We start from the raw sequence: 1153433 nt of genomic DNA on the forward strand, positions 1-1153433 counted from the left end.
TACCCCGGACTAAGGTCAGTCTGGCACACATCCCATAAAATAAGTCTCATTTTATTGTCTGTATCTCAATTGTGCATGTGACCTGTTTGATAACCAACTTTATTTGCCATCCTGGGATCAAGGTAACTTTTGTTCAAAAAATTATGTCTGTCCACAAATGATGACATTTTATCATTGAAAGATCTCCAAAGAATATGCCAGAGACTCAAAAGAGGAATCCAAAACAATTTGAACAGTGGCAGCATCCCTGGAATATCAGTGTAGATTCTCAAGGTAAACTGTTGCCAAATAAAAATACTGATTTGTTTGTTACATGTCTTGTCATTTTTAAATCCTACCTTGAAAACTCAGGGGTGCCTGGCTACTACCCTGCAGAAACTAGGTGAGGCTCAGAAAGCTACTGTGTTCTCCATCTGGTTTCATGTGGGGATTCGGAAAGATTCACACACTTCGCCACTGCTGCCATCTTCCCCCTCTTACATTCTTTCCATTATTTTTCTGTCAACGTTATTTCACATAATTATGGTCATCAATATATACATAAAAATTGTATATTCTAACCATCAACAAACAACGTGAGAAGATAATCTACAGAATGGGAAAAAATATTTGCAAATCATGTATCTAATAAGGGGTTAATATCCGAAACATATAAATAACTCATACAACTCAATAGCAGAAAAATCAAAAAACCCAATTAAAAAATAGGCAAAGGGGCTTCCCTGGTGGCGCAGTGGTTGAGAGTCCGCCTGCCGATGCAGGGGACACGGGTTTGTGCCCCGGTCTGGGAAGATCCCACATGCCGCGGAGCGGCTGGGCCCGTGAGCCATGGCCGCTGAGCCTGCGCGTCCGGAGCCTGTGCTATGCAACGGGAGAGGCCACAACGGTGAGAGGCCCGCGTACCGCAAAAAAAAACCAAAACAACAAAACAAAAAACAAATTGAAGTATAGTTGATTTACAATATTGTGTTACTTTCACGTGTACAGCAAAGTGATTCAGTTATATATATTTTTTCAGATTATATTCCATTATAGGTTATTATAAGATGTTGAATATTGTTTCCTATGTTATACATAAATTCCTGTTGCTTATTGATTTTATGTATGATAGTTTGTATCTGTTAATCCCATACTCCTAATTTATCCCTTCCCCCAAACTTCCCCCTTTGATAACCATAAGTTTGTTTTCTGTCTGTGAGTCTGTTTCTGCTTTGTATATAGATTCATTTGCATTATTTTTTAGATTCCACATATAAGTAATATTATATAATATTTGTCTTTTCTCTGTCTGACTCAGTATGATAATCTCTAGATCCATCCATGTTGATGCAAATGGCAATATTTCATTCTTTTTATGGCTCAGTAATATTCCATTGTATATAAACAAATCATCTGTTGATGTGCATTTGGGTTGTTTCCATGTCTTGGCTATTGTAAACAGCGCTGCTATGAACATAGGGGTGCATGTATCTTTTCAAATTAGAGTTTTCATCTTTTCCAGATATATGCCCAGGAGTGGGATTGCTGGATCATATGATAGCTCTATTTTTAGTTTTTTAAGAAACATCCGTATTCTTTTCCATAGCGTTGAGCCTATGATTAAAATAGGGAAACTCCTTCTCTTAAAGAATGGTGTGAGGATCAAATAAGGTAATGCACACAAAGAAACACTTAGCACGGTCACCATCTCATTGGAAGCCCTCAATCTTCCACATCAGGCGGTAAGAACACCCCTCACGCATTTCACAAATTTGCCTGAAACTGTATCTGATAGCTATGAGGAGCCCCAAGGCTAGCATGTACTAAATTGTACTTGGCAGAGCTGTCAAATCAAAGAATACTAGTGAGAAATCTGGACATTTTCTGAAGTGCTTTCCCTTACCTACCATCCTTTTCCGTAAGGCCTTCTGCAGCTAAATCTCCTGCCCTCTCATCCAAAGCATACTATGAGACAGGAGGAAAAGCTAGTAGTAAAAGATGGTCAGGCATCCTAGTTGGGTATCATATACTTGGCCTTTCTTCCCTGTATCTTTGAAAATCTAAACTCGATGTGATATTTCACAAAATATTTGAGAGGTTCTCCCCAGTTTTGTGGGTAGGACACCTTTCCCAGACTCTTGGAAAAGACATTCTTTAGTCCTCCAATAGCCAAACCACCTCAGAAGGGGCCTAGCCAAACCTGCTGGTAAGGGAAACTGCTCTGAGGGAAGCTGACTCAGATCCCTCCCCGCCCGGCACCCGTCACGCACAATGACATCAACAGCGCATCAAGAAGCTTTGGCGATGCTAAAGAATAGACAAGTTCTTGCCCCTCCAAATTCCCCACTCCTCTTCCAGTCACTTTCCCTACCTCCACTAATTGGTTGGAAGTTCTCATCGCTCTATACTGTCATTTTTGTGGTATAATTTCCCCAGCGGTAAGTCCAAATGCTGATAGAAGAGTGGGTGTGCAGAATGATTTGATGCCTTATAAAAATGATCAAGGCTTCATGAAGCCTGTGTACAGGTGTTTTATTACGAGGTATTTCAAACAGACAATAAACAAGGAGAACAAGATAATAGACCCTTAGTCACCACCATCCAGATTGTTCTCATTTTCCCCATGTTTACTTCAGATGTTTTTGAGGGGATAAAATATCACAGATGTACTTGAAGCCCTCTTTATACCTCTTTTGGAAGTTGCAGTTATTATTATTCTTTAAACTTTATAAATACTAGGTTGGGAGCATGGTGGTAATAAATCTGAAAACTGCATTCAAAGGTAAAGTGAAATTTTTCTTCTGTTGCTATGGGATTTAACTAGTCTTAGGGCATGTTTTCCGTCTCATTTATAGGGCCTTTTTTTTCTTCTTCATTTTTTCAAAGAATCTCAAACCCAGAATTAGGATTCACTGTGCTATTAGGTTGTAAACAAAAAACAGACCTAAATGTGCTTTGAAATTTTTATCTGCCTTCAATCTAAGTTATTAAAGTTTAAGATGCCCAAAGACATGCTGAAAATCTTGTGTAATTTCACAAGTTAAGATATTTGATTTTTTATTTTATTTCCCCATAGTGTAGCCATTAGAATTGTGAATTTCCTGCAAAAATAACTGATTGCTGCTCTTGCCCAATTGAATCTCTTCCTTTTCAACTTTTTGTTCATTTCTATCAAAATATGAATGTTTACTTATCCACAAATTTCATAACTCAGGGTGAGAGCCCTGCAAATGTAATAACTATGTATTTTTAGTTACTAACTAAATTTTAGTTAGCATCTAAATTTTCACATACTAGAAGACTAGACTATCTAGAAGTTTAGAAGCTTTCTTGTTACTTTTCCAAGGACCCATCTGGAAAATCCAAACTTCCTCATCTTCCCCTTAAGTTCATTAATCAAATTATTTTTCGATAAAGTTTTATGCTCATTCTTTCAGGAGGAAATCTCCATAGACATGCACTCCCTCTCTTTCGCCACCTAGAGGTCAAAGAGTAAACCAACTCATAATCTTTCCAAGATATTTCCTTCCCAACTGTACAAAATTATCTATTTTTCCTCCAACACAGGAATTTCTGTAATACTTTCTACCACTTTTAATTTGTTCATACATTCTACCTTATACAATAGTTATTTGTGAACAAGTCTTATGTCCCCTTACAGACATTGGATATCTTAAGGGGCAGGTCTATATGTTACCCATTTCTTTTCATCTTCCATAGCACCTAACTCAATGCTTTACAAGGAGAATAATGAATGAAAGAATGAATGAACAAATAAACACACATATCGGTTTGGGGACAGAATCTCATTCATCTCCATTCAGTCTTGGGTATATAAGAAAAGGCGACAACCATAAGAAGACACCCCCCGGGCAGCATGATGTAGGGTAGAGTGGTGCTGAAATATGAAAAGAATATGACCTTGGGAATTAGATTCTTGCCTTCTCGAGTCCTAGCTCTGTCACCAGCCAATCAGGAAATTGTTGGTTAAATAACATTTTCTCTTAGACTTGCTCTCCCTTTCTCTAAAGTAAAGAGAGTAATACCTATTTTGCAATGATGTATGAATATTAAGTAATACAGTATAAGAGAAAGTGCCTTGCTCTCATAATAAATAAACAATAAAGTATACATGATTGTTCCTGGAGAGGGCGCTTGCTCACAGAAAGATGCAAGATCTTTCTGGGCCCAGCTCTGCCACAGGCTGACCAGCTGTGCCACCTTGAGGAAGTCATTCGCCCTCTCTGGGACTCCCTCTTCTCATTAGTGAAATTGAAAAGTTGTGTGCATAATCCTTGAGGTCTCTCCCAGCTCTGTGATTAGAAAATAAATGTTTAATGTATCAACTCATTATCACAGTATGTCTGGGTTGAGGAACTCCATAATTCCTCTCTTTTTTTAAAGAACAACACAGTTGACAAATTTATAGTAACCACTACTTCTAAATTTTGTTTCCCTCATGAGAAGAATAAGAATCCAACTTTAAAAACCTATGCATCTGGACATATATACACTACCAAAATAAGGTAGATAGCTAGTGGGAAGCAGCTGCATAGCTCAGGGAGATCAGCTCGGTGCTTTGTGACCGCCTGGGATAGGGAGGGTGGGAGGGAGGGAGATGCAAGAGGGAAGAGATATGGGAACATATGTATATGCATAACTGATTTACTTTGTTATAAAGCAGAAACTAACACACCATTGTAAAGCAATTATACTCCAATAAAGATGTAAAAAAAAAAACCTATGCATCTTTCAGAAAAGAATATTTAATTGCTTTTATATATGACACCATCCATTGAGCATATTTTTGCTTCAACATATTTTTGCTGAATGAAGGAATGAATAATACTTTAGTGGGTGTTTGCCAGAAGTTCCAAGAATGATAATTCATATTCTCTACTAGGCTTGATTCTTTATAAACAGCCAGCTTAGCTTTTTTTTCTCCCCAAATTGGCTTTGAGTCACTGATATGATTCACAACTTTAAAAATATAGGTTGAACCTGAAATTGCCCTGGCAGGAAATGAGCTAAGGAACACAGTACAGGTGAAAGGGAGATGCCCTCCCACCAGAAAAAAAGATCGTTCTTCATGTCATTTTCTAGTTCCCAATATGAAATGAGGAAATGTCAACACGTAGCTTTATTCCCATCTCTCTGATCACATTGGTTGAAATGGTAAAATCAAAGGTGAAGTACAAAGCAATTAAATCTCTAGGATCCAACAGGCACATTTTTTTTCAGGTGTGGCTGGCCTTCCCACTGCACCCCAGATGAGTCACTTAACAGGAGCTAAGCAAAGGAAGATGAATTGACATTCTGTCAGAGAAAAGGTACATACCAGGTCAGGTCTTGACCCACAAAGAAATCGTTGATGTCACACAGAAAGATACAGATGGCAAGAGCTAAGAGATGACTACCAGAGAGAGGTGAGGATGCTCTAGCACAGCTAGCCCTGCTGGCATCCTTTAAAAGGGAAGAGATGGCAGAGAGCAAGTAGCACAGGTGCCACTGGGAAGGAGGTCTGACTGACAGAAAGAATCAATGCACTTGTTTGTTTTAGAAAGTTTGCCTTGTTTGAAGAAGGATCCTGAAAGGTAAGAGGATGGTTTCAGTTCCCTGTTTTCAATACCCTCTCTGCAACTCAAACTTCCAGTATTATCCAGAAGCCACTTTGCCTTCTCCTGTCCTGTCTTCCCATGGATAATGGCATATTGTCATGTTTGTCCAGGAGCTTATAAAAGCAATTATCTTAGGGAAATAAACAAGACACACTGGAAGAATAGAACACTGCTAAATAGGAGTAGGGTGGTTTCAGCCCTTAGGCAAGTGCCAGGAAGTTATCTAGTGCCCACCCTATGACGTGGGCAAGAAAGGCTCCTTCCCTGGACTGCATGCTGACTCCCGCTCTTCTCGGCCCATGCCCTCCCTTCATGGCCAAAAGGACACACCAATCTGGAGCTCGTAACCTCTCCCTAGATGACACTACAGGCACCCAAAACCTTGGAATTCCCTTCCCAAATGACCCTGAGCCCTTTTTCATGTCCTGCACTGGTCTCTTCTCTGGGTCTGGCCCAAAGGCAGACAGAACAGTTAGAATACCCACTCCTAGCCCTGCGGGACAGCTGTTCGGGGAGATGGTAGAAGGTAGACAGAGCTTGTATGCAAGACTAGGGTGTCCACATGTGCCTCATGCCACAAGGCCCTACAGTACAGGATGGAGCTAGTGATGAGAAGAGAAGAGGGATGGCCGGGGGACGGCAGACATTCAACACTAAGTGGTCTAGGAGTTCTAAATTTGACCTTGACTTCCAATCACGAAAGCACATTAGTCAATATACGTGGATAGAACATATTTTGTTTAGCAAGTTGTTAGCTTGGTTTAAACCTATGACTTGTGGGCTTCCGTTTGTGCTCTTGCCTGGGCCCTGTGAATATTGGGGGTTTCAATCAAAGGTTGGTTATTTATTGTTTTTATTATGACGAGTGATTTGCAGTTTGGTCAGTAGTGAAGGATTGTTTCTTTGATACATGTCAATTTTTCATTCTGTTAAAGGGATTGTTATGCTCTACATCCTAGAATAATTTGTAACCTAATGTCAATAATTCATAACAATACCAGAAGAGGGGCTATAGTTTTTAATGTAAAAGCAAATGAAGTTGTAAGTTTGGATTATGGTTTCAAGAAGTAATTCTAGTGACAGCTGCCCTTTTTCTTTACATTTCTAGACACTTTTTTCCTAAGTGTCTTTATGAAAGGACTTTGTGAGTTCTGAGTATTTAGTAAATTAATAAATTTTCTGTATTTTAGTTTATTTTAAAGAGAGAGCACTACCAAAATACTTAAACATCTTTAATACTAAAAAATGTTTAGTAGATCTCAAAATTTGCACTTATTATTACTATAGTAACTATCTTGGTGCCATGCTCACTTGCCTTGCTGTTCTACAAGTCATAAAAATACCAAATAGACACCAAAGTCTTGTTAAGTGCATCCTGACAGAGTACAGAATTCTCTTTTACAGTCTGTCTCTAACACTGTTTAAGGGACTTAGTTGCCAGGGAACCTCATTATCATAGGATCTTGCCTGTACTCTAGTCCTAACAGCAGTCTTGGGGAACAGCATCATTGTAAACTGCCAATGACCATGAATCCAGATGTTCTGAAAGTCTTTGTGAAAAGGGGATAGGATATTTTTTTACTTTTCTTAAGCTTCCTCACCATATTATTTAGGCTTTGTGTATTTAATTAATTATTTGAAATAGATATTATATCCCATCATCTTATTGGTTTGGTCACACAATGTATAGTGGTAAAAGAATGTCCTGAAGGGGATAGAAGTTCACTCACCACCCAGATGAAACCCAACGCTATAAGGCTAATTCCCTTTCCAGTAACAAACGCCCATAGCCCAATCCAAAGCCTTCAGGAAAAGGGGACAGATTCTCCCTCATTTCTCCCCTTCCAAAGGAGCACAGGTACATCAGGTAAATCCTTTTACAAACCCCAGGTATCGTTCAGGCTGCTCTTCCTTGCCCTCGGGTGCCGTGTTGCTTTCAGTCTCTCGGCAGCATCTCTTGGCCGCTAATTGCCTTGCCTTGTCGGTATAACGCCATACTGGCATTTACTCCCTGACTGCTGGAACACAGTCATGGCTGTCACAGCTAGCATCACAGACATTCCCCTGCCAATGACATTCCTCACTCTGACCCCTGCCAGCCATCACTGACTCTACCACCACTGGCTCTATTGACCCATACTAGTTCCTTGGAGAAGCTGAGAAGAGAAGGGACATCTGGGCTATAGACTTTCTGTTGCCCAACGCAGATCCTTGACATTGCTCTTTCACTGGAGAGGTATGAGTCAAGCCAGCTACCTACCCTTTTATACAGAAAGGTCAGACAGTTTCATTCATTTTCTTTGATTAGCAGGCTGTGTAATATCCTCTCCTCCAGGATGGTCTTTTACCATCTTATAAGTCCCTTATCATAACACTTGTCTGTATCTCCTTGTATTTACTTATCCACAAGTGCTATGAGGGCAGGGATTGTATCTACCTTGCAAACTGTTACATCTCTAGCACCTGGTCCTACCACACCCTACAAATCTTCCTTAAACTGAACCGAACCTCAAAAACTTAGGGCAAAAACTGTACAGGCATCTATCAACACTATAGTGTGTGCCTCCAGAACTTCTTCCCCAGCCGTCACCTACCTTCCCAGTCCAACCACCACAAATTATGATCAAAGAGAAACCCCCTCGGTCTTCAGGCCCAGCCTCCCAGGGTCTATGCAGGTTATTTTAGATGGCTGGGTTGAATTTTTGTCTTGAGGTTTCAAAACAACTACTCAAAATTAGGGGTGTGACTAGGAGATGAAGGGAAAGCATGTTTCTGTTTGGATCTGCAGGAGACAAAGCATAATCTCCCTGCTGTGGAAACCATTCTCGTCATTGAAAGGGCTTCAGCCTTCAAACCATGGCCCCACCATGGCTATCCACCTGTCTTGGTTGGGTGGTGAAAATGGGATCAGGAGAAATGAATATACAGAAATGGAATAGAAGAATGAGATGTAGAAAAGGTATGCCTACATGTTCATTCTTAACTCTTAGTCCAATAAAGTCATAATTAACTAAATTATAATTTCATTGCCCTCTAACAGGAGATAATTCTGACCTCTCTTCTGGCATTTGGCATTTGTAAGTGATACTACTCAGAACAATTCTTATCTGAGTGTGGGATGTGACCATACCCATCACGACAAGCCCAACCATATTACCACTCTGAGGAGATGTAAAGATTGTTCCTTGGTTTGGGACCACAGCTGTCATTTACAGAATCATAGTGACTGCATATAAATCAGCCTCTTTGACAAAGAACCTTTGTGGGTCAAGCTGTCCCCTCCTAACCACCTCGGGCATGACTTTGGTGACAGTTCTTAGTAATCAAAAAGTAGCACTATTTAAAATTCTTCTTCAGAGGGTACTTAACAGTTTTTCTTTTTTGTCTTTCAACTTAGTGTGCTATAGTTCACAAGATGGAAAATAATGATATTTTCTTACTGATAATTCATTTCAGAATAATTCAGTATCGTGATGATAGCAGGAGAGAATGGAGGAGAGTCTATTGATATAAGACTCACAGATATTGACCCCCAATGTATCATTCAACAAGCACGAATGTCTAACCGGGGTGGTGCTAGGTGGTAAGACTGTAGGAAGACACAGTCCTTGGTCTCAGGTAGCTAATAGTTTAATGTGGAGGAAAGGCTCAGGTAAACCAGCAATTGCAGCAAGTTTATTCGGTGAATGTTATGGTAGAGTTATATTTGGGTCGGGAAGAATATTTGGAGTACAAAAAAAAAGGGCATCCAATCAGACTGGGGGAGATGTTATCAGGAAATGCTTCCAAGATTCATGTTTAAACTGAATCTTTTTTTTTTTTTAGTCTGTGCCACGCGGCATGCAGGATCTTAAGTTTCCCGATCAGGGATCAAACCCGTGCCCCATGCACTGGGAGCTCGGAGTTTTAACCACTGGACCACCAGGGAAGTCCCTAAACTGAATATTAAAGGCCAAGTATGACATGGAGAAGATGAGGAGGGAGGAAGAGAGTAAGGGCATTCTGGGGAGAGGCCTTACTACATGCAAAAGCATGGAGGTACAAAATCTTGGTGTGTCCTGGGAACTACAAACATGGCTAGAGAAAAAGGCAGGTTGCAGAATGTTGCATGATCTGGAGCCAGACCATGTAGAAACTACTATGCTAAGCTCAGTTTAGAGGACCACAGATTGGCTTAGGCTGTTCACTGTACTGTAAATGCTGCAAAGGACAGAGAACATACCTTCCTTGTACATTTCTGTATCCTCTGTGTCTAGTCCATGGTAGCCTCTCAACAGATGTGTGTTGGATAATTATATTAATTTATTAGTTAAACCCTATCACTGGAAGGAGAATACTTTTTAAATCAATTACAGGAAAGACAACTTTTATTTATAGTAGCATACAGTTACTACAAAATGAAAAAAATGTAAAATACAAAAGATACTTTAAGTTAAAGATAATAAATTTTTTTGTTTTTTGTTTTGAAAAGATAAACAAAATTGCCAAGAAGCTAGACTCACCAAGAAAAAGAGAGAATTCAAATAAATAAAATCAGAAATGAAAGAGGGGACATTACAACTGATACCACAAAAGTACAAAGGACGATAAGAGACTACCATGAACAGCTACATGCCAACAAATTGGACAACCTAGAAGAAAAGGATAAACTCCTAGAAATATACAACCTACCAAGACTGAATCATGAGGAAACAGAAAATCTGAACAGACAATTACAAGTATGGAGATTGAATCAGTAATCAAAAATCTACCCCCCCCAAAAAAAGTCCAGAAGCAGATAGCTTCACTGGAGAATTCTACCTAATATTTAAAGAAAAATTAATACCAATCTTTCTCAAGAAATTGAACTCATTTTACAAGGCCAGTATTACTCTGTTATCAAAACCAGACAAGCACACCACAAGAAAAGAAAATTACAGGCCAATATTCCTAATGACCATAGATGCAAAAATTCTCAACAAAATCTTGGCAAGCCAAAATTAATAATACATTAAAAAGGATTATACACCATGATCAAGTGGGATTTATCCCAGGGATGCAAGTATGCTTTGACATCTACAAATCAATCAACGTGATATAACACATTAACAAAATGAAGGATAAAAATCATATGATCATCTCAACAGATGCAGAAAAAACATTTGACAAAATTCAACATGTGTTTATGATAAAAACTTTCAACAAAATGGGTTGTTCTTAAGTGAATAGACATTTTTCCAAAGCAGACATGTAGATGAGCAACAGGTGCATGAAAAGATGCTCAAAATCACCAGTCATCAGAGAAATGCAAATCAAAACCACACTGAGATATCACCTTACACCTGTTAGAAGGCTATAATCAAAAAGAAATAACAAGTGTTGCTAAGGATGTGGAGAAAAGGGAAATTTTGTGCATGGTTGGTGGGAATTAAGTTGGTGCAGCCACCTGGGAAAGCAGTATGGAGGTTCCTCACAAAATTAAAAATAGAACTACCATATGATCCAGCAATCCCATTTATGGGTATTTAGCCAAAGAAAACAAAAACATTAACTTGAAAAGATTATGTATCCCCATGTTCATTGCAGCATTACAGTTGTCCCTTGAGCTACCTGAGGGTTAGGGGCACTGGCCCCTACTCAGTCAAAAATTTACATTACAACTTTATAGCCAACCCTCCACATCCAAAGTTCTGCAATGGCAGATTCAACCATCTGCTGATCATGCAGTACTATAGTACATATCTGTTGAAAAAAGTCCAGTACAAGTGGATCTGTGCAGTTCAAACCCATGTTGTTCAAGTGTCAACTGTATTTACAACAGCCAAGACATGGAAGCAATTTAAGTGTCCACTGATGGATGAATGGATGAAGAAAACATGGCATATATATACAATGGAGCATTATTCAGCCACAAAAAGAAGGAAATCTTGCCATCTGCAACAACATGGATGGACCTTGAGGGCATTATGCTAAGTGAAATAAGTCAGACAGAGAAAAGTAAATACCATATGATCCTGCTTATATGTGGAAACAAAAAACCAAACTCATAGATACAGAGAACAAATTGGGGAGGGGAGCAGAAGTGGGTGAAGGTGGTCGAAAGGTACAGACTTTCAGTTATAAAATAAATGTCATGAGGATGTAATGTGTAACATGGTGCATATTGACTGTAGTTAATAATACTGTATTGTATATTTGAAAGTTACTGAAAGAGGAGACTTTAAAGTTCTTATTACACACAAAAAAAGATAACAAGAGTCAGCACCTACCACAATTATTATAAAGAGTTTTAAATTCCATCAAACAGATCTCTTAAGGATGCATGGAGTTCTGGTGAGTGGCATCCTTTTCTTGTCTCATTAGCACCACAGAAAATATCTTTGCTGTGTTGTCTCATTAGCAATATCTTTGAAGTTTAAAGAGCTGCCCAAGTGTTCCTCAGAATTCTATTATTAATTTCACATAGTATGTTCCATGCACTATCTTTTAATTCGTGGTTTATCTAAAAATTCAACTTTAAACTGGATGTCCAGAATTTCATCTGTCAAATCTATATTATGGCCACATAAAAATACCGACTTAAGTTAAACAAATATCTTTTATGCTGGTCTTCACAGAGCCACTAATAAATTCTGGTAAATAATGTTTCTCTGAGAGGGAACTGAATGTGCAGTTTTTCTCAACCTTATCTGAACAAAAATTCCTTTTTTAAGTGAACATTCCCAAAGAGCTACTCTGAAGGGCAATTACTCAATTATCTCTGTAGTTTCAGTGTCCTATTCACTAAGTATTTCTACAGTTTCTTATTGGATTCTGAGCAAATCATTTCTCCATTTAATATCAGTAAATCATTCTTTCCAAGGGAGAGTGTGAAATCCTTAGCATGAAACACAGGGTCTTCTGCAATCTGTTATTTACCTTTCCAGCTTCACTCCCAGGTTTTCCTCATACACAATCCTACCCACGTGTCTCACTGAGCTCCCCTCCACTCTCTGAACATTCCACACTCTTTCAGACCTCAGTAGTCTTTGCATGTGTTTCGTCTTCCGGAAGTGCCCTTCTCTAGGTCCCTACCTTCTCAATGAACCATTAATCCCTTAACTGAATAAAGATGTTGCTGACCCCCCACCGAGCAATTAGTCATTCACTCCTTCCTCTTCTCACAACACTGGATGCATTTGTCTGTTAGTACTTACCTTACTGTGCTATAATTATTCATTTACAGGTCTGCCCCCTTCCCCCAGTAGACAGGCAACTTTTCAAGGGCATTGCTTTATGTTATTCATCTTGGAGTCCTCAGCTCAAAGCATGGGATTTGACACATATATGCTCGATAAATGACTGGTGAATTAATGAATGAATGTAAATGTGATTTTTAAATAGAAGATTGAGGTTGTGGACCCTTCCCCTTTTTCCTCAATCCTCTCTGTTCTGCTTCTGCAGAAGACCTAGAATGTCTTCCAAGAAGATAACTATTTAACAGATAGGTACCATTTTATAGAAATTGACTCAGACTTCTAATACTTTCTCTGAAAAGAATGAGAGACAATGAAATTAGGTAAATGTCTTAAAACATAGTATTTATCTATGGATCCTTGCCTTCCCATGGGTTATGATTATATGATAAAGTATTTAAAACATGTTTTTCTCTAGTTACATAGTAACATATTCAAAGAGGCTTATTGGCATTCAATTAACCCTTTATCTTCCATACATGAGGTATTATTATTTTCACTTTAAGAGGCATGAAAGTATAAGAAGCCACGCCCACATGAGAATAAACCCTCTCTGGGCATCAGTCTAAAGTTCTTGACTGATTTAACCACCCTCAGCAACCAATTAGAGACCATAAATGTTGATAGAGCTATCTGATTCAGGTACCTCTCTTAAAAGTATAGTGGAAAAAGAAGATGTGGTACATATATACAATGGAATATCACTCATCCATTAAAAAGAATGAAATAATGCCATTTGCAGCAACATGGATGGACCTAGAGACTCTCATATTGAGTGAAGTAAGTCACACAGAGAAAGACAAATATTGCATGATATCACTTATATGTGGAATCTGAAAAATGGTACAAATGAACTTATTTACAAAACAGAAATAGAGTTACAGATGTAGAAAACAGTCTTATGGTTCCCAGGGAGGAAGTGGGGGAGGGATAAATGGGAGACTGGGATCAACACTACTATATATAAAATAGATAATATATTATATAGATAATAAGGACCAACTATATAGCACAGGGAACTCTTCTCGATACTCTGTAATGACCTATCTGGGAAAAGAATCTGAAAAACGGGATTTATGTGTATGTATAACTGATTCACTTTGCCGTATGGCAGAAAGTAACACAACATTGTAAATCAACTATACACCAGTGGAGATTTTTTAAAAATAAAAAATAAAATTTAAAAAAGTATATGAAGAACTACTTCAAAACTCAGGACTTTATAAATGCAACAAAAAGATGAACTGAGACTAATGAACCCATTATATGGAATAAACTATATACAATTTACCAACGACAGACATATAGATAGAAGAAACAGGTGTGTGTAACCTCTTCCTGACTGGAATTTGTTCTCACACAAAGTTCTAATATATGAAGATTTATTTTCCAATATATCTTCAACAACTAGGAGAATTTTACTTCAAGTATTAAAAAGTTGTGTATTCAAAGTTGGGATTCCCTCCATAAAGGAAACTGAAAGAGAGAGAATTAAAGGCAGAGAAAAGAAAAAGGAAGTAAATGGAGCAACACAAGCACAGTTATTGGTAAATAATATTTGCTGACTTGAGTTGGATCAAGATAAGGATATAGAGGCTTGAGTAATAAAGTGAAGAGAAAGATGTATTTTAAAAAAAAAACAAAGAAGCTGAGGGAAAGTAAACCCAGGCCTTAGAAACACACTATTAGCAATGAGAAGACTAATATGGGTAATGATGGGTAAAAGAGTGTCTGATAGTGAATTGATTGACATGAAGCCACCAAAGACAGTAGGAAGCAGAGTGAGCAGAGTCGGGAGGCTGCTCAGAAACCTGGGCCTGACCGGGGGAAGCAAGCTAAGCAAGGGTGACATAGCTCTGCTCACTGGCAGTTTGCAGTGATGCTTTATCTCTGAGGCCTCACAGGGACCCTATAATAAAAGTGTATTTAGTTGAGAAATAAACTGTCTGGGATCATAAAATGAGAAAGACACCCTGGGATGGAGGCCCAGAAAGACACTGGACGGCCTCAGAGCCCCACTGATCATCTGGCAGGCACAGCCTTCACAGCTGCTGGTGAGCAAACAATGATAAATGGAAAGTAACTCCACGGACCTCACAGTCTGTAACGGGCATGGACAGGATCATGAAAAGTGTCCTTATTTAGTGTGTTGTCTTTATGGTTTTATTCTTAGTCATAGTGACAGCTAAGCTTTCGTATTCCAGATTGTTCAAGGAGCTTTACGTATAAGTCATTTAATCCTATTAACGACCCCACAGAGTTGGTACGATTATTATTTTCATTTTATAAACAAGGAAACTGATACATAGAAAGATCACTTGGCAAGTAAATGGTGGAGGGAGGAGCCATTGGAATCTAGTCAGTCTGACTACACACATGCACACACGTACCCCCAGGGTGAAGTTCTCATAGTAACTGTCCAGCCATCCTCCTTGGAAGGGTGCTAGGAATGACCAGGGTGGTCACTGTCAGGGCCGCCTTGTAGGGGCTGTCCCACACAAACAAGTGTCTCATGGCCATGTCTGTGCTAAGCCATCACCCGGTATAGAAGCTACGCACTCTGGCCCAAAGAAGGAACATGACCCAGGCTAGGTCAACAGATGGCCCACGCCCTGGCCACAGTATAGTCCAATAATCCAAGTGGTGGGCATAAGAATCCCATCTGAACAGTCTGAGTCCTTCCCTAGGATCTTTCCAACTGAAATTCACAGATAAATAGACATCTCTGGCTGCAAATCTTTCAGGATGTGACTTTGACAGTTGCTGAAGGCCACTTTTCCTACTGGGCAGAGAATGTCCATCTCTATTAACAGAGAAGGAAGCTTAAGTGGAACAGATGAGAGAGAGACAGACAGACAGAGAGAGAGAGCTAACAATGTTTGGGTTCCTGGTTCCAGTCCGTGGGACCCCAGAATGACTCTAGGTCCTGTGATGGTCCTTTGAGCTACTTCCATGCTCTTCAGATAAACCACTCGTTTTGTTTAACCTAGTTCGGATTGGTTTTCTGTCACTTGCTGTTCAAAGTGCCCTGGCTGAAGACTCTTCTCTCATTTTGCATCTCCATCATCCCATCCTGGTTTCTTATCAGCTGCTGAGGTGCTTCTGAAGCCCACGTGGACCACATGCCGTGGCAGTCCACCTCCTGTGCAGATTCACACCTGTCCACACCACACGTTCTGCGATCTGATCCGTGGATTGCAGAGGAGATTTTGGTCATCTATACGTACAATTTTCAAAGTTTAGCTTTCGGGAACATATGTATAATACTCATATTTCCATTTCTCTAGATATCCCCATTTTAATTGTTACTGCACAAATCTATAAAAAATGCGGAAATGCCCCCAAATTTGGGTACTTTTTCTTTCCGATGATGAAAAGCTTTAATCCTTGTCTTTAAGCAGAAAATGAGTAACTTACAGGTAAAGTGTAGGCTGGAAAATTTTTTTCTAGAAGTCTGTCCCACTCTGATAATAGTCTCTGGTTGTGACAGCTGGGGTTAAAAACTGGCCGCTTCCTTCCTCTTAGGAGTTCTGTTATTTAACTGTTTCATCCCTACCATATGAGCCACAGTATGACTAAATATTTTGCCTACAGTACAGCTGATTAACAGATAAGCAGCTCTTCTCTCCCTCAGTTTATATTTGAGTAGACCACACTGTCTCTACATATACACACAAAAATTGACGTACTTGAAAGTATAAATAAGTGAGTCGAAGATGACAACGAAGAAAAGTTGAGATTTAATTCACCTGTATTATTTCTTCCCATAGTTTTGAATTAAGAGATGAATCTTGGATTCCAGCCATCTCAGTTGGTTCTGAGTTTCTTAGATGGCTTTTTACATGATAAACCAATAGAAGTCTTTTTAAAAATTTTATTTTATTATAGTTGATTTACAATGTTGTATTAATTTCAGGTGTACAACAAAGTGATTCAGTTATATATATATATTCTTTTCCGTTATGGTTTTTCACAGGATATTGACTACAATTCCCTGTGCTATATAGTAGGACCTTGTTGTTTATCCATTCTATATATAACAGTGTGCATCTGCTAATCCCAAACTCCCAGTCTGTCCCTCCCCCTACACCCCCTCCCTCTTGGCAACCACAAGTCTGTTCTCTATGTCTGTGAGTCTGTTTCTGTTTTGTAGGTAAGTTCATTTTGTCGTATTCTAGATTCCACATATAAGTGATATTATATGATATTTGTCTTTGTCTGGCTTACTTCACTTAGTGATCATCTCTACATCCATCCATGATGCTGCAAATGGCATTATTTCACTCATGTTTATGGCTGAGTAGTATTCCATTGTGTATACGTACCACATCTTCTTTATCCATTCATCTGTCAATGAACATTTAGGTTGTTTCTATGTCGTGGCTATTGTGAATAGTGCTGCAACGAACATTGGGGTACATGTATCTTTTTGAATTAGAATTTTCTCTGAATATATGCCAAGGAGTAGGATTGCATAGCGGTTGCACCAATTTACATTCCCACCAACAGTGTAGGGGGATTCCCTGTTCTCCACACCTTCTCCAGCATTTGTTATTTGTAGACTTTTAAATGATGGCCATTCTGATTTACATTCCCACCAACAGTGTAGGGGGATTCCCTGTTCTCCACACCTTCTCCAGCATTTGTTATTTGTAGACTTTTAAATGATGGCCATTCTGATGTAGACTTTTAAATGATGAAGGGGTACCTCACTGTAGATTTGATTTGCATTTCTCTAATAATTAGCAATGCTGAACATCTTTTCATGTGCCTATTGCCCATCTGTATGTCTTCTTTGGAGAAATGTCTAAGTCTCCTGCCCATTTTTCCATTGGGTTATTCGTTAGGAGAAGTCTTCTCCTAACAAAGGCCATGTGTCCTTGAAGTCAACTTTCAGCATTCTCAACACGAGCACAGGAAGCTCCTGGTCCATCCCCCTCCTAGTAGATCTGAGGGCAAGCCTGCCCACCAAAGCAATCTGAAAGCTGATTCCATTTTCTGGGTGATGCAGGGGAAAAACTCTTATAATAACTTAATTAAGCTGTCAATCAATAAGTCTTTATCGAGAGCCACCTTCAGGACATTCAGGAAGGAAACTAATGTCCAAGGCAATAGCAGAGGCCAGTGATAAGGGGGTCAGCTATCCCAAAGGCTCTAAGTAAAATCGCAAAGTGGGAGAAATTTATCAGCCCTCTTCCTTTCTTTATGATCTCTTCGCCCCTCTGTACCTATTCTTTTTCTAATATAACCAGTATTTTATGCTGACCCACACACACTTAGACCTGCCATTCATTCATTCCTAGGTGCATGCATTTATTTATTCAATAAATATATATTGGGCAGTATGTACTTGGCACTGTTCTGGGCAGTAGTGAAATAGCAGTGAATAAACACCATTCCTGAGCCTCAGGGACCTTATATCCTAGTGGTGGTAAACAGTGAGAAAGAAACATACAGCAGATCAGATGTTAAGTGCAGTGGAGAAAAATTAATTAGGTTAGGAGAGACAGAGAGTAGGACTGTGTGTGCTGTTTCTTATTTTATTTTTCTTATTTTAATTTTAACGTTTAACTTCATTTTTGGTCAAAGCAGGACCTACTGCAACTGTGCTATTTGGGCAGAGATACAACAGAAGTGAGGGGGTCAGACTGTGGGGATATGGGACCCTGGGCTGAGCCCAGTGATTGCTTAGAATGTTGTAGAAACTGTTGGGAATTGGTGTGGCTGGGGTCCCAGGAGTGCGGGAGTGAAAGGAGAGCAGCCATAGCCCAAGGGCACGGATGGGGGTGGGGTGTTCAGCTTCTCCCCCGTGTGAGATGGGAGCCGCTGAGGGGTTCTGAGCAGAAGAGTGTTCAGAAGCTGGTTTACACTTTAGCAGAATCACTTTGGCGGTTGTGTTGAGAAGAGATTGGTGGGTGTGACAGAGGCAGGGGCAGGCAGATTAACTGGAGGCTATTACATAATCCAGCAGAAGATTACGCCTTTAAGGCTGTTTTAAAAATCTTGAGGAGTCATCAGACTTTGGTTATATTTTGAAGGCAGAGTCAATGGGATTGGCCGATGGAGGAGAAAACCATGCATAACTTATTCTATTAAGATAATAGTCACTGTGGTGGAGGTTTATAGCATATAGTGGAACCATAGGGGAATCTGTGCCTTGATCTGGCTAAAATCTATGTTCTCTAATGAAATATAAATGCTACTCAACACTGTGTCCTAAGCTTCTAGGAAAGGGCCAGGTATATAAAAGGTGCTCAATAAATGTATGTTGAATTGAATTCCACTGGGATGGTTAGCAAAGGCCTCACGGAGGAGAGAGTTTTAGGCTGAGATTCTAAGGGTAAAAGGATTTTTACAGGTGACAAATGGCCCATAGGCTAAATTTATCAGCCATCCTGACACCCCTTCCTCCTCCAAATAAAATGATCTTTCCTTACTTAGTACAAACTTGGGGAAGGGGAGGAGAATTTAAATCAAAGATTTCCAAGATCTAAGATCTTTACAGCAGGAAGTATTCGAGATAGGTGTTAAGAGAAATGGGAGAATATGTTTTTGATTTCAGAGTTAGAAAGAAGTCCATAAACAAAACCCAAAAGCACAAACCAAAAAGGAAAAGACTGGTTAATCTCTTGGGTATATTGAACAAAGTGGCATGACACAGAAGGGGAAAAGATACTTAGAATATAACTGAAAAGAGATATATAAAGATATCTAATAAATCAATGAGAAAAAGACAACTATATCTAAAATGAGCAAGGGATATAAATTGTCAGTACCCAAAAAGGAATTCTAAAGGACGAATAAATGTGGAAAAGGCTTGATTATTGCTAATCAGGTAGGTACAAATTTAAACAATAGGCAGATGAGAAGCCTATCAGTTTCATTTACTTTCTCTTAGAACACGTCCTTGTGGAGCCCTTACATCACTGGTTCCAGTCTGCAAAGGTTGCTTTCAGGCAGCACATATACTGTCTCAGATTTCCCTTCCCCACGGTTCTGGGAAACCCCTTTACTTCTGTTTAGATCTTATTTCCAGGGTCTTCTGCCTACCGACTTGCTGACTGACTTTGCCTTGACAAACACAGGTTCCGTCATTAGGTTTTGAGACTCAGTGGAAGAAAAAACTCTCTGTGTTTCTCTACTCAACACACTACTCTTCATTCTCCCCAGCACACTTCTGACACCAGATGTGTGGGTTCTTTCCCCACACCAAGCAGTTCTCTAATTCTGTCGACAGCTGAGTGTCCTACAAATTAATTCAACTCTGGCACTGTCTACCTGGGGTTAGCGAAGACCCCATAGGTCAAGGGCTCGGTTTTACAAGACTCCCCCCTCCCACTTCAGATGCCAATCTCAAGTCCGGGTGCTTTCCCGTTCTTCTAACTGACCAGCTACAGATGGGAGGTTCCCATGACCCCCCTCCTTGGGTTCAACAATTTGCTGGAGCAGCTCACTTAGGAACACAGTTTACCTACCATATTACTGGTTTATTATAAAGGATACAACTCAGGAACACTAACAAAAAACTGTAAAAACAACACACAAATGGTAGAAAATATTTGCAAATCATATATCTAACAAGGAACATGTTATCTAGAATATATAAAGAACACTTACAACTCAACAATAAAAAGGCAAGTAAGCCAATTAAAATATTGGACAATGGATCTGAATAGACAGTTCTCCAAGAAAGATATATAAATGGCCAACAAGCACATGAAAAGTTATTTGACATCATTTGTCAAAAGGGAAATGCAAATCAAAACCACAATGAGGGACTTCCCTGGTGGTGCAGTGGTTAAGAATCCTCCTGCCAGTGCAGGGGTGACGGGTTTGAGCCCTGGTCCGGGAAGACCCCACATGCTGTGGAGCAACTAAGCCTGTGCACCACAACTACTGAAGTCCGCGTACCTAGAGCCCATGGTCTGCAACAAGAGAAGCCACTGCAATGAGAAGCCCACGCACTGCAATGAAGAGTAGCCCACGCTCACCACAACTAGAGAAAGCCTGTGCGCAGCAACAGAGACCCAACACAGCCAAAAATTAATTAATTTTAAAAAACACACACACACAATGAGATACCACTTTACAACCATTAATATGGCTAGAATCAAAAATTCAGATAGTAACACATATCGATGAGAATGTGTAGAAATTGGAACCTTATACACTGCTGGTGGGAATGTAAAATGCTGCAGCCACTTTGGAAAACAGTCTGGCAGTTCACCAAATGATTGAACACGGAGTTACCATATGACCCAGCAATTCCACTCCTACCTATATACCCAAGAGTAATGAAAGCACGTGTCCACACAAAAACTTGTACACAAATGTTTATAGCAGCATTATTCATAATAGCCGAAAGGTGAAAACAACCCAAAGGTTAATCGACTGCTGAATGGGTAAACAAAATTGGTATAACCTTACAATGGAATATTATTTGGCCACTAAACACAATGAAGTATTGATACATGTTACAACATAGATGGCCCTTGAAAACACTAAGTTAAAGAAGGCAGATACAAAGTACCACATTTTTATGATTCCATTTCTATGAAATGTTCAGAATAGGCAAATCCATACAGACAGAAACTAGATTAGTAGTGGCCAAGGGCTGGAGAAAGGGGGAATGGGAACTGTATTAGTTTCCTAGGGCTGCCATAACAAATTACCACAAACTGCATAGCTTAAAACCACAGAAATTTATTCTCTCACAGTACTAGAGGCTAGAAGTCAGAAATCTTAAGCGTTAGCTGGGCCATACTCCCTCTGAAGGCTCTAGGGAAGAACGCTTCCTTGCCTCTTTCTGGATGCTAATGGCTCCCAGCAACCCTTGGCATTCCTTGGCTTGTAGCTGCATCACTCTATCTCCGTCTCCCCCTTCACACAGCTTTCTTCTCTGTAGTTCTGTGTGCCCTTGCGTCTTCTGTAAGAACACTGGTTATTGAATTTAGGGCCCATGCTAATTCAGTATGATGTCATCTTAACTAATTACATATGCAAAACCTTATTTCCAAATATAGTCACATTCCAAGGTTCCAGGTAGACATGAAGTTTAAGGAGACACTATTCAACCCACTATAGGAAGTGACTGCTAACAGGTATACTGTTTCTTTTTGAGGTTATGAAAATGTCCTAAAATTGACTATGGTGATGACTGCACATATCTACAAATATACTAAAAACAATTTAACTATATACTTTAAATGAGAGAATTGTATGGTTGTGAATTATATCTCAAAAATAAAAACTATCTTTGGGGGCTTCCCTGGTGGCGCAGTGGTTGAGAGTCCACCTGCCGATGCAGGGGACATGGGTTCGTGCCCTGGTCCGGGAAGATCCCACATGTCGCGGAGCGGCTGGGCCTGTGAGCCATGGCCGCTGAGCCTGCGCGTCCAGAGCCTGTGCTCCGCAATGGGAGAGGCCACAACAGTGAGAGGCCCGCGTGCTGCAAAAAAAATAAAATAAAAACTATCTTAAAAAGCAAAAAGCATTAAGATTCAACAAGCTCCCAGTAATGGAACTTCCAGAAGATGTACAGGAAGAAGTAAAATGATCTCAGAAAAAAGATATGAGGTGTAGGATGGAACAGTTACTGTGAGCTGGAAATTAAGTCCCTGAAGGTCAGAGACGTTGTTTTGTTTACTGGCTGAGTCCCTAGTTTGGAATAGATGTTCAAAAATTACACATTGGATAAATGGCTGAATTGGTAAATAGGGGCATAAATCTAAATAAATGTTTTCATTAAACAATAAATTCTAATTTTTATGATTAAAAACAAAAAAAGAAGATAAACCAAAAATAGTTGACAATAGCATGTAAGCTGGGAGAGTGTGATCAGAATTAGAGCAATGAAATGCCTTGGAATTTTTGAGGCATGGGCTAAAGATATTGATTGATTACAGACTTCATAAATTAAATATGCATGAAAATATTTCAAAAGGAACCATTAAGAGAATAAAGAGGTTATAACTTCCTAGCTAATTGAGCAAATACTTAAGAAAAAGAGAAAGGAAGCTCACTTAATCCAATAGAATGTTGGAAAGAAGGAAAGTACAGATAACGTGGGACAATTAAAAAGCAAAAAAGCGAGAGGACAGAAAAAAATCCAAATACATCAGAAATAGATGTACGTAGACTAAACCTTCCATTTAAAAGACAGATTGTTAGATTAAAAATAAATCCAGCTAAATGCTGCTTAAAGATACATATCTAAAACATGGGGAAAAATATACATATATAATATATTTTTATGTATTATATATGTAATTATTAGAATATATAGTATATATATTTTATAATTTATAAATATATTATACATATTTTATATATTTTAGTATGTTACATATGTAACACATATAATGTGTATTGTATATTTTATATTATGTATGCTATATAGTTTTTATATATTTTATATATCATAAATATTTTGCCATATAAAAAATGTATATATATATATATATATATATACACACACACACATACACACAAGTCCTTAACCCAAACCCTAGAACAAAATGTGTTTCAAATTCACATTAATTTTAATTTATTTTAAGAAATATATACAGGTATATGTTACATCTGCATAACATCCCCAGTGGGGTTTGATGCAGCACTTCATAACCAAGCAGAGTAACATTTCTGAAAGAAACATTAATATTCACACTAAGTAGAATAAATAAAGACTAAACAGATTCACATCAGCACAGATCAGGTTTTGCTGCCAAATGAATTATGAAAAAAAAAAACAAACCTCTTTTTTCAGAGCTTTTTGGTCTTTGAAACTGCAGATATGGAATTACAGACTTGAAGCAGCAAATATAGCCAAAAGAACTGGGATACCTGCAGTAATATCAAACTAAATAGGTTCTGAGGCAAACAACATTATTAGGGGTTACCAAATAATATTTCTAAAGTCTTCAGTTCGCCAGTAAGGTACAACAAATCTAAATTTATCTATTCTTATTGAGATAGCCTCCAAACACAAAGAAAAATGGATAGTACAATAGGGAAACTTTCGTGTACATGCAAAATAATTTCAATGTGTTATATACTCTGTTCAGTACTTCAATGTGTCTTGTCATCCCAACTAGATTACAATAAATCAGTGATGAGTGGGTGTTTTCCTTCCAAGTGAAAGGCCCTTTACACTCATGACCTCCTTTGAGCTTCATGTGCCTATGAAGTAGGAACGGGTGTGCCCTTACTGCAACAAGGGAGATTAAGTAATTTGCCCAAAGTCTCCCTGATAAGTATCAGAGTTTGGATTTAAATTTAGTTCTGCTTGACTCCAAAGATCCAAGACCTTTTCAGTGGACCCTGAAATAAGCATAAGACATCATCCCCTGAGTTAGTGAAATTAAAATGGCAGCCATTATATAGCAGAATTTAAATCGCGATGGGTGATCTATACATAATATCTATCATTTTCCAGGAGGCATGTTATCAAGCGTCCATGCACAGGAGACACGTTCTAAAGGCTAATACAGTCATCATCCCCCTTCATCTCCCGGAATACTGCCATTTTCTCCCTGACCTTCAGACAGCTTTGAAACGAGATGAACTCACAATCCCAAGACATTCTGAGATTTCTCAGCCTCTAACTCACATAATTCCTGTAACATAAAAATGCAGAGTTGTTTGGGTAACGAATGAATTTATAGTTTAAAATGTAAACCCTTTTAAAACCTGTTTATAATGGGTTTTCTACTTTCATTCACCAATTATCCTCCATGAAATAGAAAGAGAAAATAGTAACTAAAACCGGTGACGGGAACAGCAGTAGGCAGAAAAAGATACAGAGAAAAATAAAGTTTAGAAATAAAAACAACATATTTGTCCTTATGTTTCAAGAACACCAGAGACTACTCAAGACCGGGCGTGCTTCTCTTCACCAGGGGTATCGGAGGAAGCTCAAGACAAACCACGGCTCGTCCTGTGTCACAAAGAACGTAGGAGCAAGATGGAGACGTGCATACTCACAATCCACCACAAGAGGGCGCCCATCAAAAGGGAGTGAAAGGTCATCCTGCCCTAAATATGCACCGGAAGAGTAAATCCCTGTCTGAAAAGCTTGAGAATATTTTTATCATCAGGCGCGCTGCTGCTAGAATTGGTAAAACAACGAACCAAATTAAGATTTTTTCCTCCAATACTATTTTTGTGTTGTCAATCCCATTTCTGTAAAGAATTCTTAGAGACACTCTATAAAGAACGAAAACACATTTTCCTGTCTGTATGGTAAAACAGAAACCAAATGAATTGCTCAGATAAAACAATTCCAGTAAGCGTCAGTGAAAAAAATAAGTGAATTTTATTTTAGGTAGACTTTACTAAAAACTGGAGACTAAAAGGGATTCAGCCTGCCTTTCCCTTTTAGAAAGGAAGGAAGGGAAGATGTGAATTTCAATTTCAATTTCTTATGAACTATTGAAGAGTGAAAAACTCGAGTTCAAATTCCAGTTTTATCTTTCAAAAGTGTTGTTAGCAGCTGTCTCAGCCTCACTGTCTCCATATCATTGGTACAGGGTTTGTCTTGGATAACTCTTTTCTTCTAATGGCTTCCACTAACAAATCCATCCTATAGATCTAATCTGTCAACCAAGAATCTGTTAGGTGGCCAGGTGCCCAGGAGCCAAGAGGTGGTGTGTGTCCTAGAGGCCAGAAGAGTCTCTGGGATCAGGCATTTCTGTATTTGAACGCTGGCTCCACTTCTTGCTAGGTATATGTAACTTTGGATCGGTCTTTCAATATGCCTCAGCCTCTGTTTCCTTATCTGTAAAATGCGAATAATAATAGAGCATAGATAGGGATAGGGGATTAAGAGGTACAAACTACTGTGTGTAAAATAAATAAGCTACAAGGGTATATTGTACAACACCGAAATACAGCCAATAGTTTATAATAACTATAAATGAAGTATACCTTTAAAAATTGTGAATCACTGGGTTGTATACCTGAAACATATAATATTACACATCAACTATACCTCAATAAAAAAAAGAGGAACAATTGTAAGGACTCAATGAGATTAAATAATATAAAGCATATAGTAAAGTGCTTAGTCTAAGAATGTGCTCAATAAATGTCAGTTAAAATAATTCATTAATATTTATTGATCACCTATGCTGTGCCAGGTACCATTTTGGGTGCTCGAGATGCATCCATGAACAAAATTCCAAATGATCCCTGACATTGGGAGTTTGCATTCTAGAGAGGAAAGGCAGATGGTAAACAACAGGCATAATGAATAAATAAAGTATGCTAGAAGGCAAGAAGGTAATCAGTGCTGTGAAAAAGAGAAGTAGAGCAAAGTATAGAGACTGGAGAGGGCAGTACAGTTTTAAACAGGGAGCTGGGTAGGCCTCATTTAGAAGGTGGGGCTTGAGAAAAGAATTGGAGGTGTGGGAGATACCATGTAGCAATGGTGGGAGGAGGGGCATTTCAGGTGACGGTAACGAGACAAAACATGGCATCTTCCCCCTTCAAACCTTCTGTCATATTTTCCCTCTTTATCAATGTTAAATTCTTCCAAGATCATAACTTTGAAATCATTTTTTAAATTCCTTTTTTGGTTCATTCTTTGTGTTCTAGCTTTTTTTCTTTTTGGAGTCTTTGGATTTACTTTTTTTCTCTCTGCTGTCATGACACAAACACAGATTAAGACCTGGCCCTAAGACCAAAAAAATGCCTGGTGCCCTTTTTTTATAAGTTGCAAAGGTCTGTAAAGCTTCATGAAAACTGAAGATTTCTCATTTTTAGGGGCCCCTCTTTTGTCCCTGGGTATGTGCTTAATCTGCCTCTCAGATATCCAAAACGACCATCCCCCTGTGTGCATTCTTATCACCCACCTCACTTGTAGGTTAGTTCCATTGTTTTTATTTATTTCTTAGATTTTACTGAAGTATAGTTGATTTACAGTGTTGTGTTAGTTTCTTCTGTACAGCAAAGTGACTCAATTATACATATATATATTCTTTTTCGTATTGTTTTCCATTATGGTTTGTCACAGGATGGATAACCAACAAGGTCCTACTGTAGAGCACAGGGAACTGCATTCAATATCGTGTGACAAACCATTGTTTCTTACCTGGCCTCCCCCTGCAGCTCCTCCCAGTATAATCTAGACCACACAAAGCTTTCTGATTGACCTTTCTAAGATGTTGCATTCATTTGTCATCTCTGTACTTAAGAACTTATAAAGCCTAAATTGCAACACCTGGGACTTCCCTGGTGGTCCAATGGTTAAGACTCCGTGCTTCCAGTGCAGGGGGCCCAGGTTCGATCCTTGGTCAGGGAACTAGATCCCGCATGCCGCAACTAAAAATAAAAGATCCCGCATGCCACAACTAAAGACCCAACGTGTGGCAACAAAGATCCCGCATGCTGCAACTAAGACCCAGCACAACAAAATAAGTATATATATATTTATTTATTTATTTATTTATTTATTTAAATAAATAAATAAACTGCAACGCCTGTCCTTGTAATTATGAATAACTTGAGGTTGGAATCCTAGTTTGAAACTTCTGTTGTAGTCCCAGAAATGCTTAGCCTGGTGGATGCTACATGGAAACACTCAACACTTGTTCAATCGATTTGAAAAGAAAATTGAAAGAAAAGAAAGAGTGAAACTCACATAGCTCCAAGTCTTCCAGCTCTGAGGACCATCTTGATTTTTTTTAAGTCTGGTTTACTGAAGCATAATTTACATACAGTAAGATTTACTCTGCATAGTGTACAATTCTCTGTGTTTTGACAAATGCATATGGTTACATAGCCACTGTCATCCTCAAGATACAGAACAGTTAGGACACTCTACTAAAACACTCCCTGTGTCCCTTTGTAGTCAACCCCTCTCTCTGCCCCCGGCAATCACTGATCTGTTTCCTGTTCCTATAGTTTTTTTTCTTTTCTGCATGTCATATAAATGAAATCATCCAGTATATGACCTTCTGAGCCTGGCTTCTTTCACTTAGCGTAATGTATTTGAATTCATCCATTTTGCTTCATATACCAGTAGTTTGTTCCTTTTTCTATTGTATGGGTGGACTACAGTTTGAAGAACATTTAAACTGTTTCCAGTTTGGGGCAATTATGGATAAAGTCACTGAAATCAGTCATGTATAGGTTTTTGTGCAAACATATGTTTTCATTTTTCCTTGGATAAACATTTAGAAGTGGAATTGCTGGAGCGTGTAGTATGCTTTTAAAGGAAATGCCAAACTGTTTTCCAAAGTGGCTGTTACCATTTTCCATCCCCACCAACAATACAGGACAGTTCCAGTTGCTCCAGATTCTTAACAGCACTTGGTATTAGCCGCTTTTTCTTTATTATTTTACCAATTCTAATAGGTATATTTCATTGTGGGGTTTCTTTTTGTTTTTTGGGGTTTTTTTTTTTTGCGGTACACGGGCCTCTCACCGTTGTGGCCTCTCCCGTTGCGGAGCACAGGCTCCGGACGCGCAGGCTCAGCGGCCATGGCTCATGGGCCCAGCTGCTCCACGGCATGTGGGATCTTCCCAAACAGGGGCACGAACCCATGTCCCCTGCATCGGCAGGCGGACTCTCAACCACTGCGCCACCAGGGAAGCCCTCTCATTGCGTTTTAATATGCATTAATGAAACTGTTGAGCATCTTTTCCCATGCTTATTTACCATCCATATATATTCCTTGGTGAAATATCTATTCAAATCTTTTGCTATTTTTAATTGCTTTGTTTGTTTTATTATTAAGTTTTGAGACTTCTTTATAATACTGAATACAAGGCCATTAACAAATATGCTTTGCAAATATTTTCTCCTAGTCTCTGGTTTGTCTTTTTGAAAAATGTTCATACAGTAGAGTTCACATGGGTGTACAATTCTATGTGTTTAACACATGCATGGATTCTTCTAACAATCACAAATAGGATATGGAACATGCCAGCACCCTAAAGAATTCACTCATGTCCCAATTTTGGTCAGACTCTCTCCCCACCCCAACCTCTGGCAACTTGTTCTCTGTTCCTATAGTTTTTGGGGGGTTTTTTTGCTTTTTTTTTTTTTTTTTTTTTTTTGCAGTACGCAAGCCTCTCACTGTTGCGGCCTCTCCCGTTGTGGAGCACAGGCTCCGGATGCGCAGGCTCAGCGGCCATGGCTCACGGGCCCAGCTGCTCCGCAGCATGTGGGATCTTCCCAGACCGGGGCACGAACCCGTGTCCCCCGCCATTGGCAGGCGGATTCTCAACCACTGCGCCACCAGGGAAGCCCTGTTCCTATAGTTTTATCTTTTCCAGTCTCCCAAGGAAATGAAATCATATAGCATGTAATCTTTTGGGACTGGCTTCTTTCACATAGCATAATGCTGAGCGATGGTCTATGGTATGGATACACCACAGCTTATTTGCCCACTAAAGGACATTTAAGTTGTTTCCAGTTCTGGGCAATGAGGATTTTTGGAAAATCAGTGCATTATTCTCATGATGAATAAACACAAAATATTAGACATTGTTGAAGAAAACAGATTAAAGCAACACTGTCGGAAAAGTCGGTGAAGAAGGGATATCAGGAAAGTGGAAAGAAAGGCCACCATGGGACCAGCTCAACTAGGATAATATACCCACGGGGAATAAGAGAAACTAAAATCAGTGTGAGAAGCAGTGTGGCTCAGAAAGGCAGCCCAGGGCAACACAGCTCTGCCTTGCACTTGAATGCAGGAAATGCAGCTGAATGCAGAACAACTGCTGATAACATTATGAAGCTAAAACCATAGTCAATATTTTACCTATATTTTTATAATTTTTCCTCCCTACTTCTTAGAAAATATTATAATAATTTAAAAGCCATTTGCACCAGAACAGCTAAAACCTAAATCAGAGAGAATGTTTAGAAACCATATTGAGGAAGACGTAAGGAAAGAAATTCAGCTGAGAGCCTGCAATGAGATGCTTATTTGTTCTCTGAGCTTCCTATATATCTTTCAGGCAGGAAAATCAGTTTTTCAGGAGAGGAAAACATTTTCCTGTTACTAAATTCTCAGATAAATTTGTCACATAATTCCTTATATAGAAGACCCATGAGCAATATTGAACAGCATCATGAAAACAACAGTTTTGCCAGAGATGCAAAAATTTCTTCATAGGAAATTGCATTGTATTCCGTCTTCCACATAATCTCTCAGACCATAGTATGTAGGAAAATTTGATGTATTCACATCTAGTTTCTCAAACATAGTCAGTGGTACCCCCGGGTCAAAATCACTTAGTGCAGCTTGATACACATTCAAATCCCTAAGCTTTATCCCAGTCCAACTAAATCAAAATATGGATAGACAAGGCCCGGGAATCTGGTACATTAAAGTTTGAAAACCACCGCTATAGAAAAACATGGCTGCTTTTGGGTCATGTGGAATGCAGAAACAGAAATGGGAGAATTTGGGGAAATGAATAATTAACATGTCCTTTAAACCATCTCTCTTGATATTAATTGCTTCCACTGTGCAGCCAATTAAGCGCTGCGTTCTTTGGTAAGTGCCTGGGGTGCAAACCTTCAATATTATTGACTGAACCTTGGTAATTTAAATACTTTGAAGTGTGTAAGTCTACAAAGGAAGCCGTACCATTGCTCATCTCTTGAAAAAAAAAGTCTTGATAAGCACTTTAATAAAAAAAAAAAAGAGGTTGATCATATTTTAATTTCTATTTGCCCGACCTATCTGCTGTAAGCATGTTAGCACACTGTGTGTTAGTGACTTCACTGTCACGAATGAGACAGACACACAAACCAGGAGGCCCTTAACCTGAAAACACCTTGCCTGAGGCGTTAGTTCATGTGTGTGCCAGAAAGTCATAAACTACAGTTCTTTGAAAATATTCTCGAGTTTAGATTGTGCTCCCACATTTAGTTGAGGTTACTGAAGTGTTACAGTCTATGTTTCATGAATCTCCTTATTCTTACTTCAGTAAACCACTAGAGGATTTGTCAATTTTCTCTTTAAAAGCAGGATAAACAGAAGAGGTGATCCAGTGAGAAATAAGTGGAAATTGCAAGTCAAGAAAACATACTGCGTTTATTTTATAACCCCATTTATGCTTAGATTTAGCGCATGCCCAGAAGACCTTGATATACATTTATTTCCTCGGGAGAAGATGCCAGCCTGTATAACGATATCCACAGTCATTATCTGTGTCTGGCAGCAAATCACATTTGTTAAGCCCTTGTGGGCATGTGTGAATGCTTGGTGAGTTACAACACCTCTATAAGTGTTTACATTTTAGGGGTAAAAAACCCACCATCTTCAGATTGAAAGACATATTGGAGTGCCTTGGATTTCTAAAACCCAAGTAAAAAAATAGGAAGACGCCTCCCACTGAAAATAACACAATATTGAACTTTAAATCCATACAATTAAAAACACCATTTTGCCTATCAGAGTATACAAAGAAAACCAATGACCACAACGATTGTTTGCTTTGGAACGATCAGAAAAACAAAATATGTGAACATTATACTTGACTTATGATTAGATTTAACTTTCATTTCTATTTAACCCAATCCTTTTTGTCTCATGGGCTGAAAAGTTCTGTTTCTCATTCAGTACAGACCATCCTTTCTTCTCCCCACCCCCAAACTTCAACTCTCAAGGAATGCATTTCCTAGAGGAATGTTATGTATTGTCCATGTTCTCATTTCTGCCCTGTACACTGTATTATGTATACACATAAATATATACCTTGTGCTGTTTACCCATAAAGACCTTTGATTTGGCCAGTTACCCTAACACTTGATTCCTTTTCAATCATGTAGTTGATAATAGCTGGAAGTTCCCTTAGAGTACCCAATTTTTAAACATTAAATCTTTTAGAGTCATTCCAGGCCATTTCCTTTTCTAGTCCTTGACTCTTTCTTGAAATGACCCCTTTTAGTTCAGCCAAATGTAAACAGAACTAAATTTTAGCTCTGCTCTTACAAGACCTGTGTTTAGACTATGATTTGCTCCAGGCCAATGCTTTTCAAAGGGGGAGATTTTGATCTCTAGGAATCCTTGAAGGTGAATGATGACAAAGATCGGGAAGGCAAGATTAAAATTATATATGTACATGTATTTGTTCATCATACTTATGTTAAAGGGAAAAAAAGATTTAGATGCAAGTAAAAGGCATCTAAGCATGAAGGGCCACTTATGTAATTCAAAAATGCAAAATTATCCTATAACTCATTAAATAACTTTTGAAATATTATTTCAAAATGGATTTTATTATATGGTTCTATTTATATGAAATGCCCCAAATAAGCAAATTCATAGAGACAGAAAGGAGATTGGCGGTTGCCTGGGGCTGGAGGGTAGAGACCGGGAGAAGTGGGGAGAGGCTGCTCAGGGTACAGTGCTTCTTTGGGGGATGATAAAAATGTTCTAAAACGAGGTAGTGGTGATGGTTGCACAAGTCTGTGCATATACTAAAAACCACTGAACTGTACACTCTAAAAGGGTGAATTTTATGGCTATGTGCACTGTATCCCAATAAAGCTGTTATTTTAAAACTGGATTTACATGGTTCCCATCTGACAATAAGAAGATAATAAATAATCCAATAGAAAATGGGCAAAGGATATGTATTGGAAACTCTCAGAAGAGGAACCACGATTTGGCAAATAAGAGGTTTCCCCGCAAGGGGTTGGGGAAAATGCAGAACAAAATGACAATGAGATATTTAAACCCATTATAATGGCAAAAATTATAACAATTCCAAATGATAGCAGGATGTGAAAGTGAGATTCTCATACATAGCTGGTGGGAATGTAAATTGGTACAAGAGCTTTGGAGGGCAATTTGGCAACATCTCAAAGTTAAAAATAAGCATACCCTCCCACCAGGCAGTTTGGTTTCTCAGCACACTCTCACACAACAGGGTGAAGATATATGTACAGGGACATCCATTAGCATTGTTTGTAATTGGGAAAAATGGAAACAACTCAAAGACCTACCAATAAAGGGATGGGGAATTTAACTATAGTACATATATACAATGGAATAGCATATAGCACTAAAATAAATAAATTAGATTCACTAGGGGAAATAATGCATTTACAAAACATGCCACAGAATTGTTTTAAAGAGAGATAAAATAGGAAAAATAAGATTAAGCTAAGGGTTTAATGCACAAAATGAGGTTTGGTTTACCTGTTAGTGCTGGATCACATTTGGCTCTAAAATTTTGGCAGCCAGTGTGAAAGGAAAATCTGATCAATTACAGAATCAGACCGTGATGGAAAAACACACAACCCTTCCTGACACTAAGATCAGAGGGAAATTTCCCCCAGGGTTTTCAGAAAGAGGCCACCAAGTAAGGTGGGTAATTAACATCCTCAATGTCATTCACCCATCCATTGTATGACCCGTATTTCCACAAAGACACATCTCCGTGCTCCAGTGTCCAAGTGTCTGGCTTTATCAGAAGATTCATTGTTGAGATCAAGGGTTAGAAACCGAGGTGCCAAAGTACTTTGCTTGGCCAGCACCATATTTAAGATTTTCTAATTTGAACGCCTTCAGGTGGCACATACATTCCTTAGAATAGCACTGTCAAATAGACCTTTCTGCAATAATGAACATGTTCTGTATCTGCACTGTCCAGTGTGGTAGCTGACAACCCTATGCAGCTACTTACTGAGTATGTGAAATGTGGCTGGTTTGACTGAGGGACAGAATTTAAATTTTATTTAATTTTAAGTAACTTTAATGTAAATAGTCACGTGTGGCTAGTGGGGACCCTATTGGGCAGTACAGCTCTAGAACACCACGGGTCCCACCATTCTCTACTTTATTAAACCCCACCTCAAAATCACACATTTAGGTTATCTGGCCCCTAGAGGTGTTTCTGTTTGTAACTCATGTTTTAAAGTACCATGTCTCTACTGCTATATTTAAAATAGATAACCAACAAGGATCTACCGTATAGCACAGTGAACTCTGCTCAATATTCTGTAATAACCTAAATGGGAAAAGAATTTGAAAGAAAAGAAGAAAAAGGAAGGAAGGAAGAAAAGAAAGAAGGAAGGAAGGAAGGGAGGGAGGACCGTGTCTCGAGGAAGGACAGATTGTCATTTTATGGTATATCCCCTTTTGTTCATTTATTCAATAAATGCTCTTTCTACATGTGCCAGGCCTGTTACAGACACAGCACTTACCATCTCAAGGGCAGCAGAGATCAATCAATCTATGACAGCCCTGCAAGGATGGGTGATGCAGATGGTGGGGAAAAGCAAGGTCCAGGGAGCACACGGGATAGTGGCATTTGACGCCTAACCTGAATTTGGTGGGACAGAGAGGTGCCCTGTAAGGGAGAACTAAGAATAAGTACAAATCAGCTGGAGTGAGGGGCAGTTCTCAGAAGAGGAAACAGCATGACCTACTCTATGGCTTCAAAAAAGTTCACTAGAATTTAGAATGTGGGGACGGATGATAGTGGAAGATTGGCAAAGGGTGAGATCATGCAGGATGTTAGAAGTGACTTTGGACTTTGTCCTGAACGCAGTAGAAAAACCACTGAAAAATTTTAAGCAGAGGAGTAGATCCCTGCCTTCTCTACATTCAGAATAAACCCGCAAGAATTACCACATGATCCAAAAATTCTACTTCTGTAGATACCCAAAAGAAATGAAAGCAGGGACTTGAACAGATACTTGTACACCTATGTTCATAGGACCGTATTTAAAATAGCCCAAAGGTGGAAACAACCCAAGCGTCCATCAACAGATGAATGGATAAACAAAGTGTGGTCTATACATAAATGGAATATTATTCATCCTTAAAAAGGAAGGAAATTCTGACTCATGCTACTACATGGATGAATCTTGAAGACGTTATGCTAAGTGAACAAGTCAGAGATAAAAAGACAAATATTATATGATTCCACTTATATGAGGTAACTAGAATAGTCAAATTCATAGAGACAGAAAGTAACATGGTGGTTGCCAGGGACTTGGGGGAGGAGGGAATGGGGAGTTATTGTTTAATGGGTACAGAGATTCAGTTTGGGAAGATGCAAACGTTCTAGAGATAGATGGTGGTGATGGTCGCACAGCAATGTGAATGTATTTAATGCCACTGAACTGTATACTTAAAAGGGGTTAAAATAGTAAATTGTATGTTATGTATATTTTGTCACAATAAAGAATAAATGAATAGAATAAAATAAACCCTTCATTAGTTCTTGCCAAAACTATGTAAAAGCCTCCTAACTGTTCTCCCTGTGACTCTTCTTGATCCCTTATATATAGTCTATTTTCTGTTCAACAGAGAGAGTGATGGATGAAACATGAGTCAGGTCCCCTGACACCCCTGCTGAACAGCTTTCAGTGGCTGGACTGGCCTCTCGTGATCTGGTCCCTCGTCACCTCCCTGGCCTCTTCTCCTCCAATCTCTGATGGCTGACTCTACTCTAGCCTCACTGGCCTCTTTGAACTCACTAAGAAATCTCCCACTTTCAGGCTTTCTCATTCTGGAACATTCTTTCCTCTGATATTCACCTAGTTTGCTTCCTCACTTCCTTATGAAGGTAATATCACCCCTCAGACCTTTCTTGACCACCCTATCTAAAAACATCCCTACCCTGCTTTCCTTGATAGAACTTACCCCCGCCCATCATTTTAGTATATATCCATCTGTTAACTTGTTTATTGTCAGTCTCTCTTGCAATGTAAGTTCCGTGAAGGCCAGGACTTAGTTTTGTGTGCTACTGAATCCCAGTCATTGGAACAGTGCTGGTCATGGAGGAAACATTCAATAAATATCTGGTGAATAAAAGAATAATTATATTTGTGTTTTAGAAAGATTGTGAGGATAGACTGCAGTGTGGACTAGAATGGGAGATACCAGCTTGGGTGGCTGTTTCTTAATCACACAAGCAGTTAAGATGGCCCAGATAGTGACAGGGGGTCACCGGGAGATTTGGGGAGACAGAGATATTTAGAAGAGTGAATCAAGAGGCAGGCTGGAAGGTTCATTCAAAGAAGTAGAAGACACAGAAAGAGGAGCAGGTGTGAGGGAGAAGTGAGCTCCATTTTAAACTCAGTGAGTGGACTTTCTTCATAGACATGCTCAGTGGGCAGTTGTATTTCTTCAACAGAGGGATCTGGGCTAGAAACGCCGATTTGGCAGTTCATAAATATAATCTCAGTGGAAATTTTGATAACCGTTGAGCAGCAGTTAGTTGGAGGTTATACTTTTTGAATAAGTACTTAAATGTACATATTCAATGGTGCCAATTAGCTTCAGACTCATGTGCTCTCGTAGTCAGCCGAGTTGGTCATATTTTTTAAACTGTAAGGAAGGAATGCAGAAAATGAAATTTCTATTTTTAAAAAAAAGTGGAGTAATGCTACTCATTTTTTTTTTTTTTACTGTAACAGGGTCAATTTTAATGGATTATATCCAAACCTCAAGCCATATATTCTGTAATCCACCTAATTAAATATGCAGATTAATGTTTGGCCTTTACGGGAACATCATTATCCTTTATATTTAAAAGCGATCTCCTAATCCAACTCCATCATTTCAAGTATGTGGAAATAATAGCCCTTGGACGTTAATGACCCACCCACCTAAGGTCACACAGTTGGACGTAACAGAATCAGAACTAGAATCCAGAGCTCTTAGTCTGTGTCTAAGTAGTTCATAACTGTGGGCACATTGTTTAGGTTTCTGTTTTGGTTTATCTTTGGAAGGATTCCTTCAAAATTGTTCATCATGACCGCATGCAGTTTACCAAGACCAAAGCTACCTGGATATCCTTCAGTGACCCACTTGTCCCACTCAGGGAACCTGTTGTCAGACACTGAGTCTTCACTCTTTATTACTTTTCTGCAAAGTTGAATACGTAGCAGAACTGCTTGAGAATAAAGATACGGGCTGCAAGGCACACTCAGATTTCACATAACTAAAAAGTACAAGCCATTTCTGCCTTCTAGATTTAAAGTCTGGACTTTGCTACCACTCCAAGTCTTTTCTCGAATGAGTTTCTCGCTTCATGGAAAAGCATTATTAGATCATGTCCCTAGGAACCAAAATTTAGTGACCGCTTGCAGCAATGAAATCTTACACTAACTGGCACAAAAACAGAAATATAGATCAATGGAACAGGATAGAAAGCCCAGAGATAAACCCACGCACATATGGTCACCTTATCTTTGATAAAGGAGGCAAGAATATATAGTGGAGAAAAGACAGCCTCTTCAATAAGTGGTGCTGGGTAAACTGGACAGCTACATGTAAAAGAATGAAATTAGAACATTCTCTAACACCATACACAAAAATAAACTCAAAATGGATTAAAAACCTAAATGTAAGGCCAGACACTATAAAACTCTTAGAGGAAAACATAGGCAGAACACTCTATGACATAAATGACAGCAAGATCCTTTTTGACCCACCTCCTAGAGAAATGGAAATAAAAACAAAAATAAACAAATGGGACCTAATGAAACTTCAAAGCTTTTGCACAGCAAAAGAAACCATAAACAAGACCAAAAGACAACCCTCAGAAAGGGAGAAAATATTCGCAAATGAAGCAACTGACAAAGGATTAATCTCCAAAATTTACAAGCAGCTCATGCAGCTCAATATCAAAAAAACAAACAACCCAGTCCAAAAATGGGCAGAAGACCTAAATAGACATTTCTCCAAAGAAGATATACAGACTGCCAACAAACACATGAAAGGATGCTCAACATCACTAATCATTAGAGAAATGCAAATCAAAACTACGATGAGATATCATCTCACACTGGTCAGAATGGCCATCATCAAAAAATCTACAAACAATAAATGCTGGAGAGGGTGTGGAGAAAAGGGAACCCTCTTGCACTGTTGGTGGGAATGTAAATTGATACAGCCACTATGGAGAACGGAGGTTCCTTAAAAAACTACAAATAGAACTAACATATGACCCAGCAATCCCACTACTGGTCATATACCCTGAGAAAACCATAATTGAAAAAGTGTCATGTACCAAAATGTTCATTGCAGCTCTATTTACAATAGCCAGGACATGGAAGCAACCTAAGTGTCCATCAACAGATGAATGGATAAAGAAGATGTGGCACATATATACAATGGAATATTACTCAGCCTTAAAAAGAAACAAAATTGAGTTATTTGTAGTGAGGTGGATGGCCCTAGAGTCTGTCATACAGAGCGAAGTAAGTCAGAAAGAGAAAAGCAAATGTGTGCTAACACATATATATGTAATCTAAGGGGAAAAAAAAAGGTCAGAAGAACCTAGGGGTAAGACATGAATAAAGACACAGACCTACTAGAGAATGGACTTGAGGATATGGGGAGGGGGAAGGGTAAGCTGGGACAAAGTGAGAGAGTGGCATGGACATATATACACTACCAAACATAAAATAGATAGCTAGTGGGAAGCAGCCGCATAGCACAGGGAGATCAGCTCGGTGCTTTGTGACCACCTAGAGGGGTGGGATAAGGAGGGTGGGAGGGAGGGAGACGCAAGAGGGAGGAGATATGGGAACATATGTATATGTATAACTGATTCACTTTGTTATAAAGCAGAAACTAACACACCACTGTAAAGCAATTATACTCCAATAAAGATGTTTAAAAAAAAAAAAGAAATCTTACATTAGAGGCAGAATTAAGAACCGTCTCAATTGTGATGGCCACTCAGTCAGAGCTGGAAATTTTTCTGACCATAGTGGAAACTACTTGTGGCAGATTCTTTAAATGGCTACCCCAAAGCCTCTCCAACCTCTTCTCCTTACCCCATCCTACTATAAATTCCTCATTGAAGTGCAGATGGCCAAGTGAGCCAATTCAGAACCATGAGACATAAGCATAAGTCTTCCCAGGCTGCTGCTGCAAAGTCAGCATGACTCTCTTCCCATTTCCCTTCCCTCCTTATGGACAGGATGGCTTGAGCTACAGCAGCTTTCTTGCATTTATGAAGGAAAAGGCCAAGGGAATCACACAATAGAGGTCCTGCCATTGTCTAAGTGCTGAACCAAAACCCACCAACGCCAGATTTCTCATGTGAGAAAAAGTATTCTCTTTTGTTTAAGCCACTGTAGATGTATGTTCTGTTTCCCACATCTAAATACAGTTGTATTAGATTATTCAGTCTAATTACGGAGGGGGTAAGGGGGTAAGAGAAATGGGAGAATTGGGTTGTTTTAGTTTAACTAAATTGTTTTATTATTTTAATTTTAAAAAATAAATACCAAAAATAATAATAAATAAATACAGTTGTAGCCAAAACACTAATGAAATAACTCAAATTGAAAGGGTTGGGGATGGGACGGGGACTACCAGAATATTTGTGGGCGGAACCTAGTGTGTATATATGGACACACACGATATATATATATGGTCCCCAACACCTCCTCTCCCAATTGGGAATTATCTGTATATCATGTTTTCTTTACTAGGTGCAGTCTTATCTCTTTATACCATGATAATCAAGCATGAAAAAGAAATGACCTAGAAAGTTGGTATCCAAAGACAACTTTCGTGCACACAGGAACTTTTCTAATTTGCTAAACTCTGAACATTGCCAGCAAATTTCAGAAAATATCCTAGGAGCATGAAATTATATAAACCATTACAGACACTCTTAGACCATTTGTGAAGCTCTATAGGGCTGCACCCTCATGACCACGTGCTGAGGAGATTAGGGTAAATCTGCTTTGCCCAGTCCGGGAGTCAGGCTCCACTCTTGTCCTGACACGACCCTGTGACAGCCCACTCCCTCGTCTGTGAGGTATGCAGAGCCTCAGCTGACTAAGCAATTGCAAGCTCTGGATTCTGTTGCTATTAGTGCCTTGGCCGCATCGCTGCAAACCATCTGCCGGCTGTCCCCGAATCCATCACTCTGCAAAGATCATGGTTCAATCTATTCTACCACGGCGGGGCCAAAGCTCCCTGATTGACAATGTTAGTCAATTCAAAACTCAAGATCTTGCCAACAGGGGGTTGTTTCTTAGATCCTTTGTGGGTTTCCCCCCAGTCCTACGAATAACAGTGATAGTAGGCCTGTGAAATCCAGAGGCATTTTCTGACTTTGCAGAAAATAGCTGGGCAGATGTCTCAACAATATTTTGTCATCCTTGATTTGACCACCAGCCTGGGAAACACTGAAACGGCTGAAGTCGGCCTGCCCTGGCTCTTTTAGAACACCCCTTAGTACCCTCAGAGCTTCTTCTTCTCCCAGCTTCCTCCTGGTGACTCTCTGCCCCCCGCAGAACCATCCCCTGGGAAGTCTATACACATGTGTCCCCAGCCAATCACCTGCCACACTGGGGAGAGAGGCCCTTCATGAATAACTTAGCCTAGACTTAAGGTGTTATGCCATCTGGGCACTGGCTCTTTAATAAGCACCTCAAATCCAAAGGAACGAATCTGGTGGTACTGTTTTGGGCACCAGTGACAGGCTGCGGGGAAACATTCTGCAGCAACACCAACCCCAAGCATGTCTACATCCCGCCTGCCTGCGTTAGGAAGCCTCTGCATTCTCACTCTTGTGAGACACTTTGAGTACTCTAGCACTTAAGAATAACAAAATAAAAATAAATACAGTCTGTACATGTTTTATTTGTCCTCTTTCTCTATCAGCTATTTCTTAAATCAAGTCATCTTTTTTCTGATGATAGGAGTTGGAAAACAGTGTCAATATTTCTGTAGTGGAAATCCTAGAAGCTCACCAACCAGCCGACCTGTACGTACCACGCCGCTGTAACCACACACAGGAAGAATTTGTCAAAACAAGCCAGAAAAGCAGCCCATTGGGTCACTTTCCTTCATATCAGTGGCACTTTCCAGTGGCCACTAAGGGCATCTGGTTGGTCTCTCTGAGCATGAATGTTCCCTACTGTGACATAGTCTATATTTTTGCTTCATGAATTAATTTCTTTGTTTATTCTATTTAATACAAATGAAACGTCACCTGATTGTTCTCTCATTAAATGCAGCATTAGACTTCCCCACGAACTCTGCAAATTATTTTTTTCAGTGGTATGTGGAAGCTGGCAGAGTAAGCGATCTGTTATTTTTCCTGTTGTAGTGGCTTATGAAGAAAAAAGCATGACAATTATAAGAGCAATGTTTTGGGCACTTAAGGTTGATGTCGTAACTGATTTCAAAAGTCCTTCTGATCACAATCTCCTCTCCTACCTTCTGCCAGACCTTTTGGGTCCTGTTAAAAGAGCCTCTAAAATCATGGGAAGAGTGTTCAAAGTAATTTAAGAAAACAAACTTTACACCTTGCAAAAATAGTTCACTGGGAATTATTGGTGTCAATTCGCAACCCCAGCAGACTGCCTGGTGTGAATTTCACCTGCCACTTGTCAGTATCCCAAGGCTTGATTCAGGACAGCCCTAGGAGTCAACAGGAGACTTGTGGTAACATAATTAGAAAGGGACCCTTTGTCCCACTAGTATTTTTCTATTTCTTCCTTGCCCTCTGTAGAATGGGCTCCAAGCCTAAAAATGTTACTTCTTAGAAGAAGCCTAACAAGCAACAGGCAAATGCATTCTTGTCTGTGATGCAAAGCAAGCCCGAGCTGCTCATTCTTACTGGGATAAAAACAAACCAACATGTAAACAAAATACATTACGAGGCGTTATGAGGTCATGGGTGGAAGATTGCATCTTAGAGGCTGCTTCTGTCACATGATTGGCAGGTGCTTGAACACCATCAGTTCTGTTAACCAGTCCTGCTGTGTACCCTGCTCTCCCCCTTTTTCCCTGGGTGAGACGTCAAAGGAGGCCTCTGCTCCTCCAGGTGTGAAACAAGCACGATGATAATCTCACACGTTCGGTACATCAGTGAGTGCTGGCCTCACAGTCATGCTACTGTCTACGTCTGTGTCACTTTCCCTGCCTGCGCCCGCAAAACCCACATGGAAATCCGCAAGGGGAATTTACGTTTCTTTCTCTGTCTTGATCACAGCCTCTTTTCCTAATTCCCACTGCTGACACTGTCTCTCTAGTTCTACTCACTTCCATCTGGCTGCCAATTCCTTCCCACAAAGCCAGATGGAATTACAACCCAACACTGCACAGTTCGAATGTGGATTCCCTATTTGTCCTATACATCCTATCTGTACTTTGATAAAATGGGAATCTTTGAACATCATAAAATGATGATTATTTGGAGTGTTACAGGTTCAAAGGTCAAAAAGAAATACAGGAGAGAGAATCTTATCCTGTTTCTCTTTTAAACTGTATGCTTCCAGTCAATCTGATAGGATTACATAGTAAAATTTTACAGGAAGTAATTTTGCATCTATTGCCTGCTAATCTGGAAAAAAATAGGGGGAATGATAGTGTTATGATGCAATGAATTAGCTCAGTCTTAACAATTTCCTGCTACAATGGCTTTGTTAGGTAAATGATATCCTCAAATGCTTTAAGGATTAGAAAACCCCAGTGCTGGAGGGACAAAACAGATCCGTCAAACAAAGTCAACCCTGTCAACCATTTTCCTTACATTTGCATCTGAAGGGAATTGAATTAATTATTAATTTCGTGACGACTTTTCTTAAAGCTAGGATCAAATCATTGCTCTTCAAAAAACTTTGAGAAGTAATACAATTAACAACATAATATTTAGAGGCAGGTTTACCTGGTAGTATTTACAGGCTGATCAATGAAGCTTTAGACTGATGTAGGTTCAAATCCCAGCTCTTCTACTCACCAGCTGTATGAACTTGGACAGATTAGAAAGCCTTGGTTTCCTCGTCTGAAAAAAAGGAATGAGCATTTTTGTGAGATTTGTGGCACTGTGTATATAAAAGAGACTTAGCATAAACAGTAGAGTTTCTGACTTGGGATCAGATCCTGGCATTGTTCCTTACGAGTTATGTAACCTTGACCTTGCTATGTAAATATTATAGCATCATTATAGCTTAAGTGGTGCTATGATACGCGTCTTACAAGGCTACTGTAGAATTAAATGAGACTGTATTAAAGGGGTCAGCAAACTTTTTATAGAAGTGTAAGATAGTAAATATTTTAGGCTTTGCAGGCCATGTGGTCTTTGTCACAACTACTCAGCTCCGTCCTGGTCACACAAAAGCAGCCACAGGTAATGCTGAAATGAATGAGTATGGCTGTGTTCCCATAAAATTTTACTCACAAAAACAGGTCATGAGCCAGATTTTGTCCATAGGCCATAATTTGCCAACTCCTGCTCTAGGAGATAATCAATACATGATAAAACTCTAGTAAGAAACACAATCTTTTTAATTCATGTAATTGATCATAGATGAGACAGAAAGAGAAAGAATTGAAGATGCAATCTTTCCCTAGACATCTATATGTTTTTACATAATTACTCCATGTTAGATATCCATATGAATTATATGAACAATAACAGTACAATAAACAATAGAGATACATGCATTCCAATGTTCATGGCAGCACTATTTTTTAAATAAATTTATTTATTTATGGCTGCACTGGGTCTTCGTTGCTGCGCACAGGCTTTCTCTAGTTGTGGTGAGCGGGGGCTACTCTTCATTGAGGTGCGTGGGCTTCTCATTGCAGTGGCTTGTCTTTGTTGCAGAGCACGGGCTCTAGGCATGCTGGCTTCAGTAACTGTGGCACACAGGCTCAGTAGTTGTGACACATGGGCTTAGTTGCTCCGAGGCAAGTGGGATCTTCCTGGACCAGGGCTCGAATCCATGTCCCCTGCATTGGCAGGCAGATTCTTAACCACTACGCCACCAGGGAAGTTCCTGCAGCACTATTTACAATAGCCAAGGCATGGAAGCAAACTAAATGTCCACTGACAGATGAATGGATAAAGAAGATGTGATATATAATATTCCATTGTTTTATATATATATGTGTGTGTGTATATATATATATATATATAAAACAATGGAATATTACTTAGCCATAAAAATGAAATATTGCCTTTTGCAGAAACATGGATGGACATAGAGATTATCATGCTAAGTGAAGTAAGTCAGACAGAGAAAGACAAATATCATATGGTATCACTTATATGTGGAATCTTAAAAAATGATACAAATGAACTTATTTACAAAAAAAAACAGAATCACAGATATAGAAAATAAACTTATGGTTACCAAAGGGGAAAGGTGGGGAGAGGGATAAATTAAGAGTTTGGGATTAATAGATACATCCCACTATATATAAAGTAAACAATAAGGCTTCACTGTATATAGCATGGGGAACTATATTCAATATCTTGTAATAACCTATAATGGAAATAATCTGAAAAAGAATATATCTATAATCAGCTCAGTGCTTTGTGACCACCTGGAGGGGTGGGATAGGGAGGGTGGGAGGGAGGGAGACGCAAGAGGGAAGAGATAGGGGGACATATGTATATGTATAACTGATTTACTTTGCTATAAAGCAGAAACTAACACACCATTGTAAAGCAATTATACCCCAATAAAGATGTTAAAAAAAAAAGAATATATCTATACCTATATCTATATACCACTGAATAACTTTTCTGTACACCAGAAACTAGCACAATATTATAAATCAACTAAACTTCAATTAAAAACTGATTTAAAAATATGTTAATAGGCTGAGGCCAAATAAAGGGAGGTCATGTGGGTCGTGAAGGTCATGTCAGCCTTCATCCTGAGAGAAATGGGGACCTGCCATAGGGCTTTAAGCAGGACAGTGGCAGGATGAGATTTGTGTTCCAGAAGACACAGTGGCTACAGTGTGGAGAATGGACCTGTTAGGACTCTATTGCATGGTCCAGGCATGACGTAATGGTGGTGGAGACAGGATTGGTCATAGGAAGGGTGGGGAAGAGTGAATGGACTGGAGAAATATTTAGAAGGTGCAATTGACATTAATGTTAGATTGGTTTCTGAGAACTGGAAGGCATGGGAAAGACTGGAGTGAAAAGAGGATAACAGTCTGGGAGAAGATAAGGAGTGGATAGAGGGTCACATCATCTACTGAACTAGGGAAGAAGAACAGGTATGGTTTAGGGACAAGAAGTTTCCGTTTTGCACATGTGTTGGGTGGACCCATGACATATCCAGCTGGAGAGAGCTCTTTTCATGCCTCCTCAGCTGCCCACCTCCTGCCAACCTCCTCTGACCTGCTTCCCTCCTCTTTCCTTGTCCTCTTTCCCTCCTGAGTTTAAGGCCTCCCAACCTCAGGTCTTTAACTCCCTTCAGAGGAAAAAAATAAAAACATACTTATGAGGAGGATTCATAACGGAATTCTCCCTAGAGAAGATATTTAACAATTTCATATCAGAGTCTGAAGCATCTGCTCCTATTGGATGGAATCCACTGGTCTCAAATGTTTCCACAATGATGAGTAGTTATTATGGGTCATCTTACATTTGCTGATTAAAAGTGGTCTCCAGTGGGCTCTTTCTCAGAAGACAGCAAGAAAATCACTGAAAGATGAATTCTAACTTCTTTCCTTAGAACCACCCGGGATTCTACTGACCCTGGTAGATGTATCACACCATATTTCCATTAGATTGATGATTTTTACACAGTGTTTAGTTATGGAACCCTTTTGTCTAAGGACAGGTTCCCTAGAAACAGAAGCTGAGATGGAGATTCTTGCACAAGTGAATTGTGGAGGATGTGCTCCTGGAGAAGAGGAGAGGGGCAAGCAGGATAGGGCAGGATGGAAATGCTGAACAAGGATGTGGTCTCAGCTGGAGCCCAGCTTCAGCCTGATCCCCAGGGAGCCAGGGAGCCAATCTACACTACAGACTCAATTACCTGCTAGGCAAGGGGTCAGCCTTTTGTATCCCATCAGGTGGTCTTTGGCTGAGGGCGGCTGAGTGGGGTTGTAACCTCCAGGCAGCCCCATGCTGAGGGCAATTCTTTGGACAAGAGGGCAGTGGTGGGTCACAAGCAGCCAATGTTCACAGCAGCTGGGGGATGGGTGCAGCAGACCTGGGAAAGGTAATCTAGATGGGGAACTAATGGCTTTCTTCAAACAAAATCTTACCTGGATGTCTAATAGATGTAAAGGAAAACACACACACACACACACACACACACACACACACACATACACACACACACACACACACACACACATGTGGTGCATGGCACCTTCACAGAAAAACTTTTGACTCCTCATAACCCCCAGAAGGAGAGAAAGCTCACCAGTTTCTATGAGAAATTTACAGGAGTAAATAGTAAATATTGTGTTTAAATATTTAATGTTTAAAAATGTTAGAAAAGTAACCAAATTAGATGATCATCATCATCTCAAAAAGGTATAAAGAGTTTAAAGTACACTTTTTTTTTTTTTTGCGGTACGCGGGCCTCTCACTGCTGTGGCCTCTCCCGTTGCAGAGCACAGGCTCCGGACGCGCAGGCTCAGCGGCCATGGCTCACGGGCCCAGCCGCTCCGCGGCATGTGGGATCCTCCCGGACCAGGGCACGAACCCGCGTCCCCTGCATTGGCAGGTGGCCTCTCAACCACTGCGCCACCAGGGAAACCCTAAAGCACACTTTAAAAGCCCTATGAATGAAAGAAGAAAGAACAGCAAAAATAAATATACATTTTACAAGGAGATACAAAAAAAGAAAATGAAAAAAGAAAGAGTATGACTACCTCAATTACTAGACCCAATCCACATTGGGTACAGATTTGCTGAATTGAATGGAATTGAATTGATTATCCCTCCAAAACATCATATACTGAATGTTTTAACTTTTCCAATTCATATGTTGAAGTCTTAACCTCCAGTACCTCAGAATGTGACCTTATTTGGAGACAGGCCTCTACAGAGATAATCAAGTTAAAATGAGGTCATTAGCGGGAACACTAATCCAGTATTACTGGTATCCTTATAAAGGGGAAATTTGAACATAGACACATAAAAGGAAAACAATATGAAGACACTGGGAGAAGATAGTTATCTACAAGCCAAGGAGAGAGGCCTGGAATAGCTCCTTCCCTCACAGCCCTCAGAAGGAACGGAGCCTGCCAACACCTTGATCTTGGACTCAGCCTCAAGAACTGTGAGATAATAAATTTCTGTTGTTTAAGCCACCCAGTCTGTGGTACTTTGTTAAGGCAGTCCCAGGAGACCAATATATATGCCAAGGAATATGTTTGGGACAAACACTGAGGAAGCGGTTCACAAGGCTTGCCTGTTTGATTATAAGGAAAATAAGAGTTGCTATCTTACTGTTTGATTTCAAAGTGAAATAAAGTCATCATAGAATAGTAAAAGTTATAGTAAACAACAAAAGCCTAAGAACACTGGAACACCATGCAAGGAAAAAATAGGCGGAAACGGAATTGTACTTTGAAATGTCAGTGTTCCACATGACAAATCGGGAGAATCAAGATCTAACGAAGAAAGTGTGGGGTTGATTAGTATAATAAATTAGGTACAATTAACAGATATGTAGAATCACAGAACTTAATACATTTTTTTCTAGTGTAATGAGTCATAAAAAATATCAATCAAATAAGGCACAAAAAAATTTCTTCATTCAAACAACAGCAACAAAAAAGAGATTCTACATACCACATTCCCAAAGTAAAAAAGAGTGCAACTTGAAATAATGAACAAAAGCAGAATTGATTAAAATTTTAAATTAATTTCTTAACTAATAACCTACATCAGAGAAGAAATCTGCTATACAATTCCAATATAATTTAAACTACATATTTATATTGTGTAATACCCACATATGATCACGATATATAAAGTTTATATATGGCTGTCACAAAATTATGTAAATGCGAGTAAATGCATCAAAATAAACATAGTTGTCTTTGGGTTGTGGGACTCAGCCCTAAATTTCCTTATTTAATGAATTTTCTAAATTACCTGTTTTTTAAAAAGAAAGAAAATCATCAAGAAAAACTAGAAAAAGGAAACCTAATAAACTAAGCACAAATAAAGAAGGCGAAAGCTATAGAATCAATAACAGGAGGTTCTTGGACAATTTTTTAAAAGTGTTAATCATTGAAATAAAAGGAAAACCTGGATTAGTAACATTCTGTGCAAGAAAAAAGCTATCACAATTCAAACCCAAACTTTTTATTTCACTAAAATGGAGGACTATTATTTTCAACTGTACGTTAAACTTGATAACCAAAACAAAATGGACGACTTTTCAAAAATATAAAATATAAAAGCTAACAGAACTAGCAGAAATACAATTTCTCATTTTGATCGGTGTAGCGTCCTGAAGAACATCTCATCAGGCTTTCTGGGAACATCTTTAAAGTACCTGTTATTCTACCCTTGAGTGAAAAATTAACAACAGGTGATTTATTATAACAGACTTATTGTAGTAGAGAAAAAAAAACCCAACAGAATTAAGCAGAAAAAAACAGGAAAAGCTGTTACAATATAATGAAAAGAAAGGAGGAGAAAAGGCACCTGGCCCTGGCCCTGCTAAATTTGCAGAGTTTTCAAATAACAAATAATTTTGTCACATATTGTTTCAAAAACTGAGAAAAACAGTATGTTTCAGAACTGACTTTATAAGTTAAACATGGATTTGTGTCCCAAACCTGAAGCCAATATCAAAGAAGAAAATTGTAATTATCAGCATAGATGCAAAGGAAGAAAGGGGAAAGGGGAGAGAAAGAGGAGGGGAAAAGGTGGGAGGAAATGCAGAAGCAGGAAGGGAAAAAAATGAGATCGTTCCAAACATCTAAATACAAATCATTGCTGATGACCAAGTTAGGTTTATTCTAGGAATGCAAGGGTAATATAACACATAAAACATGATCAAGACAATCATTATATTAACAGAAAAGAATAAAGATCATATAATTATATGAATAGGTACAAAGAAAGTATTTGATTAAGTACAAACCATTTTCTTGATTAAAACTCTAAGAATTTTTCTTTCTTAATTTGATAAAGAGTGCATACTTGGGACTTCCCCAGCGGTCCAGTGGTTAAGACCCCGACTTCCAATGCAGGGGCCACGGGTTCAATCCCTGGTCAGGGAACTAAGATCCCCCACACCTGCGAGGTACGACCAAAAAAAAAGAGTGCATACTTAAAACTGATAGTAGCTATCACACTTAGCACAGAACTTAGCATTAGAAATGTTCAGCTTCAAAATAGGAGTATATCAAATTTCCCTTTGTCATTAGTCCTACTAAATATTGTACTAGAAAAGTCATCCATTGTTATTCTAAATAAAAGAGATGCAAATATAGACAAAGGAAAAATAATATATGACTTTTTACAAAATATTATAAATGAGTTTCACGAAGAAGCAGGTTATAAGATCCATGTGTCTTAATTGAATTGCCGTAAATTAGTGACATACCTTAAAAAACAGCCAGTGAAGTAGATGTATTAGATGTTTGTTCTAGAAACCAGAAAACCATGATAATCAAAAAGAATAGAAATCAGGAAAAGAGTCACTATTCATGAATATTATTGGGACCAAGAATTATACCAGGGCTTCCCTGGTGGCGCAGTGGTTGAGAGTCCGTCTGCTGATGCAGGGGACGCGTCTTCGTGCCCCGGTCCGGGAGGATCCCACATGCCGCGGAGCGGCTGGGCCCGTGAGCTGTGGCCGCTGAGCCTGCGCATCCGGAGCCTGTGCTCCGCAACGGGAGAGGCCACAGCAGTGAGAAGCCCGCGTACCGCAAAAAAAAAAAAAAAAAAAGCATTATACCAATTACTACCTTATGTCATACAATGAAATAAAGCTTACTTTAAAAACTAGAAGTTATTAAGAGTACTACAGCTTATGGATGGTTTGTCATCACTGTTGTCAATCAAAGATGTCAAAAGAGATCAACAAGTATATGAGAAAATACAGCCAAACAATGTGGACAAAAGTCACGGGCTTACCATTCATTATGGCAATCAAAATTTAATAACTCTAGGATCCACCTTTTAAATTAGCTAAAATTGATTTATACTGTAAAAATCCAATACATTGGGACTGCATACAGACAGCTGTACTAACAGCTATCGAGGGGCATGTCTTTCCAGAAAGCAATTTGACAACATTTAAAAGCATTATTAAACTGTTTTGCATGTTGACAAAATAGTCAGAACTGGGAGATCTACTCTCACTCCCCTCAAAACTCCAAATTTTAGGAATAATAATTTATATGAGAATGCTCATGGCAGTAGTTTAATAGCAAGATACTACAAACAGCCCAAATGCTCAACTACGGGTAGATGCCTAAGGAGATGCCAGTAAATACTGTGTGGAGTGCTTGCTTTCTCTCTCATACCCTCTCAGCGAATGACAGCAACACCCACACACAAACCCCACAGAGAAGCCCAAGACTTCTTTCTTTACCGTATTCTAGCCCTTCCCCCAGCTATTAGCTTCCTAACTGGCCTCAGCCTCCAATATCATACTCCTTCAGCTCATTTTCCGCAATGGTGCCAGAGTGCTAATTCTGAAACTCAAATCTACTTAAAAATCCTTTAGTGCCCATCCCTGTCTCCCCAACTGCCCATCAAAATAAAATCCAAACAGCATGGCTTCCAAAGTTCTCCAAGACCTGACTCTGCCTTCCAGTTTATTTCTTCACCCTGCCCCCCCAGCCCCTACACACACACACACCCTGTTCTCTAACCATTTGGACCATTTTCAGTTCAACAAGTGCATCACACTGTTGACAACCTACAATGCCTTTGCCTTTGCCTGGAATGCTCTCCCCTCCCCTCCCCTCTTGTCCTCCTGACACACACACCTTATCTTTCGACCTTAACTCAAGCTTCACTTCCTTATAAGTCCTTCCTCATACAGCAGGGATGAAATGCATGCACTTCATCTCAGATATGCAAAAATGTACTCCTACATTTATTTTCTTTCACTTATATTATTCCTGCCCATGATAGGGGCAGTGCCAAAGTGTAATTCAGTCTCTTTGGGTTGAAAACTGCTGCTTTCAGGAAGACAGGGAAGGTTCCAGCACCTCACGAGACAATTTCTTCTCTTTCAAAGGAACTCATGCACCACCACTCCCAACAGTTCCCAAGATGACACCTGGTTGCAGGGATATTACATATCTTCACTACTGTCTCAGTCTCTTCCCTGGCCTTGCTGAGATATCAGCTGCTTTGTCAGATCTCTGAACGTACTGAACTGGTAGCTACTGAGATACGGTTTGTTGACCTGGTTTTTGGACATTGTGATAATAACAGGTGCAGAAATCCACGACCTCTAGCATCATCCCCATCTTCTGAAGCCTCCTCAGTCTGAGCCCAGGAGCCTTTCCAGTCTCCTGGCTGAACAGCCCTGCTCTGACATGTGTGGAGCTTCTGGAATCCTCATGCCATGTGCAGGCTTTGGGCACCTGGTACCCTGCATCAGACTCATGAATTTAGATCCACCCTCTGCCAATGCCATCCTATTGTTTTTGTGTCATACAGGATGTGATGATGTGATAAGCTGCCCCCAAATAATACCCAAAGAAACAAGGGGTCTGCCCCAATATTCTTGGTTGCCACAAAACTACCTGGCTGCTTCTACACCCTATCCCAACCCTGAAGAGTGAGCCCAACAGTTATAACTCAAGCCTTGTCCTTCACCTCCTCTCTCCTGAGCACCTTCTCTTAGTGCTGGAGTGAGTTTCTGATGTCTCTTCCTGACCTACAGGAGTTACTTACATCAGTGCTTTTCAAACGTTGATGTGAACATAAATCACCTGGGGACTGCTATTAGAAAGCAGATTCTAATTCAATAGTTCTAGAATGGGGCCTGAGAGTCTGTATTTCTTACAAACTCCCAGGTGATGCCAGCCAAGCTGGTCAACCACCACTCTTTCAGGAGCCAGGCTGATCAATCCTCTTTCACTGGACTGTATTCGCTTCCCCCACTCCACTTCCCTGGGACAATAATAGAAGAGGTGGTGCATGGAAAGGAAATAGATGAGCAATGGGAAAATGTATCAGGGCGTGTTCCACAAATATCATCTCAATCACACCGACCACCATCACCTTCCCCTCTCCCACTGGAACCCTCCTGCTTCTCTGAGCGTCCTTATATGCTGTACACATTTCAGACACTGCTCCTGTATCTGATTCTATGTGTTTCTTCCTAACTATACTATACGTTTCTTGAAAGTATAGAACAGAATTCCCAAGCTGGTGGCAAAAGGCTGCATATGGCCACACAGACATTTTGTTTTACCGCCGCAGTGCTTTTAAAATATGTGAATTGCTTGCCAAAGGCAAAGCACTGATTCTCAACCCCAACTGTACATTAAAATCACCCAGAAAACTTTCAAAATACGTCAGTGCCTGAGTCCTACCCTCTGAGCGATTCTGCCTTAGTTTAGTACAAATACATCAGTGTTTGTTTTTCAATAAACATTTTTTTTTGGCTGCACCGTGGGGCATGTGGTATCTTAGTTCCCCGACCAGGGATCAAACCCGTGCCCCCTGCAGTGGAAGTGTGGAGTCTTAACCACTGGACCACCAGGGAAGTTCTTTTAATAAACTTTTTATTCTAGAACAGTGTGAGACTTAGAGAATTCTTGGAGTAGTTTCCTACGCCCCACACCCAGTTTTACCTCTTATTAAAAACATCTTATATTACCATGGTGCATTTGTTACAATTGATGAACCATATTGATACATTATTATCAACTAACGTCATACTTTATTCAGACTTCCTTGGCTTTTTTCCCTAATGATTCTCTTCTGTTCCAGGATCCCATCCAGGACACCACATTACATTTAGTGGTTATGTCTCTTTAGGCTCCTCTTGGTCGTCAGTTTCTCAGACTTACCTTGGTTTTGGAAACTTGACAGACCTGAAGAGCAGGGTCAGGGATTTGTAGAATGATCTTCCCCTGGGATTTGTTTGATGTTTTCCTCGTGGTTAGACTACAGTAGGCATTGATATTTTTTTAGTTAATTAATTATTTATTTTTATCGAAATATAGTTGATTTACAGTGTTGTGTTAGTTTTAGGTGTGCAGAAAAGTGATTCAGTTATACATATACATATATATGTGTGTGTGTGTGTGTATATATATATATATATTCTTTTTCAGACTCTTTTCAATGATAAGTTATTACAAGATATTGAATAGAGTTCCCTGCGCTATACAGTAGGTCCTTGTTGTTTATCTATTTTATAAATAGTAGTGTCTATCTGTTAATCCCAAACTTCTAATTTATCCCCCTTGGTAACCGTAAGTTTGTTTTCTATGCCTGTGAGTCTATTTCCATTTTGTAAATAAGTTCATTTGTATCACTTTTTTAGATGCCACATGTAAGTGATATCATATGACATTTGTCTTTCTTTGTCCGACTCACTTCACTTAGTATGATAACCTCTAGGTCCATCCATGTTGCCACAAATGGCCTTATTTCATTTTTTATGGCTGAGTAATATTCCATTGTATATATACACCACATCTTCTTTATCTATTCATCTGTCGATGACACGATAGCCAAGGCACGGTTGCTTCCGTGTCTTGGCTATTGTAAACAGTGTTGCTATGAACACTGAGGTGCATGTATTGTTTTGAGTTAGAGTTTTCATCTTTTCCAGATATATAGACATCGGTATTTTTTAAAGATCCCTCAGTTATTCTAAGTCCAGCTAGTGCTAAAAAAAAGAAAATCATTGATTTTAAGAATGTGAAGAGTTCACATGAAAGTTCAGATCTGGCTTCTCTTGACACGTGGGGAGATCTGACAACACTGAGCCTGCTATCCTTCAAGGAAACCTGTTTGGCAATGAGAGGTGGCTACTGCACCCTCCAGGTCTCTGCAAATCACTTCACTATGGGCCTCCTCTCCTCACCCCCCGGGGTAGACCTTCACTTCTTATTCTTTTATGCACCGCACCTAGCACAGTCCCTGACACAAAGCACATACTCGATAAACGTTTATTAAGTAAATGAGTGACAATGAATTTATAAGCGAAAGAACATATAGTTACTGAAAATGGCAAAGCTGTGTTATATGATCAGATTAAAATATTGGGGCAAGATGGCCAATTGACTTACTCAACATTCATTCTCACCTACTTTCTATATTATAGAGCCTATAGTTTTTATTACGGTCACAACTACATTTCCTAGACTCCCTCACAGCTGGGTTTCCTCAGGGGAGGGTGGTCCTGAGAAACTTACTTCGGTCAACTTGGAAGGAGGAATGAAGCCACACAAGGAGGAAGCCATGCATAGGGAGAGGGGTTTTTCTGGCAAGCACAGCAGTGGAGACACTTGGTTATTCCAAGGCCAGCAGACCTGATTGGGGCCTGGAAGCAGCAGCCAATGGAGCAGGCCAGTCCTCAGCGTGGTTCCAGAAGTTGTCCCCCAAGCAGAGCGTCCTCAATCTGCTCTTGCATTTTCCCAACAATTTCTCCATAAATGTACAGTCTGGATTCTGTCATCTTCATTTATTCATCTTGAGTGATAGAATAATTGGTCAGAAACTGCAAATTGCCTACCCTGTATCCATTCTCTTCTTCACTAACTTCTATATTTGGGAGGTGTAAATATGTCATGCTTTACAAACATGTGCTCCATTTCCATATCCCTTTGAAGAATGGATGGCCAAGGAAATGAAATGGAAGAGTTTGGACAGAGCTTCTGGGAAAGACCTAAAGGCAGACCTCCGAGATATTGCAGGTTTGGTGCTAGACCACTGCAGTAAAGCAAATAGCACAATAAAGCAAGTCACACGAATTTTTTGGTTTCCCAGGGCATCTAAAAGTTATGTTTACACTAGACTGTAGCCTATTAAGTGTGCAATAGCATTATGTCTTTAAAAATGTATGTACCTTGCGCTTCCCTGGTGGCGCAGTGGTTGAGAGTCTGCCTGCCGATGCAGGGGACACGGGTTCATGCCCCGGTCCGGGGGGATCCCACGTGCCGTGGAGTGGCTGGGCCCGTGAGCCATGGCCGCTGAGCCTGCGTGTCCAGAGCCTGTGCTCTGCAACGGGAGAGGCCACAGCAGTGAGAGGCCCGCGTACCGCAAAAAAAAAACCAAAATCAAAACCAAAACCAAAAAAAATGTATGTACTTTAATTTTAATACACTTGATTGCTAAAAAATGCTAACCATCGTCTGAACCTTCAGCAAGTCGTAATCTTTTTGCAATAGTCTCAGTAAGTCACTGATCACAAATTACCAGAACCAATATAATCATAATGAAGAAGTTTGAAATCTTGCAAGAATTACCAAAATGTGACACAGAGACACGAAGTGAGCAAACGCTGTTGGAAAAACGGTGATGATAGAATTGCCACAAACCTTCAATTTGCAGGGGGGGCGGTGGTGGTGGCAAAGAAGCCAATATCTGTGAAGGGCAATGAAGAGAATTGCAATAAAACGAGGTGTGCCTGTACTCGCTGGCAAGCACTCATTTGTCCTCAGACCATCCTCCAACTTGGATGAGATGTTTTTAGCACCACCTCTTGTGAAGATGGAAGCCATGTGCTAAGGATGGCAGAGAAGAAAGCCAGGAGGAGGCTGGATATTGATGCCACTGTAGTGCCGTCACACCAGCCTTTGACAGCCTGCCTCTAGCCTCTTTGTTATGTGAGAGAGAAACAATAGTAGTAGCTAATAATAATAATAGTAGCTTATCGTGTTTAAGCTACTATTATTGGGGGCAGAGTGTGTGGGGGGGTCTCAGTTCCTAAGCATTTAAAGCAGTTCCTTCATAATAAAAATATAATGTAACAAAATATCCCACTGCAAATGAAACATTATGAGTGTTTTTAGCTCTACAGAAAGGGGAACTAGAAAATCAACTTGGCCTTTTCACCAGCCCAGTCTAATCCCCTTCGAGCCATCGAAAGGCTCTCCCTCCATCTTGAGAGCCAATTTAAGGTCTGGTTGTTTATCTGGGGGGTCAAGGCTGAGAAGGTGAGGGTCAAGGCTATTACCTGGTAAGGGGACTCTAATCAGCCCTTTATCCAGAGGAAGCCCTGGGGAGAAATTGACGAAGGGAAGGCGGTCGGGGCTCTGGATTCATTTGTTTATACAGAGCTTCCTAACTATTCATTGTGTGTCAACTGTATGCCAGACACGTCTGGGAATTTAGTCCCAGCAATGAAAGGAAGATCAGGCTCTGCTCTCAGGGAGCGTGCACTCTGGTGGAGCGTCTGCCAGCAAGCCAAGCCGTGTTACAGAATCAGCTAAGTGGAGGTGTCTGTGCAGGTGAAAATGGAGAAGAGATCTGCCACCTGACCTCCGCCCAAGACAGCTCTGCAGCCTGGAACAGAGCCCCTCTCCCTTTTAGGGAGGGCTTCTCTCTCAGACCAGCTGTCACTCTCTAATCTGCTCTCTACACTGTGATCCCAGCTGGACACACAGCTCACCAGTTTCCCTGTTACTTTGTAAATTATGGATAGGAACTCTAGCCTTCATGCTCTGGGAATGGAAGAGAGTAAAAGCTGGGGTATAGTGAGCTTGGAGAAGGGGAAGTAGAGGTCTGGTTAGATAGGTATTAAATCTTGGTTTTTAGAAGCAGAATTCGAATAGAATATACACACTGATTATAACCATTTATTTTATAATGAATACAGAACGCGACCTGCAATGTGCAAGGCACTGGATCTCACTCAGTCTTCACAGAAACACAGAGAGTGAGGCACTATTATCTTCATTTTACAAATGAGATCAATGCTCAGAGAAGTTTATTATCTTGATTGGGTGCAGTAAGAAATCAAAATCGATCCATCAGACTCTAAGGTCACTTTCTTCCCACTTCACTATTCTGGTTCCTCCATACCAGCCTACAACTAAAGACCTTGGGTCCTAGAGAATTATGCCAGTCTAAGTTTTGCCGAGCAAATCTTACAAATTCTAAACATAGCCACAGCAATCACCCCACAGGAACTGATGCTGAAGCCTGAAGTAGGCTGTCCAACTTGGACGAGAGCACAGGAGCCATAAGAACCCAGGAATTTGTGTTTCTCAGTCATCATCTTTCTCAAGAGTACATCCAGCCAGAAGAAACATTTGACAGTACAATAAGTTGCTTTTTTTTTTTTTTTGGTAATTTACATGACCTATTCTTGCTGTGGATGGGGGTTTAAGGCCAATTACTGCTTCCCTAAAGAGAGAAAAATATTTTCTCCTGCCATTTTCACCTTCTTAGTCTTTGATTAAGACTGTAGGGTCTTCAGCAATATACACCGGTTAACAGAAATGCACAGACAAGGGGAAATTGGAGAAGAAAAGAAGTTGCCAGAAAATTTTTTCCAGACCACTGGATCCTCCTCAAACTAATTAGCTTGAGGTACGTAGGAAGAGAGATTGTATGTCTTATGGTCAGTAGGAGTGTAGGTTAGTCACCAACTGTTACGCTCTCCAGGCTGGGGAAACTTACCCCGCCCCCGACAGAATCTGTGGCTCTACCCCCCTCACACTAGGAAGGTATCTCTAAATTTGTACTAACCACACGTCTGCCACCTCAGTATGAGGAATGACGTCTTTTCATCTATGTCTCTGTATCAAGACTCTGAAGTGTTGGTGGCAAAGGACAAAAAATTAATTCAAACTGGCATAAGCTAAGGGGAAGGGTGTTTGAAAAAACGAAAAAGGAAAGCTATAGGAACTTTTCTATAAAATTGAAAAGTTCAAGGCTAGTACCAGACTGATAAAGCCTAGATCCAGGGGCTCAAATGCTATCTTCAGAATTCCATTTTTATCCGTCTTAAATCTGCCTCCCACGGAGTGGGTTAGGTGCTGTGTGCTGGCTCCTGGCAACTCCAGGCTCGCTTCATTCTTACTGTTATGAATCCCAGGAGAAAGATATCTTCCCGGTGCTTCCCTCTTAAATTCTGGGTTCATTCTGATTGGAGGAATCGGAGTGACTCAGCCACTTCTGAACCAATCACTAGGTAGGGGAATGCAGTGCTCTGATTGGCCAGCCCTGAGGCACACGCTTCTTCTCTGAAGCTGGGGCTGGAGACCCGAGTCTAAACCACGTGGACTGAGCAAGGATGGGTGGGAATAGTTCCCTAAAAGAAATCCATGGAGTTGTTACTTGACGAAAAGGTGGAATGGATAGTAACCAAAAGAACGCATATTCCTGCAGTATTCCCACTCCCTAACACAGTGCTTGGCACGTAGTAGGAGCTCAGAAGTCATTATTCAATTTATTGTTGACGGAGAAGGTTCTGCCTAGTGTAGACCTGTGCTCGGAGCAGTGCCTTGACTCTGGTACCCTGTGGTGTTGGTAAGTGATGCCCACCTTGGCTTTCTTTACCCGCGGCTCCTCTCCTCTGAGTTCTGACTTGACCCACACTTGATCCTGGATAATTCCCTCTGCTTCACAACATGCCTTCTATTTCCAATCATGACCAGTCTACCCTCTTTCCACCGAGGTTGAGCTCTTCAGAAGGCAAGGTCTAAGTTGCCTCCCTCTCTGGTCTTCAGAACTCAACTGGACCTGAGCTGTTCTGGGTGAGGCACTAACTGGGATGAGCGCACTGCTGCACAAGGCTGAAGGACAGGAAGTAAAGGAATGCCAGAACGGAAGTTCTGTTCTCGAGCTCCCCCATTGCATCCTCTTTCCAAGCAACCCAGGGCTTCTTTTCCACAGTTTATGGGGCTGATATCCTGAGAATAAGTCCAGGGGCCTTTCAAGATGCCAGCAGTTAGTGTCTAAATAGTTATAACTGCACCGGTAAAGGTCCATCTCAGAGTATTTTACTAATTGGCCGGGAAATAATTGTGCCCTTGAAACAGTCAATAGTTAGACCCTATATAGCATCTGTAAGAAGATACACTCATTTCCCGGCTGCTGTGATATTAGAGGCTACCTTCTACTCCCAAAAGAACTTGGAGTTACTGAATCTTCCTGTATTATGAAACTCACATGCTAAGTTACCATAACAGGATGCTAGCAATCCTCTTTGTTTTCCTACAATAATTAATTTTTCTTAAATTTCTTCCTAATTGATGCACTCATTTAAAAAATTTACAATGTATATAACAATGACCTTTATCTTAAAAATTGTGCACCAGAAGGTAAACTATCCAATTTCCTATTTTCACCACCCATATTCTTTTAAATAAACCTGACATTTAAGACAGTAATTGTAGATATGTATTCCCGTTCGGGCATCATAGATGAACCTGGAGTAACTAATAAACTTTTGATTTCTCATGCATTCCAAATAAGAACTTGAAAAAAGGGAATCATCCAGGACAGGGGATTTTAACAGGTGCCTGAGGATTTGTCTTCAAGTATGTCTTTACAGTAAGAGGAAACTGAAAGTGAAATACAGCGTAGCTTACGATAAGGGACATATTCTATATCTGTACAGTGCACTTCTCCATAGAATGTTATCTCAGTGTTCTTTGTGACCACGCGGGGAGTTGAGTAGGCGGTCAATGCCTCCATTTTACAGATAAAGAAATTGAGGCACAGAATAATTGAGTTTCTCAAAGTTGCATACATTAGGGATAATGCTGGGAATAAAATCCACTCTAAATTATCAGTCTAGAACCTACTCATATTTTTAAAAGCTAAGACCCACCCAGCTTGGTTATTAACCTTTATTCCACATGCTGCTGTTCTGTCTCCCTTGAAATTCTTGTTTTCTTCTCAGATGTCAATTCTCTTCCTGGCACCAGAATCTTTTTTTTTTTTTTTTTTTCTTTCCTAATCCTTGGTTGTCTCTCAGTATGAATAGATTTCCTGTTTGTGTTCCTGAGGCTCATGAGTGCATTTATTTTACCAGCTGAGAGACATGAGCCAAAATCCTTGTGACATATGTTGAAATGCAGTTAAGCTGTTAAGTGGAGCACAAAACGTTGTAAAGTCAAAATACAAAGGTTTATGGGTGCAGAGTGTACAGGTTTTATGCTATTCAGCCCTGATTTCCAGGAGGCATGTGGCTGCCCTTCCCTGATGTAGGGCTAAATTTGACAAATTGATTTTTTTCAACCAGGGTTAAATAATGATTAATTTCCCAGGAGCATAACTTTCCTTAAGGGTTGTAGTAAAATGTCCTTGTCGTGCCCTTTCATGGTTAGGTGACAGAAACGTTGAATCTTTGGTTTTTAAATATGCTTTTGACAGCAAATGTTCAGAAAGCTTCCTAGGGCTTGCACTAAAAACCAAACTCTACCTTAATCACATCACTTGCTCTTAAACATATCGCAGATTCTAAGAGGGGAAGCGTTTATTTAGCATTAATCACCTTCTAGGTGTCAGGGTCTTCTAGACACTGTTTCCCTAATCAAAAATGTATCGTTGAAAATTAAGTACAGAGAATAAAGAATCAATATTTGACTGGGCTTTTGATAGGAGGATAGAAAATTTTGATTAACAGCAATGGGTTTCAGAGAGATATGGATCCAGAGCTTAGCTCTCTGCTGCCTTGGGAAAGTCAGTTGATTTCCTCTGCCTGTCTCCTCACCTATGTAACGTTGCTAATGGTACCCAATCCCTAGCATCCAAGTGGAGCTGAACCGAGCATGTAAAGCATGCTTGTTGTACGCCATGAATAGCAACTATTTGAGGGTATGCTTAAAAATTGAAAAAGGCTGTTAATTGCACTTGTGTGTACGAGAATATTCAAGGCGATTTGTCACTGATGATTGGTGATAACTTGAACTCAGCATCCTGTTCTGTTCATTTTGTATATATTGTATAGATGAGGCACAAGCTAGCAAGTCACCACGTGTCCACTTATAATTTGAATGAGTGCAGACCGTCCGGTTCTCTGATCCGTGAGTGGTAGAGCTTTATGTTTCTATAAGAAATGAGAGAATTGATTTCCTATCTTTACAAAGAGGGGGGAGACAAGAGTTCCTTCCATTCTCTCCAGCTCAGAGAAAGGTAGTGGTATATTCTCGAAGATTAGACAACTGAGCTGGTTACCTTTCTATAAGTAGAAAATCTCTGTAGATGTGATGGAATTGAATTTTATTTTTGCAAATGATCTAATTTGAAGCTCCGGAGTTAAGGCAAAAAAAAAAAGTCTCTCACTTACTAAAAACTGAACTAGAACTGGAACTTTCAATGCGTCTTGACACTGCTGTGGCCATAAGGTGGCTGAGCCATGAGGGCATGGATGAAACCCAAACTCAGTTTCTCTTCCATCTCTTGTTCTGTCTGGCGTATTCTGCAGATGTGCATAAAAACCCTTTGGCCCACCTGCACCTTTCTGCAACCAGTGAGGCAGATGGAATCACCAGCAGCTACCACTAGCAGAGCTTTATTCAGGAGTTTCCAAGTCTTTGCTTCAGGCTCACTCTGCTACAGGTGTATAAAGCCCTGCAGATTCCCTGCTGATCAGATCGCTGGTGCTCATGGCATGGATGGAGCTCATCAGCACTTTTCTGTGTGAATGGGGCCACGACCCTGGTGTTCTATTGGTGCAAGTCGGTTACCGCAGTCAGACCAATAACCACCTATGAGCCACACACACACACACACCTGCCACCAGCTGGCCTGCCTGTGAACAAGCAGCAGCATCACACCCCCATCACAAGGTCAACACCACCAGTAGGAAGCAAAACAACAGGACTCCTTCACGTTGGGGCAAGTGGGTGGTCCTACCAGAGGACGATCCTCAAACCATCATTATTGGGAACAGCAATGCTAAGTGTGTTTTAGGACGAAGGTAGGAAGAGTGAGGATGTTGAATGGTTCAGGAAGCAGGAATCAGAGAGATAAGCATGAGGTCATGTTGGTTAGCTATTATTATGGTACCTTTAAAAAAACCCACAGAATGTACTTGTGTGTACATGACAGCCAAAATCGTCAACTAGTATCCATTAAGCAACAGCAACAAAGTTGATCACAGCATTGAGTTGGATGAGGTTGGAAGTACCTTAGAAGTATATAAATTCCGCCCATCTTTTAAGGCTTAACTTAAGTACCATGGCTTCTAAAAACCTACCAAGAGGAACCTCTCTCTCCTCTGACCTTCCATTCTATCTCTTGTCTACCAAAAGGTTTCATACTTTTTAAAGCTGTAAATATCTTTATTGAGAAGAAAAATTCTTCACAAGCCAATATGAAAACCAGATATAAGCAGAGGCTCTGACAGTAGTGGGGATGTGCTAGCCTGAGCATCTCTCCACCGATAGCCTGAGGAACCCTGGGGTACCCTGGAACACTGTTTGAGAAATACTCGCCTCTATCATTTACTTGGCAGTTAACTGGCATACACTGTCTTATGTTTCTGCCTGATTCTTGTAGATCTGCCAACTAGATTACAGATTTCTAAAGGGCAACGATTCAAATGAAAACAACAAAACCAGCAAGAGCTAGGAGCCAGGAGGTGGAGGTTCTGGGCCTGGTGCTGTCACTTGGCAGGCCTTGCATATAGGCCCACTCAGCGTGCTGGGCCTGTAAAGGCCAAACTACATAGTATATAAGAAATGTGACCCTGATTCCCAGTTTCCAATGATAGCCCTGGTTTCCATGTGCTGTAGACCAATTAACTTAATTATTTTTAGGGCCGCTTTCACCCTCAGAAGTCTCCCAATTTGGGATGATAACCCTATGACTTCCCTCTATATAAGGCCTCTTTTGGATTCATGATGCGAAGCTTGTGCTTCACCTACACACTCACACCCCCTCCCCACGCCCACCAGCATAGGGCTTAGGACATAATAAGGACTCAATGTATATTAAATTAATCCAGAATAAGACATAGTTATTAACCTAAAGGGGCTTGAGACCTAACTGCGGTGATGACTTACACGTATGAAGTCTCTAGAAATCAACACAGACCAGTGTGCAGTGAAGGCTGGTAAATTGAGAGACACATGAGAAGGCCCACAGCCAGATCCCATGTTCTCAGTCCTGCAGGTGGTCATTCCCATCCTAGCACGTAAGGTTTTGAGCAGCAGAGCCAGGGAGAGAAGCCAGACGAGCAATGGCCAGGACCCAGACACGGGCAGACCGCCAAGTGGGAAACATGATTGGGACGACAGGGGTTACAAGGTAGTGACTTTCAGGGAAGCAGAGTGTGGGCCTGCTTAGCTGTCTGGCTGGCTGGCAGAGCTCCACAGACTGAGGCAATCGGCAGCAATCCAGCGAGGTCCACGAGTGGATGGGCCAACAGCAGTGGGGTTACCGTGGTAGGGGAAAGCCAGGCATTGGGTCTGGACAACCCCATGCAACCACCAGCCCTGGAGAAGGGGAGTCCTGAGGCAGGAGCAGGGCATGGTGGTTTAGGCAGGAACTTTCTGAAAGTTGGGGGAAAGTGGATGCTATAATTTGGGCTGATTTGGCTAGGGGGCATGCTGGGATCTCAATGGTCGGTGAGAACTGAAAGAATGAGTTGAAAGCTGGCAGAGACCAAGCAAGAGGGATTAATTTGGTTTGGAGCATGACCCTGAGGAGAGGAGCCAGCTGTCCAAACCACAAACTAGGGTCTAACTTGCGTTGGTACCAGTGCTCATATCTGGCAGCAGGAGCCCAATCCCTGCCTCTCCTGATAGGCAGAACCAGGCAAAACGACTGGGGCAAATCCCATGAGTTACGGTAGGTCGCTGGGCAGAGCACAACTTCCCCAGGGTGATGGTTACAGTGGGTGAGGCTGAAGGTAGAGGCTTTGAATCATGTCAAATCTTAGTAATGTTCACAGCAGCATTACTTACAATAGGCAAGATATGGAAGTAACCTAAGTGTCCATCAACAGGTGAATGGATAGAGAAGATGTGGTGTATATGTATATATGCACAATGGAATACAACTCAGCCATTAAAAAGAATGAAATTTTTCCATTTGCAACAACATGGATGGACCTGGAGGGTATTACACTAAGTGAAATAAGTCAGACAGAGAAAGAAAAATACTCTATATGATATCACTTATACGTGGAATCTAAAAAATAAAATGAATGAATGTAACAAAACAGAAACAGACTCGCAGATATAGAGATCAAGCTAGTGGTTACCAGTGGGGAGAGGGAAGGGGAGAGGGGCACAACAGGGGTAGCAGGTTAAGAGATACAAAACTACTATGTATAAAATAAAAAAGCTGCAAGGATATATTGTATAGCACAGGGAATAGAGCCAATATGTTATAATAACTTTAAATGGATTATAATCTATAAAAATTTTGAATCATTATGTTGTACACCTGAAAGTAATATAATATTGTAAATTAACTATACCTCAATTAAAAAGTAAAAAAAAATAACAAATTTCCACACACAAAAAATTTTAGACAGCAAATACAAAACTAGGTCATAAAACAAGAGTTTGATTGAGAACAAGTTTTGAGTTAAAGATCCCAATGGGAGATCAGGAAACTAGAGGAAAAGGTTGGAGAGTGGAGGGTCAGGGCACACAGGACAGCTTCCAGGGCAATTTCATGACAAAATGTGAGCCCTGATGGTGGCCTTGTATGTAGCAGTCCCAACATGGGCTGATGTAGATGCACTTGAGCCACTGAAAGAGGAGCTGATGATACATGGCAACACCACCTCCAGGTAGAGGTCATGCATGCAGTCACGCAGGAGAGGGGTTCATGGTTCTGGGAGAGCCTGGCCAGGAGAGCACAAGACTCCACCTAGCGGCTGGCGGGAACAGGTGCAGCCCCCCAGGAGAGGAGGTAGGCGAGGCCCCAGGCAGGATGTGAGGGCCTCAGCAAAGCAGACTGGGAGTCAGGTTGGGGCTTCAGTCCCGGAGTAGAAGTCAGGACCCAGCACAGAAGCACAGGCACACACATTCAAGGTTAGATGTGTAGCTGGAGTGTGTTGGACCCACCCACGTCCACCAGATATTAGCCAGGGGCAGCAAGACGGCAGGGTGGCGGAGTCTGGCCTCTGTCTCGACTCAGACTAATTGGGGTTTTAATCTTGATTCTACCATGAGCTGGCTGTGAGACTGTCAGCTAATTAACATCTCTGAATTGTGGTTGCCTCATCTTTAGGATGGGGATAACAACATGTACTTGGCACACGGTTGTTGTGAAGATTATGTGATGTAATGTGCATGAAGCCCCAAGCTTGGTGCCTCGCACCATTATAGATGCTCCGTAAACAGAACTATTACTATCATTAAGACTAAATCCAAACCACACCTATTGGGAGGGAGGCAGATGGAGCTTTTAATACACTGCCAGGTTGGTCCAGATCACCAGAGGAAATGGATGATGCCCCGCCTGGAGGTTTAAAGATGGATGGTGCTGAGATAGAGGGACCAGGAGTGGGCTTGGTCCTATGGAGAAAGCAAGGGCTAAGTTTCTTAAAACAGGAGTTCAGGTTCAGAGAAGAATCAGCTATTGGGTACTGACTTACTGGCCTCTGTTTCCAACTCAAGGAGCACTGAGCCTACAGGCAGGGTCCAAACAACCCTTGCAGAAAGAGGGAAGGGATATGGGATTAGGCAACCAAACAGTTCATCACTCTGGGAGCCAGTGGGCCCTGTCATCCAAAAAATATCCCCTCTCCTTAATTCAGGACCAATGGTACCTAAAATTCCACAATTCTGTATTCATTTCTTTGCATTAAATATTCTTCTCCCTAGGCATAATTGTTCAAAACGTAGGCATTGCAAGATGTGGAACACACCGAGTCACTCATAGTTCATGCATCCAGACCTCAACCTGCTGGGATGCCTGCAACTCCCCCAGAGGATTCATGTGGGCACTGACCTTCTCCAGACCTGGGGCAGCCAGCTCCAGAGGAGGAGAGGAAGCATCTTTAGGACTGTGAAGACTTGGGAAGAAACTGGGAAAAGATGGAAGTTCACACAGCATTTGTTCTCTTCTTCCTGGTCACGTTGGGGTTTTATGAGACCTAGTTTCTAGATTCAGTTCTCAACAGGAGGACTACAGGCATCTGGTCATGGGCAAGATGGTCTGGAAAGGTAAGGGGAGGAACATTGTCTCCACCATTTCCTTTTTCTGGGGCCCAAACCTCTGATGGGACCTTCTTCCTTTGGTCTCCAGACTTCCCCTTAATACCTTTAAGCTTTGGGCATAATCTGGCTGAGGAGGCTTTCAATTTAGGCCCCAAAGCTACATGAGAAATGTATGAGTGTGGGAAAGGTGGGGGAGGGAGAGGGATAAATTAGGAGTTTGGGATTAACATATACACACTACTGTATATAAAGTAGATGATCAACAAGGACCTACTGTATAGCACAGGGAACTCTACTGAATATTCTGTAATAACCTAAATGGGAAAAGAATCTGAAAAAGAATAGATACATGTATAACTGAAACACTTTGCTGTACACCTGCAACTAACACAACATTGTGAATCAACTATACTCCAGTACAAAATAAAATAAACTAAAATAAAAGTATGTGTATTGTTGGCTTGCAAAGGTAAGTTTTTGACCTGTGCTGAGCAACATACAATAACCCAAGCCACGCATGGCTCCTGAGCCCTTGAAATGTGGCTGGTCCGAACTGAGATGTGCTACAGGTATAAGATACGCACCAGACTTCAAAGACTCATTACAGAAAGAAAAAAGAACATAAAATGCCTCTTTAATAATTTTGTACATTGATTCCATGTTGAAATGATATCAATAATACTCAGGATATGTTGGGTTAAATAAAATGTATTACTGAAATGGATTTTTTTTAGCTTTTTTAATGTGACTACTAATTTTTTTTAATTTCATATGTGGCTTGTGTTATGTCCTATTGGACAGCACTGTCTTAGACAAATTGATAACTTAGTTTTGTCCAAAGAGTCCCAGCCCGTGAAGGTCCAGCCACCCCCACTGTGATTCATCAGTCTGGTGAGTACCTGACCTCTGGCTGATCACAGAGGGGCAGCTCATCTGGTGAGAGGGAGGGTGGTGGCTCCAGGCAGGCAAAGATAACTGAACGTTCCCTACAGCAAAGGAAACCATCAACAAAACAAAAAGACAACCTGAACGCGAGAATATATTTGCAAGTGATATAACCAATAAGGAGTTAATATCCAAATATATAAACAGCTCATACAGCTCAATATCAAAAAAACAAACAACCCCACTTTAAAATGGGCAGAAGACCTGAATAGACAGTTTTCCAAAGAAGACATACAGATGACCAAGACACATGGAAAGATGCTCAACATCATCAACCATCAGAGAAACACAAATCAGAACCGCAATGAGATATCCCCTCACACCAGTCAGAATGGCCATCATCAAAAAGACCACAAATAACAAATGTTGGGGGGGAAGTGGAGAAAAGGGAACCTTTGTATGCTGTTGGTGGGAGTGTAAATTGGTACAGCTACTAAAACAGTATAAAGTTTCCTCAAAAATCTAAAAATAGAACTACCATATAATCCAGCAATTCCACTCCAGGGTATATATCTGAAGAAAATGAAAACATTAATTCGAAAAAATATATTCACCCCAATGTTCATAGCAGCATTATTTACAATAGCCAAGATATGGAAGCAACCTAAGTATCCATCAACAGAGGAATGGATAAAGAAGATGTGGTGCATAGATAATGGAATATTACTCAGCCATAAAAAAGAATGAAATCTTGCCATTTGAGACAACATAGATGGACCTAGGGAGTATTATGCTAAGTGAAATAAATCTGACAGAGAAAGGCAAACACCAAATGATTTCACTTATGTGTGGAATGTAAAAAGCAAAGCAGAGGAAGGAACGTACCAAACAGAAACAGACTCATAGATCCAGAGAACAAACAGGTGGTTACCTGCGAGGAGAAGGAAGGGGGAGGGGCAAGTTAAGGGTAGGGGATTAAGAGGTACAAACTACTAGGTATAAAATAAGTAAGCTACAAGGATATATTGTACAGCACAGGGAACATAGCCAATATTTTATAGCAACTATAAATGGAGTATAATCTTTAAAAATTGTGAATCACTATGTTGTACACCTGAACTTGTATAATATTGTAAGTCAACTATACCGCAAGGAAAAAGATTTTTTAAAATAACTGAACATTCCCTTTATCCCTACTGTTGGGATCCGTTAAGGAAGTGCTGTCTTGCTTCTTGTCAGACACAAAGACACTTAGGCAGAGGGAGAATCTCTTTTTCCACCATCACCACCTTACGGTTCCTGCCTATGTGTTGAGAAACAGAAACTCTTAACTCTCTATTTTTTCACCAGCTGGTGCCTTGGAGGACAGGATCTCCAGTAAAACGTCTTGTGCTTTTCTCTCTCAGGGAGCTCACGACTCTGTGTTAACACCCATCTACATCAAAAAACCTGCTTCTAGCTCCTCCTCTGAAGCTAGAAAATTAGACTTTTATTAAGACTACTAAGGACACAGACCTCATTTCTTTATTCATTCAACAAATATTTGTGTAATGTCTACTCCATGCCCAGCATTGAAGAGCTAACAAAGCAGACCTCTGGCTCTGTCTACCAGCAACATTTGATGTGTCCATCTTGAAGTTTCCTTCTTGAAAAACTTGCTTCTTTTTGCCCCTAGACATCCCTTTTTCTTAGTTCTTCCTATTTCACTGTCCAGTCCATCTCCTTAACTAGTTCCTAACTGCCCAGATCTTTGAATCTTGGAGTTCCCTCAGTCTTCAGACCTCATCTTTTTTATCATCAAAAACTCCCCAATTTATCGCTCTCTTCCAATGGCTGTGAATCCAATCTGTGCTCCAACAACACCTCGTCTTCTCCATGACCAAAAGCCTGGTCCCAACCTCTCTCTTGGACCCCAGACTCATATATCCAGCTCCCCCTTCAACATTTCCACTTGGATGTGTAGTAGGATCTCAAATGTAACACATCTAAAGCTAAATTCTGGTTTCTCCCCTAAAATCTGCTCCAACTTGGTATATTGAAAACCCATTCTTCCAGTTGTTTAGGTTAAAAAAAAAAATCTTGACACCGTCCTGACTCCTATTTCTCTCACATCCCATTTCTAATGTGTCAGCAAATCCTATCAGTTGTATTTCAAAATACATCCACTTTCTGACCATTCTCTCCAACCCAACCTCTACTCCCTTGGGTCAAGCCACAGTCGTCTCATATGGGGGATTATTACAATAGTTTCCTAATAGGTCTCTGTGCTATTATCCTTGCCTTCCTATATAGTCTATTCTTAAGTCAAAAGCCAGAGTGGTCCTTGAAAAATGTAAGCAATAGCATGTCATTCTCAGAACCCTCCAACACCTTCCATCTCTCTCTAAGTGAAATCCACAGTGTCTACTGCATCAACCAGGCCTACCATACTCTCCCCTGCGCTCTCCAACCCGGCCACCCTGGTCCCTGGCCCCCTTGCTTTCCTAAAACATACCAGCCAAGCTGCTCACACTTCAGAGGCTTTATCTGTTTATTTATTTATTTCTTATTTATCTTTGGCTGTGTTGGGTCTTCTTTGCTGCATGCGGGCTTTCTCTAGTTGCAGCAAGCGGGGGCTACTCTTCGTTGCGGTGCGTGGGCTTCTCATTGTGGTGGCTTCTCTTGTTGAGGAGCACGGGCTCTAGACACATGAGTTTTATTAGTTGTGGCATGAGGGTTCAGTAGTTGTGGCTCACAGGCTGTGGAGCACAGGTTCAGTAGTTGTGGCACGTGGGCTTATCTGCTCCGCAGCATGTGGGATCTTCCCGGACCAGGGCTCGAACCCGTGTCCCCTGCATTGGCAGGTGGATTCTTAACCACTGCGCCACCAGGGAAGTCCCTAGAGAGGCTTTAAATTTGCTGTTGCCTCTACCTAGAAAACTCTTCTCGCAGACATGTGCATGGTTTGCTTTCTTCCTTCAAGTCTCTGCTCAGATGTCACCTTCTCCAGGAGGCCTTCCCTGACCACCTCTTATAAAATAGCACTCTGTACCTTGCTATCCCCTTCTTCTGCTTGATTTTTCTTCCTGATGCTCATCACCATCTGCTGTATGTTCACTTAAGTGTTAATCGCCTGCCTCCTATTAGAATGTCAGCTCTCTGACAACAGGGTGTGCATCATTTTGTTCACTGCTGTCTCACACCATCTGTTACAGCACCCAGCACGCTGTAAATGTTCATTCAATATTTGTTGAATACATGAAGGCAAAGAAACGGTTTCCTTCATGAAGATAATCATTATAAGAGGCAGATAATAAACAAGTAAAAGAATAAACACATATAATTACAAGTGGTGATGAGTGCGGTGAGGAAGCTAACAGGTACGGTGATGGAGAAACCACTTTAAATGGGGGGGGTCAAGAGGGATCTTCAAAAAGAATTGGGATTAGAAGAATGAGATAGGGCCAGCCCTGGAAATGGTGGTGGAGGACCATTCTGCACGGAAAAAATAACACATTCAAATACCTTGAAGCAGGAATGAGTTTGACATCTTCAAAGTTTTGAAAGTGGTCGGGGTAAAAGGAAAAATGACAAGAGATGATGCTAAAGAGGGATCCAGAGGCCAAATCATAAAGGACCTAATAGACTACGGTAAGGTTTAGATTTTTTTTTTTTTTTTTTTTTTGCTGTACGCAGGCCTCTCACTGATGTGGCCTCTCCCATTGCGGAGCACAGGCTCCGGACGCGCAGGCTCAGTGGCCATGGCTCACGGGCCCAGCCGCTCCACGGCACGTGGGATCTTCCCAGACTGGGGCACGAACCCATGTCCCCTGCATCGGCAGGCGGACTCTCAACCACTGCGCCACCAGGGAAGCCCTAGACTTTTTTTTTTAATTTTACTTTTTATTGAAGTAGAGTTGATTGATTATATTAGTTTTGGTATGGGGCATACAGATTCAGTGTTTTTGCAGATCACACTCCATTATAAGTTATTACAAGATAATGACCATAATGCCCTATGATATACAAAATATCCTTGTTGCTTATCTATTCTAGACATAATAGTTTGTATCTCTTAATCCCATACCCCTAATTTGTCCCTCCTCCTTTCCCTCTTCCCTTTGGTAACCACTAGTTTGTTTTGTATAACCGTGAGTCTGTTTCTCCCTTGTACGTACATTCACCAGCGTTACCTTTTAGACTCCACATACAAGTAACATCACCCACTATTTCTCTTTGGCTGACCCATTTCACCAAGCATAGTATTCTTGAGTCCATCTACATTGCTGCAAATGGCAGAGCTGCATTCTTATTTATGGCTGAATAATATTCCATTACACATACATGTACCACATCTTCTTTATCCATTTGTCTGTTGATGGGCACTTGGGTTGCCTCCAAGTACTGTTTATTGTAAATAGTGTTGCCGTGAACATTGGGTACGTGTATCCCTTTAAATAAGATCATTTTCTGAAGATATATATCCAGGTGTGGAATTGCTGGATCATATGGTAGTTCTACTTTTGATTCTGGAGGAACCTCCATACTGCTCTCCATAGGGGCTGCACCAATCTACATCCCCACCGACAGTGTCTGAGGGCTCCATGTTTTCCAAACCCTTGCCAACATTTTTTCTCTCTGTTCTGTTTTTTGGTTTTTTTAAGTAATTTTATTTTATTTATCTTTTTTTTTGGCTGCGTTGGGTCTTTGTTGCTGTGTGTGGGCTCTCTCTTTAGCTGCGGCGAACGGGGGCCACTCCTTGCTGTGGTGCACGGGCCTCTCACCGCGGTGGCCCCTCTTGATGCAGAGCATGGGCTCCAGGCGCGCGGGCCTCAGCAGTTGCCACATGCAGGCTCAGTAGTTGTGGTTCTTGGGCTCTAGAGCACAGGCTCAGCCGTTGTGGCACAGGGGCTTAGTTGCTCTGTGGCATGTGGGATCCTCCCAGACCAGGGCTCAAACCCGTGTCCCCTGCACTGGGGGACCACTTAACTACTGCGCCACCAGGGAAGCCCCAATCTGTGTTCTTATGGTTATAGCCATTTTGACAGTTGTGAGGTGATATCTCATTGTGGTTTTGATTTGCGTTTCTCTAACAATTAGTGACGTTGGGCATATTTTCATATGCCTGTTAGCCATCTATATGTCTTCATTGGAAAAATGACTATTCAGTCCTTTTGATCAGTTTTTAATTGAGTTCTTTGATTTGTTGACTTGTATGTGTTCTTTGTATACATTGGATATTAATCTCTTATCAGATATATCATTTGAAAATATCTTCTCTCATTTAGTATGTAGCCTTTTCATTTTGTTGATAGGTTTCTTTGCTGTGCAAAACTTTAAAGTTTGATGTAGTCCCTTTTGTTTATTTTTTCCCCTCTCCTGAGGAGATATATGTGAGAAAATATTGCTAAGTTCCTGTGGTGCAGAGTGAGCTGGACCAGGGCTTCAGCTCAAACAGGGCAGGGAAGCACAGCGAGGCAATCAAAGGTAACCTTCAGAGTGGAAGTGAAACAGCAGCTCTCCTGAGAACTCAGCCCACTGGTTTCCTAAAGTTTAGATTTTATTCACCGTTTTGTCTAAGGCAACACCTGTCAGCAGCAAGTTGAGAGGAATATCTGAGATGGTGTCCAGAGATGGAATTTAGATTTCTGGCCCATTACCTTAAGCTTCTTAGTTAGGAATGGAGTGGCCTTCACAAGGAGAGTGCAGACCAATCCTCCTACAACAAAACTTCCAAGATGCCATTTCCTGTGCAGGAAGCAACAGCATCCTCTCTGTATAAGAACCAGTCCCCCCCTGCGCCAGCTCTTCTGTTATTTGGTCCCTCTTTAATGAAGTAGCCGGTTTCATCTCCCACTACAACAAAATATCACGTATGACATTTCCAGTCCATCTGGCCTAGTCCCTATTAACTTCTCTACATCCTCACAGCTGCCGCTAGGCCTTTACTTATGCTGTTTCCCTGGAAAGAAATACCCTGTGCCTCACCCACATCTCCAAATCCCAGCTCTAGTTCTGAGACAACCAGGAGATCAGATTTATAGGCCTGGATCATGATTTCAAATGTACTTTATTAGTGTAGAAACCTGAATAATGCTCCCTTCTGCCCCGCCCCCCCCCCCCCCCGCAAAAAAAGAGATCCACATCTTAATCTCTGGAACCTGTGAATGTTATTTCCTGTGGCTAAAACAGGACTTTGCAGATGTGTCTAAATTAAAGATCTTGACATGGGGAAATTATCCTCCACTGTCTGGGCAGGTCCTAAATGCAATCACAGGTATTTTTACGAGAGAGAAGCAGAGAGAGGAAACCTAGACAAAAAAAGGGGAAGGCAATGTAACCATGGAGGCAGAGATTGGAGTAATGCGGCTACAAGCCGCGGGACGCCAGCAGCCACCAGAAGATGCAAGAGGCAAGAAACGGAGTCTCCCCTAGAGCCTCTGGAGAGTACGTCCCTTTGACACCTGATTTCAGCCAAGTGATGCTGAGTTCAGATTTCTGGGCCTCCAGAACTGTGAGAGAATAAATTTCTGTTGCTCTAGGCTACCAAGTTTGTGGTAATATCTTACAGCAGCCACAGGAAACGAATACAATTATGCTACTCTCTACCTTGGCCTGTTGTCACTTTGGAAGGTCACATCACTTCCCTGTCGGCTTTCCTGGTGAACTGCTAGGTAATTCCTGCTCTTCTGCCTTCCTTGATGCTATGCCCACTCATATTTATTGCATCCTAGTTTCACAGGTTTATGTAGGTATGTTCTCCCTCCTGCTTTCTTCGTCATAAAGCCACATGTCCAGACTCCAGGCAAATACCTTTATGGTCTGGTGGCAGATCCAGGATGGATCGTGTTCAGCAGGCCTGGAGGCTAGTTCAGTAGTCCCTGGGTGAGGTGATGGAGTATGGACCAGTAGGTGGTTTGAGCTAGTTAGGCTGTCTTGTTTTTTTACTTTTGATAATACTGGCTTCCTGGAATTGTGATGACTAGAGACAGAAAACAAAGGTTCCAGGCATTATTGTATCCAGGGACTTGTGACCTGAAGGGAAAGGGAAGAACTACAAAAGGTAAGGGCTGAATGGCTCCAGGGCATGAAGAAAATAGAAACACAAGGTTTTAAACTTCAATCACTGGGAAGATAAATAGTAGTACTATTGACAGAAATGGAAATATTAGGACACAGTGAGAGTTGGGGAGAGAAAATTATGAATTTTTTATTTGAAGTGTTGAGTCTTAGGTAAGTGCAACTGGCCACTTGAAAGGTCATCTCCTACTGGGAAGTCTCCTCCTCAACTCTGGTGCTTCCAGAATCCTCTGGTTATGCCTTTATTGTACCCTGATGACCTATATCATGATTACTGGTTTTTCTGTCTTCCTAACAGTCTAACAGTCTGTGAACTCCTTAGGGGAAGAATGGGGTCTTCTTCTGTCTCCAGCACCAAATAGATGCTCAATAAATAAATTTTAAATGAATTAACGAATGAGATGGAACTCAGACAAGAGGTTCTTGATGGAGCTGAAATCCTTGAAGTTTATAGCCCACTTTCATGGGTGAGAGTGGAAGCCATGAAAAATAGTACAGCTAGATCTGTCATCAGTTGGGTTCTACAATAACAGGAAGTAGTTCTAGCTAAGTAGTTTTTAAACTTTAACCCAATATTCAGGTGTCAGGGATCATAATAATCAAATAAGGAAGAAGACAGGAGTCTGAGACATTATCATCTGTCTAGGGCTTTCTCGAAACTAGAAGTAATTTTTCACTAGCCAGGCAGTTCAAAGTTCACTCACCCTTATCCCAGTTGTCATGCGACCTTCTAATAAGCAGCCATCAGAGGCATAAAGATATTTTTTATGTGACGTGTCTGACTTCTGGGGACTGGTAATTATATTTTATGCCATATCAAAGATCTAGTCAGGCAGGAAGTTCTACAGGCAATATATCTTTTTGCTGGACATTTCTGCTCCTAAAAAGCTGCCAAAGGTATGGAGAATTCTTTAAAATGCATTTCAAGCACTATTGTAAAATGCTTTCCCTTATATGCCCAGCCAGATCCTTTTTGTACCTCTGTAGGCATCAATACATGGGGTCAACTTCTTCTGAATGCCAGAAGAGATAGATAATAATCCCAGCTGTTTTAGATACTGCTCTCAACCTTCATAGCCTGGGCCCATCATTGAATTTCCCTGGGCATTTTATGATATATTGACTGAACCTAATTAAGTCAAGAACTCGCTCTCTGTATCTGCCTTAGCAGCCTCTACACAGAGCTATTCAATTCAAACAACATTTACTAAGCTACTAATAAGTACAAAGCTCTGGGCTAGACACAAAGATAAATTAGACTTGGTATTATGTACCTCAGTCACTTTCTTCATGAATAACCGAGACACATTCTTCTGGTAACCACGTTTGATGCTCCTCCATTTCTGGAGGACACGTTTAGACAGACACAAAAATATGTGGGATTGTCTCCTAGGAAAATGCGGGAACATTTTTAGGATGACCTTGGGGAGCTTTTGTTTCTTTAGCTGGAGAATCCCTTTTTCATGCTCTCATTACTTGATTTCCAGTTCCAATAGTTCCATGCCATATTACCTGGAAACTTTTGAGAACTAAGTTTCAACAACTGTGTGTGGACGCTCCTCTCTGTAGGACTCTCCCTGGTACCTTAGCAAAGACTATGTGATGCTGAGTTAACATCCTTCACAATTCTTTCCCACTCCTTTCTCCTGAGAGAGGCTAATGTTCTGACATGTCTCCACCACTGCCAAGACTCCAAGACGGGCACTCAAGAATTGGATGAGTCCAAATCTTCAGGCAGACATTGCTGCACCCTAAATTTTGATAGAAAATTATGTTCATGGAAAATCATAGCTATTTCTCTAGAATATTATTTTACATAATATTCAAGGTAAGTGGTACTTGATTATGTGTGTGTGTCCAGATAGATTAAATAGATAGATAGATGGTGTGTGTGTATAAACTTGTAATTTCAAACTTCATGGTTATTTTCAGAAACTTGTACCTGCAATTAGAGCAGACTACAACTAGGCAGTAAGTGCTTTGACTGCATCCCAGACTTCCAGACTTCAAACATACATGTGGTTAATTTAGAAAGAAATGACCGTGCTTTTCCTACACATATTAGCTTGAGAAAGTCACTTAACCTAAACCTTAGTCACTTTTTTACAAAATGGGAATGATGATATCTGCCCTTCTGAACTTTCAAAGTGGGTTTGAGGAACAAATAGGATATTGGTAAAGCTACTTTATATAAAACAAAGGGCTCGTGATTATTATTATTCAAAAGTGTCTTCTAGACTCTTGGGTTCTTTGCTATCTGTAGACCACTAGGCAATCTAGCTATTGTGAGCATTGAAGTTGGACTTCTTTGTCTTTCCATTAAAATTACTTATAATCTTGGACCCCAAATATCTAAGACTAGAAGTTATTCTACTCAGAAAATTCTAGAACCTTACCTGTCATTTATTCAATACATGCATTATTAATGTTCCTCTGTATCAGGAACAGAAATAGACCTTGGAGATGCTAAGACAAATAATTCAGAGTCCCTGCCTATAAAGGACTTAGAATATAACTGAAAGAAACAAATAAATGCAATAAAACTTTATAGGTACTATATAGAAGCATGTATCCTTCTCCCACACAGGAGGGAGAGGTTGAGTTTTGCCGTGGGCAGGGGTGTGTGACAAACCTTGCTTACTGCCTAGCTAACAGTCAAGCTTCCCCCTTCCCCCAAACCACCACCCACTAGACAGACTTGAAGGTCAAATACTCCCTTTCTCATCCTCCCTAGCAACTAAGCATGTATGTGACACAGATGTGTCAGTGAGATACAAGAGTAAATTTGCCGGTGGTTTCTGGGGAAATGTTGCTTTCTTAATAAAAGGGCTCACGGAAGATTGTTTTTTTCACAGACGGCCACAACAATGGCTTCCACCCATGTGCTCTTCTTACAATGTGATCGTAAATCTTCTCCCATTAAGAGATGGGGGTCGATGTCCTCTCCCCTTGATCCTGGAGCGAGCTTTGTGATTGTCTTAGCCAACAGAGCGCAGAAGTGGCACTGTGATGTCTGAGGCTAGATCATAAAATTGCCATGCGTTTCCACCTTGCTCTGTTGAGAGACTTGCTTCTGGAAGCAAGGAAGCCCAGACTATGCCAAGAGACCACAGGGAGAGACCATGTCTAGATGCTCTGGACAATACAGTGGAGGTCCCAGCCCACAGTCAGCACCAACTATGAGACCTGTGAGGACGTCTCTCAATGACTGTAGCCCCCACCAGGGAATCATGCCCAGCCTTGAGGTCTTCCTAGCTGAGACCCCAGACATGGTGGAGCAGAGGCGACCTCTCCCCACTGTGCTCTGTACAAATTCCTATACCACAGAATCTAAAAGCAAAATGAAATGGTTTTTTTTATGCTGCTTAGCTTTGGGGTGGTTTGCTTTACATCTGGAATGTGGATATAGCCAGCATGACCCTTTCTTTCTTCTTTCAGCCTTGATTCTAGGAGCTGAGCAGAGTGGAAGTGGCAGAAATCTTACAACCACTAGTGAAAGCATAACCTTGGCCTTGACATTGTTGAGCGGCTGAACCAACACCCACAACTATCTATCACCAGACCTCTTGGAACGGGAGAAAAATCAATACACTCTTATTTGTTTGTGCTGCTATAAGCCAGATTATCTGTTACTTATATTTAGAAGCACCCCTGACTCACACAAGTGACCCCTACTGGTAAGATTTGGTGGATTTATGGGGGATAAAATTTGATTGTAAAATATCAACGACTGTCTAATCAGAATAAGAGTGGAGATAGCAATTGCTATCTAGTCTTCTGAGAAATTTGGCTGTGAAGAAAATGAGAGAAATGAAATGGTAGCTACAGGGATCCTATGGGCAAATTTTATAATCCATGAGGCAATATCTAGTAGAGCCAGAGAGATTAAAAACTAGGAAGTGAATAACTTCAGCAATTATTGGTACAGTTCAACCCTACTTTGGCCCTTGCTGCCTTTAACCAGTCTCAAAGACTCTCTTGGAAACGTTAAAAACAGGGCCAGCTTCCTGGGCGTGCATCCCATACAGTGGCAGAGGGCTTCATGCTTAGAAGGACCGCACATGTGATTTAATGCTCTACTGTCTCTGTCTTGAACTTCTTAATAATTTTTGAACACGGGGCGCCACATTTTCATTTTGCAGAGTCCTGCAAATAATGTAGACAGTCCTGCCTAAAAGTTTCCTGCTCCTACTACCCACTCATGTGCAGTGCTGAGAAACAACTTGGGCTTTTATTACCAGTGGATTTTTGTCTTAAGGGCACTGTGTTCCTCAGGTTTTAAATAACATGGCACAGGGTGTCATATAGACATGTCTTCAGATGGCCATCAAGAAAGTGGCCTTTTCCAGCTGGGAAATTTTCCAGCCCTGTGGAGTCCTGGGCCAAGTGATCACAAGCCCAGTGAGACTCTTGTAGCTCCTAATTAAGACCCTGCCATTCAAGCCCATGGATCTCCTGCCCAGCACTTGCATCACGATGTCAAATGCACCAGCAGATCTGTGAATTAATTCCTCAAGAACTATATCCCATAATATCCAGAGAATTGGGCAGCTGAGTGGCCCACTGCTGACTAATACCTTCCATATGACCAGCTGAAATATTCCTCCCACAGTAATTATGAATTCTCTCGTCTATCCTTCCCATCCACCCCAGAACCACAATTGTGCCTATAGGATGAGCTCCAGGTCAATCTCTGGGACGCGCTTCATGTCCCAGAGGCTTGGTACATGAAGCTCTTGTACGAAGAGCTTGGTATGAAGTCTCTGAAAACATGCAGCTACTTAAAGGGGATCTTATGTAGAAGGAATGACCTTGGTTGCCATACTCTTTATATTTTATCTCTCTAGCTGTTCAGAAGACTTCAGGATGTCTCTCAGAGGACATGGATAGCTAAAAATAGTTAAGCAAGTGATTTGATCCACTGTCACTGACGTGGATGAACAAAACACCATTCTCTCCTGCTTTTCTATGTGGAGATTCCCAGAACCTGGGACTTCACCCATTGCTTCCCAGAGACACCCCCTAAGGTGGGGCAAAGGGGACAGCAGAATATTCTGTGAAGCTGTCATTTTCAAGCCATCAGGCATGTGCCATAACTATGGATCAGGAATTCCAGCTGCAGGGTTCATTCCCTATCTAGATAAAGGCACGGTGATCAGGTCTTCAGCCAACTGGGCTGAGCTTTAGTCCTACCAAGAATGAAAACCAGGCATGGGGGTAGGAGGTCTGTTGGGTGGATGGGCCACATATGGTAAGGGTTTGATTAGAAAGAGGGCCTGCACATCCACAAGGGTGTCCATGGCCCCATGTTCCAGAAATAAAGCAGCAGATTCTTACCAAGCTCCTCATCCTCTCCATCAGTGGGCAAAGAGCCACTGACATACACCACCTGACCTGACTCTAATGGCTCAGGGCCTGGGGGGAATCAGATGGTCATTTCTTGCAGATGGGGGTGAGTGTGGCTGTGGGTTGAGGACAGTGAAAGCAGGAGCTTACCTCCTTTCCCCTCCCCTCTCCCTGTGCTAAGGGAAAAGGCTGTGATGAATTTATCCCTCCATTTTATTTTATTTTATTTATTTATTTTTTTTTGCGGTACGCGGGCCTCTCACTGTTGCGGCCTCTCCCGTTGTGGAGCACACGCTCCGGACGCGCAGGCTCAGCGGCCATGGCTCACACGCGCAGGCTCAGCGGCCATGGCTCACGGGCCCAGCCGCTCCGCGGCATGTGGTATCTTCCCGGACTGGGTCACGAACCCGTGTCCCCTGCATTGGCAGGCGGACTCTCAACCACTGTACCACCAGGGAAGCCCCTATCCCTCCATTTTTATTAGCAGGGCTCAGCAACCTTTTTTTTTAAAATTTACTTTTGGCTGTGTTGGGTTTTCGTTGCTGCACGTGGGCCTTCTCTAGTTGCAGCGAGTGGGGACTACTCTTCACTGCGGTGTGCGGGCTTCTCATTGTGGTGGCTTCTCTTGTTGCGGATCACAGACTCTAGGCGCGTGGGCTTCAGTAGTTGTGGCACACGGGTTCAATAGTTGTGGCTTGCAGGCTCTAGAGCGCAGGCTCAGTAGTTGTGGTGCATGGGCTTAGTCGCTCCACGGCATGTGGGATCTTCCCGGACCAGGGATTGAACCCGTGTCCCCTGCATTGGCATGCAGATTCTTAACCACTGTGCCACCAGGGAAGCCCTCAGCAATCATTTTTTAAAAATAAAATGTAATGCTTGTTTTTTAATAAATGGCTAAGTACTAGCAGAAAACCGAAAAGCAGAAAACAGAATTCTACTCACTTAGAGGAAAAGCTGGTAAAAACCCTGGGTGTTTGATAAATATCTTCAAGACCCATTTCTATGCCCACAATAGAGAACCCCATGGTCCAATGCCCACATATCATAGCAGCCTGAAATCATTTCAGCCCAAATATCTTAGAGAGGTATATGGTCCACAGGCATACTTTTAAAAAGATCCTCTTTTTCTTCTCCCACCCAAGGTCCCACACACAACAGCTCACCTCTTGATTCTCAAAACCCTTCAGAAAATATCCTCCTAGGCCTAGCTAATGTGCCTTTCCTGTCAGTTCTCATCACAAAAGCCCAAAGGACTTCATCTGGCAAGACAGACCCTTCCATAGAGAATGAGAGAGAGAAAGAAACATATCAGGCAGACATAGAATTCTCCTTTGCAGGTGGAGAAAGGGGAAAGCCGAGCTCATATACACTGGTAATCATTTTCTTGTCGCATATGTGCATTTTTAAAAATGAATGTTTTTCTACATCAATCAACATTCTTCTGTGTCATGATTTTGACTAGCTTCATTGTATTCCATTGTACAGATAAACTATAATTTCTTTAACCAAAGCACTATTTAATTGATTTCCAACTTTCACATAAGGTCTGTGATAAATTTCACCGTTATTTAAATCTTTGCACGTAACCTCAATTATTGACTTAGGATAGATATCCACAGTAGGGATTCAGATGCATTTTGGGGGCCACGTGTGTCACATGCATTGACTTAAATAACATAAGAGTGTATTTAGGGCTTCCCTGGTGGCGCAGTGGTTGAGAATCTGCCTTCCAATGCAGGGGACACAGGTTCGAACCCTGATCTGGGAAGATCCCACATGCCGCAGAGCAACTAGGCCCGTGAGCCCCAACTGCTGAGCCTGCACGTCTGGAGCCTGTGCTCCACAACGAGAGGCCGCGACAGTGAGAGGCCCATGCACCGCGAGGAAGAGTGGCCCCTGCTCGCCGCAACTAGAGAAGGCCCACGTGCAGCAACGAAAACCCAACACAGCCAAAAGTAAATTTAAAAAAAAAGGTTGCTGAGCCCTGCTAATAAAAATGGAGGGATAGGGGCTTCCCTGGTGGTACAGTGGTTGAGAGTCCGCCTGCCCATGCAGGGGACACGGGTTCGTGACCCGGTCCGGGAAGATCTCGCACAGAAAAGAAGACCCAACGCAGCCAAAAATAAATAAATAAATAAATTTAAAAAAATAAATAAATAAATGTACGAAAGAAAATTTAAATCACCTATATTCCCACCACAGCTTAGATTCTGGTATATAGCCTTTCAGACATTTCTCTAATCATATATATTTTTTTCCTTGCAGAAATTGAGTCATACTGTATATCCTGCAGTATAATTTGCCTTTTTTTTCACTTAAAATACCTTGAGAAAACTCTATGTAAATAGCAACAAGATCGAAATATAGTTTTTAATTCAGAGTAAGGAGACTCAAATAAATTACATTTAAAGACAGTGACCAGTAGAGTAATTAATCAATGTTAGAGCAAAAATTGAGTCATTGTTTCCAGACCTATAGTCCTACCCATGAATAACTTCTACCAGTATATCTGAATTTCCATCTCTTTGTCTATATACCTGTCTACCTATATACATACCTATCCAGAGCTAGCTACCTACTTTACCAGTCATGACGGACTAAGTAATGCTCCAGTAACAAACAACCCTGAAATCTCAGTGGCTTAATAAATGTATTTCTTCATCCTACCACATGTCCAATGCAGGTTGGGGAGACTCTGTTTATCTAGGCTTCTGGGAACCAGGGTAATAAAATCTCCATTCAACCCAGCAGGGGCACAGAATACGGCAAAGCACACCCTGGTTCTCAAAGCCTCACCCAGAAGTGATACATCTTACTTCCAAGCATAATTCATTCACCAAAGCAAATCTCATGGCAATCTAACTCCAAAAATGTAATCCTGCCATGCAACCCTACCATGTCCCCAGAAGAACTAAAATATTTGTGAGTGGCAAGTGGCAAAGATGACACTTTGTTTTCTGGAGTTTATAAACAATTTAGTAGTAGAAATTGGGTTGGAATGGAGAATAAAATCTTTCCCGATTTGCAAATCCTTTAAGAGGATCAAATGATTTAACCATATTAGTCAGAGTTTGCATCATAATCATTTCCATTTCTATCTCAAACTATATTTTGTCCCTCCCCTAATCCTCTGTTCATCTAATACCAAACGAACCAGGAAGTAAGGGCATGGACAGCTGGCACTGGTAACTTGCACAGAAGACAATTTGGGGATATGCTAAAAAGCCCAGTGTTATTCATTCCAGGTGATCTAAAACAAATAGATATGATTATTTAAACTGCTTTAAAAATTATCCTGAGGAAATGAATATCAATATTAGAGCCCTATCATCAGTGATTCAGACCAGGAAACTATTACGAAAATGCTACCAGTAATAATATGCAGCTCTGCAACCAGTTTATTTCAAGGGTCGCCTACTGAATATATTAACTGATTAAATTTAATTAAAATTAAAATCACTTTTTAAAAAAGTGATATATAGATTATGGGAGAACTACATCTTTAGCCATTGTATGATGCAACTAAGGTATATCAACCTGTTACATTTATTGAGGCATCCCAAGGGACCATGGCCTTGGGGAAGAGAAAGATGGACAGGGTCATCATCAGAGGGCACCTGAGCCTAGGACAAGTTGGGTACCACTGGAACCAAAGGATACAGCCCTCTGACTTAGGTGGAAGCTGAGATGGAAGCAAAGGTAGCCAGTTGAGTCATAGTGGAAGCTACGGATTTGAGGCAGACAGGTTCCAGGGATGAGACTAGACACAAATGCTCATTTATAACCAATCTTGTCAGCTCACTGGTAAATATGCATCAGGCATGGGAAAGAGCAGAAAAAGGAGAGACGATGGGACTCCAGGGACAACAGTTTGCAGACCTTGGAAAGTGGGGCTGAGCCAGCGGTGGGCACAGCAGAGGACTCCCCGAGGCCCAGGGCAAGTCCTATTGGGATGTGGGCAGTAAGGGACTTCCGCACCTGGAGTAGCACAGGATGATGTTTCCTAGAAAAAAAGCCATAAAGACACTGAAGACCAAAACTTATTGCAGAGGAAAACTCTTAGCTGCAGGCTAAGGGCTGGGCGTTCACTTCCTGGTCCTGCCTTCTGTTCACTGAGCAGCTAGGGAGGGTGAAACTGGCCTCTGTCGAATGCACACTCTCTTGCCAGACCTCGGCTACTCTGAGCAGAGAAGAGAGGGTCTCCCAGTCCTAAAAATGCAGGGGACAGGCTGAGGGAAGAGGTATAGATGGGGCGAAATTGGATTCAGAAAAATGCTGCCCATCCTGCTATTGTCCAATTAGTCCATCCCCCTTTTAGAGTCCAGAGGCTGTATGTTTGGTGATATATATGCAAGTTTTAATCAAGTCGATATATACGCAAGTTTTAATCAAGTCAGCAAGTATTCTTTTCCGTTCAATATAAGAAGCAAAATGGTTGAACTCACTATTTTTTAATGTATCAAATATATTGGAATTAAAAAAATTTTTTTGTAATTTCAAAAGTAATACATGCAAATGTAGAAATTTTTGGAAAAGCAGAAAACTATAAAGAAAAAAATGTAAAGTAACCATAAGCTCACTGCCTGGAGATGGCTAGAGTTTAATGTTTAATATGTTAATATAATGTTTAATATATTTCCTTCTCATCTTTCTCTCTGCAATTTTTAATAATTTAGATTTGTAAAAACATTTTAAATTATATGTTATATATAATATGAACCCTATGCTTATCAATTTTAAATAAAATATGAATGTTTTTCTATGTATTAGAAAACTCCAGCACTAGCGGGCCTCTCACTGTTGCAGCCTCTCCGGTTGCGGAGCACAGGCTCCGGACGCGCAGGCTCAGCGGCCATGGCTCACGGGCCCAGCCACTCCGCGGCACGTGGGATCTTCCCGGACCAGGGCACGAACCCGTGTCCCCACCCGTGTCCCCTGCATCGGCAGGCGGACTGTCAACCACTGCGCCACCAGGGAAGCCCTCCAACACTATTTTAATGGCTTTACATAATCTTAGTGGTTCACCAGCACTTATTCATTTTCCTATTGTTAGTCATTAAGTTCATTTCCAATATTTCATTATTATAAATTATACTGAAATGCATTCATAAATATATTTCAGTATAATTTATATATATACTTATTAAACATAAATATATATTAAATATAAATATATATAAATATGTATATATGAGCATACAACATTGTCCACATTTTGAATCATTTCATTAAGATAAATTCTGAAAAATGAAATCACTGAGTTAGAAGACAAACACTGAGGTAGTTTCGAAACACGACCCTGAAATTCTTTGACACTCTTCCTAGGGAGAGCTGGGGTCTATTATCCCCTCTCCTTGAGTCTCAGCAGGTTTGGGACAACTTCAACCAATAGAGTAAACAGAACTGGTGCTGTGTGGTCTCTGAAATTTGATGGCTGGGACATCCACACTTGGATCTCTGAGACGCCATATAAACAACCTTGACTACCCCACGGTTGCCATGCTGTGAAGAAGCCAACCCACGTGGAGACCAAGTAAGGCACTCCAGGGGACATTCCTAGCCTGTGCATTACTCCAGTCCAGGCACCAAACTTGTGAGAGATCAAACCTTCTGAAGGGCAAACGCCAGTCACTAAGTCACCCCCAGCCTTCAAATCTTACCAGCTGAAGCCCCACCTGTCTTAGAACAGACAAACCATCCCCACTGCTCAAATTCCTGATTCCCAGAATCTGTGAACTTAATAAAATGATGTTTTAAGCCAAGTTTCTGGTTAATTTTTCATGCAGCAATAGTAACTGGAACAAACATTTTCAGGGTTCTTGATATATCCTGTCAATTTGTTTTCCAGGCAGCTTATAGCAATTTGGACTCCCACCTAGAGTACATGAGAACTCCCATAGCACCGCACTTGATCCACACTGACACATTTCAGAATTCATCTCTTGTTTTATCTTTAAATTTTTACTATGGAAAATGAACATTCACAAAAATGAGGAACTAATATATTAATGAGCATGTACCCATCACCTAGCTCCAATAATTCCCACTCTTATTTCATCCATCTCTGCCCCTTTCTACTCACATCTCTTATTTCTACCAGCAGAGCAGTTATATTTCTACATCACTCTTCTTATATAAAAATATATTTGCTCCTGTTGGTCACTGAAGACCAGGACTTGTCAGAAATAGCTAGATTAAACAATAAACAACGGAGTAAGAAAAGAAGATTGCTAAATACATATTAAATAGTTACAACGAGTTAGGCGCTATTTTAAATGGATCACATATAATCACTCATTTAAGCCTCTTAGGAACTCTAAGAGGTAGGTAAAATTAATTACCATCATCCCATTTTACAGATGAGGAAATAGAGGCACAGGAAACTAAGTAACGTGTTCAAGTTTGCATAGCTAGCTAGTAAGTGGTAGAGACAGAAATGGAATCCAAGCAGTCTAGCTCCAAAGCCCATGCTGATAACTACCTCACTGCTCTTGAGGGAGCCTAATTTCTGTGGCTGGTTATAGCAAATTAGTTTGTATGGCACACTGAACTGATTCTCTAATCCACCATTATCCCAGTTACTGGGGAGATATTTGAAGGTTGAAGATATATATGGTGCCATTTGACCAGATGGCTCAAGTAGAAGTATTGCTGGTTTACGAGTGGAGCCTTGTAAAGAAAAAGCCAGTTTGTGACCACCTAGAGGGGTGGGTTAGGGAAGGTGGGAGGGAGACGCAAGAGGGAGGAGATATGGGGATATATGTATATGTATAGCTGATTCACTTTGTTATAAAGCAGAAACTAACACACCATTGTAAAGCAATTATATTCCAATAAAGATGTTTAAAAAAAGAAAAAGAAAAAGCTAGGCTAGGAAAAAAGGCAACTGTGTTATAGTCTAGTAAAGTCAGGGTTTCTACTGCCTATGGAATAGGTCTTTTTATACTGAAAAGGAAAAAAATACAACTTCTGGATTAATACAGTGGAATAAAGCTGCATCTTACCTAATTCCTAAGGAAATAATGGAAAAAAGTAGAAGCAAGTCCTCCAGAAATTCACCAGCAGCAATCAAATGAGGGAAGGCGCACATTCCAATGGTATAAACCTTGACAAGGTGGTCCGGGAAGGACATAGATTTGGGAGTAAAGCAGGGCAGCATCTTGGTAGAGCTGCCAACCCCAATTCCTTGTGTCACAAGTTATAAAATCCTAAGCATTCTCATCAATACCCCAAATCTGCAAATCGGTGTGGTTATCCTTATTTTTTCTGTTTTCTGATTGCAGGGAATGGAAATGGCTGCTGAGGTGAATTGGGTGAAAGAGTCCATTGGAATAACACGGAGGGGAAAGCTCTAGGGCTACCCTCTTAACTGGAGAAGGGATCCAAAGCCTGTGGAGATGCAGGACACCAGGTGGGATGAACTGAGAAACACAAAGCTTGGGTTTTCCAAGAGGGCGCCAGCCTCAGCGGAGCCCCCCTACCATGCCCAGAAGGTGCAGAAAAACAACTGAGCCCGCCAATTTTCCAGCACCACGATGGAAACAAACTGGTCTCAGATAAGGTGGGAGGGCAGTCACAGAGCCACCCACACTCCATCAGGGCAAACAGGGGGTTTGACAGAGCTGCCCGAACTTCAGCAAGATGAAAAGACTCAGGCCTAGAAAGGAGGCACCGGTGCCTGCGGGGCTGGGAGTGGAGTAGGGGTGGAAGGAACCAACTGGAACAAAAGACAAACATGCACCGCAGCCTGCATGAAAATGTGACTCAAGGACAAGAAAGACTTGACCTTACCAGAGCGTCCGGGCAAGGCAGAGCCACGGCGGGATCAGGGCCTTCCAGAGACTGCCATAGAGAGGAGGGGTCGAGGAGAAGAGAACCAACCAGAGCATGTCCACGTGAGACAGCCTCTGAAGGCCCAGCTGGAGAGGCTTGAGACCTTATTCCTTTGTGAGATTCAAGGCAGTGAGCCAGCTCCAGCCTCAGGACCAATACTGAACCCTTCAGAAAGAAGACAGCTATTTGAGTACCACAGTGTTTTAGGTACTAAGCTCCTTTCATGTATTAAATCATTGAATTCTTAAAGCAACCCTATGAGATATACTGTTATCATCCCATTTTACAGATAAAGAAATTTTACCCAAGGGCGCACAGCTGGTGAGGTGGTCTGGATCCAGAATCTATTCTCTTATCCACTAAACTCCCCTGGCTCTCCCTTACTCAAAAAAAGAAAAAAAAAAAAAGTTGAATCTTCCTCCAGAGCTGGAGAAGCCCATGTGGTTTAATGGGTAGACCCAAGAGCTAACTGCAGCCTGCCTAATCTAGAAGTTGAGCGTTTTTTTGATTTTTCCTCCCCACTCCTATCCCTGGAAAGTAGCTCAAGGAGGAAGACATCAGCCATCCAGTTGGTTGCACTTTCTTTTGCTAACAAACCTTATTTTCCAGGTAAATAACCAGGTGAAATTAATCTGATCTCTACTAAGTGTTAAGATCTTTCTCTTAGGTAAATGAAAATCCCTTCACCAACAGGTTTAGCCTCCCAGGCTGTGGACTACACCCATACATAAAACACCCACACAGGCACACACAGCTTGCAGCAGTGTTTTCACACAGACATAATTATGACTCACAAATAACCATGGCTGGAGCATAAAGCACTCAACCAGAAGTTACATAAGCATGGATGACATCCATTTTCTACTAGAGCAGTACTAACATGAGGCATAGTGGGTTGGAGAGTCAATTAACAGAAGGCAGAAAGAGGCCATTTACTGTAATGAATTCTTGAAGGGGGGTATCTGTCTTGTAATCACTAGTCCACTGCGGGGAGTGTAGTATTTCACCAATTAACAATAAACTCAGCGATAAGCCCAAATGTTGCTTCCAGAGAGGCATTTGGTCTGCAAACCAGTGACTCTAGGAACTTTCTCTGACTCAGTATCTCGTGTTCTAGAGTTGATTACCCTTAAATAATTCCCACATGTGAATGATGATGGATTTTTTTTTTTTTGGTATCTCCGAGAAAGTACATAAATTGTATTAAACTCCTCAAATCAAAAATAGGAGAGGGGGACAAAGCCAGGGTTCTCAGCTCAGAAGCGTAAGGGACACATGAAATGCCTACAGCATGTGGGGCAGCAAAAGCGTTTGGCCCAAATGTTGTAACTCCCTCCCTATTTAACCCTCTCTGTCTTATTTGCTCCTTGATCTTTCCCTAAAGCTGTTGATGTATGAGCATATGGAAAACTTGTGAGAATAGGGGGGGTAGAAGAAGTTGATTATTGGAGCGTTGATTATAAGAAGTATAAAGAATAGATTGTTGGATCTATTTTCTCTATTGCCCTACTTCCAGTGATCTAATCTCTATTATTATTAGTATTAGTACTGCTTTCTCTATGGTACACCCATCTGTTGGCACATGTAAAGGTGTTAGTTGAGAAGATAAGGAGGAAGAGAGAACAAGTGACATCACATGGAGGATAGTGGCTGAAAACTGTATTGGCACCAGTAAAATTTCTTCCTCCAGTGACAAGCTTTGGTGTAGGAAATGATCTCACATCTCTGCAGGCTCTGGGGCCATCCCTGAGGCAACCATGAGTGTTTAGATTCAATTTAGAACAAGTGGGTAAGGGACTTCCCTGGTGACGCAGTGGTTAAGAATCCACCTGCCAATGCAGGGGACACGGGTTCGGTCCCTGGTCGGGGAAGATCCCACATGCCGCAGAGAAACTAAGCCCGTGCTACTGAACCCCACGCACCCTAGAGCCCATGCACGGCAACTACTGAGCCCGCGTGCTACAACTACTGAAGCCCGCATGCCTAGAGCCCGTGCTCTGCAACAAGAGAAGCCACCGGAATGAGAAGCCCACGCACCGCAAGGAAGAGTAGCCCCTGCTTGCCGCAACTAGAGAAAGCCCGCGTGCAGCAGCAAAGACCCAACACAGCCATAAATAAATAAATAATTAAAAAAAAAAAGTCGGTGAGAACTACTACTATTTAGAATCATCAAGGGTATTTAAGTACTTGTGGTGCTACATGTACGGGGACAGAAGAATGAAGTACATCAGTGGAAGAATTAGGAAGACTGAGAAAAAAAAGGACCAGCGAAAAGCAACTACACAGAAGCCAAGAAATTAGGGAGTTGGAAGAAGAGAGAGCAGAGCTAAAAGTGTCCAAATATTAGGTTTCTTGAAATGTTTTCTCCTTTAAAAAAAAAAGTCCTTTCTGGATCCTACGTATCTCCCTTGTACTCTCCCCCAACTACTGTCTAACCACATTCTTCCTCAAGAGAAGTCCACTGTCCTTTTCCCACTCTCCGCCCCACCACTGACTAATTTCATCTACTTCTGTAACCAAGCAAGACCCTGTGGGTCCTCCCTGGACCAACTCCTCCCCCATATCCTCTGCTGAAGCTCCTCTCTCAAGTGCCCAGATAATAGTATCTGATGCACGTTTCCTGAGTTGTTTTACAGAGGAGAAAACCCCCACCAAATGGAAGAAATTAACTGCTTGATGACCACGAGCACGTAGCCCTCACGCCTACTGGGGCCTAAGGATTGATCACTTTAACCCCTGTGACGCCTGTTACCTCACCATCAACCAATCAGAGAATTGTGCACGAGCTGATCGCGTACCCTGGGATGCCCCTGCCTCACCTGGCCTTTAAAAATGCTTCGTTGAAATCCATCAGGGAGGTCGGGCTTTTTGAGCACTAGTTGTCCCAGACCCTTTGCTTGGCGCCCTGGAATAAACACTGCACTTTCTTTCACCACAACGCGATGTCAGTAGATTGACTTTACTGCACGGGGGTAAGTGGACCCAAGTTTAGTTTGGTAACATTTCTCTTGTTTTAGCCACCTCTTGTCTACATGCTCAGGACTCCCAAATCTATTCCTCCTGTTTCAACCTCTCCCTGAAGTTTAAGCTCATTTTTTTTCGACTACTTGCTAAACAATTTCACCTGGACATCCCACAGACCCAGCTGAACTCTTTGCCATCCCTGGTCTATAGCTTTCAGCTGGACCCACCACTATCTAACAACTACCCACTCTGGAAGCCTGTGAGGCATCTTGGATAGTGCCTCTCCTCCAACCCTCATTTTCAATCCCTGAGACTTGCCTCTTTGGGCTCCTAAGCATTTCTCAGATTCATCATCCTTTCTCTACACTGAGTTCCTGTCACGTCATCTCTCTCCTCGACCACCACTGTGATCATCTGTTACTGGTTTCCCCTTCTCTGGTCCTGCCTCCCTCAAATCCATCCTTCCCACATTCTCAGAGTCAGCTGATTGCAAAGCTCACTCTCCTGTTTAAAACTTTTCATTTTCTGCCATTATCCTTGGACACTATGGAAACAACTTAAGTGTCCATCCACGGATGAATGGATAAAGAAGATGTGTTATCAACATACAATGGAATATTATGCAGTCATGAAAAAGAAGGAAATTTTGCCATTTGCAATAAAATGGATGAACCTTGAGGGCATTAGGCTAAGTGAAATAAATCAGAGAAAGACAGATGTATGATCTCTCTTATTTGTGGAATCTTAAAAAAAAAAAAAAAAGCTCATAAGTACAGAGAACAGATTGGTGGTTTCCAGAGGCAGGAGGTGGGTATGGGTGAAATGGCTGAAGGTGGTTAAAAGGTACAAACTTCCAGTTATAAAATAAACAAGTCCTGGGGATGTAATATACAGCATGGCAACCATAGCTAATAATACTGTGTTACATATTTGAAAGCTGCTAAGAGAGATCTTAAAAGTTATCATCACAAGAAAATGTAACTGTGTGATAAGAGATATTAACTAGACTTATTGTGGTGATCATTTTGCCATATATGCAAATATCAAATCATTAAACTGTATACCTGAAACTAACATAATGTTATATGTCTATTGTATCTCAATTTTTAAAAACTGTTCACTTGCTGCCCATCATCCATTGGATAAAATTGCCATGGGCCCTCCATCATCCAGCCCCTGCCTCCCTCTTCCATCTCCTCCCAATGTCCCCCTCCCCAAACTCCAGCAATAATGAACTTTATGAGGTTCTAATTACACATGATGCTATTTATTCCTTCATTTCTCTGCTTATGCCCCTTCCCTGAACCCAGCTCAGCCTGACTATCTCACATGCACACTCTAAGATTCATCTCCACTTTGCTTTCTCCAAAAACCTTATCTGGTCCTTCCAGGCTAGTTTCCCTCCCAATACCTTGTACATTTTTTTAGTTCATGCAGTGAAACACTCAGAATTATGCCTAATAGTAGCTTAGAGTAATAACTCCAGTGTATGCTACACAGCTACTCCATCACATCCCACATCATATTATAATCGCCTGTTCTTATTTCTGTTAGATACTGAGCTCCTTGAGGACTTGCAGGATACCTTTCATTTGGCTGTCCAGATCCACTCTACCCTTCTCCCTCCTACTCTGCTCAAGGAAACTAATGTATAGACACATCAATTGGCTTCCTCGTCCACTGGCTTCTAATTGGTTTGGAAGGGACACAGCAGGGTGAGGAGGAGGTCAGGGTATTTATTCCTCAGCTCAGTCCTCGCTAGGTTGTCATTGGCTGACTGCTCCCTTGACTGGAAGCCACACTGGACAGGAAGAATCTCTACATAGTTTCCTGGTACTTCTTCTCCTTCACCTCCCATGTTCCAGTAGCTTTGCTCGCCATCTCCCCCAGTTTCAGGCCTAAGGATGGTAAATTGTTCCCACTATTATTAGCTTTAGAAGACTACCCTATCCCGTGTGGTTTCCCTACACTCTGTCTACATTCTCTTCAAGTTCACCAATTTTAAATACCATCTGTTTTTTCTACTGGGATGCTAACTGATACAAGGATAAAGATGGATTCTTTTTTGTCTCTGAAGCCTCATATTAGGCATAGTGGCATACAGTAGGTGCTCAGCAATGACTGGGTAAATAAATGTGTCATCCTGCTGCAGTTCATCAAGTCACACCCAACTAAGTCTGAGATAACAGAAAACAGTGGTAATTAATGAACTAACTAAACTTTGGTTCAAGAGAAAATAGAAATGCTTTCAAAAGCCGAGGTAGGGGAGTAGTCTCAACAGAGGGACTTGTAATCAGTTAGGATTAGAGAAAGCAGGGATGGTCTTGATCTTCCTGGTAAATTTAGGAGAAAGGAAGTTCACCTCTGGAATTTGTAAAAGGTTGGAACAATTGATGAGAGGAATGAGATATGGAAGATAAAGAAAAAAGAACTGACAATTAGCAGAGAAAGCACAGTTGACACTAGTGTTTGTATTTGTGCGTATCTATAGTATGCCTGGATACAAGAAAAGAATTCAGATAAACACTATGTTGAGCAGTCCCATGGGCCAGGCATTGGAGTAGGATCTGGAAACGTGGTAATGAATGAGACATAATTTCTATCTTTGAGAAGTCTGCAGTAGAGAGAGGAAGACAAACACAAAAATAGATCATTTAAGGGCCACCTGGTAAGGACTATGGTCTGTGGAAAGCTCCCACAGACACAGGAAGGTTTATCAACCTAGCGTGGAGGAGAGAATGGGAAAGAAGTCCAGAAAGACTTCCTGAGGAGGTGAGCTCTGAGAGGTGTCCTCAGAGAGGCAGCCAGGTGAAGAAGGGCAGCCCAGGCTTGGAGTCAGTACGGTGAGCAGAGGAGAAGGTCAAAGGGGTAGAAGCACAGGACTCATACACCCAACCCCAGACCCAAGATCCAAACACTATGACCTGCTTGGAAAACTATTGGTTTTTTGCAATTAGTTTTAATTACAAAAGATATCATTAAAACACGTCTGCAAATAATGTAAAGAAACTTAAAGAGGTTTTCAGAGTAAAAATAGAAAGTCTGCTTTCTCTTCACTATCAATTCCCCTCTGTTCCTCAGCCATAAACCTCGCTAACAACTAGGCAGGTTTCCCAAATATTCTTCTGGGTGTGGTAGAATAATATGTTGGTACATTAATCAATGTGATTTTGTCTTTGATATTTGTTTTTGTTTCTGACTTCTTTTCATAATTCTTTTTTATCTGATGACCCTTTTAGTTATACTCCCTACACACCCTACACACACACACACACACACACACACACACCATGAAAGCAGGACCATGAGGCAGGGGCATTGTAAGAATCAAGGCAACTCACGGCCAAAGCTTTAGATTCCAACGACCTGACATAAAAGTATTCTCAGTTCCCGAATCTTGATGTTATGTATCAAAATCAAAGCCCTAAGATATTTGGGGCTAAAAACTCATGGCATAAACAGTCATTTGCAAATAGAAAGGTTGCAGAGGCCAACTTTCCTGCCACCAGAGACTAGACAGGAAGTGGAGTGATGGAAGGGACGGGACATGACTGAGGGTGGGGACCTCAGGCTGAGGGGCAGGACCTGAAGCAGCCACATCTGTAGAAGAGGAGACTCCGCCTTCCTTCCCTGTGAGCAGTGGAGAGCCACCAGGGGGCCAAGGCAGTGTCTGCAGAGGGTCCAGCAGCCTCTTGAATGAGCAGAACCGAGGAACCCTTCAGCTGTTCTGGTTGCCCTCTGGCGAGGGCTTCCTATGAACAGCAGCCAGCTGGGCAGCCATCAGTTGTTCAGCAGATATGATGCCTGTTTACGCCCCAGAACTTTGCCCTTTTCAAAGGCCCAGGCCATTTATAGGCCTCCAAGATGGAGGGTGGAGCCAGGATACATAAGAAGTGATGTGTGGTCAAGCAAGCTCCAGCATCCACTTTGGGTGGCCTAACGAGAAACAGCTGGCCTCCCTGCTGCCTGGACAGAGGGGACCACAGCCCAACATACGTCTGTACATAGATGCAGATCATTGTTTAACACTCACCTTACATTCCATAATTTCATACTTTTAAATTTCAACTTTCAACTTTCAGTAAGGTCAAAGTAAATCCTCAATAAATATTTGTTGAATAAATGAACGATATATGGGTGATCTTTCCATGTAGAATGTATGGATTTCCATTATTCTTTCTATTGGCCGCTCAGTATTCTATCATATGATATAATCTATTTAACTATTTCCCTACTAACAGACATTTCAGCAAGCATATTCCTGTAGGCTAGATACAGAGTGCAACTGTTGAACCAAAGTATATAGACATTTTGATAGATACTGCCAAATTGTCCTCCAAAAAGATATGCCAATTTATGCTTGTAGCAAAGGCATATGACATGATAGCCAATGTTGACTGAGAGTTTATTGTACCCAAGGCAGAAATATTCTGCATGGATTGATTTTCTGATACCTTCAAATAGCCCTTTAAGATAGGTCTTATCTTCATTTTACATATTTAGAAACTGAAGCATAGATAAGTCAAATAATTTGACCAAAGTCATGGATTAGTAAATTGGACTCCAGAGCATATGTCCTTATCCATGTGCCTCTCTAAGGGAGGGTATCTATTTCCCCACACCTTTATTTATTTATTTATTTATTTTTTGCGGTACGCGGGCCTCTCACTGTAGTGGCCTCTCCCGTTGCAGAGCACAGGCTCCGGGCGCGCAGGCCCAGCGGCCGTGGCTCGCGGGCCCAGCCGCTCCGCAGCATGTGGGATCTTCCCGGGCCGGGGCACGAACCCGTGTCCCCTGCATCGGCAGGCGGACTCTCAACCACTGCGCCACCAGGGAAGCCGCTCCCCACACCTTTATTAATAACAGGGATTTATGCAATTTTGTCAATTTCATGAGCTAATGTAGGTGAGCATACTATATGAGCTCTGAAGTAGATGTAAAGGGTAAAACCTTAGAAAGTTGACTCCACGTGGCTACCGCTCCGGTAGACCCAGTTTTTAATATTTTTGTGACTGAAAGAAAAGTCCTGCTGCTCTTGCTGACCGTGTAAGAGTATTGGCGAGGGGTCCACATGGCCAGAAACTATGCCGCCGGGAGAAACGCCCAACCACACCAGGAGCCTGTCTACCGCCAGGAAGCCTCTCAGCTGCTGCTGGCACCACTGGAAACAGGACAGCTGTGCCGCCACCCAGCTGCCCCGGAAGAATCAGAGTCTCCACCACAGGATCCTGTCTCCCCGTGGGCTGCCAGCTCATATCATTTGCTCCACCTTCTGAGTTTCTGGTGGAAGCTACTGGAGCCTGCAAAGTGGATTTTTAGCTTTCTAGCCTCTGAAGTACCATCCGGAAGGGACTGAAGTGAGTTCTACACAACCGACAGATTCCACTACAAGGAAACATATGCTTTTTCTCCCTAAGGGTTCAATAAAGTTTTGTCCTCTGTGAATGAGAGGGGAAAATATTTATTTATTTATAAATAAATATGATTTATAAATATGATTTATAAATAAATATGATTTATAAATATCTTTATTTTTCCTGATTTAGTACTCTTGCAATTTGTCCTAAACTTGAGGGCAGCGTTGTAAGTGAGAATTAGTGGCTCCAGCTATGAGAACAAAGTGAGAACTGGAAACCGGTGAAGGTTTAACATTCCCAAACCAAGACAATCGATCACCTGTTTATATGGATATAATGGGGGGAATTCCCTGGCGGTCCCGTGGTTAAGACTCTGCGCTTCCACTGCAGGGGGCCTGGGTTTGATCCCTGGTTGGGGAACTAGGATCCCGCATGCCACACGGTGAGGCCGATAGATAGATAGATAGATAGATAAAGGTAGATAGACAGATAAATGATATAGATATAACAGTAATGGATATCTGTGGCACTGTCCCCCTGCACTGACTTCTCTGCTTCTGAGAAGGGCTCTCCCCAGCACCACTCCTATCTACATGGCTACTATAAGACCTTCTTTGTTCATCTATGCTCTTGATAATTCTTGCATGACTACATCTCCCAGCCAAATGTGACAAAGCTAAGGGTGAGCAACTGACCCAAACCAAAATAATGAGTGCCTGTACTGCTGGTTTTGAATTTGTGACTCGGTGGTGGAACCCATAAGATATGACCCTAAAGAGCTGTTGGTAGCCCTGTCTCTTACTAGTCCGCAGTGAAAGAAATAAAGCCAATCCAATTGAGCGAAGCCACGGCCATAGACAGAGTTCCAGTAGCGTTGGAACTTCTGGTTCAAGTCGTCCCCAAGACGTACCTGCATTACAGCCCTCTTTGACTTACCATACCTGATCAAGTTTAAGACACCATCAGATAAAAGATGCACCACTACGTTATGTATGTATTTGATGTAAATACACTTGTAATGAAATAGTAATGTGCTATCAATTGTTAGACTCATTTCGGAGCTGTTTTTTAAAAGTGTAATGCAAATTTTAGAATCAATGAGCTAGAGTAGTTATTCAACTCTTCCTTGGCATCTAAGCAAATTCAAGTTGGCTTGCCATGACTTACAATCACAAGACTAATATATTATGGACTTACATATGTGAATATGATGCAGAGAGAAGTTCTGACCTGGGAATAAGATAATGTGAAAAACACACAGCAGTAAGTATTTCTTAAGGGAAAAATTATGTCATGTAAGAATTATAAAGAGCATAAATTACCCTGAAAGTAAGCATGATTGCCAGTGTCCTCATTTGCTCCAGTATTACTTGGAAGCATCCAGTGACCCATCTTGAGGTGAAGAACTAAAGACAGTAACAATCGTTTCAAGCAAGTCAATTAAGCCATTTTCCTATAATTATCAAACATAAACACAATTTCGGATATTGGTTAATATACATGAGCGTCTTCTCAAGAGTGAGAGTCCCCAAATTCCATCCTCTTAATGTAACTAAATCATATTCTAACAACTAGTGAAGAAAGAATGATTCAAACTAAAGAAAGCTTTAAAACTCCACAAATCAGCAAACTTTTCTTTGGGAACAAAACAGTTTAGAAACTCAGATTTACCTTTGCCAGTACAGGTAACGGGCCCTATCCAAAAGGCTACAGAGATTTGCCAACTGTTCAAGGTGGTAGTTTGAATTTATGGAACAAAGCAAGAATTCATTCTTACAGGTTCAAGTGTCCTGTATCTCACTTTTATTTTAAATTTGGCTTGTGGTCTCCCGTCTGCCGTAGCATGAGTGGCGAACTCACACAGTCTGCCAGATGGCAGAGGGAAGCCCATTAGTTATGCATCACACATCCTGATCAAAACTGAAAGAAATTATGCTCAGATTGAGGAGGGATGCTCGAGAGTAAGGCAATGATTAGAATATTCTGTATTTCTACAGAAGATTTCACATCATCGTTGTCCATAAATAAACTCATTCTTATGATCTGCAGACCCAAATCTGGGATTGCTTCCAAAGGAACTTCTCTCATGGTTTGGGTCAAAACGCACACGTTCCTGTGATATTCATTAGAGAATGCCACAGAGCCGATGCCCTTTCAAGGTTATCTCGAGAAGTCTGAGAATTAGACTGAGATAATACATTAAATGTTGTGCCTTTCAGAGGAGGTCTGTTCTTTAATAGATACTGGGGAGAAAGAAGAGGAATTCAGTTACAAAGGAAGCTTATTAGAAACTTCGAGAGAACAGGCTTGATGAAAATTAATGGGAAATGCAATGTATAAATACTGCTGATGAGAAAGATACTAAGAAGTACTCTAAAGGAGCTGAGGGACCCAAAAGTGTATAGAATAATATTAACTGATTGCTTTAAGGAAAACCAATCACTGTACATACGTCCATGGAAGCCAATCCCAGCTCCACTTGGAATTGTTCTTTTGACAAGGAGCGAAAGAATAACTATTTCTAGTCCTCGGTTGCCCCATCTATAAAATAAGAATAAAAATACCTGTCTTCCCCCACCCACTAGGATTCTGTGAAAAAAAATGATAGAGAGAGACATTTCAAAGGGGGGAAATCTCTGTCTCAGTTGAAGAAAGGGAAAAAATCTTTCTTGCTATCCTGAACTTTCTGAAAAAGCTAGAGAAATCAACAGACATCCACTAAGCATCTATGATAAGTCCAGGTCAGCTCTGAGGGTAGCTTAGAAGACCACAAACATGCAACTGCAGCACTAGAAGTAGAGAAAATAGAATAGAAGTGGTCCAGGGTAAAGATAGCCCTCCAGTTGTGAGGGATGCAACATGTACAGTTCCTGTTCTCATGCAGTTTCTGGTCTAGTGCCCAGGGGAGCCCTGGGGCTGCAGTGTCCAAGCCTGGATCTCCATTAGAATTGCGTGGGAAGCTTCCTAAGATCAAAATCCCTGGGTGCCTCGCCCAAGATCCAGTGAATTGGAGCATCTGAAATGAAGAGGGATGTGACAGGTAGAGAGGTGATTGGATGACGACCCTGGACGTCTCACGCAAACTCGCATCAGTGTTGTTCTGCCCTTATTTACATTCAGCAAGATTTTGGTTGAATAGAGAATTCAGCATCAAAAATAAAATAAGCCTTTGGTTTTGCAAAATCATAGGTCTAATGGGTTACCTCATAGACAGGAAATTATTTCAAGAAATTCTTTCATTCATTCATTCATCATTCGTTCACTCAACAGACACTTCTTGTATGCCTCTTGTGGCCCTAGGGTCTCAGCAGTGGAAAGGACAGACAAAGTCCCAGCTCTTATGAAGCTATCACCAACATAAACTGAGCATCCAGACCCCCAGCTTTTGTTTTTTCAGGTTTGATTCTTTAACTGAACCAGATGTTCTTCCCATAATTCCACACATTCCTTCTCACCCTACCCCCTTTCTGCCACCCTTTCTTCCCTCCAGAAATTCATTTCTATTTATTTGCAAACACAGATTTTAACATTTGCTCATCTGAAGTCTATTAGTCTCTGCATATTTCTGCCCTTGATTCTGAACCAGGCAGTGCAGTAAAACAAGTACGTCTGTGTAACACGTGCTTGTTCCTTGCTTCATTTTCTTCTGTTTTATATTCAGGATGACAGGAGCTATATCTTGGAGCAGGATGTTTACATGTACATACCTTGGGTAGATAGGATCTGATGGGTGATGTAGACATGATCAATCGACAAATATTTATGAGACATTCCTGAACTTATAAAACAATCTCCTTATTCTCAAGAAGCGTATCAAGCTTCCTGTGATGGACAACTCAGTAAAGGTAACAGAGGCCTACTCTCTCCCTTAGGTAATGTGAGGAGAGGGGAGGAAGGATTTTCAAGGTGGCAGGCAAATTATCTCCTCTTGTAGTGCAAGGCCAAAATAATGCCTGCCTTGTATTGAACAGTTCCACATTAGGTACTGTGGGGGTGTGTGTGAGGCAAAAACAGGACTAGTGGTACCTAGAGGGATAAACTTTTCACTCTTCCTGGTGCATATCTCACCAGCTTTGCGCAGGATGAAAATAAGGGCAATTCTTGATAAAACCAACAAAAGGGAAGATGGGAAGTTGACCCTCTGAGCATCCTTTCCTCCTTTGTTCCTTCTGCTCCCCTCAAGTGGGCTTTCTCATCACCATCGCCTCCTCAGGGCCGCTCCCATCTTTCTGTTCCCAGAACATTGCTACCCAAGGCCCCACAGTTTGTCCCACCTCCTCGCTAGGGTATGAGGGCACAGCATTCTACCGAGCCCCTCCTTCATTTGTCACCAGACTGAGTCCAACTGCTCCTTGGCAGGTCCTCCCTGCTCGAGAACGTCCCCCCTAAAGCTGGCTGGCCAAAGGGAGAGGACGACCTTCCCAGATAGAGAAGGACTGTTGTCCATGTGAAGAGTCTACTGATCTCTCCAACAGCCCTCCAAGCTCACATTATTGCACTTTCTCCGGTACCAAATTTAGCCTCTCTGATCCAGATTCTTTGACATTGCTGGTAAATTTTAACGGATCAAGTAAATTATTCCAGGCTAATCAGCCCATGGGAAAACAGCCATGGAGAATCTAAACACTCATCTGTTACCTGTCTCAGTGTCATCTGTGAATTATTACAACCTCTCACGACAACGTCCTGACCTTTGTGCTCTTAACCCAAGGAAATGCCTCTAAGAGAAGGAATTTCAGGCTACGGTAAAAAGGGCAGGAGATATATTAGCACTGGAGGGTCCTTCACCTCATACTATTACCTGTAGGTCATCCTCCAACACAAAACTAGTTCAACAAAGAAAATTCAGTGACCTTCTTGCAAGGAGAGGAAAAAATTAATATATACTTCAAGTATTAGCCATGTTTTATACATTTTCTGCCATAGTTTAAGTTGAAAATGTTTTCATAGAACCATAATGTGTAAGTAGTTCTCTGTGCATTTCCCCCAAAATAACTCAGAGTTTAAAAAAATATCCATTTTTGTAATAAAATGTTGGGAAAATAACCTTAGAGATTAAATATCAACTACTTGCTCTTAAACCAGGGACATGCCATTCACCTTTAAACCCTTAAACCATCACTGAGTAACTGAAAGATACAAATCATATTGTTTCTGGTTTTTATAAGAGCTTTGTTTTGTTTTGAGCAACTTAACATATAAACAGAAAATATTACCCTGAAGAAAAGAATGTGATCACTTTTTCTGGCAAGGAAGATGTTAGCAAAGACATTTACCTTTGTAGAATTTATTAGAAAGAAATTTACCTGCTGTATTAGTGTCCTAGGGCTGCTGTAATGTGGGATCTTAAAACAAATGAAATTTATGTCTCACAGTTCTGGAGGCTAGAGGTCTGAAATCATAGTGTTGGCCGGACCATGCTCCCTCTCAAAACTGTAGGGGAATCCTTCCTTGTCTTTTCCAGTTCCTGGGAGTTTTCTGGCAATCTCTGGCATTCCTCAGCTTGTATCCACACACTCCAAACTCTGCCTTCATTATCACATGACATTTTCCTTGTGTCTGTGTCTTCACATAGCCATCTTCTTATGCGGACACCAGTCTTGTTGGATTAAGGGGCCACCCTATTCCAGTATGACCTTGTTTAACTCAACTAATTATATTGCCAGTGACTCTATTTCCAAATAAGAACACATTCTGCAGTACTGGGGGTTAGGACTTCAACATATCTTTTGAGGGGGACACAATTCAAGCAATCATATCTGGAATCTGTAATTTCATTGGAGAATGACTTGGAAAGCAGGTCTTGCCCTCTGGAGAAGTTGGGTACTCGGTCTAAACCAGTGTTCCATTTTCAGAGCTATGCTATTGATATATATAGGCCACTGGGCTCCCATTTAGGGTGGTATGAGTTGTAGAAGGATCATTGAATCAAGAGTAGGAATATCTGAGTTAGAAATTCAGCTCTGCCATCTAGCAGGTGTGTGACTTTGGGCTAGGTGTTTGATATCTGTAACCCTTTGTGTTAGAGAGGGTAAGAATACCTAGGTTTTTCAGAAGGTTAGAAACACCTATATACCAATACTGCATAAGGCAAAGGCACCTAGCCTTGTGGATTATTGTGAATATTTTTAATTATTCAAAACAAGACTGTATTCATGTATTACTTGTAAAATTAAAATACCTTCATTAAAATGCATAAGGCTTTATAATCTGTAAAGCACTCACAAATTAAGATATTATTACATTTAATAAATCATACCCAATGTCTTAAAAAATATTAATATTCCTCCCAAAATATCTACCATTCATCTTAGATTTCACTCGAGCAAGTAAATGGCATTTGAGGCAATTGTCCAAAGCACTCCCACAATTCCATATTCCATCCCTTTCTTTTCCTTCCTCTCACCTTTCGCCTTTCCCATTTGTTCTTCTTCTGCTTTTCCTCTGTTGTTTGTTTTAGGTCTTCTTCTCCGCTCAAGGGCATTCCTAAGAGCACACAGGATTAACAGAGGTTGCTGACCATTAACACAGAATAGGTCACATGTGTGACCTGTCCACTCAGTGCCCTGTGTTATGCTCACTTTCCACTCGTCTGTGATTTCAGAGTAGTTGTGGGGAGTTCCACGCACCCCAATGCTGTTGCACCTCAGGTGTAAGCCCAGCATCTCCCTACATTTCTGCTTGAAGTTCTCTCCAAAGGTAAGGCAGCCTACTCAACTGGGTGCACCAGCAGCTCCAAATTACAGATAAATGAGGGATGAGAGATGCTGGGTGGATGCCTCAGTTTCCCTTCCTTTGGAGGGACAATTCTGAGACACTCTACCCAGAGGGTCCCCAGGTCATTAACAAACCCCCTTTATTGGCTTTTGCTCTTTCACTCTCACTGCTCCTTCACCCCTGCTTTCTGATATCATCTCCCAGCACCCCAATACTTATCTCAGGCTCTGGAACCCAGACTAACACAGCACCTGATAGGCTTCAGCTCTATAAGCCTTTAGACAGGAATTATTCCATTTGAAGTAACAGAAACTCAACTCAGACTAGCTTAAGCAATGAGGGTCCTTATTAACACACATAACTGAAAAGCACAGGAGTCCATTTTAAAGTGCACCTAGACCGAGGGGCTCTAATTAAATTATTAACACTTGGATTCTCTTCTTTTTTTACTTCCATTGTCCTCTGCATTGACGTCATTCTCAGGCAGCCCCTTTCTAAATCATGATCTCTAGGTGACCTAGACTTATATCTTCCCAGTTTAGAATATAGTAGAAAGAAAGAGTTCCTTTTTTCCAATAGATAGAGAAAAACAAAATCCTGAGTTGAGTTTCTCTGGCTTGGTTTAATCCATATGCCCACCCACGACATTTGATTCTACCTCATCTTATCTTATTATTTTTGGTGCCACGCGAGAACAGGACAAGTGAGTACCTAGAGGGATAAATCTTTCAATTTTACTCATGGATCTCTCACCAGCTTTGGGTAGAATGAAAGTAAGGTCAACTCTAGGCAAAATCAACTAAAGGGAAAGTGACCCTCTGAGCTCCCAAGTAGGAAAACCTAAGGCTTAGAAAAGACTTACTGGCCAGGCCCAGGCCACGTTCCCAGTCTTGAAGTGGGGGTAAAAGTTTCCAGCTTCAAATAAATCACATGGTTCCTGGCAATGAGAAGTAGGGACCAGCAAGCAAAAGTAGCTGATGCTTTGTGTATAACTATATATGTCTCACACCCTTACAAATCCACATACATCTATTTATCCAACAAACACTTAACAAGCATGTACTATGTGCTAAGCATCAAAAAGACAAAACTGACTAAAGAAAAATATCTACTCTCAAGATGTTCACAGTCCACTGGAAGAGAGAAAAATAGAAAAACAATAAGAAATCAAGAGAGTATCATTTTAATCCACATGCTATGGAAAAGGAGAGAAGGAGACATCAAAGTCTGCCTGGGTTGTCTGGTCTAATTCACTATGATGTCTTACCTAAACAGGTCAGAGGTTGGAAACTTTTTCTGGAAAGGGCCACACAGTAAATATTTTCAGCTGTGTGGTGTAAACTCTCTGTGGCAACTACTCAACTCTGCTCTTGTAGCCATGGACAATACGGAAACAAATGTGTTTGGCTGTGCTCTACTAAAACTTTATTCATGGAAACCGTACTCTGGATTTCTTTTAAGTTTTCACATGTCATAGGATATATTCTTCTTTTAATTTTTTTCGATCATTCAAAAATGTAAAAAGTATGAAAATCACTCTTAGATTTCAGGCTGTACAAAGACAGAGTGGGCCAAGTTTGGTCCGGAAGTCAGATTGCCCATCCCTGACCTAGATCATTGCCACAGTCCTGGCCACTCCAATACATTCCCCACCCTGCGGCCAGAAGAATCCTTCTAAGACCAAATGTTATCTTGTCACACATCTGTCTCAATGACTTTTCATTGCCTTCAGGATAAATTCCAAATATCTTGATCATTGTAAGTTTCTTCACAACTCCTTGCGGAACCGCTTTTATTTCCTCCAACAAACCATGCATCCCATATTCCCTGCTCCCATTCCATAGTACCTAAATAATCCCTACTCTTTCTTCTACCTATTTTTTTTTTCCTCCAAGAAACCTTCCTTAAACACTTCCCCAAGCCTGGGTTAGGTGTCCTTAGTGTTTTGATAGCACTGTATATTGCCTTACTTCACAGCACTTATTGTATATTATAATTATTATCATAGTATATAATTACAATGATACCATTATTATAATTCCCTGTTTGCTAGCCTGCATCTTCAAGCTGGATGAGGACACCCTTAAGTCTATCTCTTTCTCACTTATATCTGCCATTTCTAATTTAGGGTCTGGCACAAAGTAGATGCTCAACAAACATTTATTGGATAAATGAATAATATGAAGAGGGGTATCTTAGGAGGCTTTGCAGAGGAGATGTTCCACGAGCAGAGTCTTAAAAGATGAGTAACAGTTTATAATTTTGACAGGGAGTGGTAGGTATTTTTAAGCAGAGTGACAGCTAGATCAGACGTGAAAGTGGGAAAGACCATTTGCGATACTCCAGACAGTGTGGTATGGCTGGAGTTCATGTTAATTGGAAAATGATGTGAAATGAGGCTAGAGAGAGAACCTGAGAACCTGTAGGCTAAGATAGGGAATTTAGTCTTAACTCTTCAGGTAATGAGGAGCCTTAGAAGGACAGCTGGTTGAATTTACGTTTTAGAACGCTCTTTTACATCTCATTGCCCATGTAGATAGTCTGGATACAATTAAAGTGCCTGGGATAAAGGAGACAAGATCATTCTGGCAGTAGAGTTGACTGGAATTTGATGCCAACCTCCCATTAGGAAATAATATTGGAGTCTGCAGCAACAATGCATGTAAGAAATAAGGACCACGTGAGTCAAGGAAATGATAGTGGAAACTTAGTGGAAGTGTGTATTTAAAAGAGGAAAAATTGCGAGATTGAAAATACAGAATTAGAGGAAGTCACAGCCTATAGATATATGCTGTCCGATTCACTAGCCCACACGTGGCTATTTACATTTGAATTTAAATTAATTAAAATTATATAAAACTTTAATATTCAGTTCATTCGTCACACTAGCTACATTTCATGTGATCATCAGCCATGCGTGGCTAATGGCTACTGTACTGGATAGTGCAGAATTACAGAACATTTCCATCATTATAGAAAGTTCTGTTGGACAACATTACATAGACTTAGTTGAAGTTATAGCTAAAGTCAAGATCATCCCAGGAGTTCCTCAAAAAGCTAAATATAGAACTACCATATGACCCAGAAATTCCACTGCTAGGTGGAATACAGGCACAGCTCATTTTATATTGTGCTTTGCTTTATTGTGTTTCACAGACATCGCATTTTTACAAATTGAAGTTTTGTGGCAACACTGCATCGAACAAGTCTATCGGCACAATTCTTCAAGCAGCATTTGCTCATTTTGTGACTCTGTGTCACATTTTGGTAATTCTTGCAATATTTCAAGTCTTCCACCAACAAAAATATTATGCCTCACTAAAGGCTCAGATGATGGTTAGCATGTTTTACCAAAGAAGCATTTTCAAAGGAAGATATGTACGTTGTTGCTTTAGGTATAATGCTATTGCACATTTAATAAGCTACAGGATAGTGTAAAGATAACTTTTATATGTGCTGGGAAAACAAAAAATGTGTGTGGCTTGCTTTATTGTGATATTCATGTTATTATGGTGGTCTGGAACCAAACCCACAATATCTCCAAGGTATACCTGTATATTCAAAATAATTGAAAGCAGGAACTTGAACAGATATTTGTATACTAATAGTCATAGGAACATTATTCACAATAGCCAAAAGGTGGAAGCAACCTAAGAGTCCACCAACAGGTGAATGGATAAACACAATAAGTGTATACATACAATAGAATATTATTCAGCCTTAAAAAAGAAGGACATTCTGACATGCTACAACATGGATGAACCTCAAAGATACTAGGCTAAGTGAAATAATCCAGACACAAAAGGACAAATGTTATGTGATTCCACCTACATGAGCTACCTAGAGTACTCACATTCATAAAGACGAAAAGTAGAGGGCTTCCCTGGTGGCGCAGTGGTTGAGGGTCCACCTGCCGATGCAGGGGACGTGGATTCGTGCCCCGGTCCGGGAAGATCCCACATGCCGCGGAGCGGCTGGGCCCGTGAGCCGTGGGCGCTGAGCCTGCGCGTCCGGAGCCTGTGCTCCGCAACGGGAGAGGCCACAGCGGTGAGAGGCCCGCGTACCGAAAAAAAAAAAAAAGTATAATAGTGATTACCAAGGACTGTGGGAAGAGGGAGATGGGGAGTTATTGTTAATGGGTGCAGAGTATTTGTTGGGAATAATAAAAAAGTTTTGGCTATAGATAATGGCAATGGTTATACAACATGTATTTAATACCACTGAATTTTACACTCACAAATGGTTAAAATGATAAATATTATGTTATGTAGATTTTACCATAATAATAATATAAAAGATTATCCAGAGAGAATGACTAGAACAGGAAAAGGGGAAAGAGATTTTTAAGGAAATAAAGAAGGAAATGAAGCCATCAAGGAGATCCAGGAAGTCAGAGGGGTAGAATGGGAAACCAGAGGGAGTGCTGCCAAGGAAACTAAGGTGAGAAAGAAAACAGTGATTTTCTACCCACAGGCCCATTTGTGATATGCTGCCAACCATGTTCCCTATTTAAAACCCACAAGCAAGAGGTACACCCACACCACCAAGTCTGAAAAAGTAGCTTGCGACCCTCTGCTTACTCCTGTCCCAGATCTCACTCTAACCATTGTCTAAGTGAATGAAGATCTTGATTCCACTTTTCTCCTTCGGTTTTTCAAGTTCTCTCTGAGAAACTGTGAAGAAAACAGCTCATAACTTTCTTTTCCCTTAATGCTTGTTGGAGACGTTTGCCTACGTGGCATCATTTCAATGACACTTCAGTGTGGTAGGTTCAAAACAAACGTTTAAAAAGGAAGGAAAGGTAAATCTGAATGGGCGATGAAGCAGCATCGTTCCTCAGTCTCTCCTTACTCCCACGTGAAAACAGAAAGGACGTTTAGATAGGAAAACCAAACACCACGGGCTACATTTACAACAAGACTTAGTGGCAGAGGTGCCTCTACGAATCCCAGGATATAAATGAACGTGAACCAACCACCAGCTGCCATGAGTTGTGTGGTATCAGCCCCTGTACATGAGGAAGAAGGAAAGACTTGGGTGGTGTTGGGTGCCTGTTGGACCTAAGAACAGGAGGAGCCCCCAGAGAGCCAGTAGATCTTCACTGGGATGTGAGTGGGCTGATGGGGCCATGGCAGCTGAAACTGAGAGGGGTTTTGCTCCCCAGAGGTAGATGACAGTAAGGGAGGGCAATAGGAAGGTCTAAAGGGACCACAGCAGTCTTATCCAACTCCCCTCAAAACTGACCCTCAGGGCTCCCTTTTCAGACAGGGAGGAAGACCAAGGAGGAACTGCTGGGGGTGGGAATCAAAATTGATCAGGACAACCTGGAATCAACCTAAATGTCCATCAATGGATGAATGGATAAAGAAGATTTGGTTTATATATACAATGGAATACTACTCAGCCATGAAAAAGAATGAAATAATGCCATTTGCAGCAACATGGATGGACCTAGAGATTATCCTACTAAGTGAAGTAAGTCAGACAGAGGAAGACAAATATATCATATCACTTATATATGGAATCTAAAATCTAAAAATGATACAAATGGACTTATTTACAAAACAGACAGACTCACAGACATACAAACAAACTTATGGTTACCAAAGGGGAAGGGGGAGGGGGTAAATTATGAGTTTGGGATTAACAGATACACACTACTATATATAAAATAGACAACCAACAAGGACTTACTATATAGCACTGGGAACTATATTTAATATCTTGTAATAGCCTATAATGGAAGAGAATGTAAAAAAAGAATATATATATGTTATATATATATATGTATATATATATATCTGAATCACTTTGCTGTACACCAGAAACTAACAGAACATTGTGAATCAACTATATTTCAATATAAAAATTTTAAAAAAGAGACTTAAAAGACATATCAACATTTTTTAATGGGCAAGACTAAACTATATTTCCTGGAGATGCATATTTGGGTGACAAACTTTTTTAAAAACAAGGAAGTAAAGACTAAAAGATATTAGGCTAATGGCACTTTGAGTGGGAGGGAAGATGTTGTGATCAGGATTAGGGTGAATGAAAGGGACTTCTTCAGGGGTGCAGGTCAAGTTCTACTTCTTGACCCGGGTCGGGGTTACAAGAGTGTTTACCTTATAATAATTCATTAATCCGTGATCTGTTTTGTTTAGGTTTCTGTATCTGTATTTTTTGTTTCGATAAAAATCTGTTTCAAAACGGCAAGGAAACACACACATTTGAGATAATCCCTTTTTTTTCCTTCCAGTATATTTTGTCTGAATCACATTACTTGTTAACCGAGCAGAAAGAGCTTTAGTAGAAGAGGCAATTTGCAACCACAGTACAGTCTAAATAGATAGTTACTAACAGTGGTAACATTAGTTGCCCTAAGATTCTATTAACAAGGGAGTTTTCCATGTCATCATTGCCTAGAAGCCAATTTGTAGAGCAGAGACTGCTAGGTCATGGGTGCCCGTGTGGCACTGTTTCCCAAGTGTACCACCTGCATCACAATTATCCTGTTTATAATGCATATTCCTGGACTCCAACCAGAAATTCAGATTCAGTAGATGAGATGGGCAGCAATGCTCTATGCTGTAAGTTCATCCTAGATTTATTTAAAAACACAAAAGCTCTATCTAGACAGTACCTTCCTGGTCTGGTCAAAGAACTGAAGACAAGAAACTCTACGCTGGTGCCCAAACCACTATCTATAACAATATTGGTCAATTTTCTAGGATGAGCACCTAGAAATTTTGTTATTAGTGTTTGATGTGGTAATGGCTTAAGGACATACTCCTCTTTCTTCCTAACCAGGAAAATAAAACAGAGAATGTTATTTCTACGTGGCCAACTAACTGAATTGCAATAGAAAAGACTTAGACTCAGATTAGTTTTTTCCAGACCCTAAAACTTAAAACTTTACACTCTCAATCCAATGTGACAACCAGATTTGGCTAAACTAGAGGCACAATTTAAACTTTAGATGTTCCAAAGATTTTCTGGGCTTGTGAACAGTTTCCTTAATCTCAGAAACCTATAATATTTCCATCTGAAGATTTAATATTGAATTCCCCAAAAAACTGTTTAACAGTATTGTTTCTTGGGAGTTATTTATATAGATCTTATGGATGTTGGCAACACTGTATCCAAAATGGAAAATGAAAGCTTTTAGAGAAAACTGTAATGTCAAATTTTATATCTATAGTATGTATAATGTACATATATAAGTGTATATGTGTGTATATGTATATGTGTGTGTGTGAATAAAAATTCAGAGCTTGTTATGGTAACCAGCAGGGTGAGAAGGTGTAGTAGGGGATTGGAAACACCCATCAAGTTATTAGACAGAGGGGTGGCAACGCTAGCTGTAGCAATGGGATATAATGGGCGGAAGTCCAAAGTCATACAGCTGACTGTGGCCCTCGATCTCTAGAGCATAAAGGAATTACCTGGAGGGACTTGTTAAATGAGCTTCTTGGGTCCTGCCACAGGGATTCTGATTGGTTGCGAATCTGCACTTTTATAAGCTCCTTGGGTGAGTCTGCACCAGGTGGTCAAGAAGTGATGCTTTGAAGAATCTTCAACAAGCTGGCAATAAGCTTCATCGATGTCCAGTAAGGAATCATATCTTGGCAGCAATCCAGAACAAGTAAGTAGCAGCTAAGAGGTCTGAGGTGCAGGTAGGCAGGCTAACAGACTGCATTCGTTTCTCAGGGCTGCCATAATAAATGACCACACACTGGGGAGCTGAAAACAACAGAAATTTATTCTATCACAGGTCTAGTGGCCAGAAGTCTGAAAGGAGAGTGTTGGCAGGGTTCCGCTCCCTCCAGAGGCTCTAGGGGAGATTCTGTTCCTTGCTTCCTCCAGCTTCCGGTGGCTGTTGGCATTCCTTGTCTTCTGCTACTCATCCTAACCTCCGCCTCTGTCTTCATGTCTCCACATGGCCATCTCCTCCTCTCTGTATGTCTCTCTTCTGGGTGTCTCTCTCTCTCTCTTTTTAATTCAGAGAGGAGAACGAGGCTTTGTGTTTCTTTCTTTCTTTTTTATAAATTTATTTATTTTACTTACTTATTTTTGGATGCGTTGGGTCTTCGTTGCTGCGTGCGGGCTTTCTCTAGTTGCGGCGAGCTGGGGCCGCTCTTCATTGTGGTGCGCGGGCTTCTCATTGCGGTGGCTTCTCTTGTTGCAGAGCGTGGGCTCTAGGCGCGCGGGGCTTCAGTAGTTGTGGCTTGCAGGCTCTACAGCGCAGGCTCAGTAGTTGTGGCACACAGGCTTAGTTGCTCCACAGCATGTGGGATCTTCCTGGACCAGGGCTCGAACCCATATCCCCTGCACTGGCAGGCGGATCCTTAAGCACTGTGCCACCAGCGAAGCCCCTAGGTGTCTCTTATGAGAACATTTGTCATTAGATTTAGGGTCCATCCAGATAATCCAGAATGATCTCATTTCAAGATTCTTAACTTAATTACACCTGCAAAGACCCTTTTTTCCAAATAAGGTCACAACAACAGGTTCTAGAGATTAGGACAAAGACATGTTTTGGGGGGACGGGCACCATTCAAACAACAACACAGGCCAATTCTGGGACAATTAGCTGCCTTGGGTCACTGTCAGAGCAAGGGAAAGGGTGGCAGTGATTGGCAAGAATAGTCTGGCTCCAGTGCTAGAGCAGTCTGACCTTCGCGGGAAGGTCTTGGGGACTCAGACTAAGTAATCAACCAGAAGCTGCCTATGAACAGACGAGCAGGTTAGAATAGGATGAGCAGCAGAGCTGACTTCATTACCTTGAACTTCTGAGTCAGGATTCTATAATCGCTACTAGCCAAGGCACGATTGTGCTCCTACCCTGTGACAAAGAGAAGCTGCCACAGTAAGTGGACATCTGGGGCAGTATGAAGATTAGAGGCTGGGAGTCAGCTTGGACTACAAAGAGCTGCAAACACAATCACACAAACAAGTAGAATCATAAATACCTACCACTTATTGAGCACTTGCTGTATACCTGGTAAAGTGCCATTATTATTGCCTCTTTTCATCATAATCTTGCAATACTGGTACTACAATATGGGTTCCCATTGAACATACAAGAACACAGGATTTTAAAGATTAAAGCTATATAGCCAATCAGTGGCAGAGCTAGAATTTAAACCAGATCACTCTGGCTCCAAAGCCCATTTTCTTTCTTCTAAAACATGCTACCTCTCCACAAATTAATAGCCTGCCCCAAATGTTAGCATCTTAAATTCTAACACCTCGTCTTCTCTCTTTGAACCCTTCCCACCCCATCCTATGGTTCACTAGGCATAAAATGTCAAAACATCTGTTTCTCTATCGAATACCCTACATGAAAAATTATAACTTGGCTAAGGTAGAATGGTAAATATTTCAAAGCTTTCTAAACCAGAACCACAGGTGTGAATCTAGATGGTGAACACTTGCTCCCTTGTGACTGTGTTATATCCATCTTACTGTGACCAGTGAAGAGAAGTGTGAGTTCAAGCAGAGATTCTGTGCACAGTCCCAGGTCCTAGGCTTGTCTCTAATCTTAAAATGCAGGTCTTATAATGACTGTGCATGTTGCACCATTCCCTCCTCCCACAATCCCAACAAGAGCCACCAAATGCATGCTGCCAGTGACGTTCTACAGCAGGTGATATCCAAGTAGTTACAGTACAAGTTTCCTCCATAGTGACCCACGGTGGAAAGTAACTTTGATGGAACAAGGTCAAGGAAGTTGCTAATACCTTATGCCTCTAGCCCAACCAGCAATTGATGCCCCTTGAATACCACCTAATCTGCCCTAAAGACAGTGTCAGTTTGATGACACATATCATTTATGTCAGTAAATGTTTGGCTACTGGGCCTTGGATCCTCAATTAGCTTGAGTGCAAGACCAAAATATTCCTGAGCCTGGTGCAAGGTGTAACAGTACTTTGAGTTCACCCTATTTCAGGTAACAGGACTGAAGTAGTAAGGACTCCTAGCCTGAACTGACATATCTTGTCAGGCCTTTCAGAAGACTGAGCATATGAGTTTTGAAAATTAATAATAATAATAATAAAAGTCTTGCAAAAGGGCTTGAGGTATTGCAATGCTCATCACCCAGTGAGCACCAGATCAGCGGCTATTTTGTGCAGTTCTCAGTGACCGGAACTGTAAATGATGACCTGACCTAGGTACACCTTTTCCCACAACCTGCCAGGGTCCCTTTTCCTGCTCAGTCTCACAGGCGCAATCTTCAATTTTAAGACCCATGAACACTTGCACCAACACAGAAGTCAATTTGACAATAATTTAATATTTTTCTGGTGGCAATTTCTAGTTTACTTAAAAAAATTCTTTTAAAATATTTTGGAATAGGTTTGGGTCATCGTGTCAGAGAACTTGGTAGGGTACCGAAATTGTAAAGTGCTCGTGGCCAGCGTGCAGTGTTTGTTAGGAGCAAGACGTCATCGTGGGAAGCACGTACTTCTTCGGATTACTGTTTGGCGGATTAGAAACACGCAAATAAATCCTAGGTTAGCCCAGATTAACTGCCCTGGGTGCTTCTGGGCCAGTGGGTAGGGTTTTGGGGGTGTCTGCTGGACTCAAACCAGTACTTGTGGTAAGATTTCACTCGGCAAAACATTCGGAGTTAATTTTTACTTAAACCCCATCCAGGCTAATAATGAAGCTACCGGTAATGATCTGGAATGGTAACTAAATGGTGCCCGCAATCACGTCAGTCGAACCTTCTGCCCCCACGATTCTGTCGGCCCACATGCTTCTGTCCATCAGCCTCGGCCTCGGGATCAGCTCTCGCCGCGGCATTGGTCGGATTTCAGGAAGAGAGAAACCCGCGATTTAAAGGGCTCGGTTTCCACCTGCCAGGCGTCGTTCGCAAGGTCCAACTTGCCTTTGGCACATACTTGGGAGAATCTCTCGCTGTTGTTCATCTATTACACTGACTGGTCAAACAGAAGAGAGTTCCCGAAAGTGTCCCCTTTAGTCACCTTGACAATTTACAAAAGCGAAACTTGCGCTCTAGGTTAGATCCACACTGAGTCTGCGGGGCGCGGAGTCCCTGCCCAGGTCAGCAGTGCCCGCCCGGCTGGCGGGCGGGGACGGGGGCGGAGCCTGCACCAGGCGTGGTCTTCCGTGGGAGAGAAGGCGGACTTTACCCCCACCTCCTAAAACCTCTACTCCCTCCCAGCCAATCAAGGAAGCATATGCAAATAGGGCTCCTGTCGCCCCGGCAACCATGATGCACGGTAGCCAATGGAAACCGGCAGGTTGCGACCCTGCTCCGTGATTGGGACGGAAGGAAGGAGACAGAGGCCCAATGGGCTGTGGGAACGGTCCTCGGCGGGTTGAGGGGCGGGGATATGCAAATATGGTTTGAAAAGCCGGCGGGAAATCTGAGTTTCGCGGGAGGACCTTGGCGCGTAAACCGTATCCCTTCATTCATTGTCAGCAGCAGCTTCCTGGAGCCATTTTTCAGCTGCCGGCCGCAGCACCCGTGCTGCCGCCGCCGCCTCGCAATCCATTGCATCGGCCGCCCCCGACGCCTCCATCCCCCCTCGGGGCCCGATATCCGTGCGCCCGGGACCCTCCTCTCTCCAGAGCCCCGATTATTTTTGGCCCCCGGGGCCCGGGCGGTGCGGAAAAATAAAAAGAAAAGGGAGAGAAGGGGCTCGGAAGCGCCGGGCGGGGAGGAGAGAAGGAGAGACTTGGAAACTCCGACTGCAAATAATAAAGAAATTGAAAACAATACGTTAATATACCATAGCAATAAAAAGAGCAGGAGCGAGAGATGAGAAAGGGGATCCAGCCCGCCCTGGAGCAGTACCTGGTGACCGCCGGGGGTGGGGAGGGGGCGGCTGTCGTCGCCGCCGCCGCTGCAGCCTCCATGGACAAAAGGGCACTGCTAGCCAGCCCCAGCTTCCCCGCCGCCGCCACCGCCGCTGCTGCCGCCGCCCCGAGCGCGTACATCCAGATCCTCACCACGAACACTTCCACCACCTCCTGTTCCTCCTCCCTCCAAAGCGGCGCCGTCGCCGCCGGCCCCCTCCTCCCCAGTGCCCCCGGCGTGGAGCAGACCGCCGGCAGCCTCCTCTACACCACGCCGCACGGACCCTCCAGCAGAGCCGGGCTGCTGCAGCAGCCACCAGCGCTGGGACGCGGCGGCAGCGGCGGCGGCGGCGGCCCTCCGGTAATGCCCTCCCGTTCCCACCGTCCCCAGCCCGGGCGGGAGGTGGGCTCGCACCGCGCGGGGTGGTGGGCGCGCTGCGGGCCGCCCTGGGAGAGCGCGGGGCCGAGCGTCGTGGGCCTCGGCGGCTGCCCCTCCAACAAGAGTTTATTGTTAGACTTGTGTGTTCCCCCCGAACCCCCGAAGGGTCTGGGGGGCTCCGCCAGGCAAGCAGGGCAGCGGGGATCTCCATGGCGCGAACCACATCAAACACTCCGAAACTTTTCGCGGCCCCCCCCTTCCTTTCCTGCACTTTTCCCTACCCCCACTCTCCCCTCCCCTCCAACTCGAAGCTTCCTCTTTCTCGGGCGTAGGAAGGGGTCACGCCCCGGATGGAGAAGGGGGTGGGGGAGGGAGTAGTGAACTGGGGAGTGGGAGACTCCAGGGGGGTGGAAACCGGGGGGCCCTGGGGGTGGTGGCCGCCCGCCGGCCTCGGAGGCCCGTTGGCAGCCGGGGGTCCCTAAGGCGTGCTCGGAGTGCAGGGGCTCTGCCAGGCTGCGCTTGACACATTTTGGGATCTGTAACTGCCGGCAACAAAGGGGCTGGGGGAAGCCGAGGGGAGAGGTGGAGCTGGAAGCCGGCTGCAGGCCGGGGCGTGGGCTGTCTGGGGGTGAGGGGCTAGCGGGCGGGCACCCCGGCCTGGGCGCATCCCGGTGGTAGCAGCGGCGGCGCCCGCGTGGCCCGAGCGCCCGGGTCTGCCTCGCCGGGCCCCGGGCCTGCCCTTGACCCGCCTCTCCCCTTGCCCCTTCCTTCCCCGCCCTGTCCCCCCTCTCCGCCCTCCGGCGACGGAGGGCGGGGGCAGCCGTGTTCCCGTCCCGCCGCCTGGGTCTGTCTCTCTCCCCGGGACCCGCCGGTGACGTTTCGCACACGTGCGCGGAGGACGCGCCTGTGACTGGGGAGGAGGCGGCGGCGGGAGGGGGCGCTGGAGGGGGAGAGGGGGCACCCACTTCCTCCTGCTCGCCGGCTCCCTGGCCTGGGACGGTCCCGGCGCCCTCGCACCCGCCCCCGGAGCGGCCACCCTCCCTCTCCTCTCCCCAACCCCCTCCACGGGCGCCCGCCCTCGCCCGGCGCCGCCGGTCCGTTCGGCCCTCCGGGCCCCCTCTCCAGCCGGCCCCCCCCCACCTCCCCCCGGAGCCAGGCTGGTTTCGGAAATGCCCTTACAGCAGCAGGTTAGTGACCGGGACGGCTCGGGGGCCGCCGCCGCCGCGGGGGCACCGGATTCTGTTGGGGGTTGGAGCCGTGAGGGTAGGCGGTTGAGCGGGGTTTTGGAGTGGGAACGGGGGGTTGGGTGCTCGAGGGAAATGAGTAAGCAAGAAAAATCTAACTAAGTAAATGCCCGGCCTCCGGTTCTAGGAACCTCGGGGCAGGAGTGTCCGCCCCAGGGGGTGGGTATGGTGTTTACGTGTGTGTTTTTCTAGGGGGCCGAGGGATGGGCGATCGAAAACCGGAGGGGGGGGCTTCTCGCCAATGGCCGAGTTGAGCTCTGCTTTCTATCTTCCTTCCCTTGTGCTGGAGGGGGAGGGGGGCGGGTCAGAGGGTAGGGTGTCTGTAGGATTCCCAGGCCACTCGCCACCCCCTCCCTTTGTCCCTGTAATTTATAAAGCGCCTTTGAGAGATGATTTAGGTCAGTATGCGGCTTCTCTTTTTGTTGATACTAGAAAGAAGTGTGGCCCGGAGGTCTTCCTCCTTTCTCCTTTTCTCTCCTTCATTCCCTTCCTCCATGCCTTCTGTCTTCACCCTCGTGGTGAGGCTCGGCCCCCACGAGGCTAGAAACGAACCAAACCCAGTTAGATTAATGGTTGGCTGATAATATCAGTCGTTGACCTCACCTTGTCTCGGCTCCGAATGGGCTGAATTTTTGAAGAATCAAGATTTTGCAGAGGTCTTTAAGAGAGTCGGCAACCAGGCAACACTTTGGGGGATGAGATGGGTTTTGGAATAATGAAAAATTTTAATTCATGACTCTTCCCAATTTCTCCTCGAGTTGGATCTTAACTGCTTTGCAGCCCCAGAGATACTTGCTAGGGATGTGTGATACCGTCTCAGTCAAAGAAGCTCATGGTGTTTTAGTGACTAGGGTCTGCCAGCAGGGGGGAAAGAGTACAGTACCTGCTTACACATAACAGTATCCAGTGTGCCGGATTCTCAGACAAGAGAATATGGCACGCTTTTATTAGCATTAAATACTGTTACTGACTTGACCTAAACGTGCTTGGATATATTTTAAGCATATTTGCTCCCTCAGGGTTCTGTCACTATATCATAAACCTAATCTGAAACAACCAGCTATTGACATACTTCTGGGACTTGATTCAGATTTATGGGAGGGTAGTTTTGACAATGGGAAATTGTGAGACGACCAGTTTGCTTTTTTTTTTTTCCTTTTGAATTTTAGCCCACCTGGGCCAGGTCTCTGAAACTGCCTAGCCAAACTTCTATGTAATTCATTGTATTTAAGTATTTAAAGTATAAAAAATTACCCTCACCACCTTCCAACCTACTTCAAAACTTTATCCTCCTTGCCACGAGATTATTATTCCAAAATCATGAGCACTGTATATAAAGTTTGGTTTCTTTTTTTTTCTTATCAAAATTATATTAGACTTCTATTGAAGTCTTGAACTTTTGTTGATATTCTTTCCCTAAGCAGGAGGGACAGCATGGGGATAGCTAAGTGATTGGCTGAGCAAAGAGATCATTTAAACACTTTCCATCAAAGAAGAGGTTGAGAACTCCTGTTCAAGTGGCCACAGTTACAGACTCACCTGGCTCTGATTCCATGTTCTGTCTCTAGAACAACCAGGAGCATATTCTTCACCTTTTTTTTAACGTGAAAAAAATATATATATATGTATCTCAGTACTACCTTACTAGCTGTAATTGCCTCTGTCATTTACAAGTCGTTGGATCTTAGGCAAATAAACTCTCACAACACAGTTTCCTCTCTTGTAAAATAGGGACAATAACAGTACGAACTTGAAAGTTCTATTTAAGGGTTAAATATGATAATGCATGTAAAACACTTAGCACAGTGCCAGGTAAATAGTAGATGCCCAATAAAATGAATATTCAGAAATTTATATTTTTTTGGAACTTAGCGAAATAATGTAAGACCATGTGCACACTGCCCCTTTGTTGACATATATGAGTAAAATGGTTAAAAGTTTTTAAAAATGATATGTAATCAACTATTTATACCTAGTTAACTTGAGTTTTTAAACCCATAAATCATGGCTCTCCTAAGAATGGATAAAATAGGGACACGTCAGTACCACAGGCCTGTGTTAGAGATGGTGGTGATGAACTGCCCCAGTATGAGCTTGTGCCTTGAGTTGTGACAAATTTAGATCAACTCATCCTCACTTTTTTGCCTCGCTCCTCCCTTGACTGCATGGACCGGCCATCTTTTGCGTGCAGCCCGTGCTTAGTGGCTTTTGTGGAACTGAACTCTTAATCATCACCATGTCAGAGACATGCACGAGATAAATTCAGCTCTAGATGGTGAACTGTTGGACATGGAAGGAGTCTAGAGAAACCGGAGTCACAAGTGCTGTATATTTTCTGGAACTGAAAGGGATTTATCGTTTTCTGCCTCTGCTAAAAAGAAGCTGAAATGATTTCATTACGCTTCTAGAAAGTTTGGGATCTGTTAATTCAAGAGACAATGGCCTGTCACATCTGATTTAATTTAATCCAGTCATAGCATCCCACTTATTAGACTTTGGGAAGGCACCCACAATGTTTGAAATTTCCCTGTAAGAATGGAGAAACCATAGGTGCTACAGCTGAGTCTCTTTCTTTCCTGTATAAATATAAAAGAAGAAAAATGCTGGGTTCCTGTGGTTCTGTAGTCAATAATCTTGCTTCTGCTGAGATAGATGGTTGGTGCCAAGTTTAAGCTAGGAGAGAATTTTTAGTCACTACATACCCCAGAATGGAAGTTTTAATATAATGCAGTGCCCAGGCTCAGGCAGTGCAAATAGCTCCACTATAATCAGTACCCAGGGCACCACTCTAACCGTCTTCTGAAACAAAGCACCCTTAAACGTGGCTCTGTGAGCTAAGGAACCCGAGCTTGTGAACAGGAAAGGATTGTTTTTGTTGTCGTTTTTCTATAAATCGTCACCTTATGTAATACTTGGAAGAGTAGATTCTGAGATTAATGTTGTGCTGTGTAAAGCTAACATGAAAACAGAAAATAATACTCTAAGCTTAGTCATGAATAGATGATAGCACCTGGAGATTGAAAGGTTGTAGGGAAAAGTGGCTTTTATTCTCATTTCTCATAGGTATAATCCATAGTGGTCTTTCACTGCCATCCCCAAAGACACACCATCCATACCTTTAGCCTTTTTCCAAAGGACCTGGACCCACTTGGCAACGCTTCAGATATTCATAGTTGATTTTTCTGGCTAGTTTTCTAATTTAACATGACTTAACATATATTCCATTTGTATGTCTAGTTTACATCCACTTTCCCAGGCCGACTGACTCCAATTCCTTTTTAATCACCTACTTTCTACTAGCATTTTAAACTAGGAAGAGTGAAAAATCAGCCACTGCCTGTGCTGATTAAATCACATCCCTCCTAGATGCCCATGAAACCGCCCCAAATAGTGCAAGGCAAAGAAGGTAGATTGCAAGTCTTATCAGATGCTCTGTTTCATTTTGGTTTTTAAAGAGAGGAACTTCCCTGAATTCTTTGAGGTACTAAGCATGTGGTTTAATGCATATTTTTTGTGCTTGTTAGCAGCTTAAAAGTGTTTCGGGGACTATTTACAATTGCTAAGAAGCATTTTTTCTACTAATCATTTTTCATGGGACTAAGAAGGGAAGCTAACTGGGAAAGCAGTAAGTATAGGAAACCACTAATGGTATCTCCTTCCTCCTACCCTGACCTTCTCTTTGGCTTCCAAGAGTGGCTTGGAAAATGTATCTTACACAAGGAAAAGTTATACAACAGAAGGGACAAAAAGACAACAACTGGGATGGGGGTAAGGAATCCTGGAGGGCAGGAGTAGGGTTAATATAGAGGGATAATACATATAGCTTTGGGGCCAGTAAGAAGGAAATCGGTTTATTTTCTGTTGTCGCTTTTGCTTCAAATGCTCTCCTCCCAAAGCAATGCGTTTTTAGAACTCAAAGAATGTGTAAGTTACAAGGATGCATTCTCAGTCCACCTCCAACCTTAACTGGGGGTCAATCTTGTTGCTGTGGCGGCCACGATCATGTACAATATAACTTTGAAGGGGAAGAGGTAAAGCCCACTGGTTGCCAGGTTGCAATCACAAAGCCTGGACCCCTTGCTTTGCTGGAGAACCTGGGTGAAACAGACCACTGCTTAGCTTTGTAAACTAAGGCCAGGGTTTATGTCAGCGGAGGTTGATAGCAGTGAGAATGGACAGCTGATGGAATAGAGAGGCGATAGGAGGAAGTAAGAATAAAAGTAATTGACTTTAGTCTGCTTTCTATTACTGTAGCCCAACCGTCTGGGGCTATTTCTAGTGTCCAGACAACATTCTTATAACTAATTCTTCTAAATAGCATAGGCAATAATTGATATTCCCAATGGTCTTTGATTAGTTTTTTTTTTTTTTTTCCCCGGTACGCGGGCCTCTCACTGCTGTGGCCTCTCCCGTTGCGGAGCACAGGCTCCGGACACGCAGGCTCAGCGGCCATGGCTCACGGGCCCAGCCGCTCGCGGCATGTGGGACCTTCCCGGACCGGGACACGAACCCGTGTCCCCTGCATCGGCAGGTGGACTCTCAACCATTGCGCCACCAGGGAAGCCCCCCAATGGTCTTTGAATCGTAACATGTGAGAGCTGTAAAGCAAGAGTCATCATCTGACCCGATCCCCTTCATTTTGCAGGGGAGGAAATTAAGACCCAATGCAGTTTTTACTTACCCAAGGTCACAGGCTAACTAGTGGCAAAGCCAGAACTGAAACTGGAGACTGGAATTCTTAGAAGCAGCCCCATTTGCCAAGAGAAAGTTAACTAAGTCTCATGTGCCCTATATGGGAAAATTGGGATGTGTAGAATACATTTAAGATTGCCTTCAGGAATGGTTACATTTTTAAAATAGACACATAAAGAAGTGTCCTTTGAACAGTTGGCTTTAGAGTAACACCTCATTCTCAAAGGTACAAAATAAGCCACGCTCCTTTAGATGTTCAATGAAAGGGAATTTTAAAAAATTGAAGGAATGACAGACTCTTATAGAAACATGATAGTAGCCTTTTTAAAGCTTTATTTGTTATTTGCAAACTTTTGTGGATATGACACTTCCGGTGCTGAAACGGTGAAACATACTTCACTGAGAATAGAACCTGAAAGGATTTTTGCCACTCTCTTCAGGAGAAGGGCACAGTATAGCTCTGGTGTTGGAGGTTTGTCCTGGGCTGTCCACATCCTGGGTGACTGTTGTGGTTTTCAGAGGTTCTGGGGCCCTTGCCCAGTGACATTAGACCAGGTGCCCTTCCTTCAGGAAGATTGCTGGTTTAACAAAGTTTAACTCTTTCAGGGGAAGAAGTCCTCATCCCCTAAAAACCAGAACTAATTTCCTTAAAACGTCTTTTTACTTGTGGAATTGAGAAAGCTTAAAAATCGAATCACTTCAAGCCCTGAAGCCTAAAAGTGAAACATAATCCAATGTCGCTGTAGTTCACCAACGCGTTAGGGGCGGGGATATATGGCTTGTCTATAAACCACAAACCAGAAAGGTGCCATGTGTAGGTGCCGTCTTAGATCAGGGAGCAACTGCTGGTGAGACCTGTAGTTATCAGTGAAGCTGATCCCCCTGGAGGACTTTATGGCGGATGGAGTCCATCTCCGGGAGCAGAGGAACTGAACGCCCTTGGTCCTCCCAGTCAGCTCGTGCCTGGCTCCCCAGGAGACCCTGCTGGCTTCTGCAGCACGCACCTGACTGCTGAGAAGGGCTCCCCAAGCTCTGGTCTTCAGGATCCTGAAAGTTGCAGCTCGGGACGCTGGGGGTCACAGGAGGTCAGCTCAGAGCCTATAGATTTCACCCCTCCCTTGCCCTTTTTCCACATCTGATGCTTTGAGGCTCCAGAAATATATAACCAGAGCAGCAGCCCTGTGACCCCATACCTTCTGAGCCTTTCTGGGCCTGGCAGCCCTTAAGAGAGGTGAAGGCTTATATGGACCTAACCCATACCTTCCACCTAAAAGGCAAACTGAAGGGCAGCCAAGTATAAGAGTCAGACAATGGGGCCTGAAGCCAGAGTGTCTGGGTTCTTATTCTGTGTGACTTTGGGCAACTCTGCTTAACCTGTGCGTCTTAATTTCCTCACCTGTAAAATGGGCAAATCCTAGTAGCTACCTCATGGGGACCGGGACGATTAAAGGAGTTCATATTTGTAAGGTGCCTAGGCCGGTCCCTGACCCATGAGAAGGATTCGGTAGATACGTGGTGGAATTGCCCTTTTCTTCCGTGGCTGTCTCTGGGGCCCACCCTTTGGTGGTTTAGTTTCTGAACCAGCCCTTGTGTTCATCCAGACCCAGGTTACACCTCTAAAAATGGCGGTGATGAAGCAGAGGGGTGAACCACAGGGCGGTTTTCTCCCAACATACTCTTTAGGACCTTTGTACCTCTTCATAAGCTGTGCATGGACTCGGGAGAATGAGCAGAAAGATAAGTGTCGCCTTATAGTAGTCCTTTTGGCAGTAGTAGTGTCATGACGAAAATCTTTATTTCTGTGATGATCTGCGTTAATGGAGTGGCACTCTTAACATGATTTCACTTCTGTACAGTCACCTAGGGCTTAAGACTGAATGGTGGAGATCAGGGTGTCTGAGGCGTGTGGGGCCCTGCGGGACTGGAGGCACCACTCCGTGTGCGGAGGGGAGCTACCTCCGGGCCTCCCTGGCCCCTTCTCTCCTCCCTCTCGCAGTGTCTAGTTGTTCAGTGTGTTATACCTAAGTTCCTCCCACTTAGCCCTCACCTCTCCCTCTGCCTGGCTTTTAGAAGGAGGCCAGAATCACAGCCTTCACGGGCTGCTTCCGTGAATTATCCAATTAATTACAACCCTTTCCCTAGCGTTTGAGGTCCAGTGAAATCTCGCCCTTCCCGTTCTGCTCCCATTCCTCCCCACTGGGATCCTGGCACTTACGGAGGCTGCTGCTTTACCTCCAGGGCATTTATTCGCTTGTTCCCCTCGCTGCTGCCGTCCTTCCCACCAGCCTATCAAGGACACCCCCTGCACAGAGCCTTCCCTGATTCCCCAGGCCTTGGGCCCCTCCCTTCCCATAGGACACCTTCGTCCACCTTATATCCTCATCAGTGGTGCCCTTGACTTACTCTTCCTCCAAACCCACAAGCTTCAGGAAACCAGGCTGTGGTTTTCGCATCACGTCGTCCTTGCAATGCCTTCTCCGTTGTGGACGCTCAAATATTTGACAAGAGGCGTTGTCATCAGGCACCCACAGTGTGCTTGGCACCCCAGTCTTCCTGTTGAGGATGCAAAAGAAGTATGAAGTGTGATCCACCCACTCTTGAGTTTTATGGTCTGTTTGGGGAGACAGGCTTTAAACACAAGTTGAGTCGCAAGCAGGACTAAACAGGAGTCAAACAAGACTCATCTTGTCCTTGGTTGTACAGTGTCGACAGGATGTGCCAGCTGGACCGTGGGAATGGGCAGGCCATGGCTCCCATGGTCACCGACCTTAGAGCACATTTGGGTGCATATCTGAATCATCTTGGCACTTTCGAGAAATACCCCCATCCAGACCTGAGTATGTTTTGAAAGTGTCCCATGTCATTTTGACGTGCACTCAATTGGAACTGCTGGACTAGGTGGACGGGGAAGGTTTGGGAGGCTGTTCATGGCTGGGGGAACGTCATGAGGCCAAGGTAGGAAGGCAGGAAGTGGTCTAGCATAAGGAGACCAGTTGGACTGGTGTCAATATGGGGGAATAATAGAACCTAACACTGGATACATTGGTAAAGTTGGTCTGGAATAGAGATTGCCTTCCTACAAGGGCCGGGCAGGGAATTAACTGGGGGATATGGAAAGGTGGGGATAAGTAGTATGGGAGTTGGGCTTGAACAAAGAAGAAATGCCCTGTCAGAAGGCAGCTGAGGAGGGACCCCGCCCCAGGTGATGGCTTCCAGAGAGGAAAGCGGGTCCCATTTGTTTCCAGATCTTCAATTTTCTTAAAATGCCAGAAATCTACCAGCTTTAAAATGCAGGCTCAATTAAAAAGGGAAAATGTGCAAGCCAAACAAAATAGGTCTCTGGGCCAGATTTGGCTTCGGGGCTGCCACTCAGCAGTCTCTGGTCTATGGGATAATAATAGCTAATGTTTATCAAGTGCCCATGCTCATGGAGGGCACTAAAGTAAGTGCTTTATGCGCATTAACACATTATCCACATAACCTATGAAGTGGGTATTATTACCATGCTTGTCCTGCACAGGAAGACGCAGACAATGAGGGCTTAAGAGGCTGGCTCAGGGCTCCACTGATGAGAGAGGCAAGTGGAATTGAACCCAAGGAGCCTGGCTCCAAAGTCTGCAGACCCCAGAAACCTGGGCCAGGTGCACTGGTACCCCATGCCGACCCTTGTACCAGCTTCTGGACTTCCAGGTCATTGCCAAGGCAAACCATCCAAAGACAAGTGACCCAAAAGCCAAAGGAGGTGAAACCAAAAGCACTCCCAAGGAGCTGAGAACTTAGGGGGTCCAAGCAAGCACTGTTGCCTGGCACCAACACCACTGGGAACCAGGGTGATACGCTGGACACCCGGCCCTCAAGGGATTTACTTTACCCTATAGCAGGAAGACTTTCCATTCTGTCGGGTCTGGGCCTGCCTGGAACAGGTTACCAACTGGACAGAAAGGCAGAAGTTCCCCTGGGAAGAAAAGTAGGGCATACCATTTAGAGCATGGGTGCTACAGAGCTGGTGAGTCTGGAAGGAGGACAGCAACAGTGATGGTGTGAAAGGCAAGATGGAAGTGAAAGACAGGCTAAGGGAGAAAAGACATACAAGACCTTGACTCCCAAGATGGTTAGCTCCTGGGGCTGAAAGAACGGACAAGGCTGAGCTTTTCCTCCGTTTGCACCCTGTGGAGGGAATGGTGAGTTTGGAATGAGCTGGCTGTGAGGGAAGCCGTGGGCCACCCAGCTTTCTAAGACGCTAGGACCCAGCCCTGGGAATGTGGTTTTGGCAACAGAGGTTGGAGTGGAGGGCTTGATGAACAGCAGCCAGCCAAGACTGGCCTCCTTAGCTTAAAAAAACAAAGAATTAACGTGGTGCTACAAAAACCTTTCATCATTTTCACTTCTCCTATAATATGAAAACGAGACAGATTCATCAGGTTGACTTGGGGGATCAATACTGTCAGGGCTCCCAGAGACGAGCCATCAGATGTTATTTATGGCGTACTTTCCCAGGTCTGGGCCTGGCTCCTAGCTGCTCTGAGAAAGCAGAGAGCCAGCTGGAGAGTGCTGTGCATAAGGAAAGGTCACATAATTATGTCTTGAACTAAGATGGCTTTTTTGACCATTGTTTCCTATGCTCTCTGATTTTGCAGATTAAAAAAATATATATCTTGGATATATTTTCTTAAGCCCTAGCATATTAAAGTTTAAAAATGAAAGAGCCATGTAAATTCTAAGTATCTTTATCGTTGATTTTTAAATATGTAACTTGTATTTAAGCCTATTTGCAGTAACCCTTGAATTGACCAACTTTGTTGCTATGTTTGGTAGCAAGACTTGTGATCACACTAATAATGTGGTCAAGTTTTCAACCTTTTCTGTTACTGTTTTCCTTGCTAGCATCTCAGACACTCTAATCCTGGGACTGGTCTTTAGGAGGGAGGTTTTCAGCTCTGGGGACCCATAGCACGGTCGTGGGGTACGGAAGGAGCCTAGGGCTTGACATCTGGCTCCAGAAACATGCTCTGTCGCTTAGCAGTGTGTGACCTTTCACAAATTCTATGAGCTGTAGTTACCTAAAATAGTGTTCCTGTCTCCTTCAGTGGTTGGAAGGATTAAATGAGATAAGTTTATAGGAAGTGTACTGTGTGTTCCTAACTTAGTGTGTTCACCCCGCTGCCCCTCCTCCATGGTTAGGAGTGAGTTCTCAGCATTTTTACCCATTTGAGGGAAAACAAAGTACAGGACACTTACTGAACACCCACTCTGAGCTGAATCGGTTCCCAGTATTCTGGGTGTTTCAATGACTAAGATGTTCTTCTGGCCCTCAAGGGAGGTAGGGGAGATGAAGCAAGTTCTCCAATAACTAACACAAGATAAAAGACAGTGAAGGCTGTTAGAGAATATCGATGAAGTTTCTTAGGCATCCAACCTGGGGCGGGGGTGGGAGGGGCGGGACAGAGAAGGGTTTGAAATTGGAGCAGAGCTTCAGCACCATTGATATTTTGGCCAGATACCTCTTTGTGGGGGGGGCTGTCCCGTGCCCTGTTGGCTACTCACTACTCTAGTGAGTAGCGAGGACTCCTCACCAGATGCCAGTAGCTCCCTCCAGTTATGACAGTCAAAATCGCCTACGGACACAGAGACATTGGACACATCTGTCCAATGTCCCCCAAGTGCAAAGTCGGCCCACATGTCTCCCCCGCCCCCTTCCCTGCCCTGTTGATGAACCACTGAACTAGCCCTTTATGGGGCATGCCTAACCCCCACATGGAACCCCAGCGCTGTGATTCGGTGTCCCACTCTTGAGAGATGATACAGAGAAAACATACTCTGTGTAGCCAGCCGAAGCCGTGCCTGTTTTACGATCAGGCATACTAGGAATGGGCCACGTGAAGCCTCTCCGTAACTTGGAGAAGAAAGGATCAAAGTCTGCAGTTCAGAGAAGGACAGAGAAGTTTTGCATTTATCATTTACTCAACTGGGTAATTAAGAGAGACCTTCTGCTTGGGACCAGCTTGTCCATAGATAGTTAGCTGGTTTGGGAGCATCACTTCCTTTCTAACCTGCTTCCTCACCTGTTAAATGAGGAGAATCAAGGTTCTCATCTCATAGGTTGTGAAAACTGAACGCCCCGAAGCATGTAAAGTGCTGGCTCTAGCTCCGGCCATATACTAAACACTCCGACGTGTTTGTTAGCATCATGTATATTATTACTGCTGTTGTTGTTGTTGCCATCATTGTTAGCAAGTTGAGCTTCCCTTTCAGGGCAAGTTAGCTGTTAAAAGCCATTCCCTTTGTTGCTGGTGTTTCCACAACCACTTCCCTTGCGCCTCCATCCCCACGCTAGCCCCAGTTTCCAGCATGGGGCATACTGATTCATTTGACTTACTTAGCAGTTATGTGTATAGGGCACCTAGTGTATGCCAACCCCTGTCCTAAGTGCTGGGGATGCGGCAGGGTCGACACAGACAAAATCGCCTGCCTTGTGTGGCTTGGATCGTGAGTGATGCAGATATGGCCGTGTAACAAATAACCCCACCACCACCCCCCTTCCTGTCTTTGATGGATCCTGTTCTGTTTTTTTCACAACAGTGGCTCTTAAATGTGTAGTCCGGGACCAGCAACAGCACCTGGGAGCTTTTTAGAAATGCAAATTTGGGGTTCACACCCGAAACCTACTGAGTCAGAAATTCTGGGTGTGACCAGCAGCTTGGGGTTTGACAGGCCCCCCCCCCCCGAGGTCTTTCTGATGCCCAGGTTTGAGAGGCACAGTTTGGGAAAAGATACCTCTCAACAAGAAAGGACTAGGGGAAGCCAAGGCCTGGATTGGGCTGTCATGTTATGCGACAAAGAGGGTGTTGCCCGTACAGTGCATTTCCAAAAACAGCAGCGCTTACAAAAGATCTTAGGTGTATCAAGACAGTTCAAAACTGGCAGTGCCCTTTGATCTCTTCTGGGCCTGGCATCCCTTTTTGAAATGGGAGGACTCTGGGAGGATCCTGTGAGCCACAGCACAGAACTCAGTAACAGACATTCTTAGCCTTCTTTGGGCTTTTCAGCATCATCCCGTGAACAGGAAAAACTGCTTCCCTCCCTTTTCTCCAGAGGCTTTTGATGTGTTTGTTTGACAATTATGTTCCTCCTTTTAATTCCTTCTCGTTTAATCGTCCTTTTATCTAGCACCAGTAAAAATCCTTATATATATAACCGAATTGCCAGCCAGATGTACCAGGCTTCTCTGGAAATGAAATGGTTGCTCTCCTTACATGTCTGGTAATTTGGGTATTTAAATATATCGTGAAGAGTAAATGAAATGAGAGACCCTGGGCCAGCGTCCAGCCTGGAGCTGGGCACAGAGTGTCCGGCCACTTGATAAATTCCCACCCCTAGTTCCCAACCCATTATGAAAACCAGTAAAGGCAATAAGTAGATACCACAGTTCTTTATGTGAAAAGCTTTCGACTACCCATAGTTTGAATGGGTATGAATAATCGTCATATAAATTATAACCAAAATCATGGAATCAGAAGTTCTGATCAGTTAAAACTTAAATATATATGTAATTAAATAAACTTAGAAACTTAAAAGAAATAGATGTTACCTGATTTTTTTTTCATGAAGATGGATTTTTTTTAAAGCCCTAATCAGATTGACAGAAATTCTTTACTTCTGCACTAGCCCAAGATTCTGGTTATACATCTAAATTGATAGATTTTTTTTTTAACTCTACAAAATATTTTATTGCTTGGATGTGCGAGATAAATTTAGGAGGCAGAAGAATAAATACTGGCTTTCAAATTTCTTTGCTAGTGATACACAGAATACAAAAGGAATAGTTTCACAAGTTACAATCAGTTCAGTTTGGGATACACTGTTTGAATATGAGTCTGAAACACCAAGAAGAGTCCTACATATAGAATTAAGTTGATTCTTTTCATGCAAAAATATCCAGCACAATATATTGATTAATCAATATAATGCCAATTTATAATAACACCAAGTTCTCATTATATGTGTGTCATTTCCTGAACACTCTGAACTGTTACATTGACATACAGTACTTGCCCACTCCCATGCCAACATTACACTAGTTTTATTTTAAAAGTCTTGTTATTGCATAGATAAGTCTCCACACCTTATCACTACCACATCTTCTTCCTCTTCATAATTGTCTTGGCTGTTTTGGTTCTTTTTTTTTTTTTATACAGCAGGTTCTTATTAGTCATCAATTTTATACACATCAGTGTATGCATGTCAATCCCAATCGCACAATTCATCACACCACCCCCCCGCGGCTTTCCCCGCTTTGGTGTCCATACGTTTGTTCTCTACATCTGTGTCTCTATTTCTGCCCTGCAAACTGGTTCATCTATACCATTTTTCTAGGTTCCACATATATGCGTTAATATACGATATTTGTTTTTCTCTTTCTGACTTACTTCATTCTGTATGACAGTCTCTAGATCCATCCACATCTCAACAAATGACCCAATTTCATTCCTTTTTATGGCCGAGTAATGTTCCATTGTATATATGTACCATATCTTCTTTATCCATTCATCTGTCGATGGGCATTTACGTTGCTTCCATCACCTGGCTATTGTAAATAGTGCCGCAATGAGTATTGGGGTGCATGTTTCTTTTTTTTCGTTATGCGGGCCTCTCACTGTTGTGGCCTCTCCCATTGCAGAGCACAGGCTCCGGATGCGCAGGCTCAGCGGCCATGGCCCACGGGCCTAGCTGCTCTGCGGCATGTGGGATCTTCCCGGACTGGGACATGAACCCATGTCCCCCGCATCGGCAGGCGGACTCTCAACCACTGCGCCACCAGGGAAGCCCGCACGTGTCTTTTTGAATTATGGTTTTCTCTGGGTATATGCCCAGTAGTGGGATTGCTGGATCATATGGTAATTCTATTTTTAGTTTTTTAAGACACCTCCATACTATTCTCCATAGTGGCTGTATCAATTTACATTCCCACCAACAGTACAAGAGGGTTTCCTTTTCTCCACACCCTTTCCAGCATTTGTTGTTTGTAGATTTTCTGATGATGCCCATTCTAACTGGTGTGAGGTGATACCTCACTGTAGTTTTGATTTGCATTTCTCTAATAATTAGTGATGTTGAGCAGCTTTTCATGTGCCTCTTGGCCATCTGTATGTCTTCTTTGGAGAAATGTCTATTTAGGTCTTCTGCCCATTTTTGGATTGGGTTGTTTGTTTTTTCAATATTGAGCTGCCTGAGCTGTTCATATATTTTGGAGATTAATTCTTTGTCCATTGATTCGTTTCCAAATATTTTCTTCCATTCTGAGGGTTGTCTTTTCATCTTGTTTATGGTTTCCTTTGCTGTGCTAAAGCTTTTAAGTTTCATTAGGCCCCATTTGTTTATTTTTGTTTTTATTCCCATTACTCTAGGAGGTGGATCAAAAAAGATCTTGCTGTGATTTATGTCAAAGAGTGTTCTTCCTATGTTTTCCTCTAAGAGTTTTATAGTTTCCGGTCTTATATTTAGGTCTCTAATCCATTTTGAGTTTATTTTTGTGTATGGTGTAAGAGAGTGTTCTAATTTCATTCTTTTACATGTAGCTGTCCAGTTTTCCCAGCACCACTTATTGAAGAGACTGTCTTTTCTCCATTGTATATCCTTGCCTCCTTTGTCATAGATTAGTTGACCATAGGTGTGTGGGTTTACCTCTGGGCTTTCTATCTTGTGCCACTGATCTATGTTTCTGTTTCTGTGCCAGTACCATATTGTCTTGATTCCTGTAGCTTTGTAGTATAGTCTGAAGTCAGGGAGTCTGATTCCTCCAGCTCCGTTTTTTTCCCTCAAGACTGCTTTGGCTATTCGGGGTCTTTTGTCTCTCCATACAAATTTTAAGATTTTTTGTTCTAGTTCCGTAAAAAATGCCATTGGTAATTTGATAGGGATTGCATTGAATCTGTAGATTACTTTGGGTAGTATAGTCATTTTCACAATATTGATTCTTCCAGCCCAAGAACATGGTATATCTCTCCATCTGTTGGTATCATCTTTAATTTCTTTCATCAGTGTCTTTTAGTTTAATGCATACAGGTCTTTTGTCTCCCTAGGTAGGTTTATTCCTAGGTATTTTATTCTTTTTGTTGCAGTGGTAAATGGGAGTGTTTCCTTAATTTCTCTTTCAGATTTGTCATCATTAGTGTGTAGGAATACAAGAGATTTCTGTGCATTAATTTTGTATCCTGCAACTTTACCAAATTCATTGATGAGCTCTAGTAGTTTTCTGGTGGCATCTTTAGGATTCTCTATGTGTAGTATCATGTCATCTGCAAACAGTGACAGTTTTACTTCTTCTTTTCCAATGTGTATTCCTTTTATTTCTTTTTCTTCTCTGATTGCCGTGGCTAGGACTTCCAAAACTATGTTGAGTAATAGTGGTGAGAGTGGACATCCTTGTCTTGTTCCTGATCTTAGAGGAAATGCTTTCAGTTTTTCTCCATTCAGAATGATGTTTGCTTTGGGTTTGTCATATATGGCCTTTATTATGTTGACGTAGGTTCCCCCATACCCACTTTCCGGAGAGTTTTTATCATAAATGGGTGTTGAATTTTGTCAAAAGCTTTCTCTGCATCTATTGAGATGATCATATGGTTTTTATTCTTCAGTTTGTTAATATGGTGTATCACATTGATTGATTTGCGTATGTTGAAGAATCCTTGCATCTCTGGGATAAATCCCACTTGATCATGGTGTATGATCCTTTTAATGTGTTGTTGGATTCTGTTTGCTAGTATTTTGTTGAGGATTTTTGCGTCTATATTCATCAGTGATATTGGTCTGTAATTTTCTTTTTTTGTAGTATCTTTGTCTGGTTTTGGTATCAGGAAGATGGTGGCCTCATAGAATGAGTTTGGGAGTGTTCCTTCCTCTGCAATTTTTTGGAAGAGTTTGAGCAGGATGGGTGTTAGCTATTCTCTAAATGTTTGATGGAATTGACCTGTGAGGCCATCTGGTCCTGGACTTTTGTTTGTTGGAAGATTTTTAATCACAGTTTCAATTTCATTACTTGTGATTGGTCTGTTCATGTTTTCTATTTCTTCCTGGTTCAGTCCTGGAAGGTTATATCTTTCTAAGAATTTGTCCATTCCTTCCAGGTTGTCCATTTTATTGGCATAGAGTTGCTTGTAGTAGTCTCTTAGGATGCTTTGTATTTCTGTGGTGTCTGTTGTAACTTATCCTTTATCATTTGTAATTGTATTGATTTGAGTCCTTTCCCTCTTTTTCTTGATGAGTCTGGCTAATGGTTTATCAATTTTGTTTATCTTCTCAAAGAACCAGCTTTTAGTTTTATTGATCTTTGCTATTGTTTTCTTTGTTTCTGTTTCATTTATTTCTGCTCTGATCTTTATGATTTCTTTCCTTCTACTAACTTTGGGTTTTGTTTGTTCTTTCTCTAGTTCCTTTAGGTGTGAGGTTAGATTGTTTATTTGAGATTTTTCTTGTTTCTTGAGGTAGGCTTGTATAGCTATAAACTTCCCTCTTAGAATTGCTTTTGCTGCATCCCATAGGTTTTGGAACGTCGTGTTTTTGTTGTCATTTGTCTGTAGGTATTTTTTTATTTCCTCTTTGATTTCTTCAGTGATCTCTTGGTTATTTAGGAACGTATTGTTTAGCTTCCATGTGTTTGCATTTTTTCCCCTGTAATTGATTTCTGATCTCATAGCGTTGTGGTCAGAAAAGATGCTTGATATGATTTCAATTTTCTTAAATTTACTGAGGCTTGATTTGTGACCCAAGATGTCATCTCTCCTGGAGAATGTTCCATGTGCACTTGAGAAGAAAGTGTAATCTGCTGTTTTGGGATGGAATGTCCTATAAGTATCAATTAAATCTATCTGGTTATTGTGTCATTCAAAGCTTGTGTTTCTTTATTAATTTTCTGTTTGGATGATCTGTCCATTGTTGTAGGTGAGGTGTTAAAGTTCCACACTATTATTGTGTTACTGTCGATTTCCTCTTTTATAGCTGTTAGCAGTTACTTTATGTATTGAGGTGCTCCTATGTTGGGTGTATATATATTTTTAATTGTTATATCTTCTTCTTGGATTGATCCCTTGATCATTATGTAGTGTCCTTCCTTGTCTCTTGTAACTTTCTTTATTTTAAAGTCTATTTTATCTGATATGAGTATTGCTACTCCAGCTTTGTTTTGATTTCCATTTGCATGGAATATCTTTTTCCATTCCCTCACTTTCAGTCTGAATGTGTCCCTAGGTCTGAAGTGGGTCTCTTGTAGACAGCATATAGATGGGTCTTGTTTTTGTATCCATTCAGCAAGCCTGTGTCTTTTGGTTGGAGCATTTAATCCATTCACGTTTAAGGTAATTATTGATTTGTATGTTCCTATGACCATTTTCTTAATTGTTTTGGGTTTGTTTTTGTAGGTCCTTTTCTTCTCTTGTGTTTCCCACTTAGAGAAGTTCCTTTAGCATTTGTTGTAGAGCTGGTTTGGTGGTGCTGAATTCTCTTAGCTTTTGTTTGTCTGTCAAGCTTTTGATTTCTCCATCGAATCTGAATGAGATCCTTGCTGGGTAGAGTAATCTTGGTTGTAGGTTCTTCCCTTTCATCACCTTAAGTATGTCATGCCACTCTCTTCTGGCCTGTAGAGTTTCTGCTGAGAAATCAGCTGTTAACCTTATGGGAGTTCCCTTGTCTGTTATTTGTCGTTTTTCCCTTGCTGCTTTCAATAATTTTTCTTTGTCTTTAATTTTTGCCAATTTGATTACTATGTGTCTTGGCATGTTTCTCCTTGGGGTTATCCTGTATGGGACTCTCTGCGCTTCCTGGACTTGGGTGGCTTTCCTTTCCCCTGTGAGGGAAGTTTTCGACTATAATCTCTTCACATATTTTCTCTGGTCCTTTCTCTCTCTCTTCTCCTTCTGGGACCCCTATAATGCAAATGTTGTTGCGTTTAATGTTGTCCTAGAGGTCTCTTAGGCTGTCTTCATTTCTTTTCATTCTTTTTTCTTTATTCTGTTCTGCAGCAGTGAATTCCACCATTCTGTCTTCCAGGTCACTTATCCGTTCTTCTGCCTCAGTTATTCTGCTATCGATTCCTTCTATTGTAGTTTTCATTTCAGTTATTGTATTGTCCATCTCTGTTTGTTTGTTCTTTAATTCTTCTAGGTCTTTGTTAAACATTTCTTGCGTCTTCTCGATCTTTGCCTCCTTTCTTTTTCTGAGGTCCTGGATCATCTTCACTATCATTATTCTGAATTTTTTTCTGAAAGGTTGCCTATCTCCACTTCATTTAGTTGTTTTTCTGGGGTTTTATCTTGTTCCTTCATCTGTTACATAGCCCTCTGCCTTTTCATCTTGTCTACTAAATTGATAGATTCTTAATTGAATCTATCAATTGAAGAGTCATCTTCAGTTTACAAATGGTAATGAATTACTATAACGTTGATTATGTTAAAAGGAGTGTTTGGGGTGGATTGATAGTTCCTTTTGATAAAAAGCTGTGTCTTGAAAATGCATGTGGAAGATTATAAGGCTTTACTATGGCCCAGCTTTGTCCTGGTGTTCTCTTCTAAAAATGTCTCTCTGGCCATCAGTGGGCATTGCCACCCCCTTTCCCTCCACCTTCAGCCAAAACAACTTCTGGTTACAGTGACGGTTTTAAGTTTGCCATTTGTGGTTGATTATATTATAGAAGTTGGGAAAGTAAGGCGAGCAGTACTCATTTCTTGCTTCCTGCCTTGCTCGAGAGTGAGGATCAGCTTTTCTAAGTCCTTGACTTTCAAAGTTCGCTGCTCTATATGGTACGGGTGGCCGAGGTGTGGCCCTTACATGCCACCACCTCTGAAGGTCTAACATGACTCAGCGCCTGCCATCCTTTCCAAAACCAGGTCTGGGAACCAGGGTGTGGGCCTCCCCTCCGCCTTGCAGAGAGAGTAAAGGAAATTAGACTAGACTAGAGCCATGCCATCTACACAGTTGAGTTCTATAAATATTTTTTAGATAGATTGTTACATTTGACAGTAACAGGTTGATGAGTGTTGGGCTCTTTTGAGTCTTGCTTTCCCTTTGCTGTAAGGTAAGAATAATGGTACAGTAGTCAGCTTATTGGCTGCCCGTTTCAGGTAAGGTAGGTCTCCGGCTCTTTTATTAGCACCTTGGAGAAGTGCTCTCAAAAGGACTAGATATAGACCCCAACTTTGCATGATTAGGGACTCAGATTTATTGCTCTGGGGACAATTTTGTGTAAATCGGAGTTCTGAAAGCTGATAAACTAGAATGCAAACTTATTAATTTACCATGAGAAATGTAACTGCCAAGTGGACAGTTGCAGAAATTGGTATTGCCTTGGGTTTCCGATCAGAAGGCTATTAGCTGACTCAGAATAAAGGGGTTGAATTATCCTTTTAGTACCCTCCCACTGTGCTCGCTCCTCTCTGGAGCTCACCTGCAGGGGTGGGAGTCCTGCTGGCTGTTTAAGGAACATAATGGACACTGTCATTTACTCAGGTGTCCAGTGATGACTGTTATGAAACACTGACTTTGTTGCCCCTTCCTTTTTTTTTTTTTTTAAGAAAAATACTTGCTTTTAGTACAGCTTTGTTATTTAAAGAAATCAAAGATGGTATAAGTCAACGGACTAAAATCTGAAATACACTCTTCACTCCCTCCTGCTTCACTTTCCAGAGGTAATCACAACAACTTGGTTTGTCCCTTTTATATCCATTTGAAAATATATATTTTATATAAAGCTGCGAATTGTGGCTTGTAGTTTGTACTTAACAAGGTGTTAGACACATTTCCATTTTGGTATTAATTACACCTTGCATTGCCACCCGTTATATGGATATGCCAGAATGTAGTTAACTCTTCCCATTTGATTGTTATTCCTAATTTTATAAACAGAGCTACATTGTATATCCTTGTACATTTGTTTTTGTGCATGTGTGTATTTCTGAAGGCTAGATTGTTTTTAAATTGAAGTATAGTTGATTTACAATATTATGTTAGTTTAAAGTGTACAATACAGTGATTCAAAATTTTTATAGATTATACTACATTTAAAGTTATTATGGCATCATGAGAAAATCTACAAACAACGAATGCTGGAGAGGGTGTGGAGAAAAAGGAACCCTCTTGCACTGTTGGTGGGAATGTAAATTGGTACAGCCACTATGGAGAACAGTATGGAGGTTCCTTAGAAAACTAAAAATAGAATTTTCCTTAGAAAACTAAAAATAGAATTACCATATGACCCAGCAGTCCCCCTACTGGACATATACCCAGAGAAAACCATAATTCAAAAAGACAAATGCACCCCAATGTTCATTGCAGCACTATTTACAATAGCCAGGTCATGGAAGCAACCTAAATGCCCATCGACAGATGAATGGATAAAGAAGATGTGGTACATGTATACAATGGAATATTACTCAGCCATAAAAAGGAACAAAATTGAGTCATTTGTAGAGACATGGATGGGCCCAGAGACTGTCACACAGAGTGAATTAAGTCAGAAAGAAAAAAACAAATATCATATATTACCGCATATATGTGGAATCTAGAAAAATGATACAGATGAACTGGTTTGCAAGGCAGAAATAGAGACACAGATGTAGAGAACAAACGTATGAACACCAAGGGGGGAAAGCGGGGTGGGGATGAATTGGGAGATTGGGATTGACATATGTACACCAATATGTGAAAAATTGGTAACTAATAACCTGCTGTATAAAAAAATAAAATAAAATTCAAATATAAAAAAAGTTATTAGGTAGGCTAAATTTCTATATGTATATTGAATTTCAATCACAGGGCACATATAGTAAAATGCTGGACAGATAAAGCCAAATTATCCCCCCAAAAAGGCCAAACCGATTGATCTTCCTCTATTTTCTCATACTCTTTCCAAGGCTGGATTACATTAGTCTTTTGCAGTTTTGTTCATGATGGTTTTGCTAGCTAGTGAAGCTAGATACTATCTCCTGTTTTTATTTTGTGTTTCCTTAATTATACTACTGTTATCACCAGCACTGCTGCTATTATGACTGCTGCTGGTTAATATTTATTGAATGTTTTATGTGACAGGATTGTTTTAAGCACTTGACATGAAATTTACTAATTTAAAGTTTAACATCCCTGTGAATTGGTATGATTATTGTTGTCATTTTACAGACGATAAAAGAGAGATGAATTAGTAAATTTGAGCATCTCTGCTCAGTTGGTATTTCTGTGAATTGCCTCTTTGAATCCTTTATCATTTTTGTTTTTAAGGCTGTTTATAGTTTTCTTACTGATTTATTGGGACTTTTCATGACTTATTGGAACTTTCCAGATATTGGACTTTCTCTGGTGTGTGTGTGTGCGCACACGTGTGGTAAATATTTCCTACCAGTTTGTTACTTTTCTTTAAATTTTATCTATGAGATGTATTTCTCTGTACAGAAGTTTTGCTCATTTTTTAACATAGAAAACTACAGTCTTTAGTTGATGACTTTGGTGGCTTGTTTTGGGAAAGCCTTTCCTAATCCCCAAATTATAACTGTATTCTTTATTTCCTTCTTCTGACCTTATAATTTTATTATTTTGATATTTAACCTCTTTGGAAGGGGTTATGTGTATGTGTTAAAGATCTGACTTTATATTTTTCCCATATGGATAGCCAGTTATACTAGTGCCATCATTGAATGGTTCAGCATTTACCCATGAATTTGAAATGCCAATTTTGTTGTGTGTGTGTGCGTGTGTGTGTGTGTGTGTACATGTGCAGGCTCATGCATGGGTCTGTGTTGATCTGTACCTGGACCTTCTGATGTGCTCTGTTGATATCTTTGTCTCTTTCTAAGGAAATAGCATCCTTCTTTAAATACAGTAGCTTTATGGTATGTTTTGCTACAAATAGGGAAAATCCCGCCCCCTTTCATCTTATACTTGGTTTTTTTCATTAAAATTATAGTTTTCATTATTACATTTTTTTTACACATTCTTGCAATTGTACAGATTGGGGTTCTGTCTCCCCCATTCACTGTCAATTTGAGGTCATAAGAAAGATAATACTTGCCTACCTTGTTGAATAGTTTTGTACACTGGGAATGGCAATGAGCATTTTACACTTGTTTCATCTGATAAAGCAACCCTCCCTCATCTGTAGAGGAAGAAAGTGAGGCTCAGTGGTTAAGCAATTTGTCCACGGCTACACTTCCAGACGGTGGTAGAGCAGTGGGTCAGGGCGTGGTTTGTACAAAGGTGAAGAGGACACAGCCCTTGACATTAAAGTAAGGGGCATTCTAGTGGGAGAGGCCGCAGACACAAGAAAAGGCAACACGTGTTGACTCCCTAGTGGAGAAACAAAGGTCTGCGGTGATCCTGAGAGGGGCTTTTAAATGGGGGCAATTTTCCTCTGTGTCTAATCCATCTACCTACCAGTCTAAGCTTCCTCTTCCCTCTGGTGGTTGCCTCTTGATTCAATTTCTCTCAGGTGCCTTCTGTGGATTCTTACGGGTGAACATCAGGAAAGTAATTTTCTTTGGAGAACTTTGCCTCCCAAACAGAAGTCCAGCTGAGCTCCCATCGGGAGCCTTGGGAAAGTAATCCTATTTAGTAGTAGTAGTATATTGATTTTGTGTGTAAAATGGACCCAGAGGCCTGTGACAATGAGTCCGTTTGAAATTATAACTTAAAATATCTAACAGAATAGCTGGGCCGAAGTACCAGCCCAGAATGTAAATGATGAGATGCTTAGTGAATTTCTCGTGTGCAATAATTAAATTGGCAATTGGTAGGTCAAGTTTTGTTTTCGTGTCCTAAATCCTTTAATTGACCTTTTCTTCAACAATCACTGGTGTAAGGATAGAGGCATAGCTATTAAATCTTAGAGACCTTTATAAAAATACATAGTTTTGCTTCCTTGTTTAATTAGCCCACTTTACCCAATCTTGTACAATAAAATAGAAGGCATTTCATCAAAGAATTCTTCTTTTTATTGTATGAGTACACTCTTAATTTTGTGAAAGCTTGCAAGGTTTCCTTCCAGATTGAAAGGTAAACGTATAATTCTTTTTTTATGTATTTAGCACTCGCTGCCCGACCTTGTTTCTTAGGTCTGCAGTTATGGCTGGTACGTCCATTCCCCGCCTCCCCGTTGCTAGTGTCTCTGCGGTCACCACCTAGTGTCGCTCCAGGATTATGACCACAGGTGGGGCTCCTGGGGCAGCACCGGTGGTGACTACGCCGGTGCCGGTAACGCTGCCATCCTGGCTTCGCTTCTGCTGACCCCGGCTTTCTCTCACTCTGAGGACTGAAGCTTTAACTCTGCCCACTCTGTTAGCTGTCGTTCTCCACCTTTCCTTTAAAATATACTTTCACGTCTTCCTTCCCTTCCCCCCCCCCAAATACGACTCACTACCCTGGCCTCCTGGCTTTTTCCATTCTTGACAAATGATCTGTCCACTGTAACTGTAGCTCCGCTGTGCTGATATCTGTTGAAATTAGACCTAGAATCTAAATGTGGCTTCATGAAACGATAGGTGAGACATTTTTCTCTTTGAGTAGTCTGTGATCTACTGGCACCCCAAACCACGTACCTGCACCTTCTCCTGCACTGTGATATTGGGGGGAAAATAGGGAAAGTGATTTAGAATTGAAAATTCTGTATAAGGCACTGTGTTAGCTGTTTCTGCATCTACAGTGAAGCCGAGGGCTGTTGGCCGCCATTGCTGCCTGCTTGCCCACCCCCGCAAGCATACTGAATGGACTTCAACCTAACTGCGTTTCCTATCTTGTAATAGGAATCAAGAACCTTCCCTTTGTTTGTTCCTACAGCTGCTTCTTGCCCTAATGAGACTTTGTAACTCAAAGCTTAAACGTTTCAGTGTGCTTTAGGGAATGAGTTACCCAAACACTTTGTATTTGGGCCTTTTTCTTTTAGAAGTTCAAAACAATAATTGGGTCCTGAAACTACTCCTGCAAAATAGGTGCGTGACAAATATGACTGTTTATGTTGGAGGTGGGCCAGACTACGCGGTGATTTCTTACATGGAACGGGAGGCCGCTTAGGAAAGAAGGATTAGCTGGGGCCTGGACAGCACAGGGGCTTACCATGTGGTCAGACTTCTCAGGGGGACCTGGGGTCTGGCAGAGCTCACAGCCTGAATGGGCTGGATCAGTTGTCTCGCATCTAGGCTCATTTGTTCTCTGTCAAATGTGAGTGATCTTTATGGACCCTTCTGCTCAGATCTCCTGTGATTTTGTCCATGAAGCTACAGGGGTCCTCGGGGAGGTTTGGAAGCTCAGCGGAGCCACTCAGCTGCAACCATGCATTGGGAGTTCCACTGGAGGTGACTGGGACCTTAGCAAGAAGGGAAAGCCACCGAGGGCGGGATCTTCCCACCACTCGCCACACCCCTTCCCAGCCAGACTTGAAGTCTCTCACTTCTCCTCTTTTAAAGTCCTAAGGGTTAATTATGATGTTTACTATTTACATTTGCATTCCTGATAGTGCTTTTTCACAGTGAGTTGGCTCCAGTTCATTTTCTAGTCTAAGTAGATCTCAGAATCAGGGTGTGTTTCTTCTGGCCTATGAGATGGGCAGAGTTCAAGTACAGCAGGCCTAGGGGAATGTTACAGTCATTCAGAAATCGCTGAATATCGCTGCGCGCCAGTGGCCAGGACTTTGGGCCCTGCCCTCCAACAACTCACTCAACTGCCTTTAAGTTCTCGCCGCGATTCTGAGAAATACTGAGAAACGTTATTTCCGGGTTACAGGTGAGGAAACGGAATGAAGGTCAGAGACATTTAGTGACTTGTTTTTCCCCTAAGGTGAGAGGGGTGGTTAAGGGGTTAGACTTTGCAGTTACTTGGGTTTAAAACCTCACGAGCTGTGGGAACTCGGGCAAGTTATTTCGCTGTTCTAGACCTCAGTTTACTCATCTGTAATGTAGGACAATTAATGGCCTGCCTCTCTGGGTGGATGGAGAGACCGAATGAAAAGGCATGTCATACTAAGTGACCAGAACATAGAAAGTGACCAGAAGTTTAGTTCTTCCTAGATATGGTGAGCAAGTGAGAGAGATGGGACTGAAAACAGGTCTCCGGCCTAAACCTTGTGTTAGCACACAACTTCCTGTGCATAAAGAGAGTTAGAGGCATCTTTAGATAGATAGACCTATTTCATTTAATTATACTGTAAATATATTGAGAACAATTTTGATCAGCATGGATTTGGTGCAAATTTTGTTATAGTTGTTTTTTGTTTTTGTTTCTCTCTCTCTCCCCCCGACCTCTGTCTGTTATTCTAAGCTGCCCTGAAATGATATTTTTAAAAATCGCTGGGAGCTCAGGACTAGAGAGAACCAAGACACTAAATGTTCTCCTAGGCCAGTGGTTCTCAATTGGAGACAATTCTGCCCTCCTGGGAATGGACACTTGGCAATGTCTGGAGACATTTTGGGTTGTCATAACTGGGGTTGGGGGACATCTAGTGGGTAGAGGCCAGGGATGTTGTTAAGCATTGCACAACACACAGGAGGCAGCCCTCCCCACAGCAAAGGATTATCAGGCCCCAAATGTCAGTAGTGCTGCGGTTTAGAGGCTGTGCCCTCAGGTAATCCCATTCCTATTGCAGTCAAACTTCCTTCCCTTATTGCAAAGTCATATAAGTCTTTTCAAACAAGGCATACACATTTTCTAAGGTATATTGGTTTTCCATGTGAAAAATCTTCAAAGTCCTGAAAATCTAGGACCATTTCTCAAACTGTAAGGGGAGGAGGAGGTTGGAGAGGAAATTGTTCAGATCGTTCTCAAGGTGTGTAAAGCTTTCAAATTCAATCAGAAATTTTCTCAACAACTTTCTTTTTTGTGTTCCCCCCGCACCCCCAGGATCACATAACCTACGTTAATGCTTTAGTCTTTGTAAGCACTAGGTAAACAGTGGCAAGCTATACAAATAAAATGTGTTCTTACTACATTTTAATTGCTTTTTTTTTATACAAATAATTTGTGGCTTTTTGTTCCTACACGTTGATTTCAGGGCAATTTTAGTATTTATTTTTGAACTATTTTATTTCTCTCAAGTTGAACTACCCTAATTGTTAGAATGAGCCATCAGTTCTAAAATGCATCTTGTTTGTTAGAATAGCAGCTTGTTCTAACTAGTTATGCTTTTTTTTTTTTTTTTTTTTTTTGCGGTATGCGGGCCTCTCACCGTTGTGGCCTCTCCCGTTGCGGAGCAGGCTCCGGACGCGCAGGCTCAGCGGCCATGGCTCACAGGCCCAGCCGCTCCGCGGCATGTGAGATCCTCCCCGACCGGGGCACGAACCTGCGTCTCCTGCATCGGCAGGCGGACTCTCAACCACTGCGCCACCAGGGAAGCCCTATCTAGTTATGCTTTGAGCATGTGGTTTATTGAGGTTAAAACAGGAGCTTTAAATTTTAAGAAGAAATTTTACTTTTAAATTCTAATTTTGATAATTTCCCATTCTGGAATATTAAGGTAGGTAGGATTGCCATATAGAATATAAGATGCCACATTCAATTTGAATGCCAGATAAACAAGTACTTTTGGTATAAGTATGTGCCGTGCGGTATTTAGGATATACCTATAATAATAAAAAATTATTTGCTGTTTGTTTGACATTGTAATTCAACTGAGTGTTCTGCATTTTTATTTGCTAAATCTGGCAACTCTAACGATAGAACCCAGAGTATCGGAAAATACCAGGAAATACCACTCATGTCTGGCATCTCCCTGCATAACTTCATCTTGGATGTTGTACTTTACAAAACTGTTAAATAATAAGTCTCAGACAATTATTTGCCAAAAAGATGGAAATAATTTTCTGAAGGCAATTTGGAAAATTTGTTCTGCAGTCACATTCATTGGTCTTTAAGGGTAGCTTGAATAAACTAGAAGAAATCTCTCACCTGATGTTCAGAAGTGCCATATATTGGACCTTAAAACTCAATTTCAGAGGTGAAAGCTGGATGGGAGAGAATCCTTTCTAGGGTTTGGCTTCCAGGGATTACGTAGGACTTAAATGAGGTGTTAATACAAAATCTAAACTCTGCTGCTCTTCATAAGTGGTAGAATTAATTCCTTTTAGAGCTGAAAGGCCAGTTACATCAAATGAAACAGGTGTATTGTAAAAGACTTAGATTGGCTTTGGAAAACAGCAAAAAAAGCCCAACCAAAATTCTCATCTAAAAGACAGAATTTGCAAGAGTCTGCTGAAAGCGGGCATGCCCAAGTGAGTCTTCTTTAACGTTCTCTCCATTATCTGCTGACACCCATATTTACCTCTTGGGAGGAAAGCACCTGTCATGGAAGCCAGCATCTTTACATCCTTGTGGCCTCGAAATGGGTCCATCGCAGGATCTTGCTGCCTTCAGCTGTTTTAAGGATGTTTTTGCCTCTGGAGGAAGAACCAGCTGTGTCAACTGTCGTCAACTAACTTCATGTTTCCTCTGGGCCCACATCACATCCCCGTGGCCCACCCTGTTTTGGGCCACCTCTGGTGCATGCAGTACTGCTTTTTGCTTTCTCCCAAGTAGCTTCTCTACTGCCCCGGCCACACGCACTGCAGCTTACATGTCAAGGGCGCTAACATCCCTGAGGCAACCCTCCACCCCTTGGGAAAGGAAGGGGACCAGGGGGTAAATGTCCCTGCCTCTCAAAACAGTTCTGGAAGCATTCTATTGACAGATGCTTCCTGGGAGACCCCAACAGAATTAAGCCCCTGTCGCCCATGGCCATGAGCTGGTTCACACACTCTTAAATCATACACCTGCCTCATGTCCCCTGCTGTCTACTCCTGCTTCCTGGGACCACTTCCAAATAAACCACCTGCACCCAGGTCTTTGTCTCGGTTTTCGTTTTTGGAAACGTCTAACTGTAGACACCTGTTGTATTAGTTTGCTAGGGCTACCATAACAAAATACCACCGACTGGGTGGCTTTAACAACAGAAGTTTATTTTTCAGAGTTTGGAGCGTGGGAAGTCCAAGATCAAGTTTGGGTTCAATTAAGATCAGCAGGATTGGTTTCTTCTAAGGTCTCTCTCCTTGGCTTGCAGGTGGCTGCCCTCTTGCTGCCTCTTCTCATGGACCCTGTGTGTGTGGATCCTGGTGTCTCTCTGTGTGTGCAAATCTCCTCTTCTTTTTTTTTTTTTTTTTTGCGGTACGCGGGCCTCTCACTCTTGTGGCCTCTTCCGTTGCAGAGCACAGGCTCCGGACGCGCAGGCTCAGCGGCCATGGCTCACGGGCCCAGCCACTCCGCAGCATGTGGGGTCTTCCCAGACCGGGGCACGAACCCATGTCCCCTGCATCGGCAGGCGGACTCTCAACCACTGCGCCACCAGGGAAGCCCAAATCTCCTCTTCTTATAGGGACACCAGTCATTGGATTAGGGCTCACACTAATGGCCTCATTTCAACTTAGTCACCTCTGTAAAGATGCCGTCTCTAAATTCAGGCACATTCTGAGGTACTGGCCACTAGGACTTCAACATGTGAATTTTGAGGTGGACACAATTCAACCCATAACACCTGTGAAGGAGAAAAACTATCTAGAATACAGGCTACCCCACCATAATTATTTGGTCTCAAGTTTGTGGTGGTTTTCACAAACTTTTCTGTCTTGTCTACCCTAGGACCTTAGAGAGGTGGGTCTGTGAATTTGGAGTGGAAAAAACTACATTAGTTGGCTATCTTGCTTTAAATGTAACGAGCAGCCTGTACGTGTCCGCTTCTGCCCCATACATTCTGGAGAAGACGTGCCAGGCAAGGCTGCTGCCTCAGCCTGAAGGAGCTTAAAGTCTAAAGAAGAAAAAGGGACCATTAGACACACATCAGCAGAGTGCAGTTTGTTTGTTTGAGACAAGCTATATGATACAGACCATAAACTTGGAAGTTGAGGGGAGACATGCTGCTTCAGTGGGGCTGAGTTTCTTGTCCCTGGAGGAATGATCAGATTATGATAGGTAATGTTTGACTTAGGTGATCTTTGGAACTCCTGCCCTGAAATTCTCTGATTGAGAGATCAGTGTGGCCTGGAGCGTGTGAACATGTGATAGATGTAAGGAAGAAGGGAGGTTACAGTAGAAATGAACAGAGCCTCTTCTGCTTCCTCCGGGGTCTTGAAAGAGACCAGAGGGTCTGTGTGAGAGAGTGGGAGGAAACGTTGACAGGTTACGGTGAGGTCAGGTGTGTTAAAGAAGAGGGAAATGTTTTTATATGTTTGAGCAAGGGCCCCACAGCACAAAGGAAGGTGTACTGGGCAGTGCTGTGTGGGAGGGAAGATGGGTCCAGGGAGGAGAGCAGCATTTTAGGGTAAGATAGGAAGTGAGAAAGGCCCGAGCCAAGCTTCTTCCTGCCTCAGAGCCTTTGCATTTGCTGTTCCCTCTGCCTGGAATGGCCTCGGCCCACATCTTCCCACGTGACCTTGGCTCCTGGTCACCACTGACACTCCAGAAAGGCCTCTGTCATCATCCAGTCTAAAATGCCCCTCCCAGCCACTCTTTATCCTCTTTTCGTGTTTTATTTTCTTCACACTAATCTCTGTCTGAAGTTAGGATCTTCACCCAGTACCTAGAATGTGGCCGGACAGTTACCAGGTGCTCCGTGAATACTTGCTAATGAAGGAAGAACTTGATTGGGCTCCGGGACCCTGGCCGTCGGGATCGACTAGCTGTCCCACAGGCTTGGCTTTCGGTTCCTGTGCCCCGAGTTGTGCGGTCTATTGCAGTGTATTAAAACCCAATATGTTAACAAGTATACGTTTATTTTCAATGGCTGGCAGTAAGGGGACTCACTGAGATTTGGGAGGTGGGACGGTCACTCAGTTTCCTTGACTCTTTCCTAATTTTTTTTTTTTTAAGGTCACATTTACTCAGTTCAGTTCAGACATTTACTGAGTGCCTGTCTCGTGCCGTGCATTATGCTTATTAGGTATCAGGAATCACGGAATGAATAAGACCTTAAGGACATCACAAGCCAGGGTATGGTTCTTAACCTGGGTCCCGGAATAGAATTCTAGAGTTTCCTTCTTTCTTTTTACTACCCTGTAACTGGAAGTTAGCATTTCCTTTCATTACAAATGTAGGCAATAAACCACAGTAGTACCGGCAGTGCCTTTGACTTCGTCACCTACAGAAATCACAGATATTTTCATATCACATTACACTCGTTGGCAGGTATCTTGAAATGCTGTGTATGCTCATCACAACTTCAAAATTTTGGAGCTGCAACTGGATATTTTTATTGAATGCATTAGTAAAACACATAGATTACTGTATCATAAGTTTCTTTTTAATATTTTGTATAGCTGTATTTCAGTACAAGTGTTTCCTTTGTGATCCTGTGTACTTTATTTTAGGTATATAAAAACATTGGTCTGAGAAGGGGTTCATAGGCTTCCCCAGAAGACCAAGGGAGCTTACGGCACAAAAGAAGTTAAGAGCTTTAGTGGAATTATGTTTAAATAAATAAATAAAAAGAGGTCCTATCGCTTTATCTTAAATTATGATAGTAATTCCTATCAAAAATGATCCCACCCCCTGCTCTGGGCTTACTGATTCTTTTTGAGTCTTCTTCTTCCCTCCCCCAGGAGCTTGTATAATTTTGAAATGGACCTTTTTGTGAAAGATTCTTTTTCTCATAGTTTGATTGGGAGATGTACTCACCTTGACAGGACTGTAAGAGGATATTTCAAGCTTTGATGATTGAGCAGAAAAATCTTAGGACAGCTGGTCAAAACAAGCTTGTCCTGCCTTGTGGGAGGGACAGAGCTTTCCAAATGATCTTTTGGTTTAAGACCTTAATTAAAAACAGCCTAAATTCACTCGTGGCAAGAATTTATTAAAGGAAAATAACCATGAGTAAATCCCTGTTGTGGTCTAAAGAAAGGAGCGATCCAGTGGGGGTCAGGAGGCTTGAATTCTGGTGAACTCGGTGCAGGGTAGCCAAGAAACCTCGGACTGGTCACTTAACAGTTTCTGATCCATATAATTAGGGGATGGGATGGTCACTAAGATCTAAGAGTCTCTGAACCTGAAGACACTATGATTTGTGGTATATTTAGGTATAGTTTAACTGTGATATCAAGATGTCAGAAGAAAAATTTACAAGTAATACATCTCAGTTTTGCTTCTCATGGGAGAAGCCACTTAGACCTTAGACCCACTAAAAGCATCTCAATGCATCAGTGGATTTTTCAGTATTACCAAAAGTGTTCTGCTTGTTCTTTCTCCAGAAAGTACATAGAGAAATGCAGGTTTCTTCCAAAATGCCTTTATTAAATTTAACTGTCATACCTGGCAGCTTCACTTCTTTGTCTCATTTAGGATCAGAAGGGGGCCAGGTAGCTGAATATCCCTTCCCTGCCCGGACACCCCATTCACTGCTGCAAACTTTATAATGCTTGTGGGCATCCTTGGAATGAGAGAGCACTGGGGACCAGCCACTGATAATACTGAGCAGAGCCAGTGACTTCTACTTTTCAAAGTTAGCAAAGGCACACGCTCATAATCAGAGCATGGCAGATGGAGAGGGGGTGGGGAATCTAGAGGGTGACCAGTTCCGGGCATAAGCAATGGACGAGGGCCCTGGAATATGGCGCCGGAGCCAGAACAGTTGGCACCAGCCCCAAGTGCTCTGTACAGCACTGATGGGCCGCTGGGTGTGGCCATGGATGAGTGAGGTCCTGCTGGATTATTTCAGAATATTTCATGATGGTTTTTATGTGTTCTTCCCAGCAACAGCTCTTTGAAGTAGGTGGATCCATTTTACAGAGGAAGGACTTGAGACCTAGGTTGGTTGTAACTTGCCCAAAGTCATGTAAAAAATTAAGTCAACCCTGAATGTGTGGCGACTTGAATATTGCTTGGCCTTTTGATTTGATAGCGAGACCAGACCACTTTAGCATAATAAAAGCTGTAGAAGTTTACAAAGTCAATTTGTTAACTTAAATAAAAAGAGAGAGGGAACAATGAACGTTACTAAAATTCACTGAACTGCTGAATACCGTAATTAAAGGAATACCAGAGGTAAGAAGAATGGGCTCCTTTTGTTATTATAGAACAGTAATAATAATAGTAATAGCAATTGTTATTACAGCTCTTTCTTTGCTTGCTTTCTTGTTCCTCTCAACCGCCCCCGGGGAAAAAGAGAACTTTACCAAAACTAAGATAGTACACTAAAGAATTGTCTTTGTAAAAGAAGAATGTTTGGGTTTTCTCTTAGAACATTTACGGTAGAATGGAGATTCTAGATTTTCTTCCTCTCTCTGTACATTAGAAGCTTTCTCTCATTAGCAGCCCTTTCCCTCCTCTCCTCCCTTAAACAAAAGTACCAGGCAGGAGTAGGAAAGCATGAAGGCAAAGGGAACACAGTGACTGTAATTCAATCCCTTGAATTCCAGTAAAGTTCTGATACAGACTTATATAAAAGTGTAACAAATAAGTCGAATTAGGGAGCAGGAAAATCTTTCATACCTTTTAAAACATCAAAAATCAACATTCCCAAGTAGGATGTGCTACCGAGAAAACGAAGTCTCTTGGCTGGACCTAGCTGCTATGGAAAGTAAAACCTCAGTCATTGTGAACTACAGGTGACTGGTAATTTTGAATAGAATTTATCAGCTTTTGAAATGGCATCAATTTAAAAGGAACAGTCTTTGTCTCTAGGGCAAGACTGTTCTTATTCTGGCTTTCTGATACCCTTGATCTATCAGAAGAGTATAAAAATTGGCTGATGCAAATCCAATTTGGAAATGGGACCAAGCGGCACTCTGATCTACAGAAAACATTGAATAATTCTCGAAACGATTGTTCTGTAGTGTTCATATATTGCTTTGCTTAGGTTGGGCAAAAGTTGGTAAAATGCATTTTAGAACTCTGTTTTTGTTTAGCTGGGGAGAGTGGAGAGCAATTGACTTGGAGAAGCATCTAGTATCCAGAAGGGAAAGAAAATCAACACTGAATTCTGAGTAGGCGTGAACAGAAAAAACTGAAGCCACTTAGCTTCACAGCCAACTTGCTGTTGAAGGGCCTTTTAGAGATTCTTTACTCAGTCCTTTCGCTTTACTGATTAGGAAACTGAGTCAGAGAAATCCCTGGCCCAGGGTCAGAGAGAGCCAGTGGGAAAGCTGCTTTCCTCATTACCACCTTCCCGTACAAACTGTGTTCTCCAGCTGTGCTGGGTTATAAGATTTATTTAATGACATGTGTTGACTCTAAGACTGTGATGGTGAATACCTCAGAATTGACTGGGTAATGTGATCTTTTTTATTTGCTTTAAGTTAACTTTAGCCTGTAGCATGGTGTGTTGGAAAGGGCACTAAACTTGGATCTAGAAGACTTGGGTTCAAGTTTCAGCTTTGACCTTAGCTTTTTGCTTCAGCAATTCTGAGAGCCCTGTTTTCTTAATCCGTAAAATGGGAATAATAATACTCACCCAATCTACCCTCCACAGTTGTGAGGATTAATTAATGTGAAGGGCTTTGTAGAGTATAAAGTACTATATATAGGCATAAGGGTATTAATCTCACGTTTTGGGTGTTAGGCTAAAAAGACATATTTTCAAATTTTGCTTACTCTAATTGCATAATCATATACATTCTTTCTCTATTTTTACTGAGTATCTTTTTCCTTTAGAATTTCTAGATGCGCAGAATGATAGCATCTCTCTTGATCTGGCCTTTGTCTTAAGGTATATACATTCAAAGCAGTGCCTCCAGGGCAATTTGTCAGTTCTTTGGCCTATTTGAAATTTTTGATTCTTTGTTCAGTATATGAACTGCATCTTACAAGGCCATAGGACACTTTAGCAAATGTTCAGGCTTATACTGTGAAAATCCTAGCATGCTCTTCACTGGGGAAATGGAGAATTGAGTATGGTTTGTGATAAGAGCATCACCTTAAACAACCCACCTAGGCAACACAGATTGGAAGGAGATTTGGTAATGACACTCTTTCGTTCTTCTACGAATATAGCCGGTCTGGGCAATTTGGGCACCAGAGTGAATTTTTAGGCACGAATTATCTGGTTAAGTTAGCCATATAATTGCCAGCTGTCTCCTTTGCTCTCTGCTCTGTAGATCCCGGCCTGAATAATTGTCTTCTGTTTACTCGGGCAAGCAAGTTGCTGGTTTCCATTTTCAAACAAAAAGGAACTACATATTAGAATGGTATTTTAATTGAGCTATTTTTCCGGCTGATTCAAATGTCCCCCACCCCTTGCCAAAGGAGTTGCCCAGATGAGAACCCACTAATTTAGTTGATTTGGGGGCTTCCCTGGTTGAGTCTGGGAAAGACTTAAATATAGTGAAAGAGATTTGGAAGTTGATGCTATGAGATTTTGTGAAATATTCAAAACTTATCTCAAATTCTGACCAAACATTTTTCTACTAATTTTCCTAACTAAATGAAAACCGCAGCTGTATAAATAATGATTTTTGTTTGAAAATATTTCTTCCCTTGTTTTTAGAACCATCAGGGGAATTAGATTATAAATAAGTAGCAGCAAAGAACTACTTTGTCAATGGGAAACAAAATGTAAAATCGCTCAAATTTTGAACTGAGTTCTAGAATGTAGACACCACCCTTCCACATGGGTTGACAAAGCAAGCTGCCCTTTCAAGAGGGAGGAAGAGGCTTACTCAGATGTTTCTTTTTGTTTGTGTGTATGTTCATTCTTATTTGCCCATTTCTCTGTTGGATCTGACTTTAATCCTGCAGTTCTTTCCTCATACTTTTAACTGATTACGAGTGCAGTGATGTGTCCCTCTGCACCCATCTTTTTTTCCTCGCCTTTTTTCTTTAAAAAAAAAAAAAGGAAAAGGAAAACTCACATTTCACTGACCTCACAAACCTCATCCTACTTAAGCATATGTAAAGAAAATACCTAAATTTATGATCAGTACTGATACTTTCCTTTCTGTATGTTTGTGTTTTGTTTATAAACTCCAGTGGAGAAAGCAGTGACCCATCATCAGCCCAGCCAGGGTGCTCTACCCAGCACTTCATCTCCTGCTGTGAAATCTCCTTATCAAAACGTTATGCGCCGTCTGGACCCTTTGTCGTACTTTCTCGAAAACCCCCATCACTGTACGTCAAGGACATACTCACATTATTGAACTATAGGCTTCACGTATTTTGAACTCATCTTTGTTTTGGAGAGTCATTTTCCTTGTGTTCTTCATTCCACGACTTACCCGATGCATATTTGGTGACAGGGCTATTACTGCCAAAGAAATGGTAACAATTATTTAATTCGGTTATCCAGGAAAATTATAATAACCTAGGTTAATATTGTCACCATTATCTTACATTGAGCATTCTTTCAGAATTACTCAATGGAAACAAATGGTTGCTGTGAATTTTTATCGTTGCCCCAGCTTACTTTATAACTTAAGACAGTTATAAAGAGAAATATATCCATCAGTCCAAAGAAGAGAGGAGAAAATTCAGCCTTCATGTCAGGGAGAGTGAATGATTCACCCATCCACACATGGAAGGCTCAGCCCCTTTTCTGTGTCTCGGGCTTTTTAGTAGGAAGTCAGTGATACCAGTACAAAAGCCCATTTTTCTTAGGATTTGGTCTGCTCTCTGGAACCCACCGGAGACACTGAAGTTTTCTTTCCATAATGATCTTAAATGTTGGTAGTTACCGTCTCAGTGAAAACTCATTAAGAATGAGTTCTGGGCTTCCCTGGTGGCTCAGTGGTTGAGAGTCCGCCTGCCGATGCAGGGGACACGGGTTCGTGCCCCGGTCCTGGAAGATCCCACATGCCGCGGAGCGGCTGGGCCTGTGAGCCATGGCCGCTGAGCCTGCGCGTCCGGAGCCTGTGCTCCGCAGCGGGAGAGGCCACAGCAGTGAGAGGCCCGCGTAAAAAGAATGAGTTCTTTTCCTTTGGAAGGGGAGGTCACATGCTGGAGCTCACAGTGGAACATCAGAACCGAGGATCACAAGCCTCCTGCTTTAACTCTGGTTCCCAGATTTATTTGAGCCTACTTCTGCCGGGAGTAATTTCAACGGACATCTCACAGTGTACAGATGGTCAAGGAAAGGGAAAGTGGTCAGAGGTAGGGGTGGGGAGATCCTGCAATCCAGTGAGGACACACCAGGGAAGGACCCGCAGGGGTGAAGGTATCCTTTGGGAATCCTTGTTTTGTTTGTTTTAGTGTGGTAAAATATATATATAAAACATAACATTTATCATTTTTAGGTGTATAATTCAGTGACATTAAGTACATTTATAATGTTGTACAACCATCACCACTATTTCCAGAATTTTTTTCACCATCCCTAATAGAAACTCTGTACCCACCAAACAGTAACTCCCCTTGCCCCTCCAGCCGCCAGTCCCTCATAACCACTGTTGTACTAGTACGGTCTCTGAACTTGACTGCTCTAAGTGCCTCATATAAGTGGAACTGTAGAATATTTGTCCTTTTGTGTCTGCCTTATTTCACTTTGCATAATGTCTTTGAGGTTCATCCATGTTTTAGCATATGTCATAATTTTACTCCTTTTTATGGCTGTATAATATTCCTGTGTGTGTGTGTGTGTGTGTGTGTGTGTGTGTGTGTGTGTACCCCAGTTTGTTTATCTGTTCATCTGTTGCTGGACTCTTGGGTTGTTTCCACCTTTGGGCTATTGTGAATAATACTGTGTAGAAGCATCTGAGTTCCTGCTTTCGATTCCTTTGTGTGTATACCCAGAAGTGGGGTTGCTGGATCATATGGTATTTCCATGTTTAACTTTTAGAGGAAGCTCCAAACTGTTTTCCACAGCGGCCACACCATTTCATATTCCCACCAGCCTTGCCCAAGGGGGGAATCCTTGTTTTGACCCCTCTTAATGTCGCGTAACTCACATATGCTCACCAGGCCTCATTCCTCACTGGGTTTCCCAGGAGGAACTGTTTTTGCTGCCTGGTGAGTTAGCTTTGGCTGGGGGAAAGAGCGTTTTTGTTTTGTCACTACCTGGTTGGGTATGGCCACAACCACATCTTTATGCAGGGTAGGAAGACTTCCTGAGCCTTGGCTCTGGGTCCTGTCTCCTGTAAAGGGAGCCGGTTGGGTGAGGGCTCACTGTGCCTCCAGAAACAGCCTGCCCTGGAGTCTTTTCATACGCCCACTAACCATCCTCTTAAGTGCTGCCGGTTCCTCTAAGTGAAAAATTTATCTTGTGCGGCTTGCCCAAAGGAAAGGCTCCTCACCTGCCAGATGTTATTTTACCAGTTACCTCGGTAACTTCTGTACTTTTAATTTCTTCAAGCAAAGGTGAGAATTATTTGAGTCCCCGTAACCTTCAACTTTTTACACCTTTTTATTATCATCAGGTAGTAACAGTAAATTAAGCAACCTTTAGAATTATTTGAAATGCTGTAACACCTTCAATTGTGTGTGGTGTGTGTGTGTGTGTGTGTGTGTGTGTGTGTGTGTGTGTACTTATATCTGGACGTGATTCTTTTCCTTGATCAATGCAGGTAAAGCCTTTAGTGAACATTTAGGTTTCTCAGATAATCACTTTTATGGAAATCTCAGATCTGTTTTTTTTAATTTAATGTAACCTTTGAAACATTTGCGTGAAGTAGGTGGCTCTCGAGCACGATTCTTTTGGCAGAAGAGGAAGGGAGCATGTCTGTCAACAAGGAAAGCTGGACCTGCCCAAAAATTCCCATGGGGGTGCAATGGGGGAGAGGCCGGTGTAGGCTGGGTACCACTGCCTGCGATAGGAGGTGGATAGGCACGAGTGGGGGTAGAGATGTCTGCTTTCATTTCTGTGACTCTTTTCTCTGTAGCTGTGTCCTTCTCGGGTCCTCGTTCTTTTTCTCTTCATGGAATTATTATGTTGGATATGGACATAATTATCCCACATCCCAACTCATCATTTCCCCATACCCTCACACTTTACAAAATACACACTTTCTTAATCTGGAATCCCCAGTGTGGTGTTATTAATAATGTTTTTTTTTTCTTTTTTTGAAAACTGTAGTGCTTCAGATGCTGTGTCGGCCTGTGTGAATTCCCATGGCTTTATTGCCTATGGAACTTATTTGACAGTTTAATTGTGTGTACTGATACTGCATGTCTTCCATAAGTTAAAAGTTGGTTATTTTATTTTATTTATTTTACTTTAATTTCCTATCAACTGTTTGATCACTGTTTAGCTTGTAAGCTTTTTCGATAAAAGTTCCATATTAGTGGCCCCATGGTGTCTGTACCACATACTTATGATTTGATATGGTGCTTTCAAAAAAGAGAGATTTTTTTTGGGGGGGGGGGCTGCATCGTGCAGCTTGCGGGATCTTGGTTCCCCGATCAGGGATTGAACCCGTGCCCCGTGCGTTGGGAGCGTGGAGTCCAAACCACTGGACCTCCAGGGAAGTCCCACAAAGAGATTTTTAATATTAGCTACTCACGATTCATCACAGGTTCAGCCTCTGTGAAATAAGCTTCGTCAGATCCTTGAGATGTCCAGTGCGTTTTGCAGTAGAGCTACGTAGTTGACACCTTGAATAGATTAAAGGTTTATCCATTTCTTAGTTCATCCTTTCACAAAACAAGAACACCTGGTATCTAGTATGTTCCGTAGTGGCCCCTCAAAAAATATTAGTTTCCACCTCCACCTTAACTCAACTTGTAGGTCTATTTCTCTCTGTCCCATTGCATGTGAGTTCCTTACTGCAGCTGATTCCAGAAGAAGAGGCAGGAAAGCAGTGTGAGTGCTGTCCTGGCAGTTCTGCCCGACTTGTTTACATCCTCACCCAGAAGCAAGATCCTTGGAAATGAAATGTTATGTCAAAAGAAAAAACAAAAATCAAAAACAGAGAAGACACATTTTCTTTCTTAATCATTCAATTCAAGACTTTATATTAAGTCTTAGGAAATGTTGCAGAGTCAATCCAAAGGCCTTGGAAAGTCGCCCTGAGTCATGAATGGGTGTAGCTAAGGGCTGGGATATGGCATCAGGACCTCTGGGCTTTCATTCTGATGCTAAGTTCCCCGAGGGCAGGCATCACAAGGGATCCAGGCCCAGCACAGTTTGCCACATAATAGGTGCATGTTTTTGGAACTGAACTGCATTGGCCCTGCCACTCCTTGGGCCCTTGGACAGATCACAGCCTTCTGAGCCTCAGGTTCCTCCTCAGTCGGGGTGGGGAGTGGGGAGCAGGTCATAGTGAGTTGTTTCTTTTGTGTGAGAATGAGTGTATTTTCTCCATTTTCTTAGACATAACATTTTTGGCAGATGTCATCTGCCATCGATCTCTCCATTTGTTTATGAAACAGTGATACATCTTGCAATCGGGGGCTTCTTAGAGCCGAGGACTTGTTTTCTCACCCACTCTTGGAGGGAAATTGGGTATTAGAAAGACGGGTTCAAGTGGCTACTTTGCCACTTTCTAGCTGACATTGCTTCCTTATCTGTGACGTAGGAGTTCAAGGAGGATAAAATGATTATTTTGAGCACCGAAATCCAACTTTCAACAGAGGCTCAGTGCATGTTAACTCTAATTATTTCACCAAAAGGCTAGGAACTTACCCTTTAAAGCACGAGGAGTGCCTACTTGACACCTACAGGGGTTGGGTAACACCATGGGCAGCGCTTAAGGTTGGAAGCTTTGCTGACCCCTGATGTAAAATATCTGTTTCTGAATTAGGAAATGAAAAGTGAGATTTGAAATCTACCCTCTGTCTTACTTTTGACAGGAGACGCAACATATACACTTAGAGGGAACCTAAAAAGTTAAAAGTAAGAACAAATAAATCTCAACGGCAACAAAGCAGCTTCATAAAATGTCACTGTTTTACTGCATCTTTATAAAGCAATGCAGCCACCTTGGACCCAGAAGATGTTAGTTTTTTTAAAGGTCTTCCTTGGATAATATCGGGATGCAACGTAATAAGTTAGATGAACGTAATATATTAGCTGTGGCTTCTTGTCAGGGAAAATAGGTAGGTCCTCAGAGCACAGCGGAGAGAGGAACCGCCACGTTATCTTGTTGAATGTCGTTTGGAAGGGGAATAGGACCAGCCACTGCCTCGTGTTCTACAGCTTTTGACAGACTTAGGGAAAGGGCCTGGCCTCTCTTGTGAGGTGTTTTTTTTTTTTTTCTTTTGCCCAAGGGACAAATGAGTTAAGCAGTACTGCATTATTGGTTGTGTGTGTGTGTGCGTGTGCGTGTGGGAGAGAGAACCGCACACTGGCAGAGCTGATAAGTCTTGGCCATTTTGCTTTACATCTGACAAGCCAAGCCACTGCCTTCTCTGCTTGGGCCTCTCAACAAGGCAGTTCCCCACTGCCCCAGACGGAGACCCACAGTGATCTTCTGGGATTCTTTTTTTTCCGAATGTCAGTGATTTGCACTGATCCAGACTCCAAGGGGAAGGGACAGAATGAAATAGAGAATTTATATTTATATTATGTCATCTCGTGCAGAGACTGCTACATAATCAGGAGTCAGAAATCGAAAGGATTAGACTGTGAAGTCATTTTGCCCACGAGTTGGGTTACAACGCATTCATTCATTGTAAGCAGTCACCAACAGAAGAAGCCACTGTCGTCCCCATAATTTATTCTTGCCAGTAAATTGGGTGTCCTAGTGACAGAGTAAGCTAGCGGAATTAAGCAACCTGGAGTTCCAGTCTCTGTTCATGAGTGCTGGGAAAGACCTCTGTGAGACCTCAGGTATCACCACCGCATTCAGATGAGTAAATGGAGGCCCAGAGAGGGACAGTGACTTGCCCAGGGTCACACAGTGAGTTAAGGCCCTATCAAGGACTAGAAAACAGGCGATTCTTGGTACTTTGTCCTTGGATCTTTCTTCTCCACTTCCTGGTGACACAGTGGCTAGGATTTTACTCAAATTTCATTCCTGGGGGTTGATGTGAAAGGATTTTCACTTGTCCAAACCCATTCTCTTTTTCCAGGTAGATTACAGGTGGTAATTTTAGAAACTGAGCAAGGGATGCTGGAAAGCTAGTTTGTGGGGTGGGCTTTTTTTTTTTTTTTTTTTTGGTTGATTTGGTTGTCATGAGTGCTCTCCGTGCATAGCCTAGAAACATCTCCAGAGAAAGGATAACCGGCTCTCCAGCAAGTGCTAGTGCGATGGCAGGTTCGTGCCTGCTGGCATATACCGCCCAGTAAGTTCCTGCTGCTGAGAGCCGGTACAGGAAAGGTCAGCTGACTTGCTTTCTTTCATTGAATCATGACAGAAAGTCATAGAACCATAACTCTGGTGTCTTGACATGTGCCCAGAATAAGTTAAATGTGTTTGTCTTTATTTTTTAAAAAATTTTATATAACATTTATATAAGGTTTACATTAACTTTATAAATTTTATGTAGCAGCAGTCTGAACATAGAGGATGATTTTAAAATATGATATTTTAGGGACTATGTAAAAACTGGCATCTCTTCAGGGAGACGTGGAGGTGCTAAACATTTGGTTACTTTGCCTCGTTTGAATACTCTATGTGGTGTACTTTGTACAGTATCTAAAGGTGCTTCCTGGTTTTGCGTTAGAGAAAGGACAGGTTTGAGGGCTGGGGGGAGGGTAGAGTGTAGTTCCTGTCTGATCTGGGGAATTTCATGTTCCTGAAGTCTATAATTAGGTGCTTCTGTTGGTTGTTTATTTATTAAAACAAAAGTGGGGAGAGTACCACTGAGTGAAAAACATTCTATGGCAAACATCTGAGCGTGGCTTAAAAGTATGGGCTGCAAAGAAACATAAATTCATTGGCTTAATTGGAGGAGAGTATTTATAGAAATTGAATGATACAGTAAAAGTAAAAGCCTGGCTTCTTTCATCTTCAGAGACTGTTGTAGTAAATGCTCTTCCGAAAAGCACTTGCCTGCAAAGTGGACTTTGCCATGTAACATCTGGCCTTCTAGAGGTCAGTAATTTTGGCCTAGCCCTATCACTTGACTTGTATTTACTAAGTACTTTTTTTGAGGGGAGTGCAGGGGCGGGGCTTTTAATGGTGCTGAAAACATGTGAAGACGAAATATTCAGACACCAAAGTTTTCTCATGTTTTAAATAATACTACCATTTGATTTCAATCACTCTTATAAAGGAACTTTTATAAGAAGGCTTACTTGAAAATCTTGCTCTAAGGCCTGTTCCCATCCACCCTAACCTCCTATTTCCATTAGTTTCTTGTGAATTCTTCCATTGTTTGTGCAAACTCAAAAGATTAAATATTTTTATTTTCCTCCTTTTCTTAGAATAGAGGGCAGCTGTTATGTTATTCTGCACCTTGTTTTCACATTTAATGATATACTTCGAGCCTTTCGTGTCAGAACATACAGAGCCACGTCATGATTTTTAGAGCTAAATAATATTCCATTGTATGGATGTGTCAGTTATTAAACCAGTCTCCTATGAATAGTCTCATAGGTTCTGTCAATCTTCTGCTGTTACGAACAAAGTTGCACGGGTATCAACTTTATGCACGTGCAACTGTAACTGCAGAGGATAAGTTCCTACTTACTGGCGATGGTGTTGATTGCCCTTCCACCGGATTGTTTCATTTTGCTCTCTTACCAAGAACTTATGAGAGCTTCACCAACAGAGTAAGTTTCCACAGTTTGGAATTTTTGCCAATCTGATACGCAAGCTATATCTCAATATGGTTTATATTTGCATGCCTTTTTTAAAGAGTGTGAGGTCAGACATCTTATCTGTTTAAAGGCCATTTGTATTTCTTGTTTTTGCAAACTGTATCTTCCTGTACTTGACTTATTCTTCTACTGGGTTTTTGGCCTTTGTCTTATTGATTTACAGAGCACTTTATGTAATAGGGAGATTAATTAGCTCTGAGACCATGATATGATCTCCAAATATTTTTCTCAGTTTATCATTTTCTTTAGTCTTTGAGGTTTTGGTTTGCCACATACAGAAGTTAATTTTTATAAAGCATATTTTTTTCCATTCTTTCCTTTGTGGCTTCCAGATTTTGAGTCACAGAAAGCATCCTCCTCTATCTACCTTCCACACACATGTACGAAATTGACCCATATTTTTTTGCAGAATTATGTAGATTTTTTTGTTTGTTTTACATCTCAATATTTGCTCCATTTGAGGTTTATCTTGCTCTTCTACAAAGTACAGAGTCAATTTTTTTTCCAGATATTACTTTATGGCCCTGACCGCTTAGTTAAAAAGCCCACCTTTACACCCACTTAAATGCCACATTATGAAATAAACATTCTGTAAATGAAAAATAGCCAATATTCCTTTCTGAAACAAGAAACCATGGGTCAACCTTTTTTTGGGAGGGAAATGTTAAGGTCTTTCTCTTTTAACTTAAGACAGCTCTTTCATCTTCTCCAAGGGTATCATTTGCTCACAAGTGAATGAATGAAGTTAACTGAACCCGTCTGTTCCTCTCTAAGGGAATGATAAGATTTTACCTCTTGGCATAAATCTCAAGATTTATCTTAAGACAATGTCTCGTTTCACTCAAAGTGAGTTTTCTCTTTATCACAAAGCCTGAAGCAAGACAGGAACATTTGTTACTCCAGGAGTACCATTTGTGAACATTTGTTACTCCGGGAGAACCATTTGTGAGCACCTGGAACAGGGGTCCTCAACATGTGGTCCTCACACCAGCAGCATCAGCATCACCTGGGAACTTGTTGGAAATGCAGATTCCCACCCTCAACCTACAGAATCACAGACCTGTGCCGTGGGGCCCAACCATCTATCTCCATTTAACAAGCCCCCTGGGTGATTCTGAGCATGGTCAAGTTTGGGACCCATGGCCTTAGAAGTTATATTTAATCTCTTAATGGAAAATTGCAACCTTATGGCACTGCCTTTTAGGTGGACAGGTTTGGTCCTTATCTTCCTGCCATAGAAAAATGTAAAGACTGGTAGGAAATGACAACATCTGGTTCTTTGACAGTGATATTCTTAGAGTAGAAAGCTTCTCTGGATTTTTTCGGGAAGTCATAGAGATATGTCAGTAGTGCTTTGGACTAGTACATCTTACATCCAAAATTCAGACAAAGTGCTTCCCTTTGTCATATAATAAAAAACCAGCAAAACTGGTTTCCATAATACGCTAGGAAGTTTTGTAGCACTGAAGACTTGTCTTACTGCTACAAAAGCATCATTGTTCCTTCTTGTCTCTTGCCCTTCTGCCTTTGAAAATAATTTGGTGTCAGAACAGAATACATATTTCCCCCTGATGAGTGTTCACCACACCATAATTGTGCTTGTATTTGGCAAGGTAAGGCAGACTTCCCATAAACGGCAGTAACTTCTGAGCCTAATTGCCAACCAGGGTTTACCGTGGAGCCATAGTTCTAAAACTTTGCTAGACGTTAGACTCACTTGCGTGGCTTTTAAAAATCTTGCCACCCGTGCAGCAACATGGGTGGACCTAGAGATGATCATATTAAGTGAAGTAAATCAGACAGAGAAAGGCAGATATAATATGATATCACTTATATGTGGGATCTAAAAAATGATGCAAATGAGCTCAGTTACAAAACAGAAATAGACTCAGACGTAGAAAACAAACTTATAGTTACCCAAGGGGATGGCGGGGGGGGGGTGAGGGGGTGGGGCTAAATTAGGAGTTTGGGATTAACATACACACACTAATATATATAAAATAGATAAACAACAAGGACCTACTGTATAGCACAGGGAACTATTCAATATCTTATAATAACTTATCATGGAAAAGAATCTGAAAAGGATTATATATACACAAATATATGTATATCTGAATCACTTTGCTGTACACCTGAGACTAACACAGCATTGTAAATTAACTATACTTCAGTTTTTTCAAACAGGTTTAAATAAACAAATATTAAAATTTAAAAAAATCTTGCCACCCAGACCACACCCATATATACCTAATCAGTATCTCAGGTGGGACCCAGGCATCAGACATTTTTGAATGTTCCAGTTGATTCCAATGTATATCCAAGTTTGGGAACAAGGATTTGTGCATTTATTTTATAGTGATTTCGGTACCACAAGGACTGTAACAGTGACCAGATATCACATGCAAGAAAATCATCCTGAAAATATCAAATACAATCTGAACAAGAAAGAGCAACTTGCTTGAAACTTAAATCACCTGCTTTTTTTGGGGGGGTTGGGGTTTTTTTTTTTTTGTTTTGACTGCGTTGGGTCTTCATTGCTTCACCCGGTCTTTCTCTAGTTGCGGCGAGCAGGGGCTACTCTTCATTGCAGTGCACGGACTTCTCATTGTGGTGGCTTCTCTTGTTGCGGAGCACAGGCTCTGTGTGTGCAGGCTTCAGTAGTTGTGGCTCGTAGGCTTCAGTAGTTGTGGCTCGCGGGCTCTAGAGCACAGGCTCAGTAGTTGTGGCTCATGTGCTTAGTTGCTCCGCGTCATGTGGGATCTTCCTGGACCAGGGCTCAAACCCATGTCCCCTGCATTGGCAGGCGGATTCTTAACCATTGTGCCACCAGGGAAGTCCAAATCACCTGCTTTTTGGATGACTTTCTCATCTTTCAAAGATTCCAGGTTGTAGCATGTGTTTCTCTCTGAATCCCCTGTATTTTGTTGTAATAGCCTTGCTGATTTTGTTGGCAGTGACAAAGTGCCAGGTGGGTCACTTTGGACTTTCCCATTGGTCCTGATGTCTGAGAGACGTCCCTCAGCCTCTCTCTCTCTCTCACAGACACACACACACACACACACACACACACACACACACACACACCCCTTGGCCACTCCTCAACGGTTGAAGGAGCTGGGGAGAGAGCAAGCCTTGTGTGTTTGGCTACGAACTAAGTCACAATCAAGAGACTTTTGGTATTCTTAAATTTCTGCTTAGGTTCTAGGATGGTTTTTGAATTATATTTTCTTTACCTTATGTTCGTAACTAATCTAGTAAAAATTTCTGGTGAATTTAGCCCTTGCCAGGTTCTGGTTAGAACACTCACACACAAGGGCTCTTGCTCAGAAATGTAAATGCAAGTGAACAAAAGAGGTGAACTTGGGCTTCCCTAGTGGCACAGTGGTTGAGAGTCCGCCTGCCGATGCAGGGGACGCAGGTTCGTGCCCCGGTCCGGGAAGATCCCACCGTGCCGCAGAGCAGCTGGGCCCGTGAGCCATGGCTGCTGAGCCTGTGCGTCTGGAGCCTGTGCTCCGCAACGGGAGAGGCCACAACAGTGAGAGGCCCGCGTACCGGAAAAAAAAAAAAAAAGAAAAGAAAAAGAGGTGAACTTTGTTAGTAGAGAGGTTTCAGAGATGCTCACAGGCCTTGAGGCTCTGGAAAGTACTCCAGGGATTTTTCCAGTCCTCTCTTTACTATGTAGAAACGGAGGCTCTGCAACTTGGCCAACGTTCTTGCTGTCCCTCCACAGTCTCACAGTTAAAAAAAATTTTTTTAAGTTATATTTTGCAAACTGACAGAAAGAATGATATAGTAACATGGTGGAAATAACACTCACTGTAATGTATCGGTTCTTGTAGTTTCTTATTTTATTCACCTTTATAAACCGCTCCGAGAATATCATCACAAAGAGTGTTCTCCTAAATTGGAATGTGATTCAAATAGCCCTGTCTCTTTTCCTCCCTACTTTTTATGAAGCAACTGCCTACACCCACACGTCTTTTAGTGAGCAAATGCAATGTGTGAGTGCGAATAGAAAAAGATTTTGTGAAAATTAATGTCATCAGTCCAGGAGTTGAGAAAAGTATCAAAGTAATTACAAGATTCATTAATCATATGTTTAATAACACTATCAGGGTTTTTTGGATTGGTTCGTTTTACTCTATAAGACTCTTTAACATCCCCAGATCGGTAAACTTTAACCGATTTGTAGAAATCAGGAAGTTTTATTTACCACATAGATAAGTTGTTTGTTATTATTTTTAATAATCAGGTACTTATTTTGCATTTGTAATGACCAATTGTAAAAAAGTTAACACAGGTAATAGGAATCTCTGGATGAATTCCCAGGGTGAGACCTCAGGCGGTTCTTTGACGTTCCGCTTGGGGTCGCCCATCAAGAAAAGCAATGCATTTCAGGTTTGTGAACTCACTTCGCCACCGCGAGATTTCCAGGCTGAGAAACAGCGGGAGGAGGGGCAGTGGGAGGATGTGATACAGGTACAGCTTCAGAGATGAAGAGCGTGTTTGTGCTTCGTGCCTACATCTGGAAGTAAGTTCAGTCGTTCCTCGATTTCCTGGGGGGATTGGGTGCAGGACCCACGCGGATACGAAAATCCGTGGACGCGGAACCCACTGAGACGGAGGGCTGGAGGGCGTACTGTACCTAGACTGGGGGAGAAATTGTTCTCCAAATTGTCAGGTTCAACGAGTAATTTTTGTAATCTCTCTTTAGTCTCCCAATTAACATAACATCTATTGAGGTAACATCCAGTGCCTAGAACTGTTGTAAGGTATATAGGCTAGAGGTAGTGAAAAGATAAATGGGTTAGAAAAAAACTCACTTGTAAAAAAAGGAGACAAGCTATATTGCCCCCTAAAGAAAGCCTGATTTGTTCCACCTGAGCTTAAGCCCTGTTCAGATAAATCGCTGCTTTTCCTGTAATTACCAAGCTGCTGAATAGAGCTAGGTCCTTGCTAAACTTTATAGTTTGTTATTGATTTTCATCATTAATAAAGGTTAGCATTTATCGTCATCTCCTATACAAGACACTAGTATTCTTTTTTTCAAAACTCGTTTAGATGAAAAACATTTTTCTTTGCATGGTCTTTGAATTCAGTATTATCAAGTTTGTACAGTTTTAGAGCTATTGTATCACCCCTATTCCATCCCACATTTTTCTTTTTTTAAAAAATTTATTTATTTATTATTTATTTGGCTGTGTCGGGTCTTAGTTGTGGCACGCAGGATCTTTGTTGCCGCACGCGGGCTACGGAGCGCTCGAGCTCAGTAGTTGCGGCCCATGGGCTTAGTTGCCCCGGGGCGTGTGGGATCTTAGCTCCCCGACCAGGGACCCATGTCCCCTGCACTGGAAGGTGGATGCTCAACCACTGGACGACCAGGGAAGTCCCCATCCCACATTTTTCATAGTATTTTTTCCTAGTATGTTTTCAAGATCTTTTTATGTGCATTTGGGGAATGAACATGATTTCATATGTATTCATTGGCACTCACTGCCGTGGGCCTTTCTTTTGATTTTTCTTCTGTACCTCAATGGTAGTGGCTCATTATGAGGTAGAAAAAAGCTAAGACCTTGTCCTGAACCTTTATTGGGTAAGTGAGAGGCTTCTGAATCATGATCTCTATCAAAATGTTTGCCCACATTAGTGTAACGGGGAGTTAAAGTCCATTTCGTGTGTTAGAACCTGGGGAGTCAAAACTGCGAAAATGAGTGGAAGAATTTGACTCCTTTCAAAGAGCTGTATTTTTTCTATTTTGATGGCTGTATTGTTTTGCCCTGTAGATCTAAAAGGAGAGGATCCATACTTTGTGTTCTCCAGATTGAGGGGTCTTTGAATCCTAGGTCAGGCGGTACCTAATAGCAGGAATCGCTCTGCTGCTAAAGTAGCACATTAGGGGAACCCCTGCTCACCCAGCGGGGCTCCTCTGGAACCCCCCCTCCCAGACCATTTCTCCATTTCCTCAGCCTTAGAAAGCTCACTAGTGGTCCTATTTGGTGAGAAATTTCTGTTCTTTATTGTTTCTTTTAAGAATGTTGAATTCTCACCTGCTATATAAAAAAATAAAATAAAATTTAAAAATTAAATTAAAAAAAGAGAAGAGCATTGGCACAAGAAGAGATAATAAAAGAATATTCTTCTTCAAAAGTAAAAAAAAAAAAAAGAAAGAAAAAGGAGGAAGCCCCCAATTTCTCCTAACATCATCATTTTTTTAATTTGCCAAAAATGTTGGATACATGTATGTCTATAACTGATTCACTTTGCTGTACACCTGAAACTAACACAACATTGTAAATCAACTATACTCCAATAAATTTAAATAAATAAATAAATAAAATAGATAGCTAGTGCAAAGCAGCCACATAGCACAGGGAGATCAGCTCAGTGCTTTGTGACCACCTAGAGGGGTGGGATAGGGAGAGTGGGAGGTGATATGGGGATATATGTATATGTATAGCTGATTCACTTTGTTATAAAGCAGAAACTAACACACCATTGTGTAAAGCAATTATACTCCAAGAAAGATGTTAAAATAAATAAAGCTTCTGTGATAGAAAAAAAAAAATGTTGACTTCTCATCTCAGAGCCAATACATGTCTTATCAGTATTACTTTATTTACTTTCCAAAGAATCCATTCTATCTTTTAAACTCTAGGAGATTTCTCAAAAATAGGTAGGCCTGTTGGTAAAATTGTCATTACAAAGGGGGTAAACTTGCCTTTTTTGTGTGTGGGTAGTGCATTTTAAATAATCCATTCCACAGGAACAAGAAGCTTCTGTGGAAGTTACTGGGGAAGAGATAATTAGAATAATGGAGGCTCTTCCATCAGCTGCCCCCCATCTGGGTGTTTTAGGGCGATTCTCCCATCTCAAAAGTTGTTTAATACCATGTCTACTTTGTTGGGGATCATATGAATTGGGATCTATGTTGTATTTCCCACAGTTGTTTGCTCTTTAGTGATCTAGCCAGGAAGAGCACCAGTGGGAGGAATGAACTTTACAGGGATTATCTGAAGAGATTTATTAATCCCAGGATAACCTATAAAAACCAAGGCTCCCGTATACCATTAGATGAGGAGACCACAGTCTGCCCTTTTCTACCTGCGGCTTCCGTGTTCGCAGATTCAGCCAACCTCAGATTGAAAATATGCAGGGAAAAAAATTCCAGAAAGTTCCCAAAAGCAAAGCTGGAATTTGCCATGTGCACCAGCAACTATTTACATAGCATTTACATTGTATTTACAACTATTTACATAGCATATTAGATATTATAAGTAATCTGAGATTATTTGAAGTATACCGGAGGATGTGCATAGATTATATGCAAATACTATGCCATTTTATATAAGGGACTTGAGCATCCTCTGATTCGGGTACCCTAGTTGGGGGTGGGGGTGGTCCTGGAACCAATTCCCTGTGGATGCCAAGAGACAATGGTATTCTGAAGTTCTCCTGTTGCAATATGTTTAATATTGTGCTTCTGAATAGGCAGTGTATCTGAGAATTGATATCACTATGTTTACATTGATTTTCTTTAAATACAAAGAAATTTTCATCTTAACGAATTAAGTGTGTTAGAGGACCCACCTTTCCTTCATTAAAATAATCTGTTTGAAAGTACATGGTAGGCACTGGATAAATGTTAGTTTCCTTTCTGGAAATTTCGGAGTTAGTTACCTAACTAGGGAAGTGGAAAGGTGATATTGTAGAAATGGTCAGTAATCCTAAAACCTGAAGTCTCCCATCCCCCCTTCCTTCCTTCTTTCCTTCCGGCCTTCCTCCCTCTCATCGGTCCGTTCTTTCATTACACTTTGTCCTTTGTCATTCTTCACGGAGGCTTCTGTGCACCCCATCTCCCAGAAGCCCAGCCATCTCTGAACTCCTCACGTTCGCTGGCCCCCACTCTTCTCACCTTTAACTTCTGGTTCCTCAGATTTGTCATTTGGCCAATCCCTGGCCCCTAGGCATTTTTGTTTACAACATGTTTCCTCTGTTAATACCCTATTTTCACCAGTTTTTGAGATGAGTCACAGAGCTAGTGTATTCTCACACACCTTCTAGCAGAAGTCTATGGAGTGTATCACCTCCTGAACCCTTCACCTTTCTCCTCATTGATGGGCTTCCTTTGAGGCCTTTTCTGTGTATTTTCGACAGTGGTTATTTTTGCCTTTACAATAGGAGATCGTAGGGCAAATACCGTTCTGAGTTGGTTTTTTTTCCAACTAGGTAAAGCCAAAGGTGGACCTCACCGTAAAATAATGCAGCTATGTGATGTTCTATAATGTGGGTGTATAATATTGAGTGGTTTACTTAACCATTCCCCAATTAATGGACAACGGACATTTAGGTTTAACTTCCCCCTGTTAAATATAATGCTGTAACAAAATGATTGTACTTGCCTCTCTGTGTACATGTTTTTAGTATTTCTAAATTGGTCCCCAGAAGTACAATTGTAGCATCAAAAGGATGCGTATGTTTCAAATGTTGATCATACTGCCAGATTACCCTCCAGATTGTTGGTCACATACCTACTCTTCCCTCACTAGCTGACTCCTATTCATTGTTTTAATTTTTCAAAATTTATTATAGAATGTTTCAGATACAAAGGGCAGAAAGAATAGCCCCATATACTGACATTAACAATGCAGTTGAATACTCTTTTGTTTCCCTCTCCAATAGTCTTTTTTTATTCTTCGCTCTCTGCACTTACCCCTACTCATTCTTTAGTTCTCCTTAAAATTATACCAGGTACCTTATGATAATATACTTCCATTTCTTCCCTCCTGGCCTTTATGCTAGTATTGTCATGTATTATACATATACATGATACAATTTACTATTTTTGTTTAGACACTCAATTGTCTTTTAAAGGGATCTAAATATAATATAATGGAGGGAAAACCTCCTATATTTACCCATGTAGTTACCATTTCTGATACTCTTAATTGCTTTGTATAGATCCATATTTCCATCTGGCATAATTTCCTTCTGCTCAAGGGACTTCTTTTAATATTTCTTTTAGTGCAAGCCTACTGGTGAAAATTTTTTTTGGCTTTTGTGTCTCTGAAAAGGTCTCTGTTTTGCCTGTGGATTTTGAAACATATTTTTGCTGGGTATGGAATTCTGGTTTGACAGTTTCTTTCAATGCTTTTAAAGATGTTGCTCCACTGTCTTCTGACTACATGGTTACAAATGAGAAACCTCCCTTCCATTTATTTCTCTGTTTGTAACATGTCTTTTTTTTTTTTTTTTTTTTTTTTTTACCCCTCTGACTGCTTTTAAGATTTTCTCTCTTTGTCACTGATTTTGAGCAATTCGATTGTGATGTGCCTTGGTATAGTTTTCTTTATATTTCTTGTGTTTGAGATTTATTGAGCTTGAATCTGTAGGTTTATGTCATTCATGTCTCTACATAACGTTTTGAACATATGGAATATAGTTGCATTAACTTTTATCTATCTACTAATTCTAATATTTGTGTTAGTTCTAGGTCAGTTTCTGTTGATGGATTTTTTTTTTTTTTTCTCCTGAATATGGGTGGGATTTTCATGCTTCCTTGGAACCTTGGTAATCTCTGGTTAGATGATAATCATTGTTGGGTGCTAGACATTTTTGTACTTCTGTAAATATTCTTGAATTTTATTCTGAGATGCAGTTAAGTTTCTTAGAAACAGTTTGATCTTTCAGGTCTTGCTTTGTTGGGTGGGACCAGAGCAGTGTTTATTCAAGGGCTAATTTTGCCTCACCAATGAGACAACACCCTTCTGAGTATTCTACCCTATGCCTCATGAATTATGAGGATTTTTTTTTTTTCAGTCTGAGAACAATCGTAAGAACAATGTGCCTGCAGTTTCAGGCCCTGTGGGAGCTCTAGGCACTGTTTTCTATTCCTTTCAGGAGTTTGTTTTTCCTAGCCTTGGGTAGTTTCTTCACATGCATGCACTGATCAGGGGTCTACTGAATCCAAGGTGCCTTCTGCGGATTTCCAAGTTTCTGTCTCTGAATATTCTTTCCTTTTTGGTCCTCTGTCCAAATTCTAGCTATTTTGATCTCCCCAGACTCTCAGCAAAATCTTCTAAACTCAGGGAGTGTATCAGCCTCTACCTGGGCTCCTCCTTACTGTACTACAGCCTGGAAACTCCCAGACCTCAAATACAGGATTAGAGTTTGCCACTAAATGAAAGTTGAGTGAGCAGGAAAGCAGCACTTTTTGGCCATCAGGTCAATTGTACAAGTATTGGATATTCCTGACGTGATATGACACTAGCAGATGTCAGCTTTCAGTTCTTTGTATTTCTTTTTTTTTTTTTTTTTTTTCCCGGTATGCGGGCCTCTCACTGTTGTGGCCTCTCCCGTTGTGGAGCACAGGCTCTGGATGCGCAGCCTCAGCGGCCATGGCTCATGGGCCTAGCCACTCCACGGCATGTGGGATCTTCCCGGACTGGGGCACGAACCCGTGTCCCCTGATGGGCAGGCGGACTCTCAACCGCTGCGCCACCAGGGAAACCCTGTTCTTTGTATTTCTAAAAGTAATATTTTACTACTTTAAGAGGGAGTTCTTCAATTGGTTCTTAGGGTCATAAGTCTTCCAAAACCATTCTTACTTCTTGAAGTCCATTTATCATGCTCCTGGACCAGGAGATAGTTTGTGAAACTGTGTCCTCCAGAGCCAAGTGCCCTGTCCTTTGGAGCCTGAGTGATAAACACATGCTCTTTTTCTGAGATTTAAGGTACCAGCTGCTGTGCTGCAAGCCATTTTAGCAGCTGCGCTCTGAAGTAAGCTTCTGTGAACTCAACCAGTTTAGATTCAGAACAGTTACCCTCATGTGTTAACAGTAACTCAGTGGGAGAGAGTTTACGGACAGATTTTATTGGTGCTAGTTATGAAGCAATTGAATTAATACTCTCTAAAATTGATCTGTCAAACCCATAGTAAGAATTTATTTATAGCCCTTTATTGCACACATAAACTATCTTTTTAGTGATGAATGGTTGAGGACATAAAAAGGAGTATCTTCGTGGGTTTAATTACCATTGTTTTCCATGGATGGTATTAGGTCCAACTATTCAGATGGATAGCTCAAATTTGCTTTTATTTTTATTACTTGTTTCAAGTACTCACATATAACACAAAGCATGACAGAGATGTAATTTCATTAACCCAAAAGATGATTGGCTTTCTCACTTCATAAAATTTTAGTGTTTGGTATGAGCAACATAGATGTCCTTTGATAAAACATAATGAAAAATTTTAAGAGGATAATGATTTATCCCATGAGTCCACAAACTGTGGCCTGCGGGCCATATCTTGTCCACTGCCTGTTTTTAAATAAAGTTTTATTGGAATACAGCCAAACCCATTCATGTGTGGGTTCTGGCTCCTTTCTTGTGACAATAGCAGAGTTGAGAGGCTACAACAGAGCTGTGTCCCACAAGGTCTAAAATATTTACTACCTGTTCTTTTACAGAAAACGTTTGCCAGCTTCCTGGTTTATTGCATTGCTGTTGAAGTGAGGTAAAATCTTAAGACCAAAACTAGGAATTGAAGAGGAATGTAGAGATTAAATAGTACTCGAGTGGGAGATTCAAGTACACTATTGCAGGGAGACATCTGAGCAGCAGAATGAGAGCCTAAGCTTCCTAACTGCCCATCCCTGAATATATTTTAAATACTTTTGCCAACCTCCAAATTGGAAATTCAGATGTCTGAAGAGAAGAATTCTTAAATTCCATTTTATGGACAATAGCTACATATTTAAGGCTAGCAATCATTTAAATTACAGAAGAACACATTATGAACATATGAATAAATGTAAAACTGTCTTTTAAGTTAGCGATTTAATTGCACCATTTTCCCTGCCGTTTATTTTTCTGTAAAAGCATAGAAAATTCAGACTTCGAAGGGAATAATGAAGGAAATAATAAAGCTTAAGCATTGCATGGGGGATAAAAACCTTTTGCCCACTCTGATTTAGAGACCTCTATGACTCACAGATAAAAAGGGTCATCATAGTGTTTCTTATTATTAAAAGTGTTACTCATTTTTTCTTATTTCATCTGAGTAACGTTAGGTCTATGTAATTTATTAATCAGGCCTTTCTCTTAAGCTTCTTACCCTTTTAGTTTGGTAAAAATAGATAGATAGATAGAGAATTAATCTGTAAAAGGTTTTCAGAGGTCTTGGCTTTTTAAGATCAACATCTAATTGTTGGGGTAGAGACTTAGGTAGGAAAGATATTAGGGCTTCAGCATTTGCAAAAGAAACAATTGCCTCTATTATTTGAGTTCATTTACTGATACAAAGTGCCAGGCACAGTGCCTTATACTTAGAGACCCATCAATACCACTTGCTGATGAATGAGAATTAAACACATAGAGGGACACTTACGGTTCAGAAAGGCAGATTGTCACACGTATTTATCTTCTTTCTCTTGAAACTCTGTGAAACCAATAGTGAACAATTTTTTTAGTCATTGAAAATAAGAGGGGGGCAACTAATGAGAACCTACTGTATAGCACAGAGAACTCTACTCAATGATCTGTGGTGACCTAAATGGGAAGGAAATCCAAAAAAGAGGGGATATATGTATATGTATAGCTGATTCACTTTGCTGTACAGTAGAAACTAACACAACATTGTAAAGCAACTATACTCCAATAAAAATTAATTTAAGAAATAAAAGAAAATGAAAGGGGGGCTTTTCGTGGCCAAGATAATCCAACAGATCTCTGGAACACAGAGAACTGGTAGAGGAGCGGCGATCATTAAGTAGAACAGAGGAAGCCATGACCAAAGAGGGTATCGGTCGGCTCTGGAGAGTCACAGAAGCTCGTGTGACAAAACCAGAGATAAAAGGGGATTCTCATCAAGGTCTTCATGCAGAATTAACGTCCAGAAACCAGAAGAGTTTTCCCCAGACAAATAATTTTTTGAGAAATCTCAAAATAAATTGATTGGCTCCATTCTGGCACTTAAAGGCATCACCCCAACTTGAATCATACAGCTCCCAGTTGTCACTGTACTGTTTTATTCTCAAATATGTGTCTTAAAGACACAAAGCTTGGTGAGACATTTGAGAAAAGACTACACTATAGAGTGAGACCAAGATTTTTTTTTTTGGAGGGGGGGTAGGTAGTTATGACTATGAAGAAAACAAATGAAACAGGAAACAAAAGAAGACTTTAAAAGAAATAATTAGTGGTGTTGGAGAGGCTATGCTATTCATAAAACAAGATGCTATAAAAATAGGTTGATCAGGGAGCAAAACAAATGTTCTTGGAAACTAAAAATCTAGTTTGCCATTTTTTTTTAAGTCAAGTAAAAGCTAAATTTGATGTAAGCAAGTAAGTAAATTTGATGTCAGTAAGTAGAACAACAACAAAAAAGACATGGAAAATAGAAAATAAAAGCTTTAGAGGATCAATCCAAGAGGAATAGGAATTCCAGAAAGCTTAGACCAAGACAATGAGAGGGAATGGTTTACAACATACATGTTTCTCACAGCTGAAGGCCAAGCACGTAGTTTCTAGAAGCCCATGATTTCCTCACGCAGTGAGTGAGAAAACGATGCACACCTGAATACGTGTTATGAAATTTTACAATAAATGTTAAGACAGGCCTGGAAGCTTTCAGGGAGGTTAAAAATCGAATAGCTTCAAAGGAATGAGAATCTGCGGCTGCAGGTTTCTCATCATCAACACTGGATATCAAAACCCCAGGAGCAGTGCCTTCAGAGTTCTGAGGGCGACAGATGTTCAGCCTTAAATTCTTAGACAGACTATCAAATGTGAGGGTGAAATACGCATTTCAGACGTATAAGGGCTCAAATTTTCTCTTCCATACTACTGTTCGGATATGTTCCAGGAAAACAATGGATTAACAGTGGGATCAGGGAACTGACTCTGTTGCAAGCAATTGAACACAACCCTGGCCAACTGAAGCAGAAAAGATGTTTATTGAAAGGATATTGGATAACTCGCTGAATTGTCAGGAAGATTAGAGAGCTAGGCTTGGCAAACAGGCAGGAACAAGGAAGTATCCCTAGCCAGAACCACAGCTAAGACATCCAACCACAGCCATCACCTCCGGTCTGCTGTTTTGCAGGAGCAACTCCAGACTCCAAATCTAGGGTGGGTGTGACTGCCTGTCCCAGCCTAGGTAGCCCTAGCCCAGGTTCCAGGGAAGCTGGGAGAGAGGATTGGGGGTCTTCAATTTCTGTGGTTGATTCAAGAGGGGGGAATTCTTCCCCCACCCCTCCTGAGTTCTTTTGGCTAGTCTGATGATTAAATTGACACAAGACAGATTAACAGAGGAGGGAAAAAAACCAATAATTCATAGGCACAGACGTCTCAGAGAAATGGGACCCCCAAAGTGACCAAAGCAGACTGTTTATATATCATTTTTAGACGAAGAAACAATTATTTGTGAAGATTTAACAAAACCAAGGGGCTTGTACTTGGGGTAGCAGACTAATGAAGAAGTAACAAAGTTTGTTTATACGGCTCCCTTAGCCTTGAATTCCCTAATTCCGGTGATAAGGATGCTTTTTATACCTTCACATGGGAGATTTATTTCCCACTTTCATGGGGGACGGGGAGTCAAAGTATTTTGTTTTTTTTTTCCAGCTGTTTCTCAAATTTAATTCAAAATAATCATTGTGTTATTGAGGCATATTTTGGGGTGGCCTGCCCTGGGACCAACGGTAAGAAGGTGGCTGTGCCTTCCATCAAGACTGACAAAGTGGGGAATTTCCTAACCCACAGGAGGGCAGGGAAGGTTCAGAGGCTGGGCAGTCAAATAAAATGACAAATGTCCACCTCAGGCTTCAACACTGTATGTGGTGAGGGAAAACTGCAGAATGACAGCGATGCAATGACCTGGAGAACCGTGCAGGGTCTAGACAGCAGGAGGTCCAAGAGCTTCAGGGAGAAAAAGTGGGGACTTGATAGAATATCTGATATGATGGCGAGTTGGAAAAAGTTGAAGATGTGGTGAAGGCAGATGGTGCCAACAAGCGGGAAAGACAATCGGGAACTCCAAAGAAAACAAACGAACTTTACAAAAAGGAAACGCATTCTCAGTATCCTGTTTGACTCTGAGGGAACAATATTTATATAGTCAAAATGCACAGCACTGGCTTTTAATTTAAACAAAAATACTGATGTCACTATTGGGAGAAAGGGTGGAAGAAAGGTGGCTGTCTTATCATTGAAGGAAGTCTTCATAATAACTAGAAATGTCTGTGTAAGCTTATTTTACTTAGAAATAGGGAGGTGACCTCCAGGAAAAATAGTAAAATGTGTTCCCTTGGCGAGGTAGATCCCTGAACTCGTGGATTTTTAAAAAAATCATGTGCATCTATTTATTTTTAAATTATTTTTTTAAGTGATATAAAAAGGAAGGCAGTCACCAGTTCATAAGTAAATGGCTTCTATTCCAAAGTTAGACATCAGTTTGAGATTCCTTTTCCTTTAGAAACATTCATATGTATGTGGTTAGATTCCCCAACCAGTCCACAAATACAAGTTAGAGTGAAGTTAAAAACACCTAGATCTGTAGTTTAAAAATCAAAAGGAGAAAAATGGTCAAGTTTGGGATCCGTTCTAGTAATCCAGTGAGAAATGATGGGGGGATCTGGCTGGGACAGTGGGGCAGGCGTGGAGAGGGACACCTCTGAGAAAGGAGAGAATATTCAGCCCACCAACTGCTGGTGGCTGGGATGTGGAATGTAAGGGGAAATCTCCACCAAGATAAAATGCATACTAGCTACTCCTGGTGCCCGGTTACCTCCGTCTGAGCTTCCGGCGTGCTCTTCAGTTCATCAGTTCTCTGAGATATATTGGTTTCTGATTAAGCTCCCCACCTAACAGCTCATAGAGACGCTGCTCTTGATAGGTTCTGAACTTACCTATTGCTGGGGGGAAAACAACAACAATAGCAACTCCAGAGGAGACCTCAGAGCTCTTCATCTTAGGTAACCTTATATCAATGAAAGGTTGATGCTGGGAGTGTGGTTATTCGCCTGGCATGTAAGGGACCATGATTTGGCCCTTTCTTTATCCTCTGCACCAGAGCCCCCCTCCCTGCCACCAGCACCTCCAAACTGGGGCCCTTCCAAGTCTCCGTGCTTCTGGTTGTGCTTGGACAGCCTGCTTAAGGCCCCTAAGTCCCACTCCCTTTTTAAATGGTTAACCAGATTGAGTTAATATATAGTCACAGCTGGAAACTAAGTATTCTTTTCTTAAAATCCTCATGCCCTAAGCCACTGACCTAATGGCCAGAATCCAAGTGGGTCTCAACTGTGGTCTAGTCTCAAGCTGGAGGTCCCCTCCTTTGGGTTATTTCAGTATTGTATTTAATCTGGTCCTCATGCTACTGATTTAATCTCCATTTTCCTCTATTTCCCTTCTTCCTCTGTTCAAAATACCCTGTCTCACCCTTGGCTTTGAGACAAAATGTATCGTATATCTAGTTCTTTCCCTTGCCCAGATCTATTAACTGGGGTAAAGGGAGTTTATTTTAGTGTTCACAATTTGTTAACCTACAGCCAGCATGCCTTTTTCTTGATTTAATTTTTTCCTGTGACTCAGTTGAATGGCAGATAAGAGCACCACTTTCTTTCCCACCGTGAAAATAGGATGCGCATTCTGGTAGCATACCCCATTTATGTTTTGAACCCATATCTGTACACATTGAATGGGTATAAACCACCAGACCTCTTTTGTTGAACTCCAAATGGAAAAGATTTTTGTTTTTCTTGTTATGCAAGAAACCCACACTCACTTTAAAGTGATTTAGTAATATTAAAAGTTAAGAAGAAGAAATAAAGTCACCATAATCCTACCACCCAAAGATTAATACTCTTAAACTGTTTGTTATATATCCTGACTGACTTTCTTTCTATGCATATAGTTTCCCCACAGAAATAAAATTTTACTATTCACACTTTTTTAAAAAAGACTTACATATATAGAAGTACATCATTATTAATTGCATAACATTCCATTATATAAATGTACAATAACTTAACTGAATTTTTCTTCTGAGATTGGGCATTTATGTTGGACATAAGTAGAAAAGTATAAATATTCAAGAAACTGGCTGTGCTGTTTTTAATAGACAAACCCTAGAAGCAACATAAATGTTCTCAGAATGTATTCCAAAAAGTGGAAGTGTTAGTTTGAAAGATATAAATTTAATATGTATATAGACATATCACTTTGTAAAACCCAACCAAATATTACACAGCTATAAACATGAAATCATTACCTCATATTTAATTTTACTTCTCAGAGATAATCTCCATTAACATTTGATGTGGATCTTTCCAGACCTTTTTCCTCATGGATACATGGAAAATTTCATATTGAGATCTATATAGTTTTATAGTTTTTTTACCCCCCCATGAGATCATATTATACATAGCCTTCTGCAGCCTTAATTTTTCCCCCTTTATATTTCTTGAAAATCTTTCCAAACATGTAGATTAATCTCCAGCGTGTGTAAATATATATATATATATTTAAGTATCCCCTTTACAGGTTGGTAATGTTGGAGCTTTGTGATTTACCTGCCAAGAGACTTCGGGAATTTATTCCTTGGTTCATTCAAAATAAATAAGTCAATTTGACTGAGTGCATGCCATATGTAAGGCTCTGGGGAAACTAAATTACTTAAGACCTGAGATTGCACTCAGGTCCAGTGCAGAAACCTGGAGTATATATGTGTTATGATGGTGAAATCATGCCCCAGCAGCCAAGAAATTGCTATGGCAGCAAAGGAGGGACATCTCAATCAGTCCAGGGAAGTCGTGGTCACTGACAAATTATTTGAACAGACCTGGGTTCAATCCTGGTATCTGTGACTTATTAACTGAGACTTCAGGTAAATCCTTAACTTCTCTGCCTCAGTGCAAGATGGGTATAGGAATGCCTACCCCACAGTGCCGTCATGAATATTTATTGGGAAAGTGGTTATAGCAGAGGAGCGTTGAGTGTCCATTAGTAGGTGTCTGGCTAAGTAAACAAATCATGGTATATTAATGAATACAGTATTATGAAGCTCTAAAGAACAAGGTCATTCTGTGTGCACGGATAGGGACCCAACTGAGACATGCTATGAATAGAGTGCGGTTTGCTACCATCTGTGTAAAAAACATTTTATAAGGTGTGGTGGTATAAAACTGTATATATATATACTTGTATTTACCTAGACCATCTAAAAGGATATCTAAGTAACTTAGTAGTGCTTGCCTTTGAGGAAAGGAACTGGGGATCATGAATGGGAGAAAGACACATTGTAAATCAACTATACTCCAATAAAAATTTTAAAAAGAGTGGGAGAAAGTTTTTTTTTTTTTAATGGTTATGAAACACACAGTCTGGTTTTTTATTTTTATGTTATTTATTTATTTTATTTATTTTTGGCTGCGCTGGGTCTTCGTTGCTGCTTACGGGCTTTCTCTAGTTGCAGAGATGGGGGGCTACTCTTCGTTGTGGTGCGCGAGCTTCTCATTGCGGTGGCTTCTCTAGTTGCAGAGCACGGACTCTAGGCCTGTGGGCTTCAGTAGCTGTGGCACGGGGACTCAGTAGTTGTGGCTCGCGGGCTCTAGAGCACAGGCTCGGTAGTTGTGGCGCACGGGCTTAGTTGCTCTGCGGCATGTGGGATCTTCCTGGACCAGGGATCGAACCCATGTCCCCTGCATTGGCAGGTGAATTCTTAACCACTGCGCCACCAGGGAAGTCCCTGGGAGAAAAGTTTGCTACCCATGTATATCCATCTGTGCTGTTTGAATTACCATGTGCATTTTATGTAAAGGAAAGGATTTTTTTAAAATTATGAATAAAATAAAACTTAAGTTGATCATAAAGTAAGATGGTATCAATTTAATATAACTTTTCAACTATTTTTATATGGCAGTCTTTCACAATCATTTTATGGAGTGGTTATAAGCACGGACTTTGGAGTAGGCTTGTTTACTGGCTGTGGGGATCTTGGAAAAGTTATTTAAGAGCTCTAAACCTCCATTTTCTCCTGTAAAATAGGAAATAATAATAACAGCTATCTTATGGGGTTGTTGTAAAAATAAGATAACACAGTCAAGTGGAAAGCAATTAACCTGGCGTATGACCTATTGTAAGCACTCAAATGTTGACTGCATTATGGTTCATACTAAAAGCCTATATCTAGGACTCTTGGTTGCAAGTGGTAGTAATCTAACAGTTTTCTCCTACCAAAAAAGGGAATTCTTCACCTCACACAAATGAAAGTCTAGTAGATCTGTCTTTGGGACTGGTAAGATCTCGTACCTCCCTTGAAGGCACTGGGACGCAGTCTCTCTCTAGCTCTTAACTCTGCTTTCTTCTCTGTGGGCTCAGTTCCCAGGTAGCTCCGGGCTTACATCCTACCAGCCTGATAACTCCCAGTGAAAAGAACCCTGTACTTTCCAACAAAAATCCCATCATTGAGTGATTCATCCTGCTTTGGTCATGGGTAAACCACCCGTAAACCAGTCACATTCGCCAGCTGACTGGACTACACTGACTGGTGGGCCCAGATTAAGGTGCTCACCTCTGTAACCTAGATAGTAAGGGCCAGCCTAAGATGTTGAACAGTGTCAGGCCTTTTGTTTTCAAGAGAAACCACCTGAACTAAGAACTGTGGAGAAGTTCCCCAAATGAAAAATTAGGGCAACAAATGCCAGGTAGACGGAAACCATGGATGTTCCCCTCGGCCCACTGCTTGGCTGCCTGACAGTTACTCCTAATGTTTTCATACGTACATTTTCTGAAATGCGTAACAGTGCAACTGTTCCTTGCAGAGGCATGTTGTCATAGTTGGGGCTGAGGTCCTATAGTTAGCACATACTTCCTTTCTAGTAAAAGCCACCCTTGATAATAGCTCAGGCAGATGCCCTGTGGGTGATCTATATAGCATCACTCATGTTCGGCCTTTACTCCTGCTTAGGACCAAATGGCTGGGCCTCCTGTTAAGCACCAGATATATTAGTTGCTTTACTGGTAGGGGCCATGTAATATGAAGGTCTGTTTATAAACAGGACAGCGCTCCGTTCAGCAAGACGTTCACACTAAAAGCAAACAAAAATTGAGATGACCGAGAGGAGATTTTTTTTTTTGATTTGATTTTTTTATTGTGTTTGACTTACAATATTATTATTAGTTTTAAGTGTACATGGAACATTCTCTAGAAAGTGCTGACAGGAAAAAAAAAGTCAACCCAGAATTCTGTATCCATTGAAAATATCCTTCACAGATGAAGATGAAATGTTTTCAGAAAAAATAAAACTAAGATTATTTGTCACCAGCAGACATACACTAAAATAAATGCTGTAGGACATTCTTCAGGCGGAGGAAAAATGACACCAGGGGATTACACATATCTTCAGGAGCCAACAAAGAACAGCAGAAAATTTGAATTCCAAGAGGAGATCTTTATCTGCGCTGGTGCTCTGTCCAGGGCAAGGGGGTGTACCTACCTGCCCTGTTTAAATCCTCCCTTCTGGCTTCTTGTTTGTTTTAACAAGCATGTGTGCGCGAACTCGCTAAGGTAAGCATCAAGGTAATGCTGCTTCATCATAGCACTTCCCCAAAAGGAAGTCCAGTTACAGTGCCCATCGTCAGATCTAGGACCTACAAGTACTATGTGTTCCAGTTTAGTCCCCACTCACTCAGCAGTGGAGGAAAGGTAACAGGATAACCCAACAGAAACATCCATTTGGAAAAGAGGAAATCACACACGGTGGTCACCTCCCGGAGCATGTCATGTCCCCCCCAACAGGAATAGCAGGCACTTGGAGACTTGTTGGAGATGTGGCTTGCTTGTGGCTCCAAGATGGTCACCCCGATTTCTACTCTCTGGGAGGATTTTCTGGGGCTGCCTTTCTTTCACAGCTCATTTCTTTTCGGCGTGAGTCTTATAGGTTTAGGGATTGATTCACTTAAAGACTGAGGTCTCATAGGCCTTTGCTTCCTCTGGTGCCTTTCAAATGTAGTAGATTTTCTATCCAGTATTGAGATTTGTCAACTCTTTGGTTTGGTGCTTGGTTACCAAAGTCACACAACCTGACTAGTTCTGGTCCTTGAAGTTAGATCGCAGTTTCTTAGCAACAGATCTTGGAATTTCCCCAGCCTACAGCACACTGCTTCCACAGGCCTTAACCTCAAAGCAATTTGAAACAGTAGCTGAGCATGGGGAGGCACAAAGGACATGCCCCCAGGCTGCTGGCCAGTGGGTGGTTCTTTACTGAGGGTGCAGGGAGAGTGCAGGCCTTAAGGGGCCAGGAGCTCAGGGGCCCAAGCCCTTTTCCCATTTTGCCTTCCTTCTGTGGACTTTAGCAGGGGCAGAGAGTACAGCTGTATATCTTCTTGGATTGCTTTCTACTGAGAAAAAGCCTCCAAAGCAAAGCTGTTTTCTCCTTCTCTACTTTTAGGTGAGCCTCTACAAAGCTTGACTCTTATCAGTAGTAATTTACTGCAGGCCACAGGAGAGAAGTGACCAACACACCTGGCCCCTTGTCATTAGCAAGGCATGCCAGCTCCCCATTTCACTGGAGCCCGTCTTGACTCAGCCATTTCCACAGGTTGTCACATATTCCCCACACTTTCAGGAGCCCAACTCAAAGTGCTTTGAGCTAAAAGGAGACTTTATTGGCTAATGTAACTGATGTAACTGAAAAGTCTCGGGGAGGCCAACTGCATGACCTGACCCAGAGTTTTGAATGATGGCCTCAGACCCCTTTCTCTCTGTTTCTCCACTCTGCTTTCCTCTGGGGAGGCCTCATTTCCAGGTGGCTTCCTGCTACCAGCATATCAACCTTACTAAGAAGGCGCACCCCTTCCTACCAGTAGTTCCAGAAAAATTCCTGGGGTTGCCTTCGTTCACCCAGCTTTGGTCCTGTGCCAGAAGGACTGCAATCACTGTGGGCGAGGGGGAGGATGGAGCATAAAGACCAGCCCGGCCTGGGTCACCTGTGTGCAGCAGGCCACTCTTAGTCTGTGAGAGGGAAGGGATGCTCCCCGAAGAACAAGCAGGGAGTTTTGCCTGATGAAGCAGGAATGTTCCCTGGGCCAACCAAAGCAACAGGCCCACACAAGGATTTGACAAGAGTGTTTGGGAGCAGACGATGAAATTAAGAAATTTAATTTGCTAATCGTCATTCCTAGGCCTTTGGAGTGGTGATGCACTGCTCAGCAGGAAGGTAATGTGTGCCACAAATGCAAGCCACGTAGTAAAAAGATACATATATTTTCCGTATATATATACGGAAAGAGGTGAAATGATAACTTTAATAGCATCTTATTTAGTAATATTTTATAAAGCCGAAACAGCATCATTTTAACATGTAATCAACATAAAAATTATTCATGAGCTCTTTCAGCCTTTTTCGTGCTAAGTTTTGAAATCCAGTGTGTGTTTTACACGGACAGCACGTGTCAGATCGGATGAGCTGCCTGTGGCTTGTGAACAGGACACGTTCAGCTGATAAGTTGTTACTTCAGTTTCTATGTCATGGGGAGTTATTTTGAAATTGTGAATCTCCTCATTAGAAGCATCTGCCCTGAAATGAGCCTAAATGCACATTGTCATGTGGGTGTCTAGTTGGTACCACCCCTGTCTGAACACCCTTCACACTCATGCAGTCAGTACTCAACAGTTACTTATTTAATAATTACCTGGCTTCTCTCCTGAACTCTACGCACTAGGAACCAAGGGACTCTTATCTGTCTTGCTTACCTCTGTTCCCTTCGCCCAGAGCCCAGTACATAAAAGACATGAAGTGCATATTTTTATATGAAAAATCAGATTAAAAACTTGGGTGAGAGCTTCTCGTTTGCCCAGTTTGATGACCAAATGGGGAAAGTAATCCTAGTTGAAACCCAGGATTGAGTGTTTGCGGTGTTTGTTATTCTGATGAATGAGCATTTGTAGTCTGTGACCAGTTGTGTTACTATTCAATCACCCTTTCTTTCATTGAATATATATATAGAGAGAGAGAGAGAGAGAGAGTGTGTGTGTGTGTGTGAGAGACTGAATACCTACAGAAACCCAGGCTCTGTACCAAGCCCTGCGTATACAAAGATAAATGGGAAGCAGTCCCTGCCTTAAAGGAAATGAGAAACAGATAAATAAAATAACTCTTACATCCAGCAAGTGTTATGATACCAATAAACACAGAGTGTTTGGGGAGCACAAGGAAGGGGGTTCAACCCAGGTCAGAGATGGAGACAGAAGCAGAGGTTTGCTGGGGAAAAGTGAATTTAAGTCCCGTGATGCCTGCAGTATTCTTAGTCTCCAGCCCCATGCCTGGCATGTCTGTTGAATCAATGAGTAAATGAACAAAGTGACTCCAGAGCCTAACCCTGAAGGATGGTTGGATTTGTCCATCTGAGCCCAGGTGGCGAGAGCTCCGCCTCCGGAGCCGGAGCCCCGGCTGGAGGGAACCGAGACCCTGAGTGAAGTGGAGGGGGCCAGCGGGGGCTGGCGCGAGCCTGTGGCGTTCGGCTTCACTTGTGATCGTCCACATGACCAGCGACCAACAACTGTACTCTCTCATTCCAGGCAAAGCGCAGGCTGGAGCTAGGAGAAAGCGGTCAGCAGTACCTCTCAGATGGTTTAAAAACCCCCAAGGGCAAAGGAAGAGCTGCGCTCCGAAGTCCAGATAGTCCAAAAAGTAAGGATTCCGTGATCTCTTCCTGTCTTGGGTGTGAGCCTCCCAACTTTCAGAGCTTGTGGCTGAAGGGATGCCAAGGTGTGGATAATTTTGGCATGTTTGGTTCTTTTTCATTTCTGCCTGTGCCTATCCAAAAAATAAATATGATGTCTGCAGACACCCAGTGAGAGGTTTACAGAGTCCCTCCGATACCTGAATACTGACTGCAGGGGAGGCCTCTTTTGATGTGTGCAGTTTCATTTTTCAACTCAGAATACAAGCTCTTTGGCACTGTTCCATAGTCAAATCTAACTTTAACTTTCCTTCATGGACCTTACTTCAGGGACCAGGGCTAGCTGGGTGTAGGTGATGTCTATGCCAGCCTAAATCTCGAGTTCAGCGTATGGCAGCGTAAGGGTTGATTGAAACCAGTAAATTGCAGCTAGTTTCCATTTCCATCAAGCACAATCGTTGTTTCTTTTGGGAGAGAAAGCAAAGTAGGTTGGAAATAGCTAAATAGTCCTTTACATCTTTGGCATTTAATGCAAAGGCTAAATTAATTTAGACTTTGTCCTCTCCTGTCCCGTAGTGTATGAATTAGGCAATCCACAAATTGTGTGTCGTACTCAGTTAAACCCTTGACCTGTGCACCTGTAAGAGAATAAATGCAATATTAAATGAGGACAGTTCATTCCAGAGGGATGGGGAGACTGGACTGAACGACCTTTCCAGGTATTCTTCATCTACATTCTTTGAAAAGTTGGTGAACAAGTTATATACACACAGAGACACTGGAGTATGAAAGGGCAGTTAGGATGGGTCTGTCTGGGCCCCATCGTCAAACGCTGGAGAGATTCATAGCCGGACCCCATCAAATTAGGCTCCACATGTGCTGATCCCATGAGGCTACAGCACTTTTTCATTCATTCAACAGACATTTTTGAGCACCTACTATGTGTGAGATACTTCACTAGACCCCAGGGAGTAGGGTAAGCCAAAGTAGAAACTACTGAGAAATTCACAGTAAAACGCTTTAATCAAACAGGAGTTTTTACTGTCCCTTCCTTTTCTAATAAAGCAATTTCATAGCTTTCCATAACTCACCACAAACATCAGCGACAACAGCTTTGCTTCCAACACTAATACCTGGGCAGCTGGGGGAATGGGGGCTTGCTTGACTGCAAAGAAACCCTTCATTTCTTTACCTTTCCCCCTATCCCCCCACCCGCTCGGCTTTTGTTTTTCTTTAAGCTCCAAAATCTCCCTCAGAAAAAACACGGTATGATACATCACTTGGTCTGCTCACCAAGAAGTTCATTCAGCTACTGAGCCAATCACCTGATGGGGTCTTGGATTTGAACAAGGCAGCAGAGGTGCTGAAGGTGCAAAAGAGAAGGATTTATGACATCACCAATGTACTGGAAGGCATCCACCTCATTAAGAAGAAGTCTAAAAACAACGTGCAGTGGATGTGAGTATGAGTCACGGGGCCCGCAATTCACTGGCTCTGGGGTCCTTGCAAACTGCAGAGGGGTTTCTCCCAGGCCCAACTTTCACGCGCATGCCCACACTTCATTCCTTTTCTCTCCTACTTCTCTCCTTCTCTCTTCCCTCCTCAACTCCTTAGCCAGAAGTTCAAAGTCTCTTTACAAAGAGACCTTCTGTTTAGATGCTGTCAGAGATAAAAGGGTTTATATTCAATTAACCTCAAGCAAGGGGATCCTGGGATTAAATGGAGCCCTGCATCTGTAAAGTAAAACGCTGTTCATCTGTCACCGTGATATCTACGTGTGTGCTCACATGTGTAATCTAATAGATGCTTACACAGGCCTGTGGCTTGTCTCTAATAGGAGTTTAGAAACTATCTGTGGCTGTGTATCAACACATCTGTGTGTACGCACAGTTGTCAGGTATCTTTATTGATGGTTCTCATTACCGATTAACTCACTTTCTGTGTAAATTAAGTCAAGGTTCCTTCTGGAAAACCGGGATGATAATACTTGTCATCTACACACCCACATGTATGATTAAATGTATGATAATGTCATTTGTGAATTATGGACAGAGCATCTGAACACCCAGTGTATCAGAAGGAACTATGAAAGCATTATTGGAAGGAATAAATCTGTTATGGGTTGGCTTTGAAAAAAATATTACTTCAAACATGATAAAATGAACATGTACTTTTTTGGAATTTTATGACAATTCAGTGACCCATTTTAGCCTGTGGTTGAGACAAACCTGTGGGAACTGGGTTTTGTTCTTGCATCCAGCACATATACCTGTTTTCTTCACCTCCTTTTCCTTTTTAGTTGTTGGTATAAGACCCTCAGAAATTACCTAGGTCTTTCATGCTTTTTTTTGGATGACGTTTGGTTGAAATTTGAACGATTCCATCTTTTTCTTCAAATTTTTCTATCTTGCTATGTCTTTCTATCCTTTTTCCCCTGTTTCTTTTCCCCCCGCTGGGAGGCATGTGGCAGGAAGGAGCCACCTCCTTTTGCCCTTTGAATTTGAGTCTTCTGAAGAAACAGCCTCCTCTGGAGGAAAGAAACCTGAAAATAGCAGTGTTTTTTCACTTAATTTCTATGGTGTGAAAAGTGAAGGACTTTATGTACGGAAAAATATGTATAAAAATTCTAATTTTAACACCTAGCTAACGAACAGTGTGACCTCCTGCATCAAGAGGGGACATTTACCCAAAGGACCGTTTCTCCCAGCCCTCCCTTTCGCCCTCTCCCCTTTGGCCTGTCGAGCAGACATGCAGAGTCTGTGTTTGGGTTTCCAGGGGCTGCAGTCTGTCTGAGGACGGGGGCATGCTGGCCCAGTGTCAAGGCCTGTCTAAAGAAGTGACCGAGCTCAGTCAGGAAGAGAAGAAATTAGATGAACTGATCCAAAGCTGCACCCTGGACCTCAAACTGTTAACCGAGGATTCAGAGAATCAAAGATATCCTTTGTGCCACCTGTTTGGCGGGGGTTACTGCCTTCTAGACTATTTCCAGAGTTGATGATCTGACTTTTATGCACAAGGTAGAATTTTACTCGTTTCATACAAGTAAGCGTGTGTGTGTGTGTGTAGGTGTGTGTTCAGTATTTATGGAATGATAGTCATTAGACTGCATCCCATCGTACCTCTTTTTTTTTTTTTTTTTTTTTTTTTTTGCGGTACGCGGTCCTCTCACTGTTGCGGCCTTTCCCGTTGCGGAGCACAGGCTCCGGACGCGCAGGCTCAGCGGCCATGGCTCACGGGCCCAGCCGCTCCACGGCATGTGGGATCTTCCCGGACCGGGGCACGAACCCGTGTCCCCTGCATCGGCAGGCGGACTCTCAACCACTGCGCCACCAGGGAAGCCCAGGCAACACTATTAATGAGATATGTAAGGTGTCAGTATTCATATTAATGATAACAGCAGATTCATCTTGGGCTTCCCAGGTTTTAGGTGGGTGTTAGCTGTCACTGTTGGGGTTCTCATATTCTGTTTTCTTTTCATCAGATATTGGGGGCAATTGGAATTTGTTGAATCTGTAATTGAACTCTAGTTGAAGGAATTGAAAGAGTATAGAAGAATCGTTCTATAATTTTTAAAGCACGTTATGCTGAATCACAGCACCAAAAACTGATTTCAGAAACACCTCAAGGCCTAAGAAATCTCAGCTTATCCATTCATCCACAAACATTAGTCCTTGGAAGTAAAAATATAAAAAGCCAACTCTTGTTCTTAACTGGCTGACAATCTGTTGACCACCTGAGGAGAACTTACTGTTCATCACCTCACTTCAGACCATAGAGGAGAGAGATTACTTCATCATGCTGACGAGAAGATTTTGCAATTTTCTCACTTATTAGTAGGAAACAAAACCAGTATTTTAAATAATCCCATCTCTGATTTTAGTTCCCCATTTATCTTCGTTAGACAGAAAATAAAATGTGACCTGCCCGGTTTCTTCTAGTGTCTCATCTCTAGTAGGCTTTCCCTTGGAGTTATGGGGACATTTATTTTCCAATTTAAGCAGTCTTTTTTGAAACTCTGATTGTTCATTTCCTGTTGGCCAAAGGATTAACCTTGTCAGCTGACGCTTAGTGAGCTGGGGAAGAGGCGTGCTGATTGGACACCGCCCCCTCCCCCCTCCCTGTGGTGGCCAGAGTGGGCTTACACTGGAAGAAATGAGAGTAGCTCTAGTTGGGCTGCTTCCTACATTGTTTATTCGGGAGCCCCTTCAGGGAGGAGACGTGGCTGTTCCATGTGATGGGCAGCTTACAGCCTTGTCACCTACATTAGCTTTCTCTGGTGCCTTTGTTGCAGAAAACGAAAGCTTCCTTGCAGGGGGCTGCTAACCCAAGAAGGAGGGAGCCCCAATGGAAGCACTTTTAAGTTTGTGAGATTAGAGAATACGTTTGCACAATTTATTTCCATTTGCCATCCAGTTCCGAATTTGGTACAGCTTGCCCACAAATGTGTTGAAATTTTCCTTCCTGCGGCATGTTGGGTAATTGTAGATGAGGTTTTATTTTAATAAATGGTTGTCGAATAGCTTTTTGACAGTGGGCTGTGGAGTAAGTACCTAGTTATCAGTTTCCCCACTGTTCTCAGTAAAAATCTGTAACTGTCAGGTCTTCTGTAAAGACAGCAATTGGCTTCCTTGATGAAACAGATGATGACCTAAAACCCAGAATCCTGCGTGAGCTGTCCTGTCAAGCTCAACACTGAAATAGCTGTTGTCTGAACTACTGAGACTTCAAGATGATAGTCTGTGATAGACGGCCCTAAACGTACATGCAGATTTTGGGTGAATGTGCTTTTTTCTGGACAGCAGGTTCATAGCTTCCTTCAGTTTCTAATAAAAAGCTACTAATCTAAGGGACATCATTTCCTCTAGGCTTTCTAAGTCCTATTTCTGTATTTAACATGTTAGATCACAGACTCTATTCACTACATTATATTACCTCCGGAAATGCCTTTGTTGGGTTGCGATTTGCTGTTTTACCCTAGGCATTTTTTGTAAGTTAATATGAAAAGCAACTGGCTAAAGACATTGTATGTTAATTATGGTACTCCATGCCCCTTATAAAAGAAAGCTATGCAACCTATTCTCTTGTAGTACCAAGTCAAAGCCTGTCTCTCTAAGCTAGCTAGCATGAATACTTTATCATAAAATAAGTACCATGTTCTTTGGTAATATTCTCTTAGGTTTAACTGTCAGGGCACTTTAAAGAATTGTTCAGTGCTCGGAAGTAACTACCAAGAGTACTGAAATATTATTTTACTCTCTTTTCCTAAATCATTTAGGTTGCAGATCATCTGGAAGCTGCTTTCCTCCTTGTGAACACTGAAATATTGTAGTTAATAATATCATACAAAGGGTAATCTTTCTAACAGAGAAGTAATGACACTCTTATGAGTAGGCAATATATAATCACAACCAGCCCAGGTACACTTAAGAAAACAAGCTCTCTGCCTGAGCAGTACTCGGAGTTCTTCCACTGATACATAGATTTCATTCATTCATTTGGGTGGCTGCTGACACTTTTTAACAATCAAGCAGCAGATAGAAGTTACCGGTGTTTCAACAAAATTAGGGTTAATAGGGCTTAAATTTTTTCTGTGAATTGGGATCTGCCATCATTCAATTTGAGTGACAGAGTACTTCATTGGAGTTCATGCAATACCTGTGCTCCAGAGGAACCTGGTTTGAAAATCCCTGACGAAATTGGGTTTCAGTTTTCTTTTAAGAGTTTATTTTAACTATTCTGTTTCTGTGTTTATGTTAATATCTTAAGTAGCCATGAACTTAGAAATGGAAAGAAAAAAGCTAGACACTTCTTTTGTTGTTTAGAATAACAACCAGAAAAGAAGATTCATGGAAGATCCCATATATTTAAAGATCTAGAAGGAGAGACAGATATATTCTTCTAAGAAATAAAATACTTAAAAAATTTTTCCATGCATCTATTTTGTTATCTTCATAATGGTTACATCCGAGACGATTAGTTGGAAGATTTCCTTAACACTCATTACGTTAGCTTATGTTACATATCAAGATATTCGAAAAATTAGTGGCCTTAAAGACCAAACTGTTATAGTTGTGAAAGCCCCTCCAGAAACAAGACTTGAAGTGCCTGACCCAATAGAGGTAAGGAGATAACGTCTTTGTTCATCTGTAGAGATCTTTTTGGAATGCCTGGTGTTAAAGAATCATTGACTCCTGGTTAAAGTCTGTATTCTCCTAAAAGCTTGATAGTTCTTCCCCATCTGTTTTACTTAATCCTAACTTTAAAAACATTTCAACAGTTTGATATGTATTGAGTGTCCAAAAATTCTAATTTTAACATAGCAGGGCATTCAACTCAAAGTGGTATATGGGGCCCTGTCCCTCTTGTATTTTCTCTTTTTCATAATTTGTTATATGGTAGTTCTGATCCATTTGAACCGGTGGGGAATTTTACGTTGATTACCCTGGATGTGGTCCCCGCCATGGACAGAGATATAAATGTTTTAAAGTAGTTCCCTAACTTATCTTAGGACATTTTAAGAATTTATCATTTATAAAACATTGACTTTTAAGAAATCAAATGGGACTTCGGGTTAATTGATAGACTAGAATATTGTAAGAAAATAAGGAGCATAGCTTTGTGATTGCTTTCAGATATACTTTGATAACATAGGCCTAGACTATAAAAGATACAGAAATGTAGTAAAAGAATGTGTAGAAAATAAAAAGAGAATGAAATTTGCAAGCTCCCATCTAGGGTAGAGTTCTCACCTTAAATGATAATAATAGCTCTATGACCTAGATAAAGAAGAATTTTAAATATTAGTGTACTGCATTCTCTCATTAAACTCAGTTCCTAGCACTTAAGAGTACTATTCCTCCAGTGGCTATTAAAGTTCAACATAAAAAAAACCCTACTGTTAAGGAATAATAACATGGGAATACTGTATTTGGAACACTTAAAAGACCTTCTAACAGTTTGCATAAAAGGAATATATATATATTTTTTAAATTCACCTCCTCTTGGCAAGGGTCAGCAAACTTTTTCTTTAAAGAGCCAGACAGTAAATGTTTTTGGCTGTGTGAGCCCTACAGTCTGTTGGGACTATTCAACTGCCCAGCTCTGCCATCATAGCATGAAAAAAAAGAAAAGAAAAAAAAAAAAAAACCAAATATCAGCCAGAGGCTACACACAAACAATGGGAATGGGCGTGACTCTGCCAATAAAACTTTATTTGCAAAGCCAGTTAGTGGACAGGATTGACCCTTGGGCTGCAGTTTGCGGACCCCTGCTCTAGAGGATGACAGTCATTGATTGAGGTGGACTACCAGTAGAGAAACAAAAGGAACAATGAAAATTACCCTTACTTTCCATTTTTTGATGAAGATTACTATAGCTCTCATTTCCAAAAGAACCTTCTGTTTGAACTTATCTCACTTCTTCTGTTCATAGAGCCTACAAATACATTTGGCAAGTACCCAAGGACCCATTGAGGTTTATTTGTGTCCAGAAGAGACTGAAACACACAGTCCAATGAAAACAAACAACCAAGACCACAATGGGAATATCTCTAAACCCACTTCCAAAGGTAAAAATTCCACTTTTGTCATCTGGAAACTATGTTAAAAATGAATGTGGCTAGAAGGATCCTGTATCAGAATCACAAGTCTAGGCAAGAAACAAAAATTTCTGTTATTAATGTTATTAACATTTTTTTTTTAAAAAAGTCATTCTGAATAGTTTGCAGAAGAAAATAATGATCTTCTTCAGGGCAAATGGCTCCTCCACCCACTTAATGGAGCCCCTACAGGCTTTTGCCATCAGCAGAAACCATTTCTTTACAGTGTTTTGGAAAACCAGCGGAAGTGAGGAGTGAAGCTGTAAGCTGTCTGGGTGAATCACCAGCTATACTTGGCCGCACACCTCTGAGTGATACCGCAGAGATCATTGGAGAGGGAACTGAAAAAAGTTAGGAGAGAAGAGCCTTTTGCCAAAGAAGTTTTATCCTAATTTCCCCTGCAATGTGATGGGGAGAGAATAAGGGAGGGAAACCCCAGGAAAATAAATCTAATGCATCCCTCCACTGTCCACACAGCAAGGGAAGCTTTTTGCAGTCTTTTTGTTTTTTTTCAGATTGGAGATATGCATTTAATTTTCTTCTACTACCTCCCAATATAGGAGCAAGAATAGGAATGATTTAAGTGATCAGGTCTGACTTAATATTGAGGGGGAGAAAAAAATGCTACCTCAAATGGTAAAACAAAAGACCACTTTTTTTTTTTCCACCCTAGAACTTCAAAGTGGATGTGTCTTTTTATTTGTATTTTTAGAAGTATCTTTAATAAGCTAGTTGTTCAAAAAAAGACTAAGTTAAAATCGGTGATCTCTACTAAGGAGCCAACTTTTCAGCCTGTAGGTTTTGTTTTCTTTTGTTTTTCTTTACAGAATGACTAACTGATAGCAGGACATTTTTTAGCTTGTTAGCCTCTAATCTTTGAAGCTACGTGTATTCTTGTTTGCTAACTGTCGGTATTTTAAAAGATGAGTGAGTAGACAAGAACACAGAAAGGCTTACCAGAGTCACTGCTCACAGAGCCTGTTAGCATGAGGTGATCTATACTGTAATGTCATCTGATTGTCCTTAGCAAAGAGTGTACAGGCTTTTATAACAGCAACACGTACATGCTTCCCCAAAATTAATTTGATTGTTGCCTAACTTATTTTCTTGTTTCCTCCAACTTTTTCCTTTCAGACTTGGCTTCAACCAACTCAGGACATAGTGATTGCTCGATTTCTATGGCAAACCTTTCTCCTTTGGCCTCCCCAGCCAACCTTTTACAGCAGACTGAGGACCAAATTCCTTCCAACCTAGAAGGACCATTTGTGAACTTACTGCCCCCCCTGCTCCAAGAAGACTATCTCCTAAGCCTTGGGGAGGAGGAAGGCATCAGCGATCTCTTTGATGCTTACGATCTGGAAAAGCTCCCGCTGGTGGAAGACTTCATGTGTAGCTGATTATGCTTTGTGTGAACTTCCCTTATAAACCCATATTTTTTTATTATGAAACCGAACATCTGTCATGCAGTGTTGTCCCTTCCTACCTTCTTCCTCCAAGATAGTATCATGAAGTAAACTACAAACTTCAGAACAAAGCTGACGTTTTAATGAATTAAAAAAAAAGAAAAAAAATGTCTAAACGCACAGTTGCAGGCGCCCTTGGGAAAGCCCTGCCTCGCCCCAGGCTCCAAAATCTCCTGGATGAGTCAGCAAGTGAGAAAATGTGCAATCAGGTGTCTCTCACCCGTCCTTTTCCTCCCTCCCTCCTGGACTGGCTTGCTGTGCCTGACGGATGGGCTGTAGACTGGGGTCTGGCCACCTGGCCCACTCGCAAACAGCAATCTTCCTTAATAGCATTTCAAGCCGTGCCTTCTTCGCAGAATGCATGTCTTTGGGGTCTGCTAATTTGGAATGGAACTGCAGGAACTGTAAACTTGAAGTCATGCGAAAGTATGAAATGGATTTCTTCAGCTCTTCTTAGGAATATTTAAATTACTGTCATAATTCAGTTTAAGCTATGGACCGCATGTCCCACTAGGAGGTCAAGAGATCCTCCACAGCCTTTCAGATGAAGAAACTTTTCAAGTATTTGTCGCAGATACAGAAGAATAGTTGAGTTCTGCCCCTCTGAGCTGTTGTGGATTTTTCCTGTCTCCATAAACCACTTCCACTCCCCTGCCCCCAATGTATTCGTAAGTTTGAAGTTGATTTGTAGCAAATGCCTACTTTGGAGTTCTTTGTGGATTATTTTAGATTTTTTTTTTTTAAGCTGCCATTTAAGCATTCCTGTGGCACCCATCACCATTTCAATTTAATTGTTTACTTTGAAGCAGTTTTTGCTAATTCAAATTATTTAAGCAGAGGTAGAGAACCTCTATTGATCAGAGCATCTAAACGTGTGTGATCTAAGGTTTAACAGCCTCTGCAAGAAGCTTTGCCCCATCTTGCTTCCTTTCCCAGGAGGGGGCGCTTGGAGCCAGTGGAGCTCGCTGACAGGGGCGGCCCATCTGGAAGGAGAACCAGGTCAGATGACACAGCAGCCCCAAGGAGCAGCAGGTGTGGATCCCTCCGTCCTTGGGCTTCCCGGGCCCCCGTGACCGGGGAAAGGGCTCTCTTATACTGCACTCAGGGAGACCACTTCTCAGGATGGGGTCAGATGGAGAGGCCTCTGGGGAGAAAGACATCCCCCGTTGTGAGTAGGGTTCTATCAGTGGCATTTACTTCCGCTGGTGAGAACCGCTCCCATTTCCCTCCCGCTACGAAGGAGTGAGCTGGACCAAGGGAAGTCAGGGATGTAGAAAAAGCAGGACGGGATGCCAGGGCATCTTCCCCTTAACTCTTCAGGAATGGTGTCCCAAGTTGGAGGCTTCGTGACAGCTGCAAATCCTACCAGTTCTGTCCAAGAATGGCTTTCCCATTGGCCAGGGGGAGATGGCCCTCTCCCGCTGGGAATGTGGCAGAGTACCTCACATCCATTCCTTGGATGCTAAAGACTGTGGGAATGAGGGAGTCATCTAAAAAACAAACCTCAACACAAACAACAGTTAAATTGAAATGCTATGTGCCCAACACAGCGGTAGGCACATAGTAAGGCACTCGATTCACGTGTTCAATTGAATGGCAAATATATCCCTTAGGAAAAACACAAAACAAAACCGCGAAAGCCCTAGCCGGGTTAGTCTAGGTAGATTTCCACAATATGCAAAGTGGTGGTCGGGTCAAAACAATGACACCAGCACTTTAAACTATTTGTGTAGGTATGCATGGGTGTATGTTTGAGAAGAAAAACAAAGGTGCAGATCATCCTCCCTTTTCTTCTGCCTCCATCCCCACCCCCGTCGTCCCCTCATACACACACTGGACTTGGTCCGAGATGAAGCATTGGGGGGGTGGGGGGGGGAAGGGGGAGCTTTGTGTCAAGTGCCTACTGGAAATGCACTGTGGGGTGTTTTCCTGTATGGGAAACCATTTATGCCAAGCTTTTCCCCATTTCCCATATTTATCTCATCTGGTTAGCTGCCTCCGCTTCCAGCTTTGTGTAATTCTCTTTGCCAGCTGCACAAAAGCTGATTTTTTCCCAAAGTCTAAAGACTGAGCTCACCTGACTAGGTGTTTGTGTGTTTGGTTGAATTTCTCGTTAAACCTTTTCGTAACGTGATGCCGTATTTATTGTTTTAAAAATGAAAGGAGTCCTAATAAGTCTTGCAAGTTCCTTCATGCATAAGGTTTTCCCAGTTAATGGGCTTAACTGGTGTACGTTAATTAGACGTCCATACTGTATTCTGTTTGCATTATTAGTCATTTTATTTTTTACATAGTATCTGGCACACAAAGTGGGTTAGTACTACAGTATTTGTGTTACTTTAAGTACTGAGTATGCAGGTTTCCTGGTACCATTGAGTTGCTGCTATTAAAGCTCACACATGAAATGGCTAAAAGTTACACGTGTGCGTATTATGACTGCGTGAGCCTTAGAAAGTAAACTGTATAAAGAGCAACACATGAGCTGTCAAACAGTGTTAGGTGTGTGTTTATATGTACAGATCTGTGCGTAGCAATCGTTTTATTTAAGTTGATACGCAGCCTACTCATATTTTCATTATCTAGCAATTTTGTACAAAAATAGCAATTAATTTGTAAACACTGCCAGAATATTTTCTAGCTGGTTTGTAATTTTTTAAGAGTGTTGTTTTGTTTTTGTTGTTGTTGTTGTTGCGTTCTTGTGTTCATTTCTGTTGTAAGTGTAGATCTGTAAATACAATTGCAGTATTTAAAGCTTCAGCTTTCAGGACAAAGAAAAGTAAGAACTCAGCGTGTGCATGACAACTCGTGTGTACAAGAGGAGGGATTTGAAGGAAGATGCCTTGCAGAGTGAGTCGGGTGGCAACTGTCAGATTGTGGGAATTTCTTTTCCTATGGGGTACGTGATTTTGTCAAAAGTAAGTATTTCTCCCAAAATTGGGAGCAGGCAAACTACTAATCAGTTTAGCTTTGTGTTGTAGCTATAGTTAAAAGGAGAAAATATGTAATATAATGTAAAAAAAAAAAAGCTTTTATGATGGATTTTGTAAATAGATTTGTTACAGGGTAACCTGTTCTCTAGCTGTGATCTTACCACTTCAAATGGGTGTAATTTGAATAAATTTTGTATGGTAAAGGATCAATAAAATGATTTTTTTTTAAAGAGCTTAGACTTGTGGATGGATTTTCTTACTATTGTCTTATGCTCCTACATTAATTTTATTTTTAAAGACACGCTTAGCAAGTTAAGGGGAACGTTTGAACAAAAACTCAAAACATCGTATGTCTTACCATTTAGTTGGGATTTGAGGAACATTAAGCAAAAAATTTTTTGAGCACCTGTGTTATGCTTGCCACTCTGGGAAGCAGAAGAACTTGCCACGTCTCTGATCACTTGGCAGAAACCACTACCAGGTATGGAGGATTTTTACACTGAGAAAGTGACAAGTCAAGTCTTATTTCTCATAAGGAGTATGAAGCCAGTAGATTCTATTTCTCAAGATTGGTAATTACCTTCCTCGTTCTAGATTCTGTATTTCTTATAATGCCACCTGTGAACAACTTCGGATTTTTTTTGACTGCTATGTCACTCCTAACTCAGAGCTCATCATGTAAAAGCTTCAAAATGTATATCGTATACACACACAGACACACAATCAATACACAAGAGTTAATGTACAAAAAAGAAACATCCCCTGCCGCCCTCCCCCGCCCCCATCTATTCACCCCAGAGGTAACCACTATTTTCATTTTTCCTGTGTGTATCCTTCTGGTCTAGGTGTTTTCTAGGCATATATAAACACGTGTTTATATACAGTTTTTAACATAAATTGTACTTAATACATATATGTTGATGTTTAGCTTTTTTTTTTTCCCCACTAAATAGCATCTTGGACATCTTTCCATGTTTGTACTTAGAGATTATGTTCATTCCCTTCAAAGGCTGCATAGCGTTCCAGTGATTAAAATTTTATTTAATAATTTATTTACCTAATTTCCTGTTTGAAGATATTTTTGAAATAGAAAATATGTTTTATTGAATGCTTATACTATGCCAGGTACTATTTTTTTTAATATGGTAAAATACACATAGCATAAAATTTACCATTAGTGACATTTAATACATGCACCATGTTGTGCAATGATCACCGCTCTGGTTCCAGAACATTTTCATCATCCAAAAAGGAAACCGCACGCCCATTAAGCAGCCACCCCCCCATCCTCTTCTAGTCCCAGCCCCTGACAACCACTAATCCGTTTTCTGTCCCTATGGATTTGCCTGTTTTGGTTATTTCCTATAAATGGAATCATACAATATGTGACCTTTCTGCTTTTTTTCCACTTAGCATTATGTCCTCAAGGTTCATTCATGTGGAAGCACGTATCAGTACCTCCTTCCTTTTTATGCCTGAATAATAACCCGTTGCATGGATATACCACATTTCCATTATCTGTCCATCAGCTGATAGACATTTGGGTTGTTTCCACTTTTTGGCTACTGGAATGCCAGGTACTATTTTAAGTGCTTCATGTGAGTGCTCTGTGGTTTTTCACGGCACCCATCACTAGCTAATCCTATATACGTTATCGCTCCTCTTCTAGAATGTGAGCTCAATGAGGAGAGGTACTTTGTATTACTCACTGTTGTGCCCCCAGTCCCTAAAATAGTGCCTGGCACATAATAAGCACCTAATACATATCTAAATGAATTATTTGTATTTAGCAGATGAGTCTGAGGTTTAAGAATGTTAATTAAAAGGCAACACAGTGATATAATGAGCTCAAAGGCTTTCTCACCTCATTTTGTACCTTATACGGGACTTTTTTTTTTCACATTTTTGCGTTTTATTTTTAGTTCTGCTTGGAGTCCTGTTTTCCCAGAGTTGGAGCACCTGACTTCTGTCATCCAGCATAGCCGCTGTCATATCCAGGGGTGTGCATCTTTGGTCAGCAGGTATTCTATAGTCAAGCCAGTGATGGAAGTTGAACAAAGTGATACAAAAATGGATCCCTTCTTCCGGGTAGACTACTGAAGGTGGGGGGGTGGGGGTAGGAGCTAGCAAATAAAACAAGAATTGTCCATACACAGTTGAAAAATGTAGAGAAGATGAATTTGAATCAATTGTGTAGAGCTGCATCTTTTCAAAAGGTGAATATATGACTAGGATGTGTAAACAGTTTATAATTCAGAAACTTACCTGAGTATTGTTTTAAAATGGGCTCACTCTACTCTGGGGAGAATTTAGAAATCAGTCTGTAATATTGAAATAGAAAATAAAACCATTATTAAAAAGTTAATTGTATTCACTCATTTAATGTCCATTAAGAGAAATATCAATAGTTATTCATTTATTCGGTCACTCTTTGAATGAGCATAAAGTGATTACTATATGCCAGACACTGTTGTAGGTGCTGGAGCGCAAATGGAAAAAGACATAGATCCTGTTAGCAAGAGGAAGCTTATAGTCTAGTGGGGAGAGGAACGAGTTTTAGCTAGGAGAAGTAAGTTCTGAGGGCCAGGTCTTAAGTGATTTTTCCTTCCAAAGCCACATTTGGAAGACTTGGAAGGATAGATGGTTAGAGGCAGAAATGGAAATGAAGGTGTAGACTTTCTGCTGGAGAGCTTTACAAAGCAGGAAAGCTTCTGATCCAGGATGCAGGAGGGCTTTTGCAGAAGACTGCCCAGGTAGGCACAACTCAAACGTGAATAAGCCAATGGATTCATTTTCTAGGATCTAGGGAGCTGGGGAGCCTCAATCCAATCTCGACTACAACCCGGATACCGTGAAGGAAAATGACGAGATTAAATGGTAGGTCATGCCTTGGGATAAGAATGAGAATCCCTGCCCTGGCTACTTAGAATTAATCAGCTAGGAGTCAATCAGAAGTTAAAAGAAATACCATTGCGGTGCGTGGGCTTCTCATTGCAATGGTATTTCTACTCATCCCCATGTTTCATGGGTGGATGCTATCATTATTCTCTGTGTCTCTGTGCACAGTAACAAATTGGGAGAGATGGAAACCATTGGAAGGCCAAGTTGGAGGACTTCTCAGTGGTTCTTTTGTCCTCAGTCTTTGATAAAAATGGATTTGCTCTGTTTAAACAGAGGAAGAATCAAATTGGCAACAGCTCCTAAATAGGATGTTCCGTCTCTGCCTTGAAAGACTCAGACCTCTCTTCCTGTACAGGCTACTTTTCAGCTTTAGAAGCCTTTAAGACAGTTTTTCTGCATCATCAAATTCAGGGGCAGTTGCCTCAGCTGAAGCCTAAACTATACTGTCTCTCTCTCATCCTTGAACAGCCCTTAGCATTGTACAAGGCTTTACAGTTTACAAAGTATTTTTGTTTGCCTTGCCTCTGCATCTAAAGCCATCTGTAACTGATGGCAACAGCTGCAGAAGTAGCTAATCAATTGAAAAATGACAAACAGTATGTGGGCAGTGATATAAACAAAGGATGAAAAGCATTTAGCTTTAAGCCATACTCTGGAGACCAAGGAGCAAGAAAGAACACTGAAATTCTACAGGAGAGACCTGAAATAATGACATCAGTAAATAAAAATTAAACCATGTCAATAAAGAGAGCATGTTTAAATGGGTTAGAGATGGGAATAGAGGTTGTATGTGCTTAGAAATGGGAGGAGACAGAACAAGACCCAAGATGCTTGAAAAGAGCCACAGCTAAATCCTATCCTTGGCAAGAAACCAAAGAACGGCTGTTCCTTTCATCAAAGAGAAGGTACCATCACCATTGATTCAAAGTTTGGTTATCTATCAAGGGAATAAAGTGGGTGCTAAAGACAGGGGCAGGCATAGGGGTGTAATGAAGGAAAGGAGACAATAGAAAGTGTGGAAATAATTCCCTTACCTGGTCCTGGGAAGGAGATAAACCAGCAACTGGGGGGAAAAATTAGTTATAAGTGAAGAAGAAAGAATTAGATAAGACTCCAGCTCTGGCAATACGGCTGATTAGATGGCCAGGAAACCCTCTTGTTACAAAAAACCTAGATTGCACAGAGAAAAAAAAAACTTTTTAATCTTTATTGTATTCCTGAGATTACAGGGAATTCCTGAGGGCCAGAAGAATAAAAAAGAAAACTGAGCTGAAAAGAAAGGTTGAAGAGCCTGTAAATGGGAAAGACAGGTAAACCTTAGGTTGAAACCAATTTCATTTCTAATACTGTTACCGGAATTGAGAAAAAAAAGTCTTAGGCCAAAAAAGAAAGAATGAAATACTGAACCTAAGACTCAGATTAAACCAGAGAAACTGGAAGAAGGTGCTAGTGCTCCAGGTCAGAGTCATCTGGCGTTCAGCAGAGCAAACATATATCCTTTCTGGACAAGACCTCCTTAACGTAGGACCACAGACTGTAACTACCAAATACAAGATCACAGTCACAGATCAACAAATATATAAAGAAACAAACCAGCATTAATAGCAGAAGCAGGAAACATCAGATTTAGACCTCAAAGAATTCAAATAATGGAACTATCAGATACAGTATATAAAATAAATACATATGAAATGCTTAAAGAAATAAAAGATGGTAACACAAAACGAGTGGTCAAGAAGAGATGATCAAAACCTGCTGCACAGATTAGAAACAGAATAAAATAAAATGTTAGAAATTAAAAATAAAATTGTTGAAGAAAAGAAAAAAATGATGGCTAAACCAGCAGATTAGATACAGCTAAAAAGATCATAATAAACTGGTGTGGTAAATCTGACAAAATTACACAGAATGTAGCACAGAAAGAAAAGGAGATGGAAAATACAAATAAATTTTAAGAAAGAGGGAGCAGGGACTGAAAAAATAATTTTTTTCTGTAAAAAATCCAGATAATAAATATTTTAGTCATTGTGGCCATAAGGTCTCTGTCAAAACTATATACTTAACTCTGCCCCTGTAGTGTGAAAGCAGCCATAACCACTCAGCAAATAAATGAGCGTGTCTGTGTTCCAATAAAAATTATGGATGCTAAAATTTGTTTTTCATGTAATTTTCACTTGTCATGAAATAATATTCTTCTTTTGACTTTCCCCAACCATTTTAAGAGTAAAAATTGTTCTTTAGCTCACAGGTGGTACAAAAAGAGGTGGTGAGCAGTTTCTGGTCCAACATGTGGAGGGTGGAAGCTGTCACGCCTGTCCTCACAACAAAGAAAAAAGCTGAACAATCTGAAAATCAACAACTCTCCTTAGATCTATGAGAGAATTGAGGTCCAGGACAAACTACCACCCTGAAAACTGGAGAAACGGCAAATCCAGAGAACCAGAGCTACCCAGAGCAGAAACGGCCACTGGAACCAGCAACTGGTATGAAAACCTCAAGGGTAACTGACTAGTTATTGGGGTCTGGGTGTAGACTAGCTTGAGAAATGGAATCTCCGGAGGACCCATTCTTAGGATTCCTCACACCTTCACTAGTTTTCCCTCCAGGTGGGAAATAGGGAAACAGAGATGGGGAGCAAGGATTGGATTTTTTTTTTTTTTTCTGTAAAGAGCCAGATAATAAATGTTTTAGGCATTGTGGGCCATCAGGAGAAGGACCTCAGGGTGAAGATCTGAGAAAATCTCCCTCATGTTTCTGGTAGGGGGAGGGGCAAGTAACTATTTTGAAATATGCTCAGACCATTCTGTTCTACTTAATAAAGGCCTGTCTTCAAGGAAAACCATTTTGCCAGAGCCTACCCCATGTGGATTTTGCCAGAGTCTTCCTGATGTGGGGAAAAGGAAATACCCAATTCCAGCCCTTTCTAGCCTTCCTGTCCCATCTAAGGGGGGAAAAAAAAGCTGAGAAGCTTGTAAAGGTCACAGCCAGAGGCAATAAAAGACTGAGATCTAATCATGGGATTACAGAACGCTTACCATTGTCCACACCTTACCACCACATTAATAGGGCTGTGTATAATCATAGGGGACTACAGTGGAAAGAAATGCAAGCCTCAGACTCTTTTTAAAAAGAAGTTTCTAGAGCTTCCCTGGTGGCACAGTGGTTGAGAGTCCGCCTGCCGGTGCAGGGGATACGGGTTCGTGCCCCAGTCTGGGAAGATCCCATGTGCCGCGGAGTGGCTGGGCCCGTGAGCCGTGGCCGCTGAGCCTGCGTGTCTGGAGCCTGTGCTCTGCAACGGGAGAGGCCGCAACAGTGAGGGGCCCGCGTACCGCAAAAAAAAATAATAATAATAAATAAAATAAAAAGGAGTTTCTAGTAAAACCCAAAGACAACAGGAAAGGCAAAACAATGACACTAGAGAAAATTTTAGCCACTGACACAACAGCTACAGCAAATAGTACACACAGCCTACCTCCTAGCCAGATAAACTTAAACCTCACACTAAAGGGCTATCTACCATAGTTCCTTTTACCCAATATATAATGTCTGAATTCTAGCCAGAAATTACAAAGCTGGGAATTCCCTGGCGGTCCAGTGGTTAGGACTTGGCACTTTTGCTGTGGGGGCCTGGGTTTGATCCCTGGTTGGGGAACTAAGGTCCTGAGTGCTGCGAGGTGCAGCCAAAGAAAAGAAAGAAAGAAAGAAAGAAATTACAAGGCACACTAAAAGGCAAAAACAAAGTGAGGAGACAAAGCAAGCAACAGAACCGGACTCAGGTATGGTAGAGGTTTGAGAACTATGAGACTCAGAATTTAAAATAACTGTGATGAAGATACTAAGGGCTCTAATGGAAAAAGTTGACTTCCTGCAAGAATAGATGGGCAACGTAGGCAGACAGGTGGAACACTCTAAGAGAGAATCAAAAGGAAAATACTAGAACTTAAAAACACAGAAACAGAAATGAAGACCATCTTTGATGGACTCATTAGTAGATTGGACATGGCCAAGGAAAGAATCAATAAGCTTGAAGATATGTCACTAGAAACTTCCTAAACTGAAAAACAAAGAGAAAAGAGAATGAAAAAAATAACAGACTATCCTAGAACAGTGGGGAAATTACAAAAGGTGTAATATGCACTTAATGGGAATACCAGAAGGAGAAGAAAGAAAGAATGAAACAGAAAAAAAACGTTTACATAATAATGGCTGAGAATTTTCCAAAAGTAATGACAAACACCAAAACACAGATCCAGGAAGCTCACCAGAAACCAAGGAGGATAAAAGGTCTAGAACTAGGCATATCATATTCAAACTGCAGAAAGTCAAAGACAAAGAAGAAACCTTGAAAGAAGCTAGGGGTGGGGAGGACACCTTATCTATAAAGGAGCAAGGATAAGGATTACATTGGACTTCTCAGAAAAACCACGTAAGCAAGATGAGAGTGGAGTGAAATATTTAAAGTGCTAAAAGAAAAAAAAAAGACCAATCTATAATTCTATATCCAGAGAAATTATCCTTCAAAAATCAAAGAGAAATAAAAACTTTCTCAGAAAAAATAAACATTAAGGGGATTTGTTTCCAGCAGACCTGCCTTGCAAGATATGTTAAAACAAGTTATTCAGAGAGATGGAACATGACAGAGGTCAGAAACTCAGATCTACCTAAAGAAAGGGGATTTGTTAGAGAAGTAACAAATGAAGGTAAAATAAAATATTTTATTTTTCTTACTCATAACTGAGCTAACAGAAAATATATTGTTTATTCAAAATAACAATGGCAACAATATGTTAGATGATCATAGCTTATGGATAAGTGAAATGAATGACAGAAATGTTATAAGGCATGGAAGAGAGGAATTGAGATACTGTTAGGAGATACCTGTACTACATGTGAAGCAGAATAGTGCTACTTGAAAATGGACTCAGATTACTGAAAATTCTATGGCAACAACTAAGAATTTTTTTAAAGTATAATTGATATGTAAGAGAGGAGAAAAATAGAATCTTACAGAATACTCACTTAAAACCAGAGAAGAGAGAAAAAAAGTGGAAGACAAAAAAAGGGGGGGCAACAAATAGACAACAGTAACAAATACGGTAGATATTGATCCAACTGTTTTCAATAATCACTTTAAATATCAATGGTGTAAATATACCAGTTGAAAGCAGAAACTGTCAGAGTGAAATAAAAAATAGGAGCCAACTGTGTTATTTATAAGAAATCCACTTTAAATATAAAGACAGCTAGAGTAAAAGTAAAGGAATGGAGATATACCATGCAAATACTAACCAAAACAAAGTGGAGTCGCTATATTAATTTCAGACAGAGCAATACCATTTGCATTAGTGCCAAAAAAAGCAAACACTTAGGCATAAACCTAATAAAATATGTGTGAGATCTACATGAGGAAAACTATGAAGCTCTGATGAAAGAAATCAAAGATCTGTATAAATGGAAAGCTATTTCATGTCCATAGATAGGAAGACTAAAAATTGTTAAGATATCAGTTCTCTCCAATTTGACCTACAGATTCAACCCAGTCCTAATTAAAATCCCAGCAAGTTATTTTGTGGATATCAACAAAGAGATTGTAAATTTTATATGGAAAGGAAAAATCCCCAGCACAGCCAACATAAAACTGAAGAACAAAGTTGGAAGACACTACCCAACTTGAAGACTTACTACAAAGCTATAGTGACCAAGTCAGTATGACACTGGTAAAAGAACAGACAAATTGACCTGTGGAACAGAAAAGAGTCCAGAAATAGACCCACAAAAATATAGTCAACTGATCGTTGAGAAAGTAACAAAGACAATTCGATGGAGAAAGGATAGTCTTTTCAACAAATGGTGCTAGAACAATTGGACGTCCACATGCAAAAAAAAAAAGAATCTAGACACAGCCTTTACCTCTCTCACAAAAATTAACTCCAAATTAATTATAGGTCTAAATGTAAAACACAAATCCATAAAACTTCTACAAGATAGAAGAGAAGAAAATCTAGGTCCCCTTTGGTTTGGTGATGACTTTGAGATACAACACCAAAAGCGTGATCTGTGAAAACAATATTGATAAGTTGGACACAGTTTGATATAATGGTACTGGTGCCTTATTCTTAAAATTATGTAGTGAATTCACAGGTACTCATTTTATTATTAAGCATCAAAACTTACATTCATGCTGCACATAATTTTTTTTTAAATGACTTTATTTATTTAGTTATTTATTTATTTCTGCATTGGGTCTTTGTTGCTGCACACAGGCTTTCTCTAGTTGCAGTGAGTGGGGGCTACTCTTTATTGTGGTGTGCGGGCTTCTCAGAGCAGTGGCTTCTCTTGTTGCAGAGCACAGGCTCTAGGCGCGTGAGCTTCAGTAGTTGTGGCACACGGGCTCAATAGTTGTGTCTCGCAGGCTCCAGAGCAAAGGCTCAGTAGTTGTGGCGCACAAGCTTAGTTGCTCCATGGCATGGTGGGATCTTCCCAGACCAGGGCTCGAACCCGTGTCCCCTGCATTGGCTGGCAGATTCTTAACTACTGCGCCACGAGGGAAGTCCATGCACATAATATTTTTGTATGTAAAATTATTACACAATTTTTTTTTTAATTTTGAGGTTGGGCCTCAAAATGTCAGAAGGATAAAGGTAAGGGATTGGCAACTGTGACAACCAACTGGTCTTTAGAGTACCAAATGTGATAGATCATTACCTGACATATAGCTGACACACCATAGATTGAGCTCATCTTTTATTTCTGTGCTGTGCACTGCAATAAAGCCTTCTGACAGTTACATACAAATAGGGAATTGGGCAGAATTAAGAGAAAGGCAACGCTTTACAATTCATTATTTTTTTTAAAAAAGCCAAGAGTTAAATCAGAAACAGAATATTTAGAAGAGAAGCAAGGAGACAGAAAAAACTAGAATTTTACCTCAGCAGGACTATGGCGTGCTTTGCTTAGCCCTTCTTTAAAGTGCTGATGTGTACAGAGTGCCAGGAACTGCCCTTTATAGAAACTGCTTTTCCTCCAGGCCCCTTGTCCAGCTGAGTTCAGTTACCTTCTCAAAGGCCCCAGCCACAACTTGCTTGTGGATAGGTGCCAACAGGGTAGAGGCCGGTGAGCACAGGTAGAGGCCGGTGAGAGCAGGCAGAGCTGAGGGGCAGGAAGCACCACTGATACTGTGTTGTGTGCCCGCCCCTTTCATAGTAATTTCATGAAAACAGTAGGCAAAAAAACAGAGTAAGAAAGGCTCTCTGAGCCACTCTTGCTGATTTACTCTTTCTTGCCTTTCTCACCTCCAAATTCCACAGCTTCTATCGTATCATCTTTGCTTTCCCTTACTTCTTTCCTCCCTCGGGCCCGCTGTTTGTCAGGCCATCACAATCAGTGTGAACTTGACTTCGATGCACCTGCCCAGCATTGACCTCCTACCCCTAAGCCCAAATCCCCTCCTGCCACCTAGGGCTTGTATTTGGCATCTTAGACCTTACTATTCCAATTCTGGCTATCACAGCATGCATTAGTGGAAGAGCAGAGACAATCAAACAATATTGTATTCATTATTTTCTGGAAATAACCATTCAACTCAGTTTACAATCTTCTTTGGGCCTCTCCTCTTTTCTTTTTTCCCCATTTATTGTACTTTGGGGGAAATGCTACATAATCTATACATACTCTTTTCATCCTTTGTTTAGCTTTTTTTGTTTTTTTGCTTTCAAAAGAGATTTTTATTTATTATCAACATTTGGCTTGATACATGAAGGTCTAGAAGAAACCAAAAGTTATTTTTGACTTTTCATTTCAGTGATTACCTTTCAAAAATCAGAAACCCTACTATAATTGAGTAAAGCCTTAAAGCAGGTTAAGATACAGGTGTGTGGATTTCTTCACTAAGGTCTCACGTTTCCTCCCAAGCAGTCAACCAATATTCATCATTAAGCCCCAATTCCCTAGCCATCTCTCACATGTTCAATGTGGCCCCTTATACACACAAGTCCAGTGCAACCAATCCACACATAACACACACACCAAGTCTCCAAGTCAGCCACAATGCACAACACCCTCTCAACATTCATCTCGTTGCTAATCAAGGGCCATTCTTCTTAACACTGCCTACTATCTCTTTTTCCATTTCTCCCACAATACTCACTGCTCAAAACAACAAAAGAAACAAGTTACTTTTCCCTAACCTCAGACGAAACAGCTTCTTTAACTCTATTCCATCCTAGCCCTCGCCCCCGCTTATCCTGTACCCTGCCTTTATTATTCAGAAAGCACAGGGCCTCGTAAAATCTCACTCACCTCATGCTATACGTACCAGCACCAGCTACTGATGAACCCAGGGCAGAAGAGCATCAAAGTCCTGCACCGGCCGTATTCAGTCACCTCATTCACCAGAGTCAGCTGCAGAGCCCAGGCCATCCTGGCTCCTTCCATACCCCCGAGACAGCGTTTCTTGTACAAAGGCAAGTACTGTGATTCTACCCAATGGGACCAAGACTAGAAAACTGTAAACCAAGATCTCCCACGCAGTACCCACCAGCCAGCCACCCCGAGGCCGACCCTCACTGCCTGCACCCTTGGGTCCTTGCTCTTGGCTGCCCTGACTTCCAAAATCCGTCTCCCCAGTTCTCCGCAGCCGCGCGACGCCCCTTTGGCTTAAGTCTTCCCGACCGCCCGGAAGCCCTCCGGGCTCCCCGCATATCCCACTCGCTGGGCTCCCCGCTTGACATCGTGGTGGTCACTCGCTGCTTTCCAAACAGACCAGGGAAGCGACCCGCCGCCTACGCGGCGCTCCCAGGCCGCTTTCGCACCTTTCCCTGCCCCCTTCTGCTGGAAGCACCCTCCCTCCCGGGTCCGTTCTCCTGCTCCCCTCCAGGCCTTGCTTCCGGTCATCCCAAGATCACTTCCGGTCGCCCTTTCTCAACCCCGCGGCTCTTAAGTGAAATCCAGGTTTCCGCTGAGCTGACTCCCCGCCCTTTGCAGCGCCCCACGGCCTGGGAACAAGGATGGGGAAAGTTCAGCTCTGGCTTGAAACCCAGACTCGCCAGGCTCCTTCAATGCCCCAGCTGTTTAGCTTCAAAAAATTACAAAGGTATTCTCTTCCTGGTGAAATCACCAGTTTTGTCTTCTTATATTTCTTTTGGCGATTATTTGACATAACTGAAATAGATAGTACTAACGCTATGTCATTTATGAAAGCTTCTGTTTTAGGATGACTGTTTGTCTTACCAGGGCAAGAAGGTAACATGACAATAGAAAAGGAAATGGAGACCACTCTGGCCTCTTCCCTCTTCTAAGTGGTCTGTACCACTTAGAGCTGCCATGCTCAGGACTGCTTGAGGGATACTGAATGAACATCACATAGAAAGCCTCAACTCTTGGGACTTCCCTGGCGGTCCAGTGGTTAAGACTTCACCTTCCAGTGTGGGGTGGGGAGTGGGGTGAAGGTTCGATCCCCGCACCTTCCAGTGCAGGGGGGTGAAGGTTCGATCCCTGGTTGGGGAGCTAAGGCCCCACATGCTTTGCAGCCAAAAAAACCAAAACATAAAACAGAAGCAATATTGTAACAAATTCAGTAAAGACTTTAAAAAAATGGTTCACATCAAAAAATTTTAAAAAGAAAGAAAGCCTCAACTCTTAGCATTAAGGACATAATAAAGTTCCTATTGCTTCAGTTATCAAAAATATAGTGGTTTCAATGTAACCTCCCAAACTTAATTATATAGCGGTGTAATTAAGGAGACTTTCCAGATGGTTCAGGAAAATTCTAACATCAGCCATGGTTATTGAACAGATTCAGCTATAATTCCCTTCTCTTGGTTCTCGATCTCAGCAACTCTCTTACTTTTACCTCACTTTTTAGCTCTAGCACCACTAAACAAAGGGCTTCTTCTAGAAATCAACATATTTGTAGATCTGAGACAGTCTACATTTTAAAATGATTGGAGAAGAGTAGTTTAAGCTGGTTTAAAAAAAAAAATGCCTGGAGGTGTTTTGACAACACTTTGCAGTGTTGAGCACTTGGCTTTCATTATGCTGTGAGTGGTAAGAGATTGATGATAAGTGCTGAGTTTCTTTTGAAACTGTAAACAGGAAGGCCGGAATGGACGAGATGTGGGAATCAGATCATACGATGACTTTTATAAAAGAGTGGTCTGTGTATATATATACATATACACATCCTATGGGTTCTGTTTTCTGGAGAACTCGACTAACGTAGCATCTGTGTAGTAGAAATCATGTCTGTGCTTCCTCCAATATCAAACCATAGGGTCACAGGTGGTTCCTGTGATTATTAGTACGTGACCCCTCATTTGCTAGACTCAGCTGGCTGAATGCAGTCTCTTCTCCAGGAATTGGAATTGGGGTTAAGAGGAATTCATGTTTATTTCTTGAATGGAAGAGATGTAACCACTCAGAAGTGTTGTGTAGCCATCTTCTACATGAATTGAGTAGCAGAGGAAGCCATGGCAATTAAAGAAAAAGGAACTCCAAGTGTTAAGAGAAACGAAGATAAGAGACAGAGAGCAGTGAGCTCCACATGCTTCCTGGAGCCAGCAGCACTCTGGCCCTGAAATTCTCCTTGTAATAAATTCTTCATTGCTTAATTGGGCTTCAGTTTGTTTGTATTACTTGCAACCAGAAGATCTTAACTAATATAGTAACCTAGCATGTCAGACAGTTTGTCAGCCACTAGGGATATAGAGATTTAAAAAAAAAAAAATGGTATGGTTCTCATCCCACCACTGCACAACTCCCCACCAAAAAACAAGTCCCTTCCTGCATGGAACCTCCAGTACCCAGGGGAGAGGTACACACGTAAGCAGATAAAGTCTACACGGTATAGTAAGTGAGGAGATACTTTGTGTTACCAGATTTAGAAAACAAAAACAAAAGCAGGAATGCCTGGTGAAATTTGAACTTCAGATAAACAATGAACACATTTTAGTGTAAGTGTTTCCCAGATATTTTATCCGGCAACCTCAGAGGTAGACCGTTAGAGAAGGGGGGTGCTTAACCCAAACTAGGGTGTCTCAGAAATCTTGTTTTATTTATTTATTTACCTACCTGGTTACTTCTTTTCTGGAGAAAGAATGCTTGGGTTGAGTTTGGAAGGATATGTAGGAGTTCACCAGGGGAAGAAAGGCAGGAAGAGTATTTGAGTGAGAAAGAAAAACAAGAGGACTAAAGGCACAGAAGCATGACACAGCAGTGTACGAGAAGGGAACTCAAGCATTTTGGCATCACCAGAGCTCACCAGTACAGGCAGTGAGATTTAAAATGTCAGGAAATGTTTAGGGATTCAGATGGTACGCTAACACGATGATTTTCCATCCCATGCATACGCCTATTGGAATGTCAGGAAAGATATTTTAAAAACAGTAATTCATAATGACACTAGAAATGTAGAAGGGCTGTAGGCAGCAGATAAAAGAGTTGAGGAATTCCTGGAAAACAGAACATTTATAGCATCACATTAGCAAAGCAACAAAATGGAGAAGCCGTAGCCAAAACACAAAGAGGAGAAAGTCACTTCAGTGACATTTCAAGGGTGAGAATGGATTTTCCTAGGGAAACCCCAAGTTTGTTGTCCATAAATAGAAAAATAGAGCCTGGACACATCATAATGACAATTACTGAAAGATCTGACTTGGGACAGCAGTATCTGTTGGATCTCCCTCCCCTCCCTATATTCTAGCAAAGTTTGTTCCCAGAATAAAGGCCTGAGAATGTTTTTCTCAAAGCATGGCAAGGAAGGGTTAGGGTTAGAGTTAGAATTATCATGCTATTTGGGTCAGAGAGCAAAGCAAGAAGGCGCCAGAGGTAACTCTAGACTTTGGCCAAGACTATAGAGGGTGAAAGATTCCAAATTAAGGTCATGAGCACGGCTCTCTAAAGAGAGAATTGTATTTCAAAAGATAGGTAGAAGGCACCAGGTAAGAGGAAGGTATCTCCAAAACCACAAGTCACCCTCAATCTCTCTCTCTCTCTCTTTGCATATAAACAAATACATACATACATGCATATATATTATGTATGTATTATCTTTCTAAACGACAAATACTCCTTCATAACAAAACTTTTTAAAGTATGCAAAGCCATGGTTTTGCAAAATATCAAAGGTGTCTGACTTTAATAGTATTGCATCTGTCTGGATACTCAGTTGATGGACCAATCATGCTTAAATGTGTAAAAAAAATCTGTAATTCATAAATGATTATGTATTTATCCCATAACATTTCTTTTTCTTGACCATTTCAGATTATAATCAATATTTTCACATAATTTTTGTTCTATTGACAGTTATTATCTGAGGGGTTAAAAATAAAATATAATTATATTTGAAATGTACAAAATTTCAATTATTTTAATGAAAATGTGTAAATTAAAGTAAATATGAAAATTAATTTTTATATAAGGTTTCAAATGTTATTTTTTCTTCTTTTTTTATTAGTTTTAAAATTTCTGTTTGGCTGTGTTGGGTCTTCATTGCTGCACGTGGGCTTTCTTCTAGTCGCGGTGAGCGGGGGCTGCTCTTCGTTGCTCTACGTGGGCTTCTCATTGTGGTGGCTTCTCTTGCTGTGGAACACAGGCTCTAGGCGCACGGGCTGCAGTAGTTGTGACGCGCGGGCTCAGTAGTTGTGCCTAATGGGTTCTAGAGCACAGGATCACTAGCTGTGGCGCACGGGCTTAGTTGCCCCGCGGCATGTGGGATCTTCCCAGACCAGGGCTCGAACCCGTGTCCCCTGCATTGGCAGGCAGATTCTTAACCACTGTGCCACCAGGGAAGCCCAAATGTTATTTTTTTCTAAAATGTTTTAAATTATTAAAATTAAATGACAAACTACAAATTAAAGTTAATGAATATTGAATTTTAAAATCAAATTATTTTTAAAGCTGAAATTTAAATATAATTTTTAAAATTTATTTAATGTTATTAGTTTTAAAATAAAATACACTGAAAGCTAGTCACATATTTAGTTTTCACGGTCCATCTGGTTGCCAATAGAAAGAATCAGCATCATGCAACATGCCTAAACATGCGTGTATATGCAAATTTAAGAGTAATATGAATTATTTAATATTGGGAAATTTTATTCACCTGTCACGTACAATTGTTTCAAATGTTGAGCTAATTTAAGAGAACATTCAGATTCACAAAGGCAAGCAAGAAAATGGATGCTGAGCCCTCGTAGAGAATAATCCTTCATTATGCAAGAATCTACTGCATTCATCTTGAGAGGAAGGATTTGTCACAATTACTAATTTGTATCTTCTCTTTCTTCAGTGTTTCTGCCTCTCAAATTCTCCCTGCTGAAACAATACCCATTTCCAAAATCGGTAGGGCACAACTCACAAACATTCAGGACATTTGGACAGGATTGCCCTTTTTTTCAAGGTCACGGACACGAGGAAAGGTGTTTCTCTGGGGCTTGAACAGTGTTAGCATGACAGCAGATGTTTAGAGGTGCAGACGTTGCTGGGCCAGGACTGAGTGCCAGCCCGAGTGGGAAAGGCACCTGTATTTTCTTTAATAATTTACGTTTGTGCAGAGTCTTTTATGCCCAAGTGTCAGAGTGTGAATGCTCCTTTTGCCACATGACCCAGCTCTCACCTGCCATCATCAAAAATAGTTTTCTGTGATCAAAACTTGAACCCACTGATAGGTAACCAGAGACTGTTATTTGGGCGTGGACATAAGATGTTTAACCTAGGTCCACACAGCAAATATTAACAGGAAAGAAAAAAGTAAAACAAAGCAAGAACCACCAAACATCTGAGGAAAATCAACACTTTGAAAGACAGGCACCAAAGGCAACAAATAAGGGAATTAACACTAGGTTACACTGTGTTCATTAGAGGAGAGACAGGCGACAGCCAGATCCTGACAGGCCGTGCTGGTCATGCTAAGGACACTGGACTCTATGTAGCTGTCAGGGGGCCAGTGGAAGTTTCACCAGGGAAGGGCTTCTCATGTTCTTGTTGTAGACAGGTCACGGGCTGCCATGTGAAAAACAGGTTAGAGAGGAATAAGATTAGAGGCAGGAAACTTGTTAATAGTCCAGATGGGAGTTGATAGAAGCCTGAACTAAGGCAGTGGGAGTAAAAATAAAAGAAAATTGTCTGAAAGTACTTAATATATATAATCATTCGAACATAATGACTGACTGGATAAAGAGTAAGAATAAAATCAGTCAAGGGTAATATCCAGTTTTCTGGTATTTTGACTGTCTGGATCATTATGTTACTAACTGATTCAGAAAAAACAGGAGAAACAGATTTGGTTAAAAGTAAAATTTAAAAAATAATAGTCATAACAATAACAGCAAATAATAATAAAGATGGATGACATTTAATGAGTTTCTACTATGTCTCTATGATTCCATTTTATTCTTTAAAATATCTACATCTATTATTAGAGTTAATGCTACAGACAGTCTGAAAGATGGACACTATTAATTAGTCCCCTTTGACAGATGAGGAAACTGAGGGGTAGGAAGGTTAAGTAACTTGCCAAAACTCACAGAGAATACCCTTAATAAACAGTGTTACTGTTATTGTAGCAACTAGTTTATTAGGGTTGTTTCTTTTAATGTCTGCTTTAATCTATTGCCACATAACCAAATACCAAAACCTATTGGCTGAAAACAACAATAAACATTTATTATCTCATACAGTTTCTGTGGATCAGGAAGTGGGGAGCAACTTTGTTAGGTGGATCTGGCTTCAGGGGTCTCATGAGGCTGCAGTAAAGATGTCAGCCAGGGCGGCAGTCGTCTGAAGGCTGGACTGAGACCAGAAGATTCACCTCAAGTTAGGTCACTCATGGTCAGTATGTTGGTGCTGGCTTTTGGCAGGAGGCCTCAGTCCTTCCCATGTGAACCTCTTCATAGGTTTGCTTGAGTGTCCTTATCACATGGCCACTGACCTCCCCAGGGTGAATGATGCAAGAAAGAAAAAGATGGAAGCTACACTGTTTTTATATGTCCAAGCCTTAGAAATCACACACAGTCATTTCCTTAATATCCTAGTGGTTATACAGATCAGCTGGCTTCAATGTGAGGAGGAAATATATAAAGCTGAGCCTCATGGGGGTCATCTTGGACACTGGCTGCCATATGTTCTTAACCTGGCCTTGTGGCATTATGTCATCGTACCTTTCAGCAGTGCAATTCCGCTCTCAGCTCATCTGACTTAACCCACAGACAGATTTTTAGAGACAAGCATGCACTCCATACCCTTAAGGCAATCCTTTATTAATATTGAATCTGTCAACCAAGCTTTAGTCAATGTTGAGCATCAGGAAATTTGACACTGTAATCGCTGACAGGTTCCTTGAGGCCAATGAACCTCTCTTGGTGGCTAACGGTATAGAAGGGCTAGCATAGCTGATCTCTGCCCACCTCCTCTCAGGCCACTCTCTTCCCATTCATACATTCCAGTTTCACTGGCCCTTTTCCCCACCTTGGAGCCTTTGAATTTGCAGCTCTCTCTGCCTAGAATTCTTTCCCGTGCTTCCTCACACTCTCCCTCTCCTCTGACTTCTTATTCTAGGCTTCAGTTTACACGTCACTACCACAGAGAGAACTTTCCTGCTCATGTGGGATTCAGACGGAGAAATGGCCTCTCATAACTGGCGGCCCTGAACCACATCCTGCCATGAAGCAGTTGAAAAGAAATCTACTCTGCATGAGGAAGGTAGCTCCATTAGCACCCACATGGGGAAGAAAAGGAGCTATTTTTCTTGTTATTATGAAGGATGATAAAGACAATTATTGCTACCATTTGTCAGTACTTAGAGAGCAGTTGTACCCTTGTCCTCATCTCCTTCAAGAATTCATTAAAAAAAGAGTGAATAAAAGTGACTTTATTGAAGATGTCAAGGGAAGAATGAGAAGAAAACAATCTGCAAATAAATCTCTCTTAGATATCTCTGTTCCAAAGCAACTGATATATTTTATCCAATGTTGTGTTTTTACCAGCCAGATCTTTCGGGGGTGGGAAGGACTTATCTGTAGAGTTACCAACTGCTGTGATGTAAATATTCCCACCATGGTTGCTTTTACACTATGAACATGATGTCACTGAACACGCAGTTAGGAATAAACGCCAACAATCAGCCCTTGGGAGCCAATAGGAGCCAGCTCCAGCACGCTAATACCCCATCAGTACCAACCACATTGATTTTTTTCTTCTTCCTCACAGATTTACCCCATCTCTCAGCTCCTAACCATCAAACATTGTGTATCCAAACCCTCTTCAACATTCAGAAAGACAAAGGGCCTCCCGTCCGTAGGATTCACCCTCCCTAGAAGGCAGTATGTTTTGTTGGCAGAGCATGACTCATGGGATCTTAGTCATCAAAATATTTCTTCCAAACTCATGTACTAGATCATAAGAGAAATTCAAGGGAATGTCATCTCCTCTCTCTCCTTATACGTAGGTCATCTCATTTACAATCCCCATGGCTGTCATTTGGGATATTATTATCTCAATTTTCCAATTAGGAAATTGAAGTTCAGGGACTTTAGGCGACTTTCCCAAATTCACTGAGTTAGGAAGTGGAATAACCAGGATTTGAAGTTAGGGCTGTCTGGTTCCTTGTCTGGGCTCTTGATCTCTGCCTTACATTTTGTGCACCTGTGAACCATGCTGTGTTGTCAGGCCCTAGCTGGGAAGCACTGAGAGAGTTGTGTCTCAATCAGTCCCACTGCCTTCCCAGGATGTTGCTGGAGAATTACAGAATTAACACTACAACTCAAACAAATAAAGTGTTTTAAATAAGGAAATTCAGAAAACTTTTCTCTTGTGTCAGTTTTGTGCAAAACACAGAGCCAGATGGGGCTGTGAATATAAACCAGGACTAAGACCTTTTCAACATTTGTAGAAAAGCAATGATTGAGTTGTTTTAGGGCAAGTCTCACAGAGTGTTTCATCTTGGGGGCAACCCAGAGGATAATTGTTAACTGGACAGAGTGTCAATATATCAGGTGAGAGCCTTAGAAAATCAGTTCGTACCCCCTAAACTCAGCTTTTGATGGACAGCATCCATTTACCCTTCTTTTTAGAGTGCTCGTTTTATTCCTGTCTCCCCAGCCTTCAGTCCAGATGCTGCAGGAGGCATTCATTCCATGTCCTACTTCCAGAGAGTTCATGTGGGATGGACTTTATGGCATGTGAATTTTTTCTCAATAAAGCTGTAATTTAAAAGATAGAATTCATGCGACTTAGTCTGGCTAATTAGAATATTACATTCTCCTGGCTACCGTGAATTTGTTCAGGGACAGTTACATAACCTAATCAAGCTAATAAAAAGAAATGAGACTTTTGCTGGGATCGTTGAAAGGCACACCTTTAAATCTTTTTTTTAATTTTATTTGAATTGAATATGGGAAGATGTTTCTACAGGCAGCCATCTTGTTACCCCCATGGAGCCAGAGAATAAGCCCAACCTTTTTGAGACAAGAAATTGAAATGGCTTTTCCTGATGACATTTTGTTTAACCTTCCTCCCAGTCCAGCCTTGACTGAAGCGATATCTTAATCAAGACTTCACTAACATAAGCCAATAACTTATCTTTCTTTATGTAAGCCAATCTGGATTATGCTTTCTATTATTTGCAATTAAAAAGAAGTTCTAAATGATGAAGAATTTTATACCAGAATTGGGGTGTAAAGGACACTAAACTGTAGAAACGTCTAGGTTAAGGGTAGTTTCAAGAAGAGTGAAGGATCCTCTCTCCTGGGCTGGAAAGTTGGTAGCTCTTAACCTTTCATGTGAAGTAGGAAACAGCTGGTTGAATGACTGTCGTGTATTTTATCTTGGGACTCAGACTGTTTATTGACAAAGGATGGAACATTAGAGAACACAGTAGAACAATGTCAGAATTTTAGAGTGTGTTGGCTATTTCTTGTGGCCTATGTTCTTATGCTCCAAAAAGGAGGGCTTAGGTTGAAAATGGTTCATCTGAAATCGAAGAGCCAGCATCAATGTTTTTAAAACACTCCTGACCCCACAGATTCTATCCAACCACCTCCCTTAATGTACTTCTTCTGCCTGAGAAAGTGGGCAATTAGCCATTTACAAAAAAAGTGGCTGGAATGTAGGCCTGGAGCAGAATAGCCTCACCTACCTACCCCAGAACATCGTTTTGAACTCTTCAAGACAGATTTGGAGAGGAAGACCCCTAAGCTAAGGCCTGTAGAAGAACAACAGAGCACTGGAATCTGCTGCTAAGGAACAGAAGTCCATAGATCCAGTTCTAGACTCAACTAGCTGCCTGGCTTTTTATTAGCCCAGAGAATTGCATGGAAGCAAAAGCTAACTAAACTCCAAGTCTGGCAAACAAAAACTAGTGACTATTTCACGTCTAAATCTCTTGCCACACTCTTAGTTGCTAAAGAGATGTGACCTCAGGAAGGGAAATCCTCCCCAATGTCCACCTCAAATGTGGCCATGGAGGAAAAGGGACCATTTTGGCCTGTTAAGAATCTCACTCCATTGCCAGGATTGGAGACCGAGACCTAGCTGTTCCTGTCCAGTAGTGTGTGATGTAAATGGACTGGAGACCACTGGGCGGTTTTTTCCTGCTATTCCCTTTTCCAAAGAAAGGTTGGTGGAAGCTTGGTCACCAAGACAGAAGATGACTGACAGATCATGACTTCACTTTTATTTCTGATCCTCTTCTCCAGGTACTTTGGTCCTGGGTATAGAGTGTTGTGTTGGTTCTAGTTTATCAGACTAATGTCTGTAAAAGATGAAGGGAGAGCAAGCTGGGTAGTGAAAGCCTTCAGTTGACAACACCCATCATGCAAAATCTGGGTCGGTGCCATGGACAGCTCTGTAGCAAAAACTGCAGTTAGAGTCGTCTGCGCTGGACTGAAATGGCTACATATGAATAAGCCTGTCATGCTTAATTATTGCCTGGGGGAGTTGCTAAGAAAGAGCCTCCCCTCAGCTGAGAAGCTGGGGTGGGTTCTGAAGGTGCTGCTGAGGAAGCTGGTAGCTAATTGCACTCGTCCCAGCTGAGCAGCAGGTACTTTCTTGAGAGCAGACCTGCTGGTTGCTCTTCCATGGCTGCCACAGGGTGATGACCGGTTGATTTGACTATCCTGGCAGTTTGGTTCTCTCATTACCGTGAATACTATTATATATTGGGTATGTTGGGGTGTGTGTGTGTGTATGTGTGTGTGTGTGTGTGCTTGTGTTATTTTTATCATTTTAGTTGGGCTTTGCTAGATTATATGGAGTCACCCAGAGAACTTAGACATGTATTTCAATGGAGCAACTAGACAGGACTTTGAGTTGTCTTATTTTAAGGATGGAGCGGCTGTATTTTGACTGCATATGATATTCCTGTATAGAAGTGTGGGCACGTTTTAAGCTATATGTATGGAAAGAAGGGTGTGTGGGAATGTTGAGCTGCTGAAAGGAGTGAACTGAGTAGTGAAAATCTGTTTTTCTACCCAGCACCCATTCATCATTCCAGTTTTCCTCTATGGGACCACCCTGTCCCACACCAGTCCAGGTGCTTTAGAGAGAACTTATTCCACCCTTGCCTCCAGGGGTGGGTGTGGCTCGACCAGTGCACTGCATTCCCTCTGCCAGAGGGATTCTAAGGAGAGGCACAGGACCCAGTCAGAGCCAATGATATGCAATGAGACTTTTTTTTTTTTTTGAGATTGTTGAGTGAAAAGTAATTTTTCTTTTCTTCTGGATTTGAATCTGGAAATTGGCCTGGAAACTAATGATAGAGTCTGAGAATGAAAATGAGGTCAAGATGAATGACAGAGTCAAGATGTGGAGGGAGAAATTGGTCCTGGGTGAAATTATTTGAGGCTCTAAATCCATTTTTGCCTGAAGCATGAACCATCCTAAGATTTAAACATCCTGTTTTACTTAAGAAAATCTAGATAGTGTGTATACACACACACATCACGCCCACACATGTATTATGTATATACACATGTATATACACATGCTGTTCCATTTCTATTTTCTTCTATATCTACTGCTATATATTAAAAATGAGTTCACACTGACATCTCTAATTCAAATCCAGTACCACAGCGTTCTTCCTTATTTTCTCTGTTTTCCTATTTCTAATTCTCTTGTTAGCGAGAAACTTGGCTCCCACTGTCCTCAATATATTATTTGCTTGATGCTCTTATATGTCACCAATCTCCCACTGTGGCCACCATGCCTCTTCCCCTGTCATAGACACCCTCCTCACTCCACTTGGAATCCGACACCCCACCCCCAGCCTTGGCAGACACTACTCTTACGCTGCCAGGGCTCTGATACTTTGTGCCAGGCTGGTACCGGTGCTGTCCTATACGGATATCCTCTTCACCCAACTCCAACTCTGACATCCTAAGTTGGGTCCCCCCTGCTGGATAGTATCCACAGTATGGATGTACCATTGTTTGTTTAGCCATTTACCTATTGAAGGACATGGTAGTTATTTCCACTGTGGGGTATTACAAATAAAGCTGCTATGAACAGTTGTGGACATGTTTTTGTGTTAACATAGGTCTTCGTTTCTCTGGAATAAATGCCTAGGAATGCAATCGTTGGGTAAGAGCATGTTTAGTTTTTTAAGAAACCACCAAACTCTTTTCCAGAGTGGCTCTACCACTTTCCATTCTCATAGTCTAATGGCTTTTTCACCACATTGTTCAAGAAGGGCAGGGCAAGGGAGGAAGACAAGGGAAGGGAAGGAAAAGAGGAAAAGGAAGAGATAGTTGTAAACTACCACCTATATTTAAGTCTATGTCTGGTTTCTTTAATTTTTTTCTTTTGATCTAGATTTCTGTTTTCATACTATTAACATATCATTTTAATTTTAGTCTATGGAATATTCTTTTATAAGGACACTTTTCACCAGTTCTTTTTAGCATTATTCTTTAATATTTTGTCCATTAAAAATTTTTAAATCCAGGTTTATTGAGGTATAATATGCGTACAATAAAATTCACCATTTTTAGTGTGTACAATTCTAAGAATTTTGACAAATGCACAAAACCGTATAACAACAACCACTGTTAAGATATTGAACATTTTTAACACCTTAAAATGTTCCCTCATGCCCGTTTATAGTCAGCCCTTCCTTTACCCCCAGTTCCTGTCGGTTGATGATCTGTTTTCTGTTTCTATAGTTTAACCTTTTCCAGAATGTCATACAAATAGAATCATGTAGTATGTAGCCATTTATGTCTTTTTTCATGCAGCATATTTGTGTGTATGTTGAGGAGTTCATTCATTTTTCTTGCTGAATAATATTCCATTAAATGTATGTACCAAAGTTCAACTGTTTACTACTTGAAAGACATTGGGTTTTCTGGTATTTAAAAAAATGAATTTTATACACATTTCCTGATTTCTACAAAAATTCTTTTATGATACTAATTTCTTTCCTTTATAATCTTATGTTCCTTTTTATTTGCTTGCCATGTCTGTGTTCTTGTTTCTAGTTATTGTTTTTTTTCTTTATTGTGTTATATCTGTCATTTGTTATAGTAGTCTTTTTAAAAAATCAGCTGTTGATTTTACTTGTGTGTTTTTTTAAATATGATTTTAAAAATTTTATTTATTTATTTAATTTATTTACTTTTGGCTGCGTTGGGTCTTCCTTGCTGCATGCGTGCTTTCTCTAGTTGCGGCGATCGGGGTCTACTCTTCGTTGCGGTGCATGGGCTTCTCATTGCAGTGGCTTTTCTTGTTGTGGAGCATGGGCTCTAGGCACGCGGGCTTCCGTAGTTATGGTTTGAGGGCTCTAGAGTGCAGGCTCAGTAGTTGTGGCGCGTGGGCTTCGTTGCTCCGCCCGCGGCATGTGGGAACTTCCCGGACCAGGGCTTGAACCCTTGTCCCCTGCACTAGCAGGTGGATTCTCAACCACTGCACCACCAGGGAAGCCCCTGTCGTGTGTTTTTAATTTCTAATTTTCTTTACTATGCTTTTAATATTTTTTCACCCAGTGCTTAAAAAATTTCTAAGACCTTAAATTTAATGTTTATTTAATTAACTATTAGTAATAAAAAATTTTTTTAGTAATAAAATAATTTTAAAGCATATATTTTCTTTTTCTTTTAACTTTTTTTTTTGGGCCACACTGCACAGCTTGCAGGATCTTAGTTCCCCAATCAGAGATTAAACCTGGACACCCCCCAACCCCCTCTCCCTGTAGTGGGAGTGTGGAGTCCTAACCACTGGACTGCCAGAGAATTCCCAGCATATATTTTCTTCTAAGAAGAGTTTACCTGCATTTCACAGTTTTTGAGAAGTACTTTATTATTTTTTAAAATAGATTTTTATTGCATTCTTACTTTTCTCCTTGATAAGTCTATTGTTTAGGAGAATTAAATTTTTTCATGTAATTAGGGTTTTTTGGTTTTATATTTTTGTTATTAATTTCTGTTCTTATCACAACTGATGGCCTGGAGAACATTATGTATGCACTATAAATAGAATTCCTGCATCTCATTTAATTTATTACAAACATCAATTAATTCTGTATTTGAAGATGTCAGGACCTTTTATACAATACTTCATCCACTCAGTCTCTCGTATTGACAATGGAGAATTAAAATCTCCAGTATAATTTTGATTCTGTCAATTGCCTGTATTTCTAACAAATGCATATACACCAGGGCTTTGACACTTGGTTCACATTCTCTACCTAATTTCTGCCACTTTTCCAGGTAAATTATACATTCTATTTCTTAGTGTCAGCGTTCCTTAATCTCTACTCCAACTCTTACTTCCTTTCAACAGACCACCCTCCTGGCCACATCCTGGATCTTGTTACAGTTTGGGGCTCCTCTACCTTTGACATCTCACTCTCAGACCACATCCTTCCCCTTGATTCCAGGCTCCCACAAAGCAACAAACTCATCTAACCATGCTTTGTAGTCTCTCAGCTCTTTTCCTTCTTCCAGTTGGATTTTTCCCATTTTGGATTCTCATTCTTCTCAATCCAATTTGACCCTCATTTTCAGCCACTTCAACTTTGTTCTCACTGGTACCTTCAATTTCTTTCCCTTCCTGTCCTTCTATTATATCTGTCCTACAGATTCCCAACCCTGGGTCAATACATTCATCTGCCTTCTCTGTCAAGACATTCATTCAGCTACTTTCAGGGGCTGCAGAATCAGTAAAGATTCTTGATTGACAATGAGAAACCAACTGGAGCTAGCTTCAAGGAAGGAAATTAACATGAATTAACAAATTAACATTTGTACCCACTCCAGGACTTCTCTCTTCATTTTCATCTCTGTTTCTCTCTGCCCAACAGTTCTTTCTTCTCTTATTCTCTCTCTTTGGAACAGCTTTCTCTTCTCCACAGTTACATGGAAGCTCCCTTATAAACAACTCTTCTGTTAGATGTCAAAACTGATATTGGACTCTCTTAGTCTCAATTTTGAATTCATAGGGAAAGACCTCTGATTGGACCAATTTTTGTCAGAGGTCAACTCTAGAGTGATCAATTAGGGACAGAGGGCATGGTAATGTTTTATAAAAATGGCAGCTGGGGACTGTTGTTACCATGGGAGAGTTGTTACCATGTGCTCATCCATGAATTTACAGCCAGAATTAGGATATGGTGACGGAGCTCGCCCAAGTTATATGTACTCGTAGAATCCAGTACGTATTGTGGTCAGAGGAATACTAGGTTCTGATTGAACTGGTCTTGGTCACTTTCCCATTAGTAGATGCTGAAGTAGTCCATGGCCACCTGAACCACATAGAATTAGAGTAGGTTCTTCTGGATAGAGAAAAACAATGACTATCTGATATAGTTGCTAAATGATAGATAAGGAAGCTGAGAAACTTCCTGGTGCATCTATTTACTGAAAGTTTAACATATGCAGGGCTAGGCTATGATCTGAGTAAGTTTTTACTCAGTATGTTTTCGTTGCTTTATTTGAAGTTAAAAAAAAATCTTACTGGGCTTCCCTGGTGGCACAGTGGTTAAGAATCCTCCGGCCAATGCAGGGGACACCTTTTCGAGCCCTGGTCCGGGAAGATCCCACATGCCGTGGAGCAACTAAGCCCGTGTGCCACAACTACTGAGCCTGCGTTCTAGAGCCCGCGTGCTGCAACTACTGAAGCCCGCGCGCCTAGAGCCTGTGCTCTGCAGCAAGAGAAGCCACTGCAATGAGAAGACGGCGCACCGCAACCAATGAGAAGACAGCGCACCGTACGAAGAGTAGCCCCCACTCACCACAACTAGAGAAAGCCCGCGCGCAGCAACAAAGACCCAAAGCAGCCATAAATAAATCTATAAAAAAAAAAATCTTAGAATGTTAAAAACATCCACATTCATTGCCAAATATCAATTTTTTTTCAAAGTCAAATATAAATGACTTTAGATTATTTTGGATTAGCCACACCATTGTTTCCCTCCATTAGCCGAGATAATCAGCAATCAACTAAATAAACTAGTTTATGTATCATTTGTCTAATAAAACATCACAATTTTGTCAAAACAAGCCAACTTCAGGGAATACAGTTTTGCTCTGAGCAAATTCATTTAGGATATGAATTCTGCCCATGTTTACGTATAACATAATTAAATATATGCTTTGAAAATAAATGCTGTAATTATTCAGTGAGTGCCTTTTTTCTAAACATTTTTTTCTGCCTCCTTACAAATCATTTATTGAGAAATTAAAGAAGGTTAAGTATAAGAACACAACAAAGAAGACAAAAAGTCTTGTTTCCCTTATTTTTTTCCTGGCTTGCTTTTCCTTTTGATCTCTGCTATTACTCTCCAACTGAATGGACAACAACCCCAAGGGGGTCTTTGAGAAATTTAGAATAACCAAATAATCCAAAACTGGACACTCCGTCTTCTTCCTCCCCTCCTAGCTGTTGCAGTTTAAACCTGGTTTCTCTGTAGCTTCAGGGAGTATATTCTCATGAAATCAGCTACCGCAAGAGTTGTTCTGTTCTCTGGCAGAGTTTCTGACTAGTAAAGCCCTCCGTGGCCTTTATTATTCCCATCGCTCACTCTCAAAGAGATTTTCTCTCCGTGGAATTACAAGTCTCTGAATTTCCTCTACAGATTTATCACTTGTAAGAAAGTATTTGGAAAGAAGCCAGTGAGAGATATGACTAATAGAGAGCATTTAATGAATGCATTTTAAAAAACAAAAGCCATGAGTATCTATGGTTAAAAAGAAAAAAAAAGAAAAAAAGGATTTTCTGTTTCCACATTTTCCTGGCAGTGACAACATTCTGATGCTTGCCAGTGAAATATATCTCCAGTATAATATTTTAGTTGACTCTTGGTCACTACTAATGTCTTATTAGAAAGCTCTAGTTTTTAAAAAGTCACATTTCTTTTTTTTTTGTGGTACGCGGGCCTCTCACTGCTGTGGCCTCTCCCATCGCGGAGCACAGGCTCCGGACGCGTAGGCTCAGCGGCCGTGGCTCACGGGGCCCAGCCTCTCCGAGGCATGTGGGATCTTCCCGGACCGGGGCACGAACCCGTGTCCCCTGCATCGGCAGGCGGACTCTCAACCACTGCACCAGCAGGGAAGCCCAAAAGTCACATTTCTTTAAATGTGTTTTTTAAAATAACATCAGCCAAATGTATTTGATTTTTTTAAACTAGGTGAGCAGCCTTTATTTATTTTCCAAATATTTATATCTCAGTTACTATGATATAATGCTTAGAAAATAGTCACTGTCCTTTCTCAGGAATATGACTTCAGCAGTTTCCCCCTCTCTGTACAATACCGTGGATTTCCCCATCTCCAAGGGATTGTTCACATTTAGCATATCATCGTGCTCTTGTTTTTCCTATCCTAAAAGCATTTTTTCCTTCCTTTTGAACCCATTTTCTCCACTGCTACAGTCCTATATTTTCACTCCGCTCTGCAGTAAATCTTTAAAATTGTCTGTAAGTCCTATCTCCAGTTCTCTTCCCTTCCTCCTCCTTGAATCCACTTATTCAACTTTTACTCATTCCGCTCCACCAAAACTACCCTTCCAGGTTGCTCCATTCAGTGATTTATTCTCAGTCTTCATCTTACTTGACCTATCATCATAATTTGACAGTTGATCATTCCTTCCTCCGTGACATACTTTTATCATTTGGCTTCTGGGATACAACACTCTTAGTTTTCTTCCTACCTCACTAGTTGTTCCTTCTCAGTTTTCTTTGCTGATTCTCCTTCTCCCTTATCTTAGTATTGGAGTGCCCCCAGGTCTCAGTCTTTGATCCTCTTCACTTTTTATATCAATTCTAATCTCATTTAGTGTTTTGGCTTTATATATCATCTCTATGCCAGTAACTCCCAAATTTATATCTTCAGCCTAACTTTCTCACCTAAACTTCAGAATCATAATTATAACTGCCAAGTCAACTGTCCAGTTCGATGCCTCATAGTTATCTCAAGTTTAATAGGTTTAAAACTGAGCTCCTGAAGTAATGCCACCCAACAGCAATGAGCTCATGTCCAGTTCCTAAATACCATTTCCCACTAAAAGGAACCAACTACTCCTTGGAGAGCTGGCTGATTCCAGGGGTAGGGCAGAGAAAGTGCAAGATGAGCCTAGGGCATCTTGTGGAGCCAGAAAATAAAGAATTGCAAAAAAAAAAAAAAAGCAGGAATTCCCTGGCAGTCCAGTGGTTAGGACTCTGCACTCTCACTGCCAAGGGCCCAGGTTCAATCCCTGGTCGGGGAACTAACATCCCACAAGCCGCATGGTGCAGCCAAAAAAAAAAAAGCAGACATGTCAAAAGAACACAGATGCTAACCTGAAGGCCAATGGTTTGGCCAAGCTCACTTAATAATAAAAGTAGAAGGAGTAATGGAAATGGAAAATTACCATTTGTCAAATAGCACAGTAATAATTCTTGTCTACCAGAATCATTAAGGGATGCTAAAATGGTGGGCAAATACACTCTGGGAAACAGGATACTTATATACTCTCAAAGTATCTTCCCACGAGACACTTACTAATAATAATGGGAAAAATAGTAACGTTACATTGCAGAGGCCATGTTCAAAGTACATCACTGGTAAATGAGACCTATAAACATCATGTACCTCCCTGATATGATGGGCTGAGAGGGGCACAGCATCACTTCTGTAGTAGTATTGCCAAAAATTCGTAACCTGAATTTAGTCATCAGCAAACATCAGACCAACTCAACTTGAGGGACATTTTACAAAATAACTGATCTGTATTCTTCAAAAGTGTCAAAGTCAGGAAAGACAAAGGAAGAATGAAGAACTGTCCTAGATTGGGTATCATATCAATGTTAATAGTATCATATCAATGTTAATTTCCTGGTGTTGATAATTATTCTTTGGTTATGTAAAATGTTATCATCTGGGGAAGCTGGGCGAAGGTTATACATGAATTAATTGTAATAATTTTGCAACTTAAAAAAATCTAAAGTTATTTCAAAAGAAAAAAATAATAAAAGGCAAACAAATTAAGAATATACTGAAACCTGATTTTCCCCTTCTGCAATCTATTCCATCTCCATTGATAGCAATTTCATTCTTCTTATAGTCCAGGCCCAAAACTTGGAAGTCAGCATCCTTTATTTCTCTTTTTTTCTCTTATACCCTAAATCCAGTCTACAGGAAATTCTATGGGTTGCGTCCTCAAATATGTCCAGAATCTAACCACTTCTTATCACTTCCTCCTCTTGCCTCCCTAGTCCAGGATGCCGTCGGTACCTGCCTGGATTATTGCAACAGCTTTCTAACTGACATCCTCGATCCACCCCTCCTCTCAAAACCTTCTGAAGCCTCCCATTTCCTCCAGAGTAAAAGCCAGAGTTCTGACTGTGGCCCATGAGGCCACACATGATCTGGTTTTGTTCACTCTGTGACATCTTTTCCTATTTCTTACTCCATTCCAACCACTCTGACCTTCCTGCTCTCTCTCTCTCTTTTTAAAAAAATTATTTATGTATTTATTTTTCTTGTGGTATAGTTGATTTACAATACTATGTAAGTTTCAGGTGTACAACATACAAGAATTTTGATCCACAATTTTTAAAGGTTATACTCCACTTATAGTTATAAAATATGGGCTGTATTCCCTGTGTTGTACGATATATCCTCATAGCTTATTTATTTTATACAGAGTAGTTTGTTCCTCTTAATCCCCTGCCCTTGTCTTGCCCCTCCCCCACTTCCCTCTCCCCACTGGTAACCACTAGTTTGTTCTCTGATACCTGAGTCTGTTTCTTTTTTGTTATATTAACTAGTTTTATTTTTTAGAGTCCACGTATAAGTGGTATCATATAGAGTATTTGTCTTTCTCTGTCTGACTTATTTCACTAAGCATAATAATACTCTCCAGGTCCATCCATGTTGTTGCAAATGGCAAAATTTCATTCTTTTTTATGGCTGAGTTGTATTCCATCATATATATATATATCACATCTTTATCCATTCATCTGTTGATGGACCCTGCTATCTCTTGAACATGGCAGGTGTGCTCTTCCCTTAGAGGCTTTCCACTGGCTGGTGCCTTTTACTTGAATGCTCTTTCCCCACACATTCCTTTGCTAACCTTCTCATCTTTTTCAAGCTTTTGCCTAAAGGTCTTTTTCTCAATGAGCCTACCAATGTAGGCTTAAAAATTTCAAGTCCATCTTAAAAATTGCAATCCTCACTCTTGGTTCTCCTTAATCTGCAGCAAATTTTTGGCCATTTTATCACCTCTGAACACAATATATAATTTTTATTTATATCATATTTATTATGTATTATCTATCTCTACCTGCTGTCACATGAACTGTTAAGAGGGCTGAGATCTTGGTCTGTTTTTTTTTTTTTCCCCGAGTGTTAAAACCGTCCTTGGTGCACTGTATATACTCAATAAATATATTATTATATAACTCAGTAAGTTTGTTATTTGAGTCATATGTTACTGAAGGACAGAGAAAACATCATATGTCTCTTTCCCAATCAGGGAGTTAGACAACTGTTATAAATTGTTTAAAAGTTAAGAGAATATGTAAAAATAAGATGAGCCAGGACTCTTGGTTGTAAGTGAAAGAAACCCACTCAAATTAGCTTCAGGGATAAAAAGGGGGGATTTACTTGTTCACAGAACTGAAGAGCTCAGAAGTAAATCTAGCTCCAGGCATGTGGATGTAGGAGGCTTACAGCTGTCCTCAGAACTTATTGATTTCTCCCTACATCGCTCAGCTCTACTTTCCTCCGAAATAGCCTGGGTCTCAGGCAGGTGTTCTCCACGTGGTGGTCCTGGAAGCTCCAACCACAGATTCTCCCACTTGACTGAGAGCCCAGAATTCACTCTGGCCTGGCATGGGTTACCTGTCCTGAGGCAAGGGAATGTGGTGATCTCGTGGCTTTGGCCTGGGCCACAGAAACAGCCCCCAAACCACCCATAGTGAGAGTGGGAGAAGGAAAAGATACAATTAATTACAGAAATGAGCCAAACCAATTTGTGTAAATTGATAGAATAGTTGACATTAGAAGTATAGCACTCTGACCTCTAGTGGTTAGATTACATGGAGAAAATTCAGCATTAGCCCAAAGACAACAGCAGGTTAATTTATTTCACATCATGTTTTATATAATCTTTTCTCAGTTTATTTAAGAACATCAGTGTCCTTCCCTTTTATCCTCTACATTGAAGCATTCACCTCTTTGGGGCAAATTTTCTTTTGACCGTTCTTGTATCCTTTTTTTTTTCTCTATTTCTACAATCACCATCTTTCTTCTTGGTTTCATATTTAGACCACTGTGATAATCTCCAAACTTATTTCCTTATTTTTAATCCTTTATGAAAACAAACACCTGAAAAGCCTTGCTTAAAAACTGCTTTAGTTGTATGGTGTCCAGCTGGGGAATTTATTCTGACAATTTATCAGATCCAATAAAAATCCCTGGGTCTAGCATTAATTTTCATGTGTCCCCTCATCCTTTTGTAATTAAGAAATTCCAGTTAGCTTTCCACCACATGCTGTGGGAAGCTAACATAAATAATACATTTGCATAATACATGTTGACCTGCTGAACTTTAAAAATTGAGAACACATACTTTTCTTATCTCATATATAATAGATTAATCCATTTTAAAGTTCATTCTACTAAACTTATCTAATATTCTACACAGAAAATTTCATATACACTTAACTATCATTTTTCAAGAGTGAATTAAATGCATGATTTATTTATCATAAAAAGGTACTGATTGGAACAAATTTATAAGTACATTAGCTAATTACTCAAATCATAAGCTAAATCTAAAATATGTGCTCCTAAAAACAAAAAAAAAACAAAAATAAGATATGTACTCTTAAATTTTTTTAAAATTAATTAATTTATTTTTTGGTTTTTATTTTTGCGTTGGTTCTTCATTGCTGCGTGCAGGCTTTCTCTAGTTGCGGCGAGCAGGGGCTGTTCTTTGTTGCGGTGCGCAGGCTTCTCATTGTGGTGGCTTCTCTTGTTGCAGAGCACAGGCTCTAGGGCACACGGGCTTCAGTAGTTGTGGCACAAAGGCTCAGTAGTTGTGGAGCACAGGTTTAGTTGCTCTGTGGCATGTGGGATCTTCCCGGACCGGGGCTCGAACCTGTGTCCCCTGCACTGGCAGGCGGATTCTTAACCACTGCGCCACCAGGGAAGTCCCTGTGCTCCTAAATTTTTATAACTTTATTTTATTCTTTCTTGATTAGTGGCTGAGATGGTAAGAATTCTCTAACTTCATTATTGCCCACATTTTCTCTTCGATTTTCACTGTAAAGAATATTAAAAGATTGAGTTAATTACTCTGAAGGTTTATAGATTTTATTGCACATTTCCCTTATCATTCTTTTCTTTTTTCTCTCCAATGTTTTTCTTTATTTGAAATTTCACATTTTTAATGAAAGTATACCGTTTCTTTCTTCTGAAGTATAGAGTAAAAAAAAAAAAAATTCCCTGAAGTCAGACTGTTTGAGCTTCAGTTTTCTCCTCTGTAAAAAGGGGATAATGAGGGTAATAATAATACTCCTAATTTATAGGGTTACTTACAGAGTCATTGTGATGAAAACATTTGATAATTCACATGGAGGGCTTAGGATGGTCACTGGCACACACATATAAGTTCTCAAAAAATGTTAGGTTTTACTATTATTTTATAGACTCACTTGCATTTTTAGCATGTCTTTGTATACACGAATTGGTTTGTCTACCACCAACATTTATAAAGCATTTAATATTATATTGTTGGCTGAAAAAACAATAACAATATGGAGCGTCTATTCTTATGAAGTTTACAATCTAATTTGAGAAACAAGGCATAAATATTTAAAATTTGTAAACAAAATTTGGTATATACATACCATGGAATATCATTTAGCCTTAAAAAGAAAGGATATTTGACATGCTACAACACGGATGAACCTCAAAGACATTATACTAAGTGAATTAAGCCAGTAACAAAAGGACAAATACTGTATGATTCCCCTTATATGAGGAACCTATAGTAGTCAGATTCATACAGACAGAAAGTAGAATGGTGGTCATCAGGGGCTGGGGAAAAGGGGGATTAGGGACTTACTGTTTAACAGGTTGAGGGTTTAAGTTTGGGGAGATGAAAATGTTCTGGAGATGGATGGCTGCACAAAAATGTGAATGTACTCAGTGCTACTGAACTGTACACTTAAAAACGGTTAAAATGGTAAATTTTATGTTATGTATATCTTATAATAAAAAGATTTAAAATTTAAATATTCATATGAAATAAAATATTACAGTGTAACAGATAAACCACTAAATTATAAATTATCAAATGTCATTTTATTTATAAAATGCATCCACTTATTTTCTGAATAAATAATACATCTTCATGGTCCAAAAATAAAAGGTACAAAATGATATACAGGGAAAAGCAAATCTTCCTTTAGCCACTCAGTTCCTTTTCCCAGAGACATGACTCCATTACCAATTATTTATATATTCTGCCACAGATTTTATACATGTCTAAAACTGTAGTTATAACTATAGTCATACACTCTATGCACTATGTTGCAAATTTCTTTTTCCACTTAAGAATAGATAGTGCATTAAATGCAACCTTTTTCTTTTTCAGGAGCTGTAGACACCATAAAGATATTTAACCAGTCCCCTACTGAGAAGCCAGAGAGAGTTTTCAGTCTTTTGCTATTGCAAGCAATCTTTCAAAGAATAATCTGGCACATATGTCATTTTGTATAACTGTGAGCATTTCCATAAGTTAAATTCCTAGAGGTAGTGTCACTGGCTTTTCAAATAATTCAGATTAAAACTGCCTAAAGAGACAGATTTCACCAAAGAAGTACTGGTGTCAGTTGCTTTATCCCCAAACTTGGAAACTTCCTTGTATCCTCATCTACACCTATCAATCTCTAAGTCCTGCTGATTTTACCTCCTCAGTCTCTTCTGTCCTCGCTTTTCATTTTCCCATTGCTCACAGCCAACAACTTGATTTAGGCTTTTCACTGTTTTTTTCATGTGTGAAATGTTGTCCTCAAACCCATCCTCCTGAGAGAATATTCTGCTCAGACATTTTCATGCTACCCAATACATCCAGGATTAGGTCTAATGTCTTTATTTTAGCAAACAAGGCTCACCTTAATCTGATCCCTGCACTTTCCTTTCCAGCCTTCTCTGCTATCATCCAACTTTACTCTTTTTTGCTTTTATAATGTACAATAGTTTATAGTTTCAGGCCCCCATGCATTGGCCCTCACTGTCTCCCCAGCGTGGAATACCTTTGTCCATTTCCCTCACTTCACCCCTGGGGGAAGTCCTGATCTCTCTGTTGTGCTCCACAGGCCTCTTGCGTTCATCTTCCATAGGGATTGCTATTCTCTACTGAAGCTATATCCTTGCAGTAGCCTGAAAGGGTGGTAGGGAGTGTCTTTCTTCTTTTCTAGCTCCAGCATCCAGCAAGTGCATATCATATGGTATGCACTCAATGAAATTTGTTTGAACTTAACCAGATCTTGGGGAGAAGGGGTACAATCATTCATTGATTCAAAATGTTTATTGAGAGGCTATTAAGTGCAAGATTATGAGCTAGGCAGTGGGATGACCACCAAGAAGAAGGTGACCCAGGGCCTACTTTTGGTCTAGTGAAAGAGATGGGGCAACATAAACACACAATTCTAATTCAGCTGCGTGAAGACTGCTGTGGACCTTAGGTCACAGTTCAGATTTTTTTTTTTGGATGAGCAAAGCGTGCCATTTTAGCTAGAGGGAAATGCACCAGGAAAGTCATTTACAAAATAAGTCAATTGCCCCAAATCACTGTGAAACCCAGAGTCACGCATAATTTCGACTTCCTTTCATGGCTATTGTCTTCACTTTCTAAAGTGGAAATGCTTTTCTGGTAAACAAGGTCAGTGTCTGGGGTAAAGAATAATAAGGTGAGATAACTCATGTAAGGTAACCAGGTCAGAATCTGTATATACTCCATGAAAGTTGTCTTTCTCTGCTAAACTGCTGCTCCTAGACTGTCTTCTAAGCATTAAAACCAACCAACCAACAAAGAAAAAACAACAAAAAACCTTGCTTGGTGTTAAATGATCTATATTAAGTTTAAGCCAGCTGTTATCTTTTTACCCTTCTCCATTTTCTTTAATATGACCTCTTTTCACAAAAGGTCGAGGAAGCTGGTAAAATGTAATGAAAAGAGCAGATTCTCTGGGATTCCGGCAGAGTTGGGTTTAGCACAGAGGACAGTCACTACTACCAGAATCACTTTGGGCACGTAATCAAACTCCCAGTTTCCTCTTTTGTAAAATAAGTATAATAATAAATGAGGAGATAATGTTTATGGAAAGCTCTGAACACAGTACTCGACACGTAGTAAGAGCTCAGGAGAAGTTAGCTATTAAACGATTCTAAGAACTCGAGGTCTTGAAGGTATTATTTTCGTTCTGGCAACCAAAAGAATCGTTAAATGAAATCATTACTAAACCAAGTTGAACCTGAACGCGCACTTCCAGTAATTTGATCTCTCTGGGCCACCGTCTGCGAGCATGCGTAAAAAAGCGTGGCGGGACGTATGTGTCATGGCGAGCTCCATCTAAAGTCGCTGCAGTTTCCGGAGAGTGGCGTGTAGGTTCTCTTACTTTTGGCTGGCTTGTTATTTCGTGACTGCTGGGTAAGGGTGGCGGGTGGATCAGTGTGGGGCAGAGTTTGGCCAGAGTTCCTTTTACGGCGGAGCCTTGTTTCCCCAGTTTTAGTCTTTCTCGGGAGGTTTGCTGGTTTGTTTCGCAGTTGAAAGGGAACTTAACCAGCTGAGCTGGGGGAATTGGGAGGCAGGTAGCGCTGCCAGAAGTGAGGACGGGTCTTTGGCCTTATGTGCTGCAGGGCTGTAAGGAGTATTTAAGGGATCTCGTTGCGTATTGTCAAATCTAACTTCATTCGTTTTACCACTTTCTGCGTTAGTGAGTTTATGGGACGGGACAAGGCTCTCACAGTTACCTAGCTTTCACAGAGCTGTATCTCAGAAATTTAAACTGAAGTTGGTCTGAAGATTAGGTGTCTTAATTTTTCACTTTTCTTTCTTGTTTACTGATAAAACCTCTTTCTGAATCTCGGGACGATACGTGTCTTTCGTGTGTCAGGTGATGTGGATACTTACTTAATTGCCATATTTCTGTTTTGTAGTTCTCGGTATTACTTGAATCACGCAGACGTGTTGTAGTGCTGGATAGTATTTATTAACTACGGCCAGACGCTGGATCTCAGTCATAGCAAATGTGGCAGATGTTAACACACCTGGCCTAATCAGAAAGAAATTGGGAGTAATATGGAACATCATTAACCCTGATGTATAAAGTAGCCTTTTATGGAGTTTAATCCCTTTTAGGTAGTTTTAAAGAGCCCTTACCGTGGTTTTGTGAAGTTGTTGCGAGCTTGCTTTTTCTAATCAGTTTTCATTTTCCAGACTCATCTTTCAAGAAGATTTGAGACTAATTGCGAATAATCAAGGTACTCATTTATTTTAAGCCTTTTATGTTGGAGTGACGTGTTACATATTATAACGTGCAGAAAGGTAACCTAATTTTAATTTCTTAGTGATTTTGCCACCATCATTATCTGGAAACGCCAAGATCTCCCTATCACTAAATCCAAGAAACGTTTTCATTCATTTTACTTAACTTTGCATTACCTGCATTGAGCAGCGCTCACCGTGTCCACCTCTTTCACATGCTCGCTTCCTTTTCCTTTTGTGACCCACTGATTTTCTTCTTCTCTAGTGGCTTCTTCTTGATCTCCATTATAGGCTGGTTCTCTTCTGTATGGCAGGTAAACATGGAGTTCCTTAAGGCTTGGTCCTGTGCTCTTTCCAATTAGAAGAAATTCTGTTCTCTTTCTCTGCGTGAGCTAATGCACAACCTCATCAACATTGTTGTTCTCTGTCTTTTTTATTCTAGCCATCCTAGTGTGTGTGAAGTGGTGTCTCATTGTGATTTTGATTTGTATTTTCTTGATAGCTAATGATGTTGACATCTCATCATGTTATTGGTCATTTGTATATCTTCTTTGGAGAAATGTCTGTTCAAATCCTTTTTTCATTGGGTTATTTTTCTGTTGTTGAGTTGTAAGTGTTCTATATGTATTCTGATACCAGATCTTTATCAGACATTTGATTTGCAAATATTTTCTCCAATTGTATGAGGTCTCTTTTCACTTTCTTGATGGTGTCCTTTGAAGCATGAAAGTCTTAAATATGAAAGTCTTACATGTAAGTCCAGTCTGTTTTTTCTTTTGTTGCTTATTCTTTTGGTGTCATAACTAAGAAACCAGTGCTTAATCTAATGTTATGAACATTTACACCTATCTTATCTTCTAAGAGTTTTATAGCATTAGTTCTTAAATTTAGGTCTGCAATCAATTTGAGTTAATTTTTGTATGTGATGTGAAGTAGGAATCCAACTTCATTCTTTGCATGTGGCTATCCAGTTGTCCCAGCACCATTTGTTGAAAACACTACTCTTCTCCCCATTGAATTTTCTTGGCACCCTTGTTGAAAATCAGCTGACCAGGTAATACATTTTTGACAAGCATTCTGGATGATTTTTATGAAAGAATAACTCTAGGACAGTGATTCTCAAACTGTAGTGCACATCACAGTCACCTGGAGGGCGTGTTAAAGATGGCTGAGCTTTACTCAGAGTATCTGGTGCAGTAGATTTTGGGTGGGACCCCAGACTTCTCATTTCTAACAAGTTCCCCAGTGACCCTAATTGTGCTGGTGTGGGAACTGCACTGTGAAAACTACTGGTGTAGGACTTTGGTTCACAACTGTGGCAACACATATGAGAATTACTGGAAAGTTTTAAAAAATATTGATGTCCAGGCTCCGTTCTAGCGATTGATTCAACTAGCGCAGGGCTCAGGTGTCGGTAATTTTCCATAGCTCCTCAGGTGACCATAATGAACGCTCAAGACTGAGAACCTTTGCTGTAGGAGAACAGTGGTTTTCAATCAGAGGTGTATAGTGGAATCACCTGGGCAGGTTTTACCTTCCCATCCTTAAATTCCACTCTGGAGAACGGGGCCTGGGTATTTGCTGTTCTAAAGGTCTCCTAATAAATCACCTCTGTAAGTAACCAGTACTCTATATTATTCTCTCTTCATCATTTTCAATATCTCCTTTTTTCACTTACTGTTTTTATTTCCTTTATTAAACTTGATTTCCTCTACCTTTGAGAAAAAACTTTATACGATCCTGTTGTTCCATTTAACTACTATCTTGTTTTCCTTTTATTCTCAAACTTTCATTATTATTCACTTATTTAATAATTTCTGAAGGCTAACAATTCCAGTTACCAGTTTGTTGGCAGTAAGAGCTTAAGCTGATTAATAGTGATGGGTGAGTTTGTTCAGGTGCTTATTATATGCAGCCAGGTTTAGGAACCTCTGCATTATATATTTGTCTCTCTTGTCTCCCTAGAGTGAATTTGTGGAAATGGAATTGCTGGGCAAAAGGATACATGTTTTAAAGTTTGATATGTATTGCCAGATTGCCCTTCAGAAAGGACATGTCAGTTTTACCATGCTTTCTGCTAACAGTTGGGTGTTTGTCAGTCTTTGTTATCAGTGGGGTAGATGGAAAATAACTCCTTGTTTAAACACATGCCCTTAGTGTGTTTGAGCATTCTTTCCTATGCTTAACGGCTATTTACATTTCTTAAGTGTGTTGCCGGTTTTGCCTTTGCCCATTTTTTTCTGGAATGTTTTTCTTTCTTAGGGTTGCCTTAGACTCTTGTATTATTTGTGCTTTGCCGATGAGGCAGAGCCATGTGGGGAGAGCTTGGTGTTGAGAGAGGGCCTAGGTTCTAATTTTAGCTCTATCAGTGGACAAATCTTTTAGCTCCTCTGGACTTCAGTTCTGTAAAATAAGAGGCTTAGCAGTGTTCCTTGCTTCCCTAACTCTGATATTGTATGTCTACTGCAGTGGACGCACCCCTCTCATCTCTCTTCTTCCATACTGTTTCCCTTCAGTGGATCCATAAGCAATTGTGTATGGGATGTAAATATTGTGTAATTAAAAAAAATTAAAATATGTCATTCAATTTATAATCCTTCAGTAGTTCTTTAGTAACATTGAAAGGCACTACCTGGTCTTAGCCTTTCTCACTTAACTTTGCTATTTCATAGAGTCATAGTTTATAGAAGAAGCCGTAGGGGTTAGGTATTTATTTCACCTTCCCACCTACTGTAAGAATTTCCTCCTATGTTATAGAAAGGCTAGCTAAATTCAACTTAAGCAAGTGTTTATTTATCCATCCATTCAACAGATATTCTGCGCCTGCTGTGTGCTAGGCATTGTTACAGGTGTTGTAGATACAGTGGTGAAAAAGAGATGACACCCTTGTTCTTATGGCGCTTACACTGTAGTGAGAAAGACAGATGCACTTATATACCTACCTGGAGTCAGGTAGGTAAGTGTTATGAAGAAAAATGAAGCGTAAAGTGGGTTAGAGGCCGGTGAGAATGTGTGGGATGCCTAGTCAGTGTGTGCTTATTTGAGATAGGGTGATTAGGAAAAGGCCTCTCCAAGGTGTCATTTGAGTAGAGAAGTAGGCAGCAAGGCATACGAATATCTGGGGATGATATTCAAGGCAGAGGAATAGCAAGTGTGAAGGCCCTGAGTCAGAAGCTAGTTTGGCCTGCTCAGAGAATGTCTGAAAGATTATTACAGTTGGGGCAGAGTGGGAGGTAGCAGAGGGGGCATATTTTGTTAGACTGGGTAGTGTACAGTAAAAAGTATTTATTGAGAAGCTGCAGTGTGCTAGACAGTTCTAGGCACCACCTGGGATAAAGCAGTGAACAAAGCACCCAAAAGCCTTTACCTCCCCCTTCCCCCCCCATCCCCCTGAGAGTATATATCCTAGTAGAAAGAGATAGTAACAAAATAATGAAGATATTTTCATGGAGGAAGAAATTTTCCTCTACCCTTCTAGGTTCTTCTGGCTGGTCTAAGAATTAAACTGACGGATTAACAGGAGGCTAATCAAACGAAAGTTTAATAACGTATACATGGGAGACCCAGGCAAACAGTAGCTCTCCCAAGTGGTTGAAACCGTTGCCTTAAACCCTTCTGTCTTCAGCTAAAGACAAAAGAGGATCTTGTGGGTAGTGGTTTGGGACCTCAGAGGGGAGGAAGGCAGTTGCCATGCCATGGAAAAGCAAATGTTTGGTAACAGAGGAATTTTAACAAACAGACTTTGCTAGGTTCCTCCCTGCCTGCACACGTAGTTCATACTCTAGTTATCTGTGGTGATTACTCCCTTCCTGGAACAGGTGCTCTGTTTACATTCTTTTAGGCATTTACGGGGAAGGTCAGAGTTTCTTCCTGAATCTTTTGGTCCTTGATTGTTTTCAGCTCAAAATAATCTGCATGGCAAGCAGACATTTTGGGGTGGCAAGTTTGCTCCCCTGTAATATCTAAGCAGGTGGTGAACTGCTGTGGTAAGGAAACAAGGCAGGGAAGGCGGATAGGAGGCATGTGTACGTGGTGAGGTGGGAGTTGCTCAGGAAGGCCTCACTGGTGACATTTGAACAAAGTCCCAAAGGGCTTGAAGGCATTCCAGGCAAGACGAAGACCTTGAGATGAGTGTGTGCCTGGTGGGTGTGAACTAGCCAGGATGCCCGTGTGGCCGAGTGGAGTGAGAGGGGAGAGCGGTAGGAAGTGGGGTCCCAGAGGTAACAGGAAGCTGATTATGTCCTAGTAGAACTCTGTAGCAGTTTTTACTCTGGGGCTTTTTACTCTGAGATGGAATACCAAGGGAAGGTTTTGATCAGAAGCCTGAGAAGAATTTAGGTTATAAAGGGATCCCTGGCTTACGTGCTGCAAGTGTCTTTTGGGAATTAAGGGTAGAAGCAGGGGGACTATTACAGTAAACCAGGCAAGAGTTACTGTTGGTTTGGACCAAGAATGTAACAGTGGGTACGGTCAGAAGTAGATTCTGAATATATTTGGAAGGTCAAGCCAGCAGGCTTTTGTTGGTGGGTTGGATTTAGGGTGAAGGAAAGAGACGAGTCAGGGATGGATCCAGGATTTTTGGCCTGAGTGGGTGGAAGGTTGGGATTGCCTTTAAGCGAGATGGGGAAAGTTCTGGGAGGATCTGGTGTGATGTTGTTGGTTGCAGGTGGGGTAAGGTGGGGAGAGGATCAAGAGTTTTGTTTTTGACCTTTTAATTCTGAAATAACTATTAGACATTCAAGCAGGGGTGTTGAATAGGCAGTTGGACATCTGAGCCTGAAGTTCAGGGGAGCACTGGGGCTGGTTACATAAGCATACAGTTGGTATTGCAAGGCCTTGGGACTGGATGAGATCACCTAGGGTGTGTCTGTAACTAGAGAAGAGAAGTCCTGTAACGGAGCCCTGGGGGCATTCCGACATTGAGAAGTTGGAGAGTTGAGGAGGAACCAGCAAAGGAGACTTGGGGAGTGGTTGACGTGGTAGGAGGAGAACTCAGAGTGTGGGATTCCAGGAGCCAGTGAAGAAGATCGCTTTAGGAGGGAAAGCATGGACCGTAGTGTCAGATGCTGCAGACCGGGTCAGGCGAGATGGCTGAGAATTGACCACCGTGTACACTGTTGTGAGTCACTGAAATCAGGACAGCAGTTTTGGTGGAGTGGTCGGGGTGAAAGCCCGGTTTAGTAGAGAATGGGAGGGGGAAATTGGAGACAGTTCTTTCAAGGACTTTTCTTTCTTTCTTTTTTTTTTTTTTTTGGGGTACGTGGGCCTCTCACTGTTGTGGCCTCTCCCATTGAAGAACACAGGCTCTGGACGCGCAGGCTCAGCGGCCATGGCTCACGGGCGCAGCCGCTCCGCGCGGCATGTGGGATCCTCCCAGACCGGGGCACGAGCCCGTGTCCCCTGCACCAGCAGGCGGACTCTCAACCACTGCACCACCAGGGAAGCCCAGGAGTTTTCTTTTAAAGGAGAGAAATGTGGTGGAGTTAGTAGGTAGAGGAAGTGGGGTCCGGATAAGGTTTTTGTTTTTCAAATGCGAGAAATAACAGTATGTTTATACCCAGATAGTATTGATTCAGTAAAGAGACAATTAGCGATGATGCAAGAAGAGGAAGCATGGCTGGAATTCTGTGCTGGAGCAGGTCAGAGTAGAGGGATTGCTCTAAGGGGGGTGGGCAGTTCGTTCACTGTAACAGATTGATATGTGGGCAAAGACCCATTTCCCAGTAAAAGAATGAAGTCATCCATGTGTACAGAATGTGGGAGGGGATCTGAGGGTTGGCTTCATTCAGGCCTTCTGTTTTCAGTACCGTCTGCAGCCTCATGAAGAGGATATCTGTGAGAAATTAATTTTCAGAAAACTCCTAAGATCAGCGAGTTTAAGTTTCTTCACCGCAGCGCTTCCCAGTCTTTGCTCTACTAATGCATACTGGGAGCCTGTAAGACACAGACTGTCCCAAATTTATTTGACCACAGAACTGTGTCTTCACTGATAGTCAATAAATAGAATGAATTTGGGAAAGACTAACCTAGTTCATTTCACCTTACCTATAGTTTGCTGAGTCGGCCAGGGCTCTCGTTCGCAAGAACAGAAGCCCGAACTCAAGTGAATTTGAGCCACAGAGGGAATTTATTAGCTCACGTGACTGGGCAGGGCAGGGCTGCATCTGGCTGCAGGCATTGGTTGGACCCAGTTGCTCAAATAATGTCAGTATTGCTCGTTGTCTCTCCAGCTCTTAGAAGGCTTTCCTGCCTTGGGTAGGTTTCTGCTTTGTGGCAGGCAAGATGGCCCCCAGTATCCTCAAGTTGACAGCCTCCTAACTTAGTCACTTCAGTGAAAGAGAAGCCAGCTCTTCTGTTAGCCCTGGCATAGAAGTTCTCGTGCTGATTCTCATTGGCTCGGCTTGTCACATCCAAACCTGCACCAATCGTTGTGGCCCAGAGGATGAATTACTCTGGCACGTGGGTCTCATGTGCCATGGCTGCATCTGGGGAAGGAGGAGGCCTGTGACTGACAGTCCTACCCTGACCACGTGGTACAGGTGTTCACTATCATTTAAACAGTTCTTGACTGATTGCCATCTGGGCTATTTCTGATCTTTTGTTCTTCTGAGCAATGTAAAGCTAGCTGAGATTTGAACACAGATTTGTCTGATTTACAGGGCCTAGTTTGTCATACTTGTAAAGAGTGCATTACAGCCAAGGGCACAAAATGAGCCTGGCTGGAAATGCTCTGTTAATGGAAAGATGGGTATCTGACAAATGAAGAGGGAAAATTCATCAGAAAGAGACCAGAGGAGAGTGTAGGACCCTTAACACTGGTTTAGGCGACCCGGATGAAAAGCGGTCGTTCCGGGTAATTAAGTAGGCCGTAGAGTCTCGCACAGCACGTGGGCTCAGGCTCATCTGCCGTGGAGTCTTTGAGCTGCTTTGGGTAAGTTAGCTTCTCTGTGTTTTAGATCACTCTTCATTTTTTTTTTATTTGGCTGTGCCACGCGGCTTATGGGATGTTAGTTCCCCGACCAGGGATGGAACCCAGGCCCTCGGCAGTGGGAGTGCGGAGTCCTAACCGCTGGGCCGCCAGGGAAGTCCCTGGGCTACTCTTTAAAGTGAGCATACCACCGCCACCTACCTCCTGGAGTTGTTGTGAATGGTTAATGAGATGATGCTGTGAAGCCCTTGCTTCCTGTCTGGACACAGTATTGGTGGAGGTCTGCCGGTAAGTGTCCTCAAGTGTCGGCAGACCTCATCTTCCTGTGCTTCGCAGATGTTGCCTTTTTTTGTTTTTACACATTGAAGCTTTGTGGCAACCTGGCATCCAGCGTGTCTGTTGGTGCCATTTTTCCAACAGCATTTACTCTGTGTCTCTGTGCCACGTTTTGGTAATTCTCGCAGTATTTCAAACTCTTTCATTATTGTTATATTTGTTATGGTGATCTGTAATCATTTATCTTTGTTACTCTTGTAATTGTTTTGGGGCGCCTTGAACTACGCCTGTATGAGATAGCGAACTTTATTGGTAAATGTGTGCTCCTACTTAAACCAACTGGCCCTTCCCCCATCTCTCCCCCTTTCCTCGTGCCTCCTTATTCCCTGAGACTCACCAATACTGAAATTAGGCCAGTTAATAACCTGGCAGTGGCCTCTAAGTGTCCAAGTGAAAGGAAGAATTGCGTGTCTCTCAGTTTAAATAAACTAGAAGTGATTAAGCTTAATGAGGAAGCCGAGATAGCGTGAAAGCTAGGCTTCTTGTGCCAGTTAGCCAAATTGTGAATGTAAAGGAAGAGTTCTTGAGGGATATTAAAACAGATCCTCCAGTGAACACATGGATGATAAAAAACAAAACAGCCTTATTGCTGATATGGAGAAAGTTTGAGTGGTGTGGATAGAAGATCAAACCAGCTGCAACGTTCCCTTAAGCCAAAGCCTAATCCTGAGCAAGGCCCTGACTCTGTTCCATTCGGTGCAGGCTGATAGAGGTGAGGAAGCTACAGAAGAAACGTTTGAAGCTAGCAGAGGTTGATTCATGAGATTTAAGGAAAGAAGCCGTCTCCATACGTAAAAGTGCAAGGTGAAGAAGCAAGTGCTGATGTAGAAGCTGCAGCAAGTTACCCAGAAGGTCCAGAAGATCTAGCTAAGATAATTACAGTGGCTCAGTGCCTGGTTTCAAAACTTCAAAGCACCGACTGACTCTCTTGTCAGGGGCTAATACAGCTGATAATGATAAGTTGAAGCCAGTGCTCATTTACCGTTCCGGAAATCCTAGGGCCCTTAAGAATTATACTAAATCTTCCCTGCCTGTGCTCTATAAATGGAACAACAGAGCCTGGATGACAGCACATCTGTTTATGACATGGTTCACTGAATACTTTAAGCCCACTATTGAGACCTACTGCCTAGAAAAAACATTCCTTTGAAAATATTAACTGCTCATTGACAGTACACCTGGTCACCCAAGAGCTCTGATGGAGATATACAAGGAGATTAATTCCGCAGCCCATGGGTCAAGTAGTAATTTTGACTTTCAAGTGTTACTGTTGAAGAAATGTATTTCATAAGGCTAAGCTGCTAGGTAGTGATTCCTCTGATGGATCTGGGCAAAGTAAATTGAAAACCTTTTGGAAAGGATTCACCATTCAAGGTGCTCTTGAGGACATTTGTGATTCATAGGAGGAGGTCAAAATTTCAACATTAACAGGAGTTTGGAACAAGTCGATTCCAACTTTCATGGATGACTTTGAGGGGTTCAAGGTTTCGTGGAGGAGATAACTGCGGATGTGGTGGAATTAGCAAGAGAACTAGAATTAGAAGTGGAGTCTGAAAATGTGACTGAATTGCTGCGATCTCATGGTAAAACGTGGATGGATGAGGAGTTGCTTCTTATGGATGAGCAAGGAAAGTGACCTCTTGAGATGGAATCTACTCCTGGTGAAGATGCTGTGAAGATTGTTGAAATGACAACAAAGGATTTAGAATATTATGTAAACTTAGTTAATAAAGCAGAGGCAAGGTTTGAGAGAATCGACTTTAATTTCAAAAGAAGCTCTACTGTGGGTAAAATGCTGTCAAACAGCATTGCATGCTTATAGAGAAACAGTTCATGAAAGGAAGAGTCAATTGATGAGGCAGACGTCACTGTTCTCTTATTTTAAGAAATTCCCACAGCCACCCCCCTTCAGCAGCCACCACCCTGACCAGTCAGTAGCCATCAACATGGAGGCAAGACCCTCCACCAGCAAAAAGATTATAATTCTCTGAAGGCTCAGATGGTGGTTAACTTTTTTTTAGCAACAAAGTATTTTAAAATTAAGGCATATACATAGTTTTTTTAGATATAATGCTATTTCACACTTAATAGACTACAGTATAGTGTAAACATAACTTTTATGTGCACTGGAAAATCAAAAAATTCATGTGACTCCCTTTATTATGACATTCGCCTTATTGTGGTGGTCTGGAGCTGAACCTGCAGTTATCTTTGAGTTATGCCTGCACGTTTCATTTTTCAGGTAGCTTTTTTTCTTAAGTATTTTATTTTAACATAATTGTAGATTTACTTAGTTATAAAAGTTATGTGGAGATGCTGTACACTTTACCCAGGTCTCCCCCAAAGGTAGCATCTTGCAAAACTGTAATATGTACCGTATCACAACCTGGATATCGACATGATGTGGTCAGGATGCAGAACATTTCCGTCACCACAAGGATCGCGCACACTGACCTCTCAAGTATGTTATATAAATGTAATCATACAGTAGGTAACCTTTTGCACTTGGCTCTATTCACTGAACAGAATTCTCTGGCGATTCATCGAGGTTGTTACATGTGTCAATAGTTCATTCCTTTCTGTTGCTGAGTAGTATTCCATGGTATTGGATGTGCCTCAGTTTACTTAACCATTCAACCGTTGAAGGGCATCTGGGTTGTTTTCAGGTTTCAGCTCTTAGAAAGCTGCTGTAAATATTTATTTTAGGTTTTTATGTGACTGTCTTAATATTTCTCCTGGATAAACACTTAGAGGTACAGTTGCTGGGTTGCATTGTAGTTTCATGATTAGTTTAAGAAAATGCCAAACTGTTTTCCGGAGCAGCTGTACCATTTTATATTCCCACCAGGGCTGTACGAGTGATCCAGTTTCTCCACATCCTTGCCAGCATTTAGTGTGATAGCTATGCAGTGCTATCTCATTGTGGTTTTAGTTTATGTTTCTCTGATGGCTGGTCATGTTGAGTCTCTTCTCAGGTGCTTATTTTTCCCTCTGGATATCCTCTTAGGTGAAATATCTCTTTGTCTTTTGTCTATTTGCTAACTGAATTTTTTTCTTTTCTTTCTTTTTCCTTTTTTTTACTATTCTGTTTTGAGTTCTAGATACTAGTCCTTTGTCAGATATGTAGTTTGCAAATATGTTTTTCTCAGTCTACAGCTTGACGTCTCATCTCTCAAAAGGGTCTTTTGCAGAGTAAAAGTCTTTAATTTTGGTGATGTCTGGGCTTGTTAATTTTTCTTTTTATGGATGGTGCTTTTGGTGTCAAGTCTAAAAACAACTCACTTAGCTCTAGATCCAGAAGACTTTCTCTTACGATTTTTTTCTATAAGTTTATAGTTTTGTTTTACATTTTAGTCCAGGATCTATTTGAATTAAGTTTTGTATAAGGTGTGAGACTTAGGTGGTTGTTCATTTATTTGTCTATAAATGTCCAGTTGCTTGAGCAGAAATTATTGAAAAGGCTATCTTTCCTCCACTGAATTGTGTTTTGCAGTTTTGTGTTTTTGTGGTGTTTGTGTGGAGTGGAATGGTTATTGTCTAAAAGTTTTCTGTCTTGTTAGGCTGCCACTTTTCTGGTTCTTTGGCAACAGAACAGGCTTTTGTTTTGTTTAGGGCTTTTATTGTCTGCACCTGTTGGCATTTCTGGGTTGCTGGCTTCTTCAGCTCCAAGTCTGGGATATAGGAGGCAAAGCAAAACCCAAGGAGCTCACCATGGTGGTGTAACTTGGATTGCAAGGTCCCTAGCCGGTCTGCCTTCTCTCCATCTTTCAAAGTGTTCTTATGTTTACTTTACATATATGTCTGGAGTTCTAGTTGTACTTAGTGGGAGGGATAGGGAAAATATGTTTATTTCATCTTCCTGGAAGCAGTGTCCACATTTTCTTTTCTTAATTATAAAAAATTTGAACATTCAGGAAAGTAGAATTGGATAATAAACACCAACATGTCTATTTCCTAGATTTAAGAGTTGTAAATGTTTCCCCATGTCTTAATATATTTTTTATTGTTTTAAAATAAATTATAGACGTAATATTTACCTCCACATATTCAGTATGCATCTCTAAAAAATAAGATTTTAAACATAAAGACAATACATTATATCTAATGATTTTTAGCAATATCCAAATACTATCTAATACCCAGTTCATATTCTGATTTCCCTAATTGTTCCCAAAATGTCTTACAGTTGTTTGGACAAAGTAAGACCTGATCAAGAGCATGAAGTGTGTTCATATTATCTTCTAAGTATCCTTTAATCTTGAACAGTTTCTTTCCTGCTTTTTTCTCCATGACACTGATTTGTTGAAGAAATAGTTCCAGTTGAACCCTGGAATGTCCCACTATCAGTAAGATTTATCTGGTGTTTCTTTTACTGTATCTCCTGTATTTTCTGTAAACTTGAAGTTAAAATCTAAAGGCTTTATTAGATTCAAGTTTGGCGAGAATATTTCATGGGTGATGTTATGTTGAACAGATTTTCTGAGGGACTCATGCTTGAATCGTTTATAACTTTTTTATGTGATAGAGAAGATGCCTTCTGCATCCTGTGATACACTCCTGGATGACATAGAAGATATTGTGTCACAAGAAGATTCAAAGCCCCAAGATAGGCATTTTGCGAGAAAGCACGTTGTTCCAAAGGTGCGAAGGCGAAATACCCAAAAATATTTGCAAGATGAAAACAGTCCACCAAGTGATAGGTAAGCTTTTCTTTTCTTTTGAAATTATATTCAGTATCATACCAGGGGAGAGGCTGGCACTACTGTATATGATGTACGTAATGTCTCTTTTAAAAAAACCTTTGAGGGACTTCCCTGGTGGCCCAGTGGTTGAGAGTCCGCCTGCCGATGCAGGGGACGCGGGTTCATGCCCCGGTCTGGGAGGATCCCACATGCCGCAGAGCACCTGGCCCGTGAGCCATGGCCGCTGAGCCTGCGTGTCCGGAGCCTGTGCTCCGCAACGGGAGAGGCCACAGCAGTGAGAGGCCCGCGTACCACAAAAAAACAAAACAAAACAAAACAAAACAAAACAAAAACAACTTTGAAATTTTGAAAGGAAATGTGTAGTGTTTTTCTGTTTTGTTTTGTTTTTTGAATGGTTTTAAATTTATCAAAGTCATTGACTAAAGAAGAAAAAGATGTCAAATTGCAAGTTTCTTAAAGGCAGGGCCTAGGGCAGTATTTGGCACAAAGATAGCTCCCCCCCTGCACCCTCCCCTGGCTGGATGTCTTTGCTGTTACAGTAGTTGGTGTGTAATTGTTACTCCCACATTAAAAATTTTATTGGAATTTGTGATTCTTATGAGATAGTGGTGGTTTGGGCATTTGGTTTTTCTTAGCAAATTTACAAATACTTGTGGATCATCTAAAGGCATTGGGCACAAATTATTGTGCTGTTTACACTGTTATATTAGGTCTCTAGTGAAATTCTAATACAACATAGCCAGAAAGGAATATGCAGTTATATAGTTTTAATATGCTTATATTTGTTTACCTAGTAAATTGTTGAGAGTTTTAATACACTTGATTATTTTGTTTGGAACAGATTCATAAGATGTATGAATTTAAAATTTGCTTATATTTTAATGAATGAAGTTTATTAAGTTTGTCCTAAACATGTCGTTAAGGTAATGTCTATTTAATTATTAATTATTAGGGCAATCCAAGTTGAAAGTCCTTTTATTTCCTTTGTAAAAATATTACATTTTTCAGAACTGTATTTTTATATATGGAATGCTTTGAATAGTGCTGTAGGGTGACAGATTTTCATTTTGATTCAGTTATTTATATCTGTAAGTTATAAAATAAAGATTGTAACTAGTATATAGTAGTCTTTAGATGTATTTAACTTCATTTGCCATTGCTGCTAGAACCATTTTCTGTGCTATTGTTATTTGTTTGTACCTTTCCAGGAGTCGAACTTAGTGGTAATATTTAGTAGTACTGAATTTAAAATACAACTCAGAGAAAAGATATTTTTTGTAGGGTCTTAACTTAGAATGCTGTGCTGTCGTTTTATCTTGTATTTAGACTTTTGGTGTAACAGCAGATTATGTATTAAGTTGGTGCATTTAATCAATAGGCTGTGAATGGATTGCAGTGACTGAGTAGTTTTGCATAATGGGCCCAGAAATTACCTAGTGCTTTTTATTTTAAAAATCCCTTAATGAGACTTTCTTTTTTAATTCATTAACAGCACTATTCCAGGCATACAGAAAATTTGGATACGGACTTGGGGTTGTTCTCATAATAATTCAGATGGAGAATATATGGCTGGACAACTAGCTGCTTATGGATATAAAATTACAGGTAATGAGATCTGTAATGTATTGATTAAATTTTTCAGAGATAAGTTTTTTAGAGATATCTTTTCTAACTTCAGCAACTAAAGGACATTTTAGCATAATTTGATGATTTTAAGGGAAAACAAAATGATACCTAATATATGTTGTCTAGATAACTACAGCTGACCCTTGAACAACACAGCTTTGAGCTGTGTGGGTCCACTTATCCGGGGACCTTTTTCAATCCACACACTGTCATGTTTACAGTCCGTGGTTGGTTGAATCCTAGGATGTGGAACCCTCGGATATGGAGGGCTGGCTATGGCACTTGAGGATATGTGGATTTTGGTCTCTGCCGCAGGTCCTGGAACCAATCCCCTGAACATACTTAGGGATGACTCTGTGTGTGTATGTATAATATTAAAAAAAAAAATTTATTTTGAAATAAGTTTGGACTTACAGGAAAGTAGTAAAATTGAGAGTTTGTATATGTCCTTTATCCAGGTTCCCCTAATCTTAATATCTAACATAATTGTAGAATAATTAATAAATTGGGAAATTAGTGTTAGCACAATACTATTATCTAAACTACAAATCTTGTTTGAATTTTGTCAGGTTTCCTATTTACATCATTTTTATGTTCCAGGATCCAATGTAGGATCTCACCTAATGTTTATTTGTAATGTCTCCTTAGTCTCCTCCAATCTGTGACATTGCTCAGTTTTTTCTCATCTTTTATGACTTTGACACTTCTGAAAGAAAATCGATTATTTTGTAGAATGTCCCTCACCTTGGGTTTGTCTGATAGAGTAAGGTAATTATGATTACCTTAGATTAGAGTAAGGGAATTATGCATTTTTGGCAAGACGAGCACAGAAGTGACATTATATCCTTCTCAGTGCATCACATCGGGCAGGGGGCTTCATGATGTTAGTACACTACCCCTTGTCTGTCAGATTTCTCCACAGTAAAGTTACTATTTTTCTCATTGTAACTGATGAATATCCTGTGTCTCCTCAGCCTCTTGCCTGGTAATTTTAGTATTCGGCAATTTTAGTATCTGTTGGTGGATCTTGTCTGCAAGTTATTACTGTGATATTTGCCTAGTGATGATTTTCTATTTTCTTCTTTTCTTCCACATTTATTAATCAGAGTCTTCTGTAAGGAAGGGCTGTCCTTTCCTCCCCATTTTATTTGTTGATATCAGTATGAACTCATGGACACTTATTTTATTCTATAGGTTATAGTTCAGAGCTATCATTATTTATTTATTTTATTTTATTATTTACTTATTTATTTATTTTTTGCGGTACGCGGGCCTCTCACTGTTGTGGCCTCTCCTGTTGCGGAGCACAGGCTCCGGACGCGCAGGCTCAGCGGCCATGGCTCACGGGCCCAGCTGCTCCGCAGCATGTGGGATCTTCCCGGACCGGGGCATGAACCCATGTCCCCTGCATCGGCAGGCGGACTCTCACCCACTACGCCAGTAGGGAAGCCCTATTTATTTTGTTTCTTGTATTGTTCCAACTTTGTCCATAGGACCTTGTTTAGACTGGCTCCTGTGTCCTTCAAACATGCCCCCATTCCTTCTTGAGCACTTCCTTATTTTCTGGCACCACAAGATATTCTAGTGTTGTATTTTCCCTTCCCCAGCCTTGGAAGCAACCACTTTTCCAAGGAATCCTGACCCCTTTCATTAGGAGAATAGTGTTTAGAACCAGACCAGAGATCTGGGCACTAGTTGTGCTTATTGCTACTGTGAAGTATCAGTGCTTCGAGGTTCTCTCAGTGGACAGAGTTAGGAAATATATATGTATATGAACTGGCACATACATCTGTATCTGTTTCTGTTGTATGTACATTAAATGGGAACATAATTTGAATGCTTTGTGAGAGGCAGTGAATGGCCCAGTGCTTTATATGTGTTATCATGCTTAGTCCTTGTGATAAAAGGACATATTAGCATCCATTCATGTAGGTGAGAATGGAGAGGTTGTTTCTTACTTTAAATCACATGGGCGGTAAAGTCTGTTGCTCCAAAACATTGCTCTTGACCACTAGCCTATGTCACATAGCACATTGCCTTTGCATGTGTAGTTGGCCCATCCTAGCTTCAAGATGGATGTGAGGAGAAGGGCAGATTGGAAAGTTATTCCTTTCATAGCATTGTTTCCTTCAGTAAGTAAATAATTGTATGTCATTAACTCTGTTTTTGATAACTCATTCTTTTTTTAAAAAATTTATTTTTATTTATTTATTTATTTTGGGTTACGTTGGGGTGTCGTTGCTGCGCTTGGGCTTTCTCTAGTTGAGGTGAGCGGGGGCTGCTCTTCCTTGCGGTGCGCAGGCTTCTTATTTCGGTGGCTTCTTTTGTTGTGGAGCATGGGCTCTAGGCGCGTGGGCTTCAGTAGTTGTGGCACGCGGGCTCGGTAGTTGTGGTTCGTGGGCTCTAGAGCACCGGCTCAGTAGTTGTGGCGCACGGGCTTAGTTGCTCCATGGCATGTGGGATCTTCCTGGACCAGGGCTCAAACCCGTGTCCCATGCATTGGCAGGCGGATTCTTAACCACTGTGCCACCAGGGAAGTCCTGATAACTCATTCTTTAGACAGCAAAATCAGTCTTAAAACAGGTAAAAACACTCAATCTGCTTTTAGAATTACTTCTCTGTGTTCATTAGTAATTTTTGTATAATTTAGCCTGTACTTAATACATTCTGATGGTACAGTTTGAAAATTAAGAAAATAGCCTTTAAGATAACTTCCTAAATATTAAAAAAATTCAGAGCTTGACTTATCCTAGGTGATATTTAATATCTAACACATGTTAATTCATTTTAGCCTATTAGCAGGTTTTTAGTATTATAACAGTACTCTTCTATGTAAAATAAGTCTTGATGTGTTTATACAAGAATATTAAACTTTGTTATGCAGACCTAATTTTCATTTCTTATTTGGGAATAGTAAAAAGGGAAATTGGTTCCTTAATCACTTGAATGTGAAATTTATTTTTCTTGTTAATGTAGTTTATTTCTTTTATATGCCTGCATTACTTATATGTATTTGTATTAATTTTACATACTGTGATTTTACCCACTTCAGAAATTTAGCAGTTTTAATTCTAGTCTGGCTTGCATGCAGTAGACTATAGGACCACTTTCTTACTTGTCTAGATGCCATAGGCCCAGAAAATATAAACATTAGCTTCGTTAAAATATTTAATAAGGAAATCTCTACAGGTCTTTCATTTAGGTTAGATACATGAATGATTTCTGCATACCTGTGCCAGTGGTCTCTTTTGTTATTGTGGAATAATGGGAATTTATAAAAATTATTATTGCTTAATAGTTTATAATATTTCATTAATCACATGTCGACCAAAAATATTTTCGTTTAACTCTGTAATTGATAAGAATGAGATATATAATAGATTATGTATAATGTACACAGAGGTTACTGAAAACAGTATACAGAGAAATTCAGAAATCTCAGTTACCAATGGTAGATATTTTTACTATTTGGGGAATAGAGATTAGATATATACTTGAAATTGCTATTTTTCCAACTGTGTGAATCTAGGAATATAATTACTCCATAGTAAGACCTCACAGAGACTTAGAGAAGTAAATGCTTGTTCGTTGCCTCTTTCAAAGCCTTTTTATTTTGAGGAAAAGGGTGGTTTATAACTTATAAGATAATGCCTGCTTGCTTCTCATTTCAAAGAATGAAACCTGCTGAGGAAAAATGATGTCATTCTCTAAAACTCAGATACCTGTTTGCATGAGAGAATTAAATTAGTATTATGGAAAGCAGTTAAACTGTCCTGGTAGGTACAGTGGCTTTTTACAGAAGTATGATTTGAGCACAAACATTTCATGAGTGTGTTCTTCAAGTGAGCAATTTTTATAGACTAACCCCCTCCCCCACAAATAATGCTGCCTTGGTTATTGTTTTTGGATTATTTCTTTTTGAATGTTGGTCAGTTATTTTCATTGTCCTCATTGGTGGCAGATCTTTATATCTTGAGAATATATTTAGTGTTTGAATGGTCACAGGTCGTTTGAGGCCAAATCTGATGAACAAGTATTGTGGTATGATACTCATATGTTGGGACTCTTCATTACTGTGACATAAAATAGGATACATGCTGATTTTTCTGATCTCTACATTCTAGTTTTCTTTTTCTTCTTTAAATAGAGCATGGAAGCATTTAGTTGTTTTTTTCTTTTTTATCTCGTCTTTTCATCTCAACAGGAATCTCCTCTTGTGATAGGAAGCATAAAACTGTGTTTCAACCATCTGCCTACTAAGTGGCACTAGTTTTGATTCTGTACTAAATTGTGTGTTATCCATACAAATTAAGCAGTGTTAATTTTGTTCTTGTTTAAATCCTGAGCAATGTTTTCCTTATGTTTGAGAGTGAACTTGCATGGTTCGTTAGATTCTTCACCTTTTACAGAGATAAAGAGAAAATCTAGTTCACTCTTGTGAATTCTAAAATACTTTGGCTCCAGGTCCTGACTTTTTAAACTTGGTATTATGTCAAAGTGAATGCCCAGTCATAGTTAATAACTTGCATGATAATCACATTATTTTGATAAAAGTTTTAAGCTCAATTTTCTCACCGGTAGATGCGGGAAAACTTCATCTTTTTTAATCGTTTTTCTCTGGGAACTTTCGATCATTTTTCATCCTGTTCCACTTTTGGCCTGACCTTTTCAGGTCACTTAAACTTCTTGTTTGCGTTTCTTGTAGCATGTAAGTGGTAGTACTTCAACTCACATTAGTTGCAGTAATTTTTGTGAATAAATGCTCTGGAGTGCTCAGTTGTATTAAGATGACCAGTCTTTTCAAAATTGCTGGCATTCTGATACTGAACAACTTAAAAATATTTTAGAATTTTTTTTTTCTAGGACTTACTAATATTTTATATGGTCAGTGTTTAATTCAACGCATCCACATATTTGTCCCTGTCTTTACTCTTCATTCCATCTTGCACCTCAGACCTTTATCTGGAATCTTTCTGCCTAAAGTACACCCTTCAAAATATTTTAGAATTTTTATGAGTGACAAATTTACAGAGACTAACGGATTTTCATAAACTTCACTTTTGCTTAATTGCTTAATGATTCATATTGCCCTTTGAGATTTTGTAAAAGTTATTTTTGATAATTCATTTAGAAATAGCCTGTGTTTAAACTTTATTTTATTTTTTAAGAAAATGGGCAGATGAGTAATTACCATGAAAGCTTCACTTAAAAATCTATTTTTCTGCATTGTTGTCCCTGATTTTGAGGAAAAAACCTTTTTTTCAGATGTTGACACTGGAACATGTAAAATAATGTTGGCTCTTTTTTTGGCTGTTAAAATTCTAGTTGGTTTGGATTAAAGACATGATGTATTTTTAGCTCTTGGACAGTAGATGGCAGTATTACATTACATGATAACTGCATCTGTGCCTTTAATATGAAAAGTGAATTTTGTGTTACAAATAGTCTTCTAATAAAATTATTAGAAGTCATTAAATTAGTTAACACTTTATTTTATTCTGATTCATTGCTCTTTAAACTTTTTAGTAGTACTTATACAAGAGTCAGACAAATTGACCTTTTCAGAGGCAGCATGACCCGGCTCAGATACCCGCCCACCACACGTATGCTGGAGACCGCGTGTGAAATGATTCGCTCATTGCTTGCTGCTTGACATCGTCGTTGCTCTGTTGCCCTGACTGTGCTTGTTGTAGAATGCGGTCATTGTCCTTTTGCCCAGAAGAGCATATGCTAAAGTGGGAGTTTTTGAATCTGAGGACAAACATTTGATACCTTTACCATTACATTGCTTTCACACTTAACTAAAAACTAACCTTCACATAAGGTGCATCTTGAGTAATCCCCAAATCTATGAACATATATTAAGGTTAAAGAGGTTTCATATTAAAGGAGAATGGAGTAAATTACAGCACTTTAAAATTTCCCACTCATTCCCACTTTACCAGCATCAAACACATGTTTGATGGTTAATTCAGGATGATTTGAATGTCCAGGCATCTGCAGAGACTTTCCTTTTGGTTATTCCTTCATTGTAGCTTGGTGCTTCTCAAATTTAACAGTTTCTAAGAATTCTTGTACTGTGTTATATACACAAATTCGTGTATGTCATATATATGGGTGATTTAAGGGCTTTTTGCGTATGCGTGTGTGTTGTGACTATACCTCTGATCACCTAATCTGATCATTAGCTGTAACTGCTTGTACAGCTGTATCTCCAGTTGCACTGCCGCCATTCAGCTTACTTCCTCTGCTTAGAGACGGAGAGGGTGGTACCTCAGCTACTTCCTGTCTTAGGGTAATTTATCTTCTTTTTACATGTTCTCTCCCATGGTGTGTGAGTTCCTTCTGTCTTAATCATCTTTACCTTTGGCGTCTCAGAGACACTGTTGCTTAGTGATTAAGAGCAGACTGTAGCCAGCTGTTAATATTGAGCCAGACTGTAAAGCCAGCTACTGCCACGTATTAGCTTTATGACTTTGGGCAAATGACAATACCTCTGTGCTTCAGTATCCTTATTTATTTAATGAAGATGACTACAGCAGTCCTTTCTAAAGATTAAATATTACTATGTACAAACGTGTTCCATGTGTATCTGGTATTACCATCTTCATCATCAAACTCAGTACCTGTCGCACGATAGGAATTCAGGTGTTTTTTGCATGTGCATTAGTGAACCAGTAAAAACAATATTTTGACTATAATGTATTGAAGTCGTTTTATTCTTTCTTTATAGAAGAATACAAGTTAAAGTATACTCTAAAGTTTAAATAAATGTGGTATGTGGTATGTGTGTGAGTCCCTTGAGTTTTTCAGTAGAATCCTATTTAGTGGCTGTCAAGTCCAGTCTTCACGGTCCTGACATGTCTCAGATAAGATCCTCGTACTATCACTTTACCTGACATGGACACTACAAATTATATTGAATCAGAAATCTAATTTAATCCATTCTTATTAAATTGGAAGCAGTAATTGCTTTCAATTTAATGGGATTGAATTCAGTATTAGAAATTTTGATGTTCCTTCAAACATAATAAAATTCTGTTATATATATTTCCATGTATTTGTGTGTATGCCTGTGCATTTGCAGAGAGAGAAGTGATCTTGGAGCATTGCTTGTATTCAGATGAGTTATTTGCAGTGATTGGTAAGGGGGCATAGTACAGGGTGGGGCATAGTACAGGGTGGCAACGAGGGTGGCACTTCCTCCTTCTTTTTTCCCTTTCTGCTCAGGGAGAAAAGCAGAGAGAATTAAAACTAAGGGCTTTCAAAGTGGGATTTTCATCCATTCGGAAATAGGGGAGGGAAATCAGGAGTCTCTAGAGAAGATCCAGAATGTTGTTTACTCTTGAGGGGGGTGCATCCAGCGCTCCCAGTGATGAAAAAAGAGCTGTGGGGTGAGAGGGAATCCTTTAAAAATGTATGCTTAGCATGTTTATATTCAGTCTTTCCCACTGAATCATTTTTAGAAATGGCTAGGTTTACCAATTTTATGTCTTGTACTGTGCTTTTTCTTGAATATGTTATGAACAAGAGGTGAGGCTAATTAATGAACATTTCTGAGTTAATGTCTAATTATTGTGTTTGATCGTGGAGTTCTGTTTCACAGAAGATGTAGTACTTCTGGCCCATCCCTCTGGCTTGCTCTTTGCTTTTACTCTTTCAGTGTTTTCAGTAACCATTTTAGCTACCATCTTATCAGCTGTTGTCTTCTTTCTTTCTTTTTAATTGAGTGGCAGTGTGCAGTAATTTAGGATGGGTTCATTACATATTAACTGATTTTGAAGTCTGCTCCATGAAAAACTACTTGATGACTGCACTTTGAGTAAAATCCATAGTAACAAATAAATCAAAAATCATTGAGAATATTTTCTTTTTTCCATGTGAGAGCTGAGTTATTAGCTAGCTTACAAAAATAAGGGAGCTGTGAGGGTGTTCTAGAATAACTATGTTATGGTCTCATAAAAACTATTCAGGAAATCAGTGAAAGAGGTAAAAGTAGAAGACATTGAAAATGCTATACAGACACCTAAATAGGAGATCAAATTAAGGCAAGGAAGCTTTAGGGAGAATATTTGAAGCTTATCATTTCCATCTCATTTGTAGCAGCTTTTTATCTGGGTCTTAGGTAAGTTGCAAATTGCCTGCAAGCCATAAACAAGGGCTGTTTTTTTCCTGAGGAAAAAAATGAGAGAAGGCTTTGCAGTTTTCAGTGAAGGCTTTTTCTTTTAGCATAGAGGTAGGAAGAATACTGTATTAGATGAAGAGTTTTTGTGTTCGTGAAATGTAAACAACTGTGAGAGTGTAGTCAGTGTTTGTATGTTCTTCATGTAGTAATTTAAACATAAATATCTTTTCCTTGCAAGTATATACAAAAAACATTATACAAATAAAATTTTGTAAAATCTTATTGAAGAATTAATGTTGAAATTTAAAAACTAACAATTTCAAGATACTGATGATTCAGCCATTCTTAACTGAGGGATATTTGAGTCAGGCATTAACATTTTCTGAGCCTCAGTTTTCTTTGAAATGAAATGGTGCTCTGCCAACCTCATGAAAATGAAATGAAAACATATAAACATGAGGTAACGTTTTAGTTTTTGAAAATATTTATGTTTTAAAATGAGTAACTCATTTATTACACCTTAATGTTATTAAATTGTAAACTGATGTTTTTTTAATTTCTTGCTTTGCTCTCTCATCACATTTAAAGATATTTTTGTACAATTTAGAAGCTCATTTCCTAAATGTACCAAAAGGTGGCACTGTTTACGTATATATAATATTTTGCTTTTTGATGAAAAATGTGTTGCATGTTTTATCTGCAAATGTATTATTAAATTGAGGTTATATTTTTTAATGTTTAATTTTCTGTTTTGTAAATGGATTTTTAATTCATGTAAGGTTTACTAGGACCAGGTTACATTTTTTTTGGAAATGGTTTGGAAATTCAGATATTTAACAATCATCGTGTAGACATAGACTCCTGTATAATCCAATATAATTAATGGTAAAACCTTGTATTAATGTGACAGCTAATGTTTCATGGAAAACATAGTTGCTTTTGTATAGCAAAACCCATTAATTTTTTTAAGCCTCTAAAAACTATCCAGTGATTAAAACATAACAGCCATAAATAAATGATTTGTGTGGCTTTTAGGTCATACCACGTAGGTTTATCCATTCTGGAATGTTACTTTATGGTAAAAGTACCTTTGAAAATTTAGAAAAAATCTTTCATTGCTTGAATTTCCTACCGGCAGTAGTGAGATGAAAGGAGAATCTAGGTTCTATGAATAGCTTCTCTAGGTGAAGAATGCAAAAATTAGATAATATGAATTTGACTTGAAGTGAGGATTATTTATATAAAGGATGTGGTGCATACATTTCCCATACAGTTAGGTGAAAACCTCCCTGATTGTTTATTCATGGAGCATATTACATCCAACGTAGTTTATGACCCCAGAAGATAATACAATTAGTATATTTTTATGTCCAATAAAAGCTATCTGTAGTTGTTTTTTAATATAAACAGAATTTGTCAGTGATTTTTACTGGATGTAGAACAGCACAAAATGCTTCTGTTACTAATATAAAATGCTTGACTCTTGTTTTGGGTGTAAGATTAAAAAAATCTGAGATAATTTCAGGTGTGCTTCCGCTGTTTCCTTTATTTAAAAGCAGAAAATGTTTGAAGTCAGCATAACTTGTACATTTCAGTTTTTGTTATTTTTTTCTGAAGTATCTCTTTTTAAGGTACTAATCCTTAGAAATAAAGAGTTAACGTCTTCCTCCATTAAAAACTCATCCTTATAACTCTGAGGTGACTGTCTCAGTTACTAAATGTATGTAGTTTGGGGGAAGTGAAGACACAATTGGCAGTTAGAGGGGTTCTTTTATGTTCATGAGAGTGTATGTGCTTATATTTAAATGTTCACTCTTACTGCTGCTTTTGTTGATGTTAGTAATAATACATATGTGGTTTGTCTGAATTGTTTAAAAATGCATAATTAAAGGAGGATTTGATTATTCAGCACCTGTTTCAGTAGCTAAAGACTATCACTTAGACATTTTCTTCCAATATTTGACAATTGTTCTGTGAGCTATGAATAGTATGAAAAATTGAAGCAAAGCATTGTGACACTACAGTACTTCAGAGCCCATACTCTTAGGATATTCTTATTGTAGAGATTAATAGAGTGTTTTAATTATTTAGCAAGAAACAGATCTGTTTTTTAACCTAGGCTTTTTCTAGATGTAAAATTCTAGGGATTTGGTAAATAACAAAGATTATTTTCCTAAATGACTTTGTGTTTAGGGATTTTTGTAAGGAAATTAGAAAGTGCAAAAATGCACTCAGAATAACTTTTTTAAAAAGCATGAAACTGAGAAAGACAGCTAAGTGCCCCCAAAATGCTTTCAACAGGTCCCCACCCCCTGCTCCTCCCCAGGCTCCCCATAATGGCAAATGTGCTTCTCAGGGTAGGACCTGAAGTAGTAAAATGTGATATTATACAAGCAATATTATTTTCCTAAAATACTTAGGATTAAAAAAAATCCAATCAATCAGCATTATATATTCGTATAAAAGAAGATCTATCATGCAGATTTTGTCTGGCTCGTTTAGACGCCTTATAATAATGTGCTAATTTATGCTGGTGATCTTACCTTTATGACCCTTCTGTGTGGCCTAGATATGTTAATATGTTATAGCTTTTAAATTTTAGTCATCTGTGTTGGTTGAATATGCTTGTTAGTCCACAGTACCACCCACCCGTCTATGTCAAGGACTGGAAAAGAACAAGAAAAATTTATCTCAGAATCAGTTTCTTTAAGCATGCATTAGTAATGGAGGAAATTACAAAATAGACATAATTTAATTTTATTCTTTCTATAAAAAGTATACTTGGAGGGATTTTTTTTCCTTCTGATATTTAGCCCTTTATCTGAAAGTGTAATGTCCCTTTAGCTTTGCCTTGAAATTGTTGTCCCCCATTTTTGGTTCTCATCTTGATCTAAAAGACACTGATCAACTCAAATGCTTGAAAAACGTGGGGTAATTTTTAAATTAGCATACTTGGCATAACTGAGTAAGTATTTCTCAAACCTCTCTGAGCCTGTGATTCCTTGTCTGTAAAATGCGTTACAGGGTTGTTGTGAAAATTAATAAATGGTTGATAAATGTTAGCTATTATTATATTAAGTATTAATAAAGAAAAGTCACCATTATGTATGTTTTAAATTTGAGTCTCTGAAATGAATGGTAACTTAATGAAATTTAATTTAAATATGTGTTTTATTTATTTTAATCTATTTAAATGTCTTTTAGTTTTATGTATGTCTCTCTTGCACATCTTTTTCTTGATGGTGACTGTTAATTAGGAAATGAGGATGGGATATTGAAGTAATGTATAATAGATGGCTTCCGGTGGGGGGAACCAGTGAGGCAGAATGGAGTGATTTCATAGAAGGAATAAGGAATTAGAAGTTGGAAGATTGAAGGTCTTGCTTTAAAGGTGACATGGATTGTTAGTGAACTTACTTATCTCTTTTTTGGCTTCTTTTCTCCTTTTTTAAAAAAATATATTTTATATTGGACTAGAGTTGATTTACAATATTGTGTTAGTTTCAGATGTACAGCAAAGTGATTCCGTTATACATAAATCTTTTTTTGACTTTTTAATTCTTGCCTGTGAAATACCCATTTGACTGTTGCAGAAATATGAGGGTTGGGTGGGCAGGTCATGTTTTTTCACCTTTCTCTCACTCTGAAAGAGGTACAGCATTAGGTTAAGAAATATCAGGTGTGAAATCCTTCTCCAACATTTCTCATTCCATTCCTCCTTATCCCATCTCCCCCAGCACACCTCCAAAGCAGGCTTTTCCTTAACATACTATTACGACCAAGATTATCTTTATCTCTGCTTGTAGCACTCATTAGACTCTACTGGAATTATTTGTTTACATAACTTTCTCTCCTGTAAGACTGAACTTGAGTACAGAGAGAGCCCTATTTTCTTGTATTCTTAGTACCTATTACCATATTTGGCCTGTAATAAGCACTTGGTTCGTGTTCATTGAATGAATTTATATCAATGTTCATGTCATTCATGAGAAACAGGTAAAATTTACTGAGTGATTCCATGGAGTACAGAGGCGGTTTCTCATTTGTGTTGCCTTTACTATTAGGTGTAAACCAACGATGATTTCTTACCACCTGAAAGAATTAAATTTAGCATTTTTCTAGATCAAGTAGTCTTTTATAAGTTTTTGAGACCCTTTTATGAGCCTGACCATAGTAAGTGGCCTTGTCGGTGCTTTACAAATGTTGTGATTCGTGGGCACCTTAAGTATAGATTTCCTGCTTGAAGTGACTGAACAGAATAGGCACATTGTTCTTTGTTAGTTTCCTCAATTGGTTCTTGTAATTTTCCTGTTTCTACTGGTGATACCTTAAGGCATCTGGCCTGTGTTGAGTATTTCTTCCTGACTCATCATTCCTTCTGCCACCTGCCAAAGAAATGCTTTTACTTTGGTCAAGAACGTTTGGAGTGAGTTAGATTTCATTATGGGGTAGGTCATGGACCACCTGATAAGTCTAAGCGTGTCATACTAATTAGCATTGACTGGCTGCCACTAGAATGCTTAATTCTGGTGTTCTGCCTTTTAAACCTACAGGTGTTATGGAGGATGGAAAAATCCTTTATCTGAATATGAAACTAGGCACCAAATTTGAAGACTTTTCCCCCAGTCCCAATATGATTTTATTTTGTGTGAATTTCCAGTAGACTGTATTATATTTACTTTTACATAATCTTTCAGGATTGTTAGAATTTTTTCCTTAGGTATATTTAAGTCGCCGCTTTTTAAGATAATTTAGAAAAGACGAATTGAGGGTTGGCAATTAAAAAGGAAGAAAAATGGCTCATAGATCGTAAGTAGAGGTTTTAACCTTTCATCCTGGAAGAGAGGGATACTTTGGGGCACTAGTGCTTATCATCTTGTATCTGAGAGCTGGGAGGCAGCTGAGATCTGTGCTGGAAGGCCCCTGGGACCCCCCAAAATAGGAATCCTTTGCAGTAAGAAAGGAATCTATTGGACTTACAAATGTTTGGACACATTCTTAGAATGCATTTTATCTGCTGCAAGCCAAAAGAAGTTTACTCACATTTGAATGAAACTGTAGAAGGTGCAATGTCTTTATTAGACTGTAGTAAAATTTACAGATATTGATAGGGGCTTCCATGGGTTCTTTTTCTACCTTTGGTCTCCCTGTTCTATCTTCCAATTAGATCTTAGATTCCCTCAAATATATTCTCCTCCTATGGAAATCTTTAGAACTATTAGCCCCTTGATTGGGGAGGCACTGCTTTCCACCCATATTTCTCGAAAGGGAAACGTAATAAATGTCTAGAAAGAGTTGTGTTGAGCTTAAAGAATAAGTACTAAAGGTGTGAGAAAGAACGAGAAAAACTCAACGTTAAAGCAGCATCTGTTGAGTTAGACTCTGTGCAAAGCTGACCAACTTACCTTGTGATCTTAGCCAAGCCATTTAATCCTTCAGTTTACTTATATCTCAAATGAGTGAGGTGAACTCCAGTGCTCTCTGGTTCTTTATAAATTCATTCATTCATTAGATACTCATCGTGTGCCTGTGGTGCTGTGTATTCATCAGTGAGCAAGGCAGATACGGGCTCATCCTTGTAAGAAGACTTCTGTTTCCCCTGTCTTTTTCCCGTTCTTCCCTTATCTAGTAATTGGGTGGATAATGAGTAAATGAAGCAGTTTGAAATGATTAATTACAAATTTGGGGACCCTGTCTGCTTACTTATGTACAAAATGGATCAGTATTTTTTTGGGAAAAAAGAACAACTTGTAAAGACGATAGTTTATATACGTTAAAAAGGTTATTAAAATGAAGAAGTGAGTTATCTGTTAGTGGAAATAATTGGGTGACTTAGGAGTGAGAGAAATGAAAGAGAATGATCTTGTTTAAGTTTAGGTGTGCCAGGTATAAATGGAAAAGATTTATCCCTGACGTTGGAAAGTAATTTAAAAAAACGTATTTGAGCTTTTTGGGTGTAGTTACACTGTTGTATATGTTGAAGGTCAGATGTAATTTTTTTGGGCGGCGGGGGTGGGGGGAATCTCTTTGGTTTGAGTCAGCTCTAGTGTCTTGAGCTTTATGCCTTTAGTCTGGAGAACTGAAATTTATTATCTCACAGAAGGGGAAAATAATTTGAATAGAGTTAATTGAAATGAAAGGAGTAAATTTTTTTTAAGATTTAATCTTATTTATTTCTGGCTGCATTGGATCTTCGTTGCTGCACATGGGCTTTCTCTAGTTGTGGCGAGCAGGGGCTACTCTTCATAGTGGTGCGTGGGCTTCTCATTGCAGTGGCTTCTCTTGTTGCGGAGCACGGGCTCCAGGTGCTCGGGCTTCAGTAGTTGTGGCACGTGGGCTCAGTAGTTGTGGCTCGCGGGCTCTAGAGTGCAGGCTCAGTAGTTGTGGCCACAGGCTTAGTTGCTCCACGTCATATGGGATCTTCCGGGACCAGGGCTCGAACCCGTGTCCCTTGCATTGGCAAGCAGATTCTTAACCACTGTGCCACCAGGGACGTCTCAAAAGGAGTGAATTTCTACTTAATTAAGAAATACACTGAGACATCCAAAATGAAGAAAACTCCCATATTTGGCTTCAGGATCTAAAATGATACTCTAGTCTGTATAGGTTGGTTCAAGAGCATTTAACTCTGTTGGATGCAGCCAGGTTAGCTTTGTGGAATTTTAAACTCTGACTTTTCCCTAGATACTGACGAAAGCAACTAAATTTATTGGTTATTAGGGAGCGAGGGTAAGTTCAATTTTCTCCAGACTTACGACAATTAGAGGTTGGTTCTAGCATATCTAATGCTTCAGTTTCAAGGCTACCTCTATTTGAGAGCTGTTTTGTGGAGATAACCTCGTAACACATACATTTTAATGAGTACATTACTTTTACCACCTGCTGAAGTCGACTTGGAGTGACTACTGACCTGAAGTGAATGCCTGTGTTCAATATTAATACGCCATGTCTGGATCCAGACAGCAATCTTTCATTTTGACATGCACATAGTCAAAGTAAATTAATGTTTAAAACCCGAGCACTTTAAGTTCAGTCAGTGTGTGCATTCCATAATAATCCTTCAGAAGCAGTTTACATAGAAATGCTGCGTGCTTTCTTATACTTTATTTATCATACATACAGGTCCACATTATAGTATTCGTAACAAGATTTATCCATTGCTATTTTTGTGACTCACTTGTCTTGTGGTGGCTAAAGAAATTAATTATTTTAGGATTTAGTCTTTGCATGTTTTAAATAAAATTACACTGTTTTATATATTCATGCCTGGCAAGACAGTAGCCTAATTTCAGTTATCTTATTTTTAGATTTTTTTTTTTATTAATCTAGTTCCTTCCTTTATTTCTGCTCAAATCACACATTTTTGAAAGTATAGTAATTTTTAATAAACTAGGCCTGGAAATAATGCATATTTATGACTTTATGTATCAAGGATATTGCTGGAGGATTTTTCTTTTCTTCCTTACGTGCTGTTTTCTAACCTTTTATTGGTTAAAAAAACATTCATGGCCGATGTAGTAATGGGAAAATTATATTAACATTTAAGTATTAAATTAGCCTGTAGCCAGAGTTTCCTACTAATATGATGACATTTAGTGAGTTCGGGATTTTAAGGACCACACTGCACAACTCACTGTTGCACATTTCCTGTTTGCGTTTTTTGAAAAGTATGTTAGACCTGCCTTTTCAGATTGAAAATTTCCATTGTGGAATCCAATGTTGTTATGATTTTACCTTGCTTGTCAGTGTTTGTTATTTATATATTAAGAATATGTGTATAGTGACCATAATGAGAATAGTATGTGATTGGCGCCGTCTGCAAACAAGACAGTTTTCATAACACTTTTACAGCTTAATTTCAAAGAAAAATCTCAAGTTATATTTATTAGCAAACATATTTCAGCTAGGGAGTTTTTCATCCTCCAAAAAGATGGCAGATGGAAGTGAACCTAATATGTGTTAAAAGAAAATACGCTGCATTTATTTTAAATTTTATCTCTTACATCAGCATGATGCTTTTTATTTAGTCTTAGAGTTATAATAAATGTCATACTTTCTCTGTAAAAATCAAAATTAGATTTCTTCTGTGTCCGACAGAATTAATTTTCTGTTCAGAAATAAAGAAAATATTTGGTTTAGGGCACAGACCGTCAAATAACAACTGTTAGATTACACTTCATACAGTTTTAGTGTCCTGGATCTTGGCTATTCCTACATCAGAAAACTATGTGCTTTACCCCTGGTACAGTGGGTTTAGATTGGATTTGGAAGCATTGTGTAGAGAACACCTATTGTTTCCCTTGAACGATGTATGCCCTACAGACGTGACCTTTGTGACCCACCGCTCTTGCAGTGGTCGTGGATTTGCACTGATTTGAGCACAGTCTTTCACTGGGTCCTGTTTTCCGTTCTCACGTGTGATGGCTGCTGGCAGAAGTAAACATCTGCCTTGTGGCTGCAGAAGGCAGTGTGACTGGCTGGTTCAGATTTACAGCACTGGCTCGTTGAGTATTATGCTGTCACTACCTGAATTAACTAGCTGTGGATAAAGTGTCTGTACCATGTGAACATGCTCATTTTTTGTTCTGCTGCGTGGGGAATTTTCGTCCTGTAAGTTTTCGTAAGAGGTTATATGAGTTTGGGTTAACTGGAAAGTCAGCATTTTAGAACCACCTCTCTCCCAGAGACTTTGTTAGTGATTTCTACAAAAAGAGACGGTGTAAGAGATTATATGATCAGGCCTATTATTCCTGATCTGATTTTAATTTGCTTACTTTTATAATTTTTCTACAAAAAAACAGACATATTCTGCCTCTAGAAGGTTAAGGAGTTTAGCTAGAACGTATGCATGTGTAGGTTTTTATGGAGTCTTAGACATCTGTACAAACACACTATAGAGTAAGTGCATTTTGTTGAAGCAGTAAGATCTCTCAGAAAGTAAGATGTTTGGAGGCCCCAGAGGTCTTGGACTATTTTGTTTGAAGCTACCCCTATACCTCCATAGATAGATGACGAGACAGACATTTTCTTTGGTGAAAAATAGTTCCCAGCCAACTCTGATATCCACTTCTTGCAGCTTTATGGACTTACTTCAGAGGGCTGGTTACTGAGAGCAAAATATGTGCATGATTACATATAATCAAGGTTAATTTTTATCAAGGGTCACCATGTTTTTGCTATGGTCTGACAGTCATGACCTACATTACAAGAGCCCTGTGGGTCTGTCTGGTGTATTTTTGCTTGATGTCTGGGTAGTTTATTTCAGATGCTTGTCAGTTTCATTATATATTATCATTTGGGGCTTTTGCTGGATTTTCAGGTATACCGTAAAAACAGTGCTCTTTGCAGTTAGATTGTCATGAGGGAGCTTCTGTTTTATGATGTGTAAACACTCTTTAATTTTGAAGGATGAGTAATTTGGGGGACACTTTCCATTTGGTTTTGTGTTATATTCACTTGGTACATTATTTTGAAATAGAATAGACTTTAGTTCTACAGCCAAGATTCCAGATTTGGTTCAGTTAATTCATTCTTTAGCTCTTCTTGGGGAAAATATTCTGGAGTTTTCAATTCAAATGCATTTTCTTTGCTTATGAAAAATCCAGATGAGTAGTTTATTTCATAGCCAGCAACTAAGTGAGATTTATAAGTCAGAAATTTACAAATTTCTTCCCCTTTTGCCAGTACAAAGGGAATGATAGACATTGTTTTTAAAAAATGTGATTTAGGACATTTTGGTAACTCAAAGACAAAACTTAATGGCAGTTAAAGCTGGGTATTTGGTTTTGTAGTTTGAAATCATATTTAATTTTGGCCATATCTATCTTAGTAGTTTAAAGGATAAACAGTTCAAACAGTAAGAAAAAAGCAGTTTGTGTTTTGTCAGTTTTCAACTTTAGATATCAGTAAATCATTGCTGTAGCCTTCTTTATCTTTTGTTTGCACAAAAAACCTGTTAGAATTATGTCTGGGGGGACCATCTGGTGTGGTTCCCAGTCTTGTCAGTGTGATAAGGGATAAGCTGTATAAACAGGGGCACCAAAAAAAAAAAAAAAAAAGGAAAGAAAAAGAAATGAAAAAGAAAAAAGCAGGCTGTTTCTAGGAAGGGAAAAGTATGGCGTGGGTTTAATTTTATAATGTACCCACAGAAAGTCATAGGATTTTGCTCATAGTCTATCAAGATTGAGGGTGTAATGTATTTATTTAGAAACCACTGGTCCATGTTATTTGAATGGTTTATCTTCACATTAATATTATATCTTCCTTTTTGATTACAGGGTTCCTATTTTGGAGGTCAGGCTTTTATAAGTTCTTTGAAAATATTTCAGTATAACTCTTGACATTGCAATGTTTTCCAGACTGTCTCTTCAGTTTTTGGTTTTTTTTTTCCTAGCTATTAATTTTTTTCTGAGTTGAATCCTCAGAAATCATCCTATTCCTTTTTCATTTGCAATGAGGTCATGGTGCTTCATAAGGAACAAGCCAGTCATTTCCATGGCAACACATTATATCAAAACATTGCAAACCTGTCTTGCCCCTTACCTTTAAACTCTCAAGTGTAGGAAGAAGGAGGTGTGTAAGCAGTGGCATTATTCTTATAGCATATTGGATTACAGGAGGGTTGGCAGAAGGAGAGGAAAGTCAGTTAAAAAAAATTAATCTCAAAAGTACCTTAAATTCACTTAGTTATACATATGTGGGGTGTGTGTGTGTGTGTGTGTGTGTGTGTGTGTGTGTGTGTGTGTGATGATTGACTTTATTTTGAATTAAACAGTTTTTTTAGGATGGAAAAATGAAGGTTCCAAATAACTGATTTGAAGACTGATCAAATTTAGTGTTTATGAGAACAGTAAAAGAAGAAAAAGTAACTGAGTTATATTATCCATGTAAGCATATTACACAGTCACTCCAGTCAAGAAAAGTCTGCCTTTGCTTAAAGGCTCTGGCACATTCCCATCAGTCATTTTGGCTTAAGGCAGTATTATTTCAGCATGAGAGTGGCACCTTGAACTTCAAAGTGAGTTCTAGAATTTTGTCAGTTTTTTTTCCTGTGGGGAGGAGCTACTGAGATGATGTCATTACCACTCGTTTATGGAGTGGGAGGACAATGAGTGTTGTTGCATCATTACTGAAAATTTCATACCCTTTAATATCAGGTATTCTGGAGCACAGGAACATTAATTTTTAATAATTAAAAGAATTAAAAATAGTTTTTATTTCCTTGTCGTATGTTTTTGCAAGATTCCCGGGGTTAGTTGGTGTGGCCTGTGAAGACGGTCAGTATAGTAAGGCTTAGTGCCTGCTGTTTGCCCCTGTCCCCTGTCTCAGGCCTACGCTGTATCTTCGCCAGTCCTTACTGTAGAGTCTACCTGTTGTACTCCCGGAGCTTGCACACCTGACTCACCCCTGCTGTTGGATGGCAGGTGCTTGGGAGGCAGGAGCTTGCTTTCGGATGGATGGATGTCGCGTGGAGCAAGTGTGCAGTAAACGTTTGCTGAGAGAAGAGAGATCAGAATGAATGGAGTTAGTTGTTTGTGATGAACCATTTTTTTCCTATGGCAAAGGTATATACTCCCATTTTTTTCCTATGGCTATATAAAGTGAAATTGGAATATGTCCTACACACCCCTTGTGCCTTTCCAGGCCTGACACACAGCTATCACTAGAGAACTCCTCAGCCTGTCTCTTTTCCCCATTTACTTCCACTTCAGAGTAGTTAACCCTGGCAACTGTAAGCTGTCTCTTGTGGAAGAAGGAGCTGCTGGTGGGGAAGGTTTTCAAAGTTTACAGGCACTACTTGGTGGATTGCACTAAATTTTTTCATTACAAAATACTCGACAGAGAAAAAGACTAAAAGAATAAGATACAGAACAGCCATGTACTTCCAGCCCAGATTTAGAAAGAAAACATTATGGGTACAGCTAAAGCTCCCTATGTATGGAGTGGGGTTAGGTGGGAGTATATTTTTCATTCTCTCTGCCTGTTTACTCCAGAAAAGCTCCAGCCTTTAAAGGAAGTCTTCCCCTCCTCTGTGCTCTCAGAGTGCTACCCCAGGCCTATGAGCCCGCCAGTGTATTATGACCATCTGTTCAGATGTCTGTCACCTCTGCCAGGCTGGGCTTCACCTTTGTGTTCCCAGCACCACACACAATGATGGGGATGGAATAGGTGCTCAGTAAGTGCTTGTTGCATGAATGAGTGAATGAATGAATAGGTGCAGTTCTTTTCTAACAAATGCCATTTTCATGTAGGATTCTGTTTTTGCAAAACTATTTCCTTGTCTAGCCCATAGTTATAGTGCCTTGCTGCTCTGATTTGAACAAATTGAATTAAACATAAAATCCTGTAGAACAGATGCATTTACAAGTCTCTGCTCACACAGCTGCTGGTCTATTTAATAAAAACATAGCTATTTTGATTGAGTATTCATAGTCTTTCTTTTTGTTAACTCTGTTAGCATCGTAGTGTAGGCAGAGACTGCAAACTTTCTGAGATGAGTGGAAGAATGAGCCAGCGCTCAGAGCTGGGAGAGACAATAGGAGATGGCTGAGGTGCATGTAAATAGGAGGTGCGCTCTCAACACGAAGAATAAATAAATACATGTATTTGTCCTCCCTGGGCCGTAACTCGTAAGTTTTTGACTGCAAATTTCTCAATTATTCTAATCTTTCCTCCTCGAAATCACCTATGTTTATACCATCCCTACTCTCAATTACAAGGAGGTATTTGCTTTTTAAATTAAAAATTCAGGTATAGTTTATATCCAATAAAATGTACAGGTCTTAAGCGTTCAGTTTAAAAAATGTTTCCCATTTTGTACATCCATGTTCCACCACCCAAAGAAGATGGAGAACATTTCCATCACCCCAGGAGCTTTTGCTGTGCCTCTTTCCAATCAGTCCTCCCTTTTTCTTCCCCTTTGTAGCAGGCAGTTTCTGATACTATCTGCTTGTTCTTGGGAGACATACAAACAAAATCATGTGGTATGTACCCTTTTGTGTCTGGCTTCTTTTACTCAAAATAATGTTTCTGAAATTCATATTGTTGCATATATAAATTCCATTTGCTTCTGACAACAAAATGTGTGCACTAAAAACCAAATAAAAATTTATTTTTACCTTAAGGCTGAGAGATTGAGTAATGCTTTTTAACGAGTATTGTTAATAGAATTAATGACAACTCACATCTATGGAGTGCCAGCCCTTATGCTAAGTGCTTTGCATGCGTTATCTTATTCAGTTGCATTCTGTGGTTATGTGTTTGTTTAGTTCTCTGTGGCAGACCTATTTGGTGAAGGACTGTCTTGTGTTGTAAAATTCTAATTGTTTTCCACAGGACCAAGCACTGTTAATGGCAGGTATTGACGAGCTAAAATATGAACCAAGAGGAAAAGCATAAAAGGGAGATGGAAAAGTGGCATGAGGTAGGAAAGAAAGCAGTGCAGTAGCGCAGTTTAGATTCCCCTTTCATGACTGCAACGAAATAGCCTTTGTATATATGAAAAGTGGTCATGTTAAGACTTTTCAAAGATGCTCATAATAATATGATGCCGTTCTTTCTGTTCAGAGTTTTATCAGGTCCAGCTTTGAGTTTTCATGTGTAGGTTTTGTTTTGCTCGCACTTACATAATACCTGCTATGTGCCAGACACTGTCCTAACTGCTTTACATGTATTCTCACAAATGGGCAAAGTGTGAATTTTTTCTTTTTAATTCCTGTTTTGCACATGAGGCTGCTGAGGCACTGAGAGGTTAAAAGACTGGACCAAAGTCACGTAAGTCCTAAGGGTGGAGCTAGGATTCTTACCCTGGGTTAGAGTGTTTGTAAAAATTTGAAGAAAAATTCTATACACGATATTAAATTCTTAGTTTATCACAAGTTTCATTAATCCTCATTTTTAATGCTGTTCCTCACAAAATGTGGGTATTAAAGTGACCCATGTAGTGTGACAGTCAGTAATGGCAGCTGCTGTAGCACCTTCAGATTTGAGCAGATTTACAGCCAGTACGAAGTGCCTGCAGCAGTCATTGAAGTACAATCTCCAGTTTGGGTTTTATTTTACTTACGTATGATTTATACTGAATATCGTGAAATTGCAGGTTTTGCCTTTTGCAGTAAAGTACAAGTCAGTAAACAACCTTTAACACCCCAGTTTTGGTTTAGCAATTCATGGTAATATCTAAAATGTACTTAGCTTTTGCTGTGTGCTAGGAATTATTCTGAACGCTTTACATATATATTAACTTCATGTTAATCATGGTTTTCAAAAATGTAATACTAAATCTTTTTGGGAAAATACAACAGAGCTGTCTTGCACACCCTGGGTTTGGAAAGCCCAGCACCACATCCCCAGTCCTTTTTAAAAAACATGTGCATACAGATGTATAAATGTATTTTCAAAAATAGACATACTGCAAATTTATAATTATTACGGGGGAAGGAAGTACTTCATGTAATCTAACCGATAAAATACTCTGATTGTTTCTTTCACAAGACATTTTATATAGACCTTTTCATACATGTGAAGTAAATTTTAACGTGTTACTTAACTGTTCAACATATCTATGAGATACAGTGCTGTGTGCTGAGGGAAATGATTTTAAAAATGAAAAGATTTGGTCCTTGTCTTTATTTTTTCAGTTATCGCAGGTGGCAAATACGTATGATTCCAACATAAGGTGATGCCCCAGTTTTCCGAGTGACTAGATTAAATAAAGTGTTTTGACTAACTGGAATATATAAACTGTAGGAATGAAGATGAAATTGTCATCCTTATATTAAGTTATACATACATATTTAAAATTGCATTATATGAAGTAGTTTTTAAACGTTGCTTTTCTCCCCTGGCTTTTCATGAAGCAATTTTATTTAAACACTTCGAGGGCATCTTGAACATAAGGGTGTTTTAACCCCTCCCTAAATCACTTTTTGAGTCGTCTGACACAGTTTTCAAGACTTCACTTCCATTCGACTTGTTTGAAATCCAACATATTTTGACTCTATGATGAGGACCCTGGAAATTTTCTCCCTGGTGCCTGTTTTCATAATTAAAGAACAGTTGGTTTTTTCTTTCCTCCTGGAGAAGCATATATGTTGATCTCTAAAGTGTAACCACTTATTATAATGCTTTGTAAAAAATTTGTCTTTGAAAGACTTGTTTACAGTGAAATCCAATACTTGCCAGTGTCAGGTTATATCCCCAGGAGTTAAGTAAGGCTTAAATCCATTGCAGCTCTTTTGACCGATTCAGGTGACTTCCCTAGGCTTCCAGGGATCCTGTTGCTCAGGGTAATGTCTTCTCCAAGTGATACTGTATCTCGGAATAAGGGGGTGGAGAGAATAAGAGCTCCTGGTAAAAAGAAATACTTGGTAGGGACTTTATTAGAAGTATAAAACCGTTTTCTCCTTTCTGAGGGATAATTGTTTTGGGAAAAATAAACTGTGCCTTACATTTGGGCATTTTTTAGAAGAAAGCTAACACCTGTTGGAGAGAGTGGCTAGGTTGTATTTTAGCCCACTTTTTTCTTACTGAACTTTCACCATTGCATACTTGCTTTTCCTTGCCATGAATTTGGTTCTTTTTACCTGATATTTTATTTGTACATTTTTCTGTTTCATATTACTTTGTTAGATTTTCCCCCCATTTTGTCAGATGAAGAACATTTGTCACTGTTGATGTCTTCAGGACCATAAATATCTGTAACTCTTGTTTCGGGTGTTAGAGTAATGTTCTATCGCCTAAGATTCTACCAACTTGACCTCCAGTACATATTGATGTATTTCTGGAATGAATGTTCCTGTGATCCTCGCTTGCACATTACAGCTTTGATATTTGAAATCAGAACTGTGCAGTGTGCAAAGACAAAATGCACTCTTAAAATATTTGCATGATAATCTAAAGGACAAAAACATTTAGTAGGAGTGGTGGTAGAATGTTTCCAGGATCAACACTTGAATGCTGTGGGAGAAAAAAAAATTTTTTTAATGGATGGCAGGTGGCAGAATTGAAAAACAGGTTTTTATAATGGAAATGCTAAGAGTCTTAGCTATAGTGAATGGTATTGTTGCACTAGATATAGTAGATGTATTGCATTATCTTATCTAATCAGGCACTTTTGTTAGTCACAGCTTCCCCTCCCCCCCTGCAATTAGTTTCAGCAGGCTTGTGGCAGAGATGATTCCTCTCAACAATTTGAGCTACTTACAGAATTTTTGAGAGACTGAGGATATTATTTTATCTTTGTCAAGTTTTAACAGGTTTAATAAGCCTAAATTTATTTTATTAAAAATACTACTTTAAGCTAGGAAAGCAATTATAGGAAACAAGTCAGATGTATTCCAGATTAGAGGGGATATGACTTTGCCCCTCTAATGAACATCAGTAATGTTGGCTGCTTTCCTTTTTTTAATTTATTTATTTTTAATGTTACTATTTATATTTCACATTTGAGATTTGTTTTCAATACCCTTACTCTTAGAAAGGGGCTCAGGAAATTTTATTACATTTTATATAGTTGGTTTCCAATCTCATTCTTATTTTAAAATTTTGTATAATTTCTAAAGGCTTTTTGTAAATAGGGGTCTGTAGTGTCTATAAGTCCGGGAGGCTAGGAGGGGAAAGACTACACAGGAGCTGGGTTTAGTCACCGTGAGGAAGGCACTCTATAGTATGCTTAAAGGCAAAGGAACTCAATTATATTCTAAGAAAGTAGAACCTGTTGGTCTGTTCTGAGTAAAGAGAACACTGTCTGGGCGGGGTGGGGGTCAGTCGAAATAAAAGTGGGTCGTCGCCATTGGGATTTTAATCCAACAGGCAGGAGGCACTTTCTGCACATTCGGACTGGAAATGCGTATAGTCCTCCTCCGCCATCCTGGAGCATCGGCCTCGTGTGGGGAGGGCGGAGGGGGGTAAGCTGTGGTTTGGTGATAGCTGTGACCCCTTTTCTTCTGTGTAATGTTAAGTGTTCTCGGTACAGAACGGACTGGAAAGTCCTGCGCAGGTCAAGGTTTAAGCTGAGGTCCCTGGGTAGTTAAGTAGTTCCAAGAATGTATTTGTTCAGTAGAACTCTTGAATAATTTAATGTGTGCCAGCTTGCTAGTGCTAGGAATACAACGATGACTAAAACACAGCCCATTCCTTTGAAAAGCTATCAGTCTAATGAGGCACATAACTATTTAGAACCATCAGAAGAGAATATTCACACATTCCCAATACCAAATCCACCTACCTGCATGAATTTGCTTCACCTCCCTATAGGCTCTGGTCCCTTCACTGCCCTTGATGAATGTCCATGAGCCCATCTGAGGCCATCTCTAATCACTATGCAGTCACCCCCTCTCACCTGCTTGAGGACATTGCTCCTGCAGTTTTCTCCTTCCTCCGTTGAATTATTTTCCCTTTTTTACTGGATCGTTCCTATCATCAAACATGCTATCTTAAAATAGTCTCCTTCCTTGACACCATATTTCTCTCCAACTATTCCATGTCCTTCTTCCTTTTCTGTAGGTGGCAAAAACTCCTTGTAAGCAGTTGTTTATACCTGCTGCTTCCCCTACTTTCCCCAACTTACTCCAGTCATGCCCCTTTACTAAAAGTACTCTTGTCCAGTTCATCAGTGACCGCTGTATGGCCAAATGCAACTGTCACGTCTTTGTCCTTGTAGTCTTTATCTGTTAGCATTTGACATAGCTGATCACTCTTTGCTTCTCGAAATACACTGACTGGGCTTCCCGGACAGCACTCTGTCTTGGTTACTGGTTCTCTCTTCCCATTTCACTGGCTGTTCCTTCAGTCAGTCGTCTTTGTTGATTCATCCTCATTATTATGATATCTAAATGTTGGAGTGTCTCCAAGGTACTTTGTTTTACTTTCCCACCTGTACTAATTTGGAATTTTATAGAGCGCCTCAGCTTTTAAGTACTCTCTATATGCTGACACTTCCCTAATATATATTTCTGAATCTAATCTTGCCTTTGAACCCTGAACTCTCTGCTTTATATCATTTGACCTTGGATTTTTTTTTTTTTTTTTTTGCGGTACGCGGGCGTCTCACCGCTGTGGCCTCTTCCGTTGCGGAGCACAGGCTCCAGACGCGCAGGCTCAGCGGCCACGGCTCAAGGGCCCAGCCGCTCCGCGGCACGTGGGATCCTCCCGGACCAGGGCACGAACCCGTGTCCCCCGCATAGGCAGGCGGACTCTCAACCACTGCGCCAGCAGGGAAGCCTGACCTTGGATTTTTAATAGACGTGTCTATTTAACGTGTTTAAAACTCCTAATCTCCCCCACAAATCTGCCCCTCCATAGTCTTCCTATTTCAGTACAAGGAATCTACCTATGTCCTTTCAGTTACTTGGGCCCCGAATTTTGGAATCAAGGATAACTACTTCTGTTTTCACACCCCACATTGAATCTATCAGCAAATCCTGATGGCTCTACCTTGAAGACATCCAGAGTCCTACCATTTTGATCACCCCCACCTAGACTACCATCTTGCTCTAAATCAGTGTCATTGTGTTTTACCTAGATATAGTAGTTGCCTGATTCATCTCCTTGCTTTCACCCGCACAATCTGTTTTCCACACAGCAGTCAGAGCTTCTTTGAATATCATGTTATTTTACTCTTCGGCTCAAATTTCACAATGCTGTCCAATAAAACTTTCTGCAGTAACGGAACTATTCTGTTTTACATTGTCTGATATGGTTAAAACATTGTCTAATACGGCAGCCATTGGCCATATGTGGCTATTCAGCACTTGAAATCTGGTTAGTGCAACCAAAGAACTGAACTTTAAATTTTATTTAATTTTAATGAATTTAAATATAAATAACCACATGAGTAAAAGCCAGAGTTTTTATCATGACTTTTGAGGTGTTAGGTGAACTGAACCCTTTTTATTTCTCTGATTTCATCTCCTACTACCACTGTCATCCTAATTTTTCCTTTGAACATACCAAGTATGTGCTCACACTTGTTGTTCCCTCTGTGTGGAATGTTCTTCCTCCAGGTATCTACTTGTTCTGATCTTACATTTCAGGCTTTGTTCAAATAAATATTACCTTGTCAGAGAGTCTTTCCATGGCTCCCCTATATAAAATAACATCCTTCCCTTCTCTCTACCTCTCATTTTCTCTGTTTCCTTTGAGTAATGATCACCACCTGTTAGACTTATTTGTTTGTGATCTGTGTCTTCCTCACTAGAATATAAGTTCTGTGAGAGCAGGGGGCCTCATGTCCCAATACAGTTGTAGCCCCAGAGCCTAGAACAGTTGTTGGCACTCAGCCAACTTCATTAGCTTACTTAGTTAATGAATAGGTAATTGGAGTCAAGGTGATAAACTCTTGTTGACTTATGAATGAAGCCTTCTTATAGGTACAGAGGAATTAGTAATGACTTCAGCCTCAGGACTAGGACTACCTTCATAGAACAGTGAAATTTGAATTAGGCCTTAAGGAATGAATAGAAAATTGTCTTATTTTAGAAGAGATATTAAAATTATGTGACTTAATTAATATTTTAGTTTTACCTTGTTTTCAACAATGCTGACCTTTAGGCAACTCAGATGCGTACACAAGCTCTGTTGTGTGGTGGGCACTGTGCTGAGCCCTGCTGATACAAAGAAGATTAATAAAATGTTCTTGCTTCCGTCAGGGAACTCATTGTATGTGATATAGTGGTGTCCACTGATTAGAAATAGAGTAAAATAATGAAAAGCTTAAGTTCAGCTTTTTCTATTAGCATTTTAAATGGTATATTGATTATTTAATAATTAAGAGATTGACATATAAAAATATGTTAAGAGAAATGTCTGTTTGATTCCATCAGCGCCTATAGTGACCGTTCCTCCTAGTAGCTGATTTGCTCCAAGCTGTTGTTGATAGGGTTTATTAATTTTTTTTTCCCCCACCTCTCTCCTCTTTTTCTCATTATGGGATTGGGTTCTGTAGAAAGCTCACTGGGACAGTAAAATTCATCAGTTGTCTGTGAACTTTCAAAAATTACAAATCTGAACTGTTAAGATTTTCATTGCAAAAGAGAAGTGCTAACTAGGTTTACATGATAATCTTGGATTGCTGCAGAATAGATACTACGTGAATACTTGATGAATTTAATGCTTTTTAAAATCGAGTATAAATAAACTTAGGCAGTGTCTTAGTACCCCTTTCCTAGCATGTTGTGGTTCATTTAGGTGTTCTGGGTGATGAATGAGTGTTTGAAAAATACTTTCTTTTCTCCAACCCAAAGAGTATATTCCTCAAAGTCACCTTCAGCATCCCTCCCTCACCCAAGAAAACTCATCTTTCCTCCTAGCTGCCTATGTTACTCTTATTTCTTTGAGCCCACCTTTGAATTTAGGACTTGTAAAATTATAAACATTTATAAATGTTTGATCTCTGTGTCCATGGAACAGCTTTAAAAATCTTCTTTAATCTCTGAGATGAGGCAGTCAAGAGCCAGGCATCTTCGATTATGGAATCTCTTTGAAGTTTTCTTTCTATTTCGGTTTTTCCCTCTAGCACTCCTCCCTTCGGTCGCTCAGAGGTGGATTTTTTTTCACTAAAACTTTTTTTTCCCCTTTTGCTTAGGTCTTCTTGGCAGTCTTTCAGAAGTTCAGAGGCAAAATTAGTAAAATTAGGCTTTGAACTTTGTTTATTATTTTCAAACTCCACTTCTCTACTAAGATAGTCTCTTGAGATAGGAAGAGATCTCCTTTTAAAATATTTTCGTCTATTTTACATGCTATTGCTGCTTCTGTTGTAGGTATAATAGCCCTAAAAACAAGCTGTTGTTTTCCTTGTCTAGACTAGAAAGCTCAATTAATCAAGATGTCTTGAGTCTAGCTACTATCCAGTTTTGTTTTATAGGATTATACACTTAAGTTTTGAAATGAAAAATCTGAAATCTTACGACACGGGATTTTCTTTTGTGGTTTTCTATGAATCAAAAGCATTGGTCCAGGGAACAATATGAACACTCTCACTACAAAGAAGGTATCTTGTTATTTTTTCACTCAGGTAGCCCTACGTGAAATTTTTGGTGGTCTTTTTGTCTCATGAATATCTACTCTCCTGCCCTGAGAAATTTGCTTTGCCTTTTGTTTTCGGATGCATATGTTTTGAATGTTCAGGGTAAATAGCATTAATCAGAGCTGTTAAAGTACATGTATCATAATATCTTGCATATTTATGTTGGGCTTTTACTTCATTGATGGGTTTGCTTCTGCTTACTCCTTTATACTTAGTATTACACACACACGCACACACACACACACGCACACACACACACACACATTCTAGTTTCATATTGCTTCCTATTTGATTTTGGATGTAATTGCTACCCTTACTGAAAGCCAGTGAAATTGAAAGCCAATTGAAACTCTCTTTGTAAGAGAGTTTTTGTTTCTTTAATTCTGTAATTAATAATTATTGTTTCTCAAGTTTCCTTTGGCAGGTATTGTCATGGAACATTCCAGGATCCTATAATACTCCTTGTTTGATTAGAAAATTATTCACTACTTGCCTCTCAGTTCTTTAGGAAAATGGAGAGCCTCCCAGTTCACATCAGTGAGACTGAATTTCAGAAAAAGAATATACCACAAAAAATACTTATAAAATTATTTTATTAGGTGATTTTCTCTTATTTCAGTGAAATTTTAAGAATGAAGCCCAAACTTATGTTTTAGAATTTTACAGAGTTACTCGTTGACTGTAGAATCGCGTTGTGTTATTTTAGACGTTCCGAGGGGTGGTCTAGGAAAGCAGGTAAGAATGTGTCATGGCAACAGTCTGCCTAAGTCCAAGAGCCACTTCATTACTTTTTGACCATGTCACCTTGAATAAGTTGTTTAACCTCTCTGTACCCAGTTTTCTCATCTTTAAGTAGGGTGATAGTGCCTGTTCTATATGGTTGTTATGAATAATACATGAATTTAGATTAAAATATTTAGGACACTGAGAAGTGCATAAAAGTGTGTTGAGAGCAAACAGTACTATAGTAATAGGCAGCTGCTACTGCTATTATTGTTGTTGTCCTTATTATTAGTCTTAATAGATCTGTGCCTGAATTCTTGCTTCGTCCTTGAAGAGTTATGCGACTCTCCCAGCTTACTTTACTTCACGTCTAAGTTTTCATCTTTAAAATGAAGATTATATTATGTTGTACCTAATAAAAGTCATCATGAGGCATAGAGACGCATATCTAAATGATCTACAGTGATCTACAAGCAGAGGAGGGCGCCATAACTTTATTACTGGTAGTTGTAGTATTAATATTTTTTTCTCTTGAAAACCCTGCCTGATATCTGTTTTCCTTTTTCCTGAATCTGTTGTAATGTTTCACCGCTAAATGGATATCTAGAGAGTTTCCAGAAAGAGTAATGCTTTTGGGATTCAGGGGTTTAGACAGAATTGAAATAAATGTTGCTTAATTGCCGGCTGTGAGAGAAACATGGTGGGGATCGTTACACTTTCACCAGGGAGTGTGAGGATGTGAGTGCTGGGCCAACATTTCCCCCCTCCTTTATCTCCCATCTACTGTTCCTCCTCTCTGTCCAGTAATATCTGTTGTGAGGTGGTTATGACCGCTGGAGTTATGGTGCAGACACTGTGGTGCCTGCAGTATGAATCACAGTCCTTTTATTTTAGTGTCAGCATAGGGGCCACATAAAACTGTAAAGGCATTAAAGGATTAAATGAGTTTCAGAGGTACTGTTAGAAAGATGAAGTTGCATTTCCTTAAATTCTTACATTTGTAACGGTTACAGCTACAAAAAGCATTGGAATAATCTGGAACCTAGGGAAGGCTGTGGTGTGGGCTAGTTTTGTAGCAGAATTTGCTTTTGCTAATGTCACATACTGATTTTCTTTTCCCTAGAAGGCAAAATTGTTTCTAAACTGGAACCTCAGCTTACTGAGCTTAATATTGATTTTGAGGGCTGTACAGTGATGACTGAAAAATAGGTTACAGCCATTTTTGAAGAGAGATTACGTTTGAACTTCTACATTAAGGATGGCACGTTTTGTGTGTCTGACACATCTTGCTGAAGCAAGTCATTAATGACTTGACCTCCTGTCACAAGCATAGACACATGTTTTAAATTCATAAATGGTGGCCCACTGAGAAATGTCTGCTATGTTCATTAAAACATACATATGAAACTAGAATCAAATTAAACATTTCAAACAGCTCATTTTATTAACTCTTAATAATTAATTAGTTTTTAGCACTGAGAATAAAGGTAATTAAAACATATTTACTACATGCTATAAGATTTCTGCCTCAGGAAGATGAAAGGGGACATTTATTTTTCATACACTTAAACAATGGCATTTCTGCTTTTATTCTCTGGGGCTTTTGTATATAACAAAAGAACTTACTGAGTTTTTTAGATGATAAAACTATAATTGTAAAGTATCTTTAATGCTTTTAAGTCTACCTAAATTCAATTGCAGTCTGTTGGAATGCTAAAATTCCACCTTTGACTTCTGCAGTTAATAAAAAGGTATTTTCTGCTACTGCGGGGTGTTGTCATATCATTTTATTTACATTTTTCTTAATTTAATCTCTGGTATGATTTATATCTTTACTTAGTTTAAAATACCTAAGACATAAAAAGATTCACAGGCAAAGGTATGTTCCTATCTGAATTCCTTATTTGCTCTGGTCTCATATCCTCTCCAGGTGAAAACATTGATTAGTTTCTGTGTATCCTTCCATAGTTTCAAAAATGCAAACAAATACATGTCTTTGTCACATTAAAAAAGGTAGAAATCCAGACATATAAGGTAATAGATAATAAATGTTAGGTGATAACTTGGAAAGAACAAAGTCACAGTGTTGCTATACTTGGAAATCAGTTCATTCAATCGTGTGTGTCACCCTCTGCTCCCCTGTTATTTCAGGTTGAGTGTACGTGTTTGCTTCGTCTTCAGAATAGAAAGTTCCTGGAGAGGACCTACCCTTTCTGGAACTGTTTCTGTTTGACCCATCCTATGCAAACTTACTCAGTCATGCAAACACTGTGTGCTTTATACAAATATTACCACCTGTATTTTTTATTTGTGTTTCTCAAAGGAGTTTTTGGTAAAATTTGCATAGTGATTCTGCTCATTCAGCTTTGTATATTGTTAAGAGTTCGAATGCTGTGGATATGAAAGACTATAGTGTGTACCAAATAAAAAGGTACTGTGACAGGCAGCGTTCTCAGGATAACTCTGTCTCAGGTATTCAAATCTAATTTGCATATTGAATCTAGACCTATGATTATTAACCCAACTCCATTTACAGTTGATGAAAATTTGCATAAAATTGGTCTTCTGGATAGCTTAAGGTATAGTGAGCAAAATGTTAACTCCTTATTTATGTAGCACGTGCAGCTCTGACTGTCATGATGAAAAACTAAGCACATTTGGTTTACTGACAATCTTTTCTGGAAATTAGCTGTGGTATCATGTCACAATGTCAGAAACCTGTCTGACAGTTTTTGTCTTTTCATACTGGAAATGGTGGATAGCATATTTCAAATCCTAGAAGCTGTGCTGTGTCAAATCCTCTCTGTGTGGATCTTGGTAGGCACATCATTCAGGAGAGGGGTACTATGACTTGATGTGCTTTATAATTTTGAAAGAAATTACACTAATTTTGTTCTCTTTATGTTGGCTCTTCCTTTATTTCTGGTGTTAACTGACAACTTCGCCAGCATTTGGTCTTTTTTGTTGTTGTTGTGTAGAGAAGGTGATTCTTTTTATTAAATATTGAATGAGTGTATGCACGTGTAATGATTTACTGGAGGCAGTGAGCTTATATAAATCTTTTCAGATGAAATTCCTGGCTATTTACAAAGGTTGATTACTTCTTAGAACAGTGATTGCCTGAGATTTGCAAAGGCAGAGGAAAATCACACCTCTTATTTTACCTTTCTCCATCTGTTAAACCTACTGTAAATATATTGGTAAGGGTGTCAGGCCATTGAATAGGCCTCTGTATTTGAACAGTTTGATCCTATCAATTTCATTGAAGTCATTATCTGTAGGACCTTAGGATGATATCACTTTCGAGGTAGTGCCTAAACAAACATCAGTCCTTAAGTAATACAATTTTATTAAAATTTTTCTCCTTTTATTATGAATAGTCTCTGTGCCTTTTAAAATAAGTTTTAAATAAGATGGTAATTGAATAATAGTCAAGATATTTACTTTTACTTGTAAAGTTTTGGCTGCCTTGAACAAATCTAATGATGTCCAAAGAAACCTGAATGGATGGGTATATAAATGTAAAATATTTTGTAGCATTATTTGTACATTATTTCTGGCTAGTGTGCACCCCTTAGTGTATTTAAAATATTAGATTTGTAAAATTCACTTTATGTACAATATTAGATTAGGATGTGTGTTACGTAAAGTGAGGCATGCCTCTATGAAACCTGGTATGTTTTTTTGTTCCCAGATTCTGTGGTGGGTGTGCTGAATGATAAACAGTCATGCTCTTAGTCACGTTGATCCTGGATCCCTTGAGGGAACTGGCAGTTTCCCTTGGATGGCATTTTGCTCAGTCTCCACTTTTCTTCCCAACTTGCTCCTCCTGTGGCCCACACTTAGGTCAGATTTCTGAGAAAACCTGTGTTATTGATGAATGCTTTGTACATGATTATAGAAGGCTCAGTACCTCTGAGAAAGAGCAGAAACACGTAATTAAATGCAAATGGTGGCAACTTGTTTAATTTTGAGTTAATGTGGGTTAATCCAATGCCATTGATCACTTGGGGGTAGCACTACTTGGGGTCCCTCTAATAAATATCATAATGATTGTTAGTTTTTCTTTTAGATAATAAATGCTTGCTCTCCTCAAACATTAATTTATTAAGTTTGAGCAAACATTTTTTTGGAGAGAGAATGGTAAATGGTGATTAAAGTTTTCGGTTTAATAAATGGAAGGAAAAGAAAAACCCTGAGAATTGATTTAAATTTGTCCTTGGAGAAGTGGGAGTGCTCAGAGCTTCTCTGGTAGTGAGCTGGTAGTTGATGGGGATCAAGATGATGACATAAGCAAAAATCTGGGAGCATCAAGCACAGGTATACTAATAACACGGAGCTTACAAGTTTGCTTTGTGCTTATTGCACTGTAGAATTGTAATGGAGGAAAGGACTCTTGACCGCACTCAACTGACACATGTAATAATATAGCTAAGAAAACCGAGGCACATAGAGAATGGAGGGCGTGTGCCAAGTTATGGTACTAGTTAGTGGCAGGTTGGATTCCAGGTCTTATTTGTTTAGCTCAGCACCTTTTCCTTCGCTACTCTCCTTACTTGTTTATTGGTTATACAGAATTATTATTGGGCTACCAGATGGTTAGGTATGGTCGAGAAAGGAGGTAGGAAGACCTAATGCAAAAGTTTATTTCGCAGTTCTGCTGCAGACCAGGGCTGCTGACAGTCAGTTTAGTAACAGCAGCCAGTGTAACATTGAGGGCTTGCCATATGAGAGGCACGGGGCAAAGAGCTTTACAGGTACTTGCATGTAATCCTCAAAAGAGATCTGTGAGGTAGATAGCATTGTTATACTATTTTGTAGATGCAAAAGTTAAGTCTTAAAGAGATGAAGTAATTTGCTAAAGATAAGTATCTACTGAGGGTAGGAGCGCAGATTTTTTTTTTTGGCTGCATTGGGTCTTTGTTGCTGCACATGGGCTTTCTTGAGTTGAGGCGAGCGGGGGCTACTCTTCCTTGCGGTGAGTGGGCTTCTCACTGTGGTGGCTTCTCTTGTTGTGGAGCACGGGCTCTAGGCTCATGGGCTTCAGTAGTTGCAGCACGCGGGCTCTAGAGCGCAGGCTCAGTAGTTGTGGCACACGGGCTTAGTTGCTCCATGGCATGTGGGATCTTCCCGGACCAGGGATCGAACCTGAGTCCCCTGATTTGGCGGGCAGATTCTTAACCATTGCGCCTCCAGGGAAGTCCCAGGAGCGCAAATTTGAACTCCTCTCATATCCCATTCTGCTTCCCATTGTATGTCAATCGTATAAGGGAAGACCTTTGCAAAAATCCAAAGCCCTTTCCAGCTCTACCATCGAATGACCACTGAGTTTTAATTTCTTTTCTTTTCAATTATAATGTGAAAGTTAGCTTATTGGATCTCACTTTAGCTTCTAAGAGGCGAGACTCCTTCATGTGGTATTCCAGAAGGTCTGCCAACGCTTAGAAAGGGAGCAGTGAGGTTAGCCTGACATTATTTGGTCCTCAGGATTTCAGACTTCCCCTCACTGGTTAGTGATTTCTTTCGGAAGTGGTTTTAAACCATCTTTAAAATGGCTTATTTACAGTCTTTTGAGGATTGATGGCAAAGGGACATGTTACCCAATTTACTTTAGCTTTGAACATTGGAATACTTACCTGCCTTTTGTCTTTCTATATTTCCTTATTTCTCAGAGATTAGTGATGGACTTAGCAGCCTCATCTGTTTGTTCTGTCATCACCCTGGGGTATCAGTCACCTGGGCTGGATTTGGAGCAGCGAGGCACTTGATGCTTCTTTCTCATCTTGACCGCAAATTCCTTTTAGCCATGTTTATTGTATTCTTTTCTAATCTGAAGAAAATGGTCACACCCAGTTTCTCAAGGCGAGGAAGAAAAACTCAGTGACCATCTTTTCTCTGGGCCTCCTTTATTGCTTGGGACTATAGTCCTGTCATCGTGATGAAGTCTCAGAGGGGGATAGATTCAGGGAGTGGCATCCATTTGTTCCCACTGTGTTTGGAAACAGGGAGGGTACTATGAGCAATGGTTGTATTCTATGATTTTTTTCCCCTCCTACTTTTCCCTTTTTCTCCTGCTTATTTGCCCCCGGCAGACACTGGTAAGAATCACCGTGCAGACATCAAGGATTTGAAGGCACATCTGTGCCCTCTTCTGCAGATAATGATTCTTGGAGAAATAGCTCCTGGCTCGTATTGGGCCTTGCTTGAGACTGAATACGTAATCATGAGGTATCACGTGACCATGTGGCCTGAGCTTTCTACCGTGAATTGGGTTTTGCCTAACCCATTTGGCCAGAGATTGGGAATGAACAAAAGCAATCTGTTATCAAATGGAAATGGTATATAACAGACCAAATTCGGGCAGGTTTGGAAGGTATAAGTATGTTGTATGAGTAGGTGGCTCCGATGCCTTCAGTGCCAACTTTTGGTCGTTGCTGCTGCTTTTTCAGTCTATTCCTATGGCCTCCTTATGATCAGTTGAGCAAAGGAGAAGAAAACTTCAACCTGGTTTACAGATGAGTCCGCATGATATGCTGGCTATCACTCAAAAGTAGATACTGCAGCACTAAAGCCCCACTCAAGACTAACCATGAACGACAGTGATGAAGGGGCATCAGTGGGCAAACTTTGAGCAGTATATTTTGTTGCCTGCTATGTTTGGAGTGGGAGATGACCAGAGATAAAGACCTACATGGATTAATGGGCAGTTGCTGATGTTTTGTCTAGAAGGAATGGAATCTGAAGATTGGTGACAAGGAAGTCTAGGGAAGAGGTGTGTGGATGGGCCACTCTGAATATTCACAGACTGTGAAGACTGTTTCCCTTGCGAATGCCCACTGAAGGGCATCTACTGCAAAAAAGCCTCTTACTAATGAGTTGGACAAAACGATGTATTCTGTGGATGTCAGTTAGCCTCTTTCTCCAGCCACCCTAGGTCTTGCTCAGTTGACCTATGAAAAAGTGGCTGTTTTGGCAGGACCGGAGGGTTCATGGTTCAACAGTTCGGACTTTCTCATAACAAGGCTGACCTGGCTAATGTTATTGCTGAGCGCCTAATTTGCAGGTTTACCACTGAGTCTCTGACATGGCACCATTCTCCAAGGGAACCAGCCAGCCATCTGCTGGTGGTTGATTATACCAGACCTCCTGTATCATGGAGAGGACAAAGATTTATCTTCACTGGAATAGTCACATATTCTGCATATGAATTTGCTTTTTCACCTATAATGCTTCTGCCAACACCACCATCTGGGTTCACAGAATACTTCATCCACTGTCATGGCATTCTGTGTTGCATTGCTTCTGATCAGAGCATTCATTCCACAGCAACATAGGTGTAGAATAGGCTCCTGTCCTTGGAATTAACTGGTTTTGCCACATACCCTATTACCTGAAAGTGGCTTACCTAATTGAAAGGTGGAATGGCTTACTGAATACTCCATTGCAGCACCAGTTGAGACAGTACTATGAAAGGATGGGGTTCTGCATTATAGGATGCAATATATACTTTGAATTACATGGTTCTGTCTCTCTCATAGTTAGAATTCATGTCTCTGGGAATCAAGGATTGAAGTGAGAGGGACATTTCTGTTATACCTAATAACACACTTGTAGAACTTTTGCTACCTGTTTTGGGAATACTGAGCTCTGCTATTTTGGAGATCTTAGTCTCCAAGGGGAGAATGTTTCCACTAGGGGAAACAACACTGGCTCCACTGAATTGGAAGATGCAGTTACTACTTGGCCATTTTGGGGTCCTTGTGCCACTGAACCAACAGGTGGTGAAAAAAGAGGCTAACTTACTCGCCGGAGTGATCGCTCTTGATTACCAAGGGGAAATTGGGTCGCTGTTATATTAGGGAGTCAAGGAGACAAAATCTGGAATCCAGGGGATTTTGGGGATGTTCCTCTTAGTATTTTTATTCACAGTAGTAAAGATTAATGGAAAACTATGTCAGCCAAAAGAGGACAGAATGATTAATGACTCAGATCTTTTAAGAATGAAGGTTTGGGGACTTCCCTGTCGGTCCAGTGGTTAAGACTTGGTGCTTCCACTGCAGGGGGCGTGGGTTCGGTCCCTGGTCAGTGAACTTGATCCTGCATGCCATGTGTTGCAGCCAGAAATAAAAAGAATGAATGTTTGAGTCACTCTGCCAGATAAAGAACCCAGAGCTGCTGAGATAGTTTAATCTCTAGAGCTTCAATTTTTTTGGGGGGGTTTGGTTTTGGTTTTTCAGGTCTATGCTTAATTTCTTGAACATATATAATATAGTTATAATAACTTTTTAATGTTTCTGTCTGCCAATTGTAATGTCTGTTAATTCTGGGTCAGTTTTGATTTGTGGATTTTTCTCCTCATTATGGGTTTATTTTTCTTAGTTTTTGCATGCCTGGTAATTTTTAATTAGATGCTAGACATTGTAAATTTTACCTTGTTGGATGTGGGTATTTTCGTATTCCTGTAAATATTCTTGAGCTTTGTTATGGGATCCAGTTAAGTTACTTGGAAGCAGTTTGATCCTCTTGAGCATGACCATGCTTGGTCAAAGGCTCTGCTGAGGCAAGACCCTTCTGTGTACTCTACCCAGTGTCCCATGAATCATCAAGGTTTTCCATCTGGCTGGAGAGAACAGGCATTATTCCCAACCCTGAGTGAGCTTTGGGCACTGTTAACCTCCATTCTTTTGAGATTGTTCTTTCTCTAAATTTGGCTTGTTTCCTCACATGTTTGCACTTCTCGATACTCAGCTGAGTATTTGAAGAGCACCTTCTGCAGACCTCTGGAATTCTCTTGCTTTGTAGCTTTCTTCTTTCCAGTTCTCTGTCCTGCAAATCATAGCAAACCTTGGTTTCCCCAGACCCTTAACTCTTAATTTGGATTCCTCTGGACTGTCTTGGTCAAATACAACTCAGACTGGACACTCTGGGAGGGCAATAAGCTTGGGGCAATTGAGAACCCATCTCATTTGTATCCCCTCTCTCAGGGGTCATTCATTGTCCTTCACAGTGTGATGTTCAGTATCTTAAAAACTATTGTTTTATATAGTTTGCATGTTTTTTCGGTGGTTTCAGGTGGGAGCTTTTAGTATAGTGTTTGAGACCGCATATTCATTAACATTTAATAGGCTAAGATTAAACAGAACAAAACATACTGATTATTTAGAAAGTAAAAGTAAACCTTTCTGCATAATGAGAGGCTGTTTTTTTTTGTTTTTTTTTTTTTTTTTGCGGTACGCGGGCCTCTCACTGTCGTGGCCTCTCCCGTCGCGGAGCACAGGCTCCGGACGCGCAGGCTCAGCAGCCATGGCTCACGGGCCCAGCCGCTCCGCGGCATTGTGGGATCTTCCCGGACCGGGGCACAAACCTGTGTCCCCTGCATCGGCAGGCGGACTCTCAACCACTGCGCCACCAGGGAAGCCCAGGAGCCTGTTTTTAGCCATTTATAACCACTTCTTAATCATGGCAAGATACATTGTCATTGAAGATTTGTGTGTGTCCAGAGTTTTTCTTTATAAATTGTAGAACATAGAGAATAGAGAAAGCAGATAAGACTGACCTGATTTTCTCTGTAGGTTTGTGTTCGAAGGGAGGCTGGATGTATAGAATTTCAAGGTGATAGAGAAGGAATAGAGTTTATCTGAGCACAAAGAATCATTTGTAAATAAAGGCAGGATGAAAAAAGCAAAGAATCAAAAGAGCAGCTTTTAAAGCCCAGTATTCGTAAGGTCTTGTCTTCACGATATATTTCTGTGTTTGTTACTTATTGATTTGAGATCTGTTTTATGTATGTTGAATTTATCAGGCTGAAGGAGTTGATCCACACATGCTGCAGAAAAGTTGAGTAAGAAATGGGGGAGCAAAAAGCTAACTTTCACGAAACTTTTCATAGAATCGACTTCAATTCAGGGTGAAAATGGCAAAACCCTGTGGCTCCCACTGTGGTTTTGAAGGGTATTCTGGCTGTTGGTGTGCTTCTTATGAAATGAGGTTTTTATTTCTTTGCATTCTTTTTGCCTTACTCTATGCCAGGTGCTTTACATATATTATCTCATCTTTTTCTCTTGACAAATCCTGTGAGGTACTTGGTATTAATCTCATTTTAAAGGTGGAGATTTTTGAGGCATATAAGGGCTTAGGTAGTTTGTTTAAGGTCACTGCTAGTAAGTGAGCAGGGATTGTGCCTGGAACTTTGACTCATAGGCAAGTATTCTTTATACTTCATCACATGGGTTGTGTGTTCATAGTTGCTTTTTCTGAAGTTAATACATGAAGACTTTTTTCCTTGGGTAAAGAGCAAAAACTGAAGAACTGAAAGTAGTTCGTAGGTTATCTCAGTTTCTTCTGGTCACCAAATTAACATAAAAAGGGAAGTATAGACTGAGTAGCCTGTCTAACCCAGGTTTTGTGTTTTCCCTGTTCTGACTAATGTACTTTTTGTTGAAATGCCCACACTTCTTTTGTTGAAGTGGCCATATTTCTAAATAAAATAGTTACATAATTTTAAATACATATTTTAAACAGTTAATTATGCATTCTTGTAAATGATCTGTGATAGATTTTTGTATCAGATAACACTTGGAGTCATAATGTTGGTATTACAGAAGAAAGATTCAGAGAGTCCCTTTCCCAAACAAAATCATGTGATCCCGAAGCACAATTAAATAACACTATAAAAACAGAGTTATTATGACGGGGTGGTGGCTACCGTTTTTTCTTGAGAAGGCAGTGGTTGTAAGAATAGAGTTGAATACATGCAATGCCAGCATGTATTCTTTTGTTTAAGCCTATTGCATTATGAAGAATGTTAAATAATGGTGTACTGAGATAGCTCTTAATAGATAGCTCATAGTACTTTAAGTCTGAGTGTGTTCTCTTGTTCCTGAAATAAATTAACGTATGTGTAGTAAATATCACCATGTGGACAGACAGAAGGTTACTGAAGAACGGAGAAGTTTAGTGCTCGTCATATAAATGATATTATGGCTTCTGGTAATGTCTAAACCCTGTGGCCAAAGTTGAAAAGTTCTTAAACTAATAAAAATAATTCTCATTGTTTGATTGTGAGAGTGATATTGGCAATTGTGTACTTTTGTTTTCTTTGGTATATTCTGTATACTTTAGGAAATCAAAAAATTTAAGAAATTGAAGATCTTCTTTTTTTAGTACTTTTTAGGTTTGTTCCTGGTTCCAAGTAAGTATCAGTTTATATAACTGCATTGTACTATGTTTTACTCCATCTAAAAACAAACAATTAAATAAAATCCATTGTGTTATATCCTTGACAAAAACACTATTTTGTTGCTGGCATATGGTTAGTCAGTAGTTGTATTCAGTACCGTACCTTCCTCATTTAATGGCACTATCTGTTAAAACTATGACTGACACCAGCAGAGAGAAAGCCAATTATTTTTTAGTTTGTGAACGTGGAGTAAATGAGAGTATGTCTGAAGTTGCCTGCAGTCAAGTACTTTACAAGTGGCTTAGTCAAACAATTGGAGCTAGTGCTACCTTGGGAAACCAGATCAGAAAAGAACATGATTTAGCGTCTTTACATACTCTTAGCAAGGGGTAATGCGTTCTAAAAAATAAATAACCCTTGATTAAGTTATTCAAAAAGATTTGCATGATATGCTTTGTTTTTAATGCTGTTAAACCACTGGTGTTTGTGGTTTGCGATTGCAGCTAGCGTGCTGAGGGTTGGAAAAGCTGTCCTCACAATGAGGCAGAAACCTTTATAAGAATGATTTTTCACAAACTAGGATTTAGGACAGTTAGGACAGTTATTTTTGTACAGTAAAGTAACTCTTGAAGTTGTTAGACATTTATAAGTTGTTCCTTTTCATGTCTATGACTCTGTTCTGAAATAAAGTTTTGCGCTGCATGTGTGAGGCTATAGCATACATTACAGGCCTTGCTGGGGTTGGGGGGTCACTGGTTTAGTCCTCACGGCCCTGTGTGTCGGTGGGGGCAGTAAGTGTGTGTGCTGTGACTCTTTTGCTCCCTCCATCTGGGCTCTTGGAACAATTTTATTATTATTATTTTTTTAATAGTTTTGACTTTGAAATTACTTATGGTTGTGTTTTTGTCTGGTGTCCTCTTTACCCACCCCTCCTGCCCAGGCTCATTAAAGGACCAATAAGTAATCATCAGGTTAGGGTTTTCCATCCCTCTCTCTCCCCCTCCTTTCCCCCTTTCTCCCTTCTGTGAGTAAATCTTACCCAGATGATGAAAACAAAAATTAAGAAAATATAAAAGGTAGGGAAATATGGCAACAAAATGCAACTTTGACTTAGAATCAGTCTTAAATAATTGTGTCAGAAGAGGTCTGTGGTAGCATGACTGAACATGTTTCATACTTTTTGGAATGGGCATAATTTTTTAGACTGAAAATGATTTTCCCTCAGATCTTTGAGGCATTCTTTCCTTTTAGAATTCAGTCTATTTTTTTTAACATCTTTATTGGAGTATAATTGCTTTACAATGATGTGTTAATTTCTGCTTTATAACAAAGTGAATCAGCTATACATACACATATATCCCCATATCCCCTCCCTCCCTCCCTCTTGCGCCTCCCTATCCCACCCCTCTAGGTGGTCACAAAGCACTGAGCTGATCTCCCTGTGCTATGTGGCTGCTTCCCACTAGCTGTCTATTTTACATCTGGTAGTGTATATATGTCAATGACACTTTCTCACTTCATCCCAGCTTACCCTTCCCCCTCCCTGTGTCCTCAAGTCCATTCTCTACGTCCACGTCCTTATTCCTGTCCTGCCCCTAGGTTCTTCAGAACCCTTTTTTTTTTTTTTTTTAGATTCCATATATATGTGTTAGCATATGGTATTTGGTTTTCGCTTTCTGACTAACTTCACTCTGTATGACAGACTCTAGGTCCATCCATTTCACTACACATAACTCAATTTCGTTTCTTTTTATGGCTGAGTAATATTCCATTGTGTATGTGTGCCACATCTTCTTTATCCATTCATGTGTCGCTGGACACTTAGGTTGCTTCCATGTCCTGGCTATTGTAAATAGAACTGCAGTGAACATTGTGGTACATGACTTTTTTTGAATTATGGTTTTCTCAGGGTATATGCCCAGCAGTGGGATTGCTGGGTCATAAGGTAATTCTATTTTTAGTTTTTTAAGGAACCTCCATACTGTTCTCCATAGTGGCTGTATCAATTTACATTCCCACCAACAGTGCAGTCTCCACACCCTCTCCAGCATTTATTGTTTGTAGATTGTTTGATGATGGCCCTTCTGACACATGTGAGGTGATACATCAATGTAGTTTTGATTCGCATTTCTCTAACGATAGTGATGTTGAGCATCCTTTCATGTGTTTGTTGGCAGTCTGTATATCTTGTTTGGAGAAATGTCTGTTTAGGTCTTGTGCCCATTTTTGGATTGGGTTGTTTGTTTTTTTGATATGGAGCTGCATGAGCTGCTTGTAGATTTTGGAGATTAATCCTTTGTCAGTTGCTTCATTTGCAAATATTTTCTCCCATTCTGAGGGTTGTCTTTTCATCTTGTTTATGGTTTCCTTTGCTGTGCAAAAGCTTTTAAGTTTCATTAGGTCCCATTTGTTTATTTTTGTTTTTACTTCCATTTCTCTAGGAGGTGGGTGAAAAAGGATCTTGCTGTGATTTCTGTCATAGAGTTTTCTGCTTATGTTTTCCTTTAAGAGTTTTATAGTGTCTGGCCTTACATTTAGGTCTTTAATCCATTTTGAGTTTATTTTTGTGTATGGTGTTAGGGCGTGTTCTAATTTCATTCTAGAATTCAGTCTAATAGTTAAGAAGTCTGATGACAATCTGTTTTTTTCTCTCTCTAGGTATCTTTTCTTTCTTTCTTTTATTTTATTATTTAAATAATAATATTATAAATAATATTATAATTTACTTATAATATAAATATTATAATATTTATAATACTGCGTTGGGTCTTCGTTGCTGCACACGGACTTTCTCTAGTTCGGGCGAGCTGGGGCTACTTTTGGTTGCAGTGCACGGGCTTCTCATTGCAGTGGCTTCTCTTGTTGCGGAGCATGGGCTGTAGGCACGTGGGCTCAGTAGTTGTGGCGCATGGGCTTAGTTGCTCCATGGCATGTGGGATCTTCCCAGACCAGGGCTGAAATCCGTGTCCTTTGCATTGGCAGGTGGATTCTTAACCACTGCACCACCAGGGAAGTCCCTGTAGGTATCTTTTTTTTTTTTTTAGAAAACATTTAGGGCCTTATCTTTAGCCTCAGTGTGAAATATTAGAAGGGTATTTCCAGGTGTGGATGATTTTTGAGTTACCATACTTAGCACTCTGTCAGACAGAAGGTTCCTGTCTTAGCTCTAAAATGTTTTAAATTTTATTCTTTATTTCTATACCTTTATTTTCTTTGTCTTTTTCTGGCAATCCTATTATATATGTTAGTCTTTGTGGACTGAACTTCTTTGCCTTTTAACTTTGCTCTCTTATTTCTCTTTGTCTTTCTGCTGTACTTTCTGGAATTTCCTTGACAGTGATACACTAAAAAATACATGGTAACAGTTAATTTTAGTGCATATTTAAAAATCCCCCCCCAAAATACATAAAAATAAATATCCATATATGCATTGATTACACCTAAAGAAATCTGTATTCAGCATTCCACATTTTCACACAGATTGTTAATATACTGTTGAATTTATATATACATATACAATGTTAGTTTTGTATGTGACCGATGACCACCTCTTTATTTTATCAGCAGTAACTTCTGGGCTCATCTTTCATGCCTCTCTGGAATTTTCCCTCATTTCTTTGCTGTAGATTGCTTTCTTTTAACCACTTAACTGCCTTGGTTTTTGTTGCCTCCTCTCTAACCTGAGAAAGTATGTTAATGCGCATCTACCCACCCCAGAATAATTTTCTTCCAGTTGTGACCATTTCATCATCTTACTTTCGTGTAGAGAAAGACTGCAGGCAAACCATGCATTGTTTCTTGATAATATAGACTAGTAAATATAATGAGCAGTTGATTGTGCCTGCTACCTCTTTGGATGTAGGAGGAATTCTAATAGTCTGAATGAGAGCAAATTAGAGATTATTTTAAAGTGATAGTATCATTTTTAGGAGGCCAACTTTTTATTAGTATATTTTGGATAGGTAAGGCTTTCTTTGTGGCCCAGGACCAAGACATTTGTTTTGTATTTCAGCTTTAAACTAATAGTGTATGTAACCAAGACTCCAGTGTTTACTATTACTGTCATGTTTTTGGATTAGAGCTAGAATATTAAAAAAAATGTTTTTGAATGGATAATTTATTCACATGGCACAAAATTCAAAAGGAACAAAAGGGTATAAAGTACTGTCTCCATCCGTTTCAACTAATAAGTCTTTCTGAAGAAATCCAGTGTTAATTAAAATTTCTCTTTCTCTCTGTAAAGAAGGAGATGGAACTGTAAGGATAAATGTACATACATAATCACACATACACATATATAAACATACATATGTTTTTTGCCTTCTCCTTTTACCTAAAAGCTAGCATATAATACACATGGTTTTGCACCCTTTTCATTTAACAATATGATTTGGTGATCATTTTCTACCAGTTCATTACAAATTTCATTATTTTTAAAAATTAATTAATTAATTAATTAATTTTTGGCTGTGTTGGGTCTTCGTTTCTGTGCAAGGGCTTTCTCTAGTTGTGGTGAGCGGGGGCCACTCTTCATCGCGGTGTACGGGCCTCTCACTGTCGTGGCCTCTCTTGTTGCGGAGCACAGGCTCCAGACGCACAGGCTCAGTAGTTGTGGCTCACGGGCCTAGTTGCTCTGCCGCATGTGGAATCTTCCCAGACCAGGGCTCAAACCCGTATCCCCTTCATTGGCAGGCAGATCCTCATCCACTGCGCCACCAGGGAAGCCCGAAATTTCCTTATTTTTTGAAGTAGTATTGTATTCTGTTTTAGAGATGTAGGATAATTTTTTTAACCAGACCCTTCATTCTAGACATTTGGTAGATACTGCCAAATTGCTTCCTTTGCTAATCTGATGAATGAAAAGTGATATTTCAGTGTCTTTGCATTTCTCATAAGAGCTCTTTGTATCTTCTTTTCTGTGACCTATCCATGTCCCTTTATCATTTTTCCATTGGGTGATGCTTATTAATTTGTAGGCCATTTGTGTGGGAAAGTAATCCTTTGTGATATGATTTCCAGATTGTCCCCTCTTTGTTGTATTTGTTGTTTATGGTTGCTTTTGCCATGAAGAAAGTAATTATTTTTTATACAGTTGACGTTACCAGTTTTCTTTTATTCCAAGATGATGACCGTAATTCTCTCATCATTTCTGCTGTGACTTTTTTTTAAAGGTTCATGTCTTTTTTTTAAAAAAAATAAATTTATTTATTTATTTATTTTTGTCTGCGTTGGGTCTTTGTTGCCGCACGCGAGCTTTCTTTAGTTGCAGCGAGTGGGGTCTACTCTTCGTTGTAGTGCACAGGCTTCTAATTGCAGTGGCTTCTCTTGTTGCGGAGCCTGGGCTCTAGGTGCGCGGGCTTCAGTAGTTGTGGCATGTGGGCTCAGTAGTTGTGGCTCGCGGGCTAGCACAGGCTCAGTAGTTGTGGCGCACGGGCTTAGTTGCTCCACGGCATGTGAGATCTTCCCAGACCAGAGCTCGAACCCGTGTCCTATGCATTGGCAGGTGGATTCTTAACCACTGCGCCACCAGGAAAGTCCTCTGCTGTGACTTTAATGGTTTCATTTTCCTACATTTAAATCTTTGAGCTACATGGAGTATATTTTGATTTCTGTGTAACATGTGGATCCAACCATCCCCCCTCTCCCCAGATGACTAACCAGTTCTCCTGACACTATTAACTGTATCGTTTATCTTTTCTCCTCTAATTTGAAATGCTACCTTTACCATACACTAAATTCGTAGATGCATTTGTATTTTATTTAAAAGTTATATTTGTTTATTGTGAAAGTTCAAACATACACACAAGTAGCAGGAATAGTTCATTGAACCCCCCATACCTATCAACAGATTGAATAATTAAGATTTTCCTATCAACAGATTGAATAATTAAGATTTACCTTTCTTTCATTATTTCTGTTTCTGTTGGAGAATTTTAAAGCAATCCCAGATACTGTGTTATTTGACCCATATGTAACTTCTGCATGCAGCTCCAAAAATATGCACATTTTAAAAGATAAGTTAAATATTTGACTTTTTATTCCAAATTCAAGAGAAAAAACATTTGGGGCTAATATTTGGTGTCTCTGTGCTTTTATTAGTAATCAGTTACTTCAGAGGGTGACATCATATTAGCCCTTGAGTTGTTTAGTATTGAGTCATCATGAAGCTTTCCTCCTGCACTGTTTTTTTTTTTTTTTTTTTGGGAGGGGCCTGGCACTGTGTACCATGGGTATTGAAATGTTTTATTAGTGTAAAGGTGTCCAGATGATTTCACTAGTGGGCCACATAATGAGCAGTCTGTGTGTAGGCTACATGAATAATAAAATTGTAAGCAGTGGTTAAGTATAGCCAAATGTATGGGTGGGAGCCGGGGAGTGATACACAAGCAGTTAAGATACATCTTAATCTGTTTCTGACTTGTATAGAAGGCTAGTGCTAGAAATCGTTCTTGAGAATAAGGGTGTCAGGGCATATGTCCTATTTGATTCTAGAATTGTATCACTAAAGTTAGTGCTCGGTTTCAGATGTGTCAGTTTCATGTGAGAAAATACACTTCCATGATGCCAGATGGGTACAGAATGTTTTACATAATTATATATTTCGGTTTAAGTTATATTTGTCGATTAGATTCCATGGCTAGTATGTTTCCTTTCACTTTAATCTTCTTAAAACTGAGCTAACCTAATAGGGCTTGTTCTTGATAATTCAGTTATATCCTCAGATTTATTTCTGAAGGCAGCTTCAGAAACTTAAAACATGGCTCACATTCTTGTACATCTGTAAAACTCTTTTGAAAATGATAAACCATTTTCATCAAATAGCCCTGGTATTCACCAGGGTTCACCAAATACCTTACAGTGATATAAAATAAATATAGAATTTAGTTATTATTTGCACAATTCATATATCCAGTTTGACTAGGAATTCTTCCTTTTTTTTTTTGTAGAATTCTACAGTTCCTTGATTTTGTTCAGTTTCATTGTGTTTTATATGCCTTGTTATAATCTGTTGCTGTCTAGTAGTCCCATAGATATTTGACTGGTTAGGTCTTCCAGAGCCCTACAATTCCCGAAAATGATCTGATAAGGCACTTTTTCATTTATCTCATTGGTTTTTACTATCTAGTCATTTGATTGAATTAAAGTCTCCATATTCTCCTTAAGCTTTTAAATATCCCCTTAATTTCTACGTGTGTTCAGCCAACTTGGGAAGGTTATAGCACAATCCCATAATGAATAATTTAGTGGAAAGCTACTCACACCTCGTATTTGACTTGAATAAACTGGTTGAACCTTTTCTCCCTTGTGTAAAATGTAAGCAAAGTATCTATGGCAGGTGTACTCAGTTTTTCCACGTTAGACAGAATTTCTCAGTTTCCTTTTGGTAGGTTTTTATCTCTTATTATTAATTCATATGTGCTGGCTAAATAGATAAAACAAAGTGTGGGTTGAAAATCTTATTTCCCACATATATAAAAACATAGTTTATATTTGAGGGAAAACAAAAACCAAAACCTCCTCAGTCTATTTGAGGGAAATGGTAAAATCTGGAAAAGTATTATCTAGACACCATATATTTAACAAGATTGCTAAATTTTCTGTTTTTATAAATATAACCTTCTTTTAGAACTACTAAATTTAGAACTATTGAAAATAATTATTAGTCCAGATTCTTAAAGAATTTAAATATTTGTACCATTTGTTAGGCTTCTACAGTGTGCTGGATCTGTCCTAGTAGCAACTTCGTATATCACCTTTAACTTTGACAACAAATCCACAAAGTAAATGTTATCTGCATATCATAGATGAAGAAACCGAAGCTCTAGAGGTTAAGTATTATCGATGTTGTCACACTGCAGTGTATGATGCAGTGTATGTGATTCAGTGAAGATTTAAAGCTACATTTCTGAATACAGAGCTCTTTCTTTTCAACATTTGATGGTTTCTACTGAATTCATGAAGATGAGAAAACTAGCACAGTTAGATTTACTATACCTATATTCCCTGCTTTTCTAACACCTATTTTAGATAGGTGTTAGGGGTGGGTTGGAGGACTTCAGATTTCAAAATTGATGAATATCTTTTCTTAACAGACTTAATTTTTTTGGACAGTTTTAAACTTAAAGAAAAATTGAGCATGTGGTACAGAGTCCATATATAGGCCCCTGTTTTCCCATGGTTTCCACTATTATTAACATTTATATTAGTATGGTATATTTATTACAATTGAGGAGCCAGTATTGATGCATTATTATTGACTAAGTCCATAGTGTATTCATATTTCCTTTGTTTTTACCTATTGTTTCATTTCTGTTCCAGGATGCCACCTAGGTTATCATATTACATTTACTTGTCATGTCTCCTTAGGCTCCACTTGCTGTGACAGTTTCTCAGATTCTCTTTGTTATTGAAGACTTTTACAGTTTTAAGGACTCCTGGTCATTATATATTGTAGGATGTCCCTCTACTGGAATTTGTCTGGTGTTTTTCTCATGATTAGGCCGGGAAGATGGGTTTTGCAGAGGAAGACCACAGAAGTGCCATTTTCATCACATCATATAATCATATCATATCATATCATATCAACATGATTTATGAACATTGATGTTGACCTTGATCAGCTGCCTGAAGTAGTGTTTGTCAGGTTTCTCCACTGTAAAATTACTCCCCTGTACTCCACCCTTTCCGTACTGTGCTCTTTGGAAGGAAGTCACTTACGTGCAGCCTATACTTGAGGAGTGGGAAGTTATGTTCCCCTTCCTTTATTTTTTTAGTTAATTAATTTTTTTAAAGAATTTTTTTGTGGGGGGTGCTTCCCTGGTGGCGCAGTGGTTAAGAATCTGCCTGCCAATGCAGGGGACACGGGTTCGAGCCTTGGTGCAGGAAGATCCCACATGCCGTGGAGCAACTAAGCCCGTGTGCCACTACTGAGCCTGTGCTCTAGAGCCCGTGAGCCACAACTACTGAGCCCGTGTGCCACAACTACTGAAGCCCGTGTGCCTAGAGCCCATGCTCCTTAACAAGAGAAACCACCACAATGAGAAGCCTGCGCACCGCAGTGAAGAGTAGCCTCGCTCGCCACAACTAGAGAAAGCCCCACGCGCAGCAATGAAGACCCAATGCAGCCAAAAATAAATAAATAAACAAACAAACAAATAATATACACAACATTAAAAAAAAAGATTTTTTTTTGGATGTGGACCATTTTTAAAGTCTTTATTGAATTTGTTACAGCATTGCTTCTGTTTTTCTATGTTTTTTGGCCGCGAGGCATGTGGCCAGGGGATCAAACCCTCACCCCCGGCATTAGAAGGCGAAGTCTTAACCACTGGACTGCCAGGGAAGTCCCACGTTCCCTTTCCTTTAGACTGTAATATCTACATAATTCATTTGGAATTTTTCTGCATAGGAGATTTGTCTCTTCTCATTTATTAATTTATTCAGTCATTTATTTATATCACTGTGAATGCATGGACATAATTTTATACTTTAGGTTATAATCCAATACAACTTAATTTTGTTACTTAAGTTGTTCTAACTTTGGTCATTGGGAGGTCTTTCAGTTGTTCCTTTGTCCCTTTGACATATCCCCATCAGTTTCTTTTTTAATTAAAAAATTTTTTTTCACTACTTTCTGGCACTACAGGGTGCTCCAGGCTTATTTGTATATTTTCTGCCTCATTTCTATGTTGACTTAAAGAACGATACAAACATAAGAGTTGTGAGTGTAAGTTTTATTCAGGGTCTTGCTGAGGACTTTAGCCTGGGAGACAGCCATTTAGCTCTGAGGAAACTGCTCTGAAGAGGTTGGGGAGAAGCCAGTTTATATATGATTTTTGGCTAGGAAATACATGCAGTGAAGCATCTGTCTTGGTAAGAGATTACTGCTGACCACAAAAAAAGAGTATCTCAAGTTAATAATTTTAGTGTTTCTGTGTATGGGAAGATGCAGGAATCTGGGGTCATTGAAATTCTTCCTGAGGTATACTTCTAATTATCTATGGGGCTAATTTATCCAAAACACAGAGTGCCTTACGCTGATTTTTTCATCCTGAATTCCTCCAGGGTGCACTGTCAGTCAGCAGCTGCAGTGGGTTATCAACTCACCCTTGTAGAACTGGGTGGTGAGGAACATTCTTTGTTCACCCCCAGAAGCAGCCATTTCTCCAGGGAGCCCTGGTTCCTTTTACTAGAGAGAGGTATTAGAAACCAAGATTGGGGTGCTAGGTGTATTGGTTGCCAGTGCTTATTATTTCTTGTAGACCATCTCAGATGGCAAATCAAGGAAATGCATATGTGCATACTAACCCATGTATATACACATATGTATAAATATTTCCATATGGATCTATATTAGGTTAAACATGAGTTCTTACCTATGTCTCCAGCTGTAGTTAGTATAACTCCTATTTTTAAAGTAATTAAAAAAAACATTTAACAAGTTTATGGCAGTTTTATCCTGTCCCACAACAGATACCCTTTTCTGTTGTTCAGCTATATTTAGGTGGATTCAGTGTTCACTCCCAGTTGTTTCCTGTAAGGACTTCATTTCTATATCACTTTCATTCTTCCATGGATTATATAGCTTTTTTATACTCAAGTTGCTTCCCTGCCCCCCAGTGTTTATCGATACTGTATTTCCTAAGTTGTTACTCATATGTTTGAAAATTTTTTTTAATAAAAATTGATTTCTATCATTGTGATATTCAGAAATTTTATCCATTCACCTTTCATCCTCATACTTTTATTTATTTATTTATTTTTTGGCTGCGTGGCATGTGGGATCTTAGTTCCCTGACCAGGGATCAAACCCATGCCCCCTGCACTGGAAGCATGGAGTCTTAACCACCCTTGGGGAATTCCCTTATAGTACTTCTTTTTGATTTTGGATGGATAATGTGGGCAAAGGAGTGAGGGATAACACTGAGTTGATGATTGAAATATTTTGTTTTCAGTTTTATATGTTTACTTTGCTTCCAGATGACATTTTAAAAAAATTTATAAAGTTTGGCCCCTTTTCAGGTTAGAACACTGGTGGTATTTTTCTTTGCTAATTTTATTTCTACTATTTAATTCATTGAGATTTGAAAAAGATAGGTTCAGTGAGTCTGTGTTAGTCTGCCATCTTTTCCCTTGACCAACACATTTTTTCTTGAAAGCCCTTTCCACTCTGCTTTACTGCTTCCTCAAATTTACTATTTACATTTAAGTACTATTGCAATATCTAATTGTTATCTTAGCTGTTATCTAGTACAACTCTAAATTTTTCAAGAACTTAATTAGCTGTCATTTTCATTAGAAACTGACACTTTTTTTTTTTTTCTTTTTTAATACTAATCTGAAACAGAAAGGAGACCACTTGCATTTGCCAGGCTATTTTCAATAAAATGTTTGGTGCCTAAACATCTTTGTGGAGACTATATTGTTTTTATATAGCTTTTTTGGTGAAGAAAAATGTATATTAAAGGTGTTTTGTTGATTAGTGACCAATGAAATATAAATCTGTATATTTCCAGGGCAAAGCATAACTTCTCTTCAAATAGTTGTAGACAAGTTTTGTTGTTGAAGAAAGTCCGTTCGTTTTTTAGTAACAACAGAAAAAGAGTTTAACATTGTAGTGAATTATATACCCTTATTTTAGAAGAATGATAATTTTTGAAAGATCTTAAGATAATCACTACATAAGCTAACTTTGTAAGCCAAGAAAGCAAACTAATAAGTTTGTGCAGTGATCCATTTGGACCATGGACAGGGGAGTTTGATATAATAATATAACAGCCTGCCAACTTAGACTTACTTTGTAACTCTTAGGTTATTCAGTGTATTAAAGGTTTTAAAATGGGATCCTTTACAGTATACTTTCCCAAACTCCGTGGGAAGGGGAAATTGCTATGTTGTGTTCAAATCTTGCTAAAATCTTATTGCTATAATTTACAGAAAGAGTAGTATACTGATTCAAAAATTTTTTTATGACGTGCAAGATGCTTGCTGTATGTGTTTTACAAAGTAAATCAAGGTGGAGGTTAGTAATTAATAGGGAGGTTTTATTGATTTCTAAGCCAGGGTGCTTGACAAAAAGATAGTGCTGTGTAATAGACCCTTATTTTATTCCTGATATATTTTTAAGTGCTTTTAAATACATTTGACAGCAGGAGCGTGTAAGTGGTGATTAAGGTTACAGAGTCTGGAGCCAGATTGCTCAATTCAAATCCTTGTTTTATCATTTGACAATGTGTGACCTTGGCCAAGTTACTTAAGCCCAGGTTTCTCATCTGTAAAGTGGAGACAACCATGTACCTGTCTCGTGGAATTGTTGTAGGGATTGAATGAATTTATGCATATGAAACTGAGAGCCTGGCACAAGAATGCTGAATAAGTGATAGTTATGATTTATATCTATTTATATCTCATTTTTAAAAAAGGCACATTGGTTTATTAATGTGCTTTTTTTGGGAGATTGGAGAACCGTTTCTATGCAGCTTATTATGGAATTCTTTTCTTGAAACTAGATCCTGTGCAACTGGGGAGAGTTTACCACCTAATTCAAGGAGTTTGTTTTCAAAGTTTATGAGGAGGCATTAGGTGGTTTGTGGTGAACGCTAGGATGAGGGGCTGGTCAGCTCTTGGTAGAGACCACTTTTTAGGAGTGGAGTAGTAGTATTTGGATCTGAGACCCATGGGGACAGCCTCTTTTCCCTATCAGTCAATTAAGAGGACAAACTCATAGTATTTTGTCTGTTTTTGTAAGACTTTTCATCTCTCTTGAAGTTGCTTCTTTTTATCTTCTTACTCAGGAATAGGCTAGGCAGATAATAGGGTGTCCAGCTGCTGCTCTGTCCTGTTTACAAAATATGAAAGTCCTGCCTTTGATGTACTTGGATCCCTACTTCCTTTCACCTTAATGCTCTCTTAAGAACTCACCACCACCCTAAGCCCCCCAAACCATATGAAACTGCCTATCATCTCAGATGAGAACCGAGGGCTACACTTAATTTAAAAACATCCATTTCCACATATGAAGGGAGTAGTGGGGGGGAAAAAAAGGAGAGACATGAAAATTTTTTAAAATTTAAAAATTTTTATTTTTTATACAGCAGGTTCTTATTAGTTATCTGTTTTATACATATTAGTGTATATATGTCAATCCCAATCTCCCAATTCATCCCACCACCACCCCTGTCCGCCACTTCCCCCCTTGGTGTACATACGTTTGTTTGAGACATGAAAATTTGAAAAGTATTTCAAATTATGAGATTACTTAGTACTAAAATTTTGTACATAAGCCTCTGTGTTTAAAATTTTGTATAGTACAGTATTTCTGCAGTTTATGGAATTTTTGTTTGTTTAATTGAATTTATTATATTCACATCAACAGCTGGTATTAGAGTAAGCTATAGCATAGAAATAGTTTCTTTGTAATAATGATTTTATTAAATTATTTAAAAAAATAAATTTATTTTTATTTTTTGGCTGCATTGGGTCTTTGTTGCTGCACGTGGGCTAAGCCGTGAGCGGGGGCTACTCTTCGTTGCGGTGCCCGGGCTTCTCATTGGGTGGCTTCTCTTGTTGCAGAGCACGGGCTCTAGGCGCGCGGGCTTCAGTAGTTGTGGCAGTCAGACTCAGTAGTTGTGCCTTGTGGGCTCTAGAGCGCAGGCTCAGTAGTTGTGGCGCACGGGCTTAGTTGCTCCGCGGCATGTGGGATCTTCCTGGACCAGGGCTCGAACCCGTGTCCCCTGCATTGGCAGGCGGATTCTTAACCACTGTGCCACCAGGGAAGCCCAAAACAAAATTTTGTCTTTAATGTTTCTATGCTTTTTGGCATAGATCCTATGATTATGGTTTGTAAAATATTCCCACCTTCTTCTTCATCTGTTTTCTGAGTAGTAGCATGCTTTCCTAGAATACTTAGCACACCTAATTCAAAAAGACAATATTTGTTTTTGCTGTGGTTGCAGTGAGATAAAACGCTGACACATTCTGGTTAAAGGTATTATGGACAGCTAATTCCTAGGAAAATTATTTCTATTAAAGCATTTTGTAAGAATAAAACCAGATATGACTGGTATCTGTTTTTGTAACTGTAATCTAGAAATAGTTCTATATTCTACGCCACTTCGGCAAACTTCTTTTAAATATGTTGTAAAACTTTTATTTACCTGGGTTCTCTATCAAATATAAAAATGGCTGTTAGAGAAAATTTATTGGTTAACTAAGTTAAAGTGTTCAGTCGATACGCATCCATTTTACCTTTTCTGCATTGGTTAGTTAAACAAGAATTCCAGTGATGTGTATGTCAGTCTAGAATGTTTCTCACAGTTCTCACCAGGGAAATGTGTGAATTTCACTAAATTAATTGAAAAGTTTTGAATGTCTTTGTGACTTATGATAAATTCCTAAAATTGGGGCTTTCTAATGAGTCAAGTTATATAGTGTGTAAAAAGTCAATATATTGCTCTGAGGTACAGTTTAATAAGTGTTTAGACATATTTGGCTTAGATGCACTCTGTATTTTAACTCTCTTAAGTGATTTGTAATATTTGATCTATCTTCCCCGTGAGGTTAAGTAGAAGTAAGGCATTTACAATCAATACATTGCTTCTGGGTAGAGCATAACATAAACAGATTTGGTTGTAGTGAAGATTATAAAATATCATTGTAGAAGAAAATATAGACTGTTAAGTGAAAAAATTTAAGCGCGATTTTAGAAAATTGGAATTGGGAGACTCTACATCCATTTGACAAATATCGGCCCTTTTTTTTTTTGGCTTAACAAGACCTGCCTTTATTGTGTTCCCTGTTACCCAACCATTAAAGTCTGTTTTGAGATCTGTGTTTTCTTTGCTGCGGTTACTTTGGGCAGAGTGGGGCTTGAGAATGTGGATTGAGTATATTTTTTTCCTGCTTCTTTTATTTTGTAATTATTTAACTTCTAACTTCACTGTTACTACTTTTTTTTCCCTCCTAGACTCACTGAGTTGGAGTAGTCTTATTCAGAAGCCTCCTTCCTTTATTGTTTTTCCTGATCCTTGTGTTGTACACTGGAACTAGCTTCATTGCTTTATAAATGTTGGTGTTAGGAGAGATCATTTTCCATCTGCCTCATTTTGCAAATAAGCTTCCTGCTAGAAAGTAAGCTGGGTGGAAAGAGAGGCCTTGACTAAGTCACTTTGTTTTCCCAGCACCTGGTAGAGTGCTTAACACATAGTAGCCTCTTCAAAATACATGTTGAATGGGAGAAAGGAAACTAGATCCTGAGAAGCTAAGTGAATATAGGTGGGGAATGTATAACACATACTATCAAATTAATATTCATTATAAAAGTACTCCAGAAGGCTTTAGAAAGATTAGTTATTATTAGTATTCATGCAATAGTAAATTATTATTCATATTTTTAAAGAATTTATTATTAGATAACATTAACTTGTATTTAGATATGGATGCTTTTCATTGTATGTAACAAAACACCTAGTCAACAGTGGCTTAAACTAATGAGGATTTATTTTTCTTACACGAGGAGACGTTTGGAGGTAGGGATCTTGCTTACATTGACTTAGCTGCTCAGCAGTGTCAGGGCTGTTCTGTAAGTTTCTTGGCCTTTCCTTCATGGTTGCAAGATGGTTGCTCCTGCTCTAGGCATCACCTTTCTGTCTGAGGTGCCACGAAGGGGTATGGATTGACAGCAGCATCTCTCTTTTTACCAGGAAACCAAAAGCCTTCCTGGGACATCTCTATTCATTTTATCAGGAGACCAGAAGCCTTCTTGGAAACCTTGTAGCACAGCAGACTTCCCCTTAAGTGTTATGGCCAAAATTGATTCACATGGCCACCGTTAAGTGGAAGGAAGGCTGAGAAAGTGTGATTTAGCTTTTCCAGCCTCTGGTAGAGATGGGGGAAGGGAGAAAGAGTTTGGAAGTAGGTATTGGGTTTGTTAACCAATAGTATCTGCAAAATATATCACTTTGGCTAGCCAAAATCAAAATATAGCCGCCTTCTTATGAATGCATTTTCCATGGAATACAGTTACCACGTTTCTGAGGTAGATGATACCTGTTCTCATCCATGATTGCATCTACCTCTTAGTCCAGGATGTCTGCTTGATGTATACTTTTCTCCATCAGGTCTGGTTGTAGCTCATCTTCTGGTGACCTAAAGCTAAAAGAGAAAATCTGTGTTCCTTGTACACCCAGAAAACTTCAGTGGATAAAGGAACAAGATAACTTTAATGAATCCTCCCACTTAGGAAGAAGGGGGAGAATTAAAAACTCAAAGTAGTCCCTGGTCCACAAAAACACCATACTGTAGGAGATGCTGAAGACTTCCTGTTCTGGCAGTGGATTAAATTCCTAAGTTAATCCATCTGCTGCCCCTGTTTTATGTTCCCTGGGAGGGTCTACCTCGGTCACAAAAGTCTTGTTTACTGTGGCTATACAAGAAGTCTTAAAATCGGGTAGACTGATTCCTCCTACTTTCTTCTTCCTTTGCAAAATTGTTTTGGCTATTTTAGGGACTTTCCTTTTCCATATACATTTTGGGATAAGTTTGTCTGTGTCTACCAGAAACCTTGCTGGAATTTTGATAGGACTTGCATTAAACTTACAGATCAATTTGGGGAGAATTGACATCTTTACTACGCTGAGTCTTTTAATCCATGAACGTGGTAAGTCTCTCCAGGGATTCGGTCTACTTTAATTTATTTCAACAAAATTTTATAATTTTCAGCATGCATATCTGGTACATATTTTTTTAGATTTACACCAAAGTATTTCATTTTCGTGGAGCACTTGTATAAGTGGTATTCCTTTTGTTGATTTTTTTCACTTGTTAGTTGCTAGTGTATACAAATGGAATTGATTTTTGTTTGTGGATTTTATATTCTGTGATCAGACAGAACTCAATTATTAGTTCTCGGAGTTTCTTTTGTAAATTTTTGGGATTTTCTACATAGGTAATTGTGTTATCTGCAAAAAGAGACAGGCTTCCTTACGATTTGTTTGTATTTTACTTCATTTGTTTGCTTCATTGTGCTGTCTAGACCCTCTAATACTGTGTTGCATTTGAGAGGTGAGATGGGACATCCTTGCCTGGTTTTTGATCTTTCACCTTTAAGTGATATTAGCTATAGAATTTTTGGTAGATATTCTGTATGTGATTAAGGAAAATACTTTCTGTTCCTAGTTTTCTGAGTGTTTTTATCACGAATGAGTGTTGGATGAATTGTAGATACTTAAAAATACTATGAGGGGGACAAATTACTCTTTTTTAGTTGGAAATATGTTAATGCATGAATAGCAGAATGATAAAGTCTTTTACCTAATAAATATAGTGCTTAAGGCACCAAAGACATTTTTACCTGGCTCTGAATCAATTTCACTTATTTCTCCATATTTAAGGAAAGATTTATGAATAATTACATGTGAATTTTTTTTCTTTTTGGCTTTCATTTATTTATTTTAACATATTAATTGGAGTATAATTGCTTTACAATGTTGTGTTAGTTTCTGCTGTATAACAAAGTGAATCAGCTATACATATACATATATGCCCATATTCCCTCCCTCTGGTGTCTCCCTCCTACCCTCCCTATCCCATCCCTCTAGGTGGTCACAAAGCGCAGAGCTGCTCTCCCAGTGCTGTGCGGCTGCTTCCCACTAGCTGTCTATTTTACATTTGGTAGTATATATATGTCAGGGCCACTCTCTCATTTCTTCCCAGCTTACCCTTCCCCCTCCGCCTCTCCCTGTCCTCAAGTCCATTCTCTTCGTCTGCTTCTTTATTCCTGTCCTACCCTTAGGTACTTCAGAACCTTTTTTTTTTTTTTTTTTAGATTCCATTTATGTGTGTTAGCATACGGTATTTGGTTTTCTCTTTCTGACTTACTTCATTCTGTATGACAGACTTTAGGTCCATCCATTTCACTAAAAATAACTCAATTTCGTTTCTTTTTATGGCTGAGTAATATTCCATTGTATATATGTGCCACATCTTCTTTATCCATTCATCTGTCGATGGGCACTTAGGTTGCTTCCATGTCCTGACTTTTGTAAATAGTGCTGCAGTGAACATTTTGGTACATGACTCTTTGAATTATGGTTTTCTCAGGGTATATGCCCAGTAGTGGGATTGTTGGGTCGTATGGTAGTTCTATTTTTAGTTTTTTAAGGAACCTCCATACTGTTCTTCATAGTGGCTGTATTAATTTACACTCCCACCAACAGTGCAAGAGGGTTCCCTTTTCTCCACACCCTCTCCAGCATTTGTTGTTTGTAGATTTTCTGTTGATGGCCATTCTGACCAGTGTGAGGTGATAGCTCATTATAGTTTTGATTTGCATTTCTCTAATGATTATTGATGTTGAACATCCTTTCATGTGTTTGTTGGCAATCTGTATATCTTCTTTGGAGAAATGTCTATTTAGATCTTACGCCCATTTTTGGATTGGGTCGTTTGTTTGTTTTGTTTTTGCAGTACGCAGGCCTCTCACTGTTGTGGCCTCTCCCATTGCGGAGCACAGGCTCCGGACGCGCAGGCTCAGCGGCCATGGTTCACGGGCCCAGCCGCTCCGCGACACATGGGATCTTCCTGGACCGGGGCACAAACCCATGTCCCCTGCATCAGCAGGTGGACTATCAACCACTGTGCCACCAGGGAAGCCCTGGGTTGTTTGTTTTTTTGATATGGAGCTGCATGAGCTGCTTGTAGATTTTGGAGATTAATCCTTTGTCAGTTGCTTCATTTGAAAATATTTTCTCGTATTCTGAGGGTTGTGTTTTCGTATTGTTTATGGTTTCCTTTGCTGTGCAAAAGCTTTTAAGTTTCATTAGGTCCCATTTGTTTATTTTTGTTTTTACTTCCATTTCTCTAGGAGGTGGGTGAAAAAGGATCTTGCTGTGATTTCTGTCATAGAGTTTTCTGCTTGTGTTTTCCTCTAAGAGTTTTATAGTGTCTGGCCTTACATTTAGGTCTTTAATCCATTTTGAGTTTATTTTTGTGTATGCTATTAGGGAATGTTCTAATTTCATTCTTTCACATGTAGCTGTCCAGTTTTCCCAGCACCACTTATTGAAGAGGCTGTCTTTTCTCCATTGTATATTCTTGCCTCCGTTTTCAAAGGTAAGGTGACCATATGTGCATGGGTTTATCTCTGGGCTTTCTATCCTGTTCCATTGATCTATATTTCCATTCTTATGCCAATACCATACTCTCTTGGTTACTGTAGCTTTGTAATATAGTCTGAAGTCAGGGAGCCCGATTCCTCCAGCTCTGTTTTCTCTTTCTCAAGATTACTTTGGCTGTGCCAGGACTTATGTGTTTCCATACAAATTGTGAAATTTTTTGTTCTAGTTCTGTGAAAGATGCCATTGGTAGTTTGATAGGGATTGCATTGAATCTCTAGATTGCTTTGGGTAGTAGAGTCATTTTCACAATGATGATTCTTCCAATCCAAGAACATGGTATATCTCTCCATCTGTTTGTATCATCTTTAATTTCTTTCATCAGTGCCTTACAGTTTTCTGCATACAGGTCTTTTCTCTCCTTAGGTATGTTTATTCCTAGGTAGTTTATTCTTTTTGTTGCAGTGGTAAACGAGAGTGTTTCCTTAATTTCTCTTTCAGATTTTTCATCATTAGTGTATGGGAATGCAAGAGATTTCTGTGCATTAATTTTGTATCCTGCTACTTTACCAAATTCATTGATTAGCTCTAGTAGTTTTCTGGTAGCATCTTTAGGATTCTCTATGTATAGTATCATGTCATCTGCAAACAGTGACAACTTTACTTCTTCTTTTCCAATTTGGATTCCTTTTATGTCTTTTCTTCTCTGATTTCTGTGGCTAGGACTTCCAAGACTATGTTGAATAATAGTGGTGCGAGTGGACACCCTTGTCTTGTTCCTCATCTTAGAGGAAATGCTTTCAGTTTTTCACCATTGAGAATGATGTTTGCTGTGGGTTTGTCATATATGGCCTTTATTATGTTGAGGTAGGTTCCCTCTGTGCCCATTTTCTGGAGCGTTTTTATCATAAATGGGTGTTGAATTTTGTCAAAAGCTTTTTCTGCATCTATTGAGATGATCATATGGTTTTTATTTGTCTATTTGTTAATATGGTTTATCACATTGATTGATTTGCATACACTGAAGCATGTTTCCATCCCTGGGATAAATCCCACTTGATCATGGTATATGATCCTTTTAATATGTTGTTGGATTCTATTTGCTAGTATTTTGTTGAGGATTTTTGCATCTATATTCATCAGTGATATTGGTCTGTAATGTTCTTTTTTTGTAGAATCTTTGTCTGGTTTTGGTATCAGGGTGATGGTGGCCTCATAGATAGAGTTTGGGAGTGTTCCCTCCTCTGAAATTTTTTGGAAGAGTTTGAGAAGAATGGGTGTTAGCTTTTCTCTAAATGTTTGACAGAATTTACCTGTGAAGCCATCTGGTACTGGACTTTTGTTTGTTGGAAGATTTTTAATCACAGTCTCAATTTCAGTGCTTGTGATTGGTCTGTTCATATTTTCTCTTTCTTCCTGGTTCAGTCTTAGAAGGTTATACCTTTGTAAGAATTTGTCCATTTCTTCCATGTTGTCCATTTTATTGGCATAGAGTTGCTTGTAGTAGTCTCTTAGGATGCTTTGTATTTCTGCGTTGTCTGTTGTAACTTGTCCTTTTTCATTTCTAATTTTATTGATTTGAGTCCTCTCCCTCTTGATGAGTGTGGCTAATGGTTTATCAATTTTGTTTATCTTCTCAAAGAACCAGCTTTTAGTTTTATAGGTCTTTGCTGTTGTTTTCTTTGTTTCTACTTCATTTATTTCTGCTCTGATCTTTATGATTTCTTTCCTTCTGCTAATTTGGGTTTTGTTTGTTCTTCTTTCTGTAGTTCCTTTAGGTGTAAGGTTAGATTGTTTTTTTGAGATTTTCCTTGTTTCTTGAGGTAGACTTGTATAGCTATAAACTTCCCTCTTAGAACTGCTTTTGCTGCATCCCATAGGTTTTGGATCGTCGTGTTTTCATTGTCATTTGTCTCTAGGTATTTTTTGGTTTCCTCAGTGATCTCTTGGTTATTTAGTAACTTATTGTTTAGCCTCCATGTGTTTGTATTTTTTACGTTTTTTTTCCCTGTAATTCATTTCTAATCTCATAGCATTTTGGTCAGAGAAGATGCTTGATATGATGTCAGTTTTCTTAAATTTACTGTGGCTTGATTTGTGACCCAAGATGTGATCTACCCTTGAGAATGTTCGGTGCACACTTGAGAAGAAAGTGTAATCTGCTGTTTTTGGATGGAATGTACTATAAATATCAATTAAATCTATCTGGTCTATTGTGTCATTTAAAGCTTCCTTTCCTTATTTATTTTCATTTTCGATGATCTGTCCATTGGTGTAAGAAGGGTGTTAACGTCCCCTACTATGGTTGTTTTACTGTCGATTTCCTCTTTTATAGCTGTTAGCAGTTGCCTTATGTATTGAGGTGCTCTTGGGTGCATATATATTTGTAATTCTTCTTGGATTGATCCCTTGATTATGTAGTGCCCTTCCTTGTCTCTTGTAACATTCTTTAGTTTAAAGTCTATTTTATCTGATATGAGTATAACTACTCCAACTTTATTTTGATTTCCATTTGCATGGAATATCTTTTTTCCATCCCCTCACTTTCAGTCTGTATGTGTCCCTAGGTCTGATGTGAGTCTATTGTAGACAGCATATTTATGGGTCTTGTTTTTGTATCCATTCAGCAAGCCCGTGTCTTTTGGTTGGAACATTTAATCCATTCACGTTTAAGGTAATTATCGATATGTATGTTCCTATGACCATTTTCTTAATTGTTTTGGGTTTGTTTTTGTAGGTCCTTTTCTTCTCTTGTGTTTCCCACTTAGAGAAGTTCCTTTAGCATTTGTTGTAGAGCTGGTTTGGTGGTGCTGAATTCTCTTAGCTTTTGCTTGTCTGTAAAGGTTTTGATTTCTCCATCGAATCTGAATGAGATCCTTGCCGGGTAGAGAAATCTTGGTTGTAGGTTCTTCCCGTTCATCACTTTAAGTATATCATGCCACTCCCTTCTGACCTGTAGAGTTTCTGCTGAGAAATCAGCTGTTAACCTTATGGGAGTTCCCTTGTATGTTATTTGTCATTTTTCCCTTGCTACTTTCAAAAATTTTTCTTTGTGTTTAATTTTTGCCAATTTGATTACTGTGTGTCTCGGCATGTTTCTCCTTGGGTTTATCCTGTATGGGACTCTCTGCGCTTCCTGGACTTGGGTGTCTATTTCCTTTCCCCTGTGAGGGAAGTTTTCGACTATAATCTCTTCAGATATTTTCTCAGGTTCTTTTTCTCTCTCTTCTGCTTCTGGGACCACTATAATATGAATGTTGTTGCGTTTAATGTTGTCCCAGAGGTCTCTTAGGCAGTCTTCATTTCTTTTCATTCTTTTTTCTTTATTCTGTTCCGCAGGAGTGAATTCCACCATTCTGTCTTCCAGGTCACTGATCTGTTCTTCTGCCTCAGATATTCTGCTATTGATTCCTTCTAGTGTAGTTTTCATTTCAGTTATTGTATTGGTCATCTCTGTTAGTTTGTTCTTTAATTTTTCTAGGTCTTTGTTAAACATTTCTTGCATCTTCTCAATCTTTGCCTCCATTCTTTTTCCGAGGTCCTGGATCATCTTCACTATCATTATTCTGAATTCTTTTTCTGGAAGGTTGCCTCTCTCCACTTCATTTAGTTGTTTTTCTGGGGTTTTATCTTGTTCCTTCATCTGGTACATAGCCCTCTGTGTTTTCATCTTGTCTATCTTTCTGTGAATGTTTCTTGGTCATTTAGTAGTGTATTGTGTAGCCTCCATGTGTTTGTATTTTTTACAGTTATTTTCCTGTAATGGATATCTATTCTCATAGTGTTGTAGTCGGAAAAGATAACTGATACAATTTCAGTTTTCTTAAATTGACTAAGGCTTGATTTGTGACCCAAGATATGATCTATCCTGGAAAATGTTCCATGAGCACTTGAGAAGAAAGGGTATTCTGTTGTTTTTGGATAGAATGTCCTGTAAGTATCAATTAAATCCATCTTTTTTATTGTGTCATTTAAACTTTTTGTTTCCTTATTTATTTTCATTTTGGATGATCTGTCCATTGGTGATAGTGGGGTGTTAAAGTCCCCTACTATTACTGTGTTACTGTCGATTTCCCCTTTTATGGCTGTTAGCATTTGCCTTATGTATTGAGGTGCTCCTTTGTTGGGTACATAAATATTTACAATTGTTATATCTTCTTGTTGGATTGATCCCTTGATCAGTATGTAGTGTCCTTCTTTGTCTCTTGTAATAGTCTTTATTTAAAGTATTTTGTCTGATATGAAAATTGCTACTCCAGCTTTCTTTTGATTTCCATTTGCATGGAATATCTTTTTCTATCCCCTCACTTTCAGTCTGTATGGGTCCCTACGTCTGAAATGGGTCTCTTGTAGATAGCATATGTACGGTGTTGTTTTGGTATGCTTTCAGCCAGTCTGTGTCTTTTGGTGGGAGTATTTAATCCATTTACGTTTAAGGTAATTATCGATATGTATGGTCCTATTACCATTTTCTTAATTATTTTGGGTTTGTTTTTGTAGGTCTTTTCCTTCTCTTGTATTTCCTGCCTAGAGAGGTTCCTTTAGCATTTGTTGTAAAGCTGCTTTGGTGGTGCTGGATTCTCTTAACTTTTGTTTGTCTGTAAAGGTTTTAATTTCTCCCTCGAATCTGAATGAGATCCTTGCTAGGTAGCGTAATCTTGGTTGTAGGTTTTTCTGTTTCATCACTTAGTTATGTCCTGCCACTCCCTTCTGGCTTGCAGAGTTCCTGCTGAAAGATCAGCTGTTAACCTTATGGGGATTCCCTTGTATTTTATTTGTTGCTTTTCCCTTGCTGCTTTTAAGATTTTTTCTTTGTATTTAATTTTTGATCATTTTATTAATATGTGTCTTGGCGTGTTTCTCTTTGGGTTTATCCTGTATGGGACTCTGTGCTTTGTGAACTTGATTGACTCTCTCCTTTCCCATGTTAGGGAAGTTTTCGACTATAATCTTTTCAAATATTTTCTCAAACCCTTTCTTTTTCTCTTCTTCTTCTGGGACCCCTATAATTCAAATGTTGGTGCGTTTAATGTTGTCCCAGAGGTCTCTGAGACTGTCCTCAATTCTTTTCATTCTGCTCCCTGGCAGTTATTTTCACCATTTTATCTTCCAGCTCATTTATCCGTTCTTCTGCCTGAGTTATTCTGCTATTGATTCCTTCCAGAGTATTTTTAATTTCAGTTGTTGTGTTGTTCATCACTGTCTGTTTGCTCTTTAGTTCTTCTAGATTCTTTTTAAGTGTTTCTTGTATTTTCTCTGTTCTGTTTTCGAGGTTTTGGATCATCTTTTCTATCATTACTCTGAATTCTTTTTCAGGTAGGATGCCTATTTCGTCTTCATTTATTTGGTCTTGTAGGTTTTTATCTTGTTCCTTTGTCTGTAACATATTTCTTTGTCGTTTCGTTGTTTTTTTTTTTTGTGCATGGGGCTGTATTCCTGTCTTACTGTTTGTGTGGCCTGAGGCGTCCAGCACTGCACTTTGCAGGCAATTGGTTAGAGCCAGGTCTTGGTGCTGAGATTAGGACCTCTAGGTGGCTTCACTCTTTTTAATATTCCCTGGGGTCTGAGGTTCTCTGTTAGTCCAGTGGTTTATACTCAGAACTCACACCACAGGAGCTCGGACCTGACCTCCGGCCTGGGAGTCAAGATCCCGCCAGCTGATTGCTGGGGTTCCTCCCATCCCTATAGGTGTCTGTGGTCCCCTACCGGTGCCTGATAGGTGCCCTAGTTGTTCGGAGACACAAATTACACGTCCTCCTAGTCCAGCATCTTGACTCCACCTGTCTCTCTTTGGCTTTTAAAGTAGATTTTCCTTTAATATAGACATTTACAAAAAACCCAGTTTGCCAGTATCTTTATTGGTCCTGCCACTGACATTGTTCCCATAAAACTGATGCTTCTTTTCCTATCAGAGAAAAAATACTTCCATGTGGATAGTCATATTCCGTGTTTTTTAATGCCTTTCGTTCTCTTGCAGTTTTTTGGTGGCAGCCTTGTATGCTTATGTTGCCAAGCAGCCTGTCCCTCTAATTGCCTCTTGGTTTCAAAAATAAAATAAAATAAAAAAAATGATGTTTACAGAAAAGTTGCAGGAGCACTACAGAAAATCTTTCCCTTTTCCTTTTCCCTTTCTAAGCCATTTGAGAGTAAGCTGTTCACTTTTGCCTCGTCACCCACAAATGCTTTAGTGTCTGTTTTCTTCCAAGTTATTGTCCAACAGAAACCACAACGCTGCCATCAAAAATGGGAATTGGCCCTCAGACCTCCGTACCATCTCTTCTTCACTCCTCACACAGGTTATCCCTATAATGTCATTTGTAGCAAGAGGATTTTGCATTGAGGTGTCATGTCTCCTTAAGACTTTTTAAATCTGGACCAGTTTCTCTCTCTTTCCTTGCCTTTTTATCATTGTCATTTTTGAGGAGTGTTAATAACAGGCCAGTTATTGAATGATCCTCCCATGATTTGTGTTTGTCTTATGTTTCTCCTGCGTAGGTTCAAGTTAGGCATCTTTGGTAGGAATATCTTCAAAATCGATCCTCTTAGGGCATCCTATCAAGTGACACCTGATTTGGATTTGTCCCATTATTGGTGATGTTAACTTTGATCAGTTGATTAAGGTGATGTCTGCCAAGTGTCTGTACTGTAAGGTTATTTTTTTCCTGTTGTTAATAATGTATTTTGTGAGAGGGTTCCTTGAGCTATGTAAATTTCCTCATCAAACTTTCACCTCTCTAGAACTCCTGTACTCTGTACCTTGGTGCGTCCCTACAGAGATGGCCTCCTCACCCCTCCCGGATTCCAGTGCCCTGTGAGCACAGCCTCCTAACACCTCACAGGGCCATCCTGCGTGCATACTTTCCTCACCCTGTTTATGGTCTGACAGCAGACGCTGGGCAGCTGCCACCACCCGCTCCATGTGGCGGTCCTCGTCACCTCCATTGGGCTTGGGCTTCACGGGCCAGGCTGTCCTTACGTGCATATGCCCATCTCACTGTGCTGCAGCTCTGACACCCACTCTGGGCTGCCCCCTGCAGGGATGCCATTCTTGCTTTTCCTGGGTACTGAGACCCTGGGCTGGGCTGCGTGCTTTGGGGGATGCTCCTGCTCTGCTCAGGCTCTGTCACCTGGCGTCAGGCCACTTTCCTTTGTGACCGTCCCTCCCTTCATTTCTCGTCCACTGATCCCCCATGCAGAGTCACCCTCCTGTACAGATGCCTTTCTTCTCCTGCTTGTGCTCTGACAGCCTCCTCCCCTTGGATGGGCTCTGATACCACCCACCTCCCCCAGCGTGACTGCTGACCTTGCTCAGCCCCACCCCATCGCCTTGTACGCAATCAGTATGGAAGGCGGGGAGGGTGAGGGGTGCTCCAGTCTCCTCTTAGTTGTTACATTCTTATCCAGCCCCCTGACGTTTGCTTTCTCATCTCTGCTTTCTACTTCATAGCTCTTTATATGAGTATAGATAACTTATAGCATTCTAAATGTAAACTTTATTTTCTTTCTTTTTTTAAAAAAATTAATTAATTTTTATTTTTGGCTGTGTTGGGTCTTCGTTGCTGTGCATGGGCTTTCTCCAGCAGTGGTGTGTGGCCTTCCCATTGCGGTGGCCTCTCCCGTTGTAGAGCACAGGCTCTAGGTGTGCGGGAATCAGTAGTTGTGGCACTCAAGCTTAGTAGTTGTAGCTCACGGGCTCTAGATCACAGGCTCAGTAGTTTTGGCGCACGGGCCTAGTTGCTCCGTGGCATGTGGAATCTTCACAGGCCAGGGATTGAACCCATGTACCCTGCATTGGCAGGAGGATTCTCAGCCACTGCGCCACCAGGGAAGCCCTAAACTTTGTTTTCTATAGAGGAAAGTAGATGACTATAATCTGTGACTAAATGTGCGAAGCTTAGTTGTTGTAGGCATCACGAAAGAAGTAATCCCTATACATGGGAGTTAAAGGCAACATTGCCATTTCCCTCAAAAGGGAAATTGATAGCGCAGATTTCAGAGTGCTTCAGTTCACCTGTTAGAGACACAGGTCGTCCTGGCCCTGCCTCCTGGTTTCCAGTTTAGGATGCCTCTCTGCAAGTCACAACATCTTTCTATCCCTGTTTCCTCATCCATAAGATGGGGATCATAAATACCTACTTCATGGGGCTGCTGGGGAGATTAGATGAGATAAAGTATTAGAAAATGCTTCGCAAAGGGTAAAACGCTATGCGTATGTGGTTTTTTAGTTCTAATTTATTGCATAGTCCAATGGAAATCTACAGGAAATTAAGTCAAGCATTTTAATTGCACTTGTGATCTCTAGGCGAATTCCCTCTGATTCATAAGGCAGAGAAGAGGTCAGCATAGTTTTTACTTTTCGCTACCACTTTAAGTCCATTGTTCTGTCACCATTACTCAGTCAGGCAAACACTCCTCTTTCGAAGTCCTGCCCGCCCATTCTGCCTCTGTGACACATTTCCGCCTCCTTGATGATTTTTACCCCTGGTGTACAGTAGTCCTCCTCACTGCGGTTCCTGGTGTCTGTCATCTTTGGTGACATCAACATCATTGACCTTATACGAGTTCTGTCATGCGTTTACAATTGTGGCGCAGTTCTGCTCACATAGATCGCTGGATAGTATCTTAAAGTGAACGTGTCTAATGCCGAAGTTACACTCTTTTCCTCTGACCTGCTCCTCCCTACAGCTCCCACTTACATTACTGGGGTCACTCTTTGCGTTGGCCTTGTAGGTTAGAAACCTTAAATCCTCGCTCTGTCATTTCCCGTATCTAACCAGTCACCGAGTCCTTTTGTTTTTACAGAAACCTCTTTCCCACTGGAGGCTTCCTTTTCCCATAATTAACAGCCTACTTCTGTCCCTTATTACCTAATCTCTGAACAATCAATATAGCCTTCTTCAAGGCCAGTGTTAGAACCTTGGCTTGGCAGGTTCCAGCATGGGCCTCTCTTGAATAATTGGATGAAAAGAGGGCCCTTGGGGTCAAAGTCAACTCTCTGAGGGGCCAGCCCTTCCAGATGAGCCATTTGGATGCTATAGAACATGTCTCCAGAGACCTTACGAACCTCCAGATGGTTGGGATCAGGCTTGGGGAAGAAGCTCTGCCTTGTCAGGCCCAGACTCGTGTCTGAAAGTCTCTAGAATCTAGGAAGACCTGATGTTTAGAATATAAGTGCCATTATCAAAATACAGCTACTGTTAATATTTTGGTATATTTCCTTCTAATCTTTTTTTTTTCTTTTTTTTTTGGCCACATTGTGTCTTTGTTGCTGCGTGTGGGCTTTCTCTAGTTGTGGCCAGCGGGGACTGCTCTTCAGTGCGGTGCGCGGGCTTCTCGCTGCAATGGCCTCTCTTCTTGCGGAGCATGGGCTCTAGGCACGCAGGCTTCAGTCGTTGTGGCTCGCGGGCTCTAGAGCACAGGCTCACTAGTTGTGGCGCATGGGCTTAGTTGCTCCGCGGCATGTGGGATCTTCCCAGACCAGGGCTTGAACCCATGTCCCCTGCATTGGCAGGTGGATTGTTAACCACTGCGCCACCAGGGAAGCCCTCTAATCTATTTTTAATGCATAGGGTTTTTATTTTACTTTTTCTATAATTATATATATAAATTTCATAATGTATTAAATGAAAAAATTATTTCTGTGATAATTTTGTAAGTGTAATTAAAAAAAAAATTATCAGTACACAGTGTTCCATAGAATGAAAAGTTGCTGCGTTATTTGTTCTTGTTAGAGCAAGAAGATCCCCTGGAAGAAATATCAGATTTGCTATCAGAGCTTGACCCCAGTTTCTGCTGAAAGTAGTATTTCTCTCGAGTTAACTTTTTGATTACTGACAAGAACTCGTCTGTTTGCCCCGGAAGTTAGGTCTTGATGAGTACTCATTAACGCACCTTTCTGCTGCCCTGATCTTTGCTACTTTGCTCATTTGTTTGTTCATTCATGCGTTTCCCCTCCCGCTCCCTTTCTTTCTTACTCTCTCTCCCTGCCCTGGCTTCCCCTCTTTGCTTCTCTCACTCCCTCCTTCCCTCTATCACTCCCTTCCCTTCCTCCCTTCTTTCCCTCCATCCACAATAAGAGCATATTTTCTTCTAAGTCCTCAGCTTGGCTCTGGGGATTTAAAGATGAATAGACAATTGAGGGACTCATACTAAGTGGGGGACACTATGAATCTTTACCACCACTACTAGCTCATCTGTGCACACACGGGGAGCAGTGCCTTACTCTTTCTGAAGAGGGTAGAGAAGGCTTCCTGGGGTGATGACATGTACCTGAGTTGTGACAGGTGAGTAGGAGTTTGCTAGAGCTGGTGGGTGGAAGAGACATTTAGGCAGAGGGCACAGAAGTGAGAAGAGTGGTGATGGTGTGGCTCAAGCTTATCTGTAGTATTTTGTTATTGTTGTTGTGTTTTTTAAGCAGTTTTATTGAGATGATTCTCCTACCATACACCATTTGAAGTGTACAACGAAGTAGTTTTTAGTGTATTCACAGCATTGTACATTCATCACCACAGTCAATTTAAAACATTTTCATTACCCCAAACAAACTGCTTTAGCTGTCACCCCTCAGTCCTCCTTGCTCGCTTTCCCAGACCTGGGTAATCAACATTCTGCTTTCTGTCTCTTTTGACATTTCATTTAAGTGGAATCATATGACGTGTGTTCCCTTGTGACTGACCTCTTTCACTTATCAGGTTTTCAAGGTCCATCCGTGTTAAAACATGTATCACTATTTCATTTCTTTTTATGGCCTAATGATATTCCGTCATATGGATGTACCACAGTGTATTTCTCCATTCCTCACCTGATGGATGTTTGGGTTTTTCCTACTTCTTGGCTATTAGGGATAATGCTGCTATGGACATTGATGTACAGGTTTTTTGTGTGGGCATATAGTTTTATTTCTCTAGGCTATACACCCAGAAAAGGAATTTCTAGATCATATGTTAACTCTATGCTTAACAATTTGAGGAACTGCCAGACTGTTAGCTGTACTAGTAGTCAAATTAGCCATACTATTTTACATTCTGATGAGCAGTGCATGATGGTTCTAATTTCTCTATGCTCTCGTCAACACTTGTTATTATTATTTTATTTATTTTTATTATAGTCATCCTAGTAGATGTGAAGTGGTAACTCCTGGTGGTTTTGATTTGCATTTTCCTGATGGGTATTGATGTTGAGCATCTTTTCATGCGATGATGATTTATTTATATATCTTTGGAGAAATGTCTATTCAGAGCTCTTGACCATTTTTAATCAGATTATTTGCCTTTTTTAAATCATTGAATTGTAATAATTTTTTTTTATACATATTCTTTTTTTTAAACCCCACATTTGTTTATTTATTTATTTATTTTTGGCTGTGTTGGGTCTTCGTTTCTGTGTGAGGACTTTCTCTAGTTGTGGCAAGCAGGGGCCACTCTTCATTGTGGTGCGCGGGCCTCTCACTATGGTGGCCTCTCTTGTTGTGGAGCACAGGCTCCAGATGCACAGGCTCAGTAGTTGTGGCTCACGGGCCTAGTTGCTCTGTGGCATGTGGGATCTTCCCAGACCAGGGCTCCAACCCATGTCCCCTGCATTAGCAGGCAGATTCTCAACCACTGCGCCACCAGGGAAGCCCGAAGTGTAATAATTTTTATATTGTCTCTAGTGTTTTGAAGCAAAATTAAGACTAGAGTACCTTACTTCTGACTTTAAGTAGAAAATGACTCAATCAAAATTTTGAATCACCCAAAAGAAAGAAAATTTAAATCTGAAAAGTAGATTTGGAGATAGGGGATATCAATATTAATTTTCAAAAGTGGTAACATTAATATATTCCACAAGTCAAATTCTAGTTAAATGATCTTACTCGTTTTATTAAGCTAATTCTCCCTATTTCTGTGCACTGGTGTCAGATAATCAAATACTCACTTCTCTCAGGAAGTCCCCAGCTGCTGTGACAAATGGGCAAGATTTTCTAATTGATTTCTTTCCCAAATTATCCTTGAAGGCAATGGTTTTTCTTCTCTTTGTCTCTTATTCTTTGTCTCAAATTGGTAAAACATATTTGTAATTTTAGAAAGTTTGATACTGTCATTTGGGGATATTATTTATGAATCAATTGAACAGCAATTATTGGATGCCCGCTTAGGTATACAGTTGGCGCATTTTGTTTCTCTCCAGGAGTCATAGTCAAAATATATAATATTGGTGTGGTGTGGGCATTAACAAGTCCGAATGGACACTGGCTTTAAAGTACTTCACTCACAGTCAGTTTCATTATTCCAGTCATAGATCTTTGTTATTCTTCGTTGTACTTTGAAGTCCAGTGAACCTATGCCTAGTCCATAGCTTTATTTTTGATCTGGATCTTTCCTCCCTTGGCAGTATCCTATGGATATTTCTCTTTTGATAACCAAACTGGTAATTGTTTTGACCCAGTAAGTTTGCTGGGTCAGAATCCTAGAAGTAGCTCTGGTATTAGCAATAATAATATTCAGCAGATAACCTAAACTTCCCTTCAAGGAGATACTTCTGTATTCTAGAATTGGTCGTGGAAGTGTACCATTCCAAGCAGATGAATCAAGTTATCGATTTGTGCTAAACAGTTGAGCATTATATATAATCTGAATGGAAACCAGATGTTTTGCAAATTTGCTAGTGAGTGGTTTCTCTAGGTTGTTATGATTTGCTCTTTGGCTAAATAGAACTCTTTTCAATATACTACTTTTAGAATGTTTGAATCAGGAAGGAAATTTTCCATGGAATACATGAATGTAAAGATACAATTGGACTAGTTGGCTGCTCTGAAAAGCCATCTTTTCCTTGTCCCTGAGACTGGCTCCCTGTTCACTGCAGCCACAGGTCTGTATGCCTCCTCCGCAGACATGGACTCAGGCTGCTTCATTGCCAGAGTCCCCAAACTGGGGCTTTCTTTTTTGTCTGCTGCATTGGATCTCTGGTGTGCCCCACCATGTCAGACACGGCCATGGACACCAGCTCTGAGATCATCACCACAGACTTAAAGGAGAAGAAGGCAGTTGTGGAGGAGGTAGAGAGTGGAAAAGGTATACTGCTGATGGGAAGGCTAACGAGGTGGGGAACAGGAGGCTGCCAGTGAGGTGGAAGAAGGTGGGGAGCAGTGGAGGAGGGGGAAGGGGGCTGTGGGGAGGAAGAGGGTGGAGTGAAGACAAGGAGGCTGAGGCTGCTCTGGGCGGATGGGCAGCTGAAGGTGACAGGGATGACAGTGTTGACACCAAGAAGCGGAAAACTGATGAGGATGACTAGACAGCAAAAACGAAAAAGTTAAACTAAGAAGAAAGGGTGGGGTGGGAAGGCCACCCTGAGCCATTCACTCCCCACTTCCTCTCTCAGAATCTAAACATGATTACCTTGGAGGAGAGAGGCCCCCAGGCTGCCCACTGCGGGCAGAGTCACCTGCAGGTGACGCGTGCTCCCCAGCACCCAACCAAACACACAACGTGAATTTGCAACAGAAGAAAAAAACCCAGATCTTTCAAGGTCCTGCTTCTTTTCTTAAAGGTGACATGGAAGACAAACTTATGGTTACCAAAGAGAAAAACCGGGGTGGGGGGGGATGAATTAGGTGTTTGCTTTTAATATATACACACTACTATATGTAAAATAGATAACCAACAAGGGCCTACTAACAGGGAACTATATTTAATATCTTGTAATTACCTATAGTGGAAAAGAATCTGAAAAAGAATAGATTTATATATGTATCAATATGTATATATTTGTATAACTGAATCACTTTGCTGTACGTTTGAAACTAACACAACATTGTAAATCAGCTATACTTCAATTTAAAAAAAAAGTGCTTTCAAAAGGAAGATTTGTTTGTATTTTAATTTGCATGTTTATTTTTGAACATACTCTTAGGGGTCAGCCGTTTTTAATGATCTTGGATGACCAGACCAGCCTTTGGAGTGTCCTCTGTCCTACTTCAGACTTTACTTGTTGTGTGACCATGTTCATTATAATCTCAAAGGAGAAAAAACAACTGGTTAGAAAAAAACCAAAGCAAAAGCAACAACAAAAACAGTCTTATTCCCAGGATGCCAGTAACTTTTTTGGGGTATGTACTTAGCTGTATTATAAGTAGTTTTATGAGATGGTTATAAAGGCCAAAGATAAAAGATTAATTTTTTCCCCTTTTTTTCTCTATGAAGTGACTTTATTTTTTTGGTCTGTTGATGTATGTGTGAAACACTGTTGTCCAACAATAAACTGGAATTTTATTTTACTGAGTTCTTTAAAAAAAAAGATACAATTATATTTTTTAAACAATTCTATTTTTTGTTTTATAGCAAATTCTCAATAATGAATTATGTTCTCCTTAGCAAAATATAGTTGCAGCTGGCTGCCAATAGTGTGTATCTTATTCACCCAGTTTTCATTGTCCACATGTATAGATTATCCATGATAATCTAGTTAAAACAAAACAACTCTTGCTTCCCTTTGGTTCATTGATAGTTTTCATAATTGCTGTAATGGCAGCCGTAGGGAGGGAGGAGACTTATACAAGGGTGGCAGCCGTGGAGATGAATAGCAGACATATTCACATTCTTTGGAGGTAAAATCCTTTGGGAGTTGTTGGATTTGCTGCGAGAGATGGTGAGGTGAAAGGAATGATTAATGATGACTCCCAGGTTTCTGGCTTCAGCATGAGTACACCTAGATGTACTCTTAGATCTGAGATCCCATTTATGGAGATGGGGAATTCTGGAAGATGGAAGGTTTAGTCATTTGCCTGCTGGCTCTCAGTTTCAATTCCCTGGTTTCCTCTGTCCTCTGTATTGCATGGAACTGCATTTCAGTCTCCTTGCCTTTTGGCTCTGGTGGTTAGATTTGGCCAACAGGAGGCGCTAATGGAAGCCTGGCGAATGGGAGTAGGGAGGAAGTAGGGTGGTTTCCTCCCACGCTTTTTGCTCTGGGTCCGGTTCCAGAAAGTGGCAGTTTCATTCTGGTGGCTTCCGTCCCTATCAGACAGCTCCTCCCTTCGTTGCAGTGCTGCTTTCCGATGGGCAGCCCCTGTTGTTGCTCTTGCCCCTGCCAGTGATCACAGTTTCTGGGCTCTTCCAGTCAGTCCCTCCAGCCCTTAGGCTGATAATGGCTTCCTGCTGTTACTCATCTCCTGGTTGCTTCCCGCTTCCCCATTTGGTGAAGACATTTGGTGTCTTGGCTTTTCCATCGCCCATTAAGCACACTTCTGTATTAATTTTTCTTTATTTTAACGCCTAGAGTGGTTTCTGTTTTCCTAACTAGAACCTGAAAATTGGAGAGTTCAGTTTTGGAAATGGTATGTGTCCAGTTTAATATTTTTTCAGTATGTTCCAGTGGAGATGTTACTAGATGAGTTGTATAGTGAGCTCAGATGGATGTCTGAACTGGGAGAATAAATTTGGCTATCACCTCTCAGTGCACTGGTAGTATTTAAAACCGTGAGAGGTATGGTTGGAATCATCCAGTGAATAGATGACAAGGGAACCAAAATCTAGTCCTAAGGAACTCTACTTCATGGAGGGCAGATGGGAATGGATAAAGTAGAGCAGCCAAGGAGGTAGAAGGAAAACAGGAGAGTGATGCTATCCACAACGTAAAGAAAAAAGTGTGTGACTGCATGGTGTGCTGTCTGTGGCATTTGGCATCAGTTCCCTCGATGAAAGTGGTGTCCGGGGAATGGAGAGTGGTTGAAGGTCTTCATCAAAATGAGGTGGTGGAGGAGTGGATGGGAGGTGGCAGAGTACATCTGGTACAGAGAGACACGTCTTTCCAGATGTTTGACTATGGAAGGGAGTAAAGAAATGGGAAGATAGGAGGGACAAGCTACAGTTTTTACAGTTGCTTTTTTACTTTGAAAATGCTTAATTTTTGAATAGGTTCAAAAATAAAAAGTAATAAGTTATACAAGGAAAAAAATCTTCCTCTTGTCTCCCATCAGTCCTATTCGACTCCTTCCTCCCCATCCCAGCCATTGCTATTTGTTTCTGATGTACATCCAAAATTTTTTTTAATATGAATACAAGCAAATGTGAATATGTATTCTCAGTTTCCAGTGGTAGCATAGTGTATATATATTTTTAGTGTCTTATTATTTTCTTTGAACAATGTGTCCTGGAGATCTTTTTATATTAGGACTTCGAGGTTATTTTGTTTTTTTTTTTTCTTTTGTAAGTAGCTTATAGGAGTCTCAATTCTTTTTTTTTTTGCGGTACGCGGGCCTCTCACTGTCGTGGCCTCTCCCGTTGTGGAGCACAGGCTCCGGACGCGCAGGCTCAGTGGCCATGGCTCGTGGCCAGGGGACACAGAACCTGTGTCCCTGCATCAGCAGGCAGACTCTCAACCACTGCGCTACCAGGGAAGCCCAATTCTTTTTTCTTTTAATTTTTATTTTATATTAGAGTATAGTTGATTTACAATGTTGTGCTAGTTTCAGGTGTATGGCAAAGTGATTCAGTTATACATATACATTTATCCATTCTTTTTCAGATTCCTTTCCCATATAGGTTATTACAGATTATTGAGTAGAATTCCCTGTGCTATACAGTAGGTCCTTATTGATTATCTGTTTTATATATAGTAGTGTATATATGTTAATCCCAAACTCCTGATTTATCTCTGCCCCCATAGGAGTCTCAATTCTGAATAAACTAAAATGTCTTTAGTCAGTCACCTTTTGCTGTTAGAAATAAAGCTGCAATTAATGACTTTGCACCTGTGCAAGTACGTTTGTCGTAGCTAAATTCTTGGAACTGCTTGGTCAGAGGATATGCATTTGCCATTTTGGGAGATCATGTCAAATTGCCTCCATAGGTGGTGGCCTAGTTTGTATTCCCACCAGCAATGCATGAGAGTGCCTGTTTCCTCATGGTTACATCAGTTCAGTGTGTTATCAAACTTTTGGGATTTTGACAATATAGGAAGTGAAGAAAAATGGTACAGTTTTTTTGGGGGGTGCAGTTTTAGTTTTCATTGATTAAGAAAGGGGTTCAACATCTTTTTGTATGTTCAAGAGCCATATGTGTTTCTTCCTTTGTAAACTGTTCATAGACTTTGCCCACTTTTTTCCAATTAGATTTTGGTCATCTCAACATTTGAATTTTACTTATTAGACCTGAGGGCCTAAAGGCTCAGTGTGGCAGGAACATAGTAGCATACAAGGTGGGCTTTGGATAGAGGGGTGGGGACCAGATCACGCAGTCCCCTCTAAAGTCCATTTGGTGTATTTATTGCTTCTTAGTTTACAAACCTGTTTAACACCTAGAAATAGATATCCTTTTAGGGATTCTTTAGACACAGTTACTTCTGAAGTAATTATGTATAGGGATCAGCAGAGCAATTTGATCTGGAAAGAGAATGGGGGAATATTAGCAGTGTGCTGTTCTACATAGTAAGTAAACGGTCTGTCTGTCTAGCGCTCTGATTTTGATTATGACCAGGTCTGTTTCGCTATATAATTAATCTTCAGTAGTTACTGGTAGAGTTTTGCCAGCTATTATTTCTCATTTAGGAGAAAAAAATGTTCTTTTCCCTTCATACAGTAAACAGAGTTCAAGCTGACCCTTGGTTTCCTCATCTTATTTCTGTGAAGCACTCAGCATGACTGTTTTAAAAGAACAAACTCATTATGCGTGCCATCTCCAAGCCTAAGTGCTTTCCCCAGGAGCTGCCATGTTCTACTTCACTCAGAAACATGCCGAACAGTCACCAACACTGCACAGTGGAGGAGGGTCCGTTCTTGCTATACGTATTTCAGCGTGGGAGCTAGAGATACTCTGTCAGTCTGTCTCTCTCTTTCATTTCTCCTCTTCATCTTTCCTACACCTTCTTTTTCTCCCTGTCTTCTCCCCAGCCTCCCACTCCTCCAAGCCTAGCTGGTTAAAGGGGGCATTCTTTGTCATGGATCGCTTTGCTTTTATAAAATAGATTTTGAAAACATGGTTACTCCATGCTGTGCATTTACACAGTCCCTATGAAGAACAATAAATGAAATGTGGAAGGAAGATATGAATCTTTTGACTAGAATTTTTGTTTTGCCTTTTATTGGTTTTAAGATTTTTTTCAGTATGCTCCTTAAAGGTGCTTTAAAATTTTTGTATTATAGCATGCTCTGTTCTCTGAGTTTTTAGTAGGCATCCAATGATTTGTATTACATAAATAAACTCCCAGCTGTGATTAAACATAATGGACATTTAAACTGTTTGGACTTGCCTTGCCTCCCAGAGTTCTGTGGTAAAAAATTCCCCCCAAATGCTGTTGGGTGCAAAATAATCAAGACTTTTCTCCCTCTTCGTTTTGTTCTTGATGAATTTTTATTTGTATCAGCTTGCTTAGCTGCCTTACTTAAATCTATGGATTTAAGTAGTTGTAAGGCTCCTCTTACTGTTTGAGGCTGCTCCTCTAGTTGACTTTCAGATGGAACAGTTGTGTAAGGTAAATGGTTTATTGTGGGTACTGTTGATATGAACCATGCCCATCTCTTCTGTAATGCCACCATTATGCAGAAGGCTGCAGGGGGAAGGGAAGATTGGTTGCTTTGAAAGTCAGCCTGTGCTCTGCAGTAATGCTCCTGCACTCAGTATTTTTTTTTGTTTGAATTTTATTTTATTAATTTTTTTATATAGCAGGTTCTTATTAGTCATCCTTTTTTTTTTTTTTTTTTTTTTTGAGGTACGCAGGCCTCTCACTGTTGTGGCCTCTGCTGTCGCGGAGCACAGGCTCTGGACACACAGGCTCAGCGGCCATGGCTCACGGGCCCAGCCGCTCCGCGGCATGTGGGATCTTCCCGGACCGGGGCATGAACCCGCGTCCCCTGCATTGGCAGGCGGACCCCCAACCACTGCGCCACCAGGGAAGCCCAGTTATCCATTTTATATGCACTCAGTATTAATTCTTTCTTTACTTGCCTGTTTCCCACTGATAATGGATGGCCAAGAGCTGACATGTTCAACATCTTGGAAATTTTGGAAATAGCCAAACAGCTCCATTTGAAGCCTAGTTATTTGTCTTATTAGAAGTAGTATCATGAGGCAACCTCAAGGTCATGTAATACATTTTTTACTTTGTTTTTAGGTATTGTCTATATTATTTTTGATCAAGAAGCAAAGAGCCCCTAATGAGGCATTCTAATTTCCTTAAATTTACAGTCTCTGAAGTCAGTTTGTCTGGATTTCTAATCCTGGCCCCCTCTCTTACTGTGTGATTTTAGGCAAGTTACTTATCCTTTCTAAGCCTTAGATTCCCCCTCTGTAAAACTGGAGTAAAAGTTAAACTCACCTCAAATTGGGAGGATTAAATGGGGAAAAAAAAGGAGTATGAGGTGCTTGGCTCATTGCTGGGTACATAATATGTACTCAATAATGTTAGCTATTGTCATTATTGCCAATCAGATTTTTATTACTTTGGATTTAGAAGTAATTTATCTTGTATACATAAAGAAATAGTTTGGAAAGTAAATGCGTTTCGATTAAAACAAATAATAGTTTGTTTCTCCATCCTCACACTCAAAGTGGGTGGTGTGTCAATGACCATCATTTTCTTGGTTCAGTGAGTACAAAAGCTTTTAGCAGTGGGGAGAAAAGTCCCAGAAAATGTATATCAGGTCACTGTTTTCATGATGGATCACAGCAGGAAAATAGTTTATGTTCTTACCTTAAAATGAAAGAACACTATTGATTCTGAGCCCTATGAAAAAGGAAATTAAAAAAATTTTTTTAAAGGCTTGATTAGTTTTTTTTAGTTTAGTTTAAATGCTGTTAGAAATTCAAACAATGAAGACAGAGGTAAATTAAATATTAATGTGCCCCTTCTCAGGGTTAAACTTTATAAAATTATAAAAGTAATATCCATGCAAGTTTAAACAAAAAAAAGAGACTATAAAAGTGCATATTAAGACAATATTGGAGACCAGCTGAACCTTCATCTTATTTCCAAGGGCAAACACCTCAAACAGTTTCATATTTATGCTTCGAGAATTTTTGTTTTTTTACTTAGAACAGGATTTCCTCTTTTTCCATTTTAAAACACAAGTGAAATTCAAGACCTACTCTTCACCTTGCTTTCATCTGATGATATAACAAAGATTATTATAAATTAGTACTTACAGATTTATCTTGCTTTTTTAACAGCTGAATGGCATTTTAGATGCAGTCTCATAATTTATTTAACCAGTCTCCTTGTAATGGATATGTAGGCTTTCCAAGTTTTTTGCCTTGTCAGTAATCTTCCATGTGAATTTTAAAATTTATATGTGTGTACATATATATGTATGTGTATATCTGTGTGTTTGTATATAAATATGTGTGTGTGGTGCAAGTACCCTACAAGCACGTGTAGGAGAAATTCTCATGCACATTTAAATTTTTGACAGCTATTCCCATGTTGCATTCCAAAGAGTTTTGTCAGAATAGACTTCATCAACAGAGTAGAGCTTGCCAGCTTCCCCATTCCTTTGCTAGCACTAGGTAGTACCATACTTTCTAATATTTTCCAATTTGGTATGAGCACAAAGGATCTTATTTCGCATTAAAAAAATTCAGTGAGATCAATGTACATCGGGGTAAAGTTCTAATAGAGCAAACATCTAAATGTAAAACCCTATGTGTATTAAAATAAAACATGGGTGAATTCCTTAATAATCTGGGAGTAGAGGAAACTTTCTAATTATGACTGAAAATCTGGAAGCAGTAAGAGAAAAGTTTGATAGATTAGCAGATACAAACTATTATATATAGGATGGATAAACAACAGGGTCCTACTGTATAGCACAGGGAATTGTATTTAATATCCTGTGATAAACCATAATGGAAAAGAATATGAAAAAGAATATATATATATATATATATATATAACTGAGTCACTTTGCTATACAGCGGAAATTAACAGAACGTTGTAAATCAACTATACTTCAGTAAAATTTAAAAAAGAGAAAAGTTTGACAAATTTGATATCCTGAATATAAAAAAGCATGAAGAAACTATAAAAAAGTAAAATAACAAGCCGGGAGAAAATATTGTAACTTCTATCATAGACAAAAGATTAACATCCTCTTTGTGTGTGTGTGTATATTTGTGTATATTTGTAAATTAAAACTAGAGATTAAAATGACTATCCTGATAGAAAAATGGGCTAAAGATCTGAACAGATGGAAAACAGGGGGGGAAAAAACCCCCAACTCTGCAAAGGCCCTTAAACATGTGAAAAAATGCTCAACTCATTCTTAATAAGAGAAATGCACAGTTCAAATCCCACTGGCTTCCTGTTTCTCACCGCATTGCCAGAAGTACAAAGGTTTGATAGCACACTCCATGGGTGATGCTGTGGGTAGATGGGCAGTCTCATGCATTGCTCATGGGAATGTGAAGCCATGCACCCTTTATGGAGGGGAATTTATCCTTTGACCCAACAGTCACAACTTTTTGGACTTGATTCCACAGGTAATCTGGGAAAAATACAAAATGATATATGTACAGTGCTATTCATTGCAGCGCCATTTGAAATAATGAAGGACTGTAAGTAGTCAAATCTTGAGGTCTAGATTCCATCTGGCTAGCCTCAAGCGTGTAGCTTTTTACCCCAGTACTGGTATCGCAGCTCTGGCATTGGCAATATTTGGCTTATGTACAGATGATTTTCAGCTGCATGTCACGGGTTAACAAGGACAAGTGTTGGAGGACAGGTCTCACGGTGGGTAGGATTGTTTCCTGGGTCTTCTCGAAGTCTGTGCCTCCAGTCTTGGTGCCTTCTTACTGCCTTTCCCTTCCGTGGTCCTTTCTTGCCCATTTCCCTAGTCCTGTCCCCTGTGTTCTCCTCTCTAATTCTGTTTCCCTGTCCCAGACACTGGAGAACCTGACATGGATGCTCTGATGAAGGCAAGAACATAAGCTGTTAACCTTCTCTTAGCAGGTAGTGAACCCAGTAACCTAATTACCTACCAGCAGTAGGATGTTTGAACAGTTATTTTATTTGGGGTGATGAGGTTCTAGAAACTGCACATCTTCTGGTATTTCCTGATTGTTCTAGATGCTGCTGCTCTAAGGTAGACACGCCAAATACTAGCTTATTTCTTCTGTTTCAGATGCATCTCACCCCCACTCTGCCTCCTATATTAATGTTTGAAGTTGGGATGTATCTTAAAACTTAAAAGAACAGAGAATAATGTTCCACCTCTCTTGAAGAGCTGCTACAAATTTGGTTGTGTTTCTTATAGTTGATGGCATCTTAAAACCCAGAAAATGTGTTCATAGGGGGCAGAACATGTGGGATCACATTACTTACTGGCAAATAGCCATATACGATTTTCCTCTTCACTCCCCTTTGGTAGTGAGTTTGTTTTCTGGGTTATTTAAAAACCTTAAAAAAGGGCCTTTGCTGGGTGATTGTAAGTTGGCACAGAGCAAGCAAATACTCAAAATTGAGAAAGGAAAATGAAAAAGGGTGGAGGACCATCTTATTTATTTTGGTAACAATACTAGTATTTATACAGATATCTTTCTTGAACTCTTAGCATTTAACACAATTGATTATTTCTTTTTAAAGTACTTTCTTCTCTGGATTTCTGTGACACCATGCTCCCTAGTTTTTATCCCCTTATCTTATTGGCTGTTCCTTTTCCATGTCCTTTTCTCATCTCAACTCCATCAGACCTTTAAACAACCCGATGTTCTGTCTTCTGCTTTTTCTCTCTCCTTTTTACCCCCACCCTACATTCTCTCCTTAGGTGAGCACATCCATTCCTCTAAATTCAGGTATCTTTTTAGGGTTTAGATTCTCCCATTTGTGTCTCCAGCCTGGAGGACTCCTGTGAGCTTTGGTTTCATATATACAAATGGCTGATCAGTATTTCTAGTTGGACATTTAATAGGGATTTCAAACAAAACATGGCCACAACAGAACTATTGATTCTCTGTTCCCCAAATCCGTGCCTTTCCAAACCTCCCTCATCTCAATAAATGGCACCTCAGTAACTGGTGCTCAGGCCAGAATCTTTTCCACGTGTTTAGTGATCCTACATGATGCCTTCTTGCACGACTTATACCTGATCTAACAGTGAATTCTTTTAATTCTACCTCCAAAACACGCCTCCATTCACTTCTCATTCTTGCCATTGCTATAATCCCAGTCCAGGTTTCCGGGTCTTTCTCTTACCCTTAGACCAGTGTCTCAGCTTCCAGCTGATTTTCTTGCCTTTACTTTTTTCCCCACTTCTTTTGCTTTTACCCCATCTACAGACTTTTATTCACAGTGTTTCCATAATGGGATTTCTGAGGTAGGAATTAGTTCATGTTTGAAACCCAGTGGTGACTTCTCATTACTCTTAGAATAAATGTAATTTTCTTAACTTGCCAATATTATCTGGTTCCTGCCCACCTCTCAGACCTTTCTCTCCCTGGGTCCAATCACACTGGTCTTCTCTCTGTTACTGGAACATGGCAAACTTGGGCCTGTTTCATGGCCTCTGCACTTGTGCTATTTTCTCATTGGAATGCTCTTTCTTCTGATCTTTGCGTGGCAGATTCCTTCCGATTGTTTAAGTCTCAACTCAGATTTAAGCTTCCAAGGGAGACTTTCTTTTTTTTTGACACCAATTGTACTTGAACATGTTACTTTAAAAAAAAAAAAAAAATTAATTAATTTTTGGCTGTGTTGGGTCTTCTTTTCTGTGCGAGGGCTTTCTCTAGTTGTGGCAAGCAGGGGCCTCTCACTATCGTGGCCTCTCTTGTTGCGGAGCACAGGCTCCAGACGTGCAGGCTCAGTAGTTGTGGCTCACGGGCCTAGTTGCTCCGCGGCATGTGGGATCTTCCCAGACCAGGGCTCAAACCCGTGTCCCCTGCATTAGCAGGCAGATTCTCAACTACCGCGCCACCAGGGAAGCCCCCAAGGGAGACTTATTTTGACCAACAACCCCACAATTATTCTCTGTTCAGTACTCTCTTTAATCATCTTAATATCATTGACTGGTACCTGAAATTATCTTGCGTACTTCTGTCTTTTGTTTTGGTCAGGCTTCCTCTTTAAGGCTGTAAACTCCTTGAGGGTGGAAACTGGTTTCACTCTTATATCCCTAGTACTTAGAACAGAGCCTGACACGTAGTAAATCCTCCTTGTGTTTTGATAGTTGACTGATTTATGCTCGTAAGTAGAACAATCTGTGTTAGGTCCTGGACATTCAGAGAGCGGCAGAAAAAAATGTCTTCAATATCTCTTAAATAGTAATAAAGACAGGCTGGAAAAATGAATTATTTTAACACAGAATTGTAAAGTGCAAGAGTAGTCTAGACACAGTCTACCGTGGGAGTGCAGAGAGGGGGCATCTCACAAACATCGAGCTGAAACTGAAGGATGAAAAGGAGTTAGCCAGGTGGATAGGCAGGTGAAAGGGGTATGAGCTGTCATTCTTTGAAGAAAATAAAGGTATTCTAGGCAGATGGAATAGTGCAAGCTTGAGGAATTTGGTTTGGTGTGCCTGGAAGGATAGATGAATATAGGGAGAAATGAATATTGCAGTTGAGGAGGTGGAGATCTGGATAGGTCTTGAATACCAATTGTAAATCACTGTAAGGTTGAAAAGGTACTATGGTCAGATTGCTACTAGAGGATTATCTTTTCGGTGGCATTGTGGGGACTAACTTGGAGGGAACTAGAAGAGGTCGGTGAATACTCGTCATTACCAAGTTTGAGCAGGCAAGTGGCGTAATCAGATTGCTGTCTTACGAAAGGCCACTCTGGCTGCTGGGTGGGAAAATAGACGACTGGGTGGGGATGGGGAGTGTGAATGGAAGGAGGGAGACAAGTTAGGAGGGATCCTAGTATTCAGCTGATGTGTAGTAATGAGGAGCTTTCCTTTTCAAGAATTTGTGGATCTTATCTCTTTGTAAAAAATTTACCATTTTTATAACAAAATGTTTGGGGAAAAAGTTTTGCCAAGTTACCAGAAGCTTGGATGTGCTCACCATCCCTCTCATGTAATGCTCTCGCTGGAAGCTCCATTCCCAGGTAGAGAATGTACACACAGACATCCATATGTCCTTAGTTCTTCATGTCTTTTGACCTCTGCTTCTGTTCTTGTTGAAATAACATTGAAGGTGCTGCAGTTTTCAACTTTGGTTTTCCTTTCATTGTGGTAATCCTATTTTAATGTATAAGTCCTTTTAGGCAGCAAGGCTGTTGGAATAGCATCAAGCACTTCAGGCATTTATAAATTCATTTCGAGGGACTTCCCTGGTGGTGCAGTGGTTAAGAATCCGCCTACTAATGAAGGGGACATGGGTTCGAGCCCTGGCCTGGGAAGATCCCACATGCCGCGGAGCACCTAAGCCCATGCACCACAACTACCGAACCTGCGCTCTACAGCCCACGAGCCACAACTACCGCAGCCTGCATACCACAACTACTGAAGCCTTCGCGCCTAGAACCTGTGCTCTGCAACAAGAGAAGCCACCGCAATGAGAAGCCCACACACTGCAACGAAGAGTAGCCCCCGCTCACCCCAACTGGAGAAAGCCTGCACATAGCAATGAAGACCCAGTGCAGCCATACATACATACATACATACATACATATTCATTTCAATAAACGTGACGGGTTTGGTTTGGGTAATTTGTTGTGTTGCTAGTGAGTTTGTTATAGTGTATAACAGTATCTAATCAAATTAGTGAGGAATAAAAGACTCACTTTGATGTAAATCATTAACTTTTTCAAAGAAGACAAACAATATTTTTAGTAACATCTCAAGCTGAAGAATATTCAGTGTATAATACATGTGCTTGAAAAATATTAACACACAGCCTAAAAAGGGGCAATTAATTTCATATTCAGAGGTAAGATTAGGCCAGTTTCACTTTAGTTTTTGTTAGTATTAAATACTCGCAAGTATTCAAAATGTTTGAAGAAAATGCTTATCTTCTTTATATTTTAAATGAGAAGATAATAGCACAGGTTATATATTTTAATATTTATTTCTCACCAATGTTTCCATATTGAAGCAGTTATCTACTATGTTGTAATTGCCTGTTTACTTGACTCTACCCACTAGCTCTCTCTCCTCTCCCCCTGTGGTCCCAGTGCCATCTGAGTAAGCACTTGGATACTTTTGGCTGATTAAATGTGATACTTACTTTTCTTTTTCATATTTATCTTTTTAATAGAAAATGCATCAGAAGCAGACTTATGGCTCCTGAATAGTTGTACTGTAAAAAATCCGGCTGAAGACCACTTTAGAAACTCAATTAAGTAAGTAGACGTTGATTTTTTTTTCTTATCTTTTTATAAGTGATGTAAGAATTAATTTTCAGGAAGTTAGCTTTTAAAAGATTCCTAACATTACAAATACTCAGTATGTTATCAACAAAAGTATGAGTTGGACTTTGGGCATTATACTGTTTTGAATTTATCTGGTAAGGAATGAAACTTTAAGGTAGACTTTTCTAATAGGTATTTGAGTATTTGTGAAGTTAGCTAATAGGTGATTTGAATATCTGTCAAGTATTAACAATATACTTTTCTCAGGGAATCCAGTCTCTACATTTTGAAACTATCCAAAGCAGTCCTTACCTCCTTTCTCTTCCCTGTCCATTAGCACTGTTCTAATAATGCCTGGCCATCAAGAGAAGTACAGTTTATTGGGGGAGCGGGCATGTAATCCGTGGTTCTTGAATTGTTCCTCAAGTTACAGTGAAAGAAGTATCTTTTTTTCACATCTCTGAATCATACTCCACCCACTTCTTACAACCTTCATTCTATACATTATTTCCTCATTCACCTCTATTTTCACTGGTGCCTTTTCATTAGTATTTAAACAAGCTCAGACCTACTCAGCCCCATACACCCCTTTTAGCTCCGGTCCTATTTTTCTTCTTGCCTTCCCCGAGAGACTTAAAATTTTTGGCTGTGCTGCGCAGCATGTGAGATCTTAGTTCCTGGACCAGGGATCAAACCCCCTGCAGTGGAAGCGCGGAATCTTAACCGTGGGACCGCCAGGGAAGTCCCCCGAGAGACTTGTTAAGATTTTTCATTTCCTGACTTCACTGTGAAACTCAACCCCCACCACATTGGTTTTATTGTGAAATATATCATACATAAATGAGTTTATGAAACATGTACAGTTTAAATAAGGTTAACAAACTTAACACCTAATATCTACCACCCAGCATAAGAAATAAAGCATTGCTGAGACCTTAGAAACTGCCCCGTTGTCCCTCTTTCAGTCATATCCCTGAGATGTAACTTTTATCCTGACTTTTGTGGGTCATTCCCTTCCTTTTATTAGTAAATTTATCATCTGTTAAATATATCTCTAAACAATGTGTTGTTTAGTTTTGCCCTCTTTTATATTTATTGGACTTATACTGTTTGTGTTCTGAGATTTGCTTCTTTTCCTTAACATTTTGCTTTTAGATTTATCCATGTTGATGGATGTAAAATAACTGGCCATTCATAGTATTCTACTGAATGAATTTGTCACAATTTATCCATTTTATTATTGAAAGAGTTTTGAGTTTTCCCTGTGTTTTGCTTTCATGAGCACTGCTGCTCTGAATATTTTGAACATGTTTTCTGGTGCGGATGTGCAAGAGTTATTTTAGGATATGTACCTAGGAATTATTGGGTCACAGGTGTGTGCATATTCAAAGTTTTAGGTAATGATGAACTTTTCCCCCAATGGATGTACTGGCGCTCACTCCCACCAGTCATGGATGGGTGTGGCTGTTCTCCACTCTTTGCCAGTACTTGATATGGTCAGGGTTGTAAATTTTTGCCAATCTGGTGATGGAGATGGTATCTCAATGTGGTCTTAATTTGTGTTTCTGTGATTACTAGTGATGTTGAGCATCTTTTTATATGTTTATTTGCCATTTAGATTTTCCTTTTCTGTGAAGTGGCTCTTTAAATATATTTCCCTGTTATTTTTTTATTATTTGTTTGTGGGAATACATTAAATGTATTCTATATACTAATCCTTACATATTACATATGTTGTATCAATTGTGGCTTATATTTCACTTTCTTTTATGGTATCTTAGGATGAAGAGAAATTCTGGCTTAAAATTTATCAACCTTTGCCTTTGGGGCCGCGCTCTTACTGTTTAAGAAGTCTTTCCTTACGCTGAAGTTAAGATATTCTATGTATTTTCTTCTAAAAATTCCATGGTTTTTACTTCTTACATTCAGGTTTATAATTCATCTGGAGTTGATTTTTTTTTGGTATGATACCAGGAAGAGGATCCCATTTTATTTATTTATTTTCTGTGTAGACTCCGACTTTTTCCAGTATCATTTATTTTTTGAAAACCTGTCCTTTCTCCTTTTATCTATATATTATCCACTCTGTCATAGGCTGAGTGTCCATAGATGGTTGGGTCTGTCTGTGGGCTCTCTATTTGGTTCCACTGATCTGTTTCTTTATTTTGGTGCTTATTCTACTACTGCTTACCTGACATAGTCATAATTAGTATAGATTTATAATAAGTCTAGATGTTTGATAGCGCCAGTGCCTTTTTGTTCTCCAGTTTGAAGGAAGACATGTTTTTGTTTTTGAACGTGCTGTATTTAAAGTTACAGCTAAATGTTATAATAAAGTAATGGATAATATTTGATTTTTATCAAGTGTCTTCTATGTGGCAGGCACTGTTCAAAGTGCTTTACATCAATTAGATATTATCTAGTTTAATTCTTGCAGTCTGCCAGTGAGTTGTAGGTTCCAATTTTATTTCTGTTTTACAGGTGAAGAAGCATCTGTTTTGCAGATGAAGTTCTCTAAAGCTGTTGAGTTCATAAGTGGTGGAGGTGGGATGTTAACCTAGGTAGTCTCACTAGAGCCTGTGCGATGTTAAATTTAATACCAGGTAAAGAAGTCAGATAAGCAGTTACAGAATTGAGGCAGATATCAAAGAGGCACCACTAGAGGTACAGATTTTGCATTGTTTCCATAGAAGCGATAGTTGAATATGATGGTTTCCTCAACTTAGAAATCATGGAAGGAGCAGAGAAGAGTTGTTACCTGAACGATGGTGGGAGGCTTAGGAGGGTGGTAGTGATGTGAGATGGAACAGGGGAGTTAGGGTCATGGTTAGGACCAGAAGAAGGGAGAATTAAACCAAGAGCGGAGCAGGATGTTTACCAGGTGCTGCTTATTTTCAAAGAATGCCTTTTATGGGAAGTCTATCATGTTCCCTGATTATCTACTTTTTCTCCTATAGGAGAGGCATAAGATACAAAGATACTTTAGTGCTACTGATAGCCTCTAAGTACAAACCCCAGAGAATTCAGTTTGTGTGATTATCAATTTTAAAATGTGATTAACCGATACACTTCTAGACTGTTTCTAAAAGTTTATTTTAAAACTCAAATATAACTTGTGTCAATGGGTTTTCTTATATAAACTCTTGTGAATGCAGTTCAAGGTAATGATACGGTGTTTGAAAGATTAAGTGAGGTAATCACTTAAGATGTTTGTCATTTTAACACTACAACGCTAGTGGTAGAGAGCACAGGTTCCTTTAATGCACTATTCTGCTTGCTTGAAAGAAAATTTAAAAACAGTATTATAGGTGATTAAGTATTTTTTTAAATGGCTTTGAAAGCTTTTGCTAATCACAACTAGTTCTTGTTAACATACCACCTAAGCTAACGTTGGATTTGCTTCCAGAATAAATATAATCCTGTAGAAGGCACAGTAACAATTAACATTGAGAAAATGTCAAATTCAAGTGACATTTATACATTTAAAGACTTTCAGTGAAAGATTACCTACTCTTGTCAAGCATTTTGCTAATTTAAATGTTCCCCCCCTTTCACCACTGTCTCCTAACAAAGCAAAACAAAGAAAAATAGTTCATAAACTTTATTACACCTTCAGTCATGCGACACATTTGTCTTCTCTCAACCTCCAGCTCCATCCTTTCCCTTCAGCCTCCTCATGAGCATGCATTTTTTTCCCCCATGACAGTGAGGCAACATTTAAATTCAAGGAGACCCTGATAGGGTGTTTCATCTCTCCTTGTTCAGCTGCACCTAATGCATTATGCTCATATTCACCCATTTTCAGGATGGGCTGGGGGCTCTTTTTTTCTAACCTGAACCCCCTACAAATAATGATTGCTTCACTTTGCCACTTACTCCTGAGCGTTCGCCATAATTTCTGATCATCTGCTTTTGTGTCTCTCCCAATGTATTCTTTTTTTTCGACTGTAGAAATTTTTTTTTATTGAAGTATAGTTGATTTACAATGTTGTGTTAATTAATGCTGTACAGCAAAGTGATTCAGTTATACATATATATACATTCTTTATATAATTTCCATTATGGTTTATCATAGGATATTGAACGTAGTTCTCTGTGCCATATGTATTTTCGGTATTTAATAGTCGTTTGTCTATTATCAACTCATTTTATTTCTCTTGAGCTACCAGGCAGTAGGACCCTCTTGTTTTAACAGGAGAAAAGAAAGAAAACTGAGAGATTTACTATCTTTCATGTAATCAGTGCATAAGATCCCAGAATTGTGAATTTGTGACAAGACAGCCAGGGCCTTTTTTTTTTTCCTGGTGGTGGTGGTCAAAAGTATTAGTTTTGCAACTTCACAGTATAAAAAATATTGGGAGTATTATTTAACCTTGGTCACGGAGAATATCGGCTTAAAATTATTTGGAAATTTTCATTTTATACAGTAATGCTGACAGTAAATCATTCTACTTTTAAATAATTCCTTAATCTAGTCCAAGTTACATACCCGGCATGAAAATGCATACGTGTTAATCCGTAGGCTGTACTGCTCAGTACTTTCTACTAGTTGATCTAATTACTAAGACTTTACAGCGTTTGTATTATTGATGTTCAGATTGATAAAACAGTAGGAGTTTTAAGTAGTAAAAAAGGAGTTAAGAATGACTTTTCTGGCTGCCTTTTGAACTTTGAAATGTTAAATGCTATTGCCTTTACTAATTTTGAAAAAATCTCTAATGAGGCCCATGTTTTGTGATGGCAGCCTGTTGTATGCATACTCTTTCCTCTTGAGCATTTGCCAGTTGCCCTGTCCTTGTTTTATGCATTAAACCAATTTGATTTAGACAATATGGCCTTAAACTTGAGGGGTTCTTGAGTAAACGAAAAAGATCAAAAGTTTCAAAAAAATAAAATTTGCTCTTAATGAGAGTATCAAATAAGAAAACTCCTTTGGTTAATGCTTTATAGAAATGTGGGATCTTTTCCATGCCACCTAAAGGAGGTCATTCAGAGGCTGGTGAAGATAAACACGTCTTGTGTGTTCTGTATAAATGACAGAAAGAATAGCCAGCTTGCTTTGATCATGGACTGTCAACCTCTGTTTGACCTTGTGCGTTATTAACCCAAATGGGCACTGTGGTTTAGCCACACTGATAGTAGATAGATGAGTCACTAGTTCTTTGAACCACCTTTGCCTGTAGAAATAAATGGTAATGTTGAAGGGATGGTTTAGATATCTCAGTGAAATTACTTGAAAGAACAATGGAAATATAAGGAGAAATGGACAAAGAAGAAAAGTGTATGTTGAGACAGGATAACCTGCTTTGTATTATATCTCTGTTTAAAGGAGAGCTCTTTTTAGAAATAGCGTTCTGTTGATCAAGTAAATTATTGGATGTTCACTCCTATTATGAAAAGATTTTTTGCTTTATGTGGATTTGACTTTGAGTTCTTCATTGTAAACTGAAGTTGGGGGAGGCATCAGAATATTATTTCAACTTGAATTTGTAAAATAAATTGCCTTCAAAAAAGCTGACTTACTACGAACAGAGAAGTGCTTTCCTTTTCAGTTAGTAATTATACAGTTTAAAAAAAGAAAAAAACTCGACTCGTTCTGTTTTTAACTAGATTTGTTAGTAATCAGGTTATCTTTATTTTTTTAATTAAAAAAATTGGCATTGGGAGATAAAAAAGAATACTAGGTTTTAGTGTGGCCTTTTTCAAGAAACAGGTTAGGTAACGCAAGTTCTTTTGTTAAACTGATTTTTTAATGTTGTAGATTGTGGATTTTTTCTTAAAACTTAGATATTTTAATTTTGGCTTTTCTAGTATGAAATGGCTTTAGTTCAGTAGCACTTTTATGTTATTGTTTCAAGCGTCATTCATTGTTTGCTTTTACCAGTCACAGTCTCATGGTTCCAGCTATCCTTTCCCACCTTAAAGGTTTCCCTCTATATGGAAAGTTAGTTCAAAATATTGTACTGTTTGACTTAGTATGTATTGTCAGTTAAGTTTAGTCTAAGGCTATTGTTTTTCTCCAAGCAGTGCTATTTTTAACATGAGCTTACGTTTCCTCCTACCATTTCTCATCTACTTCCACTATTTAGATACTATCTGTGTGTTGATTACTCCCAAATTTCTGTTTCTGACCCTGGTCTCTCCTTCCAAGAACCAAACTTGTATGTCCATTGTATGTCCAGCTGCTTTCTGGACTTTTCCATTTAGATGCCCCTTAAAGTTGACACTTTAAATCATCGTGCCAGAGCCTCTTCATTATCTACCTCACCTTTTCCCCAGCTAATGTTCCTGTTCGTATTGCCTGTCTTGTTTGGTTACAAGGTCACCTATCAGATAGTCTGGGAGTTTTCTTTGACTCCCTCTTTCCCTCCCCTATTTTCCATCCTTCAGAACTGATTCTACTTCTAAAATATCTTTTCCTTCCTCCCTTTGATTCCTTCCTTCTCATTACTTTTGCCCAGTGTTAGTGTTTTGTTGCTTCTTGGAACTTGCAGTGAACCACTGTGTTCTCATGTTTCATCAGATTGCCACGAACTAGACACATATCTTTTGAATTTAATCCTTTCTCTCCATCCCTATTGCTAATGCCTTAGTTATGGTCCTCAATGTCTCTTGCTCTTATATTACAGTAGAAGTTAAGCTTGTTCTCAGCTCCTTTTCTGTTCTAGTTCATGCGTTCCTCTCCTTCCCACCCTGTAATGGTTCCTTCTCAGCTACATGATAAAGATATAATTTCCTAGTGTAAAAAGGTCTTTTAAAATAATCTGTTCCTTGCCTACCTCTATGGCCTCTTTTCTCGCCACTCCTCCATAGAATTTTACTTCTTGCCTAAATTGTATGATTTTCCCGACATATATAATGTGTTTGCATATGTTTTTCCTATTCCTTGGAACATGCTCTCCCTTTCCCCCAAAGGCATGCACGTGTGCATGTACATGCTCACGCGTGCCCCCCCCACACTCATGCACCCCATGTAATTCTACTTGGCAACCTAGTCATCTTGTGGCACTCATATCAAAGGTAATGCTGTGTGCAAGGTTATCTCCCTTCTAGCTCCCACCCTTTACCTCCAGGGTCCCCAGAGTTAATCACCCTCTGTTCTGTGCTACTTCTTTATCCCGTACAAACATCTATTGTTGCACATTACATTTTATTATTTGTTTACATATTTGGCTCTCTCCTAGATTGTGGTCTTGAGGTCAGGTTATTGACTTCAGGAAAATCCTTTTTTATGAAGTCTTTGACCCTCTGACTCTACCATGTAATGATTTTCCTTTTCTTGGGAAACAGATACCATTCATGGAGTAAGACTTGCTTGTCAGCTGTTCTGAGAAGAGACTCCCAAGGCACCTGTGAATCCCTTGTAGAGACAGGCTGTATATTTGCAAAAAGGGGAAAGAACATTCTAATTTGCAAAGATTGTACTAAAGGGCTCTCTTTTTAAGAAATCGTGCTGTTTTGCTTTTTTTGTTTTGCTTATAAACTAGGAAGAAACCTGCCCCTTCTTGTCCTAAATGAGATAAGAAACTTGTGCTTGCCACTATTGGCCCACAGTTTCTTTCCAGAGTAAAGTAGTAAAAGGAGTGAGAACTGTTCTCCCTTCTTGGAGTATTGCTTGGTCTTGGCAGAAGCTCAGCTGCGAGGGGCAGGACCCTGTTCTTCTTGCCAAACTAAGTGGACTGGCTCTGCTTCAGGACCTTGGCCATTGGATTAACTGAAGCATTTCATCTTGAGTCAAAGGGCAACAAAGGTGTAGATAAAAACCAGGTAGTGTTAGACCTTGTTTTGGACACACAGTTTGTACTCAACATGTGTTTGTACACTTAGGTTTTAAATTGATTGATTCTTCCTTTTTTGGGAAGAGTGCTTGGCATCATTCTGCTGTCAGGGCATCAGCAAGTCATTGCTAATGTATTATTTTGTGTTAAGTATATTATTAATTATATAACTATATTAATTTCACAACACTTGTCTTACATTTGAGTATCAGATTGTCCAGTTTCAATGAATGAGCAAAAAACATTAAAAAACACCAAAGTGGGAGAAAGAAATCAACATGGCTGTTGTGGGGTAAGAAGTAGATGTTTTGGAGAGGTTGATTTGATATAGGATCTTTGAGAGAAGAGTGGAAGAGTAAGATCTATGCAGACAGTGATGTTGTCTCACTTGTTTACTGAGGGATCCTTGGTCTCTGGTACAGTGCCTGGTAAATATTTGGCACTGAGTTTTGCATTGAATTGAAAGCTGATTTGATGAAGACCAAATTTCTCTGGATAAGTTGCTGTTTATGTGTTAGGTCTTCTTACTGTCTACCATATGTGAATTCATATTATTCAAGTCTTAAGTCATGGGTCTGTTTAGTCTACTTTCTGTTGATGCTAGGACTTTGTATTGTTTTTTCTCTGTCAGCTAGTCTGGGGTTAATGATGGTATTAGAGGAACATGCTTTCTGGAAACATAAATGAAGAGTTCTCTGTTGATTCCTAAAGTGAGGGGTGAGAGTTACATAATTCAGAGCAGATTTTGACACATTTCCTGCTACAGACTTTAGTTGTTTGTCTCCTATCCATGGAAAACATGGAGATGAATGGGAGTGCAGGGAGATTATTACATGATAAATCTCAGTGAGAAATTTGATGGGGAGTAAAGGAGAAAGTATATTTTAGGATTGAATTCCTGGTTGACTTTAAAAAAATGAAGGAATAGTTAAATTTACAGTTGTAAGATAAGTTACTTAATTTGCAAATCAGGAACAGAAAAAGCAGTTTAGATGTAATAAATCATTATAAAATGCAAAACTGAGTTTCATAGCTATCAGAAATCTTTTTGGAGAACAGTATTTTGCATATTTCATGATTACTGTTACATCAACAGTTGCTTTGTTTTTGGCATTTTAAGCAAGAGAGTAAGTGAAAGAGGTCAGAGTATTATGTACTGGCAACAGCTGGCTGATAGCATTGAATACTTACGTAATTAAATATATGTGTTGGCTGTTGTCCTAACAGCTCTGTAGGTGGAGGCCCCAGAAAGCATGCAGAAACTTGCTTCAGCAGGATTAAAGAAGAAATCAACATGATCTAAGCCTGTGCTTTCAGCCAGGAGTGATTTCCTATTGTTTTGGTTTGAAAGACATTCTACTTATTCTTGGTGTGTGTTTTAATACAACAGCAGAGAAAAAAAGAAACGTATTTTTTTACTCCCCTTCTTGTATGCTCTAAGTGTGAAACACATAATCTTTCTTAATTTTTGGTCACTCAGTAGTGTTGTTTATTAACTGATGACCTTTAAACCCATAGCACACAATATTAAAATATTAAATGTTAACTATTTCTGTTCCTTATTTATGGTTACAATTAGGTTTAGGTGTCCTCTGGGCCATATTAAAATAGTTACGTTGATTTTAGACTGCATTAAGGAATGGTTGTCTATGATCATCAAAAATTGGATAAGGGGTGGCAGGGAAGGATAAAATCCTCAGGTAACAACTCTGCCTTTAGTTAATAGTCTTATGTGTGGGTGCAGATTCTACTCAAAGTACCTTATGTTTACCTCTATTACTGTTTTTATAGCTCAGGGGCTGAGGGCAGTCCTTGAGGCACCTTTGGGTACAGGCTTTGATGAGTGGATGTTACCTTTGTGGGATTAGGAAAAGATGTCAGTTCTTGTAGACACAATCCGGCACAGCTGTGTGTGGCTGCCCCTATAAATAACCCTGTATTTTAATCATATCTTCATCTGTCTGCAACCCATTTCAGAGTTCCTTAGGGACAGCCACTATGTCTTTTATCTGTATCCCAGCACCTAACACAGTGGTTGCCAATAATAGTTGAACAAATGAATGAACCAACTCATGTGTTTGCTTTCTCTGTATGTTTTTTCTCCTCACCCCCCCCTCCACTCCCTGCCTCTGTCAGAACAAGTGTCTTCCTCTGTAGCTTTTCACAGAACTTCTTCTGTATCTCTTTCCTATTAGATTGCATTACTTAGAAATTAAGTTCAACCCAATGTCATAGAGGACCCTAAAAGGAGAAGCTTAAATAAGATAGGGGGTTTATTTTTCTTTATATAGTGCAAAGTCCATAGTTACGAAGTTGCTGGCTTTGGTTTACCAACTCAAGGATGTGAGGGCAAAGTCTCTAAAGTTTTATTGATCTTTCCATTATGATATAAAATGGCTGCTACTCTTCAGCCATCATATGTACTTTACAAAAAGGAGGAACTACCAAAAGGGACAGTGCCAGCTGAGTTGGTTCCTCCTTTAAAGGCACTTCATTGGAAGTCCCACACAGAGCCCTGTGTTTGCATCTCATTGGCTGGAGCCATATTACATGACTACCTCTATTTGTAAGGGAGGCTAGGAAATGTGGTTTATTTTCATTTGTTTTAGACTAGTCATGTTGTTGTTCCCAACAGAATTGGGGTTCTGTCAGTACTGAAGAAAGGGAGAATGCTCACTGGGTCTTAACTTGATGCCTCTGCTACAGGTTGTAGTCTTTGAGGCAAGATATGTATTTTATTTACCTTCTTCATTTATCAGGACTAGAGTATTGGATGAGATTCTCAACATATTTGTGAACCAATGGCCCTTCTTTCTCCTGTTTACTTTATTCAGAATGTTTAAGAAACAACACAGTTGACATTTGAGAACTTTTCTTCTTTTTGGTTACCCTGAGCTGTCTCTAATGAAGTATTGATAATAACAATAACAAAATACACTGGAGAAGCTCATGGCTTAGATGTTACATACACAAATAATAATAACAAAAAAGGATAATTGGGATTTTCACATATTTTCCACTCTTAAGATCTGCAGTGACCATATTTGAAATGGGATCTATGAGGAAAGTATATATCTCATTGTTTCTGATACTCCATTTTGTGATAACAATGATTATAAACCTGATTTAGAAACTAGAAATTTTACAAGAATTTAGACAGAAAGCAAAAGCAGAGTTTAAAATTATCACAGAAGGTCTTAACTAATTGGAAGAAAGGTTGAGACTTAAGTTCATTCTATAATTAACTACTAGAAAACAGTATTTTATATAATTCTAAAAAGTTTGTTTCAGCTGAGAACAATGCTTTTTTTCACTCAGATAGAAAGTTAGTGTTTTACATTTAACTTGGAAAAAAAAAAAGTGGAGAATTCAATGTAAGCAGTGAAAAGCTAACCAAAGGGAAGAGTCCTATAAAACTTGCTGTAGGGTTTCTGTAGGTTGGCGCCATTGGATATCATTAGAGGAAAGTTAGGAGTATCCAAGCCTCATCCTAGATTGTGAACAATCTGAACATTCTGCAAGTGTCTTTTTGTGTCCTTGCAGAGATACTCTGCTGAACCACTGTTACAAACTGCCCAGATTTATTTATGTTGTAATGGCCCATTCTTTGGTGTTTTTCTTCTTGTGGTGAGTGAGTGAGAGAGACAGAGTGTGTGTGTGAGAGAAGGAGGGGGTGGGGAGAGAGAGAGAGAGACAGAGAGAGAAGGAGAGGGAGAGGGAGAGAGAGAGAGAGAGAGAGAGAAGGAGAGGGAGAGAGAGGGAGAAGGAGAGGGAGAGAGAGAGAAGGAGAGGGAGAAAGAGAGGGAGAGAGGGGGAGAGAGAGAGGGAGAGAGGGAGAAGGAGAGAGTGTGTGTGTGGGAGACAGAGGCAGAGAGGGAGGGAGGGAGGGAATGTAGATGCATTAAGAAAGAAATGACAGAATCACATGATACAAATTATTTTGGGAAAAAATACAAATTAAGGTGTATGTCAAGGCTCTCTTTTACAACCAATATGTTTTAGAAATCAACAGCTCATCCTTTGTGCCAGCCAGTGATGTGCTTTCTAGCTCATAAATTTCTTTTCTAAGAGGGATCAGATAAGCAAGTTTATGGCAAAACTAAAACGTTTAACTTGATGCTTTCCTTAAATGCCTGTCAGTAGCTTATGATAGTTACTGAAGGGAAAGACTTGTTTTGCTTTAAATGAGAAAATATTTTGGGTCAACTTTTTAAATAATTTTTTTGTCATCTGCAGTTGAAATATTGATTAATTTGTTCTTTTGATGTTTTTACTCCTTTAATAAATAACAAAGGTTTTGGTGTCATTGATCATTTACATTTAAAAATGATAATTTTTAAAGAAACACGAAAATAAAACTGATGGATATTCCATTGAGCAAATCCTGGGCACATGGTACCTTGAGTATATATGTTTCTTATCCCCTCATTGTCCCACTGGCTAAATAACTTTGGGCATCTTTTAGAGCCTTAGAACTCTGTGTTAGAGGAGAACACAGATGGAGTTGAGACCCTGGGTCCTGGGAAGAAGGTGTACCTGTGTTAGAGGAGGGGGCCTTATCTCTAGTCCTAGTGGGGGTGGAGAGGAGGGTAAAAGATCTAGAATCTGAGGAGTCTTTTCTTCTCCTATAGGCCTACGGCAGTGTTTCTGAACCTTATCAGACCCAGTGATCCTTTTGTATAACAAATGTTTAGCAAAGTACCCTTTAGTAAAATTCATGAATAACATAACTTACCCATACACGTTATTACAAATAACACAATGCTCTGAATATAATTAATGTAGGGAGAAATAAACAGAAACATTGGTAATGTAATATATATTTCAAAATATAAGTACTCAGGTACTAATACACCAGAAGACCTGATGAAATCACCTATATGTAGAATTACACTGAATGTGAGAGTAATGAATTCCATCTGATGTGTGTATAGCCTTAACAGCTTAAATACCGACAATGACATTGCCCTAGGGATGTGCCTTAGATTCTAGGACTAGATAATGTAAATATGTTTTTTACCTACTTGAATGTTTAATAGGAGATTCAGAACTCTTGCAGGACATGTGGAGTTATTTGTACAGGACAGACATGTGCCTCAGAAGACACCTAGCACCTCTGACTTATGCCCACTAAATGGCAGTTACATTCTCCAAACCAGTATCACAACCAAAAAGATTTGATAGATTTAACCCCTAGTGATTATAATTTCTGTATGGCCTGAAGCACCCAAAACAAGATTTAAAAAATCTATAGAGATTTAAAAATATATATAATATATGTGTGTATATATATATACATATATATGAACATATAAATGTATATATGAATAATAACAAAGAGCTCCATAAATGAGACAGCTTAATTAAAAGGTCTTCAAAGGGTATGAACAGGCAACTTATGGAAGAGGAAATAAGTATGAAAAGTTCATTCATCCTTACCAGTGATCAGAAAAATACAACTTAAAATGAGATACTGTTTTTTTGCTGAGTAAATTGGAGTTTTCAGTAGAACTGGTGGTCCTAAGATTCGGGGGAAATGTTTGCTCTGATATTATTGCTGGTGAGAGTCTGAATTACCACAGTCTCCTAGGAAAGTAATTTTTTGATAAGTATAAAAATTAAAAATATGTATGCAGCTTGATTTAGCAATTCTGTGTTTTATGACCCTCTCCTATAGATATAAATTATACACGTGTCTCCAAGGACAGGGATATAAAGTCATTTATTGCATCATTGTTTATAATGGCAAAAAGTGTTACAGCAAATTTGACCCTTCTATTCCTCTCTCCCTTCCTCTCTCCTTCCCTTTATCTCTCCTCCCTCTTTCTTCTTCCCTCCTTTCTTCAACTAACTGTGTACCCTGGAATAATTCCCTACAGGTGTATATAAAGCTTCCTTATTCTAGATTCATAGACTACTTTGTGCTCTTATTTATTTATGGATTCATAAATGTTCTATTTTATATACATGAAATATTATTTACTCATCTGTTGATGGACATTGAGTTTTTTCCTAATAATTGGCTATTATAAATATTGTTTATAAACATGCTTTGACTGGAATTTTATAGAGTATTAAACTTTTTTGTTTTAATTTGCATCTTGAAATAATGTCATACTGAAAAGTTTCAAGAACAGTGCAAAGACTTCCCATAGACCTTTCACCCAGCTTCCTCTAACGTTTAAGTATCTTACATTACCATAATGCAATGATCAAACCAGGAAATTAATATTGATACAGTACTGTGAACTGTTATACCGACCTTATTCAAAATTTGTCTTTTTTTTTTTTGGTTCAGGATTCAATTTAGTATCCTACATTGCATTTAGTTGTCTTGTCACAGTCTCTTCCGATCTAGGACAGTTCTTCAGTCTGTCTTTTATGACATTGGCACTTTTGAAGAGTGCTGGTGAGTTTTGTTGTGGAATATTGCCTAATTTGAGCTTTCCTGATATTTCCTCATAATTAGATTCAGATGTTATGCATTTTATCAAGAATATAGGGAGTGATAGGTATGTGTCCGTCTCAGTGTGTCATACCAAGGAGATTCAGGATATTGTTAAATCTTTTTTTGTTTTTTTGTTAACTTTGACATACAGTAACTAGGTGTTAAATTCATCTACTTAAGGTGGTAGCTTTCAGCTTTATGCTCTATAGTTACTATCTTCCCCTTTGGAGTTAATATGTATTTTGTGGTACTTTGGTTTTATGCATATATCCTGTTTCTCATCATGTTTTCACCATTACTTGTAGCATCCGTTGATTACTTTTGCATATAACATTTAATACTGTGGTATTTATCAAGTGATGATTTTTCCGTTGCCATCATGCCATCTGCATTAATTAATTGGAATCTTAGTGTAAGGAGGAGCCGACTCTTCACCCTCCCATCTGTCTGTCTATCTTTGTAATATTGTCTTCATAGAGTCAAGGTTATTTATTTTAACCTTGGGCATAATCCCTTGCTGTCATTATTTTTACTGCTCAAATTGTTCTGGATTTGGCCAATGGAAACTCCTCTAAGTTGGCTTCTTTCTGGTACCAAAGAGTCCAGGCCCATCTTGTACTTTCGTTGCTTTGGTTATCTATCTGTACATGTATTAAAAAGCATGAGGTCATACTGTGCCCTTTGATTCTATTTCAACTGCATAGGATTTATTTCTAGCCTAGCCTCCCTCCCTCCCTCCCTCCCTCCCTCCCTCCCTCCCTCCCTCCCTCCCTCCCTCCCTCCCTTCCTCCCTCCCTTCCTTCCTTCCTTCCTTCCTTCCTTCCTTCCTTCCTTCCTTCCTTCCTTCCTTCCTTCCCCCATCTTAGTTCCTCGACCAGGGATCAAACCTGAGTCTCCTGCATTGGAAGCGCAGTCTTAACCACTGGACCACCAGGCAAGTCCCCTTCCTTTTCTTATATGTAACTTCATTCTGTAACAGTGGGAAACGCAGCTCTCATTTTTTACAATGCATTTATGTTATTTGTTCAATCCTATTAAACATCTTAAGTCCTTTTTGTCTTGAATCTTACATTATGTGGTCAAACTGCTTTCCAAAGATACTGGAATTCCCTGTTTATTATCCCCATTACTCTCTTTCCATCCTAATCCCACATGTCTCCATTAGCTTCTAGTTTATTCTTCCTTTTTTGTACATATGAGCACAAGTCAAGTTGTGATTCTTCTATTTCTATTATGTCTTCTACGTTTATTAATTGGGCTTTTACTGTGAAGAAGAGTTGTTTTCTTCCCTGTCAATTTATTTAATCATTTATATCAGTATAGACTCATGGTTATTCTGTGGGTCATAATCCCGCAGAATTCTGTATGCGGAATCCATGTAAATTTTTAAAGTCTCCCTTTGTTTTTTACTTAAATGGTAGCATATTCTAGATATTCTTTTATTCTTTACTCTTTGTAATATAGCCTGGAAACTGCAACAGTTGACAGAGATCATCCTCATTCCTTCTTATGGCTGAATAGTAACTACATTGAATGGCTGTATCATGGTTCATTCAGCTTGTGTGGACATTTAGGTTATTTCCAATATTTTGTAGTTCCAAATAGTGCCGTAGTAAGTAAACTTGTGCACATATATTTTTGTATTATTAAAAGTGTATCTTCAGGATGAATTTCTAGAGTGACACGGCTAGGTTGAAAGGTAAGTGAATACATAGATATTACCAAAATACTCCCCCCCCCCCAAAAAAAACATCAGTCTCTTGGATTTTAAGTTTCCTTCTTCTGAGGGCGCATTCCTGAGATTCTCCATTTCATATTCTCTGGTTCCATTTTAGATTCAAATCCCTTCACACTCACCTTCTTTATTTTAAAAGGGTGGTTCCAGTATTATTTGGTCTATGAATATTTCTGTCTTACAATGCTGTTGTCAGTTGTGGCTTTAGAATTAAAGTGCTCTTTTCACATTTAATCCTTGTAGCTTGAATTCTACTTTGCTTTCTTTTGTACTCTCTTTTTATACCTTTGGCTATCCCTTTAATTTAGCCATTCTGAACTAAAATACTTTGTTTAAGACGTGTCTCTTGTGTATAGAACAGAGTTGGATCTTGCTTTGTGAGCTTAAAATTTTTTTCTTCTAATAAAGAAAGCCAAGCTTCTTTACATTTGTTGATATGACTGATATATTTTGTCTCTGTGGTGATAGTTTGTAATCCTCTCTCTCTGTATATATTATTTTATATTTGCTGTGTTTCTCTATGAGATGTATTTTTTTCCCTTAAATCAACTAAATGGTATTTAGGAATGTTTGTGTTTTTATTCTAGTAGTTACATTTGTCTTTATACCTTTTAAATGACTGTATTCCTCTTTTACCTATTTAATCATTTACCGTCTCTTCAGTGTTCAGAGTTTAACTTCTGACTTTTGCCAACCAGTGAACTTATTTTACTTTCTCACTTCCTCTCTTTTTTCTTCACATTTTTTTGCACTGTTTATACTTTGTTACAACTTGTAACATTTGTACATTAATCTTCAGCTTTCAAAGATTAATGTCCCCACCTTTATTTTAGTCTCATATCTGCAGTTTCATGTATAAATGGATGTATCACTCTATTTTGCTGAAATTTCCCTAGTCTTCGGTTGGTGCATTAAGCTCATTCTGTAGTAGATTCTTCAAGAAGGGATTATGAATTCCTGTATGTTTAAAACTGTTTTTATATAGCATTGATACTTGAAGGACAGTTTGATTGGATATAAAATCCATTATTCATTCTTTCTTTCATTGAATTTCTTAAAAAAAGCTGTTCTATTGTTGCCTTGCATTGTGTTTTATTTTAGACAGCTCCGACCCCAGATCAGATCCCAGATTTGCTTGCCTTTGTTCATTATTTTATCTTTTTTGCCCAGAGGCCTTGAGTATCTTTTCTTTATCTTTGAAGCCTAAGAGTTTACTAAGGTCTGTCTGGGAGGTGATTCTTCCCTGTTAATTATCCCAGGTATTGGGAGAATTTCAATATGTAGATTCAGATCTTCTTTTATTTCTGGAAAGTTTTCTTGGCTTCTAGTTTTAAATATTGGTTCTATTCCTTTTTTTAAAAAAAATCTTCTGTTGGACTCCAGTTTTATGAATGTTATTCCTATTTCCTGTTTCTCTCTGACTTTGTTTTTTTAGCTTCTTTATCTCATTCTTATTATGTTGTTTTACTGCATTTCTTCAATATTCTCTATTGCATTTTTATTAGATTTTAGAATGGTTCTTTATAGTTAGGTGGGATCATTTTGGGGTGGGCTAGTTGGGAAGGCTTTTGAAAGAATAAGTCTTAATCTAGATCTCAGATGAGTTCTAGAATATTTATTCATAGTAAGAGAACATTCCAGATATATCAGAAAAACACTAAATAAAAATCTTTGTATATTATATTCCTTGCCATTCCTATTGCTGCCATTCTAGTTCCAGTCCTCTTCAGGTGAGACCTAGATTATTACTTGGAATGGAAATTATATGTGGGTAGTATTTTGTTCTGCTTGGAACTAGCTGACAAAGGGTTTGTTAAGATCAGTGGTGGTGAATAGAATAAATTAAATGACTATTTTTAAATTAGTAATTGTGAATATGAGATAAAATGAGTGGCACTGTTATCCATGGCCTGAGCCACCTTGTAGATTAGACTGCCATGTAGAGAGACCCTTTTAGCCATTTCTTCAGCAAGTATCATCCCTTATTTCTTATATGTTGGACAGTATACTGGGCACTGGGGCATGCCCCCTGTCCTCAGCTATAAATAAACCTCTTCAGAGCAGAGCTTTGTTCTGTGTTGAATGGCTTTAGAGGGAGGTTTTGGTGTAATTAAATTGTATAGTTTCTGAAAGATGAATGAATGTTGCTTTTGAAATTTATTGGAAGAACGTCTTAGAATGCAAGGATGTTATCAATTATGTCAAGTTTTTAAAAAAACTTTATTTTATGATGATTGTACACTCCCATGTGTTAGTAGTTTTTAAAGATATGACATTATATTTGAAGTTAGTTTTCTTATAAATATGTGCCAAATTAAGGAAAATTGAGGGTGAATTTCCTGACAGTGCTGTTAGCAATGTTTGATTTTTTACGTTCATTGCTCAAAGTGCTACTATTCAAGCACTAGTCTTTTTAATTAATTAATTAATTATTTATTTATTTTAAAGCTGGTTAAAACTAGACAGGTTATCACTTACCTGGAATTTTTCTTTCACTAAGCAAGACTTGATTAAGACTTAATGTTTGTTACTGTCTACATCTGTGATTCTCTTTATTCTGATTGAAAAAAAATCTTTACTTTCTACATGTGGCTTTATATAGAAATCTGGCTGGACAGGGCACTTTTGGATCAAGTATTGAGCCTTAAAAAACCTTGAAAAAGATAATTTAACAAAACATCCTTCTGTTGAGCAAGGTGAGGCTCTTTATAATAGGGCAGTATTTAAACCCATGTTTCTTGTTTGCTAGCTTGCAAAGGGGTATTTTGTTTGATCATCTAAGTTTTCTGATATCAGGATGTGATTTTAAGGGGAGAAAGTAACAATTTTTGATACCAGTGATGCTAAAGTTTTTAATGCCTGGAACGAACAATCAGTATTTTGTGAGAAATGAGAAACAGGCTGGGAAGGATCCATGGTTTCAGTTTTGTTTGTTGCATCACATTAGTTGGGGATCTTTAGTTTAAGCCTCTTTCCTGTTGGCCCGCTTTACCTCCACTGTTCAGTGTTGTCATGAATGCCTTTACAATTCTTCTGAACGATGGCCTCTCTTTGTAGGTGAATCCCTATAAAGAACATAGGAAGTTGTTATAGCAACTCCTAAGCATGCTCTGGAGTCCAGAATGTTCCCAGGCAGCAACAGTCCTGTGCATATGCTGATCTCCGGGAAATCCGGTTCTTTCCTGCTGCTTAGTTGTGTGTCGTCCCCGGCCCATGACCGGACAGGCTTGAGCCAGTATTTGCCTGGGTCTAAATTCTGTGTTCTTTCCATTTTACTGTGCTTTACAAATTTATTAAATTCCTACTTTATGCCAGGCATTGTATTAGGGGCCAAGGACCAAGAAAATGAATAAGGCAGAGCACTGTCTTTATTTGATAGGAGAGACAGTGTGCCAGTTATCTGTTTATCATCTCTCAGCCCCCAGTTCAGCCTTCTTTGCCTTGCTTTGTGGGGCTGGAACTGGACCTGGACCCAGTAATAGTTCTCCTCTGTTAGCAGCTGCAGTCAGTAGAGGGTGCTGGTGGGAAATCGCAAGGCTGTAGTAGCAGGAAAGCACTTCTCCTCTGGGTTCCAGGCCTCCTTTCTTTCTTACTCTTATTGGAAGAAGACCACCTTCTTCCTTATTCACTGCAGAGCCAGGTGTGGGTGTGTGGAAGGCCTGGTGACGTTCTGGTGACAGTACAGATCCTGCCTCCTTTCCAGGGATATTGCAGGCCATATCCCTCAGGAAACTCTGGTTCTAGCTTTACCATACCATCTGTACCTCCCCTGATCTTACATTCCTTCTCTGACTGGATAACATTTCTCTCTTATTATCCAGATCTAGCAGTGCAAGCACTTCCCTCTTGAAGTCTTCCCTGAACTTCCAGCCCAATTTACATTTTCTACCTTGCACTGCTTTGAAGCGTCCTGTGTTTACCATAGTTATATCATCCTATTAGAGGGGATTGTAATTTTCAGTTGGTTTGTATTGCCCTCCTTGAAAACCGTGAGCTTTTATCTATTTCAGTGTACCCAGCACCTAGCATAGCCTCCCAGATGCTGACTGAATTGACTTCAATCTTTTATTTCGCTCTTTACCTCTTCCTTCTACCTAGTAAAACATTGTTTCTGAGGGAAAATGATAGCTATCTTTTATTGAGCAGTATGTGAAGCACATCTGTGGACTTTGTCTTATTTAATTTTTTTTAAACTTGAGGAAACAAGTATGATTAGAGGGGTCAAGTATCTTGCCCCCAGGTTTACGTGGCTAGGAAGTGATGGAGTTCGTTTTAAACTTGGGTCTGCATGTTCAGAAGATGTTAAAAGTTAAACAAGTTTTTGTATGTTTCTAATTTTTATTTTCATTATAGTTAGTATAGATCTTTTAGACTACCATAGTAAACTAGCATTTGGTTAATTATTCCTAGTTTTATTTATACTTAGAGATTTATTTGTTAGCAGGAAATTCTAATGGATAGTGTCTTCTGCTCTTCAAAATTGGAATTAATACATGGTTCTTTCGTCTCTCACATAGTGATTTTTAGGGGATGAAACTCATGGGGTCAAAACCATAATGTCCATTTTATGACTCTTGTTTGTATAATTCTACCTGTAAATAAATGGTGTTTTCTTTGTCATTGTTGTTTTTTAAAGGTTTATGTGTTGTGACATTGATTTTCAAAGTTATAGATGCTTTATCTCAGAATCGTTCAGAACTGAATAAGGAATTCTGTTTTTATTGTATAAGGCTTATGTTTCATAAAGCTAGTCTTAGTGTTAGAAAAACAGCTGATTTTTCAGAAATATCGTTGGTTGGTGATCCATAGACTTTTAAAACAATTTTTCTTCTCAATTATTAAAAAAAAAAGGTAGCTTGTAAAATGTTTGGAAAATGCAATTTGAAAGTCACATGTATCCCTTTAGGCAGTTAACATGATGACTATGACTTTCCAGTCTTTATCTGTATTGGTTTCTCTTTTACATAGATGAAATTGTTTTGTGCTATTTTTGTATCCCACTTAAAAAAACACTTAAGTTTATTACTTGATTAATATTAATTTTAAATGGCTGTGTAATATTTCATTTTATGGATAGTTTATGTACATTCTTTGGCTGTTGCTTAGATTTTATCCAATTTGTCATTCACTACAATAAATGTATTGTATCCATCAAATAAATGAACATCTCTGGGTGTAAATCTTTGAGTTCATTTCTGGCTGTTGTGTATTTTTATAATGTAGCTTAGATTTGCAAAGGTGGAATTTTAGGTCAAAAAATGAGCATTTCAAAAACTCTAGCTATATTTTGTCACATTACTCTCTAGAAAAAGTGTATGAGTTAGCCTCCTGTACAGCAGTGACAGAGACACGCTTCTCCCTCATGTGCTTTTGGAATTAACGAATTTTGACTTTGCTAATTTAATGGGGATTGGGATGACAGTTCATTGTTTTAATATGTATTTCATTGGTTATGAATAGAATTGAACATTTTTACATGTATTTGGGTTAGTAACCGTTTACCTTGTCTTTATTATAGACAATGTTTTTCAAGTATGCTCATATGAGCTTCTTTGTATGTTGAGAATCAGCTATAAGAGAACTTTTAAAGTCAGGACTGCTTTACTATGCTAATAAAAACAGTAATCAAGAATAAATTTAACATTGAAATCTTGGGAGAAGGTTTTGCAGATCTAATGTGAGTTCATTTACTAATATTCCTATGTATCCACCATGGTCTGCTTGAGTACTTTCAGCAGTGTACAAAAAAAAAGGAAATCGAAATGTAAAATAGATAGCTAGGGGGAAGCAGCCGCATAGCAGAGGGAGATCAGCTTGGTGCTTTGTGACCACCTAGAGGGGTGGGATAGGGAGGGTGGGAGGGAGGGAGATGCAAGAGGAAAGAGATATGGGGACAAATGTATATGTATAACTGATTCACTTTGTTATAAAGCAGAAACTAACACACCATTGTAAAGCAATTATACTCCAATAAAGATGTTAAAAAAAAAAGGAAATTGAGATTATGATATGTTATGATAATTATTTTGCCCATACATAATGATGAATATATTTTTCAAATAAGATGAAATATACATTTCATGAAACAAATGCTATATTACTAGACTTTTTTAAAAGTAGGAAATATCCAAGGGAATAGGCAACAGTGACTTTGAATTCTTTAGGGACTGTGGTGGGTAAGATGCTTTATGACCTAGCTCCCAAGAGGTTTTGTGGCTCTCATTGGTAAGCTGCCATTCATTGTCCCACCTCTTGTCTTTGGCTCTCTCCAGCTTTCTTCTTGAATCTTTGGACTTAGTTCCTGTGGAAAATATGAGTTCACAGTGGTGCCCCGTGGGCCAGGGCATCTCTGGGCCAGCAGTCCCTGAGCAGCCAGGCTGCTGAGAGCAGGTGCGTGTGCAGATGGCGTGGTGGGGCCAGCCTGCCTTCTGCTTGGTGGAACTGGAGAAGGTGATTGGTCATGCAGCTTGCTCTGCATAATGGTCTGAGGCAAGGGAGCAAGTGTACCAGGCGAAGTGAAAGTCAGAGCTGGCAGAGCAAACATCCACACTTAATTTAATCTGAGTTTTATTAAACGTCCGTATTAGTACTCCTAAGCAGTGGCCTCTGCACGTGCTGTTTTGCCTCCTTGCCTCCTCTCTTGCCCTGTATCTTCTGAGGGAGATGATGGTAGTAGATACAGAAAGGGCAGAAAGCAGCTGTCCAGAGTTGGAGAAGGTATTCACTTGTCAGTGCTCATAATTTAGACTGGACTCCAAGGCAGTGTAAAGGCAGCTCATTATGTGCCTCAGTCTGGTTTCTGTCTTTTCTTGTAGTTATCTCTAAAATGGAGTACACATACCCCTAAGGTAGATAAAACAGTGCATTGGGAGTTGGGTGGGAAGAAAATAGTAAAAACTTCATTTTTATCTCATACTTTTAAAATTTCTACTTCTATATATCTTTTATAAAATACACAATCAATCTGTACAGTAAGACAAGTATATAATTTATAACTAAATATGTATAAACTGGGGTGATATGCTCAAACGTTTTTTATTTTTAACTTTAAGTTTTCAAAGCATGAAGCTTTTAAATTTTGTAGGACTTTGTCTTATGGGATTTGTTGTATAGGTATGGTAACTTTTGCTTATTAATACTAGGACATTGGTGAAACCGCAGTCTTTCTTGGATGGGACTTGAACCCAGCTGCACCTCAGATTGGGATTTGAACCCCATAAATCCCTGATTTAGGAGGGGACTCGAACCCACTGTCTTTTAATTGTCTTTAATTTAATCATCTTTAACTCACCTGGTGTCAGGACTTAACTGAAGCTCAGATTCTTTTGTCTCACAGAAAGAATTCAGCTTGAGGCAAGGCCATAGGCAAAGAATGAGTTTAATAGCATAGGATGCTCCTGAGAGATGCAAGCAGGCACACAAGGAAGTGCAGCCCTGAGAACAAGGAGGGCTACATTTTTGTAATCAAAGGAAAAGTGGGGAGAGGAGAAGACCACCTTCTTCCTCATTTGGGGGTAGCTGTCATTAGTTCCTCCTTTAACCCTGTGTGGTCTAACTGGTACTGTCATGGTGCTATTTAAATCATATGTATATTAGCAAAAGGGTGGTAACATATACTAAAATATGGCAGTTCATCTCAGGTTTCGGTATAATGTCCCCTTTCATCTATATTCCTGTCTTGGGCACAAGCAGGAATGCAACTCTTCAAGGACCATTCACTCCCTGACTTCATATAACAAGATCCAGACCCCGTGTCTATTGTCTTGTGTAACTATCAGGACTTGGTGGCTTGCGTGTGCCTGGAACTTGAATGCGCCTGGTCTTCCTTCAAGGTAGTGTAGACTGTTGCTGGGTTACTGGCTTTTTTCCTTGAGAGGTCATTAGCTTAGGACAGTCTCCCAGCCTCCCTTAAAATTCCCTTTCTGTCTTTAATCCCCTAGTGGGACTTTTAAACTAACTAATTATCCTACTCTATCCCTATCATTGGGACATTTATATAAGATTACTGTCTACCTATTGAGAGTTTTTTGGTTTTGGTTTGTTTTTCCCTCAGAGTAAATCAGGCTTAATAAAGTACATATGAAGGGCATGAGCTCGAGGACAGTTCTCACTATTTTTTTGCCAGGATTTCACTCTGAATTTAAAAATGTCAAAAAGAGTAGCTTCAGTGCTGGCTAGTGTGGATGCATTCTCGGTTTGTCACTCAACCTCAGAGCTCACCTGGAGTTTTGTAGCTGTTTTAGACAGCTTTCTGTTTGGAGCCCCAAGCATCAGGGGCTCTTGTGAATTCTGTCTACAGCTAATAAATAGGTGTAATGATAGTAATTTGTCTCTGGTTTTCTTCATCTTTCCTTCTTTTAAATGTTTGAAACCACTCTGGCCTTTTAATTTGGTATTCCACAGAATTTCTGTATGGGTCATAGAGGGGTTAGTTATTTTTGGGAACTCTGAAATTTTATTATTCTTGAGGTTTGAAAATCATGAAACCTGAAGTGAGACCATTGTAGAAAGGTTAGTGATGGGGAGTGTCAGCTGTGAGAATTTATAGTAATTCTCATTTTTGCGTTTTTTTTCTTAGGATAAATTATTTTTTGAGGCTTCCTTTTTAGTTTGAGTTGTTGCTGTTTTTCAGCAGCCCCGAACAATAAGAAAGAATAATCAAACCGTTTGGATAAATTTGGAAAAATCAGTATTTTGAGGGGTCACAACTAAGAGAAGATGGGAGCTGCCAACAGTGGTAAGAAATTAAGAAAGAGCCAGAACTGGCAAGGGATCAGATCTCAGCTGATCTTTGTGGAGGGTGGCCCTTCCAGTTCTAAGACTCTCACTTTTCTTCCTTCATTCTCATTTCCTTGACAAATATTTTAAGTCTGCAAATATTTATTGGTTTTTCTTGTTAGTCAGAAATACTAACCATTTGTGATAATTTACTGAATTGAGATAAGGTAATTCTTGTTTATGCAGTTCCAGATTACTGAAATCCCTTTGAGACTAAACTTTTAGAACTACCACCTGTTAGAACTTTTTGTGTGTTTTTTATCAAGAGGAAGAACAGTCACTTTCTTGTTTCCCAGAAACAAATAGTGAAGAACAGGACAAATGACCAAATTATCTTTCCAGATAGATGTGTTTCTTCCAGGGACAAATGTTCTGTACTTAGTTTTTTTAGTTGATATACTTCATATTAATGTACACTTAGTACTACACACAACAGCAGTCTTACTTTTCTTGCCTTTGGCTTCCCAAAAGGTCAAGACCACAGAAGTACTTTTGCCTTCTCTTGTCATGTCTCATCCATTTAATGTGGATGATTGAAGTCTAATACTGAAAGCTTTTCTTAAGACCTAGTTATACTTGAACTTGGGGTTACTTAACTCAGAAAAATTCTAGTTTAATTAACTTGTGGTTCAGAACCTGCCAGCTACGTTCATAGGAGTCACAGTTTTTACTCTGGATGCAGGAGGAACCCCTTCAGTTCCATAGAAGGGGAAGAAAGGACATCTCTACCTGTGCATCAGGATGTCCTTCTCTGAGCTGTGCACAGTGTTCTCCGCCCCCATCTTTTGCATAGTCTCCATGTTTGTATTAATTTGTTATGAAGCATCAACTCAGCAGAGGTAACAGGAACAAGAGCTACATTGATGCCAGGGCTAAAGAAGTCCTTTCTGTCTTTTTCATACAGCCCAAGAAAGTAATGAAGTATGTCATCATCCATGTACTGAAATACATAAAAACCATATTGAAGACCTTTGTCACTGCCTTTCACCTCTAGTGAAAAAGTAGAAAATGTTTTAAGTCCCTGTATAATGCAGAGCTGCCTCTTTTCCAGCCTGTAAGCTTGAAAGAAATAGATATAATACATGTTTTTTAGGACTGTGTCTTCCTGGGAAAAAAATCAAGTTGTTTAGCGCCTTCAGAACTGGATGTTCTCAAGCTTCTAGATGAAATTTGGTATTGATAGGTATGTCCAGAATTGCTTCTAAAAAGGTATCTAGGACATTTGGCTCATCTGCCAATAACCCTTTATCTCTCAGATGAAGGGTTTGTTGTAAAACTCATCTTCTAGGACTGTTCAGGTTATAGTTCCATCCAGATGTTCATAAATACACACAGTCTTCTGTTTTAGAGCTGAGCCCAGATGTCAGGTTATACTTGGAGGAAGTGGTATTTCTATACTACCAAGGTGCTTTGGTTCTTCATATCTGCTAATTCAGTTGCCACCTGGTTTCCTGATATCTGTTCCCGCTACTTCCATCATTCTTTTTTTTTGCGGTATGTGGGCCTCTCACTGTTGTGGCCTCTCCCGTTGCAGAGCACAGGCTCCGGACGCGCAGGCTCAGTGGCCATGGCTCACGGGCCCAGCCGCTCCGCGGCATGTGGGATCCTCCCGGACCGGGGCACGAACCCGTGTCCCCCGCATCGGCAGGCGGACTCCCAACCACTGCGCCGCCAGGGAAGCCCTTCCATCATTCTTTTGCTGTTCACTTTTTCTCTGGCCGTGCAGGTATACCCTGGACTGCCACCCATTCTTCAGGATGCTGTGTGCAGCCATCCTGGTTTTCACGGATTTTATTTTTTTTATTATGGTAAAATATACATAACATAAAATGTACTGTTTTAAAGACATTTAAGTATACAGTTCAGTGGCACTAAGTACATTCAGATTGCTATGCAACCATCACCACTGTCCATATCCAGAGCTTTTCATCTTCCCAAATTGAAACTCTGTGCCCGTTAAACACTAACTCCTTTCTCCCCTCGCCTTAGTCCCTAGTAAACACTACTCTACTTCCTGTCTTCATGAATTTGACTGCTCCAGGTACCTCATATAAGTGGACTCACTGAAATTGAAAAAATATATCTTAAAAGGCCACTGCCACATTTCTTGAATGTGTGGTTTAAATCATAAGTTAAGTTTGCTTTTCATCTTCTCTTAGCTGTGGCCCCAAAGGCATTCCACAATGACTGGCCAGCTGGGAGCAAGAGAGCAAAACATGGAGGAGACCCGAGAAATCTTGGACCTTCCTCCTTTTAATAAAAACCGATCCTGAGAAGTTATCTAAAAATGAAGGCGTTCTTCCCCATATTTTTTACAGCCGTCAGTGGCAGCAGCGTTGTACTTCTGCAAAACAGGAAGGATTTCAAGTTCAGGCTTTACTTCGTCTCCAAGTCTCTAAAGATTTTTAAAGTTAGACTGTGAATTCTTTAAGAAATCAGGTCGCTAAAGGCATGTGAAATTAGTGAATAAAGTCCATTCTTAGAAAACAAAAATTAGAAGTTAGCCTCACATTTAGCAAGGACATTTTCTTTTGGTTTTCTCTCTAAAGTTAGTATATGGACATTTTAATTTGGAACTCCTTTTTAATCTCTAGCCATCATTTCATGCTTGGATTAGAGAAAAATTTGTTTTTATTTTAATAATTTTTAAAGTAAATATTTTAACAAAATTATTTATATTTTAACGAAATGTCTCTAAAGTTATTTTTATTTTTTCAATTTTATTTATTTTTTATACAGCAGGTTCGTATTAGCTATCTGTTTCATACATAGTAGTGTATATATGTCAATCCCAATCTCCCAATTCATCCCACCACCACCCCCCTGCTAAAGTTATTTTTAATATAGGATATGTTAAATTGAAAGATACTGTCATGCAAGGAGAACCACAACTGATGGTTATATAGCATTTGAGTCAATGCTGTGTAACCCTTTCATTAACTTGAAGAAAGTAGTCCATGGCCCCATCTCCTGCTCATTTTCCTTCCAGCTTTCCCCAGTTAGGACTTGATCCAAAACAGAACATGCTGAAGGATATTTTGTATGATGTGGGTACTCGGCACTTGCTTTTCATAGTGTTCATTTGTGATGAATTTTAGCATTTTCCCATGTTTGCTCATGAGGATTAAAAAAAATACTGCATATTGCTTTATCAGACACTTTACTGCTGAGATGATCGTATGACCTTTAGGAGCATTTCTGGTGACTATTTAGAAAGTTATTTTTCTGTACCAGTTCATTCAGGATGAAGAAAATCACGAGAGAGGTGCAAGAGAAAGAAAATTGTCCATTCTTCTCCCAGGTTGGATGAACTAGACACTAAAAGATATATAGTTCAAGAACTAGTGTAAAACATAGTTGAAGTAAACTGATTTTGTTTGTAAAAACCAAACCAACTCCTCTGAGATGTGCAGATCATTCACGCCCTTGGATAAAATGGTTTGAAATCCAAAAATGCATTGTTCATCATTGTTTGAAAATAACGGCTTCTTGAAGAAAGTTTTGATTTCTGCTTTGGGTAAGGTGTTTGAAAGGTCAAGTGAATTGTATAATAGTTAAATTTTTCTCTGTTTTTAGAAGGTATGTGGTATTCATTTAGGTCAAACGAGAAGGCCACTTGTTTGGGGGAAAATAGAACTTGTGTAATTTAAGGGAAGACTTATTTTAATGGAAAAAACAGTAATTGTTGGTTGACTTGATTATTCAGGGCTGGTCCTTAATGATTTCTGAGTTACAGATCATTTTAATAATCTGGTAAAAGCTAAGGACATTCTCTCCCTACCAAAAAGAAGCACATTCACAAACACATGGAAAGTTTTCATACAATTTCAGCTGGATTTCTGCAAAGCCATACATGAATGTCAAGTTAGAACATACACGGATGCCAAGTCTTTCTCTAAGGGGTGTAGTGAATTGACGTTAAGTCAGATTTGTCATTCACAACACTTAGTTTTGCCAAACAAGTTTGAGGCAGGGGAGCTACTTCTTTACAAGTCTCACACCACATTCTGCCACACAGAGATATGTATTAATCATTCATTAGTGAAGCAGGCTCAAAACAGTTAATGCAGTTTGTTACATAAGCTTGATTGAAAGTTCAGATCTCTGTGGTCTTAGGTCCCTTGACCAGCACTTTGTCTGGAAGGTTCATCCAGGCAAATGCAGTGACATTTCAGAAGTAGGATTCAGTTACCTTTATATTCAACATCAGACAACAGAGAATCCTCCTAAACCCATGACTGGACACAGGACCTTCTAGAGATTAAATTTGGGGAGCTATCTCTAAGGGTAAGAGCTATGGGCCTCACTAACTCTATGCCCTGTTGATTCAGAAGTGTGTCATGTCTCTAAATTGTTTAGTCAGTCTATATGTGTCAAATATTGTTACTTTCAATAAGTGAAAACCCGTTTGTGGCAAGAATCCTGCAAGTCAACAAGCTACTGTTTTTACCAGTAAAAACTCATTTCTGACGTGTAATGTACCAATTAGCAAACCCTGAGTTGTTACTTGAGATATTGATAATAGAAATATTTATAGTAGCTGCCTCTGGAATTGGGGTTCTGATGAGAGTACACTGGGGTTTGCGTTCTTGACTAGGGCAACTGAATGTCCCTAGACTCCAGGTTTGGACTACAGAAACTACATTCTTTATGCTCAGGTATTTTAAACTAACTGACAGACATTGTAACAGCAGGTAATAATTTGTATGCTTTCTATCAATGAGACCCTTGTTTCATACTGGCCTACTTTTAATCATTTTCCTATCGGGTTGATTTTAGTCCCAGTTTTGTGGTGTTGCAGTGTGTGTTCCCATGGTCCCTGTCTCATGGTGGGGTCTCCAATGCATTGCATTGTATGTGGCTATAATATTTTGGCTGCTGAATGAATTTTGGTTGAATGAATAATGAACATTCAAAATCCCCGCTGAGCAAAACTTTAGACAATCTTTTAATTTTAGAAGAATTTTAGATTTACACAAAAGTTGTGAAGATAATGTAGAGAATTCCTGTATACCCTTCACCCAGTTTCCCATATTGTTAACATCTTACATCACTAGTGTTTTTGTTACAACTGAGAAATTAACATTGGTTCATGTTACTATTAACTAAACACAGTGCTTTATTCAGATTTCACTAGTTTTCCCTCAGTGTCCTTTTTTCTGTTCCAGGATTTCATCCAGGATTGCATTTCATGATCATGTCTTCTTAGACTCTAGTCAGTGACAGTTTCCCAGACTACCCTTGTTTTTGACAGTTTTGAGGAATACTGTCTTGTAGAATGTCCTTCAATTTGGGTTTGTCTGATATTTTTCTCATATTTAGAGTGGGGTTATGGGTTTTGGGGAGGAAGATCACAGAGGTGACGTGCCACTCTCGTTATGTCATGTCAGGGGTAATGCTAAACAATTTTATTTTTAATATTTCAATCTCAGAATGGAGAGATGGAGAGAGCAAGAAGGTGAAATTTAAATAAGTTAGTTCTGCCATGGTAAAAATTGTGGTAAAGGTAAGGCGAGGGCACTGAATCTACAGGAAAATTTTCAACTTATCTGGGGGAATTCAGCCCTTGGTATTCCTGTCATGCATTGTGCTGTATGTTGGAGAGTTGGTAGTATTTACTTTATTTAAATGCTTGACTGATATAAATCAGAGAAATGAAAAGGCCAGTGGTATATAGATAGATATACATCAAGGCAAACTGCAATAATCTTTAAAAAGTCTCTCAAATAACCAATTTTTTTAAGTCAGAAAAATTCTTAATTGGATTTTTTTCCTTTGCGGCTATGTTTTTTTCTTTCCCTGTGTTCTTCTGCATTAGGGTTTATATTTTTCAAGCTGAGTTAATGAGATTGAGAAACATTTCAAAGCATTTGTCACCAGAGTAGTTCATCCCTTAATTAATGGCGAGGTGGTTTTGCAGACAGGTGACACACTTTAATGTATCGCAGAGACTAGTCTTGTTAGTTATTGATTAGTGGCGAATAAATTACTGCCATTTTTAATCAGAAGAAAATTTCCTTTGAGGATAATTAATCAGATTCGTGTATTTCCCAACCAGTGTAGGATTATCATCTCTTTTAGCTACAAGAATGAGCCTGCCTGCCTCTGCCCTGGATAAATTCAGGACAGAGCAGACAGGTTTCCAGGTTTGTATTTTGATCTTTACTTTTATTTAGGCAGATGAGAAGAGAAGTGTACTTGCTTAAAAATTACTTCAAACTGCCTTTCCTGTTGAGTAGGTTTTGAACTACCTGCCTGACAGATGGTGTTGGAAGTAATTACTAAAATCATGTGTTTACCTGTACATGGACATGTGTTCACCAGATGCACCCTGTTTACCCAGTGCTGCTGATTTCTTAAAGAAATATACACCTTCTGGATAGAGTTGCATAACTTAGGAGAAGGAATAAAAGCTCCGCCAGCCAGAGTTCTCCACCTCTCTCAGTTGCAAAATCAGCTGTACTGAGGACCATTTACATCTGTCTCTTCATGAGTAGGCAGATTAGTTGAAAGAACCACTTTCCGATATTATTTAGCTTTCCTTCTTTTGACTGACTTAGTATTTTTATTTTACCTGTCTACTGATTTAACAAATAGCCCCTTCAACTGTATACTCAACAGTAGTAAAAGTGATCAGTCAGGCTTTAATATGATGGCATGGTTTATTATATTATTGTATTATCTGTACTCAGCATTTAAAAAAACATGTTTTCCAGATCATATGGTAAAGATATATCTATCCTCTCTATTTCTAAATTCTGATTTTGGAGGTCTGGCCTTTGGATTAAGCTTTTATTTTTTTTTAACAACTCATGGGCAATTTCTTTATTCATGAAGATTGAGAACATCTATTTTAATGTTTTATTTATTAACCATCAAACCCTAATATGTTTTCCACCTCATTTCTGTTTTACTTCTGCTTAAAAAAAAGTTTCAAAAACTTAATTATAGTGACCCCCCTTTTAACATGTATGCCTTAAGTGTTCAGTTTTGAAACTTGGTACATTTCACTGTCTATAAACCTTGAGAAACAAGGAAAGTCATTGTTTCAAGATTTTGACAGGTGCAAAACTGTAAATAATTACAGGCCTGGGCAGAAACTAGAACAGAAGTTGTACAGCAGCTGGCAGGCCTGACCTGTGACAGGTCTGACCTGAGTTAAGTAGCCTAAATTTTATGGCAAGCTCAGATTTGTTTTATAGCACGAAATTCACCTTCTGCTACAAGATTCCAGTGATTGAGACTAGATATCAGCTGCAAAGGGAGAAATGTATACAGAATATTGAGAAAGAAAACTGTCCATTGAGCCACCGTTTGTGTGACGTTAGAACCAGATGGAATTTTTATTTATTTTTACTTTTTTATTTTATTTTTTTTGATGGAATTTTTATAGATGAATTTTGAAACCGATTTACATGTTGACTGAAATAAATCACTCAACACCCAAGGAGGGGGGTGGTCTGGCTTTATTTTTTTTTTAATACTTTTTATGTTATCTGTTTCTAAAACATCTTGATTTTTAGTCTTAGGAACATACTTGACTTTTGTAAAGAAGAAAGCAATTTTAATTATTTATATCTTGGGAATACCTGAGTTGTACTTTTCTTGGTCTTCATAGAGAATAATGCAGATTTTTAATGGGATTTTATCACCTTCAGGTTCCATTAGGCAGTTCCCCACCTTACAATTGCCAGGTTTGTTGCTGATCCATGAACTGCCTCCCACTGCACGCAGCTTCCACCTCCATGCACCATGTTGTTACTGCTGGGGAGGATTATAATAATAGCTAACAGGAAAACATGAAGTACTATAGTTAGTAAAAACATGGTATTAGTGAAAATTAGTAAAATAAAAGTCTTGTTATGTTTTGGGCTACAGCTTTTTTGGAGGGAAGAATATAACGGCATTAAGTATGAAAGCATGATGTTATTTAATTAGTTTTACACATAATATTTTCAGGAATATATTTAATGCTTAAATGTGCACATATGGTTCATTGTGGTATTAATTTAAACTTTGAAAACTGCTAAAAGTTTCAGTTAGTAGAGAAATAGTGAACTTTCATTTAATGATCAACTTATAGATGAATTAACTTACGATCTTTATTGTTTTCAATTTTGGGAACATTTGAAAATAGCAGGTCTGTATTGTGGGATTCATTCGACATGTTGATTGAGTTTCTCAGGAATTAAGCAAAAACACTTAGTGACCATACATGGGCAAGGAGAGAAATAAACATTCATTGACATTTATTGAGCGGTACCAAATGCTCTTTTTTTTTTTTTTTTTTTTTTTTCTGGTACGCGGACCTCTCACTGTTGTGGCCCCTCCCTCCGCGGAGCGCAGGCTCAGCGGCCATGGCTCACGGGCCCAGTCGCTCCGCGGCACGTGGGATCTTCCCGGACCAGGGCACGAACCCGTGTCTCCTGCATCGGCAGGCGGACTCTCAACCACTGCGCCACCAGGGAAGCCCCCAAATGCTCTTTTAATTTCTTGGGATATAGTAGTGAAAAAAGCAGATTTTTTGTCTTTTATGTGTTGACATTGTAGTTGGAGAAGAGAGGTAATGTATAATTCTATGAAGAAAATGAAAGCAAGGTCTTGGGAGAGAGATTGGGGATTCTAATTTGGATAGGATGGTCAAGAAAGATTTCTCTGATAAGATGACATTTGAGCAGAGACTTAAATGAAATAAGGTAATAGCAGTGGGGATATTTGAGGAAAGAATATTCCAAGCAGAGGGAATAGCAGTGGGATAGGAATGTGCTTGGTTGTTCAAGGAACAGCAGGGAACGGCCAGTGTGGCTGGCGGAGAAGGAGCCAGAGGAAGAAGGGTAGGAGAGGAGTTTATTTTCTACTTAATGAATGGCTCTGAATGTATATATCGGGGTAAAGTCACATGGGACCAAGCTAAATTGTATATGAAATGACAGTGGTATAAAACAAGAAAATAGGGATCTGTGGAAGATGTCCCAAGACGAGATCAGGAAATAATAGAGTAAATTTGCTCATTGTTTCTGAAATTAAATCTCACTTGTGACTCTCCTTGTGATTTACTCTTTCAAAATGGAATTCTGCATGGTGTGGTCCATGCCCTGAGGTTTGTATAAATTGTTGAATTTATGGCGTGGCAATACCCATTACAGGGTGGCGATCCGGTTAATTTGCAGCAAAGAATGTGAGGTTTGGGATAAATGGGTCAGAAGGCCTGACTAAAATGAGACTAACAATTCACATTCAATTAAAATGTGCATAGCCTGTAACAATTTTTCATTGTAGTAGGGTTAAGGGGAGAACAGAAGTAGAATGATAATTAATAGTTGTAAATTTAATAAAAGTCAGCTTTATTCCAAGTGTTAATTGGTCAAGTTCCTGAAATTGTAGAAACACAGATCATTGTGTTTATAATTGAGAGGCATGCTAGGTAGCTGACCTCAAGTGTGAACTAATTAACTTATGGCTTGTGTAATCTGCTTTAGCAAAAGTAGATATTTAAAGATAATTGTTTTCTTTTTCATTTTACGAATGACAGTATTTATGTTTCTGGGGTTTTAATTTATTGTAATATCACTGGGAACATTTTTATGGTGATTCTTTCAATGTTAACAGGTATCAATAGATGAAATTTTGTTTCAGGCATAATATTACTTCAGCTTATTCACAAAATATAGAGAACATCATCAATCAACTGTTAAAACTCTACCGTATTTAAAACAGTGCAGGTTTTTGAAATGCAGTAGTAATGATTATTGAAATGCCATACAAAGATAAGACTAATTAAATCTGTACCGTTTAGAGAAGTATTTCACCAAGAAGGCCCCTACATGTAAACAGATTGTGTTAAAAAAAAGTTCTTTTGAAAATACTTGCTGGAATTCAGGACTCATTTTTACCCAGGAGTAATAATATATATGGTAATTGATTTTCAGCCAAGCCCAAAATATATTAGGAATCTATATATATGTCATGGATTTTAGAGACAACTCTTGTGCAGTTTTGAGCAGATCTAGTTCTAGTAAGAACCTGTAGCTTTTCTTTTCCTTGGCGTACGTGTTTCAGCAGCACATTCCTCCTTGAGTCTGTTTAGGATTACTTGTCTATTTGTTGCGTGTGTCGCTCTGTCCCCTGTGGTGGGTAAGGGGGTCTGTGTTCATAGGGTTGCTTCATGAATTGGGTCTACAGGTGAGGCAGTTATTGATGTCACCAAACATTAAATCCTGTCACTAGCTCTTCCCAGGGCAGCAGTTCTTACCCGTGGGTCCCCATCCCCTTGATTCTCAGCCACAAGAAAGCTGAGGTGATGGGTAGGGCCATGCCCCTGACTACCCATTTGCTCCTCAAGTTGTAGGACAGTAGGAGGTGGAGAATGCCAGGTGCGGTGCTGGGACCAATACCCTCTCTCTACTTAACGGTCTAAGGTGCTTCCTCTGAAGATTCCTTTGCCTTAATTCTGCTGCTAATCAGGGGATACCCACCCCCCTCCCTAGCTTTGCCTGATGCGGGGAGGCAAAGTTGTTTGGGGCTGGGTGTTGGCTGGAGGGTGAATTGTGTGGTGGGGGAAAATAGGGAGGAAAGAAGAAGAATCACTCAACCTAACTAACTTCTCTTACTTTCCATGAAGCTTTCTTAGTCCTTTTTGGTAAATTTGAGGTAGTGATCAGATGCCCATAGGCTGACTCAGCCAGCTTTTGCCTACTTTCCACTCTTAAATTTCTGTTAAAAATATCCTGTAAGTCAAATTCCAGAGAAAGTGGCCACACCCTTCTCCTTACTTCTGACTTTATTTCAGATTTGTAACATCTTACCTTTATTTACTGACACCAGAATGTTCACTGAATTGAGCCCCCTAATTTTACAACCGAGCAAAACAGTACCATCAAATATATAACCATATTTAACTAAATATGTGTGTATCTGTGTTTATGTATATCATTTATGTATGTTATCCAAAGTAATAAATAATCTAGGAGTATAGCATCTGTCTCACCTGCTGCTCTCTTTATGATGTGGAGGGATGAGTCACATGAGTAATTGTATTACTTGTGTAAAGTACTTGGAAGAGAGTTTCACTTGCCTAAGTCCTTTGCTGCATGTCATAAAGATGAAAAGTTTGAGCCATCTGTTACTTAAAAAAAAATTACCCTAGTATACCACCTGGTGTTTAACTAGGCCTCGGGATTTGTTCCAGATACAGCACTGCTTCATTGAACAAATATTGGGGTGAGTGACGGGTAGGGTTTGGTGATTACTTCTGCAACTTGGGAGGGGCCCTTTTCACTGAGTCTTGAACAATGTTATTTGGATCATTGTTACTTCCTATTGTGGTTTGCCTGCCGTTAAAAACAATTTTGTCTTAATTTTGAAAATTGGATATGAGGAGTAACATTACACAAAAACAACATTATACAATGATGGAGATAATGTTCTGTGCAGCATGATTTAATTTGGAGCAGTGGATGGCCACCTGCTAGGCCTTTGTTCTTGTGGCAGTCTGGCAAGTGGCCCCAGTGTTTTGGTTCTTTCGTTGGTCACGTGGCTGTTGAGATCTGCCTGGTTTAGTTGCAAACCATTAATCTGGTAGCACAGAATGATGGAATATTTGACTACTGGGTGTTTGAAGTAAGAAAACAAATCCCTTTTAAAGTTGTTATTCAGCAATCACAGAATGCTTTTATCTTGTTGATATAACATCTGAGTCTTTACATTTTATCTAGGGGTAGCTTATTCTTATCTACAACATAGAAACAGAAATCTAGTAGTATTTGGCATTATGGTAACTAGCTACCATATAGCACCTGTCTGCTTACCCACTGTGGTAGGGTAAGCCTGTAATTCAGTGACCAACCTGGGACCCTTTGAGAGTGACAGAGAGCCACTAAAAATTATAATGGGATAAGAGGCATAGACTAGGACATATGGGTACTCTATTTATAAGACATGGCCATTTTTATCATCCTCTGTGATCAGGAATAACCAAATATTCCATATGTTTTTAAGGATGATTTCTATATTTAAATTTCCTTAATTCAGGCTGGTACCGTGTCTCATACAAAGTAGGCACTAAATCAATATTTGCAAATTGAATAAATGTTTATGTTTTTAAAAAACTTGGGCTTCCCTGGTGGCGCAGTGGTTAAGAATCTGCCTGCCAATGCAGGGGACGCAGGTTCGAGCCCTGGTCCGGGAAGATCTCACATGCCACGGAGCAGCTAAGCCTGTGTGCCACAACTACTGAGCCTGCGCTCTAGGGCCCGTGAGCCACAGCTATTGAAGCCCACGCACCTAGAGCCCGTGCTCCGCCACAAGATAAGCCACTGCAGTGAGAAGCCTGTGCACCACAGTGAAGAGTAGCCCCCGCTCGCCGCAACTAGAGAAAGCCTGTGTGCAGCAACAAAGACCTAACTCAGCCATAAACAAACAAACTTAAAGCTTCCTGCTATTTAAAGATATTTATATTTAAAAATGTACTTTTTTTTTTTGCGTTACGCGGGCCTCTCACTGCTGTGGCCTCTCGAGCCGTTGCGGAGCACAGGCTCCCGACGCGCAGGCTCAGCGGCCATGGCTCACGGGCCCAGACACTCTGCAGCATGTGGGATCTTCCCGGACTGGGGCACGAACCCGTGTCCCCTGCATCGGCAGGCGGATTCTCAATCACTGCACCACCAGGGAAGCCCAAAAATGTACATTTTAAAACAGCTTTGGGTTAAAAATCCTCTATATTTTCCCAATATTCAGGCCCAGTCTCAGGCTTCCCCATAGTGGTAGTACCCATTGGCCTATGATTTGAACTCTGAAACCATTTTAATATGTAGTTTATTTATTATAAAGGGAGGGAAAGCACTTAAAAATTGCAGTTGCTTATTGTTCTGTCTAAAATAATTTAAAATACATACTAAGAGAGTGAGCCATTTAGTCAAGTGCTTATGACTTACCCCAGTAACTTATTTACTTTACCTTGTTACTTGAAGTTGTAAAACAGTTCATTGGTTACTTAACAGTTTCTTGAATTTCTTCTGACAAAATAAGGATGCCAAATTATTCAGTTTAGTTATCTGATAGTACCTAGTCAGAGACTTCCATAGGAGGATTGACATTTTGGATAATTTTTTATGCTGAGCTTTAAGTTTGTGTTTATCACTTTAGAAATTTTCTTTGTTTTAAAAAATGTTCTGTCTCTCTATAAACCTTAACTTATTTCATACAAGAAATAGAAAAGCGTGCAGGAATTTCTCTCCTTTCCTACATGAGATAATCAAATGGTGTTTCTTGCCCATCTGGCCATCTCATGAGATGGATTTTCAACCCTGGAATGTGGGTTACTGTGTGGTGGGTTTTGGAAAGTCAGTTGTGGTTTAGAGACAATCTGTGTTGTGGGCTGGGAACTTTAGTGTTTTCTTCTGGTCTGACATAGGTTTTTTTCTTTTCTGATTTCAAAAGAGGTGTTAGAAGATCCTGGGTTCTAAACCTTGTTAGTTGGTTTGACGTGCTATTTGTCCTAGTCTCCTTGTTTCTAATATGAAGGAGTTGAGATAGATGTTAAATTCCCATTTCTTTATTCTTTGTGTGTGTATGTGTCCTGATGATTTCATAGTCTTGTTCTTTCTCCATCTTCCCCTTTTTCTTTTCTACAATTCAGACCTGATTTTCTTTTTTTTCTCTTGATCTTTCAGTTTTTTCTTCTTGTTCTCAGGTCTTGTTTCTCTGATTTTTTTTCATGTTGGTCAGAGTTCATGCAGTCTTCTTGTTTATTTCTACCCTAATTGTTCATAATATTCAGGTACTGGTCATGATAGAACTTTTTCAGGTGCTTCCTGATTTTCATACAGCAGAACTAAATCCACTAGGGAGATATTTATTTACTTGTTAATTATCTTACCCTTTTTCAGTGGAAGCTCCCAGGGCAGGCATTCTGCTTTGTTTACAGCTATATCCCCAGAGCCTGGAAGTATGCTTGGTGCCTAATAACTAAAGAAATGAATAGAAATGCTTTAGTTTCCTGATAGTTTATTAGGTCAGATATTAATTAGGGAGAGTCTTGGAGTTCCTTTGCTTTACAGAAGACCTGAGTCTTAGCTGGTATTTGAACCGTCTGCTGAGGGGGAAAGTACTTTGGAGTGATTCTTCTCGTAATAATGTGGGGCTTACAGTCTCTTTCCTTTCTAGTGCTTGTTGTCCCCAGACTTGATTTTACTATTTTAGTTAAGGTCCTTTTTGCTGCAAGTAATAGAAATCTCAACTGAAGCTCACCTAAACAATAAGGAAGTGAATCATTCTCACAACAAGGAGTCATGGAAAGCTTCAGAGTGAGTTGATTGCACTTTACTGTTGTCATAAGAGACCCAGGTTCATTTGTTCTTTTTCCTCTTCCTTTTACATTCTTAGCTTCATCCTTAAAGCTGGTTCTTTCTGTGGTTATTAGGACAGGAGCAACGGTTGAGTCCCTATTTTACCAGTGGGAAAGAGACTGTCTTTTCCTTCTTTGAAGGCCTGAGCAAGACTTTCTGCATGTATCACTGGTCCAAATGGGCTTCAGACTACTCTTTCCTGAACATTGGCAAAGAAGATGGAAGTATAGCAATTGACTTGCACTAATCATCTCTAGTGAAATAGATGTTGGAATCAGCTACAACACTCACTGAGATCTCATATGAATTAACCTTTTAAAATAAATTTCTAAAGACTGTTGATTTCCTGAGTTCCAGGTTAGTACTTCCCAGAGTAATTATGTTCATAACCAAGAGGATGCTGAGTGAAGTCAACATCATCATGATAATTGCTTCATTAGGGAAATTAGTGTTTAAATTAAAAAATGTAACAATTTTGTTCTGTCTTCCCAAAGTCTAATAAGTATGACGTGCTACAATGTTTCTATAAAGTAGAAAGTAGATATGTAAAGTCAGAACCATGATTCCCCCTTAAGTGTATTTGCACTGATAACAATTGGTATGTTTAAATTATTTAAATAAAATGAAATCTTGTTGACTAGAAAAGTGGAAAAGATAACTAGGACATAGTGAAGCTTACTTAAAAAAATAAAAAGTCAATATAAAGGCAATGTGCATCTGTCACCTTAACTTACTAAAAGGTTTTTGATTTACTTGAACATAACAGTAATGGATTATTTTTGTTTGGCCAAGAATTATCAGTAAATAGTTAATGCGCAACTTGGAAGCATTATGATATTGTGGAGAAAGCACTGAATTAGGAATTGGAACCCAAATTTCTAGTTCTGACTCTGACCCTAACTACCTATATGACTTCTAGTAAAACATTCAACCTCTATGAGCCCTCATTTCTTTATCTGTAAAAGAGTTCCCCTTTAGTTTTCTACAAATGAATTGCGCTTCAGTGGTTGAAACCATTCCTTTCCTGGGAATTTAGTGATATAGCTCTTTCCTTTAGAGGTGTGACTTTTTAGTGTAATTAAGATCATATGTGATTTAAGTTTATTTGAACAAGGAGGGACAGGTAAAAACTGAATCCAAGTTGTGAGATAGATAGGTGTTCTGTCTTCAGTGCATATAGCTTATAGAAAAGAGTCTTTCTGTTCTGAAACATACATTAGAAAGGCAAGTATTTTGTAGATATATGTGCATTACATTTTCCCAACACTTCTGGTACCTCATTAGCCAAAGATGAGCTTCTAATGATGTCTGGCATCTGGAATGATGTCACACTAATAAGTTTGTAAACAAAATGCAGATTCATGGATTCCCCAGATCAACTGTAATTCAGTAAAAAGAGGTTTGGATTTGGAGTCTTAAGAGTAGGTTGAAATCCTGGCTCAGCTAGTTGAGAAGAAAGCCTGGTAGGTAGTATAGTAGAATGAGAATATGGACACTGGAAGGTGTTTAGTTTTACCACTTACATTAATACATTGTGATGAGCCAGGACATTTCAGCTTGGATACCTTTGGCTTTAAGTAGCAAAAGACTCAACCAAAAGCAGCTTGAACCGTAAGGGTTTTATGATCTCACATAATAAGAAGTCTGGAGGTTGTCAGTTCTAGTTAGATTCATTTCATGGCAACAACGTCTTCTATGAAACACGGTCCTTTTGATGCTGCTGTTCTTTCTTTGTGGCAATATTGCTATAGTAGAAATAGTTTCAGGTATTATATGCACTTATGACGACAGCCAATGAAGAGAGGTATTACTCTCATAATTCTCTTCTTAGTAGAGAGGAGAATCATTCCCCATAGTGCCAACTGCATACCACTGGCTAGAATTGGATCCCAAAATCAGACCTAAAAGTTACTTACTAGCAAGGAAAATGAAAACATCATGACTGACTTAGACTATTTTTTAACCTGCCTTGGGACTTTGGGAGACTCTTTCCTGAGCACAGTGCCTCAAAGGATTGACAACAAACAAAATCAGATTTTTGCTAGCAAGAAAAAAAGGCGTGGGTTGGGAGAAGGGATCTGAGTTGGAAAGCAATAGTGAGCATACCTTGTTTCTTAGAATCTAATAGGAGACGCACATAAACCAAGAGATTGTGATAACAGAATATGATACAGTCTGTGACAGGGAAGTGTATAGGGCACTACAGCAGAACACAAGAGAAAAACTTAAGTCCTAAACTTGCAGTGGTTAGAAAAGACTTTTCTGGAGGAAATGGCGTCTAAGTCGTTACCTGAAGAATGAGTGGAAATCAGGCAATTATTAGTCATTGAGCCGCGCTCCCTTTTCCCACATTTATAAGAGGTCAAAACCTAGCCATCATGGTGTATCCAGGACTATTTTAAGAAGAATTTTAGGGCAAAAGTTGTGGATTCAATACCCAATCAGACTTAAGCCCCATTACCTATAGCTATAACAACTAATGTTCAAAATGATCCTTATTCTTCAAGTGAAAGTTATATAATAACTTTCAAAGTGCCATATATTTTTGGTATGAAACGCTTTTATCTTTGTAGGAGTCTAAGAATCAGAGGACTTGGAATCGTGCTGCCGTAACCTCTTCTGTAAAAAACAACCATTACTTACCTGATGCCCTGTAGTGAGAAGTGTTTAGTAGACCAAAACCTAGGATGGCTTTCATTACTCAGGAAGCACCGGTGAGAGACCTTTCCCCTTTGATTAAAATGCAAAGCATATACAGTTGGCCTTTTGTATGGAAGGATTCCACATCTTTGGGTTTGCATCTGCGGGTTTCAGTCAACTGTGGATCGAAAATCTGCTGGGGGGGTGGGGGTGGGATTCCAGAAAGCTCTAAAAAGCAAAACTTAAATTAACCTCACAGACACTAGTTGCCTAAAATTTCCATCCATTTATAGCATTTGCTTTATGAGGCATCATATTATAAAGAGTTGATTTAAAATATATGGGAGGATGTGTGAAGGTTATATGCAAATACTACGCCATTTCATATAAGGGACTTGAGCATCCTTGGATTTGGGTATCTGTGGTGTCCTGGAACTAATCCCTGCTTCGTACTGAGGAATGACTGTACCTGGGATTAACCATTCTGCTATGTTATTTTACCTTTACTTGCATTCTTTAAGCTCTTTCTTCTTGAGTTTCAAGTGAATTAATTAATTAATTTAGAGAGAAGACTATCAAGTGTTTTCCTTCTTCTGATGATTAGGAAGTGAGAGTCCATTTTCTGTCCTCTACTAGTATTTTTGCATGTTTTTCTTCTCTTTAAATAATACCAGTATCTTATATTCTTTAAAACTGATACTGCTTCCTGCGCAGAGTTCACGAAGTGACTCACTTTTGGCTTCTAGTCCTTGTTCTCCACAGGCATAGACATTGTATTAGGAGATTGATACTCTGGTTTGTATTCTTGATAGTTGAACAATATATGCAAGATTAACCAGCACGTATTTCAAGTAGGAAAAGGGTGTAGTAGAGTTTACAGATAAATTCTTTTTTTTTTTTAACATCTTTTTTGGAGTATAATTGCTTTACAGTGGTGTGTTAGTTTCTGCTGTATAACAAAGTGAATCAGTTATACATATACATATATCCCCATATCCCCTCCCTCTTGCGTCTCCCTCCCACCCTCCCTATCCCACCCCTCTAGGTGGTCACAAAGCACCGAGCTGATCTCCCTGTGCTATGTGGCTGCTTCCCACTAGCTATCTGTTTTACATTTGGTAGCGTACATATGTCCATGCCACTCTCTCACTTCGTCCCAGCTTCCCCCTCCCCCTCCCCATGTCCTCAAGTCCGTTCTCTATGTCTGTGTCTTTATTCCTGCCCTGCCCCTAGGTTCATCAGTACTGTTTTTTTTTTAGATTCCATATATATGCATTAGCCTACTGTATTTGTTTTTCTCTTCCTGACTTATACAAATAAATTCTTGATGAACTAGGACTCATACAATGTACAATGGTAATTCTTAATTAAGAATTTATAATTGATATTGCCTTATGTTTTAATTTTCTCTTTCCTCATCTTGCTGAGAACAAAACAAAATCTAAGTTCAAAAATGTAATAATTACAATTGAAATAAAAATTTCAGGCATATTCTTTATTGAGCCTTTAAAATACCTTATCACAAAATATTACAAGGTGAGTACATGAGAGAAATCAGAGTCACCTATGTGGGTTGGTTACTGTAAAACCCAAATGTGAGAAATATATTATCTATATTAGCAGGCTATTTTAAAAATCCATCTGTGATACTAATTTTGATCATATATGAACTTTTAATAAAATTTACCCTCACTTCTTTAAAAAAAGAAAGAAAACCTAAGTGTAAGGAATATGATTTATAGGATATTTATAAAGCATTTAATAGAAAAGACAAATTTTTTCCACTTGTTTTGCAGGGGGGAGATCAGGAATTCTGATTGGATCATGCTTAATTTGAGATGCTTACAAGATACCTGAGTTGATATGTTTGTATATATGAGGTTGAGGTTTGAGAGAGGTACCTGGGAATCCTTATCCTGGTATATAAAGCCATGAGACCAAAGAAGTTCACCTAGGTAATTAGGGTAGGTAGAGAAGAAGACCAAGGACTAGGATCCAGCAGAGGAGGCTCAGTCGAGGTGGAAGAAACCAGGAGAGTGTTTTGTCTCAGCAGGCAAGTGAAGGATGTGTTTCAAGAAGAGGGATTGATCAGCTGTGTAAGTACTGCTGAGAGATTGAGTCAGATGAAGACTGAGAATTGATCGGCTAGATTTGTCAAGAGGGAGTGAGCTGGTGGTGGTTCTTGATGAGCAGCTGCAGTGGAGAGGTGGGGATATAGGACTGATTTGAGTGGACTTAAAATGGAATGAGAGAGTGAGACAGAGTACAGATTGCATCTTAAAGGAGGTTTGCTATAAAGGGAAGCAGAAATGGAGCTAAAGCTGTGTGGGGAAAGGTTTAGAATCAAAGGAGTGTTTTTTTGTGTTTCTAAGATTGGATGTTACTGCGTATTTATATGCTGTTGGATATGATCCTTTATAGAGGTAAAAATTGCTTAGTAGAAGGAAAGAGGGTAATTATGGGAGCAGAGTATACAAGAGGGACCGGGATCTAGCACACAAGCAGAAGCATTGGGCTTACATGGCAGTAAGGACAGTGGATTTATTTTAACAGATGTTGGTACAGAGCAGGTAGTTTAATAGATGCAGTGGTGGAAAGAAAGAGCAATTCTCTTCTGATTGCCTCTTTTTCAGTGAAATAAGAAGCGAGGTCATTTGCTGAGAACCTTAACGGAGAGAGGCCATGTTAGAGCAATATAAAATGTTTGCTTTATTTTCTAAATAATATTTAGGAAATATATTCTTCCCTTAGCTGTTGAGTTTTTGTTGTTGTTATGGTGGTTAGCAATCTATGCCCATACATTTTATTTCAACAGGGAGAACCGAATTTCACTAGGACTTGTATGGTATAAATCAGATTCTGCCTTCTCCCCTCCTACCGCCTTTTGAGGGTGGGGATTTGAAATTTAGTAACCTTATGTTTTGGTCCTTCTCCTTGTTGTAGTTCTTTAATTTTTCAGTGGTAGAGAGGGAAGATGGTTTCGTGGAGTTTAGTTATGTTTTGCAGCATCTGCTTGCTTCCAGGACTTGGGAGTAGTTGAAAATGCATTCCTAATACAGTGAAGTGTTCCAACTTCTGAAGCTCCAGTGGCCTACCTACCCCCCTAGTGAAAGTGACCGAGTGGAGACATGCTTTTGTTCAGGTTTTAAGTGAAGTCTTGTCCTTCTCCTTCAGTAGGTGTACAGATCTCCTGCATTTCTTCTGTTTTCTTTGAGTACTTCAGAGTATCCTTTTTGCTTTAAGGAGTAGATACCAATGTTAACGCCTCTTTTATTCTTGTATTCCATTTTTTAGCTTGCTTCTCTGAACTTCATTTTCCTCATTTGTAAAGTAAGAATCCCTCACAGGTTCTTGAAGATTTCATGAGGCAGCATGTGATGTATGTGAAAATTGCTCTGGAAAAGCCTAAAGCAGTATAAAAAGCAAAATCCTGTTGTCATGATGATAATTTTTGTTATTCTCTAGAAGACATGGACCATCCTTTAGACTCTTGGGTTTCACCTTACAGGGGCATTCATTTCTTGTTTTCTTATTATTTCTTTTCTGTTAGGGACTTAACGTAGTGACTTGAGTATTATTCGAGATTTTGACGTGTGGGGTTGAAATTTGAACATTGCAAAACTGGAGGTGGGAGGAAGGAAACTGAATTTATTGCCTGCTTTCTTTTATTTTATTCTAACTTTTTAAAGCCACAAACTTTCCCTTTTACCACAGTTTTACAAACGGATACGTGAAAGCATAAACCAGAATTTAAAATATTAAAAATGAACTTTCTTCTTATATTTTCATTTGCTAATTTTCAAGTCTATTACAGATCAGCTGGGTGTAAAAAGATTGAACATACATTGCAGCTTTTTGGGGGGAATTTTCAAAGAAATTTTTCTCAATTTACTAATTGAGAAAGAAAAAAATTTCTAACGATGTTATTTGCCACTGTAGTATTTTTTCTTAATCTTGGTGGCAAATGCTACCTTTTGGGGGCAGATATTTCTTATGTCAACCAAGATTTTTAGTGCTGGAATACGTATCAGGGTTCATCTTGTTTAACCATTTTCAGGTATATGTGAGAAAATTAAGGCTCAGAGACAAAGACGATTTGTCTTGCTGTCAATTCATGGTACAGCTGGGACCTGAATTTAGGTCTCTGGACAGCGTCAGATTTTCCTTCTTGAAACGCCCTGCCACTTAAATCTCACAGTTGTGTTTGCAGAAAGAACGAGAGAAGTTGCCCATATACAGTACAGGAGAGCAGACAGAGGTGCGTTCTGTGCACTCTTCATGCTTTTTAATTTTCCTGTCCTTTCAGTGGTATAAATGGTAATTAATTGCCACAAAATATAGAAAATAAACAAGTTTTGTGATGTTCTCTTGGAATGTCTTCAGTAATGATTCTGACTTACTTGGTCTTTTCAGTGTCATTCCATTTACCTCCAACAAAGATGGTCAGGGGACAACATACAGTTTTGTTTCTACAAGCGTGCATCGGGGTTCTTCCAGCTAACTGTGACATCCTGTTTACATACCACAGGTTAAAACCGCTTTCATGTGGTTTCTGAGATATAGGGAGTTTGAAAAGGCTTTAGAGATGGATACCACAGTTTTACTTCTCTTCCCCTTTTTGTTTACTGGGAAATCTCTGGTTATTTAGTTCTAGAGTATTTTTTATTAGAGATTTATTTTAACTTTGTTGTAAAATACAATGATAAGTTTTAAAATTGCAGAACAACGTATAGGTTAGGGAACTATTTTAGAGCAGAGACCCCTGTCACTGTCCCCCCAGTTCAAGAAATAAAACAGTGCTAGCCACTCTGGAAACCCCTTTACGTCCCCCGTCACAGTCACAGCTCTCTCCCTACCTCCACAGATGAGCACTGTCTTGACTTTTATAATAATCACTTCTGTATGGCTTTATCCCTTATGGCTTTATCACCCACGTTTTGTTTTTAGACAATGCAGTTAAATCTTGCCCATTTAAGAAAAACACCTGAAGTGTATTTTAAATCTCTCTTAATCAATAGGTTCCCCTTCTAGCTCTTTCTTTTCCTTATAACTTACCTGTTGAAGAACTTAGGCCTTTTGACCTGCGAGCTCTCCATAGTCCAGATTTTGCTGATTGCATATTCAAGTGCAGTTCAGTACCTTCCTCTGTCCTCTGTTTTTGTTGCAAATTGGCAGCTTGTTATAGAGCCTTGGCAGGATTTTAGGTTGAATTGTATTCTTTCATTGGGAGGCTCGTAATGTGTGGTGGTTTCTCTGTTTTCGATGCTACCAGCCGTTGACGTATAACGCATAACGCCGTGAGTCATTATTTCTTTGGGGTTTGGAAAATGATGACATTCTATTATATCATCTTGTCAGAGATTAGCTGTAATAATTTGATAAGGAGATGTCTCCCCTCATCAGCTATTTACTCACTGGTAGAGTTTATAGAGAAAGGCAGGATAAATTCTAGATTCCCTTATTTACCCGATTTCTAAGATAATAAATTGGATCCTATCATTCTCAGAAGGTAACGGATAGCCCTCCCCCCTTTTTTTTAAAGTATGATTGGAAACTCATGATTTTAAACATATTTGGGCTTCAGTCAATTGCGATTCTTACCCAAGTTCAGATTGTCCTGTCTTTGGCCACTGTGATCCCCTTCAGGTTGATTTCTGTGTCCTTTTGACATGACCCTGGTATTCTTTTTTTTTTTCTGGTACGCGGGCCTCTCACTGGTTTCAAAGTCTGGTGGCAGTGTAATTTTTTCCCCTCCTTATAAGTAATGTGTTCTTTTTGCCTAGAAGCTCAAAGGAGTTTTTTCTTTTTCTTAAAGTCCAGTAATTTTATTAGAATGTGTCTTGGTGTTGGTTGTTCTTATTGTTCTGGGGTAATGTTCTCAGGTATATAGTATAATCTTCCAACATATGGACAAAACTTTTAAATTTTTTCATGTAAATTTTCTTGGATTATAATTTTTAGTATTCCCTTCCCTTGCCTTTGGGTTTCTTTTTCTTCATCAGGAACTCATCTTATTCATATGATAGATTGTCTTTGCCTATCTTCAGTAATTGTTACTTTCTTTTGAATCCTGTGGTCTTGCTGAACTACCTTGTTAGTTCTAGTAGCTTTTTATTCCTTTAGGATTTTATCCGTATTCGATCATTTCATTTGTGAAGAAACCCTTTTGATTCCTTTTCTCTGTGATTGTATGCCTTTTCTTTCCTTATACCTTAGCAAGGGCCTCCATTATAATATTGACTAAAAGTGGTAAGAATGGGCATCCTTGCCTTGTTTCTCATCTTAGGGAGAAAACATGATGTTAGCTGTAGGTTTATTATAGATATCCTTTATCAATTTGAGGAAGTTCTCTAATTTTAGTTTGCTGAGACTTTTTTCATGAATGGATTTTGAAATTTGTCAAATGCTTTTTCTGCTTTTGTTCAGATGATCATTTGGTTTTTCTTTTTCAGTGTGTTAATACAGTAAATGTGGTTCTATTTTTAGGATCTCTGATTCTAGTTGTTTGCTTAGGGGGTGATAGAAAGGATGATAAGATCACCATTGGCTGAGGAATGGCTTCCTCTTGAGAATATGGGAGTTCTTTCAGGTGTGGTGATTGTGGCCCTGTGGTGGCTTTAAGTCATTCGGTGGCACTGCTCTGCTTACCTGGTCACAGTGCTAATGCTCACAGGTGCACATATAAGACCTTCTACTTTTATGTTGGGAGCTGTACTTGAGGTCATAACTTGTGGGTGACTCTGGAAGCCAATTGCTGTGAGAACAGGGGACTCAAATCATTGTTTGCCCATCTTTAATTACAGAGATCAGCTTTTTCTAGGCTCCTTTCACCTTTGATTTATAGGTTTTCTTTGGAAAAGTCACTTTTTTTTTTTTTAAGTTTTACACAAATGCTCCATGACTTCAGTTACTCATGTTCCCTTTCCCATGTATAAATTATGTCTTCTCTGGAATTTTGGGAAGGTGCAGAGGTGTTTCTGTTCATTTGGTCATCTCAGCTCTCTGCTGGGATCAAAGTACATAATTTGGCTTTACCTTTTTTTTTTTTTTTTTGCGGTACGCGGGCCTCTCACTGTTGTGGCCTCCCCCGTTGCGGAGCACAGGCTCCGGACGCGCAGGCTCAGCGGCCATGGCTCACGGGCACAGCCGCTCCGCGGCATGTGGGATCTTCCCGGACCGGGGCACGAACCCGTGTCCCCTGCATCGGCAGGCGGACTCTCAACCACTGCGCCACCAGGGAAGCCCTGGCTTTACCTTTTAGAAGGTGTAAGAATATAGTAAATTTCCACACCTATGTTTTGTATTTTAAGTGAGGCACTGGTGACAGCAACTGCTGTGGTTCCAGTTGTAACATGCTCCTGCACAGCAATTTTTCTGCAGTAATTCTGAATGTAATTCTCTTATTTCTTTCAAGTCCCATTTCTTTTTTTTCTAGCTTCAGATTAAGGATTTTTTAATATTATTTATGTGACCATAACAGTCTAATTTTTTTTCATGTGTAAAAATACAGGTAATATGTAGTACCTTATTAGTTCTGAGATAAAAATGAGGGAATATCAGTCTAATAGAGTGTTGGTTTTCTCTCTTTTTCTCATATATATATATAGGTATGTATGTGTATACTCCTGTGCATTAGTAAAATATAGTTACTTAAAGGGCCAATTAATTCATTGATTTCAGTAGAATTCAGAGAAGAATCTCCAGAGGGAAATGGAACCTTTAAATTAACTACTGATGTCAGCTAGCCTTAATAATTAAAAAAGCATCCCAAGAATGACATGCTTTGTTTCTACATATAAAGGGAAATGGATAATTAATAGGGTTATACAGTTAAAGCACACCAAATCTTTCTTTTCATCCTTAACGTATATAATTTTTCACCCCACATATTTCATACTTGCTACATAGTGATTGTTCCATAAGTATTAGTTGATTAAATAAAATTTTTTAAATTGCTGCAGTCCTCTGTGTTGTTTTTCGTGTATACATACAGCCTTTTCATTGTTTTTTCTGTTCCCCGTGGCAACAACATTGAACATGGAAGAGACACTCTGAACATGTTTCGTGTGGCTCAGAGGGAGCCTGTAGTCTCTTTCTGTATGACTCTGCTGATAATAATGAAGTAATAATGAAGAAACCCTCTCTTTAGTTTATTATGGTTTAAGTCGTGTTGCTAAATGGTAAATGTCATTTGCTTGGTTATTTCTGTTGATAATTTGAATTGATGTCAGTCTGACGTTGCTATCAGGGTGATGAAGTTTGTCCTTTGCTGGCATTGCAAACAGGAAAAACTTGACAGTTTTTTTCCCCATCAAAATGGATTTTGTTTTGTACATTGATGTTGGTAAATGGGGCATTTTCACGTAGAAGACAGTGTTTGTTTCACTGAAATTGCTTTGCTTTCTGGGACTAGAGTTGAGTAGTGGCTCCAAGGTTTGTCTGTGACCAGCTATGTTGGTTGCTGCTATAAAAAAATCTTTTTTTTTCTTGTGAAGTTAAAAAAAAAAAAGTTGTATTTGTGATCAGTACCTTTCTGAACTGAGGTCAGAGTAATTATAACTAATAGCTGTATTACTTTTCTGAAGATAAAATGAAAAATTTAAAAAAAATTTTAAAGAAAGAGTGATGGAGGGGACAAAGGAGAGAGTTGAAAGGAAAACTGCGCTGTTTAAACACTAAGAAAATTGTTTTTAAGAATATGATAGTAATTCTTATGAATTGTTTATTTGATTTGTGAAAGAGTCTGAGGACTTACCATAAAATTCAAATGTACATAAATGGTGTTGACACTCATCGAAGGTAGCTCCTCTGATTGGATTATCTGTTTCTGATGATGAAAAAGGTGGATTCCTGCTTAGTGTTGGCCTTATTAAATTTTAAGAGACATAAGCATGGCTCTTGATCACAATTTTAGTTAATGATTGATTCTATGTTATTTTCTGTTAATTGGTTTTTCATTCGTTTATTAAATTGCAAGAGGTTTCTTGAAAATGTACTGTGAGGTGTGTAAAATGAATCATATCTAGGCATTGCCCTTAGGGAGCTTATAGTCTTGTAGGGGAGAGAAATCTATTGGAAGAGCTATTGATATATATCTATTGATATAGTATCAATACTGTAGGTCAGTGCTGAAGATTGTAAATCATTTGCCATAAGAACAGTACTGATAATTCCTTCTGAATTAGCTAGTTCAACTAGAATATGTTAAAAATAAGTTTTTTAATAGTGCCCTGAAATACTGATATTCTCTGCCTCTTGCGCCTCCAGTGAAACCTCTTGATCACGCAGGAGTTAGAGCTGGCTGAAACGCAGTTAAGCAGCTTGACTTAGTCTCTTCTGTTGCCTCAGTCCTGTAGGTGTAAATTAGCCAAAGACACAACTCCGCAGATTCTTATCTTTTCCAGGGCACAAGTGTCTCTTGCTTGGCCACTTTTTAATTGTATTATTTTAAATAACAAAGCACTTTTCTGTTACCTCCTCCAGGGGATCAGTTTTTCCATTAACTAATGCCTCTTTGGAAAACTGACTTTCAAAAAGATGTAAAAACTTGAAAATTTTGTTTAGGAACCTTTTATAAGTGTTTACAACAGCTTGTTACTCAGACTGTATAAGTCGGTTCTAAATTCTAATTTTTTCTGGGTCTCCCACCAGAAACCAGGTTGGGATCTAATAGTACTGTAGCTCAAATTGTATTCAGGTTGGAACTCTAAATAAGACCAAGTATGCATTTTCCTTCAGAACTTTTATCCCTGTAATTCCATTTTTTAAAAATAAATTTATTTATTTACTTATATTTATTTTTGGCTGCATTGGGTCTTCGGCCGCATTGGGTCTTCGTTGCTGCACACGAGCTTTCTCTAGTTGCGGTGAGCGGGAGCTACTCTTCATTGCTGTGCGTGGGCTTCCCATTGCGTTTGCTTCCCTTGTTGCGGAGCACAGGCTCTAGGTGTGCAGGCTTAGCAGTTGTGCCTCGTGGGCTCTAGAGCACAGGCTCAGTAGTTGTGGCACACGGGCTTAGTTGCTCCGTGGCATGTGAGATCTTCCCAGACCAGGGCTCGAACCCCTGTCCTCTGCACTGGCAGGCGGATTCTTAACCACTGCGCCACCAGGGAAGTCCTGTAATCCCATTGTTAATTGGAACCAGAACTGTAAATTTCCCTCGTTCCTTGCTCAAAATATAGATTCCTGTCATAATTTAATTTTGGTCTTTCTTGGTGAATGTGATAATTAGAGTAAGCTATAATGAAATGTGAAAATTGGATGGTGAATTGAATAAATGTAACAGCTAATCAGGGCATCTCTTTTCAGTGGCACTTTATTAAGGTCTTCCTATATACTGATGCACCTCGGAATTTTATTTTTAAAAAAACTTCTTTTTCCTTTCTCTCTTTGTTCCTTTCCTCTGTTGAAGGGTATTACCGTCTAAAGTGTTTGCTATGAGTAGAGTATCGGTGTTTTGATCTTAGGGAGGTGAAGTAATTACAGATTTGCTTTTCATTTTATGGGGAAAATCTCCATAATAGGAATATACATGTCATATACTTTAGGTTTTTTTTTTAATGTTAATCCTTTTAAGGAAGGAGTGTTTTACTTACATTAACTAGCTTATCAAGAAGAAAATAATTGATTCAAATACTAAATGCTGTGCAAGTCCTAAATGCAGTTTTTTTTTGGTTTGTTTGTTTTTACATCTTTATTGGGGTATAATTGCTTTACAGTGTTGTCTTAGTTTCTGCTGTACAACAAAGTGAATCAGCTATTTGTATACATATATCCCCATATCCCCTCCTTCTTGAGCCTCCCTCCCACCCTCCCTATCCCACCCCTCTAGGTGGTGACAAAGCACTGAGCTTATCCCTGTGCTGTGCAGCTGCTTCCCACTAGCTATCTGTTTTACATTTGGCAGTGTATATATGTCAATGCTACTCTCTCACTTCCTCCCAGCCTACCATCCCCACCGTGTCCTCAAGTCCGTTCTCTACGTCTGTATCTTTATTCCTGCCCTGCCACTAGGTTCATCGGTACCATTTTTGTAGATTCCGTATATATCTAAATGCAGTTTTAAATGTAGTGAGGTATCATATATACAGTGGTCTGATTTTCACTAGCCTCACTCATCTTACTTTGCCTTGGATCTTCAAGTTACCTAAAAAAATCCACTGAACCTTACACTTCATGATGTAGGGTAGGGAAAACAATACTTTGTTTGTATGCTCTTAGGTTCAGCAACTGGGGCATGTGAGTCAAAGTGATAAAAGACAGACTAACGGGAAAAACAAAACAAAACAGTTGTAATTATGCAAGTATGCAGGAGTTAGAATTTGGTGATTATATACCATCTTAACAGAGGGGGTAAAGAGTGGAGAAGAGTTTAGACAAAGGAAAAAGGGGCTTATTGGGGAGGTGTAAATTATGAGAAGGTGATTAGGAAATATATGATAAATAAGGCTTTTTAGTAAGGCTTGTTATGCAGGTAAGAGTCTGGTGATAAGAGCTGTCTCTGGAGTAGTTCTCTTCCTGGTACTAGAGAGGGAGACACCTTTACAAATGGAAATTTATGTCCTGCTTTTATCCAGATGGGGGAGGGGAGAGAGCTTTTTTCCTGAGTCTGCTGTTTCTTAATTGCCTTCATCTCAAAAGAATTCTTATTCCAAAGTGGCATATTTTGGGGTGGCATATTCTGGTCCCCTTAAATGAGAAAAGAAAGTTCTAGGTGAATGATAACATTACACTAGATATTATGAGGCCTACTAATCCTTTATTTGAGCCTGCAACAACTCCTCCCATTTGAACTCAGAGCACTAAAGTTATTTTGCAGCATTTCACTTAAAAAATATAATATTAAGGTATATTTTATAATGTACATAATACATTAATATAGTACTCCATGTGTATGATTTATATACAGTTGTATGTATTTATGTATTTGAGGTCCATCTCTTTTTTTTTTAACTGGTTGGTACCTTGATAAGAAGTTTGGTGGGGCTTCCCTGGTGGCACTGTGGTTAAGAATCCGCCTGCCAATGCAGGGGACATGGGTTTGAGCCCTGGTCCGGGAAGATCCCACATGTTGCAGAGCAACTAAGCCTGTGAGCCACAACTACTGAAACCCACGTGCCTAGAGCCTGTGCTCTGCAACAAGAGAAGCCACTGCTCTGAGAAGCCTGTGCACTGCGATGAAGAGTAGCCCCCGCTCGCTGCAACTAGAGAAAGCCCGTGCGCAGCAATGAAGACCCAACACAGCCAAAGATAAAAAAAATTAAATAAATTAAAAAAAAAAGTTTGGTAACCACTGCTCTGTAAATTTATTTGTTCTTTTTGATGTTCTAAACTTGTACTTAAAATATTGATTTCTATGTCTGTTCAGTTTGCATACTTCAAACTTTGTTTTTTGGTCTTTTTAACTTCCTGTGTATTCCTTGAGGCACAAATTCCTCTTGGTATCTGACAGACCTCTAAGCATATATTGTACACATAATAGACACAAAATATTTCATTAATGAATTTGTGAAAATCATATATAAAATGAAGTTTTTGATTGTTGTCATTTATTCCAGAAATTTTTGTCATGGCAATTAGAAATGGTGGTGGTAGATTGAATAGACAAGTTAGAAATATATTGAGAAGTAATAGCTGACACAACAGAAAGAGAAGAATCAATATATATGGCTTACTGAGATTATTTATTATGGGGCCATACAACCTTATGGATCTTGGTAACCCCTGGCTTAGGACATCATTATATCAAGGCAAAGGGCAGTGATGGATGACTGCCAGTACTGTCTTTACTTTGACCTTGGGCAATCTGTTTAATCTTCTAATCTTCAGTTTCCTCTTTTATAAGTGAAATGATAGGGCTAGAAAATTTTGGTTGTCTCTTACAGATGTGAAATTCTATATCTACTGTGATTATTTAAGGCAATCAACTATAGGTTCAGTTAGATTCACTGTATCTTGTGTAATAAGAAATGTAAGCATGCCATGTATTTTAGAAACATTTCCTTGAGAATGGTTACATATGTTTTGCCTGGCATGTAGGCCAATGTGTAGGGAATAAAGCTTTGGGAGGTGAAAGAAGGCAAATTAGAATGAATAAGTGGAAGCTATCTAGAGGTAGAGTTTAATAAGAAGAACATATGGACAAAAACATGTGTACAGTGATTAAACAGGAAATTTTGAAGTAATGAACTTCCTGCCATTGAGGAAGTAAAGCAGAAGCCACATGACCATTTATAAGGAATATTGTAGAAAATATTAAACATTTGGGTAAAATTTATTTAACTGGGCAACCTTCCTATCCAAGAGGATGTCTGGGAATGTTGGGGAGCACTGTGAGTTTACCTAAAGTAAGTTAGGGAGGTAGATAGGGAGGAATATGGCACATAATCCTCTGAAATTGGTCTTTATCCCAACATGATGGCTCCCGAGAAGCTGGTCCCGGTGCCTTACCACAGATGCTGGGGAATCTTTCCCTTGCCCTGTTTTGGTGTCAGGCTTTTGAAAACAGTGTTATGAGTGTCTTCTTTATTTTCTTAACTCCTTATCCAACCGAGATAACTATTATTTACAATTTGGAATATTTCCTTTCAGAATCCCTGGCAGGATTCAGAGAGAAGCATCTTCCTGTAAGCCTAAGGAATCTTTCCCATTCTCTGAACCTGATTCCCTTTGGAGCATGAGGCTACCCAGGCCCACCTGGTGCTTTCTCACTGTGTTTCTTATCCTCTCGTGAGCGTGCAAGCACAAGTCACCCATTTTCTGATTTCTGCAGGAGGTTCTTCTTCCTACTTCTTGCCATCCCTCCTGTCTTTGGTCTCTCCCCCTTCCCCCATCACTTTTCCCCTATAGCTTTTTAAAAAAACATTTTTATACTTCTCATTGAAATTCCCTTTTCTATAATGAACCAACCTTCCTTACGCTGTTAACCTCTTCACAGAAGTCTATGTCCTTGTCAATTATACCTCAATGAAGCTGGGAAGAAAAAAAGTCCATGCCCTGTTCTCACCATCTTTCTTAAAGTCACAGAATCCTTTCTTCAGGCAAAATATTTCACAGACTCTTGATAGGTAGAACAGGATGTAGGAGGAAGAGGAAGTCTCTAGTCCTGCTTGCTCAGCCCCCTCTGTGTCCCTGCCGTGGTCCCTCAGGGACTTCACTGGGAGTCAGCGTTCCACAGCCCTGCATTCAGAGAAGCTACCTCTCCTTCATAACTGGGTACCCTTGGGTCTCTTTACATGGGCACATGCTTCTTCTCCCACAGGGCTGCTCGCAGCTGTCCTCGCTACCTCGGCATCTCTGTTCTTCCCCTGCACGCAAAAACCTGGGTTGTAAGGCCTATTTCTTCCTTTTCTCACTAGATTGCGAGAACACCTTGAGGGTAGAGACTATCCTTTTATTTTTTTGTTCCCTTGTGTTTAGCATGTGGTGAGTGACTGAATGGTAGAATGGAAAAATAAAATGCCGAATTATTGACTTTTAAATAAATAATAGTTCTTATAGGTGAACCCAGGAACTTGTATTGCAGTAAGCACAATAAAGGAAACCTATTGAACCTGAAATCAAGTGGGAATTTCTTCACTGGTTTTATATGGCCAGTTCATCAGGGAATGGCAAGTTGTTATATCCAGATACACTTTAAAGAAATGACTGCTGTGTCTAAAAGGATTAACTATTGTACTGATAATCTGCCTCAGGTGCCTACTTTGCCATTAAGTGTTGAGAAACTTTTACCCTTTGGACTCCTCTTTTCTAGTGCAATGAAGACCGTTCCCCGTGTGGTAACATTCTTTCTTCTCATGGGGCATAAAATGTGCAATTACGTTTTTAGCTTTGTTGGTTAAAATAATATTCAGTATTGTGACCCTGAGATTAAACCCCAGTTACTTTGGATTTGAATGTCTCCAGACAGCCCCAGTTACCTATTTGAATATATCTGTTTGCATTATATTTTTAGACTGATAAATCCTATCAAGACTTAGAGTAACTTTATTTTCAACTTTTGGTGCCTCCTAGCCTAACTCTGCAAGTCTTGATAACAGTCATGTATGGAGACAGTTGCATTGTTGCTGCCAACTCTTTCCTCGTTGACTGGTTGTTCCAAAATTTAAAAGAAGGGCATCGTGGTTATGGAAATAGATCACAAACATAGATCCTTAGTTGTTTTATCTTAGATTATCTGCTGAGGTGTTTTTATGTGTTTCACATGGCTACATGCCTGCACATAAATACTTAAAATAGTGTCCTCTCACTTGAGTATTTGAATGCAGACAGTACTCACTTGCAGAGTAGTTAAGAGTGCTTGCTTTGCATAGAAACAGATTGGTTTTGACCCTTCTTCCAGTACTGCTGTTTTTAGAGGGGTATGAATATACATTTAGAAATTAAAAAATCAGATGTATATTTAAGAATACTTTTTCATAAAAGAAAATTTTGATTGAAGACAGATATTACTATGAGTATTTTTATATAGGTTAAATATCAATTTGCAGGAAGGATATAAGAGAAATGAACATGGAGAAGAAGCAACATTTCCTCTTTATCTGCTACTTATAGAGAACTGAGTTTTTCTTGATAGATCCATGAATTTACTACTCTTCTGTTAGACTGTGATTTTGTTCACCAGACTCAGGAAAACAAGAGCTGTGAAATATTAAATTGTGTTTCTACTTTGAAGACATTCAGTATATTATAATCTGTGTCAATTTCTGTGTTGTTTTAATCAAGAAATGTTTGCTCCAATGTTTATTACACAATCAAAACTCAAGTTTGACTTATGTTCTGAAATGTAGAATTCAAGGACTCAGGAGATCCTGGGTGCTCATCCCAGCTCCAGCACTAAATCCACAAAGTGTGGAACTTTGGACCTCGACCATTGCGTCTTCTTGAATATCAATTTTCTCATCTGTGAGATAATGATATTATATCATCTTTATGCGTTTTCTATGATGCTGTGAATTTTAAGATTCTGTACAAATTATTTCTTTCATTTGGTGCTTGGCAGAAAAGAAGAAAAGGTTTCATTATGTTTTCTTTATTACTCAAGTTAATGCTCTAGACAAGGATACATCTCTGTTTTAATTTAGAAATGCATTTCAAGAAAATATGAATGATTATATTGAATTAACTTTACATTCGATTTTCATTTTACTATATGTGCTGCCGAAGCGAGCACTCAATTTTCATTTTAATTGACATTTCAAGGCTATCTAAAATGAAAACATGGACATTTATAGTATTTTTAAATTTCTTAAGGTATTATTCTTATCAGCATTCATATGTTGAAGGATAAGGCTTTAAAAAATATGTCTGTGCTGGGTACATTTCTAAAGAAAAAATTTTCAGGCCTTATTTCAGGCTTATGAACCTGAGCAAAGTTTACTAAACAAGAAGAACAGGATGTAAGAAAGGAATGTTTAGAACAAGAACACCCTTTGAGAAATTGCATTAAAACTTTTGATACTTTATTTGGTCACAGAGTGTAGCATCAATATTCCATAGCTGGGGCATGATTTTTGGCTTATAGTTCTGGTCTACCCTAGCATTTTAAAGCCAAATTCAATAAAAGCATGAAATAATATTTTAAATAAATTATTTAAACATCTCTATTTTGAAATTTCCTCTTAATTTTCTGGTGTTCTGCTTACTCCCTAAAATCAGTCTTGGACTGTTCTTTCATGACCTGGTCTAGTGTTGATAAAGTCAGCAGAACGCTTTCCTTGGGTTGTTGTATATTGGCTATACTGTTTTCAAATATGTTATACAGCTAACTATATAATGGTGACCTTGATGAAGTACATATAAATGCTAATCATGATTATTATTGCTGTTATAGTATTGTTGGTGGTGATATTACCTTTTTTTGTTTTTGACGCTAATATTTTTTAGCCTATGGGAATGCTTCTACATTGCTAAAGAACCTTACAGTTTTGTACTCAATAAGGATTCTCTCCACACCTTTAGGGATTGTTGCATCCACTGTCATCAACCATCACTTTGGAATACATTTCAAAAATCTACCCCCAGCTCTATTGCCAGCCAGCTGAATTGCACCCAGAGACCTGATGGGCATTAGCAGAGCCTCAGATTGGGTGTGTCCTATTGGAATTTCCTTCTATCCCAGTACTCAGCTTCTGCTGACAGCTAGTGGCACCACTTTTCTTTTATCTTCTTAGACTAGGGATCGGCAGCCTCTGGCCTTCGGGCCAAATCTGACCTGCTGCTTGTTTTATTTATTTATTTATTTATTTATTTAATTTTTTTGGCTGCGTTGGGTCTTTGTTTCTGTGCGAGGGCTTTCTCCAGTTGCGGAGAGCGGGGCGCCACTCTTCATTACCGTGTGCGGGCCTCTCACTGTCGCGGCCTCTCTTTTTGCGGAGCACAGGCTCCAGACGCGCAGGCTCAGTAGCTGTGGCTCACGGGCCTAGTTGCTCCGCGGCATGTGGGATCTTCCCAGACCAGGGCTCGAACCCGTGTCCCGTGCATTAGCAGGCAGATTCTCAACTACTGCGCCACCAGGGAAGCCCTTGCTGCTTGTTTTTAAAAAAGTTTTATTGGAACAGAGATGTACCCATTTGTTTAAGTATTGTGTCTATCTTCTTTTGCTCTAAGGTGGCAGAGTTAAGCAGTTACAACAGAGGCCTGTGATCACCAAAGCCTGAAGTAATTTACTCTCTAGCTCTTTTTAGAAAATGTCTGTTAATCCCTGCCTCAGACTCAAAACCTTGACATCACCTTTGATTCATCCTTGGGGTTTCTCAAGTATATTCCAGCAGGAGAACTCATCTCCTTTTAACTTTTTTTTTTTTTTATCCTCCACATGTGTTCAGGTCCTCACATCCTTTTGCCTAGGGTATTAAATGAATTTCCCCAACCACTGACTTCTTTTCCCCGTGTATTTCATTTTGCACCTTGCCACCAGGGTCCTGTTCTCAAAGTTTGGCTTTACTCTGTGTCCACTCTGCCACCAAAATTTAAATTTTCCCCACTGCCCACTACATTGGAGCCTGTCCAGCCTTTTTTGTAAGGCTCCTTCCACAATATGAGCCCTGTGTCTCCCTTATATAGAAATTCTTTCTATAATGAAATGCTTTCCCCTAACTTCCTCCCTTTTTGCCTTTGTCCGTGGTGTAACAGCTGCCTGGAGCTTTTCCTGCCTCCATTTCACCCTCTCCAACTCCTGTCTCCCCTTAACATCCTCTCAACTTTTTTCATAAAGCCTTTTACTGTATTTTTCTGTGTGCATATTCTTTGTCCCTTCATGATATGTTGCCTGTACATCTTTCTGTCATGTTAGGGCATTTTACTTGATGCTGTGTTGTTTATGTTCTTTTACATCTCATCTCATCCATTATAAACCAGAAGCTCGTTGAGTGTAAAGTGCCTATCTTCCTCTTACTGCGGTCCCTTAAACACTCACTATCATGTCTTAGACGTGCTTAATAATTAAGTAATTGAATCACATTACTGGAAGCCAGCTTTCTTTTTTTTTTTTAAATAAATTTATTTTATTTTTATTTATTTTTTGCTGCGTTGGGTCGTTGTTGTTGCGTGCGGGCTTTCTCTAGTTGCGGCGAGCAGGGGCTACTCTTCGTTTCGGGTCGGTGCGCGGGCTTCTTACTGTGGTGGCTTCTCTTGTTGAGGAGCACGGGCTCTAGGCATGCAGGCTTCAGTTGTTTTGACTTGCGGGCTCAGTAGGTGTGGCTTGCGGACTCTAGAGTGCATGCTCAGTAGTTGTGGTACACAGGCTTAGCTGTTCCGCGGCATGTGGGATCTTCCTGGACCAGGGCTCGAACCCGTGTCCCCTGCATTGGCAGGGAGATTCTTAACCACTGCGCCACCAGGGAAACCCTGGAAGCCAGCTTTTTAATTTGGATTTAATAATTGGTGACTTCACAGACCCTTGAACATGTGGCAGTGATTCTAGGTGCATAGCTAAAGTTTGTGAAGAAACCAGATGTTATTTCCTTGTACATGTTATTAATGTAAATGGAAAGATTTTTTTGTTTGATAAGGTATTTCACATTTACTACAAGAAAACTATTTGTGTGCAATGGTGTGCTTGGTACTGATAAAAAAAAAAAAAAAAAGTAAAACCAAGTGGCAGAGCCAGGCAGTAATTCTCTTGGATATGTTAAGCAATCTACCAACGTCAGATTTTCTTGATTCTATTAACAAGCTTTTTCAGGATTCCAAATGGAAAAGTTATACCAGAGTACTTTAAGAAGTTACGGAAGTGAAATGCTTATGGATGCTGTTAAACTAGTATTTTGTCCTCTGCCCGTTCGTTCATTTAATCATTTTCTGCACACTTCCCAGGGGTTTTGATGTGGCTGTTGATCACCCGTAGCTAGTTCTGTTAACCATCCCCTGCCACCTTTTTTAGGCTTTCAGTTCTGAATTTGTAGCCTGGAAAAAGTTGACAGAAACAAAAAAGCGTGTCAGATATAGAGACTTTTCACTTCATGGTGGTGTAGTCTAAAAGTTACAAGTCTAGAAACTGGACTGCTGATTCCCTTAGCTTTCTCAGTTGGTTTCAGAAACCTAGACATTGCCCGGGGTGGGGGGCTCAGAAACACAGTTGGTGTACAAAACACAATACCCGAGCAACCAGTGGAAAAAAGTAAACAAAGCATCACAAGTCCCAAACCCACATACTTGAAAAAGAATTGAAGACTTAAAATTTTAATATAAATGGGTAAAGAATATGAATAGTTTCTAGGAAAAGTTGTTAGCTCTGCTTGGTTTACCACTGCCTTCTAGCACAGAATCAATGTTTGCTGTATGCATGTGTGCCCAGACAAATGATTAACACCCACGTAAAATATATCCCAGCTTCCTCCTAAGTAAAGAAATGCCTAATATAAAATAACCAGACATGTATACCTTTGAACCAACGTTTCTACTTATTAGAATTTGTGTTAGGGAAATTTAGCATAGATTTCGCATCTAGGTTTTTATAATCCAGAAATACTGTCTCAAATATTCAAAGATTATCTATCCATCCACATGTATTTGTATGTGTATGTGTGTGCATATGTCTATATGCATGTGTATTGTGAAAAAATTTGTAATAGTGAAAAATTTAAAATAACCTAAATGCCTATCAGAACACAAATAGTTAAGCTATAGTATACCCACATTGTAACCTTTATAAAGGATGAGGTTCCACTGCTGGGTATATATCCAGGATATATAAATACTAATTCAAAGAGATATGTGCATCCCCAATGTTCTTAGCAGCATTGTTTACAATTGCTGATATAAGGAAGCAACCTGAGTGTCCCTCAGCAGCTGAATGGATAAAGAAGATGTGGTGTATAGACACACACACACACACACACACACACACAGTGGAATACTACTCAGCCATAAAAAAGAACAAATTTGTGCCATTTGTAACAATAGGGATGGACATGGAAGGTATTATGCTAAGTGAAATAAGTCAGAGAAAGACAAATACTGTATGATATCACTTATATGTGGAATCTAAAAAATAAAACTAGTGAATTTAACAAAAAAATAACAGATACATAAAGCAAACAAGTGGTTATCAGTGGGGAGAAGAAAGGGGTTCGGGCAAGATAGGGGTAAGGGATTAAGAGGTACAAACTACTATGTATAAAGTAAAAAGCTATAAGCTATGGGGATATATTGTGTAACATGGGGAATATAGCCAATATTTTATAGTAACTATAAATGGTGTATAACCTTTAAAAATTGTGAATCACTATGTTGTACACCTGTAACTTCAATAATACTTCAACTAAACTTCAATTAAAAAATAAAATACAAAAAAAAAGGGGTGAGGCTGATCTTTAAAGAAACAAAAGGAAAAATACACAAGGTGTATTGGATGGAAGTTGTAAAACAAAATATTGTTTCATCTTTGTGTATTTATAGTGAACAGAGGTCTAGTTATACATCATACCTGCATATGAGAGGGATTGTCTGGACATAAGCATAAATAATCTATAAGTTGTAGACAGTCTCTGAGGAACAGAAGTGAGGAGATGTGTGAATTCTCAGGATAGAGGGAGTATTATACCTTCTATTTCTTACTTTTCTGTTCAATTTTTTCAATGTATATTTTACTTTTATACTAGACAAAAGACTGGGAAATCATATAGTATGTTTTAATATTAATATTTAAAATAATGAATGATTTAAAATAATTGAATGGCTAATGTCTATCTGGAAAATGTGGTTTTCAAGAACGATTTATATCCTTGAATGTTCTATATAAGTAAAATTTTTTGTTTTATAATGAGGCTGTAATGAAAGACATTATCAGATCGGACTGCCATTGTGTTGTTTATGGTGTGTTAAATAGACACACAGTTCAGAAGTCTTATTATAATGCATTTTTTTGAAGCAGTTGTAAGAAAATCCTGTTTGATGCTACATGGTCATGTTATGTTTTAGGGAACTTACGTGCACTAACATCAGTTTCCAAGGGTACGCTTGTGAGGAAAAGAATTAACACTGTTTTCTCTTCAATCTTTTAGAAAAGCTCAAGAGGAGAACAAGAAAATAGTGCTTGCTGGATGTGTTCCTCAAGCCCAGCCTCGTCAGGACTACCTTAAAGGGCTGAGCATCATAGGGGTAAGCTTGCACCTGATATGAAGAAAGACAGTCGTACATTGTTAAAGCTTGTCATGGCTCCACATTTTATTTTCTATGTCTAGGTTATTTACAAGCTAGGTTACACTTCTGGCTGTCCTTAACATACTTTTCCTGTTGCCACGGAAACTTTGTCATGTCTATGTAACATCTGAACCTACTGCGAAAACATGTTATAGCTTCTCTCATTTAAAAAGAAAAAATTACACAATAAAAAGCCATAGTATGGAATTTAAGGTCGTTAATTATAGCCTGGTCTTTGTCTGTGTGTCCAGCACTATCTCTTGCCATATCATACTATATAGGTGTCTTTTTTGGAATGTCCCACTTCCATCTTACTCATGCCCCAAGACGTGGCTTCACCATTACCGCTTCTCTCAGCCTCACCTGACTGCTCTGTGCAGGCCTCGATAATCCTGTCTCTGGGTTCTTTTCACTTACTATGCAGTTACCTTTCATTTGATCTCTCAGCATTTCACAGAGTTGTATTTTTGGGGTTAACTTATGTGGTTTTTTGAATACAGCCCATCTCTCTTTTTGAATTATTAGCTCCACGCTGACAGCTTTTCAGTCTTCTTTTAAACGCCCACCATGTTTCTCCAGCCTTTGCCAAGGTGCCTGAAATACAGTAGGCATCCTTTCAGTCAGTGTTTGGTGACTGACTGAATGAAAGAAGCTTCCTTTTGTACTTCTGTTGTTGGTGTGCTTCTTTCCCTGTTGGGCAGTAAGTTCTGTGAAGTCAGGGGATGACTGCTTCCTATAATATCTTTCTTATTCTTTGTGGACATCACTGTTCACAAATGCCCAGAGGGAGTTAGCATTCAGACAGTACTTGTTGACCAAATGGTGGTGTTTCATCCTTCCCACCATTCTGTTATAGCTGTACTCACTGTGGTTAGTAATGATCTTCTTTTAAAGAGGCTCTATTAATTTAAAAATATATATAAAAATATTGTATGCTCATAGAAAAAATTGTATGAAAAATTGGCATCTGGATTGAGACTTATTGGAGTTTTTTCCTTATTTGATGTACTATTGATAGGTTCTTTTTTTATATAATTATAATTACCTCTGAAAGGTTTGCTGTATTGTTTTTTTTGTTTTAGAAGATGTTGGGGGTAGGAGTTTATTAATTAATTAATTCATTAATTAATTAGTTTTTGCTGTGTTAGGTCTTCGTTTCTGTGCGAGGGCTTTCTCTAGTTGTGGCAAGCGGGGGCCACTCTTCAACGCGGTGCGCAGGCCTCTCACTATGGCGGCCTCTCTTGTTGCGGAGCACAGGCTCCAGACGCACAGGCTCAGTAGTTGTGGCTCACGGGCCTAGTTGCTCCACGGCATGTGGGATCCTCCCAGACCAGGGCTGGAACCCGTGTCCCCTGCATTAGCAGGCAGACTCTCAACCACTGCGCCACCAGGGAAGCCCAATTGATAGGTTCTTATACTGTATTCTCAGTGTAGTGAACTTGTTTTCTGCTGTGAAGTCCTTGCCCCACTGGCAAATTTAATAATCTTTGAACAAACATTCTCATGTTAAACAAACGGAACCTGAATGTTTGGGATTTTTAGTTTGTTTTCACCACTTGTCTGTTTACATTTTGATTTCTCTTGGTTTAAGGAATGAACTGAATATGGACTCCTGAGTTATCTTTTCATGTCAGACTAACTTTCTCCATAAACATAATCCTGCTGTGTTAGGGAAATAGAAAACTAGTTAGAATTCTGTTTTAGAGATAAAGCGTGGTAAAAGCTTAGAATTCATCTTTGAATTCATCTCAAGGAATTAAGTTCCCAGAATAGTAGAATTTCTGTAGTATGGCAAAAGTCTCTTCTCTGTGTACATTATGGTAACATTTCCCTGAACTCCACTGTGTATTGTGAAGAGCTTAGTGTATGTGAGTATATTGGGGAGATTCTCAAGATGGTGGGAGAGAGGATGCCCAGCGCTGGTGATACGGAACACTATTTTCAGGGATGATGTAAACTCGTGCGTATGGCAAATAAACATTTTTTTCCCCATTTAATCTAGCATGCTTTCTGTTTTGTCTCTTTGTCTCATTTTATTACCCTTAAAATTCTTTATATTTATTTAGCTTCTTTAAAATTGGAGAAACAATACATGTTTGAAAAAGTGAATAGAAAGAAAATTCATAATCCTCTCACCCTAACACAATAATTATCCCCTTCAGACTTTTAACCTCTGCATATTTTACTTAATTGTAATCTCAAAACTATTTTGTGTCCTTATTTTTCCATGAGATTTTATTCCATGAGCTCTTTAACCATTTTAAGTCCTGTGTTAATTTTCTGCTGAAGGGTATACCATAAGTTACTTAACTGTTCTTAGTTGTTGGATATAAGTAGCTTTCTAATTTTTAGGAAATGTACATCATACAATAATGCTCATAAAGGGATTTTTAAATTTAAGATCAGTATATTGTGAAAAGTTTCCAAAAGTAGAATTGCACTAACAATAACAACATTTCGGGGTTGTAGTTTAATTATATCTTCAGCATTTGCTATTATTACTAAAGTATAAGATTGTTCTTTGTCAACATCATTTTATAGAGCATTTTTATCTGTGGCAGCTATATGACATCTATCATAACTGACACTTTATATATAAAAATTATGTACAGGAGAACTGAAAATTTTGAAGAAAATTTGGAGAAGGAAACCAATATTATTTATAATTGGCATTTCGAGAGATCTATTTCTGAATATAATTGTTGAACTGCTACAAAATCAGAAACCTTCTGAAACATAGTGAGTTACAGTCAAGTAAAGAAATGAATTAGAGGCTTCCCTGGTGGTGCAGGTTAAGAATCTACCTGCCAATGCAGGGGACATGGGTTCGAGCCCTGGTCTGGGAAGATCCCACATGCCACAGAGCAACTAAGCCTGTGAGCCACAACTACTGAGCCTGCACTCTAGAGCCTGCGAGCGACAACTACTGAACCCGTGTGCTACAACTACTGAAGCCCGCGTGCCTAGAGCCTGTGCTCTGCAACAAGAGAAGCCACCACAATGAGAAACCCACGCACCGCAATGAAGAGTAGCCCCTGCTGCAACTAGAGAAAAAACCCTTGTGCAGCAATGAACATCCAACACAGCCAAAAATAAATAAATTTATTTTGAAAAAAAGAAATATATTGGTTTACACAAAGAAAAAACAATTCTGAAGTGTAAAAAAAAATATGAAGGTGTTTAAATTCATTGACTTGGGAACCTGTTTTTAGGAGGATGTTTAGAATTGTATTGCACAGTTGATTTACAGGCTGTGTGAAAACTGTTATTCCTTCACAGAATTTTCCTCACAGAGTTTCAGTGATGGGAGAGCGTTAATAGAAGTCGAAGGAAGACCAGCTGTAACTGTATTATGTGCTTTCACCTCCTGCTAGGATTTGTCTGTGTTGTGCCACATACAGGGAGGATGGTCTGCTCTGTTGACCAAGTGATCGAAATAAAAGGCTGCCTTTAGATGGTGAGCAAGGTACTTATTGTACACTTGAGTTAAAAAGACAAGTCTGGGGCTTCCCTGGTGGCGCAGTGGTTGGGAGTCCGCCTGCCGATGCAGGGGGCGCGGGTTCGTGCCCCGGTCCGGGAGGATCCCGCGTGCCGCGGGGCGGCTGGGCCAGTGGGCCATGGCCGCTGAGCCTGTGCGTCCGGAGCCTGTGCTCCGCGACGGGAGAGGCCGCGGCAGTGAGAGGCCCGCGTACCGCAAGGAAAAAAAAAAAAAAAGACAAGTCTGTCCCATGTTTGCAGGTGCTCCTGGAGCATTTAAGAAGATGTTTAATAAGGAAGAATGATATTTGTTACCATCATAACGTTAATTTCCACCCATATCACCCTTCAGAAATGGGACAGTTAATTCGTTTCCATAATCAGAGAGAGCAGTGTGGTGAGGGCACTTAGTAATTGGTGATTTGACTCCTGGGCTTTATAGTATCATCTGTCGTAATGTCTCCTGAATCTAGTTGTGATTAATATTATCTGTGTGGTGGGATGGAGAAAGAAAAGAACAGAATATCAACCAGAAGTAATACCTATCAACCTCTGGGTCCAGAAGAACTGGCTTTGGTGGCAGTAATCTGTAGGCTTCTCCCATCCGGGTTTTTTTTTTATAGCGGGAGAGGAGAAAGAACAGATTTGAAAACGTGTATGTGTTGGATAGAAAGACCTTTTTTTAACCAAAACTTTTTCCCTAGCATGATTAAATGAAGTTTATATCTAGAATATAAATTTATAAAAACATAAATTTATAGGTAATCAGTGCAGAATCAAGATCTTTTTCAGTTTTACGGGATCTTGAAACATTTTACCTTACAGGGAAAATTTTCATTTCTCTCTTTTTTTCAAATAAAATTTATTCATTCATTTATTTATTTTTGGCTGCGTTGGATCTTCATTACTGTGTGCAGGCTTTCTCTAGTTGCGGCTTGCGGGCTCTAGAGCGCAGGCTCAGTAGTTGTGGTGCACGGGTTTAGGTGCTCCACGGCATGTGGGATCTTCCCGGACCAGGGCTCAAATCCATGTCCCCTACATTGGAAGGTGGATTCTTAACCACTGCACCACCAGGGAAGTCCCTTCATTTCTCTTTTGACAAATACTTATGGTTAACTATTCACCTTGGAATTAGTTTTCATGCAATGTCACTTTTTTTTTTTTTAAATCACTGCTCTTATTTGTTTACATTGGTTACTCTGTGTCTAGCTGTAGGTAGTTCCAAGATGTTGTGACTATACCTATTGAATGCTACTTCTTCTCTTTAGTTTGTTTTTTGGCAGGAAAGTTTCTTTTAGCGTAGTCAACCAGAAAGGATGTCCTGTTTTAAAGTCTGGTAGCAAAAAAGAATAATAGACTTCAGAGCTCAGAAAGCCAGGCTTTAAGTCCCAGGGCTGCCACATTATTGTTTTTTCTATTCAGCTAGTACTTACTGAGTGCCTACTAAGTGCTAGCTACCGTTCCAGGTGCTAGGAATGCAGCGGTATATAAAATCATCAAAGATCCCTGTCTCCATAGAGCTTCCATTCTAGTTCTTGGGGAGAGAAATCTGATTTGAGCCTAGAACATCTTCAACCTTCTGGAGAGTGTGGTGGGATGGGTCCCTAGATGATGGGGAGATTGATTAGTTGGGAATTTCTCTGTAAGGTTCAGATGGAAATACACTTTGTGTCCATCAGCTGGGAGTTGTGTTAGGAATAGATGGCTGAAATAGTATTTATTTGCTTGAGTTCTGCTTAAGGTAGTGTTATTTCTCAGTTCTTATAGTAGTCATTATTGATAGGCATGACATTTATTAGGAAGGTTGGTTTTTATTCTGTTACAGGAAAGCATGTTTACAGAATTGTACATTTTGTGTAGGTTTTCTGAGCTAATAAAGACTGCATCTGAAATTGGTCTTGGCATTGATTCATTAGGCTTGTCTTTGTATAATATCTCTAGAAATCCTAAATAAACTGAATTAATAAACAGGTTGTAACATTTAAAAACATTTTTAAAGCATGCAATTCAAAGCAGAATACAGTTAGATGCTGAAAATTTGTATATGACAGAACTTCCTGATGTGCCAGCTGTGAGCCCTGCAGGCAGATGCATATTTTCTTTGGACAGCTGAACAAAAGTGTGGTTTAACACAGGTGTCCACTTATCTCCGAGACTCTTACCAGGTTGATTTGCAGTGGTTTAAACATCTTTTCAGGCAGGCTGCTCTAATCCTGAGAAGTCAGACGGCGTGATGGCTCTTTCATACGTGAATGTTAACTTTGAAAATTATGTGTATAAATAAAGCAACATTTGAAAGAGGATACATCTTAGAACATTTCTATCATATTACTGTATTCCAGAAGGTAAATAAATTCATGAAATGGAATGATGTCACGGTAATGGTGGCATCGATATTGAGGGCAAAATTTTAGAAACTGTCCTTCTCCTATTTGTCTCTACTTCATGTCTTCTGATATTTCTTCTTGTCATATTCCATTTTATTACCTTTAATTATCAAAATGGCAGTATTGTAACAGAATGACATGTAGATTTAAAAGCCCATTCATTTTTTTACCTTCCTAGATCTGTTGTTTTTACTTTTTCATGGCTTCCTCTAATTTTATCTATATGTGTATACATTTTTCACCTACTGAATTATAAAAAGGTAGTCTAGCATACTAGGAAGAGCATGGATTTAGGAGCTAGGTTACACAGGTTCATATCCCTGCTCCACCACTTATTAGCTGTGTGACCTTGTACAAGTTACTTAACCTCTCTGTGCCTCAGTTTCTTCATCATAGAATGGAGATAATAATAGAACCTAACTCCAAGTTTTGTAAGGGTTAAAGTATTTAATACACATAATGTGCTTAGCATGGTCCCCGGCACATAGTTAGTGCTCTGTATTAGCATTTTAAAAAAAATTTAATTATCTTACTAGTAAGAGTTAACACTGAGCACAGCTATGTGCCTGGAATGAAACTATTTGCTAGAGATACAGAGCTGAATAAAACTTGTCTGTCCTTAAAGACAGTAAAATCTGAGGAGAGCTGCAAATAATCATGATAAATATGCATAGGGATAAAGTCTGGTGGGCACACAGAGGTTGAAACCATTCTTGACCAGGGTTTCAAAGGATGAGTAGTGGTTTGATGAATGGAGAAAGGAGAGAGGGCTTTTGAGCAGAAGCAGCAACGTATCTAAGGAAAAGCATGTGTGCTTAAGGGTGCCTGGAAGGGAGAAGGAATAGCAAGAAGTGACCCTGATTTGAGTGTAATTTGGAGGCGCTCATTTTAAGAGGTGCAGCTTGGAGTAGTGCAGATGAGTAATAAATAGGGTGGAAAGAAAGAGTTTGCATTCAGTGAAATGCTTAAGTCAGAATCAGCATGACAGGGTGAAAGACTGAGGGAAGGTAGGGGTAAGATAGTGTGAAAAGGTAAGTGTCAGAAGAAGTATAATCTAGTGGTTATTTCTATATGCCCTTTATTCATTATATGTTAATTATTATGTTATTGATACTAATTTTTTTGTTATCTTAAGTATGATTTATTGAAATATAATTAACATGTAATGAAATCACCTGTGATGAATTTCATACAGAACATTTCCGTTGCACCTGAAATTTCCCTTGTCTCCTTCTGTGGTCAGCTCCCCCAACTCCCACCCCCAGCAGACAGTAAACACAGTCCTCAGAAACCACTGTTCTGATTTCTGTCCCTATAGTTTTGCCTTTTTCAGAATGTCAAATAAATGGAATTATAGGCATACCTCAGAAATATTTTGGGTTTGGTTCCAGACCACTGCAATAAAGCAAACATCACAGTAAAGCAAGTCACACGATCCTTTTGCTTTTCAAGTGTATATAAAAGTTGTGTTTACACCATACTGTAGTCTCTTAAGTGTGCAATAGCATTGTCTAAAAAATATATTCATACCTTAATTTAATTTAATTTTATTAAAAAAATATTTACTTGGCTGTGCTGGGTCTTAGTTGCAGCAGGTGGGATCTTCACTGGGGCATGCGGGATCTTTAGTTGCGGCACGCAGGATCTTTAGATGGGGGTGTGCGGGATCTAGTTCCCTGACCAGGGATCGAACCCGGGCTCCCTGCATTGGGAGCATGGAGTCTTAACCACTGGACCACCAGGGAAGTCCCCATACCTTCATTTTAAATAATGCTTTATTATTAAAAAATGCTAAGCATCATCTGAGCCTTCAGTGAGTCACAGTCTTTTTGGGGGTGGAGGCTCTTACCTTAGTGTTGATGGCTGCTGACAGATGAGGGTGGTGGTTACTGAAGGGGGGTGGCTGTGGCCGTTTCTTAAAATAAGAGAACGCTGAAGTTTGCTGCATCGACTGACTCTTCCTTTCATGAACAGTTTCTCTGCAGCCTGCAGTACTATTTGATAGCATTTTACCCACAGTAGAACTTTCAAAATTGGAGTCAGTTCTGTCAAATCCTGCTTCTTGGTCAACTAAGTTTATGTAATAGTCTAAATCCTTTTTTGTCATTTCAGTAATCAATTAAGTTTGCTGTCGTATGTGGGTGCCGTTCATGCTGCCCTAAATTAATTACAGTAGTGACATTAAAGACCACTTATCACACATCACCATAACAGATATAATAATGAAAAAGTTTGAAGTATTGTGAGGATCACCAAAATGTGACACAGAGACAGGAAGTGAGCAAATGCTGCAGGAAAAATGCTGCCAATAGACTTGCTCCATGCAGGGTTGCCACAAACCTTCAATTTATAAAAAACTCAGTATTTGGAAAGTGCTGTAAAGTGAAGTGCAATAGAATGAGGTATGCCTCTATATGTTACTTTGTTTCTTTTTTCACTTAGCATGACTCATTCAGTATTCATACATGTTGTGATTATTATTATTTTTTTAACATTTTTATTGGAGTATAATTGCTTTACAATGGTGTGTCAGTTTCTGCTTTACCACAAAGTGAATCAGTTATACATATACATATGTCCCCATATCTCTTCCCTCTTGCATCTCCCTCCCTCCCACCCTCTCTATCCCACCCTTCTAGCTGGTCACAAAGCACGGAGCTGATTTCCCTGTGCTATGCGACTGCTTCCCACTAGCTATCTATTTTACATTTGTTGTGATTATTAATAGTTTGTTACTTTTTATTGTATGGAATTATTTCACTGTATGGATGGATCACAGTTTGTCTATCCATTTAGCAAGTTGATGGAAAGTTGTGTTGTTTCCAGTTTGGGGCTATGAAGAATAAAGCTGCTGTAAACATTCGTGCACAGGTCTTTGTGTGAATTACGTTTGCATTCTCTTGGGTGAATACCTAGGAATGGTATTCCTTGGTCATATGGTCAGCATCTGCTCAGCCTTTTAAAAATTGCCAGAGTGTTTTCCCAAACAGCTATACTATTTTGCATTTCCACCAGCAGTTCATTTGCTTCACATCTTGACCAAAGCTTGGTACTCCAGTTTAATTTTAGCTGTTGTACTAGGAATGAGTAGTATCTCATTGTGGTTTTAATTTGTTTTCTCTGTTGGCTAATGATGTTGAGCATATTTTCTGTGATTGTTTAATATCCATATATCTTTGATAAAGTTTTATCACCTTCCCCTCTTTTTTGGTGACCTTGAGTTAGGAAACTGTTTCTTAGGCAGCCACATACAGCTATTTCTTAGGACACAGAAGAAAAGAAATTGATAAATTGGACTTCATCAAAATTAATTCCTTTGGCTCCCAAAGATACTGTTAAGATGAAAAGATAAGCCAGGGATTGGGAGAAAACATTTCCAAAACACATATCTCCCAAAGGGTTTATACCAGAATATTTAAAGGACTCCTACAACTCAACAGCAGGGAATCAATCTATTTTAAGTTGGGAAAATTTGTGTGTCTCTTTATCATTATTTTTCATTGCCTTTTAAAATTTTGATATATTAGAAACTTGGAATTTGAGGGAGAGGGGAATGAGTGGGTAATTTCTCCTGTGGTTTCAAAACTTAAAATTTACGTTTCCAGGATCGAGGAACAGGTCTGATAAAGTATATATATTTTCTTTTTCTTTTAGACCTTTTTTTTTTTTTTAAATTATGGAAAGGATTTGTTCAACTCTTCACTCTGTTTGCAGTTTACTGTGGTGGACACTTACAAGCTCCACAAAGCCAGGGATTCTGTTTGCTATTACTTTACAGCTTTACATTTTGTTTTTGTTTTTGTTTTTTTTTGCGGTATGCGGGCCTCTCCCTGTTGTGGCCTCTCCCGTTGCGGAGCACAGGCTCCGGACGTGCAGGCTCAGCGGCCATGGCTCACGGGCCCAGCCGCTCCACGGCATGTGGGACCTTCCCGGACCAGGGCACAAACCCGTGTCCCCTGCATCGGCAGGCAGACTCTCAATCACTGTGCCACCAGGGAAGCCCAGCTTTACATATTTTACATTAGTTTCTGTACTTACTACAGTGTCTGGCTCAGTAAATACTTATTGAGTGAATATTTGTTAAATATGAAGTATGCATTTATTTTTTTCCATATTGTTCTCAGTTCCAGCAGCATTTATTTTTAAAATTTCCCTTCCCTCTTTGTTGGTGCTCTTATCATGTTTGTTTCTTAATTAATGTATGAGTTTCACATGTCCCATAACAAATTACCAGAAACGTGGTTGGTTAAAACAACACGCATTTATTATCTTACGATTCTGGAGATAAGTTGGGCATGGGTTTTACTGGGCTAAAATCAAGGTGTTGACAGGGCTGCATCCTTTTCTGGAGGCTCTAGGGGAGTCTTCTTCCTTGCCCTTTCCAGCTTTTAGAGGCCACCACATTCCTTGACTTGTGGCCCCCTTCTTCCATCTTTAAGGCCAGCAATGCAATGCCATCTCTCTCTGACCCTTCTTCTATCTTGATCTCTCTCTCTATCCGGAGATGGGAAAGATCCTCAGCTTTTAAAGACTCATGTGAATAGATTGGACCTATCTGGATAATCCAGGTTAATCTCATCATCTCAAGGTGTTTAATCTTAATCACACCTGCAAAGTTCATTTGCCATGGAAGGTTATTTACTCTGGTTCTGGGATCATGACTTGAACATCTTTGAGAGACCATTATTCTGCCTACTACATGCAACATTGTTTATTAGTTGATGTTTTACATCCCTAATGTGTATTTCTGTTTTATTCTAGTGCTACTGTTTTCAACTTTAGTATTACTTTATGTATAATTTTTTAGTTTATAACATGTCCTATTATTTAATATGGCTATAATATTCTAATGTCTCAAAGAATGTTTCTCTATGTAATTGAATTTAGCATGTTGATTTTAGTTTCTTAAAGATCCCCCCCAACCCCTGTGAGAAAGTTTTATAGGTATTTTAATTGGATTTAAGGGGGAAAAGTTCCTGGTACTGATCCCCATTTTGCTGGCATCCATCTAGCCTGGCCTCATCTTTCACTTAGTAATTTTTATCTCTTACTCAGTGTTCGTCACTCACTGGTACCATTCAGGTAGAAAATATGCTTTTAGTGGTGTGTGGAATGTGCTGTCATATAACTTTTGATGAAAGGGCTATTTGTACTGCTGGGGAAGAATTTTTCTCAATGAAGAGGTGAAAGAAGATGAAACTGTACTGGCAGATGAGAAAGTTTTTTTGAAAAAGTTAAACCACATGTAGCATCAAATGCTCTTTTGTGTAACATTAGTAAACTTGTTCATGGGCTTGTGAATTCAAGAAATCTGTCTTCCAGCAGAGTTAGCTAGTGCCTGCTCTGGACTTCTCCAAATTTAAGAGATTTGGAAATTGAGCTCTTCCAATACCATTTATAGAGGTAGGGACTTCCCTTAACAGCTTGAAGGAAAATTTTTTAGAGAGAAAAATATTTTTTTACCATGAAGTCAGTATTGAACTTTAACCTGTCAAATGCTGATTATTGGATCAAGCTCCCATTATGGTAAAAGTGAAAAATCTGAACATGCATTTAATGGAAAAGGCTTTTTATAGTATAGTTCTTAACAGAGATAGAAAGAAAGGCATTTTTGTCTTTTAAAGGTTGATACAGTTTTTAGGTGGTTTTAAAGTGTTGGTCTGATATTTCTTAATTAGAATGAAATGACAGGTTGTCCTACTTTATTTATGTACAATCAAAATTAAGAGAGCTAATGAGAGAGTTCCTCTGTATCTACATTGATGTGTATCTATAATTTATTAACCTTCGTTACTCCTGAAAGGATTTGAAGTGTCTTGGGATAAAATCAAGAGGTAGTGAAACCCCAGCCAGATTCATACAAGTATAAAAAGACTCACACCAAGTAATAGAGAAATGTGGATAGAGAGTGCTCTTTGCACATTTTTGGTAGAATTAGCCTGAGCGATGCTACTGAGATTGTTCAGTTAACCTTCCAATCACACTTCCTTTCGCAGGTAGAATATAAAGTGTAACCGGCACAACATGAGCTACAAGGTCTCACATAGCCCTTCCTTCCCTGATTATCTGACCTCATCTCCTACCACGATGGCGCTCATTCGCCATCACTTCTGTCTCTCAACCCCTGTATGTGCTCTTCCCCCTGGACGTTCACGTTGGTGCTTCTGCCTTATGGTTCACGTCCCAGCATCAATGCTGCCTGTCCAGAGGTTGACCTGGACCACTGTAGCAAAATTGCCCTCTCCTCCTCCAGCCACTCCCAGATTTTATTTTCTTCATAGCATCTATCATGATAGGAAATGAACATTTTCAGTTGTTTACATGTTTGTCTTCTCCAAATAGAATGTAAGGCCCATGAAGTGGGGACTTGGTATTTTCACCATTAGATCCCCCGTTCCTAGACAGTCATAGTGCTTGGTTGGTGCTTAATAGATATTTGTCAAGTGAATGCATGCACGGCAGAGGTGATTGGTGGGTGAGCGTTTGGGGGAATAGTTGTTGCCTGGTTAACTTGAAAGTCCAAGTTCAGTTGGATATCGTTTTGTGATCAGTTAGTAATGATCTCGGTGTGTAAAGGAAAAGGGAAATTCACAAAACGTGCCCCTTATGTGCCATTCCTAGATTAGATATACTAAGACCACTTGGCTAGAATTTAGCAGGATACCTCCGTGCCTTAGTTCCCTCAGTCTAGGAAATAACAGTAAGTGTCTACTGCTGAGGGTGTTCTGAGGATTAAAAGTGATGGTGCATGTGGTGTGTTAGCACGGAGCCTGGGACATGGTAATTGCTCAAGAAATGTTAACTATCAACGGTGTTATTAGTAGTCTGGTTGCAACTTATCTCGCTGCTCGTTGTTCAGAAAAAAAGATACTTCAAGTGCATACTAAAGCTGAACTTCTGACTGCAGGACAGTATTAGCCTGTTCTCTGATGACTCTTTTATTTTAGCCTAGTTGGCAAAATTGTGTTTGAGGTGTGTGTTAGTTTCCTAGGGCTTTCTTAACACATCATCACAAACTGGGTAGCTGTCTTAGCCATACTCTAAACCTGCACTTTCCAGTGTGGTTGCCAAAAGCCACAGGTGAATATTTAAGTGATTTAAAATCAAAATTCAGTTCCTCAGTCACAGTTAGCTGTGTTTCCAGTACGCAGTAACTACATGTGGCTAGTGACTACCATGTTGGACAGCCCAGTGTGTAAACATTTCCGTCCTTGTAGAAAGTTCTGTTGGAGAGCACTGCTCGAAACAATTAGGAACCTTCGGAATAGCTCTTTTATTTGCTTTAGGTGGCTTTGTATAGGTTTGTTTCTTCAATATATGTTGAGTTATAAATTTGGAGTAGTTCATAATAGCTGAATAAAATATTTTTATGGGTTTCTTTTAAAAGTTCTGCAGCAGAATTACTCATTAATGTTATTTATGAATTGTTTATTCACCAACTCCTTTCTTCATTGTCAAGATCATATGGAGTCAGTAATAGAACATACCGCATGACTTTTTTTTCCTGTCTAGTTATAACTAAGTGCCTGAAGGACACAAGATACGTTCTATTTATTTTATTTGAATTATATGCCAGAGACTAAGCTCTTGTGTATTCAGGGCTACGATTTATAGTGTTAATTAAGAACAGCTTTCCTTTTCTTCCCAGAATGAATTCAGTATATTCCTCATTACTGTATGTGAATCTTGAGTTTGTTCTCACTCAGGACTGCTTTTGCTTCTCTCCCTGCCTCCCACCCTGTTCTTTTTGCCTCCCAGCCTCTCCCTCTTCCACTTAATTCCCCCTCCCCTGACTCTTCTCTCTCTTTCTTCAGTCTCCTCTTCTTTCTTATTTTCTCCCACTGCTTCCTCCAGTATCCTCCTTACTAGAAATGGAAGTGACACAACATTTTCTTTAAAGCATTTAATGAACTTCCACCCTGCTTTTTGTAATCAAATGCTTTTTTCTCTTTTTCTTAAAGTTTGGTAGAGCCTTCCTTTTGAAGTCCTGGATTCCCCCCACACCACCCAGCGATTACTGATCAGGAGTAGGCAATATCTGTTTTTCTGCCTTAAAAGTGAATGTGATAATTAAGTACTTTTTCAAAGTCAGATATTTTCAGCTTGATGCATTTCAGAATTGATGCATTCACGTCAATTCTGTGTGACCATTAGGGTAAAAGAAAATCTTCATCTCTTCAACATCCACACCCATGCACACACTTTAAGTTTTATTTATTATTTATTTATTTATTTATTTATTTATTTATTTATTTATTTATTTATTTATTTATTTGTGGTATGCGGGCCTCTCACTGCTGTGGCCTCTCCCGTTGTGGAGCACAGGCTCTGGACGTGCAGGCTCAGCGGTCATGGCTCACGGGCCCAGCTGCTCCGCGGCATGTGGGATCCTCCCGGACCGGGGCACGAACCCGTGTCCCCTGCATCGGCAGGCGGACTCTCAACCACTGTGCCACCAGGGAAGCCCTAAAGTTTTATTTTGACATAATTTCACACTCACAGAAAAGTGGTGAAAATAAAGAATTAACATACCATTTACCCAGATTCCCCGAATGGTAATATTTTACCAAATTTACTTATTCTTTTTATATATAGACATTTTTCCTGATCCTTTTGAGAGCAAGATGTAAACCTGATGCCTCTTTACTTCTAAATGTCGTTATATTTAAAAAACAAGGCTATTCTCATATCACTATAGTCTAATTATAAAAATCAGGAATTTAACATCGTTAAAATACTATCAGTTAGTGTGCAGACCTTATTCAGATCTTGTTAATTGTTCCAATGTCCCTTATAGGAAGAGAAAAATCCCAGATCTAGACCCAAAGTTACATTCAGTTGTCAGGTCTCTTAAGTCTCCTTTAACTGGAACATTTCCTCAGTTTTTTCTTGAGTTTCATGACCTTGACATTAGAACATTTGACCACCCTCAACCTTTTTTTGGGAGGGATGGTGGCAGTAATAACAGCCCTTCTGAGATATAATTCAAACACCACACTATTCTCCCATTTAAATTGTGTAATTCAGTGGTTTTTAGTATATTCACAGAGTTATGCGACCATCACCACAATCAATTTTATAATATTTTCATCACTCCAAAAAGAGACACAGTACTCCTTAGCAGTCCCTCTCATTTCTTTCACCACCCGTCCATAGGTAATCACTAATCTACTTTGCCTCTGAAAATTTCCCTATTATGGTCATTTCATATGCATGGAATCAGACAATACGTTGATTGATTTTTTCCTCTGGCCTCTGGCCTTTAGCATAATGTTTTAACATTATTAATACTTCATTTCCCTTTATGGTTCAGTGACACTTTGTTGTATGGATATATACCACCTTTTGTTTATCTGTTCATCAGTAGATGGGACTTGGGTTGTTCCTGCCTTTTGCATAGTATGAATAATGCTGTGACTATTTGTGTACAAGTTTTGTCTGGGCATACGTTTGCATTTCTCTTGGGTATCCAGCTAGGATTGGAATTGCTGGATGATATGGTTTAATGGTTTGAGGATCTGTCAGACTGATTTCCGAAGCAGCAGCCCCATTTTATTGCATTCCCACTAGCAATGTGTGATGTGGGTTCCAATTTCTCCATATCCTTGCCCATATTTGTTACTGTCTGTCCTTTTGATTATAGCCATCCTAGTGGGTATGAAGTAGTATCTTATTATGGTAAAATATACACAACATAAAGTTTACTATCTTAATCAATTTTAAGTGTATAGTTCAGTGGCGTTAAATACATTCACTCTGCTGTGGAACCATCACCAGCATCCATCTCCAGAACATTTTCATCTTTCCAAACTGCAAATCTATACATGTTAAACAGTAACTGCCCACTTCCTCCATTGTGGTTTTGATTTGTATTTATTGGTTGGTTAATGATGTTGAACATCTTTTCATGTGCTTATTGGCCATTTGCATATCTTTCTTGGAGAAGTGTCTAGTCAGATCTTTTGCCCATTTTTAAATGGCTTATTTGTCTTTTTATTGAGTTCAAGTAGCCCTTTATATATTCTAGATTCAGGTCTCTTATCAGGTATATGATTTGCAAAAATCTTCTCCCATTTTCTATGTTGTCTTGTTATTTTCCTAGTAGTGTCCTTTGATGTACCAAGAGGCTTTAATTTTGATGATGTTCAGTTTGCCTTTTTTATCACTCATTCTTTTGATGTAATAGTAAGAAACTATTGTCTAATACAAGATTCATCTAGATTTATGGCTTTGTTTTCTTCTAAGAATTTTACAGTTTTAGCTTACCCGCAACTTTTTAACCTTTTAACTCCTCCCTCCACATGTTGTTCTGACTTTTCTCCAGGGAACCCGCTTCTTATTCGGTCCATGTGCTACGAGATTGGGTGCAATACTCCCTTTAAACTGTGATGTCTCCAACTGCATAGGAAAGCATTTTTGTTTTGGTTCCATTATTGAATTATTTTATATTGTACTTCTTTTATTCTTTCTTTTCTTCAACTGATATGTTGGTCATTCACCTACATTTACTGGGAAATTTGATCAACTCTTCCTTCCTTATCCTACCTGTATTTCTGATATCGTGGGCAATCTGAGTGTCCATATGGAATGTCTCACCAACACTCTAACCTTATTTCCTTACTTCTCAACTCCAGTGGTTATCACCTTTATCAAACTCTTTCAGCAAATTGTTCTCATGACTAGATCTTGGACCTTGCTGTTCTTCAGAAATACTAAATACCTATATCTGTACTCGGTTATAACCTCCTATTCTCTTTTCTCCTTTATCTCTCTCCATCCTCGCTCCTCTTTCCCACCCTCCCTTTCCTTTCATTCCTTCCTTCCTTCAACCCCCAGCCACTTTATTTCTCCTTTCTGGTTCTGCTTCTTCTTTATCTATCTAACCTATACTTAAAGTTTCATGTTATCCAGCATAGTTTCCTTTTTTCCATATCCTTCACATCTGTCCTGTAAATCTCTGTGCTATTTGCCCAGACTTTTGAACCTTCCTGGCACTTGTTAGTTGTTTAACAAATGATGAGTGAATGAATAAATGATGGAATGAACAAACCTTGGGTCAGTCCATTTGACTGTTTCGTTCCTACATGAGATCTGCTGGGCCCTGAGGGAAATGACAGCTATACATGGAGTCATTGTTAAAAGTTCACGGTATCTAGTTTCAACTGGTATCTCAATACCGTAGCAATTTTTATGTGTTTCTAGTCTTCTCTCTCTTTTTTTTTTTTTAACCAGGTATTAAACTTTTAACAGGTATTTTAAACATCCACTCTGTTCTTATTTAACAATATGCTTTCTCACTCATAGCAGATGAACTTGCTTCTTATTTCACTGAGAAAATTGAGGCCAACAGATGGGAATCTTGTTTAATATCCTCTTTGACTTCTACAAGAGTAATAGCATCTGTTTTCAGACTCCCCTCCTAACCCCTTGTCTCAGAAGATGACTTGGCCCCTCTCCCATTCTGCCTTGTGTCTCTACTACCTGTGCTTTGGATCTTACCCTCTCTACTTCCTGAAGGACCTAGCTCCAACAATTTTTTCTTCTCTCTTCAATTCCTTTTTATCTATGGCCTTTCTCTCCTCAGCATGTAAACTTTAAAAAAGAAAGGAAAGAAGGAAAGAAAGAATTAAATGTACTAACACATGGATACTCAATTTTTTTTTTTTTTTTTTTTTTTAGCTAACAGGAGTCCTCTTTCTCTTTTTTCTACCCAGCTTTTTGTAAGAGTTGTCTGTATGAGCTGTCACCATTTTCTTATTTATGATTCATTACTACTGAACTGGGTTCATTGACCCCCTTATTGTTAAACCAGGTATACCCATTTTAGTCTTTATGTTACTTGTCATCTCTGAAGGATTTGACACTGCTGGCTACTTCTTCCTCTTTGAACTCTCTGTTATCCTGGGTTTGATCACATTCTATAAGGAAGCCGTGTGGATTCTCTTAATAAAACCAGAACTTAATGGTTCCAGTGGTTCTAGGTGGACACATCCATCTCCAGTTAGGTAGGTTTGTTTAGGACTAAAGATCTTACTTTCTCTGAGATTTACTTTGCCTTTGACAGTTTCTCAATAATTATTGTCACTACTACCATCATGCTGGGCTGAGTGGTCACAGGCAGAGCTGGATTCAAGTGTGTTCTGTCAAGTCTTCCCTTATTTCCTATAAGGCACTGAGGCCAAAAGAATATTTCAAAGAGATGTGACATTGCATTTTAAATAAAGTGTTTTTAAAAGGTTCTTCTTGTCTCAGTTGAGTTCATTGCAACATCATTGTATAATAATGAACGATTAGGAGTGACAAAAATGCTCATCAGTAGGGGAATTCATCGCTACTGAACTGTATGAATGCATTATGTTATATCCATATGTGAGAGCGTAGGCAGCTAGTAAAATGAATGAAGTAGACCTAGATGTATTGATGATGTATAGAAAAACAAATCAAGCTGAGGTCTGTTATTTTATCTGTTATCTGTCTATCTAATAATTTGTTATGGAAGAAAACGCTACAGAACAGAATTATGTGTAAATGTTTAACACTTGGTATCTACTCATCAAACTGTTATGAGTGATTTCATCTGAGGAGTGGAAAGTGTTATGAGTTACTTTATTTCCTTTTTATATTTCTATTTTGTGATAAAACAATAGTGATTTTGAGGATTTTAAATGTAGAAGAAATATCAACTTATGACCTTTTGTTACCTGTCTTGCTCTCCTTCCTCTAGCTTCTTGGGCTACAATCTTTGCTTTTTTCATTTTCCTTCCAAACTGTAGCCACTCTAACTGAATCCCCTTAGTGGGCTTCTCCTATCTGAATCTTTTTTATCCCTCAAGAGCCATCCCTGGTTCCCTGAGGAGCATTGCTGGATTACTCAGACGTGTTTTATTATCTTCCCTTTGTGTTCCCATGGTACCCTGGGAAATCTTCCTTAGTCACTTGTGTCTAGGGCAGGAGCTGTTATTTGATTTTGTATTCCACGGACCTGAGCGGGGTACCTGGCATATGGTAGAAATTCATTAAAAGGGGTTTCAGTGTTAAAATAATAAAGCATAAAATTTGGAGTAGATCTTCTTAATACCAGCATGTATCCTTTTGTGTAGGTTGTCATATTATGCTATTTTCCTTGAAGCTCTGTGTGAAGATACATATTTTAATTAAACTGCAATTTATATCTCAGGATGTGTTGAGTTTATGTTGATAGGCTATCCTAATAGAACTCCAGGCAGTTTATTTAAATGTAATATGATTTCTTCAATTATAATTGGAGGACAGGAGAGTGATAATTTCATACTTCATTGTAACACAAAACAATATGGAGTATTTCTTATAATATCTCCAAATGCATTAAAGAAAACTTGCATTTGTGTGCTTCGAAATGTGTTATGATAAACAAAAATTGCTGTTTCTTCTGCATGTAAATTGCTTGTCTAACAGTTTGTTTTCTTTTTAGGTTCAACAGATAGATCGTGTGGTAGAAGTTGTGGAGGAAACAATTAAAGGTAATTGTTGAAAGTCAGACAAGCACATGTATATATTATTTGAACTGTATTATAAAATACTACTTAGTTAATATTGTTAAGCATTTTTATGGAAGTTATTGCTGGACAAAAATCATAAAATTTTGTCCTTGACTGCTTTGTGCATTGACCAGTCCAATATAGGAGGCATATATTTAGTTGGCTTATAAATGTCAGGTATAGTCTTTTTAAAAAATCTTATTTTTATTTTAGTGTAAAATAGATTTAATTTGAACCTCAGATCAGGAAGACAGAATTTAATTTTAAAATAAGGAAACAACTTTATTTTCAGGTTTATTGAGATATAATTGACATTATTTGCTTGTTTTTATATCACATAATTAGCTGTAGTTATCCCTTCTGAAAGTACTTTACAAGTAGTATTCAATTTTGATTCCTCTTCTATGTGTAATTTTTGTAGTTACAGAAAATAGAATTATGCTTTGATTGTTTTATTAGCCAGTGTTCTTTGAAACATTCTTATTGAAGCCACTGAGGAATAAACCATTCTTAATTCTGTGGATTAATTTGTAAATATAGTCTACTTTTCTTCTGTTAGATTAGTACAAATGAAAACTGATAATATGATATTAAAATATTAAGTGAATTGAGGTTCTCACTTAAAATTTTTACCATTTTTTTAAATAAATGGGAGTTTGTGTTTTAAAAAAAACAGTCTACTTCCATCAAATTGAGATTTTTAACCACATACTTTTCCTGCTGGCTTGTATTTACTACCTTCCACATGCCTTACATACCTTGCACATTTTGAGTCTTTAATTTATTAGGTGACCACAGAATATGAGAATTTTAGACTATACCTTAGTCTTCCTTGAAATCCTGAAATAAAATGAAATGTCACAATTAAAAATTTGTAGCAGTGATAACTTTGAATATTGTTTTTCAAACTATACCTCAACCCCATCTTGTAAGGTCTAGAAGTATCACTACTAGCATTTATTGTGCACTTACAATGTGACAGGCACTATGCTAAGCATGGAGTAAGTCATTTAGTTTTACAACAGTACTGTGAAGTACAGTGGGTACCTCTGTTTTCCTCATTTTTTAGAAGAGGATGTTGTGACATAGGGGCACACAGGTAGTAAGTGCATAGTTGGAATCTGAATCTAGGCAGTCTGATTCCGATGCCTGTTCTCTTAAATTTGACACTACGTTCATACTATACCATGATGGCTGTGCTCTCTCCCAGTTGAGAGTCACTGCCTTAACGGTTGTTCAGTTGAACTTCTTAAAGCAGTGTTTCAGGATGCTTGAGGGTATTGTCGCTTGAGTACCAGGCATATACTAGCCATTAAATATTTTTAAAAAACTGAATGACAATAAAGATCATACAGGAGAAAATCTAGGTGACCATAGGTATGGCAGTTACTTTTTAGGTGTAACACCAAGGCATGATCTGTGAAAGAAATAATTGATGAGCTGGACCTCATTAAAATGAAAAACTTCTGCTATGCAAAAGACAGTATCAAGAGAATGGGAAGACAAGTCACAGGCTGGAAGAAAATATTTGCAAAAGACATACCTGATGAAGAACTGTAATCTAAAATACACAAATAACTCTCAAAACCCAACAACAGGAAAATAAGCAACCTGATTAAAAAATGGGCCAATGACCTTATCAGAAACCTCACCAAAGAAGATACACAGATGGAAAATAAGCATATGAAAAGATGCTCCACATCATATGTCATCAGGGATGACACCAACCAGCCTGTTTCCTCCAAGAGTTAGCTCATTGCTACAAATTCAGATTTGCTTGAAAGGGGCTTATTATGAATAACAAAAGATGCTCCTCTCACCCTATCACTCAGGAAATCATAAGAGTTTTAGGAGATCTGTACCAAGAACTGGGGATGGTGACCAAATATGTATTTCTTATATCAGAATATCGCAGAAGGCCTATCACTTCCAGGTTGGGTTAATTAGGGATAGCATCTCACTGAAGAGTTTTGCTTAAGTGGGTTTATTGGAGAGACTGTAGTTGGGTTTAATTGTGATAGCCTACAGCAAGAGATGAGTTGAAGATGAAGTTGCTGTGGGTGTTCACTGGCAGGTTGGTTTGAGGGTGGGAAGATTGATGAATTAAGTCTTGGTAACACAACAGGAGAACTTCAGAGATGGGAGAAATGATTTTGTTAGATTCCCTTAGTTTGCAGTTGAGGAAGCTGATCCAGGAAGGGGTTAAGGGACTCATCTGAGATCTTCTTGTTAATGGAGATCTGGGCCTGTCACTGAAACTTCCATTCTTCACTTTCTTTTTCTACTGCCAAGTCTTACAAGACAGCACAAGTTAGTGAAATAATGTGGTCCTTGTAACAGTTAACTACTTGTTGGTTGTTTTTCAGTAAGTTACTTTTCTGAGACTCAGTTTTGTCAGTTTAAAATGGAGAGAATTAAATGGATAAGACTTTTGAGATACCTGGGATACACTAGGGGAAATGCATGTTAATATTTACTTCTTACTACCCCCTTAATACTTAGGGTGCAGGAATAATCTAATTGACCTCCGATTGCAGTGATGCTCCTTTCAATCAGACTGTATATACGGCTGTCATTTTCTGGGAATATCTCACTCTCCTGTATGTGTACCTTCGGTGGCTGCCTGTTACCTACCAAACTAACTTGTGACTTCTACCTCATTCTACCATTTCCACTTTTTCTTCCATTAATTCCATACATACACCTTTTGCTCCAGTCAACTGTACTGTTTGATATGTCTTGTATATTATTTGCAGTTTGCTTCACATTCATCTTAGGATCTTGCACAGAAGTGGATAAGTTCTGTTTCCCTCCAGATCCATGCCCCACCCTTCCGCACCTTGATGTGTGTCCATGGAGGCAGACCTGTGTGGACTGCATCTGTAGGATCCTTGCTACCTGGCATCTAGTTGGATTTCTCCAGTGAGAGGTTGGGGGTGTGACTAGAGTGTGAAATGGGAGGATTTGTTCCCCTCTCTCACTCCCTTCTTACCTGCCCATCCTAACCTGAAGGTCACAACTCCTGTCAGGTGGCCCTCTCTATTCATCTTTTTTTGCGGGTTCCTGTAACTCTTCCTTTCCTTTGCTTTTTCAGGCCCAGGGGTGAAAACACACCCCATTGTTGCTAGCCTGAGAGTATTGCATTGTCTCTTGTTGGTTTTTCTACTTGCCAAGCTTTAGTAAATAGTCCCTTTATTAAAATCTCTTCAGTTATGCAGTGTGCCATCTGCTTTGCTGGGACCCTGATTGATAAATGCTCCATGGAGAAGAAGGCTCTGCCAAGGAGGGCCAGATGGAATGCAGCCTGACTAGAGGATTCTGCTATAACTGTCTTGTTTCCACATTTGATTCCTGTTGGGCTGTCTTCATATGTCTTCCTTGAAGGGGGTTTGGACACACAGCCTCCGCCACAGCCTGTTTGCATTCTTCATGTGGTATACCAAATAGTATTTTTTAAAAAGGTATTAATAAGATACATTGGTGATAAAAAACATTTAAATCTATTGTAATTACAAGAAAACCAAACAAAGCATATTACCTTTATATCTGTCTTGGTTGGAGCAAACTGGAGAATTTAAGATATGCTGAATGAGTTCTCACTGTTCAACACTAGTTGCCTGAAAATTCCATCCATTTATAGCATTTGCTTTAGGAGACACCATATTATAAAGACCGTAGGATTTTCTTTTGTATCATCTTGATAGTTGAACAAGATATGTAATTAAAGCTAAGGGAAGAAGTACAATATTTAAAGGATTTACCTTTTTTTAAAAACATCTTTATTAGAGTATAATTGCTTTACAATGGTGCGTTAGTTTCTGCTTTATAACAAAGTGAATCAGTTATACATATACATATATCCCCATATCTCTTCCCTCTTGCGTCTCCCTCCCTCCCACCCTCCCTATCCCACCCCTCTAGGTGGTCACAAAACACCGAGCTGATCTCCCTGTGCTATGCGGCTGCTTCCCACTAGCTGTCTGTTTTACATTTGGTAGTGTATATATGTCCATGCCACTCTCTCACTTTGTCCCAGATTACCCTTCCCCCTCCCCGTATCCTCAAGTCCATTCTCTAGTAGGTCTGCATCTTTATTCCCATCTTGCCCCTAGGCTCTTCATGACCATTTTGTTGGGTTGTTTTTTAGATTCCATATATATGTGTTAGCATACGGTATTTGTTTTTCTCTTTCTGAAGAAGTGACTTACTTCACTCTGTATGACAGACTCTAGATCCATCCACCTCACTACAAATAACTCAATTTCATTTCTTTTTTATGGCTGAGTAATATTCCACTGTATATATGTACCGCATCTTCTTTATCCATTCATCTGTCAGTGTACACTTAGGTTGCTTCCATGTCCTGGCAATTGTAAATAGAGCTGCAGTGAACATTGTGGTACATGACTCTTTTTGAATTATGGTTTCCTCAGATTATATGCCCAGTAGTGGGATTGCTGGGTCGTATGGTAGTTCTATTTTTAGTTTTATCAGGAACCTCCATACTGTTCTCCATAGTGGCTGTATTAATTTACATTCCCTCCAACAGTGCAAGAGGGTTCCCTTTTCTCCACACTCTCTCCAGCATTTATTGTTTGTAGATTTTTTGATGATGGCCATTCTGACAGGTGTGAGATGATATCTCTTTGTAGTTTGACTTGCATTTCTCTAATGATTAATGCTGTTGAGCATTCGTTCATGTGTTTGTTGGCAATCTGTATATCTTCCTTGGAGAAATGTCTCTTTACGTCTTCTGCCCATTTTTGGATTGGGTTGTTTGTTTTTTTGATATTGAGCTGCATGAGCTGCTTGTAAATTCTGTAGATTAATCCTTTGTCAGTTGCTTCAGGTGCAAATATTTTCTCCCATTCTGAGGGTTGTCTTTTCGTCTTATTTATGGTTTCCTTAGCTGTGCAAAAGCTTTTAAGTTTCATTAGGTCCCATTTGTTTATTTTTGTTTTTATTTCCATTTCTCTAGGAGGTGGGTCCAAAAGGATCTTGCTGTGATCTATGTCATAGAGTGTTCTGCCTGTGTTGTCCTCTAAGAGTTTGATAGTGTCTGGCCTTACTTACACTGGCCTTACTTACACGTAGGTCTTTAATCCATTTTGAGTTTATTTTTGTGTATGGTGTTAGGAAGTGTTCTAATTTCATTCTTTTACATGTAGCTGTCCAGTTTTCCCAGCACCACTTATTGAAGAGGCTGTCTTTTCTCCACTGTATATTTTTGCCTCCTTTATCAAAGATAAGGTGACCATATGTGTGTGGGTTTATCTCTGGGCTTTCTATCCTGTTCCATTGATCTATATTACTGCTTTTGTGCCAGTACCGTACTGATTACTGTAACTTTGTAGTATAATCTGAAGTCAGGAAGCCTGATTCCTCCAGCTCCGTTTTTCTTTCTCAAGATTGCTTTGGCTATTCGGGGTCTTTTGTGTTTCCATACCAATTGTGAAGTTTTTTGTTCTAGTTCTGTGAAAAATGCCAGTGGTAGTTTGATAGGGATTGCATTGAATCTGTAGATTGCTTTGGGTGGTAGAGTCATTTTCACAATGTTGATTCTTCCAATCCAAGAACATGGTATATCTCTCCATCTGTTTGTATCATCTTTAATTTCTTTCATCAGTGTCTTATAATTTTCTGCATACAGGTCTTTTGTCTCTTTAGGTAGGTTTTTTCCTAGATATTTTATTCTTTGTGTTGCAATGGTAAATGCGAGTGTTTTCTTAATTTCACTTTCAGATTTTTCATCATTAGTGTATAGGAATGCAAGAGATTTCTGTGCATTAATTTTGTATCCTGCTACTTTACCAAATTCATTGATTAGCTCTAGTAGTTTTCTGGTAGCATCTTTAGGATTCTCTATGTATAGTATCATGTCATCTGCAAACAGTGACAGCTTTACTTCTTCTTTTCTGATTTGGATTCCTTTTATTTCCTTTTCTTCTGTGATTGCTGTGGCTAAAACTTCCAAAACAATGTTGAATAATAGTGGGTAGAGTGGGCAACCTTGTCTTGTTCCTGATCTTAGTGGAAATGGTTTCAGTGTTTCACCATTGAGCACCATGTCGCCGGTGGGTTTTTCATATATGGCCTTTATTATGTTGAGGTAAGTCCCCTCCATGCCTACTTTCTGCAGGGTTTTTATCATAAATGGGTGTTGAATTTTGTCAAAAGTTTTCTCTACATCTATTGAGATGATCATATGGTTTTTCTCCTTCAGTCTCTTAATATGGTATATCACATTGATTGATTTGCGTATACTGAAGAATCCTTGCATTCCTGGGATAAACCCCACTTGATCATGGTGCATGAGCCTTTTAATGTGCTGTTGGATTCTGTTTGCTGGTGTTTTGTTAAGGATTTTTGCATCAGTGTTCATCAGTGATATTGGCCTGTAGTTTGCTTTCTTTGTGACATCTTTGTCTGGTTTTGGTATCAGGGTGATGGTGGCCTCATAGAATGAGTTTGGGAGTGTTCCTCCTTCTGCTATATTTTGGAACACTTTGAGAAGGATAGATGTTAGCTCTTCTCTTAAGTGTTTGATAGAATTCTCCTGTGAAGCCATCTGGTCCTGGGCTTTTGTTTCTTGGAAGATTTTTAATCACAGTTTCAATTTCAGTGTTTGTGATTGGTCTGTTCATATTTTCTGTTTCTTCCTGGTTCAGTCTCGGAAGGTTGTGCATTTCTAAGAATTTGTCCATTTCTTCCAGGTTGTTCATTTTATTGGTGTAGAGTTGCTTGTAGTCATCTTTCATGATCCTTTGTATTTCTGCAGTGTCAGTTGTTACTTCTCCTTTTTCATTGCTAATTCTATTGATTTGAGTCTTCTCCCGTGTTTTTCTTGATAAGTCTGGCTAATGGTTTATCAATTTTGTTTATCTTCTCAAAGAACCAGCTATTTTTTTCTTTTTTTTTAAGAACCAGCTTTTAGTTTATTGATCTTTGCTATTGTTTCCTTCATTTCTTTTTCATTTATTTCTGATCTGATCTTTATGACTTCTTTCCTTCTGCTAACTTTGGGATGTTTTTGTTTCTTCTTTTTCTTTTCTTATTTTTTGCTTTAGGTGTAAGGTTAGGTTGTTTATTTGAGCTGTATCTTATTTCGTAAGGTAGGATTGTATTGCTATAAATTCCCTCTTAGAACTGCTTTTGCTGCATCCCATAGGTTTTGGGTCATCGTGTTTTCATTGTCATTTGTTTCCAGGTAGTTTTTGATTTCCTCTTTGATTTCTTCAGTGATCTCTTGGTTATTAAGTAGTGTATTCTTTAGCCTCCATGTGTTTGTATTTTTTACAGATTTTTTTCCTGTAATTGATATCTAGTCTCATAGCGTTGTGGTCGGAAAAGATATTTGATACGATTTCAACTTTCTTAAATTTACCAAGGCTTGATTTGTGACCCAAGATATGATCTTACTGGAGAATGTTCCATGAGCACTTGAGAAGAAAGTGTATTCTGTTGTTTTTGGATGGAATGTCCTATAAATATCAATTAAGTCCATCTTGTTTAATGTATCATTTAAAGCTTCTGTTTCGTTAATTATTTTCATTTTGGATGATCTGTCCATTGGTGAAAGTGGGGTGTTAATAAAGTCCCCTACTATGATTGTGTTACTGTTGTTTTCCCTTTTATGGCTGTTAGCATTTGCCTTATGTATTGAGGTGCTCCTGTTAGGTGCATAAATATTTACAGTTGTTATATCTTCTTCTCGGATTGATCCCTTGATCATTATGTAGTGTCTTTTGTCTCCTGTAATAGTCTTTGCTTTAAGGTCTATTTTGTCTGATATGAGAATTGCTACTCCAGCTTTCTTTTGATTTCCATTTGCATGGAATATCTTTTTCCATCCCCTCACTTTCATTCTTTATGTGTCCCTAGGTCTGAAGTGGGTCTCTTGTAGACAGCATATATACGGGTCTTGTTTTTGTATCCATTCAGCCAGTCTGTGTCTTTTGGTTGGAGTATTTAATCTATTTACATTTAAGATAATTATCGATAGGTATGTTCCTATGACCATTTTCTTAATTGTTTTGGGTTTGTTATTGTAGGTCTTTTACTTCTCTTGTGTTTCCTGCCTAGAGAAGTTTCTTTAGCATTTGTTGTAGAGCTGGTTTGGTGGTCCTGAATTCTCTTAGCTTTTGCTTGTCTGTAAAGCTTTTAATTTCTCTGAATGAGAACCTTGCTGGGTAGAGTAATCTTGGTTGTAGGTTTTTCCCCTTCATCACTTAAATATGTCCTGCCACTCCCTTGTGGCTTGCATAGTTTCTACTGAAAGATCAGCTGTTAACCTTATGAGGATTCCCTTGTGTGTTATTTGTTGTTTTTCCCTTGCTGGTTTTAATATTTTTTCTTCAAATTATAATTTTTGATAGTTTGATTAATATGTGTCTTGGCATGTTTCTCCTTGGATTTATCCTGTATGGGACTCTCTGTGCTTCCTGGACTTGATTAATTATTTCCTTTCCCATATTAGGGAAGTTTTCAACTATAATCATTTCGAATATTTTCTCAGTCCCTTTCTTTTCCTCTTCTTCTTCTGGGACCCCTATAATTCAAATGTTGGTGCGTGTGTTGCAAGGCCTGAGACTGCCTCAGCAGTGCAGTAGTTTCCTATTTTACTCCAGGTCACTTATCTGTTCTTTTGCCTCAGTTATTCTGCTATTGATCCCTTCTAGAGAATTTTTAATTTCACTTATTGTGTTGTTCATCACTGTTTGTTTGTTCTTTAGTTCTTCTAGGTCCTTGTTAAACGTTTCTTGTATTTTCTCCATTCTGTTTCAAGATTTTCGATCATCTTTACTATCATTATTCTGAATTCTTTTTCAGGGAGACTGCCTATTTCCTCTTCATTTGTTAGATCTGGGGGGTTTTTACCTTGCTCCTTCATCTGCTGTGTGTTTCTCTGTCTTCTCATTTTGCTTAACTTACTGTGTTTGGGGTCTCCTTTTCGCAGACTGCAGGTTCATAGTTCCCCTTGTTTTTGGTGTCTGTCCCCAGTGGCTAAGGTTGGCTCAGTGGGTTGTGTAGGCTTTCTGGTGGTGGAGACTAGTGCCTGTGTTGTGGTGGCTGAGGCTGCATCTTGTCTTTCTGGTGGGCAGATCCACATCTGTTGGTGTGTTTTGGGGTGTCTGTGGTCTTATGATGGTTTTAGGCAGCCTCTGTGCTAATGGGTGAGGTTGTGTTCCTGTCTTGCTAGTTGTTTGGCATAGCGTGTCCAGCAGTGTAGCTTGCTGGTCATTGAGTGGAGCTGGGTCTTGGCATTGAGATGGAGATCTCTGGGACATTTTCGCCGTTTGATATTACATGGAGCTGGGAGGTCTCCTGTGGACCAGTGTCCTGAACTTGGCTCTCTCACCTTAGAGGCACAGCCATGATGCCTGCCTGGAACACCAAGAGCTTGATATCCACACGGCTCAGAATAAAAGGGAGAAAGAAAGGAAGAAGATAAAATTAAAGTTATTAAAATAGAAAATAATTATTAAAGTTTTTTTAAGTAGTAAAAAAAAAAGAGAGCAGCCAAACCAAAAAACAAATCCACCAATCATTACAAGTGCTAAAAATTATACTAAAAAAAAAGAAGAAAAAGAAAAACGGACAGACAGAACCCTAGGAAAGATGGTAAAAGCAAAGCTGCACAGAGAAAATCACACACAGAAGCATACACATACTCACTCACAAAAAGAGAAGAAGGGAAAAATATATATATATTGTTGCCCCCAAAGTCCACCTCCTCAATTTGGGATGATTCGTTGTCTATTCAGGTATTCCACAGATGCAGGGTACATCTAGTTGATTGTGGAGATTTAATCCACTGCTCCTGAGGCTGCTGGGAGAGATTTCCCTTTCTCTTCTTTGTTCGCACAGCTCCTGGGGCTCAGCTTTGGATTTGGCCCCGCCTCTGCGTGTAGGTCGCCGCAGGGCGTCTGTTCTTAGCTCAGACAGGACGGGGTTAATGGAGCCGCTGATTCAGGGGCTCTGGCTCACGGGGGGAGGGAGGGGCACGGTGTGTGGGGCGAGCCTGCGGGGGCAGAGGCCGGTGGGACGTTGCAGCAGCCTGAGGCGCCGTGTGTTCTCCCGCGGAAGTTGTCCCTGGGTCACGGGACCCTGGCAGTGGCGGGCTGCACAGGCTCCCCAGAAGGGGGGTGTGGATAGTGACCTGTGCTCGCACACAGGCTTCTTGGTGGCGGCAGCAGTGGCCTTAGCGTCTCATGCCCATCTCTGGGGTCCACGCTGATAGCCATAGCTCGTGCCCGTCTCTGGGTCTCCTTTAAGCGGCAATCTGAATCCCCTCTCCTGGCGCCCCAGGAAACAACGAGGCAAGAAAAAGTCTCTTGCCTCTTCGGCAAGTCCAGACTCTTCCCTGGACTCCCTCCCGGCTAGCCGTGGCGCACTAACCCCCTGCAGGCTGTGTTCACGCCGCCAACCCCAGTCCTCTCCCTGCGCTCCGACCGAAGCCCGACCCTCAGCTCCCAGCCCTCGGCCACCCCGGCGGGTAAGCAGACAAGCCTCTTGGGCTGGTGAGTGCTGGTCGGCACCGATCCTCTGTGCGGGAATCTCTCCGCTTTGCCCTCCGCACCCCTGTGGCTGCGCTCTCCTCTGCGGCTCCGAAGCTTCCCCCCTGCCACCCCCACCCCGTTTCTGCCAGTGAAGGGACTTCCTAGTGTGTGGAAACTTTTCCTCCTTCACAGCTCCCTCCCACTGGTGCAGGTCCCGTCCCTGTTCTTTTGTCTCTGTTTTTTCTTTTTTCTTTTGCCCTACCCGGGTACGTGGGGAGTTTCTTGCCTTTTGGGAGGTCTGAGGTCTTCTGCCAGCATTCAGTAGGTGTTCTGTAGGAGTTGTCCACATGTAGATGTATTTCTGATGTATTTGGGGGGAGGAAGGTGATCTCCACGTCTTACTCTTCTGCCATCGTGAAGCTCCTCCTACATTTCTTTCTTTAAAAAATACTCATATGCACCTTAGTCTTGCTTTACATGGTCATTAAAGCCCCCCCTCCCAGTTTTTGGTATAAAAGCTTTGAAGGACATATAAATCTGGGTATTTGTTCTGATATATGTATGTGAAATCCTTTAAACAAAAAACATCTTTAAAAAAGTTCTTGTCTTTGGGAAAGGTAGTGAAACCAGATATCTTAAGATAAATGATTGCAAATAAATGTTGTGTATTGAAAATAGAAAAATGTTTACTGTTAAGTCATATTTCTTCTCTAGTCAGTCTCTAATAAAGGAGGCCTCAATTGTTTTAATATGTTTGCTGGTATTTCGTTTAGTCTGATTTCAGTTGACTCCAGTGTTGGTAATTGAAGGCTTTCCCAGTATGGTACAATCTGCAAGTTTAATTGATTTTCCATTTCCCCTACCTTCTCAGTAATTGATGTGATCTTGGATTAGGCTGACCTAAATTCCCAGGGTGCTTCACCAAACAGCTCTTTCTTATTTAACACATTGCTATTAATCTTCACTCTGTCAGAATTGTACTTTGCATTTGATACTAATTTAGAATATAAACTTTTTGTAAATTGAGACTGTAAGGCGGAACTATCTCAAGTGTGGTTTTATCAGTGTTAATGACTTAGTAACTTCTCTTTCGATGTCCGGTGGAGATTTACTTGAAGATGTTTCTAAACTTAATGAGTAAGTGAACTGAGCTTCGATATATAGCATGGTACATCTGGGATAGTGTTGAACCACAAAAGCACATCTCCTTTTACAGTATTTGCTTTTCAATAAAATAATTTTCTTTTTCTTTCTTTTTTTTAACATCTTTATTGGAGTATAATTGTTTCACAATGGTGTATTAGTTTCTGCTTTATAACAAAGTGAATCAGCTATACATGTACATATATCCCCATATCTCCTTCCTCTTGAGTCTCCCTCCCACCCTCCCTATCTCAGGTGAATAAACTGGCAACATAGAGTAATTTGATGGCTCAGATGTAACTAGACAGGAAATTTAAATCTGATTTTCTCTTTTTCTTGAAAATTTTGATAATTAGAAGTATTTAATAGTTCGTTACTTTTTATTGTCCTAAAGCACAGAGCTGATTTCCCTGTGCTATGTGGCTGCTTCTCACTAGCTATCTATTTTACATTTGGTAGTGTATCCATGCCACTCTGTCACTTCGTCCCAGCTTACCCTTCCCCCTCCGCATGTCCTAAAGTCCATTCTCTATGTCTTTGTCTTTATTCCTGTCCTGCCCCTAGGTTCTTCTGAACCATTTTTTTGGTTTGTTTTTTAGATTCCATATATATGTGTTAGCATACGGTATTTGTTTTTCTCTTTCCGACTTACTTCACTCTGTATGACAGACTCTAGGTCCATCCACCTCACTACAAATAACTCAATTTCGTTTCTTTTTATGGCTGAGTAATATTCCATTGTATATATGTGCTACATCTTTATCCATTCATCTGTCGATGGACACTTAGGTTGCTTCCATGTCCTGGCTATTGTAAAGGGTGCTGCAGTGAACATTGTGGTACATGACTCTTTTTGAATTATGGTTTTCTCAGATTATATGCCCAGTAGTGGGATTGCTGGGTCGTATGGTAGTTCTATTTTTAGTTTTTAAAGGAACCTCCATACTGTTCTCCATAGTGGCTGTATCAATTTACATTCCCACCAACCGAGCAAGAGGGTTCCCTTTTCTCCACACCCTCTCCAGCATTTATTGTTTGTAGATTTTTTAATGATGGCCATTCTGACTGGTGTGAGGTGATACCTCACTGTAGTTTTGATTTGCATTTCTCTAATGATTAGTGATGTTGAAATATGCTTTGAATGGATACTCTTACGCATCATCACATTATGTAATCTTATGTAGTTACTATAGTCTGAATATAGTAGAAAAAGTTGTGCATTGGCTTTACATGTTGGGAACGCTTTCCAGTCTCACTAGTATAGATAGGTGATAACTTCTGCCTTCTAATAACTAAAGGCGCCAGAAATTTATTGCTGTTATTTAGTTTTGTTTTTTTTTTCTCATGAGCCTGTTTGTTTTAAGTTTATGTTCTGTGTTAATATGTGGTTACAGGTTGGTAAACATTGCATTTTGCCACCTTCTTAGATGTGTCAGTTCATGTCCCTTTCAGTCTTCTTTCCCTTCTCTCTCCTCCTTTGTTTCCCTCAAATAACCAGTCCTCTAACTTTACTTATTTATCCTCTGTGTTTCTTATATGTTCTAGAATGAACTTATTTTTATTCACTGTATCTCTTTTACGTAGCATTTTTTCAAATCATAATAATTTTAGAAGTAAGACCAGGCAAATGTCTTTATGCCCCAAGCAGCAAAGTTCTGCCATAAGACTGTAAGTTGATTTTTCACATCACTTTCTTTTATAATAGCTAGTTTGGAATAATGGCTGGCAAGGACTGTTTATTGGAGAAACCACCATGTCTTGTCTGTATTTCTCTAACTTTATAACTTTATTAGCTAAATTATCGGTCCTGTTTCTAGCCACAGAAACACTAAGCAGTCCCAGAATTATTTATCTGCTCCAAAATCGCCAATAGATGCTCTCGAAAGAGTCTTCTTTAAACATGGGAAGTAGTCATGTTTATTTTATTTTTAAAAATAAAAGTAGTTAAGTAACTTTAATTTGTCAAATATTTTTCTGCCATTAAAACTTTTAAAACTCAAATAAATGCATAAATGTGTCCCCCAGGTGAATTCTGCTGTGCTGGCTTCAGACTTTTTTTATATGTTTTGGTTTGTCTTAAAGTTAATTACACTGCTTTTGTGTGTTCATCACTTATATTTCCCTTTCCGTTCAAAGATGCATTATCTTATGGTTTGCAACCACCTTTTACTAATAATGGAATTTATTGATATGAAGACTTGGGTATTTCATTAACTTTGACTTCTTCATTCCAGAGTGCAAGTGGGGAGGGTGCATAGTGTTGAATAGTTTGTTAGGTTGATGATCGTGTTAGAGTTTGCACGTAACACTGTTATAATGGTTCACTGGATTTGATTGTTCAAAACAAGGAAAGGAAATTACCTTAAGTTTGAACTTCTCGGGCTTCCCATGACCCAACCCTTGTGTTAGTGGTCCCACTGATCTGTCTGAAAGTAGCCCCATCCTTCCTTGTTTAAATATTAACAGGGACTTGGCTGCTGTGAAAATTGCACTTACATGTTAACTCTTTGCAAAGCTTGATTCTGCCTTGGCAGATTCCATGAAGGTGAGACTGCAAGTATTGTTGAATTCTCTAAAAATGCATTACTGTAGTCTAGAGTTTTGTGAGAACTGTTCATGTTAAAACAGTTTATAAAGTTTGAACATTTATCATGTCTGTGTATTAATAATCTTCATTGCAGGTGTTTGGTATTCTCAGATATAACAATTTCTGAGTCCCACAGTTCTAATTTCTATTTATTCTAATAGGATTTATTTAGTAAACAATGACAAGTAGATCAGTTAATCCTGTTTTGAGGCTCTCATAGAAAACATTAAAATTAATATAATAAAAAAACTTTAATGTACTTAAGTTCTTCCTTTATTGTAACTACCTTTGTAGAGAATTGGAATGTGGTACACTGCTTTTATACTCTGCGTGCATATGTGTGGTTTATTGCATGTCTGGAGAAGCTTTAGTCTTCATTTAAAGAATCTACTATTTTTGTTTAGTAAAATATAATGAGAATAGTTGGGATGATAAACTTAGAGGAAATAATCCTAGCAGCTTTATTACATTTTTTAAATAGAGGGTGAAATTGTAGGTTGATTGTGGTATTTCCTGTTGCAGTTTGACTGTTCTTTAACACAATAGTAAATTGTATTGTATTGGTAATTCTTCTTTGGTGCTTTGTAGCTGGGTTCTGTAAAAATAGAAATACAAAGCAGAAACCAGGTGATGTTAGAGGTGCAGTATCTAAAACTCCAGTAGCAAAATATACATAAAAATTATGACATTTTTGAAAGTTTTATTAAAAAACAAATATTGATGTTTTATTGCCAGTAAAATCATATAACACAAACAAGTTAAAAAACTGGCAACATAGGGCTTCCCTGGTGGCGCAGTGGTTGAGAGTCCGCCTGCCAATGCAGGGGACGCAGGTTCGTGCCCCGGTCCGGGAGGATCCCGCATGCCGCCAGGCAGCTGGGCCCGTGAGCCATGGCCGCTGAGCCTGTGTGTCAGAGCCTGTGCTCTGCAACCGGAGAGGCCACAACAGTGAGAGGCCCCCGTACCGAAAAAAACCAAAAACAAAAGCAAAACCAAAAAAAACTGGCAACATAGAGTAATTTGATGGCTCAGATGTAACTAGACAGGAAATTTAAATCTGATTTTCTCATTTTCTTGAAAATTTTGTGAATTAGAAGAATTTATTTAATGAGACTAGTTGTAGGGTGTCTTTTATTAGGTGATACCATTGACCTTTCCTTAGAAAACCTAGTATTGTTAGCACTTGGTATAGAGAAAGAATGCTCAGTTGATACAGTTTTGTATATAATGTTTGGACATGCACATCTTTTCTTTTCAAAGTTCATTCCATAACACTCTACAAAGCACACAGCATATGTGTAGCAGTTACTTCTGAGACTGAGAGAATAAACACTAATTTCACTTACTTATTAGTCTGGGGGTGAGGGGACTCATTTGCAGAATCTCCAGTTAGGATATCAACTATGGATGGATTTTTAAGGAGAAGTTTATCAGTACTACCGTTATAACAAGGCATACATTTTATTGAGTAATAAAGAAATAGTAACTGAAATGTCTTTGTGAAAGATGGTTTCTAACACATTAAATCTTTAGCGTAACTCTGAACATTCAAGTGCCCCATTTCTTTAAGCTGCCCTGAAGCCTGGTGCTGTGTGGAAGGTCCCTTCAGCTCTGACTGACATTCTAGGAGTGTTGGAGTCTGTAATATAAAACTGAGTTTCAGAGCCTGTCATTAGAATGAGACATTGACATTTTGGACAGTGATCTCTAGCAAAAGTTATTGTAATGTGACTAGCTTTTTCTTGCATCCTAATCTCCACATGCCAGAGTTTGCTTTTTCTTTCCCCATACCTTCTTACTTACAAAATGAATTTGAAGGCGTTTGTGGCAGACATACCATACATTTTTCTTTTGTATGTATCTGTATTCTCCAGTGAAGAGGGTCTTGAGTAAAGCACAGTTCCCTGACTCCTTTGCCTTTACTCTATTCCGTGGTAATGCCATCCTAGGTGGTGACAAGTGGTGTACTTCCTGGTGTCGCTTAAGAGTTTTGTGCTTCTCTAAAGCAACTTTCATTTCTACCCTGGGGCATATTTATTTTTGGGACTTTGAGACAGGCAGCTTTCATCTTGGTGACTGGGATTGCTGGGGGGAAAAAAGTAATTTGAGAGGATTTAATGCAAGGTGTGAACATTACCTACAGCAGTGATTCTCAAGGGTGTTTGCTTGGAGAGGGACCCTTAGCCAGAGTGGGAAGATGGCAGGGTGGCTTACCTGAACCTGGGGAAGCTGGGGGGCTTGGAGATTCTGCCATGTGGCCCTTCACCTAGATTCATTTGCCATGTGAGCCACTGTCACAGTGGTAAGCATCCTATCACTCAGATGTCCTGGGGTGGGAAAACAGCCATGGCTCTCTGGCATCTATGCTTAGACTTACCCAGGGTCAGGTACAGTTCCTGGTACCCTACTTATGCCTTCTTTCTCTTCCCTCATATTCAAGAACTTGTATCGGAATGCAGTGAGTGGTCTGAGAGGGATGACCTTGAATCTACTTTGATTTATATATTTAAAATATTAAATCATTCGCAAATCTGATTATCATTATCAATGCAATTATTTGTGACCTATTTCCTAGTTCTCCAGAGGTTTAAAAATAAATGGGATCTGACTTTATTTTACAGTGATTGAAAGTTTTAAAAATCTCCTTGCCTTCTTGCTTTTGAGAAACGTCATTAGCATTATAGGTCTTGATAAGATTACAGTTGCATTAATTATAGTAGCAACTGTAATTACCTTCTGTCTGGCTCTTTGTAGCTTACCCTTTCGTATACATTAATTCATTTGTACTCCACAGGAACCCCGGCATTACTGATTATATAGCAAGGCCGCAGTGTACTATAATTTGAAACCTACTCCTCTAATCTCAAGTTCTTTAGGTTCTGTTAAGCTGCTTACCTTGAATGGAGGGAAGTGAGAAAGTGAGACCCATTTATTGTTACCTCCATCCCTCCTGCCTATTGACTAAGGTCACGGCTCAACCATTTCTAGTTCCCTTTCATATTCTCACTTACACGTTTTGTTCCTTCATGTTTCTTGTCTCCTCTTTGATTTCTTTTTCCCTTTCCTCCTTCTCAGTTTTACTTGCCATTTTATTTTGTGGCAACATAAAAACTTTTTTTGTAAGGAGTTAATAAAGATTTGCTATATTTTTTTTAAAAAATTCTGAAAAGAATATTTTAGTCTTACCTTGCTCTAAGGGTGCTTAATTTAGGAAATGAGTAAACGTATTCCTTAACTGTAAGCAAACAATAAAGAAGCTAATCAAACCAGTAAAAACCTAAAGAGATTCTGCAGAGAGAACTCTCTTGGGTGTGTTTTTTAAAGGTAATTTTGGAAGGTTTTAAGGTAAAACACAGTTTATACTGTTTTTACTGTCAAATGATTAAGTCAAGAAAGTCCTTCCATGTTTTTTAAGGATATGGCCTATGTTCTAAATTCTAGTTTTGTATTTAGGCCAGATAAGTATTGAAGCTGTAATCTGAAGGATTTTGATGTAGATAACTTTCAGTCTTTAACATTTCACAACCAACATTAATTGTAAATTCTTGAATTAAGGTTTGTTTGTTTTTCAGTGTTCAATACTGAGGTTTTGAATTAACCTTTAAAAATAATGTTTGGCCAATCTTTTGATTAGAACTAAGAATGCATATCTCAAACCCACATAATTCCTATCTCATAAACTATGTTTAGAGGCATTTAATTTTTGAAGGTGGGGTTTTTCACAGTGGAGCTCCTTTATGCCAAGTCTTAATAAATCTTTTCAGTGAATTCTGATTTTAGCGATAGGCTGGTTTAAGAAGCAGAAGATGAACAGACAGGATTTGTAGCAAAGATCTGTGCTGGCTGTGTTAGCAGTGTTGTGTCCAGATGTACTGGGAAATCTATGTAGTTGTGTATGTAACTTGTTTCTGGCCTGCTCAGCCTCCCACACTACAGTGTCATTTCTCCTCGAGGCCTTTCCTGATCTTTTTTTAGGAGAGTTGACCACTCTCTCATGGTGATCTATTGTCCTCAGAAACACTGATCAGACCATGTCTGACATTTCATTCCAGTTATTTGTTTACAAGTTGTTTTTCTCAAGACCGTAAGTCCCTTTAGGGCAGAAGTCATTGTGATGACTCAGGACAGAATAGGTTTTTTTTTTGGCGGGGGGGGGGGGGGGTTGGGTTTGGGGGGTCTTTATGTTGTATCTAAATATTGATAAAATAATATTTCAAACCTACTTCATTTTTTACTCATCTGTAGCATTTTGGAACTTCTGTTTCGGTTATGCATGTGCATTAGTGTATTGTGTTGTGATATAAAATGTCCATCCTCTTTGTTTTTCGTACATTTCTACACTTATTTCACTGTCCTCATTTCTCCAGAAGGGCAGTGGTAATGCCAGTCACAAGGGGTTGAGGACTAAGATTGTGAATTTAAAGCCAACAAGTAAGTGCCAGATGCCCCTTCCCTGACGTCCCCCCTTTAGGTTGCCTTTATACTGCCTCCCACTGCTCCTCGGTGACACTTTATAAGGATTTGAAGAGTTGCAGGAGGAGCTTGACATTTTCGTTCATGATCGGATGTGGGGATCTGAGCTAAGTGTGGCTTACAGGTTCCTTATTCTTGTATAGTGTTATTCTCTCTCTCTCTCTCTTTTTTTTTTTAGGAGCTTGAATGCCATCTGTTATTAGGTCTGTTATCTCTGCTTTCATCACCTGGTGCAGTAATTTGGGGAATATGGGTTTGAGCATGAGCAGTGATTAAGTTTTTGCATTGCTGCCATGGATGCTTTACTTACTGAAACGGAAGTACTGAGTAGCTTTATGCCATAAACATTAAAGCTGGGGAGGGGGAAGGGGAAGCTGGAACAAAGTGAGAGAGTGGTGTGGACACATATACACTACCAAAGGTAAAATAGATAGCTAGTGGGAAGCAGCTGCATAGCACAGGGAGATCAGCTCGGTGCTTTGTGTCCACCTAGAGGGGTGGGATAGGGAGGGCGGGAGGGAGGTGCAAGAGGGAGGGGATATGGGGATATATGTATACGTATGGCTGATTCACTTTGTTATATAGCAGAAACTAACACACCATTGTAAAGCAATTATACTCCAATAAAGATGTTAAATAAAACACCCCAGGGCTCCCCTGGTGGCGCAGTGGTTGAGAGTCCGCCTGCCGATACAGGGGACACGGGTTCGTGCCGCGGTCCGGGAAGATCCCACATGCCGCGGAGTGGCTGGGCCCGTGAGCCACGGCCACTGAGCCTGTGCGTCCGGAGCCTGTGCTCCGCAACGGGAGAGGCCACAGCAGTGAGAGGCTCTAGTACCGCAAACAAAACAAAACAAACAAAAAAACCACCCCAAAACATTAAAGCCTTGGAGCTACTGAAATTTAGAATTCAGGAGCTGTGTGGTGACCTAAACGGGAAGGAAATCCAAAAAAGGGGATATATGTATACATATAGCTGATTCACTTCGCTGTATGGTAAAAACTAACGCAGCATTGTAAAGCAACTATACTTCAACACAAATTTAAAAAATAAAAATAAATAGAGTGTGGGGAGAAAAAGAAAAGAAATATATAGAATTCAGGGGAGCCTACTGTAGCAAGACAGCCAACCACCTGAGTTCTTTTAAGGGTCAGTACTGAGGTGGAGTTAACTGATGTGCGAGTGCTTTGACTTGTGAATATTTTGATGTACACTTGATTTAGATTGTGAAAAGTAAGTTGGCACCATATAAATCTCCTCCCACTGTCATAAAAGGTATATCTGCTTGCAAAAGATGTAATTAAATCATAAAATTAAATGCTTCTGGTAGTTTGCCTCCAGAAGGTATTTCCATTACTATAAGAAGACATCTTGCTTATGTGGATTATTTATTTTATGTATTCTTTGTCCGGTATGATGACTTGAAAATAGTTGTCATTAGTTGTACCAACAGTGCTGTACGAATGGAAGAAAAAGTTGCCTTAGAATTTTCCATTCCAACATGTTTTCATCTTTACATCGTCCACAGTTCTGGATCATACATAAATTTCACGTCATTATAATTATAGTGTAGATACTTTTTTGTGCAAGAAGGGTTTTGATATTAAATAACCCTCAGACTTTGAGGGGATTTAAACTTTGTGTTCTGTCCTTATCTTAGTTTCCTCTCCAACCCAAAACTCTGGAAATGCATGCTGGTAACATCAGGACCTTAGTAGAGGCTCTCTTTGCTTATACTTTGATTCACGCTTTGAATTCTGTCTTTTTGGACAGTTGATTCTTACCATTCTTCTCTTATTTTAATGTCTTTTTCTAGGTGTCATTGTTCTAGTTAACATTTAAATTCCTCGTAATTGCTGAAATCTTAGTAGCTAAAATTGGCGCTTGAATTGTAATGATCTTGTGTTTTGAGTCAATTCTAGCATTTCGGGTAAAATTTTCCAACCCAGAGTAGCTGCTTCTTTCACTTAACCCAACATCTTTGCTTCACTTTGCTTTCTTCTTTTAAAATGAAAATATTTCAAGAGAGTTACTTAAGTGTGACTATTAGAGAATGCTTGCTTTCTTGGGAGGAGCTTAAATATGAGGAATGACATTGAACGGAGCAGAGACAAACTTTGGCTAAATTTTTGTTTTTCTGTGTAATTAAGTAGTTAAAAAGCCTTTGGAGGCCATGCTGAGTAACAGCTCCAAGCATTTTGTAGAAAAACAGTAAACTGAGCTTTCCTTTCTAATATTCTTAAACAATATTCAAATTGATGGGGCTCTCTTAAGTGAGAATTGATGTCTGTAGTGCATTTACTCATTGTTTTGTTTTTGTTTGTATATCTACCAGTCTTCTCTTACCCTCTGCCCCAGCATTGGGTTGGGTTTGCTTTTATTAGGAAGCTTTCCAGCAGGACGACCCAGAGCTTAGGGTTCAGATAGGTCTTCAGAATGTCTGTTAATAGGACTGAATTTGTGTGAAGTGAGAGCAGTTAGTAAGAGATGAAAGCAACTTGGCATGAGGCCTCTCTGGTGGTAGTGGAGGTGGGTGGTAACATATTAAGGAAACAGTGAATGGCCTTTAAAATTAGGTGAGAAGAATGAAGTATTGAAGGAAAGTCTGGCTGTTTATAGAGGCTTTAGAAGAAAAAGAAATTAAAGGAAAAAGAAATAAACAATTGGAGTCCAAGTTGCCAGATTATTGGTGCTTCTATAATGTGTAATGATATTCTAAGGCTAACTTGTACAAATGACTTTAGCTTTGAGAACCAGAGGGGGAACGATTGGTTTGTATGTAGAAACATAATTTAATTAATAAATATGTATTTTGTAGGTAGTCCTGTTTCTATCAGTGTGTGTGTGTGTGTGTGTGTGTGTGCGCGCGCGCGCGCATATGTGTTTACATATATGCTTATATTACAGGGGTGGGTACTTTTGTGCTTTTAAATGACCGTTATAATTGGCTTCTTGACATGTTGACAGACAGGGCTTTCTAGTATGTATGGGTGGGATGTTTTTCCTCAGCTCTAATAATGTTCAGTGCAGTTAGCACTGTGGGATTTGGGAAAGATTATTTGCTCATGAAGATCCATAAACCACACTGAATATTGATTCAACGAGTATAGCCATTATTGTACAAAATATGCCTTTTTTCGTATAGGCTTTTCAGTGTTACGAATTCACAGGTGTGCATATAATAGTGAATTATATAAAACAAACTAGCTTTTGGTTCAATACTTTGTAATAAATAATAATTTTAGCTAAAAAATAGTTTAGTAACATTCTTTACTGGATTAGATCAAATGTAAAAACGAGCACAGAATCAGGGTTTTGTAGCTGATTTATAAATAACTGCTGAAAGCCTCAGGCTTAAAATTAAATTTGGTTTAACAGGACTGAATTTTATGTGACACTCATAAGTAACAACTTAGAGAGATGTTTATTAAAGATGGTTAATAAGCCCACTGAGACATATTTGACCATTATTTAGAGGAGATGAAATGTGAATTTACATTGAAAATGGGAAAGATAAAATCTTGGAAATAGAACATTTGAGTATGTCCCATTCTACATATAAGGCAATCTTCGTTTTTCATCCTTGGATTAAAATCGCATATTTCTATTTTAATAACTTACATCTTTATCCCTGTCTCCTCAGTGGTCTCATGTTATTATCAGTTTATCTGGTCACACTGAGCATCATTGTTCCCATCTGTTCCTATTAATACTTCCTCCTTTAATTTCTTATTACGTGTGATTGAAATGATGTAAAAACCAATATTTTCACTCTCCTTTTCTTTCAGACTCGGTTGTCCTGATTTCTTTTCTTCCTCTCCTTCTCTTCAGTCTAGCCACAAAGGGTGATGAAATCCGCAGTAGTCACAAAATAAATTGGTACTCATTGAGCAGTGTTCTTTTTCTTTCACAGTGCTAGGCATCAGTGACTAATCAGAAGGGATTGTATAGAGAAGCAGTGTGCGAGTGTCTAATGGTGGTGCTTACGGCTTGGTCCCTTCATAAGTATAGCATGTTCATTTTCAGTATAAATTTGCTACAAAGTTTCCTTTTTACCTTTCACATTTTTATTCCTTCAGCATGTTTCCCTGTTCCTGAGTCCTTGTTTCCTTTCCTTTTCGTCCCACAGATACACCTTCTTTAAGATATCTCCTTCAGTTTTATTATTTATTCTGTCAAATTTCAGTTTGTTTTAGAGGGTAATAATATTGATAACTGCACATATAATGGGTAATGATTTGTAGTGTATGTTTTTATTCTGTGGTCTATAGATTTAAGGAGTTACTTTGAAATAGCAATTCTGTTTGCAAAAGGATTTTTTAAAAAGATGGTATGACAAGTATAAAAGTTCTGTTCTGCTAGTCTGTTTTTTTAAAAAATAATCATTATGTGGTTGAATTTCCTTTCTTTCATCTTTGACCAGATATAATGAGGGACTTTTATGTTATTTCCTACTTTGTTTTTAGTGTGGTATATTTTTCAATTAAAAAAAAAACAGACTGTTGCTAGGTCTGCCACTCTTTAATGAATCATTGGATTGGAAAATAACTCATTATATCATCAGGCAGGATATGTTCCTTTATTTGCATGTAGGTAGTTGGAGATGAATAATTTATCAAATGTTATTAGTACAGGCTCATATTGCTGAAGTCTCAGCAGGATATAATGAAATTTGTCTCAGGCTAGTATGAAAATAGCATGCCTTTGCGTAGTCATTATTGAACTTTTGGCATCTCTCAGAGAACTATTATGTTATCATGCCAATCTTGCTCACCTCTTCATTAACTGGACTTGTGATTGAAGAGTTCAACTTATCTTGAAAATCTGTGAAATCTGGTATGCCAAATGCTTGAGTCTAACTGTGTTTCTCCATCAGAGCAAGAATTTTCAGAATGAATGAAGTACTTAATGTTTCTTATTAAAGCGATTAGTACAAAAAAGGCCATGACTGATGGTTTTATTACTTCTGGTCCTGAAAAGCTGTCTGTACAGGAGATGTTTAAGCAGTATATCTTTCTGAAATGAGGGGTGATGAAACATACATATAATTGCTTAGAATCTTATATCTGTACTAATTACGTATTTGAAGTTATTTTAAATAATTGCTTTTAAAAAGTGGGCTTTGATTAGCTTGTGGCACGACTGCGTGAGAAGGTCAACAAATCTCCCCACAAGCAACAACAAAGCTGGACAAATGGTCAAAAACAAGCCATTCTTGCATTCTGGAAATTGAGTAAAAGCAGTCAGCAAACTGAGAAGTGTTTATTTGTGCAAACAACTGAGCTTTGGGTAAGAACAGTGTGAGTCTGTGGTGTTTGTGCCTGGTGCTACTGCCATTTTCCTTCCTCAGCTCTGTGGGCAAGGTTGTTCAACCAGGGCAGGTCAGGCTGTAAAAACCAGCAGCTTCACTGCTGCTCCCAAGAAGGCTCAGTTGACTTGGAGGACTGTTTGGGAAAGTGAAGATGTTTATGGCACGTGACGGGGGGCGGGGGGGGTAGGGGATGGGGTGTCTCTGGCTCTACACACCTGAAGTTGTAGGTCTGTTTGGCAGAAGTGGTAGACAGACAGACTAGCCATGGATTTAGTAGAGACTTCTGGGAGGTGAGACAGAGAGAGGATGCTTGATAAGTCTTCGCAAACTGTAAATTGATTGGACGTTGTGCACATGCACAACAGGGACCAGAGTGGGCCCAAGCTGCCTACACTTATCTGTTGGCTGGAGCTTGTATGCACATCGTGAGAAGGTGGGAGAGGACCCAAGAAAGCCCAGGAGAAAGTAAAAGGTGGGGCAGGCTTGAAAATGGCCCTAAGTTTGAATTCTCTCGTCTCGTACACAGATCAATCAGCACATCGTTAGGAATCTTACTGGTTTAAGGTGTTTGAGCATATACGTGACCAGTCCTTGACTTAGCTTTGCTATGCAGATACAGAATTGACTGCTGGGAAGTGACGCTTTGGAGGGAAGAAAGCCAAAAGAGCTAAGAAAGGAGATTAATGACCATTCATTGTGGAGACATAAACTTCATAGACTACACTTTGGGTGCTTAATATGAATTGAGAGTTGCTACAATATATCAGCTAAAATTTCTAGTATTTAACAAAATATTATGATACATACAAAGAAACCAAGTATAACCACGTTCAAGCGGGAAAAAAGCAGTCAGTATCGACTGTCGTTGAGCGGCCAGAAGTGTTGGATTTAGCAAAGACTTGAAAGAACTAAGTGAAACGATGTGAAAAGCATTTAAGATAAGGATGATGACGGTGACTTGAGTACAGAATCACAAAATGATAGGAATTATAAAAGAGAACCAATAGGAAATCTGCAGTTGAAAAGTACAGTAGCTGAAATGAAAACATTCATTAGAGGGGCTCAACTGCAGATTTGAGATGGCCGAAGAAAAAAATCTGTGGATAGACCAAGGGAAATGATCTGACTTGGATAGAAGAAAAGAGGAAAAATGAAAAGGGCCTCAGAGACCATTGGGACAACATCTGGCACACCAAAAAATGTGTCATGGGAATCACAAAAGAAAAGGATACAGTGAAAAACAGCAACAGCAACAACAGTAGTTTTAAACTGTACTGGATGAAAACTTCGCAAATTTTATGAAAACCATTACTTTCGGATCCAAAAAGCTAAATGAATTCCATGTAGAGAAGTCCCAGATATCCATACCTATACACATCGTAGTCATTGTAGAAAGAGAGGGAAAATCTTGACGGCATAAGAGAGAAATGACATACTGTGTACCGGAGAACAACAAGATTAATAGTTGACTTCTCACCAGAAGCACTAGAGGTCAAAGACAGTGGAGTGATATATTCAGTGCTCAAGGAACAAAACTGTCAACTAAGAATTCTGTTGATATATCCAGCAAAAGTATCCTTCACAAATGAAGCAAAATAAAGACATTTCCAAATAAAAAATTTTTTGCTGGCAGACTTGATTTACAAGAAATACTGAAGACAATTTTTCAGGCAGAAAGTGGTACCAAATGGAAATCCCCAGGAGGAAATGAAGAGTGCTAGAAGTGGTAATTATGTGGGTAAATATATAGTACTTTATAAATATATTTTTTTCACATTTTTCTTTAAAAAACATACAACTGTATAAAACAACAATTGTAGCACTATATTTTAGGGTTTATACAACTATATATGTTAATATGTGTGATGGCAGTGGCACAAAGGAGGAAGAAGGAAAAGAAATGATTCTGGGATGATTGAATATCCATGTGCAAAAATAAACTTAGACCTTTATTATACACAAAAAGTAACACAGTGTATCCTAGACCTAATTATAAGAGTGAAAACGATAAAAGTTGTGGAAGAAAATGTAGGAGAAATCTTTGTGCTCTTGGGCTAGGCAGAGAGTTCTTAGATATGACACCCAAAGCATGAGCTGTAAAATAAAATATAGATAAGTTGAACTTCATTATATTAAAAAAAACTTTCATTTTCAAAAGATGCCATTATGAAAGTGAAACTATAAGCCACAGACTGAGAGAAAATATTTAAAAATTATATATCTCATAAAGGTCATATTACCAGAATATGTAAAGAATTCTTATAATTCAATAATAAGACAAATTCTATAACTAAAATATTGACAAAATACTGGAATAGACATTTATATTAGTGAGGGTTCTCCAGAGAAAGAGAACCAATAGGGGTGTGTGTGTGTGTGTGTGTGTGTGTGTGTGTGTATCATGAGATGTATTATAAGGTATTGGCTCCCACCATTAAGGAGGCTGAAAATTCCCAATGTCTGTAGTCGGCAAGGTGAAGACTGTAGAGAGCTGATGTGTAGTTCCAGTCCAGGTCCAAAGGTCTGAGAATCAGGAGAGTTGATGGTGTAAGTTACAGCTGGCAACTGGGCAGGTGCGAGACCCAAGAAGAGCTGATATTTCAGTCTTGAGTCTGAAGGCTGGAAAAGACCAGTTACTCAGCTCAGTAGTCAGACAGGAGGAGTTAGTTCCCTCTTACTCAGCCTTTTTGTTCTATTCAGGTCTTTGATTAATTGGATAATGCCCACCAGTGTTAGGGAGAGCAGTGTGCTTTACTCAGTCTACTGATTCAAATGTCAGTCTCATCCAGAAACACCCTCACAGACGCACCCAGAATAATGTTTGGCTAAATGTCTGGGCACCCTGTGGCCCAGGCAAGTTGACGCGTAAAAATTAACCATGACAGCATTTTACCAAATGGGAATACAATTGGCTAATCACACGAAAAGGTGCTCAATATCGTTAGTCATTATGGAATGCATATTATTCATTCAAAGCACAATAATATACCACTGCATGCCCACTAGAATAGCTGTTGTCAGAAGTTACAATATGAGTGAGGTCTTGGTGATATGGAGAAACTCAAACCCTCATACATTGCTGGTGGGATATAAAATGGTAGCACTTCTTCGGAAAAGTTATTTCTTACAAAAGTGAATATAAATTTATGACGTAACCCACAATTCTTTTCCTAGGAATCTATCTAAGAGAGGTGAACACATATGTCTGCATGAAGATCTGTATTCAGATATTCATAGAAGCATTATTATAAAAGGTGTTAATTGGGAACAGTCCAGATGTTCATCAGCTGGTTGATAGATTAGCAAAATGTAATATATTTGGTATGGGAGCATGGATAGACAATAAATAAGCTTGAGAGAGTTTTGGGGGTGATGGAAATGTTCTAAAAATGGGTTGTGGTGATTGTACAACTGTATAAGTTTATTTAAAATCATTGAATTGTGTACTTACAATGGGTGAGTTTTACAGGATGTACTTCAGTAAAGTTATAAAAAAATTATGTATATAGAGAAAATGATAAATATGGAAAATAATATTTGGTGAATATCAAGGAGATGGGAATTCTTGTATTCTTCCAACTTTTCTGTAACTACAACTAATTCAACATTTTAATGGGCCTTAGAAGTGTTCTGATTCTTTTGTAATGTTTTAAAAAAAATAAGTTTAAAAGCTTTTGTTTGTTCTTAAAAATCCAACCCTAGAGTGTCTTTTTTTTTTGCTATACGCGGGCCTCTCACTGTTGTGGCGTCTTCTGTTGCGGCGCACAGGCTCTGGACACGCAGGCTCAGCGGCCACGGCCCACGGGGCCAGCCGCTCCGCGGCATGTGGGATCTTCCCAGACCAGGGCACAAACCCATGTCCCCTGCATCGGCAGGCGGACTCTCAACCACTGCGCCACCAGGGAAGCCCCCCTAGAGTGTCATTTTATCTCAGCTTTTTAATTCTTTACTTCTTTGATTTACAGTTTGCTTTGAGCAGATGATCTGCTTTTGCACCTGGCCTGCAGGGCCAGTGCCCAAGTGAACCCTTCCTGCTTCATATATTTACATATCTGGTCTGTGTTAGGGGCCATTCGTACCTGTGGAATGACACTCTGAGGATATTTCTATTTCTCTCATCTGTGCAGTATTAATGTGCAGATATTCTAAGCAAAGCACTTTTGACTGTAGGACTTGAACACCACTGCCTTTCCCTTTGGTAGTATTTCTTAGGTTCAGTGATCGTATCTTCTCTGGGTTGTTTTTATTTGTTTTCATAAAAGAAAAAGTTAAATGCAAATATTAACACATTTGTTGAAAGCAGTAAATTAAAGTGAAGTTGTATGACTCATGCTAATGTGTTTTCTATGCTTTATTTGAAGGTCACTCTGTGAGACTGCTGGGTCAGAAAAAGGATAATGGAAAACGGTTGGGGGGAGCACGACTGGATTTGCCAAAGATTAGGAAGAATCCACTGATAGAAATCATTTCCATCAACACTGGGTAAGCTTTTCTCTAACTCATAAAATATTCAATATACTCCATGATTTTTCCTGGCTATGTGACATAGAAAAGTAGTTGAACATTTCCTTGGGAAAGAAAAATCAAAAATGAATTTTTAAAAAAATCAGACATGAATATCGTTCCCTCTAAGATGTTTCCTGTATGCAGTTGCACTTATATATGCAGCAAGTGTTTTTTTCTTTGATTAACATTACTCTAACTTCTTTTCGGTAATAAATGTGGATTTTGTTTTCCAGCTCTGCCCTTGGTTAAAATCTTTTTAAGAAGAGTATTTCTTCTTTTTTTTTTTACGGTACGCGGGCCACTCGTGTGGCCTCTCCTGTTGCGGAGCACAGGCTCCGGACGCGCGGGCTCAGCGGCCATGGCTCACGGGCCCAGCCGCTCTGCGGCATGTGGGATCTTCCCGGACCAGGGCACGAACCCACGTCCCCCACATCAGCAGGCGGACTCCCAACCACTGCGCCACCAGGGAAGCCCAAGAAGAGTATTTCATTCTGTGAAATGGTTAATACACCCATCATCTTTGACTATTTTTTTCAATAGCATTATAGTAAATATTGCCCAAGATCCTAACCATATTTTGATTATTAACTATCTGAAATGAATATTTTTAAATGTTACTTTTATGAGCCTTAAACTGAAGATAAACATCGTGACTGAATATCAAGTACTCTTTAATTGCCATGTTGGTCTGAAGTTCTGCGTGATTATAACTCCTGGTATAATCAGTCATACTTTGTTTTATTTGCGTTTGCTGAATTTGGTTCTTTTAAATAGCGACTCCATTTGAGAAAGTTACTTATTTCCCACTTTAATCTATATTATCATAGTCTGGTAATAAATTTAAATTCAAACCTCATGAAAGTCCCTCCATTCACGCAGCTGCCTCACATTTCCCGCAGATTTAAGCCTTCTGCTCCTTTAAAATTTTAATCTTCCTTCTCTCTTTTTAAAAATTGTGCTCCTTCTGCCCTTTGCTTTCTTCATGCTCTTTCCCACTGAGAACAGGTGAACTTATCTTTCCTGCTCCAGCATCTTTCTACCTCTCTCCAAGCCAGTGCCGTCCTTTCCTCCTGCACTGTTGCACCTGTGTTGTCACTGGTTGTCTTTTCTCTTGCCTTATCATCCACCTCTGGTTCATCCTCCACACTGCTGCCAAAGACCGGGGACTGTTGAAGAAGACATTTAGCTTTTCCCTAAAAGCCCTTGGGGACTTTCAGTTGACTTCGTGAACTTGTCCAGGACCAATGTCTGGCCTCCAGTGTGGAAGATTCATAAACCTGGACTCATCAAGCTCAGAGACTACTAGCGACTAAGTCAGAATTTAACAGTCAGAAGCGTAGCTGTCACATTGATTGGAGAATCTGATATATTCTCTGGAGCATGAGCCAAGTTATAGGTGTAAGGCTGTTTGCTGTTGCCTCTGTCTCAGTCACTCTTCTCCTTCCTTCACATCCTGCATTGCTGCTGCTGTTGTTTTTGACTCCTGAATTCAAATTCCTATTAAAATTTCAGCATCCCTACATTTCCTTTCCTCCATATTTACCTTATTTTCCTTTGTAACATTTCTCAGTATTGAAATAGACATATGTCCATTTATGTTGTAATTGTCTCCCCTCACTGGCATGTAATAAGCTCCATGAAAGTAGGAAATTGACTTTCTTTTTTATCATTGTATCTTTAGTACACAGAAGTATGTACACAGTAGGGATTTAGTAAATGTTCACTTATGAATGAATAATTGAGTTCTATAATTAGAAAGTTGAATGGGATCATGTTAATTTCTTGTTGCAGTACAAATTGCCTTGCTACTTGCTCAGTAATACTTGGAGTTTGGCTAAGTGTACTTTCTCCTAAACAATGTCTTTAGAGGGGCAAAGTCTAAATGTTTCTGATAGTCTCATTTTTAAAAAAAAAAATGCAGGACTGTTCAGCTCCTTTTTGACTGGCACATTCCTTTAAGTATGTTATTATTTTAGGGCCTGTCAAACCCTTTTGTATTAGAATCTGTTATCTTAGGATCAAGGTGACTTTGTAGCTACTTGTGACCTGCTGAGTGTCGATTTTAACTGTTTGTTTTCAAAGATAGTTTACATTTTTAGTCTCCGTACTTCTCCATTTTGTCACTCCCCACCTCACATTCCAGTATTCAGTCTCACTGAACTACTTGACATTCTCAGCCTCAAGGTCCTTCTGTCTCTTGACTCCAGGCCTGTCTGTGTGCTGTAAGGATCCCCTGGTGTGTTTTACCATTTCTCCACTTACTTGTGGGTAATCCTGCTGTATGCACTTGTGTGCCCCTTTCTTTGGGTGGCTGCCTGTTCCTCCCCTCCTGACCAGGCTAAATACCTCCATCTTTCCGTTGTGCATCTACAACATTCCCTATTTACCTTGATTATGGCACTTCTCAGGATGCATAATTTCTATTTTCTACTTAGTTATGAGCTTCGTGAGTTCAGAAAGTATTTCAGTTATCACTGTTATTATCTCTGACTTCAGGGTCCAGTACAAAGTGAGTACTCAATAAATGTTGAATTAATGTTGTATTTTCAAGCCACTACTAATTTATTTTGCCGTATATTTTTCAAAATTTCCCTTAGGTAGCCATTTTAAATAGCATTAAGTTAAAATTTTTTCATATATTTATAATTTGAATTTTTCTTCTCTTGGATTTAGTGTTTCTTATAATGAGGCTATAGACTTTTTTAAAGCTCACTGGGTATTTCCTTTCACTTTCTCATCCTCTCACATCTCTCATATTACAGTATAGAATTGCCTCTTAGTAAATAAATTAGCAAACATTCTTTTGCTGTTAAGAGAATTAATCTGTACTGTCACTCGTTGAGATAAGAGTTTCTGAACTTCTCTGACTACTAATCATTTTCCTGAATCAGTTGGAGCCTTATCACTTGTTCTCAGATGAAAGTCTCTCCATGAGTGTTTGTCGACAGTATCACTCTTAACATCTTTACCTTGAATTTTATTTTTTTTACCTCCAGTAGAGCTCATTGCTTTTTTTCATTTACATTTAAATGTTTTAAAAGAGTTCTACGGATAATTATTTCTTTCAGGCGAAAATTATCATCTCCATCAAAATCTTAGACTTTTCAAAGTTTTATGGCTTTGAAATTAAATATGGATATATAAGTTTCATATAAATTTTCTATTCATCAGTTAGGGAAAGGACCCCATTTGCATGGGGTTTTATTACATGTATTGGTAATTTAGCAAAGTTACTATTAAACTCTACAGAGTTGTTATGCTTTGTTACGTTTCTAACTTAAAATGTAAAAGGAGTATATTAGTTGCTTTAGCCAAGGAAGAAGTTGAAAATTTCATATCATGCTAGATTGTGGATGAGCTGAGACAACTACTTGTTTGATCACATTGTGTATAATAAGAGTACCTTTAGTTCTTTTTTTTGTGCGGTACGTGGGCCTCTCACTGTCGTGGCCTCTCCCGCCGCGGAGCACAGGCTCCGGACGCTCAGGCCCAGCGGCCACGGCCCGCGGGCCCAGCCTCTCCGCGGCATGTGGGATCCCCCCGGACCGGGGCACGAACCCGTGTCCCCCGCATCGGCAGGCGGACCCTCAACCACTGCGCCACCAGGGAAGCCCAAGAATACCTTTAGTTCTTAAATAACATTTATTTTTTCTTTCCATACTCTCAATTTCATGTTCAGTTATTCATCCTTCTCATGTTTGCTGTATTGCATATATAAATTTGGTCTACTCGGTTCCTTGTCTCAATTTACAACATTCTTTTTTTTTGAGGTGAGCCTTCTGAGGTTAGCTGCCCCTTGTGCAATATCACTCTTATTTCTAGACTGTCCCTTACGGGGTAAGGACTCCCTGTAGACATGAATAGGCACATGTTTGTCTAGTAGGATGATGAGAGCTATATGGACATGACTGAAATGCAGGAGAGAATGAAGTTAATCATTGCTAATGTATATTGAGTGCTTAATGTGGGCCAGACAGAATTCTGTGAAATGTGTATTTTTTCCTGTATTTCGTCCTCACAACAGCCTTGTGAGATTTTTCAGTAGATGAGGAAACCAAGTTACAGAGCGGTTAGGTGACTTTACATTGTCATGCAGCTAGTAGGTGACTGAGACTGAGGCTTATCCCTTGTGCCCGTCAGACACTTTTGTGGGTTCACAGGAGCAAGGGATCATATCAGGTGTGGAAACAGAATAATCTTTGCATTATAGTGACATTTGAAATGAAATTTCAGCATCTATAGGCCACCCACATTTCTTGCTTATGGTTCCTATAGCAACCGAGCCAGGAAGGAATGAGAGCCTGGGTGGTAGTTTTGGGAAGGAAAAGCAAGGGTGGCAGTACTGTGTAATGGTTAAGAAGATGGGCTTTGGCATTCTCCAATGGATTTATTTGTAACCATGGATTTGGAAGTTCCAAAGAGTGGTTGGAGATAGAAATACAAGGCTAAAAAGAAGCCTTAGTTGGAGGAGTGAGAGTTGAGGTCAGTGAAGGTGAATGGTCTGTGCCCGTATATAGGAAATAAGAGGAGAGAGAGGAATTATCTATGAAATAAAACTAGTCAGTGGCGAAGGTTTTATGAAAAGAAGTGTCTAACTATCAATTACTTTTGATCCTTTGAGGAGAAGTAATGCCAGGTTAGGTGAATCATTTTCGAAAGAGCCGGAAATTTGCAAACCACGTTAGAAATTAATGGGCTTTGCTACAGGAGGACTGCTCTTTGGAGGAGTTCTGCTATAAAGTGAGGGATGTGGTCTTTAGAATACAAGGGTATTTCTATCTGAGCTTGTTTAGAGGCAGAGGGGTAAGGATTAGAAATATATTGACAGGAGAAACTGTTTAAACAGGAACAGTTGTGAACGTAGTTAGAAAGGTAAGTGTTGGAGAGAAAGACACCTTCATGCTTCCTCAGACATAAGAGTAAAGGAGTAAAGAGTAAAGTAAGTTTAAGTGTAGAACTTATCAGTTCATTTTTCTTAAAGGTCTTCACTGATTTAATTCAGAGAAAGGTGCTCAGTTCCTACGTGCTGTCAGGCAAAATGGAGGGTGGAGGGTTCAGTGTCCTGTCCCTTTATGTTTTGGTTAATATACTGTGGTCTCTTTTTGATTCCATTGACTTGAGATACAGCTAGTTCTCGATCAGAATCCCCCCTCCTTCCAAGGTTTGTCAGTTTTCTTCTTCCCCGATTTCCTCCCTTTGGTGGTGGTGTTCAGCTGATATTCTACACTACAGATTTTCTATAAACTGGAAGCTCTGTCTAATCTGAGATTCTAATTAAAAATTTGGCCAGAAATAATCTTGTTTCTGGGGTAAATATATGAAATTTGAAGAGTCATGCCAGAGTGTTCCCTTTTTTTTCATGAAATTCGTGGAGTGAGGTAATGGTCCTGATGCACAACAGAGTAGGAAATCTGTGGATATTTATGTAGAAAACTATCAACCAGGTGCCATGGTCAGTATAATAGGGAGTCAACATGTGCATAAAAGGAAGAAGTGAGCTGAGGTTGAAAAGCTCAGGTTTTGTCAGGGGACCCCATTTGTGTGATTGCCTTATTTTTTTTCTAGTAGTAAGAATGGAGTGTGGAGACAGAAGGAAATATAGGGGACAAAAAGTTAAAAATCAGAAAATGGGCCATAAAGAAAATCTCTGCTTCATTTTGCTGTCTCTGTCACTATCAAAGTCATCATCTTGACAATCCCTTGGCGATTTTCATTCTTCCAAAGCCAAGGGTTGGGTGCTACTCAGCAGTTCTGATATAAGGTATATCATTTTTTAGATACTGCTATCAGATTATCCCTAGTGTGAAGGGGTAATCCTCCCTAGGGCTAAACACATCTTAGAAAATACCATCTGACCCTGTAATGTTTTACTGATACTTTCACTTTTAAAATTTATCATCTTTCTTGTTGTTTGCCATCTGCCAGACATAAAATGATGGTATATGGGAACCTTTAAGGGGAATCTAATTTTCTTTGAGATTACATATTTGTATTTATTACATTTTTTTAAAGTATCTGTTACTTTTCCCCCTGTGACATCTTAGCTTTTGGAAAACAAACTAAGATATTTCAACTTTTTTTCTGTAATGTCCGGAATTTATCAGTCCCTATTCCAGGGCTAGATACATAGGTGAATGAATGAATGAAAGAGAAAGAATGCAAATTTCTCTCATAGAAGTGAAGTAGGATCATTACTAATAACATTTTGCTATCTTTCTGGTTCTAATGATTAAAACATGAAATAATTATTAACTAGATATAATCACAATGCATTTGAAAATATAATTATTATGTGCTTACCACATTACCAGGTATGGTATTAGATATTATGACATATACAAAGAAACATTTCCCAAGTCAACAGGTAACTAACATTGACTGAAATAATCCAAAAAATCCAGCTGTAAACACAGAGTTAATTGCAGCTCCTGTATGGGGAGGATTTGGGTCTTGTTCTGTTCCACGTTCTGGGGAATGAATGCTTTTAGGTGCCAGCATGACACTCTTCTAGGGGTGAGAGTACACAGCAGTGACTCCTGAGACCTCTGAATATAAGCGGTGTGAGATACTCAGGTATCCTCTTACTGCCCCTCTATGAGATGTGGCAGCAACAAAGTAAAAACGTCTTCTCCTTGACCTTTGTCATCAAACACGACTACTGCCATTGTCAGTACACGTGTGGAAAATATAAGCCTCAAATGCTATCTTTTAATGTTACTCTTTAAATTACAGCTTTCAGAAAATAACATTCTATTAAAAAAATTTGGTGGTAAAAAATTCATTGGGTTGGTCAAAAAGTTCATTCGGGTTTTTGGTAACATCTTATGGAAAAACCCGAACGAATTTTTTGGCCAACCCATAATTAGAAGTGTTCTTATAAAGCTTGAATTAAGGTTCCGAAAAGATCCTGTTAGAAGGTTGAATATATGCAGTATCACACTTGTATTAGGGTGAATCTTTTTTAACATTTTTGGAGAATAAAATTTGGGATATTTTATTTTATAATTCCTTTGAAATGACTACGTGTTTAGTATATTCAATGATATAAGAAGTTAATGATTCATTAACTTCTTATATCTTAGCATGGTGTCAACAAATAAGTGTTCTTTTTTTTTCCTAGTTATGCTGTACTGTTCTGTTTACATGTCCTGATTGTAATAACTGTGGCACTATTCTGAATCTGCTCTCTTGAGAAAAGCTCCCTCAGCCTCGGTGCCGTCCTCAGAGACATCTATTAGGTCCTGACACCTTTTTCCAAGAGGCAGTATCTCAAGATAAAACATTTTCCAAAAAGAATTCAGCAGACTTAATAGTCACTCATTTATTTAAAAATTATTGGTCAATATCACTTTTTTACATATTGGGCACTGATGACTGTAAATTAATGTAAGTCAGTTTTGTCATGTATACTCTTAGAAGTTTTTTTGATAGACAGTAGTACCTACCAATGAGGATTAGTTGCTTCTCTACAACCCAGTTGTCAGGTTATAATGAAAGCAAGTCCCAGTCCAGAATCTGCAATAAGAGTTCATTAAGCAAGCTGGCACCGTCCACCTGTTCTTATAAGCTTGGTGAAGTCCTCTTTCTTCTTTGGGGTGATTAAATCGAACCTTGCACGAAAGTTTCACTTGAACCAGATGAGACAGTATTGTCAGCCTCAAGCAACCAGAATCCTCTACCCAATATCTAGAGTGAGGGTAAAGGAGGGACCAAGACAGAATAATATCCTTAATGGTCCAAGCCAGTGCCACCCAAAGTGTGATCCGTGGACCAGTGCCAGGTTATTAACTATTGGTGACTGGTCTGTGACAAGTATAGAAATTGAGAGTAAGCATCTTAGAAACTTTTAAGATGACTTAACGTTGCTGCAATGTCTTATAATTCCTTTTCAATGTATTTTACAAAAATACTGGTTTATAAGAGGTTGGAAATAAAAATCCTGATCTGTCTCTATAGATAGTTTGAGAAACACTCGTCTCAGCTACGGTGTTGCAAAATTCTTTACCCTCTTCTGGCAAATATTTTAACCAGTCAACTCATCTTGAATGTCACTGATTCCACCAGTGAGATCCCATTTCTACTATCTTTTATGCTATTAGGTAACCACTTGTGTCTAGTAGTTAACCACTACTTTCACAAATGAAAACTTATTTCTGTCACTTATTATGCTAATTTGCAAAGCCTCTGCTGTTGACCAAGGATAAAAGACAGCTAAAACATACCAGCAAGCTCTGGAAGGTAGCCATTCTAATTAAATACTAGCAAATTGTAGCTTAAAATAACTCACACATTTTATGTTACACCCTTGACATTCAGTTCTTTCAAAAGTAAATTATAGAAGTCCTAACATGGCCCATGTGAAACTTGAATCTAGAGTTTATAACTGTTCTTTTGGCACATCCGTAAAATGTGTAAATAACTGCTGTTATTATTCTTGATCTTCTGTAAGCTTACGGAGGCCAGGAAGCTTATCTCTTAGTAATGAGCCTGGAATGTGGTGCCAGCCTATTCCTGAGAAGACATTAGAGTTTATGGTACATTGGAGAGACCTCTGTGCTCTGGGTTTGGAGTCTTAGACATTGTTATTTTCTATCTGCATGACTCAAATAAACTGGGTAACTGCTAAGAGCTGATCTCTTTCGTAACATGTACTACCTACTGTATATGTAGCCTGACACATTATGGGCATTTTAATAAGTGTTTTCCTTACAATTGTGATCTTGCTATATCCTGTTCTCTACCAGCATTCTCCAAGACCCCCTCTCCCTTTCCTTCCTCTGCATCGTTTGTACTATTTAGGCCGGAAAGGTGATGGTACTAGAATTTAAAGTTAGGAGTTTATTCGATTCATCACCAGCTCCTCAATCTCCTCTTTCATTTGTTCAGTTTTGAGTGAATGTTTGACAAATAAACGAAGAAAAGTTAATCTTAGTCTCTCCTGTAGCTTTTAGAACCCGTCTTGTTCACAGTATTCACTTAAGTATTTTAGTATTTCAGTAACAGCAGGGTTACTTAAATGCAGAAAAAATTTTCTGGCTGAGCTGGAGTATAATTCCAATTACTTCTCTCTGGCTATAGATGATTGTTTTGTAGAGAAAAATGTTAATTTGGACCATGAATGACGTGAAACTTATCTCAAACAATTAAATGTGTGAAATTGAAGTATTTATGTCAATTTTGAACTTGTTACATTTTTACTTTTATCCCAAAGCTAGTTGTCCTGAAATTTGCAGCTGTTTTGATATCTTCAGTGAAATCCCCAAATACCTGTTTTCACTTAAACATTGTGCAAATAAAATTTTAAAGTAATCCTATTTTTAGTGCATTTTAAAAACTGTATTTGGGCAAGATCATTCATAAGAACAGTGGATGGCACTATTGGCTCATACCTGTGAAGTAATTATCATTAAGTTGCAGAACTTTGAAATGCAGGTTTAATAAATGCCTTTAAGTAAGTGGCCCAGTTAGAAATTTTAGACAGCATTAGCGTGGGGATTTAGTCTTAAATTTTGTAAATTCTTCTTTATGTAACCATTATTTTACATAAACTTTGAAATGAATATATAACTTTTCTAGTAATTATATATAAAGAAAAGGCTGCTTTTTAAGAGCCATTTCAAGTTCTAGTATGTTACAGAATATACCATTGCTGTAAATAAAAAGTGCATCTTGCTTACCATTTTTCTGATAAACAAAATTATTTAGTTTGAGGAAGGTAGAATAACTGAGTTTGGATAAAAATCAAAATTTAAAGGTACTCAAATTTTGGCATATCATTAAAGAAGCCTTAAAGTTAATCGAGTAGAATGGTTCACACTTTTTTCAGGTTAGTTCATAGATTGTATGGTGAGGATGTACATTAGTTATAAATACTTACAGATGCTTTTATAGTTTAGAAAGATTATTATTTTATTTCATATGTAAAAGTCTTTTATGTTTGTTATTTAAGAAAACTAAAGAGCCCTGTTTCTGGACATTCATTTATTCAACAAACATGGCTGAATATTTGTCAAGGACAGAGGATTGACAGGTACCTTCGTTTGGTGTCTGCCCTTGAGAATCCAGCAGGAGAGAGAGTAAAACAAGCAGAAAACAATTAAATTATATCATTGTAAGTACAGTAGTATAGGAGCGAACAAAGTTATTTATGAGCATGATGGATTGTTTGGGTGAGTTAAAGGAGCTTCCCTAGAAAGTAGATACTGAGGCTGTCTCTCAAAGTGTATCTCATTGGTGGGTTCAAAGGCAATCTAAGCAGGTGCCCCTCTTTGTATCGAATTGTGAAAGGCAGTGTCTTACACAGAGAATGATGAGTGGAGCGTGGGGCGGGGGGGGGGGGTGTTTCGAATTAGAGAATGGTAGGAGAAAGGGTAGAAAGAGATAGCTTGAGATTGCCTGGGTTCAAACTTGGCCTTATCATTTTATCATTTGCTGTGTGATATTGTATAAGTTATTCAACCCCTCTGTAGATCTCAATTTTCTCATCTATAAAATGGGGATAATTATGGTGTTGTGAGAATTTAAAGAGATCATCCATTTAAAATAATTAACACAATGTCTGGCACATAATATGTGTTCAGTACAATTACTGTCTAGTTTATTACTATCACAACTATGCAGAAGGCAGACCTCGGGCCTAATTAGATTGCAGTGGGCTTAAGACCACAGAGCAGTAAGTGGCAGAGTCGTAACTTAAACCACATCATCTAACCAGTTCTTTTTCCAGTAAACCACAGGTTCATTGGCTTCTAGCCCAGTTTTCTATCCTTGTGTTGAAACTGTGGTTGTTTAGTTAGTTGAAAGGAAAGCCAGTTAGAGCTAAAGTTTGATACTAATCTAGAGGTTAGCCAACTAAACCCGAAAAAGATGCTGTGGGCCCCAGAATTTTACAAAGAGAAAGGAAAACATGGGCCGTCAAGTGTAGGTGGGTTGGGAGAATTTCTGCTCTTTTCTTATATTGTACTGTGTCAAATGCCTCTTAAGATGCATTAAGTTTATCCAGTGGGATGGAATCTGAATTTCCTATTACGATGTTTAAAGGATATAGATTTACAGTCATATAGATTTACAGATAGTTGATAAGTGTACCCTCCTGTCTGGTTGTCTTTTTTGTTTGTTTTGTTTTCTTGAGTTAGGGTGCACTTGGAGTCAGTACTTGAGTTAGGATGGACTTGGAAGGGCACAATAGGAGTGAATGAATGGATGTTTCCAAAGAGCTGCCATCTGTCAATTTTCCTGTTGCTTCAAGAAAACTTGTTTTCCAGCCATATCAGGAAGGGGGAAAAAAAAACCCAATACTTGTGTTGTCCAACTTTAAGTATAATTGGACACACATGTGATTGTGGATAAAAGCCTGTCGGTTTTTTCAATACAAAAATAATATATATCTCATATTTATTTGTGAAACTACTTCGCTTTTATTTTGCTACATCTCAGCATGGTAGCACCAGTTGTTTTATTTTTGCCAACCCTGACAAAGCAGAATGTTTTGTTTGGCTTTTTAAAAAGGCAGCAGTGCATGTAGTTAAGACCTCATTTACTTTATCTGATGAAGTAGTCCCTGAGGAATGTGTATTTTTCTGTAAATCCACTAAAGAAACTGGGTTTAAGGCAAGGTCATCTTTTAAAATCCTGGTTTTCTATTTTTAAACAATGTATATAGCTCTGTGATTTGTAATGTGTATTTCTGTGGTTCTTTTTAGGTTGTCCTTAAAATAAATATTAATGGTGAGAGATAATACGGATTTAGGAAGATCTTTCTACCTTGTAAAGTACCTTTTATTTTTCCATTACTGCTCTTGAGGAAAACATAAACTGTCTGAAATGAGATTTTTAGTCTGTTCTCCTCCTCCCTCACTTCCTTTTCCCCATCTCTGTTTCTCTGTCTCCCCCGCCCCACATCTATAAATTTATGAGAGAACAAGGTATGTACAATGGATTTATTTATTTAGGACCAGTAGCCCTCTGACTGGAAGATATCCCCAGTCAAGATTGGTGGTTGTCTACTTTATTCATTGGTTTGTTCACATATTTGTTTGTTTATTCTTTAGTCATTCACTCATTTATTCAACATTTACAGATATCTGTATGTATCAGATACTCTACTAAGTGCAATAAAAGAAACAAGGTTTACCTGTTTTATCACTGCCCCCATAAGTTTTTTATTACTAGCATAGTTTCGTTAACTGGTAAATAATGCTGTTTTGATCATCATGGAATATAATCATCAGGTTTTAAAAAACATACGTGTGAGACTTAGAGCTATGTACCTAGAAATGACCACAAATACAGAGAATGAATAAAACAGGACTCCTACGATATATGATGGCTGAAAATGGGCTTGTACAACAAGTAACAAGTCAGGTTGGGGGGCCTCTTTGGTAAATTGATTACCGTTGGGAATTCCATCATCCACCGTCACATGCTGCTCTCACTCTGGAATTCAGGCAACCCCTGATCCCTTGAATGTTGAGTCTCTGCCTACTCTGTTAAACACCTGATTTCACGTCCAGAGGATGGACTTGTTAAGACCCCAGTTTGCTTACTCCAACTTCTTTCTCATTCTTATTTCTCCTATTAGGTTTATTTTTTCATTTTCCTACCTTCTCAATTTTATGCAAAGTAAGAAACAAAGCAATAACAATAAAAGCAAACAGAATTTTGAAAAAAAATTTGTTTTTTTTAGCCACACTTGTGGGATCTTAGTTCCCCAAACAGGGATTGTACCCGGGCCCTCAGCAGTGAAAGCACCAAGTCCTAACCACTGGCTGCCAGGGAATTCCTGAAAATTTTTAGAAAGATCTCTGTCCAGTGCCCATGAGGAGAGAGTGGGGGTGAGGTTCTGCTGGTGCTGAAAGCCAGTCTTAGTGATATTTAGTGATGCTCAATGGTTTCTACATGGCAGTTGGCAAAATGCAAGTTTTCTGTGTGAGTTGACTTGCACTTACATATTTTGTTTTTCACAGTTCTTAATTTTATTGTGGCTTTGTGTCGAAAATTTCTATTTGGAATATAATTGACATAATTTAATACTCCATTAACTTTAAATTCTGTGATAGATTTTCAAAGGTGAATGATGGAATTAAGAATAGTACAGATATTTCAGTTTCTTCTTTTTTTAATTTTTAATTTATCTTATTTTTGCATATCCTAATAAAGAATCCAAATTTGATTAGGGCTTATATGTATTTTCCTGATACACTTAACAAATGCTCATTTGAAGCAGCATCAGTGTGACTTGCCTAATTTTTTTAGTTTCTTTTCTTTATCTTTTATGCTTACATCTTAATGGTTCCTAGACAGCTTTAATTAATTGATCCTGTCATGTCTATATTTTCTGATTTCTCTTGTCTTGCAGTCTTTTTATCTTCTTTAAATTATTGCTTTGTTCCCTTCCCATTCTCCCATCCTCTATGTATCCTGTCTTTTCATGAGGTGCCATTACCATCAGGATACGTTGATTACTAGAGTAGTTTGGTCTTCGGGTATCACCAATATGCTATTTTCTTCTCTACATCTGATACGGAATTACGGGTGTGTTTTTCTGTTTGTTTTTTTGTTTTTGTTTTGTTTTTTTTGGAGAGTGGACCATGGCAGAACCTTTTTCCTGAATTGAGATATAGTGACAACAGCCAGAAAGTAGCTCTTACGATCTAGACTAGATTATCCGTTCTTTTTAGAACACCATACTTCATAATTTACCTTTGTCTTTTTATTTTCTTTCTGTTCTGATGGTCTTAACTGCAATTAACTTTGACATGTCTAATTTGTACTCTTACATATTAAAAGGCATAGTTTTTCAAATATATTTCATTAGAATGAATTTACAGAAGTGGAATTATGTCAAGGTTAAGAACCTTTTTATGGGTCTTGGAATATAAACTCAAATTGCTTTCCAAAGCATTGTCATTTACAATGCTAACAAGAGGGTACGTATTTTACTTCACTATAGAGTCTTCCTTATTATTCCTGTTTTATAGAAACTGAGGTTGAAGAGATAAAATAATGTGCCCAGAGCTACCATTTTAGTATAGATATAGCTAAAATGTGCAGCCTCGTTTATTGAATGTGAGAGGCCATTTGGCCTAGTGTTAGGAGTATAATTCTGGAGCCAGATTTCTTGGGTCTAAATTCTGGCTCCAGCGCTTACTGTGTAACTCTGGGCAGGTTTCTATGTGTGTCAATTTCCTCATCTCTGAAGTGGGAATAATAATAAAAATAATGTGTTTCCTAGGCTTGTTGTGGAGATTAAATATATCTATATATAGCTTAGAAAAGCATCTGGTAAATATAATTACTATATAAGAGATGGTTACCATTATCACTATTATTAATTCTTTCTAAAACAACATAGGCGTTTTGGGTTATCAAATTACTGAACCATTCAGACATTTTTTTTGAGTGGATAAACGAAAGAAAGCAAGCCAGCCAGCTAGCCAGCCAGACTAGAACCCACATCTTTGGCTTTTATATAATTATGTTTTACTAAAAGCCTCCTTGTTTTGAAATACTAGATGAGAAAGAACTAGTCAAACTTAAATATGTCTATGGTAGACATATGGATTTGTCCTTTGTAACGTTTCCTTGCCAAACGTTTGGATGGTTTGTATAGCAACACGATAGTTTGCAAAGTGAGCAGCAGTTTGATTTAAGCTATTTAGTAATGGGTTATACTGCCGAAGATCGTTTGCCAACTAATGAGAATGGTCTGAGGCCTTTTTTTATAAGGGATGGGAAAAAAAAAAAAACGCTTTTAATTAGGGATAGGCTTTGCAAACTATTTAATAAGTTTCTTTATTATTTGTAGCCCCATGGCCAAATACCAACTGCCCACACACCTTCTTAATACGAATCTATTCTTGGATAGTTAAAAATCCTTTTGGCAGATTTATATTTTCAGAGACTGTTAGAGCTAGAAAGAATTTCAGATATTTAAAATCTTTTTTTCATACATGATGCAACTGAGGCCCACGGGACCCAATAGCCTGAAGTCAGGTGGCCTGCCGATTGCACTCACTTTTGGAGAATTTGGTTCGTGACAAACAGAAAGAGACCCCTCTGACAGGTGGTAGACCTTCACCTTTAGGGTTTTACAGCTTGGTGGGAGGGTTAGAAGCATTTGTGGTCTGCAGGATGTCATAAAAATGATATATTATTTTAACTTGCGTTGAACTAAATATAGATCAAAACACCAGAAAATGGTATTGCTTTGGCCATTAGTTTGGCAAATAAACAATGGAAAACAGTGACTCTTTCTACTAAGTGAATTGGGTTACATGGGTTAAAGAGGCTATTGAGACTTAAGATTCTCTTCTGATGTGTGAGAACCTTCACAAGAACGCCAGACTTTACATCTTCTTGTGTTCCTCTTCTGTTCACTCATTGTTTGCCTTTCCCATCAATGTTTCGGGTTCTAATCTTTACCTTACATTTATTCCTGTAGGTTTATGTGTTTGTATCCCTAACACCTAATAGTCACTAGCATACGGAAGCTCTCAAAAAATATTTTATGACTCAATAATGGTATGTTTTCATTCAAAGGGTCTCTTGCTGTTTGCTGAGTCTTGACCATGTATTCCAGCCTTTCTCAGTTTGTGCTTTCTGAGAGAATTAAACCTAAACTTACAACCCGAATGTTCTAGGCATTCACTGTGGTTAATGAATTCTCTTTTCTCCTGGGCATCTAGATTGGTAAACAGCCGTGTACCATTCTTAGGAGATTGGAGAAAATGATCGTTTAGGTTATTTTTTGTAGTACTTAATTATCTCGGCACACTGGTTTAGAAAGGCTGGTTTATTCACTTCATCAGACCTCCTAATACCCTTCTGAAAGCTTACTTCTAAGACGTGTCATCGTTGATTGACTTCATTTTGATGCCAGTTTTTTTACCCCACATTTCCTTAGGTTGCATAGACTTAAGTTTTTACTAAGGGTGGTTGCTCAGTTTGCTTTATGCTGAATAAGTTACAGAAAATTGTCTTAGTCTTTTAAAAGAACCAGCAATAAGTGTGTAATGGAGCTCTCATATTGCTGTATTTTTCTCATGTAAAGCATATACAGCTTGAATGTCAAACTGGTCACTGCTTGGGTGAGCTTGTATGTGAGACAAGCTAGGGCCGTGACAACACAGGTTCTAAGGGCAAAGGAAAGAGACTAGTGGAACTAGTAGGTTGAGTATCATTAACACCAATGTGGCCACTCCAACTGACCCTTGAGAGTCAGCCCTGTTTTTAGGCATGACATCTAAGCCTAGTAACTATCTGAGTTCTTCCCAAAGGGGGTCAGTATTAGATGTGTCAGGGCTCAGTTGTATTGTTACCGAGTTCAAGCTCATACTGCTCACCGCATGACAGGCCAGTAAATCAAGAGACGAGTTGTTGGGGAAGGAGTAGAGACTTTATTCGGAAAACAGGCAGACCGAGAAGATGGTTGGCTTGTGCCCCAAAGAACCATCTTGCCTGAGTTAGAATGCAGGCTTCTTTTATACTAAAAGGGGAGGGAGTGAAGTCAAACATTTCCTGGTTCGGGTCAGCCTCTGAGGGGATATGTTCATTTCTGCCTCCCTGCAGTCATTCACAGGTGGGCCTGGTCAGGATGTTTCTTGTGAGCTAAACAAAGGTATTTTAGCTTAATGCTCATTACCTGGGAGGCAGGGTTCCCAGAGATGGGCCGTTATGTATAATTTAAGCTTACAGGCAACATTTCTTTAGTGATTAACTTGTAATAGAATACAAAAACTTCTTCCCTATTACAGTATGAAAATAAAAGAAGAAATAAAACCATACCTATCCACAGATGACATGATTATTTACATAGAAAGTCCTATGGAATCTACCATAAAACACCTAGAACTCGTGAGTTTAGCAAGGATACAGTGTAAGCCCACCAAAAAGCAATCCTATTTCCATATATACTAGCAATGTACAATTGGAAACTGAAATTTTAAAAAACATTTTACACAGTAGCTCTAAGAAAAATTAATTAGGTATAGTTTCTTAGGCGTAAATCTAACAAATCATGTATAGGATCTGTATTTTGAAGACTATAAAACAGAAGGAATCAGAGAGGACCTAAAAAATAGATATATGAAGTTTATGAATTGGAAGCCTCAACATAGTAAAGGTATAAATTCCCCCCAGGTTCATCTGTAGATTTAAAGTAATTTTAGTGCAAATTCCACTTGGATATTTTTTGTAGGTATGGACAAGCTAATTCTGAATTTTCATTTTATAATGGAAAGACAAAGGAACTATAGTTATCTAAAACAGTTTTGAAAAAGCACAAAATTGGAAAAATCATACCACCCTATTTTAAAACTAATTATAAAGTAGCAGCAGTCAAGGCAGTGTGGTAGTGGTAAAGGGATAGACACTTAAGTCAGTGGAAACAGAATAGCAAGACATAGGCCCACACAAATTGGCCAGTTGAGTTTTGACTAAGGTGCCAAGTCTTTTCAAGGGGGAAAGAAGTATTTTCATCAGAATGTGCTGGAACAAATTGAATATCCATGTGAAAAAAGAAAAAAAGCCTTGACCTAAACCATATATATATATATATATATATATATATATATATGTGTGTGTGTGTGTGTGTGTGTATATATATATATATATATATATATATATATATATATATCTCCTAAAAGGATCAACTGTCTAAATGTTAAATTTTAAAAATTATAGAAGAAAACAAAGGGAGAATATTTTTGTGACCAGACCGGTGGTTAGGCAAAGAGTTCTTTGACATGATACCCAAAGGACAATCTGTAAAAGGACAAAAGATGGACTTCATCGAAGTGAACAACTTTTGCTTTGTGACTGGCACTATTAAGAGAATAAAAAGCAAGCTGCAAACTGGGAGGAAACATTACATACCCAAGCGGTATCAGGTGTTGATGGGGTTACGGAGCAACTGGAGCTCTTACACATCGTCGGTGGGGATGCAGAAAGGTACAGCTGCTCTGTAAAACAGCTTTTCAGCTTCCTTAAAAAGTTAACCATGGACTTACCACATGACCAGTAATCCTACTTCTGGACATGAGAAGTGCAAACTTAAATTCACAGAAGAACCTGTACACAGATGTTTGTAGCAGCTCCCTTCCTAATTGTACAAAACTGAAAACAAGTCATATGTCCTTCAGGAGTTGAATGAATATACTGTGTTACATTCATTCAATGGAACACATTACCAAGCACTAAGAAAAGAATGGATGGTTGATACCCTGACCATCTTGGATGAATCTCAAAAGCATTGTGCTGAGTGGAAGAAGCCAGTCGTAAAAGGCTGTAACTGTGTGATTTATTTATATGATATTGAAGAAAAGAGAAAACAAATGGTGATGGAGAAGAGGTCCATGAGTTCCAGTGAGTAGAGGTGGGGAAAGTGTGCCTATTAAGGGATAGCAAGAGGGAGTGTATTGAATGATGGAACTCTTCTGTACTGTTATTGCCACAGTGGTTCCATATGTCCATATATGTGCTAAAATTCATAGAACTATATACTCTACAAAAAATCAATTTTACTATGTGACAATTATTTTAAAAATTGGCCTGTAAAGAAAAAATATATTAAGAAATGTTTAGATGGGGAGTTAAGAGATTGAATTTTGTGAAAAATTGTTTATACCTCATTTAAGTAGGAAGCAGAGTCATCTGGACAGAGTGGGAGATGGATTTGTGTCTGTATATTTGAGAAGAACTGAGCTTTGGAACAGTTGCCAAGGGTCAATGAAGCATTAGTGAGTTTATCCTCAGTACTGAATGGGATATTGTCACCTCTAGGTAATATGAGGTGAATAATGACAGTTAAATGGCAGGATTATGTCATGATTTGATCTATTAAATAAAACTTTTTAATTACCTGGTGCCATTTCCCATTAAAGAAGACTTCCTTTCATTTTGACAATTCCTGTTGGTTGCCATTTGTTGGTCAGAAGACAACTTTCAGAAGTATTCTGTTGTTGCTGGAGGTGGGAATGGGCAAGGGTGGAATTTGGTTAGAACAAAAATGTCCCAGTCACAGAATAATTCTGTTATCAAATTAGATGGCAGAGCATTGCGTTTATTATCCAGTGGCACTGTGCTAAAAGAATATGACATGCCTTGACATTACCAGAGTAAGCACTTATCACAGGATTCCCAGTTCACAGGAAAGCAGCAATCAGAAAAATTAGACAACTTAAAATGGAGTATCTGTTCCCAGCAGAATTTCTTTACAAAAGGAAAAAAATGAAAATGAGGCTGCAACCAAATGGAGTTTCTGATTAGCACTTTTATTAGCCGAGCAAAAAAAGCCACTCATCAATAGTGATTTAATTAAATCATGTTTGATTGTAGCGCTGTGTCCCGTGACAATGAACTTTTAGATGTTAGGTGAGAACAGTTGCTCAAAGATTTGAGGACATTGGGAGCTATGTCAATAGTTAATTATAAAACAAGACAAATGATTTCATGTGGTTTTCTTTGGGTCTTGATTAGTCAGCAGATGTTTCCAGTGCTTCTCAGTTGTTTATTAGAGGAAACAGTGATGAGTTTGTAGTGATGGAAGAATGAGCCTCTCTGAATAGATTGTGTCCAACAATCTACAGGTGAGAATATTTAGGCAGAAAGTAAGAAAGCACTAATTCAGTACAAGCCGAAGTGGAATCTGCTAAGATGTGTTGAAAGTCTTAGACAAGTTTACAAAGGGGAAATTGTAGGGCGTGTAAAGCACGTAGTTATTCATTGTGTTATTCAACAGCAGAAAATATTTGAGGAAAGTATTTGAATCTTGTCATGTATTATTGAACCAGTGGTGTCGTTGGTGAACTTCATTTTTTTCTCACAAACTTAGCCTTTCTCAGTTCCATGAAATTTTGTCAGAAACTAAAGCTAAATACAGTGACTTGCCTTACTACACAGCAGTTAGTGACTTAGCAGTGGCAAAGTTTTACTCTGATTTTTTTTGAGGTGAGGGCTGGAATTGAAATTTTTCTGAGTGGGGGGAACCACTCTTAACTACTATTACTGAACACTAAGTGGCTTTGGAAATTAGGATTTGTTAAAGATTTGATAATATATCTTAATGAAATTAAAATGAAAAGGTAAAATGGAACTTATATATAAAGCTAATACTACAGTAAATTCATTTTGTTAGCAACTAATGTTTGCATCACAAGTAATGTCCAGCTACTCTTTATGCTTCATGTGCTGTCAGGACTTAAACCAAGAAGCACACTCTCCATTCCCACCTAGATTTGTAGCAGATACATATTTTGAGCTCCAACTACCATCCTAGCAGCATTTTTTGGACGTCAGTGCCAGAGCAAAGGAAATTTCTGTACTGCAAAATCCATTTAAGTGTGCAGTGAGGGACTCCCACCTAACCTTCATTGGAAAGGATTAATCTGCCTTGTAATGAAAAGCTAAAAGGCAAATATCAAGAATAGAATTCTGTAGATGGCTTCCAGGTGGTGAATATGCTCAATTACAATCATGCTTGTGTGTTGCTGTTAGTATTTGCCATTACTGATCTGTGTGAAAAGACATTTTCAAAGATAAAATAAGTAAAATCTCTTCACATATCTGTCTTAACAGATGAACATTTTTAACTGATTTTGATGATAGGGGACAGTAACTTTGAACTGAAATTAAGTAAAATATTGTCCTCCATAAAGAGTTTCATTCTTCTCATTAATAGACTTGCATTACAAAAAAATGTATTCTGTTACTGTATTTTGAATTTTATCAATAAAAATCTTAACGGAAATTTGTTTTCTCTTATTATATAAGTGCCTACATAATAATCTTGATATTGCCTTTTGGCCTGGAAAGCCTGGCCTGAAAAAATATTTACTGTCTCGCCCTTTATAGAAAAAATGTGCTACCCCTTTGTTAGTTGATTGAAATGTGGAAAGGGGAGTGATGGAAACAGGAGACACGATGCCTGTGGTTTCTGGCGTGACATTGCCATGATGTTCTTGCAGACAGGAGTTCAAGAGAAGAAGAGGTTTGGTGGTGAGACAAAGAAGAGTAGTTGAATTTTGGACCTGTGTTTGGGATGCCTGGGGGAGATTTTCAGGAGCCAGGTGAAAATTTGGGTCTGGGTTTCAGGAGAGAAATTAGGACTAGATGTGCTGTCATTAGTATAAGTTGGTAATAAGGGTGTGGTTTTAAATGTATTTTGTATTCCTTTAGAAAATAAGTATATTTTTCTACTATGTTTTCTGTTTTGAAACAAGGCTCAGTTTTGTTTTTTTTTTTAAACATCTTTATTGGGGTATAACTGCTTTACAATGGTGTGTTAGTTTATGCTTTATAACAGAGTGAATCAGTTATACATATACATATGTTCCCATATGTCTTCCCTCTTGCGTCTCCCTCCCTCCCACTCTCCCTATCCTACCCCTCCAGGCTGTCACAAAGCACCGAGCTAATATCCCTGTGCCTTGCGGCTGCTTCCCCCTAGCTATCTACCTTACTACGTTTGTTAGTGTGTATATGTCCATGACTCTCTCTCGCCCTGTCAAAGCTCACCCTTCCCCCTCCCCATATCCTCAAGTCCGTTCTCCAGTAGGTCTGCGTCTTTATGCCTGTCTTACCCCTAGGTTCTTCATGACATTTTTTTCCCCTTAAATTCCATATATATGTGTTAGCATACGGTATTTGTCTTTTTCTTTCTGACTTACTTCACTCTGTATGACAGACTCTAGGTCTATCCATCTCATTACAAATAGCTCAATTTCATTTCTTTTTAAGGCTGAGTAATATTCCATTGTATATATGTGCCACATCTTCTTTATCCATTCATCCGATGATGGGCGCTTAGGTTGTTTCCATCTCTGGGCTATTGTAAATAGAGCTGCAATGAACATTTTGGTACATGACTCTTTTTGAATTTTGGTTTTCTCAGGGTATATGCCAGGTAGTGGGATTGCTGGGTCATATGGTAATTCTATTTGTAGTTTTTTAAGGAACCTCCATACTGTTCTCCATAGTGGCTGAACCAATTCACATTCCCACCAGCAGTGCAAGAGTGTTCCCTTTTCTCCACACCCTCTCCAGCATTTATTGTTTGTAGATTTTTTGATGATGGCCATTCTCACTGGTGTGAGATGATATCTCATTGTAGTTTTGATTTGCATTTCTCTAATGATTAATGATGTTGAGCATTCTTTCATGTGTTTGTTGGCATTCTGTATATCTTCTTTGGAGAAATGTCTATTTAGGTCTTCTGCCCATTTTTGGATTGGGTTGTTTGTTTTTTTGATATTGAGCTGCATGAGCTGCTTGTAAATTCTGGAGATTAATCCTTTGTCAGTTGCTTCATTTGGAAATATTTTCTCCCATTCTGAGGGTTGTCTTTTGGTCTTGATTATGGTTTCCTTTGCTGTGCAAAAGCTTTGAAGTTTCATTAGGTCCCATTTGTTTATTTTTGTTTTTATTTCCATTACTCTAGGAGGTGGGTCAGAAAGGATCTTGCTGTGATTTATGTCATAGAGTGTTCTGCCTATGTTTTCCTCTAAGAGTTTGATAGTGTCTGGCCTGACATTTAGGTCTTTAATCCATTTTGAGCTTATTTTTGTGTATGGTGTTAGGGAGTGATCTAATCTCATACTTTTACATGTACCTGTCCAGTTTTCCCAGCACCATTTATTGAAGAGGCTGTCCTTTCTCCACTGTACATTCCTGCCACCTTTATCAAAGATAAGGTGTCCATATGTGCGTGGGTTTATCTCTGGGCTTTCTATCCTGTTCCATTGATCTATCTTTCTGTTTCTGTGCCAGTACCATACTGTCTTGATTAGTGTAGCTTTGTAGTATAATCTGAAGTCAGGGAGCCTGATTCCTCCAGCTCCTTTTTTCGTTCTCAGGATTGCTTTGGCTATTCGGGGTCTTTTGTGTTTCCATACAAATTGCGAAATTTTTTGTTCTAGCTCTGTGAAAAATGCCAGTGGTAGTTTGATAGGGATTGCATTGAATCTGTAGATTGCTTTGGGTAGTAGAGTCATTTTCACAATGTTGATTCTTCCCATCCAAGAACATGGTATATCTCTCCATCTATTTGTATCATCTTTAATTTCTTTCATCAGTGTCTTATAATTTTCTGCATACAGGTCTTTCGTCTCCTTAGGTAGGTTTATTCCTAGATATTTTATTCTTTGTGTTGCAGTGGTAAATGGGAGTGTTTTCTTGATTTCACTTTCAGATTTTTCATCATTAGTATATAGGAATGCCAGAGATTTCTGTGCATTAATTTTGTGTCCTGCTACTTTACCAAATTCATTGATTAGCTCTAGTAGTTTTCTGGTAGCATCTTTAGGATTCTCTATGTATAGTATCATGTCATCTGCAAACAGTGACAGCTTTACTTCTTCTTTTCCGATTTGGATTCCTTTTATTTCCTTTTCTTCTCTGATTGCTGTGGCTAAAACTTCCAAAACTATGTTGAATAAGAGTGGTGAGAGTGGGCAACCTTGTCTTGTTCCCGATCTTAGTGGAAATGCTTTCAGTTTTTCACCATTGAGGATGATGTTTGCTGTGGGCTTGTCATATATGGCCTTGATTATATTGAGGAAAGTTCCCTCTATGCCTACTTTCTGCAGGGTTTTCTCTGCATCTATTGAGATGATCATATGGTTTTTCTCCTTCAATTTGTTAATATGGTTTATCACATTGATAGATTTGCATATATTGAAAAATCCTTGCATTCCTGGAATAAACCCCACTTGATCATGGTGTATGATCCTTTTAATGCGCTGTTGCATTCTGTTTGCTAGTATTTTGTTGAGGATTTTTGCATCTATGTTCATCAGTGATATTGGCCTGTAGAGTTCTTTCTTTGTGATGTCCTTGTCTGGTTTTGGTATCAAGGTGATGGTGGCCTCGTAGAAGGAATTTGGGAGTGTTCCTCCCTCTGCTATATTTTGGAAGAGTTTGAGAAGGATAGGTGTTAGCTCTTCTCTAAACGTTTGATAGAATTCACCTGTGAAGCCATCTGGTCCTGGGCTTTTGTTTGTTGGAAGATTTTTAATCACAGTTTCAATTTCAGTGCTTGTGATTGGTCTGTTCATATTTTCCATTTCTTCCAGATTGTCCATTTTATTGGCATAGAGTTGCTTGTAGTAATCTCTCATGATTTTTTTTATTTCTGCAGTGTCAGTTGTTACTTCTCCTTTCTCATTTCTAATTCTATTGATTTGAGTCTTCTCCCTTTTTTTCTTGATGAGTCTGGCTAGTGGTTTATCTATTTTGTTTATCTCTCAAAGAACCAGCTTTTAGTTTTATTGATCTTTGCTATCGTTTCCTTCATTTCTTTTTCATTTATTTCTGATCTGATTTTTATGACTTCTTTCCTTCTGCTAGCTTTGGGGTTTTTTTGTTCTTCTTTCTCTAATTGCTTGAGGTGCAAGGTTAGGTTGTTTATTCGAGATGTTTCCTGCTTCTTAAGGTGGGCTTGTATTGCTATAAACTTCCCTCTTAGAACTGCTTTTGCTGCATCCCATAGGTTTTGGGTCGTTGTGTCTCCATTGTCATTTGTTTCTAGGTATTTTTTTATTTCCTCTTTAATTTCTTCAGTGATCACTTCATTATTAAGTAGTGTATTGTTTAGCCTCCATGTGTTTGTATTTTTTACAGATCTCTTCCTGTAATTGATATCTAGTCTCATAGCGTTGTGGTCACAAAAGATACTTGATACAATTTCAGTTTTCTTAAATTTACCAAGGCTTGATTTGTGACCCAAGATATGATCTATCCTGGAGAATGTTCCATGAGCACTTGAGAAAAATGTGTATTCTGTTGTTTTTGGATGGAGTGTCCTATAAATATCAATTAAGTCCATCTTGTTTAATGTATCATTTAAAGCTTGTGTTTCCTTATTTATTTTCATTTTGGATGATCTGTCCATGGGTGAAAGTGGGGTGTTAAAGTCCCCTACTATGAATGTGTTACTGTTGTTTTCCCTTTTATGGCTGTTAGTATTTGCCTTATGTATTGAGGTGCTCCTATGTTGGGTGCATATATATTTACAATTGTTATATATTCTTCTTGGACTGATCCCTTGATCATTATGTAGTGTCCTTCTTTGTCTCTTTTAATAGTCCTTATTTTAAAGTCTATTTTGTCTGATATGAGAATTGCTACTCCAGCTTTCTTTTGGTTTCCATTTGCATGGAATATCTTTTTCCATCCCCTTATTTTCAGTCTGTATGTGTCTCTAGGTCTGAAGTGGGTCTCTTGTAGACAGCATATATAAGGGTCTTGTTTTTGTATCCATTCAGCCAATATGTATCTTTTGGTGGGAGCATTTAGTCCATTTACATTTAAGGTAATTATCGATATGTATGTTCCTATTCCCATTTTCTATATTGTTTTGGGTTCGTTATTATAGGTCTTTTCCTTCTCTTCTGTTTCTTGTCTAGAGAAGTTCCTTTAGCATTTGTTGTAAAGCTGGTTTGGTGCTGCTGAACTCTCTCAGCTTTTGCTTGTCTGTAAAGGTTTTAATTTCTCCATCAAATCTGAATGAGATCCTTGCTGGGTAGAGTAGTCTTGGTTGCAGGTTTTTCTCCTTCATCACTTTCAGTATGTCCTGCCACTCCCTTCTGGCTTGTAGGGTTTCTGCTGAGAGATCAGCTGTTAACCTTATGGGGATTCCCTTGTGTGTTATTTGTTGTTTTTCCCTTGCTGCTTTTAATATGCTTTCTTTGTATTTAATTTTTGACAGTTTGATTAATATGTGTCTTGGCGTATTTCTCCTTGTATTTATCCTGTATGGGACTCTCTGTGCTTCCTGGACTTGATTAACTATTTCCTTTCCCATATTAGGGAAGTTTTCAACTATAATCTCTTCAAATATTTTCTCAGTCCCTTTCTTTTTCTCTTCTTCTTCTGGAACCCCTATAATTCGAATGTTGGTGCGTTTAATGTTGTCCCAGAGGTCTCTGAGACTGTCCTCAGTTCTTTTCATTCTTTTTTCTTTATTCAGCTCTGCAGTAGTTATTTCCACTATTTTATCTTCCAGGTCACTTATCCGTTCTTCTGCCTCAGTTATTCTGCTATTGATCCCATCTAGAGTACTTTTAATTTCATTTATTGCGTTGTTCATCGTTGCTTGTTTCATCTTTATTTCTTCTAGGTCCTTGTTAACTGTTTCTTGCATTTTGTCCATTCTACTTCCAAGATTTCGGATCATCCTTACTATCATTATTCTGAATTCTTTTTCAGGTAGACTGCCTATTTCCTTTTCATTTGTTAGGTCTGGTGCATTTTTATCTTGCTCCTTCATCTGCTGTGTGTTTTTCTGTCTTCTCATTTTGCTTATCTTACTGTGTTTGGGGTCTCCTTTTTGCAGGCTGCACGTTCGTAGTTCCCGTTGTTTTTGATGTCTGTCTCCAGTGGCTAAGGTTGTTTCAGTGGGTTGTGTAGGCTTCCTGGTGGAGCGGACTAGTGCCTGTGTTGTGGTGGATGAGGCTGGATCTTGTCTCTCTAGTGGGCAGGTTCACGTCTGGTGGTGTGTTTTGGGGTGTCTGTGGCCTTATTATGATTTTAGGCAGCCTCTCTGCTAGTGGGTGGGGTTGTGTTCCTGTCTTGCTAGTTGTTTGGCATAGGTTGTCCAGCACTGTGGCTTGCTGGTCGTTGAGTGAAGCTGGGTGCTGGTGTTAAGATGGAGGTCTCTGGGAGATTTCCGCCGTTTAATATTATGTGGAGCTGGGAGGTCTCTTGTTGACCCGTGTCCTGAAGTTGGCTCTCCTACCTCAGAGGCAGAGCCCTGACTCCTGGCTGGAGCACCAAGAGCCTTTCATCCACACGGCTCAGAATAAAAGGGAGAAAAAGTAGAGAGAATTAGTAGAAGTATGAGGAAAGAAAGAAGGAAAGGAGGAAAGGAGGAAAGGAAGGAAGGAAGAAAGAAGCAAAGAAGGAAAGAAAGGAGGGAGGGAGGGAGGAAGGATGGAAGGAAGGAGGGAAAGAAGGAAAAAAGACAGAAAGATACAGTAAAAATAAAATAAAGTATAATATAGTTATTGAATTAAAAAATATTTAGAAAAAAAAAGGGACGGATAGAACCTTAGGACAAATGTTGGAAGCAAAGCTATACAGAGAAAATCTTACACAGAAGCATACACATACACCTTCACAAAAAGAGGTAAAGGGGGAAAAATCATAAATCTTGCTCTCAGAGACCACCTCCTCAATTTGGGGGTGATTCGTTGTCTAAAGGAGGGAAGGAAGGAAGGAAAGAAAGAACGAAGGTAAAGTATAATAAAGTTATTACAATTAATTATTAAGAAAAAAAATTTTTTTAAAAAACCATGGACGGATAGAGCCCTAGGACAAATGGTGGAAGCAAGAGTATACAGACAAGATCTCACACGGAAGCATACACGTACACATTCACAAAAAGAGGAAAAGGGAAAAAAATCATAGATCTCGCTCTTAAATTCCACCTCTTCAATTTGGGATCATTCCTTGTCTATTCAGGTATTCCACAGATGCAGGTACATCAAGTTGATTGTGGAGCTTTAATCCGCTGCTTCTGAGGCTGCTGGGAGAGATTTCCCTTTCTCTTCTTTGTTCGCACAAATCACAGGAGCTCAGCTTTGGATTTGGCCCTGCCTCTGCGTGTAGGTCGCTGGAGGGCGTCTGTTTTTTGCTCAGACAGGACGGGGTTAAAGGAGCCACTGATTCGGGGGCTCCGGCTCACTCAGGCTGGGGGTAGGGGGGGGAAGGAGGGGCACTGCCTGCGGGGCGGGCCTGCGGCGTCAGAGGCGGCGTGACGTTGTTCCAGCCTGAGGCGCGCTGTGCGTTCTCCCGGGGAAGTTGTCCCTGGATCCCGGGAACCTGGCAGTGGCGTGCTGCACAGGCTCCGCGGAAGAGGGGTGTGGAGAGTGACCTGTGCTCGCACACAGGCCCCCTTGGTGGCGGCAGCAGCAGCCTTAGCGTCTCCCGCCCGTCTCTGGGGTCCGCGCTTTTAGCCGCGGCTCGCGCCCGTCTCTGGGGTTCGCGCTTTTAGCCGCGGTTCGCGCCCGTCTCTGGGGTTCGCACTTTTAGCCGCGGCTCGCGCCCGTCTGTGGAGTTTCTTTAAGCAGCGCTCTTAAACCCCTCTCCTCGCGCACCAGGAAACAAAGAGGGAAGAAAAAGTCTCTTGCCTCTTCGGCAGGTGCAGGCTTTTCCCCGAACTCCCTCCCGGCTAGTCGTGGTGCATTAACCCCTTCAGGCTATGTTCAAGCCGCCAACCCCAGTCCTCTCCCTGCGCTCCGTCCAAAACCGAAACCCGAGCCTCAGCTCGCAGCCCCGCCCGCCCCGGCGGGTGAGCAGACAAGCTTCTCGGGCTGGTGAGTGCCAGTTGGCACCGATCCTCTGTGCGGGAATCTCCCCGCTTTGCCCTCCGCACCCGTCGCTGTGCACTACTCCGTGGTCCCGAAGCTCCCCCCTCCGCCTCCCGCAGTCTCCGCCCGCGGAGGGGCTTCCTAGTGTGTGGAAACTTTTCCTCCTTCACAGCTCCCTCCCACTGGTGCAGGTGCCGTCCTTATTCTTTTGTCTCTGTTTTTTCTTTTTTTCTTTTGCCCTACCCAGGTACGTGGGGAGTTTCTTGCCTTTTGGGAGGTCTGAGGTCTTCTGCCAGCCTTCAGTAGGTGTTCTGTAGGAGTTGTTCCACGTGTAGATGTATTTCTGGTGTATCCGTGGGGAGGAAGGCGATCTCCGCGTCTTACTCTTCCGCCATCTTCAAGGTCCCCCCCACAAGGCTCGGTTTTCATGGAGTTCCTGAAATACAGACTCTGGTCACTAAGTAACTACTGTTGTTTGATTTTATAGTAAGGAGGATATTTCACCTTCTCTTCTTGACTACATGATATAATTCTCTTTCATTACGTATACTTTTCATTCTCATCCAGAAGATCTTTTTTGAAGGCAAAAAGCATACGTGCATTTTGGCTCCATCAGTGTTGCTTGCAGAAAAAACACAGTGTTTTTATCAGGGGGAAAGCAAAAACTTGTTTATAGTGGAACGCATAACAAAATCTGTGATCTTTTTGCCTGAGGACTCTTTCCAAAACAACTTACTGTAACAGACATCTAAGGTCAGTATTTCCTAATTAAGACTGTTTAGCTAGAGCTGGGGCTCCCAGTCCCAGCCATCACCCATAGGGCCGTTCCTTCCTTACACAGGGGCACCCCACACCCCCCCACCTCACACACACACCACACACACACACATTCCTTCCTTACACAGGGGCACCCACACACACACACACACCACACACACATTCCTTCCTTAATGCAGTGTGTATTTCAGCTTACTAGTCAGCATCTGGGGGCCGTGCCCTTTTTAGCTTAAAATAATATGCTAAGAAAAAGATGTTTTACTTCATATCACTAGTGATTTTTAAACTATTACTTTTGCCTTTTTCTGAAAACAAATTTAGAAATCCAGTGTGCCGAATAGGAATATCTCTTCAGTAGCCAACTGTGAGCAGAGAATATACTGCATTGGTATTTTTGTATACTAGGAATAATTTGTGTACCTGGAGTACGTGAGGTGAAGCTCTGCCTGAGGAGGCAGCACACTTCTTTTTGTTCTTGTCTGCTCTCTGCAGAATGCCTCATTCTAGTGAATGCTTAGGAAATATTTGTTCGGTTGAACTCAATAAAATTATGAAAATAGAGGATTAACAATTGAAGAATAAATAAATTTAGAAAGGAGACACTTTTAGATGAGTCGCTCTGGTTCCTGAAGAGTGACAGAAAATTGGGGATTGGTTTGGCTCATCCTTTTTATTTTTAGCTGACTTTTTTTCTCTTTTAAGAATGTAACTCCCTGAAGAAAGATAATATTATTTTTGTGGTCTTACGAATAGGAATTACTAAGGAATATTCACTATGTTTAGCATATGAAAATAATAAATACAAAATAGAAAGGGAAGCAGCAAGTCAGTTTAATGGTACATCTAAACTTTTAGTTAGATGTCCCTATAGACTCATAGTCATCCTTTATTTTGTATCCTATTTTTCTACCTTTTACTCTTCCACATTTCCTTTATTATTATTATTTTTTAATTTTTTTGCGGTACGTGGGCCTCTCACTGTTGTGGCCCCTCCCGTTGCGGAGCACAGGCTCCAGATGCGCAGGCTCACAGGCCCAGCCACTCCGTGGCATGTGGGATCCTCCCGGACTGGGGCACGAACCCGTGTCCCCTGCACCGGCAGGCGGACTCTCAACCACTGCGCCATCAGGGAAGCCCTCCTTTATTTTTTTAATTATGGAAGATTTCAAGGTGTAGAAAAGAGAGGGTAATATAATGAGCCCTCAAGTACTCACCAGGCTGCAGCAATTACCAACTAATGGGCAATCCTATTATTCACCTGCCTCCCACCACCCCCCCCCCCCCCCCGCCCCCCATCCCCTTGCCTGCCCTAGCACAACTTGATTATTTTGAAGCAAGTTCCAGACAGTGTATTATTTAATTGGTAAATATATCAGTTATGTATCTCTAAAGAAAAGATCTTGTTCATTCTTTTTCCTTCCTATATTGGCGGGGGCAGGGGGAAGAGAAACCAATCTAATACCATTGTTACACCTAAAATAAAATGAATAGATTTCCTTACTATCAACAAATACCTAGTCAGTCTCAAAACTTCCAGTTGATGCCCTTGTTCATTCTTCTTCTCCATCTCCCCCAACCATCTTTACAGTTGGTTCTTTTGAATCAGGACCCAAAGGCGATCCACACTCTGCTTTTGGCTGATACATCTGCACCACCACAGCACTTGGTTATGTGTCCAAGTTGGCCATCAGGCTCACAAGACTCAAGTGATTTTAATCTAATACTACTTTTATGTCAGTTCATAGAAGGACCAAGGGCAGGAGACATAACAGGTGCAACATTTTCATCTCATCAGGAAGCCTGGTCTGTCTACTCTAATATACAGCTTATTTTAGCCTTCACCTATATTGAACATTACAGCTGCCGTGGTCAAGAGTGAAGGTGTGTGGATGCCACCTTGACACAGCGTTGACTCAGACTCAGTTTTTCACTACTTTTTTAAACCGTTCGGTTAAGTAGGCCCAGCCCTGCATACCATTTCACTGAATACAGGGGCAGTTTCATGTAGTGGATGAAGCAGATATAACGTTCTGAGTTCGCCTTAACTCTGATGTTTCCAAGTAGGAGAAAAGGGACATTGAGGTCATTCCCAGGAAAGTCTGCATCAGCCCAGGCCAGTGTTAACCCTTTACTCACATGGTCTCTTATATATTTCTTCATCTGTTGTTTGGTTTTTCTCTTTCTTTTTTAACTTAGGAAATCATTTCATTTGTCCTACAATTTCTCACATTCTGGATTTTGCTGATTATATCCTCACTGTGTTATTTAATATGTTTCTTTATTTCCCAGTTTCTGCTGTGAACTGGAAATTAGATCTAGAGGCTTGATCAGAGTTTAGAATTTTGGCAAGAATACTTCATAGCAGGTGGTGTGTACTAGTTATTGCATCATATCAGGAGGCTTATTTCTAGTTATCTTACTTTTGTTAATCTGTGCTGTCTTAGCCTATTTGGGCTGCTGTAACAAAATACCACTGGGTAGTTTATAAACAACAGAAATTTATTGCTCACAGCTTATGAGGCTAGGAAGTGTAAGATCAAGGCATCAGCATGGTCACCGTCTGGCCAGGGCCTTCCTCTTAATTCATAGCTGTTGCCTTCTTGCTGTGTCCTCACATGGTGGAAGGGTCAAGGGATCTCTCTGGAGCCTCAAAATTATAAGAGCACTAATCCCATTCATGAGGACCCCACCCTCATGACCTATTCACCTCCCAAAGTTCCCACCTACTAGTAACATCACCTTTGGAAGTTAGGATTTCAACATTCGAATTTTGGTGGAACATGCATTCAGACCATAGCGTGAGGATTATGTTATTAACTGAATCCAACCTATGTGAAGTTTCATCAGCTTTTTACTTACTGGTGGAAAAAAAAGGCTAACGAAATCAGAAATATAGATCAATGGAACAGGATAGAAAGCTCAGAGATAAACCACGCACATAAAGTCACCTTATTTTTGATAAAGGAGGCAAGAATATACAATGGAGAAAAGACAGCCTCTTCAGTAAGTGGTGCTGGGAAAACTGGACAGCTACATGTAAAAGAATGAAATTAGAACACTCCCTAACACCATACACAAAAATAAACTCAAAATGGATTAAAGACCTACGTGTAAGTAAGGCCAGACACTATCAAACTCTTAGAGGAAAACATAAGCAGGACACTCTATGACATAAATGACAGCAATATCCTTTTTGACCCACCTCCTAGAGAAATGGAAATAAAAACAAAAATAAACAAATGGGACCTAATTAAACTTAAAAGCTTTTGCACAGCAAAGGAAGCCATAAACAAGACGAAAAGACAACCCTCAGAATGGGAGAAAATATTTGCAAACAAAGCAACTGACAAAGGATTAATCTACAAAATTTACAAGCAGCTCATGCAGCCTAATATCAAAAAAACAACCCAATCCAAAAATGGGCAGAAGACCTAAATAGACATTTCTCCAAAGAAGATATACAGATTGCCAACAAACACATGAAAGGATGCTCAACATCACTAATCATTAGAGAAATGCAAGTCTAGACTACAATGAGGTATCACCTCACACCGGTCAAAATGGCCATCATCAAAAAATCTACAAACAATAAATGCTGGAGAGGGTGTGGAGAAAAGGGAACCCTCTTGCACTGTTGGTGGGAATGTAAATTGATACAGCTACTATGTAGAACAGTATGGAGGTTCCTTAAAAAACTAAAAATAGAACTACCGTACGACCCAGCAATCCCACTACTGGGCATATACCCTGAGAAACCCATAATTCGAAAAGAGTCATGTACCAAAATATTCATTGTGGCTCTATTTACAATAGCCAGGACATGGAAGCAACCTAAGTGTCCATCAACAGATGAATGGATAAAGAAGATGTGGCACATATATACAATGGAATATTACTCAGCCATGAAAAGAAACAAAATTGCGTTATTTGTAGTGAGGTGGATGGACCTAGAGTCTGTCATACAGAGTGAAGTAAGGCAGAAAGAAAAAAACAAATACCGTATGCTAACACATATATATGGATTCTTAAAAAAAAAAAAAAAGGTTCTGAAGAACCTAGGGGCAGGACAGGAATAAAGACGCAGATGTAGAGAATGGATTTGAGGACACGGGGAGGGGAAGGGTAAGCTGGGATGAGGTGAGAGTGTGGCATGGAGATACATACACTACCAAATGTAAAAGCAGTAGCTAGTGGGAAGTAGCCACATAGCACAGGGAGATCAGCTCGGTACTTTGTGACCACCTAGAGGGATGGGTTATGGAGAGTGGGAGGGAGATGCAAGAGGGAGGAGATATGGGGATATATGTATATGTATGGCTGATTCACTTTGTTATAAAGCAGAAACTAACACACCATCGTAGAGCAATTATATTCCAATAAAGGTGTTAAAAAAAAAAGTGAAAAAAAGGCTAGACAGCCAGCTGCATCAGGGGTAGGCAGATATATCCTGTAGTGTGACAGATAAATATTTTAGGCATTGTGAGTCATATAAAATCCCTACCGAATAATTTTCTTTGTGTCATTTTACATCTGTTTACAAATGTAAAAGTCATTATTAGCTCCCTGGTCATATATAAACTGTGTGAGCCAGATTTGATCTACTGGCTATAGTTTGTCACCCTTCGTCCTACATCCATTCTTTTTATTAAGCATTGCAAAATCATTAAATTTTAATTCTCCTACTATTGCTTCTTCACCTTTTAGTTGGAATGCCTATGAAAATAATTTTTTCCTAATTATTTGTTTACCCTGATGTACGGTTCCTATAGAAAAGGCAGGATGAATGCCTGATTCTTTCCCTTTTAGTTACTGGCATTGGAAAAATAAGTTGGCTCCCTAGTACTCTCCAAAAGCAACTATTACATTTTGTTTTGCTTTAAATTTTTAACCAAGAATCACTACACACGTATGGATTTTTTTTTTTTTTTTGATGTCTTTCAAACCATTGCATGTTGGCTAGTGGAGGTTCCTTCACGTTGGGTCCTGGGTGTTTTTGCCTTGGTCTCAGTGATCTTTCTAGTGTACCAAGTAAAGAGTTGGACATATGCACCATCACCACAATCATAATGAACATTTCACCCGCAAAGTTTTCTCATGCTGCTTTAAAATCCAATCCTCCCTCCTTCCCTATCTACAAACAACTGATCTACTTTCTGTCACTAAAGATTAGTTCGTATTGATATTTTGTAGAGTTTTATATAAATAAAATCATATAGTATGATTTTTTCTAACTTCTTTAATACAGCTTAGATTGTTAGATTCACTTATATTGTTGTGTATATGACAATTCATTTATTTTTATTGCTGACCAGTACCCATGGTAGGGATATTGCAAAATTGGTTTGTCTGTTCATTTGTTGATGGATACCTGAGTTATTTATTTTCTGATTTCAAATAAAACTGCTTTGACCATTATTGTGTGAGTCTTTCCATAGACAATTGCTTTCATTTCCTCTTGGGAAATATCTAGGAGTGGATTGGCTGAACTGATTGTACCATTTTGTCTTTCTGCTAACAGTTGGTGACAGGTGCAGTTTTCTACATTGTTTCCAACACTTGATATAGTCAATCAGTGCTAGCCATTGTAGTGAGTATGTATTTATATCTCAGTGTGCTTTTAATTTGCATTTCTCTTATGACTAATAATGTTGAATATGCATATGTCTTTTTAGGTTAGTGCTTGCTCAAATCTTTTGTCTTGTTTTATTGGCTTGTTTGGCTTACTATTCAGTGCTGAGATTTCTGTGTATATGTTGGGGACAAGTTCTTTATCTCATATATGTATTTTCTTTTTTTTTTTTTTTTGCAAATATTTTTCTTCCATTATGTGATTTGTCTTTTGAACAGTTTTAAATTTTTATGAAGTCTAGGTTATTATATTTTAAAATACAATTTGTACTTTTTATTTTATTTAAGACATCTTTGTCCATCCAAGACCACTAACATTTTCTCTTTTTTTCCTAGAAATTCTACAGTTTTAGCTGTTACATTTAGATATATTATCCATATTTGGTTAATTTTTGCATGTTGTGTGAGGTAAGGGTTGAGGATCATTATTTTACATATGAATATACAATTGTTCCAGCACTGTTTGTTGAAAGTATCATCTTTTCCCCATGTCTTTGAACCTTCATCAATAATCAGTTGTCAATAAATGTGTGCATCTATTTCTGGGCTATTCTGTTCTACTGATCCGTATGTCTCCCTTTGCACCAGTTATACACTATGTTGATTAGTGTTGCTTGAAATCAAGTAGTTTGTCTTCCAGCTTCATTGTTCTTGTGAAAAATCAATTATACTGTTGTAAATCATTTGCAGTTTTAGAAATTTTAGAATCACCTTTTCAGATTTTACCAAAAAAAAAAAAGCCTCTTTTATGATTTTTAATCAAATTGTATTGGATTTATAGATCATTTTGGGGAGAACTGACATCTTTACAATGTTGAATTTTCTAATCCCTGAGGATGATATATTTCTCCATTTACTTATATTTTCTTTAATGTCAGTGATGTTTTATAGTTTTTGTTAACAGGTATTGCACATCTTTTGTTAAATTTATTCTTAAGTATTTTTTGGGGGGGATGTTATTATAAATGGTATTTTAAAATATTTCAATTTCCAAATGTTCATTACTATTATATAGAAGTATAATTGACTTTTGTTTGTATCTTACCATCTTGCTAAACTTACTTATTAGGTCTAGTAGTTTTTTGTAGGTTTTTTTTTAGAGTTTCTTACATAGATAATAATGTTGTCTGCAAATAAACCAGTCTTCTTTCTTTATGATCTCTAAGTCTTTAGATACTTTTTCTTGCCTTATTATGCTGGCTAGGACTACTAGCCTAATGTGAAATAGAAGGATAAGAGTAGTAGCTTTTTTTATATATATCAGGTGAAAAGTAGTGGTCTTTCACAATTTAGTATGATGTTAATTGTGGGCTTTATGTTGTTGAGGGAGTTTGCTTGCATTCCTAAATTTGCTAAGGATTTTAATCATGAATGGATGTTTAGTTTTGTCATATGCTTTTTTGGCATTTATTGAGATGGTCATATGCATATTTTTTCTTTTTTAGCCTTAATATGGTGAATTAAATTAATAGATTTTTTTTTTTTTTTTTTTTTTGCTACACGCGGGCCTCTCACTGTTGTGGCCTCTCCCGTTGCAGAGCACAGGCTCCGGACGTGCAGGCCCAGTGGCCATGGCTCATGGGCCCAGCCGCTCTGCGGCATGTGGGATATTCCCGGACCAGGGCACAAACCCATGTCCCCTTCATCAGCAGGCGGACTCTCAACTACTGCGCCACCAGGGAAGCCCGAAATTAATAGATTTTTGAATGTTAAACCAACTTTGCTTTACTGGTATAAATCCCCCTTGGTTATGATGTGTAATTATTTTATACATTTTTGGATTCAATTTGCTAAAATTTTGCAATGAATTTTAAAATCTATTTTCATGGAAAATGTTGGTCTGGAGTTTTCTTGAAGTCTAGCTTTTATCATGGAAATGCTGACCTCCATCTTTTTATTGGTATGTTTAGACCACTTACATTTAGTGTGGTTATTGGTGTGTTGGATTCAATTCTCCCATTTTGCTGTTTTCTGTTCATCCCATATGTTTTGATTTCATTTGTCCTCTTCTCCTGCCTTCTTTTGCATGAAATGTGAATTTTAATTTTATCCCTTTATTTTGGTCCCATTTTCTTAGTAGTTGCTCTACACAGTTTACCGTATTTATATTTACTACAATTTACTTCCAGGTTATACCATTTTAGATATAGGTTAAGAACCTTATAGCAGTATATGATTACATCCTCTTTTCCTTCTTTATTCAATTGTTGTCCTACATTTTGCTTTTTTATATATTGTAAATGACATAATAAATATTTCCTGTCACTTCAACTTGGCCAGAAGCAAAAGTCTTTTTGCCATCGTTTCATTTAGCATTCTTGCTTTGGTATTCTTGAGAATGGTTGCAGGTTTGGTTTTTGAATTGTCAGATTTCTGAATTATTGTCATGCTTGTTTCATAAAAAAAGTATTGGATAATTTTATTTTCCTATGTTTAGGAATAGTTTATGTAGCACTTGTATCAGTGGGGGAAGGAGTTTAGATTCTCTGTTTCTGCTCTAGTAATAGGGTCTTTTGTGTTCCTGTGTTTTCAGGGATCAGTTTTGCTAAATTGTGTGTTTCTAAAAGGCATTCATTTTATCTAGATTTTAAAAATCATTTACATAAGTTTGTGCAGAGTAGTTTTTTATTTCTAAAATTTTCTCTGTTTTGACGGTTATTTCTTTCTTGCCCTTTCTGATTTTTGCATGTTTTTTTCTTTATGCCTTGCTTCCTGATTAGCTTATTGTTTGTACACTTTTTTTATGGAGTCACCTTTATTGGCTTTTATTCTGATTTTAAAAGTAAGCATGTTTATTGAAAAAAGGTTTAGAAAATTTGGAAGAATCACAAATAATAGGATAAAAATCAGCTACTCTACCACCCAGATATAGCCTTTGTTAACAGTTTGGTAACATTTCGTATGTTAAATTAATTGCATATTAATTTAGCACAATTGAGATCAGTTTTCTGTGCACATACTTGTGTTAATTTCCTAGGGCAACCATAACAAAGTACCACAAACTAGGTGGCTTAAAATAACAGAAATTTATTCTCTCACCATTGCAGAGGCCAGAAATCCAAAATCAAGGTGTAAGCATGGCCATGAACCTTCGAAACATGACTCTAATCTCTGTTCATCTTCACATGCCCTTCTTTCCTGTGTGTTTGTGTCCATATTTCCCTGTTCTTTTAAGGAATGTAGTCATTGAGTTAGGGCTCATCCTAATCCAGTTTTAGCTCATCTTAACTTAATTATATCTGCAAAGACTCTATTTCAAATTAGGTCACTGTCACAGGTTTTGGGTGAACATAAATTTTGGGGGTACACCATTCACCCAAGTACTGTATTCTGTTATTTTCCCTTCTATTTATTTCAGGGCCTTCTTTGTACTTTTATTTTTATAAGTGAATTTTATGGTCTACTGCTGGGCACCGTCAGTGCTAGAGTATATCAGCAATGTGGTGTGCTAGCAGCCAATTATACGTCCAGTTTATCCGTAAACACAAATTGCCATCATTACCTAACGAAGTGTCATCATAGGAAAGAGAGGCAGGGCTCATTAAATTTCCTTAGAGCTTATATCCCAGTTAATTTTAGAAGATGAGACTGTTTTTTCTCGTATCGTTCTTGAAAATAGTTAAAATGTATTATATCTAAGTGAATAGAATGAACGTGGTGTTTTTTTAAACCTGAATTAAGAATCATAAAAATGCAAATAGATTTAATCAAATTGTATCATCAGAAAACTTCAAAAAAAAATTGGTGGCTTGAGTGGTTTTTTTTGTTGTTGTCGGTGGTGGTGGTGGTTGTTCCTGGACCTTTTTCATGATATCCATCCTGGTCCTCACATATCCTATAATATTCTCTAGTTATCTTCCGCATTTCTTTAACAAATGTTGATCTATCTCTGTTGCTATTTTTGTAACTCAAAAGTCAATGGCTTTTCCTTATAATGAATTAATAAGTGTTTATTGTGTGGCTGTTTAACATGTTACATTTTAATTAGTCTAGATACAGGATTCTGGAGGGCAGGGTATGGGCAAGGACCCAACATTCTTTGAGGATAGTACATGCAATGTACTGTGTGATATCACATGTTATTTTTGCTCATTTCTTAAAACTGACTGAAAGGTAAGTATTACACCATTTTCAATATTAGAAACATGAAGACAAAATCATATCACTAGTTATTGATATAATTGGAACTGTAATTTAGGTCTTAATTTTCAAAATTTTGCTTATAGCACTATGGACTTAGGATTTTTCAGCTTTAGGGTGGTGTGAAGGTGATACGCATTTAGTAGAAACCTTATTTCAAACTATGCATTTTGATCTTTGCCCAGGCTAGTGGAGGGAGTGCAATGCTCTCTCTCAGTGCCGGGCAACAGAGGTGAGCAGCCCCCAGCCAGCCGTGCCATCATGAGGGTAAACAACTGGCACACTTACAACCATTCCCTACCCAGACAACCATTCTGTTTTTCACTTTTCAGTACAGAATTCCGTAAATTACATGAGAGATTCAACACTTATAAAATAGGCTTTGTGTTAGATGATTTTGTCCAACTGTGCGCTAATGTAAGTGTTCTGAGCATGTTTAAGGTAGGGTAGGCTAAGCTATGAGGTTTGGTAGGTTAGGTGTATTAAATGCATATTCTCAACTTAGGATCAATTTATCGGGACATAACCTCATCGTAAGTTGAGGAAGGTCTGTAGTTCTTTTTATTAGTAAATGTACAAGCAGGGTCCAGCGTAGAGACAGAAGGTATATATAAATGTCCTCTATAAAGTCTTCTATAAGGCAACCCATTTTTAAGAGTTGAAGTGGAATTTGCTTAATTAGTTTTTTCTTTAAATTATTTAAATTCTCAGTCATGTACTATCTCTTCATCATCATTATAGGTTTAAAACAATTCTCTGTCAGAAGGTTGGAGAAAGTCATGGTCAAACTGCTTTTATTTTATGCTACTGATTTGTTTTATGTTATTGGATTAAGTAATATGGGGACTTCTAGGTGTTTTAAAAACCCGTCTTAAAAGAATTGACTATTTATTGTTTTTTGAAGGGTAATAATGATATAAAGTTGTCCTCCATCTCCAGCAAGCACACACATGCACCATTTGTCTAATCAGCTTTGTGTGACCCAAGAAAGCACAGACTTACTACTGTTATACTGAGAGGTTTTATGGTTTATAGCAACAAGGAATATCATAGGATTTTTGTGAAAAAAATTGCTTGATCTTACAGAATGCTTTATGAAAATAATGGTATACTGGATGAACATGAGTATAACCTGAAGTGCCTGGCTCTCAAAGAAACTTCCTATTCCTGAAGAAAAGGTCTTTTACTCTTTTCCAAGCCTAGTGCCCCCACTCCCCACCCCCTGTCCCATCCCTCCCATCCCCACCCCCAGCCCATCCCCATTCCCACCCCATCCACATTCCCATCCGCATCCCCATCCGCATGAAGACTTACCAAGTAGTCATTACATTATGGTTCATACTGTGGTGTCAGCTTTTCCCAAAGGTACTCCCCTCAAACTACTGAGTCATTTCTATGATGATGGCTTATTTCAGAGCTTTCACAATCTCTTGTTTGGTCTTGTGGGACCAGATGTTATACTGTCACAACCAAGAGTTAGATTATGGTCTTTGATAACATGTCTTAAACTTGGAGTTAGCACTATTTCTTCACCTGAGGAATGTTTCCGAATTGAATCTTATAAACTGTTCTATGATAGTAATGTCATGTGTCTCAGATTTGTACCTCAGTCATTACTCACATACTATGGAGCAATAAACTCAAATTATTATAACATTATTGAGTTGTCAGTATTTTAAATAGCAATCCAGTATCAACTAATTATCTTTTTTGTGTGAGTGTTTTGTATTTAAGAAAAGTGGTAAGGTTCTTCTCATTAAAATTAAGCTAATGTTACTTTTCTACCTCCTATACTTGAAATCAGTTACTTAAAGGAACTGTAGATCTATATTATAACCACTGAAAATAAAGAAGAGTGACTACATAATTTCCCATTCAGGGCTTCTACTTTATAAGGCTTCATTCAGAATCAGAGTAAGATTTGTTAGAACAGATGCATTAAAATTACATAAACATTTAAGAATTCATAGTAAAATTCTTATCAATATATTATGCTGTACCAGTATGGTGCCCCTGTTGCTATGAAGTCACAGTGAGATGCTGTGGTACACTAGGGAGTAGGGAGAGAGGCTCTTTGTTCATCCTCTTGTGACACATCTTGATGATTGCATATGTTTAGAATGTAGGTTTTGTAGAATGTTTAAAAAATCTTTTCGTCCTCTTATGTGTTATTAACTAATACAGGATTATGTGTTTCTCCAGTTTGTGGATGATGCAAGTGCTTGATTTATGCTGTATAGTAAAAGACTCATTTGGTTGAACTAGAGCTAATAGTGTTTACAAGTGACTCACTTGGTCTGGTTGTTGAGAACACTTTCTGACAGTGCCATTTTCAAATGGTGTTTTCTGTAATTTTGGCCTTCATGTAGCTAGCATATATTGTTGCAGAACTTTGATTTATATGTTTGCTGTTTTATTTCCCCATGTTTTGCATGCTTAAATGTTTATCTAGAGTATATATTTTTTACCTATATTGATGGATAGTTTGTTAAAGATGACAGTCTGCTGGGCTATCCAAAAAAGTTTCAGGTAGGTTATAAGCAAACATCTCTTTTAATTTGCTAGGCAAAATAATTTGAGTGTATTTTTTGAAAACCTGATAGGTTTGCCTTGTAGGTTTCTTCTGACTCCAAGTCCCTATGAGTATAAGAATTTCGAATTTTTTGAAGAAGTGGCAGACTATTCATTGTTGTTGGCAAATGTGTTTCTTTTGGATTCATTTAGGGCTCTATCTCCTGTATTCCTGATGGTCAGACTGATACCTGAACTTTGCTTCACCCCTTTGGTGACAGAAAACACCAACTAACTAGATACTGTCTTATGGCGACCAGGTGATCTAAATATTCATCTTATGCTGTGTTGAAAGCTTTGATCACTAAACAAATGAGATTTTTCTATACTTGAAAAAAATGCAGTGTGAAGATTTATTTAATGAATATGATTTTTTAAAATATATTCTGCTTTACAAATGGATTTTTATTATAGAAATAGGAAGATAGCAGTAAATCCCATGTCAAAAATTTTTACTTTTCATTTTGGTTGAATATGTAAGAGGATATCTCATGGACCTTGTCTGCCCCTGTTGGTGATGCCATGAGCTGATATGGAGGCTGCTTAGTACTTATAGTTGCCCCGGCTTCCTTTACCCAGAGAGCACTACAGGGCTGAAGTCTAGGGTGTAGCCTGCCATGGGGGCCAGTGGATTCCCTCCAAGAGTCTGTGCTTGCTTTCTTTTGGTGCTTCTCAGGATTCCCAAAAGTAAGCAGAAGTTCTTAGGGATAAAAATGTGTAGACAGCATTGTCACGCTCACAGCTCCTCACAAGTAAGGATTGTAGTAGTGCTGGCAGAAGAGGGTGTAGGCTTCTGACTCTATAATCACACCTCCTTTTGCTGCCTGTGGTTACGCCAGTACATTCGGTCTTGTTGGAGTCAAGTTGTCATGCCTGGAAGCCATTTTCTTCTTTAACGGTGGTGGTGGTGGTGGAGGATGAGGACGAGGAGGAGGAACCCTTCTGCTCTGCTTGCTGGTGAGAGTGTAGATTGGCAGCCACTTTGTCACTATATGGAAAACAGCATGGCGCTCTAGCTGTATCTACTCAGTGCTCAAAATGTGAACTTTGTAGAGGGTGTGGCACTGGTCTGACAAGGTGCATACAGAAATAGAGAGTGTTTAGAAACTTGGTCAGGTTTTTTCATTTGTTTTGTTTTTGGCACTTTAGATTTAAGTAATATTACATTGTGTCACACCCTGTGCTTTTATGATAGCTCTCGTCAACTTTTAGAGTATGACTTGATTCTTCTTGGCAGTACTTGTGACGTGAAAGCACATCCCTTAGTGACAGGCTGTATTTACTGTAAATACTTTAAAAACTGTTGCTGACAATACACGTCTAATTAATGAATTTTTAAATGATCCCAGGTTACAGATACTAATAACCCAAGTTGATTATTTGTTATGACTTAATGAAAGTGTTGCCAAATTCCAAATATGGGCAGGCTACGTAGGCCCCCAAACCTCCTGCAGTCTATTCTTATGGTATTTCTTTATGGATTTATATCTCCTCTCCATTCTATTTTTTTAGATAAATTTTGGGAGATTACTACATTACATTACATTATATTGGGGGCAAAATTAACTGCTTTCTTTTTATTCACAGAGAGGACCTGAATTTGGTCCTGGAAGAGGTGTTCTTGCAACATGTAATTATTTAATGTCCTCTTCAAACAGGATCCACATTTAAGTAGGTGTAGCAACTTTCCATCTATCTGCAGCCTTTCTCTTTTGAGTTAGAAATGGAGTTCTGGGTAAGAATTGCTCTCAGTGGATGCCAGTCCCCTGTCCTGGTGACCTCAGCCTGGTTGTCTTGAGGAGAGTATGGCTGTCCTGAGTTCATGTAAGTGCAGGGGAACCTGCTGAATGAAGAGTCAGTGTGACAAAAGGCTGTGACTTTTCTTCTGCCTAAATATAGTAGTTTCTCACTGTAAGATATTTCATCCTCTGATTTACAGTGTTTCTTTTTGTCTTTCTTTCTTGCTTCCTTTGTGAAACTTGCTATTTTCAGGTGTTTTGATTTGGGGGGAAGTTATAAATGGAATTGTGTATTTCGGAGAAGGTCAGGTTTAGCAGGCATCACTCATCACATGCCTATCTCCCTTTTTTATTTTTAAATGGCACACGATGTCTGACTCGCACGTGGTGTTTCTTGCTTGGCCGTCTGGTGCCAGACTCTGTGTCTTTTGTTTTTAAGAGATAAACGTCTGGTGGTTTTTGTTTTTCTGTGAGACACATGTGAGTCATACTTATCACAAACTATGCCCTTCTTCCAAACCTCTAATTATTTTGGACAGCTTATCTTAATGTCTAGAAGCTAATAGGTTAAAAATTTCAACGTGTGTGTCTGTTTATAAAGGTTTGCTGAGTCATCTATACTTTTCATTCCTTTAGAGGTTGATACAGTTATATCTTAGTTGAGTATCTACCAATGCTGTTGGCACTAACTTGTTTTTATACTTCTGTATTGATTGCAAAGTCAGGAAAAGACTTTTTAAAAGAAAGTATTGCTCAACCTCTGTGACTTACATCCTTCTCCGTCACGGGCAGTACCAAAAATCTAGATTTCGTTTGTGTGTTTAATCCTGTGAATTACCCTCTCTAGCTCAGTGGCTTGTAGTTTTAAAAAGCAAACAATACTAATGATCAAAAAGACATCTGAAATATTTCATATAACATTATTGAAAAACTTGTTCAGCATTATCAAACTCATCTTTATTTCCCCAGTATATTATGACAGGTAGTATGTGTAATGGCTAAGAGAGTGGATGTGGAAGCCGGCCTGTCTGGGCTTACATGCTACCTCCACCACTTAAATGGTTCTGTGATGTTTGTGATATTTGTCAAATCACTTTGTCTCTATGTGCCTCAGAAGAATAGGGAATGATAATAGTACCTATCTCATAAGGTTGTTTTCAGGATTAAGTTAATATATATAAGGTGCTTACAACAGTGCCTGGCCCTGCCAGTTTAGGTGCATGTAAGTCTTAGCTATCATTAGTCATCATTGTGATTGTCTAGTTTTACAAATGGTTTGTTAATAACAATAAGAATTTTTTATTATATATTAAAAGTATGTACTAGGATTTATGTTTTTTAAAGCTAAGAATTTCCAGTAGAAACCATTTTTATCTGTAACTCTTAAGAAATAAATTATAGCTAACCACTTTTCATTATCAAGGACTGTTGCAAAGTAGTGTTTTAAACATTTAAAAAAAAAGTCCGTGGAGTTGTATGTAAGACCAAGTAATATGATTTTGCCTCTTTTAGCATTCTGTGTTCTTTTAACATTTGCTTCAGTTCCTAGTTCAAGACATAAAAACATCTGATTTTGAACAAAGTAGGGACTAAATCTTGTATGTCTTATTATCTAAAACTTAAGTTTTCATTGAGTTACTACTTAAGTTTTCTTGACTGTTGATACACTTCCACATTATTGTTTTAAATAGTCTTTTTTTATTGGGAACATTTCCTTGAACATTCGCTAGAGTATCAAAAGAAGTTTTTGTTTGTGGTTGGAAAAAATGTCTTTAACCTGCCAACAGAACTTAAAATTGCATAAGAAAATGGGTGTTGATGCTGAGAAATGGTGTGTAGGCAGCAGATCTCTTGTTCTGTCTGAAAACAGTGATGAAACACAAACAACAAATGTGGAATTGCTGCTGCTCTATTTTTGTGTGGGAAAGACAACTTCAGAGTAGGAGAAAGCTTTCTGCTGTTTTAATACATTTTTATTATATTTAGGCGTGGGATTTTCTTGGCAATCATTATAGGGATCACGGAAAGCTAATTTCTATAAAAAGTACTATGGTGCCTGTTTCATTATATTTGTGTTGAAATTTAGCAGTTTGTAACTTGGGATTCATTGTTGATCTTTAGGTAATCTGTGAACTCTTGAAATTGTCTACAGAATTTTACTTTGTTTTTGAAGCTTTCGTGGTGCATTGTTATCATTAATCAATTTTTCACTCTTTTTTAAAATTGTAGTAAGGTACATATATAACATAAAATTAACCATTTTTAAGTGTACAGTTCAGTGGCATTAGGCACATTCATATTTTTGTGTAACCATCACCAATTGTCCATCTCTAGAACTTTTTGATCATCCCAACCTGAAACTCTGTACCCGTTAAACAATGACTCTCCATCCCCTCCCCTGCCCCAAGCCCCTGGCAACCACCATTCAACTTCCTGTGTTTATGAACTTGACTACTCTAGTTACCTCAAATAAGTGGAATCATACAACATTTGTCCTTCTGGTTCATCCATGTTGTAGTATGTGTCAGAGTTTTATTTTTTAAGGCTGAATAACATTCTGTTGTATGTTTATGTATTTACCCATTGATAGACATTTGTGTTGTTCTACCTTTTGACTGTTGTGAATAATACTGCTATAAACATTGGTGTACAAATACCTGTTTAAGTTTCTGCTTTCAGTTCTTTTGTATATATACCCAGAAGTGGAATTGCTGGATCATACAGTAATTCTGTGTTTAATTTTTTCAGGAACCAGCTTATTGTTTTCCACACTGGCTATACCATTTTATTACCACCGTCTACAGAATTTTGTATTGTGTACATTTTTCTTGAGAATTAATTATGAGATTTCATCACAGCCTCAAAGTGAGCCATTGTCCTAGTATTTAGTAGTCCTTATCAGGTTTAATTCCTACATACCTAATACAATGAATATTGTATTACAAATATTAGTTTTGTTAGGCCACCTACTTGTTTCCTCATTCCAGCAAAACTTCCTTGGGAAGATGAAATGCACGGCATTACCTTTCAACTTTAGTCACATAAGTTAACATCAAAATAGGTAACCGTAGGGCTAGGTAGACTCTTGTGTTCAAGTAGTCCTGAAGAACTGAATTATTTTTCAAGCTCACCAAAAGACTGAGATGACAAAACACAAAAAGTAACATCAAGTATTTTATCTCAGGTCCTTCTATACTGAGAGTATGGAAGTGGACAGACATTAATGATTTTGATTTCTCAGATTCATGGAAGAGACTGTGGGTCAACAGATACTACTGTGTACCTTTAAGTATATGGATAAACTGTTTTTAATGTGAATTTGATAATGAATTTATGTAAATATTTTAACAGTAGTTTTGTTATTCTTTACTTTAAAATGGATTATTATCAACCAATGACATTATCATAGGTGAACATTTTTTCACATAACTTTAGAATGAGGGCTAACAAAAATAAATTGATTGATTGTAGAGGTACGACTCCCTTTTCACTTTCTCCAAACAAATAAAAGAAACCCAATGACAAAGAAAGGTCCAACAATATCTTTTGTCTTATATCCCTGTAGCACTTGACAATGATTATATGAAGTCGAGCATGATAATTTGAGATACTATTCAATATTCTTCTGTTCATTATATTTTATTTCCTAAGGCAGAGAAATTGTGCCATAGAAGATTTTTTTTTAATCAATGAATTTTAGAATCATATATTTTGGGACCAAATTTAAAAATCCAAAACGAACTAAAGAAAATTGCATATGACATCTAATATAATAAGGCTGTGGTACAAGAAATTGTCTCCCCCAGTGTCAGTGGTGAGGCTACTTCAATCCACCTCCTCTTCTCCCATCAGGATTTCTGTTGTTGATGCGACTGGGGCCCGTCTCAGTATTGTCTTTGGGCGGCAGGAGAAAAGGTTGACAACAAGCAGTACAGTTAAACTGCATTTTAGGAAATATGCTTTTTTTTTCTTCTTCTTCTTCAAATTAATTAGCTGAATCACTGGGTCTTCGTTTCTTATTTGTAAAATGAGAGGATTGAACTAGAAGGGTGTACTTTCTGACGTTCTTTCTAACTCTGATTTTCTTCTTTGTGTGTGTGGGGTGGCGAGGGAGTATGATCCTGGAGTCCTAGAAACACCCCAAATTCTGAAACCTAGCAAATTCCCCAGATCATCTTTATAGGGTTTTGATGATGTGTCTATGCTGTAATTCTTTCCTAGTTTGAAGGCAGGGACCATCCATCCTGTAAACCTTGTATCTCCCGATATAAGGCATTTCTCAAAGTTGGCACCTAGAAAAATTGCAAATGCAAAGAAAATTGTTCAGGTTAAGGAAGGTATAAAATTATTGTGGCAGACACCATTTAATTGGTTCTTTGAAGCTCTTAATGGATTTTGGTGCATATATTGGTTATTTGCATCCATATATTTTGACTGCAGATCATAAATAACTTAATGATAATGAAATATAATGACTTGCATAATGCAAAGTTAAGAGATACACCTTAATCCAGTGGCTTTGTTTGCATTTTGCTGTGTTACTTTTGGCAACCTTCCTCTGGCTTTCAGACCCTCAAACGGTCTTGAGTGCAAACCTGTTATTTCATAATCTCTAAAAGAAAGGAGCTGTTTTTAAGAACAAAATCTTTTCCCCAATGTCTCAGTGCATTTTATTGATATGAATTTTATCCTTGTACATTTCTGAACTAATTCCAGTTTCCATAAGAATGCCATGTGCTGATTGGCTTAGTTCTGAGTTCCTGAACTCATTTATTGGAAAAGGAAAAGGGGTTTCTCTGTAATCATGCCCTACTGTAAAATTGGTGCTAGGGCTGGTTTCTCTTGGGTTTTATGGATGACATGAGGGAGGAGTCGATTCCTGAACAAAACCAGTGTTCTTTGAGGAAGGGGAGTGGGCAGAAGTCCAGGGCAGAAATCTAACAACATGCCCTATAGTTCACCCTTTTCACTCCCAGACTTCCTCTTATACACATTCTTAACTAAAATTTACCCTTCAACGGAACACCCTCACCACCTCCCAAAACAAGGACATTTCAAAGTCTCAAACAGTTCGAAGACCAGGTCCTCTTTCTCAGGTCTGATGGAACCCCTCATGGTCTTGCAACCTAAGGCTGAAGAATAACGTCCGTATGTCTGTTCATAATGCTGGAGCAAGAGCAGGATGACAATGATAAAAGTTCCCCTTTTTAAAGGAGGATAGTGGAAAACTACACACATTGGCCACTCTCTCATAGTCCAGGAATGGTGAGTACTCCCTATACCGGCAGGAAGTTAATTTCTTAGTCAGTGTATTTGACAGCAAGCGATTTTTACCGCTGAGCGTGTTTTCTTTATCCTTGTCTTCTGTAGCACATCTGGGATGGCCTCTGGGAAGGACTGTCCATTTGGGAACTGCAGCTTCTAGTAGCTGTCCTACAGTGGACATGACGTTGAAAGGAGGGTTGCTTCAGAGCAGTGGTTTTCAGTGTGGTCTCAGGACCAGCAGCCCTGGTATGAGCTGGATAGCAAGTTCTTGGCTGTCACCCCAGACCTGTTGTATCAGAATAGGGGCTCCAGCAACCTGTCCGTTAACAGAGCATGGATCTACCGAGTTTTAGAACCGTTGACATAGACATTAGGCAGGTTTTGTGGTTTCTTTGGCAGATTAGCTCCCTTAAAATCTAAGTAGACTACTGGTCTGTTTATGGTCAGGTGCATTTGCAGTAACCAGTCATCCTTTCTGAGCCTCTTAGGGCATGAAGCCTCCACCCAGGCCCTGGGACCTTAATATAAAGGCCACTGCCCCATCTTGGCCTCTGCTTGCTCCTTGCCCTTAGGCTGCATTTCAAATACGTTTTCACAATGAAGTGTATTGTCTTCTTTGTTAGGCAAGGACAGGCCTAGTGGCTGGAGGTGCTCTGATGGACAGCTCTGGGGGTGGGGTTAGGTGTCTTCTAGGCTCCAGTCTCATCCCCAGTGGAATCTAACTCCCCAGCCTCTCTTTTCACAGACCTTAGCTTGGCTTTCACAACTTGGCTTTTTGTTTGTTTGCTTGGTTTTTGTTTTAACCCTGCTGGAGTCCACACAACCAGACTTAGCTTATTCGGGTTATAGAGGCACAGAGGGCCCCTTATAGCAAAGATCCTGTTTCTCCCCTCTCTGCTTTTACCCTAAGCTTATCTTTATCTAGGCTACAAGTAAGCAACACATGTCATCGTTCTTAATTTCTGTACCGTATTAAGTTTTCTTTTACCTGAAGCAGCCAAGTAATAAATGCCTGGAGTAATCACGAAGGCCTTACTTATTAGCCATTGGTTAAGAGTGCTGATGTTCAACTGTCCCTTTTGGGGTTAGAAACATGTGCCACGTTGACAGGGACAGGAGGCAAATGAGAAAAAGGAAGTCCTTTCTCTCTTGTTCAGCCTTCCTGTCTCCCTCTTTTGCTCCCGGCTCTCATGGCCTCATTGGGACAAGTTTGGCAAAGCGTGGAATCTATGGACTAGTGCTCAGGAATAAAAAGCAGTGAGCTCTTGATACCCTCTGCGATATGGATGAAAAAAGCCAGACGAAAAGGAGCACATACTCTTTCATTTATATAAATTTCTACAAAACTAATTTATAGTGAATACCAGTTTACAGTGAAAGAAAGAACAGGTACTGGGTAGTGGGGTGGGGAGGTGACAAAGGGACTGGAGGGAAAGATGACAGAGGGACACAAGAAACCTTTGGGGTTGATGTATTTATATGTGAATACTCAGCAAATTACACATTTTAAATATGTGCAGTATATTGTATGTCAGTTTTACCTCAATAAAGCTATTAAGATTATTAATACACTTACTCATTAAAATAATACCTATTCAGCAATTAAACAGGGCCTCCTCCTACCCACTAAAAAAAAAAAACAAAAAAAACCCCAACCCCTTGAGTATTCTTAAAAGTAAAGAGGTGGGTGCAAACATTACTTCCGGCTTTTAATTAGTCTGTGTCCTGTGACCGTTTTCAACTTCAGTTTTCTTCTCTGAAAAACAGAGCTTTTACTACCGGCAAGGAGGCTGTGAGAGGGAACGCTTTGTGTGCTTCGAGTTAACACTCTTCTCTCCTGCCTTCCTTCTTCTGAGTGTTGAAAATATACCCCGTGGGATCCTGCTCTGGCCTCCTTTTCCTTCTGTATAATGGAAAGGTAAGGTGAAGTTAGATTGCCCCTGGACAGGCCACATGTGCATTATTTGGCTGTGAATTTGTTGAGTAGCTGTGTCATTAGTTTGGAGATGCCCTCAAAAAATGGCAGTGGGAAAAGAAAAGCCTTGAAGTAAATCAAAAGGCAGTAGCACCACCAAGGCAATCATATCTAGAAACTCAGCTGAAACTGCAGCTATTCTGTGGCAAGTCAAATGGCTTTACAGTGGAAAAGAAATAGTTGCTCTTGTGCCTGTAGTACGTGTTCCACTGGGGGATGCATCCGATGAGTTGTGACTTTGAAGGGTGCACAGCTGTTGTAGGTTAATATTTTTGTAGCTAACGAGCTACTTTTCTTGAAATAAGGACAAAATAATGTTTATTTTCTCAGCAGTTAAAAGATCCAAAAATGTAAATAGTTCCTTTTTTTCTTTAGTCTAATTAGCATAAAAGGAACATATTTTAATGATATTTTACTTTTTAAAATTTTTTTTAAATTTTATTATTTTTTTAACATCTTTGTTGGAGTATAATTGCTTTACAATGGTGTGTTAGTTTCTGTTTTATAACAAAGTGATTCAGTTATACATATATGTCCCCATATCTCTTCCCTCTTGCATCTCCCTCCCTCGGACCCTCCCCATCCCACCCCTCTAGGTGGTCAAAAAGCACCGAGCTAATCTCCCTGTGCTATGTAGCTGTTTCCCACTAGCTATCTATTTTACATTTGGTAGTGTATATATGTCCATGCCACTGTCTCACTTTGTCCCAGCTTACCCTTCACTCTGTATGACAGACTCTGGGTCCATCCACCTCACTACAAATAACTCAGTTTCGTTCATTTTTATGGCTGACTAATATTCCATTGTATATATGTGCCACATCTTCTTTATCCATTCATCTGTTAGGTTGCTTCCACGTCCTGGCTATTGTAAATAGAGCTGCAATGAACATTTTTGTACATGACTCCTTTTGAATTATCGTTTCCTCAGGGTATATGCCCAGTAGTGGGATTGCTGGGTCGTACAGTAGTTCTATTTTTAGTTTTTCAAGGACCCTCCATACTGTTCTCCATAGTGGCTTTATCAATTTACATTCCCACCAACAGTGCAAGAGCGTTCCCTTTTCTCCACACTCTCTCTGGCATTTATTGTTTGTAGATTTTTTGATGATGGCCATTCTGACCAGTGTGAGATGATATCTCATTGTAGTTTTCATTTGCGTTTTTCTAATGATTAATGATGTTGAGCATTCTTTCATGTGTTTGTTGGCAATCTGTATGTCTTCTTTCGAGAAATGTCTATTTAGGTCTTCTGCCCCTTTTTGGAGTGGGCTGTTTGTTTTTTTGATATTGAGCTGCATGAGTTGCTTGTATGCTTTGGAAATTAATCCTTTGTCAGTTGCTTGATTTGCAAATATTTTCTCTCATTCTGAGGGTTGACTTTTTGTCTTGTTTATGGTTTCCTTTGCTGTGCAAAAGCTTTTAAGTTTCATTAGGTCCCATTTGTTTATTTTTGTTTTTATTTCCATTTCTCTAGGAGGTGGGTCAAATAGGATCTTGCTGTGATTTATATCATAGAGTGTTCTGCCTATGTTGTCCTCTAAGAGTTTGATACTGTCTGGCCTTACTTAAAAATAGGTCTTTAATCCATTTTGAGTTTATTTTTGTGTATGGTGTTAGGGAGTGTTCTAATTTCATTCTTTTACATGTAGCTGTCCAGTTTTCCCAGCACCACTTACTGAAGAGGCTGTCTCTTCTCCACTGTATATTCTTGCCTCCTTTATCAAAGATAAGGTGACCATATGTGCTTGGGTTTATCTCTGGGCTTTCTGTCCTGTTCGATTGATCCATATTTTTGTTTTTGTGACAGTACCATACTGTCTTGATTACTGTAGCTTTGTAGTATAGTCTGAAGTCAGGGAGCCTGATTCCTCCAGCTCCTTTTTTTGTTCTCAAGATTGCTTTGGCTATTTGGGGCCTTTTGTGTTTCCATACAAATTGTGAAATTTTTTGTTCTAGTTCTGTGAAAAATGCCATTGGTAGTTTGATAGGGATTGCATTGAATCTGTAGATTGCTTTGGGTAGTAGATTCATTTTCACAATGTTGATTCTTCCAATCCAAGAACATGGTATATCTCTCCATCTATTTGTATCATCTTTAATTTCTTTCATCAGTGTCTTATAATTTTCTGCATACAGGTCTTTCGTCTCCTTAGGTAGGTTTATTCCTAGATATTTTATTCTTTTTGTTGCAGTGGTAAATGGGAGTGTTTTCTTGATTTCACTTTCAGATTTTTCATCATTAGTGTATAGGAATGCAAGAGATTTCTGTGCATTAATTTTGTATCCTGCTGCTTTACCAAATTCATTGATTAGCTCTAGTAGTTTTCTGGTAGCATCGTTAGGATTCTCTATATATAGTATCATGTCATCTGCAAACAGTGACAACTTTACTTCTTTTCCGATTTGGATTCCTTTTATTTCCTTTTCTTCTCTGATTGCTGTGGCTAAAACTTCCAAAACTTTGTTGAATAAGAGTGGTGAGAGTGGGCAACCTTGTCTTGTTCCTGATCTTAGTGGAAATGGTTTCAGTTTTTCACCATTGAGGATGATGTTGGCTGTGGGTTTGTCATATATGGCCTTTATTATGTTGAGGAAAGTTCCCTCTATGCCTACTTTCTGGAGGGTTTTGATCATAAATGGGTGTTGAATTTTGTCGAAAGCTTTCTCAGCATCTATTGAGATGATCATATGGTTTTTCTCCTTCAGTTTGTTAATATGGTGTATCACGTTGATTGATTTGCGTATATTGAAGAATCCTTGCATTCCTGGGACAAACCCCACTTGATCATAGTATATGATCCTTTTAATGTGCTGTTGCATTCTGTTTGCTAGTATTTTGTTGAGGATTTTTGCATCTGTGTTCATCAGTGAGATTGGCCTGTAGTTTTCTTTCTGGCATCTTTGTTTTGGTATCAGAGTGATGGTAGCCTCATAGACTGAGTTTGGGAGTGTTCCTCCATCTGCTGTATTTTGGAAGAGTTTGAGAATGATAGATGTTAGCTCTTCTCTAAATGTTTAATAGAATTTGCCTGTGAAGCCATGTTGTCCTTGGCTTTTGTTTGTTGGAAGATTTTTAATCACAGTCTCAATTTCAGTGCTTGTGATTGGTCTGTTCATATTTTCTATTTCTTCCTGGTTCAGTCTCGGAAGGTTGTGCATCTCTAAGAATTTTTCCATTTCTTCCAGGTTGTCCATTTTATTGGCATAGAGTTGCTTGTAGTAATCTCTCATGATCCTTTGTATTTCTGCAGTGTCAGTTGTTACTTCTCCTTTTTCATTGCTAATTCTATTGATTTGAGTCTTCTCCCGTCTTTTTCTTGGTAAGTCTGGCTAATGGTTTATCAATTTTGTTTATCTTCTCAAAGAACCAGCTTTTAGTTTTACTGATCTTTGCTATTGTTTCCTTCATTTCTTTTTCATTTATTTCTGATCTGATCTGTATGATTTCTTTCCTTCTTCTGACATGGGGGTTGTTTTTGTTCTTCTTTTTCTAACTGCTTTCAGGGTAAGGTTAGGTTGTGTATTTGAGATGTTTCTTGTTTCTTAAGGTGGGCTTGTATAGCTATAAACTTCCCTCTTAGAACTGCTTTTGCTGCATCCCATAGGTTTTGGGTCGTTGTGTTTTCATTGTCATTTGTTTCTAGGTATTTTTTGATTTCCTCTTTGATTTCTTCAGTGATCTCTTGGTTATTAAGTACTGTGTTGTTTAGCGTCCATGTGTTTGTATTTCTTACACATTTTTTCCTGTAATTGATATCTAGTCTCATAGCGTTGTGGTCGGAAAAGATACTTGATACAATTTCAATTTTCTTAAATTTACCGAGGCTTGATCTGTGACCCAAGGTATGATCTGTCCTGGAGAATGTTCCATGAGCACTTGAGAAGAATGTGTATTCTGTTGTTTTTGGATGGAATGTCCTATAAATATCAATTAATTCCATCTTGTTTAATGTATCAATTAAAGTTTGTGTTTCCTATTTATTTTCATTTTGGATGCTCTGTCCATTGGTGAAAGTGGGGTGTTAACATCCCCTACTATGAATGTGTTACTGTCGATCTCCCCTTTTATGGCTGTTAGTATTTGCCTTATGTATTGAGGTATTCCTATGTTGGGTGTATAAACATTTACGATTGTTATATCTTCTTGGATAGATCCCTTGATCATTATGTAGTGTCCTTCTTTGTCTCTTGTAATAGTCTTTGTTTTAAAGTCTGTTTTGTCTGATATGAGAATTGCTACTCCAGCTCTTTTGATTTCCATTTGCATGGAATATCTTTTTCCATCCCCTCACTTTCAGTCTGTATGGATCCCTACATCTGAAGTGTGTCTCTTGTAGACAGCATATATATGAGTCTTGTTTTTGTATCCATTCAGCCAGTCTGTGTCTTTTGGTTGGAGCATTTAATCCATTTACATTTAAGGTAATTATTGATATGTATGTTCCTATTACCATTTTCTTAATTGTTCTGGGTTTTTTATTGTAGGTCTTTTCCTTCTCTTGTGTTTCCTGCCTAGAGAAGTTCCTTAGCATTTGTTGTAGAGCTGATTTGGTGGTGGTGAATTCTCTTAGCTTTTGCTCGTCTGTAAAGCTTTGAATTTCTCCATCAAATCTGAATGAGATCCTTGTTGGGTAGAGTAATCTTGGTTGTAGGTTGTTCTCTTTCATCACTTTAAATATGTCCTGCCACTCCCTTTGGCTTGCAGAGTTTCTGCTGAAAGATCAACTGTTAACCTTATGGGGATTCCCTTATGTGTTAATTGTTGTTTGTCCCTTGTTGCTTTTAATATTTGTTCTTTGTATTTAATTTTTTTTTTTTTTTTTTTTGTGGTACAAGGGCCTCTCACTGTTGTGGCCTCTCCCGCTGCAGAGCACAGGCCCCGGATGCGCAGGTTTAGCGGCCATGGCTTACGGGCCCAGCTGCTCCGCGGCATGTGGGATCTTCCCGGACCAGGGCATGAACCCGCATCCCCTGCATCGGCAGGCAGACTCCCAACCACTGTGCCACCAGGGAAGCCCTGTTCTTTGTATTTAATTTTTGATGGTTGATTAATATGTGTCTTGGTGTGTTTCTTCTTGGATTTATCCTGTATGGTACTCTCTGTGCTTCCTGGACTTGATTAACTATTTCCTTGCCTATAGTAGGGAAGTTTTCAACTATAATCTCTTCAAATATTTTCTTAGTCCCTTTCTTTTTCTCTTCTTCTTCTGAGACCCCTATAATTCAAATGTTGGTGCGTTTAATGTTGTCCCAGAGGTCTCTGAGACTGTCCTCAATTCTTTTTTCTTTATTCTGCTCTGTAGTAGTTATTTCCACTATTTTATTTTCCAGGTCACTTGTCCATTCTTCTGCCTCAGTTATTCTGCTATTGATCTCTTCTAGAGAATTTTTAATTTCATTTATTGTGTTGTTCGTTTGCTCTTTAGTTCTTCTAGGTCCTTGTTAAAGGTTTCTTGTATATTCTTCATTCTATTTTCAGGATTTTGGATCATCTTTACTATCATTATTCTGAATTCTTTTTCAGGTAGACTGCCTATTTCCTCTTCATTTGTTAGGTCTGGTGGTTTTTTGCGTTGCTCTTTCATCTGCTTTGTGTTTCTCTGTCTTCTCATTTTGCTTATCTTACTGTGTTTGGGGTCTTCTTTTTGCAGGTGCAGGTTCATAGTTTCTATTGTTTTTGGTGTCTGCCCGCAGTGGTTGAGGTTGGTTCAGTGGGTTGTGTAGGCTTCCTGGTGGAGGGGACTAGTGCCTGTGTTCTGGTGGATGAGGCTGGATCTTGTCTCTCTAGTGGGCAGGTTCACGTCTGGTGGTGTGTTTTGGGGTGTCTGTGGCCTTATTATGATTTTAGGCAGCCTCTGTGCTAATGGATGGGGTTGTGTTCCTGTCTTGCTAGTTGTTTGGCATAGGATGTCCAGCACTGTAGCTTGCTGGTCATTGAGTGAAGCTGGGTGCTGGTGTTGAGATGGAGATCTCTGGGAGATTTTCGCCGTTTTATATTACGTGGAGCTGGGAGGTCTCTTGTGGACCAGTGTCCTGAAGTTGGCTCTCGCTCCTCAGTGGCACAGCCCTGATGCCTGGCTGGAGCACCAAGAGCCTGTCCTCCACACGGCTCAGAATGAAAGGGAGGAAAAAAAAGAAGGAAAGAAAGAAGCTAAAATAAAATAAAGTTATTAAAAAATAATTATTATTAAGAAAAAAATATTTTTAACTAAAAAGCAAAACAACATTAAAAAAACGGCCAAACGGAACCCTAGGACAAATGGTAAAAGCAAAGCTATACAGACAAAATCACAGACAGAAGCATACACATACACACTCACAGAAAGAGAAAAAGGGAAAAATACATATATATTGTTGCTCCCAAAGTCCACCTCCTCAATTTGGGATGGTTCGTTGCCTATTCAGGTATTCCACAGATGAAGGGTACATCAAGTTGATTGTGGAGATTTAATCCGCTGCTTCTGAGGCTGCTGGGAGAGATTTCCCTTTCTCTTTGTTCGCACAGCTCCTGGGGCTCAGCTTTGGATTTGGCCCCGCCTGTGCGTGTAGGTCGCCTGAGGGCGTCTGTTCTTCTCTGAGACAGGACGGAAGGGGTTAAAGGAGCAGCTGATTCGGGGGCTCTGGCTCCCTCAGGCCGGGGGGAGGGAGGGGTACGGATGTGGGTCGAGCCTGCCGCGGCAGAGGCCAGCGTGAAGTTGCATCAGCCTGAGGCGCGCCTTGTGTTCTCCCGGGGAAGTTGTCCCTGGATCCCGGGACCCTGGCAGTGGCGGGCTGCAAAGGGTCCCGGGAGGGCAGGTGTGGATAGTGACCTGTGCTCGCACACAGGCTTCTTGGTGGCGGCAGCAGCAGCCTTAGCGTCTCATGCCCGTCTCTGGGGTCCGCGCTGATAGCCGCGGCTCGCGCCCGTCTCTGGAGCTCCTTTAAGCAGCACTCTTAATCCCCTCCCCTCGCGCACCAGGAAACAAAGAGGGAAGAAAAAGTCTCTTGTCTCTTCGGCAGCTCCAGACTTTTCCCGGACTCCCTCCCGGCTAGCTGTGGCGCACTAGCCCGTTCAGTTTGTGTTCATGCCGCCAACCCCAGTCCTCTCCCTGTGTTCCGACGATATCCCGAGCCTCAGCTCGCAGCCCCGCCCGCCCCGGCGGGTGAGCAGACAAGCTGCTCCGGCTGGTGAGTGCCGGTTGGCCCTGATCCTCTGTGCTGGAATTTCTGCGCTTTGCCCTCCGCACCCCTGTTGCTGCTCTCTCCTCCGTGGCTTCGAAGGTTCCCCCCTCCGCCACCCGCAGTCTCCGCCCGTAGTTTCTTTGAGAATTTACCATGTGTTATATATGTTTTAGTTGCCTTTAATATTTTTCTTTTATCATGGTGGAATTTAGATGCTTTAGGATATGATATTTGGTAATGGATATCAGAACATAGTAAAATCGTGTATATTAGTCTAGCAAATTTTGACTTTGTATATCGAAGTTGGATGATCTAGAGCTTCTTGGTTTCAAATCCTAGCCTCACACCTAATTAGTAGCCTTTAATAAGTTACTTAGCCTCATTCTGCCTCAGTTTCTTCATGTGTAAAAGAAGGTCGATAAAAACATGAACCTCACAACGTTGCTCTAAGGATTTAAAGTGATTTAATACATCTAGAGTGCTTAGTGCCTTGCAGACAGTAAGCATTGTGCAACTGTTAGCTTACTATTATTATTATGTCAGCAATAGTGTTGTGTTTTTAAGAATCTGTACTTGATGCTAACACATATATATGGAATCTAAAAAAAAAAAACGGTTCTGATGAACCTAGGGGAGGGACAGGAGTAAAGATGCAGACATAGAGACTGGACTTGAGGACACGGAGAGGGGGAAGGGTAAGCTGGGACGAAGTGAGAGTGGCGTGGACTTACATACACTACCAAATGTAAAATAGATAGCTAGTGGGAAGCAGCCGCGTAGCACAGGGAGATCTGCTCTGTGCTTTGTGACCACCTAGAGGGGTGGGATATGGAGGGTGGGAGGGAGATTCAAGAGGAAGGAGATATGGGGATTATGTATACATATAGCTGAATCACTTTAATATACAGCAGAAACTAACACAACAATGTAAAGCAATTATACTCCAATAAAGATGTTAAAAAAAATCTGTACTTGAAAGATTATTTCTTTGCACACTGTATACAGATTAAACAATTTAAAATAAAATGTTTATTAGGTTGGAAATCGAGTTACTGGGGAACACTGTGAGGCTTTTTAACACGTATTGGCAGATTTGTCTTCAGAAAAGTTATACTAATTTGCACTCTCATCAGCAACCTCTAGAGCCCCTGGAACTGGAATTAGGACCCAAATTAGAGCGATTGTATCTCGATAAATTTTCAAGTGAACCAGTTTTCCCCACTTAATCTGGAAAAAAAAGTTAAATAGGACAGGAGATATTTGGAAATATAAGAAAGAATTTTCCAGTAGGATCTGTTGGAAGCCAACAAAATAAACATTTAAGGATAGGTAAGAAATCTACTCTGGGAAATACTAATAAACAGCATTTCCTATCATTTGTTTTGTACTCTTTGGGAGTTGTGGGCGCTCAGGTACCTGGTCTGATCTCCAACATTTGGATAAACTGTCTTACTGTATTGCATCGGTTGATTCTTTTAAACAAGGGTAACATTCCATACCTTTGTGTCTGCCTGTATGACTAGCCCTACTGGGGAGCCAGAAGCTTCTTATGATTCACTTTTGCCTCGATCAGAGGGTGGCTCCTTTAGGATCATATACCCCACGTGTATCCCCATCTCTTGGGAAGGAAGTTCTCCTTAACTGGTATATGGCTTTTCTGTAAAACATTCTCCTTTAGTGTTCCCATTCGAGTTTATTTTTTGTTTTTGTTTTTTGCGGTACGCGGGCCTCTCACTGTTGTGGCCTCTCCCGTTGCGGAGCACAGGCTCCGGACGCGCAGGCCCAGCGGCCATGGCCCACGGGCCCAGCCGGTCCGCGGCATGTGGGATCTTCCTGGACCGGGGCACAAACCCGCGTCCCCTGCATCGGCAGGTGGACCCCCAACCGCTGTGCCACCAGGGAAGCCCCATTCGAGTTTTTAAATTGAAATATTTCTTCCATTTGAGGTACATTTTTCCTTCTTATCCTAATGTGTCTGAAAACAGCATGATTCTTTAGAAAGGATTAAATTCTGTATTTAATTGGGATAGCTTTTATCACTCCTTGTCCCAAAAAAGAAAGAAAAAGAGCTTTTATTGAATCAGTAGGGGTTCTTACAATCATTCAAGGAAATAGGTGTAATATGTATGAAGGAGAATGCTGTACACTAAGCAAACCATTGTGCACCTGAGGCTTGAGTGGGAAAAGCTTTCCTCTTGGAGGTTTTGGTGGTTGGCTTGATAACTAGTGACTTTATATTAGGGACCTGTTGGTCCCCTCATATTTTTGGGTGGGGGGATGCTGCCCGGCGTGACATTTAGGATCTTGGTTCACCAACCAGGGATGGAACCTGTGACCCCTGCAGTGGAAGCACTGAGTCCTAACCACTGGACCGCCAGAGAAGTCCCTGGTCCCCTCATTTTATCTCTGATATATGGTATTTTGTCTTGACCCTGCTTTAGATATAATTGCCAAAGGGGAGAGATAGGCATTGGCTTTTACTTATTCGATCATTATAATGCTAATTGGAATTGTAGCTCTCACATTTAGAGGATTTGTTGAAGTGAAAATGGTGAGTAATTGCGAATTCCCTGGCAGTCAAGCAGTTGAGACTCCCTGCTTTCACTGCCAGGGGCCCCGGGTTAGATCCCTGGTCAGGGAAATAGAATCCCACAAGCCACATGGTGTGGCCAAAAAAAAAAAAAAAAAGTTGGGTAATTGCATAAATGCTTAGGCTTTACTTTTCCATTTCAATTTAAAACACCTCCTCTCTCTTCATTATGTAATTACACCATTATTTGACCCAAACAATTTATTTTCCTACACAGGTTAGAAAATTATCTGAGTTTAGCTTTCTAGTTTCAGCACAGTTGAAATATGACTTTTTTTTTTTCTGTTCCCAGGATGTTTTGACCCATGTTCGAACAATACCTTTTATCCTAGGCGCCAAAATATGGTACCTGTTATATGTTATAGAATTAGTTTCTGCCAGTGTTTCCTGTGAGATTTCATGCCGGCAGACGTCAGCCTCCAGAGCCACTAAGGAAGCAAAAACAATACCTCTCTGCTGATACTCCTTTACTTTTCAATATAGTTTGAGGTTCATTATTCAGTTTTTTCGGTTCATTTTTTTTTTTTTTTGGTTGGTATAATTGTGTGTGGTTAGTCAAACTTTGAGGAGATTAACTCTTAGATAAGTCTTTGCTAGAGATCACTTCCCATATGTTATCCTTAAGAGTACTCGAAAGTGAAGATTTAGTTTTCCTTAGTTTAATAGGAGATAAGTGTTAACTATTAAGCCACAGGAAGTAAATTGTTAGTTCTAATATTGAAGTAAATTGTTATTTCTAATATTATCACCAAGTAAATTTGGCTTCAACTCAGGCATATAAAAATAGTACTACGTTTTACAAATGCATATGCCTTGGTTCCATTTTTGCAGATTCTGATTCAGTAAGTTTGGAAAGGGGGCCAGGTATCTGTACGTAAAAAAAAAAAAAGTCAAACACAAACTCAGAGATGCAGTGAATATTTATGAGTGGAAGTGGCGAAACTGTGTGTGTGTGTGTGTGTCTGTGTACTTGTGTGTTTGTGCTTTACATACAAATACATATCTACTTGATTATGTTACTTTAAAGAGTATTTGTTATTGCTTCTTTGACCTTACAGTATGTTAGGAATATGTCCTACATGGCAGAATTGTATTTTAAAAGGAAGAATTATATGTATATATTTATAAACCTAAATATACACATAATATATAAACATAATATATATGTAAATATATATATGATTTACACACCCACTATATAAATAAAGTCCCCTACCATGGTAGCAGATAAATAGTTGTCATCAGAGTCCCTATTTCCTTTTCAGCTTGGACATTCATAAGTTAATTCAGGTCAGCAGCACAGAGTAACTTTGTATGCGTTCTCCAGTTCTAATGGCCAATCAGGTAGTTTTGCTTCACTAGCAAATATTATTTGGTGGCTACAGCTACCTCCACTGCTGCCTTTGAAAGGTATAGAGATAATAGCTTAGTCTTAATTGTTTGTTCTGCTGTCATTGTTTTATAAAACTAAAAATAACAATGTAGGTGGAATAAAAGAAAAATTTTGGAGAAGTACGTGCTCTGTGGTTGTCAGAATTTCCTCATCTTTCACCATGCTATTTTGGTAAACACACTCAGAAAACAGTTGTTGCTGTTATGGGGGTGGGACTTTGTCCCCCAGGGAGTAAACCACTAGCTATAAATAGAACACATTGAAAATCCAACTGTGATTATTATTGTTGCTTATTAATTATATTCTATGTTTGTATCAGTTGGCATGTTACTCGATTTAGGCTAATATTCAGTTAAAGCCATTTTTCTGCTATTTTTGCCTGTACCTCTTCAATTCTAAAGATTATCGTCGACCAAAGAAGACATAAAGATGGCCAAAAAGCACATGAAAAGATGCTCAACATCACTAATTATCAGAGAAATGGAAATCAAAGCTACAATGAGGTATCACCTCACACCAGGCAGAATGGCCACCATCAAAAAGTCTACAAGCAATAAATGCTGGAGAGGGTGTGGAGAAAAGAGAACCCTCCTGCACTGTTGGAAATCCACTTCCAGAAATATAAAACGGTCAAGCACACAGTGAATCCCATACATACAAGTATAACCTGTTCAGCTCAATTCAGAACTACTTGAAACTGTGTGTGTCAGATACCATCCATTTAAAGTTACTCTTCCCGTGAGAATATCAAGCTTTTATTTTATGTGACTTATAGGTTATAATGTTATTATGTAAACATTCAAGGAATGGAGTGATAAATTACTCCTATTAATAATAATAGTAGCTGCTAACATTGTTGAAGTGCATTCATTGTTGAATACTACATTTAGTAACACTAAAGACTTAAAGAGAAATCAGATATTTTATTTTATATCAGATTTTAATATTTTATATATTTTAAAATATAAATATATCTTATTATAATAAAAATATTAAAATTTAAAACATTTTAAAATATAAAAATATATAAACACAATAGGGTAGTTTAACTTTTTAAAAAAATGTCTTTACTTGGCAAAATAGAAAGTTTACGCCCTATTTGGTTGCCAGTTTTAAGTGTGTGCATTTTAAATTTATTGCTCTGTGACATCTTAAGGTCTGGGAACTATTGATGGAAAATGTATGGACAGTTATATTGAAAATGGATAAATGAAATCATTGGTTCTTTGATGGATACTTTGGCCCTTTGATTTCTCTTGTTAGATGGTCTATTTGGTTTGGTGTACACATTGTACTGTGTTTATATCCTGTGTAGGGTCCCTGGCCTTACAGTTTTAGTCTCCAAGCTTTAGTTTCCTGTTCCCAACTGCCTGATCTTGAAGACAGGAGTGCAGATCCTTTTGCCTGCCAAGATCCATGGTATCCCCCCATCCCCCTCCATTCCTGGCTTCCCTTTCCCTGCTTCATTGTATCTTTCTGGATTTGTTTCTAAGCAAGTAGAATTAATAATTGCTAGCCCATTTTCTGCTAAGCACTGCTCCCGACTCTGTAACAAAGTATTGGCTTGACATCTCATCTGGTTCATTGTGAAATCACCCATAACTGAGTATTTGTTGATATTCTAATAGTATACAAGTTACTGTGTTAGATACTACATCAGATAGTAAGACGAGTAAGATATATGCCTATTTTTTTAAGGAAACTATAATCTCCTGTGCATTAAGCCCACAAATAATCATGTATTCTTTTTAAAAAATTTTGGTAAAACACAAGTAACATAAAAGTTGCCATCGGGTTCTTCCCTGGTGGCGCAGTGGCTGAGAGTCCACCTGCCGATGCAGGGGACACGGGTTCGTGCCCCGGTCCGGGAAGATCCCACATGCCGCAGAGCGGCTGGGCCCGTGAGCCGTGGCCGCTGAGCCTGTGTGTCCGGAGCCTGTGCTCCGCAATGGGAGAGGCTACAACAGTGAGAGGCCCGCGTACCGCAAAAAAAAAAAAAAAAAAAAAAAAGAGTTGCCATCGTAACCATTTTGCCATCTTAACCATTTTTAAGTGTACAGTTCAGTGGTATTAAATACATTCACATTGCTGTGCAGCCATCACCAACATCCAGCCCCATAAGTCTTTTTGTCTTGTAAAATTGAAACTCTATACTCATTAAACAATAGCTCCCCATTTTCCCCCTCTCCCCAGGCCCTGGCAACCACCATTTTACTTTCTGTCTCTATGAATTTGACTACTCCAAGTACTTTCGTATAAGTGGAATCAAGTCTTTTTGTGACTTGCTTATTTCACTTAGCATAAAGTCCTCAAAGTTCATTCATTTTGTAGTGTATTGCAGAATGTTCTTCCTTTTAAAGGCTGAATAATATTCCATTGATTTTGCTTATCCATTCGTCCATCGATGGACACTTGGGTTGATTCCATATTTTATTGATTGTAAATAACACTGCTGTTGCCATGAATATGATTGTACAAATATTTCTTCAAGACCCTGCTTTCAATTCTTTTGTGTATATATCTAGAAGTGGAACTGCTGGATCATATATGGTAATTCTACTTTTAATTTTCTGAGGAAACACCATACTGTTTTCCACAGTGGGTACCATTTTACATTCCCACCAGCAGTGCACAAGGATTCTGGTTTCTCCACATTTTCTTCAACACTTGTTCTTTTGTTTTTTTGGTAATAGCAATCCTAATTGGTGTGAGGTGGTATCTCATTGGAGTTTTGACTCTTATTTCCCTACTGATTCAGTGATGTTGAATATCTTTTCATGTGCTTATTAGGCATTCATAGATCTTCTTTGGAGAAATGTCTACTCAAGTCCTTTGCCCAGTTTTGAATTGGGTTGTTTGGTTTTTTGATATTGTTGTTGAGTTTTTGGAGTTCTCTATATATTCTGGGTATTATCCTTTATCAGGTGTATAGTTGGCAAATATTATCTCCAATTCTGTGGGTTGCCTTTTTACTCTGTTGATAATGATGCAAAAAATTAAAAACTTTTCCTGAAGTCCTTTGTCTGTTTTCTTAAGTTGTCTGTGCCTTTGATGTCATGTCCAAGAAATCATTGCCAAGTCCAGTGTTGTGAAGCTTTTGTCCTTTGTTTTTTTCTAAGAGGTTTATTATTTTAGGTCTTACATGTAGGTCCTTGATCCATTTTGAGTTAATTTTTGTATACGGTATTAGGTAAAGGTCCAACTTTATTCTTTTGCATATGGCTATCTAGTTTTCCCAGCATCATTTGTTGAAAAGACTGTCCTCATCTCATTGAATGGTCTTTACACTCTTGTCAAAAATCATCTGACCATATACAAGAGGGTTTATTTGGGGGCTCTCTGTTTTATTCCACTAGTTTATATGTCTGTGTTTATGTCAGTACCACACTGTTTTAATGTAGCTTTATAGAAAGTTTTCGAAATCAGGAACTGTGAGTCCTCCAGTTTTTTTTTTTTCCAAGATTGTTTTGGCTGTTTGGGGTACCTTGAGATTTCATATGAATTCTGGGATAGATTTTTCTATTACTGCAAAAAATGTCATTGGAATTTTGAAAGGGATTGCACTGAATCTTTAGATCACTGTGGGTAGTATTGACATTTTAATGATATTAAGTCTTTTAATCTATGAATATGGGGTGTATTCCCCTTTATTTATGTCTTCTTCAATTTCTTTCAGCAGTGTTTTGTAGTTTTCATTGCATAAGTCTCACAGCGCTTTGGTTAAGTTAATTCGTAGGTATTTTATTCTTTTTGATGCTATTATAAATAGCACCATCTGCAAACAGATTCTACTTGGATGCCCCTTCTTTCTTTTACTTGCCTAATTGATCAAGCTAGAACTTCCAGTATTATGTTGAAGTGGTGAAAGTAGTCATCCTTGCCTTATTCCTCATCTTAGAGGAAAAGATTTCAGTTGTTTATCACTGCAAATGAGGTTCTTTGTGGGTTTTTCACTTATAGCTTTTATTATGTTGAGGGAGTTCCTATTTCTAGTTTGTTGATTGTTTTTATAATGAAAAGATGTTGAATTTTGTCAAATGCTTTTTTTCTACATCAATTCAGATGATCATGTTTTCTTTTTTTTCTCCTTCATTCTGTTGATGTGACATTTACATTGATCGATTCACACTGTTGAACCATCCTTGCATTCCCGGAATAAATCCCACTTGGTCATGGTGTGTAATTCTTTTAAGGTGCTGCTGAATTCTGTTTGCTAGCATCTTTTTTGTTGAGGATTTTTGCATTGATATTCATAAGGGATATTGGTCTGTGGTTTTGTTTTCTTGCAGTGTCTTTGTATGGCTTGAGTATCAAGGTAATTTTGCCCTCAGAGAATGAGTTCGAAAATGTTCCCTTCTATTCAGTTTTTGGAAAAGTTTGAGAGGAATTGGTATTAGTTCTTCTCTAAATGTTTGATAGAATTCACCAGTGAAGTAATCAGGTTCAGAGTTTTATTTGTTGGGAGATTTTTGATTACTGATTCAAGCTCTGTACTAGTTACAGATATATTCAGATTTTCTATTTCTTCATGGTTTAGTCTGGGTAGTTTTTTTGTTTCCAGGAATTTGTTCTTATCAACTAGGTAATACAATTTGTTGGTGTACAATTGTTCATGTCACTCCCTTATAATCCTTTTTATTTCTTTAGAATGAGTAGTAATATCCCACTTTCATTTCTGATTATACTATAGTCTCCTCTTTTTTTTTTTTTTTTTTGTTTGTTTTTTTGTTTTGTGCGGTACGCGGGCCTCTCACTGTTGTGGCCTCTCCCGTTGAGGAGCACAGGCTCCGGACGCACAGGCTCAGCGGCCATGGCTCACGGGCCCAGCCACTCCGTGGCATGTGTGATCTTCCTGGACCAGGGCACGAACCCATGTCCCCTGCATCGGCAGGCGGACTCTCAACCACTGTGCCACCAGAGAAGCTCTAGAGTCTCCTCTTTTTGTTCTTAGTCCATCTAGCTAAAGGTTTGTCAATTTTATTGATCTTTCTGAAGAATCAACTTTCAGTTTTGTTGATTTTCTCTTTTGTTTTTCTATTCTCTATTTTGTTTACCTTTTCTAAAATCTTTATTTCCTTCATTCTGCCAGCTTTGATTTTAGTTTATTCTTCTTTTTCTGTATACTTACATTGTAAAGTTGGGTATTGATATGAGATCTTTCTTTTTTAAGTGTTTATAGCTAGCTTTGAAATTTCCCCATAGAACTCCTTTATCTGCCTCCCATAAGTTTTGGTGTGTGGTGTTTGTTTTTGTTCATCTCTAAGTATTTTCTAATTTCTTTAGTGATTTCTTTTCTGATTCATAGGTTATTTAAAAGTGTGTTGCTTAATTTCCACAATTTTGTGAATTTTCCCTCTTCTTTTTGTTACTTATTTCTGACTTCATTCTCTTGTGGTCAGAGAATAAACTTTGTATGATATCTATCTTTTAAAATATTTGGGGGACTTCCCTGGTAGTCCAGTGGTTAAGACTTTGCCTTCCAATACAGGGGGTGTGGGTTCGATCCCTGGTCAGGGAGCTAAGATCCCACATGCCTTTCGGCCAAAAAACCAAAAAACATAACACAGAAGCAATATGGTAACATACTGAATAAAGACTTTAAAGAAATGGTCCACATAAAAAAAAAATCTTAAAAAAAATAAAGTATTTGGAGTCTTAATTTGTGGTCATATGGTCTGTTCTGGAAAATGTCCTATGTTTATTTAGTTGTTGGGCAATTTATCATTCAAATCTTCCCTTGGAAGTTGCTAGCCTTCAGCTGACTCCAGAGTTCCAAAATAGTTAACACCAGACAGATTCTGCCAGTGCAGTTGTTGTCTAGGTGGGGAGACAGATTCCTGGAGCTTCCCACTGTGCCATCTTCCCATAATCCTTCCTAACAATCACGTATTCTTACCTAGAGTAAGTTATTGTATCTTAAGAGAAGTAGAGTACCATCAGTGATAAAAGAATTTCAGATAAGATTGATTGCATCTTTCACTTGGCCATCTATGCAACTTTGGGCTAGTTTTTAAATCCCTTTCGGCCTCACTTTCCTGTATGAAAATTAAGGATAATGATACTTACATCAAGATTGTTGTGAGGATAAATGAGACAATATAAGTGTATGGCAGAGTGTCTGGCAAGCATTCAGCAACCATCTTTTACTCTTATTAGCACCTCCCATACCCCAAATGATTTTAAAGCTTGTGATGATTTTTTTTTTTTTTTTTTTTTTTTTTGCGGTTCGCGAGCCTCCCACTGTTGTGGCCTCTCCCGTCGCGGAGCACAGGCTCCGGACGCGCAGGCTCAGCGGCCATGGCTCACGGGCACAGCCGCTCCGCGGCATGTGGGATCTTCCCGGGCCGGGGCACGAACCCGTGTCCCCTGCATCGGCAGGCGGACTCTTAACCACTGCGCCACCAGGGGAGCCCTTGTGATGATTTTTATAGAGATTGATGGGTGATGATGATAAGGATATCTCTTTCAGGTAAAGGGAATGAGAAATAAGGGTACAGAGTTTAAATATGATGGCACAAGTTTTTGAAACAAAGGATATAGCACAGCAGCTAATGGGGGTAGGATAAGGAAAAAATATAGCTGCAATTGTTTTTGAATTTTGTACAGATAGAAGGGTTAGCAGCTGGGTTCCCAGACCTACCTCTGACCCCCCTCTCTCCCCCTCCCCCCCAGATGAAAAGGAACTCCACAAAGGGCACAATTACAGTTAAAGACAGAGGTGGTAATTATTAGAATGAATTTTTGGAGTAGGAGATTGAGATTGGAGATCGAGGCAGTAACTCAGGTGGAGAGATTTGTTACATTGGAGGAGTCCTGGCCACAGGAAGCTTAAAGAATTTAGGATATATTCTGCTAGTTTTTCAGGTGTTAGTTTTCCTTTGCTTGTTCAGGATTTTGATCTTGGCAAATAGGAATTATCATTTGAAGATCCAATCAGATTTTGCTAAGAGTATCTCTGGTATTTATTTAAAAGATCAAAAAGTTTGTAATTTTCCTGGAAATACTTTAAAAACCATGATGAGGGCTCACAATAGGCTATATTTAACAATCAAGTCTGGCATAGCCTACAGTGTGTGAACCTTCTATTTCTTGAGTTTTTGTTTTTTCTTTGCTTCAGGAGGCTTCCATATGGAAGGCCACAATGTGATTTTTCCAAGGTTTTGCTCTATGAAGGGCTTATTTTGTAAAGTTTGAAGCTTTGAGAAAGATAATGCTCTGTTAACTGATTAAAAATAAATAAGGCTTAAATTATGTGAGTGGCACAGAATGTTAGTTTGAAGTGTTAATGTTATTGTTAAAACAATAGTTTCTGCATATTTCAAATTATCTTTGACCCTAAGCAGAGAGAAGCAGAATCCTGAGTCACATAAGCTTTTTTTCGCCTTAAAAAAAGTGATATTAGTGTGGGTGAAACTTTAAAAGTATAACTCTGATTTTTAAATTATTCCCAAACTTCTGATATCTAAAGGTGCTCTTTAGAAGAAAAAGCCTAATGTATTAAAACTTTTAATTTTTCTTTGCTTTATGTGGTTTTGGTATCAAATTGGCATGTTGTTGTGCATTTGAACCCTTTGAAATATTTTAATTTTTAATTTTAATTGTGAAAATTTATTGTTATTTCACATATTTAGTTTCTGTAATTTAAAAATATTCTACCACAGATACTTTTTAAGACTTGAGTTATACTGCTATATTAAATGCCCAGTCTGTCTCTGCTTTTGAGGTTTTTAGTTATTTCTTGGCCTGTGGCCATATAACAACCTGTACAAAGATGAGTAGGTAGGGTGTGCTACCTTTATCCTTCTATCACAACAGGCTATGTCTGTTCAGGATTTTGCCTCTTCCTTGCAGTTCAACAGCCATCTCTTTTTGGTTTTGGCTTTCAACAGTCAACCCTCAAAGATCTTTTGTTTTGTGACGGTTAAAGAAACTGGCTCAGTGTTCTTACTGTTAGACAATTATTTAATTGTTTACAGATAACTGAAACTACTAAAGGTTTCTATGATGAATCCTTTTATTTTGTTGGAGGCTTGTCATGTCGAAATGATTGGTCATCATAATTCCTGGTGTTTGAGAAGATTGTTTTTAAACCAAATAGCATGAAAAAGCTCTTTCTTTCTTTTCTGATTTTGTATTGGGTATTTTTCCTGTGTATTATAACAAATATCTCTCCTTTTAAAATGTAAGATATAGCAGATTTAATGCTTGATTAGTGCTGTTATAACATGCTTATAGAAATGCTCTCTATAGAAATTTTCACTTTATTGAAATAATATGAAGTATTACTTTGGTAATTGCAGATAAGGATGAACCCATCTTATACAATAAAGAGTTTAGAACTTCAAAAGTATATCACATCAACAACTCTAATTAACCCCAAGGGAGCAATTTAGTGAAGAATATTTTGAATTCTTAATGTACTATTTATACTTACTGGCTTATTTTGATTATTATAAATGTTTCCAAATATCAGCTTGTTTTATTTAAATGTTTTAGTACATTTTCATGAGTGATTTTTCCATATGGGGGGTAATACATTTCCACCTTTATTAAGTGAGCCAGTAGGAAAACATGATTTGGTTTCCATAGTTGATTTAAGTCAACCTATCAGCAACACATCTGTTCCATAAAGTTAGGTACCCCTGGAACATGATAGTGCATAATTAATTCCTTACAGAATTGTTCAGAACAGTTGCATTAAAGTTACTGATCACTTACTAGGTGCCGGCAGTATTCTAAGTGTTTTATGTGTGTTAATTGATTTATGTTATAAATATTTAAAATACATGTTTCCCTTCTGTTTTCCTTCCCCTTCTCTAGGCTAGTGTCCCTTAAGAAAGTTATTTTTAAGAAATAGCCCAAGTTAGAAATAGTATTAGCTTTTATCGAGATTGTCCACTTAATTTATGGAGCTCTCCATTGGGAATAAGTAGTATCAAGGGTAGAGAGAACAGATTCCTCAGAACGGTGCTGATTCAACTTGAGTGAATGGCAGTCATGAGGGGGGATCCCATGAATGAATAAGGGGTCTTTTGCATCGAGCCCATCATGAAGCCACCGAGGAGGAGGACAGAGAGAGGAATCAGCTGGAGGACCTGAGCAGTAGAATTTAAAAACCATGGCAAGACAAACAAGGTGACATATTTTGCCACAGAGCAGCAGTTGCATGAAAAACAGAACTTATAAACAACAACGGTGAAATAACTAGTTTGGGCCAGTGGATAGACGAGAAGCCTAGCCTTAGATTTCCAAAGAATAAAGGAGAGAAACAGGTTTTAAACAAACAGCTCCATACACAGGATGATGAATACCAGCCATATCTTTGAATATATGTGTTGTATTACTTTATATCTCATGTCAGATGATTGCCTATCTTACTATTATTTCTTATCTGCATTTGTCTATAGCTAGGATATTTGATACATATTTATTCTGGGGAGGCAGCTTGGTATGGAAACAGGAGGGAATTTGAAATTTGGCAGGCTTATATTTGAAATTTAGCTGTTACATGTCTCAGACAAGCTACTTATCTGATTTTTCCCCCACGGTTTTACTGATATAATTGCCATATAACATTGTGTAAGTTTAAGATGCACAACACAATTGTTTGATATATGTATATATTGTGAAATGTTTACAACAGTTTTAGTTAACATCCCTCGTTTTACATAATTACAGATTTTTTCTTGTAATGAGAACTTTTAAGTTCTATTTTCTTAACACTGTTGAAATATACGATACAAAATTGATAACTACAGTCACCATGCTGTACATTACACCCCCAGAATTTATTTTATAACTAGAAGTTTATAACTTTAGACCACCTTCACCCTTTTCCCCCACCTCCCACAAATCTCACCCTCTGGTGATCAACAATATTTTCTTAGTTTCTATGAAGTTGGGTTTTTTTCAGATTTTGTATGTTTATTTTAGATTCCACATATAAGTGAGATCATACAGTATTTTTCTTTCTCTGACTCACTTATTTCAGTTAGCATAATGCCCTCAAGATCCATCCATGTTGTTGCTAATGGCAGGTTTTCCTTATTTTTAATAGCTGAATAACATCCCATTGTTTAAACGTATCACATTTTCTTCATCCATTCATTTGTTGAAGAACGGTTGGGTTGTTTCCATGTTTGGCTATTGTAGATAATGCTGCAATGAAAATGAGTTTGCAGAAACCTCTTTGAGGTAGTGATTTCATCTCCTTTGGAGATAAACCCAGAAATGGAATTGCTGGATCATATAGTAGTTCTATTTTTAATTTTTTGAGGAACCTCTATACTGTTTTTCATGGTGGCAGTACCAATTTACATTCCCACCAATAGTGCACAAGGGTTCCTATTTGTCTACATCCTTGCCAGCAGTTGTTAACTCTTTTATCTTTTTGATAATAGCCTTTCTATCAAGTGTGAGGTGATACTGTGGTATTGATTTGCATTTTCTTGATGATTAGTGATGTTGAGTATCTTTTCTTGTACCTGTTGGCCATTTAAATATTTTCTTTGGAGAAATGTCCATCCATATTATTTGGATGTCTTAAAATTGGATTATTATTATTGAGGTGCACGAGTTTTTAAAAATATATTTTGTATATTAACCCCTTACCAGATATTATGAATCCCTTATTGTAGAGTAATAATCATATATTATTATGAATTTATTATGAATCAGATATATGGTTTGAAAATATTTTCTCCCATTCTGTTGGTTGCCTTTTCATTTTGTTGATTGTTTCCTTTGCTGTACAGAAGCTTTTTAGTTTGATGCAGTCCAACTTGCTTGTTTTTGCTTCTGTTACTTGTGCTTTAGGTGTCATATCCAAAAAAATAATTGCCAAGAACAATGTCAAGGAGCTGTTTCCCTGTGTTTTCTTCTAGAAGTTTTATGGTTTCTGGACTTACATTTGTCTTTAATCCATTTTGAATTAATTCTTGTCAATTGTATAAGTTAGTGATAGTTTCATTCTTTTGCATATGAATATCCAATTTTCCCAGCACTAATTGTTGAATAGACTATCTTTTCTCCATTGAGTATTCTTGGCTCCTTTGTCAAATGTTAGTTGACTGTATATGCGTGAGTTTATTCCTGGGCTCTCAATTCTTTTATGTTGGTCTATTTGCCTGTTTTTATACCAGCACCTACTGTTTTGATTACTATAGCTCTGTAATATAGTTTGAAATCAGGAACTGTGATGCCTCCAGCTTTGGTGATTTTTTTTTTTTTTTCTTTCATCAATGTCTTAAACTTCACATTGTACAGCTCTTTCACCTTCTTGGTTACATTAATTCCTGGGTATTTTATTGTTTTTGCTGTTGTAAATGGGATCATGATTTAGTCTTGGTGGGTTGTACATTTCTAGCTTATTTATTTACTCTAGGTTGTTCAGTTAGTTGGTGTGTAGTTGTTCATAGTATACAGTATCTTATGCTCCTTTGTTTTTCTGTGGAATGAGCTGTATTATCTGACTTTTTGTTAGCAGATTCTTCATCTGTAAGATGGAGATAGTAACATCAACTCTAGAAGAGTTAAATGAGATAATGTATGTAAAACATCTCGCAAAATGCCTGGTGCTCAATCAGGGCTAAACAAAAGTGAGTTACTCTCCCAAGGAGAAGCCAAAAAAAAAAAAAAAAAAAAAAAAAACCAGTTTTCTTTTTGCCCTTGTTATGGAACAGATGGAAATTGAAAAGAGAAGACATATAACAATTGGGAGACTGGAACCTCTATTCATAAGAGAGAGGCCACAATTTGTGTGTGTGTGTAAATGGCTTAGGAAGAAAGGAATGTTAGCTGTTTAAGAACATGTGGTCAGTTAAAAATCAAAATGTGTGTGTTGTTTCACTTAAGAGCTCCATGCAAAAATAATTAGAAATTAAGCATTACATTGTTGCCTCCTGAGTTCAATGATTTATATGTATTTTAAAGTCATATATTGACAGAATTACACATTGGCCAGTTATAATTATTAAAAGCTGTTTTCCTCTGTTTGAAATTTTAAAGCATTTGTATAATGATGGTCTTTTAAAACCTTGCTATTTATTATAGCAGTTGAATCGTTGAAGAAATGTTGTTCTTTGTTTCGTTCAATGTTGTTGAGCCTTATCTTTCTGGCATAAGAATATCTTATTATATGTAATTGTTTTTCTTTAATTTTATAATAAGAAAATTTATTTAAACTATATTTTTAAATTATAAGAGTAGAACAAACATTTTAGGTTTTTTTTTTTAATTAATTAATTTGTTTATTTCTGGCTGCATTGGGTCTTCATTGCTGCACGTGGGCTTTCTCTAGTTGCAGCGAGCAGGAGCTACTCTTTGTTGTGGTGCACGGGCTTCTCATTGCGGTGGTTTCTCTTGTTGTGGAGCACGGGCTCTAGGCATGTGGGCTTCAGTAGTTGTGGCACACAGGCTCAGTAGTTGTGGCTCGTGGGCTCTAGAGCTCAGGCTCAGTAGTTCTGGTGCATGGGCTTAGTTGCTCTGCAGCATGTGGGATCTTCCCAGACCAGGGCTCAAACCCGTGTCCCCTGCATTGGCAGGCGGATTCTTAACCACTGCACCACCAGGGAAGTCCAACATTTTAGTTCTTAAAAAACAATTCTGTATCATGTCTGAAGTATTTTGGGAATTAATCCTATTTTTTGATTTTTTTAAATTAATGTTGTCATTATTCTTCTTTACTTTGACTAATATAATCCCAAAGAGCATTCACTGGACATGTTTTAATATTTTTTTCTGATTTCAAGGAGTTAAAAATATTATCTGAAGATTTCTTAAGGTGTACTTTCTTATGAGAATTCTGTACTGCCTATTTATTCTTTTTTAAAATTTTATTTATTTATTTGGCTGCATTGGGTCTTTGTTGCTGTGTGCGGGCTTTCTCTAGTTGCAGCGAGCAGGGGCTACTCTTCATTGCGGAGCACAGGCTCTAGGTGCATGGGCTTCAGTTGTTGCAGAACGTGGGCTCAGTAGTTGCAGTGTGCGGGCTCTAGGGTGCGCAGTCTTCAGTAGTTATGGCGTGTGTGCTCAGTAGTTGTGGCTCGCGGGCTCCAGAGCGCAGGCTCAGTAGTTCTGGCACATGGACTTAGTTGCTCCGTGGCATGTGGGGTCTTTCCGGACCAGGGATCAAACCCATGTCTCCTGCATTGGCAGGCAGATTCTTAACCAGTGTGCCACCAGGGAAGTCCCTGCCTGTTTATTCTTAAATCATTAGTTAAAAGTTAAATGAAAAGCTTTTTCATTTATGAATAATACGGTATATATAAGTGATACTAAAATTTTAGTTTTATGATAGCCAAATAAATGTCATTGGTTTTAAAAAATGTGAATCTTTAATTTGTTTTGATTAACCATTGTAAGCATTTATCATTTTTGTTTCCACATTAATGTGTGCATTTGAAGATAATATGGGATTTGTACAATCTTTCTTGAATAGTTGAAACTTAACAGAATTGCAAATTGCAGATTTCTGCGCCTGGTGGAAATAAAATAAATATGAAGCATGGTAGATATTCATTTTTTATATCTCTTACATAACCTGGCAAATGATACTAAAACAGCACTTTGGTGTATGTTTTGGATATTTTTTCCCGTGTTAAGTGTGCACTGTCTTTAAAAATTTAACTTTATTTATTGCTGTCGTTTGAACAGGTGTCTCAATGCTTGTACCTACTGCAAAACTAAACACGCCAGAGGAAATTTGGCCAGTTATCCAGTTGATGAGTTAGTAGATAGAGCCAAACAGTCTTTTCAAGGTAAGAGTTTCTAGAATTCTGTGTGATTATAGTCTTTTTAATAAATTATAATAGTCTTCTAAGTAACATGCTTACTTACGAGATACATGCTTCTTTAGCTTTCTGAAGAGTTTACAAATATTTCAGCTTATCTAATAGAAGATGTTACCAGATTCAGGTTATAATATTGACATAACTCCCCTTTCACCACTCTTCTGTTTTCTTATGACTCTAAGGTAAGTGACGTATTTTGAAATTCATCACCTATCTTTATATTCAATGGAAGAGACAAAAAAATAAAAATGAAAGCCATGACCTTCTGTTGTGTGTTAATAAGACTTTTGTGGACTGAGTGAAATACTCAAGATTTCTCCCTCTTTCTTTGGTAATTCTTGGTCCATTCAGAAAATAGAGCTAATAAGGGTTGCCAGGAGTTTTGGAAAGAGAAGGTAGGTTTTACTATGAGCCAGAAGAGATAACCCTCATCATCCACAGGACTGCTGTGGGGCAGTAAATATTGGTACTGGTAGAGAGTCCTAATGAGAACAATTTTTGTGTGGGTGGCCAGCTACTGTTGAATCATCACTTGCTGGAAAATGTGATTGCCTAGGTATCTCTCAGCATATAGTAAGACGTATCTGTAACACGAGTCTCAGTTGTGTTGATACATAACCATAAATTGCCCCTTTTGTCTTGGCTTATAATACGTGTATATAACATTGATGTGTTTTTATAACCAACATGAGATAATCTATTGTCTCATAATCTTGTGGGTTAGTAGTTATTGGTAATGTACTTTTCCTTTTAGCAAGTAACTTGGAGTGCTACTTTCAGTACTTCACATCCTGTATCTCAGAATGTATGAGTTCCAAACAAACTTATTCAGTCTAAAGCTTTTATCGACATGAATTTGAAATGCTCTTTATAGCAGAGAGAAAAACACCCTTGATTAATCTAACACGTCTCAGCAATTTTTTTTCTACCTTTATATTCTTAGCACAGTCCCCTCCTCTGTTCACATTCAGCTTGTATTGAAAGAAATAAATGGAAACTCACTGACTCTTGCAGTTGTTTGCTTTCAGAGCCAGGTAATTGTCTAATCTTAGGAAAAGTCTGGGTGGTTGTCTTTTCTGCAACATGGCTACTTTAAGGATTTTTCAGAAAGGGCATGAATTTGCACAGAAACCTACTTTATTTGAAAAATGATCCCTTTGCTGGCATTCTTACTTAGTGTTTGTTTTTCCATATATCTGTTGGATAATGGAGATGTTAAAACTATATGATCTATCCACCTAACTCTGCAAATTGGAGGGTATTCAAATTACAAATACAAGTGACTTTGCTGGTTAAGGTGAGTGATTCAAAGGATGTATCAGAGGTTAGCAGTGATTTAGTGGCTCTTTATACAGAAGGTATTAGAGGAGGTTTATTTAATACTGCTTTCATCATCATCAGTAGATACGTATGTGCTTGGTGATTCCCAACCAGGAATGTTTGCAATGTCAAGTTTTTCTTTTTTTTTGAATTTTATTTTTTATACAGCAGGTTCTTATTAGTTATCTATTTTATACATATTAGTGTGTATATGTCAATCTCAGTCTCCCAATTCATTCCAGCGCCACCACCACCCCGCCTGCCACTTTCCCCCCTTGGTGTCTGTATGTTTGTTCTCTACATCTGTCTCTATTTCTGCCCTGCAAACTGGTTCATCTGTACCATTTTTCTAGATTCCACATATCTGCGTTAATATACGATATTTGTTTTTCTCTTTCTGACTTTTTTCACTCTGTATGACAGTCTCTAGGTCCATCCAAGTCTTTACAAATGACCCAGTTTCATTCCTTTTTATGGCTGAGTAATATTCCATTGTATATATGTACTACCACATCTTCTTCATCCATTCGTTTGTCAGTGGGCATTTAGGTTGCTTCCATGACCTGGCTATTGTAAATAGCGCTGTAATGAACACTGGGGTGCATGTGTCTTTTTGAATTATGGTTTTCTCTGGATGTATGCCCAGTAGTAGGTGTAAAATTTTTCTGTTGTCTTGTTATCTGAATATTAGGGTTGAAATGGAAGGCTAGTTTTCGGACTGGCAGGCTCATTTTATTGCTATGTGGAACTGTTACTAAAATATCGAGGTCATAACTTTCTAGGTAAGCCAGTGTGTTTAGGCAGTTTTAAGTCCTAAGATGCTCTTTGCCATAGGAGAGTTTGAATTCAAAACAGTGCTCTGCTGCTTACCAGCCACATGATCTGACCAAGGTACTTGACCTATATACAAGCCATGGTTTTCTCATTACTGTGACATTAAGTGTTGCTTGTTGTTTGAATTTGAGATAACTTACATGAAGTAACTGGTTGTGTCCTTATTATGAAGAAGTCATGTTACTTAAACTGAAGGAATTTAAAATAAATCCAACAAGAGAAGTCTAATTTTGAGTGAGAATATTGGAACATCTAATATTGAAACATTTAATGATTAGAATCAAAAGACAAATTTTCTTTTGATTCTAAAATATGTCTTATGAAAAATGTCTCTATAGATAGAAACTAGTATGACAATTACCTTTTACTTTCTTAATTTGAGAATTGCAAATTCATGCTATGGTCTTATAATCTCACAATAGGAAATAGCAGTCTGTAAGCTCATATTTTAAAGACATTGAATTAGCAGCATTGTCTTTTTTTCTGCAGAAGACATTGGGATCATAAGGGTCTTACAGGATTCCTATGTTTGAGTTTTAAAGTTGCGAAGAAGGGACTTCCTTGGTGGTCTAGTGGTTAAGACTCTGCTTCCACTGCAGAAGGTGCAGGGTTGATTCCTGGTCAGGGAACTAAGGTCCCTCATGCCGTGCGGCACAGCCAAAAATTTTTAAAAATAAATAAATAAAATTGCGAAGAATAATTATGAAGTTAAATGTAATAGAAGAAATAACCTGTTTTTCGTATTCCTGTGACTTCTCTGTAATTCATTCTTTAGTAATTCAGATATTAGGAACGTTTGGGGGGGTCAGAGCCCCTTAAATTCTGCATTATACCATTATTAAATTGTCCTATAATCAGTAATAAACACTATGATTCTTTGAAAATTTACTCTAAGATGAAAAGTCTAAATATGCTGTCAGTAAATTTTAGTGCTGTGTTTAAAGCCATCCTGTCAGTGCAAGTTAAATTTCCCAACTGAAAATTGCGTTTCCTTTCTTGCTTTTTCTTGAAGTTTTAAATGACTGTGTGTCACAAATACAAAGTGATTTTTAAAAAAATCTCTACACCAATTGTAGAATAGGGATTACAATCCCGGTTGCCAGTCACGTGACAGACTATTACAATAAGATCACAATTTCTTCTGAGTAGCATATTTATGAAACATTTTATATTCATAAACATTTATTTCTTAGAAGTGTAATGAGTGAAGAGACTAGGGCTAACCCATAGGCAAGGGAGCATTCAGAAGAGATTCTGAAATAATCATGAAATCATTCTGAATATAAAATGGTTTCCTAAAGTACTAAAAATATACTGACTATACATTCAGCTGCCAGGAATGAGAAAGGGAGCTCATTAACTTTTGAATGGATATCAGTAAATAAAATTGTTTATATTTTTGAATGGAAACTTTAGTTTACCTTTTATGCAAAAAATATAGTTTATATTTCATTGGTTTCCTAGCATTTTTTTTTTTGGACTTATCCTAGCCCCTTGACATTTTCATGGACTATTTTTACCTTCTCAGTGTGTGTATCATTTTTGTGGGCAGTTTTGCATATGAGTATAATATTTACCAGGTTAATTTCTGGGTATCATCACATTGTTCTAACAGACCATTGGGAAACCTCTCCCCTCACTTCCTTACTTATGCCAAACTTTAGGTTTTAAAAATTCCTAGTCTTTGGGGGCTGGGGTTTGACATGGTTGCATTTTAGACATCTAGAAAAACATGTCAAGCAATGACCTATACTTTGTTGGGGCCAGAATGAATTTACAAGCTAGTATTTTCTAGGATATTTGTATTGATTTTTCTCTAGCAACTAATCAATCAGTTTCAGTTGTATAAGTGATGGAGCAAACCTTTTTAAGTGTGCTGGGTGAGTGGTGTGGAAACAACACCTTTCACTGCTGTCTCTGGAATCAAAATGTAGAGATGATGGATGAGCTGTTTTTATAGCTCTCATGTGCTTTTCTAGATCTCATTTCTGTGTTGCTACTTTTTTTCTCCCTCATAAATCTGAACGTCCCCCACAAGATAAGTGGCATAAAGCAGTTTTGGAAAGATAAATAAATTAAGATGAAATATTCAGGGCAAGGAGAAAATTTCTTGATGCTTAGTGATTTCAAGATTAATGTTGGAATTTTATGAAATGAATTCTGTTTTATTTCAAGACTTGCAAAGATACTGTCTATTGTGTATGAGATTAATTATGCAGTGCAGCTGGAAAACATTGCTTCCTGCCCTTTTAGATAGGAAAGGATATGAGCAATATTTGACTTTCTGGTGTATAAACTTCAGATTGTTGAGCTGTTGCATTTAACTTATCACCTTTAGCAATGAGTACTGTATATTGATTTTCATCTAAGCTTAAAAAGAGACCAATAATTGCATCCTATTAATTTATATGGCAGTTATTTAAATGTCTTGTATTCCTTTATCTTTTCATTTGTGGTGTGTTCAAATTGAGAAATCTATTTCTTCTATAGGATTAATAATGTTACTGTACATATTTGTTATACATTGTCAACTTCCAAAAAGGGATTTTAGGCAGCTTACATTAAATGATTGTATGTAAATAGACCATGAAAATAAAGGGTGTATGAAATGCTGTGTTATGTTTCAAGAGGAAAGATAATTATACCAACTGGTGAATCTTGGCTGTCCCAAAGAATAAGGAGATAGGGTGATTTATATAACTTGTATGAATGTATAAAAGGAAGGATATACTTTTTTAAATTAATTAATTAATTTATTTTTGGCTCTGTTGGTTCTTTGTTGCACATGGGCTTCTCATTGTGGTGGCTCCTCTTGTTGTGGCGGGCGGGCTTCTAGGGCACGTGGGCTTCAGTAGCTGTGGTGCGCGGACTCTCTAGTTGTCACTCGCGGGCTCTAGAGCGCAGGCTCAGTAGTTGTGGCGCACGGGCTTAGTTGTTCCACAGCAAGTGGGATCTTCCTGGACCGGGGATCAAACCCGTGTCCCCTACCTACATTGGCAGGCAGATTCTTAACCACTGCACCACCAGTGAAGTCCCAAGGATTTAGTTTATAATGAGAAATCTACATGTTTCTAGGCTGTAAACACTAAGAAGAATTATTTTCTTATATTCTTTTCTAAGAGACATTGACAAATATAATAGAAATGCCTTTAGCTGGCAGTGTGTAGAATTTTAAGATATAGTTTCTACATTGTCTTTTCTTCTGTTGATTCTTACAAATCCCCCAATATAATATTAAACTATAACTTTTAAAGACATTTTAATGGGGGGAGCTAAATAAATGTAATGTACATAATACATATAACTTGATAGGGAGATCTGATGCCTTAAAGAGCTGTTTCTCAGATATTTAGTTCAAATAAGCTGAGATTAATCACTCTTGTTTCAGAGAATGTTAGTTAAGGCTATCTGTGGCAGACCAGAGTATGATTTACTTGGTTCTTGCCTCTTCAGACCTTTGAGTTTCTAAGTCAGTGGTGTTCAAAGTTTTCTTAGCAATAAAGGAACTTTCTTCAAATGAATTTTGAAAAGTGAAAGCAGAACTGCCAGGATTGAAGTAGAGGTGGGGCCCTGTTTAATGAGCCCTTGCTTCTGAGGCCTTTCCTCAGAACCTTTAGGATTCGGCCTGAATTGGCTGGTGTAGCTTAGTATTTCTCTAGTGTATCCTTAAGTACACCAGTCCAGGGCTGGAAGATGTTTTCTTAAAGGGCCAGATCGTAAATATTCTAGGCTTTGTGTGCTACAAGGTGTCTGCTGCAACTGTTCATTTTTGTCCTTCTAGCATAAAAGCAGCTACAGACAGTACATGAATCAATGGGAGTGGCCGTGTTCGAATAAGGACTTTGGAGAAAGCTAACTTAAAGTAAATGAGACGTTATTGGGAACTTCCTATTGTCTCTAATATGCTAATACACATCATAAATTCATAAGAGATGGATGTAGTCTTTAGAAACTAGTGTTGATCTAGAATAGATTAGTATTATCAGTCTAGCTGTTCATTTTAGTCACGTGGAAATTTTATGAAACCAAAACCACACTGATGTCTGTGTCCCATTGCTGACTACTTTATCATCATTTCTGTGGATTGGGAGGCCCTGCAATTTCTAAAATATAGTTGATTCTAACATATAAGCCAGAGTTGAGAACTTGAATTGAGAACCACTAGTTTAGATAATTTTTTGGTTGAAGTTATTAAATGAACTGACCCTCTTGACCTCTAGAGGGATTGTGGGGAGGAAACCCTGGTTGATTAGTAAAGAATGAGCCATGTAGCACAGGGAACTCTACTCATTGCTCTGTGGTGACCTAAATGGGAAGGAAATCCAAAAAAGAGGGGATATATGTATACCTATAGCTGACTCACTTTGTTGTACAGTAGAAACTAACACAACAATAAAGCAACTATACTCCAATAAAATTTAATTAAAGAAAAAAAAAAGAATGAGCCAGGTTAGGGAGGTTGGCAGGTCAGAACAGTGTGCTGTTCATTTGCAGACACCACCCTGCTAGTAAATGGCTGGTTTCAACATCCAGTGGTGCTTATTTAGTGAAAAGGCTCGGTGATTTTTGTTATCTCCAGGTATCACAAAAGGGTCAGCTGGCATTTTATGAGTGTTTATTTACTGTGCTGTATGGGAATTAAAAAGGTGGAAAAGATGGGGTCCTTGTCTCCAAGGAGCTCCTCCTAGTTTAGGAGGACAGAGTAGCCAGTTGGACTAATGAACATTAAAAGTACACAGACCCAGGAAGCAAGTCTTCAGATGGCAAAAACCATTGAGCCTTTTAACTTAAATATCTCTACATTTTGAAAACATCCGTTATCTGTCAGGGTGGTGTCAGCAAATTGGCAGCCCTTGTGCTGCGCCTCTGCCTTCCCAACTCCAGGCATCCTTTACTGATCAACCAGGCTTTCCCCGAAGAATCCCTCTTAATACAGAGTTCTTATTAGCCACTGCTTAGTATTCCAGATGAAATCCACTTGCCATCCTTAATCTTAAGGTTTATGTGATGCTAGAGGTCTATGAAAGAAAGAAACCAAACAGTGACTCTTTAACTGAAGTAACCATTGGAACTATATAGTTGTTATTTTGCCATTCATTCAACAAATATTTATTGAACGTTTATTCGAAACAGTTCATATTTCTCCTGATAGGCACATGCTTTAGAAAAGCGGTGATAACAATACATTATTATAATCAGCCTTTCATTACTTCTGCCAATAAGATAGGGAGGCCAGTGGTGCGGTTTGCTTATCTCTGCTGTGGGAAACAAGGATGCAGTCCCAAGGCTGTTTTACGAAATGACATCTGTTCATAATTCTCTAAGCTTTCGTAGTTCAGAGTACATGTAATCCAAAGTACGGAAAATTTGGAGCTTCTGGGAATACGTTTTTATATCCATCCCCCACTGTTACTGGTGAGTTTTATCTTTTTTACTCTATTTTGTTCCACAAAACAACCTGCAAGAATGCAAGTAAGTATGAAAACCATATAAAATAATGAGACCTTGGGAAAGGAGATGAGGAAAGTCAAGACTTGGTGCAGCATTGGAACACGGGAAAGTAAGCCATAGTCAGATAGGCAGTTTCGACTCTGAACTTTTCTTAAAAGCTTATATAGTCTATAAGGAATAAAAACAACCCAACTTGGCATTAGATTTGCAAGAAAATTTTCACATGTGAGCTCTTATAGGGAGTACTGAGAGATGCATTAGGTCTCAACAGCATCCCTTTAACACTCAAACTCACTTACTGAGTTTCTTAAACTTGTATGTTTTGGCATTCCTTGTTAAAACTTGCAGCCGTGCCCTGTAAAGCATAACACTCTGAAAGGATTTCTTGGGAGGCTAAGACAACACATTCTAAGTATTTGGTACTCTAGTGATCTGACCCCACTTCCATAGCCCTTGGGCACCACAAAGGAATCCTGCTGTGGAGGCTCCTAGCTTAGGGTCTGCATGCCTGAGGTCGTTTAGTGAGATGATATGTCAGAGTGCAGGAAGAAGATACTAGAATTTATATTGATCTGTATTTTCTCTTCCTTAAAAAGTTTTTTGGTGTATGTTTCATATTGTATATAATATATTAGCACAGTAGTGCTTGAGTGTCATTAATAAATACATCTCCCTTGGGCTTCCCTGGTGGCGCAGTGGTTGAGAGTCCACCTGCCGATGCAGGGAACGCAGGTTTGTGCCTCAGTCTGGGAAGATCCCACATGCTGCAGAGCAGCTAGGCCCGTGAGTCATGGCCGCTGGGCCTGTGCGTCCGGAGCCTGTGCTCCTCAACGGGAGAGGCCACAACAGTGAGAGGCCCGCGTACCGCAAAAAAAAATAATAATAAAATAAACAAATAAATAAATAAATAAATACATCTCCCTGGAGATGCATTTAAAAAAATTTTTAAGCGGTTCCAGAGAGTGATTTTCTAAACTATGGAGACCACTGATTTAGAGGAACGAATAGCCCGCCCATTTTCCACTGGAAACCCAATTCTTTCTGCCAGCCATTTGGTTTCAACAGAGCAGCAGAGTTCTTTGCTCTCTGTCAAGGTCTTAAGGTGCCTGTATTCTGTTTTGACTGAGTGCACATCCATCTGCTTTTGAGATCAAATAAGCAAATAATGAAGTTTGTGCCCTTTGGAGGAAACCTGAAGTACTTAACAAACACTCTTGCCGAGCATCCACTCAGAGGCAGGCTCTTGGTCCTCGCAACAAATGTTTCGCTCTCCTTCCATCTGGGTTTCAGGTCACTGGGGGACTGAGCCAGGAGGGCATCGGGCCAGGCATGGGTGACAGTGTGTATTTGGGTTTAGTAGGTGCTCAATAAATGTTGAATGAGTGGCTAATCCTGAATTGATTATACTCGATGAAATTCCATATGCGACTTGGAACCTACAATGAAAATAAAGCCTGGAAAAGCTATATTTCTAAAGTGGGCAAGAGATATTGCTTAGTTTCAGCTGCTCTTCCTTCACAATTGAGTACTGTGTCTTATAACACAGGCTTGATTTTATACCAGATTATCTGTGGTGGTGGCAGCTTTCCAGGATTTGCAACAGAGAAATAATTTACTTTTGGAAAGTAGTTCCTGATAGTTAACGGGTATCTGTCATTTTACCAAATGAGTATATCCGTGTAGGTCCGCGTTTCTAGTTATAAATAAATATTTGCTTTGATATTTTTCTTCTGTGAAACAGAATTCTGCAAACGATTTCTGGGGACAAGGGGACAGAAGTTAACCAAGGGTTTGCTTTCAGAGTTTGAACTGAGGCTGATCTGTCTCTGGGATCATTTTGGTGAACTTTAAAGGCTGCAAGTTAGTTTTGGAAGGTTGTTTAATGGAATTTTAATAGCCCTGGAAAGATGTGAAAGTGATACTGCTACCTGGTGGTTTGTAAACCTGACCTTTGTGAGATGTTTTCTGGGCAGAAGTACTACTTTGTGATGCCAGCAGCTTTTATTGATTCTGCAGAGTATGCAGTTTTCTAACACTGGCTGTCAATTCATTCCAGCTGAAAAATTATTAAATTTCTTCTCCTGCTTGTGTGGATATTAAATTGCAGTAAACATACTTGCACAATGTCAGGTGCGGCAAGCACAATTTTCTGCGTGAAGAAAATGTTTGTTAGTGGGACCTTGACTGTTCAGCAGAGGTTATAAATTTCTGTATTTCTTTTTATTTGTTGCTCTCAGTTATGCTTTTTATTTCTCTTTGTGAGTTCCAACACATTTCTTGTTATTTGTAATATAAGAAAGAAAAGTTTGATTTAGACTGCTGACTTTAAATACTATGCCCTTTAGTTCATTTCTGGTATGGGTGAGAACCTGGGGGTAACAGGATTTAACCAGTGAAAATATAATTGGGGCAGAATGAGAAAGATCTAATGAAAGAATGTATTGAATGAAAAAGGGAAGGAATGAAGGCTTAGATGATTATACACTGCACATAGATCTTTTTGACTTGTTGAATTTTAGTTAAGGAAGGTGAATGACAGTGAGGTAGTAATCATCTATGGAAGCGGTTCTTAAACTTTACTGTCTCTGAGAATAACCACTGGACCTTTGGGGTGTGTATTTAAAATGCAAGTATCTGGCCATATTTGCTATTCAGTAGGTCTGCCATAGACCCGGGAATTTACATTTTCAAATGACTCGCTCCAAATGACCCAGGTAGAGGTGCTGTGAGGACCACTTCTAGAAAATTGTCTAGAGAACCTTCTTGATTCTCAAATACCAAGTCATTTGATCAAAATATTGAATGGAAGTGGAGAAGAAACGTACCATTTACGGTCAAGAATATCAGCATAAACAACGTAAGCTACGTAAATGATCTTCTACGTGTTCATCTTATTAGGAAATACATATTTGATTTCTCTAAATACCTTCCTCAGTGGGTGTGAAGTGACAGACTTCAGTGGTGTATGTGGGGACAGTAGCAGTGTTTCATGAGTCAGGCCTGATACAGAATGTGTGTGTGTGCATGTGCATTTGATACGGCATGATTAGAGCTCAGAAATATGGTGGAACTCAAAAAAGTAGCCCAGGAAGTCATCAAAACAAAGAGATCTGAGTCAGAAATCAAAACCAGAGTCTGAAACCAGAAAAGTAGAGAGAAAATAAACCCAAGCGCATGGGGAATAAATAGGAGAAAATCCTAGCTAATTAATTAGAATGGGCCATATTGCTTGCCACTTGCAGAGTGCTGGACTTGATTCAGGGATAAAAGGCTATGTGTGCAATGGACAAAACCCACTTTTGTCATAAACATTATTTGAAATATTTAAGCTTAGTTGATTTTACGTTTCATAATTACTTACAGATTTTATAAATACATTTTAGAATCTAAGATTTAACAAACCCAGGGAATCAACAATTCCTGTTTTCTTCTCTCTAAATACCATGTGGATAAACTATTGAAAAATCCTGGTAGACTACTACTCCGTGGGCCTCATTGACTCACTCCTCCTCGTATTCATGCTTCGTGTAGATAGACCCCTTCCACATTGACTCTCTGCTTGTCACGTGTCTTGCTTCGGCCAGTGGAACGTTAGAAAGCATTATGCAAGCAGAGTTTGATAAGCACTTGTATACTCGGGCTTGTTCTTATGGAGTGTTGGACTCCTAAGCCACCTTGAGGGAGGTCCAGCTACCCTACTGGCAGTATCATATGGACAGAGAGATGCATAGTCAGCCCACAGATGTTCTAACTGAGACTCCAGATGTGAATGAAGAAGCCATATTGAATGTTCCCACTATCACATTGATCCCAAAAAACCTGCCCAGCTGGACCTAATCCACATTGCAGAATTAGGAGCAATAATAAATTATTGTTTTAAGCCGCTAACTTTCTGTGTAGTGTGTTTTTCAGCAATAAGTATATTTTGTTAGATATTGAAAAAATATATTTTAGTATTAAAATGTCATAATGCCATTATTATATTTACAGTACCTTTTATTCCATATAATATTATTGTATATATATATTCAACAAATATATTCAAGATTGTTTTCCATTAAACTAAATATGGTGGTAATAATAGGATATGGTTTAAGCAGTTACTGGCGTATCACCAGGAACTGTTAGCGTAGAGGGAGTTTAAAATCACAGGGCCGTGTAGCTTATAGTCTGCAGTTTAGTAAGTAAGCCATAATAGCACTGAGTGATAAGAGCAGTGATTCAGATAAGCCTTAGATACTATGGCATTTTGGTTAAGAACAGAAAGGGTTAAATTCTGTTTCCGTAGCTTGTTAGCTCTGTGCCCTTAAGAAAACTGTTTATTCTCTCTCAGGCTTAGTTTTTCGTCTGAGAAATAGGAGTAAAGCATACTCATTAGATAATCAGCATGAATATTAAACAAGATAATGTAAAGCTAAACCTGATGCTTTGAGAATAATAAATGGTTGCTTATTATTATTGTTGTTGTTCTTAACAATATAGTAAGAGGGCAAGAAGGAGGAAGGGGAACAGAAAGGAGAAAATGCTGTTGCCATTTTATTTGTCTTTATTTTTCTGTTCTGTGTGTATTCACATGCTTTCACATGCCCATGCCTGGCTGTTTTTAATAAGAAACACTGGCCCGTAGATGTGCTGCTCACACTTTAAAGGGCAGACAGATTACCTGGAGATTTTGTTAGCATGCAAATTTTGTTTCTAGAGGGTCTTGAGTGGGGCCTGAGAATTTGCGTTTTAAGTTCTCTGTTGATACTGATACTGCTGGTCCTCACGACCTTTCATATTTTAGTCTTAAATCTCCTCTTCAGCTGTCATCTCTCACCATTCATAATTTCTTCTTCAATCACACAGAATTTTTTCTTCACGCATCTGTGCTAGTGCTTACCAGGTGTAGTTAAAGTGACTTGTTTCAATATTTATATTCTCTACCTCCTCTGTGATCTCTGTGATAAGGACTGCTTGGGTCTTACTTATCTTGATATCACAATTAGTGTTCAGTAAATGTTTTTTGATACAAGCCCTTATGAGTCTCATAACTGTAGACTGGAAACTTCGTCTTTCATCTTACCTACTAGAAGTAATAAATGTTCTCAGAACCTTTGAACCCATGAACCTTCTCAATATCTGGCTGTGGATCCTGGAGTTTGAAGGAGTAGTCAGCCAGTATCCTTGATTGGTAATGAGAGAAACATGGATTGTTCACAGATGGAAGGTAATTTGGAGAGGATAACGTGGGTTGGACACAGTTCAGACTTTCTTTCTGTGAATATTAATGTAGACCCATACTATATCATATAAGCAAATAATGGCCAACTAGATAATATTTGAAACAAAGTGAATGTTCTGCATAGGAAATGTTGAAGAAAACTGGATTTAAAAAGATAATAGCTGTTTTCTTTGAAAAATTGGGTTGCTATGTATTATATACAAGTGAATTCATTTCTGTTTTTGTATCTATATTTGTTCACTCTGGCTACATCTGTGCTTTATTTTTTAGATTAGAAATAATTTATATGCAATGGTCTGACCTTCATTTACAGTTGTACTGCCTTAGAGATATAATTCACTGTGTAATTAGTTTTAGTAAAAAGGGAGGGGGGTAGGAGAAGCTTGGCACTATGTTAAGTGGAGAATAATTGAATAAAGGTTTTAAAAATAATTTCTCTAACTGTATTAGCCCAGCATTTGAATGTTTCCAGCAGTATTATTTCTGCAACTAAATTTTCAAATAGTATATGCTTTGTATAAATTCATAAATCTTTCAGTGGCATGAAAATATACCTCTCCCTATGAATTTCAAAAATCTGTAAATTTTTTTGCTCTGATTGACTAACATTTTGCTTTTTGATGACTAGTTCTTGATTTAAAATGATGATGTTTAAAATAACTTACTTTTGAGTAAATACAGGAGAATGAGGTTTCCTGTAGCACTTTAGCCAAGGTTAGTGTTGGATTTAATCTGAATTGTTATTACTATTATTTGTTTATTTAACAAACGTTTGTCAAGTACCTATTAAGTGGAAGATTTGTGATAGTGAAGTGCTGTTTACAGTTTACATTTTTTGTAGTGAATCCTGGAACATTTACAAGAAGCAATTTGTGATTTGTAAGTATGACTTGATAGCAGGTTATGAAGCAAAAACATATTTTTCTTCACTAAAATATAGAATTTGATAAAATATAAGTTGCTGCTTAAAAGAGGCTGGCTTGTTCAGAATAATTTATATAAAAGGAAAAATAAATGGACCCTTGGACCAGTGTATTTTAGGTAGGGCAAGATATTTCTCAGATTGGGTGTCAGCTCACTCTTGACATCTGATCACATATTCAGCCACTGTATTGCTAATTATTCTTAAATATGGACTTCAGGAAGCCAAATTGCCATCCCTAAGCAAAGAAAATTTTATTTTATATGCTGCCTAGTATTTATTATATTCTACTACCAAAAAACATAAAATAGAACGTTTGCACATCACCGATTTTATTCTTTGTTTTATTTTCATTCTTATTTGTCATACTGATCTTTTGTGATGGATACAGGCGTGATTATAAATATAATTCAGACATTATGCTCTTTTGTGGGCCCTTATATTAATAAACTTGTCTAAGAAGTGGATGTCAAATGATGTTCTTTGTACTTTTACATGTAGCTTTTCAGTTCATCCTTACATTTGCTTGGTGAATTATAGCTGCTGGTGCTCGTTGTCCCTGTTTCACTGAAGCACAGAGAGGTTACACTGCATGTCTGAAGAAGAGTGATAAAATAGAGCTTTCCTGATGGATGGGCCATTGTACTTTGCACTATAGCATGCTACCCCTCCGGGAAGATGTTGTACTCAAATACTTGATATTGCAAATGCATTGGTTGCTATAGTGCAGTTTAGTTTATTATGGTAACCGGGGTAATTTCATCAGTTGGGATCATTTTGAGAGAGGCCCTTAGTAGAATTGCAATCATAATGTTCTTGAATGGTGGCACTGACACATTTCACAGGTTTTCAGTTTCATTGGCGTCGCTGTTTCAAACCAAAAGATTAGATACCTTATAAAAACAACAGAATGCTGAAAATCAGACCCAAGCAGTAATTTTAGGTTCTAGTTACCTTAATATACTAGGAGAAAGTATTTTAATATGTGTCAGTAAATAGACTACATTTAAGTACATTCATTAAGTAGTTCATTAAGGTAACATTTAAAACAAACTCTGCTTAATTTGTAAAAATACCTGTTCTTTTCAAGTTTGGAGATTGAAAATGTTTAAAAGAAAATAAAACTGTATTTCATAGTTTAGAAATGTACGTAAAATGAATATCGTAATGATGTTAATGATGCAGAAAGATTAGTTCTACTATATGTAACTATTACCTTGAGGCTTTGCATCCATGAAGATACTTAAAGTTTCCAGTGTACCCATCAGAGTAGCTTGATTGCCTAAAATCTATGTTCTCCTCGTGTTGTGGATTTGCATTAAATGAACTGTGAATTTTAATTTGAAATGTATTTGGAAACCACTTCCTATTAAAAAGTGGATTTATAGCTTCAAAACTGGGAACTTCAGAAATGCCAAGTAAATCCAGTTCATCTTCAGTTGCCAGTTGTGTCTGTTTTTAATTTTAGGCAATTGCATTTGTGACCCACTCTTGTTTGGCTTTACTTTTTGAGAACCAGTGCTCCAAAGAAAGAAAAAATAAACCCACTTTTGTTCCTAGTTTATTTGCAAACCAGGTCAGACGCCCTTGATTAGCTCTCAGTTGGAGGATAATTTGAACCTTGACAGATTGAACCCAAACAGCAGGGTTTCTCTAGTCTGGCCAACAGATAGAAAAAATAAAATAAAAGCTAATTCCAGTTCACAAGCCGTACAACAGGACTGAATAAACGTGCAACTGTTAATGAATAGCTATTTCAAATATTTACAAAAGGCCCAAGAAAAAAGAAAAGATTAGCATCTTAGGCAGCTGTTCTAAGGGAGCCCTATTAAAAATAAACATGATAAATGATGCTCAAGAGCTAATATATCTATCAAATATCAAATACATTCAAAGAAAAAAACACTGTTTCAGAAATAAAAAACTATTAAGACTTTGGAGCATGACTATCTTGCTTTGTGGTTTACACCAGAATTTTATTTTCATTCTGGTTTAAATGTATCTTTTCTAACCCCTCAAACATTCTTAGGGATGCTATTTTATAGATAGTCAGGTTATGGGTAAGTGAATGGAATCATCTGAGTGGTATCCATTGTGATTAAATTGGTTAGAAACTTTAAAATTCAGCTGTATATCGTTTGAATGAAGACATACTGTTAATTGTTATTTTATGGGATTGCAGATGATATAATGGTTTGAATATGACCATAATAACATTTTAGCATCATGGCAATTGTGCTAGGAAATGCTGCATAAAGATGGAAATTATTAGTGAAGCAGTAAGGTGTTGGTTCCCAGCACTGATTACAAGTACAGTTATTATTGTCTCTGTGTGCTTTTAACAGTGTTTCTACAAATCCATCCTAGTCTCCTCATGTAAAGTACCCTTTTTGCGCTTAGCTAAAATTAAACTGTACTTGCCATGCATTAATGACTTTTGGCATTCAAGACTTACCATTTGTGTTTTTAACTATTTTTTGATACTTTGAAAGTGTGGAAGGAAGCAGTTTGAATTTTCTGATGCTTGTATTTGTATTTGAGTAGCTGTGTTTCGAGGCTAAAGTGGAAGATCAAGTCATTTATCTGATGAATGAGTTTAGCCAGCAGCTCAGCGTTTATTTCAGTGTGATGCAGAGTAAGTCTCTTGTAATTTTTTAGTTGTAAATGACTAAATCTTTGTTTGTGTGTCCAAGATGTCACCTAAAAGAAAGCCAATTACTAGTGGTATAACCTTTGTGGATTTGGAGATTTGGAGATGATAATGATCTACTGTCATAATAAATGAATATTTGAAAAGTTTGAAAAACTTAATTATTTTGATTTGAGGTCATTTCTAATTTGTAGAAGTGTGATTCTTTACCAGGAGTGTGGATCATTTTGTGGAAGTTCAAAAACCATGCTCCTGAATGAAGTGCAGCCTGTGTGGGAGTGATGTCTGTGATGCAAATGTAGAGCAGCTTGGTCATGCTCTCAACTACAAGTCAGTTCAGATATGTTGATGTATTATTAGGCCCACTGTTTGTTTTCAGGTTGGTTTCTGAACCGGTGCAGAAGTATGGCCATCCTTAGTCCCTTCTAGAGAGGGTATGTATTATTTGGGGAGACCATGGTGAAGGCTGACAAAGAATCATGGGATGTCATTATCCGGCCGTAGTGTTTCTCTGACTTCATAGTGCATTCCTCTCCAGCAGGACCTTTATGGACCCATTTCTCCTATCCCCACCCAAATTGGCACAATTGAATGCTCCATAATAACCTATCACCTGGAATAGCCTTTAATCACCGTTAATTCATTTTTGCTCTCTAATGTAAGGGTTAGAAAATGGAAGGGATATGACTAAAGAACATAAAACGCATGTATGAAGGGGGCATGAATAAGTAGTAAGGGGATGAGGAAGAAAGCTAGACAAATCTGTCCTTTCTTTTGAGCCACGTGTTGCTTCTGTGTAATAAACAATGTTATTATTATATTGCTGTTTAATTCTTTGAAATATACACACTGCCTATACACACACACAGGAGGGGAATTATATTATGATTTATACATAGAAGGAGAGCAGTATCAATTTGATATTTTTATGGTAACTTTTTTATTTGTACTTTGTTGAAGGGGTAGTAAATATCACCCCCATTCTAAAAGTGGTTTTAGTGAAATCTGAAAGTGTCTGTTCCTTACTTCAGAAATACTTGCATTCAGACTCCATTGATAACACTAAATTTTCATGCTGTTCTGAAGTTATATTAGGCCCTTAAACTTAGACTCTCTTTGTACTTCATCATTGTAATTTACACACTGGGTTGGTACATTCTCTTCAAGACAGTTTGTCTTGTGCCTCCAGCTGCTCCCCAATAGCCATTGTGCTGAATAAGCACTTATTTCAGTATGTCCTTGATACAATTAATGCAGGCATCTGCAGAAGCGGCGGCGGCGGCAGCAGCTGCAGTGCCTTATGGAAGCCAACTTCTGCTTAGCATTGTGATAAAAGAAATAGTTTTGAGCTGGAAGCTAATGTTGGCTTATTTTTAGCATAAAAAGAGTTGCACCTGCCAGGGCTAGCGGAGGACTGAGGTTTGTTGATTACACGTTCTTGTTAGTACCATTGTTATTGGTAAAATGGGGATGATGTCATCCTTATCAAACTGAATTGGCACCCTGTAGAGTGACAAATAATTTACCCTCTGCGGTTTTATCAGCATGGGCCGCATGTTAGAAGCAACCAGAGTGCTGAGTTTTCACAGCTGAATGCTATGGAACTGCAGAGGTGTATGAAAATGAAAGGGATTGATACTTGTAATCAGTGCACATAGTAATGGCCAAGGTGTAATGAAACATAAGTGCACATTTAGGGTAATTATGCTGCTACCAGGTGGGGCCCTGGGGCTTTGCATGTATAGAAGCTGCTTGAGGTGGTGGATGTGCAGCGAGGAATCGTGCAGCACCATCTGTTAGATTCTCATTTTCTCATTAATTCTTCTGTCCTCTAAGTCTGGGCTACATTGACTTTGAACAGCACTTCATCTATTCAGTATCTCATCTCATTTTAGTTGGGAGCTGCTTTCAACAGTGGTATTGATATGATGTAATTCACAGTCTCAGCTATGTGAAATATATTAAAACCAATCATCGAGTTGATTTTTTTTGAGTAAAGCTGTCTTTAGTAACATCCACATGACTAATTCTAAATGATTCACCACTTTTGTCGTTATTTTTTAATAAAATAATTAAAATAGCTGTTCACATTGACTAAATGCACATTGTTCTCCAAAATGTTTTATAAATAAGATTATTTTATAAAAAAATCACAAAAGTGCATCTTTTGTAATTTTAAAAATATTACATGTCTTATTTCTACAGGCTGATGTAATTTTTGTCTCAAATATAACAAAAAATTATTTTTCAGTCAAGCTGAGAATAAGTTATTTGTACAACAGTATGAATATACTTAATACCCCTGAGCTGTACACTTAAGAATGGTTAAAATGGTTTTTAAATAAAGAATAAGAAAATGATACTTGAAGTTGTATATACAGGAAAGTAAAATGCTTTAAATGTGCTAAATGAATTTTATAAATATTTTCACTAATATTAAGAAAAATATTTTTAAGGCACCTAGCATAATGTTGTAGGTAGTTCACATATGACTGCTTTCTTTATTAATATGAATTTTAATATGAAAAATTTTAGTGGAATCTATAGTATACATTCACGTAACACGAAAAGTAACAATAAAGTAGCATCTAATGGCCAACTTTTTTATACCATATATTATTTTATATCAGGGTTCAGTGTATCAGAATAATTTGGGCAGTCTTCTGGACTCTCTGCTTGCATCTGACTGACATTAGATTAGCGATTTCACAATCTCTTTAATAAATACAAGTGTAATATTTGTATGGTCTGAGTGGTTCTCTAAGAGCTTTCTATAAATAACAGAAATACCCCTATTTAAATTTTCCACCAGGAGAATCCCCATGCATTTTGTCATTCCATTTCCATGAATTTTTCTAAAATGGAAAACGAGAGAAAGACATATTAGCTTCTTCCAAAAACTACATGAACGCCCCCAGCTATGCCCCTGCGGTCAGTGTTTGTCAGTGGGCTTGCACAGAGGCTTGGAGAGCTTTTCTCTCAGTGACAGTGCTGCCACCTTAACATCCCTTCGATGGTTCTCAGCCTGGTAACCAGCTACCTCCAGCTCCATGGAAGGAGAGAGTTAAAAGCAATTTACTACCCAACTAATTTTTTTTTTCACATTTATCTTGAATAAGGCTCCTAAAACATTAATAAAATGTATCTCATTTCCCCCTCCTTTCTATTATAAATTCATGTAAGGCAGCAAATGAGAAGAGGTTGAAAACTCCTTGTAAGTTATCTCTTGGGAAATTACTTGATTATTACTTAATATGTAGTGTGGTGGCGGACAGAAGGTACGTCAGCAATACTTTATTTCTCTCCTAAAGTTTACTCATTTGTATTCAGAGCATTTAAATATCAGGATTTTTTTTTTTTTCCTCTCATACATCCAACAGACATTAGCTAGATCACCTATTTACTAGGCTGTGAGCTTAGCAAAGGCCAGGCAAGAGGTCAAATTATTTGAATCCAGGCTTGGCCACTAGCCAGATATGTGACTTTGAATTAGTAATTTAACCTTTCCAAGCCTCAGTCTTCTCATCTATAACCTGGAAATAAGAATACTTTACTTTGCACAAATTGTGAGAATTCATGATAACGTATTTCTAACAGAGTGCCTGTGAATGGGCACTCACTGGATGGTTGCTGCTGTTACGGTTCTTTTTACTAACAAATATGATTAAGAACCTATACGCCAATGTTTAGATTATCTTCACAGAAACCATTGCACAGGAAAACACAACAATAAGTCATCATCCTTTATTTACTAGCACCGCATATTCCTCAAAGGCAAGGGTGGACATATACCTACACAGTTCCAAGAAACTTAATAGATTAGAAATGCCAACTGAAGGGTATTAATCAATTAGGAGAAATACTTACATGTATATCCCTTCTCATGGTGGTATTTTTAAATACATAAAATACATAAGATTTCAAAGGAAAACAAATTATATTGAAATATCATCAGTGTTCAGAAAGGACATTTTTGTGATATGTGTTTCTTTATCAGTACATTAAATAGCAAGATGCAGCTATGTGTCTAATAATTTTAATAATTTCCTAATAGTGGTATTTCACAATACCTGGAATAACTGTAATGTGATATGAAACTATAATTTTTATGGACAAAAATCACAGATACTGCAAATACCTGTAACTTGTTGGCGTAATTGTAAAAATGCAAAAATTTGGCAAAAGATTAATGAAAACAAAGTTGTGACTTGTTTTTTTCTCATTCAAGTTCGCGCATTCATTCCTTCACCCCTCAAGTGTGCCATACCTTCAGGGCTTTTGTACCCAAAATAAGAACCCCTGGTGGAGTATAGGTAACTTTCAACAAGCTTTCCTAGTAAAGGAAAAGATGTAAACAACAACGACAGAAGCTAATACACACACTTATCAACATCAACAAAATACAAAAATGACTCAGACCAGCTGGTTTGTGTCCATCCCCTCCTATAACATTAGCTATGTCTTACAGTCTTATACTCAATAGTTCCTTGTTACTTATGTTTCCAAATGTACTTACTGTTTTATTTGAAGTAGAATACAAATTTTCCATGAAATCAATATAATTTCCTGTCAAATCTGTCTGTGTCACAGGTCTATAACATTCACTTACTTTACAGACAAAATATCTGTCTCTTTACCTGTGAGCAAAGAATGCTTAGGAACACAGTAGGCTTGGAGTTCTCAAACAATGTGGCCTGAGCTTTAGGGGATGCCTAAATTGAAATCTTGAAATTATTTTGCCCAAACATAAAGCAACAGGAAAGCTCCAACCATATTTATTCCTCAGAGATTGTAGTTACACAGTTTTATATATCTTTAATTATAGAAGATTGTAGCCACAAAAGTATACCATATTTTAAAAGTATATTCAGCAACTTGTATTATTAAAAATATTTTAATTTAAAATGTATACTTTAGAGCAGCAGTACTTTGTTTTCTTAACTCTGAAAAGCTTACTTTTCCTAATCTGCACTTTTCTGATTATGGTTTTGATGCTGAAAACTGTACACTCAGAACTAAGTAAAAGTAATCTAGTGAGAGTCACCAGAGTGCAAAGAAAGATTAATTTTGGCTTTTAAGATGGTGCGGGATTTTCTAGGAGGTACCTTTAATCTAGGTTTCAAAGGACATGTAGGATTTGGTAGATGGTAATGTGGGAAAGGACATTTCTATTCTAGGCTGCAGAATAAATACGAGCAAATACTGAAGGAGATGGACATGCATGTTTTCATTAGGAGCACAGCGCAGTCTGGATAGCTGGGTGCATGGCAGTGATGAGTCTATAGAGGCCCAATTATTGAAGCTTTATGTCCACAGCTAAGAAGCTTAACCATTATTTTGTAATTATTGGAAGGAAATAAAATTTTTCTGTTTTAATCAGAAAGAACGTAGGAACAAATCTACATTTTAAGGAAATAAGTCAGGTTGTATAATGATATGAAGGATGATTAGAAAAGGGAAAACATTGGAGAAGAATGAGATTATTAAAGGCTGTTCTGTTCAAATGATCCAGGTGAGAGACTTGAACTTGGCACTGGGAATTTTGAAAAGGATGAGTTAGAACCAAGGGATGCTTTAGAATACAGATTTTTCAAAATTGGAGGGTGGAAAAAATAAGCACACAGTCATAAGTGACTGGAGTTTGTAGTCTGATTGATTGTAAAAGGAAATGGAAATTGAAACAGGAGCGTCTTGTTTTAGAGGAAGAGGCAGCTTTAGGCTTAGGCTCAGTGTAGTGTTGGAAGGCTTTCTTGTAGAAAAACATAGCTGTCCGATCCAAATTCTCATCTGGTGCTCTCTTAAAAAGTTCAAGTTTACATGAGGACTGGGGACACAAACTTTGAAGCAGAAAACTGAAGAGATGCCATCTGTTTTGCAGAGGTTGAGTAGGAAGGATGAGATTTAAGAAGATATCGTTGATATGACAATTAGGGACTCATTGATTACCTGAAGAGAACAACTTCATTGTAGTAGCCATCCCCAGACTTCAGTGTGCCTAAGAATGGCCTTAGGAAGCTTGTCCAAAATGTAGATGTTAACTCTTTATCACAGGTCTCTAGGACTAGGGCAGTGCCTGGAAATATGATGATGACGACGACAGTAGCTAATATATATATATATATATATATATGTATGTATGTGTGTATGTGTATATATGTGTGTATGTGTATATATGTGTGTATATATGTATATGTGTGTATATGTATGACTTTTTATATGCCAGACACTGTTTTAAGTTGATGATATTTATAATCATGGTCTTGTAAGAACCCTATGAGGTAAGTATTGTAATCTCCCTATTTTACAAACGAGAAAACTGAATCACAAAGAGTTAAATAACTTGCCCCAATGTACACAGCCAAGAAATGGTGATTCCACAGCCTGTGATCTTGACCACCATGTTACTCCCAGTGAGTGCTGAGAATCCGTAACTTAGAGCACGGCCCATCAAAGGTAAGTGAAGGAAGACCACTGCCCAGCCTTTCATCTACCAGGGCCCTTAGTCATTGTATTTATTTCTGTGGGTGTTTTAAAAGGCATTGCTTTGTTTCCTGTTACAATTCTTGTAACACTGTTTTGACCTTGCTTAATTTTTAATATTCTTTGAGCCTTAAAAAATGTGAGTGACCAGGTTTCTCTTAACTTTCAAGAGGCCCTGGGCAAGTGATTGCAGAGGAAGTTGGATTGCAGTGAAATTAGTAGCTAAGGGGAGGCAAGGAAATCAAAGTAGCTAAGGTTTGGAGGTTAAGGAGTAGCACCTGGCCCAGAAGTCTGTGTAGAAGGATCTTAAGGGTGGCAGTTCCAGGTGAGGAAGCTGTGGTTTTAAAACAAGTATACTGGGCTTCCTTGGTGGCGCAGTGGTTGAGAGTCCGCCTGTCGATGCAGGGGACGCGGGTTCGTGCCCCGGTCTGGGAAGATCCCACATGCCGCGGAGCGGGTAGGCCCGTGAGCCGTGGCCGCTGAGCCTGCGCGTCCGGAGCCTGTGCTCCGCAACGGGAGAGGCCACAACAGTGAGAGGCCCGCGTACCGCAAAAAAAAAAAAAAAAAAAAAAAAAATTCGCATATATAAACCAAGCATACTGATTCCACTTAGAGTTATGCTTATTTGTACTGCCTTGAAGGACATTGGGCTCAGGGATACAGAAGGAAGTAATTGGGGTTGGGAGAGGGGACGGGGGAGATTGCTAAAGCCCCATAAAAACTACCCTTTGGTGCCCCCGACTATGGAAAAAAGAATGGAAATGGTGTGGTAGATGATGAAATTGTATGGAGGGAACACTGTTTTTACATTAGGGGCTATTTACGCATGTTTCTGTATGACAAGGAAAAAGGAGGTAGAAATAAAGATTTTGGTCTTACTAGAGAGATGGATCTTACGTGATGGGAGAGCAATTTCGAAGGAAATGGGAAAGGATAGTAAGGTTAGATAAGCAAAATAACAGGAACACTTGTTACTGTGACACGAAAAGGGAAAAGGAGAGTTCATGTCAAAAAAAAAAAAAAGAAAGAAATTTTGAAGTGATGGAAGGTTAAAGACTTTCAAATGTTCTCCAGCTCTTTTAATAAGTAAGTAGCAAGGTCATCTGCTCCCAGGAGTCACTGGGGATTTGAGAATGGTTGTATATCACCTGATAATTATATGTCTCTGTAGACCTTTGAAATTGGTAAGAGAAAAAATAATAGAAGCTCTTAGAAGATGTTTCAGTATTTAGATTTAAAATATTTCATCTTCACTGTTGTTTCTGAGATATGTTGGGGGGGGTTGGAAGACTGATACCAGGAGGGGGCAGCAACGCTATAAGCATTTAATTTGGGTACATATTTCCTTTCTCTGTTCACTTGGCTTTAAAAAATTAAGTAGTAATGTGTTTTGTGTCCCCATTACCTTAACTAATGAAAAAAATAGGAGCCTATAAAACTATTTAATAGTCTTACAATTTATTAATTTACTAGTCTCACATTGCTAAACACAGCAATTGTGGAAAGTACTGAAAATTATCCTTATATGTAATAGTTCGGTTTGAAAAATTTTGGTGTGAAGTAGGCCTAATTTTGTCCCATCTCTGCGTGTGGCTTGTATAATAAGAAATTCGAAAAAAAGCTCACCGGCTTAAATAGCTTTTAAGATATAAACTGTGGGAATATAGGACTAATTGGGCTTGTTGAAAGAATTTTTAACATATAAACATTAATTTTTATTGAGCACAGACTGAATTGGAAAAGGCTAAACTTACATGTTAAAATAATTTGGCGATCTAACTGCAGATTCAAAATTTCTGGAAATGTAAATAAATTAAAATGTTAGGCAGTGTTTTGCCATCTGTAATGAATTAGCATTCCATTTTACCAGCTGCTGCTGGGGTTTTGAAGCTGACTCAGGATCTGAACACACTGGTGGGTTGGTTGCTGCTGATAAATCTGAGAACCTGTAGTTTAGACCGACAGGGCTGGACTGGTGATTAGAGAAGTCACTGCACTTTTAAGCAGCAGAGATCCTTAGACTTGGGGCAGGAGGTAAGGGTATACTTTGTGTACAGATGTTACAGTACGAATGAGGAAGATGGGTACCACCACTTGCTGCTAAGGGGTCAGAACATGCAGGATATCACTACTGTTGAGCATGGAGTCATCTTTGGAGGAAAAAACTTGTACCCATCTTTTATCTAGTAGACATATTTTAGGCTAAATGGCAGTATTTGTACATTGCTGGGAAATCTTATACTCTAGATTAAATTCCCTAATATTTTTTTCTTCTTGTATTTCATTTCCAAAGCTTTTATTCTGAGCCTAGAGGATATAATGATTTCTTGGAAAGAATTTGAACTTTGAAGTCAAACATACCTAGATGTGAATTCAGAGTCTGTCATTTCTTAGGTGTGTGATCTTGTCAAACAAGTTGCTTAAACCTTCTGAGCCTCAGTTTCCTCATCTGTAAAAAAGGGATGATATCTACCTGGTGGAATTGTCGGGGTGATTCTTACACCTTGGAAAGCCACTTCAGTCTGATACTGTTTCTATAGCCCTGAAAACATGGAAATAAACGAAGAAAAACAACAGTGGCTCATGTTTGGTCACTATGCCTTTCTGAGGGAATAAGCCCTAGCCAGGTATCTGTTGATTTTCCTACACCATGTTAAGATCTGTGATACTATGAGTAGTAACCAAGAAACAGATGTGAAGGTTTAGCATTTACTCTATAATAATGTGCCTAGATGGCACTATATTCATTTCACAGATAGGAGATTACTTATATGGTTAGTAGCCTTTTATTATTTTTTCCCTTGGTGTAGACTTATCAAAAGGACAAATGTTTACTAAAAGTTTGTTTGCTTCAGAATTGAAACATTTTGGTGTCCTAAATCCTTACATTGTTAGTGTCATACAAATTCAATACATTCTGGTTCTATAAGTAGTAACACAGATTTAGAATTCAGTGTATAATCATTTTGTTTTCCTTCCTCATTGAAGAGGATACTCCATTTTAAGTGTTTTGCTTTAGCACCTTTAAGTAATGAAAACAATTAGTTAAAAGATTGACCAGTTCCCAGTATAACACACACACACACACATACGCCTGTGTGTATTCCTCTTACCTCTTTACTATCAATCTTTTTACAAATCAGTCTTCTCTATACTATAAATGTATGTGCTAGCCAGAACAAGCTGAAAGTCAATACACTTATTCATTCGACACATTTATTTAGTGTATTGTATGTGCTAGGTATGGGAAGACATAGCTGTGACTGTTATAATTTCTGGCCTCATATAGCTGACATTCTAATGGGAGTGGAGGGGAGATGGTGTGGACTGCTGTAAATATAGAAGAGTAGGCAAGCATTTAAATTGTGATCTGATCATTGCTGTGATAGGGAAGCCTTCCTGCAGCCAGTGGTACAAAATATGCAACACTTCACCAAAAAATATATTTGTAACAGCAGTTAGGACTGAGGGATGTGAAAATGCCTCCCTTGTTCGATGGCCATAGTGGTTCTGACCCTGACAGATTTGTGCATGCCATATGGACACCTGTGCAGTCTAAGACCTGACCAATTTAGGTAATTTTTAGTTAAATATAGTGAAAGTATCCTGGGAGTTTTCAGATGTTTCTTTGTCTAAAATTTCTGTCCTGTTCCCACCATCACAGAATCTTCAGGTGTCCTCCCGGGCTGACCAGGGCTGAGATGTACCGATCTGGCCATTATACAGGTCTGCCTGAGCTCACTGCCCTGGAGCAAAGAACTGTGTCATAGATTTACTAGTGACTCACTGTGTATTACTCTGGCTGGCCCTGACTCTGCTTCTTTAGTGGGAGTTCAGTGTGAACTCAGAAACTGTTTGTGACCCTAAATTGGTTCTGTGTGCATTTCTCACCGTTACTCATCCACGCATGACTCATGGCTCGGCTCTCATTTTAAACATGTGCATTGGGGTCACTCTTAATTGAGCCTTCCTTCTCTTAGAAGCAGAATGTCATACTTATCTGGTGTTGACTCAGCCCTTGAATGTTTGAAGTGTCTGTATTTGGCTTTGTGTGGTTATAATCCTAGCTCCTTAGCCTGGAAATCTAGGCCACTTGTGGTCTCTATTTCCAGCCATAGGCCTGACCACCTCACTCCCTGCTGCTCCCGTCAAGCTCACCTACTTATACTTTTCCACATGTGTTTCAAGCTTTCCCACCAAGATGATGGATCTTTGCTTACCTGGTTTTCTTCCTTCCTTCAGGCCGAGTTCAAAATGGCCACGTTGATTTTGGAATTTGAGGTGATTTCTCCAAACAGAAATAATTTCTCTCTACTCAAGACTGTCATATATCTAATAATATTTTATGTTTTTGTCCATATCCCATGTACTGTCTCATACATATAGGTTCTAAGTAAAATTTTGCTGCTGGAAAGGAGTGGGGAACTAGACTTTAGTAACTGAGAACAGCAAGATTGAACGCCTTTCTTATCTGTTATCTAATAAGCTTCTCCCTGTTCCGCTGCAGACTTTGATCTCCAGCAGCCATTTCTATGCTAACCTACTCTGCCCTCATTCCTACATATATAGCAAGCAGCTTTGCACTGTTATCCTGCACTCCTTCAATGGTTGAATAAGTCAATGGATCTTTAAAGCCAACCATAACAACCCTATGTTTTTAAATACATCTCCCCCATCAGAGATTGTTTCAGTACTAAGAGGACAGAGAAGTATCTACACAGTCTTAAGATTGATGTTCAGGTGGGCTCTGCTCCCATTTTTGTAGACCCAGAAAGCCACTAGTACCACTGACAAAGCCAGGCTCCCTAAAAGGGGCAGATAACGCTTTGGAAGTGGGAGGAAGGTAAGTAAGAATCTCCATGTGGTTTTAAAGTATTGGTACTCCCTGGTTCAGATGAACAGAATATACCTCGTGGGTTTAAAATGGCTCATATATGCTTAAAAAAGCTCTCAATAAATAATATTTCCTGTCTGTTACATACAAGGTGCTTGAACAGTTTTTAAGCCATTTAATCTTCAAAACAACTTTTTTTGGTAATTATTATTCCTGCTTTTATAAATGAAGAGCCTGCGATTCAAAGATTTATGCAGGAAGCAAAAATGTATGTCCTGGGGTCAGGCTTATTGCTGTCTCTGCTTGGTGTTTTGAAATTAATTTAAGCTTCATTCTCCTTTTTATCAGTAAATTCCTTCATATCCTTGCTGGATTTCGAGACTTTTTGCCCTTGACCTCCTCTGACTTTTCTTACCTCTCTGGTTTTAGAAGTCATCCCTGATTCCCTGGACTTCCAGTTCCTATTCTGTGCAATAATCCCTGCTATTTGCTGCCTGTATCCTGGAGTGATATTTAGTGAGAGAATCCAACCTATCAAAACCAGGAAGTTGACAAAGTTTTTTAAACAGAACCTTTTCCTCACAGTCAATTAAAAGGTTTACCCTGACTGTCCATTTCTCAATTACAGCACAAAATTGAGATACTGGTTATCCTCTCTCTATTCCCACCCTTCCCTCATTTTCTCTTACCGTGTTTTACATCTGTGTGCCTCTTGTCTTCCTCAGTTTCAGGCCTCCCTGACTGTTATGAGCAGGGTTGTCTGCCGTTTTCTTGCCATTGCTTTCCAGTGTTTAGTTCACCAAGATAGTTGTTTTATTTTTCTCAGAGGTTGTGACTTCAGTAATTATTATTATTAAATATCTTATTATTAAAATGTTAAATATTTTATTATTAAAAAAAGATTTTTATTTTTATAAATAAATTCCATGTCTTCCACATCACACACAGAGAAGCACTCTGGGATATTTTATGATGTTGGAATTTTTGTAAGTAATTTCCTTGTGCAGCAGCATGAAGAAGTTTGCCGAGGTCTCCAGAATACTTAGAATGGGAATGTGAGGTTAGAGTGTAAGCAGTTCTATGTATTTTATGTTATGGGTTTGTTTTTTTTTTAACCCCACAAAGAAACTAAATTCTTTCAGCTTTTACAGTATTTTAATGTGAAACCAAGATGCTATATCATAATACTGGTCTTTCTGTTATTTATACATTTCTCTGTGACCTATATATCTTATATGGGCTATATAAAGCCCCCTGAATTCATATATAATGTAGATCTGAAAACATATTTGAAGCTCGACTATCTAAAAGTCAAATGATTGATTTATATGTTACAAAGGGGGGAGGGTTGCTAAATGAGTTCCCATAAGGCTTAAAGAAACAGATTATAAAATTACTTATTGTTGGTTCCTGCAACACCTGAGCAACTCAGCAGGTGGGAGAACATCCACAGGTGACTTTGCTGGATGGGTTTGGGGGCTTCCTTGGCAAGGGATCACCAGCTCTCTGAGGACTTGAGGAAGTTATCCAGGCACCTTCCTTAACTACTCTTTCTCCATCTGGGACTTATGTCAGGATAAAATATATATATGTGTATATATACATATATATCCTTAAGTATAAACTATATGTATATAAAAAATGAGGATTTAATATGGTGTCCTTCCAGACAGTTGCTAAGTCTTTGTCCCATCACTATTCATTAAATAGACTAGCAATTCTCCAAGTGTGATCCCAGACCAAACAACATCAGCATCTCAAACTTAAAGGAATATCACAGTCACCTGGAGGGTTTATTTAACAGATTGCTGGGCCCCGTCCCCAGAGTTTATGATTCAGTGGGTCTGGAGTAGAGCTCAAGTACTTGAATTTCTTTCAAGTTCAAAGATGCTGCTGCTGCTGCTGGTCTGGGACTATACTTCAAGGATGACTGGAAAAGGGACCGTCCTTTCTCCATTGGTGTATTAGTCCTTCTTTACCATATATGTTTATAAACATACATTCTCTGTGTATGGTACATAACTCTATAAACCTTCATTTTTTATTCTTTATTCTGTACATTTCTCATTAGGATTTTATCTTTAGCTTACCCTTCTTGTGAATGGATTCTCTTTTCTGGTTATATTTTCTATCACTTACAGATGGGCAGGCTATTGATTTTGCTATATTTATCCAGACGTTTGATTGAACTTTCTTATTAATTATTAATCCTGTAGCTTTTTAGTTCTTTTGGGCTTTCTAGGTAAATAGCTATATTATCTCTTTTTCTCTTTGAATTCTGCTTGTTCTAGAAATGGCTTTCCGTGAAATGCTTTTCCTTTCTGCTAGCATGTTGTCATTATTTGTTATGGTTTTATTTCTTAAGTCCTTATTAATTTATTTTTAATGCAATCTTAAATCTCCTATTTCTGCCTCCAAATTAAACATTTTTAAAAATTTACATACTTTAAAATTCATTCTGTTTGGAAACTGTAACTGGGATTACAGTCAAGATACTAAACAGTTATACTACTCACAACAATGCCCTGCTTAGGGGCTTCCCTGGTGGAGCAGTGGTTGAGAGTCCACCTGCGGATGCAGGGGGCATGGGTTCGTGCCCCGGTCCGGGAAGATCCCACATGCCGCGGAGCCGCTGGGCCCGTGAGCCATGGCCACTGAGCCTGCGCGTCCGGAGCCTGTGCTCCGCAATGGGAGAGGCCACAACAGTGAGAGGCCCGCGTACCGCAAAAAAAAAAAAAAAAAAAAAAAATGCCCTGCTTGTCCCTTTGCAGTCCAGCCCGCTTCTCACTTCAGGCCCTGGCAACCACAAATTTGTTTTCTGTCCCGATAGTTTTGCCTTTTCCAGAATGTGATATAAATAGAATCATATAGTATGTAGCCCTTTCAGTCTAGCTTCTTTCACTTAGCATAACATATTTAAGATTCATCCATATTGTTGCATGTTTATTCCATTTTATTGCTGAATAGTATTCCGTTGTATGAGTGTACCATAATTTGTTTATGGATTCACCAGTTGGAGTACCTTTGGGTTGTTTCCAAATTTTGGCAATTATCAATAAAGCCACTATAAAAATTCACATACAGATTTTTGTGAGATAACATCCTAAGTAGTTTCTGACTTTCCTCACCAGTTTTTCCTTTTCATGTTGTCTTTACTACTATCATGTCTTCTCATAATGGAGTCAGTGTCCTTTTGTGTGTTGTTAAGAACAAGTTTCTAAAACTGGAAAAAAAAAATGTTCTTTTATTTACATTTTATGTTGATGAGAATTTGTCTCTCTTTGGCACTTTGATTTTTTTTTTTTTTTTCTGTTTTGCTGCTGAAATTTTTGTTCTGTGTTTTCCTTGCTCATCCTTTGTAAGAGAGAAGTCTACAGTCATTTGTGAGGTATAGATGAAATTCGATACTTTAAGTATTACCATGAGTTCTGGCATAGATTGGTATAGGGCCCCACCTATAATTCTTCCAACAGGATCTTCTCAAATCCATATTGAAGGATAACAAAACCCAATTCTCAGTAGGTGGCTGAATGGGAAATGGAGCAGCAAGGAACTGGATTTGAGCTACAGGCATGAGCCTCTTCTCACCTTCTCTGCATGCATTGTTTTCCCAGTTGTTGCATTTTAGTCAAGACAAGGATGACTAATTCCAGGCAGCTGCCCCTTTCCCACATGTGGTAGGCAGACTTGAAATATGGTCCCCAAGATTCTCACCCTCTGCTGTGCATGCCTTACATAATTCCCTCCCTTTGAATGTAGGTGGAATCTGTGAGTATGGTAGGATATTCCTCCAGTGATTTTGTAGCCACTAGCCAAAGTGGCAATTCAACATTGAAATGTGGCTGATACAAATGAGCAACTGAATATTTTTATTTATTTAATTTTAATTAATTTAAGAATAAATAGCCGTATGTGCTTGCTGAAGTATTTGGAATGAAGTGCACTGATGTCTGCATCTTACTTTGAAATGCATAAAATATTAAGATGGATAGTTATGTGGGAAAGCAAGTATGGTAAAATGTTTCTATCATAGAATTTAGATGCTGGTTATATGGAGTTCATTATACAGTTATTTCAACTTTTTCTGTATATTTGAAGTTTTATAACGTGATGGGAGGAAATCTTTCGAAGTACTTTACTGAAAAATTAATTATAACCAATAAAGAAAAGTCCAGGACCAGATGGCTTCACTGGAGAATTGTACCAAACATTTCAAGAAAAATTAACACTAATCCTTCTCAGACTCTTGCAAAAATAGCAGAGGAGAGAACTTTTCCTAACTCATTCTCTGAAGCCAGCATTGTTACCCTGACACCAAAACCAGAAAAGGACATTAGGAGAAAAGAAATTACAGACCAGTATCACTAATGAATATAGATGCAGAAATCCTCAGCAAAAGTACTAGTAGATCAAATCCCACAGCATATTGGAAGGATTGGACACCACCACCAAGTGGAATTCACCCCAGGAATGCAAGGGCGTGTTTAAACGTAGAAAATCGATCAATGAAATACGCCATATTAGATAATGAAGGGGAAAAAAATATATCATAATCTTATTTGACACAGAAAAAGCATTTGACAAAAATCCAACACCTCATTTTAATTAAAAACACTAAAAGAAAAAATTCTAAAAATAGAAGGGAACTTCCTCAACACAATAAAGGGCATTTATGAAAAACCCTCAACTAACATCATACTAAAATGCTGAAAGACTGAAAGCTTTCCCCCTAAGATCAGGAACTCTGTTCCACTACTGCAGTTTAACATTGTACTGGAAGATCTAGCAAGAGCAATTAGAAAGGAAAAAGAAGTAAAACACATCAAAATTGGAATAGAAGAAATAAATCTTTCTTTACAGGTGATAGGATCCTACGCACAGCATATACCAATGAATGTAGAAGAAAGCAACTAAAGCTAATAAATGAGTTTAGCAAAGATGTAGGTTACAAGATCAACACACAAAAAAGTCAGTTGTTTTTCTGTGCACTAGCAATGAACAATCCAAAAATGAAATTAAGAAAGCAGTTCATTTACAATAGCATCTAAAAGAATAAACACTTAGGAATATATTTAACCAAGGAAGTGAAAAAATTGTACCACGCAAACTGTGAAACATAACTGAAAAAAATGAAATAAGATATAAATAAATGGGAAAACATTCATGTTCATGGATAGAAAGACTTAATATTGCAAAGATGTCAGTATTATCCAAAGCAATCTACAGATTCAACACAATACCTATCAGTATTCCTAAAGCCATTTTTGCAGATACGGAAAAGCTGATACTCAAATTCATGTGGAATTCCAAGGGGCCCTGAGTAGCAAAAGCATTTATTAAAAAAGAACAAAGTTGGAATACTCATACTTGCCAACTGCAAAACTTACTATGTGGCTACTGTGATCAAAAGAGTGTGGAACTTGCACAGGGACAGACATTCAGATCAATGGAATAGAATTGGGAGTACAGAAATAAACCCATACCTCTACGGCTAACTGATTTTTGACAAGAGTACCAAGTACATTCAATGAGGTAAAAATTAGTATCTTCACCAAATGGTACTGGGACAACTGGATTTCCACATTCAGAAGAATGAAATTAGACTCCTTGCCTTATGCAGAAGAGTTAAAACAGTAAGACTCATTGTTATATAAGACTGGGAGAAGATATTCATAATACATTTATTTGACAAATGATTGCTATCCGAGATTAAGAATTCTTAAAACTCAATAATAGGAAGACAAACAACTGAATTTTAGTTTTTTAATTTTTAAAAAAATTTTAAAAAATTATGTAATTTTTAAAGGCTGCTTGCCATTTACAGTTATTACAAAATATTGGCTATGTTCCCCACATTGTGCAATATGTCCTTGAGCCTATCTTATACCCAGTAGTTTGTACCTCCCACTCTGCATCCCTGTGTTGCCCCTCCCCCATCTCCCCACTGGTAACCACTAGTTTGTCCTGTATATCTGTGAGTCTGCTTCTTTTTTGTTATATTCACCAGTTTGTTGTATTTTTTTGGATTCCATATCTGAGTGATATCATGCAGTATTTGTCTTTCTCCATCTGACTTATTTTGCTGAGCGTACATAATGCCCTCCGTGTCCATCCATGTTGCTGCAAATGGCAAAATTTCATTCTTTTTTATGGCTGAGTAGTATAGACACACACATCTTCTTTATCCATTCATCTGTTGAAGGACACTTAGGTTGCTTCCATGTCTTGGCTTTTGTAAATAATGCTGCTTTGAACATTGGGGTAGCACATGTATCTTTTCGAATTAGTGGAGTTTTTTTTTTTTTTTTTTTGGATATATACCCAGGAATGGATTTGCTGGGTCATATGGTAACTCTGTTTTTAGTCTGTTTATTGATTGATTGATTGCTGCATTCGGTCTTCATTTTGGCGAGTGGGGGCTACTCTTCACTGCGGTGTGCAGGCTTCTCATTGCGGTGGCTTCTCTTGTTGCTGAGCATGGGCTCTAGGCACGTGGGCTTCAGTAGTTGCAGCACGCAGGCTCAATAGTTGTGGCGCATGGGCTTAGTTGCTCTGTGGCATGTGAGATCTTCCCATACCAGGGCTTGAACCCGTGTCAACTGTATTGGCAGGCGGATTCTAAACCACTGCGCCACCAGGGAAGTCCCTATTTTGAGTTTTTTTGAGGAACCTCAGTACTGTTTTCCACAGTGGCTGTACCAATTTACATTCCTACTGACAGTGTAGGAGAGTTCCCTTGTCTCCACACCCTCGCCAAACATTTGTTTTTTGTGTTCTATTTGATTATAGCCATTCTGACAGGTGTGAGGTGATAGAACATTGTGATTTTGATTAAACAACTATATTTTTAAATGGGCAAATGATTTGAACAGATACTTCACAAAAGAAGACAATCAAATGAACTATAAGCCCATATAAAAGTGTTCAGTGTCATGAGTCATCAGGGAAATGCATTTAAATTACAGTAAGGTACTGCTGTTCATTCAGTATAATCACTAAAATATAAAAGATGGACAACACTAAATGTTGGCAAGGATGTTGAGTGACTGGAACTTTCATACATTGTTGTTGGGAATTGGGGTTTCTAACCACTTAGGAAAAGGTCTTACAGTTTTTGGGTTTTTAAAAAAATTTTTATTTTATTTTGATTCTTTTCTCTTTTTAAAAAAAATTATTTACTTTTGGCTGCATTAGGTCTTCATTGTTGCGTGTGGTTTTTCTTTAGTTGCAGGGAGCGGGGGCAACTCTTCGTTGCAGTGCGTGGGCTTCTCATTGCGGTGGCTTTTCTTGTTGTGGAGCACGGGCTCTAGGCGCACGGGCTTCAGTAGTTGTGGCTCGCGGGCTCTAGAGCACAGGCTCAGTAGTTGTGGCACACGGGTTCAGTAGTTGTGGCTCACGGGCTCTAGAGCACAGGCTCAGTCGTTGTGGCACACGGGCTCAGTAGTTGTGGCTCGCGGGCTCTAGAGCACAGGCTCAGTAGTTGTGGTACGCGGGCTTAGTTGCTCCATGGCATGTGGGATCTTCCCGGACCAGGGCTCAAACCCGTGTCTCTTGCATTGGCAGGCAGATTCTTAACCACTGCACCACCAGGGAAGCCCAGGGTCTTACAGTTTCTTTAAAAAGTAAGTGTACACTTACCTCATGATCTAGGTATTATACTCATTTACTGAAGGGAAAGGAAAACAAATGGTCACAAAAGATTTGTACGGAATGTTTATAGCCATTTTGTTCACCATAGCTAAAAAATTGGAAACATCCCATGTGTCCATCAATAGAAAAATGGATAAACAAAGTGTAGTTTATTCACACAAGGGAATATCATTTTGCAATTAAAAGGAACCACTGATAGAAGCAAAAATGGATTTATCTCAAAAAGTGCTAAGTCAAAGAATCATTACACAAAAAATACTCAGGGTGTGTTTTCCATTTACATGAACCTCTAGAACAGGCAAAACTAATCTATGGTGGGAAAATGTTCAGTGTATTTGTTGCGTCTGGAATGTGGCTGGGGAGGAGGTGGTAGAGATTGATTGATTAGGTGCATGGGGATCACTTTCCAGAGGAGTGCTGATGGTGTCTTGAGAGTAGTTTGAGTTCTATAGGTGGTGTATATTTGTCAAAACTCACTTAAGATCTGTGCATTTCCTTTTATGTAAATTTTGCATTAAATAAAAAAACTCTAGTTAGTGCTAAAAAAGGAAAATAATTCTAAGAATTCAGTGGCATAAAACAAAACAACGGCATGTCTTATGGGGCTGTTACTGCTGGCCTTGGGCAGTGAGAGCCTGTTGTTTTACAGCGTATTCACCATGTATCTTAAAAGCAAGTACTTTAAGCTACATCCTGATGTTTCTGACTGCTTAATTATCAATTTGTAGACTCTAAGGAAGATGCACAAACGCCATTTATGGAAGCTTTCCTTTCTCAAGAACTTCCTTTCTAGTGATAAAATTGTCAGGACCCAGATTTGAACACTGTAAGCAGTTGTGAAGAAAAAACTGATTGGCAATTTAAGTGGAAGAAAGTGTGCAGTAGATAATTTGATAAATTTTCAGGGATGACAGAGTATTTATAAAACCGTGTTTTTCTGTTTGTGTCCCTTGTAATTTCAAACAGTCTGATGGAAGAGAACCTTCTGGTGACAGCCAAATTTTTCTCTCCTGAACTTTCCAGAGTTTCTTTAACATTGCTTAAAATAAGAATCACCTGGAGTGTGGGTTCAAAATATATTTCCTACACTCCTCTCCTGGACATTTTGCCTCAGTGTGTCTGGATGAGAATCATGATATTTGTCTTTTTTTAACAAGTACATCAGACAATTCATGTCAAATTGTTTGGGAAACACTGCTTTCAGATTGTAGGTAAAGGCATCAGACCTGAAGTACTATTGTAATTCTTAGTGGTGACCAATAATAGCGTAATTATTCAATACAACAATAATAAAAATGATAAGATAATATTATTGAATGTTACACAGTTACTGTATTCCAGTCACTCTTGTGAATGCTTTGTTTGTATTACCTTGTTTAATCCTCAGAAAAGTAGAAGGTGCTATTATTATCTCATATTACAGATGAGAAATAGGTCCAGAGAGGACAAATAATTTGTCCTTGGTCACAAAGATAGAAGGTGACAGGGTCAGGCTTTAAACGCAGAGATTCTGGCTGCAGAGTCCATGCCTTACCCAGCACTTTGGCCACAAAATGGGTTGTTGAAAAAATATTTTCTTCTTTTTGAAAGTTGGAAGGAATTTTTCTCCAGTAGTGTGTTGAGGTATAATGGTAGTCCAGTGCCTCTGTCCTCCCTCTCTTATCTCCTTGCTGAGTCACTAGTGCTCGTGACCTTGAACGGCATAGGGGTTGGAAGGCTTTGGCTTGAAGTGTGACTTGATCACTTATTAACAGCCGAACCTTGGGCCTGCCTCACCCCATCCCTTCCTCGAGTTCCTCATACTTCCTCTGTCGGTCAGATCTCGGGAGGCGATGCCACGTGGTGTATCGCTCATCCTCCGCTCACCTGCCGTTTCCCCCTTTGCCGCCCACCCTGCTCATTCCTTATCTGCACGTGGGGCTCAGCTGCGTTTTTTGATGGTCGCCTATTTTTCTTTTTTAAATTTAGTCTAATCTCCAAACTTTTTTTCTCAACTCTTTCGGTTGCTGTAGCTTCCTTTGAGTTGCTCTGGTTTTGTGTCTCTCATCTTCTTTAGCATTTTGTGATTTTTGCTTATTGTGTATCTCCATTCAAATAAATGTTTCCACACCACAACCCATGAGGAAACCTTACCCAGAAGTTAAACTCAGATTTGATTAAGGCAATGCAGAAGACGTGGGGATACAGGAAACTGCATTTCAGGGATGCAGTCAGTAAAACCCAGCCTGAGGAACTTTACAGGAAGACACAGTTTCTTCAACAAAGAAGGGGGAGTGATAGGAAGAGAGTTGGAAGGGGAACCATACATATGAAAGGATTTTAAAAGAAAATTGCAATGTGTGGAGTGCATGTGGATCCTTATTCATACAAACAGTTTTTGTTTGACAGTTATAAAATTGAATACTGATGATTTAGAAAAATATTTTAAAACAGGTGTGGTAATAATGAAATATTTATAGGTGAAGTGACACATCTGCAATTTGCCTCAAAAATCCCTGGGAGGGGTTGGAGGAGGGCGTGTGTGGATGGGTGGCCAGGGGTCTGTATGGGTTGTATTTATTGAAGCTGATTGATAAGTACATGTGGGTTTTATTATACTATACTGTCTACTTGTATATGTATTTGAAAATTTTTATAATAAAAAGTTAAAATGAAATACGTGCTTATAATCCTTCCTTGTCTGCACAAACCTCCGGAATTAATGAAGCAGTTCTTACTTTAAAATTGATTCTTTATAAGGAGTTTTCGTTTACCTCATACTAACCATACACTTCTACCTTGGACTGCTAAGATTTTGTTCCAGTATTTTCTGACAGGATCTTTCTAGATCTTTCTAGATAAACCAAGCCTTCAGGAAGCAGTTGCCCTAAGCATCTGTCAGTAGCGTCTGATCAGATTGATTAAATTAAATGACTTCAGCTGAGGCAAAGTCGAGCAGATGAGAACCTCCTGGTCTCCACTAAACACCTGCTCCTGGTGACGGGCTCACAAAGGTCAGTCTTCCTTCTTTACCTGAGCTGGATTTGAGGGAGCAGGTGCAGAGTCCTTGGCTGCTTTTGTCCTGCACCTGCCTCACCTCGGGTGAGGGGGAACAGCTGTGGAAAGCAGAATAGCGTTACTCTGTAGGTGGTGGGTCTGGAATGATCCCAAACAGGGAGTTCTCTGTGCAGCCTCATTTTTACTAGCTGATGTTTTTGACTTGGCATCACAGAAGCAGCACATTAGGACATCTGAATAAGGTACTAAATTCTTTGGGATTTTGACTGGAATCAGATAATCATGATTCATTCCACTACCTGCACCGAATGCAGTTTAGAACTTACTTCCACGAGGCATTTGCTGGCCTTTTCCTTGCTTCAGAGCAAAAGGACAGTAGGGTTCAGTGCACCTGCCTCCCTGCTGTATAACTAAACATTCTTGGCATATTCAGTTTAGGTCTCATGCCTGTAGCAACTGTTTCTTTTCTTTTCTTTTTTTTTTTTTTTTGTTTCTTTATAATTAGAGTAAAGAGTAAGGGATATTACAGGATATGTTAAGGCTGAATTGTTTGAGTGGGGAGGGCCCGACTCGGGGGAAGATACTGTAAATTTTTTAAGGTGTGTTTGTCTCATTGCATAATTTTTATTTGTGTACAGAGTTGCACTTATATATATTCTTTATAAGGTTTTCTGTCTGGTAGCATGTAGAATGTATAATGGTTAAGTAATTGACTTCCTCCGTCAGAGGAATCACTGTTCTCCTATTTGCTGAGTCTACATGACTTTAAATGACTTATTTAATGTCTTTTTCCTCAGTTGCCTGTCTGTAAAGTGAGGAGAGTGACAGAACTAACTTCATTGAGTTGTGGTGGGAATAAAATGAAGAAATATATGCAGAGGGCTTGGCAAGGGGTTGGGCTTGAAATAAGTGCTGCTGCTGCTGCTGACGGTGGTGGTGGAGGTGATGGTGATGATGGTGGTGGTGGTGATGATGGTGGTGGTGGTGATGGCGATGGTGGTGGTGGTGGTGATGGCGGTGGTGGTGGTGGTGATGGCGGTGGTGATGGTAGTGATGGTGATGGTGATGTTGATGAGTAGGAGTAGTAGTATAGTATTATATGAGCAAAAAGATTGAGTGTATAACTTTGAACATTTTTTACTCGATTAGAAATTAACATTATTTTATGCTAGCAAAACAGACCTTGCTAAAGCATTCAAGTGATGTGATTATAAATGAAATATAAGTACATAGAAAAGAAACACGTTGCAACTATTTGGTATGTAATTGTGTACTGAGCCCATTTTAATCAAGGTGAAAATGGAATTATTGCCAAGGATACTGGTGGTTCATTTGCTTATTGGCTGCATTCTTAGTATCTAAAATGTCATTTTGGAGTCAAATACACCGGTTTCCGGTTAAGCAAATTATTGACCTCAACTATTTGATTCTTTAAAAATTCAGCTTAAGTGTATTTTTAGTCAAGTATTATTTAGTAAATTAGTATACACATTCAAGAAAAATTCTTTTATTCTTACCATACCATGCAGATGGTCTTCATAAATCAACAGTGATAAATTTACCAGTGCTCGAACTTGGGAGAATTAACCTCTGATCTTGCATTCTGCGCTCTCCTTGCTGTGCTTTCGATCATGTAGGAAATAATTCTTCCAGTGGTATCAGAGGAAAGCACATTAACACCGTAAGTTTTTAAAAAGTCTTAAATTTAAGCAGCTTTTAACAGAATTTTGAATGATGATCTTCTTTGTAAAGGCTGCTCTTCTAAATCAGAGATTCTCCATTTGGGGAAGTTGGAAGAAGGTCTTTTGTTTCATGTTTGAGTGTTATAGGTGTAATAACTGACTCCACATTTATAGAGGTGAACCACTCATTTATAGAGGTAACTTATATTTCGCTAAGTTATGTACTTTCTAACTTGAGTTTTGACAAATAAAAATAACACATAAAATACATAATTAATATATCAAAAACTGGTGAATCTTTCACAGAGAAAGAACAAATGTTAGTATTGTCACATGCTCTTTAGTGTTTTTTTTAAGAAATAAAATATTACAGGTAAAGTTGAAATACCCCATCATCTCCTACCAGGTTTTATTCTCCTGCTTCTCTCCCAGAAGTAACTGCTGTCATGAATTTGTTGTTTATTGTGTGTGTGTGTGTGTGTGTGTGTGTGTGCGTGTGTGTGTTTTGTATGTTTATAATATTAAAAAATGGTTTCATACTCTCAAATATTTTTCAACTTTTCTCTTTTCACTCAACATTTTGTTTTATAGAGCTATCCATGTTGGTCCATATATGTGTTTCACTCATTTTAATAGCTCTATAGTATTTCATTTTATGAATTTATAATTTATTCATTTATCTGGTGATAGACATTTGGATTATCTTCAGTTACAGTGAAATCGCAATGAACATCCTTATGCTTATTTCCTTGCATACATGTGTGGTAGATATTACCTCTAAGTGAAATCTTGGGTTAATGGATATGTTTATTTTCAGTTTTACTGGATGTTACCTCAGTGCTCTCATACAGTCCTTCCAGAAGTGTATAAGTTATTTCCATTTCTCCACATCCTTACTATTCATTTTTAGAATTCAGAATCTGAAATTTCTATCAGAAGAATATTGTGTGTAAGCTGATAGATACATAGATAGGTAAACAGAGATGCGTTTGTTCAGTCAGTATTTATCATCATTGTGTGGATAATTTCCATTAGGAGATTTCAGAATTTGCAAGTGACATCTAACGTTGGCTGTTGTGAGAGGTCAGATAAGTCTCTGTCTCTTTAGCTTTGTTTAACTGCCGCTATTTATAATCATTCCTGGAAAGAATGGGAATGGCTTCCCATAATAATCTACCCTAGTGCAAGCACCTGTGTGTCCAAACCGCACCCAGGTGCATGATCAGCCAGTGGAAATGTGCATGTTTTGATAGTCACTCCTTAAAATTGTGTTCCTCCGCTTTCTTTACCCCTTTTGAGGAAGCGAAAAGTCTAATTTCCCTTGCGCCACTGCAGATCCTGACATGCTGCCACTCACAGCAGGGTCTCCAACACCATTGAGCTAAGTATGTCAAAGAAAATTTAGCATTCTGGGCATCGGCTGAAAGGGAACACTGCCAGATAAAAATTAAGAGATTGGGATTTGGGATTTGGAAATGGCTTTTTTTGTTTTGAAATCACTTTATGAAATTTAAAAATGGGATTCAGCAGAATCGATAGCAAAGTCTTCGTAAAAACAAATTAGTAAGTAAGACACTTACGTTATGTCCGGTTGATGTAAAATGCATATTTTCACAATTGCTTAGATGAGTGTTTTCCCCTCATCTAAGAGTGGAAATAAAGAGTAAAGAATATTTTAAATCAGTAATGAAAAGCAGGGATTGGGTTTTGTGGTTTAGAAATAAGTATATATAGTTGGGTTTGATTTATGAACTCATCCAATTAATGTGGTGCTTTGGTTTTTCAGTTAACGTTTCAACGTAGGTTAGGTTTCTATGCCCCATTTTTGGAGACTGAGACTGCTAGGTACGGCAGGGACCGCCAGGATGAAAACTCCATCCCTTTCCTGTCCCTACCTGTCTCAAAATAAGCCTGTCTTCCAAAGAGAGCCGTGGCCTTGGAACTCTGTAGTACGTAGAACTCAATAAGGGTAAAATGATCCTGAGTTCAGAGGATGGTCTCAGAAATCATTTTTTACTCAGATCTACTATCTCCAAAGGAAAATAAAAAAGGCCTTTAGACTTGGAACTTCTGTTGGTAAAAGTGAGTTTTTTAAAAAATTTCTGTTTGAAACTTATATTTAAATGATGGATGAATATGTGTTAGGATCTGCCAGGTAGAGTGTTGAGAAGTGTGGCAGTCTTGTCTAAATGTACTTAATAATTTTGAAACTATTAAGTTTGATTGTTTCAGGATTCCTACACTACTAATATAGATTCAAAATGGTCCTAGACAATTGACGTGTTCAACAAGCAACCAGTTTTCTGCTGGAGACATGATTCTCTTTATGGAAAAGACCACCTTCTTAGACCAAAACCCACTGAGATATAAAGGGTGGATGGGGATGAAGGCTGGGATTATACTTTTAATCTCCTAATGCCGTAAACCTTGAGATAAGGGTCGGGGGACAATTTAGGTTATTTTACACTGTTGGGATGAGCCTTGCTTTCCAAGAAGACCCCAATCTATACCCTTTAATTAAAGATGATTTAACTGGAGATTTTTTTTAGAAAGGAGTTAAGTTAAATGAGCACCACAAGAAAAGCAGCTCTCTTTTCTACCCTTTAGTTGAAATGAAGAGCCCATGAGTGCGGATAGGACAAGGCAGGCTCAGATGAAGAATTGATTAGCATGCCATGCCTCTTGAAGGGGAGGCTGTCCACCTTGCCCCACACCAGACTGAGATTGAAGCCATATGTCATGGCCTCTTTGACCTTAGGAATCTGGGAGCAGTCAGGTGCCTCAAGTAACGTATATCTACAAATATATGTTAGGAAAGTCTTCCTAGAAAGAACTCTAATTTTATATTTCTTTCGTACCAGACCTTCAGTTTTATAGTCAGATGATAAGTCTGCTTTTCTAGAAAGGGACCACAATCTTATCCCAGTTATTTACGGGAAAATGATGTCTCTATGTGTGTATAGAAGAAAGAATGGATTGAAATAAAATATCTAAGTAATCTCTCAGTAATGGGATTTAGTTATTTTATTTTTATATTCTATAGAATTTATTACAGTGAGTGTCCAAAACCTTTCTCCCACAATCAACGTGAATTAACTCCTCCCATTATAAAGTAATTAAAAATACATAGTTGAAGCACTTAATGGTTTTAATGCTGCATAGAAGGTAAGAAGATACGTGACGGCCGTGATGTTTTTGTAGTTTATTCATTTTTCAGTTAAATGGCTTCAAAACTAATAAATCAATCTGTTTAAGATTGGATTATATGAATGACTCAGTCAAGGTCTGATGAATTGATGAAATTAAGTTTCTGAGTCTGTAGAGAAGTCCGTGAAAAATGTAGTTACTCTTCAGGGTACAGTCTTGTTAATCAACAGACTTTTACCCATTTACTTCTGGGTGGAGAAGGATAGCCCAGCTACTCTTGGGTGTATTTCACTTTGTGACAGTTTATGACAGCTGGGTTCTGTAATGGGGGGATACCTTGGGCTCTTTTATACTGTTTTTACTTGGTCTGAGTTTTGTTTCATTTGCTTCTGCGTATCTCAGCATTTGCCGTCCTGTACTGCTTGTCTTTCTCTGTACCTCTAGATATTCTCTTAGTCCTTAGAGGTGCATTGTTTCTGCCCCGCCCCCTCCTTTTGTCTCTCTTCATGTTCCTGATGATTTTGTAGCCCTCTCTAGTTGGGGTATTCCAGACGAGATTTTTAGGCGGGCTAGACCATAATGACTGGAGCAGGCTCACTAAATGTGACTGTCTTCCTGAGAGTGGCTTCCTGCTTAGTTTTCTTCAGCTTCTTCTCAGGAGTGAACTCATTTTTATAGGAATGTTATCATTATTCTAAAGTGGCCTACTCTTGACTAATGACTTTTTCTTGGCATCTGAAATCTAACAGATAGAAACCCAATTCCTCTTTCTAAATACTATGGATTCGATAGGACTAGGACCACCTATTGAGAGTCCTGATAAACTAAACATTATTTAAATGCTCCCATCATGAAAACTATTGAATAATGTTCTGGAAAGTCAGTCATATATATATTTTTAATTCTCTAACAATAAGATTCTGTATTTAAAATAACCTTATGATGAAACTTTTAATAAAACAATTCCCTCCTAATTATGTTTGCTCAAAATAGCTGACTGCTAAGGTTAATGGCTCCCAGCGTTCCCCCTATACAAAATATTAGTGCCAAGAGTACTTTGGACATCATCTTACTAAATTCCACATTTTATTTGTATGGAAATTGAGAGCAGGAGGGGCTAAGTGACTTGTGCATGTTATATAATTATGTAACTAGTTCTAGTGAGCTCAGTACAGCAAGACACAGTCTCCTGGGATCCTTCCTCTTCCAGTTCTTTAGCTACCACATGACACTACATCCTGTTAATGGGATGTTATTTTCAGGGCAGAGCGTTTCTTGTTCCTGCTGTAGTGAATCTTGTTAGCAGAACGATTCTGCTTTTTAAAGCCATTTATTGGGCATATAATATCTCCAGGTATTGTGCTAAGCAATTTACATATCATTAATTTCATTTTTATTCTTACAATAACCCGGTGAAGTTGTCATTACTAACCACATTTTATTGATGAGGAAACTGAATCAAAGGGGTCCTGAGAGATACGACCAAGGTAATGCAAGTGTTTACTTTTAATGACCATGTGTGTAAGCTTGAAGCAGTGATGTTCGGTGACTAGAGATGTTGCCTGGACCCTCCGCTCTTAATACCCTAGGGAACAGTTTAAGATTTACACTTGACCTGCTGAATATTCTAGTCCTTAAATTTTACCCACAGTAACTTTTCTTCAGCGAAAGTTTGAGACTGAACAGTGCCTCCTCCCTTACCCGTATAGAATTTGGCACCTGGGCCGCCTTGGGATAGTGAGTGTGTGGCCCAACCCTCATGAAAAGTGGTAAGCAAGCATGTACATGGAATCACACTAAAGCCGTTTTCCGAGACAAGTAGGTAAAACGGTGTTATGAAAACAATGTTTTGGGACTTCCCTGGTGGCGAAGTGGCTAAGACTCTGCGCTCCCAACGCAGGGGGCCCAGGTTCGATCCCTGGTCAGGGAACTAGATCCCACATGCATGCCACTACTAAGAGTTCGCATGCCACGACTAAGGAGCCCGCCTACTGCAACTAAGACCCTGTGCAACCAAATAAATAAATAAATAATAAAAAAAGAAAAAGAATGCTATTTAAAGAAAAAAAAAAGGAAGAAAACAATGTTTTGGTATCTTCTGTTATTTAAAAGATAGTCTCGGGCTTCCCTGGTGGCGCAGTGGTTGAGAGTCCGCCTGCCGATGCAGGGGACACAGGTTCGTGCCCCGGTCCGGGAAGATCCCACATGCCGCGGAGCGTCTGGGCCCGTGAGCCATGGCCGCTGAGCCTGCGCGTCCGGAGCCTGTGCTCCGCAGCGGGAGAGGCCACAACGGTGAGAAGCCCGCGTACCGCAAAAAAAAAAAAAAAAAAAGGTAGTCTCCAAACTGCTGTGGTAATGTACTTTAGTGCTGATGATTTCGCATCTTTGGCAAACTGAGATGCTCAAGGCTTATATCCTAATCAGCACTGTCACGTGGCCTCTTACGTTTTCACTTTAGATAGTGCGTGCTCTGATGCAGCATGCAGATGGAAGCACCAGCACCGTAAATCGATATTGCTAGTGGCACGTAATGTATAGGCTATTTCAGGGAAAAAGGTTGCTGTTAAATTTAATGATGAGGTTGAGTGTCATTAACTGAGTGCTTATCTAAAGCGGGTCCCTCCCATCCCAGACATCTGCTCCCTTCTCAGCAGTGTCACTTTTAAAACAACACCTGTAGGTTAGAGTCATTTCCAACTTTCTCTTCATGGACTCACCTTGTTTTTGCTAATGGATTTCTTGGTAAAGGAGGAAAACACAAACTCTCTTTTGCAAAATACTACTGTAGCATCTCTGCCTAAGTAATGGGTTGTAGAATGTAAGAGAATGGGCAGCATTCCTTAAGGAAATCTTTTATGAACATGTGATAGAATATTGTATCATTTCCGTAGATCTTTTCCTCTGGAAGTTAAATATTAAAATTATATGGAAAATCATTGTCCTGTGGGTTTTGTGGAATCTCTAATAGTTTCAACTGCAATCATGTACTGAAAATCAGTGGGACATGTCATCTTCCATATTCATGATGAGGTATTGTCCATTGGAGCTCAGGTATTCAAATATGAGCATTTAGGTTGCTTTTGAAATTCAGAGATGACAGCCTCTGTGTGGAGGCAGGTGCGGGGGGGGGAGCTAGTGTGTGAGTTCTGTGGTTTAAGAGTCAGCTGCAATGTCAGGTAGGCCTTTTGGTGATGTCCAGGTATAAAGATGGAGTATTTATCTGTGACTCTTACCTTTTATTGCAGAGTCTGTTTTCTTCTCTTGAATTAGTGTTTAATATCACTATTCAGTTGTAGCATATATACAAAAAATTGTATAAATCTTAAGTGTACAGTTCGATTTTTACAAACTGAAACCAAGAAACATAACATGTAACCAGCACCCAGATTAAGAAACAACGGCATTTCCATCAACTCAGAAAGCAGTTTCTTATCCCCCAGTCATCTACCCAGAGTAACTCCTTTCCTGAATTCTAATACATCGATTAGCTTTGCCTTTATAAATGGCCAGATTAAGGGTTTTGAACTTTATTTAAGAACAAAAATGGGAAGAAGTCATATCAAAAGGTTTGAGGTAGTGGCATGACATCATCTGATTTGCATTTCTAAAAGATCAGTAGCTGCAGTGTAGAGAAGGGGCCCAGAGTTTAAGTGGAGGGACCAGATAAGAGGCTATCTGATGAAATCACCTGGTGGTTTGACCTAGGTTCATGGCAGTGGAGATGGAAAAAAATGGACAGATTCAAGATGTGCGCGTGTGTGTGCACACACACACACATGTGCTTGCCTACACAATTGGCTAGATTAAATAAACAGAAATTAGATGTAAGACGTGAGTAGGTGGCAGGGACGGCGGTGTTAATATTTCCCAGGTTTATGGATGAGTTCTAATGTACTGAATGAGAAAGACCGGTAGAGGCAGGTATTTGGCTGAGAAGCTCTGGAGGTCCAGTTTGGGCATGTTATTTTTAAATAGCTGTGAGCTGTCAAAGGGGGATGATCAAGGAGGTAGTTGAATACATAGCTATATCTGAAGTTTGAAAAAAAAGAGTTTGAGCTGGAGATCTGAATTTAAGAATTGCTGATACAGATTGCATTTAAAACCATGGCTATTGATGAAATAAATCTCTTAGAGATGGAGTATAGAGTGAAAAGAAATGATAATATTTAAAAGGTATGGGATACAAAAAAAGGGAGGCAGAGAAAAGAAGATGCAATCCAAAAGGCAATAATGGAAGAATGGCTATTGGCAGTGGGATGACAGCAGGTCATTTAGGCAGTCCACATGGATGACACATGAAGAGTGTATAGAGGTAAAGACCTCCTGGGAGTTGAGGAAAGTAATGATACACTCAGTTGTGATGTTAGGACTTTTGCCCATGAGTCATCCCTCTGTCTTATACTGTGGCTGTCACTATTCTATAGGCTGAATGGCACTTAGCTGTAATAGGAAGCTGCTCATTTTTGAGGGAAAACAGGCAAGTCTGAAGTTGTGGATAGAAAAGCCAAATTATTTTTAATATATCCTTTTGCCAGTCCTACTCACCAAAAGGCTCTGCCCAATTTCTATTTGAACAACCAAACTTAACCCCACCTGTTCTCTCTCCACTTAACACACACACACACACACACACACACACCCCTTTAATGCTGAATATCTTAATTTTGATATCAAAGCTTTTCTGAGGATGTTAGTCTTTGAAACACTAGCTCCTTTAATCTTCCCAAGCATCATTCTTTGGAGATATGTTCTTGAGTAAAGTGCTGCTGGAATTGGTAAATGCATGTTCATTACTTTACTCAGCCTGAGTTCTTTTGAGACTTTATAATTGAGCGTTCGTAATATGCATCACTTTAGAAGTCTTCAGAGACCAATCTTGATGTTCCCTCTTTTAGCTTTGCTACTTTTACAGTGCCTTTATATATTTATTGGACAAGATGAGCTGATTTTCTGCTCCTATATCCTTCAGTATGATTGCTCAGTCATGATTGTATTTTCCATGTAGTGCACATAGCAACTGAGAAGAAGAGAGAATTCTGGTAATGAAGGTGCTGCTTCTAAATAGAAAATGTTTTATTTGGAAGAGCTTATAACAACCCCTAAGGAACAAATGAAACTCTGAAGTCCCTATGCAGTCGTATCATAGGGCAGAGTTGGGCTTGCTTTGTTTTGTTGTGATAAACATAAATCCTTTTAGGATTAGAAGTTGTAGTCTCAAAAGTGACTATGGGGCTCCCCTGGTGGCGCAGTGGTTGAGAGTCTGCCTGCCGATGCAGGGGATGCGAGTTCGTGCCCCGGTCCGGGAAGATCCCACATGCCGCCGAGCGGCTGGGCCCGTGAGCCGTGGCCGCTGAGCCTGCGCGTCTGGAGCCTGTGCTCCGCAACGGGAGAGGCCACAACAGTGAGAGGCCCGCGTACCGCAAAAGAAGAAAAAATGACTATGAAGAAAAAATAGTAATTAGGGAAACAAAAAACAGCCCTAGGCAAGTCCTCTCACCACTGTGGTCTAGAAGTTATGTGTATCAGTTAAGGATCTATCAGGGGAAGCAGGACCACTGAGAGTTATGGGGTAAAGGCTTTACTGCAGGAGCTGGAGCCTCCACAGTGTGGCAGGAACTGAGGGACGCAGGTCCGGGCGGGAGACTGGCAGTGGACTGCAGGCTGCTCCTGGTCAACGGGGTCAGCTTGGACACAATTGCTGGAAACAGAATGGAGGAGAATGAGACGAAGCTGGAACCTGCTAGCGTTTCTGTGTCTTTTGTCAGCACCTCTAATCACAATGACCTTCATTCAGAGAGAAGTGGCTGCTGCCTCACTTCTGCTTCCAAATCTCATGTGAGCTCCTCCTTGGGCCAGCTTTAACTCAAGGACCGAACAGGGAAGGAGCAAACTATCACAGGATGGAATCTGAGTAATGGGGCTCCTGAAAGTGGATATATTTTCTCTACCACTTCAAATACCAGAATTATCAAATGGCGATAAAAGAAATGGTAATGTATTTTTCACTAGAAGACAAGTGACATCTTGAATATGCAAGATCAGCTTAGTAAGAATTGAGTACTGTCTGTTTATCAGATTTAGATGGGCCTAAGTATAATTACTTGAAAATATTTAGCATTGATTAAAAATATCGTATTTAATATAAGAATGATAAATACAAATTTAATTGAGTGATTACAATGAATTCCTTCCTCAATCTTCATTGGCAGGCAAATGAAAAGACACACTGGACCAGACATGACTCTCTCTAGATTTTAATCCTAGCTGTATTATAAACCAGCTATGTGACTTGGCATAAATATTTAATTTTTTTTATCTTTACATTATTTATGGGGATTAAAAGAAATAATGTATGTGGAAACTAAGAAGCATTATACAATCTTCAGATATTACCATGTCTTTAGGGGAAAATTTTCCTCCAGTCAATAAGAGGTTAACTTATATAGTAAACATTTTTATCCTAAGTAATGACCTTCTAATGAATAGACTCTCTGCATTACATATTAAGCCTGATTCCATTGAAGTCTGTCTCCAAGCAATTGTAATGTGACAGAATATTTTTATTAAAGTTTAAATACTCTTATTTCTTGGTTATTTTTCTAAGAGGAATCTTCATTTATGTTTTCAGTGAAAGTACTGGTTTAGCTTCATTAATAAGAAAATTATTCATTTTTGTGAATGTATCCTGTGTGTCTTGTTGCTACAATATATGTATCTGAAGGAGTACTAGGCATTGGATCTGTTCTAGTGAATTGTCAAATTTTCTGGTTGTTTCTTCTTTGTTGTTGCTGTCTCCGTTCCTAGTAAACAAAACTATATTAAATAAAAGGTAAAACACTGTAAATTAAAATCCAAAAGCTAAAAAAAGCTGTAATGTGATAAAAACATGTGTGCATTTATCTGTGTGATTTGTGTGTATGACGTGATATGTATCATGCGTTTGTTGAATTTAAGCCTCCCTAGGACAGAGTTCAAATTGCACAGAGCTCAGAAATCTTTCCAGACATCTAGTACAAGAAGAAAATTGGAGTTAGGTAATCAGAATTGATGAAGGAACCAAAAATGGGTCAGATTTTCCAAAGAATATATCATAGTTCAGCATCTCTTAGAATTAATCCAACAAGTCTTGACTCATTCACTATAATTTAGTCTTGTAAACCAATGATACTTTGCTTAAAATGGCCACTAGTCATATCTAGACTATTATTGCATATGCAGTCAATGAGATTTATCTAAATGCTTTAGGTGCTTCATTGAAGATCAACTTAAAACACAGATTTTATTTTATTTATTTATTTTATTTATTTAATTTTTTTTTTTTTGCAGTATGCAGGCCTCTCACTGTTGTGGGCTCTCCCGTTGCGGAGCACAGGCTCCGGACGCGCAGGCTCAGTGGCCGTGGCTCACGGGCCCAGCCTCTCCGCGGCATGTGGGATCTTCCCGGACCCGGGCACGAACCCGCGTCCCCCGCATTGGCAGGCGGACTCCCAACCACTGCGCCACCAGGGAAGCCCCAGATTTTATTTTAATATGGTACTTGCCCTGGTGGTTTTGTTCTGTTTTTTCCAGTGTTTGAAACATACATCAGTACTTTGAGCTGCACCCAGACCACCCACCACCTATGTGCAGTTCTGCCCTTAGATTCTCCATGTACAGGGAGAAAGATGATGTCCCCACGCAAGTGAGGTCCGGAGGCAGTGAGAACATGCTCCGAGGCTAGGCCTCAGGCAGAGCAAAGCTGCAGTGCCAGGAGGGGCAGAACCGCAGGTGCTCGTTTCCACCGGGAGGTGGACTTGGTGGTGGGGCAGTCTGAGTTTAGCAACTTCAGCCTGGTGGAGTCAGCCCAGTGGGGAACAGTGTGACTCACACAATCATCACACCTACTCCCACCTCCCCAGAAGGTAAGCATTAACTGTTTGTGGTTATCAAGTCCTATTTCCTCCATTCTCATGTTCTAAATTAGAAAAATGTTTGTTATTCCCAGCTGTTTATTTCTCGATGTTGTTTTCACTTTATCATTCTTCCTCGTAGTTCTTATACTAACAGCTCTTCTACTGTTCTTTGTCCTGGTCCAGCCCATTGTTTTCCAAATGTCTTTGATAAGAATCATCTTGGCTACTGGTTAAGCCTCTGGTTTTCCAGACTCTTGCCATGGAGGGTCCGATTCTGTGATCCTGGGTGGAACCTGGGAATTTGTGTGTATAACAAGTACCTCAGGTGATTCTTACGGTTTAGGTAGTGCTGCCTGACCTTGAGAGATGAGCTCAGTGTGGCAATGCATTAGAAAATGCATCCATGGGTAGGTTGCCAGCTTTAGCAAATAAAAATACAGGAGGCTCATGGGACATACTTATACTAAAAATTATTCATTGTTTATCTCAAATTCAAATTTAACTTGGTGTTTTATCTGGCAGTCCTACCTTTGGAGAAAATAGATCTGTGTTGTAGAAGCAGCTGTTTGAACTTGTAGCCTGGGGACCAGATGAATTCTAGCCAGGAGTTAGAAATCTCTTGGATATAAAATGTAGGTGCCACTTCAAATGCTCTGTGTGTCCCCTGATTTGCTGGAGCATGGTGTTATGGGTGAAATTGCATCCCCTCCCCCAGATTCATATGTCGAAGTCCTAACCCCCAGCACCTCACCTTATTTGGTGGTAGTGTTGTTACAGAGTTAATCAGGTTAAAGTCATTAAGATGGGCCTTAATCCAGTATGACTGGTGTCCTTATCAAAAGGGGAAATTTTGTTGACAGGCACTCACGTAGGGAGGATGCAATGTGAAGATAAAGGCAGCTATCAGGGTGTTGCCAAGGAACCCCAAAGTTGCCAGTAACCACGAGAGGCTAGGAGACAGGCATCAGATTCTTTTTTACAGCTGTTGTAAGGAACCAACTGTGCCAACACCGTGGTCTTAATCCTCTAGCCTCCAGAATAGGAATTTCTGTTGTTTAAGTCACTCAGTTTGTGGTACTTTGTTAGGGCAACCCTATCAAACTAATAAACATGCAGTACGGAAATTGTGCTGATGAACTTTCTCTTGCCTTGGTGTGGAAAATCTGTGGAATGTAGGCCTGACAACTAGCATGACCTCCATTTTACGAATGTGAAAGTTGAAGCTCAGAGTGGTTAAATGACTTAACCCAAGCTGACACAGCAAGCCACTGGTTAAGGTATTCATATTTACCAACACTTATTAACATATAAGTATGGAATAATGTTTATTACCAATAAAGTAAAAGGTAATAATAACCTTTGTAGAGTGATTGTCATGTGCCAGACACTTCATGTGCATTATCTAATTTAACCTTCAAGATAACCAGTGATTAGGCACTGTTCATGAGCTCCATTTTATGGATGAAAACTGAAGCTGAGTAAGATAAAGTGTTTGGGCACAGGCACATAGTAGCTACCAAGAGGAGGAACCAAGAATCAAGTCCAGGTTCTCTGGTTCCAAGCTCTATTCTATATTACCTCTAGACAAGAAAGATGCCAACCAGTTGTACAACTCTGCAGAGGACTAGATGAGAGTAAAGAGGCTCTTTATTTAGTTGGGTTTTTGGCTCTGGAATTATGTATTTTGGTTCACATTCTCATTTTGATATGTGCATGTGAATTAGTAATCTTTGATGTGGGCAAGGTCACCCAAAATGCCTTTGTTCATGAGTGTTACCAAGAATTAGAAGAATGTGATACAAGTAAGGTTTTCATCTTATTATTTACGCTCTTTTTGTTTTGTCTTTAGACCAGGATAGACACTGTCAAATTTGATTTCTCGGTATTAAATTCCTATTAATGCTTAACAGTTTCCCTACAGGATTGCTGTCAATAAAATCTTCCTGACGCAGGAAATAATAAGACTTTACTTCTCTCTTCTTCTTCCTATGTCTTCCCCGACACCTGAGATTTGTGATGCAGACTTATTTCTTTGGGTTTTCACTGTAATGTGTCTAGTCCAGCATTTTAACAGTTAATGTGTGCCTAGCACATAGGAAAGGAGGATTTCTCACCAGAGGTGATTTCTGGCATGCAGAGTGTGTGGCTTCTGAGATTTGTTATTTTTACGGGGTGGAGAAGTTTCTCCAGGCATTTCTGTGAATGAGAGATCAAAGTCAGATGGATCTGACAACTTTCCTCTGAGAAGGACCACCCAATAGTTTGGTAGTTCTTGTGTTTTTCTACCGCATGGTGACTGATGTTCTCATGACCCACTGCCATTTGGTTTTGAGTGAAAGTGTATGAAGAAGCCCCTGTTTGTGCTCTTGATTTTTACCAGGAAACTACTGGGTAATTTTATTGTTATTATTATTGTTTAATTCAAATTCATAAAAATTTCCAGGGTTCTTCTCCCTCCAACCCCCCCCCTCCACACACACACACACTTCTCTCTTTAGCTACTATTTGTTTGTTTCCCCTTCATCTAAAGTGGAGTTCAGTGAATCCTATTTGACTCCCTGCCTGGGTGGGGAAACAGCAGGCTTTCCTAGATTGGGTCCTGGCATCAAACTAGGAGAGCAGCTTCACCTTCTCTTGAGGTGAAGTTGGTCTCCTAGTTTCTGCTGATGAATCGTTTTATCAGGGAAGTGGTGTGTTGATCTGGCCTTCAGTTCCTAACCAAGGGGAAGGCATTCAGGAGTCTAGATACATGAGGAGTAAGGGTGATGGTCTAATTTAGGAAGAGCTGAATGAGGCAGGTAATCAAGAATGAAATCAGAGGCACCTTGTGAAAAACAGATAGCCCAGCAAGCAGGATGTGAGTTGGAGGCTAACATGGTCAAATAGTTGATCTAAGAATCAAGTTTACTAGAGGAAATTTCTGAGGATCTCGCTTTCTATCTTCCCTTGTGGGAGGTCACTCCTGATTCTAAAGAGTCCATGTTTCACCCAAATGTCACCTTCTCAGGGAAATCTTCCCTGACTGTCCTCTCTAAAATAGCACCTGCCACCACCCACACCCCCATCTTTTAATGTCTATATAGATTTACATTTCTTCATAAGAATTATTATACATCTGTTCATTTTCTCCCTCTATCCCACCCCAGCCCAGTGTAGATTCCAGAAGAGTTTGGACTGAATATTTTCTTATTGCTACTAACCAGAGTCTAGAACTTAGTAAATGCTCGATAGAAATTTGTTGTTGAATTTTTGAATGACTGTCTTAATGGCAGAGATATTAACACTACCTGTCTGGTCCTGCATTATTTTCTAAAACGCTACTATTTAAAACAGGTTTTAAAAGCATAATAATAGTTTTCTGTAGTTTCATGTAGCCCCCTAAAAAGGTCTTTAGTAGTCATTTGAAGTACTACCCAGTTTTCCCACCTGTTTAGTGTGAAGATTGTCTCACAGCTCTGGTACCACTTTGACAAAATTTACATACCATTTGTAAATCTAAAGCATTACTCATAATGCTCACCATCAAACTCACAGTATATGACTGAACATATTTTTTACTTAGTTTACCATGGTGGTTGTAAAATTGGAGATAGGGTAATCTGTTTTACTCCTTCTTGCAGAATTTACTTGCTAAAATAATAATGGACTTTATTTTTTTATAAATTTTTTGAATTTTTATTTATTTGCTTATTTATTTATTTATGTCTGCATTGGGTCTTCGTTGCTGTGCGTGAGCTTTCTCTAGTTTCAGTGAGCGGGGGCTACTCTTCATTGAGGTGCGCAGGCTTCTCATTGTGGTGGCTTCTTTTGTTGCAGAGCACAGGCTCTAGGCATGCGGGCTCAGTAGTTGTGGCTCACGGGCTCTAGAGCGCAGGCTCAGTAGTCGTGGCACACAGACCCTAGAGTGCGTGGGCTTCAGTAGTTGTGACACTTGGGCTCAGTAGTTGCGGTGCACAGGCTCTAGAGCGTGCAGGCTTCAATAGTTGTGGTGCGCAGGCTCACCAGTTACGGCTCTCAGGCTCTAGAGTGTGGGCTCAGTACTTGTGGTGCATGGGCTTAGTTGCTCCATGGCATGTGAGATCTTCCTGGACCAGGGCTCGAACCTGTGTCTGCTGCATTGACAGGTGTATTCTTAACCACTGGACCACCAGGGAAGTCCCTAATGGACTTTACAATAAGGTGTTCTCACATCATATTTGCTGAATCTTTATTAAATTCTTAATTTTTGCTAGGCAATATGCAAATATCTGAAAGAATATTAATTTATTAAAAATTGATTTGCATTTTGAAAATCACAGATTATTTAATAATGGGAAAAAATTTAAAAGCAGTGATGAGAACAGATATCTCTGCTTGTTTCCTAATTTTAGGGTTCTGTATACTCAGAGTTCTCCAGAGAAATAGAACCAGTTATACATACACACAGGCACACAAAGGTTGAGTGAGTGAGTGAGTGAGTGAGTGAGTGAGTGAGTGAGTGAGTGATTTAAGGAATTGGCTCACATGCTTGTGGGGACTGGTAAGCCTGAAATCTGCAGGGCAGGCTGAAAATTCCAGCAGGAGGCAATGCTGCAGTCTTGAGTCTAAAGGCTATTTAAATTCTTTTCTCTTCTGGGAACCTCAGTCCTTTGTCTTAAGTGCTTCAACTGATTCGAATAGATTTATCCACATTATGGAGGGTAATGTGCTTTACTCAAAGATTTAAATGTTAATCACATCTAAAAAATACCATCATGGCAACATCTAGACTGGTGTTTGGCCAGATAACTATATACTATAGCCTAGCCAAACTGACACAAAAATTAACCATCGCAGGTAACATATGACCCAGCAGTCCCACCTGTACATGAGTGTTCATAGTGGCTTTATTTGTGATAGCTCCCAAATGGAAACAACTCAGATGTCTTTCAACAGATGAATGGATAAACAAACTGTGTTCTTACAGTGGAATGCTGCCCTCCCAGCCTTGGGAACCACTGATCGTTTTGCTGTCTCCATGCTTCTGCCTTTTAAAGAAGGTCATATAGTTGGGGGTCATATAGTATGTAGCCTTTTCACATTGGCTTCTTTCACTTATTAATATACATTTAACTTTCCTCCATGTCTTTTCATGGCTTGATAGCTCATTTCTTTTTAGTGCTGAATAATATTCCATTGTCTGGTTGTAGCACACTTTATGTATCCATTTACTTACTGAAAGACATCTTAGTTGCTTCCAGGTTTGGGCAATTATGAATAAAACTGTTATAAACATCAGTGTGCAGTGTTTTTTTTTGGTTGCGTTGGGTGTTAGTTGCAGCACTCGGGATCTTCCTTTGTGGCGCGCAGGCTTCTTTCTAGTTGCGGTGCATGGGCTTCTCTCTAGTTGTGATGTGTGGGTTTTCTCTCTCGAGTTGTGGCCTGCGGGGCTCTGTAGTTGTGGCACACGGGCTCCAGAGCATGTGGGCTCTGTAGTTTGTGGCACGCAGCTCTCTTGTTGAGGTGTGCAAGCTCAGTAGTTGCGGTGCGCGGGCTTAGTTGCCCTGCGGCATGTGGGATCTTAGTTTCCTGACCAGGGATTGAACACACATCCTCTGCATTGGAAGGTGGATTCTTTACCACTGAACCAGCAGGGAAGTCTCAACGTGCAGATTTTTATGTGGACATGTTTTCAACTCCTTTGGGTAAATATCAAGGAATGTAATTGCTGGATTGTATGGTAAGGGTGTGGTTAGTTTTGTAATAGCCTGCCACACTATCTTCCTAAGTGGCTGTACCATTTTGCATTCCCACCAGCAGTGTATGAGAGTTCCTGTGGCTCCATGTCCTCATCAGCATTTGGTATTGTCAGTGTTCTGGAGTTTGGCCATACTGACAGGTGTGTAGTATTGTCTTATTGTTGTTTTAATTTGTATTTCCCTGATGACATATGATGCGGAACATCTTATGCTTATTTTCCATCTGTATATCTTCTTTGATGAAGCATCTGATAAGGCCTTTAGCCCTTTTTTTTTTTTTTTTTTTTTTTCGGTACACGGGCCTCTCACTGTTGTGGCCTCTCCCGTTGCGGAGCACAGGCTCAGCGGCCATGGCTCATGGGCCCAGCCACTCCGTGGCATGTGGGATCCTCCTGGACCGGGGCACACACCCATGTCCCCTGCATCAGCAGGCAGACTCTCAACCACTGCGCCACCAGGGAAGCCCAGCCCATTTTTTAATTGGCTTATTTATTTTCTTATTGGTGAGTTCTAACAGTTCTTTGTATATTTTAGATAACAGTTCTTTATCAGATATGTCTTTTGCCAATATTTTCTTCCAGTCTGTGGCTTGTCTCCTCATTCTCTTGATACTGTCTTTTGCAGAGCTGAAGTTTTTAATTTTAATTAAGTGCAGCCTATCAGTTATTTCTTCTATTTTGCATCTAAAGAGTAATTATTGTATCCAAGGTCATCTAGGTTTTCTCCTATGTTGTCTTCTAGGAGTTTTATAGTTTTGTGTTTTACATTTAGGTCTGTGATCCCTTTTGAACTAATTTTTGTGAAGAATGTGTCTGGGTTAATTTTTTTACATATGGATGTCCAGTTGTTCCAACGTCATATGTTTGAAACACTGTCTTTGCTCCATCGTATTGCCTATGCTACTTTGTCAAAGGTCATTTGACTATATTTATGTGGGTCTAGGGCTCTCTGTTCTGTTCCACTGATCTGTTCTTTGATCAATACCCTGCCTTGATTGCTATAGCTTCTTGGTAAGTCTTGAAGTTGAGTAGTGTCAGTCTTCCAACTTTGTTCTTCTTCTTCAGTGTTGTGTCGGCCATTCTGGGCCTTCTGCCTCTCCATATAAACTTTGTTTGGTGATAGCTTGCTGGGATTTTAATGGTGATTGCATTGAATCTATAGATCGATTTGGGAAGCATTGACATCTTGACCATATTGAGTCTTCCTATCCATGAACGTATAGACTATCTCTCCATTTATTTAGTTCGTCTTTGATTTTATTTATCACAGTTTGTAGTTTTCCTCATATAGATCTTATACATAGCTTCTTGTATTTATACCTGTATACTTCATTTTTTGGAGGTTGCTAATGTAAATGGTGTTATGTTTTAAATTTCAAGCTCTACTTGTTCATTGCTGGTATATAAGAATGTGATTGACTTTCGTTTATTAACCTTGTATTCTGCAACCTAGCTATGACCACTTATTATTTCCAGGAGTTTTTCTGTTAGTTCTTTCAGATTTTCTACTCAGATGACTATGTTACCTGCAAGTAAAGACAGCTTAATTTCTTCCTTCTCAGTCTGTATATCTTTTATTTCCTTGTGTTTGTCTTTTACACTAGCTAGTACTTCCAATATGATGTTGAAAAAGAGTGGTGAACGAGGTTGCCTTGTACCTGACTACACAAAGAGATTTAATATGCCATTAAATATCATAAGCTTTACCTGATTTAAAACTTCCTCTGATAAAAGTACTGTTAAAAATGTTATTTTAAAAAGGAAAATGACAATCATAATAATCTTGAATTTTGCTGGAAGATATGATTGTAGGCTAGTTAGATTTGGGGGACTATACTCCAGTAAACAAGTCTGTCTGTTTCCCTCTAATGGGAGAATTGTAACACAAGCTCCTTCTTGCGCATCAAAGAAAAGCCACAAAGAAGAGTAAGACATGCTCATTCTATAATTCTGCCCACACATAAGTACTGTGAGGTTTTATGTGTGCTTCTAATCATTCTTAAGGCTTATACAGTCATCCTGCCCATCTGCAGGGATGGGTTCCAGGACTCCTGCAGACACCAAGATCTGCAGGTGCCCAAGTCCCTTACATAAAATTGCGTAGTACCGTTGGCCTTCCGTATCCGCAGTTCCACATTCACAGATCCAACCAACCGTAGATGAGTTTTGACCAATAGCTGGTTGAATTCCCGGATGCAGAGCCCCCAGATACAGTGAAGGCCCACCGTAAATGCGTATCGTTTGTTTTAGGACTTCAGCCTGGAGGTGATAATCCTCTTTCTTCCACTCTCAGTCTCTTTTAACTCACTTACATTCCTAACCCTAAATACAGTTTTTCACATGGGAGGCTACGTAAAATGATGCTGTGTTACAGAGCATTAAGAAACAGGAATCAACCCATCTTTGTTGTGTTTATCCATGCTCGATGTTGAGTTGAGCAAGAATGTAGCCAGCACTTAGTTTTCATGGACATTCCTACCCTCTAGGATTGGCCAATAGCAATATTATGCATATCTTATCCTAGAATCCTTCACTTTGTGAGTCCGAACAAAGTGTTCATGTTACAGAGGGGGTTCCACGTGAATGCACATGTTTAATGATGAAAGTGACTTTCTGTGAGAACTCAGCAGAAACTGTTATGTCAGTAGTCATTGAGTTACTAAAGATAAAAGGAAAAGGGAAAGAGGGAAGGGAGGATTAAAGGGAACAGAATTCGCCGAGGTGTGACGTAAGTCACTAAGGGGCCTAAAGCATCAGCTGTGCCTCTACAGTTTGAAAAGGTTGAGAGTGACTAAGAGGTATTGGAAATGTTGGCACTAGGCAGTTAGGAACACTACAGATTTTCTTCTTCATTCTCTGTGATAGACTTAAATCATGATTGGAGATACTGCTGGAGCCAAACCATATTTGTTTGCTATATTTATGATTTAATTATTTGCTCTAAAACACGTCTCTTTTCCACGATGAAGGGCTGGAGACTGTTCATTTTCTTATTTATGTGGGTGTTTATTTGGTCTTAGCAATTTATAGCCTGTCCAGTTGGCATTAGTTTTGTTTGCCGGCTGCCCGGTGCCTTTTGAACGCTCTTAACTCTAATCTGGGGTGTTTCCAACCTTGTGAAAACTAACTCCCCAGGATGGAACTGAGAAGACTAACCTCCTTTGCCCTAGGACACTGGAATGACCTAGATTCCACCTACAAATCTGAATTCTGAAATGAGCTATTTGGGGATAGGGGCGCCATCTATAATCCATTTTTGCTATAGCCAGAGTGGCAGTAATGGCAGCCTGCCCTTGGGGATGGCAGTGTTTACAGGGTTGAATTCTTGGTGCAGCAGAAACACTGACATTCTCATCAGGCCTGTTTTGTACTATGTTGAACATTGTTCTTGGAAGCTGAGTATTGAGCCTCATTCTCATTATCCTTTTAATAAACCCCTTTTCTGTGTGATTACTCAGAATCAGCTGCCGTTACAACTAAGAACTTGAATGGTATCAATTCTCAGTTAACGCTGTGGAGCATCTTATTAGGCTGTCAGACTAAATTTCGCCTGGCTGTGTTTCAGTGACAGGTAAAGACAGAGGACAGGGTCTAGGCTTAGAACTTGAAAAGAATTATACCATTTTTAGGACTAGACCTAGAAAAGTAGGCCTGTAAATGAGGAGTGATGCCTGGGTTCAAGATAAAGGTTTGAAAATACCGTATGGTAACACATATATATGGAATCTAAAAAAAAAAAAAAAAAATGGTCCTAAAGAACCTAGGGGCAGGACAGGGATAAAGATGCAGATGTAGAGAATGGACTTGAGGACACGGGGAGGGGGAAGGGGAAGCTGGAACAAAGTGAGAGAGTGGCATGGACATATATACACTACCAAATAGATAGCTAGTGGGAAGCAGCTGCATAGCACAGGGAGATCAGCTTGTGACCACCTAGAGGGGTGCGATAGGGAGGGTGGGAGGGAGACTCAAGAGGGAGGGGATATGGGGGTATATGTATACATATAGCTGATTCACTTTGTTATACAGCAGAAACTAACACAACATTGTAAAGCAATTATACTCCAATAAAGATGTTAAAAAAAAAAAAAGAAAAAGGTAAAGGTTTGAGCCCACCATAGGAAAAGCTAACTCCAAGACAAGGTGACACTAGAGATCAAAGTGAGTAAAGTGAATGGAATATGTTAGATTCATGCTCGATTGACACATTGAAATATGGGTAATTTTTGTCTTGGTTTTAGAAAATTTTAGATTTCAATACCTTTTTCTGATTCTGACTTCCCTTTGTCATATTTCCAAGATTTTAAGTCTTAAAAAGTTTCGAATATTCAGATTCTTAGTCTACCATATACAGAAGTGACTAAACCAGAATTATTTTTGCTTTTAGTATTATGTACTGCCATTCACACTTTCATTTAGTTGTTTTTCAAATAATGATGATAATTTTTCAGTTATTAGTGAGTAGTATGCCCAAGAAAGCACTTACAATGAAAATACACTTCCAGAAATTGTGGACCTATGGAATTGTCATTCAGATACTCTTAGCAGATTTATTCCAATATTGAGAGTTTTACTTACCTTTTATAGAATGAACTACTAACTCTTAGTTTGGGAATATGGCAATCAGGAGGTAACGTTACTTTAATAATATGGTCCATACTGCTAAGTGCCTTTCTTTCTTGAGATTCAGATGGTTGTCTCAGGTAAAGCCCCCCTCATACATATGCAACTGAAAGTTTCCTTCTTAAAAATTTCTTATTAAAAAATAAAATGATAATAAAAATGGCTTACATTTATTTAGTGCTGATTGGGTCCAATCACTGTGTTATGTGTTTTATAATACATAAATGATGTATGAGCCATACAACACCCAGAAAGACAAGTTGTTATCCCTATCTTATCAAGAACATAAGCCCCAGAGAGCTTAAGTGACTTGCTCATGGCTCTCCAGGTCTGTTTTAAGTTGATGTTTCAGAGTAAATTTTTTTTTTTTTTTTTTTGGCTGCACGATGCGGCATGCAGGATCTTCCCCAACCACGGATCGAACCTGTGCCCCCTGCCTTGGGAGCGTGGAGTCTTAACCACTGTGCCACCAGGGAAGTCCTCAGAATAATTTTAAATTAAACAAAAGGAGACCAAGGTGCTTTTCTTAAGAATCTCTACTTGTTACCCTAAACCTGATCTCAGAGTCTTAAGTAGAATGGCCCTGTGGCCCATCCTAGCTTATATCTTCAGAGAATAGTTTAACCTGTGGACCAACTTTGTGGCTTGATTTCACAGACTACTATCTTTTAAAAGCTGGCAATGACTACTAAGAATCACTTCATTTCACTCCCTACTGGTAAAGTAATTCCTCACAGATTTGAGCTGCACTCTCAACTAGTTTCCATTCTTCACGCATGGCCAAAGCAGCAAAATGAGAAGAAAGTGCTGCGTGGAGAATTAAGCCCTCTGACTTGTTTCTCAACAATTGCAGGGACCTCCACTACTTTCTTGTTTTAGGAAGGAAAAATAAGTCAAACTTTTCAACTTTTCCTCTCATACTGGGAGATGCCAGGCCTGATTTGCACTTACTTTAGAGGCCCTAATATATTTATTTGTATGCTGTTAACTGTGAATGAAGCGCCTCAGATAGATTTTCCAGAGCTGTAGAACTTAAAAGCATAGGATATTTTGAATAAAGTGTAATAGGATATTTGAACAAAATTCAACCTGGTTTTGCGATAAGTGCATACATTCTGAACCAATGTGGAGAGAAGAATGACATCAAACTTCTTTCAATCCTCCCATGCTATTTGGGGAAAAAACTTGGTATTTGAATAGATCATCACCCCATCAACAGTCAAAGGGTTTGCTTCTCCTGCCGTAATGAATCACATATTCAAAATGCAGACATAAAAGGAAGCACTGTAAAAGTTTTTTTGTATTTTAGGCTGTAAAGAAATTGTGGTTTTGAAGTTTTTCTTTCTTTACCCTCTTCAGTATTCTTATTTTGGGAAGTTTATGTGGGGTGACAGAGGAACTTAACAAAACAATGATCTCACCTGAGAAACACAGAAGTCAGACAGAGGGGACAGTATGGAAATGAAGATTTTAAGTCATATAATAATCTAGTAACACCTGGTAGTGTGTGTGTATGTACTGTTTTGTGAAAGATGACAGGCAAGCTGCTGTAGCGGAAGAGTGGTGAGGGTAAACTGAGGTTAAACTGAGGGTTCCTTAATTTCCCTGTGCATTGCATTCAATATTAGGCTTTAATTGTTTGAGTCAGACAGCCCCAAGCTTTTTCACCCAGAAAAACAGTCTGCAGGTTGTAAGATCTGACTGAAGACTGGGATGAGAGTAGAGAATCGGGAGTTGACTTTTATGGCTTGACTTTATTCAAGCAATAACTCTCCCTTCGGGAGCTTTTGTTCATTACAAAAGTAGGTTGTTTCAGTCAGTCTAAATAATGCACAGAAGTTTCCATCATTTATCAAATGGTTTGTAATTTCAGCTGTATCTGTATACCATTTGAGCTGATATATTAAAATGAATGAATAGCATAATTTATGTTTCAGGTATATGTCTTAAGCATTAGGCACAAGAGTATTTATTAGGTGAGGGGGTATTTGACTCAAAACTGTTTTATTAAGGCGGACTAGAACTTATAAAAGAGATAAAGTAATTTTAAAAGGTATTTAGAGGGGAAAAGCATGTACATATAAACTTAGGTACTTATTTAAGGTGTTCAAAATTCTAACAGAGAAAATTGGTTATTAACACACTGACTCGTTAAATAGTTAACTCTCTAGCTTACATTATAAATACTACATAAGTGATGTTCCGCGTTGTACTTATTATAGAATATAGTATTATAAGAGCAAAAATCCACAATACCTTGTTTAGTAACTTTTAGGGTATATTGATTTCTACTTTGAAATGAGGATGCATTTACATATCATTTTAAATATAAATGAAGATGCATCTTATAATTGAGGGAATTTTGTAATTATTTGGAAATATTTTGTGGTGGTTTTTTCCCTTAGAAGCACACTTTATAAAGTGCGTTTTATTTTACTTTTTTCCAGTTTTATTGATATGTAATTGACATATAACAAAAAAGGTGTATTTTACATTGTTGGTGTCTTAGATTCCATTATATATAGTAATTGTCTTTTTCTTTGGGAGCGGTTATAGTTGCTTTACAATGTTGTGTTAGTTTCTGCTGTACAGTGAAATGAAACAGCTCTATGTGCACATATATCCCTCCCTCTTGGACCTCCCTGCCACCCCCACCCCCCAATCCCACCCATCTAGGTCACCACAGAGCACTGAGCTGAGATCCCTGTGCTGCATAGCACGTTCCCACTAGCTAGCTGTAGTGTATGTATGTCAATCCCAATCTCCCAATTCATCCCCCCCTTTCCCCCAACCCGTGTCCACACATCCATTCTCTACATCTATGTCTGTATTCCTACCCTGCAAATAGGTTCGTCTGTACCATTTTTCTAGATTCCACATATATGCATTTATATACGATATTTGTTTTTCTCTAATAGACATATCTATAAATAAGAATTGTGAAGATACTAGAACCTCAACAAATAGTCAAAATATCAAGCCAAGGATATTGGTTAGTAAGTACTATGACATTTTGAAGAATACTTCCAATCAATTTTGTTTCTTTCTTTTATGATAGAGTAATGGCCCATCTAAAAATGTGGAAAGAAATTATTGTTAACTCTGTAGACATCAATGAAAATTTCTGCCAGTTCCATTATATTTTTCCCATAATAATTTTAGGAAGATGAACTCAAACATATTGAAGGAACTTCTGTAGAGCTCTTTTAATAGCCTGAGGATGGTTTTCTACAGATGATATCATTAGCCTGGAACAATATTGCACTTTATTTAGTAAATGGAATGAAAAGCATACAGAGGGTATTGATGCATGACATCAATATGGGAGAAATTGGTGGTGTCAAGAGAATGAAAGAATCTAAATTAACCTAGGAGATTTGGTCCAAAACATCAATAGGTGTGTAGTATGATGAACTGTAAAATCGTTTCTGTAAAGAATTGAGGCTTGGCACTAACCCTGCAGGGGAGTGGGAGATAGTCTGGGCAGCTCACTTAGATTATGTCAAGGATATGTTGTTCTTGTCAGAGTTACCATTACTTTGGGGTAAACCACATAAGTATTGAGAAATAATCCTCTGTTACACTCTGGAGAAATTCAGTGAAAATAAGTTAGAAAAAGAGACCTCTGAGAAAAATTAAAAGAAATTGAAATGGTTTGCTTTAAACAGAAGAATCAAGAGATTAAGAGTTATAATAAGTGGTACCAGCTGTTCTCCATTTCTCTTAACAGAGAGTAAGAATAAATGGATATTAATGAGAGTGGGAAATAAGCAGGTTGGTTGTTGTAATAGAACCAGAAAGAAAAAGGAGAGCCTGTCCTTAGAAATTTTGAATACAGTACGTAATTGCGCCTGGTAATAACTGTGTAGTCATTTGATAAATATGTATTGAATGTCTTCCATAGAAAGGTCTAATGTTAGGTGTTGATCCCTGTTTGAAGATAAGAGACTAAACTAGGGACTAGGTATACAGTGTCCTTCCTAGTTCTGTGACTTTCTTGAAAGTAGTTAGCAGGCTAAGTGAGACTTCTTGAAAAATGGAAAAACCTGTGTGGTATCCATTCAGTGAGGTAATGTATCAATATATTATATACAGAGTCAAGAATAGAATGGTTCTATAGAGTTAGTCACCCTTTGATATCAATTAAACTGACGTTAATATCTGAGTGTCTTTTGCATATTCCTTAAGAAATGTCAGGAGAAGCAAGAGAAGGTTAGTAATGCGGCTTCTATTTTTTGTCATTATTTACAGTGTATTATGTACACAGTGTAATCCCTCAGCCAACTTTAATTTCATAAGCTATTCGTTGTGTTTAAACAGTGCCTTTCTTATATTAAATATTTATGGCAGTCTTTGAGAAGAATACATTAAAATGACAGATGGGGGTCGTTTGAAACATTTCCTTGATTGAAGGCAAGGGACCCCCTTGTGAATTTATAGTCTGCTTTCAAAGAAAAGTTCACAGTGTCTGATAATAACCCAAGGAAGCAAGAATTCCACCAATTCCCAGCACTGTGATTTCAAAAGGCAATGGCTGCAAACAATCTTCATGCTTCAGCACCTCCCATTTTGAAATTGTTTGCAAGGGCAGTGAAGAATGATGAACAAAAGCATTTACAGTTGTATTGCCTATTAATAATTCAATAAGAGTACACCTATTTTGCATTAATATTACTTTTTCATTGATTTTTATCCACAGTAACAAAGATAAGTGGAAAATCAAATCTTTGACCTATGTTGGACAAGAAGATATGTCCTAAACTCTAGAATTCTGGAACTTGAAGGATACTCTGGGAATCACATCCTAGGTTTCCTAAAGGAGGGATGAGCTTTTTTGCTTTACTATTTTCTATTTGCCTAGGTAACCAATAAGCCTGAATAATGGTTATTTTTGAAAATGTTAACCGGAAATAATGGAGGTTTTTTTTCCCCTTAAGAATGTCTTCTAGTTTAAACTTAGAAGAACTTTATATCTTTAATTACATTACTTTCTTTAGTAGTCATCATAAAATCTATTCTCTTTAATAGCTTTGCTGAATATAAAAATTAAATATGTGAAATTTTATTAAAATCTTAGATGGTCATTTATTAACTGTCTCATTTGACTGTTGATAACTAGGATGCTTCTTTCTTAACCACCCTTACTCTCTTTTTCTAAGCGAACAGCCTGTGTTTGATGTAAAAGGGAAATGACTGTCTCTGAAAAACTTATTTTAGCTTTATCCAGCTATTTCATTAATGTTTCATGAGAGCTTTGATAGTCTCTGACCAAAGAGAAATTATGACTCTTGTAGTATTGTAAGTCAGCTGCCAATCAATACTGGCTATCCTTGGTTGATAGTGATTATGTTACAGTTACACAGAAAGTAAGTATGTGTATGCGTGAGTACCGTGGGCAGGCTGGTCATTTCAGACTCCCTTTAAATTTATATTTTTCAAGTTATTATCCAACAGTTATTTCGTGAGGATGTGAAGCAGCTGATTTGCTAGTGGTAAAAATTGTATATCTTTATTTTTGTAATGGTTTGTTATGTGTATGGACCGTAGCATCACATTTTAAAATATAGTTGAAGAATTCTTCCACACATGTGCTTTCAAGAATCTATGAATCCCCTAAAATATCAAGCACAATGTTGTATGTGGCTAATTTCTGGAAAGTGATCCATAATTTCCATCAGTGTCAAAGGCAATCTCTAACCCAAAAGAGTTGAGCTAAGTAAATAGCCTGGTCTAATCTTATTTTCCAGATGAAGAAACTGAGATCCAGCAAAATCAAGTGACTTATTTAAAGGGAGACAATATTGGAAGAGCTGCAGTTACAATCCTTTCTCCTACCATAGACTGTCCCTGAGGTTTCCAATATTCTTTTAGAAGTTAGATGCTCAGAACCTGGAATTGAAAAAAATTATGGACCTTTTCCATACAAAAAATCTATTCAACCCCAAATAAATATGAGCTAGAGACCTGAACTTACAATATCTCAGGGATATTGTTTTGAGTTCCATCTTAGCTTGAAGTTAGTATCTGTAGAAGACAGCCAGTATTGATTACATTTTGTAAGAAAAAGTAATGCCTCCTCCCCTGCCCAATTTTAACCCTATATAATGGAAATGTAGCTTCTCCTTCTTCCAGCATTTGTTGAATAAATCTTGGTAGTTCCAGATAATAAGGAGGGTTCCCAGTAGACACTGAAAGGATCCTTACTTAAAGGCCCAAGCTTAGTGGGATGACCATCCTGGGAAGATGGTGATGACAAATGGTTTTAATATATGCAACTTACCCGTTGGTTGGGTTTTCTTTGGGGGTACTCCTGGTCTTCTTGGGGAGAGGGCACATAGAGATATTATCCCATTCTTTCTGGTAACAAAGGCTAGCCTTGGGGGCAAGGATAATAGTTACGAGTGCAGTGCAGTGTAGGAGAAAATGGTGGAGGGAACCCCAAAGAGCAGAGATGGTCTCCAGCAAGAACCATAGTAGGGAAAGTAAGATACAGTCAAGAAGGCAGTGGGATGAGGATGTTCTGAGAAGGGCAGTTACTCACAAAGAAAAAATGATAGTAGATTGGATGTTTCCTGTTTAATCTTAATCCTATTTAATTTTAATTTTTTTTAATTAATTAATTTATTTATTTATTCATGGCTGTGTTGGGTCTTCGTTTCTGCACGAGGGCTCTCTCCAGTTGTGGCAAGCGGGGGCCACTCTTCATCATGGTGTGGGGCCTGTCACTATCGCAGCCTCTCGTTGCGGAGCACAGGCTCCAGACGCGCAGGCTCAGTAGTTGTGGCTCACGGGCCTAGTTGCTCCGCGGCATGTGGGATCTTCCCAGACCAGGGCTTGAACCCGTGTCCCCTACATTGGCAGGCAGATTCTCAACCACTGTGCCACCAGGGAAGCCCAATCCTATTTAATTTAAAACTAATCTTTCTAATTATTTTGATGTTTGTAGCGGTGATTTTTGCTTTTTATTTGGCTTTTCATTAACATTCATAATTATTAAAATAGCTTTTTTGGGTTTCATTTGTAGCAGGCAGGGCATGGGCTAGGTTTATTATTTTTATTTTTACTTTTTGATGGCTCACACCAGCCCTGACTGAAAGTCTGTACCTGTTCACCTGCGCAGTCACTGGCAGGTGTGTTGTTCTTCATGGGCAGGTGGGCTGCCGATGGCCCCTTCCTGCGTAGCATTCAAGGACTAACTCACGTCAGTGTCTCCCATTTGGACCCCAAAGAATACAAGGACAAAAGGCTAGAGATTTGGCACCTTGTTTTTTTAAAGGGTGTCAGCTCCTGGCTTATGATTTGAGTATTTGTTTAAATACTCTAAAACTGTATTTTCTTTTTTCCTTTAATTTTTAACTCGTCTTCATAAAGTTCATATTCAAAAAAATTTATCAAGTTGGTTTGGATTTTCCAGATCAAAAGTGTAAGTAATTTCTGGACAAAAAGTGCCAAGAAAAGCTGCTTTAAAACAACAAATCTAATTTTAGAAAACACATAATGAATTAAAAAGCAGACTCAAACCAAACTAATGAAAGCTATTTAAGTCAGTTGAAGTTTCTAAGCATTTATTTCATTGCTTTTTTAACTCCTTGACTGTTAACACTATAAATGTGAATTTGAGAAAAATGAGCTTGTTTTTGAACCCTATAAAAAGTATTTTTTTCGGGCTTCCCTGGTGGCGCAGTGGCTGGGAGTCCGCCTGCCGATTCAGGGGGCGCGGGTTCGTGCCCCTGTCCGGGAGGATCCCGCGTGCCGTGGAGCGGCTGGGCCCGTGAGCTGCGCGTCCGGAGCCTGTGCTCCGCAACGGGAGAGGCCACAACAGTGAGAGGCCCGCGTACCGCAAAAAAAAAAAGTATTTTTTTCTCTTAATTAACGTTATTGTTTTTAAAGCCCTGCATCAAGCTCTATTTCTGTGCTTGGGTAGTTCCCATTTGCAGCTGGGGCAATTTCTGCATATAGGTCTGAACAGACTATGCCACAATTATCCTTTTTATTGTAACTTGACTGTCAGAGAAGTAGTTTTCTTCTCCAAATGGAAATTCAGAGTAACTCAAGTGACTTAGTAAACATACTGTCATTTCCAATTTCCAAAGGCAATGGCCCCTGGTCCAGCAAACAAAACCCATGTTGAGACCTGAAATAGATCCGTATCGCCTCATTGTTACTTTGGTATTTCACATGATAATAACAGTTGCTAGTATTTGTTGTTTACTGTGTGCCAGGCAGAGTGGGAATTGCTTTGTACGGATTGTTGCATTTATCTTTACATCACCCCCTGTGAGGTGTGGGTGTGATTATCTTCATCTCACAGCTGAGGAAACCTAAGCTCTGAGCCATGTAGTTAACTTACTCAAGGCTACCCAGCTGGCAAATGGTAGAGTCAGAATTCTAACCCAGACTCTAAGCTTGCTGTAACATGAGCATCTGTGCTATATTGATACACAGGGATGTACATTTATGTGTGTGTGTGTGTGTTTCCAATTATAATTCATCTTTGAAGCCACTTCAATTTAGAGGAGTAACTATGCATAGTAATTGGCCTCGTGGGCTTCTGCTCCTGGGCTGAGTTTTTCACCGGAAAATTTGCTGTCATTGAATTGTCACAATCCAATGTCAGTATGCCCACTTCGCAAACAAGACATAGAAGATTTTATGTGGTCATTGTCACTAACTAGGAAGAGGCCAACCCAGGGATTAGAACTTGGTCTTTCTTACAAATATTGTATGATATCGCTTGTATCGGAATCTTTAAAAAAAAAGATTCAGGGCTTCCCTGGTGGCGCAGTGGTTGAGAGTCCGCCTGCCGATGCAGGGGACACGGGTCGTGCCCCGGTCCGGGAAGATCCCACATGCTGCGGAGCGGCTGGGCCTGTGAGCCATGGCCGCTGAGCCTGTGCTCTGCAATGGGAGAGGCCACAACAGTGAGAGGCCCGCGTACCGCGCAAAAAAAAAAAAAAAAAAAAAGATTCAAATGAACTTATTTACAAAAAGAAACAGACTCATAGACTTAGAGAATGAATTTATGGTTACCAGCGGGAAAGGGTGGGGGGGAGGGATAGGTTGGGAGTTTGGGATTGACAGGTACGCACTGCTATAATTAAAATTGATAACCAAGAAGGACCTACTGTATAGCATAGGGAACTCTGCTCAATATTCTGTAATAACCTAAATGAGAAAATTTGAAAAAGAATAGATACATGTATATGTGTAACTGAATCACTTTGTTGTACACCTGAAACTAACACAACATTGTTAATCAACTATATACTCCACTATTTAAAAAAAAAAAAAAAGAACTTGGTCTTTCTCAAAGCTATTTTTCTATTTCTGGTTAGGAGTATCTGGACAAGCCACCCAAAAGGATTAAAGTACAATTCAGGGGATTTTGTTTGTTTGTTTGTTTTGTTTTGTTTTAGTGTATGATGGTATTTGTCTCTATGACATCTGATTAGAACATTTTCTAAAAAAATATTTCCTAAATATTGGGAAAATTCGTTTTGAAAAAATTTGCCCTTTACTAGAAGGTTAAATATTTGAATCATTTCCCTCCTTTCTGCCCCATCCCTTTCCTTCCTTCAGCAAATATTAGTTAAGTAGTTATTATGTGCAATGGTCATTGTATGAAGAGCTGGGAGCACCTAAAGAAAAAAACACATTCTGACCTGTAAGAACCTACAAATGCTTTTTGAGCAACTACTGTCTACTACTTGCTTTGAAGTTTACAAATGAAGGAGTAAAAGTTCATAAAATCTTCAGAGGATTGATTTTACAGTATAGGTTATCTCCACGTATTTAACATACATCTCAGACATTGAGATCTTTCTCTGTGCTTTAGTGCCCACACCTAACCATAAAATCTGGCCACTGTATCACATATTATCTCTCCCAATTCTGTGTTTCTCTCAACTGTAGTGGAAAACCTGTACATCATGGTGACACACGAACCATTTGCAAGCTCTTGTTAAGAATCCGGAGCCTATATTCCTTTTGGAAATCAGTAATTGGGAAGTATGAAATCATAGTGTGAGTGTTAACTAAATTCAAGGAGGGAATTTTAAGTCTTTAAAAGGTGTGAAAAGGTATTTTTTTAGAATTTTGATAATATATTTCATTGTTGTTGCTGTATACATGCATGAAGCCTAACCTAGTGTTTCTCTAAGTGTGGTTATCAGTTATCAGCAGAGTACATGGTCTTAGACATCAACCCACACTTACTTCATTAGAATCTCGCCCACCCCGCTCAAATTTTTAATATGCTTTGTGATTCTTGAGCACAGTAGTACTTGAAACCTATTTTCTTGTTGATTTTGTATGTATTTAAGCAGAAGCAGAAGAAACTCTGGTTTGAGTAAAAAAGAAATTACAGAGGGATACTCAGTGACTTGTGAGCCCTAAAGGAAGCCTCAGTAGATCTCTGTAAATGAAGTTGAAACAATGCCATCTGGCCCAAAGATGTGCCTTCCTTAACAGATGGTGGTTTCTTCAATGGTTCTGAGTAGGATGAGGTCAGAATCCCCTAACACCAGATTCCAGAGCTTGGAAAACTCCCACTTCTTAAAGAATCTAATTTTGTAACCAACACCAAAAATATTCCCTTAAAGAAAAATGGAGGGAGAGTATTTTTCTACTTAGTTCCAAAGAGACCTCTTTTTCTGATGAATTCACGTAATCCTCACAGACGCCTCCTAGGGGAACCCAGCAAACAGTGTTAACTTTTTTGTTATATACTTGCTATGAGCCAGACCCTCTACTAGATATTTTCGTGTTATTGAATTGAACAGTTAGGTGAGATGATTATTATTTTTCCTTAAGTCAGTTAAATAACTTGCCCAAAGATACTGAGTTAATCAGCAAAGGATTTAGGAATGAAACCTTGGTTGGCTGAGTTGCAAAACATGTCTTCCTAAGGCAAGAAAAATGGAAGACATAGCTTCCCACTCTGAATCCCACACACAAAAAGTTGCATCCCATGAAGCCACCATCTTTCCAAACTTAGCAGAGTAGGTTGCGTGAAAGGACTTTCTTCCTCTCTCCTGAAAGAAGGGTCATCTCCTTTCTGAATTTAAGTGTTTACCTTACGCATGAGAATATAGTACCCTTTGCCTCAGGACAATAAGTTAATTGTTTTGGTTTTAAAGGTCTTTCCTTCTGGCTCTTACAGAATTAGAATAAACAGAAGTGATGTTTTAGTCAACAGTGTTATACACCAGATAGGTGAGTGTCGATGTGAAAGCTAGATGAGAGTTGACTCTAAGACAGTGATGAGACGTTTATGAACTAAAACTAGGACTCAAAATTAAGAATGTCTCTGCAACTGTAACTTTAGCACATTTGCCTGAATGTTATAATGTATTCACTGTAAAGTCTAGAAGCCTTATAAATATATGACTGGCAGTTGCCTTAGGCAGAAATCTTTTACTGATGTAATGAGATAAAAGTAACTAAGCTACATGTAGACTGATGGGTAATTAAATCCATGTGAAGCATTTTGTAACTAATTGCTATGTTCTAATCACAGATTGCTTTCTATTTGTCAAGGTAAGTGTATATAATTACACAGTCCTTATTTTCTTTAATCTGAAATCATCCCAGTTGGGGGAATATTTTTATGCATTCTGGATCTTACAATATTCGGTACATTTCTTGCATAAAGATAACTTGCATATTTTATAATTTGAGGGCCTTTTATAATAAAATAGCTGTTAGGGACACTGACAGCAATTCTGTGGTCAATAGAGATTTCTACAATCTAGGTTCATTGTTCATTTTTAATTTATTTTTTAATAGTAAAGCTGGTTTGTTATTTACTGAAATGTTCAAAGCATTATATGGACTGTGGTGCCGATCGCAGTAGTTTGAAAAAACCAAGAATCAGTAACTGATGTGAAAGGATTGCAATTGAAAATGGAACGGAGGATGTGGAATGGAGAATCTCACGCACGTGCTCTCAGAACAATGGAATTTAACTGAGAGAATGATTTCCCGTAAATGTCTGATTTACGGAAGACCCAGTCTTATCTCCTGTATAATATCTCCTAAACATCCGCCAAGTATCCCTCCCCATCCTTAAACCACTGAACTTACTGCTTGGACTCAGGCTGGACTTCCCCCTCTTTCCACTCCTTGCCCATAAATACAGCAGACTCCCCTGTAGCTTGCTGCAGCATGCATTTTCCAAATTGTGATTCCTCTGCTCTTCCCAAATAAACTCAATGTCTGGTAATTTGAGGTTGCCTAAATTTACCTCTTTATTTAGGTTCACCGTGGATTAAAAAATAGAATATTTTGAGTGACACAGGTAGAATAAATAAATAGCTCTGGGGGTGGGAGAGTCTCGGTATGGGAGAGCAATACAGTTCAAGGAGTGGCTATAACTACTTGGCACATTAGAGCAGGTAGACAGCCATCTCAGGACTAGAGGGGATTTGGACACCCACTTGAAGTATGGGTTTTTCAATACAAGTTGCCTCTGCTCCTCTGTGACGCTAGACAGTGTGCTTCTAGGATGTAGGACCTGTGTCTTGTTCATCTTTGGTCTCTAAGCATGGTGCCTGGCATATGGATCTCATTTGGTTAACATTTGTGGAATTATTATGGATAACATGACCAAAAGGAATCAGAGATCATTTTCTGCAGATTATCTTCATGTGTGAATGCTGCTTTTTCATTTTCTATTTGGATAGACTTTTCTGACCTTTAAGGCATACTATAAAGCCATTGCATTAAAACAAAACAAAACACCTGTATTTAATTTACTTTACACATACTTTTTATTAAATTAAGTGTGTAACATTTTTTATTGCTAATGATTTTTAATAGCCTTGCAATTTATAATAAATATTCTTTAGCTTTGGTCTTCTCTAAGTGGTAACTATTATGAAAGGCATGGTTTTCAAAGCTGAATTGTAATATATTTGTTAAAAAGCCAGATACTTCCCCCTCTTATCCTTCCCACTGTTTTTCCTGCAACTGTTAAAGCAGCCCTGTGTGGGGTATGGAATTGGGCTCCTGTAGTTGCACACCAGACCTGCTTCCTTGCCATCTCTATGGAAGAGTGTGTTGGCAGCTTCCAGGGATTGGATTCTCTCTTATTCAGATATAAGTGTTATGTTGATGCCTTTACACCACTCTTCCTTGTCCTGTAGCTTCTCCTTTGTATTAGTGCATATGTAATAATAAATATAGATGTAATATATTTTATCTTCATTATATCTAAGTTTAATACCTCAGAAACATAGAATATTCTTTCCTGTTGCATGTTGACATTATCATTTTTACATCTCCCTGGCCTACTCATTATGGTTATTTACATGATAGGCAATATCTTGTAAATATTTAACTTAAGAATATTCCGTACATTTAATTTTTAAATTCTCTTTCACAGCTGTGCCAGTTTTATTTATAAGTGCCTTAGGAACCTGGGAAAATTCACATAGGGCTCAATGGTGACTTCCTAATAAATACTACTTTGTGATGTTAATGGCAGTACTATGACATGTTTCAAAAGGCAGTCTTTTCACTTCTAACAGCAAATAAATATATAACATTTTTCTTCTTTACGTAGTGTGTGCAGCTTTTTATTTGAAGATGAGTTCTTCAAATCCTGTTCATTTGATGGATTTTTTTAATAAGGTGATAATTTTTAGAAGCATCCTGACATTAGCTATTTTAAATCAGGAAACTGTACTCATTGCTAAGGGAAATGGGTTCTTGATTTGCATTAGACAAAGAGTAGGCTGGGTCTGCCCTATGTAAATTTCACTCTGCATTAAAGTGGTAAGCAAAGGTTTCACAGATACACACTATTCTCCTGGTAACAAATACCCTGTCTTGATCTTATTCCTTTTAAACTTTTATTTTGAAATAAGTCTGGCCTTAGAAAACGTTGCAAAAATACTATAGAGAGGTCACGGTCTTCATCCAACTTCCTCAAGTGTTAATATTTTACATGACCATAGAACATTGATCAATAGCAGAAAATTAACATTGATGTCATACTGTTATGTAATGTATAGACCCCATTCAGATTTCACCCATTGCCCCACTAAAATCCTTTTTCTGGTCCAGGATCCAATCCAGGACCTCATATTACATTTAGTTATGTCTCCTGAGTCTCTTCTCCTCTAGTCTGGGATAGTACCTTTGCCTTGCTTTATCCTTCATAACCTTGATATTTTTGAAGTTACTGGCGAGTTATTTAAAAGAACCTCTCTCGATTTCGGTTCATCTGATGTTTCCACGTTATTAAATTCAGATTATGTATTTTTGGCAAGAATACCACTGCAAATGATGTTGTGCACTTTTCAGGATATCCAGATTCGTGATGCTGAGATGCCTGATTACAGGTGGGGTTAAATTTTTTCACTTAATGAAGGTGGTATCTGCCAAGTTTCTCCACTGTGTAGTTACTATTTTTCTCAGTTAGTAAGCATCCTATGGGGATACACGACAAGACTATGCAAATAACCTGTTTCTCCTCATACTTTTGCCCACTAACTTTAACATTCGTTGTTGATTCTTACCTCCAATGATTATTACTGCACTGTTTGCCAGTTGGTGATTTTTCTATCTTTCCTTTTGCAGTTAGTAATTGGAATTATATTATAAGGAAGAGCTGTGCTTTGTCCCCTATTTTTTTTCAAATATTTATTTATGTAAGTATGGATTCATGCATATTTATTCTATACTTCAAATTCCATTACTATCATTATTTATATTACAGCTCAAATTGTCCCAGATTGGCCATTGGGAGCTTCTTCAAATTGGCTCCTGTGTTCTTTAGATATACTATGAGTTTATTGAGCATTTTCTTCGTTTCTGGTACCAGAAAATGTTTCAGGCTTGTCTTGTACTTTACTCACCTCAGTCCTAGAATCTACCATTTCTTCAAGCATCTGTTGTTGTTTTTATGGGAGAATGGTGTTTAAACCCAAGATCTGGTCACTAGTTATGCTCACTGCTTCTGGGGTATCATCATCTGGCTTGATCTTTTACATTTCAAATGTGTGGAGTTCTGTTGGAACTGAAAAAAGTGCACTTCTAGGCTTCCCTGGTGGCGCAGTGGTTAAGAATCCACCTGCCAATGCAGGGAACACGGGTTCGAGCCCTGGTCTTGGAAGATCCCACATGCCATGGAGCAGCTAAGCCCCTGTGCCACAACTGCTGAGCCTGCACACCACAACTACTGAAGCCTGCATGCCTAGAGCCCGTGCTCTACAACAAGAGAAGCCACCGCAATGAGAAGCCCGCGCACCGCAACGAAGAGTAGCCCCTGCTTGCCACAACTAGAGAAAGCCTGCACAGCAACGCAGACAAAAAAAAAATGAATTAAAAAAAAAAAAGTAAATAAATAAAATAAACTTAAAAAAGAAGTACACTTCTGTATATACTGATGATCTTCAAATGATTCTCTAGCGGAACTCTGCTTTTCCTCCTGTTAAAATAATGCTGTTTTCTTTTTCCTTATTTTCCTCAATATTTATTAAGTCAATGGATTGAATTATCTCAATTGTCAGTATTTTTCAGAAAACCTTTTCTCATTGTTTTTGATGGCTATCCTCTACTTGGCTGGATGTATAAAAGATGACAAATTAGTGCATAAATAGAAAAAAAGTATTAACAGAAGCTCAAACAATTTATTACAATTATTTTTACAGCCTGTTCTGTTTTTTCCTGTTAAATACATATTTTCAGTATATCTAAGGCATCTTCTGATTGTGCAGTGTTCTGCATTTATATTTTGTGTTCTGTTTGAAATACTATGACTTTCTGGCGTTCCTACCACTTAAACAAACCTGAGACGTGCACTTGTAGGCTCCTTGTTCAGTCCCACATGTTCTCATCCCCGAATCTTCTCCTTCTCTTCTGTTTCACGTGTTCCTTTCCTCCTATCTTTTTATTAATTGAATAATTCAATCAACAAATACTCATGGGATGCCCATGAAGTCTCAGGCACTGGTCTATTGCAGGAGATACATCAGTGAACAAAACAGGTGAAAATCTCAATCTTATTGTAGCTTTCTTTCATCCTAGTTGGAGGTCGGGTAGAGAGACAATCCACAATAAACATAAATAGAAGTAAATTATAGTATGTTAGAGATATTTTTCTCCATATTTCCTTCTGCCTGCTCCTCCCTCCTGTGCTGTTCACCAAGTCATTTCTCTCCATGGATACTGTTGGAAATCTTTAAAATAAACAATGAATGAAAGAGACCCTCTCTAGGACCTCAGCTTAATCCCCAACGAGCTGAAGTCGCATGAAATAATGATGGCAAGAAATTATCATTTTCCCTCATGAGGTAGTTATTTTAAAATGGCATTCTGTTCTCCTCTTAGGCTAGAGAAGAATTAACGTTCTCTTTTTAAATATTGAATATTAGCTATCTAGATTAACCTCACATAGCAGAATTTAATAAAGGTCATTGTGCTTAATTATGCTTATAGAACCACTTATTTTAAAACACACTGATTTCATTGGTTGATTTAGCTTCCAAATGTTTTGTAAAACAGAAAAAAAAAAAACTTTACCAGTACTCATTTAATGATGGAGATTGTTAGTTGTCATTGAAAATTTTAATTGTAAAATATTTCCAAAATATAGAAAACTAACACAGTTAAACACACACACACACACACACACACCAATTACCAGCTGTATCATATCCTAACATTTTATTATATTTAATTCAGACTTTTTTTTTATAAAGGAAGAATTTTAATGTTGAAGCCTCTTGTGTGTATCTCTCCATGATCCCATTTCACTCCTGTCTCCTCTGGAGTTAATGATTTATTGTTATTTCCATCGTTTTCTTATTCATTCTTTCTTCTTCTCCTGCCTTCTTCTGGATTGAGTATTAGGATTCCATTTTTATCTCCACTATTGCCTTGTTAGCTATAACGCTGATTGATTTACTGATTGGTTGAGTGATTGTGGCTGTTCTAGGGTTTAAATACTGTTCTTTAGAGTAGGTATGCTGGTAATGAATTCTCTCAACTTTGTCTGAAGTCTTTATTTTGCCCTTATTGGACAGATATTTTTCTATTTTCATTGAATCCAAATTCTAGTTCGGTTTTTCAGTGTTTTGAGGATGTCTCTTCGTTACATTCTGGCTTGCATAGTTTCTGACAAGAAGTTTTCTACCATTTTTATATCTCTGCCTGCGTACAATGTCATCTCCATTCTCAACTGCTTTTAAAATTCCCTCTTTATTTTTTAAAAAAGAATTTTTTTATAATGTGCTTTGGTGTGGTTCTTTATTCTACTGAGGTTGATTGAGTTTTTTAAGTTTTTAGTTTAGAGTTTTCATCAGATTTGGAGAAAAATCAACCATTATTTTAGGGAATCTAATTATGTATGTGTTATTCAGCTTGGTATTGTTCATTTCATGCTCATTCTCAGTGTTCTTTGCTTCTTTGCTTCATTTTGGATAGTTTCTGTTACTAGATCTTGAGCTTCATCTCTAGAAGTTCCAGTTGTGTCTTTTTCTAGAATTTTATGTTTATTTTCTTATCATGTTCATATTTTTTGAACATGTGAAACACATTTACAATAGCTGTTTTAATGTCCTTGTCTGCTAATTTTATCATCTCTGTCATTTGTCACTCTGTTTCATTTGGTTGATTTTTCTCCTCATCATAACCATAGTCAGTATTTTCTTTGTTGTCTGCATGTCTGGTAATTTTTGTTTGGCTGCCAGGCATTTTGAATTTCATTTTGGATTTTGTTGTGTTCGTTTATAGTGTTTTGGACTTTGTTCTGTTTTAGAGTTAAAATATTTGAAAGTGCTTTTATTTATTTTTTTTGAGGCTTTCTTTTTAATGTCTATTAGTATAGGTCCAGAGCAGCTTTTAGTTTAACACAAATTTTTCTCTACCACTAAGGTGGTTACCCTTCTTGAGGACTCTATCCAATAATTTGTGTATTCTGAAGTCTTTCTTTTGGTTTGTAGGAACACAAACTGTTCCTGGTCCTGTGTGACTTCAAGGAATTGTTTGTCCTACTGCTTTTCTATGATTATTTACCCAGCCTTGGGATTTAGTTTCCTCTCTTGCATTCTCAGCCAGAAACTTGAGGGCAGCCCTCTGCTGATCTTTGGAGCTCTCAGGGAAGCCCACAATATTTCTTTTTAATTAAAATTATATGTTGTCAGTAATATGGCCAGAGTCCACGGTTAATCCTGGATATTATACATTCCTCTACAGAAACAGACATATTGGTGGATATAATTTTGATTAGCATAGCTTGGTCAAGTTACAGAGCTAGGTTTTGGTTATATGTTATTCTATTGTAATATATATTAAAATCACCTTCTGGGACTTCCCTGGTGGCGCAGTCGTTGAGAGTCCGCCTGCCGATGCAGGGGACACGGGTTCGTGCCCCGGTCCGGGAAGATCCCACATGCCGCCGAGCGGCTGGGCCCGTGAGCCACGGCCGCTGAGCCTGCGTGTCCGGAGCCTGTGCTCTGCAACGGGGGAGGCCACAACAGTGAGAGGCCTGTGTACCGCATAAAAAAAAAAAAAAAAAAAAATCACCTTCTATTAATACCATGTGCAAGTGTTTGTTATGCTTTGTTCTTAGAAGTTTTAAGTTGAAGAGGTAGTTGATTATTAAATCCTTGATGTCTGGGGAGTGTATCAGACCTTCCTATTCTGATTCATCTTCTTCTTCTTCTCAAGGCACAACCACCAACTTCTCCATAAAACTTCCAAACTTTTAAATATGTTTTTGTCCTAAAATTGTACTGTACCCTTTCACTATGTAGGAACAGCACTCACCTCTTTCCCCCTTTTTTACTGTTTACTCACCAGAGCATAAATGTCTTCTGATCTCTGTGACATTGTACCCAGAAAGGGCACGAGTTATCCTTCCAAGACTATTTTAACCAGCCTACTTTTTGGCCAGTTGCCAATTATAGTTAAAGAGAGTAAAACTGATCTGAATTATTCTGTTTATCATGATAGTTACTTGGTGAGTGTGTAGGAGATTCTTAAGGACGAGCCTATTTTTCCTTTCCTTTTCCTGCCTCATAAGAGAGGGTTCTATTTTACTTATTTTTGTCTTTCTTTCTGAAGTTGTTGTAGTGGTTCAACGTCTTTGAAGACTCTTTGAGTTTGTGGCAAATGCTGGTTTGTTGGACGTCAGCTTCAATGATGCTAAGTGATGGGCATGGCCCAGAAGTAGTGCTTAGGCTCTGTGGGGTGAGAAGAAGTAAAAAGAAAAAGGAGAAGAGATAAAAGAATGACACCATTTCCTTTCCCTCCAGGTGCTCCCAACTGGAAAGCATAAATGTTATACTGGTCTCAGGTTCCTTTTACTTGTTTCTATTTAAATATGTGAGTCTTGTTTCATGCACTTTGGTCATTTATAATAAATTCCCCTTCCAAAAAACAGTGAAAGAAAGCAGTTTTTTTAAAGTAAGACTAGACAGTGGCATTTTCTGTTATTTCTTTTCCTGTCCCTTCTTATATACCAAATCTAGTGATTTGAGAATTTTGAAACGGCTTTGAATATTCATGAGCATCAGCTTGAGAGTTTCTTAAAACATGGAGTTATTGAGAGCTTTCACTAGCAGTTATAATAGGCATTTTGCATATTCATCACATACAATAGTTAATAGGTTGTTGACGTGGAATTTTTGCTCTCTTAGCTCTACCCTGTGAGCTTGAGCCCCTTGCAACAACTTCTGTCACCAGTGGCTCCCATTTTACAATTCTTTTTCACCACACATCCCTCACCCACTTTGCCCCAACCACACGGACCACTTTGTGGTCCCTTGGGAACTATAAACATGCTCATTCTGGGTCTTTGCACTTATAATAGTCCCTCTGCTGCAAGTGCTCTTCCTTCAGATCGCTGACCTGCGTGGCTTACTACTTGGTTCACTCAGATCTCGCGTCATCCTGAGTTGTCCTTAACTATTCCCTGTCAGCAGTAGCAATGTCCTTTCCCAACCACTTTATCACTCCTTCCTTTGATCCTACTTTCAAACATTTTATTAGCACTTACTTTTACTTGACAATATATTCTTTATCACTCAGTTTATGGTCTCTCACTTGAATACATTTCAGGAGGGCAGAAACCTTGTCTCTAGATCTGGAACAGTGTCTGGCACATAATAATACTTAACAAATACTTGCTAGAAGAAGGATGAATGAAAGAATGAGTGATGTTATATTTGTATTAGGACACCTACTCAATGCACCTTCAAACTGAACATAGGAATGTAGTAGAAAATAGAAAACTCTATTTGCTGTTTAAATACTTAAAATATTAATTGATAATTTTTATATTCAAAGTGAAAGTTCCCTAATTAGAACTACAGAATTTTGCATCCTATTTGACTGTAGATTGTGTGGAGTTCACTTTTCTTTTTTTAATTTATATATTTTTTAACATCTTTACTGGAGTATAATTACTTTACACTGTTGTGTTAGTTGCTGCTGTATAACACAGTGAATCAGCTATACGTATACTTATATCCCCATATCTCCTCCCTCTTGTGTTTCCCTCCCACCTTCCCTATCCCACCTCTCTAGGTGGTCACAATGCACTGAGCTGATCTCCCTGTGTTGTGTGGCTGCTTCCCACTAGCTATCTGTTTTACATTTGGTAGTGTATATGTGTCAGTGCCACTCTCACTCATCCCAGCTTCCCCTTCCCCCTCCCCGTGCCCTCAAGTCCATTCTCTACGTCTGCATCTTTATTCCTGTCCTGCCCCTAGGTTCTTCAGAACCGTTTTTTTTCCTTAGATTCCATATATATGGGCTAGCATACGATATTTGTTTTTCTCATTCCGACTTCACTCTGTATGACAGACTCTAGGTCCATCCACCTCACTACAAATGAGTCAATTTCATTTCCTTTTATGGCTGAGTTATATTCCATTGTATATATGTGCCACAACTTCTTTATCCATTCATCTGTAGGTGGACACTAAGGTTGCTTCCATGTCCTGGCTATTGTAAATAGAGCTGCAATGAACATTGTGGTACATGACTCTTTTTGAATTATGGTTTTCTCAGGGTATATGCCCAGTAGTGGGATTGCTGGGTTGTATGGTAGTCCTATTTTTAGTTTTTTAAGAAGCCTCCATACTGTTCTCCATAGTGGCTGTATCAATTTACATTCCCACCAACAGTACAAGAGGGTTCCCTTTTCTCCACACCCTCTCCTGCATTTATTGTTTGTAGATTTTTTGATGATGGCCATTCTGACTGGTGTGAGGTGATACCTCATTGTACTTTTGATTTGCATTTCTCTAATGATTAATGATGTTGAGCATTCTTTCACGTATTTGTTGGCAGTCTGTATATCTTCTTTGGAGAAATGTCTGTTTAGGTCTTCTGCCCGTTTTTGGATTGGGTTGTTTGTCTTTTGATATGGAGATGCAGGAGCTGCTTGTATATTCTGGAGATTAATCCTTTGTCACTTGCTTCATTTGCAAATATTTTCTCCCATTCTGAGGGTTGTCTTTTCATCTTGTGTATGGTTTCCCTTGCTGTGCAAAGCTTTTAAGTTTCATTAGGTCCCATTTGTTTATTTTTGTTTTTATTTCCATTTCTCCAGGAGGTGGGTCAAAAAGGATCTTGCTGTGATTTATGTCATAGAGTGTTCTGCCTGTGTTTTCCTCTAGGAGTTTTATAGTATCTGGCCTTACACTTAGGTCTTTAATCCATTTTGAGTTTATTTTTGTGTATGCTGTTAGGGAGTGTTCTAATTTCCTTCTTTTACATATAGCTATCCAGTTTTGCCACAACCACTTTTTGAAGAGGCTGTCTTTTCTCCATTGTATATTCTTCTCTCCTTTATCAAAGATATGGTGACCCTATGTATGTGGGTTTATCTCTGGGCTTTCTATCCTGTTCCATTGATCTATATTTCTGTTTTTGTGCCAGTACCATACTGTCTTAATTACTGTAGTTTTGTAATATAGTCTGAAGTCAGGCAGCCTGATTCCTCCAGCTCTATTTTTCTTGCTCAAGATTGCTTTGGCTCTTCAGGCTCTTTTATCCATACACATTGTGAAATTTTTTGATCTAGTTCTGTAAAAAATGCCAGTGGTAGTTTGATGGGGATTGCACTGAATCTTTAGATTGCTTTGGGTAGTATAGTCATTTTCACAATGTTGATTTTTCCAATCCAGGAACGTGGTGTATCTCTCCGCCTTTTTATAACATCTTTAATTTCTTTCATCAGTGTCTTACAGTTTTCTGCATACAGGGCTTCTGTCATCTTAGGTAGGGTTTTTCCTAGGTATTTTAATTCTTTTTGTTGCATTGGTAAATGGGAGTGTTTCCTTAATTTCTCTTTCAGATTTTTCATCATTAGTGTATAGGAATGCAAGAGATTTCTGTGCATTAATTTTGTATCCTGCTGCTTTACCAGATTCTTGACTAGCTCTAGTAGTTTTCTGGTAGCATCTTTAGGATTCTCTATGTATAGTATCATGTCATCTGCAAACAGTGACAGTTTTACTTCTTCTTTTCCGATTTGGATTCCTTTTAGTTCTTTTTCTTCTCTGATTGCTGTGGTGAAACTCCCAAAACTATGTTGAATAATAGCGGTGAGAGTGGGCAACCTTGTCTTGTTCCTGATCTTAGTGGGAATGGTTTCAGTTTTTCACCATTGAGAATGATATTGGCTGTGGGTTTGTCATATATGGCCTTTATTATGTTGAGGTAAGTTCCCACTATGCCTATTTTCTAGAGAGTTTTTATCATAAATGGGTGTTGAATTTTGTCTAAAGCTTTTTCTGCATCTCTTGAGATTACCATATGGTTTTCCTCCTTCAATTTGTTAATATGGTGTATCACATTGATTGATTAGCGTATATTGAAGAATCCTGGCATTCCTGGGATAAACCCCACTTGATCATGTTGTATGATCCTTTTAATATGTTGTTGGATTCGGTTTGCTAGTATTTTGTTGAGGAGTTTTAGATTCTATGTTCATCAGTGATATTGGCCTGTAGTTTTCTTTGTTTGTGACATCTCTTTCTGGTTCTGGTATCAGGGTGATCATGGCCTCATAGAATGAGTTTGGAAATGTTCCTCCCTCTGCTATATTTTGGAAGAGTTTGAGAAGGATAGGTGTTAGCTCTTCTCTAAATGTTTGATAGAATTTGCCTGTGAAGTTGCCTGTGAAGCCCTCTGGTCCTGGGCTTTTGTTTGTTGGAAGATTTTTAATCACAGCTTCAATTTCAGTGCTTGTGACTGGTCTGTTTATATTTCTGTTTCTTCCTGGTTCAGTCTCGGAAGGTTGTGCTTTTCTAAGAATTTGTCCATTTCTTCCATGTTGTCCATTTTATTGGCATATCGTTGCTTGTAGTAATCTCTCATGATCCTTTGTATTTCTGCAGTGTCAGTTGTTACTTCTCCTTTTTCATTGCTAATTCTATTGATTTGAGTCTTCTCCCTTTTTTTCTTGATGAGTCTAGCTAATGCTTTATCAATTTTATCTTCTCAAAGCACCAGCTTTTAGTTTTATTGATCTTTGCTATTGTTTCCTTCATTTCTTCTTCATTTATTTCAGAACTGATCTTTATGATTTCTTTCCTTCTGCTAACTTTGGGGTTTTTTGGTTCTTCTTTCTCTAATTGCCTTAGGTTAGGTTGTTTATTTGAGATGTTTCTTGTTTCTTGAGGTAGGATTGTATTGCTAATGAACTTCCCTCTTAGAACTGCTTTTGCTGCATCCCGTAGGTTTTGGGCTGTCATGTTTTCATTGTCATTTGTTTCTAGGTATTTTTGATTTCCTCTTCAATTTCTTCAGTGACCACTTGGTTATTTATTAGTGTACTGTTTAGCCTCCATGTGTTTGTATTTTTTACAGATCTTTTCCTGTAATTGATATCTAGTCTCATAGCGTTGTGGTCGGAAAAGATACTTGATACGATTTCAATTTTCTTAAATTTACCGAGGCTTGATTTGTGACCCAAGATATGATATATCCTGGAGAATGTTCTATGAGCACTTGAGAAGAAAGTTTATTCTCTTGTTTTTGGATGGAATGTCCTATAAATATCAGTTAAATACATCTTGTTTAATGTGTCATTTAAAGCCTGTGTTTCCTTATTTATTTTGATTTTGGTTGATCTGTCCATTGTTGAAAATGGGGTGTTAAAGTCCCTTACTATGATTGTGTTACTGTAGATTTCACCTTTTATGGTTGTTAGCATTTGCCTTATGTATTGAGGTTCTCCTATGTTGGGTGCATAAATATTTACAATTGTTACATCTTCTTCTTGGTTTGATACCTTGATCAATATATAGTGTCCTCCTTTGTCTCGTGTAATAGTGTTTATTTTAAAGTCTGTTTTGTCTGATATGAGAATTGCTACTCCAGCTTTATTTTGGTTTCCATTTGCATGGAATATCTTTTTCCATCCCCTCACTTTTGATCTGTATGTGTCCCTTGGTTTGAAGTGGGTCTCTTGTAGACAGCGTATATACAGGTCTTGTTTTTTTATCCATTCAGCCAGTCTCTCTCTTTTGGTTGGAGCATTTAATCCATTTACATTTAAGGTAATTATCAATATGTATGTTCCTATTACCATTTTCTTAATTGTTTGGGGTTTGTTATTGTAGGTGTTTTCCTTCTCTTGTGTTTCCTGCCTAGAGAAGTTCCTTTAGCATTTGTTGTAAAGCTGGTTTGGTGGTGCTGAATTTTCTTAGCTTTTGCTGTCTGTAAAGGTTTTAATTTCTCCCTCAAATCTGAATGAGATCCTTGCTGGGTAGAGTAATATTGGTTGTAGGTTTTTCCCTTTCATCACTTTAAATATGTCCTGCCAGTCCCTTCTGGCTTGCAGAGTTTCTGCTGAAAGATCAGCTGTTAATATTATGGGGATTCCCTTGTGTGTTATTTGTTGCTTTTTCCTTGCTGCTTTTAATATTTTTTCTTTGTATTTAATTTTTGATAGTTTGATTAATATGTGTCTTGGCGTGTTTCTCCTTGGATTTATCCTCTGTAGGACTCTCTGCGCTTCCTGGACTTGATTGACTGTTTCCTTTCCCATATTAAGGAAGTTTTCAACTATAATCTCTTCAAATATTTCCTCAGTCCCTCTCTTTTTCTCTTCTTCTGGGATCCCTATAATTAGAATGTTTATGCATTTAATGTTGTCCCAGAAGTCTCTGAGACTGTCTTCAATTCTTTTCATTCTTTTTTCTTTATTCTGCTCTGCAGTAGTTATTTCCATTATTTTATCTTCCAGGTCACTTATCCATTCTTCTGCCTCAGTTATTCTGCTACTGCTCCCTTCTATATAATTTTTAGTTTCATTTATTGTGTTGTTCATCATTGTTTGTTTGCTCTGTAGTTCTTCTAGGTCCTTGTTAAACGTTTCTTGTATTTTCTCCATTCTGTTTCCAAGATTTTGGATCATGTTTACTATCATTACTCTGAATTCTTTTTCAGGTAGACTGCCTATTTCCTCTTCATTTGTTTGGTCTGTTGGGTTTTTCCCTTGCTCCTTCATCTCTTGTGTGTTTCTCTGTCTTCTCATTTTGCTTAACTTACTGTGTTTGGGGTCTCCTTTTCACAGGCTGCAGGTTCGTAGTTCCCGTTGTTTTTGGTGTCTGCCCACAGTGGGTAAGGTTGGTTCAGTGGGTTGTGTAGGCTTCCTGGTGGAGGGGACCGGTGCCTGTGTTTTGGTGGATAAGGCTGGATCTTGCCTTTCTGGCAGACAGGTCCACATCCAGTGGTGTGTTTTGGGGTGTCTGTGGCCTTATTATGATTTTAGGCAGCCTCTCTGCTAGTGGGTGGGGTTGTGTTCCTGTCTTGCTCGTTGTTTGGCACGTGGTGTCCAACACTGTAGCTTGCTGGTTGTTGAGCTTAGCTGGATCTTAGCATTGAGTTGGAGATCTCTGGGAGAGCTCTTGCTGATTGATATTACATGTGGCCAGGGGGTCTCTCCAATGTCCTGAACTCGGCTCTATCACCTCAGAGGCTCAGGCCTGACCAAGACCATGTCCGCCACACAACTTTTGGCAAGTCTGAGGTCTTCTGCCAGCGTTCAGTAGGTCTTCTGTAGTTGTTCCAGTGTAGATGTATTTTTGATGTATTTGTGGGGAGGAAGCTGATCTCCACGTCTTACGTCTCTACCATCTTGAAGGTCCTCTCTCTTCACACTATTCAGTTTTGAAATGTTCCATACTCACAGATCAATCAAGGGAAATCTTAAGGGCAGATTTAGGGAAATCTTCCATTACTCCTGTTGCTAGAGGATCCACATTTCATCTGGCAAGGACATAAATCTGGCAATGTCACTTCACACCTAGCCTATCCACCTGTTTTTCCTTTGTGCTTAGTCCGTTTCATTTTCTCATAGCGGGCCCTGTGCAGAGGCCTTGCCCCTGGCCCTTCAGAGCAGAGATCCTTGTGAAATGGCTGAGCCGACACCTGAGCTTGGTATGTGTGCTGAAGCTCCTCACAGATCGCTCAACTCAAGATGGTGCAGGCCGTGTGCAGAGACACTGTGTATGCCTGGAATTCACTTTTGAGAAAGACCTTTAGGACCAGAAAACATTAATCATAAAAATATTCTGTTCTTGTAAATATTTAAGTTCTATTTGTTCTTCATTCTGTAGTTGAGTTCAGTGGCCAAAATAACACAAAATCTTTTGGCTTTTTAGATTTTCTTTACCCTTTAAACTATTCTGCAGCTCTTTAAGTTTGTCATGGAATCTAGATAAATTTCTGTCCATCAACATGATCAGCTCATATTAGTCTTTTCTGAGAACAGGTACTGCATTACAGGTATGTATCCTTTCCTCTTCCTACTTCCTTTTATATATGTGTACTATTTGGACTGCTGGGAGTTGAGCCTCTTGTGCTTTCTTTTAATAATAAGGTAACATCTCTCCCCACATCCTACTGAAATACCAGAGAGTCCTTTCACAGACGCAGCCGTCTGTATTCTCTCTAGGAGTGTTTAAAAAAACCGTATATGGAGTAGAACACACTGGTATTAAGAGGATAAACTTAATCTGTTGCATTGAGGCGTATTGCAGATTTTGGAGCCTGGGGAGTCAGATACCTTGTTTTCAGAAAGCGTGTCATCATTTTGTGGTGTTTAATTTGCTTTTAGCTTTCCATTGTTTCCAAATTCTTATGGAAGTATGGAAATAAACAATTTTTATGTGATTATGACCTTCAAAAAGAAATAAACAGTTGTTTTTGTTTAGCAGCAACATTATCAATTTATGCCAACAACAGTTTTTCTGAGTATGACTGTAATCACAGATGTCAGGATGCTCTGGAAATACTGTCTCTTTGTTAACTCTTATTATTCAAGCACTAAAAAAAATCATTTTAAATTTAATTGATTTATGGGTAATTGATCCATCTGAACCTACGTGTAAGCGGAAAGTCTTACTTCTAAGTAAAAGATAGTTTTTATCCACTTGCCATGCTATCCAATGATCACTATAGGGTAAGAAGGAACTTTGAGTAAGATTGCTTAGAAGTTAAGATACTATGCAACAAACATTGCAACATTCAAGCTACATTTTCATATTTTCCAAAGAAAATTCATTTTGATATTTCCTTATTGCCTAATGCAGAACGTTGTACACTGCTGTGTACACTCCGTGTGTGTGTGTGTGTGCGTGTGCATACATGTATGTTTATATATACCTTTGTGGGGCCAAGGAAGAGGTGCTTGTCAAATGTTAGCTAAATTAAACTTAATTAGTCATTTTTACTAAACGCAATCTTATTAAATTGATTCATGGAACCAAAGTTTATTGAGTGCTTCCTATGTGCTAAGCGCTATAATAGGTCCTAGGCATATGTGTATTAGGAAGATTTTTGCATCTCTGCCCAGAAGATGCTTGCATCCTATCAGGCGACACAATTAAACCAATAATTATAACACATTGTATTACAGAATTTTGTACAAGATGCTTGGAAGCACAGGAGAGGAGCATCTGAATTAGTCTGGTTGGTCAGGAAAGTTTCCTGGAAGAGGTATTCATTATGCAAGAAGAGTGAAAGGCATTTTAGACAGAGGGAACAGCAAATGACAAAGCATAGAGTTCTGACTGTGGTGTCGTCCAGTGTTAGGTTTGCCTGCAGTAGTGGTTGTGTTCTGAGAATGTAAGGGAGAATGTTTTTGATCTTAGAAGCTATATGCTAACATATTTAGAGGTAAAGTGCCCTAATGTCTGCAACTAATTCTCAGATGGTTCAGGAAAAAAAACAAACAAACTTGTATTTGTGGATGTGGAGAAGAGTGCTCACAAATGTGACAAAATATTACTCCTGGGTTTAGGTGAAAGAGGTACAGGGATTCGTTGTACTACTCTTGAAACTTTTCTTGAAATTTAGCACTGTTCAAATAAAAAGGGGGGGGCTTCCCTGGGGGCACAGTGGTTACGAATCCACCTACTAATGCAGGGGACACAGGTTCAAGCCCTGGTCCGGGAAGATCCCACATACTATGGAGCAACTAAGCCCGTGTGCACAACTACTGAGCCTGTGCTCTGGAGCCCACGAGCCACAACTGCTGAAGCCCACGTGCCACAGCTACTGAAGCCCATGCACCTAGAGCCTGTGCTCCTCAACAAGAGAAATCACCACAATGAGAAGCCTGCACAGCTCGACGAAGAGTAGCCCCTGCTCACCGCAACTAGAGAAAGCCCGCGCGCAGCAACGAAGACCCAATGCAGCCAAAAATAAATTAATTAATTAAAAAAATAAAAAATATTAAGAGGAAAAGAAAACCCTTCAGGTCACTAATAAACTTTTTTCAAAAGTTTAAAAAAGTAGTATAAACATGATATAATTAAAGATTACCTAATTAATAGCTGTCTTCTATGGTGGCCTATTAATTGGGTATTTATCAGTGATAGATCATTATTCTATAAAAGATAGCCTTGACTGGATCTGCTGTGATGCTATCTTTAATAAAATTGTTATTTAAGTCCTTTTTTATCTAAATGGGAAACATAAGACCATTGAGTATCTAATAACAGGATCAGAAGGGACCAAAGGAGTTATATTGTCTAATTCACTATTAAATGAATAAGCTAAATAGGTAGAAGGCTGCCTGTGTATATTATTACTTAGAAACATTGCCATTGAAGAACTTTCCATGACCTTTCAAATGCTTAAACAGAGGGTCATATTCATTTGTGAATTGTCTAAGATTATTTTTTGAGAAGAAAGAGCCCATAAAAATCTAGTTAATATACACTGTGACCCTTAAAAGAGAGAATGGGGAATTAAGAGCAGAGAATGTAATGCATATTAAATAAACATTACAGATAATGTATAATTCATATTCCTTATTGGCTATAGAAGAAAATGGATAATGAAGGCTGGGATGGATGGTGGTGAAAGACTAGGGGATGGAATTGTGGGAGGAGGGAAAGGCAAGGCTAGTAGTGGAGAGCACAAGATAGAGGAAGAGAGAGAACACATCTTCTGAGGAAGAAAGATATAGCAGACTTCGAGGTGATTTTTTTTTTTAATTGAAGTATAGTTGGTTTACAGTGTTACGTTAGTTTCTGGTATATAGCAAAGTAATTCGGTTATACATATATATGTGTGAGAGTGTATGTGTGTGTGTATTCTTTTTTCATATTCTTTTCCATTATGGTTTATTATGGGATATTGAATATAGTTCCCTGTGCTATACAGTAAGACCTGGTTGTTTATCTATTTTATATATAGTAGTTTGATTCTGCTAATCCCAAACTCCTATTTTATCCCTCCCCACTGCCTTTCCCCTTTGGTAACCATAAGTTTGTTCTCTCTGTCTGTGAGTCTGTTTTCTGTTTTGTAAATAAGTTCATTTGTGTCATATTTTAGATTTCACATATAAGTGATATCATATGGTATTTGTCTTTCTGTCTGACTTACTTCACTTAGTATGATAATCTCTGGGTCCATCCATGCTGCTGCAAATGGCATTATTTAGCTCTTTTTTCCTGGCTGAGTAATATTCCATCGTGTATGTGTATGTACCACATCTTATCCATTTATCTGTCAAACATTTAGATTGCTTCCACGTCTTGGCTATTGTAAATAGTGCTGCTATGAACATAGGGGTGCATGTATTTTCGAATTATAGTTTTCTCTGGATATACATCCAGGAGTGGGATTGCTGGGACATATGGCAACTCTATTTTTAGTTTTTTGAGAAACCTTCATTCTGTTTTCCATAGTGGCTGTACCAGTTTACATTCCCACCAACAGGGTAGGAGGATTCCCTTTTCTGCACATGAGGTGATTTTTTAAATAATTATGTTTAATTGATGTAGATTTTCTTACCATCTAGTGTTTTTTAACTATTGATCCAATTAATCACTGTTTACAGTTTTATATTTTTATAATCTCTATTTTTAGAGACTCATATGGAATAATTGAAACAATTTATTATGATGGAAATTTTCCCCAGTGATAAAGCAAAAGCTACCAGAGAAATCTCACTTCTCTGACCAGATAAAATCAATCTTCACCCATATTTTAATTTGTTACAATGAAGCTCATACACAGGAAGAGTTATAGTGAGTCATAATCTTTTGAACTTGAGTTTTGGCAAAGTTTGGTTTTTCAGAAAGGATTTTCTTTGTTGTGAGACTATTTTACTGAGAATATGATCTTTCTTTTATTATTAACCTTTTATGTCTTCTTTATGTTTTCCATCCTCTGTCATCTCACATTACTATGAAGCAGAGATCAGAATGCAGCTGTTGTAGCTGCTCTCTATTCAGGGAAAAGTAGTGTTAGAACTGTAGGCTGATCTGTAATTACTTGGGTAAAATGATAATGGATTCCAGTAACTTAACTTTTTGAAGCGTTTTCCTTTGTAAGATGTATTTCATTTCTTCCTAGTGTTTGCTTTTTTTTAAACCAAAATTAACACAACAAAAGGATGATAGATGATCTTATGAACCTAACGTTCATTAGAAAAATCAGATACACTGAATAATTTAAGGAACATGAACAAAAGTCAGGTAGATGAACAATTTTAGGAAAAAGTAAGATTCCTCCTTGGATGTTTAAAAAAAGCCTCATTCCTGTCTCCTGAATTTCTCCCCACCACTTTCTTTTTTTGCATGTATTTATTACAGGCATGGGAGTTTTTACTGGGCATTCACTTCTCTTATCTCAATTCTTCCTGCCTGCTTCTCTTTTTCATTTTCATGTGTTTGTTTTTCTGACATGTATTAGTCAAAATCCATGTTACAGTGTAGATGGGGGTCTGTCTCATTGGGGTTGACATCATACCCACGTCAAGCCAGTTCAGTTCGCCCTTGATCTTGGTTTCTAAGGCTGTGTTCTCCAGTACCCATCCGCCTCCACGTCACCACTGATAGGGATGTATATGAAGTTCCCAGGATGTCTGTCAAGTGTCCCCTCACCGGAGCCTGAGTAATAGCCAGTCTTAGATCTCAGAAGTTTAATGATGAATCCGTATCTGTCATGAGCTGGAAGAGCTGCAGGGCACATAGTAGGTAAGGGCTTAATAAATGTTTGATGGATGAATAAAGAAATGAATGTGCAAAGGAATGTAGCTCATAACTGGAGTCCTTAAGGAATGAAGCTGTTTAGGCAAGCACTTCTGTCCATAAGTATAGCCAATTAAGAGTGCAGCTCAAAGCATGCATGTGTGTCCCAATATCCATTAGTGATTACAGACTGCAGCCTTCGGTTTCCCTGGTGAATTCATATGCAAGCTGACCTGACAGGCACTGCTTGCACTATGAATAATCACAGGACTTCGGGATTCCACACTGAGCTTCACCTTTACTATGAAACGGCTTTCTGTGGCCTAACTGTGGGAGGGATCAGCTCTCATTAGAATGAACGCTTGAAATATAACCTTACAAACCTGAACTTTCTCACGTTAGAGCAAAATCATCTTTGACAAATTTTTGGATTGAACTGGCAAGGCACAGTTTTTCTCAAGTCCAAGGATTTCACATTTTACACATGTTTTCTTATTTCATTGTGTTTTAAACCAGGTTGCCATTATAGAGAGCATTTTAGCAGCCTTGATCTTGGAGACATCAAGACCATTATTCCTGTTGTTGCTGATGTAGTGTTACAGCTGCTTCCTCTTCATGTGATTTAATTTGAAGCTTCAGCCCACCAGGGGGCTGTTGGTCCCCACCTATGCAGCTTGAAGAGCTGGATGCTGTTTTCTGCATGGCTGTTATTCCCATTCCTATTCATAGCGATTTTTCCCCTTCTATATTCATCTAGCAACAGCAAGGCACTGTTCCAGGAACTCGCTCTCTCTACATAAGGCGTAACATGGAACCATTTGGATGGAAAAATTATAAATTAAAATTATTCTGTTCATTTAAAAATATTCATATTGTGTTGCTCAGATGCCAGTAACTGGAAAATCATGGATAATGTCCTGTTTTTATAACCTCTTTCAGAGTGTTTTAAAATCCATTTATGTTGTTACTTAGCCATCTCTTTCCTGGAGTGGATTTTGTGATAAGATTTTTTTAAAAAAGGTTGTATGAGTCCAGTGTCTGATGGCATATGTAATATTAAAATAGAGATAATACCACTAATTGCAACCAGTTTTTTTCAATAGAAAAATATTTACTCCATGTACAGAGAATATTTATAAAACTACAGAGCTACAAAGGTAGCCTGTGGACATGCCAGATTATTTACTTTGAGGATAAAACTTTTTATTAAATGATTAAAACTAAGCAAAGGTTTATTAATTTCTGAAACTACATATTTAAATTAAGAAAGCCCATATATATTCATAACATTATTGATTTTCAAATACTAAAAACATCTCTAACTTTTAAAATGGAGCTGTTTTTTGATGTCTCCTGTTCTTTAATTTTGGGAAACTAATTTTATTTCTATCCTTGTATTTTCCATGTTGTCTGGGTGTGGGTGAGGACGTGCTTGTCTCAGAAAGATAGTAAAGTGGGGAAAAGTGAACATGTTTTTATGGAGGTTGGCTAGTTTGTTGATAAAGTAAATATATCTCTTCTTCTAAAGGAAAGAATAGTGACTGGAGATGTTAGCTTCATGTATTGATATATTTTTCCACCTCTGTGGAACATGTTAAAGAGAGTGAAGATCTTTCCCTTTTGCTTCTTTGTTCTATAAGTTTTAAGTTCACATTCACACAGAAGCTGTGTGTTCTATTTGTTGTCTCTCTTGGCTAGGAATATTTAGATGTATTTTTGAAATTATTCTGTTCTGTCAACTAAAGACAATTTAAAATTTTAATTTTAAGACTCTTCCTAGAAACTTCTACTTTTGGTTCAGGCTGTCTTTGTGTGCCTTGTGTGTGTGTTGAGATTCTTCAGAAGCAACAAATCACGTTAGCATGAACAAATTTCACAGGCCCATTTCACTGTTTATTTTAGCCTTGTGAATCATTTGGCCTTTTAAAACAGGCTAATCCTTTAGTTGAATGTGCCTTCAGAAAGATTCTGTGTGCCCTGCAAACTTGGGTGGCTCTTGCTAACTCTGCTTTATTTATTTTAAGTAATACTAGGTGATCCAGAAGTATTTCCTTTCAATTTCTGGTAGAATGTTATTGCAGGCGGGTAATATTGGAAGTCAGGATTCTTTATAACAACAACAACATGGAAACATAGATACATTTTTATAAAGTCTGATTGATGGAAAATAGGATGCAACCTGTTCTATTTTTAGTAAACAGCTTTTTCAACACAGATGCTTAGTTGATACAGTAGCCAACTTCTTTGAATGCAGCAATATAATGCACTCTGTTCTTAATTGAATTAAGAGAACAAATTAGCATGGTTACTACAGGAGAAATGGGTACCTCATAATTAATAATTTGTGAGTCGAACTTTAACAACACTTGACATTTTCCTTGGGTCGGTGACAGACTGATTAGTGAGTTAACTGCTCGTAGTACCTATTTTGTGGAGTGACTGTTTCAGTTCCGGGGCTTTTGCTATTCAATAAACTAGGTATTGTCTGTGAGGGGACTAAAGCTTTAGTCTTGATCAAAGTGCTTTGGAGGAAGCATGGTTGAACTGATTGGCTGTGAATGTTAATCACTCCATAGGACGCACTGATAATTTACAGCATTGTTGTAACTCTCTGGTGTTCATAAAATGAACTTAATGACCCAGTGCCACCATGGGATAAGCTGCTTTTTCTCTGCAATTGAATACCCAGGCTGCCTGCATATCAGTGTTGAGAAATACTGCATTAAAAAGAGTGAGCAGCTGTATGATGAAGGAAACGGCTCTGCAACAGATTTGTTAATTATCTCCTTTGATTCACAGAGGGTGTTTGTGAAATATGGTTGACCAGTGAAGACACAGGGGCTTATGGCAGAGATATTGGCACCAGTCTTCCCGCACTGCTGTGGAAACTGGTTGAAGTGATTCCGGAGGGAGCAATGCTGAGGCTTGGCATGACAAATCCGCCCTATATTTTAGAGCATCTGGAGGTAAGGAAAAGCACCCCATTTCCATGCTGACACAGAGACGGACCAATCCAGACAACGTGGCAGCCTCAGCACCATCACATGAGTTTCATTTAAAATCGCTTTCACATTTTTTTTTTTTGTGGTCCCACGTTACCAAGAATGAATCGGGAATTTCAAGTCCCTTCTTTGTCAGTCTTCACATCTTGTTTCTGCTTCCTCACCATTAATTAATGTTGCCTAGATTTTCCAGTATTTGCCATCTTGTCCCAGTTCTTTGTTTCTTCCTTACAGCCCTTCAGTTTTCCAATGCATAAATTTGCCTCAGTTCCTCTGTCTATAACCCGTGTGTATTTCAGGACTGCTACCACGTTGCATTGATTTTGCAACCAACTGTGAACATTGCATTATCTGAACTGCTGTTAGCCCTACCAATGAGGATACTGTGCAGTGGAGTTTAAGGATGTTTTAAATTTGATTCTTTTGTCTGGCAATAGTTAGGGGAAAAATGAAATCCAGGAGACGTAGAGCTTTGTAGTCTTCCACTTGATTCTCTTGTGGTCGCTGTGAAAAAAGGAGTTATGATAATGCAAGATCCCTGGCTTTGTTTTTATACCTTCCATGGATGAACAGAGTGCCTACCCTCAAGTAGCTTACTATTAAACTAGGAAAATGGATGTGTGTACAAGTAACTGTGGTACTTGATGACAAATGATACAATAAATATGAGCAAAGAATATGGACAAGGGAGCAACCATGTAAATGAAAAAGTATATGCTGGGATCCATGATTATTATTTGAGAAATAAGATTATGCTGTTAGGTCCATAGTTAAGAATAAGAAATCTAATAAGTGCTGTTGGAGAGTCATGTGCAAAGTACAGAAACAACTCACTTATGTTTTTATCAGTTGTGTTCTTTGCAGTTTGTACAGAAAAATGACATTCAGAATTCTAAAAGTTAGCAAGTATAGTGGCTGAAATTCAATGTGAATGAATATTCAAAGATTATTTCTGTTGATTTGATTTGAGGCCTATACTTGTTGAGGTTGTTGTTGAAAAGCCACCGTGCTATCAGCAACCTATTTTAGAAATTCTGAAAACAGAGTGGATCGCAATCTGATCATTAATTATAAATAATGAAGAAATTTCGCGATTTCAATTTTGTTATTCACATTTTCCCAACCAGATCTTTTTAGTAAAGGTGTGTGATTTATATGTTAACTTTGGACAGTGTGTGACTATTATGATTTGCTATTTAAAAGTAAGCCACAGGCATGTCAGTTTTTACTTAACCCTTTGACGTGGCACTTGAAAAAGCCAGTGATTCTCTGTAAAAATCAAATCTGCTAAGAGCTACAGCAGTCTTGCTATGTTTGCAGTAAATGTGAGGCATCCATCATGAAGATCAGGAGATGTGCTGGATATATGGTGGGTAGGAAGAGAAGCAAGCCCTGCCAATATATAGCTGATAACACCCCAGTTTCTTTGGATTTAAAAAATCTTATCAAATTTCAAGAGAACGTTAGTAGCTAGAGTCAGAGCAGTTCAGGTGGGGCTACAGTCAGAGCAGTTCAGGTGCGGAGTAAACACAAGGGGAAAAAAATCACGTATTGGCTCTGTGATGAGAAACCTAATATCTCTTGGAATAAACTCAACCCTTTAATTAATTGCAAGATTGCAGAAACCAGTGTCGCGTTTATAGCAAACCCTAATGCTCAGCATCTAAAATAGTGCTAGAGTTGTTGATCTCCGAATAGATGCTCCAGAAGAGCTGCTAAAAATCAACAGAGGACGGTAAATGTAGCTTTACGCTTTACCTGGAAGAACACAGGTGTTTAGTTCATAGATTGTACTTAGAGTGATAGCAAGTTACAATTGTCATAAAATTACCTTTTAAAAATTCTTGCTTTTTTGGGCTTCCCTGGTGGCGCAGTGGTTGAGAGTCCGCCTGCCGATGCAGGGGACACGGGTTCGTGCACCGGTCCTGGAGGATCCCACATGCCCTGGAGCGGCTGGTCCCGTGAGCCATGGCCGCTGAGCCTGCGCGTCCGGAGCCTGTGCTCCACAGCGGGAGAGGCCATAGCAGTGAGAGGCCTGCGTACCGCAAAAAAAAAAAAAATTCTTGCTTTAAGATATCTATAATGTTGGCCTTCCCTCCTACATTCTCATTTTCACGAGGCGAGGACCTTGTCACATCTATGTGTTGATCTACCCCACCCACTAGTGGCTCAATAAATGAATGAATAAAAGATGAATAAAGGAAGAGCCTTTTTCATAAACTAAATTGTAGAGCCCCTCTGCCATCTTGGACTTTGAAGTCGTCTGGCCAGAAGAGGCAGCCCAAGATGACAAAGTAAATGAGCTTCAAGGGTGAGAGTTTGTCCCAAAGAAAGCCACCCATTCCCCTCCACTTGATATGCAGGGAGTAATTCCATCCTATGGTTCCACAGCAAAGGAGAGAGCAGTCCAAAGGAAACAGAACCAAAGGAGACAAACAAACAAAGATGTGCTAGAACGAGAAAACCCAAGTATCTGGAAGCAAGAGCTTTTCAAGTCTTCCTCTGTCGCTTTGACAAGACCTGCACACCTTGGTGGTGGTTCTCATCCTTCTCTGAGTGGCAGAGCTTCAAGCTCGCAGTGTCCTACAAACACATCCTTCTGTAACAGAAAAGGTATCTGAGCTCCACAGGCATCACTGGCTTCCAAGTGTGAAAGAGGACATTAGGGAAGAGAGCCAACCCCATAGAGCCTAACCCCGCACCCACAATGCATCGTATTTCCCCATTTTCCTCTCACTAAGCTGAGACTGCTCTGAAGAAATTACTTGACTTACCTAAAGTGCTGAAGAAAATTCATCAATAAGAAAAAAAAAAGAAGCGGGAAAAGCTGAAAACGGGGGGAAAAATAACACCAGTGAATGACAGGTGATGATTTTTTTTTAACTGCCAGGATAGAAGGAAGCCACTCTTGAAAAACTACTCTGATGGTTTAATACACTTACGGTGAGGGTTTCTGGCGAATTGTATTGGTAGGACCCAGCCTTCTTGTGTTTCTGGAAGATGCTTCACGCTACAGACTTTAATTATCGAGCACTTCACGGGGCTGTTTTCCTTCCTCTTGGTTATGTTCACTTCACATTCACCTGACTTGAGATTTTTCTCTTAAACTCTTTTACCAGCTTTTTTTTTAATTGCACAGTTTAAAGGGGAAATCATTTAAAGGAAAATACCAACGTTTCTATCATTATTTAAACGTATGGTGTGGAAAAATAGGTCTGTTGAAAATACATTTTATTAAATGTTCCAAGGGACAGAAGATATCACACTTAACGTAGGATGCACGTCTAACGTAGGATGCACGTCTAACTTTTAATTGAGAGTCTAACATTGTGTGTGGCACTTTATATGGTAGATATTGAATAAATGTGTAATGAATAAAAGGAAAGGAGGGAGAATTCTTAATCCCTAACAGGCAAAGTCAAGTATCTAATTGGAATACCTACAAACCCTATTTTTAACTTGTCACTGCCCTAAAAAACCATATGGGATTCATTTTAAATGATGACATAAGTGTCAAAGATATCTCAAACATATCTCTATATATGTATACCATATATATATGGTGGGAAAACACCCTGGAATTGAAGAAACATAATTATAAGCTTATGTAATACTTATTAAATTTGGATATGAGGTAGAAACAATAGATAAAACAGTAGATTAAAAAATGTTTTACCTCATCTTAGGTCTGTAATACCTCTTCATTACCCATAGAATAAAGATAAGCTCCTTATCATGACATACCGGGTCCTTAAGATGCTTCCTCCACTACATCCCTGTTTGCTCTTCCCTTTGCTACCCTTATGAGGCCTCCTGTGTAGCCTGTATTTTTTTTTTACCATTTTATATTCCTGCTATTTTTACTTTAACTTTTTCCCGTTTCATACTTACCACATGATGACAGTTGTTAGTATTGAGTTAATCAGATACACTAATATTTGCTACTATTGGGTTGGCCAAAATGTCCGTTTGGGCTTTTCTGTTAAAAAAACGGGTTCTAAATGGAAATACATATGTTGACTGATATATATGTTGACTAATATATTGCCCCTATAGTGGCACATAAGAGATATTTTCCCTCTATGTTTGCTTTCCTGTTGATATCGCTAAGATAATAACACTGGCGTATTCCTGTTTAATGAACTCTGACCTTCTAGGTGGAGCAGCTTGTGAATTTGATTACTCTTGAAACTACATTGTTAGTTCTTCCCTCTGCGTTGTAGGTAGCCCACAGCTAAGGTATTAATTCAGACTGAACATAACACATATGAACCCAGCCAGGTGTGATGTGGCCAGTGACAGTGATGCAATGGCTACTGGTACCTGGGCACCAGAAGACACTGGTAACATTATTCAACACTGCTTAATAATAATCATAATAACATCAGTACAATTTATTGGGCGTTTATTATTTTCTAGAAACCATACTACTTGCTATACACGTATTATCTCTTTTCCTTCTTACAATAAGCTAGCTATATAGATAACATTATCCTTATTTATTGAGAAGCCAAGTCTTAGAAAGCTTTAATAATTGGCCAAATTACATAACTAATTAGCAGCTGAATGGGTTTCTAATCTTGTCTGACTCTAAAATGCTCTCTGCTATACTGAATCTTCCATAAAGCCAGCTCAGGTATTTCCTAGATTCCTTCCATGCTCTGTCAGACTCTGTCCAGCCTATCTCTGTGGGCACTCATCATGGTGCATCATTACTTATTTACACGTAAATCCAACAAAACTGTTACCATCTGTAGGAAGAGGCTGTATTGTTTGTCTTTGCATTTCAGTGCCTGTGATGACATGCACTTAATAAATGTGTATGGAATGATGTGATGGCTCTAAGTTTAGCTGTTCTTTGACTGCATGTCTTATACATATTGAGGTACCTTCATATCTGGGCTGAGCATCTAGTTTTGGAAGAGTTTGTGGATGGTTGTCATATGTGTTTCTCACTTATGAGTCACACTTTAGTGAAGAATTACTAGATGGTGGAGGAGAATCCATCTAAGGGATATGCTTTATTATTTGCCCTGCTAAAATATTGTAGTGACAGATAGTATCTTTAGGACTACCTAGAGCAAATGAGCTCATTATATGATTATTGAATTTGTAGATTATCTAGGCTTTTAGCTTCTTTCTTCTTCTTCCCGCTTCTTAGCTTTCACTGCTTTTTATAGTCTCCATCAGAGAAGTCAGCAGTGGATGGTCAAGGAGGAGAAATTAAAATCAGGCAATTTGTCTTGTTTTTCATTTTATGGGTTGGCTGGTAGGGAAAAGATATTAAAGCTGTTGACCAGAAAGGGATATGGGAATTATCTGTGGATTTTATTTATCTAAGCTATTCTGGTTCTCCTTGTGTTATGAATAATTTAAAATAACTGTTATCTTCCTTGAAAATGCCTGTATGTCTTAAAGTCATATCAGAATTTTAGTGCATCACTTACAGCCTGGAACAGAGAGGGCAAGTTGATTAATTTGGAGTGCAAATGCTTGTTATTAAGGACTTTTCCTACATTCAAATTATAAACAAAGCAAATTGGTTATTTTAAAATTTCTATTACTCTGTAAAATATTGCTGAGAATATTGGCACTCATATTCACATTGATATGCTACATTTTATTCAGCTTGAATTAAAATGTATAAGTTCTTTAAAGATTTATATTTAGTATATTTCTGTTACTTATATGTGTTACATTGTGTAAGGTTAATCATAGTGGTATTTTAAATGTTCCATCTGTTTTTGGTTGAGAAATCTTTTAGTCACTACAAGTCAGTTTCCTGCTACCCTTGATTTTTGTATATTTACTTCTATTTAAATGACCTTATGTTCCAATCTAATAGTACATTTAGCAAAATTAATTTATCTGGTAAGACAGCAGATATATGTCAAGGACTTTTGCTGCATGGTAATTTATGAACATTAATAGTATGTTTGGCTTGCCAGACTTCTGAAAAATGCCTCATAGTTTCAAAATAATAGCAAACACAATACCTGCTGTGCTTATGTTTCATCAGAGCAATACAGAATTTCCAAATTGAAGTCAACAGTTCACATGTGTCTTTAAACTTTTTTTTTTCCTTAAGGGTTATACTTTCCAGAATAATAGAAAAATATGCAAATAGATTTTGTGCTGTTGTATACAAACTATTTCACCCTTTTGGTGAATAGAAGGACATGCTCAGTGATTCGTTTTGAGCAAGGAAATGGAAAGGAAAAATCCTTTATTTCTGCCATCCACGTACTATAGCTTTTGGAACTTGGTGTGGTTTGTGTGACTGTTGGTACCCCGTTTCTTACTGATTAGAATCATCAGCAGTTTACTTCATTCTTAACCTGGCATTTGTGAATAGATTTCAAGAGATCAGTGAAACCTCTAAAACTGGAAACCAAAGTTTGTGCCTATCTGAAAATTTAGGGGGAAGAAACCATCAAATATTAAAAGGATTCATATACTTAATAAAAAGCTTATCAGGCCTAATTATGAGAGCTGAGGGCAGCCCCCCTGGAAAGGAATGGGAGTTATGCCCCAGCCCTATGTGCCGAATGACTTGACTCCTTGTGATAAACCATGAAATTTAAATGCTACTCCACATAAGCATGATTGTGGGCTCTACCCCACATTCCACCTCTGCTCCTCCTCGGAGGGATCCGGATCTGAGCACCAGCAAAGCTTCAGTCTGGCCCTTCTACCAAAACATTTGCACCTCTGCGCCTACTTGTATCTCACCCCTTTCCATCCTGTGATCCTCACTTGTTCCCTCTTCAGGCTTCAGCTCCTAACCCCAGCCCTGCCCAAGAAGCCTCATCTTTTCTTGAACCCAACAGCTCCTCAGAAAAACTTCCGTAGCTTCTTGCTTATGACTACTGAGCTTCAGTTTGTAACGTTCTGTCTGGGTGATTAAGCCTCAGGGTAACATGCAGGCCAGAGGACCCAGAAAAGAAATGAGCTCTTAAATAGATAGACTTGATCTCAACAAATAACTCTTTGTTGCTGTCCTCACAGCCACAGACTCATCAGTTTCATCAGGAATTTTACTTTATGCTTATCATCTCAGGTATGTTTTCGGGGGAAAATGAACTATTTTGTGCATGAATGTTTCTCATGTTGAAAATATTGGGTTTCTCTGTCTTTTGGGGGAGAACAATGGAAAATGCCTTGTTTTAAGATTCTGTTTATATGGCCAGCAATAATTTATACAGAGACCCACCTTGTGGGCCTCCCTGCTGCCCTCAGTTACAATTTCTGAATTACCAGATAGCAGAGGAATATAAATAGTCAAATTGGCTTTGGTTATCATAATACGATTTAATCCACTTTGTGATAAAAACTATCTGAACTTTGCAACCATTAATATCATCATTTTATCTCTTGCTATTGGCCTAAGTTTTTTACCAGTGAAATCCAGAGACATACCGATATTCATTGCCAAAAGAGATGATCATTTCCTGAAACGAAAAGAATGTAGGGACATAGGGATAAAATATGGGTCAAGATGATAAGTAAAAAGGCCTCAGCAAATGCTTTATAAAGCAACTGGTGTCATAGTCAAACATCTGGAACCATGTCTGTGTGTGTGTGTGTGTGTGTGCACATGTGTGTGTGTGTATATATATATATATATATTGGGTTGGCCAAAAGGTTCATTTAGTTTTTTCTGTAAGAAAAAAAACTTGGCTCTAGTAGCACTTAGTTTTCTTTAACTTCATCCTAAACAATTTTGTTAGATTGTATGTGACAGCTGTCATATCAGCGTGCATTAAAAAAAGACATCAAGATGGGTGAATTTTTAAAAATTTATTTATATTTTGGCTGCATTGGGTCTTTGTTGCTGCATGCGGGCTCACTCTAGTTGCAGCGAGCGGGGTCTATTCTTCGTTGCGGTGCACAGGCTTCTCATTGTGGTGGCTTCTCTTGTTGCAGAGCACGGTCTCTAGGTGCATGGGCTTCAGTACTTGTGGCACGCAGGCTCAGTAGTTGTGGCTCGCGGGCTCTAGAGTGCAGGCTCAATAGTTGTGGCGCACGGGCTTAGTTGCTCCGCAGCATGTGGGACCTTCCCAGACCAGGGCTCAGACCCGTGTCCCCTGCATTGGCAGCCGGATTCTTAACCACTGCGCCACCAGGGAAGTCCAAAATTGGTGAATTTTTGTGTAGCCATTTTAATATTGAGGATGAAAGAAAAAAAGCAACATTTTCGGAATATTGTGCTTTATTATTTCAAGAAAGGTGAAAATGAAATCAAAACGCAAAAAAAGATTTGTGCGATGTATGGAGAAGGTGTTATGACTGATTGAATGTGTCAAAAGTGGTTTGCAAAGTTTCATGCTGGAGATTTCTTGCTGGATGTTGCTCCACAGTCGGGTAGACCAGTTGAAGTTGATAGCGATCAAATCAAGACATCAGTTGAGAACAATCAGTGTTATACCATGTGCGAGATAGCCGACATACTCAAAAATATCCAGATCAAGCGGTGGAAATCATTTGTACCAGCTTGGTTATGTGAATCGCTTTGATGTTTTGGTTCCACGTAAGTTAAGCGAAAAAAACCTTCTTGACCGTATTTCTGCATGCAATTCTCTACTTAAACGTAATGAAAACGTTCTGTTTTTAAAACAAATTGTGATGGGCGATGAAAAGTGGATACTGTACAATAATGTGGAACGGAAGAGATCATGGGACAAGCAAAATGCACCACCACCAACCACACCGAAGGCCGGTCTTCATCCAACGAGTGTAATGTTGTGTATATGGTGGGATTGGAAGGGAGTCCTCTATTATGAGCTCCTTCTGGAAAACCAAACAATTAATTCCAACAAGTACTGCTCCCAGTTAGACCAACTGAAAGCAGCATTTGACGAAAAGCGTCCAGAATTAGTCAACAGAAAACGCATAACCTTCCATCAGGATAACGCAAGACCACATGTTTCTTTGATGGCCAGGCAAAAACTGTTACAGCTTGGCTGGGAAGTTCTGATTCATCTGCCATATTCACCAGACACAGCACCTTCGGATTTCCATTTATTTAGGTCTTTACAAAATTCTCTTAATGGAAAAAATTTCAATTCCCTGGAAGACTGTAAAAGGCACCTGGAACAGTTCTTTGCTCAAAAAGATAAAAAGTTTTGGGAAGATGGAATTATGAAGTTGCCTGAAAAATGGCAGAAGGCAGTGGAACAAAAGGGTGAATACGTTGTTCAATAAAGTTCTTGGTGGAAATGAAAAATGTCTTCTACTTTTACTTAAAAACTTTTACTTGGCACTTTTTGGCCAACCCAATAAAGCAGAACACTTTAATATTTCAGAATTATAAATATAATTCTAGGATACTAGAAGGCTGGAAATTTACAAATTTTGATTGTGGCATACAAAATATTCGTGTTTCATCTTTTAGTATTCTAGTGTACATTTCAGTTTCTGAAGGAGGGCATTAGATACGTGATGGTTTAATATGCATCTTAAAAGGCGTTTCACATTGCTGTTTTCCCTGGATCCTTAATTTCACAGGCGTAGCTAAGAAGGCTTCCATGTCACCTGTTGAAATTAGTATAGTTCAAACTCCACAATACACCATCTGTGGACTTTTTCTCATTAATTTAGGAAGGCAGTTATGCTCAAACCACTGAGAAAAGCTGCCTTCGACTTTCCTTCATAAGCACAGAGCATGGCTAACACATAAGGCATTCAATGTAGTTTTTTCTTTACATTTTTCTTTTGGTACTAGGATCATTTCCGTATTGATTCTTTGCTCTGATAGCCTATGAAAGGCTACCCTAGGCCATTGCTAATTCAGCAGTTAGTAAAATGAAATCTTCATATTTTATATCAGGTGGGTAATGGAATTTTCTCGTGATTCATGGTGTAGAACAGAAAGGTTGGTAATGAAGTTAATGGTTCAGAGAATACTTGAGGGACATTCTGCATATTTTTCAGAAAGTAAAATGCAGTTCCTTACTTTGCTTCTGTTTATTTTTAATATACTAAATTGTTTGTTGTTTCTAGATCCAATATGCATCGGTTCTTTTTCCCACATCTTCCTTTGTCTACCACAAAAATAATCCACATAAAAATGTTAAGCTTTCAAATTTTAAGTCCAAAATTCTTTAATGTCATTTAACAGTAAATGATAATTGTGTCCTAAATTGGAAACATAAGCATTTTTATATGATTAAGAACACCTTTATTTGTATGTGTTGAACAGAACTATCACGTTGATTATAATGGGCATGAATGGTGTTTGTGTAATGAATCATTTTTAGCATCAGAGGATGCTGCATGTGGGCCAGAGAAGTCAAACTATTTAGAGTAATATTGAAAGTTCTCTAGTTATTCATTAGTTTAGGTGGGAAAAAATCTATTCTGTCTCTTTTTGTAGCATGCATTTTTCTGTGTTTTTAAAAACACTGCGAAAAGTTTGCTGCTTGTAAAGCAGTGTTTGACTAGAGAAAGTATTGTGGATTAGAGTGTCTCTAATATATGGCAACAAAGAAGTAACTTCCATATTTACATGTTAAAATATATCTAAAAAGCAAGCTTTACATCAATTTTTTATTATACAGTCATATGGTATGTCTGCCTAAATGCTGATCAGTTGAAATTTCAGACATTAATCTTTTCATTAATTGGCTACTATATAGCCAAGCTTTGTCTTTCCACCTCAATAGATCCTTGTTATTTTTTCTTCCTCTATTCCTCTATTACTGTCTTTGTATTAGTTTCCTAAGGTGGTTGTAACAAAGTACCACAAACTGGGTGGCTTAAAATAACAGAAATTTATCCTCACAGTTTGGGAGGCCAGAGGTCCCAAATCAAAGTGTTGGCAGGGTTGGTTCCTTCGGGAGGCTCTGAGGGAGAATCTGTCCCGTTCCTCTCTCCCTGCTTCTGGTGGTTGCTGGTAATTCGTGGCATTCCTTAGCTGGTAGACATATCACTGCAATCTCTGTTTCAGTGTTAACATGGTATTCTCCTCTCTCTGCGACTAAATTTCCTCTTCTTTATAAGAGCACCAGTCACTGGATTGGAGTCCACCCTAATTCAGTATGACCTCATTTAAACTTGATTACATCTGCAAAGACGCTATATTTCCAAAGAAGCTCATTTTCACAGGTTCTGAGGATGATGACGTCAACGTGTCTTCTTGTGACACACAGTTCAACCCACAACAGCCTTCTTTTGTGGTAAATAGATATTCTCTATGTGCCATTTTAATTCATATATATAATCTTTAAAATTATTTTTTTAGTGGTTACCTTAGTGTCTTAATCTGTAACAGTTTAGTTTAGGTTAATATCAACTTTGTAACAGGATACACAAGTTTTGCCTCTATATATAGCTCAATTCCCTCTCCCCTTCTTTATGCTGATGTTATCAAAGTATATCTTTGTAAAATGTACACCTATCAGCGCATTCATAATTAGTGCTTTATGCAGTTGTCTTTTAAGTTAGATAAGATAAAAACAAGAACTACAAACAAAAACCACATTTATACTGTTACCTTTGTAGTTACCTTTACCTGTGCTCTTTATTTCTTCATGTGGATTGGAGTTAATGTCAATTCATTTCAGCCTGAAGGACTCCATTTAGTATTTCTAACACAGGTCTCCTAGAAAAGTATTCTCTCAGTTTTTGTTTATCGGGGCATAGCTTATCTTTTTCTTCACTTTTGAAGGATGACTTCTCTGGATACAGAATTCTTGGTTAACAGTCTTTCAGCACTTTGCATATGTCATTCCACTGCCTTGTGGCCTCTGATTTCTGATGAGATACCAACTGTTAATCTTACTGAGGATCCCTTACACGTGATGAGATGCTTGTCTCTTGCTGTTATCAGGATTGTTTTTATCTTTCAGCGGTTTATGAGATAGCTAGGTATAGATCTCTTTAAGTTTATCCTACTTAGAGTTTGTAGAGCTTCTAGGTTACGTAGATTGTTTTTCTTCAGATTTCTGAGTTTTGGGCCATTATGGCTTCAAATATTTTTCTGCCTTTTTCTTTCCTTCTGGAATTCATATTATATGTATGTTGGTATGCTTAATGGTGTCCCACAGATTTCTGAGGCGCTGTTAATTTTTATTCATTGTTTTTTTTTTTTCTGTTCCTCAGACCAAGCAATCTCAATTGACCTGTCTTCAAGTTTGCTGATTGTTTCTTATACCAGCTCAAGTCTCCTGCTGAGCCCCTGTAGTGAATTTTTTACTTCAGTTCTTTTACTTTTCATACCAGAATTTCTATCTGGTTCTCCTTCATAATTTGTCTCATTATTGATATTCTTCATTCAGTGAGACATCATTCTCATGGTTTTCTTTAGTTCTTTACACATGATTGTCTTTACTTCTTTGAACATATTTAAAATGATGATTTAAAGTCATTGTCAAGTATGTTCAGAATCTGGGCTTTTGCTGGGAGAGTGTCTATCGATTGCTTTTGTGTGTGTGTTTCACATTTTATAATTTTTTGTTGAAAACTAGACATTTAAATATACTTTTTTTTTTTTTTTCTGCGGTACGCGGACCTCTCACTTTTGTGGCCTCTCCCGTTGCGGAGCACAGGCTCCGGACGCGCAGGCTCAGCGGCCATGGCTCACGGGACCAGCCGCTCCGCGGTATGTGGGATCTTCCCGGACCGGGGCACGAACCCGTGTCCCCTGCATCAGCAGGCGGACTCTCAACCACGGCGCCACCAGGGAAGCCCAACATAGTTTTTGTTTGTTTGTTTGTTTATTTTTATTTATTTTTTATTTTATTTATTTATTTATTTTAATATACTTTTAAATATAATGTGGCAGCTCTGGAAATCAGATAGTCTTCTCTTGACAGGAGTTATTGTTGTTGTTGTTTGTTTAGTGACTTTTCTTAATTAATTCAGTGAAGTCTACTTTGTTATATGTGGCCAGTGAAGTCTATCAAATTAGCTTAGTAGTCAGCTCATGATTGGACAGAGATTTCCTTAAAACCTGGAACCAATAAGTCTGTCTTTGTGGAGGAGCCCTTTGTTCATATTGGAGCATCCTTCAGTGCTCAGGTTGCCTATACCTCCATCTTTACCTGCACTTCCTGTTTGTGTAGAACCTCAGACTTAGCCAGAGGTGAGAATTAAGGGCCTTCTCATGTCTTTCCTGAACAGGTGCACAGCCTGGACATGCACACGTCCTTGTGCGTGCACATGGCCTTCTAGATCCCCCGGAACGTGTCAGTGTGCTTCAAAATCCCCCCTGGACATCACATTCCCTAGCTTTTCCTTTTATGCTTTTTGATTTGCTTCTTATTTGCTCTGTTATTTGCAGCCCCAGGCAGCCATGATGTTAAGCAATTGCGATGATTATTTTTGACAAATGCCCCTGGGAAAAAAAAGCTTTTCTACTGGGTGAGTGCCAGGTCAGGTTAAATAAGAAAGCCATGTGAGTAGAGTCTTCCACGAAACCACTGCACAGGGCAAATACTGACAGTTTTTCTGGGAATGGGGCTTTGAAGGAGCTCCAACCCTCTTCTGCCCCCTTCAGTGGCTGCCAGACTGCTGGTTTTCACCATGATTGAAGGTTGTTGGTTTTCAAGGCTACCACAGAACTGGGAAGTGAGAGGTGAGAAAAGGGCCAGTTTAAAACGCCACATAACTTTCTGTTCTTACCAAGATTGTTCCATTTTTCTGGAATAAACACTCGTCAGATTGCTGTAAGCCTTTAGTTAATTTCCAGAGTTCTGAAAAAAATTGATTCTGACCATTTTTGTCACTGTCCTCATTGCCTTTTAGGTAGGAGAGGATTTTCAGAGGTTTTTACTCTGCCATTCCTGCTGATGTCATTAAATATTACTTATGCCTTAAAATGGGCTGCTTCTGTATGTGTCAGGCCATAAGTGTATGGGGTTAGCTCAGTATTCTTCCTTAGTTTTTGTGTTCCATGTCAAAGGTACCGTCAATCACTTATGGTTCCATCTGCCCTTGTAAAGCTTTTGGGGAGGAGCTCATGTCATTAGTAGGTTACTGACAGCAAAAGATCACTATTAATTGAGTCTCTCAGTGGCCTGTAACAAACAACACCCTCACAGAAAGCACAGAGATTTGGAGACTAAAACGCATACCTCATTAGATACTTGTAGCTGTGGGCACCACACAGAGGATACTGTGGCTTACTCAGACGGAACCTTGCATATGACATTTAGTTGCTTCCTTCTCTTTCTTTATTGATTCTTTTTCTAAAAACCATACCCAATACTACTCCGTTATTTATATTCTAATAGATAGTTCAACTTCCACAGTCACTGTCTTTTATATTGTTGAAGCTACTGTAGATCTCTTCTCATGAAAATGCTTTGTTTTGGGGACTTCCCTGGCGGTCCAGTGGTTAAGACTCCATGCTTCCACTGCATGGGGCACGGGTTCGATCCGTGGTTGGGGAACTAAGATCCCACATGCTGTGTGGAGTGGCCAAAAAAAAGGAAAGAAAATGCTTTGTTTTCTTGAGAGATGGTGTCCCTGTCACTATGCCATGTTCCATCCTCTGTGTAGTCTTCCAGAAAGCTTTGCACATCAATTGATTAGGTATTTGTTAATCAGAAAGATGTTTGCTGTCGATGCTGCTTTACTAAACTAAAAAGATATCAAACTTAGAATTAATAGCTATAGACTCTAGAGTTTGTAGAAAAACAACACTGGAAAATACTGGTAATTCGAGGATATGTAACTCCAGGAATTAAAGAGTCATTTTGAAATTTGCAGTGCATTGTTTTACTCTCATGAAAGTAAATGCAGATTTTAAAGTTCCTCAGTTTCTTTACCAACATTTTTGTTGAAGTATCTTTATGATGTTTTTATTTATTATCCTTCTAACTTAATGGGACATGACCGTACTGAAGTGTTCACAGAAGTAGAAGACCTGAGTCTGAATCAGTTTGTCATTAATCTGGCAAATTCGTTGAATCTTGATCACTCTATTTATATTTCAGTCTTTTTAAAAAGAAACACCATTTTGAAGGGGCTGAGCTGAATGAGATAGGTTTAAATTTTTTCCATTTGACCTCTAAATTCTGAGCCTTCTAAAATCTTTGCAAACTCATTTTACTTGATGTGACCTAGAACTTAAAAGAAAAATAATAGCATTTCAAAGAATTGTTGTGCCATTCCATTGTCTGGTATTTGGTATGAAATAATCATCCCAGTACTTGCTTTGACAGTTGTATCATATTTATATAAGCCTGTGTCAGAGAGGCCTGGAACCCAAAAGCTTTCTGTTTCTGTAGTGAGTGTGGGGACTCACTTACTGAATTTGCATCCTCTACCTAACACCTGAGAACGAAACATTTCTTTTGGATAGCATGGCCCTCCTCATTTGCAAATGCTTTTCATGCTGCAAATGATACAGTAGAAAAATGAAATCTACGGAAAACCACATCAAGAAGATCTCTCTCTTATTCAAGGAATGATTATTGCATAGACAGAGTATTCTGGTTCCCCACCTATGACCCTGGAGAGGAATTGGGCATCATTTGGTGGCTGGCTTCGTGAGGCCTCAGACATACCTCTAGCGTTCACTCTCAGTCTCCCTGGGCTTGGGGCACTCTCTGTTCTCTTAGTGAGCCTTTTCAAGTCTCCCGGGGCACCAGCTACTCTTCTTTTGTATATGGGCATACCCCATTTTATTGTGCTTCACAGACATGGTACTTTTTACAAATGTAAAGGTTTGTGGCACCCCTGCATTGAGCAAGTCTATCGGTGCCATTTTCCCAACAGTGTGTGCTCACTTCGTGTCTCTGTGGCACATTTTGCTGACACAGAGACACATTTTAAATATTGCAAATTCTTGCAATATTTAAAACTTTTTCATTGTTATTATTTGTTATGGTGATCTGTGATCAGTGATCTCTGATAAAACTGTTTCAAAAAGATTACGACTTGCTGTAGGCTCAGACGATTGATGATTAGCATTTTTTTAGCAGTAAAGTATTTTTTGGCTAAAGTATGTGCACTTTTTTAGACATAATGCTATTGCCCACTTAATAGACTACAGTATAGTATACACATAACTTTTCCCACCCTTTTTTTGTTTTTTTTTCCAACTTTGAGATATAATTGATATATAATATTGTGTAAGGTTAAGGCGTACAATGTGATGATTTGATTCAAATATATACTGTGAAATGCTTACCACAACAAGGTTAGTTAACACATCCTTCACATCACATAATTGCCACTTTGTTGTTCTTGTTATGGTGAGAATATTAAGGCTCTATTCTCATAGCAACTTTTCCACTATACAATACAGTATTGTTAACTATAGTTACCATGCTGTACATTAGATCCCTAGAACTTAGTCCCTCAAAGCCCTTACTATTTCTGTAAAGAAGTTGTCAAAAGAAAGCAGGAATAACAGTAACCTACTTCTGTGTCTGCATTCTTCCATGCCTCCATTCTTTGATACAGTCCTGGATGTGCGGCTGATTTGTGTGGGGCACTGAGGGAATTTTTCACATTTCTGTGGCTTTTGATGTTTTCAGATATCACCTGGGGCATAATAGCAGTTACCCTGTACAAAGAATATTAAACAATGTATCAGCAGTGCCCTATGGGATGCTATATAAATGTAAGATTTTGTCTTATCTGGATTAGATTAACAATGAATAGAACAATGAATTGGTAGAACAATGAATTAATATCTTAGAACAATGAATTAATATCTTAGAATAGTACCTGACATACAGAAAGTACTTAATAGTTTTAGCTATTAATATTACTATTATTATATCAGAATTTTGGAATTTCACCTTAAAATAATGTATCAGATCTGAAAGTATATAACTTATTCTTTCTTTTTCTTTATGAAGGCATCTTTTGGATCAGGCAAGTGCAACTTTTAAGGATTTGCTTATCAGAAATCTCATGATTAATAGAGCAAGATGAAGTCTAGGGTCCTCATGGGGAAGGAGAAAGAGATCTAGTGAGGGAGTGAAGCAGGACTCATTGAGGAAGTGAGAGACTTCCCAAGGTGTCTGGGGTAGGAGTGGCTTATAGGTAACTAATCACTACGAGCAGAGATAAAGGGATGCCATGATATAAAGGGATGCCATGATATAAAGGGATGCCATGATTCACCTGGGCTCTGCTGTAGTGCTGCCATCTGTCTTTTGCCCATCAGAATGTCTGTGAGAGTCATCCATGTTGTTTTGTGTGTTGGGAATTTGTTACAGGTCCATTGCTGTGAAGCGTTCCATTGTGTGAATACATCATAGTTTGTTCAGCCATTTTCCTGGTGAACACTAGGGTGATTTCCAGGTTTCAATTATTATGAATAAAGCTTACATGAACATTATCATACACGTCCTTTGGTGAACAGGTGCACTCATTTCTCTTAGGTATATACGTAGGAGTGGAACTGCTGGATCATAGGGTTGACATATGTTTGGCTTTAATAAAACTGCCAGCCATGTATGAGAGTTGCCACTATTCTCTTAGATAGATTTTTGAACGGGAAGACCCTTCAACAGATGGCCTAGCATAATACTCCCCCTATAAGGCGAAGTGTTGGGATTGGTTGTGCGTTGGTTTTTTCCAGTAGGTACTTGATGTAATGCCTGTTCAAGAGAATGAAAAACTTCAGAATGTACAGGTTTTATGTATGTTAGATATGTTTGTATGATAGCAGATTGAATAATTGAGCCACATGTTCTGTTAGAATGCATTTTGGTGTAATTTAATCTACCTGTCATACCATACAGTTTAGAAGGTTTATATTTGAGAGGACACTGTTCTGAAAATCTGAAGACCTTGGTTCCAACCCTAATTCTAGCACTATGTAACTGTGACCTTAGGCAAGTCATGTAACCCCTTTAAATCTTTGTCTTTGTGTAGAAGTAGTAGCAGTGGAAGAGGAGTTTGATATATATATCACTTAGTTTTCTCTTTCTATGATTTTTTAATAAGTCACTTAAAGTTATGTTAAATTATTACCTTACATATCTAATTAATAAATTAACATAATACATTAATTTTCATTAACTCAGAAAAGTGATTACAGACTCAAAGACATGGAAGTGACTCACATTTTAGACTACTGAGACTATAGGATTTACTAAACCAAAAATGTTCTTTTTTTAAAAAAATTTTTTATTTACTTATTTTTGGCTGCGTTGGGTCTTCGTTGCTGCATGCGGCCTTTCTCTAGTTGTGGCGAGTGGGGGCTACTCTTCGTTGTTGTGTGCGGGTTTCTCATTGCGGTGGCTTCCTTGTTGCAGAGCATGGGCTCTAGGTGTGAGGCCTTCAGTAGTTGTGGCATGTGGGCTCAGTAGTTGTGGCACACGGGCTTAGTTGCTCCGCGGCATGTGGGATCTTCCCGGAACAGGGATCGAACCCATGTCCCCGGCTTTGGCAGGCGGATTCTTAACCACTGTGCCACTAGGGAAGTCCCCCAAAAATGTTAAGTTCTTAAAAAATAAAATGCTAACAACTTTTCTGGCAACTACTTTGGTTTTGTAATATATCACAGATGTGGCTACTCAGCTACTATGTAATCAGAATCCTAAAGGACATTCCACATATAATGTTGCAAACGTTCAACTTTGGACTGGGTTTTGTAAAGTCAGCTTGAAATAGATTCAACCCGTCTGTGGCTCCTCAGATCCTACCTACACTGATTCAGAGTTTCACATGTGGCTAGTGTTTTTCTTACAGTTATTAGTAAGTGTCATGGTGTAGGGAAAAGGGCAGTCAGCTGTTTCTGTTATGATTAAAGGTAGAAGTTTCCTTTCACAGTCTTGCCGTTTCAAAATTTGATTCCTTTATTACATCCAGATGGGACTAAAGGAAGCCTTATATTGTACTTTTTCTTACTGCAGAATATATAATTACATTGAGCAATGCAAAATACCTTGTGAAAATATAAACAGGAAACAGATGTTAGGTTAGACATACAAATAACTATGAAGTTGAGCTGTTTCTGAGACTACCAGGTTTTCTTATTCTCTTTGGGCTATAAGTTACTAGTTTTATGACTGAGGGATGAAATATAGTATATTCTTTTTGAAATGGCCTGTGGGAATTTATCATGTTGCACATTTTGATGTTGAATAAAAAATTAAAATGAATTTCATCGTCATTTTGTTACTGCTTGTTGTTTGAGAGAGGTGACTAGTAAAATGGTTAGTGAATATGGAGTTTTTGGTTTTAGGATTGTAGAGTCTATGTTTGTTTAGAAGATCTCATACTTTGGGCAGGAAAATGAAGATAAGTTTGGATACCAGCATAGAGTTTGAGCAGTATCACCTGTTCTTCAGCTGATTGGCCTTGTCATGTGACCTCCTTGTATCTTATTTATCTTAAAAATGGCTTTAATTTTAGGTTCCTATAATTTAGTAATACTTATCATTGATCTCTCATATTTGCAAATGATGACAAATTATTTTTGGTTAACTTCATTAAAAATTCTCCTGTATAAAAAGTAAGATGCCCATCGATGGATGAATGGATAAAGAAAGCAACAGCCTGGATGGACCTTGAGGACATTATGTTAAGTGAAATAAGACAAAGACAAATACTGTATGATCTCACTTATATGGGGAATAAAAAAAAAAAAAGAGCCCATAAAAACAGAGAACGGATTGGGTAGGGAAGTAAGTAGGCAGTGGGCAAAATGAGTAAAAGTGGTCAAAAGGTACAAATCTTCAGTTGTAAAATAAGTAAGTCCTAGGGATGTAATGTACAGCATGGTGACTACAGTTTATAATACCGTATTATATTGTATATTAGAAAGTTGCTGAAAGAGTCTATCTTAAAAGTCCTTACCACAAGAAGAAAAACAATGTGTTGTGAGGGATGTTAACTAGACTTATTGTGGTGATCATTTTGCAATATATACATACATCAAATCATTATGATGTATACCTGATACTAAAATGTTATATATCAATTATATCTCAATTTTTAAAAAAACGACTTTGCCAATTTTGTTTGTGGTTGTACAACCTTACAAAGTTACTCACACTGTACACTTAAAAAAGCATGAGTATAACCTTCAAGCTTAAAATGCAGAAACTTAGGTATAAACTATCTAAAGTTGAGGTTTCCCTGGAGGCACATAGGAAATCATTGAAAAAGCCAGAATGAGAATTGTGAATACTGAGTTTATAGTTTGTCTTGCTTAAACACATTGACTCTTGGTTTTACCGCTATTCAACTCAAACAAAAAGATACCAACTGTTTTTTTGTATATGATGTGGTGGGTGGTGGGGGTAATTGAAATGTAGATTGTGGTAATTGCCTAGTAGAGATACAAAGCGCTTTAAATGAAAATTGAAAAGAGATGATTAGTTCTTTGTATACATTGGGAAACAACAGGAGGAATTGATACACGAGGTGTGGATAGTTTTGGGTAGGCAGGAATAGCTTGGAAGTGCGGAGTTGCGTTCTAGGCTGAGGTTGACATTTAAACAAGGGTGAAAAGTCTAGAGCATGTCCCAGGCAAAACGCTATAGGTCTCTTTTAGGTGGAGATGTGCTCCCTGAGAGTTGGTATATGTTGGAGGAAAAGAGAAAAGCTATCAGGGAAGATGAGATTGGAAAGAGGGCAGAATGCCAGACTAAGATGTTGGGACTTGGTTTTGCAGACCTGTGAGTGGTATTGAAACTTCTGCTTGGTGTTACCCCAAAATAATTTTCTAAACTCATGTGCCACCTCATACAATTTCTGATTGACACTGAATTTTTTTCATGCTAAGTTTAAATAGCTGCAGAAGAGGTAACCTCTGGTATATTTTAAATGTAGAATTGTAAAATAAAATTGTTATATCACTCTCTCAAATGTATTCAAATAAATATTAAAAAATAGGAGAATTTACATCATCCTCTTTTTTTCCCAGAATTTGAATTTCCATTTTCTCTACAGAATTCTATCTAATATATTTTTAAGCTTGAAAGTCATCTATTGATCACTCTACCACCCTTTTCTCTATCAAAATGTATATATAAATTAGAACACTATGACCGCAAGGCTCTAAATATTTTTTTAAAAACACTTTTTATCATTAGATTAGTAGTAGTACACAATTCATCAAAAACAGTATAAATACTTCTTAAGCATAAATGTATAAATTTATTATAAATTCTGCTTCTAATGAAATGGATGTTGAGGGTGGCAGCCATGGGAGCTCGTTATGTTGTTTTGAAAAAGGCAGCTTCACAAGTCCCTACTTGGTGACCTGAAGGTGTTCAGTAAAAGTGAGAGGGAGGTGTGAAAGGACACCCCGCGTGAAGCCTTGACCACAGACAAATCGGTTTTATGAAAAAGTACAAATGGAAATTAAAGACCTGGACATGAATTCATTTTTAAATGACCCTTGTCTGCTAGTTTGTTTCCCTCCAGGAATACTCTCTTTCCATTTCAAGGCCCAATTTACACTATAGTTTGTAAGAAAGAAGTTGTGTGACCTGGACAGTGCGAAGTTATGCTCAGGAGGTAGATATGGCCAAATATCAGAGAATTCTGAGGGTTGAGTAGTAGAAGAAACACATAGCAACTAATGGGGTATAATGGATGAAGGTGAGAAATTCAGAGGTTTTAAAACTGATCAGGAAAAGATTGTAATGCTTCGGCAAGGATATACTGCTTTCATTTTTTTTTTTAATTGAGCTATAATTGACATACAACTTAGTTTCAGGTATACACCGTAATGATTTGATATTTGTATGTATTGTGAAGTGATCACAATAAGTGATAAGAATAGGCAACCACCAATCAGTTCTCTGTATCTATGAATTCTTTTTCTTTTTTTTTTTAATTTCACATGTAAGTGAGATCATACAGCATTTGTCTTTTTCTGTCTGATTTATTTATTTCACGTAGCATAACGCCCTCAAGGTCCATCCAAGTTGTCACAAATGGCAGGATTTCCTTCTTTTTTTGGTCTGAATAATACGTATACCATTGTATACATACGCCACATTTCCTTTATCCATTCATCCACAGTGAGTTCATTTTTAAACGTCATATATATAATCAGTGCTTGGGAAAGTCATTCAATAGTTTATTAAGGGGAATATAAACACCCAGATGGGAGTATCCCATTTGTTTTTAATTTTTAATGAGTAGTTTTAACGTATAATCCTTAAACCACTAAGGGATTGGATTTTCCTGTCTTCATTTCACTCAGCTGAAGACATTTCATTTACTCAGGGCAGCCTCTTGGGAGAAATTTCTTCATATGGGCTGTGTTCTCCCACTTCTTGACACCATTTCTGGAGAGACACTGAGTATTATTTGTTCAGAATAAATTGTTCTTCTTATTTCACAATAATCCCAGCTCTTTCTAGATCTCCTATCTGAACTGTGCCCATTTAGGTAATTCTGTGGAGAGATTATTTAGAGTCCTTTGAGGATTGGACAAAGGAAGTGATCTAAACGTTCTAAGGGAAACTGTTGATGGCGCCATCACTTTCCACCGACATTCACTTCAGGGTATTGCACATTTTGTTAAACTCCCTTGGACATAGTTCTCTTTTTTCCTGTCTGTCTTCTAGATTCTTGATCTCTAGCTAATTTTGAAATATTAAAAAAGACAGAGTACTTGATTTAGAAATCCTTTTTCTCACCTAAGACAGAAGGAGATACTTAGTATGTAACATGGTATCTTATATCTCTTTAATCATTGTTATTTAGACCCATCTTTATCTAGTTTTGAAGCCAGGTAAACATAATATATTAACAATATATATTTATAACATTTGATCACTGGAAAGATGAAGTTCAAGCCCTGCTCTATCTTTTGTAAAAAAAAATACTTTAATCCTATAAAAATGGCAACATTTAAGATCTGAAAACACTTATGTATCAAATGATTGCTTCTGTAACCTTAGGCACTAAGGTACATCAGATTTCTATATTTGTAGAGGCTACAGACTTTGACAGAAAAGAGGAAAATAAAAATCTTCATTTCTCTCTGTAATCTGAAGAAATCTATTTTAATTGCATAGGATTTTAACTTCCATTTGATTAAAAAATAACAGAACATTTAAAAAATAGCTCAAGTCTTAAGAGGTAAATTTGGCTCATCACATGGAAGTTTTTCCTGATCTTTCTTTATAGTCTCTACAAGCTATCTGATCCTGTAACTTTGGAACCACAGTGCTTAAAAGAGCAGCAGATTCAAATCTCAGCAAATATTCTGACTATAGGTGTTCTTAGACAAGCTAGCCCACCATGCAGTAACTGGAAATGCTTTCATTTCAGAGCCAATTAAAGAACTGACACGTGAAGCCAGTTTTGCCAAGTGAAAACAATTAAAGTCGAACAAGGAAGAAATAGGCCCCTCTTTGTTGCTTTATAAAAATTATATACCCATTTATCTGTTTGACCTCAAATTCCATATTGTTCAGTAACAAGAGTGCAAAGATCCTATTAATTTATTATATTTTAATTTCAACTAATGTAATAAGAAGCATTTAATTCATGCATTTTGAGACATTTGGAAAAAATCCACACATTTCTAATAAATCAGACATAAGGAGAATTTTGCAAACTGAAAATTTTAAACTCTCTGATTTTATTTTGGTCTTGTTTTGGAGAGACAGCTCTCCACTGCTTATTTCAAGCCCTGCTCCCAGAAATGACTTATTGTTAGTTAACACTGTCATGTGAATTAATTAGTGCCATTCCTCAGGAATGATTTTAGATTTAGGGAGGACACATTTTGATGGAATGGAGTGTAAGGAAGTAAAAAATCTTTTCCTCTACCTTTTGTAGGTTCTCCAGGTGGGTTTCTGTAAGTTAGACTAGCCAAAGATAGATAAACAGAGAAAAACATAAGGTTATTAACATGTGCTTCCTGCTCATATGCATGGAAGCACCCAGCAGTCAGTAACCCCAAAGGGTGTTTAGAACTTGGGTTTATATACCATCTTATGCTAAAACCAAAGAAAACAGATTTGTAGTTCTGGGTGAGGAAGACTAGTTATGGGAAGGTGACCAGGAAAAGTATGGTAAACAGGGATTGTTTAGAAAGGTTTGTTATGCATATTTAAGTCTTGTCTTCACCATTGATAGGAATTGTTAAAATTTTGTTCTCTTCTTCCTAGTATGGAATTTCCATATTTACATCTTTTTTCCCCAAAGTTTCTACCTTTAAAAATGGAAAATTCGGGACTTCCCTGGTGGCACAGTGGTTAAGAATCTGCCTGCCAATTCAGGGAACACGGGTTCAAGCCCTGGTCTGGGAAGATCCCACATGCCACGGAGCAGCTAAGCCCGTGTGCCACAACTACTGAGCCTGCACTCTAGAGCCCGTGAGCCACAACTACTGAGCCCATGTGCCACAACAACTGAAGCCATGCACCTAGAGCCCATGTTCCGCAACAAGAGAAGCCACAGCAATGAGAAGCAAGTGCACCGCAAAGAAGAGTAGCCCCTGCTCACCGCAACTAGAGAAAGCCCACACACAGCAACGAAGACCCAATGCAGCCAAAAAAAAAGATGGAAAATTTATAAGTAGAAATTCCTTTTACAAAAGGAAAACAAAGGCCCTGTTTTTAGACCTTTTCCTGAGTCTGCTGGTTCTCAATGGTCTTTAGCTCAAAATAATCCATATGCAAAAGAGACATATTTGGGGGTTGGTAACTTTTGAGAGTCAGGGTGACTGTATTTACACTCCAGTTGTACCACTGTGCCTTGGACAAGGTTGTAACTTCCCTGAGTGTTAGATTCAGTAAAACTACTCTCTAGGTTTGTTCAGAAATTTAAAGGAGATAATGAGTGTTGTTACTGAGCTGAACTTGGACCTGCTCGCCTGACTGGCAGCAAAGCCAGTCTCCTGGCATCAGGGATGAAGGAAAGTACAGCATTCGTTGCAGGGTGCCAAGCAAGGAGAATGGGCAGCTCATGCTCAAAAGACCTGAACTCCCTGATGGCTTTCAGGGAAGGATTTTTAAAGGCAGCATTTGGGGTGAGGGTTGCAGCTCATGGACTTCTCTCTGATTGGTTGGTGGTGAGGTAACAGGGTGATGTTTTGGGAATCTTTATCATCAGCCTTCTGGTTCCAGCCAGTCAGGGGCCTACTGCTTGTGATCAGCATGTAATCACCAGCCTCCACCTGGCTGTGGGTCTTAGTTTCTGCAGAACAACTCAAAGATTTGTGTCAAATTGTTATGTATATCCCTTGAGGAGGAACTAGGACTCTGTTTTATCCTTAAACTGTTGTTTAAGCTCTTACTAGTTTTCTTGCTTGACTGCTTTTCCTTTGTTTCTGCATTCTCTCACTTCCATAATTAGTAACTACTTGAGTTTGCTCTTTGGAATTTGGGGGAGGCTTAGGGGACTAAAGCCTTTTTTTCTACAAACAAGAAGTGGGGGTCACAGAGGGACTTTTATACCCAGGAAGGCCCCGCCAGAGCTCTGCAGGTTTCACTGTGAATCAGCAAAATGTCTAGCACATAAGGATGCTTATCACTATTATCACTGTTACTGCTGCTGCCGTACCACTTGATAGTATTGTGATTTGGAGAGTGCTGAGGGCTTTCTTCTTCCCTCTAATAATCATTCCAATTAAATGACTTCTTCTGGCCCATGTTTTTAAGAATTCCCTTACATTACAATAAATTTGGGAATGGGGAAAGAATTGCTCATACCTCTTTTCTCCTTTTACTTTCATTCTCATTTTTGTTTTTGTTTTTGTTTTTGAACAAAGAAATTTCTTTTAGGTCTATTTATTTTTTTTACTCTCATCATAGCTCCAGGGACAGAGTTACTCAAATGGTAATAACTTCTTCAGGAATGATTCTAAGGCATTTTTGCTGATTCTTATCTCTGATTCTCCTTTGTTTGTTGTTTTCATATTCACATTTCTCTCTCCTGTTATGCTAATGTGGAATGAGCCCCTTGAGTATAAATGCCTAGGTGATTTGAACCCTGCTTAGAAGAAAGGTTTACTTCTTTCATTTTTGAAGAAATTGAGCTCACACTGAATGATATATTGTTAAGAAATATTATTAACTTAATATTTTGTTCTTTGAAAATCATTTTACGTTCTCCAAGCCCACCAAATGGTATCAAATATAATTTTATAATATAATTGTTTCAAGATGGTAGTGACAGTATTGCTTTAACTATGATTTATTTTTCTCTTTCTATTTTTGTTTTTCCAAAACTTTAAAAATGAATATATATTACCTTTATAATACAGAAAAACATTCATTTTTAAAAATAACAGTGTTTTTCATTATTTTATGTACACTAATTACCATGTGCATCTTTATTTTAGAAGTATGTAACAGGTTCAGCCTATAAGATCTGTGAGTCCAACCCTCAAACAAACAATTCTCTCTTTAAAGTGATTTCAACAAATAATGTTACAGTTGGTATATTTGATAAAAGAGTAAATAGGTAGAGAATCATTAAGTGGTCCCCAAGTGTACTCCTTATTTTTCCCAAATGTACTTTTAAAGATATAATTGATATTATTAGACTAAAAGAAGCAGAACTGATATGACAGGTTACTGGATCATTTTACAAGATATACAGCCTTATGTCTTATGTGTGTTACCTGTTGACTATTTTTGAGTGTACAGTTCAGGGACATAAAGTACATTCACAGTATTATGCACCCGTCACCACTATCCATCTCTAGAGCTTTTTCATTGTCCCAAAGTGTGCCCAGTAAACAATAAACTCCCCATGCCTCTCTCCCCCACTTGTCTCCATGAATGTGACTATTCTAGGTACCTCTTGTAAGTGAGATCATGCAGTATTTGTCCTTTTGTGTCTGGCTGATTTCACTTAGTATAATGTTTTCAAAGTTCATCCCTGTTGTAGCAATGTTATGTTATTTTAAATATCTCTTTTTTAGGTAGTTTTACTCTCAATGGCAGAGCACACTGTACAGACTTCAGTAGCTCTTATTTCCCTGTCCTACAATTTTACCATGCATGCTCATACCCCAAGAGTATACAGTGTTTTTCTCTCTCTCCATTTCCTTGCTTAATGCCTGGTGCTTAAACAGTTAAATTACAGTTGAATGAATGAATGATTGGATAACCCAGTTGATTAATCAAAATGGTTATTTTAGAGTAAATCCTACAAAGAATTCTAGCTAAAGGTCAAACATCCGTACCTGTGTTCTAGGAAATCCTATTTCCTAGGAGTCACCTTCAATGCTCCAAAGGTCATATAGGTCAAACTAAAACAAGATCAGAGTCATATTTCATCCATTTTTTCATTAATGACACTGTAACAGCCACTAAGTCAATTACCAGCACCTACATTTACTTTCAGCCATCTAAAAATAAATTATCATTAATAGCATCAGAAAGTGAACAAGGGAGCACAAAAAGAGAACACTTCCAATCCTTATATCCCAAATGAAAAGGAGTGGATATTGTGAACAGATTCTAATTTATATTTGATCTATAACTTAATTATAACAGGAAATTCACTTCTAAACTGCAAAGAGTTAGCATTTTCAATATTTGCATTAAAATAAGTTGAGACAAAACATCTGTTCTAATTAGCTTTCATAGAAATGTTAAAAGGACTTCAGTCCCCCTTTACCATTACCACTCATCTTAGTGTCAGAGTCAATAATCAGACTTCACATTATGAAGATAAGAATATACATTAATACTAATGTCAAAATGCTAAGAGTTGTAATTATACACACATTTATGTTCAACTGATATTATCAGTGTCTTGTTTTATTTTTAAATTATTATTCTGCTCTGCTAATGCCAAGAAATCAAAAGAGTTCTTGTATCTGGATTGTTGTGATGGTTACGTGAATCTACACCTATGTTAAAATTCATGAAACTGAACACATAGAAAAAAGTCAATTTTACTGTATTAATTTTAAAATAAAATAACAGACAAGAAAGCTAACAATAAAATCTGTTGTGATTCAAACACTATAACATGCATTGGTGTATGTTAAAAATTATATATAAAGTATATATGTTTATATATCTATATATATATAATATATATATATATATTTAAAATATAGTTGCCCTTTTTTCCATTAAAAAATAGACCATGTCTACCAGACACTAAAAGAACAAATCAATACCTGATCAATTTAATGGGGATAATACATGCAACCCAGTTAGACTGAGTGTTCAACTCAGACAAATTGTATTGGCTTCTCCCAAATATGACGTAAATCATTAAAGAACCCAATGGGAAGGCAGATATTAAAGATTTATTTAGAAATATTTAACTCTTACTTGTTTATGGTCTGATTATCCCAAATGACGCTAACTTTCATTTTGCACATCACGCGGTACAGAGTCGAAACAATGTTCTGGTGATTTCACTGCTCTAGTTATGGTTGCTTGGTATGTGAAATGATGCAGCCAAACAAGTATTTATTAAACAGAAAACTGTGTTTCTGGGATGGGGATGCAAAGAACGCAGTAACCTCCTTTGCATTTTATAAACAAACATGTAAACACAACTGCCTCCTTGGATGGGGAAGCACTCACTTGTGTCCGACTCGAGTGAGTATCGATGCTTTATGTATCTCATCTGACTCCTCCCTCCACAGTGCAGGTATTTTTATTATCTCTATGGTAGATCGTATCACCGTTTACCAAATATTCTGCTTTCCCTCTCCGTGGGAGCGTGAGAATATCTGCCTAGTTAAGCTCAGGAGCAGGGGTGTGACTTGCAACAACCAGTGAAATGTGGGAAGAAGGTTTAAGCCAATGATTCTCTTTTCCTCCCCCTCTTCCACATTCACAGTTTGCAAGTGGAAACAACTTGAGCAAAGCTTTATTAGCCAGTCCATGAAAGATATGTAGCATGAAGAAGAATTACATTTTTGTTGTTATAAGCCACGGAGATTTTTTTTTTAATTTTTAAATTTATTCTTGGCTGCATTGAGTCTTCGTTGCTGCACGCGGGCTTTCTCTAGTTGTCGCGAGCGGGGGCTACTCTTCCTTGCGGTGTGCAGGCTTTTCATTGCAGTGGCTTCTCTTTGTTGCGGAGCACGGGCTTCAGTAGTTGCAGCACGCGGGATCAGTAGTTTAAGCGCGCGGGCTTCAGTAGTTGTGGCGCACGGGCTCAGCCACTGAGATTTTTGAGATCGTATGCTATACAGCATAACCTAATGCATCCTACTGATACATTGTCATTTTATGAATGAAGAAAATGAACATTCGGAGACATTTAAATAATTTGTCCCCAATGAAGAGCAGTAAATGAAATAACTAAATGTAGAACCTAAGCCTGTCAGACTGCTGAGTCCTTTTTCTTAACCAGTTTTCAATAAATACTGGAATGGAATTGTATATCAATTACAAAAGTAGAACAGGGGATGAAGAAATTAAGTGTTGTATGGGCCACAGAAAGTTCCACCCCAAATGGAGTTTAATTTTGAGTGATAAACAAGAAATTTCCAGGCAAACTGCACCATTTTGTGAATATACTAAAAAACATTTAATTGCATACATTCTATGAGTGAATGGTATGGTATGTGAATTATATGTTAAATAAGCTATCTTTTCATGCCTAAGGGTAAATGGTATAGTTTGTCTTTTTTTTTTTTTTGAGGTATTTTCTTGCTTCAACATATATCTTAGATTAGCTGAAAAAAAAAAAACATAGCGATGTTACATAAAGTTTAGCATTTTAAGTATGCAGATACAATACTTCCTAACAAAGCTATAATCTGAGAGGGCTTTCACTGTGAATGCAGAGACATCTGAATGCAAGTATTAATATACACTGAGTGACTGTTCAGCTGGTAGTATATATATTCAAAACCAGGTAGAATATGATGATTAATTTGATGACTGCTGGGCAATAAAAGTGAAACTTAACATTTCTTTTAAAAATGCACCATACATAAATTGCTTTTTAAAATTAAGCCTGTCTTCATTCATTATTTTTTCTTTGCTTTTTAAGTTCATTAAAAAATCACAAATAGTGAGATGAACACCAATTTGTAATAGGAAAACCCCATGTGAAAACACCAGGTAGAAATACTGTTTTGTTGATCTGTTAGACATTCTCTGGTCTTCACCTATGAAATAGTCACCATCTATTTTAAGCAGCCTTGGAACATCAACCCTTAAATAAAAAATGACCGTATATTAAAGTAGATACTATTTCTATGCTAGTTGCTACCAGGGCTCCTTAAAACACACACATGTGCCTGCATGCACACACAGACCTACACAGGCCTGTGTGCACACATGTCTGCACACATACTTGCCTGTCTACTCAGACTCTCTTACCCAGCTCTGAGCTTAGGGTTGCTCATGGCTGCTGTTCTTGGGCACACCATTTATAAATTATTTCCGTAAGAATGTACATTGTAAGTCCAATCCAAGGCTCCAACAGACTTTTAGAATTATAACCCATGGTGGGGCTACCTATAAAGAATCTGATCTTGTCTTAGATATATATTTACTTACATATTCATATATAATTTTTCACTGTTCTAAAATTAAAACAGGCTATCTGCTTGTTTACCTGCCTGAATATGTGCTTATTTACCAAATAAATGGTAACCAAATGGAGCTAATTGAAAATTTGTCTTCCTATCAAATAGCAATTATATTTTAAATCTCTCTCTTTGTATCTTGATGTATTTTGACCCAGATCTGCGTTTATATGTTTCGCGGTGTGCTCAGCACAGTCCTAGCCATTGTAGAGACCCAGAGAGGAGTCAGACATAATCGCAGCCCTTGTCCATCTTCCATCTGGAGATGCATGACCCATGTTGCAAAGCAGAACCAAGGAGATATTCTGGTAACACCAGGAACAGGTTGCTGAGGAATCACAGAGGAGGAAGTCATCTCTTGCACCAGAGAATCTGTAACTCTAAGCTGAACCTTAAAAATAGAGAAGAATTTTGAAAGGGGAAGTAGCCCAAAGGTTACTCTTAACCAACAGTGCTGAGAAGAGGGATCAAAGGAAAAACAAAAGAAAAAATATGTACTTTGTCTCTCTGGGGTACATTAATCTATGTTAAGTCGTGATTCTTTTAGTAGAAGAAATACAGACTTTAAATAAGGGGCAAGTTTATTTTTATTTTGTGTTCTGGTGCCTACTATTACAAAGTTGCAAAGTCTGTAGTATGAAGCTGAAGATGGTTACTAGCGGGAAATCTAATTTTGAGCCAAAGGGGAAAAACCCACCAAATTTATCCTACTTGTTTGCTATTAACATTTTAATTTGAAAATTGTCATACTATAATAGGGCAGTGCTTCATCTAGTGCAGTATCCTGTTTATAGGAGAAGGCCACCCTGAGCGTTTCCAACAGAAACTGCACCCTTTCTGGCCCTGGGTCATGTTTACTGGGAACCCCTTTCAAATTTAGACTTTGCAAGTCAGTACAAGTTATCTCTCCTTCACTTACTAGGTAAGGAAACTGCCTTGTTGAAAAGCTATTCTATTTATTGATAAAGTCCCATTCATGTGTATGAAAACGTGTTACCATGAACTTTATAAACACTCTCCAGGGAAGAAGAATGTTAGATAATTTATGTATTGAGAGCCAACATATAAGCACATACTGGATTATCTTATTTTATTTTTACAACGGCCTGGTAGCCCAGTGAGGTGGGTATTACCATTGTCTCCATTCTCCAGATGAGAAAACCAAGGCACAGAGATTGAGAATAAAATTTCATTTCACAAATTGTGTTATTTGTTAAGGTGTCATTTTTTTTTACCACAGTATGTATGTTGAAAGTTAACTAAAGCTGAGTCCTGCGCCTTTAGAAAACAGATATTTTGTATAATTTGTTTTTCTCACACTGTTCAAGAATCTTGATATTCAAGTGTGAAAAACCTGAAAGACAGAGAATCTAGCAGGAGGACAACATATTTATTGTAGAGTAGGTAGTGATAAATGTTGCCCTGTATCCCACAGCCTTATTATACATGGAAGGTGTTGAGTAAGGAGATGAAGAGCCTTCTAACTAAATACCCAGCCAAGAAAAGGAACACTTTTGTGAAGGAAATATTCAGATGATGTGTTAGCCAGTTATTTTGCTGCTAAATAAGAAATTCTTGAACTTCAGTTCCAATTTAGTAATCTATATATAACAAGGTATATCCCTATTAATTCCTGGAAGAGAAGGTCAATAAAGGATATCCATGAGTAGTATCATTTGGTTATTTGAATCTCTTAGAAGGATTTTTTAAACCAACTAAGCTGCTCCTAAGAAGATGGTTAGTTTGAGTTTGTCCCTCTATTCTTCCACTTCGGTCAAAATACTAATATTACAGTCAACGGAAAGAAAATGAAGGAATGAAGGGTATGGGTGATACATATGCATGACTGAGCCCTGAATAGCTAAGAGAGGTGACTGTATGGAATTAGATGGCTCTTTGACTCCATAAGATCCTTCAAAATACTGTTCTAATGATAAAACGAGATGACAGATGTGAAAGTATGGTACAGTACTTTGTGAAAGTATGGTACAGTACTCTGAAAACTAAAAATCACTGGACACATGCAAGTTATTAAAGAGCAGTTCCTTTCTTGACATTTTTATCTCTATTGGACCTTTAGTGTTCTCTCTCTTCTCCCCCCCTTTCCCCTCTCCCTCTTTTTCTCCTTCCTTCTTCTCCCCCAACCCATTGATGGGCCATAAATTAGTCACATTTTTCTTTTTGCTCACATAAATGGTTTCCTTACCACCGTTTTCCTTTTACCACTCTTTTTTCTACCCACTTTGTACCCTTGGAGGAATTTAGAACAATCTCTGAATTTCCTAATTTGTTTCACTTAAACTTGCTCTCTTTAACTTTGCAAGACAGATTCTTCTTTCTGCTCTTTCTTTATTTCTCTTCTTTGGAACTCTGCAGCTTAAAGGTAGATAGCAGTAGGTGACCATTGGTGAACTGGTTGGCTTCATTGCCTGATACTCTGCCTTTTGCATAGTAGATACTCAAAAATAAGTGTTTGCTAACTAGCTAAAAAAGAAACAGGTGAGTTAACAGATTTCTTTTTCTCCTTCAGCGTTAAAAAAAAAAAAAAGTGTTGACTTGCCCTAAATTTGGGAACTTTATTCAAGTATACAGGATTCTACAACTTTGACCATTTGCCTTAAATGTTGCTGCTTCTGCTGCTAATGTAACAGGGCAGAATATAACACTGCTTTGAGGGAAGGGAGGAGTGGTGTTTATTTTGAAGTATGCAAAAATCTTTTTTACTCTCCAGGCATTACATGACTTTATGTCTGTTTCGTCACCTAAGAGAGGCAATGACCGTGAGGAAATAACACTTCTGTGAAATCCTCCGAAAGTCATGTTAAATTCCCAGGTGTCACCCTAGAGTGATGCCAGCGGACTTTCACTCGGGGAGCCTAGAAGATTGGTCCGTCTTCAGCTGTGTGTATTTGCTTGTACTCGTGAGAATTGATCTGAGGGAAACCATTCTCTGCTTTGTTACAGTGATTGTTTTCTCCTTCCATCTCTTTCAAGGAAATGGCAAAAATCCTTAATCACCCCCGAGTCTATGCCTTTCTGCACATACCAGTCCAGTCTGCCTCTGACACTGTGCTCATGGAAATGAAAAGAGAATACTGCGTGGCTGACTTCAAAAGAGTAGTGGATTTTCTGAAAGACAAGTAAGTCTGTTAGCATTTAAGAAATAACCACCTCCTTTTTTCTTTTAAAAGCATGTGGCAAAAATGCACTTATGGTCGCCACAATTAAAGGTACCAGAGAGAGGTGGGACTTTGGAAGCTTTCAAAGCCTTTAAGTTTTCCTTAGACACCCTTGATGTGGTTTCTTCTTGCCCCTCAGTTTTATCCACCTTCCATCTGTGCATCGCACCCCATTGATTTGTGTAGGGTTGCCAGTCTTGCTAAGGTAATGTGCATTGTGATCATTTCTGTACCTGACCTAGTAGATGAAAACTGCTTTAGCTGTGCTCTGCTTAAATCTCCTTTAATGTGGCTTTTTGAAGTTGTCAACTGATTTTGACGTGGAGGTAGGTCAAATCATGTCACTACAAAAGAGATAATTTTCTCTGAGATACCATTTTTTTGAAGAGTATCTGGGAATGTCTTTGCTTTTACACACTTATCCTTGTGGTTTTCTTGCAGAATGGGATTTATAAGGAGATTTTGGGATTCTGTTTTTTTAAAAAGTTCAAATTGCCATTGACCAAAATTAAGGCACATTTACACAATCTCAGACATGAATGATAATTTTGCTTCCACAGAAAACACTTGCAGCCTATAATTATATTCTTCAAAATCCTACTTCTCATCATCACCAAACGTTGAATGCCTTTTGTGATTATAAAAGGCAGGAAATAATGCTGGCCAAGGTCATACAGAACATTCTTGTCTGGGGCACTGTTCTCCCCACTGGGGCTGTGTCATTTATCTTGGCATATTTGTGGCCTGGGTCTTTCTACTTTCCATAATTTTTTCCCATAATCTTTTCCTCTGTTGTTTTTCTAAATTAAAATACAGCTCTTTATTTCCATCTTCTTGTTCATAATTATGTACCTTTGTACCAAGTACTACGTGGATATAATTGCTTTATACAAATTGTAAGCAATTATTTTTTCCACCTTCAATTAGTCACTTATCCTGACTACATACAGATCTTTTAAAAATCTTTTTCTTCTTTTGTTTACTTTCTCCTTCCTTCCTCATCTTCCCTTTACGTGTCTAATTTTTTTTTTTCACCTCCAGGCATTTCTTGATTATCCTAACTACCAGAAATAAAGACACTTGGTGTGCATTCAAGCAAATAGAGCTAATTGTTCGAATATTCAAATCAGGGAATAGAAAATATATCTATTCTAAGATATTATAATCGTTAAGTATATACAACTTTCAAAGTTGAAAACAGAATAATGATGGATCTCTAATACTTCCTGATCTTGAACAGAACTGAGAGCAAGGCTAAAGAGTAAGGATTTTTACATTAGACGTCTGTTGTTGGCCTGTATCCCTCCTTTGCATTTATTCTAGCTTATTGTAGGTAAACTTGTCTGATGTAAGAGAGTCCTTTTGGGCACGCTGGTGCTGGTGAATAGCATGTTTTCAGAATTGCAGATAACTGGTTACACCTGTGAAATTTCTTGCCTTTTGCTTACTAGAGCAGTAGCAAATAATGCACACAGTCCATACCTGTTGCGCAAGATTTTGCCGAGTGTAGACATGCAGCCTGTTGTGCAGAATGGACTAGAACACTTTCCAAATAGTTGTGTTAATGTGATTCAGCAAGGTTAAGCAATCAACAGCTCCTTTTACCTCCATTTGGGTGAGTGCTGACTCAGTTGTTTGGGAAATTAATGTGGCTACTTAACTGGGCAACAATTTCCCAACAAGTTTTAGCCTTTTATGTTACTCCAAAGATGGACCTTTTAAATCTGTTGCATTTTGAACAGTTTCAACAGCATCCATGAGCTAAATAGGGGTCAAAAGATGATCCCATCAAAGTATTAGAAAATAGTACTAAGCTCATTATTCTTTCTTTGGATTCTGAATTACACTGTGGCATCCATGTGACTTTTCTAGAACTATCCCAACTGTGTGGAAGACTCCAGAACCTACCTAGGGATCTCCAGTATTTCCAGCACTGGAAATATCAGAGATCCCTGGAGAGGAAATTAGAGATGCCTGGAGAAGACAACCTATCCCACCCATCCATCCACAATTTCAGTTTCAAGTGCTGTGACTCACTGGGATTGGAGAATATGAGTCTAGCCAGTTAGCATCTCCAGGTGATTTTTAAAAAATTAACTCTGTACTATATATAATTTTAGAGAGTTCATCAGAACCAAAAAATTGTATGTTTTGTCCCATCTGTCCTGTTGCTTGTAAAGAATAGTATAGCCTCAATCTTGTAAGGACTCTATAATCTAACTTTACTCTCTAGTGGAAAAGTTTTCCTGTCCTCTCAGGGAAGTTCATCTATCCAGTGAATAATTTCCAACTATGATGGACATTTAGAAATAAATGAAATATTTTAAGCACTCTTCTGCTCTGACATTTGCTTACTTTTCCCTTTAAAAACTAGCATAGCTTTATGCCAAATAGATTCATGATTCTTGGAAACACCAAAGTTTCAGGGGTTTCTATAGAACCACTAGTCCGGATAACTGATCCAGCATAAAATTGTTTTGTTCAGTGTTTATTAAAATTTAATACAGTATTGTCATTCTTAGAAAGAGGGTCTGATATTACCACATTGCCCTAGTTTATGCCTAACACTAAATTCATACAATGGCTCTCACTTAAAATGGTGTGTCTGGTGCTCACTCCTGTTTTTTAGAAGGAGTATAAATGTGGCCCTTTTCATTTGCATCTTTTTTCCTCTGAAGCCTTTGAAGTCTTTTTTGTAGTGAACCTTTAACAAACAAGAGTCTCATTTATTTATTTTTTTTCTCCTGCAGTGTGAGGCTTCTCAAATATTCATGTTATGAATTTAGGGACGAGGCATTTCCTGATCTGTTTCCTCAAAAAATCCAATCTTTAAAACAACCTACAGCATTTAAGACTGAAATCCACACTATGGGATTTTACATAAAGCTGCATGCTTTTAAGCTGTTAGTTCAGTGGTGTTCATGGTGCCATGTTTCTCAAACAGTGGAGGTGAAATCTTTTTAATTAATTTTCTTTACAGTTGAAATTGGCCCCTGTTTTAGCTGGGAGCAGTAGAAGTTTACATATGAGCCAACGTGAAGCTGATTCATGATTCTCTTCAGTTGGTTGAAAGTTGGCAGCTACTCCCATAATGGCAGCTAGATTGAAGATAACCTGGTAGTGTTAGCACGTGTGGAGGCATATGGGAATGTAGTAAATCAGGCAACCTTTACAAAGAAAAGTGTCTAAATTACTTAATATACTAATTTAAAACCGCTGATCATGAGCAGACAATCATATGACTGAAATTGTTCTATTCAAATTTATTAATCCTGTTGGAAAATTAACTAAGTCCTTTGATGTTTTTATTTAAATGGATAAGATGATTTCTTGAAATATGTAATGGGATTTATAGGGATATGGAAGAAAACTACATAGAACAAAGCAAGAGATGCGATTCTGGTTTGAGAGAGATTTGTGTTTGTATAATTTTTAATAAATACCTCTTAAATTTTACTGTTTTCATTACCTGTCACTTTACTGGTTTCTCTGTTGTCTTTTTAACATAATACTGAGATTTTAAAAAGTAGAAAACTTGAATCATTTATTTTTATTTTCTTGTGTAATTTTAAAGACTTACTTCCCAACGAGAGGATTTTTCACTGGGATATATGGCAAGGATGTAATTAGGGTTCCCAGGACCTTGGGGCCTTGGACATAAACTTTAATTGGGTCCTACCCCATTTGAGCAGCGTTGAATTTACACAGTCACTCCCCGACATAAACTGTATATTCACATATATTTTTTAAAAATGACAATATGCAGAGTTCTTTTCTCAAGAATATGTTCTAATGCTAAGTAAAAGAGTCAGTCCTCAGATTCACACCTGAAAGTGTGAAAGAAATATGCAAGAATGTCCTATTGATAGATAAGTTTTAAGAAATGAAATGGTTGGGGCTTCCCTGGTGGCGCAGTGGTTGCGGGTCCGCCTGCCAATGCAGGGGACACGGGTTCGTGCCCCGGTTCGGGAAGATCCCACACGCCGCGGAGCGGCTGGGCCCGTGAGCCATGGCCGCTGAGCCTGCGCGTCCGGAGCCTGTGCTCCGCAACGGGAGAGGCCAGAACAGTGAGAGGCCCGCGTACCGCAAAAAAAAAAAAAAAAAAAAGAAATGGTTTATGAATTAAAAGACCTAACCGTTTACACAAATTATTTTGTTAAAAGTCCAGTGGAGGGCTTCCCTGGTGGCGCAGTGGTTGAGAGTCCACCTGCCGATGCAGGGGACACGGGTTCGTGCCCCGGTCCGGGAGAATCCCACATGCCGCGGAGCGGCTGGGCCCGTGAGCCATGGCCACTGAGCCTGCGCATCCGGAGCCCGTGCTCTGCAATGGGAGAGGCAGCAACAGTGAGAGGCCCGCGTACCGCAAAAAAAAAAAAAAAAAAAAAGTCCAGTGGACTTTTGATTTATGTTAACTAGACCTTAAACTTGGGAGACAAGGTTCTTCTCCCTCACTCAGTAAATAAAATTTGAATGAATTAATGACCAGCTTGTTTTCCTTGCAAGTTGCATGGATCTAAAGTAACTTGCACCGTACTAACGTTAGCGTCTTTGTGTTGCCTTTTTTCTTTTTTTGTGGTACGCGGGCCTCTCACTGTTGTGGCCTCTCCCATTGCGGAGCACGGGCTCCGGACACGCAGCCTCAGCAGCCATGGCTCACGGGCCCAGCCGCTCCGCGGCATGTGGGATCCTCCCGGACTGGGGCACGAACCCACGTCCCCTGCATCGGGAGGCGGACTCTCAACCACTGCGCCACCAGGGAAGCCCTGTGTTGACTTTTAATTCCATGGTGTTATCTATCTCAGAATTTACCGTTATCATTTGTCAGTGTCCTGTGCACTTCTGGATTAATTTGTCTTGTTTCCCATACTAACCCTTCTAGCCCTGTGATATCCATTCACACACCCCTAAGTTTACTATACCCAGAGATTTCCAAGTGAAATGCCACAACCAATAACTAATGAGTACTCAGGGGTAAAGGGGAATCTTTTTGTGGGGAAAACAAACTAGAGGGGAAGTGGCAGCTTTGCAGAGAAAGTTCTGTCCTCTGACCTCTCTACTGTACGCTCAGACAGTGAAGGGGCACAAGGGCATGAAGCTGGGGTCAATCTGGCAGGATGATTTCTCTGAGTCACAGTTTTCTCATATCATCCAGCCTGTCCTTTTCCCTACTTTTCCAGTCTACCTGCAAAAAAGTCGTGCTCACTCATTAATGTCCTGAGTTCTTTTTCTTCCTTTCATTAGTCCCTGTCATCCGTGTGTCCATACTGGAGCACAATCTGATAAAAGGCAAATTACATTAAACTTGTATTTTATTCTGTTTATTTTCCCCCTCTGTCTAGTTTTATTCCTAGTGGCTTGGAAAAGTAAATAGCAATATTTGTCAGAATAGAAGAAAAGAAAATTGCAAAAAAAAAACCAAAACAGAATGATTCAACAAGGATTCAATAATTAAGTTTTCTTCCAGATGCATTCCCAGGTGTGTTTCTGTTTGCTGAATAACCACCTCCAAAATAATTTAGGCAAAACACTTCCCTCAAAGATGTTTTCTGGCTCTTTTTCATCATTCTTAATATCTTTAACTAGGTTGTTATTTTTGGAGTCCCTAGGGTCTTGTTCATGCTTTTATCTTTTGTCATATTTCTTTCTGAGGTAGTGAAGTTCTGTTCTTTTCCCTTCTCTCCCTTGCTACTTATAAATTTTTTCAAGAGAATGAATACATATCATTTGAACAGTTATCTAGTAGAAAATCATTTACTTTTTGAACATGGTATTATATTTATATTTGGAAGATTTTGACATCATGTGCTAAATACCGTATTATTTGGGGATTACCCCAAATTTGATTAATTGGTTTGAAGGTAATTAAATTTTCTATTGATTTAGCTTTCTATTGTCCTAGCCTGGTTCAGAGAGAAGAATCATCACCACTCACCTCTTTCCACCTCCTTTTGTAATATGATTGTGTTATTCCTTCTAGGAACTGAGACGCTCCCTTCCCTTAATCCTTTGTATGTTTTCTCTACGTCAACGTTTTGTTGTAAGCATTAGAGTCTGTCAAGCCATATTCTAATAGTAAGCATTTTTCCTTTCAGAGTGCTTCTTTTATTCCACAGGGCTCACATATTGTCAGGATGTTGTCACAAAAACCTTAGCAAGTATCTAGGTTAGATATTTTTAATCTGCACTTTATAGAGTGAAGGTCAGTGTTCACATGGTTAAAAAGACTTGTTGAAATCCCATAGCGACTTAATGCATAATAGGACTAGATCCTCAGTTTCTACTGTGTAACAATCTTCCAGCCCATTCTAATAATACCTGTTAATTAAATGATTCACTTTTTCATTTATCTGTTTTGTGCCCAGCGAATGGAACAATAACAATATCAATATCAATACTACTTAACATGCTAATAGTAATAAAACCAATAACTAATATTTTTGAGTTTTACTTTTGTGCCAAATACTGCTATGAAGGCATTGCATATACTAGCTTATTTAATTTTTAAGGCCCAAAGATGTTAAGTAATTTCCCCATGGTCATGCAGTTAGTGACAGAACCTTGATGAAAACTCAGGCCATGTTATTGCTGAGCCAGTACTCTATTGTTGTTCTAATCTAAGGCATGTTGCTCTAGGGGTGGAGACAATAAGGTGGACTCAACAGATACTGAGAAGATAAAAATTTACAGTGTGTGCTCAGAAGGGAAGATGAGGAAGGTAGGCATGAGTGTCAAGGATGGCTCCTTGGTATCTTATCTCAAGACATAGTAGAAGAAGATGTAGTTAACCAAGATAAGGAAATGAGAAGAAGGAGGAATTTGGGTGGAAAAGATAATGGCTTTGGTTTTAGACATATTGAATCTGAAAGGCCTTTGTAGGCAATCCAGAACTGCTCCTGCAGGCTATAGAAAATATGGGTCAAGAGCCCAGGAGGGAGATGAGGGTCTGGAGAGAAATACTTGCCAGTCATCAGCATTTGAGGAGTAGAGGAAGCTGTGGGTGATGAGATCATCCAAAAGAAAGAAAACAGGCCAAGAACAGAAGTCCAGGGAACATCAATACTTGAGTGGTGGAAAAGGAAAAAGGATCCTGTGACAGAGGCTGAAAAGGCACAATCAAGCCAGTGTAGGAGGAGACCCAGAAGGAAATAACACCGTGGAAGCCAAGGGATGTTGCAGTTCTAGGGAAATGAAAATGGTAAGGGTCAAATGCCAACTGGAGTTGCCTCCTATAAGCAGACGTGGGGCTAGGTGCTCTGGGTTGTATGAGAAAATAAAAAGAATTGTTAGATTACTTTCTTTACCAAATACTATAAGTGTTCAAAAGCTACTGAGTTGTAGTCATGGCTAATATGAGAACAAGTCTTCCTGGTCCTTGGTTGATGGCCGCATCCTCGGTTCCTAGCACAGTGCTTGGTTTGTCCCCCTTCACCTCCATATGGTTGCGCTGTGTACATGGCAACCAGGGGCACAAGAACAAGAAGCAGGGATGATGTGTATTTGTTGAAGAATCGCACTTACTCTGGAACCAATAACGTTAAGGCTTAGAGTAGTACTTCTCAGTCTGCTTTAATTAAAGTTCTCTTTTCATAGGCAAGAAAATCCCCTGATGTTTGCAGAGAAACTGATATATTCCCTTTAGTGGAACACAGTACTCTGCTTTCTTAGAGATTCAGTGTTCTGTGGACCCCTGCTGGCTAATAGCTAACAATACTTATTAGACAACATTTATTGAGCATATAATGTGTCGAAAGTAATGTGCAAATTATAGGGGTTAACTCATGTAATTCTCACCGTGGCACACACGAGATAGGAAATATTATTACCCCCATTCTCCAGGTGAGGAAATTAAGGCACATAGTTAAGAGACTTGCCCCAAGTTACTGTGCTAGTAACTGGCAGATTCAGATTCAGGCTCCAGCCTGTGGTCCTCCAAACTTTATTTGTTGCTGTCATGGCATCTAGCTTTTTCAGGTAGGATAATTTTTAGAAACATTAGGGATAATGATAATTCTCCAATTAAAAATTGTACTATACTTTTAAAGAGAAATTTTAAAATTGTACATACTTTCTCTTAAAAATTTAATACCTCTTTCTATAGTCAGTATGCCCTTTTTAGCTTTTACTCCCCATCCAGGTGGAGTCACTGGGTTAAGGGGGTGATAAGTTGTTTGAATGCGACCACATGGAGGAAACCTTCAATAGAAGTAATGAGTGCCTTACCTGTAACAACATCTTTAACTATAAGCTGTACGTTCTTCATGAAGTGTGTATATAAGTAAATAAAATGCTGTACTAATGGTTATGTGTTGCAGAGCTATCATCCTACATAACCTGCTTGTTGTAAAAACTTTGTGAGAAACTTCATTTCTACCTCCTAGTTATCCTTTTCCCTAGAGCCAAGTATATTAAATATACAGCTCAAAATCCTGCTCATAAACAGCCGCAGTTCTTAGCACTGATCATTTTCTCACTTGCTGCTCATAAGGAGAGAGAACCAGTTATTGGTCATTCTTGCCTCCCCTTTCTCATCCGTGTCATCATCCTCTGATGGGCATTCACTGAGTCCTCATTATTCTATCCGGGACCTTAACAGAAACAGCAACAAATCAAGGGAGCATGTGTAGTGCATGTAATTTTGACTGTTCTACTAGACTTTGCAGTGCTACTCAGAAGGTACCAAAACTTAAGTCAGCAGCAAACAGTGGGGAAAAGACTAGATAATGTAAGCCACAATTGTTTTTAAAGTTTGAATCTCAGATTATTAAAATCTGACCAATTTAAATTCTGGAAATAAGACCAAAAAACATCACTGTGAATTAATTCCAAAGGAGCCAGAGTCTTGCATTTATTTAACTATTATTAATTGGTTATAGAATATATGTTAAGCACTTGTGAGGTGTAGAATATGAACACAGTAAAACTTGATAACTGTCTTTTAGGGACTGACATTCTTAAATCATGGATAATATTATATAAATACTTGTAACTACAGTGTTTGGTAAGTATAGTGAAACTCTAACGTTAATTCTGGTATAGCAGGTGGGGACGAGTATAAATGTTTATTATAGGCTTTCCATGAATAAGAAAGAAATACTGAATTACAGGTCTTACATGAAAACAAACCTCTTTTCCTTAGACAATTATACTTTGTAGATTTGAGTTTCTTTATGATATCATAAAACCTACTGCTATTGAGAAAGGCTTTAACTAGCTTACACACACACAAGTATATTTATGTATATAAAAATCGAAGTTCAGTTTGTCTGCAAGTGACAGAAAAAAAGTAATGGCATAAAGAAAGTAGAATTTTATTTTTCAGTCATGCAAATGAAGTCCAGACTAGGCAGTAGGGCTTTATAAGGCTCTGGCGTATCAGGGATGCAGGCAGGCTAAAGCTTTCATCTCATGGTCCAACATGGCTGCTTGAACTCCAGCCATCAGATTTGCATTCTAGTCTGTAGGAAAGTGAGAGGCAAAGAAGAGTATGTGTTCCTTCCCTTTAAATGCTTTCTGAAAGTCACACATGTTACTTTGATTATATCCAATTGGTGAGAACTTAGTCACGTGTTTGCACTTGGCAGAAAGAAAGGCCAAGCAATGTAATTTTTATTTTGAGTCACCTTGTTCCCATTTGTAAACAAAGGGATCCATTGGAAATAAGAGTAAGTGAGATAGTGGGGAGCAACTAGTAGTATCTGTCTCAGTGTTTCCCATTTGATCACTCTTCTTGCTACATACAGAACTTATCCTTTGTCTAAGAGAGATAACCCTTTGTCTAAGAGAGATAACCCAAGCCCCATCTAGTTATTACCCTGTCCTACTGTACCAAGATCTATGGTTGATGCGCTACCCTTTTTAGAAGGTCCAAAGGGCAACCCAATAAATTCCCCATTTAACATGGAGTAAAAATAAGATGATTATAACTTTTAAAATTCCTATTTGAAAAATGGGAGAATGTGAAACACATATCAGCTACTATTCGATGGATATTAACAAACCCTGCTTAGTAGAAATCATGAAGGTTTTCTGCCCAAGCACTGAAGGACATTCTTCAGTTATCCCATCTGATGAGCCCTGATTTCCCTCTGTGAGAGAAACTCCCCAGTTGATTGACCTTCACAGCCATATCTGTGAAAGGCATTAGGGAGTCTGATCTTCTGCCTGGGTTCTAACACTTCCATGCCTGCTTTCTTCTGGTGCTGATTAGAGACATGGAAATTGCTTTAAGAGCTGTACATGATATGCAGATCATCCTGGTGTATCTTTGGCAGCCCAGTTCCCTAAAAAATTTAGTATGCTTTCATTCTATTTGTTTCTTGTCAGTTCCATGAACAAGTGTAGTCGAAAGTCATGTCTGGGTATAGTTTTGAACCTGAAGACTCTCTTATTTATTGACCTCTGGCCTCTGTTTATCTCCCACCTCTGAACTTACTGATGACTCCTTTCAGACCATCTGAAACTCTCTTAATCACATCACTGCCAGAAAACTGAGCCAATGTATGATGGGGCACCAATTCTATCTTCCATGGTATTGTAGCCAGTGCTTGTGATTGCTTTGCTTGGCTTTTGCAAACCTGCAAACCTCAAAATCACAGAATTCTCAGTCAAATTAGACCGTAATTCATAAACAGAGATTTTCTTAGAAAAGCTCTGTTTTCTTAAATCTCAGCTTGCAGCTGGCCAGTCCTAATCTGTGTTCCTTGTTGCTAAGAACAGTAAGGGGGAGCCAGCTCATATTTAAGGTTCTGAATCATTTGTTGCACTTCTACTGCTGCAGACTTACTTAACATTTGGTCTGTCTTCCAAGGTTCAGCAGATGACAATTTGACCAAACATTTTGCAAACATATAACTTTAATTAGCTTTCCAGCCTGCAATATGGGTTTTTTCTACCTGCTGCCCAACTAAACTAATGCCATACTTTTAGGTTCTATCACATGTAGCACTCCACTTTACATAGGATTGGTTTTGGCTGTGAATTACCAAAAACATAAAATAATATCTCAAAGAAGATAGTTGTGTATTGCCCTCTCGCATTTAAAGAAAAAATTTAGGAGGTAGTAATCTTGTGCTGGTGGGATGGTCCACAGCAGCAAGGACTCAGGATTCTGTCTTGTTGCTCAGCTGTCCTCAGCCTGAGTTTCTGTATCATGGTCCATGATGACTGCTTAAATCCATCCATCAAGTCTGCATTCCAGCCAACGAAAAGGAGAAAGAATTGAAGAAGTGTGTGCCCCTCCTCTCCTTAAAAGTTACGTTCTTGGAAGTTGTACAGGACACTTAAACTTATATCTCATTGATTAGAACATGGCCATCCCTAGCTGCAAGGGAAGATGGGAAGTAATAGTTTCTTCCAGGCGTCCATGTGTCTAGCTAATAATCTATTTCTGTGGAAGATGGCAGGAATGGATACGGAGGGGTCACCAAAAACTCTGTCACTACATGTACTTTTTTAAAAGTTCTCATGTTAAAGTTTGATAACTGCCCCTAAAAAGAGCTGAATTTGTAATCATAGTTCTAAGCATCTAATTATTTTTTCTTGGGTATCATACCTTCTTTTGCACATGAACCAGTTGATATTCTTCGTTTTTTATTGTTGCTGGTGGGGTTGGTAGTTTCATTTTTTTAAATGTACATATACTGAGACCACCTCACAAACTAAACAATATTTTGGCATATTATCAGTTGTCTATTTTGAGTGATTATCAGAAAATGCCATTTAAGACTTGAAGACTTAAAGACATTTAACGTCTTCACTTTTTTCTAATGTCAAAGATCAGTGTTATCTCAATTTTTCTTGTCCTAGATGTCCTTTTTGTATACATTAGCAGTTGCCTCAGCCTCATGGTGAGTCCCTTCTTGTGGTTCTTTACCTTCTAGGGCATATCCTTATACCCACTGCTTCTATCTATCACACTAGATCAAAAAGTAAATGCAAAAGCCTTAAGTGTATTTCTCCTGCTACCATCTCCAATTCAAGATGACAGTATACTGGAGTTGGCATTCTTCCAGAATTACTAAATACTTTCATGTTAGAACAGAAGAGACAGAGAGGAGAAAATCACATTTTTCTTTTATTTGTTGGGGCAAGCTTATTTCCACCCCAGTATTTCCTCTCCATTTGTGTGGGGTTACTTGCATGATGTGCTTTTGCTTTATTTATTTTAGGTGTCTTAGATTCCTGAAGGAATTTCTTCCTTATAAACTAATCTATTTTGATCAATGAAATCAGTGGTTTCTTGTTAATAGCCTTTAAAGTGAACAGATTTCTTTTCCCTTAATTATTATTTAGAGCAAGTTGTTTTTAGTCTAACTATGTAAATAAGACCAAGCATTAAACACCTTTTAGAAAATACTGTTTTAATTCAACTGTCCAGTAATGCCTCTTTTTCATATACTTTTCCCTAATTTATTGTGATTCAATGTTTTAATTGTATCGTTGGAAAAAGTATTATTCTTTTGAGTTTTTCCTTGAAAAAATTTATTTCATTGTCCAGTTTGCTCTCTTTCAACTGTTAATTCTTTTTTCTCCCTTTTAAACACTTTGTGCTTTCAAGAATCATGATATAATTAAATTTTGAAGTCTTTTTCTACTTATAAAAAAGTCAGAATTCATCTTAACTTTTATAGTGTAATTCCCTGAATTTTTTCTTATAGAGATAAAAGAGACTAAATTTGATGGGAAACTACAACATTAAGAATCCTGGTACATAGGAAGCTTTAAAAAAAAAAACTATTAAATTTTAATACATTTTCAAGCAATATTTTCATGCATAAAAGATGTATGTTTTCCCTTTCTGTAAGCTAAAATAAATCTCCATTTTTTTCCCCAAATAAAACAGCAACAGAAACAAACAAATAGAAAAACAACATTTGCATAAAAACATTACGTCATGACTTTTTCTCTGTGTATTACTCACTGAATAATTATATTAATTTCTAATACTTACTGAGCACTTAAAAACGTCCCAGTCACTCTTCAGATTGGTTTATATATCTGAACTCATTTAATTCTTACCACAACCCTGTGAAACACGTATTTTTGACAATCACATTTTAGAGATGAAGAAACCAAAGCACAGAGAACTTGAAGTTACATAGCTAGTAGGTGATGGAGAAGACTTTGAACCCTGGTTGCCTGGTACCAGAGCTAGTGCTTTTGAACTATTGTGCTGTACTATCGCACGTGCTATGCTCTGAATAAGTACTGCTCAAAAATTGGCTCATAGACCAGTGCCTGTTTGCAACCTCTTTGTCTTTGATGTACAAGATTACTGAAGTTGAAAGTAAGCGCTTAGATTTTCTGGTAATTTAACATTCCCAAGACATCAAATTTGTGATATATTTTTTAGTAATTCACCTTAGTTGTGTTTTTAGAAATGTATCAGTCCGTAATGAATTGAAAAGAAAACTGGTTATTCTCCACAAATAGTTCAAGAAGCACTGCTCTAAGGAGAGTAGCTTTTATAGCTGTTAGGTGCTTTTAAATTCATGATTTCATTCAATTCTCACAATAACCCTGCAAGTTTATGGTGCTATTCACATGCTTTAGGTTGAAAAACTAAAGATCAGAGAAGGTACATTTGTGATGGATCTGCAATTCAAAGCCTGGTCTTTATTCTATACGGTATAGAAACGATATTCTCCCGTCCCTGGTGACATTCATATTGAAACATATAAATTTGTTGAAGGCTTTCAAGATATTTTTTCTGTCGGTTATCTTCATAAAAGAGAACTTAGATTGAATAAGTAAGAATTTTTTTTTTAATTTAAAGATTCCTGAAACCTGGAGAATATAAAGAGAATAATACAACCTGGTCATGTATTAATCCTTTGTTAAGATATTATTTTTATTGTGAATTATTAGAGGCAGTTCTTACTTTAAATGTATAGCGGCAACCCTAGTTTCACTTATTAAGAGATTTTTATTTTGACTTATTGGAGGCAATTGAGATCTTCTGGCTGCTGCCTCTCATGGTAATGGCAGAATGTAAGGTAGCGTTCCCTCAGTTTCCACATCTATAAAATAAAAAGGATGAGCTAAATTATTTAAAACTCCAGTCTAACTGAAGGTTTGTATCATTTTCCCCCCTTTTCTTAGCTTTCTCCTGATGACTTTTAGTCTTTTCTACTTTCCGGTTACTCCTGTTCTCCAGAAACCCCTTGTGGAACCTGCATTTTCCTGTGCCCTCGTTCCTCCTCACGGCCCACTTTCTCTGAAGAATGACCACCCAGCGGCCTGCCACCCCTCCCCCGCCTTCCGTCCACTCCTTGATCCTCTGGGGTCTGGTTTTGGCCCACTCTCCTTCAATAGGTCTACTCTCGTTAAATTCCTCGTTTCGGACTCCAGCAGGCAGTCGTCTTTCATGCTTAATTTTCTTCTCTCTAACGTTGGCCGGCTCCCTCCTCTGTGAATCGTGAATCGGGTTCAGTGTCCGTCAGTCCTCGCTCCGCCCTTCCCCCCACCTTCACACTTGTGCATCTGTCTATCAGAATGCTTTTCAATGAGAGCGCTCCACTTGGGTGTCCCTCAAGCTCTCAGTCCCCACCTTTCACACTTACTCTTCATGCCATTCTCTTTATCTTAGTAAAAGACCCCCCTATCCATCCATCCAAGTCAGAAGCACAGTTTTTGTGGACTTTCCTCTCTCCTTTTAATACCCAGTCTAATCTGCCACCAGGTCCCATGAGTTTGATCGCCCACATGACCTGTGTCTGACGCTTTATCCCCACTCCCACTACCCTCATTGAGGAAGTTCTGTGAATTGTGTTGCCTCCTAAATCCCTTCCAGGCTCACTCCCTCCAATCTACCCTTCAATTCATTGCCAGAATGTTCTTCCTAAAATATAGACCTTGTATTTTTTTAAGCGAAATTCTTCCATAGCTCCCCATCACCTTCAGTACAGGAAACAGCAGCAGTAGTCGTTAAACGTCAACCACTTACTGATGTGTACTGCCAGGAATGCTGCAAAGTATTTTACATGCATAATCTCCTTACAGTTTATCTCCATTATGAGGCTTCCCCACATTGTTCTGTGCTTGTGCATGTTCCCCCCCCAGACGCTCCCCCCACCCCGTACAACTTCATGAATGTATCTGCAGCACATACTACAGTGCCTAAGACATAAACCCATTATATCTTTGTTGAATGAAGGATTTCTGTTGTTGTTGTCATAGGACTGATTTGTGTTGTAGGATGTGGAGATTTCGAATCCCGTAGTAGAAAAGCCTACAGGAAGGACAGCAAAGGCTTTGCTGGCTAAGGCAGAATACTTGTCCCAAGTCAAGCGAGTCAGAGGCCCTGTAATGCAGCCCACCCACCTCTTTCATCATCACCTGAATGCACCAGGACTCGAGAAAGGGTGAAAATGACTGTCTTTATGCTTGGATTCAGTGCATACAGCCTACTACTAGCAGCCTCATGCCGACATGCACCATATTTTAAGGAAAAATAATTGTATCCTATAGAAAATAGCCCTGGAAAGGCAGTTCCCTTCCTAGCTCCGCTTTGTCTCATTCTTCACTGCTGACCCCTTTCACTGAAAGACAGTGATTTCATTATTGTTATTGTAAGATAGCTGGCTCTTCCAGGCTATTTTATATTTCTTAAGTGATCAACCTTCACACAGCATGGTATCCTATGTTTAGCAGCAAAAACTATTCTTCTTAATTCCCTTTCTTGGGTGTTTAATTTAAAATATATAAAATTTAATTCAATTCCTCCATTCTGAGGTGTTCTGAAGGGTGTAAACTGAGATTATGAACACTTTTAGTTCAGGTTACCAATAGGAATTTGACATTTATATGAATAAGAATAATATCAAGAGTTACAAAAACTAATATAGAATCGCAAGGGCTATCAGGCTCTGTGCTTGAGGCCATAAATTGATTGCCAGCAGGGGTCAAACAGGAGTCTCTGCTTTCTCTGTACAGTCTCCCTTGGGTAAGCCATTGCAGTATTTGGTGCACCTGCAGAAAGGGCAGAGAGAAGTTACGCCTTCTTCAAACAAGTTGCTGGAATATTCACTGCTTAAGATAGGTGTGGATTAATAGGACTTCTTACTTAGATAGCTGAATACAGAGCCCAAGATTATTTTTCTAGAAATAATATCAAGCAAGGGAAATAAATCTAACAATGTAGGAAGTATATGCAGACAGGCTCTGTTTGGTCCACACTGTATGTTTTAAGACAGGGTTTTATATTTCTGTTTTTTGCTATAAGAGCTGCTGAGAAAAAATAAAGAAACACTGATTCCAAATGAACTAATTTGGTCCTAATTACCTGAAACAAAATGCTGAAACCAAAGTTGATCCTTAAAATATAAATATGTATATGTTGCAATTTTTGATTATGCCTCTTTATTTCGTGTTACCTTAATGGAATGTATTCTTATAAAAATGTTATTAAAATATTGGAATAAGCTTCTATCTAAGTAATAGAAGTTATACTTAGATATAAAATAGAAGGATTGTCTACCCTTTTGCAAATATTTTGACATTGAGTGTTTTTGATAAGGACGAACTCTTAGGTCAAGCAAACCTTTAATAGCTTAAAATTGAATAATACAAGTTTGTACATTATTATTACTTTTTGTTCCTTATTGTGGTAAGGGTGTCCTTTGTGAAGGTAGGAAGTGAATTCTTTTTGTTCTACATTCCCTCTCAGGTTATTTAAATGAAGTTACATCCATATGTAAACTAGGTGAGTTTTCTTAGTGGCAAAAGGGAGGTTATACCTGGACTACCTTATTTTATCTCTGTTGCTCTGTCATCTGTCATGTGTCTCATTCGTTCAGTGTTTGTTTTGTTTTGGTTTTTAACTAATTGGTTTCTGTTGTCCTCATCACTGAGTTATTCCTTTTCTTTTCTCTCTCAGTTTTAGGAGAAACTATTTCTTCAGGTACCCATTTGTTGCAATACTGTGGATGTATTATTATTTTTTTCCTAATTAAGATCCCATGTGGTATTCTTTCTACTGCTGTGTTAGGTGCTGTGGACAGAATTAGAGTTTCTAAAGGAGTTTTGTTTTGCATTAAAAAACAAACTGGAGGCTAGATGGCATAAATATTAGTGGCTTAGGCTATCATTAGATATAGGAAATTTAAATAATACCTTTGCCAGAAGCCTCAGAAGTCACTCAGTTGTAGCAGTAAATAGCCCATGCTTCAGCTGTTGTACGTGGTCAACTGCTGTCTTGTGCAGCGTGCATTATGGTGATTTTTTTTTTTTTTTTGCGGTACGCGGGCCTCTCACTGTTGTGGCCTCTCCCGTTGCGGAGCACAGGCTCCGGATGCGCAGGCTCAGCGGCCATGGCTCACGGCCCAGCCGCTCCGCGGCACGTGGGATCTTCCCGCACTGGGGCACGCACCCGCGTCTCCTACATCGGCAGGCGGACTCTCAACCACTGCGCCACCAGGGAAGCCCCCATTATGGTGATCTTTTAAAAATTTTTTCTTAATTAATTGGCTGTACATAGGAATCACCGTCCATACAGCAATAGGCAAAATGTAACCTATTTAAGCCTTTCAAAATGTCTCATATGCCGGCAGGCCACTAGGAGATGCTAAGTAACAGTATGGCTATTTAATTTACTTATTTCAACTAGCGTTGAGGAAAGAATCTTAAAAGTTGCTTCTAGCTTAATTTTTTTTTAACCATTTTACCTTTTTTCAAAGCATTTTATTTATACAGTGGCCATTTTCTTTCTTTCTTTACCCACCTCCCCCCAAAATTTTATCTCTAAAATAAAAATGCCTCTTTAACACCAGTATCCTAAATGATATTGTTCAGAAGTTTTAGAAGCTATGGTGCTAACCTCATTAGAAACAAATGTTTCTTTCTCTTTTTTTTTCTTTTTCTTTTTTTCTTTTATTCTTTACTCCCCCCCGCCAAAAAAAATTAAAGGAAAAGATATGTGGTTTTTGCCAGTTTAATTAATATGATCATGAACATGTGGAATTAGAAGGCAGCTTAGAAATCAGTCTGTCTTTCCTTGTTTTCAACCAAAGCCCAGAGAAGTTTTTGGGTTTTGTTTGTTTTTCCGTTTTACATATATGTAATGGCCAAGTCAATCTCTGGTTTTCTGTGGCACCGCCTGACTGCTGTGTAGAGCTCGTTCTCTGAAACTGTCAGAAGTCTATAAGTTGGTTGTATTGGAGATAGCCCCATATCTTCAACTAAGTTTTGCTGTTTTTTGACAGAAAGGAAATCGAGCAAATTCACAGGTATTATGATTTTAAAGAAAAAAAAAGAGCCAAAGAAAAAGAATGCTAAACTTAAGTATCTTAGGAACCTCGCTACTTTGGTAGAGATATTCAAGTGAGGTGCTGTCTTACTTTTATTCTGAACAAGAATGTTTTGTGGGAATGATCAAAATCAGAATATTGGAGCACAGGCCTTAGGTATAAATCCTGACTGTCTTTGTCATATTGACCCAGTTACTTAACCTGTTGGACCTTGGTTTTCTTATCTGTAAAATGAGATTAACAATACCCTTTCTTTAAGGTTGTGAGACTTAGATGAGATGATACGCATTGAGATAGACTTAGGACAGTGCTTGGTATGTACTTACTAAATGATCGCTGCTACTTTTCTTCTAGTAATAAAAACAGCAGCACAACTACAATACAGAACAGTAGTTAAGTGATACCTAAAAAATAAAAATAATTGATACATGTTATGTAGAAGCCAGTGTACATGGCTTATGCAATCTAAGATACACACGAAGTCAGTATGGAAGAAGAAGAACTCACTGAAAATACTTTTCCGTTTTATTTTCTTCTGCAAGTTTTTAGAAAATGTCTCCTTAGGTTAAAAATGTAGTTTATTTGGCAGAACTCATCCAAAAGATTGAGAAAACAGGGTGAAGATGCAACAGCTACATATTAATTAAGGTCTACTGATGTCTCTAAGAATGGTGCTATGAATTGGGGGTCACATTTTTTTTTCTCCAGGATCAGAGTTGCCATCACCATTTCGAGACCTTTCTCCCTTTATTCACTCCAACCCTCATTCAAGCCCCAGTTGTGCCAGTCCTCCAAGCCTTTCAGTCTTTCCTCTTCATTGTAAACTTTTGCTTTCCTGGAACACCTCACAGTCCTTTTCACTGGTAGTTAATTTTGTAGGAAGTCATTGCTGTTGAAATGTTGTTGGCCTGCTAATGCCTGGAAACTTCTTTCCTAAATAAAATTTGCATTTGCCTGGGGTCTTTACTGACTTAAAGGAAAAGAAGAAATAACAGAGAATAGGTTAGGAACACTGAAGAGTCAATATGCAAGATATTTTTGTTCAGAAAGTTGTATGTTTTTCTAATGGACCCACCAACACATTTTAGAAAAGATACCAGTATATGGAATAGTCCAGACTCCCAGCACGGCCTCCCCTTTTTGAAGCTCCCAGGTGCAAAATTTAGTTGCATTTAAAAGCAGAATTTGTTCTCTTACCTCTGGATGGTGTAAAACATTATCTTGTTCCACTATTTTAAAATAAATAAAAGTATTGTCCTGAGTTGCTGCACAGGTTTGTGCCAGCCCAAGAGTTAATTTTGTGCGCTACTGAGAGGGGGTAAATGATCTTCAAGACCTCTCATGGCCTGGCTGCTGCCCAGCGTCCTGGGAGATGTCATCAGTTTCAGTTAATTCCAAACAATAGATGTGGCGGGGCCTCCAGCAAGTGGCGGGTTGACTGCACCCAAACTGTTGATTTAAGTTGTCAAGGGAGCTTGACTCATACTTAGACCCAACACCAGTTTGGGTCAGCTGACTTATCTGTAAACCATTACCAGTAAAGGAGGCTTCTTTTGTGTGTGAGGAGGGAGGGGATGACCTCTGATCTTGCCGCCTCCACAGCCTGGCCATGAGGCTCTTTCTGTGACTTTTCATCTGCTCAGGCTTCGGCTTCTTCATACCACTCATGCCCATCACTGGTTATCCAGCCACATACATGCCTGAGGGAGATGCCGGTATATTGTGCACTTTGTGTAATTTCTATTCATTTCTACTCATCATCACTCTTGTTGGTGATGTTTAATAAGAAGTGCATTAGTATTCACTTTATCATATGCCACATCTATATTGCACTTCTTGACTCTCGTAGGGATTCGTATCTGTCCAATATATTCTAGGCTAGGGCAGGGCAGGAATTACATTGCATCAGCATTAATCATCCTTGTTACCTTTTGATTAGATCACTCAGGTTAAATACTGGTTGGAAGAGTGATCTAAGGTTGAAAGCATGAGGATAAATATGGGCAAAACATTAGCAGTTTGTTTTAATATGATTTTTTTTAAGTTTGAAGATAAATGTTTCTCAATTTGTAATTCAATTTTTTTTCTACCATTTGCCTTTGAAAATAAGTTGTAGCAATTTGAAGTTGAGACACAAACACAAATGGACACTTGTTAACCGGTTTGATACCAGTTTAAATTTGTTTACTCTGAGGTGATTAAAGTCTATATATAGGTATGTTTGTTTCAGTAGGTCCTATTAAAGGATACTTTTGTTCAATGGGGAGGTACTGTGAGGAACTGGACCCCAGAGGGTGAGCCAAGGTGGCTGTAACCTCACACACCCCTGTTAGTGCCTGACTGAGTGTCAGGAAACCTTGAGGGCCATGTTGTGATATGCATTGCCTTCGTGTTCTTTCTGGAAATTAGTTTTTGGTTTAGAAAGCCAGAAAGCTCCAGCTCTTTAAGTACATAAAGTCAAGTGATTTTCTTCTTCCATACCCTTATCAGACTTTGTACCCTATCTCTTTCCCGTTATAATTTTGAAATTCCCCAAATCATTTAAGAGATTTGCTTCTCAATCGTAAATGAGTCCATTTTCTAATGACTAGAGTTTTGTCTTCTAGAGAATGTCTGCTACAGATTTCCTTGGTTTTTATTTTACTTTCCAGTTTAGGTTTCATTTATCTTAGAACAGAGTGCAAATTTGCATGAGAATAGAAGCAGTAGGCAGAATGGCACAATATATTTTTATTTACCATAGATCGTAGCCATTTTGCTTTTCCATGGCAAAATGGGGACAAATCCATCATGGCTCTTTCATCATTTTCTGTGTCATTCACTTTAATGGGATGCATTAGTTGCTCACATAGTATGACACGGGAAAGGAAAGTTACGATTGTTTTCTTTTGGTTTACATAATATCTTCAAATGAGAGGAAACTGTCCTCGTTTGAAGAATGTATCATGAATTTTAGTGTGTGGCATTTCCTTTTCTATTAATCTGTAAATACATATGTAATAGAGATAGTAAAATAACAAGACATGGCAGTTCTATTTTAGCCAACAAAATAATATGATATACATATTATGTTTGTATCTGCTAGGTTGTACTTTACTGTTATGAAATGAGGATTAACTTCAGAGATGAGTCGATGGAAAGTATCAACATTAGAAGTAAATTTTTTCTGAGATAAAGTATGGAACAGTTTGACAGGTGATGTGAGTCTGTGTAATTTTAACATATATTAGCAGAATTTATCTATTTATACTTGTACTCGGGAATTGAGTAGTTTACAGAGAAACATGTGAAACATAAGGTTTTGTTTTTTTTTAAATGCAGTTGAAGAAATCAAGAGAAAGGAGAAAATTAATGTAGGAAAGATAAGATGATGCCAATGGTCAGGTTATTATTAAAAATACATGTACTCCAATCTTATGCACTTTTCAGGTTGGCTCTGGTTAATTGTCACGTGTACAATTTGTCACCCCATCCCTTCTCTTCCCCAAAATTCTTTCTGCTTTTTGGATTATTAACGTGCGCTAAGATAGTATTTTTTTACAGTGTAATTAATAGTCAGACTCACTTTTTCTGATTAAGCATGCTCTTATCTACATGCTTTTCTATATGTTTTCAGTTCGTTTTTCTTTTTTCAGTTCGTTTTTCTTAAAGGCATACTTGTCTGCTCTAGTTTTTTTGTGTTGACTTGGTTTTGCTTGTTTATTTTTATTATAAATTTAAGCAAGTTTTAAAGAAATGCAAAGGTGGATGAATGTTCTTGTTACCCCTCTTCGTCTAGAACTTTCAGGCCACCCCTCTGACTTCTTTCTCCATTTGGAGACATAGAGATTTTGGTCTGTTTATTTGGGGATAGGAAAGTAATGAGCAATGAAGTGGAGATGAACAAAAAGAATTCAAACTATTATTTTCTCTGGGCCTTGGAAACGAAAGTTTTAAGGGAATTATTAGACTATTTAAGTGCTCTAATCATTCTCTTTGAAATAAATGAATAGTAAACTGATTTTGTGAACCCCTGTTCCTCTTTCTAGCTGCAGAGGAATTTATCAAGAGATAGAAAGCTTCATCCCAAACTTCCCTGACAGGTTGCTCATTCATCTGCTTGCTTTTTGTTGGTTTATGTATGGACGTGGAAGAACTTTGTGGAGAAAAAAGAATACAGTGAAGGTTAATTTTCAACTATTTATATTGTTCTCTGAATTTACAGCTGAACACCTATTAGTTTGTAGTCATTTCTCTCACATCATTCTTTAGAATACACATTTCCATGATTCAGTGTTGTCCATGTATTTATCATTTTTAGAGGTTATATAACCTGTTAGTAAGTTTACATTCCCTTCTTTACATAGTTATTGCTCATTGTTAAACATTTGGATTGTTTTCAATTTCTAGCTATCATGTAGAGAGTTGGCTAAGAATTCCTTTCCCTTTTTTGAAGTGAAGACTGTAGAAGCAAGTGAAAATTCATTGTACAGTTGTGGTTTTTTCTTTTAATTAATTAATTTTTTTTGGCTGTGTTGGGTCTTTGTTGCTGCGTGCAGTCTTTCTCTAGTTGCAGTGAGCGGGGGCTACTCTTTGTTGCGGTGCGCGGGCTTCTCATTGCGGTGGCTTCTCTTGTTGCGGAGCACGGGGTCTAGGCGCACGGGCTTCAGTAGTTGTGGCTCATGGGCTTCAGTAGTTGTGGCTCACGGGCTAAGTTGCTCCACGGCTTGTGGGATCTTCCCGGACCAGGGCTCAAACCCGTGTCCCCTGCATTGGCAGGAGGATTCTTAACCACTGCACCACCGGGGAAGCCCAGCTGTTTCTTGGTATCCTTGGGGAATTGGTTCCAGGACCCCCGCAGATGTCAAAATCCATGGACACTCAAGTCCCTTATATAAAATGGCTTAGTACTGTCAGCCCCCACGGGTTCTGTATCCTCGGATACAGATGGGCAACTGTATGTATTTGCAGCTAACATTTTAATGTAAGATAATCCAAAATTATGATATAATACAGTTGTATTTTTTTCAGTTCTGTAAGTAAATTATATATCCTTATGTATTCAAAATACACAGTATAATTTTGTTCATTTTATGGAATTCTTTTGAAATAGGCTATGAAGGCATTTATTTGATTGGGAATCAAGAAAAATAGGTTTGTTGTTGTTGAATTGGAAAAACTGATTTAATCTTTGTAGTTTCAATTTGAGTCTCATCTTTTGAATGCAGGGAGTAGACCAAGCATGCTCTAAAGTTCACTTTTGCTCTGAAACTCTACCATTTTAAAACTTAGAACACGGTTTTACTGTTTTAAATGGTTATACATGATTATTATTATATCTTTGCTTTTATGATATATTCTTGGTCTTATCTCTAATTTACTTAATGTTGAGTCACAACCAGAAGGGCAACAACCAATATCTTTATGATTCCTATGAGAAAAGGCAGACTTTTATAATGCTTTTTCCAGGAATTCATTTTGGAGAAAAGTGGAAACTACCCGTGTGTGAAACCAAACATATATGCAGTCTGAACTAAGACGTTATCAGAGAAAATGGCTTCATTTCTAGACACTTCTCTGTCTGTTATTGGACATGATTTTATACATTAGGTTGTCCATTTATAATAACAACTGGCTGCCAGAGGGTGAACTTCAGCCTCCATTGTGTTCTCTCTCGCCTGTTCTTCATCCTTGTCATGAACTCTCATCATTTGATCTCTCCTAATTCTCCAGTCTTCTGGCTTCCCCCTGGCCTGGACCCCATGGTCCTCTCTTTTAGTGATATTCTTTGATGCAGCTTTGGCTTTTCTTTACTTCTAACCCTAACCCTACCACTAGCCTTGGCCCTACTACTAGCACCCACTTCTCCCCCTCCAGATTGCTAAATGTGCCTGTGGAAGTCTGGCTTTAACCTTACTAAAGGAGTCATATTTTGGGGGGGCATTGGGTGACGTTTTTTCTTTTAGGAGTCATATTTTTTAAATCTTTATTGAGTCTTCTTTGCTGTTCATCTCTGTTTTCTTTTTCATTCTGTTTCTCCACATTCATATTAGCCACATTCAATTTTTTTCATGTCTTTCAAGTATAATACTCCAACTTTACCTAACCTATTTGGCAGTAAAATGGTACCTCCCAACAAGTAGCACCTTAATTCCCCTCCCTGTTGAGCTCAGAATGTAGTTGTATACTGATCGGTTTCCACATCCCTCCTGCCTAAGGATTTGTCGTTCCTCACTCCCCTCTTCAGCTGGACTGATGCAAATCCTAATGGGCAGGGAGGTGAGAGGCGTGGCAGTGCCAGGTTCCCATGTCGACCATGTTTTGGAAAACAGAATCTGTGGGGGAAGAGCTGAGCAGAGTTAGCTGAAGGCTTTGGTCCGGGTGTGTGAGGTGGAGATCACTAGGCCTGGGGTGCTCGGTAGGGCCAGAGACATGAAATACAGGTGGACTAAACACAGGAACTGAGGAGGAGTCGGGGAATCCAAGAAAGGAGCAGGTGGGCCCAGGTGCTGGGGAATCTGAAGGAAGCTGGTGTGAAGGTCATCTGGGCAGAATGGAGTCACTGTGGTGAAGTAAGCCCAGGGGCTGAGTCAATGAAATACCTTGTTTAGACTATTGAAAGAACTTTTGAATAGGTCTTTTTTTCCTGACTCTGACTCACCTCTCCCATTTCCAACAATTATAATAGCATTTAAGGATTGCCTCTGTGCCCGGGCAGTATCTTAGAACTGTGTGGATGTTAATTTCATTTGATCCTCCCAGCATTCAGCTAATTAGGTTTTATCCTCAGTTTGTAGGCTAAAACACACAGCCTTAAAGAGGCTCAAGATTTCTCAATAAAACTGGGGTGGGGCAGAGATGCTCAGGATCACACAGCTGTTTACCAAGTACCTGCTCGACCTCTTAACCTGGATGCCCCATTGACGGTTCAAATTCAGCTTCCAACAGAAATCATATCCCCTTCCCCAAGCCAGCTTTACTGATTTAAGGCTTTAGTATTTCTCTTCACTGTACTTAGGCTTTCACAGTTGCTACAACTTAAAATTTGGAGACAGTGAACTTGATGCTCTTCTCCTCCTCGCTCCCGACGTCTGGCAATTAACTGGTTGGCACCAGCTCTCTGTCTCTGTCTCTCTCTTTTTTTTTTTTTTTTTTTTTGTAATGTCGATCACTCTCTGAATGAACAAGAGAGAAAAAGGAGATAAGATGAAAGTCAGAGTAGAGAGTGTTGGAAGTCAGAGTGATGGAGGTGGTGGTGGAGAAGCACCGTTCCCTGGGAGACTTGCCTATGAAACTTCTGTTTAGGGCTTCCCTGTAGGATAAGTACATTATGCTATGTGGGTTAAGTGCTCTAACTTCAAGGTTGTATGAAGGTAGAAGCATCAGTTTCCACTAAATCCCTTCTTTTGATGCTTTCCTGAAATCATCTGTGGAGATGTCATGATGAATTTCACTCTTATTTATTTTGTAATACGGAATGCATGGCCATGGGAAAAAAATTCAAAAAGTATAAAGGGGGCTTCCCTGGTGATGCAGTGGTTGAGACTCCGCCTGCCGATGCAGGGGACGCGGGTTCGTGCCCCGGTCTGGGAGAATCCCACGTGCCGCAGAGCTGCTGGGCCCGTGAGCCGTGGCCAATGGGCCTGCGTGTCCGGAGCCTGTGCTCCACAGCGGGAGAGGTCACATCAGTGAGAGGCCCACGTACCGCAAAAAAAAAAAAAAAGTATAAAGGGGGGCTACATTGAAAAGTAGGTCTCTCACTCCAGCCACTCAGTTTCTCATTTTCTGGGGTATTTTTAATTGGGGGGAGTTGATTTAATTACTCCCTTGGTCCATTCTCTTTTCGTTAAAGCTGGCACGGGTGTTAGTGGATGTCTGGGACTTCCCTTAGTTCATTCTTTGTGTCTTCATTTTCTGTTACTGAGTAACAGATTACCACATATCAAGGCCCAGTCTCTTTCAGTGTATTATTTGCATGACTTTTGAATACTATTTGGAAAATGCTTCAGTGTCCCAAGGTTTCTCGAAAGTGTGGAGTCATCTAGGCCTTTATTCCTCCATTACCTGTGGTGACATTTTTTTCTTTGTTTGCCTAGGACCATCCTGGTCTATGCCTGTTGTCCTAGCATGTTCATTAATAGCACCACACTTTCACTCCACGTCTGTGTTTGGTGGGTAAATAACATAGACACCCTACCCATACCATTTAGCTCCCACAAGGCACATCTTTTTCAGCTCGTTCTTTCTGTAATGCTAATGCTGTTTATACACTGACAACCCATCGACCTTAAAGCTCACACCATCACATGGTTTGTCAAATGATCAGTAAAGGAAAGGATGATTAACAGTGTCAAACACAGTAAGTAGGTCAAGTGGAATTAGGACAGAAAATAACATTCATGGATTTGCCAGAGATGAGATAATTTCATCACTGTGTTGAGGCAGGAGCCAGGTTATAGTAGGTTTTCCAGGAAGTTAACCGTGAGGAAGTAGAAGTGGCAATGATAGACTGTTCTTCCACAAGTCTGGAAAGGAAAGGAAGGAGGGAAAATATTTGGAACCAGTTAGGGGAAAGGGATGGAGGAGCTAGGCAGGACAAGCCGGGTGGATTTGTTCCTTGGTGTAGGAGAGCCACGGTATAGAGAAGAGTATGATGGTGCTAGAGCAAGGAGCAAGCATGACAGGAAGGCCCACCAGGGGTTCTAGAAAAATGGAATCCAGAGCACAGTTATAAAGGAAACAGTAAATGTGTTCCTCAGAACCTGGAAGAAAGATACAGAAAATTATACCAAACTACATTGAGATATGTGGATGAAGACGAAATTCTGGTCCTGCCAGATGGTCTCCATCTTCTGTCTTAAGGAGCCAGTGTTATTTTCTGTCACCATAGTTGGTTTTGCAACTGGTACTCTTATGAGTTTCCCACCTTTACCTCTGAGCCACCACTGTCTTATCTCTGGAGATTCTAATATCCTCTAAGTATTTTTAATAAAAAAAAATTTGTAAAATAAAAAAGTGTTTGGAATTACACCTGTTTAATTTCAAGTAAGTGGCCAATTAAAGCAGCTCATAGATGAGCTAGTCTGATAGACTTTATTTTACAGAGATGAATACAGTTTTTTAAAGCACATGTGTAGTTTGATCCCAAGGCTGGTCTGTACCTAACATAGCTAGCCAAATCTCTAAGGAAAACATCTGTTTTGTTATCAGGCCAACACAAACTGCCTACAAGTTCAACACATAAAAGACTTGTTCATGTGAACATAGGGTTACTTTAATACAGCTGTTCGTTCATCCAAGCAAAAAATGGATAATCTAATCTCAGCAAATTATTTTTGTTATTTTTTAAATAACCAATTTTGGTTTGACTTAATAAATATGAAGAAATAAAACATGAGCAATTCATGTATGACATTTTCCCTATGTAAACAAAAGGCTCAAGGGTACAGAATTTCATTTTAGGAATTTTATTTGTGAATTGTAAACTCAACTACTTTTAAAATCTTTTGATCTATAAATTTTACAATATGGTGGGTTTGTCTACATGGCATGTATAAAGACATAATGTCTTTTACTGGTGCTCATTTTAATGAAATAGACCAAATTGATAGCATGTTAAGTACTTTTCGTATTGAAATATTCTGTTAATGTCTGTGCATGTTGATGTTTGTGCTTGAGATTCAATACAGATTTTATTTCAGCATCTTTCTCTCTTTATCAACAGCAATCTTAGGCAATCATAGGAACATATCATCACAGGAACATATAATATGTAATCAACATTAAATATTGCCTAAAGAGTTAAGTTCTCAATAAGCAAGATTCTGAGACCCATGATTGGAGACTGGGCTTGTTTAAAATCTATTGAAATTCTCTTTATAGAATTATTCAGACCAAAGTGCAAGCAATCCCTGAGACAAAGCACAGCTTGCCTAGTACCCTCCTGGGAATCTCCTCTACTCTGGTACTTTTCTTTACTATTAAAAAAATTATATAGCTGCCATAGATTTTGCTTTGAACATAACTCATATTTGAGAGGAAAACTTTACTTTCATATATATTTTATACTCTTCAGGGTCATGAGAGAAGCATGTAGTGTAGGGGTCAGCAAGCTTTTTTGGTAAAGGGCTAGAGAGTATTTTAGACTTTGTAGGTCAAGAAACAAAATCAAGGATAATCTATTTATCTACCACCCATTTCTAAGGGAAACCAACTTTCACAAATTTTTATTGATGAAAGTAAAAATATAATAACAATGTACTACAATACTTAAAATATTGACCTACTACTAGTAAGAATAGAATTACTTTAGTTGGATAACATTTCACTTATTGGGGTACAAAGATTAATGTTCCCTATCATCAAGCTCAGTCACTAATATTCATTTGTCAATGTTGATGTCTAATGAGATTTTATGTATTTCATTTTTGAAAATATCTTTTCACACAGATACATAATGCCAAATATTGGTTTCAATTCATGACATCAGTATATCATGGCATTGTTTTTTTTTTTTTGAAAGAAGATGTTGGGGGTAGGAGTTTATTAATTAATTAATTAATTTTTGCTGTGTTGGGTCTTCGTTTCTGTGCGAGGGCTTTCTCTAGTTGTGGCAGGCGGGGGCCACTCTTCATCGCGGTGCGGTGTGCGGGCCTCTCACTATCGCGGCCTCTCTTGTTGCGGAGCACAGGCTCCAGACACGCAGGCTCAGTAGTTGTGGCTCACGGGCCTAGTTGCTCCGCGGCATGTGGGGTCTTCCCAGACCAGGGCTCGAACCCGTGTCCCCTGCATTAGCAGGCAGATTCTCAACCACTGTGCCACCAGGGAAGCCCCCTATCGTGGTTTTAATTGAACCTATTTATCACTTACCATTTATAGAATTCTGTTAGATCCTTTTCTTGATATTTTCCTTTTATCAAATCTAACACTTCCAACTGAAGGTTGGGTGGAAGCTCCTCTCAGTTATACAACTAAATAGACTTTCAAATGTGGACATTTCCCTTGCACTTGTATTGAGATCAGAAAAATGCTGCTCAGACTATAGTTTGAGCTCAGGAAATGCATTTGCTGCAAATTTGTGTGGGGATGGAGAGCACGCTTTCACTTTTGACAGCATGGTAAGTGTATAAAGCACCTGAACATTACTTGTGATTTAAACAGGTTAGTTGTTGTTATAAATGACCTCACTGCAGTATAAGTTTTGCATAAAAGCAAAATTTGCCATGTAATAGGTTGAATTCATTACAAAACATTATCAAATCTATAACAAAATCTAATTTTCAAGACCATTTGATAATAGTAATTGAAGTTGTTTCTTCTTGTCAAGAAAAATTTCAGTTATCAACCTTGATCTCAAAAAATATCATGGTATAACTTTACCACTGCAAAGCCTTTGAAGTGGTATGTGGTAGGATGAGGCAAAATATTCAGCTTCTGTTGATGACAAAAGGTCATGGAATTGATGAAAGTTAAGTTCACAAGAGTGAATGAAATTGACTACTGACACTACTGGCTCAATAACGTATAAGATTCAAATATTTCCACAGAGTACCTGCTCATCAATACCATAGGCTTTTATTCTCACAGGCTTGTAAATTTGTTTACCTAAGGCTTTTTTTGTGTTTCATACATTATTTTTACCCAGCATCAGTTACAGCACATCATAGCAGATTCCACTTCAGGTTGTAATGAATTACTGTTTTCTCAACTCCTTTGAAAATATTCTTGCCTATAGGTGTCCCATGCAGACTAACCTTCATAGAGGTTAATTTTCAGTCACTTCAATTTTGGCATGGACTTCACTCATAAGCAAAAATAACTCTGCAGTACTTGTAGCATCTGTTAATTCATCAAAGCCAAGGATCCCCTGTCAAAGTCATTTACTTTGTTTTCTAGTTGACTGTTGCCATTGGTTGCAATATCTTCAACTCTGTGTGTAGAACATTGAGAAGAGGGAGGTTGTGGGAGGAGATGACCCCAAAGGAGTTAGGTTGGGTTGGACCTTACTTGCTTGCTATTTATAAAGGCTGGAGACATATCTTCAGGACATTGAGGTTTTGGGGATTTTTTGTTTGTTGGGAAGGGAAGGGGGAAAAAAAAGAACAATCTCAAGGAGAAACCCAATCTGTAACAGTTAAATCTGAAGTTGCTTTGGTTGAAAAGTCAGGAGGTGGGAGACCTAGAGCCCCGTAGTCCTGAAGTGCTGCTCAAGCCCTGTCCCCTTAGCCTTTCTTGCAGAAAAATTTTGAAAACACAGTTTTTAGCACAACTGGGGGGAACATGTGATAAGATGTACTTTGAGCAAAGTGCCTTTGCATTACAAGAGGAAGAGGGAGGAAACTTGTTTGATCACCTGTTATGTATTAGACACTGTTATGTATTAGCTAATAAGTCTTTTAAAGTATCTCACTTAATCCTCGTAGCAACATAACTAGTAGATATCATCACCAATTTGTAAAATGAGGAAAAGAAGGTTCAAATCTATAGTTAGGTTTTTTTTTTTTTTAAGTATTGTTATTTATAGGATCTCAGCTCTTAGGAACAGTGCTATTCAATAGAGCTTTTTGCAACGATGGTAACGTTATGTATCTGTGCTGTCGAATATGATAGAAAGCAGCCATATGTGGCTATAGAACACCAGAAAGGTGGGTGGTATAACTGAGGAGCTGAATCTTAAATTTATTTGCTTTTAATTCACTTTGATTTAAGTAGGTAGATAGCATCTACTATATATTCAGAAGTTCTGCTCTAGATAACAGTCACATTCAAACTGGTTTGCTCTCCAATGATTCTCTCTTACTTTCACTTCCTTTGAAAAATTATTATGTGGCTTATATTTATCTTAGACTATTTTGTTAAATGTATCACATAAGTATTTGATTTCACTTATTTCAGCTATAAAAGCTGATAATCAGGCCTCGATAAAAATTATTTATGGGATTTGATTTTTCCTCCTTAAAAGGGGGACTAATGAATCTTTCACTAATTCATTAATATTTAGTCAGCACCTACTTTGTGCGAAGCAATGAGCTGGGTCCTGGGAATGTAGTGACATGTTAAGACAGTCAATGTCCTCAAGGAACTTACCAGTCCCAGTGGAGAAAACTTAGAAATAACAAGCAATTATAATGGAATATTAGAAAATACAGAGAGTTTGGCAGCTTGGAAAAGGCACTGAATATAGTCTAAGTGCAGGGAAGTTTTCCTAGAGGAAATGCCCTTTATTTAGAGGCCTGAATAATGAGGGAGAGTTAGCTCTGCCAAACAGACTTGGAGGAGCAGTAAGGAGAACGTCATGTGTGTCAGGTCTATAGCTCGAGAACATGGGGCTTTGAAGAAGGGAATGGAAGTCAGTTGGGTGGACTGTAATGCATGATGTGGAGCCCGTATGATGTATCTACAGGGCTTAGCTGTAGGGCTCACAGCAGGGCCAAGAGGGCAGGAATGGCTGGCTGGGGGCAGCGGACAGGATAATTAGCACAAACTATAAACCTAGATGACATTTAGAATTTTAATAAAAAGCAATTTTTCTCATAGCGGTTATTACTACACTTACTAGTTGTGCTTACTTTCATTACTATCCCTTCATGAATTAATTCAAGCTTCAGAGAATTTTTGGAACCTGTCAGTAAGAAGAACTGTAAATCTACACTTTAAGAGACTAGATATACTCTGAAAAAGCGGATTTTCCTCCTGTACCTCAGAAATCTCCTTTTTGTACAAATCTGAAATTCCTCTTAAAACGGTCCTTTTTCTTAAACTGCCCTAACATATTATATAGTACCTTAAAGGCTTATTTGAAAGATGACCAGTACGTAAAGCTTTTCCCCTATCAGTTTTTTAAAATTAATTGTTGTTGGAGCATAGTTGATTTACAACGTTGTGTTAGTTTCTGCTGTTCAGCAAATTGAATCAGTTATACATATACATATAGCCACTGTTTTTTGGATTCTGTTCCCATATAGGTCATTATAGAGTATTGAGTAGAGTTCCCTGTGCTATACAGTAGGTCCTTGTTAGTTATCTATTTTATTTTGTTTTAAAAAAATTTATTTATCTAATTTATTTATTTTTGGCTGCGTTGGGTCTTTGTTGCTGCACGTGGGCTTTCTCTAGTTGCAGCAAGCGGGCGCTCCTCTTGGTTGTGGTGCACAAGCTTCTCATTGCAGCGGCTTCTCTTGTTGCAGAGCACGGGCTCTAGGCGCAGGGGCTTCGGTAGTTGTGGCGCACGGGCTCAGTAGTTGTGGCTCACAGGCTCTAGAACGCAGACTCAGTAGTTGTGGCGCACAGGCTTAGTTGCTCCACGGCATGTGGGATCATCCCGGACCAGGGCTCGAACCCGTGTTCTCTGCATTGGCAGGTGGATTCTTAACCACTGCGCCACCAAGGAAGTCCAGTTATCTATTTCATATATAGTAGTGTGTATATGTCAATCCCAGTCTCCCAATTTATCCTTCCCCCCCTCCCCATCAGTTTTATACTTAATCTTTACTCTCCTCATCTATGAATAAAGAAAATATTAATTGTCCAGTATATCTAGCACAGGTTTAGGTAGTAGCACTACTTAAGAATGAATACTCATGAATGAGTAGATTTAGTCTCACATTCAGCTTCTTCCTTGAGAGCTGAGTCTACAGGAGCTGCTTGTACATGTATATCATGTAAAATAGTATAAATTAATTAGATATTTGTTGATAATATTGATAACTAGGAATTTCACTCAGCAATTGGTTTTCTTCTTCTCATACTGTTAACCTAATGAGTAATGGGCAGGATTTTCAGCTCACCATTAAGCTTTATGTTGATGGTGAAAAGCCAGCGTAGAAATTAGCACCTTGTAAAATATAGAGAACATTTAATTAAGGTCTCTACCTTCATACTTGTATTTTAGTATGTTTAATTTCTTGCTAAACATTGATGAACTTCATAATTCCAAGAGGATTTAATTAATTTTAACTTTTGGAAGCATGTCTGTAAAGAGTGTAATCGAACAGTATTATGCCTTCAGAAATCACTCAGATATTTTTTCTAGGACAAATGCAAATTATGGTTGAAACGTGGGGGACCAAGCCATATGAACTAATGTCAGTCAATAAACATGCCATATAATTTTCTCTATTTTGATGTCTTCTATTCCATTTTTTCTGTTCATGCATGATGGTTTTAATGTTTTACATGGAGGAGTTGTAAAAAATTAGTGTAGTTTCAGTGGCTGATTTTGTGCAACAAACATTAAATCAGTTCCCATGAACAGACCCCTGGTACAACCCTTAATAAATGCAAACTTTATTTTTAGTACTGACCTTTCGTAATGTGAGCCTTGATCCGTTGAGATGCTCTTCGCTTTTGATGCATCTCCAAATCCCTTTTTTTATGCATTTTAAATCAACACACGCTTGCTCTGAATTTATGCATGTGGATAGACGGAGATGTAATTTAAACACATCTGTTCAAATATGCATTTCAGATCAACTTGGTGCCGGTTCTCATAATACGATGAAGTTTTTGACGGGTATTATATCCCTAAAGTACACACCAGATGGTATTTATTAGAGAATGAATAGAAATGAAGTTTAAAGTTGTTGAGCTTTTTGTCTTAAGTCATTCGTTTTTTAGTCATAAAACAATAATGGTCTGGAGTCCTGTGCCCTTATGATAAAGCTTTGTGTGAGACGGTTCTCTTTTAGATGAATGTCTCTTTGTCAAGTTGAGATTAAAAATATTTTTTTGTTGAGGAGTCACCAGTGCTGAGAAAGTTAGGTAAAAAAGGGATAGAGTAAATAATAGCTAGTATCTAATTATTAATAGCCTATAATTTATAAGTCATATAAATAATGGATTTAAATAGATTAAATAGCTTCATTAAAAATCTTCACTTTAGGCATATGTCAATGAATAGTTTCAGATTTATTAAATAATATTGTTATACTTTAGAATCCTTATTTCAATGCTAAAAATGAGATTTCTTTATTAATCTTCAAAGCTAACCTTTTCCCTCCCAAATACTTGTACTAAAAAATAAATGACATATCCATAAAATGGTGGTCTAAAATTAATATAAAGAAATTCATTGCCTGTCAGATTTACCACTTTCAGTTGTGAGTTATATCTAAGTGACTGTCATTTCAAGAAATGCAGAAAAATATGACATAAACACACATTGTTTTTTCCTTAATTCCTTGCACCCTCACTCTTTGAAGCATCGTGCCCCCCGTGTACCTCTGTGCCCGCTCCTGCAGATGAGAAGCTGACAGGACTGCAGTGGCTTCAGGAGGTGATGAGCCTTTGATAGGAGACTAGTGCATATCTCAGGGTTTTCAGAGGTATAATAACTAGCTTTTAGCACTTATTTCTTTCACCAGAATTTATAACATTGGGAACCAGTTCCAAAGAGCTGAATCAAGGATAAGAAACAAAATCTATATATGCATGCCTTTTTCCTGCATTTGATAGGAAGCTATATTCTCATGTCTATGATCAGATGCAAGTAAACCAGACTGAGATTACTTGTGAGCTATTATTGACTTCTGCAAACAACAGCACAAATAAGTCTTTCTTTTCCCCAGAGATTTAGACAGAGGGAGTGCAAAAGGAAGGTAATGATTTGTAAGGTAACCTGCAGTTATGTTAGGTGGTAATAGAGAACGTTTTAAAATATTTGAAATAATATAATTGCTTTGTGCTGGGAACACGTACATGAATAAAAGATGTTAGCAGGTGTCCTGCTAGTATGGAATCTCATGCTGTTGTATTTATTGGAAATATGCACACCATCAGCAGATTTAAATTTGTAAAAAGTAATTGAAACAGAAGGTTTGAATAAAAAACTCAGGCTTAAAATCATGTAACTCCTTTAAACTGAATTTCCAATTTAATAAAATAGGGTTTCTGTATCCAGTTACAGAATTTTCGCTATTTTCGCTTAGATTTTTCGCTATTATTCTGAAAATCATATTTTTCTGGGGATTTCAGATTTTTCCCTTTAAAATACTTTAACACATAACATAAAATAATTGCTTATAATATATGATGTGTCCTTGTGTAATTTGGTAATGGTTTTTATAGCGTTTCTAATATTTGATGATTAAGGACTTAATGTTTAATGTCTCTCTTGGTTATAATTTTTATGGCGAGTAGCATACAGACTTGTAAACATCTTTTTATTACTGTCGATGTACAAAGACACATTTTCTTGTTATTTTATCTTCATCAGTAAAATTTATTTTAATACAATAAGTTACATGAATATTCCTTTAAATAAAGGAATAGTCATCTACTAGAGTGCAATTTGCTTTCTGGTAAAAGTGTTTTTCTTCTTTTTTATTTTTTCCTTTTGCTCTATTTTTATTCCTTTAATGTTTTGATCTGCACAGGAAATGTAGAGTCAAGGTGCTCAAGTCTTAATCCATTTTGAGACACTGCGCCTCCCTTCCAGCATTTCTTACAGTGTGGTCCTTGTGTGTATCTTTCAACTTTATCTTTTAACTTTCCTGTGCACTGTACCCTACCACCACTACCACTGTTCACCCCATCCCTGCTCCTCTGTTAACAAACACTTTTTTAAGTTGACATATGACATCATATTAGTTTCAGGTGTACAACATAATGATTCGGTATTTGTATGTATTGTAACATGATCGCCACAATAAGTCTAGTTAACATCTGTCCCCATACACAGTTACAAATTTTGTGTGTGTGTATGATGAGGACTTTTTAAAAAGATCTACTCTCTTAGCAACTTTCAAATACTATAGTCACCAGGCTGTACATTATATCCCCATGAACAAACATGGTATTAGAACTGCACCATGGACTGGGAAGATAAAACCTAGATGTGACATGCTCCCAGCCCTCACTGCACTTAGAGTTCATCAGTTGTACAACGAACACTTCTATAGTGACGCTGGATACTCTGATTGGGTAACCTGGTCTGGATTCATGGTCTTACTTTCCTTCCATTCACTTCCAGGTTTAACACCCTGGAGTCATGTTGACTCTTGTTTTTTACTGTCTCCACTCCCTTCCTCCACCACCTGCTTCCTCCAAGTCAGTCACCTGACAATCACAGATGGTCATGCCGTGACTCACACTCCTTTCCCCTTTCCGTATGCACTCTCACCATCCTAGTTGGGGCCATCATTATCTTGTGCTCTGTCATCTCTCTCATCTAAGGCATTCTTAAGACATTGCCAGAACCATCTCACTGATGCAGAGTTTTAAAGGCATTGCTCCCCACTGAAGCCTTTGGTAGCTCCTTTTTGCCAAACTTCAACATGCTGGTCCTAACCCCCTTTTTTTTAACTGGAAGTTCCACTACACCCTTTCATGCATACTGCGTCCTATGGTGTTTGTTGTTTCTTTTTTATCTGAAGCCTTTGCTCTTGGTTTTCCTCCTGTTGAAAGTCTTACCTTCTCTCTGTGTCTGTCCAGTGTCCAGTACAGGAGCCACTCGTGTCTTTTGAGCAGGTGGAATGTAGAAAGTCCAAACTGAGATCTGCTGTGAGTGTAAAATACATACCGGCTTTCAAAGACTTAGCAAGAAAAAAAGAATAACATCTCATTAATTTTTATATTGATTGCATGTTGAAATGGTATTTTGTATATATTGTGTTAAATTAAATACTGTTAATTTCACCTGTTTCTTTTTTAAATGTGACTGCTAGAAAACTCAAAATTACATGTGTCGCTCGTGTTATATTTTTATTCGTTAGTGCCACCCTATACCGTCTGCCTCTGTCCTCTGAGCTCATCTGCCACTTTCATTAAAGCTACTTTCGTCTCTCTCCCCTCTGCATTTGCATCGCTGTAGGATTTATTTTCAGTGGTCACTTATTCATTGTGCAAGGGAATTATGGTTATTTATCAAGCGATAGTATGTACATTGAGTGAAGAGCTCAGAATTTGGAACCAAGATACTTGGGTCCCCATCACATTCTGACATTTACTAATTTGGTAATCTGGGGGAAGTCATTTAACCTTTCTGAGCGTCAATTTTTCTCATCTGTAAATTAGAGATATTAGTAGTACCTATCTTACGGGAGTCCTGGGAGGATTAAATGAGTTAATGTATAGAAAATAGTCGGAACACTGCCTGTCATAAAGTGTAATGTAAATGTTTTCCATAACCACTAAAATTACTACTACTGCTTCTACTACTGCTACTGGTATATACCTGACTTATCTCTGACTGGGGTCTCTAAAGACAGGTATAGTATCTTGCTGTCTTTATATTGCACAGTTCTAGGACATAGAAGGTCCTCCTTATATGATATTGATTAAGTTGATTATCGATTCAGTTGATAATATGGATTGAATTGAATTTTCCCTGGGAAATTATCGAAGCCCAAAGTGACTCTTCTGCCTACATTGTTTTCAAAAAGAGAAATTTCAATAGAAGGGTGACCTACATGAACATTTAAAGTTCTTTCAGTCCCCCAAAATATGTGTTATAATGGTTCTTTATTCTGTTTCTTCTGGCCTTGGAGATACTTCCTAGGCAATACTCCTAGAGATACTTCCAAGACTGCCCTTCCCTCCTTTCATAAAGCATTTATACACACTTAAGAGTATGTCATGTCTGCATGTTTTCACCATTTGTCTCTGCACTCTCATACCTCTGAAGATTATGCTGTTCATCGGCCCTATTTTAGTGGTGATGTGCGCTTTTGCATTTTGCTATCTCAGTGTCATTTTCTCATGATTTTCTGTTACATTCAGTTTATGTTCACTTTTTATAAAAGTATCATCATACAATTAAAAATTATTATTCAAGGCTGCCTGGGAAACGTGACTTGTGTTCAGAAGGAAATAGCTTTGTGTAGGAAGCCTGTTGTCAGACTACACAGACCCTGTCTTGGACCTTTAGGTATGATGAGATAGCCATTGGCTGTGTTTTACCACCTGGGGTTTCTTCATTTACTTTTTTGATCAGAAATTGATTTGTTAAAGCTGTTTGCTAAAAGAATTGCTTGCTGTAATTGGAGCTACACGCGTAGACTGAAGTGGACTGTAGATCTAGTGCTGTCACACTTTGTTTCTGTTGATTTCAGCAGATTCTACATTAGGAGGTGGCAGTCTGGGGCTCTGTGTACCTTGTCATGCCCACAAGCCTCTGCAGTTTTTCCCTGTGTCCTCCCCCACCACCTCCAGTCCATGTTATTCCTGATTTCATGTTCTCTAAGGCCCATAATCCCATTTATTCCATCACCCCTCCCTTTCCCACCCTTCTCCCTTGTATTAAGCCTGGCACTGTCGGCCACATCACTGTTCATCTCCACCGGTGACTGGAAGTGCTGCACAGCCCTCCGGTGTATTCTGATTCTATTTGTTTGGCCCCTTGGTTGTAGGTATTCAGTTACCGTAGGTTGGATTGAATCAAATTGTCTTCAAATCAGGCTTTCATCTGGTAGATCTTACCACACCAATGCCTATCTGATAGACACTTACACCCTCTGTTTATGTTGGTGCTCACAGACAAAAAGTTTTGGTGGTCTAAGATCACAGCACAGAAACCTTTGGCACAGGCTGTGGTTCCCGAGAATCGTTCAGTTTAGCAGGTTTGAGAGGCGGCAGTTACTGTTCAAATCCTGATTCCTCTCCTCCTGCAGATACTTTGCCTCTCGAAACCTCTGTGAAGTAATTATATCACCCCTTCTTTCTCAGAGGGGTGTTTTGATGTCGGTGAAGTAACACAGAGAAAGGAGTATTAGCACGTGACCCATTGTGGGTCTTTAGAGCCGTTAGTTGGATCTGAATTATATGGAAGACAGAGATACTTTGGGTTCTGTGCCAGGCTATGAACTGTCCAGGACTTGAAATCAAGCACCACCACAGTTATCTAACTATTCCTCAGATTCTTTTGCCAAAAATTTTGCAATCAGTGCTACTTTCTAGACCTTGCATGGTTTGGGACGTGATGTGAAGTGTTAAAAATTAACAAGATTGTTTGTTTTCTCACTGCTTCTCTGAGCCAAGGGCTAGTTCTGTCTGCTAATGTTTCTGGTCTCATGGGGGCCTATCTCTCCTCATTTTGGCGCCGCTGAAAATGTGTGTGATAAAATCTGAGCTTTCATGAATACCTTTTTGCTGGCTACTGGCACAGATATGCTATCTTGTGAGGATTTTTTCCCCTACATTTCTTTTCCTTGGCTAAAAGGATAAGTACCTGGGTAAGGCACTAGGAGTCAGAAAACATAATCCCAGACGTGCTCTCCTGTTAACTCGCTCCGTGACCATGGACAAGTGACCTCATCCTCAGTGTCCTTGTTTTTTAGTGTGAAAGTAATAATGGAATAACTGAGGAATGACTGAGTAGGTAACGTTAAGTGGGTATTTTTGTTATGTAGTAGTTGTAGGCTTATCAGATGGCACTCGTGCTTCTAGATGAGAGTCTCAGTCAAGCCACTCCATGATGACACCTCATAGTTATTGTTTCTGAGAAAGGAGGCCTTTGGGAATAATTGTATCTGGCACTATTTGATACTCACTGCCCACCGTCGCTGGGTGGCAGATTGTCATTTAAAATCACAGACTCTGAAATCAGACAGATCCGGACTCTATTGCTTATTGCTGGATGGCGTTAGGCAAGAGACTTCTGCTGCCACATCTATGAAGTGGAGAAAATATTACCTTTCTCATTAACTGCTTTGAGGATTAAATGAGTCAATATATGAAAAGCACTTAAAAGAATGCCTGGCACACAGTAAGTGTTCAGTAAGGTTCAGAGGCTGGTGTCAGAAAATGCCACAAGATCAGCCTGGTACTGAGCTAGTTCATTTGTGACTAGTTATGTCTGCTGCCCTAATGATGACTTTGGAGATCTTTGTAGTATCCTGGTGTTCCCTCATATAGTGGCTTTGTTCTTGGTTCTTGGAACGTCTCTTGGTTTAGGATCAGCTGCCATCAGCATCAAAGCAACACCCAGCAGCCCAGCACTGCTGAACCAGGGGTGTGAGCAGGCTGCCTCCAGAGAGCTGCTGTGGCTGGAGCTGAACTGGGTTACTCACTGTCGCGAAGGGCCCCAGGCTGTCCTAAGGATTGGAGAAGCGTGTCTTAGGTGGTGCTGCGTGACCGTGGAAGGCTGGGGAACAGCCACTGCTGACAGACCAGCCAGGCGTGGCGTGAGACGGGATGGAATTGCCTGTTTGGAGGCAGAGATTTGGGCCAAACGGAGGATCCAAAAGGCAGCGCCATAAAAAATAACAGGCCCTTCCCATAAAAGCTGCAGTGTTTAAGGAACAGACACATTTCGTGTGATTTCTGTATGGAAAGGGCTCTCGGCCACTTGCTGCCTCTCTGCCATTGCAGCCCTCATAGACGTTGACTATCAAGAACCCTGCCGAGAACATACCATCCAGTTGATAAACGATTTTTGAGTGATGGAACTTACCAACTTCAAAAATACACGAGAGCAACTGTAACGTAGAATTAGAATGAAAGCTCCTCTTCTGAGTCTCATAAATCTTGCTTCAACATCAAAGATTCCAGCTTGATCCCCGTTTCCCCAGCTTTTAAACTGAAAGTTGCAAATGAACTCAGGTCATTTAAAATAAGCTTTGACCCCTTGTAAGTGTTTTAATTACTTCTAGAAATAAGAGTTTAAGGTGAAGCAAGTGTTAGTGAACTAATGCATTTTCTTACGGTGCTCATTGGAGAGTCGATGCCCTCACTGCAAGCAGGACAGGTCAGCTCCAGTGGCTGGTGTCTGGGCAGCGTCTGCATAGCTTTTACTCCAAAGAGAAACACGCCACTTAAAAGCCCTGTGATAGCCCCTTCTCTTCCCTTGCCAGCTAGATAGGGTCAGAAGTTCGCTTCTCAGACTTTGAAGTAGAATGCTGAGATGGATATTAGTCAGTACAGGGATTAATTATGAATAAAGCCTGTTGCTTTGTTGAGTTTATTTATCCATCATCCCTGTCTTTCTTCCCAGTTCCCCCTTGCCCATCACCTTTAATTCAGTGGGCACCTTTACTGAGCCTCAACTATCTGTGAGCTGCTGCCTCCTTGCTGCAAGTGTAAGAAAATGAATATGACCCCGTCCTAGTTCCACCAGGTGCTTTTGGTTTATTACTAGGAGGCATAAGACAAGAAAACAAATGTGAAAGGTGCCAGGTGCCATCGTAATCCGGCTTTCACAGAGATATAAAGGAGGAACCATGAAGTTCAGATGCTGAGAGAAAATCAGGAAAAATTTTGTCAGAGAGATGGATCATGAGGGAGGAATCGTATAGATAGGTGCTAATGGATTGTGCACCAAGATTCCTCAGGGAGAAAGTATTCTGATTTGAATTGTATCAAGAAGACTTTGGTGACAATGAAAAGATTGATTAGAGCTGCGTTTTGGAGAGCATCATATGCCCGCTGATGGCCCCCATACTCACCCTGGAGCGTCCCTGGGAGTACTTACCAAAATCAGAGTCATGATTTTGTTTGGTTGTTTAAAATAGCTTCAGGTAGTAAATATTTTTGGCTTTGTGATTGCAACTGTCACAATTACTCTGTTCTTGTAGCCAAAGCAGCCATAGTCAGTATGTAAATGAATGGGTGTGGCTGAGTTCCAGTAAAGCTTTATTTATAAAGATAGGCAATGGCTAATTTTGGCCCATGAGCCATAGTTTGCCAACCTTTGATCTGATTTTGAGAGTAAACTGAATTTAAACAAAACAGAACATGAGTTCCACTAATAAGGGATAAAGAAAGTAATTGTGAATAATACTACTGTGTTTTGATTTGATGGCATTTGGCATGCTCTCTCTCTGTATTTTTCCAGTGTTATTTACGATGCTACTATACAACTTGCATTTTAGGATGGTATAGACTTGAAATGTGATATCGATGAGTACCATTTCTTGATGATAATGACACTTCCATTAAAAGTAAAAATTTGCCTAATTAATTACATTGGACTGGATTTTAGAGTCAACCACCTTACGACTATACCATTTTATAAATTATTCTTCCTGAGACCTGATGTTTAGTCACCTTCCAATTATGTTTTCCTATTAAAGAATGCTATGATCTGGGTTTGAGTCACTAAAATTTCAAGCGATTTTTTTTTTCAAAGTTTAATTTTAAAGGATTTAAGCAACTTGCCCAACTTTGTAGTTTTTGCCCTGTCCTGATATTCGTTTAATTGGTTCTGCTAATGTGAATGCCCTTTCAAATATGAAAAAAATAAAGCAAGAGGGAAACGTTGATTATTTCAGTAATTGGATTTTCTCTTGAATAAAATTATTTCACCCACTTTATCTTTCTGACTGAAGGGATGGGGGTGGTTGACCAATTTTCTTTCATATTATAGTCAGAAGCAGACAGAGGTATAGTCTGTTCCAAGGTATCAGAATAGCATATTGGGTTTGGTTGTAATTAATTACCGATGCTGAATATACTCTGGCCACTGCTTTCGTTCCTAAATCTAAATTTCCACTGTGTGCAAAATAATTCCATCCAGGAAGAATTCTAATTACTTTAGTAATTATCATCTTATCTCTAAATGGAATTCAGACATGTGCTGCAGTTTATGAATGTTAGAAATGTTTCATTTCCTTTTCACCTTGAGTAACAGAAAAATACACATTACGGAATCTGGCTTCATTGAACCTTATAATTCATGTCACCATAGAAACGGAAAAACTCATATAAGAATTGTGTTAACAGTACCATAGATAGTCAATACCTTCACTTTAACTGGCAATATCATAAAATGATTTTAATAACAGATGTGTAAAACTTCTGTGAAATTTAATATGGTTCCTTTTAAATATTATAACAATATTATCCAGTTTGCTTACTTTTAATTTTTAAAGCAGTATCTTTGGTCTCATGGAAGGCTTTGTGCCTATTCTAACATGTTTGCTGTGGAAAGCAAGCATGGTGTTACAGGATAAAAAACTTACTTAACATAGTACTTATTTAGTTTTTCGTTAACAGTGATGATTCATTTGATTTTTGCTTGAAGCCAAACTGTATATTCTGGATTTAAACCAGGTTTAGCAGTGTAATGGATGACACGAAACTCTTTGGTGTCATCTCCATCTGCTTGGCCCCCGTCTTTTTTTTTTTTTTTGTCCTGTTTGACAGCCACGTTTCTTTCTGAGTTTCAGAAACACTTTTCCCCATGTACTTGATCAGTTTTACCACAGATATTTAAGTCTTTTTTTACCATTTTATTTTGTTTGTTTTCAGTTTTAATATTTTTAATTGAAATATAGTTGACTTACAAGGTTGTATTAATTTCTGCTATACAGCAAAGTGATTCAGTTATACATATATATACATTCTTTTTTATATTCTTTTCCATTATGATTTATCATAGGATACTGAATATAGTTCCCTGTGCTCTACAGTAGGGCCTTGTTATTATCCATTCTCTATGTAATAGCTTACATCTGCTCACCCCAACCTCCCACTCCATCCCTCCCCCAACCCATTTTTTTTACGATTTTAAATCCCGATTTCTTAGAATTTCCAGAAATTTGAAAGCTTTAGCAAATCATTTGTCATTTTATCCATGTTCCTTCCTTGTCTGAAACATACTACTTTTTTACTTCAAAAAAGTAAAATTGTGCCAAATTTAAACAAAAAACCATCTGAATTTTTTTAAGCTTATTAAAAGATTTTATTACTTTCAAAGAGAAGCAATAATTTAAAAAGCTAATTGCTACTAATTTTTTCTCAGTGGGACCTTGAAAGGCTGTCTTTGTTTATAAATGTCACTTAAATTACGCTGTGAATTATATATTAACATGTAGATTCTGGCTACTATTGAAAGCAGTTTCTTCAAACAAGTAGGTTAAACTGCTCTCTAAAGGTCAGAAATGTTATACGTCCTGCTTTGAAAAAGACCACAGCTATTTATTTGTAGGAATACATTTATATTCTTATTGTATTCACGTTCCAAAAAAGAGGGCTGACGTTTTTCTAAACCATTTTACCATTTATTTCTAATTTTATTCTCAGAGAATGTGGTCTGTGTAAACGTGATCTCATTAAGGTAGTAGAATACTGATTATTTTGATTTAGGTCCTATTAGGAAGAAAAACTTTGCAAGCCTTTGCTACCAGAGGATATTTAGAATTCAAACCCAAACCTTTCAAGCAGATCAGTGCTATTTCCACTACCCTACCCTGGTGATTATGGAGGCATTTAAAACCTGAATGGCAGCGGAGCTTCAAGATGGCCGAAGAGTAAGACACGGAGATCACCTTCCTCCCCACAAATACATCAGAAATACATCTACATGTGGAACAATTCCTACAGAACACCTACTGAACGCTGGCAGAAGACCTCAGACCTCCCAAAAGGCAAGAAACTCTCCACGTACCTGGGTAGGGCAAAAGAAAAAAGAATAAACAGAGACAAAAGGACAGGCACGGAACCTGCACCAGTGGCAGGGAGCCGTGAAGAAGGAAAGGTTTCCGCACACTAGGAAGCCCCTTCGTGGGCGGAGACTGCGGGTGGCGGAGGGGGAAAGCTTCGGGGCCGCCGTGGAGAGCACAACAACAGGGGTGCGGACGGCAAAGCGGAGAGATTCCTGCAAAGAGGATCGGTGCCGACCAGCACTCACCAGCCCGAGAGGCTTGTCTGCTCACCCGCAGGGGTGGGCGGGGGCTGGGAGCTGGGGCTAGGGCTTTGGAGGTCAGAAGTCAGGGAGAGGACTGGGGTTGGCGGCCTGAACACAGCCTGAAGGGGGCTAGTGCGCCACAGCTAGCGGGGAGGGAGTCCGGGAAAAGGCCTGGACCTGCTGAGAGGCAGGAGACGTTTTCTTCCCTCTTTGTTTCCCGGTGCACGAGGAGAGGGTATTCAGAGCACCGCCTAAACGAGCTCCAGAAACAGGCACGAGCCACGGCTAAAAGCACGGACCCCAGAGACGGGCAAGAAACACTAAGGCTGCTGCTGCAGCCACCAAGAAGCCTGTGTGCGAGCACAGGTCACTATCCACACACCTCTTCCAGGAGACTATGCAGCCCGCCACTGCTAGGGTCCCGGGATCCAGGGACAACTTCCCCGGGAGAACGCACAGCGCGCCTCAGGCTGGCGCACTGTCACGCCAGCCTCTGCCACCGCAGGTTCGCCCCCCATCCGTACCCCTTCCTCCCCCCGGCCTGAGTGAGCCAGAGCCCCCGAATCAGCCGCTCCTTTAACCCCGTCCTGTCTGAGAGAAGAACAGACGCCCTCAGGCGACCTACACGCAGAGGCGGGTCCAAATCCAAAGCTGAACCCCGGGAGCTGTGCAAACAAAGAAGAGAAAGGGAAATCTCTCCCAGGAGCCTCAGGAGCAGCGGATTAAATCTCCACAATCAACTAGATGTACCCTGCATCTGTGGAATACATGAACAGACAACGAATCATCCCAAACTGAGGCGGTGGGCTTTGGGAGCAGCAATATATATATATATATATATATATATATATATATGTTTCCTTTTTTCTCTTTTCCCGTGTGGATGACAGGGTGTTGGTGCTCCAACTGGGCGTCAGGCCTGCGCCTCTGAGGTGGGAGAGCCGAGTTCAGGACACTGGACGACCAGAGACCTCCTGGCCCCATGTAATAGCAATCGGCGAGCGCTCTCCCAGAGATCTCCATCTCAACACTACGACCCAGCTCCACTCAACGACCAGCAAGCTCCAGTGCTGGACACCCTATGCCAAACAATTAGCAAGACAGGAACACAGCCCCACTCATCAGCAGAAAGGCTGCCTAAAATCATACAAAGTTCACAGACACCCCAAAACACACTACCAGACATGGTCCTGCCCACCAGAAAGACTAGAACCAGGCTCATCCACCAAAACACAGGAACCAGTCCCCTCCACCAGGAAGCCTACACAACCCACCGAACCAACCTTAGCCCGTGGGGACAGACAACGGAAACAATGGAAACTACAAACCTGCAGCCTGTGAAAAGGAGACCCCAAACACAGTAAGTTAAGCAAAATGAGAATACAGAGAAACACACAGCAGATGAAGGAACAAGGTAAAAACCCACCAGACCTAACAAATGAAGAGGAAATAGGCAGTCTACCTGAAAAAGAATTCAGAATAATGATAGTAAAGATGATCCAAAATCTTGGAAATAGAATGGAGAAAATACAAGAAAGGTTTAACAAGGACCTAAAAGAACTAAAGAGCACAGAAGGAGAGATGAACAACACAATAAATGAAATTAAAAATTGTATAGAAGGGATCAATAGCAGAATAACTGAGGCAGTAGAACGGATAAGTACCTGGAAGATAAAATAATGGAAGTAACTACTGCAGAGCAGAATAAAGAAAAAAGAATGAAAAGAATTGAGGACAGTGTCAAACACTTCTGGGACAACATTAAATGCACCAGCATTCGAATTATAGGGGTCCCAGAAGAAAAAGAGAAGAAGAAAGGGACTGAGAAAGTATTTGAAGAGATTATAGTTGAAAACTTACCTAATATGGGAAAGAAAACAGTTAATCAAGTCCAGGAAGGGCAGAGAGTCCCATACAGGATAAATCCAAGGAGAAACATGCCAAGACACATATTAATCAAATTATCAAAAATTAAATTCAAAGAAAAAATATTAAAAGCAGCAAGGGAAAAACAACAAATAACATACAATGGAATCCCCATAAGGGTAACAGCTGATCTTTCAGCAGAAACTCTGAAAGGCAGAATGGAGTGGCAGGACATATTTAAAGTGATGAAAGGGAAAAACCTACAACCAAGATTACTCTACCCAGCAAGGATCTCAGTCAGATACGACGGAGAAATTAAAAGCTTTACAGACAAGCAAAAGCTAAGAGAATTCAGCACCACCAAATCAGCTTTACAACAAATGCTAAAGGAACTTCTCTAGGCAGGAAACACAAGAAAAGGAAAAGACCTACAATAACAAATCCAAAACATTTAAGAAAATGGTAATAGGAGCATACATATCAATAATTACCTTAAGTGTAAATGGATTAAATGCTCCAACCAAAAGTCATGGACTGCCTGAATGGATAGAAAAACAAGACCCGTATATATGCTGTCTACAAGAGACCCACTTCAGACCTAGGGACATATACAGACTGAAAGTGAGGAGATGGAGAAAGATATTCCATGCAAATGGAAATCAAAAGAAAGCAGGCGTAGCAATTCTCATATCAGACAAAGTAGACTTTAAAACAAAGACTATTACAAGAGACAAAGAAAGACACTGTATAATGATCAAGGGATCAACCCGAGAAGAAGATATAACAATTGTAAATATCTATGCACCCAACATAGGAGCACCTCAATACATAAGGCAAATACTAACAGCCATAAAAGGGGAAATCGACAGTAACACAATCATAGTAGGGGACTTTAACACCCCACTTTCACCAATGGACAGATCATCCAAAATGAAAATCAGTAAGGAAACACAAGCTTTCAATGATATATTAAACAAGATGCACTTAATTGATATTTATAGGACATTCCATCCAAACACAATAGAATACACTTTCTTCTCAAGTGCTCATGGAACATTCTCCAGGACAGATCATATCTTGGGTCACAAATCAAACCTTGGTAAATTGAAGAAAATTGAAATCGTATCAAGTATGTTTTCCAACCACAACAGTATGAGACTAGATGTCAATTATAAGGAAAAATCTGTAAAAAATACAAGCACGTGGAGGCTAAACAATACACTACTTAATAACCAAGGGATCACTGAAGAAATCAAACAGGAAATCGAAAAATACCTAGAAACAAATGACAATGGAAACACGACGACCCAAAACCTATGGGATGCAGCAAAAGCAGTTCTAAGAAGGAAGTTTATAGCAATACAGACCTACCTCAAGAAACAAGAAACATCTCCAATAAACAACCTAACCTTACAACTAAAGCAATTAGAGAAGGAAGTACAAAAAATACCCCCAAAGTTAGCAGAATGAGACAAATCATAAAGATAAGATCAGAAATAAATGAAAAATAAATGAAGGAAACAATAGCAGAGATCAACAGAACTAAAATCTGGTTCTTTGAGAAGATAAACAAAATTGATAAACCATTAGCCAGACTCCTCAAGAAAAAAAGGGAGAAGACTCAAATCAATAGAATTAGAAATGAAAAAGGAGAAGTAACAAGTGACACTGCAGAAATACAAAGGATCATGAGAGATGACCACAAGCAACTATATGCCAATAAAATGGACAACCTGGAAGAAATGGACAAATTCTTAGAAAAGCACAACCTTCTGAAGCTGAACCAGGAAGAAATAGAAAATATAAATGGAACAATCACAAGCAGTGAAATTGAAACTGTGATTAAAAATCTTCCAAGAAACAAAAGCCCAGGACCAGATGGCTTCACAGGCAAATTCTATCAAACATTTAGAAAAGAGCTAACACCTATCCCTCTCAAACTCTTCCAAAATATAGCAGATGGAGGAAGACTTCCAAACTCATTCTACGAGGCCACCATCACCCTAATACCAAAACCAGACAAAGATGTCACAAAGAAAGAAAACTACAGGCCAATATCACTGATGAACATAGATGCAAATATCTTCAACAAAATACTAACAAACAGAATCCAACAGCACGTTAAAAGGATCATACACCAGGATCAAGTGGGGTTTATCCCAGGAATGCAAGGATTCTTCAGTATATGTAAATCAATCAATGTGATACACCACATTAACAAATTGAAGGAGAAAAATCATAAGATCATCTCAATAAATGCAGAGAAAGCTTTGGACAAAATTCAACACCGATTTATGATAAAAACCTTCCAGAAAGTAGGCATAGGGGGAACTTTCCTCAACAAAGGCCATATATGACAAACCCACAGCCAACTTCATCCTCAATGGGGAAACACTGAAACCATTTCCACTAAGATCAGGAACAAAAAAAGGCCCACTCTCCCCACTATTACTTAACATTGTTTTGGAAGTTTTAGCCACAGCAGTCAGAGAAGAACAAGAAATAAAAGGAATCCATATCGGAAAAGAAGAAGTAAAGCCGTCACTGTTTGCAGATGACATGATACTATACATAGAGAATACTAAAGATGCTACCATAAAACTACTAGAGCTAATCAATGAATTTGTTAAAGTACCAGGATACAAAATTAATGCACAGAAATCTCTTGCATTTGTATACACTTAGGATGAAAAATCTGAAAGTGAAATTAAGGAAACACTGCCATTTACCATTGCAACAAAAAGAATAAAATACCTAGGAATAAACCTACCTAAGGAGACAAAAGACCTGTATGCAGAAAACTATAAGACACTGATGAAAGAAATTAAAGATGATATAAGGAGATGGAGAGACACACCATGTTCTTGGATTGGAGGAATCAACATTGTGAAAATGGCTATACTACCCAAAGCAATCTACAGATTCAGTGCAATCCCTGTCAAACTACCACTGGCATTCTTCAGAGAACTAGAACAAAATATTTCACAGTTTGCATGGAAACACAAAAGACCCCGAATAGCCTAAGCAATCTTGAGAAAGACAAACGGAGCTGGAGGAATCAGGCTCCCGGACTTCAGACTATTCTACAAAGCTACAGTAATCAAGACAGTATGATACTGGCACAAAAACAGAAATATAGATCAATGGAACAGGATCGAAAACCCAGAGATAAACCCACACACATATGGTCACCTTATTATAGATAAAGAAGGCAAAAATATACAATGGAGAAAAGACAGCCTCTTCCATAAGTGGTGCTGGGAAAACTGGATAGCTACATATAAAAGAAGGAAATTAGAACACTCCCTAACACCATACACAAAAATAAATTCAAAATGGATTAAAGACCTAAATGTAAGGCCAGACACTATCAAACTCTTAGAGGAAAACATAAAACACTCTATGACAGAAATCTCAACAAGATCCTTTTTGGCCCACCCCCTAGAGTAATGGGAATGAAAACAAAAATAAACAAATGGGACCTAATGAAACTTGAAAGCTTTTGCACAGCAAAGGGAACCATAAACAAGACAAAAAGACAACTCTCAGAATGGGAGAAAGTATTTGCAAATGAAACAACTGACAAAGGATTAATCTCCAAAATTTACAAGCAGCTCATGCAGCTCAATATCAAAAAAACAAACAACCCAATCCAAAAATGGGCAGAAGACCTAAATAGACATTTTTCCAAAGAAGATATACAGATTGCCAACAAACACATGAAAGGATGCTCAACATCATTAATCATTAGAGAAATGCAAATCAAAACTACAATGAGATATCATCTCACACCCTTCAGAATGGCCATCATCAAAAAATCAACAAACAATAAGTGCTGGGGAGGGTGTGGAGAAAAGGGAACCCTTTTGCACTGTTGGTGGGAATGTAAATTGATACAGCCACTATGGAGAACAGTATGGAGGCTCCTTAAAAAACTATAAATAGGACTACCATATGACCCAGCAATCCCGCTACTGGGCACATACCTTGGGAAAACCATAATTCGAAAAGAGTCATGTACCACAATGTTCATTGCAGAACTTATTACAATAGCCAGGACATGGAAGCAACCTAAGTGTCCATCAACAGATGAATGGATAAAGAAGATGTGGCACATATATACAATGGAATATTACTCAGCCATAAAAAGAAGCAAAATTGAGTTATTTGTAGTGAGGTGGATGGACCTAGAGTCTGTCATACAGAGTGAAGTAAGTCAGAAAGAGAAAAACAAGTACCCTATGTTAACACATATATATGGAATCTAAAAAAAAAAATGGTCATGAAGAACCTAGGGACGGGATGGGAATAAAGACGCAGACCTACTAGAGAATGGACTTGAGGACACAGGGAGGGGGAAGTGTAAGCTGGGACAAAGTGAGAGAGTGGCATGGACATATATACACTACCAAATGTAAAACCAATAGCTAGTGGGAAGCAGCCACATAGCACAAGGAGATCAGCTCGGTGCTTTGTGACCACCTAAATGGGTGGGATATGGAGGGTGGGAGGGAAAGAGATCCAAGAGGGAAGAGATATGGGTATGTACGTATATGTATAGCTGATTAACTTTGTTATAAAGCAGAAACTAACATGCCATTGTAAAGCAATTATACTCCAATAAAGATGTTATAAATAAATAAATAAATAAAACCTAAATGGTTACCTGCTAACATTTTTTTTGATCATTATCATCACTCATCAACAAATAGGTAGATGTAATCATTCCTATTTACAGGTGGCTCAGAGAGAGGAAGCAGTATTAGTACCACTAGAAAGAAATCAGATTTAAATCCAGACAGATTTTGGTCCCCATTTTCTAGCCACACTTTCACAGATTATCTTAGTTTCCTGAGCCTCAGGTCCCTCCTTCACAGAATAGGGATGACAACACATCCCTTCCTGGTCTGCTGTGAAGACCAAGTAAAGTAATGAATGTAAAGCGTTTGTAATAGCAGCTGCCGTACAGTACGTGCTTAATAGACGCCAGCTTGCTTTTGTGTTCCTTAAGAGACTAACAGAAATGGGGAGCAAGACCACAGCAGCCCCCTTGAACCTGGACAGCCCCCTTGAATCCTTCTATTACACGTGTGGCACCTATTTCTGCTCACATTTCTTTTGTATCTGGGAGCGTTGATAAGTGCTAGTAGAAAATTTTAGCAGGAGTGCATGATCAGAGTATAAAAGACACTAAAACAAAGTGGACATGACATGATCAGTTTGATATTCTTCATCACAAAAAAATTAGAAGACACTGACACGGTGAAGTGCTTTATGTATAAAGTATAAGAAATTCTAAAATGCTCTAGATATGAACAATATTCCAGCTTCAGTGCCTCCTGACAAAAGTCCAAAAGTATCTAATCAAGGAATTACACCAGAACTGAGTTTGTTTCTGGAAGTCTAATTATGTTAAAAACAATTGCACAGATAAAAACTGTTCAATATAAGTTGACAACTAAAAATAAAGTAAAACTAAATAAAACTAAAAGAATAAAGTTAAAATAGCTCAGACAAGTTTTTACTTAGAAGGTAACTTAAAAGAGCAGTTCTATACACAGTTTTCTGTTCGTTAAGGTTTGCTCAAGTGTGTACACCAATGAGATGAGTACCTTAGTGACACAGATAAGAGATAAGACTGATCCTTCCTTTACCATTTAGTGATTCTGTGATGATTGGCAATTTCTTCCACCTTTTTGAATCTTATTTCCCTAATGGTGCTTTCCCTATTTCCCACAGAGACAAAATAGAATCTATCTTATGTGGAGGTTGTATTAAATAAGGTGTAAGTTGTTCACATATCACCTGGCACTTAGTATTATATAATAAATGGTAGTTGTTGTTATCATCTCTCTGACAGGGTTACAATAATAATAGCTAAAACATGTCAGGCAGTACGTAGCAGGCACTGTCCTGAGCAACTAGTCGGTATACTAACTCATTAGTCCTCTTATCTGTGAATACTTTTACTATTCTTATTTTATAGAAAAGGAAACGGAAGCATACTAGTGCTAAATAAGTAATTTGCCCAAGAGCGTGCAGCTGGTTAGTGGCAGAGCCCCTCAGTTACACATGGGAAGAGTTTTCTCCTAGATATCCATGTTAAAAAATTAGGGATGAACTCCCAAGCCACACCAGTCTTTCTTTGTCCTAGTGACTCATTATGGCTTTTCAACCCTTATCTAAATGTTTCAGGGCTTTTTCTGTTTTCAGCTCAGGTCCTTTAAGAATTTCTTCGTAAAATTATGAAAATAAATTTAAAGCTGCTGAAAGGTGTCTTAACTTTATTTGAAGAGGTCGTATTGTTTCTCCCTAAATTTCCTCTTCGGTGTGAACAGAATGATTGCTCGTTGTCATAAATCAGGAGTTGGGAAATAAGTCCAAGTTTTCCTCCTTCTAGTCCTTCCTGATGGCACGCTCTGAACATAATTCCCTTTCAACCTTAACCTTACCTTTTATTATCTTTGCCTTTTGCCCCTGTTTGGCCGTATTTAATTCTTGGACTATGCTTTGTCAAAAGCTTAGCTAGTAGGACTTCTTAGAATAAAGTATGTTCTGGAGCAGGGGTTCCCAACCCCTGGCGGTCCTCGGCCTGTTGGGAATCGGGCCGCACAGCAGGAGGTGAGCTACGGGGCGAGCAGGGAAGCTTCATCTGCCGCTCCCCATCGCTCGCATTACCGCCTGAAGCATCCCCCCCGCCGTCCCCCTCCCCCCACCCCCATCCGTGGAAAAATTGTCTTCCATGAAACTGGTCTCTGGGGCCAAAAAGTTTGGGGACCAATGTTATGGAAGATTGCATAACTATCTCTCTGTCTTTAGAAAGATGTTTTTTGTTCTAGTTTTGTTTCTTTCACTTTTAAGAGGGTTGCTGTGGGTATAATTCAGATACCATCCAATAAGCACCCAGTGTAAGAGTATGTTTGAAGATTTTTAGTGAATGTATACATTTGTGCAAGCATCATCACAAGTCAGTTTTAGAATGCTTTGGTTATGACACAGAGTTTCCTAATGCCTGTTTGGAGTGAATCCCTGCTCCCAGGCCCAGGCAACCACTGATCAGTTTTCTGTCTCTCTAGTTTTGCTTCTTGTAGAAATTTCATGTAAATGGAAGCAATAAGTAATCCTTTGTGTCTTCCTTCTTAGGATGTTTTCAGGGTTCATCCACGTTGGTGCATGTATCATTAGTTGGTTCTCTTTTATTTGTAAGTAAATTTCCATTGTATGGGTATGTCACATTTTGTTTATCCATTCACCAGTTGATAGACACTTGGACTGTTTGCAGGTTGAAGCTATTATGAAGAATGCTGCTGTAAAAATCCACATACAAGTCCTTGTGTGGACATACGTTTTAATTTCTCTTGTGTAGATAGCTAGGAGTAGACTTTCTTAGTCACAGTAAATGTGTATTTAACTTTTCAAACAATTGTCAAACCATTTCCCAAAGTAAGTGCACCATTTTAAAGTCCCACCTACGATGGATAAGGGTTCCAGTTTCTCAATATGCACATCGATGTCTGTTGTTTTCTAGTGTTTTTTCAATATAGCCATTCTCCTGGGTATGTGGCATCTTACAAGGTTTTAACTTGCATTGCCCTGATTATTAACGACTTTGGGCAATGTTTTATGCATTTATTAACTATTCATATATCTTCTTTAATTAAGTGTTAAAATCCTTTGCCCATTGTACAGTTGTGTTGTCTTCCTGTTGGTGAGACATAAGAGTTCTTAAAATATTTTGTATACAAAATATACAAATCTTTTTATCAGATATATGATATGTACTTTTTCCCAGTCTATGGCTTCTCTTTTTGTTTTCTTAATGGTGTATTTTCAATAAGTCCAATTTACCAGTTTATCCAATTTTTTTTCATAGATTGTGCTTTTGGTATTGGTGTTACAGCTAAGAAATCTTTTCCTTACTCAAGTCACAAAGATTTTCTTCTGGAAGTTTAGTAATTCTAGCTCTTACATTTATATCTATGATTCATATAGAAGTACTTTTTGTGTATAATGTAAGGTAAAGTAAGGGTCTAATAAGTTTTTTTTGGGGGGGGGGGCATATGGTATCCAATTGCTCCAGCACCATTTATTGAAAACACTGTCACCTGCCCTCATTGAATTGCTTTGGCAGTTTTGTTGAAAATGAACCATAAATGTATGGGTGTATTTTTGGACTCTATGCTGTTCCACTGATCTGTCATTATACTGCTACCACACTGTCTTGATAGTGTAGCTTTGTAGTAAATCTTTTAAGTCAGGTTCATCCATTCCACTAACTTTGTTCTTGTTCAAAATTGTTTTGGCTATTTTAGGTCCTTTGCATTTCCGTATAAATTTAGAACCAGCTTGTCAATGTTTTCTACAGAAAAACATCCTGAAATATTTTGATAGTAGTTGCACCGAATCTTTTTTTCTTAATTATTTATTTATTTATTTTATTTTTAACATCTTTATTGGAGTATAATTGCTTTACAGTGTTGTGTTAGTTTCTGCTATATAACAAAGTGAATCAGCTATACATATACATATATACCCATATCCCCTCACTCTTGGCGTCTCCCTCCCACCTTCCCTATCCCACCCCTCTTGGCAGTCACAGAGCACAGAGCTGATCTCCCTGTGCTATGTGGCTGCTTCCCACTAGCTAAATATTTTACACTTGGTAGTGTATATATGTCCATGCCACTCTCTCACTTCATCCCAGCTTCCCCTTCCCCCTCCCCGTGTCCTCAAGTCCATTCTCTACATCTGCGTCTTTATTCCTGTCCTGCCTCTAGGTTCTTCAGAACCATTTTTCTTTTTTTAGATTCCATATATATGTGTTAACATAGGGCACTTGTTTTTCTCTTTCTGACTTACTTCACTCTGTATGACAGACTCTAGGTCCATCCACCTCACTACAAATAACTCAATTTCGTTTCTTTTTATGGCTGAGTAATATTCCATTGTATATATGTGCCACATCTTCTTTATCCATTCATCTGCCTATGGACACTTAGGTGGCTTCCATGTCCTGGCTATTGTAAATAGTTCTGCAATGAACATTTTGGTACATGACTCTTTTTGAATTATGGTTTTCTCCGGGTATATGCCTAGTAGTGGGATTGCTGGGTCATATGGTAGTTCTTTTTTTGCACTGAATCTTAGTATTGATTTGAAGAGACTAACCATCTTAACAAGGGTATAATCTTCCAATCCATGAAAATGATATATTTTTCAGTTTATTTAGCTGTTCTTTTATTTCTCTCAGCAAATTTTAAGAAACTCTTTATCTGTGCTCAAATTTATTCTTAAGTATTTTTATGCTATTGTGAATGGAACTGCTTTCTTGATTTCATTTTCTCATTATTCGTTACTAATATATAAAAATACAATTGATCTTTTTAACTTTTTACTTTATATTGGAGTATAGCTGATTAACAGTGATTTGATAGTTTCAGGTGTACAGCAAAGTGATTCAGTTATACATATACCTGTATCTGTTCTTTTTCAAATTCTTTTCCCATTTAGGTTGTTACATAATATTGAGCATAGTCACCTGTGCTATACAGTAGAAAATACAGTTGATTTTTATATGTTGATCCTTAGCTTTAGTGAACTCATTTATTCTAGTAGATTCATTAGATTCCTTAGATTTTCTATGTATGAGGTTATGTCACTTGCAAAAAAAAAAAAAAGGCTTTTTCCTTTTCAATCTATATGCTTTTCATTTCTTTCTCTTGCTTTTCTGCACTGATTATAATGTTCTACTCCACTAATATTTTGAAGAAGTGAGAACAGAATTCTCTGCCTTGTTACTATTCTTAATGGAAAAGCATTTAGTCTTTCACCAGTAAATATGATAATAGCTGTAGATCCTTTATTAGATTGCAGTAGTTTCCTTCTGTTCTTTCTTTGCTGAGAGTTTTTATCATGAATGGGTGCTGGACTTGTAAACTGAGTTTTCTGCATGTACTAATATCACCATGGGGTTTTTATCCTTTATTCTTTTCATGTGGCTTATTGCATTAATTGATATTTGCACATCATACCAACCCTTGCATTTCTGAGATTAAAAACATGGTCATGATATACAATACTTTTTATGTGTTTTGAGGCTCACTTTGCTTATCTTCTGTTAAGAATTTTTGTCTCTGAGTTCATGAGCGTTCTTGGTCTGGAATTATTTCCATCTCTTTCTCTGGTTTTCATACAGGCTACTGTTGCTGGACTTGTAAAATGAGTTTATCATCTATATTTGAAACAGTCTCTGGGAATTCCCTGGCAGTCCATGGTTAGGACTCGGGTCTCTCACTGCCAGGTCCCCAGGTTTGATCCATGGTTGGGGAACTAAGATCCCGAAGCAAGCTTCATGGCTAAAAAAAAAAAAAGGAAAGAAATAGTCTCTGTAGAATTAGTTTTATTCTCTCTTAAATGTGAAGTCATCTGGGCCTGCATGCCTCCCTTGTTTTGTGTTGTTTTCTTTGGTGACAGTATTTTGAATTACAAATTCAATTTTTGTAATAGATAAAAGGCTATGCAGATTTTCTGCTTCTTCAGTTTTTATCATTTATGCCTTTCAAAGAATTTTCCTGTTTCATCTAAGTTTTTAATTTATTGGCTTAAAATTGCTTACAATATACCCTTAGTATCCTTTTAATGTTGATAACAACTGTAGTGCTGTCCCCTCCTTCATGCCTGAAGTCGGTCATTTGTGTCTTCTCTTTTCTTCTCAGTCTACTAGCAGTTTAGTAATTTTATTAATTATTTTTAAAGGTGCACCTTACTTTTTTTGTTTTTTCTCTATTTTCTATTTTCTTGACTTCTTCTTTTGCCTTTATTATTTCCTTTATTTTACTTTGGGTTTGATTTGCTCCTGTTTTAAAACTTCTTAAGGTGGAAGCTTAGATTATTGTGTACCTCTTTCTAACACAGGCATTTAAATCTATAAATTTCTTTCTAAGCACTGCTTTAGCTGCATCCCATATATTTAGATATGGTATATCTTTATTTTCATTCCATTCAAGATACTTTTTATTCCCTTTCTACTTCCAGTTTAGCTTCCATGAAATTGTGGAGTAACTGTCCTGGAATTAATCTCTGTAGGACTGAAAACTGTTTCTTTTAATCGCGTGTTTCGCTATGCCTAATAATTTTAATAGCCTGACCCTTCTTCTGACCATTTTCACCGCTTCCTTTTGAGGCAGATAGTGTGTGTGTTAGTCTCACTTTTCTCACATGTGGAATTTGAAGCTCATAATTTATTGATCTAAAGAATGAAATAGAATCATCCTTTTTATGTTTTTGCCAGTGAAACACCAAACTGCAAGTGAAAGTCTTCAGGTGTATTAAAGTACAACATTTTTTGTAGTATTTCAAATACAGTATGGCGTGTATATATGTATGTATTTTTAGTCAAGGTGAATAATTAAGCATTTTCAAATATTTGGCGCTTTCTTAAATGCTGGCCTAGTGCCAGCAAATAGGTTGTACTCTACTTACATGTCCCTGATCGATTTTCATAACTAATCGTACACCTCAATTCATATGCATAATTGGAAACTTTCTCATTAATTCCATTCCCAAGTTATTTAATGAACTCTTTTTTCAAGTAAATAGCAAGTATAAGTCAGAAAAAAATGGGTCAAAACTTCTCATATTTAAGCTAATTGGACATTTTCATCATTCCTTCAGAATTAATACTACTATGAAAATGTAAATATAGAAGGTCTTTTAAATCTTAAAAAGACATAATACCTAGTAATTATATTTATTAGACTCACAGCTTCAATAAATTTGTGGAAATGATCATTTTTAAAAATTTTACGGGTTCGTGCCCCAGTCCGGGAAGATCCCACATGCCGCAGAGCGGCTAGACCCGTGAGCCATGGCCGCTGAGCCTGCGCGTCCGGAGCCTGTGCTCCGCAACGGGAGAGGCGTGAGAGGCCCGCGTACCGCAAAAAAAAAAAAAAAAAAAAAAAAATTTAGTAATTTGAAAATTCATACTGTCTCAAAAAACAGCATTTACTCACAATTGGCACATTAAATATTTGGATTAATATTCTATTTTACACCCCTTAAAATTTCCTTATAGCCACTTAAATCATATGCATGCAATTAGTTTAGAATTTGGTCCACTTCAAACATTTTTGATTTTTCTTATGAACTGAAGAGAATATTTACTAATAAGCAAATTAGCAGTGTAAATATGAGATATTTTATTTGGTTCACCTAAGGAGCCCAGTTATTTTGAAGAACCTAAGTAGCATGATTTGCATATACAAAATCAATGTATAGATGAGCTTCAATATTAAAGTGTAGTCTCTACTTTGAAAACATTTTTTGGGTAATCAGTTTATATTCTTATATACTTTGAAACTTAAACTGCTTTTACTTTTAAATACTAACTTAGGTCTTTCACGAATTCATAGTGTCCTATCCCCACCTCTGTTATTGGTCACCTTTTTGTGTAGATTATCAAATATATTTATACATTGAACATCCCCTTCCTTAACATTTATGATGACTACTGTAAAGGTTTGTCTTTTCTTTTTCGCTACGGACTTTAAGGCCAAAGTAAGCAGGTGTTACATAATACTGAACTCAACTACATTGGATCAAGAAGGATGTGGGGTGGGGGGGGAGGATCAGTAAGGTACTTTCCTTTGGGAATACCCCATAATCTAGTGCCAAGTTCATTCCAATTCATAGCCTGGAACAATAACCTATTGTCTTTGTTGCTGCAGTGTTTCACAGGCAATTTCTCAGATTTCTTTTCTTTTTCCCCTAATTTCTTAGGGGAGATGGTCTCTTCTCTGTCACTTCTGCTGTGATCCATTACTTTTATTTTTAGGTGTGGATTTCTTTTGTTCAGAAATAGTTGTAAGTCAGCTGTAAAAAGTTGCTAATTGAAGTTATTAACATAATTCTATTTCACATGCTTTAGTTAGTCTAGAAAATAGTCTTTTAATTTACCATTTACTGTAAAAGTATATTTTTTATGGTTTTCAACAATAATTTTGATAATTATCCTTAAAAGAGAAAAATATTTTATAACATGATAAAAATTTTTTAAATAATTTTTTTCCAAATATACTGTTGGATTTTTCTGTATGTATATTGTCTCATTTTCTATTTAGCATCAGATAGAAAAGTTCCAGACCTTGGAACTTCCCTTACTAATTAAAGTTCAGTCAAGTTAATAGCTGGGTGAGACTAAGCAGAAATCAAGAAAGAAATATTTTTTAAAATAAATTTGTCATTCTTTCACACAGAATATTGTAGCATACTTATGGAGAAACTCAATGGCCAAAGAGGAATGACTTCCAAGATGCTAACATATGGACCTATTGAAAAACAAATGGAGCTTGTTAGCCAGTCACTCTCACGAAAAGCTTTTAGTGCTTTATTCTTAAGTATTAAAGGGCAACAAGAGTCACTATTTATTACGGCAGGTCTTAGTCATGAATGCAAGGGACCAAATCCAAGAACCCAGAGGAAATAGATACAGTTATAGTGAGCAAAGGAAAGATTGTGGATAAACTGTAATTGGTATCCTCAAAGAGTTAAGAAAAGATGTTGCATCTCTAAAAAACAGTAAGCTGTGAAAAGGAAAACTGGAAAATGAGAAAGAGCTCTTAGAAATTTAAAATATGATAAACAATTAATTTTTTCAATAGAAGCATTGGAAGATAAACTCAAGTAAATCTTTCAGAAAACGTTAACAAAAGCACAAGATGGAAAATAATAGTGGAGCAGCTTAGAGGGTCAATCCTGTAGTTTCAACATTCCAAGGAGAGGAGTTGCAGAGAGAGAAAAATGATTTTAAAAATAGCATAAAATTAGACCTATAGACCATGAGTCTCCAGATTGTACCCTGTACAAATATTTCAGTACTTAATCCAAGACCTACTATCATGAAATTTAAAAACATTGAAAAAAATTAGTAGCCTAAAAGCTTTCAAAAAGATAGTGGGGCACTTGTAAAGAAGTTTGTATCACAGTGGATCTGGACATCTCATCTCAACCTTGCCAACTTAAAAAAAAAAAAAGGGAACAATACAAAATTCTGATGGGTGATACTTTTCATTTTGGAGGGCTATGCACCCCACACTATCAGTCAGTTGTGTGTGGATTAAGACATGTTCAGAGATGCTAAAACAATAACAACAAAATTTCCCTGCCACTCTTTCTGATGAAGCTTCTGAAAGAATGCTCCAGCAGAATTAAGGAGAATAGAATAGTCAAGAATTAGGAAGACATAGGATCCAGAAAAAAAATTGGGGGGGTGTTGAAAAGAAAACCAAGGAACCGCATTCAAGGATGACAGCTGGTTCATCATGAAAGCAACACATACCTGAAGAAAGTTAGGAGTGGCATTTCCAGAGAGAAAAATGGAACTGGTAAATTATATAGTACACTGAGAGTTTAGAAAGTAGTATTGGTTTTTGATAGAACTGATGGATCTTCTGGAAAACATTTACATAGGTATATAGAATATTAAGCAATTTTTTTTAAAAAGGAGGCAATTATTAACTCTAGGAAAAATTAAATATGGCAAAAGAAAACTTATTGATAGTATACCAGTTGGCTGTGAAAGTGAACAATATCCCAGCATTTATACCAATGGAAATACTATTAACACTATTAATTTAACTAAAAATTGAGCAGTGATTATGTTGGAAGGGGAGGGATAGAGTAGTTTAAAGAGCTGAATCCTCATTGAAGTCTGCAAATATTGCCTAATAGTCAATAAGTCTAGAAATAGAATAAGCATCAATATTAAAATATAGAAGGATGAAGAAACATCTGAAATTTTTTAAAATGGGTATTTCCTGAGGATGATAGGGGGCCGTGTTTTCCATAAACTTTTAATATTTAGGGCATTTTAAAACTGTTTGCAAATGTCCCTTTCCTAAAAATTTAATTTTAAAGGAATAGTGGTATTTAAAATGTCAAGGAAATAGAATAATTATGGACTGTAGTCAACTTTGTACATTTTTGTTTTATTATTTTCTAGAGTTCCTGGAATAACTATTGCTACAGACATTATCTGTGGTTTTCCTGGAGAAACAGACCAAGATTTTCAAGAAACAGTGAAACTTGTTGAAGAGTACAAATTTCCAAGTCTCTTTATTAACCAATTTTACCCAAGACCAGGAACTCCCGCTGCAAAAATGGAGCAAGTTCCAGCGCAAGTGGTAAGACACTTTTCTTGTAAGGTATTATATTTAGCCAACAGCTATAAAAATGCAGCTGTGTTGCCTGCCTTAACACAACCAGCTCATGGTATAACCAACCCTTAAGTTACGAAATACGGAATGTTTGTTCCCAGTTGGGGTCAGGGGCAGGGAGACCTTGGTACATTAAATGACCTTAGGCAACTATAATACTACCTTTTTTTTTTTCTCTTGAAGAGTGAGGTTCAGATGACACGGGGAAAATTTTTTAAACTAATATCTAGTACTAACTGTTTATAGGATAAAGCCTTGGGTCTTTCACAATAAGGCAAAACTTAAATATTTGTGAGCAAAGGAGGCTTCCCTGCTTCTTAAGAGATGCTTTTCATAATTTGTTACTTTCTGAGGGTCCCCTGGTTTTCCTACTTTTCCATGGGATAGATATGATGCTGTCTGTCTATTTCGGATGTGTGTTGCTTTCACAGTGAACCTCAATTTAATTTCCTCCTTACATGTTCATAGATATATTAGAATAAGATGACCTAAAATAAATGTGAAAAAGTTTGAGAGCCAGTAAAGGCAAACAGTTTCCCAGAGTGCACCAGAAATTAATGACCTCAAACAAACATTTAGTTTCTAGATTCATTGGCCCAAGATGAAAAAATGTTAGTAAGCCTTAAGAGGAAGTAGAATTTTTTTCACTGAAAGTTTTCTGCTTTGTTTCTGATTACCAAAACAAATTGTGTGCTACCATTAATTTTTCATAAACATAAAAAGAAATCAAATGAACTAATTACTTTTTATATCTAAATTACAGTTTTTATTGATGTATAATTTGCATTCAGCAAAATTACCTCTTTCCAGCACATAGTTCTTTGAAAGCATTCACTAGTGTAACTGGTCCCACAATCAAGATACAGAATGGTTCCATCAGGCCCCCCTGCCAAACTCCCTTTTACTCTTTTTGTAGTTGTCTACTCTCTCCATCCCCAGCTCCTTAACAACTACTGTTCTATTGTCCTTATAGTCTAATTCATTCTTTTTTAAACTTCTTTAATAAAAAAAGTTTTTAAACTTCAAAATACCTGCAGAAGAGTGTACAGCTGCATGTTTTCATAAAGTGAATACTTCCATGTAACCCTCAGTCTGATCAAGAAATAGGACATTAGCAGTACCCCAGAGGTCCCCATCATGCCTTTCTCTTTACTATCCTCTCCTATTTCCCAACAGAAACCACTATCCCTCATTCTGACATATTAGTTTGACCTGTTTTTAAACTTCATGTAAATGAAAGAATTCATCAGTGTTTGAATGTTGGGTTTTTCAATTTAACATTGTGTTGGTGAGAGTAGTCTGTTTTTGCTAGTAGCTGTATCTCATTCATTTTCTTTGCTATATAGTATTCCACTATGCAAATCACAATTTGTCCATCCTAATGTGAAAGAAGAATTGGGTCTTTTCAACATTCCATTGTTAGTATTGCAACTAATACAGCTGTCAGCTTTCCTGCTTGTATCTTTTATTTGACTCGTGTACGTAAACATTTCTGCTGGGTGTTTAGCTAGGAGTGTAATTGCTGGATCATAGGAAATACAATTACTCTGCTCTACTAGATGCTGCCCAATAGTCTTCCCAACTAGTTGAATTTAGAGTTCCAGCAACAGTATATCTAAAAATGCTAGTGACTCTGTATTCTTGCCAGCAGTTGGCAGTGTGTTTTTATTAGTAACCATTCTGATGGGAATGTAATGTAATCTTTTTTTTGGAGGGGGGTGGCTATGTTGGGTCTCTGTTGCCACACATGGGCTTTCTCTAGTTGGGGCGAGCGGGACCTAGTCATCGTTGTGGTGCGTGTGCTTCTCATTGCGGTGGTTTCTCTTGTTGCGGAGCATGGGCTCTAGGCACGTGGGCTTCAGTAGTTGTGGCACAAGGGCTCAGTAGTTGTGGTGCATGGGCTTAGTTGCTCCGCGGCATGTGGGATCCTCCCAGACCAGGGATTGAACCCGTGTCCCCTGCATAGGCAGGCGGATTCTTAACCACTGCGCCACCAGGGAAATCCTGTAATGTAATCTAATTGTGGTTTTTGTATCTCCCTGTCAACTATTGATACTGAATACCTTTTATATGTTTATTGGAGATTTGGATACACTTTTTCATGAAGTGCCTGTTCACACCTTTGCCTCTTTATCTCTTGGCTTACCTGTCTTGTTTGTTTCCTCCCCCGTTCCTTCCTCTGATTTATAGGAATTATTTGTGTTTTCTGAATAGAAGTCCATTGTTGGTCATGGTAATCTAAGTACCTTCCATTCTATAACCAGTCTTTGCACTCTTTTAATGGTGCCTTTTGAAGAGCATTCTTAATTTTATGTGGAATTTATCAATATTTTTCTTCTTGTTTTAGTGTTTTTTTGGGTCCTGTTTAAGATTACCTTCCCCACATTGTCATGAAGATACCCTCCCCGCAAAAGGTACTCTTAGATTTTATGATTTTGCCTTTTACTTTTAGATCTTTAATCCAGCTGGAATTTATTTTTGTTTAGATTATGAGGTACGGAGGTCAAGACTTTTTTAAAAATATAAGGATATCCATTTGAGCCATCACCACTTATGGAATACCTCATCCTTTACCCACTGCTCTGCCTGGTCACCTTTATCATAAATCAACTGTCTCTACACGTGGGTCTGTTCTGGAACACTATTCTGTTCCTTTGGTCTGTTGATTTCTCCCCAAAATCACAAAGTTAATTACTGTAGCTTTGTAATAAGTCTTGATATTGGCAGTGTAAGTATTCCAAATGTTTTTTCCTTGAAAATTGTCCTGACTATTCTTGATCCTTTGACTTTCTAAATTTGTCAACTTCCACCAAAAAATCCTGCTGGAATTTTAATTGATATTGTATTGATTCTATAGATCATTTGGGGGGAAATTGACATTGTAATAATATCAAGTTTTTCATCTTTGAATAAAATATAGCTCTTAGTTATTTTAATCTTCTTTAATTTCTCTCAATAATGATAGTTTTCTGTATACAAACCTTGCATATCATTTATTATTTTTATCCATATGTGTGTATTCCCTTGATATTATTAATCATTTTTAATTGTTACTACTATTTAGAAATAGAATTGATTTTAACATGTTTACCTTTCACCCATCAACTTTGCTGAATTTATTTATTCTAAGAGTTTTTCTGCAGGATTTTTTTCCTTCCAGTTCTTCTGCGTATACAGTTGTATTATCTGAGGATAGTTGCAGTTTTACTTCTTCCTTTTCAATCCTCGCAACTTTTATTTCTTATTGTATTGCCTGGAACTTCCAGTACACGACTGAATAAAATTGGGTAGTTTTCTCTTCTTTCCTAACTCAAGAGTGGACTTTACAGAATTTCACCATTCAGTATAAAAGTTAACTGTAGCTTGGGGATTAGGGAAGTCCCTTTCTAAGTCCTAATTTACCGTGTGTGTGTGTGTGTGTGTGTGTGTGTGTGTGTGTGTGTAAATTAGGTAAATTGTGTGTGTGCGCATGCACGCTTTAATCATGAATAGAATTAAACTTTTATCACTTTCTTTTCATCTATTGAAATAATCATATGGTTTGTGGTGTTAAGTCTGTTAATATTGTGAATTCTACTGAATGGCTTTTGAATATTTAAATCAACCTTGCATTCCTGGGATAAACTTCTCTTGGTCATGATGTATTATTTTTGATATATTATTTCAGTCAGTTTGCTCAAATTTTGTGAAAAATTTTTACATCTTTGTTCACGGAAAATTTTGATCTGTAGTTTTCTGGTAATGTCTTCTTAATTTTGGTTTCAGAGTAATGTTCGCCTCATAAAATGAGTTGGGAAGTATTCCTTCCTCTACATTTTGCTGGAAGAGTTTGTATAGTATTTCTATTATTTTCCCTTAAATATACCTAGAATTACCTAATGTATTAAGTGTAATTGTAAGATGGCCCCAGAAACTCCCTCATCCCTTCCCCCCTCATTAGGGTACATACTCTTTGTAATCCCTGGGACTGTTAATTTGATATTTGCTCTACCCTTTGGTTTCTTGGTTCTGCCCTCTGAGTCATTTTTCCTTGTTCATGAAAGCAGTTTCTCAAAAACGTTGTGGCTCTTCCCTGTATTTCACTGGAGTTTATTCCGTTAGACAAAAATCACATCAACAGATCTTTATGATATGATGCCTTCTCTACCTTAGCCCCCTGCTGAGAACTTTTCTTTGTATTTTTCCTCCTTGGAATTCCTGGAGCTTCTTTACTCTGCCCTGACCTCTTTCATCAGCTTTGGAAAATGTCAGCCATTCTCTCTCCAGGTATTTCTTTTGCTCCATTCTCTCTTTCTCTTCTCTTCTAGAATTTCAGTTATACATGTTATGAGATCCAATGTCTAATTTATCCTTTTCTATATTTTTCCTTCTTTGTTCTCTTTCTGTTTCTGGATGTTCTCTCCTCACCTCTTTTCTAGTTTCTTGCTATTCACAGTAGTGAACAGCAAGGTGAACAGCAACAGTAGCATGTGTGGTCCCTAGAGAAGCAGCACTGCTGTCCACCCATGGGGCTGCTGGAAATGCAGGCTCTCAGGCCCCACCCCATCCCAGACCTTCTCAGTCATTCTTCGTCTCCACATGATTTGTCTGTACATTAAAATTTATGAAGTGCTATTCTAGTTTACTAATCCTTTATTCATCTGTTTTTAATCTGCCATCAAACCCATAAATGGAATTTCTCATTTTAATTTTTTTACTTCTAGAATTACAATTTGATTCTTTTTTTTATAGATTCCAGTGTTCTAGTGAAGTTCCCCATACTTTGCTCTATATTTTTTGAACATATTTAATCGGTTACCTTAAAGCCCATACTGAATTCTCCAATATCTGGATCTAATGTTGGTTTGTTTGTATTGTCGTTTTTTTCTTGATTTTGATCATTTGTCTTCTCTTTCCATATACCTGATCATTTTTATTATATGACTACCATTGTTTATTTAAAAAAAAAAACTATACGGTCTAGACTGTAATGTATCTTCCTCTTGGAGTATTTAATTTTGCTTCTGCTAGACTCCAAGATAAGGACTGATTATTTGAATTGATCTGAGATTGATTTTTCAAACTAATTTTCAGCCTTTCTGAGGATTGGGTTATTTCTGGCTTGCCCTTACTTTTTGAAGGCAGGCAGGGGTGTGTTGGTTTTTAACACCTGACATTCAGCAGGAAGGGTTCTGATTTATAGCCTTTTCTGATTTCCATAGTGTAAATACTTCCACTCTTGCCAGTTTCAAATCACCAATGTGATATCACTGAACAGCACATGAAATTGGGAAGAGATGCACATAATCAACTCTGGTGAGCTGGTAAAAAGCCTGAGCCGACATACCACCCTAGTGGAGCTCTTCAGGATCTCAGCTGAAATCCTGTGCTGGTTAGCAGGGCCTTTTTTTACGGCAGGTCTTCCACTCTGATTTTTGTCTCTGCAGGATCATGAGAATGCTTCAGGCTCTGCATAGTTTCTCGGCCTCTTAGCTTTTACCTGGCTGCTCAGTCTCCCAGTCACTGCTTACAAATTAATAAATACCCAGAAGGGAAAAGTAGATCCAAATGTTGAGCTTCTCTCCAGGATCTTAGTTCCTCAGGTTCTCACTGCGTTGGTAGTTTTTTGATGTTCAAGCAGTATATATTATAAATTTTATTCACCTTTTCTAATTGTTCTTGGCAAGATCATTGGTCTGATACAAGCTGGTTTGCCTTAGCCAGAAGCAGAACTCATTGCGTAAGATCAGCTTTCAGATGCTTTTTATTTTGCTCTTTTATCTTTTAAACATAGCCCCTTAGCATCTTCCTGACATTTTTTTTAGCTTCTGTCACCCAATCCTGGCATAGCAGAACCATTTTTTTTTTTAGACTTTATATTTTAGAGCAGTTTTAGGTTCATAGCAAAATTGAGTAGAAAGTACATGGAGTTCCCATATACTCTGCCACACACACATACAACTTCCCCTGATATCAACATCCCACACCAGAGTGTGGTACATTGGTTACATCGATGAACCTGCATTGGGACATCATTATCACCCAAAGTCAGTAGTTTACATTTCAGTCTACATTCTTTACATTTGTGGAAATGTGTAAAAACATGTATCTACCATTATAGTATCGTACAGAATAGTTTCCCTTCTCTAAAAATTCTCTGTGCTCTACCTGTTCATCCCTCCCCTACCCCCCAACACCTGGGAACCACTGATTATTTTTACTGTATTCATAATTTTGCCTTTTCCAGAATGTCAGATAGTTGGAATCCTAGAGTGTTGTATCCTTTTCAGATTGGCTTATTTCACTTAGTAATGTGCATTTAAGGTTTCTCTATGTCTTTCTATGGTTTGATAGCTCATTTCATTTTAAAACAACAGAACTTTATTGTCTAACAGTTCTGAATACTGAAGTCCAGAGGCAGGCTTCCTCTGGACCACGTAGGAAAATCCTTCCTTGCGTCTTCCTAGCTTGGGGTGGTTTGCTGCTAATCTTTTTCCTTTGCTTGTAGCTGCCTTCATTGTCACATGGTATCCCTGTGTGTGTCTGTCTTCACGTGGCTATTTCTTGTAAGGACCCCAGCCATATTAGATTAGGGACCCGCCCTATTCCTCATCTCAACTCATTACATCTGCAGTGACCCTCTTTCCAAATAAGGCTGCATTTTGAGATTATGGGGGTTAGGACTTCAACATATCTTTTATGGCGGGAGATAACAACTCAATCCACACACTTCTCTAAATTTCTGTAATTATGCTCTAGGTAAAAACTAGCCTGGAAGAGTTTCATCTTTATAAAATTCAGAATCTTAAATAAAAGGAATTAAGTATTAATGATGAAACTCTTTGATGACCTGCCGTCAAAGAGAGGATATATCATGTGCATTGAATCTCCCTGGTTTTCCTAAATTTATCAAAAATTAACAACTCTCTACCCTAAGGTAGGTACTTTATGAAACTGCTTAGCAACTGGACGTCACTAAAACACTGCTACAAAATAGATATCCATTCTTTCTTACCTAATTTGTTTCCCATTTCCTTGCCTAAAAAATCAACAATGAAGATGGGCTCTAACCCCTTACTGGAAGAAGACCACAATATCAGTTACTTTCAAACAACACTTTTTATTCTGTCTTTAGAGCTCCTCTTAGTGAAAATGTATTGTTTTCTTAGGTATATTTTATTTCCACTAAAATCAACCCCCCCCAAATGTTCTTCTCCGATAAATGACATGAATAATTTCAGTATACTTTTCCCTTTCCCATAACTACGTTTACATGAATCCTAGTATTAATGTAAGTAAATCCCAGTGCTTTTCATGCTTTATAGTAGAGCTCTGATAAATGAACTAAATTTTGTGTATTTTTTAATCCTTTAAATCATCAAATGGATAAAAGCACCATACAGTTGAGTTTTGCATTTGCATAGGTGGGAGGGGCAGATTTTTTGCCAATCCTTTATTGCCTGCTGAAAAAAAAGTATAACCCTCTTAAATTGATAATGAAAATAACTTAGGCAATGTATTTTCATGATCGGGGTAGACTAAAATTTTTTTCTTAGCTTTTGCAAGCTTATTAATTTATAATATTTAATAGTGGAATCACTTAAGCTAATTGGGAGTGACCTTAGACTTTTAGATGAAAGGTCAAATTTGCATGTTTACATTTTCTATTTCATTGAGTCTTCCTTGAGTAGTCTTCATTAATCTTAAGTAATTCTATTAGTATTTTAAAATTATGGCTGAGGTTTTTAGTCTGCCTAGAAAAGGTAACTTAAGTTTAAAAAGTCATTTGATTCTTAGCTATCAATTCCAGACTTTGTTTTTAGAAAATTTTGATGAAAAATAATGAAGTTGTAATGAAATCTTTATTTTAAGAGGCCTATGACTTGAAAAAATAATTTTTAGGTGATGAGAGTAGCTTTGGAATTTTCATATTGGTTTAAAATGTTAAATTGTGATATTAAATCCACCTGCTTGCTTGTCTTACATCTTGGAACTAAGATAATGTCTTTAGATATATATTAGCACAAAAGAATCATAACTCACTTACCTGCAGTTTCGAGAACATTTACCCTAGGAATAATGAGGCCACAGTAGATGCTTCCTGCCTCAGCTCTGAGGAGTGTGGGTGCATGTTTCTGAGGCACCTGGAGGGCCATCCTTGAGATTGATCCAGGCAGCTTTGCTGAAACTGTCCCCAGTAGATTTCCCTGTGAGGGAGTGAATTTTTGCTGGAGGTATTCAAACCAAGGCCAGGTGACCGCTTGGAATAGATGTTGAATAAGAAATGTTCTTGGGCTTCCCTGATGGTGCAGTGGTTGAGAGTCCGCCTGCCGATGCAGGGGACACAGTTTCGTGCCCCGGTCCAGGAAGATCCCACATGCCGCGGAGCGGCTGGGCCCGTGAGCCATGGCCGCTGAGCCTGCGTGTCCGGAGCCTGTGCTCCACAACGGGAGAGGCCACAACAGTGAGAGGCCCGCGTACTGCAAAAAAAAAAGGTTCTTAAATCATATGCAGGTTTAAGAACAATGACATATAATGGCTCTCCCAAATTTAGCTGCCTATAAGTTCTTTAAAAAAGCAAAACAGAGAAATAAAGCAGATAGAAAGAGCTTTGTTACTTTCTCTAAATGTTTTTAAAAGCTTGTTGTTTCTGAGTATGATCTAAAGTTTAACAACTCAGTATTTTAGAGACTATCAAGTTGCCTTAATGAAAGGAATTCTGATATTTTTGCCTTACTTGATAGTATAATTACATTATTTACACAGTCTCTGATTTTCAAATTAAAGCTTTTCCTTGGGGGAGAGGTAAAATTATTTTCAAGAGTTTTTACTCTAGATTGTCCATTATACTTTATTCTAAATTGATTTCCAAACATATGTCGAGGGAAGCCCCTTTTCTCAAGATTATTTTTGTTTTGACTTCTCTTTTCAAAAGGAATATTTCGGGATTCTTACACGATTGTATTCGATTCTTCCAGTGAGTCTTTTTTTTTAATTTATTTTATTTTTATTTGTTTTTGGCTGCATTGGGTCTTTGTTGCTGCGTGTGGGCTTTCTCTAGTTGTGGTGAGCGGGGGTTGCTCTTCGTTGGGGTGCATGGGTTTCTCATTGTGGTGGCTTCTCTTGTTCCGGAGCACAGGCTCTAGGTGCGCAGGCTTCAGTAGCTGTGGCACACGGGCTCAGTAGCTGTGGCTTGCGGGCTATAGAGCGCAGGCTCAGTAGTTGTGGCTTGCGGGCTGTAGAGTTCAGGCTCAGTAGTTGTGACTCATAGGCTTAGTTGCTCCGTGGCACGTGGGATCTTCCCGGACCAGGGCTCGAACCCATGTCCCCTGCATTGGCAGCTGGATTCTTAACCACTGTGCCACCGGGGAAGCCCTCCAGTGGGTCTTTTAAGTTTCTTTTTTCTGGACATATCATTTCTCTTTTAATTTCCTCTTTTGGTAGAGTGTTTAGCGTGACCATAGTTTTGTTTTTAATAGATTTCAGCAGATCACTTAACAGAGTCTTTTATGATGACTGTAGTAACATTAGGAAGTAGGAGCTAGATTATAATCCAGAGAGGTGGCTGGGAACCTACTTCGTTTGAGTTTTTATACAGATGGTATTCGTTTAACAAATGGAGAATTGAATGATCTCTAAGGCCCCTTGAAACTCTTAATAATCTTTGATTCTCTATCATTTGGTTTTAAGGCCACCTTTCAAACCATGTTTAGAAATTTTAGGTGCTTTGTTTTTCTAGATCATCAGCCTAAATATGTTTTCGGCATTTCCCTATTCTTTCACCTTTTACTTTACTGTGAATCCAATGACTTTTTGTTTGTGTAATCAATAAATTGAATGACTTCTTCTTGAATGTGAACTAGGAATGTTAAACATAATAATTAAATTTGTTGATTGTATGGCTCAAAATGGCGGCAATGAGAACAGCTGTGGTAGAGAGAATAATTGGCCCCCAAAGATGTCCGCACCCTAATCCCCAAACCTGTGAATATGTTACCTTACAGAGTAAAAAGGACTTTGAAGATGTGATTAAGTTAAAGCATTTGAAATGGAGAAATTATTGTGGATTATCTGGGTGGGATCAGTGTAATCACAAGGGTTCTTGTAAGAGGAAGGCAGGAATGTTAAAGTTAGAGGGGGGGAGATGTAAGGCCAGAAGCAGAGATCGGAATAATATGCTTTGAAGTTCAAGGACAGGACCATGAGCTAAAAATGCACATGTCCTCTGGAAACTGGAAAAGGCCAGGAACAGATTCTCCCTTAGACACTCTAGAAGGAACACAGCACTGCCAGCACTTTGATTTTAGCCCATGAGACCCATTTTAGGCTTCTCACTCCCAAAACTAGGAAAGAGGTAGCACTAGTGAGACCGCTATTTATTTTTACTGCCACAGGTGGATTTTCTGTTTTTCTTTTTTGTTTCGTTTTGTTTTGTTTTTGAAAAGCTTGCTCCTGATTCCTCTCAGCCTAAATCATTCTTCAGAAAATCCCAACCTTCTCTCAGTGTATGATCACTGCTCCCCCTAATTTTCTGCCCTCTGACCTCTTGCCTGCCTGCCTGCCACAGAGAACTGCCTAACTTTTTATTAAGTCCTGATGTGACATTAACAAACTGAATTCCATTATCACATAAATCAGCTTTCGTGTAGTCAGACCCACAGGACTAGACACGTGTAGACTGTAACTCCAGGATGGAGCCATGTTATGTTCGGGATGGTAAAGATAGGAAAAGCACAGATTTTTGTTGATACCTGAAACCCTTTCTTATGACTCTTCTGTTAAATACAAGCCATTGTAAGAAAAAATCAGGGATGGCTATACTTTGGAACCATGGGTTTGTCTTGGGAATCCTAGTATTTCAAGTTTTCTAAAATAACCCAACTTTAGGACAATGAAGAGTCAGATATGATTTGAGAGCCTTGAGTTCACTGATAGCAGTCTGAATTTGTACTTCATCGTGACCTTACAGAAAATCTTTTTTTTTTTAACTTCTGTAGAAAAAAAATGCACTTAACTTGTTTCTTTTGATATTTTAATTTCCTGCTTTCATTTTGGCATTTATTTTTATCCTGCTTCTTTTATGAATTTATAATCACCAAAACAGTGGGAAGATATGTGGGTATAAGTTTGTCTCTCAGATGCTGAATGGTGGTGGGTATTAGGGTTGAGAAGGACTGAGTGAATTTATATTAAATAAAGGAATATAAATTCTATCCTTTGCAAAGTCATCTTTATTATATTTTAGTCTGACTTTTTCAGTGATGATTACATGCTTTGATTTATATAAGTTTCAGAAAAGTTAGAAGGATCTACATAATTCTTTTACGCCTTTTATATGAACTTGATTTATTAAAGTTGTAATATTCAATTTGAACTCACTTTTTATTACCTTAATAACAAGTTTAGAACTGAGTAGACTTTGGAGTAACTTCTAAAGATAAAGAACCTTATGATCTATCTTATTTCTTGACCTTATTTTTTACTGTGATAACTATGGTTCATTAATAACTCCATATTTATAACCTTCCAAGGGATTTATAAGTGTAGTTCCAAGTATTAGAGCTAATGTTAAATGTGTATTTAGGTCAACAGAATATATTTGGTAATTTAATATGACACTCTTTTCTAACTCCTGCCTCTTAGAATCATGTTTATTTCATAATTAAGGACTAACAAATCAAATATAAGCATTCAAATGGATAAAACTGTACTCTACTAATTACGTTCTGAGATCATATAATCTATGATGAATGTCCTGATTCTTTATTTTTGCTACTCATAATAAAGCACCTTTATAGAAGTGATATATAAGATTCAAAGGGCAGGGAAAAGAAACTTCCATTGTTTGAATGTAACACATGCCAGAATCGTATAGTCTGTGCCTTTCGTGTACTTTGTCCTGTGTTATTCTTCCAACAATACTTTCAGGTATCTGGTATTATTTTTTACTTTACAGATGAGTTAGCTGAGGCTCAGAGAAGTTAAGTAAACTCGCTAAGTAACTACTAAGTGAAACGCTGGAGACTTAGACTCCATTCTTTGACTCTTTGCTCCATGCTCTTTTTTTTTTTTAATAATTAATTTTTATTGGACTATAGTTGCTTTATAATGTATTAGTTTCTACTGTACAGCAAAGTGAATCAGCTATACATATACATATACCCCCTCTTTTTTGCATTTCCTTCCCATTTAGGTCACCACAGAAACTGAGTAGAGTTCCCTGAGCTATACAGTAGGTTCTCATTAGTTATCTATTTTATACATAGTAAACAGTAAAATAAGTATTTATCCCAGAAATTCAAAATAATTTTAGAACATTTCGACCAAAAAAGTGTTGGTTTCCAAAGTTGTTTTCTGTCATAGCAGTGATTTTTTTTTATTTATAGGCCCTAGAAATTTATTTCCTAAAAATGATTTTAAACTTTACAGAAAAGTTGTAAGATTATATCTCCAGTATACCCTTTACCAAGATTTATCAGTGTTTTTAACATTTTGCTGAATTTGCTTTCTTTCAAGCAACAGACAGAGACTTAGACATAGATTTTTCCCCTGAACAATTTCAGAGTAGATTACAGACAGACATCATGCCCCTTTACCCCTTAATATTTAGTGTGTGTTTCCCAAAAACAAGGATCTTATATATAATCACAATATTGTTAGCATATTCAAGAAATTTAGCACTGGTACTGTACTTTCCCTAATCTACAGTTCAGATTCCAGTTTTTTCAAGAATCCCAACAGTGTCCTTCATAGCTGTCATTTTTCTGATATGAGACTCAATTCAGAATCTTATATTTAATCTCTTTAGTCTTCTTTAATCAAGACAGTTCCTCGGATTTTCTTTCTTTTTTTTTTTTTTTCTTATTTATTTAGTTTCTGACCATATTGTCTATACTTGAAAAGCCTCTGGAAAAGAAAAGAGTTAAATATCAATTGGAATTAATCCTGAAATTAAAAAAGAAAAACTCACCAAAAGTCCCCATAATAGGCAGAATAATGGCCCCTCAAAGATGTTCACTTCCTTTTTATTTAATTTTATTTATTTTTTTATATAGCAGTTTCTTATTAGATTTTCTTTATATTCCATGACATATTGACAGTTTTTGAGAATACTGACCAGTTATTTTATGGAATGTCCCTCAATTGGGGTTTGAATTTTCCTCATGATTAAATTCATGTTATATATTTGGCCCTGTTAAACTAAATAAATGATGTTATGTCCTTCTCAGAATGTCACATCTGGAGACACATTATGTCTTTTTGCTCCTTATTGGTGATGTTAATTTCGATCACGTGGTTAAGGTGGTGTCTGGTTTCTTCACTGTGTACTTATCTATTTTTAGCATAAGAATGTTTACTCTCAAGTATTTAATAGGATCAAAGATAGGAAGAAAAAGCAGGCCTTGAAAAGTGGTTGAATTCCCACTTTCAATTTTATGATAGCTTGGACTGCTACAGTTATGTATTCTAAAGGGGTCTTCTCTGGTGGCACAGTGGTTAAGAATCCACCTGCCAATGCAGCGGACACGGGTTCAAGCTCTGGTCCGGGAAGATCCCACATGCCACAGAGCAGCTAAGCCCGTGCACCACAACTACTGAGAGCATGTGCTCTAGAGCCCGTGAGCCACAGCTACTGAGCCTGCGTGCCTAGAGCCCATACTCCGCAACAAGAGAAACCATCGCAGTAAATCCACACACCACAACGAAGAGTAGCCCCCGCTCACCGCAACTAGAGAAAACGCCCACAGGCAGCAACGAAGACCCAACAAAGCCAAAAATTAATTAATTGATTAATTATTGGGAAATATTTCTAAAAAAATAAAAGATTTTTCATTTCTTAGTTTAAATCTATTCTAAATCTTTCGATTTTTTTTCTATCAGTTTTGAATCCTTAGGCTACAATAGTTTTAAACAGGATACTTTATTTTTTCCCCTTTTTTAATTGACGCATAGTTGATTTACAGTGTTTTAGGTGTACAATGAAGTGATTCAATTTTATGTGTGTGTGTGTGTATATACTCTTTCTCAGATTCTTTTCCATTATAGGTTATCACAAGATATTGAATACAGTTCCCTGTGCTCTACAGTAAATTTTTGTTATTCGTGTATTTTATGTATGGTAGTATGTGTTTGTTAATCCCAAATTACTAATTTATCCCTCCCCCCAAACAAGACACTTTTTAAAATTTTTTTAAACTTTTTATTTTATATTGGAGTATCGTTGATTAACAATGTTGTGTTAGTTTCAGGTGTACTGCAAAGTGATTCAGTTATATGTGTATCTGTTCTTTTTCAAATTCTTTTCCCATTTAGGTTGTTACTTAATATTGAGTATAGAGTTCCCTGTGCTATACAGTAGGTCCTTAAACAAGATGCTTTAAATTGAGTGTGCAGTGACAGAGAGGGGAAACTAAAATTGGAAAGGCAGAAAATTTGTTTCATTGAAGTGCCTGTATATTTACACAGCAGTTAAGTACATGTAGAACTTTCATTCTCAAAAACTGTGCAGATCAAAAACTTGTGTGGATCAAGAGGAGCTAGGGAAATTCATGGGTGAAATATCTTTAACACTTAGGGGGAATTCACAGGTCATGAGTGACATATTTCTCCTGAAATGCTATGAGATTCACCACTCTATCGGGATGTTACTCAGTGTCAAAGTCATACTGTGGGAGTCAAATACTTTCCATGTACCTTGTATTCCTTTACTGTCTTTCCTCTGGACCTTCGTTATCTGTGAAGTCAAAAAGTGTCCTCTCAAACTACTTTCTGGGTGATTTGAACTTGTTATTTTAGGACAAACAAATGTGGAGGAAGAATCCTATATGTAAATTCCAGTTGGTGAGATTAAGTTATGCTTGATTCTACTTGGAATCAAGCCCAGAAACATATGATTGGAATCACTGGGGACATTACAGAGTTAATGCCAAGATCCAGTAATTGATGGATCTCTTCCCAACTAATTTGATATTAAATCTTAGAGAGCCCAGGAGCCCCAAGACCCCCCAGGGAGCAGCCCTTTTGGTTCATCTTATGCTATTAAAATGAAAATCAGTGAGTTCTTCAAAGGTCTAGAAAGGTTATGCAAATGGATAATTTGTCAGGTACCTGAAATCCTATTCCATTAGAGAACCTAAAGACCACTGTGAAGTAGTTTAATTTGATTTATCTTCTGTTAGCAGCCAGAGTTAACAGGGACAGATTGGAAGTTGAAAGAAGGCTCTCTGCCGGCACCTCTCATAAGTGTGATGTAACCACAGCAGGCATAGTGCCCATGATGACCAAAAACATGGCTCTGGGGAGTAATTTAAGTCTCTCGATCACTTTGGCAATCAGATCTGCTATTTTAAAAATTATAGTTAAAGCTACAGGTAGGATAACATTACTTAATCTATCTGGTATCAGATAAGCTTCTATATGCCAGGAACTGGGCTGGGTGCTACACGAGGTATCAAGATGATTCCTAGGCATTCCTTATTCTGAAATAGCATAATCCAGAAAGAAGAAAAAGATGGTGTAAATGGCAGTACTACAGGGCAGTGTGTCTTCACTGCTGTAAGAGTGATACAAAAGGCTGTTAACACTTAGAGGCTTGTGAGTGTGGTGATCAAGGTCACTGTCAGAAACTTTTAAGCTGAGGTTTTTGCTATATGAAAGATATTAGAAGTAAGGGACAAGATGTTTCTAGAAAATGATGAGTTAGATGAGTTTAGTTCTTCTAAAATGCAGGGTTATAGTAAATCATGAGAAGGACCTTTTAGAAGATGGATTGGGGCCAGTCAAGGGAATTCTGACTCTGTAATCACACCTAGACTCACAACCTTAGCCCCTGGGAACCTAGATAACAGTCACAAGCTGAGCCAGCAGAAGTACATCATCTGGGACTTCCCTGGCGGTCCAGTGGGTAGGACTTGGCACTTTGACTGCCATGGCCCAGGTTCGATCCCTGGTTGGGGAACTTAGATCCTGCAAGCTGCACAGAGTGGCCAGGAAAAAAAAGAAGTACATCATCTGTAGTTAGTAGGCAACATCTGCTGTTTGGATGTTTTTGAGCAGAGGAGTGATGCAATTTCAGCAATATTGTAGGAAGATGAAATTAGGAAGAATATGCAGGATGCATCCAAGTGGAGAAAGGCTGCAGGCAGGAATTGAGAGTGTAAGGAAATCGCGTTGCCATGAGGTGACAGAGGTCTAAGTGTTGGTGGTGAATTTAGGAGTAGACAGAAAAGAATGAACAAGAGAGACTTTACAGGAAGAATCTCTACGGCTTGTAAGCTAGAGGATGCTGGCAGCTTACACCTTGTATAATGTTCACCATGTACCAAGCACATTTTTGATGCTTTATGTGTATCGATGCATTTAATCTTCACAACAACCCTGGGTAGCGACTGTTCTTATCCCCATTTTACATTTGAGGAAACTGAGGCACAAAGGGTATAAGTAACTCACTCAAAGTCACACAGATAGTGGTGGAGTTAGGATTTAACACCAGGCATTCTGGCTCTGTACTCTGCTTCCTAGCCATGCTATCAGTAATAAATTATAGTGGCAAGGGAGAAAGAAAAGCAGTGCCTAAAATAAAGCTCTGACTTAATTAAAATACAGAATTCTCAATTTCTATTTTAAATGTATAGAATTTTAGAGCCAAATTTTTACTCATTTAAAGGCAAAATGCTTTAACCAGCGTGACAACCTTGAAGATGTAGGAATCTGTGCTCTGAGGCTTCACATGGTAAAATTATTTACCCAGTGTTTCACCCATGGAATAGATAATAGGGCCCAAATGGGTCAATGGGCAGCGGCCATAAGCAGACCGCAGTGCTGCTCTAGCTATCGTAAGGCGTGTCTGTAAGTGTTCAGGGTCAGAATCTGGCATTGAATCCCAGGCACCTCCCTTTGCCTTCCCAACAGTTGCCATGTTTTCTTTCACCCCCAGACCAGCTTCAGGTAAGACCCAGGGTTTAAACCCTTCATCGCTATGCCCAAACTCCTTTTTCACTTTGACTTTTTTGCTGATGTCTGTTGAAAACAGAAAAACAGAATGAAAACTTGGAGGAAGTTTACAAAGGTTAAAAAATACCATAGTCTCTCATTTTTAATTCTTAACTATCTTACTAGATCTAGATGTCGTTGTCCTAAACAAATATTTTTCAGGAAAGATTTATGTGTCTATCACTGATTAGGATGGTGTCCTGAATCTCTGTGACCTACTGACTCTCTTGCTTATGAACTAGTAAGGTGTTACTTAACTTGACCATATCTGTCCACTTATCCTTCCATAGGTCTTGTGGATTCTTTCTCTTCAGCACTTAAGCCTAACAAAACAATGAGTAGCATAAACAGCATGAAACTGTGGGCAATTTATGTGCTCAGTCTATCAAAGATTGAGCAAGTGATGCCAAACATCATTGGAAATAGGATGAGATGGGGAAAACGGTTCTTTATTAGAACTCTTCCAAGGGAGAGGGACTGTATGTGGGTTATAACTAAAGCTGTGAGAAGCCACCTGGAATGAGCCTTCAGACTCCCAAAGGATCTGCTTTGAACTGCCTCTTAAAGAGGGAGCGCCTGCTTCACTTCCTGTCTTTTGATTTGCCCAGTGGCGTGAGCAGGATAGGACACCACTCCCTGTGTTACTGTCTTCCACCCCCTCCCATCTGGTGCTCAGCTGGCCCTCTCAGAACATCAAACATGTCAAGAATATTGGCTTCCATGGACACCAACTGAGTAGTTTATAGGAGATTTTATCTATCTCTAATTCTAGGTCAGTGGTTTTTGAGAATCTGATGATACACACACACACATATATATATATACACATATATATAATATTTACTACACATACAGACATGCATATATGTATATACATATGCATTCTTCCCAGAAAAAAGCCAGTTTTCCCAAAAAGGTCAATGTTTTTGGAGTATATAAATATCCTAAAGCCATCCATAATAAGGACCAGTGTGCACAGTGATTTGTGTCACCTGAATGGCTTACTGCTGTCTCAGTTTACTTCCTGTCCACAGTAGGACATTTCCTCATAGATGGCAGGCACCAACAATGAATGACTGTTGAATGGAATGAAAGATTAAATGTAGACTGACCACATAATTGCTGGAGAAGCTGCATAAAGACACTAACTTTGATAAACAGGTTCATTCATGAGAAAAACATACTTGAACATCTGGTTAGTGAACATGCTTCATATAAAACCTAGCAGAGAAAAACAGGTCAAGAACAAAGATAGTACAGCACTTCTAGAATCTGGGCTTACAGAGATCTGAGACAGAACGAAAAAGAGACCATTATAAGATTTGTACAATATGACCTGAAACTGGAAAAGAATTCATAGAAGCAGCTTATAAATAACATTTAAATGTAATTGAAACAACGCACATGATCTACAGGTTAAATAATTGGTTAGATGTTTTTTGTTGTTATTGTTTTGGGTTTGGGGAGGTATGGGAGTTCTATCAGAATGTAATCATCACTTATAATGAAAAAAGTACTGCCCGATTCCAAACAAACAACTTAAAAACACAGTTATAGAATATAACTTGTTTAAAAGTTCGGAACTATATACCTTCATCATTTACTAATTTCTGTCATTAATGTTAGGCTCTCCAATACTGTTTTTTTGGGGGGCAACTGAAGCTGTGTTACTAAGAGTCTTGAAAATTAATGATATAAAGCATGTTAAATAATAGCTTCTACATTGTGGATCCTGAATTACACACTATGCAATCTTACAATATATTGTGCTTCTGGAAATTAAAATTATAGCATTAACTTTCCTTGATTTTTTAAAATAATGAAACAAGAAAAGGATAAACTGGCCTTCTTTATGAGGTCAGTAGGTGGTGAGATGAATGTTCTAAAATTCCCGTACCTTGAGGAGATTCTAAAAGAATCTGAAGTTGTGCTGGCGTTTCTTGGCCTGGGTTAGTCCATCATAGGCTTCAGAGGGTCTGGAAACCAGCTGAAGTTGTGTGGAGCAGTGGAAGAGTCTATAAGTATTTTTTTTTCCCTGGAGGAGGAATTCATTGGTTTTCGTTAGATTCTTTTTCTTTTTAATAATTTTATTTTATTTATTTATTTTTGGCTGTGTTGGGTCTTCATTGCTGGGTGCGGGCTTTCTCTAGTTGTGGAGAGCGGGGGCTACTCTTTGTTGCGGTGTGCAGGCTTCTCACTGCTGCGGCTTCTCTTGTAGCGGAGCACGGGCTCTAGGCACACGGGCTTCAGTATTTGTGGCTTGCGGGCTCAGAATTGTGGCTCATGAGCTGTAGAATGCAGGCTCAGTAGTTGTGGCGCATGGGCTTAGTTGCTCCACGGCATGTGGGATCATCCCGGACCAGGGATCGAACCTGTGTCCCTTGCATTGGCAGGCGGATTCTTAACCACTGCGCCACCAGGGAAGTCCCCATTAGATTCTTAAAGGGATCCTATTCCACAAAAGGTGAAGAACCAATCATCTGTTAATATCTCAGTTTAAGAAAACATTTTAATATAGGTACTTTTTTTAATAACCTGTGTTTAAAAAAATTCAGCTGAGTAAAATTTAAGTATCTTGTTGGCTTTATTCAGTAATTCATGAATTGGGCAGCATCCAGTCTAGCAGATTGAGAGGTGGTCTGAGGAGCTTACAATATGAAGGACTTTAATAGGCAGAAGAGAGCAGGACAAGGAAGTTTTACTGGGCAAAAAGGCAGATTGGTTATTGCAAGGTTACTTTCCTTACAACGGATGGCAGGGGCCTATCAGGCAGATGACCTCACTAATTCAGATCAGGTGATTTCTGATTCACTGGTTCAATATTCCGTTTCTGGAAGAGCTGAAACTATAAATAAGTCTTGGTTTGCTGACATGAGACTTAGCACAGACTACTCCATTTTGGGCCTGTTGCCTTGTTTTTAACACCTGTTTAATTGTTAAAATTATCAATGCTTAGTAATCTTTTAATCTTGAAGGCCTGGAAAGTGAACAGTTTAAAAGATTAAACAAAAATATTATTTAAAAATAAACTTCTGGGGCTTCCCTGGCGGCACAGTGTTTGAGAGCCCGCCTGCCGATGCAGGGGACGCGGGTTTGTGCCCTGGTCCAGGAAGATCCCACATGCCGCGGAGCGGCTGGGCCCCTGAGCCATGGCCGCTGAGCCTGTGCGTCCGGAGCCTGTGCTCCGCAACGGGAGAGGCCACAACAGTGAGAGGCCCGCGTACTGCAAAAATAAACTATAAATAAATAAATAAATAAATAAACTTCTGTTTTCTGGTTTTTAGAAAAGATAACATTCCCGTGCCTTAAAAACTGTGCTTTCAGGCCCAGTCTTCCGTGGTAGACCCCATGTCAAGCACTCAGGTCTGATATAAGGGACCCAAGTAACCAGACATAAGGACTTAAAACTTAATACTCTCCCATATATATATTTTTAACATCTTTTTTGGAGTATAATTGCTTTATACTTTATAATTGTGTTAGTTTCTGCTTTATAACAAAGTGAATCAGCTATACATATACATATATCCCCATATCTCTTCCCTCTTGTGTCTCCCTCCCTCCCACTCTCCCTTATCCCACCCCTCTAGGTGGTCACAGAGTCTCCAATATTTTTTAAGTGTGGGATTGAAGGTTTTTGCCAGCCCTAACTTGTAATCACGAGGACTGCCTTTATGATCTTTTTCTCTCAATTCATTCAGCACTGTATGTATTAGGTTCCTATGTGCGTGACACTGCAGTGATGCACAATGTGGCCAGGATGCTCCTCTCACGGTGCACAGGGAGGAGAACAGCAAACAAAAGTTGGCAAAATACCAGAGAGTATGTAGCAAATTAAAATAGATTAATAGAATCAGTAATGGCTGAATGGATCCTTTGTGATCCAAAGGCCACAAAGTTATCGCCTCTGTGGAAGTGATAAATGAATTCAGATCAGAATAGGCAGTCAGCCTTGTCAAGATTCTAGGAAAGAAGATTGTAGGCAGAAGGAATATCTCACCCAATAGCCTTTGAAAGGGATGGCGTGGGAAACAAAGAGGAGAGCGATGTGGCTGAAGTATCGTGGTGAGGCAGAAACTTGTAGGAAATGAAGTAGGTGAGGTGGACAAGGGTCAGATCATGTCAAACTTGATAAGCCAGGGTAAGGGATGTGAAGCAGGAGAAGCCATAAATGTAATACTAATTCTGTAAAGTAAGATTTGAGAATACTGGAATTCTTTGCTTTTGAACATAGATACAACCAGCTGAAATTGAAATTTCTACGTGAATTGAAGTAATGGTTAGAAAACAGTAGCTAACATTGTTTTCCAATGTTGTTGTACACCGTGCCTGTGTGAAAGTCATCATCATTCTTTGACTTTATGGAGATATATATCTAGTCATTTATGAAGGAAATTTATGAGGGTCTCATATATTTGTAACTATAGCTACACAGACATTTGTTACACTTTAGCTTGTGATAAGATAATAAATACAAGTGATATGATTGAACTGTCCCAGTTACATTAATTGCAAGACTCATTAAGAAGTTTGCAAGCCGATAATAGGAGCTATCATTTATTGAGCGATTACTATATGCAGACGCTGTACCAAGCGTTTTATTGACATTTCATCTTACCTTTATGGCTGTCCTACAAGGAATGGTATGTATATTAAGAGTATAGGTTAAGACTGTCTGTAAGTGCCAGCTAGACCAAAAGGGTAATAAGCACAACTGTAACACCTTTGATTGTTTTTTTTATAACCAGAACACAGTTTCTTCTCTCTTTGAGCACAATCTTCAGAGAACACAGAATCTGTTGTGTTTGGAACAACAAAGAGCTGTAGCATGCAATTTTCAAATGCCCTTTGCCAGTAGAGACTGACCTTATGCATTATGGCATTTATTTACTCATGCACAGCCTCTAGAACAAAAGAATACTACTAGTGTATATATTAAAGAAACATAAACAGGGACTTCCCTGGTGGCACAGTGGTTAAGAATCCGCCTGCCAATGCAGGGGGCATGGGTTTGATCCCTTCTCCAGGAAGATCCCACATGTTATGGAGCAACTAAGCCCATGAGCCACAACTACTGAGCCTGCACTCTTGAGCCCGCGTGCCACAACTACTGAGCCTGCGCACGTAGAGCCCATGCTCCACAACAAGAGAAGCCACTGTAATGAGAAGCCCGTGCACCACAACAAAGAGTAGCCCCTGCTCACCGCAACTAGAGAAAGCCCGCGCACAGCAATGAGGACCCAACACAGCCAAAAATAAATTAATTAAATTCATTAAAAAAAGAAAAGATACACAAACAGAATACATACAAATCAGGTGAAGTGTGTACAGAACGTGTGTATTTCGAATAACTATTGTGTCACTGAAATTGCCAGGCACAAATTTAGTCTTGCCATTTTGTTCACACACTGGGGAAAAATTAGTTTGTTAAATGTTTCGTGTAACTGTACTTGTTTTACCAAGCTGGAAAGTTGGAGATTTTTAATTCTAGTTTTCATTACCTGAATATCAGCCTATGTTTTTCATATGGTATGTGTAGTATCTCACGACTGGAGTTTGCTTTGTTTTATAGTATCTGTACTCCTTGTATTTTTCAAGCACTATTTTGAAAACAGCTGATGTATTTCTCCATTAAAAACACAATAAAAATAAACAAGAAAAACGTAAAAAAAAAATTTCTAGCATTATCTAAAACTTCTTCACTTTTATACAGTGGATTCTAATGTTAGATTATCATTTACTATGTTCTTTACATTGCTTCTTTTGTAAAAGAAGTTTATAAGTTATGTGTATATGTGTACACTAAGTGGTTTAAGGGTGTTTTTTTTAAGAGTACTAAAAATTTTTCAAAGGATAAGTTTGGCTTCAAGTTTGAAAAGAAAGTTCAAGACAGATATAATTTCATACTGTCCCAAATCCTACTAAAACTACAGCGCAGAGATTTTTATTTTAGGCGTTATTACCCCACAAGGATAAAGAAAACAGAAGAAGCAACAGCAAAGTTGCTGTGACAAGGAGATAGACAGTTGACAACTAACCTCGCCACCCCAGGGAAACCTAAATACCTACCTGGTGGGGAGGAAAAGCCCAAATCCAAACTGATAATCAACTTAATGCATACCAGAGAATTCTTTTTTTTTTTGGCCGCACCTCACGGCATGCGGAACTTCCCCAACCAGGGATCGAACCTGTGCCCCCTGCAGTGGAAGCGCGTTGTCTTAACCACTGGACCACCAGTGAAGCCCCACAGAATTCTTAAGTGGCCCAAGAATTGGCTGGCACCTCTGGAAGGGAGAATGAGGCAGGAAGGGAGATGACTAAAATGAAGAAGATTGTTTGACAACAATTTAAGAAGCAGTGAGATTTCTCTATTTCCTCCCCAACTAAGGCTTCCAGGTAACATCCCTTCACCTACCCTGACAGAAGTCGGGAGGCTTATTCTCTGAAGGAGATATGTGTTAGAGTTCTTTAGAGAAAGAAAGCCAGCAGGATGTGTATGTAGACACACACACACACACACACATATATATATATATGGAGGCTGAGAAGTCCCAAGATTGGCAGCCCGCATGCTGGAGACCCAGGGAGCCGATAAGTAGTTCCAGTTCAAGTCCAAAGGCTTGAGAACCAAGAGGGCCAGTGGTATAAGTTCTAATCCTAAAGCTGACGGATTCAAGACCCAGAAGGAACCGATGTTAAAGTTCAAGTCCAGAGGCTAGGAAAGACCAATGTCCCAGCCCATCCAGTCAATGCCCCAGCCCATCCAGTCAATGTCCCAGCCCATCCAGTCAATGTCCCAGCCCATCCAGTCAATGTCCCAGCCCATCCAGTCAGGCAGGAGGAGTTCCCCCTTACTTAGGCTTTTTGTTCTGTTTGGTCTTCAAGTGACTGGATAAAGCTCACCCACATTAAAGGGAGCAAATCTGCCTTACTCAGTCTACCAATTCAAATGTCAGTCTCATCCAGAAAACCCTACAGACACACCCAGAATAATGTTAGCCAAATGTCAGGGCACCCCATGGCCTAGTCAAGTTGACACATAAAATTAATCATCACAGGGAGATGCAAGGTCTCTGGACTGGTGGCCACGGGGCACAGTTGAGGGTAAAGAAGATTCTGTCAGTATATGGACATCACATGTCTCTTTGTTCATTTAGCAGGTAGAATGCCGGCAGTCATACCTGCCTCTACCTTCCCAGCAAGAGTTTGGAAGAGTTTCTTTGGGAAACCTGACCAGTCCAAGACTTAAAAGATGTTGACATCAGAAGTTCCAGAATTAAACAGTCTAGCCAGATCATCCTATAGTAAGACATTGACAAGCCCGGGCATAGGCTCAGAAGTTTCAGTCAGCTTTTTAGTCCCTGTATCAGTCTCCTAGGACTGTCATACTAAATTCCACAGACAGCGTGGCTTTAAACAGCAGAAATTTATTTCTCACGGTTCTGGAGTCTGGAAATCCAAGATCAAGGTGCTGGCAGGGTTGGTTTCTGGTAAGACCTCTCTCCCTGGCTTGTAGACGGCCACCTTCTCACTGGGTCCCAACATGTTCTTTTCCCTCTGAGTGTGCAGAGAGAGGGTTTTCTATCTCTTCTTCTTATAGTCCTATTGGATTAAGGTCCTGTTCTTATGACCTTGTTACCCTTAATTACTTCCTTAAAGGTCCTAGCTCCAAATGCTGTCACATTGAGAGTTAGGGCTTTGTCGTATGAATTTGGGGAGAGACACAGTTCAGTTCATTATAGTACTTTACTCTTAAACTTGAATAGGCAATCAAAGATTACCAGACAGCTGAGGAAAGCCATTAACTGACATGAAGAATAGGGCCAAAGCAAACAAACAGAAGTGGGATGAGAGAAAGAAAAAAAAAAAAAAAAAGACACAGGACTATGCAGGGAGAATAAAACTTTTTAAAAAATCCTTGCTATTCTCAGAGAAATGAGAGAAGGTATTATATTCCTGAAACAAGATCAGGATGCCAAAAATAAAGATTTAGAGAGCAAGAAATATTTTTAGAAATTAAAAGCATGGTAGCAAAATGAAAAATTCAGTAGAATTAGAAGATAAAGTAGAAGAAACCTCCAGAAAGCAGAACAAAAGGAAACAAGATAGAAAATAGTAGGGGAATAAAAGGAAAATTAGAGGACCAATCGAGAAGGGTCCAACATTCAAATAATAGGAATTCCAAAATAAGTGGACAGAGAAGGAAGGAATTGTCAATGAAATAAGTCAAGGATATTTCCTATGACTGTAGGACATGAATTGCCAGACGGAAAGCCATCACCCTGAGCCCAGCAGTATGTATGAAAAATAGACTAAGACAAGAGAGAAAATCCAAGTCAAATTCAAAGGATCCGGAATCAGAATGGCTTCAGACTTCTTAGTGGCACCCAGAAAACAAATGAATGATGCCTTCTCAATTCTGAAGAAAAATGTTTCCCATCCTAGAATTTAATATCTCACCAAAGCATCAATCAGGTTCCAAGATAGCGCTTTTTCAGGAGGCTTTTAGAGAATTTGGGGGCATCATCAAAACAAGAGTATGCTGAGAAAAGATATAAGATAAAGGAACAGACAACTCAACACAGATGAGAGGCAAGCAAAATCTCCAGGACAATGGTAAATGAGAGAGCCATGAATCAGAGCTGGAGAGAAACCGGACTAAATATTTAGTCTGAGGGAAAGACTTGGAAGAAGACGAAAAGGATAGAGTATGAAAAGGATAGTGTGAATGAACTTCTTGAAGAGTGACTTAGATAAGTGGAAGAGAATTGGGGATTGAATTAGCAATAAGCACATAGAAAATTAAGCAAATGAGGAAAGTGACCTTTTCTTTAAAACTCCAGAGAAAACAAAATATACATGAAAGGAAATATAATCATAGTTGTTACATAGCTGAATTCTAAATGGCATGTGTGTGATGTCATCATATCAGGAAGTGGGGGTGGGAAATGTACAAGTAAATGGGGTGGGCAGGGGAAGGTATGAAAGCTCATCTTCCATAGTGAGAAATCAATACATAGTATTTAATACTAAAAAATTAACAATAGCAATAAAGATATGTTATTTAGCAATATGATAAAAGAAAGGATAAACTTAAAAGAGTTGAAAAGTAGTTACTTCTAAGGAAGCAAAAATAGGAAAGGGCAGCTGGGAAACTGTTGAGGTTGACTCTTTTAGATGTATGTGTGTGTAAGTGATTTTGGAAAACAACTGAAAAGATAAGCAAATGTCTCGGGGAGGTTAGGATTAAGAGAGTTGCTAGAACCAAACAACATACACAAAAAAGAGATTACATCAAGGTGAACTCTCCAACCTAGAAACTTGCTGAGGTGCACGTGAGTATAAAGAGTTAGGAAGATGCTGGCACTGGAAGAGAAAAAGAACTACGAAGAACATATAGCATCCCTCTACAACTAATATGTTCATAAAGAACTTCCGACATTGCTCTGGAATTTTTTTTAAAAACAATGAAGTTTATGGTCATTTGCTCTTGGTGATAGAGGAAGCCAGTATATCCAGTCACAGGGTGAAGGGAAGGCGGCTAATTGCTGTTAAAATGCGTGGAGTGTTCAGTAAATCTTTGAGTGGATGGATGAATGCTTATCATTGAACTATAGTTATGAACACTCTGAAAATATAAAGCACTATATAAATGTCAAAAAAGGGGTTTGGACTTTGACATTGATTAAAGTTACGTTAAGCATAAATCCTTTAAAATCATCATAGGTAGTTCATTGAGCTTTTTCTAAGATATTCTTGTCCTTTTGCATTGTAAACATTCATGTATGTTTAAACCTACAGGCTTTTTTTTTTTCACCTTAGGATCATCTCCCAGTGAAAAAGCAGAAAGCACACAATAGTCACAATAAGTGAATGTCAGGGTCTTCTCACTTCTTAGCTCTTCCTCTTTGGAGAGAAGAAAGAAAGAGAGGCAAGAGATGAGAAATTGACAGGGACACGAGAGCCTTATCCCAAGGCTGAGGAGGAAGGCCTACTCTGAGCCCTGAGGTGGTGGGCAGAGGCCTCCTAAGAATAGAGAGCCTGGCTGATGGGATAACAGTCCTACAGCCTCCAAGGAGGTCTGGGATCCTGGACTTAGTAGAAGCATCGTGTTCTGCCCATTTTCTCATTACTTAAAATGATCAGGCCTGTCATTTGGTACAGAAACTTACCCTCTCTGGGTATTTTTTCCTGCTTGTGTGAACATGGATTAATTTCTTTGAAAGCTATTATGTAACATGAATTATGTTTAGCCGGAGCTGTCTGAAGTGTTGGAATGGGCACAGGGCAAACCTCAGCCACTTTATGTTCCTCCTGTCTTGCTCTTTTTCTAATTTCCTAGGCCTCTACAGCCCACCCACCCACCCTGCACCGTCCTTGCCAGTGGCTGAAAATATTGCTTGGCTTAGAGCCAGCCTCAGAAACTTTCATCCACTGGCTGTTTGCCTAGTAACCTTGCTCTACAACATAAAAAAAAAAATCGACTGATTTCTGAAGTGACATGAGGATGAGAGAATGGAGAAGATTGAGCTGTATATTAAATTGTCTTCTGGTTATCAAATAAAGACTCTCTGTCATAAAGGCCAAAGATAAAAAAGAAAATGTGTATGTTTAATACATGGAACAAAAATAAGTCTATTTTTGACGTAGTACTAGAGGAGAAAATAGGTCAAAAAGCCCAGCCACCCCTGAAATGAATTTTAGACTCTTATTATTGATGTGATGGGGCAGAGAGAGATATCAGTGATGGTCGAGTTGCTGATAGAAGTGATTTTTTTACAGTAGGTGCTAAATTAGATGTAGAAAGTAGGAGCGTTATCAAACCTACATTGTCATGTGTGACCTTCCAGGTCCCAGTTGTGGAATCATAATAAAAACGAGTTGTGGGCTTATCTAGCGATTCAGCAGTAACTGGCACAGAACAATTTTCAAGCTTCTCTTCAAATGGGGTGATACCAGAGGTTATTTGGGGTCATGAAAGAGATGTATTGGTTTTGATCAGTTTTTAGAACTGTAGAGCCGCTTATCTGTGGGTCAGAGAAATTTCGTTTCCTCCATTCTTTTTTCATCATTTTCCCCCTTGGGTGCGATGTGGATTAGCTTCTGGAAGCCAGGATGAGGCTCTGAGCGTTAATAGAGTTTGTGCAGATCCAGACTGTACAACCCTATGTATTTCACAATGTTGGGCTCCAAGCTCATTGAACGTTAGATTTAGTAAAAGCATGTTACCATCTCTCTGTAAATGAAAGGAAGAAAAGTATTTAATGACAATACAGAAGGACATAGGACTCCAGGACACTAATTAGAAAAACCCACCCCGCATTTATTTTATCCACTCACAAAATATTATTCTCTCATAGTTACATCTCTAATATGACTTACTATTTTTACTTTTTTCCAATTATATAATTTGTCCTTACTAAAACAGTTTACAGGCATCAGACGTTGTAACAATAATAAGTAGAAAAAAGTTAAATAAAACCATTTGTCCCTGCCCTCTCCCTAATTTCAAGTAGTTTATAGCATAGTAAACCTTTGAAGGTAAAAATAAAGACGGTGTAGCACATAGATGGCAGCAGATTTGTTCCCTCCATGGTTTGCTGGGTTGTGGTGATGAGCCAGACTTCGAGAGTTTTGACAGTGTAACTGGTAATTCTAAAATACTGCGGTGAGAATAGTTGTCACATGTTAAAGGAATTTTTTAAATTTTAGAAATAACAGTGAAACCTCTCATGCATTGGTAATGTTTATATGTATGATTGGTCTAGAAATTCTAAAATTGTGTGAAAACAAATTTTACAGGAATCAGATTAAACCCAGTTTTCTTTCCTTTGTCAAACTGCTTAGCTTCAGATTAACCACAGGGACAGGGTGGGGGAGATGGAGGACCTCGGTGGGGAGGTAATATTTATTCTTGCACAATCAGGTGTTTGGGGGTACGTTATAAAAGCTAGTATCAAATATATGGATAGCAAATCAGTTATCTGACTATATTTTGAACTGTTATTGGTTGTTTTATTTACCTATTTATTTTTAAGGTAAGAGTAATCCATGACTTAACAGCTGTTGACTTTGTCCTTTCCTAATATTTTTCTACCTGGCAAAAGATACTGGTGATGTCATTCCCCTATCCTGTATATAACTTGTCAGAGAAAGGAGCAAGCATTTATGAGAATGCAGACGTGCTAACACAAAAAAGTTGTGCATATATATAAGTTGACTCAAAAGCGGAATACCGTGGAAATAAGTTTCAAATTCTGGAGTTTTTACGATTATCATCTTAAAGTACCATTTATAGTTATAAAAATAATTCTATCCAACATAAAATAAATTTGCATTTGACTTAGTAATCTGTGTACAAACCATAAACAGGTCATTCATTAGCACAGCCACTTAATAAGCAGTGTTACACCCAATGTTAATACCCAGAATTTTTGCAATTCATTTAGCAAACATTTGGTTACTGTGTTCCTGGTTGTGATTAAGTGTGGTAATTATTTCTCCCGCTAGTTTATAAGTTCTGTTGAGTCCCGTGGCCTCATCTGACTTGCTGTCTGTCTTCACCGGTGCTTAGTATGGCCCCTGCAGCAGGATGGGCACACAGTCAGTGCAGCAAATGAATGAATAAGTGATACTATTAAACCTGAAGGTTTTTTAAAAATTTATTTTATTGGAGTGTAGTTGATTTGCAATTTTGTGTTAATTTCTGCTGTACAGCGAAGTGACTCAGTTATACACATATATACATTCTTTTCCATAGTCTTTTCCATATGGTTTATCACAGGATACTGAATATAGTTCCCTGTGCTCTACAGTAGGACCTTGTTGTCCATCCATTCTACGTATAATAGTTTGCATCTGCTAATCCCACACTCCCAATCCATCCCTTCCCACCACCTTGGCAACCACAAATCTGTTCTCTGTCTGTGAGTCTGTTTCATAGATAAGTTCATTTGTGTCATATTTAATTAATTTATTAATTAACTTAGTAGTAGTAGTAGTATTTTTTGGCCACATGGCATGTGGGAATCTTAGTTCCATGGCCAGGGATAGAACCTGCACCCCCTGCATCGGAAGCACGGACTCTTAACCCCTGGACTGCCAGGGAAGTCCCTGTGTCATATTTTGGATTCCACATATAGGTGATATCATATGGTATTTGTCTTTCTCTTTCTGACTTACTTCACTTAGTATGATAAACTCTAGGTCCATGCATGTTGCTGCAAATGGCATTATTTCAATTTTTATGGCTGAGTAGTGTTCCATTGTATAAATGTACCACCTCTTCTTTATCCATTCCTCTATGGATGGACATTTAGGTTGCTTCCATGTCTTGGCTATTATAAATAGTGCTGCTGTGAACATAGGGATTTAATAGCTAATTTTTAAAGCTCAGAGAATGTATTTTAGATATAGAGGGTGAGAATGAAGACAGGAAAACTGGTGGGAGGCTCTTATGAGGAATCGGAACAGCAGCTATCTCCTCACAGAGGAATAACCAAGGAATGCTGAGGTGGCCTCCGTCCACAGAGGTACCCAGGTTACTCAGGGGGCAAGTGATTAGAGTCATATAAGGTGGGGGCAGCAGGACTCTGTAGGGAGAATGAGGACAAAGGAAGATGCAGAAGCTGAGGTTATACAAGTTGAGTGTTGTATTCACAGATAGAGAGCCTGGAGGGAAAAGGTGACTTGGGTGGCTCATTTGAGGGTCTAGGAGGCTCAGTGAAGATTAAACCAAAATGTTGTGGGATGAAGAGGGTGGCAGCATTTACTGAACAGCTCCCACATGCAAGGCACTTTAATAAAGCCTTGTGGAGGGAAGAGATGCTACCCAGACAACCAGGACATGGCTTCTGCCCCAAGGAGGCAGTGACACACAGGGAGAGTGGTGAAGCGAACTGGGGAAGCACGTAATTTAAAAGGTTCTTTCTGTTTGGGGGAGGGAGGGGGATCCAGCAAGAAGGATAGGATCTTAGAACCGGGCTTTTCAGAATAAATTTAATACATGGAGATGGTAGGGAAGGCATTCCAGGCCAAGGAAATAGCATTAGCAAGATGTGAACTCGAGAAAATGTGGGGTCAGCCAGGAACAAGACATTGTCTTTGGTGTTAGTGGGGAAAGTGGGCCAAAGCCCTAATGCAGTACTTGAAACTTGATTCTCTGAGCACGGGAGCCCTTGCAGGTTTTTAAAGAGGAGAGTGACAGCAGACAACCATGCATTAGAAAACTCACTCTGGCCTTAGGACAGAGTTGGGTTAAGCATTGGTTCTAAACCCTGGCTTTACGTCAGCCTCACCTGCAAAGATTTTTAAAATTCCAAATCCCAAGCTGCACCCCAGATCAATTAAATCAGAATCTCTAATGATGGCACCCAGACATCAGTATTCTTTAAATCCCCCTGTGATTCCAGTGTGCAGTCAGGATTGCATGCCAATGATTTAAAGCAGGGCTTGGCAGCTTCTTTCTGTCAAGGGCCAGGTAGTAAGTATTTTTGGCTTTATGGGCCCTAGGGCTTCTGTTGGAGCCATCCAGGCTGCCATTGTCCACAGAAGCAGCCACACGCAATATGTGAATGAATGAGCATGGCCGTGTGCTAATAAAACTTTACGGAAATTTGAATTTCATATAATTTTCACAGGTAACCAGTATTCTTGTTCTGTGGATTTTTTTTCCCCGCCATTTGAAAATGTAGAAACAAACTGCAGACTGCCCAAAACTAAGCAGCAAGTCATATTTGGCCCACAGACCCCATTTTGCCAGTTCTTGACTTAGAGGGTGACAATTGGACTCAGGTAGTCCAGGAAAGAAAATATTACTACAGTAATCCAGATAAGAGGTCAAGTTAAGTCTCTTTTGTGGTTCGTTGGAAGGGCAGAGTGAAGATAAGTGATATTGAATTGATATTCATAGCAACTCATGTTCTCATGTGCTACTTTGGAGCACCCAGAAGTTACTGTACAGAGGATCTTGAAAGGAACCGTTGTGTGTGGTGTGTGGTGCTTAGCCCCCTTTGACTTCGTCTTTTTGCAGGGATTTGTTTTACATTGAAAGGCTGTTTCTTTTCCAACTACTTGTAATGGCTTTTCGTTTCGGCAACACCTAGCACCACAAACTGGTTAAGTCTCCTTCCTTAGGTGCCAGCCATGCCTTTGTTTTCAAAGAATGACCTTTCCTTGCAAACAAATGTTCTCTTTAGAAAGTAGGGTGAGCTTGATATAAGGAGATATGGCTACTTACCTTTTATTTTATCAGGTACCACTGCATTAATGCAGAATTCCCTCTTTGCATTTTCTTCCGGCATTTGTTGCTTAGTTGAGGATCTGCCAGGATAAATGGTGCCACTTCTCCTCCACCTCCCGCGCTACGAAAACGAGAGGCTGATTATTGCACCTTCATTCCACTGAGGTTACTTTAGAAACCGTAAGGCCAGGGAAAAGTTTCCCGCCGACACTGCTGTGCTTTAAAATCAGTGCTGCGTTTCCACGTTGGCCTGGTTATTTTACTTGAGCACCATTACAGTCGGGTGAACAAATTCACTTACCCATTTTCTAACTTCCCCTCTCAGAAGTCTGCTGTTTCAGTGTCTTCCAAGAATGGAGGTTATACTGGGCCCCGCACTGTGAAGATTGGAGAAACTAAAGAATATGGTAACTCTCCTTGAATTTGCTGTAACAGGAGGGAGAGAAGGAAATTTAGGACTCCAGCCAGCAGCGTTCATTGCCATTTCCGTTATGTTGCAGATCTTACTGGAAAGTGAGAGGTGAAAAAATAAATAAAGCTTGATTTTTATTTTTCCTACCATCCTCCCAGTAGAGTTGTTCCTCATAGAACACAGAAGTATTGTATATATGTACCATACAAAGGAAAAGCAGGTGGTATTTTGAAGTTTGTGTGTTTCCCTGAGTATCTTGGGGTATTTTTGATCACCAAACATACTTCACATCACTGACTTTTTTAATTGATTTCTAAATTTGGGGGTCGACTGTTTAAATTCCAGGGACTTGTTTTTCCTTCTTCTCGGTGGTCTTGAGTGATTCTCATCATCTTAGGGACACCAGCCAAAAACCTACGATATAAAAGTGAGGTTGTGATTGAGCGCTGATAATGTCAAGTGCTTTTAATTAAGCCTCTAATGTTTTATACGTTGATAACAAAATAAAGGTTCAGATTTATTAAATTAGCTTTCCACTGATTTTTAAAAAGCTCCCACCACATAGGGAACTAAATATGTAAGAGCAGCCTGTTCTCTGCAGCCAAAGCCTCAACGTGCCCCAGAGGAATTCCTGCATAGAGTCCATTTTTAAGTAAAGGAAGAAGTCAGGAAATAAGGCAAAGCTATAGGCATAATATGGAGATTAAGAATGGGAATGCCTGATAGAATTCACAGCCCAGGATGGCAGCAGCTGAAAGACAGTGTGGAACTGATAGAGAAGAATAGACGTTAACAGTTGGAAGAGACCTTAGGGATCAGCTTGGCTAGTGGTTCCCAACTTTGGCTGCTCATAGGAAAACTCAAGAACTTTTAAATAATACACTTGCGTAGGTCCCACCGTGCCAATTAAATCAGCATCACTAGGGATTAGGACCAGAGCATGCATATACTTTAGAGGCTCCCCAGTGATTCTAACCTGCAACCAGGGTTGAAAACCACTGGCCTAATCCAACTCCTTCATTTTACATATGAAATCCAAAGCAGATACCCGGCCCAGTAGCCAGAGAGGTATTATTTGCTTGGATTTTAACCTTAATCTTCTTGTGTCCTTATATTCCCTGTGCGGTCATATCCCCTCTCCCCCTTTAAATTACACCAGTAGGCTCATGACTCCCAAATCTCTCTTCTTTTTTTTCAATTGAAATATAATTGATTTATGATTTTGTGTTAATTTCTGCTGTACAGCAAAGTGATTCAGTTATACAGTACATATATATACATATTTTTTTCACATTTCTTTTCCATTATGGTTTATCACAGGATATTGAATATAGTTCCCTGTGCTCTACAGTAGGACCTTGTTGTTTATCCATCCTGCATATAATAGTTTGCATCTGCTAATCCCAAACTTCAAGTCCATCCCTCCCCCTTGGCAACCACAAGTCTGTTCTCTATGTCTGCGACTCTGTTTCTGTTTTGTAGATGAGTTCTGTTTTGTCATATTTTAGATTCCACATATAAGTGAGATTATATGGTATTTGTCTTTCTCTTTCTGACTTTCTTCACTTAGTATGATAAACTCTAGGTCCATCTGTATTGCTGCAAATGGCATTATTTGGGGTTTTTTTATGACTGAGTAGTATTCCGTTGTATATATGTACCACATCTTCCTTATTCATTCATCTGTTGATGGACATTTAGATTGTTTCCATGTCCTGGTTATTGTAAATAGTGCTGCTGTGAACATAGAGGTGCATGTATCTTTTTGAATTATAGTTTTGTCTGGATATATGCCCAGGAGTGGAATTGCTGGATCATATGGCAACTCTGTTTTCAGTTTTTAAGGACCTCCATACTGTTCTCCATAGTGGCTGTACCAACAGCCACTTACATTCCCACCAACAGTGTAGGAGGGTTCCCTTTTCTCCACACCCTCTTCAGAATTTGTTATGTGTAGACTTTTTAATGATGGCCATTCTGACCAGTGTGAGGTGGCACCTCATTGTAGTTTTGATTTGCATTTTTCTGATAATTAGCACCTCTTCTTAGCACCATACACTTATGTCTAACTTCTTTCAGATTAGCTCTCCAAATGTCACTATATTCAAAACTGAACTCCCTGCCCCCTCACCTCACCACTCAAACCTGCTTGTCAGTCTAGATTCCTTATCTCAGTGCAGGGTACCTCTCTCCCTTCAGCTGTCTGCGTCAGAAATCTTGGAGTCATCCTCTGCTCTCCCCTGTCGTGTACTCCTGTCTAACCAAGTGCCGCCTGTCCTGCCTCTTAGCTCTTTCTCACGCCCATCCCACCTACTCCCCTTGCCCCTCGCTGCCTTTGGGATGGTGTCATTTCTGCAGAACCACTGGACCCTCTTCTCGCAGTCTTCAGCCTCTAGCCTTGCTCCCATGCTCCATCTCTAACAGCGTAACAAAACTCTTTCTGCAGCTCAAATTTGATCATTTGTCACATTTCTTGCATTGTGTGCTCTAATCATTTAGCCATTTCTTTGATTCAACAAAGCTACGTCTTTTTTCTCTGCCTCAGCATTCCTATACTCGACCTACTTTCTTACAGTATAAATGGCATAATCTATCTATAGACTCAGTTCTTTTCTTTCTGCTTTTATCAAAAGCTGACCTCCCCAGTACACCGTACTATTTTCCCTCTTCAACCAAATGCTGTCCCATTTCAGACTGAGTTTAATGGGGTCCGCGTTGCCCACACGCTGACTAGGGGAACCTGCCCCTGCAGGAAGCGTAACAGAAGATCCCAGAGCTGCCTCAGCCTCAGACCACATCCTTGGGGGCCGCGGCCTGCACTCAACCTCTGCAGGCTTCCTGGCTGCTTCATTTCTTCTCCCCGACCTCAGTGTCTCTTACTGCTTTGCTTAGTCCTTAGACCTCACTGTGATTCTCCCAGTTCCTAGTTCTTCACCAACAACCCTTCGGATTCTCAGTCTTTGTTATTATCTTGCAACTCTTGGCTGTTTCCACCCTCTTGCCTCAGGATACGGTTCCTGAGGTGGAATGCGTGTCCTTTCCGTGTCATGTAGTAACTGACCAGTCCTTGATCCCTAGCCGTTATTACCTGGAACTTGGACTCCAGCCTCTTGGAATGTATTTAGAGCCACAGTCTCCTAGTCCCCACGGCACCATCGTTGCCCCTGCGTGACACACAGGTCAGCTATTCAGAACCTGATTGTCCAATTGGTGAGTTTCCTGGGCTCCTTATTCTCTCATTCTTACTTCGCTGCTGCGACTCGCCACTTAATCCGTTAACCGCTTCTTAGGCTCTCTGCCCGAAAGGGAGCAGGAAAAAATAAGTGTGTTGAAACTCTCCTTTCTTAGCATATCATTTATACTTTAAAAAAACAAAAACAAAAAGAACAACTTATTTTAGTGGTTGCCCTAGAATTTGCAATATACATTTACAGCTAGTCCAAGTAAAAGAAATCCACTTTTACATAGGATGATAAAACTTCACAGGTAGTATGAATACCTTGTAATAACAAAATAACCCTAATTCCTTCCTCCCATCCCTTGTATCATTGCTGTAATGTATTTCACATATACTTAAGCATACATAATCAAATACATTGTTGCTATTATTATTTTATCTGTTATCTATTAGATCAATTAAGAATAAGAAAAATAAAAATTATTTCACTTTCACTTACTCCTTCCTCAGTGCTCTTGCTTTCTTTATGTAGATTCAGATTTCTGACATATATTATTTTCCTTTTCTCTAAAGAACTCCTTTTAACATTTCTTGCAAGGCAGGTCTACTGGCAGCAAATTTCCTCAGTTTGTCTGAAAAAGTCTTCATTGTTCCTTCATTTTTGAGAGATAATTTTGCAGGGTACAGAGTTCTAGGTTGGTGGATTTTTTGTTTTCTCTCAACACTTCAAATATTTCACTCCACTCTCTCCTTGCCTTCATGGTTTCTACAGAGAAGTTAAATGTAACTCTTACCTTTGTTGTCTATAGGTAATGTGTTTTTTCCCCTCTGGCTTCTTTCAGGATTTTTTTCTTTATCTTTGATTTACTATAATTTGAAAATGATATGCCAAGGTGTAGTTTTCTGGGCATGTGTGCTGCTTGGTGTTCACTGAGCTTCCTGGATTTGTGGTTTGGTGTCTGACCTTAGTTTGGGGAAATTCTCAGTCATTCTTGTTTCAAATATTTCTTCTTTTCTTTTCTCTCTTTCTTCTCCTCCTGGTCATTCCATAACCACATATGTCATACCTTTTTTAGTTATTCCACAGTCTTTGGATATTCTGTTCTCTTTTCTTTCAGTCTTTGTTCTCTGCTTTGTAGTTTTTGAGGATTCTAGCGATATATCATCCTCTAGCTCAGAGATTCCTTCCTCAGCTATGTTCAGTCTATTAATAAGCCCATAAAGGCATTCTTCATCTCTGTTACATTGTTTTTGATCTCTGACATTTCTTTTGGCTCTTTCTTAGGATTTCCATCTCTCTGCTTGTATTGTGCATTTGTTCTTGCTGTCTGCTTTATCCATTAGAGCCCTTAGCGTATTAATCAGAATTTTTTGATAATTCTAACATTTCTGTCATGTCTGGTTGTGATTTTTGCTCTGTCTCTTCAAATTGTGGGTGTTTTTTGCCTTTGGCATACCTTGTGATTTGTATCGATAGTCGGATGTGATGTACTGCTTAAAAGGAACTGCCTTTAGTAATGTGGCAGGATGTGAGAGGTGGGGAAATAGTCTCCATTCCTATGATTACATCTCAGTCTTTTAGTTAGCCTAGGCCTCTGGACTGTGCACTTCTCGGTGTTTTTCTCTCCTCTTAGGTGGGATAGGATGGCTGGGTGGGCTGGAGTTGGGTATTCCATTCCCCAGGTCAGTTAGGCTCTGGTAATAATACCCTAGCAGGTTCAGCTTCGATTAGCTAGTTTCTCCTGAGGACAGACCTTGTTAAAAACAGAGTGCACTGGTGTATTTCAAAATGGTTCCTTTTCCCTCTCCCTCTGCTGGAAGCCCAAGGGGATTTTCTCTGATATTTACTGTGGGAACCTCATTGAGCTTCTGCTAGTAGATCTCACAACATTGTGAGGGCCCTACTACTGAATCCCACTGGAGTCCTTAGCTCTTAGAGTTCTTAGCACCGGGCCTCCAACAATCCAGCAATTATAGTTCCGGCTTTCCTGCCCCAGCATCGGTTCCCACAGGGATTCTCTCTGCCTTGGGAAGCTGCATTCCCGGTGACTGCCTGTTGGTCTCTCCAGTTGCAGCGAGGTGGAGGGGGGCAGGCGGGGGAGGGCAGTAGTTTTCCCTGAGTTTCTGGTTTTTCAGTCTTTTCAGCTTATTACTTGTGAGGACAGTGGTAATTTCCAGGTTCCTTACGTGTGGAACCAGAAATCAGAAGTCAGTACATTGAAACTCAAACACGCTCTTTTGTCTCCTTACCACAAAGTATGATGAGGATTTGTTGAAACATTTATATTTTATTATAATATACCTTAAGCACATCGAACTCTCTGAAAGCTTGTAGGTTTTATCATTTTTGAGAATCCATATGTAGAAATGACATTCATAGCGTTATTACAGTTTTACCTTATAATCACACTATTTTATTTGAGAAAACTTTAATCCACAAGTAGCAAATGGGCACAGAAAACACTGAATTCGTTTGAGGAACCAGGAGAAGTTAAATTGGTGGATACTGTTAAAACTCAGTTGATTGTGTAACTTCATGTTCAAAGTACAGGTTCTCATCACATGTGGAATGTCTTTCAGATCCGAGCTCTTTTGTTACATTTGATAAAAATTGAAATAATTACATCATCTGGAAATCTGAACTGTTAAAAATCCTCCTTTGGGGCCTTTAAATTTGTTTTGTTTTGTCTGAAAGGGCGTTTGAACATGGATATAAAAGGGGTTCATCAGTGTTTTCTGTCCTTGCAGAGTGAAATTCAAAATTCCTATAGGTGGGAAATGCCTATAGGATAGAGATCTTCAGATGTTCAGCTTGTCAGAAATGTAGAAACTTTACCAAATTTCCATACTGCCTCATCTTTTAAACCCAGCTGCAACCCACAGAGACTGCAGGACTCAGCATGTAGTTACTTTTTACCATCCTCTCATCTCTGTGGCCAGGACCTTGAGATTAATGACGAGGTGGACTTGAAGACACCTCGTACCATTCTCGGGGAGATGTTTGCCATATTCATTGTACTTTGGCCACCCTCATTCCAAGTTCATCACACAACTTGTTTGACACGTTTACTTTTTGAACACTCGGAGAATTAACAGGTGGTTGCATGACTGAGATGTTTATTTTAACAGGCGAAAAAGTGGGAGGTAATTTAGACACACACTACGATGCAATAGGAAGCTACCTAACTCTTTCATTTTTGGCTCAGCTTTTCGTTTCAGTTAAAACTGCTGACAGCAAGGCTCAACAGGTCTTGTAGCTTCGTATTGTTAACATTGTCTGCACGTGAGGAACTGACTCGCTAGCAATAATGACCATGCTTTAGTTACTCGTACACAAAACCTTCTCCTTGGCTTTAGTGCTAGAACTTAGTAAAGGGTCTCTTCTCAGAGTTTCTGCCATCCGCAGTTACATTGTGAATACAGAAGGCTCTAAAAGCCCTGCATCTATCTCAACATGCTCTAGAAAACAGCTTGTAACATTCTCTGTCTGTTATATAGAATGCCCAGAAGGCAAAATCCTACAAACAAGACAGCAAGACAGCTAATTCTTATTTTACTTGCTATGTTCATCCTGATGTGTCAGGATATCCATTAGGGTTGATTCTTGAGCTGTCTTCATTCAGTGAGCAGAAGAAACAAGGAATTCTACTGGACAGTTAGTTGTTCGTTTGATTTGGGGGTCAAGGGACTATTGCCAGAAGTGGCCATGGTCAGAGACAGAGATTCTAGGTGAGAGATGGCTGACTTTTTCTGTAAAGGGCCGGATAGTAAATACTTTAGGATTTATGGACTATAGGGCCTCTCTTGCAACCACTCAACTTCTGCTCTTGTAGTGTGAAAGCAGCCATAGATAATACATAAGAAAATGAGAGTGGCTGTGTTTCAATACAATTTCATTTACAAAAATGGGCAATAGGCTGGATTGGCCCAGGGGCTATCATTTGTCAATCCCTATTCTGGATCCCAGAAGATACAGTTCTGGGCTATATGACTCTGACCTCACAGGAAAAATAGCAATGGTGTTCAGTTAACTGGACTAGTAACATACAACCTTCAGTATTCATAGCCAAGACTTTACTTCAGTTGTATTTAATAAATTTGTTGTCAGAAAAAAAGGGCATTCTCTCCTCACTGTCTTCTTTTGGGGCTTAGTCTGAATAGTGTTATTTGCTTTTTATTTATACCCTACTTTCTTCCCCAAATAATAGAAGGTATATTTAGATTTTAGCTATCAAAATAAAGATATAAAATCCAAACCCACATAAAAAGGTCACATAAAAGAACCTCTGAATATTCCTTATCCACCTGCCAACTCAAGCTGGTAACTCAACCATTTTAGGGACTGATTGGTCCTTGGGACACCTCCTAGGTTGAATACTGATATGCTGCCTATTTTATCTTCTCAAGCATAATTTCCTTTCTGAAAATAAAATTTCCCCAGTGTTTTATATTGTCTCTTACCAAAGGAAGTGTTAATATCCGTCATTTTTCTTCTGATTGAAGTATAAGCCAAGAACTGTTAAACCAACCAAGTGGGTGTGTGGAAAGGAAAGAGAAAATTATAAGCTAATGAAAACTTTCGCGGGCAAGTGACCTGTTCAGAACAGATTCCAGGGCTCATGGAGCCAGGGGATTGTTTCCAAACTGTTATAGATACATCTCTGCTCTCTAGAGAAAAGGAGTGTTAGATTACTTTCGAGCCCAGTGGTCAGAAGCACAGCTCAGAGCTGGACAGAGGAGGTAGGAATTTTAGCTGAGCTGCAGGGAGAGATGACTGTTAGTGGGTGTCAGAATGTGGAAACAGGCCAAGTGAGTTGAAGGACTGCTAACTGGAATTGTGGCTCCAAAGACAGTTCTGAAGTAGGGAACTAATCTTTGGGAGAACTGTGAGTGTATACAAATGACTCTAACACCAGGTCCTAATTCATATCAGCTCTGACTGCTGAGCCAAGTAGCTGCCCAAGGTCATATAGAACCTATGCCGGGGATCTGCCTAGACCTGTGGCGTAGGGGAGGTGTGACAGATGTGCTCATGAGGAGGCTGGAGTTTAAAGAAGGAAACACTTCCCTAGGAAACATGGGTACCAGGCAAGCATTAACAACGTCAGAGTAGAACCTGGAACAAGATGGGGGCAGCATTAAGGACAAACAGTCCACTCTCATGACAGAATTTTAAGATGTGGTAGCGGGCTAACTCTATGATGTATAAAAAATAAATACAAGAAATAAATTCTATCTTTTTTTTTTTTTTTTTTTTTTGCGGTACGCGGGCCCCTCACCATCGCGGAGCACAGGCTCTGGACGCGCAGGCCCAGAGGCCATGGCTCACGGGCCCAGCTGCTCCGCGGCACACGGGATCCCCCCACACCGGGGCACGAACCCGCGTCCCCTGCACCGGCAGGCGGACTCCCAACCACTGCACCGCCAGGGAAGCCCAAGAAATAAATTCTGTAATCAACAGCTGGGATGATGTTCAGTATCGGTTTTTAAAATATCTATTTTCTAAATTTAAAAATGTTCTCACCTTTAAATGAAAAAGAAATTAAGAATTTCCAACCTAAGCCACAATCCCTTCTTCTCTTTCACTCTTCATGAGAGGACACACTGGTCTAGTGTTTGGGGGAGGGGGCAGCTTGACAGTTTCTGTCAAGGTAATAAACATGCATTCCACTTGATCCTGCAACCTGACTTCCATAATTTATCTTTTTTTTAAAAAATACACACACTCAAGCTGGCAAAGATGTTTGTGCAAAGATTATCATTATATTTATAAACTGAAATGCATTTCAGGAAAGAAGTTCAGATTTCAGAAGTTTTTGGATTTCATAACTCTGTCTAAGGGATTGCAGAGCTGGATATATAAGCATTTAAGTTTGGCAAGGATAAATTGTGAAGAGGAAAAAAGTAAATTTCAGAACAGTGTATACGGAACGATTCCTTTTCTTTGGAAGTAATAGTAATCAATTGTGTGTGAAGATATATGCACAGAAGGTCTGGAACCATCCACAGAATTGCTCATGGTGGCTGTGGGGGGGTGGACAGATCACAGTGGATTAGTAAACAAGCTGGTTCTTATAGTCGACTCTCATAGGAGAACCGCACACTTCTCCATTGTCACAGACACTGAGGAACAGGAGGTGGAGAAGCCCGGCTTCTTCTAATGACGACAACATCATTGGAAGTGAAGAGAGGCTTCTCTGTTCATAACTGTGGATGAGACTTACATGTCATCATTACCGATACAATAGTTTTATGCCTAACTCAGGTATATTCATTTATTCATTAGTTTAGCAAATATTTATTGAGGGCCTACTGTGTGTGAGACACCATATATATATAAAACAGTGCCATATATACATATCTATGTCACTATATAGCAGTGACAGAACAAAGATAGCCTCACAGCTGCAGGCTCCAGCAGACAGACCCAGGCTGTGACCCAGGAGGCCTGAAGTAGGCATATTGCTTGTTTAAATGGATGCATGCTAGTGCCTAACTCAGAGTAACTGAAGTTGGTGTTGCAATGAAATTGAAAGTGTCCTAAATATGTTTTTCTTTCTTTTCATAGTTTCTTCTTCATTTTAGTCTCTGAATTATACATTTATTATAAATAGAGTTTTACTTATGGAACCTTCTAGAAGGAGGTTGCCTGACTGGTCTGTGACAGTGATCCACATAGCCATCAAGTGGCATTGGTTTCTGGTTATATCCATTTGTCCCAGGTTGACAGTGTAACCCCTCAGCTTGCACAAAGGAGGAATCTCTAAATAAACAGTGTTGTAAAGCAGATACATACATACATACATACATACAGATAGACAGATACACATGTGTATATTTTTGCCATCAGCATACTCACATGTTTGTGTTTTCTTCCACAGAAAAAGCAAAGAACAAAAGATCTTTCTCAAGTATTTCATTCTTACAACCCATATGATCACAAGGTAAGAGAAGAATGTTATTAGTGTTCCTGGGTAGTAGAAGTCCTTCTGAAGGTATAGCACACTTTTCACCAGTAGTATATAGTGGTTTTGAACTACAGTTACCAATTACATTTATATTTCAGTTTTAATTTTTTAACTCTTTATCTCTTGTAAAGAAAAGAGAAGATCTGTATTTCTGAACTAAAATAATTCTATTTTATGCATATTAAAATCTAGTTACATATCATCACTGAAATCTCAAAGACTGTGAAAAGACAGATTTGGGGGTGTTTTTTGATTGGTGGGTTTTTTCTTTCCAAACAGTGTAGTAGACGAACCTGGCTTTGGAATTGGTAGAGACAGTTGAAATATTATCTGCCAACTGTTGGTTCTCCATTGCTTCTGACAGAAACTTATGTTTCTAAATAAAAATCCTAACAAAAAGCAGTGCCGAGAATCATAACTGAAATATTCACTCCCGAGAGTTTTGCTACACAGAAGACCGAGTAGTGTAATGACCCCTGCATCCCCATCCCATAGTTTCATAGACCCATGTCCAGTCTTGTTTCATTTATACCCACACTCTCCACTTCCTATATTTGAAGAATTCTCAAACATCTCTTCATTTATAAGTATTTCACCATATATTTGTAAAAGATAAGTTCTCTTTAAAAAAAAAAAACATAACTTTTAAAGAAAACGCTCAACACCACATCTTCATGGGGGGGGAATACATTAAAGTATTCTGAGACTTGTACAAAACTTCTCTATCATATAAGGTTCCAGTAAATCTGTTAATTCGAGGTGATTTCAGAAGCAAACAAAACATTCGCACAGTTGAAATGCTAATATAAACTTAAATCTTTATCTATGAATCTACAAGGAGACATGTGGTAAGGATTTTTTAACTAGCCAAAATAAGTAGTGTGAAAACTACTCTCCTCATTTGAGAATACAGAAATGTCTGGATTCAGGAGGAAAAAATTGTGCCAGTTGTTCATAGAAGTTGAAAGAATTTGAATCGCTTCTAGTGCTTCCGTAGTGAACAGTTGACTTAAGCATCAGAAATTTGTCAGAAGAGGTGTTTATATTCCACGTGACCGCGGCGATACACAAGACTAAAAATTTTATCATTTCAAGTTACATTTTTCAAGTTAAATCAGTCACTTTGCAGAATATGGCAATTTGTTTGGAAGTGATCGAGCGAGCCAGGCGTGTCTGACAACGCAGGCGCAAGGTGCAGGCTGATAAGTAGTACAAGAGCAAAAGGAATGAGATTGGCCAGATTTCTGGTGGGGAAGTTGCATTTTTTTTTTTAGACGATGCCACTTAATAAACATAAATGCAACAGTGGCTGAAGTTAACATTTAACAACAGCAACAACAAGAGGCTATGACAAATCAGAGGTTTTGCCTGACTTGTCTAAATTTTGCCCACTTCGAACATTTTTTTAATTCACAGTTAAGGGAAATTCCATTTTTCTTTTATTAGAACTCTTAATGGAACTTCGCCATTCACAGCTTCTCCCAGCTTCCTCTTCATATCCTTTGTGGCACTGTATCAAAGTCACCTCAGATGATTTTGGCTTCCCTTGTGAAGACTTCATTCCTCTACAAATTAGCCATCAGGCAGTGAGGAATTGAATATAAAATGCTAGATGGAGTTCCTTTTGATCTTTGCTTTAAGATGGGTAATAAATTACTGTGAAGTAGCTGGACTGCTTGATGAGTGAGTTTTGAAGCCCCCAAGGTTCAGCCTGGGGGCGTTCTGTCTTACTCTATACGTGTAGTGAAGGGAAAGGGGAGAGTTTTCCTTCTGGCTCCCGTCCCTTACTGCCTCCTCCGGATTTTCTAAGCTCCAACCAGGCAAGTGTAACCGTGTTACTCTTAACTGTGTCTCTTGTTGGTCAGTTTCCACAAAGACTAGAATCACAGGGATTGAGTCACGTGCACTGTTTTCTCAATATTAGAATGTTCCTTTTTTCCCCATAAATAAAATAATAGAAGGTTGTGATTCGAGTTACTTTGTCATTTTTAATTACCCAATTATATTCGAACAAATTCGTTCTCTAGGCAGAAAAAACGTCAGTGTAAAACGTTTTGTAAGATGTGGTTAAAGTTGGTTTAAACATCTCATGCTCAATGAGATTTCTGGAGTGATCTTCAGGTTAAATATATACATGTGTCATAAATAAAAGCTTATATAAAGCTTATATAAAATAAAGTATAGGCTGTCTGGGATTTGCTTTAAAAAAGAATCAAAGGAGGAACGCGGGTAGGGCACAGTAAAAGAAGGTTGGCCATGTGTTGATGATTATTGAAACTGAATTATTGGTTTGTAGGGGTTCGTCATTCTACTCTGTGTATTTTTTTATATGATTGAAGTTTTCCATAGTAAAAATGATGCAAGAAGTAAACTAAACTCTGGTCTGCTCCCGGGAGCGAATGTTGTGATATTCTTTTCCTCTCCAGCTAAATCTTTTCAATTGTTCATTTTTCCCTTGATGTAAATTTGTACCAAAGAAGGAATACTCAGCATTTCAGTGGGTTCATTATGCTGAGTAAACTCAGAAATGCAACTCCTGTTCTAGAGTTGGCATAATTTCCTGGGGCTTCATCCCAAATTATAGTGGGTCACTTAAATGATAGCCTTGCCTACAAGAAACTGTTAAAACAGTTGTCATTACAAAGGGGCGTTAGTAACTACACCGTTTTGTTCTCAGTGAGTCAGTTATATTTGCTCTCCTTTCCTTCCCCCCAACCAAGACTGCTCCTGCCTGACCCCAGACACAGGAAAGTCACCAGGTTAAACAAATTTGTTGTTTGAGTGAAGCCAGGTGCATTTCTTAATCATACTGTAAAGCCATTGTTTAGGTTGTAAATGGTCAGTTTGTTTTCTCTTAGGTGCTGTTGCAAAAAGCAAATAAAGCTTAGGGCAAAATGAGCATTCAAAATTAGTCTTAAGAAAAATACCTGAGTTGTTTTTCTAGACTCTAAGACAAATTTTGCTGGAGACTGGACGAATTTCATTTTGGATTGTTATCTCTGGTCCCATGTCCATTTTTTAAAAAATTGTTTTTGGGAGTTCTCATAACACAAACTTACACAGAAAGGCTTGACCAAACCTAATTCCCACTTATCCATCCTAATAAAAGGGAACATTGGTAAAGGGAATCCAAAGCAGCAGGTAATCTGATTGTATTTTGAACATTATATTCTTTCCTCTGTTATTTTAATAAACACATAGTAAACATAGCTTGGAATTTCTGAAAACACATACTAACTACCAGGAAGATTATAGGGATAGAGGTCTTCCACTTCAGAGACAGCCAACCTGGAGTTGAATTTTTCCTTTGGAGAAGTCACAGGTAAGTAGAATAGGCTATAATTAGAACACTTTTATTAAAGGTATGCAAATTAGCTTATGCTTTTTATCTTTGGCCTGACGAACATATTGCCATGCATATAAAAGATGTCTCTCTCTTTCTTATTTCCTTCCTTCCTTCCTTCCTTACTTCTTTTCTTTCTTGTTAGATTTTATCAGAATTATGTGTTTGGAGAAATCTAGGTTTATTAGCTAAACACAGATGTTTTTTATAATCTGCTATTGTAAAAAGCTACTATAAAATATGAAAATACTTGGAAAGAAAAAAGTACACAGTTCTGTTTAGATCTATAGTGGTTTTTAACATCTGCAATATTGAATAAGTTCCTATTCCATTATTCTTTTATTAGAACTCTTAATGGAACTTAAGGGGCAGAGATTATTTCAACAAATAATCTATATGAATTAATATATACTTGACCATTAAAAGTGAGTTTTTAACAGGCTGTCACTGTTATAGTTTCTGTGTTTTGTGAAGTAGGCTTCTCATTTTCTTTTAGTGACTGTTGTTGTTTTAATAATTTTCTACATTTGTAAAATGTTCTGCATTTCGTACATAAATCAGTGGGCAAGTAGAAACATTATTATATGGCTCCTGTGTTGGTGCAATAAACTTTTCTTTGTCTTTTTGGTGACCAGTTTTTTTTAATGATTTTTCTACACACATAGACATGTATCACTTGAACTGTAAACAAACTCACCTGTCCAGGAAAACAGCTGTGTGTGAATACACCTGATAAGTTAGCACGTGAATAGACAGAAAATCACTCACTCCGAGGGATTTGATGTAGCAATCTTAGCCGTCAAAAACACAGCCCGGAACCTGAGAGTAAGCCAGCCTAGGCCCAGACTGTCAAAATCATCTAATTCTCTCTCCCCGCCTCATCACTTCTTCAGTTCTCCATCCACAAACAGTCCAGTTTTGTTTTGTTTTTTTTTAAGAGTTCTAACAAACATAGATGCCTGGCTTCTCAAACCACAGTCAACCCTAGCAGCAGTTAAAAAGAGGGTAGTTATTGCTTCAAGAAGTCAGAGCTCCATTAAGCAGTGGCCGCATACAAAGTGAAGGCAAGGACAAGGCCATAAAAGCTCTAAGTCATTAACAGAAGGACTCTAAAAGTGCAGCTGCCCAGGTCCACTTCATCTGGACCCAAATATCCCTGTAATACATTGTTGTAGTCCCAGAATAAAATAATTGGACCAAAATTATATCAAGAAACAGATGTTTTGTTTAAAAATAGTAGAGATGTGTATAATCTATTTTTACAAACTATTTTACGAATAAATTTCATTTATCTTGAAAACTCTCTTAGGAACAGCTGGTTCTTAATAAGGTTGGATAAATGAAGTATGTATTACTATCGAGAGTGGTTTAATAAAAGAGACATAGTGAAAGAATGGTTGAACATGTATTGGTAATTGGGTTAAGGACAGAAAATACGTGGGAGCATAAAAGATGAGAAGGGTAGAATCAGTCTTCCCCCAAATTATTCATTCATATAATTAGACACTGTAAAAATATTAAAGCCTTTGAGAATTATTATATTTTTATCCTAAAGATTACTCTAGGCATAACTTGAGTGAATACTTGTAAGCAGTGAATCAGTACAATGCATTTTTAACTGAAGTATTAAGTGTACAAAAAAAATTGATATGTATTTCCCTTGTCCACCCTTCTAAGACTACCTTAAGAACTGTCGTGAATACAACCACTTGCAGGAATTCATATCCCCTAGTGCACAGTGAGCTATATAATAAAAAATGTAAAATTATATTTTCTGCGGCTTCATTTGGGCAGAAGCCCAATCTATTTCAGAAGTCTTGGGACAGAAAAAGTCTTCAGTTATACAACCCCCTTTCCTCCCTTAAGAGATTAGTAGTCTCTATGACATCAAGTTTCATAAATACATATATCATACCTTAAGCAAAAGGGACAGTTTCGTTTCGGAAAGTCACGTATTGATTTACATTTCTCCATTAATCAAATATATCTAGTGATTTAAGATAAAAGTTACTTTATCCAGCTCTTTATGTTTGAAGAATAATGGCCATTTGACTCCATCCTCAGGCAGCTACAATACTGTCAAACCTCCCTCATCCCCTGTGCTTTGAATAACGTCACGCAGCAGCAGAGTGCTATGGGTTGCGCTTTAGAGAGGGAGATGCAGACTTGGATTGTTGCCTGCTGGCCCTGTTGAGCTTTGAGCTATCTGCTGTCTGGAAACAGCAAATTCAGTTTTTAATGGATCCAGCACTCTGCGCTAGGCAGATTTTCATGGCACATGCGGAGAAAGAGACCAGTTATTGATGTGGCATGTTTTTGCCCTGCTTAAAACAGTTCTCTGCGGCAGCTTGGCCAAAGCCATTTGTGCACTTACCTCCATTCCCCATCTCTGGCAAAGACTAAAAAATGTCTAAAAAGTAATTTTCGAGATGTTGCTAAGTATCAGGAGCAATTGGATTAGCTTCTAACTGTTTGAGCTCCCCTATTGTCATGTTAACATGTGTCATACTAAAACCATGCTCAGGTTATGGCCTTGAAACACAAGGAACTGAGTGCCTCAGTAAATATTAAACCCATTTCATTGGCTCCATGAACTCCACTCTAAAGTCGGTTGAATAACTCAGCCTCAGAATAATGGACATACTGAAAAGCTCTTTTGGTGTAAAATCTGTGCTTCCCTCTCTAGGTGACCATATAATTGTTGCCAAAGAGGCAGATGTAGTTCAGCTGCTTCCAGCTTCAGCAATAGGTACCTCTAGCCACGCTTCTGCTTCCTGATGAATGCCAACCTGATCCAAAAGCATTTTCCTCATTTTTAACTTCCCTCAGCTTGTGATTCAAGTTGAGTAACAGGTCATGTTTCCTTGAGCCTAACTTTGACATTGTACCTGTGTATTTTCTTCTTTTCCTTCTAACATGGCATTGTTCTAAAAATCAAACATTATTTTTTTACGTGTTGATTTAATTTACCTTGTTACTGTAAATGCAGGGATAGGTGGTAAGGAAGTATGTGTAAATGGCATAGATTGTGGTGACGTTAAAATGGTATATCCAGGGACCCATAGATGTCAGAATTCGGCTCTGGCAGTTACCCTGAGGATTGACAAGGGGACTGGAATCTGATTGGACCATTATTATTATTGTTATATCATCATTATTATTAAACTACTTACAGCACACCCTGTAACTGGTAATATTCTCAAAGCTTTACATATACACATAACTCATTTAATCTGTATACCAACCCAGTAAGTACTGTTATTATCCCCTGTTTTATAGATGAGGAAACTGAGACACAGTTAAGTAACTGCTCAAGGTCACACAGCTAGTAAGTTATAGAGCATTCTAGCTCCAGAGTCCATGCCCATCACCCCTATGCCATGAGTAGCTGCAAATCTGCTGAGTAAGAGGCTCTGATAAAGGTGGGCTGACAAACACAGCTTAAGTTCAAGGTCAGGATGGGCCTCCTTACCCTGCCTCTTTCCCTCCGACCCCTAAATCTAAATAGGCAAACTCTATGTAGAAACAGAGGTAGGAGAAGGAATAAGGAGAGAGAAAGGACAGCAACAGTCCGGGGGAAGAGTGTCAAGGATTCCATTGACTGGCCTCCCTGTAAAGCAGACAGTAAAGCAGCCAAGCTTGTGCTGACCACGGCCACCCTCACCTCCACTCTTCCCCTGTCTGATTCATTCACCATCAGCCTGGGGCAAAGGAAACTTGATTTAAGCTGTACATCAGGGCTGCTATCATCAGAGACTAACAGATGACTGCTAAGCACTGTCGGGCACACTTTTACTCACAGAGCCCTGTTCACCGTGCTCTCCTTTCAGCTCCCCTCTGTGAGGGTGGGAATGGGGCAAGTTCCAGCCAAAGGATGGGAGTTCTTTAGGGCCAAAACAGCAGGGGATGTCCAAGCCAGGGAAACAGGGCACGCCAGCCTAAAACCCTAGAGCCCAGAGAAAGGTTGAGGAGAATCAACTGAAGTCCAATGGAGATGGGAAAATGGCAGCAGGGCAGGTTAGAAACTGGTAGACTGCTGTCCTGTTCCATCTATCAGGACACCAGCTAGCATTTGCGACTTATCTTATGGGCAGGTGGCGTCATGAGGCAAAAGTCAGAAAGTTCCCCAGGTCCTGACTAAATGTCCTATTTAGTAGCATATTCTCCTCCCTCCACCTTCCCACCCAGCTACTCCCGGGAAATATCAGCGATAGGGGAAAACAAAGTTCATGATCAAATATTTTGCTAACATTCAGTATAAAAGTACTGATAAAAAATTAATCAAAAGAAAATATAAAAGGCAACAGAAGCAAAAACAAACAAGTGGGACTACATGAAACTAAAAAGCTTCTGTACCGCAAAGGAAACTATCAACTAAATGAAAAGGCAACCTAGCAAATGGAAGAAAATATTTGCAAATCATGTATCTGGTAAGAGCTTAATATCCAAAATATGTAAAGAACTCATACAACTCAATAGCAAAAATCCCCACAAACAATCCAATTAAAAAGTGGGCAGAGGATCAGAATAGACATTTTACCAAAGAAGATACACAGATGACCAACAGGCGCCTGAAAAGATGCTCAGCATCGCTAATCATCAGGGAACTGCAGATCAAAACCGCAGTGAGATATCACCTCACACCTGTCAGAATGGCTGTTATCAAAAAGTCAAGCAATAAGTGTTGGCCAGGATCTGCAGAAAAGGGGACCCTTGTGCACTATTGCTGGCCATGCCTCTGTGGAAAACAGTATGGCAGTTCCTCAAAAAATTAAAAACAACTACCAAATGATCCAACAACTCCACTTCTGGGTATTTATCCAAAGAAAATAAAAACACTAACTCAACAAGATGTATACACCCCCATTGTTCATTGCAGCATTATTTATGATAGTCAAGACATGGAAACGACCTAAGTGTTCATCGATAGATGAATGGATAAGGAAAATGAGGTGCGTGTATATACACACACACACACAATGGAATATTATTTAGCCATAAAAGGGAGTCTTGCTATTTGCAGCAACATGAATGGACCTTGAGGGTATTATGCTAAGTGAAATAAGTCAGGCACAGAAAGACAAATACCGTATGATCTCACTTAAATGTGGACTCTAAAACAAAACAAACTTACAGATTAAAAAAAAAATCAGATTTATGGTTTCCAGAGGCAGGCTGTGGCAGGTGGGAGAAATGGGTGAAGGGAGTCAAAAGGTGCAAACTTCCAGTTATAAAATAAGTCATGGAGATGCAATGTACAGCATGGCAACTATAGTTAATAATATTGTATTGTGTATTTGAAAGTCGCCAAGAGAGTAAATCTTAAAAGTTCTCATTAAAAGAAGAAAATTTTGTATATATGCTGACATGTTAACCGGGCCCATTGTGATCGTTTTGTAGTGTAGACAAATATTGAATCGTTATGTTGTACACCTGAAACTAACATAATGTATTTCAATTATACCTCAATTTAAAAATAAATAAAAAAGAAAATCTACATAGAAATGTCAGTTACTATATTTTAAATTATTTATCAGGCCTAAAAGTATCTCAGTTTCTGCTGTCATTGATTGTATACCTGCCTCTATGAAATTCACTAGCATAAGGAAGAAATCAGCAGAGGAAGGAAGAGGAACTGCATTGCACCGAGAGCCAGAGTGTGTGCATGTACCACTCATCCCCGGGCTGCTTGCCTCTGACTGCTCCAGCAGTCACCCCCATGCTGGCCCTCGAACATCAGTCTTTGCATGCCGTTAAAACATATCACCAGTCTCTTTCCTTCTTGATACATACCTGCCCCAAACCTTTTTTCTATGTCTCACCACCAGTGGGCGCTACCACTTACCAACCTTTCCCAACAAGAGACTTAGCTAGCACACCCTCCGCTTGATATGTTAGGCCTGTTGCATGTTGGGTTGCCAGTTAACAAATGAAAATACAGGACACCCAGTTACATTTGAACTTCAGATAAACAGTGAGGGGTTTTTTCGTTTGTTTGTTTTTTTTTTTAATATAAGTATGTCCCATGCAATATGTGGGACTTATTTATACTAAAAACTTATTCATTTATCAAAAAAAATTTATTTACCTGAAATTCATATGTAAGTGGGTGTTTTGTTTTTATCTGGCAACCCCAGCTGCATGTACATTACACTTTTCACTTCAGCAAATTGAGATAGATGAAAGGGAAAAGAATATCCAAAATGGAATGAAATAAAAAATGATTTTAAAACCTCCGCTGTATATAATGTGAAGGATATGAGCAAGTTTCTTCCTACTCCTAACACCATCGTTGTATAATGTGCGTGGCCTCCCTGTCAAAGGCTGACACCAATGTCAGACATAGTTTTTCAAACATTCACAATTTTAATTAAGAAGATAAAGCAAGTTACTCATTTAACTTTTGTTCTCTAAAATCTTATGACCATGTTTTATTCTGGGAAACCTGTTTGGAAAATTGCTTGGAAGACACAAAGAGAAGTTAAATTAAAAAGTGCCTGTACCGGGCTTCCCTGGTGGCACAGTGGTTGACAGTCCGCCTGCCGATGCAGGGGACACGGGTTCGTGCCCCGGTCCAGGAGGATCCCACATTTCGCGGAGCGGGCCCGTGAGCCATGGCCGCTGAGCCTGCGTGTCCGGAGCCTGTGAGAGGCCCGTGTACCGCATTAAAAAAAAAAAAAAAAGTGCCCGTACCTTATTTTCAAGGAAGAATTTTCAACACCCCCCGAAAAAGTACACTTTGTTTCTCAGCAATACATTTTATCGTAAAATATGTTAATGACTTCTTTGTAGCTGAAGTTATTTTTATTGAGATGCACTAAAAAGCATTAATGCCAGTGATGCTTAAAGCAAGTAGTGCAGGCATCCACTAGCGAAATGAGGATGCTATTACTGATTTTTTTCGTCTCTAGCTCCGCTGCTCAAGTTTTCAGATGGTTGAAAATCCTTTGATTGGTGCAGTGTGGGTTGATGCTGTTTGCAGAGTTGGCTCCCCAGGCCTGGCCTCTGTCTTCCTCAGCACATTATTAACAGTGGCTAAAGGCCCCAGTCTTGTACCACTCTCCCATGATCACCAGCCTTCGATACAGATTCTGACTTGCACAATTTCCAGAATTCTCTTGACAAAGAATAGTGAAATGAAAATGTTTCCATGGGCCAATAATTCATTCTGTGCAAGGTTAAGAAGACATAATTACAGTTAGCATCTATGGTGCTTTTTTAATGTATACATTAACACTCTTCTCTTGAAATTAGAAAGCTAGAGACTTTTGGTACCTGGAAGAAAATAAGGTAAACAGCTTTTTTTAATGATTGTTAATATTTTCCATTATTCAACACTGTACCTTTGGGTGCTTTTCAGATGTCCAGAGGTATTTTAAATGCACGTGTTAAATAAAAATAGAAGTTTTAAAAGCTCGAGTTCTTTATAATTTAGCTCTATCGTTATACGGCACACACATGGGTAAGAAAGGAGAATATTCCACTTTTAATTACTGTGAAGTATAATAATCCAGCATATAATCATACAACAGAAATCTCTCATTCAATTTAGGCCTTTTTTTTGGAGGGGGATAATTTTAAAGCTGCTTTTTTGTCTGTATTCCTCACTCTTTATTTCTTATCAGCACTTTCTTTCTCTAATTTAATTTTTTTTGACAGGTTTCTTTTTTTGTTGATTAAAATTTAATACATATTAGATGAATCAGTTCACATGATTTTCCTTGACAGTGGCTATTATCCTCACGTTATGTAGGATGCAATGGGCGCATTAACCATGACCTTCTTTACCCGAGAACAAATAACCATACTTAAGAAGCCAAAATTTCTGGCTTTAAAAACATGTATTCTTGTTGTAAAGATAATGGAACATTTTTTTAAACAAACTAAAAAAAAAAATCACTTATAAATCCAGCTCTCCATCCCCAGCCCCCAGTACAATAATAGCCTTGGTCTTTTGTCTTCCTCTCCAGACCCTGGTGTCTAGGTCCTGCTCTTTCCCAGTTGTGGTTTATGTTCCACTGCTACACAAGCAGTTTTCTAAGTCTGTAGATGGTGGAAGACTCAAGGAGGTTTTTTCTCTACAGCCTTATCAGCACTGATGAAATACTGGCAGGGAGAAGAGATGGGAGCTTCAACTCTTTCTAATTTAATTTTAAACGATGTAGTTAACGTTTTACGTTTGCCTCCCTCCCTGTACCTCCGGGGCTGTGTGCTTCCTTTCCATTGTTTTTCACTTTGTCTTTCTCCCTATCCATTCTTGGTACTCATGTTTCCTTACTATGCCACATACTTTTACATCTCTCTACCCAATTTCTCAGATGGTTTTGCTTTTTACCCTCTAGTATGTTCCTGCTTGGAGTGTATGGGGTGTAATTCTTGGGATCTTCAACCCGGTGGCATATTCTGGAACTTACTTCCTTTCCCCTGGCGACAGTAACACAGAAAATCAACACTGGGTCCTTCCATTCTCCCTTCTCAAACCAGGGAGCTCATGTAATCCCACTGCCCACCTCTTGTACACGTAAAGAAAAGTCTCTCTTGTCCTTTTGAACTCTTACTCATCTTTCATGACCCAGCTTAAGTTTACCTTCTTTGCATCCTTTCTGATGCTCACAGAAAATTGTTGTCGTGCTATCACTATGACATGCATATGTCTGTATTATTTTGAGTTGTCATGCTCTTAGAATTCAGTGCCATTCAACAATCATGAGTTTTTTCCTAAGGGGCAGGCATAAATGCTTATAAGCCAATAGGGCAATAGAGGGGTTGGCAGCAAACATTGCATTGTAATTATTTTGCTCTGTTACATATGTATTGTTGATACAACTGTTTTCTCCTGTTACACTGAGGATGTCTGCAGGACAAAGATCATATCCCACTTGTCTTTTTTTCCCCTCTCCAGGGGAAGACCCTGAATGGTGGACTAGAATTTAATGTGTTGTATATATGAAGTGTGTTTCGTTCTTCTTTTGCTCTACATACCATAACTGTACAAAGCACTTACCCATTATTATCCCACAGCAAATACAAGGTGAAAACTCAGCCTTTTAATTCCCAGTTTGGTGCTCTGTACATGTCACTACACAATCGGAATGTTCCAGTAGTAATGACCACAGCTGTGGGAGGATGCGCTAAGTTTGTTCTTGGTTTTTAATTGTAAAATAGGTAATACACGCACTTGAAACCATGCTCAAAGAAAGTGTCCCTCCTAACACTATCCTACAGATCCCTGTTCCCCTCCAGAGGCAATCACTGTTTTTGGTTTTGTGTATATGCTTCTAGAGTTGTTTTCTGCATGTAGAAACACATACCTTCCTATGTGTCTTTATGTAGATACATGCCCTTTTTAATTCAGATGCTAACATACTACAAATTCTTCTCCTTTTCACTTTAGAGTGTATCTTGGAGATAATTTCAATCAGTACATAAAGAGCTCCTTGTTCCTTTTTTTTTTTTTAATGGATCTTTATTGGAGTATAGTTGCTTCACAATACTGTTAGCTTCTGTTGTACAACAGTGCGAATCAGCCATATGCATACACATGTCCCCATATCCCCTCCCTCTTGAACCTCCCTCCCATCCTCCCTATCCCATCCCTCTAGGTCATCACCAAGCACCGAGCAGATCTCCCTGTGCTATGCGGCTGCTTCCCACCAGCTAACTATTTTACATTCGGTAGTGTATATACATCAATGCTACTCTCACTTCGCCCCAGCTTCGCCCTCCCACCCCATGTCCTCAAGTCCATTTTCTATGTCTACCTCTTCATTCCTGCCCTGCAACTAGTTCGTCAGCACCATTTTTTCTTCTTAGATTCCATATATATGCATTAGCATACGATATTTGTGTTTCTCTTTCTGACTTATTTCACTCGGTATGACAGACTCTAGGTCCATCCACCTCACTACAAATAACTCAGTTTCGTTTCTTTTCAGGACTGAGTAATACTCCATTGTATATATGTGCCACATCTTCTTTATCCATTCATCTGTCAGTGGACATTTAGGTTGGTTCCATGTCCTGGCTATTGTAAATAGTGCTGCAGTGAACATTGTGGTACATGACTCTTTCTGAATTACGGTTTTGTCCAGGTATATGCCCAGCAGTGGGATTGCTGGGTCATATGGTAGTTCTATTTTTAGTTTTTTAAGGAACCTCCATATTGTTTTCCATAGTGGTTGGATCAATTTACATTCCCACCAACAGTGCAGGAGGGTTCCCTTTTTACCACACCCTTTCCAGCATTTATTGTTTCTAGATTTTTTGATAATGGCCATTCTGACCAGCGTGAGGTGATACCTCATTGTAGTTTCGATTTTCATCTCTCTAATAATTAGTGATGTTGAGCATCTTTTCATGTGCCTCTTGGCCATCTGTGTGTCTTCCTTGGTGAAATGTCTATTTAGGTTTTCTGCCCATTTTTTTAACTGGGTTGTTTGTTTTTTTGATATTTAGCTCCATGAGCTATTTGTATATTTTGGAGATTAATCCTTTGTTGTTTCATTTGCAAATATTTTCTGCCATTCTGAGGGTTGTCTTTTTGTCTTGTTTATGGTTTCCTTTGCTGTGCAAAAGCTTTTAAGTTTAATTAAGTACCATTTGTTTATTTTTGTTTTTATTTCTGTTACTCTAGGAGGTGGGTCAAAAAAGATCTTGCTGTGGTTTATGTCAAAGAGTGTTTTTCCTGTATATTCCTCTAAGAGTTTTATAGTGTTTGGTCTTACATTTAATTAAGTCTTTAATTCATTTGGAGTTTATTTTTGTGTATGGTGTTAGGCATTGTTCTAATTTCATTGTTTTACATGTAGCTGTCCAGTTTTCCCAGCACCACTTATTAAAGAGGCTGTCTTTTCTCCGTTCTGCCTCCTTTGTCATAAATTAGGTGCCCATATGTGTGGCTTTATCTCTGGGCATTCTATCCTGTACCATTGATCTATATTTCTCTTCTTGTGCCAGTACCATACTGTCTTGATTACTGTAGCTTTTTGGTATAGTTTGAAGTCAGGGAGCCTGATTCCTCCAGCTCTGTTTTTCTTTCTAAAGATTGATTTGGCTATTCAGGGTCTTTCCTGTTTCCATACGAATTGTAAAATTTTTTGTTCTAATTCTGTGAAGAATGCCATTGGTAGTTTGATATGGATTTCATTGAATTTACAGATTGCTTTGGGTAGTATAGTCATTTTCACAATATTGATTCTACCAGTCCAAGAACATGGTATATTTCTCCATCTGTTTATGTCATCTTTGATTTGTTTCATCAGGGTTTTATAGTTTTCTGAGTACAAGTCTTTTGCCTCCTTAGGCAGGATTATTCCTAGGTATTTTATTCTTTTTGTTGCAATGGTAAATGGGAGTGTTTCCTTAATTTCTCTTTCAGATTTTTCATCATTAGTGTATAGGAATGCAAGAGATTTCTGTGTGTTAGTTTTGTATCCTGCAACCTTACCAAATTCATTGGTTAGTTCCAGTAGTTTTCTTGTGGCATCTTTAGGATTTTCTATGTATAGTATCATGTCATCTGCAAACAGTGACAGTTTTACTTCTTCTTTTCCAATTTTGTATTCCTTTTATTTCTTTTTCTTCTCTGATTGCTGTGGCTAGGACTTCCAAAACTATGTTAAATAAGAGTGGTGAGAGTGGACATCCTTATCTTGTTCCTGATCTTAGCGGAAATGCTTTCAGTTTTTCACCAGAGTATGATGCTTGCTGTGTGTTTGTCATATATGACCTTTATTATGTTGAGGTAGGTTCCCTCTATGCCCATTTTCTGCAGAGTTTTTATCATAAATGGTGTTGGATTTTGTCAGAAGCTTTTTCTGCATCTATTGAGATGATCATATGGTTTTTATTTCTTAATTTGTTAATATGGTGTATCACATTGATTGATTTGCATATATTGAAGAATCCTTGCATTCCTGGGATAAACCCCACTTGATCATGGTGTATGATCCTTTTAATGTGCCGCTGGATTCTGTTTGCTAGTATTTTCTTGACGATTTTCGCATCTATATTCATCAGTGATATTGGCCTGTAATTTTCTTTGTTTGTGACGTCTTTGTCTGGTTTTGGTATCAGGGTGATGGTGGCCTCGTAGAATGAGTTTGGGAGTGTTCCTCCCTCTGCTATATTTTAGAAGAGTTTGAGAAAGATAGGGGTTAGCCTTTTTCTAATTGTTTGATAGAATTTGCCTGTGAAGCCATCTAGTTCTGGGCCTTTTTTTTGTTGGAAGATTTTTAATCACAGTTTTAATTTTGGTGCTTGTGATAGGTCTGTTTATATTTTCTATTTCTTCCTGGTTCCATCTTGGAAGGTTGTGCTTTTCTAAGAATTTGTTCATTTCTTCCAGGTTGTCCATTTTATTGGCATATAGTTGCTTGTAGTAATCTCTCATGATCCTTTGTATTTCTGCAGTGTCAGTTGTTACTTCTCCTTTTTCATTTCTAATTCTATCAATTTGAGTCTTCTCCCTTTTTTTCTTGCGGAGTCTGGCTAATGGTTTATCAATTTTGTTTATCTTCTCAAAGAACCAGCTTTTAGTTTTATTGATCTTTGCTATCGTTTCCTTCATTTCTTTTTCATTTATTTCTGCTATGATCTTTATGATTTCTTTCCTTCTGCTAACTTTGGGGGGTTTTTGTACTTCTTTCTCTGATTGCTTTAGGTGTAAGGTTAGGTTGTTTATTTGAGATTTTTCTTGTTTCTTGAGGTAGGATTGTATTGCTATAAACTTCCCTCTTAGAACTGCTTTGGGCCATCATGTTTTCCTAGTCATTTGTTTCTAGATACTTTTTGATTTCCTCTTTGATTTCTTCAGTGATCTCTTGGTTATTTAGTAGCGTATTATTTAGCATCCATGTGTTTGTATTTTTTACAGTGTTTTTCCTGTAATTGATATCTAATCTCATAGCACTGTGGTCAGAAAAGATACTTGATAAAACAATTTTAATTTTCTTAAATTTACCAAGGCTTGATTTGTGACCCAAGATACGATCTATCCTGGAGAATGTTCCATGAGCACTTGAGAAGAAAGTGTATTCTGTTGTTTTTGGTTGGAATGTCCTATAAATATCAATTAATTCCATCTTGTTTAATGTATCAATTAAAGTTTGTGTTTCCTATTTATTTTCATTTTGGATGCTCTGTCCATTGGTGAAAGTGGGGTGTTAACATCCCCTACTATGATTGTGTTACTGTCGATATCCCCTTTTATGGCTGTTAGCATTTGCCTTATGTATTGAGGTACTCCTATGTTGGGTGCATAAATATTTACAGTTGTTATATCTTCTTCTTGGATTGATCCCTTGATCATTATGTATTGGAGTTCTTTGTCTCTTGTAATAGTCTTTATTTTAAAGTCCATTTTGTCTAATATGAGAATTGTTACTCCAGCTTTCTTTTGATTTCCATTTGCATGGAATATCTTTTTCCATCCCCTCACTTTCAGTCTCTATGTGTCTCTAGGTCTGAAGTGCTTCTCTTGTAGACAGCATATATACAGGTCTTGTTTTTGTATCCATTCAGCCAGTCTATGCCTTTGGGTTGAAGCATTTAATCCATTTACATTTAAGGTAATTATTGATATGTATGTTCCTATTACCATTTTCTTAATTGCTTTGGGTTTGTGTTTTGTAGGTCTTCCTTCTCTTGTGTTTCCTGCCTAGAGAAGTTCCTTTAGCATTTGTTGTAAAGCTGGTTTGGTGGTGCTGATTTCTCTTAACTTTTGCTTGTCTGTAAAGGCTTTAATTTCTCCGTCGAATCCAAATGAGATCCTTGCTGGGTAGAGTAATCTTGGTTGCAGGTTTTTCCCTTTCATGACTTTAAATATGTCCTGCCACTCCCTTCTAGCTGGCAGAGTTTCAGCTGAAGGTCAGCTGTTAACCTTATGGGGATTCCCTTGTATGTTATTTGTTGCTTTTCCCTTGCTGCTTTTAATATTTTTTCTTTGTGATTAATTTTTGATAGTTTGAATAATATGTGTCTTTGCATGTCTCTCCTTAGATTTTATCCTGTATGAGACTCTCTGTGCTCTCTGGTCTTGATTGACTATTTCCTTTCCCATGTTAGGAAAGTTTTCATCTATAATCTCTTCAATTATTTTCTCAGTCCGTTTCTTTTTCTCTTCTTCTTCTGGGACCCCTATAATTCGAATGTTGGTGCATTTAATGTTGTCCCAGAGGTCTCTGAGACTGTCCTTAATTCTTTTCATTATTTTTTCTTTATTCTTCTCTTTGGTAGTTATTTCCAGTATTTTATCTTCCAGGTCACTTACCCCTTCTTCTGCCTCAGTTATTCTGCTATTGATTCTTTCTAGACATTTTAAAATTTCATTTATTGTGTTGTTCATAATTGTTTGTTTGCTCTTTCGTTCTTCTAGGTCCTTGTTAAACGTTTCTTGTATTTTCTCCATTCTATTTCCAAGATTTTAGATCATCTTAGTATCATTACTCTGAATTCTTTTTCAGGTAGACTGCTCGTTTCCTCTTCATTTGTTTGGTCTGGTGGGTTTTTACCTTCTTCATCTGCTGCCTATTTCTCTGTCTTCTCATTTTGCTTAACTTAGTGTGTTTGGGGTCTTCTTTTCGCAGGCTGCAAGTTTTGCACTTCCTGTTGTATTTTGTGTCTGCCCCCAGTGGGTAAGGTTGGTTCAGTGGGTTGTATAGGCTTCTTGTGGAGGGGACTGGTGCCTGTGTTTTGGTGGATGAGGCTGGTTCTAGTCTTTCTGGTGAGCAGGATAGTGTCCGGTTGTGTGTTTTGGGGTGTCTGTGAACTTAGTATGATTTTAGGCAGCCTCTCTGCTGACGGGTGGGGCTGTGTTCCTGTCTTGCTAATTGCTTGGCATAGGGTGTCCAGTACTGTAGCTTGCTGGTTGTTGAGTGGAGCTGGGTCTTAGCGTGAGATGGAGATCTCTGGGAGAGCTCTCGCTGATTGATATTATGTGGGGCCAGGAGGTCTCTGGTGGTCCAGTGCCCTGAACTTGGCCCTCCTACCTCAGAGGCTCAGGCCTGACACCCAGCCAGGGCACCAGGACACTGTCAGCTCCACGGCATCTGACCCCCAGGAAAGCTGCTCACTGGGCGCACCACCACAGTGGGTATCCAAGTGGCTCGCTAGGAACAGGAAACGATGCCACTGCTTGGCCTCGGGCACCTGAGGGACAACCTGGATGCTCCAGGGGCACCATCCAGGGCAGGTCGAGATGCTCTGTAAATGTTAATTTAAGGGCAGAACATAATTTTTTTCAAGGTCTGATTGTCTGTTATACTCTTGACTATGTATCTCTTGAAACATCTTCTGTATTCTGTGCATACACGGAAAATTTATAAGTTTGTATGGACAAGCAGTGGTCCCACTGGATTTCCATATTTCATATTTAAAATGTATCTTTTCTATTCCCAGTTATGTTACATTTATATAAAATTAAGGTGAATGGTTTGGAAGCATTCTTCTGTGTCTGAGTGAAGAGTGTGCAAGCACCTCTTAAGGGTGTGATGCCTTTTCCACACCAAAGATTCACAAACTTGATGGCACATTAGAATCAACAGGGGTGCTTTAAAACATACTGATGCTTGGGTCCCACATGTCTGCACAAGTTGTTTGTGTCTGTGTGTGTTGCATTGCTTCCAAATGTTCTAAATGAGCAAATTATGCTAATTGACTTCATTATAAAGTTATGGGTTCCCATCTCAGCTGAGCCCTCAACCTTAATCCTTTTCTTTATCTGCACTCAGCTCTCTTTCCCATTTCTCCTGGCACTTATCCTAAACCTTTATCACTTTTCTTAGTCCTCCTGTCTCACTCCTACCTGTAGCCTGCACATGCACGGGCACGCACGCACGCACACACACACACACACACACAGAGCCCCCTCATGAATTGGTCTTCTGTTTATATTGCTCGAACAGAAGACCGAAGTCTACCATTTTGAATTTCAAGTTTTACCCACATTGTACTTAATCTGATAATGTGACATATCCCTAAGGATCCTAATTGACTTATAGGATATTTTATTTAAAGTAATATTGTGAATAACTCAACTCATGCTGACTTAAACAAAGCGACAATTTATATGTATAATTTATTGGCATTCTTAATTGAACTGTCAAGGTAGATTCTTGCATTAAGCAAGGCTTGATTCAGGACTCAAATGGAGTCACCAGTAGCTATCTTTGCTGTGTCACTTGGCAGGGTTTGATATATCAGCCATTCTCAGACTCATCTCCGTGGAGTTAGTAGAGTAGCTATGGCAGCCCCACTCCTCACACTACCGAATACAAAGGAGAGAGAAGGCCACTGTCCTGGAAAATCCAACCAGAGTTCCATCAACCTGATTGATTTGGGTTGTGTGCACTTCCTTGAGTTGGGCGTCAGTGTGTTTATTCAATTAAGCCAGTCAGGGTTCTCACCCCAGGAGCTGTGGGTGCTGTTATTGCCCTTAGACTGTGTTGGCTACAGCATGAGGGATGAAGGGGCAGTGAATTCCCCAAGGAGTGAAAGATGAATGCAGCAAGGGCAAACAACACATGTTCACAGTCATGCACATTATCATAATATGGTCTGTTTGTAAGGATTTCATCAACATCTGAGCAATGTATATTTAATTTGAAGTGTCATGTGTAGATATAGTAAAATTGCTGGGTCATATTGGACCATTTTGACTTTCTGGTGAAGTGAATGCAAAAACAGAGTTATAATATGTTCTGTTTTTATAAGCAACATAAGAAATCACTCTCTGTCATTGAATTTGTTAGTTTCATATTTTTTTACAAATAGTAAAATTACTCCACTAAATATTAGAAGTATGGTATAACAGAGTGTGAAGAACTGACTTCAAATCAATGTTTGTCACTTGACTTGGATAAGTTATTTTCTTATCTGTTAGATGCAGGTATAAGTAATACCTGTCTTATTTATCTCACAGTTATTGTGTCAAATGAAATGATATTGTATATGTTAAAGCATATAATAAAAAGGCAGAGTTAATTGTTATTTATTTCACTATCTCATAAGGTTGAGTTTACCTGACCAAAGAAAATATCATTATAACTAAAATGTAATTCTCTTTTACTAACACATTGCCTTCATTACTTAAAACCTGTTTTGTTTTTATTTTTGGCTTTGTATAAAGCCTCAAGGTGGCTTATATAAAAAGTACAGGGCTTCCCTGGTGGCGCAGTGGTTGAGAGTCCACCTGCCGATGCAGGGGACACGGGTTCGTGCCCCGGTCCGGGAAGATCCCACATGCCGCGGAGCGGCTGGGCCCGTGAGCCATGGCCGCTGAGCCTGCGCGTCCGGAGCCTGTGCTCCGCAACGGGAGAGGCCACAGCAGTGAGAGGCCCGCGTACCGGAAAAAAAAAAAAAAAGTACATAATATATTTTAGGACAGAATAAGAAGAACTATGTTGTTTACCCATAAAATCTGCGTCATTGCTACAGTTGAGACTAAAAGCCTGGGCTTTGGGAAGCAAAGGCAAATAGATAAACAGCTAAATGCACAGCTTTCATTTTGTAATAACAGAAAGTATATCACTCAAGAGGAGTGACAGCCTTTTCTTAGGGCAAATCTCTAAATAGAATATATCCCATCAATCTTTCTGTTAAGGGGCATTGAACAGCATAATGGACTATTGTACCATAAAATTTACAAAATCCAATAAGCTTTTAAACTATTTTGTACAGTTTTGAAAAGAGAAACACTGAAGCCTGGGTTTTAAGAAGCCATTTATTAGCTGTGTGACATAGGCAGTTTGCTAAACTTCTCTGAGCCTCAGCTCTCTCATCTCTAAAACGGAGGTAAAAAAATAATACCTACCCCATGGAGTTATTATAAGGAATAAAAAAGAGAATGTATGTTGAAGAGATTGGTACAGTGCTCTCAATGTTGTACTTAATAAATGTTAGATGTTATAATAATAATTACAAATCCCATCAGTAAACTTGTATTGCTGTAATTAGATATAAGTAAAAGAATATCAGCCATGAGGTAATTTTATTGCCATTAAAGCATCCATGTGATTGGATACTAGAAAGTATCACCAGGGCCCTTCAACTAGATAAAAATCTAACCAGCTGGAAATCTAAAGGAGAAAAGTGAAAATAATTGTTTTGGTTCTCTCTGTGAACTGAGTAAAATTTTCTGCTATATATGTATTTTTAAAACGAGTCATTTTAGAATAGCACTGAAGTACTCCAAGATAGCATCACAGTGAAAAAGCCTGTGGTGTGAAGGGTCAAAAGGCTAACTAACATGTGTGAACCCAAGGTAGACCTCATAACTCACACTTTTGCTGACAGTACCTGCCTCAGAATGCTACTTAGATGTTTGTTGGCTTATTAGCATATAGTGGCCTAGTTGATGTGGTCTAGCCATTCCTTTGTATAAGCAGTATTGTCTTGCAGGATGCTATCTTTAAATTGTAACTCTAGTTTACCATTCCCTCCCACCACCCCCCATAAAAGTACAGGGAGAAAAAATAGAAAAAGTGTACTGATAACTCTAGATATAACCCAAAATAAGATTACTTAGATTATTTTACATGCTAATACATTGGTGATAGGTGGTTTTTATCTTTATCCCTTAAATTGTCAGAGTAATAGGGTATATATTTAGAATCAGTAATGTTAGCACTGAGAGGAACTATAAGGTCAAATTAATACAATTCCTTCTTTTTTCTTTCTTTTTAATTTAGATGTGGAAACCAAGGCCCACAGGGGCTAAGTTCCACAGGCAGTTAGCTAATTAATAATAAAACTATACCTTAAAGTCAGATTTGCCAACTGCTAGTCTGAGAGGCCTTTCATTTCACCACAAGGTGTTTTGGGGGGTTTTGGACATTGTTGTTTATTCTTGTTTATAGCTGTTATTGATTTTCAGTATTTGCGTTCTGCAGCATAAGAGCTCCCTTATTTCTAATTATTATGGGATTCAAAACTCCAGTGAACTCCACATTTTAGCAAACTGGACTTAACATTTTAAGCCCTCAAGGTTGCTGTGAAGTTGATTTGCTCAACTGAATGTGAATTTCCAGGTTACTTGGCCAAGCATACAGATCACAAGAGAAGTTATAGTGGTACAGTATAATAACACAACTACTATTCTTGGGTTACGTAGACCTCTTTGAAAAGGTTTGTATGAAAGAAAGCAACTGGAGTTGCCCTCTTCACTTCTCTACTGGTAGAAAGCCACAGAATTGGCCAGGCTGGTGGTAGGTCCTCTGTTCCCTGGAGACCTCTCCATGGCCAGCACCCAGGGAATACAGTGGTTAGGGTTGGGAAAGCAGAGCTGTGAGAGGATGGTACGACAGAAATCGCCAGTGCAAAGATGGAGAGGACCTGCCACTTAGAAGTAACTTTGATTTCTCTTTTGTAATCAGTAAGTCCTCTTCTCCCTGGTTTTTCCTCTGCACCAGCTGCCACAGTGGAATTCAAAGGAGTGTGTTCCCAAAGACTAATTCACCATACAGGGTAGTGCTTACAATTGTACCAGAGTTCAAAAAGCAGTTACGAAATAGTGTATTCAGTATAATGCCAATATTAGGTATCTGTGCTTCTGAACTGTGTACCTTTTATATAATATGATTTCTATAAGAGGAATGAAAGGAGTAAATACTACTTTCCTGTAAAAAGGCTTTTGACTGAGCCAGAGAAAGTTTGGATGCCTCTGGATTTTTCAAAATCTGATTTTTTTATCTGTATCGTCCGCTTTAAATATAAACATCGCTGAATTTTGGGACTACTGATGGAGGACAGATAACTGCATTTTGGGGTATTTATCTCAATAATATCTAGTTATAGAAGGATGTACAGTTTCGGTATCAGTTTAATTTCCACCTCTTGTTGGACCATTTTGATGGTATGGTCTTGTATGTTTTGATCATAACTATTTTCTTTCACACCATGCATCTTCATTACTTTGGTCTGGCCCATGTGATATGTATAGTAGAAAGTCACCAGAAACAAGTCAAAAGGAACTTGACTAACCACCCGATATTCAAGTTTCAGTAGAAGTAAAACAGAGAAACATTTCATGGGAGGGAGTTACTGAGAAAGATAAATGTTGTTCATGCCTAACACTGGAAAAATGAAATAAAATGAAAACTAGATGGCTGCTCTAAAATGCTTTTGATCAGTTCAGAACATTTAGTTATTTATGTTAAATTTTCACTAATTTGAAGTAGTTTCAAAGGAGACCTGAAACTGCATTAATCATATCCTGAACTAAGAAAGTATAGACTTGTCTGTTTTAATATGTACCCATGTATAATGTGACATTAGTTACTAATTCAGCCTGAAAAACAGTCATAATGTATGCGAGGTCCAAATTAGTGAAAAATATTTCTTTTTAAATATTTTAAGGGAATATTTAGTTTATTCTAAAATAATAATAATAGATAATAAATAAACTTGAAAGCTTATTACTTTCAAGTAATTTTGACTAATTTCAAGTAATTAGATAAATTCAGTATTCCAAGGAGGAGTACCTTGTGATTCTTTTTATGAGTAGATAAGAGTGATACATATTCTAAGACATCAATAAGCTTTTAAAAAGGAAATGTAGTTATTTAACTACAGAAAAGTTCTTAACCTAGCTGGTAATTAAAGAATACAAATTTAAATTATAATAAAGTATTATTTTCACCTATAAAATTACTAAGGTTTTTTAATAGAGACTACCAAGTGCTGGATGAGAATATAAATTTTAGAGCCTTAAAATTCATATCATTTAGCTCAGCAGTTCCACTTCTGAAAATCTATTCTAAGGAAATCCTTCTTAAGACAGAAATAGCACTTTTCACAAAAATGTTCACTGTATTATTAATGATAATAGGAGGGAGAGAGAAAAAACTCAAATGTTTGCCATTAAGGAAACTGATTATGTAGGTAAATCATAATATGTGCAGTAGAATAATACCCGACCAATAACTATTACTTAGAATTTATAACAGTGTGAGAAATGGTCATATTGTTAGGGGAAAGATGCTAACAGAATTTTACATAAGTGTGGATGTTTTAAAACAACAAAATATTGAAGATAGAAATACCAAAATTTTCTACTTAAGGTCTTATTTATATAAATATGCATAGTCACTCCTTTTTCCATTATTGCTACAAAAGTAAAAGTAGGCTGTTCTCTTTCCAAATTATCTCACATGTCAAGTTCTGAGGGTCATAATATAATTTTTGTCTTAAAGCAGAAATGTCTTTAGATAACAGATTTAAGGTTTCCAAATATTTTTATTTCCATTAGCCTTTTAGATGTGTAGTTTTCAATATATTTAAATATCTCATTTTGCCGCACAACTCTTCTGGAAGAAGCACACATTTCCTGGAATTTTCTCTTGGCCTGCACATCTGTCTACCTCCCCCAGCTCCACAAAATTAGAATTCCGAGATGGTATTTCAGTGGCTCTGAGGAATTGGAACCTATATATTTGTTTTAATTTTTTTTTTTTTTTTTTGGTCCTACCGTGCCTGGGGATTATTTAACATTTTCTAAGCACACATGATCCATTTACAAAGACAAAGCACCTTGTGTTTCTGTAGTTATTTTTATGTAAAGCTATTAAAGGAACAGGAAACATCTTTCGACCACCTTTCTCCCTACAACTGCCCCCAAAATAGTCATTAGTATTAAACGTAACAGAGACTAAAATTGTTTCCCATAGGTCCATGGAGAAAGGCTGCAAAGTAACACTAAAGCATTTGGGGTTATTTATAATAAAGCCTGTGTGAGAGAAACAAGATGCCAGCCCAGGCAGACAGTGGCAGCTGCTTTGTTACTACGTGGCACCGTCCCATCCTAAATCAAATGGGAAATGGATACTGTTTGACAGATACTGTCATCAGTGCAAGCATTATTAAAATAATTAAAAAGCTTCTAAATTTCTTTTTGTTAGTCCTAAGGACAGACTGTTTGCTTGTTGGGGCTTTCCCAGCTCTGATGCTCAGGGCTCCAGTGACGAATTCCTGCACCAGATTTTTTATCCAGCCAAGCCTGAGCTGTGACTTTTTAATCCCAGTGGGACAGTGCAGCTATGTTCTTGGCATTTTCTGCCTATTACCAGTGAGGGTCTGTGAACAGAATCTCCATTTGTGAGAACCTCATTGTGGAGAGCACGCAGTGGTCTTTTCATTTTGATTGATGGTTCTGGTTCTGCACCATCTGGCTTCTGATAGGCTGCATTAATCATACCCTGAACTAAGAAAGTGTAGACACGTCTGTTTAATATGTACCCATACATAATGTAACATTAGTTATTCATTCAGCTTGCAAAACAGAGTCATAATGTATGCAAGGTCTTTGTATAGTAAAACATAAATATTAATATGTGACCCATTAATGCTGTTTTTACTTGTACTAACCTCCCACTAGTACATTTGTTTATGAAGATTGAGGAATTAAGAGAAAGAAGACCATGTGCACATTTACATGAACATGTATAGTTTTGCTGATGTCTCATATGGATTTAGAGTGATGTATGCCTATAATAGTTATCTTGCCCATATTTACTTTATGTATCTTTCTAACTGCCTCTTAAAATGCAGGTTAAATGCAAGCTGCAGCACAGATTCACTTTTTCTCATGTGAACTGCTTGCATCAAATGTAGGTCACCCGTTTGCTGGGGTCGCTGGGGTTGTATGTGGCCCTGCTCTTTTGTGCTGCCTCTGGCTGGGCCCACTTTTGACAAACTGTCTCCTGCTGTGTAATAACGTCCAGAAAAGAAAAGAGAGAGAGGATAGGAATTCTCAAGTCAAAGAAAGTTTGCTCCAGCTTTAGGACGATCATACTTCTCAGTAGCTTAAATTTGGTTTTAGAAATTTGTTAGGACCTTTTCCAGTTAAGAGAGATTTAGTGTGCATTAGTCATAATCCTTTCAGTACCTCAAAAGAGGATTTAAATTCTCCTGGGAAGTTACCTTGTATAAAATTGCTAGAGCATATTTCTTAAGGTAGCAAATTAAAACCATAACTTCATAAAACACATTTTATGTTTTATTAATTATGTTTTGTCCTAACAGCCCCATATTCCTTTGTGGCCACATCTTCTTATATGTGCCTTAAATTCAAAGTACGTGTTTTAATGAATTATACTCCAGAAGAATGAGTGAAGGTTAAAGCTTGTGTGCAGCAGAATGCAAAATACAGTCCACACCGTAACAGGGCTCAGTCCTGGAAGAATGGATGGGGCACAAGGCCGATGATCATGGTTTTTGTTGAGAAAGAAGTAAACTACAGTTTCTGTTTGAAATGTCATCTCATTGAGATTTAACTCGTCACATAAGTGCTATGAACAATACCAGTAGAAACTATATAAAATGTCATCCATGGGTCCAAACGGACCTCCGAAGGGTTTATGCTATTATGGTAGCATGATCTATAAAGCTAAATATGAATTTTAGGGGAAGTCATTCTTAGGAGTAAAAGTCATTTTTAGGAGTAAAAACAGTAACGTAAAATATTCATCTCATCCATTTCTTATCAAAGCTATTTTTAGCTGTTTCTTCTGGTAATTTAGATCCCATTATTGCTTAATTCATTCTATTAATTGATTTTTTAAAAATACACTCAACTGCCAAGAACACTGCATTGAAAAATTAGAGAGTAGAAGTTCTGTGATAAACAGGACTGTGACCATGAGGACACCAATGTAGTTCTAGGGATTTGTGAAAAACTCTGATTTTGCTAAGGGAAGGCAGTGTTCATGTTTTGGCTGTGCCACTCGACTAGCTGGACAGTATTAAAAATGGGTTCAAACTGGCTGGCCTATTTCCAGATTAATCCTCCGTCTAAGACGTGATAGTCTTAGTGAGCTTTTTATCTAAAAAAGAAATATCTTCGATAACCTCAAACCTGATTTCTTATCTGGAAAATGAAGATCATCCCTGCTCTATCTACCTTGAGTGTTTGTGAGGGTTGAATGGTAATGTGCATGTGTTAACTTTTAAATACTTTAAAAATATATGCACTGTCATTTTGTGCTGATTAAACTTTCCTGGATTTCATCTGTTATATTCATGAGAGTTTGCACAGTGATATATTCTCGTTCTATGTCACAGTAAATTTAAGAACCAGTGAAATGATGAACACATTGCGTTTCCTGGTGCCTGGGTTCCTCTTCTTGTATAAATTCCCTCTAGAGTTTACAGCAGAGGTTGAAAACTATTTTTTCCTGTAAAGGACCATATGCTAGTGAAATACAGCATAATTTCCTTCTTCAAGCAACATCTAAACTATTGGACTGTGCTTCTTTAAAATTAAGGACATTCATCCTGAAGCTCTGACAGGAATAAAAGGGTAGGACTTTAGAGCAAAATATTTCATTAGTACAGGAAGGCAATGCCACAAAGACAGCTTTCAAAGGCCAGTGCTTCAGTTCTCTGCCGGAGAACTGGGGCCTTGCAGAGGGAGGGCACGAACAGATGGACAAGTTACAAACTAGACAGCTTTCCCCTTTCTCCACGATTCGTCCTTAGATTTTGATTCAAAAGGCAATAAAGTCCCAGAATGCCAAATAAACCTACTTCAAATAGTAAATACAAGAACACAAGTGGTTTTTAAATTTGTCACATTTTAATGAATCTATTATGTTTTGGCATTATCATGAATATAAAAACATTTATATTGTTATTGAATTTTAAGCACTTTTTCATGTTGCCAGCTTGTCGGAGGGACAGCCAGACATGTGTGTGGTTCTGCAAATCGGGGGAAATAAATGACATTCAAGGCTGCATTTTGTGTTTGCTTTGACTTTAGGTTGAAATCAGGTGCCTCTCTGTATACTGAGCCAGTGTCACAGGGCAGATTTTAATGTCTGTAAACAGTAAGTCTCGCCCTGATGCCAGCATTGTCCCCATTTAGGGACTCAGAAGTCATTATATGAAATTTTGTAAAACTCGCATTTGTTTATTCAGTCACTGTAGGCAAGGCACTGGAAACACAAAGAACAGGGTATTGTGTGGCCCCAGGTCTCGACCGTGGTGGGTTGAGGGGGACAGAGTTGAGCAGCTAATTTTAATTCTAACAGCCACACATAATGGCACTCATACCACTGTTATCAATTACTCTATTATAGTAATCATGCTAATAGCACACCATAGATACAGTTTAAAGGAACCACATTCTATGAAACTTTGAAAGCACAAGGAATTCAGTACTAGCTTCATGCCTGAAGACAGTTGTGGGAACCAAGACTCATTCATTATTTGATTCAGATCAGTTTATTCCTCATTCTCCTAAGACTTAAAATGCCCACATTTCTTCCCCTAAAACTCATTATTTAGAGGTTTGTCTAAATTGTCATGGCCCTTGTGCCAATTCACCAAGAGCATAATGGTCCCATCGTACCTCTTTGGGCTTCACATCTGGCTTAAATGGAAACTAAAAACCTAGCACATACCTGTGCAAATAACTTTCCAGGGCTTTTTCCTTAATGGCACTATACTCTCATGTATTATTTCTTTTGATGCTATTTCAGATCATAAAGATAATACTGAGGAATTACTTCCTAGCTCTCTCTCCTCTACCACAAGAAATTATTTGCCCTTGTACTCTTCCCCCAAGGCCTCCAAGGTTATTGATAGTCCAGACTGATGTCTACCATTTCCATCCCCTCACCGCCACCAATTACTAATGTGTCCTGCACCATAGCCATAGACTGGAGTAGGTACACTGATTGGAATAAAACGCGGAAAACTCTATTGGGAGGAGCTGGAGGGTGGGACAGTCATGCATTATGCAGAGTTTGTCAGCATTAATGTGAACAAAAGGTCACCAAGACTCATCTCACTTACAATAAGGAAAGAGCGTTTGCTCTGTAGAATTCCACATTTCATAGTTAACCTAGTATGCTGTAATTATTTAGTTTCAAGTTGAAGATACCATTCTTGCTGAAAAAAAAAAGCTACTTATTTTCAATAATAGTTGATCAACCTGTGTATTACTAGTTATGAGTTATTTCAGTTATTTACAACCTGTACTTGACCTTCACTGCCAAAGGTGGATTTATCGTATTAAGGAAAGGAACTACTCTTATTTTCTTTTTCACAGCCTATTACCTGTTTTCAAACTACCTCTTTTCAAAAGGGCAAGCATGGAAAAGCCTTGAAATGAAAAGCACGACTTTAGCCTTGACTAAAGTCTTCTTCTAAATATATGAGATATTTATCTTTTGAAAGTCTTTTTTTTATGATTTAGGATTTTTTTTAATAAAATGCATATAAAAACGGGAATTGGTTTTCTTTTCCAAAGCGATAATTTCATTAGAGTTCTTCATTAAAAGAACCTATTCATGGGGTAAAATGACAGCATGGTTGCCGTTTAAGCTCATTATTTTCAGATGGCAGAAAAACGAAATAATAAAAGGAAAACCTCTTGCACAGTTAATATAAGGTTAGACAAGATAGGAAGATGCTTGTCAGAATCAAATAATATATAGGCCTGGGTGTCCCTGTTTTTCCCAAGAGTAGAAAGTCTTACTGTCACAGCTATTTAGCTTTCCATTCCACATCTATTGTTTATAAACATCTCTAGAACGGCTCTGTGTGGCACACACATATGCCCTGTACTCCTCCCAGTTTCCTCCTTTCTCCTTTCAGTCTCATTTCAGCTTCGTTCTTACTGTTTTATTCCTTTTCCCCTTTCTCCTTTTAACAAAGCAGCTCACTTTCATATGTGTTACCGGGACCATATTTTGGTTCAAATGATGCTTGTTGCCCTTGACCCCAAAAGGTCTGGGTAAGTAGTTTATTGCCATCTATATTTTGTCACGCAAAAGAAAATGATTCCTTCAAGCACATTCAGTGGCTCAGTCATAATAACCCACATTATCAGGGTGTGTGTGAGTTTGGGGGAAACCATTATTTTATCATTTCAACCACAGGCAACCACAACCCACAGTTTTTTAAATGCCCATCCTTTAAGGAACATAATTTTACTTCTAACATTTCTGTAATCCAAATTTGCCAAAACATCTGGGCAGCATGGTGAATATGAGAAAGAGCAAGTGATCTGAAATTCAAGAGAACCTGGCGTGGAATGTGCATTTTCCCCTTTACTAGCTGTGAAGCTTTGGGCGCATTTCCTAATCTATCTGACCCTCTCATTGGCCATCTGTAGACTAGGCGAACACGGTGTCTGGTTTTTGTGAGAAATAAACCTCTCCAAACAACTGATTCATTGTACGTAAGTACTCGTAAAGTCTCTTACCCATTTCCTTTCCCTTCCTGCTAAACAATTACTGTTGAATATGCCCAGTAGTCCGGACACTTGGAAATACTGAATTATTGAATATTTTCATGTTTTATTTCTCACGCCTTTCCATGGCAGTTGAGAAAAATACATTGTAATGAAAACATATACACCTCACGGCTCGTCTCAGTCAAGGCCATCTTTATACATAAATTCAAAGTCCATCCCAGCCTCTTCTGGCAGTTACCTTCCCCCTGCCCCGCTGCCTGACCTTCTCATTGCTCCCAAGCTACTCCCCCTCTCGCTCACTGTCTCCTGTCATCCACACAGTCCAGCTGCTTGCAGTAAAGAAGGTATAAACGCAGCCATTACCAGGTATAAATGATTGAAAAGCGTCAGTATGAGACTCTCTCCCGCTATTTTCATTTTAACAAAAGAGACAAGGACTCAAGCCCAAGTATTCGCTACTAATTGTTGATTCTCCTGTGTTAATGAACCTTCTTATTTTCTAACAGACTTTCTGGAACTGGTCAGTTATAATGTCCCTGAAAATTATAACTTGAAATTGGCCTTTTACCCTTGGAGAGGTTACTTTTGATGACTTGTGACCCCAGCAAAGAGATCCACAAATCACTGGAAACTGCCCCTTTCAGGCAGAAGCCCATTACACTTTGTGACCACGCAGTTCAGTAAAATGCAGTGTCGTCAAGGAAGAGATGTGAGAGGAAGAGGGAATGGCAGCCACAGCACGACTAGAAGTAGTTACTTCTGGTCATCAACGTGTCCTAAGAAAGACATAATGGCACTGGAGATGGTAGAGAAAAATAACATCCACCTTCAGTGCGAGATCAGTAGTGTTGTGCCTTTTCTCAAAATCTTCACTTAGGGGAAATATATGAAAGTGTTGTTCATTATTAGGATATACGTTGCAGGCAAGAATATCTTTGTTTATCTCAGGTAGATTAAAATTGTATCTTATTCAAAATCCCTAATAAGGGGGAGACTGGGAAGACTCATAGGTAATTGTTGGTAATCTCAGCTTTCTGCTGACTTTCTGTTTCTTACTTTGTTGTGCTCTTCTGATAGAAGATGTGGTCAGATACGAAAGATGAAGGAGAAAGAGTAAAGACGAATCCACTGAATGGCTAAATGTTCCCATGAAACATATGAATAATACTGTCAAGCACTGGATTATATACCGCCTTGTGTGTTTGCTTAATTATGTCTTGGCAACTAGATTATAAATTTCTCATGGGTAGAGACTATGTTTTATATTTTCAAATGCCTTAAAGGAAACTAGGCTAGTAGTTGACATTTAATAGGTTCTAAGTAGATACTTGCTGAGTGGAATTGAATTTATGGTAAAGTTACTTAGAGATTCCCTATGGAGAGGCCAGATGTAAACACTAGAGGAGTCTGATTTTTCTTTGGAAAAACTTGGACACGGCTGATGTGGTTTTCCTTGGACACACCTTTTAGGACAGCACTTTAATTCAGGCCACTTGGTTCCGCTGCATCTTCCTAAGAGACTTGTCTACTTTTGACCAAATCATGCGTCTACCCAAGGTTCTCAACCAGGGTTGATGTCACCGTGTGCTGGTGTCCTGGCATGTGGTGCCGAGGCGCCAGGGATGCTCAGCATCCTGAGTGTTGCACAGCAGAGTCCTTCAGGCTAAAAACTTGTCGTGCTCATTATGCCACTAGTCCCTGTCGCTAGGAAGCACTAGATTCCTTAGTTTTTCCCTTCCTACTACTCACGCCTCACGTTCACCCCTCCTGCCTTGTACACTGTGTCTAGGCTTTACTCAGCTACTTGATTCTTGGTCATGCCAAGCTCTGTCTACTTCATTATCTTTGCAGGTTTTGTTTCTTCTGCTCTTGTCCTACTTTCTCCTCTAGGGAATGTCTTCTAACCTGTCAGGCACCACCTCCTCCAAGAAGCCCTTGTTTGTTTCAAACCCAGACTGGGATAAGTGGCACTTTGATGTGCTTTTCAAAGCACCCTGTGCCTCCTGCCTTGACATTTTCCCCAGTGAATTGTGGTTATGGGTTTGCTTTCTGTCTCTCTCACTAGACTGAAATCTACTTAAGAACAAGTCGGATATCCCAGGATCTCACCAAGTGCCTGACACACACTGAGCACTTCATAAAGAATTTTTTCAATGAGTGAATCAATCAATGCAATTTTCAGACAGGAATTAGTTCATTCAGCAAATATGTATTGTGTGCTTTTCATAACTAAGAAGAGCCTTGGCAGGAGGCATACGAGGATATCAGCACCACTGTCGTCATTAATGGGGAGGAAACCTTGTGCAAGGAAAGGGAAGAGATCAGGAGAAAGGATGGAAAATTACCCTTACCATGGGGCCAGCCCAGGCTTGATTCACTCAATAGCTCTAAGACCGTGTGTGGGACACGAGAGAACAAGGAGCTCAGCCCGTGCTGTTCTAGGCAAGGGCCTCAGACCCAGCCAGTCCACAAACGTATTGATCTCAAATGAGCTAACTACAGAGGTGAGAGTAAGCATTTAAGAATTAGACAAAATAGGGCCTCCCTGGTGGCGCAGTGGTTGAGAGTCCGCCTGCCGATGCAGGGGATGCGGGTTCGTGCCCCGGTCCGGGAAGACCCCACATGCCGCGGAGCGGCTGGGCCCGTGAGCCATGGCCACTGAGCCTACGCGTCCGGAGCCTGTGCTCCGCAACGGGAGAGGCCACAACAGTGAGAGGCCGCGTACCGCAAAAAAAAAAGAAAAGAAAAGAAAAGAATTAGACAAAATAATTTATAAGTAAATTGGTTCCTGATACAGCTGAAATGTTTTTCAGTAAGGAAGAAAGGAAGGAGGGAAAACATTTTGTAAGCTGCTCTTCAACACAGATATTTGAGCATCGCTGGTGCAGGCAATCCCAGTGTAGTGACGAGTCTGTTGCACACCAGCCTCCAAGTTGGGTGTTGATAAAGCAGGAACTTACTGCTGATCCCTCCCTTCCTTTCTTCCCCTCCTGGCAGGGGGACTGCTTAACTTGAGACAAGTTAGAGAGGCAAGTGGTTAGAATTAGGGTCCTCTCTGAGTACCTAGAGTTCTAGGTAAGACACTAGCACCTGACCAGAGCTGCAGTACCAAGCAGAAAACCAAAAAAAAAAAAGAAAGAAAGAAAGAAAAAATCTGTTTATGTGGATCAAGTCAGCCTGTCAGCAGTTTCAGGAGAGCTGAGACTCCATAGAAATCGGGGTGCCCAGTTTGCACTTCAAGCAGCAGGGTTTGTGGTAGCGCATCTCATTCTAACCCCTACCTCCTGGTGAGTTGGTGGCCACCAATGCACTCTGCACCCTGACAATGATTTAGCTCAAGAACTAAAGGAGGCTGGCTGGATTCATAGGCTGGGAGCCCTCATTGGCAGCAACTGAGCAGGTTATGAGAGGGGGTAGCTGACATGCCTAGGATATGAGGAGCATTATGCCAGGTATTACGAAGATTCAGAGATGAACAGCTGTGTTGATAATTTGAACCAAAGCATAGGCAAGAATACAAATAGAATGCTTTAAGGGAAACAAGCACAAATTGTAGTAAGGCATTCTTAAAGAATAAATACGAACTAGTTTGTGTGCAAATTAAAGCAAGAAAACATTACTTTTACAAAATTATTGCAACACGTTAGAGATGGTATTGGCAGTAGTACATTTATTGACTGTTAAATAACAAGCAGTATGACCCTCATAAAGATTGTTTATGCGTGGCAGGGTTGAAGTGCCACAGGATAAAACTCATAAGCTTTACTTACAAGAGTTCTAACTCGTGTAGAAAAAAAATCCTGCCAGACAGCATGTCTGCTTTGTTTGGAATAGAAACATAAATATCTAATTTGCCTCATTACGGAGAAGAATGCATGATCTGGGCAGCCTGAAGCCAAATGATCATTCCACCAGCTCAAAATGTAGGGAACGTAATTCATTTGCTGATTCGGCCTAATCCTTATTTGCAAATGGCGAAACAGAAATCTGTAAGTTCATATATCATTGAGTTACATTTTACTTCTTAAAAGGGAAAAACACAATTTTGCCAGAAGATCAAAAATAAAAGCAACTAGGATTAGGTCAGTATACCCTGAATTGGGAAAGTCAAAAACTTTTAGAAGTAATTAACTTCTAAAAGTTTGTTTTTCTGTCAGCATTTCTCTGTTTTGTAGGGGTTGTTTTGGGTTTTTTTCTATATTTGTGTGTGTCATCAAAGCAAGTGTGTCTGTAAGGATGACTGTGTCTCATGAGTGCAAGGTAGGACCATGCAAACCTTTCATAGTAGCATTTCATCCCAAAAGCTCTTCTGTTCATTTTTCTGTTGCAAAAAACGAGGGTGACTAACAGGCCACACAAAAGCTTTGTGTATGTTTTTAAACAAAATTGGCTTGATGTTATTTAAATGAGAAATTGATATTTTGTTTTTTACATTTGTCAGGCTTTTATTTTTTAGCTGGTGTCTTGCTAGATGTTTCAGTTTCCTGGTGGAGTTGTAATAAATGAAAGCAAATACATTTTTATTAAACCATAAAAATGATCAACTATGCACTCTTCTAGAGAGTGCTCATGTGCAGCATAATTGTTTAATACTGTTTTCTTTCCACATTAAGTCAACCTGAAAGACTATTGATTTTACCAAACCCCGTTTCTTAATGCCATAATTCTCCAGGCCTGTGTCTCTGGGGACCCTCGTCAGGAGGGTAATTGCGTGTCTTGCTGCTCTCTGTTGAACAGCCAGTGACAGGCCGTCTGGAACAACTCAGGTCATAGAACAGTGCATTTCCCCATGCCGAACCCTCTGCTGTTCCGCCACAAAGAAGGAGCCCCCCTCGTTTATGGCTAAGTGAAGAGGGAGTTTGAAGGTGGAAAACACCAAAACTTTCATAGGCATATTGTATTCAGAAAAGACTGGAATACCATTCTATGCGAAGCTTTAATTTTGCCTTAATTTATAGAGATGTGCCCAAATAGTAATTACTATTTGTAAATTAGTAATTACTATTAGTAATTACTGTTTAAAATAGTAATTACTTTCATTTGTATAGTACTTTACAGAAAGCACTTTACATATGAATCTTCTCACCGCAAAGCCCTGTTCGCTTGAACAAGTTATTTCACTTCCTCAAGCCTCAGTTTTCTGATCTTTGAGAAATGGGCATAAAAATCACAAATTGTCCTCTTACCCCCACAGAGCTGTGAAGGTCAAATGATGCAGCACTCAGTCAAGCAAGCGTTAGGTATTTTCCCTCGGCTCAAGTGAAGTCACACACATCCGTTAACAACTGTTTTTAAGGCGACCGCTGCGTGGTAAGTCCTGTGCCATGAGCAGGGAGCCCAGTGTGATGCAGGCATTGGGAGTGGATCCCGCGATGAGGCAGGTCACACTGAATCACCTGTCATTTCTTGAAAATGAAGGAAACAAGTGCAGGCGAGCTGGGACTCCGGGGAGGAGCAGCCAGGAGAAGGCCACCACTTCCCGTATTTTCTAACGTTTCCTGTTTCGAGTGTTCTTGTTTGCTGTCCACCAGAGGTGGCTTCAACCACTTACGCAGAGTGGCTTCAACCGCATCAGATGGGCAGGATTAGTTCTCCAGTTTCACTCGGCTTGAGCACTGGGTGGTCATGTCCCGTTGGGTTACTTGGAGCCGTATGTATCTGTGAGGTCTGCAGAGGTGGGTGGCGTGGGGCTCCTGCACACACCAGACTCACAGCCTCTCTTTCCATTCTCCTTCTCAGGACAATGTCCTAACTGTTGGAAGTGTGCAGATTTTCATGTTTGTTCTTAAAGATGAAGAGCAGAAAGTCTATACAATTTTTAAATTAAAGTAATCATGTAAATGTCTTCATTCACTGAACTGATCTTTTCACATTCAGAATATCTCCTTTGTAGTAACTCCTTTAAAAAAAAAAAAAGATTCCCAGAGCTTGTAACATTATTAGGAGAAGAGATTTCTTTTTTCTTCCTGTTAGTGACATCCCAGAGAATTGGAATTCTCTATTAACCCGTAGGTCAAGCATCCATCCTGACACACATCTCTTTTATTCTACCTCATTTGTAAAGGAGCAGTTTATCCTTAACTTGATTCCTAGCCTCTTTTTAGGGAGCATTCGAAGTTAATCTCAACAAAGAATAGTAATTCGGATTGGCAGTCTGTGGTATTAGGGAATAGAGTGAAATCGAGTAATCTTCGCATGAGAAGGAACCATAGAGATCATCTTATCTAACCACTGCATTTTGCAGTGAGGCAGCCACGGCCCAGAGAAGCTAAGTGTCTGTCTAAAATCACGTGGCTGGGTTATGGCTGATGCTATAATTCGATACACTAGGCAACATAAAGAGTGATATTTCCTAAAGGTTATGGTGGACTAGAATGTAACGTTTTTTATAAAAATAAATACACATGAAAAGTGGCTTGGAGACTTCGCACTTCTAAACTGGTGCCCAATATTATATCTTTCTACTGTCCTTAAATGGGTCTGGACTGTATGTAACACAATTGCCTAGTAAAACAAAACGTATCCTCAAGTATGGCTTTGGGAGTCAGAGACCAGGCAGTTGTCTGAGCTCCAGCATGTACTTTCTGGGTCTTGGGAGTTTTCCCTGCTCAGAAATGAGGATGGCTGACGTGACCAACTATCAGCTCCATGGGGTACCATTCTTCCCTAAAAATTCCCTAAAAATATTGCACTTGATGTCCCATAGCCCAGAGGAAAAAATGGTTTTGGTTTCAGACCCCAACCTCTCGAATCTATCCTACAAATTCCAAAGTAGGTTCAGCTCAAAATCAATATGGAAAGACCGGACTGGTCTTGGTTGCCTTCACTCTTAACCTTCTGAGTTTTGAAGTGAGGAGGAAAATATGTAGAATTCTTTCTAGAGCCTCTAGTGTTATTCCTGGGTTAGACTAGTCCCACTAAGATATTCTTGAAATCACCTTCCTACACAGGGTGTCTTCAAAACTCTGCTCTTGTCCTATGATCGAAATAAGCGTCATTTCTCCTACACTTTCCTATCCGATCCAGGTCCAGATCCACATTTTGGGGAGCCTGCATGGACCATCAGCAATAATGGCTGTGGGTGCCATGACCAAAGGCTCTTCAGCAAACACAGGCAGGGAGTTGATTGGGGGAAATGTCAATGCCCTAGAACCTGCCATCCAACAGATAGTTTTTTGCTGTGACTGTCTCATAAGATCCAGGTGAGGACCAACTTGGGTTCTCTTTCATACATAAAGTTATTTTTATTGAGATGCTTCTTGACATATAACAAAGAGTGACATCATTTAATACAGAGAATGCTCAACAAGGTGAAAGTCTGGAAAGTTTAGGTCTTCAACTTTATGGTATATTGTTTTTTACTTTTAAATATGAGTTTCACCTTTAATCATGTGAGAAGCAGCACCATGTGAGTAACTGGCTTTCTCGCCAGACTGGCAAGTAGAGAGAGCGTGGTGGAGATTAATGGGACCTGTGGAGTTTGGAGGCCTTAGTGGACTCCCTGACAGATCAGACCATCACACAAAGGCTTAGAGCTTAAACTAATAAGAATAACAAAGCCTAACCCGCAACTCTGTCCCCCTTATCCATTCACAGGAGCCTTGCAGGTTGTATGCGCCCAGCTCCCTAGTTAGTGCCCTGCAACGAAGACCAGCCTCTTTCCTTATTCATGTGGATTCTGACTCTATTTTGACTTGAGAAGAAGCTAATTATGGCTTGATTTTTTTTTTGGAAAGAATGATTAATAATCACTTCCATTTGGTGGAATGTAATCTGTGGAGGCAGCATTAATGTTTTTACTACCTTATGAAGCAACATAAGGAAGAAAGGAAAAACAAAAAACCCTGTATACTCTTTTGCAACAAGCTATAAAATGATGTATTTAATCTTGAATAATTAAAGAAAAATATTTTTATTCACATAATGTTATAATCATATTGCTAATACCAGCGTAATGCTTACTTTTTAACTAATTCATTTTCTCATTTGTGGCAATTGAGAAAGGTTTATTAAATCTAATGACTGTTTTAGGATTAAGTAGGGGAAAAGCATGTTCTAATTACAGGGATGGATAAAAGCAAACTAATTAACCAAAAACGTGTATTTCCTTCCTGAGGGATGTCTGGTCAGGCATATCCGAGATGAACTCGGGTTACCTAGCTCCTGAGTTTTTTAATCATGTTTTTAGATTGCATTTTTTACACCATCTGTACCATTAACACGACTGTAATTTCTGTCACAGTTGGAAGCTTCTAACATTAATAAATGTTTTGTTTTGGAAGGGGAGGGGAGGCAGAGAAGAAGATGGGAATGTTTATGAATGAACCAAAGGAAGAGGGGCCTGAAATGAAATGCTGGATATTGGTGACTGGGGCTTTGGTGTTGCCCTTCCGTGCCACACATTATAGCTTACGTTTACTTGGGAAAATAGTCTTAATTCATCCTTTAAAAAAAAATCTTATCTAATAGAAAGTATAATCACCAGCTAATAATAATAATACCTAAATAACCTCATTCATGTATAACAGTATATACAGAAGAATAGGTAATTATGTCATGAAACTCGGAAGCATTGATTTTTCAGTGTTTTGTCTACCCTGAGCAAAGCACAGGATCACAGTACTACAGTCTGAGCTCCAAATAAATAATTATGTATTTTTTTTTGGAAAAAATTACAGGTTTTCTGGATATGCATTTGTTTTTTAGCTAGCGACTACCACCGCAGGCTTCTTTGAAGCACACTGATTATGTTTTCACAACTGGAGAGAACAATCAGAGGTTTTAAAGCATCTGATTGTAATTTCAAAGAGTGGTGGTATACTGATAAAATGTCGGCAGGAATAGATAATAAAGTTGGGGGGCAAGGGGCGGGGGAGACAGGACACAATGCGAGCTGCAGATTGTTGCCCAAAACCAAGTACGCATACTTTTCAGATGGAAAAGATGACCATTCATGACGAAAAAATTATAAACTCTATGAAGACCCTATTTTTAGTTAAGTCCTAGAATACTAGGATGAAATCTTACATCTGGAAGCAGAAGCGACATTAGATTTCGTACTGTGAAGGAAACATCAGTATATATTGTGTGCCTGGTGTCTGCTGTGTGCTTAAGGATACAGATGATAAAGATAGGAGTCTCCCTGAAGGAGCTTACAGTGTAAGCCAACATTTGGGGGACTAGGAGTGGCAGCAAAATAGAAGTTCTGGGGCTTCCCTGGTGGCACAGTGGTTGCGAGTCCACCTGCCGATGCAGGGGACACGGGTTCGTGCCCCGGTCCGGGAAGATCCCACATGCCGCGGAGCGGCTGGGCCCGTGAGCCATGGCTGCTGAGCCTGCGCGTCCGGAGCCTGTGCTCCGCAACGGGAGAGGCCACAGCGGTGAGAGGCCCGCATACCGCAAAACAAACAAACAAAAAAAATAGAAGTTGTAGTAATTTACTTACAAAAAAAAGTTTTTCAGGAGAATTTTGGTAGTAGTGGAAATAGCATTTATCTGGTTGTAATAATTTGTATATACAGTGGCCTTTTGACATTTGCTGGCCATATCCTAGAGCCTTTGTGGATCCTCAAATTCCCAAACAACCTTATAGTTTATAATTGCAACCCTAAATTATGCTAATAAAAGTATTTGAAAATTTAGAGTGGCACCTTCAGGCCTGTCTGAAAGAGACTGTGCACATTGGCAGTAAGAAAGCCATGTAAAGATGTAAAACACTGGGAAGTTGGCTGTCTTCACTCTTAAGTGAGTCCATCCCATCTACCAATCTTGAAGTAATTTGGGAATTCCAAATCGTGTGGCACCAAAAAAGCAAACAGATAAATGTCCTGAACATCCCAGTTCCAACGAGTAGTAAGGATTTCACGCTCATTTGAAAGAATTCTCACATTAATTTGCGTTTACCAAACAGCACACACTTCCAGGAGCAAGAAAAAAAAAAAAAAAGCCTGTTGGGTATTCATAAACAAGGTACACAGGTATTCCTTACTCACTGTGCTATAAAAGTCAAAACTTGCAATGATTGCTTCGAGAGCATCTGCTGGAAGCTTGGTTTCATGGCCTTCAGTCCAGGACCATGTTCTCTAGGAAGATGTTCTTTTTAACAGAATTCCACCAATGAAGGGACCGGTGCAGATATGACTTTTGTTGTAATGGAAGTTTCCCTATATAACCAAATCTTCACCCTTAAAACAAAACCTAGTTAAGATAATGAGGGCAAGTGTAGTCAAAGCCTCCCTAAAGTTTGCTTGAAACTTGGCTCTTAATGTCAGTTAACCAAACACTCTTATCAATAAAACCAGTAACCTTGGAATTGATCAGATTAAGCATTGAAGTCAACTTAATATTTAAAATGCTTTCAGATAATTGCCACAAAGCCTTATTAAATACATCAGCCCAATTTCAAGGTTGTCCTGTCAACTTCATCCTGACAGGCTTTTCCATATTCCATTGCTGGCTTTCTAACTTACTTTTCACCAGACCCAAATCAGAGTAATGAAAAGAGTCAGACTGCTCATAAAATGTCACATTACTATGAGAGCACACATTATTTCTACAGATGTTTTCTGTCAGTCACTAGATCACTACTCAGATGACAGCAGTGCCTGCCTGGAACATGCTTTAAAAATGACAATCCCATACTGTAAAGACTACTTCAGCAGTAAAATTTACTGATTTGTCCCTTTGATCTCAGCCTACAAAAGATACCAAATGTTACTCAGGAATAAATAAAACATTTACAGAAAAGAGGAGAAAAGGTTATATGCTTCATTTTGCTTATCAATGTCATTTCCAAGCCAACAATTTTATTAGGGGTAGGGGTATGGTGACATGCTATTTTTAGTTTGTAGGGGAGAAATGTGACATTTAGAACAAATGTCATAGCATTTCTTCAATAAAAATCCATGCTGTCAGCTGCCTAGCTCTAGAGAATTATAGGAAAGCTGTACTGAACCAAAAGAGAAGCAACAATAACTTGATTTTTAGCTTAACCCTCTCAGACCCAGGCTCAGTGTGGACCGACATTAATAACAGTTTTTGTTGTGTAGCTTGGGGATGCAGGCCTGTATTTGCAGAGTGTTTCTTGAAAGAATCTGTTCTGTCTACTTAAGAAATGACCCAGTGTTCAACCAAAGCTTTGTGACCTGTTGTATTCAGTGAACCTTGAGGAGAAGCAATTTCTTCACAAACAAAAGAAGAACTCAAATACCTACTAAAATAACTATTCTAAGACGAAAGCCAGAAAATGACTTTTTATTGACTGTAAACAACAAAATGAAAGCAGCAAAAAACAGTAGAGGAGATAATTACTAGAATTTAATATGAAAAGAAATAGCATGTAATGAATGTAGTTCTTGTTATGGAACTTTTTTGCCCTTATCTCTCCCACTTTTTTTTGGCATCTGTTCACATTCTACCATGAAATATCTCTGGGTTGTTCTTTAACTTCTCAGGACAAGAGCCATATCTTACATTTCTCTCAATTCCCCACAGTGCCTAGCACAGTTCTTGATAAAATTATTGAACAGTTAAACCACTGGTTTGGGAAATGCGGTCCATATCTAATTTTTTAAAACTTTCTGGCTCTCCCTAGCATGCCACCCCCGCCCCCAGACACACACAGTGATGACTTTCAGGTTTTGCCATTTTTAAGGTTCAGATCCTACTCAGTCCACCCTGACTCCTTTGGGTAATAATAGTCAACTTTGCTGACAGTGACCTATGCACTTTTTAAATAAGGATCGTTATTTCATTAAGTGAGAAGATGGAGACATCGGTGACTTTCTTAATGTTCTTTCCCCTTGCAAATGATCCTGTGCTTTGTTCATGATCTTTCCTTTCCTTCCTGTCTCAAAGAGGTTCCTCTCTTCCTCGACAAAGCTCTTCCTTCCCTTTGACTCTCAATCAGGCCTCTCCAGGCTTTCTTGGAATTCTGTCGTTTGTCCCCAGGAGTCTCGAGGTCTCCCCTATTCTGGGTCTTCTTCCTTTTTGCTTTCTGATGGGCCTAATAATAATCTCCACTTTAACCTGCCTTCTTCTCTAATGCTAAACATGAATGAACACTCAGTAGGTCCCAGGCATTGAGCCAGGTAATACACATGGGTATATACACTTTCAAATAAGGTAGAATCCCTTCTCTCAAATAGCTGACAACTGCCAAACCGATTCAACAGGTAACCTGTTCTTTATATCACCTCCACAATCATTCAGCAAACATTTCCTGAGTCAAATTCAAGTGACACAGTGATGGCTAATGACAGTCTTTGCTCTCAAGGATCTCATAGTGTATGCAATTCCTAGAGCCCATACCAACTATGTGTCTCATTTTGAACTCGTACTTGTTTCCTGTCCCCAATTCTGAAGTGTATTTTATATGTATCCAGAATGCTTAAGGTGGTTTTTCTTCGGTTTTGGTGGAAACATTTTGAAGGCAAAGACTGTTTTTCCAAAACTGAATTTTTTTTTTTAACACCTTTATTGGAATATAATTGCTTTACAGTGGTGTGTTAGTTTCTGCTTTAAAACTGAATTGCTTTTTATCTTTCATGGTCATTGCCTAACAGGGGACCCTAACCACAGGGCCACCTCCTGCAGCCGCTCAGGCTGTGGGCTGTTCAGCTCCAGGGGGACCAGACACATCGTAATCTAAGTGGCTCTTGATGCTCAAGAAGTAGTTTTCTTTGACTCTTGGGATGCCAGCAATTTATGAAACATGGTTTTGTTTTCTAAAAGGCATCCCTGAATCCTTTCTTTCTCCTACTCTTTTTAAACCCACCCACCCACGCAGTACATAAAGCCGTGGGAATAATTCATACTCAGTGGTTCAGAAGTAGGTGATGTTTTGAAAATTCGTTTTTATGTGAATTAGATACATATGATTTAGTAATCTGTATATGACCCCAATTGTTTTCCTAACCTGTTTTTTCTAATAGTGTTTGTTTTGTTTTGTTTTTTAACATCCTTATTGGAGTGTAATTGCTTTACAATGGTGTGTTAGTTTCTGCTCTATAACACAGTGAATCAGTTATACATATACATGTATCCCCATGTCCCCTCCCTCTTAAGCCTCCCTCCCACCCTCCCTCTCCCACCCCTCTAGGTGGACACAAAGCAACGAGCTGATCTCCCTGTGCTATGCGGCTGCTTCCCACTAGCTATCTGTTTTACATTTGCTGGTGTATATATGTCCATGCCACTCTCTCACTTCGTTCCAGCTTACCCTTCCCCCTCCCTGTGTCCTCAAGTCCATTCTCTATGTCTGCGTCTTTATTCCTCTCCTGCCCCTAGGTTCTTCAGAACCTTTTTTTTTAAGATTCCATATATATATGTGTTAGCATACGGTATTTGTTTTTCTCTTTCTGACTTACTTCACTCTGTATGACAGTCTCTAGGTCCATGCACCTCACTGCAAATAACTCAATTTTGTTCCTTTTTATGGCTGAGTAATATTTCATTGTATATATGTGCCACATCTTCTTTATCCATTCATCTGTCATTGGACACTTAGGTTGTTTCCATGTCCTGGCTATTGTAAATAGAGCTGCAATGAACATTTTGGTACATGACTCTGTTTGAATTATGGTTTTCTCAGGGCATATGCCCAGTAGTGGGATTGCTGGATCGTATGGTAGTTCTATTTTTAGTTTTTTAAGGAACATCCGTACTGTTTTCCATAGTGGCTGTATCAAATTACATTCCCACCAACAGTGCAAGATGGTTCCCTTTTCTCCACACCCTCTCCAGCTTTTATTGTTTGTAGATTTTTTGATGATGGCCATTCTGACCAGTATGAGGTGATACCTCATTGTAGTTTTGATTTGCATTTCTCTAATGATTAATGATGTTGAGCATCGTTTCATGTGTTTGTTGGCAATCTGTGTATCTTCTTTGGAGAAATGTCTATTTAGGTCTTCTGCCCATTTTTGGATTGGGTTGTTTGTTTTCTTGATATGGAGTTGCATGAGCTGCTTGTATATTTTGGAGATTAATCCTTTTTCAGTTGCTCTGTTTGCAAATATTTTCTCCCATTCTGAGGATTGCCTTTTCATCTTGTTTATGGTTTCCTTTGCTGTGCAAACGCTTTTAAGTTTCATTAGCTCCCATTTGTTTATTTTGTTTCTATTTCCATTGCTCTAGGAGGTGGGTCAAAAAGGATCTTGCTGTGATTTATGTCATAGAGTGTTCTGCCTATGTTTTCCTCTAAGAGTTTGATAGTGTCTGGCCTTACATTTAGGTCTTTAATCCATTTTGAGTTTATTTTTGTGTATGGTGTTAGAGAATGTTCTAATTTCAGTCTTTTACACATAGCTGTCCAGTTTTCCCAGCACCACTTATTGAAGAGGCTGTCTTTTCTCCACTGTATATTCTTGCCTCCTTTGTCAAAGATAAGGTTACCATATGTGTGTGGGTTTATCTCTGGGCTTTCTATCCTGTTCCATTGATCTATATTTCTGTTTTTTGTGCCAGTGCCATATGGTCTTGATTACTGTAGCTTTGTAATACAGTCTGAAGTCAGGGAGCCTGATTCCTCCAGCTCCATTTTTCTTTCTCAAGATTGCTTTGGCTATTCGGGGTCTTTTGTGTTTCCATACAAATTGTGAAATTTTTTGTTCTAGTTCTGTGAAAAATGACATCTAATGGTGTTTTGACATGACTTTTTAACACTTGTTATATATGTTGACAACCTCAATGGCAGGGTGGAGGTATGTGATTTCTTTTTATCAGTGAGCATTGTCATTTCTAACCATGGATTCTCAAATACAAAGGAAAATAATTGCTCTTGTATGGATTATTTAAGACTGTAATGAATTAACCTAATGTCATTTGAACTTGGGTTGCTTCTGCATCTATTCTGACGTCAGTGAACATATGTCACATTTCTTCTGTTATGGCAGCTGTATAATCATCAATAGCAGTATTTTCTATTAATCAAAATATAGGATGTCTCACCTTCATCTTTGTGTGCACATGGGGGGTTGGGGGGCGGGATGTCACTGTCTTAGCTAGGAACAGAATTCCTCTTAGGAAAGGAAATAGCTTTGTCTAGGAAACTATTTCGATAAGCAGTTTAATGGACAAAGAAAGAACCTGAGACCATGAATGAGAAGGAAAAAAGTTATGAAAGAACTGAATGCTCGGCAGTAGAAAAATAGAGGGAATTTTTCTCTCACTATAAACAGAAGAAAGAGTGATTAAAGAGGGGGAAGAAGTGGGGAAATAATTAATATTCAATTAAATAAAATAATTAATAATTAATAGGTGATTTGCATTTTCTTCCTGTGTGCCTTTAATCACAAAACTAAGTCAGAAGACCAGAAATTGGGAACTAGATGTGACCTTGAGAATGCAAGAACCCCAGATGTTGAAAGTCATATGGAGAAGGGCACTGTACTTTTTTTCACAAGACAAGGTGTGGAAGTTGGGAGCCTAGATCTGAAGGGGTAGGGAGACCCCAGATGACATCTTAGTTTCATATATATTCATTCCTGGTTTCCTCATCCACAAAATGGAGATAATAAAAGTGTATATATATATATATATATATATATATATATATGGGTCGTCTTAATGATGAAATAAATTAATACAAGTGAAGAGATTAGAAAAATGCTATACATAGTATGCACTGGACGTTGCCATATACATCACCCATCCTCACTGTAAGCATGCATATGATAGAACATTTGGGTGTGCTTTTCATGTACATGCTTAAAACTCAGTTACAAAGAAGTAATACATATAAAACCCATCCTAAGGAATCAAAATTGATTCAGTACCCCTTCTTTCTAACACCTTCATTTCTCCTTTAAATGTAAAGTATTTTATACTCCAAACAAATAAATGATGAGTAATTTATTATCTATATATCAATATTATTTGGCTCCATATGTCATCATGTATTTTAAAAGACCAGAATCTTATTAAAATGTTGATATATTTTCCAATCCATATACATTTGTTCTTCAAGAGAAAAAGTTGTGCTTTGTTTCTAAAGCAGTGGTGTAACTAGGACTCATTAGACATAACTTTTAAAGTTTTAGTCATTGGGCTCTTGTCTGCATGAAATGGAAAAGCAGCTTACTTTGAAGAAGTTAGCCTCAGCGGTTGCTAAATGCTGTACTGTGTAAAATATTAAAATACAGGGGTGGTGATGTTATTTTGAGAATGTAATTACTGTGTGTTTTGATTGCTTCCTTTTAAACCTTTAGGCCATTTACTGCTGACCAATTTTGGTAGCCATTTATGTTCATGAGAATTGGTTTACCATATTGATTATAATATATCTAGAAACTTAGCTATAAAAAGACTATAATTCAAATCTAAATAATCCTCTAGAAAAACATTTCCCCCTAAGTAATTGCTTATTTTACTTAATTTTTCTCCAGAATTATTGTTTTTAATCAGTGTGTTTGGGAGGAGGTAGTAAGTGGGTAACTTGAAAAAGCTGTAATATTTAATAGTGATTTCTTTTATAGTTGGGAGGGGACTTTTGAAATAAAATATTCTGTTTTAGCTCAGCTCAAGTTGGAAATGCAAACAGGAAACATGGGAGGACAAGGGGAATCGTTGTGACAGCAGGAAGGGCGAGGAACCTGACTTGAGGAGCTCGTGGAGAAGCCTGACCTCGCCCAGGACATCCAGTCAATCCCCTGACTTTCTCCTCTACCTCTGGACACCTTTCCAATCTAGTCTTTTTTCTCCATTCTCATAACCTCCCATTTTTGCACTTTTTACATTTTATTGTTATTGCTTCCTTCATTTTCTGTCTTGATACAATGAAAGCTCTGTAAGAACAAGGACTGTATCTGCTTACTGTATCCCTAGTGTCTAGGACATTTAGAAGGTTAATGAGTATTTGTTGAATGAGTTAGTGAATTCACTTATAAGTCACTTTGCAAGTTTGTGATTATTCACTATGTTCAAAAGACCCATTTCCCATGCCTTAGTATTTAGTCTTGCTGGGAATTAAATTCATAAAATCTGTGAGAAGGACAACCTGCCAGTATGTATCAGAGCTTTCCAAGTGTATAGAGGAATATATTAAAAGAAACAGTCATGAATTTGGGTAAACATAAATCTATGAGGAGGTTCACTGCAGAACTGTTTGTAATAATAAAATGTTAAAAAAGAAAAAAAAACCTAAATATCCAGTAATAGGTGATGGATTAATAGATATGCTACACTCACAGGATATAAGGCCATGCAGTCACTGAAAATCATGTTGTAAAGGAATATTTAATGATGGGGGAATGTTTATTGATGTGTCAAAAATGGAATCAGTATGACGAGAGAACATGTATCTTTGATATCAATTTTATTAATAATCACAATATATTTGCTTAGAAAAAAATAAGACTGGTGACATACACCGCAACATTAACAGTAGTTATCTCTAAGTGACAGAATCCCGGGTGATTTTCATTTTCTTTTTTGGTGGCCTTTCTGAATTTTTTGAATATTTCTAAAACAAACATGTAATGCTTTTGTAAAGAAAGGTGGAAGAAAGGAAAGTTTTCCAGTGCCATTTTGTAGGGTGATGGGACAAGCCCATGAGGAAGGGATTGAAAGGTAAGTGGAAGGTGAGGAAGGGTGACAGTGTGTACAAGGAAGAGAGAGATGGCTCAACATTTAAGAGTAGCAGCCACCAAAGAATTTGTTTGGTGGGGTTAATAGAACTCAGATAGCTAGAAAGGTGCAGAGAGATCCCTGGAACCAGAGGAGCAAGATTGGTATGCGTACCTTTGTCATTGCTTTGGCATGGAATCCTCCTAAGAGTATCAAGCCATGTGAAGTAGGTAAGAAACAGAACCCTGGTAAGCTTTGTCTAGGGGAAGGGTCTGCAGTCTGCCTGGGTGGGTTTTATTCAGCATAGGATTTAAGCACATTTTAGCCATATATTCCTTTGACTCTTAATATGTGTTTATTTATTTCTTTTTTTCTGCACCTTGTTCTTTGTTTCTGCAATGATATTTTGAGAGACAGTGGGTAGAGTGGAAAGAGATGGGCTTCTGAGCTTGGCAGAATTCAGCAGACAGGAACTTCTTACTCTTAAGGATCTTACTCTTAAGATCCTTACTCTTTCACCTCTGAGCTCTATGACCTTGGACAACTTTGCTTCGATGCTCTGAGCAAGTAGTGTTAAAATGAGGCTAATAACAAGTACCTTGCAAGGTTTTAAACAAGATAAATGTACGTAAAGTCACTAGCGCAATGCCCTTCACAGTAATAGACAGCCAATAAATGTTAGCTATTGTTCTTAAGGTTGTATTTTCTTATTCTTGCTTACACAAGCACAGTATATCTTATAATTACAAAACCACATGCTTGTGTTGATGTTTTGTTTGTAGTTTTTAACATTTTTTTTTCTTAAGTAGTGTAAAGAAAAACTAGTCAAAATCTTTAAAAAGTTCAAATCTTCACCAGTAAAAGCAAGATGCCTTGTTGGTTCTGAGTCATCCTAACCAAAATCAATAGTGTGGTGATACTTCTATTTCATTATGACATCTACCAGTCACCTAAACTGGCCTTCCTGAAACAAAACAGTCTTTGAGAAGTGCAAGCACATCGCTCAGCCTTGTTATGGAAAACTGGCAGACACCTGGATGTGCCCAGAGGGACTGTGATTTCACTTCTCACTCCATAAGCAACATCCTTCTGTTGTGAATTAAATCTTCACAGTCAAAATCTGCGTCTGCATGTGCTTGTTTATTTGGAAAAGAAATGTTATTCAGAGGCATTTTATTTGTAATAGTTATGGAGCAGCATGAGAGTGAGCGAGCTGAATATTGGTATAGCGCCCTTTCCATGTGAAGATTCCTCGCCAGCATTGGTTTTTCTTTCTGGCTTAACTCTCGTTTCCGATTACGACAAGGGACAAGTTATATTTTATACATACGTGTGAGTATGATGATTACATGTGCCAGTAACATGTATGGATATTGTATGTATTCTGTGTGTGAATTAATGTATATAATATCTGAGGCTCTGCGTGTTAGTGAACTGGTTTCTATTTACACAAGAAAATTTTTCTCGTTTCGCCGACCCTTACTTTATCCGAGAGGGTAGATGCTGTTCTCTTATCTCACATCCCAAGCTGAGTTCAGCATCTGGAGAAGCTTAAGGTCCCAGTGCATCAAATTATCGTGCTCAAACTGTTGTTTATTACAGTCCATTTTGTCCTGTCATTCCAGTGACAGAATGTCAAAGCTTTCCTTTCCGTTACCTTCAGCTCTCATCTGCAGGGATCTGATGTGCTGTTTCTGCTTTACTCAGGGAGAAAAACTCAAATGCTCAAGATGAAGGCTACAAGCCACAAGACTGCAGGCACCGGTTCACCCCTTTGCTAAAATAAAGCTCAGGGTGGGTTTATGCCCTGCCGTTTCCCTCCCTGGACCACAAAAGCGCACTCCATTTTATGGATACCTGGTAGTTTCTTACATATTTCCATCACTCTTCTTTTGAGTAGCGAATAATCACAAGCAAATCATGGGTGATAGCATTCATGATAGTATTGACTGGGTAAGTCTAGAAATTCAGTGCGCATTTCATCACTAAAAGTTTCTACAACTATGTGGCCTGTAATCTGAGTGATTTAATTTGGATAAATGGGAATATTGTATCCTATAAAACTCTGTCTAGAATAGCTAAACATGCACAGGAATTTCCCATTGAATGTTTAGAATCTTCAACTTCTAGCCTTTATTTTTCAATTAGAAACATGTGTACCTAATTACGTATTTTTAGTTTTACATAACTGTAATCATATATATCATTATACATGATTTGTCTTTCCAGGACGAATTTTTGTCCTGCCAAAAGATGCTTTCATTTCTAGGATAGAATGCAACTTCTCTTACTCAGATAAGAGAAAATCTGCCAGGAGTGAAAAACACCACACTGATTACAGGCGAGCAAACATTTGTATATTTCTACTCAAACTCTCCTTTGGCCCAGGCAGCACTCTTCTCTCACCTGAACTTCATCAGTCACCTGCTGACTCATCCCTCTGCATTCATTCTTGTTTCCCTCTCAAATCTGTTCATTCACCCAAGGGAAACTAGTATGCTCTTCTATACCAATAAATCTGATCATATCACTTCTCTACTTAAAACTGTACAATGACTTTCCATTCTTACGGAAAGCCCTTCTGCGTGTGAGGCTGGATCTCTCCCCATGCTCCCCCGGCCCTCTCTGCTCCGAGCACACCTTGCCTTCTTCTCCCTCAAGCAAACACCATTCCTTCTCCTGTGCTGTTTCTCTGCCTGAAATGCTCTTCCTGCCCTTCTTCACCGCATTAGCTCCTGGTCACCTTGCAGATCTCACCCCCAGAGCTTCCTCAGAGAACCTTCCCCAGACCTCTCTGACTAGGCCAGATCACCATCATGGTTACTAACAGGTGACACTCCTCTTAAACACACATCAGAGTTACCATTTTACATTTGTGTCGTTATTTGATCATGGTTCATCTCCCTCCCTAGATTGTTAAGTTCCGTAAGAACAGGGACCATACCTGGTTTTGCTCACCGTGGTATCACTAGAGCCCAGCCCAAAGCCTGGCATACGGTACCTGCTCAGTGGAGACTTTGTAGAACTGAACAAAGACAACCATATCTGTAGTATATTCTATTTTAAGAAAGTATATCCTCAGTCAGCCTGGTTTACAGTTTTCACAGATATCCACTAGTTGTTTGTTTGTTTTTTATTGAAGTATGGTTGATTTACAAGGTTGTGTTAATTTCTGCTGTACAGCAAAGTGGTTCAACTATACATATATATACATTCTTTTTTATATTCTTTTCCATTATGGTTTATCACAGCATATTGAATGTAGTTCCCTGTGCTACACAGTAGGACCTTGTTGTTTATCCATTCTATATATAATAGTTTGCATCTGGTAACCCCAAACTCCCAACCCATCCCTCCCTCCCTGCCTCGGCAACCACAAGTCTTCTTTACAGATCTCCACTCTTTTTTTTTTACATCTTTATTGGAGTATAATTGCTTTACAATGGTGTGTTAGTTTCTGCTCCATAACAAAAGCGAATCAGCCATACACATACACATGTTCCCATATCTCTTCCCTCTTGCGTCTCCCTCCCTCCCACTCTCCCTATCCCACCCCTCCAGGTGGTCACAAAGCACCGAGCTGATCTCCCTATGCTATGCGGCTGCTTCCCACTAGCTATCTACCTTACGTTTGGTAGTGTATATATGTCTATGCCTCTCTCTCGCTTTGTCACAGCTTACCCTTCCCCGTCCCCATATCCTCAAGTCCTTTCTCTAGTAGGTCTGTGTCTTTATTCCTGTCTTACCCCTAGGTTCTTCATGACATTTTTTTTTTCTTAAATTCCATATATGTGTGTTAGCATATGGTATTTATCTTTCTCTTTCTGACTTACTTCACTCTGTATGACAGACTCTAGGTCTATCCACCTCATTACAAATAGCTCAATTTCGTTTCTTTTTATGGCTGAGTAATATTCCATTGTATATATGTGCCACATCTTCATTATCCATTCATCCGATGATGGACACTTACAGTGACACCTAATTCACATAATTACCACTCTGTTGAGATCTTTCTTCCTTTGTATATTTGTTTTGTAGTCTGCAGTGTAGACTAGCCTTTTAAAAATTTTAAATCCCTGCTCCAGGCACGGTTTGAAATGGGAAAAGTTCCCTCTAGTTTCACCCAGCATGGATTGGGTTTGAGGATATGTTTCCATAAGAGACAAGAGGGGGAGATTATTGACTTCCTAGCAACTCTTGAAAAAGATCGTTGCAATGAGGCCTGATTATTTTCATATCCTGTATTTCCAGAACAAGAGATGTTTGGGAAAAAAAAAAAACCCACTGTGACACCAAATGTATAGGATTTGTTCTTGTGATTTTGGGTTACCTTTTGCTTTTGTCCATTTGTGACAGTTCTCTAAGGGAACACTTTGCTTATCTGGGCAGTATGTAGCATATTTGTGGTCTGTAAATATTTTTGTAGATCCACTTTAAACCACATAGACCTAGGCTTGAGAGTTTCAGTGAAAGATCAGTAAGAACCTTTGGCTTTGAAATGACATCTGAGCATCCTGCCTTTTCATTTTCATTCCATCTTTTGGTTTCAAGGGAAAAAAAGATTTTTTATTCACTCTACTTTTTGGATACATATGTGTTTTTACTTAAACAGTGGCTAATTCAGTCAAGAAAATAGCTGTTAACTAGAAAATGCAAGTTTAGGAAAAATAGGAGTCGATTATAGTACAGGAAGCCTAGGGGTTATGGTGAAGGTAGGGTCAAAGGTGGACAGAGGACGTGACCTTTTGGTGTTACCAGCTTGATTTGCGTGTCACAAGTGCAGAGTAATTACCTTACCTTTCTCCTCTGAGTTAAGAGATTGTGGAAACCTTACATAAATGGGCCCATCCTCCTCCTGTACTTGACAAGGCTACATTTCTTTCTCCCCCAAAGATAATGTATAAGATTGACATTATCAGAAGAAAAACAATGTTGGTTGCTGTTTTTTTCTAAACAGTAGCAGATAAGCAAAGACCATTTTCTAAGTAACAGTGACTTCCTGCTTCATTAAAAGATTATTTATGTTCTGTGGAAAAACACTATTTAAATGGTAGTTTCAACAAGCAAGTTGTATCTCTCTTTCCAATCAGTGTAGGAGATAAACTGTTAGCAATAACGAAGAGGTGCCCACTGAACTGAGAATATACTATTTGGAGATAAAGAACTTTGGGGTGGTTTTAATCACTTCCTGCATTTCAAGAGAATTTGTCCACTTAATATATTTATAAGAGTGATCTTAATTTCAGATTTATAATGTTTCCGAATATATGTTTTTGAATGTACACATAAAAATTAAATTTAGAGGAAAGTCTCAGAAATCACTCTTCTGTAAAGCTGACTATAAACTCTGCTCCTCTGTTGCTTCCATTATGGGATTGGAGTAATTAAGCAGACATAATATAACACATGAAGGAATTTATTAGGCTTTTATTAAGGCTTGATCATTTGAGTTTCAGATTTTAAATCTCAAAGGGCTCATAATTGTTGTCATTTTCTACTAAAAGCCGCATTTAGAAAGAAGTTAAACTGCAGTGGAAAAGAAAAGATGCATTTGAATGGAAAGTACTAAGTGCCATTTTCATTAACTCAGCGCTTGAATGTGAGCGCCTGTTGTGCCTAGCGTGAGGCTTTTAATCGGTAATAAGATACTGCTTCCCTGAGTTAATTTATGCTGATATTTTCTTGAAACCGTGTTACTTGCAGGAAGTAGACATTGGAGATGGAGATGTGCCTTGGTAGGAAGGGAGAGATTGGTTTTAGACTCCAAAAATGTGAGCGACTAATTTGCCAGACCAATTTAAAATCTTAGAAAGGTTTTCAATTTGATTATTGACTCAAGAAACACACTGGGACAGTTCCAGGACTCGGCAGGGTGAATTCAGGTTTGTAACACTGAACAGCCGTCTTCTGGTTAAACAGTGTGTCCTTGCAGTTTTAACCTTTGTTTCTAAAAATTCTGTCTAAAAAATATTAGTGAGTATGGTATCTTTGAGCCTTTAGGATCTTTTTTCTGCATATTAATTTGTTTGGTACTGAAATTCTCGCTGTGAATATTGTAAGGAACTGAACTTCACTGACCCCACAAAATTCATTGAAATTTTGCCTCTCTGATCATGAGCCTTAATTTACTGCTTTCTCCCAAAAGTCTAGAGAACATCCGAAAGCCTTTCCTAGTGGCATGGTTGTCAGGACAACAGATAGGATATATCTATCTCATCGTGTCCCCTTATGGATTCCTAAGTCCCCATAAAGCTGCATCTCTCTGGGGTCATGAAAGTAAACATCTCCCCAAGAGAGGCAACGTTTTAAAATGTAAGAGACCCTAGAACTGAAAACTTTGATGGAAAAGGGATAAACGGGGCTCAGAACTGTGAGATTTATTCCACTGTTTTGCCTAGAACCAGCCGTGGCCCAAGATTTGAGTTGGATGAATTCCAGTTAATGGAGGTTTTGCTCTAATGTTGAAAATAAAAACAAAACTGCCGGGCTCAGACTGAGCATCACATTTGTAGTTTCCCTACCCCTTGTTTGCTTTCAAGGTCCGAGAATAAGACTGTTGATGTCTCATTTACTGGTGTCACACCTAAACCCATCTATTATAATCCATCAGGGTGGACTCCCTGCACACACACAGTGATATCAGGGTGTCTATCTCACAACACACAGAATTTGGCCTTAAATTCATGCCTGACGTAGGGAGCAAGCAAATGGCCCTTTTCACCTCTGCTCCACTCCTCATTCAGTCCTGCCTTATGAAAAAGTTACTTCTCTGGAGATGCCTGAAGCTGAGGTGGTGGTTTCTTGGCTCTGGTTCTGTCCACGTGCTTCCTGGGGTTTGTGTAGTAATCCGTGCCACCTCTCAACATTGCAGAGGCCTCACATACATCCCTCGCTGCTTTTGGTTATTTTCTTTAAACATCTTTATTGGAGTATAATTGCTTTACAATGGTGTGTTAGTTTCTACTTTATAAAAAAGTGAATCAGCTGTACAAATACATACATCTCCATATACCCTCCCTCTTATGTCTCCCTCCCACCCTCCCTATCCCACCCCTCTAGGTGGTCACACAGCACCAATCTGATCTCCCAGTGCTAGGTGGCTGCTTCCCACTAGCTAGCTATTTTACATTTGGTAGTATATTTAAGTCCATGCCACTCTCTCACTTTGTCCCAGCTTACCCTTCCCCCTCCCCAGGTCCTCAAGTTCATTCTCTACATCTGCTTCTTTATTCCTTTCTTCCTGTCCAGCCCCTAGGTTCTTCAGAACCGTTTTTTTTTTCTTTTTTTAGATTCCATGTATCTGTGTTAGCATACAGTATTTGTTTTTCTCAGTAAGTTTTTCTGACTTACTTCACTCTGTATGACAGACTCTAAGTCCATCCACCTCACTGCAAATAACTCAGTTTTGTTCTTTTTCATGGCTGAGTAATATTCCATTGTATATGTGCGGCATCTTCTTTATCCATTCGTCTGTCGGTGGACACTTAGCTTGCTTCCATGTCCTGGCTATTGTAAATAGAGCTGCAGTGAACATTGTGGTACATGACTCTTTTTGAATTATCGTTTTCTCAGGGTATAGGCCCAGTGGTGGGATTGCTGGATCGTATGGTAGTTCTATTTTTACCTTTCTAAGGAACTTTCATACTGTTCTCCATAGGGGCTGTGTCAATTTACATTCCCACCAGCAGTGCAAGATGGTTCCCTTTTCTCCACACCCTCTCCAGCATTTATTGTTTATAGATTTTTTGATGACAGCCATTCTGACCTGTGTAAGGTGAAACCTCATTGTAGTTTTGATTTGCATTTCTCTAATGATTAGTGATGTTGAGCATCCTTTCATGTGTTTGTTGGCAGTCTGTATATCTTCTTTGGAAAAATGTCTATTTAGGTCTTCTGCCCATTTTTGGATTGGGTTGTTTGTTTTTTTGATATGGAGTTGCATGAGCTGCTTGTATATTTTGGAGATTAATCCTTTGTCATTTGCTTCGCTTGCAAATATTTTCTCCCATTCTGAGGGTTGTCTTTTCATCTTGTTTATGGTTTCCTTCGCTCTGCAAAAGCTTTTAAGTTTCATTAGCTCCCATTTGTTTATTTTGTTTCTATTTCCATTGCTCTAGGAGGTGGGTCAAAAAGGATCTTGCTGTGATTTATGTCATAGAGTGTTCTGCCTATATTTTCCTCTAAGAGTTTGATAGTGTCTGGCCTGGCATTAAGATCTTTAATCCATTTTGAGTTTATTTTTGTGTATGGTGTTAGGGAGTGTTCTGATTTCAGTCTTTTACACATGGCTGTCCAGTTTTCCCAGCACCACTTATTGAAGAGGCTGTCTTTTCTCCATTGTATATTCTTTCCTCCTTCATCAAAGATAAGGTGACCATATGTGTGTGGTTTATCTCTGAGCTTTCTATCCTGTTCCATTGATCTATATTTCTGTTTTTGTGCCAGTACCATACTGTCTTGATTACTGTAGCTTTGTAGTTTAGTCTGAAGTCAGGGAGTCTGATTCCTTCAGCTCCGTTTTTCTTTCTCAAGATTGCTTTGGCTATTCGGGGTCTTTTGTGTTTCCATACAAATTGTGAAATTTTTTGTTCTAGTTCTGTGAAAAATGACATCTAATGGTGTTTTGACATGACTTTTTAACACTTGTTATATATATTGACAACCTCAGTGGCAGGGTGGAGGTATGTGATTTCTCAGGCCGGGGAGCAGGTGGGGAGGGGTACAGTGTGCGGGGCGAGCCTGCGGCGGCAGAGGCCGGCGTGACATTGCACCAGCCTGAGGCACGCCATGCGTTCTCCCGGGGAAGTTTTCCCTGGATCACGGGACCCTGGCAGTGGTGGGCTGCACAGGCTCCCGGGAGGGGAGGTGTGGATAGTGACCTGTGCTCGCACACAGGCTTCTTGGTGGCGACAGCAGCAGCCTTAGCGTCTCATGCCCATCTCTGGGGTCCGCGCTTTTAGCCGCGGCTCACGCCCGTCTCTGGAGCTCCTTTAAGCAGCATTCTGAATCCCCTCTCCTCGCGCCCCAGGAAACACAGAGGCAAGAAAAAGTCTCTTGCCTCTTCAGGAGCTCCAGACTTTTCCCTGGACTCCCTCCCGGCTAGCCGTGGTGCACTAGCCGCGTCAGGCTGTGTTCACGCCGCCAACCCCAGTCCTCTCCCTGCGATCCGACCAAAGCCCGAGCCTCAGCTCCCAGCCCCCGCCCGCCCCGGCGGGTGAGCAGACAAGCCTCTCGGGCTAGTGAGTGCCGGTCAGCACCGATCCTCGGTGCGGGAATCTCTCCGCTTTGCCCTCCGCACCCCTGTTGCTGCGCTCTCCTCCGCGGTTCCGAAGCCCCTCCGCCACCCGCAGTCTCTGCCCGCAAAGGGGCTTCCTAGTGTGTGGAAACCTTTCCTCCTTCACAGCTCCCTCCTACTGGTGCAGGTCCTGTCCCTATCCTTTTGTCTCTGCTTTTTCTTTTTTTTTTTGCCCTACCCAGATACGTGGGGAGTTTCTTGCCTTTTGGGAGGTCTGAGGTCTTCTGCCAGCATTCAGTAGGTGTTCTGTAGGAGTTGTTCCACGTGTAGATGTATTTCTGATGTATCTGTGGCGAGGAAGGTGATCTCCACGTATTACTCTTCCGCCCTCTTGAAGGTTTCCTCCGTCGCTGCTTTAAGCTGCATCCTGGCCTCTTAGTCTTCACAGTAACGCAAAACAAACACCAATTTGTTTGGAGCCACAAAGAGAACCGTCTGTAGTTTGGGGATATATTCTTGATTTCAAGTTGCCACCTTTTCCTCTTTCCTTGCTTGTTTCTTTTCCACCCTAGCCCCTCCCATTCTTCCTTAACAGTTCTCTAACCAAATGGCCAAAATCCTTATCCCATGGAGGCTCGTAAACCACAGACATTTGTTAGGTGAATATCAGGAAAAGGTATATAGAGTTGAGTTCTTTAGCAAATCTTTTTTTTTGCGGTACACGGGCCTCTCACTGTTGCGTTCTCTCCCGTTGCGGAGCACAGGCTCCGGACACGCAGGCTCAGCAGCCATGGCTCACGGGCCCAGCCGCTCCACAGCATGTGGGATCTTCCCGGACCGGGGCACGAACCCGTGTCCCCTGCATCGGCAGGCGGACTCTTACCACTGCGCCACCAAGGAAGCCCTCTAGCAAATCTTATCGTAAAGTTTGCGGTCTTAAAATGAGGCTGTTGTTTTAATTACTTGGGCTTCTGGCTCCCAGTCCTGCCCCACTAGCTCTGTCTAAATTATAGTCCCAGAATGGTCTATCCCAGTACTTAGCATTTAGTGCTGGCCCAGGATAACGTTTTCACCAATCTGACTTAAGGAAAATAAGGACAATACAATACAGTAAATTTAAATTCACTATTTAAAAGATTCTTTTTAAAATCCCTTTCTATTATGAAATGATTGTGGTGATAAGTATTATATTTTCAAAACACTATGTCCCTACTTGTAAAATAAAAAGTGGTTAACCTTATAAACAAACTGGGTTGGGTTTTTTTAATAGCTTTACCCCTCCCCCTCCGCAATTTTACTAGTGTCCCTACTCTGTCTACGGTGTCTACGGCACCCACCATTATCTGCAAGTCCGCGTGCTTCAGCACAACGCAAAGGCCTGGACCAGCCCCTGTCTACTTCCATCGTTTCCCACCATTTCGTATTCTGAACTAAATTGGCTGTATGGCATTCATTCTTAACAGTACTAGCCAGGTAAATATACATCAATGATGGTATAATATAAACTGGGAAATTTATATTCCTAAACACAGAGTCAAAAAGTTCTCAGTGCCTGAGATTAGCTCAGAACGCCCTTTCCTCTTTCATGGCTTCTTTTCTGCTTGAACCAGCTTTCCCACTTTTTGTAAACTTTAACTTTTTTTTTGGTTTGGGTTTTGTTTTTGTTTTTTTTTTAATTGCTGTTTTCCATAGTGGCTGCACCAATTTACATTCCCACCAGCAGTGCAGGAGGGTTCCCTTTTCTCCACACCCTCGCCAGCATTTATTATTTGTAGACTTTTTGATGATGGCCATTCTGACTGGTGTGAGGTGATACGTCACTGTAGTTTTGATTTGCATTTCTCTGATGATTAGCTATGTTGAAACCTGATTAACTTGTATTGATCCTTGAAACTTAACTACCAGCTTCACCCTCAGTGTGCCAGTCTCTGTGCCCTACACCTATGCTTGCTACTTTTATCAAGAGCATGAACACCTATTGGAAAGAATCTCTTTCTTACATCTGTTGCCATCACTAAGCTGGAAAGTTCCACGAGGAAAGGCTTCTTTCCTTTGTGACCTTTGCACAAACTCTGAAGACTTTCTGAACTGAAACAAATGGAACAGACAGCTAAGATGTGGTTAATCAGAATGGAAGCAAAACTTTTTCTTTCCTCCTTCCCCAAGTGTCTCTTCAGAGGAGCAAACTTCCTTCCTGACTAAAGCCCTGTTGCATAGCAAGTGACCGTAGCTTTGATGGCAGCAAAGATAATTTCTCACATCCCCTCCCTTCCACTTTCTGTTTCATGAGAGGGAGGGCCGCCTTGTCATTATGTAAATTACTGGACCCTTCTGAGAATTTCTGAGCAATCACTCCACTCCTGAAATCAGCTTCTTTTTTGCCCAGCTCTCCTAAAATTTGGTGCTCCAGTGTTTGTGTGGTGGTACAGTAAAATAATAGTATGATTGCTTAGGGTTCTGAGGTCAGACTGTAAAGAGCCAATAAATACTTGATTGTTAATCGAAATATCAGATTATTTCTATTGGCTCAAAATAGTCTACGATGATAAGTTATTAGCTTCCTTTTAACTTTTATATTTATAAACCCCTTTTCTTTATTTTGTTTTACGGAGAAGGGAGTATTGACACTCTGGTTTCGTAACCATTAGAAGAGACTGGATTAGTAAATTATTGTGCTGACATCGCGTTCTCATTATAAGAATATTTTTCGTTTTATTCCATCGAAATGTATTTCTTCAGAACTGGCCGCGTCCCCGGCATGTGGCACGTACTGAGGGGAGAGGGTGAAGAGAGCACGGATCACGGCCCCAGACAGGGAGGCTCGTAGGGGTCAGCGCTGTGCATTATATTAATGGAACAATTACAGAAGAGTGGGTGGGATGCTGTCAGGGTGATAATTGCGAAGAGTGAGGGCCTTAGCTACCTGAGGACAGGGTGACTGAAGAGAAGTTTCGCAGAGGAAGGGACGCCTGAGCTGAACTTAAAGGCTATTTCAGTGCTTAGGGGGGCATTCTGGAAGCAGACTGCGCAGATTCATATCCTAGCTCTTCCATTTACTACCTGTGCGACCTTCAGAAAGTAAGTTAACCTGCCTGTGCTGGCAGTTTTCTCATGAGTAAATGGAGGGTAATTGTAGTACTTACTTCACAGAATTTTTTAAGTATTACACACATTAAATGACACGTGTTACATGCACTAAGCACTTAGAACAGTGCCTAGTGCAGAATTAGCTTTTACTACTATTAGGAGTTGACCTGATAATTGAATTAGGGAAAAGGAGTAAATGTAGGGGTACAGATGTGTGAGAGAGCATACCAAGTTCAGGGAACCTCATGCAGTTTTTGAATATTGCCCCAAAAGGAGGTAGTACACGTAAGAGTAAAGGGAGGTGAGAACTGTACAAGCAGATGTGATTTGGCCTTTATCCTGTAAGTGACGGGAGACCCATTAAAAGGCTTTAGGTGATTGGGTTTGGACTTTGTAAAGAATATCCTCCTGCCAGTTTTAAGGCTGGAAAAGGGAAAGCCAGGGAGAGATTGAGGATAACATAGATTGTGTAACATGCCAGGCAAGGAATGGTATAGACTTAAAGGAGTGGCAGAGGAAAGGATGCTACACTCCTCACCCAGCAGTTTTGTTAAAGGCTAATTGCTTTCATACCTTTTGATGGGCCAGGTCCTTTGATACACAGTCGTCAGCCAAATCAAACATTAGTACAAGCATATTGTCCTCATCTCAAATTTAACTATTGAAAAACCTTTAGATGGACAGAGGCTTAGCTTTTAATAGACTAATCAAAGAGAGCATAGTGGAAAATTATTATTGGAAGTGAAAATTTTAGACTACTATGAACTATTTGGGACATGGATTTTTTAAAATAGAGGAATAATCAAATAACTCCAGTGAAGGAGAAGCTACTAAATATATGGTACCACACTTTGTCTCATATGTTGCTCCTAAACATCTGTTTATTATCTGCATCAGTACTGGTCTATTATGAGGGTGGATATGAACGTGGAAGATGGAAAACCCAGACTACTCGGTAACTATGAGTATATTCCTTAACCTCTGGGAGCCTTGCTTTACTTTTCAGTGTCCTGGAGATAATAGAGTCATCCCCTGGTATCCTCGGGGGATTCCAGGACACACACACACACACACACACACACACACACACACACCCCCATACCAAAGGGTGCTCAAATTCTTTATGTAAAAGGGCATAGTATTTGCATATAATGTACACACATCCTCCTGTATACTTGAGATCATCTCTAGATTACTTATAATACCTAATGCAGTGTAAATGCTATGCAAATAATTGTAAATACAGTGAAAATGCTATGTAAATAGTTGCCAGGCACGCAACAAATTCAAGTTTTGTTTTTTGGAACTTTCTGGAATTCTTTTTGCAAATATTTTTGGTCTGCGGTTGGTTGAATCCATAAATGTGGAACCCGCAGATACAGAAGGCCAACTGGATTTCAGATAGCTGTCATGAGAAACAAATGTGATAATGTAGGTGAGAGCCATGTGAAATAGAAAAGCGGCATTTGCCAAGCTGTGCATCTAATATGGGCTATTTTAAGCTTTTTGTTTATCCTCTGGTTCTTATAAATATGGGTTTGGTCTTAGTGGAGTTTTTGAGCCAGGTGAGAAAGAGTTTGAGTAGTGATGCTGTTAAATTTTAATTTTTGAGTTGCTTTTCCAAAGTATTTCTGCCACATGCACTGTCAGAGCTGACAGTTGACTGAATCACTTGTAATGAAAGTGCCACTAAAAGTAACCATGACTAATTCATATGAACCATGGATGGGCTATTTAATAAATACCAGAAAATATTTAATTAGCTTAGAAACAAAGACAACAGCTAGTTTATAATAGATATGAGGACCTTACCTAAACAATGGCTACTCAACCCTGTCATTCTGCCTGGGTCACTAGAATTATTTAACAATCTTAGGCCTCATTGTGATCAAGAATATGTACTCTGCTCACAATTTTATGGTCTCTGTATTCTATTCTGTGACCTTTCTCTGACACAGTGAGAATGCTTCCTCTCAGATGACTGCTGCAAATCTTGTCAACTGATTAAGGGACCAAAATCCTGAGTATGTTTACATGGATGGCCAGTTAACGGCACCTTGTCTACGTATTATTCTGTGACATTGAAGTAAATCAGGATTGTTACAGATTCCATTTGATTTAATTTAATAAACTGTATTTACCGTGAGGCTTTATGAGCCTTACTCAGGGAGACACAAGGACCTGCAAGCTGATGTCAGAATATATTGGGTTGGCCAAAAAGTTCTTCTGGGTTTTTGTAATAGCTTATGGAAAAGCCCAAAAGAACTTTTTGGCCAACCCAATATGTCTGAGTCTCTGAGGACTTCTTTCATTGCCTTCTATAGATGTCTTCAGAAGCCCTTAAAACTGTTGTGTGTGACAGACGCTAGACATAGCCTAGAAGGTGCACTAGATTAGAAATGGCTCTGCAGAGCTGGCAGTGCATTATTGCTTGACAATAAGCCTGAGTCGCGGTGAGGCTCTAGCCAGGATGTGTTTGAGATGTATCCATCTGTAGCCACAGATTGCAGGTAGGAAGCATGCTGACTAGTGACTTGAGTACAAAAGCAGAAGATGCAATGAAGTCAGTCAGTGTATCCTTTGAGAAGCTAATAGACAACTGGGGCTTCCCTGGTGGCACAGTGGTTAAGGATCCACCTGCCAATGCAGGCGACATGGGTTCGAGCCCTGGTCTGGGAAGATCCCACATGCCACAGAGCAACTGAGCCCGTGTGCCACAACTACTGAGCCTGTGAGCTCTAGAGCCCGTGAGCCACAACTACTGAGCTCTCATGCCACAGTTACTGAAGCCTGCGTGCCTAGAGCCAGTGCTCCGCAACAAGAGAAGCCACCACAATAAGCCTGTGCACCGCAATGAAGAGTAGCCCCCGATCGCTGCAACTAGACAAAGCCCACGCACAGCAACAAAGACCCAACTCAGCCAAAAATAGAATAAATAAATAAATAAATTTTTAAAAAGAAAAATATAATAGACAAGTTTTCACACCAGTGAACTCAGCCTTCTACTCCTAGTGAAGAACCGAATTCCACACAGGTAACATCCAGGCGCTCGAGCCGTTTCATCAGTGATGCTTATGAAGGGCATTTGAGATTAAAGCAATGTGGGATCATGATCAGGGTACTAAAGTGTCAATCAGACTGGAAGACAACTCATTTGAGCAGATGCTCTACAAGCAACACATGGAAGCTACAGAGAGATTAGTTTTGAGTCACTTTGGGGAAGAAGCTTTAATGCTGACATAGGTACACATGAGGACATTTTTGTGTGTAATTTTATATTTCCTTGGACTTGAAGCTGTTGTCTTACAAATCAGAATATAATACACTACAGTTGGGAAAAGTTGATAGGAGTAGTTTCAAAATAAAATGCATACCATCTGTTTCTAAGGGCTAAAGGGAATATTCTGAAAGTCAATGTGATTTCAAAGAGCTATAAAAACAATTTCTAATGGGTACATAGCCAGGTAAATAGCAGGCTTTTAGCAGTTTTCTTTTAGGTAATATATTTACCCCCAAACCAAGAGCACTTCAGTATTTTTCATTATCTCTCCATTTTGGTTTATACTCTGTCTCTGTCTCTGTCTCTGTCTCTCTCTCTCCTCTCTCTCTCTCTCTCTCTCTCTCTCTCTCTCTCTCCCCCTCCCTCTCTCCCTCTCTCCCCCTCTCTCTCTCTCTCTCTCTCTCTCTCTTCCTTTTCTCAGAGGTTCCTTTCTCCCCTCTTCCTCTTTATAAATATCCTCCTCCTCCAAAACATAAATATGTAAGTGTATTCTTTCCTGCCTGAGACAGAAGCTGATTTAATATGGATGGACCTCTTGGGCTACAAGACAAAGTTCCAAGTCCGTGAAGACTTGTGAGAAATTCATGTGAGAGGCAAGGAAGAAATTATTTATTTAGAGAAAGGAGACACCTACACAGGATAGTTTTTATCCCAATGAAAGTAATGCGGGAAGAAACAAAATAAGATGGTCTACAAGTTGGACATTAAAAATATATAAGAGATTGGAATATTTTACAAAGTGCACCCCATGACAGTAATATTGATGAACAGATATTGCAAATGTTGTGCACCTGTGTCCCCACTGAGACCCTGTATTGTTTTAAAAGTGTTATTTACCAACTAGCCTAATCCTTGGTGGATTTGTCAGTCTTCTGACAGGAGGAAGAAGAAAAAACCCATGAAATTCTTGCTGAATGTAGACGAATTCATACCTACCAGTGAGAGAAGCAAAGTAATAGTGAAGACAGCTAATGATCTGTGGAACATACAAGTAAAGTTTAGTTTGTCCGATAAGATGCCTAAAGCATCCCCCCTGAGATCATCACCAGGGCCATATTGTATAGTTACAGAAGATGGACTGGTTGACCAGGAAAACATTTAATATTGTGTAAGACTGGAGTTATAAGGGGAGATAACAGAAGTAGTTTCATTAGTCATCTTATTTCATACATATTATCTACTTAAGGACTTTTTTAGGTTTTCTTTCTTCTTCATGAAGTTTGAAGCAAAAAATCATGACACTGTTTCTAAAATGTTTCTGATGCATTGAATATGTTTCACTGCTTTCACATGGAAGGTAGGGAAAACTTCCTGCCTTTTACAGAGGCTGAGAAAGTACCATAACCTACCAAAACGGGTTACATTGCTTTTAGCCAACATAATTCAGCTGTTTAGAGACTTGTAAAGTAATGGTCGGTTGGCAACTCTGTCGTTCACTGTCAATATTCTCTAAAATGGCCATTTTCATTTGATGTATTTCTGGAAGCACAATTATTAGGTTTAAGAGTACAAATGTTACTTGGTTAAGGGGTTCTTGATAAATACTGCCAAATTGCTTTCTTGAAAAGCTGACCAATGTACATTCTCACCCCAGCCTAGTCTTCAGTTTCAAAGATTAATTTGGGGGGGGACTGATGAATGATTCTTTTAATGTGCTGTTGTATTTATTTATCTTATATTGCATCCAGATTTTCTACATCTATACTCGAAAGTAAGAGTAGTGTATAGCAGTGGGTCTTAATCTGGGGGAAGCCATGATTCATTTGAAAATCTCAGGAAAATCATGAGCCTTCCTCTCAGAAAAAACATACCAACAAAATGCAGAGTTTTCATACTTTAAGGGGACTGTGAAAAGTCTTCCCCTTAAAGTATTGTTGCTCCCATTATACTAAGTGCTTTGCATGGATTATTTTATTTAATCCTCACAATCTGGGGCATCACAAAGGAAAGCAACTCACTCAAAGTGGCATAACTATCACAGTTAACACTTGAACAACGTGGGTTCAGGCTGCCCAGTTCCACTTATATGTGGGGTTTTTTTCCAATAAATACATCCTACAGTAGTACACGATCCACAATTGGCTGAATCGGCAGACACAGAACCGCAGATACAGAGGAAAAACTGTAAAGTTATTCAAGGATTTTCAGCTGGTGGATCGGTGCCCCTAACTCCTGTTTTGCTCAACGGTCAACTGTAAATGGTAAAGCTGGGATTCAAACTCCAGAACCTGTCCTCTTATCCAGGATATTATACTATATTGAGGTTAACACACCTTGTCTTTCTTCTTTTTTCACGTTATTTTGTCAGGTTTTTCTAATAATAGTAATGCTGCCTTCCTAAAAATCTAATGGGGTAATTTGCCATATTTTTTGTGTGCTCTGAGTCTATTTCTGTAGCATGAGGTTATCTGTTTCTTAAAAGTTTAAGAGTTGACTGCTGAGAAGCTTTCTGCCTAGAGTCTTTTAAGAGGAAATTGTTCAGTAACCTTTTTAATTGCTTGTATGTATATCAGTTTTTTTAAATGTTCAGTCAATTTTTATAACACATTCCTACAATAACTATCTATGTTACTGATTTTCTTTTTCACCTTTTTAAGCATAGAGCTGTATGTGATATTCTCTTAATTATTACCATGCCCTTTTCATTCCTCATTGTTTTCTTTCTTTCCCTTGATTGCTTTGGCTAACGTGTTGTCTGTTTCAGTATTGATTTGTTGTTGTGTTTCATTTTGTTTTTGTGAGCTCCTCCCCCCACGCACAAACAAAACTATGCTTGAATGATTAATTGTTCCTATTTTTATATTTTCTATTTCTGATTTTAATTGTATTCCTTTATTCTGCATTTCTTAGGGCGTGGCTGTTGTTGGGCTTGTTTTTCAAATTGCTAAACTTCATGTTTGCTCCTTGTTCTGTTCTTCCATGTCCACTGTGTAGTGTTCTGATCTTTCTTATTTTTAAGTTGATTTATTTGGAGTTTCTCTTTTCTCCTTGATCTAGTGACTGTTGAGCAAAGTGTTTTTAATTTTCATATGTATTTTCATAGGTTAATTATTATTACATTTTTTAAAATTTATTTATTTATTCTTGGCCGTGTTGGGTCTTCGTTGCTGCACGCGGGCTTCTCATTGCGGTGGCTTCTCGTTGCGGTGGCTTCTCGTTGCGGAGCACGGGCTCTAGGCGCGTGGGCTTCAGTAGTTGTGGCTCACGGGCTTAGCTGCTCCGTGGCATGTGGGATCTTCCCGGACCAGGGCTCAGACCTGTGTCCCCTGCATCGGCAGGCGGATTCTTAACCACTGCGCCACCTGGGAAGGCCTAATTATTATTAAGTTTTTAGATAATAGAATCCTAAGTTCATTCCTTCAAAAAGTTTGACTATTACAGAGAGAAATGAACATGTTGACACTCATATGAGAAGAGAAACTTGAATTTACATTTTAAAGTCTATTCAGTTCAACAGATATTTCTTGATTGCCCACTGTGTGCCAAGAGCTATGCTAGGTAGTGGGAACATGCCAGTGAAAAGACAGAAATAGTCTCCTTTCTCACGAAAGTTTTATTCTGGTAGAGAATGAAGACAAGTGCACAATTACAGGAAATACCGGAGAATTAACTGAAAAACTAAGAAGACAATTGGGTATGAGCCCAGCTACAAGATCCCATCAAAACTAAAATTAACAGAAAAGGACGGTTCAAATAAAAGTAATGGAAAAAGATCCCATTCACAGTAGAAACCAAGCAAATACATGTACCAACAAATAAATCTAATAAGAAATGTACAAAATCTTTATGATAAAAACTGATATTTTTTGAAGAATATGGAAGACATATTTAAATTATAAAACATAACACAGGGCTTCCCTGGTGGCGCAGTGGTTGAGAGTCCACCTGCCGATGCAGGGAACACAGGTTTGTGCCCCCGTCCAGGAGGATCCCACGTGCCGCGGAGCGGCTGGGCCCGTGAGCCATGGCCGCTGAGCCTGTGTGTCCGGAGCCTGTGCTCCGCAACGGGAGAGGCCACAACAGTGAGAGGCCTGCGTACTGCAAAAAACAAAAAAAAAACCGAAAAAAACATAACACATTCCTGCATAGGCACTTCAATATAATGCTAATGTCAGATGTCCCCATATTATTCTGTAAAGTCACTATAATCTTAATCAAAAGCCCAACAGGGTTTTTTGATAAATTTTGCTACAAAAGAGTAAATACTTCTATATAATAAGTGATAAAATTAAAAGATAAGTAACAAACCAGGGGAAAATATTTTTAATAATTATCAGTAATTGTAATTCAACAGAAAAATGGGCAAATGCATTCAATAGAGGTATGGGAGATGTTCTATCTCATTGGCAAGTAGGGAAATGAAAATCACACCAAAAATTTTGTTCATCTTTTATTCTGCAAAGTTTTTTGTGTTTAGTTGATAATATACCATGTTGTTGGGTATAGGAAAGAAAGCCCCGTATGCTAAATGGGAAAGTATACATTGATAAAGCCATTTTGGAGGGCAATTTCATTTTATATATGAAAATCATAGGGACTTCCCTGGTGGTGCAGTGGTTAAGAATCCACCTGCCAATGCAGGGGACACAGGTTCCAGCCCTGGTCCAGGAAGATCCCACATGCCATGGAGCAACTAAACCCATGTGCCACAGCTACTAAGCCTGTGCTCTAGAGCCTGCGAGGCACAACTACTGAGCCCGCATGCCTAGAGCCTGTGCTCTGCAACAAGAGAAGCCACTGCAGTGAGAGGCCCACGCACTGCAGCGAAGAGTAGCCCCGCTCGCCTCAACTAGAGAAAGCCCACGTGCAGCAACGAAGACCCAATGCAGCCATAATTTAATTAATTAATTTAAAAAAAGAAAATCATAACTGTAAATATTCTTCCTTCGACCTAGTGATTCCACTTCTAGAGAAATGTTCACGCACGTGTCCAGAGAGGCATGATTGCTGTTGGTCATAGACAAAAATTGAAAACAAGCCAAATGTCTATTAATAGGGAAGTAGTTAAATAAATTATGACATTTTCATTACATGGCCTCCTGTGTACTAATTTGAAAGATAAAGTAGGGCTTTATGTGGTAACTTTCTCCTGAGCGCAGTGGGGAACAATCATAGGGTTTTAAATGGAGTCATGAGATGACTAGACTTGAGTTTTTAAAATATCTCTCTAGGTGGATTATGGGAAATGGATTAGAGAGACAGAAAATAGAGGCAAGAATCCCATTACCAGGCTGTTAATCCAGTCGAGTATTGATGGTGGCCCCATAGTATGGCAGAGCTGAAACTGCTGTTACACTGCCAAAAAGATACTCAGGTGGAAATTCATTTTGTATTCTATTTTAACGTATGTTTGTTGGGCAGCTCCTATGTACAAAGCAGTTTCCCAGGCAAGGATGATAAAGTAGCTTTCCTGACTGTAGTATCTATTTCCCAATAGGTTAAAATTATAAATCTATTAGTTTTATTGTGTGCTTTCCAAATGAGGCCTTTTATGCCCTTTTTTGAAACAGTGGAGCTCATCTAGGTGACCACGCTAGCCTTTTTGTCTTGACTGTCAGGAAGCTCAGAGAGGAATTCAGTGCTCAACTACAGGGACCATATAGCTTAAGTTTAGGGTATAATTAGCTTCCACTTTTTCCTCCATAGTTTCATCTTGTATTTTCATTTTCAAAAGCTGCATGGTTAAGTGTTGTTTTTATTGTGCGCTGATTATCCATTGTTTAAAAACTAGACAGGTTTAAAATTACTGTTAAAAAGCAAAATTCAACTGAGTAAATTTTAAAGATGTTGTTGGCTTTAGTCGATGATTCATGAACCAAGCAGCATCCAATCTAGCGTATAGAAAGGAGCTTCAAGGAGCTGTACAAAATGAAAGACTTCCGTAGACAGATGCGAGTGGAAACAAGGAAGTTATATTAGCAAAAAGCAGACTGGTTGTGGTAAGGTCACTTTCCTTCAGGGAGTGGTAGGGGTCTCCTGGGCAGGTTACCTTGCTAGTACTGACCGGATAATTCCTGATGGACTGGTTTAAGATTCCATTTCTGGAAGAGGCCAAAACTGTAATTAAGTCTTGGTTTGGTGTTGTGGGGCTTAGCATAAGTGACTCCATTTGGGGCCTATTATCTTGTTCTTAACAAAATAAATGCATTAAAGTTACCATTTTGGCTACATATTCTCCTTGATTCCCTTGGTGACTTTAAAGGTGTCATTTGATTTTTATCTCCTAAAGTTGTGAATATTTCATATTGGTTTAGCAAAGGTCTTCTAAAAAGAAACGGGCCATTTTAAATCCACAGCAGGCTACACAGAAACTGTCGGCTCCCCAAGATTAATTAAGCATTTATAACATTACTTGACCACTGTAACTTGACTCTAAAATTGAAGAGGTAGCATATAGCATGGTAGTTAAGAGCTCAGGCTTTACAACCAGACCACCAGGTTTGAACACAGGCTGTGCCTGTCACTTACCAACAGTGGGACCGCAGGCAGGGACTTTGTCCATCTGGGTCTCAGACTCCTCATGAGGAAGTCCCTACTGCATGAAGTTGTTTTGAGCATTCACCTAGCTAACATTTGTAAAGCACTAGCTATAGGTATTTGTTAAATTTTTTAAAAAAAAATGTGATGAAGATTCTTTTTTAGCGTACATCTTTAGATGGAAGAGAAGTTTATCTCATTTAAGGCTGTATGGAGAGGAGGAATAGTAGTACTGAAGCTATGCTCATGGCGTCTGTTTATATAGCATGTGGGCTAGTTTCAAACAAGGTGAAAAAAAAAAAAAAGGCTGTATGGTAAGAGGAGCACTGAAGGTTTAAAGCTTTGATTTTGATTTTTCACGCATATGCAAATATACTTCTAAAAGAAGAGAGCATTTTTCTATACAGTAATCAATTTAAAACCATAGATTGCTTTATGAATGTTCATGCTGATTAATTTGGTGTTAACATTGCAAGGCCAAACGGTGGAACACGCAGAAGTGAAAAGGCTGGCATTTAAAAAGATGTGCAAATAAGACAAACGAGGGGTATGCTCAGTATGCAGCTGTCCCCCCAGTGGTGAAATTTTTAATCTGCTTGGGAGTTTTTGTAAATTACAGTCTAAATAAAGGAGTAAAAACTATTGCTTTGAATTCATGTGTATAGATAGCCCTATATGAAGGATGACATATGCACTAGAACATGAACTCTTAAGAAGCCCAAGACAGCTGAGGCAAAGGGTCTTCCTGGCCCCATGGTCTGAAAATGTCTTCACAGGATGGGATTTCATTTCTGAAAAGCAATCCTCACAATCCCCTTACTGTTAGAGAAGAATTATGATTTTGAAATCCACAATTGTGCTGTTCATTTGAAGTATTTACATAGGCAAGACTTCTTAAATTAGAATCATAGTGAAACATGATTTTTTTTTTGGACTTTTGGATATTCGCAGTTAATTTAGGTAGACTTGAACAGAATGGAAATCTATAAAATACTGCCTTTTTTCCTTAATCTGTATTTTATATTGGAGTATAGCTGACTAACAATGTTGTATTAGTTTCAGGTGTACAGCAAAGTGATTCAGTTATAGAAATACATGTATCTATTCTTTTTCCAGTTCTTTCCCCATTTAGGTTATTCCAGAATATTGAGCAGAGTTCCCTGTGCCTTGCTTTTAAAGTTAGGTCTTGGGACTTCCCTGGTGGTCCAGTGGTTAAGACTTCACTTTCCAATGCGGGGAGTGTGGGTTCGATTCCTGGTCGGGGAGCTAAGATCCCACATGCCTCATGGCCAAAAAAAACCCCAAAACATAAAAAACAGAAGCAATATTGTAACACATTCAATAAAGACTTTAAAACTGGTCCACATCAAAAAAATCTTTTTAAAAAATAAATAAATAAAGTTAGGTCTCTTCCCTTCTACTGTGGAGAGGGTTTTTTTTTTTCCTCCACTTTAATACACTGGCTTATTTCCATTTTGGGGATATTGATTTTTATATATCATGATAATCACTGTTTTGATAAATTGAACACACACACACCCACACACATTTTATTTTATAGAGGGTATATTTGTTATCAAATACAAGGAAGAACTAGTTCCTGTTTGTAATGATTATGAATTTTTCATAGATTTGATTTAATTACCTAATTCTATTTGGAAATTTCAATTCATATTATTACTTTTCTACCCTCTTTTCATTAACTTCTAAAAGTGAATGCATAAAAAAGTAGGTGTTTTGAACAAAACCAGAAGACTTGATTTATAAAACCAAAGCCTTGATTTAAACAGTGTGATATGATTTTCAACCTGGCTAGGTATTACTTAAGGTTTTTATCTGATCTACTTTTTCTCTTTTAGTAGCACGGCGATACATCACCTCAAAAATGCCTGCTGGATCTACTCAAACATTTGTTCTATAAGGAAATTGAAGAATCATCATTTACTGATATATTTGATGATTTTCCAAAAAGATAATGCAAGCAAACACACAGAGTAATCGTTTATTTTTGATAAAAATTTTCTCAAAGCCTAGCAACCTAACCAGAAACGTTGCATAAACCAATATGCGAAGTGACATTTTTAAATGTATTCTGTAGTATTTTAGCTGATATTTTTATATATGTTTCTTTAATTCTAAGATAGTTGGATTTTAAATCTTTTCTCATTTCATAGACGGCAAGAGTGAGTAGCTTGTCCAAACCAAAGTCAGAATCTCACTTGAACTCAACCTGTTTTGTTGTCACCCCTTGATACTCTGTCTAGTCTGTCAACTAAATAACGAAATGTCACTTAGAAGATAGGAGCAGCCAGTGTTGCAAGCACAGGACTACAGAACAAAATGAGAGATGAAGATTCAAGGGGCAAGTACACAGTATGCAAGGCGAGGGCAGTGTACTGGAGGAGGAGTAAGATGAGAGAGAAAAGGAAACCGTCATGAAATTACATTTCTTATCATCATTCTAAACTATATGACAGCGGTTACATATATATTTAAGGATTTTTAATAATATAAAATTCTTCCACAAAGCCCCATGCCTATTTTTCTTTATAGATCCTTCACCATTTATGTTGTGATTCCACTGATAGTGGAAAAGACATCATTGTGCTGTTAATATGGATGTGCCCTGTGTAGATTTTGAACTCAAATAATGAAGAGGAGGCCACACTTTTTAGCTTTTTTAAAAAACTTGGCTTTAGTGTTAATTTTAAGTTGTATATAAGAGTTTTTAATTGAAAGAAAGGAGGGATCACATTGTCAAAGATGATCTTGTTAAAAGTCATTGCAGAAGGAATTAATCTGATTGAAAATGGTACCCAAAAAAGTTTCCAACCCAGGACAGCTTCCAGACAATAACTTACTCACTTGTACACCATCTAGGCCTCTGTAGTTATAACGGTGGTATCAGTATCACCGACAATGCATTTTCATATAGCAGTTGTCACTTTCTTAAGGAATGGCACCTGCTCTCATTTAAGTGAACTAGCTGTGTTTGCATCTGACCGAGGACCCCAGAGGACCTACCCAAGCACGTGAGAGCTCAGCTCTGGTCTCCAACCAGGTTCCCTGTTCTTTCTGTAATGCCGGGGTCACTAGCAGAGCACACAGCTTAGGGAGTGATTCCAGCCTGTCACATTTTTCTGAATTTTTACCCAAACGACATTTCAACTCAAAAGGTGTGAGAAGAGTGCTGTCACGATTAGTTTTAAAAGTTTATAAACTTATTTGCCAGTATCCGTATTATCTTTTAACCTAGGACACAGCAAGTGGTACACTCATTAGCAGGGAAGTAACTTACCTGCTGTTGGCATGGCGCTGCTCACCTTTCCTCACCTCCTTTCAGGGTGAGCAAAGCCCTCAATATCTTTGCAAAGAGCGTCTGGGAATTTCAAAGACAGAGAAGGAAGTAAGGTGGTTGGGTGGGGGGCATGATGGGAAGGGGAAGAAAGAGAGAGAGAATGAGACCATAATAGAAATATTACCCAAAACAGGCTTGTAAAATAAATTGCCCTGATTCAACAATTCATTATCATGGGTTTGCTTGTTAATAGTCAGATGTTTCCTTCGTTTATCAGTCTGAGGCCTTATTTAACCTCAAGACTAATGCTAACCAAAGTCACATGCTGAACATGAAGATGCCTAGTTAGGAGCAAGTAGTTTCGGGAAGGGAGGGCATTCCTACCCTCACTCCCCCCCACCCCCGTGTTTGCTAGGAAATGCTGGGCACGGGTATATTTTAATAATTAGCCTTGGGTTTCCCTGGTGGCGCAGTGGTTGAGAGTCCGTCTGCAGATGCAGGGGACGCGGGTTCGTGACCCTGTCCGGGAAGATCCCACGTGCCGCGGAGCGGCTGGGCCCGTGAGCCATGGCCGCTGAGCCTGCGCGTCCGGAGCCTGTGCTCCGCAACGGGAGAGGCCACAACAGTGAGAGGCCCGCGTACCACTAAATAAATAAATAGCCTTAAATTTATTTTATATTTCTTGCCTACTGGCTTTCTGGCAAGCTGAAGAATTTGGAAGTAATTGTTTATTCATAATAATACATCTTTGTATTTTTTAAAAATCATAAATAAAAGTTTTCTGAATGAATATTGTAAGCTATTAACTATCACCTCCATAAAAAGGAAATCACTCAGCTTCACCGTTATACACTGTGTGACTTTGGCTAAGAGCACCGCAGTGGGCCGTAGTTTCCTTGTCTGTAGAGAAAAGATAATGTCAATACCTACCCTAGAGAGTGTGTGGTGGAGAAATACGGTACGCCATTGCATCGCTGGAACAGAAGGATCGGAGGAGGCAGTGCTTGTGCTCTTGGTCGTGGTCGGTGCTAGAAGTAAGTAGAGAAATAATACAAAGCAGAGAACTCAAGGTGACTATTTTGAGAAAAGATCTCAATAATTTTCCATCTTTCTCTGCTAGTTAGTGAATGATAATACTGAAAATTTCTCTAACGTTCCCCATCTTTTTCTGCTTTACTCTGTTGTGCGCTGATTACAGCACCTCTTATTTTCTTATACCTCTTCTTAAGGGCCTTGTTTTGCGCTGTCTTCCAGACCCACAGATTCAGTAGCAGAGCGATGGTGCGGCATTGTAGACTGCAGAGGACACTTGGGCTAGGAAGCTTGGCGCCTGGGAGCTGCATGTAACTCACTGTTAGCCTTGAGCAAGTTACTTAAATTCCTTGTGTTTCTTGGTCTCTGAGTTAGAAACAACAAATGTATACCTGAAAATGAAAAATAGGGAACTGTTATCAACATTCCTCACCGGCGTGGTACATTTGTTACAAGCTATAAGGGAGATACATGGGAAGTCTCTGGATCCGCCTCTCAATTTTGCTATGAACATAAAACTGCTCTAAAAAAATAGTCTCTAATAAAAATAAATAAATAAGGAACTATGTGAAGTAAGATTATTACAGCTGCTATTTGTTATGAAGGTGGTAACAGAAAAATGCATTTCTTCTATGTCCCTTGGAATAAATTCGAGAAGTAAATCCTTTGAGAATAACCTCACTGATGACTTAATTCCAGTTTACAAAAATATAAAAAACAGAGAAAAATATTAAGAAAAGATACAAAAAACAGTGTGGAACAAAATAATTTAAAATATGGTTACAATCTACTGAAGGAAATATCCATGTCTTATTATAAACACATTTATAGTCTAGGTTCATAATTTAAATATTCAGGTCTCTTTTTTTTCTTACATACACAGTTATTGAAACATAAAAGCAAAATTTTTTAACTTTTAAAAATTTAAAATTTTTTAAAAAGTATCAGTGCATGACAATCTAATTGCAAAAATATAACTATGTACTTGTTAAGAGACCTGGTTCTGGGCTTCCCTGGTGTCGCAGTGGTTGAGAGTCCGCCTGCCAATACAGGGGACACGGGTTCGTGCCCCGATCCGGGAAGATCCCACATGCCGCGGAGCGGCTGGGCCCGTGAGCCATGGCCGCTGAGCCTGCGCGTCCGGAGCCTGTACTCCGCAACGGGAGAGACCACGGCAGTGAGAGGCCTGCGTACCGCAAAAAAAAAAAAAAAAAAAGAGCTGGTTCTTTCATTCATTCAACATTTATTGAGCACCTGCAGTGAACCAAGCATGGTGTTGGCACTAGAGATATAGCTGCAAATAAAAGAAACAAAATCTCTGATCTCATAAAATGTAGAATCTTGTGAACTTGCATCTAGGTTATTTATTTCCCTTAAAAAAATTTTAAGGTATCAGCTTGCTCAAGGTAAGTAGGATATTTTGCCCTGCTGTAGTGCTATATGTATGTACTGTTCTTAAACTTCCCACTGTCCTATGTACTGTTTCGTAACAGAGAATTGTTTATTATTATGATCCTGATATGTTAATGAAGAAGTCCTCATTTGCAAATAACTGTTTAATATGTAATTAAGATCTGGCAGTTCTCTTAAAAATAAAGACAGTTAAAATGCATAGTCACTGGCCTGCTGCATTAAATATGCAATTGCAAGACATTAAGGCATATCCTATTTATCACTTTTAATGAATCTTTCACCCTAGTCCCACTGTAAGCCCTTGATGGTATTCCTGTTATCCCACCCATATGCTTCTAAAGGCATTAACTGTTCATGGGTCTGTGCATGCCCCAGTATAAAATCAAAATCTCTAGTGTATTTTTGATCACATATAAGCAAGCTTAAAAAAAAAAAAATTATCATTACCATATCCTCATTACGATGATGGGCCCCTGACCATATCCTGATGTTTGCTTAGCAATCTGAAATTCATGTATGCAAAAGGAATTTTTCTTATCCTTTTGAAAGAAGAATGATAAATATTTATATAGGCTTAACTCTTTCAGGCAGACACAGGATCATGTTTTAGAAGTGACAAGAAGCTGCTCAGGTTGGGGGTTTTTTTGTTGTTTTTTTTTTAAGCAAAATTCATCTTTCCAATAGCTACTGAAAAAATGAATTGTGGGTTTATCAATATTGGACAATTATCCTCCTTTCTTCCCATTAAATATGCTTTGTCTTACCTCTCTGAAATCCTTTTGAGTCATGGCTTTGAAAAGGGAGCACAAGAGTTATCTCTGTTTTTTGGGCAGGATTCCTCAAGAGAGACGACAGCAGGCCTAGCAAGACAGCTGACCTGGGCTCCGTAAGGTCCAGGCCCTGCAGCCTTCTGCTTTGTTAGCCTGTTTAGCAACAGTCTATATACATTAAATAATCCTGCCTCCATATGGTGTTGCTTTCTAAAACCTATGCCTATTCTGAAGCAGTAATTGGATAGAGCCCCAAGATAGTTTTCTACTTAGATTTTTCTCTTGACTCCTTCAATCAAGATATCCAGCAGTAATGTTGAACTCATGAATGTGTTTCAGCTCACAGAGCTACCTTCTATAGTAAATGAAAGATGCATGAAATTTGGGAATATACTCCTGGCGGTAACAGGAGTACTATCAGCCAACAGTAATCCGACTTTTCCAGCACATATACTGACTTCCAAAAGCTAGGTCATTAATCTGAGGACAACTCAAGATTCAAGCCAGGTAATTATTTTAATTGTTTCTTCCAGACAGGTAAACCGAATCCCCAAAATGTTACTCCCATTCATTCTTCCACAAAGCCTTGCCTTCGGCAAATGTTGTTAATCCCAGGCTATGTGTCAGCTCTGGAAGTGAAAGGAAGGAATACTGGTGATGAGACTAGTGCCAAGCTGTGCAGCAAGGGCCAAGCCCCTGGCTCTGCCCATGGGACACTACTGCTGCTGCCAGCAGACGCTCCCTTCCCACCGTGTGCCCTTAGCCCTCACTGCAGGACAGACACCTTGCTGGCCCTGCCTCCTCCGTGGATATGTGGGCCAGAAGTGGCCTTTCAGGTTACTGGTTTCAACCCCCTTCCCCCTTTTTTAAGATGAGGAAACTGAGGCCCCAAAGTGAAATGATTTGTTTGGAGTCACACAGCTAGTTAGTGGCTGTTGTCAGTTTGACGACTGTGTGTCTTGGCGTGTTCCTCCTTGGGTTAATCCTGTATGGGACTCTCTGCACTTCCTGGACTTGGGTGACTGTTTCCTCTCCCACGTTAGGGAAGTTTTCAGCTATTATCTCAGGCCCTTTCTCTCTCCCTTCTCCTTCTGGGACCCCTATAATGTGAATGTTGGTACATTTGATGTTGTCCCAGAGGTCTCTTAAACTGTCTTCATTTCTTTCCGTTCTTTTTTCTTTATTCTGTTCCACAGCAGTGATTTCCACTGTTCTGCCTTCCAGCTCACTGATCTATTCTTCTGCCTCATTTATTCTGCTGTTGATTCCTTCCTAGTGTATTTTTCATTTCAGTTATTGTATTCTTCAGCTCTGTTTGGTTGTTCTTTGTATTTTCTAACTCTTTGTTAAAAACTTCTTGTAATTTCTCACTCTGTGCATCCATTCTTTTCCTGAGTTCTTGGATCATCTTTACGATCATTACTCTGAACTCTTTCTTGGGTGGATTGCCTATCTCCACTTCACTAAGTTGTTCTTCTGGGATTTTATCTTGTTCCTTCGTCTGGAGAATGAAAGGCTTCTTGACTCCCTGGTTAGTACTTTTCAAGCTCTTGTCTTCTTGCCCAGGGTTCTGTCTTAAAAGAGAAGGAAATTGTACCAATGTACCCAGATACCTTTGTAAGATGTCAGACCAGTAGACTCGGACTGTGGTGATTACCAGAGATCTAGTTACTGACTGGGAATTAAAATACCAAATTGTACTTTAAAAGATAAAGCAGGATAGACTTCATAATAACGTGTTGTGTTGTGTTTGAATACTACTTTTTGGCAAAACTTTAAGGTGGAAATAGGCAAGAAGGTAAAAAACAAAAACAGTGTGATCTATTAAACAGGAGAAGTGGGAGAGAGGATTTTTAAAAATTCACTCTTCCTAAAGGGTGGAAGGTGGAAACCAGCTCTTGAATGTTGAGTAGTTCACCAGAGAGAGAAGGACCTTGTAAGGTTTAAGGGGCTTCTCCAGTTTTATTTTAGCTGTGTGCCGCCGTGTGCAGATTGTGTACAGCATCAAAACGTCTCGCCCCACGTCTGCTACCTATGATGTGAACGACCTGAATATTCTCCAGGTCTCTCAGTTCCTGCAAGGCAGCGACTTTGCGGCAGTGTGGACAATCCAGGCACACTACATGGGTTCAGCAGGCTTTCCCAGCTACTCAGTGCATTGGCTCAGTTTTTGCTCGAGTCTCTCTAACGATTGCAGAGGTTCCTGTCCACCCCTGTGATCAACAGCTTTTCCTAGGGCAGCTCACAGACATGGCAGTATTTGGGTTTAAGTAGACTCTGTAATATTGTGTTTGGCAGGAGAGACCATTAAAAAACAAAAATCAAAGCAGCCCTCATAACTAGATTCCTTTTTGAAAGGTTACTGATCAAAAAATATAGCTCAGAACTGGAAATTGTTTGGTTTAAATAAATGCATCCTCTTCTCTCTCCTCCCCACTCAATCCTTCCCCCAAAGTGGATTGATATGAAAAAGTATATAGGATTACTTGAAGCTTTCATCTTTCTTAGTGATCACCCTGGAAGAATATTTTTTTATCCTTGGTTTGAGTAGAATCTTTTATTCTTGGTTTAAATTTATACAACAACTACCCACGTGTTCACCTGCAACCTCAATTTCCTTGTGTTGAATTTCATATATTTTCTCAGTTGTCTATCATCAAGAGGAGATGGGGAGAGAGGATAGGTCTGAAGCAGACTGCTCTCATTTAAATTCCATGATGTATGTATGTATGTATGTATATGTGTGTGTGTGTGCGCACGTTCATGCAGATGCGCACATGTGCATGCACACGTACTCAGGGCTAATTACTGGTTGTGATAAATTTGGTCGAATTTCAATTTAGCTTCATTAACTCTGAGACAGGGTAGTAATATCAAAGGGGAAAAACAGAATAAGTGAAGAGAAACAAATAGATCATTTTCTTTAAATAAAGATATTTTAGGGAGAACTGGTATTCATTTTTTAGGTCATCATTGCTATTTCTCAATATTATATACCTGGAAACCGCATAGTAGGACTTGGTGTGCTTGAAGAAGCTACATTTTCACAGCAGGAGAGGAAAGCAGAATAAAGCATTGAGATGCAGGTGCACAGTAATACAAGTGGGCTCTTTCCCTGCAGCCCCGATGCCTGGCCAAGAAAGCAGAAGCTCTCAAGCCCAGCTCTCAGGGTCTCCCAGAGCTAAGCCAAGAAGCGTAGGGGTTGGGGTGGGGGGGAGCAGGAGAGAATAATTGTTATTCAGCCTTCTTTAATGAGATGTATTGCCCACTGCTGAAAGATTGTGGCAATGTCTTTTGTTATGCTAATTAGGCACCATTAGCGCTTGGCTGTCTTTGATTTCTGCTTAATCCATTCTGCTTCCTCTGCCTCCATCCCGACTGGCAAATGGTTGAAAGATGGTGGGTGTACTGCACGTGTTATTTATTGCTCACATCTATGCTGAGTTCTCTGGTAATAGGGTTGGTAACAAAAGATTTATCTTACCGAAGGCGGTACATATTTTGGACATTCATTTTGGCTTTTTAAAAAATGAAGTTGAGAATGGTCTGTTTCTGCCTTTTAAGTTCAAACACCATTTGCCTTTGCAGCCACACAAAATGGGAAATGACAGATTGGGAAATTTAGGTGGCCTCTTTCGGTTGCTTGGATTGCCCGAAAAACAATAAGCAAGTTGATCATGCCGTAAGCTTTTGGAGAGGCTAGGGTCGACCAGAAGAATGGAAACAAGATTAATTTAAAGGTCAAAAAGAGAACTTTAGCAGTTCAAAATTCCTGCCTTTAACAATTTATAGATATGTATGCATTCTTTCCTAAAATTAAAGCATTGCATTTACATGATTAGTGCAAATTTAAGGGTATTTGTGGTGAGTTTAAAAAAAAATTTTTAAATGATCAATCTGGTCCTTAAAATAGTGAAAGGGGGGATTTCTGTTAAATTTTTTAAAACTACCTAACAATGTTTTAGGGCAGCGCTGTCCAGTGGAAATGAACCATAGATGTTATTTTAAATTTTCTGGTAGCTATGCTAAAAAAAGTAAAAAACAGTTGAAATTAATTTTAATATATATTTTATTTATATATCAAATATATCATCATTTTGTTGACCTACAAGAAATAGGCTGCCATTTGTTTCTCCGATAAAAATGGGTTTATGACGGATCAACAGAGAATTGCAGTTTGGGGTCTACGACCACGGTGAGCCACATGCAAGTCCCCACACAGCAAGGAGAGAACTCTTTTAAAGAGGGGAAAAGGAACTTAGGATGGGTATAGTAAGCAAAGAGTTCACTGGAGGAATTGAGAGTTCAAAGCACTATTGTGACTCTTCATTGGCTGAGTTGTTTTGGTCTCTCATTAGCAGAGCTCTTGCCAGGAAAGAAGAGAAAGTCTTTCTTCCTCTTGGGCTCTGCAGTCCTCATTAAGCACAGGACTTCCCGTTCCGGCCTCCCGACTCTAATTTCATTGAGGTTTCTGTTGATTAATTTTTACAATTTCAACATGCGTGTAATCAATATAAAAGTAATGAGCTAATTTATTCTCTTATTTAAGTTTTTGAAATCTGGTAAGGTCTTTACACTGGTGTGTGTTTCCCAGCACATCTCAATTTGGATTTGCCATGTTTCAGGTGCTCCCCGGCCACTTGTGGCTGGTGGCCACTGTACTGGATGGTGCAGCTTTAGATTAATTCATTAATTTACCACATGCCTAAAAGCAACTGTCAGGATAAAATCCATTTTTAAAGTTATGGGTCTTCGTTGCTGCGCACAGCTTCCTCTAGTTGCGGCGAGCAGGGGCTACTCTTCATTGCAGTGCACGCGCTTCTCGTTGCGGCGGCTTCTCTTGTTGCAGAACATGGGCTCTAGGCGCACGGGCTTCAGTAGTTGTGGCTTGCGGGTTCTAGAGCACAGGCTCAGTAGTTGTGGCACACAGGCTTAGTTGCTCCGCGGGATGTGGGATCTTCCCGGGCCAGGGCACAAACCTGTGTCCCCTGCATTGGCAGGTGGATTCTTAACCACTGTGCTGTCAGGGAAGCCCTTGAACTAAATGATCTTTTAATTCCACCACCCACACAGCTCTGAATTCATAATTCAAAAAATTCACATTTACAGCCTGAGTACACCAGAACCTGTCCATCTTCTCCTATAAATTAGTATTTGAAAAGAAGCCTTCTTTCCCCCCAAAGAAAATTAGATGTCCTGTATACCATATCCACACCTTTTCTCTCCAAATGTCTGAATCTTTCTTTGAATTCTTCCAAGTCTTGTATTGTTTTGATAAAGTATTTGGTAGTATAGGAGACTGAAGGTGCCTGGTGCTCAGTGCTTTTGGAATGAGGGCTTTGGGCAACTGTGAGGTGAGCTGGCAAGTAATTACTGCACATTACTAGATTACATGAACACTAAATCTCTCTCTAAAGCTCAGCTGCCTGTCTGAGTTTGTAATTTGGATTACTTATTGTGTCATCAGTGAAAATTCTAAAGACACTTTCCAAGAAGGTAGTCTGTTCAATAGTTCTAAGATAAAAGGATGGTCACCTTTGTGCCTATGTGAAAAGCTCATCAAAGAAAATTGGCCCAGACTTGCTGAGTAATGATTGATAGGGACCAATGGGAAAAGATCAGGAAGGTAGAAGCAAATGGAGATAATTGTTCAATCTTAGAATTGAAATTTTAATTAAAAAAAGGGTTCCACATACATACCCCATATTGGCCCCACTTGGTCATCCCATTAACAAGATCTCATGAATAGGTATTACTGGCAACATCTGGTTTTAGGGCTTTTGGTAGTTTTAAATGTTGAGCAGTTTCCTATACTGCCTGGGCATTGTAGAGCTTGCCTAGTGTGGGAAAAAATAGAGGTAACACACTTGTGCCAGAGTCTGTGATAAGGAAAGGCAACTTGTTTGAGTTTGTTAAGAGAATGTTCTAGAATACCAAAAATGTACAGGCAGGTAATTAAAACTTGGCTGGTTTTCAAATTGGAAGTTCAGTCAGCGCTCAGGTACAGATCTCTAATGCTGCAAAGGGATCAGGTCAGCATTTGTCATGTAAGCATTTGCTGTCTAGAATGACTTTTAGCAGATCAGTAAAGCACTGTTACTGTACTGTTATTGTTGGCTGTCAACCAGCAGAAGAAAATGGCTTTGTTATTAAGAATGGCCTTTGCCTCCAACTGGGAAGAGACTCCCTTGGGTTGCCTTTCTCTTACTGGGGTGGGCACATGGCTAGAAGAAAACCAGCCAACAATTGAAGACAAAAGCACAAGGGCCATCGTTAGAAGAAATGTCATAGTCTTGATTTGATTCAACAGAACCACCTTGGGTCTGGTCTTTGTAACTTTCATCATTGCTTTGGGAGGAAGGACTTTCAAAAAGCCAAATTGTTTTTCAGTTCTTTGGTGTTTAGGTTATTTCTGAAATGTGAAGAAGGAATAATAAAGCCACTAAGATACTCATGACAATTACTAGATAAACATAAATTAAACACTTTAGAGGTATGGATATTCTACCTCAAAGGAACATTCTTTCCCTTTTGAACAACGTTTAATTCTAATAATAATTATAGCTAAAGAATATGTGTTTCTTCACACAGAGGATAGTGTTTTTTAAAAATCTAATAGAATATATTTCCTGTCATTGTTTAAGAGTTGGATACCAGTTCAGCCCCTTTCACAATGAACTGTCCCACGTTTTCTCTCAGGAATCCTTAAGTAGACCAGTAAACTGATGGCAAGCATTTTGAATACGATGGACTTAGAGGCTCATTACTTGTTTTCTATGCTGTCATCATTTTTGACACACATTCCTGTGTCATGGCCCTATTTCATTATAGAATGGCGTTGTGGAGTAAGGATGATATTAAATTTTAATGTTATTGCTATTATTACTGTTGACTATTTTTAGCGTCAGTATGCCTGCTTCTTTAATTCCAGCTTCTGCAGGGCCCGAAAACAGAAGTGTGCATAAACAGTCAGGAAAATTACTGTATACCGTGGAGACCCAGCCTCGCATGTTCTGCCCGTTGTGAATGATGAATCAAAATGGAAAGGTTATCATTTTCATTAGCTAGGAAAGAACAAGACCATACTTTTCTCCAAGTGTAATTACAGTGGTTCACTGGCAACATTACACTGCAGTAATTAGTCTAAAGGTGTATGTGAGGGCAGGCTTTTGCACAGACACTAGAAATATTATTTCAGAGTTTAAGGTCACAGCCTTGTGTTTAACATGTTCCAGGCAGCTTAGGGAAAAAAAAAAAAAAACTAATTTGACTGGAGGTAAAGAAAGACATTTGACATTTCCCAGAGTCATGCATTCAAAAACCAGTCAGGGAGAAAAATTGTATTTTATTATCTACAAAAAAAAAAAAAAAACTTAGCTGCAGAAGTAGCATGTCAGAATATTGTATAGGATAAACACAGATAAAATTTAAGTTTATTAGGAATGTACTGTAAATAATTATGAGAGCTTTTGATATGTGTGTTTTAATCTGCATTTTTCCACCTAAGGCAACTGGACAGAAAAATTAATTGCTAGAAACTTTTCAGGGGAAGCAAAATAATTCCTCTACCTTCTTATAACTGTTTTCAAGAAATAAATATTTCTGTTACACAGGTCTCCTAATATATATCTGTCCTTTGTGAACGTTTTTTGGATACTCTGAGTGGTTATATTGAATTAATTAAAATCTCTCTAACCTAACCCTTCAGAGTAAAGTGAATTGCAGTTATTTTCTAAAGCCACACCTCAGGCTTTCTGTTTAAGTAAAACAAAATTGAGAAGAAGGGGAAAAAAAAAATACTAGTTAAAAGTAAGATTTACATAAAGTTTATACTTTAAAGCCATATATGGGTTTAAAAGAAACTCTTTGCTTCTTCTAGTTCAAGGAATACTTATACAAGTAACATTTCTTACTGGGTTAAAGGTAAAAGCCCAAGTACTCTTAATGTCTTTGTTAAATTTCAGTATTATCTGCCTGTCTTGAAGCAATTCTTTTTAGTTTCTCTCTTTAAATCCTTAAATAGCCATACAGAATATTGTTTGTTTTAGGACAAATGGAGAAATAGAATGTGCTTGAATGAACATTCATTCAGCAACCAAATTCTGTTGGAAACCACTGCTTTTGAATGCAAGTGTGTGTTTTCTGTGTGTTATCTGGCCATATGGTTAGAACTGATGTTTCTCACCACTTCAGGCACTCGGGAAATTCGAAGCATAGATGTGACACAAATAACACAGCCAGCTGATTATGTAATGTACTGTAAAATCTACCCCCAAATTGAATTTTAAAAAAACATTGCTTTTTGTTTGTCACAGATGTTTCTCTGCTCAAGGAAAAGCCATGCACTGCAGAATCAGAGCCATGATGTTGTATGTTTTCTGCAGCTAGCAATTAAATAGGAGACATCAAGTAGCAGGAATGCTTCCAAGACTTCTTTCTGACACTGAGCAAATCACCGCATCTTGCTGGACCTCAGTTTCCTCTCTGTGAAATCAGAGATTTCTAAGCCCCCTTCATGCTCTTACCTTCTTTGTCTATTTAGGGGAATAGGGTCTTTCTTTTCTCCCTTTGTGGTTTGAAAAAAAAAGAAAAAAAAAAAAGCATAAGAGCTTTTCTCATATCTTTTCAACAAAGCCTAGAAAGTTCTACTACACTCCTTTCATAGTGGGGGCCGTAGTTCCCATCACCTCTGTGAGATCAGCGGTAATGCAGGAACCTGTGGACTTTTTCTGTACCTTCTCTTCCTTCAGTGACCCAATCTGTGAAATGGAGGGAAGGTTTTTACAAGTCTATTTCCATAGTTCATTTTTCATAAAATGTATTTATGAAGTCAGGTTAAAATGTACTAAGTGAAGTTCTGCACGTCCTTGGAAAAGCCACTGTCTTCACTGACATCTGATGAATAAATTACAAAGTACATGTAGGTTGTTACAGTAGGTGCCAGGACTCACAGCCACTTTGAAAAGTCCTGACAAATGTCCTGAAAGTCAAACTTTGTAAATGGAAACTGAGTTTCCCATAAAAGTGCAGGGGGTTTTGTATTCCCAGCCCTAGTTCTTTTTTTTTTTTTTTTTTTTTTAATAAATTTATTTATTTATTTTTGGCTGCGTTGGGTCTTTGTTGCTGCTCACGGCTTTCTCTAGTTGTGGCGAGCAGGGGCTACTTTCGTTGTGGTGTGCGAGCTTCTCATTGCGGTGGCTTCTCTTGCTGCGGAACACGGGCTCTAGGCACACGGGCTCAGTAGTTGCGGCGCATGGGCTTAGTTGCTCTGCAGCATGTGGGATCTTCCTGGATCAGGGATTGAACCCGTGTCCCCTGCATTGGCAGGCGGATTCTTAACCACTGCACCACCAGGGAAGTCCCCCAGCCCTAGTTCTTAAACTCTAAAATGCTCTAGAAATCAAAGAAGCATTTTATTTAATCAGCTATAAATTATATACCTGTAAAGAAAATCAGAAGGAAAAGAGGTTATTTTAAAAAGGGGTTTGTTGGGAAGATTTTGACAGGATTCCTCGGGTTCAGGTCACTGAATAGCTTTATGAAAAACGTTGTAAATGTTTCTTTGGTGGGTATTAAGATCACGTTGTTACTTTAAGTGCAGCAAGAAAGTACCTGTAATTTGCAGAGGGCCCTAAGCATACATTTACTGTGAAAAAAGAGACAGCCTGGATTTAGAGTACCTATTTCCTTCATCTGAAACCTTGTGAGCAGACCAAATCTACCACGAATGACGACTGAGAATTTTGGAACTGAAAGGTCCTCTAAAAATCAGAATCTACTTCCTCTTCAGCCCTGCTCACCTCTCCCCAGCTCCATGTCACTTCTTCCAAACTCTCATTTTTTTCTATGAGGAAAGCAAAGTCCCAAAATGTAGCCAAATCTCTTTTACCTTAAAAATAATCTACCCAGACCCATGTCCTCTCACCCTACTGTCCAGTTCGAATATGTGGCATTTGATGGTGTTGAATAAACCTTCTTCCTCTTCCTTTCCCCTGGACTCTGCTAGAACTGTGCATTCCTGCTTCTGACCATTCCTTCTTCCTCCAAATAACTTCCCCCTTTCTTCCTGTCCTTGAAAGTTCCAGTTATCTTAAAATCACCCTCCAGACCGACCGACTGACCATTCTTTGGGTTTACAGTTCCGCTTGCATCTTAATCATCCCTGCTGAGCAGCCATATTGTGCTACCAGTCACAAAGCTTACGGAAACCATTGTTTTCAACCTCCTCTTCATTCACAAAATATGTGTGTGTGTGTGTGTGTGTGTGTGTGTATGTATACAAATATATATATTCTATAAACTCAGGAGTTTGTTCACTTTTTTAATTACTCAAGCAATCTTGTTGTTAACTTCCTCTTCAAAGGGCTTGTCTTAAGCCAGTGATGTAACCTTGCATTCCTGCCGGAGGTTCCAGCTGTTAGGAAAGGTTATGACAGGGATGGTGAGTAGCCCAGGAAGCCGCCTTCTCAGCAGAATGTCAGCAGAGAGTAGATGTTGCAGAATCTCAGAGAAGACACAGTGTACACCCATCATTCTCTAAGGCAAACTGGTCCCTCTAGGGCAGTGGTCGCCAGCCTTTTTGGCACCAGGGACCAGTTTTGTGGTAGACAGTTTTTCACGGACTGGGGGGCTGTAATGCGAGCAATGGGGAGCAGCAGATGAAGCTTCACTCACTCGGCCCCCGCTCACCTCCTGCTCTGCGACTCTGTCCGTGGCCCAGGGGCTGGGGACCCCTGCTTTAGTGGATTAGCTCTGCCTTTAGCATAATAGAAAGCTGGGTGGCTGTAGTCCTAGTGGCCCAAGGGTACCTGTTGCCCTTTTTCTTCTGAAGCCCTGCTTTTTCCTCTGAGAACAGGACTTCCTTGCTGGATAGGAGAGGCATTCTTAGGTAAATCAGGATGATTGCCCTAAATCTTGTTACGTGGTCTTTAACCATACTGGGTTATTGAGTGGGGCTGGGGAGAAAACACTTGGAGAGTAAGGAGGTGACTCATTTAAAAAAACATTTGAGGCTAATAATATGTTTGGCGCATAAGTTTCCTTATTGTCACCAAGGCAAAGTTGCCTCTTCCAGAGTTCCAGCTGAAACCCACCCCCCATTCCTTAACTTCCTTGTTGTTTTTATTTATTTATTTATTTTTATTTTTGGTGGGGGGGGCTCTCACTGCTGTGGCCTCTCCCGTTTCAGAGCACAGGCTCCAGACACGCAGGCTCAGCGGCCATGGCTCACGAGCCCAGCCGCTCCGCGGCATGTGGGATCTTCCCGGACCGGGGCACGAACCCGCGTCCCCTGCATTGGCAGGCGGACTCTCAACCACTGCACCACCAAGGAAGCCCCCCTTGTTGTTTTTAAGGTTATTTGAAACAGTTGATTCTCTTAAAGGTCATATTTGATCATTCACTTCATTGCAACTTCATTCTTAAAAAAAAGTTCTGCGTAGAGCATTTATTATTTGTTTTTGTTGGATTTTTTAGGGGTTGGGGATAGGCTGCATCAGTTTTTCATCAAAGTCCTATCTTGCTTATGCTCATTTGTGCTCAGTAGCCTCTGGGGAACTTTAAGAGCCTCACCAATGAGACAAAATCCATAGTTGAGGGGACCAAAAGGGTGATTGGAGAGGTGTTTGCCACTATAAATTACTGCCCATAGCAATTTTCCTGAATCCCTTTGGCAAATAATAGTTAAATACTCACATACAAATAGTTCTCTGATGGTTGATCGAAAGCCCTGCCCTCTACTGTATAAACATAGCAAGTCTTTCTAACTCAATATGTATATATTACTGTCATCGTTATTCTCTCCAGATAAAATGGAATAACCCAAAGACGATTACTACAACTGTCCACATTAATTCCAACAAGAGGAAAAAAGCGGCCTACGTTTTCAGTGGCTCTGCTCTCTCGTATTGTTGTTAATTTCCTGAAAACTTAATGTTAGATGAAGTGTAATTGCAGATTTCCTTAAGAACCATTGACAGATACTTATCTTAAGTTATAAGCAACTCGCACCGTGAAATGTGTGCAAACATTCTAAGTTTCCTTCCAGAAGAATATACTTCAGTGAAACCCGATATTCATCAGTCTTTTTTAATAAACAGGGCCATTAAAGCTCAAAGTAGATGCTGGGAGTAGTTCTTTTGTTTCTCCTTGATCTTTAAAAGAGACAATAGTGCGGGAACTTTTCACTGGTTTTCAAGGAGTGAACTAAGTTAAGTGTTTGATAAGTATCCTAGAGACCTTACAACCTTCGGCTAAGGGAGCTACATTTGAATGAGAGTGAAAAAGAGCAAATTATGGTGTATTTAGGTATTAGCATTGTATAATGGACAGAAGAGTTTGGTGTTTTTGTTTTTTTCTTTTTGTTAGGTGGTCTATTTAGTGCAGCTGTGTTTATGTTTCCTAAGTGGTAACTGCCTGAACATGGTGACAAGTCCCTACATGTGAGAATAGGGATTTCGTTTAAAAAATCTTGCCAATGTGCTTTAACATAGAGGGTTGTATTTATCAAGTAGCAATGGCAAAAATGATTCCAGGCACAATCATCCAATACAGCTGGTTTGCTAAATCAGACATTTTGTCAATGTTGTAAAAAAAAAAAAAAAAGTAATGATACTTTAAATGTTGCATTTCACAGTAGAATAAAGTTGGAAATAGTAGACTGTTTTAAAATGGTCACATTGCTTTAACCAACGTTTTGGCTGATTTAACTTCTTGGTTATTAAAAATGCATGCTTAGATCGTAAATATAGATCCTGTAGAGAATTAACAGTCCCCTATTTTTGCTGTCTTTCTCTTAAAAAAATAAAATGAATACGGGGTCATGCCTGCAACAAAAAAGAGACAGTTGCCCATGACAGAGAAAACGTATATAACAAGTAAATAACTGAATTAATCAGTAATTTCAGAATTGCATGTAACGTGTGAAATGTTTAGGTACGAGGACTTAATGACTAGTTTTTAAGGCATTTTCTTTAGTGTTACATCCCTCGTAACTCAAATTAATGTTTATTACCACTTCATATTTTGCCAAAATATTTTCATGAATTTGGATTAGAAGCAGCTTGTTCTGACTTGTTTTGCAACTTTGTTTCAAGAAAAACAAAGTGATATTTAGAAGATTTTTGTATGTCTTAGAAGCCTTTAATTATCTAACTTACGTTGAAGAAGGAAATAAGATCAAGTTTTGTTTCATAGTTCTGTAAGAAAATAAGATTCCGTTCTACACTAATTTGATATTAGTACATAGATAATAATGTCTTTCTGAACATTTGAATCAGTGACTCTTGCACTGGCTGTTAAGTAGCTGGCAATCTGGAGTCTACTTTAAATTCAAGGAGACACAACTTACGGCCCATAACTATTTGGGTTAGCATTTCTTTTGGATGCTCAGGTGTTTGCCCTGATCTCTCCTGTTTTTCTCCCCTTCTCTCCACAGATTGGTGAGAGACAAAAAGTGTTAGTCACAGAAGAATCTTTTGATTCCAAGTTTTATGTTGCACACAATCGATTCTATGAGCAGGTAAGAGATACTCCCACGTTCTTAGGGTTTCTCCAAAATGAGAAAGACTTCTAAAAGTAAATCAATTTAAGCGAAAGAGACTTAAAGCGGGGGTGGGGGGGAGGTGTAGAATCTTGTCGCAGGAAGGCTATTTTATAGCATCAAGCCAACCAGGCTAACATGGGGCTTATCTCTGTGGCTTAATCTCCAGGACATTCTATACAAAGGAATAAGTGTGTTTTAGTCCCCATTCATCTTTGACAGGACCCGCCTCTGGCTTTGCGGAGTTTGGAACAGGTAATTCTCACTGCCAAAATCCCCACAGCCTGGCAACGTGGAGGGGAAAGTTCTGTCCAGAAGACAGGAAGGATGTCTGTACCGGCGACATCAGCCTGGAAGGGCAGGGATTTCCTGTCCCTGTCACAGCACTCACACAGGCTTTTGATTGGTTGGTCTGTTGGTTGGCTTTTTTAGTTTTGTTTAGTTTCAGGTGTTTTGTTTTTTTGGGTTTTTTTAACTTCCACATTGATAAAAAAACGCTGGGGGCAAAGGGAAAGGAGTCTGTTCGTTGGACTCAACTCAAGTTGGGTGAACAACTCTGGAGACCAGCATAAGGATCAAACCAACTTCACTATGAGAGTTTTCTTCGAGGCCAACCTGAAAGGCTTCCCACTCCCTGCCCGTTAAAGTAGCATGCTTTGCCCCACCAGCAGCTAGACTTCTATTTTAGCATTTGGGATTCCACTACCCCAGGTGGTAAAGCAATTCAAAAGCGATTGAAGAAAACAGTGCCTCCTTCGGGGGCCATGGACCCTGGGAAGGGCCAAGGAGGAGGTGTAATATGCCCCTCCTGGTTAGAGACCCTCATAAGGGCATAGGGATTTCATGGGTCATCCCTGGATCGTATTCGCTTTTCTCAATATCAAGTGAGTTTTCCTACTTTTCTTTCTTTTTTTTTCCTACTCTCATCAAATGACAAGTGAAACTTTTTTCTGTGGGTCACGGCTTGGGAAGGCTCTTCAGGCCAGCCGGGGCAAGTCACGTAAAGGGTGGGCGAGGGAAGCCGACTGCCCATGTTAGAAAGCAGGGAAGCCGGAGCCGGAGGGGCCTCCAGCATGGGGCACAGACTGGGCACTGGGTCCTCAGGGAAAGCGGGGGAGCTTTTCATGGCCCAGACCGAATGTGCCCTGTTCGGTCCCCAGTAGAGACTACAGCTGAGGATGGATTCCGAACACTCCATGTCTGAGCTGAGTCTGTCTCTTCCCCGTTTTCCACCTCAGTAATTGACTCCAGAGAGCCATTTTCCTATTCAGGCCAAACTTCTGCTCAGCCCTCGGGAGGAGCTTGATTGTATCTTGGTTGCCTCTTTCCTCTCCTTTCTCTTGCCATCTGGGTTTTCGCCTCAGCAGGGAACTTCTTTCCCCTTCATTTTAAAGGTGATGGCATGCCTCATTAGCTGTTTCCTCCAATTTAAAGCAGTCAAGCTTTTTCCAATTATTAAAACCGGAGGGAAAAAAACACTGAGCCCTTCATTCAGATCAAGACAGCAGATCAAGGAGAGTTATTTTCCCCGAGAATAGTACCAGATCTCCGAGGGATAGTTTGCTCTAGAGATTTTCTTGTTTTATAAAAACTGATTTAAAAGGGCTTTCATATCCTGATACTAAAGCTTTTTTAGTCCATTTGCTTGCCACGAGTAATCCACCACCCAGGTGACCTTTCTTCCTATACTTTGATGAAGCAGTGTACTCAGTGGTCATAAAAAATCAAACTCAGAAAGACCAAGATCCATTTTTGCCTCTCGGAGAAATTGGCTGTGGAACTTCTGGCTCTCATCTGATTTTTCTTTCTTTTTTTTTTTTTTTGGTCTCTAAAACCAAGCATATCAAAGATTTCATAGGAATTATTTTTCTAAAAAAAAGATGACTTCCAGAAGATTGTATCTAGATATCAAAGTATTGCTGGATTAGAATTAGTCTATTTATTTTGGATTATGACTTGAAAAGATTGGCAAGTAGCTCCAGTACTGAAATAGAAGTGTGAGGGAGACATAATACATACAAACTACCTGTAAGTCCAAGAGGAGGGGAAACATTTGCTCGAGGTAAACAAGTACCTCCGTCAGTAATCTCTAGTGGAAAGGGACCATCTGACAGTTTCCTGTGAGCCAGCCAAAGTACCCTTCAGAGGAGCTGGTTCTACGTGGAGGTAGAACTAACAAATACATGCTTTTCATAACAGAACGAAAGAAGTGAATGGCAGCCATCAGTTAAAGGAGTCATTTAGCTCCAAACACCAAGGTTTGGAATATTGAAAAGGTGGCTTTGAAATATTCTTCCTCTTCCCCCAAAACACACACACACACGTGCACTTGCACACACACATATGCACCCAAACATGCGGGCCTTTATTTGAAGTGGCTGCTCAAATCCTGACTCTGACAGCAAACTTGGAAGGTATTAAAAGTATAAAGCTTTCATCAGTGTTGTCCCAGTTTTCTTCATTGCCTGGGACAGCCAAGAGTCGGATATCAAAGGCCTGTCCAAGAGTGACTGGCGGATGCCTCGGGCGGTTCCAGGCCTGCCTTCCACGTGCCCTCGGACCACAGGCATCCCACAAGGAGAGAGCGCTGTCTATAGCCCCTTACCCCTCCCAGAAATGCCTTCCCTTCCTGCTAGATCCCCAGGTCCTTGAGCATCTGGAAGATAGAGCCCACTTAGGATGGGATCCCCAAAGAGAAGAAGGACATTAAGGGACAAGTGAGGAACTCTGAATAAAGTATGGACTTTAGTTAATAGTAATACACCAATATTGGCTCATTAATTGTGACACATGTATCATACCAACATAAGACGTTAATAAGAGGGACACTGCGTCTGGGGTATACCAACTCTCTGTGCTATCTTAATAATTCTTTAAGTCCAAAACTGTTCTAAGATAAAATTTTAGTTTTAAAAATTAAGCCTTCTCTAATTTTTTTTAAGGTTTTAGTGCCAAAGAACCCCACATTCATGGGGAAAATGGTCGAAGTGAACGTTTATGAATCAGGAAAACATTTTATGAAAGGGCAGCCAGTTTCAGATGCCAAAGTATACGCGCCATCCATCAGCAAACCATTAGCAAAAGGAGAAATCTCAGGTTTAACAGAGGTGAGTAGAAGATGCTTTTCCTCTCTACCCTGCTAGTAAAACAGCCGCTCTGGAAGCACAGCGATTTCCCACCATGTTTCTGTTATCATTTATAGTTCCCTTTTTATGTATGCATGAGGCTTTAATCCTTTCTGACAGATTGAAATCTGCATTAGAAAGATGCATTTATACTGATGCCTATAGCTTTGCTTCTCTGCCTGTGAAGGGAATAAGCTGTTTCTGCTTCTAGGCTAGAAACAGAGGGCAAAAGCCATTATTTTCAGGTGAAAGATTTAACACGGAAGATGATCTGATCCAGTATGTTTCTGTGTCAGTAGATCCTCAGTGGAAGGGGGTAAGGAAAGGATAATTTTTGTGCTTTGCGAAGCTGTTTGTAATATAGTAAAAACCTACATACAGTTAAACGGGCATTAAACCATGTCAGTACATGTGGTTATGGTGCCTTTCTCTAGGGTGTTAGCTGAATATCTGCCTGAGTAGTGTGGAGTGGAAATTAAACATTTTTTTCTTTCTATAAAAAAGTAACCTGACCCCTATTTTATACCTTGGTAAATATGGCTGTTTGCCAAGCTCTCTCTTACATTTCATTGAGCTACAGCTGTAAAAGCTGATGGAGTGTGAAATGAAAATGTGTATCACATTTCTAAGCATCATTTGATGTCCTTTCTTCAACACAATTGTGAAGTGCTCCCCAAAAAAGTATATAGCGATGACTTAACATTCAGAACAATGATGAGTGATATTTATCTGGCTATATAATTCTAAAACTGTTTTAATATATGTATTATCTTTTCCCTCAAAAGAAATGTCAAGGGCGTGTTAATTAAGCTTTAGGAATCATGACAAAGAAGTTCATATTATCTATATTCTCGCTTATTGTGGTGGTGGACTCTGGAATCCAAGCGTGAGTGACACCTCTCATGAGCTTGACGAGGACATGTGAAGAATCCGGGTGTATAGCCATCTGACTGATTATGGAATGACGCAGGCCAGCCTTTGTCAAAACCCTGCCAAGTGTGTCATCCTGTTCAACCAGGAGTGAACTCTCACACTTGATAAGCATAACCATTAACGTTTGCTGTTGTTTAGAAAAAATCATACATCATACGTGGGGCTTTGGATGGATGGCCAGGAAGGAACAGTGTAATCCAGCATTTAAATTATATTGCTAGAGATTTGGCTTTTGACATGTTAACTACTACTTCAGAAATTTTTAAAGGAAGTGGCTTTTAAAATTTTTTTTCTGTTTTTCCTCACAGTGTGTTTTACAAGGTTGATTTTAAATCGCCACAGTGAAAAGGATTTTATGACAAATGGCAGTGGTGGGCAAATTATTATTTCAAGACCCTGCCTGCTTTAATTCCTTCATGTAAGCCTATTGAAAAGGGTGGTATTTTTTTTAACATCTTTATTGGAGTATAATTGCTTTACATTGGTGTGTTAATTGCTGCTGTATAACAAAGTGAATCAGCTATACGTATACATATATCCCCATATCCCCTCCCTCTTGCATCTCCCTCCCACCCTCCCTATCCCACCCCTCTAGGTGGTCACAAAGCACCGAGCTGATCTCCCTGTGCTATGCAGCTGCTTCCCACTAGCTATCTATTTTACATTTGGTGGTATATATATGTCCATGCCACTCTCTCACTTCATCCCAGCTTCCCCTTCCCCCTCCCCGTGTCCTCAAGTCCATTCTCCACGTCTGCGTCTTTATTCCTGTCCTGCCCCGAGGTCCTTCAGAACCATCTTTTTTTTAGATCCCATATATATGCGTTAGCATACGGTTTGATTTTCTCTTTCTGACTCTGTATGACAGACTCTAGGTCCATCCAGAAAAGGGTGGTATTTTAAAACATCACATTAATAATACACAAATAAGGAAAAGCAGTGCCCTTTCACTGGTTCCTTAACTGTAGTGTTGCTTTCTAAAGGGGCAGAGCCCCATTTAAATCCCATGAGCAGTTTTTTCCATTCTCCTCTGCCTCCCTCCAGCCTGGGAAATGGTGTCACCAGTTCTCTCAACAGCCCTCCTCTGAGCCGACGTGACCCAAAAGCCCTATAGGTGAGATGAGGATAAAGGTCATTTGACTGCTGGCCCTTCTGGGCCTCTAGGAATTATAGTTTGATTGCATGCATTAGGCCAAAGCGTTAGGAATATTGATTTGGGCATTTACATTAAGGGAAACGTCAGGCAAGTCCTTTATCACCATTTGAGACTTCATGTAAATTAACGAACATAGCTTTATGCTTCATTATTTGTCCGCTTTTAAACATATGCCAAACTCGGGGTCAAAAATCCTTCCTTAATGAATTTGTCCTGGTGTTACAACTGTTTTTGCTAATGATATGAACCAAAATAAATTGAACAGCTTCCATTTTTATAGGATTTAGAAGTAGATGATAGAGGTTATAATCCTGTCTCAGGCATTTTGAGTCTTTGAGTACTGATAAAGGTGCCGGAACTCTTCAGTGAAAACAATGAGCCTCACTCTGTGGATGAAGTGTGGCCCTGGAAGCAGTTACACCTGAGTTTGCATCTGGACTTGCCAGTTTACCCTAGGCCTGTGACTCCTCTGAGCTTTAGTTTAGTCTGTTAAATGTGACAATAATGTCTGTTTCATAGGGTTGTTGAAAGGAATGTATTCAATAGTGTATGTAAACCACTTAAAACTATTTGGGGGACGTAGTAAATAGTTACTAAGTGGTTATTTTCCCTTTCCCCCAAATCTAGCTTCTCTAGAAAGAGCAGACTCTGCAGATGACTGTGGTACTATCAGCTTTGGTCTTGTGATCACGCAGTGCACATTGCATTGGAGTGGGGGTGATCTATTAGGGTAATTTATTCAGTGCCAGAGACACCAATCCCGTCAGAATTTCTATCTTCTTAAATTTTCTAGGCTTTTTCTGAGTTTTTCTAGAGTAATAACCTCCTCATACACACTTTGTAAAGAAACCTAGAAAGGCCAAAGCATCTAAAGCAAAATATTGTGTCAAAAAAAATTATTTTCCATAGTAAATGTATTTCCTTAATTGAGAATTTTAAGATTATTCTTTAAGTATTTATCCCTATGCTACTTTGGACTTACGTTGTCTCACTTTAGGCACTGTTGACCTCTTTTGATAAAACTCGTGAGAGGTACAACAGACTAGGGGGAGAAGCACAGGCTGGGTAGGAGTCATGAGATCTGGATTATAGGATTCTGGCATTTGCAGTAACAGACTCTTTGACCTTTTGTATATCACTTAGGTTCCCTGGACCTCGGTTGTCTCTAAGACTCTGTGATTGAAATATTTCATTTGACAAAAATGGATTGAATGCATACCCTGTGGCAGGGCTTTCAATTCTAATTCTGTTCTGTAAATATTAATAGAAATCAGGCCTTGTTATTTTCAAATAATAATAGTTACATAAATGCCCATAACATGGTGGGAAAGGAAAGCTATAGTAAAGTCAAAAGGTTACTGTCCTCTCAGAAATTATATTCTAATAAAAACAGCATATAGTAATATCTTTTTATGGTTATTAACTATTCCTCTTTTCAGTCCAGTTAGAGGAATGGAGGAAGAGAGGAAGGGGAGAGTAGGATAGAGAGACAAAATTAGTCTGGTTATTTTTAGGGAAGGTGGGAGCCAAAATGCCACCTCTAACCTAATAGGGAACATTTTAAAACAAATATCATTGAAGGGTAATTAATTTCAGAAAAAGGTTATGTAATAATTATCCAATGGAAGGCATTGTAGAGTTCAAAGGGGTAAATATAAATCAAAGAAAGGATAGATCATGCCCTTTTCTATGGAAACTGTCAGGCAGCTTTGTTCTTAGGAGGAAGAAGAGATGGGAGGAAGCAGGGGACACATAAATTTTCATAGACGTTCCAGGACAGTGATTCTCAAGTGTGGTCCCCAGACTTGCAGCATCAGCAATAAATGGGAACTTGTTAAAATGCAAATTCTTGGGCCCCAACCCAGACCTGAGCCAGAAATTCTGGGAAAGGGACCCAGTAATCTGTTTTTTAACAAGTTGTCCAGGTAATACTGATGCAGGCTGAGGTTTGAGAGCCCTTCTTCCAGGAAAATGATTCTCAAGTGGGAAGGAGTGTTTGATATTTGTGAAAACAGTATGTTTAGTAAAAAGGGCCAAAAGAGTAGGAACTTGGGGGAAAAACAGTTTTACGATGTTAAGAGCATGATATTTTTACCATGTTCTGTTGTGGAACCTAAACCTGTGTTAACATATCCAATTTAATGTGATGATCTTTTTATACAATTCATGTTTCTTGGAAAATTACTGTGCTGTTCAGGCATTCCATCTGAAGAAAATCTTTGGGTAAACAGGACCTAGTGTCACCTGTACCAAAACCCATGACTATTTGATAATATGGAAAATCATCTGAGAGCCATCATCAAAGAGTAGGATCAAAAAGCGGTTTTGCTTTAACTCTATTCTGGAAAATTTCTATTACAGAATATTTCAAGCATATACGGAAGTAGAGAGACTAGTATAATTATCCCACATACTTATCGCTCACCTTTAACAATTATGTCGTCTCTGCTCTTATTCACCCCCATCCCCCTCTGACTCTTTTGAAGAAAATCCCATTTACCATTTTATTTCATCGAGGTATATATCAGAAAATCTCTCTGAAAGATGAAAACTCCTTTTAAATACAGTATCAAATCTAAAATAATTAGCATCGATTCTTTATCCAGTTAATGTCAACACAGTGTTCAAATTTTGCAGTTTTTTAAGCAGTTTGTCTGAATCAGAAGGCAAATCAGGTCCACTCATTGCAATTAGTATGTCTTGTAAGTCACTTTTAATAATCTATAGGTGTTCCCTTATCTCTCTCTTTTTTTCTCTTTTTGTATTGCAGTTTATTTGTAGAAGAAACCAGGTTGTTTGTCCTGCAGCATTTCCCACAGTTTGGAATTTGCTAATTGTATCCTCTGATACAGGCTTCTCTGTTCCCCACTTGTTTTATACATTGGTAGTTAGATTTAGAGGCTTAATCAGATTCAGGTTTGAGTTTTTGACAAGATTACTTTGTGTGATGCTGTGCGTTTCCATTATGAGGCGTAGAATGTCTGGTTGTCTCTCTTTATGTGTCAGTGGTTGAGGAGCACTGCCTAGATTCATTGAGTCATTAGGGGTTTCAGAATGGTGGCGTTCTAATTCTGTCTTCCCTTCCTCATTTATTAGCTAAAAGCACTTCCATGAAGAGAAACTTTGCCTTACTCGTTTTTGTTTACCCTGAGGTACATTTCTGACAGGAAAGGTGAGAGAAAGGCTTGATGTCTTTCTCTCTGTTTACCAGTTTTAAAACTTTGAGTTGATTCTGTAACATCCTGAAAAGTAGCCAATGAGGGGTTTTTTAGTATTATTATAAACTCATGGATTTCGCATGTTTGATATGGTTTTATCCATTGCAGTTATTATATTTAATTGGTGCTCAAGTAGCTGCATTTTTGGAGAGTGGAAGCTCTTCAAATTACCTCCTCAATCCTTTGACACAGCTCCTGAAGTCTTTGATAGTTTCTTTGCTTTTTGATGTGACAAGATGTTCTAGGCTCATTGTTTGCTCCAGACCTGGAATCAGCCATGTCTCTAAGGAGCCTTGGTTTCTTTTAGTTAAACAAATGATATTTAGAGCCTACAGTGTGGGCTATTTAATTGGTCATTATTTTTATACCTTTCAGCAGGCGGAGCTACAAAATCCCCCCCCCTTTTTTTTTCAGTTCATACTAATGCTCCCATCCAGGTCAAATTCTGAAGTTTTCTGTCCTACACCTGTAACTTCTTTCTTCCATCCCAGTTCACAGTAACACAGCGTAATTATTCATTTGCTTTATCCTATAATATTCACGTAACTGCCTGATAATAACTATACCAACACTATCACCAACAATATGATTACTGAAAGCAGTTTAGGTGGTGGTGCTGGTTTTTCCACTGGTTTTGTTCATAGAGTGCATCCCACTAGGGATGTACAGGCAAAAAACGGTTCTAAAGGCACCCAAAATAATTCTTCATATAGTTATACCAACAAATCAATACATAAGTAGGAGTATTCATTTTCCGTTTCTTTGAATTTTTAACACTTAATTTTGTTTCATAATTATGTAAAATACTTTGCAAAATCAATCCTACAAAAGTGTGTTCTGAGAAGTCCATCTTCTACTACTCCTGTCGCTTCCACCCTGTTTCCTTTCTTACCTATTTAAGGAATTGTTTTTGTTTGTTTTAGTTTTCAGTTTATTCTTCCAGTGGTTTGTCTTAACAATGTAAACATTTTATATATATTACATACTTTTTATTACCTTCTTCTTAGATAAATGTGGATACTTTTGCTATTTTCACTTAGCAATATATCTTGATGGTTACTGCCTAACTGTATATAGAAATTCAGTGAATGTTTCTAATGATTTTTCTTAGGCTGTTAAACAAAATACCTGAAAGTCTATATTGCTCTAGCACCTGAGTTGAATAATATTACCCTGTATGAAACCCAATACCCTTTTGGTCAAAGAAAAGACAGGCAGAATTACCTTATAGAGAGCACTGGCTCCTAGACCTACAGGAGTGGACTGCAGCCTGATGGAAGGCATTAAAGTGGCCAGAGAAACAATAGGCCAGAGGATAGAAGTGGTCAGACATGCAAGCAAAATAGGGAAGGTCCAGAGCCAACACTGGCAGAAAACACCTGTGTCCCGGAAGAGAGGCTGCTTTGGCTGGTGGACTTCAAAACGTCAGACAACTATCCCTGTTTAGAAATGAATGCATCTGGTTACCTTAGCCTGGTACCATTATACACTTGATTCATTTACTTCCCTTTGTTGAGTCCATGATTACCAGGCCACCCTCTGAACATTGTTTGCCTTTCCTATGCAAATCTGCCTTCCTGCAGGAAGAAAATAGATTTGTTCAGACCTCTGTAAATGTGCTGGTCATAAATTGGCACTCCGGTTTTATACACTGGTCTCCCGAGTCCCGCCCACGTGATCCCTTCTGTAGGTGCTGAGCGGTTCAGTTTCTGAGCTTTCAAGGCTGTGAGCCAAACCCTGGGCCATGTTAAATCCCCTAAGGGAACAAATGCCACCCCATGTGGCCTCTGGAGAGATTGCAAGGGATTTTTCCCTCTCTCTGTACCTACTCTGCATTGCCATTGGCTAAATACTCCACGCCTACTGCTATGATGCAAAGCCAGTATTTATGGAGTGTTTATCATGGGCTAAATACTGTATCTTACACGCGTTCACTCACAGTATCCCCATAACGCTGTGAGGCAGGTACTATTATTATCCCTATTTCAGAGATGAGGAATCTGAGCATCAGTAACTCAATAAATAATAACAACTTAGGGCTTCCCTGGTGGCTCAGTGGTTGGGAGTCCGCCTGCCGATGCAGGGGACACGGGTTCGTGCCCTGGTCCGGGAAGATCCCACATGCCGCGGAGTGGCTGGGCCCGTGAGCCATGGCCGCTGAGGCTGCGCATCCGGAGCTGGGAGAGGCAAGCCAGGATTTATTTCCCAGTCTTACCAATTTCCAAGCCTGTGTTCTTGTTTTTGAATTGTGGTAAAATACATATATAACATAAAATTTACCATCTTAACCACTTTTAAATGCACAGTTCAGCAGTGTTAAGTACATTCACAAGTTGTTCAGCCCATCTGCAGAACCCATTTGTTTCATCTTATAAAACTGAAAGCCTGTACCCACTGAACAACTCCTCATTCAGCCCTGCCCCTGGCAACCACCCTTCTGTCTCTAAGCTCACATACGAGGAATCATAGCAGTATTTGTCTTTTTGTGCCTCGTTTCTTTCACTTACCGTAATGTCTTCAAGGTTCATTCTTGTTGCTGCGTGTGTCAGAATTTCCTTCCTTTTGAAAGCTGAATAATATTCCATTGTGTATTTACACAACATTTTGTTTATCCATTCATCCATCAGTGGACACTCGGGTTGTTTCCACCTCGTGGCTGTTGTGACTCATGCTCCTGTGAATGTGGTTGGACAGATATCTCTTTGAGATTTTGCTTTTAATTCTTTTGAGTATATACCCAAAAGTGGAACTGCTGGATCACATGGTAATTTTACCTTTTTTAGTAACTACCATACAGTTTTCTGCAGTGGCTGTACCATTTTACATTCCCCCCCCAGCAGTGCACAGGGGTTCCAGTTTCTTTCGTATCCTTACCAGCCCTGATTATTTTCTGGTTTTTTGGTAGTAGCCATCCTGATGGGTGTGGAATCAAACCTGGGTTTTTAATCCCAGGCCTATACTACCTTTCCTTTTTGAGTTGCAGGAGTTATTTGACAGCTTCTACACAGCAGTTTCCTTTTATGTAACAGAGAAGCTTACACTAGGTACAAAAAAGGAGAGAAAAAAAAGTGATGAGAAAATGGACAGCATTAATCATCTCTCTGCGTTCTGTTAAACGTGGTTCGAGTTGTGAGTTTGCCTTAGGGATACATAGGAATGTGAGCGCTACTGCTGCTTGGTAAAGACTAACCAGATTTACTGCTGAGGTTCTTTCTCCCCTTACGGCCCATGTTATAACAAATCACTTGAATCCTCCCATTTCTAGGATCGATACTTAAGAAGTCAGAGCTATTTTGTGCCTGACAGAAGAGAGAGAAGAAGAAAACTCTCTCCTAATTCTAAACTTAAAAGTAGTCAGTTTTATTCCAAAGTTTTCCTCTTATTACTTTTATTCCTAGTCATAGAGAATTGCTTTAAAAAAAGAAGAGGTAGGGTGGCTTTGTGAAAAGAGCTCGAGGTTTGGAACCTGTCAGGTGTGGGTTCAGGTTACAAGTACAATTCCCGTGATGTTGTACAGCACACTTTCTTCAGTCGGTCTCTTCATCTGTAAAACGGGCATAACTAATTCGCAGAAGATTAAATTAGATAATGGGGACAGTGTGCCCAGTGCATAGTACATATGTTAATATTTGATAAAGGGATTCAGTAAGTATACCTTTAAAAATCAGTGATTTACTGACTTCTATTTTAATATTTTTACTTTAACTTTCTAAGTGGTACTTTGCTTCCATTGGTCATCACTATACAACACAGTATAGCAAATAAGAACATGGATTCTGGGTTCTGATCACCTGCGTTTGAATCCTTGTTTCACCACAAGAATTAGACCTTGGGCAAGTTACTCAACCTCTCTCTACCTCAGTTCTTGCCCCTGGAAATGGGGGACATAATAGTACCCACTTCATAGGATTTACATGGAAATGGCTTAGCAATCAAGAAATGTCAGCTACTGTTACAGTAAATGTTGGCTACTGATAATTAATAATAATTATCATTATTAATTTGTGATACATGCTAGGGCATCATTTTACTTTAAGCAATGAAGGTAAAAATTGCATAATCTTTTATCATTTCAAATGTGATCATCACCCATTGGTTTCCTACAAAATGGCAAATGAAACCAGATTCATTTAGGGGTTCTTCCACACAGTGAGAATGACAAATTCACAGAAAGAGGCTCAGTAACAATCTTACAGCACTGGCTGTTCTTACTGACAGGCATTTCTTCCTCTTATTCCTTATGCCCCCTTTTAAAGGAGAATATTCTAGAATGGAGACCTGGACCTACCCTGTTTCTCACAAGGGAAGGGAAGACTGCCCCAGGGTGCCTGGCTGCCACCTGTTTCTCATCTGTTGGGACTTTGATCCTAATAATGGATTCACTTGAGCAGTTAGATAGCTCAGCACCAACATAGCCAGCTGCCCTCAGAAAGGAAGCAGACGTTTTAAAGGGTGGCATGGTTTGCCTCATTACCAGACAAAGGGCCAGCAGGATATTCAGGTGTACTGAGTTTTATGTACAAACTATACTATATTTTCAGAGCTTTGACCCTTCGAAAAGCATTGTTAAAATGCTTTCCTCTCCATCTAACATTCATTTCCAAAACTACTGAAGTGAAAGGGTCTATTAGTTCAGGGCCAGATTTGAAAGCGCATGAAAACTGCATTCATGAGGTTAAGAAATGGCTTAACAATTAAGTTAAAACAGTTGAAAGTGGATCTAATTTCAAACAGATCAGCTAACCGTGTTTGAAGTAAATGAGGGTGTGTTCCTTCCGACTTTTCCTTCCACCCCCAAGATACTGGCTCCAATCCCGAGCAATTTTTCCTAGTTTTTTTTTTTTTCCTTTTTAACTTTATATAACACTGAATTCTTCATTGCCCATATGTTAAATTGTTGTCACAATTAAAACTGTAGCACATTTAATATTTAGTCCATTTCTTCCTTTCATATGGCTTCTAATTAGTTCCATTTGCAGATCCATTAGGACGTATTTGGGTTTCACAGTCTAGATACACAGCTTTTATTCTATGCCCCTGAGCTGTATTTTACTGGGCATTACAGCTGAACTTGTATGATTATGTCAGTTCAAAAGGTCTTCAGTATGTTTGCAGTACCTTCCATGCACCAATTTGAGTACCATTCAAAGTATCATCAGAGCGAGCTGATGCTAGACAATTAGCTTTCATTTCACTTGCATCACTAACTGTACGATCACTGACGGTAATTTTCCCCCTCCAGAGGTGAGGGGACTTGCATGCATCAAGGAACTAATTGTGCCTCAATGATAATAATAATAGCTGCTGTTTAGTGGGCCTCTAGTATGTGCCTTGGTGTTGAGGCTTTTTACCTGTATTACCTCCTTTTATTATTCTGGCCTGGGTTAGAGCAGCTAGAACACATGAAGTGTCCTTTTTTTTTTTTTTTTTTCTTTTTTGATGTGGACCACTTTTAAAGTCTTTATTGAATTCATTACAATATTGCTTCTGTTTTATGTTTTTGGTTTTTTGGCCACAAGGCACGTGGGATCTTAGCTCCCTGACCAGAGATCGAACCCACACCCTCTGTACTGGAAGGTGAAGTCTTAACTACTGGACTGCCAGGGAAGTCCCATGAAATGTTCTTTACACGGCTGTGCACACTCACAAAGAGACATCATAGGGTGGGATTGGGCAGGCACTTTCCCTTCCTCTGCATCCTTTGCCCACAGTCAGAGAAGCGGGTAGAAGGAGCTTGAGGCAAGGCCATGGGCAGACTCCTGGAGCTGGGAATGGCTGGGGGCGAGAGAAAAGAATGAGGCCCCCCAGCCTGAATTACTCTCAGATTGAACATGCAGGTAATGCCCGGCTTCTCAGGGTGTGTTTTAGTACTTATTGAACATGATATTATCTAAGCACTGGACTAAATATTGGAGATAGAAATAATGAATAAGGTCTCGGCCTTTGAGGAGATTTTAGTCTGAATGTTCTTCTGGTAGTACTGCTATTCTGTTGTGACCCTTTTTGGGAGGGATTGGGGTGAGAGAGAGGGTCCTCTGTGTGTGCACTGGCTACCCGATGTGACATCATTGCTCTGGTGATTAAAGTTTTATGGATGATTCTTACCACATCTAAGGTGCCCAGAATTGCTCTTTTGTTCTCTCATTTTGACTACGTTACATTCAGGCTTTTTACTCAGCCATCAATTACCAGTGCCAAAGTATGACCATATGTCTTGTTTTGTCTGGGATGGTCCTGGTTTATACCCGTTACCCTGGTATAGTTAATAATAGTGCCCATTTTTCATTCTCCAAAGTATCCTGGTTTGGATGATAAATTATATGGGTCATCCGATCAATTCATAAAGTAGACCCAGCACTATGCCAAGCACTGCTTGGGACCAGCAGTCTTAAGGTGTGATCCTTGCCCTCAAGGAGATGGAACCGTAGTTGGGAAGAGAAGACAGGTGCTTATAAAACAAAATCTGTAATATGTAAAGTGCTAAACTGAATGACATCAGATCATAAGAGATAGGAAGATAGGAGACCTCTGTAGACTTGGGGTATCAGGGAATGTATAGGTTGGGGTTCTTTGATGACAACAGAAAACAGCTCAGTTAGTTTAAACAGAAAGGGGTTTAAAAAGGGATACTGGATCGTCCACAGAATAATTAGGGCTGTGGAGCAGACTCTTCGCTGAGTTTTCTGACAATAGCACCCAAACCACGTAGAAGCTGCTGGTAAGATATGTGACCTCTGCCCCTCCTGCCCCAGCAAGTTAGAAGCCCCAAGCCCTGACTGCTTCCTCGTGAAGCTTACTTCACAATCCAGGTCTCAGACCTGTTGCATCTGAGTGTGGAGAACCGGGGTCTCAGGTTTTGTACCCTAGGGACAAAGGAGGATGGGAAGTGTTTCTTGGAATCTGTATTAGTGAGGTGAGATTTACAGTGTGGAGACTGTCAGTGTGAAGAGAGTATTCACACAGTTCCCACTACAGAGGGTTTCGTGGATGTGATGGGATTAGAACTGGACTTGGAAGGTGAGAAGGACTTAATCAGGGAAGTGAAGAAGGAGATTTTTCTCAGTGCAAAAGGAACATGAGGCGAGTGACAGAATGCACAGGAATAAATCTGGTTTCCCTTGGGCATCTGTAAGCAGATGTGAGCAATTGGGAGCAAGCATAAAATAATGTTCATTGTGAAGAGTGGGCCCTCTGGGCTTTGAAGTAAAGTAGCACGTTATACAACAAAACACATGTATTAGTCCACGATAACTTAGGCTGTGCTGCAGTAACACATTAACCCTGAAGTCCCATGCTTAACACGAGAAAGGTTTATTTCCTACTCATACTACAGCACATCTGGCATCAGGGATTGTCTGCTCCACGCAGGCACTCAGGGACCCAGGTTGCCTATCTGGAGAACCAGGCTCTTCACTGCCTCCGCACAGGAGTGGTACAGGATATTTCTATGTATGTCTGTTGCCCAGAACTATTCCCATGGCCCCACCCAATTTCAAGAGTTTGGGAAATACATACTTCTGTATAAATAAGATAGAGAAGACATGGGTGAATACTAGAAGTTTCTACCATGCACGTTGGCACGTTTTTGAGCACGAGCAAAACAGTGAAAGTAGCCTGTGTGAACAAAAGTTCACAAGAGCAGGGCCACCCTGTCTCTTCTGTTCACCACCAGCTTCAGGCCATAGCACAGTGCCTGGCTCAGAGCTGGTGCTCTGTACATACTTGTTGAATGAACTTGGCTGTCACTGATACGCAGGGTGGAATAGAGGGTTTCTTGACCAGAGGCAGGGAGGTTGACAGTACATGATAGGTTGATATCGTCTATTACTTCAACTTAGGACATTAGTATATTCTTTAAAGGCTAAAAAAATCACAGTCAAGCCACCCAACCTGCTCTTTGAAGTCATTTGACATCTTGATAAGCAGATTGCAAAAACCCCTTTTTAAACTGATGTTAATCTTGCAAATTTAAATTCTTTTCGTGGGAACTGTAGGGATGAGTACTTTTAGAGCCAGGCATGCTTCTAACCATAAATTTTCAGCCTATTTCTCCTGTCATATTCAGAGTACTATCTTTGAGTTGTGCCTAAAATAATAGAACCATGAATATCTTTGTTTTCTAGCATAGTTTGCCATGTTTGAAATTTAAAGGGCTTTGGAGAAATAAATTTTCTCCTGTCCCTCAATCTCCCCAGTGTAATTCTATAAAATTACTGAGAAACATAAATGTACAAGCCATGTGTCAAGTCAACAGTTATCTGGTAGGAAGTCAACCTATAAAAATAGGATCCAGTAACTTTCAGATTTGCCACCACTTGAGAAAGAAGTCCAAAGGACAAAAAAAGCCAAAAACTGTTGCAGATTTACCTTATCAAGGTCAGTATTTTCCTTCTAGAGGCCCCTGGCTCCCAGGGATTCTTTCCTGCAAACATCCACTTTGAAAGAATAGAGTATCCCTCAAGCACATAAACTTTGTGGTCTTACTGTATAGATTTTGAAATTTTGGTTTTATCCCTTACAACTGTGTGCATTGGCTGCTCACTTACCATCTCAAGGTATGTTTCCTCTTTTATAAATTGGGGATAATGGAATCTATTCCATAGGGTAGTTTTGACAATGAAGTGAGATAATGCATGGGAAGCACTCAGTAGTACTGGCACAGAGGAAGTGATCAATGACTGTGTGGTACGAAGTTGGTGGCATGGTGATGATCACTGAGGATTTATTTGGGCCTAGTTAACCGAGATGCTAATATCGCATCCATGATATATATACCGTGAGAAGAGGAGTTGGTCATTGGTCTTTTCAGTCATATTTATAACCAACAACAGCGTTTTTTAAAGTATAGTTTACCTAAAATAAATACTTTGTGATCGTGTTTCTAAGTTTCCCCTTTTCATTGACTTTGAGTGCTATTTCTTTTCTGCTGTCCTTCAGATGAGGTCAGTTCCTCTGACCAGTCACAAAGTATCCATAGTGTGGGATAGTGTTATTTGCTACAGGCTTTTTCTTTTAAATATTCTTGTAGGAGGTGGTTTTTCCATGCTCTGTACTATAAAGTCTGAAAATAAACACAATCAATCTGCCTAATTGGTCTCCCTGTTTCTACCCTCTATAAAAATCAGATCATGTCTTTCTTGTGCTCAAAATCTAGGGTTCCATATGACCTAGGATATGTACCCAGCAGAATTAAAAGCAGGCACTCAAATAGATACTTGCTCTGTTTGTTGCCAATTGTATGCCAATGTTCATAGCAGCATTATTCAAAATAACCAAAGGCTGGAAACAACCCAAGTGTCCATCAACAAATAACTGGATAAACAAAATATCTTTGATACGTCGATATATACATAAAATGGAATTTTGTTCATCCATAAAAAGAAATGAAGTTCTAGTACATGCTACCGCATGGATGAACCTTGAAAACATTATGCTAAGTGAAATAAGTCAGGCACCAAAGAACAAATATTATATGATTCCACGTGCATGCAAGATCTAGACTAGGCAAATCTGTAGAGCCAGAAAGTAGATTAGATGTTATCAGAGGTTGGGGGTAGGAGAGTTGTTTCTTAATAGTGACTGTTTAGTCACTAATAGTGACTTAATAGTTTTCTGTTTGGAGTGATGAAAAAGTTTTAGAAATAGACAGTGGTGATGGTTGTACAACATGGCAAATGTAATTGCCACTGAACTGTACACTTAAAAATGATTAAAATGGTAATTTTTATGTTACATATATCTCACCACAGTAAAAAATATTTTAAAAAGTCTCGGGTTTCCCATGACACTCAGAGTGGAAGTCAAAGGCCCTGCAGTGGCCTACAAGGCCTAGTGCCTTGCATACTCCTCCGTTGCCTCTCTGACATCATCATTTACCCTTTTCCCCCTCGAACACACTGGGCCAGCCATACTGGCCTCCATGCTCCACCTGAGATGTGAACACAGCAGGTTTGCTCCCTCAGGAGGGCCTTCCCACTTGCTAGACCCTCTGCATGGAACGTGCTTCTGTTAGATGCCCACATGTCATGTCTGTCCTCTCCTCCATTCAGGTCTCTGCTGAAGCCCACCTTATCAATGAGGCCTTCCTGAGGAGCCCTCTGTTGAATAGCAGCCCCCACCATCTGTCACACCTAGTACCCCCTCTGTCCTTGCTCTGTTTCTCTCCACGGTACATCTCACCATCAGACATACCAAATATCTATGTTTCTTTGTCTCCAGCTAATACAGTGGAAGGCCCATCCATGAGGGCTGAGCTATTTTGCTTTGTTCACTCCTTTGTCCTTAATGTCTGGAATAGTGACTGGAATAGAGCAAATGCTCACTCAGTGTCTCTTGAATGAATGAATGAGTGAGTGAATATATTTGTGCTGGAGATATACGTGTATCCCTTACTTAAAAAGGATTGCAGAACCAAATATCTGGTCATCCTATATATTAGTTAGCTATTGTCACTATAAATGCCTCATATATAACAACCACAAAACCTTAGTGGGGTTCAGCTAATCTCGACTGGGCACACTCACACATCTGCAGTCAGCTGTGGGGTCTCTGAGTGGATCTTCTGATCTAGATGTGGCTGCTGACATGCCTGGTGATTCAGCTGGCAGGTAGCCACAACTGGGACTACTCGGATGAATCAGCTCTGCTCCATGTGTCTCATCCTACAACAGGCTAACCTGGAAACGTCCTCATGGTAAAGGCAGAGGAACAGGAACAGCAAACAGAAATGCACAAGAGCTTTCCAAGCCTTGGCATATGGCATGTTTGATAACATGCCATTGGCCAAAGTAAGTCACATGGCCAAGATCAGGGAAAGCACTAGGCAGTTATGTGACCGAAGGCACAGCTAGGGGAGCATGAAGAGTTGGGACCATTGCTGTATTCAGTCTGTCCCAACCTATGAAATCCTGGACTTTTTTGCTTGTGAGCTGCACATCGTTCCACCCTCTTTCTGTAAGCCCCAGATAAATTACATGCTGCTTTAGCCTTTGAGCCAGTCATCCCAGCTCTACAACTCAGTGTCTTGTTTTTAGTTACTGAGTTGTGAAACGGGAAGGGTTAGATCTAGTTTTAAAAATAAAAGAAACCCCTCGTTTTTCACATAAAGAATCCAAAATCTAAAAGTTAGAAGTTAAAGCTCTTTCTCATGGTCTTCGATTAGGAAACTTCCAGTTCTCTGGAGTATGGCAGTTATTCTCTGAAGTGTATGTACCCAGCAACTCAACATTATCACCTGTAGGGCCTGTGGTAGGCAGAATAACAGCATCCCAAACATGCCTATGGCCTGATCCTTGGAACCTGGGAATATGTCAGGTTACATGAGAGGCAGGGGATTTAAGGGTGCAGGTGGAATTAAATTTGCTAATGAACTGACTACAATCCTGCAGCCTGTGGAAGAAAAACCACATTCACAGAAAGACAGACAATGAAAAGGCAGAGGACTATGTACCAGATGAAGCAATAAGATAAAACCCTAGAAAAACAACTAAATGAAGTGGAGATAGGCAACCTTCCGGAAAAAGAATTCAGAATAATTATAGTGAAGATGATCCAGGACCTCAGAAAAAGAATGGAGGCAAAGATCGAGAAGATGCAAGAAATGTTTAACAAAGACCTAGAAGAATTAAAGAACAAACAAACAGAGATGAACAATACAATAACTGAAATGAAAAATACACTAGAAGGAATCAATGGCAGAATAACTGAGGCAGAAGAACAGATAAGTGACCTGGAAAACAGAATGGTGGAATTCATTGCCACAGAACAGAAAAAAAGAAAAAAGAATGAAAAGAAATGAAGACAGCCTAAGAGACCTCTTGGACAACATTAAACACACCAACATTCGCATTATAGTGGTCCCAAAAGGAGAAGGGAGAGAGAAAGGATCCGAGAAAATATTTGAAGAGATTATAGTCAAAAACTTCCCTAACATGGGAAAGGAAATAGCCACCCAAGTCCAGGAAGTGCGGAGAGTCCCAGGAAGAATAAACCCAAGGAGAAACATGCTGAGACACATAGTAATCAAACTGACAAAAATTAAAGACAAAAATTATTAAAAGCAACAAGGGAAAAACAGCAAATAACATACAAGGGAACTCCCATAAGGTTAACAGCTGATTTCTCAGCAGAAACTATACAAGCCAGAAGGGAGTGGCATGATATATTTAAAGTGATAAAAGGGAAGAACCTACAACCAACATTACCCTACCTGGCAAGGATCTCATTCAGATTCAACGGAGAAATCAAAAGCTTTACAGACAAGGAAAAGCTAAGAGAATTCAGCACCACCAAATCAGCTCTACAGCAAATGCTAAAGGAACTTCTCTAAGTGGGAAACGCAAGAGAAGAAAAGGACCTACAAAAACAAACCCAAAACAATTAAGAAAATGGTAATAGGGACATACGTATCGATAGTTACCTTACATGTGAATGGATTAAATAAATGCTCCAACCAAAAGACACAGGCTCGCTGAATGGATACAAAAACAAGACCCATATATATGCTGTCTACAAGAGAGCCACTTCAGACCTAGGGACACATACAGACTGAAAGTGAGGGGATGGAAAAAGATATTCCATGCAAATGGAAATCAAAAGAAAGCTGGAATAGCAATACTCATGTCAGATAAAATAGACTTTAAAATAAAGAACGTTACAGGAGACAAGGAAGGACACTACATAATGATCAAGGGATCAATCCAAGAAAAGATCTAATAATTATAAATATATATGCACCCAACGTAGGAGCACCTCAATACATAAGGCAAATGCTAACAACTATAAAAGAGGAAACTGACAGTAACACAATAATAGTGGGGAACTTTAACTCCTCACACCAATGGACAGATCATCCAGACAGAAAATTAATAAGGAAACACAAGCTTTAAATGACACAATAGACCAGATAGATTTAATTGGTATTTATAGGACATCCCATCCGAAAACAGTAGATTACACTTTCTTCTCAAGTGCACATGGAACATTATCCAGAATACATCACATCTTGGGTCACAAATCAAGCCTCGGTAATTTAAGAAAATTGCAATCATATCAAGCATCTTTTCTGACCACAACGCCATGAGATTAGAAATCAATTACAGGGAAAAAAATGTAAAAATCACAAACACATGGAGGCTAAACAATATGTTACTAAATAACCAAGAGATCACTGAAGAAATCAAAGAGGAAATCAAAAAATACCCAGAGACAAATGACAACAAAAACACGACAGTCCAAAACCTATGGGATGCAGCAAAAGCAGTTCTAAAAGGGAAATTTATAGCAATACAATCCTACCTCAAGAAAAAAGAAAAATCTCAAACAATCTAACCTTACACCTAAAGGAACTAGAGGAAGAAGAACAAACAAAACCCAAAGTTAGCAGAAGGAAAGAAATCATAAAGATCAGAGCAGAAATAAATGAAATAGAAACAAAGAAAACAATAGCAAAGATCAATAAAACTAAAAGGTGGTTCTTTGAGAAGATAAACAAAATTGATAAACCTCTAGCCAGACTCTTCAAGAAAAAGAGGAAGAGGACTCAACTCAGTAAAATTAGAAATGAAAAAGGAGAAGTTACAACGGACACCGCAGAAATACAAAGCATCATAAGAGACTACTACAAGCAACTCTATGCCAATAAAATGGACAACCTGGAAGAAATGGACAAATTCTTGGAAAGGTATTACCTTCCAAGACTGAACCAGGAAGAAATAAAAAACATGAACAGACCAATCACAAGTAATGAAATTGAAACTGTGATTAAAAATCTTCCAACAAAAAAAAGTGCAGGACCAGATGGCTTCACAGGTGAACTCTGTCAAGGATTTAGAGAACAGCTAACACCATCCTTCTCAAACTCTTCCAAAAAATTGCAGAGGAAGAAACACTCCCAAGCTCATTCTGTGAGGCCACCATCACCCTGACACCAAAACCAGACAAAGATAGTACAAAAAAAATTACAGACCAATATCACTGATGAACACAGATGCAAAAATCCGCAACAAAATACTAGCAAACAGACTCCAACAACACATTCAAAGGATCATACACCATGATCAAGTGGGATTTATACCAGGGATGCAAGGATTCTTCAATATACACAAATCAATCAATGTGATACAACATATTAACAAATTGAAGAATAAAAACCATATGATCATCTCAATAGATGCAGAAAAAGCTTTTGACAAAATTCAACACCAATTTATGATAAAAACTCTCCAGAAAACGGGCATAGAGGGAACCTACCTCAACATAATAAAGTCCATATACAACAAACCCACAACAAACATCATTCTCAATGGTGAAAAACTGAAAGCATTTCCTCTAAGATCAGGCACAAGACAAGGTGGTCCACTCTTGCCACTATTATTCAACATAGTTTTGGAAGTCCTAGCCATGGCAATCAGAGAAGAAAAAGAAATAAAAGGAATAGACATTGGAAAAGAAAAAGTAAAGCTGTCGCTGTTTGCAGATGACGTCACTATACGTACATAATCCTAAAGATGCCACCAGAAAACTACTAAAGCTAATCAATGAATTTGGTAAAGTCGCAGGATACAAAATTAATGCACAGAAATCTCTTGCATTTCTATACACTAACAACAAAAGATCAGAAAGAGAAACTAAGGAAGCAGTCCCATTCACCACTGCAACAAAAAGAATAAAATACCTAGGAATAAACCTACCTAAGGAGACAAAAGACCTGTATGCAGAAAACTATAAGACACTGATGAAAGAAATTAAAGATGACACAAACAGATGGAGAGATATACCATGTTCTTGGATTGGAAGAATTAATATTGTAAAAATGACTATACTACCCAAGGCAATCTACAGATTCAGTGCAATCCCTATCAGATTACCAGTGGCATTTTTTACAGAACTAGAACAAAAAAATCTTAAAATGTGTATGGAGACACAAAAGACCCCGAATAGCCAAAGCAATCTTGAGGGAAAAAATTGGAGCTGGAGGAATCAGGCTCCCTGACATCAGACCATACTGCAAAGCTACAGTAATCAAGAAAATATGGTACTGGCATGAAAACAGAAATATAGATCAGTGGAACATGATAGAAAGCCCAGAGATAAACCCATGCATCTATGGTCAACTAATCTATGACAAAGGAGGCAAGGATATACGGTGAAGAAAAGACAGTCTCTTCAAAAAGTGGTTCTGGGAGAACTGGACAGCTACATGTAAAAGAATGAAATTAGAACACTCTAACACCATACACAAAAATCAACTCAAAATGGATTCAAGACCTAAATGTAAGACCGGACACTATAAAACTCTTAGAGGAAAACATAGGAAGAACACTCTTTGACATAAATCACAGCAAGATCTTTTTTGACCCACCTCCTAGAGTAAAGGAATTAAAAACAAAAATAAACAAATGGGACCTAATGAAACTTAAAGGCTTTTGCACAGCAAAGGAAACCATAAACAAGATGAAAAGACAACCCTCAGAATGGGAGAAAATATTTGTAAATGAATCAACGGACAAAGGATTGATCTCCAAAATATATAAACAGCTCATGCAGCTCAGTATTAAAAAAAGAAATAAACAACCCAATCCAAAAATGGGCAGAAGACCTAAATAGACATTTCTCCAAAGAAGACATACAGATGGCCCAGAGGCACATGAAAAGGTGCTCAACATCAATAATTATTAGAGAAATGCAAATCAAAACTGCAATGAGGTGTCACCTCACAATGGTTAGAATGGGCAGCATCAGAAAATCTACAAACAGTAAATGCTGGAGAGGGTGTGGAGAAAAGGGAACCCTCTTGCACTGTTGGTGGGAATGTAAATTGCTACAGCCACTATGGAGAACAATATGGAGGTTCCTTAAAAAACTAAAAATAGAACTACCATATGGCCCAGCAATTCCACTACTGGGCATATACCAAGAGAAAACCATAATTCAAAAAGAGTCATGTACCACAATGTTCACTGCAGCACTATTTACAATAGCCAGGTCATGGGAGCAACCTAAATGCCCACTGACAGACGAATGGATAAGGAAGATGTGGCACATACACACAGTGGAATATTACTCAGCCATAAAAAGGGATGAAATTGGGTCATTTGTAGAGACATGGGTGGACCTAGAGATTGCCATGCAGAGTGAAGTGGTGGTGGGATGAATTGGGAGATTGGGATTGACATGTGTACTCTAATATTGTATAAAATAGATAACTAACAAAAAAAGAAGTTAAACTTCAAAATAAATTTGCTAATGTACTGACATCAAAATAAAGAGATTTCCTGGATTATCCAGGTGGGTCCAGTGACATCACAAGAGACCTTAAAAGTGAAAAGGCTCCAAGAGAATCAGAATCAGAGGGATGAGAATGCTGACTTTGAGGATGGAAGGGGGTCACAAGCCACGTAACATAAGCTGGAAAAGGCAACGAGATGGATTTGTCCCTAGAGCCTCCAGAAGGAGGACGACACCTCACTTGATTTTAGTCCAGTGAGACCCAGTTTCTTATGGGTTGTTTGAGGTCTCAGTTCTTTGTTGGCTGTTCATAGAAAGTCTCCCTCAGTTCCTTCTCATGAGGGCTTCTGCATAGGGCAGCTCGTTTCCCCCAGAACAAGCAAACAGAGAGAGTGAGAAAGGTAGAAGCCACAATTTTTAGTATCCTAATTTCAGAAGGGACATCCCATCATTTATGTGGAGTGTAATTAATTAGAAGCAAGTCAGTAAGTTCAGTCCGTCGTCCCGGGGAAGGTGTTACACAAGGACGTGGCTACTAGGAGGTGAGGATCGTTTGGGGCCACCTGAAAGGCTGCCTGCCATGCTTTTATAGTGATATAAATGATTAGATCTCTTAATATTAGTCTTCTCTCAGTTATTTTAATGACTTTTGCTAGAATCATCATTTTTTATTTTTAAAAAACTATCCATATTCAAAGTAGAAGGGGAGAATGGGCATACCTTGGAATGGATATTTGGAAGAACACATAATAGAACTTTGGAAGTGATAGGAAAATAGGTAGAGATGTGAACTTTTCCAGATGGCTGAGTTTAGTGTAATTACAGTGAGTATGTACCGTGTAATTTTTCTTAACTAGTTTATCTGAACTTTGCAAGATGAATAAACGTCACGGCGATCTGAAGGAAACATTTTACATGTTAGCTCATCATTTGTGAGATCCTTTGAGACAGAACAAAGCACCTGCCATCTCCTTTATTCATTTTATGCAGTTCATGGAGCTCAGTGATGCTAAAACCATATTTCCAGTGTCATTGAAAGTGATACTTAGGATGAGAGGTTTGCATTGTGATAGCAGTTACCATCACCCATGGTTTTTGTTGTTGTTGTTGTTGTTATTTAAAACAAACATCTGCCAACACACCCTCATGGTTACCTATTTGGACAAAATCCTTAGGAGTAATTATTTTGAGTTGAATTGATTAAAGATTAACTTTAATGCCCCCAATTGTTATGTCCATCTGCATCCCAGTTCACAGCTTCCAGTGTACACTCCATGGAACGAGGATCGTTTAGGTTCTGGTTTAAGAGATTATCAAAAGGACTTCATTATCAGTGAAGCATTTTGACCCAATTCACTTTTGCTTTAACTTTGCCACACCTGTGGAGCAGCTTTAGTTTGTACTAATGCTTATTTCCAGCCAGTAATTCGGAACAGATGAGCTCTGATTTCTGCCACTGTCATGAACGTTGTGATCACAGACTTCATAGTTCTAAGTGAGCCTCTTGGTCTGTGTGCACGCGTGTGTGTGTGTGTGTGTACATCTGTGGCTGATATTTAATTAGCAGAAGAGAGAACTATACTATTAATTTGGGATCTGATTCTCTACCCTGCCTGCCCCATCCCTCTTATTTTGGTAAGTGTTAACAAGTCGAAAATCAGGGAAGTGTAAGCTTATTTGAATGGACATTTTGTGCTAGGTTCAAGAAAGATTAAGAAGGTCAAAGACGGGGACTTCCCTGGCGGTCCAGTGGTTAAGACTTCACCTTCCAATACAGGACGTGCAGTTCGATCCCTAGTCGGGGAGCTAAGATCCCACATGCCTCGTGGCCAAAAAAAGAACAAAACAGAAGCAATATTGTAACAAATTCAATAAAGACTTTAAAAATGGTCCACATCAAAAGAATCTTTAAAATAAAAAAAAAAGGTCAAAGAAGATGAAGGCATTCAGATAGAAGCCCGCAATGGAGGGTTGAGAAGGCATTACGGAGCCTGAGCAGTCACCTTTGTTCATCTCTTCTTACCAGGGACTCATGCAGCAGTGCGCGTTAGGGCTGCTTATGTGAAGAGGTGCCTCCTTAAGTTTATATTTTAGGGATAAAATGCAATTGTGCTAGAGATACCTTTCTGCTATGAAGATAATTTTGTATTCAAAGCAGACTCTTCAACATTAGGAGATTTAGAGGTTCTTTTCGAATAGTGTACCGTGCTGTGTAATGTATATTTGAAGACAATTTCCTTGTATTGATCACATATTTGGTTTCGATAGGTTTTCTGCATAGGCCCTATGTTCAGGCTTGGTTGAAAAAAAGATGATTCTAAACTCTAATTTATCTAGAGTTACAAGATATCAAACAATTTTTTCTTCCTCCCTGTTAGCTTCCACTTCAAGCTGTAACAGTGCCTCTGAGCCATGAGAAAAATTTACACATAAGAAATATTTTGAATTTATTAAAAGAAGTTCAGAGCTTAAGAGTTATTTTCAGATCTCTTGAGTAGGGTGAAATCCGATCTTACAGGAAATAATGAGGTTGGGCAAGTGCCGAGCTTTGGTTTTTGGTAGGATTATTATCTCTTCCGTTTAGTGCTGAGGGTTGGACATCCAGCAAGGGAGGGATCACCGAGACCACGCAGGGACACGTCAGATCTGTTCCTTTGGTGGACGTCAAGCCAAAATTATTCAGAATATAATCTGAAATGCATTTGATCGTATGGCAGACAGTTTAATAATTTATGTTTGGCCTTATTAGCAAAGCCTTGGGTTTACTCTGCTATCACCAAAATAAGATTCAAAAAACTAAGATAATAGTGATTTTTTTAGAGTGTGTGTGTGTGTTCTGGTTTAAAACTTCTTCTTTGCGATTTTAATGATCTGATAAACAAGTACACATTTGAGGTGAGGGGGAAGAGGAAAAATCACATATGAATAATTGCTGATTTAGAATTGCTCATGCCCAAAAGTGACACAGAAAAGGCTGATAGTACTGTGCTGTCATCATGTGAGTCCGTGACAGAGATTTTCAAATGTCAGTTTTCTCCCCAAATAAATAAGGTATAACTGATTCCAAGTTTAATTTGTTGATCCTGTTACATGACAATATACCAGTAATGCTAATGGACTATACGTATAACATTCTTTCCAGAGACTGCAAGAGCTAGAAAATACTACCATCTTTGGCTCAGAGATAATGGGCACTCCTAATTATGTGATATTAAGATGCTCCCAGTTTGAGAAATGTCTAGAAGTATATTGGAGAAAGGTACCTTGGCCCCTGTAATCCCGTGTCCGTCCAGTCCGTATCCAGTAATGACATGAAGCACAGGGACAAAGTTGTCTGTCGGTCCGGGAAGGGAAGCTGGCATGTGGAATGTGATTGCTGGCCCATGGCAACACCTGCAGGTGGCAGGGACCGAAGAATTCATTTAGAAGCTGCACTGCAAGCTGGGGAGACAGGTGGCAACTCTCTTACAGGGATGTCTTTTATTTGAGCAGAACCAGACCAACTGTTCCTCATTAAAACACATTTTGCAACATGTTCTAATGTGAGCAGATCAAGCACGTGTGCATGTGGGCATGTGCGTGTGTGTGCAGAGAAAACCCGGGATGTGCCATCCACAGGTCACATTTACAGAATCTCAACGTAGCCCAGAGCTGCAGGACAGGTCGCGTGCAATGTCTCTGCCTGACCTGAGGCTGGCTTTCCTGGAAGGGCCTTCTCTAGGGAAACACAGAATAACACCATCACCTCCATATAAAGTAGAGAAAGTCTGTTTGATAGGAATCTTGATACTGGTAGTTATTTTAATAATTATTCAGTGCCTTGATTTTTCTCATTTCTTTGCATTGCACTATAAATGCATCTCTGATATGTAACTACCAGGCTAGACTTAATATGTCTAAAGCCAATCCTCTCCTCTGCTTCCACATTTACACCTACTGTCTGTAAATTGGGTGAATACTTAAAGTTGGGGGAAACTCGTGTTAACTACTTCACTGAGCGGTTGGGAGGATTAAAGGAGAGAAGGCATGGAGAATAGAGCCCTTCTGGGCACATGGGGAACATTCCAGAAACACTGCTTCTTCTACTTAGTATTTTTACACAGAGCTTGTCGTCCACCTTTCTTGCTGGATCGTTATGCCTCTGGTTCTGCACCCATGTCACAATTTATAAACATTTTTGGTGAGGAGGAACTGCAGGAGAGGCCGCTGAACAGGGTGGCTTTCTTCCGTTGGAGGGGCAAGTTCATCAGCTCCCAAGAACAGGATCCTTGCAACTATATGAAAATATGAACACAGAATGCAAAGGAACAAGGAGAAACCCAAATATCCCTTCAGAGAACGTTGATTGACCACCTTCTAGGTACCCTTTCCTTCAGGTCTGTTTCTTTTGGCTGAAAGAGCTGTGAGGAGGACAAATAAGGGTGGCCCTGGAGGCCTGTTTTCTCAGCAAGCAGTTTTCTCAGAGGGTCTGGTGAGCTCCACAGAAGGAAAGGGCCTTAGAGGAGGCCCAGCACTGGTGGCCCCTGTCTTCCTCCACCAGGGGGCTTCAGGATCAGCCGGCCATACAGTTGCCGGGAGGCGCCCTGCACCCCTCTCCTGGTAACTGTGTAGAGCCTGAGGCTTCCGCTGGAGCGGGTCCTCTTGTGCAGCTCGTTCAGCTCTGCCTGAACTGAGCGCACCTTCTGGTGGGACAGTGAGACCTTGGGGGATCACATAAGCCGTGAGTGCCTTGAAGAGGGCCAGCCGGCAGGACACACAGCCCACAGAGTGGGAGCTCCCGGTGCATCTGGGCTGGGTGCTGGTTGAGAGAGTCGAGATCTGTCCAGTCGAGATCTGACACGTCCATAAGAAGAGGGGCAGGGGCGCATGGTGGCTGGAGGCGAGATGGCAGGGTCAGGCAGAGAGCAGAGCAAGGGCAGAGTCGTGGCGGTGGCTGTGACTTGTTTTCTTCCTCTTTAGTTTCCTTGAAAGCAGCGTTACAGCAATATCAGGTATTGGAAGAAAAGGCAGACATAAAAAGGGCCCGTGGCACATCTGACAGGTGAATTCCTCCTTATAAATGGTGGTGTCCAAGTCTCCCTTCTTATATAGTATGGTTTTAGTTAAGAGCCTTTCCAGAAGGCTCACCCCACAGACTGAGAGCCCGGGGAGTAGGAGGCGCCAACTTCACGGCGGGCGTAGCTTCTCCCTTGCGGGTTAGAGCTGCGAGGACAGCATCCGGGACAGGACGTCACCCTCCCGGCACTGCTGGCAAATGCTGTGGGAGGCTCTGCCCTTCTCCGTCTTCCACGCCACACTCCTGGAATGGAGTATAATGGTGGCCCTTCATCGAAACCTCCTGTATTCCTGGCACTCTGCCCAGGCTCTGGGCATGCGAATTCTAACCCTTTCAACATCTTAAAGTAGCTACTGGTCTCCCTACCTCACAGAAGAGGTGACTAGGCCTGGAGAGCTTAAACCACTTGCCTGGGGTCACACAGCTGATACATATCTGAACTCGGATTCGGTTTCTGGTCTGCCGTGCTATTCATTATACCGTGCACCTCCTGATGATCTGTACAGGAAACAAAAGTAGTTTAAATTGATAAACCATATTTGAGAAGCAAATAAAATAGTGACTTTGTAATTTTACAAAAATAATATCTGAGGCAGTTTGCATATTTCATTAGGACCATAAAATACCATGGAGTGTGTTCATCTTTATTGAATCTTAAATGTTCAAGACACAATATAGATATACCTCGTTTAATCCTCATAACAGCCCTGTGATGTGCGGATACTTACTCTATCTCAGGTGATTCTGTATGGAGGCAAGAGAGAGGATAAATTATTTGCCCAAGAATCCTCAGATGGAGCTGGGATTAGAGCCCAGAGCCCATGCACTTACTGCGTCTGGAACAGCTCCCATTTGTTTCTCTGGTGATAAAAGTGCCCAGGTTAAAGGCCTCTCCTTCCTTTCCCTAGCAATACATGTATAACTGCTAGAGAAGAAGGAAATAATTAGAGGTTGACTATTGTTACCATCCCAACTGTCTTTATCTTTAACTGATTGAAATCCGATCCCTGAAGGTTCTGAACATCAAAGTTGTTTTTGATTTGATTTGGTTTGGTTTGGTTTGGCTTGGCTTGGTTTGGTTTGGGTTTTTTGGCATAGATATGTGATGCTACTCTAATAGATGTATTACTTTAGTAGGATTTGATAAGCTGTACTTTTGAAAATTAGAATATGTTGAAGAATTAGGAAGTAAGTATGTTTAGAAATTAATCAAGGGAACAGTGAGATTTACAAGGGGGAAAAAGCATGTTAATCAAAGTTAACACTTTCTTAATGTGTCCTTAGTCTACTATGACTGGATAAATACGTGGATCTTTTTGATTGAACGAAGGTCATATCCTGCTTTGTTTCTATCTGTTTTGTAAAAGGCATTTCTAAATGGAATTTGATTTCTTAAGAATTATAAATCTGAGAGTTGATGTTTAATTAGTTTTAGTAAATAATAAAATTTCTTGTATTTGTTGCATTATAGCTTGAGAGATACAAGTGTGTCTTAAATTTCAAAAATTAATGACTTGATAATGTTTAAGAGGTTTCTGGAAGGTTCAAGCCTTCTATTTACTTTCCAGAACTATTGACTATGCCAGGTTTTTCTCTAAAGTCAATTGTATACATTATTCTGCGTGTGTGTGTGTGTTTCTAAACTTTATCTTGCTATTGGTTATGTATCATCACTTCACCTGTAGACCCTCTTTATTTTCATTACAGTCTGGAAATACTACATTATTTTATATTCATGAATGGTGCTTCTGACTGTGTGGAAATCGCAATAGTTGTGCATTTATATGTTTGACAATCTTGGACTTTATGAGAAAGTCCTTGTATTTCCTGTATTTCTAAATTACTTTTCCTTCAATATCACAGTGGTAGTGACAATTGAAATGTACAAAGCTAGCTGGCAACAGATCACTCTGTCATCTGAGAAACTTTTTTTCAATCTTATATTTAAAAACATATCATCAAACTCCTTTAATCAAGATGGTGAACTGGTACAGGGTGAAGATAATAAAAGAAGCACAGCATGGTAGAGACAGGCTGCATTTTCTCTCTCCTGCTGTGTCATCAAGCTCTCACCTTGATCTTAGGGAGAATGGCAGGGTGGGCTTCTTGTGGGGCTGCGTATGGATGCCATGGTACTCCATATGATTCTGTGATGCAGACTTGCCCCCAGGGACAGGAGAGCGGCTTGCCACCATATGGGTCAGTTATGTTCAGATGTGTTAAATGTTTGAGTGAGGGAGGGAAAAATCAGTGCCCAAGAAAGAATGACTATGTTGAACCCAGCCACAGATAAACCACAGTGCTGGTTTAATAGGTACCTTTTATATTTTGAGCAAAATTTTATGACAAATGAGTTGGAAGGAACAGAGGAAGAAATTCTGTGAAAGTCTTGTTAAAAGTTGAAGGGTGGTGGGGCTTCCCTGGTGGCGCAGTGGTTGAGAGTCAGCCTGCCAATGCAGGGGACGCGGGTTCGTGCCCCGGTCCGGGAAGATCCCACATGCTGCGGAGCGGCTGGGCCTATGAGCCATGGCCACTGAGCCTGCGCATCTGGAGCCTGTGCTCCGCAACGGGAGAGGCCACAACAGTGAGAGGCTTGCGTACTGCAAAAAAAAAAAAAGTTGAAGGGTATTTTCAGGCTGAGAGCACAGGTACGTTACCTGTACTGCACGTTTGTGAAGCAGAATATGTTAAAAACCCAACCAAATGGTTGATGCTTTGAGACTCGCCTAGTCCTGCCCGGGGCAGCCTGAGCCCTGGCTCCCTACACCAGTGATCACCGAATGGCAGCTTCTGGGATTGCAGACACAGAACCAAGGTTCATTATTCAGAACTGGGGGTGGGACAGGGGCAGATCTTCCCTGAAGCTAGTAGAGCTTAAGATTCAGGGCCTGACACTTTGAGGGGCCCCTTCCAAGGCCCTGTTCTTAATTTTGTATTGAATTTTTTTTTTTTAAGAGAAAGCATCAGGCCCCACAGTGTCTGGATCTGTGAACCTACTGAAGTTATTTGCAGGGTGTGAGCGAGGCTGTGTGTATATCGGCACGGATGCCTCCACAGTTTTCTAGGGGAACAGTCTGTAGTCCTCACTGCCTTCTCAAAGCCATCTGTGACTTAAAAAGGTTAAAGAACTCAGGCCTAGGAGAACTTAATCAGCCTCTTAGTTCTTGTCTTGTAAACCCAAGCTTAGGAAGTGATGGTTTAATTGCTAGAGGCAACAACTCAAGACTCTTCTACAGTTGTGCGCATCGATCACAGAGACATAGCTAAGCATGTTTTTGATCAGTTGTATCTCATCTGGAATACTCATCCTCATATCCGTTCATTCACTCATTCGTTCGTTCATTCATTTCTGAACACTTGCTGAGTACCTGCTCTGTGTTTGCCGCTGTGCAGGTTCCAAGAACCCAGAGATGAATTAGGCAACCTCTCTGCTTTTGAGGAACTCACAGAGCTTCTGTTATTTTAGCTGTAGAAGGCTGCATTCTTTCCCAAGGTTGAGTGCTGTCCTTGAGACCTTGGGGCTATTTTTAACCAATCAAAATGAAAGCTTGTCAACATATTCCCAGCTCCAAAATATCACGCAGAAAGCCAATCGTACAAGAGAGCGGTTTCCCGGGGCAGGTCTGGGTGCAGCCGTCACTGCTGCGGGGACCACGGCTCCGTCTGTCCAGCTGTGACCTTCTTGTCAAGGGCCCCCAGTGCAGGGACAGCAGCAGGGTGTCAGCCCAGATCCCTGAGGAGCCCAGAAGTAAATGATGGCTCGACTACCACTGGGGTTGAGAGATTCATCCTTGTGGACAAAAGCTATATTAATTTTGCAGTCAGTCTCCTATAGTCAAAGCAAGAGTTCTTCCATATCTATCACAGGCAAATATTAGCTGGTGGAAATTGGGTTGTGAAAGTTCTTCTCATTTCCCCATTCCTCTTCTCTGTCCCTCCATTACCCACTCAGCTGAACTCAGCTACTGTTGATTCTACACTGTGTCTGTTGTGCCCTCCTTTCCGTGCCTTCCGCCAATCTCCCAACACAGGTCCTCAGCACTCTCTACCTCATCTGTCGCCACAACTTGCCCCCGGATTCTCTACCCGCCCCCCCGCTCCCCTCAATGCACCCTACACCTTCGTGCCAGAGTTACCTTCTGTAAAGCACCCTTCCGGTGCTTCTACTGTGCATGGCGGGGCTGCCATTCCACACAGGGGCCGAAGCTGTCCCCAGATTGTTCGAGAGTGTGGAAGAAAAGAATAAGCCACGTGAAATGGTTGTTCGGAGGCATCTTGTGCTTCTGTGGCTTTCTTGCACTTCCACAGCCGCGCCTGTGGCTCGCCCCCTCCTCCCAGCCCCGCAATGTTTCTTCAATCCCGGATTCTCCTTCCCCACCCCGCCTCCATCTCTCAAAGTGTTATACAGGTTTCAACAGGGGAGACACTGATTCTAAGGCCTGTGCATAAGGTGGAAATCTTATAGCGTGGAATCAAAATTACACGTCAAAACACTAGAACCTCCCTGAGAGTGGCCAGGTGCCCCCGTCCCGTCCTCCCCGCACCTGCTGAGACGCATCAGGGGACAGAGACCCCCTACAGAGTCTCACCGTCCTGTCTCCTAGCTCCTCGTGTTCTCTCCAAGCAGGGTTTCCCAGCCTTTCCACGTCAGGCACATGGCACACCAGAGTGGATGCAGAGGCTGCGCGTGGGGGTGGAGCCCTGTGGCCACTCAGACCCCTTCAGGTGCCCCCTGGGGGTCGGGGCAGCCCTCCTGCAGCGGTGCGCCAGCTGGGAGTCCCTGTCCTAAGGGACGTGTTTGATGAATAAAATGGCTTCGTGGTTTTTTCCTGTGTCATTCTTCTTTTCCTGAGTAGATATGGTTGCATCCCTAAAAGTTAGATAGGTCTGTGATGACTCCACTCTACATAAATTCTACCCTTCGTGAAGTCGGCCTTGATTCTCTGTAAACACTGTTTGTCTCTTTCATATAGTTTGTGTATAATCTGGAAATTTATGAACTTGGTCTGACCCTTCAAGGAAAGGAACTATAGCTCGTACTTAGCTTGGCCTACCTGGCCTATGGTAGGCGTTTGAATGTGCCTGTGTTGAAGGAGTGAGTGATAGCTTCTTCTTACATCAAACTAAAAGCTTGTGCACAGCAAAGGAGACCATCAACAAAATGAAAAGGCAACCAGCTGAATGGGAGAAAATATTTGCAAATCACATATCTGATATCTGATGAGGGGTTGATATCCAAAATATATATAAAGAACTCATACAGCTCAATAGAAAAAAAAATCTGATTTTAAAAATGGGCAGAGGGGCTTCCCTGGTGGCGCAGTGGTTGAGAGTCCGCCTGCCAATGCAGGGGACACGGGTTCGTGCCCAGGTCCGGGAAGATCCCACATGCCGCGGAGCGACTGGGCCCGTGAGCCATGGCCGCTGAGCCTGCGCGTCCGGAGCCTGTGCTCCGCAACGGGAGAGGCCACAGCAGTGAGAGGCCCGCGTACCGCAAAAAAAAAAGAAAAAAAGTGGGCAGAGGATCTGAATAGACAGTTTACCAAAGAAAACAGACAGATGGCCAACAGATGCGCGAAAAAGTGCTCATCAGCACTGACCATCAGGGAAATGCAGATTGAACCCACAATGAGATGCAACCTCACACCTGTCACAGTGGCCATCATCAGAAGAGATAAGAACTAACAAATGTTGCTGAACATATGGAGAAAAGGGAACCCTCATGCACTGTTGGTGGGAGTGTAAATTGGTGCAGCCACTCTGGAAAACAGTATGGAGTTTCCTTAAAAAACTAAGAATAGAACCAACATATGATCCAGCAATTCTACTTCTGAGTGTTTAGGCAAAGGAAACAAAAACACTAACTCAAAAAGATGCATGCATCCCATGTTCACTGCAGCACTATTTACAATAGCCAAGACATGGAAGCAACCTAAGTGTCCATCAACGGGTGAGTGGACAAGGAAGATGGGGCGTATGTATACAATGGAGTATTACTCAGGTGTAAAAAAAAAGGAAGTCTTGCCATTCACAACAACATGGATGGACCTTGAGGGCATTATGCTAAGTGAAATAAGTCAGAGAAAGACATAGAATCTAAACAAACAAAACAAAACCGAATATATAGATGCAGAGAGCAGATTCGTGTTTGTCAGACACAGGGGGGTGGCAGGTGGGTGACAGGGGTGAAGGGAGTCAAAAGATACAAACTTCCAGTTATAATGTAAATATGTCCTGGGAATGTAACATACAGCATGCTGCCTATAGTTAACAGTACTGCGTTGTATATTTGGAAGTTGGTTAGAGAGTAGACCTTAAAAGTTTTCATTACAAGGGAAAAAAATTGTAACTGTGTTGTAACTAGACTTACTGTGGTGCTCATTTCACAATGTATACAAATATTGAATCCTTATGTTGTGTACCTGAAACTAATACAATATTATATGTTAATCATATCTCAATAAAAAAATAGCTCCTTCTAGGGATCCTTTGCTTGACTGATGTCACATTAGCGCTTTTTTTCTTATTTTGCATCCTTAATGTCTTTCGTTTTCCTCTATGTTTCTCTCTCTATAGGAATTCAGAAATAGGCTTGGGAACCACCTGAATTCAGTATCCCACACCTTGGGTGCAACTCAGCAAGACTCGGCGAGTTCCAGAATGGCGCTACAATTGCAAAGGCTACACCAGGACTGTACACTGAGGATGTCTGTGGTCCTGGCTCTGTTTGCTTTTCTTTTTGCTTTTTTGATCAAGGTCTGTAATTAAAACACAACTAACTGAAGCATCAGTGAAGAAGAATAATGGGTTCGATCCCTGGTTGGGGAATTAAGATCCCACCTGCTACACGGTGTGGCCTTCAAAAAATAAAATCTGTGAAGAGGAATGAATTTCTAATTAAAATCTTCAAAGAAAAGGAGAGCGACCACATCACTTCTCAAAGGGCAGTAATTTATACTGTCTCCCTGCCCTTCAGCCACACTCTTTGATGGGGCTTACCCAGTCTCATCTTGAGTTGGACTCATTGGTTATTTGACCTAAAACCCAACAGCTGCCATAGCATGTCTTTTCAATTAAGCTCCCCTTGGTTTATTTTTAGCAAGAAATGCAAGTGGTCGCATTTTCTTTAAATCACCAATCTTCAAGTCAGAACCTGTTTGTACCGTGGGTCTGGTCACCTCTTCCTTATGTGGGAAGATTTTCCATTTTCAATAAACATTTTTACATGTATCTTTCTCTTTATGCTTTGTTTGCGGTCCCGATGCTACTACAAACATCTTATTTTCCACAGCAGATGTGTTCCTGAAAAGTTTACATGGAAACCTGTTTCTGGAACTTGAATCCTTTCAGAACATACAGGGAGAGCCCACCAATTAAACGACTCCTGGCAACATTCTGAGAAGTCTGAGGAATCACCCACTTCTTTAGCTCCCGCAGACTTTCAAAGACTGGACTTGTCGAAAACAAGCTCTGCCTCTTTTCTGACATTTTCGATTGATTCCATCCACTGTCTATTTCTACCTGACATCACTGGTCATTTACTAAATGAAGTGATTTCTTCCACAATAAAAGGAATTGTTGTAATGAGCAAGGCTCATGACTGTCAGCATTTGAATAAGTTATTTGGATCGTATAGCGCAGGGAAATCAGGCGCCCAGTCATTACCACAGGACAGTTTTCATTTTTAAACCCCCATCCCTTTTCAGCTCTTCATTTTATCTCAAAATGTTTCAACCTCTTCTGTATCTTTTGAATCCAGATTAAAATTAAACTATAAGTCGGTGAGTTAAAAAACCAAAACAAAAAACTCTAGCATTAGTACACTTCTCCCGACCTTGGTATGTGCTTCTAAGAGGAGATCACATTTAAAATGCAAGGGTTTGCTCCTGCTTCCTCTGAGTCCTGCAGTGAGATGTCCACTTGGGATCCCCCTGTTCTGGCAGCGAGAGGAGAGAGATGTGTTGGCAGAGAATAGGAACCTGCTGGGTGCTTCCTTTCTTGAGATATGTGCAGTCATTTCTTTGTTAATAAACAGAGTGGGTTCCAGCGTGGTACTTATTTAATAAAAACCTAGCAGAAGTGGAAATGCTACCGAAAGCCTAGAGTCACACTATATAAGACATAAGAAAAGCTTCGCATCTGGGACAGATTGGAGACAGAAAGCTTTTTTTCTATTTCCACTGTCTCACTCTTTTCCTCTCACCCCCTCATCTGCTTCTTTCCTCCCCTCTAGCTCTGTACCTGTCTCTCCTCCGCTCTCGTCCCTTCATTTTTTCTTCTGTGAGAGTGATACACCCAGCAGTCCGATAGCCCCACGGCTCCTCACCAACCATGGTGGGGATTATCAGGGATTGTTCAGCCATACGGGATTGTCCCCGCGCCACCGTGGCTGTTACATAACCCCAAGTAGGCTGCGACTCCACTCTGCTCTTAGGTCCAGAAAGTTTAGAAGCCCCGCAGCAGGGACCAGATCATACATGATAGCAGCCACCATATTGGGGACCAGTTGGCAAGGGGGTGGCAGTGGTGTGGAGATCCAGCTTGCTTCTCCATGACCTCCTGCTAGAGGGATACGAGAGAGAAGCATGGGTGGGTGTCAACCACTCAGTTATCTTGTAGACAGAATTCTGAATGCGACTGAGCCTGGGCGCCATAGGGTAAGTGTGGCATCCGCAAAGCTGTTTCCTTTCCAGCTCCTCTCCTTCCTGCCCGTAGTGTGATGGCACATCTACCCTTTTGGGGTTAGGCCTGATGGTGTGACCTGTTCTGGCCAGTGCAAAGGGAGTGGAAAGGTCATGTCTTTCTTTGGGGCAGACATGTTCAAATCCAGTCTGCCCTGTGTTCTTTGCACCACAGACGTCATTGTGGACACACGTGTCAGGATGAAGCTTCCTCCAGCCTGGGTCCCTGAGGGAGTGCAGGGAGATCGCCTTCTGCCGGCGTGTGCTAGACCTTGTGTAGAACAAGAAAGGAGCCTGTGTTGAGCCACTGAGCTTTGGGAGCTGTTACCATGGCATAAGTCAGCCTATCCTGATTCACACAGAGTCAGGCGTGGTAGTATAAACTTATCAAATGTGCTATCAGTTGACCTGCAGTTTGTAAGCATAACTGTTGTTACGCTTTATATTTTTTTTCATGTTTTTCCTTAGCACCAAAGTCTTTTCATTTTTCCTTTAATGCGGCCCTCTCTACTAAAAAGGAAACCCGTGAAGAGATCTGTCTTCATTCATTCAGGCTGCTATAACAGAATGCCATAGACTGGGTGGCTTCTAAACAACAGAAACGTATTTCTCACAGTTCTGGAGGCTGGAAAGTCCAAGATCAAGGTGCCAGCAATTCGGTAGCTTGTGAGGGCCCACTTTCTGGTTCATAGATGGCCGTCTTCTTGCTGCGTCCTCGTATGGTGGAAGGGGCAAGGGAGCTCTCAGTCTCTCTCGTAAGGGCGTTAATCCCATTCATGAGTGCTCTACCCTCATGACCTAATCACCTTTCAGAGGCCTCACCTCCCACCATCACATTGGCGATTGGGTTTTAACATATGAATTGGCAGGGGGCGGGGAGGACAATATTCAATCTATAGCAATATCTTTTGAATACTTGGGCCAGTTTTTTCCTTAAATTCTTTATTAGAGTAAAACAAACATATGAAAGTGCACATACATGTATAAAAGTACGTGCATAAATCGTAGGGTGGCAGCTTGATGGATTTTCAAAAAGTGAACACATTGTAACCAGCACCAAGTAGGCTCCCCATGCACCTTCCCAGGCACTAACTCTGTCCCCCAAAAGGTAACTACTATCCTTATTTCTAATCATAGATTGGTCTGCCTGTTCCTGAACTTTATATAAATGCAGTCATACAGCAGACAGTGTTTTGTGTCTGCCTTCTTTTGCTCAGTGTTGCATGTGAGATGCATCCAGGTGGTTGTGTGCGGCAGTAGTTCATTCACTTTCATTGTGGAATAGGATTCCGCTGTATGAATATACCACATTGTAATTATCCATCCTACTTTCGAGTTGTTTCTAATTTTTTGGCTATCAGCATAATAATGCTATAAACATGTTCTTGGGTCCACAGAGATGTGCATTTGTATGAACTTATATCGAGAAATGGAATTGCTAAGTCAGGGCGTTTGCACACGCTGCCCTGGTGTTTGGAAAGCGTTGTACCCATTTACGTTCCTGTCAGCAGTATCTAAGAGTTCCGGGTGCCATCCACTTGTTGACGTGAACTCTGCCACTCTCCCCACTGTTTCTTCTCTCTCTTTTATTTTTTTTTTTTTTGTGGTATGCGGGCCTCTCACTGTTGTGGCCTCTCCCGTTGCAGAGCACAGGCTCCGGACGCACAGGCTCAGCAGCCATGGCTCATGGGCCCAGTCGCTCCGCAGCATGTGGGATCTTCCCGGACCGGGGCACGAACCTGTGTCCCCTGCATCGGTAGGCGGACTCTCAACCACTGCGCCACCAGGGAAGCCCTCTCTCTCTGTCTTTGACTTTGTTCAGCAGGCCTTGTCTCTGTTGTCTCTCATCCGTGAGGCAGCCCTGTTTTGATAATAATGATAATACTGATAACCATCAACTCTCTAGCCTTTAAATGTGTCAGACAAAATGATGTGGACTTTACAAGTGTTCATCGGTCCTGAAAACACAACCCTGAGATAGGTACTATCGTTCCCATTTTGCTGAGAAAAAAAAAAAAAAAAAATTTAAAACACACAAGACTAAGTAACTTGCCAGGGGCACAGAGCTACTAAGTTCTAGAGGCAGAACTTGAACTCAGCCTGACTCCAAAGCCTGTGCTTCTAGGCTGTATACTCTTCCCGCTCCCATGACCCCATCTTCCACCTAAACTTGACCTGAACCAATAGACGGGTATCTAGGATTAACTCTGTGGATGCCTAGGTTCTGGGGGAGCCCAGCCTTTCTCTCCATGTCATCCTTCCTGCTCCAAGAATGTGCATGGTACTTGATGCACTCTTAAAGATTTAACAATCAAGTTTCTTTTCCTTCCTTCCTCCCTCCCTCTCCCTCTCTTTCTTTCTATCTTCCCTGGTTCATCAAGTGCAAGACTGTCAATAGGATAACATAAAAATTCTTTGGTGAAAACTTTGCTTTGTTGCTACGAAAATGTGTCTAAACATCAGATTTCCATATGTCGTTCAGTCAAAACATAGGCTTTTCCATTGACTTCACTCCAGGTTGAAAATTTCAGTGTATATTATAAGATGTCTTGGAGGGAGAATTAGAGTTACAAATGAAGCTTCAAGAGGTTTTATCATTATAAAATAAGCATAGGGGAAAAACGTAAGAAGGGAGAGAGGTAGAGAAGGGAAGAAAGGAGGGAGAGAAAGAAGAAAAGGTAAATGATAGGAGGGTAAATGATATTCTTAAGGCTTGCCTGACCCCTAAGCCCCCGAAGGTGCTGCACTGAACTCACAGGAGCCCCACGGGATATTTTAAATTTTTGAGGGAAACACAGCGACATCTATCAGATACCATGTAAAACTATTAGCTCAAAATAGTTCACAGTTTCAACATTAAAATGCACAACATTTTTTGATGTTACCGTATCTTTGTAAGACTAGGTTGTAGGTGGTTACTGTGATAAAAAAGCAAGTACCAAGTGAAAAATCAACGTTTAACAAGGAATGAAGGTGATTTTATTTCAAGGTTTGAGAAGTTGTGCAGTGCCCAAAAGATACACACCTCCCATTAATAGATAATTATGGCAATTTTAGAATGAAATAGATAATTTATTTCAATTTACATGTATTATTTTTTCAAATAGTTCTTGTAAGAAATTAAGATACAAATATTTCTTAAGTTGTTAGGACCTACCTACTTAATAACCAGAGTGGTTAGCTGTTTCTTTTGGCCTAGGGGTGCCATGAATCAAGAAAGCTTGGGCATCTCTCTCTATGATACAACCTAACCTAGAGCGTCCATGCCAAATTTATATTTAATCTGCAGTTCTAACCACTTCTCAAAGTATTTTTAGTTTGTAAAAGTTAATTCATCGATAGCACATTTGATAAATTTATACTTGCTTTTCCACTGAGCTTGATTTTTTTTTTTTTTTTTTTTTTTTTTTTTTTTGGTGGTACGCGGGCCTCTCAATGTTGTGGCCTCTCCCATTGTGGAGCACAGGCCCCGGACGCGCAGGCTCAGCGGCCATGGCCCATGGGCCCAGCCGCTCCGCGGCATGTGGGATCTTTCCAGACCGGGGCATGAACCTGCGTCCCCTGCATTGGCAGGCGGACTCTCAACCACTGTGCCGCCAGGGAAGCTCTGAGCTTGATTTTTATGCTGTTGAAACCATAGAAGTTGAGTTAAGGAACCATGAAGGAGTTAAGGACCTGAATCAACTGGGTTCAGATCTCAGTTGTTTCCATTACAAATCTGAGGAAAATAGTATAGGGGAAGAGCATGAGATTTTTGACATCAACAAAAGTTTGGTTTAAATTTGCAGCCAGACCACTTCTTTCTGAGCCTCATCTGTAAAATAGGAACACAACTGCATTGCAGTGTCATTAAAGATGAAATGAGATCACATGTATCAAGTAGTGTGTCCTAGGCACACATCCTTCCTTCCCCTTTCATGATTCCTTTAGCCATTTAAACATGAAAACAAACTTTATAAATAAGGTTAGGCGTTTTAAATTTTGTTATTAACACATGACCACCCAAAAGAATTATATGTAGGATAAAAAGATTCTTGCCTCAAGGAACTTAAAGTCTAATTTTAACAAATGCAGCAAAGGAAGAAAAATTCAAAGAAAATGGATTGCAGCTGTATTTGAGGAGATCAAATTAATGAATGCTGTGTAGCACAGATTTGGGTGGCCAATCTAAGATCAAGAAGGGCATTTTTCCATGGCCAAAGATTAAAAGAGCAAAGAGATTAATAGGGAGGCCTAGAAGTCATGCCCTTCCCCACCCTACCTTGGGGTAAAAGGAAGTGCAGACACTATTATTCTTCATTAGTTTTTGGTCAATTATTTCCTACCAGCACTGTTTCCTAGAGCTCTATAGCCAAAATATCCCAACTGTGTAACAGGTGAAGCGAAGAGTTTCAAGTGGTCTCTTACGGTCTTCCTAATTTATGGGCATCTGGATACACTTACAAGTACTGGTGAGGCAAGTGCCCAGAAAAAAAAAATGTAGGGGGAAAAACCCCAGAAACCTTGGATCAAGGTAAGGGAAAACTTGGAGTTCAGAAAAGCCTGAAGAACTAGGAATTTTAACTCTCAGGTTTATCTAATCTGCTTTTAATATGTGTAATTAATCATTATAACTATAGATGTTATCCCAGACTGTCCAATTCCAAGGTCCAAGCTTTTAACTTCTGTTTTGAACCCCCAGTTTCCATAAAGAGGAATAAAACACAAGTGCTTTTTAAACAGACCTAAAGATTTTCAAATAGATGTAAAGGAAGTGGTTTACTTATGACTCAATGTACTTGGGTCCAGCCTTTGTGACCTGAAGCATACCATCCACATAATGTATACATAAGTAATGAAGTAATGAGTCTAAGTACAAATTCCAGCTCATTTTAAATTCAGTGTTATCTCCCTCAAAAGGTCACTTTAGAATGACTCTGTTGACATTCAATCCTGAAAGAAATTCCTCATGCTATCTTGTGAATCTTTGCCCTTGCAGGAGGAATTTATGTGACATTTTACTCCTGCAAGTGTAATTTGTTTTGAAATAACGAGAAATAATTTAAACAGTGAGTGAAGCATAAGAGTGAACTAGGTATATTGGTAGGAGTCCCTGGGAAAATTCTTTTGCAGGCCTTGGTTCTCTAAAGAAAAGACCTTGCGGCAAGAATTATTTTCTTTAAACCCTAGACTTTCCCCCCTGACCAGCATGAACAAAGAAAAGTCCAGGAGCAGGTGGCGTCACAGGTGAATTCTACTAAACATCGAAAGAATAATAAATACCAATTCTTCTTAAACTCTTACCAAAAAATGGTAAGAGGAAGGAACACTTCCTATCTCATTCTATGAGGCCAGCATTATCCTGATATCAAAGCCAGATAAAGACACTGCAAGAAGATTGCAAACTAAAATCCCCTATGAATATAAGTGCAAAAATACTCAAAATATTAACAAATTAACTTCAGCAGCATATTAAAAGGATTGTTTACCATGACCAAGTGGCATTTATACCAGGAATACAGAGTGGTTCAATATAAAATCAATCAATTTAACATCACATTAATTTAAAAAGGGGGGGCATGTGATCATCTCAGCTGAAACAGCAAAGACATTTGACAAAATCCAACGCCCTTTCATGACAAAACTTCTTAGAAAACTAGGAATAGAGGGGAAATTCCTCAACATGATATTTATGAAAAAACCCACAGCTAATACTATACTCAGTGGTGAAAGACTGAAAGCTTCCCCCTAAGATCAGGAACAAGACAAGGAGGCCCACTTTTCCAGCTGCTATTCAACATTGTACTTAGTAGTTCTAGTCAGAACTGTTAGCCAAGAAAAAGGAAGAAAAGGCATCCAAATTGGAAAGGAAGAGGTATTCGTAGGTGACATGATGATCCTTTGTATAGAGAAGTCCAAAGAATCCACAAGGAATCTGCTGGAGCTAATAAACAAATTCAGCAAAGTTGTATATTATAAGATCAACATGCAAAAATCACTTGTTTCTTTTTGGATTGTTTCACAATCCAAAAAGAAATTCAGAAAGCAATTCCATGTATGATAGCATCTAAAAGAATTAAATACTGAGGAATAAATCTCACAAAAGAGGTGAAAGATTTGTATGCTGTAAACTACAAAACATTGCTGAAAGAAATTTTTACATATCTAAATAAATGAAAAGATATCAGTGTTCATGGATAGGAAGACAACATTATTAAAATGTCAATACTACCTAAAGTGAGCTACAGATTCAATACATTTCCTATTGAAACAGACTTTTTTGCAGAAATGGAAAAGCCAACCTTTATATTCATATGGAATTTCAAGGGATCCCAACTAGCCAAAAGAATCTTGAAAAAGAATAGATTTGAAAGAACACTTTCACTGTTCACATACACTTTCCAACTTCAAAACTTACAACATGGCTACAGCACTTGAAACAATATGGTACTGGCATAAGAACAGACATATAGATCAATAGTATAGAATAGAGATCTCAGAGAAAATTATTCCCATAATTGGCCAATTGATTTTTGATAAGAGTGCCAAGATCATTCAATACAGGAAGGACAGTTTTTTCAGCAAATGGTGTTGGGGGAACTGGATATCCACATACAAAGGAATAAAGTTGGGCCTTTCCTTACCTTTCACCATATATGAAAATTAACTCAAAATGGATGAAAGACCTAAATAAAATTAAGAGTTAAAATTATAAAATTCTTAGAAGAAAACAAAACATTGGGAGAAATCCTCATGGCATTGAATTTGGCAACAATTCCATAGACGTGACGCCAAAAGTATAGTCAACAAAAGAAAATTTTTAGATTTCATCACAATTAAGAACTTATGTGCATCAAAGGGCACTATCAAGAAAGCAAAAAGACAGAATGGGAGAAAATATTTACAAATCATTTCTCTGACAAGAGATTCATATCCAGAATATATAAAGAACTTCTATAACTCAACAATCCAAAAGCAAACAACCCAATTTAAAGATATGCAAAGGACTTGAATAGACATTTCTCCAAATAAGTTACATACACAGCCAATAAGCACATTTGTTCAACATCTTTAGTTATTGGGCAAATGCAAGTCAAAATCATAATATTACTTCACACCCATTAGGATGGCTACCATAAAAAAAACACAAATAAGTAAATAAATAAAACCAAACAAAAAAGAAAAATGTTGACAAGGATGTGGAGAAGTTGGAGCCCTCATACAGTATTGATGGAAATGTAAAATGGTTCAGCCACTCTGGAAGATAGTTTGGCAGTTCTTCAAAATGGAAACCTAGAGCTACTGTATGACCCAGCAATTCCACTCTGAGTTATATATCCAAAAGAACTGAAAGCAGGGACTCTAATACATATCTGTACACCAATATTCATAGCAGCATTATTTACAGTAACCGAAAGGGAGAACCAACACAAATGCCCACTGATGGATGAATGCATAAGCAAAATGTAGTATATACATACAATGGACTATTCCTCAGCCATAAAAAGGAGTGAAATTCTGACACGTGCAGCAACACGGATGAACCTTGAAAACATTATGCTTAGAGAAATAAGCCAGACACAGAAAGACAAGTATTGTATGATACCATTATATGAGGTACCTAGAGTAGATAAATTCATAGAGACAGAAAGTAGAATAAAGGTTACTGGGAGCTGAGGAAAGGAGGAAAGGGAAGTTACTGTGTGATGGGTACAGAGTTTATGTTGGGTATGATGAAACGGTTTTACATACAGATAATGGTGATGGGTACAAAACATTGTAAATGTATTTAATGCCACTGAATCATACACTTACAAATGGTTAAAATGATCAGTATTATGCACATTTTACCAAAATAAAAATGGCATTGTAGTCTGAAAGTGTATGGTGAATTTGAGAAACAATGTGGCTAGAGTGAAGGCTATATAAGAGAAGTGCCTAGAAATTAGACTAAAAATAAGCTCAGGTTGTGAAAAGTTTTGATCCCATTCTAAGGAATTTAGACTTTATTTGATAGTCAAGGAAGAGCCACTGTAGGCTTCTGAACGGGCTTCTGAGCATTGCAGGCTCTGAAGAGATTGTTGTCTGAAAAGATAAGCAGTGACCGTCTGGAGGCTGGCCTGTTCTGTTGATGACCCAGGCCAATGGGCTCCCGTTTCCTGACCCTATACCACCACTTTCGGAAATGTACAATGTAGTCATCACTTTTCAGAGGCTGTGAAGCAAGGCTTAAGGAGAGTTAAATCTCTGTCCCTGGTATTGAGTTTTTTGCCTGCTGCCAAGCTTCAGATGTGTCCATTTCCAAGAGAACCGTTAGCAAGCCTCACTTAGCCCGTTGGTGATGGTTCCTATCATTGCTGTTACTGACACTAGTGTTGCTAACATGGGGGTTTGCTTGTTTTACAGCTGTTGCTGTAACACGGAACTGGATGTGTGGGTCCCACCATTATCTCAATTAAGAAAGCTCCTCAGTAAGAGTCAAGCTCCCGTCTTTGTAGTTCAGTGCATTTGCTCTTTAATCTTTGCTTTGTGCTGCCACACTGAGGAGCTTCTGGGGACCTAGCAACCCTCTATCCCTCCCGCACCTGCTACCTTCTCTGCTTAGCTACCGTGATTCAAATCAGCGACTCCAGCTTTCTGGGTTTGATCTTCTGTATCTCAAATTCTATTAATACACCTGTTCAGTTAAGAATTCACATGCTCTATTCTCAACAAGTGGATGAGAATACTTAACCAAAAAGCCACCTGGGATAACTATCTCGGGCCGTGATCTTAGAGAGCAGATGCTCCTGGCATTTTGGTTCTCTGGTTTTTGGTTTGTCAGCCAGTATGATTTCTGCAACCTTACTTGGTGTCGTTTGAGATATAAGGGAAGGGCTTCTGCCGCCATAGAACCCTCATGGTCTACTACCCTCAATTCCAAGCTTCACAGGAAAACTCTAAATTCCTGATTATTGGCCCATTGAAGTGTTAAAACTTGTCATGTCTACAGGACCGGGAAAACTAGGCTATAATTTGGTATCAACTCCATGTTTTGGGCCTGAGTAAATAAATCTGATTCTAGCATAGTCTCTCACCCAGGAAACAGTGGTGAATAGTCAATATCATATCTCATTTAGTTCCAAATCCGAGAATAAAATCAGAAGTCAAACAGAAGATGAGATGGAGCTTATAGAGTCTGGGTCCCCTCTAGAGAAAGTAAAGGAGCTGTTGAAATTTACTTTTAAATGTATTACATGGAGAGGTATTCAGGATGGCTTGGGTTTTGTGTCATTGAAAAGAGTGACCTGAAAGCCTCTGAAAGGTCTGCTCTAGCTGTTGCCCTGGACCTCTTCTCACCTTTCCTGTTTTTATATCTTTTTTCTCTCTGATTTTCCAACAGCTTTTCTTCTCCTACATCCCTTCCATGTGTAAGATCTCTAACCCTATTCACGCAGGATAAGATTCTCAAGCCTCCAATTTAGATCCCTCTTCTCTTTTTCCTCTTAACACAGCATCCTCCAAGATTTTTGAGGTTAGAGAGGTTGAAAGTTCCAAAGCAGTCTGACAAAAAGCACAAGTTGGTTGGATCCCAGTCTAAAAAATTTAATCTTATCAAACCAGCTTGCCTTGGGCAATCAGAATTATACCAGCTGCAAGAACATTCACTAGCTAGAAATGTCGTATTTCAGGTTGAAGAATATTTTTAATGCCTTTAGACACACAAATCAAAAGGGAAGTGGGGGAGGGGAGAAGCAATTTAACACCAGCTTTCCCTCACGCTATGGGGCAGAGTCAAGCTCTCTATCTGAGGAGCTGCAGTAACTCCAATTAATATTAAAAGCAAAACTTGTGGCAACCCAACATTGAAGTCACAAGTGTAAACCCCCAGAAAGTCACCACCGGCTGCCTTCTGCCAATCAGTCCTAAACAACCTGTGTTTCTCTGCAGCGTGTCAGGGAATTTCAACTTTCCTCCAGTTACTGCTGGAAATTTGAACTGAGATTTGAATAAGTTACACAGAAAGACTGTTCATTCTCAACACTTGATAAAAGAACGGGATCGCTCTGTGTCTCTCTGCTTCACCCAAGACTTGGTCTTGCTTGAAAAGCAGGAGTGGTGAACCCTGCAGGTCAGCCTAGAATAAGACAAGAGAGGCTCATAGGAACCATAGAGTTGGACCCCCTTACCTTATAGATGGCAAAACTGAGGTTAGAGGAGTTCAGTGACTTGTCTAAGATCCGTTCCTCTAGTCTGGAGCATTTCTGAACAGGAATCCCAAGTATTCTCTTTGTTATTGAGAAGCTTTGGGACTTACCTGTGTCCAGAGGTGTATCATAACTGAATGTATCTCTTGAGGCTCCGCTCAGGGCTAAGAGAAGGCCTATACAGCCCGATGCCGGTTTGGGCCCAACTACAACTGTTTCCATTCCCTGAGTTCTTCGTCCCAACCCCAGAGAAGGCAGTGGCGGTGGTGGTGACTGAGGCCACGGAGCTGAACTGACCCAGGCTCACTTTGTCTCTCCACTGGGATGGGCTTATAAAAAGTTGAGTTATAAAAAGAAACTTGAGCGGAGTTATAAAATTCATATTCCTCACACCCCTGAGTTTATACACTCTTTGCTACAGCTATGTTGTATTTAGGGATATAGTGATCACTCTTCTTGATTTTAGGCACCAGATCTGGAATCTCTGCCTTCCCCACGCCCAGAGGACCTTCACATTTTCCTCCTAAGATTGACCCAATGGCCCCATTTACTCTCGGCCAGGTTTGGTATCTTGGATCGGGCTGGATTCCCTGCGGCAGCTTCTGACTGTTCAGTGCACACAGGTTATGGACCACCCACCAGAGTCACATAAAGCCCCATGGGCCCAGGACTGCCCAGTGTTTCGGGGGCCGATTTTCTCATTCCATAATTCTGTTACCATAAACAATGCTTTCATTATATACAACTTGAAAAGATGAAACGCCCTAATTCATCTTCTGTCATAGGGAAAGTTTCTCAGCACTTCGTGGTTGGGTTAAGATTTGAGGCCTTTGTGACCTGAGCGAGGAAACGCTCTCCAAGGCCATGAGAGAATGAGGCCGAGCCACAGTAGTTGGGGTCCCTGTTAAATTGTTGGGTCTGGAACAGGAAGTTAATGCTAAAATCCAGGAATGGAGATGGCAGAAGGACCTGGAATGTCACAGAAATGAGGAGAAGGGTCCTGGATAAGTACTTCTGAGGAAGCTGAAGTCACTAATTTGCCATTATTGTTTTTTGGTTTGTTTTTTGTTTTGTTTTGTTTTGTTTTTTAATTTTGGCTGTGCCGTGTGGCTTACGGGATCTCAGTTCCCCGACCAGGGATTGAACCCAGGCCACAGCAGTGAAAGCACCAAATCCTAACCACTGGACCACCAGGGAACTCCCTGACATTATTGGTTTTAGAAATCATGCTCAAGCGTTGGTTGGATTGGCACAAGAGTCAAGGCAGGTGGAGGCAGTAGCCAAGACACCTTAAAGTAAATAAGATTATCATCATAATCTCCGTAGCTACATCTACATACAGCCAGGCATTCTCCCCAGCACTTTCATATATTAGCTTATTTAATCCTCAGAGCCACTCACTCTGAACAATTGTTCTAGATGAGAAGACTGAGGCACAAAGATGTGACTTGGCCAAGGTCATTAGCTGGTAAATGGCAGAGCCAAGATTATAACCTGGCAATGTGGAGCTACAGTCCTATTCTCAACCAGTTTGCTTTCCTCTCTCAAGCTAGAGGGGCGGGGGCAGAGCACACACAGATGCCCTCAGACCATGAACACAGGAGGTGCTCCAGGTAACGTGAGGGCACTGGGAGAAACAGAATCCCTTCTGGCTGCGGGATGAAGACTTCCTGAAGGGGAAGGACAACTCGGCAGATGTTTGGTGCTGTGTACCAAGCACTGTGCTTGTCATTGGGATAAAAGAAGTGAACAGGACAGACGCTGTCTCTGCCTTTGTGAAGCTTTGGGGCAATTGCAACCCAGCTACTCGAGGTAGAAAAATACAGGGAATCATCGGAGCATGGGAGGGACATCTAACCCAGACTGGGGAGGTCCATGAAGGCCTTCTAAAGAATGCTAAGTACATTGAAAGGGGCAGGCGCAGGTGTCATGAGATCGTGGGGCAAGCAAGGAGTATAAACCAGATTGCTGAACGGTGAGGGGATCTAGCCAGGCAGAGAGGTGAGATAGAATTTGGGGGAGACTGGAGTAGAAGATTGGCAGACAGGAGTACCTTTAACAGAAGTTATCCTACATGGAAGGACCTTCTGAGGGCAAGTTTTCTTTCATCCGAAGAGTGAAATATAATTCCTAAAATTTGCCCTAAAAATCATCAAACAAGGAAAAGTAAAGCCCACATCTGAATTTTTTCTAATGTCTAAAACAAGAAAGCCACAGACTGTACCTATTTAAGCAATTTTGTTTAGCTGCTCCTCTTTTCTTTCTCACCCTCTGTAGCAAAAAAAATTAAGTTCAGAACCTCTCAGTACTCATCAGAACCTCCCCTATCTTCAGAAGGTGGCAGGTAACAAGTCTTTCCCTTTGCAGATAATTTTCTCTCTTAATGTTTTGTAATCAGATGTGGTAGCTCCAACTTCTCTTTATTCCAAACATAGCCAGGAAGGAATTTCTCAGACAATTTAACTTTTGATAGCAGGTAATTTTAATCCATTGCAAACATCAACCTGACATGGACTTGCTATCTTCATTATCTTAATTACTCTTTGGGGCCACTTACCTCCCCCCCTCCGCGCCCACCACTCCTTCCAGGAAGGAGTGAATAGAACTTGGCAGCTTTCATCTTATCATGCCATGGACCAGATAATTTTTGGCTTAATAATGATATCATTTAGCTTCATACCTTAAGTAATGAAATTTGTTTGTGAAACTCTTTATCTTAACCAAAAAAAGAGAAAAAATTACCTTTTCTGATGGGAGGTCAGTCACCTCTGTGCCGTTCTGTCTGAACAGCTGACGGTTCCTGTTAATTTACTTTCACTCCCCAGTTCAACCTCCCATATGGAAAGCTGGAGTGATTTTTGAATAACAGCAAGTAATATCTGATGTGGCAGCAACTGGCAACTCTGACATTGAGCTTGGCTGTGGCCATTACCCAGGATTCCTCACTTCTCCTTGAGAAGCAATTACAATTTCACAGGCTGGAATTAAAATTCCCTGTGGTCTGCAATAGAGCAACTGACACTGTCAAAGTGATTTCAGGCTGCTAATGTCTTGCTGGGGTAGAAGTAAAAAAAAAAAGAGTTCCTCCTCTTGGAAACGGAGGTCTGTCAACTTTAAAACGCGGACTCTTTGATTTGTTTTAATTCACACTGAGGTCAGTGGGCACTGCCTCCTTCCAACAAAACTTGTTAGGGCGCTAGATTGCGGAACGGGTGTTTTCATAATGATGGAGCAGAAGTAGGGTTTGGGGCAGGAAGAAGTGTTCAGACTAGCAAGGAAAATAATGAAAATGGGCCCCAGCTATTGTATAAAGCAAATGAGGATGTGGAAATAGGGACAACTTCTGAGCTCTAACCTGGGGAAGGACACAGAGGGCACATGCCCTTTATGGCGGTTCTCTGACAGGTCTTCATGGAGCTCCTCTTCCAGCCCAGCCCTGTAAGGAAGAACCAGAAGTAGTGTGTTTTAACAGAAAGCTCAGAGCTTTGGGCATTAGACCTGAGTTCCAATCCTGGCTTCTCCTCTTATTGTGTGTTCTTTCACAACAAAATTTAACTTCAAGACTCAACTTCCTTTTCTATCCAATGGGACCCATAATACCGACCTTGCAGAGTTGTGATGGATCAGATGTGAAAAGTGTTCTGCACAGTGGCCTATCCGTAGTAGATGCTGATTAAATATTACCTGTCACTAACAAACAGAAAGGCTTTGTTCGATCGTGAAGTTTCTCAAACCTCAGGACTTTTGTCACAGCCAAGTACCATCAGCAGAATTGCGTACTTAATAGTTTGCTTCCAACCACTCACTTTGGAGACTTCAATTTATCTATTTTTTTTTTTTTTTGCGGTATGCGGGCCTCTCACTGTTGTGGCCTCTCCCGCTGCGGAGCACAAGCTCTGGACACGCAGGCTCAGCGGCCATGGCTCACGGGCCCAGCCGCTCCGCGGCATGTGGGATCTTCCCGGACTGGGGCACGAACCCGTGTCCCCTGCATCGTCAGGCGGACTCTCAACCACTGCGCCACCAGGGAAGCCCCAATTTATCTATTTTTAAAAGAAAACGTTTATTACAAATGGCAACCCTATGTCACTTGCCATCCATAGAAGGTTACCATTTTTAAAAAATGAAAAATAATAAGTGTTAATATATCCTACTTAGCGTTGCTTGAAGAAGGCTCAGGACTTGAAGCTTACAGCAGTTGGTTTTAAAAAACAAACAAACAAACAAAACCGAAAAGAGGAGACAAGAGAAATAATAGAGAGGCAACCAAGGCATTCTTGCCCCAGTCTGAGCCTCTTCCCTTCCCTGAGGTCTCAGTCCTCCTTCCTTATCAGCTACTCACCGACCCCTGCATTTACGGACCTGATCAATTTCCATGAGGTTGCTTGTTTCATTTCCTGTAGTCTCATTCTTTCATTTGAAAAGAGAGAAAGAAGCATCTAGCGGAGAAGGGTGTCAACCCCTCTGAGTTTTTCCTTCACTCTATTCGGCAGCCCCTGATGTGAGTTTACAAGTGAAAACACATGGGTAAAGCTCATTTTCTTTCTGATGAAGAAACGTGCAGCACCTGTGAATGAGAGTTGGCAGTAATCCAGTGACGCCCATTCCACTCCTGAACTTCTCAGTGGTCAAGGGCCTTGATGGGGCAGAGCCAGTAGATGTTTCTCCCACACCCTGGTTTCATTCCCTCCTTCCTGAGTGCCAAGTTCTGCAACACAGTCCTGAGCAGGGACGCTTCTCATTCATTTTCATGCTGTCCAGTTACACCCTGGGTTAGTTTTGATCTGATCAGTTTTTCAAAGGAAAATTATGAAGCAGGTCTTTTCTCTACAGCTACCAAATCACACTGTGTGGTTTTATCATCTTATTTTCCAAGTTAATCTTTATCTTTTGAAAGAGTTTTTCTAAAATTTCCCCACCAAGCCCATGTCCCTTCTGGGAATAACAAGACTTGTTTCAGCTACATTTTTAAAACTGTACTTAATGAAAAGGTCATCTACAGATGAAAGTCCAAGGCTAGCCTTATGGTGGCTACGTCAGTATTCCTGGGACAAAGGAGAAATCAGATGACGAGAAATTTAAATTTCTACTGCAATCTTTCTACTTAGCTCCTGTGGTCACCTCTTGGGGTGCTCCGACAGCTCACATACCCCAGGTAACCAACAAAGGCCAACCCCTTGGAAAGTCTCATCTGACCATTCTCAGTTGTATTGTCCACAGTTTGATCCCAAAGTGAATCTAGGGGAAAATAATTACGCGAAGGAATGGAAGTATTTATGACATTGAATAAAAATTCCATTTAGGAGGGAAAAAAAGGTAATAAAATTGTCCTGAAAGAAGGCATGCAAAAACAAGGAATTTACTGAGATTAAGTAATAAATGGAAAGTAATCCTTGGATTCATCTTTTATGTAGAATGATCAGTTAACATCAGGCAGTGTCTTGGGCCAGTGGTTTCCATGAGTACAGAGGTAGGACACCTATTTTTCAACTTTTCTGGGGATGACTTCCACCTTTTATTTTTAAATTGAAGTGAAATTCAGATAACATAAAAATTAACCATTTTAAAATGACCCTTTCAGAGGCATGTAGTACATCTGCATATGCTGTGCAGCCACCACTTCTGTACACAGTTGACTCTTGACCAACTTGGGATTAGGGGCATCAACCCTCAGTGCAGTCAAAAATCCCCATAAAACTTATAGTCAGTCCCCAATATCCAAGGTTGCTCTCTATCTGTAGTTCCTCCATATTCACAGTTCAACTAACTGTGAATCATGTAGTACTATAGTATTTACTATTGAAAAAAATCTGTACATAAGTGGACCCGCACAATGCAAACCCTTGTTGTTTGAGGGTCAACTGTATTTCCAAAACTTTTTCATCACCAGGGACAGAAGCTCTGCACCCTAAGCAGTAACTCTTCATTTTCCCTTCCCTCAGCTCTTGGTAACCTCTGTTTTACTTTTTGTCTCTGTGAATTTTGCCCATTCTACATACCTCATATAAGTGGCATCATATAATAATTGTCCTTCTGTATGTGGCTTATTTCACTTCACATAATGTTTTCAATCCATGTTGTAACATGTATCAGGACTTCATAATTTTTATGGTTGAATAATATTCAATTCTGTGTATACACCATGGTTCTTTTTGCCCATGCACCTGCTGTTGGATGTTTGGGCTGTCTCCATCTTTTGTCTACTTTGACTAGTGTTGTTATGAATGTGTGTGCACGTATTTGTTCGAGCTCCCGTCTTCCATGTTGGGTACATATGTAGGAGTGGAGTTGCTGAGCCATCTGGTGATTCTCTGTTGGACTTTTTGAGGAACCGTCAAACTGTTTTCTTACAAGTCCACCTTGGCAACTCATTCTGTTGGATTATGCATTTCTGTTTCCTTAGATCCTCTTAACAATCTGCTTTAAACATTTCCTAACACATCTAGAAATTTAAAATACAACAAGCCCCACGTAGCTACTACTTACCTTCGATAACCGTCAACGTCCTGCCACACCTGTTTCATTATTTGTCTCCACACACTACCTCACTTTGGTTTTCTGGAGCATTTTAAAACAAATACCGTACGTCATGTAATCCCCCCCCAACCTCCACCGAAACTTAAGTATACAACTAAAAATAAAGAGCAGCATCTTCTTACATTACCACCATAACCAAACTAACACTAATTCTTCAATATCAACCAATAAATGGTCTATATTTACATTTCCCCAGTAGTCGTAAAATACTGTCTTGCCTTTGACTTGTTTGAATCAGGATCCAAACAAGATCCAATGTATTTCATTAGTTTATATCTGAAGTGGCCTTCAAGTGGTTTTAATCTCCAGGTCAGTTGTCTTATAGAATGTTTCCACTCTGAAATGAACCGATTTCTTCCTTGTGGTGTTGTTTAAGTTCTCTCTTAAGGTTAACATTTTATTTCTGCAACAGTGATATAGTCAATTCCTATAGTATTCACTCTCAAGCTTTAAAACCAACCATAGTAGTCACCGGAGATGCTTTTAAAAAATGCAGATTCTTGGCCCTTGTGCCCCTTCCCTCACACACCCCTCTGCTCCCCAGACTCTGACTGAGGAGGTCTGGGTTGCATACCAGAAATCTGCATCTTATGCACGCTCCTCAGGCAATTTGGGTGCAGGTGGTCCCTAACTACACGGTAGAAGCTCACCTTTATGGTGAAGTGTGAATGGACATTTACATATTTTAAAGTCACTTTTTATTCCACAGTTTAACTGTATGTTTCAATTACCCAACCAACTAACCGAGTATAAGTAAGAATGTTGCTACTCTAATGCTACCCAAGATGAACCAGAAAGAACCACCCAACATTCACTGTTCTGATTCAGTCACACCTTATTTACCCACAACTTCATTATCCAATGAAAGGACTAAACTCAGGTCCCCATCTGGGCCTGACAAGGCACTGATTTCCTTCGCCTTGAGGTGTATAGGGGAGGCCTGGGATAGCTGATGGGGTATCTCAGTATATCCCCAGTATGCTGTACGATATTATCATTTTATCTGCATTTGTCATTTTTGCATATATTGGTGTGAAATTGGTCAGAAAGCATTGGAAAGGGTGCTAAATCAACATCTAGCCGATCTTGTAAACTAATTTTCTCTCTCATTCTCTTTAAAATAAATAGCAGGCAATAGATAGATAATGTCAATCAGTGTGAACAGCGAATGCCTTATTTTGGACATTGATATATGCTCAATGTTCTTTTCTGAGTGTTTCTCACTAGCAGCTATAAGTGCTCAATGGTTTTCAAGAGTTTTATGTCTTTATATGCATGTCCTAATACTGGAAATACTGACGTTGTAATGTGTACTTGTGTAACAAATTATTTGGACTGTCTCAACAAAACTGTGTTTACTGTTATAAAGCTATAGTGTTAACTGCCTAGCAACTATTGTTCCTTTCTTAATTTGTTAAAACACTGCCACGTACAGAATTACTCCGTCAAATAATTTTGTTTAACAAATACTAATCTTATAATTCATTATCTATGAACATATGCAGTATTTGAACTGATGGAAAGCTTTTAAATAACTTTGGGGAAAACTTTTAAATTACCAATGGCATTTGCTTTGAATTGTGATTCACTTCTCTGGGGAGAAAATTTATTTTGATAAGCTCTTAAAATTAATCAAATTCTCTGAAGTAACTTTTCTTAAACATCAGTATTCATATTTTATAGTTATAAAGAATAATACCTACATTAGCATTTGCTATTACTGTCCAACTATGGATTTTTGAAAGAATTGTCTGTGAGGCCCTTTAATTTATTTTAGGTTTTTTTTATTAACATCTTTATTGGAGTATAATTGCTTTACAGTGCTGTGTTAGTTTCTGCTGTGTAACAAAGTGAATCAGCTATACATATACATATATCCCCATATCCCCTCCCTCTTGTCTTCCTCCCACCATCCCTATCCCACCCCTCTACATGGACACAAAGCACTGAGCTGATCTCCCTGTGCTATGCAGCTGCTTCCAACTAGCTATCTATTTTACATTCGGTAGTGTATATATGGCCACGCCACTCTCTCACTTTGTCCCAGCTTCCCCTTCCCCCTCCCCGTGTCCTCAAGTCCATTCTCTACGTCTGCGTTTTTATTCCTGTCCTGCCCGTAGGTTCTTTAGAACCGTTTTTTGTTTTTTTTTTAGATTCCATATATGTGTGTTAGCATACGGTATTTGTTTTTCTCTTTCTGACTTACTTCACTCTATATGACAGACTCTAGGTCCATCCACCTCAGTACAAATAACTCAATTTCGTTTCTTTTTATGGCTGAGTAATATTCCATTGTATATACATGCCACATCTTTATCCATTTATCTGTCGATGGACACTTAGGTTGCTTCCATGTCCTGGCTATTGTAAAGGGTGCTGCAATGAACATTGTGGTACATGACTCTTCTTGAATTATGGTTTTCTCAGGGTATATGCCCAGTAGTGGGATTGCTGGGTCATATGGTAGTTCTATTTTTAGTTTTTTAAGGAACCTCCATACTATTCTCCATAGTGGTTGTATCAATTTACATTCCCACCAACAGTGCAAGAGGGTTCCCTTTTCTCCACACCCTCTCCAGCATTTATTGTTTGTAGATTTTTTGATGATGGCCATTCTGACCAGTATGAGGTGATACCTCATTGTAGTTTTGATTTGCATTTCTCTAATGATTAGTGATGTTGAGCATCCTTTCATGTGTTTGTTGGCAATCTGTATATCTTCTTTGGAGAAATGTCTATTTAGGTCTTCTGCCCATTTTTGGACTGGGTTGTTTGTTTTTTTGATATTGAGCTGCATGAGCTGCTTGTAAATTTTGGAGATTAATCCTCTGTCAGTTGCTTCATTTGCAAATATTTTTCCCATTCTGAGAGTTGTCTTTTTGTCTTGTTTATGGTTTCCTTTGCTGTGCAAAAGCTTTTAAGTTTCATTAGGTCCCATTTGATTATTTTTGTTTTTATTTCCATTTCTCTAGGAGGTGGGTCAAAAAGGATCTTGCTGTGATCTATGTCATAGAGTGCTCTTCCTAGTTTTTCCTCTAAGAGTTTGACAGTGTCTGGCCTGACATTTAGGTCTTTAATCCATTTTGAGTTTATTTTTGTGTATGCTGTTAGGGAGTGTTCTAATTTCATTCTTTTATAGGTAGCTGTCCAGTTTTCCCAGCACCACTTATTGAAGAGGCTGTCTTTTCTCCATTGGATATTCTTGCCTCCTTTATCAAAGATAAGACGACCATATGTGCATGGGTTTATCTCTGGGCTTTCTATCCTGTTCCATTGATCTATCTTTCTGTTTCTGTGCCAGTACCATAGTCTTGATTACTGTAGCTTTGTAGTATAGTCTAAAGTCAGGAAGCCTGATTCCTCCAGCTCCGTTTTTCTTTCTCAAGATTGCTTTGGCTATTCGGGGTCTTTTGTGTTTCCATACAAATTGTGAATTTTTTTGTTCTAGTTCTGTGAAGAATGCCATTGGTAGTTTGATAGGGATTGCATTGAATCTATAGATTGCTTTGGGTAGTAGAGTCACTTTCACAATGTTGATTCCTCCAATCCAAGAACATGGTATATCTCTCCATCTGTTTGTATCATCTTTAATTTCTTTCATCAGTGTCATAGTTTTCTGCATACAGGTCTTTTGTCTCCTTAGGTAGGTTTATTCCTAGGTATTTTATTCTTTTTGTTGCAATGATAAATGGGAGTGTTTCCTTAATTTCTCTTTCAGATTTTTCATCATTAGTGTATAGGAATGCAAGAGATTTCTGTGCATTAATTTTGTATCCTGCTACTTTACCAAATTCATTGATTAGCTCTAGTAGTTTTCTGGTAGAGTCTTTAGGATTCTCTATGTATAGTATCATGTCATCTGCAAACAGTGACAGCTTTACTTCTTCTTTTCCGATTTGGATTCCTTTTCTTTCTTTTTCTTCTCTGATTGCTGTGGCTAAAACTTCCAAAACTATGTTGAATAATAGTGGTGAGACTGTGCAACATTGTCTTTTTCCTGATCTTAGTGGGAATGGTTTCAGTTTTTCACCATTGAGAACGATGTTGGCTGTGGGTTTGTCATATATGGCCTTTATTATGTTGAGGTAAATTCCCTCTATGCCTACTTTCTGCAGGGTTTTTATCATAAATGGGTGTTGAATTTTGTCGAAAGCTTTCTCTGCATCTATTGAGATGATCATATGGTTTTTCTCCTTCAGTTTGTTAATATGGTTTATCACATTGATTGATTTGCGTATATTGAAGAATCCTTGCATTCCTGGAATAAACCCCACTTGATCCTGGTGTATGATCCTTTTAATGTGCTTTTGGATTCTGTTTGCTAGTATTTTGTTGAGGATTTTTGCATCTATGTTCATCAGTGATATTGGCCTGTAGTTTTCTTTTTTTGTGACATCTTTGTCTGGTTTTGGTATCAGGGTGATGGTGGCCTCGTAGAATGAGTTTGGGAGTGTTCCGCCCTCTGCTATATTTTGGAAGAGTTTGAGAAGGATCGGTGTTAGCTCATCTCTAAATGTTTGATAGAATTCGCCTGTGACCTTTAATTTATTTAAGATGAATTCCCCCATGTACTTTCTAAAAGGAGGATCTTTGCATCCTCCTGCAATCATTATTCCTGACATTTACAAAATAGTGAATCTCCTTTTTCTATTCATTATTAGCTTTTTTTCTAAGAGGTTTCAATACCAGCACATTTCTGATGTCATGAGTCACAGAAAATTAATTAAGAAAAAATAGAGGTCATAAGTCCACTGTCCATTCACATGAGGAAAGCACCAGGAGAAGGAGACCTTAGCTCACTGTCATTCATTCACGTACCAGAACTGTCATCCTCACAGCTGTCTGCTCTCTTTCTCCCTACACTGTGACTTACTATAACCAGTCATCTTACTATCAGAAAAAATTAGATAAAAGGAAAGAGATAAGGAGGAGAAAACTGAAAATACTGGAAAATTGGAAAAACTTTTCAATTTACTATTTAATTTCAAAAATGGCTTTTGATAATTTTTCAAAGAATTTGAAATAACACACAGCAGGTCTAGAAGAATATCTCAGTTATGTCTCAATTCTTGCCACTAGCTAGAACCAACACTTATAAAACCACTCCTAAAAGACATGTATTGTTTTTAATCAAGGGGAAAGAAACCGACATATGCTTTTTTCATTTTGCTGGACACAATAATAGGCACTTCAAAGGAGTTGTCTCATTGAACATAGTTAATTGTGTTTAGAGTTATCAAATTTTGGAAATAGTTCACCAACTCATATAGAGTTGAGACAGGACCTGCTAATATAATATGAGACAAAGACAAGTTAAAGATGATCGTATTTCCGTTAAGGAAATCCCTAGGGATGCTTGATAAAACTCAGGGAGGAAACCTAGAAGTGGAAAGGAGTTGAACTTCATAATGAGTTCTAGAAAACTACTGTTTACGAAGACCCAACTTTTAAAATGCCCTATATATAATGAATCCTTTTATATAGGCTCTGACAGCAAAACTGCCTTAAACCAACTTCCCCACCTAGTGGCCAGCACAGGAAGTTGTTTAAAAAACGTTCCTCGTTACAGTTTCTCTCCCTCTAGGGAAGGGTTCCAGTTTCCCTCCTGACATATCCATCCTTCCTCCTTTCTTTCTTCCCAACAGTTAATGATATCTATTATGTGCTAAGTTCTATTAAGTGATGGGAACATGAAGGTGAAAGAAACACAGTCTCATCCACAAAGAGCTAACAGTGTTGAGCAGAAAGAAAGCCACATAAAACATAACATTTTGGGGGGTGTTAAATATCCTGTGCTCAAAAATGCTAGGAAAACAATGGTTTTATTGTTTTGCATTATATACATATATACATGCATTATATATATATATATACACATACATATATACACATATATATGTATATGTATGAAATAAATGGTGCAGTCCTTAATTCTAGAGCCGTGAAGATTGGCAAGCAGCCATATCCAAGAAAATTTCAAAAAGAGGCATGAAACTAACAAGTGATAAGCAAGAGGAGAAAGAAAAATCAATGTATTTTCCAAGTAGGTTATCTCTAAAATATAAATGAGCTCCGCTATGATGTTTCTGTTTCTCCCCACTTTGTTTTTAATTCACAGTTTCCACGTTGACTTCCTTGTTACTTCTGCTGTGGAAACCTTCTCCTATTAGTTTATCTGGTCCCTTTCTTCTTTGGAGGGTGTATCATCCAGTGCAGGAATATGAGGGAGAAAAAGCTTCAGCAAGTGAGGGAGGGATTGTCTCGCATACAAGAAGTCTGTGGATCAGTGGTGCGGTGGCTCCGCATATGGCTTCAGAATCCCAGATTCTTTCCAGCTCTCTGCAGCAACATTCTTAGTGTGTAGCGGTTGTGTCCTCTTGGTTATGAGATGTGTATCTAATCTGTAGCCCCCCATTTGTGCTTTAGGCAAGAATAAGGAGAAGAACAACGGCCAAAAGTACTTCTAGTGGCTTTGGCTATTTTAAAGAGTTTTTCCAGAATCCTCACTCTGTAACTGCTGCTTATGTCTCATTGGTCAGAAACATATCGTATGTCTAGTCATACTTGCAAGAAGCTGGGAAATGTAGTGTTTTAAAGCTGGGTACATTGTCACCGGAACAAAATCGGTGTTCTGCTAGTGACGAATAAAGGGGAACATGCAAGTTGTGCAGGCAACTGGCAGTGCATGTCAAGACTCTTTCCAGGCTGCTGTGACTCTCCTTGAACAGTATTCCTTCCCGTGACCATCTCCTTCATCCTTGTTTGAACCCACTGCTCCCGGCTTCCATCAGGGCAGTGCTCTGCCCACGGGAATCTCCCAGGGAATGTAAAATCCCGCAGCCAGGTCACACCCCAGACCACCCCCATCTCACACTGGTTCTCAGCAATGGCTGCACATTGGAGTCACCTGAGAAGTTTTAAGAACTACTGATAAGCCTGGTGTCACCTGCAGAGAAAATAATGTAATTGCTCTGGGGAAAAGCCTGGGCAATAGGAGGCTTAATCCCAGGTGATTCTAATGTGTAGCAACGTTTGGGAACCATTGTGCTACCGGTAAGCCGCAGCCAGCAATAACTTTTCATGCTCCCCAGGTGATTGCAATGTGCAGTCACGCCTGAGAACCACTATACTAAGGCAGAAAGCTCATGGGTTCTGAGCTGGGAGCTGCCCTGGGTTGCCCTTCCCGTTCTTAACGGCTGGAATTTTTTTGTTTTTTGGCGGTACGCGGGCCTCTCACTGTTGTAGCCTTTCCCGTTGCGGAGCACAGCCTCCGGACGCTCAGGCTCAGCGGCCATGGCTCACGGGCCCAGCCGCTCTGTGGCATGTGGGATCCTCCCGGACCGGGGCACGAACCTGACCGTGTCCCCTGCATCGGCAGGCGGACTCTTAACCACTGCGCCACCAGGGAAGCCCCACGGCTGGAATTTTGGAGTCTGTATCACTTGGGTCTGTAGACAGACCACAGAGAGGAAGCTTTTCAGAGACAATGATTAAGAAAAAGGAATAATCTAATCTCTACAAGCTTGTAAAACACTAATCATCGATAGAGATTTGCGAAGGACTTTTCCATCCTTGGACATTTTTACATCTTCCATCCCTTCTCTGTGCAAAGGCCCTCTCAACAGCTAGGTGAGATTTGCACCTTTTATTTGTGGGTGGTGGGGTCGGAGGATGCTGTGGGTAGGGGGAGGCAGCAGCGCTTCTGGATTTAATGAATTTTCTTCCCGGGGCCTGTGAGTTGTTCAAACTCTTCCTGGGGATTTTGCTTTCAGTGAGTTGTTGTCTGTGGTCATACTATCCTGCTAATGCTGGAAGGCTGACAGTGCGTTGTGTTCAAAACCTGACTGCTTTGATTTTAGACGGAAATCAGAACCAACAGGAGACTGTTTTTTCCACTCATTTATAATGAATAGAAATTAATAATTTAATGTTGTTTCATGTATGTTTGAGCTGGATGATTTCACCTGTGGCAGAATGTATCATTTCAGAGGCCTAATTAATGATTTTAAAATGCTTTTAAAACATTTCCAGAGCTTGACCATTGGCCCAAAAGCTTGTTTTAGCGATAGGGTAAGCTAAAGCCACTTTTGAGAAACACAGTCAGTTCTACAGCAAAGATGAAGGAGGTAAGACTGAAGACTCACCGATAAGTAGTACGAAAGGAAGTTTTGAAATTGAGAACATAGATCTGGCTGTCAGAGTCAAGGTGGAACCAAGTAAAGGAGAGAGTTTCTTGGATAATTCCCCATAATGTCACCCTGGCACACTGTATATTGGTTGTTCTTGGCATTCATCCAAAGGGTTTAGAGCTTGGAGTATCAAAACGAGTTTGTTATAATAAAAGGTACTGTGTTTTAAGTACCTGTTTTGTACCAGGGGATGTTTAGGCCCATTCTGCGTATTATCTACTCCTTACAACAGCCCTTTTTACAGAAAAACAATTGAGGCTCAGGGGAGTAAAGTGACTTGACCGAGGTCACCTGTGTGTTAGGTGGTAAGCAACAGAGCTGGGGTTTGAAACCAGGTCTCCCCTTAAGGCATTCCTTTAATTGCATTATTTAAAGAAAGAGGAGGAGGGGAAAAGAAGGAGAAGGAGGAAAAAATCTGAGAAAGTGTTAAAGCAATCCTCAACCATCTGTGCCTAATTTTTCAAAATATTTTTATCTGATGACTCCACCTCAGCATTAGTCATTTCTTCAGCCATGGTAAAACTGGGGAGTCGTGACAGGCCCTCACCGAGTGTGAGATGAGTGTGTGAATGTGGTTTATGCCATCTCCTCACCACAAAGTTAGTGGGACGAGAGCAGATGTGCTCAGTCCCGTAAACACAGTTGTCCTTTTTGAAGAAAAGGACTTCTGTTTGTATCATTGTGGAGCATCCTGTCTTTGCTGGAATGACCAATGGCAGCTAAGATTTGGAAAAGTGACAAATACGGCCTCAGCCTCTCTTTCTATGGTTCCTCCGTTATGACCGTCTTTGAATTCATACTCGGTAGGAATTTATTTCGTGCCTTGCGTTATCCTGGGCGTTGTGCACATCCTAACCATAATTATCAAACCAGAAATTTATTCTAAGTTAATTTCTATTTGTAAAAAATATTTTAAAGCTAAAGTTGATTTTAGGAATTGCGGTTGGCTGCCAGTTGCTGACCAGATAATATCTAAACACCTTAGCTTGGCTTACACGGTTCTCACCACATGCTGCCAACTGCCTTGCCAACATAATCCCTTACCAGTCATCTCCATGGCAACTCACTCCAGCTCCTTGGAGATTTTCATTGTTTTCTGGGCCATGCTTGGTCCACTGCTGACTCTGTGCCTTTGCATATACTATGTCTTCTGTTTAGAATCCCTTTCCCTCTTAACCTGTATGGTGTATTCCTATTCATCCTTCAGAGCCTTATTGGTACATCCCCCCTCTGTGAGTAAGGCCTTCCTGACTCTTAGGCAAAGTGAGTTGCTGTCTTCTGTTTTCATGACTCCATTCCCAAAGTAAAGTAAATATAAAGTCTATGACAATACTTCCTATTGAAAGGTCTCTCCCAATGGAATTTGAAAACTCCAGGGGCTGCGACTGTGTTTTATTTATCTTTACCTGTGTCATGCCTGCCTATTGTAGGATTTCAGTAGAGGTTTTTCTGAATAAGTTAATAAAATTACACAAAATTGAAACCCTGTCAGAGAACCTAAGATGTGGGCGGATTCATAGGGACAGGAGAGATGTTGGAAAAAATATCATTCCTAAATGTGTAACTTTGAACACATTTGGAGTGAGACGATGAGTGTGAAGGAAATAACCAGGGCACTTAGACATGATTAAAATGAATAAATTGCATAAAATTCATAAATATAAAGAAAGTCAAAGTAGAGATGTAGTGTCTATGGACTTGAAATTATTTGTAGAGGCTTTGTGGAGGAAGTTAATTTGAAACCTGTGCTTGAAAGAGGGATGGAAGGATCTCTTTAGTTCATGGGAAAATGGTCTCAGAAAACCATTTGCATTGAGGAAAAAGAGGCATGAATCCAAAAATGTGGGTAAGCTGAGTGCCTGGTGCCTGGTAGGTCCTCAGTAGCTGCGTGATTTTGCTGGAGTGTTTGGAGTATCCACCATGTGCCCCTCATCTACACCACGTGCCCTTCATCTACTCCAACTTTCAGATAATTGAGAGCAAACACCAGCAGTCAGATGAGGAGCAGAGTTACCAGTTCATTACCCAGAGCACGCCTTTCCTGGAAAACTGTGGGCAAGGCGCCCACGACCCCCTGAAGCAAACCCCCAAACCTAAATGCCAAATGGACTTCCTGCTCCCTAAGTCTGCAAGATGGAGGCTGGTTCCCACCTCTCGAAGAGCCAGGTCTGCAACAAAGATGTTTAGTCATCAGAGAAATTCACAGTCACCTAATGAACCCAGTCGGTAGCACAACAGAGAGAGCTAGAGAGTGGAGGAGAGAACTATGGGCTCCTAAGTCAGCTTCTAGAAGCCAGACCCTGCATGCTAAGAACCACAGGGACCTGGAAGAGAAGCAGGCTCGCTGCCATCCTCACCAGTCTGTGAGGAGGCCTTGGGGGAGAGAGGGGAGGCAGAGACTGCTTCCTTCCCACTCCAAAACCAAAGTGACCTAACCCACTAGTGCCACAGCCTCCCCGTTCTTCTTTGGAAGGGTGAGCAGAGTGTGGAAAGAGAGGCCACCCATGTTCACCCTACACTGTTGCCTCCTCAGAAACGGGTTTAATTCCTTTCCACTCTGTGGAAACATGGGCTGGAGGTGGGGTGGGAATAGTCATTTCTGAAAAAGACATGCTGAGCAGGAGGTATGTTTGACTGTCCTGGGGGTGGCAAAGGCTGCTGCAGAAGGATGAAGAGGCTGGGGCTGTGCATGGGTCACAGGAGCTGAAGGGGGTGGGGGCAGAGCAGAGGCTGGCTTGGGGGCACCAGCTTGTAGCTTGGGGGCACCAGCCATGAGGAAAGGTTGTGTTGGAAGAATAGTCCTGCTTAAAGGTGGTCAGAAGAGAAGTCTCTAGAAAAGGGGGCAGGACCCATCAAGAAGTTGGAATGAGTCGGTCATCTGTCAAGGTCAGTTGTGTCAAGTCTGAACGTAGCTGGGAATGTTGGGGCCAGTTCTTCCCTTCATCCGAATTTGTGAAGGATTTGGTAACCCCATGTGACCTTGTGGCCCTCCAGTATTAGCAGAATCAGCGTGTAAGGGCTGAAAAGGACTCAAAGACCAAGCCTCTTATTTTACAGATGAGAAAACAGAGGCCAAGAGGGATTGATTTGCTGTCAGCCTTACAGTTTGATTACTTCCTCCAAAAGCATCATAAATGTCCACAATTGTTCTGTGGTGACAATCAAAAGACTATCTTTGTCATTTTCAAAAGGTGTCAGGTTTCGGACATGAGACAAACCTTTGATTTACAAGCACGCCCCTTCACGTGACAGCCTCCTTCAGGTTCATCATTAGCTACTAAAGTTTTTAAGGACGTGGAGCTGTGAAAGAAGTGTTAAACTGTACAGTTAGTGGAAGTAGGTTGTGCTAAATTGGATATCTGTGAGAAGCTTTTTGAGCCATAAGAGTCAACATTTTTCTTTTGTTACCTTTAAAGTCTGTTTATGTGGAAGATAAAGAAAGGCCTGGCTCAGGTACTCATTAAGAATTAGTGGGAGGGTTGAGCAGGAAGGAATAACAGAAAGGGGTCTGAACAGAGAACCTAGCACTTCATTTATTTTTTCTGGAATTCACTCGTCACACTAATAAGGGACCAGGCTTGATATTGAGGACACAGCGAGGAAAGCCCTCTGTGGCTGGTGCTTCATTCTTCCTCGACCCCATGTGGGGGGTCAAGATTGAATCTCCAGATGGCACTCCACAGATTGGCATCATCAACACTCCAGCAAAACTGGAAAACGGGTTTATTCCTCTGCCATCTGTATTTTCAGGGTCTTCTTCATAAGTGCTTAGGGTTTTCGGCCTTGTTCCCTGCTAGGGTCTGAATGTGACCCCCCAAATTCATATGTTGAATCCTATACCCCAAAGGTGATGGTGTGTGGAGGTGGGGCTTTGGGGAGGTTATTGACTCAAGAGGGTAGGGCCCTCATGAATGGGATTAGTGGTATTTTTTTCCATCTTTATTGAGAGATATAGTTGACATATAATACTGTATAACTTTAAGGTGTACAATATGATTTGATACATGTTTGTGTTGTAAAATATTTACCACAATAATGTTACTTAACACATAAGTACCATTTTGTTGTTATTATGGTGACAACATTAAAGCTCTAACCTCTAAAACTTTTCAAGTACACAGTATCAATATAATATTGTTAACTATAGTCACCATGAGTACATAAGGTCCCTGGAACTTATTCATAACTCAAAGTTTGTACCCTTTTGCCCAATATCTCCCTATTTCACTCACCCCTCAGCCCCTGGCAACTACTATTCTACTCTGTGTTTCTCTGAGTTTGATACTTTTAGATTCCACATATAAGTGAGATCACCCAGTATTTGTCTTTCTCTGACTTACTTCATTTTGCATAATGCCCTCAAGGTCCATCCACGTTATTGAAAACAGCAGAGTTTCTTTCCTTTTCATGGCTGAATAATATATTCCGTTTGTTTGTTCTTTCGTTCTATCTATCTATCTATCTAATCTATCTATCTCACATTTTCTTTTATCCATTCATCCTTCAGTGGATGGACATTTAGGTTGTTTCCATGTCTCAGTTACTGCAGTGAACATGTATGCAGGTATCTCTTCAAGATAGTGATTTTATCTTCTTTGGATGTAATACCCAGAAGTGGGACTGCTGGATCATATGGCGGTTGATTTTAATTTTGTATAGAAACTCCATACTGTTCTCCATAGTGGCTGTACCAATTTACGTTCCTACCTACAGTGCACAAGGGTTCCCTTTTTTCCACACCCTTCCCAGCATTTATCTCTTATTTTGTTTTGTTTGTTAACAGTTGTGAGGTGATGTCTCATTGTGGTTTCGATTTGCATATCCCTGATGATTAGTGATGTTGAGCACCGTTTCATGTGCCTGTTGGCCATTTGCATGTCCTATTAGGGAAAATGTCTATTCAGATTATTTGGCCAGTTTTTAATTGGATTTTTTTTTTTTTTTTTTTTGCTGTTGAGTCATATGAGTTCCTTGATTATTTTGGATATTAACCCCTTATCAGGCATATGATTTGCAAATATTTTTACTAATTTTGCAGGTTGCTTTTCATTTTGTTGTTTTTTTCTTTTGCTGCACAGAAACTTTTTGGTTTGATTATTGTCTCACTTGTTTATGTTTGGTTTTGTTGTGCCTTTGCTTTTGGAGTCATATCCAAATATTCATTGCCAGGATCAATGTCAAGGAGCTTTCCCCCTCTGTTTTCTTCTAGCAGTTTAACAGTTTCAAGTCATACATTCAAGTTCATAGTCCATTTGGAATTAATTTTTGTGAGTAGCGTAAGATAGGTGTTCAATTTCATTCTTTGGCATGTTGATATCTGGTTTTCCCACCCCTGTTTATTGAAGAGACTGTCCTTTCCCCATTGTATATTGGTAGCTCCCTTGTCAAATATTAATTGACCATATAAGAATGGATTTATTTTCAAGCCCTTAATTCTGTTCTATTGGTCTGTGTATCTGGGTTTTTTGCCTGTATCATGCTGTTTCGATTACTACAGCTTTCTAATATACTTTGAAATCAGGAAATATGATGCCTTTAGCTTTGTTCTTTCTCAAGATTCCTTTGGCTATGTGGGGTCTTTTGTGGTTCCATACAAATTTTAGAATTTTTTTCTATTTCTGTGGAAAATATTATTGGAATTTTTGTAGGGATTGAATAGCTGGCTATGGGTAGTATACATTTTAACAATATTAACTCTTCTGATCCATGAACATGTGATATCTTTCTATTTGTGTCTTCTTCAATTTCTTTTATCAGTGTCTTATAGTTTTCAGTATATAGATCTTTCACTTCCTTGGTTAAATTTATTCCTATGTAGTTTATTGTTTTTGATGCTATTGTAAGTGGGGTTGTTTTCTTTATTTCTTTTTCAGGTAGTTCATTGTTAATGTATAGAAATACAAGTAATTTTTTTATGTTGACTTTGTATCCTGCAATTTTACTGAATTCCGCTATTTGGTCTAACAGTTCTTTGGTGGAATCTTTAGGATTTTCTATGTAAAAGATCATGTTCTCAGCAAACAGAGACAATTTACTTCTTCCTTTCCAATTTGGATGGCTTTAATTTCTTTTTCTTGCCTAATTGCTATGAGTAGAACTTCTAGTACTATGTTCAATAGGAGAGTTGAGAGTTGGCAAACTTGTCTTGTTCCTGATATTAGAGGGAAAGCTTTCAACATTTCATCATTAAGTATAATGTTAGCTGTGGACTTGTCAGGTATGGCCTATATTATGTTGAGGTATGTTCCTTCTATATCCATTTTGTTGAGAATTGTTATCATTAATGGATGTTGAATTTTGTCAAATGCTTTTTCTGCATCTGTTGATTATATGATCTATAAATGATCATATGATTTTTCTCTTTTATTCTATTAATGTGCTGTATTTATTGGTTTGCATATGTTCAACCATCCTTGTGTTCCAGGAATACATCCTACTTGATCCTTTTAACGTGCTATTGAATTTGGTTTGCCAGTATTTTGTTGAGAATTTTTGCATCTGTATTCATCAATGATACTGGCCTGTAGTATGCCTTTCTTGTAGCATCCTTATTTAGCTTTGGTATTAGGTATGCTGTTCTTGTACAATGAGTTTGGTAGTATTCCCTCCTCTTCAGATTTTTGGAAGAATTTGAGAAAAGTTGGCATTAATTCTTCTTTAAGTATTTGGTAGAGTTCACTTGTAGAGCCATCTGTTCTGGGCTTTTCTTTTTGGGGAAGTTTGATGACTGATTCAATCTCCTTACTTGTTATTGGTCTGTTCAAATTTTCTATTTCTTCATGATTCAGACTTGGTAGGTTGTATGTTTCTAGAAATTTACCAATTTCTTCCAGGTTTGTACACCCAAAGTGGAAGCAGCCCAAATATCCACTGACAAATAAATGGGTAAACAAAATGTGGTCTATACGTACAATGAAATATAATTCAGCCTTAAAAAGGAAGGAAATTCTGACACATGCTACTACATGGATGAACTTTGAGGACACTATGCTAAGTGACATTAAGCATTTTGTCACAGTTTGTCCTTAAGGACATTATGCTAAGTCAATCACAAAAGGACAGATGTTGTGTAATTCCTCTTATATGAGTACTCAGAGTAGTCAAATTCATAGAGATAGAAAGTAGAAAGATGGTTTCCAGAGGCAGGGAGGAGGGGAGATTTGTTTCATGGGTACAGGGTTTCAGTTTTGCAAGATGAAAAAGTTTTGGAGCTTTGTTGCATGACAATGTGAACATACTTAACACTACTGAACTATACACTTAAAACTGACTAAGATCGTAAAAATTTTATGCCGTGTGTCTTTTGCTACAATTAAAAGTAAAACAAAACAAAACATATAACTCATTAAAACTGAAATGTGCAGTTAAGATTGTAGTAACTTTTTTCTATAGTGAAGGAAAATGCATCTTAGAGTATCTCCATAGTTCCTTTTCCTTAAACCACTTAAGTTCACTTCAATTGTGAAGCACATTTGATTCCTCTCCATATTCTCTCCCAAGGACTTTTTAAAAAATTGTTTCACCCAAATGAGGGTTTTTGCAGAAGTTCTCTTGGCCCTGACGCCCAGAGGTAGTGAATTCAGTAATGAATGCCTATTGAAAATCAGTAATCATCTCAGCTTTCTTGATAAATGGAAGCATCTTTACTGTGACTTTGTACTGCAGACTCTCTCTCTCCCTCTCACCTTGGGTGGCTGGCCAACCAGTTAGCTTCAAGTTATACTAGGGCCACACCCATTCCCCTACTTACTGCCACATGCCTGCCTTTTTTTTTTTTTTTTTTTGTAAATCATATCATGGATCACAGGGGCAATTGGGTGAGAATGTGGGGTGGTTAGCACCAATCAGGCAGAGCCAACCATTGGGGTTAAGAAAATATTTGTTGCATGAATGAATCAAGGCATGAATGGGACTTGAGAACGCATCTCGTAGCCACGTGGAGGATGGATAGTATGACCGGCATATGAGGAGGCCTACAGCATCCTTACGGTTGGTCGTGGAGTGGGAGTCATAAGCATATAGCACAGACTGCGTGTGGGCCTCCGCTGGCTGAGAACCACACCCTCAAACGATGAAGAGCTCACACCAAAAAATGACCCAATGGGACTTCCCTGGTGGTCCAGTGGTGAAGACTTCACCTTCCAATGCAGGGGGTGTAGGTTCGATCCCTGGTCAGGGAGCTAAGATCCCACATGCCTTGTGGCCAAAAAACCAAAACATGAAACAGAAGCAATATTGTAACAAATTCAGTAAAGACTTTAAAAATGAGCCACATCAAAAGCAGTCTTTAGGGAAAAAAATGACACGATGCCAGTAACGTCTCATCAGCCTTTCCTGTCCAGTCAGCGTCTCTCAGCTTCTCACAGGAAGGGCTTGTGGAAAAGCTGCCTCTTCCCAGCACCATCGCCAAACAGCTTCAAACAGCTCTGACACTTTCATCTCAGAGTTAAACTAAAGCAGCGAGGTCTCTCCTTTCTGGGACCAGCATGGCCTTTAATAGGGTTAAAGAGACATATTTCTTCTCCCTTGCCCATATTTAAATTGGGGCTTGAATCCGGTCATCTCCAAGATCCCAAGGGGAGGAAGGAAGTCTGTTTAAAGGGATGCTTGACTTTTCCATTCACAAGGATGTTTTACTCGTTTCCTAGGGCTTCTGTAACAAATTACCTCAAATCGTGTGGCTTAAAACAAAAACTTAGTCTCTCCCGGTCCTGGTGGCCAAGAGTCTGAAATCAAGTTGCTGGCAGGGCCACGCTCCCTCTGGAGTCTCCAGTGGTGCATCCTCTGTGCCTCTTCCTGCTTTCTGTGGCTGCGAGTGTTCTTTGACTTGGGGCTGCAGAATCCCATCTCTGCCTCTGTCTTCACGTGGCCTTCTCCCCTGTGTGTCTGAGTCTCTCAAACCCTCACTCTGTCTTCTTCTTATAAGCACACTAGTCATCGGATGTAGGGCCCACCCAAATCCAGGATGATCTGATCTTGAGACCCTTAATTACATCTGCAAAGATTTTTCTTCCAAATAAGATCACATTCACAGATTCTGGTGCTTAGGACTTGGACTTCCCTTTTGGAAAGTTACTATTCAACCCACTGCTGGTGGAAATGTTTCAGCTGAATTGGTGGCCGATAAGCTAAAACCTCTTTGGAGCAATGTCGGCTTAGTCCTGTTCTAACTTCCTCTGTTCTCCAGGGCTTAGGCCTCCACACACTGAACCCATGAAGCAAATCTCATTCCTGTCTGCCACCCCTTCCGCAATCTCCTGCCAGTCTGCCTACCCGCTCTCCCCGCCCCCATTCTCTTTCCTTTAGGCAGAAAATACCCTTTTAAACACACGGGCCCAGAGAACTGAAGCAATTTGTCAAGGTTATACAAAAAGTTAGCAGGACCCAAGTTCCAGAGTCCTAATCCAATGTCCTTTCTGAAATAGTTATTTTAAAATCGTATTGCGGCAGTTATAAAACGTGGGGAGTAGAGCTTTCAAATTAGAACATTCAGCTTCCTGCATTCCTGGCAGCCTTTCCAGGCTGTTTCCAAAGAAACTTATCAGCCTGTCAACATTCTCACCAGCCCCTCTTACCTTCCCTGTGTCACAGGCACGACAAAGTGCAGACAAACTCGCTTCGCACAACCTCCTCAGCCAATCGCTATGGAGGTGATTTCTCCTGTCTCTCGTCCAAGGCGTGTGATGGCAGCGACTTTCAGGCAGCCGAGCCGCACACAAGCTCTGTGAACTATGCTGTCAATTTTTATTTGAATCCGCCTTTATTCACAGTTTGATTTCATTTAGGATTGGCCTCACTTCCTGTTCAAATGCCAGGCCTGCGGCCTCACACTGACAGAACTATCTAGTCATCACTACAAAGAAAGAACTCTGCCCCTGGACTCTCGCACAGGAGTTTGGCTTCTGGTTAACTCCATCTTCCTGGGCAGCTCTCCGTTCTAAAGCAACAGTCAAGAGGGAGTGACAAGGAATTTCATCTTTACTTTCTGTTTCTGGGAACGACACTGGCTTGGAAATTGTTTCTTTTTCCTTTTCTCAGGTCTGGTTTGCTTTCTCGTGTCCTTGAGGAGTAGGAATAGAGAGACCACATTGTAGATCTCTGAAATTATAGCCCCTGTGAAAAGATCTTAAAAGGGAGATGAATAAAGTATTCTGAATCTGGCCTTTGAGTGCTTATGAAGTCAGAAAATGCGTTCTTTGGTAAAGGATTCATCTCAGGACACATGTGAAGGCTAGAAGCTGATCTTACAGCAAATACTAAATTAAAAGTGTAGTATAGGAAACAGAAATGGGGCAAAAGAAGCCCATTTCCATTACATTTTCAGTTTGGCGTCTCAGAGTGGCCAGCAGGAGCTACACCACAGCCGGGAAGGGCCAGGATGCAGCTGCTGGCTGCTGCTACCTGAGGGAACACCCCTGAAGGTTGTTCCTGGTGTTTTGCCTGTTTTCTCTGACTGACGTGATATAAAGCCACTCTAAGCGTCCGCGTCTTTGTAAAGCTCATTCACAGTTGTTGGTTGTGGCGGTTGTGTAAATCAGAGGAGTTTAAGCCTAAGAAAAGCAGCGGCAAACCCAAGATCCCATGTGAGCTAACTTGGACGCCCAGGCTTCAGGAAGGGCCAGAGGATAAAATGAGTTGGATACACACCGATTAGCACAGGCCACGGACACCAGAGCAGAGGTTGGAACCAGGTTGAAACTAAGCGAGTATGAAATGAAGCCGGGAGCGGAGGACAAAAGCAGAAACGGTATTCAGATCTTTGTCTTCTTCCCATAAAGGGGCCAGGATCAGAGTATGCTGCACACATGCACATACTCAAGTTAAATCACACAGGCCCCCTGAAAGGAGGCCATGTAGATTGCTCAAGTTCCCCACACTTTGCAAGCTGAAATATTACCTTCTTCTCCCAGTCTTTCCAGGCTCCCCTCACCAGTTATTCCAAATCAGCAGTTTCTTCTCATCTATAACCATAAATGGGACTTTGTACCTCTCTTGAGGCACACGGAAGTGATGAAACTGAGGCTCAGAGAAATTAGGAAATTCGCTAAATTCACACAGTAAGACTCAAAGCCAGGACTCAAAACAAGTAATTCTGACTCCATGACCAGTGTCTTTTCTCTTTTGGGGGTAAGATCAATAAATCTTTTACGTACATAGAGTCTGAGTTGGCAACATGGCACCCATTTGGGGATATGCAGTCAGGTAACAGTGGATCAAGTTCTAGAGAAAAGTCTAGGCTAGCAGTGCCCATTTGGGAGGCATTTGCTTGAAAGCTGTGAGGCTAATGAGAATGTACAGGGAGAGAAAAGTGAGGGAAGCCCAAAAGCTTGATGATAAAACCTAAAGGAATTCCCCAACTTAAGGAGTAAAAATGTGGACAGGCAAAAAATATGGAGCAGTGAGAGAGGTGGGAAGAGAACCAGGAAAGGCTAGTGCCATAGGAACTCAGTTAAGAAGGAGGCAGTGGTCAAGAGGATTTAATTTGAGATAATGGTTTGCAGGAGATAAGATCCAAGAAGGGTCTATTTGAGTTAAAGTTAATGAAGCAGTTGACCTTAGAGGTCTTCAGTTAGACCTCTTTTCTGAATTCTATACTTTTTTTAAAAAAATATTTATTTATTTATTTGTTTATGTATGTATGTATGTTTTGTCTGTGCCGTGCAGCATGTGGGATCTTAGTCCCCTGACCAGGGATCGAACCTGCACCCCCTGCACTGGAAGTGCAGTCTTAACCACTGGACCGCCAGGGAAGTCCCTCTACTTGTACGTTGAAGTATTTACTCGACTTCCCCAAAGCACCTCAAATCACATATTCAGATGTCCTGAACGTATGTCTTCCTCCTTGCACTGAACTCCCCAAATCTAATGCTCTTCCATGGTCCTTACTTCAGTGAATGTGTCTATCATCTGTATCCAAAGGTAGCTCTTGGTCACATCTTCTTCCTCACCTACTATATATAATCCAACATCTTCCTAGCTGCAAGGGAGGCTGGGAAATTGGCTGGAGTTGGCTTGGACCAGGGCTTGGCAAATGTTTTCTGTGAAGGTCCAGGTAGTAAATATTTGAGGCTCTGCAGGCCATATGCTGTCATTGCAGCTGCTCGAATCTGTCCTTGGAGTGTGAAAGCAGCCATAGACACTAAGTAAATGAGTGGGTGGGTCTTTGTTCCAATAAAATTTTATTTACAAAAGCAGGTGATGGGCTGGATTTGGCCCAGGGGTAGTTTACCAGCCTCTGGCTTAGACAAAACATAACCTGCTTCTAAGAGCTGGCCACACTGGAGCTCTATAAACAGTGATGATTCTGTAGGCATGAAGTCAGTGGGGACTGGCCATTGGTGGACCGTTAACAGTGCCTGCTATGCCTGGGCAAGGCTGTTCTCTTTTCAGACATGGGAACTGCCCCTTCCTATGACTAACGGCAACAAACTACCCACTGGAGGTCTTTGTTGAATCATGGAAGCCGTAGTTTTGGTTTTTAATAAAAAGTGCAGTTGAGTGTTTTCTTCCCTGACTATTGCTCATTAGAAGAGTTAGTCACTAATCAGTGACTTTGGCAAAAGGACCCACCAATCCTACAAATCATCAAATTAGAAAAATTTTAAACTGATGCTCTGGCTCTTGAAGCCTTATGGAAGGAAAACTGGGATTGAAATAGCTGGAGGGAGCTGTGAGGCCAGGACACCTGTGCTGGGGTGTATGTTAATTTGTTTGGAAATATTTATCTATGCACACATAGATGGTGCACTTGATGAGTAACTATATTTGTGCCACACTTACGTGCTTTTTCTCCGCCTTTAATGCAATCAGTGCACATTATAGAGAATAAATATGCAAATGTTGAATAAAGCTTGAATTTTTTGATTAAAAAAGCTAAATAAGGGGAATTATAAGTACCCAATTTAACATTTTAAATATGAAATGAAATGTTCTCCTTCATTCCCATTCATTGCAGTGGATTCTGTTGATGTTCGTCATGGAACTTGATTATTTTATGCCGATCTGTTTTTAAAGCAGTTGGCTTGGGTTTCGGTGAGATCACGGGGACTGGGGTAAGTAAGGCTGGGAGGAAAATGGCTGTCTAAAGAACGACTCTTTCCCTGTCCTGGGTTATGTTGGCACACGAAGCAGCTTACGGCTTGTGTACTTGCGAAGACTTTCAGCATATAAATAGTTGGGAATTAAATTTCCAAAAGGAAGCATTTTCCCCACTCAATTTTCTCTTAATTCAGAAAAATTACTTTTAAATTGATGTAACACAGCAGCTTATAACAGTTACAGTATTCTCCTCCAGGAATAAATGCAGGCTTTCCTCTGCTCCCTTTTCAAATTGGTAAAGAAATGCTCTCTCTTCAGGCTTTGCTCTTTGTGAAGCAGAAAGCGAGCCTCTCTACTGGCTTGGGATTAAAGAGTTCACGTTGCAATCGGTTGATTATTTATTAAACACTTCCTCATGTGGGATTCAGTACTGTCCATCATTAAATTACAAAGATCCGTGCCAGGATCTTTGGAGTTCAGAGTCTTCCATGGTCCATGGAGCTGGGTGATCTTGGCCAAGTGGCTGGTCATGATAGCATAGTAATTATACCTTATAATTTTGCAGCAATTTATTCAAAGTATTTCCGCCTGTGTGTCCTTGTTTCATTTGAAACCTACCTCTGGGCCTCAGGAAGAGAATGGGTCAGGCCATTCCTGAGTCCCTTTTGGAGCTACCACTATGAGTTCAATAAGGTGTTTAAATGGGGAAGAAAAGAACGGGGTAGAGTAATGATAATTGCACCAAATCTAACCCTAATTGACATGCTAGTGTGAACGAGTAGTAGGAAATCTAGTATACAATAACTAAACAATGCTTTGTCCATGCTTACCAATAAGCTTTCAAGATTTATAAAGCTTTTCACTTAAGGTTCCCTGGTTTGGTCACTTTCTACGAGAAATCCCTCCTATAGTTTTTCTTACCTCTAGTATTTTATACCAATTACTATCCTCATAGTTCAAGGCATGCAATCACATTCCAAGAATGAAATTCTTCAGAACCTGAGACCCTTCCTACGTCAATGGAGGGAGTACAAAGTGTTCAAGAAGTGACAATGATATGATGGCATGGGCATTGCATTCATAGCAGTAGCAAAATTTTAACCCACGTCCCTTACCTGTCTTTTCTGAAATGAAAGGGCTGACAAGATGTTACATCATAATACCCCCATTTAAACTCAATGTTGCTTTCATTTACACCCAAGTGAGGAAAGTATATATTAAAAATTTTAAAACTAAATTCTTCATTTTGGAATAATTCTAGATTTGCAGAAAAGTTGCAAAGATAACACAGAGTTCCCATACACCCCTCACCAAGTTTCCTCTACTGTTAACATCTTACATTATTACAGGACACTTGTCAAACCTAAGCAACCACTGATACACTACTATTAATGAAACTCCAGACTTTGTTTGGCTTTTACCAGTTCTAGGAAGATATTTTAAAATCTCAGATGTCTGAATCTGTGTACAGGGGTCAGCTCAGCTGTTTCAAGTTCTATGAACCTGAGCTGATGGCATTGAATCACAGAATGGCACATGGGTAAAGAATTTTAGGATCCACATAACGCTAACACATTTTTATAAATGAGGGAAATAAAGTCACTGGGGAAACAAAAATCACACAGGGCCAACATCACTTCAGTTACACAACATGTTCTGCCCACACAGCTCTGACTAGTGGCCTCTTAGGTCTTGGCTGCCCTTTTCTTGGTGAGAAAGAATCCTTGTATAACACAGACACACCTTCAGGACACATTGAGTTGAAAAGTCCCTTTCATTGTAACATGCAGAGAGATCCCAATTCTCGTGGTCCTTCTAATTTGTTCAAGGAGAAATTCTATGGCAGGAGCCATGACAGAACAGGTAGGTGGAGTTTCTGAAAAGGGTGTGATTGAGGTACACTTTCAGCTTTAAACGCTACAGCAGAGAAATGAGTCATCCTAAAGCTCTTCGGGTTTCGTGGCAGTAGGCACTTCATTTGGGCTGTCTGTGCGGGTTAATTCTGTGGGTTAATTTCGGGTATGTGTAAGGTGGTGTGATCTTGCATGTCAACACAGAAAGGAGTGCAGGAAACACTCTGTCAACACGCATAACCATTAGTCTATCTACAGCTGATGCCTTTGAACCATCTTACTGAGTATCGGGGCAACCCAAATACATTTCTCCTTAGCAGTACAGATGGACACCAGGAAACCGAGCAGATGCATTGCAGCCAATCAGGCAGAGGCACAGCAGGCTAACTAAAAGCTAGGATTCACATGCCTTCCTGAACCTTAATTAAAGAGCTTGGTGCCTTCTTTTGTTTTATCTGTTGCCAGTGTTTGGTCTCCTATTGTGACAGCTTTTTTTTTTTTTTTTTTTAAGTAATCATCAATTTGCTCTGATAATGTTAACGGGGAGACAGAACAGTACTGTATCTGTGAAAGAGCAGTAATGGTGGTGGCCGCCCAAGAGTTAAGGAGCTGCTGCTTCTGCAGCTGCAAACCAGTGCTTACAAGAGCCAACTGAAAGAGAGGCCAGAGAGAGGGGGCAGGGATCCGGATACTTCGGAACCCGTCCCACAATCGTCTTACGTCGTGTGCAGCAGCCAGCAGAAACCAAATGTCCTTAAGGGAGAGAGCGCTGAATTATTGAGCAGGCTCTCAACAGCAAGCAAGTGGAAAAGGCATCTGCAGATTTGTGTTTCACACCCCAGTAATAAATACAGTGTTGAGAGAAGAAATCCGTCCCAGCAAACGCCCAGGGCTCGGGACAGATTCTGCTCACAGGCTCTTCCATCTTGCAGAGACTTGAGGCAGAGCTTGTTGGCTGGGCTCATTGCCCTTCCATGTGAGCTGTGGGAAGGGCGGGGGGTGGAGAAGAGATACCTCAACTCGTAACCAGGCTTCCTGTCATGGACAGAATTGGAGAGAAGGAAGCCAAGGAAAAACTTCGCGCTGTGGAGAATGTATGAAAATGTATCTCTACACAGCGTCTCTGTTGCCCATCCGGGCAAGCTTCTTGAGGGCAAGAACCCTCTCTTATATGCCATCCTCTCTCTAGTTCTTTGAATAGTCCCTGGTGCATAGTACTCTACTCAATATATATCTCTTGGGTCTAGTTTTGTAGAAGCTTCTAAATGACACAGTCTCATTTGTTGCTGGAAGGCAATGGGAAGAGACATTGCATCCTAATAATCTGCACGTAAAGATAGCTGGGTCCTTGGAAAGAGCACTGGATTAGAGACCAGAGACATCCGGAAATGAGGGCATTCAGAAGGTTTGGGCAGTGGGCCTATCTAGTGTGACTCAGCTCTGTTTTAAAACCCCCTACCATGGTGCCCCGCGTCTGGCTGTTCAGAGGAGCTGTGCGTACTCACTCATCACTAAGTGCATTCAGTCACAGTGGCCCCGGGCTCAGTGACCTCATTCACTCATCCAGCAGTGCCTGCTTGACCTCAGCTCCCTGCTCCTGTGCCCTGGCCCCGGGACCACCTGGCTTCATCTTCTGGAACGTGATATCGACCTCAGGTCTGCCATGTTTGGGTGACCCACTGGACATTTCCCGGCATGCTTCTCTATAGAAGATAATAGATCCAAGATGGTGATAGAAATGAGTCTTGACATGTGTGAGTTGACACCTGGTGTTCAGTCAATTACAATTAGTAAGTTATTAAGTCAGGCCAGAAACAAGCATGGATCCATCTCATTATAATCTTGAATCTCACAAGAGACCAGCTGACGAACCACGTGGAGGATTTATGTAGCCCACATTTGGAGAAGCCCAATATTCTCTTTATCGTAGTGGAAAAAGACTGGGGAAGAAATCATTCTGTGACCCTCTTCTCTTCATTGGCTAACAGGTTTTTCTTGAAAGCATCTATCTCTAAAAAATTGTTAAATGCTTTATTGTCATTACTTAGTCACCTGTGAACCACAGAGTATGGGGCTCTTAGAAGAAACATTGACATTGTATGTGAGTGAAGATTGAACTGGCTGAAGTCACCTTAATTTTCCTTTAAGATAAATCTTGAAACATAGAATTTCATGTTCTTGAAATTTTGACCTATATTGTGGACCTACACTACAGGATGGAAATTTTGGGTGTAGATTGGCCATTTTGACTGGACATAGTGGTTGGCTGGCCTGGAGGCCCCTTGGATTCTGGAAGTCTTCAGGTCCTCAGCCTACAGCCCATAGGTTTATTGTGCAAATATTTCTGGACTCCCAAACAGCTTCACATTTGCTAAAAAAAGAAAAAAAAAAAAAAGAAAGCACTTCCAGAATCTGAGTGCAAGTTTGGGCCCATGTTCGTTCTATCCCCACGCACACTATCATTTATGTATCTCTGAAAGGGTAATGCTGATTGGTTCTCAGCAGAACACCTTGGAGAAATACACCCCTATGCATTCTCATCAGTCCTGTCATGGTATTTCTAACCTTGGCTGGGATTTGTGGTCATCATCTACCAGTGACTCAGCATTTGAGGCTAAATGAGCACGTTGAATTTGCTCCAGGGCATTTGGAAATGCGCTGGAGTTAGGAGTTGGTATAACGCTTGCGTTTTTTGTTTCTCATTCTTACCATTCAGTCAGAGACAAACACTGAACTCCCACTGGGTGAACGCTGACCATCACCCTGGAAGCTGAGGACAACTACATAGAATAGAGAGGTCATGATTCATGTCTGAGAAGAATGTAAATGGCAGAGAGAGAAACTAAAAAGGGAAAGAAGTGACAGAACCAGGTTAACACTCCCACAGTACAGTCTTACCATTGTGCTGGTTTGGAAATAACCTTGCCAGAAGACTGATTCAGGGGGCATTCTACCTCTTCTAGGATACAAGGGCTTCAATTTTCCTTTTGCCGCCCATGTCTATCTGAGTCAATTGTCTTGCTAATTCATTAGATGATTTGTTTTAAGTTGCTGAGTTAGATTTGAGCTACATACACTCTAAGTTGGTGAATAATAATATATCCACGAGTTTAGGGCCCATAAAGGAGGTGGAGCAAGGAACAAACTCAGGATGCTCTTCTTTTCGTCCTCCCTCCCTTACCACCCTGACCCAGCCCCACATGGACTCTTTATTTTGAATGTGTATGGAGTGGCAAAAGATATTAATGTGACAATTGGAATGGGATGAATAGAATACAGGGGCACAGGCTTCTTCCCCCTCTTACCCTTCCTACTCCCTGTCTCCAGTCCACATTTCTGTTCATCTAACCCCTCCTGACTCGACGAAACCCAGCCTCTTGGGAAATCAGGACCTCTCAGGCTTATGATGTGACTGTGTCCTGAGGGCTGTGGTCCTTTGGCTTTTTTCTTTCCTGATTGATCGGAAGTCCTTTTCCCACTTATCACCAGGGCTGTCCCCCTCCCCACTTTCCAGATGGCTCTGCGATGCTTCAGAACCCAGGCAACTGTCCTTGGCATTCTTCCTCTGAACCTCTGCAAGGATGGCACAGCCCAGAGTTGTTTGAAGCCTTCCCTAGTATTTTGTTTTGTTTTTTAAATTTTTATTGGAGTATAGTTGCTTTACAATGTTGTGTTTCTACTGTACAGCAAAGTGAATCAGCTATACATATACATATATCCCCTCTCTTTTGGATTTCCTTCCCATTTAGGTCACCACAGAGCACTGAGTTCCCTGTGGTATACAGTAGGTTCTCATTAGTTACCTATTTTATACATAGTATCAATAGTGTATATGTGTCAATCCCCATCTCCCAATTCATCCCACCTCCCTCTTCCCCTGCTGGTATCCATACCATCTCTACATCTGGGTACCTAGTGGTTTTAAGCCCAAGGAGACAAACCTGTATGCATTTCCAAAATGGTTTGGGAAGCCCAGGACAGGGCTGATTAGGGGGAGCTCAGCCCTGTGATGAGCTTGGTCCATGCCTTTCCCTTTACACAGCTGGCCCTAATATTTGCAGTGCTTGAGATTAAATGGTTGTGTGAGAACTTCCCTTTGTGATAACTAAACTGTTTCTCTGCCCAGATCTTATTTCATGAGCAAAGTTCCTATTTTTGAATGCCTTCTTTATAAATATCTTGAACTCAAGGGTCTCTTAAGAGTTTCCAGGTATTTAACAGAATCTCGGGGATCCAGTCAGTGGCAGGTGGGTTAGCTATTAGAACTGTTAACGTAGTTAGGGTTCTGAAATGGAATGAGCTGGGTGCCTCAGGAGGTGGTGAGTTAGCGCTTCATGACAGTGGAAATTAAAGCAGAGGCCGGTGAGTGTTCTGTGGATAAGATAGAAATGTCTAATGGGCACAGGTGGCAGGTCGTCCCTGAGATGGCCCCCAATGACCCCACCTCCTGGTGTGCATGCCCTATGTAATCCCCCCTTCCTAAGTGTGGGTTAGACCTAGTGAATTTCTTCTACTAAATAGAAAAAATGATGGGATATTACTTCTGATACAGGCATACCTCGTTTCCTGCTCTTTGCTTTATTGCTTTTTTTTTTTACAGATTGAAGGTTTATGGCAATCCTTCATCACACAAGTCTATTGGTGCCCATTTTTCAAAAGCATTTGCTTACTTCATGTTTCTATGTCACGTTGGTAATTCTCACAATATTTCAGACCTTTTCATTATTATTGGTTACAGCGATCTGTGATCAGGGATCTTGGATATTACCACTGTGACTCACTGAAGGCTTAGCATTTTTTAGCAATAGAGTATGTTTAAGTTAAGGTCTGCACATTTCTTAGGCACAAGGCTATTGCACACACATTAGACTACAGTATAGTGTAAGCATAACTTTTATATGTACTGGGAAACCAAAAGAATTTGTGTGACTCACTTTATTGCAACATTCCCTTTATTTCTGTGGTCTGGATCTGAATCCACAATATCTTCAGGGCCTGTATTACTTTGCAAACGACCATGACTTGTGTTTCGTTCATACTCCCTCTCTTGCCATCTCCTTTGCTTGCTTGATGGAGTCAGCCACCATATTGGGCGCTGGCACGTGGAGAGGCAAGGGACAGAGTAAGACCACTGGCCAACAGCTCATGGGGAACTGAGGGCTCAGTCCAACAGCCCAGGAGGAAATGCCTTCTGCCAACAATCTCTTGAGTGCGCTTAGGACAGATTCTTCCCCATTCAAGGCTTCCGTTGACTGCAGCCCCTGCCAACACTGGGATTGCAGCCTGTGAGAGACGCTGAAAGTAGAAGACCCACGTAAGCTGCACCTGGATTCCTGACCTACAGAAACTGTGAGATGATAAACATTGTTGTTTCAGGCCACGGAGTTTGGGAGTAATTTGTTAAGTAGCAGTAGATAACTAATCCGGCATGTTGAGTGACTGACCTCTGATATCCCTCCCGGACCTATAGGATTTTACGAGTTCTCAGGGGTTAAAAAAAATGAGACTCAGAGGTATTGACTGTATTGATATCTAAGCTGTGCTTTTTTTTCTCTCTCCTCTTTTCTTATTAAGCCCAATAAATAGTTGTGCTTATCTGTTGGGATTCATTTTTCCTTGTATTCAGGCTTGTCAGCTGGCTGAAACCTTATTATGCTGGCCAGAGAAAGTGAAGTAATTCAGGCAAGAGTCTTTGGAAATCCTAGGAAGTCTAGCAGGAAAAGGAAGACACCGTCTGGTAGCTAATGCAGTGTGCTTTACATGTAGAGTAAGAGTGATCACAGCTCACATAAGCAGTTCTGAGGTGTCACTGATTGCTCTGGGTCTGAGCAGTGCTTTCTAATCTAACCTCCTATTTTCACCTTTAGCGCCAGGGCCCATCAGCGCTGGCACTGAATGGTTCCTTTAGTCCTCCATTCAAAGAGCTGCCACAATTGCTTCTGCATAGATATATCTGTGGCCTAAATTCTACAGGCTCAATAAGAGAATTACAGAGCTCTACTGAGACTGGAGGAAGCCCCACCCAGGTTTCGCCACTACAGTTCGGAAGATCTATTACTCTGCCAGACCAGCCCACTGAGTTAATGTTTTGTATTAAGGTTTCTAGTCTTTATTCCTAGAAACAGAGGCAAGTGTCATGCTGATGCTTGATGTTGTTGAAAGAAATAAAAGATTTAGTTTGAAATTTAGGTGATTTAAATAAAAGAAAAATCTCAGCACGGTGAACCAAATTCACCCCCTTTCTCCACAGGCACATGGGCGGCCTTCACCATGGTGTATTTTAAACCAACGAAAGGGTCTAGAAGACAGACCCTAAGGAGCTCAATTGTGTGAAAAAGCCGTCCTGTGCTCTCAGCATATCTAGTGCTTAGAATCCATTAGGAGCAAAGCACACCTGCCTGTTGATGCTTCTAAATAGTGTTCTGATTGTAAATTGTGACTAGCAATTCATCTTGGGGTGGCGGTGGAGAGAGAACAAGAGACGTTGAGGGGAATGTGATGTGATGCTTGGGGGACTGCAGCTGTCACCTTTAATATTTTGTCCCAGTGGCCCGGTGTCATGGACTCTTTCAGCCTTTCAGTGTGTGCTCAGCATGGTGGTTCTTATATTCCACTTTACATAAAGCTTCCATTTGCAAAGATTTTCACAAAATAGGTTATTATATGCCTCCTGTAACATACCAAAAACGATAGATCTGAGGGTATAGCTGAGGGAACAGAAACCCAGAGGTTAAAATCTTTTTTTTTTAATTGTGATAAAATACATATAACGCAAAATTGAAAATCGTGATTAAATACATAGAACAAAAAATTGACTATTTTAGGGCTTCGCTGGTGACGCAGTGGTTGCGAGTCCACCTGCCAATGCAGGAGACACGGGTTCGTGCCCCGGTCCGGGAAGATCCCACATGCCGTGGAGCAGCTGGGCCCGTGAGCCATGGCCACTGAGCCTGTGTGTCCGGAGCCTGTGTTCCGCAACGGGAGAGGCCACAGCAGTGAGAGGCCCGCGTACCGAAAAAAAAAAATTGACTATTTTAGCCATCTTAAAGTGTGCAATTGAGTCACATTTATATTTCATATAAATGGAATCATATAATATGCGGCCTTTTGTGTCTGCCTCTATCAGTATTTCATTCCTTTTTATGGTTGAATAATATTCCATTGTATGGATGTACCACACTTAGTTTATCCATTCATCAGTTGATGGACACAGATTAAATGCTTTTAACATTAATTAACAGCAACATTAACTAAAACTATGTTAAGTATCTACAGCCAATTAATAGATGACAGTATTAGTAATAACGACCATTTAGGGCTAAACAAAAATGGAGTTCTTTTCTTAGACAGCACATCACAGGAATGGGCTCCTTTTTCTGAAAGCAAGATACAGGATTTCTCTCTTAAAATGCTGAGACAGAAACATACTTGAAAGATGTGATTATCTTGAAAATGGATCTTCTGACTGCCATAGGATGTTTTTATTGGTTCTGGCATTGGCAAGCTAGGGAATTACCATGGGGAAAACTTGGTCCCAGTAGCATGATTGTGGAAGACTTTTGGGAGGGTTCTAGGAGGAGGGTCCAGGAGCTCTCTCTTAGGTTATATGTGTGTGTGTAGGCTCTGTTCCACTGCCTTTCTGGCTTGAGTTTTATCGATGTTCATGAATGATTCTGCCTCAGGCATGCAAATGATCTTCCCCTATCAGAGACATTCTTGGGTTTGGGGTTTCTGTTACTTGAGGGTCTGACCATTACCTCCAGTATGACAGGCACTGTTGAGCTTGGAAAATGGGATGCTATATAGGATGGGAGAATCCACAGCCAGAGAGCGTGGCAGTAGGTCTGAGATGGAGAGGTTGGGTTGGTGTAGGTAGAAGCCTCTCTAACCCATGTTCACACGAGGACAAAGCACTATTCTGGTGTGTAAGCGTAAACCTTGTGTTTAAACAATGAGCTGATTGGGGAACTGCTGAGGGTAGACAGACCTCACAGACGAGGGATGGGAGCACATTTTGTTCCATAGTTCACACAAATGTCAGTTTTAATCAAGTCAGCCTGTGTATTCAGAGACTCACACCAGAGTCATCTTTCAAGATATTTCTCAAACTCCAGCAGTTGCATCAGAGGAGGAAAAAAATGCCAGGTTCTTAAATTTGGGAAGTGGGAACAGAGGTGTCAGTAATGGCGTGATTCTTTATACCTCCTATAGATTTTATTTAAAAACTCATATGTATCTTTTGATTTTGAAACACATGCCTGAAGTGTTCTGCACACACCAAGCAGTTACAATTAAAATGGATAATAAATGCTTTTACTTTTAGAAAAAATAGCCCATGCCCTTAATTAGATGACTGTGTGCACTGCACAGCATCTGTTTGCATGGTGCTTGCCAGAAAGTCTAATGAGCAACGTTGAATACTAATGTCCTGTGTCGTCCACTGCTGCGGATCCCAGATGTGGGCTGCCACTTCCACTCCAGTTTCTAGGACTGGCATTTCTCCCTGGCGCATCTCTGCAGTTATTAGGACAAGGTCCCAAATTGGCTCGTGTCTGCAAGTGAACATTGTATGAATCAAAGTCAAAGTGATTCACAGGGCTTCCCTGGTGGCGCAGTGGTTGAGAGTCCGCCTGCCGATGCAGGGGACGCGGGTTCGTTCCCTGGTCAGGGAAGATCCCACATGCCGCGGAGCAGCTGGGCCCGTGAGCCGTGGCTGCTGGGCCTGCGCATCCGGAGCCTGTGCTCCACAATGGGAGAGGCTACAGCAGTGAGAGGCCCGCGTACCGCAAAAAAAAAAAAAAAAAAGTGATTTACAAACAGAACATGATTTGCCGACCTATACAGGATGGCTTTTGAGGGAAGCTGCACTGTCTTTCTAGAAGTGTGTTATCAGAGTGCCTTGGTCACGGTAATGCAGCACATCCTGGAGTAAATGCACGTGATTAAATATGACTGTAAGTGGAGAAGGAAACTGACATAGAATCTGGAACACGTTAAGCGCTCAATTCATGACCCTTTATTCTGAAAGCATCGGCACAAGGCTAAGTCAGGGGACCTAGAATATTTTCCAGGTGGAAAGGGTATAAACGACTGAAGCGTATGCCAGTCTTTTGGGCACAACCTGCCAAACATTTGTATATTTCTTTGAGACATGACCAGAAAAGTTTAGTCTGATGCCATGTGGATTCTGCACACCTCTCATGGGGAAGCTTCTGGATGAAGGCATTGAATTTGGTGAGACACTTTAAGGTGTTTCTAGAGTGCAGCTCTTCATATAGAAAACTTCTATCCTTTCCAAACTCTCTCCTGAGTGGGCGTCCCATCTATGTTTGAACGTCTTCACTAGCAGCATCTCACTACTCTAATTTCTGAAAATGAAACATTTGCCCTATTTGTACTTTATGCACAGGAAACTCACCAGCTGCCATTATTCCTCATAATACTCCACCAGAGTGATTGCATGATGGATCAGTTGCATTGATTGCAAATCGTGGGAGGAAGGTTGCCCATAAGTTTCTTACCACTTGTGTTAGTTTCCTAGGGCTACAGTAACAAAGTACCACAAAGTGGATAGCTTAAGACAACAGAAACGTATACTCTCACAGTTCTAGAGGCTAGACATCTGAAATCAAGGTGTCAGCAGGACTATACTCTCTCTGAAGGCTCTAGAGCAGGTCTCTTCCCTGCTTCTTGTTGACCCTGGTGTTTCTTGGCTTGTAGATGCATCACTTCAATCTCTACCTCCTTCCAAGACTTCATGTGTCTATTAGCCTGTGTCTCTCCTCATCTTCTTTCAAGGACACCAGTCATATTGGATGAAGGGCCCATGCTACCCCAGTATGAATTCATCCATACCTAACTTGTTACATCTGCAATGACTCTATTGTCAAAGAAGATCACCTTCTGAGGTACTGGGGGTTAGGATTTCAACATATCTTGTGGGAGGACACAATTCAATCCATGACACCACTCAGTCTTTTTCCATGTTCAAGAAAGGAACTCAGCCCTGATGAATTATTAGAGAAGATGTCTCAAGAATTGTTAAAGACTAGGGAGCTATGAGGCTATCACCTGGACCTCTTATCCCCGGTGGTATTACAGAAGGTTTTGCAAAAAGAGACAACATTGCTGATTAAATGATTGCTTGCTGAGTGTTATGAATTCATTCCCTATTAGATTTAATCCATATTAGATTTTCTTTTGTTCAATTTGAGTAGCAATGCTGCTGTGTTTGTCAACCTTTTCAAACCCATATAATTCTTTCTTTCTTTATCCTCTGTGTATCCCCAACAGCTAAACCAATTTTATTGAGCTTTGCTTTTGGAGTTTTTGTCAATAAGCATTTGATCAATTAAGTGTGTTTTGCCAACTACACGTCTGGTCTTCGTATTCTGATGCCTTCTTCTGAGAGGGAGCATGCTTCTCCGCTCCCCCTTGAGAATTGCTGCAGTAATATAAGTGGCTGTCCTTAGGGTGGGGTGAGCACAGAGCTTGCTGAAGAACTGTTCATACCCCTTTTCTTTTCTTTTTTTTTTAACATCTTTATTGGGGTATAATTGCTTTACAATGGTGTGTTAGTTTCTGCTTTATAACAAAGTGAATCAGCTATACATATGTTCCCATATCTCTTCCCTCTTGCGTCTCCCTCCCTCCCACCCTCCCTATCCCACCCCTCCAGGCGGTCACAAAGCACTGAGCTGATCTCCCTGTGCTATGCGGCTGCTTCCCACTAGCTATCTGCCTTACGTTTGGTAGTGTATACATGTCCATGCCTCTCTCTCGCTTTGTCACAGCTCACCCTTCCCCCTCCCCATATCCTCAAGTCCGTCCTCCAGTAGGTCTGTGTCTTTATTCCTGTCTTACCCCTAGGTTCTTCATGACATTTTTTTTTCCATATCCCTTTTCTGTACCTCAATACAACATTCCATCACGTCTGAGGACAGTGCTCCTCTACATGATTAGTTAAGGTTTCTGCTTTGTGAGAGATGGTCAGGGTGGGAGAGGGAGGGGGAGTTAGGCAGGAAATGGGGGTGAAAAGAGGGAAAGACCACCTTGGTCATCAGGATTATATGAATGACTCTGGAGGTGCCCGAGATGAGAGACATCAATCACTTCCACATCCATGTTGCCTGAATTATTTGCCGGGAATTTCTGTGGTAGGATTCCTGGTCTCCAGGTGGAGTGGAAAGAGATAGTCCCAAATGAGGTTGGAATAAGGATACTGGTAAGTGAGAGGGTCTAGTGACAGGCCCTCATGCATTCATTGGATGGTTGACTCAGAAGCTTTAGGGCAACACTGATTATAGTATATCCACCTTCCTTGTTGGTGAAATATAAGAAAACACTACTTCCAGTTAACTACAGGCTTATCAATTATCATCAACACCATTTACCTACCTTTCTTAATGAGGCTAAATGGTTAGTTTTTGATAACAACTTTGTGAATTAATAAGTCATATCTGTGGTTTTGGGAACAGTTAACACCAGTGAGGGAAAATGTGAAAACAAATTGCTTATTACTATGATTGTAGCAAAGTTTTGCCAACTCCTGGGAACATGTGCTTCCTTTGAGAGGGCCCTGCCCACACAATTCTCAGCTCTACATACAGACGTGGTTCGCCCATTGTTGGAGAGTCAGGTGTCTCCCTCTTTCAGTGACTTGGCTCTAAGGAGAAGGAAAGAGAAGAGAAGGGATGAGTGAGGCAGTAAGACTAGGAGAGCTGGGACATACTTTTCTCTTCTCCTTTGGGGATTCCATTTAAATCCTGTAGAGAAAGCATTTCCCAAACCCTTAGTGTTCCTGGAAGAACAGAGAAAGTTTGCACCAGGAAAATTTGCTACATACTTAACGCGCTTTCTATTCTTGGAAGCAATGCACAGCAGGGCAGATGTGGTGGGCAACCTAGTACAGCAGAAGCTGCAAAGCCTCAGAATGGCTTCCTCCCCTTTCCATTACATTGCTTGTGACTGCAACTCCTTTTACTTTTGTGATGAGCAATTGAGAGCCCACTGGTGTTTCTCATCTACTAGGAGAAAAAAGTGTGCTAGACAGAACTGTGAAGTCAGGATTTCTCTGCTGCATTAAAATATAGGAACCAACTTGTCAAATTCTCTGAGAAATAATGAGAGTAAAATTATCATAATGTGTTCTCCAAACAAAAAAATATACATATATAGTAAAAAAGCAAGAAATGTTTATTGTAGACTATTTAGAACATGCAGAAAATCTCTAAAAAGAAAATAAAAACTGCTTGTAATCATACCACCTAGTGATAACCATTGGCATTTTGACATGTATTGTTCATGAAGGCACACTCCCAATTTGGATTATATTATTCATACTGTTCAGTGTTTCCCCTTAACGATATTGTTAATGTTTTCTTAAGGTGTTAGTTACTCCTTTAAAGCTGATTTTAAGTGACCAAATAATATTTCATTGCATGGTTGTGACATAATTTATCTAACCTACTTACTGGACGTTTAGCTTGTCTCCAGTTTTTCACTATGATAAGTGATGCTACAATAAGCATCCTTGTATGAAACTGTTAGTGCAAATCCTTTCCAGATAATTGCTTTGTTATGTTCTCTTCTATATTTTTGCTATTTTTTCGATACATATATATTCACTTAGCAATAGCAAGTTTAACTTGTACTTATGTATTATATTAAGGAAGCTCTTGTTTTATTTGCTCCCGTTCACAAAGCAAGTGTATTTTCTATTTTAAAAGCACTTCTTAAATAGTTAGAATAAACTTAAAAAAACATTAGATTCAACTACAAGCACACGAGAGCACTGGACTGTGAATTGGTCTGCTCACAGTGCCATAACAAAATACCATAGAGTGAGTGGCTTAAACAACAGATAATTAGTTAGACGTTTAAGATCGAGGTTCTGGTTGATTCACATTCTGGTGAGAGTCTTCCTGGCTTTGCAGATGGCCACCTTCTCTCTGGATCTTCGCGTGGCCTCTTCTTGGTAAGCACATACTTATGGATAGCGAGTGAACTCTCTAGTGCCTCTTCTTGCAATATGGATAGGTTGAGAATTTTCCAATTCTTCAAGCTCCGATTCCTTTCTGCTTAGCAATTCCTTGAATTTATCTCTCTCCTCTTGCATTTTACTATGGGTGAGAAGGAGAAACGAAGATGCTGCTTCCACACTTGGCTTAGAAGTCTCCTCAGCTCAATATCCAATTCTATCACTTGCACGTTCTACCTTCCATGAAACACTAGAACACAGTTCAGCCAAGTTCTTTGTCACTTTGTAACAAGGACTGCCTTGTGAAACTGCCTCCAGTTTCCAATAACCTTTCTCCTTTCTGTCTGAGGTCTCCCAGAATGGCATTGAATGTCCATATTTCTACCAACATTGTTTGTGATGCTACATGTATCCTTTAGGAATATGGAGGCTTTCTCTTTAGCTCTCCTCTTTTCTTTCTGTGTGATCACCAGAATTGTCTTTAATATCTAGATTTCTAGCAACAGTCCCTTCATAGCAATCTAAGCTTTCCCTAACATGCACCTCAAAACTCTTGCATCCTTTACCCATTACCCAGTTTCAAAGCTAATTCTACATTTTTAGGTATTTGGTACAGTGCCACCCACTTCTTGGTACCAAAATCTGTATTAGTCTCCTTGGGCTGCCATAAGAAAATGTCATAGATAGGGTGGTTTAAACAACACAAATTTGTTTTCTCACAGTTCTAGAGATCAAGGTTCCAGCTGACTGAGTTTCTGGTGAGGACTTTCTTGCTGGCAGAGATACTTGCCTTCTCTGTGTCCTCACGTGGACTTTGCTCAGTATGTGCGGCAAGGGTGTGGGGTAGAGTGAGTGCACTAATAAGCGCTATGGTTTCTCTTCTTACAGGGATACTAATCCTATTGGATCAGGACCCCACCCTTATGACTGTATTTAACCTTAATTATTTCTTTAGAGACCCCATGTCCGATTATAGCCCTCTGGGGTTAGGCTTTCAACATATGAATGTTTTAGAGGGACACAAACATTCAGTCCAAAACAGACTGAGATTTGTGTGTCTGTGTGTGCTTTGGGTGTCACTTTTTTTTTTTCTTTACATCTTTATTGGCGTATAATTGCTTTACAGTGGTGTGTTAGTTTCTGCTTTATAGCAAAGTGAACCAGTTATACATATACATATATACCCATATCTCTTCCCTCTTGCATCTCCCTCCCTCCAACCCTCCCTATCCCACCCCTCTAGGTGGTCACAAAGCACCGAGCTGATCTCCCTGTGCTATGTGGCTGCTTCCCACTAGCTATCTATTTTACATTTGGTAGTGTATATATGTCCATGCCACACTCTCACTTTGTCCCATCTTTCCCTTCCTCCTCCCCATATCCTCAAGTCCATTCTCTAGTAGGTCTGCATCTTTATTCCCGTCTTGCCCCTAGGTTCTTCATGACCATTTTTTTGGTTTGTTTTTTAGATTCCATATATATGTGTTAGCATACGGTATTTGTTTTTCTCTTTCTGACTTACTTCACTCTGTATGACTGTCTCTAGGTCCATTCACCTCACTACAAATAACTCAGTTTTGTTTCTTTTTATGGCTGAGTAATATTCCATTGTATGTATGTGCCACATCTTCTTTATCCATTCATCTGTGATGGACACTTAGGTTGCTTCCATGTCCTGGCTATTGTAAAGTGTGCTGCAATGAATGTTGTGGTACATGACTCATTTTGAATTATGGTTTTCTCAGGGTATATGCCCAGTAGTGGGATTGCTGGGTCGTATGGTAGTACTATTTTTAGTTTTTTAAGGAACCTCCATACTGTTCTCCATAGTAGCTGTATCAATTTACTTTCCCACCAACAGTCCAAGAGGGTGCCCTTTCCTCCACACCCTCTCCAGCATTTATTGTTTGCAGATTTTTTGATGATGGCCATTCTGACTGGTGTGAGATGATATCTCATTGTAGTTTTGATTTGTATTTCTCTAATGATTAATGATGTTGAGCATTCTTTCCTGTGTTTCTTGGCAATCTGTATATCTTCTTTGGAGAAATGTCTGCTTAGGTCTCCCGCCCATTTTTGGATTGGGTTGTTTGTTTTTTTGATATTCAGCTGCATGAGCTGCTGATAAATTTTGGAGATTAATCCTTTGTCAGTTGCTTCATTTGCAAATATTTTCTCCCATTCTGAGGGTTGTCTTTTCGTCTTGTTTATGGTTTCGTTTGTTGTGCAAAAGCTTTTAAGTTTCATCAGGTCCCATTTGTTTATTTTTGTTTTTGTTTCCATTTCTGTAAGAAGTGGGTCAAAAAGGATCTTGCTGTGATTTCTGTCATAGAGTGTTCTGCCTATGTTTTCCTCTAAGAGTTTGATAGTGTCTGGCCTGACATTTAGGTCTTTAATCCATTCTGAGTTTATTTTTGTGTATGCTGTTAGGGAGTGTTCTAATTTCATTCCTTTATATGTAGCTGTCCAGTTTTCCCAGCACCACTTATTGAAGAGGCTGTCTTTTCTCCATTGTATATTCTTGCCTCCTTTATCAAAGGTAAGATGACCATATGTGCGTGGGTTTATCTCTGGGCTTTCTATCCTGTTCCATTGATCTATATTTCTGTTTTTGTGCCAGTACCATACTGTCTTGATTACTGTAACTCTGTAGTATAATCTGAAGTCAGGGAGCCTGATTCCTCCAGCTCCGTTTTTCTTTCTCAAGATTGCTTTGGCTATTCGGGGTCTCTTGTATTTCCATACAAATTATGAATTTTTTTGTTCTACTTCTGTGAAAAATGCCATTGGTAGTTTGATAGAGATTGCATTGAATCTGTAGATTGCTTTGGGTAGTAGAGTCATTTTCACAATGTTGATTCTTCCAATCCAAGAACATGGTATATCTCTCCATCTATTTGTATCATCTTTAATTTCTTTCATCAGTGTCTTATAATTTTCTGCATACAGGTCTTTTGTCTCCTTAGGTAAGTTTATTCCTAGGTATCTTATTCTTTTTGTTGCAATGGTAAATGAGAGTGTTTTCTTAATTTCAGATTCTCATCATTGGTGTATAGGAATGCAAGAGATTTCTGTGCATTTATTTTGTATCCTGCTACTTTACCAAATTCATTGATTAGCTCTAGTAGTTTTCTGGTAGCATCTTTAGGATTCTCTATGTATAGTGTCATGTCATCTGCAAGCAGTGACAGCTTTACTTCTTTTCCGATTTGGATTCCTTTTATTTCTTTTACTTCTCTGATTGCTGTGGCTAAAACTTTCAATGAATAGTAGTGGTGAGAGTGGGCAACCTTGTCTTGTTCCTGATCTCAGTGGAAATTGTTTCAGTTTTTCACCATTGAGGACGATGTTGGCTGTGGGTTTGTCATATATGGCCTTTATTACGTTGAGGTAAGTTCCATCTATGCCTACTTTCTGGAGGGTTTTTATCATAAATGGGTGTTGAATTTTGTTGAAAGCTTTCTCTGCATCTATTGAGATGATCATATGGTTTTTGTCCTTCAGTTTGTTAATATGGTGTATCACATTGATTGATTTGCGTATATTGAAGAATCCTTGCATTCCTGAAATAAACCCCACTTGATCATGGTGCATGATCCTTTTAATGTGCTGTTGGATTCTGTTTGCTGGTATTTTGTTGAGGATTTTTGCATCTATGTTCATCAGTGATATTGCCCTGTAGTTTTCTTTCTTTGTGGCATCTTTGTCTGGTTTTGGTATCAGGGTGATGGTGGCCTCGTAGAATGAGTCTGGGAGGGTTCCTTCCTCTGCTATATTTTGGAAGAGTTTGAGAAGGATAGGTGTTAGCTCTTCTCTAAATGTTTGATGGAAATCGCCTGTGAAGCCATCTGGTCCTGCGCTTTTGTTTCTTGGAAGATTTTAAATCACAGTTTCAATTTCAGTGCTTGTCATTGGTCTGTTTATATTTTCTATTTCTTCCTGGTTCTGTCACAGAAGGTTGTGCTTTTCTAAGAATTTGTCCGTTTCTTCCAGGTTGTCCATTTTATTGGCATATAGTTGCTTGTAGAATTCTCTCATGATCCTCTGTATTTCTGCAGTGTCAGTTGTTACTTCTCCTTTTTCATTTCTAATTCTATCGATTTGAGTCTTCTCTCTTTTTTTCTTGATGAATCTGGCTAAATGGTTTATCAATTTTTTTTATCTTCACAAAGAACCAGCTTTTTGTTTTATTGATCTTTGCTATCATTTCCTTCATTTCTTTTTCATTTATTTCTGATCTGATCTTTATGATTTCTTTCCTTCTGCTAACTTGGGGTTTTTTGTTCTTCTTTCTCGAATTGCTTTAGGTGTAAGGTTAGGTTGTTTATTTGAGATGTTTCTTGTTTCTTAAGGTAGGATTGTATTGCTATAAACTTCCCTCTTAGAACTGCTTTTGCTGCATCCCATAGGTTTTGGGTCGTCGTGTTTTCATTGTCACTTGTTTCTAGGTATTTTTTGATTTCCTCTTTGATTTCTTCAGTGATCTCTTGGTTATTAAGTAGTGTATTGTTTAGCCTCCATGTGTTTGTATTTCTTACATATTTTTTCCTGTAATTGATATCTAGTCTCATAGCGTTGTGGTCGCAAAAGATACTTGATGTGATTTCAATTTTCTTAAATTTACTGAGGCTTGATTTGTGACCCAAGATATGATCTATCCTGGAGAATGTTCCATGAGCACTGGAGAAGAATGTGTATTCTGTTGTTTTGGATGGACTGTCCTATAAATATCAATTCGGTCCATCTTGTTTAATGTATCATTTAAAGCTTCTGTTTCCTGATTTATTTTCATTTTGGATGATCTGTCCATGGGTGAAAGTGGGGTGTTAAAGTCCCCTACTATGATTGTGTTACTGTCCATATCCCCTTTTATGGCTGTTAGCATTTGCCTTATGTATTGAGGTGGTCCTATGTTGGGTGCATAAATATTTACAAATATGATATCTTCTTCTTGGATTGATCCCTTGATCATTACGTAGTGTCCTCCTTTGTCTCTTGTAATAGTCTTTATTTTAAAGTCTATTTTGTCTGATATGAGAATTGCTACTCCAGCTTTCTTTTGATTTCCATTTGCATGGAATATCTTTTTCCATCCCCTCACTTTCAGTCTGTATGTGTCCCTAGGTCTGAAGTGGGTCTCTTGTAGGCAGTATATATACAGGTCTTGTTTTTGTATCCATTCAGCCAGTCTATGTCTTTTGGTTGGAGCCTTTAATCCATTTACATTTAAAGTAATTATCGATACGCCTATTCCTATTACCATTTTCTTAATTGTTTGGGGTTTGTTATTGTAGGTCTTTTCCTTCTCTTGTGTTTCCTGCCTAGAGAAGTTCCTTTAGCATTTGTTGTAAAGCTGGTTTGGTGGTGCTGAATTCTCTTAGCTTTTGCTTGTCTGTAAAGGTTTTAATTTCTCCGTCAAATCTGAATGAGATCCTTGCTGGGTAGAGTAATCTTGGTTGTAGGTTTTTCCCCTTCTTCACTTTAAATATGTCTTGCCACTCCCTTCTGGCTTGCAGAGTTTCTGCTGAAAGATCAGTTGTTAACCTTATGGGGATTCCGTTGTGTGTTATTTGTTGCTTTTCCCTTGCTGCTTTTAATACTTTTTCTTTGTATTTAATTTTTCATAGTTTGATTAATATGTGTCTTGGCATGTTTCTCCTTGGATTTATCCTGTATGGGACTCTCTGTGCTTCCTGGACTTGATTAACTATTTCCTTTCCCATTTTAGGGAAGTTTTCAACTATAAGCTCTTCAAATATTTTCTCAGTCCCTTTCTTTTTCTCTTCTTCTTCTGGGACCCCTATAATTCGAATATTGGTGTGTTCAGTGTTGTCCCAGAGGTCTCTGAGACTCTCCTCAATTCTTTTCATTCTTTTTTCTTTATTCTGCTCTGTAGTAGTTATTTCCACCCTTTTGTCTTCCAGGTCACTTTTCCATTCTTCTGTCTCAGTTTTTCTGCTTTTGATCCCTTCTAGAGAGTTTTTAATTTCGTTTATTGTGCTGTTAATCATTGTTTGTTTGCTCTTTGGTTCTTCTAGTTCCTTGTTAAACGTTTCTTGTATTTTCTTCATTCTATTTCCAAGATTTTGGATCATCTTTAATATCATTATTCTTCATTCTTTTTCAGGTAGACTGCCTATTTCCTCTTCATTTGTTAGGTCTGGTGCATTTTTACCTTGCTCCTTCATCTGCTGTGTGTTTCTCTGTCTTCTCATTTTGCCTAACTTGCTGTGTTTGTGGTCTCCTTTTTGCAGGCTGCATGTTTATAGTTCCCTTTGTTTTTGTTGTCTGCCCCCAGTGGCTAAGGTTCGTTCAGTAGGTTCTGTAGGGTTCCTAGTGGAGGGGGACTAGTGCCTGTGTTCTGGTGGATGAGGCTGGATCTTGTCTTTCTGGTGGGCAGGTCCATGGCTGGTTGTGTGTTTTGCGGTGTCTGTGACCTTATTATGATTTTAGGCAGCCTCTCTGCTAATTGGTGGGGTTATATTCCTGTATTACTAGTTGTTTGGCACAGGGTGTCCAGCACTGTAGCTTGCTGGTTATTGAGTGGAGCTGGGTCTTGGCATTGAGATGGAGATCTCTGGGAGATTTTCACCGCTTGATGTTACGTGGAGCTGGGAAGTATCTGGTGGGTCAACGTCCTGAACTTGGCTCTCCCTCCTCAGAGGCACAGCCCTGGTGCCTGGGTGGAGCACTAAGAGCCTGTCATCCACACGGCTCTGAATAAAAGGGAGAAAAAAAGAAAGAATGAAAAAGATAAAATAAAATGAAATAACATAAAATAAAGTTATTAAAAGATAATTATTTTTAAAAATTTTTTAAGTAATAAAAAAAAAGAGAGCAACCAAACCAAAAAACAAATCTACCAATGATAACAAGCGCTAAAAACTATACTAAAGAAAAAAGAAAAAAATACAATGGACAGAGAGAACCCTAGGACAAATGGTAAAAGCAAAGCTATACAGACCAAGTCACACACAGAAGCATAGACATACACACTCGCAGAAAGAGCAAAAGGGAAAAAAATATATATATATCGTTGCTCCCAAAGTCCACCTCCCCAATTTGGGATGATTCGTTGTCTATTCATGTGTTCCACAGATGCAGGGTACATCTAGTTGATTGTGGAGATTTAATCCGCTGCTCCTGAGGCTGCTGGGAGAGATTTCGCTTTCTCGTCTTTGTTCGCACAGCTCCCAGGGGTTCAGCTTTGGATTTGGCTCTGCCTCTGCGTGTAGGTCGCCTGAGGGCGTCTGTTCTTCGCTCAGACAGGACCAGGTTAAAGGACCGGCTGATCTGGGGGCTCTGGCTTACTCAGGCTGGGGGGGAGGGAGGGGCACGGAGTGCGGGGCGAGCCTGCGGCGGCAGAGGCCAGCATGACGTTGCACCAGCCTGAGGCGCGCCGTGCGTTCTCCCAGGGAAGTTGTGCCTGGATCACGGGACCCTGGCAGTGGCGGGCTGCACAGGCTCCCGGTGGGGGGAGGTGTGGACAGTGACCTGTGTTCGCACACAGGCTTCTTGGTGGCGGCAGCAGCGGCCTTAGCGTCTCATGCCCGTCTCTGGGGTCCGCGCTGTTAGCCGCAGCTCGCACCGGTCTCTGGAGCTCCTTTAAGCAGCGCTCTCAATCCCCTCTCCTCGCGCACCAGGAAACAAAGAGGGAAGAAAAAGTCTCTTGCCTCTTCGGCAGGTCCAGACTTTTCCCGGACTCCCTCCCGGCTAGCCGTGGCACACTAGCCCCTTCAGGCTGTGTTCACGCCGCCAACCCCAGTCCTCTCCCGGCGCTCCGACAGAAGCCGAGCCTTAGCTCCCACCCCTGCCCGCCCCGGCGGGTGAGCAGACAAGCCTCTGGGGCTGGTGAGTGCCGGTCGGCACCGATCCTCTGTGAGGGAATCTCCCCGGTTTTTCCTCCGCACTCCTGTTGCTGTGCTTTCCTACGCAGCTCCGAAGCTTCCCCCCTCCGCCACCCGCAGTCCACCAGCAAAGGGGCTTCCTAGTGTGTGGAAACCTTTCCTTCTTCACAGCTCCCTCCCACTGGTGCAGGTCCCGTCCCTATTCTTTTGTCTGTTTTTTCTTTTTTCTTTTGCCCTGCCCAGGTACGTGGGGAGTTTCTTGCCTTTTGGGAGGTCTGAGGTCTTCTGCCAGCATTCAGCAGGTGTTCTGTAGGAGTTGTTCCACATGTAGATGTATTTCTGATGTATTTGTGGGGGGGGGGAGGTGATCTCCGCGTGTTACTCTTCCGCCATCTTGAAGCTCCTCCCAGACTGAGGTTTTGAAACTTAAATACAAGTCCCTATCTTTGTACAGCACTTTTTATCTTCCTAAAGCACTTTTATATATGTTATCCCATTTCATCTGAAATAAGTTCTATAATCTTTGTTTTCCTCCGGTTACCTTCTGTAAAAATTAATTTTTTTCAAAATAATACCTGAATAGTTTTCAAAGTCAAATAATAATAATAAAGCCTTATAACAACAGTTAAATAGCCCCTCTCTACCGACCTGTTACCCCCCCCAACCCTACCCTTCTAGGTCCAGAGTTTCAAAGGTAACCATGTTAATGACTTTTGACATGTTCCTTCATATTTCTAAATACTGTGTCTATGTATTAATTGTCTATCACTGCATAATAAGTTGCCACAAACTTAGTGACTTAACATAACATACCTTTCTTAACTCATTATTTTTGCAGGTCAGGATTCCAGCACAGCTTCACTGTGTCCTCTGCACAGGGTCTCAAAAACTGTAACCAAGATGTCAGCTGAGCTGTATTTCATTCTCGAGCTCAGAATTCTCTTCTAAGATCATGGGCTTATTGGCTGAATTCAGTTCCTTAAAATTGTAGGACTGAAGTCCCTGTGTTGGCTGTGGCCTGCTCTCAGCTTCTCAAGGCTACCTGATATTCTTTGCCATCTTGCCCTCTCACTGCTTTCAGCAGAAAATCTCTGTTTAAAGACATTTATCTGATTAACTCAAGTCCACCAAGGATAATCTCCTTTTGTTCACCTTGACATCAACCGACTTGGGACCTTTGCCATATTCTACTGGCCAAAAACAAGTCACAGTTTCTGCCCACACTTAAAGGGTGGGGAATATACAAGGGCATGACACATTGGGGCCACCTTAGAGTATATCTGCCACAACCTATAAACCTGTATCAGATTAATCAATTTTAAGTATTCCTGAATTCCTTATTTGATACATAGTATTTTAGCTCTTCTACCTCCCTTCCCCTCTCAATTTAGTTATATCACTTAAAAAATTAAATCCATGTCTGAAGCTTTTCTTATTATGTTATGTAAATTTGTGGTGGACATTTGTCATATTGTGTAACTGCGAAGTCTCCTTTGAACACTGTTGCTGTTTTTGAGAGATTATCTGCCTAATGAGTTCTCCCTTGAATTCCTCCATTATCATTTAGCTTCTAATGTTGCCATTGAGACTGAATTGTTCAAACTTCAAATGTGGGAGCCCTAACCCTCACTGTGATTATGTTTGGAGATATGGCTCTTAGGAGGTAATTAAGTTTAAATAAGGTCATAGAGGTGAGGTCCTAATCCGATAGGATCAGTGGCCTAACAAAAAGAGAGAGAGAGATTTCTGTTGTTTAAGCCGCCCAGTCTATGGGGTTTTGTTATGACGGCCCAAGCAGACTGACAACGTGCCCAATGCTGCTCTGACTCATGCTTCTTTGTATGTAACCTTGGTTTCTTCTCTAGAGGTGTTTAGGGTCTGTTGTTTCTAATGTTCTGAAACATGATAATGCATCTTGATATGAGTCATTAAAAGAAATTCACTTAGTGGGAATTTTCAACTTGAAGATTCAGCTTCATTTATTTCAGTTTTGGAGTTTTTCTCTTGTATTATTATAGCTCCCTCATATTTTCTCTGCTCTTTCTGGAATTTCTATTGTCTGGGCATTGGACATTCTTGTCTAACCCTTAAATTTCTTGCCTTTTTCCTCCTATTCTCCATTTTTATTTTTTTAAAGTCTGCTTTATCTTCCAACTGCATTTTTAAATTTGTAAGTTTGGCTCTTATATTTTTAGCTTCCAGGAGCTCTTAAATGTTTCTTCTTCTTTTTCTTAAATACATCTTATTCCTGTTTCATAAATGTAATATCTTGAAATTTTCTTTGGCTTTCTGTTGTTTTTATTTCCTCTGAGTTTTTTTGGGGGGGTAGTTATTTGTTTATAGCCATTTTGGAGGTTTTCTTCAATAAAGGCCAAGAGGAGACCAGGGTCAACTTGTTTCCCATACAGAATTCCAAACAATTTCCCTGTATTTATATCCTGTCTCTTACATATCTCCTTCAGGCTGCAACTGTCTCCAGTGAGCTTTTGTGGGTTTCTGAGATGCAAAATAGCTTATTTCTCAGCATTGTCATCCCTGCTAACTCTTCAGTTTGACTCCTCCCTCCTCTGCAGAGTATTTACCATTCCTTCATTTTCTTTCTGTCTTTATTTATTTTTATTGATTTATTTATGTGGCTTTGTCAGGTCTTAGTTCCTGCACGCAGGATCTTCGTTGAGGCAGGCGGGACCTTTCGTTGTGGCGTGTGGGCCTCTCTGTAGTTCTGGCGTGCAGGTTTTCTCTTCTTTAGTTGTGGCGTGCAGGTTCCAGAGCGCAAGGGCTCTGTAGTTTGTGGCACACAGGCTCTCTAGTTGAGGCGCGTGAGCTCAGTAGTTGTGGCGCGCAGGCTTAGTTGCCCTGCGGCATGTGAGATCTTTAGTTTCCTGACCAGGGATCGAACCTGCGTCCCCTGCATTGGAAGGCGGAGTCTTTACCACTGGACCACCAAGGAAATCCCTCTTTCTGTCTTTATATGTTGTTGTTTCCATTATAATTATCTTCTGGTTTCATTAAACATAAACTTTGTGTTTCCACATCTTTATTGTTTTAGAGTGATTTGAGGGATTATTTTCAAGAGAAGGGGGCCACAAACATGTCTACTCTACCACCTAGATCCGAAAGCACTCCAGACCATTTTAGAATGTTTTTCTAGTTCCCTGGTAGGAGGGCCAGAGCTTTTGAGCCCCTTGTCAGGATAATAGAGTTTAAAGCCAGGAGAGGGACTTTGTGTATCTCACAGCAGATCAATGGATGTAGAAGAAAACTGGAAAAACTAAATCCCAACGAGGATTTTTCTGAAATGCAGAAAATGGATAAACGGTCTATTTGAATTATGGAATTTCCTGTTTGATAATGCCTGTTGCTTGTAACTGGTTGGTCAAAATTAGATTTCACAGAAACATTATGTTTTGATTACAATGTTAGAATTCTACAGCAAGACATGCAATGTGATTTGAAGTCCTCAAACTCCCTGTCAGACTGAATTTTTGTAAGCCATACTTGTTCACCCTTTAGGAAAACAGAAAACTTGGCAATGCTCTTCTGGCCAGAATGAAGCAGAATGGCAATAACCATGTCAGATTTAAACTGGGGAATGGTAAAATACTGCCACTTTCTTCAAAATAATCAACGTGAAGGCTAACATTCCCCAATGACCAGGGAGAAAGATCTGGGGCTTGGCTTTCGGCTTCTTGAGGGTTCAAAATGGTGTTCTGGTTCCTGCTCTAAAGGTTATTGAAGGAATAATATTTTTTAAATGGCTTAGTCATTTCATGTTTGTTATTTACTGAACTCCAAACAGTCTATATGGTTTGCATTAACAAGACTTCTGCAAATTGTGTGGAAGGGATTTAAAAGAGTTCTTTGACTTATAAGAAAACGAGCCCACAATTCCTGGCCCCTCGGAGTTCCTTGTGGGAGTCCTGGTGTAAAATGATCTTTTACATGCCTGGTTGGAACTATGAGTCCAATAACATCTGCATTTTAAAAAAATAAACATTTTGCATGTCGAACTGAAAATTTCTTTTTCAGCCTTTTTTTTAGTACTAAGTAGATTGATTTGTTGTATATGCATTCTAGTACGCAGAGAAGAATTGTCAACAGATTTAAAATACATATTTGAGGAGATTCTGTGGTGATGACTGTGTCGCTATTTTGGAGTCGGGGTTCTCCACTTTTTTTTCCCAAACATTGTTGTGTGTTAAAGGAAAATTCTCAGCTTACAGGTGCTTATGGCCAAGACAGAGTTTTCCTACAGACAGGAGCCTCCCACGTGACTTTAGGCTCTCAGAAAATGTCCCTACCTCTCCAAATAGTTTAGGACAATATTACCCTGCTAAAGTCTCTTATTCTACATCTGTAGATCCATTCTACACTTCAGCAACTTTGGGAGAAGTAACATTTCCAAAGGCACAAATGTCCCAGACCCGATGGTGAATGTACTTGTTAGCATGGACATGACAGAGAGGAGAAGCTGGAAATGCCCATAAAACAGAAGGAAAGGGCTTGGTTAAAAGCAGGATTTTGTAGCAAGACAGACAACCACAAACTACTTAGCTGTCAGACTCAATTTTTAGAAGCCCAAAGCCAGAAAAGTTGCAGAGCCTAATGAAGACAAACTTTTCCTACTTGTCAGTTTTGCTGAGGGCAAGACCTGCAGATGAACTAGGAACAGGAAACTTCCCTGTCATGCATGGTGAAAAGGCAGAATGACAAAGTAGCACACCGGACCCTGGAATGTGGTTTCTCTGAACATCAGGTGAACTCTGGGTTAGAGAGGGGAACTCTTTTTTCTCCTCCACTTGCCCAGAAGAAGTTCCTAGGCATATCTGGGCCTAATGAACAGGATTCCTCATCTTGACAATGCGGCTCCAATTGGGAAGAATGGGAATTACACGGTTAGTATTTGTTTACAAAGAGTTTCTAATGCTTTGTAAAGTACAACTATTTCTTTAAAAGACTGTAAGTGACAGAAAAAAAAAAATCTTAGCTAATTTGAAAGGAAGTGAGGATGGTTGTTAAAAGTAATACTTTAGAAGCAGAGTCCCAAATTCTTTGTAACTGTTTGGAGAAAAGATTCTGAGTCATGACATTCTCCAGTTTAAAAATGTTCTTTAGCTCCCCTCTACTGACCACAGTCGTTCTTTACCTATATGAGAATTCTTTTAAAAAGCTCTTCCCAGGAAAATGTGTGCATGCACACATGTACATACACTCTTAAATTATAACTTTCAGGAGACTTTAATATGGTTTTTTTCATATGAAAAACCATGACCTACAGAAAATGTCCAGTTTCTAGCCTGCATTCTAGATCTTCCATAATTTGGCCCCAATGCACTTCTCCATTAAGGAATTATTTTTTTGAGACGTGATTATGCCTGGAGAGTATGCTGAGATCTAAGCCACAGAATGTGTGATGGTCTCCAGACACTGAGCAAGGGAAGATATCATGAGATATAGGGCAAAGTGCTGATATGGGCATTAAGTTTTGTGACTTAACTAGTTTTGTCACTCCTAATGGTGTGACCTTGGGGGGGTGGAAATGTCATTTAATCTTTTTGGGTCTCAATTCCCTCATCTGCATAACTAAGAGTGGTTCAGTGATCTCTCTCTTTTCTCATACCTCTGAGTTTTTAGACTTTATGATTCCCGGTTATCACCACCTCAAGTGGGGCCAGTCCCCCTCCCAGGAATTGTTTATCAGGCTGCTTACAATATGAGGGCGTTATAGAGGTTCTAAGCCAGAGAGCATAGGACCCTGACCACCTTGTAGGGAGGCAGGTCCAGGATGTATCTGAGTACAGGTCAGCTTCTGCCCCAAGTCTGTGTCTGCCTCCAATTTTCCCCTTTTCTGGTGTCCCTTTTTCTGGGTTCTTTGAGCTCTTGGCCAAAGAGTACCCCCTGATTTATTGCTGGGTTGACCCAGTGTCTGTGGACTCCCTGCTGCTTTTGATTCCTCTGAGAAGTGGGTTTCCTACCTCTGAGGCATTTATCTACCTGGCCCTTCCAGTCATCACATCCACTCTGGGCAGAGATATCTTGCCCGCCTGATCAGTTGCCCTGCCCCTCTCTGCTGCTGGCTCCTGTGGCTGCCCGTATCTCAGTGTGACAGTGATGTGGCCTGAGAACGGAACGACCAGCCCTTCTTAAGAGCATCTCTCTTCCTTAGCCTGCTTGGGCTGCCATTACAAAATACCATAGACTGGGTGGCTTAAACAACAGACATTTATTTCTCATGGTTTGGAGGCTGGAAGTCTGAGAGTGGAGTGCCATCAGGGTTGGGTTCTGGTGAGAGCTTTCTTCTTGGCTGGCAGATGGCTACCTCCTCACCGTGTGCTCACATGGTGGAGAGAAAGGGGGCTCTGTTCTCTTCCTTTTCTCATAAGGATACTAGTCCTATCATGGGGGTCCCATACTCATGACTTCCCAAAGCCCCATCTCCAAACACCATCACACTGGGGGTTAGGGCTTCAACAGAGGAATTGGGGGAGGGACAGAAACATTTAGTCTGCAACATTCTTCTCTCTGACTGTAGATTGAAAGAGGATAAGAAGTGACTTCCAAAGAAAAAGATAGAGTACACCTGAAACATTGTAAATCAACTATATTTCAATAAAATAAAACTCTTTAACTCAGAAAGAAATAATGGGGCTTCCCTGGTGGCACAGTGGTTAAGAATCTGCCTGCCAATGCAGGGGACACGGGTTCAAGCCCTAGTCCGGGAAGATCCCACATGCCACGGAGCAACTAAGCCCGTGTGCTACAACTACTGAGCCCACATGCCACAACTACTGAGCCTGTGTGCCACAACTACTGAAGCCCACGCGCCTAGAGCCCGTGCTCCGCAACAAAGACAAGCCACTGCGATGAGAAGCCCGTGCACCACAACAAAGAGTAGCCCCCGCTCGCCACAACTAGAGAAAGCCCTTGCACAGCAACGAAGACCCAATGCAGCCAAAAATAAATAAATAAAAAAGGAAAAAAGAATAAAGTCCATTTTATCTTTAAAAAAAAAAAAGAGAGAATTTGGGGCAGAGGTAGAAGAGGATTAGAAGTAAGGAGCCTGAGGGTCTTCGAACTTGCATTCACCTATTATTTCCAGTGTTTGTAATTTTAGCTTTAGAGACCGTTTTATCACCGTCATCCAAGCACGCCGATGAACATGTAACTTTCACACTGAAACATCTTTTCAGTTGAGAAGGGGAGGTTTTCTGGGATAATGTTGGGCTTCATTTTGAAACAAATGGTGGTGGTAATTGAAATTGAAATTAAATTCTCCTCCTCCAGGTTCTATAGAACTTCTTTTTCCTCAAAGAACCACATACAAATTTCATGCATCCTCTGGCAAAATTATGGCTGGAGACAAGTGTCTGTCATAGATGACAAAAGTGTAATCTCTAAATATTTCATCCTTGGCCTCAACAGAAGCAGAGTGTCTCCATGTGGTCGCCGTTCCGACAGAGGTCAAGATGGGCAGAGACCACCAAGCACATTTCAAGGAGGATATTAGATTTCCCTGGAGCCAGGAGCTCCGAAGTGAGGTATTAGAGTTTTGTTTACTATACCCTCTGGCTATATCCTTAATTAGGTGGGACTGATAAGCTTGATAAATTTTGGACTATTGCTTTCTGTTTGCCAATAACAAAATATTACTGTGTAGGATGTTAGTTATTTTCCGCATCAGACCCCTTCTATTTTCCTGAAGATATCATTAGTTTCCATTTCAATAGGCCTTTTGTTTAGAGGGAGAAGAATGTCCTTTTTACCTTTTTTAATTAAAGCACCTTGGTGACTAATATACAATTTCTTGAGACTTTACTCTGACCCCAATCCTCTACTTCCTTCTCTTCAGGGCTCCAAGGTTTAACTCTCTCAGGTGATAATTAGATTAAGGAAAGGACTCAGACACAGGTTATTTCTTCCCAATTCTCACGCGTTTCTTAGCTTATATTTCCTTTTTCTTTCTATTTCTTCTTCCTTCCTTTCTTCCCTCCCCTTCCCTTGCCTCTCCCTTCCTCTCTTCCCCCCACCCCAATTTCTTTCTTTTTCCTTCAACTGTGAATTAAGCAGACCCTATAAACATTATATCCCTATTATAAAATGGTAAAAAGATATATGGGCAGTATTTTAAGGAACCCCAAACCACTGGGAGTAACAGCAAGAACAACAACAACAAAAACCAAAGAAAGCAAATATGTGTTTGTTTATGAATCAATTGCATACATAGGTTTATACATACAATTAAGCAGATATGACATGTTGGAATATTTTTTTAGTGATGTCCTGAAACTATAATTATAATCTTAATGAAATACTTAGTCAAGTTTTAACAGGTCCAAGAATAATTATTTTACTCTTCTGTTTGGAATGCAAACTTAGAAGTCTAAGAGTTCAGTTAATTATCCCACAGTTTAAAGAGTTTGAAAGTAGAAGGATTTTCTTCAAGAGTGTTGTTTAATATAGATTTAAGTCTGGGTTCAGTTTCTGCAGGCCAGAAAGATATCCTCTTGCTAACCCTGTCATTCAAATACACCTAGGAAGAATAGTCCAAGTAATCACACCTAGGAAATGAATCAGCTTATTGAGAGGTAAAGGGAAACACCTGGATGTTAGAAATGAACAGCAAACGCAGCAAATGAGATTGCCAAGAATATCTGTGGGAAGGAATAAATCAACAGCTATTCAAGGATGAGGTTCAGAAGTTGTTGCAAGTTACCCTCAAAACAGAAGAATGTGAAACAATAAGCTAAAATGCTCTTTCATTTTTCACAGAAAGATTGGTTCTAGGAAGAGGCTATTTAGGAAGATGGCATTTGAATCATTTTTGAAAAAGTTTCTGCCTTTCTGATTTATATCAGAAATTAGACTTCTGGACAGCCTTTAGTTTCAGGATGTTTTCTGTGGTAACTAACATGTTTTCCTGTGGCTGGGCCACTTTGAGAGAAGTAGAAGAGAAGGTTGAGGTAGGGAACATATGGGAAGAAAATATCAATAAAACTAAGGGTTAGAAATGGCAAATATATGGGTAAATATAAAAGACTGTATAAATATATTTTTTCTTTTCTTCCCTTACGTTCTTCAAAAGACATTTAAAATTGTATAAAGCAATAACTATAGCCCTGTATTTTGGGTTTTATGACATATATACATGTGATATATGTGGCAATAATAACACATAGAAAGATGAAGTAAATGGGGCTCTACTGAAGCAAAATTTCTGTATTTTACCAGAATTAAATCAGAATCAAACTAAAGTATATCATTAGAATTTGAGATACATATTGTTATCCCTAGAGCAACCACTACAAAAATAGCTTTTAAGAAAAGAACTTAAAATAATATAGAGAGGAATTAAGATGGCACATTAGAACATATCTATTTAATACAAAATAAAGTGGTAAAAGAGAAATAAAGGAACAAAAAAGATAAACCAGTTTGTAGGTAAGAAATAGAGACACAGATGTAGAGAACAAACGTATGGACACCAAGGGGGAAAAGTGGCGGGTGGTGGTGGTGGTGGTGTGATGAATTGGGCGATTGGGATTGATATGTGTACATTGATGTGTATAAAATGGATAACTAATAAGAACCTGCTGTATAAAAAAATAAAATTCAAAAAAAAGATGAGATGTGGAAAACAGAAAAATGACAAATATAAATACAGCCAAATCAATGATTACATTAAATTTGAGTGAACTAAACATTCCAATTAAAAGGCAGAGTTTGCCAGAATGGATTAAAAAGCAAGAACTAACAATATTCTGTCTGCAACAAATACACTTTAGAGTCAAATGCACAAATAGATTGAATGTAAAAAGGTAGAAAAAAATATACTATGCAAATAATAACCATAAGAGAGCTTGAGTGGCTATATTACTGTAAGACAAAACAGCCCTTAGTCAAAAATTATTACTAGAGACAGAGAGGGACATTTTATAATGATAAAAGAATCAATAGATGAAAAAGATATGACAATTATAAGTGTATACGTGTGTAACCACAGTGCCCCAAGATATAGGAACCAAAAACTGACAGAAGAAATGTCAAAGTGAACAGATTTCAATACTCCTTTTTCAATAATTAATAGAATAACTAAACAGAGAATCAGCAAAGATATAGAAGACTTGATTAACACTACCAAACTTAAATGGCCTAATGATTTATAGAACACTCCACCCAACAACAGTATAATATATATTATTATTATTATTATTTTTTTTTTTTTTGCTGTACGCGGGCCTCTCGCCGTTGTGGCCTCTCCCGTTGCGGAGCACAGGCTCCGGACGCGCAGGCTCAGCGGCCATGGCTCACGGGCCCACCCGCTCCGCGGCATGTGGGATCTTCCCGGACTGGGGCACGAACCCACGTCCCCTGCATCGGCAGGTGGACTCTCAACCACTGCGCCACCAGGGAAGCCCAAATGTATATTATTTTTAAGTACAAAAGTAATACTGTCCTGGATAGACCATATACTATGTCATAAGAATACATTTAAAAGGATTAGAACCATTCAACCCTAACAGAATTAAAGTAGAAATCTTTCACAGGAAGAAAATTAGCAATTTCCTGTTATTTGGGAATTAACACAATTATAAATAACACATGGATCTAAGAAGACATCAAAAGGGACACTAGGAAATATTTCGAACTGAATGAAAATTAAAACACAACATACCAAAAGTTATGGATGCAACTAGAATAGTACTTGGGAGGAAATTTATAGATTTATAGAATACCTCTATGAGAAAAGAGGTTCTCAGCATAATCCTCTAAGCTTCTGCTGTAAACCAGCAAAAGAAGAGCAAATTGAACCCAAAGCAAACAAAAGGAAAGAAATATAAACTCAATGAAATAGAAACACAATAAAGAAACCCAGTGAAATCAAAGTTGCTTCTTTGAAGAGATGAAAAACATGGATAAACCTTTACCTACACTGACCAGGAATAAAAGAGGGAAGACAAAAGCCATTAAAACCAGGAATGAAAGAAGGGACATCATTGACCCTACAGAAATGGAAATAATTATAAATGGGATATTATATAACTTTATGCCAATAAATTAGACAACTTAGAAAAGATGGACAAATTCCCAGACAGGCATTAATTACCAAAGTTAACTCAAGAAAATAGAGAATCTGAACAGAAGGAAAAGAAGTAAAGTGTCTGAAGTAGACATTAAAAATCTTCCTACAAATAAAATCCCCCTAGTTCCAAGTGGTGAATTCTATCAGTTGTTTAGAGATGAAATAATACCATTTCTAGACAAATTCTTTCAGAAAATAGAAGAGGAAGGAACATTTCCTGACTCATTCTTTGAAGCCAGTATCACCCTGATACCAAAGCCAAACAAAGACATCACAAGAAAAGAAAACTTCAGGCCAATATTCCTCATGAACATAGATGCAAAAATCTTTTTAAACATATTAGCAAATTGAATCTAGCAACATCTAAAAAAAATGATGATACACCCATTGCCAAGTGAGATTCATCTCTGAAGTGCAAGGTTGGTTTAACATCCAAAGATCAATTAACATACCATATTAACACAGTAAAGGACCAACTCTGCCACATGATAAATGATAATCATTAAATGCAGAAAAAGCACTTGGCAAATCCATCTCCCATTCATTATGAAAACTCATATTAAACAAGAAATAAAAGGGAACTTCCTTAACTTGATAAGGGGCAGGTATGAAAAATCTACAGTTAACATAATACTTAAAGTGAACTGAATGCTTTCACCATGCCCATTCAACAGCATACCAGAGGTTCTAGCTAGTGAACTAAAGCAATAAAAAGAAATCACTGGCATCTAAATTGGAAAGGAAGAAGTAAAACTGTCTTTGTTTGCAGACAACATGATCCCATATAAAAAAATCCTAAAGAAATTACACAAAAGCTACCGAAACTAATCAAGAGAGTTTAGCAGGATTCCAAGATAAAAGACCATAGTACACAAATCAATTGTTTTTCTATGTATTAGCAATAAACAATCAAAAAATGAAATTAGGAAACAATTCCATTGATAGTTGCTTCCAAAAGAATAAAATACTTTGGGGAAAAATTAGCAAGTCTCTTAAACTTAAAATGGAAAAACATTGCTGTCAGAAATTTAAGAAGATCTAAATAAGTGGAGAGACATTCCATGGTCATGAATTGGAACACTCAATATTGTTAAGATGACAACTCTCCCCAAGTTTATCTATAGATTCAACACTATCTATATCAAAATCCCATCAGGCTTTTCTTTTTTTGGGTAGGAATTGGCAAACTGATCCTAAATGTATATAAAAATGCAAAAGACCTAGGATAGCCAAAACAATTTTGAAAAAGAAGAACAAAGTTGGATGACTTACACTATCCAATTTTAAAACTCATTATGGAGGTATAGTAACTAAGACTATAGCATTGGCATAGGATAAACATACAGATCAATGGAACAAAATTTAGCATCTAAAAATAAACTTTTACATTTGCGGTCTTTTTTTGACAAGAGTGCAAAGACAGATCAGTGGGAGAAAGAACAGTCTTTTCAACAAATGGTTTTAAAACAATTGGCAATTTTTTCCATAGAAAAAAAAGAAACCTCCACCTAGACCTTACACCATACGCAAAAAATGAACTTAAACTAGATCACAGTCTCAGATGTAAGAGCTAATGCTCTGGAGGAGAACATAGGAGAAAAGTCTTTGTGATATTGGGTTAGCCAATTGTTTCTTAGATAAACACCAAAGTTACCTTCAATTTAAAACTTGATAAATTGGACTTCATCAAGATTTAAAACTTTTGCCCTCTAAAGACACAATTAAGAGAATAAAAAGACGTGTCACAGACTAAGAGAAAATGCTTGCAAATCTGATAGATCTCTACCTAGAACACAAACACACAACATATATCTTATAAGATATCTTATATCTTAGCAAATAATCTTATATATATCTTAAGTATCTTATATCTTATAAGATATATATATCTTACTGTACATCATATATTTGTGTATATGACAGAGGGCTTATATATGGAGTGTATTGTTTTAAACTCTTACTACTAAATAATGATAAGGCAGTATCCCAGTTAAAAGTTGGCAGAAAATTTAAATAACTTCACCAAAAAGATATAGAAATGGCTAATAAGTACTTGAATAGGTGCTCAACATCACTAGTTATTGGGAAAATTATAATTAAAACCACAGTAAGATACCACTAGTTATCCACTTGCATGGCTATAATCAAAGTCTAACAATACCAATGAGGTATTGATGAGGATGTGAAGAAACTGGGACCGTAATATATACATTGTTGGAAGATAGGTAAAATGGTATAGAGCCACTTGAGAAAACAATTTGACATTTTTTTAAAAGATTAAACATAGACCTAACATACATCAGTAGTAACACCCTTAGGTATTTACCCAGGATAAATGAAAACATTTGTATTTCCATACAAAAACTTGAATATGAATACTCCTAACATCATTATAATAGCCCCAAACTGAAAACAATCCAAATGTCCATCAGCTGGTGAAGAGACAGACAAAATGTGGTATATTCATACAATGAAATCATATTCAGCAGTAAAAGATAATGAACTATTGATACACAGTACAACATGGATAGACTTTCAAAACATTACACTAAGTGAAAAAAGTCAAGCAGGGAAGACTACATGGTTTAACTTATATGAAATAAAATTTTTAAAAAAGCACATGTATAGGACAGAAAACAGATGAGTGGTTGCCTGCGACTGGGATTGGGGATGAGGATCGTCAGAAGTAAGGCACGAGGAACTTTCCAGAGATGTTCTAGAACTGGATCATGGTGGTGGTGTGATAATTACCCAATGATACAAATGTGCCCAAATTATCAAATTTTACATTTACAGTGAGTGAATTTTATGTAAATTATAACTCAGTAGAGCTGTTTTAAAAAACACCTTAAGATTAGATATTCATGGGCTTCCCTGGTGGCGCAGTGGTTGAGAGTCTGCCTGCCGATGCAGGGGATGTGGGTTCGTGCCCCGGTCCGGGAAGATCCCACATGCTGTGGAGCGGCTGGGCCCGTGAGCCATGGCCGCTGAGCCTGTGCGTCCGGAGCCTGTGCTCCGCAACGGGAGAGGCCACAACAGTGAGAGGCCCACGTACCGCAAAAAAAAAAAAAAAAAGATTAGATATTCATGGAAGAGCTTGCTCAGTAGAACTATCAAGAAATTTTCTAGAGAACCTACAGAATGGAAGAAAATATTTTTCAAATCATATATTTGATAAGAGATTAATATCCAAAATATTAATTCAAGAACTCATGCAACTCGATAGCAAAAAACAAAAACAAAACCTAATTAAAAAATGGACAGAGAAACTGAATAGATATTTTTCCAAAGAAGATAAACATTTTAACTTAATCACCTCTTTAAAGGCCCCATCTTCAAGTACAGTCACATTCCGATGTACTTAGTGGCTGGGGTTAGGGCTTCAACATATGAATTTGGTGGGGGGCAGGGGTGTGGGGAGGTGAGGTTGGGGCAGAGGACACAATTCAGCCCATAACAGCAAGTTAGGAGTCTACTGCAGAGTCTGGAGGAGAGAGGACAGAGCGTCTACTAGGAGGTAGCATGAAGTTAGAACTAGACGGATTGGGGATGTATTTTGGGGTAAAGTCAACAGGAATTAATGATTAGATGTGAGCAGTGAGGGAAAGAAGGGGGTCAAGAGTGACTCCTAGGTTCTAGCTAGAGCCACTGGATGGACAGCAGTGCCATTTGTTGGGAAGTGGGCTGCCATACCTTCCCGCAGAGAGTTTCCTGTGGCAGGAATCCCCTTTCATGGGCACCCGCCCCAATTCCTAGGCACCCTACTCTTCCATCTTGTTCTGGCTAACTCCTTTTTCTTTAAAACTTCAGCTTAAGAGTAACTTCCTCAGATAAACCTTATCACTCTTTCTCCCCCCACAGAGATATGCTGGGTGAGTGCCTCTCCCCTCCCCTTCCTTAGCCCTCAGCAGTTACACCTGTGCACTCACACCAGTGTCTTCTCATGGCTGGTTTGCTTGTCTGTCCCCTCCCTTAGACCATGAAGACAGCAGACCCTGTGCTGTCTTTCAGGGCCTAGAGCAGTGTCTGCCCATGGTCCACAAAGAAGGTTGAAATAAAATGAAGCTACTTGCTTGGTTTTAGTGGTCACCCTTATACCTCCCAGCTGCCACTTGGCAGTGGCAAGTTTTGACATTTAGAGACTTTTTCCATATATATCTTTCAACATTGACTGTGGCTGTGCCTTTTAAGGTGCTGATGATGTCCATTTAAATGTGTGTTTATTTGAGATGGCAACATCTGGAGCAGAGGGGCGTGGGGGAGAGGCTTGGAACGAGTAGAACACACTGTGATTATTGCTCCATCTCAGATCCCGGGTGCTTTAAAGTCTTCTCAAGTCCTTCACTGGCTGTATTGATTTAGAGAGATTTTCCTTTCTCTTTTTTTAAAGTCAGCAATTTTCTTTTTTTTAATATTTATTTATTTGACTGCATCGGGTCTTAGTTGCGGCACACGGGATCATCGTTGCGGCATGCGGGATCTTTCATTGCAGTGCTCAGGCTTCTCCAGTTGAGGCACACGGGCTTCTCTCTAGTTGTGGCGCATGGGCTCCAGAGTGCACAGGCTCAGTAGTTGCGGCGTGCAGGCTTTGTTGCCCCGCAGCATGTGGGATCTTAGTTCCCTGACCAGGGATCGAACCCACGTCCCCTGCATTGGAAGGCAGATTCTTAACCACTGGATCGCCAGGGAAGTCCCAATTTAGAGAGGTTTTTTGAGCACAGTTCCCTCAACCTTATTGGGGTTTTGCAAGTACACTCCCTTCATTTGTTTTCACAGGCGCCTTCAGTACAACATAAGAAATGCTCATATGATTCCTTTACAAATAGTGCCTCCCTTAACTTCCCCTGAATTATTATTTCTTACACTGCCAAATGCCTGCAGTGTAATCCAGGCAGTACAGACCCATGGATGAGCGAGCACTTCTCTTGGCCTACACAGATTTTGTACATGGGATAGAGTGATATGCGCACCAACATGGAAATCTACCAGCACTCAGGGCTGAACTGGCAGGATTATGGGAGTGAGACCTTAAACCAGAGACGCTGTTCTCAGTTACCGGGGAGTAATCAAAAGCTATCAGAAACACCTCTGATGGGCGCTAGGCTATAGGGAAAGCCTCTCCGGTGGGTCTCTTCCTTGTGCTTTCTCCTTCCGTCTCCCTCTCCCTTCCACATTTTTCTCCTGCACATGCACATGTTTCCCACCTCTTCTTTCTCTGTTTTCTCACTTGCTCCCTCTCATCTGTCCCTATTGGGGAAAAATCGATGAAGAATTACTGTGCATATATCACACATCCTATACATATACGTTGTCTGTACATGTAGCAGAATTACATATATTGCTTGAATGTATGATGCAAAGCTTCTCATTTCCAATTTTTAATTTTAAAATGGGTAAGTTAAATATTTTATATTTTTTCTCTCTCCAAAACCTTTTTTCTTTGTTTTTAATGTGCATGTGATTCTTTCTTATTAATTTAATTTTCTTTCTAAGAATCAGTTTCCCTGCCCACCCCACCCCCTCCCTCATTCCTGCTTCAGGCTGAGCAAGAAAGAAGGAGAGGCGTGAGATGAAATGTGATGGCGGGGGGAGCTGAGGGGCAGGAAAACCAGGTCCCAAAGAGTGGGTGCCCTTTCCCTTTTGCACTTGGCCCAGCTAGAGCTTTGGACCAAAAGCTTTATTTGAAATGGGAGCTTCGTTTTCCTCAACAAAAACAGAAAGCCATCTTTCCCGTTACAGAGGTGCTTTGCTCTTACCCAGTGGCATTTTTTCAGGGAGCGCTTGACTTGCCTGCTCAGAGCTCAGTGCCCGGGAAGCCTTCTCCCAGCCACACTCTCTCTTGTGACCGCGAATGAACCAGAAAATTCTCTGAAGCGACAGGACCCGGCAGATAGAGGCTTGATTTCTTTTGTGTGCGCATGTGTGTTATGCATAAGAAATCATTATCTTTCCATAGGCTGGGGTCATTCTCTTCCCTCTTTTACTACAGACCTATAAATTTAATTATTTGGTCACTGCGGCTTTAATTAAAACGTCTTACTTATCTTTAGAGGTTTCCTTTTTAAATTTCTAGAGATTAGGATTATCCACAGCATGTCAGCTCTTTTTATGTCCATATACTATATAGTTTCTATAATGATATAAAAGTGAATTACTGAGATCCTAGAAGCTAATCATATTCTGCACTCCTCTCCTAATAATCCCAGATTACATTAACCATAAATGTCAGCAGCATCTCTAGATGACTTCTTGACTTTTGGCAGAAAGCCTTCATCTTGGCCCTTTAAATTCCAAGGTCAAGGAGAACGTAACATTCAGAATAATTATTAGCATTATTTTACGTTGACATTTCCTCCCTGCTTCTAGTTTAACATTCCACCCAGGCAATGAAGACGAATGTCATCTTTCGATTCACTGGAGGGAATTGCCCCAATTAAACCTGACTTAAAGGCTATTGGAAACGCTGTATTAATTTGCCGTTCTTCTTTAAAATAGAAAATATTTCATGAAGGAGAATTTTCATTAAAAGCATTAAGGATTTACCATGACATGAACAAGCAATTTTTGAGTTGACTTCTTTTCTCCCCAGGCTAGAATAATAAGCACAGTGCACCTCGGCCAGACCAGGGTCTCCCTGTCGGTGGGTATTCCATCTGGACGAGCCTCCTTTTCCTTTTAGCTCAAAGGTCATCATTACAGTTTTGTCACATCAAAAATGATTAGAGGTGCCTTTTAGAAATCCTGGCCTTTCCATGTAGCAGGGCCTCCTCCCTATATTCCTTTCCCCAAACCCCACCCTTCTCCACTTTAAAAAAAAATGTCAAGCTAAGGTTATTGGGGCATGTTCTAAAAAAGCCTCTAATGCTACATTTGCTATTTAAGAGGGGGGTGATGAGCTACTTCCTAGAACATAAGCGTCAGGAAGATGGAGCTCTTCTTTGACTTATTCAGTGCTGTATCTCCAGCACCTGAACCGGGGTCAGGCAAGTTTTTTTTTTTTTTTTTTTTTTTTAATTAATTTATTTATTTATTTATTTTTGGCTGCGTTGGGTCTTCGTTGCTGCATGCGGGCTTTCTCTAGTTGTGGCGAACAAGGGCTACTCTTCATTGCAGTGCGTGAGCTTCTCATTGTGGTGGCTTCTCTTGCTGTGGAGCACGGGCTCTAGGCATGCGGGCTTCAGTAGTTGTGGCACACGGGCCCAGTATTTGTGGCTCGCGGGCTCTAGAGCTCAGGCTCAGTAGTCGCAGTGCACAGGCTTAGTTGCTCCGCAGCATGTGGGATCTTCCCTGACCAGGGCTTGAACCCGTGTCCCCTGCATTGGCAGGCGGATTCTTAACCACTGCGTCACCAGGGAAGTCCCCAGGCAAGTATTTCTGACGTGAAGGAAAGGAGGCCATGAAACACAGGGCCCGAGGCTGAGCTCTGGAATCCGGACTGGGATCAGATCCCAGTTTTGCCATCTACTGATTTTGTGCCATCTCGTGTCCACTGGCAAGCTGTGTCATCTTTCTAAGCCTTGGCGTCTTCATCTGTAACATGGGGATAGTAGTACCAGCTCCATGGGGTTGTTGTGAGGATTAAGTGAGATAATGCTTGTAAAGTGCTTAGCTCTGGGCCTGGCAAACATTTCAGTCTTCTGAGTGAGGCAGAGCTGGGTCAGGGTTAATACCCCGCCCTCCCTCCTTAGGTCTGTCGCCTGGCAGTTGCCCCCAGGGTGCGGGGCAAACTAAACATCCAGTTTAGCTGCCAGTTGGTTTGGGGCTTCTGCTAAATCTCTGCCATTCCCTTTCCAAGCATCTTTTGTAAAATTGTAGGACTCTAACCCCCTCCCTAGAATTCTAAGGCAAAATTCCCAATCGAGTCCTGCTTGACCGGTGCCTATTCCAGCCGCCCATCTGAGCTCACTGCCTGCAGCAAGTTTGAATCTTGGGTGCTTGTCTCTTTGGACTGCATTTCTGGACCTGGCTCACCTAGATCTCACCTACATCTATGCCACAGCCTCACCTTCCCTGCTGACCTGGGCAGCGTCCTCTGGATTTTGCCTGTGTTAACCTGCCTGATCCCCCATCTCCTGTGACTTGTGGCCTGACGTGGGACACATCCATCCCCCTACAGTCTGACCTGACTCTTGTCCTTGTCCTTTCATGCAGCCACCTGCCACTTGGCATTCCCTGATGTCTTCACCTGCACAAAGTTCATATTGCCTTGTATTGGGGCTTGTCCTAATGTCATGTTCATTTCAGGCAGAAACATTTCTTCCCTAATGCTACTTTCTCAAATAAACAAAATATTTTGAAATATTTCAGACATGCCAAAAATAAAAAGAGAAAGAAAAAATGCAGAGATAAAATAATAACCCACCACCAACATATAACAAATGTTAACACTGAGCTGTATTTGCTTCATATTTTAAAAAACTGAATGGTGCAGATACAGTCAAGTCCCCTTTTCAGACCCCTTCTTGGTGCCATTTTCTTCCCTTTCTCCCTCCTTGGAGGGAATCACTATGCTGAAGTTGGTCTCTTCCCTCCCCTACGTGCTTTTATACTTTCACTATGCATTTATGTGTCCATAAATTATATCCTACGTTGTTTTTGTTTTACGGTTTTATATAATTTAAAATTTTACATAGTATGCTGATTGTATCTGTTATGGGTTGAATTTTATCTCCGTAAATTCCTCTGTTGAAGTCCTAACACGCAGTACCTCAGAATGAGGCCTTATTTGGAAAAAGTACCCTTGCAGATGTGATTAGTTGAGTTACGGCATGGTCGTACTGGAGTAGGGTGAGTCCCTGTGACTGGTGTCCTTATAACAGAACATCCTGGGAAGAGACAGAAACACTTCCAGGGGGAAGATGAGGTGTAGACACAGGAGAACGCTTTCAATAAGGCAAGGAACACCCAAGGTACCAGGAGCAGATATTCCCTCCCAGCGCTCAGATGGAATCCTGCCTACCTCTCTTTTTTTTTTTTTAAGTGAACATAATATCTATTTTCATTATGAAAACATTAAATTTTGACACATTGTTTCATTGCTTTTTAAAAACCTATTATCTAACTTAAACCTACTCAGTAAAAATGCCAATAAATTATATAAACTATAGTTTGGTTCTTTTTAAAACTAGGAACATAATATGTTTTATAATAAACAATAATACTAATCTGAGTTGTATGAGCTGTTAACTTGTAATTCATTTTAATGTTTAGCTTAAAATAAAACCCAAACCAAACACATGCTAATACATTGCTGCAGAAGTTTCTCAGAAATGCCCTCATCTTCACTGTGTGCCAGCATCCTTCTGTTTCTTCACTGAGGTGCAGAATGCAGACAGATCAAGTGTCAAGGCACTCATTCTATACTGTCCTATCCTGCTCATCTTAGGAGTGGCATTGGATGAAGGGCTGATGCTATATTATCCCCCAGACCACGCTATCTTGCCTTTAAGTAAATCCATTTCTTTGAAAGGAAATCATTAACTAAGAACTCCATATTGAATTCAGAAGCAATGGTTCCAACACACATTAAATCAAATGTGTTAGTACTTAAAGTCACAAATTCTGAAAACTAAAAGTAGCAAAAGCAGAACTTATATAAGCAACCAATGAACTAAGGCAAATAGCATTACCACCACATGCCTTAAAATATTATATTTTTGGTGTCTGTATCTCTCTGCAAATTGTATTTTGGGACAGTTCAGATGAATTTTAGTGAAAGTTGTGTGTTCTGCATGAAGTTAGAGTAATAAGATTATCAACAGATCCCGGCATCATTTAAAAAAATACATCAATAGTTGTATTAGTGAATGTTCTCTACTTGGTTTCTAAATCTGTATTTTCTGCGGAGCAAACCAAAGTGTTGTCTAAAGATTCCATCTTCAAAGTTACAAGATAACCTCTGTCATTCCTAGAGATTGTAAAGTTAGATGTGACCCCGTTCCTTGCCATCATCTTCATCTTTGTCATCCTCATCACTTTGGTCTCTGGATTCAAGTTCATCTTCTTCTTTAACCTCTTGATCTCAGACTCCTAGCCTCCAAAACTATGAACAAATACATTTCTGTTCTGTAAGCCACCCAGTCTGTTCCTTTGTTACAGCAGCCTTAGCTGACTGATACAGTCTCCTTCTGCAAAGTTACTGTCTTCGTCTCAGAGGTATGCTTTCTAGGTTTAGCCATGTTGGAGTTAGCAGCCCACCACTCCCATTTTAAACATCAAATGTGGTAAGGTTAGCTGCTTTTTAAAGAACATAGCCCAACAACACATGCAGCTCTTGTTTATTCTTTCCAATAAAAATGTACTGAGCGCCAACTATGTGCTAAGCCCCAGGGGTGGGGGCAGAGCAGGGAGGGCTAGTGAGCGAGGGGGAAAGGCACTTAGGAATGAAGGGGTGTAACCTGGGGCTTTGAACGTCACACCAACAGGGAAGGGCAGTGGAGAGTGCATTTGGTGGCATGAGCATCTAAGCTGGTAGCGTCTAGGGAGAAGGGGGCTATTGTTTGGAAGCATCATACTCCACAGTTGGTGAGATGCTCACTCCTCTATTGCAGGGCTTCCCACACTTCATCAGAATCCCCTGGAGGCCTTGTTAAAACACAGATTTCTCAGCCCCACTCCCAAAGTTTCTGATTCGGGTGGTCTAGATGGGGCCCAATGATGTGCATTTCTAACAAGTTCTCAGGTGATACTGATGCTGCTGGTCCAGGGAACACACTTTGAGAACCATTCTTGCATTTGATCACTCTCATTGCAGCTTTTGTAACTTTCTGTTTTTGGAGTTAATTTGTAGTAGGATTCAAAAATATCTGTGTCATATCTTGGGTTGTAAGATGTTTGCTCTGATTAGTCTTTTTTTTTTTTTTTTTTTTTTTTTTTTGCGGTACGCAGGCCCCTCACTGCTGTGGCCTCTCCCGTTGCGGAGCACAGGCTCCGGACGCGCAGGCTCAGTGGCCATGGCTCACGGACCCAGCCGCTCCGCGGCATGTGGGATCTTCCCGGGCCGGGGCACGAACCCGTGTCCCCTGCACTGGCAGGCAGACTCTCAACCACTGCGCCACCAGGGAAGCCCTGATTAGTCTTTATTTTTAAGTTTCTGGTAGCATTTGAGAAATTTCACTTTCTGTCAGTTTCTTAGTTTACAGTTCCCACAACATGCAGGGAGGATAGGTTCAAAGCCCACACCTGTACATATTACAAGCTTGGGCTTTTATTTATTTCTCACTGGTGATCTTCGCCATTTCCCCTATTTTCCTTTGAGTTCAGCTCTCCCTCTATATTTGTAAATGTTATGTCTTATCCAACATTTGGGTATTTTTGTAACTGGAGGAATCAAGGCCACATCAGGTTCATCTTCCATGTTGCTGGACGTTCAATATTATGTTATGAAATCCATTTAACACTTTCTTGCATCCAATTCAATTCACACCCCTCAATGATTTTCATAAGACAGTATCATCACCCGCAGGTTACAGATGGAAAACTAAAGATCAGAGAGTTTAAGTGATTTCCCCAGTGTCACACGGCTAATGAATTGTGGAACTTGTTCTGAAACACCAGTGCACTTTCCCTCCACTTTGGCACCTACTACAAACCTAAGTGTAATGGTAGCGTTTCTATAAGGTATGAGAGTAATATTGTAATTCTATCGGATATAGAGTTATTTAAAAAGCCATACAATATGCTTGAAAACTCTCCAAGTTTCAAAAACACTGCTAAAATTCTTCCAAGTAAAGCTGTCAGATGCTGTCAGGAACATCCACATTTGACTGTTTCTCTTCCATGGAGCTAAAAGCATCTTTTGAGAATCTGAGAAAACTTTTTTTCCATACCATCAGTCCCATGAGACAGATTTTCATCTCTGTTTATGCCTGAAATTTAGCAGAAATCCTCTCTGTTTTCTTCTAGTAGATTCTAGTGCCAGCATCTAAAGGATTTTCCTCGGTAGTATATAATCTTGGAACTCTTTAAAGTGCATTGTGTATTATGGAAGGAGGAATATGGAAATCTAACTTATCCATTTGGAAATAAATTTTAGGCTTAGCTTAGAAATAGATTTTAAGGTGGGTTTTCTTATATCCACTGGCTTGGGTATAAAGAAGGTCCTTTCTGGAGAGGAACTTTCCAATGTGGATGCAGCTAGCAGCTGAGTTAGCTTACTGTTTGCTGCTCTAGAATCTATAATTGTGATCTTTTGAACTGTCTTGATCTCTCACTCCCAGCCTGGGTCAAGCAAATTGCAGATTATCCTTCCAACTGGGAACTATAGAAGGATCCTCTAGTTTCATTTAGATTCTCTCCATTTCTGTCCCATTTCCATTCACCTCCCGCCTTTTTTGTCTCAGTCTCATGTACATTTCTTGTCAACACGCTTCAGGCCCTGCCTTTCCTGAAACTCATTTCCTGGCAGGTCTCGAGAGAGCAGTAGTGGATTTGCTCTTCATTCCTGTAACCGCTCGTCTTTCTTCACATGGGCTACTGGAGGGCCTCCCACGAGATTTGCAGCCCAGCTTTTGCAATGTTCTGGACCTTACCAGGTGTGTTTTACATACTAAAATTACAGATTTCATTCTACTGTTGCCTACCCTCCTGTAAGTCTGCTCTGTTTTCCTTACTAGCCTTTTTTACTCTGTCAAAAGGAATTGTTAGGTTAGTAGGCAAAACGTTTCCAAGCCAAAAGCCTTCTCTCATGAATAGCAAAATCATTACAATTTGCTGAATTTTTAAAGTGTGTTTTATTTTCATTAAGCAATACACAAACTTGTCATAAAAAAAACAACTTGTTAATGGGAATTTGTTTAATGGGTAGAGAGTTTCAACTTTGCAAGATGGGAAAGTTCTGGAGATCAGTTGCACCGTAATGTGAATATACTTAACTGTATACTTAAAAATGGTTAAGATGGTAGATTTATGTTGTGTGCGTTTTATCATGATTAAGAGAAAACGCCCAAACACCTTATCTTAAATTTTTTTATTTTTGCAAGCTGTCCCAGTCCTTTTAGGAACAAGGGGTCTGCAAATGAATATATAAGGTGTCTGTATTTCCACCGTCTCATTCTGCCCTCTGGTATTGGCATACAACACCCACCTTTGCTTCTACACCCATAAGTGTTTTTTAGGGATGCAGAGCTGCAATTACAGCATAGTCCTCCCTCGGCACCCACAGGAGCTTGGTTCCAGAAGTCCCCACGGTACCAAAATTGGAGGATGCTCAAGTCCCTTATGGAAAATGTCATAGTATAGTTGGCCCTCCATCCGTGGATACAAAACCCATGGATACGGAAAGCAGACTGCACACATTTAAGGCGGAAGCGTTCTTCTCACTTGCCTGACAATGCTTCTTCTCTGTTGACCTTTCAGTGCCGCAGAGTAACCCTGTCCAGACAGAGGTAGATGCTCAGGGCATGAAGCCTCCTTTTTGCTCCTTAGTGCCAGGATTATCACATTACAGTAGCACCCCCCTGTCCGTGTTCTCAGGCACACGCTATGCTGTGGATAATCATGGAAAAGAAAGTTTGGGAGTAATGTCTTTGGAGTAATGTCCTCTAGCTCTGTTTTCTTCTAATTTATTAAATGTGAAAAAACAAGGTTGGGGTCAAAGCGCACGTGGTCTTCTCAGCACAAAAGGCGTTTCTCAACCAAACTGCTGCAAGCATCATGCTGACAAGAAATCACGGGGACATTATCAAAGAAACTTTGATATGTGGTCGCTTCCAGGGAAAAAAGACGCAGCCTACACCCGCCACGTGTCCTCCAATTATTACCTCTAGCTGCACCGTGTTGCTCGCGTGCTACCCACACACACAGCTGGCCATAGTGATGGCGGGAATCTGTTTAATTGTATAACGTGCTTTAAAGCTTCTCAGGGGATTCAGGTGATTATTTGAAACGGCAGGATTATTATTATTAGTTTTGTAGTGGTGGAAGGGATAAAAAACATTAGACATATAACAACACTTGGATCATTTTTGAAGTGCATCTATTTTTATGTTCTGCCTGAAACCAAAATGCTCTTGGCAAAGTCTGTCCCTGAAATGACAAATATCTTAAGTCAAGGAGTCCGAAAGAAGGCAGGGGGCCCAGTGTGCTAGAAAGCAAAGCGGGAAACAGAAATCCAAATTTGAGTATTTGACTGTGATTACCTGGATGAGTGAAGCCTTGGACAAAATAGAACTTTCTTCATGTGGGGGGAAAATAAAACAAAAACACAAGATATTTATTGCTACCCGCTTACTTCACAGTGATGCTTGGTTCCAACAGCAGCTTTGCAAAGCATGAGAAGGTTCTGAGGTTTCTGCATCTGGGAGCTAAATGCTCTTGGAGTTCTTTTTCTAAACACCAAACATCTAAGCGAAAACATCCCCTGAATAATTGCTGTGAAGGTAGTCAGCTTCTCAGATGGACTTTAAAAGTCTGGTGGCTTACCAAGATCTTCCATTTTTCCATTCCTACTTATGTGTATTGAGGGGAAATCAGGGGATGAAGCCACTATATTCATCATGTACTTTTACATTTACATCTTCTCTCTTTTACACTTATTTGGTGAATCCTTGTTTTTGTGGCTCACTTTTTGAAAGTTCTAGCCCTTGGATGTCTTCGAATAGCCAGCCTCATTTGAACCCTGAAACGAGTTTGTTAAGCGTTCAGGATTTGGGGGTGGGTGTTTTTTTAAATCTGTTTCTCAATCCTTTCTATGCCCTAGGGTATTAAACGCAGAGAATAATGGAAAATACTTACATTGTGCCAGACACAATTCTTAGCATTTTAAATAAATTAACTCATTTAGTTCTGCTATAGGTTCTATCGTTTCTTGCAGAGAAGTAAACAGGCACAGGGAGCTTACGCAGCTGCCCCCGTGTTTTCTAGGTAGTGAAAGAGCTGGGGCGAGGACCCAGGCCTCGCCCTGGTCCACTACGTTGGACACGCTGGGGATGGGCGCTCCCCTGCCCCCGGTGATGTGCTGGGGAAGGTTCAACAACGAGTTCTCAGACAAAAAGAAGTCCTTGTTGTTAACAGCCTCTGCTGATTTCCATGGCTCAGTCCTCTCTGGGGCCCATTTCAAGCTGCCAGTGGGAACTCAGCTGGCTCCCAGACTTCCTGAAGATGGAATCTTCGGCTTGCGTGAGCCAGCTTGAGGTGGCCCCAGGGCAGCACCTCACCGTGTTATTTGGCAGCAAGTGAAGGACGCTCTGTGTGCCGGGTGCAGCCGCCCTGACACACATCCCTGAGACTGGCCGTCTAGGGCAGCTTTTCAGGGAGAGCTGGCTGCCTCTGCACCTGTCTCCCCAGCCCACTCGTGACTTCCGGCTTCCCTCTGTGACTGGGCAGCACTGTGCCTGGAAGTCAGGGCCAGGCCAGCGAGGCACCCGCTCAGGTCAGGTGCAGGACAGGTGACAGCTTGCTCAGGCGACACACGGGAAAGCGAATGGCATCTTTTTGGACGAAGAGTGAGGAGAGATGGGCTAAGTTGCTAATGAGAAGAGATGAGGGCCATACAGAGCTGACGGGGAGCTGATGCATGCCCATCAGAGTTGCGTCCTCCTTCTCTAGGTGAGGGCCTGGGCTCGTGGGGATAACTGCCTGTACTAAGGGAGCTGTAGTTGGTTTACGGCAGATCCAGGTCTCTTGAGAAAAGGAAATTTATTTTAAGAACATTAACAGGGATGTGTGTGAATACCTCTCCCCCAGGCTGATTTTCACTGGTATCTAATCTTAGTTCACAGAAGGGGCGGGGGTACACCGGCATCGCACTGTCAGAGACACACAGCAGGAAGGGATGGTGGGCCTTGGTCACCAAGGGTCCACAGAGGACGATGTGGTTTGACCGCTTTCCACACTTAGGTTAAGGCTCTTACTTTGAGTCTTTGGGGACTGACCTTGTGGCATTCACATTGTGTCTCAACACAGCTTTCCTTGAGCCCCCAGACTGGGCCTGGGCTTTGCTCCATGTCCATGAGGTCCTTAGAAATACCTTAAACCCACACGAATGGAATGAGCCCGTGAGTTTTCCGAGGGCAGGGAATGCGGAGACTTGTTTGTGTGGCTTCTGTTGAGTTTGCTAAACATGGAAAAGGGATTTGGGGTGAAACACAAGAGAAACAGAGTAGGCTTTTGTAAAATTTTAATTGTTGATTTATTTGTTTGGTTTTGGGGGGAGATGCTTTTGCTGCTAAGGGGAAATCTTCCTTGTGATCTGTTGTCAATGGCTTCTTTGTGTTCACGTTATACCACTTAAAGGGCCGCATTTCAACTCTGCTCTCTGGATTCCAGTCTTGATTTCCACTGAGAGAAAAACCTCATTCGATTTCATATGACATTAGGGGGAAGAACTGCTCTGAGGGTGTGAGTGGGATGGGTGTGGGCCTCACCTGCAGCACAGGCTGGTGAGGCAGGAAATGACACTCTCCATCATTCCGTTCCTGCCTATGCTTGGTTCCAGCCCAGTGGCCGGGCACCTTCATCATTCCTGATGAAGCTCGATGGGCTTGTTACACCTCTCCCTGTTTCCACAGGGTTCTCTCTGAGCTCCAGACAGAATGATTAATGGCCCTTTGGGTCAACCCTAAAAGACAGTAGGAGACAAATATACCTCATTCATGGGGAAACAAGCCCCAGGACATACATTATCTAGGAAAAATGAGGTGGCCAATGAGCTATTTCATTAGACATTTATCAGCTTTAGTGTTTATTGTAGGACTTTATTTGGTTTCTGCATACATATTTATATGTATATATATTTATAAATATATATACATGTATAGTATATATACACACTTTATTAAAAATAAGAAGAAAGCACTAGATGCTAGAATATTATTCATGAATTTCTTTTCTTATTTCAAAAGGTGGAGAAGACTTAGATAAAAGTAGGTTTAACAGAATCCAACAGCACATTAAAAGGATCATAGACCATGATTAAGTGGGGTTTATCCCAGGAATGCAAGGATTCTTCAGTATAAGCAAATCAATCAATGTGATACACCATATTAACAAATTGAAGGAGAAAAACCATAGGATCATCTCAATAGATGCAGAAAAAGCTTTTGACAAAATTCAACACCCATTTATGAGAAAAACCCTCCAGAAAGTAAGCATAGAGGGAACTTACCTCAACATAATAAAGGCCATATATGACAAACCCACAGCCAACATCGTTCTCAATGGTGAAAAACTGAAACCATTTCCACTAAGATCAGGAACAAGACAAGGTTGCCCACTCTCACCACTATTATTCAACATAGTTTTGGAAGTTTTAGCCACAGCAATCAGAGAAGAAAAAGAAATAAGAGGAATACAAATCGGAAAAGAAGTAAAGCTGTCACTGTTTGCAGATGACATGATACTATACATAGAGAATCCTAAAGACGCTACCATAAAACTACTAGAGCTAATCAATGAATTTGGTAAAGTAGCAGGATACAAAATAAATGCACAGAAATCTCTTGCATTCCTATACACCAATGATGAGAATCTGAAAGTGAAATTAAGAAAACACTCCCATTTACCATTGCAACAAAAAGAATAAAATGCCTAGGTATAAACTTACCTAAGGAGACAAATAACCTGTATGCAGAAAATTATAAGACACTGATGAAAGAAATTAAAGATGATACAAATAGATGGAGAGATATACCATGTTCTTGGATTGGAAGAATCAACATTGTGAAAATGACTCTACTACCCAAAGCAATCTACAGATTCAATGCAATCCCTATCAAACTACCACTGGCATTTTTCACAGAGGTAGAACAAAAAAATTCACAATTTGTATGGAAACACAAGAGACCCTGAGTAGCCAAAGCAATCTTGAGAAAGAAAAACGGAGCTGGAGGAATCAGGCTCTCTGACTTCAGATTATACTACAAAGTTACAGTAATCAAGACAGTATGGTACTGGCAGAAAAACAGAAATATAGATCAATGGAACAGGATAGAAAGCCCAGAGATAAACCCACGCACATATGGTCATCTTACCTTTGATAAAGGAGGCAAGAATATACAGTGGAGCAAAGACAGCCTCTTCAATAAGTGGTGCTGGGAAAACTGGACAGCTACATATAAAGGAATGAAATTAGAACACTCCCTAACAGCATACACAAAAATAAACTCAGAATGGATTAACGACCTAAATGTCAGGCGAGACACTATCAAACTCTTAGAGGAAAACATAGGCAGAACACTCTATGACAGAAGTCACAGCAAGATCCTTTTTGACCCACTTCTTAGAGAAATGGAAACAAAAACAAAAATAAACAATGGGACCTGATGAAACTTAAAAGCTTTTGCACAGCAAATGAAACCATAAACAAGACGAAAAGACAGCCCTCAGAATGGGAGAAAATATTTGCAAATGAAGCAACTGACAAAGGATTAATCTCCAAAATTTACAAGCAGCTCATGCAGCTCAATATCAAAAATACAAACAACCCAATCCAAAAATGGGCAGAAGACCTAAATAGACATTTCTCCAAAGAAGATATACAGATTGCCAAGAAACGCATGAAAGAATGCTCAACATCATTAATCATTAGAGAAATACAAATCAAAACTACAATGAGACATCATCTCACACCAGTCAGAATGGCCATCATCAAAAAATCTACAAACAATAAATGCTGGAGAGGGTGTGGAGATAAGGGAACCCTCTTGCACTGTTGGTGGGAATGTAAATTGATATAGCCACTATGGAGAACAGTATGGGGGTTCTTTAAAAAACTAAAAATAGAACTACCATACAACCCAGCAATCCCACTACTGGGCATATACCCTGGGAAAACCATAATTCAAAAAGAGTCATGTACCAAAATGTTCATTGCAGCTCTATTTACAATAGCCAGGACATGGAAGCAAGCTAAGTATGCATCGACAGATGAATGGATAAAGATGTTGTGGCACATATATACAATGGAATATTACTCAGCCATAAAAAGAAACGAAATTCAGTTATTTGTACTGAGGTGGATGGACCTAGAGACGTTCATACAGAGTGAAGTAAGTCAGAAAGAGAAAAACAAATACCATATGCTAATACATATATATGGAATCTAAAACAAAAAGGTTCTGAAGAACCTGGGGGCAGGACAGGAATAAAGACGCAGATGTAGAGAATGGACTTGAGGACATGGAGAGGGGGAAGGGTAAGGTGGGATGACGTGAGAGAGTGGCAAGGACTTATATATACTACCAAATGTAAAACAGATAGCTAGTGGGAAACAGCCGCATAGCACAGGGAGATCACTTCAGTGCTTTGTGACCACCTAGAGGGGTGGGATAGGGAGGGTGGGAGGGAGACGCAAGAGGGAGGAGATATGGGATATATGTATATGTATAGCTGATTCACTTTGTTATAAAGCAGAAACTAACACACCATTGTAAAGCAATTATACTCCAATAAAGATGTTAACATAAATAAATAAAATAAAAGTAAAAATCTGTTTCTTACAATTCAAATAAAAAGTAGGTTTAAGCAAAAAAGAAACTAAAAATAATCTATATTTTTTAAATCACACAAATATACCACTATTAACAATTTGGTATATATCTTTCCAGTTATTTGTTGATGCATACAGAAACATTTCTTTAAACAATGAGGATTATATTGTGCATACACTGTTATAATTACTTTTTAAATCTTAATATGTTGTGATGATTAAACAGGATAAATTATTAAAATGTTTTACCACACTACTTAATAGTATCCACTAAATAAAAGTTAGCTGTTATAGTCATTATTATTTTCTTTCTGTATCAAATATCAGTACCTGTTTTGTTTCTAGTTATAAACAGTCCTATAATGAAAATTTCATGGACAGATCGTTACACACAGCTGTATTTCTTTAATATCATTCCTTGAAGGAGAAGGGCTGGGTTGAAGGATATTCACTTATTCATTAAGCAACTCTTTATTGAGTGTTTGCTCTTTGCCAGCAACTGTCTTAGGAACCAGAAATAACAACCAGAATAACAAGACATACTTGGTATCTGCTCTGGTGGAGCTTATACTCCAGGGAGAAAGGAAAAATAATTAAACAGTTACAGAAAATTCTGTGAAGAACAAATTCAAATTGTCAACAAACATAAAAAGATATTCAGCCTCTCCAGTAGAGAGGGAAATGCAAAGTAAAATATTAATGAGTTGTCAGTTTACACCCATTAGATTGAGAGAACTAACCAACAAACACCTAAAGGCAGCCAGAATGTGGAAGAGATGGGTTCTCAACCTTTTAAGAAAGTAATCTGGCCACAGCTATAAAAACTAAAATGCGTAGCACTTCCATGGAAATAGAATTTAAGAACATACATCTGAAGAGGATCAGCATGTGCCACCCCAAAACATGCCTCTTTGGAAAAAGGATTATTTTGAGCTGGAGGAGTCACAGGAAGAACTCTGCCCTGCCCCTTTCTGGCTAAAGCAGGGTACAAATTTCCCTTTGTAAAGATACCCCCCCCCCAATAGCAGAAAGAAGAGACGACTGTTAGCACTGGGGACAGCACTGTCTTGAGTCTGCATAAACAAACCTTAGAAAAATAACCTTTATCTTCCATTGGTTTTGTCTATATATTTACCTTCCTACAATTTACCACCCCTATTAGCCCAAACTCCTTTACCTTTGTCTTGTCACTTCTCCACACTATCACCTTTTGTTGAAATGGTATATAAGCCCTCAGACCTAACCACTTCTTCAGGTTTCACTTCTTTACTGTGTAATAAACTTTTCTCCTGTTAATCTGTCTTTGTCAGTTTCATTCACAGTCCCCGGGAACTGAACATAAGAGGTTAGAGGAAAAGAGTTTTTTTCCCCCTCCCCTAAACATTCAACAGTGTTTATTGCATCTTTGTTCATAGTGGCAAAAAACTGGAAACAAAGAGATCAAAAGAGGAATCATGATATAGCCACTCCATGGGGGTTTTTATGCATTTGTTATTTCTTGCATGATACTATCCCATATGTGTGATATTATATATATATATATGCATAAAAATTAGGAAAAATTAGATTTAGGGATATCCATAATATCTTATTAAACAAAAATTTAAAAGGAGGAAAAAAAAGTTTCAGAGTGAGAAACAGGTATGATTCACTTTCAGTGAAAAATAAGCCACCAAACTCGAATATATGTATAAGCTTGTCTATATGATCAAGGAGAAATGTGTTTACAGTTACCTGGCATGGTATTAATATTGGTTACCATGGGGGGATGGGATTGGGTAAATGATTAGCTTTTTTCTTTTATACCTTATCCTGTATTACTTCTGTAAAGTATCAAATAAAGAGAATTTTAACAAGGAACAGTTTTATTACTAATAAAATATTACAGAGAAGATTGAGAGTGTTCTGGGAACTCATAGCAGAAGCACCTAGCACTCCTTCTCCAGCTTCGATATGTATCATCTGTCTGAAGGGCTAGGTACAGGCCAGATACTTGTCCAGGAATAAAGAGCCTATGAGGGGTGTAAGTAACAAGTTGTGGCCACAACTACCAGTTATTGTTTTTAGACTGTGTGATGTTATCCGCCTGCCTAGCTGCATTTCTTGAGCTCACTGTAGTTAATGAAAGAATTTTAATAAAATGTATTTATTTATTATTTCATGAATTTTTTATTGAAGTGTAGTTGATTTACGATGTTGTATTAATTTCTGCTGTACAGCAAAGTGAGTCAGTTATACATATATATACATTCTTTTTTATATTTTTTTCCATTATGGTTTATCATAGGATATTGAATATAGTTCTCTGTGACATACAGTAGGACCTTGTTGTTTATTCATTCTATATATAAAAGCTTACATCTGCTCACCCCAACCTCCCACTCCATCCCTCTCCCGGCCCCCTCCCCCTTGGCAGCCATCAGTCTGTTCTCTATGTCCGTGATTCTGTTTCTGTTTCATAGATAGGTTCATTTGTGTCATATTTTAGATTCCACATAAAAGTGATATCACATGGTATTTGTCTTTCTCTTTCTGACTTACCTCATTTGGTATGATAATCTCTAGTTGTATCCATGTTGCTGCAAATGGCATTATTTTGTTCTTTTTTATGGCTGAGTAGTATTCCATTGTATATATGTACCACATCTTCTTTACCCATTCATCTGTTGATGGACATTTAGGTTGTTTCCATGTCTTGGCTATTGTGAATAGTGCTGCTATGAACATAGGGATGCATGTACCTTTTTGAATTATAGTTTCGTCTGGATATATGCCGAAGAGTGGGATTGCTGGATCATATGGTAATTCTATTTTTAGTTTTCTAAGGAACCTCCATACTGTCTTTCATAGTGGCTGCACCAGTTAACATTCCCACCAACAGTGTAAGAGGGTTCCCTTTTCTCCACACCCTCTCCAGAATCTGTTATTTGTAGACTTTTTAATGATGACCATTCTAACCAGTGTGAGGTGATACCTCATTGTAGTTTTGATTTGCATGTCTCTAATAATTAGTGATGTTGAGCATCTTTTCATGTGCCTCTTGGCTGTCTGTATTTCTTCTTTGGAGAAGTGTCTCTTTAGGTCTTCTGCCCATTTTTCAATTGGATTGTTTGGTTTTTTTTATTGTTGAGTTGTATTAGCTGTTTGTATATTTTGGAAATTAAGCCCTTGTCGGTCACATCATTTGCAAGTATTTTCTCCCATTCTGTAGGTTGTCTTCTCATTTGTTTATGGTTTCCTTTGCTGTGCAAAAGCTTGTAAGTTTGATTAGGTCCCATTTGTTTATTTTTGTTTTTATTTCTATTGCCCTGGGAGACAGACCTAAGGAAACATTGGTACGATTTATGTCAGCGAATGTTTTGCCTATGTTCTCTTCTAGGAGTTTTATGGTGTCACGTCTTATGTTTAAGTTTTTAAGCCATTTTGAGTTTATTTTAGTGTAGGGTGTGAGGGTGTGTTCTAACTTCATTGATTACATGTGGCTGTCCAACTTTCCCAGCACCACTTGCTGAAGAGACTGTCTTTTTCCCATTTTATATTCTTGCCTCCTTTGTCGAAGATTAATTGACCATAGGTGTGAGGGTTTATTTCTGGGTTCTCTATTCTGTTCCATTGATTCCTATGTCTGTTTTGAGGCACAGAATTTAAAATAAGTTACCTGTAATGCAGAAGAACAGTCAGCTTTCAACTCTGGGGCATTCCACTCTCTGGTTCCCAAGCGTTTCCTCTGTGGGTACCTTCTCTTTACCCACCTTGTAGGATTGTCAGCAGGATCCCATGAGATAAAGTAGATGAAAGTGCCCAGCACAAACCTGTCACAAGGTAAATCCTCACAACGTGTTACTTGATCTGAACCTGCCCCCTCCATCTCGCAGAGCTGTCCTAAAGACCCAAGGAGGAACAGATGTGAGGATGCTTTGGAAAGTGTGAGGCATACTACCCAAGGGAGCCAGAAAGCCAGCGCTAGAGCCCGAGGGCCTGGGCAGCCACTCCGGTTCTCAGATATGCTCTTTGCATACTTTCACTGCACAAAGTTGAACCAAGTTCAAGAAACTGGTGACTCGGCTAACGGCCTGGAGAATGAGGAACTGGATGAGGCAAAGTGCTTCAGAGGAATGTCTGGCACAGAGTCCTGATTTCCAGAACTTTTCAGCGCTGGCAGGTGTGAGATTGTGCAGTCACTGGAGCCTTGCCAAGGAGATTCAGCGCTAACTGTGGAGTGCGGAAGGGACAGTCCCTCGTGGGCCTCATGTGCTGCTGAGAGCCAGTCACAGAAGAGGGTATGGAGGACTCGCAGCTCCAAAAGCACTGCAGGCGTCGAGGCTTGGCCGGTTGCAGAGATGGAGTGCACTAGCCAGCTCTGAAGGGTGGGATGAAAGTGACGAGACAAAGCTTGTCCCCTAGCATTCTTTTTATAATGCTCTGTGTGTACCAAGTGTCTCATAGCACAAGGTGAAAATATCTGAAAAGACAAGGAAAGGGGAAAAGTACTGGTTTCATATTCATGAAACTGAAGCCTTTGAATGTCATCTTTTCCCCCTGTATCCACCTAAAACACGGTAGTCCTCCCAGCCTTCTTTCAAATCCAGCTTTAATGGTGCCGCACCCTGTTTTTGTTGTATGCTTTGACTTGAGGTAGAAATCCACTGCAGAACAATTCCCAGGCCCAGTTCTTCTGAGAGAAGAAATGGAGCTACTGTGATGGATGGGCACCCACATGTGCCCCAGCTATGGAAGGGGAAGGAGGCAAGGGCAGCCCTGGGACTGCAGGTAGGTCATGGTCAGAGCACAGAGGTCAAAGGATGAGACTGTGACTAAAACATGTGGTACTTTGCTTTTGAGTTCTGAGGTAAAAGCCTTTTCCTGGTCGGCCTCCTTTCTTACCTCCCTTTACTCTGTGCCTTCCTGGCTTGATGACCTCATTTTCTCAAGTTAAGTCATGGTGGAAACCCTGTGAAATAACTGACCTCACACAAAATCCCCTCCTGTCTTCGCATCTGTGGTCCGCAGAGGTAGCCATAGATAGTCATTAATTAACCTTTTAGAGCTTGCTATTTCTGCTGGCCCCAAACACGCAAAGGCTTCGGTATAAAAATGGCAACTCAATAGTTTCCTGGGTTTATGTAAACAAATATTCAGAAAAATGGAAGGCACTGTGTATTCAACAGCTTTTCAAAAAAAAAATCAGTCACAAAACTGCTATTGGTAGAAAGTCAGCTCTTCGTGGGGGGATTCCAGGCTTGGTTCTGCTGCTGTTTATGAGGGGAAGTAGCTTTCGTTTTTCTCGTACGTAAAATAAGGAGGCTGCATTAGGAGATTGCTATGGTTCGTCTTCTTTCAAAAAGATTCCACGATTCCTCTGCCTCAGGCAACAGTTTGGGATCACCAGATTGAACAATATTTGGGACATACTTACTCTCAAAAATCGTTTGCTGTTTATCGGAAATTCGGACTGAACTGGGTGTTCTGTACTGTATCTGGCAACACTACCGCAGTTACATTTTCATTGGGAGGAGAACAGCTGACCCTGGTTCTGCTCCCTTGCCTGGGCAGAAGGCGGGACCAGTAGAAGGGGCCGGGGAGAACGGGCTCCCTGCCACCCTGTCCCACTGGCTCACCCCGGCCGCAGAGCAGGAGAAGGCCCCGCTGACCCACTCAACTTTTCTCATCAGGGACACAGCAAACTAAATTCTCTCTAGATCTTTTTAGGCAGAAAAGCTCAAACTTATATTTAATTTGGCCACATTTCCAACCAGCATTAACAAAACAGAACACGGTAACAACTCCTTTTCAGTGTAAGGAGACATTTTTTTTTCTTTCTCCATGGAATTAAGTTCTAGCACATAGCCAAGGAGGTAGGTCCTCCTCGACAGAAAATCTTGGACATTGTATGCATTGGAATAAAAGTCACTTTGTGAGGGTGATATACCCAGCACCTCAGTGAAAATAAAAGTGCTCTGAATCTACAAGTAGGATTTGCCTTCAGAAGAAAAGAAAGATGAGATTTACATCTATGTAGCGTTTGATAGCTTATACATTTTTTTTCTTACATTGTTCGAATTAATTTTTACAAATAACCCAATGAAAGGAGTATTGTGTTAGTTCTATTTTACGGGTAAGGAATTTGGCTTAGAAATATTATATTTCTTCTCCCAAATCACCCAGCAAGTCAATGGAAGATGGGGCTTGGACCCAGGTCCTCAACCATAGTTACCTCTGTCCACTCTGCTGCCCTGCCGTGTACGAACTCTTTTTGTGGAAGTCACATATTTCTAGCGTCCCTGTGGGTTTAGAAGGAAAGTTTCAGTGCTTCTCAATGCTTTTGGCAGAATGCTAACATGCGAGTCCCTACTCAGGCCCCATTCTTCTGGGCCAGTCCAGCAAGCCAGGACAGAGGCTCTGAGAACTGGCTGATCAAAACCAGCTAGTCCGATTAGCGTTATTTCAACAGATGAGGAAACTGCAGCTCAGATTGTTGAAATCAGAGCAGGCAAGCCACTGCGCACTCCCTTTCCCTCCAGTGATCAGGCCGTGCTCAGCCCGGGGGGGCAGCTTGGGAAATACTCAGAAAAGCTCACGTTCCGAGTAGAAATGGCTTAAGAAAAAGGACACCTGCTTCTCCTTTCTGTTGCTGATATGGGAACACACCCTGTGTGTGTTTGGTGACTTAGCGATAACTCAATTGCCATTGAATTGCCATTGGTCCAATTCACTTCTGTGGTCTCAGGATGGACAGACTAGGCTGGGTTCCAGGCATTGTTTATGTCAGGAAACTAGAAAGTTGACCAGAACTCTCATATAAGCTTCGCCATGCTGCTCTGAAAAAGATCTGCTAGTGTTAGGGGTTTGAATAGTAATGGCATAGTCTAAAATGTTTTCCTGCTGTATTTGAAAGTATTACATGCTACTGATTTTATATATTAATTAATTAATTAGCTAATTGAGCTCCTGGAAAATAAATCACTCACAATCCCTTACATTCTGTGTGTATAACGTTTGTATTTACTTATTTATATTTTTTATACATTTACATATTTTTTTATCACTTATGGAGAAGAAGAGTAAAAACTTACTGAAACCACGTTGGACAAATGACTTCCAGAAAATACACACTAGCTGAGATTATGCGGTGACTTTTTAGATACTTCTTTCATCCTCATAAATAAAAAAAATCGCTTGAACAATTTTTAAAAATTATAACTGAAAGGAAACCTTCGTTGCCCAAACCTGCATCTAAAAACCTATCTCCCCAACTGCCTAAAAGCCTCATTTCTGGGCTTCCCTGGTGGCGCAGTGGTTGAGAGTCCGCCTGCCGATGCAGGGGACACGGGTTCGTGCCCCGGTTCGGGAAGATCCCACATGCCGCGGAGCGGCTGGGCCCGTGGGCCATGGCCGCTGAGCCTGCGCGTCTGGAGCCTGTGCACCGCAACGGGAGAGGCCACAACAGTGAGAGGCCCTCGTACCGCAAAAAAAAAAAAAAGAAAAGCCTCATTTCTTTCTAGCTGTTGACAAACAACACATATTAACATAATTGAGATAATTAAGGGCAGTGCCAGGTACTGTTATCCTACAGGCTTCTGCAGTGCAAAGGCTGCCAATTTCCGCTCTCTCCTAACAGCCTGAGGGCGTGGAGATTAACACCTACAAAGTGTGGTGGCTTGAATATAGATGAGGGGAGAGAGACCGGCTGCTTCCTTTGATTAAAACATTAGAAGAATAATTATTACAATAGTGAAATGGCTTCAGCCTTCTGTTAAGATTTTTTTTTTCTCTCCTCCAGTTTACTGTGTATCTCTGAAACTTTCTTTTTTCTTTCCTCCATATGGCAAATTACTATCATTGAAAATCTTATACTTCAAGTTGAGACCATTTTGTACGGATTGAGTTAGTGGTCCCCAAGACGGTAATTTTCACTGTTGCCGAGGAGAGGAAAATATTACTTCTGGAGAGCCAGCAGGCATTTTATTAAACAATTGTACCAGCTGGTAACAAATGATTGCCTTTATTCGAAACTGCCATTTGGAAGTCGGATGCATTCATTTCAGTGGGAAGTAAGTGAGGGGACCAGCTAGGGTTCTCGTGTTGGCGGATTCCTTAGCAGGCCAATCTAGACCCAAATCAGGACCAACGTTGAGGCTATTGGCTACTGTTTTTACATCAAGGCTGTGATTGCTTTTAACTTGGAAACTGATTCCACTGTCCCTCTTTTCTCTGTCTAAGGCTCTGGAATACTTAAGGAGGTTTAGAGGAAGGGTAATACACATACTGTGCAGAATCCAAATGCAGTATTAATATACTCCTTCTTCAGTTGTGATTTCTAAAAAATTATTTCATATACACTATTGCTGCAGCCACTAGGTCCCCTCTGTGGTATGAGATAAGAGACAGCCACCACATTTTTGCAAAGGACAAAGAAATGCTGGCTTTATTTCTAAAGGTCTTGTGATCCAGAACTTGGTTCTGTTCTTGGAAAAAAAAAAGCTTGGCCAAAAGTAGCCTGAGCCATGTTATCAGCTAATATCTCCATTCTGTATTTTTAGTGGGCAAATAAAATCTATCAGGACAGTGTAATTTAGAAGGGTGGAGAGAGCTGCATAATTTCCAGGGCAGGGAAAAGAGGACTGTGGTGCATTTTTGGTGGAACTGATCTGTTTTGGCAGTAACTTCCAGCTTCCTTTTTTTTTTTTTTCCCTTTGCATAGTCTCTCTCTCTCTTTTTTTTTTAATGGAAAAGTACAGCACAAGGCCCTGAAAGTTGAGAAGTGATTACTGAGAACACTGCCTATTGCTCTTTTAGTAGAATTTGTTTTCTGCTGCCTTCTTGCTGGATACCTGTTTATTAAAAAAGTTAAGCACCTTCCTGTCAGAAACTTAATTGAATTGGACTTATTCGAATCCTGGGGAAAAAGTGCCTTTTGGTCATTTCATTCCTTCAAAATTTGCCATACCTTTTGACCAAATTGATTAAAACAAGTATGAGTTGGGAACCCAGATAACTTTCTCAACCACATCATCCTCAGTCCTCCCCTGGAGTCCACCTTCTCCTTGTAGTTTCTCAAGGGACATAGAAATCAACTTTGGGTAAACCAGCACTTTTTTGAAGATGGTGAAAATGAGACAGAATTAGAATATTGTATTAGATTCAATGGGAGCAGGAATAGGGAGGGTTTGCACTGTAGATTCCAGACCCAGGAAGTTAGCCAGATAGAATCCCGTGTCCAAAGCTCTAACTACAAAAGACGTGGTCTCACTGTTTGGAGCAGAGTGAGAGGATGGAACCGAGTTTAGTAGCATCGCCTCCATTCTTTCTCTATGCAACACAAGTCAAGTCCCAGGTGAAAGCTGGTGACCACCTCCAACTCCATTTGATTTGGCAGGCTGGTTGGTCCTGTGAGGAGATGCCTTTCCTCTTCCTCTCTACCTGCAGTCCCTCCTTCTCCCCAAACAATCTCCGCCATGAAACCAAGGCAGATGCTTCTTGCCTCTTCTCCATTCAGGGGAGGAGCTGAGATCAGGTCTGTGTGGCAGGGCTTGTAGGAGGTCTTATACTTGTATGAGGAGGTAGAGAATTGTGGAAGCTCAACAGGAATATATATCTGTATGTGTGCACGTGTGCATTTGAAATTTAACTAAAAGTACATTAAAAGATTAAGTACCTGTATTCATTTCCTGGGGCTGCTGTAACAAATTGTCATGCACTGGGTAGCTTAAACCAACAGAAATTTATCCTCTTACACTTCTGAGGCTAGAAGTCCAAAAGCAAGGGGTCAGCAGGGCTGTGCTCTCTCTGAATGCTGTAGGGGAGAATCTGTTCTTTGCCACATCCAGCCTCTCGTGACTGTTGGCATTCCTTGGCTTGTAGCCACATCACTCTAATCTCTGCCTTCACATCACCTTTTCCTCTGTGTCTCTATGAAGGATACTTGTCACTGGATTTAGGGCCATAATGATCTCCTCATCTCAAGACTCTTAATTACATCTGCAAAGACCTTTTTTCCAATAAGGTCATATTCACAGATTCTGGGGATTAGGAAGTGGGCATATCTTTTGGGGTCTACCATCTAGCCCACTGTAGTCCCCCAAACTGATCACTTGCTCATGGGAAAATGTTTGGAAGCAGGTGCAATATTATAGATTGGTTGATTGATTTGCATAAATGTATTTCTTTCTTTTATATGCCTTAACTTGTTCCAAAAGGTTTTAAGGTAGATGCATAAGATCATACATTGTTTATGAAGATAAATGATTTTTATTTTAGATTTGTATTATTCTTGCAGATACAAGCTATGGTCCGTGGGATTTGCATGCCCTTCTCAGGCCCTTCCAGGCACAAGGAGCGCTCATTCACAAAAGGAGAGAGAGGATATTTCTTCTACTGTCTTGCCCCTGTTCTACCAAGGACCTTGTCATCCCCATTTTGCCAAATCTGGTAAGCTTCTCGCACAAGCTCTTTCAAAGGCAATGATTCTCTACCTTCGTTCAACTGTAGACCCTCATTTACTGTTTGTTGACTCATACTCCTTAAAAGAGGTTAGGAGAAAAATGTCCTCAGCATCCCAGAATACTCCCTGGCGAGTTGGCCAAAGATGAAAAGACAGAGGACCTCAACTGACTAGCATACATTACTTTGGCCTGCAACATGCCATGCAGCCAGCCAACTCAAGTGAGACGTGGTGACCAGGCTATAAAATGAGAACCATTCTCCCTTCTTCCATGTGCTTCTTGCCCCTATTCCCTGAAGCTCACATGCCATTACTCTCAGCACATCTTCTCCCACAAAGTGTAGCACTCTTAGAACAGTGAGTCAGGATCCCTCTTAGGGGCCCATCATATTCTAAACCCTACCTCCCACAAATATGCCCTGGTGTGCTGGTCCCTATTCTTGGATTTAGTGATAAATGGTGAGTGAAGCCCTCATTTAGACTTGAGCCTCAGCTGTGGACTCCAGTCCTGGTTTTATAAGAGAAGCCAGCACTGGGGATTTAGGAGAATTTGTGCCATTATTAAGACTATGCATTTTGATTCTTGTCCTGTGATTTTTCCTTGAGTATCGTCCATTCCAGAATCCTGGAGGGAGAAGGGGTATTTACAGTCAGGATTCAGACATTCTTGGATTTCCAGTCACAATGCCTTCAAAGTATCATCAAACGCTCTTGCAGAGGACACTCACTTCTTTGATTGGCTCAATAAAATATTATACTGATTATAATTGACATCTGGCACATTAAAAAGGAGTATTTCTTCAGAAACTATGGGCTATAACCAAACCCCGTACAGCATCTTGGCTAGGGCCTATGCCCTCTACCCAAGAGATCGTGAAGGAAAAGAGGCTCAAACATCAACGTGGATCGTGACCAATCAGATCAGCAATTCCTCCTGAGAAGGAGAAAAAGCAGAAGCAGGTATGGTATTGGGCAGGGCAAAATACATTTCCGTCCCCACTTCTTTCAGTTACCTTGTTTGTATTGAACTTGGATCTAGGGTATGATGGCCCCTATTTCATTCTATTAACACTCTGCTGGGTCAAGGTTTGATCAAAATCCACAGCCTTGGGGGGACCTTCGAGATGGCAGAGGAGTAAGATGTAGAGATCACCTTCCTCCCCACAAATACATCAAAAATACATCTACATGTGGAACAACTCCTACAGAACACCTACTGAACACTGGCAGAAGACCTCAGACCTCCCAAAAGGCAAAAAACTCCCCAGGTACCTGCGTAGGGCAAAAGAGAAAAGAAATAACAGAGACAGAAGAATAGGGACAGGACTTGCACCTCAGGAAGGGAGCTGTGAAGGAGGAAAAGATTCCACACACTAGGAAGCCCCTTCACTGGTGGAGACGGGGGGTGGGCGGGGGTAAGCTTCGGAGCCACGGAGGAGAGCACAGAAACAGGAGTGCAGAGGCAAAGCAGAGAGATTCCTGCACAGAGGATCGGTGCCGCCCAGCACTCACCAGCCCTGCTCACCCACCGGGACGAGTGGGGGCTGGGAGCTGAGGCTCGAGCTTCAGAGGTCAGATCCCAGGGAGAGGACTGGAGTTGGCTGCGTGAACACAGCCTGAAGGGGGCTAGCGTGCCACAGCTAGCCGGGAGGGAGTCCGGGAAAATGTCTGGACCTGCTTAAGAGGCAAGAGACCATTGTTTTGGGGCGCGCAAGGAGAGGGGATTCAGAGCACCACCTAAACGAGCTCCAGAGACGGGCACGAGCCACGGCTATCAGCGCGGACACCAGAGACAGGCATGAGACGCTAAGGCTGCTGCTGCCGCCACCAAGAAGCCTGTGTGCAAGCACAGGTCAGTATCCACACCTCCCCTCCCAGGAGTCTGTGCAGCCCGCCACTGCCAGGGTGCCGGGATCCAGGGACAACTCCCCCGGGAGAACATACGGCGCGCCTCAGGCTGTTGGAATGTCACACTGGACTGTGCCGCCGCAGGCTCGCCCCACATTCCATACCCCTCCTTGCCCCCGGCCGGAGTGAGCCAGAGCGCCCGAATCAGCGGCTCCTTTAACCCTGCCCTGTCTGAGCGAAGAACAGATGCCTGAGGGCGACCTACACGCAGAGGCGGGGCCAGATCCAAAGCTGAGCCCCGGAAGCTGTGCGAACAAAGAAGAGAAAGGGGAATCTCTCCCTGCAGCCTCAGGAGCAGCAGATTAAATCTCCACAATCAACTTGATGTACCCTGCATCTGTGGAATACCTGAATAGAGAATGACTCAACCCAAAATTGAGGCGGCGGACTTTGGGAGCAACTGTAGAATTGGCGTTTGCTGTCTGCGGCTGACTTGTTTATGATTTTTATGTTTATCTTAGTGTAGTTTTTAGAGCTTGTTATCATTGGTGGATTTGTTTATTGGTTTTGTTGCTCTCTTCTTTTATTACTTTTTAAAATATAATTTAAAAAAATTTTAATTGTAATTATTATTTTAAAAAACTATTTTTCTTTCTTTTTTTCTCCCTTTTCTTCTGAGCTGTGTGGCTGACAGTGTCTTGGTGCTCTGGCCGGGTGTCAGGCCTGAGCCTCTGAGGTGAGAGAGCCAAGTTCAGGACATTGGACCACCAGAGACCTCCCAGCCCCACATAATATCATTTGGCGAGAGCTCTCCCAGAGATCTCTGTCTCAAATCTAAGACCCAGCTCCAGTCAACAGCCAGCAAGCTACAGTGCTAGATACCCTATGCCAGAAAACTAGCAACACAGGAACACAACCCCACCCATTAGCAGAGAGGCTGCCTAAAATCATAATAAGTCCACAGACACCCCAAAACACACCACCAGATGGGGTCCTGCCCACCAGAAAGACAAGATCCAGCCTCATCCACCAGAACACAGGCACCAGTCCCCTCCACCAGGAGGCCTATACAACCCACTGAACCAACCTTAGCCACTGGAGGCAGACACCAAAAACAATGGGAACTACGAACCTGCAGCCTGTGAAATGGAGACCCCAAACACAGTAAGTTAAGCAAAATGAAAAGACAGAGAAACACACAGCAGATGAAGGAGCAAGGTAAAAACCCACCAGACCAAACAAATGAAGAGGAAATAGGCAGTCTACCTGAAAAAGAATTCAGAGTAATGATAGTAAAGATGATCCAAAAATCTTTGGACTAGAATGGCGAAAATACAAGAAACATTTAATAAGGACCTAGAAGAACAAAAGAGCAAACAAACAATGATGAACAACACAATAAATGAAATTTAAAATTCTCTAGAAGGAATCAACAGCAGAATAACTGAGGCAGAAGAATGGATAACTGACCTGGAAGATAAAATAGTGGAAATAACTACTGTAGAGCAGAATAAAGAAAAAAGAATGAAAAGAATTGAGGACAGTCTCAGAGACCTCTGGGACAACATTGAATGCACTAATGTTCAAATTATAGGGGTCCCAGAAGAAGAGGAGAAAAAGAAAGGCTCTGAGAAAATATTTGAGGAGATTATAGTTGAAAACTTCCCTAACATGGGAAAGAAAATAGTAAGTCAAGTCCAGGAAGCGCAGAGTCCCATACAGGGTAAATCCAGGAGAAACACACCAAGACACATATTAATCAAACTATCAAAAAATTAAATACAAAGAAAAAATATTAAAAGCAGCAAGGGAAAAGCAACGAATAACATACAAGGGAATCCCCATAAGTTAACAGCTGACCTTCAGCAGAAACTCTGCAAGCCAAAAGGGAGTGGCAGGACATATTTAAAGTGATGAAAGGGAAAGAACTACAACCAAGATTACCCTACCCAGCAAGGATCTCATTTGGATTCCACGGAGAAATTAAAGCCTTTACAGACAAGCAAAAGTTAAGAGAAATCAGCACCACCAAACCAGCTTTACAACAAATGCTAAAGGACCTTCTCTAGGCAGGAAACACAAGAGAAGGAAGACCTACAAAACACAAACCCAAAGCAATTAAGAAAATGGTAATAGGAACATACATATCAATAATTACCTTAAATGTAAATGGATTAAATGCTTCAACCAAAAGGCGTAGACTGGCTGAATGGATACAAAAGAAGACCTGTATATATGCTGTCTACAAGAGACCCACTTCAGACCTAGGGACACATACAGACTGAAAGTGAGGGGATGGAAAAAGATATTCCATACAAATGGAAATCAAAAGAAAGCTGGAGTAACAATTCTCATATCAGACAAAATAAACTTTAAAATAAAGACTATTACAAGAGACAAAGAACGACACTGCATGCTGATCAAGGGATCAATCCAAGAAGAAGGTATAACAACTTTAAATATTTATGCACCCAACATAGGAGCACCTCAATACATAAGGCAAATACTAACAGCAATAAAAGGGAAATCAAAGGTAACACAATAATAGTAGGGTACTTTAACACTCCACTTTCACCAATGGACAGGTCATCGAAAATGAAAATAAATAAGGAAACACAATCTTTAAATGACACATTATACAAGATGGAGTTAATTGATGTTTATAGGATATCCATCCAAAAACAACAGAATACACTTTCTTCTCAAGTGCTCATGGAACACTCTCCAGGATAGATCATATCTTGGGTCACAAATCAAGCCTTGGTAAATTTAAGAAAATTAAAATCGTATCAAGTATCTTTTCTGACCACAATGCTATGAGACTAAATATCAATTACAGGAAAAAATATGTAAGAAATACAAACACATGGAGGCTAAACAATACACTACTTAATAACCAAGAGATCACTGAAGAAATCAAAGAGGAAATAAAAAAATACCTAGAAACAAATGACAATGAAAACATGATGGCCCAAAACCTATGGGATGCAGGAAAAGCAGTTCTAAAAGGGAAGTTAATAGCAATACAATCCTACCTCAAGAAACAAGAAAAATCTCAAATAAACAACCTAACCTTACACCTATAGCAATTAGAGAAATAAGAACAAAAAAACCCCCAAAGTTAGCTGAGGGAAAGAAATCATAAATATCAGATCAGAAATAAATGAAAAAGAAATGAAGGAAACAAGAGAAAGATCATTAAAACTAAAAGCTGGTTCATTGAGAAGGTAAACAAAATTGATAAACCAGTAGCCAGACTCATCAAGAAAACAAGGAGAAGACTCAAATCAACAGAAATAGAAATGAAAAAGGTGAAGTAACAACTGACACTGCAGAAATACAAAGAATCATGAGGGGTTACTACAGGCAATCATATGCCAATAAAGTGGACAACCTGGAAGAAATGGACAAATTCTTAGAAAAGCACAACCTTCTGAGACTGAACCAGGAAGAAAGAGAAAATATAAACAGACCAATCACAAGCACTGAAATTGAAACTATGATTAAAAATCTTCCAAGAGGGCTTCCCTGGTGGCGCAGTGGTTGAGAGTCCGCCTGCCGATGCAGGGGACACGGGTTCGTGCCCCGCTCCGGGAGGATCCCACATGCCGTGGAGCGGCTGGGCCCATGAGCCATGGCTGCTGAGCCAGTGCTTCCAGAGCCTATGCTCCGCAATGGGAGAGGCCACAGCAGTGAGAGGCCCGTGTACCGTGAAAAAAAAAAAAAATCTTCCAAGAAAGAAAAGCCCAGGACCAGATGGCTTCTCAGGCAAATTCCATCAAACATTTAGAGAAGAGCTAACACTTATCCTTTTCAAACTCTTCCAAAATATATCAGAGGGAGGAACACTCCCAAACTCATTCTACAAGGCCACCATCACCCTGATACCAAAAGCAGACAAAGATGTCACAAAGAAAGAAAACTACAGGCCAGTATCACTGATGAACATAGATGTGAAAATCCTCAACAAAATACTAGCAAACAGAATCCGACAGCACATTAAAAGGATCATAGACCATGATCAAGTGGGGTTTATCTCAGGAATGCAAGGATTCTTCAATATAGGCAAATCAATCAATGTGATACACCGTATTAGCAAACTGAAGGATAAAAACCATATGATCATCTCAATAGACAGAGAAAAAGCTTTCGAAAAAATTCAACACACATTTATGATAAAAACTCTCCAGAAAGTAGGCATAGAGGGAACTTACCTCAACTTAATAAAGGCTAAATATGACAAACCCACAGACAACATTGTTCTCAGTGGTGAAAAACTGAAACCATTTCCTCCAAAATCAGGAACAAGACAAGGATGCCCACTCTCACCGCTGTTATTGAACATCATTTTGGAAGTTTTAGCCACAGCAATCAGAGAAGAAAAAGAAATAAAAGGAATCCAAAACAGAAAAGAGGATGTAAAGCTGGCCTTGTTTGCAGATGACATGAAACTATATATAGAGAATCCTAAAGATGCTACCAGAAAACTACTAGAGGTAGTCAAGAATCTGGTAAAGCAGCCGGATGCAAAATTAATGCACAGAAATCTCTTGCATTCCTATACACTAATGATGAGAAGTCTGAAAGAGAAATTAAGGAAACACTCCCATTTACCACTGCAACAAAAAGAATAAAATACCTAGGAATAAAACTACCTAAGGAGACAAGAGACCTGTATGCAGAAAACTATAAGACACTGATGAAAGAAATCAAAGATGCTACGAACAGATGGAGAGATATACCATGTTCTTGGATTGGAAGAATCAACTTTATGAAAATGACTATACTACCCAAAGCAATCTACAGATTCAGTGCAATCCCTAGCAAACTACCAGTGGCGTTTTACACAGAACTAGAACAAAAAATTTCCCAATTTGTGTGGAAACACAAAAGACAGTGAATAGCCAAAGCAACCTTGAGAAAGAAAAACAGAGCTGGAGGAATCAGGCTCCCTGACTTCAGACTCTACTACAAAGCTACAGTAATCAAGACAGCATGGTACTGGCACAAAAACAGAAATATAGATCAATGGAACAGGATAGAAAGCTCAGAGATAAACCCATGCACATATGGTCACGTTATTTTTGATAAAGGAGGCAAGAATATACAGTGGAGCAAAGACAGCCTCTTCAATAAGTGGTGCTGGGAAAGCTGGACAGCTACATGTAAAAGAATGAAACTAGAACACTCCCTAAAACCATACACAAAAATAAACTCAAAATGGATTAAAGACCTAAATGTCCAGCCAGACACTATCAAACTCTTAGAGGAAAACTTAGGAAGAACACTCTTTGACAAAAATCACAGCAAGATCCTTTTTGACCCACCTCCTAGAGAAATGGAAATAAAGACAAAAATAAACAAATGGGACCTAATGAAACTTAAAAGCTTTTGCACAGCAAACGAAACCATAAACAAGACGAAAAGACAACCCTTAGAATGGGAGAAAATATTTGCTAATGAAGCAACTGACAAAGGATTAACCTCCAAAATATACAAGCAGCTCATGCAGCTCAATATCAGAAAAACAAACAACCCAATCCAAAAATGGGCAGAAGACCTAGATAGACATTTCTCCAAAGAAGATATACAGACTGCCAACAAACACATGAAAGAATGCTCACCATCACTAATCATTAGAGAAATGCAGATCAAAACTACAGTGAGGTATCACCTCACACCAGTCAGAATGGCCATCATCAAAAAATCTGCAAACAATAAATGCTGGAGAGGGTGTGGAGAAAAGGGAACCCTCCTGCACTGTTGGTGGGAATGTAAATTGATACAGCCACTATGGAGAACAGTATGGGGGTTCCTTAAAAAACTAAAAATAGAACTACCATACAACCCAGCAATCCCACTACTGGGCATATACCCTGGAAAACCATAATTCAAAAAGAGTCATGTACCACAATGTTCATTGCAGCACCCTTTCACAAGAGCCAGGACACGGAAGCAACCTACGTGTCCATCAACAGATGAATGGATAAAGTAGATATGGCACATATATACAATGGAATATTACTCAGCCATAAAATGAAACAAAATTGAGTTTTTTGTTTTGAGTTGGATGGACCTAGAGTCTGTCATACAGAGTGAAGTAAATGAGAAAGAGAAAAACAAATACTGTATGCTAACACATATATATGGAATCTAAAAAAAAAAGATGGTTCTGATGAACCTTGGGGCAGGACAGGAATAAAAACGCGGACATAGAGAATGGACTTGAGGACACAGGAACAGGGAAGGGTAAGCTAGGATGAAATGAGAGAGTGGCACTGACATATATACACTACCAAATGTAAAATAGATAGCTAGTGGGAAGAAGCTGCATAGCACAGGGAAATCAGCTCAGTGCTTTGTGACCACCTAGAGGGGTGTGGTAGGGAGGGTGGGAGCGAGGCCTGAGGGAGGGGATATGGGGATATATGTATATGTATAGCTGATTCACTTTGTTATAAAGTAGAAACTAACATACCATTGTAAAGCAATTATACTCCAATAAAGATGTTAAAAAAAAAAAAATCCCCAGTCTGTCTTAGGTGGGCTGCCATGGGACCTTAACCTGTCTGATAGCTCAGTCTTACATTTCTTCTCTGAAATGTCTTCTTCTCTATAGCTTGTATTTATCCTTAGTGAAGGATCTCCTAGACTCTGATCCAAGAAGCATGAGTCCTGAGAGATGTTTTGACAAGAAGAATGAAAGGGGGTCTGGCATCTAGTATGTTTGGAAAACTCAGCATGCTATAATCCCCTCTTGGAGATTCATAACAAACATTAAAAGCCTCCTTAACCTTGGTTACTGTTGAGTTTTCAAGCTTAGTTGACTCCAGAAATCTACTTTCACATAACACCTATTAAGAACGGGAGACACATTCTGGAAAATACTGGCCTGGTAGAAGATATTTTGGATTTTGAAACAAAAGGCCTGTGTCTGAGTCTCCTCTGTGATTCCCTAACTGTTGGCATCAGATAAGTCACTAGTGACCTCAATTGCATTGAATATAAAATAAGTGCATATAGCACTGTCTTACCTTACGCCTACCAGGGTGGTAAGACGCAAAGAGGTCTGTGAAAGCATTTTTAAAATTATAATGGCTGTTCAAAAATAGTTATGTATATGTAGATCTAGACCAGCACACTAAATCTGTCCCCCTTCCTGATTTTGTAAGTAAAGTTTTATTGGCACACAGCCATGTTCATTTGCTCACACATAGTCTATGGCTGCTGCTACAGCAACGGTGGCAGAACTGAGTTCCTGAGACAGAGGCCACATGGCTTACGAAGCCCCAAATGTTTATTATTTGACCCTTTATAGAAAAAGTTCACTGACCGCTGATCTATAATAAAAGAAGTCATTTATATTCAAGAACTTGTTCTGTGTGGGGGGGGAGAGAGATGATAGGGCAAAGCCCCAGCCTGGATTCTTGTCTCAGGGCACCCAGGTGGCTCTGACCCCCTCACCAGGTAGATCAGGTGCTAAGGCCACCAGGACTAGCAGGAATAACTGCACACAGACTTTCTCTAGATAATAACTTGGGCGATGTACATGCCTGGATACTTAAAGTAGATTGTGGAAGGTTGCCCAGTCTACCCCAAGTAGAAAGAGGGGCCAAAGAGCATGTCGCTCCAGGCCTCTGGAAGGGGCAGAGTGACAGTTTGTCACAAAGGCATTATTGCAAATTGCAACCGAGGACATAGTGTTTCTGTGAGTGTCTAAATTTCTTAGGAACCAGAGACAGATGTTCACTTGAAAGTGCACTTCTCAAAGGATTAGCAGAGGCCTGAAATGTCACGGTGACACTGCTTAACATTTCATCCTCAGGTCCTGCCTGGTGTTTTAGGACCCCCAGGTCCCCGCCTCTCAGACTGTTGGAAACACTCAGAGAGATCAGCATTCTGCAAATCCGTCTCAGTGATTTTTCTGGAACTCGGCATCCTGAACTCAGCTGCTTTACGTTCACAGACCAAGAATGCAAACAGTGAAGCACAGAGACATTCCTGGAGGGAAGAATGCTCTCCACTTAGTCGGCGGGTGAGTAACATGATAAGAGCTTTAAGGCCAGGAGCTAGATGATGATTCTATCGCTAAGACCCCTGTTTCTGGTCTCCGCAGTCATGAGCTGCTAACAGCATCTGGCGTCCGTAACTCCTGGTTGCGGAATGCTGGCAGGGCTATTTGTGGAGCCTGTCTCTGAGAGCACGCTTAAGACACCTCATACATCTCCAGCCGTCCTCCCCAGCTCACGTGGGGCGTGTGCCGTGGATCTGTGCATGACGGGGCGGGATGAAACGGGCCGGAGAGTCACCGTGACATTTCAGTGCTCCGTTCATCTTTTGGGAATTGCTCTTGAGAGTGTGTACTTACCTCTAATCCCTGACGATTTTAGAAACTCTAAGAAACAGAGTGACAATCACAGCGTGGGGGCAGACTAGCTGATTATCACTCTGCCTGTTCTCCTCTAGTAGAGTCGTCAACTTCCCTTAGCAGTTTGGAGGCAAATGGACTTTCCTTCTGCTTGGGGTTCATGGCCCTCTACAATCCGGGGACAGTCTCATTCCCCAGGATTCTCTGGCCTCCCACTGCTGGCCAGAGTGTTACTGTCCACAATATTCCACCCTCTCCCTTCTGCTCGCCTCACTCAAGCTCTTCTCTTCACCCCGCCACTCAAGCCCCATCTTCAGGAAGCCTTTCCTGACATCTCTAAGCCCTTTTATCTGAACTCCCTTGGAACGTAAGCTCTATTTTGCAGTTTAACATTTAATTAGATCTTGTGATTTAGAGCCCACTTTAAATATGGATGTATTTTTACTCTCCTCTCTCCAGAAAGAAACATCCGCTTCTTGAAGACAGAGACCATTTATTTCCTCTGACCCTCCCTCCCCACCAGTCTAAAATAGTGGTTAGCATATAGCAGTTTGTCAGTAAATGCTGTTGAAAATGAGAATTTTGAAGATAGGTTTGGGGGTCTCTCTGATTACTGCATTTAGAAAAAAGAGACAGGTTTCAGAGAGATAGAGCAGCAGTGCCAGCTTCAGAGTGTTAGCCATGTTCATTCTAAGACTCAGATGCACCTGGAAGGCCAAGGGTAGGCCACCAACACCTATTTGCATTTGATCCAAGGAGTTTCTTAGGAAGGGACTCACCCTTGGGGAAGAGAGAGTAAACGGTCATGATATTTGGACAAGGCCTGTAGGCCAGTGAGGGACAGAAGAGATGTATTAGTTTCCTGGGGCTGCCATAACAAAGTACCACAAATCGAGTGGTGTTAAACAACAGAAATTTGTTCTCTCACAGTTCTGGAGGGTAGAAGTCCAAAATCAAGATGCTGGCAGATCCAAATCCTCTTCAGGAAGATCCTTCCTTGCTGCTTCCAGCCTCTGGTGGCCTAAGCATTCCTTGGCTTGTGGCTGCATCTCTCCGGTCTCTGCCTGTCTTCACATGGCCATCTTCCCTCTGAGTGTCCGTCTTCACATGGGGTTCTCTCTCTTTTAAAGACACTGGGCATATAGATTAAGGGCCCACCCTAACGACCTCATCTTAATTTGATTGCATCTGCAAAGACCCTATTTCCAAATAAATTCACCTTCACAGGTACTGGGGGTTAGGACTTCAACACATCATTTTTGGGGATGTAATTCAGCCTATAACAAGAGACATCTTTAATGGAGAGTTGTGTGTTATTCTTTAATATTACTATTCCTTTCTTTAAAGTCTTTGAGAAGTCAGTAAAAGCAAATCTTTATAAACCATTGAATTTATATTCTTATATACAGTCAGCCTTCAGTATCTGCAGGTTCCACATCTGTACATTCAACCAACCACAGATCAAAAGTATTTGTAAAAAAAAGTTCCAGAAAGTTCCAAAAAGCAAAGCTTGAATTTGCCTTGTGCTGGCAACTATTCACATAGCAGTTCCATTGTGTTAAGTATTGTAAGTAATCTAGAGGTGATTTAAGGTATACAGGAGGGTGTGCATAGGTTATATACAAATACTATACCATTTCAAATAAGAGACTTGAGCATCTGTGGATTTGGGGACCTTGGGGTTCCTGGAAGCAATCCCCTTGGACACCAGGGCTGACTGTCTTGGGGTTAAGTGACATACTAGTGAGGTTATGAGCGTCTTCTCCCCTTGAGACTGGAACTTGGTGGAAACTAAAAGGGCAGCCGGGTCTGGGCAGAGGAGCCCCGCCTACACCAGGGGTGGGGAAGCAGTAGGAGCAGAGGTTGCAGAAGGAGGGAGAGGCCAAGAGGACTGTCCGTAAGTGCGTGCTGAGGGGGGAGCCAGACCTCACCGGAGACTATGGGCAATGCTCTTCCCTCCTTTTCCGCCTGCTTCTAAGCCCCCCTCCCACCTCCAAATGTCTTCTGTGGGCTGTCTTCCTTGTTTCTCCAGCTCTCACAGTCCCATGCTCTCTGGGCTTCACTTATACCCTTTCTTCCTTGTTCCAAGAGCCTATCAATCCATTTTATTTAAAGGAAAAAAAAGAAATGATTTTCTCCTGTAGAGAGTGTCATCTATGTCTTTATGGTTCTACTGACTCCGTTTTTAACTGTGCAACTTTCAAGGAGAGCACCTTTGTCTTTACCAATGAACAACCATTGCTTGTACTTGGGAACCTATCTCATTGCCTGGTGCCAATTTCTAGAAAGCGTGAAGGCGCTCCCGCCCTCTGATTTCCCTCTCCAATAATGGGTAGAAGGTGGAGATGACCAGATGCTTCCAGGTGGCACAGATGCCCTCTGGCTGTAACATCTTGGAACCCCTGCCCAGAACTGTGTGGGTCAGAGCTGTATGTACCTGTCGTTGGCTGAGCTGGCTTTTACATGTCCCCAGTGAGCTCTCTCAGCCTCTTTATTTGGTCCTAGGCATCCTCCTTTCCGACATAAAACAGGAATTAGACTAATACCGGCCTCTCAGTCTTGAGGCCCTCATTTGGTGCCTTGGGGAAAATCCTGAGGTGGAAAGCTGCCCCTGTTGAAGTGGACCCGCCAGTCCTGGGGCATCTGCCCTGGGGGTGATCCCAAGGAAGGTGGCAGAAGCCAGGCTGCCTCTGCAGCAACCACAGCCCTGGCATGTCCTGCAGAGCCAGGCCTCTGGGGATCTTGTGACTGGCAATGCTAGCTGCTGCTGGTGTCAGAGCCCCTCCTAAGGGGCGGAGGGGGTGAGGAAGAGATGAGCTCACCCTTCCCCTCCCTGGCCATTCAGCTCCAAGCTGTGCCCTTGCTCACCTCCCTGTCACCCGGCCCTCATCAGGCCGGCTCTGACAGGGTAGCAGGACGCTGTGGTCACAAGCCCGCCAGCCGGACCCCACTTGATTCTTTTGCTGGGTGTGTAATCAGGGCATTAGAGGGAACTCGGCAAACAAAAAGGATAAAGCAAAGTCCTGAGATTTGGGCCAATATTTAGGAATTGAAAAAATCTTTGCTAACATGAGAGTGTCTGTTGCTGATATGTTCTTGCATATGTTTGTGCTTACATATTTACTTACAGAGGCTTAATCATTAAATCATGTTATCCCCTAAAGATGTTCTCAGCGGCAACAAATCTCTTGGCATGAGATATCATAGCAATAAGAACTACTCATGACAGGCAGGATGCTGCTGGAGTGCAGAAAACAAATTTTAAAAACTAGGTTAAAACAGTAGGAGGCATGATAATCTAGCAGAAATTAAAATGGCAGTCAGAGATTGTCAAATCTTCTTCTCCTGAATAATCACTATTTTTAGCTCTTAATTTTTTCATGTGTAAAAATGATGGTAACATTACCTTTTCTCCCAGTTCCTGCCCAGAGCTTCCCCACCTTCCTCAAGTCTGGAATCAATATAATGTTTAAAAACAAAAAAAGAAGAAAGAAAAGAAAACAAACGCTTGTCATTAATTGATAGAGAAATTGATTCAATAAATTGGGTTCAGAATAAATGATAGGAATGAGGGAGAAGGAAGGAAAAAACTTTAGGGTTACAAAGCATACTTTCATGTTCTTAAAAGAGTTTCTTGTCACATGAAATTGGTTGTGATTTTTTTAGGCTAATATCAGTTAGTCAAGATTAATAATAATATTGACAATTTGAGTGGCTGTAATATGTGTGGCAGCCTGGCAGATGCCGTTTTTCATTAATTACTCAATCACACCAGCTCCCTGAGGAAGATGGAACACGCCCTGTTTTATAGATGAAAAAACAGTGGCTCCAAAGACCAGATGAGTTGCCTAGGGTCACATGACTAGTGGCCATTGGAGAATGGCCAAAATACCATGCAGTGAGCTGATGGAGGTATCATAGATCTTGGATATTGATGTTCTGTGGGCTGCTCACTATATTCTAGCATCTTTACTCTCCCCTTCCCCAAGAAACCTGCTCTTGCACTGGGCCCTATGTACCTCCTGGGCTCCCAAGGCCTTAGCTAGTTACCCAAGCCCCGATACTCAGAACAAATATAGCCTTGTCCTACGGGCAAATCCGGAGACCAGGAGATTATGTCAGCGTGGCTGATGGACCAATCAATGCTCCAGTCACTCAGAGGCCTTCACGGTTCCTGGCTTTCCCTTCCCGTGCAGAGGCAGGCCGAAGGGGGACAGAAGTGATGCTGCCTCAGCTGGCAGACCCTGGGGAGTATGTGGGACCAGACTGGTAGTTGGCTTCACTTAGCCCTAGGGCTTTACATGTTCCAAAAGGACAGCCTGTGAGATATACAGATGTTTGTTGTTGGTTTTTTTAATTTTTATTTTATATTGGAGTATGGTTGATTAACAGTGTTGTGTTAGTTTCAGGTGTACAGCAAAGTGATTCGGTTATACATACACATGTATCTGTTCTTTTTTAGATTCTTTTCCCATATAGGTTATTACAGAGTACTGAGTGAAGTCCTCTGACCTACACAGTATGTCCTTGTTGATTAGAGATGCTCATTTTAATCTCTGTTCTTGAGTGGTTAGTATATACTCTGACCAGGAACGCCCACCCCCAGGGTGGTCTGTTACATTTGCAGCCCTCTCTGCTCCACAGTCCAGATGTGTGTGGCTCCTTCAAGGCTTTGCTTCTTGGCCATCTCCATCAGCAACAGAGGCTTTGTGATTTAGCGCAGGAGACGTTGGGAAACACTTTTCCTTGTCAGGACAAGTGGTGTTTAAGATGCAGGGACTGGCTAGAGCAGTCTCCAGGCCCCTCTGCCCTTGCCCAGATGGGGCTGAAGGCTACAGTCAGCCTGCTCACAGGTACTCCTCAGAATGGCATTTTGTGTGGCCCTGAAACAGTCACCTGATACCCACTGGAAAGTAAACTGAATCTTGCTGTTAGGGTTGAGGAATACATACCTCGATGAGAGTTTTCCAGAAAGTGCTTGTTGGGATGTAGAAATAGGCAGAGGCCTGGGATTTTACTCACCTTCCAAGGACACGTGCTGTGACTGCACGGGTGCTGGGTGCCTGTTGGCTGGGAAATGTTTGCCGAACCCGTCTGGGATTTACTTTCATTGTAACGTGTCCCCGGTGGTGAGTGTGTTTGTGTGCGCGTGTGCACACCTGTTACTTCACTGGTGGGCTGGAGTTGCACGCACGGGCCCGTGTGGGCTGGAAAGAGGTCAGTGTGCACATCGCTTCTCAACCCTATGTCCAGTGACATCACAAAGTAGCTTAAAATCCACCACGAAAATGAGCAAATACTACCAATCAGGGCTTTTTTTCCCCTGGGAAAGATGGTCATTAAACATTTTCCGAACACCACTGCCTGTAGTCTCTGGAGGCTGATTGAGAATGTCCAAATTGGTTTAGGAGAGTTTGCAACATCACTAAAATAAATCAACCTGCTTACCTCTATTGTTAATCCATAATGATGCTCGAAAAATGTTTTAATTTGTCTTATAAGAATCCTAGGGTTTTTAAATATATCTGTATTTACAAACCAGGTTTAAAAATGTTAAAAGCGACACACTTTTTATGAAATAGTAAGACAATACAAAGAAGTAAAAAAGCTGGAAATTATCACCCTTAGTTCTACCACCCAAAGATAATAATTTTTAAACATAGATATTTACAAAGTTAAGTCGCTTGAACAAGCTTTACTTTTAAGAAAGAAAACCAAAAAGAAGGGAAGCCCTCTTCTTGATTTTGTTGAAATAACCCTTATTCATCGCAGAAGGCCTGTTGGAAAGGTTAATTTTCAGTCTCTCATGATCACTTAAATGAGTCACGATTCCAAAAAGAAAACCTGCTTTTCCACAAACTTAAGTTTGAAGTTGGCCCTCCCTTTGTCCTGGATTTTAGTGTTCAAAAAGTTAAGATACTGTCTGACTTCAGCGTGTTTGCTGGAGTTTTAGGGGTTATGAAATAACAAGATAAACTGTCCTCCGAATTCTCACAGTTTGCTGCATCTGAGCTCCCTGAGAAACTGTCCTCAGCAAGGAGTTCAATCTTTGGAATCATTGAAAAACGAAGCCCCTTCTGATTGCACAATGAGAAAGTCGGAAGTAACTGTGGTGAATTCAGGGACCCACAAAGTGCAGTCATCAGGGCCTGGCCGGGTTCAGAAGCACACAACAGAGCACATTAGCTGAGATGTGTTTGCTTTGGCACCAAGACTATTTTAGAAATAAATTAAGGACCCAAATGTAATAAAAGTGGCAGGGACAAGACTCTCTCTTCTTTTTCAATAACACTTGCAACTTGTTACCCCACGTTCTGATGCTGTCACACTGCAGTTGATTTGAACCCACTGCATCTGGCACTGATTAAGTCACATGAGGACATCCGACCCCCTAACCTTATAGGGCACCGCCATTATCCCTGTCCTGAAAATGCACCCGTGTGAGCTCACCCCTGATGGCTTGTTTAAAGTCATGCTTGTGACTCTTCCAGACCTGTAAGATAATTTTTCTATTCCAGAACTTTAAGATAGGTCCATAGCAAGAGCTGGGCAGAATATTGAAGGCTGTTGGAGTTATACAGAACTTGGAATTGGGGTCTCTGCCTTCGTGTTGTCTGCCCTCTAATGGGGGATATAGGGTAAGCATCAATTTATAAGGCCCAGCAGAACCCAGATCACAGAGCAGGTGCCATAAAAGCCATTGATAAAAAAGCTTTCACTCACCAAGAGTGAACCTAATGTAAACTAGGGACTCTGGATAATAATGACATTTCAATGTAGGTTCATCAGTTGTAACAAATGTACCCCTCAGGTGTGGAATGTTGGTAGAGAGGGGGAGGCCCTGTGTATGTGGGGCAGGGAATACATGGGAACTCTCTGCTCAATTTTGCTGTGAACTGCTGTAAAAAATAAAAAGAAAAGCTTTTTAAAAAGCTTCCATATTCAAAGGGTAGGAAGAGTCAACTACCAGAGCTCTGACACTTCTGGTGGTCACATGAAAGCCAGACGCTGAGTATGGGTTCAAGGGTGCTTTGGACCCTGAGTCATTAGAAATGAGTTTTTAAAAAGGAAAGAAAGAAAAGGAGGGAGGGAGGAAGGGAGGGAGGAAGCAAGGAAAAAAGGAAGGAAGGAAGGGAGCTCATTTGAAAGACTGTTTCCAATAAACCCACCAACCATTGATTTGTAAAAGCTTTCAGTTAAAAGTAATGAGAGAGAGAGAGGGAGATGCTGCATTTTCAGTATGTTTCCTTTGAGTACATTGTTTTCAGAAGATTTAATTTATTCTTTTCAGCATGGTACAATAGAGGGGGGAATAAAGGTTGAGCGAGGGAGACAGTCAAAGGCCAAGAGATCTGCAGTGTGACTCCTTCCTGCAAATCCACAAATCTCCAGTAAAATCTGTAAAGAAAAAAGACCTAAAAGGCCTGCCTCAAAGTAATCAGGGAACAGGCTAAGTTTTGTGTTCTGGGTGTCTTAGGGTGTAACAGGGACAGCTCCCGAGGGTTTAGGAGAGCGAAGGCAAGAGAGGAGCATGAAAGAGAATATGAGTATCAAAGGAAAAATAATTTTATTAGTGCTGGTTTTCTTAACTATGGTAATGGTCAATTTGAGGAATATTGTTACAGCCAGAAGGATCCCTCCAGTGGATATATTATACCCCAAACCTAGAAACTGCTGACATCAACACCAAAACCAGATGGTAGTTTCTAAACTGGTTTAATAATAGAATCCAGAGTTATCACACAGAAGAATTTCAACTACTAAACCAGTTTAATCTGAAATGATGCTTGGAAGGTACAACAGTGACAGAGGGGATAGCTCCAGTCATATGGGAAAGCACTCATGATCCATTCATCTTGGAAGATTATTATAGAAACAGAGAAATCACCTGGGGATTGACTGTTTATTGTTAGGCGATAAATTGAACCATGCTGGCAGGAAGTCATGACATCTGCTAAGTACTTTGAACTTGGCCAGAAAACCACATATCTCTTCTTGGTGACTCACTTCTCCAAGATGATAGGACTCACTGCTTTTCAACTTATTCATAATCAGACAAGAAAGAAGGTGGCAGGATGTTAGTATGATGCTCAAAGATACTTGTGGGAGAAACATATTATATATGTATTAACTTTCTCTTCTGCTAGATGTGGAGCAGATCTGAAACATTTTTGTGTTGGGTCCATGGAGACTGGGAAGGATGAAGGGCGAATGCAGGTATTTCAAGGGATGGATAATTGATCCCACACACATTCAGGGCCTCTGAGGTGGCAGGGCCACTGTGGGGTAGGGGTGGGGTTCAGTAGGCGATTACGGTGCTGCAATCCCTGTGGATAAGCTTGGCACCGAGGGAGTAGAGCCAAAAATGCGGTCACTTGACCTTGAAGGGATTATGTACACCTAGGAAATAGTAGCAGTATGAGTCCCACAGGCTGAGAATCAGGCCCTCTTCCATTTTCCCAGGCCCAGAGACATGTTTTATAACCAGGCTAGTTACAGCTGCCCAAGCATCTATATCAAAATCTACCTTCATCTGCCTCCTTCCGTATCTGTTTCCAGCCAGGTGTGATCCATTCCCATCCTTCCCTAGGGTTAAGCTCTTACTGTCCATGATATGAGACCTCTACCTGCTCCAGCTGGACTATTTAAGGAATCTTTAGCTCAGTGTTTCTCAACGGTGACTGCAAACTAGAGTCACCAGTTTTAAACCTAAATGTACTCATGCTCCAAATTTGGACTCAGTTGTTATGGAGAGAAACTGATTATTGAATTTAGATTAAAGCATAGCCCAGGTGATTCTAATGTATAGCCAGGGCTGAGAACCATTGCTTAGCTGAATCTACATCTGGGTTCCGGGTAGGGTTTATCTGATGCTTTTGTTGTATTGACTTCTATTGATTTGACCTTGTATTGATTCTCCAGTCTGCCTAGGTTCTGACCTTTGATAATTTTTTGTCATGTCTCCCAACCTATTGCCTCCTTGGCCTCTGAAACTTGCATTCTCTTACGCCATCTTCTTGAATATGGCTTTTCCTGCAGAAAAACCCAATCATATCAAGAGGCGTATTAGTAGAACCTTTGCTTCTAGAGACCAGGACATGATTTTCTGGTTCCATCTGCAGTCTCTGGCTGTGAGACATTAAAAAAGAGAACACGTGACCAAGGGGGGCCCTGGTATCACCACCCCAAGGCTATAACAATGTGTCTTTAGGGGTCTTGCTGTCTTCATGGCTCCCTGAGTTCAAAACCCAAGAACTGGAAGGTGTGTGTGTGGCTTCCAAGGTTCTCCAACTCAGAGCCAGCACTCCGATTATCGAACTTTATACATCTCAGAATGGGTGGAAAAACAGGGTGATCAAAGTTCACACTTTGCCTTAGTAAAATGTCCTCCCAAATGAGGCAAATTTTTGTTCCTGAAATGCCCGGCCTCTACTTTGGGATTCTTGTGTGTTGTTTAAACTTCATCATTTCACTGTTGAGGACACAGACGGGACAGTGGGTGGCTTCCAGAATTTAGACCAAGGTGAAACTCTCATAAACCTTTATTAGGCCTCACAAATCCCTTCCCTACTTTGTGTCTGTTATCCTGAGGCACAGGCTTGCCAGGATGACAGTTTAAAAAAAAGAGTGAGAACTTCCCACATCTCAACAACTTTGGTTAAAACCTCCAGGAGTTCTGGTCTCTTGCAAGTGAAAGGTTAAAAAAATGCTTAGGAGTTGTGAACTCTTCCTTTGAAATTCTCATTTGCCTTTGAATATACATACTCTTTGTCGTAATATAGGAGAGTCACCTGTATTACCCACAGCTCAGGCTGACTGGGAGAGATTTTCAGTTCTGCAAAGCTAACCTGGTGTTTCGTAGGATTATATCTTCTTTCTTAAGTCTTTTCGGGATGCAGAATGCTTGGCTTTCCTGAGCTCAGGTTCTGAGATCTGACATACCACCCCTAGGTTTTCAATCTGAAATATAGCTTTAAAAACCAGCATAGAGGGCTTCCCTGGTGGTGCAGTGGTTGAGAGTCCGCCTGCCGATGCAGGGGACGTGGGTTCGTGCCCCGGTCCGGGAAGATCCCACATGCCACGGAGCAGCTGGGCCCGTGAGCCATGGCTGCTGAGCCTGCGCGTCCGGAGCCTGTGCTCCGCAACAGGAGAGGCCACAACAGTGAGAGGCCCGCGTACCGCAAAAAAAAAAAAAAACCCTGCGTAGATATGGTGGTATTTGGAAAAACAAAAAAACAAAAACCCAACTCCAAAATAGACTTATAAGTGAAGTTGTCCTCAAAAGGTGTTGAATCATATATTTGCTAAGTTAGAAATATTGTTTAAAGCAGCTTTATTCGTTCAATTACTCTCTGTTCATTATGCGAAGGACCTATACAATTTTAACAATAGTTTTCTAGACTTCCAATCCTTTGTAGTTATGGGTAGTGGTGCTAATTTTTCAAGAAACTGGAATGGGCATTTAAGGTATGGGTTTAGGCTGCCTGGTGAAATTCAGTGAAATCAATAGGAAGCTCCTATGTTTGCATTCTGAGCATTGGAACTAAGGAGGTGTCAACACACATACATTTCCCAGTAATGAAACTTCAAGATGTGCTCCTTAATGGGAGATAATCAACTGCAATGCAAATTTAATGAACTCTGATTTTGAATTGCAAAGCAAACCCAATATCCCACAGAAAATTAATCTAGTCAATAATCTCATTTGAAGCCTTAAGCTGTAAGAACCATCCCCGGTACTGACCAAATCTGCCTCTTCAGATGCTCATGGGAGGTGACCACCCTTCTCAGGTTTACTGCCTGTTCCTGCAGTATTTTCTGCATATTTCACTACTGGCTCAATGCTACCACTCTTCATCCTTAACAGGGGTGCTATCAAACTTATAGTAACCACCCCTAAAATGTTAACCTCCATAAGACTGGGGAAAAAAAAAAAAAAACAACTTGATCTGAGCTCATATAAAAAAAGAAAGAAAAGCTCCTTCTCAACCAAACTCCACTCCAGTTTAATGTAGGCATCTACCCCCGCCGCGGAACAGCTCCACTTTCCCCCCTCCATCCTCCATCAAGCCTTGGGGAGCTTTTCTTACTTTCCTTGAACCACAAAGAATCTCCCTTGGCCCCTCTGTCTCAGAAACTGGGGCTATTTGCCCTGCATCAACTCTTCAAAGTGGAACTTCCTTCCTTGATCTCATGGCCCTTTATCCTTCAAAGGTCCCCAGAAGAGACCACCTGCAGAGTACTCTTCTTTCCAATGTAAAACTACTTCCTGTGATTACAGGTGCTTCACCTCCCATCATGCCTTTTTAGGAGTGGCCGACAATCAGTGGGACCAGGATGCTTTTCTGGCTCTTTTGATAAGGCGCCCTGGTGCCAGGCTGAGCAGGCAGCAGAATATGTAGGTCTGGAAAGTAGGAGAGAGATCACAGCTGGAGCCCTGGGCTTTGATCATCCCCACATGGAACTATTCATTGACATAATCGCTAAGGTAAGATTCTCAGTCAAGGAGATGGAAAATGGAAACAAAATTCCATAGCACCCTGAATCCTTTAGAAGGTGTGGATAAGCTCCATGGGGCCTGGTCTCCTGCAGGTGAAGGAGAGGAAAAAAAAAAAAGGAGAGACAAATGTAGTAACTGGAAAGCCACACCATGTAGAGAATGCTCATGGCATAGAAAAAGGATGTGATGCAGTTTTATGCATCTTTTCTAAGTTAATGAGGAATACAGGTTATTAAGCATTTTGAAGAGTATTTTGGAAGCAAATAAAGCCTTCTGTAGAAGTTAATTTCTGAAGATTTATAGACTTGGTGCTGAACTACTGTTCTTACAGTAACTGCATAAGGGAGAAGAAGACTTAGCAATAATGGTCTGGAAACAATAAGAGGCTGCCATAGCGTGGTTGGTGTGATTTGTGGTTCACAAACCACATGTGGTATATGCACTGGAATCAAGACTTGACGTGAGGAGAGACTTCTTCTGAAGCCACATTTGGGTTAAAGGTTATTCCCTCCCTGCCCCCCCCCGCCCCCCCCCACCCCCGCCGCCAAGTTCCTTAGATGAGAAAGAATTGAAGGCACGCGATAAAACCCACTTTGTAAACTTTACAGTTCGTTTTGTTTAAGTAATCATAGTGTGCATTGTAAACTGAATCTGGGTTGCCAGATTTAGCAAATAAAAATATGGGACACCTAGTTAAATTTGAATTTCAGGTACACAGTGAATGATTGTTCTAGTGTATACCTGTCCCGAGCAGTATCCGTTCTGGATTTTATAGGATAACCCTAAACTGAATCTAATTCTCATGAGAGTGTCATATTCAACATTCTCAACAACACCTCCTCATGAGGACCCCAGTGAAAAGCCTTCTAGGCTTCGTTGTTGTCCTCTGCACTTACTGGGTGTCCTCAGTAGCTCCACCACGTTGCTGTTTCTCCAATTTCTCTATAAAATTTTCATTCCCTTGCGTACCAGTGGCTTAAGGAAACCCTCCAGATTCCTGCCCCCTGAACCTGCTGGATCCTTCATGTGTTTTTCTCCTGTTGACCCTTTTCTCCTAGTTTTTTCTCTTCCTCTAGCCACTCCCCCACCACCTGGCTTTTCAGATGGTCTCTTGCTTTCCAAGATGACCCTCCCCTCTTCTGTAGATGTCCTCTGCCTCACACTCCAAGCTGGGAGCCAGCCTTGCCCACCTCTAAGTGGGAGCTGATTTTGTGGGTTGTGGCCAATATGGCGCACTGCAGCCTACTTACCCCAGTTAGCAAGACCAACAGATCTGATAGATCCTCCCTAACTATTCAAGCCTAGAATTTCATTTGGCCCACAGTGGCCAAGATGAGGAGAGAAGTCCCTCTTACAGAGTGCTGTCTCTTTAAGGCTGAGTTCTGCAAGGTTTCCACAGTGAAGGCTGCTCTCCAGGTGCTGGGGGAGTGAGGGGCCAGTTCTTAGCAATCACGTGGTTAAGGCAGAAGCACATCTGAGAGTATTTTTACAATGTTTTATTTTATAATACTAGGATTTGGGGGGAAGGGCATTGCACAGTTTTCTTAGGAGCTCCAGACTGCAGCTCAAAGCCTCATTCCAAAGAGCCCTTTCATATTTATTCACCCTGAAATAAAAAGATTTTAATTTGAGCTGACAATCTCCACATTTCATTAGCACCGAAATCAAGTAAAATCAATTCATGTCACCAGGATTGTTTATCACAGAGGAGGAATAAAAAATATATATATATAACCGCATAGTGGCAGATTTCACCCAGTGGTTTTAGAGAGAAGATGCCTCTCTTTGCAACTGATGTACTCAATGCCACAGAGTACCCTGAAATTGCTCTCCCTGGTTACCTCTGTGGGGTTATCTCAGCATTTCTTGTGACCTAGAGCCCTAAGAGCTCTGGCTTTGGTCCTCTGAGGCATGTTTACCGATGCCCAGGCTGGCAGTGATAAATGCCATGTCTTTTTCGACCAGAGGTTATTTCGACCAGAGTCCTGCTCAACTCTAACAGCTCAGTAGCTGGGTATAGTTTCTGCAATGGCCCAGGGTGGGTTAGATCTGGGCAGGATGGGGGCAAGCCCCAGGAACCACTCCTAGCTAGTTAAAACATTATTTCCATGTGAGCTAATGCCATTCCTCCAGCTTTTCATGGAAACAGCTCAGAATTATCTAGCGACATCTGGAATGACTCCATCTCTCTTTTCCCTCACAGTGTGAGCACTGTCAGAGATTTTTACTTCATGTGACTATTTGCCCTGTAAATGTGATTATTGTAGTGACTGCATTTATCCACGTGGACAAATGAGTTTGTACACGTAAAAATCTTTGGGGCTGAAGCCAAATAAGGCCCCTCTCCTTTGCCACCCTTCATTCCTTCTAGCTCACAGCTATTTTTACAGCAGCTTGAGAGTCAGGAGTTTTGGGAACAAGCCAAGTGTTTTGGGGTGTGTCTGTGCAGATTCAAAGACCTTTGGGGAAAAAAGCAGCAAAAGAAAACAATTTTCCTTTCCTTGGTTTCTAAGCATTTCTGTTCATCTACATCATGTATGTGAATGTTATGCTAAGTTGTTTTACATTTGGGGGAATAGACTGTATTTTAATATTCTCTGTAATCTTGGTTTTCATTTCCTCGCAAGCCCTTTATTCTACTGCCAAATCGCTGACCTGTCTAACCTTTGCTGCAAGGATAAACTCTGACCTTCATGGAAATTCCACCATCTCAGGAAAGGAAAACTTTAGCTCCAGCCAGGCCTAGAATCTTGCAGTGAAAGGAAGCTGAAGTGAGATTTTTATTGGAATAGGCACTGTCAAATGGTTTATTCAAAGTGAGCATTTTAAAGGGTTTCTTTTTAAAAAAAATTGTCTCCAGCATTATTGTTTTAAAATATGTAGCTTCAGATGGTGCCTGGAAGTAGGCTGTAAAAAAAAATTAGTAAAATCATAACAAACTCAGAAAAAATAAAATAATAACAAACTCAATGTTTTCTCATAGTGTACGGATCCTAAGTTCAAATCTTCAAATTTTATCATAATGACTACAGGTCTTAATATTACAGATATGAAAAGCTACTTAATCAATTACTTAGTCTTTCTCTTCCATATCTTCCCATTTCCCTTCCCAGTTCTGAAGGGCGTTTTTAGTCACTAAATACATTGTGATATTGCTTTTCCAAACTTTTAATTCCATGGGCTATGGAGGGTTTATTAAAATGGGTGTGATTCCCAGTACTATAGAAAAAGTATTCTTTGTGTGGGGAGGGAGCGGTAACAAGCCATACAATTACACTTACTTGCCTAAGTGTTATTTGATTTCCAGAAAGAATTTACTATTAGTCTGAGATCAAAAAGTCATTAGCCAAGATGAAAGGTGAAACAGAAGTCTGCAGTAGTTAAATTCAGCCTCTGGGTAGAGTTGTCTGCTACTGATACAGGGACAGTGGGCCTATCCCGTGGAAGGACAGAATGGGACCATCTTTCCAGATCCAAGGTCTGAGGGGTTCTGTGGAATAGACATCACTATTAGCTGGCTGAGAAAATAAAGGTCAACAGGTAAGACACTATTAGCATGAGTCCCTTAGTGCACGTACTTTCTCATTGGTATTTCATGACCCCTCTTCCCTCCCTCAGAAGCAGGAGAAACAATGAAACAAATATCTATATTGAGCTTCTATTATATGCTGTGACGTATTTCAAGAGGGAAAGACTGTGTTCTCACCTGGCCTTGCTAGAGAGCTAAGCCACTTTCACATGAACTCAGAGCCTGGCAAGGACGCATCTACCTTCCAACTGAGTAGTTGGTGATATTTATGCTCTAGGATATGACATCATGATGATCACAGTCTCCTGAGGAGTTGTTAAAAATGCACTTCAGGGCTTCCCTGGTGGCGCAGTGGTTGAGAGTCCGCCTGCCGATGCAGGGGACACAGGTTCGTGGCCCCGTCTGGGAAGATCCCACATGCCGCGGAGCGGCTGGGCCCGTGAGCCATGGACGCTGAGCCTGCGCGTCCGGAACCTGTGCTCCGCAACGGGAGAGAGGCCGCAACAGTGAGAGGCCCGCGTACCAAAAAAAAAAAAGAAAAAAAACAAAAAAAAAGTGCTTCATCCCCTGAGATTCTGAACTAGTCAGTAAAATACGAGGCCCAGGAATCTGCATTTTCAGGAGCACCCACAGTTTCTAGATGCAGCCAATCAAAGCTGTCCTCATTTATACCAGGCTTCATCTGTTTTTTAAAAATGTTAGGCAGGAGAAAAGGTCTCCAGCTAAAAAGATTAGTTCCGAAACCATGCACTGAAAGATAGTCTTGAGGATTAATGGATATTTATAGATATGTATAAATATATGCATATATATAATACTAAGTAGATATATACTCTTTATACTTATATACTAAATTTATTTAGTTTTATGTACCTTTTAATATTTTAATTATATATACATACAAAATATATATAATTAAGGTACATATAGACACATTTTATTTAAGGCTGGAAAATACTAATGCTCCTTAGTAAGGATAATTATTTTTGTACCACATGAGAATTATTTTTGGTAAAAAAATCCAGCAGGGGCTGTTTCACAAACTCCTTTGGCTGCTTTTGTTGTGAAGGCTTTCTGTGGCAGAAAGTCTCTGTGTTGTATGTGTATAAGGAGGTTGTATGCGTGTGAGGAACATATATAAACTATATATTATATATAATATGTACATATGTATAAGGGAGAGGGGAAGGAGCAGAGCTCTGTACAGATTGAATTTGGCCATTTGCTCCTCCAAATGCATAAAGTACAATTGTTATAACTGAACGTGGGTGGAGGTTAAAACTCCCGAAAGAGTGGTGTCACATTCTTGATACCGACAGTTCTTTTCAGAAGCTCAGCGGCAGTCCTATTTTCAGAATTTCTAAACTGACATAGTTTTGAGGTGCCAGCTAGTTAGAGAAGACAGAATATATTAATAGACTCAGGTGGTAAGATCCAGAGGTATGACTTTAACCTTATAAATAAGATCCCTGGTTTTCAAAATCCGCCTCCCCCCCATCCATCTCCAGCTTCCCACACCCCTACTGATTGCTCATCAGTTCCCAAGTTCCCATAATTTAGGACAGTGCCTTCCACTAAAAATATCCCTGAAATACATTAGCACATGGACTGCAGTGCAAGCTAAGCACAAGAAACAGACCTCAACCCTTACTCCCCAATATTCTTATTCAGTGGGTCTGGATGAGGCCAGGAATTTGCATTTTCACAAGCATCCAAGGGCTTTCTGAGGGGACGGATACTTGGACTACAGCTTGAGCCAGTCCACGTTACAGCGTGCACGGCTGACGGTGGATTCCTTCTCCAGAGCAGAGGGTCCGCACTTCATGGGAAGTGCAGGGAATATACAAGCTCGGGCACACCAACACCTCCTCCGTGCTTTCTCAGGAGTAGCCCTTGATAATCATCCATACAAGACAGATGTTTAAAACATAGAAACAAATGAAAAAGACTAGAAAGAGCTCTTTACCTTCTTAAGACCATTATGAGTAAGATCATATGATGGGACCATTTTTTACCGGGGGAGGAGGGTTCCAAGCCTTTAAGTTTGGAACTCAGTGCATAAATATCAGTGGCATTTGTCCTGCAGAGCAGACGGGGCGTGGAGAATGAGCTGGAGGATGTTCCTCTGGACACCCTCCCGGGATAGCTGGGGACACACACCCTCTCTCATCCATTCTTCAACTCTCCTCCACGTACACTTGCACTTCTGAGGGCACAGACACTTCACTGTGAGGAAGACTGATTGGATTTGTGACCTGGAGTCAAGGGAGTCAGCTGGGGAGACGGCTCGGCACGAGGTTGAACTTACGGGGAGCAGCAAGGGCCTCGGAAAAACTGAGTGCACGGAAATGGGGACGGTCCTGGGTCAGAGGGACCGGCCTCCCTGGCCAAGGTGGTGATACCCAGGAAGACCTGAAGCTGACTGATCGTGATTCACGTCAATAAGGAAGTTGTAACGAAGTACAGTAGGGAGGGACCACTTTGGGTAGAAGGTTTTAGGAAGGAATAGCATCAGCTAGAAGGACCTTGAAGAAAGAAAGGGATACGGATGTCAGATGGGGGAGCCAGGGAAGGGGCGAGAGCCTGGATGCTAAAGGATGCTTGGACTCCTGTGGTCCAGTCCGTTGTCATAGATAAGGCTGAAAGGCCGGCTGGGAACAGCTGTGTGTCAGGCTAAAGGTGTGTCGGTGTGTGTCAGTGATGTGATGGAACAGGTGAGTACTGTGATCAAGCCCAGGTTTCAGGAAGATCGATCAGGAAGCAGCAGATAAGATGGACTCATGCAGGGCAAGAATGGAGTCAGAGACATAAAGGAGATTCTTGCCATAGTAAAGGGAAGTGTTAAGGAGGCCTGAACTAGGGCAGTGGCATTTAGGGCCTTTGGGACACTTGAACTGGCAGTGGAGCTAGACCTGGTTAGAGAAAATTACCAGTTTGGCTTTGGACCTGTTGCACTGGAGATGCCAGCAGGCTGTCCCCGTGGAGATGTCCAGCTGGCATCTGGAAAAGTGGGCCTGATGGTAGGACCACTAGGTTAGGGAACAGAACCTCAGGAGCTGCCTATGGTTAGAGACAGGAGGAGTGGGGAGGACACAGGAAAGGAGGTGTTCCCCGTGTGAGGGACTGCTGTGGTGCAGTGTGATGGGATACAGGGAATCAAAGAACCTCAAGGAGGAAGCGGCAGCAAACTGTCACCTGCTGCAGCAAGGCCAGGGCTGGTAATCCCTGGGATCGGGGCTACGGTTGGTGTTAGTGATGCAGGCAGAGTACGGAATAACTCGTAATCTAGGGTCGAAGCAGAGGAGCAGTTTATGCTTGCACCAAGGGAGTAGCGTAACTGAAGGGAGGATTTTTTAAGTATTCATTCATTCCCTCATTCATTCATTCATTCATTCATTCATATTACTGTCAGAAAGACAGAGGTCTGTTTGTCGGGGATGTCTAAGGAGAGAGTGCAAAGGTTGAAGATATAAACAGGCCATGTCCGGGGAATTGGCTCAGAGAGGGTCAGAGAGGATGGAATGAAGAAAAGCGTCAAGCAGAGGCCTTGGCACAGGAGGGGCCCACTTTTTCTTCAGAGACAGGATGGAATTTGCTGGTGAAGGTACAGAGGACTTAAAAGAGAAAGGGTGTTGTTTAGTGGGTACAGAGTTTCAGTTTGGGATGAGAAAGCTCTGGAAATGGATGGTGAATGTACTTAATGCCACTGAATCATACACTTACAAGTGGTGAAAATGGTAAATGTTATGTTAGCTATATTTGATCAGAGGGAGAGAGAAAGGGTGAGCTCAGTCTTGCAGTCAGGTAGGTAGGGAGGGTGAGTGCTGCGAGCCCCCGAGGGTGGAGATGGAGGGAGAAAAGCTGTGAAGACCCGTACCAGGTAGCACAAGAACTGGGCACCAGAAAGGCCCAGGTTCAGTGGTGATGTGGGAGGTTCTCCTTTTCTTGGTAAATGTTAATCCTATCACGTCCATCCTTTGCCTAATATTTGTCAATGGTTTCCCATTTCTCTGAGGATAAAATTCTAACTCTACCAGGACCGCCCAGGCCTGGCATGAGCTGAACTCTGCTCACCTCCCTAACCCTGCCCCCCACCATTCCCCTCAGACTCCTCCCTGCAGCCACACAGGCCTTCTCAGGTTCCTAGATGGACGTGCCGGGCACACTTCCTCCTCAGGGCTTTTGCACGTGCTGTTCCCCCAGAACAGCCCCCCTCATCCTGCAGGTTTCAGCCTGGACGCCCCCTCCTGAGGAAGTGGCCTCCCTCTTCCCACATCATCCCCGATCACAGCACCTGGTCACTTCCTTCACAGCACTTGTCACATTGGGGAATGATGTATGTATTCATGTGTCAACTTGTTCATTCACTGTCCCCCCACTAGTCTGTGAGTGTAATATCTTTCCTGTCTCTTCCCAACAAAGGGCTCTCCACACATAGTAGAGATTTGCTTGGTAAATGTTTGTTGAATGAATGAACGAACGAATAGATCAATCTCTTGACATTTTGCAACAGTGCCCAGTAGTCTGGGCACAAGAGAAAAGAAAACAGAGAGTGGCGATTACATAGGACTAGGAATGACTTTGGGGAACCTGTGTGAGAAGCTGGGGGCAGGGGGAACTTACCAGATTCAAGAGAAACAGATGTATGAACCCACTAGGACCTCGAATGGACTGATTGAGATGAACGTACCCAAACAAGGAAGAGATGCAGATGCACAGGTTTATTGCGTATTTGTGCTCGCATGGCAAACTGAGCGTGATCAGGCCAACAGACACACTAGATTCATACCCAGATTTCCCAAGTGCCGAGATGGCCTGAAGCATCAACAGTAGTGAGAACTACTCTTGGGCACTCGCTCCAAAACAGTGCTTGCACTTTGCACATTAGCTCGTTTAACCCTCACAACAACCCTCCGTGGTGAATACTTTTCTGAAGATCAGACGGTGAGCAAGATGGCAGAGTCCCCATTCAACTCAGTCCCCTCTGTCTGTGGACACTGAGGTTTAACCACTCCTAGATTGTTACCAAGTGTATGGGGTTCCATATTCACAGTCACTACTGTCAAGGAGATGATAACTTCAAAGCAATCGCAGGAGGATTGAACATGAAGGTAAAACCCTCAGAAGGTTTACAGAAGGCATATCTTCTAGGTGCTCATGTGAGACAAAGAGTTGGTCCCCCGCACAACATTTAATAACCAGATCACTTGCCCTGGGGCCTAACATCTTTTCTTTTGCGAAGTATTGTTTAAAAATACTTTGTCCAGAGCACACCCTTTAGTGATTACTTGATTGGAAAGCCTCTATGGAAACGCCACATCTTGAGTCCCACTTGCAGTCATTCTTCCTCCTTCTTTTAAAGCACCAAATGCTGTCTTTGGCACTCTGCAGATTGGACAGAAGGTTTGCCTTCAGGGGCAGAGAGTGAAAGCCATAATTTTCTGCCCCACTTAGTGCTATAGGCAATTTTCATTTTCTGTTTATAAAAATTATTAGCACCAGTAGTATAGGAGCAGCTTTTGGGGTGGAGTTTTGTTGACATTTCAGCTTGGGAGCTTGGAAGGAAAAATAAGATCAAAGTGGAGTAACATGAGGAAATGTAAATATTAGGGAAACGGCCTGGAGAGGATGGTGAAATGCCAGTCCATCTGACAGCACATTTCCAAGGAGAACTGTATTTTCATGACCGGTTCACATGTAAATAGTCAACGGAATGGATTATTTTGGCAAAAGTGAGTTCAGAAAATCTGCTTGATAATATTCATTCAACCTGCTTTGCTTTCCTGTTGACGTCAGTATTTTCCAGCAAGAGCAAGTGTTCAGAAGCCACATGGGAGGTGCGAACCCCAGGCAGGAAGCCTTCCCAGCACCAGCCTCCTCTGGGCAATGGAGAGACAGTTCCCTTTGGGATCTGCTAGCACGGTTTTGAGCTTTGGCAGTAATGATCATGAGGCCGTAAGAAATCGATTGGTGCTGGGAGAGACCCCTGCCTCCTCCTCTCTGAGCCCGTAGTATACAAATGGTCTTATCAGTAGTAGATATTAACATACTTAAGGGTTCAGCATAGAATCACTGTTGCAAGGCAGAGGAAGTGCTGATGTTATGGCTCCGTGAATTACTTCTCCTTATTTCCATCGACCTCTGTACTGCTCTTGGAGCGACGGCACCACACGTTCGGGTAAAGTAATGTAGAGCACACAGTGAGGTGGTTTTGTAGGAGCCGTAGGTTGAAAACTGCTCTAAAGGTCACTCTCATCTTCATCAGGCCACAGCTGTGTGGGAAATACATTAACCCATTAATAACCTGAGGTGGACAAGACGTACCAAGGGGGGAATGCCTGAAAAACAATACATTTCGATGTATTCCCAAACAGTGAAGATTTCTGTTCATTCCTATGAGACTCTCACACATCACTCTGTAAACGAAGCTGGTCGTGAAACTTGTGGGAAGCAGTCTAAAGTTTAAATGGGTACCCACACTCTTCTATTCACATAGAGAGACCCCTGTTTCCAAATCATGGGGATTTTAAATATAAAGAGGTATTGGTTTTCCAGGGCTGCTGTAACAAAGTACCACAAACTGGGTGGCTTAAACAACAGAAATACGTTGTCTCACAGTTCTGGAAGCTAGAGGATCACCAAGATCAAGGTGTCTGCACAGTTGGTTCCTGCTGGGAGCCATGAGGGAGAATCTGTCCCAGGCCTCTCTCTTAGCTTCTGGTGGTTGCCGGCCATCTTTGGTGTTCCTTGGCTTGTAGAAGCATCTCCTTGATCGCTGCCTTTATCTCCACATGGTGTTCTCTTTGTGTGCATGTGTCTGCGTCCAGATGTATCCTTTTTATAAGAATGGCAGTCATATTGGATTAAGCTTCACCCAACTCCAGTATGATCTCATTAACTAATTACATCTGCAAGGACCCTATCTGCAAATGAGGTCGTGTTCTGAGGTCCTGTGGGTTAGGACTTCAACATATGAGTTTGGGGAAAACACAATTCAATCCATAACAAAAGAATTGGTCTCTTGAATTAGGAGCTTATTAATTAGTTTATAAGATATATAGGCTCTTGATTTCCCCTTTTACTTTTTTTTTTTTTTTTTTTTGCTGCCCAGTTTCTTATAATAAAAGTTAGGTAAAGAGGGAAAAAATAAAGTTCAAGCCAATGTGTCTCACTTTGTGGCATGAAGCTTTGGTAACAGGATGGGGTCAAAACGAGGCTTTTAGTTCATGGTGTGTATAAGCAGCTTCCCATCACAATGATAGATAAGGGGGTGGTGGCTGAATTACGGATAAGATACCAGACCTAATTATAATGACAATGATGAAGTAAGGATTGCAATCCAACTTAAAGTTGGGAGCCATAATATTGATATGTCTTCTTGCAACAGTGCTCACTGCCATGTGATTTACTTGTCTGACACCTTCGTCAAGTGTGTATAGATGGCAGGTTCTATTCTAGGCTGACCTTGGGGAGCCCACGCTCCACAGGTTGGAGCTGGAGCATCCCTGCCTGGAGGTCCAGGACCCAGGACAGGGCTTGAAATAGGTTGTGTTTTGTTGAACAGACTGGGGCAGACTGGTGGGCTTCATACCAACAGACATGCTTGTTTGCAGGTCAAAAGGTTATGTAGCTCTTATTTAAAAAAAACAAACAAATAAAAAACACACCTTTTTCTTCCCACGTCTCACCACCTCATTTTCCTTCTAACCCATTCTCAAGACCTCAGTCATGTTAGACATGCTACTTTGCCCCATCGCTCCATCTCATTAACTTATTTTAGAGAAAATAGTTTTAACAGCTTTCTCCAAGGGAAATTATTCTGAAATTTCGACCACCAGAGTTTTTCCAGAACATTCTAAAATGCAGCAGTAACTTCTGAAGGTATCAAGGAGAAAACGTTTAGAAAACGAAATTGCATTTTGCTAATTGCCATGCTGCATAGCTCTTAGAGGGCTGTGGTGAGGATTACGGGAGAAAGGCACCAGAGTGGATTACAACACAGAGCTGACCTTTTACCACCCGGCTGAAGCTTGAAAAACAAAACCAAATCCCATCTTACTAAACCATACCTGCGTCTTTTCTGGGAAATACCCCAGAATACAAGCTTGTTTGTTTTGTAAGATGGTTTCCCTTGCCTGGGAGAACAGTCCCGAAACTCAAGTCATAATGTTCTCATGCTGCATAAGCATTTTGCCGCCTCGGATTGGGCTTGAGGCCTTTTTTCCCCTTCTCCAACACACATCAAATACTTAAGATCATAGTTTGTCCTGGACAGGTTGTGCAATTTTAATCTTATAAATATGAAAATAAAAGGCACAATTAGAGCTAAAACAGGACACTTTATTTTTAAACCAAAGGAAGCAAAAACAGCAACAGGAAAGCAAAGAACCCAATTAGGACTGTCTCTGGGGCAAATTTCCATTGGTCCCAGTTTCTTCTATTTTTCCCACCCTTTTCTCCATCCCCATCCCATCCCTCTCAGCCTTCTCGATCTTGTCTGCCTTGGTGAAGCTCTCATGTTCTGATTCAACCCCAGCTTCGGCCACTAAAATAATGAAACTTAAAAAATAGATTTAATCTGATGTCTTTGGGACAATGCATTTTTCACTCTCAAGAATAAAGGGGACTTTGGAGTTGAGGAGATGCTTTAGCCAGTGAGTAAATTGCTGGTGGTGTCGGGTAAGGTGGCCCCAGAGTGGCAGTGGCCTACTGGTACAGACCCCATTAAGAATAATGGCTAATACTTACTAAACTCTTATTGTGTGCGTGTATGAGAACTCGTTTGTATTTTATAACAGTCCATAACGACAGGTAAAATGGTTTCATTTTACAGGGGATGAATTTGAGGGGGAAAGCAGTTAAGTCACTTCACAAGTTACTCAGCTCTCCTGGCAGAGTTGGGAAACTAACCTGGGTCTTTCTGACCAAAACATTACCCATTACTCTCTATCTAATAATAGTAGGACAAGAACCAGGAGAGCAAGGAGGCAGAGATCTGTTTGTGATCTTAAGAGTAGAGTTATACAAGATCCAGAAGTTGGAAGTGCCAGGGAAAGTCATTAAGTTCCAGTATTTTCCATTCTCCTTCGGCCATGGGGCAGGGTGAATGTGGTTTCTACTGTTGACAAGGCCTGAGAAAATGTTACAACTGAAGTTTAAATATCAAATGTGTGCAAACAATGGAATATTATTCAGCCTTAAAAAAGAAGGCGATCCTGCCTTATGCAACCACGTGGATGAACCTGGAGGACATTATGCTAAATGAAGTAAGCTGGTCACACAAGGACTAATACTGCATGATTCCACTTATATGAGGAACCTAAAATACCCAAAGTCATAGAAACAGAGAGTAGAATGGTGGTTGCTGGGGACTGGGGGAAGGAGGGAATGGGGAGTTGCTGTTTAATGGCTATAAAATCTCAGTCTTGCAAGATGAGGAAGTTCTGGAGATCTGCTGTGAGACATTGAGCCTACATTTAATAACACTGTATTGTACATTAAAAATCTTATGGGGTAAGATGAAGGTAGATCTCATGGTAACTGTTCTTACCACCATAAAAACAATACCACCAAACAACCTCAAATGCATAATGGAGCCAGTCAACCTTTTTCAGCAATAGGATGGGGGTTAGGGTGCAGGCAGCACGGGAGAAAGTCAATGATTAGATGGTGCTTGAGTGGTGGATTAGAGAGGCAAAGGATCAGAAGAGGATACAAGCGCATGGAGGATGCTGACAAGAGAGGATGTGCTGGAGGGCTCCAGGGTTCCACACAGGCAGATGAGGAGACAAAGCCAGTCACTTGTCTTCTCACCATTTCCTCGGCCTTTCCCTCTTGCCGGCAGCCTTCTGGTTGTAGCATAGCTTCTGTGCCTGGGACGCTGATGTGCCTGCTTCCTAGTAGGAGGAGGATAAAGAGAGGTGTCTGCCCCCTTCTATCGGGAAAATGCTGTCAAGGACATCCCCAGCAGCGCTGTGCTTGTGTTCCATTGGCCAGACTGACTCATGGCCACCCCAGGCCAGGAAGGCTGGGAGAACCAGTAAACCAGCTGGGATTATAACTACAAGGAAGAAGAGAATGGGTGAGCGAGCCGTGTATCTGCTGCTACTATTGCTGTTCGCACCTTAGTGTAAATAACTTATCAGTTGGCTTTTTTACCTGAAAGCTGTTACGCTATAGGAAAGGAATTTTGGCAGGTATGTAGGACAGAAATAGACCTAAGGTGAGGAAAGGGAAGGATAGTTTCGTGTACCGTGTGCTTTAAGAACACAGGTTTCTGAGGAGTTCCAAGTGCAGATCGTTGTATAAATAGAAAGTGGCCAGGCAATTGAGGGGCCCAAGGGCCAAGTGATGGGATGGGGTGATGAAAGCAAGATGTGATGGCAGCAGTGATGAACCCAATTTATAATTATAATTTTCCCAGGATTGGCAACTCTTCTGGTGTCCCAGTTGCTAAACAACCTCTCCAATGCCTGTTTATTTGGTTTTGTTTGTTTTTGTTTTTATTGCCATGCAAACTAAACTTCACGGATGCCTGCTGTCAGTAAACCACACCCAGGACCCTTTCCAGGCCATTAAGAAAGATCCTAGTGGGGCTTCCCTGGTGGTGCAGTGGTTGAGAGTCCGGGAGGATCCCACGTGCCGCAGAGCGGCTGGGCCTGTGAGCCATGGCCGCTGAGCCTGCTATCAAGAACAAGGCCAATCATGAATTAGCTCAACAGGAAGAGCCCAAAGGAGGGGGAGATCCTGAATCGTTGCCTTTAATTTCTTTTCTCTCATTTTTTTTCCCAGTTAATTTTAGTTCAGTTTCATCTTGGAAGTTCCTTTGGCTGCAGAGGTGTGGGTTTTCCCTGCAGTGAGGTCAGGGCACTGGGCTTGGGGAGGATCGTTTTCATTCTTGGTCTCCCCATGGATGGAGCTGCTGGCAGCTCTCAAAGGCAGACAGTGACTCTTTGTGGACACCGCAGTGGGTGACTTGCCAAAGGTCATCTACGGAGATGGGGAGAAGCTACCATCCTCGGGCTTCCCACTTGTACTTGTGGCCCACAGGAAACCCAGAGAAAGGTTTGCCCTTTTAGTGTAACTTCTGTTATCACCAGTTCAAGCATTTGGCACTGAACTGCTGGAAGATGGTTTTTTAAATTTGCGTTATTTAAAGAGATTCTATTGATTTATCATGCTATAGTTGCTACTTCAGATTCCTAACATATGCATGAGTGATTTATGAAAATGTTTGTATCTTCTAAAATTATAATTATTGAATATTGGTATATTTTTCTCCTATGTCCTCAATTATTTCACTCCGTAAAGAGCCCTGATTGCATGAACCACCCATCCCCCCTTTGAAAGTCAAGCTCTCCCTTCCAGGCCAGGTTTTTGTACCAGATAATTTGATATTACACTCTCATCCCTTTTAAACTACAATTAAAAAAAAAATTAAGTCAAATTTTTTAATATTTTTATTTGGAGAAAGTCGCATAATGAAGACAGTTCTACTTATTTTAGATTTTTGACATTCTAGTGAGATTACCGTGTTAAAAGAGTTTAATTCATCTTCTTAATTAGCAAAACATATTTATAGGTGCTCTATTAGACAGTGTATAAAGGAAAAAATACAGGCTCTTCTGAGAAGTAGTTTTCATTCTAAGGAATGAATTGATATTTTCTATTCAAGTCCATAAAATTAATTTCAAAGTGATTTGAAAATTACCTGTCACACAATTGACCATTTTTAGGTTCATCTCATGGATCTTTGTAGATCCCTCCATTGTATCAGGTGCCACATGGAATTCCAGCTCTCCGTTTACTTGCTTGTCTCCTCTGCCAGCCAGTAAGCTACCAAAATGATTTTGGATGAATATATAAATGGCTGGGAATGGGAAGGAGAGTAAAATTAAACAACTAATAATGAGTTGAAGCAAATCCTTTAAAAGGCGGCAGTTACTGGCACAGAAGTGCACGGTTTAACTAAGGCACAGCTGTGTTAAGATATCAGTGTAAAAACACATGGAAATATTTGCATCTTATTACCCCCAGATTTAGTTAGGGTCCTTTTGGCAGTAGAGAATAGCAAGAGTGGAAATGAAGGTTTCATCTTCCGCCCACCAGTATTTACTTCTCCATTCAATTCACAGAAGTCCCACCTTCCCTCACACCCTCACCATCGCTAGTGGGTCCTACTGCGACAGCCTCCGAGGTTGAGATCCCTGGCCCCTCCGTTCAGATAATCTTTCCAAATCATGGGCCTGAATATGTCATTTCTCCTTTAAAAAACAGCCAATGCCTCCTCATCATCTTAAAAGAAAGCCAAGCATCTCAGCATGCCCTGCTGCTGGGCTTCTCCTCACTCGCCCCATCCACCACCAAATGGACCATATACGTTAGTTATTGTAAATTTCTTGCAGCCCTTGCACTCGCCGTGTTGTTTCACGTCTCCGTGCTTTTTGCACATGCTGTTCGCTCTGCACGGACTGTCCCTCTGCCCTTTGTCTTCCTATAATCCCATCTTCAGCTTCTCAACTGGGCTCAACAGTTAAGTCCCTTGAGAGCCCTCCCTTCCTTCTCTCTCTTCCTTTGTGACTGAGTTTATCTGCTTCTCTTGTAACATCTCTTTGTCCATTGGTGTTATTTTGTGCATGTGGTGATTGTTTCCTGTGCACTGGCAGGAACTGGGTCTAGTTCATCTCTGACATAAGGATTCACACATTATCTGACATGTTGCATTTGCCTGATTCATATCTGTGGGAATGACTGAGTGAAAGAGTATTTGTAGACTTTGTTGAAGAGGTAGGGTTGTGGGAGATTTTCACATGGTGGGGATGAAAGGTTTAGAATGTCCTTGAATTCCAAGTCTATGTGGATTTAAGTTCCAAATACTGTATATTAGTTTTAGGGAAACCTTCTTTCTAGTCCTAGAGCATTGGTTCTCAAAGTGGTATCCCCAGATCAGCATCATCAGAGTTACCTGACACCTTGTTGGCAATGCAGATTCTTGGGCCCCATCCCAGACGTGGGCAGGACCCAGCAATCTGTATTTTAACAAGAAACACACTTAAATTTGAGAACCATTGCCCCAGGGAACAAGGAAGTCAGGATTGAGCAATATGCTGGTTTCCTAGTTTGAATTCAGTGCAGACCAGTGTGTTTACACAGGCTCACCAGTGTAAGGAAGAACCACTAGCGACTCTGTTCAATTTACCTAAGTATATAAGATCCCCCCCTTCAGATCTACTTTCCTTTCTTAGCCTGGGTTTCCTACATCCCTCAGTTTCTAATGGCAAAATAGAGAGTTCTAGAAAATAAGATCTAGAACATTTGGTTAACAGGAAAAGATATATCAGGAACGAAAAAGGCCTATTTATGTTGGAGCAAGTGCATTGGCCTCAGGGTCTGCCGTACCCATTGGGGAGAGGGAAGGACACAGTGGTACGTAGCGGATGGACCGTGGCTTTGAAGTCAGGGATACCTGGACAAGGATCCTACCTCCAACGCTCAGAAGCTGGCCAGCTCCTTGACCTTCGCGGGCCTTAACTCCATCAAATGCGAAAGGGGAATCACAGTCCCTATCCTCTAGGGGAATTATGAGGATCAAATGGGACACGACATATTCAGGTGCTCAACACATGCTCGCCCCTTCTGTCCCCTACCATGTGGTAAAAGGCCTGTCCTGGGCCAGATTCACAAGGGAATGAAAGGGTAGGGCTGAATCAGTCATTGCTACAATCTGAGGCAGGGCTACCCCATGGCATTCCAGCAAGGCTGGGTGACAGAGAAACCCTGGTAGGTTGCTAGGTGAAATACAGGACACCCAGTTAAATGTGAATTTCAGATAAACGACGAGTAACTTTTTAGGTAGTACTTGTGTGTCCCCTGCAACGTCTGGGACGTACGCTAAACAATTATTCTTCATTTATCTGAAGTTCGCATTGAACTGGCTGGCTTGTATTTTTATTTGCTAAATCTGGCAACTCCGACTCACCTTAGGGTAGAAGCAAGTTCCATGGCAAGGCTTTCTGCCCCACTTCCTAATGTTTTAATAAAGGTCATCTCTGACCTTTATTAAAGGTCATTCTGGGTACAACCTAATAAGGAAACTCAGCACTGGGAGATACTGGGTGATGTGGACCCAAAGGGGAGGCCCAGCCAACTGTCTTGGGGATTTGGGAGGAGGGAAGGGCTGCTTGCCTCTGCCAGCAGAAGAACTGGAAGCCCCCTCTTGCCCTCCCTCCCACTCCAGGCCCCTCTGGAGGTGGAGTTGTGGTCGTTGCCCCATTTCTGTGCACACGCTCCACAACTTTAAGTCAGATGAGGGATTAAAAGCCATAGCCATCCTTGTTAGGATTCGATGGTGTTTTTTCTTATTTTCCAATCTGGTATTAGTATGGTAATGGGACTCTATTAAATCTAACAAGGAGCTGGATCTTAAAGCATTTGCTTATTTCCACCCCTTTGAACGTGCTTAGCAGTTGAATTATTTAAACTAGGAAGAACCAAGGGAGTTAGGAAGGAGGGCTGCCTGCCCCAGGCAGAGCTGGAGGAGGGTGCTAAATGTGGTTATCAAGAGATCAAAGACCAAGGAGAAACTCCTTTGATCTGCTGCTTGTCAAAGTTGCAGTTAGATCTTTGAGACTCTGCATTTGGCCCCTGCCTCCTCCCCACCCTTTCTTCTTATTTCTTCTCTTTTCCCGGACACCTGGAAGTGCTAGACGCAGGCATGCCCTGGAGAAAGCCGTGTGGCTGAGTGTGCTTGGGACACAAGAGACATAACCTCTCCTCGAGGAAAACCCCTTCTCTAAATACGGTTGCTTTCATTCATCATTTTTGAGGGGAGAAAAGGTAAGTGTGAAATCCCCCCAGTTATACCTGCAGATGCGTGTCCCAGTGTGTGAGCTGATATGAATCATACTGTGGTTTCAGTGCGTTTCCTTTGATACAAACAGGAAAGGTACCAATTGGCTGGGACTAACTTTGAGTTGCCTGGATTTTCCAAATGTTTGGAGTGGCGGGGCCGGGGTGGGGGGGGAGGCAGGAGGCGGGGGAACCCGGGGGAGGTCTGTCACATCTGAGCAAAGGCTGTTCCGTATCCAAGCCATATTCTACCTCTTCTGATTTCTGTGACTTTTATTTTCTAGATAACATAGGACTACACAACCCCATTTAAGAGCCCTGCTGTGTCTTCCCCTTGCCCCGAAAAGCTGCTTATCAGGGCCCTTAAGATCTTATTTATGGCAATCCTCTGAGCAGCCTCGGTCTCATTCTGAGAAGTTTTTACACCACTTGTACGAGTCAGGAAAGTACAAGAATAATGGGTACATTTCTGCCGATGAGTCAACCACTTCATCCCTATCAGTCTGTGCAAGATACAGGATGTCTGTGGTTTTAACGTTTGCGTCCTTAATGGACAAGATTTGATATGTGTTTCCTAACCCCGAGCTATTGAAATACTGATTCGCATCCTGACCTGGCCTCCTGGGAACGGAGCCGGCTCTCTGCATCTCTGCGCTCCGCATTTAGACCGTCTTCCTGCTGGTCTAGACTGTGAACACCAGGATGAGATTAGATTTGCTGGGGGTGGGGCGGCTGGGGAGGAATGTAAACCCCAGGGAAATAGCTGTCTGGCCTCATTTCTATTCGACAGAATGGGGCAGCTATTCTAGACGTTTCTGGCCAGTGTTATCATGTGTTTTTACCCAAATATCCTTTTTGCCTTCTTTTCCCCGTAGGTGATTTTTTTCAAATTTATTTTATTGAAGTTTAGTTGATTTACAATCCTGTGTTAATTTCTGCTGCCCAGCAAAGTGATTCAGTTATATATATATATATCTTCTTTTTCACGTTATTTTCCATTATGGTTTATTACAGGATATTGACGATAATTCCCTGTACTATACAGTAGGACCTTGTTGTCCTATTTGATTTTAATGTATACAGGCTGTCTGGCGAAAATAAGAAAAGAAATCCTAGCTAGAGATCCATTTGAACTTCCGAATAGAATTGTCTAAAAAATGTAAAGTATTTTACAAGGAATTCCAGAAAGATGAATAATTTATACCTCGTCGAAAATATCTTGTGACATGGAAAATATTAGAAGCCTTTCTGCTATTTGTGTGATCTTTGAGTATCGATGAAAGATGGTTTGGAACCAAGCTGTCACAGCCTGGTGCTGGGCACAGAGTCTGATGGGCTCTGACGCCATCCTATTTGAAGATGGAGGTGTGGGGAATGTGTGCCAAGCGACCATCCATCGTCATCAGTCCAACCCCTTTCTGCCATGACGATGCCTAAGAAATAGAAATAGAACAAAGGTGAACCCCAAGGAGACTAACGGGCCCTCGCGCAACATGTTTAATGTCTTCTTAAACATTGCTGACTCCCTTCCTTCATCCCCCTCTCTCACACCACTTCCCCAGTTTGCACCCACGCAATCATTCACCTGGACCAGGTGATGACTTCCTACTGTGCCTCCCCTTGCGCAAGCTTGTGCCTTCCCATATTCATCCTCCATACTATTGCCAGACTGAGGTTTTGAAGATACCCACTTGTTTACAATCCTTTAGGGGCTCCCTACTACCCAGAGTCCCATGGCCCTTTATTAACAGATACAGTCATCCATGACCTGACCCACCTCCATCTGCAGACTTGGCTTTCTTCCAAACCTATCTTGAACTTCACCTTCCAGAAATACTGAAATGTCATGTTCCGTGTTTGCCCTTGCACGTGTACTTTATTTTTCTTGGAGGTTCATTCCTTTCTCTTTCCCTTTTGGAGACTCCCCTCAAGGACATCTCCAGGAATCCTTCCGCATTTGCCATCTCTTTCTTCATTAACTTCCCTTCCTTTGCAGTACCTGTGTTTGCCTCCATCGCTGCCCTCTCCGTATCTACTGATTTCTTTTGACCCATTCATCTCCTTGACTACGCGGTGAACTCCTGGAGAGCGGGAGCAGTCCCTGTTTACCTTTGTGACTTACTCAGTGGAGCAGAGAAGGTGCTCATGAGGAGTCTTGACAGAAATTCAAGAGAGGGTGCTGAGAGCAGAAACAGGAATAATAAAGGCAAAAAGAAATGGGCATCAGTAACATTTTGATTTCGCTGACAACCCTTTAAGGAAGGATTATTATCTCCATTTTATTGATGATGAAACTGAGGGTCACAGAGATTAAGTTTGGCCAAAGGTCACAGACAGCAGTTGGGGGAGCCATAACCTGAGCATGAACACCTAGAACAGCTCCAAGAAATGATCAATAAGGATCAATAAATATTTGTTGAATTGAACTGGTTGCTAGAATATCTACCAGCATTATTCCTGAGTGGGTTCATTATCAAATCACACGTAGGAAGAGAATCTTCAAAGACCATCTAGTTTCTTTCGGTAGGATTTTATCTTAATACCGATTTGATATAGTAAAATTAGGTAACAGTCCCCCGGGTTTAAATATTCATTCATTAGTTCCTTCGGCAAGTATTTATCAAGTATCTTTTATATGCCAGGCACTGTACTAACACATGGGGGTGTGACTTAGGGGAAGAAACCTGCCCCAATGAGGCTTTTCTGGAAAATAATCTGTCTAGAAAAATCCCTGTAATAATGTGGAATGAACTAACCATTGACTCACCAGTGGATGAGATACTGTACCAACCAGGCTCATAAAAATCGTGCACACTAGTAGACCCAAGTCACTGAAGCCAGGAGCACTTATGAATCACCCAGGACTTCTGGATCTTTTTGGGTTTGTTAGTTGGAACAGAAAGGACTATAAGCAGCTAAGGAATTTATTGAAAAGATGAGTTGTGGCTCAGAGAACTACTAGGACAGCTGAAGGGCCAGGCTCAGGACCTGGGCAGAGTCAGAGGGAGGCAATGCATCAGATTTTTGGCTAACATCCCTCTGCAGAATGGGCCAGTGGGGATGCTGCTGCCACCTGCCAGTCCCTGTGGTCCACGTGGCTGCTGGTGCTGAATTCTGATGCCGCTGGTACCATTACCACTACTAGAAAAGAATTATCCTATGTCCCCACATCTCGTTACCGTCAACTTCTCTTCCTTATGCGTACGTATACCTGGTAAGCCCTGTGCACACTTAAGTCTGTACCTTGGCTGGAAAGGATGCTGGGAATGTGGGTACCCCATCTCTGCAGCTACTATAGAGGAGCAGGGGCTATGCCTCCCCAAAAGACTTATACATAGGAGAATTCTCCAACATAGGAAGGGCATCTAGACAGAAAAACAGTATCCACTATAGTCACTAATTTTAAATCTTAGGATTGAGGTATCTCACCAATGGCCACATCATACAATATGAAAACGAATAAATATTTATCTTTGTTAACACTCCTAATTGAATTCCTGAACTGCCTTTGGTAATTAGCATCAGTGTTTTACAGAAATAGTGGTCAAAGTTTTACCACGTGCCTTTCTTTCTGGAAATAATAAAAAATGGAACAATAATATTTTGTGACAATATCTATTTTCCTCCTTCCCTTCCTCCCTTCCTCCCTTCCTTCCTTCCTTCCTTCTGAAAACACTTATCAGGTGTCTACTATATGCGAGGCACTGTGCTTGCTACTAGAAAATCAAAGAGAAATAAGATGTGCTTTTTACCATCAAGTTGTCCCTAACAACATGGAGGAGAGACAGACATGGACAAAATAATTACCCCGCAATGTTAAAAGGCCTAGGATAGACACCTAAAAAGGGTTCAGTCAGGACATGAAAGGTTGTATGTTCATCTTTACCCTGTGGAATTGACAGGTTAGAAAAATCTTCATAGACAAGGTGGTACTTGAATTGAGTCTTCAAAGATGTAAGTGGTCACCTGGAGAAAAGACAGAGGGACATTCCCAGGTGGTGGGGTGGGGGGACTCATGATGAGCGAAGAGGGCATGAAAAATTGCTGACTAGTCAGCAACTCTGAGAGCTTGGGATCGCTGGGACATAGTGTTTGGGGAGATGGTTGGTGGACTGTGTGGAATAAGACCTGAATGAAATAAAATGACAGGCGCTCCTTGCATGCAAAGGGGTTTGGAGCTTATCTTGATGGACCACAGAGCCACTGGAGGAATAACATGATCCAATTTATATTTTCAAAAGATCAGTCTAGTGGCAGTGAGGAAAAAGATCTGGAATGGGATGAAAAACCAAGGGTCCAATTAGGAAATTATCACAGTCCAGGTGGAAGATGGTATAAGATCCTATAGTACTGTCATAGCAGTGGGAACAGAAAAGAGGATATAAAATAATTTTTTAGGAGCTGGAATGTGTAGGACTGTGTATGGCTGAGGAGAAAGCTGGTGGTGCCCTTCCTTTAACAGAGAACTCAGGAGGAGGAACAGAATTTTGTTTGGGGGCGAGAGGGCTGGTTGGGTGGAGACTGAGATGACTCTTTATGCTTTAACCATGTTGATCATCTAGATGGAGATGTTGTGTTGGTGGCTGCATATTAAAGGACGAGAGCTCAGGAGAGAGATCTGGAATTAGGGTCAAAAATAAAGAGTTCCATCTCTGTAGTTACCTTACCAAGAAATCTCTAGGCTCTCCTAGTTACTAGAGAAAACCTGAAAACATATATTCCCAAAGCGTGAAACTGGAAAAGTCAGGCTTAGTCTCAAAATTCCAAAGTTGGAGCTAAAGTTTGCACCTTCCTAAATCTCAGAGTATTTAAAGCAAATAATACCGTATTTATTGGGAGTTGCATTTATGACAGTGGAAAAGACACTGGGTTGGCAGTCACGTCTGTGTCTTCTATGGAAACTCTACCCACTACTTACTTTGCAACGGGGGTAAATTACTCTGGACTTGATTAGTTCTTCTCTGCAAGATGAGAACTAATTGATCTCTGTAATCGTTTTTGGTTCTAAATTAGCCTGAATGACTGGAGTCCCACCTTGGATACATATGAAGCCACATCCTTTTGATTTTTTTTTAACATCTTTATTGGGGTATAATTGCTTTACAATGGTGTGTTAGTTTCTGCTTTATAACAAAGTGAATCAGTTATACATATACATATGTTCCCATATCTCTTCCCTCTTGCGTCTCCCTCCCTCCCACCCTCCCTATCCTACCCCTCCAGGCGGTCACAAAGCACCGAGCTGATCTCCCTGTGCTATGCGGCTGCTTCCCACTAGCTATCTGCCTTACGTTTGGTAGTGTGTATATGTCCATGCCTCTCTCTCGCTTTGTCACAGCTCACCCTTCCCCCTCCCCATATCCTCAAGTCCGTTCTCTAGTAGGTCTGTGTCTTTATTCCTGTCTTACGCCTAGGTTCTTCATGACATTTTTTTTTCTTAAATTCCATATATATATGTTAGCATACGGTATTTGTCCTTCTCTTTCTGACTTACTTCACTCTGTATGACAGACTCTAGGTCTATCCACCTCATTACAAATAGCTCAATTTCGTTTCTTTTTATGGCTGAGTAATATTCCATTGTATATATGTGCCACATCTTCTTTATCCATTCATCTGATGATGGACAAATAGGTTGTTTCCATCTCCTGGCTATTGTAAATAGAGCTGCAGTGAACATTGTGGTACATGACTCTTTTTGAATTATGGTTTTCTCAGGGTATACGCCCAGTAGTGGGATTGCTGGGTCATATGGTAGTTCTATTTTTAGTTTTTTAAGGAACCTCCATACTGTTCTCCATGGTGGCTGTACCAATTCACATTCCCACCAGCAGTGCAAGAGTGTTCCCTTTTCTCCACACCCTCTCCAGCATTTATGATTTTTAAGTTCAATCTAGCTTGGGCCTCCAGAGATTGACAGGATACCCAATCTCTCTAAGGGATCCAGATTACTTAGTTCTGGTAATAAACACCTCTTGGAGAGGGAGCTGCCGTATGTGACCAGTCCATGAGGTGGCCCTCTTGTGGCTGCTTGTGCTCCGTCACTGCCTTCCTGTAGACCCACGTGGTCACTGCTCAGGGCTCCCATCCTCTCCTGTGACGATGCCATTGCTGGTCCAGGTCTCTGTGCCGAGTGGCTCTTTAGGACAGGATGATGTGCACATTCTCAGGGTCCACAGCTCTTGGTTTACATTTCCTTGCTTGGCTGTTCCCACCACCCCAGTACACCCACGTTATCCACCCTACACCAGAACCACATCTCCATCACTCTGCTCTTGTGGAGTTGGGGTTACATTTCTAGGCTCTCCCTTTGCCATCATGCTGAGACCCCCTCTGGAGGCCCTTGGTGTCTTTTCCTGCCAGCAGACCTCAGTCTGTCTACTCCAATCCAGCAGAGACTAGTTTGTGGATACCTACTTACTTTACATTAAAGTTATTCTTCCCAGAGCCATGGAAACCTCCAAGAGGACTCGCCATCTCTAGGATAGAGACGAGATTGCAAATTTTAAATAATGACCTACTTTTGTTAAAAAATAAAAGTTAACAATTCTGATTTACCCAGACACCCATTTCACATGGCACGTCTCTGTAAACAATGAACAACAGTAAGAGAAGGGAGAGACCCAAAAGGAGGGACTGGGAAAGAACTCTGAGAAGTGCAGCTTTTGTAGTCAGCATCCCGTGAAGCAGATACAGTCCCTGGTTGGAAATCATTTTGTCAGGATCCAAGTTTTCAGCTGAGGCTGTGGGAAATTCTTGTGGTGTGTGGCTAGGGGGGTGTCCATCATCACGACAGAAGGGATAGATAGTGCAGAGCCACCCACCCAGCGATCAGCTCTCCGCATATGGCGGCCACATGCCCAGAACTGCCCTTCCTGCTTCTCCCAGCTTGGATACGAAAGTGAGGGCCAACCACAGACTGCCTGGGGGTGGGGGTGAGGCTGGGAGTGAGAATGTCCACCCCACAGCATCACAGAAGAGCCAGCAAGTGGGAGTGCCTCTGAGACTGCTGAGTGATTTTTCAAAGAGAAAGGGCAGCTTTGCAAACAGCGTGGGGAAAGCAAGCTGGATTGATGAGTAAGGAGCAAAACATTCTAGAAAAACATCACCATTTCTTGCACAATCAACCACTGAATATGTGTCATCAAACACGAGATCATCCTTACCTGGCAATAACAGCTGAAATAGATCATTTAAGTAATTTTTCATTGTGACTGGGCCCAACATGGCCTTTAACCATCCCGTAACAAGAATACTGACACAGTAGCCTGAAGTACAGAAAAAGTTTATTTTCTTCATAATCAGATGAAAGTGTTGTGGGTACAGAGCCAGAGAACAGCCTCATATTGGAATTTTGGGGTGCCTTAAACTTAAAACAGCTTTTTAATTTTTTTTTTTTTTTACAGTAACTGTACCATCCCAGTAAACTTTTTCAGATGAAATGAAGAATTTAGGTTTCACTGGGAAATCTACATTCATCTTGAAGAGCGTACACAGTATCCTCAACTTTGTTATTCTCTGAAGATGAGTCCTTTGAGAATTAGGATCCTGTTTTTGCTTTGTAGTCATCGCATGTGTCAAGGAAAACATTAAAGACAAAGCCACAGATTGACTTCAGCCACAACAGCCTGATGTACAGAGCATGAAATATGCAATATGTGTAACTCCTGGACCCAGCATCCTACCTAATGAAAACCCAGGAAGGGGACTTGCTGATCCTTGGTTTCATAATTAGAAGTTCTGCAGGCACAAACCAAGTCAAGAGAAAAGGTACACTTTTATAACTAGTGGTTGCTATAATTAAAGTTATTAGTTAAGGAAGGGCCATTACTCCGGGCAAAACAATCAGAAGGAAGTTTTAGCAATTAAGTCAAATTCGCTGTGGTTGTGAGGGTTTGGGTTTTTTGTCCCCCTTTCTTTCTGGAAAACAAAACAACCTCAGGCAAGTGTTCTGTACTTCTCAAAGAGCATCTTGACTCCACAGTGGCTGGAGAGCAAACAGCGAACAGCGAACTGTGCTGTTGATTCTATCAGCAGGTTAATTAAGAAAGCTGTTAGTGATGATAAAAAAAAAAAAAAGCCAGGACATTTTCAATTCATATTGACAAAATCCATGACCTAGGCAGAACTGATGTTTGTTCAATACTAGGAAGACATGCTAGAGGCATTTAGAGGAAAAGGCCGACACAGAAAGCTGAAAGTCCGGTACAGGATGTCCCCTACCCTATTAATAATGTTAGCAGAACTGATCGTTTGAAATTCCACGTGCTTTTCCCTCTCATATAAATTATGTAAGCGGAAGCGTTCAAGACCTCAGATTCACTCTGAAAAACCCAGTTCACTCATAATGGAGTCGTTGTGAAATAGGGCTAGTTTGGTTAGTTGCGAAACTGAGTTCTAGTTGGGGATCCGAAGCTAATGTGTTACGTGGTTTGGGACAGTGGGTTTGACTCTGCATTTCGACTTCTAGACTATGCGTACCTTCAATGCAGTCCAGTCTCAGGAGCACAGAAAACCCACCTTTCCCGTGTAGCATTTTCCATTGGGGGAAATCTGTTCACAACTCCGGTATGGGATGGTAGGAATGCATTGCCCTCAGGGCAGTGGCACTGAGTGGGACCATCCTTCTGCAGGATAGAGTCACTCCATCTGCTGCTGGGGGGCTGGGCAAAGACTGATGAGTTTGAGATGAGACCATATTGCAGGTTGTCCTATGTTTGCAAACCCTGAAGTCAGACCTTGATCAGGAAAAATCTCCCAGTTCCCTAGTTAGGCTTTTATTTCATTGACCTTGGGGTTGGCTGTCCTGTTTCTCTTTCCATGGCCATTAGTCATTCCCAGCCCCCCCAGAATTTATCCCCTTGGGAACACCACAAACTGTTTCCTCATGCTACCAGCAAGTTACAAGTGCTTATGGGATTGCTTTAGGGGACATGGAAAAGGGGTAGAGGGAGTAAAAGGGTTCCTCCTAGACCTGGCATTGACTCTTGCTCCCTGATCCCTTTCTCCCTTAGGGAGGACACCACTGGTGAATCCCCAGTCCCCAGTTGGGACGGGCCCAGGGCAGGAGCCACCACAGAAAAGAGAAAGAAGGGAGAAGAGAGAGAAGGGACCTCTCTCAGGAGGCTCTAGGATATAAAGGAGATGTAACTGACAAACCTCTGACTGCAAATGAGGTCAGATGCCCTCAACATGTCATTTTGACACAGTTACTCACCACCTCAGAGTTGAGTTAACAGCATCATTTCTCACGGCCTTTTCTGTCTGTCAATATTTGAGCACCTTTAGTGACTTAAGCTCTAAACTTAATCCTGTGATATTTTGGACCCTTTAAAAGTCTGGTGGTAAAAGATACAAATATTGACTCCCAAAAGTGAGTTCAGAGATTTGATTGAGAAATTAAAATACACTTAAATAATCTCACTCACTCTGGTTTATAGAAAGCAAGGATATTGTGTATTTGGATGAAGTGGCTAGGTGGCGTATTGAAAAACCCAAATGAAAACGAGGAGAGAGACCTTATAAGTTACATGGAAGGACCACAGGACATTCCTGGGAAGGTCTTAACAGCAAGAGTAAAATGGACAATAGGAATTGGAATGAATAGAGTTGGAAGAACTGAGCTCAGAAAGTATAGAGGAGATGGAAGCTCAACTTGGGGAGCTAAACACACCACGAAGTAAATAAAAGCAGAATCTCAAAACTAGGATCTGTGCCAGAGGCACAGACACGGACTCTATTGCTTTTAAAGGATGACAGTTGAAGTAGCATGGGACTTTATTGGTTATTTATCTCCATTCCATCCTGTTTGCATCTCAGATTTGCTTCATATGATGGTAAAGCTTAACTTGTACAGTTATTTTGACCAAATGCCAGGCAGAAGGATGGAGGAAGGGGTGCCTCTAAAAATGGAAAGTAAGGGAAGCTAGTGAACATTTGACATTGGTTTTTTTTTTGACAAGTAGTCATACTACTTTCAGGAACATGTGCATTTTCTCCATTTTCACAACCTCTTTCTTCTAAGTCTCTAAATATCATTCTCTGATTATATCGTTTCCCTGCTCAAAATCCGTAAGTCTTTTCATGTCTGTGGAATGAAGTCCAGCTATCTCAGCCTGGCCCTTGCAAAAGCTCTTCATTATCCAGATCCACACGTGTTAAACCAAAATACATAGCAGACCTATGCCCATACATAGAAGGCATGTGACAAGTGTTGGTCCCCTTAGTGGATGTTAGTTTTTTCCATCTGGTATCCATTTCTTTTCCTCCTTCCTTTATCCTAAGATGACCCTTATTTTTCTTAGATCTCCCTTTATCCAACACTTGGAAATATGTCTCAGGGGAAAAGGGAGGCTCTGGTTGGTCTAAGAATAATCCAAATCCCCTTGCTAGTGACTGGTTTAGGAATGTGCTTATAACACAGTTCTGGCCAATGAGATGTGAGGAGAAGTGTGTCAGAGGCCTCTGGAAGTTTCCTTGCTTTTGAGAGGGTCTTAGGGAGAAGCGAAGTCTGTCTTTGGATGCTTTATGTTTGACTGGGTTTCCTGGAAGTAAGCCAACCCCAAGAAGAACAGAGAGATAGAAAGAACCTAGGTCATTAATGGCATCCCCAAGCTGCTGAAGCAACTACTAACTCTCAAGTCTTCCCTGCCTCTGGAGACCCTGTTATATTAATATGATACAATTTTCTATTTTAAATCAGAGTCAGCCTTTCAGCTACTTGCAGCCAAAAGCATTGTACACAATCTTGTTCCATTTTTATTTTCTGTTTCAACCTAATTGCAATCTGGATCTTTACCACTTCAGGGTCCCCAGCCAAATGCATCTGCGCTACTCTATAAATGCCCCTCAAACTCCCTCCCTCCCTCTACCCATCTACTGAAATCCTCACCATTAAAAACCTTATTAAAACATCATTACCCCTAAGAACTCTTTCCTGATAACCCACTCTCCTCCCAGCTGCCTGAATGTTTTCCCTTCTTCTTCGAATTCCAAAAACCCTTTCCTTACACCTCTTCAGTCATTTTTCCTATTCGGGCATCATAGTTATTCGTGTGAACGTCATGTCTTTTTCTAATTGGAAAGTCCTGGGTTGTATCATTTATAGTTTTGTAGTCACCTCCCATCTAGAATAGGGTCTGTTTTTTATATAAAGCACTTGAAATTTGTTGAAGGAATCAGATATTACTAGACTGATTTACCACCCACCCTCTGAGAACTCCATGGACACTAACTGGTGTAGTAATAAAGTAAGAACACTAATTACGCAGTTGATTCTTTAAAATGTCGCCTCCGTGTGAGAAATGTACGAAATGAAATTTTTAAAGAATCTGGTCCCTCTAGTAGGGCGATTGAGTGAAATTTAATGATGACAATTGAATGACATTGTAAACAATAGTATCAGTTCACTTAGAAAGCTCTTTGCATTTAAAATGCAAGAGTAAATCGCCTAAGGAACTTGGCTATGTTTTTTTCAGTTGATTGGAACAGTCAGATGCCCAAATTTCAAAAGCAAAACGGAAACGAAAGACAGTGCAGAAATTGTGCTCCCAACTCATCTGAAATATTGGCTCGTTGGATTTACAGTACTGTGACAAACCTAACGAATTAGGAAACTGACATCTTGGTTTGAGAGGAAGGCAATATATTGTACTGTTAAGTAGCAATAGAAAAATGACTCTTAAATCAGAAATCATGGGTCAATAAACTTGCATTTCTCTTTTATGGGATCTTTTAAAACAATGACATTATTTGTTGATCTCTGATCCAAGTCTGACTGTAAGGATGCAATTAAGATTGGAGAGACATTTTAACTTCATCATATTTTATTGATTTTAATTAATTTGAAATATTTTATACATGCAGAAAAACACAGACGCTAACATTTCAGACACCCCATATACCGAGCATCCTGATTTAACATGATAATATTTGGCTACATTTGTAATATTTATTTTATATTTTAGATCTCATCCTTTTGTGTGATACTCAGAATAAAGTTCTACTCAGATTTTGAATTCACTAATTCATTATGATTTTCTTGAGTTTTATTTTTAATTTAGGCAAAATTTATATAGAGTAAAATGCACAGTAAATAAGTGTAAGTCCAATGACCTTTGACAGACCTACACATCTGTGTGTAAATAAACATCCCAATAAAGATGTACATTTTCATCACTCTAAAAAGTTTGCTCGTGCCATGTTGCAGTCAATCCCTCTCAAGAAGCACATCCTGTTCTGTCACAGCAGATTATTTTTGTCTGTTCTTAAATGTCATTTAAACGAAATCATATGGTATATTCTCTTCTGTGTCTGACTTCTTCAGCATGACAAAATGGGTTTAAGATTTATCCATGTTGTCACACGTTTTAGTAGTCTTTCTCTTTAGGTTGTTTAGTAGTTTTCAATTGTATGAATAGACCACAATTTCTTTGTCCATTCTTCTGCTGATGGACTTTAGGGTGAGTTTGGGATTATGCATAAAGTTGCAATGAACATTCTTGTGCATGTCTTTTGTGGATGTGTGTTTTTATTTTCTTGAGTTAAATACTGAGAATGGAATTGCTGAGTCATAGGGAGGTACATTTTTAACTTTATAGGAAGCCAACAAATTTTTTTTTCCATAGGAGTTGTACGATTTATATACCCAGCAATGGTATGAGCATGCCAATCACTGCACATTCTTGCCAGTATTTGATGGTTGTTAGTCTTTTTAATTACCATTTTTTTAGTGGAATGAGCGGCTTCTCATTGTGGTTTTAATTTGCATTTCTTTGTTGACTAGGAAAATTGAACACTCCTTCATATGCTTTTCTTTTATCATTTTAATCTACTTTGGTGAAGTGTCTAAGCATTTTGCCCATTTGAAAATAAGTTTTTCTTTTTTTTTCTTTTTTTTGGTGGTATGCGGGCCTCTCACTGTTGTGGCCTTTCCCGTTGTGGAGCACAGGCTCCGGACGCGCAAGCTCAGCGGCCATGGCTCACGGGCCCAGCCGCTCCGCAGCATGCGGGATCCTCCCGGACCGGGGCATGAACCCGTGTCCCCTGCATCAGCAGGCAGGCTCTCAACCACTGCGCCACCAGGGAAGCCCTGAAAATAAGTTTTTCTTTTTTAAAATGTTAATTTGTAGTGGATTTTATGTATTTTGCATTCAAGCCCCTTGAGATATGTATATCTATCTACTTATCTATTTATATATACATAATTTTTCTCTTGTGACTTCCCTTTGTATTTTCTTAGTGGTACATTTTGATTAGTGGAAATGTTTAATTTTTATTTCTCCTTTCCTACTTTCTCTGGAGTTAATAAAATATTTTTTAGTATTCTATTTCCTCTATTGGCTTTTTAAAAAACAGCTTTATTAAGGCATATTTGACATACAATAAACTATACATATTTAAAGTGTACAATTTTATGTTTTGTCATATGTATACACCTGCAAAGCCATAACCATAACCAAGATGATAAATGTGTCCATCACTCCTGAAATTTCCTCAGTGCTCCTTTTATAATCTTTCTCCTCATCTCTTCTCCTCCCTGTTTTCTTTTAACCCCAGGCAGCAACTACAGATATGCTGTCACTGTAGATTAGTTTGCGTTTTTTAGAATTGTATACAAATGGAATCATACTCTATATACTCGTTTTTGTCTGGCTTCTTTCATCAGCATAATGAATTTTGGTTCATCCTTATACCTGAGTATATCAATAGTTCGTTACTTTCTGTTACTGAGAAGTATTCCATTTGTTTATCCATTCATCTACTGATGAACATTCGGACTGTGTTGTTTGGGGCCATTACAAATAGAATTTCTATGAACATTTGTGTGCAAGTCTTTGTATTGACACACGCTTTCTTTGTTCTTGGGTTAATATCTGGTAGTAGAATGGCTGAATCCTACAACAGGTATATGTTTAAAAAACTGTCAAACTCTTTTCCCGTGGTTGCATCATTTTATATTGCCATCATCAGTGTAGGAATGTTTCAGGTACTCCACATCTTCACCAACACTGATATGGTCATTATAAGTTTAGCCATTCTAATGGACGTTTGTGGCATCTCATTGTGGTTTTAATGTGCATTTCCCTAATGATGAAGGTTGAACATTTTTTTAAATTTTGCTTATTTTCTTTGGCGAAGCATGTGTTCAAATCTTTTGACCATTTTTAAAAATTGGGTTATTTTCTTGTTATTGAATTTTGAGAGTTCTTTATATTTTCTGGATACAAATCTTTTATCGGACATCGTTTGCAAATATTTCTCCCAGTTTGTAGCTGGTCTTTTCATCTTCTTCATTATCTTCTCATAAATGGCAGAAGTTTCCATTTCTGATTATGTCTAATTTATCAATTTGTCTTTTTAGGGATCTTGCTTTCGTTGTTGTATCTAAGAAATCTTTGCCTTACCCAGGGTCACAGAGGTTTTCTCCTATGTATTCTTCTATAAATTTTAGAGTTTTGGTTTTATATTTAGATCTGTGACCCACTTTGAGTTAATTTTTGTATGGACAGAAGTTAACTTTTGCATATGAATACCCAATTGTGACGCAACATTTGTTGGACGTCTATTGACTTTTTAGGTATTCCTCTTTGTATTTTTTTTTAAACTGTTGCTCTAGGCATTTTATTATGCATTCTTAACTTGTCATAGTCCACTACCACTTCATGTAAAATATGAGAATCTTGCAGTAGTATCACTCCATATGCGGCCACTCCATTCTTCATGAATTGTCATATATTTTGCTTCTATTTACGTTATAAAAATCCACAACAAAATGTTATTATAGTTAATTTAAATGATCAATTTTGTTTTAAAGAAATTTAAAACATAAGAAAGGCTTTTCAAAATGTACCCACATATTTACTAAGGGTGGTGGTAGTGACCTCTCTCTGTATAACTGAGTTTCCATCTGTTGTCATTTCTCTTCAGTCTGAAGAACTTCCTTTAAGAATTTCTTGAAGTGAGGATCTGCTGGTTATGAATTCTTTTAGCTTTCTTTTCTCCAAAAAATTTTTTTAAACCTCATTTATTGAAGGATATTTTCACTGGCTGTTGAATTCTAGGTTGACAGTTTTCTCTCTGTGTTTTATACATACCATTAGATTGTTTTCTGTGAGTAGTAGTCATTCATAATTCTTATCTTTGTCCCCTGACACACAGTGTTTTTCTTTTCCTCTGAATGCTTTATAATTTATCTTTGATTTTTAGTACTTTGTGATATGCTGAGGTACGATTTTCTTAATGTCTTTCATCAGGTTTGGAAAATTCTCAGATACTATTGCTTAAATATTTTTTTCTCTTCTCTCTCCTCTCCTTCTTCATCTCCACTTAACACTGTGTTAGATCACTTTATATTGTCCCACAAGTCACTGAGGCTTTGTTTTTATTTCAAAAATTTTTTTTCATGTTCAGCAATTTGGAAATTTTCTATTGAGCTGTCTTCAAGGTCACTGATCTTTCTTCTGTAGTGTCCAATTTATTTAATAGTAAATTGCTTATCCAGGCGATCTTTTATTTAAGATTTTATATTTTTCAGCTTAATATCCATTGGCTCTTTTTTATTGCTTTTATATATTGACTAAGATTCCCCATCTCTTACATTATAGTTATTCATGCTTTATTTCATATCCTTAAGGATATTTATAATAGGTGTTTTAAAATCCTCATATAGTAATCCTAACATCTGGGTCTTTCAAGATCTGTTTCCATTTTTTCTCCTTGATTCTTTGCAGGTTTAATAATTTTTTATTGCATGCTAGACATTGTAGATGATACATTATAGGGAGAAGTGATTATGTTGTCTCCCTTTAAAGGGTGATAAGTTTTGTTTTGGTGGTATTGAATAGTGACATAATTGGTAGATCTTGATCTAGTCAGACTTTGTTTTAAGGTTTCTTAGAATAGTCTATTACTATTTTTGCCCTAAGTCCTAGGGAATGGCTTTTATTCTAGGACATAAATTTTACTAAGATATGGCTTTTCTAGGGTTTCAATTGGATGCCTGATGTTTTCAGTGAGGAGTGTCCACTCTGGCTGGGCCACAATCCCAGATTCTCCAAACTCTGTGTGCTCGCTAATATCTCTGTTCAGCTCTCAGCTTCCCAGCAGCAGAACTCACAGATTCAGGCTTTGTACCTGTGCTTCTCAGTTCTTGGCCCAGGATCTGAGGGAGTGGCCATCCAGTTTTCTTGGGCCCCAGCTCTGTGGAGCTACCCCTTTCTCTGGCCACGCCCCCACGAATTTTAGCTGCCTCCAAAACACATTCTGAAGAATAGTGGCAATATGGACAGCTCTATCTTATTTCTGATTTTAACAGAAATTTCTTTACTATTTCATTGTTAGCTTCCAGTAAATATTCTATCTTGTTTTAAAATCTTCTATTTTTATTTTACTTAGAGATTTCATCATGAATGCTTACTGAATTATATCAGTTACTCTTTTGTCATATATTGGTACAGTCCTATATTTTCCCCTTAATTTATTAATGGAATAAATTATGTTGATAAAATTCCTAATGCTCATTCTTAGGTTTCCGAAATAAATCCTTATTTTATACACTGATAGGTATGCTTTTCAATTTTTCAAGCCTTTAACATTTAAATGAATAAAACAGAATAATAAGCTTTAAAATACAGGGTGCTTAAAAGAAAAAAGGACAAATACTTCTTAAATTTCAGTCACTTTGCCTTAAACATACAAAGGCAAGTTGATTATTAACAGTTAAAAGAAATTTATACTGTGTCTCTCTACTTGTGCTACTAAGACAATTACATTCAGCTTTCTTGAAGTATAATTGATGACAACTGCACGTTAAAGACAATTGTCTTTGATATTGTGAAAAGAATTTAGCTACCACTTACAAACCAAGTGACCTTGTTTAACTCACCCTCTCAGAGCTTGTTACCTTCTCTGTAAGATGGGGGTGGAAATCACACCTACCCTGCAAGGTTAACGTGAGCATTAAGTGTGATGATGGGTGGGGGTATGTTTTGAAAGTGCTAAGCTGTTGGTGGTGGCTTTTTTTTTCTTTTCAGAATTGCTCTACTGTATTTCTTTTCCCTCCTTTTCCGCCTCTTTTAAAACATTAAGACTTCCGTGTGTTTTTAAAAGCAATTTAAAGTTCACAGTAAAATTGAGATGGAGGTACAGAGATTTCCCATATACTTCCTGTCCTCACACATGCATAGCTTCCCCATTATCAACATTCCCCCACCAGAGTGATGCAGTTGTTACAGATGATGAACCTACATTGATACATCATAATCACCCAGAGTCCATCCTTTACCTTAGGGTTCACTCTTGGTGTTGTACATTTTGTGGGTCTGAACAGAAGTATAATGACATGTATCCACCATTATAGTATCATACAGAGTATTTTCACTGCTCTAAAACTCCTCCGTGCTCTGTCTATTCATCTCTCTCTCTCCAAACCCCTGATAACCACTGTTCTTTTATTGTCTCTTTAGTTTTGCCACGGAGTTGGGTTTTTTAATTAATTAATTAATTAATTATTGGCTGCGTTGGGTCTTGGTTGCGGCAAGCGGGATCTTTTCGTTGCAGTGCGTGGGCTCTTCATTGTGGTAGCAGAGCTTCTCTAGTTGTAGCGTGCACTCTCCAGAGCACGTGGGCTCTGTAGTTACAGCATGTGGGGCTCTCTAGATGTGGCACATGGACTAAGTTGCCCCGCGGCATGTGGGATCCTAGTTCCCAGACCAGGGATCGAACCGGCGTCCCCTGCATTGCAAGATGGATTCTTAACCATTGGACCACCAGGGAAGTCCCTGCCATGACTATTCTTTATTACCTGTGGTCCCCAAGGACTACACAGCTGACATGGGACATTCCTTGTTAATGAAAGGGCGGTAGAAAGATTCTCTCTTGAGCCTTGTTGTCACTGTCCACTATTGGATTTACTGTCCTGGCTGCTGGGCAGGACCCCCGAGGGTAATGTTATTGTTTGGAGAGGCGTAAAATGGAAGAAGAAATCCACTCTCACTTCCTGAAAAAGAAGGAAAAAAGGAAAAGGGAAGAGAAAATTCATTTGTCCCTGAGAGGAAAAGGAGGAAAGAAATTTAAAGGAAATTCACTTCTGAAGACTAGGACTGTAGCAAAAGCAGAGCTCTCACCCTGCTTCCAATATCCCCGTTAGGACTATTTCATTGTTTTTCCTAAAGAAATAATGGGAAATGATTTTAATACTCAAATTCAACTACCTTAACATTTAAATAAATTTTTAGAGGCAGGCTTGGAAACCTAACCATCTAAAGAATTTTTTTTAATGCATTGTATATTAAACAAGCATACAAACAAAAACCTTGCAAAGACGTTTTGTAACTTAATTCACCTTTCTGTCTCTACCCAGATGCTTCATATACACCTCATCAGCTCAAGCTCGAAATGCCTAAAGACATGACAGCAATGCTTATGAAGGGTTCTATTGAATGGCTGAAGAATGCCGATCAGACATCAGGATGTATAGCAGAGGAAAGCAGCTGTTCTGTTCTGGAGCCATGGAAATGCTTTGGAATGGTTTTCGAGGAACAGTCAACAAACCTCCAGGTGAGTGTCAGATACTCAGGGCTGCCCTGACCCCAGACAATAAGAGTAATGGAGAGTTGTGGACAATTTCAGAGTTGAGGGTGTCCAGAGAAAATCCCAATACGGCTACCCTTTGGCTAGGTGGCCAAAGTTTTACATGTACCAAAACATATTGAACAAATGTGCACATATACCCTCAGCTTGTGACTCTGGGCAGTAAAACTATTAAATTGCAATATTAGGACTCAAGTATATTCACTTGAACTAATTTAACTTACGTTTCAGATAATGAGTCAGTTAAGTTCCTGGAATTTCGCTCCTCTTATTTTTCTTTCTTCTGAATTTAAATCCTCGTTCACCTAAGAGATTTCAGTTTTCTGGGAGATCTGATTTGTCTAAAATAGATGTAAAAAGAAGCCCTCTATATTTATAACCAGACCAGAGCATGGTCAGTGGTGAGAGAAACATCCCCATGGTTCAACTCTATAGCCCTGAAGACAGCTAAAAGAGAATTTGGGTTGATAGGCAGCTATCTGTTGATGGAATGATGCACTTAGAAGATCTTCTGCTTTCCATTTGTAATGTTATCTGTTTGGTTGGTAGCCAGTTTGTTGTGTTTCAGGAAAAATTCTGCAGAGATAAACATATGCTTCCATGTTGTCATTCTTCTGGTTTCCACAATCCAGGACATAGGCCTGCCCACTATTTCATTTATCTCCCTTTGGAGACTCAAAATTGATTTATTAAGTTGACTTAGCTTGGGCTGATGCAAAGAAAGGTCAAAAATTGTGATGGAAAAAGGATTCAGAAATAATGGTGGAAAAAGGATTAAACAAAGCAAGCAAATCAAGATGGCAGGAGAAAAGGAAAAAAAAGGAAGAAGTGAAAATGATGATTGATGTTGATGTTGCTGTTTTAACTGAGAAATTTAAAGGCTGCAAAACATTGAGAAATCAGATTAATGACCTGGAAAATAAACTCAGATTAAGAAATGTCAGATTGGAGGATAATCCTGATGGGGTAGAAGTAGGAGAAACAATGACTGTTCCCCGCCCTTACCGCACCCCCACATAAAACATTGCAAAACTACTTTGGGTGAATAATTTTTAATTCCTTCCACAAGCCATATCTTAATTTCGCTAAAGCTTGATGCCGTGACAGAAATCTGTAGTTTATATGTGAGATGAGAAATTCTTACAGGGAAAAGATAAATATCTTAACTTCCTTTGGCCTCTGATGACTTTTTGTTTCTGTGGAGAAGCTGACAGAGCTACTGGCTTTGATTGTTTTTGATTATGTAGGGCTTAAACCAAAGTTGTTAAGGGTACTAAACAGTATGAGTCAAATGCTTATCTGGCTAACTCCAATTATCATAATTAAGTCACCTACTCCCTTGAACTATTATCTTGATAAGTATCTTTTCAAGATTGTGCTGAATCAAAAGAATTTTTGAATAGTAAAGAGAAAAGTATTTTAGAGAGGATGTGAGAGGCAAAACAGTTTCTTTGTTCCTGATCCTACTTGGAGATTCCCAGAAATTGTTCTAGAGTCACAGTGGCTGAACGGCCTTTTTTATTAATGGGACTGGGTGTGGTGCATAATTATTACACAAATAATAGATAACAGTTGTTGAACGTCTACTCTATGCCAGACATAGTTCTAAGTGCTTTATATGTATAAATTCAGTTGGTCTGCACTACAATCAAAAGTGGTAGGTATGGGACTTCCCTGGTGGTCCAGTGGTTAAGACTCTGCACTTCCAATGTTGGGGGCACGGGTTCAATCCCTGGTCAGGGAACTAAGATCCCACGTGCCATGCAGCACCACCAAAAAAAAAAAAGGGGGGGTAGGTATGATTAGTGTCTCCATTTTAAAGATGAGAAGAGCGAGCTGAAGAGTTAGATCATTGCCCAGGTCACCCAGCTCTTACAAAAGAGGCAGGATTCGTATTCAAGTTATCCTGGCTCCAGAATCCACCTTTTCAACCACAGTACTGTGGTTCTAAGTTATTTAAAGACACTGGGATTTTAAAAAATAATCTATTTCTGGCCATGGGTGTAAAAATATATTCATGTATCCCAGGAACAGTTTTGTTAGCAAGAGGAAGTCTCTTTTTTGTTACCCGTTCATTTTAAGTCAGTTTAAATACAAAACAAGTCAGAGTTTTTGCACCGCCAAAAAGAGTACAGTAAGATGTGGAGAAAGCCAGAGAGGCATGTGTTCAGAGGGACTTTGTGTTACCTTCCTGACCTAAATGGGATCAAGGTTGATATTTTCCTTTTTAAAAAAGATGGAGCTAAAATTTAAAGAACTGATTTTTCTTGTTTTAATTCATTTTATTTCCTTTGACATTATGGCCTGTTTAAATTACACAGCAGCTGTGAGTGGTAAAAGAAATGCTTCAGTTCAGAGCAGAGAAGAACGAGCATGTTTTAAACCATGGAGTCAGAAGGTGAGAAACTCCCAGGTTACCAGGAGCAGAGCTACTCTCAGAAGAATGGGATGAGTTGGTGACTACACCCCTCAGTGCAACAGGAAGCGCAGTGTCTCCCAACATGATGGATCTCTCAATACCACAGCATTGGAAAGAGCCTTTGTTTTTTTCCACCCAAGGGATCATTTTGAATAGTCTCTCAAGATGGTTGAAGAGGCTATAATCTGGTCAATGTTCCTCAAAGTGTGGAGAGTACCCGTGAGGCAAAATAGAGAAGAGATTGGAAGCAGAGTGGGAGAGACGAGCCTCACTTCCAACCCATCCACTACTACACCCATCACTTTTTTCTTCATGCCTTGCAAGGTATGATGTTGCTACCAAAGTGCAAGAAAGTGTCTTTGTGAGTTTGAGAGCTCAAACAGGTGAGGGGGAAAGGCACCTAAAGTAACAGTGGTAAGAGTTTAGAAACAATATTAAAAGCCGTGGAATTACATCAAAACTCAGTAGGATGGAATTCCATCAAAAGTACTCATCTTGGAGCCCACTCCTTAGAGCCGAAGGAAGGCTTAGCTTAGATCTCTATTTTCTACATTTATATTAGGAAAAAGGTATGGTTTCTTTCTTTTTACAATGTTTCCTGGCTACAGAAAAAATAAATTCCTCAAAATTTTGCGTGCAGAGAGATCGATTACATGACTTTAAGAGTTATCTCTTCTCCAAAGAGAAGGTGTCCTTGCAATTTTATTAATTAATTTATTTGTGATATCATAGGTTAAGCCCGTATTTAATGAGAATGCTGATGGATGAAGCCATGACCGTATGGTGATTATTACAGTGGACCAAGATTCCAGATTTTGTGCTTGAAGACGCGGGCAAAGCAGGTACAAGGTCTCTCAGCAGATATTTTTATTTGTGAAATGGGACAACACTTCTGGTTGCTTTTCAGTGGTGAGGATTAATGCAGTGCATGGCACTTGGCTTGACAACCTGTGAGTAGAGATTTGAGGACTTAGGTGCTGCAATGAGCACGGCATTATTATCACTTGTACTTTTCTAAATTACGGAATTATTTGAGCGGCTCCGACTGCAGATTGCACGTGAAGCCTCTGAAAGGCATTTTACTTCATGCTTTCTGGGATGGTAAAATTGTGATCAACTTTATGCAGATCCAAAACAGAGAGTAGAGTTTGGGTTAGATTTCGTATGAGACACGAGAGTTTGGATGACCCTCATTTTCAACGTAGTCAATAAAATGCCAATTTACAACTGAGATGAAGAACTAAAATTCTACTGAAGATTTATCTTCTTACAAGGTGTAGTCTGTATATATTTTCCAAAATTATGTGCTTTATGATTTTGTCATAAAATTAATGCCCATTCATTCAAATATAGAAAAATAGAAATAAATATGTCTCTCTTAAAGAGTCAAGTACCTTGACCAATTTCACAAGCAGTGAGAATGGAAGCCGAGTTAGGAACCCAGGGAGTCTGATTTCCAATCCAGTGCTATCTTTGCAACGTCACAGTTTAGAGTTTAGCTAATTTAGTATTTTGCTTTTTGTTTTCACTTAACATTGTGCCAAAAGCATATTTGACGTAAAACTTTCTTAGGGGGAGGTATAACATTCTATCACGTACACCAACAGTGTTTTTGAACATTTTTAAAAGTATCTTGCGAATGTCAGTATTCGGGGTGAAGATCAAGGGTTCTGGAAGGTTCGCACTGTGTGTCTGCACCCGGCTGGAAACACAGGCTTACACAACAGCCTTGCCCTCCTCACACCTGGCTGGGGTTTTGCAGAGCCAGTAGGAGGAGGCGATGACCACACCTGTCTTTATTTCTAGGAAGTCAGACAATGGCTTAGGAGATTTTACTTGGGAGGGAGAAAGAACATTTAAGAGGAATATTTAAATCATAAGAGAAAGAAATGGAAACTTGTTTCTTGGGGATTCGCTGAAGAAAGAAAGGAGAAAAATCCCATCTATCCAGCATGGTTAAAGTGGCCCTTTGCACTTAGATGAATGTATCAGGGTATAAATTAGTTGTTTCTACACTTTAGATCTGAAGGGAATGGAAAAAAGTCAAAAAACAAAACAAAGCAAAGAAAAAGGATAATTCACCATAATACTCTCAAAAGCCAAAGTTGACTAACACTAGCGCCCAGGTTATTCTAAGACGTGGATTTTCTGATGACAGGACTGGGAACCCTCCGTTCCTCCTAGGTGTCCCCTCGACCTCCCGGGAGGCCTTCCGCCCACTGCCACTCTGCTCTCTCCCAGGAAGCTGTTGGCTATTCCTTCATCTGCTCTTTTCTGGGCTCCCCAGTTTCCTTCCAGCAGATCACTCCACTCCAACAAACATACAAATGTTCCTTGTCATGGATACACGTCCTATGTAGATTTACTCTATAGTTAGTGAAGTAGCAGACTCATTTTATAGTTCATAAACTAAGTTTGGATTCATGCTCAACCTTGCTACCAAAGCTTTTGCAGCTAAGAGCTGCAGCTCACATCACGTGCCCTGAGTTGCCCCTACCTCTGTGCCTATCACCCATCAGCGAGATCTATTTTCTCTGCAGAAGCACATGCATTGCCCCACGCCGACAGTCACTGGTTTTAGCATTGGCTAATCACCAATACCGTTGTGTTAAGTGAGATTCATAGATGCTGATTGCATTTATTGCATAAATTACTTCATTATTAAAATCAGGTCATTTGAGTCCCCAAACCATTAACATGAAGGTTATTAACATAATTTCATAAGCTAATAAATCAAGCACAGGAAAAGAATTAAAGGGTTCTTAGTGATAAGTGTTTCTTCAGAGATTAAGGAACACAATTTTCTTACGCATATATTAACATTTTACGAGTGGGTTCTTGCAAGAGCAGTTTTTTCTCTCTCCATACGTGACTCACACTCTGTCTTCTTCATACTTGGCCTCTGAAACTCATTTTCAAAATTAAGGTGGTTTTTTTTTTTTCCTTTTCAAAGAACTATAAAGCAGTTTTCTTTTTTTGATGATGAATGTGTAAGAATACATAGAAATTTTATTTTTTAATATCTTTATTGGAGTATAATTGCTTTACAATGGTGTGTTAGTTTCTGCTCTATAACAAAGTGAATCAGCTATAAATGTACCTGTATCCCCATATCTCCTCCCTCCTGCATCTCCCTCCCACCCTCCCTAACCCACCCCTCTGGGTGGACACAAAGCACCGAGCTGATCTCCCTGTGCTATGCGGCTGCTTCCCACCAGCTATCTATTTTCCATTCGGTAGTGTATATATGTTCGTGCCACTCTCTCACTTTGTCCCAGCTTACCGTTCCCCCTCCCTGTGTCCTCAAGTCCATTCTCTATGTCTGCGTCTTTTTTCCTGTCCTGCCCCTAGGTTCTTCAGAACCTTCTTTTTTTTTTTTTTTTTAAGATTCTATATATATGTATTAGCATACAGTATTTGTTTTTCTCTTTCTGACTTACTTCACTCTGTATGACAGACGCCAGGTCCATCCAACTCACTACAAATAACTCAATTTCGTTTATTTTATGGCTGAGTAATATTCCATTGTATATATATGCCACATCTTCTTTATCCATTCATCTGTCGATGGACACTTAGGTTGCTTCCATGTCCTGGCTGTTGCAAATAGAGCTGCAGTGAACATTGTGGTACATGACTCTTTTTGAATTATGGTTTTCTCAGGGTATATGCCCAGTAGTGGGATTGCTGGGTCACATGGTAGTTCTATTTTTAGTTTTTTAAGGAATCTCCATACTGTTCTCCATAGCGACTGTATCAATTCCCACCAACAGTGCAAGAGGCTTCCCTTTTCTCCACACCCTCTCCAGCATTTTATTGTTCGTAGATTTTCTGATGATGGCCATTCTGACTGGTGTGAGATGATATCTCATTGTAGTTTTGATTTGCAGTTCTCTAATGATTAATGATGTTGAGCATTCTTTCATGTGTTTGTTGGCAATCTGTATATCTTCTTTGGAGAGATGTCTATTTAGATCTTCTGCCCATTTTTGGATTGGGTCGTTTGTTTATTTGATATTGAGCTGCATGAGCTGCTTGTAAATTTTGGAGATTAATCCTTTGTCAGTTGCTTCATTTGCAAATATTTTCTCCCATTCTGAGGGTTCTCTTTTCATCTTGTTTATGGTTTGCTGTGCAAAAGCTTTTAGTTTCATTAGGTCCCATTCGTTTATTTTTGTTTTTATTTCCATTTCTCTAGGAGGTGGGTCAAAAAGGATCTTGCTGTGATTTATGTCATAGAGTGTTCTGCCTATGTTTTCCTCTAAGAGTTTGATAGTGTCTGGCCTGACATTTAGGTCTGTAATCCATTTTGAGCTTATTTTTGTGTATGGTGTTCGGGAGTGTTCTAATTTCATTCTTTTACATGTAGATGTCCAGTTTTCCCAAAACCACTTATTGAAGAGGCTGTCTTTTCTCCATTGGATATTCTTGCCTCCTTTATCAAAGATAAGGTGACCATATGTGTGTGGGTTTATCTCTGGGCTTTCTATCCTGTTCCATTGATCTATATTTCTGTTTCTGTGCCAGTGCCATACTACCTTGATTACTGTAGCTTTGTAGTATAGTCTGAAGTCAGGGAGCCTGATTCCTCCAGCTCCGTTTTTCTTTCTCAAGATTGCTTTGGCTACTTGGGGTCTTTTGTGTTTCCATACAAATTGTGAAATTTTTGTGTTCCAGTTCTGTGAAAAATGCCATTGGTAGTTTGATAGGGATTGCACTGAATGTGTAGATTGCTTTGGGTCGTATAGAAATTTTCACAAAGTTGATTCTTCCAATCAAAGAACATGGTATATCTCTCCATCTGTTTGTATCATCTTTAATTTCTTTCATCAGTGTCTTATAGTTTTCTGCATACAGGTCTTTTGTCTCCTTACGTAGGTTTATTCCTAGATATTTTATTCTTTTTGTTGCAATGGTAAATGCAGTGTTTCCTTAATATCTCTTTCAGATTTTTCATCATTAGTGTATAGGAATGCCAGAGATTTCTGTGCATTAATTTTGTATCCTGCTACTTTACCAAATTCATTGATTAGCTCTAGTAGTTTTCTGGTAGAATCTTTAGGATTACCTATGTATACTATCATGTCATCTGCAAACAGTGACAGCTTTACTTCTTCTTTTCTGTTTTGGATTCCTTTTATTCCTTTTTCTTCTGATTGCTGTGGCTAAAACTTCCAAAACTATGTTGAATAATAGTGGTGAGAGTGGGCAACCTTGTCTTGTTCCTGATCTTAGTGGAAATGGTTTCAGTTTTTCACCATTGAGAACGATGTTGGCTGTGGGTTTTTGATTTATGGCCTTTATTATGTTGAGGTAGTCTCCCTCTATGCCTACTTTCTGGAGGGTTTTTATCATAAATGGGTATTGAATTTTGTCGAAAGCATTTTCTGCATCTATTGAGATGGTTTTTATCCTTCAGTTTGTTAATATGGTGCATCACATTGATTGATTTGCATATATTGAAGAATCCTTGCATTCTTGGGATAAACCCCACTTGATCATGGTGTATGATCGTTTTAATGTGCTGTTGGATTCTGTTTGCTAGTATTTTGTTGAGGATTTTTGCATCTATGTTCATCAGTGATATTGGCTTGTAGTACTCTTTCTTTGTGACATCTTTGTCTGGTTTTGGTATCAGGGTGATGGTAGCCTTGTAGAATGCGTTTGGGAATGTTCCTCCGTCTGCTATATTTTGGAAGAGTTTGAGAAGGATAGGTGTTAGCTCTTCTCTAAATGTTTGATAGAATTCACCTGTGAAGCCATCTGGTCCTGTGCTTTTGTTTCTTGGAAGATTTTTATACACAGTCTCAATATCAGTGCTTGTGATTGGCCTGTTTATATTTTCTATTTCTTCCTGATTCAGTCTCGGAAGATTGTGCTTTTCTAAGAATTTGTCCATTTCTTCCAGATTGTCCATTTTATTGGCATAGAGTTGCTTGTAGTAATCTCTCATGATCCTTTGTATTTCTGCAGTGTCAGATGTTGCTTCTCCTTTTTCATTTCTAATTCTATTGATTTGAGTCTTCTCCCTTTTTTTCTTGATGAGTCTGGCTAATGCTTTGTCAATTTTGTTTATCTTCTCAAAGAACCAGCTTTTGTTCTTATTGATCTTTGCTATTGTTTCCTTCATTACTTTTTCATTTATTTCTGATCTGATATTTATGATTTCTTTCCTTCTCCTAACTTTGGGGATTTTTGTTATTCTTTCTCTAATTGCTTTAGGTGTAAGGTTAGGTTGTTTATTTGAGATTTTTCTTGTTTCTTGAGGTAGGATTGTACTGCTATTAACTTCCCTCTTAGAACTGCTTTTACTGCATCCCGTAGTTTTTGGGTTGTCATGTTTTCATTGTCATTTGCTTGTAGGTAACTTTTGATTTCCTCTTTGATTTCTTCAGTGATCTCTTGGTTATTAAGTAGTGTATTGTTTAGCCTCCATGTGTTTGTATTTCTTACAGTGTTTTTCCTGTAATTGATATCTACTTTCATATAGCATTGTGGTCAGAAAATATACTTCAAACGATTTCAATTTTCTTAAATTTACGAAGGCTTGATTTTTGATCCAAGATATGTTCTATCCTGGAGAATGTTCCCTAGGCACTTGAGAAGAAAGTGTGTTGTGTTGTTTTCGCATGGAATGTCCTATAAATATCAGTTAAGTCCATCTTATTTAATGTATCAATTAAAGCTTGTGTTTCCTTATTTATTTTCATTTTGGATGATCTGTCCATTGCTGAAAGTGGGGTGTTAAAGTCCCCTACTATGATTGTGTTACTATCAATTTCCCCTTTTATGGCTGTTAGCATTTGCCTTATGTATTGAGGTGCTCCTATGTTGGGTGCATAAATATCTACAATTGTTATATCTTCTTCTTGGACTGATCCCTTGATCATTATGTATTGGCGTTCTTTGTCTCTTGTAATAGTGTTTATTTTAAAGTCTGTCTTGTCTGATATGAGAATTGCTACTCCAGCTTTCTTTTCGTTTCCATTTGCATGCAATATCTTTTTCTGTCCCCTCACTTTCAGTCTGTATGTGTCCCTAGGTCTGAAGTGGGTCTCTTGTAGACAGCATATATATGGGTCTTGTTTTTTTATCCATTCAGCCAGTCTATGTCTTTTGGTTGGAGCCTTTAATCCATTTACATTTAAGGTAATTATCAATATGTATGTTCCTATTACCATTTTCTGAATTGTTTGGGGTTTGTTATTGTAGGTGTTTTCCTTCTCTTGTGTTTCCTGCCTAGAGAAGTTCCTTTAGCATTTGTTGTACAGCTGGCTTGGTGGTGCTGATTTCTCTTAGCTTTTGCTTGTCTGTAAAGGTTTTAATTTCTCCATCGAACCGGAATGAGATCCTTGCTGGGTAGAGTAATCTTGGTTGTAGTCTGTTCCCTTTCATCACTTTAAATATGTCCTGCCACTCCCTTCTGGCTTGCAGAGTTTCTGCTGAAAGATCAGCTGTTAACCTTATGGGGATTCCCTTGTATGTTTTTTGTTGTTTTTCCCTTGCTGCTTTTAATATTTTTTCTTTGTGTTTAATTTTTGATAGTTTGATTAATATGTGTCTTGGCATGTTTCTCCTTGGATTTATCCTGTATGGGACTCTCAGTGCTTCCTGGACTTGATTGACTATTTCCTTTCCCATGTTAGGGGAGTTTTCAACTATAATCTCCTCAAATATTTTCTCAGACCCTTTCTTTTTCTCTTCTCCTTCTGGGCCCCCTATAATTCGAATGTTGGTGTGTTTAATGTTGTCCCAGAGGTCTCTGAGACTGTCCTCAATTCTTTTCATTCTTTTTTCTTTATTCTGCTCAGCAGCAGTTATTTCCTCTATTTTATCTTCCAGGTCACTTATCTGTTCTTCTGCCTCAGTTATTCTGCTATTGATTCCTTCTAGAGAATTTTTGCTTTCATTTATTGTGTTGTTCATCATTGTTTGTTTGCTCTTTCGTTATGCTAGGTCCTTGTTAAACATTTCTTGTATTTTCTCCGTTCTATTTGAAAGATTTTGGATCATCTTTACTGTCATTACTCTGAATTCTTTTTCAGGTAGACTGCCTATTTCCTCTTCATTTGTTTGGTCTGGTGGGTTTTTACCTTGCTCCTTCATCTGCTGTGTGTTTCTCTGTCTTTTCATTTTGCTTAACTTACTGTGTTTGGGGTCTCCTTTTTGCAGGCTGCAGGTTCATAGCTCCTATTGTTTTTGGTGTCTGCCCCCAGTAGCTAAGGTTGGTTCAGTGGGTTGTGTAGGCTTCCTGGTGGAGGGGACTGGTGCCTGTGTCTGAGGCTGGATCTTGTCTTTCTGGTGGGCAGGACCGCGTCTGGTGGTGTGTCTTGGGGTGTCTGTGACCTTATTATGATTTTAGGCAGCCTCTCTGCTAATGGGTGGGGTTGTGTTCCTGTCTTGCTAGTTGTTTGGCATAGGGTGTCCAGCACTGTAGCTTGCTGGTCGTTGAGTGGAACTGGGTCTTAGCGTTGAGGTGGAGACCTCTGGGAGAGCTTTTGCCATTTGATATCACGTGGAGCTGGGAGGTCTCTGGTGGACCAGTGTCCTGAACTCGGCTCTCCCACGACAGCGGCACGGGTCTGACAGTAGGCAGAGCACCACGGCCCGTCAGCCACACGGCTCTTTCAGATACACCTTGGATGATATGGACTCTGAAAATTCAAGTTACACCTGAGATTCCATTCCCCTGTGGTTACTCATCTGGATCACAGACATGTAGGACCTGTCTGCCCTGAGAGGCCACCTCCAGTATCTTCCCCATAAGCATCTTTGCCATAAACATATAAAGCAATTTTCAACTAAATCCATTAGCCTTCTGTGATATGCACTACCCATAAAATTCTTTTTTCACACTTCTTAGACTGCAAAGGCTTTGTGATGGCGGGGAAGGCAAGGTAGAGTTGGAAGGAAAAATGCCTTGGATTAGTCTTAGGTAGTGCGATTTTCATTCTAGGTGAATTTCAAATGTATTTCTAGATTTAAGAGGTTCTAGTGAAGTTCTAATTATCTCTCTAATTACAACACATACTGAGGTTAAGCGTTCTTATCAAATGGTGCATTAAAAATGGGTTTTATTCCCAGGCCGGATCTAATAGGGTGAGACACTGGCCTGAACACATAGAAATTGGTTCCCTCATTCATTTCACTTACCAGATTGTGAAAGATCCTGAGGGTCGGAACCATCATTATCCAGTGCAATGATGTTGCCTAGAAACGAAGATAAGTTCCAGTGTAAATTAGACTATAATAACTTTATCCTTTGTGCAATTTGTGTAATGTTTTTGGCAAATAGCAACTGATGGATCATAATTGAAATACGTAGACTGTTGTTAGCAAAGCATTACGTGTGATTTTACAGGTGAATTGAGGAAATGGGTGGGCCAACAGTTCTTTCTAAGAACAAGTGTAGTGATCACACCACACTTTTTCCTCTATAATCTTCAGTGACTACGAATATTCCCCTGAAGAAAGCACAAACTCCCCTGGACCTCCTCCTCTCCACCTGCTTAAAACCTTTCAACAGCATCTCATTGCTCTTAGAAAAAAACATTTCTCAGCATGGCCCACAACCCCATGTAGTCTAGCCTGCCCTTATTGGTCTAGCCTCATCTCAAAGCTGGCTTTGCTATTCTGCTCACTTTCAGTTCTTCATAAGCACTTTTCCCCTTCCCATCACAGAGCCTTTGCACAGGTTTCCCTCTCTGATTATAATGTTCCCTGCTCTCTGAACCCATTAACTTCTGTTCATTCTTCAGATCTCAACTCAAGAGCTACTTTCTCCAGGAAGGCTCCCCTGAGCTTTGTGATTAGGTCAGATCTTTCCTGGCTGTGATAGTACCATGAATGGCTCAATTACATGTTTGTCACATTGCCATTTTTTAAGTTTTATAGTGTGTTTTTTCTACTTTAAACATGTTTACATGGTAAAAAAAATCAAAATGAAATAAAAACATATATACTGAGCTATCTAGCTTTGATTTCTGTTCTCATTTACCCCACAACCTCTCCTTTTATAGACAAACATTTTTTTTTATTAGTTCCTTATTTATCTTTCTGGTATTTCTTTTTTGCAGGGACAAATACAAAATATGTATCTTGTTTCTCCCCTTTTTGACACAAAAAATAACATACTTTATGCGTGTTCTACAACATACCTTTTCTTCCCTAACAATGTACTCTGGAGCTTATTCTATATCAAGACATCAAGAATCTCTCTCCTTTTAGAGCTGCGTAGAATTCTACTGTGAAACTCTTGCACTGTTTCTGGAACCAGTTCCTTATGCTGGCAGTTGGCTTGTTTTCAGTCTTTTACTATTACAAATAATGCTGCAATTAATAACCACATGTGCATGTCTCTGTCTTTTCCACGTGCAAGTTCTATGTGAATACCCACAAATAGGATTACTGGGTCAAAGGATAAATGCATCAGTAATTTTTTTTTTTTTTTTTTTTTTTTGCGGTACGCGGGCCTCTCACCGCCGCTGCCCCGCTGCGGAGCACAGGCCCCGGACGCGCAGGCTCAGCGGCCACGGCTCACGGGCCCAGACGCTCCACGGCATGCGGGATCCTCCCGGACTGGGGCACAAACCCGCGTCTCCTGCATCGGCAGGCGGACTCTCAACCACTGCGCCACCAGGGAAGCCCATACATCAGTAATTTTGATAGAAATCACCGTATTACCCTTCCTGTGGGTTGTACCACTTCCCACCTTCACCAGCAAAACATGAGTGTCCATTTCCCCACAGCTTCATCAGTCGTGTTGTCCAACTTTTGGTTGGGAGGTAAGAAATTGTACTCAGGGCAGTTTTAATGTGCCTCTGTCTTATTTTGAGTAAGGTTGAGTATCTTTTCATGTGCTTAAGGACCATTTATAGTTTTTGTGTGTATGAACTGACCGTTCATGTCTCTTTGCCCATTTTCTGTTGGGCACTTAATCTTTTCATTCCTGTTAACCAGGTGCTTTTATTAGTTGATATTAACCATTTACCTGTGATGTATGTTGCAGATATTTTCCCCAGTTTGTCATTTGTCTTATGACTTTCCATATTGTGTTTTCAGATAGATAATATCTCTCTCCTGCTAAGACACCAGGGAGGGCAAGTCCCACAGGTCTTGGGCTACCACTATGTCCCCAAATCTGTTTCTTCATCTGTAAAAAATGTGAACCTTGTTGTAGGGCCCCTTCACCTCTGAAAGTCTATGATTTCATTTTCTCTTCTTACCTTTTGGTTTATTAAGGTTCCCCTGCCTTCCCTTCTCCTCTGCCAAACCCCGCCCCTGCCTTCCCCTCCCTTTGCCTCTCTGCACTTGGGCTCAGCGGTCACACATACCATTGGGAAATGTGAAAACTCACATGGTGTTACCTGAGAAGTGCCTAGAAGGGCTCCCTCCCCCATATATCCCACCTGATTTTCACGTGAAATTTCACCGTTAGTGATACATTGTCTTCTCAATTCCCACTAACTTTATTCAGGTCTCTGTTACTTCTTATCTGGACTTAAGCTGGTCTCCAAGTTGCTCTGCCTGGATCACTTCTTTTCACCCTTCAGTCTATGTGCTGCCTCCATATGACATTTCTTATAGAAGAGCTTTGATCACGGTACTTTCTAACTTTCTTGTATTGTCCATTTCTTTTATTGTTAAAGTTCCAAGTCCCTTCATGATAAGATCTCAAACTGTATGTTCAGCTGCAAGTCTCATTGTGCCATCCCTGGTCCCTTTCCTTCCATTACGTAGGCTACTCACTACCATCCATCTCCATCCTCTTCTCAGGCTGGTCCTTCCACCTGACATGTCCTCCTTTCAACCAGGTCTGATTCTACCTACAAAATATTACCCATTTCTCATCATCCTCCTCTCAAGCTGGGATTAAACTCTGCTTTCCCGGTGCCCTCATAACAGTTTGAATAAAAGATCATACTGCATGTTTTTCTTGGAAGGAATGTTCATGGCTCTCTACCGGAGTATAACCTCTTTGAGGGTATATTTTTTCATCCTCATAGGGTCTGTAAGTAATAGTCTCTAGGGCATTTATTGCCTAGAATTGAAGCAACGCTCACTCCCAGGAACTTTAATTTAATTTGTACAGTACTCCTGGGACGGTAGAAAGTTAGGTAAGAGTTAATTAGTTTAGCAGATTTGGTTTTTTCCTCTTAAATTATGGTTCAGTAAAATATTAGTGTATACCTTTGTGTATGGGCATGTGTGTGTATGTTTATGTGTGTGCGCACACACAAATGCCCACACCATTGCATGCTTATGGAAAGGGAATAGTGTTGAAAGAGAGGAAAGTATATAGAGGTGAGAATAGAGGGGAACTGAAGAGAACATTCTTCACTTTATGGTTTTTCCAAGGAGCAACTGCGCTCTTTCCTGAAACCGTCCACCTCTTTGTCCTGCCAAATTATATCTTTCCCATCTCTTTGATTTTGGATAAAATTTATCCATGGAATCTTTTCTAGTTAACCCATAACGACCACACCCCTTGCATCTCTCTGATAGGTTAACACATTCTGCATGGATGTGTTAAGACATTCTTGAAACAGTCTAGTGTATCTTGAGGCTATCTTTTATCCATCTTATCGTCTCTTTGTCCTTCCTGAGATAGTACTTCCTAATTTAATCTTAGAGCCTTTCCAGAGGAATAGTTCATGACTCTTTGAGAGTGAAAGAATTCTGCAGGATATTTGATCTGGGTCCGACCCTAGTGCTCACCTCCATAACCCTCTCATTTAGTTGTGCCCATGGCTGCCTGGATTGAAGACTACATTGTTCCAGCCTCCCTTGCAGCTAGCTGTGGCCATGTGACTAAGTTCTGGTCAGTGAGATGTAAGTAGAAGTGCCACATGTAACTTCCAGAAGTGATTTTTAAAGCAAGAAGGTGCTCCCTTTTAAGCCCTGTCTCCTTTCCAGTGGTGAGGGATGTCAAAATAATGGATGAAGCTTGAGGGACCATCTTAGACTATGAGGTGTGATCCCTATGCTAAAACTGGCAGTATAGCAAGGTAGAGCCTGCGTCTGTGATGATTTTCTGCTGATGCATTTCTAGATACCTGCCCCCAGTCTTCTTTTATTTATTTATTTTAAAATTATTGATTGATTTATTTGACTGCACCGGATCTTAGTTGCAGCACATGGGATCTTTGTTGCCACGTGCAGGATCTTCAGTTGCAGCATGCGAACTCTTAGTTGCGGCACGTGGGATCTAGTTCCCTGACCAGGGATCGAACCCAGGCCCCCTGCATTGGGAACGTGGAGTCTTAGCCACTGGACCACCAGGAAGTCCCCAGGCTTCTTTTACATGAAAGAGAAGTAAGACATTTGCCTTGTGCAGGTCTTCATTATTTAGGGTTCCATTATTCACGGCCAAACCTAATCCTAATTGAATATAGTCATAAAAAAGACCAAGATCTGGAGAATTACCAACAGGCCTCAAACAAGATTGACATATTAAAATCACTTTGGAGTGATAGTACCTCTCCTTATTTAAGCCATTCCCAGGAATTTGAAAGAAAGGAGCAAAAAAATTCCAGGCTGGCATGATACCACAAAACAAAATACCTGAGAAGATTCTTGTTGAGAATGCAGTGACGTGGGCATTACATACAGTAGAGAAACTGAGCTCCAGGAAGGAAAGTGACTCTCCCTAGACCACCCACCTCATTAGTTAGGCTCTGAACTCTCCTTCCTTGAGGTTCCTAGGCCAGTTCTCTTGCCTCAGCACGTTTTATCTGCAAATTTAATCCACTCTCCATCAGGAAAATTGGCTATACCCTGGGAAACTGGGCGGAAGCAGAGTGGAATATTCATCTTAGCTATAAGGCCGTGGGTAATCAAACACTGAGCTTTCATCTACCACCCACAAAAGAGAAGTGTAGCTTTCAAAATGTCTGCAAAAAAAGTTCTTTCAAGTTGTGTCTTTCTGACTGTAGGAAATGAGTCCTGCATGAGATGATACATGATAAAACACTTTGTGTGGGGCTGAGAGGTGCAGTGGAAGGCAGTACTCTCCTGTCTTCCCTGTGGAGTTAGAAATCTCCAGGTCCCAGGAGTTGACAGGTGGACCAGTCACAGTTACAAAGTTGTGCTTGAGATCATGAAATGGAAACATAAATATGACAAACATTTTCTTTGGTACTAGATGACAATTTCCCAGTGCACAGAGCTCTTCAAAAAACAATATTGCTATTTAAAAACAAACAAACAAATAATATGCTGTTTCTTTCTACTAAATCTTTCAGCATATTTCTTATTCATTGCAAATTTCTAACACCTGTCTGTGTATAAAGATGCTAAATCCGAGTTGGATATAACAAATCCTCATATAATAGGAGTTGTGCTTTTTCAAAGGCTTTCCTCCCCGTCGTTTCAGGAAAGTTGCCTATCTTAGAATCTCAGGTTTTTAACACTGACAGAAACCTCTTAGTTCAGTATATAGAGAATCTAATCCCTTCATTTATAAATGAGAAACACTGAGGTCCTAAGAGAAGAAAGATTGTGCTACAGACTAGCTCAACTAGCTCTAGGTCACAGAGCTAGCTGAAGTTTTAATAAGTATCACTTCAACTGCTTTTAAATCTTTGCAGAACAGATTAAAAAGAAATATAGGACTTCCTTGGTGGTGCAGTAGTTAAGAATCCACCTGCCAATGCAGGGGACACGGGTTCAAGCCCTGTTCCGGGAAGATCCCACATGCTGTGGAACAACTAAGCCCGTGCACTGCAACTACTGAGCCTGCACTCTAGAGCCCAGGAGCCATAACTACTGAGCCCACGTGCCACAACTACTGAAGCCCGTGCACCTAGAGCCCAGGCTTCACAACAAGAGAAGCCACCGCGATGAGAAGCCCGCGCACTGCAACGAAGAGTAGTCCCTGCTTGCCGCAACTATAGAAAGCCCGTGCACAGCAACGAAGACCCAACGCAGCCAAAGAAAAAAGTTTATTAAAGAAAAAAAAACTTTAAAAAAAAAAAAGAAATATCTTTTCTTCTGTTTTCCAAGCCACCCAGCAGTCCAGATGAGAATCATAAATATGGATTCATAAATATGGGACAACAAAGTACTACCGTATACAATTCAAATATTTTTCCTTTACCCTGAAAGAACAAAATGTATCATAACCATTCATTCTTTCTCACCTTTGTCGTCAGCTTTCTATGCATGGGTTGAACTGGCTTTTCTTTGCACTGAGGTGTGTGTGTGTGAAGATGTCATGTATTAACAGCTAATTAGGAGCATTTCAGAGCAGAGGTCGGCCTCGCTAACACAACCGAGTTTCTGTGTCACGGTGGTGCTGGATGCAGCTGCTGCTCTTAGGTGTCAACAAAGAAAGCCCAGTACAGTGGAGACGTTAGCCTAGGGCTAGAAGAAGCCTTCTGAGAGTAGCCAAAGACCTCATTTGGAGCCTCCCACGTAGCTGTGTTGGCTGTTGGTCTGAGCAAACTGCTAGATGCCCGGAGGCCCCTAGTAACCCACTGCTAGCTCACAACACCTCTTATATTTACATGGAACAAAGTACAGGCCCCCCAAAGGGGCAGCAAATACTTGTGAAAAGAGCCATACTGCTAAGAGGAGACTGAGATTGTAGCCACCACTCTGCCTCTAACTGGGTGATGTTTCCATCCCATTGGTCTGCATTGTCAAAACAGTAGTTGGCCAAGCTTTCAGTCCTCAGACAGAAGTTATCAGGAAAAAGTAAAACAATTAATGAAATAGCATGCTTTGGGGGAAGAGGAGAGAGAATGACCTATTAATATAACATAACTAGGAGGTGATAAAATCTACATCTTCTATACATGATTTATCTGATTTACTACTGGCAGTATCACTAGTATATAAAATATCAAAGTTCTGTTTGATGCATTCCAGGGAATTCAGTATTTTGCCTTTATTGAAATTGATTAGGGTGTGGTACTTTTCACTTTTCATTTCAGACATTTAGAATGAGAAGGAATTGCTTTTCTAGCTTCAACTTAAGAAAAACAGCTAATGAAGTCATCAGTATTTATTCAACAACAACTCAGTTTGCACAGTCCTGTGCTCAGAGATATTGGGATTAAAGCTTGGACCTGCCTGATGCTTGGAGTACATTTTAGGCAGCATGTAATTCATACAAATGCCCTCTTGAGCACCTATTCTAGATGAGGCAAAGAAGGCTGTTTTGACGTTACTATTTTGAGATGGCCACTTGGTAATTGCCATCTTCACTTCCTTTTTTTTCCTTCACAGGGAACACAAACATTTCAGAACTCTTGTCACTGGTGTTTAGTGAAAACTAATAGAAACTGATTGCCATACAGAACACAAAGGATATAATTGGTTTCACAGTTACTTAGTGCTCTCCCAAAAAGCAAACCATAGGGACTTCTAGCTAAACACGGCAGATAAAACAAAACGAAACAAAACGTGACCGAATCTCCATTCCCTCTCGAAGCCCCACTAAGATGACAGAGAATGAAAAAGCACACATCAATAAGGACCATGGGAACAAAAGAGGAAATAGCTTTATTTTGAAAGCCAGAAAGCAGATGGATGGGCAATAACTGGCCTACTAGACAGGAGAAAGCTGAATGGCAAGAGCCTGTAAGAAGCAAAGCCAAAAATCTGGTTTGATGGAGCCACCGAGGCCCCAAGAGTCTCAGCAGTAGAGGCACCAGCTGCCTCCAAAGGGGTGTGGACAAGACTGACACCAGGAGGAGTGATTAAGAATCTGTTTAAGGAATACTTGGACCTAGATTCCCTATGGTATCCTGCACCGCCAGTGACTATACCTTCTCAACTCAGTACAAGACTGAAGGTTTATTCTCAGAAGAGGTTGAGTGAGACTGCTCTGGATGAGGGAATACTGGACACAGCTGAGGGCACTCGTGACAACTAGAAAGCAGGGAGGCTAAGAGGGGCATCTGCAGACCAACTAGTGGCACCGCCAGCAACATTTGACCCCCGGAATGCTGCATGTGCGCTGGCAGGAGAAAGGAGCCTTCCTCTTTGGGTAAATGGATCAGCCCAGGAGACAGTGTCTACAGGCACTGGGGTAACTGTGGTAAGAGTGATGTCCACATCCTAATCCCTGACGCCTGTGACTATGTTAGGTTACATGGCAAAGGGGAATTAAGGTAGCAGATGGCATTAAGGTTGCTAATCAGCCAAGCACAATAGGGAGAGTGTCCTGGGTTATCCAGGTGGGCCAGTGTCATCACCAGGCTCTTTCGAAGTGGAAGAGAGAAGCAGAAGAGGTCAGAGTGATGTGATATGAAGAAGACTTGACCCACTGTTACTGGCTTTGAAGAGGGAAGGAGAGGGCCAAGGGTCAAGGAATACAAGTGGCTTTTAGAACCTGGAAAAGGGAAGGAAATGGACTGTTCCCTGGAGGCTCCAGAAAGGAATGCAGCCCTGCCGACAAGCTAATTTTAGCCCAGCAAGACGGAGTCAGACGTTTGACCTCCAGAACTGTAAGATAGGAAATTTGTGTTGCTTTCAGCAGCCAAGTTTGTGGTAATTTGTTACCGTTGCAATAGAAAACTAGTGCAGACACAGACTGTTGGGGGAGCCCAACGGTGAATCTCATTTGTTGCAGATCCCACACATACACTTTCATTCCTCAGACAGGAACTTTTTAGGACTTCTGCCACTAACTTTTTAGGACTTCTCTTGAAAATGGACAGCCAAGGAGTAACAGATATTTGAAGGAAGTATCTAACATAAAAGGCAAAGTTCAAAATTAATAAACACCACAGAGGGTAGAGACCATTCAGGGTGCAGAAGAAAATGTAACAAACAAACAAAACTCTCAGAGAAATAAGAGAAGATATTGCATCCATGAAACAAGAACAGAGTGCTCTTGAAAAGGAGCATTCGCAAGACTTAAAGCACCCTTAGAATTTAAAAATATAATAGAATAAATAAATATTAAATAGAATGGTAGAGAAATAAAGTTTTAAAAACTCCAAAAGAGAGGTCAGTGGCAACCCATCGACATGGATCTCTGTTAAAGATATCAAGAATAGGTCTTACTTTAAGAGATACCAAGTAAAATTTAAAAGAAAACAAGAGGGTAAAATTGATTGCTATGCTCAGAAACACTTGGTACTCCAGGACAGAAGTTAAGTACAACACAACCAAATAAAGAATGATCGTCCATGTGACCAACAGAGGTATCATTTGTCAAATCTCTTATGCCTGAATAGAAGGGCGTATGATATTCTGCGGAGATAATGCTCATGAACCCCCAAAGCATGGTGTGACGGTTGGCCTGACAGATATGCTGCGGCATTCTGTCCTGGCCTCCTGCTGGCCCGCAGCCTTCTCAGTTGGTTTTACATGGACAAGATATAAATACAATGAGGAAAGCTTTGATGGTCAGCCTGGTACCTTCACCTGCTATTTGAACTAAAATTTTGCCAGAACTACCACTGGAAATAAAGTTTTCGGGGCTCTGAGGGGAGTTGTGGATGGAGGCTTATCAATGCCTCACAGTACCAAATTGTTCCCTGGTTACGACTCAGAAAGCAGGGAATTCAAAGCAGAAGTACCTCAGAAGCACATTGTGGCTCAGAACGTTACAGATGATACGAGTTACCTTATGGAAGATGCTAACAAGAAACAATTCTCCCAATACATAAAGAACAACATAGCTGCAGACATGATGGAGGAGATGTACACGAAAACTGTACCACTGTATGAGAGAATCCAGCCTATCAGAAGAAGCCTAAGAAAGAAGTTAAAAAAAAAAAAGAATTGGAACTGTTCCAGAATGTCTCTTGCTCAGAAGAAAGATCAAGTAGCTCAGCAGGCAAGCTGCCTCAGAGCTCAGGAGTGGACCGCTGAGAGATAAATCAAACCACATTTTCCTATGAAGATTTTTCAGATAAAGACAATAAATTTATTGACAAAGCAGCGAAAACCACCACCACCAACAACAACAAAAACCTTCGTAAAAGTAAAACAAGCGAAAACAGTTTTTAAAATAAGAGAAAATAAGTTTAAAAAAAATTATCTGTAAAGGATATCCAATAGAAGTCCCATAATAAGTAGAAAAGTTATTAGATTGAGTCAACATGCAATTAGATGAATGAAAAAGGACCCCCACTGAGATATATCATTGTCCTTTTTTTCCAGAAGTCCAGTAACAGAGATGATTCTAAAAAATTCTAGAGAAGAAAACCTGATTATGGACAAAGGATCAGGCATCAGAAGGTCTCAGAGGTCTTAAAAATAATATTGGAAGTAGAAAAGCAGTGCCTTAACAATTCTGAAGAAAATAACTTCCACCTTAGAATTTCCATCCACGCTGTTAGACAGGTCTGCAGGTGGGGTAGCATTTCAAACATTCAAAGTCTCAAAAAGTTGCTGCCTATGCACCCTTTTCCAGGAACCTACTAGAGAATACCCTCCAAAATGAGGAGAAAGAAAGAGGACACCAGTAGACAAGAAAGAGGGCATTCTGCAGAAGAAAGTAGCCAAGGGAACCTCAGAGTGATTACTATGCAACAGGGCCAGAGAAGACCGAGTCCAGATTGAATAGAAGGATGGAGGGCTCCAGAGGGATGACTCCAAGGGGGTGGGGGAGGAAATTGATCATTCATCTGTTGTTCTTAGGAAATGTATACTTACTGCAGAGTTTGGAGCTGAATAACTGGCAAGCACATAGAAAAGCTTTAGCAAACAACTCAAAACAAGACAATTACTCTGAGGAGCAGAGCAAAAATCCTCATGTAAGAAAGAAAATATAATCCTAGTTCACTATGAGATCTAGTTATAAGTAAACGTCCATCATTATAATAGGGTCAATATTAAATACTCATTTAACTCTGACTGGTGATATATGATATGTCTATGTAAAGAGGATGGTGGCGAGGGAGAGTACCTATGTGTACGTATACTACTTGTGTGTAGCAGATTGCAAAAATGGCCACAATTTTCTTCTCCCTGTATCCTTCACGATGAGACTTTATAGCACCTCCCATCAAGAGGTGGAGGCTATTCCTCTCCCACTCAAATCCAGCTGGCCTTGTGAGAGAATGAAGTGGTAGTACCAGAAAGCCAGTTCTGAGCCTGGGCCTCAGGAAGCTGCGTGTGCTTCCACTCGGGCCCCTGGGACCCTGCCCATCCTCTGTGTGAACATGCCTGGCCTCTCCTGCTAGAGGATGGAAGACCACGAGGAGAATGAAAGAGCCCCCCTAGCTGAGGCCACTCTGGTCAGCCAGCCCCCAGCCACCCCAGTAACTGACCACAGCTGACCATGAGCTCAGCCAAGACCAGAATTGCCCAGCCCAGTCCAGTTCAAACGGCTGATCCACAGAATTGTGAGTACATAAATGGCTGGTTTAAGCCAGTACATTTGGGGATGATTTGTTACACAGCAAAAACGAATTGATGCTATGCGTACACGTGCCAGTATGTCTACAGGAGGATGTTAATGCAGTAAAGTGAAGTTTTTGTGTTCTATAGTGGGAAATCATTACATCTATCTAAATCTGAAAAAGGAAGCAACACAAGAGAAGCAGGTTGTTTAGAAACATGATGACAGAAGCAGTGAATGGATTTTAAAATGGATATCCAAGGAGTGTAAATCAGGGGTCGGGACGGATAGAGGTTTTCATTACAGGCTGTGTAGAATTGTTTGATTTTTAAAAATTAAGTACGCATTTCATTTTGATAAAACTGCAAATTAAGTGGAAATAAAAAAGAAAAATAACTAAATTTCCCAGTTATTGGTAGTCAGCTGGTGTAGAGCATCGGCCATTGCCAGCAGTAGTCACGTGTTCAACAAATGCCCCAGCAGCTGGAGGAATTTCCTACTAACACCTTAAGCCACAACCAACCCAGTTTTCCCTTTTGATTAGTATTCAGTCTTCTAGCTTGCATACTTGTGGTTAGTACACAGTGGGAGAATAGGAAAAAAAGCACATGAAAAGTTAGATGCTGAGTCACAGACACTGCAGGTGTTCTTCACGTTGGTAGTCTCCATCCTAACAGAGTCAAATAAGGACCACAAACATCAAAACATAATGGAAAACTAGCTGCAACCAAAAGCAGGGCATGGAAAAACTGGTCACTAAAAATCATTCTGTGGTAACATTGTTGAACTGGCCTGGGGAAAAGATGGAGCAAATCCCCGCGCTCAACACAGCGAAGTGGCACTGTGAACTCAAAACACACACAACTGCAGTAACAATATCTATTGTCAGACAGTCACCCTCTTCTTCCCTCCTAGTATACTTTCTGTGCTTTAAATGTGCTTTTATCTTTGTAATGATTCTTTTTAAGTCAGCTTATAGAATTCTCTTTCCTCTGTTACATTGGGAGAAAGTAAGTGATATTTTGAGAAGACACAGAAGGTAAAAATAAGATACTAGATTCTAAATGATGTGTTTATTAGTCAGAATAGATAGATGCTGTAGTAATGAAAGCCCCCAAGTCTCTAGGACTTAACATCACAGGCTACATCTTCAAAGTTAGGTCTTCAGAAGAACTCTGGTTATCTAATTCACTCAAGATCCGAGCTGATACACCCTGCCATGAGCACTTCCTCTCAAAGCTGACCGGAAGTGACACTCATCACTTCTGCTCGTATTTTTTTAGCCACCTTCACATGGCTGTGTCTAAATTCAAATGGGTGGGAAAATGCAATTCTACCAAGTACCCAGAAGGAGAACTGGAATATTTGTGACATATGCCAACTCAATATGCTATTCTCCCTGCTGTTCAACATAGTCATACGTCACCTAGAATATAAGTGAGTTATGTGTATTTTTAATCCAAAGTATAGGGACTTTTCCTCGATGAGTTTTGCTCTGGAAAATCATTGTGCTTTAGAAGCAGATGGTGCATCTGACTAAGGGGGAGGGCCTGGGAGGTTACATGAGGTTTGAAAGTTATGTAAAGTAACGTGGTTTCCTTTTTTTTTCTTCCTGCGGCTTAATGATGCAGCACAGTATTTGTAGACCAATCCTGGTCTTCCTCAAGTGGTTTCTATAACAAGATAATTTTCTTTCACCCGATCACTAAGCAGTTTGCTTTTGCTTCCAAGTAAAGCCTTATTTTCGCCTAAATTTTGAAGACTGTGACTATAAGGGCACACCACTTTCTGCCTGTTTAAGAAATAATCGGGGGGCTTCCCTGGTGGCGCAGTGGTTAAGAATCCGCCTGCCAATGCACGGGACACGGGTTCGAGCCCTGGTCTGGGAAGATCCCATGTGCCACAGAATAACTAAGCCCGTGCACCACAACTACTGAGCCTGCGCTCTAGAGCCCACGAGCCAAAACTACCGAGCCCGTGAGCCACAACTACTGAAGGCTGTGCACCTATAGCCTGTGTTGCGCAGCAAGAGAAGCCGCCTCAATGAGAAACCCGCGCAACAAAGAGTAGCCCCCGCGCAGCAATGAAGATCGAATGCAAACAAACAAGAAGATTAATTAATTAATTATTTTTTTAAAAAAGAAATAATCCGAGGTGGTCTGGATGTAAAAATGCTAATGCATGCATGAGAAAACTTTATTTAAATCTCAAAGCAACAGTTGCACTTTGAGAAGGAGAGGTTCAGGTGAGCAGGGCCTGTGGATCTGGAGGATCAAAGCAGAGTTTTCAGATGAGACACTGGAGTGGTGAAGGTGGGGAGTAGGTTTCCGTCCCTGGGGACCAAGGAAGGAAACTTATTTTCCTACTGTTATTTTTGAAGAACTTCAGTGTATAAGCACTGGGCTTCTCTCTTGCATCAGGATGGAAATAGAGAAGTAGGGGTTCTAAATATTTAGCCGAAGTCCCAAAACCCTTTGATACTACAGCTTCGAATATGTCATGCATCACATCCAAGTATGGTTACACTTCCTTGCTAAAATCCAAACAACCAGGAAGCTGAAATAATCAGAACCCTTTATTGCCTGGCAGTAAGAAAATAACACATGGCAAGGAAATCAGTTGAAATCAGGCACACCTTCAAGAGAAAAGCAATTATCAGAATGTTACAGGGTCGGGACTGATCTCAGCCAAATTTCTTAACTTCTTTAAAACATATGGCACATTCAGGCAGAAATAAACTTCGCTGAGATGAACCATTTACCACATGTGGCTCATTTTGAACTCTAAAATCTTTATTATGGAAGGTTCCATCTAGTCAGAATTATAAGCAGTAAGTTCTTTAACATGAGGCCTAAGGAGATCTGTTGTGAATATTTGTTGTGGATACTCAGACCCATAAGTATGTGCCTTAAACTTTAAACCATCTATTCAGGGTTCTGAGAGAACCCTCTAGTTCTTACTCATGAACATGCTGGTGACGTGTGACAACCAGGGGTCTGAAGGAGTGATCTGAGCTGGTCTGCTAAAATCGCCTCTATGTGAGAACCTTAGGGCTAGACCACTTCTGTCTTACAGAAATATGATGCAGGACGTAAGTGTGAGCCTCAGAAGTAATTTTAATTTTTCTAATAGCTACATTAAAGAAATGTAAAAATAAACTAGCAAAATAAATTGTAATATTTTTTATTTAACCCAATATATCCAAAATATTATCATTTCAACAGGTAACAATATAAGAAATTATTCATGAGGTATTTTCCATAGTGTTTTGTTTTCCCTGCTAAATCTTTGAAATCTGGTGTATAATTTACACTACAGGACACCTCAGCATGGATGAACGTCCCTTCAAGAGCTCAGTAGCTACATGTGGCTAGTGGCTATCTTGTTGGATAACACAGGTCTAGATGGCTGTTAAGGACTTTGTGTTTGTCCCTCCAAAATTTATGTGTTGAAACCTAACCCCCAATGGACGGTATCAGGAGGTGGATTTGGGATGTAATTATGTTTAGATAAGGTCATGAGGATGGAGTTCCCCCCGCCCTCACCCTGCCATGCTGGGTTAGTGTCCTTATAGGAAGAGACTAGAGCTTGTTCTCTCGGCCATGTGAGGATACAAGGGGAAGACAGCTGTTTGCAAACCAGGAAGAGGGCCCCACCAGACACCAGTTCTGCCAAAGCCTTAATCTTGGACTTCAGCCTCGAGAACTGAGAGAAATAAATGTTGTGTAAGCTCCCCCAGTCATGGTATTCTGTGATAGCAGCCTGAGCAGACTTAAGTCAGTGGCTTTGCTTTTTTCCACTATCAGTTTGAATGCCATGGTTCTCTGTCTCTGTAGTTAGAATGTAAGTATTAGAAAGGCAGGGACCAAAACTTATGCTCGCAGCCGTAAATCCATTGCCTAGCACAGTGCCTGACACGAAATCAGCACCTGTTGTTGAATGAATATGAGTACGTGTATGCACTGTCTGTCAGCTGTGTCCTCTTGCTTCCTGTGGTGATGGAAAGGGCAGATAGAACACAGGCATTTCTGCTTAGTCACTTCGTGCCAGTTTTGTGTGGGTACATTTGTACCTAAAGAATTGCCCAATGAGAACTAAAGATATGACTGCTTTGATTTATCAAAAAAAATTATATTCGGGAGGAGGATGAAATAGGTAAAGGGAATCAGCTGTATGATGATGGATGGAAACTAAATTCTGGGTGGTGAGCAAGCTGTAGTGTATATAGAAGTAGAAATATAATGTTGTACACGTGAAACTTATATGTTATAAACCAGTGTTACCTGAATAAAAAAATAAATTTAAAAATTATATTCAGAATATGATTACTGTTAAATACATTGTATGAAACAGTAAACATTGTTATTGCCAATTTATCACAATGTTGGGTTAATTCAGATTCTCTACCAAGCATTCTGGAGGAATGGTAAATTTGTAATTTTGTTGTTTTGTTTCATCGTATTAGGTTTTTGGATGAATCCTATTCTAATCCTGGTTAATAGAACTGTGTGCAACAAAGAGGGTAAAAGAAACCTCAGTGATGGCCATTCTTCCCTGTAAAGACCTTTTTTTTTTTCATTTAAGAGTACCATTTAGAGAATTAAAACAGGTCGCCGAGTAACACTTGAATATGAGCTAGCATAGCTGGGTCTGTTTCTTCCTCGGTACGAATGATCTCTTCTTTGTATGTATTTTCCTTTGTGTTGTTTCATCTGTGAGTCTTCTTTCCCAACAACCATCTCCAAAAATGCTGATGAAATGATGACACCTCCACAGCAAATGATTTTCCTTTAATTCTTTCATTCTAAAACAGAGAGTTTTCGAAATTTCCTAATACCATCTCCTTTCCAAATCTTCAAGATCCTCAAACTTCTTTCGGGTGGGGAGCTTTTTAAAAAGATTAAAGGGACAGAAAATGTAGACAATGGAAATGACAAAAAGTATAATAAATAAAGAGGAGGATGAGATTCGGGACATTTCCAAACAGGAAATAAAAAGCAATATGGAGTGTGCCAGGCGGTTGATTAGTAAACATATGTTATTTTTCTTGAAAAAGAAGTATTAAAGGACTTCACCTCCAGAGATTATATTTCATTGGCTCTGGTGTGGGTCCTGATCATTGCATGTTTTTAAGTCTCATGGGTGATTTTGATGATCAACCATAGTTAAGAACCAGTGGTTTAATTTCCTATATAAATTAAAAGAGGGGATATATAATAGGGAGATATATCCTAAAATCCGTTGTTTTTCTCTTGTGAGACCTTCTCTGGGCAAAGTGAGATCTTGTCCAGTAGTAGGTCCTGGACATAAATGAGGGTTAATGAGAAATACTTTGAGCTAAAATTGAAGACAGCTAGGTTTGATTTTGTTACTGACAACCTGTCTTTAAACAAGTCATTTATTCTCGCAATCAGTTTTTCTACCTGCAAAATGGATTTTGCAAGCAATGGCCCTTACTTTATGTTTGTTGAAAATGGGATTTGAAATGTATTTAGGCTGTGGAAGTTACCTTAATTGAAACTGTGATGTCAGTAATTACTCATTGGTATATAAAACAAAAGATCAGACTTGCTTCTCAATATTTCCCCCCAAACATTTTCTTGCTACTTTATTCATTTGTGGAAGATCCTTTTTATTGTTCTTATGAAAAACCATCCTAAGACTTAGTCTAAGGATGGAGGCATAGACAGACACAGCAGGATCACAGACACACAACAGAGATAGGCACAAATACACGTGGTTTCTCTGATAGCTAGTAAAATCTCAAATTAACACAAAATTAGTTCCAAAAAATTATTTCTTTATTGTTTTATAGTACATTTTCAAATATATGTTTTTTTCCCTTATTTGGATAATATTTCATAATTAATGCATAAAAATTTAAGGCATTTAAAGCATTCTTCTGTTAACATTTTTTAAATGGTAGGGCTAATTTCAATGAGACAAAAGAAAACTGTGGTTAATAACTAAGTGTGAAAACATGGCTAGTTAGAATTAATTTGCATATGTAAACTTAATGTTTCTTTTATTCAAATCGAGAAATTTGCGTAAAAATTGAAGGGCGTTTCTTTTATGTCATGTTTTCATTTTGTTAAAGCTCTGATACTTTACATATCGCAATGGCTCCAAGCAGTTATTGTTCTGATATAACAGGGTGTTATAGTGATAGCTCAGATTTTGTGGTGAATTCATTTTCGTGGAAAGCCAGTACTATATACTCCATCAAGTGTGTTCAGGATCTATCTTCAGAGAAGATAGATAGAAAAAACACATACTTATGTATCTGTAAAAATCAGAATGATCTAGAAAGATGGAAGGTAGTATCAGCCAGCATTGGGCTGTCTTGCCAAGAGGATACTTCTCTGATTGGTTTATCACTCACGAGAAGAGGCACACACGTGGAAGCCATCTCAGATCGAAGCCAGCACATATGCCTCTTGTAAAATACCACCCTCTGAGGCAGTGGAGAAAAGCTCTTTATTCCCATCCCCACCCCATTTCCTGCAACTTGTGAAGTCACAGAATTTGGGGAAATAGTGCCGCTTCCTGGCCTAGATTTAGCACCATCTGGGAACTAGAATGAGCTGCCTGGTGCTGCCACCACCGCTTTCATCTGCCACATTCTCGGAAATTCATCACCCATAGGGTGATTCTAGCCAATACAAGTCACTCTCATCCACGGGCAAGAGAAAGAAAGACTAGGAAGTGAGTCCTGCCCAAAACGTCCTCCTGGCTGCTTCTATGTGCTACCACATCCCGTGTAAAAAGGCCTTAGGCTGACTTCCAAGGCCACCAGTAATTTGGTTCCACTCTGCCTGCTTCTGTCCCCTGCCAAATTGGTCTCAGTGATCTCTGAACAGACTCCTCCCTGCCTCTGTCCTTACTGAGATTGTTGCTCTTCCCTGTTATCCTTCCAGGGGGCAGCCCAAGTCTCAAATCTCCAACAAGTCTTCCCTGATTCCTCCAGCTCACACTGCAGTTCCTCCCTTCTGACCTTACAATTTTGTCCGTAACAAGTAATTTAGAACCTAATTACATGCTAGGATGTATTGTCTTTTGACTGTTTCGTGTGTTAATTTTACTTCCCCAATTAAATTGTAAGCTCCAGGGGATAACTTTTGTGTCTAATGCCTGTGTGCTAAACTCTCACTTTCCCTTTCTTCTGGTAACCATCGGAGTTCTAAGTCCTCAATAGGTGTTCAATAATTCATAGCATCTTAGAGTTGGGACTTTTAAATCCAGATAATACATGGGCAAATAAACTCTGCTGTATTAGAGAAATAACCACTTCCATAATGCTCTGCCCTCTTCCTTCCTCCCTTCCTCCCTTCCCTCCCTCCTCCAGTCTTTCTTTTTTCCTTCCTCCTCCCCTCCCTCCTTCCTTTGCTTCCACATTTATGCTGAGTTGAAATCTCTCCACCTTTAACTTTTATTAATTTATTCATTCAACCAAGATTCTCGAGCACCTACTGGGAGGTGGACCTTGCCAGGATCTGGGGATATAAAGGTGACTATGACCTGGCTCAGTCTCCTGGGAAAGGCAAACCAGTGAACACAGGGCAATGTGAAAAGAATTATGCTGGAGGGAGGTTTAAAGTTGCTGAGAGAGCACCTACCTCCCCCTGAGGTCACAGCTTTGCAGTCTTGCAAGGTCAAAACAGATCATTACTAAGGCTTAACTAGCATTGATTCAATTGTGAAGCCCTACTACAGATTCTTAGCAGGGAAATGACTAAGGCTGACTTAAAATCATACAAGGAAGTTTGCAAATTATGTACCAGTTGTTTTTGCATCATTTTCTTGACAGAAGCCGCAATCTGAGAGATGTTGTTTTGTCACCAACTTCTGCAATTTCTAAGACATTTTATCCCTTCCTGGGTTATCATAAAGAGTAGAGGTAATGTGTGTAAAGTGTCTACTGCTGCAGTAATGACAATTACGAGTAAAATAAGTTCAGTAGTACTGAGAGCTTACTATTACTATTGGATGCTATTAGATATTAGCAGAGATAGATGCTATCTTGAGCTATTCATCATATTAGCACTTTTAATTCTCACAAAATCCCAATGTACTACTATTACGACTGATTTGTAAGTGAGAAACTGAGATTTAGAAGGTTAAGGAAGGTCACTCACTACGTGGCAAAGCTGGGATTCAAAACTGGGCAGTCTGGTGCCGGAGCCCAGCACCTGGCTTCTGCTACTATTGTCTGTAGGGCCAGGAGAACAGACGTTTAAAAGAGAAACTCTTAGAAAATTCGGTACACAGGCTCTTGGTCGTTTCCAGTGGGTGCGCTAAGCAGGAGGGACAGAGGATCACGCGTGAACGTGTAAGAGGGGCGAAGTGGGGATTAAGAGGACAGCTATTGGGCTATAGCACCGTCTGTCATGAACTCCAAACTCACACACAAACTCCTGGGGCCCACGTGAGCTCCCAGGCAACGCCATTTCTCTTCCACACTGCTGGTCTGCTATTAAACTTCCAGATTTCGCTTGCCTGGTTTTTAGAAACCAGGGTTCCTTTCTTGTTTTCTAATTCTGCCATCTTTACAGCAAACACAAGCAGTTTGGGAATTCTGTCTTCCCCCTCCACCCTTTCATCGTCATTTTCAACCAGGAACAGCAATAGATTCATTAGATGATAAGAGCTAACGCATGTTATTCCCAAACACCATGGTTTAAAGTAAGAATTACAGTTGTCCCTTGGTATCCACAGGGGACTTGTTCCAGCACCCATGCAGATACCCAAACCCAAGGATGCTCAAGTCCCTTGTATAAAATGGTGTAGTATTTGCATATAACTTATACACATCTTCCCTTATACTTTAAATCATCTCTAGATTACTTATAATACCAAATACAATGTAAATGCTATGTAAATAATTGTAAATACATTGCATATAATTTTTAGCACATGACAAATTCAAGTTTTGCTCTTTCTGGAATTTTTTTTTTTTGAGTATTTTCCATCCAAGTCTAGTTGAGTCTTGGGATGCGGAACCCACGGATATGAAGGGGCTACCATACTCTTTTGTTTTAGTAAAACCCCAGCTTCAGGGTACCACTGAGGACTGGTTGCCAGAACAGAGGTGAAGAAGCTTCGGGGGCTTCTGGAAAGTGGAGCTGTGGCGGGGGGGCCTTAGGTGAAGATGAGGAGGGCATTGCAGGTGGGGCGGAAGAGAAAGGAGCGTCTGGTTTCTCTCTCACACTCCTCCCTTCGCCCCTTTTATCTATTCTGATGTCACAGACGCTGCCCTTGCCCAGCCGAGTGAGATAAGGGGTCATGCCTGACAGTAGCAGCCAGAGGGTGGTAAGGGCAAGGGGCCGGGTGGCTGCTCTAGGTCTGCTTATGTGCAAGGGACAGATAAAAACTAACTGGCCCAGTGAATTGCACTGGCCTGCACTTTTTTTTTTAACAAAATTCAAATGCCCCTAAACGTTAAAATTCAAATTTTAACGTTTAGAAATTAGACATACAATGGAGAATCACTGTAGAAAAATCAGGATGACTGTTAATCTAGACAGCACTTTTTCTGATCTCTTTTTGTTACATCCAAATAGTGGAATCTGTGGTCATCTCAGCTGCCCACTCATCGTTTGTGGTTTTATGCTAACTTCAGATTTGAGGGATAATCTTAGATTTATTTATTTATTTTAAAAATAAATTTATTTATTTATTATTCATTCATTCATTGGCTGCGTTGGGTCTTCGTTGCTGCACGCGGGCTTTCTCTAGTTGCGGTGAGCGGGGGCTACTCTTCATTGCGGTGCGCGGGCTTCTCATTGCGGTGGCTTCTCTTCGTTGCTGAGCACGAGCTCTAGGCGCATGGGCTTCAGTAATTGTGGCACGCCAGCTCAGTAGTTGGCGCTCGCAGGCTCTAGAGCGCAGGCTCAGTCGTTGTGGTGCACGGGCTTAGTTGCTCCGTGGCGTGTGGGATCTTCCCGGACCAGGGCTCGAACCCGTGTCCCCCACATTGGCAGGAGGATTCTTAACCACTGCGCCACCAGGGAAGCCCCATAATCTTAGATTTAGATCGCCCTGGGTTCATGAATATAAAGGACTTCAATAACTCCTTTACTCCTAGTCCAGGCTAGAAACAGAAAGTAGAATAAAATCTATCAAAATAAAAATAACAAGGCAAGACAAACTTCCAGAACCAGCATTTTAGTTTTTTCAATTGAATGTATTCACGGCCCATTTTCTTTCTTTCTTTCCCTTGCTCCTCCCTCCCTCCCTCCCCTCCCTTCCTTCCTTCCTTCTTTCTCTAGCCCCCTCCCCACCATCTCTCTCCAGCAATGGTTTTGCCAACCTGTAGAGAAACGAGTTGTCTCAGGAGCATTAAATATTATAACTGATAACAGTGAACTGTGAACAGGGAGTTGGGCCAGAATTTCGTACAGCTGAAGAAAAATTCCATGGAGGGCTAGATAATATGAGGACAGAGGAATCCTGAAGTGATCATGGGAATTGTGTTCAGGTAACCCTGAATCCCAGAGAGCAGCTTGCAAGGAAAGTCTGAAGCTGATGACTGCTTTTTATGTGGAGAGAAAGGGAAAAGGTTATTGATTTACTGCACAAAGTTCACTCATTCCTTGGCCGGCCACTGGGCAGAGTTTTTGGGGACAGGACACCTCGGGACTGGAGTTTTGGGGATTCCATACACCACATCTATATTGTGCTAGGTGCCATGGCGGATAAAAACTAGAGCTTCCTTCTTAAGGAATCATAGTCACCCCAAAGTGCCTTCTGGTTCTTGGTTTGCCAAGTAAATGTGTAGACCTGTATCCTGTCAATGTAAAGACAATGGGAAGGGAAATCAACAAGGGACCTAAATTCTAAGCCACATGCCCAAAGGAAATGGTCTTCCCATAGATAAACACCATGTTTGTAATTGGAACCAAATCAACTACAAGCCTGTACTTTGCTTCTTGGCTAATGGAGGTGACCTTAGGGGAAAAAAAAAGATAATTACTAGAGGCAGAATAATACAAAATTAACAATCACAGAGACCAATTTAAGGGGAAGTTCCTCCCCTGGTTCCTCTATTTGTGTATTCCACAGCTGCTTTCCCATTGCTCAAAAGGTAATTAAGAGGTGATAATGATATGTATCCCCCTTATCAAAGTCATTAACACATTATTATTGTGAGCAGGCTAGCTATTGCTTGGTCGTGGAGATGCCCCTTTAGGAGAAGAGTCTTTATTGCTCTACCAGAGATTTCTGCTGTGATGGAGAAATTAGTTTGGGGATGAATTAGCAGGTTACATTCTCTGTGACTCTTGAGTGTCTGATTTCCCAAAACCTTGTGGGTTTCTGAGAACCCCCAAGGCCATTCTGACTCTCAATTTAACCGGACTTTCCGAGCTGTTCACTGCCAATCAGGGATGGAACTACCTCCTATCCATCAAATTGCACATCTATTGTACTTGAAGATTTGGCTCAAACCCCCCTATCCTTGGTGCCTTCTCTGAATCTATACTCAGATAAAGACTCTACAAATTCTCCTAACATCAGCTGGTTTCCCTGCTTTGGTGAGCAAGTGCTACCATGTACACATTCACTCAGACTGCGGTAAAGTTTTGTAGTTATGTAATCTCAAACATCTTGGGAAAATGTGGGCGTATCTGCTTATGGAGCTTCTCACATTTTAAAGATATCTACAGATTGGAGAGGAGAAGGGACAAATGCATTCAGATTGGTTCTGAACTCTCCTAGGCTTTGTTAGATTAGAATATGGTCTGTATGATTTTTCTCAGATTTGTGTTTAAATTATACAATCCTTAGGGCAGAAGTGTATCCGATTTGTTGATCATAAACCTCCTTAGAACCAGAGTTACGGCAGCTTAAAAATAACTTCAGATGTATCCAAATAAATGTATATATTTTAAGGGTCAAATATTACTAAAGCACTTTAAAAAATAAAGACAAAACCCACAGTTATTCTCCTGCCCCACCCCCTTTACCACTAGTCCCTGCAGGTAGCTACTTTAAATTAATTTTAGCAGTTTCTTCTTCTGGTATTTACTTCCATATTTCTAAGTCATATATGTGTCTGACTAGATCATTATTTAGTGACTATTACAGTTGGGGAGGACTTAAGTCTCCTATCCCACAACACTGCTTCCTCTTGTTCCCTTTTTCGGTTAAATCAATATTCAGGATTTATATTATTATAACTGTATAAATAATATTCTCTACTGAGCTAACATTACACTATAATTACCTTTCCTTTCTTGTACAACGTTTTGTTTTTCTTGGAGTTAATAATTGCCTTGTTTTTTCCATCAGCCAGGCTTTGTATATAACTATCCCCAACTTTCAACAGTGTCCCCCAAACTTTCCACATAGTAATATAGAACAGGTAATCTATCGGAGTCTAAATACCTCCTTTCTGGGACCCTTGACGTCTTTTTTCCAACCTGGACTGGTTTTTCTCTTGGGCTCCACTGTTCTCCCAGGACTTCCCTCTGCTATCATCCTGTTGATTCTCCTCACCTCCTTCCTGTGCTGGAGCCTCTCCTTCTTGGTTCCTTCCTGGTTTTCCTCTTTCTTGCTTTACTCCCTCATTTTGGTGGCACACCCTTCCTGAGAAAGGGTGCATGTGAGGTAAATTTACTGAGAGCTTTCCTGCCTGAAAATATCTTTATTCTACCCTTGCATTTGTTTGATAGTTTGGCTGAAATTTGAATTCCAGGTTAAAAATAATTCTCACTCTGAATTTAAAGGCATTGCACCATTATCTTCTAGCTTCCAATGTTTCCATTCACAAGTCTAATGTCATTCTGATCCCCTGTGATTTTTATGTGAGTGTTGTGTAGTTCTGTAGTTCTGAAATCTCAAAATGATATGCGTTGGTTGGGTCTTATTGTGTTGGTCATTAAGTGGTCCTTTTAATCTCAAGTTCCACATCCTTTTGGATCTTTTAATCTAAAGATCCATATCCTTCGGGTCTGTGAAATTTTCTTGCAGTGTTTCTTCAATAGTTTGTTTCTCGCTGTTCCCCAACCCCCCTGATTTTTCCTGTGGAACTCTTATTGGTCAGTTATTGACCCTTCTGGATTAATCTCACGTTTTCTTATCTTTTCGCTCACAAATGCCTGCTTTATCTTTTTGTTTTACGCTCTGGAAGACTTCACCTACTTTGTCTCCCAAACTTTCTACTGATATTTTAAAAATATCAGGGCCCATATTTTTAATTTCTAGGGAATTTTTCGTGTTCTAGGATTGTTCCTTTTTTTATAGCACCTGTGCTATTTTATAGATGCAATATGTTTTTTTAACTTCTCTGTGGATGTTCAGCGTACTTTATTTGAAGTGTTCTTCTAATCCCTGCATTGTCTCTCTTCCCTCTGATTTTCTTGTTCTCTGTCTGCTGGTTTTGTCTCCGTCTTTCATGTTGGAGGTTGTCCCTCAAATCTTGTGATCCTTGGCTACAAGGAAATCACATGTGGACTGAATGCTCTGTGTGTATGTAAGGCTCACCAACTGAGGGAGTCACTATAGAATGATGGGGCAGTAAGCCAACATTTTTATTAGTGTAACCCTGAATTCTACAGGTCTCTTCCTTAAGCCCTTTAATTTCTCGACAGCAGGACTTTCCAAAGCTCTTTCTGGGGATTATAAACCTGGCTGTGGCCTTCTGGGTGGTAGGTGGGAGGAGGCTAGAAGAGTTTGGTGATCAGACTTTTGCTAATGGCCCCTGTTTCTCTGTCTTCTGTGCCTTGGGTCCCTGGTTCTGAGCCTGTTTGGTTCAATTTTTTGAGAGAATAAGTCACCTGTCTCTGGAGGTGGGAGGTAGGTCATGATGAGACCTAAGGAGCTAGCTGCCTTATGTTGACTTTCAGTCACCCTAGACCTCATGCCTGTATCTTCTGCACGCCCCACACCTCCAGTTCCTGAGCCTTCCCAGAGTTCTGAAGGATGGCTAGCTTGTTCCTTATTGGGTTGCCTCTATGGGCACGTAGAATCCAGCCTTTTCTGTTCTGCTTAAACTGTTATCACTCCTCCAGTACTTTTCATTATAGCCGATATTCGTTGCCATCCTCATCCACTGAGTGGGTTTCCAGGAGAAGGTGGAGATAAATATATATGTATGTATTCAATGTCTCACATTTAGTTGGATATGAATTTTGTAACTTGATTGATGATTACTTCTGAGTTATAGCTTATTTTTTAAGGGATGTCAGACCTTATATTGATAAATGAAATCAGAGTGGGAATTTAAATATCATATTAACGTAGCATTTATTTCAAGGTTAATACATGCAGACCCAGTCTTCCCTTATAAATTAAACAATATGTGGAAGTTGGATGTGCTAACTAGGTTAGACCAGGACCAGGGTTTGTTTTATTCGGTTTTGTATCAACCATTCTCCTAGGAGTTAGCCCACAGACTTCTTTCTTTTTAATTAAGTTATTTTTATTTTATTTATTTTTGGCTGCATTGGGTCTTTGTTGCTGCGCTCAGGCTTTCTCCAGTTGTGGTGAGTGGGGGCTACTCTTCGTTATGGTGCACGGGCTTCTCATTGAGGTGGCTTCTCTTTTTGCAGAGCATGGGCTCTAGGTGCACAGGCTTCAGTAGTTGTGGCACACGGGCTCAGTAGCTGTGGCTCCCAGGCTCTAGAGTGCAGGCTCAGTAGTTGCAGCACACGGGCTTAGCTGCTCCACGGCACGTGGGATCTTCCCAGACCAGGGATCAAACCCATGTCCCCTGCATTGGCAGGTAGATTCTTAACCACTGCGCCACCAGGGAAGCCCAGCCCACAGACCTTTAACGAATAAACTTAACAACAACAACAACAACAATAATGAACTAATACAGCTGCAGTTTTCTTCTTTTCTTCAGTAAACATTTTAATGATCAACTAAGTGCAATAAACTTCTGTATGAGCTGGAAATATCATGATGAAGGAAAAAGAGTCCTTAGCCTGGAGAGCTTCACAGTCTAGCGAAAGAGACTGTCAAGAAAACAGATAAATATTAGGCAGTGTAATTCATCTTAGTTTAGAAATATGCACCCAGTGCAATGGGAGTACCATTTCCCCCTGAAGGTGATAAAAATGCCTAGGTCAGTTTTTCTTCATACTCTTTATGTAGGATCCAAGGCTCTGGCTAGTGTGAAGGTTGGAAATGAGTCCATATAGGTATATGCTCTATCCTAGACATATAGCTATATGTGATAGATAGATGATAGATCAGATAAATAGATAGATAGATAGATAGATGCTACATTTTAGCAGGCCCAGTACCCTAGAGGAGCATCAGCAGAGATGGATAGAAGCTCTGAATACATCTTCTTCTCCTCATGGAGAGACTCCCCAGGCTACGCCCTTCAGGGTTGATCCAGTGGTGTGCATGGGTTCAAAAAATCTCCTCAGTGCTGACAATTATCCTAGGTAGGCATTGGAAATGATGGTATTATTACAATAATCATATCATTGTTATTATTTCTAAACATGTCTGTGATTAATCTTTGAAGGCAGGTTGAAGTTCTTCTTCATTTCAGGAGGCCCTGTGGTGCAGTGCAAAGAATATGGTCTTTTGTGGGGGAGCTGGGTTTGAATTCCACATATTGGCTATGTGACTTTGGTCAATTACTCAATCTTGCTACATCTAAATTTACTGCTATATCAGATTGAGATAATAATACCTAACTCCCAGATTGGTTGTATTAAATGAACAAAGCCAGATAAAGGGTTATGGGCATTTCTTGATGGGAAGTAGGTGCAGAATAAATGGTAGATATTATTTTTTTCTTCCTTCGCCATCAGGGGTGAACCTCTCAAATGCAGAGACCATATGCTCTTCTTACATGTAGCCCCACCCTTGGTGCAATGCTGGGCATGAAGTTGGCACTTACTGCATATTTAATGAATGAATGAATAAATCAAAGAATGTCTGGATTATACGAGTTGAGGTTATTTTCCTGACATATGAATCATCACCATTTGCTATTTTCTTCCTTTAGAATGTATTTTCTTAACTATTTGCTGATCCTAATAAACCACTATTCTTTTCTGAGCTCCTGGATTACTGGTTCTCTAGTGCTGCAAATAAAGCTAAGTGCTAAGTGCTGCTAAGTGCTAAGAGCTAAGTGCTAAGAGCTGCAAATAGAGCTAAGGAACACTAACATTATTTTTAAATGCCCAAATAGCACTTCAAATCCAATACCGTGGTTCGGAATGAAAAGAGGCAACAGATTGTCTCCATTCTTCATTTAAAAGACCCTTTGGCAATCACTTCCTTTGGCAGGTCTGCAGATAAGAGTCTTTGGCTGTGAGTCTCTGCAGTGAGAATAAAGGGCGAGAGGAGATGGTGAGATGAAGAGTTCATGCGTCTTTTTTTTTTTTTTTTTTTTTTTTTTAAATTTTATCATGTGTCTTTTCATGCACTGGTAGCTTTCATCCACAGAGCTGGAGTGGGGCATTTCCTGTCAAATCTTCCATTCACTCTTCCATTCGTGAATGCAGGAGCAATGTTTGGCTAAACAGCCTTTGTCATTTCCTAGCTTGGGCAATTACATTATATTAGGGCGATTTATTTTTAAAAAGTTCTAGCCTCAGTGTCATCCTTCCCGCAGCAATCTGGGCAGCATCTGCTTTTGTTCTTTGCGGGGTCTCGGGCTCCTTGGCAGCCGGCATCTTGGACCATCGTAGAACCTCCCACCTTCTATAATTGGCATCACGCAATTTAGCTCTGAGTTTTAGTACCACCCTTTGGGTCAGCTTTGTCCTCCCAGTTATTGTTAGAAGTCCTTCGTGTGCTGAAACCATGCCTTCCCCATTTGTTTCCCGCTGTGCTTGGCATACGCCTTGCTCCGAAGGGATCTACGAGCCAGCGGCCTATGGTGTTAGTGTTTCCTTGAACTCTGCGACATCTGACTCCGTGAAACACCTTTTTAGATTAAACTCTTTTACAAGGACTTCTTTGAGCTTATGCTTTTTGATTCGCCGATATTATTGCTGATCATGTCTCTTTCATTTCTTTCCCCAGGGGAATCTCATTTACTTCCAGGGCTCTAATTACGACTTTTATGATAATGACAGCTAACCTACACACTCATCTCCACCTCTTAGGAAATTCACAATCAATACACCTAAAAGGAAATTTATTACCTTTTTGCACAAATCAGTATTCCTCTCTTTTGGAGTTTATTTTATGCTACTTTGTATTTACTTAGTTATTTTTGTATGTTTCACTTGATTTTAAACTCTCTCCAGCTATACCTGTAGATTTAAATGTATGTCTATGTGGATATCTCTATGTATATTTATCTCTATCACTTGGCCTCTGTAGATGCCCAATGAGTGTTCGATGATTTGTCTTGCTTCACTGTTCTGGCCTTTATATTTAACTCAGGTTAGGTCAGAAGGGCAGTGCTTTGAGATGAAGATCCTTCCAATCCCATGGGAAGGAGCAGATACAGTGTGTTCTCCAGAGATGATTATAGGGCTTCAGACCAGGAAAATTAAAGTCATAAGGACATAAATACACAACATTTTTAAAAAGATGATTGTATAGGGGCTTCCCTGGTGGCGCAGTGGTTGAAAGTCCGCCTGCTGATGCAGGGGACGCGGGTTCGTGCCCCGGTCCGGGAAGATCCCACATGCCGTGGAGCGGCTGGGCCCGTGAGCCACGGCCACTAAGCCTGCACCTCCGGAGCCTGTGCTCCACAACGGGAGAGGCCACAACAGTGAGAGGCCCGCGTACCGCAAAAAAAAAAAAAAAAAAAAAAAAAGTTGATTGTATAAAGGAAATCATTAGGCCATGACAGTGCCATATCAACTCAACAGGAGTGTCTAAATTAGCTCAAGGTTGGATTTTTGAGGCATCTGGGACTTGAGATTAGAAGAATTTTGTGCAATATTATAGGAAACATAACTTAAATCATCTTTTTCAGAATAGTCTTGGAGAATACAAGTTTTCATTATTTCCAAGAGATTTCAGGTGTGGTCCTTGAAACACAAGGATAGATAGGGAGGTTGTCCTTTAAGTTCAAGAGTTATACAGACTCATCACAAGCACATGGTGGTAAGACCACAGAACGCATCATCTCCAGTGGATGCTGTCACTTCCCCGCCTAGATGAGATGGAGAAAGCCCACTGAACTTGCTAGGCCAAAGGCAGGTTAGACCATCAGAGTGGTTCACGGCCACAGAACCTTCCCAGTGAATCTCTCCTCTTGCCTGCAGCCATCTCTTGTGGTGCTTCAGATTACCCTGTGTTTCATATGCACAAGCATCCCAACCAGGCACAGACTTACAACTGAGGGAACTGGAATCGTCCATTTCCATTCCGTAGGGTCTCCCTGGAGCCTCCATTCTGGTCTCTGTTTAGACTGCACCTCAAAACGCTAAATGTGCTTTTGCTCTGCTAGACACTTGGGAAAGGGGCTGTGAAATTTACAGTGCAATTCATATCATGGCAAGGATATTTTAAAACAGTGGTTTACGGTGTTTAAGTAAGCTTATTAGTCAGCAGGGATTTCAGCTGATGGTCCTTGGGATATCGAGTTAAGAATAGCTGGCTGCATGTCTGTGTTTTGGGCTTTGAAATGCTTTGGTTTCTTGGGCCGCATTATCGCAGACTTCACCGCATTTTCAAACAACACACATAATAAATGACGTCTCCAGGAATCGCTGTAAGGCCTACCTGGATCCCTCTCCCCTTGTTTTGCACTCCATCATCTGTTGCTTACATTTAAAAGCCTGCTGGAGACTGTTTTTCATCTAGCTCACTAGAGAGGAGTAGTTTTTTCATGAAGAATTGGGTGGTTGAAGTGATTGTAATTCTTCTTCCAACAATCTTGGCACCAGAGTCAATTTAAAAATGTATACATTTAGCTGGGTTGCTTTGGCTTGCCCTATTTACGATGGTGGATTTGGGGTGAATTCTCAGGTCTGTGCATGAATTCATATGCCTCAGTGCTTTGTATTAAAACTAGCGTTTGCATCTACAAAGTCTCCAGTTAGATGCTATACTATTTAATTTAGTTGGGGAAATTAAGAACAACAAAGCTTCACACATGACATTGAAATCAGAGTATATTAAGATACTCGTCTTCGGGCAGTGTTTCTCCAAGCAGTCCTATGTGACGGTAACACTGCCAGATGGTTAAGGAAAAAGGCTGATGGAGTGACTTATAGATCTTTTGAGTTGAGTTAGCACAGAGTGCATTTCTCTGCTTCTTTGAGACTCATGCTGTCTGTAACCAGACATAATTAAAAGATTAAAGAGACATTTAGAAATGTGAAGCTGGCCACTTTTTAATCAGGGAGATTGATTTTCCAATCCCAATGTGAAGGTGGAATTTTAAATAATTTATAGGGTAGAAATCAGTGGCTTGTCACAACTTGGCTAAAAGAATAAAGGCAAGGGGAAAAGAGGGACTTAATTTTTTCTTCTTCTTTAAGTGCCTTACAGAAAGGAGCATAAGAGGGAGTGAGCCATGATTTGGTTGTTATGGATGAGATGTTTCCCAGCCTCTGTATCTCTGCTGGAAGAATGAAGATTAGTTTGGTTCCTTCCCACCCTCCTTCCTTTTCTCCCTGTGGCTGGAGGTCTGGACAAATTCTCTTGACTACTCAGCAACATTTCTCTTTTATCCTGCAGATACCGGTCAGGTTCCAATCGGGTTAAAACCAGAGTCTCCTAAAGAGGGATTGTGACTGCAGTACCGTGATGCTTCCATTAGCCAAGAGGGGCATTCCAGGGACACGTATTATCAGAGACTAAACAATCAGAGTCAGAATATAGGAGGGTTAAAGGAGGGCTCCATGGGGCTACATCAGGGCACTTCTGGCATTAAAAGAAAAAGAGTCATCCGAGAGTAATGTAGGTTCCAGTAATATGTGCAAGAAGATATTAAAAAATGTGTTTTAGAAACCTTGGCGCTAAGGTTGATTGATTGATTGTCCGACGCCAGAAGAAAGCTTGCAGGGAGCAGATAGCTAGCAGAGGCTGTTCTTTTAAGGGTATGGATTGTTCGGGAAGGACTGAGAAAAACTTCTACTCCCAGGCCGGCCAAGTTGGTAGGTCTTCCCTAAGTCAGGGGGTGTCAGGTAACAGAGGTTCACTGCTGGTCCCTTCTGTGCATACACGGATCGTGACACCTCTCCTCTTTCCCAAACGAGTTTTCAAGACCAAATCAGACTTACCTTCAGACAAAGCAGTGGGCTTAGTGAAATTTTCAAATTTGGTTTGCCCTCTCTCAAGATTTCTCTGCTGCTTTTAAAGTCTAGAGCGGCTTTGCCAAAGTGGAAGGTGGAATGGAGAAATCCTTTTATTCCACAAGTACCCTGTGAAGTCGTGGTTGCTGTGGATGAGTTGCTATTAAAGTGCATTGATCGGGAACGGGAAGTAAGTGATGGCAGCTCCTTCCGTGCCAGCTCTTAGTCACCTGGTCTTGCTCTTGGGAAAGGAGGGGGTGGGATGGAGAAGAAGGTGAATAGGTGAGGGCTAAAGAGTGCACCCTGTGCTGGAGGGGCGGTGGGAGGGAATTACTCTCATCAGAGGGAAGGAACTACAGAAGAGGCTAGAGAAGAAGATGGCTTCTCATGGCATCTGTCTGCCATGAACTTGGCTGGAACAGTTAGAAGCTGGGAACTAAGGCATTCTTGCCCTCATCAAGATCCGTCAATTGAGTGATTTGTTTATAGGAAATTTCCTCCCATAGAACTTACTGATTAGAGGTATCACTGAAACAGAGGCCCAGAGCTTCTTAAAATGAATTGGCTAAGATTCCTAACCTTCTCCTTCTGGCTTCTGAGATGGTGATGAATAGATTAAATGTAGAGGCCAAAAACCAACTCTCCAAATAGCAGACTGTGGGGCTGGATGTAACGATGAATTTCTGGAGATGAGCAACATTCAGCGCCTCTTTTTGCCTTTGTACCTCTATCCATGCATTCCTGTTCCTGTGCAAGAGGTAACCAGAAATTACTACATGACAGTTCTGTCATTGCTACAATCCCGGCTACTCACCTATAAGCCTAAAGCAGGGTTTTTCAACTGCAGCACAATTGATATTTTAGGTTAGATCATTCTTTTCTGGAAGAGGCTTTCATGTGCCTTGAAGGACGTTTAGAAGCATCCCTGGCCTCTACCCATTCAATGCCAGTAACACCCGCTCCCATCCCCTACTTGTGACAACCAAAAATGTCTCCAGATATTGCCAGTAACCCCTGGGAGGATAGGGCAAAACTGCCTACAGCTGAGAATCACTGTCTTAATCAAAACCTATAATTTATATTGAATTGGTAGGCCAATTACAAATCAGGTTGAATCTTCACTTATTTATAAAGCTTTCCTACAAATACATAATAGATAATAAGACCACATTAGGCATGAGCCTGTGGGTTTGAGCCATACTGGAATCATTCTCTCATAATCGTTAGCTACCCTATTTACACCAGTGTTGCAATACAATCCTTAATAAGGCTCTCCGCACACAAAGTTGTACGTTACCACCTTCATTTCAACTCTCTTCCTCTTTGCCTCTCTTTGTAATTCCCCACCACCACCCTCTTAACCACCAACTGACTTAAGTACGATACCTCTTTGAAGAATGTTTTCCAAAAGGCAATGTGTGCTGCAAAGGAATGATTCACTCGTGGTGGAGTTTCAGGTAGCAGGGCTCAGGTGGCCTGGGAGGGAGTTCTGCATGGGAGCCTCTCCCCTGTCCTTAAATCCTACCAGGCAGCAGCCACCCAACCCCTCTCTTTGTATGGTTAGCTCTGTCAGGGCAGATTATTTTACGAATGTCCACTGACAACTGGCAATAGTAGTCAGGGGTTTTGGTAGCTTTGCTAGGAAACAGATCTGGTTTTGCTGTGAAGGATATTGTCTTAAAGGAAATGGAAGCTTTTTGCCCCAGGAAAGGAACAAATGCAATCAACGGTTCTTATAGGGATCCTGGTCCAAGCAGTTTTGGTCAGGTTCAGGATGTCAGCAAATTGAACGAAAGTGTTACCACTGTAGATTATGAAATGCAGAGTCTAACTTTAATAAGGTAACCAGTAAATGTGGAAGTTCTGGGTCAATAATGGGGAATTCTGGGTGAGAGAGCCAAAGAAAAATTAGTGTGACAGACCAACCAACAACAACCGGCAGGGTTACCATAAAGAACTCTTCACTTGAAAACTAAATGAGAACAGGTAGTATAATTTCTATCTGTGAAACTGAGGGCGATCATCAGATCCCTTAAACTATAGCTTAATTAATTAATAAAGAATATCCTGTAACCTGCCTTCACTGACTAATTGTTCTTGCAAATTGCATACCCTCCTAGCTTCACATAGCTTAGGCAATATACATCACAAGACTCCTTTAACTGCCCCCTATAGATAACACTTCTGACGTATGGACCGCTGTGGTAATGGTTGATTAAGTTGTTTTTCAGGAACTTGGAGTCAGCTGCTGTCCAGTTCGAATCTGAGCCAATTAAGACTGGCTGGGACCACCAACCCGACAACTGGGCATGCACAAGTGTCCGCTCAGTAACCTTGTGACGTCAGAGGGTCACAAACTCCACCCTCAGACATGCTAACGCCGCCATTTCCTGAACGTGCATCCCATGAAAAAGCGCGTAATTCAGACAGGCCTGTGTAGAGCAGCGATTACCTCACCTTTTTCTGTACTCCAAACACCTTATACTCTCCACCCACAAATACCCCAAGCCCCTCGCCTTGGTGAGGCGGATTTGAGACTTGTTCTCCCGTCTCCTAGCTCAGCTTCCTCATGAGTAAACCCTTTCCCTGCTGCAAACCTCAGTGCTCAGCGTCTGGCTTGCTGCAAGTCGGGCAAATGAATTTGGTTCGGTAACATGTGCACTAGCGTAGTGCTGCAAATGATGTTTGATCACTAGGTACATGTTAGGCGGGGATTCCTGTCCTAAGGGTCTTCTAGCACTTAGGCCAGCTAGAGGACGGAGTGGGCATTTGGGGCCACTGATACCTAGGTCTATCTGAAGATGGAGCCCTGAGTAACAACCAGTCCCTCTGACAGCAAAAGTTGGTCTATTCCTTACCTTTCTGCTAGCTGAATAGAGTGAAAAAGAAATGGTCTTGCTGGTTAAAAAACCTAATGCTATATATTTAGAAAAGTTTCTCCAATTACTGGAAACACAAGTGTTCATTCAAAATAATAAAATGAAACAAAACAAGATGGGATAAACTCAGAGGCAATCCATCCCGTGCTTCTAGTTTTCTTGAACTGGGATACAGTTCCTGTTAAGAACACAACGTCCCTGAAATCTGTAGAGCAGAGCAGGCAGGGCAGCAGCAAGCTGTGATCCATGACTGTCCAGTCTCTCCTGCTTAAATCAGCTCCTATCTGTCTTTGGAGATATGCCACCTTTCCTGTCTGTACACATGTGTTGACTCTTTCCTGAACCATTTTGAGATGTCTGGTGAAAGCTGGATCTGGCATGTAAATGCTTGCTGAGTTTCCAAGCTCTGTAACAACTGTTTCCCTCCCCACATAAATGATCTGCTCAGCATAAGACTCAGCATAAGGCTGTTGCTTACTTGACTTTCAAACATTGGGTAACTCACCCCTAGGTGATCTCATTCAGTTTCAGGGTTTAAATACCATCTGTTTGCTGATGTCTCCCAACTCGCTATGTCCTCTAATCCAGAATTTTACCTGAACTCCTGCTTCTTATTTCAGGATCGCAACTGGGATGTCTCTTGGGCATCTCAAACCTCACACGTTCAGAACCTTGACCCCTGATTCCCATCCAGCAAACCTGTTCTTCCTGCAGGCTTCCGCATCTCAGCAAATGTCAACTCCACTCTTCCCCACGATCAGGCCAAAACCTTGGTATCATCCCATCCCTCATTACCCACATCTAATCCATCACAGAACTGTTGGTTCCACCTTCAAAGAACATCAATCCAGGATCAAGTCATTTCCTGCTGCCCCTACGTCTGTATCTGGCCCAAGCCCCGCCTTGTCTCTCGCCTGGTTAAACGCAACAGCTTCCTAACTCATCTTCCTGCTTCCCCTCTTGTGCCCTTTCATCTGCTTTCTCAGCACAGCAGCTAGAGGAGCCCTTTTTAAATTGCTGCTCCGCTTAGGATCATCCAGAGTCCTCCCATCTTAGAGTCAAGCCAGTGTCTTATGGATGAGAGGCCACAGTGATGCTCCCAGTTGCATTTCCTGCCCCTCTTCCTCTTCCTCACTGTGTTCCAGACCTACCGTCCTCCTTGTTTTTCCTTAAGCCCACCAAGAATTCTCCTGTATCTGAGCCTCTGCACTTGCTATGACTTGCCTGGACTGCTGTTTCCCTAGACAGCAGCCCGACTTCCACCCTCACTAACTTTGGGTTTCTGCTGAAATACCAGCTTACTAGTGGGGGAGTCCTTGACCCAACTGTCTAAAGCTGCACTTGGACCTTTGCTCCCCACATACACCTCTCCACCCCCTTACCTGTATTATTTTTCTCCATGGCATTCATCACTTATACTTGTATGCTTACTTGTATCCTTTGTCTCTCCTACGAGGATGTAAGGTCTATGAGGGTGGGACTTCATTTTGTTCACGGCTGTGTCCCTAGGGCCTGTATCAGTGACTAACACCTTCTAGTACACGTTTGTGGAATGAATAGCACCTTTTAATTCCATTTAAATGTTACTTCTGTAGGAAGCCTTCCATGACCCTCTAAGTCTCTGTGAACCGTCCCTCCCACAGCTGTCTGTGCTTTCCCTGTTACAGTACTTCTCACACTGCAGGGTGATTTCATGGTTAATTTATTAAAAACTCCCGTAAGAGCTGTATCTTTTTCGTTGATGAATCCCCAGTAGTTGCAAAGTGGTTAGCATATCATTGACACTCATATTTGTTAAATTGGATGCAACTTATACATATTTATATGCACATATAGTATACATAATGAGACTGGATTATAATTTGAGTGGAAACTCACATAATATAGAATTAACTATTTTAAAGTATGCAGTTCAGTGGTGTTTCATACATTCACCATGTTGTGCGGTCATCACCTCTATCCAGTTCCTAAGCATTTTCATCACCCCAAGAGGAAACCCCACCCCCATTAAGCAGTCACCACCACCACCTCCCCCTCGACTCCCTCCCTCACTCCAGCCCCTGGCAACTACTCACCTTCCTTCTGTCTCTATGGATTTACCCATTCTGGATATTTCACATAAATGGAACCCTACAATATGGGATTTGTTTTTGTCCGTGAGGTTTCAATATATGTGACGTGGAAAGTCTTTGGTAAAGCAAGACTGTTTTTAATCCTATTGGCATGTGTAGCAATAGGTCTAACCTGTATCTCTTTCTTCCTGTCAAGTACGTACCACTTGAAATGGCTAAATAAATGAATGTGAAACACTTTCTTCCAAGGTATCACTGTTATTTTACCAGAAGCCTTTTCTAGTGCAATGGCCAACCCTTCAAGCCTTCATCTTTCTCCGGCTCCCCCATCCTGTGTCTTTTATTCCATTCTCCCCCCACCCCCATAGTTTACTGTCTTCTCTCCCACCTCTTTCTTGATGCCTGCTGGGGTGAAAGTATTGGCGGTAAAAGACTAAAGCTGAGGGGAACTGATGAAAATCCATAAAATCATGAGAGGTAGAGAAAACCTGTGTAAGAACTTGTTCCCCAAATCTCAGAATCTTTTTGAAGCTTAAAGGAGCTAGTTTAAGGGAAAAGTAGAAAAGAAGTTCTATCTTATGTAGTAGATTGAATACATACAGAACTTGTTATCCCGGTGAAAAGATAAATAGCTTTAGGGTTTAGACAAATATACAGACAATAAATCAATAATACGCTGTTGAGAGGAAGCTGGGGAGAGGAGTTAACATCCAAGGGCAATTTCATTCCCTCCCACAAATGCCTCCTCCCAGGGGCAGGACTGGGCTGATGGGCCCAGGGTGGGTCCCATGGTGACAGGGTTAACTGGAGCCTCCCCAACTGATCGAGTAGACTGTCTCTTCCTCGGAAATCATCCTGGAATTGCAGTCGGCTTCAGATTTTCAGAGGCAAATTTCACAAACCATCAGTTAACTTGCCCTTGGGTTGGACATTAACATATCTTGGACTTTGGGCTATTTCAGAGCTTGGAGGTGAGAGGGTGACAGGGGAAAAGAAAGGCGTGGAAACCAATACATTATTTTCCTTGTTACCAAGAACGGATTCAAATTTTATCTTGGAGGAGGCAAAAGCAAAGGTTTTGGATTACTTTAGGTTTTCAGTAGCCCGGTTAATTACCATGGAACACTTGAGAATTAGCTGAATAGTTTCAAAATTTTACATTTGATTAAACACCTTATTGAAGAAACAACACTTCTCTTTTACGCTTTGACATCAGCTTGTTTTTACTTTTAGACTTTTTAGTAATTTGGGGAGGGGGCCATATTAGCTTGAACCTGTCGTATATAATTCAGTCTATTGTAATATTCCAATGCAATGGTCTGAAACTGATTTGGTCCCAAAATATTGCATTGTTTCTAGACTAATGTTAATATGTATGGTTTAAACTGGGGTATGACAAAGTTTCTCTGAAACAAATAAATGAACAGTAACCAAATATTGTTTCCTTTTGCCAGTGAAAATAGCTGGCTCAGTGGATGGGCCAAAGAGAACTCAAACCAATGCAGTGAGATTTCTTTTCAAAAGCTTAGGCCTCTGAAATAAGGTGACTAGAAAAACTCAGAGGAGTTTTGAGCTCTGAAAATGAGGGTGTGCTTTTCTTTCAAAAAGAATCTGGTGAAATTTAGCGTAAAAGTGAAAATAACTTCAAGGCTTCAGGCATGATGCAGAGATTATTAATCCGAGAACAAAGGGCACTTGGCCAGTTAAAATAGTAATGATTTTAAGTAAGGACTACAACTTTCCCAGCAATGGCTGAAACCCAATTAGGTCTTTCCAACTGGAGTTGTAGTACCTTCTTCCAGATGATGCGGTTTGGCATAATACAGAATGAGTAAACATTCTTAGATGGGGAAAATATAATCAAAAGAAAATCATCTCGTAGCGTAGCTTGCCCTGAGCCAGTATTAATGAGTGGGGAGGGTGCATTTGCTAGTTAAAGAGTATATGCTAAAGCCTAGGGGTAGGAGGTCCCTTGAAAAGAGATGACAAGTCAGAGGACAAATGTTTTTAATTTGTGTGGTTTCCAGTAGGAAATAACTGATCAACTCACATGTGTTTGTTTAGGACCTACTTCATGGCTAGCCCTGTGCTGGGGATTGTTGGGTGTGCAGGAACTTAGCTCATTTGGGATCCTTGCATCCCTCCTCCTCCTCCTCATCGTCAAAACAGCCACGGTGAAATGAAATACGCATCAGGTACTGTGAATTTGTTATTTCGTTGAATGTTGGCAAATCCCCTGCACAGCAGATACTACTTTGCCTATTTCACAAATGGGAAAACTCCTGTTCAAAGAGATTAGACAACTTGCCCAAGGTCTTTTATCATTGGCAGAGTCCAAACCCAAAATTCTACATTTTCAATATCTATAAATCTTATTTGAATGTACTGAATTTTTTTAAATGTATGTTAAATCTGGTTAGTTTTAGTTCTCGATTATCTGGAGGAAGTTTTAGTTCAAAGCAAAGCTGAAATTTCCTTTTTCCACAAAACAGCTTAGTTTTCCATCTATTTCCACATAACTATATTATCAGTATGTGCGACAGCTATTTAAGTCATTTTGAAAGTCCCCTTTGGAGCTTTAAAATTATTTTTAATGTACATACATATTAATGGAAAGGGACAGATCTTTTGTTCCCCCGAAGACATTCCCTAATAAACAAATACAGCACATCTGAAATTATTTTGCTTTTATCTTGGCTAAAGTTTATTTAAGGGATCTACATTTTTTTTTTTTTTTTTGCGGTACGCAGGCCTCTCACTGTTGTGGCCTCTCCCGTTGCGGAGCACAGGCTCCGGACGCGCAGGCTCAGCGGCCATGGCTCACGGGCCCAGCCGCTCCACGGCATGTGGGATCTTCCCGGACCGGGGCACGAACCCGTGTCCCCTGCATCGGCAGACGGACTCTCAACCACTGCGCCACCAGGGGAGCCCCTAAGGGACCTACACTTTTTTAGGGACATTTAATTCACATACCATTAAATTCACTCTTTTAAAGCATACAATTCAGTAGTTTTGAATATACTCACAAAGATGTGCGACCACCACATTCTCACTGTTCCAGAAAGAAACCCTAGCCTATTAATGGTCACTCCCCATTCCGCCTTCACCCAGTCTCTGGCAACCACTAATCGATTTTCTCTTTTTTTTTAACTTTTAATTTTTTAAATTTTATTGGAGTATAGTTGATTTACAGTGTTGTGTTAGTTTCAGGTGTACAGCAAAGTAATTCAGTTATACATATACATATATTCATTCTTTTTCAGATTCTTTACCCATATAGTTTATCACAGAATATTGAGTTCCATGTGCTTTATAGTCAGTCCTTGTTGATTATCTATTTTATATATAGTAGTGTGTGTATGCTAATCCCAAACTCCTAATTTATCCCTCCCTGCCGTGTTTCCCCTTCGGTAACTAAATTTGTTTTTGCAATCTGTGAGTCTGTTTCTGTTTTATAAATAAGTTCATTTGTATCATTTTTTAAAATTAGATTCCACATATGAGTGATATCACATGATATTTGTCTTTCTCTGTCTGACTTACTTCACTTAGCATTATAATTCCTAGGTCCATCCACGTTGCTGTAAATAGCATTATTTCATTCTTTTTTATGGCTCATATTCCCTTGTATATATGTACCACCTCTTCTTTATCCATTCCTCTGTCGGTGGACATTTAGGTAGCTTCCATGTCTTGGCTATTGTAACCAGTGCTGCAATGAACACTGGGGTACCACAAATCTATTTCCTGTCTCTATAGATTTGCCTGTTCTGGACATTTCATATAAATGGAATCATACAATATGTGATCTTTCATGTTTGACTTTTTTCATGTAGTGTAATGTTTTCAAGGTTCGTCTGTGGTATAGATGTATGAGTAATTTATTCCTTTTTATGGCTGCATAGTATTCTATTGTATGGGTATACCACATTTTTTTAATATATTCGTCAGTTGATAAACATTTGGTTTGTTTCCAATTTTTGACTATTATGATAATACTTCTGTGAACACTCATGAAAATGTTTTTGTGTGGAGATATGTTTTCAGTTCTCTTGCATATATACAAGAGTAAAACGGCTGGGTTGTATGGTCATTAACTTTTTGAAGAACTGCCATACCGTTTCCTATAGCAACTGCACCATTTTACTTTCCTATCAGTAAGGTAAGAGGTTCTAATTTCCCCGCATTATACCTAATACTTGTTATTGTCTTTTAAATTTTTTTAATTATAGCTATTCTAGAAGGTGTGAGGTGGTATCTCATCACGGTTTTGATTTCCATTTCCCTAATAACTAATGATATTGAGCGTCTTTACCTGTTGACCATTGTATATCTTCTCTGGGAAAATATCTATTCAGGTCCTTTGCCTATTTTTTAATTGGGCTGTTTGTCTTTTTGTTGTTGAGTTTTAAGAGTTCTTTATATATTCTGGATACTAGACCTCTATCAGATATATGATTTACAAATATTTTTTCCTATTCTGTGGATTGTCTTTGAACTTTCTTGATACTGTCCTTTGAAGTGCAAGAGTTTAAAAATTTTTTCTGTTTGTGCGTTTGGTATCATGTCTAAGAAATCCTTGTCTAATGACAGATCAAAAAGACATATCTTTGTTTTCTTCTTGGAATTTTACAGTTTGCTCTTACATTTAGGTCTTTAATCTAGTTTTATATGTGGTGTGAGGTAGGGTTCCAACTTCAGTTTGTTTTTCCTTTGCTAAAATGAAATGTCTTGGCAGAATAGCAGAGTGATTAAAAGCTCAGGCTCTAGCCATCTAATTGCTGAGATCTAAATTCCTTTTATTTAGTTACTAGTTGTATGATCTTAAGAAAGCACCCTATATTCTCTATGCTTCATCTTTCTCATGTAAAGAGGGATAGAGTAGTAACTATTCATTAGTCTGCATTAAAATTCAAATCATAGAATTGTCGTAAGAATTGAGTCTGTGCATTTAAGGTGCTGATGGATGGTAAGCACTGACAGATAATAAGTTACCATCATCTCTGGCTCCATGAACTCTCTTTACATTTAGGATTATCTCAGAATCTCCTCTAGGTATAAGTTTTCAATGGCAGACTTGATAAGTGTCTCATCAAGAACAAGACTTAGATAGATTTTAATATACCTCGAATGATCCAACAGGGTTGGATGTGGGCTGAATTTATAGTTGTAGCTCACCACAAAAAGAAGCAAAGTATTTGGAGAAAGGCACTTACAATCTTTTACAGAGCTTCACAAAAATAAAGAGACTAAAGCAAGGCAAATGTATTAGTTTGCTAGGGCTGCTGTAACCAAGTACTACAAATGGATGGCTTAAACAACAGAAATTTATTTTTTCACAGTTCTGGAGGCTGTTGTGTCCAGTTTCCTCTTTTATCCTTTTTGGTGGCCCTGCCCACCACGGCCCCCTCTGGGGGGCCAGTCCTCTCATCCGGCTAGCATCAATTTGATCACACAGAAAAAGCCTAATTCCTACCAACGTGCAAGCAACTTAAAATGTTACCTGTCGATCCAATAATGGACTTCTTACCCAGGTAGTACCACCAAACTATGAACTGTTTGACTCCCAATAGGAGGAAGATCCGAAAGCCCAACTTATTTACAAAAAAGGCCGCCAGCCCTGATTTGACCTTCAGTACCCTGCCAGGAGCATGTCTTCTGCTACCAGTTGTCCCATGGATCCCTGCAAAACTAAGCTTCATGCTGCAGGGCCTGGGGCGGTGCCTTCTGACCTGTCTCTGCTGGGCCCCTCTCCACGTGAGTGGGTTCCAGTAAGAACCAGAAGTTACTTCTTCTAGGCATGGTACATTTTGATGCAGAAGCAAAGGCAGTGATTAACCCTAACACTGATGTATTTGTGGTGAAATTCTGATATTTTGCAACAAGCCAGTGAAGGCAGTGCATTGGAGAGGAACACATTTTTGCTAACTCGCTGATCTTTTCAAGTAGGGAACAAACTACCTTCATAGCACATCAGTCCTACTAAGACGAAAGGTCCTTAATTTGGTAGTTTGTAGAAAATATTTACCAGGAAACTTTCAGTTCACGTCACAAGAAGATTCTAGGTAATTTAGAGTTACTTGTCTCCTAATGTGAACTCAGTATTCTTAAAAAGACAAGGCAAGGGTTAGTGCTTCCTGGGATTTGGCTTCAAGTAATTAATACACGATTGCTACCTTCAACAAGGGACTCAGGCATGGGGTAAAAGTGTTGCCTTAGGGAGACTTTTGTCAAATGGATAATTCAAAAAAGTCATTCCTTTTGAGCTTGGAGTCATTAACTCCTCTAGTTACCAACTGTGAGAGTTATGTTTGAGCTTGTCTTGAAAATTACTTTAAAAAAAGGAATAGACAAGGGGCTGTTGACTTGGCTGTCACTTTATTTACACGTCTTAAGCAAGAAGCTGCATATACTTGTTTTAAGATCCATTTGGAATCCTACTGGCACTCTCCAGTAATCTCACAGAAGAGTCTGTCTGTGTTAGAATCAGCCCCTGCTACAGTGCGGGTCAGACTCGAAAGTTGTTACGGACCCTAGATAACTCATTCCTTTTTCTTTTTAATTCAGGAAAAGTAATATTCAAATACTTGTTCTTACATAATCATTTGAGCAGATCAATTCAAAGGAAACTCTTTTAGGACAAGCTCACTGTCCGGTACTTTGTTCAAAATGTGATAGCTCATCAAAGTGCTGTCAGTTCTCTTGGTTCTTAGTCAATGGGATGAACATGAGGAAAGGAGAGGGAATTCCAACTATCATAGTATTAGGGGTGTGGGGTAGGTATTTTAGTGTTTCTAGGGCTGCTGTAACAGAGTACATAGACAGGGTGGCTTAAATAACAGAAATGTATTGTCTCACATGTTTGGAAGCTGGGAAGTCTAAAATCAAGGCGTCAGCAGGGTTGGTTCCTTCTGAGGGCTGTGAGGGAAGGATCTATTCCCAGCCTCTCCTTGGCTCATAGATGGCCGTCTTCTCCCTACGTCTTCCTTCGATAAGGGCTCTGTGTCCAAATTTCTCCCTTTATAAAGACACAAGCCGTATTGGATTAGGACCCATCCTAATGACCTCATTTGAACTTGCTTACCTCTATAAAGACCCTATCTCCAAATAAGTTCACATTTTAAGGTATTAGGTTAGAACACCAACATATGAATTTGGCTGGGAGGGGGATGAAATTCAGCCCATAATGTGGGGGAAGTGTGGCATTTAGTGAAAACCCATGTAAGGAGCACCCACTGCTGGTATCTGGTAGCCTCACTGATACGCTCAGTGCAAAAACAAATGCTTTCAGTGTCGCAAAAACAAATGCTTTCAGTGTCTCAAAAACAAACCTCCTAGAAGCAGTCAGATTAAGTTCACTGTGTTCTATTAACTAATACACAGAAGTGCCCAGGACCTTTTGGAAAGATTTTCACCACAAGGTATATAAACCATTAAAAGACTCGGTATTTGAAGGAACATCATTTTAATTGTCAGTGACTTTAACTTATATGTTCATACTGATTTCTCACTCACTGATTTTTCATTCTGAATAACTGAGGTTCCTGTATTTAAAATTTTGCTGTAGCCTATTTCATTCTTATCCAGAGGATGCCTAGGACAATGTGTCTTTAGCATGGAGTAATGAAGACAATTTTAATGACACTTTTGTTAAGACTGATATATCTGCCTCTTAAAATTGGGATTACTTTGGACAGGTGACTTAACCTCTCTGTGCTTCTCTTTCCTTGTCTGTAACATAGCTTAGTAATAGAGTTGAAGAGTCAGATGAGATAATGGCAGGTAAGCTCTTAGTTTGGGATCTGGCACATAGTAGATGCTCAATAAATCGTAGCTGCTCCAACTTTATTATAGTCTGTATCTTTATAAACCAAGATTGTGGATCAGAGGCCAGGTCTTCAGTGTCAACAGGCTGAGAGCAGGTGGGAAGGGCCACCTATCATGAAGGGGAGCTTCCTGAGTCGGAGGGGGTACTTTATAAGCTGGGTGATGCTGAGGAGAGGGAAATGATAAAAGGTTGTGATGTGACCCACACTCCCAACATCCTGCATGTCTCTATAAACTGCACACATCACAGTATCACTGATATGACTGGACTTCCTGTGGAAGTTAGCATGAAATGGTGGTTGGCACCAATCTGGTATTAGAGTACACGGTTGAGACAAAAAGTCAGAAGGGGGGAGAAAAAGAGGAATCCATGAGTAAATAAGAGCTGAAACTCAGAGTATTCAACCCTTTAATCCCCTACAAATAAATAAATGATTGAGTGAAGCCCATGTTGTTTATGATAAGATATATCTATTGATAGAAAATGAGAAAACTCTCCTCCATCTTGTTGCTTTCAATATTCTCTAGTATAATTAACCCCTTACTTAATTATCAATTTTCCTTCTATTCTCTTGGCTTTCTTTGGTTCTCTTGGTTGTTTGGGTTTTCATCCATATAATTAGTCTCCCTGTGTAACTTTCTCCCATACAGTGTATGCAACTATACCTATTACTTTCCCTATATTTCTGGCTGCTTTCAATCGCTTTTAGTCCAACTGGGGAGATATTGCTTAATGGTGAAGTTCACCCTGATCAGCAGACAATTCAAGACCACCCAGAATGTTCCTCTAAACCATTTTTCCAGCCTCATTTACCATCATTCCTTACATCAAACCCTTTAATCAGGGCAAATAAGTGACTTACTGTTCCCCCTGAGTTTCCATTTTCCCTGCTGTTGTTTTTTTCTCCCTGGAATAATCCTATTTCTTTCCATCTCTTCTTCACCCCTTCCTCCCCACTTCCCACCCAATGCACACACACAAAACTGTAGCCTCCAACTTCCAGCTCAAAAAACACCACCCCTGCCCTCCCAAGAAGAAATAATTCCACTGGTTCTTCCACGGTATTTCCTTCAGATGCCATCCCACACCTCATCTAACAGTATTTTCAGTCTTATTCTTAATGATTTGCATGGTGAGACTGAAGCTCCCCACTCCCCAGAGCCTAGCTCACTGCCTGACATAGAGAGGCACCTCGATACAGATTTTAATAGAGGGAGAAATGAAGGGATGGGAGTGAACAGTAACAGGGAAAATCCCAAACATCAAATAATCCCAAAGTAATCTATATATGACTTTGGAATGTATTTTATACACACATTCAGAGAACATCAAACACAAAACTTCAAACACAGCAATGAAGCCAGCCTGTGCAGATCCCAGTTGGGTGGGGTGGCCTGGAAAAAGGGTGGGAATCCTAACAGGAAGGGAGGAACATCTCACCAGGCATCTGCCCTTTGCCAGCCTCAGTGGCTTATCTAGAAATCAGAGAGACTCCACCTGACTTAGAGCTCAAGGGTATAGGGCTGGGTAATTAATAAATGACTGTAATGCCTTTGGAAATGGAAGTGCTATGCAAATGCTAAATGATAATAGAAAATAATCATCTTCCGTTATCTTCTTTAAAGATGTAAGTGACATACTCTTAAATCTAAAGCGGGTTCAAGAAACAGCAGTTAGTTTAACAGGGAGGTGCACCAAATGATCATGCAAACCCATTCAGCTTCCTAAAGGCAATTACAGTGCTGACCATCAGCCCTGAAAACAAATTACAGTAGCTAATGACGGGAACGGTAATTAGAATGTTTTTAGAAAATTACTTGGAAACAGAAGTGTCAAGAAAGACCACTCATATATAGCTGTAAACAGCTTAAATAACAGAATATTGCAGTGACCTAGGCCCCAACTGACATGAAGAAGATGTTAAACACATTCCAGGTCCCAAATCACTGTCTTCCAAGTGCTTATGTACATTGTTTTTAACCTCAGTCTTTCTGGGTCATTCTAAATGAGGTGGAGAGCCAAGTGCCCTTGAACATTCTGCTGTTTAGTAAAGTCTTATCCGGGTTCACTCATATATTCTGGATAAGTCTCCCTTTCCCCTCTCCTTTGCAGTCCTTGTTATCTTTGGCATTCGTTTCTGAAAAACATGCGCCTCACTTGGAACAAATCCATTAAAGCAAACAACCTTAAAACTTTCCCAACAGACCCCAGTGCTGCAATCCGCAGGTGGCCCCGATCCTGGGGAACCCAGCTCCCAGGGCTTACAGTGCTTGCAGAGATCCTGGCGAAAGAGTTTCTTTTTAGCTATAATAGAATCTGACATTTACGTATCTCAATTTTAATTCCCTGCAGACTAGTGCAGCTCAAGCCTGTGATAAGCAAGTGGGGGGATGGAGTATAGAGGAAAACAAACAGGCATGGGTAGAGGAGGGTATGGAACTGGAGACAAAGGACACCCTGAAAGCCTTGAAATCGAAACATGTTCTCATCCTGTTACATTAGTAACAGAGCAAAACCACAGAAATTTGAGGAGGGAATTGCTTCTATAAAAAGTTGCCACTTTTTTTTTTTCCAGAAAAGCTCAAGTTTAACTCCTCATTTATTGCCTATAATGGAAGACTGAGCAATTCCTTGCAGTTGTGTGTATCTGTGTGTGTTTTAAGGCAAAACAAGTACCAAAAATATTTTTTAATAAGAAACTATACTCAGTGGAATTCTTTCTGAAATGTGTATTCCACATGCTCCTCTGACTAGACAGCACCCCAAAGAGGGTAAGTGTCTTGCAATCGAGGGCTCCAATGTCATTATTAGAGCCAACTGCCATAGAAAATGCTGGAATATAGTTATGCTTGGCACCTAATATTAAATCATTTTCAAAACGTTTTAGTCCACTTTGGGGTGGTTTTCTCTACCTCTGGACTTTACTGTCAGGCTGGCAGATGTCACCATCCACTTTTCAATTTCCTGCTTCTCACATGCTATGGCCTAAAACTCTAACTTGTTAGAATTGTGGCAAGAATGAATCTAACTGGCTTTTAGTAGGAGCCTGTGAGTTAAGTGACATTCACTGCTTGCTAGAATCCTTTTTACTTTTATCTGTCTCCTGACCACATTCCAAAGATTTGAGCTGACTGTATAAATGGGGTACCACTGAAATTAATAAAAGGTGCTAATTATAGCATAGAATTTAGGCATCGGATAGAGATTTATATGAGATACCCAGATTACACATAACTTTTGTTCAATTTTCTGGCTTTTAATTTCATATTTTCAGGATGATATGTTAACATCCTATTTATTTTTAATTTAATTTGTAAAATTTCCACTAATAGGATGAATATAATTCTATTACAGAGAATTTGTTATACAGAGAAAATAAACAACAACTCCAAAACCTGTAGTTCCTGTCACCCTAACACCACCATGCTTTGCACTTTGGTGTACTTCTTTTCCTATGCATGCTTTTCCTATGCATGCTTTTGCAAACATACTGACATTTGCTGTACACGTTTACATCCTAGATCTTTTTTTTAATTTATTGAAGTATAGTTGATTTACAATGATTCAGGTGTACAGCAAAGTGATTCAGTTATACATGCACATATGTACTTATTCTTTTTCATTATAGGTTATTACAATATATTGAATATAGTTCCCTCTGATATACAGTAGGTCCTTGTTGTCTATTTTATATATAGTAGTTTGTATCTGTTAATCCAGGATTCCCAATTTATCCCTCGCCCCTTTCCCTTTGGTATTTGTTTTGTAAATAAGTTTATTTGTACCATTTTTGTTTTTTAGATTCCACATATAGGTGATACCATATGATATTTTGTCTTTCTCTGACTTCACTTAGTATGATAATCTCTAGGTCCATCCATGTTGCTACATTCTTTTTTATGGTTGAGTAATATTCCATTGCATATCTATAGATAGATAGATAGATGTATATATATCTTTTTTATCCACTCATCTGTTGATGGACATTTAGGTTGCTTCCATATCTTGGCTCTTGTAAATAGTGCTATGAACTATTTACAAAAGATGTGTGCATCTTTTCAAATTAGAGTTTTCATCTTTTCCAGATATATGCCCAGGAGTGGGATTGCTGGATTGTATGGTAAACTCTACTTTTAGTTTTTTAAGGAATCTCTATACTGTTCTCCATAGTGGCTGCACCAATTTACATTCCCACCAACAGTGTAGGAGGGTTCCCTTTTCTCCACACCCTCTCCAGCATTTATTGCTTGTAGACTTTTTGATGGCGGCCATTCTGACTGGTGTGAGGTGATACATCATTGTAGTTTTGATTTGTATTTCTCTGATAATTAGTGATGTTAAGCATCTTTTCATGTGCCTGTTGGCCATCTGTATGTCTTTCTTGGAGAAATGTCTACTTAGATTTTCTACCCATTTGTTGATTTGGTTGTTTTGTTTTTTTGATATTGAGCTATATAAGCTGTTTGTATACTTTGGAAATGAAGCCCTTGTCAGTCACATTGTTTGCAAATATTTTCTTGCATTCCATAGGTTTTCTTTTAGTTTTGTTTATGGTTTCCTTTGCTGTGCAAAAGCTTTTAAGTTTAATTAGGTCCCATTTGTTTATTTTTGCTTTTGTTTCCATTGCTCTAGGAGAGGGATCCAAAGAAATATTGCTGTGATTTATGTCAAAGAGTGTCTGTCTGTGTTTTCCTCTAGGAGTGTAGTATCCAGTCTTACATTTAGGTCTTTAATCCATTTTGAGTTTATTTTTGTATATGGTATTAAAGAATGTTCTAGTTTCATCTTTTACATGTAGCTGTTCAGTTTTCCCAGCACCACTTACTGAAGAGGCTGTCTTTTCTCCATTGTATATTCTTGACTCCTTTGTCATAGGTTAATTGACCATAGGTGCGTGGGTTTATTTCTGGGTTTTCTATCCTGTTCCATTGATCTATGTGTCTGTTTTTGTGCCAGTACCATACTGTTTTGATGACAGTAGCTTCGTAGTATAGTCTGAGGTCAGGCAGCCTGATTCCTCCAGCTCCATTCTTCTTTTGCAAGATCGTTTTGGCTATTCAGGGTCTTTTGTGTTTCTGTACAAATTTAAAATCTTTTGTTCTAGTTCCATTGATAATTTGATAGGGATTGCATTGAATCTGTATATTGACTTAAGTAGTATAGTCATTCTGACAGTACTGATTCTTCCAATGCAAGAACACCATGTATCTTTCCATCTGTGTCATCGTTGATTTCTTTCATCAGCATCTTATGGTTTTTGGAGTACAGGTCTTTTGCCTCCTTTGGTAAGTTTATTCCTAGGTAATTTTATTCTTTTTGATGCGATGGTAAATGGGATTGTTTCTTTCTCTGATCTTTTGTTGTTAGTGTACAGAAATGCAACAGATTTGTGTATACTAATTTTGTATCCTGCAGCTTTACCGAATTCACTAATGAGCTCCAGTAGTTTTCTGGTGGAGTCTTTAGGATTTTCTATGTATAGCATCATGTCATCTGCAAACAATGAAAGTTTTACTTCTTCCTTTCCAATTTGGATTCCTTTATTTTTTTTCTGATTGCTGTGGCTAGGACTTCCAAAACTATGTTGAATCAAAGTGATGAGAGCAGACATCCTTGTCTTGTTCCTGCTCTTAGAGGAAATGCCTTCAGCTTTTCACCATTATGATATTAGCTGTGGGTTTGTCATATATGGTCTTTATTATGTTGAGGTAGGTTCTGTCCATACTACTTTCTGGAGAGTTTTTATCATAAATGGGTGTAGAATTTTATCAAAAAGCCTTTTCTGTATCAATTGAGATGATCATATGCTTTTTATTCTTCAATTTGTTAATGTGGTATATCACATTGTTTGATTTTCAGATATTGAAAAATCCTTGCATCCCAGGGATAAATCTAAATTTTGTGGTGTATGAGCCTTTTAAAAAAATTTATTTTATTCAAATACAGTTGATTTATAATTTTGTATTAATTTCTGTTGTACAGCAAAGTGATTCAGTTATATTTACATTCTTTTTCATATTCTTTTCCATTATGGTTTATCACAGGATATTGAATATAGTTCCCTGTGCTACACAGTAGGACCTTGTTGTTTATCCATTTTAAATGTAATAGCTTGCACCTACCAACCCCAAACTCCCAGTCCCTCCCTCTCCCTCCCCCCAACCAGTTGGCAGCCACAAGTCTGTTCTCTATGTCTGTGAGTCTGTTTCTGTTTTGTAGATAGGTTCATTTGTGCCATATTTTAGATTCCACATATAAGTGATTTCATATGGTATTTGTCTATTTCTCTTAGTATGATAATCTCTAGGTCCGTCCATGTTGCTGCAAATGGCATTATTTCATTCTTTTTAATGCTGAGAGTAATATTCCATTGTATATATGTACCACATCTCCTTTTTTATCCATTCATCTGTTGATGGACATTTGTTTCTATGTCTTGGCTACTGTAAATAGTGCTATTGTAAATATAGGGGTGCATGTTATCTTTTTGAATTATGGTTTTGTCTGGATATATGCCCAGGAGTGGGATTGCTGGATCATATGGTTATTCTATTTTTAGTTTTTTGAGGAACCTCCATACTGTTTTCCATAGTGGCTGCACCAATTTACATTCCCAGCAGTGTAAGTGGGTTCCCTTTCCTGGATGAGCCTTTTAATTGATTGTTGGATTCAGTTTGCTGGACTCAGTTTGTTAGTATTTTGTTGAGGACTTTTGCGTCTGTGTTCATCAGTGATATATTGGCCTGTAATTTTCTTTTTTTGTGGTATTTCTGTCTGGTTTTGGTATCAGGGTGATGGTGGCCTCATAGAATGAGTTCAGAAGTGTACCTCTGCCTGCAATTTTTTAAAATAATTTCAGAAACAGGTGTTAACTCTTTTAAAAATATTTGGTAGAATTCACCTGTGAAGCTATCCGGTCTTAGACTTCTGTTTGTTGGGAGTTTCTAAATTACTGATGAAATTTCAGTACTGGTGACTGGTCTGTTCACATTTTCTATTTCTTCCTGGTTCAGTCTTGGGAGATTGTACCTTTCTACGAATTTGTCCATTTCTTCTAGGTTGTCCATTTTATTGGCATAGAGCTGATCATAGTAGTCTCTTATGATCCTTTGTATTTCTACATCCTGTTTTTAAAATGTATTATGTCGGGGCTTCCCTGGTGGCGCAGTGGTTGAGAGTCTGCCTGCCGATGCAGGGGACATGGGTTCGTGCCCCAGTCCGGGAAGATCCCACATGCCATGGAGCGGCTGGGCCCATGAGCCATGGCCACTGAGCCTGTGCGTCTGGAGCCTGTGCTCCACAACGGGAGAGGCCACAACAGTGAGAGGCCCGCGTACCGAAAAAATATAAACAAAATGTACTATCTCGTAACTATTTTCCTTGTTGCTATATATATATCTTCATGGTTATCCTTTTAATGACAATGGATTATTCCACTGAGTAGCTATATAATCATTTACTTAAATATTTTCTTACTATTGAAACTTTAGATTATTTTCAATTTTTTACTATTATAATAACCCTGCCATAAACACCTTCCTGAACACAGCTTTTGCTTGATTGATTAACTTGGGATTTTATCCTTAGGAGTCTCTTATCCTTAGGAGTCTCAAAAGTAAAATTACTTAGAAAAAGACTATGACAATTTAGAACCAAGTCTTAGAAAAGGAAATTTTTGGATGGGTATTGGTAACCATGGACAGCAACTGAGAGCAACTCCAAACAAGGTGGCATGAATCCCAGAGATGAGAGGTATTGGGCTAGGGAAGTGTGTTTCACAGCTCTGCTGCTATACTTCTCAAGTATACATACTGCTCTACAATGGTAACAAAGGCTTTGGAATGTTTTAAATAAGATAATGTGAAAAGCATACTTGAATCGTTGTTGAAATGTGGCAGCTATGTGGAGAAATCTGTATCATAGCAGCAGTACACCTGTGTTCAGGTTGATTCATGGGAGGGAAAGAACTACGTTGAGAGAATTCTTACATAAGGTAAGAGTTCTTTCTGGATGAACACTTAAGGCTAATGAGCAATTTCCTTATACTTTTGTCTTTACTGGATGCCACATGAATGCACTGGGATGATTTTGGCAAGTAACAGAAGATCCAAATAAAAGCCTAAACAGGAAGGGGTTTATTCTTTCGCATAGCAAAAATCCATAAGGAATAATATTAATAATAATTTATTCAAGAAATAACATGAAGGACTAAGTCCTAGGTATTATGCTATGCTCTTAACATGTATTAACTCATTTATTCCCTTATATAGAGCTCATGGTGTGTCCCCACCTTGAGATGCGGCAACTGAGGCATGGAAAGTTTAATTATTATTAAAGTTTACACAAATATTAGGTGTAAGATCCAGAATTTAAACCCAAGCTTTCCAGCTCCAGATCCTACTCATTTAATAGGACTCTTCTCAAATAGTTAATTCATTGGTTCTATAATTTCATAAATGATTGATAGAAAACCCCAATTCAAGCATACCACTTGATTTACAGTTGGTGTACATTCTGATTGGTTGGTGCCTGTAGTGTACGGGTTTTAACTATTTGCTATATCACCCCTGGACCTAGGTAATTTCCAGCTTTCTACTTTGCCATCTTTATCACATTGACAGTGTCTTCCTTCATGGTCGAGAGACGTTCATTAATTTGAAGAATCACAGGTATGATGTCCAGCGAAGATGAGTTAGACATTCTCTTTCTCTTAGAATTTATTACTTAGCTTCTTAAAAAGTATAACATACATACACAAATCTTAAACGGTCAGAGGATTTAATTCTTTTCTGGAAGGCAGACAGCCAACACAAGTTGACCTGAAAATGTCCTAAGGGTGGGTCCTAGGCTTTGTTAGGCTTGATCTTTTCATGGTTTGTTCTGACTCTCATAGTAGAGTCGTCTGGGGTCTCAACAATATTAGGGGCCTTCAATCATGTTGGGCCTCAAACTTCAACCTCTGTTTTCTCATCCTCTTTGGAAACTCCAAACCTGAACTTTTTCCAAGCCAGAGAGATCACCTCTGTGCTGGGCTGTCACTTTCTGCTCCACCTTCACTCCCCACACCATTAATGGGTAGAATGAGAGCATCCTGATGGAGAAAAAAAAATGCAGGGCTTCTTTCAATTTGTCCCCTCTCTCTCTAGAAATTTGGCCAAGCAAGTCCTATTTGCCTTCACTGTTCTTTTATGGCTTTCAATGGATGGTTTAAATATTTTGTTCAGCCTTCATACATAAGGAGGGGAAAGTCTAACCAGAATACCCTCAACAGAATACCTCTTGAGTCCCAATGGCAGGGATTTCCTAAGTGAGTCAGTGACAAGGGGAAGAGACCGTCATATATAGTTTAGACCAACGTTGGCACATGGGACATCTAAGCCAAATTGAGACTCTGTCAGAAAAAATGAGGGGAACTGGGATTCCAGACCATTTATATGATGATGGCTTTCCTTACAAGGACTATCACATGTTGGGATTATATGGGGCTCTCCCCAGTCTTAATCTTCTCCAGATAAACCCACCTTCTGATATAGGAGCTTCTTCTCTGCTTTGATTCTGTTAGTTTACAAGCTCCTCTGGACTGGTGCTCTGCCTCTCTTTGTATCCCAAATATAAAATGTGGCTAAAGTCTAGATAAGGGAGGTTCCATTATGACTCATTTGATTTAAAATGCAAATTTCATACGTGAAACCAAAATGACATTAAAAATTGTGTTACAATGCATCACAAAACGTGAAAATAATAATTTCCTCCTCAATACCAATAACTCCAAAAGCTATTTTAAAAATTTCTATGGGAAGTTTATATTATAGAAACCTATATAAATTATTTACAATTGGTTATATGTATACCTTTGTTTTTTAAAAGTAGTTAGTTTCCTGGACAAGATGGTGGGGTAGAAGGAACTTGAGCTCACCTCCTCTCACGAGCATACCAAAGTCACAACTAACTGCTGAACGAGACTGGAACCTACCAAAAAAGATATCCTATATCCAAAGACATAAAGAAGAAACCACAGCAAGACAGTGGGAGGGGCGCACTTGTGATATAATCCCATACGCCCCAGATGGGCAACGCACAGAGTGGAGAAAATTATATTGCAAAAGTTCTCCCACAGGAGTGAGATTTCTGAGCCCCACATCAGGCTCCCAAGCCTGGGGGGGTCTGGCATTGGGAGAAGCAGCCCCCAGAGCATTTGGCTTTGAAGGCCAGCAGGGCTTCATTACAGGAGCTCCACAGGTCTTGGGGAAACAGAGACTCCACTCTTGGAGGGTGCACACAAGGTCTCGTGTGTACCAGGACCCAAGGAAAAAGCAGTGATTTCATAGGAGCCTGGGCCACACCTACCTGCTGCTCTTAGAGGGCCTCCTGGGGAGGCAGGGGGTGGCTGTGGCTCTCTCTGGGGTCATAAAAGCTGCTGGCAGACATATCAGGGAGTGTTCATCTACTGAACTCTTGTTGGAGGCAGAGGGCCTGAGATAATAGCTGAAAACTTCCCTAACATAGGAAAGTAAACAGCCACCCAAGTCCAAGAAGTGCAGGGTGTCCCATACAGGATTAACCCAAGGAGGAACACGCCAAGACACAAAGTAATCAAACTGACAAAAATTAAAGAGACAATATTAAAAGCAACAAGGGTAAAGCAACAAATATCATACAAGGGAATCCCAATAAGGTTATCAGCTGATTTTTCAAAAGAAACTCTGCAGGCCAGAAGGGAGTGGCATGATATATTTAAAGCGATGAAAGGGAAAAACCTACAATCAAGAATACTCTACCCAGCAAGGTAGATTTGATGGAGAAATCAAAAGCTTTACAGACAAGCAAAAGCTAAGAGAATTCAGCACCACCAAACTGGCTTTACAACAAATGCTAAAGGAACTTTTCTAGGTGGAAAGAAAAGGCCACAACTAGAAACAAGAAAATTGCAAAATGGGAAAGCTCACCAGAAATGGCAAACATACAGTAAAGGTAGGAAATCATCCACACACAAATATGATATCAAAACCAGTAATCATTAGAGGAGGAGAGTAAAAATACAGGATATTTAAAATGCATTTGAAATTAAGAGACCAGCAACTTAAAACAATCATGTGTATATACATATGCATATGTATACACATATATATACACACACATATCTATATATACGTGTGTATATATAGATATGTGTGTGTATATATGCTGCTATATCGAAACCTCATGGGAACCGCAAAACAAAAATCTATAATAGATATACACAGAAAAAAAGAAAAAGGAATCAAACAACACTAAAGATATCATCAAATCACAAGAGAACAAAAGAGGAAGAGAAGAACAAAGACCTACAAAAACAAATCCAAAACAATTAACAAAATGGCAATAAGACCAGACATATCAATAATCACCTTAAATGTAAACAGATTAAATGCTCCTACCAAAAGACACAGACTGGCTGAATGGATACAAAAACAAGACCCATATGTATGCTGTTTACAAGAGACCCCACTTCAGATCTAGAGACACATAAAGATTGAAAGTGAGAAGATGGAAAAAGGTATTCCATGCAAATGGAAATCAAAAGAAAATGGAGTAGCAATACTCATAGCAGATGAAATAGACTCTAAAATAAAGGCTGTTACAAGAAACAAAGAAGGACATATTATCCCTTGATAATGATCAAGGGATCAATCCAAGAAGATAAACAATTGTAAATATATATGCACCCAACATAGGAGTACCTCAATATATAAGGCAAATATTAACAGACATAAAATAAGAAATTGACAGTAACACAGTAATAGTGGGGGACTTTAACACCCCACTTACATCAATGGACATATCATCCAGATAGAAAATCAATAAGGAAACACAGACCTTAAATGACACATTTCACCAGATGGACTTAATTGATATTTATAGAGCATTCCATCTGAAAGCAGCAGAATACACATGCTTTTCAAGTGCACATAGAACATTCTCCAGGATAGAGCACATGCTAACACACAAAGCAAGCCTCAGCAAATTTAGGAAAATTGAAATCATATCAAGCATCTTTTCCGACCACACTATGAGATTAGAAAGCAACTACAAGAAAAGAAACTACAAAACCCCAGACACATGGAGGACACTATGTTTTTAAATATGCTAGTAAACAACCAATGGATCACTGAACAAATCAAAGAGGAAATTTTAAAATTACCTAGAGACAAATAAAAACGAAAACACAACAATCCAAAATGTATGGGATGCAGCAAAAGCAGTTCAAAGAGGGAAGCTTATAGCAATACAAGCTTACCTCAGGAAACAAGAAGAATATCAAATAAACAACCTAACCTTACACATAAAGCAACTAGAGAAAGAAGAACAAACAAAACCCAAAGTTACTAGAGGAAAGAAATCATAAAGCTCATGAAATAGAGATGAGGAAAACAATAGAACAGATCAATGAAAATAAAAGTTGGCTCTTTGAAAAGATAAACAAAATTGATAAACCTTTAGTCAGACTCATCAAAAAAAAAAGTGCTGAAATCAATAAAATTAGAAATGAAAAAGGAGAAGTTACAACTAACACTACAGAAATACAAAGGGCTATAGGAGACTATTACAAGCAACTATATGCCAATAAAATGGACAACCTAGGAAAAAATGGGCAAATTCTTAGAAAGGTACAGTCTCCCAAGACTGAACCAGGAAGAAATAGAAAATATGAACAGACCAATCACCAGTACTGAAATTGAAACTGTGATTTAAAAACTTCCAACAAACAAAAGTCCAGGACTAGATGGCTTCATAGGTGAATTCTATCAAACATTTAGAGAAGAGAAACTATTCCAAAAAATTACAAAGGAAGGAACGCTCCCAAACTCATTCTATGAGGCCACCACCACCCTGATACCAAAACCAGACAAAGATAGCACAAAAAAGAAAATTACAGGCCAATATCACTGACGAACACAGACACAAAAATTCTCAACAAAATACTAGCAAACCAAATTCAACAACACATTAAAAGGATCATACACCAGGATCAAGTGGGGTTTATCCCAGGGATGCAAGGATTTTTCAATATATGCAAATCAGTGCAATACACATCAACAAACTGAAGAATAAAAACCATATGATCATCTCAATAGATGCAGAAAAAGCTTTTGATAAAATTCAACACCGACTATGATAAAAAGTTTACAGAAATTGGGCATAGAGGGGACATACTTCAACGTAATAAAGGCCATAAATCACAAACCTACAGCTAACGTTATACAGATGAAAAGCTGAAAGCATTTCCTTTAAGATCAGGAATAAGACAAGCATGCCCATTCTCCCTACTTTTATTCAACATGGTTTTGCAAGTCCTAGCCCCAGCGATCAGACAAGAGAAAGAAAGAAAAAGAATCCAAATTGGAAAAGAAGTAGAACTGTCACTGTTTGCAGATGACATGATACTATACATAGAAAATGCTAAAGATGCTACAAGAAAACTACTAGAGCTCATCAATGAATTCAGTAAAGTTGCAGGATACAAAATTAACACACAGAAATCTCTTAAGTTTCTATACACTAACAAAAGATCAGAAAGAGAAATTAAGGAAACAATTTACCATTACATCAAAAAGAATAAGATACATAGGAATAAACCTACCCAAGGAGGCAAAAGACCTGTACTCCGAAAACTATGAGACACTGATGAAAGAAATTAAAGATGACACAAACAGTTGGAAAGATACACTGTGTTTTTGGATAGGAAGAATCAATATTGTCAAAACTATATGACCATACTCCCCAAGGCAACCTACATGTTCAATGCAATCCCGATCCAATTACCAATGGTATTTTTTGCAGAACTGGAACAAAAAAGTTTTTAATTTGTATGGAAACACAGAAGACCCCAAAAAGCCAAAACAATCTTGAGAAAGAAATACAGAGCTGGAGGAATCATGCTCCATGACTTCAGACTACAAAGCTATAGTAATCAAGACAGTATGGTACTGGCACAAAAACAGAAATAAAGATCAATGGAGCAGGATAGAAAGTCCAGACATAAACCCACGCACCTATGGTTAACCTATGACAAAGGAGGCGAGGATATACAGCGGAGAAAAGACAGTCTCTTCAATAAGTGGTCCTGGGAAAACTGGACAGCTACATGTAAAAGAATGAAATTAGAACATTCTCTAACACCATACATACTCAAAAGTACCCCTCAAAATGAATTAAAGGCCTAAGTGTAAGACCAGATACTATATACCTCCTAAAGGAAAACACAGGCAGAACACTCTTTGACATAAGTCACAGCAATATTTCTTTGGATCCGTCTCCTAGAGTAATGGAAACAAAAGCAAAAATAAACAAATGAGATCTAATTAAACTTAAAAACTTTTGCACAGCAAAGGAAGCCATAAACAAAATGAAAAGAAAACCTATGGAATGGGAGAAGATATTTGCAATTTAGGACAGACAACAGATTAATCTCCAAACAGCTCATACAGCTCAATATCAAGAAAAAAAAAATCAATCAAAATATGGCCAGAAGATATAAAGACATTTCTGTAAAAAAGACATACAGATGGCCAAAAGGCACATGAAAAGATGCTCAACAGCACCAATTACTAGAGAAATGCAAATCAAAACTACAATGAGGTATCACCTCACACCCGTCAGAATGGCTATCGTCAAAAGGTCTACAAATAAATTCTTGAGAGAGTGTGGAGAAAAGGGACCACTCCTACACTGTTGGCGGGAATGTAAATTGGTATAGTCACTAAGAAGAACAGCATGGAGATTCCTTAAAAAACCAAAAATATAGCTACTATATGATCCAGCAGTACCACTCCTGGGCATATATCTGGAGAAAACCATAATTCGAAAAGATACAAGCACCCAAATGTTCATTGCAGCACTATTTACAATAAAGACATGGAAGCAACCTAAATGTCCATCAACAGATGAATGCATAAAGAAGATCTGGTATATATACACAATAGAATATTACTCAGCCATAAAAAAGCCTGAAATAATGCCATTTGCAGCAACATGGATGGACCTAGAGATTATCATACTAAATGAAATAAGCCAGAGAAAGACAAATATCATATATCACTTATATGTGGAATATAAAAACTGATGCAAATGAACTTATGTACAAAACAGAAATAGACTCACAGACACAGAAAACAAATTTATGTTTATCAAAATGGAGGGGGGAGGGTAAATTAGGAGTTTGGGATTAACATATACACACTCCTATATGTAACAGATAACCAACAAGAAACTACTGTATAGCAGAGGGAGCTATACTCAGTATTTTGTAATAACCTATAAGGGAAAATAATCTAAAAAATAATTTATATATATATATATATATATATATATACACACACACACATACACATATATATATGTGTGTGTGTATATATATATATATATATATATATATATAGTGAATTACTCTGCTGTACACCTGAAACACAACATTGTAAAATCAACTATACTTCAATTTTAAAAGAAGTACTTGGCCATTATAGGATGTCTGGAAAATTACAGAAATGCACAAAGAAGAAAACAAAATTAACTTCAATCTCACCATCTTGGGATATATACCTTGTTAACTTTTGGAGAATATCCATATGACATTTTTTCCCGTCTCTGTGTGTGTGCATGCACACAATTAAAATAGTTTTAACACTGTGGGCATTTTATACTTTGAAAACAAACTCTCTGTTTAAATCTTTATTGATTTCTTTTTCTTTAAGATATAGACAAAAACTATAGTATTAGATTATCTGAATATTAGGGCTTTTCATATAATAAACACGTTGTAAAAGTGATAATTCCTTGATACTATTTTGACAGTGTTTTTCTCCATTTAAATCATATGATCACGCATCCTGGGAGTTTTGAAGAAAAAAATAAAATAAACTTTTATGAGAGTCAGGACACAATGAAAACAAACAGGAATTCAAGAATCATATGTGGAGTTTCACACTGTCATGCTTATGACTTCACAGCAAACCTCTGAGATCAAATTGTGACACTTCCAGACTGAGAATCTAGAGCTCTAAACCCTCCTGTTTTATTTTGCTAACATCTGAAGAACGTTGGTGGTCTCATAACGGAAACCTGGATAGAGAGAGGAAATAGACAACATCAGGGAATATCCTAGGAAAAGAAAAACATGATCTCCTTTCTACCAGAAAATGTAGCTGCTCAGCCAAATTGGTCTTTGCTTGTGCAACCCAGTTATTGGGGTGGGAAAAGAAAATATTAAAATTTATTTTTATTTCTTCATTTAAAAAATTTATATTTTCTACATATATCATATATATTAATACAGTAGGAGATATGCACACTTTATAAATTAGTATGTATATGTATATTGGGGTTAACTAAAATTTGTGTATATTTACACAAAAAATATAAAATACAAAATATTTTCATGATAGGAGTACACAATTAAAACATTTAGAGATCACCATTTATTATCCTTCAAAATCACTTCTTTATTGGAGTCTGAGATTTTAAGTGCTGGAGAATCATATATCCTCAATGGAAAATACACTGTTTAAAAATTTTATGTATGTCTTTTTAACAACCGAACTAATTACCGAATGGAGTCGAAGGAAGAGGACCTTCTTTCCCAACCCCTTTGCCGTGCTAATGGAGAATAGATTCATTCACTCGTTCAGCATGTATTGAGTGTCACTCTTTGGAGAGCACCGTCCTGGGCACAGTGAAGGGAACAGAAAGGATTAAGACATGGTCCAGATGATAATCTATCATTCAAGGAGAAGTAAGGAGGGAGCTCTTAGTTCAGACTGGGGGTATTGGGAAGACGGTTTCCAAGTGGGAGAGATTTCCATAGGCAAGGAAGTGCCAGGCAGTCATGGATGAGGAACCGAGCAGAGCCGTGGACGTGCAGAAAGTATTTGGTCTGTCACAGAAAGCCAGCCATTCGAAGAGACAGGATCTCAGGGTACTCAGAGTGATAGAGCTGTAGACTGGCCTGGAAAGGAGACCACTAACAGTTCTTGGAAACTGTGCTGAGTCTGAGCAAGAAGCCCTGTAAAACCATATCACCATCCCCATTTTTATACTCAGAGAAGCCTGGCCACAAGGTAAGTATAGACCAGAACTGGCTTCCAAGCTAACGTTCTTTTCACTTGTCATTTATGACTCTTAGCCAAATAAAAAGAAAAATGCACCACCTCCTAGATTCATGAAAATAAAAACAAAAATAAACAAATGAGAACTAATTAAACTTAAAAGCTTTTGCACAGCAAAGGAAACCATAAACAAAATGAAAAGAAAACCCACAGAGTGGGAGAAAATATTTGCAAACAAAGCAACCGACGAGGGATTAATCTCCAAGATATACAAACAGCTTATGCAGCTCAATATCAAAAAAACAAACCACCCAATCCAAAACTGGGTGGAAGATCTAAATAGACATTTATCCAGAGAAGACATACAGATGACCAAGTGGCACCTGAAAAGATGCTCAACATCACTAATTATTAGAGAAATGCAGATCAAAACTACAATGAGGTATCACCTCACACCAGTTAGAATGGCCACCATCAAAAAATCTACAAACAATAAATGCTAGAGAGGGTATGGAGAAAAGGGAACCCTCCTACACTGTTGGTGGGAATGTAAATTGGTACAGCCACTATGGAGAACAGCATGGAGATTCCTAAAAAAACTAAAAACAGAGCTACCATATGATCCAGCAATCCCACTCCTGGGCATATATCTGGAGAAAACTGTAATTTGAAAGGATACATACACCCCAATGTTCATTGCAGCACTATTTACAATAGCCAGGACATGGAAGCAACCTAAATGTCCATCGACAGAGGAATGGATAAAGATGTGGTACATATATATATATAATGGAATGTTACTCAGCCATAAAAAAGAACAAAATAATGCCATTTGCAGTGACGTGGATTGACCTAGAGATGGTCATACTGAGTGAACTAAGACCGAGAAAGACAAATATCATATGATATCTCTTATACATGGAATCTAAAGAAATGGTACAAATGAACCTATTTACAAAACAGAAGTTGAGTCACAGATGTAGAAAACAGACTTGTGGTTACCAAGGGAGAAGGGGAGAGGGATAAATGGAGAGATTGGGATTGACATATACACACTACTATATATAGGATAACTAAGAACCTACTGAATAGCACATGGAACTCTATTCAGTACTCTGTAATGACCTATATGGGAATAGAATCTAAGAAAGAGTGCACATATGTGTATGTATAACTGACTCACTTTGCTGTACAGCAGAAACTAACATTGTAAATCAACTATAGTCCAATTAAAAAAAAAGAAAAATGCAGTATGAAACGCTTTTCTGCTTTATTGCTTAATTGTCATGTGGGTTTAGTAGAGGTAAGTTGAAACACCTAATAAGACTGTACAGCCCTTTTCCCCTTTTATAACATCAGTCCTTTTAAGTCAATATGTTTGAAAACTTGCTGTAGCGCTCACAACGGCAGTCATTAAAGCATGAATGACGGAGACCGAAACCTCTGTACCTCTGTATCCCCAATGTCGGACATAGTGCCTGGGCCCTAGCAGGTACCTAATAAATAAGAAGGAAATAAAACCAGGTTTTCTATTTTCATTTTAAAGTCCATTAAATTTTATTTCAATCAAGAAAGTTGATTAGGGAAGCATGCACACAAATACATTTGCAATCGATTTACATCCCTTAACTGTGGATTTGGAATTTTATTTATGAAAACTAGGGTTTTTAAATTTCCAGTTGACAACTACCTAATTGTAGTATTGGACAGAGCACAGTGACGGAAAGTATACAGGACTTACGAGTTAGACAAATTCAGGTAAAATCTTGGTTCTATGCTTTAGTTAACCATGGATTAGATTTTATTTAACCTTAGATAATTTCTGTAAGTTTCAATGTTCTCCTCTGTGACATCAGAATATTAATACTATTTTGCAGGGTCGTTGGAAGGATGAGAGGTATAAACTATGTATATATATAAAGTCTCTGTCAAATAGTAGGCACTGAGTAAGTTGTTGCTCTTACTGTTATTTTCTATTTTAATTTTTAAAAACTCTGTTATACTTCCTGACAAATAGTCATTTTGTTGGATGGAATTCCAAGCTCGTGAAATCTGTGAATATGTTCTACAGCCATATAATTTTTTCAACCTGTGTACATTAAATTTAAATACAGAATAATCCTGGGTAGCTTCAGCTCAGTTGGTTCCTATCTGTGAAAATATCACCATTTATTTAATAACATGTCAGAATACTGTTAAGGCAGTCTACAGAATAGTAGTGAAATTGGATTTAAACAAATCTGTTTATATTTAATTCTCTCCACTTACTGATAGAATGAAAAGTTTTATTAGAAAGTAATCAGCGTGTGGATCTCTTTTTTCCCACATTCTCTCCACCTGCACTACATAGACCCTCTTAATCTTAGTGATTCTTTTTGAGTTGGGTTCTTAACAGATAACAATGAACTTTAAGCATAGTGTTTATTATTGCACTCTTCATTCTCTGGGGAAATTGATTTGATGGGAACAACAGATTTGGAGTTCCAAGCTGGGGCAATGTAGAAAATTTACAGAAAAAATAGATAACTCGGCAGAGTAAACAATATCTTTAGAGAACTTATCAATCCCTCTCCAGAAAAGGCTAGCAGAGTGATTCTCTTGCTATGTATCTTATTTTGCTAGAGACATAAATCTTAGTTATAAAATCAGTTGAGGATTCTGCCGTGCAACTTTATAAAACACATGCTTGTGACAGGACTTCCCTGGTAGTCCAGTGGGTAAAACTCTGCACTCCCAATACAGGGGACCCGAGTTCAATCCCTGGTCGGGGAACTAGATCCCACATACATGCCACAACTAAGAGTCCACATGCCGCAACTAAGAATCCCCATGCCACAACTAAGTAGTCTGCACGCTGCAACTAAAACAGGTCTCGCATGCCACAATGAAGATCCCACGTGCCACAACTAAGACCCTGCAAAGCCAAATACATAAATAAATAATAAATTAATCAATTAAAAAACCAAAAGCAGGGCTTCCCTGGTGGCGCAGTGGTTGAGAGTCCACCTGCCGATGCAGGGGACACGGGTTCGTGCCCCAGTCCGGGAGGATCCCACATGCCGCGGAGCGGCTGGGCCCGTGAGCCATGGCCACTGGGCCTGTGCGTCTGGAGCCTGTGCTCCGCAATGGGAGAGGCCACAGCAGTGAGAGGCCCGCGTACCACAAAAAAAAAAACAAAAACAAAAAGCAAGCAAACAAAACAAACCACATGCTTGTGTCTTAAAGTTCCTACATACCCAGAGCATCCTACTCATTCCCATTCCCTCAGGAATTTTTCATTAGAGGCTTGAGACGTGACTTAATAGGGTTCATGATCTCCATTCCGTTTTTCCTGTAAGCAGGTCTCCTAACAGTATTAATTTACACATTCTATCTCAATAGAGACTTTCACACTAAAAATGTCCAATTATTACCCACATAATTTTTGTCACTTATTAGTGAAGTCTCAGTTGTCAAGTCCCCCTTCACCTGAGAAGTTCACAGGAGATGCGTTCCAGCTTCTCCACAGGCATCCTGCTGCAATTCAGCACTCTGCAAATACTGTGTGCAAATCTCAACCTGTAGCAAACAGTACCTTTTAACCTTCCACTTCTCCTTCAGTAAAGACAAGTTTCGTCCTGCTTGGTAGTAGATATTTGTTCAATTCTAACAGTCCAATCTCTTTTTGCCTTTTTATCAGCCATACAAATTCCCCAAATTGTTTGCTTTTCTAGTCAAAAGCAATTAAAAAAAAAAAAAAAAAGGAAACATCCCGTATGGTAATGAGCTCTTATTTTGTGGCCAGAGTCCAGAGGTCTTTACGGAGGGTCCCTTGTAGTTTGCTGGGCCTCAGCCAGTCTCCATGGAGGAAAAGCAGAGCGGGAAGACTCTCGGCCTCTTCCCTGCTTTCCTGCTGCGGTGGAACTGGCAGCCTTAGGTCAAGGCGTGGGCCCTGCAGAACTCCACACGAGAACCCTGATTTGGGCCCATTCTCCAATGAATCCGTTGATTTATGAGAGGTTTTCCCTGACCTTATAGGGCGATTAAGAATAGGTCCAGAGAGAAAGCAGAACAGTGATTGCCAGGGAGTGGGGGGAGAGAGAATGGGGAGTCATTGTTTAATGGGTACAGAGTTTCAGTGTTGTAAGGTGAAAAGAGTTCTGGATGGTGAAGATGCTTGCACAACATTATGAACAGGTTTAATACCACTGAGCTTCTACTTAAAATTACTGAAGGTGGTACATTTTATGTTATGTGTATTTTACCACAATTTTTTTTTTTTTTTTTTTGCGCTACTCGGGCCTCTCACTGCTGTGGCCTCTCCCGTTGCGGAGCACAGGCTCCGGACGCACAGGCTCAGCGGCCATGGCTCACGGGCCCACCCGCTCCGCAGCATGTGGGATCTTCCCGGACCGGGGCACAAACCCGCGTCCCCTGCATCGGCAGGCGGACTCTCAACCACTGCGCCACCAGGGAAGCCCTACCACAGTTTTTTAAAGTGGGGAAAAAAGAGTAAATCCAGGGATATCACCCCACCTTTAAAGGAAACAGGCTCAGTGCACCTTCAGAGTCGGAGCCAGGACAGCGCTGGCTCAAATGCCCTCATGATCGTTCTCATCATAGTCTCCGCAGATGGCGGCTCTTGGCCTCCAGCCATTGGTCAGATTCTCAGCAGGAGTCATTACCTCTTTCCTCCTGGGGGACCCTCTGGAGAGAAGAGCCGCAGGGTGGCTTGGTGACCGCAAGTCCGCACTGCTTCTCTCTGGGCTTTGTTGGACTGGCTCAGCCTCATTCCTCTGTGTGTCCAGGCCTCCATCTTCAACGCAATCTGGAAACTGCTCTATCTCGGGGAACTTTCATTTCAGATGGTTTTCTACTGAGGGTGAAGGTGAGATAAGTGCTTTGATGCTCTAAAAATTCAAGTACCCCAAACTCCAAAGCTTTTGTCACCCCATGACTTTTTCCCTAAAGAGCCTCTCCTCGCAAACATGCCAAGGGAGAGAATAGCTCTGACTTGAACTGCAAGCTGTCTCCCTCCCAAGAAGAAAGGCCTCCTGAAATCAGATCTTTCAGGCTTCTGCTTCATACCTTTCCATGGTTTCATGGAATTTCCTACATTCTTCCCATCCCCCTTCTCTGCTTTATTTTTAACCTTAGCACACTCATGACTGCCTGATGTACTATGTAGTTGGAAAATGTATCTTATTATCTGTCTGCTTTTTAAAACATAAACCCCATGATGTCAGATCTTCCATCCTTTTTGTTCGTTCCTGTATCTCATGGTACATACTCTGTGCTCGGTGGACATTTGTTGAATAAATGTGAAGAAGGAACAGACTGAGGGCAGGCCCAGGGCCATTTACTGCCACCCTGTCTACCCTCAGCCAAGGAAACCCAGCTCATCCTTTCTCAGGGGCCACATGCTTCCTCTAGAGTTGATCACAGGCACCCCACAGACTCTGGCTGTGCCCCTGAAAGCCAGAAATCTGATGGATCCCCTTTTCACTGGTCAATGACCTGGTAAAGGGTGAATAGTGAGGGGGCTCTTTGTATGCGTAAACTGAGTATCTCAAGCCTCATCCTCCTGTGGAGACAAAGGAGATTATATTTACATGGAAATATAAATCCAAGCACTGTCCGCTCCCAGCCCCTGTAACTGCAGCCCTCGACACATCTCCCTCTCTCTACTTCTGCCATTCCACACCAACTTGGCCAAGGCACCTGCCCACCATCTCTGCTGCCAGTGCCCTCTTGAGAAAGGTCCTCAGGATGCCAACCACCTGAACCACTTGAGGGTCTCCTCTCCTCAGGCCTGGAGCTTCTCTGTGGGCTCTGGGGGGAGTGAGCGGAGGAGGGCAAGCAGCTCTGCATTGTCTCGAGTCTTCAGTGACGACAGTTGCTTCGGGGTCTGGGTCTGTGGATTTTACAGGCAACTGCCAGGCTGGTGGGGGAGTTGGGAACTTGCTCCCTTTTCTTCTCCTTCCAGGTGCTCACGCAAAATAAACACCCCTCGACTCCCACACCCAACACAGGTGTCTCTGCAAACGGATTCTAGGGATTGGGCACCTGGAGTCGTCACCCATGGGCCACAAGTTTCCAGCCTCTGACCTAACAGGACCCCCTGGAGCTCATCCTCATTCTATGTAGAGGGTCCCCTAGGGTGCCAGTCCACCCTCTGCTTCTGACTCAAGTTCACATGCTGTGGATCAGGAGACGGTTCTTACTCTCCCCTGCTGGAAACACAATCCCGGTTATCTTGAGGATTTCTGGGAAAACCTGCTGCAGGTTTCTGTGCACAAACCACATCTTTCTTTCTTTACACACATGCTGCTCACTGAACGAAGCACAAACCAGCACAGCCCTGATGGATTTAGGGCCACTTGCCCTAAATTCAAAAATTAGTATTCTTGCACATCACGAGTAAGTGCTCCCTGGTAGAGAAAAAATATCATTCTGAAGTCATCCCCATAATTCAAAATTATGCCCTTTTCATATCTTTTCCATGCTTTTAAACCTCTCCCTTCCCCCACACAAAGCCTTGATCAATTTGTGACACCACAGGCCTTGGGTTTGAAAAATATAGATTTTAACAAACTAATGTACATCCTTCAAAAGGGAATGTGCTGTTTTCAGCATCCATCTTTTAATAATCTGGTTGCGGCTGAAAGATGCCTGTTAGATGCCACCAGTGGGGATATCATTGTCTGAAATAACCAAAGTTTGGTGCCCACCTCTGAATCATGAAGGGCGATGGTCCTAGAGCTAGAAAGAAATCCTCAGCAGTGAGCTTCACATGCCTGCTCCCGAGACCATGAGGTCTTAAGGCTGCTCCCAGACCCCACCTCTCTCTGCCATTGCCTCCATGCCTTGGTCTTGCTGAGTCTCCTGTGACTTGGCACCATGGCTTTGCACACTTACCCTACTTTGCTATCACTTTAGGACAGACAGAAGTTTGCTTAAGCTCCCAGCTTATGCTTCTCTTTAAAAATGGCTCAAAGCTGAAAAAACACCGAGGATCAACTGTTCTCAGAGGAAGAAGAAAATATGGTGGGTTTGTCACTGCCAGGAAAAGCGGCACTAAACTTTCACCCGGAATTATATACTATCCTTTTCTAAAGGCTGTTTTTAAACACCCCGGCTGGTTCTCACACAGCAACAAGACAGTCCGCCCAAATGGGGCAGTGGGCAGCTTCTAAATCTCTTCTCCAGGAACCTGCAGGCCTCAGGCCAGTTCCAGGTGAAGTTCTTTGCTAGATAGTGGCCTGGTCTGCTGTCTTTCGGGCTCAAAGTCCACAATTTTTAAAAATAAGTGTTTCTTGTGGAAAGGGTGTTTTAAGGTTGCTGCTTTGAGAGTCTGTTTTTCCAGAAAATGTGAACTGTTTTTATTATCAAATGTCTTTTAGCCCTGTGACCTGAAACAAAGTATCACAAAGGTTTGAATGTCATAAACTTAAAAACAAAAAAACCTGCCTACCCCAGCATTTTAATAAGTGAAAATGTCAATTTGTAATTAAGGCTCAAATTTTCAATCGCCTAAGTGGCTGACACTGATTCTACTTGGAATCACTGTTGATTTATTTATCCTGGAATAAATGCAATGCCATTATGTCTTGGTGACAACAGAAATAAGCTTTGGCCAGGTCTGTGCATAGTTTGGGGATGATGAAAATAAGTTTTGAAAGGCAATGGGCATTGCTGATTATAGATTTTTATTAGGAACAGATGTGGGGCTGTGGTTTTGAGTGGTAGACAAACTGTTATTGAAACAAGCAGCTAAGAACCATAATATCTTCTTTTTTAGGACAGAGAAATATTAACAAATTGAATTCATCATCTTTTTCTTCAAGGAGTCACCTAACCATCAAAAACAAACTCCAAGATATTTATTTATGCATATGTTGGACAGTGCACAACAAACGGGGGGACTGTTCTTGTTAACATATCTCCAGGCTGACGCAGTGGTTTAGAAAGTAATTATAAAGATTTCTTTACCACTGTGCTTCAGATCACTTCAATCTAAATTTGTTTATGGCTGCCCCTTTCTAACAGTTTCATCCTCTTAGGGCGTTGCAATACCGGTGCTAAGTTACATACTGTATGATCATTTTGTGTATTGCAGGCCTATTTCCCTCTTCCTTTAAGAATAAAGTGAGTATTATGGATTACTTGCTGCTCAGTTTGGGGCTGGGTCAGCTAAGGGGGAGACTTTAGCCATTACAGATTATTTCCATGTCTCTCTGCCCGCCTCTTTTGTCCCAAGTCATATATTGAGACCCCCCCCCCTTTCATTTAATAACACTTCCCAGAAATGTCAAATGATGCTTCCAATCACATACCATTGGCCAGAGCTTATTCAAATGTCCACACTTAGCTTCAAAGGAGTCTGGGAAATGGAGAGTTATTCTGAGTGGCCATGGGCCAAGTTAAAGAATCAGGGTTCAACTTCGTAGAAGTGAAACAGGCTGGGACCTGGGACACTTTGCTGCAGTGCTGCAATGCTTGCACCTGGACAGATGTCTCCTTGAGTACTAAAAATAACTGTGTACATGTGCAATTGGGGCAAATTCTGGACAACAAGATACAAAAAAAAAACCCCAAAAGCCCAACTGCCACTTCTGAAACGCTGGGAACAAAAGCAGAGGGTTGGGAGCACAAGCAGGGTACTGTGCATGTGCCCTGCACACAGCACCACCAAAGGGTTGGGCAAACCACCTAAGCCACGCCTCCAGCCTGACCCCTGGACACACCCCTACCCTCACCCCATACAAGGACCCAGCCTGCTGCCCCCCTCAGCAAGCGAGCAAGCAAGGGAACCTGTTGTTTGTTCTCACTCCCCCCTGCTGCAGCAGGGGCCCCAATAAAGCCTTGCCTGGATTTCTTGTCCGGCCTCTGATCAATTTCTATTCTTTAAGGAGGCCAGGAACCCTGCTCGGTAACAGAAGAAGGGGAAACGGATATTGGGATAACTAGTAGACTACATCAATGTCTTGTACCAATTTACACACCTATCATCAGGGTATGAGAGCTCCTTTTCTTACATGTTTTCATTAAAATTTGGTATTGTCAGACACTGATTTTTGTTAATCTGATAGGTACTCGTTTAAAAAAAAACTTTCATATCCATATCATACTGCCATTCCCTCCCCCTCCCAGACAACCGATCTAATATATTTAATATATATCTGTTTATATTCTGCAGGATGGGTAGTATTTGGTATGTATCTACTTTTAATTCTTTAGTTCATAAAATGTTTGCATTATATGCCTTTTTTCACTAAGCACTGTGTTTTCAAGGTCTTGCTATGTGTGCAGCTATTCTATTGCTCTGACTGCTACATGATATTCTGTGATTTTCACCCACACATCTTGTCCATCCTCTCATTGATGGACACTGAGGTTGTCTCAAATTCCCCAACATCACTCATGCCTCACAGCAAGCCTGTGTGAGGAGTATTATCGTTACAGTTTTATAGATGAGAAAACTGAGGTTCAAGGAAGTTAAAAAAATTTGCCCCCAAAATTATGAGTGGTAGAGTAAAGTATTATATGTTAGGTTAATTTTCCTGAAGCTGATCATTGTGTTGGGATAATATAAGAGATGTTCGTATACTTAGGAAATATACATTGAAAGATTTAGGTGTAAGGGGGCATAATGTCAGCTTAATCTGAAGTGACTCAGAAAAATATGCATATAGAGAGAGAATGATAAAGCAAATGGCACAAAACGTTAATAATTAGAGAATGTGGGTAAAGGGTATATGAGAGTTCTTTCTACTATTTTCCTAACATTTTTGTAAGTTTGAAAATGTTTCCAAATTAAATTTTTCTTAACCTCCCCCCCCCAAAAAAAAGAAATAAAGTTTTCTCCTTAGTTTAAAAAAAGATTTGCCCCAAGTCCACAAAAACTGACATACAGATCAATGCAACAGAATAGAGAGCCTAGAAATAAACCCACACACCTATGGTCAATTAATCTTCGACAAAGCAGGCAAGAATATACAACGAGGAAAAGACAGTGTCTTCAGCAAGTGGTGTTGGGAAAGTTGAACAGCCGCATGTAAATCAGTGAAGTTAGAACACTCCCTCACACCCTACACAAAAATAAACTCAAAATGGCTTAAACACTTAAATATAAGACATGACACCATAAAACTCCTAGAAAAGAACATAGGCAAAACATTCTCTGACATAAATCGTACCAATGTTTTCTTAGGTAACTCTCCCAAGGCAATAGAAATAAGAGCAAAAATAAACAAACGGGACCCAATCAAACTTACAAGCTTTTGCACAGCCAAGGAAACCATAAGCAAAATGAAAAGACAGCCTATGGACTGGGGGAAAATATTTGCAAGTGATGCAGCCAACAAGGGCTTAATTTCCAAAATATACAAACAGTTGATATAGCTCAATATCAAAAAAAAAAAACCCAATCAAAAAATAGGCAGAAGACCTAAATAGACATTTCTCCAAAGAAGACATACAGATGGCCAATAGGCACCTGAAAACATGCTCAACATCACTAATTATTAGAGAAATGCAAATCAGAACTACAATGAGGTATCACTTCACACTGGTCAGGATGGCCATCACTAAGAAGTCTACAAATAGCAAATGCTGGAGAGGGTGTGGAGAAAAGGGAGCCCTCCCACACTGTTGGTAGGAATGTAAACTGGTGCAGCCACTATGGAGAACAGTATGTAGGTTCCTCAAAAAACTAAAAATAGAGTTGCCATATGATCCAGCAATCCCACTCCTGGGCATATATCCAGACAAAACTATAATTTGAAAAGATACCTGCACCTCTGTGTTCATAGCAGCACTAGTTACAATAGCCAAAACATGGAAACAACCTAAATGTCCATCCACAGATGAATGGATAAAGATGTGGTTTTTGTATGTATATGTATGTATGTATACACACACATAATGGAATACCACTCAGCCATAAAAAAGAACAAAATTTTCCTATTTGCAGCAACATGGATGGACCTAGAGATTATCATACTAAGTGAAGTAAGTCAGAAAGAGACAAATACTGTATGATATCACTTATATGTGGAATCTAAAATATGACACAAATGAACTTATCTACAAAACAGAAACAGACTCACAGACATAGAGAACAGACTTGTGGTTGCCAAGGGGAGGGAGGGTGTAGGAGGGATGGAGTGGGAGGCTGGGATTAGCAGATACAAACTATTAAATATAGGATGGATAAACAACAAGGTCCTACTGTAGAGCACAGGGAACTATATTCAACATCCTGTAAGAAACCATAGTGGAAAAGAATATGAAAAAGAATGAAAAAAATTTTAATTAAAAAATAATTGCCCCAAGTCCCATAGCTAATGTACCCTACAGCCTTAGGCTAATGGTCTCTAGAAAGAGTGCCAGAGAAAATCCACTTGTAAGTATAAAAGGTAAGCATCTGGTGTAATTTCAGATATTCCAGGTAAGCCTTTCTGCTCCAAAATCTCTCTTCCAATTAGCTCCAATGATGCCTCAAAGTCAAACGCAGAGATTCCTTTCTTTGACCTAATGATATCTCTCTGATGAGAATCTTAATAGATTGTAAACCTCATTGGTTATTTATGCCTTGTGATTAACTAAGTTTCAGCCCCTTTTCAGAGGTAAAGGACTAGGTGAGCTGTTTGGCTATTGAGGGGTTAGAAGGCAGTGTATCAGTTGGGACTGTATTCAGCTATGAATATATAAAGACAGTGGCCTCAACAGATAGGAGTTCAGTTATCCAAGTGGTTCTTAAAGGCTGGTCTCTGACCAGCGGAATCAGCAGCACCTGGGAACTTGTTTCAGGCCCCACCCCAGACCTTCTAAATCAGATACTCTGGGGGAGGGGCCCAGAAACCTGTGTTTTAATGAGCCCTCCAGATGATTAAGATGCCCACTGGAGTATGGGAACCACAGGGGTTATCCTCTCTTACAGGAAGCCCAGGGTTGAGCAGTTGGGGCTGGTACCCTGGCTCAGCAATGCTGAGGATGCCGACTGCTTCTCTCCCCCTGCTCTGACATCTTCAGCATGTGACTTTCATCTTCCTGTGAGCAAGATGTACTCTATATGCCACATCTGCATGCCAGGTAGGAAAAATGGGTGAATCCAGAATGGGTGGGGCCTTTATCTTTCCCAGACATCCTCTGCTTGTATCTCCTTGACAATAAATGACACACAGCCATGCCCAGATGCTACAGAATCTTGCTGTAAGTATGTGTTAACTGTGTACACTGCCGTTGTCCCCTTGCCCAGAAGCTGGGATTCTGTTAATAAGAGGAACAGGGGGATGGACGCTGTGTGCAGGGAAATTGGCAGGTTCTGCTATTTGCGCTTAAAAGCAGAGATGGGAGATACCAAAGTAGAGCAGTAAGTGGTCAAGATGGCCTTAACCTGTGTCATAATTGTTCTGGAGGCTGGCTTAATATGGAGAGAAGAGGTTACCACCCTCTACAAGCTGGTACGCTGGAGAGAGATTGCTATTTCACCTTGAATGAACAACAGTCATTTGGGTTTGTGGCCATCAGTCCCCTCTTGTCCTCAGAGATCAAGAGACGTTCCATAATTCACAGTAACTAAATCTGAAACACTAGCCTCAGCACCAAGAATGCATTCTATCCTGCAAAAACTACAGAAGCGATTAGCAGCGGGACAGAAACAGATTAAGAAAGGCTTGTTATGATGAGTTTGTTTACATGAGCTCCCTGCAGCCCAGGAGAGGGGATGATCATTTATTTTTGCTACTCGGCCTTGAGCCTGTTTTTTTCCTTGAGTATCTCTGCCTGTTGACTTACTCTCCAGCTTGGGGAGTTTTTCACTTACTTTCTAGGTGTACTTGGGAACAAGCCCCCTGATTGGAAAAAAAATAATTATCTTTATTTTAGTCCTCTCAGGGCCATCGTTTGAAAAAGGAAAGCCAGAGCTGCCTTGTCTTAAGCCTGGGGAGGCTGCAAAGTGCAAGAGAGATGCTTTACCCAGAAGTCCTCAGGCAGGCTTGCTTCCTCCAGCCTTCTGCCTGGGACGGGCAGGGCCGCCACAGCTCACTGGGGACCTTTCATGTTTCCCTGCTCCTGTGAATGGGTTGTGCCCACCAACACTACAGGTGGGTCCCGTGCAAGTGCCAAACAAGCAGCTGCACAGCCCAGGGACTTTGAGCTGTTTGCAGCTCTCCTGTCTTTGTATCCCTGCCAACTCGCACACACCTGGGACCGCACCAGCTGCCTACCTACTGCAGCCCCCTTTCCCCCATGTGACCTAATCCTCAGGACACCTGCTCCTCTCCAGGGCTTCGAGCCCCATTCCCTCCTTGCCTCAGTAAGGCCTGGGGAGGTTTGAACAAGACCTATGTTTTTCATGCCTAGAACAGTCAACTCCCACTAATTTCATGGCATATTAGGAGGGATTAAGGTTTACAGTGAAGAAAGGCTGGAGCTGACAATCAGCTTGGTCATTTGGGGATCTAATTAAATTGGACCTGAGACCTCAGCTCAGAAATGGAATCAAATTCTCTCTTTGGCATGATGTGTGTTTTGGACCAAGATTACAAACACAGACTGTCCCCGTCTTCCTTCTTTGCCTATAGATGTTGGTTTGCAATTTTAAAACGCAGCAAGGGGTGAGGCAAGTACTACAGTTTGGATTTTTTTTTTTTTTCTTTTTTGCGGTATGCGGGCCTCTCACTGTTGTGGCCTCTCCCGTTGCGGAGCACAGGCTCCGGACGCGCAGGCTCAGCAGCCATGGCTCACGGGCCCAGCCGCCCCGCGGCATGTGGGATCTTCCCAGACCGGGGCACGAACCTATGTCCCCTGCATTGGCAGGCAGACTCTCAACCACTGCGCCACCAGGGAAGCCCTACAGTTTGGATTTTTGAAGTGAATGCAGGGCTTCAATTCAGCGAAGAGTCATTTTGTCTTTCTTTTGTCTAAGAAGTCTCTTGGGTGCTGGGGGCAATAAGTCTGTATAATCTCAGATCTGTGTCCTCATGGAGGTCAAAGTCCAGTAAAGGATACGGAAATGCTATAAATATGACTATCTAGCACTAGGAGTATAAGAAGCTATAGAAACTATCAATTCCGACTGGGGACGGGCAATGGCTTTACAGAGGAAGTGACATTTGAGCTGACTTTTGAATGATGGGTGGTAGTTTTGTACTTTCTTCGCATAGACACTGGGGAGTGACCTACCGTCAGGATCTTTTTTTTTTTTTTTTTTGCGGTACGCGGGCCTCTCACTGCTATGGCCTCTCCCGCCGCGGAGCACAGGCTCCAGACGCGCAGGCTCAGCAGCCACGGCTCACGGGCCCAGCCGCTCCGCGGCATGTGGGATCCTCCCGGACCGGGGCACGAACCCGTGTCCCCCTGCATCGGCAGGCGGACTCTCAACCACTGCGCCACCAGGGAAGCCCAGGATCTTTTAATTGAGTCTGACATTGTTTTGTACCATCATTGCTCCTAACATTCTGGGCATGACTACAGTCTAAGGCTAAAAGTGGCAGTCATCTTTGGAAACTGCCAACAAACATGAATAACTTTTCTGGGCTCAGCTTTTCTCGAGGAAGTAATAAATGTACCCTTGTGGCCAATGACAGTCAGCATGAACGTCTCTTTCTGGCTCCCTCACTGCCTTGTGACTTCGGGCAGGAAACATATCAATTCATTGCCCTTACAAATGTGATTTCTTTACGATGGTTAGAATTAATCAACAAATGAGTTGTAAGCACTCACTATGTGCTTTGTATTATTCATTGCCACTTCTCTTAGTCACAGAAGTGCAGAAAAGATGAAAAATGGGGAAGAGAAAGCATGCTAATGGCAATATAAATAAAGAAACAGCCTTGCTATTCTGAAACAAATACCATTTTCAGAAGCCACTGTCGTGGCCACTAAAGGTTTTATACAGTTTGCGAGGTTTAGAATTCTACTAAGTTTTCCAGTAACTTTTAGCCGCCACCCCGGTGCTTCCTTGGTTAGAGATCATTCACCATGGTAGACTGATAGGCATCAGTGCTGCTCACCAATATTTCTGGTCCTCTTTTTGGGAACACAGAGGGTTGCATTTCTTTAGCTCCTTGAGTTTAGGCATGGCCATATGTGTTGGTTTTATCAATGTAAAGTGAGCGGACATGGCATTTCATATCTGAGTCAAATCAGCTAACCACTGGTCCTCAGTTACAGGACCCTCTTCTCCTTCCTCAGTGTCATGGAAACCTACTTCCATAGGAGGCATCTTGCTGAGCCATCGAAGGAGGATAGCTTCCCTGAAGAGTCACACAGACCTTCAGTGGCCTTTGCTTAAGTGGGAAAAAAAACCCTGTAGTTTCTTTTTGAAAGCCACTGAGACTTAGGGATGGCTTGATATTGCAGCATAACCTAGCCTCTCCTAACTTATGAGACAATGATTAACCATTAGTAACTGTGTTAACATGTAAGAGATTGGAGGAGATTAGACCACACACACCCTAGGTAGGACTGACACACAGGAGTCACCTCAAGGTATTTCTCTGTATGCTAAGGCCATTTATATACAGACCTGCAGCACATCACATAAATGATCTCACTTTAATCCTTACAACAGCACTATGTGATACATATTACTACCCACATTGCACAGGTGAGAGGACCAAGAATCACACAGTTCAAGTAACTTGGCCAAGATCACATAAAAGTGGTCAATGTGATGCCCAAGTTCTTTCCTTTATCCTTGCCACCTCTCAGGTTGCTTATCTAGATCATTCCCTCCTGATTGTATTATTTTATCCATATTCACATAAATCTGAAGTCCACATGGACGAGGTAATTAGCTTCTCTCTTTTTAATGGTCTCTACCCTAACTCTCTCTTGAATTCCAAATCAAGTGTCTGATGATGTCAGTTGTCAAAGAAACCAGAGAGGAGAATGTGGACAGAATGGAGCAATTTATCCCAACTTCTGGAAAAAAGCAAGCCAGACAATTGGCCAATGAAGTCATTATTATGTTTGAAAACCAAGAAAGATTTTTATGTAATACACAGATGAAACAAATAAACAAAAATTTTAAACTTCTAAAAAGGTTGTCCGCTCTGTTTTTCCAGAAAAGGTGACTGTAACCCAACCAAGGCATGTGTAAACACTCCTCCACTGTCAGTGATCTCCAATAAACTTTTCACAATTTCATGTAGTAATTTGTTTTGCTAGTACCCCTGACTATGGGTAAGCTCCCCAGTTTCCCCATATTTCCATATGGCTTGCAGTCCAGCATCAGGTTGTACACGGGATAGAGTGAGGCTCTTTGAGGGCAGGGGCCATGATGATCCCATTAACTGATAGATCTCAGTGCCTAGTTTGATACCCAGCAGGCAGTAAGCCATTAGAGACATTTGGTAAACAAATAGATGAAGTTACACAACCCGTGACCACTGACGAAGATGACAAAATAAATACAGAAATTAGAATGTGGTTTTACCAAAATGAAAGAAAGTTTTGCTTTAGCCAGTGACATGAAAGACCATCGCCTAAGATCTGCTTGTGCAACCATAACTAAGTTGCATGGGTTTATTTGAAGTCTAAACTCAGAAATGGAAAATGAAACCTCCCTGTACATTTAAGCTGAAAACCTTAGATCTTCCTGTTTCATGCATATTAATTTAATATTAATAAGAATTCTATTACTATTCTGAACATATTCCTTTGGTAAAGGCTGAAATTTAAACTGGGGGCTTTTGAGTTCCTGGGGTGCACTTCCGGGGACCCCAGAGCGGCCAGTGTGCAGGTCTGACAGACAAGAAGGAGTCAGAAGAATCTGCGAGGGGCCGTGGGGTGGACTGTTCAGAAGTGGTGCAAAGTGGATGCCTGGTTGCACATAAAGCAAGTGCTTATTCCACAATTTTCTCTTCTTCAGCTGGGATAAAGCCATCATAATTTGTTTCATAAGAACACTTTTTCATGAGCTTTCAGTATATATAAAAGATCCTGGGAAAAATCCAATCTTGGGAGACAGAGACAAGATGGTGGAGTAGAAGGACGTGGGCTCACCTCTTCTTACAAAAACAAAAGAATCACAACTAACTGCTGAACAACCATCAAGAAAAAGATGCTGAAACCTACCAAAAAGGATACCCTAGACTTCCGGGGAGATGGCGGAAGAGTAAGACGCGGAGATCACCTTCCTCCCCACAGATACACCAGAAATACATCTACACGTGGAACAACTCCTACAGAACACCTACTGAACGCTGGCAGAAGACCTCAGACCTCCCAAAAGGCAAGAAACCCCCCACGTACCTGGTTAGGGCAAAAGAAAAAAATAAACAGAGACAAAAGGATAGGGACGGGTCCTGCACCAGCGGGAGGGAGCTGTGGAGGAGGAAAAGTGTCCACACACTAGGAAGCCCCTTCGCGGGCGGAGACTGCGGGTGGCGGAGTGGGGGAGCTTCGGAGCCACAGAGGAGAGCACAGCAACAGGGGTGCGGAGGGCAAAGCAGAGAGATTCCCGCACAGAGGATCAGGGCCGACCGGCACTCACCAGCCGAGAGGCTTGTCTGCTCACCCGCCGGGGCGGGCGGGGCTGGGAGCTGAGGCTCCTGCTTCAGTCGGAGCGCAGGGAGAGGACTGGGGTTGGCGGCGTGAACACAGCCTGCAGGGCGTTATTGCACCGCGGCTAGCCAGGAGGGAGTCCGGGGAAAAGTCTGGACCTGACGAAGAGGCAAGAGACTTTTTCTTCCCTCTTTATTTCCTGGTGCGCGAGGAGAGGGGTTTAAGAGCGCTGTTTAAAGGAGCTCCAGAGACGGGTGTGAGCTGCGGCTAACAGCGCGGACCCCAGAGACAGACATGAGACGCTAAGGCCGCTGCTGCCGCCACCAAGAAGCCTGTGTGCGAACACAGGTCACTATCCACACCCCCCCTTCCGGGGAGCCTGTGCAGCCCGCCAGTGCCTCAGGTTGGCGCAATGTCACGCCGCCCTCTGCCGCTGCAGGCCCACCCCTCACTCCGTGACCCTCCCTACCCCTCCCCACCCCCCCCCCCCCCCCCCGGCCTGAGTGAGCCAGAGCTTCCGAATCAGCGGCTCCTTTAACCCCGTCCTGTCTGAGCAAAGAACAGACGCCCTCCAGCTACCTACACGCACAGGCGGGGCCAAATCCAAAGCTGAGCCCCTGGGAGCTGTGAGAACAAAGAAGAGAAAAGGAAATCTCTCCCAGCAGCCTCAGGAGCAGCGGATTAAAGCTCCACAATCAACTTGATGTACCTGCATCTGTGGAATACATGAATAGACAACGAATCACCCCAAATTAAGGAGCCGTGTGGATGAAAGGCTGTTGGTGCTGCAGCCAGGAGTTAGTGCTGTGCCTCTGAGGTGGGAGAGCCAACTTCAGGACACTGGTCCACAAGAGGCCTCCCAGCTGCACATAATATCAAATGGCGAAAATCTCCCAGAGATCTCCATCTCAACGCCAGCACCCAGCTTCACTCAGTGACCAGCAAGCTACAGTGCTGGACATCCTATGCCAAACAACTAGCAAGACAGGAACACAACCCCACCCATTAGCAGAGAGGCTGCCCAAAATCATAACAAGTCTACAGACACCCCAAAACACACCACCAGACATGGACCTGCCCACCAGAAAGACAAGATCCAGCCTCATCCACCAGAACACAGGCACTAGTACCCTCCACCAGGAAGCCTACACAACCCACTGAACCAACCTTAGCCACTGGGGACAGACACTAAAAACAACAGGAACTACGAACCTTCAGCCTGCAAAAAGGAGACCCCAAACACGGTAAGATAAGCAAAATGAAAAGACAGAAAAACACACAGCAGATGAAGGAGCAAGATAAAAACCCACCAGACCTAACAAATGAAGAGGAAATAGGCAGTCTACCTGAAAAAGAATTCAGAATGATAGTAAAGATGATCCAAAATCTTGGAAATAGAATAGACAAAATGCAAGAAACATTTAATAAGGACCTAGAAGAACCTAAGATGAAACAAACAATGATGAGCAACACAATAAATGAAATGAAAAATACTCTAGATGGGATCAATAGCAGAATAACTGAGGCAGAAGAATGGATAAGTGACCTGGAAGATAAAATACTGAAAATAACTAATGCAGAGCAGAATAAAGAGAAAAGAATGGAAAGAACTGACGACAGTCTCAGAGACCTCTGGGACAACATTAAACGCACCAACATTCGAATTATAGGGGTTCCAGAAGAAGAAGAGAAAAAGAAAGGGACTGAGAAAATACTTGAAGAGATTATAGTTGAAAACTTCCCTAATACGGGAAAGGAAATAGTTAATCAAGTCCAGGAAGCACAGAGAGTCCCATTCAGGATAAATCCAAGGAGAAATACGCCAAGACATATATTAATCAAACTGTCAAAAATTAAATACAAAGAAAGCATATTAAAAGCAGCAAGGGACAAACAACAAATAACACACAAGGAAATCCCCATAAGGTTAACAGCTGATCTTTCAGCAGAAACTCTGCAAGCCAGAAGGGACTGGCAGGACATATTGAAAGTGATGAAGGAGAAAAACCTGCAACCAAGATTACTCTACCCAGCAAGGATCTCATTCAGATTTGATGGAGAAATTAAAACCTTTACAGACAAGCAAAAGCTGAGAGAGTTCAGCACCACCAAACCACCTCTACAACAACTGCTAAAGGAATTTCTCTAGGCAAGAAACACAAAAGAAGGAAAAGACCTACAATAACGAACCAAAAACAATTAAGAAAATGGGAATGGGAACATACATATCGATAATTACCTTAAATGTAAATGGACTAAATGCTCCCACCAAAAGACACAGTTGGCTGAATGGATACAAAAACAAGACGCATATATTTGCTGTCTACAAGAGACCCACTTCAGACCTAGGGACACATACAGACTGAAAGTGAGGGGATGGAAAAAGGTATTTCATGCAAATGGAAACCAAAAGAAAGCTGGAGTAGCAATTCTCATATCAGACAAAATAGACTTTAAAATAAAGACTATTAGAAGAGACAAAGAAGGACACTACATAATGATCAAGGGATTGATCCAAGAAGAAGATATAACAATTGTAAATATTTATGCACCCAACATAGGAGCACCTCAATACATAAGGCAAATACTAACAGCCATAAAAGGTGAAATCGACAGTAACACAATCATAGTAGGGGATGTTAACACCCCACTTTCACCAATGGACAGATCATCCAAAATGAAAATAAATAAGGAAACACAAGCTTTAAATGATACATTAAACAAGATGGACTTAATTGATATTTATAGGACATTCCATCCAAAAACAACAGAATACACATTTTTCTCAAGTGCTCATGGAACATTCTCCAGGATAGATCATATCTTGGGTCACAAATCAAGCCTTGGTAAATTTAAGAAAATTGAAATTGTATCAAGTATCTTTTCCGACCACAACGCTATGAGACTAGATATCAATTACAGGAAAAGATCTGTAAAAAATACAAACACATGGAGGCTAAACAATACACTACTTAATAACGAAGTGATCACTGAAGAAATCCAAGAGGAAATCAAAAAATACCTAGAAACAAATGACAATGGAGACACGACAACTCAAAATCTATGGGATGCAGCAAAAGCAGTTTTAAGAGGGAAGTTTATAGCAATACAATCCTACCTTAAGAAACAGGAAACATCTTGAATAAACAACCTAACCTTGCACCTAAAGCAATTAGAGAAAGAAGAACAAAAAAACCCCAAAGTTAGCAGAAGGAAAGAAATCATAAAAATCAGATCAGAAATAAATGAAAAAGAAATGAAGGAAACAATAGCAAAGATCAATAAAACTAAAAGCTGGTTCTTTGAAAGGATAAACAAAATTGATAAACCATTAGCCAGACTCATCAAGAAAAAAAGGGAGAAGACTCAAATCAATAGAATTAGAAATGAAAAAGGAGAAGTAACAACTGACACTGCAGAAATACAAAAGATCATGAGAGATCACTACAAGCAACTCTATGCCAATAAAATGGACAACCTGGAAGAAATGGACAAATTCTTAGAAAGGCACAACCTGCCAAGACTGAATCAGGAAGAAATAGAAAATATGAACAGACCAATCACAAGCACTGAAATTGAAACTGTGATTAAAAATCTTCCAACAAGCAAAAGCCCAGGACCAGATGGCTTCACAGGCGAATTCTATCAAACATTTAGAGAAGAGCTAACACCTATCCTTCTCAAACTCTTCCAAAATATAGCAGAGGGAGGAACACTCCCAAACTCATTCTACGAGGCCACCATCACCCTGATACCAAAACCAGACAAGGATGTCACAAAGAAAGAAAACTACAGGCCAATATCACTGATGAACATAGATGCAGAAATCCTCAACAAAATACTAGCAAACAGAATCCAACAGCACATTAAACGGATCATACACCATGATCAAGTGGGGTTTATTCCAGGAATGCAAGGATTCTTCAATATATGCAAATCAATCAACGTGATACACCATATTAACAAATTGAAGGAGAAAAACCATATGATCATCTCAATAGATGCAGAGAAAGCTTTTGACAAAATTCAACACCGATTTATGATAAAAACCCTGCAGAAAGTAGGCATAGAGGGAACTTTCCTCAATATAATAAAGGCCATATATGACAAACCCACAGCCAACATCGTCCTCAACGGTGAAAAACTGAAAGCATTTCCACTAAGATCAGGAACAAGACAAGGTTGCCCACTCTCACCACTCTTATTCAACATAGTTTTGGAAGTTTTAGCCACAGCAATCAGAGAAGAAAAGTAGTCCAAATTGGAAAAGAAGAAGTAAAGCTGTCACTCTTTGCAGATGACATAATACTATACATAGAGAAGTCTAATGATGCTACCAGAAAACTACTAGAGCTAATCAATGAATTTGGTAAAGTAACAGGATACAAAATTAATGCACAGAAATCTCTGGCATTCCTATACACTAAGGATGAAAAATCTGAAAGTGAAATCAAGAAAACACTCCCATTTACCACTGCAACAAAAAGAATAGAATATCTAGGAATAAACCTCCCTAAGGAGACAAAAGACCTGTATGCAGAAAATTATAAGACACTGATGAAAGAAATTAAAGATGATACAAATAGATGGAGAGATATACCATGTTCTTGGATTGGAAGAATCAACATTGTGAAAATGACTCTACTACCCAAAGCAATCTACAGATTCAATGCAATCCCTATCAAACTACCACTGGCATTTTTCACAGAACTAGAACAAAAAATTTCACAATTTGTATGGAGACACAAAAGACCCCAAATAGCCAAAGCAATCTTGAGAATGAAAAACGGAGCTGGAGGAATCAGGCTTCCTGACTTCAGACTATACTACAAAGCTACAGTAATCAAGACAGTATGGTACTGGCACAAAAACAGAAATATAGATCAATGGAACAGGATAGAAAGCCCAGAGATAAACCCACACACATATGGTCACCTTATCTTTGACAAAGGAGGCAGTAATGTACAGTGGAGAAAGGACAGCCTCTTCAATAAGTGGTGCTGGGAAAACTGGACAGCTACATGTAAAAGTATGAGATTAGATCACTCCTTAACACCATACACAAAAATAAGCTCAAAATGGATTAAAGACCTAAATGTAAGGCCAGACACTATCAAACTCTTAGAGGAAAACATAGGCAGGACACTCTATGACATAAATCACAGCAAGGTCCTTTTTGACCCACCTCCTAGAGAAATGGAAATAAAAACAAAAATAAACAAATGGGACCTAATGAAACTTAAAAGCTTTTGCGCAGCAAAGGAAACCATAAACAAGACCAAAAGACAACCCTCAGAATGGGAGAAAATATTTGCAAATGAAGCAACAAAGGATTAATCTCCAAAATTTATAAGCAGCTCATGCAGCTTAATAACAAAAAAACAAACAACCCAATCCAAAAATGGGCAGAAGACCTAAATAGACATTTCTCCAAAGAAGATATACAGACTGCCAACAAACACATGAAAGAATGCTCAACATCATTAATCATTAGAGAAATGCAAATCAAAACTACAATGAGATATCATCTCACACCAGTCAGAATGGCCATCATCAAAAAATCTACAAACAATAAATGCTGGAGAGGGTGTGGAGAAAAGGGAACCCTCTTATACTGTTGGTGGGAATGTAAATTGATACAGCCACTGTGGAGAACAGTATGGAGGTTCCTTAAAAAACTACAAATAGAACTACCATATGAACCAGCAATCCCACTACTGGGCATATACCCTGAGAAAACCATAATTCAAAAAGAGTCATGTACCAAAATGTTCATTGCAGCTCTATTTACAATAGCCCAGAGATGGAAACAACCTAAGTGTCCATCATTGGATGAATGGATAAAGATGTTGTGGCACATATATACAATGGAATATTACTCAGCCATAAAAAGAAACGAAATTGAGCTGTTTGTAATGAGGTGGATAGACCTAGAATCTGTCATACAGAGTGAAGTAAGTCAGAAAGAGAGAGACAAATACCGTATGCTAACACATATATATGGAATTTAAGAAGAAAAAAAAAATGTCATGAAAAACCTAGGGGTGAAACGGGAATAAAGACACAGACTTACTAGAGAATGGACTTGAGGCTATGGGGAGGGGGAAGGGTAAACTGTGACAAAGTGAGAGAGAGGCATGGACATATATACACTACCAAATGTAAGGTAGGTAGCTAGTGGGAAGCAGCTGCGTAGCACAGGGAGATCAGCTCGGTGCTTTGTGACCGCCTGGAGGGGTGGGATAGGGAGGGTGGGAGGGAGGGAGACGCAAGCGGGAAGAGATATGGGAACATATGTATATATATAACTGACTCATTTTGTTGTGAAGCTGAAACTAACATACCATTGTAAAGCAATTGTACTCCAATAAAGATGTTAAAATGAAAAAAAAAAAAGTATACCCTACATCCAAAGACAAAAAAGAAACCACAATGAGACAGCAGGAGGGCTGCAAGTGCAATAAACTCAAATCCCATTCCCGCTGGGTGGGCAACCCACAAACTGGAAAATAATTATATCACAGAAGTTCTCCCACAGGAGTGAAAATTCTGAGCCCCACATCAGGATACCCAGCCTGGGGGTGTGGCAATGGGAGGAGGAGCCCCCCAGAGAGTCTGGCTTTGATGGCCCATGGGGTTTAATTGCAGGAATTCCACAGGACTGGGGGAAAAAGTAACTCCACTCTTGGAGGGCACACACAAGGTCTCGTGTGCACCAGGACCCAGGGCAAAAGCAGTGATCTCATAAGAGCCAGGGCCAGACCTACCTGCTCGTTTTGGAGTGTCTCCTGTGGAGGTGGGGGTGGGGGCAGCTTTTGCCCACTGCAGGCCAAAGTTACTGGTGGTGGTAGCTCTGGGGAGCACTCATTGGCATAAGCCCTCTTGGAGGCCCCACCCTACAGCCTGCAGGTTCCAGTGCTGGGACACATCAGGCCAAACAACCAACAGGGTGGGAACACAGCCCCACCCATCAGCAGACAGGATGCTTAAAGTCTTTCTGAACACACAGCTGCCCACTAAACACACTTCTTGACATGGCCCTGCCCACCAGAAGGGGAAGACACAGCTCCACTCACCAGTGGGCAGGAACTAGTCCCTCCTACCAGGAAGCCTTCACAAGCCTCTTAGACAGCCTCACTCACCAGGGGGCAGACAGCAGAAGCCAGAAGAACTACAACCCTGCAGCCTGCGGAACAGAAATGGCAATCACAGAAAGTTAGACAAAATGAGACGGCAGGGGAATATTTCCCAGATGAGAGAACAAGATAAAACCCCAGAAGAACAACTAAATGAAGTGGAGATAGGCAATCTACCCAAAGAAGAATTCAGAGTAATGATAGTAAAGATGATCCAAGATCTCAGAAAAACAGTGGAGGCACAGATCGAGAAGATACAAGAAATGTTTAACAAAGACCTAAAAGAACAAACCAACAGAGATGAACAATACAATAATTAAAATGAAGAATACACTAGAAGGAATCAATAGCAGATTGAGGCAGAACGGATAAGTGAGGTGGAAGACAGAATGGTGGAAATTACTGGTGCGGAACAGAATAAAGAATGAAAAGAAATGAGGACAGTCTAAGAGACCTCTGGGACAACTCTAAATGTACCAACATTCGCATTATACAGGTCCCAGGAGGAGAAGAGAGAAAGAAAGGACCTGAGAAAAAATTTGAAGAGATAATAGCTGAAAACTTCCCTAACATGGGAAAGGAAATAGTCAGCCAAGTCCAGGAAGCACAGAGAGTCCCAGTCAGGATAAACCCAAGGAGGAACGTGCCAAAACACATAGTAATCAAACTGACAAAAATTAAAGGCAAAGAAAAAACATTAAAAGCAACAAGGGAAAAGCAACAAATAACAAATAAGGGAATTCCCAAAAGGTTATCAGCTGATTTCTCAGCAGAAACTCTGCAAGCCAGAAGGGAGTGGCACAATATATTTAAGCAATGAAAGGGAAAAACCTGCAACCAAGAATACTCTACATAGCAAGGCTCTCATTCAGATTTGATGGAGAACTCAGAAGCTTTACAGACAAGCAAAAGCTAAGAGAATTCAGCACCAGCAGACCAGTGTTACAACAAATGCTAAAGGAAATTCTCTAGATGGAAAAGGAAAGGCCACAACTAGAAAGAATAAAATTACAAATGGAAAACCTCATTGGTAAAGGCAAACATACAGTAAAGGTTGGAAATCATCCTCACCCAAATATGATATCAAAACCAGCAACTGTGAGGAGGGCACAAGTGCACGATATTGGAAATGCATTTAAAATTAAAAGGCCAGCAACTTAAAACAAACTTTTTAATATATAGACTGCTGTACCAAAACCTCATGTTAACTGCAAATCGAAAATCTACAATAGATACACACAAAAAACAAAAAGGAATCCAGAGCGCTTCCCTGGTGGCGCAGTGGTTGAGAGTCTGCCTGCCGATGCAAGAGACACAGGTTCGTGCCCTGGTCCAGGAGGATCCCACATGCCACGGAGCAGCTAGGCCCGTGAGCCATGGCCACTGAGCCTGTGCGTCCGGAGCCTGTGCTCCGCAACAGGAGAGGCCACAACAGTGAGAGGCCCGCGTACCGCAAAAAAAAAAAAAAAAAGGAAACCAAACACAACACTAAATTTAGTCATCAAATCACAAAAGAGAACAAAAAAGGAAGGGAAGAAAAAGTACCTACAAAAACAAATGCAAAACAATTTTTTTTAATGGCAATAAGAACATACATTTCGATAATTACCTTAAACATGAACAGATTAAATGCTCCAACCAGAAGACAAAGACTGGCTGAATGGATACAAAGACAAGACCCGTGTATATGCTGACCCAATTCAGACCTAGGGACACATACAGACTGAAAGTGAGAGGATGGAAAAAGGCATTCCATGCAAATGGAAATCAAAAGAAAGCTGGAGTAGCAATACTCATATCAGACAAAATAGACTTTAAAATAAAGACTGTGGCTTCTCTGGTGGCGCAGTGGTTGAGAGTCCACCTGCTGATGCAGGGGACGTGGGTTCGTGCCCCGGTACAGGAGGATCCCACATGCCACGGAGTGGCTGGGCCCGTGAGCCATGGCAGCTGAGCCTGCGCGTCCAGAGCCTGTGCTCCGCAACGGGAGAGGCCACAGCAGTGAGAGGCCCGCGTAACGCAAAAAAAATAAATAAAGACTGTTACAAGAGACAAAGAAGGACACTACATAATGATCAAGTGATCAATCAAAGAAGATATAACCATTGTAACTATATATGCACCCAACATAAGAGCACCTCAATATATAAGGCAAACACTAATAGCCAGAAAGGGAGAAATCAACAGTAACACAATAATAGTGGGGGACTTTAACACCCCACTTTCATCAATGGATATATCATCCAGACGGAAAATCTGTAAGGAAACACAGACCTTAAATGACACATTACACCAGATGAACTTAACTGATATTTATAAAGCATTCCATCCAAAAGCAGCAGCATACACATTCTTTTCATTGCACATGTAACATTCTCCAGGATTGACCACATGCTGGGCCACAAAACAAGCCTTGGTAAATTTAAGAAAACTGAAATCATATCAAGCATCTTTTCCAACCACAATGCTATGAGATTAGAAATCAACTACAAGAAAAAAAACTCTAAAAAAAACAAACAGGTGGAGGCTAAACAATATGCTACTAAATAACCAATTGATCACTGAAGAATTCAAAGAGGAAATAAAAAATTACCTAGAGACAAATGAAGACGAGAGCACAATGGTCTAAAACATATGGGATGTGGCAAAAGAGGTTTTAAGAGGGAAGTTTATAGCAATACAATCTTACATGAGGAAACAAGAAAACTCACAAAAAAACAACCTAACCTCACACAAAAAGCAACTAGAGAAAGATGAACAAACAAAACCCAAAGTTGGCAGAAGGAAAGAAATCATAAAGATCAGAGCAGAAATAAATGAAATAGAAACAAAGAAAACAATAGAAAAGATCAATGAAACTAAAAGCTGGTTCTTTGAAAAGATAAACAAATTTGATAAACCTTCAGCCAGACTCATCAAGAAAAAAAGGGTAAGGGCTCAAATCAATAAAATTAGAAACAAAAAAGGAGAAGTTACAGTGGACTTCACAGAAATACAAAGCATCATAAGAGACTAATACTGGCAACTATATACCAATAAAATGGACAATCTGGAAGAAATGGACAAATTCTTACAAAGGTGCAATCTCCCAGGACCAAACCAGGAAGAAATAGAAAATATGAACACACCAATCACCAGTACTGAAATTGAAGCTATGGTTAAAAATCTTCCAGCAAATAAAAGTCCAGGACTAGATGGCTTCATAGGTGAATTCTATCAAACATTTAGAGAAGAGTTAATACCTATCCTTCTGAAACTATTCCAAAAAGTTGCAGAGGAAGGAATACTCCCAAACTCAGTCTATGAGGCCACCATCACCCTGATACCAAAGCCAGACAAAAAACAGCACAAAAAAAGAAAATTACAGGCCAATATCACTGATGAACACAGACCCCCAAATCCTCAACAGAATACTAGCAATCTGAATTCAACAATACATTAAAAGGATCATACAGCAGCATCAAGTGGGATTTATACCAGGGATGCAAGGATTTTTCAATATCCACAGATCAATTTGTTGATGTGGTGTGATACACCACATCAACAAACTGAAGAATAAAAACCATATGATCATCTCAGTAGATGCAGAAAAAGTCTTTGATAAAATTCAACACCCATTTATGATAAAAACTCTCCAGAAAGTTGGCATAGAAAGAACATAGCTCAACATAATAAAGGCCATATATGACAAATCTACAGCTAACATCATACTCACAGATGCAAAGCTGAAAGCATTTCCTCTAAGATCAGGAACAAGACAAGGATGTCCACTCTCACCACTTTTATTCAACATAGTTTTGAAAGTCCTAGCCATGGCAGAGAAGAAAAAGAAATAAAAGGAATGCAAATTGGAAAAGAACAAGTAAAACTGTCATTGTCTGCAGACAACATGATATTATACATATAAAATCCTAAAGATGCTACCAGAAAACTACTAGAGCTCATCGATGAATTTGGTAAAGTGACAGGATACAAACTTAATACACAGAAATCTGTTGCATTTCTATACACTAACAATGAAAGATCAGAAAGAGAAATTAACCCCATTTACCATCGCATCAAAAAGAATAAAATACCTAGGAATGAACCTACCTAAGGAGGCAAAAGACCTGTACTCCAAAAACTATAAGACACTGATGAAAGAAATCGAAGATGACACAGACAGATGGAAAGATATACCACGTTCTTGGATTGGAAGAATCAATACTGTTAAAATGACTGTATTACCCAACGCAATCTACAGATTCAATGCAATCCCTGTCAAAGTACCAATGGCATTTTTCACAGAACTAGAATTTTAAAATCTTAAAATTTGTATGGAGACACAAAAGACCCCAAATAGACAAAGCAATGTTGAGAAAGAAAAATGGAGCTGGAGGAATCAGGCTCCCTGGCTTCAGACTATACTACAAAGCTACAGTCATCAAAACAGTATGGTACTGGCACAAAAACAGACACATAGATCAATGGAACAGGATAGAAAGCCCAGAAATAAGCCCATGCACCTACAGTCAATAAATCTATTGCAAAAGAAGCAAGAATATACAATGAAGAAAAGACAGTCTCTTCAATAAATGGTGCTGGGAAAACTGGACAGCTACATGTAAAAAAATGAAATTAGAACATTCTTTAACACCATACACAAAAATAAACTCAAAATGGATTAAAGACCTAAATGTAAGACTGGATACTATAAAACTCTTAGAGGAAAACATAGGCAGAACACTCTTTGACATAAGTCACAGCAATATCTTTTTTGACCTGTCTCCTAGAGTAATGGAAATAACAAAAATAAACAAGTAGAACCTAATTAAACTCAAAATTTTTGCATAGCAAAGGTAGCCATAAATAAAATGAAAAGATAACCCACATAATGGGAGAAAATATTTGCAAACGATGTGACCTGCAAGGGATTAATCTCCAAAATTTACGAACAGCTCATGCAGCTCAATATCAAAAAAACAAACAACCCAATAAAAAAACGGGCAAAAGATCTAATAGACATTTCTTCAAAGAAGACATACCGATGGCCAAGAGGCACATGAAAAGATACTCAACACCAATGCTTATTAGAGAAATGCAAATCAACCTACAATGAGATTATCACCTCATACCAGTCAGAATGGCCATCATCAAAAAGTCTACAAGCGGGCTTCCCTGGTGGCGCAGTGGTTGAGAGTCCGCCTGCCAATGCAGGGGACACGGGTTCGTGCCCCGGTCTGGGAGGATCCCACATGCCGCAGAGCGGCTGGGCCCGTGAGCCATGGCCGCTGAGCCTGCGCGTCTGGAGCCTGTGCTCTGCAACGGAAGAGGCCACAGCAGTGAGAGGCCTGCGTACCGCAAAAAAAAAAAAAGTCTACAAGCAATAAATTCTGGAGAGGGTGTGGAGGAAAGGGAACCCTCCTGCACTGTTGGTGGGAATGTAAATTGGTACAGCCACTATGGAGAACAGTACTGAGGTTCCTTAAAAAACTAAAAATAGAGCTACCATATGATCCAGCAATCCTACTCCTGGGCATATATCTGGAGAAAAACATGGTTCAAAAGGATACATGCACCCCAGTGTTCATTGCAGTGCTATTTACAATAGCCAAGACATGGAAGCCACCTAAATGTCCATTGACAGATGAATGGATAAAGAAGATGTGGTACATATACAATGGAATATTATTCAGCCATTAAAAAGAATGAAATAATGCCGTTTCCGGCAACATGGATGGACCTGGAGATTATCATACCAAGTGAAATAAGTCAGACAGAGAAGACAAATATCATGTGATTTTGCTTATATGCAAAATCTTAAAAAAATCATACAAATGGACTTACTGACAAAACAGAAACACACTCACAGACTTAGTGAATGAAGTTATGGTTACCAGGTGGAGAAGGGTGGGAGGGAGGGATAGACTGGGAGTTTGGGACATATACACAATGCTATATTTAAAATAGATAACCAACAAGGACCTACTGCATAGCACAAAGAACTCTGCTCAATATTCTGTAATAACCTAAATGGGAAAAGAATTTGAAAAAGAAGAGATGCATGTATATGCATAACTGAATCCCTTTGCTGTACACCTGAAACTAACTCAATATTGTTAATCAACTATACTCCAATAAAAACTAAAAAAATTTTTTTAAACGTGGGGGCTTTTGAGAAGTTTGATTGGGGATGTGCTAGCATCTAGACTTGGCTTTTACAAGTGGAAACAAATGCTCATTTGAGTAATTAGTGGACATACCCTGCAAAGCAAGGTGCCGAAGTAGCAAGAGGCTGTTTGAAGAAGTGCACATTCCTCTTTTAAGTGTAATCTGCTGGCTCAACATAACCCACTGGGCCACTAGACTGTTAGAAGTATCCATGGCTTTAAAAAACAAACAGTTCCTTATTCGGTAAGTCTAATTTCAATGTAGGTGTCATCATTCCATAGTGAAGGTAAAAGATAAAAGTCTCCAGAGAGATTTTTATCAAGTATAAATAGACCCATGTAGTAGATATTACAAAGATTCAAGATAGAGCATACACATACAAATGCCCGCCATGAGCATCCAGCTCTAGGAATCTACAGCTTGCTGTGAATATGCTGGCTTTCTTTTGCATTAAGTCAACTCTGAACCCATAGCTCAATTTCCTTTCCTCTCTGCAGTTAGTCATAAACACGTAGTTTTAAGGAGAGGTTTAAATAAATGCTTTGTCCACTAGAATCATACAGAACGGGATTGTGGTTAAGCGACACGCATGTGTAACCAGCTCATGAGTTCCTTGCAGGCAGAGTCCACGTATGGCTACAGTTGGCCCTTGAACAATGTGGTGGGTTAGAAGTGTTGACCCCCCCATACCCCACTACCCACCAGTCAAAAATCCACATACTGCTATCTCTGCCTCAAAACAAAGGAATTGATAAAATGATTCACCCAAGGGCAAGAAGCTGAAACTGTTTGGATAGAATCAGGACTCAAACCCTAGTTCTTTTGATTCCACATACTGGGATCTCTCATCAAACACAAACTTTTCCCCACACTTAGTTCATTTAAAAATCTGTAAAATGGGGCTTCCCTGGTGGCGCAGTAGTTGAGAGTCTGCCTGCAGATGCAGGGGACACGGGTTTGTGCCCCGGTCCAGGAAGATCCCACATGCCACAGAGCGGCTGGGCCCGTGAGCCTTGGCCACTGAGCCTGCGTGTCCGGAGCCTGTGCTCCACAACAGGAGAGGCCACAACAGTGAGAGGCCCATGTACTGCAAAAAAAAAAAAAAAAAATCTGTAAAATGAACATACAGGTACTCTATTTATTGGGAAAAAAAATCAGCTTCTAAGTGGACCGACACAGTTCAAACCCATGTTGTTCAAGGTCAACTGTAGTTTTAAAAAATCCTTACAGCACTTGGCCTTGCATACATTGGTGTCTAGCACATGTCTGTCAAGCAAGCCCAGTATATACAGATCTTCCTCAAATTATTATGAGGTTACATACAGATAAATCAGTTGTAAGTTGAAAACATCATATGTCAAAAATGTATTTAATACTCCTAACCTACAGAACATTATAGCTTATCCTTAAATGTGCTCAGAACACATTAGCCTACAGCTGGACAAAGTCTTCTAACACAAAGCCTATTTTATGCTAGTGTTGAACATCTCATGTAATTTTTTTTTTCATCTCATGTAATTTATTGAAAGTGGTAAACAGAACAGTTGTCTGGGTACAGAATAATTGTATGTCTATCAGCTGTTCACCTTCATGATCGTGAGGCTGACCATGAGCTGTGGCTCGCTGCCGCTGCCCAGCATCACGAGAGTACTGTACCAGATATTGCTAGCCTGGGGAAATGATCAAAATTCAAAGTACAATGCTACTGAATGCATACCACTTTCATGTAGTAGGCAAGAACAAATCTGACTCCACATTGGATCTGTTTCTTTTACTTTCACTTTTGTATTCTGTTGCTTTTGCTACAAGAATGTTCCCTATAACCTGAAATATACACGAGAGCTCATTCTCAAGTCTCTGACCTTTAAAGGTATAAAAGTTCTCTGTTCATATAAAGATAAAAAGTTGCAGAACAGAGAATAACATTTGTCTTGTTGGAGGTTTACAGGAACTTCATGGCCTGACCTAGCGGGGATAGATGTGAGAACAAAGGATTCTTATATCCAGAAGTTTGCAACAATCAGCCACACCCTCTTCCCTTTTAGTATAAAAGCAGCCTTAAATCTAATTTGGTTAGATGGTTCTTTGGGATACTAGTCTGCCATCTTCTCAGTCTTCTGGCTTTCCAAATAAAGTCACCATTCCTTACCCCAATAACTCGTCTCTCAATTTATTGGCCTGTAGTACAGTAAGCAGTATGGGCTTGGACTCAGTAACATTCACACCATCATAAAGCTGAAAATCATCAGTCTAACTATTGTAAATTGGGGACCATCTGTACTTGTATCCCGTAATAAGGCTAAGTTTATATTTGTGCAAACTCCACAACATATAAGTTGCTGTTCACATTTTATTATTCTTATTAAAGACTTCATTTTTTTTTTTTTAGAGCAGTGTTAGGTTCACAGCAAAACTGATAGAAAAGTACAGCCATTTTCCGTATACTTCCACACATGCATAGCCTCCCCCATTATCAACATCCCCTGCCAGAGAGGTTCATTTGTTCCAACTGATGAACCTACACTGATACATCATAACCCCTCAAGGTCCATAGTTTACTTTAGGGTTCACTCTCGGTGTTGTACACTCTATGGGTTTGGGCTGTCAACTTTTTGATAAAAGGAAAATCAAAAGTTTTCATTTAAGATTAATTTAGTTTGGTTTTAGACTCATTTTAAAAGCCCCATTAGAATTTTTTAAATTTCAAAATAATCACAAATTTACAGAAGAATTAGAGGAACAGTACAAAGAACTTTTCTTTTATGAACCATTTGAGGGTAAATGCTGCTCAGATGTCCCATCACCCTGAATATTCTAGTGTGGCTTTTTTCATACTATTTTGGACATTCTCCTACCTGACACAATACAACCATCAAAGTCAGGAAATTAACATTGATACACTGCTTCCCTCTAATCCTCAGAGCCTGTTCAAGGTTCTCCCATCGTCTTATCAATGTCCAACTTTATAGCTAAAAGATCTAGTCACACGGTGCCTTTAGTGATCACCCATCTTCACTTTTCTTCTGTCAGAAACAGTTCCTCAATCTTTCTCTGGTTTTCATGAGCCTGACATGCTTCTGAAGTGTACAGGACAGTTTACTTTGTAGAACATCCCTCCACGTGGATTTATCGGCTACTGTCTCATGATTAGATTCAGGTTATGCAACTTTGGCGGGAATAACACAGAGGCAGCACTCTGTTCTCTCTGCATCCTGATAGGTGGTGCACGATTACACCCTGTCCCCTTACAGGCATTGCTCAGTTTGACTGCTTAAGGGGATGTTTGCCAAGCTTCTCCACTGCGGTTACTCTTTTTTCCCTTATTAATAAGTATTTTGTGGCGTGATATTTTGTAACCATGTCAATATACCATTCCTCATTTGAGTTTTACTTTATTAATAATGTTAGGATTCATCATTTCCTATTTTATTTGATCTGTTAAATCTATTTATATAATTATTTAACTTAATGCTCAACTTATCCCACACTTGGCCACAATAGGAGTCTGTTCAAGCTGACTTCTGTGCTTTTTTACATGACATCATCGTTTTTTGAGCACTTCCTTAGTTTCTGGCACAAAAAATGTGTTTCAGGCTCATGTTGTACTTCACCTGACCTGACCGTGGAATTGACCATGTCTCCAAGGAGCTCTGGTTCCATTTAGTGGAGAGGCCAAGATCTGGACCCTAATTGTGTTCATTTCCCAGACACTCTCAGTGGACAGAGCTAGGGAATATATATACAGATACATGTTTACACGTACATTTAAGTCTATATTTCTATATCTATCTATATATTGGAAATCCTGAGTTCATGCTAATTTCTCCACTCCCAATCCAACCCCACAGGTTAATTCTAGTTTTCTCCCATTATACTTCCCTTCTCTGGTAGTGAGGAACATGATACTGTGGATGGAACTATACCCCCCCCCAAATTTATACATTGAAGCTCTAATCCCAAATGTGATGGTATTTGAAGATAATGCCTTTGGGAGGTAATTGGCTTAGATGAGTTCATGAAGGCAGGACCCTCGTGATGGATTTCTTCCTTTTATAGGAAGAGGAAGGGACGCCAGAGCCCTCTGCCATGTGAGGACACAGAAGCCAGCTATATATGAGAGCCAGGAAGAAATCCGCACCAGAACTGGACCATTCTAGCACCCTGACCTCAGACGTTCAGCCTCCAGAACCATAAGAAAATAAAGTTCTGTTGTGTAAGCCATTCAGTCTAACATACTTTGTTATGGCCGCCTGAGCAGACTAATACACTTGGTTTCTGTTACTCTTAATATACTTATTTGATCAATCTCCTTCATTTGGGATCCAACCTTCCACACTTGGCTACCCTTTCCCTCTATGGGGACACCCCGCTTGGGCTCCAATTTCCTGTTTTGGGCCATCCTGTCTCCCTCTCTCCCCACTCCATGAACTTCTACTTTCCTCTACTTCATCTAATGGCTTTGGGACTGAGTTACACAGGAAGAGAAGGAAATGAGTCTCTTTAGTTCCCCAAGATCTCACTTGGTTTTTTGGAGAGATGTGTTTTTTATCAAGCACAAGTCTGAAAAGTTCATTATAATCATAAATTCGAAGCTAGAAGGAAGCTTAAAGATAATCTAACTCAACCACCTTATTTCATTTAGTAACTAATTTCTAGGGATAAGTTTTCTTATTCTAATGAGAAATTAAGTCTTATAAAGGAAAACTTTTGCATTAGTGAAACTATGATTATAAAAATGCTTCTAGTGTCAAAACCACTGCTTTAAAGAACCTCCTTTTTATTTATAGAAGCTCCATGGTTACCTGGAATGATGGAAGAACTAATGCTATATAACATTTTTGAAGTAATCCATGGCTATTAATGCCATTTCTTCATGTCATTCAAAGTATTTATCCTGCCTCTCCTTTGCATTTCCAGTAGAGGGACTTGGAGAAGCAGATGAACAATTGAGATTTAGCAGGAAAGTCTAGGTAACACAGTGATCACACATAAGTGTTTTACTGGGGAATTAAGTAGGGCTCAGTCTATAACAGAGATTACAGACAATTATGTGCCTTTAAAGATGGAGCTGATTTAGGGATGAGGGCAGAGTGGGAAGTAAACCAAGAGTAAATAGAGATAATCAAGACAGTATGGTACTGGCACAAAAACAGAAATATAGATCAATGGAACAGGATAGAAAGCCCAGAGATAAACCCATGCACCTATGGTCAATAAATCTACGACAAAAGAGGCAAGAATATACAGTGGAGAAAAGAAAGTCTCTTCAATAAATGGTGCTGGGAAAACTGGAGAGCTACATGTAAAAGAATGAAATTAGAACACTCCCTAACACCATACACAAAAATAAACTCAAAATGGATTAAAGACCTAAATGTAAGACTGGATACTATAAAACTCTTAGAGGAAAACATAGGAAGAACACTCTTTGACATAAATCACAGCAAGGTCTTTTTTGACTCACCTCCTAGAGTAATGAAAATAAAAACAAAAACAAATGGGAACTAATTACACTTAAAAGCTTTTGCACAGCAAAGGAAACCATAAACAAGACGAAAAGACAACCCTCAGAATGGGAGAAAATATTTGCGAATGAAGCAACTAACAAGGGATTAATCTCCAAAATATACAAGCAACACATGCAGCTCAATATCAAAACAACCAACCCAGTCAAAAAATGGGCAGAAGGGACTTCCCTGGTGGTCCAGTGGTAAAGAATCCGCATTCCAATGCAGGAGATGCGGGTCCAATCCCTGGTCGGGGAACTAAGATCCCACATGCTGCGGGGCAACTACGCCCATGAGCCACAACTCCTGAGCTACTGCACCTCAACTAGAGAGCCCAAGTGCTGCAAACTACAGAGCCTACATGCTCTGGAGCCCACACGCCCTGGAGTCCACACGCCACAACTAGAGAGAGAAAACCCACATGCCACAACTAGAGAGAAATCTGCACGCCACAACGAAAGATCCTGCATGTCCCAACAAAGATCCTGCATACTGCAACTAAGACTCGATGCAGCCAAAAAAAAAAAAAAAATGGGCAGAAGACCTAAATAGACATTTTTCCAAAGAAGACATACAGATAGCTGAGAGGCACATGAAAAGATGCTCAACATCATTATTAGAGAAATGCAAATCCAAACCACTATGAGGTATCACCTCACACCAGGCAGAATAGCCATCATCAAAAACTCTGCAAAAAATAAATGCTGGAGAGGGTGTGGAGAAAGGGAACCCTCTTGCACTGTTGGTGGGAATGTAAATGGATACAGCCACTATGGAGAACAGTAAGGAGCGTCCTTAAAAAACTAAAAATAGGGGCTTCCCGGGTGGCGCAGTGGTTGAGAGTCCGCCTGCCGATGCAGGGGACACGGGTTCGTGCCCTGGTCCGGGAAGATCCCACATGCCGCGGAGCAGCTGGGCCCGTGAGCCACGGCCGCTGAGCCTGCGCGTGCGGAGCCTGTGCTCCGCAATGGGAGAGGCCACAACAGTGAGAGGCCCGCGTACCGCAAAAAAAAAAAAAAAAAAAAACTCAAAATAGGGGCTTCCCGGGTGGCACAGTGGTTGAGAGTCTGCCTGCCGATGCAGGGGATGCAGGTTTGTGCCCTAGTCCAGGAGGATCCTACGTGCCGCGGAGCAGCTAGGCCCGTGAGCCAGGGCCCCTGAGCCTGCGCGTCCGGAGCCTGTGCTCTGTGGTGGGAGAGGCCAAGGCAGTGAGAGGCCCACATACCACAAAAAAAAAAAACTAAAGATAGAACTACCATATGATCCAGCAATCCCACCCCTGGGCATATACCCAGAGAAAACCATCATTCCAAAAGATACATGCACCCCAGTGTTCATTGCAGCACTATTTACAATAGCCAGGACCTGGAAGCAACCTAAATGCACACTGACAGACGAATGGATAAAGAAGGTGTGGTACGTGTATACAATGGAGTATTACACAGCTATAAGAAGGAACGAAATTGTGCCATTTGCAGAGATATGGATGGACCTAGAGACGGTCATACAGAGTGAAATAAGTCACAAGAAGAAAAATATATTAACACATATACGTGGAATCTAGAAAAATGGTACAGATGAACCTATGTGCAAAGCAGAAATAGAGACACAGACATAGAGAACAAACATATGGACACCAAGGGGGGAAAAGGGGTGGTGGTGGGATGAATTGGGAGATTGGGATTGACATATATACACTACTATGTATAAAATAGGTAACTAATGAGAACCTACTGTATAGCACAGGAAAATCTACTCAGTGCTCTGTGGTGACCTAAATGGGAAGGAAACCCAAAAAGGAGGGGATATATGTATACATATAGCTGATTCACTTTGCTGTCCAGCAGAAACTAACACAACATTGTAAAGCAACTACACTCCAATAAAAATTTTTTTAAAAAGAGTAAACACAGAAAAGTAACCAAGGAACCAATGCCTTCATGAGTGTGCTTTGATTGGGGAAGGGAGGAACTTATAAAAGTGCAGTGGGAGAACAGAGCCTGCCTTGAGAAGCTGAATGGATTTGACTCTTTGGCCACATGAAATCTTTTAGATAATGAATTTCAGATAGCATTGAGGTCAATTACAAATAGTAGAAAACCCAACAATAGTGGCTTAAAGGAATAGGGGTGGAGTTTTCTTATCAGAAGTTTGGAGGTTAGTGGTAGCTGGAAGTGGTTCAATTGCTCAAAAAGGTAGGACCAATGTCTGTGTGATTCTCTTGGCCTTTCCCTCATGGTTTCAAGATGGCTACTGTAGCACCAGACATCACATCTGCATTTAACACAGGAAGAAAGGAAAAGGGTATCACAAGACATATTTGTCATGTTTTATCAGGACAACAAAAGTTTATCCAGAGCCTTGCTTCATCACCACCCCCAGCAGATATCCATTTGCTGGATATTAGCCTGAAATTTTGCAGCATTATTTCTATCTACAAAGGAAGTTGGGAAAGTGACTGGTTAACTTTCCAAGATTTTATAAGTGGAGACAGAAAGGGAAAAAGTGATAGGAATGGGTGTTAGGTCTATCAATCTATGTGTCTTCCACAAGAAGTCTGATCAGTTATTTTTATCATTTAGATGACAAAAGAAGTTTCAGTTGGATGCAGAAAAAAGTTTTTAGCCCTTCAGTCAGGTTAGGAAGGCAGACAGCAACGTCTCTATCCTTCAAGATCTTGAAGTTGAGAGATATTCATTACTATGTGTCTTAGAAGATTTAGACATTCTGTTGCCTGAAGCCTGGTGATTGGATCAGGTGATCTCATTAGGTCTATGATGATTTGATTCACTATTTCAAAGCTGTACATTCCCTACCTCTCAAAGCACTGTGAAATACCAAAAAAAGTACAAGGACACCCTTCTCCCCCTCCATCTACTTCACTGGAAAACTTCCAACAACACTTTGCTTTTAGAGGTTCTAAGGTTAATACCGTTCCTCTTATTCAAAACTAGTTTCAGGTATGTCAAGAAAAAAAAGAGAACTGGATAAATGAGGCATAAGTAAAAGATCAGGAAATCAAGATTTTTGGATAAAACTAAAAATTGATCTGAGATCGTATTAGGGAGATGTGAAGCCATTACTTGAATATGATGTGGGCACTTAAGAGTCACAAAACTTCCCTCGACATAATATTATATAAGATTATGTGTTATGCTTACTTTTTAAGTAAACACATTCGTAAATCACTTGGCAAACATGTCAAGAGCCCATGGTTTATTTCTGCTTCAATATTGCACTGTAGTCTTGGCTACACCAAGTTCCGTCATGGCAACAACTAACCTTTTTTTCCAGACAATCCTCATACCCTGGAGCAGAGAAGACAATGCCCCACTGTGAACTTACACAAGGTTTGCAAATATGGTGCAATTTTGGTGTACCAGTGGCCTGAAGTTCACAAACCCACTGAAGATTCCAGCTGGTCTATACTTGTCAGCCGAAAAGCATGAGGAAGACTGGGACAAAGTCCCTTTTCTTAACCATGTTTCAAGATGATCTAAAAGACACTTTCTGATATTGAGCTGTGTGAGCTGCTTATACATTTTGGAGATTAATCCTTTGTCAGCTGTATGCATATAGCTGATTCACTTTGTTATATAGCAGAAACTAACACAACATTGTAAAGCAATTATACTCCATTAAAGATGTTAAAAAAAATAAAAGCACTTTCTTCCCCTCCAGTCTCTTAAACGACCAGAATGAGAGTTGGGATTGATTTCACAATAACCAAACAAATCATCTCTTTCATACACATTTTTATGCCATCGCTAGATTAATTTAAGGTAACGTATTCGCCTCTGGTGCTTCTGTAGAGCTTTGA

General features: G+C 39.6%; 3 protein-coding genes, 1 non-coding gene and 2 pseudogenes across 6 annotated transcripts; 5 read left to right on the forward strand and 1 right to left on the reverse strand.

Moving 5' to 3' along the window:
- Window positions 1-108843: 108843 nt before the first annotated feature.
- E2F3-AS1 (E2F3 antisense RNA 1) lies at window positions 108844-114209 on the reverse strand. The gene is given in 3 exon segments (XM_089918406.1): window positions 108844-112770; window positions 112772-112866; window positions 112869-114209. Coding segments are annotated over 3 exon segments (540 nt in total). The 5' UTR covers window positions 113239-114209; the 3' UTR covers window positions 108844-112695.
- E2F3 (E2F transcription factor 3) lies at window positions 113061-193365 on the forward strand. Of its 3 annotated transcripts, XR_004022487.2 has the most exons (8): window positions 113062-113898; window positions 181040-181151; window positions 182382-182601; window positions 183919-184077; window positions 187148-187262; window positions 188575-188710; window positions 189875-190871; window positions 191140-193365. XR_004022487.2 is itself a non-coding variant. In XM_022586760.3 (7 exons), the coding sequence occupies exons 1-7, from the start codon at window positions 113500-113502 to the stop codon at window positions 190135-190137; spliced, it is 1386 nt and encodes a 461-aa protein (XP_022442468.2). In that variant the 5' UTR covers window positions 113061-113499; the 3' UTR covers window positions 190138-193365. The 3 variants fall into 3 exon arrangements, 2 of the variants coding, with proteins under 2 accessions (XP_022442468.2, XP_030616257.2); XM_022586760.3 differs by having other exon boundaries at window positions 113061-113898; window positions 182400-182601; window positions 189875-193365; XM_030760397.2 differs by having other exon boundaries at window positions 189875-193365.
- A 36717-nt stretch (window positions 193366-230082) lies between these two features.
- CDKAL1 (CDKAL1 threonylcarbamoyladenosine tRNA methylthiotransferase) lies at window positions 230083-878885 on the forward strand. The gene is made up of 16 exons (XM_022586761.2): window positions 230083-230122; window positions 230958-231001; window positions 242795-242969; window positions 244465-244577; window positions 330916-331000; window positions 394237-394333; window positions 413690-413738; window positions 442132-442252; window positions 517476-517579; window positions 613288-613454; window positions 646888-647033; window positions 708721-708901; window positions 751618-751680; window positions 841836-841919; window positions 844883-845047; window positions 878232-878885. The coding sequence occupies exons 3-16, from the start codon at window positions 242800-242802 to the stop codon at window positions 878421-878423; spliced, it is 1737 nt and encodes a 578-aa protein (XP_022442469.2). The 5' UTR covers window positions 230083-230122; window positions 230958-231001; window positions 242795-242799; the 3' UTR covers window positions 878424-878885.
- On the forward strand, window positions 244587-318643 carry LOC149748144 (prothymosin alpha-like; annotated as a pseudogene).
- On the forward strand, window positions 724800-724871 carry TRNAQ-UUG (transfer RNA glutamine (anticodon UUG)). Its single transcript has one exon. It is a non-coding gene; the product is annotated as a tRNA-Gln (tRNA).
- Window positions 878886-1057562: 178677 nt separating the features above from the next.
- LOC149748145 (large ribosomal subunit protein uL18 pseudogene) lies at window positions 1057563-1064191 on the forward strand (annotated as a pseudogene).
- The last annotated feature ends 89242 nt before the right edge of the window (window positions 1064192-1153433 follow it).

Source organism: Delphinapterus leucas, chromosome 10 (assembly GCF_059928025.1).
Source record: "Delphinapterus leucas isolate spDelLeu-1000000601 "Yukka" chromosome 10, BTC_Dleu_Yukka2, whole genome shotgun sequence".
Classification (NCBI taxonomy): domain Eukaryota; kingdom Metazoa; phylum Chordata; class Mammalia; order Artiodactyla; family Monodontidae; genus Delphinapterus; species Delphinapterus leucas.

Coding starts and splice junctions, on each gene's coding strand:
- E2F3 (XM_030760397.2), top strand. CDS start 113,500: ATGAGAAAGGGGATCCAGCCCGCCCTGGAGCAGTACCTGGTGACCGCC. Junction 113,899..181,039: donor GCGGCGGCGGCGGCCCTCCG/GTAATGCCCTCC, acceptor CTCTCATTCCAG/GCAAAGCGCAGGCTGGAGCT. Junction 184,078..187,147: donor GAGGATTCAGAGAATCAAAG/ATATCCTTTGTG, acceptor AACACTCATTAC/GTTAGCTTATGTTACATATC.
- CDKAL1 (XM_022586761.2), top strand. CDS start 242,800: ATGCCTTCTGCATCCTGTGATACACTCCTGGATGACATAGAAGATATT. Junction 708,902..751,617: donor AGCAAGTTCCAGCGCAAGTG/GTAAGACACTTT, acceptor TTTCTTCCACAG/AAAAAGCAAAGAACAAAAGA. Junction 841,920..844,882: donor ACAATCGATTCTATGAGCAG/GTAAGAGATACT, acceptor ATTTTTTTTAAG/GTTTTAGTGCCAAAGAACCC.